This window comes from Mustelus asterias, chromosome 17 (genome assembly GCF_964213995.1).
Source record: "Mustelus asterias chromosome 17, sMusAst1.hap1.1, whole genome shotgun sequence".
NCBI classification, from domain to species: domain Eukaryota; kingdom Metazoa; phylum Chordata; class Chondrichthyes; order Carcharhiniformes; family Triakidae; genus Mustelus; species Mustelus asterias.
Window position 1 is genome coordinate 45,229,063 of NC_135817.1, and position 1,080,083 is coordinate 46,309,145.

The following is a 1,080,083-nucleotide window of genomic DNA, read 5'->3' on the forward strand; positions in this document are numbered from 1 at the left end:
TGATCGGGTCACACCTTCTCCCCTCCCACCTACCCTCCCCCCCAGGGGATGATACATCACACCCCCTCCTCTCCCACCCCCCCCCCCCCCCCCCCCAGGGGATGAGATGTCACACCCCCTCTCCTCCCACCACCCCCCCCACCTAGGGGATGAGACGTTGCATCCCCTCTCCTCCTCCCACCCCCCTCCCGCCCTGACCAGAGGATGACCTGGGTCAGAGAGCCGTTGCAGTCTCTGACCCCGCTCTTCGGAGGCTGCAGCGGCGACTTCAGACTTTTATTTTGCAGGTCGGTAACAGCGCGGACGCGGATCGGGCCAGAAGACGGTAAAGTGGGATTTGGTGGTAGAGTTGGTAGAGTTGGTGCGGTTCATTAAGTCGATTTAAATGCATGCAAATGCATTTAAATCGTCGGGCCGCCCGATTCGGGCGCGAGCCGGACCCGCGCCCGGATCGGGTGTCGGTAAAGCACGATCTGCTCGGATTTGGGTGCAGATCGTGTTAAAGGCCCGACGCCCAACTTTACCGTGATTTCACGCCCGAAAACGGGCACAAAGTTTTGGTAAAATCAGGCCCTTGGAGTGTGCCCGCAGGGTCATGAACACTTCTTCATGTAGAATAGATTAATGAAGGGTTAGATCTGAAATATTAATTTATTTTCTCTTTACGATGCTGACTATCCTGTATATTTGCAGCGTTCCCTATTTTCAACTTTTTCTATGCTTCTTCAGCTGACAAAATCAAGTGTGAAGTTTGGATTGAAGATCAACAACAAGAAGGCTTACTCGATGACAATTCAGAGTGTGAGCAGTGTGTCATTTCACTCCACAACGAGCGTGAATCAATTTAATCTTCTGAGGTCAAAAGTGATCAGCATTGAAATCGAGACAGGGCTCGCAATTGCTCGCTCTACAACTCATCAGCTAAATGAAACATGGACAGCATCCAACATTGGCCTGCACTTGATAAAGCAACTTGCAAAATCCCTGATGTGGAGCATTGCGCTGAGTGGGTGTGAGAACTAAATACAATGAAAATGACAACTTTTGAAATATGGCTCTGGCAAAGGGTCCTCAGAAACAGCTGCACAGAACAGGAAGCAATGAAGTTCTCCACATGAAAATTGGAATCCCAGCATCTCAAGGAGAGGTGATGGCCTAGTGATATTATCGTTAGACTATTAATCCAGAAACTCAGCTAATCTTCTGGGGACCCAGGTTCGAATTCCACCACAGCAGGTGGTGGAATTTGAATTCAATAAAATATATCTGGAATTAAGAATGTACTGATGACATAGAACATAGAACATTACAGCGCAGTACAGGCCCTTCGGCCCTCGATGTTGCGCCAACCTGTGAAACCAATCTAAAGCCCATCTAACCTACACGATGACCATGAAACCATTGTCAATTGTCAGAAAAACCCATCTGGTTCACTATTGTCCTTTAGGGAAGGAAATCTGTCATCCTTACCTGGTCTGGCCTACATGTGACTCCAGAGCCACAGCAATGTGGTTGACTTTTAACTGCCCTCCAAGGGAAATTAGGGATGGGCAATAAATGCTAGCTAGCCAGCGAAGCCCATGTCCCACAAATAAATTTTTAAAAATCTCAATGAGCTTTTGGGAAAACTAAAGGAGTGCAAATTGAGGAAGTATAACCACTGGAAAGGACATGGTAAGATTCTAGTGCTGGCACCAATAAAAGGTGAGACATCAGAAAGGAACAGGCCAGGTCGGAGAAGGTTTGAATGGGTGGACAACATCAGAAACTGGACAAAGAGAGGAATGATACCAGCGCACAGAATGGCAGTGAAGATAGAGAGATGCCCACAGCCCTTCATGGACTATGCCTAATTATGGATGGATGGAACAAATAAAATTGTTCAAGAACATTTCAAAAAATATCCAGAGCCTGAAATGAAATATAAAATAAAAAGAAATTGATGTTAATGAGATTTTATTACTCGACTGTTGAAGAAAGAACTGCAGCAGTAACAGGAGAAGCAATTACTTTTTTATAGATTTTATAAACTGAATTAACCTACAAAATCAATGTAGTTCAGTGTTTTATTCTTAGTTAACCACAGTAATATATTTAAAAACAACAATTCAAGGCACTTAATTCAGACAAACTGATCCCAGACAACAGTGATGGTAGGGTGCAAATATTTTGGATAAGGGAGGGTATAATTGTTCAAGGTCTCTGCTGCTGAAGTCACACCTGCTGAAATGTATGTGGGGACATGCCAGGCAGGGAAATGGTTGCTCGCAATGGTTGAATTTCATGCCAACCATATCAAGGTCCATATATGAATATTGGTCTTTTGAATGAGATAAGACAACAGATATTGAACCATTGTCTGGCAAGCAATCCAAACCTTCAAAAGGAGTAAAGGACATTAGCAGCAATTTGTTTTAAAATGAAATAAATCTATCATAGTATCCCTACGGTGCAGAAGGAGGCCATTCAATCGATCATGTCTGCACCTAACTCTGACAGAGCATCTCACCCAAGCTCACTCCTCTGCCCTATCTCTGTAACCCATGTAGCCATTTATCACTGTAGCTATTTACCATGGATAATCCATCTAACCTGCACATCTTGGGACACTAAGGGGCAATTTAGCATGGCCAATCCACCTAACCTACACATCTTTGGACTGTGGGAGGAAACTGGAGCACCCGGAGGAAACCCACTCAGACACGGGGGAGAATGTGCAAACTTCACACAGACAGTGACCCGAGGCTGGAATCGAACGTGGGTCCCTGGCACTGTGAGGCAGCAGTGCTAACCACTGTGCCACCATGTCACCCTATGTTGTTTGGCTACATCATTTTATAATTTTCCTGTAACGCATACATTTGTTTTCCAGGTCATCATTTTTTCTGTTACATATGTACAGCAGAAAGTGGAAAAATCTCAACAGATGTGATTTCAAACAAAACTCTGAAACACAAGGTCATTTATAGCACATATGTATCATCAAAAAATTTTTTTTGCATTTTGTAATTTTCAATGATTGCCAGCAGATTTTATTTTGTCAAAATATAGCTGCTTCTATAATGAAAAATGGGAGCTGACAAAATGGCTGGAACAGCTTTGCTTAATGGAAGTGCCTTTGTATTGTGCAGAAGCAAAGCACTCAGCACTAGTTTTTCACTGGCTACATCGCTGTCTTTTTATTTTTAGCCAGAGGAATTCTTCTAGCTTGCGGGGTTGATGTTAGACCTTGATTGTGTTTTGATGTTTCTGCAGACCTACGATTGAGTTCAATTCGCGGCAGCCAAAACAGACATTTGTCATCTTTATGCAGTGAATTCCTGTGGCACTCTTTCTGGCAAGTCACGCAGACCAAAAGCTTCTACAGAGCATGAGAATGATTCCAGCCCACTATGACCTGCAGTGAGCGGTGTCACATATAATTACCATTATTTATAAGGATCACTCAAAGCTTACTGGTATTACCACACCAGTTTTATTGCACTGTAACATTTAAGTAAATATTTGCACGCAAAGGAGAACTGTTGAGAATTTCTTCTGTGGCAAGTGCTTCCATCACATGAAATATTAAACTGTGAAGTGTCTCTGGTGATGCGGAGTGGCGGATTTTATTCTGATTTGATTATCAGTGATGATTTTTTCATGAGCTGTGACTGTCCTCTTAAATTACTATCAGCACCGAATCTTTCTTCCAGTCACGGAAAAGGCAAACTGGGAGAAATTCACTCGTAAGTGCATTTATAACCTCCCATTTGCCAAGTCTTCCCTGTGCAGGAATTCATATCACTGGCCACAAAGGTACAAGCAAACCACCTATATATTAACATGAAGGAGACCAAGAGCTGAAATGGTGTATTGATTGTAAAGGTATTTTCATAACCTTCAGAAAAATACTTACTGGAGCAGAGAACTGCTCCATACATATTACATGCACTTTCATCCACAGATGGTTCCTCTTTGTCTTTAGATGGGGTTTGTTCTTTTTCACAAAGCAGCAGGTGCTTTGCAAAGCAGAGGTGCTCTTGTTCATTTGCCAACAAAGCCATAGGAGTGAACCCAGTCCACGACAATAATGAGGAAATAAACTCGCCCTCTTGGCAACTGGTGTAAAATGTCAAAATATTTGCAATATATGAAAGTTTAGAGAATGTTTCAAGAAAAAACGGGGGTGTTTTTTCAATCACTATTGCGTTCTAGTTGAATCCTGAGACATGCATTGTCCATTGAGAAACGTTTAGATCCTGATTCCTGGATAATTTCAATAAAATAGCCAAATTGTGACTTCTTGCATTTTTGCCCTTTAAGCATTCTCAAAGTAATGCAATCCAAAATGAATGGAGAAACTGCTTGCAATCCATGATTAGAAAAATATCATTAGACAGCTAGTCTGCTGCTGACGCTGGATAAAATTGGTGGTGGATAGTCTATAATTTATTTAGTGTTAAACAGAAGATTTGGGATTGTATATTTAACCGTATGGAACAGAAATTCTACACTGCAGATTGGATTAAAAAACCTTTGATATTACAATTCTATTCTTAGGCCAGAATTATATTTGGATCAGTTACATTTCGATCCAAATTCAACTACTATAGGTTCAAGTACCGGAAATTTACAAGGTTTTCTCAGATGGGCTGCGATCTAAAAGTAGAACACACTTAAAACATGGAAAAAAACAACAAAGTTAATGTTTAACATTTGGGTTATACAACTGCTTTGAACCATTGAAGATTAGAATGTCGACATGATTTGGGAGCTTTTTCTTCTAGGTTGCTCGCAATACAATTTAGTAAAGCAGCAATCTTAGATCAGCATAAAAAATTCAACGAATTAAAAAAATAGAAGCACTATAACCATAATATTAAAAATATTTGTCTGGCATATCCTTGTCTCATTGTATGCTTGCTTCATCTTGAGCCATTTCCTTGGCAGCTTTCTTCAGTGGTGGTTTGGCATTACCTTCCACTCTCAGGGATAAGGTGAGGAGGCAAGTCTCAAGTCTACTTCAGCCTGCAGAGAAATCAAATCCACGCTGTTGGTCCTATTCTCAACAACATGCTAGCCATCTAACCAACTGAGCCCCTGATAATTTCCACTGCCAATGCCATAAGTCCTTTATAATCAGAGATGCTCAAGATTCTACACATTATTGACTATGTATATATATGAAATATTGACAAAACTGCTGTTGGCAAATTTTAGGTGGGATAAAAACAGCAGTTAAATTTCACCCCATGTAATCCCAGCTATGAATGTGTAATGACAGATGAATAAAATAAGAAGTCATCAAATGTAGTACGTATTTACAAATGAAACCAACCTCAGCCAACCAATATGGATTCAGGTGAAATAAAAATAATTTGGAGAACATCCCAACCAGCCATGTCCAATTTTAGACAACATTTCAGCCATACATGGAATTAATTGAAAGCAGTGTATATGATTTTCAATATGTTAGACCTGAAACAGAAATGTTAATATATTTGCTGAACTGGGTGAATGCAGATTCATTTTCTTTTTCAACTCAAAAATCATCTTACTTCAAACCAAGTCGAAAGTAATATCTTATTTTTTAAAATAGCAGCAAGGAAATATTGGGAGACAAGCAAAATATCTCCCATCTGGGGATTGAATCCTGTGGCAGTGATGGAAATGTCCGGTGTCTCCCACTCCGGAGGCCACAAGGAAACCACACCAAATCTTCAGGCCCGGATCTCATTAATTATGCAAGCAGGTCTTTTTCGTCGTAATGCATGGTGGGACAGGATTGATGGCATGTAGTCCGCAATGTTATCTGGCTATCATATTGAAAAGGCGCCCAATATCACTGACTCACTATTGAAAGAAGTGGAAGTATATGAACCTCCTGAAAATGAAGATAGATCTCCAGGAACACTCTGCGATCGGAAGATAGACCCCCTCGTTGATACAGAATCTGGAAGATTCACCTGGAAGATACTCTTGCCAGCAATCGCAGTGATGTTCCAGGATCCAGGGTTGGTGGCGGACTCCATTCTGATCTCCGGAGGCAGCCCCAGGTAACGTTCAGGTGAATCCTGACTTCTGCACGCCATGTTGTTCCAGATGTGATGTAGATCAACATGTTTTCTCACTGCTATCCTGTAGAATTGGGCATAGGTGGCAGATTCCGGTCGGACCTTCATCTGCATCCAATTAGTGGGATGAAAATCAGTTTCATCCCGGCCTCCAGCGAGTTTCCCGTTCCGCTGTGGCAGACACCAGTAGAAAATATCATGGGAAATTCACACCAGCGTGAAATTTATTTTTGTTTTCCTACCAAATTCTTCCCGCTCGCCACTATTGAACATGCCGGTGAGGTCACAGGAGAACTCTGCCCTTACTGCTGCAGTTTCAAGCTGAACGAACTGTGCAATACATATGGATTTTATAACAGGTCCTTATTGCATCTGTGGGACTATTGCTGTTTTCCCTAATGCTGGAAAAATGCATTCGCATATCAATAGTAATTGTTTCCAGTGATTCTGGCAGCAAGAATAGGCTAGTCAGTATAAACTCCTGTGCAAGGTTAGATAGCATGCATGTCCAACATTGCGCATGTTTGTCCAATAAAAACATAACACGCTGCTATTACCCTGATGTTGACAACAAACTGCTTTGATTTCTTTAAACTCTTTCAGGCAATATTAATTTTACAATTTTTTTTGTTAAGATTTCTAACAGGAACAATTTCTATCAGCCAGTGGCCGGAACTTTCCAGCCATTCATGCCGTGGTGGGTTTGACACCGGCAGTACCAGAAGATCCCACTGCCGGCCAATGACAGGCCTCCTCCACCTCCGTGAAACATGCAGTGTGTTGTGCGGAAAATCCCATCCAGTACTCTGAAAAAGATGTAAAAGAACATAGAACATAGAACAGTACAGCACAGTACAGGCCCTTCGGCCCTCGATGTTGTGCCGAGCTTTGTCCGAAACCAAGATCAAGCTATCCCACTCCCTATCATTCTGGTGTGTTCTATGTGCCTATCCAATAACCGCTTGAAAGTTCCTAAAGTGTCCGACTCCACTATCATAGCAGGCAGTCCATTCCACACCCCAACCACTCTCTGAGTAAAGAACCTATGTTTTTATTGGACAAACATGCGCAATGTTGGACATGCATGCTATCTAACCTTGCACAGGGGTTTATACTGACTAGCCTATTCTTGCTGCCAGAATCACTGGAAACAATTACTATTGATATGTGAATGCATTTTTCCAGCATTAGGGAAAACAGCAATAGTCCCACAGATGCAATAAGGACCTGTTATAAAACCTATGTTTTTAAACTTTCTCGGTAATAATTTCTTCTCCTAATTTTCTCCTCTCCTATCCTGAACTCTGGAGATCTTTCAGTTTTTGGCTGCAGTGGTGCCAAGTGCACTCCAGAACTTCATCCAAATGTGAGCATTGGCCCTAAGTGTTGGCAGATTATGTGACTATGGAGGCAACACAACCAAGTACGAATCTGTTCTTACTTGATAGCTGTACAGGGGCACTTGCAGCAGTAGTCGGGAAGGCAGGCTGTATTCTCTCTAACCTGGTAGTACTGAGGCAGGTTATAGTATCCTGACTGCTACTTGTCTGAGATCAATGGTCTAATTACAATGCAGGGATCAAAACCAGAGATCTCCACAGTATGAAAGCATAAAACCAAATTACTGCGGATGCTGGAATCTGAAACCAAAAGAGAAAATGCTGGAAAATCTCAGCAGTCTGACAGCATCTGTGAGGAGAGAAAAGAGCTGACGTTTCGAGTCCAGATGACCCTTTGTCAAACTAAAAGGCATAGAAAGTGGGAGATGAATATAAATATCTCCCAATTTTTTTCCCTTTTAGTTTTGACAAAGGGTCATCCGGACTCGAAACGTCAGCTCTTTTCTCTCCTTACAGATGCTGTCAGACCTGCTGAGATTTTCCAGCATTTTCTCTTTTGATCTCCACAGTATGCATGGCTTGGTAATGCAGTGCCTTAACCAACAGACAGAGGAGCAGAAGTAGGCCATTTGGTCCATTGGGTCCGCCCTACCATTCAATGAGGTAATTACTCATCTGATATGATAATCCTCAGTTCCACTTTCCTGTCATCTCCATAACCTTTGATTGCCCTACTGATTATCAGTCTATCTCAGCCTTGAGCATACTTAATGACCCAGTCCTCTGTAGAGTTACCAGGAAATGTTTCTGGGATAACATATTGGTTATGCTATTGGGCTTGTAATCTAGAAGCCCAGAGACATTGGCAGAATCTTCAAACGTGCTCACCATCTATCTATATGTCTTAGAGAATACAGCCCACAAAAGGAGGGAGAGAGAGAAGGCAGGAGAAGGGATACATGAGCTCAAGCTGCTCATTCAATTTGAGCAGCAGTTACAGAGCTGGCAGGCAAAGATAGAGGCTGTTGCTGTACAGAGGGCACGATCAGCCTCTCCCAAAAACCTAGTGAGGAAACATACATTATTCCAAGAACTTGGAAAATCGAGGTCGTTGATGCGTGCAGTGCTTTGAGCCAGCCTAGACAGTCACTTATTCTCTCTTGTATCCATTCTAATTCCCAGTAGGAATAAGAGGAGTTGGAGGCCAGTGTCCTGCACAGAACAGAGCCCCATTCCCCAGAATACCTCAGGAAGGAGACAACCTCATGCCTGAAGAGCCAGTCTCTAAGCTGCAGTTTTCACCTGCAGCTTAGAGACACACATCTTGGTGGGCCATAGGTCCAGTTTAGGTTTGGGGTTGCATTCTGGTGGTCACCTTATAAACACATGTCCACAGCAAGTGGAGGCAGTTATAGCCAAGGCCTCGGCCACTCAGACAACTGCTGACTAAGAGGCCCTTGCTGAATCAGAGTTAGATGATGAGCCTCTGGACATGGCTATGGAAGTCCTTGTTAAGTGGGTCTATTTCTCCAGAAAAATTTAGACTTGTAGACTCGACTTGGCTGCCATTCCCCTGCAAGTTCCTTGTAGGCATCTGTCTGTTTATGTATTTCTCTCACCCGCTCCCACCCACCCCACCCCCTCCACATCCCTCCCTCTGACTGGAGCGAATGGCAAGTGGCTAGAGTAAACAGCAGCACTACACCTTGCTGGGATCTTGTTGTAATGAGAGGCCTATTGGCCAGACCTACTGCCGTATGGGCTTCACCAGACAGTGAACATTTCAAAAGAACAAAGCTCTAAGACAGTCTCCACATGATTATTAGGGTTTCTCTTTAGTTATCCCATTGTGTTGAACCTTATAAAAGAACCTTCCCCACCTTGATCTTGATGTACTGCAGTTAGACATTGAGGGTGCAGCTTTGTTGCTGAGCTGCCTTTCTCTCATGATGGTTTGCATCACTTTTCAAACTCTCTCCACCGCCTTTTGCCCTTCACTTGTCAACCACCAACTTTCCCCAACACAATGGGACATTCACTCTCCCATCTGTAACCCTTGAACCTTCCCCCATCACCCTGGACCCTATAACCATCAACTGGACATGCCATCCTCCCCAATGAGCTTACACTAGTCAGAATGTCCATGCCCACCGTGACCCTGCCCATTCCCGTTATCCGTGCCATCATTCTTGACCCCTTAGTGACCCTCCCAATAAAAGCTACACTCGCCCACATCCTGACCCTCCCAACTTACCACATTCCACCACCCTCCTCTCACTATCACCATTCCTTCACTCCAGCAATTCCCTCAGTTCTCCGCTCAGGACTCTGCCATTGACTCCACTGACGCCTTCCTATAAAACATTCCCTGCTCAAACCCTTCCCTTCCCTGTTCACATCCACCCCTCCCCGCTCACACCTACCTCTCTCTCCAGGCCTTTAGCCCCCCCCCCCCCCCACCCTTCTCTCTCCTTGAGCATGCAAACCCCCCCTCCCCTTCCTTGAAGACTTTAACCACCCCCCACTTCAAGACTTCAACACTTTCCCTCTCTTTGTGCCTTTAACCGCATCCCCCCTCCCCCACCCCCTTGTCTACAACCTCCCTCTCAGCCCCACCATTTGTGTACCATCTTGTGTGGTCCTCACCAATGGTGCAGGTTGCAACGACTGAGCGGTGAGTCCGCTAAGTGTCCCATGCTGGGAGCATAGCCTAAGGTAACTGATTGGTGTAAATCCAGAGACCCAGGTAAAATCTGGGGATCAAGGTTCAAATCCCACCACAGTAGATGGTGAAATTTGAATTCAATAAAAATCTGGAATTAAAAGTCTAATGGTGACTGATGGAATCTGATAGATAGAATCCCTACAGTGCAGAAGGAGACCATTTGGCCCATCGAGTCTGCACTGACTCTCCAAAACAGCATCTTTCCCAGGCCCAACCCCCACTCTAGCCCCGTAACACCATGCACTTACCATGGCTAATCCACCTAACCTACAATCTTTGGACACTAAGGGGCAATTTACTGTGCCACCGGGCTGCCCTCAAAAATGAAACCATTGTCAATTGTCACAAAAACCCATCTGGTTCACTAATGTCTTTTAGGGAAGGAAATTTGACACCCTTGCCTGGTCTGGCCTACATGTGACTCCAAACTCACAGCAATGTGGTTGACTTTGAAATGGAGGGCAGTTGAAGATGGACAATAAATGCTGGCCCAGCCAGTGGAGCCCACATCTTGGAAAAACACATTTTTAAAAAAATCACTACAGTTGCGGAATTTACATTGCGGTTAATTGAAGAAAATATGGGATGAAAGAATACTTTCGATAATGGTAACCATGAAACTGCCACATTTTTGCAAAAAAAACCCATCCAGTTCACTAATGTTCTTTAGGAAAAGAAATCTGCCATCCTTTACCAGTCTGGTTTATATGTGACTCCAGGCCCATAACAATTTTAACTGCCCTTTGAAATAACCCAACAAGCCACACAGTTGCCTTAATGAAGCCTTCTCAATTAGGTTATTTAAGGGTGGGCAATAAATATTGACCTTTTCAGTGAAACCCACATCCTGTGAATAATAAAGGAAGGGCAATAATGAGTTGGTCACCTATTTTTTATCTTTTCCCATTTTTATTTCAATCAAGAGGGATGTCAGATGGGCCACTGACTCACTATTATCCGTATTATGCTGCTGGTTACCAACCACCACCCCCCCCCAACCATGTTCAATTATCTTTCGAATCAAGTCACGAAACAGAACAGAAAGAGTCCATTTATCTCTTCATGTCTGTGCTGGTTTTGAAGAGCTATCCAATTAGTCCCTTTCTACATAGCTGTGCAGTCTGTTCCTCTTATTGTTTTTATGGAGATTCAATTAATTTTTTGTATCTCGAATAATGTCTCAGCCATTGTGTACAATTGTGGCCCTCTTTAATTTGTGCATGACTTTTATTTTCTAGTAGTACTCAAAGTACAGAGAACTTGGCCAGACACGATTTTTGAATCAAGGTCGATTCTGATTTGAATAGAGCAAGATTAGAATGTTTTGCTTCACATTGATTGTCGAGTAGCCAAGGTGTGAGAGGCAAAATTGAACTTTAGATATGGCCATAAAGGTTTGTGAATATAGTATTCTTGGCTTGATATTGTACTGCTCTGGAATAAAACCCCAAATCCCTATTTGAATTCTGTAAAGTTTCATCAACTGCATTTAGATTATTGATGTATTAACTGCAATCCCCAAGTCCTTTAAATGTAAACACAAATGATTCTTATTATTTACTTTGACTGCATTATTCATAAATTATCAACCTTCCTCAAATTTTCATATTTTCACATTCATGCATGAATTTATAGAAACTTATATTATTCTGAAACCAGGCACAGACTCAGATATATTTAGACTGTAACATATTTTCTAACTACAAAGATATTAGGTTTACCCTAACTGCTACAGGATTTATACATACATTTCCCAGAGAAATATAACTTAATTATTACTAGCTATTAAATTAGACATAGCTCGCACATTATTTGGAGTACCAGGTTATGTTTTGGACTTGAGCTAATGGAGACTGGATTGAAGCAGTTTGAAATAGAAAGAAGGTTTTTACTTTTTAATTGATATTTGTGCAGCGGAAATAAGGAGATAGAATATACAAATTAATTGCAATGTAACGCCTCATATATTTGCCTCAACAATTTAAATCAACCCTTTTTTGTGTACTGCAACTGTGTTGATTTTTTTTTCTTTTTCATTCCACACATTCCAGCGTACTTGGATGAGCACTTGAAACATCGTAACTTTCAAGGATATGGAACAGGAACGGGAAAATGGAGTTAACGCAGCTTAAGTGGTAGCTATTGTTGGTGCAGACTCAATGGGCCGAAGGGTTTTTACTGTGCTGTAGGATGACTCTCACTCGAAGATGGTCTTCATGGACAACACTGTGCTCTGGACCCATGGACTCTCCTGAGTCACCGAGTCAGATCATCACATCGCCTGTGGTTGGGGAATATACGGGTCTCCTTTCCCTGGTGCCACGCACCAGTGTCCATCTAGACCGCACTGGGCTGCGGGACTCATGCAGCCACCACAACAAATGCCTGAAGTTTGACTTGGGGTGGGGTGCAAGGTGAGGCGGGAGGGGTGAGGTAGTATGGCCTCATGAAGACAAGGGAGCAATGTGGAAGGAGGGGTGTACAAGGGTGGGGGGAGGGTGAGGGCTCACAATGGCAGGCAGAGGGGCAAGGAGGTGGATGAAGAAGGTGAACAATGGAAGGCAGAGGGAAGACCAGGGGGACGGAAGCTGGACCCCGACAAAGCTGCACAAAAAGATCACAAACATGGGGGTCAAAGGGGTATCACATTGTTTACTGGAAGGGGATGCTGAAAACTCTAGATACAGTGGGTTGAGGTCCAAGTGGGATATGGGCGCCTCACAGGTGATGGGCTCGGGGAGTAGGATGGTTGAATCAAGGAACAGGAACTTTATTTTGAGGCTACTAGCCTTTTCCCTCTAGATTGCTGACATTCTGGACAGTCTGGCGGAGACAGCTTGGCTGGAGAAAGTGATACGAATGTACTGGATTGTGTTTAAAGATGGCACTGGGACGGTGACTCAGAGTGGAACTGGTTTGCGTATAATTAATGAGGATGCAAGCGCAGAATCTGGTGAAGGTTCCTGCTATTCTAGCCGGTGGGAAAGGTGCTGCTGGAGCTGTCTGCCACTGCACTGACTCTCAAACTGGGAGAACATTGAGAACTATTGGCTGCAATTTTGCTCCTGCATTCACCTCGAATGCAACCAGCAATGTGGGGGTAAAATATCAGTAGACTCGGAGAATGAGGCCTTTGCCATCGAGATCTCGTTGTCCCCATCTCCCCACCTCTTACCGGTGACATAACGAGGTTCCCATCCAGGAAGGCTGGGAACCTCATTTCAATAAATTTAAACATAATTAGTGGGCTTTCCTGCCATGTCATTCCCCCCCCACATTTGGAACTCTCCAATGTGATGTGATGTCGGCAAGGTTCATAACTGCTTTTTAAAAACATGAAGCAGGCAAATCGAAACTGCCTGGGGCGCACAGGTTAGTATAGCCCACTGGGAGGAGACAGGTATGCCTGGGCAGTACCCTAGCATGCCACCTGGCACCCTGACACTGTTCCCTGGCACTGCCCTGGCACAGTGCCAGGGGGAAGTGCCATTATTCCAGGGGCAGTGCCAGGGGAGGCCTCTGGGGAGCTCCAATGGGTGGGGTCCCCTTCTCGATAGGGGAGTTCCCCTTCTGCATATGGGTGTGGGGTTCCCTGTGTCTGTAGGGTTTGGGGGGAGTGGGGGTGGGGGGGGCGGAGTCTCCATGTGAGTGTGTGGGATGTTCTTTTTCTTTTCTATTGGAGATCTTGGGATTCCCAGCTTCCATCTTTTCTGGTCCCATCCCAGCGTGACATTGTGGGCCACGCCTCCAGATTTTTCCTACACAGAGTGCTGGATTATCTGGAGAGAAAAGCCGGCTGTGCAGTTGGTGAGCTGCACATCAGGGGGGCGATTCTCCCAACAGTGCTGAATTGGCAAGAAAACTGGTCCAGATCACCACTTTTTTTTCAGTGCAACTTCAGACCCGAATCTCCCCACTCTGTGCAATGCAGAGGTCCCAATCGTGAATATCATCATAAGCTCTGGGGGTGGGGCCTATTCGTGCCAAAGAGCCTGAAATCGACGGGATGAGCAGGAACCCGCACATGCGCACATCTCTGGGAGATCGTTGAAGAGACCTCCCAGCATCCAGATCACTGCCATCCAACCGCCTCAGTCATCGCTGGCCTCATTGCTGGCCCTCACAAACCCCCCACAGACATCGTTGGCCTCATATCTGGCCCCCACAACCCATCCACAGACATTGCTTGCCCCCACAACTCCATAGAGACATCGCTGACCTCCCCTCTCCCCACACACAGACATGGCTGCCCACTCACCCGAAGCCCCCATGGATCCGGATAATGCGGGTACCCAATCTCTCAGAGGCCACCCAGGAGCACCTGCTAGATGCCGTGGAGGAGAGGCGTGAGTGGGCAGCCATGTCTGTGTGTGAACCCTCACCCAAGGAGTGCATCTGCCATGGCATTGTGGGAGGAGGTGGCAGAAGCGGTGAATGCCAGGAGCCTGAAACCGTGCTCTGGCCAGCAGTGTCGGAAAAAAATGTACGACCTTCTGCGAGCGGCAAGGGTGAGTGAGCATCCCACTTGGAACCGCGCACATGCTTGGCACGGATCTCCAACCCTGTTTAGACACCTGAAGGGCATGCAACAAGTGACCCTTTCCCCAGGAACAAAATCTAACCCCTTCCCCTCACCCCTCAACGAGGACCCTTCAGTGGTGACCACTTTCCCCAAAACGGCCAGCACAACGCCCGAGACACAGGCACGCATTGCGCACCATGCACTGCAATATATTAATGCTTGTTATCCGCCTTATGTTCCCACAGGAAAAGAAAATCCACAATGCACGGGAGACTACACAGACTGGTGGTGGTGTGCCTGACCTGGGGCAGCTGCGTAGCATGGAGGAGCGTGCCTTGGAGCTGGCAGGGGGTGATGGGGCATCCCGAATGGTCATGGATAGCCAGGTCGGCGTCCAGCGTGCAAGTGAGCAGAAGCGCACCCTCAACCTAGGTCCTCGAAGTAAGTGCGATGCTGCATAGAATGTTTTGCCTCCCTTCCCCTAACGTGTGTTCTTTATTGCAGCTCTGGACCCAGAGGAACCTGGCCCTTTGGGTGTTGCTGCCGCCCCTGCTGCTCTGGAGCAAACTGCGCACGACCCCCTGGATGACACCTCGGAGGGAGGCGCTGAGGAATCCTCCGAAGGCAGCACCACTGAAGCGGCACCAGCATGTACCACACAGCCCACCAACACAGAGGCGATCATCGCAGTGGTACCTTTAGTGTTGAGGCTTTTGGGTCACGAACTGGTGAGCACATCACAGTCGCTGATGCACATCGGATGGAGGTGAGCACATCCGAGGGCTCGGACACATGGAGTTCTGCCAGAGGCCAGGATTCAGCGGTCCCCAATCTAGCTGCTGGGCCTCTGGGTTTGTTCCCCCAAGGCTGGTGGAGATGCATCAGGAAACGCGGGGAGTTGTGGAAGGGCTGTCAGCAACCATGCGGCAACTGCAAGGCTGTTTAGGGGAGTCCAACAGAGTGCTGTTGCAGGAGGTGGTGCCGACATAGCGTGCGACTAGGCCAACACTGCAAGGGTGGCGACCACAGTGTACAGTCTGGCTCAGGGGTCTGTCCTCATGGGTGACAGGGTCCAGGCCATCCTGGAGACACTACAGGCCACGGGAGAGTGAGTTTCCGGCATCCAGGAGGCACAGTGTTCGATGGCCATGGGTGTTGGGGGCTTGTTGGAGACACTGCTGGCCATGGCTGGAACTCTTGCTGGCATTCTGGAGACACAGCAGGCCATGGCTGTGAGCCTCAACAACTTAGCCCAGGCTCAGAGGGCTACAGCTGAGGGGCTCCAGAGCTTGGCCCAGTCTCAGAGGGCCAGGGCTAAGGGATCACACATCATGGGGCAGACGCATCTAGGCCTCCAGGATTGGCAGAGCCAGGTGACGCCGGAGCTTCTGGAACTCAGTCCAGCCACCCTGGCATCCCATGGAGTGTCCTCGGGGCCTCTGGGCACCTCAGGGGAGGAGGAAGGGCCTTCTACCCAGGAGATCCCGGACATCCCGAGTCCTTACAATTCCCCCCTTCCTCACACGGGGTATCTCAGGGCCAGCGAGATGACAGGATGGCACTGAAACAGTGCCATCCGCAAGTCAGCCGGGGTCCTCCAGGTCCCGGCCACCCAGGGGACGTCCGCCAAGGGCATCACAGGCAACGGGGCGTGGATCACAGCTGGACACCTCCACCTCCAATGTGCATCCTGGGGTAGCACCTAGAAGAAGCAGTAGACAGCACAGGGTAAAAATGTTGTAGTTTACGAAAAGGGCACAGGTGATGGTCACCAGTAGTCAGGGTTTATTAATCAATAATGTTAAGAACACAATCAACTTTTAATTGCAACTCACAGCTGTGACTAATGTGTCTCTGATTCTTCCCCCTGACCCCCCACAGAGCTGAGTGGTCCCGATTCCCAAGCATAGAGGTGCTGTCTGTTGTGCCTTGGAGACTCAGCCACATGTTTCAGAGTGCCTGCCCCGCCTTCCACAACATCCACCAGACCCTTGGTGCGAGTCCTCCACCCCTCCTATTGGCCAAAAGGCATGTGTCCTAAACCCTTACAGCTACATGGGCCAGGGTGGCAGCGTGCATTCAGAGTACAGGTAGGAGTGGCATCAGGGGCAGGATCCCAGTGTGCACAACAGTGAGTTGTCATCATCCTCCAACCTTCAACCAAGACTCACAACCATTGCCAACCCAGGCACATTAACAGTTTGGATGTTTCTGGGGGATGTTTCTAGGCTGGTGGGATGAGAAAGGCTGGGGAAGGGTGATGTGGTGGTTTGAGGGCCCAGGTCAGTTTGGAGGGGAAATAGCGGCTGCACTTGTTCCTGGAGTGTGGTGGGTGTGGTGGATGTGTGGTGGTTGCAGCCCCCTCACTGCACAGCACCAGCTAGATGAAGCGGGTTGTAATCAAGACATCGCTCGCTGCCCTTCCCTGCCGGGCACCTGCCATCACCGCCCGCCCCCTTTCCTCCGGCTCTTCATATGGCGGGACGTCTACCTCGCCCCCTCACCGCTCCTCCTCCTCCTCCTCCTCCAGCTGGTCCCCCGCTGCTGGGCAATGTTGTGAAGAGCGCAGCAAACGATAATGATGTGTGAAGCACACACAGGGTCATACTGGAGAGCCACCCCAGAGCGGTCCAAGCAGCAGAACTGCATCTTCAGCAGGCCGATGCACTGCTCTATGATGGACCAAGTGGTTGCATCGGCCTCGTTGTAGCGGGTCTCTGCCTCGATCTCGGGCCTCCGCACTGGCGTCATCAGCCATGACCTTAGTGGGTATCCTTTGTCACCCAGTGACCATCCCAGGAGCTTGGGCTGGTCTTCAAAGAGCCCAGGGATGTCTGACTGCCAGATCACAAAGCCGTCATGGACACTCGCTGGATGGTGTGCATTGACCTGCATGATCCTCATTAGATGATCACAGACAATTTGGATGTTCAGGGAGTGGAACCCCTTCCTAGTTCCCCTTGTTCACAAGTTACTGCGGTCCTGCATGGGGGGCCCGCAAGGCGATGTGCGTGCCGTCCACTGCTCCCTGGACATTGGGAATCCCGGCAATGGCAGCGAAGCCGAGAACCCGGGCCTCCTGCTGTGCACGGCCCATATCAAAATGTATGTACAGCCCTGCCCGGGCGTACAGGGCATCTGTGACCTGCTGCACACATCTGTGCGCGGATGCCTGGGAGATCCCAACTCAGTCGACACTAGGTGCCTGAAAAGAGTCAGAGGCGTAAAAATTCAGGGCAGTCGTAACCTTCACATCATCAGGAGAGGGTGGCTCCCCCTCCCCTCAGGTGCCAGGTGTGAAAGCACTTTGCAAAGGTGTCGCACCGTGGTCTTGGAGAGCTGCAGCCGGCGACGGCACATCTCCTCTGAGAGGGCCTCGAAGGAAATTGTGGGGCCTGAACCGCCTTTGCCTTGGCACCCTCTGTCTTCTATGCAACCTCTCAGGAGGCTGCTCACCCACCTTCTGGCCCTCAGCGGCAGCCCCCTGCCTTCCTGAGGACTGGTAGTGGCTGTTCCTGCGGTGGTCTCTTCACACCCGCCACATTCTGAGCTGCCTCCTCCTCCTCCTCCTCTGCCGTCACCACAATGATGTGGAGATGCCGGCGTTGGACTGGGGCGAACACAGTAAGAAGTCTCACAACACCAGGTTAAAGTCCAGCAGGTTTATTTGATAGCAAATACCATAAGCTTTCGGAGCGCTGCTCCTTCGACGAAGGAGCAGCGCTCCGAAAGCTTATGGTATTTGCTACCAAATAAACCTGTTGGACTTTAACCTGGTGTTGTGAGACTTCTTACTGTGGTCACCATAATGGCCAGCTCCAGATCGATTAGTCTGAGATTCATCTGCGCAGTGGGGTTTAGAAAGAGCATAGAATGACAGATTATTCTCATTTGCTACATAGACCCAGCACCACCCCAATCCCTCACTTGGGTTAGTACTGCCACTTGTCGGAGCTGGCAACACCACACAATCCATGTTGCCGTGCGTGACCCGATTAGGGTTGTGTGAGATTCCCATCATGACAAATGCTGACACAGATTATGCAGGTCGGTGTGCAGCCATGGGCAATGCGCACCCTTGAGCCATTGCTGTGTGTGCAACTGCAGCATCCGTTACAGGCATGTGTTGCTGGTCTGTGTCACAGGGCAGGGACAGACTGCAAATCAGCACCAGATGTGTGCCCGGTGACAGCAGATTCCATGCAGTCCATGTCTGAATCTCTGCACCCCGGCCTGGAGCAGCAGTTGCTTCATCTGGTGAGACCTCAGTCAGCACATGGTGCACTCCTCCCCCACCCCTGAACACCAGCGCTCATTCGAGTCCCTGACCACACCCCACGGCAAGACAATGCCAATGCAAAGTGCCCTGGAGGGGAAGGCTGAGCAGGACTCCATCACGGAACCTCACTCGGAGAGCTTTGCGAAAATTGAAGCTTCCCACCCCAGATATCACTGGTCCATGGGCCAGCCCCTGAAGACAGCAGGAGGAAGGCCACCAGGCATCTCCCGGGTCTGTCTACAACATCCCCTGCGCTCTGCTAGTAGCACTTACCTCCCCACGCCAGTTCAAGGTTGCCACGCCAGATTGAGACTTTGATTGACCTACTCTGATTCACGCCAAAATGACATCACGCCAAAGAGGTGGGAAACGCAAACATGGGAGGAGATTGCCGTGTCGATCCCGACAATGGCATGCTAAAGTATGGTAAGTAATGCAAATCAGCGGCACCCCGGTTTTCAGCGCGATCCCGGTGGCGCCATTATTTTCCGCTTGGGAGATGCGTGCGAGTCGTAAGCGCTTGCGGGGAACCCGCAAAATGGCCGACATGCGCATCTCCCGACCCGACCCGACAGAAAATTTGCGGATCGCGATGGGAGAATCGCCCCTCAGGTTTCTCACCTCAGCCTGTTGTAGTCAATGGAAAATTCCACCCATTGTTTTGACACATTACAAACCTTACCTGCTGGTACAACATTATTCTCTGTTAATATTAACCATCATCATTGTAGAAGGGACAAGGCAAGTATTAGAAACACTGGTCCTGTAAACCTACCATACATCTTAAGGTTTAAGAATGTAAAAAAATGTTTGACTTTCCACGACCGTTCATTGCATCAGGGCAATGCAAAAAGGAGCAGCAAGAAACTTCCATCAATTACTCTTTGTTAGTGTTTCCTATACAAAGTGTTTTCACTTAAAATGGCTGTTGTCTTTTTATTTGTATGTCAGAGACAACAGTTTAATTGAAAACTCCCTAATAAATCAATTGTGTTAGGCTGGGCCATGACAGTTCTACTGCATTATCTGTGAGTGTCAGACAGACCGGCTGTGTAATCAAAGTCCTATGTAAATCACCAGAATTCTGGGACTCATCTCTCTATGTTTTTCTTAAAGCCTTAATTAAGGTCAAATGATTGATTGATCTGGTTTAGAATCTATTGCTCTTATAATCTATCAGATAAATGATTGAATGTTTCTTCTCATTGTCTAATAGGTGTCAGGTTAACTGTCTCATTGTGTTCAACATCCACCATCGCAAATAAATGTAATAAATAAGTAATGCGTTTTACAATCGTATCCTGGACAGTGCAGTCCCACCGGCTTCAGGTCCAGATGTTGGGACCAAATGGAGGTCCCGAGCCTACACTTACCATCAGCGAGCCTGACAGAGCAGTCTTCCTGATGGCAGTATCCTGACTGGCTGCCTCCAAGCTCACCATCTGAGTAGAGCCTTGGCAGTCCCACCTCTCCTGGTAAGATGGTAGCTACCGAGCCAAGTCAAAAATGGAGACATTCTCATGGGAGAATAACAGAAATAACAAAAGTAAAGTTTATTTATTAGTCACAAGTAAGGCTTACATTAAAACTGCAATGAAGTTACTGTGAAATTCCCCTAGTCGCTACATTCTGGTGCCTGTTCGGGTCAAGGCACCTAACACTACATAATGCCATAACCTATACAAGGGCCCAGAAGGAAAAAACTAGTGAAACATGAAAATGAAGAGCACCAGTAAGACTTGTCTGATGGTCTTGTATTCATTAAAATGGAACTCCAGTGTTACTGGTACCAACATTACTGGGTTTTACCGGGATTTGAAGATTTTGACCTGTATTTTTTCCTTTTGGATCGCTGAATCTTCCCACCCTCAGGTTGATGGGCTTGGAGGAGGAGATGGGGACCAGAATAATAGCTGAAAGTTGTGTTGAGATGACTCCTAAATGCATTCTCACCACTAGGGAGCTGCCCCAGAGCCAGGCAGGAAAGCAGATCAGATGTCAATCTTTTGGGTTGAACAAATTAAATAAACTGAGGGACAAAGCAGGTAGTGCCAATTGAACCTTGCCTCTTTACCTGCACTGCCCACATATGTTTGTGTCCTGTTTTTGGGTGCAATTGAGTTTATGGGTTCATGTCTGCACGTGAATATGAAATTAAAACATAAATCTATAAGTATGTGCAGAGAGAGCATGAGATACATATAAATATGGTATTTCTATATTACTACTCCAATGTAATAAACATGAAATATAAGCCTTGCTTCATCTTCTAATCATAATGAATTATAATAGAGATAAAATACATAAAAATGGAGCATGTTGTAATATCTATGGCAGATGTCTGTTGAGTTGCATAGCTGTTTTAAGCAGATTTTATGCAATCAAGTTTTGAGCTTCCTTTCATTGCCTGACTTAGACTGAAATATCAGCTCTTCTATCACTATCACAGACATATACACACACAAATGCACACACACTTACACACACACACACATGCACACACACACTTACATACACACACACTTGCACACACACACTTACACACACATGCACGCACACACTTACACACACACGCACACACACACTTACACACACACGCACACTTACACACACACGCACACTTACACACACACACACACACTTACACAAACAGTCCAGACCATTTCTTTAGTTTCTCTAAGTAGCTGACTTGTCAGTCACTGGGGACATTTTGAGCTGAAAATTATGCTACAGTAAAGGTATATCTACATTTTGACAACAAAGAGAGCAGAAAAAGCACGGGGAGGCACAGCGGCATAGTGGTTACCACTGCTGCCTCGCTGCGCTAGGGACCTGGCGTTCGATTCCTAGCTTGGTTCACTGTCTGTACGGAGTTTGCACATTCTCCCTGGGTTGGTTCCTCTGGTTGCTCCGGTTTCCTCCCACAGTCCAAAGATGTGCAGGTTAGGTGGATTGGCCATGTTAAATTGCCTCTTAGTGTCAGGGGGACTAGCTAGGGTAAATGCATGAGGTTATGGGGATAGAGTCTGGGTGGGTTGTGGTTGGTGAAGACTCGACGGGCCGAATGACCTCCTTCTGCAATATAAGATTCTATGAAATATTACATTCAATCAACTGTGAGGTGTATGTTTTCCAGTTTGCACAAACCAACCTTATAATGATCTCACCTTCCACTGATGTATAATTGGACAAATAGGGCTGGATTTTATGAGGGAGACTGAAGTCCCACCACCTGGGCCAAAAGTTGAGTATTCCCTGTGTGACAAATGAAGTGGTAGCCACTGGAGCTGACATCCCCATTAAGGATGGCAGCGCAATGAGGGCCAGCACCCCGGCTGTGCCACTGCTAGCATTCTTCATTGCTGGGGCTGCACCTGGAGGAAGGGGTCACACTGACGGCTGGGTGACAGACAGGCAGATTCTGATGATTGGGATTGTGGTAGTCACTGAGGACAGGAAGTGCCATTGCTACTGTGGTGGCCACTGCCTCCGGGGGCCCTCCTAATTGCCATGAAATTAGGTCAGAGGAGGAGCCCACTGGGATGACTTTGGGCACATCTCACTCAGTGCTATCTTGTCCCATTTTGCCAGCCTTCCCACCTCCCAGCCTAATGCCAAGGGGTTGGTAAAACTCCAGCCATGATTTCCAACGTAGGAAGTTCTGGACACTAGGTCATTGTATTTGCTTCTTGCCCATTTTACAGTGGATGGAATTCACCCATAAACTGTAAGCATATTAATCCATGTATAGGCTATCACTCAAAAATAAACAATGCTACACATCAACATCCAAAAGCATATTAATTTTCAAAATCAGATGGAATTAAGAAACACAGAACTGTAGTAGCCCCCATTGTAGAAAGAAGCCTGAGGTAAAGGGGAGGGGTTTCTCAGGATAAACAGACTGAGAACTAGAGGGAGGGCTTGTATCATTCTTGCATACCCCTTTCAGTTCAGAGTGAAACAGGCAAGCCTTAAAGTGGGTCACATTTCACTGAGAAATTAGATGTGATGCGGGGGATGTTAGATGAAGGGAAATATGTTTCAAAATTGCAATACAGATATTTTTGTAGATTAAGGTGTCATTTTATGCAGACTATTAAAACATCTGTCTGGCCCTTTAAACCCTTCATAGAATCATAGAAACATACAGTGCCAAAGGAGGCCATTCGACCCATCAAGCATGCACCAACAACAATCCCACCCAGACCCTTTCCCCGTAACCCCATATACTTACCCTGCTAATCCCCCTGACATTAAGGGTCAACTTAACTTGGCCAATCAACCTAACCTGCACATCCTTGGAGTGTGGAAGGAAACCGAACACCCGGAGGAAACTCACACAAACACAGGGAGAATGTGCAAACTCCACACAGTCACCCAAGGCCGGATTCAAACTGGAGTCCCTGATGCTGTGAGGCAACAGTGCTAACCACTGTGCCGCCATGCCTTCAGGTTAACCAAATGAAACCATTCAAGTTTCAAGGAGCAAGAAACTATAAATACCATAAAGAAACAGCAATATCTTTGTATTCTAAATGTTATAGTCTCAGAAATCCTTTAATAATGTTTCAAAATTCATATATTATTGAAAGAATTATGTATTATTTCTAACACAAGCAATTCTTGTTAATTTAATTGTTTGAACTGACTGTGATCATCAAATTCAGATGAATCTCTATGTTGAAAAAATTTTTGTTTTGTAAGTATTATTATTTTAGGTATGGGGCCATGGGCTGCTGAGAGATAAATCCTTAAAACACAACTCTGTTCATATCATTAAATAATTCCAGTGATTTGTTTGGCTTTTTTTAAAAGTGTTAGCTTTTTCACCTGATTAATGATCATGGATTGATTTTCAATGTGATTATTGACTTGTGTAGGAAACTTGTTTTTATTATGTGTATTGACCTTATGATTGATTTATGTCAAGTCTATGTTTCCCACAGCCTGGAAGAAATGGATAGTGACTAGCTCGTACAGACGAAACAATATGGCCACATGATGGGTGGAATTCTGAGCCTGTGTTAGCCAGCAAAATTTTGTTTCCAAATTTTCCACGCACCTCACCTGTGACATAACAAGGTTCCTGCCCAGGAAGGTCTGGAACCTCATCTTAACAAATTATAATATAATTCATGAGCCATCCTGCTGTCACTTCCACCCTCATTGAATATTCAAATAAGACGTCAGGGGGATGTCATGCCAGCATGGTTTACAACAGCTGACCCTGGCGATCTCACCTCTGAGGAGAATAGTGTGACCAGGATTACGTTAGCATGAATGCATCGTTACAATGGGAGGGGGGAAAACTGTTGAGCTGCCATCCTCTCTGAGAGGAGATTGAGGATGAGCCAGCATTACATTTCCAGTCTAGATGTGGAGGTTGGCTGTGCACGCTGCAATGAAATGAGATGTAGCCCATTGTCTCCATGTGCTCCCCTGATGGCTCTGTGTCATTACTAATGCAGACTTCAGGAAGAATCTGGTTTTCGACTGTCAGCCTGTGCTCAGTGAACAGATACAATGCTGCATTAACATCTGGGTGAAGGAGATCTCTGGGTGAAGGTTTAAAGATGTGTAGGTTACCTGGATTAGCCATGGTAAATGCACATTCATACTATTCCAGTTGCAAGCACCCTTGATCCCTGCTGGTTCTGTTCCTCTCTGTAGTGTGGTAGCATCCTGTAAAAGAAAGGAAAATATGTCAATGATTGTGCAATATTGTGTGTGTGTGGCTAATGTGCCTGCCATAGTTGAATAGCTGGATGTATGTGGAGTCGGTGAGTTGGGGGCTGAGGGATGAGGCTAGTGGGAATGTCAGGATAAGATACAATATTAAGCATGAATCTTGAGTACCAGAGTACACTGTTTGATTAGTAACGGAAGGTTTGGTTCATTGAACAGCCTGATAAGCTGGTGATATGGTGGGTAGAAGATGTTGAGCGGAATTTTCCCATCCCATCCGCCATGGGAATCATAGCAGGAAGGACATGAACCATGAAATATATAAGAGCAGAATTAGGCCATTCAGCCCATCGAGTCTGCTCTGCCATTCAATCATGGCTGATAGATTTCTCAACCCCATTCTCCCGCCTTTTCCCTGTAACCTTTGATCCCCTTACGAATCAAAAACCTGTCTATTTCTGAGTTAAATGTACTCAATGATTTAACCTCCACAGCCTTCTGTGGCAATGAATTATACGGATTCACCACCCTCTGGCTGAAGAAATTCCTCCTCATCTCAGTTTTAAAGGGTCGTCCCTTTACTCTGAGGCAGTGCCCTCGGCTCCTAGTACCTCCTACTAATGGAAACATCTTCTCCATGTCCACTCTATCCAGACCTTTTAGTATTCTGTAAGTTTTAATGAGATCCCCCCATATCCTTCTAAATTCCATCGAGTACAGGCCCAGGGAGCTTAAATGTTCCTCATATGTCAAGCTTTTCATCCCCGGGATCATTCTCATGAACCTCCTCTAGCCCTTTCCAAGGCCAGCACACCATTCCTTAGATATGGGGCCTAAAGTTGCTGATCAATAGGTACCCTGAAGTCTTCCAGACCTCGGGTGGGATTTTCCAGCATTGGGGCAAGCACAGCCAGAAAATCCCGACCGTTATGTGTATTTGTTTCCACAAATCTGCATGGGGTCCCTAGATTACTTCAGGTGCTACTGCCAGCTCCTGAGGTTCAAAGCCTGGTCACCTGCTTCCACTCTCTTCTGAGGGTGGTGTGTGTGGGCCCCATGCACCACAACTGCCTCCAGCATCACTATGGACATACCCTGCTATCTGCCATGGTGTTCACTTTGCAATATGTTGCGTTGCAGCAATATTTTTGTGCAGCTTTTCTTTAAGATACAACTCCCCTTAAAAAAATATCAGCTGCTGTGTCATGTAGTCTGTGGCTGATGCTGCCAGGACCTCCTACTCTGAGCATTCAGCAGTAGAGAGCAGCACTGGGGTGGCTCAGGGCAATACCACAATTATTCTGACAAGATGGGTTACACAAAGTTTGCATCTTACCCACCTTGAACTGAACGGCTGAAGGCAGGTCACAATCTACAATATCACAATGCCCAAGAAAAGGGGCTGAACAATTTCTGGCCCTCTCTTTTGCTGACTGCCCATTCGTGCCTCACTAAGAGCCAATTATCCATATGTAAGCCTCGATACTGAATATTGGCCTGCGAGTGAACTGTGGATGGATAAGTTCATAAGTTCATAAGTTATAGAAGCAGAATTAGGCCATTCGGCCCATTGAGTCCGCTTCGCCATTCAATCATGGCTGATATGCTTCTCATCCCCATTTTCCTGTCTTCTCCCCATAACCCTACAACCCATTACACAAAAATCTGTCTAACTCCTCCTCAAATTTACTCACTGTCCCAGCACCCACCACACTTTGGGGTAGCGAATTCCACAGATTCACAACCCTTTGGGGGAAGTAGTTTTTCCTCAACTCCGTTTTAAATTTGCTATCTCTTATCCTAAGAGCCACTCAAGCGGAAGCATTCGCTCCACGTCTACTTTATCCGTACCACTTTTATCATGTTGTATACCTCAATTTGATCTCCCTTCATTCTTCTAAATTCCAGAGAGTATAGGCCTAAACTGTTCAATCTCTCTTCATACGACAAACCCCTCATCTCTGGAATCAATCTAGTGAACCTCCTCTGAACTGCCTCCAATGCCACTACATCTTTCCTCAAATAAGGGGACCAAAACTGTGTGCAATACTCCAGGTGCAGCCTCACCAATACCTTGTATAGTTGCAACAATACTTCCTTCCCTTTGTATTCTATTCCTTTAGCTATAAATGCCAACATTCCATTTGCTTCCTTTATTATCTGCTCTACCTGCATGCCAGTTTTCTGTGACTCATGAATGAGGACACCCAGACTCCTCTGCACCAGAGCACCTCGAAGTCTCTCCCCATTTAGATAATAAGTCGCCTTCCCATTTTTCCGACCAAAATGCATGACCTCACACTTATTCACATTAAACTCCATCTGCCACATTTTGGCCCACTCTCCTAACCTATCTTTATCCATTTGTAAGGTTCTTATTTTCTCATTGCAATTTACTGACCTGCCTATTTTTGTGTCATAAAATGTTGTCCTATGCAATGGATCAACCACCTCTTTTATTCTGCTGTCAAGAACATCAGAAAAACTTTCGATTAAATATGAGGTGGAACATTTTTCAGACACTTGTATGACATTGTGTCCAGAAATTGGTACTTTCAGCATCAGTTCTCTAATTAGTTCACACCTTACTATTCACCACTATTTCACCTCAGACAACTATATTTTCATTCAGTGAAATTATCTTGGGCAGCACCCTTTCACAATTTAAGCGACATCGAAGCCAAATTATGTTTTGGAATTAGCAGGATAAGTGCGAGCAATGTTGCACTGGGATCAAAGTTTTTATCTTCAGTCAATGTGGCCCATTAAACTGAGTCTTCCTGCTGTGCTAGAAAAAGGAAAGGATGAGGATGCAGTTGTGAAGTTAAGCACTATTAGATCAGTGGGAGTGCAATACACCACTAGGCTATATTGTTCAGAAGTTATTGAGTGTGTGACTCGAACTGTTAAGTACAAATGGAAGAGAAAGAAAAAGTGTCAACAAATCCCGTTGTGCCAGGCCATTTGCAATGCTGACTGCTGTGCACCTCCCGTGAGGCCAGTGACAATCGTTATCAATGGCCTGAGTTTTTGCAGTGTGATAGGACCTCTTTCTCTGCTAGTTGTCCATCTCCTGTTGTGTGCTAGTTTTCCTTCACAAAGAGAGGAAATGGTTTCATATGTGCCCGAGGCAATGTTTGTCAGCTTTGTGTGAGGACAGGAAGAAATGACAAGTCCAGTTTGGAAAGAGAGGCAGCTTTTGGTGGCGTGAATGTAAAATAGAAAGGAAGTGTCGGGAAGAATTTCTCCTGATATATGAGCAGCCATGCTAAGTGGGGAGGGTTAATGGTGTTAAGACAAAAGCAGGATCCCCAGGTCTGTGTGGAAAGTATGGGAAGTCCTACTGCAGCATTCCTGGTGAGATCATTAAACTTCTTTCTGCACTGCCGCCGGATTGTGGAGGTAATGGCCGCGAATCTTCCATCACATTGGCTGGGAGATTCTCGTTTCGGCCAATTCGCAAGGTTCGGCCGAGCGTTCAGGCCCCGCTTGCGTCTCCCAGCGCTGGATTTCCAGCAGCATCTGCTCTGTGCCGGAAATCAGGAGAAGTCTCTGGGCCCACTAGCATCTCCCACCCCGCCAGAGTATTTCACTCCAGCAGGGGTTACAGTAGCTCCCCAAGGAAGAACCTTGGCACTGCCCCATCAGGCATGGTCCAGTGCCAAGGGGGCAGGGCAAATGGGGGCAGGGATGAGTGGGCGGGGCCTGATGAGGGCAGGGCCTAGGGGTGAACGATGGGAGTGGGGGGTCCCACTACTACCCTGCATAGGGATCGTTGGGGGAAGGAGGGAGGCCAGTGGTCGGGACAGGCGGGGCTGGGGATCAGCCGGGGGTCAGTCAGCCTGCTGGGGGGGGTTGGTACAGCGGGGGGAAGTTACTGTTGGGGGGGGGGGGTGGAATTGGTGGGGGGGGGGTGGAGATCTCGGGGGGCCAGGAGTGAGGGAGGTCGGGGCTGGGCCTGGGAATGGGGAGCCAGCGATCGGGCTGTGGGGGTGGGGGAGTGCGGAGAGCCAGCATTGTGGGGATTGAGCTAGCCAGATATCGGGAGGCCATTAGTGCCTGACAGATTGGCACATCCGCAGTAGCCCCCTCAGCGCTTTGCTAATTTCAGCCTCTCCAGCGGGGATAGGCCCTGCCCCGTGAAATGTAGTGATACTTACACTGGTGGCCTCTCCAGTGCGCAGAGTGAACTCCCATTGAAAAAAACACTGTGAATTACTCCAGTTTTCACACAAATTCGACTAGAATTTTTTTTGGGAGAATTCTGCCCAACGTTCATGACATTTATGGTTGCACCACTTCATTCACCAGATTGCCTTAGTTCTCACCAGCCATCCAAGAGGACCTCCTTTGTATTCTGAACTTAATCCAGTAACACCTCCTGACTGTATCTCAAAACATTGAATCATAGAATCCCTACAGTACAGAAAAAGGCCATTCGGCCCATCGAGTCTGCACCGACCACAATCCCACCCAGGCCCTACGCCCATATCCCTACATATTTACCCACTAATCCCTCTAACCTACGCATCTCAGGACACTAAGGGGCAGTTTTTAGCATGGCCAATCAACCTAACCCGCACATCTTTGGACTGTGGGAGGAAACCGGAGCGCCCGGAGGAAACCCACGCAGACACGAGGAGAATGTACAAACTCCACACAGACAGTGACCCAAGCCGGGAATCGAACCCAGGTCCCTGGAGCTGTGAAGCAGCAATGCTAACCACTGTGCTACCGTGCCGCCCACTAGAATCCCACTGCACCACTAGAATCATTCTTGCCCATAGACATCTCTGTGTGGTATTCCTTCCCTGTTGTGTCCACCTTCTTTTAATTTGCTGTTAAGAACCTGCCTCAGCGTCTGATTCCCCATCTAATTAATAAACTGCCTATGGTGATTGTGTTTGATGTTTGCAACTTGTTTCAGACATGCAAATGAGAAACTATCCATAATGTGAGATGGGTTCTCTAGCCACTCCTACAAGCCACCACCATGACTGTGGGCCTAAGACTTGGTTCTGCGTATAGCGTCCAACGCCAGATGGTTTGCAATCATCGCGGTCAATTTCAGCTGGCGCAAACCGAATCCTGTTCAGAAAGGATGTGAGGCTGATTAGTATGAGATTGACTGGATATGGAACACTTGCTGTTTTCAGTCGTGGCATAGAGTATAAGAGCAAGGAGGTTGTGCTGGAGTTGTACAGAGTGTCGGTTAGGCCACAGCGGGAATACTATGTGCTCACTATCAGAAGGATGTGATTGCACTAGAGGGGGTGCAGAGGGGGTTCACCAGAATGTTGACTGGGATGGAGCATTCAAACTATAAGGAGAGATTGGATAGGCTTGGATTGTTTTCTTTAGAGCAGAGAAGGCTGAGGGGTGAGGGGGGACATGATTGAGGTGTATAAGATTATGAGGGGTATGGACAGGGTGAGTAGGGAACAGCTGTTCCCCTTGTTGGGGTTCAATCATGAGGGGGTATAGTTTTATGGTGCAGGGAAGATTCAGGGGGATTCGAGAAACAATCTCGTCACTCAGAGGGTGGTGAGAATCTGGAATGCACTGCCTGAGAAGGTAGTGGAGGCCGGAAACCTTACAATTTTTAAAAAGTATTTGGATGAGCACTTGAAATACCAATTCATTCAGGAATAAGACACAAGTGCTGGACAATTGGAATCAGCGCAATTTCAGTGGTAGTTATTGTCAGTGCAGACTCAATGGACCGAAGGGCCTTTCCCACACTGTTTGATGTGTTATGCCTCTGCGGGTACAGATGGGGAATGAATTCCCTATGGGAGATGGGGCACAGACAGAGGAGCTCCGGCTATGAGATGCAATATTCTTTAATCGTTATTATTTACAGTGCACAAGCTCCTGCACCTGAAGGCTATGGGACTCCTCCAAGCGGGTAACAGGCGGTAACTATGAATGGATGGAGATAACTCCTTTCCTTGATTGTGTTAATTACTTGTAATCACATTTGAAACTATAACTGCTTGTGTATTCCTTAATTCTGCACTCTGGCTAGTTACAGGCTCTGACCTGTGACCTTCCAGTGTCCTCGCTTTCGCTTGAATTAAAAACAGCTGTTAAAGAGAACTCCGTGACTTGGTCTGGTTATTTGAAGGCGACAAAAGTTGTGATCAATTAAAAGGCTGAACATCAAAGCCCACAACAGTGAGGAACTGCAAATTGAACTGTGCAGTCGTCAGAAGCACTTTCATTTCTGCTCGGGTCTCTGATGAAGCAGTTGAAGATAGTTGGCACTACAGGGAAACATTTCCTGCATTTGGAAAATGAATTGATTGCTTGTGAAGTATGTTGGGTACGGTGAAGACTGGACATGTGTGATCTGAGTGCAAATGTTTCCTTATTAAACTCTATGAGATGAAAACTGCACGGTCCTTCCAGCAAAATTCAGAAAGTTCAGCAGGAGTGTAGTAGAGCAGCCAAAAATTGTGCCAGGCCCTGGTCATTGGCAGGGTGTAATCCAGTTTCAGCAGAGTTCAATACCGCATAATTAGAGCCCACCATCCTACTTGGTGGTTTACACTAGGATTGGGACACTGCATTCCTGAATTAAAAGGAGGTTGATATTTTTGACAAGGATTGCATTGGGACAAGATTAAAGTTTTCTTTCTGAGAAAGGCCTTTGAGTCAGATCCCCAGACCAAGCACAGTTTACCATACATTGCAAGAAAAGACAGAATGAAAGATTTACATTTGCACAGGGCCTTTTGCAACCTCAAGATGCCCCAAAGCACTTTACAGCCAATGAAGCACTTTTGGAGTGCTGTAACGTAGAAAGCACAACAGCCAATTTACTCACAGCAAGCTCAATCCTCATAGAATCTTCATAGAATCCCTACAGTACAAAAGGAGGCCATTTAGCCCATCAAGCCTGCACCGACAGCAATCCCACGTATTTACCCTCCTGATCTCCCTGACACTAAGGGACAATTTACCATGGCCGATCAACCCAACCTACACATCTTTGGAATGTGGGAGTGACGGCACGGTAGCACAGTGGTTAGCACTGCTGCTTCACAGCTCCAGAGACCTGGGTTCGATTCCCGGCTTGGGTCACTGTCGGTGTGGAGTTTGCACATTCTCCTCGTGTCTGCGTGGGTTTCCTCCGGGTGCTCCGGTTTCCTCCCACAGTCCAAAGATGTGCGGGTTAGGTTGATTGGCCATGCTAAAATTGCCCCTTAGTGTCCTGAGATGCGTAGGTTAGAGGGATTAGTGGGTAAAATATGTAGGGATATGGGGGTGGGGCCTGGGTGGGATTGTGGTCGGTGCAGACTCGATGGGCCAAATGGCCTCTTTCTGTACTGTAGGGTTTCTATGATTCTATGATTTCTATGAAACCGGAGCACCCGGAGGAAACCCACGCAGATACGGGGAGAAGGTGCAGATTCCACACAGACAGAGACCCGAGGCCCGAAACGAACCTGGATCACTGGCGCTATGAGGCAGCAATGCTAAACTCCTGCAAACAAAAGTATGATAATGACCAGATAATCTGTTTCTGTGATGTTGATTGAGATATAAATATTGGTCAGGATATCTGAACCAACTCTCTTGCAGCCACTGGTAAAACGTACTCATCAAAGTTGGGCATCTAGAGGATACCATGTTAATACCACATAAGATTACAAGATCCTGATGGGACTTGACAGGGTAGATGTGGAAAGGATATATCCCCTTGGGGGAGAATCTAGAAGTAACACTGTTTAAATATAAGGGGAAACCGTTTAAGACAGAGATAAGGATGTTTTTATCTCCCAGGGGGTTGTGAAACTTTGGAATTCTCTTCCTCAAAAGGTTGTGACAGAATCTTTAAATATCTTTAGGACAGAAGTAGATAGATTTTTGGTAAGCACTGGGGTAAAAGGCTACCAGCGGTAGGCAGGAATGTGCATTTGAGATTAAAATTCAATCAGCCATGATCTTATTGAATGGCGGAGTGGGCTCGAGACCCTACTGCTCTTCCTAATTTGTATGTTTATATGTATAAAATAGGGACCCTCGCTTCCCCACCTGAAAGATCTGCCGTTGATTCAGCATTTATAAAATCTGACATCAATGATCTGACATCAAATGTGTAATTTAGAATGAGTATTGATCGCAGATCGCAGTCGTAATTTGCTTGTGGAAGGAATCGTTAGTGTTTGGCAGTGATCATTAGGCATTTTTGGTTTTAAGTGCGATCATTAGGAATTGGATCAACCCAGGAAGTTATAGGTGCAGCCGCCTGCATGTCCTGATGTGAAAAATAAACACATCTTATGAATTAGTTTTGAAATTTGAGTATGTAGTAAGTGTTTAAGGTTTATTCGATTCCTAAGTTTTAAAGTAGTATAAGAACTGTTCTTTTGTAAGTTGAAAATATATAAAAGCACCATAAATTAATAATTTAATTAAATAATTATTTAAAGCCTATTAAGGATGGCAGGCTAGGTGATATGCCAAGCCGGCAGCATGTGGGGGCTTCTGGATGACATTGTGATCCAGGGTAAATATTTCTGTAATGTTTGGGGCTTGAGCAACTTCAGCTCAGTCATTGAGCTGGAGGCTGAGCTGCAGATGCTGTGGCATATCAGGGAGGGACAGGGTTCCCTGGATGCGTTGTTTCAGGAGGTGATTACATGCCTTACGATAGGGTCTTCTGGTTTGGAAAGTGGTCAGGGACAGAGGGATGTGACTGTTGCTGAGGAAGGTAAGGAGACCCAGAGGGCAGGATGTCAGCCTCTGAAATTGTCCAATAGGTTTCAGGTTCTTTCAACCTGTTTGGATAAGAGTGGGAGTTGCAGGGTAGATGAGCTGACTGACCATAGGACAGGAAGCCATTCAAGTCGGGAAACACATAAGAATGTAGTGGTAGTGGGGGACATTATATTAAGGGAGATTGACACTGCTCCCTGCAGCAAAAAGCAAGAGTCCCTGCCCGGTGCCAGGGTTCAGGACATCTGCTCTAGGATGGAGAGGAACTTGGGGTGGAAGGAGGAGAATTACATTGTCATGGTCTATGTAGGTACCAATGACATATGTAGAATGCAAGAGATTCTCCACAGAGAGTTTGAGGAAATAAACACTAAGTTAACCAACAGAACCTCCAAGTGAATTTTTACCAGAGCCATGTGCAAATTGGCACATAAAATTAGGGAGATGAATGCATGGCTCAAAGACTGGTGTGGGAGAAGTGGAACCGTGCCGGGACCAGGGTTCTTGCAAACCACATCCAGGGGAGTAGAGAAGATTTTAAATAGAGTGGGGATGGTTCTGGAGAGGGGTTATGTAGGCTTACAGAGCAAAATGATATGGCAGCATTGCAAGGCAGCTATTCAGGCAATGATACCCAGAGTGTGACAGGAAGGGACAGAACATACAAACATTTTAAAAAAGCAACAAATAGGGAGTAAAAGGGGGAATAGTGGTAAATAGGCAAAATTTATGGTTTTTTACTTAAATGCACTTAGTATTTGAAACAAAAAGCATCAATGAACAGCACAAATTGAGGTTAATGAGTATGATCTTATAGCCATTACACAGATGTGGTTACAAGGAGATCAAACCTGGGAATGAAATATTTATGGGTATAAGACGTTTTCTAAGGACATGTAGGAAGGAAAGGGTGGTGGGGTGATTTGTTAGTATGAGATGGAATAAGTATGATAGCAAGAAATAATCTTGGATCAGAAGATGTAGGGGAAGAAGACACTGTTGGGAGTAGTCTATAGGTCCCCGAACCTCCAGAAACAACGCATCCAGGGAACTCTGTCCCTCCCTGATATGTCACAGCATCTGCAGCTCAGCCTCCAGCTCAATGACTGAGCTGAAGTTGCTCAAGCCACAAATATTGCAAAAACACTTACCCTGGATCACAATGTCATCCAGAAGCCCCCACATGCTGCAGGCTTGGCATATCACCCAGCATTTATACTGCAGGAGGGAGAATAAAGCAGAAGATAAAGAGAGCATGTAAAAAGACAGTACATTAATCATGGGTGACCTTAATCTTCATGTAGATTGGGAAATTCAAATTGGCAGATGTAGCAATGAGGAAGAATTCATGGGAGTGTATTTAGGACAGTTTCCTAGAACGATATGTTGTGGAACCAACCAGGGATCAGGCTATTTTAGATTTGGAAATGTGTGATGAGGCAGGTTTAATAAATACAGTTTTGTGTATTCTGACTTCAATGGTGCACCCCGACCTGGCTGTCCAACATGGCTCTATCCTCAACATGCCCCGAAATTCTGAGTGTACATTCTTTGAATGGGATGAGACGCAGCTCAGGAACCCCATCTCCGGTCTTCTACTGCTCGTGGAGGTTATGGGCCACCTTCTGTTGCAGGGACAACAGGGAAATTGAATGCCTGTTGGCTGGAAAGTCATGGGGTGTCGAGGGTACCGGGGGGGGTGGGGGCAATTGGGTGGCATATATTGGGACTGTGCCTCAGCAGGCAGGGAGTTGTCAAGGGGGATGACAGGTGGGTTGTACAAAGGTGCTGGAAGGCCATGGGGTGTCAGGGGATAGATGGACATTCCAGCTGCAACAGATGGGACTGATGCCAGAACAGGATGGGCACTCATCCTTGCTACCCAAAGGTCATTCATCGTTTTTGGGCATTGAGCACAGGTCCTTCGTGCCAGTGCACAGGCACACACTGCTGCTGCCACCGCTTTCCAGGCTTCATTGCTGGCCCGACTCCTGGGTTGTGGACCATCTCAGAGAAAGTTGATGTCCCTCCTCTCCTCTGCTGCATAAACTGAGGAGTCGCTCTTTGTGGTGCCATCTTCCTTGTGTGACTGACAGTGAGACCATTGTTAGCGCTTTGATGAAGCTCCCCTTGTTAACTGTGCACAACGGCGGCCACTTTGGGTGAGTCAGGTGCCTGGAGCCACTGTGCTGGCATGATTTACACGGAGGTTCTTTCTTTGCACTAAGTGGTGAAAGATTGCCTGACGGGGTGCACCGAAAAAGCCGACGCGGAGGATTCCCATTTTCTTGCTGTTATGATACTTAGAAACATTTTGGGAAAATTACACCCATGAAGTACTTCATCTGCCTTTAATTAAATGTAGAGCTGTCCCACCATGTGCAAAATGGGTAAAAAGGTTATTTTTTCTTAGTCCTTTCTGCCTGTTAGCAAATTGTAACCATTTATTTACTTGTAAAGTATAAGGTCCTAATTATATTTGAATTCTACCTAATATCTATACTCTGCCTAATTACATGTGCATATTCCATTCTACCAGAAATGGGAGGGGGAACGTGTTCACTGCTAGGCCGGCCCATACTAATTGCTGGTATGTGCACTTAGTCACATGGCACGGAAAAATTTCCAAGCATGGGCTGTGGGGACTTAGTTCATTTCCAACAACAATTTCTACCTGTGAGTGCTTAAACAGGCCAATTTACTTGCCGTGAGCGCACTTGAAGCGAGCCGAATGCTGGTTCTGCACCTTTCCATCTCAGTCCAATATCAGTGAAGTCTGCTGAATGATTGTTGTTGACAATTGATGTGGTTTCAATGCTTGCAGACAAATAAATGTTCATAACTTTTGTGATTCGGGTTAATTCCTTCACTTGACCACTTTCAGGTGTCAAATGATGACTTAAAAATAACTTCCAGAGACAGAGTATTGCTGAGTGGAAGTTAACACTGTTGAGTCCAACTTCTGTCTATGTTTTCATCAAGGGCCCCAGACAGCCTGCCAGGGTTAATGGTGCAGGTTTCAAGCAGCTGTTTCCTGGCACTGATGCTAAATTTTCATCAGTATCCCTCTATCCCCTGCAGTGTTGCGGCAGGGAGTCAATGTTTGAAAAGAAAGTATCTTTTTTATACTTGCTTATTCACTGGTTTCAAATTATAAACTTTCACATTCGCTTTAAGCACTGAAAATGACTCAGCTTCAAGGACTGAGAACATTCTAGAAGAATTTGTACTTTGAAAGACACTTGCCCTTAAGGAATTAATGAACGACTCTGTTGCCATGCCTGGGGAAAAAAATCCTTTCATATGAAAAGGTAATTAAGCAGTTTTAAAGAAGCTATACATTGCCCGACCCTAGTGAACTGTGTATGAAAGGGATCACATGGTAATTCATGACTATGAATGAAACCATACCTGGAAAATTGTGTTTAAAAGTTGGTTTTGGTTTTGCTTTGAGAAGAAGGACTAACCGCTTGTGAAAAGAAGATGACAGCCTTTTTGCAGACCAGAGCCAGTCCTCAGCTAAAGGTGAAAATGAACTAATCCTATGGAATCATTATGGGTAGAGATGAGGAATAGTAGAGGGAGAAAGACACTAGTAGGTGTGGTATATAGGCCCCCAAATAATAATGTTGAGGTAGGGAGGGCTATAAACAAGCAGATAAGGGATGCGTGTAAAAACGGAACGGCAATAATCATGGGGGACTTCAACATGCACATTGACTGGCAGACTCAAGTCGGTAAGGGTGGAATGGAGGAAGAGTTCTTAGAATGCTGTCGGGATAGTTTCCTTGAACAGCATGTTACGGAACCGACGAGGGAACGAGCTATTTTGGATCTGGTATTGTGTAACGAGGTAGGTAGAATTAAGGATCTTATTGTGAAGGACCCTCTTGGGTCTAGTGACCACAATATGGTCGAATTTCTGATTCAGATGGAAGAGGAGAAAGTTTGGTCTCAAACCAGTGTCCTCTGTTTGAACAGAGGGAAATATGATAGGATGAGGGATGAATTGGCTAAGGTAGACTGGGAGAGCAGGCTGGCAGGTAGGATAGCTGAGGAACAGTGGAGGATTTTTAAGGAGATCCTTTTCAGTTCTCAGCAAAAATATATTCCAGCAAAAAACAAGGATTGTAAGAAAAGGGAGAACCAGCCGTGGATAACGAAGGAAATAAAGGAGAGTATTAAAATAAAAACAGCTGCGTACAGAGTGGCCAAAAATAGTGGAGAAACAAGTGATTGGGAAAAATTTAAGAAACAACAAAGAGAGACTAAGAAAGCGATAAAGAAAGGAAGGATAGACTATGAAGCTAGGCTAGCAATTAATATAAAAAATGATAGTAAAAGTTTTTATAAATATATAAAAAGGAATAGAGTGGCTAGAGTGAATGTTGGACCCTTGGAGGACGAGAGGGGGGAGATAATAGTGGGAAATGAGGATATGGCTGAGTCTTTAAATAAGTTTTTTGTGTCGGTCTTCACGGTGGAGGACACAAATAGTTTGCCAAATATTAACGATAGAGGGTTGGCAGCAGGAGAAATACTTAATACAATTAATGTTACCAGAGAGGCAGTGCTGGGTAGACTAATGGGACTGAAGGTGGACAAGTCCCCGGGTCTGGATGGAATGCATCCCAGGGTATTGAAAGAAATGTCAGAGGTAATAGTGGATGCGTTAGTGATTATTTATCAAAACTCGTTGCATTCTGGGGTAGTGCCGGTTGATTGGAAAACGGCTAATGTTACGCCGCTGTTTAAAAAAGGAAGGAGACAAAAGGCGGGTAACTATAGGCCGGTCAGCTTAACGTCTGTAGTAGGGAAAATGCTGGAATCCATTATTAAAGAGGAGATAGCAGGGCATCTGGATAGAAATGGTTCGATCAATCAGACGCAGCATGGATTCATGAGGGGAAAGTCGTGCTTGACGAACATGTTGGATTTTTATGAAGATGTGACGAGGGCGGTTGATGGAGGAGAACCGGTGGATGCGGTGTTTTTGGATTTCCAAAAGGCGTTTGATAAGGTGCCCCATAAAAGGCTGCTGAAGAAGATTAGGGCACACGGAGTTGGGGGTAGTGTGTTAAAGTGGATTGGGGACTGGCTATCCAACAGGAAGCAAAGAGTCGGAATAAATGGGTGTTTTTCTGGTTGGAGGAAGGTAACTAGTGGCGTGCCGCAGGGATCGGTACTCGGGCCGCAACTGTTTACCATTTATATAGATGATCTGGAGGAGGGGACGGAGTGTAGGGTAACGAAGTTTGCAGACGACACAAAGATAAGTGGAAAAGTGAATCGTGTGGAGGACGGAGAAGATCTGCAGAGAGATTTGGACAGGCTGAGTGAGTGGGCGAGGATATGGCAAATGGAGTATAACGTTGAGAAATGCGAGGTTATACACTTTGGAGGAAATAATAACAAATGGGATTACTATCTCAATGGAAACAAATTAAAACATGCTACCGTGCAAAGGGACCTGGGGGTCCTTGTGCATGAGACGCAAAAGCCCAGTCTGCAGGTACAACAGGTGATCAAGAAGGCAAATGGGATGTTGGCCTATATTGCGAGGGGGATAGAATATAAAAGCAGGGATGTCTTGATGCACCTGTACAGGGCATTGGTGAGGCCGCAGCTGGAATACTGTGTGCAGTATTGGTCCCCTTATATGAGGAAGGATATATTGGCATTGGAGGGAGTGCAGAGAAGGTTCACCAGGTTGATACCGGAGATGAGGGGTTTGGATTATGAGGAGAGGCTGAGGAGATTGGGTTTGTACTCGTTGGAGTTTAGAAGGATGAGGGGGGATCTTATGGAGACTTATAAGATAACGCGGGGGCTGGATAGGGTGGAGGCGGAGAGATTCTTTCCACTTAGTAAGGAAGTTAAAACTAGAGGACACAGCCTCAAAATAAAGGGGGGTCGGTTTAAGACAGAGTTGAGGAGGAACTTCTTCTCCCAGAGGGTGGTGAATCTCTGGAATTCTCTGCCCACTGAGGTGGTGGAGGCTACCTCGCTGAATATGTTTAAAGCGCGGATGGATGGATTCCTGAGCGGTAAGGGAATTAAGGGTTATGGGGATCAGGCGGGTAAGTGGTACTGATCCACGTCAGATCAGCCATGATCTTATTGAATGGCGGGGCAGGCTCGAGGGGCTAGATGGCCTACTCCTGCTCCTATTTCTTATGTTCTTATGTTCTAATTGGAAAATCATGTCTCACAAATTTGATTGAGTTTTTTGAAGGGGTAACCAAGAAGGTAGATGAGGGCAGTGTAGTTGATGTTGTCTACATGGACTTTGGCAAGGCCTTTGACAAGGTAACACATGGTAGGCTGTTGCGTAAGATTAAATCTCACGGGATTCAGGGTGAGGTAGCCAAATGGATACAAAATTTGCACGCTGACAGAAGACAGAGGGTGGTTGTAGAGGGTTGTTTTTCAAATTGGAGGCCTGTGACCAGCGGTGTGCCTCAGGGATCGGTGCTGGGTCCACTGTTATTTGTCATAACTGTTCTAGATCACGACTGTTTTTTCAGTGCAGCTTCACACTCGAATCTCCGCACTCTGTGCAATTCAGAGGTCACAATTGGGAATCTCATTAAAAACCCAGGGGGAGGTGGGGCCTATTCTTGCCGGAGTTTGACAGCTCTGGAAGTCTGCACATGTGCAGTGACCTCAATCTGTCAGTCTCCCCGTTTGCTGGCCAGCTTGATCGCGGCCCCCACACCAATTCCCGGGCCAGCCCTGACCCCCCCGCCCCAGAGTGTCCCGATGTCTAGCCCACTCCCCAGCAGAGGCGATCCCCTACCCCCTCACCCCGGCAGACCCCCCTCCCGGCTGACCCCCTCCCCCGGGGTCAGACCCTCCCCCAGGAGGTAGGAGGCCTCCCCCAGCAGACCCACCCCCCAGTCCACTCCGATCGCTGCCCTCCCTCCATCCCAGACTGATCCCAATGCAAAGTAGCAGCGGGACCCCCCAACCCCACCAATTACCCTTAGGCCCTGCCCACAATAGGCCCTACCCCTTGGCACTGCCCAATGCCCGATGGGCAGTGCCAAGGTGCACCCTGGACATGGGCACTTTGTCCATTGGGCAGTGCCAGGGGGCACAAGCTGGCACTGCCAGAGTGCCCATACCCAGGGGGGCACCACCCCCCACCGCCCGACCCCCAGGGGGGCCCCAATTGTCCCCCCTTCATTCCGGCGGGTCTCCCGCTAGTTTCCCAGACGTGGGAGCTACTCTAAATCTCACCGGATTGAAATACTCCTGTCGGGGTGGGAAATTCTATCGGGACCGGCAAGTTCCCGACAATGACATGCAAAATATACTTAAACGACATTAAAAAAAGATTCAAATGACTTACCTCTCTTCCTGCCGGTCTCGACTGCGACTGTTCTCCGGCTCTGGGAGATGCGCATGTGTTCCTGGCGCATGCACAAATCCCGGAAAAAAGCCAATGACACGATTCTCCTAACCGGACCCGCCAGAAAAGTTGCGGGTCGCGATGGGAGAATCGGGCCCAAGGTTAATAAGTTTGCAGATGACACCAAGATTGGTTGCATAGTGGACATTGAAGAAGCTTATCTCAGATTGCAACGGGATCTTGATCAATTGGGCCAGTGGGCTGATGAATGGCAGATGGAGTTTAATTTAGAGAAATGCAAGGTGATGCATTGAGGTAGATCGAACCAGGGCAGGACTTACTCAGTTAATGGTAGGGCATTGGGGAGTGTTGTAGAATAAGGAGTTCATAGCTCATTGAAAGTGGAGCCACAGGTGGACAGGGTGGTGAAGAAGGCATTCGGCATGCTTGGTTTCATCGGTCAGAACATTGAATACAGGAGTTGGGACATCTTGTTGAAGTTGTACAAGACATTGGTAAGGCCGCACTTGGGATACTGTGTCCAGTTCTGGTCACCCTATTATAGAAAGGACATTATTAAACTAGAAAGAGTGCAGAAAAGATTTACTAGGATGCTACTGGGACTTGATGGTTTGAGTTATAAGGAGAGGCTGGATAGACTGGGATTTTTTTCTCTGGAGCGTAGGAGGCTTAGGGGTGATCTTATAGAGGTCTAAAAATAATGAGGGGCATAGATCAGTTAGATAGTCAATATTTTTTCTCAAAGGTAGGGGAGTTTAAAACTAGAGGGCATAAGTTTAAGGTGAGAGGGGAGAGATACAAAAGGGTTCAGAGGGGCAATTTTTTCACACAGAGCGTGGTGAGTGTCTGGAACAAGCTGCCAGATGTAGTAGTAGAGGCGGGTACAATTTTGTCTTTTAAGAAGCGTTTAGACAATTACATGAGTAAGATGGCTATCGAGAGATATGGGCCAAACGCGTGCAATTGGGACTGGTTTAGTCGTTAAAAAAAAGGACGGCATGGACAAGTTGGGCTGAAGGGCCTGTTTCCATGCTGTAAAGCTCTATGACTCTAAGTCACTATAGACTTTAGAAGTGAACATCTGCAAGTGTCCCTCAAGCCAGCCTGTAAAGCAATGCAAGAGTCATTGATTGTTTAACAGATCAGCACTGACAGAACAACCATAGAACTCCATCCCCAATTCAAGGACTCCACTATCGTTTTTTTTCCCTTGAATGGTTAACTTTTAAAGCATGGCAAAATTTCTTTATTTTAGTTTTATTATTTGTGTGTTTGTGTGTGTGCCTGTGTGTGTGTGTGGTGCATGTGCGTTTTTATGTGGTGTTTGTGTGTGTGTGTCTGTGTGTATGTATGCGATGCATATATGTGGTGCCAGTGCTTTTTTGTGTGAGTGTGTGCGTTTGTGTGAGGATACCTCAAAAGGGTAATTAGTATAGTGTCATATTTAATACATTATGTTCATGAGTTCTGCCTTTCCATTTGACGATATTGGTTTAATAATAAACTGATAATTTGTTGTTTATTGAAAGAAACCTGGTTAAAATCTCTTTTACTCTGAGTAACAGCAGCAAAGCTAACCAGATGGTCATTTTGGTGAATGAGCCAAATGTTTAAACTAATGGTGCAACCTCTGGAGTACTGGGGCAAGCCAAACTTTATACTCCTCCCATCCCGCTCATAACAAGTTATCAAATGTGTCGTAATAATAATTACAAATGCTGGAAAGATATAAGAGGTCCATCGTCATCTGCAAGAAGGTAAAGTAGGTTCATGTTTGTAAGTCACAAATCACATGGTGCTTCCTCACGTCTATAATTCCACTCTTTAAGTTGTTTAAAATAAGAAAGATATGTTGAGGTTAGATTCTCTGCACCTTATCCCATTAGCTGCACCTTTCCTTAAAGCTAGCAATTCTATCTTCCTCAGTTCTTACACTATTTGCATAACAGTGCTTGTCAGATTTCTAGTTATAGAGAGTTGATACACATGTCCCCAGCAGAAGTCACGATTACAGACTGTACAGCATCCTGGCCCTTGCGTGACAAGTGCTCCCCTGGGCACTGAAAATCCCATCTATCTCCTGACAGTAAATTACTATCAGACTTTCATCACCACAGCAGAAGGTACAAACAGATTTATTCCCTTCAGCTCTATAAAACACTTGCTTTCTTTTGAGCTGCTAAATCTATGCAGGAAAAGTCAACAGTTCATCAATCTTTGTAGTCCATTGCGTTTTGTTCTTTGATGCATTTTACATCCATTTGTTTGATTGCGTGCCAGTCCCGAATGGTGGTGAGGTGGAGGTGGGGGTGGGAGCGGGGGAGGTGGGAGACAGGGCTAGGAGGAATAGCAAAAAGAATCTAATTTTAGACTTCCTCAGCAATGTGGCAGAAGTGGCATTGGAGTAGGAAGCTCAGAGTGTTAAAAGATTGTTCTTATTGATTTGTGTTGTACAGTATCTATTTTGTGTCTTATATTTTGTTGTATCTGTTAGCCACCCTTACATGGACTTCATTATAAACAACCATTTACACTTAACTAGGATGTGTTCTCTATCCTTAATAAATAAATAATCTTCCCTTTGGCATGGACCTGGTTTTTTAATATTTGCTCATACTGCTGGACTTCCTACAGGTAGGTGAACAGATGGCAGATTTTTTACATTGCCCCATAAAGATTGCGATAATTGATACAAGTGAAACCTTACATTCCGCCTGACACTGATACAGTGGACTGACAGCTTGGTGGCAGGCAAAATCGACAAGCCTTTTTTTAAACGGACTTTTATCAATATTTTATAAGGTAAAACTGCTCAGCACATCAGATAAAAGGGAAGGTGTATGAGGCTTTGAGATTGGTGCTTAGGTAGCGAGTGAAGAGGGAGTGGCTGAGGAAGAGGACATTGAAGTACAAAGAACAAAAAACAAAGAAAATTACAGCACAGGAACAGGCCCTTTGGCCCTCCAAGCCTTCACTGATCGTGCTGCCCATTTGAACTAAAACCCTCTACACTTCCGGGGACCATATTCCTCTATTCCCATCCTATTCATGTATTTGTCAAGACGCTCCTTAAAGGTCACTATCGTATCTGCTTCCATTACCTCCCCCGGTAGCGTGTTGCAGGCACCCATCACCCTCTGTGTAAAAAACTTGCCTCGTACATCTCCTTTAAATCTTGCCCCTCGCACCTTAAACCTATGCCCCCTAGTAATTGACTCTTCCACCCTGGGAAAAAGCTTCAGACTATCCACTCTGTCCATGCCCCTCATAATCTTGTAGACTTCTATCAGGTCACCACTCAACCTCTGTCGTTCCAGTGAGAGCAAACCAAGTTTCTCCAACCTCTCCTCATAGCTAATGCCCTCCATACCAGGCAACATCCTGGTAAATCTTTTCTGTACCCTCTCCACAGCCTCCACATCCTTCTGGTAGTGTGGCGACCAGAATTGAATACTATATTCCAAGTGCGGCCTTACTAAGGTTCTATAAAGCTGCAACATGACTTGCCAATTTTTAAACTCAATACCCCGGCCAATGAAGGCAAGCATGCCGTATACCTTCTTGACTACCTTCTCCACCTGCGTTGCCACTTTCAGTGACCTGTGTACCTGTACACCCAGATCCCTCTGCTGATCAATACTCTGAAGGGTTCTGCCATTTACTGTACATTTCCCATCTACATTAGATCTTCCAAAATGTGTTACCTCACATTTGTCCACATTGAGTAGCTGAACAAAAAATCTTAACTTGGAGGTAAACATGTGAATGGGCTCCTCTTAATTGTTGCTATGAGCCTGGGGAAAGTATTTTGTGGTGGATGGAATGAGTTTGAATTTGCGTTTCCTCTTCAGTGTGATTCTGGAGTAATAAAATAATTTGGCTCACTGGAACTCATCTCCCTATTCAACCTCAGACTGTACTGTTCACAACCAGCAGGATTGACTGCCTGGTCAGTGGGTGAAAGTGGAAATTTGAGTGCCAGTAAGTCAAAAGTGGGGATCCTAAATTAGAGTGCGAGAGGTCCGGGACAAGAGGCCCCATATTTCCTCACTGGCTGAATAGCTTAACCTGAAAGCACCTTATCACATGACCAAGACTTGAGCCATCTACCCTCCTTTAATTATACAGCTTTTGAATTTTAGTCACTGTTTGACCTCAGAAAAGAAGCCGGATTCCAGGTAACCAGCCTGTCTCTGTCTACCATTTTATCATTGAGCAGGTAGCAACAGAAGGAGCTCTGTCCAGGTAAATGGCCTGCCCCTCATCTACACTTTGAACTACTGAAACATTAGAACTACTGTGCAGCATGATCTAAGGCTGTTCACCAGGTCATTCCTGTATTTAACCTTGCTGCCACCTGTCTGACCACCTCTGTGGGCAGCTGCTGTATTTCGAATACAATAAAGGGTCATTAAATTGTAGAAGCTTTTTATGGATACAGAGAAATGCTGGGCTTGCAATTGCCATTTAACATTATTAATAAGGCTAATAGATTATTTTCTGCAAATGAAATAACAGAGAATCTTAATGGCTGTTTACGGTTTTATGCTAATATGAGGAAGGTGACTAGTTTAAGGCCAAAAACAATCAAAGGTCAGGCAACAATTGTTTTTTTTTCCCAGTTGGTGACCTTTTCGATTACAAATATTGTGTAAAGTTGTTTGTTAAAACTCAATGTAAATTCAAAGGTAATGGCTTACTGTAATACAACTGACTATTGCTGGTTATTTAGGACATCATTGAATAAGTAGAAATTTGGCAGTTTGTAAACACCCTAACGAAATGATTGCTTGGTGGACCAGGGACAGGTGGGGAAGGTGGGCCCCTTCTATTATACAAAACTGCATGGACACTGGAACAGAAGGGCATTACTGAAGTGGCACGTTGGCACAGTGATCAGCACTGCTACCTCACAGTGCCAGGGACCTGGGTTCAATTCCAGCCTCTGTCTGTGTGGAGTTCGCACGTTCTCCCCATGTCCGCGTGGGTTTCCTCTGGGTGCTCTGGTTTCTTCCCCCAGTCCAAAGATATGCAGGTTAGGTGGATTGGCCATGTTAAATTGCACCTTAATATAAGAGTAAATACGTGGGGTTACGGGGATAGGGCCTGGGTGGGGTTGTTGTTGGTGCAGACTCAATGAGCCGAATGGCCTCCTTCTGCACTGACGGGATTCTTTGGTTCTATTTTATGGTTATAAATGGTTCTAAGAGGAGATTGTCCAAACTTGCTCACGGGACCATCTTGTTCAAGGAAGGGTTGCCAGGGGTGTAAATGAGCCAGTCATGGATTGTTGCGATCGAAAAGTATGTACATGGCAGGGTGGGAAACAGAGTCCTATTTAAGCATGATGTTTGTTAAGCTCGATGCTGCCACTGCAACTGGACAAGGAAGCAGGATAGCCTCGTCAGCTTTCCAAACAGGCATCAGTGGGTCCAGCCAGCTGGTGTCATGCCCGAGCCGAGAACTCTCACACACTTTGAGGAGGGACCCCTTGAGCTGGCCAGGGAGGAGGAAGAGCGTGTTTGCGCAAAGAAACATGAGAATCCTCAACACATATACTGTTATTCCTTAAGTCTCAAGTGAGTGATCAATATTCCCTCTGTATCCCCTGTAATGCAATGGTGCCATATCCCTTGTCTTGCAGGCCTTCCAGTGGAACAGGACGGACCATCCTCATGGCCCCTGGAACCACCGAACTCCAGCAGTGCAGAGGGGGATTCTCCAGCCCCATCATTGAAGAAGTGTTACAGCTGTCCCCTGCACCCTGTACCAGTGCAGTGGGTTCAAAGGGTAGGCAGGCTCTGGGTAACTCACTGGTGAGCACCTCACCACTGAAGGCCCAAAGCTGGCGGACGTCCCAGGGAACTGACACCTGGAGGGATGCTGGAGCCCAGGACTCTGCTGAGCTCCTTGCCGATGATGTATCCCTGAGTTGCAAATATCAGGATAGGATAACAGCAGCTCTCCTCAGAGTGCAAGGCTGATTGAGAAGTCCTTTCACCTTCTTTCTGAAGAGATGATGCCGTCAATGTGAGGGTGGTGTCTGCAGCAGAGATCTTGGTACAGGATGTGCAGTCCATGGCAGAAGATAAAGTCATAAAGTCATAGAGGCTTACAGCATGGAAACAGGCCCTTCAGCCCAACTTGTCCATTATGCCTGCACCATGCAAATGAATGGTGCGGGCATTGGTGGGAATCCATGAATGTCAGTGCCAGAGGATGGTGGGGCTTCTGGATCTCACTCTAGCTACCCCTCCATCCCATGGAGGAGCAGAGGGGAACCCAAAGGGAAAGGAATCAGTAGGAGTACAACCCGGGGCCCTCCAACCAGGGACCCTGGGCATCTCCAGCCCATCTGACAGCGCCCTCCCTGTGAGCGACACACCTCCAGCCCCTGACACCGAGGAGGGAAGCAGTCAAACATCCTTGCTTCTTAAAACAGGCCTGGACTCTCAAGGTCCCAGCCCCCAGCAGACGCCCGTCAAACAAAAGGGTGCTCACCTCCAAACTACTCCTTGGAGGTGAAGTCACCAGATTCACGCTTATGTAGATCTGTTGTAAATGGCGTAATGTCATGTCAGCACCCACTGAATATCCAGTGAGAGGGGACGTCCAGAGCGAGTGCTCACTAATGTCATGTTAACACACTAAAATGAGCTTTCTGCCACTCCACTGGTGAGGGGCTGGTACGATTGGAACTTGGAAACTCACCGGCCCAAATTGTGCTATCTGGATTTTGAGCACGTGCCACCATTCCTATAGACAACACAGCCGAGTTTTCAGATGAGATTTTCTGGCACTTAGAAAATCTGGGAGTATAGTTTGTGCTGTCACTCTGGCAGAGTGGGGCCTGATAGAGTCAGCAAGGCTGGTTCCATAGAGATATGTTCCCTCAATTCCAACCCACAGATATGGAGGACTATCCCCACAATTTTCAGGGCAAACCTTCCCCATCATGGAAACATCTATCACCCATCTCCACTCCTCCCCCCCACCCCCCCATATGTTTTCATTGGGACTCTCCCCTTTCCCCTTCACCATACATGAGAGGAACCTCTGCCCACAATGGAAGAGGGTCACCCCTGCCAGAGTCCACTTGGCAGTGAGCACTTCGCTGCCCTGGCAGTGTTCACTTTAGTGCCACTTGACAGTGTGTCGAGGGGACAATGCCCAGCTTTGGCCCTCAATCCCTGGGCCTCATGGCATCTCCACACCCCCAGCATGATCACCACTACAGGTATTCGCTTTTGAAAACCAGTAGCAATTCGTGATAGCGTGGCATCACGTCGCAGGGGAGGGGGTGGGAGGAGGATCCATCATGGATGGTCACTACGAGTACATTTAAGTTTATTAAAATCTAGGTAAATCAGGTTCACATCCAGAAAGGAAACACGTCGCCAGCGGAGGGGTGGGTAAGACCTCAAATCGAGATCTTACTGGCATAAATTGTCCCTCTCATGAGATACAGCGGCCATAATGGGATTTGCACGTGTGGAGAATGGGCCTGTTTAATTCTGCCCATAGTTTCTTCACTGTTTCTGGGTCAAAATCTTGGAACTCCCTCCCTAACAACACCGTGGGTGTACTAACACGACATGGATTGCAGTGGTTCAAAAAGGCGACTTACTACCACCTACACAAGGGAAATTAGGAATGGGCAACAAATGCTGTGCTTGCCAGTGACACTCACATCCCACAAACAAGTAACAAATAACTGCCACTTTTTTCCAGTAGAGAGAATTAAAATCAAGGCCATGTTACCGGGGAATACTCTATTGTAAGGGCTATTAATGAATTTGACAAAAAACACACATTATAATATTTGCAGTAGATTTTAGGTTAGCCCATTTACAAAATGTCATACAGAACTGTTTCCTGGTGATAATAATATAAATCACAGCCCGAAATTTTAAAAGGTCACCTAAAAATATATTCATCCCTCATAATGTTAAATGATTACTTGACTGTTATCATTGCTTTTTCATTGCTTAACAGATACATAATAAAAAAGAGAGTTGCCTGTACCAAAGAATATTAAAAGCAGGGGGAGGGCCAAATCTGAAGCGCATGGTAGTTAATGCAGTGTTAATTAACTCCTTTAAAAATAAGGTGGATTGATTGCTGATTGTAGAAGGCATAGAAGATTATTCAACTTGCTGTAAAAATAGATACTTAGATTTTCTTCAAAGATCTATCACCTTGAATGATGGTGTGGGATGCGAGTGTAAAAGGATTATTACATTTGTCTGAAATTCGTTCCTCTGTGATTTCAGCAGAGGCGTTGGCATAATCATCTTAAATGCACTAACACCTTCATAAAAATAGTAGAAGGAGCAATTTCAAATAAACCTTTTAAGCATCGATGTGCACTCATTTTCTACAGTGTAATTTCAGGCCAGTGATGTGACTATGTGAAGGCAATCCGAGGAATGTATGCAAGCAAGGGTGAATGTAATGCATGTTATCATGTTAGATTTATATCCAGTAGAATCAGTAGTGTCAATGATTTAGACCTAAATTTATGGAACGTGATTAATAGATGTGCAGATAGAAAATTAAATGGTCACGTGGAAAAGAGAGCTGTATACTGTAGGAAATTCTCAATGGACAGGTGCAGTGGGCAGAAAAGCGGCCAATGTAATTCCATCTGTAAAATATGAGATAATGCATTTCGAGAGGACAAACAAGTGATCACACAATAAATGGTCTGATACAAAGAAATGTAAAGGAATGCAGGGACCTTGGATGACTGCATGCCCACAGGTCCCTGAAGGTAGTGGGGCAACTAGATGAGATAGGAAAGAAGACTTATGGGATGCTTTCCTTTATCAGCCTAAACATTGAATTTAAGAGCAGGAAAGTTACACTAGAAGCGTATAAAATATTAGTTAGGCCACAGCTAGAGCACTTTGTACAGTTTTGGTTAGTACATTATCGGATGCACTAAAGAGGATACAGAAGAGATTTACACGGATGTTCCCAGGACTGGAGAGTTTTAGGTATGTGGAAAGATTGGATCGTACATCTTTTCTTTGAATAAGGGAGACAAAGGAAGGTTTAATTGAAGTACTTAAAATTATGAGGGGCTGAGATAGAGTGAATAGGAAGGATGTATTTCCCTTAGCAGAGAAGTCTGTAGCCAGGAGGCATAGATTTAAAATATTTGGCAGAAGATTATTAGGTGAATTCAGGATAATGTTTTCATCCAGAGGGTTGTGGGTGCCTGGAATTCATTGCCTGAAAGGGTATTAGAGTTAGATGGTCTCAATGCATTATAGAAAGTGCAATAACCTACAGACTATGGACCAAGAGCTGGAAGGTGAGATTAGGCAGGATAGCTCTTTATTCAGAAAGCACACTTACAATGGGCTGAATGGCCTCCTTCTGTCCCATAAATTGTATATGTATAACGTTCCAGGTTCTTGTAGTCAAGAAGGAAGGTTTTTCTTAAAGATTTATCCTGTACTCGTTTGCCCTCTTCCCCTGAATTGCCATTTCCTGCAGTGTCCAGCATTCATGGCCCATTTGAATAAGTAAGGCCAATTAGTCAAATATCCTTCTCTCCCTTTTCATTTGTTTTGGTAAGAAATAAGACTCCAATTGTTCTTCCCTTTCTTCTGGAAGTATTGACTCATTACTTAGCCACAATTATATTTCAAGTGACCATTGTTCAACTGTGACCCTAAACCATAGAATCACATGAAAAGTTACTGCACAGAAGGAAGCCAGTCAGCCCATCTTGTCCATGCCAGCCCAAGAACACCCAGATGCCCTGTCTAATCCCACCTTCCTGCACCCGGCCCACAGTCCTGTAGCTTGCAGCACTTAAAGTGCAGATCCAGGTACCTTTTTAAAGAGTTTAGGGTCTCTGCCTCCTCCACCAACTCGGGCAGCGAATTCAAGACACCCACCACTTTCACGTAAAAGAGTTTTTCCTCATGTCCCCTTTCCACCTACTGCCACTTATCTTGAATCTAAGTCCCCTCGTTCTAGAACTCTCCATCAAGGGGAACAATTTTATCCTGTCCACTCTATCTCTCCCCCTCATAATTTTTGTACACTTCTCTCAAGTCAACCCTCAGCCTTCGTTGTTCCATGGAAAATAAGCCCAACCTATCCAATCTCTTCTAATATCTGAGTGATGAGTGTCAGCAGACAATTCTACTTTGGGTGCACACTGTAACTGAATCTTCTTGTGCTCTCAATCGATGTCCACAGCAGAGTTAGCTGAGTTATAGTCAGGAATGAAATGCTTGCTATCTTTTCCACTTCAGCCAAAGAAAACTGGAACCAGTTGTAGTCCCTGCTGAGATCAGTTAACTCAGCACCTTGCCAAACCTGGGATTTTCCTTGTCTGGCTGGCTCAGCTGCTCACTGTGAAAACAGAGCCTTTGTTTATTTAGCTCTAATAGGTTTCAGCTCCGCATATTGCTTATAGTGACCTCCCGTGTTAAGCTACGTTTCAACCGGGCTTCAACTTGTTGGAGCATGATGTGTCACCAAGACATTGTATCTTGAGGGTGAGGAGAAATCAGACTGCATCTGGCCTGTCTTAAATTGAATTCTTCGTCCTGTGATTCAATTACAAAGCAGCATTGATAATAATGATACAGACATCCATAGTCCAATCCAACCAGTTTCACTAGTTAGAAGGGAGCAGCTGGTACTGAATGTGCAAACAGCTCAAAAAAGGGAACATGGAAATGGCAAGAGAGGAGAGGAAAAAAGCTTGCGTGCACATCACAGCTTTTTTCTTTTATCGTGCTTCAGTAGTCAAAGGAAATATTCTTGTCATACTTTATCCTTGAATGCACAGCAGAACATTCATTGCTTGCTCAATAATGGTATATCTATATTGGACAGCAATCCTATATAATAGATGGCATAACTAGCACTTTAAAGCAACAATAACAATCCGTTCTATAAATCACCAGGGACAAACTCAAGTAATGTGTTTTTTTCAGAATTGTTGCTGTTGTCTTTTAGGTTTGCTTATCATATTCCCAACTTTATTATTGTGAAAGAGTGGCTGGAATTCTCCTTCCTCGCCCGCGGCTGGGATTCTCCGGTCCCGCTGCAGTGAATGGAGATTTGGCTGAGCGCCGGATTCTTCTTTCTCGCTGGCAGTGGTAGCGGAGAATGTGAGACCAGAGAATTCTGGCCCTTGACTTGATACAGCAGACTACCACACAGGAGTTCATATACAGTGAAATACAATTTGAACTACTGTCACTTTTGCTGTGTAAGTGCACACAAACCCAGTGTCACAAGCAAGGGTGAGATCTAAACAGTGGCTGAAGTATTATTTGTGCTGGAAGTTGAGGAGTGAAGTGCCAATTGGAACACTGCTCTTTCTCAAACAACACTGCAGGGTCTCTAACACGTCTCTAACCCAACTTTTCCACAATTCTGTGTTCGAGACCCTGCCACTGTACTAAAATCACTCTTATTAAAGTTACAAATGACATACGTTTTGACTGTGATCTTGATAAATTCTTCTCAACGTATTAAAACTGTCAACATATTTGACCATGCCATCCTCTTCCAATACCTCTCTTCCATCATCCAGCTGGGTGAAACTACCCTTATTTGGTTATGTTTGTATCTATCTAAACGTAGCCCAAGGATCACTTGCAATGGCTTCCCTTCCTGCTCCCAAACAGTTACTTCTTATGTCCATGAAAGATCCCTCCTAGCAGTGGTGTTACTGAGCCACTCTTGGATACTGAAGACCCCATCTAGAGTACATTCTGTGCCCTTGCCACCCTCAGTGTTTTCTCGAAGTGGTAGTCAACACGGAGGCGTACTAATTCATCAGCTGAGGGGGGATGGTAGGCGGTAACCAGCAGGAGATTTCCTTGCCCATTTTTGATTGGATGCCATGAGACTTTGTGGGATCTGGAGTCAATGTTCAGGACTCCCAGGGCAACTCCTTCCCTACTGTATACCACTGTTCCACCACCTCTACTGGGTCTGTTTTGCTGGCAGGCAGCATTTATCTAGGGATGGTGCTGGTGGTGGACATTTTTCCATTCATACTCAAAGTGCAGTGGCATGTGGGAAAAGTGGCCTTTTCCTTGCTATGTGCAATGGTGGGTTTTCACACCGTATTGTCCCTTCTCAGTCTCATTAATGATGCAAAAACAGGAAACACATCAGATTGCAGGCTGGAAGTCCCTGATTCCCCCATCCCACTGTGACCTCTGCGGTCCTTTCCTCCGGGCACCATATTTAAACCACACCCACACACAGCCTTCTCAATGTCTCCAGGCCACGCTAGCCCCAGGGAAGAAATGGTGCCAGAAGGCAAGAAGAGTGTAGCTCTCAAGTTGAGTGATGTTTCGCTGGGCTACCTGCTGGACACTGGTGAGGCCTGAAGTCCTCTATCCCAGTAATGGCTGGAGGAGGTCCACCAATGCCACCACTCTGACTTTGAAGGTAGTGTCTTTAGCAGGCAGTGCCAACAGAGTGCAGAATATATCTGCAATCCAGAGCAGGAAGAGGATGAATGATCTCATCCATTCAGGCAAGATAAGTCAACCATCTCATCAGTCTTAACTCACATATTCATAAACCCATCAGGCGATTCACCAGGATGCTGCCTGGGCTGGAGCATTCCAGCTGTGAAGAGAGGTTGGATAAACTGGGGTTGTTTTCCTTCGAGCAGACAAGGCTGAAGAGGGACTCAGTGAGGTGTACAAAATTATGAGGGACATAGATAGGGTGGATAGGAAGAAACTTTTCCCCTTAGTAAGGGGTCTATAACCAGCGGACATAGATTTAAGGTAAGGAACAGGAGATTTAGAGATTTGAGGAAAAACATGTTCACCCAGAGGGTGGGGAGAATCTGGAATTCACTGTCTAAACGGATAGTAGAGATGGGAACTCTCACAACATTTAAGAAGCGGTTAGATGAGCACTTAAAAAGTCTTAGCATACAAGGCTACGGTGCAAGTGCTGGAAAATGGAATTAGAATGGATAGGTGAATGATGGCTGGCGCAGACACAATGGGCCAAAGGGCCACTTTCTGTGCTGTAAAACTCTATGGGTGGAATTTTCCAGCCATGCTCGCCCCAAGGCCGGAAATTCCCACCCGACCCAATGGCCTTTGCATGGTCCACCCCTGCCCGCTACAGTGCCCGTGGCGGGCAGGACGAGAACATTTCGTCTTCTGGCTCTATGACCCAGCAGGATGACACTCCACAGGGACCTCACTCATTGCCAGCTGAATGCACATCACCACTCACAGTCTCTCACACATCTTTGCATCTCCATCGGGGCTCATATCCTGTGTATACTGTGTCCTCATCCCGTCCATTGCTTCACCCACCATCCACACAAGGCAGGTACCCTTATCATCTGGCTTGGCATGTGTCCTGCTCACAATCTCTCCATTTGTCTTCATGCAGGACCAACTTGCTCACAATAGGAGGGACTTGGGTGGTTTGGCTAAAATTAAGGCCCTCACACCATACAAGGAGCCTGCCATCATGCTGATTGGAGAGGACAGGGACCGGGCATGTGGTGACTGTTAAATGAGTGGCATCAACCCGAGTGACGACCTTGCACTAGCTCATCCCTCAGACAGCCACACTGTGAGTCCACTCTGCTATCTTCCAATCGCTTGCCATTCTTAGATAATCTCTACGTCCTTTCATAATGTTACGACGCTGAGGTGATGTTTCCCTCTGAATGATTTTGGAACCCCCCCCCCTCCCAAAGGGATATACCTCGCCTCATAATCTGAAGTAAGTATGCGTGAGATAGTAGGAAGCTACTGGTTTTGGTAAATTAAAGCAGGATCTGACACCCTCTATCATGAACAATTAACACACTTCACCACCCTCCTCTCCCTTGACATGATCGACTGGTTTGACCAGGTGCTGGGATCCTCAATCACTGCACTGCCCTATTACACTGTGATACTCATGAGGTCTAGTGTTGATTGCAGAGCTGTGATTATTGGAGGAGGCTCTGAGACTTCTCATCTGTGTGCCCGCTAGTGCCAAGACTGTAAACTCCTGCTTTAAACGCACATCTGCAGCTTTCCCAGTAACTAAATTGCTCTAGATGTTGTTATCGCTCTGGGCAATTGGGGCACTTGGGACAAGTGGATAATACAAGGAGTCCTATTAGTGCCACCCATTATACACCAAGCCTAAATAAAGTCAATAGAAGAGAAATCCAAACAGGATGTATAATGGGGGACAATTCATCCCCAGAAGAAGATTAAAAATGCTAGCTCTACTGAAATATGTATTATCGTATTATAATTATTTCATATCTTGGGTTTATTTACTGTACAAGACACAAGACACCAATCTCTTATAAGAGCGTGTCAGATCTGCAGTTGATTAAACAAGTTGTGCATTCATTTATTACAACTAGGCACGAGAACATTTGTACATAGGTATAAAGCTTGAAGATGTCAGAGCTGTGAGTATGTACTCTGCTCAAAGCAAAAATGGAACCCAGACTGGATCACATGACACATTCCCCTTCTCTTGCTGTAATGCTGACATCACTTAAAGGCGTGTTTGAATGCCAGATAGTTGGTACTGCATGCGTTATCTATAATAATCTGAAACCTCTGGAAATGAGCAAAAGCAAACATTTGAACAAGACTTGAAGTGCGAATATATTGGTGCAGGTCAGCTGCAGGTGCCCTTGCAGCAGTCAGCAGTAAATGGCAAATGACTTTATAATGAATAGAAGCTGTGGAGCTGGAGTCCCAATGCATATCACCAGGTAGGGGTACCAAATTCTACAAATATGGCTGATGGCCTTCTTTAATTTCAAACCATTTAAAACACAACATACTCCAATCATGATTCCAAACGTATCTCCACCTTAAACCTCAATGCATCATGTCGACCAACGCATGGAGTTAGTTTAGATGGTTTGGTGCCCCCTTAGCTACTGTATATTTGTATTTCTATTGAGCTAAGCTTGGAACAAGTTTTTGGCTGCAGCTAATTGTTTATATTGCTTATGACAAGCGATAAATAAGTAAGCTAAAATAATTCCAAACTGCTTTGTTTCTTTTTGTCACCATGTCATCCTGATGCATCAATTGGCTGTGTCAGGTTTGCACAGTTGGTGCTGAGACTCAATAAGTGTGAAATATTTGGATATTATGAGTAGAGAGGTAGACTTTTCATTTGGAGCATAATTGACAATTCGGGCACAAATATCTCTCAGAGGAGGTAGCCTGTTGCAGCTTTTAATACAGCTGCCAGTCAGTTTATCACAAAAAAAAACAATTTTTAACCAGGCACTCTGATGTCCCACCTGTGAATAACACACCTTTAAATAACTGATAATGACCCTAAAAATCTTTTCCGGGGCCATTTCCTAGTTTTGTCAATGTACAGCAGTCAGTTTTTTAGTAAATTTAATGTATATTAATATTTAAAAGTTGCCTCGCAGATCAGAAAAAGTTGCTTAATTTTAAGGTGCTCCTCAAAGGTCTCCAAACAGGTACAATTTGTGAAAACTCACTGTGTGATTAATTTGATCTGGGAATGTGGCCAGTTCTGAGGATGGGGCCAGCTTCTAGCATGGTATTATTTAAACTAGCACAGTAGAACGTGGAAAATCAATTTGTCTTGCATGTTGCTTGTGCTTGAAGTTCCACAATCTTTTCTATTGGTATATTTGATTTCGGGTGAATTGTGCTGAAAAAGATCAGTGCAATCAGCAGAAACCCCAGAGTGAATAATGCAATTTTGAAACAAAAAAGATTTAAAATATTCAGGAGGGAGATTAAAGGCCAAAAACTTGACTGTTCCCAAAAAACGGCTCAGGGATTGAGATTCCCAGAAATGTAAGGCAAGCAGTACACAGGCCGGAATTCTCTGGTCTCCTAATGCCCACCACTGCTGCCAGCGAGAACAGAGAACTTGGTGAATCCTGGCCATCGTCTTTGTACTGCCTGTTAAGTAGAATGTTAGTGCCCAGTGCCCTCTGCACCACCCCCACACTGGATCAATAGAGCAAGCCCGCGTCTAATTAGACTGATGTGCTCACGACTGGATTTAAGTGAAGTGCTGGTTGCCAATTGCACATAGCGACCAGCACTTCACTCGTGTCTTTGAGGTTTGTTCACATATTTGCATCGCACAGTACTTGGGGCACCTCGGAATCCACGCTACGTTTCACAGGCAACATCACATTGCTCTCAGAGGGCTTCCAAAGATAAGGCTCTATCTATCAGGCCAGCGGTAAAGCAGGGGTGCTGCGTGAGGACAAGGCCTCCTCTGGGGGAGGGGTAAAAGTGGCAAATAATACACTCTAACACATTACTTAGTGGGTATGGGTTATAATAGGGAAGAGTGTCTTCGAGAGGGACATAATCAAGTTGGGGCCAGAATGGGAAGATGGCAGAGTGAAGAGGTGCTTCAGCGTCCATTGAAAGGATTGACTTTGTTCGAGACCAGGGAGAGGGAGGGCACGTCAGTCAAGTGTCAATATGCCCCGCATATTGGTCATTGTTACCTGAGGGGTCTCTGCTTTAATAATGAGCCACAGATGGCACACTCACACTCAGATTAGGCGCTGGATGGTTGAAAAGTAATTTGGGTCCACTCAAGGTTTCAATGGCAGAGAGGGGCAGTGGGCTCAATAGCTCACTATCCAATAGGCCTCAAGAAGGGAGGGCTAATCTGCAAATGGGGCATAGGCACATCTGTCTAAATGCATTCAGGGGGTTACACTGGGAGATCCTTCATAGTCAAAATGGAATAAAGATTTTGGGGGGAAGGCTTGAGAATCATTGGAGGGAGGGAAACATGAACATAATGCACCCCAGAATGATGGCAGAGATTACTACACTCAGACAGGGAAGGATCCAAGCTGGTCTGGTAGAGAGGCCTTAGCACCACCATCTTGCAACCTGAAGTGATGGCACAGCACCAAATTATTCTGAGGAATAGCTCAGCTGGTGAGGGCTCAGGGGGCCATTGGGAGAATGGGTACGCTGCACTGGGAGGGGAGAGCAATTGAAGGGGCTGTCTGAGACATGTTAGGAGCCTTTCAATGTCAAGGCAGGGGATCAGAAAAGTGAAGTAATGAAGCACATTCTTGCAAGATTAATGACGATATCTGTTCTATTTGTTTCAGAATCCTATTTTGACATAAATATAGTTAGGCGTTTTGTAGAAGTATCATATTGGATCTCCTGTGGTGCAGTGGGTAGATTCCCTGCTTTTGAGCCAGAAGCTCTGTGGTTGAGTCCCACCCTAGGACATGATGGCCAAGGAAAGTGTGTTCATAACATGACCAAACATGTAGAGTAAGTATCAACCTGCAAATATTTCCAAGCACACCTATGGCTGGCGGTGAGAGCAGGAGAGACTCCTGGTCAGCCACGCTTAATGTAGAGTGGGCCTCTCATGCTGTAAGCCTCTGATGACAGGCTAGTGACCAATTCCAGGAATAACTAACGAAGCAAACAGACAAAAGTCTGCCTTAGTGCACTTTTATGTGCGGGAAGAGAATCAGAGAAGTATCATATATTCATTTCATTTTTGCTCCCTCCAAAAACATGATAAAATTAACACACTAAAAGGAACACGTTTGGAGTCGTGCAAAATGTGTAGAATGTAGTTGGCAGCGTACTGTCATTTCAAAGTAAGTTCTCAAAAAGGCCCATAAGCAGCTTAGTAAAACCAAAACCATAACCTGAATTCAGAGCAGTAGTTAATATTTCAAAAGTCATAGATTAATCCCTTTTCTAGTTTTTTTCATTAAGTACTGTATATGTGAATAAAGAATAAATGGCTTCTGAAATGAGGGGGTAATAATGGGGCATATCGGACTGTTGCTTCAGTTACTATTTATCATTTTTGTAATGTTATATGGTGCCGAAGTCATTGATTAATAATACAGAATACAGTATTGCTTACAAGAAGCAGGACACGGTGCTGTTTAAGCAGCTCTCAAAGTACAAAAGCTATTTGTTTATTGAAAACATAACACTGATGGATGGTGTCAACAAGAACTCTTGATTATGATGGATACCGTTACCATGGCAACAGTCTGTTACCTATGTAGCACTTAGGTGCTTTAGCACATCAACAGTACTGCAGTCATCTATTAGTATGGATCACTGCTTGCAGCTGAGCATCCAGGAGAAATAATCCCTGTGGGAATGAGCACTGAATTGTTGGCCTGTACAAGTTCCTGGTTTAATTATAACAATTTTAAGGTGAAATCACATGGGCACTGGTGAGAACTGGTTCATATTTTGAGACCTTTTTTTTAAGAGCTGATGTTAGGATTAACAGTTTAAATGCGTGTATCTGATTGAGCTAAAGAGTCTGATGTGCATTCATCATATGGTCATTAAACATAAACCACTCCATGAAAATGGATTATCCGAGAAAAACCAGAGAGCCGTTTGGGATTACAGAAGAACTATATCACATTAATAGAGAGATTAGTGGAAAGAGCGAGAATGAACTACAGAGAAGATATTGTCACACTTACAAGACTCTTGAACTAAACGATCTGAAGTTCTGTTGCCACCTTATAATGAACGTCTAGACAAAAGCTGGCTGTCTAAATAGAAGTTCTCCTACAATTATATCCAACTTTAATAGGATTTCATCCTCCACTTATTATAGTGATTACAGTCATGCTTAGTGTTGGCTAAGTTTTATTTTGCCTCCATTGGGACTGTTTTTATTAGAATACAGGGAATTACTGAGCAATGTGATAGACTACATCTAATGGTTAGAGTCCAGAATTTGGGGACATAGACATAGGAACAGGAGTAGGTTTTTTAGCCCATCGAGCCCGTTCCATCATTCAACAAGATTGTGGATGATCTGCGATCTGACTCTGCATATCTGTCTATGCTTCATATCCCTTAATACCTTTAATTAACAAGGATCTGTCAATCTCAGATTTTAACATTAACAATTGATCTGACAACAACTGCTGTTTTCAGAATTGAGTTCCAAATCACTACCTCCTAGTGCGTGTAGAAGTGTTTTTCAAATTTCTTTCCTGAAAAATCTGTCTGTAATTTTTAAACTGGAGGGATTGGTAGCTGGCAAGGTGGGGGCTGGGGGAGCTTAGGGGGGCAGTTTGCTCCCTTTTGTGGCTCATGTGTGCCCATTGGAGTCCAAGGTATTAAACCTTCATCCAGGTTCCACCGCAACACGTCATTCACTGATACACTTCAAATTCTAGGTCCGATTTTACCATCAAGTTGCGACCGTTTTCAGGTGCGAAAACTTGGTAAAGTCGTGCGTGAGGCGAGTAGCACGATCTGCGCCCGCCTTCGCGCCGGTTCCCCCTTTACCAAGGCCTGAAAATGGCTGCGATCAGGACCGCGCCTGAAACAGGCGCGACGGCCATTTGAATGCATTTGCAAGCATTTAAATTGACTTAATGGGCTGCACGCCCAACTTTACCAGCACTTCCCTCTTTAATACTGTGTTCGCCCATCCAGAATTGTCGTGAAACAGACATGCTTCATATAAGTCTGATTCAGGCGCTCCAGTTAGAGAGGAGGTAGGTGCCTAGCGTCCGATGGCTCTCTACTTGAGATCGGTGCGTGGGGGTGGGGAGGGAGAGGGGGGTCCTCTGCCGCTCTGCTTGAGATCAGTGGGGGGGAAGGGGGGTCTGAGATCGGTAGGGGGAGGCGCGGGGAGGGGGGAGGGGCCCACAATCAGTCTGGGTGGCGGGGGACAGTGGAGGGGATAAGGGGGTCAGTAATGCTGTGGGGGTGGGGCAATATCTGTGGGGGCCAGGGGGAGGCATTATCCCGGGAGGGATGTGGCAGGGGAGCAGCATTCTGGCATTTTTCTGTACATGCACAGTTTGAGGCTCTGATTGGAGCTGCAGGATTTCGTGCGTGTTAAGCCCTGCCCACAAGCTTTTCCAGCGCGACTCAGAATCGCTGATATTTTTTTCAGGCAGAGTGCGTATGGGAGCACCTGAGAACGGGTCTAAAAGTCGGATCTGAAACATTCCCAGTTTGAAATCCGCCCAGGACTTCGACTCAGAATGGTAAAATAGGGCCCTCCCTATCCTTTCCTTCCCCACTCTGCTTGCCAATCATGACACTGCTCTATTGCTTTGACTTTTCTCTTTACATTTCTAAATCTCCTTTCACCTGACCCCTCGTACCCTTTTACCCCATCCACAGCCCTGGCTGTGTGATTTTCCAAGATGCTGACCCCAGCCCAGTTTAAACGGAGCCCATCACAAAGGAACAGCTCCCTCTTTCCCCAGTACTGGTGCCAGTGCTCCATGAATTGAAATCCCTTCTTCCCACACCACTCCTTGAGTCAGGCATTTAATTTTGAAATCTTGGCCCACTGGCAATTAGTGGGTGAACCAAGTATCAATCCAGAGGTTATTGCTTTTGAGGTTCTGTGATTTAACTGGGACCGAAACTCCTCAAACTCTCCCAGCAGAACATTATTCCTGGTTCTACCTGTGTCGCTGATTCCTACGTGGAACACGACAGCTTGAACCTTCCACCTCCCCCTCTCCAAATTCGTCTCCAGCTGTGTGGAGACACTTCTCACAAGAAAAGGTGGAATTTCAGTTGGAATTCACATGGAAAAAGTCCGAGCTGGCAGCAATCGCTGAGAAAGGAAATGTAATTGTGAAAATATTTTTTTGGTCAATAACCAATCAAGCATGAGAAGGGAAATAGAAAAAGATGAAGGTGAACAAGGTGAAAGCAACAAACAGAAATCCTGTTAGAGAGGGGGACAGAACTTTCCCAAGGTAGGCATTTCTAGAGGAGAAATGGCAGAGAATTAAAGACTAATCTGAAAGCAAAATGCCAAGGATGCTGGAAACCTGAAATAAAAAGAGAAAATGCTGGAAATACTCAGCGGGTCAGTCAGCAGCTATGGAGAGAGAAGAAAGAGTTAATAACCAGAATTTTACTGGCCCTGTGGCAGTGGGCATGGAGGCAAAAGGGGGGAGGGGCTGATAAAATGGTGTGAGCTCACATTCAGCTGGCTCCCTGATATGTTCCCGTCATCCACTAATTGTACCAGGTACAGGAGGGGCGGATGGATCAATGGCAGACATATCAGCAGCAGGTAGGTAATTAAAGTCACTAAATACTTATTGCCAGGTTTCTTACCTTGTTCTGATTTTAGCAATGGCACACAGGATGCACGGAGGTTCAGAGTTTTCGCTGGGTTCATAGAATAGAATCATAGAATCCCTACAGTGCAGAAGGAGACCATTCAGCCCATCAAGTCTGCACCGACCACAAATTCACCCAGGCCCTATCCCTGGAACCCCATGTATTTACCCTGCTAATCTCGCTGACATTAAGGACCAATTTAGCATGGCCAACCCACCTAACCCGCACATTTTTGGACTGTGGGAGGAAACCGGAGCACCCGGAGGAAACCCACACAGACACGGGGAGAACGTACAAACTCCACACAGACAGTGACCCGAGGCCGGAATTGAACCCGGGTCCCTGGTGCTGTGAGGCAGCGGTGTGAACCACTGTACCACCATGCCGCCTGTGGATAAGGAATTGTGAAGCTGTCTGCGGATGTTGTCTTCAAGAACCAACACTATCAAATTTGGAGACTCTGCGGAGGGTGGGGTCAAAGTGAAATGCCACTCGTGGAAAGGTGACTCCCAGGTTCACAGCCTTTCCAGGGGCTAGGGCGAGGTTTCTGAGAGGCTCAACACTGTGGGTGCTTCATCTGATTATGGGGGAATGGGGAGGAAGAGGGGAAGAGTAAATGGTGAGGGTGAGGTAATGAGGGAGAGTGGGTCACAGGCAATTCTGAACAGCAGTGCAATCAAGGCTGCCATCTGGTGCATGGGCACAGGCTTTTATTGAAGGTCTGGAGAGAGGGAAAGAAAGGAAAACCTGGGGCATGGGTTTCTTTAATGGGCTGCATAGAGGGAAGGGAAGGGAAGCCTGGGATATGTGGGGTGGGGGTAATCAGAATGGACTGAAGGTTCCAGTTATTCAGGGGGAGGGGGGCTTATGGAGGCAGGGTGTAGACAAGGGCAAGGCTAAAGAAAAACATGTCAATCACCAGTCCCTCATTGCAGGTAAGACCATTCAACTTGAGCTCAATTGACATGCTTGGCATCAGACTAGTCACACAGTTGTGCCTGCTCAAGCAGCACTTATGTATGAAAGTGTCAATGATTGCTGCTCAGCATTTAACCCTTGGCACACAGACTTCCGTTTCCTTCTCTATGTACGGTATGCTTTGTCTGTAGAGCGTGCAAGAAACAATACTTTTCACTTTATGCTAAGACATGTGACAATAATAAATCAAATCAAAAACAAAATCAAATCAAAGACTGATATGGTCTGGCTGTACCATGCCTGACTGGGTAAGCAACTATATCCTCTTAGAAAGCTGGCCATGGATGGCGACACTGCCCGAGGATAGCACACCTAATACTTGGCTCTGTGCTGAAGTATCTATTGACAAGTGCCTCCCATAGGCCAAGTTGAGCACAAGGCCTTGGAGTGAAGGTTAGGACAATGCCTGAGTGTAAGATGAGAGCTCAGGATGCAGTAGAGTGGCCAAAGCTCTGTAACCATACATAATGCATCCCTCAATTTCCAGCAAGTGGGAATTTCCAGTCCTGCTTTCAAGGTCCTGCCCTGTGGTAGTGCCACTGTCCTTGGCCTGTGGACTGGAGCTGAGGCGTTCAGAGGAAGAGGAGATTTGGATGGGTGGGACACTCCTGGAGTCACCTGGATGGATGTCCCGGGTGTGCACCTGCTGATCCTCCCTGTGGGTGCCCCTGGGACAGTGGCTGCTGCATTTGGAGGGAGGGGCAGCTTGAAATGTCCCACCCCACGCCCCATTTGACACTGACACTGATGGATGCCAACAAGAGCCTCCACCATGGTTTGTAGCTCCTGTAGCAGTGCAGGACCGAATTCTTAGATCAAGATCTCTACTACAGCTCCACTCTGTTAGTGTTGACTTATTGTTTTGGCCTGTTGACACTATCACCTCAGACTGAAGTTGGACATACTCCTCCATGGAGCCCTGCAACCTGAAGAGTGTAGCAGACATCCTGCTCTGATCTTCCCTATCTTGCCTTTGGAGTTTCAGCAACTGAGGCATGACCGAGTTCAGAGGCTCATTATCTGATTCGAACTCAGCAGAATCCCAGCCTCCAGCAATCCTCTAAGTGCCGGCATCCTGGGATGTCCCTACCTCCACCTGCTGTGGATCAGGCAGTGTGACGGTCTCACCAGATTCTGACTCCTAGGCTGCTCTTAAACTAAATCCCACCGAGGTGTGGTCTCTGCACTGGTAGAGGGTGTGGGTGAGCATTGTGATGGTTCTGCTATTTCAGGATCTGTGAATTCATGGTCTGTGCTGCTGTCAGAAGTAGAATTGAGGACCTGGCTTGTGGACTCCCACAGCTGCTTCCCAGATGTGCCTGCGACAGAAAGGAGAGGTCATTAATGCGTGGCAGGGGCCTGAGAAACAGGAGACATCAGTCACAGCATGGTAGTCTGATGGATGCTGCAATATGGGATTCTCACTGGGTTGAGAACACCAACCTCGCCATCGGCACAGGAACAGTCCGTGTCCTCTCCGGCCAGCTGGATGGCTCTTTCCCCAATGTCAAGTTCTCTTATCTCTCCACAGTCTAGGTACGCTCCCTCTAATTGTGAACCAGCTTGTCCTGTATGAAGACAGATGGAGAAAGTGTAATCAGGACAAATGCAGGGGCAGATGATAAGGATTTCTGGCATTGTGGATGGTGAGTGAGACCAGGATGGTGATGAGGATATGACCCATAGGGGAGATGAAGGTGGTTGTGGGGGAGTTAATGAAGATGCCCTTTGAGCTAGCATTGAATGATATCCCTGTAGATGTGTGATGGGTTTATGAGTTGAGAGTGATGAGAAGAGTGACTTACCCTGGCGTATCTGAGGAGTTCATTGTTGACTTAAAGATGATGTTGGTAATCAACTTTTTCGCTTATGATTCATTTCAAGGATTGGTCTGGAGATACTTGTGACATCCCTCAGTCAGCGGTTCATCACTATATGAGCAAAGGCTTGGATGCCACATACAGTCGGGTTGGTCAATACATCCAAGTTCACAATCAATCACGTCAGTCAGGTCAAGAGGGCAGTCAGTTTTGTCCAGGTCTAAGGGATTCATTAACTGAACTCATGTGGCCCTCAAGGCTCTCTCAGAGCAGGCCAGGCACCTTTGTAAACAGGAAATCTCACCCTTTACGTTTCAGATCTACCTACAGGTATCTCCTGTAAATGTAATGTTACACAAACTGGTGTCCTTGCCACATCCTAAAATCCACACTCAACTTTCAAAGGGCTTTCAATAAGCTGCCCCATAAGAAACTAGTGAATAAGATCTAGAATGTCGAGACAGCGGACAAGTGGCAGAATGAATTGCCAGCCAGCTTCAAGACCGAAAACAGAGAGTGGGAACAAAGGGTAGTTATTCAGAGTGGCAGAAGGTGGGTAATGGTGTTCCACAAAGGTCAGTGCTGGGACCACGGCTGTTCCCAATTTACATTAACCATTTAGACTTTGAAATAAAAAAACATAATTTCTAAATTTGTGGATGACACCAAATTGAAGGGATAGTGAATACTGAGGAGGACTGCAACAAAATACAGGGGGGCATTATTAACCAATATATTTGCATATATTGGCAAATATAGTCCCGAACAGATGAATGTGTGCTGGTACACTTTGGTAGGAAGAATAACGAAAACACATTACTTGGAAGTTGCAGGCCTAGATGGGTTAGAGGAACAAAGAATTCTCAGAGTACATATACATCAATCACTAAAAGTTGCACACACAGGTTAGCAAGGCCATAAAAAAGCAAGCCAAACACTTTAAGAAGAAAGAATTGAAAAGAAGGGAAGTTATGCTAAACTTGTGTCAAACATTGCTTAGAGTATTGTGTGCAGTTCTGGTTACCATATTATAAAAAGAATACAGAGGCACTGGAGACGGTGCTGAGAAGATTTACAAGAGTAATATCAGAAATGTGTGGGTATATATTTCAAAAAGGAGCTAAACAATCTGGATCAGATCAATGTTCTATCATGTCCATTCAGGAATGGTGGTAGACAATTAAAAAACTAACAGAAGGAGGAGGTTCCAAAACTACCCCCATCCTCAATGATGAGGGATTCCAGCATATCAGTACAAAAGAAAAGGCTGAAGCATTTTCAATGATCATCAGCCAGAAGTGATGAGTGGATCCATGTCTGCTGTCTCCTCAGGTCCCCAGCATCACAGATGCCAGACTTTAACCAATGTTATTCACTACAGAGGCTACCTGGATGCACTGGATACAGCAAAAGCCATAGGGCCAGATAATAGCCTGGCAATAGTATTGAAGACTTGTGCTCCAGAACTCCTGTGTGCATATAGTCACATTGTTCCAATACAGTTACAATACTGGCATCTACCTGACAAAGTGTCCTATCCAAAGAAACAGAACAAATCCAATCCAGCCAATTGCCGCTCCATCAGTGAGATCTCAAACTTCGGAACAGTGATGGAGGCTTGTCATCAATTTCCTCAGGATAGTATCATCTTCAGCTGCTTCATCAATGACCATCCCTCCATGGCGTAAAGTTTGAAGCTGGCATGGAGTGGCATGGACTGACATGAGTTGATGTTAAATTGGCATAGGGTCTATTGGGAATGGGTGGGAGGAAGTGTGTATGTTTATTCTTTTCACAGAATAAACATACACTCTGCCAGTGTTTATTGCTTATTCCTAATTTTCTAGCGGAGGTGATGGGGAGTCGCCTTCTTGAACCATTGCAGTCCATGTGGTGTTAAGGACGGGGGAGTTCCAAGCTTTTGACCCAGGGACAGTGGAGGAACAGCAATATATTTCCAAGTCAGGTGGGGAATTTGCAGGTGGTGATGTTCACGCACCTGCCACCTGCTGTCTTTGTCCTTCTACATGGCAGAGTTTACAGGTTTGGAAGTTGCTGTCAAAGCAGCCTTGTTGAGCAGTTGCTGTGCATCTTATAGGTGGTGTACACTGCTGCCTCTGTGCATTGATGCAGAAAGTGAAGGATTAAATTGGTGGATGGGGTGCCAATCCAGCGGGCTACTTTGCCCTGGATCATAGAATCATAGATCATAGAGTTCCTACAGTGCAAAAGGAGGCCTTTCAGCCCATGAAGTCTGCACCAGCCACAATCCCACCCAGGCCCTATCCTAGCTCGTCCTCCTAACACTAAGGGGCAATTTAGCATGGCCAATGCACCTAACCCACATATCTTTGGATGGTAATGAGCTTCCTGAATGTTAATAGAGCTTCTCTCATCCAGGCAAGAATTAATATGATTTGGCATGGATAGGGCATTGCAAGTGGGTGGGAGAGGGGGGGGGGCAATGTGTGGAGGGGGGGCATTCAGTGAGGGGTGAGTGATAGAGGGCCTAATATTGAACAAAACAAGTGGGATGATGCCCCAGCATGTCTTTTAACCAGCCTGCCTTGGAATTCAGCAGCCCCCGTGGCTGTCTTCAATCTGCATCAGAGGGTAATGGGCCTGACTGTATCCCATGCCCACACACGCAGAATGAAAATCTGGCTGTTTGGGCACTTTTTCCTGAGGTGGGCATACTGAGCCAAGAAATTTCCCAACGCAACCTACCCATCATGAAGATGAAAGTCCTGCCCTATGTCTCTTTTCCTTGTCACTGGTTAAAACCTAGAATTCCTTCCCTGAATGTAGAAACACTACAAGAACTACAGTGTTTCAAGAAGGTGATTCACCACTACTATCTCCAGGGCAATGAGGAATGGGCAATGAACACTGGCCTTGCCAGTGATGCCCACATATCATGAATAAATTATAAAATATCCTTCTTCGACCTGAAGCAGATGACCTCACATTTATCGACTTAGATAAGAATTTGCTACAATTTTGTCCATTCACTTAATCTATTAATTCCTCTTTGTAATGTTATACTTCCATTCACGTTGCTTACAGTACCACTTATCTTTATGTCATCGGCAAACATGGATGTGTGGTTTTCCATCCTATCATTGAAGTGATTAAAAGATTTGGTTAAATGTAAGACATTTAGCACAGAGAGTTGGAGACAACGTTTTGTTTCACACAAGGGATTGTAAGATCAGGGAATTTACTGTCAGAGTTAATGGTTAAAACAAAGAACATTGAGAGAGATTTTCCAGCCCTCCCTGCGTTGGGATCCTTGGTGGCAGGATGGACGAGACACACAAAATGCCATGGACATCGGCGGAACTGGAAGATCCTGCTGGTGGCCAATGGTGAGCCGCCTCTGCCGCTAGCAAACACGCTGCCAGGGGGTGGGGGGCAGAAAATCCTGCCCCGTGTTAACATTTAAGGAAAATTTAAATAGGTGATTAAAGCAGAGGTGTTTGGGATCAGGGCTACAGGTAGCAGAGGATAAGCATAAACTGGCTGAGTCATCCTATCTGATTTTGCATTGTAACCTACTAATTCCCTCTACTCTTCTGTGGCTAATTAGCTGCTAAAATCATAATCCCTCAAACCAACAGTATCTTCATTAGAATTTTAGTAACATTACCTAAGTTAGCCTGCTCTAAAAAGATCTGTATGAACCAAGAATTCATTCTACCCAGGCTCAGCCTATACATAGTACATGGCTCTTTAGGGGCAGGTGTGACCTGTACAAAAAAGATGGGTGGCACTTGAATCCCAGGGGGACCAATATCCTGGCAGGAAGGTTGCTAAGGCTACTGGGGAGACTTTAAACTAGAAAGGTTGGGGGGAGGGAATCGAGATGAGGTGACTGAGAGCGAGGAGGATAGCCCGCAAATAGAGAAGGATTGTAGACAGGGTAAGAGGGAGATTAGATGGGTGATGGAGAAGGGGAGAGCTCAGACCAAAGGTTTGAGATGTGTCTATTTTAACGCCAGGAGTGTAGTGAATCAAGTGGATGAGCTTAGAGTGTGAATCGATGCTTGGAAGTGTGATGTCGTGGCCATTACGGAGACTTGGGGACAGGGACAGGACTGGATACTTCAGGTGCTGGGCTTCAGATGTTTCAGAAAGGACAGAGAGGGAGGCAAAAGAGGGGGGGGGGAGTGGCACTGCTGATCAGGGATAGTGTCACAGCTGTAGAGAAAGTGGACGCCGTGGAGGGATTGTCTACGGAGTCTCTGTGGGCAGAAGTTCGGAGTGGGAAGGGGTCGATAACTTTGGTCGGTGTTTTCTATAGGCCGCCCAACAGTAACAGGGATGTTGAGGACCAGATAGGGAAACAGATCCTGGAGAGATGTAATAACAGGGTTGCCGTGATGGGAGACTTTAATTTCCCAAACATCGATTGGAATATCCCTAGGGTAAGGGGGTTGGATGGGGAGGAGTTTGTTAGGTGTGTTCAGGAAGGTTTCCTGAAACAGCATGTGGATAAGCCTACAAGAGGAGAGGCTGTACTCGATCTGGTACTGACTAATGAGCCTGGACAGGTGTCGAATCTCTCAGTGGGGGAGCATCTTGGGGATAGTGATCATAACTCTATCTCCTTTACGCTCGCATTGGAAAGAGATAGGATCAGGCAAGCTAGGAAAGTGTTTATCTGGAGTAAGGGGAAATATGAAGCCATCAGGCGGGAGATTAGAGGCGTTGATTGGAAGGAGGTATTCTCGAGGAAAAGTACCGAAGTAAGGTGGCAGATTTTCAAGAAGTGTTTATCTAGAGTTCTGAATGACAACGTTCCGATGAGACAGGGAGGTTTTGGTAGGTTGCACGAAAGCTGTGCTGAAGCTAGTCAAAAAGAAAAGGAAAGCGTACAAAAGGTTCAGAGAGCTAGGCGATGATAGGGATCTAGATGAGTATACGGTTTGTAAGAAGGGACTTAAGAAGAAAATTAGGAGAGCCAGAAGGGGTCACGAGAAGGACTTGGCAGGTAAGATTAAGGAGAACCCTAAGGCGTTCTATAAATATGTGAAGAGTAAAAGGATGAGATGTGAAGGTATAGGACCTATAAAATGTGAAGGTGAGAAAGTCTGCACAGAACCGGAAGAAATAGCAGAGGTGCTTAACGAATACTTTACCTCAGTATTCACGGTGGAAAAAGACCTGGATGGTTGTACTACAGGATTGCGGCGGACTGAAAAGATTGGATTTGTGGACATTAAGAAAGAGGATGTGTTGGAAATTTTGAATAGCATCAGGATAGATAAGTCACCGGGACCAGATGGGATGTACCCCAGGTTACTATGGGAGGCGAAGGGAGAGATTGCAGAGCCTCTGGTGATGATCTTTGTGTCGTCGAAGGAGACGGGAGAGGTTCCGGAGGATTGGAGGATTGCGGATGTGGTTCCTATATTCAAGAAAGGGAATAGGGGTAGCCCAGGAAATTTCCAACCGGTGAGTCTAACCTCAGTGGTTGGTAAGTTGATGGAGGAGATCCTGAGGGACAGGATTTATGAACATTTAGAGAGGTTTAATATGCTCAAAAGTAGTCAGCACAGCTTTGTAAAAGGCAAATCGTGCCTTACGAGCCTGGTGGAGTTCTTTGAAAATGTGACTAAACACATTGACGAAGGAAAAGCGGCAGATGTGGTTTACATGGACTTCAGCAAGGCGTTCGATAAAGTCCCCCATGCAAGACTTCTCGAGAAAGTGAGAGGGCATGGGATCTAAGGGGCTGTTGCCTTGTGGATCCAGAACTGGCTTGCCTGCAGAAGGCAGTGAGTGGTTGTAGATGGGTCTTTTTCTGAATGGAGGTTGGTCACCAGTGGAGTGCCCCAGGGATCTGTTCTGGGACCCTTGCTGTTTGCCATCTTCATAAATGACCTGGATGAGGAAGTGGAGGGATGGGTTGGCAAGTTTGCCGATGACACGAAGGTTGGTGATGTTGTGGAAAGTTTGGAGGGATGTCAGAAGCTGCAGAGTGACATAGATAGGATGCAAGACTGGGCAGAGAAGTGGCAGATGGACTTCAACCTGGATAAATGTGTAGTGGTCCATTTTGGCAGGTCAAATGGGATGAAGGAGTATAATATCAGGGGTAAGACTCTTAGCAGTGCAGAGGATCAGAAGGACCTTGGGGTCCGGGTCCATAGGACTCTAAAATCGGCCTCGCAGGTGGAGGACGTGGTTAAGAAGGCGTATGGTGTGCTGGCCTTCATCAATCGAGGGATTGAGTTTAGGAGTCGGGGGATAATGATGCAGCTTTATAAGACCCTTGTCAGACCCCACCTGGAGTACTGTGCCCAGTTCTGGTCGCCTCATTACAGAAAGGATGTGGAAGCCATAGAAAGGGTGCAGAGGAAATTTACAAGGATGTTGCCTGGATTGGGTGGCATGCCTTATGAGGATAGGTTGAGGGAGCTCGGTCTTTTCTCCTTGGAGAGACGAAGGATGAGAGGTAACCTGATCGAGGTTTACAAGATGTTGAGAGGTATAGATCGGGTGGATTCTCGGGAGGCTTTTTCCCAGGGCTGAAATGGTTGCTACGAGAGGACACAGGTTTAAGGTGCTGGGGAGTAGGTACAGAGGAGATGTCAGGGGTAAGTTTTTCACTCAGAGGGTGGTGGGTGAGTGGAATCGGTTGCCATCAGTGGTGGTGGAGGCAAACTCGATAGGGTCTTTTAAGAGACTTCTGGATGAGTACATGGGACTTAATAGGATTGAGGGTTATAGGTAAGTCTATTTATAAGCCGAGGTAGGTAGGGACACGACCGGCGCAACTTGTGGGCCGAAGGGCCTGTTTGTGCTGTAGTTTTTCTATGTTCTATGTTCTATGATTCAGCTGTGCTTCAGGAAGTTATTCTATACAGTTGATTGGAATAGTTTCCTGGAATGTATAACTGGGGGACCTTACACGGTGTGGGTGGGGTGGACTTTACACTTCTCAGCAGTGGGGGTGAAAGAGGTGACGCGGTGGCAGGAGCCTGACCCAGAAGCGTATGGTTCACTGATACCCGCCCTGCCTCTTATAGACGCTGAGTAAAGTGTCTTACAAGCCAATTAACAGCATTTTGGAAGGGTGGGCAGCACGCCCAATCAGGCCTCAAGGGTGGGATATCTGGAGAGAGGAGGCAGCCCATGACTTGGAAGATCGTCGCATTCGCCCATTTAAAAGCACAAAGGCACAGATTTCTGGCAGCTACATCATAATTGCTGATTTATAGGCAGAAGATATGGTCTAGGACTGTGTGAAATCCTTTTAATGCATGGAGAAGCTGCTGGAAAGAGCTGGTGCTTACATTCAGTGATTATTGTCCCAGCACTGCCCCAACGGCAACACAGGTGGAGAAGGGAGTCAAGAAGGCATACGGCATGCTTGCCTTCATCGGCCGGGGCACTGAGTTTAAAAATTGGCAAGTCATGTTGCAGCTTTATAGAACCTTAGTTAGGCCGCACTTGGAATATAGTGTTCAATTCTGTTCGCCACACTACCAGAAGAATGTGGAGGCTTTGGAGCGGGTACAGAAAAGATTTACCAGGATGTTGCCTGATATGGAGGGCATTAGCTATGAGGAGAGGTTGGAGAAACTTGGTTTGTTCTCACTGGAGTGACGGAGGTTGAGGGGAGACCTGATAGAAGTCTACAAGATTATAAAGGGCATGGACAGAGTGGATAGTCAGAAGCTTTTTCCCCAGGGTGGAAGAGTCAATTACTAGAGGGCATAGGTTTAAGGTGCGAGGGGCAAGGTTTAAAGGAGATGTACGAGGCAAATCTTTTACACAGAGGGAGATAGGTGCCTGAAACTCACTGCTGGGGGAGGTAGTGGAAGCAGATACAATAGTAACTTTTAAAGGGCATCTTGACAAATACATGAATAGGATGGGAATAGAGGGATATGGTCCCCGGAAGGGTAGGGGGTTTTAGTTCAGTCGGGCAGCATGGTCGGTGCAGGCTTGGAGGGCCGAAGGGCCTATTCCTGTGCTGTAATTTTCTTTGTTCCTTATGAAGAGGATACATAATTCCAGAGAGAGAGCCAGGAGCAGAGGTGGTCACCCCGATAGAGGAAGGGCTGGAACTGGCAGTGAATCATTGGAGTTACACCATCGGGTGAGGTGATGTTGGAGGGTGGCGAGATTCCTCGGGAGAATAACTCTCCTGAAGGAAAAGTGATGGGGAGGTAAGGTTGATGGCTTTTGACTTTGAGGGCTTACAGAATTTAGAGAGGAATGTGTGTCTTAATCTGGAAAGGTTTTAAGTTGAAACCTTGGTTACCATCTCCCAGTCATGCGGAAGCGTGTCCCTCTGAAGTAATCTCAAAATGATAATTGAGCCATTAATGCTTGTTTCTTTCCCCCAAAGGTGAAACCTCAGCAGCTACAGCCATCATCCCTCGAGGAGGAAAAGGAAGCCTCAGGCCTCAGGGTGCAACGTCATATCCTTACTCTGCACCGAACATCTAGCATCGTGGCAGGCATGTGCAAGTCAGCTCTAACAGACCCGTACACTGGTGTGAGCACAGCACAATCACAAGGCCAGCTTTCGGAGAAAGAAGAAGCCTTTAGCACTTGAATGAATGCTGGAACTGGCATTGATGCTGAGTGCCAGGCTAATGATGAACCTCTGGAGTCATCTGTCAAGTAGCAGATACTGGACATTTAGCGCAAGATACATGGAGATGTGGTAGAGATTTCAGTTGTGTTGCGCACTCTGGCACGGACAGTGGAGGAGTGCATCAAGGCCATATGTACTATAATCACCCACTCTTCAGAATGCATGGCTTCCTCCATTGAGAGACTGATGACTGTAATGGAGGGCTAAACCCACCAGCTCATTGTGGGATACTGGTATGTGTGCTAACCTGCACTCTGTAATCTTGTCCCTGAACTCTGATGCCCAAAGCCAGGGTGAGAGGGGGACAAGGAGCCTGGGACCATGTCCAGGTCCTAATTTCTATCCGGCAAGCACAGAACTCACGGCAGCAGATGAACAGTTACTGCCACCATTAGGAAGCATTTCTAAGGGCAATTCTAATGGGCACAACCTTTGCTCTGACTCTCTGCCATTGACACAAATGTCTCCGAGTGCTCTGGCTACATTTGAAGTCTCCTACCACAGAGCAGGAGACTCCCCCCACACCGGGGACCTCACAGTCTCAGGTAATCAGAGAACATCCACCAAAGTCACCGCAGACGAAAGGACATGAGAATCAGCAGCCTGTCTCTGGTACAGCTGGTAGTGAGGGGGGGAGCACCATGTCCTAGAGTCCAGAACAGATTGAGGAAAACACCACATTCATCACATATGGGTTCCTAAAGGTAATTGTTCAGTTTTAAGACTTATGAAAATTGTTGATTGGTTTTGTTATTATTTTCTTTTTACTTGATGCTCCGACTCTCGAGTTGTTCAAGCTGAACAGCCAGAGCATCAGATCTGAAAGACTGGCTTAAAGAGCTAGAAGCACCAGGCTGAGAGTTCCAGTTTGCTTTTAATGCCAGCGCTGCACTGCTGCCTCTGACCCTCAGACAGCTTCCTGCTTCAGATTTTCTTTCCACAAGCCCACCAAAAAACCCACAAAACTGCCCGAAGGTCGAAGCTGCACAAAGATCAATCGCAGCAGCAAATGTCAGGAGAGTGCTCTCAGTTGAAAAATGGCTAAATGACAGCCTTGTAATCATAGAATCCCAACAGTGCAGAAGCAGGCCATACTATTCATCAACTCTGCACCGACTCTTCGAAAGAGCATTTTACCCAAACCCTATCCCCATAACCCCACGCATTCACCACGGCTAATCCTCTTAACTTATACATCTTGTGATACTAAGGGGCAATTTAGCGTGGCCAATCCACCTAACCTACACATCTTCGGAGTGTGGGAGGAAACCGGAGCACCTAGAGGAAACCCACGCAGACACGGGGAGAATGTGCAAACTTCATACAAACAGATCACCAAGACCGGTTCCCTGGTGCTGTGAGGCAGCAGAGCTAACCATTGTGCCACCATGTCACCCATTTGTTCTCATTTTAGAACCAGTTTGACGCCGCGTGTGTGGGAGATAAGGAGGGGAGTTTTGAGGGGGGAGGATAGAGAGCTTGGGTTAGGTTGGATGGGGTCAGGGGGAGATTGGAAGGAATGGGGGTAAGTTGGAAGGGTGTAAGGGGAAGGGGTGAGGGATTGGTAGGGGTGGGTGGGGGGAGGTTGCTGTAGGAGTTGAGGAAAGCAGACGTAGGGGAGGTCACAGGGATAGGGGAAGGGGGTTGAAGGGAGGTTAAAGGGGTTGGTGGGATGTTGGTGGGTTGGGGGATAGGGTTGGGGAAGTTTGGTGGGGAGGCTCAGGAGAGCAGAAGGAGTGGGAGATGGTTGGTGGGATGTTGGTGGGGTGGGGATAGGGTGGGGGAAGGTTGGTGGGGAGGTTCAGGAGGGTAGTTGTAGAGGAGGTTAAGACTGAGTGGAGTTGCTGGTGAAGGGATCATTTTTAAGGTTTAGTACCACAAAACTAAATACTGTACACTTCCCAAAATTATGTTTTGAACTTAAACCAGCACATAAATAGCAGTCTAAATTGTCATTGTTCCCTAAAGTAGATACAGTTCTGTTGACAATTGTAACAGAGGCTTGAAAATCTCTGACCTCATCAAAATCAATATAAGAAACTAAAAACCAGGAGTGATGTAAAACAGGGTATTGACTCTTTATCGCCCGTTTAATTGCTTTTGCAAAGCCTGGGAATGAAATCCCTTTTGTCATGAGAGATTGTTTAAAGGAAGTTTTTGCTCTACTCCATCCTAACTTCACCCTATCCTGCACCAAGCAGGGTTATATTGAGAAGAGCCTCCTGATTGGTCCAAACATCAAAATCACGTGAAGGTCGTGGTGGATGCATGGCTATTATTATACTTCCTCTCAAGCTCCATGTGTCTATTTCTTTCTGCGGTCCTCATCCATCTCTTGAGACGTGAACCCTTATCACCCAGAAGCCAGCTATCCAAAGGTTCCAAGGCACTGAACATCCTGGCACCTGGGAGCATCTAAGTATGTGCAAATCGTGACTGCTCCCCAGGTATCAAGCACACACCTACATTACCCTTATGGCCACACAAAATCTGTACTTTGATGGAATGGAATCTTTTTCTTTTGACAAATGCCCCTGGCTGTCCAGATGAAGCTTTTATTGCCACATGTGTGCATTTGATGACCCTTTGCACCTTTGGAAGACCAGCCATAGCAGCAAAGCCTCTGGCTCTATCTGCTTGACTGGCATTGCCAATGATAAATGAGATGAATTTATGGGCATGCCTGAATATGGCATCCATAAGAACCTTTACATAGTTGTGGGCTGCAGGCTGTAAAATTCCACGAAGGCCTCCGTAAGATGCCTGGAATGACCCAGAGGGGAAAAAAATTCAACAACTTCAGTTACTTTCAACACCACAGAGCACCAACACTGTTGGAGAGAATCTCCCCAGACAGCATGCCACACAGGGTGTGACTGTGTCTCTTAAGAGGCACAGTTTTGTTGAGTCATTGGCATTCAGGCATGTGGGGGGGTATGCCATCCTCCCCCTGTAGACATGGTTGGCAGGATAGTGTCACTGTCTGCCTGCTGCGGTTGCTGGCTGTCCTTTGCAGTCCCTTACAGGGCAGCTTGCACACCATGCAACCACATACACATGTCCCTGGCCAGCTGCTCTCCTCCTTCTCCTCTTCCCCTGTTCACTGGAGGAGTCTCCAACAGAATGCACAATCCATACTTCAATGAAAACATCCTTAAACGAACTGACATTAGAATTTGGGCAATGTCAGCTCATTTGAGTACGGGCAAAAGGAGTACCAGAGGAACAGTGCACCTTGTTGCATCATCAGCTGGATATGCCAATTCCTGGCTGTCTGGTGCTAATCTCTCAGTGATGAGACTTATCCATCTATATTACATCACAATTTACTGACTTACTACATTTTCTTTCTTGTTCCAAAGTTGCTTGTTTCTACAAATCAGAAGTAGATTCTCAGCTTTGCAATTAAAGTTTCCCAATATTTTGGTCTCTAAACTCTAAAATCCCTCGAATATTCATTCATAGTCCTGGCAAAATGCCAACCACAAATAGGAAATGTGCCAACTTTAACATCCTCCGCCTGATGGAAATGTGTAGAAAAGCAGTTAAAATGGAAGTGTCCCAATGGACTGAACCATCAGTCTGGTGCTTAGCAAATTAGGGCCCAATTACTTAGATAAGGCCGCAAATACAGTTTGAGTGGTTTACTGCAGGGCATCCTCCATGGGCTCTCTACTTAGTTAAACTTGGTGAGCAAGAAAATACAGACTGATAAAATGTTCCTGCTTTCCTAATTGGGCTGAAAAGGGGAAGACTGGCAATCAAGGTCTTCCCCTCCAGAAGGACGTGGAGGCATTGGAGAGAGTGCAGAGAAGGTTTACCAGGATGTTGCCTGGTATGGAGGGTCTTAGCTATCAGGAGAGATTGGGTAGACTGGGGTTGTTCTCCTTGGAAAGACGGAGAATGAGGGGAGATCTAATAGAGGTATACAAGATTATGAAGGGTATAGATAGGGTGAACAGTGGGAAGCTTTTTCCCAGGTCGGAGGTGACGATCACGAGGGGTCACGGGCTCAAGCTGAGAGGGGCGAAGTATAACTCAGACATCAGAGGGACGTTTTTTACACAGAGGGTGGTGGGGGCCTGGAATGCGCTGCCAAGTAGGGTGGTGGAGGCAGGCACGCTGACATCGTTTAAGACTTACATGGATAGTCACATGAGCAGCCTGGGAATGGAGGGATACAAACGATTGGTCTAGTTGGACCAAGGAGCGGCACAGGCTTGGAGGGCCGAAGGGCCTGTTTCCTGTGCTGTACTGTTCTTTGTTCTTTGTCCCACTAGGAAAGGTTTGGCTACTATCCTGCATTTCCTCTCATTTCCACCTCTAAAACCCTCCTTAATGCACACCCCCATGAGATACCTGCCTGGCTATTCAATCTTCATGGGCCAGAGGTTGGATAGCTGCCTCCAGATGCGTGTTTTGAGTAGGAGGCCAAGCATGATGTAAATTAAGCCCAGCTTCCCACTGCAGTCCCCAGGCCATTGTCCATTCCGCTGGTTTCTCACACAGGAATTAGGATCCCCCTTAAATGTAGTGAGGATGTAACTTATTTTTATCAAGACGATGAAGCTAGGTCTGTAACATTACTAATAATAGTTGAAGCTGATGACTATATACCTGGTTTGTCAAAAGATTTTATGCTTGAATCAGAATTTCCACAAAGTGCAGATGAAAGCGTACATTAGTACGCCTTTGCAACACAGCCTATGTAATCATTTATTCACCAATTTAATCTAAAAATACAGAAAGTGTTTCATAAGACAATTTACACAATCATGATCAGACCTCTAAAGTCAGCTAACATAAAAACAAAATGCCACAGAAGCTGGGAATCTGCAATGCAAATAAAAGAACGCCGACATATTCAGCACGCCAAGAACTCTCTATGGAGAGAGAAACCAAGTTAAGGGGGGAGGAACTTAATAGTTGCGGTGATGGACTTGTCTGTTGGCTGGAGAGCTGGTGGCAAACCCACTGTGGACATTTCCGGGGGCTCCATTGGGATTCATTCCCAATTTGATAGCCCACTGGCTGCCTTGGGTTTCCCGATACCACTGGGACAACTTGCCACCATATTTTCTGGTGTGGAGTAGATGTCCTGCCTCCATTCGCTGCCACCACTCAGAAGCAGTACTAGCTGGGTCTCCAGGAGCAGTGGCCACTGTTGATACTGCAGCAATCTGAGGTGAGTAGGGGGTGGGGGTTGGGTGGGGGGAATCACCAGAGCCAGTCAGGGATGCCCCGGTGAGGGTGCAGAGGGGGTTAGTTGTGAAGGATGGTGGTGTATTTCTCCAGGTCTCTCCCTTGCCACTGGCAGGCCCCCCTGTTGGGCACAGAATGCCTGAGAAAGAAGGATCCCCTCCATTCCCCAACAGGCTACAAGCATGCCCGCCAAGGTAACCTGGCAGTTTGCCCACGTGGCCTGGTCCCATACATGCTGCTGTTTGAATACCTACAGCAGCAGGAGGAGGCCTTTAAATGGCCCTTAATTGGAACTACTGTGGTGAACCATAGATGGTTACCACTATGGGTACTGAATCATAGATGGTTATCACTATGGGTACTTGTACATATGTTACTCTTGTTACTGTTGGGGTTAGGGTTGGGGTGTTCCACCTGTTGGCATTGTTCTGTTGTACACTCCGGTTGACTCCGCCTTCCTATAGGAGTATAAAGGTCACTGCACTTCCCAGTGACCCTTTAGTCTGGGATTGTATTGTTCAGCAGTATGCTCTATTCTTGTTGCGAATAAAAGCCTTTATTTCTCGGGTACGATCCAGCCTCCCGAGTGAATTAATTGCGCATCAACTACTATATCCATACATAGGGTGAGAGCATGTTTCACCAATTCACTGTTTTACATCCTTTTGATGCATGATCCAAATGGAAACCGTCTCCTTTTTTCTTACATGGGAATATTGTATCAAGTCAAGTGAACAGCTTTGAAGCCCTAAATATATGCTTCAGTATTGCTATTTCTACTTACTGGCAGTCAGTAGCTACTAGGTGTTTGATCTTATTTCACAACAATCTGGAAGCTAGAACCACTCGATCCAAAGTAAACTTGGGCAGACACTGCTGATCCTGCATCCATCAACCACATTTAAGGTCTGAATCGTATCCTCTGATCCCCACTATTTAATGGAGTGCTAGTATCACAGGTAAAACAGCAAATCCAGCTGCTGCAAATCCTAGCATGATGAGCATTTTAGGGATACAGGTCCCCACAGGAACCAAAAGATACCCTTGACCCTTACATATGAATGAACTTTTCAATGACCAGAAATGCTTCCAGTGTTTTAATAGGTATTTTTATGCTGCTATTAAGAAATAGTTTTAAACATCTAAATAAGAGAATGGATCCTGCAATTGCAACCCCATTTGTTTTCATTCTAGAGAACTCCTAAAAACTTAAAAAGGTATGAAAATAGGAGCCTAATTTCAACATCATTCACACACAACAATAAAGGCAAAAATAATTTACATTACTGAGCTCCAAAAGTGGGAGGAAAAGTTTTAAGTTTATTTATTAGCATCACATGTAGGCTTATATTAACACTGCAATGAAGTTACTGTGAAAATCCTCTCGTCGCCACACTCCGGGGCCTGTTCAGATACTGAGGGAGAATTTAGCGTGGCCAATGAACCTAACCAGCACGTCTTTTGAACTGTGGGAGGAAACCAGAGCACCTGAGGAAACCCACGCAGACACGGGGAGGATGTGCAGACTTCGCACAGTGACCAAGCCAGGAATTGAACCTGGGTCCCTGGTGTCATGAGACAGCAGTGCTAACCACTGCGCCATCTTGCCACCCTAGAAGATGATGTGACATAGATGATTAGTCTAGAAATAATATATAAGTTAAAAAAGAAATTAGAAAATAATATTTAGTATCAAAAGAAATCATTTGAATAATCATTAATAAGGAATTTTTAAACTAGGTTTAAAATACAACTGAACTTCCTAAGTCAATCAATTGTGAAATGGCCATCAATAATGTCTTTATTGGCTGTTCCTGATAATGCTGAAAATTCCCAGACTAAACACTGTTATCATGCGTTTCCACTTCTTGTGGGTCACCCAAAGGTCTTCTTATGCTTTCAACCCTAACCATGGACGATCCAGCCTGTCTCTGATCAGCTAGTAAACTTGCTGGAACCAATATAATCAGTGCTATCAAATCAATATTTTCACTGTGAGCTGAAATCATTGCACCAGGAAATGTTTTCCTCATATGCTGTAGTTCAGATGCATGCATCCATATAAAATACCTTTAATCTATGGATAGATCTGGATCACAGCACATACTTTATTTCCATAAACCAGAGCTGACATCACCATAGTGCTTAATAACTAACATTTTTGTTGTTTCTTTTATGGATAAATGGCATATCTCAGTTGCCTTAAAGCAACAATTGCTGATCTCAAGTCAAAAGTGATCTCTGAAACCATACTCACTGTTATAATAACAGCAGGATTTACTGTAATTCTTCACCTCACTGACTTGCCATATAGAAAAAAAAAATCAACATCCTGGAAGTCACTATTGACCAGAAACTGAACTGAATTAGCTACATAAATACTGTGTCTACAAGAGCAGGTCAGAGACTGGGAATTCTGTGGTGAGTAATTTAACTCCCGACTTCCCAAAGCCCGTCCACCATCTACAAGGCAAAAGTCAGAAGTGTGATGGAATACCCTCCACTGAGGATAGCTCCAACAGCACTCAAGAAGTTGAACACCATTCAGGATAAAGCAAACTTCCAGACTGGCATCTCACCACACTGATAAACATTCACACCTTCCACCAAAAGTGCACAGTGATACCAGGCGTGTACCACCCATAGAATACAATGTGGCTACGCACCAAACCTCCTTGGACAGCACCTGCCAAACAAACTAGTAGCATTGACCACCTAAAAAGGACAAAGGTAACAGATGCATAAGAACACCATCACCTGCAGGTTCCTGGCCAAGTCACATGCCATCCTAACTTGGAAATATATTGCCGGTCTTTCACTGTTGCTGGGTCAAAATCCTGGAAGTCTCTTCTGAATAGCACTGTGAGTGTACCTACACCACATGGAGTGTAGTTGTTCATGAAGGTAGCTCATCACCACCTACTAAAGGGCAATTAGGGATGGGCAATAAATGCTGGCCTAGCCTTGAGACATCCTGGGAGTGAATAATAAAATAAAATTCCAATAAAGACCAGTTGAAAATAGTTGATTGAACAAATATGCTTCAAGTAATAGTAGTTGATTTTTACAACAGGATCTGATGAGCAGAGGATCTGTGAGTACCAATGTTCCATTTAAGCAACATTAATAATGGCTTTCCTAAACTGCTAAATCTAATGTCTGATCTTCTCTGCCTCTAGCGCTAATAATGTATAAGGCGCGACTAATAACTCTTTCTTCATTAATGTGTCCTTAGAATATTTTAATTTCCAGTTGAGCAGTACATTAATATCAAAGTAAAAAATATAAAAATGTAGATTGTTCAGGTTGGAACAATAATTGCCACTTTGAAAGAACAGGCTCGATATTCCACAGCTCCCCCACAACAGAAAAGTTGGCTGTCAGCCTGCCCACCCGTAACCCAGCTGCCCCACAGCGATATTATGCTGCGAGCATCTTTAATTGTTTCAGAGTGGGACTTCTGACCCCACCTGAAAGGCAATCCTGCCCTGGAGTGATGCCAGCCTATCTGATTGGTCGTCAGCTCTGTAATCCTAATAGCGCCAGGATTGAGCAGTGGCCACTGCTGAAGTTCCCAAGAAGAAAAAGTTGGGATTTCAAAGCAGGTCCAGGATCTTGGATGAGCCTGGGCAGCAAGGGGTGGGGGTGGGGCTGGTGGGAGTTGTAGGGGGGAGGGGCTGGGTTAGAAAGGGCTTTGAGGGGAGGGTATGATTGTGGGAGACTGGTGTGCACTTGATGAGCAAGTGGAAACCCCCATCCCTGTGCATTGAAAGTTGCCAAGCTACCTGCCTTGCCTCTGTCTTCCCCTACAACATGCAAAATAGCGGTGGAGGCAGAAGGAGGCCTGTAAGTGGCCATCATTTGGCCATGTCATGGCCTCAAAAGACCTAAGAGCAGGCAGGCTGTCTGACAGCTTCCTTGCCAGGGAAATATAGGCGATGGGTGGGAATGGGAAAGGAAGGGTTGGCTGGAAGGCCACCCATTTTATTTTATGAGCTCCCCCACTATCAAGTATGCTGGTGGGGGACTCTGAAATTCAGCCCTAAGTTACAAGGTGTCCCACTCATTACTCCCCTCAAGAGGGGTGAGGCCATTTCTAGCATTGCGAGAATGGTATTCCAATGACTCAGAGCCACAGTGGGTGAAGAAAATATTGTTCACTCCTTCTGCATTTAGAAAGAGCCCTTTGCAGGGACAGTGTGGTGAATTATAAAATATTGTCTTATACGTTTACAGGAAGCAAACGGTATCGTTTAGCCTACAGGGGCAAGTTTATGTGGAAGTCTTTCCTTCAAGTTGTATAATCATTGCCTGTGTGACAGGGAAGGAGATTTCTTTGGCTGCTGTTCCCCTGAATGTTGTCATCAGAATGTTCACTTTGTGCCATCTGAAGTGTAGAATATTGAAGTGAAGCTGATTATAACTCCATCCATGGCAAAGTAGAATCCTTGCCCTTTCACAAGTGTACCAGCAACAAATATGTGATGTGCAGTATCTAAAAGTGTCAATTATGAACTGTTCAAATAGTGGATTTGAAAACCTGCAGCGCATCGCAAGATGGCTACTTGGCTACCAACAACTTAGTTTTGCTTAAGGTTAGAGATCTTAGAGAATACGGGCTCAGAAACAGCAGGCACTGATTATTACCCATGTGGGGAGTGCAGAGAATGAGCCCTCAAGCTGAATGATGTGGTCAAAGGTGCACCCAATATTGAGCCACAGCACATGTTATTACCCTCTCATAGTTCGAGGCTGGAGGTCAGCCATTTTGGCCCACAGACATAAATTTATCAGAAATGTACCTGAAGAAGCTTGTGATTACCAATGAGCCTGCAAGGTGAGGACAGAAGCAGCTCTCCAGCAATCTGAGGCAGGAGATCAGACCTCCAGCAGCAGCAGAGGTCCTAAGCTAAGTTATTAAAGGGGGCGCGGAAGAGGGTTGACCAGATTAAGAAATCTGTTGACCGGTTCAGATGGCAGCAGTGGCTGGGCCAGGCAGTGTTGGAGATGGAAGGTAGCAGTAATAATTGAGTGGTGGGCAGGGTAACAGCAGAAACTGTGGTAGGCTGGTGAACAGAGATACTCCTGTTGTTTGCAACTCCAGAAAAGTATATTTTGAAACCTTGCCTCACAGGCACAGGTCTAGCAGATAGGGCTTTTGTATATGTTATAGAATCATTTACAACACAGAAGGAGGCCATTTGGTCCATCAAGTTTTCACCAACTCTTCACGGAGCAATCCAGTCAATTCTATTCCATATTCAATCCCTCTAGCCCGGCAAGTTTATTTCCTTCAAGTGCCCATACAGTTTCCTTTTGAAATCAGTGATTATCTCTGCTTCTACCACCCTCGTGGACAGTGTGTGACAAATCATTTCCACTCATTACATGAAGAGTTTTTCCTCACATTGCCCAAACCTTAGTTCTTTGTCCTGCAGATGTTGTATCATCAGCTCATGGGAACAGTTTTTCCTTGTCTACCTTATCCAAATCTGTCATAATATTTTACACCTTTAACAAATCTCCCCTCAAAATCCTTTGCTCCAAGGAGAACAACTCCTGCTTCTCCAACCTAATCCTGTAGCTAAAATCCCCCATCCCTGGAACCATGTAGACCTGGGGCGGGATTTTCCGGTCACACTCGCCTCAAAACCAGGAAATCCTGCCCGAGGTCAACAGACCATTCCATGGTCTGCCCCTTGCCTGCTACAATTCCTGTGAGTGGCAGGATGGGAAAACTCACCTCCTGGTGTTCCTGCCACCAGCATTACCTGCCTTTAGGTTAACCAATCTTGCAGTGGGGATCTCAAGTAGGCATTTGGCTATTTATTAGTGTATGCTAAGGTCCTAATACCTGCTTTACACATGGACGTTGCATGCTGATTTCTTGGCAGACAAAGTGCTTCAGATGCATCATGAGTGTAAGTTTCCTGGCCATTATATCTTAGGAGGCCACTTAGCATCCTAATAAAGGGTGCTGCAGGGCCACATTTCTAGGCCATTGTTTTTTTTTCCCTCTGTGGCTTTTCATGACACATTAAATACCAATTGACTTGACAATTTAACTTAATGAGTTGGAACCAAATTAACTCTACTAAGGAAGTCTCAGTTAATTAACTTACAGGCATCAATGAAATTTAAATATGCATTGGAATGATTGTAACAAATTCTGGAATAAGAATTTCACTGCTGGTATAGCTAAATACCTATCCAGGTTAAAATTGTGCAACGTGAAACGACAGCCTAATAAATGATCTGGCCATGGCAATTCCAATTTATTGCTGATAAATACGCAACTGTATAAACGTTATATCAATCTTAACGAGCTGAATTTTTAAAAATTCATTCGAGGGACATGGGCGTCGCTGGTTGGCGAGCATTTATTGCCCATCCCTAGTTGCCCTTGAGAAGGTGGTGGTGAGCTGCCTTCTTGAATCGCTGCAGTCCATGTGCTGTGGGTTGACCCACAATGCCGTTAGGGAGGGAATTCCAGGATTTTGACCCAGCGATTGTGAAGGAACGGCGATATATTTCCAAATCAAGATGGTGAGTGGCTTGGAGGGAAACTTGCAGGTGGTGGTGTTTCCATTTATCTGTTGCCCTTGTCCTTCTAGATGGAAGTGGTCATAGGTGCTGTCTAAGGATCTTTGGTGAATTGCTACAGTGCCCATCGTGTAGATGGTACACACTGCTGCTACGGAGTGTCGGTGGTGGATGGATTGAATGTTTGTAGATGTGGTGCCAATCAAGCGGGCTGCTTTGTCCTGGATGGTGTCAAGCTTCTTGAGTGTTGTTGGAGCTGCACCCATCCTGGTAAGTGGGCAGCATTCCATCACACTCCTGACTTGTGCCTTATAGATGGTTGATAGGCTTTGGGGAGTCAGGAGGTGAGCTACTCGCCGCAGTATTTCTAGTCTCTGAATAAAGAGCGAGCATGCGAAAGAAATGCAGTAGGCACAATCAGGCACCATCTCTGGAAAGAATAGAAGAATTAACATTATGGTTGCAGATAGATTGTCACAAACGGTTAATTTTTCTGTTTTATCTCTACAGATGCTGCCTGACTTTCTCAAAGGTTCCAGTACTTTCTGCTTTTGTTTCAGATTTCCAGCATCTATCGAGTTTTGCATTTTGTTAATGAGAATAAGTATTGCACAGTGCAGGAACAAAACTTGGCTCCAATAGTACCACCATATTTTGGGTGCTACTGGTTTCGTTTTGGTAGCAAAATGGCATCCACACTGCATGCATACAAGTTCATGTAGTCCACACCAGGCACCATTATGATGATGATGTTAGCCGTAATTTATAGGATTGTTGAGTTTTCTTGTGTGATTTAAAGTTGATGAAGTTGACAGTGAGTGGTGGGCATGTGACGAAGATCTTAGTTCCAACTTCAAGAGTTTTGATCAGACCAGTCTATCTGCGTGACATTTTAATGTGAGGAGCTACTGGCAAAGGAACATTTGGAGAGTTTGGAGGAGATCTTATGGTGTCTATCTGATGCTGGTGTTCGATTGAAAAGGGAAAAATGTGTATTCCAGGTAAACGAGGTGATGTAACTCTGGTAAAGTGTTGACAGGGATGGATCATACCTTGTCAAAGAGAAGGTGAAGGCCATAAAAGGGGCTCCAACTCCAAGGAACACAACAGAGTTGGAGCCTTTCCTAGGCCTCATAAATTACAATGGGAAATTCATACCAAACTTGGCAATCCTGCTGGCACCCCTCCACGTACTGTTAAAAAAATCAGAAATGGTCGTGGCAAATGCCACAAGGGGAAGCTTTTACAAACGTCAAACAACAATTGCTGTCAACAAATACATTAGCCCATTATGACCCCAATATCACTCCCCTATGGGAGAGGAGCAATATTGTCACACCATTGGGACAATGGGACAGAACACCCAATCGTGCACGCATCACGAACCATGACGGATGCTGAGAGGAACTATGCCCAGATCGAAAAAGAAAGTTTGGCCATGGCATTTGAGATGAAAAGGTTCCACCAATATGTCGACTGTTGGTATTTCACCATAGTAACCAATCACAAACCCCTGTTGGGCCTCTTCAAGGAAAACAAGGTGACTCCTCCCATTGTATAGCCCGGATCCAATGCTGGGCACTGATATTAGGTGCCCATGAATATACTTTAGAACACTGTCCAGGGAAACATATAGACAAAGCGGATGCCTTGAGCCACCTGTCATTATCCACCAGCCTACCTTCTCCTCCAAAGATGGATGAAGTCATCATGACTCTGAACTTCATGGACACTCTGCCAGTATCCACCAAACAAATACAGGAATGGACCCAAAAGGACCTTATGTTGGTGAAACTACATTACGTCATCCTAAGTGGCAGACAACAAACGTATCCTATGGAGGATTTGAAACTTTATGCAGAATTTTACCATCCCGCCCACCACGGGAATCATAGCGGGCGGGCAGGTGGGGGGGGGAGGGTGGGGGTGGTGGGCATGGGGGGTTGGGTGGGACCATGCTAGGGTCTGTTGAGCTTGGCAAGATTTTCCGGTCCTGGGGTGAGTGGGGTCAGAAAATCCCGCCCCTTATCTCTCAACATTTCTGCAGATGAGTATAAAAGCTTGTGGGCAGCCTGGATGATTGTTCCATGTCTGGGCCAGCAAGCAATACTTCAGGAATTGCACAATGGCCACCCAGGAATTTCTAAGATGAAAATGCTTGCAAGGAGCCATGCCTGATGGCCCGACATAGACACTGATATCAAAAACCTGGCCAAGTGTTGCAAAACTTGCCAGGAAATCCAAAATCAGTCTCGTTGCACCCTTGGGAATGGCTAGGGAGACTCAGGATGCAAGCACATGCAGACTTTGCAGGCCAGTTATGGACTCCATGTTTTTAATCCTCAGTGCCGCCCATTCAAAATGGCCTCTACTACATCTTACAATACAATAGAGAAACTCAATTAGGAGGGGGAAGAGGGTCATGCCCAGGCATGACCCTCTTCCCCCTGGGGCTATACTTACCTGTGCACCCACGGCAGGTTCTGTTCACCCCAGATCTCCATTTTTAAAAAGCTGTTGGAAACCACGCCAACATGATGACATGCAACCAGGGCGGGGGCGGGGGCACTTTCTGATGAGAAGGGATGTTACAGTGGTGAGGCCTACTAATTAGTTTTAACATACTATAATGGAGTTGCAGTCATTCCATGGCAAAAACCCTGATAAGTCATTGGCCGGGTTTGGGTACAATAGAACGGGGAAATCTCACCAGTGTAAAAGCCGTTTTACTAACTAACCCTTGATTACTTGGTTACTCACTAGCCCTTGAATCTCCACTTGCTCTGCCAGTCCCACCCACCAAAAACGGGGACTGAACATCCCTCGGGTCCTCTTGTGCAGAAGAGGTTGTTGGGGAAAGTGGGATGTAAGAAACTGGCAGAGATAGGGGCATTTCATCATTTTCAATTGCTTCAATTCCATCACTGGCCATGGCATCAATCATGACCACACCAATGAAAGCGATAGATAACAATGTCTCCTCCGGGAGGATGAGGACATGAAGTTGTGCCTATCGTTTCCTAGTTAGCTGCTGTTGCCTATGTTTGTGTACCGCCTTTGCCCTGCAAGAGAGAGGGATGTGTGGTGCAATGTGCCTTGGTGATGTACCTGGCTTGTTGAATACCTTGCAGTATGTGGAGGATAAGGTCCTTATGAGGTATTAATTTCTCACTTTAGGAATTCATTTGGCCCTTTGTTGGGTGGGCCACCCAGTGCCACCCCCATTGCTAGTAAAATTGCACTGGGGGCAAGGGGGGGCACTTTCTGGATTTTATGTGCCACCATCCCCCTGCTCACCAACATGACTTCAAATCCAATGGCAGTGGAGCATAAAATCTAGTCCAATAACTCTCTGCAGGACGTCCCGTTGTGTAGTGAACCTCTCTTCCCATGTCCACGTCCTGCATCAAGATATTGAGTGCAGGTCAGCTAACTTGTTACATACTTTATACCCTGTTGCACAGCATTCACTCCTCTTAGTGGTCAGACATTCTTTCCCAACCACATCCTCCATGCTGCAGTTAGAACCTTTCCTTGAAGAGATTATCTGTCTGACTGAGCAATCTGACTTTAAGTGGTGTTGACTAAATTTAAGTGATGTTAACCTCCCATGAACATGGACCTCCTGCTCAGGTTTGCAGCCACTCAGCAACAAGTTCAGCACTGAGCTGCATGCTACTATCACTTAAATTTGTTGAGAGCATAAAGTTTGCTTGCTTCATACATCGCAACAAATGGGTGTGGAATAATCTTGCATCAAAATCCCCATGCCAGATTTTGGACCTCATCCAATTATTCCCTTCCCATGTTGGGCTCTAAATGAGCTAATTTCTGTTGAACACAAGGGATTAAGTCTTGACTTTGTGTGAAAATAGCGAGTCCGCAGCTTTATTCACACCTCCTTATTTCCACTGACTTCAAGAATCAGGCTTAACTTTTGTTGTGCCAGTTTACATCGAGAAGGACAGTACAGGAGATTTAAAAAGTACTTGCATGAGGAGTGTTTGAAAATACAGAGATAAGGGAGACAGAGTAGTGTTCTTTGGTATATGATGTGATGAAGGAGAATTTCATAAAATTACAGATGTAAATGAATGACTGGAAAACTAGTGTTGAAACAGTATTCCTACATTTATAAATAACTTATGTTTTCATAAACATTATTTATACATTTATAAATAAATGTATAAATAATGTTTACGGAAACATCACAAGAGCAAAAATGACTGGTGGAGAAAAGATGGGCTGCATCTTAGAAATTTGCTAGAACTGTATGAAAAATACAACTACTTAGATTGGAGGAGGGTAGGAAGATATCTGGAATGGTCCATTGGGTAGAGGTTAGTCAACAGGAAGGTATGAATGCAGCAACCCTGAATGGGGGTGAAATTTGATGCCCCTTTAAACCAGGTGCTAGGGGTTGTGATGTGTGAAACTTGGACCATTGACTACAATGAGGCAGCGCATAGACTTTAGCTGTCTGCTGTTTTATATGATCGTAACGTTCAACCACTACTGCTGATTGGCTAAGCTCCTGATCAGAAGACCAGTATTGTAAGAACATACGAACTAGAAGCAGAAGTAGGCCATTTGGTCCCTTGAGCCTGCTCCACCATTCAATAAGGTCATGGCTGATCTTTTCATGGACTCAGCTCCACTTACCTGTCCGCTCACCCTAACCCTTAATTCCTTTACTGTTCAAAAATCTATCATAGAATAGAATCATAGAATCCCTACAGTGCAGAAGGAGGTCATTAGGCCCATCGAGTCTGCACTGGCCACAATCCTACCCAGCCCTATTCCCATAACCCCACTTATTTACGCTGCTAATCCCCCTGACACTAAGGGACAAATTAGCATGGCCAATCAACCTAACCTGCACATCTTTGGATTATAGGAGGAAACCGGAGCACCCAGAGGAAACCCACGCAGACACGGGGAGAATGTGCAAACTCCACACAGACAGTGACCCGAGGCCGGAATTGCACCCAGGATCTGTGAGGCAGCAGTGCTAACCACTGTGCCACTGTGCCGCCCTATCTATCTCTGCCTTGAAAACATTCAACAAGGTAGCCTCAACTGCTTCACTGGACAGTGAATTTCACAGATTCACAATCTTTGGGTGAAGAGGTTCCTCCTCAACTCAGGCCTAAATCTGCTCCCCCTTACTTTGAGGCTATGCCCTCTTGTTCTGGCTTCAACCGCCAGTGGAAACAATCTCCCTGCTATCTTATCTATTCCCTTCACAATTTTATATATTTCTATAAGATCCCTCCTCATACTTCTAAATTCCAATGAGTATAGTGCCAGTCTACTCACTCTCTCCTCAGAAGCCATTGTGAGTTGCTCACAGTAGTTAAAGCTAGCCTGGAGTGTTTGAAGCTAGTCAGCTACTTAGAGGGACCAATGGCAAAATACTGCAGATGCTGCAAGTCTGAAATAAAAATGCTGGAAATACCTCGAGGGCCTGGCAGCATTTGTGAAGAGAGGAACAGAATTAATGTTGCATGTCAATGATTTTTGCCCCTTTCTTCCTCTTCCATTTTCCAATCACTTCTAATCTGCGTCAACGTTCTTTGTTTTCCAAGTCATGCTGCATTCTGAGACAAAAGCCTAGTGATGCACCCATGTCTGGGAGCAACTCGTTTGTATTGAAGTTTTGATGTCAACAGAATTCTTTGAGCACTTGCCAAACCACACCTTGTAGACTTTAGCAGCTTTAGCACCACAATTGCAGAATCAAAGCAACAGTCAAAAGAAGTCAACCAGTGACTAATATATAAATCTAATAGGAATAAATCCAAGAGTGTAAGTAAGGTGTGTGAGAACAGGAAAATGATCTTAATAGAAGATTTCCAACAACATGACATAAACTGGGAAAACTCAAGCTGGTTAGATCAGAATTGGTAAATTTACTCAGTGACTGCTTCATGACTCAATGTTTAATGGAAACCATGAGAGATTGTAGTCTTCTTTACCTGGGTTCTACAAAGGATTAGATAATGCTTATTTCATGGAGGTTGTAGCACCCCAGGAGAACAGTGATCACAGAATGATGAAATTTTTCTCGATCTAGAACCTTATTGTACCAAACAGCAGGAACAACATTTCTAACTTTAAAATGGCTCAATATAAAGGGATGTGAGAAAAATTAAGACAAATGGATTGTAAAAGGATGTTTGTCAATAGTTCATTCAGGGACAAATGAAACACATTTAAAGAAACCTGTACAGGCAGATCAAACATAAATCTCAGCTCAACAAGTTTCTGTAGTGTTGTACAAAAGTGAATTCACTTTTCAAAAACTTTCTCATATTGTTAGTTATGTTGTATGTGACAAAATGTTATCTGAGTCTGAAGGGAATCCTGAGAACATGTGTGATTATAAGATTCAATCATTGTCATTGTAGAAAGTACACTGACTATGTGAAGAGGACAGTAAAACTGCTCCATCACATGTTAATGAAATGCTGACAATGCAATAAACAAAGATTTAAGTATTTGCAAAGCTTTGTTAAATTATAGTGAGAAGTTTCACTACACCAGGTTAAAGTCCAACAGGTTTATTTGGAATTACGAGCTTTTGGAGCGCTGCTCCTTCATCAGATGAGTCAAATGATATGCAACCAGTGTCTTGAAATAGATCAGGAAATGCTCAATCTATTCTTTAAGGTGAGCATTGCATGCATAATTGTAAATGGGTAGTAGTTTGCAAAGGTTAATATTTTGTAAACCATATGAATTAATTGCTTTCCATGTCGGTAAACAAATATTTTTCTATTTGCTTCAAATGTGTCTATATACTACAAGTTAAATGTTGAAAGAAATGGATATGACAGGTCCGTGACATGAACTTAAAGAGACTTATAAAAATGTTTGTGACCATCCATGGAAGTTACTCATTGTAACCTGCCTTGATAAATAATAACCACACTCTAACTAGGATCTATATCCTCATCCATAGTTCTATGATCCCAGTTGATGTTACTACTAGATGGGAAGGTCCCAGAATGGAACCCTAGCTCAGAAGGCCGTAATGTTTTACTGTTTTTAACAACAAGAATAAGACATTTATTAAACATGAAAAGTTTGATTATAATACAATACTCCTTCACTCCCCCTTATCTTCACAAATGTACCCAGATTTCAAGGACAATATCCTTCTCTGAAATCAACTGGCAGATGCCACTCAATCAATTTTCCATGGATTTCTCCTTACATTTCCTCCAGTTGATTGTCAGATGAATGTTTCCAAACTGCACTCTCAAAGAAATACACTTTAAAATCTTCTTTCAAATAATGTTTTCCCTCAGCTTTTTTCATCAAGAATCCACCTCCAGGTCTTCTAACTATCCTTTCAAGCAAGGCTTCCTCACCACTGTTTTAAGAAGGACCCATCTCCAGGTTTTCCAACACTCCTTTCAGAATTCCTTTGTTTAGATTGTTTTAATCTAGAATGCTTTTACACAAATTCTGATGCTATATCAGATTATCAGATATAATCTATATCAGATTATCAAGTCCTGTACTTCCTGAAAAAAATGAAACTGTTGCATAGTGACACAGGGGCACTGCAGTGGCACAATGGTTAGCATGGCTGCCTCATTGCACCAGGAACCCAGGTTCAATTCCGGCCTCAGGTGACTGTCCGTGTGGAGTTTGCACGTTCTCCTCGTGTCTGCTTGGGATTCCTCTGAGTGCTCCAGTTTCCTCCCACAGTCCAAAGATGTGTAGGTTAGGTGGATTGGCCATGGAAAATTGCCCCTTAGTGTCAGAACAATTAGTAGGGTAAATACTTGGGATTACGGGGATGGGGCCTGGGTGGAATTGTTGTCAGTGCAGGATCGATGAGCCAAATGGCTTCCTTCTGTGCTATAGGGATTCTATGATTCTATGATTCTAATCACAGTACAATTATGGTCCATTTCCTCCTGGCACCCCAGTGCCAGATATGGAGGTACCCTGAAGATGGACTGGGGAATCCCTCTCGGATGTTCCCAGGCAAGGCTTTACATGACAATTTCCCTAAAGTGCTAACTTCCCCGAGACAATTGCACTGGGCTAGGAACCATCCAACAAAATGATTTAAATTGCTAACTTTGGATGGTTCTGCCAGTCTAGCTACACTGAAAGAGTTAGAAGGAATTTCAGCGTAACTATTTTAAACACCTAGATTGAGCCCAGCAATGGACATCTCCACAGTTGTGGCACAATAACACAGTGGTTAGAACTGCTGCCAGGGACCTGGGTTCAATTCAGGCCTTGGGTTACTGCCTGTTACTGTGGAATTTGCACATTCTCCCTTTGTCTGCATGGGTTTCCCCCAAGTACTCCGATTTCTTCCCACAGTCCAAAGATGTGCCGATTAGGTGCATTGGCCATGCTAAGTTGCCCCTTAGTGTCCCAAGATGTACAGGCTAGGTGGATTAACAGTGGAATGCCCTGTTAGAGAGCTGGAGCAGACTTGATGAGCTGAATGGCCTCCTTCTGCACTGTAGGGATTCTATGATATTCTATGACTCTGGACCTCCCCCCACTTCACCCTGAATAATCAGCCCACACCTCAGAATTATCTCTCTGTAGCTCCTATTGCCCCTTAAAAATGGCAGTAATTATATGGGATGAGAATTGTGTCAGAGAGTCTTGACCCAGTTCAGATGTTCCAGGGGATTGCCAAGCTTTTTAGGAGGATAATTCAGGTGTAGATTTTTAGCAGAGGATTTGAGAATGTCCACAACCCCAGATCTATGGAAAGCTGGTAGGAATTCAAATAAACAGCTAGACTGATATTTGCATGGTCCTAGCGCCATATGCAAATATTAATATCCCAGAGTGTTTTGTCATTTATTTATCCTTATTAACCTTCAAATTCTTTTCTTAACTAGATACTCATTCAGCTCAGTTAATCAATATTAAGCATTAATGTCTTTTGATGTTTGTCTTTTACAGATATCTTATTCTTTAGAGAAAAAAATCTTCTTATCTTGGGTCTTGCTTGAGGCGTGTTAATTTTGGAACTTTTATACTAATGTCCTCTAGCTCTGAGATCAAGGTAAGTTGTATAACCTGCTTTCATCTGCACAATCCACGCCTGTCAACATTTTAAAGAGCTCGAACGTGCTGTTTTCAATGTCATTTTCTCCAGTGAAAACAGATTCAACGAATCAATACTTTACACAGGAAGTTGTTGTGATAGAATGCACAGCCTGAAAATAGAAGGCGGAAACTTTCAATTGTAACATTCAAGGGGGAATTGGAAAAATACCTGAACAGGAACAATTTGCAGGACTTTGGGGAAAGAACAGAGTGGGGAGGAATTGATTAATTACATAGCTCTTTCAAAGCATGATGGACCAAATGGCCTCCTTCTGTGCATTATCGTTCTATGATTCTTTATCACAGTTAGAATTGTCTCTACCCTCCTTTGTGAATTTCTTTCAACATTCACAGTCCAAAGATGAGGTGGATTAGGTGAGGTGGATTAGCCATGGTAAATGCATGCGGTTATGGGGACATGGAAGGGGAGTGGGCAGGGGTCTGTGCAAGGGCCTCAATGTTTTGCAATTTATATCAATGATTTAGATGAGGGGAGTAAAGGCAAGATAGCTGAACTTGCAGATGACACAAAGATAGGTAGGAAAGTATGCTGTGAAGTAAACGTGCGGAGTTTTCAGATGGAAATAGATGGGTTGAGGGCAAAAATCTGGCAGATGGGATATAATGTGGGAAAGTGTCATAGAGTTTGCATAAAGGGGTTGTTTCCTGACTGGCATAATGTGATGAGTGTTATGTCATGGGGATAAGTCCTGAGCTCTCAAACTTTGACAATTTATACGGAACTCCATTAGTTACAGGTTGCCATCCTGAAAATGCCCTTCTTATCCCAACACTGTCTTCTATCAGTTAGTCAATTCTCTATCCATGCTAATATACTACCCCTCAACACCATGGGCTATTATCTTATGAAGTAGCATTTGTGCGGTACATAAGGAAGCTACAAATGGACATAGATAGGTTAATTGTGTGTGCAAAAATCTGGCAAATCGAGTATAGTGTGGGAAAATGTGAAATTGGCTATTTTGGTAAAAAGAATGAACAATAAACTTATCTAAATGGTGAGAGATTGCAGAACTCACCTGGGTGTGTTCGTGCATGAATTGCAAAAAGACTGGTATACAGATACAGCAAATAAATAAGGAAGCTAATAGCATGTTATTGTTTATTGTGAGGGGAATTGATTACAAAAGTAGGCAAGTTATACTTCTTTTGTACAAAGCACTGATGGGACAGCATCTGGACTATCATGAACGGTACTGATGTCCTTATTTAAGGAAAGATGCAAATGCATTAGAAGCAGTTCAGAGGTTTACCTGGAATGGGCAGGTTGTTTTATGAGGAAAGAGGTTAGTTGCAGTGGAGTTAGTGCATGCAGTTCTAGTCATCACACTACCAGAAGGACGTGGAAGCTTTGGAGAGAGTGCAAAGAAGGTTCACTATGATGTTGCCTAGTCTCGAGGGCATTGGCTATGCGGAGAGGTTGAATAAATAAACTAGGATTATTTTCACTAGAAAGACGGAGGCTGACGGGAGACCTGAAAGAGGTCTACAAAATTATGAGAGGCATAGACAGGGTGGATAATCAGAGACTTTTTCCCAGGGTGGAAGTATCAATTACAAGGGGGCACAAGGTCAAAGTGGGAGGGAGAAAGTTTAAGGGAGATGTGCAGGGGAAGTTTTTCATGCAGAGAGTGGTGGGAACGTGCTGCCAGCAGAGGTGGTGGAAGCAGGCACATTGGCAACATTTAAGAGGCATTTGGTTGGGTACATGAATAGGGAGGGAATAGAAGGATATGGACCGAGTAAGGGCAAAAGGTTTTTTTTTAGTTTAGTTAGGTCATCATGATCGGCACAGGCTTGGAGGGCTGAAGGGCCTGTTCCTGTGTTGTACTTTTCTTTGTTCTTTACTGGAGTTTTGAAGAGTAAATGGTGACTTGATTGAGACATTTGAGATTCTGAGGGATATTGAAAAGATGAATGTAGAGAAGATGTTTCCTCTTGTGGGAGAATTTAGAACTAGGGGTCACTGTTTAAAAATAAGGGGTCACTCATTTAAGACTAAGATGAAGAGAATCTTTTTCTCTCAGAGGGTTATGAGTCTTTGGAACTCCGTTCCTCAAAAGACAGTGGAAGCAGAATTTTTGAATTTTTTAAAGGCAGAATAAGATAGATTCTTGATTAGCAAGGGGTGCGGGGGGTGGGGGGTGGAGTGGAGAGATGGTGAAAAGCTTTTGGAGGTAGGCAGGAATGTGAAGTTGAATTTACAATTGGATCAGCCATGATCTACTTGAATGGTGGAGCAAGCTTAAGTGGCCAACTAGCCTACTCCTGCTCTTTGATGGTATGTTTGCATGTTCAGTGTTCACCTTCAACCTGATTGTGAAGTATTGCATTTTGGAAGGTCTAATACAGATGGGAAATATACAGTAAATGGCAGAACCCTTAAGAGTATTGATAGGTAGAGGGATCTGAGTGTACAGGTACACAGGTCATTGAAAGTGGCAAAAGTTTTTAAAGTTTATTTATTAGTCACAAGTAAGGCTGACATACACTGCAATGAAGTTACTGTGAAATTCCCCGAGTCACCACAGTCCGGCACTTGTTCGGGTCAATGCACTTAACTAGCACATCTTTCAGAATGTGGGAGGACCCGGAGCACCCGGACCAGAGCACCCGGAGGAAACCCACTCAGACACGGAGAGAGCATGCAAGCTCCACACAGACAGGTACCCAAGCCAGGAATCGAACCCGGGGTCCCTGGCGCTGTGAAGTAGCAGTGCAAACCACTATGCTACCGTACTGCCTGCGCAGGTGGAGAAGGTAGTCAAGAAGGCATACGGCATGCTTGCCTTCATTGGTCGGGCATTGAGTTTAAAAATTGGCAAGTCATGTTGCAGCTTTATAGAACCTTAGTTAGGCCGAATATAGTGTTCAATTCTGGTCACCATACTACCAGAAGGATGTGGAGGCTTTGGAGAGGGTACAGAAAAGATTTACCAGGAGTTGCCTGGTATGGAGGGCTTTAGCTGTGAGGAGAAGTTGGAGAAACCTGGTTTGTTCTCACTGGAACAATGGAGGTTGAGGGGCGACCTGATAGAAGTCTACAAGATTATGAGGGGCATGGACAGGGTGGATAGTCAGAAGCTTTTTCCCAGGGTGGAAGAATTTAAAGTGCGAGGGGAAGGTTTAAAGGAGATGTACGAGGCAAGTTTTTTACACAGAGAGTAGTGGGTGCCTGGAACTTGTTGCTGGGGGAGGTAGTGGAAGCAGATGTGATAGTGACTTTTAAGGGGCGTCTTGACAAAAACATCAATAGGATGGGAATAGAGGGATACGGTCCCCGGAAGGGTAAGGGGTTTTAATTCAGTCGGGCAGCATGGTCAGTGCAGGCTTGGAGGGCCGAAGGGCCTGTTCCTGTGCTGTAATTTTCTTTGTTCTTTGATTTCTGTTCTAGGTTACAGAAATAATTTAAATTCATGATCATTTCCCTTTGGTAATTATGATAAGTCTTTTCACAGGACCAAACATCCTACAGGATAAACAATTCATTTCCACTGTCAAGATAAGATTGGTTAAAAAATGAGAACAAATAAAGTCAATACTTTTGTTGCGATATCAACATCCTGGGGGTTAGCAGTGACCAGAAAATGAATTGGATTAGCCATATAAATACTGTGGCTACAAAAGCAGTCAGAGGCTGGGAATCCTGTGACGACACCACCTGACTCCCCAAAGCCTGTCCACCATCTACAAGGCACAAGTCAGGAGTGTAATAGAATACTCTCCACTGCCTAGATAGTGCAGCACCAACAGCACTCAAGAAGCTTGACACCATCCACCACAAAGCAACCCGCTTGATTGCTACCCCTTCCACAAACATTCAATCCTCCCAACACCGATGAACAGTGGTAGCCATGTTTACCATCTATAAGATACAATGCAGGAACTCACAAAGATTCCACAGGCAGTCTTCCAAACCCATAACCATTATCATCTGAGGACAAGAGCAGCAGATAGCTGGGAACACCACCACCTAGAGGTTCCCCTCCAAGTCATTCATTATCCTAACTTCAAAATATATCACCATTCCTTCAGTGTCGCTAGGTCAAAATATTGGAACTCCCTCCCTAACAGCACTGAGGGTACACCTACACTACATGCATTGCAATAGTTTAAGAAGGCAGCTCATCACCACCCTCTCAAGGGCAATAAAGAATGGGCAATAAACACTGGCCTAGCCAGTGATACCAACATACGATAAATGATTTTTGTTTAATCTCAAAGTAGCCATTATCCACATGGAACACATGGAAAGATAACTCATGGTGGAAACATAAGGACACGCTAACTGATTTAGTAGGTGAACACAATGCAAATAGTGAGTGAAATATTTGCTACAACGTCAACACCAATTGAGGACTATTGGTGCAGTGGGTTGCATCCCTGCTTCAGAGTGAGAAGCTCTGAGTCTGAGTTCCACCCCAGAACTTGGCAGTTCATAACATGGCCAATAAGTTGATAATCAACATGCAAATTCTCCAAACACAGATCAATGTCAGGAAGTAAAAGCAGGAGAGATTCCTGGTCAGCCATATTTTGGAAAGAAACTTGAACCTTTACCATCGCTATCCGTTGTTCCACACTCCAAACATGTGTGTGTTGCCATAGCAACTCGGACACCCTGAATGATTTGTAACACATGATCACCACCAAACACCCGTGAAAATGAAATGCATATGAAAGCAACAGAAACCTTTCTCATTCGCACCTGGCAAAGGTATCATGATCAAGAAATGAAGGCCAATGTTCTCCCAGGTTTTCACAATGGAACAGCCGCTGCTATAGTTATCCTTGGGAAAAGCTAAAAACTATGAGACCTCCATTCAACTGAAAGTGATTCGTACCATAATCTAAAGACTTGATGACAACTTGTGTTATTGGTATTATTATGATCCCAGCTGCTGTTAATAATGGACAAGTCAGATCCGAGAGTGAAACCTGACTTGATAGATCCTAACTTTTTTTAAGGAAAGATACTGAACAAATTAGAGTCATAGAGTCGTACAGGTTTATAGCATGGAAATAGGCCCTTCGGATCAACTTGTCCATACCATCCTTTTTTAACCCCTAAGCTAGTCCCAATTGCCCGCATTTGACCCATATCCCTCTATACCCATCTTACCCATGTAACTGTCTAAACGCTTTTTAAAGACAAGATTGTACCTGCCTCTACTACTATCTCTGGCAGCTTGTTCCAGACACTCACCACCCTTTATGTGAAGAAATTGCCCCTCTGGATTGTTTTATATCTCTCCCCTCTCACCTTAAATCTATGCCCTCTAGTTTTAGACTCCCCTACCTTTGGGAAAAGATATTGACTATCTGGCTGATTTATACCCCTCATTATTTTATAGACCTCTATAAGATCATCCCTAAGCCTCCTGCGTTCCAGAGAAAAATTTCCCAGTCTATCCAGCCTCTCCTTATAACTCAAACCATCAAGTCCTGGGAGCATCCTAGTAAATCTTTTCTGCACTCTTTCTAGTTTAATAATATCCTTTCTATAATTGGGTGACCAGAACTGTACACAGTATTCCAACTTTGGCCTTACCAATGTCTTGTACAACTTCAACAAGACGTCCCAACTCCTATAAGATCATAAGACCATAAGACATAGGAGCAGAATTAGGTCATAAGGCCCATCGAGTCTGCCCCACCATTCAATCATGGCTGATATTTTTCATCATCCCCATTCTCCTACCTTTTCCCCATAACCCCTGATCCCCTTATTAATCAAGAACCTATCTATCTCTGTCTTAAAAATGCTCAATGACCTGGACTCCACAGCCTTCTGCGGCAAAGAGTTCTACAGATTCACCATTCTCTGGCTGAAGAAATTCCTCCTCACCTTGTTTTAAAGGATCATCCCTTTAGCCTGAGGTTGTGCCCTCTGGTTCTAGTTTTTCCTACTAGTGGAAACATCCTCTCTATCCAAGCCTCACAGTATCCTATAAGTTTCAGTAAGATCCCTCCCTCATCCTTCTAAAATCCAACAAGTACAGACCCAGAGTCCTCAGCCGTTCCTTATATGACAACCTCTTCATTCCAGGGATCATTCTTGTGAACAACCTCTGGACCCTTTCCAAAGCCAGCACATCCATCCTTAGATATGGGGCCCAAAACTGTTCACAATACTCCAAATAGGGTCTGACCAGAGCCTTATACAGCCTCAAAAGTACATCCCTGCTCTTGTATTCTAACCCTCTCAACATGAATGCTAACATTGCATTTGCCTTCCTAACTGCCAACTGAACCTGCACGTTAACCTTAAGAGAGTCTTGAACAATGACTCCCAAGTCCCTTTGTGTTTCTGATTTCCTAAACATTTTCCCATTTAGAAAATAGTCTATGCCTCCATTCAATGTTCTGACCAATGAAACCAAGCATGCCGAATGCCTTCTTCACCACTCTGTCCACCTGTGACTCCACTTTCAAGGAGCTATGAACCTGTACCCCTAAATCTCTTTGTTCTATATCTCTCCCCAACACCCTACCATTAACTGAATAAGTCCTGTCCTGGTTCGATCGACCAAAATGCATCACCTCACATTTGTCTAAATGAAACGCCATCTGCCATTCAACAGCCCACTGGCCCAATTCGTCAAAATCCCATTGCAATCCTAGATAACCTTCTTCATTGTCTACTATGCCACCAATCTTGGTGTCATCTGCAAACTTACTAACCATGCCTACTAAATTCTCATCCAAATCATTAATATAAATGACAAGTAATAGTGGACCCAGCATCGATCCCAAATTCACAGAAGTTTGCTGATTAACTTTTAATACAAAGAATAAAATATGTTTTAAAACAAATAAAGTAAACAGTATTACACCAGAATAACAAATTGGAAAGATCTCAATACAAACACATGAAGATTATTCAAATTCCCAGTATTCCTATTACTCCAGCAATATCTTTACTGCCACACTAGCAAATAGTTTCTTCCAGTGAATTCCTGAGCATTCACTTGATGCTTCGCATCTAACTTGTATCTCTCCCCAAGACACCCAAAAACTGCACTCTAAACTCATGTTTCTTCACCTGCAGAGCAAACAAATTATCACTTTACTGAGCCCCATCATTGACTACTATTCAGTTAACTGCTGCCCCAGTAGCCTTGCAGCCTTTCTCCTTGAAGTGCTCACAATCCCTGTCTTCTCTCTGTGATACACACATCAAAATCACCCTCGCTCCACCTCTTTTTTTTCTGTATCCATGTCACTGGATCACTGTCACTAGGCAATGGTAAAGGTTTTCTCCATTGTGATTTTTTCCAGAATCACTGCATGTTCAACCCCTGTTAACCCATCTCTTTAACCTCAGGGGTTGTAAGACTTCATTAAAAATGTATATAGATAAACAAACCCAAAAGACCCATTTAGTCACAACTGTATCCAAACATCCAGACACCAAGGTTCATAAGCAAATCTTAAATGAAATTGAAACCATTTTTACTTTTCTTAACAATAATCAACTTAAATTTATTCACTGTTCATAACAGTATCTGTTCCTGACAGCCCGGGCATCCTAACACTCTGAATAACCTCTTTCTATTGCTAATGACTGTGGAATTTTTTTTCCAAATGTCATTGTATTCAGCTCGCTACAAATAATATTATTTTTTATTAAGATTTACACATGTTTGCTATAGAGATTAGAGTTACTGAGAATTTAAGATTAAACCTGGATACAGATTGATAATTATCTGAAGGAAAGGAACCAGTGGGTACTAATTAGGGCAGTAATGTCAGCATGAGGAACTAGTGATTGGCAGCACCGAGGGATCAGCCTGGACTCTCACTGTTTCCAACCTGCATTAATGAATGGATTCAGAAACCCAATGTGAAGTGTTAAATTCACACATTAAACCAAAATGGGAGAGAGGAGAAGGGAGTGAACAGGGCAACTGAATCATAGCCAGGGACCACAAAAGGATTGAACAGCATTTGTAGATGAAAGTTAAAACAGGGATGGTGTAAATTTTTCACTTTTGATTTTGGGATTCTCTATGAGCTCATTATTAGCTTTAGCAAGTTAAAAAAAAACTACTCAATCTTCATTGATCCATTTTTGGACTTGTAAAAATTCTCAGAGTAGTTCTAAATTCATGCTCGTCCCATTTTCTGTACTGTAAACTCACCAAACATTTTACTTATTTCTAGTGTTATGCTAAGATTGTTGAACAGAAGAGTGTTTAGCCCAAAATGCTTACAGAAAAACAAGTATACCAGTTACCCTGCCACTCACCCACTAAGCTCAATTGTTCATTTAAATACAATGCAAACCCTAAATTGCATCTGCAGGTACAGGAGCAAGATCTTGCAATCAGGGTCCAATGTTATGGCTAGTCTTCTGGTCAAATGAGGTATATAAATATATTAATCAATATAAATTAAAAATGGGTAAGATCATAAACTTGTGCCCATGGGCAGAAAAGCAGAAATTTCCTTCTTCGAAGTCAAAAGGGGTTTCCAGGATTGGAGAAAAATTCCCCCCACCCACTCCCCACTCCCCTTTCAAAGTTGACTTAAGAGATGCAAAGCACTTCAAACTGTGTTTCCAGTTTCTCATTAAATGATGTCTGTTTGACACATAAATGATGAATTAAAATGATTCTTGAATTTTTGCACTGCATTTGACACTTGAATTTTTAAAACTGACAGTTTAGCAATATTTCATAAATGTAATTTAGAGGGGGAAAATCAAGTTCATGGCCCTGATAAAAGGTGACAGCTACCATGGTCAAAATATGTGCATAATAAAGGCTTGCATTTTTAAAGTATTTTTCTGCTGTTTAAGTCAGTAACAATTTATTTCTGGCTATTTTCTGCTTGACTGAATTTGTGCTGATTTTGGTCTATTTTTTATTTATTTTTTGCCTTTATCTAATTTCCTGTTGCTTGTAGCTGCAGTAAATTTATTCGCAATGGAATCTTCTAACAGTTAAAAAAAAAAGGACCCCGTGGTTGGTATATTTTGAGGCAACTGAAGGCAATGAGCTGCAATAATAATTGGATATTCTAATTTTCTCTTTGCCTGAAAGATGGGAGTACAATAATAATTAGTTAGGAGGTTTTCATGTCAGTAAGAGAAAACTACGGGAGCTGAGGGACACTAAAGGACTTAAAATATATGGAGATAGGGTGGAAAAGTGGATTTGAGGAAGATCAACTCTAATCTTATTGAATAGTGGAGCAGGCTCGAGGGGATGTCTTGTTCTTATTTCTAGTTTTCTTACTAAGTTATCACTCCATTGCGTATTTGCAATTTTAGATAAAGCTTTACAAGTTTATGAATAAACACATTTGCAGGCATGCTTTTCATTCATTTTATTTTATTTTCTGTGGCTGGAAATGCTGGATTGGTGTTATAGTGTTAGTCTTTGTTTTTCAGGGAACAAAACTATCCTTCATGAAGCATTAAGATAAAGTAGTCCACCTAAAAGAACAAAGAACAGTACAGCACAGGAAACAGGCCCTTCGGCCCTCCAAGCCTGTGCCGCTCCTTGGTCCAACTAGACCAATCGTTTGTATCCCTCCATTCCCAGGCTGCTCATGTGACTATCCAGGTAAGTCTTAAACGATGTCAGCGTGCCTGCCTCCACCACCCTACTTGGCAGCGCATTCCAGGCCCCCACCACCCTCTGTGTAAAAAACGTCCCTCTGATATCTGAGTTATATTTCGCCCCTCTCACCTTGAGCCCGTCACCTCTCGTGATCGTCACCTCCGACCTGGGAAAAAGCTTCCCACTGTTCACCCTATCTATACCCTTCATAATCTTGTACACCTCTATTAGATCTCCCCTCATTCTCCATCTTTCCAAGGAGAACAACCCCAGTCTACCCAATCTCTCCTCATAGCTAAGACCCTCCATACCAGGCAACATCCTGGTAAACCTTCTCTGCACTCTCTCTAACGCCTCCACGTCCTTCTGGTAGTGCGGCGACCAGAACTGGACGCAGTACTCCAAATGTGGCCTAACCAGCGTTCTATACAGCTGCATCATCAGACTCCAGCTTTTATACTCTATACCCCGTCCTATAAAGGCAAGCATACCATATGCCTTCTTCACCACCTTCTCCACCTGTGTTGCCACCTTCAAGGATTTGTGGACTTGCACACCTAGGTCCCTCTGTGTTTCTATACTCCTGATGACTCTGCCATTTATTGTATAACTCCTCCCTACATTATTTCTTCCAAAATGCATCACTTCGCATTTATCCGGATTAAACTCCATCTGCCACCTCTCCGCCCAATTTTCCAGCCTATCTATATCCTGCTGTATTGCCCGACAATGCTCTTCGCTATCCGCAAGTCCAGCCATCTTCGTGTCATCCGCAAACTTGCTGATTACACCAGTTACACCTTCTTCCAAATCATTTATATATATCACAAATAGCAGAGGTCCCAGTACAGAGCCCTGCGGAACACCACTGGTCACAGACCTCCAGCCGGAAAAAGACCCTTCGACCACTACCCTCTGTCTCCTATGGCCAAGCCAGTTCTCCACCCATCTAGCCACTTCTCCTTGTATCCCATGAGCCTTAACCTTCTTAACCAACCTGCCATGTGGGACTTTGTCAAATGCCTTACTGAAATCCATATAGACGACATCCACGGCCCTTCCTTCATCAACCGTTTTTGTCACTTCCTCAAAAAACTCCACCAAATTTGTAAGGCACGACCTCCCTCTTACAAAACCATGCTGTCTGTCACTAATGAGATTGTTCCATTCTAAATGCACATACATCCTGTCTCTAAGAATCCTCTCCAACAACTTCCCTACCACGGACGTCAAGCTCACCGGCCTATAATTTCCTGGGTTATCCCTGCTACCCTTCTTAAACAACGGGACCACATTCGCTATCCTCCAATCCTCAGGGACCTCACCCGTGTCCAAGGAAGCGACAAAGATTTCCGTCAGAGGCCCAGCAATTTCATCTCTCGTCTCCCTGAGCAGTCGAGGATAGATGCCATCAGGCCCTGGGGCTTTGTCAGTTTTAATGTTCCCTAAAAAACCTAACACTTCCTCTCTTACCTAGTTTGTAAGACTCTGGTAAGATATATTTCTGCTGCTATTTTTAGTTTTCTGATATATCCTAATTACTTTGTTATGTCCACAGTAAGGAACATTCATATGACATGAGGCCGCTGAGCTTAAGGTCTTCTGAAACTGACACATGTGAAGCTCAGAATGGTGATCGCTTGATGTTGATTCAGTCGGCGGAATCAATGTCAGTATGCTCAATGTCATCATCAGGGCTTGCTTTGGAACACAGAAAAGCAGAAGAAAATACAGCAATTTTATAACGATAATCATATAATGGCCGAAATTTGCACTTGTAATGATGGAGAAATCATCAGTGTTCACTGTCATTACCTTGTGAAACTGATGTGCATTTCTGGGGTTACGTGTGAAATCCAGAAGTTTCCGCAAGTGATTCCTCGGTCTTCAACATGGCACACTGTCTGCACATCTGGAAATCTTAGAAATCACTTGCTTTCACCTGAATGCATTCACTCTTTTGTCATTCATCCCATTTTTAAAAAGCTTGAAAATGTTATGCCTTGTTCAATGGGCTTTAATTGAGTTTTTAACAAGGTTTTAAGTCAGAATTCCTGATGTGAAACTTCCCTGGCCCTGAAAAACTCATTTCATATTTTGAAATACCAAATTTCCTCATCATGATTTAAATTTTAAAATATTGAGGATTGCTTATGCAATGTGAGCAGTTACTTTAATTTCAACTTTATGCCTCAATCATTATTTTACCTTCTACAAAATTTATAAAAAACTAAACATTAAAACTTTCCTTTTAACTCCTGATTTGTTATTTGATAAAATTCTTAAATTGAATAGATTGCTTGACAACATAATTATTGCTGGATGCCAAAGATCCCCTGTAGCAGGTACCAGAATGAAAATAACATCAGGAAAAGTGAAATTCACACTACAGAGATCACTAGATTTTGTCCGGAACTCTCTTTCATATCAGCAATGTGTGTTGCTATCTTGCCAATAATCACAAGACCTGGACCATTGTTTTTAAAACCCCGCTAATTGTCTTCCAAAGTATTTTAAAGGTTGTGACTCATGCCAAAACATTTAGAGTTCCAATGCCTCACAACAATCTCCATTCACAATGTATGAGATGAGGCAGTGAGGGGACTAAATTGGATAGAGCCTGATGTACAGTTAGCCTGTGATTGTTGGCATACTCCAACTAAAACGTGTTTCATAGAATCCCTACAATGCAGAAGGAGGCCATTCGGCCCATCAAGCCTGCACTGACAACAATCCCACCCAGGCCCTATACTTGTAATCCCACGTATTTACCCTACTAATCCCCATGACACTAAGGGGCAATTTATCATGGCTAATCAACCTAACCTGCACATCTTTGGAATGTGGGAGGAAGCCAGAGCACCTGGAGGAAACCCAAGCAGACATGGGGAGAATGTGCAAACTCCACACAGACAGTCACCCAAGGCTGGAACCTGGGTCTCTGGCACCATCAGGCAGTAGCGCTAACCATTGTGCCACCATGCTGCCCTTTGCTAAATGTTGTCTGTTCATTTGCATGATTTCTATGTGCAGCCAGAGGTAACTGCACTATTGATTGGCTGCATTATTCAACAGGAGCCCCAAAATCAGGGGGAGGCTCTGCATACTGATTTATATGTTCAACTGTCCAAGTGGCTAGAGTATTGAACTTCAAATTTGGCAGCATTGATGTTAAATCAGTGTTGCACAATGATTGATATCATGATCGATCCAATTTTCATATTTCCTGTGAACATACATTGCGTGTGTGCTAACGCTTTCACTAAGATGGCATCCAGCACTACCCAGTCCAATTTCTTGCCTAAATGTCAGCAAGATTTGACCAGAGGAGCGTCACAGCTAAACCCAGTCATGTCATTACCTTTGACTGCAGAAGTCAGTGGATGGAAAACAAGAATAGGATCTATGTAGCTCAGATTTGTCAGTTTAACTGCTTCTTGAGTAAAGTACAGCTAACTCAGCACACGCCAAGAGTTATATGTTTGATTTTCCTTCAAAGAAGGCAATAAGCTGAACTTCCATCTGTTTAGCTTTATCAATTCATGATAAGTTCATTCTCTTGCATGTGTTTTGCCTTACATGTTTTGATCATATGATACTTACCAATGAAGACTATGGTACACTGCACAAGTTGGTGTGACAAATTGCATCGCACTGGGAACAATACAGACAGATAGGTTCACTGATCTGTTTAGGTTTGGCACTAAAGTTTGGTTGGGCTCAGAGGAGTAGGGGAGCAAGGGAGTTGCAATGGAGATGAATAACACCAGGAAAATTAATTCAAGCTTGTTTTTCAGTTCACTAAAGAGGAACAGCAGCCAGCTTGGAAGCTTAATTAGTGATTTCTGATCACATAATGACATTTTAGGCAATTATTATTTTACCACCTCACACAAAGCTCTGTGAAAAGCAAGATTATCTATCATGTCCCTGAAATTGTATTCTCTTTATCATTTGAAGTTAAACATTGTTAATATCAGATTCAGTAATGCATCTTTCCCCTTCAAGCGAAATGTAGAAACTCTTTATACTGTACGACAACTCACCTGTCCTGTGTTAACATTGTAATTGTTAATGAGACCAATAATAAGCATAACATTTCATCTAGCTGAATGAAAGGGGGCATTGAACTGATAAATTAACAGAAACTAAAAGTGGAATTTAAATTTTATACTAATCTGACACTAGTAGCCATTTCAAATGCCCTGTAGCTTTTTTTGTGATGTTTCTGCATAAAATCCATAAGCTGACAGAAAGAATGCAGCATCTCTCTTGGATCAAAGTTGTTATGGATATTAGTGCTGCAAATAAAAGCTATTATTACCATGGCAAAGCTTAGCTTTCAGACTACAAAGAGAGATTTTATTAAAGGCTCTACCCTTTCTTATTAAAGATGAATTTTTGACCATAGTGAGGTCCTCCAGGGTTAATAATCAAAATTCAAAAACTATTGCCAGTCTCCTTTCTAAAGAGATGTGAGGAATAAGTTTCTAACTTCACATTCCCATTGGGGAACATAGGCCCAGCAGATTACAATCAGCCAGTTTACTTACTCAGCATGGAGGTGCCAGGAGTTCATAATTCCCACCCTTTCCCCTCCAAACTGGTGAGACAGCAAGGTTATCTCCCCAAAGTGGTGAGGCCCTTTTTTACAGACATATGTTGTCCCTTATTTGTTCACATAGTCAGTGAAATCAGGTATTCGAGTCTCATGCTGCATGCTGGAGAACTGTGGTCAACGCTTCCAATGTTTATGTGCCACTCTTATAGACACTTCTCTGTGTCAATGAAATATATGGAAAGGATACTCGGGTGGAAGGTAGAGAACAGGAATTTTAAATGAGTGTTGCGGGTGGAACAAGATGAGACAAGAGATGGGTGGGGTAATTGGCATGAGAATAAGATGGGGAATTTGGAGTTCTGCTCATGAGTAGGATGTCAGGAGAGATACAGAGCAATACTGCAGGCTTATCTAAGAGGGAGCTGAAACTTGGACAATGGCAAGAAAGTCAAGGAATATCGGCAGGTTGAGCTAGAGATTTAGGAAGGCGGTGTTACCTGAGAGGGGTGCGACCTGCTCTCCAGTAAAATAATTGAATGAGGCTGCGTGCTTCAAACTTAAACTGAATTTTACTTTTTAACTCCTGCAGGCTGGGTTTCCCAGAGATCAGGGAACCCAGCAACTAAAAGAAGATGAGTTCAGGCAAAACAATCAATTTATTTCCTACACAACACAGCTTGTGAGCCACAAGGAGCAAGAGTGCTTCCCCCAGCCTTACAAGCTAACAGGCTTCCCTCTATTGAACGCCCTGTTTGAATCCCTGCTCAAACACAGCTTTGCACCAAAACAGCAACTTCTAAAGTTTACTCCATAAGCAACTTTCCTTCATACAAAACACATGAGCTAAGCATTCCCATCCTCCAGAAACTTGGAAGAATGTGGATCATGGCATGTTGGCACCTGATGTTCATTCTTTAATCCTCACTCCTATCAAACATGACTAAAAAAATGTGCATGAATTTCAAATTCTGAATATTTTGTGTCAAATCTTTTTCACTCATAATTAAGTTGCCATCATTGCAGCTCAGTTCACTTCTTATTGGTCCACGAAAACAAAGAGACTTTTTTCCATACGCTTCGTTCAAACCTTGGTTTTCATAGGTGAAAAAATTTTGATTTGAACTCTCATTAAGTACACCGCTGATGAACCAGGGGTAATGACAGAACCAAAAATGGTTTGATTTGCATTAATGCATGGGCAGAGAATATTGTAGGAACAGGAATGAGTACAGATTGATTGTATTAATGCATGGTTAGACAATAGGTTTCAATTATTACTCTCAGTAAAATTGAAGATTGCACAAGTAGCACTCTTAACTATTGACAAATGAATTGAATCAAATATTATGGTGCACACACAAGAAATACTAATAGAAAAGAAAGTCTGCAAAATATTTTCTTTTGCTGGGTTTCATTGATTTTAGTGCTCTGCAATTTTTTATGTCCAGTAATCTGGATAATTTAGTTTCATGAGATTTCACTGTCATTTAGCTTTATATGAAGTGCTAGTGCATTAAATGATATATAATTCTGTCTGTCAGAATCTGTTTTGGAGATGACGAGCATGGTTTTCATTAAAGTTGTTGGATTTGTCCACTCCCATTACTTGTGTTTACATCAGCATTAACATATTTAATGATTAAGGGCACATATGTTTACAGTGAAGAAAAAGGAATTGCATATTTAAAATAATATGACCATCTAATGTTTTTACCTTCTCCCCCAACTTTAAAAGTCTCCTCGAAAATTTACTCTTTGAGCACCATGACTTTACTCACCTACTTCCTGCCCATTGTTCATTCTTCTGACTTTGGAAAGCACCGTTAGCTGTTTCGTGTTGTAATATATTTTGTGTTGTAATGTGAATGCCCTTCATAAACGTACATTGTTTCTTCAGTTATTGTATATTATATCTGTCTTCTTCTTCTTAGGCAGCCCCTCAGGATTGAAGATGATTCACTTCTACACCAGTTCAATGGGTTTTGAAATGGCTGATAAGTCCAATGCAGACTTTGCCACATGTGGGACAGGTGATGCCTGAGGGTCTCTCCGACACCTTGATTCTGCCTCTGCTTTTCCTGATCAAGTCTCTCAATGTGTTCAGTGGCTTCCCAAATAAACTTTCTCCATTTTGCCAAAGCTTGCTAGAACAAGCACCTGTGAAAAGGTCCCTGGTGTCTCTACAAGCAAGCATCCTGTGGGTGATTTTCCAGTCCCGTTCATGGTGAATGGAAATCCTGTTATAGCTGGAAACTCTTGCGAGAGGGCAATAATGGAATTCGTATGGGTAGATCTCAAATTTTCCCCATCCCCGCCAGTGATGTCATCAGGTTCATGTCCAGCGAGAGGGTGAACATGATTATCATGGATTAACATAGATTTAAATATTCAAAAAACAGCTTTACAGGGTCACCGGATGCTTCCGGGTTCACCGTATGCTCCTCCACACCGGTGTGACTTTACGCAGTGGGAATCACTACTAATTTCCAAAAACAGAAACCAGTTATGATGAACACTCCAGGGGCATGGAAGCCAGTGTAGTCCCCAGTAGGCAAGGGCATGGCAGGGCAGGGTCTATAGGGAGCAGGGCCTATAGGGGTAGGGTCTAAAAGGGGCAACCCCATAGTGGGGGTTCACTACATGTTGGGGGGTGCACGGCAATAGGGATGGCACCTATACGCCCTGCTTTAAAATGGCAAAGTGTCATAAGATTTGGAGATAAACGCAGCCTGTTTCTCTGGGTGAAACATGCCAGTTTTCAGTCAGAACCTAACATTTTGGCCAGAATTCTCCAACCCACTGCCGCTGTCAGCGAGAACGGAAAATTTGGCGCTCAGCCAATTCTCCATTCACAGCAGCAGGACCAGACAATGTCGGAGAATTCCAGCTTTTGCCAATCTTAGTAAAATCTCACCCATGTCTGGTTTGATGATAACGACTAAGAGATACAGAACCTGATCGAGCATAAGTACAGAGCTTTCACAGACCAGAATCTTCACCACACCTCAAGAGAAAAGCTGAAATCCTACAGGCAGCTGAAGGCAGTGGAGCAGCATAAACCCATGACATAAAGAACAATTGGTAGATATAAAACGTATGATAGATTCAACAATTTGCAGATACCAATGATTTCTTCAGCGCTGTCCAGATAATCTATGGCCCAAGCAGTCAAGGGCCAACCCAGCTGGGAGCCAAACCTGGAGGGGCGCTCTTCAAGGGCAGGGAGGTAGTTCGCACACACTGAAGAGAATGCCTCAACGGAGAGTCAGTGCCTGATTCTCCAACTTCTTCTGGTGGCAGGCAGGAATCCCAGTGCCCCGGTGAATGGGGCATCGGCCAAAAATCCCCAAAAAGCACGAGGTCTCTTGAGATTCACCCAACCCATCGTGCTGGCCCCAATCAGGTTTCTATCCAGAGTGGGTGGCAGCTCAATAATTATGCAAACCCCACTCATTTGAATATCATTAGTGGGTTTGACAGGCCATTCACCAGCCTCCCACCATTCACCCAGCCCGCCAGCGGGAACGGCACCGGGCTTTACACGTGCTACCCACAAGCGGTGATATGGTGTGCTGGACCCCGAGGGTCCATGGACCTCAGGAAGGCACCACCTATTCCTCAGAAAAGAAGGGCATCCTTCCTTCCACCACCCAAATCACAGGTCAACTCACTCTGCACTAGGATGGGGGTGTCATGGCTGGACTGTTGCTTCGAGCCCTGGCAGATTTGAAGATCACTCTTGGCATGGTGATTTCAGGCAGTCTTGTGATCAATTTCTGCATTCCTGCCCAGGTCACTTTAATTTATATGTCTTCTGGTCACCTGGCAGGCTTTTGAATCACTGCAGCACTCCATTCTGCAGCAGAGATTTTCCATTCTCTCTGTCAGAAGCTGCAGATGAGAGCAAACCCCTTTGAAGTCCTCTGACAGAGAGATGTCAATTTCACTTGGTCTGGGGTGAGTGGGGGTGGGGGTTGGTTGTTCCATTCCGCATAGCTATGCACTCAGCACCAATGTATGCACACAGCTTTGATTTGATGATCCTGAGGCTTCAGTGCAAGCTGAAATTTTTGAAACTCTCTCCATTCCAATTGAGCCCTTTGATTTCTAACAAATTCAACGTGTGCTGCCTTGAAAAAGATTCCATTCACAGCTCAATGGATTTTTATCACCCTCCAGACACCTGTGTTTATGTTTGTTTCCCTTCACACTTGAATGGATCACAAGTACCCCATTGATCCTGACCGCAATGTTGACAGAGTCTAAGCCTGATTGACAGCCAGTGGCTTCACTTCCTCTTTTGCAAACCACAGTTGTTTTGAAGAAATCAAAGCGGGTGAGTCGGGTCGGGTCACCCTCATGCCTGCGTGGTGTGTGGGGGGGTGGGAGGGGTGACCCGTTATTTGTGGGTGGGGAGGAGGAGAGGATGTCCCTCTTTGGTAAGGGGTTGGTGGTGCTCTCCTGACCAGTAGGGAGGGCACTATTTCATTTTTCTGAGGGCGGGTTGCCTGTCTCTGAATGCAGAGACTAGGGTGCCCTTTAAAAATGGTGACTCAGTCTCAGAACAGCGGGACTGGCCAGAGGGTTGTTCGAAATGAACTTATGAGCATCGTTGAGGTGGGTGAATCCTACCTGAAAGACGCTGCCAGCACCCAGTGGCAAACACTCCCAAATTTCCCGCCGGCGTGGGCATTTAGCCTCAAAACAGGAGAATTTGGCCCTATTATCTTTGACTTGAATGTCTTAAAATCCATTCTTCAATACCCCATCTGCCTCAGTCTCAATACTACTCTGGTCCTGAGCAAAGCTGAAAAAGCCAATCGATAGCTGCAATACACAAGGCTGCTGGAGCAGATGCAACCCCTGCTGAAATTCAGAAACACAGGCCGGAATTCTCTGATCTCACCCACGGCTGGGATTCTCCAGTCCCGCTGCACTGAATGGAAATTTGCTGAGCACTAAATTCTCTTTTCTTGCTGGCAGCGGTAGCAGGGCGTATGAGACCGGAGAATTACGGGCACAGTGGAGGTACACTCTTTGACATGGCTATGCAACCTCATATCTCTCACCTTGGAAGAGAGGTGCATGCTGGGGAATCTCAGGGGTGCTATGATGTTGAAGAAAAGAAACAAGTCCAATGGCAGGAATTACAGAGGAGTCCCCCACCTGACTGACACGCGAAAGGTAATTATAAGGATCTTTCTAAGTCATCTCCTCCCTGTGACTGAGTCACTCTTTCAGAATTATGGTGCGGTTTTCACACATTGAGAGGCAGCATGGTGCGATTTTCACTGTGCGGTGAATTCAAGGTAATTCAATGTAAGAAATACATTAACTTGGGCGGCACGGTGGCACAATGGTTAGCACTGCTGCCTCACAGAGCCACGGACCCGGGTTCAATTCTGGCCTGAGGTAACTGTCGGTGTGGAGTTTGTACGTTCTCCATGTGCCTGAGTGTGTTTCCTCCGGGTGTTCTGGTTTCCTCCCTCACTCCAAAGATGTGCTGGTTAGGTTGGTTGGCCATGCTAAATTGTTCCATAGTGTCAGGGAGACTAGCTGGGTAAATACATGGTTTGATTTGATTTATTATTGTCACATGTATTAACATACAGTGAAAAGTATTGTTTCTTGCGTGCTATACAGAGCATACCGTTCATAGAGAAGGAAACGAGAGAGTGTAGAATGTAATGTCATAGCTAGGATGTAGAGAAAGATCAACTTAATGCAAGGTAGTTCTATTCAAAAGTCTGACAGCAGCAGGGAAGAAACTGTTCTTGAGTCGGTTGGTATGTGACCTCAGACTTTTGTATCTTTTTCCTGACGGAAGAAGGTGGAAGAGAGAATGTCCGGGGTGCGTGGGGTCCTTAGTTGTGCTGGCTGCTCAACCGAGGCAGCGGGAAGTGTAGACAGAGTCAATGGATAGGAGGCAGGTTTGCATGATGGATTGGGCTACATTCACCATCTTTTGTAGTTTCTTGTGGTCTTGGGCAGAGCAGGAGCCATACCAAGCTGTGATACAACCAGAAAGAATGCTTTCTATGGTGCATCTGTAAAAGTTGGTGAGAGTCGTAGCTGACATGCCAAATTTCCTTAGTCTTCTGAGAAAGTAGAGGCACGGGGGGGTTTCTTAACTATAGTGTCAGCATGGGGGGACCAGGACAGGTTGTTGGTGATCTGGACATCTAAAAACTTGAAGCTCTTGACCCTTTCCACTTCATCCTCGTTGATGTAGACAGGTGCATGCTTTCCTCAATGCTTCCTGAAGTCGATGACAATCTTCTTTGTTTTGTTGACATTGAGGGAAGGATTATGGTTGCCGCATCAGTTCACCAGATTCTCTGTCACATTCCTGTATTCTGTCTTGTCATTGTTTGAGATCCGACCCACCACAGTGGTGTCGTCAGCAAACCTGGGGTTTGGGGACATGGGGTTACGGGGATAGGGTCTGGGTGCGATTGTTGTCAGTGCAGGTTCAATGGTCCGAACGACCTCTTTCTGCACTGTCGGGATTCTATGATTCTGTGATAACTTCTTTACAAGGCCTTTTTCGACGTCACAGATGCTTTTAACTCACCACGAAGGCTTACGAAGTATTCTTTTCTTATTTGGCTTTCCTCAGAAATTTGTCACAGCCGCTGTCATACAAGCCATGATCCTCAGCAATGAAACCACCACCACAGAACCTACCTCAGTGAAGACTACAGTCAAATAAGGTTGTGTCATGGCACCAACCCTCTTCTCTAATTTCCTTGCTGTAAGACTGCACCTCACTTCCAGTAAATTACCCAGAGAATAGGCAGGAACTTGTTCAACGTACACTGCCATCAATCCAAAACTAGAATCATTTCAGCCTCAGTCATTGAACTTGGTCTATGACAAGTATATCTGCTGATTCTTAGCGTCATGACATGTGTGTTGTAATTCTATGGCAGATTTGGTGGAATCCTGCAGTATAGCCAAGGGTGTTAAAAAAATGTGCTCAACTGTATATTGCACAATAACAGCTTCTGAGTCACCTTTATGTTAATAAACTGGATGAGTTCCTTGCTGAAATTGACGCTGATGTTAGCAGACTGTCGTCAGATCAGCTAAAATTTGCAGAATGTTGATTTTTTTTTAAAGGGTTGCAGCCATTAGTAGTAAGCAAATGTGTTTGGGAAAACTGGCAATCTGTATTTTAGTCTCTGCTGGTTGCAATACCACAAGTCAAACATAATTAGCCCAGGTCATTTGGCCATCATCAAAAAGACAGTCTTGCTGCTGACCCCAAAGAAAGCTGCCACAAAGTTCAGAGATCTCTGTGGCATCAACTTCAACTTCCCAGACACTTACTACATTCTGGTACAAAGATCAAAGAACAAATAACAGTACAGCACAGGAAACAGGCCCTTCGGCCCTCCAAGCCTGTGCCGCTCCTTGGTCCAACTAGACCAACTATCCCTCCATTCCCAGGCTGCTCATGTGACTATCCAGGCAAGTCTTAAACGATGTCAGCGTGCCTGCCTCCACCACCCTACTTGGCAGCGCATTCCAGGCCCCCACCACCCTCTGTGTAAAAAACATCCCTCTAATATCTGAGTTATACTTCGCCCCTCTCACCTTGAGCCCGTGACCCCTCGTGAACGTCACTTCTGATCTGGGAAAAAGCTTCCCACCGTTCACCCTATCTATCCCCTTCATAATCTTGTACACCTCTATTAGATCTCCCCTCATTCTCCGTCTTTCCAGGGAGAACAACCCCAGTTTACCCAATCTCTCCTCATAGCTAAGACCCTCCATACCAGGCAACATCCTGGTAAACCTTCTCTGCACTCTCTCTAACGCCTCCACGTCCTTCTGGTAGTGCGGCGACCAGAACTGGACGCAGTACTCCAAATGTGGCCTAACCAGCATTCTATACAGCTGCATCATCAGACTCCAGCTTTTATACTCTATACCCCGTCCTATAAAGGCAAGCATACCATATGCCTTCTTCACCACCTTCTCCACCTGTGTTGCCACCTTCAAGGATTTGTGGACTTGCACACCTAGGTCCCTCTGTGTTTCTATACTCCTGATGACTCTGCCATTTATTGTATAACTCCTCCCTACATTATTTCTTCCAAAATGCATCACTTCGCATTTATCCGGATTAAACTCCATCTGCCACCTCTCCGCCCAATTTTCCAGCCTATCTATATCCTGCTGTATTGCCCAACAATGCTCTTCGCTATCCGCAAGTCCAGCCATCTTCGTGTCATCCGCAAACTTGCTGATTACACCAGTTACACCTTCTTCCAAATCATTTATATATATCACAAATAGCAGAGGTCCCAGTACAGAGCCCTGCGGAACACCACTGGTCACAGACCTCCAGCCGGAAAAAGACCCTTCGACCACTACCCTCGGTCTCCTATGGCAAAGCCAGTTCTCCACCCATCTAGCCACTTCGCCTTGTATCCCATGAGCCTTAACCTTCTTAACCAACCTGCCATGTGGGACTTTGTCAAATGCCTTACTGAAATCCATATAGACGACATCCACGGCCCTTCCTTCATCAACCGTTTTTGTCACTTCCTCAAAAAACTCCACCAAATTTGTAAGGCACGACCTCCCTCTTACAAAACCATGCTGTCTGTCGCTAATGAGATTGTTCCGTTCTAAATGCACATACATCCTGTCTCTAAGAATCCTCTCCAACAACTTCCCTACCACGGACGTCAAGCTCACCGGCCTATAATTTCCTGGGTTATCCCTGCTACCCTTCTTAAACAACGGGACCACATTCGCTATCCTCCAATCCTCAGGGACCTCACCCGTGTCCAAAGAAGCGACAAAGATTTCCATCAGAGGAAACAGAGGATAGTAGCAACTATCGGGGAATACCAGGATCCAGCGAAAGGAATGTCAACAAGCAGGCTGAGCAACCAATTACATGAAAGAATTCTCATAGACAGTAAACCTGGAAGTAAAGAGCAGTGATTGCCATTCCCTTTTTAATCATTTTACAGAAAGTGAGATAAATATTGGGATGCACAAATGGGATTACGGTAGGGGCAGAAATGTCAAAAACAAACTTTAAAAATACATATTAAAAAACTGTGCCTTTTTTCATAAAAGAAAAATGTAGCATTGCACAAATATAAAATTAGATTTCCAAAGCCAGGGAGCTTATTCAGCAATGATCGCAACTTGCACACACTTAAAAGCCCAGTTACATCTCATTTAACAAGGTGTGATTTACTTGGAAGACCCTACAGCAAGAATAGAGCATAAATTGTGGAAGTGATTTGTAAAAATATTCATCTGTGAGGACTTCAACTACATGCCGTGTGGAAGAGCTGGGGATCACTGACCATAACTTCAATTGCAGCTGATAACTGAAAGTTTTGGTACCCTCAGATTATGAATCAGAAGTTCAATAAAATGTCCTGGCCAATACTTATCCCTCAATTATGGCACTAGATTATCTGGTCATTATCAGATGTTTGTTTTGTTGGAGATTAATGCATGCAAATTGGCTGACTTGTTCTCAACATTCCCACAATCCAAAGGTGTGCAGTTTAGGTAGATTGGCCATGCTAAATTGCCCCTTAGTGTCCAAAGGTGTGAAGGTTCGGTGGATTAGCCATGGTAAATGTGCGGGGTTATGGGGACAAGGCAGAGGGGAAGCCCTGGGTGGGATGCTCTTTCAGAGAGTCAGTGCAGGTTTGATGGGTAATTTGGCCTCTTTCTGCATTGTAGGGATTCTATGCTTCTATGGCTCTATTAAAACAGTAACCAAAATTGAAAAATATTTAATCAGCTGTGAGGTCCTTCAGATCATCCTGAAATTATAAATGGCTCTATATAAATGAGAGTTTGGAATAATAGGAAAATTGGGCGTAGCTTGAGCCTGTATTACAACAAGAGTTTCAATTCTAACAAACCCTTATGGCCCGTTCTGAGGAGAAACAAATTCAGGTAACATGTTGGGTGGAATTCGTCCCCAAAAATTCTAAGTGTCGAATTTGCGTGAAAACTGGAGTAAATCACGCTGATTTTTTCAGTGGGAGTTCAGAGAAGAGTCTTCCACACTCTGTGCACTGCAGAGTGCACTAGTGTGATTCGTTCAGAAATCAGGGGGTGGGGCCTATTGCCATCAAAGAGGCCAGCAGCATCGCACTGAGCGGGCCACTGTGCATGTGCCAAGCGGTCAGCGCCAAGATCGGCGCATGTGCAGTGGCCCTACACTGCTGGCCTCCTGATTGCTGGCCAGCTCGATCTACAGCCAGCCCTGTGACCCCTGCATTGCCAGCTCTCCACTCACCCCATGGCCCGATCGCTGGTCCCCCAAGCATGCTGGAGTCAGCTTCAACCCCACTCCCCACCCCGTAGCCCCTATCTCCTGCTCTCCAGCCCCCTCCATCTCCCCCCTGCAGTCCCGACCCACCCCCCCCGACCCCCCCCCCCCCCCCCTCCGCAGCCACGACCCCCTCAGCAGGCTGCCACCCCCACATAGATGGCCAGCCCCGATCGCTGGCCTCTCCCCTCCCCCCTGATCCTCTCTGCAGAGTGGCAGCGGGGCCCCCACCCCCACCGATCACCCCCTATTAGGCCACGCCCTCAATCAGGCCCCATCCCCACTAGGCCCTGCCCCCTTGGCACTACCCCATGCCTGGTGGGCTGTGCTAAGGTGCCCCCTGGGCATTGGCACTTGGCCCCTTGGGCAGTGCCAGGGGCACAAGCTGGCACTGTCAAGGTTTCAATGACTGGGGCACCAACCGCTGCCTCCTGACCCTCTGTAGGGCCCTGATTGCCCACCTTTCACTCCAGCGTAGTCAGGTTGCCAGCTCCCTGAAAATGGGGAGCTACTCTAAACCCCGCTGGAGTGAAACACACTGGTGGGAGTGGGAGGGAGATGCGAGCAGGCCCAGAAACTCAGACCCGGGCCCGCTAATTGTATTGAAAATATATTTAAATTAGGATTTAAATAACTCATGCGGCTCCTGGCCGATTTTCGTTGCGGAGCTGACATCGCCGGAAATCGGGCGCTGGGAGACACTATCGGAGTGGGATGCCCAGCGTGGATCCTGCGCCGCTGGAATCTCCTGGCCCGCTGTGCTACAAAATTAGCGCAGCGGGTTGGGAGCATCACCCCTGTCATGTTCAGACAGTGGTTGAAGAAGGTTGCACACTTTCAAATATCTGTAATAAATCTTTGGGCAGATAAACAAAGAGCACAGCTCTTTCAAACTGAACAAGCATTCTAATTCTTGCCAGTGTATAATATAGATGAGATATAAGAAAAAGCAGCTTGTTCCACAGGTGTCAGAATTATATGTTTATTGTGTGCTGGTAAAAATGATTGTAGTTTCAGGTCTGATCATGTCCAGTGACATAATGGAAAGTTCTCTCGTCTGTTGATGATAATTGCATCCTATTTGCATTAATCTTCTTCTCATCTTATTTCAAATTGTGGCACTGATTAATTTTAATCAGCGATATATATTGTAGTTTTGATTAAATATACCGGTAGTAGCTCAGGAATTCACAGGAGAGTAAGTTCATTAATATAGCTAAGGTTCAAATTGAAGCCCATAGAATTCTCTGGTCTCTGGTATATAGTTCACATCAAATGTCTCAGAGAGTCCCATTTTCAAACCTTGAGAAATTTTTACCAACCTTGTTCCATTTTTACTTATACTGAAAAAAAGCTGCAGATATTTCCAATGGTTGCATAAGTTTTATGGAAATCTTAAAACGGATCTTTAGGTAGAAGAGCACTCAATGGAATTATTCACCAGTTCACCAGTTTTTCATACCACGGTTCATTTTGTGTTCCTGCCCAAGTTGAATTTCACAACCTTAAGAATCCTTTATGAAAAGAGATTGAATAGCCAGCCATACTGGTCAACAAACAACTGACTTATGACTAAAATCTGGAAAATGACCCAGAAATCTTAACCAGATGTGGAAAAGTCCAATTCTCAGAGAGAGAAGGTTAAAGTTCACTGGCTGCATTCACTGAATGCTATTTTCCAGCAGAGTGGCACAGTGGTTAGCATTGTTGCATCATAGTGCCAGAGACTTGAGTTTGATTCCCGGCTTGGGTCATTGTCTGTGCGAAGTCTGTATGTTCTTCCCGTGTTTGAGTGGGTTTCCTCCCACAGTCCGAAAGACGTGCTGGTTAAGTGCATTGAACATGCTAAATTCTCCCTGTGTGTACCCGAACAGGCGCCGGAGTGTGGCGGCTAGGGGATTTTCACAGTAACTTCATTGCAGCGTTAATATAAGCCTACTTGATACATCCTATCTCTAAGAATCTTCTCCAACAACTTCCCCACCACAGACGTCAAGCTCACTGGCCTATAATTACCCAGGTTATCCTTCCTACCCTTCTTAAATAACGGGACCACATTAGCTATCCTCCAATCCTCTGGGACCTCACCTGCGTCCAGTGACGAGACAAAGATTTGCGTCAGAGGCCCAACGATTTCATCTCTCGTCTCCCTGAGCAGCCTTGGATAGATTCCATCAGGCCCTGGGGATTTGTCAGTCTTTAAATTCTCTAACAAACCTAACACTTCCTCCTTTGTAATGGAGATTTTCTCCAACGGTTCAACACTCCCCTCCGAGACACACCCAGTCAACACATCCCTCTCCTTTGTGAATACCGACGCAAAGTATTCATTTAGGATCTCCCCTACTTCTTTGGGCTCCAAGCATAATTCCCCACTTTTGTCCCTGAGAGGTCCGATTTTTTCCCTGACAACCCTTTTGTTCCTAACGTATGAATAAAATGCCTTGGGATTCTCCTTAATCCTGTCTGCCAAGAACATTTCGTGACCCCTTTTTGCTCTTCTAATTCCCTGTTTGAGTTCTTTAAACTCCAGAGGCACTTCATCAGCCTAAGGTTCAGCATGGGCCTGGCTTTCCACACTCCTCCAAGTGACCACCTCTGGCAGTTGCTCAGGTGCATATGTGGCGCTCTCACCAGGCTGTTAGTCCAAATCTATTCAGTTAGCTGGAGGGCTGGTACGTAATGTGGATCGACACCAACTACGTGGGTTCAATTCCCGTACTGGCTGAGGTTATTCATGAAAGCCTTACCTTTTCAACCTTGCACCTCGCCTGAGATGTGGTAATCCTCAGGTTAAGTCACCACCAGTCGGCTCTGTCTCAAAAAGGGGGAAACAACACAAGGTCCTCTGGGACTTTGGCGACTTTCATTTCATTCATTCATGAGTGAGTAAGCACTGATATGAAATTAGCTGTGCTGGTGGAGGGTGTGGTGGAATAATGTGCTCCTGCACCCTCTAGGGTCTTCTCCCCCTTCTCAGGGGAGGATGATTTGTCCCAGGAGATGACAGTTTTGAGAACAAACATGGAGGCAGACAGCAGAGAGCAGAGCAGAGAGCAGAGCCTAGGAACAAGTGACAGAACAGCAAGCACCCAGAGCCCCATGTAATAGCTGGTGAAATGGAGACGGTTCCGCATGAAGTAGGCATAAGGGGAGTTGCTGTGCTTGGAATTCCAGAGGACAGCAGTGTACCTTGCCAGGCACGAGGCGAGAGCTGAAAATAGTTCAATGAGGAAGTAATTATCATGGCTATCATTGGCTGTGCCATGTCTCTGTTTCACCGAGGCTGCAGGTATCCTTACCACAGATGACAGTGATCCAGAAGTGGATCTGTGCTTCATTTACATGTTTCTGATCAGTCAAAATAGACTTGTAAATAATTTTCATGCTTTATCGATGGTGCATCACTGGATCCAACATAGTTTGTACCAGGAGCTATGACTCATCGCACAATAAGGTTGGACAATAAGTGTTGTTAGCACTTGGTGAGTCTAAAAAAAGTGAAAACTAGAACAGAATAGTTCTAGAACTAGAACAGTGAATAGTTATGCAAAAACAGGCACCAGTGAATTTTCCATTACACAACCTGTGGACAATCTTCTGTCCGACCACTGGGAGCATGGGTTCAGACAGGCAGGGATTAAAAATGCATTAGAAAATAAATCTTTATGGAATGAGCAGTGCATTAAATGGGAAAGCTTTGGATAATAAGCAGTACTGATGTGGCGATGTAATAAGCAGTACACCAGGCTAGTGAGATCAGTGGTGATCAATCTGCAGCTTGGACCCACATGCAGCCCATGTGCTTTTTGAGTGAAGACCACAACATTTTTTGACCATACCCACGTATGGGGTTACCACATTCCGGTAATTTCCAACCAGTTTTTTTTCCTACCGGTGTGACTGAAGTGATACGCACATAAAGGGCAAGAGAAGTGAGGTGCATGCTGATTACACACAACATTGATTGTGAGAGCCGTGCGCTCTTTTTGTGTCCAAAATGTAAATTATTTTGTTTTTACACTTAAAGTTGATGACAGTTCTATTAATATATAAATAATTAAGCATTTTCGAAAATTCGTTGTGAAATATTTGGCATGTATTAAATGTATTTAATCTTATCGATAGGGTCATGGTTAGTGAACAAGCCTGATTTCAACCTTGCAGCCCACTGAGATGTAGGAAGGCCACTCATGCAGCCTACTCACTCGTCTAGGTTGCCCATCACTGAGTTAGATCATGGGCCAGATTCTCTGACCTCACCCGCAGCTGGGATTTTCCAGTCCCGCTGCAGGGAACGGAGATTTGGCTAAGTGCCAAATTTTCCATTCTCACTGGCAGTGGGGCATGCACAACCAGAGAATGATGGCCCAGAGCTACAAACATTTTTTAAAAAGGGAAAAAAAGTTGAAGTATCAGATACAATTTGTCTGTGAAGGATTTCGAATTTATTGAAGCCAGAGGAAGGGATGTTGTGCCTTTGGGCTGGTTAGGTTCACTGGCAGAACCAGCCTGATGGTAATTACATTTTCTGGCAGAAAATTAATTAAAAATGGCAACTTCAATTTATTGCTGCTCTGACCTTTTACAAGAGGAATTGTATTTAATCCCATTGGAAGGTTCTTGAAATTTTAAACAAATATTCCCAGCATAATCCTAAAATGTAAAGTCATCAAACATGAAGAAATTAAGATGTTATGAAGAGAAATAAAGCACAGTTCTGCTGTTTAGGCTAATAATGTCTTGCCTAACACACTAAGTATGATGTTAATTTAATGTTTCTTGTATTTTGGAATAAGCAAGAGGCTAATGTTAAATATGTAAGAAAACGTCAAATAAGATGAAAGCACCCAGGCCAACAAATCTATCACTTTCATAGATTATGCTATAGACTATGCCCTATCAATTTAGTTTACGTAGAAGACACACATTGAAAATAGAAGCAGGAGTAGGCCATTCAGCCCTTCTGGCCTGATCTGCCATTCATTATGATCATGGCTGATCATCTAATTCAAGTAAATAAGGTAAATATGTGGGGGTGGGGCCTGGGTGGGATTGTGGTCGGTGCAGACTCGATGGGCCAAATGGCCTCTTTCTGCACTGTAGGGTTTCTATTAAAAAAAAGATCCTGATCCCACCTTCCCCCCCATATCCCTTCATCGCTTTAGCCTCAAGAACTACATCCAATTCCTTGGTTTCTTGAAATAACGTACTGTTTTCTCAAAAGTTATCAAGAAAATTTATTAAATATATTGTCATCGATAGAACTAAATGATCTTACAAACAATGAATCAGATCAAAACTCCACAATCCTGCCAGATCCTGTCATAAATTAAACAACTATCTGGAGGAGGAGGTGAAGTAATTGAGGGTGTGACCGATAGTGCTTTCCAGTGGCACTTACACTGCAATAACTGCTCACTGACGCTCAGTTTGGGTTCTGCTAGGGCCACCCAGCTCCTCACCTCCTTTACAGACTTGGTCCAAGCATAGAATCTCTACAGTACAGAAGGAGCCCATCTAGTTTGCACTCCCCATAATGCCACACATTTATCATGGTTAATCCATCTAACCTTGGGACACTAAAGGGCATTTTGTTTACCATGGCCAAACCACCAAACCTGTACATCTTTGGAGTTTGGGAGGAAACCAGAGCACCCGGAGGAAACCCACGCAGACACGGGGAGAATGTGCAATCTCCACACAGACAATCACCTAAGGCCGGAATTGAACCCAGGTCCCTGACGCAGTGAGGCAGCAGTGCTAACCACTGTGCCACTATGCCCCACCAAGGGCATGGGACAGCGGACAAACATGGACTAAAGAGTTGAACTCCAGGAATGAGGTGAGAGTGACTGCTCTTGACATCAAGGCAGCATTTGAATGAGTGTGGCATCAAGGAGCCCTAGAAAAACTACAGTCAATGGGAAAGAATCTTTGCTGGTTGGAAGATGGTTGTGGTTGTTGGAGGTCAAGCATCTCAGTTCCAGGCCATCACGGCAGGAATTCCTCAGAGTATGTCCTAGGCCTGACTGCTTAATTAATGACCCTCCTTCCATTATATGCTCAGAAATGAGGGTGTTTTCTGATGATTGCATAATGTTCAGCACCATTCATTATTCTGCTGATACTGAAACAGTCCATGTCTAAATGCAGCAAGACCTGGACAACATCCATAGACTGACATGTGGCAAGTAACATTCAGGTCACACAGGTGCCAGACAATAACCACCTCTAACAAGAGAGAATCTATTTATCACTCCTTGACATTCAACGGCTGAATTCCAACATTATCAACAATCTAGGGATTATCACCAGAAACTGACCAGTCATATAAGTACTATGACTACAGCAGCAAATCAGAGGCTGGGAATTCTGTGGCAAATAAATCACCCCCTGACTCACCATAGCCTGTCCACAAGTCAAAAGTGTAATGGAATACTTGCCACTTGCCTGGATAACTGCAATTCCAACAACAGTCAAGCACCATCTAGCACAAAGCAACCTGCTTGTTTGGTACCCCATCCACCTTAAGCATTCACTACCTCCACCACCGGCACATAGTGACAGCAGTGCGCACTATCGAAGTAATGCATCATGCTCTGCAGCAACTCACCAAGCCTCCTTTGACAATACCTTCCAAACCCACAACCTCTGCCACCTACAAGGACAAGGGCAGAAAATACCTCAGACCATCACCACCTGGAAGTTCCCCTCCAAGCCATTCACCAGCCTGAATTGGAAAGTCATCGCCGTTCCTTCACTGTTGCTGGGTCAAAAACGTGGAATTCCCTTATGTCACTGTGCATGTATCAAACCACATGGACTGTAATGGTTCAAGAAGGCAGCTCACCTCCACCAGGTCAAGGGCAATTAGGGATGGCCTAGCCAGCAGTGCCCATTTTCCATGAAAGAAGAAATAAAAAGATTCTCACGACTCCAACCTTCACCTCTATGCTGGCCTCTGAAGACAATATACTCACTTCTCCCAGTGCAGCAGCAGAGAAGTCATTGGAGAGTGGAATTTAGTTTTAGCTGCAGCACTAACTGTAAAACATTTTGGGCAGACAGGGCACCCGATCCATCAAACCCATAACAAGTGGAAATCGAAAATTGCAGCCCACATTATATCTCCCTTCAATCATCTTTTCTCCAAGAAAAAAAGATCAACTCTGTAGGTATCGCATCATTACTTCAAGCTTTAAATCTTCAGACTAATCCTTTTTGCTCTTCTCTGAGACTTCCCAAAGCACATCACTTTCCTTTTGAACACTGAGTTACTAAAATTGCACACAACAGAACTATTTCAATTTACAGCCACTGATTTACCATTCAGTTTAATGAATGGATGGAAAATTAGACGTTTTTTAGCACACACTTTTGCACCAGCTGGCCTCAAAATCTGATCATGCCACACACATTTTTCATGTACTACTCAGGAATAGGGCCCCATAAAGGCAGGCAGGAAACATATGCATATTTCCAAGCTGAAATGCTCGACCCACTATATTGAATAAGATGTGGAGTTGCTGGCGTTGGACTGCGGTAGGCACAGTAAGTGGTCTCACAACACCAGGTTAAAGTCCAACAGGTTTATTTGGTAGCACGAGCTTTCGGAGCGCTGCTCCTTCATCAGGTGAGTGCAGGATTTGTTTCACAAACAGGGCATATATAGACACAAACTCAATTACAAAATAATGGTTGCAATGTAAGTCTTAATAGGTAATCAAGTCTCTACAGGTGCAGACAATGTGAGTGGAGAGAAGGTTAAGCACAGGTTAAAGAGATGGGTATTATCTCCAGACAGGACAGTTAGTGAGATTTTGCAAGCCCAGGCAAGTCGTCGGGGTTACAGATAGTGTGACATGAACCCAAGATCCCGGTTGAGGCCGTCCTCATGTGTGCGGAACTTGGCTATCAGTTTCTGCTCAGCGATTTTGCATTGTCATGTGTCGTGAAGGCCGATTGGAGGACCCGAAGATCAGAGGCTGAATGCCCTTGACTGCTGAGGTGTTCCCCAACAGGAAGGGAACACTCCTACCTGGTGTTTGTCAAGCGGTGTCCATTCATCTGTTGTCGTAGTGTCTGCATGGTCTCCCCAATGTACCATGCCTCAGGACATCCTTTCCTGCAGCGTATCAGGTAGACAACGTTGGCCGAGTTGCAAGAGTATGTACCGTGTACCTGGTGGATGGTGTTCTCAGATGGTGTTCTGAGATGATGGCATCCATGTCGATGATCTGATCTGTCTTGCAAAGGTTGCTGTGGCAGTGTTGCGTGGTGTCGTGGTCACTGTTCTCCTGAAGGCTGGGTAGTTTGCAGCGTACAGTGGTCTGTTTGAGGTTGTGCAGTTGCTTGAAGGCAAGTAGTGGGGGTGTGGGGATGGCGTTGGCAAGATGTTCGTCTTCATCGATGACATGTTGAAGGCTCTGGAGAAGATGTTGTAGCTTCTCCGATCCAGGGAAGTACTGGATAACGTGTCCCGTGTTTGTTTTCTGAGGAGGTTGGTGCGGTTTTTCATTGTGACGCGTCGGAACTGTCGATCGATGAGTTGAGCGCCATACCCTGTTCTTACAAGGGCATCTTTCAGCGTCTGTAGGTGTCTGTTGCGATCCTCCTCATCTGAGCATATTCTCTCTATATGGAGGGCTTGTCCGTAGCGGATGACTTCTTTAACATGTTTAGGGTGGAAGCTGGAGAAGTGCAGCATCGTGAGGTTATCCGTGGGCTTGCGGTACAGTGAAGTGCTGAGGTGACCATCCTTGATTTAGATGGTTGTGTCCAAGACTGCATCCGATTCCTAAGAGTAGTCCATGGTGAGCCTGATGGTGGGATGGAACTTGTTGATGTCATCATGTAGTTGTTTCAGTGATTGTTCGCCATGAGTCCAAAGGAAGAAAATGTCATCAATGTATCTAGTGTATAGCGTCGGTTGAAGGTCCTGTGCAGTGAAGAAGCCTTGTTCGAACGTCTGCATGAAGATGTTGGCATATTGAGGTGCGAATTTGATCCCCATGGCTGTTCCATGTGTTTGGATGAAAAACTGGTTGTTGAAGGTGAAGGCATTGTGGTCCAGGATGAAGCAAATGAGTTGTAGAATTGCGTCTGGAGATTGGTAGTTGTCGGCATTGAGTACTGAGGCAGTTGCAGCAATGCTGTCATTGGGGAGGATGCTGGTGTAGAGTGCCGAGACATCCATAGTGACGAGGAGTGTTCCTGGTTCAACTGCTCCATGAGTGCTGAGTTTCTGTAAGAAGTCTGTAGTGTCGCGACAGAAGCTGGGGGTTCTTTGTACGATGGGTTTCAGGATGCCCTCGACATAGCCAGAGAGGTTCTCACACAAGGTCCCATTGTCTGATACAATGGGATGGCCGGGTGTGTTGGCTTTGTGTATCCTCGGGAGGCAGTAGAGATTTCCAACGCGAGGTGTACGTGGGATGAGAGCACGGCTGTCCTGGCTGGAGACAATTCACACCTCTTTAACCTGTGCTTAACCCTCTCTCCACTCACATTGTCTGCACCTGTTAAGACTCGCATTCCAACCATTAGCTTGTAATTGAGTTTGTGTCTACTTATGCCCTGCTTGTGAAACAAATCCTGCACTCACTTGATGAAGGAGCGGTGCTTTGAAAGCTTGTGCTACCAAATAAATCTGTAGGACTTTAACCTGGTGTTGTGAGACTACTTACTGTATTGAATAAGGACAAACAAAGCAAAGTATGTTGTTTACTCACACCTGAAACAAGTGTTAGGTCCTTTACATATGCAAATCAAGAGGTTAATGTCTGTTTGAAGTTCCTCTCTCCAAGATTTGCCCAGAGCTGCACTGAGGAAAAGTATCCCTAATAATCACCTGCTACAGAGCAGTAAGTAACTAATCTATATGTAGAGCTAGAACACAAATGTTCTTTCTGATGCCACATTCAAGGTGCTGATTCCTGCTCCAGACCCAAATCCCCATCATCACCATTTGCCACCCTCACTCCAATTTGGAAATCACATGAATAATCTTCAAAAGTAAAATAAAAGTGCCCAAAGTAAGCTACTTTGTGTCCGTAACACTGAAATTCATCACAAACTTGGCTGATCCTAACTGTGAGAGTGTCCCATCTTGAAAACACCAGTTTGTGATGATGTATGGTGTTGTTTACAGGATGTGGAGATGCCGGCGTTGGACTGGGGTAAACACAGTAAGAGTTTTAACAACACCAGGTTAAAGTCCAACAGGTTTATTTGGTAGCAAATGCCATTAGCTTTCGGAGCTGAGAGCAGATATCCACTCCATCTGACGAAGGAGCAGCGCTCCGAAAGCTAATGGTATTTTCTACCAAATAAACCTGTTGGACTTTAACCTGGTGTTGTTAAAGCTCTTACGTTGTTTACAGGAACAGTGTTAGGGGCCACGTGTGACACCCAGTAAGAAAAGTAACCAGCCCAGTCATAGTATAACACTTATTAAAGACTATTTATTACAATAAAGAAAAGACATATATGCATGATGGGGACTATAATAATCTAAGACAGTTACTTTTGAGACTACTAAACACACCCATACAGTTTCAGTAGACATTACTCTTTTTGATCCAAAGTACATTTATGAGATGTGAACTCTTTTAGGGCTTCCCTCTTCCCAAACAAGTTCCAATCCAATAGATATATCAGTAAAAGCTACTGTTTACAATTGAGTAGCTATTCTATGGAACTTCTTGGTTCAGCCAAGATATGGGTTTTAACTGCATCCATAAAGGTTTTCTACACTCTTGCATCTGGTCTGTGTGGTGAACCATTGTTGGTTACCACCAGGAGTGCTGAGCCATGGTTTGGCCAGCACTATGGGTTTGTAGATATGTTACTGTTGGGGTTAGGGTTGGGCTGTTCTACCTGTTAATATAGTCCTATGGTACACTCCAGTTGGCTCCGCCTTCCTGGAGATGTATAAAGGCCACTGCTCTGTCTGGTGACCCTTTAGTCTGGGATTGTATATTGTATATGGTGGCTCCGTTATTGTTGGTAATAAAAGCCTTTATTTCCCGGGTACAACCTAGCCTCCCGTGTGATTTATCGCGCATCAATTTTATTACCAACAATATTTTAAAAAACAACCATGGAGCAAATGTTGAAACCCGAGGGACTTACGTTAGATCCACGTGCGGCAGGAGCGTCGAACACTTTCGACCATTGGTTGAAGTGTTTCCAAGATTACCTCGATGCCTCTACAGCCGTACAAAACGACGCCGACAGATTGCGGGTCCTCCACGCGAGGGTAAGCGACACCGTAGACTTATCGATCCGTGAGGCCCTAGACTACAAAGGGGCCATCGAGCTTCTCAAGAAGCGATACAACAAACCGCCGAACGAGATCCATGCTCGACACCTTCTAGCCACTCGACGGCGGCAGCCCGGTGAAACGACGGAACAGTACCTGTGTGAACTTCAGCAGCTAGCCAGAGTCTGCAACTGCAAGCCAGTGTCGGCGGCCCAGTATATGAGCGACCTAGTTCGAGATGCGTTCGTGGCGGGAATCGGCTCGTCATACATTCGCCTTCGGCTGTTAGAGCAAGGTAATGTAGACCTCGCTAAAACGGTAGAATTAGCTGACGCTCTAGAAACGGCCTCCAAAAGTCTGGAGATGTACCCCGACGACCACGTGGGGACATCGTGGCAGGTACAGCCACAGACTCCACTTTATTCAGCGGCTACGAAAAACTGCGCGATTGTGTTTCCAACTTCGGACCTGACGACGGCAGCAGCTCCAGGAGGCCCGCGGTGTTACTTTTGTGGGGGGGCGAAACACCCTCGGCAGTGGTGTCCAGCTAAAACGGTATTGTGCTCCGCCTGTGGCAAGAAAGGGCATTATGCCAAAGTCTGTAGGACCAAACCACCCTCCAAACATAGCAGTGTGGCGTGCTCGAGTCCAGCAGATTGTCACCACCTCGTGGTCTACCGGCCCGTGAGGAACTGGAGGAGTTACTGGACACCGCCTTGGACAGAAGGTCACTGCGATTGCCTGAACAGGCGTCATCGCCGATGTTGAGGAGGTCGGAGAGACGGTGCGGTCCCCCAAAACGACTGAACTTATAAGAGAGATGAACAGTTGTTCTGTTTATTTTGTGCCCCGCCGGCCTTTGTTTTTTAAAGGAGGGGTGAATGTGGTGAACCATTGTTGGTTACCACCAGGAGTGCTGAGCCATGGTTGGCCAGCACTATGGGTTTGTAGATATGTTACTGTTGGGGTTAGGGTTGGGCTGTTCTACCTGTTAATATTGTCCTATGGTACACTCCAGTTGGCTCCGCCTTCTTGGAGATGTATAAAGGCCACTGCTCTGTCTGGTGACCCTTTAGTCTGGGATTTTATATTGTATATAGTGGCTCCGTTATTGTTGGTAATAAAAGCCTTTATTTCCCGGGTACAATCTAGCCTCCCATGTGATTTATCGCGCATCAGTCTGCTAACTAGCACTGGCTTACAGGCTGCTTGCTGGACTCTGTATCTCAGGTTGATAGGTGGATATTGCCTCCCGCTTCTACAAAAAGGGTTGCTAATTATATCATTGTTTCCCTTTGAAGATTCTCTCTGTATATTTGGCTGGCTGTCCCCTCAGCTTCTGTTAGTTCTAAAATTAACATATATATGTCTTCCCTGAATGGTACCATTGTCCACCCCTATTAGCAGGACAATGTATTTGTTTTGGTCTCTCTACAACTGCTAATCTCTTTTTTTGGGATTCACATCCTGTGAAATACCTTTTGAAATGTGTGTGGCTTCTAACCTGCTGACACCTTCATGACAAATTGCACTAGTTTTCTGTTTGAAGCTGGGGATTCAGAGGTCCAACTTACCCCATACCAAACCTCCCACATCTGAACAGCATTGGAAATATGTCCAATACTGCACTGTGATGATGTAGAAGTTACCCTGACAGGCACCTAGTTAAGTCACAATGATCACACAAGGGGTTTTGTGGATGATTAATTTCACCTTGACACATGTGTAATGGTGCATATATATCTCTGCTTCAATTACTAAAATATTAGATAATGTACGATGGCTGCAGTGTGCTTCATGCAATTGTTAGGCGAGAGATCACACCCTAGGTGCAGGCAGATAGATGGGTGACCACTAGAAGGGGCAGGCAGTCAGTGCAGGAATCCTCTGTGGTCGTCCCCTTCTCTAACAAGTATACTGTTTTGGATACTGTTGGGGGGGGGGATAGCCTATCAGGGGATAACAGCAGCAGCAGCAGCCAGAGCAGTGCCACCACGGCTGGCTCTGTTGTGAAGCAGGGAGAGACAAAGAGCTCTAGAGCAATAGTTATTGGGGACTCGATAGTGAGGGATGCAGATAGGCACTTCTGTGGACGTGAAAGAGACTCCAGAATGATATGTTGCCTCCCTGGTGCCAGGGTCCAGGATGTCTCTGAATGGGCAGAAAACATTCTGAAGGGAGAGGGTGAACAGCCAGTAGTCATGGTACATATTGGTACTAACGACATAAGTAAGAAGAGTGATGAGGTCCTGCAGCAGCAGTTTAGGGAGTTCGGTAGAAGGTTAAAAAGCAGGACCTCTAGTGTTGTGATCTCAAGATTACTCCCTGTGCCATGTGCTAGTGAGGCTAGGAATATGAAGATAGTACAGCTCAACATCATAGAAATGAATCATAGAAACCCTACAGTGCAGAAGGAGGCCATTCGGCCCATCGAGTCTGCACCGACCACAATCCCACCCAGGCCCTACCTCCACAGATTTACCCACTAATCCCTCTAACCTACGCATCCCAGGACTCTAAGGGGCAATTTTTAACCTGGCCAATCAACCTAACCCGCACATCTTTGGACTGTGGGAGGAAACCGGAGCACCCGGAGGAAACCCACGCAGACACGAGGAGAATGTGCAAACTCCACACAGACAGTGACCCGAGCCGGGAATCGAACCCGGGACCCTGGAGCTGTGAAGCAGCAGTGCTGACCACTGTGCTACCGTGCCGCCCCGTGTGACTAAACAGCTGGTGTAGAAGGGAGGGTTTCAGATATCTGGACCATTGGGATCTCTTCTGTGGCAGGTGGGACCTGTACAAGTAGATCAGGTTGCATCTAAACTGGAAGGGCATAAATATTTTGGCCGAGAGGTTTGCTAGTTTCACACGGGAGGATTTTAGCTAGTTTGGCAGGAGGGTGGGAACCAAAGCAAAGGTGATTTAACTGAAGGGGAACCAGAGAGTAGGGCCAGTAAGACTCAGAGGAAGAGCAGGCAGGGTTTGGTTGCTAATCAAAGAGGGTCTAGTGGACTGAAGTGCACTTGTTTCAATGCGAGAAGTGTAACAGGTAAGGCAGATGAACTTAGAGCTTGGATTAGTACTTGGAACTATAATGTTGTTGCTATTACAGAGACTTGGTTAAGGGAAGGACAGGATTGGCAGCTTAATGTCCCAGGATACAGATGTTTCAGGCGGGATAGAGGGGGAGGTAAAAGAGGTGGGGAGTTGCACAACTGATTAAGGAGAATATCACAGCGCTATTGCGGGAGGACATTTCAGAAGGCTCATAGAGCGAGGCAATATGGGTAGAGCTCAGGAGTAGGAAGGGCATAGTCACAGTGTTGGGGGTTTACTATAGGCTGCCTAACTGCCAGTGGGAGATAGAGGAACAGATATGTAGGCAGATTTTGGCAAGGTGTAAAAGTAACAGGATTGTTGTGGTGGGAGATTTTAACTTCCCCTATATTGACTGGGACTCATTTAGAGCTAGGGATGTGGATGGGGCAGAGTGTGTAAGGAGCATCCAAGAGGGCTTCTTGAAACAGAATGTAGATAGTCCAACTCGGGAAGGGGCCATACTGGACCTGGTATTGGGGAATGAGCCCGGCCAGGTGGTCGATGTTTCAGTCGGGGAGCAGTTCGGGAACAGTGACCACAATTCAGTAAGCTTTAAGGTACTGATGGATAAAGATAAGTGTAGTCCTCAAGTTAAGGTGCTAAATTGGGGGAAGGCTAATTACAACAATATTAGGCAGGAACTGAAGAATGTAGATTGGGGGCAGATGTTTGAGGGCAAATCAACATCTGGCATGTGGGATGCTTTCAATTGTAAGTTGATAGAGATTCAGGACCGGCACAATCCTGTAAGGATGAAGGATAAGTATGACAAGTTTTGGGAACCTTGGATAATGAGAGATATTGTGAGCCGAGTCAAAGAAAAAAAGGAAGCATTTGTCAAGGATAGGAGGCTGGGAACACGTGAAGCAAGTGTGGAATACAAGGAAATTAGAAAGAAACTTAAGCAAGGTGTAAGGAGGACAAAACGGGGTCACAAAAAATCACTGGCCAGCAGGATTAAGAAAAATCCCAAGACTTTTTATACATATATAAAGAGCAAGATGGTAGCCAGGGAGAGGGTTGGCCCACTCAAGGACAGGGGAGGGAATCTATATGTGGAGCCAGAGGAAATGGGTGAGGTATTAAATGAATACTTTGCGTCAGTATTCACCAAAGAGAAGGACTTGGTGGATGACGAGTCTGGGAAAGGGTATGTAGATAGTTTGAGTCATGTTGAGATCAAAAAGGAGGAGGTATTGGGGTTTTTGAGAAACATTAAGGTAGACAAGTCCCCAGGGCCTGATGGGATATACCCCAGAATACCCCAGAGAGGCAAGGGAAGAAATTACTGGGGCCTTGAGAGAAATCTTTGTATCCTCACTGTCTACAGGGGAGGTCACAGTAAGAAGTTTAACAACACCAGGTTAAAGTCCAACAGGTTTATTTGGTAGCAAAAGCCACACAAGCTTTCGGAGCTGCAAGCCCCTTCTTCAGGTGAACTCACCTGAAGAAGGGGCTTGCAGCTCCGAAAGCTTGTGTGGCTTTTGCTACCAAATAAACCTGTTGGACTTTAACCTGGTGTTGTTAAACTTCTTACTGTGTTTACCCCAGTCCAACGCCGGCATCTCCACATCATGACAGGGGAGGTCCCAGAGGAATGGAGAATAGCCAATGTTGTTCCTTTGTTTAAGAAGGGTAGCAAGAATAATCCCGTAATTACAGGCCGGTGAGCCTTACGTCAGTGGTAGGGAAATTATTGGAGAGGATTCTTTGAGACAAGATTTACTCCCACTTGGAAATAAGTGGACATATTAGCGAGAGGCAACGTGGTTTTGTGAAGGGGTGATCGTGTCTCACTAACTTGATTGAGTTTTTCGAGGAAGTGGCAAAGATGATTGATGAGGGTAAGGCAGTGGATGTTGTCTACATGGACTTCAGTAAAGCCTTTGACAAGGTCCCTCATGGCAGACTGGTGCAGAAGATAAAGTCGCACGGGATCAGAGGTGAGCAGGCAAGGTGGATACAGAACTGGCTCGGTCATAGAAGACAGAGGGTAGCAGTGGAAGGGTGTGTTTCTGAATGGAGGGCTGTGACAAGTGGTGTTCCTCAGGGATCAGTGCTGGAACCTTTGCTGTTTGTAATATATATAAATGATTTGGAGGAAAATGTAACTGGTTTGATAAGTAACCTTAATGACACAAAAGTTGGTGAATTTGTGGATAGCGATGAGGACCATCAGAAGATAAAGCAGGATATAGATCAGTTGGAGACTTGGGCGGAGGGATGGCAGATGGAGTTTAATCCAGACAGGTGATGGTGAGGTAATGCATTTTGGAAGGTCTAATACAAATAGGAAATATACAGTAAATGGCAGAACCCTTAAGAGTATTGATAGGCAGAGGGATCTGGGTGTACAGATACACAGGTCGCTGAAAGTGGCAACACAGATGGAGAAGGTAGTCAAGAAGGCATACGGCATGCTTGCCTTCATCGGCCGGGACACTGAGTTTAAAAATTGGCAAGACATGCTGCAGCTTTATAGAATCTTAGTTAGGCCGCACTTGCAATATAGTGTTCAATTCTGGTCACCACACTACCAGAGGATGTGGAGGCTTTGGAGAGGGTACAGGAAAGATTTACCAGGATGCTGCCTGGCATGGAGGGCATTAGCTATGGGGAGAAATTTGGTTTGTTCTCACTGGAACGACGGAGGTTGAGGGGTGACCTGATAGAGATCTACAAGACTATGAGGGGCATAGACAGAGTGGATAGTCAGAAGCTTTTTCCCAGGGTGGAAGATTCAATTCCTAGGGGGTATAGGTTTAAGGTGTGAGGGGCAAGATTTAAAGGGGATGTACGAGGCAAGTTTTTTACACAGAGGGTGGTGGGTGCTTGGAACTCTCTGCCGGGGGAGGTAGGGGAAGCAGATACGATAGTTACTTTTAAGGGGTGTCTTGACAAATACATGAATAGGATGGGAATAGAGGGATATGGTCCCTGGAAGGGTAGGGGACTTTAGTTCAGTCAGGCAGCACGATCGGTGCAGGTTTGGAGGACTGAAGGGTCTATTCCTGTGCTGTAATTTTCTTTGTTCTTTGTTCTTATGCCTGGGAGCCATTTGTCACAAATATAAAGGACTGCAAAGTTTTTTCAGAGAGCGAGACCGGGAATAAAAGTGCCTCAACAGGACCCAGATGGCATCTCCCCTGCCATGACATTGACTCGTTGCTTTGGAGTCTTAACTTCTACATCAAGGCTTCCCCGATCTGCCTGCCTTCCATGTGCATCCTTACATTAAGATCTTGCTGCTCACCCTGGAGCTCTGCATAAAGACATGTGAAGTGCTACATTTGGATAGAAAGATGAAGGCTCCTCATCAGCCCTTGAATTGTCCTTTGCAGCCTCTGTAATAGCATTGCTGTCCACATTTTCCAAAAGATCCCCCCTTGAGAGAGCCAGATTGTGTAGGGTGTAACAGACTATTACAAGAAGGGAGACATATGTCAGAGGATATTGGAGTGATCCCTGAACAGTCCAGACAGTGAAATCACATCTTGAGTAGTCCTATGGTCATCTCAATTACTGCCCTTGTGCAGGCATGACTGTGTTTGCATCTCTCCTCCTTCAGTCCTTGGGTTTCTCAGTGGCATAATCAGTGGTCAACTTTTCAGCAGATAGCCTTTGTATCCTGGAGCCAGCCATCCAAGTGTGCCAGAACAATGAACAGCCTTGGCATCTGGGAGTGATGCATTACGTAATAGGCATCATGGCAGCCTCCTTGTTACCAAGCACAAACCTGCAGTATCTGACCTGTGGTCACAAACAGTCTGGACATTTAAGGAGTCGAAGCCCATTCTATTGAGAAGGCACGTGGCTCCCCACCTGGTGCCTTTATGGGCACATGCATAGAATTAAAGGCTTCTGAACTCAGGGAAATCCTGTAATTGAAGTAAAGCCTTTGGCTCACTCTGCCTGGCTGGCCTCATCGGTTCATCAGTGGATGAAGGTGCTACCCCTTTGGAACAGAGCATCTGTGACCAACTTGATTCAGCCATGGGCAGCAGATTGCGAGACACCACATAGATCTCTCACTGACCCCTGGGAAGAACCAGAAGCAAAAAGGTTCAGGATCACACTCACCTTCAGAACCACTGCCATAGGGTACCATCTACACAGTTGGAGGCAGTTTTGGTGTCGATCATCTCAGATAGAGGTGACAGTGTCCCTGGAGAAGTGGAGCTTTCTTCAGCACTGAATATCTGACATGTCCAAATAGCATGATCACTGCCTACACACTCTACCCACTGGGTAATGGCACCTTCTCCAGACCTTTATGTTTTGCAATTGCTGCTGGCCCTCCAACCCTTCTGGTTGCACCTGTCGGTCCATAGAGCCTATTCTGAGACAGTACCTGTGGGCAACTGGCCTCCTCTCCCTCCTGGCCCTCCCCTTCACTTGAGGAGGTCGATCCAGCTGAGTACACAATCCCCATGTTTGTCCAGATGTTTGCACAGGTTTCTGCACTGAAGGGGCATTCTGCAGAAAACCTCTGCAAATGCCAGATCAGACAGTTCTCCAAAGCACCAAAAAATTCCAGAGTCAATCTCCATACCAACTCTTAGAACTCATGGCAAAACTCCAAACTCCTTACCTTGCCAACAGTCTCTGGATTTTTTCCCCTGCCCTGGGTTAGAATGAATGAAAATCATGGGTTGATGGCCCATGGACCGAGCACAAAAGCATACAGGCCACTGAAAATTGTTGTCAACTGCTCTTTAACTGGCTTTAATTGGCACTTTAATTGTTGGCGGACACGGGCTTCCATATGCGCTCCAACCAAGATAGCACGTGGCAGCGCCATGACAGCAGGATGCCCACCCGATCGTGCCCCATTTTCTGACCAGTCGTGTTTCTAATGTGCTTGTTCATTCAGCGCTAAATTCTGACCATTGACATTTTCTTTTCAGGTTGTCACTTTTTAGAGTTAATTTTGTTGTTGCACCTCATCATTGATCCTATGGTCTGTATATGGAAGTTTATTCACATGTCTTAGCATCAAAGGCCTCGATTTCCTTCCACATATCTTTCTTTATTGTTCGGGTTTCTGAGGCCTACAGTAAAGTGAATAGAATGTAGCATCTTTGCTTGTTACAAGCTTGTTACAAGTGTTAACACATCCTTCACTTCACAAAATTAATTCTGGCTATTTCTATCCTTCGTCTGACTTCAGCATCACGGCTTCTGTTAACATTTGTCCCAAATAAATGGACTTCTTGTTCCAGTGTGATACCATCCACTTCAATCTTCACTCTAGTTTTCTTCGAATGTATTCTTTCTAACTACCATTGCTTTTTTGGTGTTCATACTCAATCCATATTCTAAGCGTTTAGATTTTATTTGATCTATGATACTTTGTAGGGCCTCTCTCAAATGCAGCCAGGATCACTGAGTTATCAATGGTACTGCAAGTTTGTTATGTTCTTGCCTCTGATTTTTACTCCTGTAAGTACATCTAACTCCCAAAGTATTTGTTCTGTATACAGATTGAATAATTTTGGTGACAATATACAGCTTTGTCCTACACTTCTCTTCATTTGAGGTATATTGACATTGACAGTAAAGATATGAGATTTATCCTGAGTCTACATTGGGACCAAATAATCAATTACAACCACAGAGAATATTGTTCTACCAGTTCAAACAATTACACTACTGCATGGCATTGGAGAATTCAGATTGGCAACAAACATAAACATCTCCATTTTCAACAGGATACTAAAAAATCGTTCCCAGATCCTAAGACATTATGGATGACTAAAACAAGGCAACAATGAAGAAACGATCTTGGACAGTTTCCATTATTACTCTAAGCAATACTGATATGTTGATCCATATACAATGGGATGAATTTCACAGGTGCCAGACGCAGGCACTAGACAGGAGCAGAATCCTGCTTCCCCCCAATGTTCTTGAATAAACACAATATCACGCTGGAGGGCCAATTAACACCTGCCCAGTGTGGAACATGCATGTTGGTGGAGAGGAGGGAGAATGTCGAGTGCTAGGTCCAATGGTATCATAGAATCATAGTATCCTACAGTGCAGAAGGCCCATAGAGTCTGCACTGATCACAATCCCACCCAGGCCCTTATCCCCATAACCCCATGCATTTACCCTAGCTAGTCTCCCTGACACTAAGGGACAATTTAGCATGGCCAATCCACCTAACCTGCACATCTTTCAGACTGTGGGAGGAAACCGGAGCACCTGGAGGAAACCCACACAGACACGGGGAGAATGTGCAAACTTCACACAGACAGTGACCCAAGCCGGGAATCGAACCTGGGTCCCTGGTGCTGTGAGGCAGCAATGCTAACCACTGTGCCACCGTACCGCCCATATTCTTTTGGACTTTGGTAATATCAATTAACCTTCCAATGGAAAAACAGATAGGTCCTACAACATGGAAACAAATTTAGTGTTAATACTGCGGCCTTTTGGCTATAAACTGGTCCCGATTAATACCTTCACTGACTCAATGTAATTGTATACAGTAGCTCTGAAACACGCCTTGAAAATATACAGGTCCTGCGCAGCATATGCCAGTGATCCAACAACATTTTATGGCAGCAGTGAGGAAGCAATGGGTGGGGGAAAGAGGAGAAAGAGTTGGGGAGGGGACTTCCTTCATCCACTTACATCAGTGAGCAAACAAAAGATGTCAGGACGTCCCAGAGTGCCTCACTTCTTTTCGAGGTGTGGTCATTGCTAAAATGTGCTGGCAAGCCACTTGGTGCACAACAAGCTCCCATATGCAGCAATGTTAAATCTTTTACATATTTTAGCAGTGACTTTGGCACAGATTTGTCGGTGAACCAGCTTAAAAAGCTAACACAATCAAAAGGAAATCTGGCAAGTCTCAGAAATATGACAGCAGCAAAGCCACAAATAAAATGAATGTGTTTATGCTCCAGGGGCCTTTTATCCCATCTTTGGGTGACTGCCCACCTGACTTTTTTGCCTGTGTGATGAGTGTAAAATCACACGGACAATGTTATATCTTGATCGATTTTGGTTATTGGTTTTAATTGTCCTTTAATTGTTGGTGGGCGTGGCTCCAACTCCTGTCTGTGCCCGCCAACCTCAATATTGCACACGTGCACAATGATGCATGCCCGACGTCATCGCGCACAATTTTATGCGCGTTCGGGTCAGGCGTCCGATTGGCAAAATGCCATCAAATTCTGGCCAGTGAATAATGATTATTCTTGACAATGTATCATGTAGCGTAACGGTGTAGATTGTTCAACCAGTAGTGAAGAAAACATGCACAAGTTACTCCTGTTGAGGTAAAAGAATCATTCACAATGCTATCTGATAAAGAAGATTAAATATGTACGAATCTGACTGAGGTACATACGCGTGACAGATAAATTAAGCAGCTCTTCCAATAGGGAAAAAGAGCAGAAACCACTATAGTTAATTTTACCACGGAACTCAAATACTGTTACTGAAACAAAGCACTGTTCTTGACCTTAAGCCGTCTTCAATTTTAACTCAGTTATCATTAGAATTTTACTGCAATGATTCATTGGTAGTCCCAGTAAAAATAAATTCTGTAAAAAAAAACCTCCCAATTGATCTACTGACAGACCCATTATACTGAGGTCAAAATCAGTTGATGAGGTTTCCTTGCAAATATCTCCCAGTTGTCATTAGAACACTTGCCCAGATATTCAGTTTCTGTGGTATTGTAATTGTACTGCCATGCTGAAACTTCAAGAACATACCTAATTATCTGTCCTGTTTGAGTTCCTTTTTGTATGACAGTCTGGTGCTGGGAGTTGCACAGTGGGAGCAGGACTCCCTGTATTGTTGTGGCGACTGGAAGAATTCCACCAGCTATTTAAAAGGAAGAAGAAACTGAAGGCTGGATCATACAGCGCTCCGTTTGCATGCTTGAAGGTGGGGGCAGCTCATAAAATGCAACAGATGGCCTGACCACCACCTCCTGCCCAACCCAATTTGTCTCCTGGGGAAGTGGGGTGGCACGATGGAGATCAGCTCACCCTTGGGTCCTGAGGGGGGTGGGCGGGTTCTGCATGACAGGTTCACGTCTGGGTGAACCTATTGTAAACCATGCTGACGTGGGTCACATTGGCGAGTTCTGAAAATACGGCGGGGGCTCAATATTTGGTGGGAGGGTTTTTAACTATGTGGAAATAAATTTAAATACATGTATATCAGATTCATGCCTATTCTGGGCACGAACCTGACTACATCATCCGTGAGGGGTGGTGAAAATCGGAAAATGTGATCTCGCCAGCAGGATTTGCGATTTCCAGATTTCGCCAGATATTGATCTCGCGGATGGCAAACACCAGCTCAAAATCCCACCCTCTGTGAATGGGAGTCCACGATTTAAATTGTTCCTGTTAGAACCATAGAACCATAGAACATTACAGCACAGAAACAGGCCTTTTGGCCCTTCTTGGCTGTGCCGAACCATTTTTCTGCCTCGTCCCACTGACCTGCACCTGGACCATATCCCTCCACACCCCTCTCATCCATGTACCTTCCAAGTTTTTCTTAAATGTTAAGAGTGAGCCCGCATTCACCACTTCATCTGGCAGCTCATTCCACACTCCCACCACTCTCTGTGTGAAGAAGCCCCCCCTAATATTCCCTTCAAACTTTTCCCCCTTCACCCTTAACCCATGTCCTCTAGCTTTTTTCTCCCCTAGACTCAGTGGAAAAAGCCTGCTTGCATTCACTCTATCTATACCCATCATAATTTTATACACCTCTATCAAATCTCCCCTCATTCTTCTACGCTCCAGGGAATAAATTCCTAACCTATTCAACCTTTCTCTGTAACTCAGTTTCTCAAGTCCCGGCAACATCCTTGTAAACCTTCTCTGCACTCTTTCAACCTTATTAATATCCTTTTTGTAATTAGGTGACCAAAACTGCACACAATACTCTAAATTCAGCCTCACCAATGTCTTATACAACCTCACCATAACATTCCAACTCTTAAACTCAATACTTTGATTTATAAAGGCCAATGTACCAAAAGCACTCTTTACGACCCTATCTACCTGTGACGCCACTTTTAGGGAATTATGTATCTGTATTCCCAGATCCCTCTGTTCTACTGCACTCTTCAATGTCCTACCATTTACCTTGTATGTTCTACCTTGGTTTGTCCTTCTAAAGTGCAATACCTCACACTTGTCTGCATTAAACTCCATCTGCCATTTTTCAGCCCATGTTTCTAGCTGGTCCAAATCCCTCTGCAAGCTTTGAAAATCTTCCTCACTGTCCACTACACCTCCAATCTTTGTATCATCAGCAAATTTGCTGATCCAATTTACCACATTATCATCCAGATCATTGATATAGATGACAAACAACAATGGACCCAGCACTGATCCCTGTGGCACACCACTAGTCACAGGCCTCCACTCAGAGAAGCAATCCTCCACTACCACTCTCTGGCTTCTTCCATTGAGCCAATGTCTAATCCAATTTACTACCTCTCCACGTATACCTAGCGACTGAACCTTCCTAACTAACCTCCCATGCGGGACCTTGTCAAAGGCCTTACTGAAGTCCATGTAGACAATATCGACTGCCTTCCCTTCACCCACTTTCCTGGTAACCTCCTCGAAAAACTCTAATAGATTGGTTAAACATGACCTACCACGCACAAAGCCATGTTGACTCTCCCTAATAAGTCCCTGTCTATCCCAATATTTGTAGATCCTATCTCTTAGTACTCCTTCCAATAATTTACCTACTACTGACGTCAAACTTACCGGCCTATAATTTCCCGCATTACTTTTTGAGCCTTTTTTAAACAATGGAACAACATGAGCTATCCTCCAATCATCCGGCACCTCACCCGTGGATACCAACATTTTAAATATATCTGCCAGGGCTCCTGCAATTTCAACACTAGTCTCCTTCAAGGTCCGAGGGAATACCCTGTCTGGTCCTGGGGATTTATCTACTCTGATTTGCCTCAAGATAGCAAGCACCGCCTCCCCTTTAATCTGTATAGGTTCCATGACCTCCCTACTTGTTTGCCTTATTTCCATAGACTTCATGCCAGTTTCCTTAGTAAATACGGATGCAAAAAACCCTGTTCTGGACAGTGAATGGCTGACGTCACAGGAGCACAAACCTTGTCATTAAAAGGTACTTATGCTGTTAAGTACCAGCCATAACTTTCTCCGGTGAGTGTAAATGACAAAAAAAAATGCAAATGGAGAATTATCAAGAATTCCTTCCCATGGGGACAATGAGGATCAGCTTCCATTTTTGCAGTGAAAGTATCTAGCAAGCTGCCACAATTCATATTTCACAGGGTACCTCCCACAAGCTGCGAGTGATTTACACATTTATAGCCGTCAGCGCCATTAAACATGGTGTTATATTGGCAGCAAAACCTGGGCCAATGTTGTTTCCATAACCATTGACTCAGTCTCTCTCATACTGCCAAACAATTAAGCAGAGCACCATGATCCACTTACTGTATTGGCGTGCGAGCAGTTGAATAGGTGTTCTGCAGCTAGCACTTTACAAATCTAATTTCTCTATTTGTAACAGTTTTGCAAGAATCAAGTCGAGATCAGAAGAAGCCAACATCTATTAGCACTTTCTCTTCCTCGCTGAGCATGTTGTAGGCATCAGCAGAGAAGCATCCACCTCGGGGGATTTGAGTGGTGAGTTTGTAGAGGCCGCATCCAATGAATAAATGAGCATAAATGAGAATAAGCAGATAGCAGTGGTTATAGAACAGCAAGAATCAGTTGACTAGTGGACAACAATTCAAACCTCATAGACCTGAACTTAACATAAAAAAGGATGTTGCGCCAATTTTGTTTTGTCATTCGTGAACTGAGTGCTGTGCAATGAATGATAGTGTATTTGCGGGAGAGCACTTTCTGTATTTACACGATTGTGTATGACTGGTTAACTGTAGTCCACCCTGGTGTGTGTGACAAGTTATAGGTCATTCACGACAGATCTGCCAGTGACAGGCCCTCAGTTCAGATAGATTATCTCAATAAAGCTCATACTGCTGCTATACAGAATTTCGACTTAATATACAACAGGATATACAACATATACAACAGTACAGGGCCTGCACTGTGCTGTACTGTTCTATGTTCTAGGACTTCCTATTCAGTTTCAATACATAGGAGGAAGTTTCGCAACACCAGATTAAAGTCCAACAGGGTTATTTGGAATCACGAGCTTTTGGAGCGCTACTCCTTCATCAGGTGAAGAGGAGCTTTGCTCCTTCATCAGATTCACCTGATGAAGGAGCAGCACTCTGAAAGCCCATGATTCAAAATAAACCTGTTGGACTTTAACCTGGTGTTGTGAGACTTTTTACTGTGCCTACCCAAGTCCAAAGCCACCTCATGGCTATCAACGTATAGGAGGAATAGATGGAGATGATTGCTAACTGTGAATTCACCTTCATCATAGTTGCTCAAAGGTTTGTTCCCAGGTCTTTCTGTGGACATGATGCGTAAGTACCCAGTTACAGAGTATGGGTAGGCAGGCAGGAATGAAGTTGCAACATCACAGGGCAGTGCTATATCCGATTCATTCAGCTCCCCCTCCTCGATCACAGATCAGGCAGGTGGTAGACATGCCACAAACCAATGCAGCCACAGACTTGGAATTACAGAGTCATCTCAATCCCAAGAAATGTCATTACTTCTGCAGCCGCCACCCTTACTTCTGCCATAAGGCACAGAAAGAGAACAAAATTAGAATCTGGAGTTCATAAAAACACCATTACCAATAAGAAGAAGCAGGGCAAAAAGCAAAGGTGGCAAATACCTAGTCACACACAAGGAATTAAATTTTGTTACACTTTGTGTAAAATGTGTCTGGATTTTTTTTTCTTATTTATCAAGCTGGGTGGTAAGGATTAGTATCCATGAAAGCTAAGTTGGTGCAGAAGCCGGCATTGCTTAAAATGTATTGTGTCACCACATTGTACATATATGGAGAGGGTTGTAAATGTAATGTGTACATCTGACGCTTAAGTCAATGTCTTGCTGCCATATGATTTCTGTTTGAAGATACAAGAACAAAAGACTGTATAAACAGGCTTGAAACTGAGAATAGGACCACGGCTGTCATTTTTGGAGATAACTGAGCCAGATATGCTTCAACACAAGGTCCAGCCTAGGCCAGGGGTAATCCTGTGTTTATTTCTCCCTGGCTAGGAGCAGCTTTAGTGTCCATCTAAACTGAGTAAAAGTAAGATGGATGTCTGCTGGATTGGACTCGCCTTGCCGCAGCAACACCCACCCCCGTCCCACCTCCCGCTTTCATTCAGCTGCCAGCAGCATTTAATCAGCCAACATTCCTGAGGCTGACATCCAGCGAGGTTCCCCAGGTTGCCCTTTTGGTATTCTCAACCACTGATCCCATTCAAATGTGAGCTGAGCCAGAAAAATGGCAGAGACCTCAATCACCTCCAGAATGGTCAATCATCCAGTACAGTCTGTGGGTAACTCTCAGAAAGTAGCAAATGTACTCCTCTATCTAAGCAGGCAATTACCAATTTAAATAGATATTCAAAAATGCTTCAAAATGTTGACAGGCCTTATATATCACATTGTGATATCCAGAATTTTGTATGCAGTAGTGATAAAGCTTGCTGCCAAAACTTTGGGACAGAAAGTTTCAAACATATACAAAACACTGACAAACAATGAAAAAATGGATTTCCCAAACCACTTCAACAAAAGAGATGATATCTCTTGGAGACAGACAACATGCTGCTCTTCCCCAGAGTCTGAGAGTCATGATTGCCATTGATTCCAATGTAAGGGGAGATTACAAGGTGGATAGACCAGAAGGAGAAAGTAGTTTGGACCAGTACTCTTATTTTCCCGTTTTACTGTTTTTTCTTTCTGGCAGCTGATCTACTCAACCAGTTTCCTGTCAACACCAAGACTGAAAATCAGCCCATGGATTCTCCTTTGATCCAAACCAAAGTTTTTTGAAGGAGTAACCAATGATGAAGGCAGTGCAGTCAATGTTGTCCACATGGACTTTAGCAAGGCCTTTGACAAGGTACTGCATAGTAGGTTGTTGCATTGGGTTAAATCTCACGGGATCCAAGGTAAGTTAGCCAATTGGATACAAAATTGGCTTAATGACAGAAGACAGAGAGTGGTTGTAGATGGTTGTTTTTCAAACTGGAGGCCTGTGACCAGCGGTGTGCCTCAGGGATCAGTGCTGGGTCCACTGTTATTTGTCATTCATATTAATGATTTGGATGAGAATTTAGGAGGCATGGTTCGTCAGTTTGCAGATGACACCGAGATTGGTGATATCATAGACAGTGAAGAAGGTTATCTAGGATTGCAAGGGGATCTTGATCAATTGGGCCAGTGGGCTGATGAATGGCAAATGGAGTTTAATTTAGGTAAAGGCGAGGTGTCGCATTTTGGTAGATTGAACCAGGGCAGGACTTACTCAGTTAATGGTAGGGCGTTGGGGAGAGTTACAGAACAAAAATATCTAGGGGTTCATAGCTCCTTGAAAGTGGAGTCACTGGTGGACAGAGTGGTGAAGAAGGCATTCAGCATGTTTGGTTTCATTGGTCAGAACATTGAATACAGGAGTTGGAATGTCTTGTTGAAGTTGTACAAGATATTGGTAAGGCCACATTTGGAATACTGTGTACAGTTCTGGTCACCCTATTATAGAAAGGATATTATTAAACTAGAAAGAGTGTAGAAAAGATTTACTAGGATGCTACTGGGGCATGATGGAGGAGAGGCTGGATAGACTGGGACTTTTTTTCCCTTGAGCGTAAGAGGTTTAGGGGGTGATCTTATAGAAGTCTATAAAATAATGAGGGGCACAGATGAAGTAGGTAGTCAACATCTTTTCCCAAAGGTAGGAGAGTCTAAAACTAGAGGGCATAGGTTTAAGGTGAGAGGGGAGTGATACAAATGGGTCTGAGGGGCAAGTTTTTCACTCAGAGGGTGGTGAGTGCCTGGGACGAGCTGTCAGAGTTAGTAGTAGAGGCAGGTAAAATGTTGTCTTTTAAAAAGCATTTAGACAGTTACATGGGTAAGATTGGTATAGAGGGATATGGGCCAAACGCAGGCAATTGGAACTAGCTCAATGATATAAACTGGCTGGCATGGACAAGTTGGGCCAAAAGGCCTGTTGCCATGCTGTAAACCTCTATGACTCTATGGCTCTAAATCAGTGATTCCTTCACTTAATAAACATGTCAGTTGACCCAGAATCCACAGCTTTTGAGCGGATTGCAGATTCCCACCACCTGAGAATTCATCAACATTCTACGATTTCTCCCTAACAAGATATTGGTGACAGTCCTCACCAACAGAAATGAGACAGAAACCTTTAAGGTCAAGACTGGAGTCAAGAAGGGATGTGTCATTGCCCCTACCCTTTTTTCCATCTTCAGCGCCACTATCCTTCACCTTTTCAAGAACAAGCTTCCGAATGGAATGGACATCATCTACTGGATGGTTGGAAAACTTTTCAAATTCAACCAGTTGAAATCCAAGAAAATGACACTGATATCACTCACGGAACTTCATTATGTGGATTACATCGCCATCTTCACTCTCTCAGAAAAGAATCTCCAAGCCATGCTCGCACCTTCGTGGAAGCATACAGAAAAATCGGTCTCAGCCTCAACCTCAAGAAGACTCAATTCCTTTTCCAGTCTGCCTCAGGGCAAGATCCATTCTCTTCCTCCATCAAGATCAATGGACAAACCCTCCCAAATGTGGAACATTTCCCCTCCCGGGGGAGCCACCTCTCATCTAAAGCTGACATCGATACAGAGATCCAACTTTGTATGCAATCCGTTACTGCCGGACACCTAAAGATGAGCCTTTGACAACCGTGACATTCATGCTTATACTAAGTGTACAAGACAGTCATCCTCCAAACTCATCTATATGGCTCAGAAAATTAAATTACATACAGACGCTACCTCAAGGTCCTGGAGGTGTACTGTCAATTCTGTCTGAGACAGGTTCTCCGCATCAACTGAGAGGACGGGCGTACTAATACCAGCGTCCTTGAAGGAGCCAAGAGTACCAGCATCGAGGTCATGATCATCCGAAACCAACTCTGCTGGGCTGGCCATGTGCTTTGGATGTCAGAGTCCAAAGCAAATCTTTTTCACCCAGCTGAAGGAAGACTCCCGAACAAATGGAGGACCAAGGAGACGTTTCCAAGACACGCTGAAGGCTTAACTCAAGAAATGCAACACAGACACCAATGCCTGGGAGACCCTTTCCGAGAAGAGACCCACTTGGAGGAACCTCCTGGCTCAAGGGACTCAATTCTTCGAGGACACCCGATGGCAAGAGGAAGCCTAGAGAAGGAGACTGAGAAAGGAACACCAGCGATCTAGAGTCCAAGGACCCCTCCTGAAAACACCTGTCAAGTCTGCAGTCGAAGATGTGGCTCCAGGATTAGGCTCATCAGCCATGCAAGGACCCACAGAACTCCTGACCAATGACACAGAGTATCCTAGTTTGTACTTGTTAGTCAGTGATTGCTGAAGACTGCAGTTAGGGCATTCTAAGTTTCTATAGAAGGATGAGGTAGGTTGCTGAGTGGCCTCCTTTATCACTGCTTCTCTTTAAAAACTATGGTCCGTCATTTGAAGGAGAATATGAAACAAGCTTATACTTACAATTTTGACTACTCTGAGCTCACATGTAGAGACAGATGCCGGAGTATAACTGTAATCTCCAATTTCACAGATTTTGGAAGGTGAGGAAAATTTAATTAGATTTAATGGATGCTTCTCAAGCAGCTTAATATAGCAAAAACTAGAGCTATCGATAATAAAATCCGAGCTTGGAAGCATCTTATTTCTAACTTCTCACTGAAAATAATTCATTGAAAAATGAAATCATAATTGCTGCATTTTTGACAAATTGATGGGCGTACTAACTCAAAACAAACTGTATCAATGATGACTGATACTATGTCGTCCACTGCAAATTTCAACTCCCCTAGCTCACCAAGTAATACTTAGTGCTATATTAGAATATCTGGAAAAGGCTCAAGTGATGTCATTTTCTGGAAGCAGACTCCATAGACAAGAACAAAAACTTTGTTGCTGGTTTCGTGAGGTTCACCCACAAATGGAGTGGCACAGTGGTTAGCACTGCTGCCTCACAACTCCAGGGACCCGGGTTTGATTCTGGCCTTGGTAACTGTCTGTGCAGAGTCTGCACATTCTCCCTGTGTCTGCATGGGTTTCCTCCAAGTGCTCCGGTTTTCTCCCACACTCCAAAGATGCACAGGTTAGGTGGATTAGCCATGTTAAATTGACAATTATTTTACCAAGACGTGTAAGTCAGATGGATTAGTCATGGCAAATGTGTGGAATTACGGGGATAGGGCAAGGGAGAGGGCCTGGGTAAAATTCTCTGTCTGAGAGTCAGTGTAGACCCGATGGCTGAATGGCCTCTTCTGCACTGTATGGATTCTATGAACTTTCTTCTATGAAACATGCAAAAGACATGTGTTCCAAATGAAGGCATTTCCAGGGAAAGTCTTGTTTATTTGAAGCTGTACAATGCAGTTCAGATCACCTTTATCCACTTTACTGATCTCTATCTGATCTCTATTCCATAGGTCATACTGAGTCCAGAGATCTTTCCTCTGGTCTGTTAAATGTGCTTCTGATCGTTCATCCCGAGTTAGATATGCACCAACAAAAGCTTTAATACTTAAGGCTGAGCATTTGGGGCAATTTCTACTACTCAACTTTATTTTTTCATCCTGATTTTTTTCCTACCTTTTAAGGTAACATATTCATCTGATACTATCAAACTAGGCAGATGATCCTCTGCAATTGAACAGAAGATATCTAAGCACTGTGATAAAATTAAGCTGTGTGGGAAATATTAATGCAATCTTTCTTGATAGATTTACGTACGAACTTATGAATTAGGAGCAGGAGTAGGCCACTCAGCCCTTCGAGCCAGCACTGCCTTAAGATCTGATTGCAACCTCATCCTCAATAATTTCCACCCATCCTCAATAACCTTTCACCCCAATGCTTATCAATAATCTATCCGCCTCTGCCTTAAAAATATTCAAAGACACTGTGGAGGGAGTTCTCCCATCCCGGCCGCCTTGGGAATCATAGTAGACGGGGGCGGGGTGAACCATTCAAAGATCCATTGACCTCGGGTGGGATTTTCCGGTTTGGGGGCGAATGCAGCTGGAAAATCACACCCTCTGTTTCCACCACCTTTTGAGGAAGAGTTCCAAAGACTCACAACCTTCTGGGAGAGAAATAGAAATCTCCTCACCTTCATCTTAAATGGGCAACTCCTCATTTTTAAACCTAGTTTGACCCCGAGTTCTAGAGTTTCCATTCCATGCATTGATTATCCTGTTCCATTTGTTCCATCAATGGTCATTCTGTATATTTTGCTTGCAGAACCAAATCACAACTAAACGTGATGCAGAATCAACAACTCAGAAATAATAATATCTTCAGATATTGCAGAGGAACATCTGTTGAGCAACATCAGGAAGTCATAGAATCCCTAGAGTGCAGAAGGAGGCCATTCAGTCCATCGAGCCTGCACCGACTGACAACAATTCCACCCAGGCCCTATCCCCGTAACCCCATGTATTTACCTTGCTAGTTCCCCTCACACTAAGAGGCAATTTTTTAGCATGACCAATCCATCTAACCTGCATATCTTTGGACTTTGGAAGGAAATGGAAGCAGCTGGAAGAAATCCACGCAGACACAGGCAGGACGTGCAAACTCCACACAGGCAGCCACCCGAACCTGGAATTGAACCCGGGTCCCCGGTGCTGTGAGGCAGCGGTGCTAACCACTGTGCCACCGTGCTGCCCTTGTGTGCAGAAAGAAGTCAATGCCAACTTTTGTCAATGGAATTAGAGCAGAGATTTAGAATGGCTTCTTGGGGTCAAAAGTTAAGGAATGATGAAGATGCCATGAATATACTAGAATTCTTTATTCTGTTCATGGTGTACTTAATATTCCTTCGTCATTGCCCCATTGAGATCATTCTAACTTCCCATTACAAAATTAATTGGTTAGAGCAGGCTCATTAAATTGTGAAGAAAATGGGTAAGCACCCAAGTCAACAGTCCTATTTGTCACAGTTAACTTACAAAAAGAATAGAGCAGGCAAAAACTGAAAAAACTCAAGGTAATTATCTACCTTGAGAATAAGAACCTTCAAATATCAATCTGTGATTAAAAAGTTGTTAAGTGAAAGCACAAAATGCTTCATTTTTTAATGATCTCCTTTAAAAAGACAAAAATGCTGCAATAAATTTGCTGACGGGGTTGAGTGTGGAATCTTAACAGGGGAAATTGGTCTCTGTAGTGCCTTTTTATAGGTGCTATAAGGCCTGCTAAAGTCTGCAAACAGTATGTGCAATGCGCAGTTACACTTCCATTGGGAAATGCATCGGTGCCAAACTTGGAAAGGGTTTGCGTACGCACACCTAAACACTGCTGGCAACATGCAGAGCAGGCAGCTTATCATTCGATTGCTACTGATTTGATGCCAGTGTTACTATTTTTGGACACAATGCTGTAAAGTACACCTTCTCTTAACCTTGCATTCTGAACAGGAACACAGAATGGTGTAACAGCATGAAGGACAAACCCCACCACTCAACTTAAAGTGATCATGAATTCATTACAAGTTATTTGCTGTGTTATTTCTTCAGACTGCTGGTGTAATTTTTTAAATATTCATTCATGGGATGTGGGCGTCACTGGCTAGGCCAGCATATACTGCCCCTACCTGAGGAGATTTAAGATTCAATCAACTTGATGTGGTTACGGAAGCACATATAGGCCAGACGGGGTAAGGGCAACAGATTTCTTTCTCTAAACCAGATGGGTTTTTAGGACAATTGACCATGGTTTCAAGGTCATTGTTAGACTTTGAATTCCAGATTTTTATTGAATTCAAATTTCACCAGAGCATTACCCTGGGGCTCTGGATTATCCGTCCAGTGACAATACCACTAGGCCACCACCTCTCTCCCTTGCACATGTTTTTGGAGATTTCCTGTCTTTGGTAAAGTTATAATAGTCTACAGAGAGCAATATGGCTCATGCTGCAGGAATTTCTTTGTGACAGAAGACAGATACGAGTGGCCTGGCAGGGCTTCCTCTGAGGAGTGATGAAGAGAATAAAGAAAGGGCAGGCAAAGCAGGACAAGCTATTATAAGGCGAGTTGTCTGATAATGAAGAGGGTAGAAGGTAATCTTGTTGGGCCTGCTCCTCGTGGCTCATAAGCAGTGCTACAAATGCACTTCGCTGGTGGGCCAGGCCCTCAAGTCTTCTCACCCACTTCATACCTCTGGGTCTCTCGAGGCCCGGAAAATACAACTGAGATTGTCAAAAGTTTTACTCATCAACCCACCCAAATCTTGGGGATTAAAATTTCCCCATGAATTTTTAATTGTTGTGCAATCGTGGTACAGGCCAGCAATAATCATAGACTCAGTCTGCAAAGCACCCACCTAGGCACTGTTGATGAGTGGCTGGATTTTGCAGTCCCAAAATGAGACCAATCAGAGGAAAAAATGTAATCCCTCCTTGATTTCTGCTCAGCACTGTTTTTTGCAGAGCAAGAAAGAGTGTTGCGCATATTAATGACTCAATTAATATCAGCCGAGATTTTCCAGTCCTTCCACAATCCCAGCAATAATTTTGGGTTGATGAAGATCCAGGTAAGTTTATTAATTTTCAGGGAGCCAGCCATTAGCAGCTACATGTGGTTATGAGCATTATCCCACTTCTGTCCCCGCCTTGGGCCTGTCCCTAGAACATGCAACACCATCTCCAGGTTAATGAAGGCTATCGCTTAGGGTGGATGGGGGTGGAGGGGAGGTCCCTCATTGTTGAGCCCCTTGCTCCAAATGTTGCCTCCTCAAAGTTCCCCTCCCCCACGACCTCTTAATCACTGGCCCCTGCCCCTTTCACCAGTCATCAGAAGCCCACCAAAACTATCTGATGCCAACCCTCCCCTAACCTCAACCACCATCAGCATTCCATCCACAACTCTATTGTGCCTTCACCACAAACACTGGGCAATTCTACTCCCCCTATACTCCCACCATAGACGGCACAGTGACACAGTGGTTAGCGCTGCTGCCTCATAGTGCCAGGGACCTGTGTTCGATTCCTGGCTTGGGTCACTGTCTGTGTGGAGTTTGCACGCTCTCCCCACGTCTACGCGGGTTCCCTCCGGATGCTCCGGTTTCCTCCCACAGTCCAAAAGACATGCTGGGTAGGTGCATTGCCCATGTTAAATTCTCCCTCAGTGTACCCGAACAGGCGCTGGAATGTGGCGACCAGGGGATTTTCACAGTAACTTCACTGCAGTGTTATGTAAGCCTGCATGTGCCAATAATAAACTTTAAACCACCCTATCTCCACCCCATCTGCTTCTACCCATCCACCTGCTCTGATGGGCTGCGTTTTTGTGAAGGATAAAGTGGGGATAAAGGGGTCTTTTTCAGGATGGCAGCCAGTGACTAGTGGTGTGCCTCAGGGGTCGGTGCTGGGACACAACTTTTCACAATATGTTATGATCTTTCAAAAGTCACTGGAGTCAGGGAAAGTCCCAGAGGATTGGAAAATCGCTGTTGTGACCCCACTGTTCAAGAAGGGAACAAGAAAAAAGATGGAAAATTATAGGCCAATTAGCCTAACCTCAGTTGTTGGCAAAATTCTAGAATCCATCGTTAAGGATGAGATTTCTAAATTCTTGGAAGTGCAGGGTCGGATTAAGACAAGTCAGCATGGATTTAGTAAGGGGAGGTCGTGCCTGACAAACCTGTTAGAGTTCTTTGAAGAGATAACAAATAGGTTAGACCAAGGAGAGCCAATGGATGTTATCTATCTTGACTTCCAAAAGGCCTTTGACAAGGTGCCTCACGGGAGACTGCTGAGTAAAATAAGGGCCCATGGTATTCGAGGCAAGGTACTAACATGGATTGACGATTGGCTGTCAGACAGAAGGCAGAGAGTTGGGATAAAAGGTTCTTTCTCAGAATGGCAACCGGTGACAAGTGGTGTCCCGCAGGGATCAGTGTTGGGGCCACAGCTGTTCTCTTTATATATTAACGATCTAGATGACGGGACTGGGAGCATTCTGGCCAAGTTTGCCGATGATACAAAGATAGGTGGAGGGGCAGGTAGTATTGAGGAGGTGGGGAGGCTGCAGAAAGATTTAGACAGTTTAGGAGAGTGGTCCAAGAAGTGGCTGATGAAATTCAACGTGGGCAAGTGCGAGGTCGTACACTTTGGAAAAAAGAATAGAGGCATGGACTATTTTCTAAACGGTGACAAAATTCATAATGCTAAAGTGCAAAGGGACTTGGGAGTCCTAGTCCAGGATTCTCTAAAGGTAAACTTGCAGGTTGAGTCCGTAATTAAGAAGGCAAATGTAATGTTGTCATTTATCTCAAGAGGCTTGGAATACAAAAGCAGGGATGTACTTCTGAGGCTTTATAAAGCACTGGTTAGGCCCCATTTGGAGTACTGTGAGCAATTTTGGGCCCCACACCTCAGGAAGGACATACTGGCACTGGAGCGGGTCCAGCGGAGATTCACACGGATGATCCCAGGAATGGTAGGCCTGACATACGATGAACGTCTGAGGATCGTGGGATTATATTCATTGGAGTTTAGGAGGTTGAGGGGAGATCTGATAGAAACTTACAAGATAATGAACGGCTTAGATAGGATGGACGTAGGGAAGTTGTTTCCATTAACAGGGGAGACTAGGACGCGGGGGCACAGCCTTAGAATAAAAGGGAGTCACTTTAGAACAGAGATGAGGAGAAATATCTTCAGCCAGAGAGTGGTGGGTCTGTGGAATTCATTGCCACAGAGGGCTGTGGAGGCCGAGACGTTGAGCGTCTTCAAGACAGAAATTGATAAATTCTTGATTTCTCGAGGAATTAAGGGCTATGGGGAGAGAGCGGGTAAATGGAGTTGAAATCAACCATGATTGAATGGTGGAGTGGACTCGATGGGCCGAATGGCCTTACTTCCGCTCCTATGTCTTATGGTCTTATGGTTTCACTCCAGGTGTGATTCTCTTAACCCACAAGGAAGTTTTTATTAAAACAACTTCATTTAACAATACAGTTTGACGATAACAAAAGGAATTAGTATAACTTTTACCAGTTGAAATACTTAAACATGAAAAGGTATAATTCTTAACTGCTAGCTACCTCTATTAGTTTCAATTTAAGCAATATTCCCCATAGACATAAACTTCTTTTCAGAATCAGTTAGCAAAAACACAAGCTTACGTGGGTTGCTAGTCTTCGAGCCTTTTAACACCTCTGGAAAGAGATACAGCGAGATAGTGGTTGCAGATAAATCAGCTCAGTTTAAACAGAATTGAATCTTAACATCTACTTCACTAGAAACAGGACACAAATACATTTCTTACAGGCACAGTATTGTCACAGAAGCTCCCTGCCTCTGAAACAGAAGATCTGGGTTCAAGTCCCACCCCAGGACTTTATGGTCATGGAAGGTTGACTATCAACTTGTAAATCCTTCCAAAATATGCCAATGGCATGCGGGAAAAGTGGGACAGTTTCTTAGTCACCCACTTGATGGAAAGGCCATCATTATCCATAACTCCAAGTTATAACATACATGTGAAAGTGTAGGTTGCCACAACAGCTTGGACTTGTGGTGGAGAGGTGGTGATGTTGATAGTTGGTGGACGGCCAGTGTGGATCACATTGATGCCAACAGTGTTGGGGTTTGATCTCCTTTCCAGCTTAGATGGATTTGGAACCTGTTTCCTTGCCCTACCTGTGGTGAAGGTTGTGATACTGTGGGTTGGATCTGCCTTCAGGCAGAGAATTGAAAAAGAAGAATATCTACGTGCATGCCCTAAGTTGACAAACTTCATCCATCCTCTAAATTACAATATGTCAATAATAGTACAGCACTGCAACACAAAACTGTTCCCTTTCAAAACAGATGTGTAGGACTCTTAACCAAGGAGTCTCACTACCCTATAATATCCTCACCCTGTACTTTAGTGTCAATGACATGAAGCAAACCATGGATGCAATGCCAACTTTATGTGGAAAACAATTATGAACCCAACAAACAATGGTATATATTTACAACACCAGTTGCTTAGTAAGACTCACGTGCAGGAGCTCATTCCCAGGTGGTCAGTCCATTGAACAAATTCTTCCACATGGTTTCCAGTGACTGACTAAATCACACTTCCTGGTTGCAGCCCCAACGTCCTTCAAAGCTGTGGCTTTATAGCCTTTTCTGACCTGGTCTCTCAGCATGTAAGATAATGTCTTAAATCGAGTCATCCGATCGGGTTATCAATCCCACCTTGGTCACGCAAAGACAACCTGCTTGTGATTAGTTTCTGCTGTCAGCCGGGAGTGCCTCCTGGTACCTGCCAGCAATGGATGTGATTTCTGTACCTTGTTAAGGCAGGAAGAAAGCCACACATACCCGAGAGGCCTTTGTCTGTTTCTGTAATCAGGGTGTCCGGTGGCTAGCCACCACCCCAGTGGCATATTCTGACATATCTCTGTCTGTGTATGTGTATATATTCTTGCCCAATCCTTTTTAAGTTCCATATAAGGCTCAGCATTGATGATTTTGGTCAAAAATCTTCATCCAATGCCCCTTTGTACTCCATGTTCCTACCACTCAGTTCTGAGCTCAGGATGTTGGTCCATCCCATGATTGGTTACATTTTGACACATTAAAAGAAACATTAAAAAGAAACAAAGGAGGACCTTATAACATCATAGAAATACACAAAATATCAAAATGTCTTTTGTCAACAGGATGCTTCATTACATCAACACTATCCTCAATCTTTCGAGCAGCAAAGTTGCAACGGTCCATTGGCAGGCCCCCCCTCCAGAGGTAACAGCCTCTCACACTAATGGTCAACTCTCTAACTGAAAACAAAACCAATACAACAACCATCTGTATTAGAACTACAACATGCTAATGATGCATAAGTCCCACTCTAAAGAAGAACGACAACAGATAGATTCCTATATTCACTAAAGTCTAAAGAGCATTGGACACGTCCTGAAGACCAAATCCTCTACGAACCCACACCAAATGTATCAAATCCAATGTCTTCAATTGAGAGTCATGTTGAATTGTTGGAACATGTCCCTCACTTCCCATATTTTAGAAGTTACCTGTCCCAAAAATATGAGATTGATGAAGAGGTACATCACATAATCCAATCTGCTGGCATAATCTATGGTTAATACCATACTTGAGTTTTCAAAAGTCACAGTATCAGGCCCAACACCTGTTTCATTATGGCACTGAGGCTTGGACAAATTATAGACACCATGTCAAGGCCCTCGAACAACATCATCAACACCATCTGAGAAGGATCTTGCAAACCAAGTGGAAGGACAAAAGAACAAACAAAAGTGACCTCCAAAACACCGACCTGTCAAGTACAGAGGCCATGATAATCTCACATCAGTTGAGATGGTTGGGACATAACCTCAGAATGCATGAGTGAAGACTGCCCGTACAGATACTCTACTTGGGGCTATGATAGAAAGCCCATTCACACTGGGACCAAAGGAAATGTTCCAAAGACAATCTTAAAGCCTCGATGCAGATGCCCAATCGCTTGCTGATCTATCATCAAAACCTTCCAAATAACATGAGCAGCCATTGAGAGAGAACCATGAGACAAGAGAATGTGGGGGTGCTGCTTGAACCAACACTCCGCCACCACCTTTGCTGACCAGCAACTGATATCTGCATGGTAGGAGAAGCTGTAATGCTAAGATGGGGCTCATGAGCCATCTGTGAATCTCCAGCCACTGACATCTCACTTGAAACCAGCCATTTGCAAAGAATCATCATCCTCAATACAAGGGATTGATGAGTGCACGCTGATTTATATTGTCTGTCTGCCTCCTGGTCTCCCAGCCTCACATTTAAAACTCTGCTGTTTACTCTCACTTCTGTGTTCCCGTGTATGTTAATGAGATTGGCATGAAACTTGGGTGTAAATATAGATCAGTAAGGTGTACCGACAATTGGTGTATATTTGGGTGTAGCTTCCCAATTATCACCCCACAGGAAATTTCACCCATAGCTATTTACACACAGTCAAGTTGAGAATAACTCTTATAATTTCCTGGCTTATACCATATTGCATTTGAGGAGAGGTTTTGCAACACTTTACAGTGCATTGGCTGCATTCCCTTTATTTTTCATTATTTTATCTTTAACCTATTATAAATTATAGGGAGGCAGACTTCTAATGCTCACTTGCTTTTATTCTCTTTAAATGCACTTTTTTCTCCTTTATTCAAATAAAGGTATCTTTGCTCTGAAATTCCATTAGCTATTGTTAATTTGTCAACCACTGGTTGAATACATGACACGCATAATTGATCAATAGTATTGGAATATCGAAAGAAGAGACTGAAAGAGGCCAATACGAGTCTTTGCAGACATAGGGCCTGATTTTACCATCGCTCTTAATTTAATTCAATTTGCATGCATTTAAATTGACTTATTGGGCTGCACACCCACCTTTACCAGCACTTTCCCCATTACCACCGCGTTCACTCATCCAGAATCAGCGCGAAACAGCCATGCATCATAGAAGTCCGATTTGGGTGCACCAGTTAATGAGGAGGTAGGTGCCTAGCGTCCAATTGCTCTATGCCTGAGATCGGTGGGGGGTGAAGGGGGGTCCGCTGCCACTCTGCCTGAGATCAATGGGGGGGGGGGAAGGGGGGCCCGCTGGCACTCTGCCTGAGATCAGTGGGGGGGGGGGGCGCTGCCACTCTGCCTGTGATCAATGGGGGGTAAGAGGGGCCTGCTGCCACTCTGCCTGTGATCAATGGGGGGTAAGAGGAGCCTGCTGCCACTCTGCCTGTGATCAGTCGGGGGGGGGAAGGGGGGGGCGCTGCCACTCTGCCAGTGATCAGTGGGGTGGAAGGAGGGTCCGCTGCAACTCTGCGTGTGATCAGTGTGGGGGAAGAGGGGTCTGCTGCCACTCTGCCTGAGATGAGGAGGGGGGAGGATGGATCTCTGGTTGGCGGGGGGGGGGGGAGGATAGATCTCTGGTTGGGGGGGGGAGGGGGGGGAGGATGGATCTCTGGTTGCGGGGGTGGGAGGAGGGGGGGAGGATGGATCTCTGGTTGGGGGGAGGGGGAGGACATAAACCATTCCAGGCACGTAAACCATTCATTATCTTTACTGTTAAAGGATAGGAATTGAAACATTTGAATGTTTTAATTCCTATCCTTTAACAGTAAAAAGCATCTCTTTTCAAAATATTGTTACACTTTAGAAAGTTAATAAACTAGTTTTTCTGCATAAACTACCATTACATTCATTTGATCTAAAATATTAAACTTCTGACACTGTTTAAGTATATCCTAGATGTTCCTGGGACTAGAAATTTCTTCTAAAGAACTGTTGCTTCAGGATATATGCTACAAGTACTGGGTTCGTTATATATTTATTTTACAATATGTTGATGGGGAGACGTCTCTGTGACAACAGGAATGAACAGACACTCAAAATGATATGGATGTACTTTGTTCTGTGTGGTCGAAGATTCTCAAAAATGCACATTTTATTTTTCACTTGAGCCCTGCAAGTAGACACAATCAGCCCAAAATAACCCAAGCAGCTCACATCCATTACTGCGACAAAAGTAGACAGTTGAAATAGATGCAAGTGTAATCTTTCGACAAAAGCTTTGAGTTTAACAGCGTTATCAGATTGTTAGAACAATATTTTCTCTAACAAGAGCAGGTATAATTATTGCCAACTCTTCCATGTGTCAGAGAGTCGCTCTCTCTGCTTTTTTTTCTTTCCCGCCCGGGCGCGCTGCTTCAGATTTTTTTTCAAACTGCGCATGCGCAGTTCAGAGCTCCGATCATTCCGGCAGCGTGAAGCACCACCCACTGCGCGGATCAGACCGGAGCCGGCAAAAAGCGTATGGGCGCGTTGCAAAGAGGATTCCGGGCTCGGATCTGTATTACGCCCGGATCGGGCCCCTAGTCTGAACAGTGAATACAAGAACCCTAGAATAATTTAATAAACAATTAGGTGCTTCAGTATGGGGGCTTTAGGATTTATCTGGTGAGCTGAATGAAGATCAGCCTTTAAACTTGTTGTTCTTGCAATTTCACAGAAGATCAAAGACCTTATGATCTTCTGTGGAATTGCAAGAGCAATGAGTTAATAGGCATTGCTTAAGGTTTCTGATTGTTAATTTCTGGACATTGTGGATCTTGTGATCTTTGTGAAATTGCATGAACAACGTGTTAATAAGCATTGCTTAAGCTATCTGATTGTAAATTTCTCAAAGTCAATGATGTGTCATTTTTAATTAGTACCATTGGGAATGATTTCTCTGACAAAAATGTATAATGTGGTCAATATTGATCCAACAGCTTGTGTATCTATCAGACATGAGATTTGTTAATTCTGAAATTGCCTAATTGATCTATGAATGCAGAAATGAGGTGCAACACTTCTTAATGGATGTATTTCTGCCCAGTCCTTTGAAAACTACAGGCACTTGAAACTGCTTTAATGTTATAGAGGAGCTTTGTAGAGTTCCAAGTTATTACTTTGCAAATGTAAAATTCAAAGACAACACGCAAAGCATAATATAAAATTACAATATAACAATATTTTGCCTTGATGTAGTACTGCTGATAACACAATGTTGCTTGTCTCAGTTGTATGTCAAGATGATACTTTTACCTCTTATTAGTGGCAACACTGAGGAACGAGTGCTTATTCAAAAAAGACTGTAAAAGAGAACTTTTAATATCACTGAGAGTTGGTCTTGGATGATACAGTAAATGCACAGGGTTGCTTTTTTTATTATATTATAGGAAATTCCATCCGCATTACCACACGTTATTTTAATTTCTATCAAAGATAAAACTACAGAAATTGAATCATTTACTTTTCTCTCTGGAAGTTCCAGTTAAATCTGCAGGGCCAGAAGGATCTGTTTCTTTTCATATAATCTTTATATTAACACATTTTAAATACTAATCCAGAGTGCAGGAGAAGCGAATACAACTTCATAGAAAGCACGAGGGCGATTCTCCCAAAAGTGCTGAATTGGTGGGAAAACTGTTCGCCATCACAACTGTTTTTTCAGTGCAGCTTCACACTCGAATCTCCCCACTCTGTGCAATGCAGAGGTCACAATTGTGAATATCATTAAAAACCCAGGGGGTGGGGAGTGGGGGGGCCTATTCATGCCAGAGTCTGACAGTTCTGGAACTCTGCACATGCGCAGTGGCCCCGAGCTGTCAGTCTTCCCGTTTGCTGGCCAGCTCAATCGCTGGCCAGCCTGGGTCCCACACAGTGCTGCCCCTCCAGCTCCCCCCCCCCCCTCCCACAGCCCGATCACGGCCCCCACAACAATTCCCAGGCCAGCCCTGAACCCCCCTCACCCTGGACAGCCCCGATGTCCAGCCCTCCACACCCAGCAGTGGCAATCCCCTCACCCCGGCAGACCCCCCCTCTCTCTGCTGACCCAACCCCAGGGTCAGACCCACCCTGGGAAGCAGCCCCCACCCCCCGCAGACCACCCCCCCCCCCCCTCCAGCCCACCCCAATCGCTGCCCTCCCTCCAGCCCAGACCATTCCCAAAGCAGAATGGCAGCAGGACCCCCCCACCTATCATCCTTAAGCCCCACCCACAAAAGGGGCAGTGCCAAGGTTCCCACCTGGGCATGGGCACTTTGCCCCTTGGGCAGTGGGGCAGCATGGTGGCACAGTGGTTAGCACTGCTGCTTCACAGCGCCAGAGACCCGGGTTCGATTCCCGCCTTGGGTCACTGTCTGTGTGGAGTTTGCACATTCTCCCCGTGTCTGCGTGGGTTTTCTCCGGGTGCTCTGGTTTCCTCCCACAGTCCAAAGATGTGCAGGTTAAGTTGATTGGAGATGATAAATTGACCTTAGTGTCAGGGGGATTAGCAGGTTAAGTATGTGGGGTTAGGGGAATAGGGCCTGAGTGGGATTGTTGTCGGTGCAGACGCGATGGGCCGAATGGCCTCCTTCTGCACTGGAGAGATTCTATGATTCTATGATTCAGTGCCGGGGGCACAGGCTGGCACTGCCAGGATGCCCATGCTCAGATGGCCCCAACCCTCCACTGCCCGATCCCCTGGGGGACACTGATTGCCCCCCTTCATTCTGATGGGGTCTCTCGCTAGTTTCCCCGAACGTGGGGAGCTACTCTAAACCCCGCCGGAATGAAGTACTCCTGGGGCGGGGGTGGGAGATTCAATCGGGACCGGCAAGTTCCTGATCATGAAATGCTAAACATATTTAAACTACATTAAAAAAAGATTCAAATGACTTACCTTTCTTCCCGCCGGTTTCCAGTGCGGTCTTGACTGCAACTGTTCTCCGGCTCTGGAAGATGCACATGCATTCCCGGCGCATGCACAAATCCCGGAAAAAAGCCGACAATGCGCATCTCCCAGCCTGACCGGCCAGAAAAGTTGCGGGTCGCGATGGGAGAATCGCCCTTCACATATGCAGATGATAACAGCTGCGCCAAATTTAGCATGAAAATCACAGAAGTAAAAATATTATTCACTTCATATAGACATTAAAATTGTTACACCGATTAATATTGTTTTTTAATAATATTACCCATACATTGTGAAATGTTCATACAGTCTTGGTATAATGATTGCAAAATGTAAAACTATGACACTATAGCTTGAAATAGATTCATTCATTTTACGTCAAACTTGGATCAGTTGGTGTCACTCTTGCCTCTAGCAAGGACATTCTCTGTGCCTGCTCGCTTCGGTCGCGAATCACAATGGTCCAGGGAATCGGGAGTTGGCGGGTTTCGTGCCGGGCGCCAAACCTGCTGCGACCATCCCAGGCTGCGCTGCCGCACTCACGTTTACAGCCCGAGTCAAATGGCCCTCCTGATCCACTCGCCTTCCCTGTCTGATCTGCACCGGGCGGGTATTCATACAGGTCCCCACAAGTGAGGACCTGGCGTGTTGGACCCCAAGGGGCAAGAAAGCACTGCCAACTACTCAGCAATGAAACAGAAACACATAGAGGTTAGGTACAGGAGTAGGCCATTCAGCCCGTCAAGTCTGCACCACCACTCAATATGATCATGGCTGATCATGCACTCTCAGTATCCCACTCCCACATTCTCTCCATACCCCTTGCTCCCTTTAGCCGCAAGGGCCATGTCCAGCTTCCGCTTGAACATACCTAATAAACTGGCCCCAATAATGAAAGGCATTCCCCCCCCACCCCCACTCCATGCAGGCACGAGGTTTATCCAACGCGACTCCTCACTCAGGCCCTCTTCCCCCCTCAAACTCCCAATCAGCCCCGCTTTCCCCTCAGACCCCCACTCAGCCCTCACTCCTCTTCAGACCACCCACTCAGTCCTCTATCCTCCTCTGATTTCCCCCCCCATTCAGGCCCCTTCAGGCCACACACATTGGCAATGCCAGCAGTGCCCTGCCCCTTTCTACCCTGGCACTGATGCCTTGGCCTGGCACGGTTGGCTCCAAGGGGGCTCGAGAAGGTAGGTCCAGTGGTCATTTGCCCGTCTGCTGCTGCCAGGCTACAGAGGAAGGGTCCCTCGAGGGTCTTGATGTTGGGTAGGCTCAGGCTGAGGGAAAGGGGTTGACCTCACCACTCTCCACTGGCATGAGGGTGTTGTGGCTGGACTACCCCTTCTAACCCTGGCAGACCCAAAGATCATCCCTGATTTCAGTAATATACTTCTTGTACTTATCCCGGGTGTCTAAACATGCCTTGTTTTCTCTCTTAATCCAGTGCAAAATGAATGAAATTCTGGTTTTGCAGATTTAGACGGTAAAGTTCTATTCAGTGCAGAGATTTTGGACAATTCATTTGTTTTGATTGAATATGTTAACAGGCATTGATTTTCATTTAGTATCAATTGATTTTGCTCTACAATAAATCATTTGGTGAATGAACAGTTAAGGAACATGATCAAATATTAACAATTGACACCAAGTGTATAATTTGCTATTTGTGTCTAATTGATTTGGACTTGTTTGTTTTGTTGATTCTCTAAAGGATTCGCACACCCAATCACAAAGATTAGAGAACAGCTCAATTGCCTTTTGGGACTGAGCCAGAGCGATTTGCCAAAGGGAATAAATGTTTCATTCTTTTCCCATTTCAATACCTGTGACCTCCAATAGGAAATACTGGGAAAATAATCCCGGTAGCAAACAGCTCCAATGGCTCAGTTGGAAAATGTGTTGTTCGCTGTTCTTGCTCACAATGGGTCCTGCCTTGGACGAGACCGGAGAATCCCACCCGAGGTGTGGAATTCTCACCCATGGCGGGTTTGGTGGTGGGCAGGAGCGGAGGAGAATCTAGCATGAGCCAAAACGTCAGAAACTCGCCAGTGTAAAATTATGTTGCAATTCTCCCAATGGCAGGTTAATGGTGGGCAATTCTCCCAATGGTGGGCAATTTGACCCCCATGTTTGTGAGCTTTTCATGCAGTGTTGTCTGGGTCCAGCTTCCCTCCCTTCGGTCTTCCTTCTGCCTTCCACTGATCATCATCTTCATCCACATCCTGGACCTTCTGCCTGCCACCAGTGTGAGTTCTCGCCCTTCCCCCACCCCCTCATGCTCGGGCAATTCCCCCAATGGTGGGTTAATGATGGGTGAGTCTTCCTGCTGGCGAGTGGCCTGAACAGTATTTGCATTAATTTGCCCCTTCACGAGCTGCTCACTTGCTTCCCGTCATGCCTCCCAATCGTGCGATACACTGGCAGGAAATTATTTGGTTAATAAAGAGTGATGTGCACAAGAGTGATGTGGTCCTCAGCTTGCAAAGGACTTTAAGGTGAGTGCAACAAAGCCTTTCTGCCACAGTGCTGTGCTGCTCCTGATGCACTGTGATACCACTCTATCAGAGCAGACTGGTTCCTGCCTCCATCTCCATGCTGAGCTGGTCTTCATGGACAGCACCGTGTTGCTGGATCCATGGACTCTCCTGTGTCAGCGAGTCAGATCAATACGGCACCTGGGATTGGCGAGTATGGGGGTCTCCTTCCCCCTGATGCCACACACCAGTGCAAATCTGAAAGGCAGTGGGCTGCAGGACTCATGTGGCCACCACAACAAAGGTCTGAAGTTTAATCGGGGAAAGTCTGCAAGGTGAGGCCAGGGCTGGAGGGTGGCTGTTTGCTTCATGAAGACAAGGCGGGCAATGTGGAAGGAGGGCTGTGCAAGGTGGGAGTTTGGGGTGGGGGATGGGAGAGAGCGAAAGCTTACAGTGGTAGGCAGCGGATCCAAAATGTAGACGAAGAAGATGAACAGTGGTAGGCAGAGGGAAGACCAGGGGAAGGGAAACTGGACCCCGACAACACTGCATGAAAAGATCACAGTAAGAAGTCTCACAACACCAGGACTTCTTACTGTGTTCACCCCAGTCCAACGCCGACATCTCCAAATCATGAAAAGATTACATACATGGCAGTCAAAGGGATATCACATTGTTTACTGGAACGGGATGGATGAAGACTCTAGATGCGGTGGGTAGAGATCCAAGTGGTGTACGGATCCAGAGAAAAGGTGGTTGAAGCTAGGAACAGACTTCATCTTGAGGCTGCTAGCAGTTTCCCCTCTGGGTTGCTGACATTCTGCACAGTCTGGTGAAGACAGGTGGGCTGGAGAGAGTGATACGAGTGTAGATTGTGTTTAAAGATGGCATCAGGACCTTCAAACATGCCAGCTGATGGCAGACAGACAAATCAGCTGCTAGTTCACCAGGGGATTCAGAGGGAAACTTGCCTGTGCATAATTAATAAAGTTCCTAGCGCAGAATCCGACACAGGATCCCACCATTCTGGCAAGCAGGAAAGGCACTGCTGGAGTCACCCGCCACCACACATCATATCAAAAACAGAGAAATCCACCCTATGTAAAATATATATTGGGGTGTTTCAGACTCAGTTGTCCCAAAGTAGCGAGAGCAAATATTGTCGTAGATATCAGAGATTCCTTTCTTCTAACTCATGTTAACACACCTATATAAAATACATTCAAAGTTTCATTTAGCATAATAGAATTAATTTAATTTGATGGAGTAAAGTACAAAAAGACAAGTTTTCATGCCCAAAGTACAAAGAAGTTGTTTTAATTTTCACTTTTATTTTTTTTCATATAACTTTTTAAGTGATGCATTATTTATTTACTTTTGAGGGACATTGATTTCATTTCCTCCATCTCACAAATTAATTTATTCCTGTATTTTGAAAGAAGTTTTTTAAAAAACTTTTGGGTAGGAAGGAGTGGAGTGTTTTATTAGTCGAACAAAAGGATTGAGTTAAGTGTCTGCAAAATCGTTAGACTGACAACCCTAACCGAAGCATTTGCAAGATTTTAGCAGATAAAGAGAGTGGAAAGGAGCTCTTAATACAGACTGGCATGGATCACTCCATTAGTCCCACTGTGATGGCCACTTAGAACATTTTTTGGGAGAATTTCACCCATAGTGTCTTTAAGTAGGCTTTGTAATAAATTCAGAAGGAAGGGAGGAGGAGAAAAAGTATGTAAGAAAATAATACAAGCTGCAATCAAAAAAGGTACTTAATGAGTAAATGACCTGCAATCTAATTGAAATAAAATAAGAAGTTGGATGATATGAAGAATTCTCCTGGCTTGTTATAGCCAGTCAAAGAACAGCAGAATGAACAAATAGCTAAAGCATGGAGATCCACAAGACACAACACTGATGGAAAATGTCTCAATAAGAACAAAAAGCTGCAAAAAAAAACCTTGCAAGTGAAAATGAAATGGTGGAAATGGATGGTTGCAGCCAAGTCTGGGGCAATAGTAGACCCAAGCTGCAGTCCATCCTGAGCATCAGTAAGTGACCATGCAACCAGCCTGTGCGATAATAATTTCATTTGTTTTGAATATGTTAGTATGTCAAGGTTTTCAATTTAAGTTGCAACATTGAATGAGTGTTGTTCTGGTAAGCAAAGGCTGAAAATGTATATGCCCTCCTTTGGTAAATTTCAATCTGTAGGTTCGCTACGCGATTGGAATCCCCATTTCTTAGAAAATGAGAATAAGACTTGGATAAACTTACAAGGTTGATCTTTCTCAGTACAGATGAGTGGAAGTAAATACGTTTCCTTATATTGTACAATTGAAGTAGATGCTAGTAATTCATAAGATTTTGAGATCAGCAAAGAACCCTTTTGAATCGCAAACATTGAACTATTTATTCTACAGTGATAATTCTCTGTCCTATATGCTATATAATATCTGGTGCGACTCATCGAAGCAGCAGGTTTTTGATTTGATTGATTTGATTTGATTTATTATTGTCACATGTATTAGTATACAGCAAAAAGTATTGTTTCTTGCACACTTACAGACAAAGCATACCGTTCATAGAGAAGGAAAGAGTGCAGAATGTAATGTTACAGTCATAGCTCAGGTATAGAGAAAGATAACTTAGTGCGTGGTAGGTCCATTCAAATGCCTGACAGCAGAAACTGTTCTTGAGTCGGTTGGTATATGAGGTCAGACTTTTGTATCTTTTTCCCGACGGAAGAAGGTGGAAGAGAGCATATCCGGGGTGCGTGGGGTCCTTAATTATGCAGGTATCTGAACTACTCTGCAAGAAGTTATGTTTAATCAAAATGAGTTAAATTATTTCTCAAAAAGTGTCAATAGTAATTGTTTAATTCGACAAAGAAATAGTGTGGTGAGTGCTGCTTATCTAGGGAATGCAACTAATATTTAAACACACAATTTTTATATTCAGTACCTTAATTTTACATCTATTTCCTGATGCCAGGAAACATGCCAGCACTCAATAAACACATCAGTTCAATAGGATTTTCTACATGGCACTCTTTATCAGCAATCGGACAATCATGAAGCAATGTGTTTTTAGTGAAAGCCTAATTACTGCCAGTGAAATTAATGGCTGACTACTTAATACATCTGGATGGCATTGATTTGCCTATTGTTCTAACAATGATGTTAATTCATTTAAAATAACAATGCTACTTGTGTGTTAATAAGGGATGGAATCGTAGGTGCAAATTTGAAAATAAGGTCACATTTCGGCAAGAAGTCAGAAAAGCACTTAGGAAAGAAAAGAGGAACAGTGAAACAAAATTAGCTAAGAACATAAAAGTAAATATTACAAGTACAGAAACAAAATAAATCAGGATGGAGTCAGGGTTATTAAAAAATCCACAAGATAAATGCACGGAAAATGGCAGTAATACATATTGAACATTCATTCAATTAGTTAGGATATTCAGACAACTTGTTAGAACAAAGCAGACACAATAGATATTAATACCCGAATTGTTCAACTGCAATTTTTGGCACACTCAAATATGATCCAGACTCTTGTCTTCAATTTCTTAGGTTTAATTATTAATTTGGAATTTTGACATTAACATGGCAATGCTTGCTGGTATGTACCAATGCCACAAACAATTCAGGAGTGCCGTTGATAATTTAGCAGAGAAAAGTTCTAAACAATAATAGGAATTAATGTTTATTTAATAGACTCATAGAGGTTTTGAGTGGAAAGAGAAAAAAAGTTATAATTCTCTGTTCCCACTGAAAATATAGCATTGTGCAAAACTACAAGTGAATTAAATAAATGGGAAATAAATATTTTAAATTTATATGCTGCTTGCTCAAGGGAATATTTTACTGCTGCCTTATGAAAGTTTAGAAAACATTTTCTTTTGAATTTTAGCATGTGGCGAGCAAAATTTTAACAGGGTTGTGGACGTAGCCCAATCCATCACGCAAACCATCCTTAGACTCCTTCTACACTTCCCACTGCCTTGGAAAAGCAGCCAGCATATTAGAAAACCCCACACACCCAGGACACACTCTCTTCCATCGGGAATAAGATACAAAACTCTGAAATCATGTACCAACCGCCTCAAGAACAGCTTTTTCCTTGCTGTCATCAGCTTTTTGAATGGACCTGCCATATATTAAGCTGATCTTTCTCTAGCTATGGCTGTAACAATATATTCTGCACCCTCTCCTTTTCTTCTTCCCTACGTACTTACTCTATGAATGGTATGTTTTGTCTGTATAGCGTGCAAGAAACAATACTTTACACTGTATCCCAATACGTGTGACAATAACAAATCAAATCAAAATGACCCAAACTCACTTAATTTTAAAATGTTACCTGCTAATCCATGCCATGTAACTTGCTCTTATCAAATAATGGCATGTTCGGAAAACTAACAGCTGGAAAATTGATTCACGGCAAGGTATCTTCAGCTGCACAATGTATTTGGCAGTTATATTGCCAGCTTACATATTCCAAAGATTTAAACCCTGATGATTATTTGAAAGTAAACCAAGTAAGTAGGATTAGAGGACCAAATGGGAGCAAGTGAAAAATTTAAATTAGAATAATGCCAAGGAACAAAGTATACTCGTGATAAATGATGAGAATGATCTTCCAAATTAGGAAATAGCAACAAAAATAATGTTTCTTCAAACAACCATTAGAAGCCGACGTGGAAGAATTTCATACATTAGCTAAATTGCCCCTTAGTGTCCTGGGGTGGGTAGGTTAGAAGGATGAGCGGGGTAATGGGATTACAGGGATAGGGCCTGGGTGGGATTGTTGTCGGTGCAGACTCGGTGGGCCAAATGGCCTCCTTCTGCACTGTATAGTTTCTATGTTTCTCGTGGAAGGACTTGCCCTATGTTCTAATGTGCTTGTGAATCTAAAAATACCAACTTGTTGTGGGAGCGGGTGGGGGCAAAAGGTTACATAAAGTTTAGTTACGTTGCATGTTGCAAATTAGTACAGTGCATCTTATAACAGTTTAGCACACACATCGGCCACATGGGAAACAATCAAAAAGTTTCCTGTTGGAAGATAACAATTTCAACAACTGCAGCTGCCGGATTTTTATCAGAGGAAAATAGGACAGAAATAGAGGTTCAAGCATGTAAAATAGAACAAATAACCTTCCTTCAGCTCGAGAGTCAAAATAATCTCATGCCCTATCTAGGCCTATCAAAATATCCATAGGCACAGGTGTTAATCAATGATTCCAATTTCCTCTGCCTGTTCTGTGACTGTGACAGCAGCCTTAGCTTCACTGCATTGGGGTATTCCAATCACAGGAGGTTGAGTTCACTGGCTTTGGACAAGGTATCCTATCCAGCTGCATTCAGGAAGTGACAGACACGCTGCTTTGTAAGACTGGCAGGATCATCCATTTCCACAAAATCCAAAGAAACAGTTACGGCGACAGCAAAGGTAATCCGGTCCGAGCCACCATTGATCCCTTTAAATTGGTTTCCAGCATTGAATGTACCTTAGCTAAAATCTCCCTGGAGAGTTCGAACCACATACCGCTGCTCTGATAGGCTGGGGGAGATCTATAGATTAGCTCCCGGAATAAAATCTTCTCCTGCTTGTCTTCACCTGATGCCTTGGACTTTGTTTTTATCTCATTCCTCCTCAGGTTAAAAAACGTGGCTGGTCTTTCAAATATTGAATGAAAGGGAAAATAGACCATGTCTGTTTTAAATATAGATCGATTCGAACTTTGATTCAAAAGCAGCAAGTGATTAAACTTCACTGATTGTGCAGGTGCAAAGATTTGCAATTAATCAACTTTTTGTGGTTCATTGAAAAGCCAATAATAAAAATGACAAGCCCCCAAGTTGAGAATGGAAAGTTTACAGACAGAATGGCAACAGAATATTTTCCTAAGTGAGAAATTACACCGGCATAAATTGAAAAAATCAAATCCTTTTCAAATGATAATAGAAGTAAATATACCAGGACTGAAGGTTTTGCTTGAAAGACAAATTTTGCCTAGTTTCTAGCAGCTGAGATTTTGCAAGCCATTCTAATAGCATTGCATAGAGACATTGCAATCTAAATCCAAGTACTGTAAATAAAACAAACTCATGCTGCGTGAAAGTTAGGGTCACAATATCTTGTAACCACACTCAACAAGTTATATGGATTGCAGAGTCCATTTTATTACAACCTATAAATAAATTGATATAAATTGCGGTGTTATTCCCTGGACACTCATTTTTTAATCTCTGTTTCTCTTTAAAGCAAGTAATTATAATGATCCTTAAGTCTGCACATAGTCCTGTACTTTAATATACTTATTGTTAGATGTGCAATACGCAGAGGCTGTACATTATTAAAAAGTGCAATTAGCCATGCGTCTAACAGGTCGATGTGATGCGTCCAGTGTGTGGGTGAAGAGACTTTGTCTGCTTTCAGCTTTTGTGTGCTAGTTTGCTTCACATTTTCAGCCTATGCCACTGGTTAGCACAATATGTGAAAAAGAAAACCAAATGTGTAGGTATCTCCCTGTCAGTACACAGTCTCACACCGTACACTCCTCCACTGGCAAGACTTCAGCTTCACCTCCTCGTAATGACACACGGAAACTGGGACCCTCGGGATGGACAGCATGGTAGTACAGTGGTTAGCACTGCTGTCTCAAAGCGCCAGGGACCCAGGTTCAAATCCGGCTTCAGTTGACTGTGCGGAGTCTGCACATTCTCCCCATGTCTGCGTGGGTTTCCTCCGGGTGCTCCAGTTTCCTCCCACAGTCCAAAGATGTGCAGGTTAGGTTGATTGGTCATGGTAAATTGACCCTTAGGGATAGGGCATGGGGGCAATTGTTGTTGCTGCAGGCTCGATGGGCGAGTGGCCTTCTTCTGCACTGTAGGAATCCAATGATTCTCTTAGGCTTAAGTTTCAGAGGAATGTGAGGAGGTTTGCCCCTCATGCAGTGTGCAGGTCCACCGACATGTAAACATATCTAATACTCATGAAGCAAATTCTCAGATAAAAATAAATAGCTCCACTTTCTCATAGATATCCCAGGAAAATTGAAGGCTAAGGGAGTAAATACTGATTAAAAAATCTGGGGTGGAGCCCAATGGTGGAATGAGGTGTAAATATGTGGGCCAGAACTTTCCAGCTGTTCAGGTCAGTGGGATATTCCGTTCCGGCTGACAGCACACCCTGCAGTGGGTTACATGGTGGCAAGGGATGTATTCAATGGGAAACCCTGTTTACAATGATGGGGCCATAAGATCCCATCACCGACCAAAGGCCGGCTGCCTCCCACCACTGTGAAACACGTGGCAGGTGAGGCAGTAAATCCTGCCCATCATCTTTCTGGCAGGTCCGGCAACCAAACTAGTGCCAAATGTATTGTATTCCACTGGACTCAATCAGGGAGGTCAAGAGCTAGGAACCCTGATGTTTGGGCATCCCAGGGCCTCCAAGGACTTTGCCCAGGCATGTGGACAGGAGGGGCCAATCCAATTTTGGCCACTTAACACCAAGCTGACCACCATGGCACAAACCATTGTCTTGAGATGGAAGGCTGCCATTGGAATTAGCTGCAGTTCTTCAAATCCCTTCTTTCTTTAAATTCACACAGCAGTTATATATAAACATTGGAGCCATCAAGATTATGGGCAGAAATTTCCCAAAGAAATGACTAAGTATCATAACGGTGAGAAAATGGAGTGATCCACCCCAGTCTGCCCAGCGTGGACCAGACTGCAATCGCCCCACACTTAGTCCGTTTTTGGGAGGCTGGAGAGTTGCATGCCGATTCTGGGAGGGGCCTAAATACATAAGTGAGCCTGGCTGCAAAGCCATCACCAGCCATTTTGAAATGACACCCCAACCTCACAGTGCAGTGGAAAACCCACGCCCTCCCCACATGGACATCAGGAGCTCCCACCCTTACCCTTCTTTGGAAGCATGTTTTCCCACTCCTTCCATGACATGGATCACCAGCATCAGGGTCCTCTCAATGGGTCTCCCTTCATGACCTCCCACATGCACCCTCTACATGCCCCACCCCTCCATGCTGCACCCCTCCATGCCCCACCCTTTCATGACCCCTCTTCATAGTTCTCCCTTCATAGTCCCTCCCACCCTCCCATATGACCCCCCCCCCCCCCGCCCCCACTCAGGTCTCACCTCCGTTCCAGCCCCACACCCACTCAGGCTCCACACCCACTTATGCCCCTCCCTGGAACTGCCCCGACACACTGGTAGTGCCCACCTGGCGGTGCCCAAATGTTACTTTAAATCTGGGAATCGGCCTCATGTCCTTTTTGGGCAAGATCTGGTTTGCGCCAGTTGGAAGGGTGATTGCAACCCATTTGACGCTGAGTGCAAAACCTGTTTTTAGGCCCACACGCAGTTTTCTGGGACTGGCACGATCTGCCAGGTGCGGCGGACCTGAAAATCACCCCTTATATCTCTACCCTATTGATACAATGGTTACAAAACTATATGAGGATATGCATGAATTAATACCAAAAGATGAAACTTGAAAGTATGAGTGCTACCAAATCTGATTTTTAAAAAATTTTTGATTTATTATTGTCACATGTATTAACATTCAGTGAAAAGTATTGTTTCTTGCGCACTATACAGACAAGACAATCGTTCATAGAGAAGGAAATTGGAGAGTGCAAAATGTAGTGTTACAGTCATAGCTAGGGTGTAGAGAAAGATCAACTTAATGCAAGGTAGGTCCATTCAAAAGTCTGACAGCAGCAGGGAAGAAGCTGTTCTTGTGTTGGTTGATACGCGACCTCAGACTTTTATATCTTTTTCCCAAAGGAAGAAGGCAGAAGAGAGAATGTCCTGGGTGTGTGGGGTCCTTAATTATGCTGGCTGCTTTGCCGAGGCAGCGGGAAGTGTAGACAGAGTCAATGGATGGGAGGCTGGTTTGCGTGATGGATTGGGCTACATTCACGACCTTTTGTAGTTTTTTGCAGTCTTGTGCAGAGCAAGAACCAAACCAAGCTGTGAGACAATCAGAAAGAATGCTTTCTATGGTGCATCTGTAAAAGTTGGTGAGAGTCGTAGCTGACATGCCAAATTTCCTTAATCTCCTGAGAAAGTAGAGGCGTTAGTGGGCTTTCTTAACTATAGTGGCTGCATGGGGGGACCAGGACAGGTTGTTGGTGATCTGGACACCTAAAAACTTGAAGGTCTCGACCCTTTCTACTTTGTCCCGATGATGTAGACAGAGGCATGTTCTCCTTTATGCTTCCTGAAGTCGATGACAATCTCCTTCATTTTGTTGACATTGAGGGAGAGATTATTGTTGCTGCACCAGTTCACCAGATTCTCTATCTCATTCCTGTACTGTGTCTCGTCATTGTTTGAGATCCGACCCACTACGGTGGTGTCGTCAGCAAACTTGAAAATCGAATTGGAGGGGAATTTGGCCGCATGTCTTTTACTTAAATCATCAATTTCAGAAATACAGGTGAGTTTCGCTTTTGCCGTATTTTCCTACCAGCTGTTTAATAGTGAACAGCTAATCAATTATGTTCTAATGACTTGTAACACCATGCTACTTTATTGTAGGTTTTACATTTCATACTTCTTTATCCTGTTGAAAGATATAGCCATTAATATTTTCAGACAGAACTTTAGAACCTGAATCTGCTGTAACAGGTGCACCAGCTTATTCTAACCTTTTCAATTATGGGTGATAAATAGCCTAAGTCCAATATAATGAGACAAATTCTTTAAACTACATTTAGATTTAGATTTAATGAACAACTGTTACTTCAGTTGGGAATACTGCTGGAAATTTCTTCAGCCATTGTAAGTTTTTTTTTGTCCAGAAGCACTTAATTCCATGAGACTCTTTATTGTCACGTTGATTTCACATATGCAAAGCAGGTTCTACATTATTGGTGACTGATGGAGTCAATTTCTAAGAGCATCTAGAGAAGCAACACTTCCGTCATTATATAAAACGTGAAAACCTATTAGGGAGCTGTGGCCTTTAGTGTTCACTAGTGACTAAATCAATCACCAGCTATGTCATCTTGCCCATAAGTTGTAAAACAGCCATTCTGCAGTCCCCTATTGCATTTTCTCTTTAATATACTTCTTCCATCATTCCATTACAGTTCTGCCTTCTGTAATAGCATCCCTGCAGAGATTAATCTAATAATAGTAAAGCAGATTTGGGTGCTGCTTATTTCCTATGTTACCTTTAGGTGTAGTCATGTATTAATTGATTTTTACTGTTCAACCCTGCGCAACAGACCTTTATTTTTCAGTGGATTTTTCCGCCAGTCTTTGTTGAGATGGTTCCAAATTTCTCACTTTAAGTCTAATCCCTTTGGTGAAGCCTATGGAGTTAATTTTGTTCAATTTTTTTTCCCAAAAATATTTTCAGAAATAAAATGGAAGCCTATTTTGATGTCATTCTGTAGTTAGGGTGCAGGGTGTGGAGATGCCGGCGTTAGGGTGCAGGATGTGGAGATGCCGGCGTTAGGGTGTAGGATGTGGAGATGCCGGCGTTAGGGTGCAGGATGTGGAGATGCCGGCGTTAGGGTGCAGGATGTGGAGATGCCGGCGTTAGGGTGCAGGATGTGGAGATGCCGGCGTTAGGGTGCAGGATGTGGAGATGCCGGCGTTAGGGTGTAGGATGTGGAGATGCCGGCGTTAGGGTGCAGGATGTGGAGATGCCGGCATTAGGGTGCAGGATGTGGAGATGCCGGCGTTAGGGTGCAGGATGTGGAGATGCCGGCATTAGGGTGCAGGATGTGGAGATGCCGGCGTTAGGGTGCAGGATGTGGAGATGCCAGCGTTAGGGTGTAGGCACAAAGATTGAAAGTCATCACAGGACCTTACCAGTGCTGAAAAACAGCTGAATTATTTAACTAAGAAATTGTTATTATAGGCACGCAGAAGCAGAATTCAAACATTAGGATCTGAAACCAATGCCCCAAGTTTTAATTTGTAATTGTGAGAGGCTTTCACATCCCCAGTGAACAATAGCAAAAAGCACTTTTTACAGAAGAGGCCAAGGTAGGACAGTAAATATTCTGTCTGGCAAAGTTCAAGACACGAAGCTCAAAATTCTCTCTCCCCATTCACAGTCGGGATTTTCCAGCGCCGCTGAAAGTGAATGGCGTTTTGGCTGGAATGCCAAATTTTCTGTTCTCGCTCACAGAGGTTCCCACCATAGACGAGACTGGAGAATTCCACACTTGGTGTGCAAATTCACCATTGGTATATGTATGGAATTTGACTCTATGTTTCCAAAACATGCCATTGAGGGCATAGTATATATAATGAGGAAAAAAACACTCATAGAAGAATCATAGGCCGCAATCTTACTACTATTCACGCCAATGGAATTTTCCCATCCCGAAGCAGTGAATGAATATTTGGCTGGCGACCAAATTCTCCGACTTCACTGCAGTGGGAGCGTGATGTGAACGGCACCCTTAGAATCCTAGTATCCCTACAGTGCAGAAGGAGGTCATTCGGCACATCGAGACTGCACTGAGCATCTTTCCCAGGAGCACCCCTGTTCTATCCCTGTCACCGCACGCATTTACCCCCTAACCTACACATCTTGGAACATTAAGGGGCAATTTCGCATGGCCAATCCACCTAACCTGAACATCTTTGGAGTATGGGAGGAAACCGGAGCACCCGAAGGAAACCCACGCAGACACAAGGAGAAAGTGCAAACTCCACACAGACAGTGACCCAGGGTCAGGATTGAATCCGGGTCCCTGGTGTTGTGAGACAGCAGTGCTAACCACTGTGGAGGCAAACTGCACTAATCTCAGGTTTATACCAAAGGTATCGGCATCAGAGAAGAGGCTACTGAAGGGGATTGAAGCACCAGTTATATAAGATAGACAAGAATGCTCTGTTGACGCACTACGCATGCACATCTGCACCCACAGGGTGGATCATAACTAATTTTGTGATATGAGTTGCACCTCATATTTTGAATAGGTCACAAGAGCAGGAAAGCTTTCCCAAAGAGCTCGGTCTATTCTCTGAATAAGCATAAGAAAGCCAAGAAAGCAATTGATAATCTTTACTGTAAAAGGGGAAGTTGTAATAGTGATAGACAAAGCAAATAACTTTCAACTGATGAAAAGTCATAGACCAGAAACATTAACTCTTGCTCTCTCTATACAGAAATATGCTGCCAGAGTTACTGAGTCGTCCCAGCACTTTCAGTTTTAAATATCAAAGCGCATGACTTGTCAGCCACATCACCCATGAGTGTAATCATCCACCCCCTCCAACACCAATATACCATGGCTGCAGTGTAATTCCTAGAGGATGCACACTAGCAAATCATCAAGGCTTCTACACTTCTCAAACCCACACCTTCACCATCCAGAAGAAAGGGAGCAAGTCCCTGGGGACACCATCAATTCCAACTTCAATTCCAACACACATTAGGACAATTATTTCCATTATCATCACTGGATCAACATCTTAGAGTTCTCTAAGGAATAGCTGTTGTCACACAGTATTGACTGCAGCAGTTTAAAGGAAGGTCCATCACAACTTATCAAGGGTGACTAAGAATGGGCAGTAAATGTTAGTCTTGCGAGCGATGCCCAGGAAGGATTTTTTAAAAACTGCTATATCAGTCAATCTGCAGTGTGTACCTGTGTCAAAGAAAAGACAACTAGATTTTCAAGAAGAAACTTCCTCATTATTCTTCCTTCAAAAGGAAGGCATTACCTGAAGAGTTCAACAAATAATAATAAGAATATTAATGTTCTCTGTGAAAAGGAACACACACAACCTATGGGCATGCAGGGTTTCATATGAACCTTATGGTCTTCATGAAGAAAAAAGTTTTCACTAAAATTAACATTTATGTGGTACCTTCCCAAAGAAATGTCAACATGCACTTTGAGAATCATTATCATGCAAGCAGCTGCAATGTTTTTATTACGCAATATTTCATTATGGTTGCATTCCTTGAGAAAGTAAAAACATTGAATGGGTGGCTCTTGGGATGACAGACTATTTTCTGCATGCATGGCTGATGACCCTTTTGAAAAGACCCCCAATAACAGAGGAGAATTTCTGCAAACATCTGTTCCTCAGCTGGAAATAAATGTTCCATTCAACTTACACACAATGTAAGAGTGAGTCTAAAAACACAATGACTGTGCACAATATTTGAAATGGTACTTCTAAAATAGTATGGAAATTCCTTGCTGGGTTTGCATCCTGTTTATGTACTGATAATATTATTAAGCTGAACACCTTCATTGGGAAACTTCAATTGACAGCTAGGTTTAAAGAGTTGTGAGATTTTCAATGCCTGCATGTTCTGGATGGTGTCAAGCTTCTTGAGTGGTGTTACTGTTGTACACATCCACACAAGTGGAGCATCTCCATCACATTTCTGACTTGTACCTTCTTAAGTGGAAAGACTTTTAGGTAACAAAAAGATAGTAACCACATTTTTACCGGCTCCAGTAAACATTGCGTTTCTTTGAACAGTATCATTGAGTTCCTCGTTAATTGTGACTGTTCCACCCCTCAACCCCAGCACAACCACAACTTCTGCAAGATGTTGACAGTGGGGTATTCTGTGATGGAAATGTCACTGTGTGCCAAAGGGATGCAGTTATGTGCATCTTGTTAGAGATGATCATTGCTTGGTACCTGTGTGCTGCAAATTTTACTTGCAAGTTATTAACCCAAGTGTAGATGCTGTCCAGGTCTTGCTGCATATGGGCATAGAATGAAGAATTGAGAATGAAGCTGATATCTTCAGATAAACACCTCATGATCGTGATATATATGACCAGATATCAGGGTAAGTACATCTGCTATCTGTACTATCTTTTATTCCCTTCTCAATTCTGTGATGCGTACTTGAAAAAAATAATGGATGTGACTTTCTAGTTTTATCCAGGGGTGGGACCCATTGCGAGTCAGAACGGAGAATTTGGCATTCCAGCCAAAACCCCATTCACTCTCTGCAGCACCACGGAGAAGCCCTGCCGCAAAGTAGGACGGAAGATTTTGGCCAATGATTCTGCATGCTGGTCGCGATTTTTTTTGGCTCTGAATTGCCAGTCTAAAGTCAGTGCCATGTGAATTGGGCACACAAGGTTCCCTCATTACCTAATCCCAGACCACTGCATGGAAAGAATCCATGATAGTGCAGAGCCTCACAAATTTTCTCTGTAAAGACCACTTGGATGCTACACAGGTAAAAGCAGAGGTTGGATATAACATTAACACCAGGAGGTAAAGCCTGATGGATGGCAAGGATGCTATGAGTCTCCTGGGAATGGTTTCCACACAGACAGTAGGTGGTAGCGGTAGTGGGAGGATTTGAGGCAGGCAGGAAGGGATTTCAAAAAATACAGATGAAGTAAGTAAGTCCTGTCCGTGTTAAAGATCTCAAGCCTATTTGTTATGGTAGATAGGACAATCTGTGGGTGAGGGAATAAATGAAGCACACAAGACCTTGGGGCAATTAACCTTTAGAATTTCAGTATCATTGAAGCACCTAATTAGCTGACTGACTATTAAGTGATCTTTCACTTCAGAATAGATGATCTGCTTCAGAACTGTGGGGTCAACTTTAACAGGGATGCGAGGAACTTAAAAATTAGATGGTTAAACCTGCCCTTTTGCATAATTTCCCATTTTCACCTGCAAAGTTCTGTAGGCAGGTGCCAGTTTGTAACTGCTGAGAGTCTTATGAATCATGATTCCATTACTTCAAACCAGAATCCGCTGCATTGTAAATCGAAGAACCCCTCCAAGCTAAGTATTAAACTTCCTTTGGTGGGGCCGGGTGAATGAATTCCCTTTCACACCAATAAAACTGTCACCTTGCCAACTCAGACCCCTTTTTCCTTCCATGAAATCCCATTGAAGTCTCCAACCTCCTGATTTATCTGCTTACTGGAAAATGTAAAAGCAATTCTGAGAAACAGAACTGTTCTGCATTTGGTGAGGCAGAAATTATTCAAGAACAGTCACCGTGGTTTTGTTAAGGGGAGGTCATGTCTGACCAACTTGGAATACTGTGTACAGTTCTGGTCACCCTATTATAGAAAGGATATTATTAAACTAGAAAGAGTACAGAAGAGATTTACTAGGACGCTACCGGGACTTGATGATTTGGGCTTTAAGGAGAGGCTGGATAGACTGGGACTTTTTTCTCTGGAGCGTAGGAGGCTGAGCGGTGACCTTATAGAGGTCTATAAAATAATGAGAGGCATAAATCAGCTAGATAGTCAATATCTTTTCCCAAAGGTAGGGGAGTCTAAAACTAGAGGGCATTGGTTTAAGGTGAGAGGGGAGAGATAAAAAAAAGAATCTAGAGGTGCATTTTTTTCACACAGAGGGTGGTGAGTGTCTGGAACAAGCTGCCAGACGTAGTAGAGGCGGGTACAATTTTGTCTTTTAAAAAGCATTTAGACACTTACATGGGTAAGATGGGTATAGAGGGATATGGGCCAAATGCGGGCAATTGGGACTAGCTTAGGGGTTAAAAAATGGGGCGGCATGGACAAGTTGGACCGAAGGGCCTGTTTCCATGCTGGAAACCTCTACGACTCTATGACTCTAACTTGGTTGAATTTTTTAAAGGAGTGACCAGGGTGGAATTTTCCCCAAAAAAGTGACTAAAGGTGAGATCGTGAGCCCATATTCACCATCCGTGAAAATGTCAGCGGAGGTTGGAAATGTGGAGAGTTTGAAAAAGCATGATTCTCGCCAGCGAGCTCGCGTCTTCCGATTTTGAGCTGACCTCGCCAGCAGACTGATGTGGAACATGGGGGAGGGCGTCAACCTAATTTGAATGCATCAGCATACAATTAGCAAGCACTCATGCCGGATATTGAGTCCACACCGAATATTCAGCTGGCGCTGGTGTGACTCACATCAGCGCCTTTCACAATAGATCTACATCAGCACGATCCTGGCACCATCACCTCCGAGGGGCATATCGGAGGCGAGCGCACAGATGGCCATTGTTTCCCAAGCAATCCAACACCCAAGGAGGCTCAGAGGCTTTATCTTCTCTTCATATCCCCACTCAGGCCTCCTTCCCCCTCAGACGCACCCCTCCCACCCACTCATCCTCCCTTTAGGCCAAGTACTTTGGCAGAGCCAACAGAGCACTGCCCCCTGGCACTCACACCCTGGCCTGGCGCTTTGGGTCCTGTGGAGGATCGAGGAGGTAGGTCCATTGGCTGTTTGCCCCTCTGCTGCTGCCAGCAGTGATCTTCAGGTCTGCCAGGCTAGAAGGGGATGTCTAGCCACAACATCCCCATCCCAGTGGAGAGTGACGAGGTCAATCCCTTGCTCCCAGCCTGAGCCCACCCAATCCCCAGGATCCATGAAGGACCCTTCCTCTGCAGCCTGGCATCAGTCAGAAGTTTAGATGTTCAAAGCCACAAAAACATTTTATGGCTACTGACAGGGCGTGCCCATAGGACAAGTCGGTCAGACACCACCTTCTTGGACAGGTGAAGCTTTTACCTCACTGATCTTCACAGCAGCTTATTCTTTGGTGGTAGACTCACTTCTGAAGGTATCACCTTTGCTGCCTTTCTACCTCGCATTCTTCATCTCTGCACTCCTCATGCCTAGGTGTGTGTATGTGCTGTTGTAGATGCTGGTCCTCATTGCTATCTCAGAGTAGCTCACTCCCATTGCCAAGTTTGGCTTTCCTTGTCGTATCTTAACTGTTCTCAGACTCCACCCCTTGCAACTATGTACCAATGAATGTGTTCTTTGCCTCATTAATGCTGCCTTATGGTCCTTTTCTTTGGCCACAACTGGCTCCTCACTGGCACCTGCTGATTGGACGTGTTATGAGTCTCTCAGGTTCCCATGCCTCCTTTCCAAAATAGCAAACTGACCATAAACGAGCTGTTAGCTAGTTTGGTAGCATCATCAAATGCACATCTGCCCTTTTCAGGCAGGTTGCCAGGTCCCACTCCTAGACAGTGATATCAAAAGTATAATGGGTTGGGGCGTTGGCATGGTGCCCAGCGGCAAGAAGTTAAGGACCTGCCCATCTCCATTCCAATCCCCACCACACAATGAAAATTCGAGCTTTAGTTGTTAATTTCTAAATTTAAGAAATAGATTCCATTGGAAATCTGGAAATGGAAATCTGCAAATGGATGTACAGATCCTAAGAGCTCTTTTTAATGAGGGTTTGAATCACGAAGATCAGGGTAAGGATTTTTCATACTTTTTGAGTGAAATAATAAAATAATTACTTATTATAGTGAGCCTATAAGAGGCAGATAGAAAATTATACCTAAATTCCGAAATTGTGTTCAATGTATAAAAGAAAGAGTTTCAGATTGGTTTGGACTTAACAACTGAAGCATCTGAAATTACTATAGATCCACAATTAGCTTATGTGAAAGATACATTTTGCCTTGTAGAATTCATACACTGGTAATCCAAGCTATATATCACAATTGTGTCATTTGTCAGGACTCACCAACAATATAATTCAAATTTTAAAAATATATATTAAACTTTTCAAACAGTAAACTTAGCTGTACAAGCAGTTCCACAGGCCACCTACTTAGATTTAGCATGAATTAAAAAAAAGTATTTTTAATTTCAGACATTTGACGAATGTCTTTATTTAATTGAAAGTGCCAAGAAGCCATGTCAATATAATTTTTAATTTTCCCTAATAATCAGGCACAGTTTAGTGTAATGCCAGTGGTGGGTGTACACAAATTGTTCTGCTGAACTCTGCTGATGTGATACGAGGAAGATGATATTCCTTTAGGGCTGAAAATCACTGGCTTTTCCAGTATACTACTACTGTAATTCCAGTCGGAATTCCAGTGTGGAAGTGCCATAAGCCAAGGGCTGGGTCTCAAGAGTTACCTTACATGCTTCCTGTGGTCAATATTGGGGATACAGCCTTCAGCCATCTCAATCTGTTCCACTGGTGCAAAGGGAAAGGGGTCTGAGATGGGAACCCAGAGGCCCAATGCATACTTGGGTGCCTGGCATGAGCCAGTGAAGCGGATGCTGGTTGCTTCAGCAGAGCTTGTCAGGAAACTATAGTTCCCTGGAAGTACTTTCCTCAAAGAAGAGAAGGGCAAATGGATAGGTGCAGGAAGTGTCAAGCAGGAGTTTCTATCTGAAATATAAATGCCACAGAAGAATTGTAATAAATTATTCCACATCATGTGATTGGATGTATAACAGTTTGAAAGAATGCTCAGATAAACTGAGCACTCAGAGTTAGTATACCACACCTTTAGGTTGTGAGGTCTTACCACAGCTAAGGAAAATGTTTTTTTTAAGCAATAGCCCACTCCATTTTGATGAAATGTAACCTCTGTCTACAGGGTTGGCATGGACCTGCCATTCAGTGGCTGTTTCCATGCTAGTGCGTGACTCAATAGAGTAGAAACTAAAGAAGGAGTAAATGTGCCACAAACCCGGAGGAAGGGTGTTGTGGTCAAAGATTGAAATCACTCACGTCTGTAAGTTGCAGTAACTAAACATGTTCAGGAGGCACAACGCTGCCACTACAAGGTGTCTACCTGATACCAAGGCTGCATAATATCCAAAGAAACAGAATTACACTGGCTGCAGCTGTCCCCTTCATCTAAGGCTGAAGTCTGTGCTTCTTCACACCTTTGCTTATCCACCCAATGAAGGTCATTAAGTTTGTGATTGTTACTTTCCCACACCAGCATGCTGAGAAAGGGCTCTAATAACTAGCCTCTTAAAGCTGTTAATACTCATAACTACATTTACCTACTTCAAAGATATTAATGTCAAATTATTTCAATTACCCCACTTCAGATTTGATTTGATTTGATTTATTATTGTCACATGTGTTAGTGGGCAGTGAAAAGTATTGCTTTTTGCGCGCTGTACAGACAAAGCATACCGTTCATAGAGAAGGAAAGGAGAGGATGCTGAATATAATGTTGCAGCCATAGCTAGGGTGTAGAAAAAGATCAACTTAATGCAAGCTAGGTCCATTCAGAAGTCTGATGGCAGCTGGGAAGGAGCTGTCCTTGAGTCGGTTGGTACATGACCTCAGACTTTTGTATCTTTTTCCCGACGGAAGAAGGTGGAAGAGAGAATGTCCGGGGTGTGTGGGGTCCTTAATTATGCTGGCTGTTTTGCCAAGGCAGCGGGAAGTGTAGACAGTCAAGAGACAGTGTTCAGTGGGACATTCCTCTGACTTCTCCATCTTTGCCTTTCTCTTCAACATTCTTTATCTGCAGATGGGCACTGGCTCAATTGAAGAAAAACTGTAATATGCCTGGTCCTGCTGTGATCATTTTGTCCTGCTTTTTATACGCTGTTCTATCCTACACAACCAGAGGCAATTATTGTGCAGTTAGCATTGGCGCATAATATGCATCAAATACACACATCAAGATTGTATCCACAGATATTATGAACATAGTGCTTGTTATGTAGGTGCTGAATGTGGCAAGAGATCAAAGGAACATCTACTGAAACAATGTGGCTTCGAGATAAACATCTCCCCCCACTGCCCCCATGGCTGGTGGGAATGGTTAAATCCTAAAAATGGAGAGCACATTGTTAATTCCCCATTAATGCAACCATTGCCACTTTTAGATTGGTGGTTTTCATATTGTGTAAGTGACCAACTTGGAGAGATGGTGTGCATTTTTACCATATTTTATCAGACTCCCACAGTGGAATTAAGAATCTAATTTCAATTTAACTGCTGCCAGTAAAGATTCCTAGTTCTCAGGAAGCTTGGCAGCAAAATGGAGACACCTGGCCGGAATTTTGCAGGCATGTCAGATTCCGGGGGCGGGCACGACTCAGAGAATGGCATTCGCCATTGGTCTTGGCAGGATCGTGCAAAATCCGGACGGACGTGCCGGTAAAATTCCGCCCAGGAAGTACGAGCTCCAAAAAAATGTGTTTTTTATGTAACATTCCTTGTGGGTCAGCAGGAGAAGTAGTGTTCTCTTAGCCCCTCAACTAAACCTCATCCTTTCTTCTGTCAACCACAATCTCTCTTTCTAATCCCTACACTGATCATTCGACTTCCACCTACCCATCCCCAAACTCTTCTCTACCCCACTTTCCAAACATCTTCAATTCCCAATATCTGGCCTGCCTAAATATCCAGCTTCCCTCAGTACCCAATCTCCAGCCTGACACATGGTACAGCCACCTCCATGGGCCAACCACCTCTAATCCTAAGACTGGAACTCTATCACCTCCCCGCCACGGAATCGGCAGGCACGAGGGTCCAATGGAAATCTCCATTGAACTCGGGCGGGAATTTCTGGCTCCGTCCAAGCAAGGCCGTAAAATCCCGTCCTGAATATTTGGCCTCCTGACAATCTAAGCTCCCTTAAGCCCCAATCTCCAATTTGAGACACTGCCCAATCAGCCTTTAACTCCCAATCTCCGGTTTGAGGCTCTGTCCAACAACCCTCAGTTACCAATTTCCAGCCTGTCCACAATCCAAACATGCTCAACCTCCAATCTCTGGGCTGACACACAATTCATTCATCCTCAACACCACACCCCACCCCCAAATCTCATCGTCCAACCATCATCAGCATCCAATCTTTGACCTGTCCAACAACCCAATATCCTTAAACTCCAATCTCCAGCCTGTCACAAAATTGCAATTGCCAGGGATTGCTTCCAGTTTCTGCTTCCTGCCATTAGCTGCCCCGCTCTGCAGCTGGTCTGTCTATCAATTTGGTTGGTTACTCAAGGAGGGAGGTGGGGGAGAGGGTGCGTGGGCAGTCAGCAAGAAAAAGCCATAATGTGCAACTTCTGTTACACTGAGCAGGACGATGGTAGCCATGATGTGGAGATGCCGGTGTTGGACTGGGGTGGGCACAGTAACAAGTTTATTTGGAATCACAAGCTTTCGGAGCACTGCTCCTTAGAAGCATTCCGAAAGCCCGTATTCCAAATAAACCTGTTGGACTTTAACCTGGTGTTGTGAGACTTCTTACTGAGTGGGATGCAGTAACATGAGGCTCCCCCTATTTTGCTGTGCGCTCTCTGCCACCCCATAAATATCTTGATCTGTGTGCCTGAGTAACGGAAACATATCTTATGGAAGCTGCAGTTTTCATTCTGTTACCGTGGAACCCAAGAGTACTAACACAATCCCCATCACATGACAACCATACCAAAAATTTGCAAGTAATTGAGGTGCGAGTGGAGAATATGAAAGCAAGCCTTCATTCCGTATGCATGTTTAATAAAGAATTCTGAGGCAAGTTTTGTTTGGGATGGGGTTTTTTTGTGTTCTTGAGAGGGACTGATATTTGTGGCCGAAAAGAAAGCTTTAAGATGTTGATTTTTGCAATGTCATTGAAGCCAAGCAGGCAGGCAAGTTCAGACAATGGGGAATATTCAACTGATCATCTCAGACACAATTTTGAAATGTTACAGTAGCTTCAATAATAACTAAAATGTCATTGTGAGGATTGAAGAGCTGAAAAAGTATTACCTTTAAGAATTTTGTAAATATCTAGGAATGAATAAAGTATTTGCATGTTGAGCAAATAATTCAAATCCACTGTACAATGAAAACCAAATACAATCCACAATGTAAGTAACTCAGCAAAAGAGCTGGGCAAAGGAAAGGACAAAGTTATTTGCATCTTAAGCAATTTTTGAAGTTGCAGATAAACAGTGCTACATCAGCCTGTCATGTAGTATTGCTTCAGTGAATTTGCTGTATTGTATTGAAAAGTTAATTGCCATCACATTAGGTAGTAGTAGACATTAGAATCTGTACTCCAAACTCTGGTCTGCTCCATGTACTATCTAATTAAGTAGCGTGCAAACAAAACAAAAGGGAATGTTTGCCACAGTGAAAATTTGTTTCAAATACCTGAAGTGAAGGAACATTACAACATTCTCCTCGGGGACGTGAGGTCTTTGTAGCATGGAAAATTCTAATCGGTGTTGTTCTTTGTCATGACATTATGTTACACGTTCTTATACTTAGATTAAATATTTATTGGGAAGAAACAAAGTGCTAGATGTGTAGGTTATTGTGGCAAAAATGATAAAGGCAGGGTTGAGCCAGTTGCAGGAATCTGTCACGATTAGATTGGTTAAATCAGTTCTCCAGAGCATTAGTGATTCAGCTCAAGGCTATTTCTGCCCAGTGATATTTGGAACTAATCAAAAGGAAGGAAAATAGCTTTCCACAATATGTTGCCTTTTGTATGTAATTAATAGACAAGGCAGCCGCAAATCACAACATGAGTGGGGGTTGAAATTCAACTTTTGGAGGCATAGACCAGATGGACTTGAATCTTCTAGCCATTACACATTTCTATACCATAGAACGGGTGTAAAACAGCCAGTGATTCACTACTCCCCTCTTCCACCCACACTGATGTTCAATTTTACCCTCAAGATATTCAAACATAAATCACACAAAAGTAGTTGGCACTTCTTTCAGTAGGTTTCTTTCGACTGCAGAAATCTCTGTAATGCCTCAGACTGGATCACTATAGCTCCAATTGTGGATTTTGGACATGAACATTGCAGTAACTAGTTGCCAGCAGTTATTACTGACCCAATAACATATAATTTTGCCTTCACTGTATCTTAACTTAACAATTCAATTAAGCTTTTCAACCGCTGATCACCAGAAATAACCATTGTTATACACCTTAAGAAGCTCTCCAAGTAACTGCGTTGTAAAATCATAACTAAAGCTGATTTAGCACTTCGATTAAATCATCTATAACTGAATATTTAAAAAGATATTAAGAAAATACAATATGGCACTGCAAAATTAGACATTAATGCTAAATCTGCTATTTTACAATTGAAATCTTATGAGCATAAAAATGACAAGAGACTTGGAAATTATGGTCCACTCTTATACTGTCTGATTCCATGCCACACGCTTCCATTTTGAAATTTGATCATATATACATCGAACCGCTACAATGCAGAAGGAGGCCATTCAGCCATCTCTCCAAAAGCGTATCTTAGCCAGGCCTAATCTCCATAGCCCCATGTATTTACCCCATTAATCCCCCGAACCTACATCTTGGGATGCTAAGGAATAATTTAGCATGGCCAATAATACATCTAACCCGCACATCCTGGGGTTGTGGGAGAAAACTGGAGCACTCGGAAGAAACCCACACAGACATGGGGAGGATGTGCAAACTCGACACAAATAGTCACCTGAGGCCGGAATTGAACCCAGGTCCCTGGCTCTGTGAAGCAGCAGAGCTAACCACCGTGTCACTGTGCTACCCTACGTGTACTGTCATTGCTTTCTGATTAATCAATTAATTTATTGAAAAACAACATGAACTGTTAATATAAAAACATTTCTTGAAAGCCTTATTATGTGACCATAATGATTTTCTTCAATCTTTGGTAACCAAACATTCTGCCTATTATCTTTAACAATCCACAGAAAGCAATTGTTCATTCAAAACTCAGTTTGTTAATATAAACAATCCTTTTTCAATCTTTGGATTCCTTCTGCAGTGGTCTATGTCTTTGGCCAACCTCATGAACTTGTAAGACCTTCATGCAATCTCTTTCATACTTGTAAATGGACAACTAATGTTGCTCATCTTTATCAAGAAGCATCAAATAGATAGCATAGCAAGAATCATAGAATCATAGAAACCCTACAGTGCAGAAGGAGGCCATTCGGCCCATCGAGTCTGCACCAACCACAATCCCACCCAGGCCCTACCCCCACATATTTACCCGCTAATCCCTCTAACCTACACATCCCAGGACTCGAAGGGGCAATTTTTAACCTGGCCAATCAACCTAACCCGCACATCTTTGGACTGTGGGAGGAAACCGGAGCACCCGGAGGAAACCCACGCAGACACGAGGAGAATGTGCAAACTCCACACAGACAGTGACCTGAGCCGGGAATCGAACCCGGGACCCTGGAGCTGTGAAGCAGCAGTGCTAACCACTGTGCTACCGTGCCGCCTAAGCTGCCATAGGATGAACCCAAGTGAACACAGGCAGTTGTTGATCTGCATCACACTCTGCCTCCAGTCACCCTTCAACTGGACATTGAGGGAATGAAATCCCATTTGGATGCAGTACATCTCAAAGCGACGTGCATACCATCCAAGGTACCCTGCAATCTTCGCAAAGCCACGCACTCACTGTTTCTGTCCAGCAAAAAGAATGAAATGTATTCAGTCCTCTTGGAATACAGAGCCTCAATCACCCCTTGATTGCACCATTGAACAGAAAACTGGGAAACAATGGTGTGTTTCAGTTCTGCAGAATGCCCTATGGACTAATTTCAGCACCAAATTTATCCGGAAAATTATTTCCTCAGTCTTGTCAGATGTTGAGGGGATGTTCAATCTAATTGACAACATTGTTGTCATGGAAGGGCCAAGGCAGAACACGATCTGTGGTTATTAGCAGTGCTCACTCAATTACCACAACACAATTTGATGCTCAACAAGGATAAATGCACATTTGTGGCCTACACACAACAATGCCACTCATGTGCTTCTGAGCTCATCTAACGTGAAAGAGTTGGCATCGTTCCTTGGTACTGCCAACTTTTATCACAAGTTTGTTCCTAAGCATGCACAGATTTGTGGTGATATAAACAAGGCGTAGTTTTAAGGCTGATAAAATTGGATATCATAAATTAAAGAATTGGGCATATTAAAATCAAACACAGTCAAACCTCAGGCAGGCCAATTGTACAAATACACAAATATGTCTGGGCCTGACCCATCAACCACCCATCAAAGGTCGTTGAACTCTACTGATACTTAGCAGGAGATCATGGCACCTCATTGAAATGCACCGGCCTATTGTTAGAAGCCCTGATCGGGCCAGACTTTCTGTCACTGTAAGCAACAACATGGAGATGGACACCTGGGGGGCGGACCCTGGTGTCCTGTCAGGCAGACATCAAGAAACCCACTGGGACCTGGGACCTCATTGACCAGAAGCCAGAGAAGTTTCTGGAAAGGCAAGCAGCCAGGAGGATAAAGGAACACATTTCAGACACACCAGCAGCAAAGACTCGACGAAGGAGGCGAACTTGACCATCCGGAAGGCTGACCAGAGAAGGAAGGAAGGAAGAAGCTGCCATCGAGACTCACCTTCGTGACGACAGGCCAGAGGGACTCAGAGAATCGAGCCTGCAGTTTAACCAAACCATCTTTGCGGGTAGTATACTTGAATCTGGGGTATCCTCTTGTTTTATGTGGGTAATTTAAGGGTTAATAGTGTTGTTATTAATAAACTTGTTGAACCTTTACTTGTGTTTGTCCTTTGTCCATTTTGCAAATAAGGGCACCGGGGTAAAACCTTTGAGTAAGCAAACTGGTCGAAAGTATCTGAGAATTAACAGGTACAACAGATTGCAGAATGGACAATTGCATAGCAAACAGCATTCGCCATGTTAAAGGCAAAGATAGCAGCCAAAATTCTTTGACCTCGCCCTTGACTGGGATTCTTCGGTCCCGCTGCAATGAATGGAGTTCTGGCAGAGCATCAAATTCTCTGCTCGCTGCGGTGACAGGGTGAATAAGATCAGAGAATCCCAGCTAGCGCCTCCACCAGTCCTCACGTATTTCAACATGGAAGTGTATGTCACAACAGATGCATTAGGAAATGGGATTGGAGTTGTGCTATCACAATACGTTGAAGGAAGCGAATGACCAGTTGCTTATGTGTCACGTCCTTAGTTGGAAATTGGACGACAATACTTTACTGTTCACTGTATTAACGCTTGTGAACATTGGCAGATGTATTGCTACAGTAGAAATTTCACTTTCTGCACCGATCACCAAGCGCTGACTACATGTCAGGACCTGGTTGTCAACTTCAATGCATCTACAGATGATCAAATCATCTTCATCCGTCCAACTTTGAGGCTGAGTATCCCACAACTACAACTGAGTAGCTGACATGTTTAGCTGAACTATCATCGCAGACAGCATTTGAGATAGTGAGGCAACTTGCGTGGTCAGAGATTGCATGATTGTGGTGATTTCATACGTGACCATGAATCTTGCAACGTGAGAGGAGTTGAAGACAGAATTGGCAACAGAGAGCAAACTGTAGGAAATGAGCCAGTACTTAAAAACCAAGTGGCCTTGTGAAACAGTGGAAGAACTGGTCCCACAGTACAGAGTAAGCAATGAATTTGCATTGTTTTGTGACAACACGGAACTTGAGTGATTCTACCGAAAGTGTTACAGCAACATGTATAATGTCTTGCCTATGAAGGACATTCTGGTGTTGTTACTGTTGCACAATGAAGCCGTCTAATGGCCAGCAGTAGGTCACCACATAGAAGAGTTCATTGGAAACTACATCATTGTACACGCAATGAAAATCTATTAAACCATGTCCCGCACTTCTGCAGCCAACCCTATGGCCAACAAAACCATGGCAACAACTCCAAGCTGATATATTTGCAAAAGTGCAAGTAGATCCTAAGAATCAAGGTTTTTGGCTAGTTGTTCATGATCTACATAGCAAATGGCAAGAAGTCACTACAACAAATTCCATAACCACTACTGCAGTCATTGATATTCTAAACAAGTAGTTTACAAAAAGGGGATTTCCAGAAACTATCATGACAATGGACTGCCGTTGGTTTCCAGTCAGCTCGCAGAGTTCCTAACAAGCTATGAAATTTACCTCCATCTTATAACCCACCATCAGATTGTGACATTGAACAATTCAGCAGGGTGATCGAGAACAGCCTGAGAGCTGGTATGGCAGAGGAGAAAACATTTGAACAATCCATTCATATCCTACTTTACACATATTGATTCACCCACATCTCCGATGACCAAAACATCAGCCGGACCTATGACTGGTTGTAACTTTCACATGCTGCTGACCATTGTTAACACAAGAACACAAGATATAGGAACAAGTGCAGACCATATTAACCATCAAGTCTGTCCTGCTATTCAGCACGATCATGGCTGATTTTGGCTTTCAAATCCATTTTCCCACCCACTCCCCTTAATTCCCTGAGAGACCAAAAATCTGCCTATCCTTAAATGACGATGGAGCATCAACAACCCTCTGGGGTAAAGAACTCCAAAGATTCACAACCCCTTGAGTGAAGTAACTTCTTCTCATCTCAGTCCTAAAAGATCGGCCCCTTATCCTGAGATTGTGCCCCCATGTTTTACATTTCCTAACTGACAGAAACAATAAGCCACTATGCTATCCAACAAGAATTACAGAGTGAAAGCAGATGAAAATGCAAAGCAACAAGGTAATGCAAAATTACATTTTCACAGTCAAACATGTGCGAGGAAGCCACAATCTGAAGTTGGAGATTGGGTTCACGTCAAATCGTAAAATCACAAACCCACATCTTCTCTATGAGGACCAAAGCAGATCAAGTGGTTGCTCAATACCAACACTTACCATCTGGATGACAACACCAAATGGAATGAAAAACAAGTAACAGGGAACAGACTAGATATTTCAAGCACAGTGATAATGAGGATACATTTTCTTTTCCAATGATTGACCACACTATTGACCTCCACCTCATTGAGCTGATCACACAGCACCACAGCCTAAATTCAAAGATCTCAGCACCATCAGTCATCAGAGAACTTTATATCTCAAAAGTTGATTTCTGTCCTGAGGGAAAACAAGAACATTTATGTGCCTGGTTCTTTAAATATTGCAGGGTCCTATCTTGTAATAGAACACTTGATGTTTACAGAATGATCCACAAATTTAGTGCCAGGACTATTCTTGCCCAAATTAGATCCTGGCATGACGTTAGCTACTTGGGCTGTGTGGCGTAGGTATATGGTTAGGTAATGACCTTTTGGTGCGCGCTGGGGTCATCCTTCCTTTTGTGTGCCCTGTCCCTCACAGAGCACCACATGAGCTTGGCAGGGAGCAGTGTGCAGCAGAAAGCACTCCACAAAAACAGCACAAGGTCTAAACTGAATTGGAAGTGATCCTATAGAACCTAAATTCATGCCCAAAAGGTTAACAGATTTTTCCATAGATTCAGATTGATAGTTACATTTAGATCAGTAGCTGTTGCCTCAGTTTTCCAAGATATATTGAACTGATCACACATAAGGATTTCACTCTGCTGTGAGGTTGAAAACTGTAAAGCAATATTTTATTTGTGCAACAGAAAAATTGCTACAGTCAAAAAGCATTACAAATTTCTCGAAACAGTGTGGAGCTCTGGCACCTTGTGACTTCATGTGAAAAATAAAACAAAGCCAATGTGATCATTTTTGCAGTGTTAACATGCGGAATTTACCCAGAGTGGAAGAAATTCATAAGTGTCATTGGGCAGTCGGATTTACTGGGACGGGTCATAATGTTATACGATAATGTAACGTTGGCAAGCGAGAGAGATCTGGCAGTCTATTTTTCACCTATTTTTATTTTTGTTGACTTCAATGGAAATAAAAATCGGGTGAGATGTAAAGCAGGTGGCCAATTCATTATCAGCAGTTCTACACTTGTACAAGCCGAAAATCTACCCCACTGAGTGAGGTTTACAGCTTTTTCCAGAAAAGATTTCTGTGCTAAAGATTGAAAGACAGTTCATCAATTGCATGATGGCCCTGTATGCAGCATGTTTCTTCATAGCCAAGCCATTCCCAGGACAATAAAGATGCACAATCAAAATTAATAGATTTAATACCTTGACAATGTTTGTTTGGTGGAAATAAAGTCATTTTTATTACCAGCACTTTATTAGTTTCCTGCATGTAAGAGATGTGCATATATAAAATAATGAATGTCTATGAATGCGTGACAAAACTGTACAACAATGAAAGAGGACAAATTACATTGTAAAGTACAACAGCAAAACCATCAGAAATTTATTAACCCCTGTGGCCTCACAAGTGAGTTATCTCAATAAACCCTGATCTGTGTGTGGTGAACAGCACTCAGCCCATATTGGTGACAAAAACCTGAAGCAAAAAATGTCTCTTGACAAAAGCAACAGGAAAGAAAGAAAATGGAAATAGCATAATTAGTGAATGTAGTGGTTGAAGGTTGGTTTAAAAACGGTGTGTGTTTATTTTTATAATATGAGTATTTTTTTTTAAATTCATTTTATAGGATGTGGGCATCACTGACTAGGCCAGCATTTATTACCCATCCCTAGTTGCCCATAAGAAGGTGGTGGTGCGCTGCCTCCTTGATGCACTGCAGCCCCTGAGGTGTAGGTACACCCAGAGTGCTGATAAGGAGGGAATTCCAGGATCTTGACCCAGTGACAGCGATATATTTCCAAATCAGGATGGTGAGTGACTTGAAGGGGAATGTCTGCTGCTGTTGTCCTTCTAGATGGTAGTGGTCGTGGGTTTGGAAGGTGCTGTCTAAGGAACCTTGGTGAGTTCCTGAAGTACATTTTGTAGATGGTACACACTGCTGACACTGTTCATTGGTGATGTAGGGATTGGATGTTTGTGGAAAGGCTAACAATCAAGTGGGCTGCATTGTTGAGCTTCTTAATTGTTGCTGAAGCTACACCCATCCAAGCAATTGGAGAATATTCCATCACATTCCTGACTTAAAGTTAATGTTTATTTATGGGCCACACGTAAGGCTTACATTAACACTGCAATGAAGTTACTGTGAAATTCCCCTAGTCGCCACATTCCGGCGCTTGTTCGGGTCAATGCACCTAACCAGCACACCTTTCAGACTATGGGAGGAAACCGGAGCACCCGGAGGAAACCCACACAGACACGGTGAGAACGTGCAAACTCCACACAGACAGTGACCCAAGCCAGAAATTGAACCCGGGCCTCTGGCGCTGTGAGGCAACAGTGCTAACCACTGTGCCACATTGCCGATCCTTGTGCATTGTAGTGGATGGACAGACTTTGGGGAGTCAGGAGCTGCGTTACTCACAGTTGGATTGCAAGCCTTTGACTTGCTCTGGTAGCCACAGTATTTATGTGGCTAGTCGAGTTCAGTTTGTGGTTGATGGCAACCCCCAGGATGTTGATAGTGGGGAATTAAGCAATGGTAATGCCATTGAATGTCAAGGGGCAATGGTTAAATCCTCACTTCTTAGAGATTGCCAATGGTTGGTACTTATGTAGTGAGTGTTACTTGCCACTTGTCAGCCCAAGCCTGGATATTGTCCAGGTCTTGCAGCATTTGGCCATAAACTGCGTCAGTATATAAGGAGTCGCAAATGGTGCTGAACATTGTTCAGTCATGTGCAAACATTCCCACTTCTGCCCTTATGATGGAAGGAAGGTCATTGATGAAGTAGCTGCAGATGGTTGGGCCTCGGAGATTATCCCGAGGAACTCGTGCAGTGTTGTTCCGGAGCTGATTGACATCCAACCACCACAACCATCTTCCTTGGTGCCAGTATGACCCTTGATTCCTTTACTGATCAAAAATCTATCTATCTCAGTCTTAAATATGCACAAGGACTCTGCCCCCACAGCACGCTGTGGCAAAGAGTTCGCTAAAGGACATTAGTGAACCAGGTGGATTTTTACAACAGGTTGCACAAGCCACAAGCTTTCGGAACACTGCCTCTTCATCAAGTGAGTAGGAGTTGTGTTCACAAACAGGGCATATATAGATACAAACTCAATTTACAAGATAATGGTTGGAATGCGAGTCTTTACAGGTAATCAAATCTTAAAGGTACAGACAATGTGAGTGGAGAGAGGGTTAAGCACAGGTTAAAGAGATGTGTATTGTCTCCAGCCAGGAGAGTTAGTGAGATTTTGCAAGCCCAGACAAGTCGTGGGGGTTACAGATAGTGTGACATGAACCCAAGATCGTGGACACACGCATCTCCATCAAGGACGGTCACTTCAGCACTTCACTGTACCTCAAGTCCACGGATAACCTCATGATGCACCACTTCTCCAGCTTCCACCCTAAACACATTAAAGAAGCCATCCCCTACGGACAAGCCCTCCGCATATACAGGATCTGCTCAGATGACGAGGATCGCAACAGACACCTACAGACGCTGAAAGATGCCCTCATAAGAACAGGATATGGTGCTCGACTCATCGATCAACAATTCCGACGTGCCACAGTGAAAAACTGCACCGACCTCCTCAGAAGACAAACACAGGACACGGTGGACAGATTACCCTTCATCGTCCAGTACTTCCCCGGAGTGGAGAAGCTACGACATCTTCTCCGGAGCCTTCAACATGTCATTGAAGACGACGAACATCTCACCAAGGCCATCCCGACACCCCCACTCTTGCCTTCAAACAACCGCACAACCTCAAACAGACCATTGTCTGCAGCAAACTACCCAGCCTTCAGGAGAACAGTGACCACAACATCACACAACCCTGCCACATCAACCTCTGCAAGGTGTGCCGGATCATCGACACGGATGCCATCATCTCACATGAGAACACCATCCACCAGGTACACGGTACATACTCTTGCAACTCGGCCAATGTTGTCTACCTGGTACGCTGCAGGAAAGGATGTCCCGAGGCACGGTACATTGGGGAAACCATGCAGACGCTATGACAATGGATGAATGAACACCGCTCGACAATCACCAGGCAGGAGTGTTCTCTTCCTGTTGGGGAATACTTCAGCAGTCACGGGCATTCAGCCTCTGATCTTCGGGTAAGTGTTCTCCAAGGCGGCCTTCACGACACACGACAACGTAGAATCACTGAGCAGAAACTGATAGCCAAGTTCCGCACACAAGGACGGCCTCAACCGGGATCTTGGGTTCATGTCACACTATCTGTAACCCCCACGACTGGCCTGGGCTTGCAAAATCTCACTAACTGTCCTGGATGGAGACAATACACATCTCTTTAACCTATGCTTAATCCTCTCTCCACTTACATTGTCTGTACCTTTAAGACTTGATTACTTGTAAAGACTCGCATTCCAACCATTATCTTGTAAATTGAGTTTATGTCCATATATGCCCTGTTTGTGAACACAACTCCCACTCACCTGATGAAGGGGTATGCTCTGAAAGCTTGTGGCTTGTGCTACCAAATGAACCTTTTGGACTTTAACCTGGTGCTGTGAGACTACTTACTGTGCTTACCCCAGTCCAATGCAGGCATTTCCACATAATAGTGTGACAGACAGGAGGGGTTAATTTATACAACACTGCTTTCTCCTCTCACCAGCCATCCGCAGACAAAAAGATATTTTGATTGGTTTCCCTCTTTATAAGCAGTATATATCCCAATCCCTTGATTTTTTTTGTGTAATCCAATTTTTTATTAATAACCCACAAAAAAAAAGAACTCTATGGGTTAGTTGATTTGCAAACTCTTAAATGCAGAAAGGAGGGTTGCAACCTCACCCTCTCACATTCATGCAGTAAAAAGAGGGATAGAGGGGAGAAGATTTTACAATAGAGACCACAAAGGGAATAAATTGCTGAAAAAAGAAACATGTCAAAGCTTTTCATCTTGCACACATCAGGACACTTCACAAGAATACCAGTGTAAGGGAACAACAACAATTTATATGAGATAAGAATGCTGTTTGGTTGACAAGTGGACTCTGATTTGTAGCAGCATTGCCATGGAGAATGCACCAGTTGATGGTGACTGACAAATAACTGCTAAGCATTATCAAACAAGAGATCTTGACCCTAATTGGTCAAGGCATTATCCTGAGGAATGAATCAGCGAATGGCTGCATGAGTACAACACGGAAAGCTTGGACATGTCTTTTTTTTTCAGCAATACAGAAATTCTGTATTACCAAATGACTATGTTTACATCTTAGGAAATATATATTGTCCCATGTGGGTTCCAGAGTACAGAATCAAAGTCCAATGAGGTATTCTTTCATACAGGTTGGCATACTGAAAACCATTGGTTGACAATTATAGGAAGGTGATGGTCAAGTGGTATTATCATTAGACTATTAATCAAGAAACTCAGCTCATGTTCTGGGGACCCGGGTTCGAATCCCACCAAAGCAGATGGTGGAGTTTGAATTCAATAATAAAAACCTGGAATTAAGAATCTACTGATGACCCTAAGACCATTCTTGATTGTCGAAAAAAAACATATGGTTCACTAATGTCCTTTTGGGATGGAAATCTGCTGTCCTGACCTGGTCTGGCTTACATGTGACTCCAGAGCCACAGCAATGTGGCTGACTCTCAACTGCCCTCTGAAGTGGCCTAACAAGCCACTCAGTTCACGGGCAACTATGGATAGGCAATAAATACTGGCCTAGCCACATCCACATCCCATAATTGAATTTTAAAAGTATCCTGGTCAGAGCTCCATGTCTATGAGGCTGCTGGTCAAATGATAAAAAGCAGACTGGGCTATTCAGCTCAGTAAGGCAATATTAACTTGTTCAACAAGCCAGAAGCCTGTGTCACTCTGGCTCCAAGAAAGGATGTGTATCCATCATTTGAAATGTGCTGGGTTTTGAAATAGGTAAATGTTTCATCCACCACGAATTGAAAGAAAGATTGTGTCATCCATCTCCTTCTGGCCAACCTGGATTATTAAATGTAGATTGCTACTGTATAGCTGTTTCTAAAGTTGGGCTGTGCAGACCACAGGAGGTCGTTAGTGGATCCTCAGAGATAACAAGTTGTGAGTGTTCCTAAAACCACCAAATGGCTTCTTTAGTCGGGGGACAGACATAGATTCAGCCATTTTAAGGTCTGTTCATTTTTTAAAAATTAAGAAATAGCAATGAGAATACCCACATATATTAAATAAAAATATACATTGTGAGGTCTTCGTCCATCAGAATAGTTTCATGGTCACTGTTACTAGCTTTTAAATCCAGATGTATTAATTCAATTTAAATTCAACCAGTTGCTTATGTGGGTTTTGAACATTGGCCAGCAGAGCATTAACCTGGGCTTCTGGAGTGCTCATCTTGTGACATTTACGACTATGCCACCACCTCCTGCTCCATGCACAGAAGGGTTAATGACTGTTTACTGGCTGAAAATGTATAAAACTGCTGATTCTGAAAGAATGATGCGTGTTTAAAATAGTTAATCAATCCACATTTCACGATGTCTGCTATTGACCATGGACTCACGCTTTGTAAACAATAGGCAGGCTTTGGGGAGTCAGTGTGTGAGTTACTCATTGCAGAATCCCAACTTCTGACCTACCCTCATTGTCACGGTGTTTATTTGGCTGGTCCAGTTCAATTTCTGATCAACGCATCTCCCCGAGATGCAATTGTGGGTTATTCAGCGATGGTAATGCAATTGGACATCAAGGGGAGGTGGAAAAATCTAGTTGGAGTTGGTCGTTGCCAGGGACTTGTGTGGCTTAAATGTTACTTGTCACTTACTAACTGAGTGTCGTTCAGGTCCTGTTGGATGTAAGCACAATCTGCTTTATTGTCTGAGGAGCTGTGAATGGTACAGAACATTGTTCCCTATTAATTTCACATCCCTACATCTGACCTTATGATGGAGGGAAGATCATTGATGAAACAGCTCAAGATAGTTGGGCCTAGGACATTACCCTGGAGACCTCCTGAAACAATGTCCTGGGATTAAGAGGATTGGCCTCCAATAATCACAGTCATCGTCCTTTGTGCTAGGTATGACTCCAGCGAGTGAGAATTTCCCCCCTAACTTCCATTGACTTCAACTTTACTGGGACTCCTTGATGCTGCATTTGGTCAAATGCTACCTTGATGTCAAGGGCAGGCACTCTCACCTCACATTTGGGGTTCAGTTCTTTTGTCCATGTATGAACCAAGGCTGTAATGAAGTCTGGAGCTATTTGGCTCTGGAAAAACCTAAATTGAATATCAGTGTGCAGGTTATTGCTGAATAAAGTTATAATCCTCGTAGAGACATATTGTTTTTAAAAAGATTCAAACTGCCAGTTGATAGCTGAAAAAATGGAGCAACAAGATTTCACATTTTAACGTTTTTACAATAACAAACACTATTAACTAAAGAACATTTTTTTTTGTAGATTACTCATACTTCAAACTACTAAGAGGAAAATTCCCCTATTCTGTGTATGACACATTCCACAGAATTACAGTCCTTACAGTAAGTTGTCCATAGTTGCTTCCAGCTTCCAATGGGTTTCTGTATCCCTGTTTGAGTGCCATCCCCAGGCACTTTCCTCAGTTTTCAGAGGATTCCTTAAGTCTATCACCAGCAATAAAACCTGTTTGGGTATTTCATCTTCTAACTGGCTATATCTGGATGAATCTCCCAAAATCTTTCGATGGCAGCAGGACGTGTGTCTTCGACTAAAGACAGTGTCCCTCACACATTCAAATCTGGTAGCTTGCAAAGCCAAGCAGCCTTTCCTTTCTGCTGACCACACAGAATTGCTGTCTGTCTGTGATATTCTTGATTTGTAGGGAAGCCTGTAAAATGATCTCAAACATGGCTTTCACTGCTCAATCCCCCATAACAATGAGACACACATTAACCTTGCATCCAGGCAGAAATATTAATTATCTACCCTTCACCCCAGCTCTTTTGCCTGAGAAATAAATGGACAGTTTACAGAAAACTATTGGCAACTTGGTACCTTCAACACCTTTTTAAAATTTTGAAAGACTCAGATCTAACCATTATAAACTGTTGCCACTGTCTCTGAGTGTAAATACCTTGTAATTTCTTCCCAGTAAAACAGTCTAAACCTTCCTTTGATCTCTGTTAATCAAACCACTTAGGCTTCCTGTCAGCGAGATTTACAGGTCACAGGATCCCTGTTTTTTTACCCTATATTTATAACTGCAGGCTCAAAATATAATAATCTTATAAATCTCAAAATTGTAACAACAAATGCCACTTGATAGCCCCGTCAATGGCACCTTGCATCATTTTGCTGATCTCAAGAGTAGAATGATGAGTAGTATTGGTCTGATTGGATTTTTTGTGCTTTATTTTGGATAGGACTTTTTTGGGTAATTTTCCACATTGTCGTGCCACTGCTCTGGCTGCACTAGAACAACTTGGCTAGGGGAGGCTAGTTTTGGAGTACATGATTTCAATACTACAGCCAGGATGTTTTCAGGACTCATAGTCTTTACTGTATCCAATGCCTTCAGCCATTTCTTGATATCAAGTGGAGGGAACTGAACTGGCTGAAGACTGGCATCGATGATATGCTGGGATCTCAGGAGGAAGCCAAGATTGATAATCTATTTTGTACTTCTGGCTAAAGGTGTTCTGCTGTCCAAGATATTCTAGGTAGTGGAGGTCATGTGTTTGGAAGGAGCTGCCAACGAGCCTCTGAGAGTTGCTGCAGTTCATCTTGTCGATGGTACACAGTGAAACCATGATGTGCTGGTAGTGGGAGAAATTAATGTTTAAGATGGTGGCTGGGCTGCTTTTCCCCTGATGTATCTTGAGTGTTGCTGGAGCTGCAAGTGGGCAGCATTTCACGACACTCCTGTTTGTGCCTTGTGGATTGCAAACAGGCTTTGGAGAGTTACTCACCACTAAATATCCGCTCTGATAGCTGTAATATCTTAATTACGTTAAGGGTTGTGGATTTTACAGAAAAATAAAAAGATATGGTTTGACACATGGATCCATAGTAACACGCAACAGGTTTATTGAAAGGGATGCTCTCTGCCCTGCACAGAGTACTAATTGAAACTAAAAGCAGGAGCCTCTCAAACACCCCAATGAAACCAACATGCCACCATCAAATCATTTGATCTGCTCTTAAAGCAACCAAGCAACTTTTTTTTGATTCACTCATGGGACATGGGTGTCACTGGCTGGCCAGCATATATTGCCCAAGGGCAGTTGAGAGTCAACCACATTGCTGTGGCTCTGGAGTCACATGTAAGCCAGACCAGGTAAGGTCGGCAGATTTTCCTTCCCTCAAGGACATTAGCGAATCAGATGGGCCTTTTCCGACAATCGACAATGGTTTCATGGTCATCAGTGGATTGTTAATTCCAGATGTTTTTTTGTTGAATTCAAATGCCACCATCTGCCGTGGCGAGATTCAAACCTGGGTCCCCAGAACATTAGCTGAATTTCTGGATTAGTACCACTAGGCCATCGCCTCCCTAATATAAATATAACAATAGCTACAGTATTTATGACTGTTGCAGTTAAGTTTCCAGACAGTGGAAATCTCAGGATGTTGATGGTGAGGGATTCAATGATGAGTCATCAGGCATAGTAAATTCATTGATTGTTCAGGAGCAATGATTAGATTCTCTTATTAGAGATAATCATTGTCTGGTACTTGAGTGGCCTGAGTGTTACCTGCGACATATTAGCCCAAACCTGAATGTTGTCCAAGTTTTGTTGCATGCAGGCACATACTGCTTTATTATGTAAGGAGTTGTGAATAGAACAGAATAGTGTCTAATGATCAACAAGCATCCCCAGTTACAACAGGGAAAAGGTCATTGAAGAAGCAGCTGATGGTGAGCTGAAGACACTACCCTGACGAACTCCTGAGGTGACATGGTGGCACAATGGTTAGCACTGCTGCCTCACTGCGCCAGAGACCCAAGTTTGATCCCCAGCTTGGGTCACTGTCTGTTCAGAATCTGCATGTTCTCCCCGTGTCTGCGTGAGTTTCCTTGGGGTGCTCTGGTTTCCTCCCACAGTCCGAAAGCTGTGCTGGTTAGGTGCGTTGACCATGCTAAATTCTCCCTCAGTGTACCCAAACAGGCGCTGGAGTGTGGCAACTAGGGGATTTTCACAGTCACTTTATTGCAGTGTTAATGTAAGTTTGCTTGTGACATTAATAAATAAACTTCAACTTAATGCCCCAGGGCAGGGATGATTGGGTTCCAACAACCACAACTTGGGTATCTTAGGTAACCAATCGAGAGAGTTCTTCCTCATTTCAATTTGTTCAATCTTGCTATGGTTCCTTGATGCTACATTCAGTCTTGATGTCAAGGGCAGCCATTCATGCCTCATTTAAATTATGTTTTAATATCGATTTCTGAGGTGTGAGAAGCTGCAGGTTTCAGAGAAGCAATGCTTTTCATGGTGGGTTATTGCTGTTTTCTGAATTCAGTTATGATTAGCTCTGATAAGGTTTTGTGAATGCTGGATTTGCTTCACGAAACCCTCATTTTTAGTGGAATCTTGATTTATTTTGCAATTTTGCATGATAATTAAAGATAAAAAGCCTTCACTTTCCTGAATTGTGAAGTCATGTGTACCAGGAACATTGTCAAGTTGTATGTTATTTTCTATAAATGATTTAAAACTTCAATAAAAATACAATTTAAAAATATACCACTGACTTGTAGGAAATCAAGTCTCAGCTGTGCCATTAAGGTTTATTGTAAGTCTTTTCCATAAAATGATTGATGTTTATATGTATTTTAATTTTTTTTAAATCAGCTCCGTCAAAAAAAAACATGAATTCTGTGGCTGCTGAATATTATATTCGGTATTGAAACATTCCATTAATCTAATATTTCAACATAAAAATGAAGCTAATATGTGGTGTATATGTAAGCTTAAATGTGGTGTAAACAAAACAAAGAATGATGGGCTTGTGAGTTTAGTCAACCATTCACTGAAATAGCACATAGTCAAATATTAATTATTTTGTATTTGCTTATTGCCTTATTTCAACTTCAAAGTTGTACCAAACTACATGTTCTCATTGTCAACTCTTTGTTTTGTCTTGCACTGGTGTTAATGAATCCTCTGTTGAATCCTCCAAAATAATTGTGAATTATGTTGCTACAAGAACACTAGAAATAGGAACAGGAGTAGACCATATGGTCCATTGAGGCTGCTCCACCATTCAACACGATCATGGCTGACTTTGGCCAGAATTCTCTGATATCACATACCGGCGAGAAAGGAGAATTCGACGTTCAGCCAAATCTCCATTCACAGCAGCAAACTGGAGAATCCCAGCCACAGGAGAGGTCACAGAATTCTGGCCCTTATCTTCAGCTCTGTTTTCCAAGCAACTCCATTACTGATCAATATTCCTTAATTCCCTGAGAGGCCAAAATTCTGTCCATCCCAGCTTTAAATGTATTCAACAAAGGGCCAATTACAACCTTCTGGGGTAGAGAATTCCAAAGATTCACAACCCTTTGAATGAAGCAATTTCTCCTCATCTCAGTTCTAAATGATTGACCCCTTATCCCAGGACTATGACCCTTATTTTAGATTCCCCAACCGGCTGAAACAATCTCAGTGTCTACCCTATCAAACCCCCTCAGAATTTTGTAGGTTTCAATGACCCTGCACAACTGTAGTCAAGCCTTTCATTTTTTTAAACTCGAGAATATAAACCCAGTTTACACTGCCTCTCATTATAGGACAATCTCCTCATCCCAGGACCAATTTACTAACCCTCCATTGTACAACCTCTAATGCAAGCATATCCTTTCTTAAATATCGAGACCAAAACTAAAGAGAATTTTTGATGCAGCCTCCCCAAACCCTGCACAACTGTAGTCAAGACTTCTTTATTTTTATATTCTAAACCCCTTGCAATAGCATGCCGTTTGCCTTCCTAGTTGTTTGCTGCACCTATATGCTAATTTTCTGTACTCCTTGTATGAGCACATCCAAATCTCTTTGGATGTCAACACTTAAACGTTTCACACCTTTCAAAACATCCGGCGGAATGTTACCGTCCTGCCTGCTACGGGAATCAGATCAGGCGAGGGGCGGACTATGGAAAGGCCCATTGATCTCGGGCGGGATTTTACAGTTTCGGGATGTGCGAGGCCATAAAATCCTGCCCATCTGCTTTTCCATTCTTACAAGCAAAGTGAATAACTTTACTCTTCCCCACATCATTCTCAATCTGCCAACTTGCTGCCCACTCACATAACCTGTCAATATCTCTTTGCAGCCTCTCTGTGTTCTCCCCACAGCTCACCTTCCCACCTAGATTGGTATCAAGTTTTTGGTGGTCCTTTGCTGGTTTCTAAAATACTGTAAGAAGTCTCACAACACCAGGTTAAAGTCCAACAGGTTTATTTGGTAGCACAAGCCACAAGCTTTCGGAGCGCTGCTCCTTCATCAGGTGAGTGGGAGTTGTGTTCACAAACAGGGCATATAAAGACACAAACTCAATTTACAAGATAATGGTTGGAATGCGAGTCTTTATAGGTAATCAAGTCTTAAAGGTACAGACAATGTGAATGGAGAGAGGGTTAAGCACAGGTTAAAGAGAGGTGTATTGTCTCCAGCCAGGACAGTTAGTGAGATTTTGCAAGCCCAGGCAAGTTGTGGGGGTTACAGATAGTGTGACATGAACCCAAGATCCCAGTTGAGGCCGTCCTCATGTGTGCAGAACTTGGCTATCAGTTTCTGCTCAGTGATTCTGCGTTGTCATGTGTCATGAAGGCCGCCTTGGAGAACGCTTACCCGAAGATCAGAGGCTGAATGCCCATGACTGCTGAAGTGTAAAGATTCACATTCCAACCATTATTGAATTTGTGTCTTTATATGCCCTGTTTGTGAACACGACTCCCACTCACCTGATGAAGGAGCAGCGCTCCAAAAGCTTGTGGCTTGTGCTACCAAATAAACCTGTTGGACTTTAACCTGGTGTTGTGAGACTTCTTACTGTGCTTACCCCAGTCCAACGCCGGCATCTCCACATCATAGCTACCTTCTAAAATAGTCCCAATCCTGAGAAGGCTACAGATTTTCACAACATTGCAAGCCTCTTCTTTAAAAAATCCAGTACACTCCTTAATCTCCTGAGTGAGCCACAGGTGAGCCTTTCATGCAGAAGATTTTGTTTTTCAATGGAATGTATTTTTGTTAAATATTTTGGGCAGAATTTTACCAACATTTGTCAGTGTCGGGCAGTGACTTTTACATTAACGTGAGATTGGGGTGCCCTGATTCTGAGCCACCGGACTTGCAGTGTCTTTAGGCCCCATTCCTCTCAATGATGGGCCAAAACACATTCACCTGCAAAGAAATGAGAAAGTGCTGGAAAATTGTGATCAGGATGGCACCGCTCGAGTCAATGGGAATTGTACTGGCTTTCCTCCCCAAGGTGACAGTCAGTTTTTCGGAAAATTCCACCCTCAATTTCAGACTGAAAACCAGCGTGCATCTCTCCAGTTGCAAAACTGAATTTGAAAAATAAACTCCACCCCCACCTCCCCTCCGGACATGACAGAAGCCCACACAACCATCAGGATGACTCCCCCACAAATAAGCATCGAGGAACTCCATCTCCTCTCAGGCATCCCCAATCCCCCCCACCCCCAAACACTGGGGCACTCATTCCCCTCTCAGTCATCATGGTGCACCCCCCCACCACCATACATAAGAGGAACCTTCCCCACTGCCAGGGTAGCACTGTCAGGGTGGCACAGCCTGGGTATGTTGCTAACCACTGGGACCCACACTTACACGTGCACTGCTGACGTGGTCAACATGACTAGTTTCCCTGTTTTGACCTCGCATGTTTATCGGCACAACAGGATTTGTATCTACAGTGAGCACGGCTGCTAAATTGCAGCCTTTGAGTGGTCTTTAAGTGTTTCTCACTGTTCATTTACCTCCATATCTTTTTGTTTATTTACCCAATTAAGCCTCTCGAATTGACTTTGTTTAAGTTCTTGTTTGTGATTGGAACATGTCACTTTCAAACTGAAGTAGATAGGGTGGTAAAGAAGGTGTATGACATGCTTGTCTTTATTAGTTGGGGCATTGAGTACGAGAGTCAGGATGTCATGTTGCAGCTTTATAAAACTTTGGTTAGGCTGCACTTCGATTATTGCATTCAATTCTGGTTGCCATGTTACAGGAAGAATGTGGAGGCTTTGGAGAGGGTGCAGAAGAGCTTTACCAGGATGCTGCCTGGATTAGAGAGTATGACCTATCAGGAGAGGCTGGACAAACTAGGGTTGTTTTCTCTGGAGCGTCAGAGGCTAAAGGGAGACCTGATAGAAGGTTATAAAATTTTGAGAGGCATAGATAATGTTGACAGTCAGAATCATTTTCCCAGAATTGAAATGTCTAATACTAGGGGGCATGCACTTAAGGTGAGAGGGGGAAAGTTCAAAGGAGATATGAGCAGCAAATTTTTTTATGCAGAGAGTGGTAGATGTCTGGATTGTGCAGTAAGGGGTGGTGGTGGAGGCAGATACAATACGGGCATTTAAGGTGCTTTTAGATAAGCACATGAATATGCAAGAAATAGAGGGAAATGGAGCTAGGGGAAACAAAAGGGATTAGTTTAATTTGGCATCATGTTCGGCACAACACATGGGACGAAGGGCCTGTTCCTGTGCTGTACTGTTCTATGTTAACATGGAGTTGAATGGTAATATGATCATTATTTCCGAGTGGAGCATTTACTATCATTTCTTATTAACCCTGATTCATTTAACAATACTAGATCTAAGATAGTTTTATTCCTCGCTGATCCCACAACACGTTGCTTCAAGAAACTGTTATGAAAACAGTCTACAACTCATCCTCTCGACCATGCTGACCAATTTGATTGCCCCAGTCAATCATAGTTACTATGCTAATCATTTTACTATAATCCCACTTTTTGAAAGTGTTAAAGTTAAAGTTTATTTATTAGTCACAAGTAAGGCTTACATTAACACTGCAATGAAGCTACTGTGAAATTCCCCTAGTCACCACAGTCCGGTGCCTGTTTGGGTCAGTGCACCTAACCAGCATGTCTTTCAGAATGTGGGAGGAAACCAGAGCACCCGGAGGAAACCCACGAAGACATGGGGAGAATGTGCAAACTCTACACAGACAGTGACCCAAGCCAGGAATCAAACACGGGTCCCTGGTGCTGTGAGGCAGTAGTGCTAACCACTGTGCCACAGTGCCATGTGTGTGGGATGTACTGAACAAAGGCTCATACTGAACTGTGACCTACCTCGATGTGTTGACATGAAAAATAGCAACTTGGGAGAGCTACTGGAAGGCCATCATCTTTGAAGGTCTATATTCCTACATGATGCATGGTTTTCAGGAGAAAAAGGGAGAACTGGGACAAACTGAAAATAAAAATAAAATGTTTTAACTGTCAAAAAGCAAGATAACTTTCACGAATAAATAACTAGTGTTTTGTGTCTATTACTCACCTTACTTGAAGCAAAAACAATTCAGACTCTCTCCTAGATTGGCTATCAATCAAATTGAGTCAACAGTACTTTACCTCCAAAATCTTTATTTTTTAGAAATTGAATTATTTGTCACTAACTATTCCATTAAGACAAGCAGCTCACTTGGATTTGATTTTAACAATGAAATTTGTCAGGGAATGACAGTGACCTTTGTTAGCTTTCAGGAATATTTTGTGAAGCAGAAGGAATTTGCAGTAATGAAGCATCCATATCTCATGGGCCTGAATTTCACATTCTCACACTTGCAGGTTTTGAGACTGGGAGAGAGGAGTTGTGGAATGGAAGGGATGAGATTCATCCATGTGTTCCCACCATGCTGACCACATGGGGTTATATGTTGGAGTGGGAAAGGCCTCGGATGGAAAGCCTACCTTTGACTGTTTCTCAGCCAGCCTCAATTTTTAGGCTGAGCAATGTTTGAACACTCAATGGGGAAGACCAAAAATCAACAGAGTTAAATCTCAGATGGGAAGTGGGGGGAGGCGCCTCCATCAGAAGCCACCTTCAAAGGTTGAGGTTCCCTTCCTTGCCCTTCCTGCACCTGGACACCTTGAACTTACCTGAGACTTAGAGAACAATTTTACCGCCTCATTCCGCCCCAGAATTGTGGCGGGCGAGGCTCGCAGAACGGCATTCTCCGTTGGCCTCAGGCGGGATCTTACGCGCCTCGGGCAGGCAAGGCGGTAAAATATCAGCCTTGCCTTAGTCAGGCATCCTTCCCGCATTTCTTTTTCTATCCATTGCAGCGCTGTCACTGGGGGGAGGGGGCGGGGGTGGTTGCTTCCTCCTGAGAAGTCCTGTCTGCAGCCACTCAATGCCCATTTGAATGTTCAATGGCTGGGAGGCACTCAAAGTCGGCTGGGATATGTTCTCTGCCGATTATTCAGATGGCGGAGAGCGAGACCCCGCCATCTGAAAGATTCAAGTCATGAATCTTTGCCTTGGTTATTTGCATAGTAATACTTCACATACCAACAATCCAAAATTGGTCAAAATTATACTTCTGAGTATGAAAGCAAATAAGGACATAAGTACATAAGAAATGGGAGCAGGGGTAGGCCATCTAGCCCCTCGAGCCTGCCCTGCTATTCAATAAGATCATGGCTGATCTGATAGTGGTTTAGTTCCACTCACCCGCCCGCTCCCCATAACCCTTTATTCCCTTATTGATCAGAAATCTATCTACCTGTGTCTTAAACATATTTAACGAGGTAGCCTCCACTGCTTCAATGGGCAGAGGATTCCAGAGATTCACTACCCTCTAAGAGAAGAAGTTCCTCTTCAACTCTTTTCTAAACTGACTCCCCCTTATTTTGAGGCTGTGTCCTCTCGTTCTTGTTTCCTTTCGAAATGGAAAGAATCTCTCTGCCTCTGCCCTGTCTAGCCCCTTCATTATCTTATATGTCTCTATAAGATCTCCCCTCAGCCTTCCAAACTTCAACGAGTACAGGCCCAATCTACTCAATCTCTCCTCATAAGCTAACCCCCTCATCTCCGGTATCAACCTGGTGAACCTTCTCTGCACTCCCTCCAAGGCCAATATATCCTTTCGCAAACAAGGGGACCAAAATTGCACACAGTACTCTAGTTGCGGCCTCACCAGTACCTTGTACAATTGCAGCAAGACCTCCCTGCTTATATACTCCATCCCCTTTGCGATAAAGGCCAACATTCCATTTGCCTTCTTGATCACCTGCTGCACCTGCAAACTGAGTTTCAGCGATTCATGCACAAGGACCCCCAGGTCCCTCTGCACAGTAGCATGTTGTAATTTTTCACCATTTAAATAATAGTCCATTTTACTATTATCCCTTCCAAAGTGGATAACCTCACACTTGTCAACGTTATACTCCATCTGCCAGATCCTCACCCACTGACTTAGCCTATCCAAATCTCTCTGCAGACTTTCCGCATCCTCCACGCAATTTGCTTTCCCACTCATCTTTGTGTCAAATGAAGAGGAACAAACACTGAAACCCCCAGTAATTCTTTCCTTTGAAACATACTAACCTAATCAATTTAAATCGATGCAAAATTTTTCACCTCATTAAGCCTCTTTTGCGAGGAAGAAATTCAAATTTCATACTTTAAAGATACTGCGATTATGAGAAGGAAAAATGTAAGAACTGTGATTCATCACTGACAACTTTGGAGACCTTGTACTCTTGGACATGCACGTGATATTGCATTGTGCTGATGACACACTTCCCTGATGACAATAGGCTCAGTATAAATCATGTTCAGAATGGTCTTTTTGTTGTAATATTATGCTTTCAGTTTCAATGTGAAGCAATGGACTAATGTAGTAATAGAATATTAGGCCAAGAATGTAATGCTTATTATTATAAATTCTAGAAGGTCATAATGTGTTGGTATGGCATTTATAGAAATAGATTGCTGATAGCATTTGATGTAGAATGTGACGTACAAATCGTGTTGTCTGATGGAAACAAAAGGCCTGGAATTAAAAGCCATTAAAAGCACTAGTTGTTACATCTGCCAGGAATGTTAAAAGCAGCTCATTTTTCTACATCTGTGATAATTATTCTAAAAATTAATACATTTAAACTTGCAAAGCCCAGTGCATTTTTAGTAATTGAAACTTTATGTCAAAAGGATTGACAACTCATAACTTTACATTCTTTGTTGTTTGGAAGAGATGATTATGAAATACTGTTGTAGTTAATTCAGAAGAGAATTTTTTTTTGCAAAAACAATGCCATCTAAGATAGAACAGCTGTTATTTATTGACATTTCCACACATTTTTATGCTCTTTGCATAATAACATAATCATATTACTGTACCATTATCTGGCAGAGCGCCTGGAATAATTAACTCATACTTTAGTATCGACTAAATTTGACAAGGTTAGTATTTTTCAAAGGAAACAATTAATGTGGCTTCAGTGTCTTCTACTCTCCCTTTGCATTTCATATCCAAAACTATAATTTTGCATATTTTTTTCGATTATTGGAGTGTGAAATGTGACTATGCAAGAGGCTGTGCAAATATTCATGATATGTATGCGGATAAAGAGTTTTGCAAAACCTGTGAGCATCAAGATTGTTTTCAGTTTGCATCTTGCTTCATTTTATAAATAGTGGGTACTTGTGAAGAAGGAAGAGGCCATCAACAAAATGAAGGGGTTTAGATACAGTTATAAATTGAGAGAGATGATGGATTGTTGTCCTTTTTAATATATACAAAGTAGTTCTTGATTCATGTTTGAAATTCCTGAAGACTGTAAAGTGGCAGCAGAATTGTTTCGGTTCACTCTAAAGTGGCATGAAATCATGGATTATCAGTAATGGCTGTTAAAGTTTTGAAGTGAAGCCGTTCATTAGAATAGCTGTTATAATTCTAACATCATGATTGAATGCAATAATCATACAGTACAAAGCTTCAGATAGACGATAAAGTTTTAGATGGCCAGAAATAGAATATTTCAAAACGTTAGGCCTCACAAAATGTTTGAATTTAATCTTTTGTTCGAGACGGATAATTGGCTTCCTGATAAGACTCAGAACTCTTATCTAGTGGAACAATTATGATGTGGTTTGAGAACAAGAGTGAGACATGCATGCAACAGTTAGTACTGGGAAATCCGGCAAATTGAAATAAGTCCAGTACAATTGTGGAGGGAAGTTCCTATAATTGTGGCAAGGAAACATTTGAAAAGTGGCAAAAGTAATTTTGATAATTGTTTAGCTGGTAGAACATTTCAAAACCTCATTCATTGGTATCTGGAACTGAGTATCGGTTTTGAATCACAATTTGCAAGGTAAAAACATGAGAGCATGAAGATATGAAGAGCAAAAAAGCATTATAACTTGCCAAGAAGCTTAATATCACCTGTCCCAAAATAGAATTTCCTTAATTTATTTAGTTTCCCGAATAAGAATAAGATCAACTAGAGGTATTTATTTTTATTCTTTAACAGGATGGCCACTGGCTAGTCCAGCATTTATTGCCCATCCTTAATTGCCCTCTAGAAGGTGGTGGTCTTGAGCTGCTTTCATGAACTGCTGCAGTCCATGTGGTGTAGCTACATCCATAGTTCTGTTAGGGAGGGAGTTGCAGGATTTTGACCCAGTGGCAGTGAAGGAACAGCAATATATTTCCAGGACAAAATGGTGTGTGGCTTGGAGGGGAACTTCCTGGTGGTGGAGCATCTGGTGCACTCAAGACAGAGGGTACCGGGTGGGGGCGGGGGTGGGGTGGGTGCAGGGGCGGAGGTGGGGGGTGGCAGTAGTTGAGAGGTAGGTTCAACAGGCTGGGCCCATATCCATTGGATGATCCTATTGAAACATAAAAAATCTGAGTGGACTGGCGCAATGCATAACAATAGCTATTCCCAAGAGACACAGGTACAAATTTATCTTTGTTGCAGCTATTTTCTAGTTGGGAAATGGGAACAAAAGGGTGCCAATTTCATAAGGTTATACCTAATATCATAAGGATACCGAATATGTCTGATTCCACATTATGTTGAGCTATATTTTAGGTATCCCCAGCAGCTGCCTGTCAGGCATTAGGCACTTTGCATATTTTCTGCAGGCACGATTGACACTGATAACTCACCCAAAGTGTTCAAATTTGACCTGAGCTCACCTACTTGCTGCTGCTTAGTTATATTATCAACAGACATCAGATTAACTGCCATATGTATTCCGATGAAAATAGTCGTACTTCTGAATCTCTCCACTGCCTCTGTACTGTCATGATGTGGAGATGCCGGCGTTGGACTGGGGTAAGCACAGTAAGAAGTCTCACAACACCAGGTTGGACTTTAACCTGGTGTTGTGAGACTTCTTTCTGTACTGTCACACAGCCTGTCAGACATTAGATGAGTTGCAATTGCCTCTAGCTAACAACAGCAACAGCTTCCATTTATATAGTGCCTTTAACAAAATAAAATATTCCAAGGCACTTCACAGGAGCATAACCAAACAACAATTAAAACTGAACCAGAAAAGGAAACATTAGGATTGGTGACCAAACACTGGCAAACAAGTAGACCTTAACCAGAATCTTACTGGAGAAGAGAGAATTGGAGAGGCAAAGAAGTATGGGAGGGAATTCCATAGTTTAGGACTTAGATGTTTGAAGGCACATCCGCTGTGGTGAGGAAAAGAAAATGGGGTGCACAAGAGACCAAAGATGGAGGAATTGAGAATTCTCAGAGGGATGCAGGACTGGAGGAGTTTACAGAGAAAGGGAGGAGTGAGGCAGTGAAAGCATTTGAGTACAAGAATAAGAATTTTTAAATTGAGACATTGGTAGACAGGGAACCAATATAGGTCAATCGGTACAGGAATGATGGTTGAATGAAATTAGATGCAAGTTAGAATTGGGAAGTAGAGTTTAAATATTAGACATACCAAAGCCATAACCTCTGGAACTATCCACAAACCTTGCATGCTTCTGCTTTAGTTGTGTTAACATTATGGACTAATATCCGTATTCCACCAACATTTATATGAGTAATGCTCGCTGAACCAGGCATGACCTGCTGAAATGATAGAATTAAAACTTTTAAATGGTTGTTGTCTCAGGTTGAACCCAGCATGTTTGCATCTCAGTACCCTATACGATCCATAGCTGAGAAAAATGAGTTGTTACAATGTGGAATTTACTACTTGAAACATTGCTGAAAGCAAATTCAGCAGTAACAAAGGGAGATAGAAATATCGCTGAAAAAGGAAACCTTGCAGGCCTAAAGAAAGGGGAATGGGACTAATTGGTTAAGCTGTTTCAGAATTACCGCAGGCAGGATGGGTTAAATGGCCTTTCTCTCTGTTGCAAGATTCGATGATTCAGACCTCACGTCTGTTCTATCACAACGGCTGTCTATTTCCACACCTGAAATTCACCCACTGCCTCAGCCCATCTGTCACTGAAACCTTCACTGACACTTTTCATCAGCTCTAGAATTGATATTCCAATTGTATTGAAATGAGCTTGTATACCCTCTAGAGATCCAAAATCCTGCATGGAAATCCTACCTGTAGAAACATAACAGCAGAATGCGTTCTAAAAATTTACTGACTGAAGCCTCAAACAGAAACAATATGGCTCAAAGGTGAGTGAACCTTTCTCCAGTTCCAATATCAATAACCTCTAATTATTATAAAACTTATGAGAAAGAGCTTGATTGCTTGAGTACTATTCATGCCTGAATTGTAGAAGAGATGAAAGAAATTAACTACAGGGAACAAGATCAGGAACAATTTTCCTGTTGCTAATATTCCATGTGTCTCCGTTCACAATATATAAATTGGATGTACAGAAGAAAGCTGAGAACTGCAGTGATCCTTTTGCACACAATGTGTATTTTAGATGGCCGTAGATTTTAGCTGGCAAAAATGAAAATGTAAAATAATGACAGCTATGACGCAACAATAATTTTCCTCCATTTAAACTGGGCTTAAATCACTTGGAATGATCACCCTCATTTACTGAACATTATTACCAGGCAGCACTTTTAATTCAAAAGTTCTGTAAAAGGGCAGCCATCAACTTCCATTTGGATTTGGACAATAATTTTCTAATTTGCGTTTGACCAATATAGTGCAGCATAAGTTCAAGAAGAAGAACCAACCTGCATACATCCTGGTAAGGTGTGTCCTTTAGCTTAGCTGGCCTTTTCCACATGTACTCTCTTGTACAAAAGCAGAAACATGCATGGAGTAGTTGACATTTGTGACACCACATTCACAAAAAACGAGGTTTCAGTGTGTTAGCTGTAAGTGTTAGCAACATAAAACATGGGAAAAAGATGTTGGGAAGTAAACACTACAACCTAATGGACAATCATGGGTAGATAAATAAATGCTATAGGCTTGTGTGAACAGGGATAGGTGCTGTAATGTACAACTATGGAGTCATGAGAACATAAGAACTAGAAGCAGGAGTAGGCCATCCGGCCCCACGAGCCTGCTCCACCATTCAATAAGATCATGGCTGATCTTTTCGTGGACTCAGCTCCACTTACCCGCCCGCTCACCATAACCCTTAATTCCTTTACTGTTCAAAAATTTATCTATCCTTGTCATAGTGCAGTCCTCTGCTTTTGCACTCCTGGTAAGGACACTGAATTATTCCCACCACTATGTTCAGCTCCTCTATACATTTGCGCTGGTATCAAAACCCTGTGAATAATGCTGAATCACTCTTTTGATGTCCCTGGAGGAAAAAATAGAAGGTCTCTCACGTGTTATGCTTGCTGAGGCAAGATTTCAATAACCTTCTTTGAAGTTCTTTTGTTCTAGCTACTGTCTTGCATCAATTGACACTTTTACCAGAACTCAGGAGGCAGTAAAGCCACAGGGAACCATGTTGAATTAGTTCCCCAAATATGTCATACCATTGGGGAATGTTACCAGAATGGGACATGCTGCCTGACCAAGGATGGTGGCCATTCAATTTCCATGAATAGATGCACAGTTAGGGACTATTTCATGATGTTGCTGGCATTTTTCTGAAAGTGAATGGCTCCCCCCTCATGTACCAAGGCTGCAAGCTAATTGGAGATGTGGCCCCAGTGGCAGCCCGGGTAGAATGATTCTGTACAGCAAAGGGGGGTCACGCCAAGAAGGGAAAAAAAAGCAAAACAGAGAAAGAAGGATACTGGTCTGAACTATTTTCTCCTTGTGGGTGAGCAGGGCAGGCAGTCCTGTGGCACCAATAATTTCCCAGATGGGTTTCCCCTTCCAAACTTGGCCCTGTATTTCTTTTTGAGAGAAAGATGTTTATTCCCCACCTGCTGTATCCTGTGGGTCTGAACCTGCCTCCATAGCAAACATCGCTCCTGGTGGGGCTGCTGGCCCTCAGGGTGGGCTGGCAGCTCTTGGGGGCAGTTCTTGTTAAAAGAAAAGTGGCCATGGCTACAACTGCTCATCTGGCACGGCTGGTAAATTTCCAGGGACAGTCCACCTGTCGTTGTGCATGCCAGGAACACATCCTTCCTCCCTATGTCAGGTCGGCTACACAATCAGTAAAATGCAGGTCCATGTTTCAATTCACACTCAGAATTGAAGTATCGGCCTTTTAAGCTGCAGCAAAAATCTAAGACCTTCAACAGGACATAAATTCTCTCCTCGCCTGTGAGCACCAAATGGCAGCATGGAATCACACCTGGAGAAGCTGGGGTTGTCCAGGAGAAGGCAGGGAAAACTTGATAGAGGTGGCACAGTGGCACAATGGTTAGCACTGCTGCCTCAGCACCAAGGACCTGGGTTAGATTCCAGGTTGGGTCACTGTCTGTGCGGAATCTGCACGTTCTCCCCGTGTCTGCGTGGGTTCCCTCCGGCTACTCTGGTTTCCTCCCAAAGTCTGAATGACGTGCTGGTTAGGCGGATTGACCATGCTAAATTCACCCTCAATGTACCCGAACAAGCGTGCTGGAAAGCGGCGACGAGGGGATTTTCACAGTGGCTTTGTTGCAGTGTTGGTGTAAGCCTACTTGTGATGAATAAATAAACTAAAAAATAAATCACACAATTGAAGGGGTTAGATAAAATAAATAAAAACAAACAATGGTTGAAGGGTCAATTCATTAAGAGCAGAGAAAGTGATTGGCAAAAGGACCAAATGCGACATGAAGAAAATCTTTATGCAATGAGTGGTTAGGATTTGGAATGCACTACTTCATAGGCTGGCCTATAGATTCAACAATCAGCTTGAAAACAGAAATGATAAATATTTGAAGGAGAAAATAATTGCAAGTACATGGGGCAAGTGAAAAGAGTGGCACTAACTGGATTGATCTTCAAAAGAAGAGATGTAGGTTCGATGGGTCAAATGGTCTCCTTCAGTGCTGTACTATTCTCTGAACTCTCATAGTGGCTGAGTCCAGGAATACAGTCAGGTGGGCAGAAATCACACATCACAAACTGAAGCTCTGTTGCTCAGGCTTGCTGGGGATCACTAATAATTAGAAAGAACAGATAGAAAACAGACATGGAGTTAAAAATGCCTTCGGCATTTAAATTTTTAAAAATCTAAAATAACTGATAGCTTCTATAGTGCATTGAAAAGGAGAGAAAAATGAGCCATCCAGCTTTAATGAAGCAGTAAGGAAGGACATGAGCAATATGGTGCACAAGTATTAGCATTCAACTAGTCACAATTGTTTTGATGGTCAAAACCTTTCTTCTGCCTCATGGATGACTTAGACTTCACATCTTCCGATAACTATTGTGAAGGAGAAGCAATGCACAATGTAAAGATTATCCAGTCACCAGCTGCTTTTACATAATTAATGGAAAATTTGTCTTCTCAGTCTTTGCTTAGTAAGATGAAATTATTCCCAGAGTGTGTGTGTGCATTCCCTGAGGAACTATGTGACATAATTATAAGGGAACATAAAACCTACGAGAGAGAAAAAAAAACACGCCATGGTTCTAACGTCAACAGGTAGTCCAGCAAAGAATACAGTACGCCAGACACTGCAGGGCCAAATTTCCAATGGCACAAATGAGGGAGAGTAGAAACTCCAACTGCTTAAATGAAAGGATGGGCAAACTAGCGTGTTCAGGGAGGATGACTAACATCATAAGGCTGCATCATGGATAACAAAACCTCTCTGATCTGCCAGCTGCAAGGCAGATGGGCACACAAGTTTGCCCTAAAGTAATTTCCAGAGAAAACAAAAACCGCAGTAAAGAATCTCCAGCTCCAACAATATCCATAACTTTGGAGGCAGAAGGTAATTAATTCGAGCCAGTGAGAGTCAAGGTCCACTGACAAACATTATTTGATGCAATTCTGCAATTTTCTGTTTTAATGGTAGTTAGTTATTCGGCAATATCTTTAGCTCCTGCCATTTCACCAAATTTGTTTACCGCATGGTTACTTTTGGATCAATATTTGACAAAAGATACAGCTAACTGTAATTATAGATTCTAAAGAGGAGCGAGATGCAATTGCGTGCATGTGTCAAGTGGCATTTGTCTCTGTACACAATGGACATCAATGACTTTTACAAGAAAGTGGTGATCTGGCAGGAGTGCAAATGACCCAGGAACAAAGTCTGGCGCACAGATGACCCCAACTTCACACTCGAATGTGACCAGGACTTATACAGAATGGAGCTTATTTTCACGAGAGAAAATAAAGATCAAGAGTAGAGAGGAATTGGTCTTTAAATTTAGAGTCATAGAGATATACAGCACAGAAACAGACCCTTCGGCCCAACTCGTCCATGCCAACCAGGTTTCCTAAACTGAATGAGTCCCATTTGCCTGCATTTGGCCCTAATCCCTCCAAACCTTTCCCGTCCATGCACCTGTCCAAAGGTCTTTTAAATGTTGCAATTGTACCCTCCTCAACCACTCCTCTGGCAGCTCATTCCATACATGCACCACCCACTATATGAACAAGTAATCCCTGGGGTCCCTTTGAAATCTTTCCCCTCTCATCTTAAACCTATGCCCTCTAGTTTTGGACTCTCTTACCCTGGGGAAAATACCTTGGCTATTCGCCTTATCTATGTCCCTCATGATTTTATAAACCTCTATATGGCCACCCCTCATCCTCCTATGCTCCAGGGAAAAAAGTCCCAGCCTATCGGGTGGCACGGTGGCACAGTGGTTAGCACTGCTGCCTCATAGCACCAGGGACTTAGACTCAATTCCGGCCTCGGGTCACTCTCTGTGTGGACTTTGCAAGTTCTCCCCATGTCTGCGTGGGTTTCCTCCGGGTGCTCCTGTTTCCTCCCACAGCCCAAAGATGTGCGGGTTAGGTTGGTTGGCCATGGTAAAATTGCCCCTTAGTGTCAGGGGGATTAGCAGGGTAAATATGTGGGGTTATGGGAATAGGGTTTGGGTGGGATTGTGGTCGGTACAGACTCAGTGGGCCGAATGGCCTCCTTCTGCACTGTAGGGATTCTATGATTCTATCCAGCCTTTCCTTGTAATTCAAACCTTCCAGTCCTGGTAGCATCTTTGTAAATCTTTTTGCACCCTTTACAGTTTAATAACATCCTTCCTATAGCAGGGCGACCAGAATTGTACGCAGGACTCCAAATGTGGCCTTACCAATGTCTTATACAGTTGTAACATAACATCCCAACTCCTGTACTCAATGCTCTGTCTGATGAAGGCAAATGTACCAAACGCATACTTCACCACCCTGTCTACCTGTGATGCCACTTTCAAGGAATTATGTAGCTGCACTCCTTGGTCTTTTTGTTCGACAGCACTCCCCAGGGCCCTACTATTAAGAAACATGAAGGGAGATCTTACAGAAACATATAAGATTATGAAGGGAATTGATAAGATAGAAGCAGGGAAGTTATTTCCACTGGCGGGTGAAACTAGAACTAGGGGGCATGGCCTCAAAATAAGGGGGAGCAGATTTAGGAATGAGTTGAGGAGGAACTTCTTCACACAAAGGGTTGTGAATCTGTGGAATTCCCTGCCCAGTGAAGCAGTTGAGGCTACCTCATTGAATGTTTTTAAGGCAAGGATAGATAAATTTTTGAACATTAATGGAATTAAGGGTTATGGTGAGCGGGCGGGTAAGTGAAGCTGAGTCCAAGAAAAGATCAGTCATGATCTTATTGAATAGCGGAGCAGGTTCGAAGGGCCAGATGGTCTACTCCTGCTCCTAGTTCTCATGTTTCTTATGTTCTTATTAACTGTGTAAGTCGTGCCATGGTTTGTCTTCCCAAAATGCAACACCTCACATTTATCTGCCATACCTCAGCCCACTGGCCCAGTTGATCAAAATTTTGTTGTAGTCTTCACTGTCCACTGTACCACCAATTTTGGTGTCATCTGCAAACTTACTAACCATGCCTCCAATATACTCATCCAAATTGTTTATATAAATAACAAACAACTATAGGCCCTGCACCAATCCCTGCGGCACACCGCTGGTCACAGGCCTCCAGTCTGAAACTGGAGGCAAAATATTTAATTTAGGATATGATCATAAAAGTAGAGAATATTTATATAACTTTAATTGGTCCCAAATGACAATAGAATAAAAAATATTTTTGCAATGGAATATTAAATATGTGGACTGGTTTCCCAGAAAAAGCAGCCGATGTTATGTATATTAATTCTTTTGAAAAAAATCAATTGTATCTTTTTAAGAATACGGTTGAATGTTGTTGGATAAGGACTTGTATATAAAGAAGATATTTGCTTTATTAATTTCTCAAATAAATGTGCAAAAGCATTTCATATACACTTTATTTGTTTTTGTAAACAAACAGGGCAGCCATTTTTCACACAGGAAGGTACCCATATAACAGCAAATGAGATGCATGACCAATTAATTTGTTTTTAGCATTGGTTCAGGGAAAATGTGTTGAGCAGGAACTTCCATTTTCGTCCTTCCCAAGAATCTTCCTGAATACCAACAGAACAGGCAGACAAAACCTGGAGGCAAATGTTCACTGTCAACTGTGGTGGGAAACAGACAGCAATCGATCAGCTGTCTGTTGCACACTCCAGCCATTTCCTGCCAATGCCAAAAGTGAGACTCTACCCTGGTTTAATCTAAAAGACTGTGCCCTTGTTAATGCACAGTAAGAAACCTCACAGCACCGGGTTAAAGTCCAACAGGTTTATTTGGCAGCACAAGCTTTCGGAGCACTGCCCCTTCATCAGATGAGTGGGAGTTGTGAATTTCTGAATTGAGTTTGTGTCTATATACGCCCTGTTTGTGAACATAACTCCCACTCACCTGATGAAGGGGCAGTGCTCCGAAAGCTCGTGCTGCCAAATAAACCTGGTGGACTTTAACCTGGTGTTGTGAGACTTCTTACTGTGCTTTCCCCAGTCCAACGCCGGCATCTCCATATCATGGCCAACTTGTTAATGCAGCAGCACTACAGTTGTGAAGTTATGAATTGCCCAACTGGAATGTGGGTGAACCTACAACTTTTTAACTCAGTGACAAAAATGCTACATTATCTTCATGTCTAAATATAAATGGAAGAGACCTCTGGGGCACAATACACTAATGCAAAAAAAAATTATCCTGCTCTTTGCTTTCTGACTCCTAACCATTTCTCTTTGGTATCATAAACTTGAATTTTTTAAATCAGATCTCTGATGTGACATTTTATGAATGTTTCTGAAAATCCACAGGTACAATGCACTTTTTTTATCTAGTTACTTTGATTTGCTTCAAAAATGAAACAAATGTAGTCAAGAACAACCGGTCTGAGGCGCAATTAAATCACTCGGGAGGCTAGATCGTACCCGGGAAATAAAGGCTTTTATTAGTAACAAGAATGGAGCATACTATATACAATACAATCCCAGACTAAAGGGTCACCAGGCAGTGCAGTGACCTTTATACTCCTCCAGGTAGGCGGAGTCAACTGGAGTGTACCACAGAACAATATCAACAGGTAGAACACCCCAACCCTAACCCCAACAGTGACAACAGTAACATATCTACAAGTACCCATAGTGCTGACCATCTATGGTTCAGTACCCATAGTGGTAACCATCTATGGTTCACCACACTGTCCTTTTACAAATCATTGTGACTGCTCCTAATTAGCCCAAGCCTTTCCATCTACTCTTCAATTCCATACCCTGGAATGGACTCAGAAGATAAATTTTGCAATGCCCTACACTGCTGGTGGTGCACAGCTGTTGCATGTATATCAAAAAATGGTGGACAGCAACGCCCATGATTTTTTTTGAAATGCTCGTGAGAGAGACAAACAGACCAGGGCCTCAAAACATTAAGCATTTACCCACTAGTAAGGTATCCTAGTTGGCCTATAACAGTGATGGGCAATGCGTGGCCTGTGGGCCACATGCAGGCTATCAAGGTGCTGAGTGCAGCCACAAGGCATTTTGTTGAGGATGACCACATGAAAAGATGTCAGACTCTGCTGGTTTTTGTCCGCATAGTTTTTTTTTCTGACCAGTATGACTGAAGTGACATGCACACAAAGCAAAGGCATGTAAAGTGAGGTCTGTGCTGATTGCACACAGCATTGAGAGCTGTGTGCTCCCTCTGAGTTCAATCAAAACGTAAATCTTTTTGTTTTTACCATTTGAAGTTGATGACTTCAAGTTTGAGATTGCAGAGCCTTTGGCTTTGATCTTTGGGTCCTCACTGTCCACGGGGATGGTGCCAGAGGACTGGAGAGTGGCGAATGTTGTTCCTCTGTTTAAGAAAGGGAATAGAAATGACCCTGGTAATTATAGACCGGTTAGTCTTACTTCGGTGGTTGGTAAATTGATGGAAAAGGTCCTTAGGGATGGGATTTACGACCATTTAGAAAGATGCGGATTAATCCGGGATAGTCAGCACGGATTCGTGAAGGGCAAGTCGTGCCTCACAAATTTGATTGAATTTTTTGAGGAGGTAACTAAGTGTGTTGATGAAGGTAGGGCAGTTGATGTCATATACATGGATTTTAGTAAGACGTTTGATAAGGTCCCCCATGGTCGGCTTATGATGAAAGTAAGGAGGTGTGGGATAGAGGGAAAGTTGGCCGATTGGATAGGTAACTGGCTATCTGATCGAAGACAGAGGGTGGTGGTGGATGGAAAATTTTCGGGCTGGAGGCAGGTTGCTAGCGGAGTGCCGCAGGGATCAGTGCTTGGTCCTCTGCTCTTTGTGATTTTTATTAATGACTTAGAGGAGGGGCCTGAAGGGTGGATCAGTAAATTTGCTGATGACACCAAGATTGGTGGAGTAGTGGATGAGGCGGAGGGCTGTTGTAGGCTGCAAAGAGACATAGATAGGATGCAAAGCTGGGCTGAAAAATGGCAAATGGAGTTTAACCCTGATAAATGTGAGGTGATTCATTTTGGTAGGACTAATTTAAATGTGGATTACAGGGTCAAAGGTAGGGTTCTGAAGACTGTGGAGGAACAGAGAGATCTTGGGGTCTATATCCACAGATCTCTAAAGGTTGCCATTCAAGTGGATAGAGCTGTGAAGAAGGCCTATAGTGTGTTAGCTTTTATTAACAGGGGGTTGGAGTTTAAGAGCCGTGGGGTTATGCTGCAACTGTACAGGACATTGGTGAGACCACATTTGGAATATTGTGTGCAGTTCTGGTCACCTCACTATAAGAAGGATGTGGAAGCGCTGGAAAGAGTGCAGAGGAGATTTACCAGGATGCTGCCTGGTTTGGAGGGTAGGTCTTATGAGGAAAGGTTGAGGGAGCTAGGGCTGTTCTCTCTGGAGCGGAGGAGGCTGAGGGGAGACTTAATAGAGGTTTATAAAATGATGAAGGGGATAGATAGAGTGAACGTTCAAAGACTATTTCCTCGGGTGGATGGAGCTATTACAAGGGGGCATAACTATAGGGTTCATGGTGGGAGATATAGGAAGGATATCAGAGGTAGGTTCTTTACGCAGAGAGTGGTTGGGGTGTGGAATGGACTGCCTGCAGTGATAGTGGAGTCAGACACTTTAGGAACATTTAAGCGGTTATTGGATAGGCACATGGAGCACACCAGGATGATAGGGAGTGGGATAGCTTGATCTTGGTTTCAGATAAAGCTCGGCACAACATCGTGGGCCAAAGGGCCTGTACTGTGCTGTACTGTTCTATGTTCTATGTATGACAGTTCTATTAATATATGAATGATAAGGCACAATCTATAACTCATTATGAAATTTTTGGTGTGTATTAAATGTATTTCATCTTCTTCCTGGGTCATTGTTAGTGAACAAACCCAATTTCAATCTTGCGCCCACTGAGATGAAGGAGGGCCATTCTTGCTCTCTAATCTAGGTTGCCCGTCACTGGCGTATAATTTCCTGCTTCATCAATTTCCCTTACCAGCCAATTGGCACGATTCCCGTTTCAAAACAATTGTTGGGTGAAAACCAAGGTCCATGCCTCTGTTACAGAAACATTTTAAGAATTCTTAGTCTGGTAATTTCTTATTTTTAGCCCCACTAACTTTTAAACACAATAGGCTTTTGAAAATTTACCCCCAGTGGAAGTTCGTCCACATCTTCCTCCAACTTTCATTCTCCTCTGAAAAAATATAAGGGAAAATTCTTCAGCATCTCTGTTATTCCCTAAATTACAAGAACGAGATGGATCCCTTCATTTCTCATTTTGAACTCTGTCCTTTATACTTGCATGCTCTGAACATTGTCTACTGTTTCCCTTAACTTTTCTAATTTCCATTTTTACTTCCAGAATTTATTTGAAAATAAAAGCTGCTATTTAATTATACATTATCCTAAACTTGCCGGTCTCACCTGCTGCGGGAAGCGTTGGCGGCAAAATTTGACAGATCAGCAAAAGGTCCATTGACTTTGGCTGGTATTTCTGGTCCTGTAGTGGGTGGAAATGGAAAATCCCATCCGCAGAGTTACATAGAATATCTGACACAGAAAGAGATCTTTTGGCCCAACAAGTCCATGACAGCATTTTGCACTCCACTTGAATCACCTCCCATCTTTCCTCATCTAAATTTATCATTGTAACCCTCAATTCCCTCCTCCCTCATATGTTCAAATGCAGCTTTACTATTCACCTCAACCACTCTCTGACATACCGGGTACCCAAAGAGTAGTGAGAATGTGGGAAAAAATTTCAAGAGATGTAATTAGAATTGACACTATATGTATATATATATATATATATATAAAACATGCAGTGATTTCCTGCAAATGTTATTGAATGATATTTTATTTATTGCATCTTTGCTAGTTAGCGTGCATCAAAATGAGCTGTCTTGCAAAATCTTTAAAAATTACATTGTGTTAACTTGCAGTGAAGAAAATAAAATGCACAAATGGTAGCTCTATGGAAACCTGATTCCCCCAGAGAAATTAATATCCATTGACCAAATACTGGAATTTTACAGTCACATTTTGGGCTTTGGGTATTCGGAGAGAGGTGAAGTTTAAGTGTCTACTTTTCAATTTCTTATTTACTCTGTTGAAATTATTCCTTAGGTTTAAAAGCAGACTTCACTTTCAAAGCAACTTTGTGTGACGTGTATTTTACCTTTGCATGTGCGGTTCAAAATAGCAATAAGACTTTAAGTAGAAAGAAAGAAGGCCTTTGGTTGATTACTGCATAAAGGAATTCTCCAAAGTGCAAAATTTCAAACAATCATATGAAATACTTCTGCTTATCATAAATTAAATTAAAGCGTTTCAGGCGCAGTTGGCAATGAATGTTGATAGTGAGTTACAGATTAAGCAAAGTAGGTGGAATGTTGCACATTGAGCACTGTAGTCTGCATTTCATTTACAAAACTACAGAATTTAGGAGTCATACAGATTTGTGATTCCTTTGAAATGTGAAGTCAGTCCAAAGTTCAATTTATCTGTAGATATGAAAAGAAAAATAAGCAATTGAATGGCCTTAAGAAAACAAAAAAATGTTTCTAACAAGTACCAATATCATAATATTCACATACAATGCAATGCATACATCGATAGCTGCAGTGAAGAGATGAAACTCATAGAAGACTGTACAAAATTATTTAAATGAATAAGCAAGGGGCACAATACTTATATTGCAGTGACATGATACTTAATTTTGTTCAGCATTTGCAAAACAACTGTGCTTATTTCTTGTTGCAAACTAAAGAGAGATTGGGAACCTGAAAAAATTCAACTACCAAGCCCTTGCTAAGATTGGTCTGGTTAAAAATACACAACACATCCTTCTTATTCCCCTTGAGTTATTGTGAGGTTAAATCTTTAACTTAGGAGAGGAAATTCATACTCCTGCAACTACCTCCAAAGGATGGATAGAAATTCAGGAAAAAACAACATATTGCAGAATCGGCAATCTGAGAGAGGAACAGACAATGGTCGAAACACTGAGCAAATTAGGCACAGCACTGTGGAGCAAATTCACACATTGCATGCCATTCAGCAGCTCATAATACCTGTAATCATTTATTGCCTTAAAGCCTCTTTTTAAGTCTGGCAAAACAAGGGCAGGAGAAAGGCAACCATTGTGGAACTAAGTTCCTGTCATTGCTTGCATATGAAAACATACATATTAATTAACGATTGAACAAACAATTTCTTGGAAAATTTACACCATTAGCAGGAAATACTGTTGATTTGCTGTCAACAGCTTTAATCAAACAATGGATGAAGATGAACCAATGCAGAAAGTTGATGGGAATTAGATAAAACTAAAGAAAGCAGAAACATTACAAATAGTAAATCTCAAATTGGTATTTTAGATATCACTAAAAGGCAAACATTTATAGTTTGTGAGCAATGTTGGCAGCAACATCAGTGCAAGTTGTTTTTCTGTTTGCTAGTCCATCGAAGTTTCAGGGTGTAGGAGAAGTTAATGATTGCAACAAAAAAAATTTTGAAAATATGGATAAAGTCAACAGATGCCCAATTGTTTTTCGAAGCCAGAGAGATAAAAGCAAAGAAGCATATTAGTGTGTGAATGTTGGAATGCATGTTTAAGATGGGTTTAGAATTATTCGGGAATGTAAATTGTGATACAGCCATAATCCAACAATTTACTATGGTTTTCATTTTAACTTCCATGAAAGTGAATGACAGAGTGGTGTGGTGAACCATTGTTGGTTCCCATTAGGTAGTGCTGAGCCATGGTCTGGCCAGTACTATGAGTCTGTATATATGTTACTGTTGGGGTTAGGGTTGGGCTGTTCTACCTGTTAATATAGTTGTTATGGTACACCCCAGTCGGCTCCGCCTCCTGGGAGAGGTATAAAGGTCACTGCTCTGCCTGGTGACCCTTTAGTCTGGGATCGTGTACTGTATATGGTAGCTCTGTTATTGTTGGCAATAAAAGCCTTTATTTCCCGAGTACATCACGCCTCTCGTGTGTTATATCGCGCATCAATTTTTATTGCCAACAAGTAAATTCTTTTTTTTGAAAAAAAAACGACAAAGAAAACATGGAGCAAATGCTTAAACCCGAACGGCTTACGTTGGACCCACGTGCGGCGGGAGCATCGAACACTTTCGACCACTGGTTGAAGTGTTTCCAGGATTACCTGGACGCCTCCACAGCGGTCACCGACGACGCCGACAGACTCCGGGTCCTCCACGCGAGGATAAGCGACGCTGTATACCTAGCGATCCGTGGGGCCACCGACTACAAAGGGGCCCTCGAGCTTCTCAAGAAGCGATACAACAAACCGCCGAATGAGATGCATGCTCGATACCTTCTAGCCACTCGACGGCGGCATCCCGGCGAAACGACGGAACAGTACGCGTGCGAGCTTCAACAGCTAGCCAGAGCCTGCAACTGCAAGGCAGTGTCGGCAGACCTGTACATGAACGACCTAGCTCGAGATGCGTTCGTGGCGGGAATCGGCTCGTCGTACATCCGCCGTTGGAGCAAGGTAACCTCGATCTCACTAAATCCATAGAGTTAGCTGACGCTCTAGAAACGGCCTCCAAAAGTCTGGCGATGTACCCCGACGACCACGTGGAGACAGCGTGGCAGGGGCAGTCACAGACCCCACTTCATTCAGCGGGACCGAAAAACTGCGCGATTGCGTTCCCAGCCTCGGACCTGACGACGGCAGCAGCTCCAGGTGGCCCGTGGTGTTACTTCTGTGGGGGGGTGAAACACCCTCGGCAGCGATGTCCAGCTAAAGCGGTGTTGTGCTCCGCCTGCGGCAAGAAGGGGTACTATTCCAAGGTATGCTGGTCCAAACTTCCATCCAAGAACAGCAGTGCGGTGTGTGACTCCCCAGTGCCGGCCTCCTTGTCTTCTGCATCTTCAAGGTCTTCTGCCACGTGCGATACCAGGACGTCGCCATTCCGAACGACGGAGTCGCAAGACACATGCGACCTGCAGGGGCCGCAGGTTTTGGCGCCATTGTCCACGTGCGACCTATGGGGGCAGCCATTTTGGTCAGCACCGACTGCGAATGACCAGCAGGGGTCGTCATCAACCATCTCAGCTGCCTGCAGTTGCACCCACGAACCAACGGTGGCGTCGATCATCCTGGACCAGGCCAAGCCTCACAGACTTGACAAGTCCATGATGGACATACAGGTAAACAAACGCCCGATTTATTGTTTGTTTGACAGCGGGAGCACGGAGAGCTTCATTCATCCAGACACCGTGAAGCGGTGTGGTCTCCAGATTCAGACTGTCAAGCAGACAATTTCGATGGCGTCAAGGTCCCGGTCTGTCACCATGCTAGGGAGTTGCGTGGTCAATCTGACGGTGCAGGACACAGTCTACGAGAACTTCAAGCTCCTTGTGTTACCGCACCTTTGCGCGCCAATACTCCTAGGACTAGATTTTATGGTCCACTTGAAGAGTGTAACCCTGCGGTACGGTGGGCCACTCCCTCCGCTTTCAGTGGGAGACCCGCAGCCTCTAAATTGCCCAACGCGCTCCACATGTAGTCTCTCAACGCTTAGGATTACCACACCCTCCCTATTCCAGAATCTCGTGCCAGGCTGCAAGCCCATCGCAACAAAGAGCAGGCATTACAGCGCTGAAGATTGGATCTTCATTCGATCTGAAGTTCAGCGGCTCCTCAAGGAAGGGATCATCCAACCTAGCGCTAGTCCTTGGAGAGCGCAAGTCGTGGTGGTTAAGAATGGGAACAAACCCCGGATGGTCATAGACTATAGTCAGACCATTAACAGATACACGCAGCTGGATGCGTATCCCCTCCCGCGCATATCTGACATGGTCAATCAGATTGCGCAGTACCGGGTGTTCTCCACCATCGACTTAAAATCTGCTTACCACCAACTCCCCATTCGCCCAGAGGACCGACAATACACGGCCTTTGAGGCGGATGGTCGCCTGTACCATTTTTTAAGGGTTGCTTTTGGTGTCACGAATGGGGTCTCGGTCTTCCAGCGTGCTATGGACCGAATGGTGGACCAGAACGGACTGCGGGCTACCTTCCCGTACCTGGATAACATCACCATCTGCAGCCATGACCAGCAGGACCACGATGCCAACCTTCTTAGATTCTTACGCACTGCATCTCGCCTGAATCTGACCTACAACAGGGAGAAGTGTGTATTCCGCACGCGCCGCCTAGCTATCCTCGGATACGTGGTGGAAAACGGGGTCCTTGGGCCTGATCCAGACCGTATGCGTCCCCTCCTCGAACTTCCCCTACCCACTAGCGTCAAAGCACTGCGAAGATGCTTAGGCTTCTTCTCATACTACGCACAGTGGGTTCCTAATTACACGGACAAAGCCCGTCCGCTCATCAAGTCTACCTCTTTTCCCCTAGCAACAGAGGCTCGCTTAGCCTTTGCAAGAATAAAAGCCGACATCGCGAAAGCCACGATGCACGCTTTCGATGAGTCCATCCCCTTCCAGGTGGAGAGTGATGCATCTGATTTCGCCCTGGCCGCCACACTTAACCAGGCGGGCAGGCCCGTCGCATTTTTCTCTCGCACCCTCCAAGGCCCTGAAATTCGACATTTGGCGGTGGAAAAGGAGGCCCAGGCCATTGTGGAGGCCATTCGGCATTGGCGCCATTACTTGGCGGGCAAACGGTTCACTCTGCTCAGGGACCAGCAGTCTGTGGGGTTCATGTCCAACAACACGTTACGGGGTAAGATCAAGAATGATAAGATCTTGAGGTGGAGAATCGAACTCTCCACCTACAATTATGATATCATGTATCGTCCAGGGAAGCTCAACGAGCCCTCGGATGCCCTGTCGCGTGGAACATGCGCTAGTATGCAGGAGAATCGATTGCAGGCTCTCCACAATGACCTCTGCCATCCGGGGGTCACTCGGCTCTTCCACTTCATAAAAGCCCGGAATCTACCCTACTCGGTGGAGGATGTCAGGTCCATAACCAGAAGCAGCCGGGTATGCGCGGAATGCAAACCGCACTTCTACCAACCTGACAGGGCACAACTCGTTAAGGCCACTCGTCCCTTCGAAAGACTGAGTGTGGACTTTAAGGGCCCCCTTCCCTCGACTGATCGGAACGTGTACTTCCTCAATGTGGTTGATGAGTACTCACGATTCCCTTTTGTCATTCCCTGTTCTGATATGACCGCTGCCACGGTTATCAAGGCATTTCGTGATCTTTTCACCCTGTTCAGTTACCCCTGTTACATCCACAGCGATAGGGGCTCGTCGTTCATGAGCGATGACTTGAGGCAATACCTGCTCTCATATGGGATTGCCTCTAGTAGAACCACGAGCTACAACCCAAGGGGTAACGGACAGGTCGAACGAGAGAATGCTACAGTCTGGAAGGCTGTCTTACTGGTGTTGAGGTCTAAAGGTCTTCCAGTCTCCCGTTGGCAAGAGGTACTCCTTGATGCGCTCCACTCCATACGCTCACTCCTGTGTACGGCAACCAACGCTACTCCTCATGAGAGAATGTTTTCATTCCCTCGGAAGTCTTCCTCTGGGACCTCATTACCGTCTTGGTTGACGTACTCAGGACCTGTCCTCCTGCGGCGACATGTTATGACCCGCAAGTCCGACCCTTTGGTTGAACAGGTCCATCTCCTCCACGCCAACCCTCAGTATGCCTATGTGGCATATCCTGACGGGCGAGAGGACACGGTCTCGATTCAAGATCTGGCGCCAGCAGGGGGCTTGGAAACCCCTGTCGCTCCCACACCTACTGTTAGGGACCCCCCAACCATTATTTCCCCTCCTGACACGGCGCGGGCAGTATCGGGACCACCACTTAACCCTCTTACTCCTGTGTACAGCTTGCCTGAGTCCAGGAGATGGTCGCCACTTCAAGGCGTGCCCAAGTTCAGCGGATTGTCACCAACTCGGGGTCTACCGGCCCGTGAGGCACTGGAGGAGTCGCTGGACATCGCCTTGGAGAGAACGTCACCGCGATTGCCTGAACCGGTGTCATCGCCGGTGTTGAGGAGGTCACAACGACGGTGCGGTCCCCCAGACCGCTTGAACTTATAGACAAATGAACAATTGTTGTGTTTTGTACTCCGCCGGCCTTTGTTTTCAAAGGAGGGGTGAATGTGGTGAACCATTGTTGGTTCCCACTAGGTAGTGCTGAGCCATGGTCTGGCCAGTACTATGTGTCTGTATATATGTTACTGTTGTGGTTAGGGTTGGGCTGTTCTACCTGTTAATATAGTCCTATGGTACACCCCAGTCGGCTCCGCCTCCTGGGAGAGGTATAAAGGTCACTGCTCTGCCTGGTGACCCTTTAGTCTGGGATCGTGTACTGTATATGGTAGCTCTGTTATTGTTGGCAATAAAAGCCTTTATTTCCCGAGTACATCACGCCTCTCGTGTGTTATATTGCGCATCAAGTGGGAGCTGTGATTGTTCAGTTCTTATCAAATTGAGTATTTACAACTGTGTCGCACAGGGTCAGATTATTTTTAAATAATGAAATACAATGCAACCCAGGAAAAGACTCTGCTTGTGTATTAAACATACACAATAATTACACGTTATTCCATGTGTAACTCCTTTCATGCAGCAAGATGTAGCCAGCAAGCATAAACAATTTTGTTTCTACTGATTCAATTACAGAAGCTAATGTTTACCTTAAATGACAAATTATACAAATAATATGGAAATCAACCTTCATCAGTTTTGAACTTGGCCTTCCTTCAAAAGTATATTTTCATTCAAAATAATTTGGCATTATTTTCAGTGCAATTTAAAATTGGAGCTGGTCAGATCAGGTTCATAATGGTAGCTGGGCAAAGTATCGAGAGCAAGCACATCTTAGAGGATAGAAATTTATAATCCTCATATTTCACATACAAATGCTATTGCTCATTACTCTTGGATTACATCCCTGTGTATGCTATTTCTCTGCAAATTTAAGCCAAAATTCTCCCGTCTCACCCACTGTGGGAATCGTAGCAGGCAAGACAGAAAATTTGGCAGACCGTTCAAAGTCCGTTGAGCTTGTTTGGTAATTTCCAGTCTTGGAATGGGCGTGCGGCAGGAGAATCCCACCCATTACGAACGTAGTATGACCCATCAAGAATTTGTACATGAAGTTCAGGTGAATAAAATTCATATCTGTAGATCTTCTAGGAAATAAGCCATTCTAAAAGCAAATGGTGAAATAGGAATTCAATAAAAATCTAAAATTACAAGTCTAATGATGACCATGAAACCATTGTCAATTGTCCTAAAAGCCCACTGTTTCACTATGTCCTTTAGGAAGGGAAATCTGTCATCCTTACCTGCTCTGGCTGATATGTGACAAGTCTACAGCAATATGGTTGACCTTTAAATGACCTCAGGGATGAGCAATAAATGCTGATCCAGCCAGTGACACCCACATCCCATGAATGAATAATAAAAAGATGGCAAATTAGTACTACACTACAGTGGTATAGTTTCAAAAAGCTACTTTGCATCCATGATTTCCCACCTAGAGAGTTCCAGTGCCGGTCATGCCCTGAGGCAGGTACCGAGTGAAGACAAGTAAAAGCAAAAGCCTTTACCATCCAGTACTTGCTAAAGATTGGGGCTGGCAGTCCCCATGAACAGGTCACTAGGCCGTCTTTAACCCCGAAGCAATACTATGGTGAGTGGTAATAATAGGCAAACAAAATATGATAAAAACATGGTAACTATAAAAAGAGAGTAATTGTTAAACTCAGGACAAAGTTCTTCTTAATCAAAATCTCCACTAAAATACCTCAAAATGAGTCAGAACTATTTTAGAATTAATGCTTGAATTTTCTTCTCAAAATAGCCACTGGACTCCATCCACTGAAGAAATTGTGAGTGTGTAATATGGGCGCTGCTGTAATATGTGCTTAGCTTAAAAAATGAAAATAAATACATGGGGTTCAAAATTCAATTTGTTTGATTAGCGGGCGGAGGGATCACGATGCATGATTCCCCTGTGTCCAGTCGAGGTAGCATGCAGACTTCAACCAGCCTGTTCATCTCAATGGCTGTGGCAGCTTAATGCTGACTGTGCTGCTGACTGCATCGTTCAGCAAGGGGCCCAAGGTTGGTGCGTGGAAAGCACAAATCACAACACATTCACACCTCTTAAAGGCAGCCTGCATTTCATTAGGCTGCAGCAACTGGTAAAACCTTCTCCAAAAGTGTTTGAGAGAAGGAATAACACTAACAATGGAGCATCAGGCCAGAGAGAGGGCTCCCCGGATCTCTGATGGGGTGCTGGAAACTTCAGTCCAGGAAATGAAAAGGTGGAGAGCGGTCATGTTTCCACAGGGGCCCAGGGAGTCCCGCAGACACACACTGAACAAGAAACGGGAACAGGTAGCCACAGAGGTCAATGCAAGGCATCTGGCCCCGAGGATCTGACCAAGTTGGTTAGCATAAATGAGTATATCATCAAATACCATCTCCTACCCACTGCACCACCAACTCTACACATTACTCAGTGCATCACACTGTAATAAACTTAAACTTGAGTTGAACATTCAATCTCACTTGTAACACTGTTACCTATGTAAACTTTTCTATCAATTTAACAATCCAGGCTTGTGCAATTATATCAAAAATGTGTTCTCCGACTGAAAGTATTTCATATTGTAACATAAGCATTTAAGTATGGTGGGCATCATCTCTGACAAGGAGGGGATTGTATGAGATCAGGTGTGCTCTCGTTTAACTCAGGTCCTTCATTCGAGAAGTCAAAGTCAGAATCAAATTCAATGCTTACCAGTGGGTTTTGCTGTGTTTTGAAGAACGGCATGTTTCTTGTGACGGTTTGCAAACCCTGCCAAGCATCCTTGTGTGTTGGTGTCGTAAAGGGTGTGTGCTTCCTAAACAGCACATTTCAGAAGCACCCTCTCTTCTGGTTTTAATGGTGTCACTGTAAGTTTCATGTTTTGCTCTGCATTTAATTTCATTCAATCCTTGATCGCATTCGCTTACTTATGGATTGCTAGTTCTGTGGGTTAGCTCAGGATGCTGTGCGCATGTAGGATTTGCAAAGATAAGTGTAGCTAGAGGCTTTCCAGTAGCAGAGTGGAGAGTTACTCTGTAATTGAGAAGAACACAATATAAATCTTTCTTCCATGACTTGCTCTCAGCTATAGCTGTACCTATCACTTTTTCAAAGTGCGCATAAATCTTTCAACCTCTCCATTAGCTTTTGGCCATCAGAGTGTGATTTTTCAAAGAGTGAAGTAGTTCACGAATTTACTGAATTCATCACTGTGAATAGGGGCCGGAGGTCCATAGGGAATCATTGATTGATCTCCTTGTGGGGCTTATTGAGTACAAGTTCCCCCGGTAACAGGCAGTGGCCTGTCCTGCTGGAACTCATCACCTGAGCCTTTTACAAGGCAGGCCCAGGACTGGGCCTGCTGAACTGTAGCCCAGGCAGGGACTGGTGTGTGTACACCATGGTCGTGGTTTACTTGGCATTCTGTAATAAACTATGTTCCTTTCCAATCGAAATTCCTGAATCATTAAAAGGTCCATTGTCACTTCTCAGTATTTGTGGAACTCCAAACAAGGTGAAAGTTTTGTCAAGCTTCTTTTCATTGAAATAGTCCAGGGCTTCTCAAACTGTTCAAGCCACAGAACCCCTAGTGCCAAGGGAGCGAGGCCTATGGCAGCAGGGCATGGGGGGCTGGGCCTGATGGGGCAGGGCCTGGTGGGGCAATTGGTGGGCATGGGGGGGTCCCATTGCCACTCTGCATAGGGATTAGTGGGAGACGGAGAGAGGCCAGCAATCGGCATTGACCATCGTTTTGGGGGATAAACTTGCTGGGGAGGTTGGGAATGCATGGGGAGGCCGGGACTTTGGAGGGGGCAGGAGATTGGGGCTGTAGGGAGGGGTTGGAGGCTGGGCCGGACATGATCAGGGGAGCCAGCAATTGGGCCGTGGTGAGTTGGAGGGCTGGCTTTGCGGGATTGAGCTGGCCAGCAATCGGGAGGCTGGCAGTGCAGGGCCACTGTGCATGCACCGATCTTGGCGCTGACAGATTGGCACATGCGCAGTGGCCCGTTCAGCGCTACGCTGCCAGCCTCCTGGGCGAGATAAGCCCCACTCCCTGAATTCTGGAGTGAACCATGTTGGTGCACTCTGCAGTGCACAGAGTGTGGGAGATTCATTTTGAAACTCCCACTGATAAAAACAGCGGGATTTACTTCAGTTTTCGTGCGACACTCAGGATTTTTTGGGGAGAATTCTGTTCCTTGTGTTTATTTGTGTGTTTCTGTGTAGGAAAGGGTTAAAACATAAGGAGATTAATATTGAACAAGGATACTTTCACATATAATGGTTTTAGTTTATTTTCAACTGTGCCTGCATTGTGATTAGAGAGTGTATGATGTAGAAACCAACAAGTGTAAAGAAAGACCAAGTTGTTGCTTAGAAACCAGAGGCCACTTTGAGGTATAATTCATTTTTGAGTTTAGTTTAAGCTGGATCAACGCAGTTGGAACTAAATAGCTGGAGAGGAAGAAATTTTCACAGAGACTGTCAGAAGCAGAGATGCAGAACAAGATGCAGAAAGCAAGTCCTAGAAGTTAAAGAACAGAAAGTTCTAGAAACTAGGGAACAAAAAGAGAAGCCCCAGGAAGACTGATGTCAAAAGGATAAAAGTGATTGGAAACTGAACAAGGCACTGTTCACTGAAGATAAAGAAAGGGGCAAAGAGAGGCTCTTAGTTAAAGACAGCGTTGAAAGATACAGACCTGGTAAAGCTGACTAGCAAGAAGCCAGACATCTGAAGTTATCCTAAGATTGGTAATCTTAGTACAACCTGTGAAGCAGGAGTGTTCTGTTGGCATGGCTGGGTACCTGTGTGGAAGCTTAATTACACGTGGAAATCGAAGGCAGAAGAATACTGAAAGGAGAGATTGAAATCCTGGAAGTGGATCATTACTTTTGATTGGGAGAAGATTTTAAGATGTGTCTTTTTGAGAGTGGAGTTTCATGTTTCCACTTGTGTGGAAATTGGGGAGTTCCACTGAGGTCACTTGGCTCACAGAGTAATAAGCATCTAGGGGGATTTGAGGAGAAATCCACAGAAGTTATAATGGCTGCATCTGTCACTTGGTTGCAGAGCGGGGTGTGTCTGACCACAGTTGGTCTATTGGTTTACAAGGAGTGTGTAATTAACAAGAACATATTTTGTAACCTCTATTATCCTTAAAATCAGTGTACATTTGTAAAGATATAGGTGGGGTTAAGGAGTATTGTGTTATAGTCTGTCTTTTCATGTTTCATAAATGTTTTATTGTTTTTAAAAAGCCATTTGGCAGTCCTGTTCTGTTCATTTTCTAAAAAGAAAAAGTTAAAGTTTTGGTCTACTGAGCCAAGCTTCCATTCTAGGTCCTTATCGTCTGGTAGTATCAGCTGGGATCATAACATTTACCTTTTCCCTGGCCTGTCATTTTTATGATGTGGAGATGCCGGCGTTGGACTGGGGTAAACACAGTAAGAAGTTTAACAACACCAAGTTAAAGTCCAACAGGTTTATTTGGTAGCAAAAGCCACACAAGCTTTCGGAGCTGCAAGCCCCTTCTTCAGGTGAGTGGGAATTCTGTTCACAAACAGAGCATATAAAGACACAAACTCAATTTACATGAATAATGGTTGGAATGCGAATACTTACAACTAATCAAGTCTTTAAGAAACAAAACAACATGAGTGGAGGGAGCATCAAGATAGGCTAAAAAGATGTGTATTGTCTCCAGACAAGACAGCCAGTGAAACTCTGTGGGGGTTACAAATAGTGGGACATGAACCCAATATCCCGGTTGAGGCCGTCCTCGTGTGTGCGGAACTTGGCTATCAGTTTCTGCTCAGCGACTCTGCGCCGTCGTGTGTCGCGACGGCAACACTCATGTTGTTTTGTTTCTTAAAGACTTGATTAGTTGTAAGTATTCGCATTCCAACCATTATTCATGTAAATTGAGTTTGTGTCTTTATATGCTCTGTTTATGAACAGAATTCCCACTCACCTGAAGAAGGGGCTTGCAGCTCCGAAAGCTTGTGTGGCTTTTGCTACCGAATAAACCTGTTGGACTTTAACCTGGTGTTGTTAAACTTCTTACTGTCATTTTTAATCAGACCTTTAAAATTCCCTACTTTTTGGCAGCAGTAAAAAAGTGGCGTGGCTTCCTACACTCTGACTCTGTTAGAGATCGACACTGTGCCTCAGAAAAAGCTGCACTGGCCGGATTTCTCCCAGCCTGAATCAAGGAAGAGAATTGGCGCAGATAAGTGGGTATGGAGTGGCAAGCTGATGCTAATCTTCTGGGTTGAGCTTGCCTGGCTGTTGAAGAATTCGGAACTTGTACTCTTGTCATTTACGTGTACGATGCTCTATCGAATGGGTAGTTTGCACTGTGGATTGGTGAAAAGATTTACTCATCTATGTTGTTGTTGCTTCAAATCTGCTTCCATACAGTAGAAATGAAAATGTAAAATATTCCATATTGAGTTTCTCTTTGCAAATAATGTCACTCTACAGGCAGTAGGGGAGGTCTTTTGGCTCAGTGACTGGCTTCCCTGCCTCTGAGCCAGTAGCGCTGGGTTCGGCTCTCACCCCAGGATATGATGGCCAAGGAAGATGTGTTCATAACGCAGCCAAACAGGTTGAGTATCTGTGTTAACCGCCATGATTAGCATGGGGAATCACTGATTGACCACCCAGTTAGGCTCATTGAATATGAGCTTGCTGGGGATGGGTAATGAGCCAACCAGGTGGAGCTCGTATACCAAGCCCTGTATAAAGCAAGACCCTGAGAGAATCTATTAACCTTTTAGTCCTGGTTGGGATCTGTTGTGTTCTCCACAGGCTTGTGATTATTGTTTATTTTCATTTTGTGTAATAAAAGCATGGTTCCTTCACAGCCGATTCCTGGAGTTATTTTAGTATAAACCTACAAAATCCTTCCAACACACCAATGGCAGGCGGTAAGAGAAGAAGAGTCTCCTGTCTACCATGCTTGATGTGGGGTGGCACCCCTCAAGGTATAACCCTCTGGTGACAGGCTAACAACTTTTATTCCAGGTAAAAACTTGCTGTGAGATTGGCATAAGTTTTCCTTGTGCACCACTAGGTATGTGTAGGAGGAAGTTTGGGACTAAGAACTACCAATTAAAGTGAATATGGTATAGAGAAGTCACAAGTGCTTGGAGTATATTTTACAAAGGTACTGTTTGCATAAAGACATATATAATCACTGTAAGAGAATTTATACATGTGTTTTTATATATTCTGCATTTAAAATGTACACCTTGGCCAACTACAGACTGCCTCAAGGCATAATGGGATAAAGCTGAGTAAGACAAACCACAGTCTTTAAGAACAATGCAGCCACAGAGCACAGTCTTTATCAGTATGGACTCCAGACAACCCTGGAGTTCTCAGACAAGCAAATGGATAGGTCTTACATTACACCAGTTAAGAATTGTCTTATGATGCGTACTAGACAATGAGAAAGGAAACTTCTGAACTTCCTGGATTGGCGTAGTGGGTTGCCAGGAGACAGTGGGTGGAAACGTCCAGATTTTATGGACCTATGTATTCTAATGTTGCCATAAGGTGGAATGTCATTGGCCAAGGTAAATGACACATACCATTGGCTCATCCGGTTTGGAGGAACAGAGTAGGCAGGCAAATGATTTCTGGAAAAAGTATAATTATAATGCTGATTCCTATGTAATATAGAGCGATTTGGAACTCCCCCAAATCACCCTCAATGTCACTGACCAGGCCTGGGCAATAAAGAAACGTCTTAACCAGAATGCTGTCTCCGTGAGTCTTTGTTTTTGCTGAGCTGCAGTTAATAAAAAGAAATCTCTCACATGAAAGCCAGCATAATACTCAGCCTCTGAAAAAGCTCCTACAATATGGGAAGAGAAATAATGTGCACTAGTGATCTATATGTCATCAACGATTGATGGGTTACCTACCTTGCCTTTCTGCATGAGAACTGCATCGAAATCCATGGGCCTGCATCCATATTCAGTTAGGTGGTTTTCTCAGGATGGAAATAAGCATTTGTACAACGTGCTGACAGGCATTATGTGATCCAGTTGCAGCCTGTTTGTGTGGCATAGTCCACTCCCATCTGGTTGTCTCATTGATCAAATTGTTTAGGACGCATAATATAGCCAGATCAGGGGAAAAGTGACATAATTACATGAGGAATTCAAGGAGACTGTGAACTTTCTGCATCTTTGTAGGATTCGCAATGTTTGGAATGGCTTCAACTTTCTGTGAATCTGGTGATACTGCTTCACCGCTGTACATATGACCAAAGAACTTGATTCTGCTTTCATTGAAAAAGCACCTTTCTTTGTTCAAAGTGAGGTTACTTGCACCAAAACATTGCAGGCATGCATGTCTTGAGTTCACTTTTAGTGTGACTGTTGGTGACAATGTCATCACTGTTGCTGTGTCCGAAAGAGAGCACACAGTATATTCAGGGTCATCCATCTTATCATTGGTTACATTCCCTCACCCTTTTGATGTGGTGCATGTAGGTGGCATCCTTTGGGTAGTACAGATCTTAGCAATTGGTTTGAGCTGATGAGCAACACACATGAACAGAATGGTTTTGCACAAGCTTTACACTGTTTACCATTCGTAGGACATTGTTTGGACAAATTACAACTTTATCTGTGAGATGGCTGTTGTTGCTTTGCATGTGGCTTCCTGCCACATGAGCCAAGTATTCACAGGAGTTGAACTTCGAGTGTGATAGTCTCAACTTCAGAAGTTCTAGACTCTGAAAGCGATAGCGATCTTGCTAATTCGAGCAACTCTGACAGCTTTTTGTCTTCCTCATGTACTGTTCAGCCAGTAGTTGACTGGAGAGACAATGTTTGATTTCCCATTCGACAGGTTCGATAACACCAAAGTCACATTGATTGCAAATTGCCTCAATTGCATGCAATATTAGTCAATTGTCTTGTTTGCCTCCTATTTAGTCAGGTGACAGTTGTTTCGTATGTTATACTTTTCTTGTGCATGAAATAGAAATTTGGTACTTTATTTTGCTGAGTCATTTTGCTCAAATGCAAGTGACTCAAAAATATCGTTCACTTCTTCACTTTCCTAGTGGAGAAGGCCTTTCACCTTTTATCATCTGTGATTGCAAAATTTGCCATTGCACCTTTGAAATGTCACAGCTGCTTTTGCCGAAATGGGAATATAGATGATGGCTCCAAATGCACATTGACATGTGGTAGATTGGGCATAGACAATGACGTCTTGATCTGCAACACAGTAATAGCATATGATCAATGATCAGGGATCACATTCTTATCAAACATAAACTTCTCTGTATTGATCAGAGATTTCTCTTTTGATTGGGTAGTTATTTTTGTGAAATCAGTGTGTGTGTGTGTGTGTGCATTATGCAAACCTTCCTGCTAAACCCAAGGTGGAGTACCTCAAGGCATGTCTAACAATAACTACAGCCTAAAAGAAAAGGTTTTTAGTAACCAATGAACAACTCAAATGACTTGAGTGGTAGAACACTGCAAATTGCCTTTCTACCAATGTATTCCCTAAATCTCTAACTAAAATGTCACCTATAAAAAGTTGACAAACATCTAAAAGTTTCAAAATGGAAAACAATATTTCCTATTTTTTATGCTCTTCATTGTCATTGTGAAGATCTTTGCAAGAAACAGTAAGAAACATACTACTAAAACACGAGTGTCTTTATTGCTCTTCTCAGTTCTATCTGCTGTTGTGTGTTTTTTTTTATTCGTTCATAGCATGTGAGCATCTCTGGCTGGGCCAACATTTATTGCCCACCTCTAATAGCCCTTGCACTGAATGGCTTGCTAGAGGCCACTTCAGGGAGCATTCAGAGTCAACCACATTGCATGGTAGTCTTGAGTGGACAAAATACACAATGCAATTTTCAATGCATCATGCTGTTATGAATTAAAATTACTCATATTGGTCTGTTAGCAAAAAGACAATCTCAGGATCCAAGGCAGTGAGTTTTTTAAATTAAATTTTATATAATCTGTTTCCGGATTTTCAAATTTAATACATTAGGGACGATTACCCATTCTTATCTGAATGCTGACGATAACAGGGATTTGATATGTAGTTTTCAACAGAATCCAACTGCAAATTTATCTTTGAAATCTTCCCTAAAAGAAAAGGGTTTTAGTAACCAATGAACAACTCAAATGACTCGAGTGGCAGAACACTGCAAATTGCCTTTCTACCATATTGGTTATTCTTCCTTTAACATTTGTAGATTTTGAATTCAGTATCTCTCTTTCTCTCCTTAAGAATGTGTATTTGTTGTGTGTAAACATGGTAATTATTATATATTTAACTGTAGAATCAACATATTTAGAATAAACTAAAATTATCTTTCATCTTTAGGACTTGAGGAGTAATTGTTTCTTGTAATCAAAGTAGAAACAATTAGGCCAATTAGCTGGTGTTGGTTCTTTTACTGGTAACCCTCAGGATGCTGATAGTGGGGGACTCAATGATGGTAATGCAATCGAATGTCAAGGGGCAATGGTTAGAACCTCTCTTGTTGGAGATGATCGTTGCTTGGCACATGTGTGGCACAAATGTTACTTGCCACTAGTCAGCCCAATCAGGAGATTGTCCAGGTCTTGCTGCATTTGGACATGGACTGCTTCAGTATCTGTGGAGTCACGAATGGTGCTGAATATTGTGCAATCATTCCGAACATCTCCACTTCTGACCTTACGATGGAAGGAAGGTGATTGTTGAAGCAGCTGAAGATGGCTGGGCCTGGGAAACTACTCTGAGAAACTCCTGCATTGAAGTCCTGGAGCTGAGATGACTGCCACCAGCAAACACAACCAATATTGCTAGTCAGCTGTAACATTATTTGTCGGCTCCCTTTTTGATTTGATTTATTGTCACATGTATTGGTATACAATGAAAAGTATTGAGGGCGATACTCTCATCCTGCTGCACTGCTTTTTAGCACAGTGGGCCAGGAGACTCCAGCGGTGGCCAATTTGCACCATTCGTGCTGGGCATCCAGACATCTCCCAGCACTGGATTTCGGTGCTGTCAGCTCCACGCCAGAATATTGCATACAGCTTCTAATTTAAATATATTTTAAATTGTATTACCAGGCCCGAGACTGAAGTCTCCAGGCCCGCGAGCGTCTCTCTTCCCCACTCACTCCACTATAGCTCCCCACTTGCCCGACCACTTGTTGGTGGCCCGACCCCACTGGAGTAGAGAGGGCAATAGAGGCCCTCCAGAGGGTCAGCCTTTGGGGGGGTGGGGTGGGGGGGGAGGGGGTGCCCCCTGGGCGTTGACAACCTTGGCCCACTGGCATTGCCAAAGGAGCAAAGTGCTAATGCCTAGGGAGCACCTTGGCACTGTCCACCGGACATGGGGCAGTGCCAAGGGGGTGGTCGTGGGGGGCCCCGCTGCCACTCTGCAGAGGGATCAGAGACAGAGGGAGGAAAGACAGCAATTGGGGGATTAGGGCATTGGGGAGGGGAGGGTGTGCAAAGGTTGGCCCGGTCATGTCTGGAGGGGCCAGCGATTGGGGCGTGATGGGGGGAGGGGCAGCAATAGGGCGTCGCAGGGCTGGCCAGCGATCGGGAGGCCAGCAGATAGGGGTATTGCACATGTGCCGATCTCGGCACTGATAGATTGGTGCATGCGCAGTGGCCTGCTCAGCGCTATGCTGTCAGCCTCTCCAGTGGAAATAGACGCCGCTCCCAGCATTTTAACGTGAAAATACCAGTGGGATTTACTCCAGCTTTTGCGCAAATTCGACACTGAGAACTTTTTTGGGAGAATCGCCCCGTTGTTTGTGAGGATTGGCGAATAGCCAATGTTGTTCCTTTGTTTAAGAAGGGTAGCAAGAATAATCCAGTAATTACATGCTGGTGAGCCTGACATCAGTGGTAGGAAAATTATTGGAGAGGATTCTTTGAGAAAGGATTTACTCCCACTTGGAAATAAGTGGACGTATTAGCAAGAGGCAACATGGTTTTGTGAAGGGAAGGTCGTGCCTCACTAACTTGATTGAGTTTTTTGAGGAAGTGACGAAGATGATTGAGGGTAGGGCAGTGGATGTTGTCTACATGGACTTCAGTAAGACCTTTGACAAGGACCCCATGGCAGAATGGTGCAGAAGGTGAAGTTGCACGGGATCAGAGGTGAGCTGGCAAGGTGGATACAGAACTTGCTCAGTCATAGAAGACAGAGTGTAGCAGTGGAAGGATGCGTTTCTGAATGGAGGGCTGTGATAAGTGGCGTTCCTCAGGGATCAGTGCTGGGACCTTTGCTCTTTGTAATAAATATAAATGATTTGGAGGAAAATATAACTGGTTTGATTAGTAAGTGTGCGGACAACACAAAGGTTGGTGGATTTGCAGATAGCGATGAGGACCATCAGGGGATACAGCAGGATATAGGTCGGTTGGAGACTTGGGCAGAGAGATGACAGATGGAGTTTAATCCAGACAAATGTGAGGTAATGCATTTTGGAAGGTCTAATACAGATAGGAAATATACAGTAAATGGCCTTAAGAGTATTGAATGGCAGAGGAATCTGGGTGTACAGATAAACAGGTCAGTGAAAGTGGCAACACAGGTGGAGAAGGTAGTCAAGAAGGCATACGGCATGCTTGCCTTCATCGGCAGGGGCATTGCGTTTAAAAATTGGCAAGTCATGTTGCAGCTTTATAGAACCTTAGTTAGGCCGCACTTGGAATATGGTGTTCAATTCTGGTCGCCTTACTAAGAGAAGGATGTGGAGGCTTTGAAGAGGGTACAGAAAAGATTTACCAGGATGTTGCCTAGTATGGAGGGCATTAGCTATGAGGAGAGGTTGGAGAAACTTGGTTTGTTCTTACTGGAACCACGAAGGTTGAGGGGCGACCCGATAGAAGTCTACAAGATTATGAGGGGCATGGACAGAGTGGAAGAGTCAATTACTAGGGGGCATAGGTTTAAGGTGCAAGGGGCAAGGTTTAAAGGAGATGTACGAGGCAAGCTTTTTACACAGAGAATGATGGATGCCGGGAACTCGCTGCCAGGGGAAGTAGTGGAAGCAGATACGATAGTAACTTTTAAGGGGCATCTTGACAAATACATGAATAGGATGTAAATAGAGGGATACGGTCCCCGGAAGAGTAGGGGGTTTTAGTTCAGTCGGGCAGCATGGTCGGTGCAGGCTTGGAGGGCCGAAGGGCCTGTTCCTGTGCTGTAATTTTCTTTGTTCTTTGTTTCTTGCACGCTATACAGACAAAGCATACTGTTCATACAGTATATGAGGAGAAGGAAAGGAGAGGGTGCAGAATACAATGTTACAGTCATAGCTATGGTGTAGAGAAAGATCAACTTAATTTAAGGTAGGTCCATTCAAAAGTCTGTTGGCAAAAGGGAAGAAGCTGTTCCTGAGTCAGTTGGGGTACATGATCTCAGACTTTTGTATCTATCAACGGTAGAAGGTGGAAGAGAGTATGTCCGGGGTGCATGGGGACCTAGATTATGCTGGCTGCTTTTCCGAGGCAGTGGGAAATGTGTATGGTGGAAGAAATGAAAGGATGGTGGCAGTGAGTGAGGAGGGGAACAGCAGTGGGGATGCTGAAGGCAAATCCAGGTTACTTGACACCAAAATTGGGTTCTTAATTCATCTTTTACCTGTGACAACCCAAAATACGTCAGAAAGAGAGGTGGAAAACATTAAGGAAACCTGATGATCTATATTATTCCTATTTTCCTGTTCTTTTCAGGATCTTGATCAGCTGGGGAAGTGGGCCAAGGAATGGCTAATGGAGTTCAATACAGATAAGTGTGAGGTGTTGCATTTTGGAAAGTCAAATCCAGGTAGGACTTTCACGGTGAATGGTAGGACCTTATGGAGTTCAGGTGCACGGTTCTCTAAAGGTGGAGTCCCAGGTAGATAGGGCAGTGAAGAAGGCTTTTGGCATGCTGGCCTTCATCAGTCAGGGCATCGAGTATAGAAGTTGGGAAGCTATATTGCAGTTGTACAGGACATTGGTGAGGCCGCACTGGAGTATTGTGTTCAGTTTTGGTCCTTGCCAAAGGAAAGATGTTAGTAAATTGGAGAGAGTGCAGAAGAGATTTACAAGGATATTACCAGGACTCAAGGGACTGAGTTATAGGGAGAGATTGGACAGACTAGGACTTTTTTCTTTGGAGCGTAGGAGACTGAGGGGTGATCTTATAGGGTGCATAAGATCATGAGAGGCATGGAGAGGGTAAATGCACTCAGTCTTTTTCCCAGGTTTGGGGAATCGAGAACTAGAGGGCATAGGTTTAAGAGGAGAAAGAATTAATGGGAACCTGGGAGGCAACGTTTTTACACAGAGGGTGGTACATATATGGAGGAAGTGGTTGAGGCAGGGACATTGGCAGCATTTAAAAGGCATTTGGATAGATACATGAATAGGAAAGGTTTAGAGGGATATGGGCCAAATGCAGGCAAATCGGGGTTAGCTTAGATGAGCATTTTGGTTGGCATGGACCAGTTCGGGTCAAGAGGCCTGTCTCCGTGCTGTAGATTCTATGATCCACAATTGCATTGTCTTGCTTTCTAAATGAGTATCCTTTCATTCTGTTGTCAGTGGTTATAGAAAATTTGAGTAATGTAGTTAATGATATGAAGAACCATTAACTATTATCTTCAAATGATGTACTGGAATATTGATTAAAAAGCAGATAATTTGCCAAAGTAATTCAGCTGCATGCAATGTGTGTTGTGCCAGCTTTCATACTGAACAATAGGGTACATCATTACATTTGTGATGAATTATGATGCACTAAATTAGGGACTGGAATAATGTATGTACATTTGACAGAATATGGCACAATAGAAAGTATTAGAAAATAAATGTGATTCTGTTCACTAGCCATTTCATTTATATCTCAAAAATTAAATCAAATAAATGGTAATTTTTTATATGTCTATATATTTTTAAGTACAATTAAATTCAATGGAAATAATCATGTGAATACAGTTCTCATATGTACATTTTAATCTAAAGTAAACCTGTTGAACCTATTAAACTTTCCCATGAATTTCCTTTCGAGATTTCAATGAATCAACAGGAATTCATAACAACTCAACCTACACCTTCCGATTATCAACACAGTTTTTTTATTTTTAGCGAACTAAGCACCTGCTTATTTGCATATTTTGCAAAAGCATCATCAGCTGCCTCTTTTATTAACGAATTTTCATTTTAAATACACCTTTTGCTCTGTGGCGGTTTGTTGAATAATAATGTAAATGCTTCCCATAAAACTGTCAGAATTTGGATTGGAATCGGGTGCTGTAAATATAGCAAGGGATCTGGATTTAGTGGTGGAATATTTGAACTGATGAGTCTCCATGATTGTTAAAGGAGTTGTGGAATGCCCTATAAAGGAATGTACCTAGCCTTCGAAACTACCTTGGTCAAGGTAGTTATGAGTTCTGGAAATACAGAAAACTAGTGAAAAGCATGTTTTGACCAGGGAAACTGCATCTATGAATACGTCACGTTTTGATATCTATCCTGGATTACACCTCAGCATACACAATGCCATAGTTCTTTCTCTTTCCTACAATGAAGCACAGAAATCTATGAAATGCAGTCTACAACAATGTGCTTGCTATGTCAAGTAATCAATTTTTTTTGCCCTGTATACTTTATAAGATAGCACCTATGGCGACTGTAACATTGCAGGCACAGGACGTTCCCAGCACCCAGGTCGGGACCCTCTTGGAGTGTATTGATAGATCATCCAGGTCTGTGAAAAGCAGTTCAAGGGTCAGTCAGTTTTAGTCTAAGGGAGATTCAGGAGACAGTGAAGAAGCTTAGCTCTGAGGAGCTGGGCTGGGGGCTCAGGGAACCCCTGGGAGCCATTTGGTAACTCTATCCAGTTGGCACACAGGAGAAGCCCCAGCAGCCAGATGCTGGTTCTGTGCTGCTGAGAGATTTCAGACTTAGAAGAAACCTTGGGAACCATTGATAGCTCAGTGCAGCCAAGAATTAGAGGTCAAGAAAACCCAAATGACTGGCTGTATTATGAAGGCTGTAAAAGAGGTTCCAGCTAACAGAAGTTCTCAGATAGTGTGGGCTCAAGAGAAGCCCTGGGGAGCTGAAAAGGCAGGAGAAAGTTGGTGACTCCGGATTGCTGACCTTTTGGTGCAGTGGTGCTCTGCTCAAACTGGGTGAAGAGCCTTGGATATCCAGGGGAACACAGCCTCAGAAAATGAGGTTGAAACCTTGGAAGGTGAACAGTCTCAAAGTCAAAGTTCCTCCACCATTCATTATGATCATGGCTGATCATCAAATTCAATACCCTAATCCCACCTTCGCCCCCCCCCCCCCACCACCGCCCCCCACCCCCCCTTATCCATTAACCCCTTTAGCCCAAGAGCTATATTTAATGATAATATATCTAATGAGTGTATTGTGGCTAAATCCATGGGATGTATGAGATGTCTAATATCACAGGGATGGTACACGAGTTCCCCCTTCAATCAGAATTAGATTATGTAGTAGCTACCATGTGAAGAATATCTGTTAGTTTGCATCAGGCAACTGAGATTATAGACCAGCTAACATCATGTTGTCAAAGTGGAGACTGGAGTTTTAAGTCTGTGCACACAAGTAATTCCTATTAGTAGAATTGACAATGCCCTTTGTAAAATAGAAACATGCTGAGCTATTGTATGATGAAAATAGACCTGTGCATCATTTTAGAGGGTGAAGGAAGTGCTGGTGTCCAGAAGAAAGGACAACTGGATGATGTGTTGCCTTGCCTACCGAGCACAAAAACCTCACCCGTGCCATCTAATCCAACTTCCTGACAGCCAAATTAGTTATCACCACTTGGCCATTGCAAACCCAACGACATACTACATTCTTCAACTATTTCTTGCTATTGAAAAACTGCAGCAGTAATTTATTCTTCCCACATCCCAACACATTACTCCCATGTTACGTCAAGAGTTGTAATAAAGATATACCCAGAGATATTTAAATAAGCTGGCCTGCATTTTCCAATGGCACTGGTTTTCCAGAGACCAGATTTTGCTCATGTTTCTGTTGAAACCCATTAGCATAAATCTGAATGTAAAATCTCCCATGAACCAATGCATTCCCATTGTGTAATCAATTGTGATCGATTTGTGACTGATACATTCTCCAGCCTCACAACAGGTGTGGAATTGCCAAGAAATGTGACATTCTTCAATTAACTGATTTAATGTGCCTTAGTTTTTAATTGGCTTCAATTGACTGCTTTGATCTACACTCAGCACATGAGACCTGTGACAAGCAGTCAATTAAAGCTACACAGGTGTATCTTGCTCTGCTGCAATTGAATTTAGACTAACATCAAGTGAATTTAAAGTAATTCCAGTAGCTGCAGGAAAGCTAGCACAGGTGATTAACACTGGACACAGTGCGATCAGAGAGCGGCTATACATAATTGGGGAGATGCAACCATGTTGAAAACTCTCATTCCTGAGGAGGAAATCATTATCAGAGTCACTAGCAGAGAGAGGGTGAGGCTGGATGCCACACAAAGAAAGTCATTTGATCATTTTCCCTTCTTTTGCTCTTTCCAATTAACGCTATAAATCACACACACATCCACATAGAGCATAGCATCAACGGCCTGCCTATATTTCCAATTTTATGATGCTGCATACCACTTTCATTTTGATCCAGCTGTGAGCCTTCTGCCCTTTATATAATGGCACTTGCCTCTCTCCCTGGCTAAGCCTATTTACCACAGAAACCTTAATGCATGTATTATGGATAGGAGAGGAAAGCAAAACTGAATTCCTTTATATATTTCACCATCTGTCTGTAAGAAAGATGTTCTAATTTTTGCAATAGGTTTTGCTGTATTTCCCCAACCCCCTGTGAGGTCGATTTTTAAACTGACTCACAGCAATCTCTTCAGTATTAAATCAGAAGGATAATTTATTCACACATTTCAACCTGGGGATGGTTGCAACTTCCTACACAGACACAAGTATGCAATAAGAATATAGGAAAGAAGAGCTTTTACAACCATGAATAACTTAAAGAAAAAAGAACCACAGATGCAGATATCAGTTCACATGATTGCCAAAGTCCTTCACAGGGGAGCTACAGTTCAACTAGCTGATGCGGGATTTGATGGTGATGCAGTGAGATGAGGTTGGCATATAGAAACTTGATCTGTTTAGCAGGCAACTGCAAGAATCTTCCAGAGAAACATGTTCGAGGCAGTTTAGACTTGGTGCAGACTGTTGGTCAGCATTGAGTCCTGCTTTGATATTTGCAGGTTGGAGTTTAAACAGCAGACTGAGTTCCAGGTCTGGGAATGTAATGCTAAAACTTTCCAAAGGACAAGCGCTTAGGTCATGTGATGTTGCTTATTAAATGAGTCAGTTGCAGGTTAAAAGATCATATAATCCATATGGATCATAGAATCCATATAGTGCAGGGGGAGGCCATTCGGCCCATCAAGTCTTCACCAGCCACAAACCCACCCATGCCCTATCCCCGTAAACCCACATATTTACCCTGCTAATCCCCCTAACACTAGGGTCAATTTAGCATAGCCAATCAACATAACCCGCACATCTTTGGACTGTGGGAGGAAATGGAGCACCCAGAGGAAACCTACGCAGACATGGGGAGAATGTGCAAACACCACACAAATAGTGACCCAAGGCCGGAATTGAACCCGGGTCCCAGGTGCTGTGAGGCAGCAGTGCTAATCACTGTGCCACCCCATGCCTCTGCTCAAAATCCATTGTTCAGCTCAGGAGATAAATGGTGACTTTCAGAGCCACTGGGGGTTTAGTGAGTTTTAATGGCTTTAATGGGACTGGACGGGGAGACAGATTGTTTGCTTGTCCCTGGTTTCATTGATTATAATGTGTTTTTACAATGAAATTCCACAGGATAAGGGTTGAGCCTTTGTCTGGGAACTGCTATATTTCCAGAAACTGTAGTCATCTTGTATTTCATGTAACTGGTAACAGCCATCTTTTGGTTCAGCAAAGTCCACTTTTTAAATAAGTAAAGAAGTTTGATTTAACAGCTTATGATCTCTTTCATGTCGTAGGGACATGACACTTGTCTTAGTCGGTTTCAGGTTCAATTGTGCCAAACACTTCCCTGGTTGTTTTTGAATTCTCCACCCACTTCATCCAAAACTTTTCTGCCCAAAACCTATTTCTCACAAAATTATATTTATTAATGGCAACTATTCCCTAAACCTCAAATCTAATATCATACTTGCGTTCAGATTGTCTGGTTGTGTTGGGTTTTGAAGCCCATTAAAAGTATGTCAGGATTAAGGCTCCATGAAAAGAATGAAAAGTTGGCTGAGACATTGGAAACATTATGAAAGGTAAGTTTGAAGTGTTTTCATTCTCACAAATGTCAATATGAGGTGATGTACTGTAATGTAGATGCATTTTAATGCAGTGATTCATCATAGGGTGGTCTTGCGAGTGTAAGTTGACCCTTACATTGACCAGCCTTGTGTATTTGCCCACATGCACTACACTGTTTCTCCAATGAAGAAAGTACTAGAATGCAGTGAAACATGTTCTTAAATTTGCTGTCGCCCTGTGTTGTCATCTTTTGTACTGTGATTTAAATGGCCCTGACTGATTAAAAAATATATATATTGGCACTTGAACCTGTTCCCTTACATTCTGGTTTTGACACTTGGAAAATTGGTTTCACTTGAAAAAAAATCGAACTACATCATTTCTTTAGTTCCAAGAAAGCAGTCAATTGCTGTGATAATTATCAATGTTTGACTGAGTTTCAAGTACAAACGGGTTTCAGCACAGTAGATGTTCTATTCATGGGAGAATGAATGAATTATTAAGTTGTGATAACAGGTTGTCCCTTTGATGTGATTTCTGATTTGCTGACACAAGTTAATAAGATTACAAATAGAAGTCCTTTTCACATGGCTGAATGATTTGTTTCCTTAGTTTCAATAATAGCGTATTTGATGCAAGCTTTTATTACATAGTGAGAGGCTTATTTTCCCTCCCAAGAAATGTAAAATATTTTCTGTTGCTATTACGTGGAATCTGAAGACTCTACTTAGTATTTATTGGGTGAGTGGTTATGGAGGATGGTTGGGGGGGGACATAGAGATGGCATGGGTACTTCAAGGGGACAATAAGATACCTGGGGCATAGAAGTAGCATGGACGATCAGAGGGGCGTGTGAGGTGGGCGGGCATGAAGACATCAAGGGGTGAGGTTTAAGGGGCCTTTAAACACTATTGAGATCTGGGATACTGTGCTGGAGAACTGAGGTGGTCCTTGCAACCAGAGGCCTCCACACGTCCACTACTCCTGCATGGGCTCGCACTGTGAACCCGACCCTGATGTGAAAAGTTAAAAATAGCATATGAAGTCACACTTAGGTTAAGTGTGCAGTTTGCGAGCCATGAATGTGCACTGGTTGGGTTTTCCTGTGCCCAATGGGACTGTTCATCCTTCAGACACAACTACGGTTGAACCACTGAAGAATGATTTCACACTTACCTGATTGTTTTGGTTTCTGTGGCAATACTGTTTCTCAAATTGAGCAGATTGAAATATTTGGTAATCATTGTGTTACAACAACAAAATTGTTTTTGTAAGTCTTCACAGCATTTTTGTCGTGTCAACAATTGTTCATTACATAGATTTGACCATCTACGCTCTTGTGACAATATTATTAATGTTAAACCTTTCCACAGTCCACATGTTCTCTGACTGAACCAATTTAATGCCAAAAATGGCATTTTCATTTTCAATTAGATTTTTGATTTCAGAAAATATTGTTACCTTCACACTTCCATTTCATGTCCATTTTTTGCTCTTTACTAACATTCACTAGCATAGGTAAGTATCTCAGTTTTGCGCATCGTGACTTTCAGCTAACATCAGATTACCTTAAATTACTGCAAGTCGTCATTTAAGATCGGTATTGGAATGCCCAGCATTGACAGCTGGGTCATAAGTATTACCACATAACTGTCTGAATTGACAGCTGGAAATCCAAAAATAGGATCTTAATATCATGAAAAGTACCTCAGTTTGTTGGTACAAAAGCTATATTTCAATAGGATAATGCAACAGCATTTCAATGTCTAAAATCTTCCAATATCCTCGCCTGTTGATGTAATTCCAGGCGAGATTCACATTCAATAAGAATATAAAGCTCTTTATAGTATGTTTACCAAATTAATTTCATTTGTCTTATTTCTTATACTTGATGACAGAACGATACACGGAACCATTGACAAATCTCAAAAACTGAACCTCTGTACACCATTACAGAGTTCTATATTTGACACTTTCAAACATGAGTATTGTGCAGCATTTTACGGCTGATATTGCAGCCAAACTCTGAATGAATACATAATATTGAATACATAATATTGAGATATTAGGACCAATTTTATAAACACCAACATCTGACAAAATTGGTACATGTGAGGGATTAAAACGCTCACAACCTGATTCTCAATGGTTTCACACAACTGTAGTATTTTAACAGCTGTGCTTTTCTTCTGCTAGTCAGTTAAGGCCCTATAACACCAGGCAGGTGAGGATCTCATTAAAATTCAAAAATCACAGCCTGATGATGCCATTCAGACAACAAGACTCAAAGAAAGGTAGGCTTTCAGATGCATCACCATTAACTGAACAGACTCGAGGGAGAAAGGCACAGCTACCAGAATGTACCTGCGCACACAATTTCTAGAAAGCTTCATGTTTGAAAGACTCTTCATACATTGTGTGTAGCTAGGCCCAGATCTTTTCATCACTCTGGTGAACCAAAGGAAATTTACTGAAAATTAAAATATGGAGGAAAATTGGTTTTAGAATACTGAAACATCAAGAGACAAAAACTGGAACTCTTCCGTTTTTTAAAGAGAGCATAAAATCCTTCAAGCAACAAGGTGGCACAGTGGTTAGCACTGCGCCAGGGACCCGGGTTCGATTCCCAGCTTGGGTCACTGTCTGTGTGGAGTCTGCACATCCTCTTCGTGTCTGCATGGGTTTCCTCCGGGTACTCCGGTTTCCTCCCACAGTCTGAATCATGTGCTGGTTAGGCGCATTGGCCATACTAAATTCCCCCTCGGTGTACCCGAACAGGCGCCGGAGTGTGGCAACTAGGGGATTTTTCACACTAACTTCATTGCAATGTTAAGATAAGCCTACTTGTGACACAAATAAATAAACTTAAATCCCTTAAAGCTGTCTTTGCTTCCCTAACACAGAGGGTGAAATCTTACCAAAAAATAGTAGTGTTGTTCTGGCAAGAAAAACTATGAGTCTCTCTTCAGAGAAACATCAATTTTCTCTCCAGATCTTACGACACTCTGCCACAAAAAAAAGCTGGGCATTTTTCACACCGTCAACTAGAGGGGCGGGACCCCAACATGCCAGCAAAGCCCAGCCTCACTGAGATCAGGGCGCCATGTTTAAAGGGTAAGGCCCAGGGCATAGCTATTGTGCATGCTCCCCGGAAAGAGTGTCCACACTTCCAGAATGTTGGCAAGGTGGTTGCAAATGATTTGCATGATCAGGGAATGGAACCCTGTCCTGTTTATAAAAGGGCACTCCCCGATTGCAAGGGGCCTGTAAGGTGATAGGCGTGACGAATATAGCCCCTGAACCTGCGGCATGCAGGCAATTGTGGCAAAGCCTTCAGCCCAAGCTTCTTGCTGGGCCTGGCTTGGGTCAAGCCTTCAGTGGCCCATGACATCCGGCAGCACTCATGGAAGGACAAGCATGTATGTACACCCGGAGTCGAGTCCTGACATGGATCAGTGGCCCCGTGTTGGCTTTATGTAGCCTCCTGCCTGGGTTGGTCGTGCCAAGGGCAGCGACATCTGTCAGCTGCCACGGCAGTGACGATGATCGCTGCCAGCTCTGCTAGCTCTAATACAAGATCGGTTCTTGCTTGGTGGGGGCAGGGGAAAGAGAGTGAGAAACAGTCCATAAGGTTATCCATCCCGGTCTCTTCAATCCCTCCCAGCACCCCATGCATTTAACCCTGGCAACCATAACTATCCCCAGTGCCATGCTCCACCTCCAGAAACTGCCAATTGTTAACACATCCGTCCCTCTTGGTCATCAATGGGATCCCACATGGCTGTCTCCTCCTTTCACATGATGTGACACAATGACTCCTGCACCCCTAATGCTGATGTACAGTGCAGAGATCCCTTGAGTGGGGCTACAGCTGCCAGCTACTTGGGACTGTTCATGGGGTCTGGGATGGAATGTCTATGGTAAACCACGGAGCCATACCAGCCGAGGAGGCATCAGAGTGGAGAGTGAGACATTAGTGGCATTTGACCTTGACCTCTGGAAACCCTCAGGGATCATTCAGCAGACAGGGAGAAGACTCGCCAGACGACCCCAACCCAGTGGCAACCTCCAGCCTGAGGACTCCCTGCCCACCCCATACCATGGCAGTAGATGAACTATCTTCTTGCACCCTGGAGGTTGGTGCACAATGGAATTCACCTCCTCACTCTCCCTTGCAACTGTTGCACCTGAACCTCACTTTATGGTGATTCATGTTGGTGTGACAGGTGGATGCATTCTGAGAGGGGGGTGCAGAGATCCCTTGAGTGGGGCTACAGCTGCCCCAATTTTGCTAATGAAACTGAAATGCAGTCAATCTCATGCTAATCACCCTCGTGCCCTTTCTGAGAATCAGTTTGCGCCATTAGAAAGGGGCCAGAAGAATTGCAAACTGTTTTGCACCAGGTGCAAAATGGAGTTTTAGGCTCACATGCTATTCTCGTGCATCGGTGCGATCTACTAATGGCATAGCGAGGTTGGAGAATCACTGGCAGTGGGAACTTGTGGTCCCGTGTTGTCAACGGGATTTCCTGTTGCACGCATCCCTTGCCATTGGGAAACACATGGCGGTGTAAACATTAGCAAGATTTTGCCGTAAATTTGAGCTGCTGAGCTCAAAACATCCATTTATTCCTTTAAAGCTGATGAATTAAAGGGTAATTAAGACAAATACAACCCCTTGATCCCAGACTTTGATACCTTTAAAGAAGTAAATTCCATGAACACCAGTCCCTCACAATCAGCTGCCTTAACTGTCTCACTAACAAAAATTCAAACTGACCTGTTTAAGATAAAACCCATAAATGTTACTCCAGACCAACATAAATCCTTAAATTATCAAAAACTTACACCAAGATTCAGAAGATAAGACAGGCTGAATGGACCTGCTGGTCTTTTCCAATATTTCTGTGTATTCCAATCAAGGTTTCGAACTTGCACACTTCTACTAACCCATTATCACAGTTCAACTATAGTCCTTCCAATCTCATCACAAAAAATAAATTCCACATTTTATTAGTTGTTTAAAAATGTATTCGTTCATTGATGTGTGTCACTGGCAAGGCCAGCATTTATTACCCATTAGCCCTCGAGAAGGTGGTGGTATACTGCAACAGTCCATCTGGTGTAGGTACACCGAAGTGCCATGAAGGAGAGTGTTCCTGCTTTTGACTCAGAGTGAAGGAACAGTGATATATTTCCAAGTCAGGGTGGCATTTGACTGGGAGGGGAATTTACAGATTGTAGTATCTGCTGTCCTTGTCCTTCCAAGTGGTATAGATCATGAGCTTGGAAGGTGCTCTTGAAGGGGCGGCATGGTGGCACAGTGGTTAGCATTGCTGCCTCAAAACGCCAAGGACCTGGATTTGATTCCCAGCTTGGGTCACGTCTGTGTGGAGTTTGCACATTTTCCCCGTGTCTGCGTGGGTTTTCTCTGGGTGCTCCGGTGGAAACCAATCCAAAGCGGGTTAGGTGGACTGGCCATGCTAAGTTGCCCCTTAGTGTCAGGGAGACTAGCTAGGGCAAATGCATGGGGTTATGGAGATGGGGCCTGGTTGGGATTGTGGTCGGTGCAGACTCAATGGGCTGAATGGCCTCCTCCTGCACTGTAGGATTCTATGATCTCAAAGGAGTCTTGGTGAGTTACTGTAGTGCATCTTACAGATAATATACACTGGTGCCAGTGTTTGAAGCAATGATCATTTAAGTTAGTGGATGGGCGTCAATCAAGCTTGCTGCTTTGTCTTGGAAGGTTTAATTATGTTGGGTCCTTTGGTTCTTGTGTGTAGTAGCAAGTATTCCCAGCATTGATATCCTGTGAAAATTGCTATTTTCAAAATTGAATTGCAATATCTACAGCTAAAGCCTGAGCTTTCCCAATATTATTTTTAATTGTTTGTTATGACAAGTAAACTGGGAATCTTCCGAGGAGCTTCAGTTATGGTAAGCTGTGCAAACATCTGTTATTTTATTACATCTGATTCTGGTAACTGTAGGTTCTTCCATTTCCAAATCTCTTTTGTTTAACTACAGCATTAAAGGTGATATTTCATTTCAATCAGTTGGGTTTATCTATCTGTTTATTACTTGTGGGATTTTGTTTTAAAAAAAAGCAAGCTGCTTAAGTACTGATGTACAGGTGAGTTCTTCTGATGATATCCCACAGCTTAGCTCTTCATAATTAATATGTTTATACTCTATCGAGTAATATAGAAAGAGATAATGCTTTCTGACAATTCACTTCCAATATTTAATGCTAAAGAAATGGCCAGTGTTTTCAGGTGCTGTACATTCCGATTGGTTATGCCCCACTGTGTTGAATGAATATATTCATGTTTCTGTCATCAGAATTGCCTTAAGGTTCTGAGTTTTTTTTTATCACAATGACCAGGTTTTATGTAACCGATTTCTGGAACTGAAAGCCTGCCACTTCCTTGTGAAATGTATAAGAGGCAATCTATGGTGTACTAAAGAAACTGAAAGGCTTCCTTGATGAAAGTTCTGATTATCCTGGCCAAAGTGATGATATGTTAATATAGGTTTCACAATGATGCAAATAAATTCTATGGATTAGTTTCAACTTCAAGATTTCAGTGTTCCATACTGACAAAGAAAGAAACAATTTCTATTGAGCATGCTTCCTGACCTGTGAGCTATTTTAATTCCTGTCTTCCGGCTGATGTAGTCACAGAAATATCATACAGCTATCCTCTTTCCTTGTTTTTCTCAGACTCAGTTCACAAGTGCTTTTTTTTAAAAAAAACTTAATACAAGAGGAAAGGTCCCTTTCTGCAAAATTTTAACAATTGCTGTCAACTTTATAGCTTTGATTTTGCATCTATGATGTGAACCATCCATAGTTATACCTGGGCCGTATAAAATTGGCTACAATGAAATGTCAGAATCTAGTCTGCTCAAAGAAGTGATGGTTTACATTCATGAATAGTATTTTTGCACAGCCATGTGTATTCTGCTGTTTTATTCTCCATACATTAGTTTGCTTCTCTATGTAAGATTTTGAGAATTCTACTAATTTTTAGAATCTGTAATATCCATGGATTTTATCCTGTCAGCACAGTTTAAAATTAAGTGGTTCAGTTCTGACTTGTTTGGCAATTAACAGTCAAGATGATACTGTTTTATGATGAGGCTCATTTGAGTTGAGTTGAAGATGTCTGAATGGCCAAAATATGATTAGGCGTTTGTTTTAAGTCAGTTTGAAGGAATTGCTGAAAACAGTGCGAACTTAGGATGACACTGCTTAAGCAAACAATGCACGTTTTAATGGATCTGTACCAAAGAGGGGAAATCTTTATTCTCCGATATTATAAGTGGTCTTAACTGTTGCTTTTAGTAGCTTTAGTATGGGCTTGTGTTAAGATACATTGACAAGAGAATGTGACTGTTTATGGCTTCTCTGTAGCTGGAAAGAGATGTGTATTTGTTTGTGATGGAATGGAAACTTTTTGGGGGGGATTTTCCAGCCACGCTTGCCCCAAAACCAGAAATTCCCACCAGAGGTTAATGGACCTTTGCATGGTCTGCCCACCCTCCCCCCCATTACGATTCCTGTGGCGGGTGGGGCAGAAAGATTTTCCCCCTTGGAGTTTATGACCTATAAAGCATGGGTTGTTGCGAAGGTGGGATCACATGAGATGAGTTGTGTCCAACAGTCATTAGGGGGAGTGAACATGAACCAGCTCCAAAAAAGGAAGAAGAAATGGGAGATGGGGGATAAAAGTTGAGAAATTGTAATTCTCGTTGGCACAGTGTTACCATGACTTCTGGGGTATGACTCTTCTGGACATAGCTCAATGTCACATCAAAGACAAAGAAGTGAGATATCCGATGTGCTGACAACACCAAGATTTCTGGGAGAGATGGGAAACTTCCATGTTATCTTCACTGTTTCTTGTTAAGTATGTGCAAAATCTTGCTTTAAATTCTACTTGATTCATAGATACTAGTCATTTGTACCTGGTAGGTCAAGTATGACTGAGGACCCGAGTGTTATAAATTAGTAATTTTAACTTTAAAGTTTGTTTAAATTAGAAGGGTTTTATACCTCAAAATCCTAAATCTTATATCTGGCTAGTCCTTTAGAAGGGAACCAAGACAGCAGCAGAGAGACAAAATGTATAGAAAACTTTGGACAGAATCTTCTGCATTCACTAGTGTTGAGCTTGGAAATGGGTAGGGCATGTAATTAGATGGACAGTAGCCTACCAGAACCTCTCTCCTTCACCAGAATTACATCCTGGACAGGAAGGCCCATGGTCAACCTTCTCGCCCAGAAGCTAAAGCTAGCTTGTCACCTCTTTTGAAGGCTGGGGGGGGAAGGTGTGCCGGATCGAGGGACACTGAGAAGGGGGAGCATGCTGAGATCCGCTCCCTGCGCTTGCTGCCAATGCCCTTGAATCCTTCTCCCCACAACACCCACCATGGGAACGCTTCCTGCACTCCACCCCAACCCTGGATTTTTCTTGCCGAGAAATGTGACATGACTGTGGCACTGAATGAATACTTTGAATCGGTCTTCCTAAAGGTAGAGGAAGTTAATGTTGCGCAAGAGGATTGGGGAGTACAGATATCGGATAGGAAAAAATAACTTGAAAAGGAGGTGCTTTGCATCTCCCAAAGTTAACATGTTACCTGGTCCATATGGCATGTATCCTAAGTGGCTGAGGGAAGAAAGGGTGGAAATGACTGAAGCTCTGGCCTTCAATCCTTCTTGGATATGGAAGTGGTGCTAAGGACTGGAGAACTGCAAAAGTTACACACTTATTCTATAGAAGGGGTAACCACATATGTCAGCTTAAAGTCAAAACTGGAAAAACTACAGAGATTATTGTCAAGGATAAAATGTATATTTAATTGGTGAAATTTGAGTTTATAAGGATCAACCAGCAGGGATTTTGTGGAAAAAGGCAAAGGGAATCTTACTAACCCAATAAGGTAATGAAAAGAGTTGTTAAAGGTAATGCAGTAGATGTGTGTGTGTGTGTGGATATATATATAAATCACAAAAGGCTTTTGATGAAGTACCACTTAGCAAACCTATTTGGAAAATAGAAGAACATGAGGAGAGTGATGTCTTGGGTATCTAATTGGCTAAGGGATAGAAGGCAAAGAGTTGTGGTGAATGGATAGTTTTTCTGACAGCAGACCGTATGCAGTGGGGTTCTCCAACAGTTGCTATCGGGGCTATTCCTTCTCTTGTTCCATATAAAAATCTTGGACATGGATATAGGAAGTAGAATTGTACAGTTTGAGGATAATCAGTGGGATTTTCCCATCCCACCTGCACTGGGACTGGAAACTGCGACCCAAGGTCAATGGACCTTTTAATGGTCAATGAAATTGTCTGTCCTGCCCATGACAATTCTCATAGCGGGCGGCACTGGAAGATTTACTCCCATGTCAAATCTGACAAGATAAATTTGACAGCTCTTTCAAAAGGCCAGCAGAGTGTTCTGATCCCAATTACAAAAAGAAACAACCTTACCAAAACAACCCTGACAGAAGAAAGCAATGGACAAGATTTCACTTTTACTTGAACAATCAAACCAAAATCAATATAAATTAAATAGGAATTAAGGAAATTGTATTCAATAACTATAAATTGTACTTTAAATAGCCATCACAACACAAGATAGAGCTCATAGATTTAATTACAGTCCCTTTAGCAAATATGGTACAACATTCAGCGAGAAAGTTCTCCAAAACCATATCATTCTTGATCTCCATGCAAAATTTAATCACCCAATTCTCCTCCAACAGCCACTCCCAAGCAACCTCTGTCCCCAGGGTACAGCCTGCACCAAATTGGCCAACCCTGGTCAATCAGTCCCTTCAAAATTCCTGAAGCAGCAGCAATAGCAAGTACTGATGACCTGTATAGGCTCCAGAATTTGCCACACTCTAAACCAAGCTGTTCTAGTACAACTACAATGCTGGCATCTATCCAGCAATGTGGAAAACTGCCCAGGGGGACCAATTGTCTGTACACAAAGAGCAGGACAAATCCAACCTGGCCAATTACTCCCCCATCAGTCTACTCTCAATCATTAGTAAAGCGATGGAGGAGGTCATCAACAATGTCAACAAATGGCACTTATTTAGCAACAATCTGCTCAGTGGCACTCTTTTTGGGTTCCACCAGGGCCACTCAGCTCCTGGCCTCATTACAACCTTCCATGTTCAAACATGAACAAAAGAGCTGAAGTCCAGAGGTGAGGCAAGAGTAACTGCCTTTGACATCAAGGCAGCATTTGACCAAGTGCGGCATCAAGAAGCCCAATAAAACTGGAGTCATTAGGAATCGGGGGGAAACACTTGCTGGTTGGAGTCACACCTGGTACAAAGGAAGATGGTGATGTTTGTTGGAGGTCAGTTATCTCAGTTCCAGGACATCACTGCGTGGAACATGCTAGAGTCCCAGGCTAGCCACACCGACACCCGCCGGCTAGGGCAAGGTCTGCAAGACATAATAGGCTACAAGATGAAGGCATGTAAAATCGCCCGCTCCAATGCACCCCTCCCTGATGAGCTCAATGCATTCTATGCCCGTTTTGAGCAAGAGGTCAGCGAGAGCATGCCCTCCACTCTGGAAGCCTTGGATGAACCTGTAGCTGGGGTCACCATTGCAGATGTCAGAGCAGCTTTCTTGAAGGTCAACCCACAGAAAGAAGTGGCCTGGACGGGGTACCCGGACGTGCACTCAGATCCTGCGTGGATCAGTTGGCGGAGGTATTCATAGACATCTTCAACCTCTCTTTACAACAATCTGAGGTCCCTAACTGCTTCAGGTACTTAAGAAAAACCAAGCAGCGTGCCTTAATGACTATCGGCCAGTGGTTCTGACATCCATCATTATGAAGTGCTTCGAAAGGTTAGTCATGGCATAAATCAATTCCAGCCTCCCGGACTACCTGGATCCATTACAGTTTGCCTACCGCCGGAACAGGTCCACAGCAGATGCCATTTCCCTGGCCCTGTACTCAACCCTGGAACACCTAGATAACAAGGACACCTCTGTCAGACTCCTTTTTATTGACTGCAGCTCACCTTCAACACTATTATTCCCATGAAACTCATCTCCAAACTCCTTGGCCTGGGCCTTGGCACCTCCCTCTGCGACTGGATCCTGAACTTGCTAACTCACAGACCACAAGGATAGGCAACATGATCCTCCATGATCATCCTCAACACCGGTGCCCCACAAAGCTGTGTTCTCAGCCCCCTACTATACTCCTTGTACACCCATGACTGTGCGGCCAAATTCCCCTCCAATTCGATTTTCAAGTTTGCTGACGACACCAGCGTAGTGGGTCGGATCTCAAACAATGACAAGACAGAGTACAGGAATGAGATGGAGAATCTGGTGAACTGGTGCGGCAATAATAATCTCTCCCTCAATGTCAACAAAATGAAGGAGATTGTGATTGACTTCAGGAAGCGTAAAGGAGAACATGCTTCATCTGCATCAATGGCGACGAAGTAAAAAGGGTCGAAAGCTTCAAGTTTTTAGGTGTCCAGATCACCAACAACCTGTCCTGGTCCCCCCATGCCAAAGTCCACCAACGCCTCTATTTTCTCAGAAGACTAAGGAAATTTGGCATGTCAGCTACGACTCTCTCCAACTTTTACAGATGCACCATAGAAAGCATTCTTTCTGACTGTATCACAGCTTGGTATGGCTCCTGCCCTGCCCAAGACCACAAGGAACTACAAAAGGTCGTGAATGTAGCCCAATCCATCACGCAAACCAGCCTCCCATCCATTGACTCTATCTACACTTCTCACTGCCTTGGCAAAGCAGCCAGCATAATTAAGGACCCCACGCACCCTGGACATTCTCTCTTCCACCTTCTTCCTTCAGGAAAAAGATACAAAAGTCTGAGATCACGTACCAACCGACTCAAGAACAACTTCTTTCCTGTTGCTGTCAGACTCTTGAATGGACTTACCTTGCATTAAGTTGATCTTTCTCTACATCCTAGCTATGATTGTAACACTACATTCTGCACTCTCTCGTTTCCTTCTCTATGAACGATATGCTTTGTCTGTATAGCGTGCAAGAAACAATACTTTTCATTGTATGTTAATACATGTGACAATAATAAATCAAATCAAAAATCAAAGGGTAGTATTCTAAGCCCTAACCACCTTTAGCCGCTTCAATAATGACCTTCCATTCATCATATGATCAGAGGTGAGGATGTTCGCTGATGGCTACACAATGTTCATCACCATTCACAACTCCTCAGAAACTGAAGCAGTCCATGTACAAATGCAACAAAACATGGACAATGGCTTGGCTGACAAGTGGCAAGTAACATTTATGCTGCACAAGTGCCAGGCAATGACCATGTCCAACAACAGAGTTGCCCCTTGACATACAAAGGCATTACCATCGCTGAATCATCCACAATCAACATCCTGGGGATTACCATTGACCAGAAACTCAACTGGATTAGCCATATAAATACTATAGCTACAAGAGCAGGTCAGAGGCTAGGACATGGTGAATAACTCACCTCCTGACTCCCCAAAGCCTGTCCACCACCTACAAGGCACAAGTCAAGACTATGATGGAATACTCTCCAATTTCCTGGATGTGTGCAGCTCCATTAGCACCGAAGAAGCTTGACACCATCCAGGACAAAGCAGCCCATTTGATTGCTTGATTTGCCTTCCACAAGCACTCATTCCCTCCACCACTGTCACACAGTGGCAGTGTGTACCAGTTATAAGATGCTCTGCAGGCACAATGGGCCAAATAGCCTCTTCCTATGCTATAAGATTCTATAGCATCATATTATTCTATGATGCTTTCATGCTATCAGATCTTCGATGTTATCACTGGTACACTGTCATTTCAAAATGTAATACAGATATATTCAAGGATGGGCACAAGACTGTGCTCGTAGAAGGTTGCATGTTAATCACTTTTCTTATAGAAAGGATGCATTGGGGCCATTAAGAAAATGCAGGATAGGTTCCAGAAAATGAGGTCTTGTCTCTCAAATTTGAGTGAATGTTTGAGGAGGTGGTGAAGTTAGTAGACAATGAAGCTCTGTCAAAAGCTTTCCAAATGACAATTGTTACTAAGTGTTGCACAAGAGTCTGCTAAGCAAGCCTGTGTATAGTGTTCCTATTGAGTGAGGAAGAATACACTCCCCTTTTCTCCAATCTCCTCGGCACACACAAACACGCACACACTTTGGATGAAAAGATAACTTTCAATGTTGTGTTTGTGTGGGACCCTGTCCCCTGTCTGATAACGGTCTTTAAATTTAGATGGGTGTATCCTAATACATTCAGACAAGGGAAATTCAAAGCATCCTCAAGGCTGCTGAGTGGGAGAAGGGCCTGGGGATTTATTGTTCATTAGTACCTGAGAGTTAGTTTCACAAGGTTATTGAGAAGTCATAGAAAGGACAGCTAGGACAATTAAATATAAAGTATAATTTTTATCTTGTACATGGTCCTTCTCCAGCCACACCTTGAATATAGTGTTCAGCTTTGTGGTGGAGATGTTAAAGATCTGGATGAGGTGCAGAGGAAAATCGCCCAATTAATACCTAATTGAAGGTTCTTATTTATGAAGTACAGGCTTAGAGAACGGAAACCTGTTTGAAGTGCAGACTTCAAGGGGATATGATTAAAGGCTTTTAAAATAGATTCTGTCCACATAGATAGGCTGATCCCATCAACTGATAACGCTTCTTCCTATAATCAGGTAAAAGGGACCTGGATGATTGAATTGATTCAGTCAGTAACCTTCTCCTATGTAAACTGGTATCTGTGGTTTACTGGAAGGTGGTTGTCAGGCCTAAAGAAAGGATGAGAATACCGCTAGAATAGAGAGAAGTATTAACAAAGGTCACAGAAAGAATGCGTGCTGTCTCGCCTTCTGTTTTAAACAGGAAGCAGGTGTGGGCGAACTCTCCTGGATGAAATGAGGTTGTTAAAGTAAGCGTGCCAACACATGACTTGATTTTATCACAGTTTATTGTGGATTTTAACTGCCCCACGCAAGGCGAGAGAATGCAACACAGTTTTCCAATAATACATGTACTTCCTAAGTATGCATAAATACTCATGATGTTTCCAGACACTTGTTTAAAGAACCAAGGTTAAACATTATATGTGTCAAAAACAAGCAGCAAGTATACTGTCAGCATGAGCTAGTTGGAAGCTTGATGTGATCTATTCACATCAGGTATTTTGTAACACCCATATTCTTCTTTGAAACACTGGCAGAGTGGGAAATAGCAGGAAATGGAAGAGACAATGGTTGGAATTCTCTGATCTCTTATGCCTCGCGCCACCACTGCGAGCGAGAATGGAGAATTTAGCATCAAATAAAACTTCATTCACTGCAGCAGGACTGGAGAATACCAGCTGTGGGCAAAGTCAGAGAATTCCAGCCAATGTGAATGTCTCCCAGAGCTAGAAGAGATTTTTTTTTCCCTTCTAACTCTTTCAGAGTAACTATCAGGGTAAAGTGGCAGAACCATCTGAAGAGAGAGATATCAATCCTTTAAGATCATTACCAGCCCAGCGCAATTGTCCAGAGGAAGTTATCACTTCTGAGCAATTGCTGGGTAAACCCTTATGTGGGAACTTCCTGGAGGGATTCTGCAGTGGATCATTGGGGTACTCGCTAAGTGCAGTGCTGGGGAACCAGGAAGTTATGGGCCAAATAAATTTTTCTAAAGCATTGAACTTTCAGCCCATCTTTTTGGCTTCAGGGGGTGTTAAGATCTCATTAAAATATATATATATTTGTACAAACACAAAAGACTTGAAGCCTTTCAGCCACAAGACTATCCAGATACAAAGATTCATAAACAAAATCTAAATGAATCTGAAACTATTTTTACCTTTCTTAACACAGATGTATACCTGTACAAATTCAACTTAAAATACCTCCCCACAGAAAAAAAGGCATCTTTAAGAGGTTTAAGATTTTCTATTAAACAATCACCACTAATCACTATCTCTATCTAAATTATATGGACCTTAATCTAACAGTAACAATGGGCGCCATTTTCCCAAAATAAATCTAAGTGCCCAACGTTTTTTGGGCGAGCTGGCTTTTGATAATTTACAGCACTCTGTGCGCTAAGGAGGCTGCCAGGAGATTCACACCACTTTAGGGAGGGTGGGCAGGCAGAGCGTAAACCCACTGGAGAGGCTGGTAGCAGAGTGCTCAGGGGGCCATTGGGCATGCGGTGATCTCCCAGCATTAAGGGGATCGGTTGACATTCCATCCCCCCACCCCCCCCCCCCCCCCCCGCCCCCCCAATGCAGAGTTTCCCTCTTCCCTCCCACTTCCCATTTGGCCCCACCTGATCCCCTTGGCACATCTTGGTAGGTGGTGCCAGGCTGGCACTGCGCCCAACCTCCCAGGTGGCCTCAATGGCCCCCAGTCCCACCAGCGAGGCCATCATGTCAGGTCACCATTGCTGGGGACTATCTGCGATCCCCACTATTGTGGACCTGCTCTTCCGGTGAGGCCGGAAACCTAAGTGAGCTGGGACAATTGCGTCTCAGGCTCACTAAAGAGATTTAAATAGCCATATGAATATTAAAATCAGCCTCGCATCACGTTAGAAAAATGGCCTGGGAAGATCGCGACCAGCATCTGGGTTTGGATTTTGTGTCTCCAGCTTACATTTCCCGCCGCACTGCACTACTCGACCAGCGTGGCGGGGTGGGAAAATCACGCCCCACATATTTTCAGCACAAATACAGGGATACCTGGCTTTCCAATACCAATTATATTTCGCACAAGTCAATTGTGATCACAAAAATCCTGGAACTTCCTCCCCATCATGGTGTACCTAAACCTCAGGGACTGCGGTGGTTCAAGAGGCAACTCACAACCACCTTCTCAAGGGCAGCTGGGGATGGCCAATAAACACTGGCCTAGCCAGCGATGCTCACATCCTGTAACTGAATAAAAAAACATCCATGTTACTCCACATTTAAATTCTTGATAAAGCATCTGCTATGATACTGTCTCTTCCTGCTCCATGAATAACTTATTATAAATTACAAATTAAACTCCAACAAAATAGTCTCAGATTCTTGTTGTAAAATTTTGCTAAAAGGTTAGAGGATTACAGTCTGTATAAATAAGTCTCTGCAGAGTCGTTAGAGATGTAGATTTCAGGACGCTCCATGGTTGAATACTTTTGCTGGCAAGAATTCAACATCTGAGAAAAGTAACTAACAGGCTGGTCGATCCCCACCTCATCCTCGTGGAATAAAATTGCATTCACACCTACATTGCTAGTGTCAACAATTGGTTTCAACAGCTTTGACATAATTCAGCACCACTACAACCAGTGCAGTAGACAGTACAGATTTTAAGCTGCCAAAGGCACTGTGACACTCCTTTGTTCACTCAAATTGCTTGCCTTTTCACAAACTTACGAGGGGAACCACTACAGTACTGCAATTTGGAACCAACCTCTGTAGAATCCATGATGCCTGTATACCGCAAAATCTCTTGCTTTGTCAGGTACTGGAAAATCCAGACTGCCCCTTATCTAGGTGCCTTGTCCCACAGTGAGGCAAACATAACCTACTTTTGCTTTGGCAAATTCACTTTATGACCAAACTGGCTCTTTGTAATCGATCACACAATTCATTCAAGTGTTATAAATGTTGCTCCCAGGTTTGGCTGAACACAACCAATCATCAATACAGTAGCATAATCCTTCAATGACCTTGTTGATTAATCTTTGAAAAGTTGCTGAAAAGGCATGACTTTGCATTGATGAAGTTTATCCAGGATGAATAAAGCTGTATCAGTTAATTGAACATGCCAATAAATCCCTTCAACAACAAACATTGCTTGTCCAATCTTCTCAATACAATCTTCTAACCATCGAATTGGATATGGATCCGTCTTTGTTACCACATTAATTTTGCGATAATTTTGACATAATCGCTGTAACCCACCCAAATTCAGTACCATTACATTAAGTGAGTTCCAGCTACGGAGACTCGGGATCCAATAATGTCATTTTCCATCATCAATTTGATCTCTTCACTCTATTGGGCTAATTTCTCTGGATATGTGCTATAAGCATGTTGCTTTATGGGTAACACATCCCCTAAATTAATACAACGCATGGCCAGAGGCATTTTTCCTGGCCTTTCACATAAATCGATTCAGGAGTTTTTAATAGCTTTTGTAAGTCACCGCGACAGTTTTCTGGAAGATAGCTTAATATTACATCAAAGTTTTAGGCACCTCTGTACTATCCAATCTGATTATTGGAGGGTTGACTTTGGAACTTTTGACTCCTGATTCATTTTCGGAAAGTTCTGATATTTTATTTCACTCCCCACTTTTTACCACTCTAAATACACTTCTGAGGATCTTCCCTGTCATAATATTGCTGTAACATATTAAAATGAAACACTCACTGGACAGGACTTTCCAGCCCCCACAGCCAGCATATTTTCTTGAGGCAAAAGGGGCCTGCCATTGAATCGTGGTGGGATCTTCCAGTCCCGCCAATGTCTCCATGGTCTTGCCCTCCATTGCCAGGGAATGTATCATGGGGGTTTACCATTGGCAGGATCTTCTGATCCCGCCAGCGAAAGGGCCGGAAATTCCTCCTGCATGAAGTACTCACTGTATGATTTACATCAAATCAAAAAGAAACTCAGTGATAAATACAATGAACCTTGCTTGCAACAGTTCACCAGAAATAGGTAACAACACAACACCTTGTCACTAGCAACAAAACTTCAAGCTTTGGCATTTCTATCTGCTCCAACTTTCAATGTTTGTTGAGAGATTTTCAAATGCTCCTTGGCCAACTCACAAGCTTTGATTAATTTCTTCCTGAAATTTGACACATAAGCAAATGTAGGCTGTGAACTTATTTTTCCTTAATTAAAGGGATCCTCTTAGGGTAGCAGGGTGGCACAGTGATTAGCACTGCTGCCTCACAGCGCCAGGGACTCTGTTTTGATTCCCGGCTTGGGTCATTGTCTGTGTGGAGTCTGCACGTTCTCCCCATGTCTGCGTGGGTTTCCTCCGGGTGCTCCAGTTTCCTCCCACAGTCTGAAAGACGTGCTGGTTAGGTGATTTGGCCATACTAAAATTCTCCCTTAGTGTACCCAAACAGGTGCCGGAGTGTGGCAACTAGGAGATTTTCACAGTAACTTCATTGCAGTGTTAATCTAAGGTTACTTGTGATACTAATAAATAAACTTTAAAAACTCTCATATCATTCTCACGCATCAGTTCAAACAGATTGAATCCTGTTGATTAATTTAGGGGCATCCCAAATGGCAGACAGTAAAAATAGAATTCCTTTATCCCAATCATTAGGATATTCCTGACAATAGGCTTTGATCAGATGCTTTGAAGTTTGATGCCAGCTCCTTGTGACTACAGATCATAAGCTGAAGACTTACATTTGTCTTATTCCCAAACTTTTCATTATTTCTTCGAATATTTGTGACATAAAGTTTGAGCCTTGATCTTGTGTATTACAAATGAAAACAGAAAATGCTGGAAAAACTCAGCAGGTCTGGCAACATCTGTGGAGAAACAGTTAACGTTTTGAGTCTGTATGACTCGCATTCGAGCATCTGCAGTATTTCACTTTTATTTATCGAATTGTAGTAATTCATATAGAGTCATAGAGGTTTACAGCATGGAAACAGGCTCTTCAGCCCAACTTGTCCATGCCGCCCTTTTTTTCAAACCCCTAAGCTAATCCCAATTGCCCACATTTGGCCCATATCCCCCTATATCCATTGTAACCATGTAACTATCAAAATGCTTTTTAAAAGACAAAATTATACCCGCCTCTACTACTACCTCTGGCAGCTTGTTCCAGACACTCACCACCCTCTGTGTGAAAGAATTGCCCCTCTGGACACTTTTGTATCTCTCCCCTCTCATTTTAAACCTATGCCCTCTAGTTTTAGACTCCCCTACCTTTGGGAAAAGATATTGACTATCTAGCAGATCTGTGCCCCTCATTTTATAAACCTCTATAAGATCACACCTCGGCCTCCAACGTTCCAGAGAAAAAAGTCCCAGTCTATCCAGCCTCTCCTTATAACTCAATCCATCAAGTCCCAATAGCATCCTAGTAAATATTTTCTGCACTCTTTCTAGTTTAATAATATCCTTTCTATAATAGGGTGACCAGAATTGCACACAGTATTCCAAGTGTGGCCTTACCAATGTCTTGTACAACTTCAACAAGATGTCCCAACTCTTGTTAAAATTGAACTAACTCTTCCACTACCACTTTTGAGATAATTTTGCCCAAAGGCACAGTCTCAGGGTATCTTGATGAAACATCTGCGACCGTTAACAGATATTGATTCTCACCTCTGGTTCAAATCGGGGTTCTACACACTCCATTAAGACCCAAATGCTGGGATCAGAATTCAGGGTGCAGCTTTAGTTGATGATTGGGGTTCCCCAAACGACATGTCATACTTCTTGAGCTCCTGAAATGTGTATTTCACCTTCTGCAGCTTCCTCCCTCTGCACTTTTTCTAATGCTACCCCTCCGCAGCAGTGTAAGAATTCAGTCAGGTAGGGGACTGAATTTACAGCAGAGACTGCAGCCTTTTTTTAAAAAAAGAGCATACTTTTTATTCTTCATCTGGATTGCAGACAAGAGATGTGGCAATGAAATCTCAAACGCTGCAAGATCCTAATTATGAACTTGAATGCAATACCTTGTGGGATCTCCAATTAATTACATCAGGTCCGGACTCCAGAAGTGGAAATCTCACAAGGTCAAGGTGATATGAGTAGCTATCTTTTAAATACTGTAAGGTATTTTTTAGAAGTTACGGTGATTAAGTGTTTGTTATGCAATTGTATTGTCAGAAATCTTTGGAGAGTTTTGCCAATTTTGCTGAATGCTTAATATGCTTGTGCTTGCATCGAATTTCTTTGTCCACTATTTTAATAATGGTGTCATCCTATTTAAAACAAATGGGTTAATGTCAATATTGTATTAAAAGAACAACCACACATTAATATCACCAGCAGTAGTTTCTCAACTCAAAAGTGCAGCACCCAGAAATAAGACCAGTGCTAATAATGGAAAAAGTAACAGTCAGAAATGCAATCCTGATGAGGTCACCGAACACCACTTCCACAGAGGTCATTCCCATGTTACTAGCAGCCAATAAGCTATTAAAGCCATTTGGTACAAGAAAGCCCTAAAATCAGAGACGTGAGTTATTCATGTAGCTGTGGAGAGTGAAGGTTTTGGCATGCAAGATATCAAGGTTCACGGACCAGGCAGTTTCAAAAGGTATATATAATAGTTGGGAGATCATCTTTGAGTCAATGTGTTTAAAAACAACCAAGGGTCACTGAAATGATACCCGGAGGGATTCACTAATCAGGACAGTGAAATATATGCACAGGGATTCAAGAAACTCATTAAATGCAGAATATTCCCGTCCCGCCCGTCATGGGAATCGTACTGGATGGGACACAGACCATGCAAAGGTTCATCGACCTCAGGCTTTGGGGTGAGCGCGGCTGGAAAATCCCATCAATTAAGGTGAGGGAATGGAATGCAAACCACACCTTGTACATTATTAGGCAAAATAGGAGCATATAGAACAATATATTTATTCATTTCCTACAGGCCATTGCTTCAATTTCTATATGGCTTATATAGAACCATAAGTGGAAAAATTGAATCATGGTGTTAATTTACCATTCACATAATCCAAACAAGAAGTGGTGAAGATTTGGGAATCAGTGCTGCATTGTTGTAGCTCATCTCCAACTTGTGCTCTCTTTCTGCACAGCTCCACAGTGGGATTGGTGAATATAGCCAGTATAAGAAGCTGTCGGATAATTGGTCAAAGCAGTAGGTATGAATAAATAAAGCTCCATAACACCCATTACAGTGATCTTGCAACCATTCTGTTTGTTCAAAGTTAAACGCAGCCAGCCTTGCCAGGGAAGGAGTAAAGACGTGGTAGGAAGGACTGAAAGAAACCTCCATACCCCTCCAAAGAGCACACTTTGGAATTTATTCAACTTGAAATGTTCACTGGAACATCCCACTATCAGTTTGTGTTCAAAACCATACAGGTCGCCATTCTGATCAATGGTATTGCTATGAAAATTGTAGCAAATTGGTAGCAAAGTCCTAGATTAAGGGATGTATCCACTGTAGAGTTGAGAAGGTAACATGTTATTTGCAGTGATTTTCTTTACCTATCATTTCTGCATTGCCGAGGATTGAATGCATCTCCTCAGATCTTGTACAAGAGAAAATACCCTATGGCTTATATAAAGGTAACTCAGCTCCACAGAACACAATTTGAATTTGCTTCAAGGAGCATTATGGGAGCGTGACACCTAAATGTCCACCAGTATACATCTACTAGCTTGTTCCATGGTTGTAAACATTCTACCAAATAACGTACTTGACTTGGTTGCAAATAGCATCCTTACCCTGCAAGGACAAAACTACAGAACATGCAAGCTTAACAGTCGCGCACACCATTGCTATTCATATCTGGATGTCAGAGTACAAAAGTCAAGTAAAAAGTGGAAAACCTGAGAGAGGGAATACAGGTCCAAACACTGTTTCTGGTTTTCAAAGCAATACAAATACATAGAATGTAACAAGCGGTGTACAACTATTGAAATCCTGCGTTTGCACCCCATGGGTGCACGCCACCCCCCCCCCCCCCCCCCGCCCCGAATTCTCTGCTCTTGGTGCACACCTCTAACAGAACCAGCCTTGCTGGCACAGGATGTTAAGGCCTCAGAGCCTGTGCAGGAAAGAATTGCGAGAATGAATGCAGGGAGAAGGGATAAGTTACCTGTTACAACCATTCAAATGCCCAGTCCTCTTTCTCTCATCCTCATTCTCTCTTCTTCCTCTTCTCACACACTCTTCTAACTGAGAAGTGGTTGATGTAAGCATGCAGAAAGAAACCAGCCTCCCATCCATTGACACTGTCTACACTGCCTGTTGCCTCGGAAAAGCATCCAACATAATCAAGGACTCGACATACCCCAGACATACTCTCTTCCACCTTCTTCCTTCAGGAAAAAGTCTGAGATCGCACACCAACTGACTCAAAAACAGCCTCTTCCCTGCTGCCATCAGACATTTGAATGGACCTACCTCACATTAAGTTGATCTTTCTCTACACCCTAGCTATGACTGTAACACTACATTCTGCACTCTCTCCTTTCCTTCTCTATGAACGGTATGCTTCGTCTGTATAGCGCGCTAGAAACAATACTTTTCACTGTATACTAATATATGTGACAATAATAAATCAAATCAAAGGTAATACAAAGGGTCCAGCACCAATATGGCACAAGATTGGAGTCTATCCTTTCCAACAAGGAATAGGTAGATACCTCCAGCAGTACACCTATGAAACCAATAATGATGCAGCACTGATGTCTGTATCTCCACTTCCATTGCAGTACAATCCACATCCACTTAACATCAGAGTGATGCAGGCAATCTCAGACCATCAGCACTCTGGAAGCAATCGATCAAAAGGGCTTCCAGGGCTACAGCATTCCAGCAATCTGCTCTCTAACAAAGTATCACTGTGGCACCCTGCCAGGAGAGTGCCAGTGACCCCCTGGAGTATCTGCTGTCCTCTCAAAATATTAAGTATTCTTTCCCATCGCCCTTTCTTTTTCACATAGCATCTTTAGCAATACCGGGAATCTATCAACTGATGTTTGTCTATTTTCTTCTGTATCTCAACCTTACTAGTGGCTTGGTGGGATTTAGAGATGATGTGGAGATGCCGGAATTGGACTGGGGTAAACACAGTTAGAAGTCTCACAACACCAGGTAAAAATCCAACAGGTTTATTTGGTAGCACAAGCCACTAGCTTTTGGAGCTCTGCTCCTTCATCAGGTAAGTGGGAGTTGTGTTCACAAACAGGGCATATAAAGACACAAACTCAATTTACAAGATAATGGTTGGAATGTGAGTCTTTACAGGTAATCGAGTCTTAAAGGTACAGACAATGTGAGTGGAGAGAGGGTTAAGCACAGGTTAAAAGAGATGTGTATTGTCTCCAGCCAGGACAGTTAGTGAGATTTTGCAAGCCCAGGCAAGTCGTGGGGGTTACAGATACTGTGACATGAACCCAAGATCCAGGTTGAGGCCGTCCTCATGTGTGCGGAACGTGGCTATCAGCCTCTGCTCAGCGACTCTGCATTGTCGTGTGTTGTGAAGGCCGCCTTGGAAAACGCTTACCCGAAGATCAGAGGCCGAATGCCCGTGACCGCTGAAGTGTTCCCCAACAGGAAGAGATCACTCTTGCCCGGTGATTGTCGAGCGGTGTTCATTCATCCATTGTCATAGCGTCTGCATGGTCTCCCCAATGTACCATGCCTCGGGACATTCTTTCCTGCAGCGTATCAGGTAGACAACGTTGGCCGAGTTGCAAGAGTATGTACCATGTACCTGGTGGATGGTGTTCTCACGTGAGATGATGGCATCTGTTTCGATGATCCGGCACGTCTTGCAGAGTTTGCTGTCGCAGGGTTGTGTGGTGTCATGGTCACTGTTCTCCTGAAGGCTGGGTAGTTTGCTGCGGACAATGGTCTTGCAAGAGGAATGCCTACGTTACTAGTCTACCTGACCGATCTGTATGGAAACTTTTAAGTCAGCTTAAAATGCATCAGCAAGGATGCACCTTTTCTTGCTGAATATTAACATATTAAATCAACTATAGTAAGCAGTCAAACTGCATAGAATTGCAGCCAAAGCCAAGAGCAATAATGCAGAAATTTACTTGTAAGTAATTAATAATCCCGTTAAATAGTGCTGGTGAGGTGACCTTCATGCTGTTTAACATCATGTTTACCTGTGCAAGGTTAAGAGAGCTGCAGGCTACAATGTGGAGCTCCAAAGCAGCAAAATTGACATCAGTTCAGCTTTGCTTGCTGACTGGTGTCATGAATTGTTCGCTCTGCATGCTGTCTGTGGTGTGCGCACACACTTTTATGAATGCTATCTTAAGTGGCCATTTAGTGACCATTAAAAGAACGCAATTCAATCTCCAAAAAGTTTAACAAGCATAATAGGGTACTTGGGATAAAGGGTCACATTAAGGGCAAAATAAACTATGAAACGTTAAAATTATAAACACTCCATCTGGAAGCAACCAAAAGAAGAATTAGTGGGACAAATAGAGTTAAATGGATTTGTTCTACAGAGATGTGGTCGCAGGGTTGGGAACCAAATATTCCAGGTTATTTCACTTTTAGTAAAGGATGTGGGGTAGCCCTGATAATAAACGATGAGATAAAGCAATAATGAGAAGAAATCTTAGCACAGAAAATTAGAATGTAGAATGAATATGTATGAAGCTAACAGTAACTTGCATTTACATTGCACCTTTAACATTAATGGCCACCTCCAGCACACAGCAGCAACAGTACCATCTTTGCAGTCAACATGTGTGATATACTGGAAGCTAGTTTCCTGGGGAAAATAACTTTGCACGTGTTGATCCTTACTGACAGCAGGATGATTAGCCACTTAACAGGCAAACTGCAAAAAATCAACTGAGCACCATCCTATTCCCTTTGATAAATGGCAAACATCTGCAAGTCATCAGCTGAAATGAAGAGGCATACCTTTCCAGAGAACTGCAGAACGCAAAAAGGAAAGTCATCATTTCCCCAAGACATGTCAACAGTTGCCAGGTAGGAGCTCAGCTGAAGAACATTACAATTAACTACTGATGCTGCTGATTGCCTAATCATCTGATCTCTTTTTGTCCTGCTTGCCCCCCTAGTGATGGCACTTCATCAGGTACTGCATGTTGATGCCTTTCTCAATTGTGAGATTAAAAAACAAAAAACACTCTTTTGTACGTTCTTACTGGAACACACTTTAACCCCAAACAGAGTTTTGTGAGCACCTTTGTGTTAACCTAAGCCTCAGTGTTGCACTCTACAGACTTGTTGGTTAATGGTGTCATCATAGAACATAGAACATTACAGCGCAGTACAGGCCCTTCGGCCCTCGATGTTACGCTGACCAGTGAAACCAATCTAAAGCCCATCTAACCTACAGTATTCCAATATCATCACATGTTTATCCAATGACCATTTAAATTCCCTTAATGTTGGCGAGTCCACTACTGCTGCAGGCAGGGCATTCCATGCCCTTACTACTCTCTGAGTGAAGAACCTACCTTTGACATCTGTCCTATATCCATCAACCCTCAATTTAAAGCTATGTCCCCTTGTGCGAGCTATCACCATCCGAGGAAAAAGGCTCTCACTATCCACCCTATCTAATCCTCTGATCATCTTGTATGCCTCTATTAAGTCACCTCTTAACCTTCTTCTCTCTAACGAAAACAACCTCAAGTCCCTCAACCTTTCCTCATAAGACTTTCCCACTATACCAGGCAACATCCTAGTAAATCTCCTCTGCACCCTTTCCAATGCTTCCACATCCTTCCTATAATGTGGTGACCAGAACTGTACACAATATTCCAAGTGTGGCCGCACCAGAGTTTTGTACAGCTGCAACATGACCTCCTGGCTCCAAAACTCAATCCCTCTACCAATAAAAGCTAACACTCCGTACACCTTCTTAACAACCCTATCAACCTGGGTGCCAACTTTCAGCGATTTATGCACATGGACACCAAGATCTCTCTGTTCATCCACACTACCAAGTATCTTACAATTAGCCCAGTACTCTGTAATCCTGTTACTCCTTCCAAAGTAAATCACCTCACACTTTTCCGTATTGAACTCCATTTGCCACCTCTCAGCCCAGCACTGCGGCTTATCTATGTCCCTCTGTAACCTGCAACAACCTTCCGCACTGTCCACAACTCCACCGACTTTAGTGTCATCCGCAAATTTTAATAACCCATCCTTCTACGCCCTCATCCAGGTCATTTATAAAAATGACAAACAGCAGTGGCCCCAAAACAGATCCTTGTGGTACACCACTAGTAACTGAACTCCAGGATGAACATTTCCCATCAACCACCACCCTCTGTCTTCTTACAGCTAGCCAATTCCTGATCCAAACTGCTAAATCACCCTCAATCCCATGCCTCCGTATCTTCTGCAATAGCTTACCGTGGGGAACCTTATCAAATGCTTTACTAAAATCCATATACACCACATCAACTGCTTTACTCTCATCCACCTCTTTGGTCACCTTCTCAAAGAACTCAATAAGGTTTGTGAGGCACGACCAACCCTTCACAAAACCGTGTTAACTATCCCGAAACAAATTATTCCTTTCTAGATGATTATAAATCCTATCTCTTATAATCCTTTCCAAAACTTTGCCCACAACAGAAGTAAGGTTCACTGGTCTATAATTACCAGAGTTGTCTCTATTTCCCTTCTTGAACAAGAGGACAACATTTGCTATCCTCCAGTCTTCTGGCACTGTTCCTGTAGACAATGACGACATAAAGATCAAAGCCAAAGGCTCTGCAATCTCCTCCCTCGCCTCCCAGACAATCCTGGGATAAATCCCATCCAGCCCAGGGGACTTATCTATTTTCACACTTTCCAGAATTGCTAACACCTCCTCCTTATTAACCTCAATCCCGTCTAGTCCTATAGCCTGTATCTCAGTATTCTCCTCGACAACATTGTCTTTTTCATCCAAGATTGAAGAGGATAGACAGAATCTCTCAGTAGCAGCCATCCGTTCAGTTTTCCAGCACTGAGAGAAATTGCTTCAATGTTGAACTGTCACAGGATACAGGAGTTAAGGCTTCAATATAGGGGATGTGAAACTATCTACACGTTTACCAAGTAAACATGCTTGCATGTGAAATATTTTGGAGCAACCTATGCGATAATGAAAAGGTTGCTTTCTCAATGCATATTCTTTCTTGAATATGTTTTCTGTAAGTTGTGGCTTAGCCAGATGGAGTCCAAATGATCATGTTTGTTCAACTGCTGATACCTGCACCTTTTAAGAAATGGCAAATCAAAGAAACTTTGCTCTATAGGGTGGCACGGTGGCACAGTGGTTAGCACTGTTACCATGCAGTGCCAGGGCCCAGGTTCAATTCTGGCTTTGGCTGGCTGTCTGTGTGGAGTCTGCATGATTTTGCGGTGTCTGCGTGGGGGTGCTCTAGTTTCCTCCCACACTCCAAAGGTGTGCAGATTAGGTTAATTGGCCATGCTAAATTGCCCCTTAGTGTCAGGGGGATTAGCAGGGTAAATATGTCGGGTTGCAGGGATAGGGCCTGAGTGGGATTGTTGTTGGTGCAGGCTCGATGGGCCGAATTGTCTCCTTCTGCACTTTAGAGATTCTACGACTTGATAGACATCTGCCATTGTGGCTCAATGTGAGATTGTGTACCCATGCAAAGCCCTGTGGACGCAAAACTACACCAAAGAGCAACTCACACTTATTAAATTTCATGTCCAGTTGGAATGACGTTGAAACAACAAAAACATCAGGGTTATGGTTGCTATAGGAGTCAGAGTTGGACTTACAATGAATTTGTCTTTTGGCATGGGCTTGATAGATGGAACTACTTTCTCTTTGGATTGTTACAGACATTGTGTGCAGCACTGTACTCTGAAGAAAATTCATAAATTATTGGTCCTGAGGTAGTGAACATGTTCCCATGAGTGATGCCAAGGTTGATAGTTATATATTGTCTGCAAACCTTTTAATATTTTACCATCAGCTCATATGCAAAATACAAATACTGTCAATGTTGCTTATCCAAAGTGCTTTTTCGGCAGTATTGTTTAATTAACTTCAAACTAAAATAATTTAGAAGTGAAAAGTGCTGATCAAAGCAAAAATCGGTCTTAATTAGGTGCACTAACAAGAAAAATACGCACACAAATTCTAGCTTCAATTTGGGACTGATGAAGGTCCAACTCCCATAAGTAGGAACAACTGTTGCAAATTCAAGTATCTCTGTTCTTCACTTGGTCTTGTGGAATGTTCAATACATTAACCATTAATCACCTGTGAGTAACGGGTGATAATATATAATAAATAAATAATCAGCACCATAGTTGGTTATGCAATCTCAATACTCATTTTCACAAAGTATACTTTGTGAGGTATCTAAATGGATACAAAATTGGCTTCTTGACAGAAGCCAGGGGGTGGTTGTAGAGAATTGTTTTTCAAACTGGAGGCCTGTGACCAGCGGTGTGCCTCAGGGATCAGTGCTGGGTCCATTGTTATTTGTCATTTATATTAATGATTTGGATGAGAATATAGGAGGCATAGTTAATTAGTTTGCAGATGACACTAAGATTGGTGGCATAGTGGACAGTGATGAAAGTTATCTCCAATTGCAACAGGATCTTGATCAATTGGGCCAGTAGGCTAACGAATGGCAGATGGAGTTTAATTTAGACAAATGAGAGGTGATGCATTTTGGTAGATTGAACCAGGACAGGACTTACTCAGTTAATGGTAGGGCATTGGGGAGAGTTACAGAACAAAGAGATCTAGGGATACAGGTTCATAACTCCTTGAAAGTGGAGTCAGAGGTGGACAGGGTGGTGAAGAAAGCATTTGGCATGCTTGGTTTCATCGGTCAGAACATTGAATACAGGAATTGGAATGTCTTGTTGAAGTTGTACAAGACATTGACAAGGCCACACTTGGAATACTGTGGGCAATTCTGGTCACCCTATTATAGAAAGGATATTATTAAACTAGAAAGAGTGCAGAAAGGATTTACTAGGATGCTACCAGGACTTGATGGATTGAGTAATAAGGAGAGGCTGGATAGACTGGGACTTTTTTCTCTAGAGTGTAGAAGGCTGAGGGGTGACCTTATAGAGGTCTATAAAATAATGAGGGGCATAGACAAGGTAGATAGTCAATATCTTTTCCCAAAGGTAGGGGAGTCTAAAACTAGAGGGCATAGGTTTAAGGTGAGAGGGGAGAGATACAAAAGTGTCCAGAGGGGCAATTTTTTCACATAGAGGGTGGTGAGTGTCTGGAACAAGCTGCCAGAGGTAGTAGTAGAGGCGGGTACAATTTTGTCTTTTAAAAAGCATTTAGATAGTTACATGGGTACGATGGGTATTGAAGGATATGGGCCAAATGCGGGCAATTGGGATTAGCTTAGGGGTTTTAAAAAAAAAGGGCGGCATGGACAAGTTGGGCCAAAGGGCCTGTTTCCATGCTGTAAACCTCTATGACCCCAATAAGATAAGCAGGATGCAGGACTAATTTTTGATTACATGAATTTTACATGATAACTGCTCATGCTAAAATGGTGTATCTCAGCATCATGGAAACACAAGTAACATTGTAAGGAGACTAGCTAGATCATCATCATAGACAAACTAGAGTAATTCGAAGAACGACCTAGGCATGGCTGAAGAAAGCAAGCCCATCCAGTAAGGAGCAGCTGCACAGGGTTTACCATCGCAAAGGACAAGTAGCATTTAGCTGGATTCTGGATGGAGAGCTGAGGCACAACTGTCATGTTTTTGGGTCGCTTTCAGCAATCACGCTGATAAAGTCAAAGCTGCACTAAAATGTGCCGTGTTAAAAATTAATGCCAAAATTCTAAATCTTGATGAAAGAGGAAAAACAACAATGTTCTACTCTGATAATGGTAGATGTTTGATATGACTGTTGAATGACTGTCAAATATTTATTCTCTTACCTTCAAGGTATATTACCTGTATTATTTTTTTTAAATCAAATTAAAACAAGTGATTAATAATGTCACTGTAGTCTAGCCTGTGGCTAATCAGTGATTTCTTTTGGATAACGATGACATCATTCTAATTTTTAAAAAGTTAGAACACATTCAGGACCTACAGACCAATTAGCTTAATGTTAGCAATAGGAAAGATTGAAAGATGGAATAGGAAAATATGTAGAAATTGAATGTAATCAAGGATAGACATCACGGATTTAAAAAAGTTAAGTTAAGCTTGACTAACCTTATTGATTTCTTTGAATGAATAGATAAGTATAATGCAGTAGACACAAATATCTTTGAATTTCCAAAAGCTCTTTAACAAAGGGTATCGCATAGTAGACTAAAGACTAAGCGCAAAATATGTGCAGTCAGAGGACAAGTAGCAGCATGGATAGCAAGCTGGCTACAAAATGCAAAAAAAAGTAGGAGTTTGAATAGTTACGCAGACTGACAAAAAATAGGAAGTAATGTTCCACAGGAACCAGTGTTGGGAACACTATTGTTCACCATTTACATAAATGATTTGGACTCAGGGAATCAGAAATACAACTTCAAAATTTGCAGATGACACAAAATTGGGGGTTGAGTTAACACAGAGGAGGACAGTGACAGTAGTAAACTTGCAGCAAATGACCTTCAATATAGACAAATATGAGATTGCACATTTTAGTAGGAAGAATAAGGAATCCACATTCTACTTAAGAGTAAATGAAGTCAAAGAGCAGAGCAATCTGGGGGTACAGATACACAAATCAGTTAGACAAGTCAATAGAGTCATAAAAAAGGCAAACACACCCCTGGGGACCATTTCTGGAGAAAGAGAGAGAGAGAACTGAAAATCAGAGGGAGTATCTTAAACTTGAACTTGCTTAGACCACATTGCAATCCAATTAGTTCGATCATATTACAAAACAATACAGAGCCTCTGCGGGAGTGCAAACAAAATTTAGCAGAATAGAAAGGTATTACTTACCGTCACGATAATGGGAAACTGACTGAGTGAGATCCACTGGCAGGGAATTAAAACTTTTGTTGTGACTAACCGAGGGGACTGAACAGAAGGGGAGCCAACTTATTCCTCCTCACCTGGTAGTAAGGTTACCAAAACAGATTGAACATTCTGAGCGAGTGATTAGGTGATCAAGGGCTCTGTTGGGTGGAGTTGCTTTAACATTTAAAAAGTTTTGTCCCTTCTGGTCCTGGGACTAACAGCCTGTGTTTTAAACAGGGCCTCTTTATCCAAAAAACGGGATATTGCCTGGCAAAAACTTGAATTAAAAATGATGACCCTTCTGTTTCATAGCTGTAAAGCCATTTGTATCACTACTGACCCCCAAACACATTCAATAGTGACAGCTTTTCGCCAAGGCACCCTTCTTGGTTCCCGTTCCCTGCTCCAATGTCAGCCTCGTTTCCACTGCTGGTCTACACAATGCTGGTGTTACATAGCCTTATATTGTATTTACAGCATGGAAACAGACTGCAGTCAGACTAAGAGGTCCATGCTGGTATTCACACTTTATTTGAGCCTCCTCCCATTATACTTCACATAACCACTTCAACATATCAATCTATTCCTTTCTCTATCCAGTGTGTACCTTGTTTGCCCTTAATTACATCTTGGGGAGTTGGTTTAGCTCAGTTGGCTAGACAGCTAGTTTGTGATGCAGAGCGGCACGGGGGTGCAGTGGTTAGCACTGCTGCTTCACAGTGCCAGGGACCTGGCCTCGGGTCACTGTCTGTGTGGAGTTTGCACGTTCTCCCCAAGTCTGCGTGGGTTTCCTCCGGGTGCTCCGGTTTCCTCCCAAGTGATTAATAATGTCACTGTAGTCTAGCCTGTGGCTAATCAGTGATTTCTTTTGGATAACGATGACATCATTCCTCCCACGGTCCAAAGATGTGCAGGTTAGGTTGATTGACCATACTAAATTGATTCTAGTGTTACGGGATTAGCAGGGTAAATATGTGGGGCTACAGGAATAGGGCCTGGATGGGATTGTGGTCGGTGCAGACTTGATGGGCTGAATGGTCTTCTTCTGCACTGTAGGGATTCTATGATTCTACAACACCAACAGTGCAGGTTTGATTCCGATACTGGCTGAGGTTATTAATGAAGACCCACCTTCTCAACCTTTCCCCTCGCCTGAGGTGTGGTAATTCTCAGGTTAAATCACCCCCCTCAAAGGGGAGAGCAGTCTATTGTCATCAGGGATAATGGTGACTTTACTTTCCATCTTACATTAGTTGCTTCAACTTACTTGGTCGTAAGTTTCACATTCAAACCACTGTATTCAAACAAGCTTCTCCTGAATTCCCTTAGTTACAGTTCCTAATTCTGGTCTCCATTGCAAGTGGAAACACCTTCTCTAATCTACCCAATGAAACAGAAGGGTCATCATTTTTAATTCAATTTTTTGCCAGGGAATATCCCGTTTTTTGGATAAAGGGTCTCTGTTTAAAACACAGGCTGTTAGTCCCAAGATCAGAAAGGACAAAACTTTTCAAATGCTAAAGCAACCCCATCCAACAGAACCTTTGATCACCTAATCGCCGGCTCAGAATATTCAATCTGGGTAAATGATTGTGGTCAAGCAAAAAGGTCCAGGTAGAAATTGACCACTTTATTGTTTTTGTTTAGTTTTGCCTTAAAAATTACAACACTGCTTCAAAATTTCATTGTTGCCCTTTTTGATCACACGAACATACGAATTAGGAGGAGGAGGCCACTCAGCCCCCCAAGCATGTTCCACCATTCAATAAAACTAACTGGCACATAGTTTCCTGCTTTTTGTCTCCTTCCCTTGTTCAATAAGATCATTCATTTTCAGAGCTGGTACACATATTATACATTTATATACAGCTGTTAGACATTACAGAAAATTGTAAGAAGCTTTCAGGGAGCAGTTAAAGCTTACAATTCAATTTCAGGATTTTAAGATTCACAGTGCAGTTTACTGATTTTAACATTACGCCTTGCCCATTGTGACTCACTAGTCAACAACAAGGGCAGCAATGTGTCCTTTGTAGCAGCTTTACTTCAGCACAACACTCAGCATTCTTTTCCTTTTTTCATCCCTTCTTACTTTCATTCTTCAGCGATGTTACCTCGCATGTTCAACTATCAAGTGATACTTAACATGTGGCTAGCTTCATGCTGACTAAAGAATATGACCATTTAGACTTGCAATTCAGATGGTCCAACAGGATAATTGCAAACCTTCTATAAGGCTTATGAAGGACATTCATAATGTTAAATAGGAGGTGCCAGGTATTGTTGTTAGATGCTAACAATGATCTTTACTAACGGGGTGGGATGGTGGCACAGTGATTAGCACTGCTGCCTCACAGCGCCAGGGACCCCGGATCAATTCTTGGCTTGGGTCACTGTCTGTGTGGAACAAAGAACAAAGAAGAAAATTACAGCACAGGAACAGGCCCTTCGGCCCTCCAAGCCTGCATTGACCATGCTGCCCGACTTAACTAAAGCCCCCTACCCTTCCGGGGACCATATCCCTCTATTCCCATCCTATTCATGTACTTGTCAAGACGCCCTTTAAAAGTCATTACCATATCCGCTTCCACTACCTCCCCCGGCAAGGAGTTCCAGGCACCCACTACTCTCTGTGGAAAAAATCTGCCTCATACATCTCCTTTAAACCTTGCCCCTCACACCTTAAATCTATGCCCCCTAGTAATTGACTCTTCCACCCTGGGAAAAAGCTTCTGACTATCCACCCTGTCCATGTTTCTCCATCTTGTAGACTTCTATCAGGTCGCCCCTCAACCTCCGTCACTCCAGTGAGAACAAACTAAATTTCTCCAACCTCTCCTCATAGCTAATGCCCTCCATACCAGGCAACATCCTGGTAAATCTTTTCTGGACCCTTTCCAAAGCCTCCACATCCTTCTGGTAGTGTGGCGACCAGAATTGAACACTATATTCCAAGTGCGGCCTAACTAAGGTTCTATAAAGCTGCAACATGACTTGCCAATTTTTAAACTCAATACCCTGGCCGATGAAGGCAAGCATGCCGTATGCCTTTTTGACCAACTTCTCCACCTGCATTGTCACTTTCAGTGACCTGTGTACCTGAGATCACTTTGCCTATCAATACTCTTAAGGGTTCTGCCATTTACTGTATATTTCCTATCTGCATTCGACCTTCCAAAATGCATTACCTCACATTTGTCCAGATTAAACTCCATCTGCCATCTCGCTGCCCAAGTCTCCAACTGATCTATATTCTGCTGTATCCCCTGATGGTCCTCATCGCTATCCGCAAATCCACCAACCTTTGTGTTGTCCACAAACTTACTAATCAATCCAGTTACATTTTTCTCCAAATCATTTATATATATATTACAAACAGCAAAGGTCCCAGCACTGTTCCCTGATGGACACCACTTGCCACAGCCCTCCATTCAGAAACTCACCCTTCCACTGCTACCCTCTGTCTTCTTTGACCAAGGCAGTTTTGTATCCACATTGCCAGCTCACCTCTGATCCCATGCGACTTCACCTTCTGCACTAGTCTGCCATGAGGGACCTTGTCAAAGGCCTTACTGAAGTCCATGTAGACACCATCCACTGCCCTATCCTCATGAATCATCTTTGTCACTTCCTCGAAAACTTCCTCGAAAAACTCGATCAAGTTAGTGAGACATGACCTCCCCTTCACATTCTCCCCATGTCTGCGTGGGTTTCCTCCGGGTACTCCAGTTTCCTCCCACAGTCCAAAGATGTGCAGGTTAGGTGGATTGGCCATGCCAAATTGCCCCTTAGTGCCAGGGAGACTAGCTAAGGTAAATGCATGGGGTATGGGGGTAGAGCCTGGGTGGGATTGTGGTTGGTGCGGACTCAATGGGCTGAGTGGCCTCCTTCTGCACTGTAGGATTCTATAATGCAGTTTACAATCAGCGGCAGAACACACTGGCCCTTCAACTTTCAAACATCCGGTATAAAATTTACACGTTCAAATGATGAATGTCTCCCTGCAGGATTCACCCGTGCAATTGAAAATGGTACTTTGTTTAAGCAGCATGATTATCAATGAATTAAAACAGAGCTCTCAGTGAAGAGTGGGAAAGTACAATGGGCTTTTTAAATCTTCACTTTCTATTCCATTGTTCCCATTCCCACTGTGCTGAACACCCACTCCTCTCCCTCCTTCCAACATCACCATTCTACTCTGTGCACTTTTCTACCTCCACTTGCCATCCCTGCTCATATTGTGCTCCATCCTACATGTCTGTCCCTTTCACCACGAATACATTTCCTCCTCCCAGTTTCTCATTCCTGTATATCATGTTTTTCCCTTCTCTGGCTCCTCCCACTGTCCTGTTGATAGTGTCCCAGTACTGTTGCTTTTTCCCGCCTCTTCAAGCCACCTTTGACTACTCCCACACAAACACTGACACCTATCCCCGCTCACAAACACACTTCCACTGGTAAATTTCACGTCAGAAACAAACACCTTTGTTCAGTGCAACTATTATTGTCCACAGGTCACGAAGCAGTTGCTTATTAACCAAGATAAAAGCAAATTACTGTTCATGCTAGAATCTCAAACAAAGACAGAAAATGCTGGAAAATCTCAATAGGTCTGACAGCATCTGTGGACAACTCTTCACAGATGCTGTCAGATCTGCTCAGATTTTCCAGCATTTTTGTGTCTTATCAGTAATATCAGTAACTTCAGTAATAGGAGCACAGCTGGAAAGTTAGACCAGAATCACGAACTGAGCTTGCAGCTCAAATGTCGGTATAAGCAAGCCTCCATATCTAACATAGGAACCCTACAATGCAGAAGGAGGCCATTAAAATGGGCTTTTTAACGGAAAAGAGGAAATGTATTCGTGGTGCAGAAGGAGGCCGTGGGCGGCACGGTAGCACAGTGGTTAGCACTGCTGCTTCATAGCTCCAGGGACCTGGGTTCGATTCCCGGCTTGGGTCACTGTCTGTGTGGAGTTTGCACATTCTCCTCGTGGGTTTCCTCCGGGTGCTCTGGTTTCCTCCCACAGTCCAAAGATGTGCGGGTTAGGTTGATTGGCTATGCTAAAATTGCCCCTTAGTGTCCTGAGATGCGTAGATTAGAGAGATTAGCGGGTAAAATATGTAGGGATATGGGGGTAGGGCCTGGGTGGGATTGTGGTCGGTGCAGACTCGATGGGCCGAATGGCCTCTTTCTGTACTGTAGGGTTTCTATGATTTCATTCGGCCCATCGCGTCTGCACCGACAACAATCCCACCCCAGGCCCTATCCCCACAACCCCACACATTTACCCCATCAATCCCTCTAACCTACACATCCCAGGGCACTATGGGCAATTTATCATGGCCAATCCACCTAGCCTGCACGTCTTTGGACTGTGGGAGGAAACCGGAGCGCCCGGAGGAAACCCACACAGACACGGGGAGAATGTGCAAACTCCACACAGACAGTGACCCAAGCTGGGAATTGAACCTGGAGCTGTGGGGCTGTAGTGCTAACCACTGTGCCACCGTGCCGCCCACACAAAATGCAACAAAATAGAGAATTAATCTCTCACAGTCCCCCTCGAGCTCACCATCAATGATTTCCATGATGGGTAAAACAATCTGATATTGATAAAATATTGTGACATTTGACCTGCGGAATTCTCCTGTTTTAAGGCCAGGTGCCCACATCTACAGGAAAGTGGGAGTGTTTCCCGCTGGTACTGGCAGGGTCTGTCAGCTAGGATTCACCAACCTGAAAGATGCAAATAAGCTCATCTCAGGGAAGCAACCTTCCAGCCCCTCCATGTTCAGAGATAGGTCACCCCCTCACCCCAAAATATGAAATGATGCCCTCCTCCAACTCCATTCCCTGCTGGCCAGGAGAGAACCACCAAACCCTCAAAGAGAGCCATCCTAACCCCCATCACTCATAACAGGTCACTCCCCCAAACCATGCAGGCATGAGAATAACCCAACTCAAATCCCCCCTCCAGTCAGAATCCCCTCAGCCCTACTCCACCTCAAACACCACCCCCCATCAGTTCGGCCAATCACTAAGCACCCCCCCACCCTCCCCACCAACCTCCCTTTCAGGCCATATACCTTGGCAATGCCAACAGTACATTGCCCCATGCATTCTGAACTGACAACTTGGGCTGGCACCTTGGACACTGAGGGTGCTGGTCAAGGAGCTTGGTCCAATGGCAATTCTCCCCTCTGCCGCTGCCAAACTGTAGAGGATGTGTCCCTCAAGGGGCCTGTAGGTTGGGTGGGCTCAGACTGGGGGCAAGGGATTGACCTTGCCACTCTCCCCCAGGATGGAGGTGTCATGTCTGGATTTCCTCTTCTAGCCCTGGCAGACCTGAAGATCTCCCCTGGCAGGATGATTTCAGGCAACTCTGTGATCAACACCTTCATTCTTGCCTGTCAGCTGTGAAAGTTTTGAAGTGGCCAGGTCACTTCAATCTCCATGCCCCCCGACGGCTGGCAGGATTTTAAATCATTGCAACACTCCATTCTGCAGCAGAGATTTCCGTTTCTCCCTATCTGAAGTTGCAGCTGTGAGCAGACCCCTTTGAAGTCCTCTGACAGAGAGGAGATGACAATTTCACTTGGGGGCGGGGGGGGGGTGCTGTTCCATTCTGCACAGCTATGCACTCAGCTCCAGTGTATGCACACAGCTTTTGATTCAGTTTCTAAGCCTTCCTAGCAAGTTGAAACCTTTGAAACCCTCTCAAATTGCTTGGAAACCTTTGCTCACTGTCAATTTCAAAGTATGGTGGCTTTGAAAGAGACTTCCATGGTAGCTTAATGGATTTCTATTCAGGCTCCAATCAGCAGCGTTTATTTACATTTACCCTCACGCTTGAATACATCTCAAATCCTCCATTGTTCCTAACTGCAGTATTGACCGAGCCTGATTGACAGCTTTGGTTTGTTCAAAGGTAAATGGTTTAACTTTCTCTTTTGTAGACTGGTGCAGTTCCCACGGGGGGTGGGGGAGGCTGCTGAATGGGCCATCAAATCCACTAATTTGTATTAAAAATGAGTGAGTTTGCATAATTATTGGGTTGCTGCCCATAATGGATAGAAGCCTGATCTGGGCTGGCAGGGTGAGTGAATTCCAATTGCCTTGATGCCTGTCAGGAATCCTGATTTTTGGCCATTCAGTGGGGCATTGGAATTCCCATCCAACATCTCAAATTAACCCGGTGCTCAATCTGTTGCAATCTGTTAGTTCCCCTACAAAGGTTCTTCACCATTAGAATTTTGAGAGGAGGCCAACTTTCCGCTAATGATTAAAATATTACACATTAAATCACAAACAAAAGTTAACAAAAAACTAAATCCACTGTAAATTCAGCATTCAAGAGCCAGGCATGTCAAGATTTTTGATATCAGTTTCACAAAATCAATGATGAAGTTAAGATAGTAATTGTATACGCCTCAATGCATATCTTCAATACAATTATAGAATTTTGTGATGAGTACTATTGATTGGTAAAAGTGTAGAAAATAGAATGATTAATATAATAATTATCCAATCCTCAATTAATCATACCGATGTGGACAGAAAGACTTCTTGATGGAAAAATGCTTGGCATTTCTCACCAAAACACATTGGCAGGAAAAAGAAATAATTTTGTAAATAATTGATTAAAGAGTACTCACCCCAAATTGAACTTACATTGCTTTCCCACAATAGGTTCATTTTTTCTACCCCAGACGTGGCTTGTTTTGTCAGAAGCTAGATTGTTTGCAAGTCAAACAAATCACTCAATACTTCTGCCGAAGAAAAGACTCTCACAGCATTTATTTTAAGATAAATGGCTTTAGTTTAATTGGGATAATAATGGATTAACCTATTTATAACATTTTCATTCCAAGTCGCACACAACAATTTCAACCTATTTGTGTTGTCCAAAATATATTGCATATTGTGTGGTAATCTACTAGAGTACCCATCAAAAACTTGCATTTATATACCTTTAATGTAAAAAAATTATTCCAAGGTGCTTCACAAAAGCATAACCAGACACAGAGGCATGAGCCAAAGTTTGGGATATTGGGAGGGGTAGGTGGTAACTAAAGATTTAGTACTGTAACATTCATCGGAATAATGCAGTGACTGAACTAAAAAAAAATCAATGCAGTCCACGGGTTCAGATCCCAGCATAAAGATGGAATCAAACTCAAATTGTGTGCATTTATTACTTGGATATCAAGGTGAGCTTATTTTTTCATTCATTGTACTTACAAATATGCCATTATCATTTATTATACACCAAGGTTGAAACTGATTGGAAGAAATTCCACATTGTCAGAAGTGCTAGCAGTTGGATGAAACATTAAAACCCATATCTCATTTGCTTGTTCAGGAAGACATAGAAGATCCTATGGCATAATCCAAAGAAAAGAAAGAAAGATCTCCCAGTGCTCTGAGCTAATGTACCTTCCACAGTTACCATCAGCAGAAGAGACTTGCTAGTTACTTATCCCGTTTTCCGTGCGCAGACGTGATGACATGCATATTGGCTTTTACGTTTGTATTTGAAACAATGATGAAGACACTTTTAAGAGTAATTTCTTACTGGTGAAACATGTTGGAACATCCAGAAGATGTGAAAAGTATTAGACAAATGCAAATTCTTTATTTGCCTATCAGATAGTGAATTTTAATTCTGATTATGATACTTATTACTTAAGTGGTCTGTCTACCTTTACAATTTCAGGATTTCCTGATGTTTAATTTTATTGGTAGTAGCAATGCCACATCAGGACATTGTGTCTGGTGAAGGTGATATGGTATCTGAAAGTATTTTGAATTAGGCCATTATATTTACACTATGCATTGTTTAACAGCAGATCAACTGAAAAGTTGTGCTCTTGTAAGAATCCTATATGACTACTTTTCATGATTATTTTAATGCAAAATCAATTTAGTGATTATATGGTTTCTAACTACAAGTGTCTGTAGCATCACGGAATAAAAGATGTGATTAAAAGAAAAATGATGGAAATCTGAAATTAAGAAGAAAATATTGAAAATGTGTGTGCAGTAATTCAATTAGCTTCTAAAATAGAGATTATTTTCTCTATCACTTTTTCTCCTCTCTCCTTTTCTTTTGATAACATTACCTCGATGCTAAGGTATAGTTTCATTGTTATCAACTGGCCTCCACTTTTTTCCCATACATTATATTTACATACAAATTATGTAGGTGGGTTATTTGTCTATTATGCCATCAAATTCAATTGCAATCCTGTGATCAGAGAGACACATGCATGCTTTTCCACAATTGGCTGCAGGGTAACAGTTAGGTTTGGGAATATATGAACATTAGAAATAGGAGCAGGACTATACATGACCCCTCAAGCTTGCTCAGTCATTCAATACAATGTTGGCTGTCCTTCTGCTTCAATTCTACTTTCCTGCACAATACTCATATTGCATAATTCTCAGAGATCAAAAATCTATCCATCCCAGCATGGAATGTGTTTAATGATGGAATATCCACAACCCTCTAGGGTAGAGAATTCCAAAGATTCACAACCTCTTAGTGACCCTCTCTCATCTCTGTCTCAAATGATTGACTCCTTAATTTGAGGCTATGCTACTGTATTTTAGATTCTCCAGTCAAGGAAGCGACCGCTCAGTGTCTCGTTCTTGTAAACTCCTTAGAGTATAGGTCCAATTTATTCAGCCTGCCACCTTGTTGCCCACTTACTTAATCTGTATACATTTTCATACAACTTCTTTCAGTGTTCTTCTCAGCATTTACATTCCCACCTAGCTTTGTATTGTCAACAAACTTAGATGCATTACTCTCAATCTCTTATCTAGGTCATTAATATAAAGTTTATAAATAGTTGAGGTCTCAATACTGATGCTTTTGGCACTCCACTAGTTTCAGCCTGCCAACTAAAAAAATGCCCTGCTTCTCACAACTGTCTCCTGTCCATTAACTAATCCTCTATCCATGCCACAATAGTACTATCAAATTCACAAGTCCCCATCTTGTCTATTAATTATTCATATGCCACCTTATTAAACACCTTTTGAAAATCCAGGTATACTGCATTTACTACCTTCCCGTTGTCTACCCTACTAATGACATCCTCAAAAATCTCTCATTAGAAAATAAAAACTCAAGTATAATTTTCATTTATAAAACCATGTTGATTTTATCTGATTATACTTTTCTAAGTGCATTATGAAGATTTTCTTTATACTTTTTCCCAGTATTTTGCAATGCTTGATGTCAGGCTAACTGACTTGTTTTCTCTTTTCCTCATTTCTTGTTCTCATAGTGATGTTTGCTCAGGAATTCCAAGTTTTGGATGCTGTAATAGTGAAGTAACAGATACATGTCCAAGCCAGGATAGCAAGTTGACAATGTTCCACAACAGTGTTGCTTTTCCTTGGTAGCAGAAAAAAAAGGGATGGAGGTTTTGAAGTAACCTTGCTGTAACTGACTTGTAGAGTGTATATGCTGGAGTCATAATGCACTATTAGCAGAGTGGCTGGATGTAGAGTATGCCAGAAACTTGGAATATTTCCATAATATTATCACAAACAATACAAACCTTACTTTGATCATTTTGTTTTAATGTAAGTGCCAAATATCATAGTGCAGGATGGAGCAATGTATATTTGATGAGAATAAAAGAGAAATAATCATTGTTGGTTTCCCTTCTTGTTAATGTTGTATTCTCTCCTGTGGTTATGGTGCCTGATTGCAGACCCACATGGCTTTCCACAGATAAACCATCTGATTTTGTTGTGTGGGCAAGGATAAACTGTCTGGTTTTTTTTTGTTGGGATGGTCTTGCCTTTTTGTCCTTAGCTGCCTATATTCTTTGCTGTTTGACGGAAGCAACTTCATTCCTTGAGATTGCTGCCAAAGTAGTTTTCTTGTGTATTTTTCTTCCAATCCATGGCATGTGTGTCATATTTCCTGAGGTTTGTCATCAAGCTGTCTTTAACCTTCATCTCAGCCTACCTTGAAATCTGTCCAAGTTTAAGTTGTGAGTACATTACCACATTAGGGATTTAATCATCATTCATACTTATAAAATGTCCTCTTCATCTGACCTTGGTTCCAATGACAAGTGCTTCAATTCCAGACATTTCTGCCTCAGCTTTGAAGTGCCTCAGTTCTTGTCCTCCTAATCGATACCCATGATATTCCAAATGCATCTCATATAGAGCCTGTCAATCTGCAATGTCTGGCGTTGGTAATCCATCTCGCACAGGAACATAGGAGGGTAGGTATTACCACAACTTTGTACACGGCAGTTTTGTTGAACGTTTGATACGTCAGTTCCTCCACAGTCTCGTGTGTAAAACAGGCAAATGTTGAGCTTGCTCTGGCAATTCTATTTGCCACCTCACTGTCAATGTTAACCTTTCTGGAGATTTTGCCTCTGAGTTAAGCAAGTTATAAACACCCTTCAGGGTGTTGTCATGGATAGTTACAGTAAGTGGATATAGTCAAGAGTTTGGTGGTGATTGGTGGAGAATTTCCATCTTCCTTAAACTGATGGTTAGCTAATAGTCATCAGCCACTTTTAAAAAACAGTCCATGATCCTCTGAAGGTTATGCTCGAACTGTAGCACTAAGGTACAATTGTTAGCAAACAACAATTCCCATACCATCAAATGTCTCAGGTTGAAAAATTGTCATCACTTCTGGGTGTATGTTTTCTCATTTTTTCCATCAGAGGCTCCAGAAATTATGGAATCAAAGAATATGCTAAAGAGCACAGGGGCCATGACACATGCAGATCATCCACTGCAGCCAACCACAGTTCGAGGCGTCTTAACTTACACTGAGAATGGGTGTAAGACTGAGAGTGGGCCTGGCAAATGAAATCCATCACCACTGTAATCAATTCATGCACATGTGCTCCCTGTTTGCACACCTTACCAACTCTTTCACACACATCCTGTTATATCCTGAAACACACTCCTTTAGTCTTCACCCACACACAACATTATATTGCTGGTGAGACAAAAAGAAAAAACGGGAACTCCACCTAGTTTCTTAGAACATATGAACAATTTAATCAAGACAATAGCTTCAGGCCCCTGTGCACAATTGGGCAGACAGCTTTCGTGATACAATATTGACATTTCTACTCCAAGGAAAACCTGCCTAGCAGAAAAGGGCCAGCTAATAGAGCTATTAGCAGGCTACATATTCTTCTGAACAGGCAAGTTAAAGAGTGAGAGGCGAGAGCGAGGTGTCAGCTTTACTATCAGGCCTGGCATCACAAAACATTTAGATACGCTCCATGAAGTGTAAAGTTTATTTGTTAGTGTCAAAGTAGGCTTACATAAACACTGCAATGAAGTTACCATGAAAATGCCCTAGTCGCCATACTCCAGCGCCTGTTTGGGTACACTGAGGGAGAATTTAGCATGGTCAACCTGCACATTTTGGACTGTGGGAGGAAACCGGAGCACCCGGAGGAAACCCCATTGCAGACATGGGGAGAACGCGCAGACTCCGCACAGTCACCCAAGCTGGGGATCGAACCCGGGTCCCTGGTGCTGTGATGCAGCAGTGCTAACCTATGTGCCACCCGGGAGTATAAACAATCACCTCAAGATTCTAAACATTGCTCTTATGAACATGTGCCGATGATCAGTGCAGATTCTACAACAATGACTAATCCTGAGGATATCAAGAACAAATTCTATGAGGACCTGGACAGAGCAATTCCAAATACTCCACAGCAGAACGAGCTCTTTGCACTGGAGTCTTCAATGTCAAGATAAGAGCTGCCTATCAGGCTCAGGTTGGTGTCCAGGGGATCAAGGTGTGATCAAGAATTGCAGCAGCAATGGCGCAATTAGCAGCAACATCATTAGATAGGAGACAAAGTACAAAAACACTTGGATATACCTACAATTAGATTAAGTTTACCTTCTTTAGGTTGTTCTGTTGGATGATAACAATCATGAGAGTTACGAGAGGATCACAAGATACTATTTTCCAAGATGGTTAGCACTGCTGCATCACAGCAAGAGTTTTAACAACACCAGGTTGTGTTGTTACAACTCTTACTGTGTTTACCCCAGTCCAACACCGGCATCTTCACAGCATCACAGCACCAAGAACCCAGGTTTGATCCCCAGCTTGGGTCACTGTCTGGCCACCAACTTGCACTAGACCCCCAAGGAAGCTGGAGGTGCAGACATTGGCAGCTGCAGCTAAGAAATCATACCAGGAGAGCAAAGGAAATCCACACAGATGCTGTACAGGATACAAGATACATGTTGGGTCAAACAACCCAGAGAGTTTCATGTCTCTGCTGAAGAGCACAACATGAGGCATTTCTATAAACTCCTAGAGACTAGGTATGGTCCCACTCTCATGTAGCTACTCACCTGTTCCCAGCACTAGAGGGGAATTCTCTCCTGATGAATAGGGCATTTATCAAAGAATGTTGAGCTGAGGTTTGTTTCATCACCCATCCATTGTAATTGAGTCAGCTACTGGCCCAAGTGTGAAAACCTGGACAGCAAACTTCTTGTTGTGGGGGTTGACAAAGCCATCAGATCCCTGCCCTCGAAAGCTCAAACAGGATCAGGAGAAATATACAAATCTTGGGTCCCCGGATAACCATCAACCTCATACATACAATGTAGCCACAGAATGTGGAATAAACAAACCATTCCTCAGGAGTTTGAGGATATCACAATTGTTTGCGTGTGCAAAGGAATAGGACAAAGATCTGTGCGACAACCACAGAGGAATCTCACTGTATGTGATAGCTGGTAAAATCCTAGCCTGTCCTACTCTGGTAAGCCACATAGCAGAATGTGTACCACCAGAAAGTCAAAGTAGATTCAGGAAAGGCAGAAGCACTTGCAAAATAATCTTAACCTTTTAGAGAGATCCCGTGAGAAATAGCTAAATAATTAAGGCTCCAAAGTAGTCATTGGTAAAGCTATATTTCCTGTCTATTGCCTGTAAATGGACAATGAATTCAGCCCCTGGGTAATGCCAAACTTGGACTTCAATGATCATAATAGTAGATGCTATACTGAATGAAATAATATACTTTGAAAAGAGTTGAAATGTAATTGCTGGGTTTTGGTCATTTTGAGAAACTGCATCTGCAGTTCTATTCTTATGGCCCAGCATACCTTAAACTGTTCAACTGCATTATCACTGTACCAACTCCCTCCCAAGCATCGATTTCTTTATTCTATATTTAACTGTGATAAGCAGTCACTGTCATAAGCTTATGTAGTTAATAACAGTGAGCTCCTGCCCTTTATGAATTGAGGGAGGGGTAATACAATTACATGGCAATTATATTGAAATGATATCTTTTGTAACATTCGGCTAGCTCAGCAGGCTGATAACAATTAGTTGATTTTAGTGGTTAGTACCAGAGGAGAGATTTTATTCATTGCTATGCTAATAGTGGTGAAACAGTTTTCAGAATTTAAATGATGTGATATTAGACAGGTGTCAGGAGGGATGCAGTCCAACCTAATGAGTTCTTAAGGATAGAATCATGTTCTCCCACATGCATGCTGGAAAGAAGAAAAAGGATAGAAGTAAGCACCAGAGGTCTAAAATAGGAACAAACTTGATTGGTGGTCTTTTACAAGAATTATACATGTTGTTACTATTGTTTTTTTTCCATGACTTACCAAACTACCTGCTGACTTATGCAATGGCTAACAACGCATATGTAGTTTTGAGCTTATCCAGATATCTGAATGAAACAACCCCTGGTGTTTTCTTATTAATTTAACACTTATTTATGATTTTTCTTCAGACGTTACCTTGTTATAATAAAGATGCAAATTTGACCTTCCACTGATGGCCCAGGAATTTCAATTCCTGGTAATGACAAGAGCATCTGAAGTCTTCTAAATATCAACAACAATGCAATCATCAAACTTGAAGATAAAAGCAAAATACTGCAGATGCCACAATCTGAAACAAAAACAGAAAATGCTGGAAAATCTCAGCAGGTCTGACAGCATCTGTGGAGAGAGAATAGAGCCAATGTTGAGTCACGGTAACCCTTCATCAGAGCAGAACCATTAAAGTCCTAGGTTTCTTCGTAACAACATCCATTCAGCACTGCATTTCGCTGAGGTAGAGAGAGGTGTGTTTTTCCTCCCATGTAATGTAGGTCAAGGTACAAGGGAAATAATTAGTCCAAAAAAAAATCAACATTGATATTGAGTTTGGAAATATTTTCCAGCTATAATCCTTGGCCCACAGCTAAAAGCTGCCCAATACATTGCATTGTACATATTACAGCCATAATGCACTAGCAATGAAGTGGCTGGATACACTGCATATGTCCCATATATAACCCATTTAGTATGCAAGAAAATGATGAACCAACCCACTTGCCAATTAGTATTCACAAACCATACAGTAACATAAAGAAAGGCTGAATGGGCATGAGCACCATCAACGTTAACAATTTGAATTTATATGGTGTATTTAACATTGCAAAGCACTTTACAGAGCAAAAAGGAAAAAATTGCAAAAATTGAGTTAATTAAGTAATTAGGAATAACCTAAAGCTTAGTCAAAGCATTGAGTTTTGAGCAGCATTTTAAAGGAGGGGAATTGGATACATTTTGGGAAGGAATTCCAGTTTTAGAAATCATACAGCTGAAGACATAATCATCAATAATGGACACAGAGAAAGATCACAGAATCCTACAGTGCAGAAGGAGGCCATTCGGCCCACCAAATCTGCACCGACCACAATCCCACCCAGGCCCTATCCCCATAACCCCATGCATTTACCCTCGCTAGTCCCCCTGACACTAAGGGACAATTTAGCATGGCCAATCCATCTAACCCACACATCTTTGTACTCACAAAATGCTTCACATTCACTGGAGGTAGAAGAGGAGAGTTTAGGTTCCAAAGATAGGCCAGAGTGAGAACAAAGAGGTATTTAAACACATCAACGAGAATTTTACATTTGAGTTGTTGAGCAGGAGAACAGTCAGTGGTGAGGATTTAGAGTTTGTGTTGCAGGCTGAAAATGATGCTTTTGATGTTACTGACAGAGTGGCAGAAATGGCCGTTAGCTATACAAAACAACAGACATACACCATGACAGCACAGAGGCAGTAAAGGAGTGAGGTATTAAAGAAGGAAAGCAGGATGCCACCAGAATGCAGTAGAAGCTTAACCCAGTATCTGTGGCAGGCAGCCAGATCAGTAAAGGACAGAACCTCTGACCAGAAGAAGCCCCAGTGCAGTTGCATGCCATTATGCAAGGTTGACCGATATTTTTAATGTTTTCATGGGATATGGGCATTGTTGGCTGGGCCAACATTTATTGCCCATCCTAAACTGCCCTATGAGATGGCATTTAGAAGTCAACCACATTGTTGCCGATCTGGAGTCACGTGTAGGCCAGACCAGGTAAGGGTGGCAGATTTCCTTCCCTAAAGTACATTGATTGAACAAGATTTTTTTTTACAACAATGGATTCATGGTCATTAAACTTTTAATTTCAGATTTTCATTAAGATACAGAGGGATACAAAGAACAAACAAAGAACAATACAGCACAGGACCAGGCCCTTCGGCCCTCCAAGCCCACGCCGCTCCCTGGTCCAAACTAGACCATCTGGGCATGCAAGTCCACAGTTCCCTAAACGTGGCAACACAGGTGACCAAGGTGATTAAAATGGCATATGGCGTACTTCCCTTCATCAGCCAGGGCATTGAGTACAAGAGTTGGGAAATCATGTTTCAGTTACATAAAACCTTGGTTAGGTTGCATTTGGAGTATTGCATGCAGTTCTGGTCACCACACTACCAGAAGGACGTGGAAGCTTTGGAGTGAGTGCAAAGAAGGTTCACCAGGATGTTGCCTAGTCTTGAGTGTGTTGACTATGAGGAGAGGTTGTATAAACTAGGATTGTTTTCACTAGAAAGCCGGAGGCCAAGGGGAAATCTGACAGTGGTCTACAAAATTATGAGCGACATAGACAGGGTGGATAATCAGAGGCTTTTTCCGAGGGTGGAAGTGTCAATTACAAGGGGGCACAAGTTCAAGGTGAGAGGGGGAAAGTTTAAAGAAGATGTGCAGGGGAAGTTTTTCATGTAGAGAGGGGTGGCCACCTGAAACATGCCACCAGAGGAAATGATAAAAACACATTAGCAACATTTAAGAGGCATCTGGATGGTACATGAATAGGGGGATATGGACTGAGTAAAGGCAGAAGAATTTCTTTAAGCTTAGTTAGGGCATCATGATTGGCAAGGGCGTGGAGGGTTCCAGTGCTGTATTGCTCAATTATTATCCCATGGTGGGATTCGAACCTGGGTCCCCAGAGCATCACCTGGGTCTCTGGATACCAGTCCAATGATAATACCATTAGGCCACTACCTCCCACTTTTACATCAGTTACACAACTATACGTACAATGATGATAAATATGTAAATATAGAAATGCATTGTAACTCAAAAATTACAATTGATAATTTTCCATTGTTATTTATATTTAGCATGTGTTTTAACAAAGGGAACTCATAAACATCATCCTCACAGAAAAATGCTTTAAATATCAGGGAGAAATCATAAATTGAGCTTAAAGTGAAAAAAAACAGGATCGTTCAAAGTTTTGAACGAATTGAGATGAATTAACAAACTATAATATTTTCCAGTTTGAGTTTCCTCCACTTAGCTGTGATGAGTTTTACAATTGCATCTGTTTCCCAGTTTTTACACATTTGAGACTAATATTATTTTTTTCTTGACGAATTCATTAGTTTATCAACATGTTTAATGCACTGACTCTCCAACTGCGCCGTATTTGGGGTTTAAGTTTACCTAGATTTCGCCAGCTCTTCCCCGTTTTATGACCCTCTGCTTGGTTGGTTCAGGGTTAACTGAGATGGGAACGATGTGTTGCAGCTGAGCACTCGTTAGAATCCAATTTTCGTTATTTATGGTGCTGAAAATAAATACCTGTGGAATAAGTAGCAAATAAAATGTGTTTTAATGAAGTGACGTTCTCTTTAATTAACAATAAGACAATATAAAAACAGAAAATGCTGGATAAACTACAGAAGCATCATTTAGATCCGAAACGTTCTCTCCACAGTACTGAGCTTATCCAGCATTTTCTGTTTTTATTTCAAATTCTCAGTATCCGAAGTGTTTTATTTTGATTTGAGTGCTTCTCCTTAATTAATGCTGAGCCCAGCTTACATTTCCTCAGATAGTTGATGTGGAGAAATGGGGTGGGAAGCGGGGACTGACGAATGGGTATTTTCTCTGACCTGTGTTCCACTTTCACACGGCAATTGAATCTAGTTCCTATAAGCCCCCTGGTGGCAGTTCAGCCAGCTACAGTACCAATCGCAGGCAAACAATTCGCTTCAAATACTCACAATCGTGTCATCAATAAAGATGGTTTGAAGGAGGATCTTATACCCCACAAATGATCTAGACTATCTCTTACTGACTGATGTGCTGGGGATTTCCAGATTTCACCAGTTTATTTGTGGTTCTTAATTTCGATTTAGAACCACCTAAATATAACACTGGGGGCTCATATTGGCAAATATAGAAACACAAGGTAGTAAATGTCTTCGCCTCAAGCACAAATATTGACTTTCGAACAAGGATGCAACCTTTGCCTTAATCTTTCAACATTGTATGTTTCTGTATGCACAGTTTAAGCAAATACAGATTGTCAAAATAAACTATTTGGTGAATCTGGACCATGATCTGTTAGTAATGTTACCAATTTATGCCAACATAAAAACGACGCGGGAAATACAACTTGTTCAAATGTAGCCTGGCCATTGTAAAAGCGATGATATGGACCGATCTTCACCATGCACGCAACACCTGAGGGAGAAATGTTGCACTGTTTGTTGGGCCTTCTGGATAAAGTTGCCAGCGACCACAACGCTATCGCGGGGATTAAGGAATCACTTTTCTAAAAAAAAAGTCCGTAAAACTCAACATTACTCTACTCGAACTCGGGTGTGAATTTCTTGAACTGATTCCATCTTCCAAGCTCCCAAACCATTTACCGGAATTGGGGGGGGGGGGGGGGGGCGGGGGGACGACTATGCAAAGGTCTATTGACCTCCGGCGGGATTCTAATGTTTTGGGGCGAGCGTGGCCGGAGAATCCCGCCCTTGTTTGTGTTGCATGTTCTGTAGAGGAATGATTTGACGGACGCGGTTCGACGCTATTTTGGAAATAAGTCACGCTCCCCTAACGGCAGCTGCCTTCAGTGTCTGTCTCTCGCTGTCTGATCCACCCTGACAACGTTAACTTCATCACGCTTTCAACACAAATATACCGCGCATTGATTCACACAAAAGCTAGACTGGAGTGTGTATGAAGTTAACAGAATGTTAGCTGCATTTTTAAACCAGTTACAGCATAAGAGACAACAGCAGCCGAGAGAGTAAAGTTAAAGATCATTAGAGATAGTAAAATAGTAATTTATTTAATCCTCGGTTGTTCTATCCGGAACTTCTCCTGACTAACCCATATCCCAAACCGAATTCCAGTAGTCGAGTGTTGTTTTTGCAATTGAATTATGCAATTGAACATATAAAGGCTTTTAATTTTCAATATGTTCATTCACGACAAAACGATTGCTAATAAAAACAATTTTTCAAGACATACCGATAAGATAGTCTTCGCAACCTCTGCAACGTTTATTTGAAATCTCTTTACGTATTTTATTGACACATAGCTAATACATTGCGCTAAGAGATGTCCCATCTACACGTGTCTGTGTCAATAAGTCTGGATTGAAATAAAACCAATATAATGCTAATTTAACTTGAACATCAGTTGAAAACACCATTGCGGCTATTGTAAATAATGTTGACGGACATTCACTAGCCATTAACACAGTTAACTTAAAAAGACAGATAAAGTAGCACCTTGCCTATTACATTGATAGTGTTCATGGGGACGGAAGCCAGACAGGTTAGCACTGACCAGGCAGGTACCTTTGGGCAATACTGATAGCTAAGTATAGACCTGTGGCAACCGTTTTAGTTTGTAAAATCATCCTGGTTTATTTATTCAAGAGTTCTTTACCTAGTCTATACGCTTTAAAACTACAATGAAACACATAATCTCCCTCCCACCCACTGCCCCCAATTTCTCAGGGTTTATTTGGTAATTAGAAGTAAAGTTTGGAGGGACATGGCGGGAAGTGAACAAATGTGAATTGTGCATAGTCTGATGCAGTTCATCCTTTACTCCAATTTGCAATCACATTGCCATTGAATTGGTCAACTCCCAGTTTATCCCGAGTGTGGCCCAGTGTCTACTGACACGAGGGGAATAGCATCTGGAAATTGAGTCAAGCGACTGACAGTTTATCGGTTCACCCCTGACAATCGCGATTTAATGATCCCGCCTTCAGCTCAATCTGAACAGAGATGTCGTTTTAGGGGGTGTTTGTGCACGATTGGAGTGGGATTGGGTCCCAGTGAATATACAGCAGTAGGCTGATTGAGAGAGACAGTACTGGTGGTCTCTTTAGACACCTTTAATAATTTTCCCCGCCCTCTTTATTATACCCCCTTGGGTTTCCCGGTGCGCGCCGTCATTTCATTGGGTCAAGTGATCCAAGTCATTGTTTTAGTTGGTCTAAACCCTTCTGGCGATACATTAGTTTTAAATTGTAAATGTTTAAAACAACGTTGGAGAATAACACTCCCCTGCATTGTGTTACTGAGAGCTGGTGATTAGGAGCAGGCAGAAGTGTTTTATATGTGATATTGACACCCCCTAGTGCTCAGTGACAGCTCTCTGACCTGCTCCTGCCTGCCACGCTCCCGCTCCGGACTCCAGCTAGTTTGACTATTCACCGATTGAACCATGAATATAGAGATATAGATGTTGAAAACGGTCTTTCAGAAGAAAACAACCCTTCTCTACGGGGGCGTGTGTCAGCTCCAATCTTTCTGCTCTCTCCTATTTATGATAATGTGTTTCTTTAAACAGACAAGAGCAAGTTGCACTGTGTGTTTAGCAGTAAGCAGCCTGGACGAGGCTGGGCTGAAAGTTGTCAATTTGTGAAGCTCCGGCTCCGAGAGGCTGCTGGAAGGTGGCGTCTTTCTTCCCGGCGATTCCCAAAACCCGAGGACTTCAAGTCAGCAGCCATTTGCTTGGACAAATTACAAAAAATATATATACTTTCCTGACCAGCGAGAGATTAAGGCTCACATATTAATGTCAGTACTTTTTTATTGTTCGGCTGCAGAGAGAGAGAGGATAAACAAAGTATTTATCTCTCTTTATTATAGGAGGGGGGCGGTTTCCAGAGTGGGGACATTTTTTCCTGCGGTTTAATGTTCCCTCTTTAGGAGAGAGAGAGAGAGGAACTGAGTAGCGAGTGAGAGCTTCAGTTTGAGCGAGGACATGGTGCAGCCGCTGCTGTCGGTGTGTGTGCTTGCTGCTACCACTTCCCACATCATGTTGCCCAGGGCGCTCTCAGTGTGGACGTGAGCGGACGGCCGGAGGAGGGCAAAGCTGTATTAACTCTCGGCGGCAATTCCATCATTGCATCTCTTCTCTTGTGACAGCCCGCCGGCCTACCTGGTGTTTCCCTGTCTCAGCCGGAGGGGGAAGCGGAGAAGCTTCTCTTGGACTAAAAAGGTGGAGGTGGGGGGGTGTCTGGGGGGGTTGTTCGCACTGAAGGATGATTTTGACCGTGAAATTCAGCATCTTCCTGCTTCTGTCTCAGCGGCTACTCGCCGCCGCCACTCACCTTTCCAACCAAGGTAAGAGAGAGGGGGGTGGGGAAATAAAGTGTCAGGTCCCTCACCCATACCTTTTAACTTTCACAGCTCTCCCATCAGCCCATCCCGACCCGCTGTTTACAAAACGGCGTGGCCATGGCCAAAGAGGGGTTTTTTAAATCTTTCCAAAATTGTAACGTGTATTTCTTTTAAAAAGCTGTTCAAATCTTTTCTCAAATATCGGAATAATTGGTAGATCCGCTGCAGGGCTGCACAGCACAGTCTGTGTCATGGACATAGATGGATAGTGCAGCTATATCTGCACCATCATTCATCTGCTAGCAAAACCTTCTATAAGTTTAAGGAAAGGATCTGAACTGATGCAATGATAGACAAGTTTGGTGTTTGTCTGTATTTTTTTCCAAATTGGCGCCCGAGATAGTTTGACTTGAACAGTAAATTATCGATCATTTAAGCAATACCTAAAGGAATGGGATTTCAATGTGTGGATTCTTAACTGTGTCCCCCAATTAACGAAGTACAGAGCTGGACTGTGCTGCCAAGTTCATTCAACAATTAAACAGTTTTTTACATATGTCGTGCTAATTGATCCGGTTGCTTTGATTTCATTAGGTAACGTGTAACATTCAACGTAGAATGGAGCAGGGTTAGAAAAGACGCCTTTGAACGGGAATTTGTAAAAGTGCCAGTTATTTTCGTTACTATGGAGTTGCCATTCAGTTAGACCACAGGGCACGAAATTGAAGATGGGCGTTATGATATATTAAACTAGAGTTGAACTTTGCTGGGATCCCAAGGCCCAACCGAAGTGCTTTATTATATGGCCTTCGTACAGTTATGAAATTTGCAATAAATGGATTTGTGGAACGATGCTCGGAGTTCATTCAAGCTTTTGAGAAAGAGGGACTAATAGTTTTGTCAAATTCTTTCAAGATAAACCCAGCATGAATATATTGAATGTTTACAGAAGGAATAGTGACTAGTTAATTAAGCTGTTTAAGCTTTATCATTACTTGGAAGGGGCGACTGCAAGGTTACAACTATGATGGGAGCCCTTTTCAAAAAATAATGTGGTTTAATGTAGATTTTTGAGATTGAGATAAGATTTAGATTTTAGTTGTGGACAGTGTTGTAGAGGTATGCCCATAAAGAGGGCAACAATTCCTTGTCTGTGAAAATGGCCAGTGAGTTCTCTGAAATCATTAGTATGATAAAAATTAGTCATTTGATGTTTGACTTTTTATATTAACACTTCATTAATCAATGAATGGACCAAATAGCTTGAAGCAATGCTGGCGGAGTGTCAAATTATTTACCAGGTTTATTGAAAGTATATTTATTTGTATTCTAATAGGAGAAAAACTTTTTGTATATCGCAATTCAATTAGAATTATTACATGGATACAGTTGCTGAATTTAAAATTGAATGTTCAGTTCAATTAGATTTATGTTTTAATCTCATTGTTCAAAAATGGTACGTTTCAGAGCTAATAAATACTAATGAGCTATCTTTAATTTAAAAAATGCAACTCTTGGTTAATATTTCTGAAATAAAATCAATCACCACTGGCCTTGAACTAAAACTCTTTCCTGTATAATTGAGTAAATGCGCACATTACAGGATTGAAATAGATCAATTTTCAAACCTTTTGAGAGCGGTACAGTAACTGCCTATGGTTAATCGAGTATCAGGTGCTCCAGACTAGCGTGAAATGTATTAACCCCAAACTTTCGGCATCTATACATTAATGTAAAACACGCTGCAAAGAAAATTTACAACTTGTCATAGATTTAAAGGAGAAATCTTTATTATAATCGTCATCTGACAGGCAGCGTGAGTCCATATTGGAATTTGGACAAGGATGAAATATGCACTTGCATCCGAAATCCTGGCTGTCAAGATAGTCGCCCTCATGTTAACAGTGACATTTTCCTTTGTTCACATTACCTTAACAGTCCAGATCTGCCTGGGAAGATGTATCATGAGCAAAGTCAGAAACAAACAATGTAAACATAAAAAGCGTAATCTTATGTTGTTATAGATCAAAGCTAGTTTTGGCAGGGAAAATAAAATGTTGAAGACATATACACTGATTCTAAAGCAAACAGGAAAATAAAATTTACTGTCAAAATAATGGTGTGCTTGCCATTATTGATGTACCCATAGATCAGCAGCTTAAAGTATGGGGCAGATGTGCCATTAAAATCTCTGGAAGTTGCTGATTCCACCCCCCCCACCGCCCCCCTTCTCTGTTATTAGCTTTATGATCATGTCTTGCTCCCTGCCTCACCCATGGAAGTGCATGAATGGCTTGAATTGCTTTCTTTGAGGTAAATTTGAACAAAAGTTAACAGTCTTGTCCATTTCAGTTGAAAAATCCTTTTAACTACAAGTGTTAATTATAACCAATCAACTCCTTTGATAATTAACTGTTATAAATATAGAAGTCTCGTTCCTTTAAGTTTTAAATTTTGGTGACTTCAAAATTTAAAATAAAAAAAAACTATTGATTTACGTGTGTCTGTCTTCCCTCCCTTTTATTTCACTTTCTGCATCTGATCTGCCACTGCATTCACCGACACTAATTTACACATCTTTCTTAGTCTTTGTGTTATTTGACAATCCTTCAGTCTGTTTAAGGAGGTGCAGGGATGTTTGTTGTGTTCATGGATGCCGTGTTCCCCTCACTGACATTATCAGCTCTCACTTTCAGTAACTTGTCATGCAAAAAAAACTAACATTTCTATACATACAAGGACGAGTATAACTAATAGAATGGTTGATGATTTCCTGTCACAGCAACTCCTTGCTCAATATGTTGGAATGAAAAATTCAAGTGTAGGTCAGTTTAAACTGTCATGTGCGTTTTCAGATGTTAAAGCAGATTGATAAAATATATTTCTGACTTCAAAATAACATTCTAACGCACCCTGTTGAAAGATTTGAGTTAATTATGCTCATCAGTTGGGTTATAATGTAAGGTGGTTTCAAGTTACAATGGTTATCCCTGACCAAAATGTAAAATCAGTTACTTTCATTACTAAAATAAAGGTGCTTCACAGAAGTTGGTTAAAATGCCTGATTTGCTCCAAAAATTTAGCATTTGAATTTCTGTGCCCCAATGGAAATAAGTTTACAACTGGTCACTGAAGCATTAAATCTAATATTCTTGCATAACATTGGAAGGAAATTGCCCACCCATGTTTTTTTTTTCTTTCTGGAATATCGTAGCAAAAGACAAAATACAGGTATAAATGTTTACCTATTTTTCCACTAAGAATATATGTAGATACTTTGCTATTAAAAAAAAAAGATATTAGGTGGTGAGAAAATAGCCTGGCAATTGTCACATGATTTGAGTGGCAATGTTTAATTTTTAAAATAAGCTATATAATCAATGATATGTGCACTTGGAAATATAGAATGTCAATGGAAATCTATGTAAATTAGATGGGCATGCCATCCATAAGAGCTCCATGTACATTGCAACAAAACTTTTAACTAAATGGATTTGTAGAGAATTTTGTTTTAATTTCTATTGCACAGATTTTTGATAGCTTTCTGGTTCTGTGTCTAACTCTTAAAACCCCCAATTTACATTGATCTGTTCTATTTTTAATGCACAACATTTTTGACACATTTCCTTTAAAGAATGAGGCAGAAAAGCTGTATTCAAATATTTTCATCCATAGATTTATTGGCATGGTTTAGTTACAAATGCTACAGAAAGCTGTTTATCCTATAGTTAGCTGTTAAACTTCGTATCTGAGAATTAAATTCTGGTTGAAGTGGAAGAATCAAGGATATCATTGAGGAATTATTTGTTTTATTTTGTGAACCATTCTGTACTAATTATCAGAAACTATGTACAGAACTTTCAAGGTTACTCTGAATATCTGTCTGAAATATTTTCTTCTATTTCTGCATGGTTTGTGCTTGCCATTGGAAGGGCTTTGGTGATGCTGTTATAGCTGCCAGCAAGGGGAGCCAGGTATGATTCTCCCCAGTTGTCAGTTATGCAGCACTAAAACTTCCTTGTGCCTTTGTGCTTCTGAGCAGAAAGAAACTCCGACCAGTTTCTATCCCTGTATTGGGATGCTGTGTTGAGCAAAAATGCTTAGTACCACTATTACCTGTATCATATTTCTTTTCTCGTCTCAATTGAACAACATTTAAAAACTATTTACATACTTGTATTCTTTTGCCTCTCTGTTCTTGACAGACATTTTAGAAAGTAGCAAAGAGCTGTTTGAAAAATTGCAAGCTAATTGGACAGATAATACTCCATGGACCCTTTTTGACTGGATGGTGAACGTAAAGATTGACTTTGTCATACTGTTGTTATGACTCATGGTACTTTCTTGTGGGGGAAAAAGTGACAAGGATCAAAAAGGTTAGCCTTGGATGGCAAGTAAAGCCAGATCTGTAAAACAATTCCCGCTCTGATGAAAGGTCATCCAGTCTCGCAACGTTGGTTCTATTCTCTCTCCATTTTCTGCTTTTGTTTCATATTCCAGCATCCGCAGTGTCTTGCTTTTATCTATAAAACACTTCTATGCATTTTGTTCCCTTAGTTTTGTCAATTAATATTTCTACTGTTTGTAGGTCTAAACACTTAAAATGAATTGAAAAAGTACGACTACTGACAAAATGGCCATTTTTAAATTAAGGCCTTGGCCATCTGCGATAGTTAATCATATGACTATGCATTCTCCACAATAATAATATTGTGCTTCTTGGCATATCTTTTGAGTAAATTAATTTAGCATGCCATATCCTTCTTGAACTGTCAATTCCTTTCACGAGCGTTGTGAAGTTGTCTTATTTAAATAAAATGATGAAACAGGCAGTGTAGGTAAAAACATGAGTTAACATTACCAATCTTAAATTCCGTGTATAGCTCGATACACCTTAATATTACATTTTTGCTGCATTGCAGAACTAAATATAGAAAATATTGAGCACAGAAGTTTCTATAATTGCTTCTATAATCTAGTGATAAGCATGGAACTAGTAGTGTAGAAAGAGGCCATTCAGCCCATTGTGTTTGTGCCAGATCTCTGCAAATGTCATTTAGCTGGGTGTCAACCCTTGCCTTCTCCCTGTAATCCTGTCATTTTATTCTCTTCATGTAACTATTAAATTCTCCTTTGAAAGCTACAGTTGAATCTGCTTTGATCACATTTGGACAGTGTTCCCCAGATCTCAATCATTCACTGCATAAAAATGTTTTTCCATTGACTCTTTGTTCTTTGCCTTTGGCCTTAAATTGGTGTCCTCTGGTTGTCAATCATTCCACCAATTGGTGCAGTCTTTCCCTAATAATTCTGTCTAGACCCCTTCTGATTTTGGACACCCCTCAACCCTCCTTTAAGGAAAACAGCCCCAGCTTCTCCAATATATCCATGTAACTGAAGTCTTTCATCCCTGGAATTATTCTTGTAAATCTCTTCTGCTCCCTTTTTAATGCTTTCACATTCTTTCCAAGTGTTATGCCCAGAATTTGGGACACTACTCCAGTTGAGGATGAACAAGTGTTTTTGTAAAGGTTCACCATAACTCCCTTGCTTTAGTATTCTCTGCCTCTATTTATAAATTCCTGTGTGCCTTATTCAAGTGCTTCCTGAACCTGTCTTGTCACCTTCAACAATTTGTGTCTATGTATCCCCTCTTCTGCTCCTGCACCTCCTTTAGAATCGTATCGTCTAGTTTATGCTGCCTCTTCCTGGTTTTCTTACCAAAAATGTATCAATTGACACTTCTGTGTATTAATGTTCATCTGCCAGATGCTCAGGTATTCCACCAGCCTGTCCATGTCCCTATGAAGTCTATTCTGATTGTCCTCAGTTCACAATACTTCCAAGTTTCATGTCAGTTGCAAATCTTGAAATTATATCCCGGATAACCAAATCTAGGTCACTATTATAGATTATGAAACGCACTGTTCCTAATACCAAACCGTGGGGACGCCAATATATGGTGTCTATCTCTATACACTAATAGATTGTGGTGCAAAACACTATATTGTAACGTGACAAAGATCTTTCTGTATTTCACTTTTCAATAGTTTTGCATTTGTATCAGTTCAATTCATTCTTCCTGTCTAGGAATATTTGCTTCCTTAATGAAAACAAATCATAATTATATTTTCAATGTGGCAAAATAACAATTATATTGCGTTTGATATGACACTGATACATGGTTACCTGTTGAAGGAAATAAAGACTGCATAGTTTGACTGCAGAATCCAAATGAACAGAAATCTTGCCTGTCTCGATCATGGGTAAAGATCTGGAGGCTATAATCCAGGGTTAGAATTAATACTCAGTTAGAAGCTTCTAAACTAATTAAAGGTGTCTAATGCAGATTTCTAAAAGACAAGTCATGTCTGACAAATTTTTAACATGTATTGTTGAAAGGAAATGCAGTGGGTGTTCAGTAGGTGGATTTTCAAGTGTTTGATAAGGTAAAGCATAAAGAAGAGACTTTTGGGATGAACATGAATTTAAATGAAATGGAGCAGTGTGGATAGAAGGTTGGTTATAGGGCAGAAAGAGATTAGTGGTTAACAAATGTATTTTAATTTGGACCTTAAACCATTGTGTTTGGTTTTTCTGTCTCTGGCTCTAGGCTGTGGTACAATGACCACAATATCAAAACTTAATTCAAAATAGCCAAATGAAATTTATTTGAAAAAGGTAAGAAAATAGGATTAAAGAACTGTCTCGAGGGCAGTACAAGCATCTTACAACCTCTGTGCTGTAAAATCTTTGTCATTTAAATAGATTTGGAAAAGTATTTAGCACAGCAGGAATCTTAGTTAAATTTCACCTACTTGTAATAAGGGTTCCCCCTCCTCCAACGGTAGAGATATATCACTGGCAAAGGGGGCGGCTAGCCTTTTGATAACGTTTAAAAAGTTGATCAACTGAGCAGTAAATAGATAACCTTAAACTACAGAGAATGTCATACCAAAGTTGCACAAGGCTATCTTCTTGAGGTAGTATCCCATGATTCTTTTCAGCTATAAGGAGTGGCTGTCACGTTAAGTTCATTTTAAAAATAGAAGCCTGCCATATAACTTTTGCAAATATTTTGTTGCATGAAGCATTGTACATCGACAGAGTCGGCATGGATTTACAAAAGGGAAATCGTGTTTGACCAATCTACTAGAATTCTTTGAGGATGTAACTAATAGAGTTGATTAGGAAGAGTCGGTGGGTGTGGTTTATTTGGACTTTCAGAAGGCTTTCTACAAGGTCCCACATAAGAGATGATTGAGGTGGTGTATTGCAATGGATAGAAAACTGGTTGGCAGACAGGAAACAGTAGGAATAAACTTTTTTTTTTCATGTGGCTAGTGGGGTACCACAGGGATCAGTGCTGGGACCCCACATAGCTATTGACTATGTATATTAATGATTTAGTTGAGAGAACTAAATGTAACATCACAATTTGCAGATGAGACAAAGCTGGGTAGGAGGATGAGCTATGGGGAGAATGCAGAAATGCTTCAGTGTAATTTTGACAAGTGGAATGAATGGACAAATGCATGGCAGATGCAGTATAAAGTGGATAAATGTGAGGCTATCCACTTGGTAGCAAAAATAGGAAGGCAGGTTATCACCTGAATGACTATAAATTGAGAGGGGAATGTGCAATGAGACCTGGATGTCCTTGTACACCAGTTGCTGGAAATAGGCTTCAGGTGCAGCAAACGATGAAGGCAAATGGTATGTTGGCCTTTGTAGCATGAGGATTTGATACAGGAGCAGGGATGTTTTGCTGCAGTTGTACAGGGCCTTGGTGAGACCATACCTGGAATATTGTGTGCAATTTTGGTCTCCTTATCTGAGGAAGGATGTTGCTAATGGAGGGGAGTGCTGCAAGAACCAACCCAGGACTGATTCCGAGGATGGCAAGACTGGTGTACAAAGAGATTCAGTCGGTTAGGATTATATTCGCATGAGTTCAGAAAAATGTGTGTTTGTGTAGGGTGGGGGATCTCATAGAAACCTATATAATACCAACGAACTAAACAGGGTAGATGCAGGAAGAATGTTCCCGATGGTGGGGGAGTCTAGAACCAGGGCTCGTGGTCTAAGGATATGGGGCAAACAATTTAGGAATGAAATGAGAAATTTCTTCACCGAGTGGTGAGACTGGAATTCTCTACCACAAAAAGTAGTTGAGACCAAAACCTTGTATGTTTTCAAGCAGTAGATATAGCTCTTGGGGCTAAAAGGATTGAAAGATATGGGGCGGTGGGGGGGGAAAGTGGATGCTGGTTAATGGGTTGGCTGATCAATCATGATCATAATGAATGGTTGAGTGGGCTCTAAGGGCTGAATGGCCTACTCCTATTTTCTATGTAATAACAGGTTCCAAGATGCTTCACAAGGGCACAGTAAAACAAGATCAGACAATGAGCCACATACGATTGTTTTATTCTTCCATGGTATATGGCTTCACTGGCATTGCCATCCTTAATTACCCTTTAAATGAGTGACTTGCTAGGCTATTGCTGAGGCAAGTTTAAGGTCAATCACATTACAGTGGACTTGAGGCATGTAGGCTAGACTGGATAAGGGTGGCAGATTTCTTTCCCCAAATGACAATTGAGAACCAGGTGGGGTTTTTTTTTCAATGATGGTTTCATGGTCACTATTACTGAAACTAGCTTTATACTCCAGATTCATTAAGAGAATTTCAATTCAACCAGCTGCCATGGTGGGATTTGAATCCATGTCCCCAAATCTTCGGTCAGGGCCTCTGGATTACTTGGCCCGTGACATTACCAGTATACCACTGACAATCAAATGTTTAGTCAAACATGTTTAAAGGAGGAAAGTGAGATAAAAGGTTTAGGGAATGAATTCCAGAGCTTGGGGTTCAGGAAGCTGATTGTATGGGCAATGGGAACACCACCACCTGGACGTTCCCCCTCCAAGTCACTCGCCATCCTGACCTGGGAATATATTGCTGTTCCTTCACTGTCGCTGGGTCAAAGTGCTGGAACTTCCTCCCTAGCAGCATTGTGGGTGTACCTACACTTAAGGATCTGCAGTGGTTCAAGTAGGCAGCTCACCACCACCTCTCGAGGGTGATAAATGCTGGCTAGCCGGCAGCGCACTCATCACGTAAGGTGCATTTTTAAAAAAATGTTCGAGATGTCAGAGTTAGAGGAGTGAGGGAATGGGTCCGAGGAAGATTACAGAGATAGGGAAGGGGTGAGGACATGATAGGATTTTAAAATCTTGATGTTGTCTAACTAGGAGCCAAGTATGTTAAGCAAATTTGATAAATTGTGAAGGGTGAAAGGGATTTGGTGTAAGTTAAGAAAAAGGCAGCGGAGTTTTGGATGACCTCAAGTTTATGGTGGTAGAATGTGGGATGCTGGCCAGGATGTTTGAATAGTCACACCTAAAGCTTGAACAAGAGATGAGCTGAGGCAGGTTCTGCTGGGGAGAGATGTGGGGTAATTTCCCTCTCTCTCTCTCGGCTTACTGCAACTCGATGTATTTTTGAGGAGTGTTTTAACCTCGAGTGCTGTGACATTAAAGAACAGACAAGAAACTGGATTTCTTCTAAGCTTTCAAAAGAAAGGATAAACATTTATTTCTCTCAACACCTGAGATGAAATCACAAACAGTTTCAGTCTTCCCAGTATTGGAGGAAATTTGTTTTCATCTCGTCTGGGCAAGCTGTCTGCTCTTTTGGAGAAAGTGGAGGGATTGAGACTACCAATGGTGAGGTAGAGCAGGATGTCTATGGCATTGGCTTGGAAACAAATGTGTTATTGAATTATGCCACTGATGGGCAGCATGTAGCTAAGAAATAGGAGACTATGGATAAATCCTTGGGGAATGCTTTGTTGGGAAACAGAAAGAGAAGCTATTACAAGTCATTTTCTGACTAGTATTAGATAAGACCAGAACCAGGTGAGAGCAGACCCAACCAGCTGGGTAACAGTGGAGAGGTTTGCGATGATGATGTGATCAACTGCAGACAGGTTCGGGTAGTTTATCTTTTATCACAGTCATGTAGGATGTCACTTGTGACTTTATCGACTGTTTTATTGTTGTGGAGGGATTCAAACATGGAGATCTGGGGGGTGGGGGCAAATTGTATAGATTTAGCAGGTAGCAACACATTGAAGAGCTTTGCAGAAGAAAAGTATTTGTGAATGGGCAAACGGCAGAGAAGCTGAAATCCGAGAGTAAGCTGTGACAGATGAAGATGAGGGGGGAGATAGGTGGGAGAGAGGTAAAATTGAGAAAAAGGAGGATAAGATAGGGGGAAAGAGTGGGGGAAGAAAAGTAAAGGAAGACAATAAAGGAATTTAAATTGAATAAGGAAAAAAAATTCTGTGGGGAATGAGAAGAGAAGTGTGACTAATTGGATAGTTTTGTCAAAGAGCCAGCACAGGTATGATGGGCTGAATAGACTCCTGAGTGCTGTATTATTCTGATTTTATTTTTTTAGGATCACTCCTGTAAACCTCCAAGAATAGTTACATGAGCAGAAGCTTGGGAAAACCTCTTTAGCCAAAGGAGGAGTTATGTGTCACATTTCTATAAAATAAAGACCTTTTTTTAGAACTAATATGTTCACAAAAAAAACACATCTACTTCAATCAATCATGGCACATTTGTTGAGAGAAAGTGGTAACTTCATGTCAGACAGTCATACGTAGCAATAACCACTGGAGTGGTTTTAGATATTACAATCATAAGAAAAAGGTCACTGAGAATCAATTAATCATACTGCGTATTGAAGGAAAGTAAGACTTTGATTTTCTAAAATATCATCTAACAGTTTAGGTGGTTTACCCATTCCAGGTTGTTTTGGTTACAATTAAATGGGAATACCACTGGCAAATAAGTACAATCTTGTCGCTTTCTTTGAGCAGCATGTTTAATGTTAGATAATATTCCTTAATACTAACAAGTGACTTGTAACTTTGCATCAAACCAACTATGTTAATATAAAATCTGAGATATCGTCTCAACCTTTCACTTTTGTTACAATCCTTTTTGGCACCATTAACATCTAAAGTGAAATCTGAATACCCCAGTCTGAACAAATAGAAATACACCATAAGATTTAACATAGAACATAGAACATAGAAAGTCACAGCACAAACAGGCCCTTCGGCCCACAAGTTGCGCCGATCACATCCCCACCTCTAGGCCTATCTATAGCCCTCAATCCCATTAAATCCCATGTACTCATCCAGAAGTCTCTTAAAAGACCCCAACGAGTTTGCCTCCACCACCACCGACGTCAGCCGATTCCACTCACCCACCACCCTCTGAGTGAAAAACTTACCCCTGACATCCCCCCTGTACCTACCCCCCAGCACCTTAAACCTGTGTCCTCTCGTAGCAACCATTTCAGCCCTTGGAAATAGCCTCTGAGAGTCCACCCTATCCAGACCCCTCAACATCTTGTAAACCTCTATCAGGTCACCTCTCATCCTTCGTCTCTCCAGGGAGAAGAGACCAAGCTCCCTCAACCTATCCTCATAAGGCATGCCCCCCAATCCAGGCAACATCCTTGTAAATCTCCTCTGCACCCTTTCAATGGCTTCAACATCTTTCCTGTAATGAGGTGACCAGAACTGCGCGCAGTACTCCAAGTGGGGTCTAACCAGGGTCCTATAAAGCTGCAGCATTATCTCCCGACTCCTAAACTCAATCCCTCGATTAATGAAGGCTAGTACGCCATACGCCTTCTTGACCGCATCCTCCACCTGCGAGGCCGATTTAAGAGTCCTATGGACCCGGACCCCAAGGTCCTTCTGATCCTCTACACTGCTAAGAATGGTACCCTTCATTTTATACTGCTGCTCCATCCCATTGGATCTGCCAAAATGGATCACTACACACTTATCCGGGTTGAAGTCCATCTGCCACTTCTCCGCCCAGTCTTGCATTCTATCTATGTCTCGCTGCAACTTCTGACATCCCTCCAAACTATCCACAACACCACCTACCTTGGTGTCGTCAGCAAACTTACCAACCCATCCCTCCACTTCCTCATCCAGGTCATTTATGAAAATGACAAACAGCAAGGGTCCCAGAACAGATCCCTGGGGCACTCCACTGGTCACTGACCTCCATGCAGAGAAAGACCCCTCCACAGCCACTCTCTGCCTTCTGCAGGCAAGCCAGTTCTGGATCCACAAGGCAACAGCCCCTTGGATCCCATGCCCTCTCACTTTCTCAAGAAGTCTTGCATGGGGGACCTTATCGAACGCTTTTTAACATTTTTTAACAGAAATAAACTTTTATTGTATGGAAGAAGTATAATGTCATAACCTTAAACATTTATTCACTTCATTAGAGATCAGTCTCCAAGGTATGTCACAGCTTCCACCCCGGCCAAGGCTTTTTGATTTCTTTTCTTCAGTGTTCCAGTTATTCTCCGAGAATATTTTAGATTAGCTTTACTGCTAAGCGGCCCTCCAAACTTTATTTAATGCCACGTGGCTTTGGATGCTTCAGCTCCTAGTTCTTATTGAGAGCAGGTATCTATCTGCCTTCTCTCAGCTTCCAAGCTAACTGAGTGCTTTCTGCCACAAGACTCTACAAGGACCACTGTAGATCTTTGTTTAGCTGCAAACTAGATGAATTTTCCAGCTGCTTTACCTTTCACTGAATCTGAAATGAGCTTTAGTACCAGCTATTTTCTCTGTGCATAAAAGTACAGGTCTGACTAGCAATCATCTGGTTTATTTGGTAACAAAAGCCACAAACTTTCGGAGCCTTAAGCTCCTTCAGGTGAGTGGGAATTCTGTTCACAAACAGAGCATATAAAGACACAAACTCAATTTACAGAATAATGGTTGGAATGCGAATACTTACAGCTAATCAAGTCTTAAAGGTACAAACAGTGTGCGTGGAGAGAGCATTAAGACAGGTTAAAGAGATGTGTATTGTCTCCAGACAGGACAGCCAGTGAAATTCTGCAAGTCCAGGCAAGCTGTGGGGATTGCAGATAGTGTGACATGAACGCAATATCCGGTTGAGGCCGTCCTCATGTGTGCGGAACTTGGCTATCAGTTTCTGCTCAGCGACTCTGCGCCATCGTGTGTCGTGAAGGCCGCCTTGGAGAACGCTTACCTGAATATCAGAGGCCTGTCTTAAAGACAGGTCTTCAACCTGTCTTAATGTTCTCTCCACTCACATTGTTTGTACCTTTAAGACTTGATTAGCTGTAAGTATTCGCATTCCAACCATTATTCTGTAAATTGAGTTTGTGTCTTTATATGCCCTGTTTGTGAACAGAATTCCCACTCACCTGAAGAAGGAGCTTAAGGCTCCGAAAGCTAGTGGCTTTTGCTACCAAATAAACCTGTTGGACTTTAACCTGATGTTGTTAAACTTCTTACTGTGTTTACCCCAGTCCAACGCCGGCATAACAATCATAACAATCATCTCCCATTGGTGTGCTCAAACCAGTGAGGTGTGGTCTACATCAAAGCAGCTGCCTGCTTTGAGTAAACACCCACATTTTAAACAAAAATATCTTCTGTTACCACAGCCCATCTCTTTGACAAGCTGGCATTCTTTGGGATGGTCCTGAACAGAAATGCAAACTTTACCCTCAATACAACTCTTTGATTCTGCAACCTATATGAATAATTTTTATCCCTAATGGAGCTTTACTGCCCTCTTTCCTAAAATGTCTAGCTTTTAGCTTCTTCAGTGGAGGTAACGATAGATGCTCTGGCTCTACAAAGAGTTTCAGAAATGGGTTGTTTAGTGTTCACACTTCTATCTCTGACATTGTAAGATCAGCAGAGGTCTTTTTAAGAGTAATAACCCAGACTTTGAGTTTCATTCATATCAGTTGTGTTTACCAGTTTCTGTGAGCTGCTCCAATTCCTCTGCACTTAAAGCTTTAATTCTTAAAAACTATATTTAATTGCAAATGTTACAGCCTTGTCCAAAAGAAAGTTGTAAAGATACACCCAACGACTTTAGAACATAGAACATAGAACATAGAACATTACAGCGCAGAACAGGCCCTTCGGCCCACGATGTTGCACCGACCAGTTAAAAAAAAACTGTGACCCTCCAACCTAAACCAATTTCTTTTCGTCCATGAACCTATCTACGGATCTCTTAAACGCCCCCAAACTAGGCGCATTTACTACTGATGCTGGCAGGGCATTCCAATCCCTCACCACCCTCTGGGTAAAGAACCTACCCCTGACATCGGTTCTATAACTACCCCCCCTCAATTTAAAGCCATGCCCCCTCGTGCTGGATTTCTCCATCAGAGGAAAAAGGCTATCACTATCCACCCTATCTAAACCTCTAATCATCTTATATGTTTCAATAAGATCCCCTCTTAGCCGCCGCCTTTCCAGCGAAAACAATCCCAAATCCCTCAGCCTCTCCTCATAGGATCTCCCCTCCATACCAGGCAACATCCTGGTAAACCTCCTCTGCACCCTCTCCAAAGCCTCCACATCCTTCCTGTAATGTGGGGACCAGAACTGCACACAGTACTCCAAGTGCGGCCGCACCAGAGTTGTGTACAGTTGCAACATAACGCTACGACTCCTAAATTCAATCCCCCTACCAATAAACGCCAAGACACCATATGCCTTCTTAACAACCTTATCTACTTGATTCCCAACTTTCAGGGATCTATGCACACATACACCTAGATCCCTCTGCTCCTCCACACTATTCAAAGTCCTCCCGTTAGCCCTATACTCAACACATCTGTTATTCCTACCAAAGTGAATTACCTCACACTTCTCCGCATTAAACTCCATCCGCCACCTCTCGGCCCAACTTTGCAACCTGTCTAAGTCTTCCTGCAAACTACGACACCCTTCCTCACTGTCTACCACACCACCGACTTTGGTGTCATCAGCAAATTTGCTAATCCACCCAACTATACCCTCATCCAGATCATTAATAAATATTACAAACAGCAGTGGCCCCAAAACAGATCCCTGAGGTACACCACTTGTAACCGCACTCCATGATGAATATTTACTATCAACCACCACCCTCTGTTTCCTATCCGCTAGCCAATTCCTGATCCAATTTCCTAGATCACCCCCAATCCCATACATCTGCATTTTCTGCAGAAGCCTACCATGGTGAACCTTATCAAACGCCTTACTAAAATCCATATATACCACGTCCACTGCCTTGCCCCCATCCACCTCCTTGGTCACTTTCTCAAAAAACTCAATAAGGTTAGTAAGGCACGACCTACCTGCCACAAAACCATGCTGACTATCACCTATCAATTCATTACTCTCCAAATAACTATAAATCCTATCCCTTATAATTTTTTCCAACATCTTGCCGACAACAGAAGTGAGACTCACCGGTCTATAATTCCCGGGGAAGTCTCTGTTCCCCTTCTTAAACAATGGGACAACATTCGCTAACCTCCAATCTTCTGGTACTATACCAGAGGCCAACGACGACCTGAAGATCAGAGCCAGAGGCTCTGCAATCACTTCTCTTGCCTCCCAGAGAATCCTTGGATAAATCCCATCCGGACCAGGGGATTTATCTATTTTCAGACCCTCCAGAATATCCTGCACATCCTCCTTATCAACTGTAATACTGTCTATTCTACTCCCTTGCAACCCAGTGTCCTCCTCAGCTATATTCATGTCCCCTTGCGTGAACACCGAAGAGAAATATTGGTTCAATGCTTCACCAATCTCCTCCGGTTCCACACATAACTTCCCTCTGCCATCTATAACTGGCCCTAAACTTGCCCTAACCAACCTTCTGTTCTTGACATACCTATAGAACGCCTTAGGATTCTCTTTAACCCTATCCGCCAAAGTCTTCTCATGTCCCCTTTTAGCCCTTCTAAGCTCGCTCTTCAACTCCCTCTTAGCCAATCTAAAGCTTTCTAGTGCACTACCCGAGTGCTCACGTCTCATCCGAACATAAGCCTCCTTTTTCTTTTTAACCAACAAAGAAACTTTTTTGGTGCACCACGGTTCCCTAGCCCTACCAATTCCTCCTTGCCTGACAGGGACATACCTATCACAGACTCGCAGTAGCTGCTCCTTGAAAAAACTCCACATGTCGGACGTTCCCAGTCCCTGTAATCTCCTAGTCCAACCTATGTTTCCTAATTCTCTCCTAATAGCCTCATAATTACCCTTCCCCCAGCTAAAACCACTGGCCCGAGGTTCATGCCTATCCCTTTCCATCACTAAGGTGAACGTAACCGAATTGTGGTCACTATCACCAAAATGCACACCAACTTCCAAGTCTAGCACCTGGTCTGGCTCATTTCCCAGCACCAGATCCAATATAGCCTCACCTCTAGTTGGCCTGTCTACATACTGAGTCAAAAAACCTTCCTGCACGCTTTGAACAAAAACTGACTTTGGTGATGGAAAAAACTTCTAGAAACAATAATCTGGGGCAAAATTAATTGTCATATTCATTGTTTAAGATAAGCCAACATGAATTTAAAGCAAAGTTGTGCTTAACTAACATGTTACCTCTTCAAAAAAAACCTCTAGCAAGTGAGTTGATGAGTGCAATTAAAGGTAAAGTTGCCATAGTCCCAAATTATCATAGGCTGCTCTCCCCTTTTGATTTAGCCTGAGGATCACTACACCTCAGAGGGACAAGGTAGACAAGGCCTTCAAGAATAATCTCAGACAGTGCAGAAATTGAACCCACGCTGTTGTGTGTTAATGTGGTATACATGGTCTTCCAAAAGGCATTTAATACAGTGCCACACAACAGACTTGAGAAAAATTATAGCTCATGGAATAAAAGGGGCAGTAGCAACATGGATACGAGATTGGCTGAGTGACAGGCAGCCAAGAGAAGTGGTTAATTGTTTTTTGGGGCTGGAGGAAGGTTTGTGGTAGAGTACTCCAGGAATCTGTGTTGCGATTCTTTCTTTTCCTGATGTATATTAATGACCCAGAATTTGCTGCACGGGGCACTATTTCAAAATCGGTGGATGATATCAAATTTTGAAGTGTTGTAAACTGTAAGGAGGACAGTGTAAGACTTTTAAAAGGACATAGACAAGTTGGTGAAATTCTCGCTGACTATTGGGTGGTCTATAATACAAGCCCATTAATGTGGTCATACCTTTCCTGTTTCTCAGCTCCACCCATAGGGCCTCTGTAGACAAGTTCCCTAATCTATCCTGCCTGAGTACCGCTGTAACATTTTCCCTGACCAACAATGCCACCCCCCCACCTTTTATCCCTCTGCCTCTATCCCGCCTGAAACATTGGAACCCTGGAACATTGAGCTGCCAGTCCTGCCCCTCCTGTAGCCAAGTTTCACTAATGGCTATAATGTCATATTTCCACTTGTCTATCCACGCCTTCAGCTCATCTGCCTTCCCTACAATACTCCTGGCATTAAAATAGACACACCTCAAAAAATTATTTCCACCACACTCTACCCTTCCATTTGTGATTTTGCTTGAACTAACCTGTCTTTTTACCCCTGCTCCACTATCTGCTCTGGCACTCTGGTTCCCACCCCCCTGCAAATCTAGTTTAAACGCTCCCCAATAACACTATTTATATTCGGAAAGATTATGAACAAGATATTTGTTCTTTCATGGCAACATTAAACAGTACAATGCAGCAACCTCTAACTCTGCATGGATACCATGAAATAATTAAGTCAGCAGTAGCACCTGTACAGTTAGTGAAGATCAAAAACCTCACGTAATAAATTGTAATTTTCCTGTGCAAAGTGTTGTTTACATATGGTTTAAAAACTTGTGAAAAGTACTTCAACTTCTTTTCCTTCCCTCCCACCTAAATGTTGTATTTATATAGAAACAAACTAACATTGTTTGACATTTTGCTCAGTTGATGTACATCATTCAAAGCAAAGTCTAATTATCCTGCTTGCTTACTTGTTTGACAAAAATGTACAGTGCTTACCTCAGTTTCATGATTTGCAGTTGACCATGCATTTCAAATTGTGGTCTTTTTAATAAATGATTTTTCCATTTAATCTTTAAATGTCTTGAAATGATTTTAAATCTTTAAATTATTTTAATTTTTAACGTGAAAATCCTCCATTTACCTTGCCATCGTCAAAATGTTCTATAAAGCTGTTTCAAGAAGTACATTTGACCTTTCCAGTGTACTCTACTGTTGCTGAAACAATCTATTGATGAAGTAAGTTCTATGTGTGGTGTTTATATGTGGCGCAGAAATTGCTGGAGTGGCGTATTTCACAGCAAGCTCAATGCTTTGGACTATTCATTCCTCTTGCCCTTCTTATTTTCATACCACAAATCACTAGGAATGCAAATTGATAGTGTCGTTGTGTCAATGGGCATTGGGTTTGATGGTTTAATCTCCTCAAAATGGTGAAACCTAAGGATACAGGAAAGGAAATAGGGTGAATCTGAGTAAAATTAGATGTGGTAAGAGAAATAGAGGGAAAGAAAAATTCAGCTAAGTCAGAAAAACACAACAAAGGAAAAGTTTTTTAAAATTACATTTAATACCTAGGAAACATCCGGCAGCACTTGGCAATTAACAGGAGTGAAATTCCACAGCTTAAATTGCTCCCTTTCTGTTCTACGTTGTGGGGAGGTATTGCATCACATTGTTAACAGTATTCTTATGGAATAGAATCCCTACAGTACAGGAGGAGGCCATTTGACCCATCAAGTCTGTACCTACCACAATCCCACCCAGGCCCTATTCCCGTAACTCTATTTACCTTGCTAATCCCCCTGACACGGAGGAGCAATTTAGCATGGCCAATCAACCTAACCTGCTCATCTTTGGAGTGTGGGTGGAAACCAGAGCACCCGGAGGAAACCGACGCAGACACGGGGAGAAAGTACAAATTCTACACACAGTGATCCTAGGCCGGAGTTGAACCTGGGTCCCTGGCGCTGTGAGGCAGCAATGCTAACCACTGTGCCACCATGCTGCCCTGAAATACCGAGCCCTAAGTAACTGTGACGAGATTCATTTGTACTCATGGTCTAATTCCAATATTTTCAGGACATTCATCAGTACGTTGGTACTCCTGCTTTTGGTACGCTAAAGACAGAGCAGCACAAATTCCCCAAATTGTGGTGATTCGCAGCTCATGGCATATCTCTTCCTTGCCGCCAATTGTTTTTTTGTAATGCATTAAGTAGGGCAGATGTTGCAGCATGTGCTGTTAGCTCAGATTTCCCCCAGCAAAATCTCTCAAACACTTGTACCATTACTCTCTGGAAGTGCAAACTATTAATTCATGGGTGATGGAATATTTGAACAGTGAAATTAGCATAGTATCTCAACCACAGGATTTAAGGGTTAAGGAAGAAACCAGAACATCAGAGAAGGGAATAGGGTGAATTAAGAGTCAAATCCGATGCAGAAAGAGAAATAAAGGGAAAGGAAAAAAGTTATTAACATTTCAAATGATTTTGTGAATTAGAACCTGTTTCTGGTTCAGAGAGAATGGTTTGCCATTGAAACATTATCACCCCATTGCAAGAATGCCTGCACTCAATCACTAACCTTGACTTTATTTGCCAAGTTTAATGGAAAATGGATCTGCAATTCCAAATTCTTAAAATGATGAGAGGCAAAGGGCAGGATGCTGTCTGTGTGAATCAAATAATCAAGTGGCAAGTTCTAGCGATTTGCTACTCTTGGGATATCTTAATCTCATGAAATTGTGCATTAATAAAGGTGTGTGTCATTACTACAGTTACATTTTCTGCGAAATGTGGGCCTTGTGCCTAACATTAGTGACGAAGGAGATGGAGATAACTACTGCAGCACTTGGCCTTGGCAGGAAAGTAGGAAAAAAGCAAGCATTTGAGTGACTGGTCACATAATTGATGTACTCTAATCTTGATAAAAGCAAAATACTGCAAATGCTGAGTCAGCTCTGATGAAGGATCATCCAGGCTTGCAATATTGGCTCTATTCTCTCTCCACAGATGCTGTCAGACGTGCTGAGATTTTCCAGCATTTTCTGTTTTTGTTTGCATACCAAAATTAAGATTATATTACACAGTGTAATTTCAAAACTTGGAGATTACTCTGATGTAAATAGTGAGAAGAATGGTGAATGATGTATAAAGTGATAGTTGCAGTTTTAAAGGGAAGGAAGTGACAGAGAAACCTGGGGATGTTCAGATACAGGTCTTTGAAGGTGGCGGGACAAGTTACGAAGACTGTTTATAAGGGTGTCTGGGATTCTTGACATTATGGACAGAGATACAGATTATGAAAGTAAGGAAGTTGGACTAAACCTTTATAAAGCACTGGCTCAGTGCCAGCAGGAAGATTGTCACCAATTTTGGGCATCACACTTTAAGAATGATGGTAAGGACTTTACAAAAGCTTTACAGTGCGAAGGAGGCCATTCTGCCACAGAGTCTACACTGGCTGTCAATATTCTACCTAGTCCCACTCCACTGCCTTATCTCCATAACCTTGCACGTTCTTTTCAGATAGCAATCCCATTCCTTTTTAAATACCTCAATCAAACCTGCCTCCACCACCCTCTCCAGTTTGTTCCAGTCTCCAACCATCCTTTGGGTGAAAATAAATCCTCACGTTATATCTACTCCTTTTGCCCATTATTTTGAATCTGTGCCCTCTAGTTATTGATATGCTCTTGAATGGGAACAATTTCTCACTATCTGCCCTGTCCATACCGTTCCGGATGTTGATTACCTCTATCAAGTCACTCCTCAGCCTTTTTTCCCCCAAGGAAAACAGACCCAACTTCCCCAATCTATCCTAATAGCTACAGTTACTTATTCCTGGAATAATTGTTATCCACTTTGGTAGAAAAAATGCAAATTAATCTCAATGGAGAGAAACTTCAGAATGCTTCAGTGCAGAGGAATCTGGGTGTCCTCGTACATGAATCACAGAAAACTAGTATGCAGATACCGTAGGTAATAAGGAAGGCAAATGAAGTCTTGGCATTTATTGCTAAAGGAATAGAAAACGAAAGTAGTGAAGTATTGCTGCAACTGTACAAAGCTTTACTGAGACTGCACATAGAATATTGTGTACAGTTCTGGTCCCCTTGATGGATGTAGTTGCATTGGAAGAGGTTCACTCAGTTGATTCCAGAGATAAGAGGTCTGTCTTACGAAGAGAGAGTGAACAGTTTAGGCCTTCACTCCCTGGAGTTTAGAAGAATGAAAAAAGATTTAAGTGAGGTGCACAAGATGATAGGGATTGACAAAGTAGATGTGGAGAGGGTGTTTCCTCTTGTAGGGCAATCTGGAACAAGAGGTCATCATTTTAACATAAGGGGTAGCAGATTTAAAATAAAGTCTATGAAAAATTACTTCTGAGTCGTGAGTCTGTGGAATTCAATATCTGAGTGGTGGATGCTGTGTCATTGAGTAAATTTAAGGAAGAAGTGGACAGATTTTGAATTAGAAAGGACTTGCCGAGCTATGGGGAACGGGCAAAAACAAGTGGAGTTGAGGCTGAGATTAGATCATATTAAATGGTGGAGTAGGCTCAAGGAGCTAAATTACCTACTGTGGCTTCTCATTCTTATGTTCTTTGTGAATCTCCTCTGTATTCTCTCCAAGACGTCACACCTTTCCTCAAGCTTCCCAGAACTGGACACAGCACTGCAGATGAGGCCTAATTAGTGTCTTAAACAAGTTCAATGTGACTACCTCAATCTTGTATTCAATGCCCCTGTTAATATAACCTAGGATATTATGTGTTTTATTAATGGCTGTCCACTTGCCCTGCCATTGTCAATTATTTATATCCATATACATTGAGGTCTCTTTGTTCCTACACTTTTGGAAATTCTCCCTTTATTTTCTACTGTCTCTCCACATTTTTCTTGCCAAAATTAATCACCTCACACTTCTCTGCATTGAACTTCATTTGCCACTTATCTGCCTAATTCACCAACAAGTCTGTCCTTTTGAAGTTAGAAACATTTGGGCATAGAAAATCGGTGCAGGAGTAGGCCATTCGGTCCTTTAAGTCGGCACCATCATTCAATATGATCATGGCTGATCATGCACTTCCAATATCCCACACCCGCTTTCTCTCCATACCCCTTGATCCCTTTAGCTGCAAGGGCCATGTCAAACTCCCTCTTGAACATATCTAATGAATTGGCCCCAACAGCTTTCTGTAGTAGAGAATTCCAAAGGTTCACAACTCTGAGTGAAGAAGTTCTTCCTCATTTCGCTCTTGATTGGCTTACCCTTTATTCTTAGACTGTGACCCCGGGTTCAGGACTTCCCCAACATTGGGAACATTCTTTCAGCATCTAGCCTGTCCAGTTGCATCTGGATTTTATATGTTTCAATGAGATCCCCCTCATTCTTCTAAATTCTAGTGAGTACAAGCCCAGTTGATCCAATCTTTCCTCGTATGTCAGTCCTGCCATTCTGGGAATCAGTCTGGTAAACCTTTGTTGGACTCCCTCCATAACAAGAATGTCCTTCTTCAGACTAGTTCAAGACTATCCTCATCACAGTTCACAATGCTTCTTTGCGTCAACTTTAAATTTTGAAATCATGTCCTGCACACCACAGTCTGGGTCACTCATATAAATCAGGAAGAACAAGTGTCACAACACCAATCCCTGGGAATCTTCCTCCAATCTGAAAAACAACATTTATCACAACTCTAGGTTTCCTGTCACTCAGCTAACTTCTTATCCAAGTGCCCACTTTCCCTTTTTATTTCGTCTGTAAGAGGGTGCAGAGGAGATCTATAGAATGACACCAGGGACGAATGAATTTTCTGTCACATGAAAATGCCAAATCTCCAATGAGCAAAGTTGGTTAAGAAGGGATTTGATAGATGTTCAAAATCATGAAGGATTTTAATAATATAAATAAACAGAATCCTTCTTTCAGATGACAGAATGGTCATTAAGCAAAGGACAATTATTTTAAGATAGTTGGCAAAAGAACCAGACATCGTCTGAGGGAGAAGAAGTTTAAGCAGCAACATAGTCGTGAGTGGTGCAAGTAGATTTAGCAGTACCATTCAGAGGATTGCTTAGTAAATACATAATGGGGAAACTTTCAGATCTATGGAAGAAAAACAGGGACATAGGACTAACTGAATAGTTCTTTTGAAGAGCTGACACGGGCTTGGTGGGCTGAATGATCACCTATTGCTCTATCACAAGACATTTATTCAAAAGTAGGATGTGCTTTCCATTAGCTGTACTGTTTCTGATTCATTGGCACACTTTTACTCATTCATGGGACATGGGCGTCACTGGCTGGGACAGCATTTATTGCCCATCCCTAGTTGCCCAAGTGCAGTTGAGTCCACCACATTGCTGTGGCACTGGAGACACATGTAGGCTGTAGATCAGGTAAGGACGGCAGATTTCCTTCCCTAAATTACCTTAGTGAATCAGATGGGTTTTTCCAACAATCCACAATGGTTTCATGGTCATCAGTAGATTCTTAATTCCAGATATTTTTTATTGAATTCAAATTCCGCCATCTGCCATGGCGGGATTCGAACCTGGGTCACCAGAATATAAGTTGAGTTTCTGGGTTAATAGTCTCATGATAATACCACTTGCTGCAACACAATGATCTCAAATTGATAATTAGATTTGGAGCAAGGGATATGGTGAAATCTCCAAGCAAGCGATGGAAATTTAAAGCATCTTGCAGTTATGGGAAATTTACAGGTGTCGTCACTTTCCTGAAGCTGTTTACTTGGCCTGTCATGATTTGGTTGTGTAGTTGGTTTAGTTATTGTTATAAAAAGAAATATGATAGTCTTTGTTATTGCTTACACTAGCTCTTCTATGTTTAAGTTAGACCTGTTTGCGTGGAAGGTTCTGAGTTGGTAACGGGGCAGTGAAGGAAACAAAATACCTGGGACCCGAGTGAGGAGGGCAGGAAAGTGTTTATCTCCTTATCCAGTCAGCTTGAAGGATTGAGAACTAAACGCAAGGATTGAAAAGGAAGTATCGGATCAATTACAAAAATGGAAATAGAGGGGAAGAAAGATCAGATTGAGAGTGAGGAAAATAAGTTTAGAAAATGTAATAAAACGTTTTGGATTGTTAACATCTCCAATTAATACCTGATGGAATGAGATGGCATGTTTCTAACAGATAATTCAGTGTCATAATGCTTGATTGCAGTAATTAATACTGATGTCATTAAAAGTGTACTTGTATTTGAAATGATGAGGCTTGAAGTTTTGTAGCAAGTTTAATTTGCATTTACCTTGTAAGTACAGAGATTTCACACCTTTCAATGATGCAGCTCGAGGAATGCTGTTTCCATACAGCTTTTGATCCGACAGCAACTACTGGAAATTGTAATTAATCCACAAGTCTGCTCAACACCATTAATCTGCACATTAATAATGTGAGCATCCAAAGTTTCTCCATTAATTTGCAATCAAAGTTGGCCTAATTATTTATTTCCATGTAAAGTGCATTACTACAGCCTTGGCTTTAGTGGACAACTGAATTGGGTGTTTCATGGTGGTGGGAGGTGGCTTGCCATTGGCTGGCAGCAGGATCTTCTGGCCCCACCACTGTCAATGGGATTTCCCATTGAACCCACTCTTTCCGACGCCCCCCCCCCCCCCACCCCAGAAACCCACAGTGGGGATTTGCCGACAGTTCAAATGAGCAACTTTATTAGATTCATAGATTGGAAAATATGCTTTGCAAAAATGGAATACCTATTGAGGAATGAGGGGGTTCTGCTCTATACCTGCAATTATTTTGATCAAAGAAAATTTTATCAAATGGGATCATTTTGGGAATTCCACCTATAAATTATTTGAAGGCCTCTCTAAATAACAGAACGTTCTGATGGAGTGTAAAGGATTGAATATGTCTTCCATGCTGTGATCTTGGCAACTGCTGATCCATGTTCTAGAGGTGAAATACCCTGTTCATATATTACCCGGAGGAGCAGATGAAGCATGCATCAGAAGTCTGATTTTTGTTTTCAAGTAAGCACAACTTTTCCTCTGGGCACGAGTAGAGTTGCGTATTAGTGCTGGTTCAGAAATTATTTTTGTGGTATGTTTTTTCCATTCCAGTAATAACTCCTTTCAGTTGCCTGTATTCCTTTCTGGTAGTTATGGATGAGGTGGTTACATAGCTAGATACAGATGCATTAACCTGAAATTTGAGGTCAGTGCCTAAGTATCAGCTCTCACTGTTGACCTCAAAAAGCTGCCAAGAAAAATCGAGCGACCTGTGCTGTGGTTTTCATTTCCTTGATGCTAGATTAAATCTAACACCAAACTGAAGGATGTTTTGCCTTGCAGTAGTGGTAATATCAGCAAACTAGTAAGCAGCCAATCATATTGAAGTATTCACAAAACAAGCCAAGAAGTTAAAAACACTCTATCATTTAATTTTAATTTACATGATCAGATAGTGAAATAAATGATTTGGATTAAGATAGAAACACAAAGTTAAATATATTTTTTTAATTGAATTTTTATATCATCATGGAGAGATTTGACATGCAACAAGTAAAATTATCATCAGTGTGAGTGAGGTGATTTAGTAGTAATTATGGGGTTAGTGAACTTTTTAAAAAAAAAACTTAGGTGCACCCCTTCTCTAGAATCTTTCTAGTAACACTAACAATGTAAGAATGGGAAGTTTTGTTAATTCCATTGATTGCAATCCAGGGGGTATTCTAACAATCTGGGTGTGATGCCTCAACCACGTCTGGATTTCCATATTATGCTGTGCGTGTGCACATTCCTGAAGTTGCTGTCTATTTAATTAGAGTAATAACAGAACACTGACAGCATCACCATCATTACCACTGCAAACCCTTGGCTGTAAAGATTTTGGTGGCGCTATTCTGAAGTTTTCAGTTTTGACCTATTTGGTATTATAGTCAAAGTTCTGTTTGGCTGAGCACCATGCAATGCCCAGTTGCAGGGGCTGTATTGATTTTACCACTGACCAGCTTATTTAGCATGTAGAGTTTGAATTAAATGAAATAACAACGTGTGTGATGCTTGTGTGAAAGTACACATTTCAGTTCTGGCTCAGTGGCTCTCACCTGGGTGAGTTTTTGGTTCAAAGCACTCTCCAGAGGTTTGAGCACATATTCCATGCTGGCATATCAAATAAGGCATTGAAAGTGCTACACTGTTGGATGCAAAGGCGGACTTTGATTTTTGGGAGCCTCGTGCTCTGCCTCTATACAGGGGGACCTCCCCCATGATGTTAGGCTCTGCCCCCTCTTCCTCTCCTCGGTGACATGGCACTTCACCTCCGGTGATGTCAAAACCTGCCCATCAGTGACATCTAGCCCCACTCCAAATTATATCAATGTCCTGCCCCAAATGACATAATTGCCCTTCTGACCGCACCCACCCTCCACTCACACTATGCAAGCTACAAAAATACAGAAAAGTTCCCATCCCATTTGGTTTTAGCTCTGTGCCGAGACACGGTGTGTTTCATTACAAGTTTACTAATCACTTTTATATATTTTTTAAAATGACAGAATTGTACTATGAATTATAGTATGATTTGAGAGAATATGACTTCAGTACCTGAAATAATGCTAGATGGATAGTCAGTTTTGGAAAGGAAGTGACAATCTTAGTGGTGGCATCAAAGCTACAGGACGGCTATGTGTATGGATGGAAATGTTGGAAGTTTCTTCCAACTGTGGGAATGTTAAGCAAAATGAATCGTTCCAATGCATTTTGTGACGGTAATAGTCTTACATCAGGAGCAGTTGCCTCAATTCTATTTTGATGTGGCTAAATTCCAGTTTCAGAAAATAACCTCTTAGAGTACAAATTTGGTACAATGAACACAGGATGTGGATTGAATGCACTAAAACCTCATTTGTGTAGGGTGACTCTGTACGGAATTGAGAAACAAGAAACAGCCACACAAATAAACAGTCAATTTAATCAATCTCGTCTAAATTCAGAGCAGCGACCAGATCTAAAAGACCTGTTATGCTAATACAGTAATTAAGTTGATTGAGAACAAATGTTTTCCTACACAAAATGTAACTTCTGTCTTTGGAAATCGGTGCGCATAGGATAGTGATTGAAGTGTCAGTAATACAATTGAGTTGCACTGTTGGAGATAAATTGAGAAAGACAGTTCTGATTTTTTTCCCTCTTGGATGAATTACTACCTAACACTCTCACTCGGGCATGTTTGTTTTTTGTAATAATGCATATTGCATAAATTGCCTTGGAAAGAAAACGTAAATACCTTTCCTAAACTTGCTTGCATCAGATGTGCCAGGTGAAGTGTTACTCCATGCTAGTAAAACCATTTAGCAGGATAAGGAAAATTTATACGTTAGTGTGGCAAATTCCATAGATTTGTCACTGGTATATAGTTGATAAAGCTTTGATTTTGTATATAAATAACAATTAACACATTTTTACACTGTACAAACTGAATCTGGGAAAGGATTAAGGTGGCTGCTCAGGTGCATCTGGTTTCTAGAAGATAGATTTTCTAATTGCCTTCTGTGCAGTAACATGCGCACAGCGTTTCTGTATTAATGAAGCCAGAAAAACTTTATCTTGGCAGCATGATTCATGCTCTGTTTTAGAATATGCAACCTGGAAATGGGTCTCGCAGAGGAAGCAGTAAGCAAATAGTGCGTATTTTAGGAAGGGCAGGTTAATTAATTAGTCATTTAAACTTGTGGTCTGAGATCCCAAGAAAGATAAAATCATTTGGGGAAAAAAAAATCCTGGAGTTAATATTGACATGTTCTATAGCGGTTTGGCAAGGAGATGGTTGTAAGGAGGAAGAGTTTGTATTCTACTGTCAGTGCATGTGAGCTTGGTGTACTGCCTGCAAAGAAACATGTTTGGTTAATTTGGAATCTGATTTTGGTGTGCTGATAATACATTGTGCTTATCGGAGGAAAATGTAGTGAATTGACACTGATCATCTAGGATTTTGCATGTCCTAAACATGCTGGAACCTCTGCAGTTGTTCTAAGTAATCCACAAAGTTTAAGCTTTTGGGTTTATGAAAAGTATGGGATTCTTGGAAGTGTTGAGATTGTTGCAACAGGAAGAAACTCATCTAAAGTATTCTGGAATTTCACCTTGTTTGTGGCAACAAATTGAGTTTCTTGTTTCTTTCACATATCAGTGCAATTTATTCAGTGTGAGATGTATATTTTCAACCTGAATTAAGACAAAATATTGATGATGCGCCAATGGGGAGTTGAGAGCCTGTGCAGTCTTCAGATGAAGTTGGACTAGAGAATGGAGAAAATTGGAACACTATGCAGATGTACTTGGTTCCTATTTTAAAGTAATACATTCAGTCCTAATTTTTACATTTCCATTCCTGGTAAATCTCCACTGTAGCACATTAAGTTGGAAAATATCTTATCTGCTTCTGCTGTCTGTGTTGTATTGCTTTCTTTCTCTACTCTTAACTCTTATTTTAAACTAAATGGGCAATCCCTGTAACCTTGCCTTTTGGCTTACTTTTCTGTCACTTACCTATACCTGAACTTGCCATCTACACTCCCAATTCATTCTTACTCACCCTGTTTCAATATTTTCCCCCTCTACCCAACTGTACCTTTTTGTGAATCACTGAGCCTTTGTTTGCAAAATTCTACAAATTTTAAGGAAAAAATCAATTGAGAACACACAAAGTATCTCTGCAATTTCCATTTCCCCCCTCCATTGGCCATTTCTAAAGAGCAACAAAACCCAGGTGAGACAGCTAATTGTCTTCAGAATTCAGCTATTGAAAGAGAAAATACCAAATGGCAAATATCTGTCGCTCTGTCCGACACGCTTTTAAATGCTTTCCTTTTATTTAAGTTTTTAAAAACTGAATACCTTTTTAAAGCCACTGAGAAACTTCAAGCTAAGGAAAATATCTTCTGTTGGTACAGCTGACTGAACAATTCTGCTACATCATAGGACATTAAGTTCACTGCATAGCTCAGAATGCAAATCCAAAATTAGCTCAAGAGTCACAACTCTGGGCAAAACTATCAAATCCAAGCTCGGGCTTTTGGGAGAGACCAAATCCTTTTTAATGAAGAGATTAAAATACCGTCCAGTGGATAAGCTTAGTTGTATAAGAATTATTTTTGGGTTAGATTTATTTAAACCCTTTTTACTCAACATTAGAAATTCCCATTACCAAGGCAAAAAAAAAGAGAAATTTGGCAGACAATTTGGAATACATCTCACAACTAGGTTTAATAACATAAGCAAACGACTGCGGATGCTGGAATCTGAAACAAGAGCAGAGAATGCTGGAAAAACTCAGCAGGTTTGGCAGCATCTATTACGAGAGAAAACAGAGCCCTTGACTGCTTGAGCTGTAAGAGATTGCAAATTAAGTTAATAAAAGATTTAATAAATTTACATTGGGGGGGAAACTATTATGGATGCGATTCTCCGAGTGAGAAGCTGGGAGACTCAAGTGGAGGCCATTTTGTGGGCTTCCTGCTGGGCGCCACGACCTCTGCGAGTCTCCATGCACTGTCAGCTCCACGCCAGAAATTGACGCGGATTTCAATGTAATTTTCATCTGGTTAGCAGGCCCAGGACTGAAGTCTTCAGGCCCGCTAGTGTCTGGCTTCCCCCCCCCCCTGCCCAAGCCATGAATGATTCACTCCAGCAGGGAGCTGATGGCCTGACCTCATTGGAGTCAAGGGGCAAAATGGCAATACCCAGGGGCATCTTGGCACTGCCCATTGGGTGCTGATGGGAGGAAAGGGCCTCTGGGGGATGGGGGGGGGGTGAATGGTTGGGATGGGGTCCCTCTGCTGAGGGATCAATGACAGAGGGAGGGAGGCCAGCGATCAGGGCTGGCCATTGGGGTGGGAAGGGGTCGGGGGCTGCGGGGGATGGTGAGGCTGGCTCAGACACGTCCGGGGGGGCCAGCAATCGGATCATGGGGTGGTCGTATGGCCAGTGATTTGGAGGGGGGGTGGTTTGCTGTGCTAGCCAACAATCAGGAGGCTGGCAGTCAGGGTTACTGCGCATGCGCCAATCTCGGCGCTGATAAATTGGTGAATGAGTAGTGGCCCGCTCAGTGCTATGCTGCCGACCTCCTCAGCGGGAATAGGTGTCCCGTTCTCCCCCCCCCCCCCCCCCCCCCCCCCCCCCCCCCCCCCCCAACCGAGATTTGTCATGTGAATCATGCTAGTGCACTCTGCAGTGCACAGAGTGCGGGAGATTCATTTGGAAAGTCCCGCTGAAAAAACAAACTGGATTTACTCCAGTTTTTGCGTGAATTCGACACTTAGAATTTTTTGAGAGAATCGCCTCCTGTATGTTAATATAGGAATTCATAATGTGGGGGAGGGGGTCTGTTAGACAGGAATTGACTCAAACCATGTAATGAACACAATCACATGAATTCATGATGTGCAGACAGGAAATGTATGCAAACCTAAGATCTGTATTATTGGTGAGTAAATTCTTCTGTCCAAAAACTGTGTAAACGTGTGCTGCAGTTGTTACCCTCCTGTTCGTAGTGAAACTGTTCTCAGGCAATTTAGGCCTAAAAGTAATGAAGAGTGGTGGACTGATCGCTGATCATCTTGAGCACATCTTTGCACTGTGCAAGTTGCCCGCTAATGTATGTAATCTAGGTTTGTCATGGGTGCCAGGTTTTTGCCAAATTCTATGGCTTGATACTTTGCTGCTCTGTGTCAGACTTTTGGGTAAATAAGCTTTCAAATATATTAGCCATTTTGCTCAAAATATTTTAATTGCTGTTGTCAGTGCTTGCCTGGGCAGGATCTGGAGTTGAGCCCAGAAAAGTGCCCAATTAATTAATGGTAAATATGCAGGAATTATGAATCAAAGAGCAGTTGACAAGTCTGTGTGGATGTACTGGAGTGTGAGGCTTTATGATGTGAAAGTAACAATCCTTTTCCATTTTCCATTGTTCAAGATGCATTGAATTACACCAAGCCTAAACCAATCACTATGGGAGCACCATTAGCAACATGCATTACTCCTGCTTGCCATTCATCACAGATACGCCAACTGACGCGATACTTAGAAAAATGTCAGTTTATTATTTTCTCACTTAATAATCACATCTATAAAGCACCTTTCATTATCTCTGAACATCCCAAAGTGCTTTACAATCGACTAAGTAGTGTTGAAGTGTCATCACTGTTGTAGCCAAATTGAACATCACAAACTCCTCATGAGAAGCCATGTAATAGTGACCAGATCATCTGTTTTTATGATGTTGATTAAGTGATAAATATTGGCCATGGCACCAGGGATATTATTTTCTCTTCAATATAATGCCATGGGATCTTTTACATCCACTGAGATCGTGGACTTTGGTTAATCTCTTGTCCAAATGATGGCACCTCTGCCCAGATGCTGCACTGTCAATGTTAGTAATACAACATGTTGTTGTTGTTGCTATTAGTGTCCAACTCTAGATGTTTTGGAAATGTGGTGGTGAGCATCAATGAAAAGTTGAAAGCCTTGTCATGGCGATATTCCCATGATGTCAATAGGGAATTCCAGTAATTTGACCTACTGTTTACTATGGTAGGTATCTTGGTGAGCCTGGGGTTTTAGTATTCCCGGGATTTTGATGAGTTGCTGCACTTAATCCTGAAGGAGCATTCAGTGATGTGGTGTTTATTTAATGTGGCAACTTGTTGCTGAATTATTTTCAAGTTTGAATATTATGGTTGCATTGAAATTGGTGTATGACCAACCATCTGCCCAAGATTGTGAGGATAAGTTTGCAATTAGTTATCAATATGTCTGGGTAAGTAAGCTTCCAGATATATTGGCTGCATATTTTAGAGTTTCTGGCAATGCATCGCCTGAATGGGACCTGGAAGAGTATTCAATTGCTGAAGATTAAATCTAAAATTTATAGGAACTATTACGCAAAAGATATAAAATATTTCCCCCATTTTTGCACTTGACAGAATTAGAGATGTATTGATATATGGTTTCAAGATTTTAAAGTAGCTCTCCATTATCACTCATTAGCTAGTCCAGAGTTACACAAATTCAGTATTTGTGGACAAAAAGCATAATTCTAGATTGCAATCATGTTATGCATCTCTGTATGTCACTAATTTCCAACGTCCCCCTTTAAAAAGGTCAAACCAGGAGGCTGTTGACCTGCTGGTATATGTGCTTGTAAAACAGAGGCAGACCTGTGGTCAGGCAGAATTATAAAGGTGGCCAGCAGGTAGCAGGGTTGAGGCAGGCATGTGGTTAGACAATGGAAAGTTATGCAGAAGATGCTGGGAGAAGAGTTGATTAATCAAATCTTCAGCATTTTAAGGAGGCAAGTGTTAAATAATAGGTTGCATGAATGTAACTTATACTCTGATTATAGCACGTTTAGAAGTGATTTTATTTATTTTTTTATTTTGTACTCTGTCCTTAAAGTTACAAAGCCAATGCTCAGAATGGACTGGGAAAACCCAAATCCATTCCTCGCTTGCTCCAAAAACCAAATTCAAATTCCAGTTGAATCCAATTCCCCACAAGAGAGACAAACAGGATCAAAGCTGATGAGATAAGGCATTATATCCCATCTGGTGCTTGATCTGACGCTTCATCTTAGCCAAAAGGACGAGAAGTGATACTTTACTTGAGTGTTTAAAAATTATGAAAGAACTTGATAGGGTAGTGACTGAGTAGCTATGTTTTCCAGAGAGGAAGTCCAGAACAAGGGAGGCACAGTTACCAAATCTCCACCTCACAGTTACCAAACCAGAGCTAAGCTATTCAGGAATGAAATAAGGAAGAACTTTCGCACAAGCAATAGAACTTGGCAGGGATTCTCTTTCTCTCACTTTCCCACAAAAAAAAAACCTGGATTTAATTGAAATTTTCAAGGCTGAGATTGAGAGATTTCCTTTTGAGTGAGGATATTGAGAAATACAGATCAAAGGGTTGTAAATGTGTGAAATATTACATCGGAATTAGAAAAGTTTACAATACTTTGAAAAATTTAAGTCCACCTACATGGATTAGGGGAGCGAAGGGAGGTGGGAGTAAAAATATATATAAATCACTGAAAGTAGTGATGCATGTTAATCAGGCCATTTAGAAAAGTTCAATAAGGCATATTGATTTTCTAGAGCGATTGAATTGAAATGCAGCATGTTAAATTTGTATTGAACCTTGGTTAGACCAGTGCTGCATTTATTTCCGGGAACCACATTACGGAAAGGATATAGAGGGGGCGCAAAAAAGGTAACAGCTGAGAATATACTGATGAATAGGCTGCATATCTCTTTGAAAAGAGATGGCTGAGGGATTGATTTAATAGAAATCTTTAAAATTATGAAAGGTTTTGAGATTAGACATGGTGTTTTCACTTGTGGGAAGAGCGAAACCGGAGACCGTCAATAAATGATTTCCATCAAGAAATCAGTTGGGGATATTGGAAAACTCCTTTACCGGTAAATGGAGTACATGAGGGGAATATTCTGGGTGCATTTAAGAGGATACTAAAAAGGAGATGAGGGCAGGAAAAAGAGGGTTATGCTGATTGATGAGGAAGAATAAGAGATGAGGAACAGTGAAAGGAGGCCTGAGTGAAGCATAAACTGGTTGGGCCAAATGGCCAATTTTTCTGCTGTACATTCTATGTCAAATGGATTTGAAATACAGATGCTATAATATAATTGCGTGGTGAGATAGGCTCATGAGAATATGTAGGTGACTCCAATTCCTATAATGGTATTGGTGATGGAACTGGACTGGAGGCGTGGGCAGCTTGCATAAATGAGCACTGAGGCCCAACTCCAGGCTCAGTTAGCATAGAGCCTTACTTTGTAGCTGGGCCTCGTGTATGATCTCCATGTGCTGGAGGTTGTTAACTGCAGGGTGCGAGTAGAATATACTTACAGCAGTCAGGAAAGCCATCTCTGCAGAAAATCCTGTTCATTATGTAAAAGATTTCTCTTGAGGAATTGTCAGAGGTTCTAGTTCTTTGCTGCTGCAAGATTTAAAGTATGCTGCCTTTTCCATCTGCTCACCTTTATCTTCTCTGGCAACAGTCCCTCCCACCCCTCCCACCTTCTCATTATGTCAACAAGATTGGCTGTGCTGGCTCAAAGTTCTCCCCTGCACCTACTTGTGACTGCAGCTGCTGGACCTGAGATGAAGCCAAAAATGTAACACTAGCTTGGTAAAAGCATTATAATGTGGACTTCCAGAAATCCTGCTGGTAGCCACCTCAACACTGATCCCAGCTGAACTGACTTCCCGCACTGGATCCTGAATGTAACACCAGCTAGTTAATGTACTGCCCTGTAAGCCTGCTTTTTGATGAGACCAAAATTAATATCTCAAACCAAAATTAATATTACGGTCAAAATTAATATCTAAACCAATAAGCTTCCCTCTGCACCTTTGGTCCCCTACAGTAGATTAACTTAAAGGAAATTGGAAAATTATAATCAGTATTTCCAAAGTCCCTAGGACTTTTAAAATTTGCAGCTTTGACTTGCAATTTCCAATTGTAATTATGCCAGCCTTCACCCTGCATTGATTCTCTTGTGAGGCTCAAGGAAGCTATTTTTGTTCATACATATCCCATTACCTCAGCTTATGTCCAGTCCATTTATTTCTTACAGGTAAATTAAACTCCAGTTTATAGTTTGAATTAATCCAACCAAAAATAATTCCCCTGCTGCAATCTTCCAAAAATGCTGTCCAAATTCATTTTGAGTCAGTTTGATTGGAAGTGAAACTGGATCTAGAAGTCCTACCCCCATTTCTGACATTCCATTTGCACCAGGGTGGGAGTGGAGTGGGGGCTGGTGGGTGGGTGGATGTGATGGAGAACAGGAAAGAATGTGACTCTTCCATGTTGGAATCCCCAAGAATAACAGGGTCATTTGAGCTGATTTGAACGAACATACCTCATTTTTTTGCTGCAGCAAAGTTTATGTTCTTATTAATCCTTATCCAGCAGTGTGAAAGTTATGAATACTTAGAGACGTTGTAAATGCTCTTGAAGTGGGGATAGGATCTGTGGCACTGTCAAGATGTCAATCCATTTAAATGGCCAACCCTTTTTACCTGAACAGTTTTTTAAATTAAATTTCAACTCTAACAGCTTCAATACCCATTGGTTGACACAAAGCTAAGTGTTATCATTATAACATTATTAATACTTGGCTGCTTTCCACGACCTAGCATTATCATAGCGATTGAAAACTTAGTGGTTGTTAAAGGATTAGCTTTCTTTGAAAGATTGTGAATACAAGACTGTTTGTTTGATAAGGGACTAAGTACTTGAGGGGTCTTAAATGTTTGGAATGGATTTGAGCTTTAATGGATATTTAGAACTTAATTTCATTTAATCTCACCATGGCTTCTAAGGTCTGCCATGGTGGATATTGGGTAATGTGGCATGAAGAGCATAACCATAAAGTCTGGTCAGTGGGGGGTCATAAGTTGTCATTGCCATTATGAGAGGCCATGAGGATGGGTGGAGGTAAGAGGGGTCATTGAGGCTCATGGATTGCCATGGAGGGTATGAGGGGCTGTTGAGGGTGGGGGGCATGAGTTGGCATGCAGGCGCATGGGAAGTGGATAAAGTGGTTTTGAGAACTAGAGGCTTTGCAGTTTAAGATGACAACCAGAACAAAGTCCCAGAGAACCGATTGTGGGCATTTATACAATCCCTGCAGCCAGCTCCGATCTGCATCCAGGCGTGGTGGGACCAGATTGCCACCTGATTTCCACCCCCCCCCCCCCCAAACACACACACACACACTGCGTGGAGGTGGGTGCAATGAGGTTTGGAAGCTTCCCAATTCCCGCTACCCAATTTGCAAGCAAAAGTCCAGGCCTTCATCTCATTTTTGGTATTATTCAGTTACAATAACTCAATATGAGCACTTTTACTTATTGCACCCTTTTTATTTATGTTAAATTGCTAAGGTGTAGTACACAGATGGTAGAACTTTTGAAAATCCTATAACAAAGAACGAACAAAGAACAATACAGCACAGGAACAGGCCCTTCGGCCCTCCAAGCCCGCGCCGCTCCCTGGTCCAAAATAGACCATTCTTTTGTATCCCTCCATTCCCACTCCGTTCATGTGGCTATCTAGATAAGTCTTAAACGTTCCCAGTATGCCCGCCTCCACCACCTTGCCTGGCAGCACATTCCAGGCCCCCACCACCCTTTGTGTAAAATATGTCCATCTGATATCTGTGTTAAACCTCCCCTACCCACCCCCCCCCTCACCTTGAACCTATGAACCCTCGTGAACGTCACCACCGACCTGAGATGAAGCTTCCCACCGTTCACCCTATCTATGCCTTTCATAATTTTATACACCTCTATTAGGTCTCCCCTCATCCTCTGTCTTTCCAGTGAGAACAACCCCATTTTACCCAATCTCTCCTTGTAACTAAGCCCCTCCATACCAGCCAACATCCTGGTAAACCTCCTCTGCACTCTCTCTAAAGCTTCCATGTCCTTTTGGTAGTGTGGCGACCAGAACTGGACGCAGTATTCCAAATGCGGCCGAACCAACGTTCTATACATCTGCAACATCAGACCCCAACTTTTATACTCTATGCCCCATCCTATAAAGGCAAGCATGCCATATGCCTTCTTCACCACCATCTCCACCTGTGACTTCACCTTCAAGGATCTGTGGAGTTGCACACCCAGGTCCCTCTGCGTATCTACACCCTTTATGGTTCTGACAATTATCGTATAGCTCCTCCCTACATTAACTCTACCAAAATCCATCACTTTGCATTTATCTGGATTGAACTCCATCTGCCATTTCTTTGCCCAAATTTCCAGCCTATCTATATCCATCTGTAGCCTCTGACAATGTTCCTCACTATCTGACTATCTATAAGTAGGTAAGTCTGGTAAGTGTATCTAGACAAATCATTATTTAGCAGAAATTTGTCTAAAAACATTGCATTATGTAATGGGCACCCAAACTAAGGCCTGCAAATAATGACCCACTGCTCCTGATCAGATCTCCACTCTGGAGTAAGCTCTGCTCTGAGTAGCCCTTGGGATGAGGGTCTGTCCTGTGATGAGAGGCTGTGTCAATTGGGCCATATTCCATGACATTTCTAAGAATTAGAAGCGATCTGATTGAAAATACAAGATTCTGAATGGATTAATTTGGGAGAGGCTGAGAGATTGTTTCTGCTGGTCAGGGAATCTAGAACAAGGGGGCTCAGTCTCAGGTTAAGGGCTGATTATTTAGGACTAAGACTGGGAGAAATTACTTCACTCTAAGGATTGCGCATCTTTGGAATTTCTTACCCAGGAGGTTTGTGGGGGCTCCATTGTTGAATACATTTAAGGCTGAGATAGACAGATTTTTAGTGTCTCGGGCAATCAGGGAGCCAATGAGAAAGTTGAGTTGAAGCCCAAGATTCGCCATGATTGTATTGATTGGTGGAGCAGGCTGCAAGACCATATGGTCTACTCCTCCTATTTCTTGGGTCCAGGGCTTCTTTTACACACTGGGCAGAATTTGGTGGAGGCTGCAAAAGAGTAGGGGCAGTAGAGGGTGTAGTTTGGTAGGTGGACTGGACCTAGAGAATTGGGAAGCAGTCCCAGTGTCTGATTCCAAAGTGTGGGAAATTGTCTTGCACTTGGTGGGGAACGTGAAGGGGTCAACACAGGAATTCCGCTGGCTGGCCAAGGCATGTCAATTAGACTCATCAGCAAGCAACTTGAGGGCAATTATCCCTGAACCCACTGCAATTTAAGAAGGCTCAAATGGGCTTCCCACATTTCCTGAAAGCTGCCCAGCAAACTCTCTTGGAATTGCCTGTGGCTTTGTAGGTTGGAGAGGGGGGGAGGGTGCTGCGGTTTCGGGTTGATGGGGAGAGTGCTGCTCAATAAAAGGCACTAGTGCCTGAGTGAGGGACCTACCATCAGGAAGGAGGAAGCCTCTGCCATTGCCAGCAATTCACCCCCCTCACAACCTTCATTGCACCCACACTTGCCTGTCTCCAGGGTTGCAGAGACAATCCCTATTGAAAGTGTCAATGCATTACTGACAGTAGCCACAGGGTCATGAGTGATGTTGTAAGGTTAAAATCAGTCAATATGTTGCATCTTACTATCTGCTGAGTTACAGAATAACAGAGCTGTTTTGACACAGAAGGAGGCCATTTGGCCCATTGTGCCTGCACCAGATCTCCAAAACCTCATGCCATTCCTCTGCCTTCTTTGTGTAATCCGGCACACGGCACATTCTTGCTTTTCAGATAAGAATTTAATTCCCTTTTGAACGCCTCAATTGACCCTGCCTCCAGCACACTCTCGGACATTGCATTTCAAACCCTAACCATTCACTGTATGAAAAGCCTTTAGCAGAGCAGAAGAACAATATGTTAAGATTAATGGCAATCAGTTCCCTTTGAAACAGTTTGCACATTTCTCTGAACATAAATGAAATTTATTTAACGGGAACAGATTGTATTGCTTCTGTGTGCAGTATCCCCAAGCTAATGTTTTATAAAGCGAAGTATCATAACTTCAATATTTCCCACCACCTTGTATATGTTTCTAATTATGTTTTAATAGATGGATAAGGGATGATTTGGGACAAGAGTTTCCATCCTAGTGCTCAGCCCTTGTCTGTTTCATCATTGGCACCATTACTAGATATACCCACCTTCACTATTGATGCACCAGTACAGCCTCAAAATGCACCATAGCAACACACTCGGCTCACTTCAACGGCATCTTCCTACCTGCGACATCTACTATGGAACAGGACACAATATCATGTGAACATCATAATCTCTAACTCCCCTCTGAGTCACATGCTTCAACATATCACTGCTTCTTAGCCAGAGAGCCACATCTTGAAATTCTATGCCTAATGTTATTGGGAGAACACAATCAGTATAAGGCCTACAGGAGGTCATCTTTACACTCCATGACCTAGAATTTAAGTAATCTGTGAGTAAAGGTTACATAGTCATCTTCCTATGACTATAACCTTTCTCTGCATCTATTCATGGGATGAGAAAGCAGTCTTTTGGCAAATTTGCAATAGTCATACGACGGTTTTGGCTCAAAAACAATCACCTCTTCCAGCACTATTAATGGAACCATTCTAGTGAATGATATTTCTCTCTCTTTGGAGCAGGACACTTTAAATGCAATTGGCCACCTGTTTAAGGAGGGTGAGAATATGGAAGATATAATGGGTTGGCATGTTACGTGTTCCCCCCGGGACCTGGGTTTGAAGTCAATATTGATGATGGTGTAGTAGGTAAAAATAACTTGAGGTTGGTATGAGTCAAAATAGAGTAGGCTTTATTCTCACAAGCTTGCAGGAGAACTTGACCCCTTGAAAGCGGAAGCCAAAGTTCTCCCTGAACACAGAAAAGTGGGGATATATATACATTATGGATCCCAGCACCAGTCACGACACAAACACTGATCTGGTCATGAATCAAAGTCCATGCAACAGTCCTTGATCACGAAGCAGCAGTTCTCTGGCAGCTGTAATCACGATACAGTCTGAGGTTTCCTGCTCTTCCATGGCCCTTCCTTTGAAGTTACAGGCATAATTGTAGCTGGCTCAGCGGGAGTCCTCCTTTAAACGGCCGTTATCATGCCCCACATCTTGTAATGCTTTCTTCCGTTTACATTTACCACGCAAGCCTGTAGAAAAGGTAAGACTTGCATGTCTGCAAACACATTTACATTTACATTTGACTATCTATTGTTATAAGAATAAAAGTTAACTCGTATTAATGTCAGAAGCAGTATAAACAAGGGGATTAGCCATAATGAAGGGTTATGCTTGTGATACATTCTAAGTACAAAGTTCAACCTTTTAGGTACAAAATACATTAACCCTTTCCCTTTAGTTACAAAATGCATTGAGTACAAAAACATTAACCCTTTCCCTTCTTCAATCCCCCCTTTTGGTCGGGGACAAGTTCAAACATGGCCCCATGACCAATTCAGAGCCAAAGGTTACCAATATATATGGGCCTAGCTCCTTCGTCAGGAAGACTGCCCCTTCTGCCTGTACACTTGCACTCGGCGTAATTCGGGCTGTTCGTTCATAATGTCATATAAATACAACAAGCAATAACAATGACAATTAATACAATCAACCCATGTATCAGATATGATCTCCACGACCCAAACCATTGCCCTAGCCATCCCGGAGGGTTGTAATTATGATATTGGTTCCTTTCATCCCGTATTGTCTTCGCTACTCGTTGGATATGATCTGCCAAATGAGTTATATTTTAATCATCTGGGATATACGTGCAGCATTCGGATTCAGTTATAGCGCACGTTCCTCCCTGGAAAGCCAACACATAATCAAGTGTCAATCGGTTCTGTAAAGCAACAGTCCGGATAGCTACAACCTCGGCTGATACTTCAGAGAAAGCTCTGCTCACCTCCTCAAACCCGTCTCTAGTGTCATTCGCAATTCTCTCCAAGGTCGAGGCCATATGTATAAGTTCCTGTGCTGCTTTTGCTGTCCCATAAAGTGGGAAAGCTATCATAAAGAACTGTTCTGTCTCACTAATGGTGAATATAGGGTACCACATATGCCAACTAACACGATCCTACCCAATCCCAAGGAAGCCATGGGTAGGCATTGTTTCGATGTGGAGATGCCGGCGTTGGACTGGGGTGAACACAGTAAGAAGTTTAACAACACCAGGTTAAAGTCCAACAGGTTTATTTGGTAGCAAAAGCCACACAAGCTTTCGGAGCTCTAAGCCCCTTCGCGACACACGACAGCGCAGAGTCGCTGAGCAGAAACTGATAGCCAAGTTCCGCACACACGAGGACGGCCTCAACCGGGATATTGGGTTCATTTCACACTATTTGTAACTCCCACAGTTGCGTGGACCTGCAGAGTTTCACTGGCTGTCTTGTCTGGAGACAATACACATCTTTTTAGCCTGTCTTGATGCTCTCTCCACTCACATTGTTTTGGTTTCTTAAAGACTTGATTAGTTGTAAGTATTCGCATTCCAACCATTATTCATGTAAATTGAGTCTGTGTCTTTATAAGCTCTGTTTGTGAACAGAATTCCCACTCACCTGAAGAAGGGGCTTAGAGCTCCGAAAGCTTGTGTGGCTTTTACTACCAAATAAACCTGTTGGACTTTAACCTGGTGTTGTTAAACTTCTTACTGTAGGCATTGTTTCCACAGACACAACAGGTACCATCATATGCAGTCATGCTGCTCATATAAGTAGAGGAGAGGCTGACCAGGACATCAGCAATGTGGCAATGGATTGTAATCTGTTGCACCAAAGCCCAGGCACCACTGGTGACATTAACCTGCTCGGTACAGTAGCTACGGCCAACAAGTATGGTTCCGTTTCTTACCAAGCAGATAGATCCCCCCTTGTTGGTTTTGCACAACATGCCTGATGGGGTTTTAAATGTCACTTTCCTTGTCCCGTCTTGGGTTCTATTCCAATCCAAAATCCCCTCTATCATTCCCGGATTTGACAAAGGGATAGGAAATAAAGGACTTTTCCCCCCTTTCCTCTGTGCATGGGAATATGTAAGCAGACCCAACACTTGCTCAAAATTTTGACCGTAATACATACAAGTGAGACATATACATGAAAGTGTTCATGTGATAGGGTCGGATTTTAGAGGATTGGTACAATGATCACTTGGATCGACCAAATCCCGTGTTAATGTACTCATCCTCCCGAGCCCTCTGCTGTTGCCGGGTACAGATCCATCCCGGTCCCTCAGCTAAACACCAAAAATTCCAGTTACATCACATTACATTGCATGGGAGACCCCAATCACCTTGCCCCTCCAACAGAGTTGGCAACATGGCATGGTTAAGGAATCCCAAGCAGCAGTCCCTGCGGGTTACCTCCCAGGGACTTATTCCATGTGTCGGAAGGTTACAATAGACAGAGCCATCGTTACAGAGGTGCTTGCGATGCTCTGCCCCCAAGTCTACACAATTCCATCTATGCTTCCCCTCCATAACTAGCAGGGCAAGGGTCATGAGAAGCAGCAAGAGAATCATCCTATCACTTAACTAATAACCCGCGCGACCGTTATACAATGGTCCAAAGGCTATACTGCCCGCGCGCCACTGCCCGCGAACCCGTTCAGCTTGCTTGGAGGTCAACCGTCTCACATATCTGTGAATTAAGCACACTATACCATTTTAACTTCATAGGGGCCCTCCCATTTAGGGACGAACCCAGGTTTGTCAAGTAGTGCTTTTACTAGGATGCAACTTCCTGCCCATCCAGGAGCATTTCAAGCTCTCTCTCCCTGTGTCTCTTTGTTCCGGATTGTCTTTTACTAATTTGCGCATCCCTTTTAGTTGGGTGCTTAGTTCCAAAACATATTCCCTGAATTCATCTTTTAGTGAACCTACATCATCGCCCATTCTGTCATTAATTTCATAAGGGGTTAATCCGGTTGTCCGGTTTGTGGTAACTCTTAATCTCATTAGTATAGTGGGCAATATCTCTGTCCACAATTTCCCGATATCTGTATGGCTTTAGCTAGTACATTATACAGTTAACTACACACCCCCTTCCATAGAAAGCTTAGTGTGAATTAAATAACACTTTACACTGGTTTTTGGCTACAGTTGGACATCTATTCATTTGTATATAATCTCATCAGAAAACATCGCATTCTCCATTAAAATCACATACCATACAGCTTCAATCTTTATATAATGTACCCCGACATTATCTCTAATTTAATCATTTGCATGGCGAGGAAAACAGGAAGCTCCTACAGAATTATGTTTTATCAATACACAACATATAATATATAACTATATTATACAAAATTGGTGAAGCCTTTTCAGGATTTTATTTTCGGGTCAATATAGCAGTGCTATACTGTATAATAAAAATAATCAAGTGGCAATAGTATCATACCACTTTACACATCATAATTGTGAGATTCAAACCCTTTTAATCCAAGCCATTTCCAATTTTAAACTGAGCTCCAGATCAAACCCCCCGCACTCGAGGAAAACAACAGGCGCTAAATCAAAACCAAAGTAGGTACAATACATACTAGTTAATTAATCAGAAACATTTTCGTTTGATTTTTAACTGGCCAGATTTTAAGCTTTGCAGTATTTTATATTTGGAAAACCTTGAACAATAGATAGCACATAAAATTCCAACGGCAGTACATAATTTTAACCAGGTTACAGAATATTAAACTATCAGATATTTGTAAGGGCAATTTGCATTGGCAACTAAGATTTAATTGATTAATCTCCTGCTGGAACTTGAAATAAGCAGAATTATAATTCATTTCACTTAACTTAAAATATTTTAAACTGACTCATAGACAGTACATTTACCTCATTCTTTTGTTCTTGCTTATCTACTTTTCCATAAAATTACTTATTTTCTCCCAATTTCTCAACTAACTCTCTCATAATCTTCACTTTAAAACAAAGGAGAGAGCACATGGTTCCCTCCAAGGTTTAAATCCTTTCTTAACAAAATTCAAACACAGGTTTATTCAAAATGCAAATTGGCTATTTCCAACTTCAATTTATGTACTTCGATTTTGAAATTTCAATTTACTTTCCAATTTTATTTAAACTCTGTATCAAACCCACTGTTGTAAAATCACAACAGGAAAGAACATCAAAACAAACAACTCTGTTAAACACACATAGACACACAGGAAGCTTCCAACACTCATTCAAATTTAACATCTTAAACTGAGATGAAAGTGAAACATTTAAGAGAATACAGAACTTGGATTAAGACGGTCACTTTTATTCTTCTTTCTTCCAAACCGTAATTACACTCAAAACAGAAGTAAATTCAAGAAATCTTATCACTTTAATCTTTAACAGTCTGAACACCTCCCCAGCTCTCCTGAGGCTAAACTAAGGTCATTTATTACCTGCAATAAACACTCCACAAGAACAAACAAAGGCTTCAACAATTCCTGCTCTCAATCTAATACAACAACCACCTACATTCGACTAGCAACCAGATCACACAAACACACTGAAATACAAAAATTAAGATCTCTCCTATCCACCTCCAGGTATGCCATTAGCCCATTCTACCAACTCATCATAGTTCGGGGTACTGAGAATTCCCATTTTAAGGATTATTTGGTGAACACTAAAGAATTCATCCTTAAAAGCCTGGATGAACGCTCGATCTCCTCGAACCTGGGTTTCCTTGTCCGGAGCACTCTTGATATACCTGGAACAACCATCTCCCATATTCAGAAGCTCCTTCCCCTTTTAGCTGTTTCATTGTGGTTATTCTGCTCCAGTTAGTAGGAGCATTCCCTACCACTCTCTGAATGTCTACCTTAAACTGGGCGAAGGGTGTCTGTTGGGCATCTATCTCTGATGTTAGGGCGACTACATGTGTCCACCGTCCCCCACTATAATCCTGTGCTGGAGGAGCGGCGGGTCCACCTGCTACCTGCCTCCACTTACCCGTTGGACAGGCTGCCCTTACCAGTTGGTGTACGTCTCTCAGGTGTAATTGGCGTCCTATCCAGATTGTGTCTAATTCTTCCCAGAATTTAGTGTTTGCGCTTCTAGGTTGTAATTTACCCAGGGAAGCCATTATCTGCTGTCTCTCACCCAGGGTGAAGGGTTTATAATTTACCTTTGGTTGCACATCTGTTCCCCCTTGGGTTACTAGCACTAAGTTGTGTTCTAGCGCTTCCCATTCCTCTGGAGGAGCGGTTAGTCCCTGTTGTGTGGACTCATAAGGAGGTAGAGTAATGGTTTCCCCTCTCTATAGCTTTTCTTCTAATAATTGGTTTTATTTTTCCAGTTCCCTTACTCTGGATTCTAACTCCCTAATCCTTTCTTTATCCTCTCTCCACTTCTTAGTAGAGGTGACGACTTGCTCAATTAGTCCAGCTAACTGATGTATTAACAATACTCCTATTTTCTTTGTCATGTTTCTCTTTTCTTTACCCAACCACTTATGCTGTTGGCCCAGAGGGTAGGATAAGTTCCACCCCCCTTTTCTCATCTGTTTAATGAATTTGTTCCTCTTCGTCATACACTCATTTATCAGGGATTCCGGAGGTCCCCACTATCTTTGTGATCCAGCCATAATACAGATAAGTTGTATACTCGCCACCTGGAGCCTTCTATTCTCCATTCTGGCTCTCCCATTCCTAGGTCGCTCTTATCAGAGTCAAGTGTTACCTGTCAGGGGTGATCAAATCCCTCCGTACCACCGCTTACACTATTAAGCTTACACTATTAAGCTTACCTCATTAAGCCGGCTTTTACTCCGGTGATCACTCAGACAGTCTCTCTCTCTCACTCACGTCTGAACATCACAGCTCAGGCAACTTTTTCTCCAGTCTTTACACTCACTTCAGAATCCATAACAGACAAATGCCTCCTTCTCCGGACATGTTCAGTTCAGACGTCTTTCACTCTCACACTCTCTCATCACACATGATCAGCCCACTGTAGTTTGACTCACCCTATTAGGTTCAAAACTCTATTCCAGTACCCAGGTTGTGGCCATTCAACCCGAGCCCGCAAACAGAGTCCCCGCAAACAGATCCCGGGGGTTTCCCGGGTTTCGGCACCAAATGTAGTAGGTAAAAATAACACTTGAGGCTGGTATGAGTCAAAATAGAGTAGGCTTTATTCTCACAAGCTTGTGGGAGAACTTGACCTCTTGAAAGCGGAAGCCAAAGTTCTCCTTGAACACAGAAAAGTGGGGATATATATACATTATGGCTCCCAGCACCAGTCACGACACAAACACTGGTCTGGTCATGAATCAAAGTCCATACAATAGTCCTTGATCACGAAGCAGCAGTTCTCTGGCAGCTGTGGTCACGATACAATGGGCGGCACGGTAGCACAGTGGCTAGCCCTGCTGCTTCACAGCTCCAGGGTCCCGGGTTCGATTCCCGGCTCGGGTCACTGTCTGTGTGGAGTTTGCACATTCTCCTCGTGTCTGCGTGGGTTTCCTCCGGGTGCTCCGGTTTCCTCCCACAGTCCAAAGATGTGCGGGTTAGGTTGATTGGCCAGGTTAAAAATTGCCCCTTAGAGTCCTGAGATGCGTAGGTTAGAGGGATTAGTGGGTAAATATGTGGGGCTAAGGCCTGGGTGGGATTGTGGACGGTGCAGACTCGATGGGCCGAATGGCCTCCTTCTGCACTGTAGGGTTTCTATGATTTCTATGATACAGTCTGAGGTTTCCTGCTCTTCCACGGCCCTTCCTTTGAAGTTACCGGCACAATTGTAGCTGGCTCAGCGGGAGTCCTCCTTTAAACAGCCGTTATCATGCCCCACATCTTGTAATGCTTTCTTCCGTTTACATTTACCACGCAAGCCTGTAGAAAAGGTAAGACTTGCATGTCTGCAAACACATTTACATTTACATTTGACTATCTATTGTTATAAGAATAAAAGTTAACTCGTATTAATGTCAGAAGCAGTATAAACAAGGGGATTAGCCATAATGAAGGGTTATGCTTGTGATACATTCTAAGTACAAAGTTCAACCTTTTAGGTACAAAATACATTAACTCTTTCCCTTTAGTTACAAAATACATTGAGTACAAAAACATTAACCCTTTCCCTTCTTCAATGGCAAGAAAACTGAGGAAAAAGCCTGTGTGAAGTCAGTTTTGGCAATCTTAAATCTAAGTTTGAAGGAACATAGGGAGTAGTTTGGTATCACATCTATGTGGTGATTTCACTGAAACCACAAGAGGACAACTGATGTGAAAGGTGGAAGCAAGGCCAATTGTTTCTGAAGTTAGAATTAGGGCAGATTGTTGGAGCAAGTGTAAAAGGAACTTGACTTTGCATGAGGCCTTACTATACCTGACGTGAGGAAGGTTGTAATTCCATGAGGCAGAAGAGGAGATGAGCCTTAATTTCTCAGTATTGAAAACCTTTACCTCAACAAAAGAAAGTCATTATTTAGACTTGAGGAAATTTTTCTTTGTGCCTGCTTTGTAAAGCTGAAAATTCAAACCTGATTAAATATACCTGGATGCAGGTAATTGCAAAGGGCTGATTTCAAAATAATTCAAAAATGTGATGCAAGATTCACTTGTCAAGATAAGAGAGTCCTATGAAGAAGGCCATTTAGTCCATTTTGATTCATCCATCCAGAACAGCCCTATTCTTGACCTCATTATAGCATCTAATTATTTCTGAAGTGATTTGAGTTGTATTGCCTCCACCACTTTACCAAGGATTCCAATGAAGGAAATCCTTCTAATGCTGCTTGTTAATCATTTGAAATTTGTGTTGTCTTGTTCTACTATCACTGATTACTTTGTTATTCCAAAATAGCCTTTTATATATACCACAATCATTTTTTTAAAATAAGATTACCTGTCTTAATACCTCTTTTCCAGAGAAGAAAAACCCAACTCTCTCTATCATCTTTGCTGATAATTCAGCACTCTAACACAAGGTGGTGTAGACAAGGTTGGCCTTGTGCCACTTGTCTACACCACCTTTAGTGCTTGAATATCTCCTAATTGTCTCAGCAGCCAGGACAGAACTTCAGATGTGGCCCAACCAGAAGACTGCACTTTGGTTATGGTAATATACAGCCAGGGAAGTCAGTTTTGGGAATATAGTTCAATTGATTACTGGTCTGCATTGATTGGTCATGTTGATTGTTGAACCTCCTAGAACTCTGAAATCTTAGGCCTGATCAATCTCATCCAAAGCTGGTTCAATGCAATTCATCAAGTATGTAATGAAAACAGAAAATGAAGGAAAAACTCAGCAGGACTGTCGGCATCTGTGGCGAGAGAAAGAGTTAACGTGTATGACTCTTCTTCAGAGACTCCTCTTGGTGAGGCATGCCAATTGTCAATTTTACATGCCCAGTTCCTTATTCTTGTCCAGATTATATTTAATTTCTTGTTCAGCTCTCATTTTCTTCAGGTCATTCTGTAGTCCTGTGTCTTCTGCCTTTAATTCCACTAGCCCTCATCTGTAAAGTTTGCCAAGTTACATTGCCTTTCTCCATCTGAGTCACTTGGTGTAAATTAGAAACAACAGTAGTGTCAGTACTGAGCCCTGAGGTACCCAATCCTTAACATCTTGCTGCTATTTCCCAAGCCCTATTACCTCCCTTGAACAGGTATGCATTGTTTTTTACCCCTTGGATCAAAGGAAATTCAAAAACATAATTTTGTTTAGTGAATTATATGCGTAGATTCTGTGTAGGTTGGGGGATTAGCCGGGTAAGTATGTAGATTTACGTAGATAGGGCCTTGGTAGGATGCTCTGTCGGACAGTCGGTGCATGCTCAATAGGCTGAATGGCCTCCCTTTGCACTGTAGGGGTGCTATGAAGTGACAAATTAGTATTTATGGATGGCCAAATGCATGAGTCATATAAATTAGTGAACCTAATTTTTTAACACACGAGAATTGGCAAACAAGGTGAGCACCAGCAGTTGTTGACATGGTTGTATATACTGTGGGGGAAAAGTCAAGTGAAGATTGGGTGGGAACATGATATCATATCAAATCACACTGGTGGAGGGTTGAAACCTTGGAGCAGGTTGCTTCTCTACTTTATTGGGTTGGGATTCTGAGTAGAGGGAAAATAATTTGGAAAGGAGGATTTTTACCTTAAAAAAAAATAGAATGCAGCTTAGACAAACATCATTCCTTTTTCATATGTTAAGAAAACCATTCTTTATAAAAATGACTGAATTTACTGGCTGGAAACTGTTAATTGAATTTAAAAATAGCTAAAACTATATTCCAATGACTTAAAATATGGCCAAATATTTGCATCACTGTAATTTCTACATTCCAAAACCATTGAAATAGTGACAACTTGTCTGCAAAGCTTCACCAGGAACAATTAACTTGGAGGAGCATGGATGGGGGCCATGTCCATGGGGTGCCATTAGCAAAGCATCCCTACTCATTTGGATATATTCAGCTGGCTGGGGGCAAACCTTTCGACATAGTCAGAATCCCTAGTGACTATGAAAAGAATTTGATCATATAAACCAGACAATTGTAATCCACTAGCCATGGCCAGATTTGGATCACTGGACAGTTGGAAAGAGATGGGTATGCGACAAGCCAGCTAACCTTTTGGGAGGGATTTTCTGGCCGCGCTCGCCCCAAAACTGGAAAATCCCACCTGAGGTCAATGGACCTATGCATGCTCCCTGCACCTTCCCCTGGCCGGCTACGATTCCTGTGGCAGGATAGGAAAATTCCACCCTTTTGTGTATTTAAGCAACTGTTTCCATTGCAAACCAGTGTGCAAGCAAACTTAATGCTGAAGGAGCAAGACCGAGTGGGTTCATTCACCTCTTTGCAAGTTTTGATTCTTGTCCTGTGATTTTTAACCATCCATATGCCACAGGCAGAAACATTTGTAAAAAACTCAACCCTGCAGCTGCCATCTCCAGAAGAATCAATAAGTCCATTTTGATCTTTAAACTGCCTTAGCGACAAACCCAAAAAGACCACTGGGTTCAGCCGGAAGCCAGCCAAGTCACTGGTCTTCAAGAATCACACAGCCTCTAACTTTACTGGACTTGAACTGCTGCTGTCCCTGCATTTAAGAAGGCAGTTCACCATCACCTTCTGAACGGCAGCTGTGAATGGGAAATGAAGGCTGACGAAGGCTGACGAAGCCAGCAATGTCCTCATTCTGTAAATGAGTAAAGAAAACAAAAATCTATCCTCCCACTCCAATATATTTGTGTGTGTGAAAGTTGGAGTCTTTTTGGTGTTTTTCTTAGGCTGGATTAAGCACAATAAATACTCCTCTAAACAAATTCAAGAAAACCTGCCAAGAAAACACATTCAAGAAAAGAATGCTGTCTTTTATTGTCACAGCATTCTAGCAGTTGACACTTATTGAATTGGCAAGCATACAATTTTTTAAAAATAGACTTGTTGTGGTCAGATGAAGAGTTGGAAAAGAGGGGAGCCGTCCTTCCCCCCCCCCCCCCCCCCCCCCCACCCCCCCCCCCCCCAACCCCTCTTCTGCTTGTAATGTGCACAGTATCTCTATCTTTTGCTTTCTGACCACCAAGGTGAACATTGGTTGACAAATTTTTTGACACTAGTGTTAAGTTAACCTGTAGATTAGCAAGTAGCTGTATTTGCTAGCAAGGTACAATGTCAATTTATTGTAGAGTAACCTCCTCTATGCAATTTATCCTCATAGTTTCTGATTTGGTGTAGAATCATTTTATCAATGAACAAGCATTGATTTAAACCCACTTTTGAAGGGACAAAGGATAGGTATGACACCATATTTAATGTTATCAAAGTATTTTGCTCAAGCATCATGAATCCTGCAGCGGCAGAGAATTCTGAAAGTATAATTTATTATTGAAAGTAAGCAAAATACTTTTCAAAGGCAGAGAGCAGAGTAATGTATTTGTATATTATGATAGGGCATGCAAAGTATTCAATGATGCAATAAACTTGCATGTGAATTGGCAGTTCTTCATGTCAGTCTTTATTAGTGTCAATCACTAGGTGATGTCTGAATAAAGAAAACAACAATGATATTGGCTGTCATCGTGAAGTATGCCCCTTTTTCAATGTGATTGATCAGATAGTAACTGAATATCTTGATTTTCTTTTCCCCCAGCAACAGTATCGTATCGGTCTTTTTGAGTATCACTTTTGAATGAGGATGTCACCAAGCAGCCTCAGTGGCCATCTTTTGAGTGATAGTTTTCCTGCATTTGACACATGATCCAAAAATATTGCTGGGTACAATTCAGCCTGCTTGTGGTGGCTTTCTTTAAGATTGTGTTTTTGTTTCGCTCAAAGCTTCGCTATGTTGCAGGCCCTTTTTTTAAAAATGGATTTGTATGTAATCAGCTTTCTAAGTGAGGAACTATTTCACTTAGTTACTTTTCTGCACCTTGTGAGCATATAAGTGCTCCGTGGAAGAAAATAAACAGGTTTTGTTTTATTGAAATTGGAAGAACTTTAAAATGTTTAAGCATTTAAGTTTTAATATAATCTGTAGTACAAATACTGTAATGTGGTTTAAAGCATTTTTTGCCGTGAGAGAGCAATCTTTTAAATAATAGAATAGTTACAAATGCAGCAACAAATGTAAGCAATGCAGCTCACATTGCGTTCTTACACAGATGCTTTCGTGTCCTTTTTATGTACAATATTTATAAGGGCATCTAAGGTAAAAGTGTTAATTAAAGTATTGGTTCAAGGTTGTTTTCAGTTTTGAGTTCCATTTCACTCTACCTATTTAAAATGAGCTTGCCTTGGGAGTTTGGGCGCCATAGTGGACCTATGCATGTTCCTTTCGTCTTCAGAATGACGGCTAGAATCAAGCCTGGGCTGATGGGATGGGAAATCTTCTCCCACTGCTGGCTTTAATGGCCAGAAGCAAAATGTGGTCTGGGCAATTTCAATTCTGTTCTTTCGTGGCTCCTGTCCCAGCACACACAGCTTGCTGCTAATTTGCCCTTAGTTTACACTAAATTGGCAGCCTCAAATTTTAAGCATCTTGGAAGTCGGCTGGAAGCATAAATAGAAATATACCAGTGGAACAATAAAAGTACATTGGGAGACACCACAGAAGGAGCCTTGTCCTTTGTTTAATCCCTGCCAGACAAGTATAGGTGATGCTCGCACAAAAAAAAGTGAGGAATGTTCCTTTCCTGTGCACTGACGCGTTCAACCTTGATTATCAAAAAAAAATCCTCGGGGGAGGAAATGCTTTTTTGTAACTTCACTGTAGCTCAGTAAGATACTCAGTGACAAAAATAACATGGCATTTATTTTTTCTCTGTGCATCCTGGGATTCATTATACATGGAGGGGGGGAAAAACATTCTGTTTAAATTCAATTTTACCATGATTCATGCAGCAGGTATTTACAGTATTGGATAAAAATAGAGCAACTCTATTCATGAATGCATTATATATCCTTGATCATTCCATCAGGAGGGTTACATTTATTAATTATTGTCACAAGTAGTTTTACATTAACACTGCAATGAAGTTACTGTGAAAATGGCTAATGAGCTGCCAAGAAATGAATTAAACTACACTTGTAAATAACTGGAAAGAATGCAGAGATCTGCAGAATAAAATATACAGTAAGAATGTTTCAGAATTATTTTCTTTTCGTGATGCTTCTAATTAAATAGATGATGACTGGTGCATTTGCATTTTTACCAGCTGAGTTTATCACATGACTAGAATTTAGTGAAAGTTTCTTAAATGCAGATGTGTGTTGTTAAATTGGGGTGTGAGGTATCCAGACAATTTATTCATAATCTAGGTAATGGAGTGCAAAAGAAAGACCTTCAGAATTAGTTTCCCTATAATTCACCATTGTGAGTTTCCATTCAGGGAGGAAAATATTTGAATAACAAAAATTAGTTTGGTTTGCAGTACATCTTGGAGGCATACCTACTGTTTGGTGTCTTGCACAGAAGTGTTTGAATAAATAATGAGCTTCTGTCTGCATTCACGCATTGCAGCTAAGTTTCAGGATTCTGCCAGCATCCTGCTTAATGTTTTTATAGCGCACATATAAAGGTGACCTATTTGGTTGTAAGACTATTTAGTACTGTGCTGCTATTGAACAAAAGGATGACGATCAGGAATAAAACTGCCGTGTTTAATTTATGAAGGTCGTAAAATTTTTCAATCGATAAATTATTAAACGTTGTGTCACACTGCATTTATAGCAACTGTTTAAAAATATAGCTAACTACTAGATGCAATACAAATAGCACTGAGAGTAAGCTATATGCTACACCAAACATCAGAATTGTGTAAATGGCCAAATAGGCTGATACCCAACTAAGGAAGGCATTGCAGTGATGTATACATTCAGTCATACTGCACACTATGAATTTTACTGTCTCTGAAAAGGTAAGGGGAGTATCTCCGTGTCTATTAACCATCTCTTGTTCTGGGTCAACTGATGATTGTTAAAAAGAAAGAACTTGCATTTATAAATTGCCTTTAACTGTAAGATGTCCTGGCCATATTAATATAAATCCCTCAACTGACACTATTGTAGTAGATTATCAGGTCATTGTCTCATTGCTGTGTGAAAATTGGTTGCTGTGGTCCCTACTTTATAACAGTAACTATGCTTCAAAAATATTTGATCAGCTGTAATGTGCATTGGGACATGTGAAGCTGTAAGGAATAATATGTACATTCAAGTTTGTTCTTTGTCCCAAAGCGCTAAATAATTATGATCCATTAAATCTACCATTCCCACAAAATATTGTGAAATGAAACAAATGAAAATTATGGTAATTTTAATCTCTCTTCCCCAAAAGGAAACAAAATTAAACAATAATGGTCACTTCAGTGCAAAAACAAAATCCCATACTGTGCATCATGTTGGGTAAGCAATAAAATTGGATCTTTGTCATATTCAGGGAGATGCTTGCTTCAGGGTTGAATGCAGCACATGGATTTGACTGCATTAAGTATTCATATGTCTGTAGCTTTTCACTATGTCTAACAAGCATGGGATTCCAGATTATGCCTTGTTCAAAATGCTCTTTTGAATATTTGTTCAAATCATTTTGAAGTACTTTTCTTATTGCTTAATTCACTAATTTAACTGTTCCTTGATATATCCTGGCACTATTCTTGAGATCGCAGCTTCATTAGATAGGTAAGTGGTGTGTGCAAAGAAAGCTTGTGCCATCATTTGACTCTGCAAAATATCATCACCTTTTTGACTATTTGTTGGTAACTTTGAAAGTGTCAAGTAAATTCTAATATTGACATTTTGCTTATTTCCAGTTGTACTCCTAGACACAACAGCTGCACTTGGAGAGCTGGGATGGAAGGCATACCCATTAAATGGGGTGAGTGAGTCCATGATGATTTTCTATAGCTGTGTGCTTAGACATGGTGGGCCATTCGCAAAAGTTTAATAAGAAAAATATTTAAACAGGGTTTCACATGTGGGAGTTGCAGCGTATTGTCACACATTGATGTTATGTCTAAAGTGATTAATGCTAGCAATTTGGGTTAATTAAAACAAAAAATACTGTTGCAGCAGTAGTGCTATTTTACACTTAAAATTTTAAAACTCATCAGCCCTTTAGCTCGTACACCAACTCCTTACCAAAGTGATTGCATTGCTCTGATCAGATTAATATGTGACTGATCCCAGTTTTTTTATAGTCACATTTATCTACAACATTAATGCTGCTATGATTGTAAATGTGATGTGAAATGCCAACGTGGTACAATTTCATGCTGCACTTAAGATTCATCTGCAGTAAGATCTGCCCATATGATAGCCTGATGTAATATTGTCTCAAAATGTCCTAGATTTTGCAGTCAGCAGTGAAACAACACTTGCTGCTGATCTGAAAGAAGCAGCTCAGAAGATCCAGCTATCTTTGCGGTGTCATTTTCCCCTTAGCTGACTGCTGGGAAACAGGTGATTGAGACTGGATTAAGATAGAAGCTAAAGTAAAGATGCATAGACTTTTTAAACAAAAAGAATTCCACAGATTATTCATTATCATGGAGAAATTTGCTATTCAACAAATATATTTACTTTTTGGGACTAGTGAGAGTATTTAGCAGCAATTATGTAGTTAATTCCAATTGATTTGATTTATTATTGTCACATGTATTAACATACGGTGAAAAGTATTGTTTCTTGCGCATTATACAGACAAAGCATACCGTTCATAGAGAAGGAAACGAGAGAGTGCAGAATGTAGTATTACAGTTATAGTTAGGGTGTAGAGAAAAATCAACTTAATGCAAGGCAAGTCCATTCAAAAGTCTGACGGCAGCAGGGAAGAAACTGTTCTTGAGTCGGTTGGTATGTGACCTCAGACTTTTGTATCTTTTTCCCGACACAAGAAGGTGGAAGAAAGAATGTCCGGGGTGCGTGGGGTCCTTAATTATGCTGGCAACTTTGCCGAGGCAGCGGGAAGTGTAGACCGAGTCAGTGGATGGGAGGCTGGTTTGCGTGATGGATTGGGCTACATTCACGACCTTTTGTAGTTCCTTGCGGTCTTGGGCAGAGCAGGAGCCATACCAAGCTGTGATACAACCAGAAAGAATGCTTTCTATGGTGCATCTGTAAAAGTTGGTGAGAGTTGTAGCTGACATGCCAAATTTCCTTAGTCTTTTCACTTTCATAAGGATTTTTCTCATGAGACTAACAGTGCATGAGTGGAAGTTCTTATTCAGGTGATTCTCCATTTAAATACAGTCTGGAAGTGCCTCAGCAGTGTACCTTCTGGAGATGCATGTAATCACTTCTGGATTTCTGCATGTGCGAACTGCAAATGTTGCTGTCCGTGGATAAGATGCCAAACAGTGACAGTTCTGCCAAGAACACTATTGCAAAGTTTGTGCCATGGCGCAATTCCTCAAAGTTCTCAGCTTTAAATGCAGCACTTTTCTATAATTTCTGGAAGCTCTAGTGTGAAAGTATCTGAACATATTATCAACAGCAAGAAGGTCGATTTGAAAAATCCTGTAAGCTTGGTGTGAAAAGTTAAAAACAAATTGCAATCGATTCTTATACATCCATTATTTTTATTATTTGGACTGCAGGAGCCGTATCAGAATAGAACATAAATATTGGATAGGAGGCTTACACATTGACTTCACCAGATTCTGCTATCAAGATCAAACCTCCTCCTATTGTGTGGACATTTAATTAATTAGACTTTAAACATTCACCAATTAGATGGATTAATATTTCTGGGACCTATAGCAATTTCTCCAAGGTGCCAAACACTGTGACTGAAATCATTGAGATGGGTGTTCAGAGTATGACAATAGGGAATTCCTCACTGATTAGTGGTTCTTTTGACTGGTTTGAGGGAGTTTTATCTTTCCCTGGATATGGGGCATACACGTTGCATCGTGAATTGCATATATAGTGAGATGAACTGCAGTTTTGAATAGCCAAGCTGTGTACATACTGCTGGTATGGCCTGAATTTTTTCAGTTGATACATGTTATATAATATGCTTTTCATTGGAATTCCTAACTTCTGCTTGGGATCTATTCCTGAACCACTAGACTCTGCTTTGTACTCAATATTTGTGGCCTCTTTCCCCTCACTATGGCAGTATGGAAAATTTGGAATGTTTTCCCTTAGACTTAGTGAAATCACCGTATGGTGCTTGTTACTTTTTTGATTCTTGGGATGTGAGCTTTTGCTAGCAAGGCTAGCATTTGTTAGCCAGCCTTAATTGTCCCTCAAAGTGGTGGTGAGTAATCCAGTTGGGGTAAGTGCATCCACAGTTAGGGAGGGAATTCCAGGTTTTTGATCCAGCAACAGTGAAGGAATGGTGACACTGTTCCAAGTGAGAATAGTGTGTGACTTGGAAGGAAAGTTGGAGGTGTTGGTGTCCCCATGCCTGTGCTAGGTGGTTGAGGTCACTGGTTTGGGAGGTGTGTCAAAGGAGGCTTGACAAGTTAGAAACGTACATAGAAAATAAAAGCAGGAGTGGGCCACTTGGCCCTTCGAGCCTGCGCCGCCGTTCATCATGATCATGGCTGATCATCAAATTCAATATCTTTTATCCTGCCTCTTTTCTCTCTCTCTCCCCCCCCCCCCCCCGCCCCCCCCCCCCACCATATTCCTTGATCCCATTAACCCCAAGAGCTATATCTAATTCCTTCTTGAAATCTCACCTACCCTTGGGCCTAAACTACTATCTGTGGCAGTGAATTCTACAGATTCACCACTCACTGGGTGAAGAAATTTCTCCTCATCTCAGTCCTAAAAGGTTTACCCCTTATTCTCAAACTATGATCCCTAGTTCTGGACCCCCACCTTCAGGAACATTCTTTCTGAATCTGTCCTATCAAATCCTGTTAGAATTTTATAAGTTTCTATGAGATCCCCTCTCTCTCTTCTGAACTACAGTGAATATAATCCGAACCAACTTAATCTCTCCTCATATGACAGACTTGCCATCCCAGGATTCAGCCTGGTAAACCTTTGCTGTACTCCCTCTTTAGCATGGACAACCTTCCTCCGATAAGGACACCAAAACTGCACACACCAGATGTGGCGCCACCAACACCCTATACAATTGCAGTAAAACATCCCTATTCCTATAATCAAATCCTCTCGCAGTGAAGGCCAACATACCATTTGCCTTCTTTACTGCCAGCTGTACCGACACGCTTACTTTCAACGACTGATGCACGAGGACACAAAGGTCTTGCTGAGTATCCACCTCTCTCAATTTACACCCATTCAAATAATAATCTGTCTTCTTGTTGCACCAAATTGGATGATCTCACATTTATCCATGTACAGCACATGCCCACTCACTCAGTCCAAATCATGCTGAAACATCTCTGCATCCTCCTCACAGTTCAACCTCCCACCCAACTTTGTATCATTTGCAAAATTGTTCTCTCGTCCAAATCGTTAATGTATAATATGAACGGTTGGCTCCTAACATAAATCCCTGTAGTATCCCACTAGTCATTGCCTGCCAATCGGAAAAAGACCCATTTATTCCAACTCTTTGCTTCCTGTCTGCTAAGCAGCTTGCTATCCATCACAAGACACTACTATCAATCCCACGCACTTTGACTTTACATAGTAATCTGTTATGTGAGACCGAGTCAAAAGCCTTCTGAAAGTCTAAATCCACCTATTCTCCCTTGTCAACTCTACTGGCTAAATCCTTAAAGAATTCCAGTAGATTTGTCATGCATGATTTCCCTTTTGGAAATCCATGCCGACTTTGTCCGATTCTACCACTGTTTTCCAAATGCTGTGCTATGAATTCCTTGATAATGGACTCTAGCAACTTCCCCACTACTGATATTAGGTTCACTGGTGTATAGTTCCCTGTATTCTTTCTACTTGCCTTTTTGAATAGAGGGCTTATGTTAGCAATAGTTGCTGCAGTACATCTTGTAGGTGGTACACACTGCTGCGACTGTGTTAGTGGTGGAGGAAGTGAATATTTAAATTGGTGGAATGGGGTGCCAATCAAGAGGGCTGCTTTGTCCTGGATGGTGTCAAGTTCTTTGAATTATTGAAGCCACACTCATCTAAGCAAATAGAAGTATTCCGTCATAATCTTGACTTGTGCATTGTAGATGGACAGGTTTTGGCAAGGCTAGGGAAATAAATCCTGTGCTTCTCCTGTTTCCGAGCCCTTTATTCCTCCTGCCCCTCACATCCTGCAGGTGCCCAGAATTGGGAACCATAGTCACCATTGGGTTGAATTGTTTTATATAGATTTGGTAAATATGCTTCATTTTTGTACTCTATGCGTCTATTTTTGGAGCCTATTTGAAAGTTCATGTTTCACTATGATGCACTTTAGAATCATGGCTTTGCCGGACAGTTGCACACAACTTGGCTATTCATGTTATGTAACCATTCTGCTTCTTTGAATCTGACAGCAACATCCAAAAGTCTTGAACCTCAAACACAGCAAACACCAATCCAATGTACAAACCAGAATATCTTGAACTAACTGTGCCATGTTCTGCTGGCACATGACTCCTGGTTTCATTTCCAAGTTTAAAAATGGCAAAAAACCTTCCAGTAAATTATCACCCACCAATCTACCTGTGGATAATGTGGGCTTTCTTAACAAACATTACACTTTGCGGTGAGGTGATAAATATTTTCTCACTTTCAATCGAAAGTAACCACACTTACAAATGCCCAGCATGGAGCATTCTGTAGGAGAGCAAAGTACTGCAGCTCGAGGAAGTCTGAAATCTAACTAGAAAATGCTGGAAAAAAACCAGCTGGCCAGTCAGTATCTGTAGAGATTCTGATGAAGGGTCACTGATCTTTGCTTCCCTTTGCACAGGTGCCACCAGACAAGCTGAGCATTTGGAGGAAAAATTAACCCTTTTAGTAGCCTGTTTTTAAAAAAAAACAACCAGATTCTTGTGATCATCATATTCCCCTCCAATAAGAAACCCAGCAGCAGTGACCGGAGATCTAGTTTAGCACAATCGTTAACTATGTAGAAAACACCAACAACATTAATGTCAAAGCAATAAATTGATACTTCTGTTTTTTAAAAAAAAAGGACAACAAAAAAACCAAGCAGCAGAGTTAACTAACATAACCATTTATTTTGCTTAAGAAACAGAGCTGAAGAGAGAGAGACTAGACCCTGGCCAAGGGAAGGGGGGGAGTGGAGAGGAGCCAAGGTCATGGGTAGGGCGTTCCTAACACCAGCCTTCCGTTCATCTCTGATGATGCATCCCCCAAACTCGCATAGCAGGAGTTTGTTGCCTTTCCATATGGAGTTTCCTCCTCCCAATCCAGTGTGTGGATAGGTTTTTTGGGAGAGTGTGTGGGTGCATTTGCGCATGCGCTTTGGATGTTTGGACATTCATATCAGTGAGGCAAGTTTTGGAATGACTGAAGGTGGTGAGCCAATGCTTCCTCGCGGTCCTGTCTAATGCTCCAATTGCCCTGTGGACTCCTTTGTTTTTTCTTTGTTCTTTCATGGGATGTGGGTATCATTGGCAAGGCCAGCATTTGTTGCGCACCCCTGACTGCCCTTGGAACTGAGTGACTTGCTGGACCATTTCCGGATAATTAAATTGACTATATTGCTGCTGGTCAGGAGTCGCACATTGGCCAGACCAGGTGATGACGGCAGATTTCATTTTCTAAAGAACATGAGTGAAGCAGATGGGATTTCCTGACAATTGACAGTAGTTTCATGTTCACTATTATGGTGACGAGCTATTTTTAAAAAAATGAATTTAAATCCCACCAGCTGCCAGGATGGGATTTGAAACCTCATCCCAAAGCACTAGTCTTACCTCTGATTTACTAGTCCTGTGATATTACCATAAAAGTATCATTTGTCCCCCTAAAATGGTAGTTCTTTAGCAGGTTGGCGCCTCCACGGAAGGGTGAGAGTGCAACCAAGGACAAATTACAGAACCCAGAATGCACCCTGGCTGTTGAAACAAATGGCTGCATGGTCCCAGGCTCTTGGAAGCTTACACTAGTACGTTTTCTCTATTCCTCAGTCTGAAAATTTGCGCACATTTAACATTTGGAAAAATATGAAGATTGGGCCAGGTGTTTACCTATAGGTTTCTCTTTAGGCAATGCCATCAATTCATGCAGTAAATTGCATTTCTTTCCTGAAGTAAACTTTGTGTCATCTGGCACTCTGCTGACCCAAGTTCTCTAATGAGCAGGTTTCTGACAAGCTTAATTTATTTTTAAAAGCCAATTATATTTGGTGTTCAGATACTGCATTTTTTAAAACACAAAACCTGGTAACAATAGGGGTTCAGCCCTGGTTATTGTGCCTGAACTGAGAAGTACTAACCATGTCTTGCGTTCTGAGTATTATAAATGCCCGGTGATTGGCATTTTGATTAACCAGCATCATCCATTCCTCAAATATGCCAGAGAACAAAGATTTTCCCTAACAATAATATAGCTAACTGAAGTTGCTAATAAATTAACTTTGAATCTCAAGTCCTAACAAAGGGTACAAAAACAGTCCTGTTTGGAAGCATAACTGCTCTAATGCTATCACGACAAAAAGAAATCTGTGATGTACCATCTGTGATTATTCAAGTTTGGATTTATCTCTGGGTAGGGCAAGGAGGCAAGTTCAAAGCCTTCCTCCGATGGAACAGGGATTAAACCTTGCACTATTGGTATGTTTCTGAACCATACTCTAGCCATCTAGCCGACTGAATTAATCAACCCCACCAGAAAAATAGTAATTGGATTTTTATCAAGCAGATTATAGTCATCAGTTGAGCATTTTCTCATGAAGCCTCAGTGAAATAGATGCAATATGTAATCTTATTCAAAACAATTGAACTATATTAGTGGGTACAAATCATACAGTTTTGATGAGTGATGAAAATATTTTTTTGATAAGTGTATAAACGCCAAATTCAAAAAAACGGAAGAGTGAATTGGTTTCCTAGAAGCCATTAAAGTCTATAAAAGCACAAATTGAATCTTTTGTTCGACAGAGACTCACAATGCAATCACTAATGCAGCATCTGTGTTTTCAGAAGAGATTATGTGCACAAACACTCAGCACATCGTTGATATTACTTTTGGGTCCCATCAGAATGTGTATCGGTCTGTAATACGGTAGTAGTGGAGCAAGTGATAAGTCTTCACGAACCATGACACCAGGCGTTTAAAATTGGCCAAATCAAATTTATAGTAAAGCTGATTTGCTGTTCATGAAGTCTTATTCGCAAAAAGTTTTTAAAAATTAGGATCCCTTTTAGTGTCTTTTGTTTTCATTTGATAGTTTTGGTGAATGTTTTGGGATTAGTTTTTCAATGAATGTATACATGTATCCATAACAGCCATCCTTAAAGCCTTCTTACATCAGATCACTAATTTAATGTTAAGTTGAGTCACAGAATAGGCAGTTGTGTTGTCAGCCTGCGTTTGCTCCAACGTATTTTACTTTCTTTATTGTTGCCATCCCAGTTGATTTCCTACTGGACAGGATGTCCCAAAATGGAACTCTGACACAAAAGACCGTAACTTTTCTTCTCTTAGAAAATGTGACTGAGTACAGTCACTTTACATTTAACTTTTAACAACAAAAAAGTCTATTAAAGTTTGCCTATAATACAGTACTCTATCACTCCCACTTATCTTTACAAATATACACAGGTTACAAAATATATCTGGTGCTATGATGATCTCAAAAAATACACTGCCTGTAACCCAATCTGCAGGTGTGAGCAGAGCCCTTTGAAGTCCTCTGACAGAGGAGATGTCAATTTCACTGAGGGGAGGGTTTGCTTCTCCACAGCTGTTCACTCAGCCCTAATGTATTCACACAGCTTTTATCTGAAGACTCTAAGCCTTCCAGAAAGCTGAAACCTTTGAAACCCTCTCTATTCCAGTGATAACCTTTGATCTTTTTCAATTTCATAGTGCAGCGCTTTGAAATGGGCTTTCATTTGCAGCTTAATAGATTTCTAGTCAACCGCCAATCAGCAGTGTTGATTGCATATCCCTTCATGGCTCTGTGCATCTCAAGTATCCTCATTGTTCCTAACTGCAATGTTGACACAGACTCTCAGCCTAATTAACAGCAGTGGTTTCTCCCCGACTCCAAAAAATTTCTAAGTGTGGATGAATTGCAAACTGAATCACACCAATCCTCCCAGCAGGAATCTCATTGGTTTTCCCACTGGGGACGACACTGAGAAATATTTTGGAAGAATTCTGCCTTTGGTATTTAAACAACTTCCAAGTATGACCTGCTACTTGCAGATGTGAAATATCACCGCTTCAAATGTTTTCTGGGGCTCTATTTCATGTCAGAATCTTAAATAGGATCATTAACCAGACCCTTGGCAGATGAAATACCAGCTCTAAGTATTGGCAGTGTAGCTTTTATATATTTGATGCGAAAATCCAGCAATTTCCTGAAACCCATAGGGAGATTGAAGGTGAACTTCTGATTTTGCAAGGCTAACAGAATCTCTACATATATGTTAGGGACGGCAAGCATTGTGAACTTGTCATTATTTTTCTAGCAATCTTTGGCTGTTTCCCTGATTGTACAAGATTGAACTAAATCAAGTTGTGGTGTTGTCACAACTCTGGGCTTTTGCTAGCAAGCCTCAAAGTTTAGTATTGGAAATGGATAAAAGACTTGACTGGCTTTACAGGATAGAAGGGATTGATTGAATCCACTTAATTAATAACAGTGCAACCTGGCCATACAAACGTGGCGATAAATTTCCAATCCTCTGTCTACCATTGGAGGCTAGAAACTCTATTGATCAGTGAAAACTCACGTACGTGTTAAATATTTGTCCAACTTTAATGTTTCTAATCGAGTGCATTGTCGTGCTTTGTTTGTGCCTGAGAAACAATGTCAAAGTCCTATCACCTAATGAAATCTGCATGACTGATATTTTTGCCACTGTCTGCTTTTTGCTTTAATACATCAGCTAGAAGTTTGCATCTTAAGTTGTACATGTTGATCGATGCATTAGCCCACTATCTCAAGATGTGAAGAACATGAGAGAGCTCGTGTTACATCAATAACAGCGGTTGAGATGCTAAATGAATTCCATCCAAGCTGTCCATTGAACATGAGGGATCCAAAGAGCAGAGGGATTCTTCTATTGTAAAACACTTATCTCTCAATCCACATCACCAAAACAGATAATATGGTCATTTATCTCTGTTGCTGTATCCAAATTGTCAGCCATGTTTGCCTGCATTACAACAGTGACTGGCAATTGAATGTTTTTAACAGCAGTGAAGCACTTTGGGGTAGCTGATCATGTGAAACATTGGACGGGGTTTTCCGCACAACCCACTGCATGTTTTGTGGTCACAGGAGACAGCCCACAATTAGCTGGTGGCAAAATCTTCTGATCCCACCATGTTCAATGGGGCTTCTAGTTGAATGCACCCCTCAGCACCATGAAATCCATGGCAGGGATGCACCATCGGCAGGACCGGAAGATCCCACTAGTGTGTGAACGGCCAGAAAGTTCTGGCCATTTGCTGATAGAGGCGGCATGATGGCACAGTAATTAGCACTGGTGCTTCGCAGTGCCAGGGACCCAGATTTGATTCCAGCCCTGGGTGACTGTCTGTGTGAAGTTTGCACATTCTCCCCGACTCTGCATGGGTTTCTTCCGGGTGCTCTGGTTTCCTTCCACAGTTCAAAGATGTGCTGGTTAGGTGGATTGGCCATACCACATTGCCCCTTGGTGTCCCAAGATGTGTAATTTAGGGGGAATAGTCATGGGAAAAGTGTGGAGTTCTGGAAATAGGGCAGGGGGGGGGGAGAGGGCCTATGTAAGATGCTCTGTCAGAAAGTTGGTGCAGTCTCGATGGGCCAAATGACGACCTCCTGCACTGTAGGAATTCTAGGATTCTATGATTATATAGATGAAATTCCATTTCTGTTGAAGTAGGTTAGTGAAGATGGCAGGATGAAGAGAGATCTGGGATAATTTAATGGAAGTGTCTATACCATTATTATGTTTGAAAAATCTATGTTTGGTTTATGAGATTACTATATTTTGGATTTAGCTTTAAATGTAGGACACGTGAAAGGGGTCATGTGACCTGTTGCGGCATCTGCCTGACAGTAAACTTGAGCGGTTAATTGTTAGGGAACAGAGGAATGACATTGTTTTATCGAGAGGAAAGGAGATACAAAATATTTATACCTTGGAGATAATACCAGCAAGTACTGAGTATACCACAGATCCATCTTGAATCTCCCCAAAGTATTAGAAAAGTGTTATAACTATTAAATTGTTAACATTGTGCTGGTGCCGGGACCCGGGTTCGATTCCCGGCTCGGGTTACTGTCTGTGCGGAATTTGCACCTTCTCTCCGTGTCTATGTGGGTTTCCTCCAGGTGCTCTGGTTTCCTCCCGCAGTCCAAAAGTTGTGCTGGTTAGGTGCAATGGCCATGCTAAATTCTCCCTGAGTGTACCCGAACAGGAGCCGGAGTGTGGCGACTAGGGAATTTTCATAGTAACTTCATAGCAGTAGTGCTGTAAGCCTACTTATGACAAATAAATAGACTTTTAACTTTTATCCCTTCAGCCCTGAAATGGAAGGGAGTTGGAATCAAAGATAACCGATTAGGAATTTTACTTGAATCCGAATCTAATGTGTTACCACGTGGAAAGGGTGGAGGGAGGCATTTTGAGATCCAGCAACAGGCTTCCCTTTAAACCCAGGCATATTACCAACAACAATGTTCTTTCCATGACCACTGGAATACATATCACACACAACTCTGGCTATTCTTGTGATTTGCTGTGATGTGATGCTTCAAACAGCCTACTAGCTTTAGTGTAAGGATTCCAAGATGAGAAGGTTGCATTTAAAACCTAAATTTTAATCCCTTAATTTCATTACAAATGTGTAGGAAAATGTTACTAATGATTGAATGATTTACATCTTCTTCCTGCATGCACAAATACATTTTGGCAAACATATTTTCCATGAAAGCATTATCTCTTTAGCACGAACACAACGGAGAGATACAAAAGTGTCCAGAGGGGCAATTTTTTCACACGGAGGGTGGTGAGTGTCTGGAACAAGCTGCCAGAGGTAGTAGTAGAGGCGGGTACAATTTTGTCTTTTAAAAAGCATTTAGACAGTTACATGGGTAAGGTGGGTATAGAGGGATATGGGCCAAATGCGGGCAATTGGGATTAGCTTAGGGGTTTTAAAAGAAAAAAGGGCGGCATGGACAAGTTGGGCCAAAGGGCCTGTTTCCATGCTGTAAACCTCTATGACTTGCAATTTTGTTTTGTGTGGCCTGCTGGTACTTGAGAAATAGAGCAAGAAATAGAATCAACCAGACCTACGCTTTAAGCAGAGGAAAGGCTGCTTCTGTCGCTCACCACATAATGTGGCTGCGAGCTTGCACTTAGTTTTTAAGCAGTTAAAAGACATTGGAAGATTTGCCTTTAAGAGTTTCTATTAAAAAAATGAAGCAACCCATGGGAATGTTGGAGTAATTTTGAACTGTTTGGTATAAGAACTGAGCGTTGTGTGACGAGTAGCAAGGAACCACTTATTTTTATAGTTTATATGTTGCCTACAGAGAAAAAAGGTTTTTGTCAATAATGTTTTATTTATTTAATACCATAAGTTGTAAAAATGTAAAAAAAAATCATTTTTTCAACTAATAACTAGAAGTTTGAATTTCTCTTTAAAAGTTATAGGTCTCCACAGAGATCATAACAAAATATAATAATGAAAGGTAGTATATCCTACAATAAAAACATTGAATGTTTAAGGAGCTTTTTAGAGCTGGTTCCTTAAAGTTCAAAGTTTGTTTAGACATGGTTTTCATGACAGTGAATAGTGGGGTAGCAGAGCTTACATCCACACAGGGATAAAAGACAACATCAGGAAGATATGGGGGGGGAGGATATTTATTGTCTGAATAAAATGAACTACTTGTATTGTTGCTGAAGAAATTTCCTTATTACAGAATCACACCCAGTTGAATGCCATCCACCTCCCACACCCCACATCCTGATAATTGAAACTCTCGAACTGACTTCCTAACCTGATCTGACCTCGGGGCTCAGGTTTTCCTCTGACATTTACAAAAGCCAGTGGCTAGGCCTCAGCACTTGAATCTGGTGGTGGTGTGATAGGGGAATGGTTTCATCAAGTAAAGTTTCAACAAGAGCTATTAATTCACCATAAGAAGTAGGACTGAGTAAAATATTTTAGTCAAATGACAACAGGAGAAAGATCTTAAACAAGCTTTCTAAGTTGATGGTGAAATGTCTTTCGGACAAGTGTCACCAGTTAGGGGGAACGCAGGAAGCAGATTTGTTGGGTTGTGGGTGGGGGAGGCTGATGGTTGTAAGGAATAGATTTGGTTAATTTGATCCCTTTCAACTACGTCAGTGTTGAACACTTTTTGACTCTGAATCTCTCATAAGGAATGGTTGTTGAGTGGCAGTCACCTTTATCGAGCGGCTTCAACAATGTGACTGAAAAGTTTGGTGCCTGGGGTGTGATGATGGCAGGCGCTCTAACGATTTGTTTTTGTGGACCTAATGTCTAATGAAGGGTTTGGATTATATTTTTGAAGCACCAGGATGCTTTTTGTAATGACTGGCCTTTCCTCCAGAGGCCTCATTTTCTGTTTGTAAGTCCTGCTTTATCTGTCCAATGCTCTTAGAGTGAAGAGGAAAAGACTTGGCCTTATGTATTTGAATTAGAAGGTTGTGCAGTCAAAGCCTGCAGCAGGGCTTGAGCACATAATCTAGGCTGACACTTTGACAAGACAGTGCTCCTTTAGTACTGCGCTGGAGACATTAAGCTGAGGCCCTGTCTATCTGTTCAAGATGGAAGGAAAACATTTTTACAAAGAAGAGTTCTGGATTCTCCATCTGTCCTGCAAGCATTTATCCTAATCACCAAAACAGATTAAAAGGTAATTGGAAATGTTTTTTTAAAAATCAGAAAATGCTCAAAACATTCAGCAAATCAGGCACCATCTATGAACAAACAGGATTGACAGTTCAAATCATTAATTGGTCACTTGTTTTGTGCTATTAAGTTGACCATGCTATCTACAAACCAGCTGCCACGTTTGCCTACAAAATAATATAGTTACCGCTTTAAAGCTGATCCATTTTGAGATGTCCTGAGGGTATAAAGTGTTCTAAAATGAGATTTACGTTTTCTCCGAAAAAGGTTATGGCCTTACAAAAACTTTGGGATAGAATTGATCTGGAGCCGGTGACCTGGCATCATAACCATTAGGGTTCATTTCAAAACCTTTTGAGATATTGCAGAATGTTGTGACTGACTTGGTCAAAAAGAAGAAAGTCTGGCTGATCATTTGGAGACGGTAAGAAGTCTCGCAACACCAGGTTAAAGTCCAACAGGTTTATTTGGTAGCAAAAGCCACTAGCTTTCGGAGCGCTGCTCCTTTGTCAGTTAAGTGGGAGTTGTGTTCACAAACAGGGCATAAAAAGACACAAACTCAACTTACAAGATAATGGTTGGAATGCAAGTCTTTACAGGTACAGACAATGTGAGTGGAGAGAGGGTTAAGCACAGGTTAAAGAGAAGTGTATTGTCTCCAGCCAGGACAGTTAGTGAGATTTTGCAAGCCCAGGCAAGTCATGGGGGTTACAGATAGTGTGACATGAACCCAAGATCCCGGTTGAGGGCGTCCTCGTGTGCGGAACTTGGTTATCAGTCTCTGCTCAGCAACTCTGCGCTGTCGTGTCGTGAAGGCCGCCTTGGAGAACGCTTACCCGAAGATCAGAGGCCGAATGCCCATGATCTTCGGGTAAGTGTTCTCCGAGGCGGCCTTCACGACACACGACAGTGCAGAGTCGCTAAGCAGAGACTGAAAACCAAGTTCCGCACACGAGGATGGCCTCAACCGGGATCTTGGGTTCATGTCACACTATCTGTAACCCCCATGACTTGCCTGGGCTTGCAAAATCTCACTAACTGTCCTGGCTGGAGACAATACGCTTCTCTTTACCCTGTGCTTAACCCTCTCTCCACTCACATTGTCTGTACCTTTAAGACTTGATTACCTGTAAAGACTCGCATTCCAATCATTATTTTGTAAATTGAGTCTGTGTCTTTATATTGCCCTGTTTGTGAACACAACTCCCACTTACCTGACGAAGGAGCAGCGCTCCGAAAGCCAGTGGCTTTTGCTACCAAATAAACCTGTTGGACTTTAACCTGGTGTTGTGAGACTTCTTACTGTGTTTACCCCAGTCCAACGCTGGCATCTCCACATCATGATCACTTGGAGCTCAGAAAAGGTTACAGAGCTGCTGTGGAATGTACTAACCAGTTCACATGGCATCTGAGATGGCTAGTAATTCCTGGGGGATAGAGACCACTGAATACAAGCAAGGCAGCAACATATCCTAGTGTGAGACCTGTTTATTTTGGACCACCAACTGTCTCAGAAATCCAACAAATTAAACCAATAAATGGGTCAAATCACCCAGGATATCAAGTACTTGAACCAAAAGAATGGTATAGTACGAAGATGAACATTTTGGTTTGAAATCCAAATTTGCAAGGGATTGGAACCAGAGGAGTTCTGATAGGTATGTACTATTACATGTGTAGTGAAAAGATTTACTCAAGGTAACCGATAATATTCCTCTTGCTGAAGAAGTAAAGCATACAAAGGACAGCAGCCTCAGCCATCAGCATGTGAGTAAACCTGTGGACTTACAAAAGATGTTATCAATAGATTGTTTTGTTAAGAGGAGGGAGCATAGAATCTTTAGTTGCCATGTATAACATGAACCAGTCAGGGAAAGTATACACAAACAATTGTAAGCTGAAAATCAATGCGAATGAATGGATGCTCCCATTGCTTTGACAAATGAGTGTTCAACAAGGAGACTAATTGTTCTCACTAAGTTGATGTGGTCTCCGAAGTGATGAGCCAAAACTCTTGACTGTGTGTGAAGTTAGTGTTGGAGAGGTGGGTGAAGCCATTGGCTTTGCAGCGTGCTCGTTTGTCCTGTAATGACCTGACTCACAACATGTTGAAGTTGCTTGATGACTGAGACTTCTCCATTTGGATATATCCATGAGAGTTTATCCAAGTTTGGGACAGGTTCAAAGGTGTGGCAGTGGGATGTGTAACTATATAGAGTTGACAGTTTTTGCATCGGTGGACACTAACATTTTGGTGAATGCATTGCTAAAATGTAATTGGGTTCCCAGAAGAGATTTTGTACTCTAATTATTTCACTTGGTTGTTTCCTATGCTAAGAATGGAATCAATTTCTGGGTATTGCTGGCAGCCAATGTGAATAATTACTCAACTCCTCACAACTTATAAAATCTGGACATTTATTCGCAATTTGTTCGATTGCAGATTGTGCCCAAAGTATTCAAATAACCTAATATTTTCTCCTTTTTATGCATGCTAATGCTTACATTGAGTTTATGGCATTATGATTATCACAAATCACACTGAGTAAAATGGATTTCAATTGTCTTATTGTATTTTCAATCATATTTCAATATTAAACTGTGTTCCATCAAAATACAATCAAATCTTGGTCCTAATGGTTGAAAGTATGAAAATTAAAACGTGTCAGACTTCCTTTGTTCCACAGATCATTGAACTCTGAAAGAAACTTAAGTTTCATGCTTTTGGGCGTACTAAAATTGGGAAGTAACATATAATAAATTTCGAACAGCAATAGGATTTGGTGGAAAAATCATAATGCTTGAGGTAAGATATTTTTAATTGGCTCGGCAGGAGAATGGGAGCCAAAGAAGAGGTTCGGGTAGGAGAGAAAGCTGGTAATAAGAATAAAAGTAGTAAGTGAAATTAGAAGCAGCAGAAACAAAGGCCAGCATGAAATAGGGTCAAAATACAAAAAGAAATGTTAGAGTAATTTCAATTTTGCCTCTATCTGAACACATGCCGCATTTTCAAAAGAAAGGTAGATTAATTGATGGCACCAATAAAAGTATACAGGTATGATTGAGTTGCTGTTATGGAGATCTGGCTGCAGGGTGACCAAGGCTGGGAACTGAATGTTTTAAGGGTATGCAGTATTTGGGAAGCTTAAAAAGGAAAAGGAGGTGGGGCATTTCTGTTAATAAAGGATGAGATCAGTAAATTATTGAGAGGATCTTGGATTGGAAGATCAAGGTGGAGTATCAGTTGGATGGAGCCAAGTAACAGCAAGCGCAGCAAAAATTTGTGGGAGTTAGTTATGAAACAGCAGTGACACAATCAGTAAATTAGAGGTAATGAAGAAAATAGAGTAATCGCCGGAGACTTCAATATACATATGGGGGGAGTTTTCCCAAACATCAGCAAAGGCTGATCGAAGACAGGAAAAACGATGTTGAAGCCGTCAGCACCAGCTGTGGCTTGCTCTGCATTATTCTTCAGAACATAGTGCAAGAAATGTAAAGGGGCAGTGCCGCAACATTAGCTGGGTAGTGCCCACATGTGGGCTTCTCGCCAGATTTTCCGCTCTTGTCACCAAACCCACCCGAAAAAGAGTGAAAATCCCAGCCATTGACTGGTTCAAATTAACACTTGTGCTTTATTTTTATTATTCATTAATGGGATGTGGGCATCACTAACTTGGCCAGCATTTATTGCCCATGTCCATCTGCCAGCTAAGGATGAATTCCTGCAATGTATACAGTAATTTTCTAGATTAGAATGGTTTATTTTAGATTTCACATTATTATGTGATGAAAGTGGGCTAATTAATCCCTTTTTTGTAAAGGAGCCTAGAGGGAAGAATGATCATAATATGAAGAAATAGAAATCATGGTCGTGATTCTGCCAAAAGTGCTGATTTGGTGGGAGAACTGTTCTGAACCCTGACTGTTCTGTCAGTTCAGCTTTTCACCTGAACCTCTGCACTCTGTGCACTGAAGAGATCCCAGTCGGGAATCTCATTTAACAACCCAGAGAGCGGGGCCTATTCGTGCCAGAGTTTGACAGTTCTGGAGCTCTGCGCATGTGCAGTGGCCCCAATCTGTCAGACTCCCCATTTGCTGGTCAGCCTGGGGCCCCCACAGCAATTCCCGGGCCAGACCTGATCTCTTTCCCCGCCCCACCCCCCAGCCTGCACCAATCACTGTCCTCCCTCCATCCCAGACTGATCCTGTCTGCAGAGTGGTAGCGGGATCGCCACCTAAGTCCTGCCCACAATCGGCCCCACCCCCTTGGCACTGTCTGATGTCTGATGGGCAGTGGCAAGGTGCGTCCCCTGGGCATGCGCACTTTGCCCCTTGGGCAGTGCCAGGGACACAGGCTGGCACTGCCAGGGTGCCCATGCCCAGGGGGGCCCGATTGTCCCCCCTTCATTCCGGCGGGGTCTCCCGCTAGTTCCCCGAGTGTGGGGAGCTAGTCTGAACGCCGCCGGAATGAAGTACTCCTGGCGGGGTGGGAGATTCAATTGGGACCTAAAAGGTCCCGATAATTAACTAATATACGCATTTCAAATACATGCAAAAAAGATTTGAATGACTTAGCTGCCTTCCCACCGGTTTCCAGCATGGTTTGAGAAATGCGCATGTGTTCCCGGCGCATGCGCAAATCCCTGTTCATGCCGGAGATGCGCGTCTCCCACCGCAACGACAGAAAAGTTGCGGGTCGGAAAGGGAGAATCGCGGCCCATGTTTAACAAACCTGTTAAAGATTTTTGAGAATGGAAAATAATTATGGAGAATCAGTGGATGTGGTGCATTTGGATTTTTAGAAGGCTTTTGATAAGGTCCCACATAAGAGGTTAGTAAACTAAATTAGAGCACATGGGATTGGGAATAATATACTGGCATGGATTGAGATTTGGTTAACAGGCAGAAAATAGAATAGGAATAAACAGGTCATTCTCAGGTTGGCAGACTGTGACTAGTTGGATACTACAAGGATCATTGCTGGACCCCATCTATTCAAAATCAAATTAATCTTTTGAAAGTCAAGACTGAATGTAATATTTCCAAGTTTGCTGGTGACACAGAACTAGGTAGCAATGTGAATTGTAAAAAGGATTCAAAGAGGCTTCAAGAACATAGCAGATGGATTATAATGTGAAAATATTTGAAGTTAACCACTTGGTAGGAAAAACAGAAAAGCAACGTATTTCTTAAATGTTGAGAGATTAGGACATGTTGACGTCCAAATGGACTTGGGTGTCCTTGTTCATGAGCCATTGGAAGCTGTCATCCAGGTCCAGCAAGCAATTAGGATAGCAAATGGTATATTGGCCTTTATTGCAAGAGGACTTGAGTACAGGAGTACTTGAGATGTTTTGTTGCAATTGTATACAGCCTTTGTGGACCTCACCTGGAGTATTACTGCATGCAGTTTTGGTCTCCTTATGGAGTGCAACCAAGGTTCACAACAGACTCATTCTAGGGATAGCGGGATTGTCCAATGAGAGTTAGAGGAGGCTGGACCTGTAAGCTCGAGAGTTTCAAAGAATAAGAGCAATGTTATTGAAACATATTAAATTCTTACATGGCTCAACAATGTAGCTGGGGAGAGAGAGTCTAAACCAGGGGGAGCATGCTCAGAATAAGAAGTAGGCCACTTAGGACTGAGGAGGGGAATTGATTTTGATTGAATGATTTATTATTGTCACGTGTATTGGGGCACAGTAAAAAGCATTGTTTCTTGCACGCTATACAGACAAAACATACCATTCATAGAGTACATAGGGGAGAAGGAGAGGGTGCAGAATATTGTGTTACAGTCATAGCTAGGGTGTAGAGAAAGATCAGCTTCATATATGGTAGGTCCATTCAAAAGTCTGATGGCAGCAGAGAAGAACTGTTCTTGAGTTGGTTGGTACCTGATCTCAGACTTTTGTATTTTTTTCCCGACGGAAGATGATGGAAGAGAGTATGTCTGGGGTACGTGGGGTCCTTGATTCTACTGGCTGCTTTTCTGAGGCAGCGAGAAATGTGGATGGAGTCAATAGATGGGAGGCTGGTTTGTGTGATTGACTGGACTATGTTCACAACCCTTTGTAGTTTCTTGCGGTCTTGGGCAGAGCAGGAGCCATACCAAGCTGTGATACACCCGGAAAAGATGCTTTCTATGGCGCATCTGTAAATATTGCTGAGAGTTGCAGTGGACATGCCAAATTTCTTTAGCCACCTGAGAAAGTAGAGGCTTTGGTGGTCAGCAAGGAGATACCAGGACAGGTTGTTGGTGATCTGGACACCTAGACTTTCAGTGGGAGGGTGGTGTATCTTTGAAATTCTCTACTCCTGAGGGTTGTGGAGGATCAGTCACTGGGGGGCTTCACCGGCTGCATACACCACTGGTGGGAATCCTGATTGCCCACTGAATCGGCCATGGGGCCTAAAATAGAATTCCCACCAGATGGCAAAGCATTTCTGATTCACCTGGTCTGTCCCGCTGGCCCCGATTGGGTTCCCGTCCAAAGCGGGTGGCAAGCCGATAATTATGTAAAACCCTTCATTGACATCATTAGCGGGTTGGATGACCCGTTCAACCACCTCCCACGCCATTCATTGGCCTTCACAGTGGGAACTGTATGGGGTGGACTTTGGTGATGGTCATGACCAGCGTGGGCTTGGTGTGTTGAACCTGGAGGGATGGGGGGGGGGTGTAAAAGAGGAATTGTCTATTTGCCCCTCTTCTGCCAGGCTGTAGAAGGAGGGTCCTGGGGGTTGGGTGGACTCAGTCTGGGACAAGGGGTTGACCTCTGCACTCTCCCCTGGGATGGGGGTCTAGTGGCTGTCCCTTCTCGCCCTGGGAAAGTTGTTCAGTTTCAGGATGATGATTTCAGATGCCATCCTGGGGTAAGATATTCATCATTGTTTCTGACCTCCAAAACCTTTCAAGTTCCCTGGACAGCTGGAATGTTTCCAAATGACTGCAGCACTCCATTCAGCAGAAGGGATTCCCCTTTTCTCTCTCTAGGAAGATGCAGGTATGAGATGATCCCTTTTAAATCCTCTGGCTGAAAGAAGTCAGTCGCTTTCATTATGGGCTTGTTTTCCCTGGAGCAGAGGAGACTGAGGGGGACATGATTGAGATGTACAAAATTATACACTCAGCCTCATTGTTTCAACACAGCATTTATTTCATGTCTCTGAGCCTTCATCGAAAGCAAAGAGCCTTTGAAATAACTGCAAAACTGCTGAAAACCCTTGTTTCTATTCAATTTCAGTCCAGTCCTTTTAACTGTCCTTTGATAGCTTAATGGTTTTTACTCAGGATGCAGTCAGCTTATTTACCTTACTCTTCACGCTTGAATGCATCTCATGTATGCCTATTGTTCCTAACCGTGTTATTTGCGAACTGAAAAGCACACTTGAGGGGAGGGGAGGGGCCTGAGAGGAGATGGAAGCTGAGTGGTGGATTAGGTTGGGCCACCCTCCTACTTGCATGCTGTGGGGGTGGGAGGGTGGATGGGGTGACCTGTTATTTCAGTGATGGGGGTGTTGGTGGAGGAGGATGCCCCTCTTTGCTGAGGGGTTGGTGGCATTCCCCTAGTCAGCAGGGAGAGGTGGCATGTCTGCCAACGCAGAGATTGGGGCACCCTTTATAAATGGTACCCTGATCCTGAACAGCCTGGCTGGCTGCTGTGTTTTCCAAGGTGCACGAATTTGCATCCATCAGATGGTTGAATTACACCTGACAGGGATTTTCCTACTTGTGTGGGAACTTAATGCTGATTTGGGAGAATCATGGCCATCAGCTATGCTCAAGAAAGAGATTGATAGATTTCTAGGTATTAAAGATATAAAGGTATAAGGGGATGGTGTGGAAAGATTACACTGTGGTAGAATATCAGTCATGATCTAATGAATGGCAGAGCAGGCTCAAGGAGCCGAATGGCCTCCTCTTATTTCCTGTATTCCTATGAATGTTCTTGAGCTGATCACTGTTTTGAATCACGCGATACATCTGACTGTGTCCTTCCTGTCAGACCACCAGTCAGCTCTTTTTGAGTCCCAAGTTAAACTTGAACTGTTGCCAATGTGGCTTGCAGATGTGAAATTCATGAAATCATATCTCCTTTCAAAGTAAAAAGGAGGGAAATTGTTTTAATTATGACTATTGTGTAGAAATCTTCACTACTTACTTGAAGGAATAGCACCTCTATTAGTTTGAGGGTGAAATGCAGTGGAAAGGGATGGAGGAGGAATACAGAAAATATCCTAAGTGTTGTACTGACTGGAAATGCTAACTCTTGTTTCTCTCTCCACATATGCTGCCAGAACTGCTGAGTTTCCCCAGCATTTTCATAGCCGTTTGTTTTAGATGCATCTCAGTAGGTTGTCAGGACAAGGGAAAATAGGCCCTCAACCATGGCGCAACATCTATTCTCATTTGCAAAGAATTTCAGCGAAACAAAGCTGAGTTCTGATGACTGTCAGGCAATGATTAATTAGGGATGTTACTATGTCATTTAGTATCTACTAACATAATGAGAGTGTTGGCATATTTTAGTTGGTTCAGCAACCATTTCAATAGTCAAGTCTGTCGTACTTGCACAATAAGAATCTTTGTCATCTTCTTATCTGCCTCTGCTTGACAACCTCATTCAATGCATAGATCTATAAGTTGTAAATAATTACTCATCAAGGAGCTCTATTCTTTTTAGTTCTTGAGTACAAAATGTCTTTATTTTTCTCCCTATATTGGTCTTGTATGATCACACGCCTCATTCCAGATTGGTATGTGGAATAGTTAAGCTCAGGAGTCCTGTTGTTGCTTCTCAGTGAGTGGCTAAGGGGCACAATGGCAAAACAGTGATGACTTTTCCATTTTTGATTTTATCTCTGGTCCTCCATGCCCCCATCTCCCCTAATCTGGGGCAGTATAAAGAGGCAGTCTGCTAATTAGTCATAGAGTCGAGGAGTCATGGAGGTATACAGCACAGAAAAAGGCCCTTCGGCCCATCATGTCTACACTTATCACAGACAAGCCACTTTCCTATTCTAATCCCATTTCCTAGCATTTGGCCCATGACCTTGTACAGACTTGACTGGATAGTGATCTTGTAGGGAGAGAAGTCCTGCTGCGCTCCAGTCGTGGTGCACTATATTGTTGTCCCACTGTGCAACTTCTAGTTTTTGCAATTAAAATGTGAGACCGCAAAATTATTTTCACTGACAGAATTCTTCTGTGAGGCTTTCACCAATTAGTGCACGAGACTGCAATCGCTGCGTTGAAATGATGTAAAACAGGATCCTTCTGCATTGTACCCATTGTGATCAAGGGTGACCATCTGTTGAAGATTTTTTCTTTTTTTTATATTCAATATTTCCAGCACACATTGTTTTAAATGCCGTGTGATGCTGAGCAAAACACTTCAAGGTCCTTTCTTTACTCCATTATTTTTGCTTCAGAGCATATGTCAGTGAATGGAGCTCCATAAGACATTACTTTTCTTTCAATTTTCTCCCTTTCCTTGCCCTTTTGTAGAAAATGACTTGAGTATTGTTAAATGGGTGGGATTCCACCCCTAACCCCCTCCCCGAGGTGCGTTTTGTGGCAGTGGGGGCAGCCCGCCAATGGCCGGCGGTGTGACTTTCTGGTCCCACCACTGTCAACATGGTTTCTTGTTGTTTGCGATCTGCGGCAGGAGGGTTGCTGTCGGCTGGGCCGGAAGGTTCCGCTGGTGGGAACGGCAGAAAATCCCGCCCAATGTTTCTGGGTCCCGGCAACCCCAAATCACCAATCTTTGTGTGAGCTCAAACGGTGAGCACCTTGCTGCTTGACTTATGGGAAGAGATGAATACCTATATGTATTAACCTTAGCTCAGTGATAGTACTCTCACCCCTGAGTTGGAATGTTGAATTCAGGCCCTACTCTGACACTTGAAAATACAATCTACATGTCCGTGCAGAACTGAAGCACTGTCTCTTCAAATGAACTGTTAAATAGTAGTCCTGCTCTCAATCTCTTGTTGCTGCTTAGCAGCTCAGATAGTTTCCAGATATCTTAGTCAATATTTATTCCTCAACTAAAGCCACTAGAACACGTTAACTGGCCATTATTGGATAGCACGATAGCACAATAAGCACTGCTGCCTCATAGCCAGGGACCCAGATTCAATTCCAGCCTTGGATGACTATCTGGGTGGCTTTTGTCCACCTGTGTCTGCGTGGGTTTCCTCCGGATGCTCCAGTTTCCTCAGGTTAGGTTGATTGGCCATGCTAAATTGCCCCTTAATGTCTGGGGAATTAGCAGGGTAAATGCGTGGGATTATGGGGATAGGGCCTGGATGGGATTGTTGTTGGTGGACCAAACGATCTCCTTCTGTACTGTAAGGATTCTATGATTATTTCTGGGACATTGCTCAGTGCAAATTGGCTGCTATGCTTGTGATCTGAGTTCATAGAAGGTGCTACATCAGTTTAAGTTCTTTCTCATTATTGTTATGGTTCCGGTCAGAAACTCCAAAGTGGTTTATGGAGCCAGCCTGGATCATAAGTTTTGCACCTTGAATTTGGCTAGGATAAGCATGATAGGTTTCACTTTCAGGTATGATTTAAATGACCCACTAGGGAGCTTTTATCAAACACAGTTTACTTAAAAATATAGTTAACATGTATAGTAAGAATATTAGCAATAACGTTTGTCAATCACAAACAAAACAACCACGATAATGTATAACCCTTAACAAATATATCAAAGATGTTCCAATCAAACCAATCCCATAAACAAAACCCTTCCACTGGTTTAACACAGCAAAGACCAATGCTCAAGTGAAGCCAGAACTGAGCCCTTTGGATGAAGGATACAGTTCTCTTGATATAATCAAAACAGTTTGAAGTCAGAACAACTTCCCAGAACACCAGGGAGAGACTCTGGTGAAGCCATAACAGCAGATTCTCCTCTCCAGGAAGGCAATAAGCCTTGCTTTCAGCTAACCAGGGAGAGAGTGTGACAATTCTTTCCAACTTGATGCCCCTTCCTAAAACTAAAGCTCAAACTGCAGCCAAACAGAGAACAAAACCTTAAAATCATGAGTAAGGCACAAAAACTTGTCCAGAACCCCATGACCTTCCTCCTAACAATGCAAAGTCATAAAAGATCCCAAAGTAAAAATAAACAAGGCCCATTTAAGTAGCAATGAAAGGACTCCTAAAGACAACAATGAGATCTGAGAGCTACAGAGAACATGATTTTAAAAAATCTCTTAAAGGTACACTAACATCACATAATAATGAAGATACTTTCAGTTATTTATATTAATTACAATACTCAACTACCAGAGATCGCTATATATTGATTAATCAGAAATGGAAATTGTGATTGATTTCATTGCCTCCTCGCTTTCTCAAACTCCTCCCCAATCCCCCACAACCAACAGTTTCTGACACTAAGCTTAACTGTCTGAAAGTTGTTAGCTCAATTCTGGGGCACGCAACTGCACCAGTGAGCTAAGTGTTGTCTACACTGTTGATTTGTATTCCCCTCAATTTGCATATCAAACATGACAATCCTTTGAATCTTTTGTATTCATTGTCAATTTAGTGACAGTGAGCAAATGTGATCTTGGTTCTTTACAAAGATATTGTTGTTAAACCTGTAATTAAACCCAATATCAAATCATTGCATAAATTTGTCACTGTTTTAAATTTATTTATTTTTTGTCACAAGTCGGCTTGCATTGCAATGAAGTTACTGTGAAAATTTACAACTAAAGCCACTAGAACAGGTTAACTGGCCATTATTGGACAGCACAGTAGCACAGTAAGCACTGCTGCCTCAGAGCCAGGGACCCGGATTCAATTCCAGCCTTGGATGACTATCTATGTGGCGTTTGTCCACCTGTGTCTGCGTGGGTTTCCTCTGGATGCTCCAGTTTCCTCCCACAGTTGTGTATCACTCAGAATTAATTTTGAAATTAAAATATGAAAGTAAATAAAATTATATCATGAGATCATTGGCCTTGGGTAACAGTGCTTAGCACTGCTGCCTCACAGCTCCATGGATCCGGGTTCAATTCCGGCCTCAGGTCACTGACTGTGTGGAGTTTGCACATTCTCCCCATGTCTGTGTGGGTTTCCTCCAGATGTTCTGGTTTCTTCCCACAGTCCAAAGATGTGCGGTTAGGTTGATTGGCCATGGTAAAATGACCCTGGTGTTAGGGCAGGGTAAATATGTGAGGTTATGGGAATAAGGCCTGGGTGGGATTGTGGTTGGTACAGACTCGATGGGTGGAATGGCCGCCTCCTGCACTGTAGGGATTCTATGGGTTTCAGCATGCTCTGGCCTTGCAGCCTTTTCACATGTTGAGCTCTAAACCCGTAAAGATACGGTGTTGTCTCTCAGTATCCTGATAAACTGAGTTCTAGATTTCCCAGGTGTAAGTCTCTCTCTCTCTCTCTGCAATGTCTGACTAAGGAGCTGATCATAATCCTTTTCACCTCAGAATTCAAACTTGTATAGTAAAAGATATTCTATTACCAACAGCTAGCATTCTTAATTTGAACCTTGGTGAGAAATGTCATGGTAGCTGAAGTTGTTTTTTGGAAGAATGTGATTGCTTGGTTGTTTTTGTGGGATGTGTTTTATCGCAATTTCTGTTTGTAATACATGGGTTGGTGAGATAATCCCTGCAGAAAATATCCAATTTAAAACAAAATGGGTGCATAACCAATCACAAAACAGGAATTCTATTGGTATACAAAACCCATGACCTACTAACATTTTTGGATATAATACACATTTCCTTTACACATTCATAATCACATCGTGATTTTCTTTTCAGATCTACTGCTTTTACGACAAGTATTTTCAATAGCACCTGTATCATTTCATTCAAAGACTTTGACAATCATCTTCAAATCCTAACTTTCTTTGCTGACTCTGTTTACATGACCCTTCTTCACAACAGCATTTTCCACTCCTTCCCCAGCCCAAGACTTGATTATTTCTGATTGATGCAACCTTGTCCTGCTTACTTTCCTGTGGCATACAACTGCAAATGAAATATCTTATCCTTGAACCACATTTACAATGGCGCACCCAGAATTGGTTTCCTTACATTTTGGGTAATGAGAAAGTTATAAAAATGTTTCAAAAAGGACTACAAGAATACAGAAGAACACAAGAAATATCAAATATATTTATCTACCTCTATTTTATATACTTCTAATGATCCAGCTTCCACTACCCTTTGGGGTAGAGAATTCCAGACATGCACTACCTTCTGGGAGAAGAAATTTCTACGTACCTCAGTTTTAAGTGACTGACCCTTTATCTTGTAGCTATGTACTCTTGTTCGAGATCTCCCACTAATGAAAACACCTCACCATCTACCCTGTCAAGCCCCTTCAGGATCTTATGTGGTAAAATAAGGTCAACCCTCACTCTCCTAAACTCCAAGGAATAGGTTTCCACCTTAAAAAAAACCTTAGTTGCTCAGCGAAACTTAAAATGGTAGGCCTATTCACTTAAAAAATGCATAAAAAAGGAGGGAAAGAGAAAACCGGGAATTATAGACCTGACATCGGTAATGGGGAAAATGCTGGAGTCAATTGTTAAGGATGCAATAACTGAGTCCAAGTCAACATGAATTCACTAAAGAGAATTTGTGCTTGATAAATCTTCTGGAATTTTTTGAGGATGTGACCAGTAGAGTGGATAAGGATGAACCAGTGGATGTTGTGTATCTCGACTTTCAACAGGCTTTTGATAAGGCCCCACACAAGAGAATAGTGAGCAAAATTGAAGCTCGTGGCATTGGGGGTAATGTGTTGACGTGGATAGAGAACTGGTTGGCAGACAAGAAGCAGAGAGTGGGAATAAATGGATCCTTTTCAGAGTGGAAGGCAGTGAATAGTGGGGTACAGAGGGGTTCAGTGCTGGGACCCGAGCTATTCACAATATACATTAATAATTTGGACGAGGGAATTGAATGCAATATCTCCAAATTTGCAGATGACTCTAAGCTGGGTGGCAATGTGTGCTGTGAGGAGGATGCTAAGTGGCTGCAGGGTGACTTGGACAGACTGACTGAGTGGGAAAATGCTTGGCAAATGCAATATAATGTGGAGAAATGTGAGGTTATCCACTTTGGTGGCAAAAACAGGAAGGAAGATTATTATCTGAATTGTGCAAGCTTAAGAAAAGGAAAAGTGAAATATGACCTGGGTGTCATGGTGGAATAGTCGCTGAAGGTTGGCATGCAGGTACAGCAGGCAGTGAGGAAAGCTAATGGCATGCTGGCCTTCATAGCAAAAGGATTTGAGTATAGGCGTAAAGATGTCTTGCTGCAATTATACAGGGCATTAGTGAGGCCACACCTTGAGTATTGTGTGCAGTTTTGGTCTCCTAGTCTGTGGAAGGACATTCTTGCTATTGAGGGAGTCCAGCGAAGGTTCACCAGACTAATTCCTGGAATGGCAGGACTGACATATGAAGAGAGACTGGATCGACTGGGCTTGTACTCACTGGAATTTAGAAGAATGAGAGGGGATCTCATAGAAACATATAAAATCCTGATGGGACTGGAAAGGCGAGATGTGGGAAGAATGTTCCCGATGTTGGGCAAGTCCAGAACTAGGGGTCACAGTCAGTATAAGGGATAAGCCATTCAGGACTGAGAGGAGGAAGAACGTCGTCACTCAGTTGTGAACCTGTGGAATTCTCTGGCCCCAAAGCTGTTGGGGCCAGTTCGTTAGATATATTCAAGAGGGAGCTGGACATGGCCCTTGTGGCTAAAGGGATCAAGGGGTATGGAGAGAAAGTGGGAGTGGGATACTGATACCAAAAGACAGTACCGGACCAAGCTAGAGTTCCAGGCTAGCCACTTGGACCCCCGCCAACTATGGCAAGATCTGCATGACATAACAGGCTACAAGCTGAAGGCATGCAAAATCGCCGGCACCAGTGCCCCCCTCCCCACTGAGCTCAATGCATTCTATGCTTGTTTTGAGCAAGAGGTCAGCGAGAGCATGCTCTCCACTCTGGAAGCCTTGGACGAACCTGTATCCGAGGTCACCATTGCAGACGTCGGAGCAGCCTTCTCAAAGGTCAACCCACGGAAAGCAACTGGCCCGGATGGGGTACCAAGACGAGCATTATGTACGATATGCTTTCTGTATAATGCGCAAGAAGCAATACCTTTCACTGTATACTAATACATGTGACAATAATAGATCAAATCAAAAACAAACAAATGCATGATATTGAATGGTGGCGCAGGCTTGAAGGGCTGAATGGCCCATTCCTGCACCTATTTTCTATGTTTCTGTGTAAACAAAGTGGTTTGGTAGAAGAATGTGCAATATTATAAGACAAATGTTTTTCCTCTTTCTCTGGGTTTTCTCTCCACAGCTACCACCAGACCTACCACTGATAGATTATTGCAATTTGAAAGATTGGGGGCGACCAATGATTGTGTACATAAATTGCAAAAAATTGGAGCTAGTTTTAGATGCTAATCAGCCTTATTTTAGAGGATAGCAGAACACGTTGCTGATCAGTGTGTGACTTGCTGACTCTGCAAATGTTTGAGAGCTAGGCCACTTCTTGGCTGAGGTAGATATCACATGTAATAAAGATTGTTAAATTATTATAGAACTTTTTTTCTCAGAAGACTGTGAGCCTGTGGAACTCTCATCCCCAGAGAGTGGTAGAGGCCGGGTCACTGAATATTTTTAAGGCAGCGATAAATAGATTCTTGACTAATAAGCAAGTCAAAGGGCATCGAGAGTAGATGGAGAACATGTTTTTTTTATATATATATGTGTGCGTGTTCGTTCTTCATTCTTCTGGTTTCCTGGGCTAGTTTTGCATTGCCTAAAGGCGTTGAAGAGTTCCATATTTTCTTCCTAATTAATTTTGGGATTTGATCAATTTTGCCTCGCCCTGGAGAATGCCTGGCTGCTGGTGGTTCAAGATTTTCTATTCATGATGCCTGTGTGGGGAAGACTTGATCAACCAGACGCTATTTTGCTGTCTGTCATTTCATTATGTTCCATCCTGAGCTTAAATGATTAGCAGGATACTTTTATTTCTGATTGGATTACTCTGCCACATTAAAAATGTAGCAAAGTAATGTTGTTTCTTTGTTAAAAATTGATGGTGAAAATTATTGACTATGTATTCTCAATTTTCCTACTGCAAAAATTCTCTCTCTTTTTTGACACAGTCTCAAAATTAGAATTCACATGTTAATGAATCTGGTGTGCCCCAGGGATTTATCGTTGGCCCCTTACATTTCTCATCCATATGCTGCCCATTGAATGAAGGTGTAGCATTAGTTTCACATGAATGCTGACAACACTGAGCTCTATCTCACCACCACTTCCCTTGCTCAATTGTCAGACTGCCTAACTGACATTCAGTACTAGAATGAGCAGCAATTTTCTCCAATTAATTATCGGGAAGACTGAAGGCTTGTTTTCAGGTCCTGCTGCAAATTTCAATCCCTAGCTACTGACTCCATCCCTCTCCAAGATTAAACCAGTCTCTTTGCAACCTTGGGTGTCACACTTGTCCCCACAATGAGCTTCCAACCATCCATCAGCACCATCACCAATACCATCTACTTCTATGTCCAGGACATTGCCTGACTTCTCTCCCACCTCATTTAATCTGCTACTGAGACCCTGATTCATGCCTTTATTACCTCTAGACATGGACATTCCAACACAATCCTAGTTGATCTCCCACATTTCAAAATTGAAATTGGGCGGCACGGTAGCACAGTGGTTAGCATTGCTGCTTCACAGCTCCAGGGACCTGGGTTCGATTCCCGGCTTGGGTCACTGTCTGTGTGGAGTTTACACATTCTCCTTGTGTCTGCGTGGTTTCCTCCGGGTGCTCCGGTTTCCTCCCACAGTCCAAAGATATGCGAGTTAGGTTGATTGGCCATGCTAAAAAATTGCCCCTTAGTGTCCTGGGATGCGTAGATTAGAGGGATTAGCGGGTAAATATGTAGGGATATGGGGGTAGGGCCTGGGTGGGATTGTGGTCGGTGCAGACTTGATGGGCCAAATGGCCTCTTTCTGTACTGTAGGGTTTCTATGATTCCACCAGTTGTAAACTTGTGGTCATCCCAAAACTCTGCCCATGCCATAACTTGCACCAAGTGCCATTCGCCCAATGTGCTCACAGACCTACATTGGCTCCAAGTCATGCAGTTTTCAGATTTTAAAGTTCTCATCCTGATTTTAAATCCCTCTACGGGCTTACTCCCTGCTATTTCCGTAATTTCCTCAAGCCCCACAACTCGTTCTAATATCAGTGCTCCTCTGTTTCTAGCCTCTTGAACGTCCCAATTTTAACTGCCTTCAGTTACCTGGGATTCCAAGCTCTGGAATACTCTTGCTCTGCCTCACCACCTCACTTACTTTATTTTTCCTTTGAGAAACTCCTTAAGTCTCTTTGAACAAGCTCTGGTCATTTGACCTAATATTTCCTTATGCGTCTCAGAATCATTTGTGTTTTATAATGCTGCTGTGAAATGTACTGGGACATTTATATTACTTTTTTTTATTGTATTGAGATTTGTAGACCTTTAAATTCTCTTTCTCATAGGGCTGAGCATGCTCAGTTATTGAAAACGGATGGATTGATTTTAGGATATCAAGGGAATTAAAGATATTGGTGTGGGTATTTGGAATTGAGATAGATGATCAGTCATGATTTTATTGAATAGCAGAACAGGCAGAGGGCCGAATGGCCTACGCCTGCTTCAATTTTTAGTCGTCTTAAGACATAAATGTCCAAATGCACGCTATTTGCGATTCATTATACTTGTACAAAAGTAAACTGGCAATCACTAGTGGATAAAGGCAACAACTATTTATATGCAGGTAGGAAAACTATTTGCATAATTATTTACAAGACATAACAATAGAAATCCGTTATTCTTACAACTTCTCAGTCCAGGCAATAATTCTCTTTTTAATCCGCACATGCTCCCATTCTATTGGACAGGAAGTCATGTGGTCTCTGAGGCGCGCAGCAACAATCTTCCCCCTTCAGGTCCCCTGTTACCTTAACTTATTAATGTCCCAGACTTATCAATATCCCAGTCTATCGGGGGAATTTCCATTTACGTTGAGAGCAACAAAGTATCGCTGGTTGCTGTTTCTCCTCGGGTTTGTCTCGCTCGGGCAAGTCTCTCTGTTTACTTCTCCAGGTACAAGTACATCCTCAGCCGTTGTTTCTCCACCCCACCATGGCAATTACCTCTGTGTTTACAATGACCTGTTCAGTCGTCTCAATACTTTGATCAGTACTAACGTTGGGCATGGTTGGGGTTGATGACACTACCTACTCTTGTGGAGGCTTTTTTTTCCCAAATAGTTCAAATGTTTTCTCAGGATCTTATCCTTTTATGATACTGGCCCAGTCTTTGCTACAATGATTCCTGAGACCCTGCTCGGACCACTTTCAAAGTCCCTTACGAAAACTGGGTCATTCACCTCAAACCTTCTCTTCGCCTGTGACGAGCCGTGATTTCCTTTTTGAATATCTTGCCTAAACCCCACCCTTCCTGCCAAATTTGGAAATATAAGGCTTATTCTTGTCTGCAACCAACACACATTTGTAGTTCTGCCAGGGCTATGCCTGTTGAGTGTGGAGTGGTTCTATATGCCAATACAAATTGCACGATCTGATATCTATGGCAACTGCTGCTTCTCTCCGAATTTGAAAGTTTGTACAGCCCATTCTGCCAACTCGTATGTTGAGAGCATTAATGCCCAGCATTGTATCTGGGCAAAGGCAATGGGAGGGATTGTTTCATCATCTTTGAATCACCGCAAGAATGATGTGGAGATGCTGGCTATGGACTGGGGTGGGCATAGTAGGAAATCTCACAACACCAAGTTAAAGTCCAACAGGTTTATTTGGTATCATGAGCTTTCGGAGCGCAGCTCCATCAGGTGAGTGGAGAGTTGGGTTCACAAACAGAGTATATATAGACTAAGACTCATTTGCAAGATAAAGGTTGGAATGTAAGTCTTTACAGGTACAGACAATGCGAGTGGAGAGAGGGATAATCACAGGTTAAAAAGGTGTGAATAGTCTCAAGCCAGGACAATTAGTAGAAATTTGCAAGCCAAGGCCAAATGGTGGGGGTTACACGCAATGTGACATGAACCCAAGATCCCAGTTGAGGCCATACTCGTGTGCAGAACTTGGCTATCAGTTTTTGCTCGGTAATTCTGCGTTGTCGTGTGCCTTGAAGGCCGCCTTGGAGAACGCTTACCCAAATGCTTATCTTAACCTGGTGTTGTGAGACTTCTTACTGTGCCCACCCCGGTCCAACGTCGGCATCGCCACATCATATACAAGAAGGACTTCACCGCTGCAGTATTCCTGGGAACAGGTGCTGCTTTTATGGCCTTTACTTTTTCTTCCCAGGGTCGCAGCCTTTTTGTGTCTACTTTATAACCCAAATATTCATCCCCTTAAAAGGACACTTCTCTCTTAAGCACACTCTGGCATTCGTCAACCTCTTTAATACATCTTCCAAATTGGCTCAGTGCTTCTCTCCTGTGAAACCGATAATGAGCACATTGTCTAAATAAACTGCAGCTCTGGGTAATCCCTTTAACAAATTATCCATTGTGTGCTGAAAAATGGCACGCCAACGATACTCCAAATGGTAACCAGGTATACTCATATGAGCCCTTGCATGTGGTGTTAGTCACACTCGGGATGACTCAAATAATTCATGTAAATAAGCATGATTCATCTAGTTTAGTAAATATCAAGCCGCCAGCTAGTTGGGTGAAAAGATCCTCGGTCTTGGGTATGGGTTACCTGTCCAATTTGTCCACTCAATTGACACGTTTGTAATCCCCACAAATGTGAACTATCTTGTCCAGTTTGATGATGGGAACAATAGGTGTAGCCAACTCTGCAAACTGCACTGGTCTTGCGATGCCTAGATCTTCAGAGTGTTTAAGTTCTGCTTCCACCTTTTCCAACATGGAATGGGGGACTGCCTTTTCCCTGTAGTACATCAACATGGCTTCAGGGTCCACATATATCCTAGCTTGGAGCCCCTTTACCTTTCCTAGTTCTTCTTGGAAAACCTCAGGATATTTTCAGACAACTTTGATTCGGGCACTCTCACCCAGTTTGAATATTTCTATCCAAATTTAATTCAATATGTTGGAGCCAGTATTAAGACCTAGGCCAGAAACTCCAAGGTGTTTTGTGAAGTTAGCCTAGTCCTGAAATTTTGCATGAGATTTTTCACTCCAGGTGTGATTCAAGTGACCCATTAGGAAGCTTTTATCAAACAAAGTTTATTTAGGAGCACCGTTAGAATATAATAAAATAAATTAGCATAACTTTTTAACCAATTACAAGACTTAAAATCCCTGTTGTTCCAACTTAAAGTGATATCCCACAGACATACACCAAAATTAGTTAGCACACAAGCAAGTATGCTCACATGATGCTGGATTTGCAGCATTTTAACACTTGTGGACAACAAACCCAAGCAGTTTTCAAAGCCGGAGAGATCCTCCAAACAGCAAAACCTCAGAGAGGTAAACTCAGTCTCTGGCAGCTTGCAAAAATAGCCATCCGAAACATTGATGTGTCTCTCCGCTTCAAGTAGCTTCTGAAAAAGGTAACTAAAACTGGACTTCTCTGTGAAGCATAGATGTCCCCAGTCATATGACATGCCCATATTCTGCTCAGGTGATTGGCGCACTCCTCCTATACTCTGCCGGAATCTGGCTTCTGCCCCTTACTGAGCTGGGTGGGCTCTGCTTGCTCTTACATCTATGCCTTAAGTGATCTCTCCTCCTGCACCTGAAAAAGTATGCATCCCAAAACCTGCACTTCTCCGGGGCGTGGGATCCTCCATGTCTGAAACACTCATTGAAAATCCTTATTTGATCGAAATAATGGGTTTTACCCCAATTTCCTGCTTCGGTCATCCTCCTTTTGAAACAGGCACCCTCAACTCAAGTGCTGCTACTGTCGTTGCTGTTTACGACCCCTCTCCCCAAAATGATGGACCTCACCTCCAGACATGCTTTGCAATTTTTGAGTGCCTTTTTCCACGCTGTCTATGAAAAAGGCTATTTCCATGGTCTGTTTTAAGTCTAACTCCGCTAGCTGTTTTTTTTGGATAGCACCTTATTTATCCTGCACACTAGTTTATTTCATTCAGGGATGTTCCAAACTCTATGTTCTGCCAGTCTCCTTGATCTCGCCATGAATTGAATTAAATTTATATCTGAAGAATGATAGTGTTTTGGGTGATGATTCCTGACCAACTGCAAGATCTCTGGGTAGGTCAAACTTCTTATTACAATGTATGCCTGGGTACTACAAGCTGTGAGCAGGACAATTCTCAGTGTCTCTTCCCCCTCTATCTTGCTTACTCATTTAAAAATTAATACACACAAATTAACGCGCACGTCCTACATATTGTACCTAATCTTCATCGTTTGCATCAAATGGTTTGGGCTTGCCACAAAACAGCATGATGGCCCTACTTTTGCTGAATACTGAAAATGCTTTGAATCATAATGGAAAGGTCTTCTCATTTGTCCTCTGATGGAACACTGATTTTTTTCTCCTCGTCGCCAATGTAGTAACATAAACACTAGATGACCTCAGTGGATAAAGGCAACAGCTATTTACAGGCAGAAAAGCTATTGACAGATAAATATGTACAAGACACTGCAAAAGCAATCCAGTACTCCTACAATCTTCTTAATCCAGGCAATAACTGGGTTTAAAGCCCATGCTCTCCTTTAAACCTATTCTGTTCCATTGAATGCGATAGTCACATGGTTTCCAAGATTCACTATGGCATTTGTCAATGCCATTGACCTTTAGTGGATTTTTAACTGGCAATGTAGTCATCAGGATTCCAGAGTGTTACCCTACTACTCACCTCTACAAGGGGTCTGGAACTTGTGTAATCCTGAACAGGGAAAGAAATATTGCAAAACAGATTGAAGAATCTTTACTAAAATGTACAGCATCTAAACAAAAAGGTGTGCATTAGAATATCTTTCTCGATATGAAATCATGTACACAAAAGTGAAATAGACAAAATGAAAGAGGAGATTGTGGTAGGTAAGACTTAATGGGGAAGATATGTTGTTGGAGATTTTTACGAGTTAAATTAACTTCTAAAGTAATGAGATGCCATGATTCTAAAAGTAAATTTTCAGTGCTAGAGAGATTGCTTGGAAGTAATTCAGACTTTATATGTCATTAAAAAGACACTTGCACAGGATAAACCCTGGCTTTTCTGGCATGTTTCTTGTTTATTGAGTGAGTAAACACTGAGCAATTTCATGCTCATATATATATTTCTATGCAAAGTCTATGAGTGAGGTATTAGTGTGTTGCAACTTGTGGAAACATTGAATAAATAGGACAAGAGTTTTTTGAGTTGCACATTTCACTGCACACACAAACAAATGGCAAGATTTAAAGTTTTGGGACAAAAACTTTACCGTACCAAATTAAAATCAACATAGATCAAACATTACTTACTGGGTAACCAATGCTCCAAACTAAATAAAATATACTTTTGCATTAACTAATTAACTCAATCAACATCTTTCTTTCAATTCCTTTTGCTGTTCACTTCTGGTAGATGGGTTGCATAAGATTAAGTCCCAAGGCACTCCCAGGCTCACCTTCCCCTGGCATGCCAAGTTGAACCTTCTGATGGCATTCAACAACCTTTCCACTCAGCTGAGATATCCCTGCATTCACTTTCATCAGCAAGGCCCATCTCGGTGACTCCTTGTTCCTTAACTCTTGAAGTCTCATTAGTCCTGTTCCCTTCCTTGTAAACTCAACAATAATTTCTACAAGTGTTCTGCTTAGTTGCTAACAGCAAAAGAGTGCACCCTGCTCTTCACAGCAGTAGCTGATCCTTCCTCGTACAGCAATAGCTCATTTGTCTCTCTCGGTCTCTGGGTCCAAAACAAACTGTCAAAATTGTGACTTGATATCAATAGATTTCGGTTTGGGTTTCTTCCCCATAACAATCAAATCACAAGGGCCTGTCACTGGGCAGACGTTTCGTATGAGCTCACTATCTCCCTTTCCAGAATATTCTGTTTCGCCTCCAGTTAAAGGAGACATTTTAAAATATAGCTGTCTTGTAAAATTCCATTCATAACACTATATAATACATTAAATGAATCCCACTGTGAATAGTGTATCCAATTCTGAGCATCATTCATCAAGATGTACATGAAGGCTTTGTATGTGCTATAGAAGACTTATACTAAAATGGTTCTGAGAGTAAGGGATTGAATTTGTGTAGGCGGACTGGAAAAGCCGGGGTTGTACTCCTTGAAGCAGAGAGGGCTCAGGAAATTTATTGGAAGTTTCTAAAATCATGAATATTTGGATAGAGTAAATGAGGAGAAAGAATAATGGAACATACAGAATTAAAGTGGTTGACAAAAGAACCAGAGACAGCAAGATGTGAGGAGTAGTTGGAATATAGAATGAACTGGCTAATAGGGTGGTAGATATAGATTTTAATAGTACCTTTTCAAAGGAAATTACATTTAAAAAACTTGAATGAAGGGAGTGGTGGAGTGGAACCAAATGGACAGTGTTATGGTTCAGGTCAAACTCAACTGCTCTATGGAGCCCACCTGGATCAAAAGTTTTGCCTCTTGAATTTGGCTAGGATAAACATGATATGTTTCACTTCAGGTATGATTCAAATGACCCATTTATCAAACAAAGTTTATTTAAGAATATAGTTAACATGTATAGTAAGAAAATTAGAACTCTTATCAATTACAAACAAGAAACAAAATGGCCACTATAATGTATAACCTTTAACAAATATATCCAATGTGTTCCAATCAAACCAATCCCATAGACAAAAAACCCTTTTCACAAGTTTAACACAGCAAAGACTAATGCTCACGTGATACTGGACTTGAAACCTTTGGATGAAGTCTGCAGTTCTCTGGATAGACTCAGAACAGTTTGAAGTCAGAACAACTTCCCAAACACCAGGGACTCTGGAAAGCCACCAGCTGCCTATTTCCCCCTTCAGAAAGGCAAGACCTTGCTTTCAACTAACCAGCAGAATTTCCAAATCTAGAACGAGAGAGACTTTGTTTTTTAGCTTGATGCCCCTTCTAAAACTAAAACTCAAACCTGCAGCTCCAAACTGAAAAGGAAAAAAAACTCCTATCACCTGACCTGCCAACCAGTTTTTCTCCGACCAATGCAGGGTCATAAGCATTCCAATAAAAAAATTTTTAAAACCCTTTTAAGCAGCAATAAAAAGACTCGTAGACAGCCTGGCAACAATGAGAAAAACAAACTGAGGCTGTGAGCTGAGAAACACTGAAGCTGTGAGAGCTGCAGAGATCATGGTTTTAAAAAAAACCTTTCATCACAACAGCTCTTTGAAAAAGCCAGTGCAGCCACAAGGGTTGAAGTGCCGCCTCCAACACTGTTATTCTTGAAGTGTAGTAAAAGCAAATCAGTGAATGCCTGTCTCTGTGTTGTAATAAATCTTTAAACCCTGCACAGCATAAGTTCTTACTTCCCTTTGTATCTCCCTCCACCCCTTCACTCCCGCCAGTCCCTTCATCTGAGTCATTTCTCACACTGGATATTTCCATGGGTTTGTGCTAATAATAAATCATCTGCATTTGTTCAGAATTTTCCATCATTCTAAACACTAAACTTATTGACTTATGAAAAGATGAATTCTTGAATGCAGAACAGAAATTACATAGCCAGATTCTCATATTCCTGGATACTATTTTAAGCTGAGCTATTCTGTATCAGCTTCACTCCCTAAAGGGATATTTCTCTAAGCAGATACCCTGGTAGAAATTTTCCTTATGAAAATATCCATGAGAGTCCTGTTAGTGGTTAGCACAACTCTTGCTTGTTTGCTTGACAGATGAGGTAACCTTCTGATCCCTTACTTTTGGTCTCCTTGATAACGATGTCTTAATTTATCTATTAGTCCCTTTTGTATGTGTGTTCTTTCCAGTTCTGTGGAGAGCATGTAATGCTGTCAAAGTGGCAACATCCAGAATAATCTTGTGGCATAGAAAACTACTTCACCTCATTGAGATTTAGATGAAATGTTTCGCCAATTCCCATATGAAAAGAGGCAATGCCTATGATTGCCAATAGAGATGTTCGCACGTCGAAATGCTTGGTTTACTGTAACGGGCAGCTTTCAGCAAACATTTTATTTGATCTGTACTTGAAAGAGCCATGTGAGCCATCAAAGAGTGCTGTGAGAAACCATGGGAAAAATTAACAGCAAGTTTTACAGAACATATCAAACATCACTCAAAGAAATGGCATTTTTCTGACAACTTTCAAGAGGCTGATCTGTATCTCAAGCGAGACGCCGAAACCACCAGTGCTTTAAATTGCAACAGCTACAGACGATTCCTTCTGGGCAAAGCAGAAACCTGCAGTCTTATAGTGACAAAGATATACTTATTGTAACTGAAAGATGGTGAATTGGATTTGAATTAATTTTGATGAAGATTGGCCTACTTTGGTCTGAAGCAGAATGCGCTGCTAAGTCCTGCAAACAGGTAATGCAGCTATCGCTTTCGCCAATACAAATGTCCCTTGTAACTAATTCTGACAGGCAGAAAATTGTAAAACTGTTAAGTTTAGGTGGTTAGAGAATCTTTTGGATTTCATGACTTGACTTTCAGTCTTCTGCCAGAAGATTGAGAGTGATGCCCCTGAATTTCATACATTGAATTAACCTACACCTTTATTGAAGGGCAGCAAACAGACATAGTTTATTGTAGGTGGTAAACAGTAATAGTTTATTGACTTGTTTAATGCTTTGAGTGTGAGAATGCATTTAGGATTCAAGAACTGTGCGTTGTAGTAATGCACAGGAGGTTAACAAGGTCATTATAGCTGATACATAAGCTCTGCTGTGAACTAATTTAAAATGATGCTTTCACTTTGAAATGCCTTGTGGCAGCTTCCCATTATAGCAGTGCTACCAATGGCGGTCCAACTTCAGCAGAAGCAAATAAATGAGGTAATGCTGCTAATGGAGGAACCCAGACACGCCACAAGAGATGATCTAACCTTGCGTTTCAGGATGCACCATTGTACTGGCTGCAAACTTGAACATTGAGGTCAACGGTGCCTGGCATAGTTTTATTTTGCCATTGACAGGCTGAGTGCTCAGCTCAGCTGTGTAGGCTAGTGATGCAGATTTCCCTTTCTCAGATTATGCACATTTTTTCTCTAACTCCAAGGGAGGGCATGGCCACCAAAATAAAACTAATTTTCAAATAACTGAATGGGGATTAGCTTGTACAAAAGCTGCTGTTTGACTGTTCCTGCTGCTGCAGTGGAACAGCCACATTGTGAATGTGTTGGATTCTGTAGTATCAACAGCTATCTGCAGTGGTTCGGCAATAAAGACCATTTAACAGTGACAACAGCCTTTGACATGTTTTAAGATAAGACACTCTAACATACTACTGACTATCCACAGGCTGGTCATGTCAGTTTTCTGCTGCATGCACAAATATCTGTAAGCCAAAAAATCTAATGGGAAGGGGTTGAAGGGTGATACTTTTCCTCTGGTTATTTTCTGTTCTAATCTTAGTACCATATTGGAATTAGTCATTGCTTACGAGACAGTATTTCCCATATACAAAGAGCAGTGATCACGTTTGGCACTTTTAGCATTATTTCAGATTAGCATGGAAGTTATAACAATAAAGAAAATGTTCACAAATCAGATTGTAGGGTAATTGAAATGCTTTGTAGATATATTTCCATAGTGCAAACCAAACCAAAAACTGATGCAGCTTGTTTCCTTTCTGAAATGGCACTGGCTCAGATTTTGTCATTGTGATGATAGATAAATCATAGTATCATTGATGGTTGCACGATGAATTCGACAACAACTTCTGGCATCGACACACGTATTAAACACTAAAATCTAGAAATTGCTGCCAGTGATTCCCCACCTCCCCACAGTGGAATGGTAATCTTAAAACTCAATGAGGTGAACATCCGTATTTTACTCTGTTAAACGTGCTTGAAAGAGTTGGCATTTGCTGAATCATGTGAAACAAAGGTTTGTCATAATTACTGCTGAAACACCTCTCTGATACTGAAAAACGACACTTATGTGCAATGTCAAATGTCTACATTTGAATTAAATTCCACAGTATTCTGTTATTTCAACTTTTTATGCCCCAAACTTCATTTTCATTGTGAAATGATTAAATAATGAAGAATAATCAGTGCTTTTGCTTCCTGGTTTCTTGTCAATGAAAATTCTGCAATCATTCGAGGCTGTTTAACCTGCTTGGTAACATTACTGTAGCTGGATACTGGGGATTCTTAGGTGATGCTAGCATCTTCCTTCAAAGTCACTGACCACAAATCCAGGCCATTATTTTAATGTAGGGATAATTAAACACAGTGGTAAAATAATTTGAGTTTAAAAAATATTGATTCTAAATAATAAATATTACTGAAAACCAATTTAAAATTTGATTGGCAGCTGAGTTGAATGCATGTTAATGAAACGTAACAGCATAGAAATTAAAAGGTCTGGAATCTACCAGTTATGCAAACAATTATTTTGCCGCGCAGTTTTATAGAAAAAAAATCCAGTTTAAAAATGCATCTTTGAATCATAAAGCTTTAACCTCAAAGCAATTATATTAATTGTGCAGCCAATAATTCTGTAGTTGAATATCGCACAAATTACTGTAATTGATTAAACATTCAAATTCGAGGCTCATTAGCTCAATATCAGTGTACTGCCATGTAAAAGAATGAAGCATGCATCAATTTGTCAAAAACTAGTACAAAAATGTTTCCTGTCATTTGTGTAATTAACAATTGCTTAACATCAAATTTAACACGAGCGGTGATGATGAACCAGTGCGGCTAAACAGTACTCTAAAAGGGCCAATTTGATGGCACCAAGGGAAAAGCGTGAAGTAGAATGAGGTGGGCAAGGTTAACATGCAGGAGTGCCTCTGTTTGAAAATGAAAGGGACCTTTTATGAAAATATTAGGCATGCAGAAAAAGGACAAACGCAAGGAAAGGAAACACATTAAATAAGCATGACCCAAAGTGAATTAATGAGAGGGAAAAGTGGAAATAGAGAAAACAAGTCCCAAAAGCCTTTGGAGACAAAGGTGAAGCAAACCATTTGAAAGAATAGCAGAATCTTCAACAGGGGCTGACAAAATGACAGGGGGGACTTGAAATGAGCATAACTATAGCAGTTGAACACAGCAGTAATAAACTCCTCCAGTACTGTAACAGCAAGATTTAAACTGCCAAGCAATTTAATGCCGAGGAGCAGAAACAAATAGCAGATGTGCCATAATTTACAAAACAGAGATGATACTCCTCAGAATACAGAACATAAAGTCACAAAACCGCAATATAAAACTAGGTCTGGTAAAGTCACTCGGCAAAAACTTGAGGTTCACTGCATAACCTCTTTTGCACTCTGAAGTTCATGCAGGACATCAATACTTGTAAAAATTGATGTGTGACACAATTTGGATGGAAGAATAACAGCAGTGCTTTGTGTTCAACAAGCATCAGTGTATAAAAAGACAACCTTCTGTTTCATCCCAACAACCAAAGATGTATCATCACTGTTCTTATTCATGTTCTGATGTGCATCAGTTAGTCATTTTTTTAATTGAATATGATTTTAATCCTGTCGATACCTTAAGAATGAAACAAGAAAAATCAATATGATGCACCATAGATAAAATTTATTGCCAGTATCAAGCAGCAACATCAATTTGGCATTCAAGTAAATTATGAGGTTCTATTAGTTTACTTAGATCCATGTCCAAGCTTAATTTTGCTGCATCCGTTGTGCTGAAAGAAGCAACGGTTTCATAATTCAATGGGTAATCTAAACAATGCTCTGACAAATTAAGAAGATTTGAAGCCTTTGAAATAATTATTTGAAGTTTTTTATAAACCTCCTGGTTTCTTTCATATAAGTCCTCCGCAGATCAAGATAGCTTTTTTCATAGTTTTCAAAAAGTATGGTAGGTCAAAAGTGCTGAGGTAAATTCAGTTGTCACGAGTTAATTATCTTTGAACGTCAAGCTGTTTTGATGTATTGATTTTTTTTAGAACTGAAATATTGAAGCTGGGTAGTTGAAAGTGTTGCACTGAGGGAGGTAAGTATGGGCATCTAAAGTGCTCAGCATTTCAAAAGCCATTTCTGATAACCCAGCAATCACAATACAGAGATGTATTGGATTAAAGGTAACAAGAAGGAATTGAATGAACACTGACAGCGAGGTTCCTTCTTACTGAAAAGTAGAAGACAGAATAAAGGCAAACTAATAAAATCCTGATGAATGGTGTCATAATCAAAGCCAATATTAATTATATTATATAATTGAAACTTTGTTTCAATGGATTATTTGCAAGAGGTTACATCTGAATCTTAAATTGTTAAATGTTTTACTAGTTTCAGCAGTTGGGTTTTTCACAAGTTGAACCATTGATCCATCAAATGAGGACCACGTGTGTTGTAATTATCACAATTGCATGACATTTAAATAAAAACGAATCGCAATTCCAGTAGGCAAGGCTCCTGTAAATTCTCTGCTAAGAAACAGCTCGCATTCTTACTAGCATCTTCAGAACATCCCAAAGCATTTCACAAGTAATAGATACTTATTCTGAAATGCAGTTGCCATCATATAGACAAGGCAACATCCATTTTAAACACAGCAAGATTTCATAAGCAAAGGTTATGATTGCTTAGTCTGTGAAGGATGTTGACCAGGACACGAGCTGTTTTTAATTCGTAGGGTGTCGCATGACCTTTTATGTCCATTGGGTAGCCAGATATTTAACATCTCATCTGATAAACTGAAAGAGTTCTGTATTTGAGTTATGTTTAAATCTTGGTGTGAAATTCAAAATTCTATCATTCAGCTTAGTGTGAGTGTTACCAACCTAACACTGGAGGTGAAATTAATCTTGGACGGAAATGCCAAATGGCATTTTACAGCCTGCCTGATCTTGCTGTTTAGTGGACAAGGCAATTCTGCTGGGTGTGAAGGCGGTTGCTGATTTGCTGTCGCTTGTTTAGTGCTCGTGTCCAAAGCCAATTTCACCCTTTTCAATTCAAATATACATTGTCATGGAATCACAAGAATCGCACCAAAAAGCTGTTTGCTCAGCTCAGCAAGCTGTGCCTGTTAGTTTTTTTAACACATCCAACTACTCCAATCTAATGCTCCTGTCCCGCTGTCTGCTTTTCAAATACGTTTGAATGATCCAGTTTCTGTCTAATTAGCCATTTGTTCTAATGCATTTTAATAACCCTTTCTCTTTTGACTCTGCTACAAAACATCCAATTTACCAACTAATGGATTATTTTTAACCACTTCCCCTCAAGTTTTCAAACTTTTCAAAAATTTTATTTGTTTCAGTTCCAATAGTAAAGAAAAGAGGTGGGTGGACAACAATTTCTCAAAACTCTCTTTGAATTAATCTGGCTGCAAACAAGCTGAGGGATAATGGGTTGACTGGCCTCCCATGCTGTAAACTTCATTGGTCCATGACTATAATCTATCCCTGTTTTTAATTCATCATTCTTTTACATTTCCCATGAATCTCAATCTTCCTGAATTTTCTCCTAGTCCTTCAGTGTCTTGCAGGAAGTCAACATAACATCCTTGCTTTTTTATTCAGTGCCCTTTGTATAAATCAGTGAATCCTATTTATTTTTATACCTGAACTATATCTCTTTTGACGATCAAAATTTGCATCTTCAGATTTCTTCTCTTCCCTCCTGTTCAGGGTTTTAATATTTAGCATATTGTTGCAGACAGGGATGAGAGACAACAGGAGCCATGTTTTTAAAACATTCATTATTGGGATGTGAGCTTCACTGGCGAGGCCAGCGTTTATTGCCCATTGCTAATTGCCGTTGAGGTGGTGGTGAACTGCTGCCTTGAACCACCGCAGTCCTTGAGGCGTAGGTGCATTCTGTTGGGGATCTCGTTCCAGGATTTTGACCCGGCGGCAATGAAGGAACAGTGATATATTTCCAAGTGAGGGTGGTGTATGGCTAGGGGGAAACTGGCAGGTGGTGGTGGTCCTATGTGTCTACTGTCCTTGTCTTTCTAGATGGTATTAGTTGTGGGTTTGGAAGGTGCTGCCTAAGGAGGTGTGGTGAGTTCCTGCACAGTATCTTGCAGATGGTACATACTGCTGTCATTGTGCATTGGTGGATTGAGGGTATGAATGGAATGTAAATCAAGTCGGCAACTTTATCCAGAATGGTTTTGTGCTTCTTGAGTGCTGTTGGAACTGCATTAATCACAAGTGGAGAGTATTCCATTGCACCCCTGATTTGTGTAGATGGTGGACAGGCTTTTGGGCGGGGTGGGGGTGGGGGGGGGGCAGCGGCGGCAGCAGGAGGTACATATTCACGTATTCATCCCATAAATCTAATGCTACTTCACACGTGCACATGTGCTTGTCTGCTATCCTGTGGGTAAGAATACAAGGAGCTGAATCTCTCATGTGCACCCAAGATATTTTAATCTATCAACTCATCACTTATATTGCATGAATACTATTCAGTGTAATAAATTAATAAATGAGAAACATGATGATTACTCATGTGTTTTTTTCATTAAACCCTTGAATCTTGTGTCAGTTCCTATTATTGATGATTTTAAATCCATTGACATACATTAAGATGCTTGCTGTTTGCTTGCAGTGGACTGGTGTTCAATTCTACATTTTAGTAATCCTCTGGGGGTGAAGTAGGCCACATAACTGCAGAGCACAGCATCGGTATGTCACAGCTCAAGGAAGAAATGGCATTGTGCCTTTTTCACCCTGCAGTTAGCGAATCTCCTGTCAAGTGAACCACAGCTTCATTGGATTTTTTTCCCCCGAGTGCCAGAGGAATCGATATTCCTGCGTTCCCACACTTGGCTGAAGAAAGGCCACACAGAAGCAATTAATGATGAAAAGAGGGGGTCTGAAAATAGGGGAGAATGTATTTTTAAAACTGTCTTAAAGACAATACTTTATATTGTCTCTGTTTCTCTTTTTATCAGACACCTTTTCTTGTATCTGTTTTGTGACCCTTCTCTCCCCTTTCCATCCTCCTCCCCATCTCCTATTTTTGCCTTTTTTCCCATAAATCTATAAATATCTTTATCTTGTTACCATCCCCCTGAGACTGATAACTTTAAAAAAATAATTTCCCAACAACCAACAGAATTGCATGACAAATTATCATATATTGAGTGTTACAGTAAAAAAACAGCTAAAATCAACATATATTAAACATTACTTCCAATATATCTCAAACTACAGAAAAGGTACTTCCTCATTAAGTGAATTAACTCAACCAAAAATGCTTTATGACCTATTTGTACATTATGCAGCACTCTCAGCAAATGTTTAGCCTTCCAGATGAAGTCCCACATTGCTCCTGCATTTCAACAGGCTTTCTTCTCTCTTGCACCAGGGTAAGTCTCTGGAAACTTTTGAAAGTTGCTTCCCCCAGCCTTCTGAGTATTCCTGAACAGACTTCCAATAGCAAGGCCCACTCTGATGGAACCTTGGTCTTTAAATCTCCAAGTCCTGAACCTTTGAATAGAAAATCTGTTCTCCTCTATCCTACTTGATAGCTAATGCAAAATAGTCCTTTATTCTGCTTTGTGAGCTGAATGTGCCTTCTCTGAACTGCTTTGAAAGCAGTTTTTTCCAAATAAGAGACCAAAACTGTCCACCATATTTGAGAAGTGGTGTCACAAAAGCCCTGTACAGCTGCAGCAAAACATCCCTACTTTTATGTTCCATTCCTCTTGCAATAGAATCATAAAATCCCTACAGTGCAGGAGACCGTTCGGCCCATCAAGTCTGCACTGACTTTCCAAAAGAGCATCTTTCCCGGACCCACCCACTCTATCCCCATAACCTCCCACTCTATCCCCATAACCTCGTGCATTTACCAAGGCCAATCCACCTAATCTCACATTTTTGGATTGTGGATCCCTTGTCACTGGACGAGCTGTCAGAGAGTGGGTTAAGAAGCTCTGTTTCCATCAAAAAGCTTTTGCCACACCAAATTTATTAATGTCACAAGTAGGCTTCCATTAACACTGCAATAAAGTTACTGTGAAAATCTCCTAGTTGCCACACTCCGGCACTTGTTTGGGTACACTGAGGGAGAATTTAGCATGGCCAATCCATCTTTTGGACTGTGGAAGGAAACTGGAGCACCCAGAGGAAACCCACGCAGACACAGGGAGAACATGCAGATGGCACACAGATAGTGACCCAAGCTGGGAATCGAACCAGGGTCCTGTGACGCTGTGGGGCAGCAGTGCTAGCCACTGTGCATTCTCCACTGTCATATTGCAGCATCTCCTTGGCTATCATCGGACAATAAAAGCCATCCACAAAAACCCCCGCATAACATCTTTATCCAACAAAGCATTCAATTTTGCTGACATAAATGAAGTACTCGCCCTTGTGTATTCCCTTAGTGCCGGTTTTACAGGTGCTCTTACACAGCCCCTGGTGACTGTGGCATAACTGGTGAAAGTCTGCTGACTGTCACTGGGGGAGACTGCAGATGGCCATGCATGATGCCCTTGAGCAGTTTTTGACCTTGACTGGCTTCTGACAGCATCGACTGAGCTAGTGGGTAGCAGGGTGGGCTGGGTGACAAGCAATAACCAGGGCACTGGCAGAATGGCGCTAATGAAAAAATAAGTGTTTTCACTTGGAGAGAGCAGGTTTATGTTCCACAAAGTCACTGCCACCCCCAAGGGGCATCGCCTCAGCAACCCGACTAATCTTTTGGAGGACTAATTGCTGAGCTGCTGCAAGAGCTTGGATTCTCTTTGAGGCAGCAATCTGAACCAGCGTGTTATGAAACCTGAATCTTTTAATCTCAGCCTCAACTTTCCCTGCAGTATCAGCTGTTGCAAGCTTTCTGCTTGTGCTGCATTGGAAGCTGAGGTAGCAGCCACCAAATGCTCCAAGGTCAGATCTGCAGATGCAGACATGGAGTTGGCTACCAACTCCACAGTGGAATGGATGGACTCCAAGCACTGCGCAATTCCCACTGCCATGATGGAGCCTTGTGACTGACAGAAGCCTGCCAGGCAGGCTTGTTAATGCATCAAACATCTCAAAAGCCATACTCCTCAGCCTTTTCCTCTAGGCTGCCCCACCATAGTCCTCATCTGGGCCCCTTCCAGCAGATATTGGCCAGTATTTTCCTACCTCGCTCGGGTGAGGCTCATAAAATCCTGCCCGAGAATGGAGAATTCCATGTTGCTGGTAAAATTTCAGCCATTATCTTCATCCTTGTCCTTTAGAAAGTTGACATATGATGCACTCTCTTCCTCTGGCGTGGCTACAGCCCATATGCGCTCAGTTACACAGCACATTCAGGTCCTGACTCTGCACGAGCCTCTCCGTGCATGCAATGCCAGTATCTGAGTTGAAGTCTTCCAAGACTTCCAAGATTGAGTGATAGTGCGCCCTTGTCCCCAGCGTGGGGTTGCTTTTCTTTTTCCTCTTTGAAAATTTCCAGGTGACACCAAATCGTAACCGGAATGTTGAGGTGAGGATGGTACAGGTAGATAGCAAGAGGTCCATGATCATACCATCTGCAGCTTTAAATTTGTGCTACATCTGAGGACACAGGTTCAGAGGGAGTTGAGAAACTGCACAGGTAGTCATTTACTGGCTTCCTGGATGGCCTTGGTGGCATGATAAGCTGCAATCTCTGCTGCCAGCCCCGTGATTCCAAGCACCATCTCAAGGAGTTGGGCAGGTGCTCTCCCAACCTCACCAGTTCCTCTGCTGTAGATAGTCTTATCCTGTAGGGTAGAGGATAGAATGGCAGTGTTTGAGTTCCACTGTTTGCATGATTTCCCTGTCAGAGCTGGAGTTATGTGGGGGCAGTGAGAGGTACAAATTACCGTCACTAATGGATGAATGAGGTGAAACAAAATGAAATAAAATAAATGGAAATGGCCACTATATAGAGAATATATGCAGCTGTGCTCATACATTTTATCACAGAATATTGGAGGAAAGAGTGCACTGGATCATTGCATCATTTCTTGGAAGGTTTAGTTTTACGCTGATGCATTACTTTTCTTTTAGTAGTCTTCCTTAATCGCTTCCCTGGCAAAAATATGTTTGTTTTAGATCCACCTTCTGGGAACGGGAAAATGAATTTAGATGTATCTGGATGGCAGAGCATGTTTGTCATTTTATACTGTATTAATTTTATATGATGAATTTAGTTCTCATCAAGATTAAAAGGTAAGTGCTAAGGAGTGGAACATTTTATCTTAATTATTGCCACCTTTTATCCAGTATTACCTGGTCAGCGACGTCAATGCAGCAAGGAGTAAAGCTTATTTCTCTGATACCTCAACATATGAGCCTTAGCTACAGAAGACCATACCATACCACGATGGTGCAAATCTTTCTCCCAATATTCTGTGATAAAATGTAAGTGCAATTCTCCATATTGAGACTTTCCAATCTGCAGCATAAAGGGAGGTATGCAATTGAAGGCAGGTAGCTCCCTGAAGAGAGAGGAAAAATTGGAGAAAGGCCAACCCCAGACTGCTCATGACAACATGACATTGCCATACACCTGGGAGCAGATCACATCACTTACCTTGTCACAATCACAATGGTATAAAAGCATGCCTTTTTGTTGCTGAATTGCTCCTTAATATGCCAGGCAGAGTGGTACAGTGATTTGCACAAAGTCACAAAAGCAGCTTTCAAGCAACCAAATGTTTATCGATCCAACATAATTACCATCCGCAGGCATTATAACTCTTACAATACCTTGATGATAGGAAAGTCAGAAATGGCAAAAGTAAATTGAAGTCCTTTGTAGGCAGCCAAATTCAAGATCTTTGCTAGTGTTTTGCCAAAAGAGACCCTCTGCCCAAGGTGTCTCTGATGGTCCTGCCATTAATCACTTAGACTACTGGCTTCCCCCAGAGGTAAAGAGGCAATGTTTTTAATCCATTACTTCATCCAATTCCCTGGTAGTTTCTTTATTTATCTGACTTGGTATTAATATTAAATATGCCCTGAAAAGATCTGTTCCTATGTGCATTGATAAATAATGAAATCAATTCTTAGTTTCCTGTTGTGTGGTAACTAGTGTATATGAACGATCCGGTATAAAACCTGACTATGACTATTACTATCACATTGAAGTGAGTTCAGCTTTACTCCCATTTCAGTTGGTGCTATAGTGCTGATGTAAGAAGAAGTATCTTTTTATCTGATGGTAACAGTAGTGATTGTGTGTGCTGCCTTTGCCACAATTGTGAGATGGCCAATGTGTAAAATTATTACCATATTTATAGTAACACCAGGGCACTGAAGCTACTTTGTAACAAAGTGTTTCTGTTGTAAATCAAAATTGTTATTGCAGTGACTGATGACAGCTCCCAAGAAAACCTTCAACTCTCGGTAACCCTAAGTCATTTTCTTTTAAATCTCTTCAATTACAGATTCAACTTTCCCTGGAACATATGCCTCCCCTCCCTGCAGCATTTCTCTCTGACATGCCAATCCCCAAATACACACAATGCCTCTGGTTTCCTGGACGTTCCCTTCACTTTGCTGCTGGTCTTCCTCACATACTGAACTTGGGGCAATCTTCCCATGGTGACTAGTCTAGACTTGACATTCTAAATCAACAAACTTGCGAGGTTTACCCAATGGAAAGACTGCCCGTTTTAAACTAGAAGAAAATATTAATGTAAAGTTGTGAAGAATATCGACTTAAAAATAATCTTGGAATGTAAATATTGCTGGCAAGACCAGAATTTATTATTGCCCATTCCTACTCGCCCTCAAGGTAGTGGTGGTGAGCCAGTTTCTTGAACTGCTGCAGTCCATATAGTGTAGGTACTCCCACAGTACTGTTAGGGAGGGAGTTCCAGGATTTTGACACAGTGACAGTGGTAGAACAGTAATATAGTTCCAAGTGAGGTGCGGTGAGGTGTGCAGGTGGTGGAGGGAGCTCCCATAAGGTATGCTGCCCTTTTTCTTCTAAGTGGTAGAGGGTTGTGGGTTTGGAAATGCTGTCAAACTTTAATGAGTTGTTGCAGTGCATCTTGTATGTGGTAGACACTGCTACCAATGTGCACTGATGGTGGAAGGAGTGAATCTTTAAGGTGGTGGATGGGATGCTAATTGAGTGGGCTAATTTGCTTGTGTGGTGATGAGCTTCTTAAATGTTATTAGAACTGCATTCATCCAAGCAAGTGGAGAGTATTCCATTGCACTCCTGACTTGTGCCTTGTAGATGGAGGATAGGTTTTGGGGAGTCAGGTGGTGAGTTACTTGCCACAGAACTTCCAGCCTCTTGCCTGATTTTGCAATTATAGTATTTATAAGGCTGGTCCAATTAAGTTTCTGATCAGTGGTGCCCCCACATATGTCGATGGTGGGGAATTCTGTGTTAGTAATGCCACTGAAAGTCAAGGGGAGTTGGTTACATTCTCTCTTGTTGGGGATGGTTAATGCCTTGCACTTGAGTGGCACAAATGTCACTTGCCACTTCTCAGCCTAAGCCAGAATGTTGTTCAGGCCTTGCTGCATGCAGGCGCAGACTGCTTCTATCCGAGGAGTTGTGAATTGGTAGTGAATGCTTTGCAATCTTAAGTCCCCACTGCTGACCGCATGTTGGAGAGAAGGCCATTGTTGAAGCAGCTGAAGATGGTTGGGCCTTGGATTGTACGCCAAGGAACACCTGCAGTGATGTTGAGTATTATGTGCCTAGGTTACCTCTTGTGTCTTGCCTTTCAACTCCATCACTTTGGCCATTATTTCATTATAGTATTCTACATTTACCAACAATTTGTTAGCTTGTTTGGATCAAACGTAAAACCTCTGAAAGGAACGGAGAGGATTTAACTTGCAATTGCATGTTACTGTAGAAGGTGGGAAAGGATGTTTGGTTGAATGCAAAGTCTGTGTCAGGTTTAGTTTACATTCATCAAAAATGTTACTGCATCTTCCAGTGATGCACAAATTCACAACAGTTTTGTTTGTCGTGGCACTCGGTGCCGCTTCTGCCACATCACTTTCTAAAATCACAGAATAATACTTTGCACCAAGCTGGAGGTGTTCATCCTGTTCGATTATTTCTGTGCTGCCAGTTATGGGTTAGTTGGCTTGCTGATTGCGGGAAGAAGTGGGCATTGAGTTTATTAACTTAAATGATATACACTACACCTTGTCTGTAAAAGAGCCAACGTATGCAGAAAAGATGGACACTAAACAGGAAGTACAGCTATTTTAACTGGGAGATTGAAAGGGCTGTCAGAGGTGGACATGTTTTAAGGAGAGCTTTGAAAATGGAGAAAGAAAATTTAGCAACTTTGTGAGTGACCTTCAGAAGACAGGTGTGGTACCTGTCAGATTCATCTTTAATAGTGGCTTGGAAGGTTCACAGAACAAGCAGTACCCCAAAGAAGGAGGAATGGATATGATCTATTGGAAACATGGCCTTGCATATGAGTGAAGTCTGTTAGGATTTGAACTCTGTACTAATTCTTGTGGGGAAATGACATTATTGGAAAAACGAGTGATCACTAATTTAAAGATGAAATCCAATAAGGTTTATTGAAACACAAATATTAACACTTGACATTCCACTCGTCAAGGCTTGGCATGATACAGTGTCCTTCCCATGGATCCCCGGACTTCTGGGTCCTCTCTTCTTGGTTCCTAAAAGCTGGTCTCTTGATTCTCGAAGTTTTAAAGATTCTACCCAAGTCCATTTGATTCTAATGAATGCACCAGCCCCTTTTACTATTGAATGCGAAAGGCAGCTTTCACTTTCTTCTTACACCTCAAACCTAATACTGAATTCTAATACCGATCAAACACTGATAACTTGGGACTTCTTATGGCAAATCTCTAGCCTCATCTCTGGGTTCTTACAGCAATCCCTAAACCTGTATTTACCTCTAGGTTTTGTTCGGTCAACCCCAAATCTCTCCTGGCAAAAAGCCCCTTTTTGAAAGTTTGTTGAGATTAATGCTACCCCCTGGGAAATGCAAAAACCCTAGTTCTGCTCCATTATTTTTATGCCTTTTTTTTCAAGTAACTTTTGCAATATATCCAGCCCAAGTCTGAGGAAATGTGTAAATGCAACTAATACCGTTTCCCAAATATATGTAACTCCTGACAAACGGGAAGTAAACTCAGGGCTTCCCAACAGAAACCTAACTTAGAAAAAACTAGCTTATTATGCTTAGAACTTTTCAAAAATGAAACATTTAAAATTGAGAAATAATAATCTACTGGTTAATAATGATCGCAGTAAGAAGTTTAACAACACCAGGTTAAAGTCCAACAGGTTTATTTGGTAGCAAAAGCCACACAAGCTTTCGAAGCTCTAAGCCCCTTCTGCAGGTGAGTGGGAATTCTGTTCACAAACAGAGCTTATAAAGACACGGACTCAATTTACATGAATAATGGTTGGAATGCGAATACTTACAACTAATCAAGTCTTTAAGAAAGAAAACAATGGGAGTGGAGAGAGCATCAAGACAGGCTAAAAAGATGTGTATTGTCTCCAGACAAGACAGCCAGTGAAACTCTGCAGGTCCACGCAACTGTGGGAGTTACAAATAGTGTGACATGAACCCAATATCCCGGTTGAGGCCGTCCGCATGTGTGCGGAACTTGGCTATCAGTTTCTGCTCAGCGAGCAGTAGTCGCTGAGCAGAAACTGATAGCCAAGTTCCGCGGACGGCCTCAACCGGGATATTGGGTTCATGTCACACTATTTGTAACTCCCACAGTTGCGTGGACCTGCAGAGTTTCACTGGCTGTCTTGTCTGGAGACAATACACATCTTTTTAGCCTGTCTTGATGCTCTCTCCACTCACATTGTTTTGGTTTCTTAAAGACTTGATTAGTTGTAAGTATTCGCATTCCAACCATTATTCATGTAAATTGAGTCTGTGTCTTTATAAGCTCTGTTTGTGAACAGAATTCCCACTCACCTGCAGAAGGGGCTTAGAGCTTCGAAAGCTTGTGTGGCTTTTGCTACCAAATAAACCTGTTGGACTTTAACCTGGTGTTGTTAAACTTCTTACTGTGTTTACCCCAGTCCAACGCCGGCATCTCCACATCATAATGATCGCTACAGCCTTCTGTAACCCTCATATATCATGGTCAATGTTCACAAAGTCATGTTCATTCATTTAATTTCTCCTCTGACTGCCATATTAAGAAAATAATTTTATTATGAATGAGGGAAGGCATGATTACTGAACTTAAATATGACTCTCAAAATCTTGTATTTGGAATGAAAGAATATCATAGCACTCGTGTTAGTTTATTTGTTCAGACTTGTTTGTTAACAGAAAATGAACTGAATGTTGTGTTTTCACACTTTTATTGAAAATGCACATCATGTTCATTCACAATTATGTTAAAATTAGGAAATATTTAAAAATGCTTTCATTGATTGAAAACGCATTTAGAACATAGAACATAGAACATTACAGCGCAGAACAGGCCCTTCGGCCCACGATGTTGCACCGACCAGTTAAAAAAAAAAACTGTGACCCTCCAACCTAAACCAATTTCTTTTCGTCCATGAACCTATCTACGGATCTCTTAAACGCCCCCAAACTCGGCGCATTTACTACTGATGCTGGCAGGGCATTCCAATCCCTCACCACCCTCTGGGTAAAGAACCTACCCCTGACATCGGTTCTATAACTACCCCCCCTCAATTTAAAGCCATGCCCCCTCGTGCTGGATTTCTCCATCAGAGGAAAAAGGCTATCACTATCCACCCTATCTAAACCTCTAATCATCTTATATGTTTCAATAAGATCCCCTCTTAGCCGCCGCCTTTCCAGCGAAAACAATTCCAAATCCCTCAGCCTCTCCTCATAGGATCTCCCCTCCATACCAGGCAACATCCTGGTAAACCTCCTCTGCACCCTCTCCAAAGCCTCCACATCCTTCCTGTAATGTGGGGACCAGAACTGCACACAGTACTCCAAGTGCGGCCGCACCAGAGTTGTGTACAGTTGCAACATAACGCTACGACTCCTAAATTCAATCCCCCTACCAATAAACGCCAAGACACCATATGCCTTCTTAACAACCTTATCTACTTGATTCCCAACTTTCAGGGATCTATGCACACATACACCTAGATCCCTCTGCTCCTCCACACTATTCAAAGTCCTCCCGTTAGCCCTATACTCAACACATCTGTTATTCCTACCAAAGTGAATTACCTCACACTTCTCCGCATTAAACTCCATCCGCCACCTCTCGGCCCAACTTTGCAACCTGTCTAAGTCTTCCTGCAAACTACGACACCCTTCCTCACTGTCTACCACACCACCGACTTTGGTGTCATCAGCAAATTTGCTAATCCACCCAACTATACCCTCATCCAGATCATTAATAAATATTACAAACAGCAGTGGCCCCAAAACAGATCCCTGAGGTACACCACTTGTAACCGCACTCCATGATGAATATTTACTATCAACCACCACCCTCTGTTTCCTATCCGCTAGCCAATTCCTGATCCAATTTCCTAGATCACCCCCAATCCCATACATCTGCATTTTCTGCAGAAGCCTACCATGGTGAACCTTATCAAACGCCTTACTAAAATCCATATATACCACGTCCACTGCCTTGCCCCCATCCACCTCCTTGGTCACTTTCTCAAAAAACTCAATAAGGTTAGTAAGGCACGACCTTGTTAATGTTAATTTTACTTGCTAATTTATTTCTGTCCCAACCCTAGAGTGACATTGCAGCCGATTAAAAGTCAACATTTTGGAAACCGTGCCAAAGTATTTTATTTTCCTGTCGTTTCCAAAAAATGGATATTCCTTGTCTTGAATGTACCACTTGCTACATCACAATAGAGATTTGCAATAATCCAAGAGTGATGGGATTATCAGTGCTGATGAACTGGAAAATGTTTTGCATGGATTAAGTGATTGATTGTGATTAGAATTCTTTCATTTATATGCCAGATTTGACATTGCAAGGGACGTTTTTCTGAAATACTGTTTACTGGAAATGTCTAGATGCCTTTTGGCATAGAGTATTGCTAGCTGGAGGCAATCAAAGGCAGTCCTTTTGTGCCTTGACAATGCTGTCTCAATCATCCCTTCAGTGTAGAACCCGAGTAGCTCCAGCTGAATATAAACAGAGCTGTGCTGGACTCTTAACAGTGAGAACTTGTCTACATGGGTCTTTGCAGGAGGACAGTTGGTTTTGGCCTTCACAGTCCTTGGTGGAAGCTAAACTTCAGCTCAATGTAGACAGGGCTCGCTATAAACCAATAACCTATTCAATGGAAAAAAAAGTGATCTTCCATATAGATCAGAATCCTTCTCCCTATATAAATCAGAATCCCCCTCCAATTGCTTTCAGGTATCAATGAGTTAAACATTTACTTAATTGCTTAGTTAATTTTGATCCCAAAATTCTTGAAGCAATTTCAAATGTTTCAGAGCTTTAAATATTGAAATCTCTGAGTTATAAGATTAAGGAAATTAATCATTTAACTCAGTGACATATATTTAGTGTAGTTTCTTGGTTGAAAGATGCTCAGATTTGAATTGAGATGTACAGTGTGTTATAACCTGGTGAAGAAGGGTGCAAGGACTCCCACCCCACTTTTTTCCCATTCCTTGGTTGATTGTAACAGGGTATTTTGAAATTAAAACTGGCTATATATTGATTACAAAAAACTCAGACTGCCAAGCTTTCTTGAGATTAAATAAGTGAGGGGTTAGTTTTTGTGCTAAAAGCCTACCCAGGTAAAGATAATACATTGAAAAAAGGCAAACATATCCTGACTGCCAAAAAACATAGATGAACACACAAGCTTTCAAAAATCCAAGTTACAGAGAAGAGGAGGTTAATTTTGAGCAAATTAAAATTCAATGATAAAAGGCAAAGATGTAAAGTGATCACGGATTGAGTCCTTTGTTGCAATTCACAGCTGAAGCAGCTCTTAGGCTGTGGTCCTTTATTTTTTTTCTTGGAAACATGGCTTTGGAGTTTGAAATTTGCTTTAGAATTGCTCTGCTGTTTGTAGTCTGGTATAAGCATGCAGGGCTCACTTCAGTTGAAAGAGAGGGATGTATGCAGCCTCTTGCTGACTTCAAATGTTCCTTCTCCAGACTGCAATCAAGGGTTTACAATAAAAGACATTTCAAAATGGTGATCTCATAAAGATTGAGTACTCCAGCAAAGATAATTGATTAGCTCACATCAGGAAAGACCTTGGCCATTGTGTTATGACCTTGGTGATTTTTTTTAATGTCCAAATCATTTCTGATTGACTCATTCTTCCATATAATGAGCTATGAAAACATCGACACCTCCAACGTAGCCATTGTTTCTGTAGCCTCTCTGTCTCCAGCCTAATGGAATGTGGCTTTTTAGTGATGCAAATGGTGGCAGCCATTTTTAAGTTTGTCTATCCTTGAAGTAAACCTTGACATCTGCAGGTGTGAATTCCACAGGAGGGTTACCTGGAATGTGGTAGTTTTATCCACATTGGAAATCTTAAGTTTAAGTTTATTTATTAGTGTCACAAGTAGGCTTACATTAACACTGCAATGTTAATTAACACTGCACTGTCATCATGCAAACCAGCCTCCCATCCATTGACCCCGCTGCCTTGGAAAAGCAGCCAGTATAATTAAGGATGCCACGCACCATGGACATACTCTCTTCCACCTTCTTCCATCGGGAAAAAGATATAAAAGTCTGAGGTCACATACCAACCAACTCAAGAACAGCTTCTTCCCTGCTGCCGTCAGACTTTTTAATGGACCTACTTCGCATGAAGTTGATCTTTCTCTACACCCTAGTTATGACTATAACACATTCTGCACTCTCTCCTTTCCTTCTCTATGAACGGTATGCTTTGTCTGTATTGCATGCAAGAAACAATACTTTTCACTGTATACTAATACTTGTGACAATAAATCAAATCAAAAGTTACAATGATACTCCCCTAGTCACCACTCTCCGGCGCATGTTCAGGTACACTGAGGGAGAATTTAGCTTGGCCAATGCACCTAACCAGCACATCTTTCAGATGTGGGAGGAAACCGGAGCACCCAGAGGAAACCCACGCAGACACAGGTGGAGAACGTGGATACTCCACACAGACAGTGACCCAAGCCGGGAATCGAACCCCGGTCCCTGGTGCAGTGAGCCAGCAGTGCTAACCACCGTGCTACCATACCACCCTATCTTCCAGAAACTTTACAAATTTGCAGTTGCAGTCTTGTCGGTTGACCTGTGGCAACCATCTTAAGCCAACAGTTGAAACTACCTTTTTGTTAAATCTGCATATGTCAGGTCAGCCAATAAAATTGAAATTTAATATTTGACAACATACTAATGTAACACAGTGGCATTGGGTGGAACATTGAAATGCCATTTAGTATATCATTAGCCTACATTCTTTTTCTTTAATAAAAGGTTTTCCCTGCTCAAACATGTGCCAAAACATGATGCAGTGATCTAAGACCACACATAGGGGTGAAGTCTCCCCAAAAAAAGTCATAACAGCGAGAATAATGGAGTGATCCACACTCGTCTCTCAGGCACACTCAACACCACAATCCTCCCACACTCGAGCTACTTTTTTGGAGAGTTGGAAGTTTTGGACTGGTACATGATGGGGTGAGCCTAGCTTCAGAGCACTCGGGCATTGTTTCCCAATGATCTCACAGTGCACTGGAGATCCCCTTTCCCACAGACATTGGACTCCTCCCCCTTCTCATCGCTGGCATGTTTCCCCCACCTCTTCCCCAACAAGGGTCATGGGCATTGGGGCCCACCCGATGGGTCCACCTGCCTGATCTCTGACATGCTGTAAGGCGCCTTATGGTCAGGCTTTGGTGGTACCAGGTGGGCACCGCCGAGCCTGTCTGGTGGCCAGAGCTGGGCACTGTCAGTGTGCCAAATGGGCACTGCCCAATTGGCACGGCCTGGCCATGTCCCCAATCTCCCAGGGGCTTCAGTGGCCCCCAAGCCCCCCCCCCCCGGTGTGACCATCACACCAGGAGACTCACGATTGTCACACCGAAGGCCAGAGAATTCCATGCGCTCAGATTCAAACAGTTATGCTTATTTAAATGCTATTTTAAATATACTGATCAGCCGCGCACCCTTCCTGGGCACGATCCGGTGCACACCATTAGAAAAAGACCGGGAGAATTGCAATCTGCTTTGCACCGGGGTGCAAAACCGAATTTAGGCCCGCACGATATTCTGCAGGATCGGCGCGATCTGCTAATGGCACGGTGAGGTCAGAGAATTGCCCCCACAGTGTTATACTGGGAGAGTGAAGTATGGCAAGTAGCCTAAATAGATGTGCTTTGCAGCACTGTCATTGATATCACTGTGAAGGTAATTGAATTGAAAGGAAGGAGTGTTCATGAATATATTTCACTCTTTCATTGCATATGTGTTACCTGTTAATTTATTTTTAATTGATGCATTATTGATTGTATCTATTCTCTGCAATTTTGTTCTTTTTTTAGTGCTTACTTGCTGTTTTCTGATCTCTTTCATTTGGGAGCATTGGCATTCTGTTTATGGGGGCACCATAAATGAACCCAATCTCAAATAAAGGCAAACATTCCAGTCTTATCTTAATCTGGCAACCATTCATAACGACTTTTCAATTACTGCAAATAGATCAAAAGTGTGACTCTATCTCCCAGACCTCCTCCAATGGCTGGGTAGATCTTTACAAATCTTCCACCAACAGCTTACAGTCAGTGAGGCTAACTTTACCAACAGAGCTCAGATTAACTAATGCAGCATGGTCTAGAGATTGGAGCCATTTTGGGGTTTGTGTGACCCGGTATATAATGCATGCTGAAGCATCAGTGAAACTGGAAGTCTTTTATAGTGCCAGAAACAGTGAGCGACCTGGTTTTCACTTTTTTTTGGTGTCTGGAATCTGAGAAGTGAAAGGACAATAAACCATAAATCAATGCATTTTTGTTACCAGTACATATTTGCACATTGCCAGAGAGTTGTTGCTATCTTGCGCTGCAGGGAAGACACTTGTTTCTAAGTGCACAACAGGTTTTATTTACCATGCTTTAAAACGTTTCTGCAAGCACAAAATGTCGGCATTGACAGCTCTGTTTACTTAGCTCTGAATCAACACCCAGGCCTAAACCATCAAGCAAAGTGAACATGGATTAGTTGCCAGACACTCTTCAGAACAAGACAATTGAATGCTACAGTGATTTTTTTTTAAGTGTTCTGAAATCTATTTCTGATGTCTCTGGTGGAATTTGAATACCTAAATTTTCATGCCTGACAACATTGCAAATATTCTTAAAACTACTTCATTGCAGAGTTAATACAAGCCTGCTTGTGACACTAATAAATAAACTTTAAACCCACAGTGATTGAAGATGGTGATTTTAATTTAGTTTGCAGAGGTGCTGCATTTTTGAGCTGTTTTTGATTTATTAGATTATTTCTTGACTCCATTCACATACATGCAGATAGGAGTTGTTCCGAATTCTGCTTGTAGCAGGAGGGATGTGACCCCATGTCCAAGGGTGCCCTCACTTTTTTCAAACGTGTAATGTAACTATGATGAATCCCTCCGTTTAACTTTTATTATATTTTTTTTACAATGGATAGCCGGAAGACTAATGTTGGATAATATGGAAGAGGCTGGAAAGGCCACAGCCAAGAATACGATTGGTATAGCGTACATGCAGCCAATGCAAAGCATGTCTCTTGTATGAATGGCTAACTCCTGATTAGAGGCAAATGTTTTTGCATGAAGACTTGTTTAACTCTTTGCTCAGACGCAATTTATATCTTGCCTACTTGCTATTGCCATTGCTTTAATTATTACTTCTATATAATTAATTCACTAGAAATACTTTCATTATTTGATAGCAGGATCAGTAAAGCAGAAAACTATTCTGCAGCATGCAGGTTGAAGTAGTATCAGTGCAGCCACTCATTGGAAAGGATGTATAAACAAGCCTGCTTATGAAATGAGTGTCATTGAGTGCAAGAGGCAGAGTTTCCACATGACATGTTGATGAGGAACAATTTAATGTAATTAAATTCCTTAAAGCATTCACCATGAATACAAATGTTGTGGTAATGAGTATTGGGAAATGTAAAATTTATATGCAAATACAGAAAATTAAAGCTAGCTCACCTTCGTAAGATATATATTCATATTCTTGTAATGTGGCAAGTTCCTGATGTATGTTCCCGGACAAGAAACAGTTTGAATTTTCTCTGGTTTATTTATCTCTCTGCTGGTTTATTTTGCTTGTGAAGAGAAACTTGTGATACAATTGCTCTCCTGAAATACACAAATGACTAAAAAGTGTTTTACTTAATCAGATCTATCGCCCTGTGCTTTTCTGTCTCTAGCACAAAATGTTAAAGTAATCCAAAAATTTAATTAACTTTATATACCGCCTTGGTGTTCTGCGGAATGAGATACTGAGGCAACAGGGAGATTGATATAAATACATCGCTTGACACTGAGTCATGCAAGGAAAGGATGCTTCCAAGCTTGCTTCCTGCTATGTGTTGAGTAAGCTGGTTTCAGCGAGCACAGCAGACTGGTGCTACAATTGGCCTCCGTAGAGAGAGAAAAATTGGCCATGAGCACGATGCACTGTGCTGTTGAGACGTAGATGTGTAATTTCTTCACTGCCAGAAGAGGAGCACAGCAGTGAGTGAGGCCACCTTTTGCTGGTATTTAACAAATTACACTGTCTGCGCAGAGGAGAAAAGCAGAGCTGGAGATTCGGGGGGGAATAAAACACAGTGAGGGGTTGTAATCGACAATGCGAAGAGCTAGGGCGCAGCGGAGGTGGGGAAAAGCAGGATTTTAAAATGATGGGAGAAAGGGACGTTCTGCTAGCAGGTATACTGAGAACATTTCCATAATTCTTCCAGATTGGACAGCCAATCTTCTCATAAATTATTTGGATTTATTTCCCTACACAGCTTGACTATTGTCCATATGGCTGCTGTGTGACCTCATGAGTTGTGGAGACTGGGGGACCCCATGATGGAGCAAACCCAATTATAAACTGAATATACAAAGGCTGTTTAATAACCACTGACCCTTTTGTTATTGATCCTGAATGATTTATTCATGAAGCTTGGGGAGCGATTCTCCCAAAAGTGCTGAATTGGCGAGAAAACTGTTCTAAATGCCGAATGTTCTGACAGTTAAGCTTCTCACCTGAATCTCCACACTCTGTCTGCACTGCAGAGGTCCCAGTCGTGAATATCATTAAAAACCCAGAGGGGTGGGGCCTATTCGCGCCGAAGTTTGACAGTTCTGGAACTCTGCACATGCGCAGTGGCCCTAAACTGTCAACTTCCCGTTTGCTGGCCAGCCTGGGACCCCAGGCTATTTTATCACAATAGGCCCCACCCCTCTGGCATTGCCTGATGCCTGCTGGGCAGTGCCAAGGTGCCCCCTGGATATGGGCACTTTGCCCCTTGGGCAGTGCCAGGGGCATAGGCTGGCACTGCCAGGGTGTCCATGCCTAGGGCGCACCATCCCTCCTGCCACCCAACTCCCTGGGAGGCCCAGCTTGCTCCCCCACCCCCCCCTTCATTCTGGCAGGGTCTCCCGCTAGTTCCCCGAACGTGGGGAGCTAGTCTGAACCCTGCCAGAATGAAGTACTCCTGGCGGGGTGGGAGATTCAATCGGGACCTGAAAGGTCTGGATAATGAGCTAATAAACATATTTCAAATACATGCAGAAAAGATTTAAATCACTTACCTGCCTTCCTGCCGGTTTCCAGCATGGTCTGACCGGCGACTGTTCGCCGGGAGATGCGCATGCATTCCCGGCGCATGCGCAAATCCCTGTTCAAGGCCGCAGACGTGCGTCTCCCACCGCGACCCGAGAGAAAAGTTGCGGGTCGCGATGGAAGAATTGGGGAAAGGGAGATACAGGTCAAATGAAGTTAGTCGTGTGGAGGAAGCAGCAGCAATGTTTAGAGAGAATCCCATAGATGCAACAACTTGGTGAAAAGATGTTCACTGCACCTCGAGGGTCAGTTTGAACTTCTGTGGGAATGCGGAGCTGGGTATGGAGCGAATTATTCATTATACACTTGCACTAGAGCTGAATGCCTGTTACATACCAGCCCCCAGGGCCAACAGTCCATTATACACCCCACACTGAGATCCACTGCCCTAGATAGAGCACACTTCTGGACCCGCTGCCTGTTATACTCTCTGCATCTGGACCCACAGTCCATTATACACCCTACATCTGGACCCATTGCCCCAATATACAGAATCCTGATACCTCAACCATTGGATGAAGGACTGAGGAGCACACAATTAGCTGAAATTGTTATAGGTAATAGCTACAGAGATGTGGTCACACCCAAGGTGCAGGAAGATAGACGGGTGACGACTAGACAGAGTAGCAGCTTGTGCAGGGGTCCCCTATGGCTGTCCCCCCTATCTAACAAGTATGCCATTTTGGATATTGATAAGGAGGAAGGTCCACCAGGGGACAGCGACAGCAGTGACCAGAGCGAAGGCACGATGGGCTAGCCCTGCTGCACAGAGGGAGTGTACAAAATGTAGCAAAGCAATAGTGGTAGGGGATTCTTTGCTGTTTGTAATATATATAAATGATTTGGAGGAAAATGTAACTGGATTGATTAGTAAGTTTGCGGATGACACAAAGGTTGGTAGATTTGCAGATAGTGATGAGGACCATCAGAGGATACAGCAGGATATAGATCAGTTGGAGACTTGGGCAGAGAGATGGCAGATGGAGTTTAATCCGGACAAAAGTGAGGTAATGCATTTTGGAAGGTCTAATACAGATAGGAAATATATAGTAAATGGCAGAACCCTTAAGAGTATTGATAGACAAAGTGATCTGGGTGTACAGGTACACAGGTCACAAAGTGGCAATGCAGGTGGAGAAGATAGTCAAGAAGGCATACAGCATGCTTGCCTTCATCGACCGGGGTATTGAGTTTAAAAATTGGCAAGTCATGTTGTAGCTTTAGAGAACCTTAGTTAGGCCGCACTTGGAATATAGCGTTCAATTCTGGTCGCCACACTACCAGAAGGATGTGGAGGCTTTGGAGAGGGTACAGAAAAGATTTACCAGGATGTTGCCTGGTATGGAGGGCATTAGCTATGAGGAGAGGTTGGAGAAATTTGGTTTGTTCTCACTTGAGTGATGGAGGTTGAGGGGCGACCTGATAGAAGTCTACAAGATGGAGAGGCATGGACAGAGTGGATAGTTAGAAGCTTTTTCCCAGGGTGGAAGAGCAGGTGGGGCACAGATTTAAGGTGTGAGGGGCAAGGTTTAAAGGAGATGTATGAGGCAGATTTTTTCCAGAGAGTGGTGGGTGCCTGGAACTCGTTGCCGGGGGAGGTAGTGGAAGCGGATACGGTAGTGACTTTTAAGAGACATCTTGACAAGTACATGAATAGGATGGGAATAGAGGGATATGGTCCCTGGAAGGGTAGGGGGTTTTAATTAAGTCGGGCAGCATGGTCGGTGCAGGCTTGGAGGGCCGATGGGCCTGTTCCTGTGCTGTAATTTTCTTTGTTCTTTGTTCTATGATTCAATAGTCAGGGGCACAGACAGATACTTCTGTGGCCGTGAAAGGGACTCCAGGATGGTAGTTTGCCTCCCTGGTGCCAGGGTCCTGGATGTCTGAGTGCGTACAAAACATCCTAAAGCAGGAGAGAAATCAGACAGATGTGATTGTCCACATTGGCACGAATAACATAGGTAGAAAGAGTAGGGAGGGCCTGCAACGGTAATTTAGGGAGTTCGGTAGAAGATTAAAAAACGGGACCTCTAGGGTAGTAATCTCAGGATTACTCCACCTGCCACATGCTAGTGAGGCTAGGAACAGGGAGATAGTGCAGCTGAATGTTAGAGTGTAACCGGTGACAACTTTGTATTGGTTGTAATGTGACCAATGGGAACAAGATGTAAGGGTCAGCTGACCCAGTAAACCATGGAATCAAATACAGAGTGATGTAATAGTCAGCTGACCAGCTGATTCACTATAAATAAGAAACCATGTAGAATTGTGGAGAGCTTGAAGTGGCCCAGGGCGAGGCCCCAAGTTTGGAGCAATGATGTTTCTTTATTAAATCCTTTTCTTTGCTTTATAAGTTGGAGTAAGTTTTGTTGTATTTTCGTATCTGTATTTTTGAAGAGTTCCTTCTGAAGAAACACTGAACACCTGGCTAAAGAATTGGTGCAGGAGGGAGGGCTTCAGATTTGTGGATCGTTGGGATATCTTCCAGAGAAGGTGGGGCCTGTGCAAGAAGGACAAGTTACAACTGAACTGGAGTGGCACCAATATCCTGGCTTTGAGGTTTGCTGGCATGGTTCAGGTGGGTTTAAACTAGTGTGGCAGGGGGTGGGAATCAGAACAGTAGGTCAGCAAGTGTAGAGATTGGGGATGAGCATGGGACCAAGGCCAGCCTACCTAAGAGGAAGAGCAGGCTGGGGGCGATTGAACTCAGTGGGCCTGAAGGTCTGATGTGCATCTGCTTCAATGCAAGGAGTATAACAGGTAAGACGAGATTAACTTAGAGCCTTGACTCGTGCATGGAACTTGGATGTGGTTGCAGTAACAGAGACTTGGTTAAAAGAGGGACAGGATTGGCAGCTAAATGTTCCAGGATATAGGTATTTTAGGCAAGACAGAAGATGAGGCAAAAGAGGTGGAGGAGTTGCAATACTGGTTAGTGAACATATTATAGCTGTACAGAGGGAGGACTCCTTGGAAGAATCATGTAATGAGAAACTGTGGGTAGAACTCAGGAACAGGGCAGCCACTATGATGGGGGTGTACTACAAGCCTCTCAACAGCCCACGGGAAGTTGAAGAACGGATATGTAAGCAGATTCTAGACAGATTTAGAAATAATAGGCTTGTTGTAGAGGGGGACTTTAATTTTCCTCATATTGACTGGAAATCTCTTAGGGCTAGGTGCTTGGATGGTGAGGAATTTAAGAATGTCCAGGAAGGTTTTCTGGAACAATATGTAGATAGTCCGACTAGAGACGGGACTATACTGGACTTGCTACTAGGGAATGAACCCACCGAGGTCATCAAAATTGCAGTGGGGGAACATGTGGCAAACAGTGACCGCAATTCCGTAAGTTTTCGGACTCTGATGGAAATGAACAAGTGTTATCCTAGGGTTAAGGTGCTAAATTGGGGGAAGGCTAACTACAACTGGATTAGGCAGGATTTGGAAGCTGTTGTTTGGGAGAGGCTGTTTGAGGGTAAATCCACATCTGGCATGTGGGAGTCTTTGAAGGAGCAGTTGATCGGAGTGCAGGACAGGCATGTGCCTGTGAAAAGCAAGGACAGGAAAGGCAGGATTCAGGAACCGTGGAGTCTAGTCAAAAAGAAAAAGGATGCGTACATAAGGTCTAGGCAACTAAAAACAGATGAAACACTTGAAGAATACAGGGAAAGTAGAAAAGAACTCAAACAGGGAGTTAGGAGGCAAAAAGGAGTCATAAAATGTCCTTGTCAGGCAGGATTAAGGAGAATCCCGAGGCATATATATATATTATGAACAAGAGGGTAGCCAGGGAAAGAGTTGGTCCACTGAGGGACAAAGGAGGAAAATTATGCATAGAACCAAAGGAAGTGAGTGAGATCCTTCATGAGTACTCTGCATCGGTATTCCCAAAGAAGTGGGACACGCTGATTGATGGTGATTCGGAGGGGTATGTAAACCCTCTTGAGCAAGTCATTATTATAAGGGAGGAAGTGTTGGGTGTATTAAAAAGCATTAAGGTAGACAAATCCCCAGGGCCAGATGGCATCTGTTCCAGATTACTGAGGGCGATGAGAGGAAATTGCTGGGCCTCTAACAGAAATCTCTGTTTCCTCGTTGGCCATAGGTGAGGTCCCAGAGGATTGGAGGAAAGCCAATGTTATTTAAGAAAAGTAGCAAGGATAACCCAGGTAATTATAGGCCAGTGAGTTTGACATCAATGATAGTGGCATTGTTGCAGAAAATTCTTTGGGATAGGATCTATACACATTTGGAACTGAATAGTCTTATTAGTGACAGACAGCATGGGTTTGTACGAGGGAGGTCATGTCTCACTAATTTGATAGAGTTTTTGAGGAGGTGACAAAAATGATTGATGAGGAAAGGGCTGTGGATGTTGTCTACATGGACTTTAGTAAAGCACTTGACAAGGTCCCTTATGGCAGGCTGGTGTGAAAGGTTAAATCACACGGGATCAAGGGTGAACTAGCTAGATGGATTCAGAACTGACTTGGCCATAGAAGATAAAGGTGGAAGGGTGATTTTCTGAATGGAGGTCTGTAACTAGTGGTGTTCTGCAGAGATCAGTACTGGGACCTCTGTTGTTTGTAATATATATACTTGGAAGCAAACCTAGCTGGTCTGATTAGCAAGTTTGCGGGTGATACCAAGATTGCTGGAGTTGTGGAAAGTGATGAAGATTGTCAGAGAATACACAGGATATAGATGGCTGGAAAATTGGGTGGAGAAATGGCAGGTGGAATTTAATCCAGAAAAATGTGAGGTGATGCATTTTGGTAGATCCAATTCAGCTGGGAGTTATAAAACAAATGGCAGAACCATCAGGAGCATAGACACACAGAGAAATCTGGGAGTACAGGTCCACAGATCCTTAAAAGTGGCAGCAGGTGGAAAAGATGGTGAAGAAAGCATATGGCATGCTTGCCTTCATCGGCCAGGGCATCAAGTATAAAAATGGGCAAATTATGTTACAGTTATATAAAATGTTGTTTCGGCTACATTTGGAATACTGTGTACAATTCGGGTCGCCACACTACCAGAAGGAAGTGGAGGCTTTGGAGGAGTACAGAAAAGATTACCAGGATGTTGCCTGGAATGGAGAGTATTAGCTATGAGGAGAGATTGAATAAACTAGGATTGTTCTCTCTGGAAAAATGGAGGCTGAGGGGTGACCTGATAGAAGTTTATAAAGTTATGAGGGGCTGAGATAAGGTGAACAGTTGGAAGTTTTTTCCCAGGGCAGAAATGACAATTACAAGGGGGGAGCACAAGTTCAAGGTAGCGGGGGGTGCAGTAGAGATATGTGGGGGAAGTTTTTTTTAAAGAGTGGTGGGGGCCTGGAATGTACTGCCAAGTGAGGTGGTTGAGGCAGACACACCAGCAACATTTGAGACTTAGCTGGATAGACACATGAACAGACGGGGAATAGAGGGATACAGGCGGTTGGTCTAGATAGGACAACGTGATTGGCGCAGGCTTGGTGGGCCAAAGGGCCTGTTCCTGTGCAGTACTGTTCTTCTTTGTTCTTTTGTGAGCGGAGTCTTATCTGGATTAATTGAATATTGAAACAACGTGAAGGATTACAGGACAGCCAAACACAAGTGGTTTTGATGTAATTCACTCATTTAAAAATCCCTCATACTTCTGCTGCTTTGGCTGATTCTGCATTGATTGCACTGCTATTACTGGAATTAAGGAATGGAAACTCCCTTTAGGAACTTAAGTGTTGTTCTGTTCATTTCCCCCTCTAATGTTTCGTTGTAAAAAGTGAAGCTGTCCATTTTAAACCATGCTTTGCATCTGTCTGTGTTTTATCAATCTCACTGAATGTCAAACTCAGCTTGAAACCAGTTGGCCATTAACAGATACTGCCAAATGAAGAAGGCCATTGTACTCCTAATAATGCAAAACAATGTAACCAACCCCCACGTAACTGCATTTCATTGTTTCTTAAAGGCATTCAGTTTTTTTTGGCTCAATCACTCTGCTCATAATTCTATTATAAATATTGCTTACTCTGTCTGAGGTGCTCTTGATGTCAATACTAGTTACCTTTCTCTACTTTGAGCATATGCCCCTTTTATTCCTCTCCACGGTTTAAAGTAGCATTTTGGATTAACCTTTGCTATTCCATTTACTATTTTTCTATGAGATCACCTTTCAGATGCTATCTTTAGCTTCTATTCACTTATCTCATAATCCTGACACTTGGAGTCATCCTTACTTAACTGGACCAGCTATATCAATACCGTAGTCACAAGAGCTGATCAGATGCTGGGAGCTCGATGGTGAGTAACTCGGTTCCTGATTCCCCAGTCCCTTTACATCTTCAAGACATTTGATGCCTTGTAGAAGAATGTGATGACACGTCTGGATGAGTGCAGTACAAAACTCGAGAAGCTCACTATGATCGAGGACAGAACAATCCATTTGACACCCCATCCTCCACCATCCTAAATGTTCACTCCTTCCACCACCACTGCTACAAGATGCACTGCAGCAAACTGCCAACCCTCCTTCGACAATCTCTTGCATTCCTGCAGCTTCTACCACCTAGAAAAACAAGGGCAGGAACACCATTACCACCTGTGAGTTGCCTTCCAAGCTGCAAACCATCTTGATTTGGAACTAAATTGTAGTTCCTTCACTGTCACTGAATCAAACTCCTGAGAAGCACTCTGGGTGTACCTATGCACATGAACCATATTCGTTGAAGAAGTTGGGTCAATACCACATACTCAAGGCTGGTTAGGGATGGGCAGTAAATGATGGCCTTGCCAGCGATGCCCGCATCTCATGAATGAATTGATTAAAAAGAAACTCTTCCAGACTTTTTAGTTGTTTCCTTTCAGTTCTGATTTGCTGTTTGTTTCATTTATCCAATCTGTAGTGTATTCCAGGAGATCTTTCGGATACTATATTTGCTTTATAATTACTAATCGTTTAAAACAATGGCTGGAACAGATGAGGAATTACTAATGGAAGAGAAGCAGCCATGAGGAAATTCTTGGCATGATTCTTATGATGAAGTTAGATGGGCGGAATCACCTTCTGTCAGCTCCACCTTAGGGCATCCAATCCGTACAGGAACCCATGCATCTAACAGAGAAATGCATGAGTTGCAAACCCATTTGTGTTTAATATTTTTTGTGTCCTTTATATAAATCTGTCACAGAATTGTAACATGCTTTCAGTTTACATTATAAGTTCCATTGTTTTTTTCCCCCAGGTGTTTTCTGAAGTAGTTAAAATATGAATCGTAAATCCGGCTTTGCAAAGCAGTTTGAAATTTTCTGGTGCAGCTAAAGTGGTGCCAGGCTGCTTTGACAGGTGCAGAGTCTGAATAATAGTGCAAAGCACCAGTTTTCCTTTAACAAGGGAATGATGTGTTGTTTTTCATAGAGCCATTTGTTTGAGGTTTAAAAATTATTTTCTTCTCTCTCTTGGGAAGAGCTGCTTATTTACTTTGTTTTGTGAAAGCAGACTTGCAAGGCTTGATAAATTGGTAAGAATTCAATTTACAGTGGTTTATTCTTGTTTCAGAATGCTCTGTATGGCAAACACTGCGGTGATGTGAAAGAGAATTTAGGGTGACTGTAGCCCAGGAACCAGTGAATTTTTCATCTTGTTGTGAGTTGGGATGGAGGTGACTCAGTTTGATTGGCAGATTCAAGGGATTTCAAGGGCCTTTTATCATCCATAGAATCCCTACAGTGCAGAAGGAGGCCATTCAGCATATTGAGATTCCACCGACTCTCTGAGCATCTTAATCAGGTCCACTCCCTGCCCTAGCCTTGTAACACTGCCCATTTACCATGGTTAATCCATCTAACCCACACAGCTTTGCACACTAAGGGGCAAGTTAGCATTGCCAATCCAACTAACGTGCATATCTTTGGACTGTGGGAAGAAAGCAGAGCACCCAGGGGAAGCCACAGAGAGACAGGGAGAATGCGCAAACTCCACACAGACAATGACCCAAGGCTGGAATCGAATCTGTGTCCTTGGCGCTATGAAGCAGCAGTGCTAACCACTGTGGCACCATGTTGCCCTGTACTGTGCCGCACAAGTCCAAAGTGTGTGTGTAATTTTGCACACCATGCGCAGGAATAGCCTTGAAAATCATACTCTGTAAGGTTATAGGCCCAGACTCTGATATAAAAATAAAATCCTTTAATGAAGTGAAACGAACGCATTGCATATTTAACACTTGAAATGACAAATGATGATTCAGTGTGAATGAATTTATTATTAGATTTGAGTGACGCCTTTTACAAGTTATGTCTCCTGTTGTAATTTTCTGTTTGTATGGATTATTTTGTATGGATTGTTGCATAAATGCACTTTGTTCCCAGCAGAGAAAAAAAATCAATTTATGCTGAATGTAGCAGTGAAGCAGGACATCTGAGCAGATAGCTAATCAGGCTCATAAGTAGTAATGTTCTGTATCAGTGCATTTAATTATCTTAAAATATTCAAGAGTACATTAATTTTGGCTATGAATAATGATATTGTGAAATCTAACAAGGATTAATTGTAAAGTTTCTATTATAGAAATGAAGAGAATTTACAGCACGTGGTTCTGCTGGCCAAGAAATAACCAGCCTAATCCCACTTTTCAGCTCTAACCATAGCCTTTGAGGTTATGGCACTTCCAAGTACTTTCTAAAGATGATGAGAGTGCCTGGTTCTACTTCTCTATGGGTGAAAAACATTCTCTTCAACTCCCTTCTAATGCTTCTGCTTCAAACTCTCTGCACCAGGAAATGTGCAAGTTAGGTTGATTGACCATGCAAAATTGCCCCTTAGTGTCAGGGGGGACTAGCAGGGTAAATAGGTGGGGTAACGCGGATTGGGCCTGGGTGGGATTGTTGTTGGTGCAGTCTCAATGGGCTGAATGGCCTCCTTCTGCACTGTATAGATGCTATCATTCTAAATATGTCTTTACTATCTATCTTGTCCAGGCTCCAGAGAGTTTTATATAACTCGACTAAATCAACCCTGCTCTGTTCCAAAGGATATAACTCCAGCGTATGCAATCTTTACTTGTAGTTAAAACTTTCCATTCATCGTATCAAAGTGTGTTTTGTAATTAAAGTCTGACTAGAAATCAGGTCATGCCATTACCTCTGAAATCTAAGCGTAAATGATTTCCACATTGAGAAATATTTGCTTTCTAATCTTTTGATACCTATGGCCTGAAATCTCCGTTAAACATTAAAAAACTGTCAGACTAAATCCAACAGGAATTTCAAATGCGAGCGAATAAATTATTTGTGATTTTGTTTTGAATAGTAATAGGATGTTTAATTTGTTTTTTAAAAACTATAACGTAAATGCAACAGCTGTTGATTATAGGTGCAAAAATAAAAACCTTATTACAAAGACAGGATATGGAAAATGCCTAAATCGTAAAATATGCATTGCGATGTTTAATAGTAAACCACTATGTATTTGTAATTACTGAATCACTTTTTCCTTTTGAAATAAGTGCTTTTTTAAAAATTGCATCTGTCTTTCAATCAAATCAATCTTTCTCTTGGAAGACTGCTTTTAAAATATTGATATATCCCCTTCATGCTGAAATGCATTTCAGGCAGTGCTGCAGTATCGTAGATTTTGAATGGGTGTCAGACCACAAGCAGCAATGCAAATCTGTAAACCTGTCAGAATAACATGGGACAGAGCAAAAGGGATACATTTTGCCCTTTTTCATATGATAAAACGTGCATATCTTTGGACTGTGGGAAGAAAGCAGAGCACCCGGGGGAGATGCAGGGAGAAGGTCGTACCTCAAGTGCAAGTTTCAAATGCTTCTCATGATGGCTTCCAAAGAAGAACAGCAGCAACTTATAGTTGTATAGCACCTTTAAATGTTCCCAAGGCTCTTCCTTTATCAAAACGGTATAAAACAAAACTTAAAAACTAAGCCCCCCATAACTTGTTGTTAGGGCAGATGGTCAAAAGCTTTTTCTAAAGAGTGGTTTTAAGGAGGGTCTCAAAGGGCGGAGTGGCTTGGAGAGAGATTTCTAGAGCTTGGGGCCTAAGCAACTGAAGGCCACCAAAGGTGGTGCGATTGAAATCAATGATGCTGAAGAGCCCAGAGTTAAACAAGTGTGGATATCCCAGGGTTGTGGGCTGGAGAAATTGACAAGAGGGAGAGAGCAGGGGAGCCATGGAGGAATTTAAATCAACAAGGAGAATTTGAAAATTGAAGTACTGATCAACCAAGAGTCAATGTAGGTTAGTATACACAGAGCTGGTGGGTGAATGGGACTTAATGCAGGTTAGGAAACAACATCAGAATTTTGGATGATCTCAAGTTTATAGAGGGTGGAATGTGGGAGACTAGCCAGAATTGTATTGAACAATCAAGTCTAAAGATAATAAAGGCATGGATGAACAATTAAGAAGCTTGACAATAGGTAGTCTGAGAGATGGAGTGGGCATATGTGGTAAGAAACTCTGTGTCCATTTCAAATATGATACCAAGACTCGGATCATTGGCAGGGAAAGGAATCGAGTCAGCAGCTAAGGAAATGATTCTGTAGCAGGGGATGAAGGCAATGGCTTCATTCTTCCTAAATATTTCAATTGGTTGAATTTTCTGCTCACTGGCTGTTAGAGTGGCAGTCTGGTAATGTAGCAATGTCAGAGGAATTGAGAGAATTCGCAACAGCAGAGCACAAGAGTTGTTTCAAGAGACTAGTAACTTTTTTGAAAAAAAGATTATATTATAAGCAACTGATGGAAATAATAGGACAAAATTTCATATTTTCCGACTTTTAATGTAACAAACTAAAATCAACATTGCCTAAACATTCATTTGGCAATGAATAACCCAAACAATAGAAAAGGTACTTCTGCATTGACCAACACAATCAAATATTTTACAGCATAGTTTTACTTTGTGCCGCACTCACAGCAGCTATATAGCCTTGAAATTTAAGTCCCAATTTCCTGGCTTTTCAGTTGACTCCTTTCTCTCTGCGAGACCAAGGCAAGTCTTCCAACATCCTTTTGAATCTTCTGTGTATCTCCAAACTAGCTTCCAGCAGCTCCTTGATCCTTAAATCCTCAAGTCCTGTCTCTTCAAACAGAGAACCAATTCTCAGCAGCATCTTGCTTGGTGGCTAATACCAAAAACAGGCTTTTCTCTCATTTTTCACAGCAGCAGCTGTTTCTGCTTCTGTGTCTCTTGGCTAGATTTTTTAAACAATATTCTTTCATGGCTGGAGAGGCCGCCATTTGTTGTCCATCCCTATCAAGTTACCCTTGAACTGAATGACTTGTTGTGCCATTGCAGAGGGCAGTTAAGAGTCAACTACATGACTGTTGGCCTGGAGTCACATGTCAGCCAGACCAGGTAAGGACATTAATGAACCAGATGGGCTTTTACAACTTTCATGGTCACCATTACCAAGACTAGGTTTATATTCCAGATTTTATTAATTGAATTTTTTATTCTACCAGCTGCAGTGGTGGTGTTTGAATCTATGACCTCAGAGCATTGGCATGGGCCTCTTGACATAGGAACATTGTCACTATGCCACTATCTTCCCACTGTATCCTAAGGGTAAACTACCCAGTGTAAATTTTGGGAGTGACCCTCCAAGGGTTGGCAAGGCACGGTGGCACAATGGTTAGCACTGCTGCCTCACAGCACCAGGAACCCAGGTTTGATTCCTGGCTGGGGTCACTATCTGTGTGGAGTTTGTACATTCTCCCCGTGTCTGTGTGGATTTCCTCCGGGTGCTCCGGTTTCCTCCCACACTCCAAAGACATGCGGATTAGGTTGATTGGCCACACTAAATTGCCCCTTAGCATCAGGGGGATTAGCAGAGTAAATATTTGGCATTACAGGAATAGGGCCTGGGTGGGATTGTGGTCGGTGCAGACTCGATGGGCCGAATGGCCTGCTTCTGCACTGTAGGGATTCTATGATTCTACTCTATGAAAGCCCTGAGGGTTGGTGTGTAGACACTGGGTGGCAAAACTTTAGGGTGGGGTGTCCACTGGCAGAGGGAACTTGGGATGGAGGCACCATCCCTCCTTTCACTGACCATCAGCTTGCAGGGTAAGACATGCTGGCTACACGTTGGGTATAGATTTTTCTCCTGTCTGTTAAATTGGAACAGTGGTGAGGTGAGATCCTTATTTGATCATTTAATGGCCAATTAAGGCTCCCAATTTGGCCAAGGGTTGGTAGCCTACCCAAAACCTCCCCTACAACCCTTAAAATGATGGCAGGGATGGAAGTGGGTGGGCTTGTGGTGGGTACGCAATCAATGACATGGCAGCCAAATTTACGGGTCCACACACCTGTTTACTTGCCTTGAGTTGCCCATAAAATTCAACCATCTGTCTGTGTGTCTCTGTTGAGCAAACACACTACCACTGATTTGTATGAAGTTGTGAAAATGGGCACCTGATTTTATTTATAGGTTTCCATGGATGAACACGCAGGCCTGTCTCCAGGAAGAGTTCAATATAAATTCCCCCACCCATACCATTCAGAATATTCCATTTTGCCTTGAGGTGAAGACTGTCTTCTTAAGTATGGCACTGCTCAATTTCAGCACATTTACTCAGAAAAGTGTAAATGTATTTAGTTTGCTATTGGATAAGTTGGTTCAGATCTTCTGGTCTGCTGATCATTGGAGACCAGACTCATGGCCTAAGATGTTGGTCAGGAACCTGCTGAAACCCTCGCGTGCTGATTGGGAATTGCCTGGGGAATTTCAACTTCCACGTTAGAGTCTGAGACTTCAGACAGATCTGCGGGAGATATATGGATAGTTACCCAGGAAACGTTAGCCAGGAAAATCCTGGTCCAACTCCTGAGTAACTGCAGAACTGCACCCCATGGCCATTGCCCCCCATTCCCCAGCCACATACACTGGACTCACACTGAGACCCTGACATTCCAATGACCCACCAACTAGTCCCTGACTACCTCCCCTGACCTGACTACTCATGGCACCTCACTTACCTGTCACCCTGCCCACTCACCAGCCTACTTCACCTACCCTACCCATTTATAGGGGTGGCGATGACCTAGTGGTATAATCGCTAGACTATTAATCCAGAAATGTTCTGGCAACCCAGGCAGATGGTGAAATTTGAATTCAATAAAAAAAATTATCTGAAACTAAGAATCTACTGATGACCATGAAACGATTGTCGGGGAAACCCATCTGGTTCACTAGTGTCCTTTAGGGAAAGAAATCTGCCATCCTTGCCTGGGCTACATGTGACTCCAGAGCCGCAGCAATGTGGTTGACTCTCAGCTACCTTTCCAAGGGCAATTAGGGATGGGCAAGAAATGCTGGCGAGCCAGTGGCGCCCATGTCCCACGAATGAATAAAAGAGAAATTCACTTAACATTGATACTGGATGTTTAAGCTTACCATGTCTTGATTCCCCCCCTAACCCATTATCACTGCAATGGAGGTCTCCAAGTGACAATATGCTCCGCACTTCTGGAGAAGATGGGCTCAGAAGACTGAGCAAGAATTGCGGAGCAGCATCAAAGTATGGAGACGTTCAACCTTTTCAATTCCCATGATGCTTCGCAGAAGATCCAGGCAACTATATTTTGTCTTTTTTTGTTACATGGAGCATTGAAATGAATTTACTTCTACTGAAAAATAGGTTGGATTATGTTGTATGTAATTGCAACAGGCCTTGTCCCAGTAGTGAGTCTATCAGTCCATCCTTCAGAATTAAGGACAAACATGCTGGGGTGGCTAGAGCAGGGGGCATTGCCTCATGATAAGGGGTCGGTCACTGAGCATTGAGAAGAGGTGAAATTTCTCCACCAGAGGGTTGTGAACCTATGGAATTCTCTACACTAAAAAGCTTTGTATGCTCAGTTGTTGAGTGCATTCAAGGCTGAGGCCAATTGGTTTTTGAGTTCTAAGGGAATTGAGATATAGGAGTAAGATGGGAAAGTGAAGTGGAGTTGAAAAATCAGCTGTGATCCCGATGTGGAGGAGTCTTGAGGAACTGAGGCCTAGTCCTGCTCTCATTTGTTAATGAGGACCTGTTCAAGGTTACAATATTCACCTGACATAACAAATTTCACTGGGCCATCCCTGCATCTGTGACTAGATTTCATTTCCATTCCACGAGTGCTCTGCCCAAAGAATGGTCCTTGGTCCATTCTCTGCTGTGCTTGAATCCTGAGGCATTTATTTCTCTTGGTTGTTTTTGACAGCACTGGTTTTCCATTGCCTGGGCAGGGTGAGGAGGCAGGTCTAACTCAGCCAGAACCCATGATATTGGCATTATATCTGAACTGCATGGTAGCCATCTAGCCAATTGAACTAACTGGGCCCTCCTGTGGCTAGATATTGAGTAACAATGGTAAATAGCTGTTATTACAGGACTGCACTGTAGGGATTCTATGGATGTAGGATCTGCCAATAGGAGACACCAAGAGCACATTTAATGTGCCATTACCCAAACTTGTAGCAACCAACTTCATGGATGACTGCAATGATGAAAAATAAATGGAATCCTGCTTAACAATAAACAGCTGACACTGAAGTACAAAATTTCAATGCAAGTGTTCACACTTTCCAGTTGAGAACAGGACATTCTATCGCAGAAAGATAGAACTTTCAGGAAATGCAGGTTAAAATCTAATGTATGCTGAGTAATATTTTCTAAGTGGGATTTTGGATATTGTAACCTTCACGTATTTCATTAAATATGAATAATATTTTAAGGATACAGCATTTAAAGTTAATTTATTAGTGTCACAAGTAGGCTTACATTAATACAGCAATGAAGTTATTGTGAAAATCCCCGAGCTGCCTGTTCCGGTACACTGAGGGAGAATTTAGCATGGCCAATGCACCTAACCAGCACATCTTTTTTTACTATAGCCAGAAGGTTTTCATTACAAAAAATAAACATTTGAATGAATTGCATTTATTTGGTGCTTTTTATAACCATCTGAAACACTTTGCAGCCAATGAAGTACTTTTGATGTGTGGTCATTATTGTAATGTAAGAAATGAGGCAGTCAGTTGCAGAGTAACTAATCGATTGGGCTGAATTATAAATGAGTGTGATACTGAGCAGCAGGGCTCATTCGCTCAGAAATCAAGCAACAAAGTACCTTTTCACTTACCCATCTGCAGTTTTTATTCAATTAGAACTCAATTTTAGATGATGTATGTGTACTTTTTCCCTTGTTTTATCAGTGAAAAATGTTTATATCAGAGGGCACAGATGAGGATGTTTGCTCTAACGCTGCAAGCATAACAAAATAACAATGGCAAGAAATTGGAGCTGTCGCCATCATAATGCGTTTCTGCTCCTGGAGATGCAAATTGCAGGATAATATGCTGCACATTTTGACATGTTACATGGAGGAGTGATGGCCTGATGGTATTATCACTCGATTATTAATCCAGAAATTCAGCTAATGTTTTGGGGACCTGGGTTCCAATCCCACCACGGCAGTTGGTGAAATTTGAATTCAATAAAAAATATTTGGGATTAAAATCTACTGATGACCATCAAACCATTGTCGATTGTCGGAAAAACCCATCTGGTTCACTAATGTCCTTTAGGGAAGGAAATTTGCCATCCTTATCTGGTCTGGCCAACATGTGACTCCAGAGCCACAGCAATGTGGTTGACTCTTAAATGCCCTCTGAAATGGCTGAGCAAGCCACTCAGTTGTATCAGCATTTCAAGAAGGCAGCTCACCACCACCTCCTCAAGGGCAACTAGAGATGGGCAATAAATGCTGGCCAACCAGCGACGCCCATGTCCCATGAAAAACTTCGTAGGAACATGGTTTTGGCAAGCTAAGAGGGAGCTAAGTATAAAATTAAAACAAAAATTGCAGGATAGGTGGCACCAGGAAAGAGCTAAAATTTCAGGGTGACTATCTCTTGTCAGAGCCGCAAAGGATAGAGATGTAAAAGGTTTTGAGTGAGTACGTAGGCAGGGAAAAGCAAGGGATAGAGAAAAGGTAAGGTCTGTGATTGGGTGGAATATGCTGCCCTGTCGGTGATTTATTTGCATGACTTTCAATTTAGCACACCATATTCTGTACAATGTATCCTTTACATTGGAGAGACCAACATAGATACAGCCCTTAAGCACGACCCCAAATTTCCAGTCATGTTCGAATGGTGGAGCAGACTCGATGGACCGAATGGCCTAATTCTGCTGCTTTATCTTATGGTTTTATGGTCCAGTCACTTGTCATGTTAATTCTCCATTCCATTTGCACTCTGACCCCTCTGCCCTCAATGTCCTGCATTCTTCCAAAGAAGCTCAGTGTAAGTTTAAGGAACAGTAGCTCACCTTTGGAATAGGCAGTATACAGCCAGACTCAACATTGAGTTCAATAATTTTGATCATAATCTCTTTCCCATTTTTTACAGATGTCAAATGCCAGTTATTATTCTGCTATTGTCATATATACTCCCTCTAGACCTGAGCAGCACGGTGGCACAGTGATTAGCACTGCTGCCTCACAGCGCCAGGGACCCAGGCTCAATTCCCAGCTTGGGTCACTGTCAGTGCGGAGTCTGCACGTTCTCCCCGTGTCTGCATGGGTTTTCTCCGGGTGCTCCAGTTTCCTCCCACAGCCCAAAAGACATGCTGATTAGATGCATTGGCCATGCTAAATTCTCCCTCCGTGTACCTGAACAGGCGCCGGAGTGTGGCGACTAGGGGATTTTCACAGTAATGGGCGGCACGGTGGCACAGTGGTTAGCACCGTGTCTGTGGGTTTCCTCTGGGTGCTCCGGTTTCTTCCCACAGTCTAAAGATGTGCGGGTTAGGTTGACTGGTCAATGCTACATTGCCTCTTAGTGTCCCAGGATGTGCAGGTTAGAGGGATTAGTGGGTAAATGTGTGGTGTTGTGGGGATAGGGCCTGGGGTGGGATTGCTGTCAGTACAGACTCGGTGGGCTGAATGGCCTTCTTCTGCACTGGCTTCTATGGTTTTTTTTAAAAAAGCTTCATTGCAGTGTTAATGTAAGCCTACTTGTGACACTAATAAATAAACTTTAAAAATCTAATCTTCTCCTACCTCTGCTTTTTTTAAAACTGCTAATCTTTAATCAGAACTGAGAAAAGTGAAAGATGCATGAACCAGAAGCTTTAACTCTGTTTCTCTCTCTCTACTCCTGCTCCGTGACCTGAGCATTTCCAGCATTTTCTAAGTAGAATTTTCCGGCACTTCAGGCGACAAGGCCTGGGCTGGAAAATGCGGCGAGTCATTCAAAAGGCGATTGTTTTCAGCGGGACCAGAAGATCCCACTGGCAGGAGGGGCAGATGTTTTGAGTTCAGATTGTCAGCACCTGCAGTATTTTAGTCCTGTATTAGGACGCTAAATGTCCTGTGCGTATAAAATAATTGATTGATTAAAGGAGTATTTGGTTGCATTTTAATTATAGCTTGTGTGGAATTGCTAATCAAATGTTTTGTAATATTCCTTGTTAACAAGTGTAGTCAAAAACTATTCTTGAAATTTACAGTGGAAATGAATCATAGAATCCCTACAGCGCAGAAGGAGGCCATTTGACCCATCGAGCCTGCACCGACAACAATCCCACCCAGGCCCCACCCCCGTAACCCCACGCATTTACTCTTAATCCTCCTGACACTAGGGGTCAATTCAGCATGGCCAATCCATCCAACCCGCACATTTTGGAGTGTGGGGGGAAATGGTCGCAGATGTTCTTGTACAGCAGTTAGTTGCAGCTTTATCCAGTGATGAGTTGTTGAGAACATTCGAGGCTAGTGGGTTGGCATGGTGACACAGTGGTTAGCATTGCTGCCTCACAGCGCCAGGGACCCAGGTTCACTTACAGCCTCGGATCACTATCATTGTGGAGTTTACATATTCTCCCCCTGTCAGCATGGGTTTCCTCCGGGTGCTCCGGTTCCCTCCCACAGTCCAAAGCTGTGCGGGTTAGGTGGATTGGCCATGCTAAGTGTCAAGGGGATTAATAGGGTAAGTAAGTGAGGGTCTGGGTGCAATTGTTGTTGGTACTGGCTCGATGGGCTGAATGGCCTCTTTCTGCACCGTAGTGATTAGGCTCAATCGTTTCTTGTGCACCAGAGGTTGGAGCACAGTTTCCGGTTTAGTTCCAGAACAAAAATATTGACTAACTTCCAAAGAAATTTAAATAATAACAAAATAATGGCAGGATATTCTGATCCTCAAGGAAATTGATAATCTAAAACAGAGAAGGTTTCCTCTATAAGAAACCAGCAGCCTTTATGTACACTACAATAAAAATATAAGACTGTTTGAATGACTAACAGAATGGAGCCAAAGATTTGAATTTGATTATTTATTGCAATCTGTAAATTAACATAGTTTGAAAGTGTCAAGATTTTAATTGTTGCAGTGAGGATCAAAGCAGAATACAGTCTATTTCTCCTTTTTACCAGCCTCCTGCCCTCCCTCCACCTTCCAAAACTTGGGATATCTCAGTCCAAATGCCTCACGACGAACATTTGCCTATAATACAAATATATGTCCCTGAAGCCGAGCTTTCAGGATTTCTCTGCGCTCGTGCTGATGCCACTTACCCACCTCCTCACTCCCATTACTGGCTGATGGCCGAGCCCAGTTTTAACATTTTAACCTTATAAATGTGGAAATAGGAAAGAAAAGCTACAACATATGACAGTGTGCTATCTGTCAAAGTAACACATTGAGAAATGTTAGTTGGTTTGCACTGAATTAGTGAGAGAACATTCTAAAGTAGCTTCCCTTTAGAATGTTATGGAGGACATCGAGGGGAAGAAAAGATATTCCAGAGGAGGTGGTTGAAGGTATTGAACGATTTGGTTATGAGAATTTTTAAAGTTTGTTTATTTGTGTCACAAGTAGCCTTGCCTTTAACACTGCAATGAAGTTACTGTGAAAATCCCCTAGTCGCCACACTCCGGCGCCTGTTCGGGTACACTGAGGGAGAATTTTTAGCATAGCCGATGCACCTAACCAGCACATCTTTCAGATAGCGGGAGGAAACCCGAGCACCCGGAGGAAACCCACGCAGACACTGGGAGAACAGTGACCCAAGCTGGGAATTGAACCCGGGTCCTTGGTGATGTTAGGCAGCAGTGTTAACCATTGTGCTGTCGTGCCACCCCAGCTATTTCACAAAGCAAAACAAAAAAGTGGTTTTCAGAGTGTTGCAGGGAGCAGGAACATTGTGACACAAATGGGTTTGAAGGAAACAAAAGCAAGAGCAGACGGTAATATGAAGCTAGAGGATTGGAGTGTGCTGATTGGTACGTATGACTGAGATGATTGCACCAGCAGCAATTTCTGCATTTAATATAATAAAATATCCCAAGGCACTGCACAGAAGCATGATGAAATAAATGATGACACTAATGATGCACGCTCATAGACTTCATCAGGAACACAAAGGATATTTATTAATAAAGGAAATCTGTACTGTGGCCCTTGAGCAGCCCACCGGCTGCCCCAGTTCCTACATATTTTCTGCATGTCTTCTCGATGTCTCTCTGCCTAAGAGAGGACTCCAGCCCCGGGGGGTGATTACCCAATCTTGATCCCAATTGGTCCTTCAAGCCAGATTACCCTCTTCTGCTGTGTTGCCCTTAAAGGCACAATCTCCATTGACTCCAAACCAAATAACGAAATACTAGGCCAGCCAACTAAAGGTTTAGTTAAAGAAGTGGGTTTAAATGGATGAATTCAAGGAAGGAAGGCAATTAAAAGTGCATTGCTCAAGAGACCAGAATTGGATGTCTGTGGATATCTCTGAGTAGTGGGGTCGGAGGAGGTTACAAAGGTAGGGAGGGGTGAGACCATCAAGGAATTTGGAAAGAAAACTGAGAATTTTAAATTGGAGTTGCTTGCCAAGGAGCCAATGTAGGTCAGTGAGCACAGAAGTGATAATTGAACGGGACTTGATGCAGGTTAAGAGTTTTGCTAACTTATGTCTACGGAAGGTTGATTGCAAGAGGCCAGTCAGAAGTGCATTAAAATAGTTTGGACAACACATAGTGAGGGTGGAAATGAAGGTTTTAGCAGCAGATGAACTGAGGCAAGGGCAAAGTCAGACATGTAATGGAGGTGGACATAATTAATCTTAGTAATAGAATGAATGTGTGGCCAGAAGCTCATCATGAGGTCAAATGTGACACCAAGTTTGTGAATGGACAGCGTAGTCTGTTGCCTGAGAGAGGGATAGACTTGGTAGATGGGGGATAAAGTTTGGTGTGGGAATCCAAAACAATGGTAGTCGGTCTTCCCAATATTTAACTGGAGGAATTCCTGCTTCACCAATACTGGATATCATATACACAGCCTTATAACTTATTAATAGTGGGGGAGTTGATGGTGAGCTAGAACTGGATATTGTTAGTGTGCATGACATCAACAATCAGATGATATCACCGAGGGGCAGGCAGTATTAGTTGAGAAATAGGAGACAAACCAGATGTAAAGGTGCAGAAAGAGCAGTCACACAAGCAATTCTCTGGTTGTGATTGGATAGACAAGAATGGAATCGGGTGAGGGAGAATGCTTTGATCAACATTACTCAAATAGAGTGGAACAAGGCTGTGGAAGGATCTAAAATATAGCAGGGGGACCTCTTGAAATGAATTGAGTGGTGCACAAGGAGTCACTGGAGCTCAAGAAGGACGGGTGGCACAGTGGTTGGCACAGTGGTTAGCACTGCTGCCTCACAGCACCAGGGACCCAGGTTCGATTATCGGCTTGGATCACTGTCTGCATGAAGTTTGCACATTCTCCCTGTGTCCGAGCTCCGGCTTCCTCCCACAGTCCAAAGATGTACAGGTTAGGTGGATTGGCCTTGCTAAATTGCCCCTTAGTGTCAGGGGGACTAGCGAGGGTAAATGCATGGGGTTATGAGGGGAGGACCTGGATGGGATTGTTGTCAGTGTAGGCACGATGGGAAGAATGGCCTCCTTCTGCACTGTAGGATTCTATGATGTGAGGGGATAACCTCAGTTGTGCCTTTGTCCTATATGGACCACCGTTGTGTGTGTTTGTCATACCTGGACACACCCCCTTCCAGTTTGGTTCCTCCCCTCGGCACCTAGTATAAAGGTGGCTGTCTCCTCCCCCTTGTTCAGTCCAGGTCGGTTATTTGTTGGGATCTGCTCCTGATTCTGTTGTGAATAAAAGCCTACACTTGTATTGGCACACCGGTAGTCTTTCGCCTTATTGATAGCGCATCAATTTTATTCACAACAGTTGACCAGCATGGAGCAGTTTCTAAAACCCGACAAGTTAGCATTAGACTCTCAAGAGGTTGGAGCCTCTGATAAATTCGATCATTGGCTCGACTGCTTCGAAGCATTCGTCGACACCGCTATGGCCATCGACACCGACGACGCTAAACTCCGTGTGCTCCGCGCCCGGATAAGCGAAGCTGTCTATGGAATCTTCCGGGATGCTGCTACATACGCGGATGCTATCGAACTCCTAAAAGGGCAGTTCCGAAAGAGCCCTAACATGGTTTACGCCAGACATCTCCTAACTACCCGCAAGCAGCAGCCAGGAGAATCGTGCGCCCAATTTCTGCGCGCCCTGTGGGTCCTAGCTCGAGCTTGTGACTGTAAGGCTATTACAGCAGCTCAGAACACGGAGGACCTGATCCGCAACGCCTACGTTGCGGGCATTGAGTCTACATACATCCGGCAGCGCCTGCTGGAACAAGATGACCGAGATCTCCGAAGAACAGCCACGATGGCTGAAACGTTAGAAGCGGCCTCTCTCAATCTCGGGTCTTACCCTGCATCCCGTTTTATCGATGGCTCCACCGCGACGGCTGTTCCGGCGGGGCCCAAATGTTACTTTTGCGGCCTACCCAAGCACCCTCGGCGTCGCTGCCCGGCGAAGGATGCGATTTTCTCCGGATGCGGTAAGCTAGGCCACTTCGCTAAAGTCTGCCGGGCAAAGCCACTTCCGAAGCCTCGTGGCGCCACGTGTGTTCCGGGGGGGGCAGCCATCTTTAAGGCAGGCGGCGGCTGCATGCGAATCGCCATCATTAATGCGGTCACCAGAAGTGCGGGAATCACCATCTTTGATGCGGTCACCGGAAGCGCGGGAATCGCCATCTTTGAGACTGGCATCAAGACGCACTGAGCAGGGAGCTTTATCCGTGACGTCATCAGACGGGGACAAAGACGGATTCTTCTTGGATTCGACGGTGGCATCGATTTGCCTGGACCAGTCGCAGCCTCATCAACTCTCCAAGTCAACAATGGAGATCAAGGTAAATGGTCATGCAGAAAACTGCCTGTTCGACTGTGGGAGCACAGAAAGTTTTATACACCCTCGCACAGTGCGTCAATATGCCCTTCCCGTGCGACCCTGGAGCCAGACCATCTCCATGGCCTCGAATTCCCACTCAGTGGAGGTCCTCGGGTGCTGCTTGGTGACGCTGACGGTACAGGGCACAGTCTACGAGCGTTTTCGACTCCTCGTGCTGCGACTCTACGCAGCTGTACTGCTGGGGTTAGATTTCCTCAGCCATCATAGGAGCATCACCCTGCAGTATGATGGCCCTTATCCCCCGCTCTCCGTCTCAAGGCGCCGTCACTGCATCGCCCCTCGCGCACCACCTGCAGTCTCTCGACCCTCAAGATCACCCCCCCCCCCCCTTATTTGATAACCTCACCCCGGACTGTAGGCCTATAGCCACCAAGAGTAGGCGCTATAGTGCGGATGACCGGGCCTTCATTCAGTCCGAGGTACAACGGTTGCTCCGGGAAGGGATTATCCAGGCCAGCACCAGTCCCTGGAGGGCGCAAGTGGTCGTAGTTAAATCAGGGGAGAAACACCGCATGGTGATTGACTACAGCCAGACCATAAACAGGTATACCCAACTAGATGCGTATCCTCTTCCCCGTATCGTGGACATAGTCAACCGCATCGCGCACTATAGGGTTTTCTCGACGATCGATTTGAAATCGGCTTACCACCAGCTCCCTATCCGCTCGGAGGATCGCCCATATACTGCCTTTGAGGCGGATGGCCGCCTCTACCAGTTCCTCCGAGTTCCCTTTGGTGTCACCAATGGGGTCTCAGTCTTCCAGCGGGCCATGGATCAAATGGTAGACCAGCACAGGCTACGGACCACATTCCCGTATCTGGATAACATCACCATCTGCGGCCATGACCTGCAGGATCATGATGCCAACCTACAAAAATTCCTTCGTACGGCCACTCTCCTGAACCTCGCATATAATGAGACGAAGTGTGTTTTCCGGACACGCCGCCTCGCCATCCTTGGGTACGTGATAGAAAATGGTGTCCTTGGCCCTGACCCAGCCCGTATGCGTCCCCTTATGTAGCTTCCCCTCCCTACTACCCTCAAAGCACTGAGGAGATGCCTGGACTTCTTCTCCTACTATGCCCAGTGGGTTCCCCGTTACGCGGATAAAGCCCGTCCGCTCCTAAAATCGACCTCTTTTCCCCTGGCGGAGGAGGCCACCTACAGATATGACATCATGCACCTAGTATAAAGGTGGCTGTCTCCTCCCCCTTGTTCAGTCCAGGTCGGTTATTTGTTGGGATCTGCTCCTGATTCTGTTGTGAATAAAAGCCTACACTTCTATTGGCACACCGGTAGTCTTTCGCCTTATTGATAGCGCGTCAGTTGGGCTGCAAAATTCAGGAGTTTGAGAACAATGGAAATGGGATCTGATTGGAGAGCATTTAAGAAAACAATCCTTCGTTATTTAAAGTGTGTTTCAAGGTTTTGGGAGCCAAGAAGGTGAGGAGTGAAGAGATAGAAGCATGAGAGTGAAGTAAAAGCTGAAGATAGATAAATGCAGCTGTGGTGACAACCTGGATATTGGGTAAAAACCATGGTTGGACAGACTATTGGGGCTGTACACCACAGGATTCAGCCTGAGTTGCACATGAGAGAGATAAATGGAATGAGAAATTCAAGTGACAGATGTTGAAATGAATAACTGTGGCTTTGTTGGAATTCTTAAAACCTGGGATGTAAAATGTAGGGTAGTTACATTTGTAATTTTTTAAAATGCTAAACTATGGATCATGTAAAATCATATGCCCTTCTATTTTTATGAACAGCCCTAATGAGAAGTCTGACAAGTTGTGAAATTACATACTTAAGCTGAAGAAGAAAATTCTCTGACAAGACCATATTTCTTCTAATACTAGGAAAGTTGAAACATCTATAAAATACCCAGTTTTAACTCTAGGGAGGTTTCAATAGTAAGCGCATGTTTAAGTTAGATAGTCACTGGCTGCCCCAGAAAAGAGTCTCAGGATATTTTAATATCCAGGGCTCATTTAAATCCTGCCGATGGACTTCTGAATCATCCCAGACAGGAGCATTGGAAAATGATATGACCCAGAATTTTCCCCCAAGACCAAGTGATGGGATTGGGCTGCTGAGCTGATGTGGGGGTTGGCTGTAGTGGGTGAGGATGGAGGTGGGGGGTGTGGAGACAGGATGTGTCAAATTAAAGTTTGTTTATTAGTCACAAGTAAGGCTTACATTAACACTGCAATGAAGTTACTGTGAAATTCCCCTAGTCGCCATAATCCGGCACCTGTTCGGGTCAATGCACCTAACCAACACGTCTTTCAGAATGAGAGAGGAAACCCGAGCACCCAGAGGAAACCCATGCAGACACGGGGAGAATGTGCAAATTCCACACAGACAGTGACCCAAACCAGGAATCGAACCTGGGTCCCCGGCGCTGTGAGGCATCAGTGCTAAGCACTGTGCCACCGTGCCATCCACAGGGTGTGTGGTGCGATGGAGGGGCAATCTTTATTGGGGGTTGGGTTTGGGCAGGAGAGGTCTAATTTTTTTTCCCTGTAAGGCCTGAAAGCACACCTGTTATTATTGATGCCTGGCGTGCATTAACAAAAAAGGACCCTATTGGTTCTGAGTGGGTGTCCTTGTTGTTCAGTGTAGCAATTTAAAATTGTATTTAGGTGGCTGCAACACAGTTAAGTAACCTTGCTAATTTTCATTGTCCACTGAGGCAGAGAGCATTAAAATCAGTCCATTATTTTAAATTAAATCCATTATGTTGAATAAATCCCAGTATTACTAATTGTGCGTAAGGAACAATCTTGCATCTGCGCAAGTTGATTCTCTATCCCTTTTTTGTCTCACATTCTGTCAACCATTTCAAATTATAAATTGTTATTTCAACAATAAATTTTGCGACACATCTATCAGAAGTATTGCATAATTGTCTGGTTGTTGTAGATGGCTTTACTTTGCCATTTTAATTTTAAATATATTAGTCGGGATATTCCGGCCTTGCTTGCCCCGAAACCGGAAAATCCTGTCCAAGGTCAACGGACTTTTCCATGGTCCGCCCCTCGCCTGTTCCGATTCCGGTGGCGGGCAGGACGGTAAATTTGCCCCATTAAATTTGAACACCGATTCTAAGGTTATGATATAAAACTTGCTCAGCTTCTACACGCGTGCTCTCTTAGACCTGCCTGTATCTTACAAAGCTTCTTCTCATGTACTCTCTGCTTTATCGCCACAACTTATCTGCTTGGTCCTCCTTTTCCACTTCCTTCCATCTTAGAACCTCCTACTGTGCAGCCCTCAAACCCCCAGGCCTCCCACTGCTCTCTATTTCCCAACTCCTCCTCTTGGCTCTCATCGGCTCCCCAGTTTCATTCTGAGCAGGCTCACCACCTTAGTGTCAAAATTGGAGCAGTGTAGCTGCTTTCTCAGTCTTATTTAAAGTGAACAGCAGGCATATATCTTTTAAGAGTATTCAACCATCTTCACCTCCATATTCAAAAAAAACATACTTTTTGAGTAGATTGCAGTCCTCTTGAAAGTCAAGTGTGCCACTGAAAATTCTCATGTTGATTCAAAGCATTACAGAAAGCAAAACATGAAAGAGCACTATTCATGCATTCTGTGACATGGGGTTCATTTGGTGGTACACTGGAATTAATTGATTGCCAATCTTATCTGGTTACCAGTAAATTTTCATTACAGTGCCATTAAGGGACTTAGTTGAAGGATATAACAGTTTTATGAGAGCGGTATTAAAGACTGAATATCCTGTTACAAAATCAGTAAATATTCTTGTCTATTTTCTGTATAATATTTTACTTCCTATGATTCATGATCATGGACTACAGTTCGACTGAATCCAGAGTTGCTCAGTTTCTTCATCTGATTTTCCTTCTTGTTTTCCAGTGGGATGCTATCCCAGAGATGGACGAACGCAACCGACCCATCCACACCTACCAGGTCTGCAATGTGATGGAACCCAATCAAAACAACTGGCTGCGGACTAACTGGATTTCCCGTGAGGCGGCTCAGAAGGTGTACATTGAATTAAAGTTCACCTTGAGGGACTGCAACAGCATTCCCTGGGTTCTGGGAACTTGCAAAGAAACGTTCAATCTGTATTACATGGAATCAAATGAGTCTCATGGTGTTAAATTCAAGCAAAATCAATACACTAAAATTGATACAATTGCAGCCGATGAGAGTTTCACTCAGATGGATCTAGGAGATCGTATACTTAAACTGAACACTGAGATCCGTGAGGTTGGGCCAATCACCAAAAAAGGATTTTACCTTGCCTTTCAGGATATTGGTGCTTGCATTGCTCTTGTCTCTGTGCGTGTGTACTATAAAAAATGCCCCTTTACTTTTCGCAACTTGGCAATGTTTCCTGACACAATCCCTAGAGTTGATTCTTCATCCCTTGTGGAAGTCCGTGGGTCCTGTGTGAAGAATGCAGAGGAGAAAGATACACCAAAACTGTATTGCGGCGCAGACGGGGACTGGTTGGTTCCTTTGGGAAGATGTGTCTGCAGCATTGGCTATGAGGAAGTGAATGGAGCCTGCCATGGTAAGTGAATGAAACATGCACAAAGAATTTTTGAGACAGCGCAAGTAAATATTCCTTTCGAGAACCGTTGACAATAGCGGTGGGAGAGAGAGGGCAAGAAATAGGTAGCGCATCACCTAGTTGCTCAGAAGCACAGCATCAAATCTAATCTCATGGCCTGACATGGATTTTCTCGAAAAGAAAACGTAGCTAACCAATTTCTCTACTTTTGTGCAATCCAAAAATAAACTTCTGTGAGACAATCCTAAGGGGAATTACAACACTGCAGCGAACAGAAAATGTCCATGGGTCAGAATTCCCAAAGTGTAACAAACACAGCTCCTGAAGCTTTTAGCACAAACGGTTCGAAAAGCAGTTTTTTGTCAGTCTAAACCATTAGTAAATGGGACCATTCTATTTTATATGAATGTCAATGACCTGGCTAATGTTTTTGAATGCTAAATATCAAGAAGTCATACCAGCTGCTATTTATTCATCAGTTTTATTCTTGTTTCATTTTATAAACAGAGTAAACAGATTTGTGCATTACAGCAAACAAGCTACATATTTTGGCAAATTTTGCCGCCTGCGGTATCCTACATTTGTTCCTAGATTCCTGACTTGTTAATTTGAATCCCTGCCACTGCCACAATAATTTCTACAGTGATCAAGGTTGGACTGTATATTCCCACATGTCTCTTGTGGTTTAGAGGCAGCTGATGGGCAGGGATGTTAACTTGCTGTATTTATCACATAGACCTGTTTTCAAAGAGGCCCTGGCAGAGACCTCTGAACAGCTTGTCTGTCTGCTGTCCGGACCAAAGATCTTGCATAGCATGTAACAATCATTAGAAGGGTGAAGGAAAGATTCTAATAGTCAAAACGAACAGACACCATGCAGCCAATAGGAGATAGAAAGCCAAGCAAATGACTGCATAATAAGATCTGTATATGATGAGTTCCCATGGTGCATTGATGAGTTTGCCTTTCTTTATGTTAATTGCTTGGGTCACAAATATAAAGGACCCACTGCAGACACAGGCGCTGTTTATTTGTATATAAAAGCTATGCCAGGTTCTTCACAATTGCTGCTTAAAATTGTGATTAAATGATTGCTTTCGTTCTGCGGTATATTTTGGTGATCATGTATTCAGACACTTAAACATTTGAATTTTTGCAGCTTCGGTATCTTGACTTCTTACTTGAGATGACATTAACTTTGTCACTACGATGTCAACGTTCTGTGATGAACTTGATTTCTTATATAAGATCCAACTGTGTTCCTGGTTTTTAAACAATGAAGCTACTTCCTATAATGGTGTGCTCACTGCAGTGTATTAACAGCATTTCTGGCACCATTAAGTATATGGGCATGATCACAATAAAGCTGGTAGTATGTTCCTGTTCCAGGCACAAAGTCAATCAGCAGGCTTCACTCTTGTACACTTTTTAAAGCCAACCTTTCTGGTATTTCTGTGCAGGTTTTATCTAAGAATGTAGAAAAATTGTTACACTATATTGGTCAGGACTCTCCATCCATGCTTGAGCAGTACTTTGATCAGCCTCAATGGATGAGACAATGAATTTTCACCCTTGTCTAGTTATGTACTGATGCACCCTCATCTTTAAGGGAATTAATTATCGAAAGGAAATGCCTCTTAATGTTGTTAAAATGCAATTTGATACTCAATATCTATAATCACAGACTGTTATAATGTATTTTATATTGCATACTAGGGTGGTTATTTATGAAATTATTGAGGCACTCGTGTCATAGAATAGAATCAGAATGATTACAGCAAAAAAGGAGGCTATTCAGTCTGTCATTCCTGTACTGGCGCTCTGCAAGAGCAATTTGTCAAGTGCCAATTCCTGGCCTTTTCCCCAGAACTCTGAAATGTTTTTCTCCGCGGGTAATGATCCAATTCATCCACAAATGAATCTGCCTCCAATACTCTCTTAGGCAGTGCATTCCAGGTTCTAACTACCACTGTGTGAAAATGTTTCTCCACATGTCGCCATTGCTTCGTTTGCCAATCATAGAAACCTTACAGTGCAGAAGGAGGCTATTCGGCCCATCGAGCCTGCACCACAATCCCACCCAGGCCCCATCCCCATAACCTCACATATTTACCCTGTCAATCCCCCCAAAACTAAGGGGCAATTTATCATGGTCAATCCACCTAATCCACTCATCTTTGGACTGTGGGAGGAAACTGGAGCATCCGGAGGAAACCCACGCAGACCAGGGAGAATGTGTAAACTCCGCACAGACAGTGACCCGAGGCCGGAATTAAACCCCAGTCCCTGGCACTATGAGGCAGCAGTGCTAACCACTGTGCTACTATTGTGGGAAATTTACCACCGGAGTCAGACTTGGAGGTTCAATAATACAGTTTTATTTTGGACACGAAGCTTCGGGAGAAAGCACTGGTACTCCACAGTACTTGGCAGCTACCTTCTCAATCATACAATAGCAGTTGATCCTTTTTATACCTTTTGGACAATGGGTAGTCCGGACATTAGCCGTTTAACACATCGTTATAAGTTGAGTAGACAGATCATGGTGATGGATAGTTAACACGTTGTTACAATCAGACAGGTACAGGTATGGGCAGTTAACATAGCATTGTTCATAGAATGGATACATTTCCTCTTTCAATGGCTGGTTTCGATCTATACATTCAGTGATTGGTTTTGTTGCATTTATGTATTTATGTTCCCATCTAGGGCTGATCTTATTATCAGTCTTATTGTTCTGGGTCTGCCCTTCTCTTAAAGTGCCCCAAGCTCTGACTAGCTTCCTGCAACATTTTGGTTACTGCATGTTTTAACTTTAAGTAACTGTCTGTGCTAAAAGCCAGTGCCTGTTAATGTCCCTTTCCCAGGTAACCATTTTGTGTGCCAGGCAATCATTTTGAGTGCCAGGTAACCATTTCTTTAATTTCCCCACTACACTACCATGCCGCCCTTGAGCTACTGTCTCTGGTTCTTAATTCTTCCATCAATGGGAACAGTTCCTCTCTAACTACTGCGTCCAAACCCCCTCATGATTTTGAACACCACTATTAAACCTTCCCTCAATCTAATTACTGTTCTACAATGCAACCTCCCAATTGCTCTTTTCACTATCCCTTTGGAATGTTACTTCTGTTTCTGTTTATCCTCAATGCATAAGCCTCGGGTTTACAAGTGTGGGGTCCACAACCCCCACTTTTCTCCACTTGCACCACGCCCCTTCTTAAAGGTGAATCCCAAATTAATTAATTTGTCACTTGGAAGCTCTAAATCCACTTGCAGGTTTAGCACTCAAGCGCTGATTAGGATTTTCATAGGGCGGTATATGAGGGTTCCAAGCATGCACTTCCACCGAAGGTGTGTAGTGGGCTGGCTGAGTCACAACAGGAGGTTTCAGAATGGCTTGGGGCCAGAGGGGGAGCACAGGTGGAGTTGTTGGGGGGTGTGGGGGGGCAAGAAGTTTGAGCTTCCTTTGGAAATTACCCTGCACCATGCGATGGTGCAAATTAAATTGCAAACTTTGGGTGATTCCAACTGTCATACAGCAACAATTACCTAGAAAAAAGTTGGAGGAAAGGAAATAAAATCACTTCTGACTTTTGGTAACATTTGTACTGACCAAACCGCACCCCCCATCCCACCCCACCCCACCCTCTGGCTTGTCAAAAAGTGGCTGTACCTCTTTAAAGGACCTGCTTTATGGCATAGCTTTCTTACCTTTGACTGAGCTGCCCTTTACTCCAGGCGTCAGGAATTTGCTGCACAGGCGTGACCTTGCCTTGCTTGAGTGGGAAGGTCAGGCGAGGTAGGAGCAGCTGCATTTTAAGGTAAGATATTAGGAGTGAACTGGCAATCCGACTCATTGGCTCTCCATTGGAAGCCAAAGTCCCAGAAAGTCTCCAATATTTTTCAGAGGTCCTCTTCAAATCTCTGGCAGTAAATGGCAAGTAGAATGTGATGTACCGTTGTCATAATTCATTTACTTCCACCTAGTTTGGTGCAGCGGGGTGTTAGTTCAAGTGCTAGCCACCAAAGGGCTAGAGTGCCTCCTTAAGAAACAGTAGCAGACAACTTAATTGATCAGGCAATCAGCTGCTTAACACTTGTCTATACAAACATCAATTCCTTCACCTAGATGACATTCTTGTGCTTAAGATGAGTTTGTGGACATAATGTATACTGTATCATTGGAGGAAAGGTCAGAAGCGAGTGGTGCTGGATCTTTCCAAGTTCAGTGGAATTTCAAAGCCTCTGGTCAGAAACCCTATCAATACTCCTGCTGACTATGGTTGCAGCCCTTCCTGCACTGCTGAAGTTGCAATATGACAGAGAAATGAAGTATAGGCAATACACAGAGGGAGCAGCAGGAGGAACTCTCTCAGCAGAAGACCACTCAGAGAGAATTTCTCCTACCTCTGTCTTGGCTAATTGAGCACTGTCTAAGGTGGCTGTGATGCTTTTACCGGTCAACAAACCTTGCTGTATTTGAGTTGCAATAATGGTCCAGAGGGTGGCCATTTGGTGACTAGGGCAACCCTCTCTCCACCTGGCTGACTGGTCTCCTTTGCCCCTTGAGATCAGGGACAAAATGCTTGCATCAGATGCCATTCTGCAACCAACAAAATTATGGAGGAAACCACTGACATTCCACTGTCAGGACCCCTCGAAGAGCACCCTTCATGTTGGAATGTGTCTCCAAACCTGTACACAATTGTACACAACCCAACTGACAGGTCTGGAGTTTGAAGCAAGAGATCCCTGGGCAGATTATCTACAGCTTGCACTTGATTGCCGGAAAGCAATGTTCTTGATGTTCTTGGTGATGGCCGTTACAACAGTCAAAGCCATCCCAATAATTCACAACACCATCACCTTTCAGGGGCCCAAGAGTGCAGTTGTGCTTGGCCACTGCAGGGTCTCTGTGGCTCTTGTCTGTGGTGTGTCACCTTTTCCTGCAAATGAGATGAAGAATATCAATGAGAGCATTGCAATGCATTTGTCTGTGTATCATGGGTGAACAGCTGCAAGTATGTACAAGCTGTGAAATGCAGGCCTCTGTCAGTGATAAGGGAATGGGGGAGTGAGGTGGAGACTATGAATGTTATGCATGTGTCCTTATTGCCAGAGTTTGCTGAATGTTGGGTGATGGCAGAATAATGCATTGAGTAGCATTTGAGGTTGGTGGTGCCATTGGTAGGTGATGGCATTTGAAGATGCATTCATTGATTCTGACCATGCATGTAATGTCATTAAACTTTTTAAGACACAGCAATCTAGATCCTTGGGGCTAGACCCTTGAATTGACCTCCATGGCTGTGTACTCGGATTCCAGTATCTGTCTTGAGGGTGCCCTGTTCTTCTGTGAAAACTTCACCTCATTTCCACCACCTGGACTAAGGCCTCCAATGCTAAACCAGAAAACCTCCCTCTGATTTGTGGCTATATTTATCCCCTTTGTTCCTTATGGGAAGCTTTTAATGGAGAACTTCTTATCACATTCTGTTGCCAGCAAGAAACTCTTCTTTAAAAGGTGCAGGCAACCTATAACTTGTGATAATTATGCACTCACCTAGGCCTCCGAGGGTTGGGAATGTGGAGTGTTTCTCGCTGTGACAGCCGGTGGGAAAACACGCCAAATCTTCTGGCACCAATCTCAGTAATTGAGCATCCGGGTGTTTTACGCTGTATTCTGTAACAAGGCAAACCTGGATTGTGTCCGGGTGCCATATCACTGACTCACACTTGAAGAAAGAAAGCGAATCACCTGGAAATGAAGATGGATCTCCAGGAGCATTCTAAGGCTGGAAGGTGAACCTGCCACCACCAGCCCCCCCCCCACCCCCCACTCCAGGCCCCCCCCCCCCCCCCCACTCCAGGACACTTAATCTGGAAAGTCCACCTGCAGATGTTCCCCCGACTCACTGCTGTGGTGTTCCAGAGTCCAGGACTGCAGGTGGCCTCCATCCTGAACACTGGAGGCAGCCCCAGGCATTATTCAGATGAGTCCTGACATCTTCACGCACATTGTTCCTAATGTGTTTCATGCCGATGTGTTTTCCAAAGGGCATCATGGAGAATAAGGCATGGGGAGGCCGGGCCTGCATCTGCATCCCATTAGTGGAATGCAATGAGACTCATGCCAGTCTCCGGCAGGTTTTCCGACCCGCCATGGCAGGCACCAGCAGAAGATCCTGATGTAAATACATGCCGGTACCATATTCTCCCCCACTTCTGCCACCAAACATACCGGCGGGGTATTGGGAGGATTCTTCCTTATGCGACTGTTCCATTTATTTTCACAGATTCAAAATTCTAAAAGTCCCTCACTAATGGCAATGTGGCTGCATGTACGCACATGGATGGCAGCAGTTCAAGAGGGCGGATCAGCGTCGCCTTCCCGAGGGCAATTAGTGATGGGAAATAAATGCTGGCCTTTAAATGATCATGTTTTGTGAAAGAATGAAAAGAGTTTTTGCGCTGCAGCAACTGTTCATTCCATGCGCAAGAATATGACAGGGAAATGTCAGTGGATCAGGTATTGAAATAGCACTCTAATGCCAGCTAGTGACGGTTGTACACTCCGCGGGATCTTACACTGACATATGGCTGGAGTGAAGTTCTTGCTGAAGCTTCCATCTGAATGAAATAGGGCATCTATAAACAAGTTTGATCCTCACTAACTGGAAGTTCTGGTTGGCAATCTGGATGCTGCATAGTCTTAATTATTGCAACAAATTGTCATGTGGATTATTCTGATGAGCAAAATGTAAGGATTCTTGGTTTTAATTAGCAGCGGTCACCAGCCTTCAGGACAGCGGTAAAAGGCAGGACAAAGCCGGAGCCAATTATGTAATTTACATATGGTACAGCTCAAAATGGTTTTCGGTTGAGTTGGCCTGATTAATTAGCTTTCAAGTGGAAAATATGCATAGCCTTAAGGTTACTGTCTGAACACGATATGCTTGAATTTTTGGCACCGTGCTTTTAATGATTGAAATGTTTCTTCAGTTCCTTAGGAAGCAGGCACTACTTGAATTGGGAAGCAATATCTAAATGACAGCTGACAATGACAATAGTGCACCACAATAAGACCTTGATAATGATCTGGGTATCTGGAATACCTTAATAAATCATTCTCTTTAAGATTTTTGGAACTTAAAGCACTGTTCGCTTAAAGCACTGATTTGTGGCTTTCTGATTATTGCCCCCTTTTTTCTTGGGCCCAACTGAAATAAAGGTTCCTGTCAAATTTTCTAATGTCAGTCGAGTATCTCTTGGCCACTGCAAAGCACTAAATCGTAGAATCCCTACACTGCAGAGGAGGCCATTCGGTCCATTGAGTCTGTACCAACACTCTGACAGAGTATCTTACCCAGCTGCTCTCCCCCACCCTATCCCTGTAACCCCACACATTTACCATAGCTAATCCATCTCACCTACACACCTTGGGATGCTAAGGGACAATTTAGCATGGTCAATCCACCTAACCCGCACATCTTTGGACTGTAGGAGAAAACCGGAGCACGTGGAAGAAACCCACGCAGACCCAGGGAGAACATACAAACTCCACGCAGTCACCCAAGACTGGAATTGAACCTGGGTCCCTGGCACTAAGAGGCAGCAGTACTAATCACTGTGCCACCATATCGCCCTCAAGGTGAAGTGCATCATAGCTGCCAGTCTCTGATTGTAGCTCTGGTCCCAACCTGGCAGTTTTACTGTGAGAACTTTAACTGCGATGCCATTTGCATGCCCAGGAGTAAACATGAGCAGTGCACTCTCCCTGCCGTCTAAACATCTATAGTCCAACAGGCACCCCCTTGATCAATCAGGATTGATTCCACAATATATTTACATTCCACACAGCGTCAAACCTGATTGGTTTTAACCTTCACTTTAGCATCTGTGCAAAAGGGAATCCTACTGTATCAATGCAAAACGCTGTGTACGTATACTTCTAGAGAAAATAAAACTTTTTGTTTGCTCCATCAGAGTGATAGACATGTTTTAGAAGAAATTAGGTTAAAACCATTATTGACATAATATTTTTATGTTTGTTTAAGTTTGGAAAAAAACATCAAATCTTATTTCAATACTAATTGCACCACTGATTCACCAGAATAATGCCAGGAATGGCAAAAAAATGGTTAAGAGAAAAGACTCCCACCGGAACAAAAGACTGAGAAGATTTTTAAAATATAAAGCAGTTTTGTTGCAGTAATTTGGGAAATAAATAATTCCAGTGGTCGGATCGATGACCATTTACAAAGTAATATCTGAGTACTAACCGTTTAAAGAGAGGGTTTCGGAGAAATTCCAAACAGTATTGTTGGAGCACAAAACATTTTGCATGGTAGGGGCAAAGCTATTTCATGTTTTAAGTTAGAATTTGATAAGTAAGTGGAAGCCGCAGAGTAATGAAGAGAAATCAGCATAGCAAAGTTCCTGTGCAGACACAATACAAACATACGTTTTGGACCATTCGACCCCTTGGACCTGCTTCATCATTCAATAAGATCATGGCTGATCTGATTGTAACTTCAGCCCCACATTCCTGCCTACGGTGGATATCCTTCCGCCTCTTGCTAATCAAGAATCTGTCTTGGTCTGCCTTGAAAATATTCAAAGACTCTGTTTCCATCGCCTTTCAAAAAGAGAGTTCTAAACACTCGCGACCTCCTGAGGGAAGAAATTTCTCCTCATCTCATTAATAACTGAGTGAGCTCTTATTTTTAAACAGTGACTCCCTAGTCCTAGATTTTTCTACAAGAGGAAGCATCTGCTTCACATCCCCCTTGTCAAGACCCCTCAAGATCTTGAAGGTTGTGATCAAGTCGATGGACCACCCCAGATGACCACCTATAACATACATGGTTCTGAAATGATGCAATTTGTTTTTGCTGGCATCATCTTGTTTCATCTCGACTCGATCTCGACTCATCGATCAACAGTTCCGACGCGCCACAGCGAAAAACCGCACCGACCTCCTCAGAAGACAAACACGGGACACGGTGGGCAGAGTGCCCTTCGTCGTCCAGTACTTCCCCTGAGCGGAGAAGCTACGGCATCTCCTCCGGAGCCTTCAACATGTCATTGATGAAGACGAACATCTCGCCAAGGCCATCCCCACACCCCCACTTCTTGCCTTCAAACAACCACGCAACCTCAAACAGACCATTGTCCGCAGCAAACTACCCAGCCTTCAGGAGAACAGTGACCACGACACCACACAACCCTTTCACAGCAACCTCTGCAAGACGTGCCGGATCATCGACACGGATGCCATCATCTCACGTGAGAACACCATCTACCAGGTACACGGTACCTACTCTTGCAACTCGGCCAACGTTGTCTACCTGATACACTGCAGGAAAGGATGTCCCGAGGCATGGTACATCGGGGAAACCATGTAGACGCTACGACAACGGATGAATGAACACCACTCGACAATCACCAGGCAAAACTGTTCTCTTCCTGTGGGGGAGCACTTCAGCAGTCACGGGCATTCAGCCTTGGATCTTCAGGTAAGCGTTCCCCAAGGTGGCCTTCACGACACACGACAGCGCAGAGTCGCTGAGCAGAAACTGATAGCCAAGTTCCGCACACATGAGGACGGCCTAAACCGGGATGTTGGATTTATGTCACATTATCAGTAACCCCCACAGCTTGCCTCCTGGGCTTGTAGAATCTCACTAGCTGTTCTGTCTGAGACAATACACATCTCTTTAACCTGTGTTGAATGCTCCCTCCACCCACATTATCTGTACCTTTAAGACCTGGCTGGCTGTAGAGATTTGCATTCTAATTAGTATTCTGTAACTTGATTTCTGTGTCTGTGCACTGTTGGAGAACAGATATCCACTCCATCTGACGAAGGAGCTGTGCTCCGAAAGCTTATGGTATTTACTACCAAATAAACCTGTTGGACTTTAACCTGGTGTTGTGAGACTTCTTACTGTGCTTACCCCAGTCCAACGCCGGCATCTCCACATCATGATCATCTTGTTTGACCATGAATAAGCTAATTTCTAATGCCTTCACAATCAGTGGTTTATATCAGCAGCATCACCTTAATACATATTTGATGCATATTATGTCGCACAATGAGTAACAGAATAATTCTCAATTGCACATTTTATCTGACACACATCCCAAAGTTTCAGTTGAGCTTCGTCCACCTTTACATTTGTGGGGACCATGAATTGGATTAAGTTGGAATTTGAATTTGGTTTCTATAGCAAGCAAGGAGTGGATTTGGGTTTGCCCGGTCCGTTCTGAGCACTGGCTTTATAACTTTAAGGATGGAGGAAAATTTTTTTTTAAATCTTATTCAGAATTATTTTTCCTATGTTTTTAAATGAATCAGGTAAAGTATCTCTCAATCCTTTATTGAACATGGTCTACATAGGGCAGTGGTTTTGACAAAGCAATTTTGTCCATATAGATTGCAGGGTGCGAAGGATACTTGATGAAAAAAATATGGTTACCCAACTCAGCGGACCTTCATTTTTCAAACGATCACCACCTCCCTAACCATCTCTAGGCTCTGTTGTTTTGAGGTTGGAGAATTTTGAGGAAGTAGTTTTTAACATAATACAAAAGAACAGAGAGATTGCTATACAAATGAAAATATGAGGGGAAAGAAATTGCTTGATCGGTTCAAGATTCAACACAATCTTGCGGCGTTGATCTTTTTCTGAGTGGTGTTGCTCAATTATCTGATAATGATATAATGTCCGTTATCTATGAGCTCTCATTGTGACCAGCTAATGTTTTGCTTAGACAAGATCCTTATAGCAGCCATAATTAATAAGATTCTCTTCCAGCATTGAAAAAGCAGACTTTCCTGGCAAAATTTCAATGGTATTTGTTAGATCCTAGTTCAGTTCTGAATTGTACAAAAAATACTGTTGAAGTAATTCTGCAAACCACTATACTATTGTATAGTGATGAGGCTATACTGTTGCGACCTTAAAATAAAGACAAGGTAAACTAGGTCTATCATAAATAAAATAATTCAAATCAGTGTAGTGAAATACTATGGTTACAAATACAATATTGATTTGCTTTCAGTGAATACAGGGAAGCCAATTTGAGTCAACTGAACTGGAAAGAAAAAGTGTGAACAGATATACATTTGGGAGATGTTAAAGCAAACTGGATTCAAATCTGATCTTTGAGTTTAAAACCACTGCAGGCCTGTACTAGGTAGTTAGAAATGTTTTGTGTGTTTTGCATAACGTTACCCAATAGAATTTGCCAGTCGCATATTAACATTTGCTTTAATGTTGTATAAAATCTAAAGCCTAAAAGTTACATTGTGTATTATTGCAAATATGCTTGACATATTCATCTTAAATTACGTTATTGAATAATGTAACTAGGCATTAACCTACATAGTCTTATTTTATTATAAGGTTGGTATCCACTGTGATCCAATACTGCACTTGGAGACAAATTGAGCCATTGAATAATAGCAAATGTATGTACTAAACAAGGCTTCAAAGTTATGTTATTTTTAAGGGTTAAAATGTGCTTGTCAGGAGGTACTATCCTTCCAGTGATAATTTTCCTGACATTATGGAATGCCCCCCATAATTTCACCCATCAACCATGACTTGTATCTGTGTTGCTAAATGGCAAACCCTGTGTGTTTGTCATCTGGCTCTAGGACCAGTTGAACTGGGAGAAATTGTCTCCATTCCAGCCAAAGCACTTGGCAGAATTCTAAGCAGACTGCAAGCTCAACCCAGATTGTAGTGAATACTCCACATGCTACTTCGCTGCAAATAGAGTTCAGATAGTGGGTCAGCTATAATCTAATAGAATTGCGGAAACAGCTCAAGGGACTGAATAGCCTTCTCTTGTTCCTCTGACATAAAATGGCACATTTTGTAACAAGATTGCATAAGTGTGTCTAAGATGTAGGAATTTGTTTCAACCAAAGGAACAAAGCCCTGCTTCTTACAAATAGGAGGCCGGTCATGCGTGAATTATTAATCTTTTGATATTTGATGGAAATATCATAGTTTAAATTTTTAAAAAATAAAAGCTCCATAACATGGAAATTTCAAATTTGACTTGTAAACACTTGGTTACAAACTCTGATTTTTTTGGGGGGGTGTGTGGGGGGAGAATAGTATCTAAACACTTGTACTACTCAGTTTATCATTCAAAGCTGGCATTCATGTCATTGAACATCCAAGCCATATATGCCTAATTTTATTGAAAAGGTAACAACCAGATATATCATCAAATATCTTGTACTGTAATCAAATAAAATACCTTGTATCTGATTAAAATATCATTTTTTCCCCAGTAATATTTCCTTACAGTATGTAATAAAGCCATTTATTATAGAATCTTAATATGGCTATAGATTGTAAAAATTGAGGGAGAAAATATTGATTGGAATTTTCCAACCTGAAGCTATGTATTGCTTCTGCCGATGACCTTAGTCTCATCTCCGACTTTTGGTTGTGTTATCAAGGAGCTATGCCCTCCTCAGTAATATTATACCCTTCACTATGTCCAATGCAAAGCCATGACAATATTAGCTCAGCTATCGCTTGTGGTGTAATAATCTTTTTCACAATATAGGATTTCACTTAATAAAGTTTACCACAGAGATCATCCCTTGGTGTCAGGTTCAGGTTCCTCATTCTAGTTATCACACTCATCTCACAAAACTCATTCTGGGAAAGAGTAGCATCCTTTATTGTTTACTATGTCCTTTATTTTATGAAAACTAGTTTTATATCTAATAATATTTCTAATAGGGAAGGCCTAGTGATATTGTTGCTAGACTATTCATCCAGAAATTCAGTTAATGTTCTGGGGACCTGGGTTCAAATCCCGCCATGGCAGATGGTGGAATTTAAATTCAATAAAAAATATCTGGAATTAAGAATCTGCTGATGACCATGAAACCATTGTCGATTGTCGAAAAAAACCTATCTGGTTTATTAATGTGCTTTAGGGAAGGAAATCTGCCGTCCTTACCTGGTCTGGCCTGCATGTGATTCCAGAGCCACAGCAATGTGGTTGACTCTTAACTGCCTTCGGGAAACTGAGGATGGGCAATAAATGCTGGCCAGCCAGTGACACCAATGTTCCACAAATGAATAAAAAAAATTGTTAAACTCAGGTGCAAATTCATCAATTTCTGAAACCACTGTATTTGCAATGAATTAGGTTTCCATAAATGGAATGAGCCATTCACAAAACAATCTAAAATGGTTCATGTGAGATCTGCTTTCTTATTTTTCTACACTCTCACTAAGGCTCCATCATTAAGGCTTTTGGACTCAAAGTAGCTTGATGGACAAGTTGTCGCCATTTTGAACAATTGGTAGCAAGCTCCTCAAAGTCATTAAAGGACAAAATCTTCCATCCTCGTTCACAGCTGTGATTTTCTGGTGCCTCAAAGTGAATGGAATTTTGGCTGGAACGCCGATTTTCTGTTCTCACTCGCAAAAGGTCCCGCCACAGAGAATCCCACCCAATATCAATATTACCACATTTTTTAACGAGAACTTCAGAATTTCCGAGGAGATATTCAGATTGTCCTTGAAGCATTTTCTTTGCCCTCTCCTGGAATACTGGCCATTTGAAAGTTGAGAAAACAGGACCATGTGAGGGCGACACTTTTCAGTCGTCTGGACATGGTGCCCAGACCATCATGGTTGGCTTTGCAGGAGTTTAGTCTGAATGTTCATGGAGCTGGCTTCAAGAAGGACACTAGCATTAATAAGAAGACAGAACTGTAGCGGAGAAGGAATAGCGGATACCACTAATTCATGGGACATCCTGCCCCATGTGCCCAAGTATCTATGGGTTGAGAATCAGCCTGTTCAGTCGCATGAAAATCCACGGCAGAAACTCGTGACCCAGAGTAGAAGTTATCCTTGAATTGAGGGACAGCTAATGGTGAAGATGATATTCTCAAAACTTACCCTGTTTACCACACATAAATTCTTGCCCCTTGAACTTCAGAAAGTAAATAAACCTCTTATTTTGGTAACAGATTCAATGGAAATAATACAAGACATCTCATGGACAATATTCAACTGACAGTCATGCATTGCTCCCCTAAATAATGGTCAGGCAACAATCCCAAAGCCTGTGTTCAGGTGGGGAACTTGGCTACCTGCTAGATGCCCCAAACCAGCCTGATAAAACTTTCAGAGGATCCTGTGAATGGGCGACCTGTCAGCCCACCTTAAATCGAAGCAAAATTTCTTAAATATGTAAATCAGGGTCCTATGCTGACTGTTAGAGTAGATATGATTAGACTGCCAGAGGTGCTCTGGTGATGCATCAGCAATAAATCATGCTTAACAGCCTTCCACCTCACGCACAGAGAAGTTTGTTAATAGGTGGGGTTATTCCCTGCAATAATGACTGCAGAGTTGACTTGGTAAGGGCTTTTGAAGCCAGGCTAGGGAGAACAACAAACACGAGGCCTAGGCAGCCTCAGGAAGCATTGTAGAGCAGCCAAAGAACAAAGAACAATACAGACAGGAACAGGCCCTTTGGCCCTCCAAGCCTGCATCGATCATGTATTCCTAGCTAGACCATCCGTTTGTATCCCTCTATTTCCAGTCTGTTCATGTGGCTATCTAGATAAGTTTTAAATGATCCTAGCGTGTCTGCCTCAACCACTTTGCTTGGTAGTGCATTCCAGGCCCCCACCACCCTCTGTGTAAAATATGTCCCCCGCATATCTGTATTGATTGGAACCTTGCCCCCATTTCCTTGAACTTGTGACCCCTTGTGTTTGTCATTTCTGACCTGGGAAAAAACTTCCAACTGTTCACCCTGTCTATGCCCTTCATAATTGTATAAACCTCTATTAGGTCACCCCTCAATCTCCGCCTTTCCAGGGAGAACAACCCTAGTTTACTCAATCTCTCCTCATAGCTAATACCCTCCATACCAGGCAACATCCTGGTAAACCTTTTCTGCACTCTCTCCAAAGCCTCCACGTCCTTCTGGTAGTGTGGCGACCAGAACTGGACGCAGTATTCCAAATGTGGCCTAACCAACGTTCTATGTAACTAACATCATATGCCAACTTTTATACTCTATGCCCCATCCAATAAAGGCAAGCATGCCATATGCCTTCTTCACTGCATTTTCCACCTATGTTGCCACCTTTAAGGATCTGTGTACTTGCACACCCAGATCCCTCTCGGTGTGCAAGACATGGGAACTTTCAAGATGTTTGGATAAAAATGGTGGGACCTTGCATTTTCACTCAGTGAGAACCTCTGTTGTCCAGCTGAGTTCTGCCAAGACCACTTGGCTCTGGAGCTCATTATAGTTTTGGACCAAACATGGACAGGAGAACCTGATTCCAGGGTGCATTAGAGTGAGTGATTGCTCTTAACATCAAAGCAGCGTTTGACCAAGTGTGAAACTGATGTCAGTGGGAATCGGGAGAAAATCTTCCCCTGGCTGGAATCCTACCAAGTACAAAGGAAGATGCTTGTGGTATTGAAGGCCAATCATCTCAGCCCCAGGGGAGTGACCTAGGCCCAAATACCGGCAGCTGGTTCGATTGCCTGGTTTTGAATGGCAAGGTTGGTTCTGACTCTATGTGCTCTGTCATGATACACAAGATGCAGTCGGGTGTCCTGAGTGGGAAGTTTGTCTCCGTAATGGCTGTGCCATGCCCAATCCTACCAGCACTGTCATGGTCAGGCGCATCTATGACAGGTAGATTGATGGGACAAAATCAAGTAGGTTTTTTGCTTGTTAGTTCTAATCCGGCCATGCACAAGTCTAGCCTAACAGTTATGTCCTTCGAGGTTTGGGCAATAGGAATGTTGCCAAAGCACTCGGTGATGCATGTTGACATTGCCACCTAGAGTATATTTGAAGCAATTTTTAAAAGCGGCATCTTGGCCTTTTGGCTAAGATGCAAATGAGATCAAGCCTTGGAGGAGGTGAGTCTGCACCCACTCCAATCAGCTTGGCTCATGCAGATCAGGCCCAAGACAGGAGTGGAGGCCCTGTCTTGTCAGCTTGGATCGGAAATGTCTCAACTTGTTGAGACTCTGAATTGGACTTGATTTGATTGAATTGGAAAAGTATTAAAAAAATATCCTGTGCACTTGCGGGTGTGGTGTGGATGGGATGCTGCGCTTGGTTGAGGTCATTAGGTTATATTTAAGCTTCATTTGAAGCAATTTTTAAAAGCGGCATCTTGGCCTTTTGGCTAAGATGCAAATGAGATCAAGCCTTGGAGGAGGAGAGTCTGCACCCACTCCAGTCAGCTTGGCTCATGCAGATCAGGCCCAAGACAGGAGGTGAGAGCCCTGTCTTGTCAGCTTGGATCAGAAATGTCTCAACTTGTTGAGACTCTGAATTGGACTTGATTTGATTGAATTGGAAAAGTATTAAAAAAAATATCCTGTGCACTTGCTGCCCTCTGTGCTTCTTCCAAATATGTTCAACACATGAAGGATTACTAGTCTAGCCCTGAGAGAGGATGATAGGAAATGATCAGTGGGAGGTTCCTTATTATGTTTGATCTGATGCCATGAGATTACATGGGGTCTGTAATCAATTTTGAGCACTCCCATCTCTCAACTGTGTGACATGGTGTTATTTATTACCTTGGTGGCCTGTCTTTCCAATGGGACAGGACATACCCAGGGATGATGTTGCAGGAGTCATTGTTGCAGCAGGTTAGATGTTAGATTGTTAAGTCATAGGCCTCAATCTAGAAATTGATATAATAAAAAAACACTTGTGTCAGAAGATTGTAGATTCAAGCCCCATTCTAGAGACAGGATGAGACCATGAAGGCTAACTAATCGGTTCATTGCAGAGTGAGCGCCCGGCTCTGGGCGCAGAGTGAGCGCCGGGCTCTGGGCGCGGAGTGAGCTCTGGGCGCGGAGTGAGCGCCAGGCTCTGGGCGCGGAGTGAGCTCTGGGCGCGGAGTGAGCGCCAGGCTCTGGGCGCAGTGTGGATTTAACAGTGAGTTATCCATGGTGTCATCTTTCTGATGTGATGTTTAACTGAAGCTCAACATCTTTTCAAGTAGTCACAAGAAATCCCAGAGCATAATTTCAAATTAGCCGGGGAGTTCTCCACCTAATGTTTATTCCCGAATCCACATCACTAAAACAGATTAATTACCTATTCAGTTTAATAATGAGACACCTCACTATGGGCGGCATGGTGGCACAGTGGTTATCATTACTGCCTCACAGCGCCAAGGACCCGGTTCGATTCCCGGCTTGGGTTACTGTCTGTGTGGAGTTTGCATGTTCTCCCCGTGTCTGTGTGGGTTTTGCCTGGGTGCTCTGGTTTCCTCCCACAGTCTGAAAAACGTGTTATGTGCATTGGTTAAATTCTCCCTCAGTGTACCTGAACAGGCGCCGGAGTGTGGTGACTAGGGGATTTTCATAGTAGCTTCATTGCAGTGTTAATGTAAGCCTATTTGTGACACTAATAAATAAACTTTAAACTTTAGTGTGACATTTCTCTCCATGGATTCTTTGGCTGTGAAGTACCTGGGGATGTCAGAGTCCAAGAGCATTACTATGCAAATGCAAGTTTGTTTGTTTGTTCTTCGTGCTGCTTCTAGAACTTACAAGGCTAATAAATGAGGATAAATTATTGACTTTTGAGTTGTCGTTCTGAGAAGAGGACTTGAGAGAGCTTGACTTTTATGGATGGGGAGACTCTGAATCCATGCATGTTTGTCTCATCTGTCGGGTGCAACAGGTATATAGTTTAAAACTTAAAAGTGTCAACAAAAGGAGAAACTGTGGGCAGTTTTTGATCATGGAAGTGTGAACATGTTTTGTAAGATAATTTCAAGAAGCGATTGGATGAATGCTTCCCAGGAAAGGGAATATCGGGCTAATCCTTTCCTAATCTGTTAAAGAAACTGATGAGTTTTTGTTGACGAATAGGCTGGATAGAACAATATCCTGTCCAAGACATTGTGTGTGCTGCATCCCTTTAGTAGCTGCTGCCTTTCCAGATTTTTATTCTCCTGGACCAGACTCTCTCAGCCAGCTCATCAGTTGCAAACATCTTATTCAAGCTAGGGAAAAGATTTTCCCACCACAATCTTCGGCATTCCTCATTCCTGAAGCTGCTGCCATGGCCTATCCACATTAACAATCCAATTTTGCCATTGTTGCAAAGTTAGATTTATTTTCCTACTGCACTACAGGGGTCCATTCCCAGTATAATATTAACGATGTCAGTTTAAAAAATTGTTTTGTAAGTATACCTGTTAGAACATACAAAGGAATCGTGTTATCTCGGTGCTTGATGCACCCAATGATGTTTGTACTGCTGAGAAAGTCATGCCTTTCTATTCTCTCTCTGAGAGAATCTCTCATTGAATCCCTCATTGAATACACTGAAAGAACATGACAACATTGGCATAGGAGGAGCTCACTAAGAAACCTTGAGATTGCATTTCTTTATCTTCTTAGCCTGCACCTCCTCTGAGGGATTAGGTTTTACTTGTCATTGCCAGAAATGGGAGTTGAATACATGGGGTCTCTGAATTACATCAGACCCTGACTTTTGCATTTCAATGCGGGCATTTTGGTCAAAATGTGGCTGTAAAGCAGTGCGCAGTGTGAAGTGGATTTGCGGAATAGGATGCTGCTCTGGTTTTTAACCCATGCTTGCCGAGCACAGGGAATGATACACAGGCCTGATGTATTTCAGATCCTCATGCATTCAACTCCCATTGCTGGCAATGACCAGGGAAATCTGATCCTCGGGGCCGGGGGGTGGGGATAGTGTGGTGTTTAAAATCAGCCCTTTATTTTGCCTGTATTGGAACATGGGTTGTTTTATATACAAAAAAAAACATTGTTGGAAATACTTAGCAGGTCCAACAGCACCTGTGGGAAGAGAAAGAGTTAGCATTTCAGATTCAGGTAAAGTTCTATAAAGTGGCTGATCTCAAATGATTTAATTGTTTCTCGAGTAAAATCATAAAAGGTAATGCTGAGATGAATAACAGTTCAATTTTTAGCTTTGGTAATCATTCACAAAAGAAAGCAGGAATGTTATAACATTGTGTTCTTGTTCAACTCATTTTAAGTTCAGGAAGAGTCATTTTTATCTGTCTATTGCAATAAAGTACTGCACTGTAATCTCAATTTTTCAAGAATCGTAACTATATGTATATGGTGGGAATGATTGACTGCAACTTGTCTTTGAGCACATTTTCCACAATCACCTCTTGTCATGTTATTGCAGATAAACAATTTTCACCTGCAACATGACTGTTGATTTATTTTCCAGCTTTAAAAGACAAATGATTGTAACGTAATATTACATCGATCAAAGCTTTCCCTCCCTTGAGTAATGAGATTTTCTCTCACGTCCTGTACAAAATTGGAACTTTTTTTTAATGATCACAATGAAATATCCATCATGAGCCTTGTGAGAAATGGTATAATAGTGCTGACACTAAAGGAAATGGAGAGCTTCCTCTTTTCTAATACTCAGATAGGAACAATATTGTTAAGGACTAAGACCTCACACAGTATATTTTTATTATATATATTATTTTTTATTCATTAGTGAGACATTGGCACCACTGGCTGGCCAGCGTTTATTGCCCTTCCCTAGTTGTATTTGGTGGTGAACTGCCTTCTTGAATCGTTGCAGTCCAAGTGCTATGGGTTGACCCACAATGCTGTTAGGGAGGGAATTCCAGATACCCCCATTGTCAATTATTGATTTTAAAAAACTGAACAAAGACCATTAAAATGGTTGAACCTAGTCTGTCTGTGCCCCCTGAACATAAAGAAGCCACTCGCCAGTTTCAGGAACACCCACACCTCGTTATCTCGGAGCATCCACTAATGACCTCTGTGAACTGCACAGTCAAACTTCAGAAACAGCTATACAAAAGCAAATTTGCATTTAACAACCCAGGTTGGCCAGAACGAAACTGATTGTTTGCAAAGACATAAAGCCCCACAACCTTTCTTTCAATTTGTAGCGGCTGAGACATTTAGCAATCTTCGAAACCTAGCCGCACTTCAAACAATGGATACACATCCTTTCTTGGTGACTGTGGTGGAGAGGTGGGGTCATGTGACATAGGCCACTGGCTTGTTGAACAAGTTAATATTGCCTTGCTGAGCAGAGTAGCGCAGTCTGCTTCTGCTGGAAATTCTGTATCATTGCCTACAAGACCAATTCATGCTTTGTGTGCCTATTTCATCTTGTGAAGTTCACACCATCAGAAAAATGAATTCTACAACATCAATTTTTAGCCTGTTGATCTCCATGAAGGAATACCTTATTAGATTTTGATTGTGTTCTGGAACCTACATGAACCAATATTTACTTTACCTGTGGTCACCGTACTGTAAATCATTCTTTCCTCTATTGCCCACTTTACTCTGAGTGTAGAGGCAACATTGTGACCCTCCTCCTTCATTTTGTGTGCATAAATAAACTAACCCTCTGAGTTCATCCTATCTTGAGTTTGCTATAGGATTATTAACAGAAAATTGGATCACACAAAAACTAAGAAGTTGGAAAATAGTTCAATCCACCATGGTAGTTGGGGGGAATTTAAATTCAATTAATTAAATAACAATCTAGAATCCGTAACTAGTATCAGTAATAGTCACCGTGAAACTACTAGATTGTTGTAAAATTCTGATTGAATAATGTCCTAGCAATTCAGAAATGACCTGCGATGCTATTTAGTTATATTCAAGAAGGTGGCTGTCTCCAACCTTGACAAGAAAAATTGGGGATGGGCCAGCATCAATCCACGTAAAGTGGTGTACACCAGAAATTGTCCCTAATTGGTGCCAAATTAGCAGCCTTAGTCAGACAAACCATGAGATGCTCCAGGCCATTAATGTGCCTAAACGTTATTCAGAATAATTTCAATAACATTTGTGAAATATATCATTTAAAGGCATATTCTTCAATGTAAAATTGCAACATTGGACCACAATTCAGTTTTATTAAACATGCAGTGACTTGCACTCAAGGCAATGTATCTTGTTTTTAAACTGAAATAATTATCTGTTAACTTCCTTTGATCGTGTATCAATAACATTTTGTAACTACATTCAAAACTTTCATGTATTGCATCAGTCTGGTTTAAAAACAGATGTTGTCACTATGAATACCAATTGGAAGTATGTAACTGCGCATGCTGATCCCAGTAAGCTAATGCTGTTTCCTATGGCACTGAAATCTGCAAGTCTGATAGGCCCTAGGTTGGGTCTACAAAGAATGAGTCAGCCTCAACCAAGCTAGTGTTGGAGATCATGCATTTTGTCTCGGGCAGATGTTGGATCTCGTGCCTGCTGCTGATAACTATGCAGCACATCTTGAGTTGTTGCTTGTTTGTGGACATGTATAGATAGAGGTTCCATATGCCTTGCTCTCACTCATCTACATTAAACTTTTCATTCATCCTATTACTAGATAATAAGGACGGTATCTGGTGCAGGTTCTTTCCATAGTATTATGTCTGTAAGCGTAGTACATAGCCATTTCTGATTGTTTGATTCCATTGTCGATGTGCTTGCTGATCGGTAGTTGTTGAATGGACATTCTATTAAACATGACCATGCCAGTAAAATTAGTTTCTTAATTGGAAACCTAACTTAATACTTAAACATTCTATTAGTTTGCTAGTTGACAAGTTTGTTTAGCTAACTGCCAACTCAAGGATAAAATAAATGCCGAAAGGTGATAATTCAATAATTGTGCATTGACGTGTGTGATGATGTGTAAATTGTAGAGGGCAATGGCCTCAGCATCACAGTTTCAACTGAAGGTATCCGGAATCATCTCTGGAGTAATGGAATGACCTTCGGCTTTGCTGCTTCTGATTTGCTGCTCTACTTTAAAAAAAAATGCAGGAAAATATGGAATAAATTGTTAGCAATCATCTCCGTCTGCTCAACCACCGAATTGACAGAGTATGTTGTATTTGATGGCATTTACTGAGTGTAAATTAGTTTTTGCTGACTGATCATTATTTCATGGATTACTATATGAGAAAGATGCATTCATCAGGGTGTTTCAACCACCAACCAAAACTGCATTTAAAAAGAGCATTTTAAGAAGCATTGCTGTGGAGCCAGCAGGAGTTCTCCTCTAAATCCAAAGTATCCCATTCACTACCCCACCCCTGCAGGACTCGAATGGCATACTGTCAGTGGACACATGGCAGGCACTAGCACCTCCAATTAACATTTATTGTAGTTCAAGGTCCAAAATCAGGCTGGGCTTGGGGCTTCCAGGTTTGTTGTGTGTTACGCATACATTTTTACCTTCCCACCTGAAAACGGGTGCCAACGTATTCCTCCACCATCTGCTCCCCATGTCTGTACCAGTATACGCCTAAAGAACTGAATTTAAAAACTTCCAGATCTTCCAGACCCACCAAAGCCTACGGCATTTTTTTATGGCTTGCCTGCCCTGCTGCAGGGAACCTACATAGGAGGTCACCTTCAGTGGGACTGGAAGATCATGCCGGTGGGAAGGGCTGAAAAATCCTGGTCATAGTGTATGAAGGCAAGGTTTATATTATTGTAGTAGGGACCTCCGCCAGCAGATGGTGATGGTGGGGGAGAGTCCTGAAGCGGGGAACTGGTCGGCTGCTGTGAGCCCTTCCGTGCAGAGAGCAGTGCCCTTGGTAGGGACTGAGGGGATGGAGCTAGATACAATGAGGTGAGGGAGAGAACAGTAAGGTGGAGAATTCCAAGACTTTTGCTGCAGGGGCAAGGCCTCAAATAAGACACCTCAAAGCTTCTGACAGTGGATAGAGAACTGGGAAGTGGAAGCTGAGTGGGCATAGAGCTTCTGGAGACCCAGTCGAACCACCTCGACAATTCCCCCTACCCCCTCCCTCCGCCACTGAGTCCGAGAAGCCCAAGGAGAGGAAGATTCCCCTGTGTCTGGGAAATGAAATAATCTGGTTCAGTGAACGTTGAAGGTTAACAATAGTAGTTGAACCAACTGAACACTGCTGATTAAAGATCAGGAATTGAGCTCTCAGTGGTATTCTGGAGGGTTTGGAGTGTTGGTTACGAATATCCATTGTAAATAGTTTGTGTTTCCCACCAGCGGGAGGTGGCACGTTTTTTGCTAGCGGCAGAAATCGCTGGTCCTGCCGCTGACGATAGGAATTCCATAAGAACATAAGAAATAGGAGCAGGAGTAGGCCATCTAGCCCCTCAAGCCTGCTCCGCCATTCAATAAGATCATGGCTGATCTGATAGTGGGTTCAGTTCCACTTACCCGCCTGCTCCCCATAACCCTTAATTCCCTTAATGGTTAAAAATCTATCTATCTGTGACTTAAACACATTTAACGAAGTAGCCTCTACTGCTTCATTGGGCAGAGAATTCCAAAGATTCACTACCCTCTGGGAGAAGTTCCTCCTCAACTCTGTCCTAAATTGACTCCCCCGTATTTTGAGGCTATGCCCCCTACTTCTTGTTTCCATTGTAAGTGGAAATAACCTCGCTGCTTCTCCGCTGTCTAGCCCCTTCATTATCTTATATGTCTCCAATAAGATCTCCCCATAACCTTCTAAACTCCAATGTTTAGAATTCCCATTGATGTCACCCCCACGCCGATGGGAAACTCGTGGGCGGGGGTGCGCTGCCGGCAGGATTGGCGAATCCCGCTGACATGAACAGCTGGAGAATTCTGGCCAAGCTTTCCAAGGAATGATTGATGCCGGTGGGGTAACAAATCCCTGTTTTATAACCTTTGTGTGCAGTCCTGTGCGCTTGAATCACTGATTACATTACAAAGGTAGACATTAGGGTTAATATATCACTTGCTGAAGTGTGTTTCTTTTTGCTGCCAACATAATGGAACTGCAAGGGAGTTTTCGGAGCAAACTGTTGCAGGTTTGCCAAGTAATGAGCCTTTCCAAAATGCCATTTAACGGCAATCGTGCGTCCTGTGGGATTCTGTCTTTTTTGTTCCATGTACTTAGTTACATTTTGCATTGCAATTGTCGCTGGTGCTTACTAGAAGCTTGCATTTCAGAGGAAATAAACCTCAAAGCAGTGAACACTCTGCTAACAGCAGCAGATAACTGTTGCCAATTAGCTCCCAAAATTATTTTATATCACATTAATTTAAATGATCAGAACAAATTTTAAATCCAGTGAGCCAACGTCTTTGTTGGCGGGTGTATTCAGATTGATCTAATTAGTTTCCAGTTAGGCACTTCATTAAATATGCACACTTTTAAAAACATTTCCCCAGGACACACTTTCTAAATATTTACATCAATTGCATTTGCTTTGAATCCAAAATATGAGTTTGAGGCAAATAAAATCTTTCAAATATTTGTCACAATTAGCATCTGGAACAAGGCTTATTTAATTGTCTCACCATTTGTTGATTAAACGGATGTGTGTGGGCATTCTGATGATTTTATTAAAAGCAATTCTCATCTCTGGACCCTTTCAACACTCCTTAACAAATTGGATTACGAAAACAACATAGACTCAGCATAAAATTCTTATGATGATATATAAACATTCTCAGATAAATAGAGCAGTCTCTTTCACTATTTGTTGTCAGAAAGCTAGTTTAAAAGAAATTAATTGAAGTAACCAGGGAAACTGCAGCAGAGTAAAATAATCTCTTGTACTCTTTTGCGAAAACACAGGAAAATTGAAGCTCTGTCCAAACTTAACTTTCTTCACCGTCTGATTATTGACCTTTTACTGTGCTTCCAAGATGGTTGATCTTTCCGCAATTACAAAGAGAATGGGCTTGCCTTGAATTTCAGGCCAACTTCAGTTACATTCCAACTCTTTAAATAATGCATTTACCACTCCAATAGCAACAGCATCAATAAGCCAATGCAAGTGGGAAGGAGGAGCTGTGCTTGCATTGTTGCCGCGTATTGCTGCAGAATTGGGAGATTGGATTGACACCTGCATTCACACTGAAACACCCATCCCAAGTTTTATAGTGGCGTTGATTGCCAGTGAGGTTTTTCCTGATTGAGAAGAGCTGCTTGACTTTGTGAATGATATTTGAGCAGAGGAGGTAAACGTTTGATAACATTGACTGTTTGAGATTTGGGAGAGTGGAGATTCGTAGTTCCCAACTACTTCAATGGCCATATATTTCTGGTCGATAGCCAAAGCGCCTATTCATTTTTGTTCCTGTGCATTCAAATAATGCAATAACTTCTACACATCATCTTTGTCAAAGAGCCCTCATTATGGGAGAAGACACACAAGGAAGAACAGCCTGAAGAATAGCAGCAGCCTGAAGATGAGGCAGGGGAGAATCCATGGCTGCCTGCAAGAGGCATTTGTTTTATTCACAAAGAAGAGGCTTTAATTTAACCTTCACTTCAGCCTATTACATTAACTGTACATGACTATATGTCTTCACCCTTCCCCCGCAAATCTATTGTCACCTATGTGCTTTGTGTCTGACAAATCATTGTAATGTCAAAAGCACAACTTTGATCTCTTAATAACATTTATACATTTTTAATGTCACCGTCACTATAATTGTCAGTGGTACCACCAAGCACTATCATGTATTGGTGTGAGGAATAGTAAATGTGTGTTGTTCCAAGGATAACTAGCATATGTTATCAAGCTGCTGTGTGTCACTATGAGACTTGCAGGATTGAGATCAATGTGTTGAAGTCCAAACTTCTTGCACTGCTGCTTAGGAGCCATGACAATGTATCATTCAGATGGAACTTGTAGGAGTTGCACTGCTATCCAAGGCACATTATTATGTTGGCTCCTTCCTGCTATCCATTAGTAAAGGGCACTGGAACTGCACAATCACCAAACTACAGTGAAGGATTGGCATTAAATCACAAATCAACATCCAATCCCATTCAGAGGTGGGTCTGGTGCATCTCAGTGTGTGCCACATTCCAAACAATTCAGCTGATAAAGTTACTTATAACTGCTGGGCAGAAATGCAATCTTTGTTGTGACCAATAAATTCTTCATCAAATTGCAAAGCTTTGATTAAAAACATTTTGCACATAGGTTTGTAAAGTTAATCCACACATGAAATACATCATCCTGTATTGTGTGGGTGTTAGTTTTAATTTTCCGCTGAAGGAATTGGATGTGGCTAAAACAATGTCACCATACAACACTTGTGATTAGTCGGTAATTTCTATTGGACAATACTGCACTACACTTGCTAGAATTTGCGTTCCTATGGAAAGCCCAACAGTAATGGTGTAAAGATGCCATTTCCATCCTTGTGTGAGCTGAGTTTGAAAAATATGGAATTAAATGTCAGCGGTTTTGAACCTCTATATTTCAAAATTAATCTCATACAATTAATGGGAATGGTGACATAATTGCACTGCTGCACCCAATTTGAGCTGTTAGATACAGGTACTTGTTGAGACACACACAACTTCAAAAATAGTAAACACCTTTGGCACTTCATTAACATTACTCGCACATCATGTAGAATGAAAACTGAAAAGCTGTGCATTCCCAAAAACAAGTATTGGCTCTTCATTCAATGTGCTTTACCTATTCATTAGGTGAATGGAGCTGTGTAAAATATTCAAGTTTCCAGCTTAACAGCTGTGTTCAAAAGATACGTACAACTTTCTGTATTCATTGTGCCAGGTTACCTCATTCAAAATCCTTGATCAAATCAGGCCTGGACAAAGCTTCCTTGACATTTTCATATTATTTCCTGAAGCTGAAATACCACCAATAAAAAGATGTATCACGTACCAACTGACTCAAGAACAGCTTCTTCCCTGCTGCTGTCAGACTTTTGAATGGACTTACCTTGCATTAAGTTGATCTTTCTTTACACTCTAGCTATGACTGTAACACTACGTTCTGCACTCTCTCGTTTCGTTCTCTATGAACGGTATGTTTTGTCTGTACTGCGTGCAAGAAACAATACTTTTCACTGTATGCTAATACATGTGACAACAAATCAAATCAAATGTGTACTACCCACAAAATTTGGACAAGGGCTGAACATGATTTTCCATTCATAATTGAAATTAGAATTTCTTACTACAATAGGGGAATCCCCCTATGGTGGTAGTAAGTTGAAAAATGACACTAAAAACTTGCCAAAGCACCAGTGGTCAATACGCCTGTGCCAATGGCAGACTGAATAGGAATACTCTGAACTGCTTAACATGGTAAAACCTTCAGGACAAAAAGGCTGAGAGTCTATGGAATCCACTTAGTCACAAAAGTGAATGAAGCAGAGTGGTCTTCTGACAGTGCTGATTATCACAGGAAGGTCCAGTGCCCACCTAATTGAATTATATGTGTCTATTTGCTGCACAGCCATAGTATGATGCGGGTTTGTTGTTGCATGCTGGATAGTGCAGCTGATCAAATCATTTTAAATGCTGCGCTGGATACAACAAAATTAATCAAGCAGTTTGATAGAATGTTGTAACAATTGGTAGCTGAAACACAAGCAAAATAAAGTGCCACAGATGAATTTAACTAGAGGGGCCAGTACAAACAGAATAAGAACCTATAAGTATTATAAAACAGTGCAAATTGAAAATGTTCAACAGAATGGAGTACTTCAATCAAAAAGCATTGAGACAATGTATGAACCCATGTTCAGCAATGTATTATTCACCTCTGAAAATCCCTTTAGCATTGTTGATTTGTTTCTGTCTGGACAAGGAGATTTGCCTTATCCAAAAAGGCAGCAGTTGCTACTGTCAAGGCTCGTAAGACAAATACAGATGAAGAAGTCCATTTATTCCATCTCCGTTCATTCACCCAGAAGGAAAAATGGAAAATCCCTTCATTGCCTCCAATGGGTTCCTAAATCACCTCAAAAGATTTTCATTCCCATCGCTTTTCTCGTTCCAATCGTTCATCGCTTTCTGCAAAGAAATTCTCCTGAATAAATGTCCTAACTTTGTCCTTTCACTGATCTGAATCTATTATGTTTTGTCCTGTTATTGTGTTTTAGCTCGGAATGGTGCTTCAGATTTGCCTTTGCAAGATCATTGAATACCTATACACTTCGCTGTGTCTGCGTGGGTTTCCTCCGGGTGCTCCGGTTTCCTCCCACACTGCAAAAATGTGCAGGTTAGGTTGACTGGTCATGCTACGTTTTGCCTTAGTGTCAGGGGGGAGTTAGCAAGATAGATACGTGGGGTTACAAGGATAGGGCCTGGGTGGGATTGCTGTTGGTGCAGGCTCAATCTATCATCTTTAACATGTTTACCGTTCTCTACAACTGTAGCAAAAATAGGCTCTGCTCATGCTTCATTGATATTGAACATTTTGTAAACTCCAAGCTTTCCACGTGGTGTGTAACTGATTGAGGCTTCTTTGAATTAAAATTTTCTTGCTCAGCCCTCCTCTTCCTCATAATCATCTTCATTCATGGCTAAAGAGCTTGGTTTTTATAGTTGCTTCGCATCTTTAAAATCAGGGAAGAATCTAATGCCCTGTACACAAGTTGAATGAATTTAATGCTGCAAGATTTTTCTGCACCTGGCACTCAAGGTAAGCCATTTGTCTTCCAGTGAGGTGCATAATACCTGTACTGTATATTTGCATCCAGGATCATGTTTCAGCCTTGTGTTTTCATAACAATGGATACTGTGGTAACTTGAGACAACCGAACCACAAATAAGGCCCCCCTCCTTCCCCACTCACTAAATTTAAATCCCCTATCAGGAGCCAAATACAATGAGAGTAATGTCTTAACTATACAAAAGTCTGTTAGGAGCTTTGCAGTTGGTTGTGATTGATACAATAGCACTGGTGAAGCTTGTATTGGTGGATCTAGAATTGTAGGCATAAAAGAAGGGTGAGAATCTGTAATTGAATGTTCCTCTTCCACACCCACAGCAGAGTCAACTGGCAAACTTTGAACTTCAACAACCATTTCCTGGTGAATATCTACAGCAGCGTTACTTCTGCCCTCTTGTCAGTAATGGTTGCTGACTTTGAAACTTTTTCTGATCCTAGGTCATGCGATAAACGAGTATAATCTTGGTGTCTGCAAACAACTCTTCCATTTCACAGTCTTGTGACCCAAAATACTGGATCCTTCTGGTTTAAAATTATTCCTAGTAACCACCTCTGGTTACTACCAAAGTTCCTGATGTAGACCTGATCATCTGGTTTGAACTGCCTCTCTCTGTGTCTGCAAGGTGAAAGCAGTGGAGTATTTTAGGTGTGAAGGGCCACACTGTGCCAATCATTGCAAGTTTGTGAATATTGTTTGTTGCCAATGCAGCAAGAAAGGGCACTTAGTGAATTATTGCAGAGTTGCAAAGAAGAAGGGGGGGGGGGGAGCTGAGCAAGAAAACTTTAATTCAAAGAAGCCTTTGAATCATTGAATCTCTACTAGTGCTGAATATCTCTAGCATTACTAGCAGCCATTTCCATGCCCTGAGAAATTTTGAGAGCCTTCTTAAAACTCAGTGTGGCTTTGCCCAACAACCAATACTGAATGCTGTCCTCACTAATGCTGCAGACTAGTCTATCTCTGAGAATATCTTCTAAAACTGCTCTGAAATCACTTGTGTTCTGAAAGCTGGTGAAATTATGTTGCAAAGGTAGCTATTGGTTGACTTGCTTTCTGAAAATGGCGATGAAATATTAATATTTAAAAAAGCACTGAGGGCTTCGAATTCTGCAAATTAAATCGGCAAAATCTCCCTTTGTTTCCATGGTATGGCCAGATTCCTCATCAACACTGTGGAGAAGCAAGCGCTGCCGCCAAAAAGAAATGCTGCACCCTCTCCACATATTCAGCCCAGTCCTTGCTTCTCTGATCAAACTCTCTGACTGCCCCGGACATAGCCATTGCTGCTCACTTGAAATTCTGTCGAATAAATTTGTAATGTACACTAGCTACTCACCATGCAACTTTGTGTTGCCAGGCAGAACGTTGAAAGACTTCACTTTCTCTTCACTTGGTGTTTTTTCCTTGTCACCAAAGTGATGTGGTAACTTGAGACTACACTAAAGGTAGTCGAATGCATTGTTTAAAGAATGATCTTGATATAAATAGATAACAAAGATTGACAATAGCAGTAACTCAGCAGAATAGTAAACACTATGAAAACAGGAGCACAAGTAACACAGGTCTTGTGTGCAGAACACTTTCCTGCAGACTTAAAAGCCCTCCAAAACCTGCATATAATCAGAACCCTCACTTAATCTATTCACTTGACAGGTTATTCCACCATTTGGGACTTGAATCTTTCTCTTGTCCTGTTGGCCAATGCTAAATGAAGCACTGAATGTAGGGTCTGGCTAATGGACCGTATAATAGCAACTCAGCACCGTTTTAATTACATGCTGAATCAATTAGACAAATGACCCTATTTTGAATTTGTAGCCATCCAATTGTTGGCTGATCATTGCCGTTGTTTTTTATGAATCTGGATTAAAGTACGGTGCCTGTTAAGATTATATGAATCTCACATTTTCTTTACTGCATTTATGAAATTGCAGCATCAGTAATCACAGCACCATTTTGGCATTGCAGCCTTCTATGGGAGCTAATGAGCTTGTCCTTTTCTCCTGACACCCTATAGTGATGTTCTCTGCATTGAGTGCCACGGGCTTGTAATTTGCGGACACCTGCCACGTTTTATAGTTTTCTCTTTTTGAAAGAGAGTTTGTTGTAAGGAATTAACGTGGCAAACCGAGGCACTATGGTTAGCACATTGTTAATTAAGTATGAATAAACATATATGGCTTATATGATATCAATGTGCCACTGATATCATGATTAAGTCTGCAGCTATTCAGTTGTGAGGAACATGCTTTAATAGCATCCAATATTTAAATGTTTAAGTCTGTACCTCTTTGTTCTTCTGTATTAATATTAAGAGTTTATTAAAAATTTATGATGCAGCACAACTTATTTAGTGAGCCTCAGACTATGGTTTTCTCAGTTCAGTGCCTCATTTACCTATTTAAATCAGATTCAACCCTCCACAACGGACCTTGAAATTATCACATCGGGATGTTCATTGTTCAGCAACATATATTTGACAGCTTCCCCAGTCACAGTAATGGATTATGATAAGCAAAATGAAAATGGTACCAAGTGGCAACACATCTAAGACAGTCGCAGACTGCACTGGAAGTGTTTAGTCTTTGAGGAATTCTTACTTCAAAGACATGCCGATCAAAGCTAAGAGAAATTCCCACATGATACGGTGAAAGAGATGTTTAAAAAAAACTTCTGTAGACAATAATGTTAAGTGCTCAGCATTTTGGCATCAGTTTATGGTAGCACAGAGAGAATTTATGTATGATGACAAAATTTTATAATCTTCACCTATTCACTCAAATAATCACCTTACTACAGTAATTTAGATTCTGGACTGTCATTTCAGTCGATATTTTCATCTTTGGATTTGAAAGGTCATCCAAAGAAAATAATTTTTAAAAAAGATATTATGATATATAAGGCTATGTTTAAAATTAACTTATTGACAAAACTGTACTTTGCTACACTTTGCTATAACACAATACACCACACAGGCTATTAAAACAATGTATTTGGTTTTTTTATTGTTGCGTATTGCAAGGAAGGGAGGCACTTTCTCGTTGTAAGGTGGGGAGGCACTGATAGTGTGGCAGTGAAGGTAGTTATTGTGTTAGGTGAGAAGGCATTGATAATGTGGCTGTAAAGGTTCTTTCTCACTGAATGAATTAATTAATTTTAGGTGATTCATCAACCAGAATGATTGTTGCAAAATATTTCTTGATAGAAATGTTTTACATTTTATCATTTAAACATCATTGAGTAAAGCCAAATGGTCCTTCAGAGATGCTCCTACTTCCTTACCTCGCTCGGAATTTGTCCCAGTTCTGATGAATACAGCGATTAAAATGGTCACAGTTCTAAAGGAAATCCTGGCCATTTGTTGCTTTACTTGGATGTTATGATAAAATGAAAATGCAGTAAAAAGTGTAATTTGGCCTTGTTTTTTATTTGCCGCAAAATTAGCAAAATAGTGCTTAAGGCCAACAGACATAATGGCATGGTGATATTAATTACTAGTGATGGACAAAATGGTTCTTTGCATTATGTGTTCAATTTATTGAAAGTTTGTAAGTGAATGTTAAAGTAACTATCTTCTATGAAACCTTCCTAAGATTAACTGCTGCCTTCTCGAACATTTAAAACCAACAACCTCACCATCTATCAATCGATATCTAGCCCTGACAGAGATCTGGTCTATGGGTGCTAAATCCTTAATCCCATTCCAACCCTAACATTCATAAATTCCTTTGGTGTTGACTTCCTTGTCAAGATCACCTTCCTGTTTTCCTCTGCACTGAGATATCCTAGGCGTTATGTTCCCCTTTGCTTCAAGATTTAATTCAACATGCAGCCCAGTAAATGTTTACAAATAATGTTTATTTGAGGGACATTAGGGTTGGCTAATAAGTAATGCATTTTAAATAATGGGATTCTAGTCTTGTTTTTAGTTCTGAATAGCTATTTGTGAATGCCATGTTGTTGTAGCTGGTGCAGGCAAGCCAGTGTGGATTGGTGCCAGTTCCCAGCCTAGATAAATAGGGAAGGTTTGCAGCAGCATGAAGGGAATCGGTATCTATCTACCCAGCTGTAAAAAAAATAGTCGGCCAAATCCAAATGATGGTTGATATGAAAGGAGATGGAGAAGGGTGATCAAGGTGACCCCCTGTAGCAATGGGAAAAAGAGGAAGAAGAAGTGTGCTATGTCTACCTTTCAGAATTGAGGTTGATGATTACACTAGCTCTTTGATATTTTACTATCAACTTTGGGACATATAAAGCCACTCTGTGTCACTTCTAAGTTCATGAAGTACCTGGAAAAAGTACTGTTTTCTCCAGTTTCGTTGAGGTTGAGATGACGATCTACTTTCATTATGCAATGGTCAGTTTATTTAAAATCCTCCGACAACAAAGATTTGCATATCAAAGGCTGCAATCATTAAGCAACCCTTTCTGGTTCCATCTGCTGTCTGCCTCTGGTGAGACCCGTAAAACGAAATAAAGCAATGTTATGGAGATCACAGTTACTGTACACTTAACTCCCTCTAGTATTACTCTGAAGAAATTTCAATTTTCACATCAGGTACATTACTGAAGATGTGCATATAAATGAAAGTACAGTTCAACCATCAAAAGGATAGTTGGTCGGGTTTTGGAAATGAAACCACAGTAGCTGTCAGAAACGAGCATGGCATTGAAATTTCAGACAGGAAAGCCATGATGTTTTGTTTCAGCTGGATAACCAATTCCATTTACACAACACATCTGCAATGGTCTGTGTAGGGAAAAAAAATAATGTAACAGATGACAAAATGAAGAGCCATTAAAAAGCAGTAATAACCCTGGAGCTTTGACATCTTTAAAGGGGGAAAAACGACAAGTATAATGCTGTCTCCACGCCAATTAGGAGTTATGTTGTGCTTTTAAAAAGTATGCCAGTTGAATCTTGACTAGTTTAGTTTAGTTTCAAGCAAAGCTCAACCGATACTGTTTTAAGAAACAGAGCCTGGCCCGGCTAACACCCAAGGTATCAGTACTCCACGTTATGATAAATGTACTTCATGCAATATTTTTGTTAGCTTGACAGCTCTGCCTGACATGTAAACTCAACAGCCTTGACCCCAAATACACACACTCCCTTGCCAGCAGTCAGTTCAACACCCTAATACTCCAGCGTCTAGCCCATCTTCAGACCCGACATCCTAAGGCTTGATATGAATAATACATACAGAGAATACCAAAGGACACGCATGCCAATTACTACTTTCCTTCAATTCTGGCATCAGCTACTCAGCATTTTATCACTTGCACAGTGTCAAAACTGGCTGCCCTGTCTGCTCACTGGTTTTGCCCCACACAATTTAAATTGTGGTGGATTCCAGGTTCAAGAGGCTATGTTCCCTGGATTTGGGATCAAGCTGACCTTTTGATGGCCGGGAAGAGTCTGGGACTGCATCTGCCCCTCAAAGTCTGAACTGAGGTTGAAAAACTCCTGCCATGCAAAATTTAGATGGACCAACAAGGGAACGAAGGGTTCACTACCCTGCCCTGAAAGTCAATGCATGCGAGAAATAAAGCTAGGGAGGAAAAATCAAATACCGATGAAATTAGCTGGCAAACTGCAAAACCTACTTGTGGTAAGATGGAGATAAATCTGAACCTACAGCTTTGAGCTTGCCCCTCACTCTTACAACAGCCCCACCGCAGCAGTGTTGAGTTTTCAGTTCATTAACCTTCTGGGTAGTAAGGTTCACCATTGCATCCAGGACACTAAGGAGTAGAGAAAGAAAATAAGTCAAGGTTTCTGCTGCTTAGAAATGACAATGAAAGAACATGTGTGAAAATCGATATAAACTGAAAGTAGAAATAAGTCCAATACAGTAGAATGAGAATAGAAAGGAGAGACAAGTAAAGCAAAGATAACCTTCCCCCCCCCACTGCCCCCGACCCCCGAAATAGAAATAAGCAGTTGCTGGGAATCTAAAAGCGAGAAATTTCTAGAAAAGCTCAGCCATTCAGTCAGAATGCGGTGCGAGAACATGCACAATTACTCTTTGAGGTGTAGACCTCAGTTCTGAATTTTGTGTTTTATTCCACATTTATTTTTTCAAAATGGCCGCTTTTATCTCCTGGAGTGGGAGATTCGTGCTGGGGTAAAAGCAAAATACTGCGGATGCTGGAATCTGGAATCTGACGAAGGGTTGTCCTGACACGGAACATTGGCTCTATTCTCTCTCCACAGGTGCTGTCAGACCTGCTGAGATTTTCCAGCATTTTCTGATTCATGCGGGGGGCAGGGGGGTTTGGTTTCACAGATATTGGATCTTTCTGGTACCTCACCAAAACAGTCATTCCACGCACTTGGGTCGAAGTCATGCTATTAGCAGGCCATTCCAAATTCAGGTGATATCAGCCACACAATCAGATAAGATCAATCCAGGCCAGACATTGAACCTCAGACCATCTCATGTTCAACACAGCACTGTGGAAAGTAATAATAACAATAATGATCGTTATTCTTGAGGACGATGCTGTGACTTTTTTTAAAGAACAGTTTTACGTTTACAATCATTCTAAAGGGCATGTATATTGGTATAAGATTGGCAAACACATCACAAAAGGGTATTCCAAGGCTCCTATAGTCATTTATCCAGTATACTGAGGAACTAAACCATACAGGTTGGAAATTGAAACCTTGTCTTATCCTAAATCAACTAATCTTACATAGAGTTTGGTAGTAACAGGGAAATAACAACCAGAATCTCATTTCGAGTCATTCTTCAGCCATCCTTGCTGGCGTTATGCATGTGTAACATTGGGTGCTGGCAGCATCAAGAGGAGTTATCCCTCCTCATTCAATTGACTAGTTCACAGAAACTCATTTCCAATCTTACAGATGAGGAATACCCAGCTGGAGAAGAGTGAAGAGAAGAAAAATGACAAGAAAAAAAAACTTGTCAGAAGATTAAGAGATCTTTTAACAACACAGACTGTTAACAGATCTTTAGGAAAAATGTCAGGAATAAATTAGATTCCTTGGAGTAGCTGATTATTTAATTGGTAAAGTAGTTGTTGCAGATTCCATAAATTAATTCCTCATGTCCCCATTCATATCTTTTTTTAATTGTGTAGGATCAGTAATAATACTTCTGTCGTGTATCTAATTTTAGGAAAATATTGTGATTAAATAGTTTCTGAAACGTATAAGGCAATTATTCCACTTCAAAATATGAATTGTATGCACTTTTTAAAATGTTTTTATTTCCCTCCCCTTTGAGGTTTTCCAGAAGGATTAGGGGCCTTCTGTGATGGTTCAACTAGTTACGTTGGTGTGTAGCTGACATGTAATAATTGGGAAAATATCAGTTCATTTCCTGGTGGTGTGTGCTGTATTGGTGAGCTCATTGGGCAGTGATAAGGGTGTGACAATTGGAACAAGGTCCCTAAGTTGTGGAGTGTTTGGGGGCAGGGGAGGATGATGAGAATGACTCAAAATTTCTGCTTTTATTGCTATTAAATAACAACAACTTGCATTTATATACCCATTTTAACATATAAAATGTCCCTGCTGTTTCCCAGAGCCAAAGGGAGAACCAATCCAAAGGAGAGATTGCAACTAGCTTGTTTAAAAAGATGCATTTTAAAGCGGGGTCTTAAAGGAAGCAAAGGAGATGGAGAAGAGAGCTGTTTAAGGAGGGAACTGCATTAGCTGAAGGCACCACCGCTGTTGTTGAGATAGGGAGGCCAAAGTTACAGTAACAGGGGTATTGGGGCAGGGCTATTGTAGGTTTGGAGGAGGTGATAAAAATAGGAAGGGCCTAGACAACAAATAGATGTGAACACCAAGCTGAAAAATTTGAATCTGAGGCATTGATAAAGCCAGAGCAGTGGCTTTATCAATGGCTTTATCAGCCAGAACATTTCCCCTGCTGTCGTAAAGGGCACGACAGCAGGGGAAAATCAAGACTATTGATTCTGGCGGTGGCAATGGCTTGAAGAAAAATTTCAGCAGCAGCTGCGCTTCGGTTGGACTGAGTAATGTTTGAAGTTTTGTCAAGAAAAGAATGTGGGTACTGAAGTTCAGTTCAGGGTCAAACGGGATGCTAAGGTTGCAAACAGTCTAATTCAGGATGAGGCAGCAGTCAGGAAGGAAAGGAGAATTATTTATGAGGATACAAGGTTTGTGGCATATGCCAAAGCTGAAAATGTGTTTGGCTGAAGGAAATTCCACTCTTCTGCATTTGGATATTAAGCCAAGTGTGACTACGCAGAGCCAATAAAAGGATCAAAGGAGATGGAAGAGGAGTAGAGCTGATTGGTGTTAGTGTACAAGTGAAAGGTGATCCAATCACTTCAGTGCCAGGCAATGATCATATCCTTAAAGAGAGAATCTAACCATTGCTCCTTAACATTCAATGGCATTATCATCACTGAATCCCATACTGTCAACATCCTGGGGGTTACCATTGACCTGAAACTAAACTAGACCAGCCATATAAATACTGAGGCTACAAGGGAAGGACAAAGACTAGGAAATTCTGCAGCAAACAACTCACCTCCTGACTTCCAAAGCCTGTCCACCATCGACAAGGCACAAGTCAGGAGTTTAATGGAATACTCTCCCCTTGCTTGAATGGATGCAGCTCCAACATGCCAAGAAGCTTCACACCATCCAAGATGATTGACATCCCATCTACAAACGTTCACTCCCTCCTACACTCAGTAGCAGCCGGGTGTACCATCTATAAGATGCACTGCAGGAACTCACCAAGGCTCATTGGACAGAACTTTCCAAACCCACGACCACTACCATTAAGAAGAACAAGAGCAGCAGTTGCTTGGGAACACAACCATCTGGAAGTTCCCTTGCAAGCCACTCACCATCCTGACTTGGAAATATATTGCCATTCTTTCACAGTCACTGGATCAAAATCCTGGAATTCCCTCCCTACATCCCATCCCTCGAATGAATTTTAAAAGATTGATATTTTCAAGGGGCAAAATGTAAGTGAGTATGAGGAGAGGGACAAGGATGGATCTCTGAGGGCCTCCTGATTTGATGGTGTTGAGAGCTGATGAGAGGAAATTTAGAGATCTGTAATGGGGACATTCATCCTTAATCCATAGGGGATCAAGGGCAACAAGGGCAAATACTTTTCCCACTATGTATAGCAGGGGATGCCTTAGCATCCCTTGTTCTTATACAGGGTCACAATCGTTGCATGATGCATAACCTGTGGCACTGCCCCTTCACCCCAGCAGAGACCGAGAAATGTATACAGATGCTGCAGGAGTATGTTCAGGTGATATAGCATCATCAGCTGGCGCTTTGCCATGGATAACACTTCCACTTTGTACTGCAGTTGAAATCTGTAATTCAGCACTCCAGGAGTTCCAGCATGACTCCACATTACATATTGGTGTTCCAAAATATCAATGCACTGAATCTACTCTGAGCGAAAAACATTTCTACCTTTGGTGTGGACAAGCTCACATGAGGGTCAGATGCAGAATATAGCTTTCTTGTACCTTGGAACAAGTTATTAGCTTGTGGGAAGTTTATATTCTGGACTGCTCTCTATGAAAAGCAGTTGGAACAAGTTGCTCAAACTAAACTCATCATCTGAGGCGAGATTCTAAACCCAGGGTCCAGAGGTGAAAGGACATTGTACTAACCTATTGCACCACCTAGTGTCTACTTTGCCTAGTTCTTTTTCTATCTATTTTGTAATTGGATTTCATATTGTTATTTGCATATCATATAATTATGGATTCCATCCATCTTGACTCATCCATCCAGATAAATCAAAACATCAGCAGCAACCACCCCCTCCCTGATGTATATTGCTTCTATGATTCAGTGTCTTTTTTAACCCCGATCTCTTTCTCTGGACCTTTATTCAACATGTTGATCATTATATAAAGAAGAATTTATTTATCAATCCTGAAGGTACTCTACTTTAGCCTGCACCTCTGTCTGTAACCTTGGGTTTTATAAAAATTGGCTACTCTCATGTGTATCTAATTCTAGTAGGTCTAGTCTTTTATCATAACTCCTAACTCTCTGACTTTGGTACTTGAATATCTTTCTTGTTTCTCGGTGAGCAGAACTGGATGTAGCTTTCAAAGCTTGACTCACTGAAGTACTCGTGTTTGATCATTTCCTCTTATTACCAGTATTCTATTGCTTTGGCTATGTTAGCCTCTTGAGCCTGTTCCACCATTCAGTGAAGTTATGTCTAAATCAGATTTAAAACTTACAATTTAAAACTTGCTAGATCTAGCATCCAGCCAATTGCAGAAGCAAGTTCCAAACTGAAACCACTCTTAGGGTGTTGAAGAGTTTCTCATTTCATCCCTGAACGGTCTGACCCTGACATTTACAAAATGCCCCTAATCTTAGAATTACCATCCAGTGAAAAATGTAACCGCATCTAACCACATATTTACCACATCTGTTCCCCAAACTCAGTCTGTTAAGACTCTGAGATCTCTCTTGGCTCCGACCTTGGGTCTTTCAAACACTATTTGCACAATCTTCAAATTGTCTTTCTTTTCCCCTATGTGCATCAGTTTGCATTTGTTTACGTTAAATTTAATCTGCCTTTGTTTTGCTAGTTTTGTTATCTTGTCCAACTTAGGCCACAATTTCTGAGTGACCTTCCCACAGCCCTGTCTCGTGTGTTCTTTTTAGCAAATTTGATCACTTTACCGTGAATTTCTGATCCAGTTTACATAGATTCCAAATGGTGGAGGTCTCAGTCCTGGAGGACCCCACTCGTACTTCCAGCAACTCTAACATAACTCCTCTAATAAGTATTCATTGACTGGAAATTTCCATGGGACTTCTCCCTCTTCAACACTATGGGCAGGATTTTCTGGCCGCGCTCAGCCCAAGACTGGAAAATCAGAGCTTGGGGAGATTCCCGCCAGCAAAGAGATGTTAGTGGCTGAGGGGATTTCAAGAAGAGTTCTTGTTGGTGCAAATCAGATTTGGCCTGTCTCACAGATTCTCCTGCCATAATGTGATTTGCAACGGGGTGCGTGGGGCCGGAAAAAGATCATAGGACCTTTGCATGGTCCGTGTCCTGATAGCTACAATTCCCATTGCGGGCCGGGCAGGAAAACTCTGCCCAAGAACTTTGCTGAAGGCAACTGTAGAAACTCTGTTAACTGTGCAGCTGGAAACCCCATTTTCAGCTGTTATGAGGTTATAGTTTCAGACTCTGAGCAGCTCCTGAAAATTCACTACCATCACTCCCTAACCTTCAAGCAATTCCTTATCCACTTCCAAGGTTTACTCTGATCTCCACAGCTTTAGATTAATTGATATCTTTGTACGTGGAAGTTTTGTACCACGTTTTTTGAAACTCAAAATGCACCATGTCACAGGGCTTATAACAACCAAATTGGGTTATCGTTTCTTCAAAGAAAGTGGCGAGTTTGTCAGACAAGGGGCGGGATTTCCCAAAACATGGCTGAGTGTCATCTCCGGTGGGAAAAGCGGTGAGAATTCCGACGGGTGGTTCGGCGCAATCCAGATTGCAATTTGCCCATACATAGGCCGAAAACCTCAGACCTCATCTGTGGCTGGGATTCTTCGGTGCTGCTGCAATGAATGGAGTTTTGGCTGAGTGCCAGTTTCTCCATTCCCGCTGGCAGCGGGGCAGCTATGGACAAGACCAGAGATTCCTGCCCTTAGTCATTTTTCAGAGCTTGGGGAGATTCCCGCCAGCAAAGAGATGTTAGTGACTGAGGGGATTTCAAGAAGAGTTCTTGTTGATGCAAATCACATTTAGACTGTCTCATGGATTCTCCTGCCATGACGTGATTTGCACCACGGCCCCCGGGCCGGAAAGTCACCCCCAGGATCTTCCACTGGTATTTACTACATTATCATTGTACAAATGCCACTTAAAATTACTCCTGACAAATGATCTGTGCAATTTTCCATAGAAACAGAAATGAGGTTGATGACTCAATAAGCGACAGTTGGTTTTGCAACCATTTCAAATATTGGCACTATGACTACTACTGGCCATTTTATCCTTCTATAGAATCATTGAATCCTACAGTGCAGGAGGAGGCCATTCGGCCCATCAAGTTTGCACCGACCACAATCCCACCCAGGCCCTATCCCCATAACCCTATGCATTTACCCTAATTAGTCCCCCCTGACACTAAGGGCTAATTTAGCATAGCCAATCCATCTAACCCACACATCTTTGGTCTGTGGGTGGAATACGGAGCACCCAGAGGAAACCCACACAGGCACGGGGAGAATGCGCAAACTCCACGCAGACAGACACCCATGCCGGAAATCGAACCCGGGCTCCCAGAGCTGCGAGGCAGCAGCGCTAACTACCGTGCCACCATGGCGGGAGGATTGACCTTGCATAGGGGAAGCCCAATAATCAACGGACTTAAATCTCAGGTGGAAATGGGAGGGGCACTGTTGGTTGCTTTTAAGTTACCGCTGCAACGTAAATATTAATCATTTAAAAATAGATGCCACTTGACCTTCCTTATATTGGCATTGGAGTTTAAACATTCATGTATAGGCATTACAAAATCCACTAGCAATGCTCTGCATTGGCAATTATAGCAATAAATAAGATGTCTACATGTTGAAGGCTAAGTGAATCCTATTTTACACTTGTCAATTTTTAAACAAACTTGCCTAAGGTTAGAATTATGTAGCCATTATTGATTAGCCAGAATCAATGAATGTTTTACTATGAAAAGCTATGCCGTTAACAATAAAATAATGTACTGCTGGGTTATACAATGCAACTTGTATTGAGTGCCCACAGTATACTCATCCCTGCTGCAACCAAAATTATGAGTGCTTTGAGCTGAGGCTTTTGATGATTAAGTGGAGAATATCCGTATCTATGGTGTCGTCTCTGAATGCCTTGATGTGGAAGATGAAAGGTTAAACTGAGTGAACCAAACATCCTCGCGCTGCTACCCCGACATACCAATCACATCTTTGTAGTGCAAGTCAGCTTCTTTGAAGAAATCTCAGTTTGGTTTTTCAGTTGGCCAGTAATTATACTAATTATTTCTGACACTTTAATAAAAGGGGATGTGGACAACCACTCTTGTGCTGTCTGAGCAATCTTTCCAAGGTCAAGTCTGAATGAAGGCCTTTTGAAATTTCACATTTTTCAGGAGGTTTCTTTAGGTGAATGGGGCCAGTGACACTGGTAAATTGTCTATAGCCGTATCAACCATGGCTCAGTTGGTAGCAGTCTCGTCTCGTCTCTTGTCTGCAAACATTGATTTGAGTCCCAGTCCAAAATTGGGGTAGAACAACAATCTAGACTGACACCTCAGTGCAGTTAGGAGGGAATGCTGCACTGTTAGAAGTGCTGTCTTTTGGATAAGATGGTAAACGCCAGATCTGTCTGCCTGCTCAGCTAGGCATAGAAGGACCTTGGACACTACTTTGAAGCAGAGCAGGGGAATTATCCCTGGAGTCTTGGTCAATATTTGTCCTTCAATCAATATCACAAAAAAAAGATTATCTGGTCATTATCACGTTGCTGTTTGTGGGAGTTTGCTATGTACGAATTGACTGCCACATTTCCTATAGTATAAGAGTGACCACACGCCAAAAATATTTCAATAGCTGTAAAACACTTTGGGATGTTCGTTGGTCATGAAGGGTGCTATATAAATGCAAGTTCCTTTCTTAATAGTGGAGATATGGGGTGGAATTTTCCTGTCCCGCCCGCCACAGGCATCGTAGCGGGCGGGGGCGGACCATGCAAGGTCCGATGACCTCGGACAGGATTTTCCTGTCTTGGGGCGAGTGCGACTGGAAAATCCCACCCATAATATCTCAATTCAACTGAAAACTGGCTATGACCAACTGATATTCCTTTAAGTTGCCGTGCATGAATTTTAATTATTATTGACGAGTCAAATAACTTATTGGCCTGTTTGGCTAGGTGCTGCAGCGGTGTGGTGGCATGCGACTAGTTAATGTGGACCTGTCTTTTCCCACACTCCAAGGAGGGACACTTGACCTGGCAAAACAATCCCACCCAAAAACTAACGTGATTTGAATTCCGGCACAGACTCGGTCCTGCGGTTGCCGGTTTTGAGACACTACCTGTACAACCAGAGGAAAGCCCCCTCCCAACCCTGGACTACCAACTAATCTCAGGCAATGGCATCTGTTACTTTACCATCAATCTCTGAGACAAAGAGCTCTTTAGAGTGCAGCTTTAAAGGTTATTTAAAATGTATTGACCTGCTAAAGGTTCCTGTGAAATTATAAGTTACAAAAGTATTTTAGGGTATGATGCGAAACAAAACTTTTCATCTGTCACAACATCCTGGCATGACCTTTGCATTGTCAATATTTATTTGATGTTATCTGACATTTCACACTTAGTACATAGATGTGGAAACATAACATATTAGGTTGCAACTTACCAGGCTGAATGATGCCCACCGACTGGCCTCTTCAGAATCTCCATTCAGGTCTGCCAACTTCTTAAACTGCTGCAAACACCCAGCAGGTCAGGAAGTAACTGTAGAGAGAGAAAGATATGGTTAACACCAAGCATTGCTTCTTTTACCTTGGTGGATGAAAAAACTCTTGGCCCTTCTTGTCATCTTCATGTCCATAAGATATATCCTATCCTGGCCTCATGTCAAGTTCTTTTGAATACTCGCAGTTTGAGTGACTCCTCCAGGATGTGTTGTTCTTGTGTATCAGTCCCTGTAACAACCTTCCATGGCAATTATCTCATCTACTATGAGAATTATTTCTTGCTTGCTTTCTCCTAGCTAACTAGACTTTTCTATTTTTGTTCTGGCTAAATATATTATTTCTGATCAACTAGGACACTGCTTTTATCATGCTGGAATAATTTCCACCCGCGGACATGTTTACTGATCCTGGTGGAGCAAAAGGTGGAGCAGAATTGCCCCAGTGATAACTGCACCTAATTATCACCGCAGAACTACTGGTTGGGACTAAACTAAACTAAATTATTTGATGAAAGATTGCGTGCCTTTGAGATTGACCTGATGGAGATGGGATCAATCTTTCACAAATTGCAGATTCAAATAAAAGCCCAATGGAAAAGAATGAAAATGCCTGCTAGTGCTTATAGCCATGAAGATTCTTCAGTGTTCTAGTCCCCAGGCTTTGATGTAGTTTTATGTTTTTCTTCACCCTTCCTCTTCATCCGTTAGCATTTTGGGCTACGGCACCACATGTGTTGCTCAATCCTCTACCTTGTTCTCCCTCACCAGAGGTTATTCTTCATTTGTGAGCCATTACAAACTGGCAGCAATTATCCTCACCTAACATTGCTCACAAGATAAACTCATTGGATACTGTAACCTAAGTTTACTTTCTTAATCACCTTGACTTCAGGGTGTTCAATAAAATATAAATAAAATGCACTCCCAGGGATACTCATTCGTGACTTTGATGCTAGTGTTTTGAAAGCCAGGTTAAGGAGTCCATATATCAACCTGTAAACTTGAATAGCAGGGGCAAGTGGCATTTATTTCTGTGCAGAGATTGATTCCACGAATGGCTACTGTGGCATTTATTGAGGAGTCAGGTTTGATTATCAAAAGTGTACTAGAATAAGTTAAATGGAGTGCTATAGCATTCTGCTACAATACCACCTCAAAAAAAAGATTGTGTCAAAATGATCCTCACTCTGAACTGCCTGGAGCCTGTTCCACCCTATGTAAATAGAAGCAGGTAAGCTTGTCAAAGGTCCATGCCCTATTTCCTTCAATCACTGCCTCAAGCACAAGACCAAAGAAGGCTGCCACTATATATAGGTGGCAGTGTGATGTGTACATAATACTGAGGCCAACTTGCCTGCACTTTGATTCGTGCTGTTTATTGCCCTGTTGATACTCTACGCATTTCCCCTACAGTGAATACTGGTGAATGCTATTTATTTTTGAATGGAAGCAATAGATTTCACAAAAGGAATTTCTCGCTTTGCATTCTAAAGAGAGGATGAGGAAATGGAAGAGACTCATTTGGAGTGAAGTATTGTAGAAGCTCTTTGTTTCCAATGTGTTGTTACTCATTTATTTAGAGTTTGAAGACTTAGAACACTACGTGCTTCGATTAGCAGTGTTATGGGTTTCTCCCTCGAGGCTGTTGAAGGAGTTATGCCAGCGGCTGATTGAAGATCTACAGCCCACTTGAATGAGGATAGTAATAATTGAAGCAACCACTGCTGTGAATTTTATTTTAATCACTGGAACTTTCCAAGTAAGGTCATGTCAATCACCACATCGTCACAGGGCAGTTCATTATAGGTGGTCAGCATTGGCTCAGTGGCATCACTTTCCCCTTTTGTGAGTTCAAGCTGCACCCCAAGATTGAACATAAGTTGACCTTTTAGTGCAGGGCTGAGAGAAAGCAGCATTATTAGTGTTACCTTTCAAATAAGACATTAAACAAAGGTCTTATCTACATATTCAACTGGATGTAACCAATCCACTTTTCAAAGATGAGCAAAGAAATTATCCTGGTGTCTGGACCAATATTTATTCTTTAACCAACACCAGCAGTACGCATTCCTGGTTATTCATCACATTGTTGTCTGTGGCACCTTACTATGCTCACACCAACATTGACTACACTCAAAATGTAATCATAGAATCCCTACAGTGCAGAAGGAGGCCATTGGCCCATCAAGTCTGCACCGACTCTCTGACAGAGTATCTTATCCTCAGCCCTATCCCCATAACCCCACACATTTACCATGCCCAGTCCATCTAACTTGCACATTTTTGGAATGTGGGAGGAAACCGAAGCACCTGGAGAAAACTCACATAGACACTGAGAAACTGTGCAAACTCCACACAGATGGCCACCCAAGGCTGGAATCGAACCAGAGTCCCTACTGCTGTGAGGCAGTAGTACTAACCACTGTGCCACAATGTTGCCCATAATTTATTGGCTGTGAGGGGCATTGGGACACCCACAAGGTGTTATATAAATAAAATCCTCTCATTTTCATCAGCCATCAAAAGTTCTGTTTGATTAACATGCAACTGGTGTGGAGCACCATTCACCTGACTGGATAGATGAAGATGCATTTTCATCACATGGCAGTATACCATGTCAGTTCTTGTGGGTTGATTGGAGATCAGAAATATCCCCTGCATCCATACTTGGGATTCCAGTTATCTATCCACTGATGGGGTGAGAAAACAAAGATAATGAGGTCCCATGGGACAACAGAACTTTGGAAGTGTAGACCAGTGACATTCACAAATCTCCATTTAAGCACCTGGATAAAACTGGCAGAACCAGAAAGTGAAATACTGCAAAAATAACCAGAATCAGTGTAGTTATGTCTGACATAATCCAGTTAGGAAGAAAAGAATCCTGTTTCCTGAAGCTGAAAAATAATGGAGAAAGTCACATTAGGAGAAGATTTCCCAAGAAGCACAAGAGTGGCAATTAAGCCATCAGCTTCTTATTAGAAAATGGGGAATATAGATTGAGACATCAAAATTAAAAAAAATTTCTCTGAATGTTCATTCCTTCCGTCCAACTCCATCAAAATATACCTACATCTGAGTTTTCTATGCTTTGCCTTCATAATACAGCTCTTTGAATGAGGCATTAACCTCAGACTCTATTTAGTGTCTGAATTGGACAGAAAAGATCCCATTTCCCGAAGAGGAGTAGATGGTTCCACTAGTTCTTGACCATTCATTACTCCACAATCAATATTTGCAAGAACGTCTGATCTATCTGGTCATTTATCCTCTTGCCCTTTAAGGGACCTTGCTCTATATAGATTGTCATTGTGCAAATCCATTAAGTTGCAGGCTTCCACAGCAATCAATTCTGAAGTCTACATGCTCAAATATTTTTTCTTTTCAAATTAAAATTCATCAGTAACGCCTAATAATTCCTTACATTATAATAACAGCGACACTTCCTTGCCTTCACGTTTTCTCTTTGTGCCAACTACTTTACTTGTTGTAGCTCCTAACCTATTTCTCTGTGGTACTCTGAGTGATGAGAGTTGAGAGACAGATGGTTGGGAAACGTGACCTTTGATGCCAAAGGTTAGTGGATGAATGGCATAATGGTTCTAATTTTGCTTATGGCTGGTGGTGTGAAGCAAGGAGTATTGATTCATGGACACCCCCTTCCCCTATCATATATATTTTTAAATTTTCATTTTTGTTGAAGTGAAAATGTGAAGACAAATGATATGGCTAAATTGAAGCTGCCCATTTTATACTACCAGTTGTAAATTTTTCAGGTCAAAGTCAATATTTCACATATGGTGCCGGATTCCACGCGCAGAGTGAAGCCCATGAAATTTTACCCTGCTGCTCAACTGTGCAGAGCACGTAGCAGTGATAATGAACCGTGCTCATGCCTGATTGTAGAACAAGGTATTTGTATAGCCAAATAATGACACAATTCGCTCATTGTAATTGCATCCAGCACATTTTTGAATTTAACATAGCCTCTTTTAGAAAAAATAATTTGTGGATATCCCTCATATGGGAGTTGCACTTGTTCCTTGCCAAATTTAGTGTAACTATCTACTGACCATGAATCCAGATATATCACAGTCGTCTATATAATAAGAGATTTGTCTGTGCTTAATCTTGTTATATAGTGGCAAAAAATCAAGCTCTTGTGTTGTTTACCAAACAATAAAGAAACTGCTGGGGCTTAATGTACTTGTATTAGAAAACAAAGGGAAATATTTTCGGATTACATTTTTGAACTGCAGTTTTTACTTCTCATGTCCTTGTGTTTGGTTTCACCTTCAAAGTCTATATGATTTGTACTTATGCAGTCAACCTAATGAAATCCTATGTAAGTCGAAAATGATTCCTGAAACCGAGACAATTCATGAAGGACATTACATATTATCCCTAAATCAAGGGTAAATTAATGAAATGTCAGCCTTTTTCACAGCCTGTTGTATGCAGCTGTGCCTTTACTTCAGCTGTGTATCTCCAAGGGCAGCAAAGAAATGCGTTTAAAGTAATTCAAAGTTATACCACAGTACACATTGCCATTCATGAACCTACAAACCACCCAATTCTTAATGTACATTCCATTTTATTTACAGTAGATTGTGATATATTAGTTGACCTTTTGAAGCCTTGAAAAATCCTTCCAAAATTGGGTCAAATTCAGTGTCAGGTATAAAACGTGAACCGCTGCTGTTGGGTGGAGGTGGTTGACATTTTGAAATGTGGAAGAACAACAGCCAATCATTCAAATTAACTCTGTATGACACGTTTTATTGAATAAATTAATTCTACAAAAATGCATTTAACCACAATCAAAACATTTTTGAAAAATTGTCATTGTCGTCAGCATCCGACAGAAAGAGTTCATCAAATTCATTTTAGGTCACTTTGGCTAAGGCATCATCATAAGGATCCCACTCTAGCTCAGATTTGGTGCTTTGGTTTCAGAATGATCACTCAAGAACAAACCACCATCCACTCTATCCACTAAATTGGATATTCCATATTTTTCTACAATCCGATAGTTGATGCATTAATAACATCCCACTATTTGATGAGGGAACATTACAAAAATTAAACAGAGCAGCATGCTATTCCAATCTTTGTGAAGAGTTTTTTTTCTCCATCATCCATCGCACCAGCGTGAACATGACCCTCAAATTGCTTGTTGAGGCAGGCATCCAGAAGTTATGCTATAGACATTAGACCTCTAATAGAACTGCAATTTGGGTGTTATTTCTTCACATGCTTACATCTCACTGGTTATAAGGAATCTAAACATGTGCCGTACTAACAAACTGTGTTCTTCACGTAGGCCATCGGAATGCCTATTCCACGCAATTTCATTCCACCTTCATCCATCCATCTATTGTTATGAACTTGCACAACAGCCCCTGCAGAGAACTTGATTTTTTGGCATGGTTTTACTTTTGAAAATTACCATAAGCTTTAATTGTGATCTGTTGGCATGAGGGGTTAGTATTATAGAACGTAGAACATAGAACAATACAGCACAGAACAGGCCCTTCGGCCCACGATGTTGTGCCGAGCTTTATCTGAAACCAGCCCAGCTTTGCATCCTATCTACGTCTCTTTGCAGCCTACAACAGCCCTCCACCTCATCCACTACTCCACCAACCATGATGAATCTTGTCTTCTCATGTTGAGTTTTACAGTAGAATGATTTTCAAACGTTCATCATTCCATAGTTTGGCTGCTGGGCATATTGAAACTCATGGATGTTTCATCCATGTTACCAATGTGACATAATGGGGACTTATGTTTTGCCAGTTGTCTGATAATGTTGTGTGGGAACTGGCAATTTTAGTAATCTTTGAGCGATCTTAGTCTTTTGCCGAGATATACCATAGATAATTTTGTTCCACAAAGTGGCTACACCCAATTAGTTTTTGCTCTGAAATCATTGCTGGACTCGGGGTTTGATTTGGTCCACTTATGTCCATATATATATACATTTCATTTCTGGTGTCAATTGTAATGATTTTCGAGGACCTGTTCTGCTACATGCTTCTCATGATCAGGCCAGTGGCTGGTCGCAAATTCCATGGTGCATTTGGTCTTCGACATCTGCTTCAGGGCAGATTTCTCTTTCTTGACTTCTCATGCCAGTTTTTCAAAACGCCAAATTTCCTCTGTTATTTTACTGAGTTAGCAAATGTTAGCTTCTTTAGCTTGAAATCAACTTAAGGCTTCATTCTTTTTGCCAGAGGACTCATTTCTGTTTGGCATTTGCCACACATGGTTTGCTTTGTGTAGTTATGTCTTAAATTCCTACGCATTATCTTGGCAACGCAGCCTGTATCGTTTGCTTGATCCCATGTGTTAAATTATAAGTTGGGTAAAACGGGCATCTCTGAAATGAAAAATTGCCAACTCATAATGTAGTACAGTATTCCTTAGCAAAAAATAGGTGTCGACCTATATGCAGAGTATAGGCCTAAACATGATTTTTGGCAGCAAAAGAATTGATTCACCTTAAACACCACAATTTACTGTAATTATAAATTAGACTATTAAGCACATTCTCATCATTTATTTTCATTGAATGGTCAATATCTGTATTGGCTGAGCGCAGTTTATCAACAAGTATCTGAAAATAGTTGAAACTATTCAATACATCAGTAACTGTTAAATCAACCCTACAATCGAGACAATACTAGATTTATGGTTTCTGGATGTTGAGCTCCAAGATGCGCTGTCCAATTTTTTTGGCCGAAGATTGTACCAGTACTATCACTGGTCAATGAACTTAAATTGCTCTTCAAATATCTGACTTGGTATCAATGGCTATTGAGATATTCAAAAAGCTCAATGTGATGGTTTCTGTTTCAACTTGGGGATGTTCAGTAGGTGTGAGAACATCTAATGAAGGTCATTTGTTTTGTCAGTGTGCCAAGGTAGATATGGCACTTGTGTAGGAAAAACATTGATCAATTTTAATTGATATCTTATGGCTGAAAATCCACATCCTTTCCACTGCACTCCCATTATAACGCAGATTAGAGTGCACCAGGATTGCAAGTCAGGAACCTAGTTAATCAGGGATTTTGCAGGGTCTTTTAAGAACCAAAGATTAAGCCCGTTTCTTACCAAACCAATAGCACAGGAGACTATCATGCTGAGAGCAGGAATTTCCAATGACAGAAGTTCAGGTGCATCTGACTTCTTGGGAATCCACAGTCAATGCACCCATTGAAAGGTGACATTCCATCCACTTTCTGGCTAGAAGTAGGATTTGCCTCTATTTTATCTTCCTAAGCTTCTTTACAAACAAGTCCAGACTTCTTCCTGGTGGGGATGTGCCTCCATTCCTCACCAGGTAAGCTGTGCTTGAGGTGCAGTTGGGTCAATTGGGATGCACTTGAACTGGCACAGCAATCTCCTGTTCACTTGTAATTGTGTGCCCACCCCTTCCCCCCAAGGTAAACTTCTCAGCTTCAGTCATAGAGTCATAGAGGATTACAGCATGGTAACAGGCCCTTCGGCCCAACTTGTCCCTGCCGCCCCTTTTTTAACCCCTAAGCTCGTCCCAGTTGCCCATGTTTGGCCCAAATCCCTCTATACCCATCTTACCCATGTAACAGTCTAAACGCTTTTTAAAAGACAAAATTGTACCCTTTTGTATCTCTCACCTTAAACCTTTGCCCTCTAGCTTTAGACTCCCCTACCTTTGGAAAAAGAAATTGACTATCTAGCTGATCTATGCCCCTCATTATTTTATAGACCTCTATAATATCACCCATAAGCCTCCTACACTCCAGAGAAAGTGGTCCCACTCTGTCCAGCCTCTCCTTATATATCAAACCGTCAAGTCCCGGTAGCATCCTAGTAAATCTTTTCTGCACTCTTTCTAGTTTAATAATATCCTTTCTATAATAGGGTGACCAGAACTGTACACAGTATTCCAAGAGTGGCCTTACCAATGTCTTGTACAACCTCAACAAGACATCCCAACTCCTGCATTCAATGTACTGACCAATGAAACCAAGCATGCCGAATGCCTTCTTCACCACTCTGTCCACCTGTGACTCCACTTTCAGAGAGCAATGAACCTGTACCCTAGATCTCTTTGTTCTATAATTCCCCCCAATGCCCCACCATTAACTGAAAGTTCTGCCCTTGTTCGATCGACCAAAATGGATCACCTTGCATTTATCTAAATTAAACTCCATCTGTCATTCGTTAGCCCACTGGCCCAATTGATCAAGATCCCATTGCAATCCTGGATAACCTTCTTCACTGTCCACTGTGTCACCAATCTTGGTGTCATCTGCAAACTTACTAACAATGCCTACTAAATTCTACTCCAAATCATTAATATAAATGACAAATAACATTGGACCCAGCACCGATCCCTGAGGCACACCACTGGTCACAGGCCTCCAGTTTGAAAAACAACCCTCTACAACCACCCTCTGGCTTCTGTCATCAAGCCAATTTTGTATCCATTTGGCTACCTCACACTGGATCCCGTGAGATTTAACTTTATGCAACAACCTACCATGTGGTATCTTGTCAAAGGCCTTGCTAAAGACCATGTAGACAACATCAACTGCACTGCCCTCATCTAGCTTCTTGGTTACCCCTTCAAAAAACTCAATCAAATTTGTGAGACATGATTTTCCACTCCCAAAGCCATGCTGACTGTCCCTAATCAGTCCTTGCGTCTCTAAGTGCCTGTAGATCCTGTCTCTCAAAATACCTTCTAACAACTTACCCACTACAGATGTGAGGCTCACCGGCCTGTAGTTCCCAGTCTTTTCCTTGCAGCCCTTCTTAAACAAAGGCACAACATTTGCCACCCTGCAATCTTCAGGCACCTCACCTGTGACTATCGATGATTCAAATATCTCAGCTAGGGGACTCGCAATTTCCTCCCTAGCCTCCCACAATGTCATGGGATACACTTCATCAGATCCCAGGGATTTATCTACCTTGATGCGCTTTAAGACTTCCAGCACCTCCTTCTCTGTAATATGTACACTTCTCAAAACATCACTATTTATTTCCCCAAGTTCTGTAACATCCATGCTTTTCTCAACAGTAAATACTGATGAGAAATATTCATTTAGGATCTCACCCGTCTCTTGTGGATCTGCACATAGATGACCTTGTTGATCCTTAAGAGGTCCTACTCTCTCCCTGGTTACTCTTTTTCCCTTTATGGATTTGTAGAAGATCTTTGGATTCTCCTTTGCCTTATCTGCCAAAACAATCTCATGTCCCCTTTTTGCCCTCCTGATTTTTCTCTTAACCCTACTCCTACACCCCCGATACTCTTCAAGGGATCCACTTGGTCCCATCTGTCTATGCATGTCATGTGCCGCCGCCTTCAGAGGTTTCAGGCACAGCACTTATGCCAACATCCCCACCACTCCCACATCTGTGGATCATTGTCCCTGTCCCCTGTTGTGAGCTGCTTTAATCTGTGCACATCTCTCCTGTGTGGTCATTGAGTTTTGTTGCACTATAATTCATTTCACAGATTTAATCCCTTTATTTCTGCAGTTAAATTAGAGTCCAAATATTGGGAATGGTTCTTTCCTGGTTGGTGATCATTACAGGAAATCTTTTATAATTGAATCCAGTTCAGATGTATGAATTCTGGCCATCACTACTTCCATCACTTCGCTTTTGCTCTCCTGAAGAATCGTGTTTGTTGCTTTATGTTTTGTATTCCAATGTCATCTTTCTCAAAGATCATTATTGAGCATTTCTAGTTTTTCCGCAGTAGATCATGTGAATTTCTTATCACTCATTTGACACAGAAGCTTGGCTTTTCTGGTGTGCTCGAAGTCTAAATCTGAACAATTTGAAGCAACATTTAGATGAGACTCAAATGGATGTGTGAAACAAAAGCAATAAAAGGCGGATGAAGTTTGGTTCAGAGAAAAGTAGGACATTTGATGAAACGGAATGAAAAGAAGTACATGGCAAGATTCTCAGTGGGGCAGAATCACAGAGCTTTTAAAAATGGGAATTCAGATAAAAGATAGCTAATAGACAACAAGAATTTTGGGTTTTATACAATGGAATATTGAATATAAAGGAAGGTTATTCTGAATTTGTACATTGTTGATTGGGCCACAGCAAAAAATCTGAGCAACACATTATATGGAGGATATTGGAGCCTGGAGTTAATAACAAAGTTTAATTAAAAGAATGAAGTTAGACAATATTCCACATATGGAGTCATAAGAACATTAATGTTATAACTTAAGCTGCCACCAATAGTACAGGGAATTGGGTAAGTATTTAAAGAAGACAATAAGTGTTTGGGAAAAGGGAAAAGATAGAATAGATAGCCACAGTTGAAGAGCTGACAGTGGCAAAGGCGGAGTTGGCAGAATCATTTCCATTTGGACTATAATTTTTATGATGTGCTACAAAAGGAACATGACTTTTTTTGCAATCATTTTGCAGTTTGCGTTTCTGCCTTCATTTTATGCAAATTAGCAGTTCAGTTCTTTGGGGCTGAATGTTCCAGTGTATTCTGGACCCCACTGTCCGGTCCATTTGGGGCTTTGCAACCTTCTTAGAATCTTAGAAACCCTACAGCACAGAAAGAGGCCATTCGGCCCATCAAGTCTGCACAGACCACAATCCCACCCAGACCCTACCCCCATATCCCAAGATATTTTACCCACTAATCCCTCTAACCTACGCATCCCAGGACACTAAGGACAATTTTAGCATGGCCAATCAACCTAACCCACACATCTTTGGACTGTGGGAGGAAACCGGAGCACCCGGAGGAAACCCACGCAGACACGAGGAGAATGTGCAAACTCCACACAGACAGTGACCCAAGCCGGGAATCGAACGCAGGTCCCTGGAGCTGTGAAGTAGCAGTGCTACCCACTGTGCTACCGTGCCGCCTGATGTTGTCAGCATGCTCACTGATGCACCAGCTGGGAAGTAGTCTCTTGATTTTCCAAATCCATGTTTGCCATCCCAGTAATGATGGCAAATGAGTTCCTGAGGTTCGGGGCCCATTCAGAGGATCCGCAAGGCTAGGTGGCTGGCCTGCCTACTAGGAGATGCTGCTAAGGCAGAGAGGAGATCTTGAAGCTGCCTCAATTTGGATGCATTCTTGATTGTCTGCAGCTACGTCAGCAAATAAGAGACCCAAAGCTGGTAGGGTCATAAGGGTGGAGGGAAACCCCTTTGTAGAATTGGTTTTGGATGAGATTGTGGCTTTTCTACGGGGTTCTGTCATTGGGGCATGAAACATCTTGCGACCATGCCCCCCACCTCCAGCATTCTTCTGGGAGGTCACCTCAATTCAACTGATGGACTCAGTCTGCTGGCAGGAAGCTATTGGTATTGTACCAAGATGGCCCCTAAGCTACCCTAATAAGCTGCCTGCATCTGTGGAATGTGCAAGTGACCATGTTTTTTCCGGTTTGTCCCCTGGGTAATATCCCTACCCTAACACAGCTCACCCTTCCTGACCCTCTGCCTGCACGGGACTGGGCAAATTCAGTCCGTAATAATGAAGCAGTAAAATGCATAGAGATCATTATCTTTTTTTTGAATCTGAATTTAAGCAAAGTTTTCTGCTTTTGTTTTCCAGCTATTTTGTTTAGTTTGAATAAAAATGCTACATATGCATGTTGTGTTACCATGCAATGGCAGCCAGAGTACCATATTCATGGCGAGTTTCTAACCTGACTGAAGCTGTTATTTTTAAACATTTTCAAATAGTAAAATTGCATTGAGATGCACAGTTAAGCACCTGTTGTCTGCAAATTAGACACTTCGACCAGTTTGTACTAAAACTCATTTACCCAGGTACGCTTACTCGTGAGACTGACAAAGAATAGGAATTGATTCACCGTTAACCTAATTTCATTAACAAATCCTTATACAAACTCCATACAAAAACAACTCTCAGTTCCCACAGTAACTTAATGCTTTATGCTATCTGTCTGAGATTTCTAATACTATCCAGGTCGATGAACTTGAGCCAGCTGCCAGGTCCAATTCACTGAGCTCTGTTGTCTCTCGCCCTCAGGGTCTTCTTCACAAAGGTTGGTCTCATATGACCTCTTACATTGTCACTGGGTCTCCGCCTAGCCTTTGCTTAGGTTGAGTCTTCACCAGGGTCAAGTTGAGTCTTCACTGGAGGTGACCTTCAGGTATCTCTTCTTATCCCCCCTCTTTGCACCCTTCTGGAACGTTCTCTGACACCCAACTAATAAGATTACCAGGCAGGGGTCAAAGCACCCAATGGGATTGCCGATTCCATATGTAGAAGATGCCAGGCCTCCCTTGGTGTTCATCTTCAGGTGCACAGGGTGCACATAGCCCTTTTCCATATAAGATAACGGTGGGAATCTGAGGCCAGAGAGATTGGCTGAAACTGGGGAATACACAAATTCTGTCCTTATTCGGTCAGGGCTGAGCACCTCCAGTTCCAGCCTCCAGGGCAAGTCCAGGCTTGCCCATGCTTGACTCTGGCCTGTGCTTGTATTTAAACTTGGCCTGTCCGAATTCCCATCAGGCCCGTCTGCAGAGGCTGTTGACTGCTGTATAATTTAGATTGTCCAGTTCTGTGTCAGGCTTCGTTGCTTAGGCTGTTGGCTACTTGGCCACACATCTGAGCATTTTTCATCTTGTGAATCATTGCTTTGGAGACTATTATTGTGTTCTCAAGAATCCAAATTGCTGCTGGCATAATCCACTGTGCAGTGACTTTTCAGAAGGTCTTTCTCTGCATTCATATTACGTTCATGTCAGTGGTGGATTTTGGGTTATTTAATATTTGTTTGCACTGCCTCGTCACCTTATTGAATTGGATCTGATAATGGGACAGATTGTATAACTTTAAAGAATCTGGTGGCAGTGGAGATGAACTGGATGGCTAATGCCATTCAATGAGAAATATGAAAAGCCACATTAGCCATAGTGAAAATGAGGTGCATGCATGCAAAACAATTGGACAGATCTAAACAATCCTCCAAGCAACAGATTAGGTTAAAGCTTGGCAGTCCTGCCATATCCAGCACCAACTGGTAGTAAACAGTTAAGCAACTGAAGGGAAGAGAGGATTCCATGAATATGCCCTTCCTCAATGATGGTGGAGTTCAGTACGTGAGTGTAAAAGACAAGACTAAACCTGCTCCTGTGATTTCCACTATCACTGATGCCAGACTTCAACCAATTCAATTCACACCACATGATATCAAGAAACAGCTGAGTGCTTTGGGCATGGCAAAGATTTTGGGTACCAACAACATCTGGTAATAATACTGATTTCTGGAAGCTACAAACCAAGACCAAATATATATTTTAAAATTTTATATAATATTATAAGTTTTCAGCTGTGTAAATATATACTGTTGATAATGTCAATATTTCAAGTTCTTAATTCTACTATCCATATGGAAATTTTGTTAACTATGTTGATATATTTTCCCAGTATTGAAATGTAAGTTTTGAAATATTTTATTGAAAATTTTGGGACAGACGGAATGTTATTCATAATGTAATAATTGCCTCCCCCTATAATCTGCAATCAATGTTCACCTTTTTTTGTAGATATATAAATCAATAAGTGGAATCATCCACTAAGTTTATTTCTGAAGATCTATCAGTGAATTGGACAAAATGATTTCTTACAAGAATTTCAGGGTGCTACATTTAATATATTATTTATTCCCTCAGATAATCATGCTTCTTCATCGTCCTTTTGTTCAGTCTTCAGAAAGGAACTAGCTTGCAGGGCTGAAAGGAAGTGTTGTATTCTTAATTTCATAAAATGTCATCTTTGCTCCATATCCCTTAATAGTTTTGGTTAACATAAAGCTATCAACTTCAGATTTAAAATTAACAATTGATCTGGAATCAGAAAAGCACACCAAACTTTTACCATCCTTTGTGTGTAGAAATGTTTCTTAATTTCACTCCTGAAAAGTCTGGCACTAATTTTTAAACAATCCCCCCTGGTCCTCGACACCCCAACAGCAAAAATAGTTTCTGCACTATCGATTAACATGTTGATTTTGGATTTGATGAAATCTTGTCTGGTGCGTTTCCATTGGGGTCATTTTGGAGGTTTGGTTCGTTCATGTTATTAGTCTCCACACAGAGCATCACACCTGTAATTTTCAGGTTTAAAGAATCAAGAGAATTTTGGAAGATTGCAATTCGGGTATCAGAATTTTTTTTATTATTCTTTCATGAAATGTTTGTTATCAATCACAAATTGATCAAATCCCTCGCTTGACTGACGTGACTTAGTAGGCGATTTTAGAGAGCATTTAAGAGTCAGCCACATTGCTGTGGGGCTGCAGTCACATGTAGGCCAGACCAGGAGATTTACTGCCCTAAAGGACATTAGTGAATTGGATGGGTGTTTACAACAATCAACAATGGTCTCATGGTCACTATTGCTGAGACTAGCTTTTAGTTCCAGATTATGTTAATTGAATTTAAATTCCACCAGCTGCCATTTGTGGGATTTGAACCCACGTCTACAGAGGATTCGCCTGGGCCTTTGGATTACAAGTCCAGCGACATTATCAGGATGCAACCCTCTCCCCATCAATCTTCCACAGCAATGTTCTCACCTACTTCCTTTGAATGTTAGGGATGGAAATCATCTGGTCCTGAGGATTTGTCACTTTTTAAATGCTGTTATTTTGGTGCGTTATTTTCCGTGAGTCCTTAACCCTAATTGAATATTAGTCTTTTTGGGACATTTGGCATGCTGATCTTCTCCTGTATGGTAATTAATGATTCAAAATAATTATTCAGCCTGCCTGCCATTTTCTTATTTTCATTGACCATATCACCAATATCAGTTTGTAAGGGGCTCCTGACTGCCCTCCTTTCCCAAAGGTCATTGTGATTATGCATCTTTTGGAAAACATCCTCTTAGTGACACAATAGATCATGTTGAAAGTTTGTTTATAATTCCCACAACTACCATGAAATTTTTTTTTTTAAAGTCAGATGGTTTCAGATTTTTAGGCTTGCAGTGAAGACTATGATGGACAGTAATGTAATACAAAGGATTAACTGTATTTTACTCGAATATATGATTAATTGAACAATACGTCATCTGTTTTTAACATGAATAAAATGATATGAAATCATTTCCTTCTGGAACAAGCTAACTGTGTGATACAATGGATTTGCAAATCAAATACACAAGTTTCGACAAGCATGTGAGTCGAACTCGAGCAATGATGGGTTTTTTTGAACAAAGACAAACACTAATAACATATTAATTTTATGTAATTTATGATTAGCATAAATGTATTTCATTAATATGCACAGCAAAAAAAAATACACAGTTCTAAATGAACAAGCAGTGGCCACACCTAGGCCAGGATTCTCCCAAAAAATCCTAAATCCCCAATTTGTAGGAAAATGGGAGTAAATCACATTGGTTTTTTTCAACATGATTTGCCGAATGAATCTCTGACACTCTCTGCATTGCAGCATGATTCACTCTGAAAATCAGGGGATGGTGCCTATTGCTGGACTTTGGACACCCCTGGGCCAGCCCCAGCAGGGGGGAGGGCGGAGGCAGTGGTGGAAGAGATGCTCGCAGGCCTGGAGACTTCAGTCCCAGGCCAGCTAATGATATTGAAATCTCAATTTCCATATTGAAATCAGCGGAGAGCTGATTGCTTGGGAGATGCGCGGAGGTTGTGGCCCACAAAATGGCCTCTGCTGATGTCGCCTAGCCCACTGCACTGCTCAAGCAGTGAGAATTGCACCCCTAATTGACCATAAGCAAATACATCTTCTGTCCATTCCTACAATCCCCCTTTCTCAAGCTATAATAAACTTATCAAATTTTTCAGGCAGGAGATTTGCTTTACAACAAATATCATCTTATTTATTACTGGGCTTTTTGTTGGCTGTTTATTGATTTGTTGTTTAATGAAATGCACTGTAATGTCACAATGTTAGAAGGCACAGCTATACAGCCGTAAAGCTTGACAGATATCAGTCAAAAATATTTTGTTTGGATCGATGGTATTACCCCCGGGTTAATTCAGGGAAAATACCGAACGAGATTGGTGAATGACACCAGGCGTGTGTCTAATTTGCATTATTCCGATATTTCCAAAGGGAGTTAAATCAAGAGTAAGTGCAATCCTAGTGAGATGGGTATAACATCACATTGCTACCTTTTTATTTGGGGGCGCTGCTTTTGGAAAGGCAGATTGTTGGGGGAACCCAATGATAGGAAGTGAGCCTATGCCTTCTGCCTAGCCTGCTCAATGAGGAGGATCTGACATTGGCCTGGATGCAACTTGGGATCAGTTGGGAGGTGGAATTCTTCTTTTCATTGGGTCGCTAGGGCAGAAATAGGTAAGGTATCGGAAAGTCTGACAGGAAACAACTGTTTCCATTGCTACTGGCCTCTCAGGCTTGCAGTAACAGTTTTACTTTCTTCTGCTACTAATTCGTGTTCCTGCACCAGTGGTGTAACAGGTCTGAACCCAGAAATATAAAAGGGTGCAAGCCAGAGAGCCTGCATTTTGAAAGGCGACCAGAAAATTGCAGCAAAAAGTGAGGGAGAATGGATTAACTCCAAAATAATAATGCTTGACCTTAGTGCCCTCCTCTGTTTTCAAATTGCCAATGTGAATTGGTGTGAAGAGTGGATTTCTTCCTCGATGTAAATGTGTTTTACTTAAATCTCTTTGTCTGGCTACTATTTATTGCAAGCAGAAGTTTTCCCAGGTAAAACATCCTTTTAATTCAACCTTTAAAGTTAGTTACTTGCATGAAGAGGGAAGTTTTGCATTGATCAAAATCAGTAATATTCTTAACAGTGAATGGGAAGCACTTTCTACACTTACACTGTCCCTGCAGTTTTATGAGGTAGTGCATGCTGGATGTTTGCATGGCTGGAGTTGATGATGATGGCTCAGTTATTTGGAGGCTGCACAGGTGACCAACACCAGCCTAAGTAACACTTTAAAAGTTGTGTAAATAAAACCCACATTATTTTTGGCATCTTCCTTACTGCCTAATGAACTGAAATAGTGTCGCAGCACTTAGAAATCATAGAATCCCTACAGTGCAGAAGGAGGCCATTTGGCCCATCAAACCAGAACCAACAACAATCCCACCAAGGCCCTATCCGTGTAACCCCAGATATTTACCCTGCCCGTCCCCTTGACACTAAGGGACAATTTAGCATGGCCAGATGGCCTGGTCTGCAGGAGTTGGTTTCTTCAGTATGACCCTTGAATTGCTGATTAGAACATTTCATTTTTCTATGTTTTCGTTGTTTCCTGATTTTTGGTGTCACCTTTGTTTCATTTTAGCATTACTCGGACTGCGAACTCTATTTCAAGCAAAGGTCTTGATTCACGATGCCATTTTGCTACTAAAGAGTTTTTCTAATGCCTCCCAAGATTTAGACAAATCAGAACAGTTCTTGAGAACATGAGAAAGGCATCTAACTCTGCTTTGCATTATATCGACACTCATTCTTATTTTGAGATCTTCATTTATTGGTCTAGATGCTGCTTCCAGAGTACGTGAGAGGAAACTTACCTTTGGGGCCTTTTATGAAGGAGACTGTCGCATATTTATGCAATTATCTGGGGGTTGATTTGCAAGACTACTCATCCCATGGGGACCTTTATGCCATTCAATCCTTCTAGGCTGTCTTCAGTGACATATGTAAAATCAATCAGCCACTCGACCGCAGATGCATCAAAAATGCACCAGTAATACAGTTTGCAAAGGGCTGCCATGTCATCACATTCCCTGTGGAAAGAAAGTATCAGTTTGACAGGACACTTTTTTCCGAGGTGCAGGATTTGTCAAGAGTGCACAGTTGATAACCGGTACAATGTACTGTATACCCGTTGACCCTGACAACCATCTCCTGATAGGCAAGGTGCATTGCTGTCTACTAGAGAAGGTGTGGCCTCAATAACCTATCCATCTCATGTGGCTTCATGTCCACACAGAATCATAGAATCCCTGTAGTGCAGAAGCAAGCCATTTGGCCCATCGAGCCTGCACCGACAACAATCCCACCCAGGCCCTATCCCTATTACCACTCATATTTACCTTGCTAATCCCCCTGACATTAAGGCCAATCAACCTAACCTGCACATCTCTGGAGTGTGGAAGGAAACCAGAGCACCCCAGAGGGTGTTCACGCAGACATGGGGAGAACGTGAAAACTCCACACACACAGTCACCGGAGGCTGGAATTGAACCCGGGTCCCTGGCGCTGTGAGACAGCACCGGCTAACCACTGTGCCAATGTGCTGCCTATAACTTCAGTTTTAATTGTTATTGGATGTTTTTTAAAAATCTTTTCTGTCGCTTTTATCTTTTTCTTTGCCCTTTCTTTCTTTAAACCTCTTTATTTTGCTTCCTCCAGGCAAAGAGGCATTACTTAAATATTCTAACTTATATTTCCTGCTTTAGATTCTACATGGCTCTTTACGGATTCTTCAATCTGGCTGAAGAGACTGGCCATTGATTGCACTGTTCACACAGATCCAAAGTCCCCTTTAGAGAGCATTGTGAAAAAGTCGATGGGTAGCTGTAAGCCTAATGAACAATGAATGCTCTTTGTTCACTCTTGATTGCAAAATCTGGAGCAGTAATACATAATATAGCAATAATATATCTTCCAGATTTGATTACAATTCAATCTGAAGAATTTTATTTCTACTTTTTTTCATTCTTTTATATTTCTTACCTAAAATACCTGATTTTGTGTGTCTTCGTCAAACATGCAATTGATTTGTAAAGGTACGTAAGAATCTTTTTATAGTTACTTGAGAGGCTGTAACCGGATATATACAGATCAATGAAAATAATTGAAATTGAAACAATTGTAATCTGATGCTTACCAATTTAATGCCAAGGTTTCAACAATAAGGTCAGGCAAAATATTTTCGATACTGACACCTATTCATGCTTTCCTTTCCAAATTTCACCCCACATCAATGAAATGAATGAATGTGAATCAATTCTAATTGATTTTACAAGTCTGTGGTATTCAATTGTAGCGTTTTCTCTTTCCAGCTGTCATCTGGCTTATAATGATTCAATTCTAACGGGGAACAGAAAATCTAGTAGTGACATTAATATAGATACAGACAACTGTTCTAAATTTAGATATATATTTGCAGCAGACTGTAGAAAAGTGATTGGAATTTGTCGCAAGCAAGGGAAGCAAAATTGAATTGATTTGGTACTAGTCCTATGTGTGTCTCTGGATCCTGAGCTGCTTTTATTTTAACATTAACTCAGTATATAGAAAGTTAGATTGGTTTCTTGTGATGAAATTGTGCAGTGTTATTTGGTATTTGATTTTCAAAAATCACTCTAAGTTACCCAGACAAGGTCACTGATTTGTAGAAACAAGGGCAAAACACCCTTAAGTGGCAGTGTCATGAAAGTCTTACAGAAATGAAACATATTCAAATTAAGAAAAGGAATTGTGCTTAGCTTAAGACGATCTCTTTTAAATGAGGTACTTTGGAGGCAAGATGTTCTAATGTCATAAATTACAAGGAAACATATGAAACACCGCTGGTCCCAAACACCTTGCCTGGAGGGGATTCTGAATTTGCTCACCCTTCAGCATTTAGCCAGTGCTGGTGGAACCATTTTCAGACCAGGGTCCTGATTCTGTAATGGGCTGGTTTAGCTAAGGCTCTCAGCGTTACCATCCCACCCTCCGGTTCCCTAATGAACATGGGATGGAGGGTGGTATGTCATGAACTGGGGGTGGGGTGGCATGGCACATTATCAAAGGAAGGATTTCTCATTAAAGAGACCATGATATGTGTTAAAATGGCTAAATGAACATGGATTTTTGAGATTGCAGCGAGGGGGGGAGGAGACCTGGCAAAGCTGATCCTTGGGTCAGCCTGGATCATTTACACTGAGGACCTGCAGTAAAGTGAATGAGAAGGAGAGGACAGTCACTTTAGCCAAGCAAGCATGGATGATTGCGGTTGAGGAAGTCATCAGCAGAAGTGTTCTCTCCTGCCAGGAGGCAGTTCACCAAGAGAGTGGGAAAGGTGAGTGGCATACCACTTTCAGGTGCCAAGCCCCAAACTTCCTAGTATTCTCCTATACAGCACTCCTCAGGACAACACTTGCAGCAACACTCATTACCCTCTCCAGGCACCTCAAATCCCAATCTGAGCAGCAAGCGCTCACCCTTACCTTAATGGCATTTCACAGCTTGGTCACCTTACTGGTACAACCTGGCAAGAGGTCCTTTCTGGAGGGGAAGCTGCTGGTAGTGTTGGGGTGAATCTCTAATACCAAGCCACTGGTATTAGCCACTGTCACTGCATGCTCACCTGCTCCTTCCTGGCCTGCCAGTTTCAGTGAAGAAGCTCTTCCCATTGTGCACTCACCTTGGCGACTCTGATGAGTTGCTGACAGGTCAGGAAATGGATGCCCTGGCTAGGAAATCCCAAATTTTTAACTACCTTAATTACCTGCCCAACCGATCAAAGAAGGTTCACCATCTTCTATCCCACCCTGCAGTAACCCGGAAAATGACTGGAAGCCAACGGAATCCGAATCCAAGGTCAATTTGAGGGGATTAAACTCTTTGTGCACACAAACCTGCATTGAATTGGCTGGGACAATTCTGTCCACACAAGTTTATTAGGAAGCTATGCGATATGAGGAAAAAAATGAGATGAAGATAGCCTTTAAACTTTGAAACATTTACCATTCAAAAAGAGTTTACAGGGTAACCTGATTAACTTGTACAAAATGAATTGCTTTTGATAAAGGCAAAAATCAAATTTGGCCATACTGAATAAAATGACAGTTTTTAAAAAAAATGTTTGCTGCAAAATTAAATTTAAAAATGCTTGTGATTTTGTCATGTATAATAAGCCATGCTGTATAAAATAGTTTATTTTCACATTTGTTCAGAGAAACATGCAATTTCAATATGTATATTTTCCCTTCATGTGATTAACCTGCATGGTTCATGTCTTTCCAATGCTTCCCTTCCCAGTTGTCCATGCCCACATGCCGCAAACCCTGGATGTAATCGAGACTTAGGCTAAGGCAGCAAGTGATATTTACACCACACAAGTGCCAGGCATTGACCATGTCCAACATGAGAGAGTTAATTTCCTCCCTTTGTGGGGGCGGGTGTCACCATTTATCAGAAGCTAAACTGGACAAGCCTCACAAATACTGTGGCTACAAGAGCAGATCAGGGGCTATGAATTCTGTGGAGAATGAAACGCCTTCCAACTCCTCAGAGCCTGTCCACCATCCACAAGGCAAAAATCAGGAGTGTAATGACAGATGCAACTCCAGAAATACTAAAGGAGCTTGATGCTATCCAGGGCAAAGCAGCTTGATCAGCACACATTCTGTAGTGTTCCATATAAAAGACAGACTACAGCAACTCGCTGAGGCTTATTCGACAGAACATCATAAACTATCAGAAGGACAAATGCATCAGGAGAATGGGCAGCCACAATCTCCATATTCCCCGTCAAGCCACATTGTTGAACAAAAAAACAAACATACTGATAGGACTTTTAACAAATTCTCATGAAATATTTCACTTTTCAGTGCTGCATTCAATTATGTCATGAATTTATTTTGTTCATTCGTGAGATGTGGGCTTTATTGCCCTTGAACTGAGTGCCTTGCATTTCAGAGAGCAGTTAAGACTCGACTGCATTACTATGGGTTTGGAGCCACAGGTAGGCCAGACTGGGTAAGGATGGCAGAAGGACATTAGTGAACCAGATGGGTTTTTACGACAGTCAATTTATGATCATCATTAGACATTTAATTGTAGATTTTTTTAACGAATTCAATTTTCACCATCTGTCATGGTGGGATTTGAACCCTCTCCCCAGAACATTACCCTGGATCCCTGGTTACTAGTCCAGCAACAATAGGCTGATCTTTTCGTGGGCTCAGCTCCACTTACCCACCCGCTCACCATAACCCTTAATTCCTTTACTGTTCAAAAATTTATCTATCCTTGCCTTCAAAACATTCAATGAGGTAGCCTCAACTGCTTCACTGGGCAGGGAATTCCACAGAACATTACCCTGGATCCCTGGTTACTAGTCCAGCAACAATGTAGGGATATGGGGGTAGGGCCTGGGTGGGATTGTGGTCGGTGCAGACTCGATGGGCCGAATGGCCTCTTTCTGTACTGTAGGGTTTCTATGATTTCTATGAATACCACTATACCATCACATTCTCGAAATTGTTGTTGTAACTTTATAATACCTGTGATAAATACACTGCAGATTAGTTACAGTGCTGTTGGAGCATTTACAGTTAATTGCTTTGTTTTGCTAGTTTTGCTGCAAAGTTGTATTTTATCTCGATATGCCACTGATCTAGGATATATACCTTTCGTATTATCTTCCCTTGCAACTAAATATCATGCAGTATCAGTTTAGTTATTGGAACCATTTGTTTCTTATGGATTTGATTTCCAAATTTAATAATCTAATTTACAACCAATTTTGGTGACCTGTTTTATCCGTTTTGAACTGATTAAGTAGTAGGATTATGTAATTGGCTCAGTTTTTCCAACTTTTTTTAGAACCGGCAAATGGTATAAAGGGACCTGACAAAAAGTTTGGTACCCTGATATCTGCACATTGATGGAGGTCACAAAAAATCCGAAAAGATGCATTTTATTTTCCCCTTAATGAATGTACCTCACCATTTTCCATATAGAACATAAGAACATAAGAACTAGCAGCAGGAGTAGGCCATCTGGCGCCTCGAGCCTGCTCCGCCATTCAATAAGTTCATGGCTGATCTTTTCGTGGACTCAGCTCCACGTACCCGCCGCTCACCATAACTCTTAACTCCTTTACTGTTCAAAAATTTATCTATCTTTGCCTTCAAAACATTCAATGAGGTAGCCTCAACTGCTTCACTGGGCAGGGAATTCCACAGATTCACAACCCTTTGTGTGAAGAAGGTCTTCCTCAACTCAGTCCTAAATCTGCTTCTCCTCATTTTGAGGCTATGCCCCCTAGTTCTAGTTTCACCCGCCAGTGGAAACAACTTCCCTGCTTCTATCTTATCTTTTCCCTTCATAATCTTATATGTTTCTATACGATCTCCCCTCATTCTTCTGAATTCCAATGAGTATACTCCCAGTCTACTCAGTCTCTCCTCATAAGCCAACCCTCTCAACTCCGGAATCAATCTAGTGAATCTCCTCTGCACCCCCTCCAGTGCCAGTATATCCTTTCTCAAGTAAGGAGACCAAAATTGTACACAGTACTCCAGGTGTGGCCTCACCTGCACCTTATACAGCTGCAACATAATCTCACTGTTTTTAAACTCCATCGCTCTAGCAATGAAGGACAAAATTCCATTTGTCTTCTTAATTACCTGCTGCACCTGCAAACCAACTCCTTGGGATTCCTGCACAAGGACACCCAGGTCCCTCTGCACAGCAGCATGCTGCAATTTTTTACCATTTAAATAATAGTCCATTTTGCTGTTATTCCTACCAAAATGGATGACATCACATTTACCAACATCTGCCGGACCCTTGCCATCTGCCAGACCCTTGCCCACTCATTTAGATTATCTATATCCCTTTGCAGACTTTCAGCGTCCTCTGCACACTTTGCTCTTCCACCCATCTTACTGTCATCTGCAAATTTTGACACACTACACTTGGCCCCCAACTCCAAATCATCCATGCAAATCGTAAACAATCGCGGTCCAAACAGTGATCCCTGAGGCACACCACTAGTCAGTGATCGCCAACCAGAAAAACACCCATTTACCCCCACTCTTTGCTTTCTGTTAGTTAACCGATCCTCTATCCATGTTAATACATTACCCATAACACTGTGCACCTTTATCTTATGTAGCAGTCTTTGGTGCGGCACCTTGTCAAATGCCTTCTGGCATTATCCTTTTTATATTGAGACAAAATTTGCTGCCAAAATAAAGGTGAGACTAATGGTGTTTACTCTCATTTATATATCAATGGTACGGTATGTTCAAACGAGAGGAGCAAGTGCAAAATGAATATTGAGAAGTTTCTGTCTGAATTGCACTGTTTTGCTATTTGTTTTTGTGAAAATGGCATTTCAATATCTATCTCACCAGTGAAATACTTTGAATGATGTGAAGTTGCTATATTTGTGTTGTGGATATAAACTAAACCCTCCAAAGATATTAAGGATTAGTATTTAATAGCTTAAGTATGCTTTTAATGATGTGATAATTGGTAATTACTGCAAACCAACCTCCATAACACTCAAAATTAATCAACATTAACTGTTACAAATCCCTTGGGTTTTGATGTTTTCAGGGTGATTTTAAAAACATTGCATTTGATTTTTTTTTCTGTTGTCCCTTTTTTGTAAATCTCTCTGTTCCTCCATTTGTTTTGTTCTTCCTCTTTTTCTATCTTTCTGTGCTTGATTTGACCTCAAATTTAATCAGTTAATGTTTCTTCGTCCGTCTGCTAATTATTTACCAATTCTTGAATCTAACCCTGTTAGTTTCCCTGTTCACTCGAATCCCAGATGCCTTGTTCCCCTGGCTGAGATTTTAACATCTGTTTGTTTCAGCAACTTTTTGGGAAAACTGTTTTAAACTGAAGGCTGCTTTGTCCTGGACGGTGTCAGACTTCTTGAGTGTTGTTGAAGCTGCACTCGTTCAGGAAAGTGGAGAGTATTCCATTACACTCCTGATTTCCTTGTAGATGATGGACAGGGAGTCAGGAGGTGAGTTAATCGCTGCAGGATTACTAGCCTTTGATCTGCTCTTGTAGCCACAGTATTTATATCATTAATCCTGTTTAGTTTCTGGTTAATGTTAATCCCACAGCATGTTGATAATGGGAGATTCAGTTATGGTAATGCCATTGAATGTCAAGGGATGATGGTTAGATTCTCTGTTTGGAGATAGTCATTGCCTGGCACATCTGTGGCACGAATGTTACTTGCCACTTGTTAGCCCAAGCCCAGGTCTTGTTGGACTGCTTCTGTGTCTGTGGAGTCATGAATGTTGCTGAACACTGTGCGATCATAGAATCTCTACGGTGCAGAAGGAGCCCGTTCAGCCCATCGAGTCTGTACCGACTGCAATCCCAACCAGGCCCTATTCCCGTAACCCCACGCATTTACCCTGTTAGTCCCCTTGACCCTAAGGTCAATTTAGCTTGGCCAATCAGCATAACCCGCACACTGTGGGAGGAAATCGGAGCACCCGGAGGAAACCCACGCAAACATGGGGAGAATATGCAAACTCCACACAGACAGTGACCCAAGCCTGGAATCGAACCTGGGTCCCTGGCGCTGTGAGGCAGCAGTGCTAACCACTGTGCTACCGAGCCACCCTACCATCAATGAACATCCCCACTTCTGACCTTATGCTGGAGGGAAAATCATTGATGAAGCAGCTGAAGTGATTAGGTTTCAATTCTCGCACTGAGGTGATTGACGTCTGCTTTTTGTGTACAGGACATACCTGGGCAATTTTCCACATTGCAGGATAGATGCCATTGTTGGAACAAATTGGCTCGGAGTGTGGCAAGTTCTGTATCATAAGTACTATTGCTGGAACATTGTCAGGGTCCATAGCCTTTGTAGAATCCAATGCCTTCAACCTCTTCTTGATATCATGTGAAATAAATTGATTTGGCTGAAGACTGGCATCTGTGATGCTGTACGAGGCTGAGATGAATCATTCACTCACCACTTCTGGCTGAAGCTTGTTGCAAATTTACACTGATGTTCTGGACTCCCCCATCATTAAGGATGGGGATTTTGTGCAATCTACGCCTCCTGCTAGTTGATTAATTGTCCATTACTATTCATGAGTGGACACGGCAGGATTGCAAAGCTTAGAGTAGATCCGTTTTTTATGGGATTGCCAAGCTCTGTCTATCGCATGCTGTTTCTGCTGCTTGGCATGCAAGTAGTCCTGAGTTGTAGCTTCAACAGGTTGATACTTAATTTTTGAGCGTTCCTGGCATTTCCTCCTGCACTCTTCAGTGAAATGGGGTTGATCCCCTGGCTTGGCAGTAATGGTAGAGTGGGAGCTATGCTTGGCCATGAGGTTACAGATTGTGGCTGAATACAATTCTGCTGCTGCTGATTGCCCACAGTTTTGATTTGCAGGATCTGTTCAAAATCTATCCCATTTAGCCTTACAGCAGCATCACACAACACAATCCTCAATCTGAAGGTGGCATTTCATCTGCACAAAGACTGTGCAGTGGTTACTCCTACCGATTCTGTCATGAACAAATGCATCTGCGACATGTGGATTGGTGAGGACTAGGTCATCTGTACTTTTCCCTCTTGTTGGTGACCTCACCACCTGGTGCAGACCAGCAGCAATGCCCTTCAGTACCCAGCCAGCTTGGTCAGGTGTGATGCTGTTGAGCTACTCTAAGTCCTCCACCCATTGTACCTCCTGTGCCATTGCCACATTCAGTGATTCCTCCAACTGCTCTTCAACATGGAGGGAGACGGTATGTAGTAATCAGCAGGAAGTTACTTACCTCCATTTGATTTGATGTCATGAGCCTTCATGGGGTGTGAAGTCAATGTTGGTTCCCAGGGCAAGTTTCCCCAACTGCATACCACTGCGCCACCATCTCTTGTGTGTCTGTCCTGCCGATGGGACAGGACATAAAACATAGCCAGGAATGGTGATGGTGGCGTCTGGGACATTATCTGTAAGGTCTGATTCCCCGGGTATAACTGTGTCAGGCTGTTGCTTGACTAGTCTGTGAGACAGCTCTCCTAATTTTGGCACAACCCCCCTGATATTAGTAAGGCGGACTTTGCAAGGTCGACAGGGCCAGGGTCTGTTGTTGCCATTTCTGACACCTAGGTCGATGCCGGGTGGTCCATCCGGTTTCATTCCTTTTTTGACTTTCTAATGGTTTGGTACAATTGAGTGGCTTGGCAGACAATTTTAGAGGGCATTTAAGAGTCAACCTCATTGCTATGGATCTGGAGTCACCTATTGGTCCAGACCAGGTAAAGATAGAAGATTTCTTTCCTTTTAAGGCCATTGGTGAATAAAATGTTTTTTTACAACAATTGACAATGGTTTCAAGGTCACTGTTGCTGAGCTTTTAATTCCATATTTGCACATGCAGACACGCACACACACGCGCAGACACAGGTGACTTGAGTGATCGAGTGGGGCACTTGTTTGGTAGAGGAGTGATCAATGATGCAGTAGCAAGTAGGCAGGATAACATCCAAAGAAATATCAACAAACAGAAAATCACGAACAATGAAGTGCAACGGGCTGGATTTTGCTTTGATCTCATGAGTCTTTCGTACTGGAAGTTCCCGTCAGTTAATTACTGAAAAATGTAATGCCCTTGACAGAGCATCCAAGATCTATGTGAATAAGGCAGGAAACAATGGGAACCCATAATGATGTGGAGATGCCGGCGTTGGACTGAGGTAAGCACAGTAAGAAGTCTCATAACACCAGGTCAAAGTCCAACAGGTTTATTTGGTAGCACAAGCCACTAGCTTTCGGAGCGCTGCCCCTTCGTCAGGTGAGTGGAAGTTCTATTCACAAACAGGGCATATAAAGACACAAACTCAATTTACAAAATAATGGTTGGAATGCGAGCCTTTACAGGTAATCAAGTCTTAAAGGTACAGACAATGTGAGTGGAGAGAGGGTTAAGCACAGGTTAAAGAGATGTGTATTGTCTCCAGCCAGGACAGTCAGTGAGATTTTGCAAGCCCAGGCAAGTCGTGGGGGTTACAGGTAGTGTGACATGAACCCAAGATCCCGGTTGAGGCCGTCCTCATGTGTGCGGAACTTGCCTATCAGTTTCTGCTCAGTGATTCTGCGTTGTCGTGTGTCGTGAAGGCCGCCTTGGAGAACGCTTACCCGATGATCAGAGGCTGAATGCCCGCGACAATACACATCTCTTCCAACCATTATCTTGTAAATTGAGTTTGTGTCTTTATATGCCCTGTTTGTGAACACGACTCCCACTCACCTGATGAAGGAGCAGCGCTCCGAAAGCTTGTGGCTTGTGCTACCAAATAAACCTGCTGGACTTTAACCTGTTGTTGTGAGACTTCTTACTGTGCTTACCCCAGTCCAACGCCGGCATCTCCACATCATGACTTCAATATGTCCCAGTGAGTGGTGGTTTGCTGCACTCCACATAAGTTGGTGCTGCAAAGGTGGGGAAGACCAGGCTTCTAAAGATACATTGACGTGTGAGGCATCCTCAGATGAGGATGAAGAAGAGGAAGTTGATGATCAGCTGCCACATGCTGTCAGGCCCGAGAGACTGTACGGAGGATGCCAGGAGATAGGCATGAGGGAAACTCTGGAGGAATCTATATCATGTGCTTCTCCTGACCCTTACCATTGTAGATCCACATTCCAAGGACATTAATACCACTCACTCCTACTGGAAGTACACTCCTGCCTTGCCCACTGGAAACTGGTCCTTCTGCAATGTGCAACTGATGAAAACATATTGATAAAAGCAAAATACTGCGGATGCTGGAATCTGAAAAAAACCCCAGAAAATGCTGGAAAACCGCAGCAGGTCTGATAGCATCTGTGGAGTGAGAATAGAGCCAACGTTTCGAGTCTGGCTGACCCTTCATCAGAACTGGTCACACCGAGCATGCTCACTACAGTCAGCCCTTCAGTCAACCCATCACAAGAAGTATGAAAGAACAGGGAGTTAAGCAGTTTCACAGCTGAAGTTGTGGCAAAAATTGGTCTGAGTTAGAAGGTCAGCATTGAAAAAAACAACGTTTACTGCTCTTTACACTTTCAGTTGCCCACAGCAATTTGTGGACCGTTAAATAGTAACTTGTATACATCAGAAATCTGAAACAGCACAGCTTCCTGTATGTGAGATCTGGGACCTTGTAAACAGGGCAAACAATTGTCTGACTCATCAACCAGTCAGAGTCCTTGCAGAGGCTTGCAGTCACCAGAGCAGGAAGTAAAAGTTAGAATATTTAATTCAATGAAAATTATATATTCAAAATGAAAGAGGGAAAGAAAAATGGGGGCAATTAAATAAATAGTGTTTGATTAATTAATGAATAATTAAAACTTGAAGGAATGAAACTCTACAGGAAAAGAAAGTAAATCCTCAGTGACAAACTTAAAAAAAAACACTACCCTTGACTGGACAAGACCTAACTTTATTTGGTGTTTTTAATTGAGTGCTGAGTGGGTAATTACCGCATCTTCACGACCTTTATGTATTTTATTGCCTCTCTTAATTACTCTTCAATGTAACAATACCTATGGAAAGTGTGACAAATTGGACAGAAACTTCCTGATTTCTACATTTTAATGTGCATTTGCAGATGCCAGATGTTGCTGTCTGAATTACTGAATAATAAGTAAGTCTGGTAGCCTCACTGTTACTCTACCCCGATATGTTAAAGTGGCAGATGTGCTGTGAGATTCGATTTGAATGCAGTGAGAAACAAGGCAGGAAAGTTGAAAGGAGCAGAATCCTTTGGAGTTTTGATGGAGGAAAGACAGAAATATTTTGACATTGAGACTGGCAGCCAAAAGATTGGCTGGTGAGTTATAATTTTTTTTTTCTCTGAATCAGTAGCTTTAAATAGGCCTGGAATTGCATAAGTATCGTATTAAATTTGTAGATTAACTAGTTAAGCTATTTGATCTAACTACAAGGAATCATTGAATAAATACTTTAATTAAATACATAAAATAAGGCTGGTCTAACAAATGACAGAGCAGGTTGCATGTTGAAGCGCTATCAATTAGGCAAAAGACTACTTGTGTGCCAATACAGCGGTAGGCTTTTATTCATTACAGAACGAGGAGCATACCCTAACAGATAACCGACCCGAACTGAACAGCCACCTTTATACTAGGTGACAAGGGGAGGAGCCGGCAGGGGAGTGTGTCCAGGCATGACAAACACAACAACGGTGGTCCAGACAGGACAAAGGCACAACTGTAGTCCGCCACACATGTCTGTAACGCACAATGTAGGATTTGTGAATGGCAAGAGTCCTGAGCAAGCACACCTATAGGAGATGTTTCAATCTTCAACCTCTCCAGCTCAGAGTGTTGGAGAGACTCTGACATAGAAAACATAGAAACCCTACAGTGCAGAAGGAGGCCATTCAGCCCATCGAGTCTGCACTGACAACAATCCCACCCAGGCCCTACCCCCAAAACCCCACACATTTACACTGCTACTCCCTCTAATCTAAGCATCCCGGGACACTAAGGGACAATTTAGCATGGCCAATCAACCTAACTCGCATGTCTTTGGACTGTGGGAAGAAACGCATGCATAGGGAGAATGTGCCAACTCCACACAGACAGTGACTCGAGCCAGGAATCGAATCCAGGTCCTTGGAGCCATGAGGCAGCAGTGCTAACCACTGTGCCACCGTGCCGCCTGGGATGGGAATGAATTTCTGGGCTGATTTTTTCCAGAATATGGAGACACCCCAGGAGGAAACAACACAGGTTCAGGAAAGGGAGGCTGTGACTCAAAGGGAACCAGGTAGCAAAGATTAAGGAGAGGTTGAGAAGGAGATCATGTGGACACTGGTCCTGTCTAACAGATCAGATGTATTTACTACCTCAGGGGACAAAAGTGAAAGACCGCAGGAAGGGCAGCTACAATCCATGCCAAGGATTCAAGTGGTTATTGGATAGGCACATGGAGCACACTAGAATGATAGGGAGTGGGATAGCTTGATCTTGGTTTCGGAAAAGGTTCGGCACAGCATCGTGGGCCGAAGGGCCTGTACTGTGCTGTACTGTTCTATGATCTATGAAGCGTGGATTGGAAAACTGCCCAGGAAGGGAAATAGAGCAGAACAGAAATGTGGTAATAATAGGGAACACCATAATTAGGGAGATAGATAGCATCCTCTACAACCAAGAATGAGAATTCTCAAGGGTGTGCTGCCTATCTTGTGCAAAGGTAAGGTATACCTTATGGTGACTGGAGAGTAAATTGGAAAGAGAGGTGGGATAATTCCAGTTGCAACGGTCCACGATGGAACAAACGATACAGGTAGGAATAGGGAGGAGGTTCCATTGAAAGGTGTATCTGGAATTAGGTTCTGAATTAAAAAGGGTAATAATCTGGGGAATCTCTCTTGGAAGTTCCCAAGTGAGAGTTTGCCTGCTAATTGTCCGGGAGCACTAACTTTCCCTGGACAATGGCACTCCACTGGGAATTATTGAGAATCATCCGACAAAACGGTTTCAATCTTTAACTCTGGATGGTTCTGCCAGCACACCTCTAACTTCAGCATAACTATTTAAAAAACCAAGACCGAGAGTCGCATAGGACATTCTCCACGCTCCCGAAGCCTCCGGGTTTCTCCTATCCTACTAAGCACCTCCCCTGCGGTATTCCTTACCTCTGCACACATGGGATACTCTACCCTCCTAAACTGTCCCTCGACCCTAGAATAACCCAACACCTACTTCCCCGACCTGACACCCCAAACCACACTGCCCCCTCCACCCCCCCCCCCCCCCCCCCCTCCACCCATGTCCAAACTCCCACATCCTTCATCTCTTCTGTTTACCTGAAACACTTAGCTCCTCCCTGGCCTGTTATTCTCAATGGAATCTCAATGGGCAGCACGGTGGTACAGTGGTTAGCACTACTGCCTCACAGCACCATGGACCCAGGTTCGATGTCTGGGCGGAGTTTGCGCTTTCTCCCCGTGTCTGCGTTGGTTTCTTCTGGTTTCTTGTTTCCACTCTATACAAATTGTAGTCAAAGCATCGGCAGCGATGGTTTCTCTTCACACCCCCAAGCCATTGTTCCAAGGGTTTAGAAACTAGTGGTGAGAATGTGGAACTCGCTGTCACTGGGAGTGGTTAAAGTGGAAAAATATAGATGCATTTAAAGGGAATCTACACAAACATATGCTGGAGAAGGGAATAAGGAGTTACAGTTGTAATTTAGATGAGAAATAGGCTCATTTGAAGCATAAGCACTGACATGGTTGAGTTGGATATCTTGCTTCTGTTCTCCAAATCTTGTGTCATTCTGCGATTGGTAGCAACAACAATCAAGTTTAAATTAAACTCAACAGCCACACATTGATTATTGGCCATTCAAAGGGCTAGTTTCCAAAAGAGTTAGTTTAAAGCAGATGTACAAATTACCATATGAGAAGTTCAGGAAATATTAGTTTTTTTTTTCAACAAAGCCTGTTAAGTCAACCCAGAGTGATAAAATGTTTTCTGGGAAAGATGAGGGTAATTTGGCACAATTCAGAAAGCAGCTGAAAACAATAGATGACTACTGAAGATTTAATTCTGTTGCAGCTGCTATAAATGGTAGCAATGCCCACAATGTGAGGGAGAGGAACATTTAATAACACCTGCTGCTTCACCATCTCTCTTCCGTCTGCCCAAGGCCCCAAACACTCCTTCCAGGTGAAGCAGCAATTTACTTGTATTTCATTCAATCGAGTTTGTTTTTCTCATTGTTGACTGTGACCTCTCTACACTAGGGAGACCAAACACGTATTGGGTCATTGTTTTGCACAACTCCTCAGCTCAGTCTGCAAGCATGTCCTTGAGCTTCCGATTACTTTGCCATTTTGATTCCCCATCTTGCTCTCCCGTTCACATTTCTGTACTCGGTCTGCTGCAGTGAAGCTCAAGAAACAGTACCTCATCTTCTGATTAGGCACTTTACAGCATTCTGGATTCAACATTACGCTCAACATTTTCAAACCATGAACTCTGCCGTCTATTTTGATTCCTTTTTTTCCCCCATGTTTCAGTTTGAACCTTGTTTTTTTTTTACACAGTGCTGTTCATTATTCTGGCATTGACACTCTGGACAAATGCTTTGCCTCATTATTAAACTATTACTCTCTACCTTTTGTTCCATGACATCTCTGAAATGCGTGTGCAATATGTGATGAATATTTAGGCCAGGAGATAAGACTTGGTGGGAATTTGATGGGAATGAAGTCAAAGGAGCAGAAGGTGGGTCTTATTTACAAGGTGAACTTGGGAAGAGTGTGAGGGGAAATGGAAAACAACTGGAGTGACTGGCATGATTGCATAGCTACGGCAATGGAAATCTAGGAAGGGGTTTGGCTTGGTGGGCAATGGGAGGAGGAGGAAGTAAGAGCCATGGTTAAAGATGTGGTCTTTATCTCATTGATAATGCAGCATGGTAACATAGTGGTTAGCACTGCTGTCTCACTGCGACAGGGACCCAGGTTCGATTTCGGCCTCGGGTCATAGAATCCATAGAATCCCTACAGTGCAGAAGAAGGCCATTCGGCCCATCGAATCTGCACTGACCACAGTCCCACCCAGGCCCTATTCACATAACCCCACATATTTATCCTGCTAATCCTGACACTAGGGTCAATTTAGCATGGCCAACCAACCTAACCCACACATCTTTGGACTGTGGGAGAAAACCGGAGCACCTGGAGGAAACCCACACAGACATGGGGAGAACGTGCAAACTCCACACAGACAGTGACCCGAGGCCGGAATTGAACCTGGGTCCCTGGCACTGTGAAGCAGCAGTGCTAACCACTGTGCCACCCTTGTCTGTGTGGAGTTTGCATGTTCTCCCCGTGTCTGCGTGGGTTTCCTCCGGGTGCTCCAGTTTCCTCCCACACTCTAAAGATGTGCAGATTAGGTGGATTAGTCTTCTAAATTGCACATTAGTGTCAGGGGGTGTAGCAGGGTAAATACATGCTGGAATGGGATATGGCCTGGATGGGATTGTTGTTAGTGCAGACCCGATGGGCCAAATGGCCTCCTCCTTCACTGTAGGTATTCTATGATTCTATCATAAAAAAATCAAATGCTCCTTGTATTTGTTGGAGATGGAAGGCACAGGGGAAAGGCTTAATATAAGTTTTTTTTGCTGTCCGACATGATCCTAGTTCAGTGGGAACTTTTTTAGTGGAGTTCTTTAGTTTCGAAAGGCACCATGTGTTAGCACAGGCTTGGTGGGCCAAAGGGCCTATTCCTGTGTTGTATTGTTTTTTGTTCTTTGACTGTACTGCCCCATCGTATTTGAATAGCTATGCTGGTGCCAGATACAATTAGCTCCACATTTCTTACACTTGATGAAGTGAAGATGAGAAGTCATACTGGGAGGAATGACTGCCACTGAAAAGAGTAAAGATTTTGCTTGGATAAGGATATTAGAGGTAGAAATGAAGGAGTGGTTGAGCAAATTGACAATCACAGAAGTATTGTGACAAATGGAAGACAGTTGGGAGTTTGGAAGTCCAGTTGTGAATGACTTTGGGGAAAGACTCTCTCCAGCATCTTTAAGCTCCTCTGTTCCCTGCCAATGTCTAATAAACTTAAGGTTAATGAACGCAAGTAACTCAATCTAAAGTTATAAAGGAGCTGTATTAATTTACAAACTGTTTGCCATGTAATGAGAATTCCCTGCTGCAGAGGATCATAGTGCATTTATTAGATTCTTCTATCAGTAGCTTTTCAAATAAAATTGTCACTAATTGTCAAGTGTTTTAATGAGATTTATAAAGAACAAACATCTGATTTCAAAATTAATGAGAGCCAGTAGGCTGTGACTATCATTTTTTTCCTCACTCAATCTTTCTCTTAGTCAGCATAAATGGACAAAATACTATTGTTGTGTCATAACAGCACGATTGCAAGTACCAGGTGAGCAAGAGATAAACCCTGAGTTACAGAGCATGTTGTAAAATGGATCATTTAAATTTGATGGAGAAATAAAATTAGCAATTTTCAACTGCTTCCAAGCAGGCAAAGAGATAACAATGTGTTTACACAAGTAAGGTGGGCAGCAGGGAAAATTCATGAAGGATTTCATGTCCCAGAAATGAAGTGGACACAGCAGAGGCAAAGGTGATGGAGAGTTGAAAACACAATTTCAGAGGCAGCAAGTGAGTAATTCCTAATAGTCTGCTGGCCTTTGTTGTTTTTGTTGGTTTCCCATGATATCGGTCATGGCTAACTGCTGAAACTGAACTCCAACACCATCTGATTTAAAGTTAACATCACAAATTGTTGGGGAAGTTTCTGGAGATTATCATGTGCTTGTGCCTGCTTCTGTCCTGAAAATAGGCCAGATTGTCAAATCAAAAATAACTGAGGGGAAATGTCTGCCTTTGTTAAATACCATTGACTGGTTGAAATGTGATGCAGAACTTTAAATTGAGATGAATGATTATGAAATACAGCAATGTGGTACTTTATGCTCGCCTCCTCTGTCACTTTAATAGTGTTCCACCCTTTCGACACAATATACTTAAGGTAGTAAATTTGGGATACTTGTATCAGATTTATTAGTTCACCAGAAAGCACTGCGAATCTGGAGGTGAAAGAAAACTTAAATGTTTGAGTGATCAGTTTGATTCGATGATCTTGACCTCAACAATACAAATGTGCAGGACCTGAGGTTATAGATTATGGGGAAACAATGTGACACTACTGTGCCCTTAAGAAATGTATTTTAATCATGTTTCTCTGCAGTTTTTTAAAGCAGGCCTGGCCTTTTTCTTATTGACGTGACATTTGTACCAGTATATTTTATTGTTGCTGAAGCAATATAATGGGCCTTTTGTTTATATTTAATTTGGACTAATGCAGTGTCCTGGAGTTTTGTGACTTTGTTGAATTGTTGGATGAAGAATGATTGACAGCTCAGGTGGTACCTTGGGACCGTTTTTTGCCACAGGAGAAATCCAAAGGGATTTACTTTCATTTTGGCAGAGGCTGTTTGAACTGCAGGCTGAAAGCAGTGTTTTTTGTCTTTCTCCTTGATGTTGAAAATTTTACTGTGAGGTGGCTGACTAGCTAGAAGCCAAGAAGTTTCTCTATCTTTCGAAGTGTGCTGCAAGTTCCAAGGGATGAAAGCCTCAACGTTTCAATTCCATATCCAAAGGACTAATTCACAGCAGGTGTTGCAAAGCTGCAAAATCCAGCATCACATGGGCATACTTGCTTTCTGTGCTAAGGCTAGAATGGGGTATATGCTTGTGTGGTTTGTTTGATTTGGAACAGTATACATAGCTGTTAAGGTTTATACAATATCATGGTGAGTTCTTTTCATAAGTGGTAAAAGTTATGTTAATTTTCTTATTATATGTTAACTGTGTTCTTAAATAAACTCTGTTTGATAAAAGCTCCCTAGTGGGTCACTTGAATCATACCTGGAATGAAACATCTTATACTTACCTGTGCCAAATTCAAAGTGTAAAACTTGTGGCCTGGGCTGACTTCATAAAACACCTTGGAGTTTCTGAGTTGGATTATAACAATAAGTAACCTTTTCTCTTTTATAATTACATTAAGTCTTCATTTTAAGCTGTGTTTATGATCCTGGAAATCACTACTTTAACTGAAACAGCTTGATGCGAATCATGGGTTCGCACAGGAATCAGTGATAAAGCTGAAGTTATGTTCCATCAGACATTTCTCACCTGGAAAAATAAAATGATGTACAAGTTGAAATACTATACCATACATGTGCGGCACTGTGCATTCCTAGCTGAAGTAAGTTGCAAAGTAAAATAAGTCTCTAAATATAAAAAAACTGTATAAATTCAAATTGGATAACAATCACTAGCCTCAAGATGTTTTAAAACATCCAATTTCACTGCTAGGTATGGCTTTTCTTGCTTTCTTTGCAGGAGCAGACACATTACCAGCACGTAGTGGGTGTTCTGACTCATGTTTAAAGTAATTTCAAAGTCTCTTAAAAGTCTCATTCACAGCAGGCACTCCTGAAACTGCAAAATTTAAATCAAGTCTTAATTCAACTTTTTACTTGAAAAAACTCTGGCTTTAGATGCCTCTGGGTTTTTTTTATTTGATATTGCCTCAAATGCAGTGCAAATGGCCCCCTGATTGGGTCACAGGACCCACTGTTACATGAAGGAAGCTGAAGCGTGGTGATAACAGGCATGACGCAAGGAAGACAATGACACAAAATGACCCTAAAGTGGAAATTGAGGGTAATGTATCTAAAACAAGAACTACTTAAAAGCAAAACAACTTTAAGAGGGGCAACTTAAACAAAGAAAGATGAAAAAGGAATATGTAACTGTGTGAATGGCAGTGAGTATTAAAGCCAAGATCACCGTGATGAAGTAAGAAAAGTGAAGAATAATATATGGTGGCCTATGACCTGGAAACAGTATCGTAAGGAACATTTATAATGAAAACAGAAAATGCTGGATAAATCCAAGGTCTGGCACCATCAATGGAGAGGGAAACAGAGCTCAAGTCCATATGACTCTTCCACAGGAGGAAAGTTTGTAATTTGTTTAAAATGCAGAAGGAATCTGTAATTGTTTCGAAGAAGTTTTGAGAGGGACTTTTGAGAGTTTGCATCAGTTACAAATGGATCAATTGCAATTTTCTTGAATTATAAAAAAATTACTGTTCCATGAGACCTTGCAATCTGTGACCTGGAAGTGGTACCAACAAAAAGGAAGTTAAGATACAGGTGTCATGTGGTCAGAGACAAAAAGGCTGCAATAGAGGAAGAACAGAGAATGCATATTTAAAAGAAGCTGAGTGTGATACAGTTAAAAGGGACAGAAAGCTGAAGACAGGACTGAGAGCAGTGATTTTGAATTGGACAATTCCTCTGTTACAATTTATTTTTTCCAGAATTAACCAGGCCTTTTAACAAGGTTTATTACAGGAGTCAGCTGAAGGAGTCACTGGGCAAGCTGTTACTGTTGTGGACCTTTTTTTTGCTTTATCCTTTCACAGGATGTGGGCATCACAGGCTAGGCCAGCATTTGTTTCCCAGTCCCTATTTGCACTTACGATTCTGGTTGTGCGCTACTTTTTTTGAACTGCTGTGGTCCTTGTGTAGGTATACCCACAGTGCTGTTAAGGAGGGAGTTCCAGAATTATGATCCTGTGAATGAGGTTCTACAGGAGTGTTTTTCAGGTGACAACTGTTTCTGGGGACATTGGATGGAATGCTGGTCAATGTGACTGATGCGCTATCAATAAGGCGAAAGACTACCGATATGCCAATATAAGTGTAGGCTTTTATTCACAACAGAATCAGGAGCAGATCCCAACAAGTAACCGACCTGGACTGAACAAGGGGGAGGAGACAGCCACCTTTATACTAGGTGCTGAGGGGAGGAACCAAACTGGAAGGGGATGTGTCCAGGTATGACAAACACACACAACGGTGGTCCATATAGGACAAAGGCACAACTGAGGTCCACCACATTCACCCCTTCCTTTTAAAAAAACAACACGGGGGTGAAGCGGAAACAATATCACAAGTCCAGACGAACCGTTGGCTTGATCCGTCGTCGCGATCGTCGTAGTGCAGGTCGCAGAGTCGTCGGAGCAGGGAGTGATGTCGGCCCAGGCTCCGTACAGTGAGCGTCGAGAGAAGGCACTGTGTGGTGTGAAGCGGACCGATCCGTCGTCCCGTCCAGTCGTCGGGTACTGCGTGGCGACGGCTCCGGCGACTCAAGCGAGCTGTACATAGGGGCGAGAGGAACGAGCAGTGGCCCTGGTGGCGTACGGGGAACAGTGGGAACCGGAGCTGGGGGGTGGGGGGCTGCAATAGGCTCTGGGCACACTACATTGGGGACAGGGACTGAGGGAGGAAGAGGCGTAGCAGTCTCCAAATGGACGACACCAGGGACCGTGGGGCGGAAGGACGTGGTGACCTCCGGGGCACCCGCGGGTGCCAAGTCACGGACAGAAACCGTGTCCTCCCGCCCATCAGGGTACGCTACATAAGCATATTGGGGATTAGCACAAGGGGACGCATACGGGCTGGGTCGGGGCCAAGGACACCATTTTCTATCACGTACCCAAGGATGGCGAGGCGGCGTGTCCGGAAAACACACTTCGCCTCATTGTATGTGAGGTTCAGGAGAGTGGCCGTACGAAGGAATTTTTGTAGGTTGGCATCATGGTCCTGCAGGTCATGGCCGCAGATGGTGACGTTATCCAGATACGGGAAAGTGGCCCGTAGTCCGTGCTGGTCCACCATTTGATCCATGGCCCGTTGGAAGACTGAGACCCCATTGGTGACACCAAAGGGGACTCGGAGGAACTGGTAGAGGCGGCCATCCGCCTCAAAGGCAGTGTATGGGCGATCCTCCGAGCGGATAGGGAGCTGGTGGTAAGCCGATTTCAAATCGATCGTTGAAAAAACCCTATAGTGCGCGATGTGGTTGACTATGTCCGCGATACGGGGAAGAGGATATGCATCTAGTTGGGTATACCTGTTTATGGTCTGGCTGTAGTCAATCACCATGCGGTGTTTCTCCCCCGATTTAACTACGACCACTTGCGCCCTCCAGGGGCTGGTGCTGGCCTGGATAATCCCTTCCTGGAGCAAACGTTGTACCTCGGACCGAATGAAGGCCCGGTCATCCGCACTATAGCGCCTACTCTTGGTGGCTATAGGCCTACAATCCGGGGTGAGGTTATCAAATAACGGGGGGGGGGGTGATCTCGAGGGTCGAGAGACTGCAGGTGGTGCGCGAGGGGCGCTGCCGTGACGGCGCCTTGCAGACGGAGAGCGGGGGATAAGGGCCATCGTACTGCAGGATGACGCTCCTATGATGGCTGAGGAAATCTAACCCCAGCAGTACAGCTGCGCAGAGTCGCGGCAGCACGAGGAGCCGAAAACGCTCGTAGACTGTGCCCTGTACCGTCAGCGTCACCAAGCAGCACCCGAGGACCTCCACTGAGTGAGAATTCGAGGCCATGGAGATGGTCTGGCTCCAGGGTCGCACGGGAAGGGCATATTGACGCACTGTGCGAGGGTGTATAAAACTTTCCGTGCTCCCACAGTCAAACAGGCAGTTTTCTGCATAACCATTTACCTTGATCTTCATTATGGACTTGGAGAGTTGATGTGGCTGCGACTGGTCCGGGCAAATCGATGCCACTGTTGAATTAAATAAGAATCCATCTTCGTCGCCGTCTGATGACGTCACGGATGAAGCTTCCTGCTCAGCTTGCCTTGATGTCAGTCTCAAAGATGGCGACTCCCGCACTTCCGGTGACCGCATCAAAGATGGCGATTCCCGCACTTCCGGTGACCACATCAAAGATGGCGATTCGCGCGCAGCCGCCGCCTGCATTAAAGATGGCTGCGCCCTCGGAGCACACATGGCTCCACGAGTCTTCAGAAGCGGCTTTGCTCAGCAGACTTTAACAAAGTGGCCTAGCTTACCGCATCCGGAGCAAATCGCGTCCTTTGCCGGGCAGTGACGCCGAGGGTGCTTAGGGAGGCCACAAAAGTAACATTTGGGCCCTGCTGGAGCAGCCGTCGCAGTGGAGCCGTCGGTGGAACGGGATCCAAGGTAAGACCCGAGATTATGGGAGGCTGCTTCTAACGTTTCAGCCATCGTGGCCGTTTTCCGGAGGTCTAGGTCATCTTGTTCCAGCAGACGCTGCTGGATGTATGTAGACTCAACGTAGGCGTCGCGGATCAGATCCTCCGTGTTCTGAGCTGCTGAAACAGCCTTACAGTCGCATGCTCGGGCGAGGACTCGCAGGGCGCGCAGAAATTGGGCGCACGATTCTCCTGGCTGCTGTTTGCGGGTAGTTAGGAGGTGTCTGGCGTAAACCACGTTAGGGCTCTTTTGGAACTGCCCTTTTAGGAGTTCGATAGCGTCCGCGTAAGTAGCAGCGTCCCGGAAGATTCCATAGACAGTTTCGCTTACCCGGGCGCGGAGCACGTGGAGTTTAGCAGCGTGGGTGTCGATGGCCGTAGCGGTGTCGACGAATGCTTCGAAGCAGTCCAACCAATGATCAAATTTATCAGAGGCTCCAACCTCTTGAGGGTCTAATGCTAACTTGTCGGGTTTTAGAAACTGCTCCATACTAGTAACTGTTGTGAATAAAATTGATGCGCTATCAATAAGGCGAAAGACTACCGATATGCCAATATAAGTGTAGGCTTTTATTCACAACAGAATCAGGAGCAGATCCCAACAAGTAACCGACCTGGACTGAACAAGGGGGAGGAGACAGCCACCTTTATACTAGGTGCTGAGGGGAGGAACCAAATTGGAAGGGGATGTGTCCAGGTATGACAAACACACACAACGGTGGTCCATATAGGACAAAGGCACAACTGAGGTCCACCACAGTGACTTGAAGGCCAATAGATTGAGTGAAAAAGAGAGAGATTTTGCAGACCAGAGGCCAAGTTAGAAAACTTTGGAACTGCAAGTAGTGCCACATGGCTTAGCCAGTGAGGCCCACATCCCAAGAATGAATTTTTCAAAATGTCTGCAAAGAATGATGAGGGTGCTGGTACTTTTGTGTTTTTGTTGTGTTGACTATTTAAAGGCAATTTGTTTACCAATGTATCATTTGCCTGTTAATTTGAGTGTAATTTGCACTGGTTTCTGTTTTGTGTTTAAGTAAAAGCTATAAAAATTTAAATCACGTTGGTAATTTCTTTATTTTGGGGGGTTGTTATGTCAATATGTATATTTTGATTTACAGTTCTTTCACGGGGATTGTGACGAGGCAAAAATAATTATTCAAAAATACAGAATTGATGGATTAAATAGAAACACGACAAAAATAACCCACGTAAATATTTGAAGCAATAGCCAAGAAATGACAATGTTGATTGATAGCGGCAAAATTAATTAAATAGCATCTTTCATTACAGGGCAGACAGAATGTTAAATAGTAGCTGGGGCATTTTATGGAATATGTTAGATTGAAAGATCATGGAAGATAAGAAATAGGATGACTTTGGACGTTCCAGTCACACTGGTTCTGGAATCTATGATATATGCATCAGTCAGTTATGCATGCATTATGCAAAATTCAAATAATTAAATGTCACCTGCACCAGGTGAAATTATCCCTGAAATTCTCAATGAAATGGATGAGGAAAAAGATGAGGCACAATTTCAAGACATCATAACATAATCACTGTGCCTGAAACTGGAGACAAACCCATGCAGATTCACTTTTTAAAAAAAAGTAACTAGTATATAATTTCTTAATTTGGGTCTTATATTGGAGTAGTGAAACTGACTAGGCTATTTAACAGTGCATTATCATTGTTCATCTGAGAAATATAGCAGTCATAAGGAAAATAAGTATCCGTCCACAAACAGTAAATCAGTTGTTATAAATTTGATGGAGCTTGTTCAGACTTGAAGTAAATTGGTGGACAGGCAATGATCATTCCCAACAAGAGAGAATTTAACTACCTCCCCTTGATATTAAATGGCATTACTGTTGCTGTATTCCCCACCATCAACAAAGTTGGGGTTACCTGAGCGTAATTGAAGATAATGGATAGAAGCTCATAGATTGAAGGTGAAAGGATATGGCCCAACACAACAAAGATGGATGAATCAAATTAACATTTCCTGTGTTCAAACATCAAATAAAACATTACAAATAGATAATCCAAATGGTAGAATCTTCCAGCACAGAAGACAACCATTGTTCCTGTGCCAATTTAGTCACATAATTTAACTTTTTCCCAATAACCCTACATATTAGACCTCTTCAAGTACATGTGCAATTGCTTTTTGAAAGTTCCTATGGAATCTGATTCTATCATCTTCTCATTGTGTCCCACATCTCAGTAACCCTCTCTTTACAACTATTTTATGGGCAGCACAGTGGTTAGCACTGCTGCCTCACAGCGCTGGGTTTGTTTCCCGGCTTGGGTGATTGTCTGTGTGGAGTTTGCACGTCCTCCGTGTCTGTGTGGCCTTCCTCCGGGTGCTCTGGTTTCCTCCCACAGTCCGAAAGATGTGCTGGTTAGGTGCATTGACCATGCCAAATTCTTCCTCAGCCAAACAGGCACCTGAGTGTGTCGACCGAGGGGATTTTCACAATAGCTTCATTGCAGTGTGAATGTAAACCTACTTGTGACACTAATAAATAAACCTAAATTTTAAATCTATGACTTCTGGTTATCAACCGACTTGCCAGAGGAAACCATTTTTTCCTCCTTGTTCTATCAAAACCTCTCATCATTTTGAATACCTCGATTGCACCTTCCCCGAACGCCCTCTGTGGAAAACATTCCCAATTTAATTTAAGCTCAATAATTGTGAATTTCCTGGGAGGACACAGTAAGATACAGGAAGAAGCAGAACTGCTGCATGTACTGTTAAACGATGGATTATTTTATCCTTCCTCTAAAATTCCTCTGCCAATAAATAGATATGGTAGCCTTGGGCAGACAAAGTGCACAATGTAATTTTCAATACACTGCAGCACTCCACTTCATAATAAATGTGAGGCATTGCATGTTTGTGGGGTTTGTTTCCAGAAGCATAAACTTAAGCATAACTTGAACAATTAACTTCGCTAATAACAGTATTACGTGTGCAAATTTCTGTATTAATGTAACAATGGACTTCATTGCTGTGTTAATATAAGCCTACTTGTGACACAAATAAAACTTAAGCAATGGACTCTATCATATAAAATTAGATCAACTGAAGATAGTTCACTTCTTAACATAATTGCTTTAGAGTGGTGGACGATTTCCCCCATGAGTAGAGTATTGTCTGACATCAGATATAATCTCCTTTAAGTCATGTTCCTTATCTGAGTTATCAGTGTCAGAGTTGGATTCCCTGCTCATGAACTATCATTTCATGATTGATTTCATGAATGATTTCCTGTGATGATTTGTGTTCTGTGCTTAGCAGTAATCATTGATCCTTTTGTTTCAGCCATAACAACTGGTTGGATGTCGTTGGAATTGTTTACTTTCCAGTATGACCGTCACGTTTCACGAGCTCTTTATCTCATGGTGTTAATGGTGTAGTCTGAATGTTTGCCTCTGCGTTTAATTGAATTTGATCTTTCTGTTTTCGATTGTGCTCACACACTTGTTGCACAAGGTAGCTCGGGAAGAGCTGTTTGTATCGGATGTGCAAAGACAAGTGTAGCAGGAGACTTTCCATTAGTCGGGTGAGGAGTCGCTCTTTAACTGCAGGGAAAAAATGAACCAGCCCTTCCACATTACCCTTTATCAGTTTTTTCATCTCTTAACTTCTCCACTAGCCCTTGGCCAATGGGATGTGAATTTTCAATGAGTGAAACCCAGGTGGGTTACCAATTTACTGAACTTTTCACTGTTGGATGAGGGTCCATTATCACTTCCGCCATTTTAAGACCTCCAAATGAAGTGAAAATCTAGTCAAGCTTTGTGATTGCTTTTATTGAAGCAGATGCAACTATTTTTACAGCTGGGAGTTGACTGTGAGCATCAGTGACAACAAGCAGGTGATCACCAGTGGGCAGATCTATGAAATCTGCTCTAACTTCAACCCATGATCCTCAGATCTTGAGAAGGTCGCAAAGATTGGACATTATGGTTTGACATGGCAAACACTGACTGATTTTGGTGCTCTCCCATGCGGTCAAATCTTGGAAACAACATCTTTTGCCTAAGGAGTGTTTAATTTTGACAATTCCCTGGTGACCTTCATGTGTGATATTGACAACACTTTGTGGAATGACAATCCAGTTCCTGTGTAACACAAAATCAGATGTGGTTGTAATGGTGAGCTTGTTTTCAACGTTGTGAAAACCTTGCAGTGTGTTTTGTTTATTGATGCTCTCTCGATCACAGCTTTCCACTTTCCCAATTCCATAGCCATCATATATAGTTGCAATACCTCATCTTGTCAATTTTACTGACCTTGGTACCACATTTTGGCTTTCATAGTTAAGGTGTTGTTCAGCAACCTTTTTAGTCATGACTAGTAGGACTGACAGTGTATGGGCGTTTGCATAAGATAGTCTGCTGGGTTGAGCTTGCCTGGCTGCTACTCAATATGCAACTCGGTTTTCTGGTTTGAGTATGTAATGTTCTATTTGATAGATGGTTCACTATGTGGATTGTTGAACAAGCTTACTGGTGGCCTATGATCAGTTATCACTTCAAACTTGCTTCCTTACAAGTGGAGATGAAAGTGTAAGATACCCTATGTGACTGAGAGCACTCCTCTCTCTGCTTGCAAATAACTTTCTCTGCCAGCATTAATGATCGGTTTACCATCGCAGCAATTGACGGATTACCTGTCATGTCTTTCTGCCTGAAAACTGCACCTAAGCCATGACTAGCTGGATGTTTTTCTCAGGATCAAAATAGGCATTTGTGCAACTTGATCTGCAGTACAGCCTGTTTGTGTGAATTAGTCTGGTCCCACTTGGCCTCTTTTGTCAGATTTTGTAAGGGGGCAGATAGCGTGGTGAGAACAGGAATGAAACAACTACAGTATGTGATAAGTCCTAGCAGACTACGGACTTTCTGCATGTTTATAGGGGCTGCAGAATTTGCAATAATTCCGACTTTCCGTGGATCAGGTTATACTCATCATCCTTTGCACCACCGAAGAATTTGAATCAGCTTTCATTGAATCAGTCTTTGTTCCAGGGTGAGGTTACATTCTCTAAGACATTGTAGGTGTGCCTTGAGTTCACTTTTGGTGTGACAGGAGACGAGAATGTCATCACTGATGTTCAGAGTACCTTTGAATCTTTGAAATGCAGACTGAATCATGTGCTGAAATAGCCCAGCTGCTGAATTGACTGCAAGGTTGAGCCTGTTCTATTGAAAAAGTTCACTGTGAGTGGAGAATGTTGCAAGGTACCTCAATTCTCCTACAAGTTCAATTTGATGGTAACCTGCATTGAGGTCAGGTTTAGCAAAGTGTTTAGCACCGTTGCACTCGTCTGGTCCTGCCATTCTTTTGTACACCTGCAGGTTCAAGTAATTAATTGGGGTGTTTTGAGCCATTGCTGAGAAATTGAATAACTTGCGTTTAGAACTAGCAGATTTGGCAGTGATTTATCAGTTTGGGTGTCATTCAGCAACAAAGTCTCATTTTTCAAAGGACAGATTTTAAAAGAATATATTGTCATCTTTTCTGAGAATAGGCATCTGGAAATTTAATGGTAAAATAGTTGACAGTTTTTCTGTGAAGTGTGCTATAGTTTGGAACATGTTTTTACGCATAATAATTTTATCTCAGCTTCCTCTACTAGACATCAAGAAAGTTTTATATGGTAATTCAACCTTTACAGTCCTTCACCCATGCTCACTGAGCTTGAAGGATGACCACATTGGACAGGATGCCGTTTGCTGCATCACTTTAAGTAATGAGCACTGTTTCCTCAAGCTGGAGCACCGGCTATATGCAAATAATGGTTTCTTCTAAATTACCCCAGCAATGCAGCTCACCCTAATTACAGGTGAGCACCTCCATTGGAGCAGTATGGCATTTCTATTTCACAAAGTTGAGCTTTTCAGCCTCGCAAGGAAAGATTGCTCAATTAGTGCCATATTTGAAGCAGTTTGAAGTTACGGATTTATTGCCTGCCTCCTGGGAATGATGAAATTGACACTGTCAGCATCTAATGCGTTGTCAAAGGAGGAGACATTTTTACAGTTGCCATGCTTGATTTGTACTCTGTTTTACAGTTAGGTGAGCGAATTTCCACTTATCTCCTATGTATATATGACAGTCCAAAAATGTATAGTGCCTGTGTCATGCAAATCATTTTGCCTTAGTAGCATTTTCAATATAAGAAATGTACTGTATTAAGCAATCATTAAACGACGACAGACCATGGGTTGGTGGCTTCTTACTGATCTCTCCTTTGAAATTCTCCACTGCCTTCCTTTTCCATTTTTCCCAATCTTTTCTCCACTACTGTGTACCCTTTTTCCAAAATGTAGTGGGTGCATTTCAGTTCCGACTACAAAGTCCAGCAACAAGTTTAATGCTAGCTGTATATAGGCCACATCACTTATTCCCCAATTATCCTCATTCAATGGATGCTCAAATTTAATTTCCCAATTTCCTGTGCTCCTCGGTCATCAGAATGAGACAGCACAGCTGGTCGACTCTGAAAAGTTTGGCTACTGTGACTTTGCTTTGTTATTAGGCCACTTTGACTTGATTTATTATTATCACATGTATTAATATACAGTGAAAAGTATTGTTTCTTGCGCGCTGTGCAGACAAAACATACCATTCATAGAATAGGTAGAGGAGAAGGAAAGGAGAGTGTGCAGAATGTAGTGTTACAGTCATAAAAATAGAGCATTGTTAGAAAGTTTGAAAGAGTGAGAGTACAGTTTTAAAAGCATAGAACAAGAGTAAAAGACAGAATTTGGGGGTATGCTGAGACAGCTCGCAAGAATTCATCTCGCTCTGGTGCCATCTTGTATTATGGTAACCCATAGTAACTGGCAGTACCCGCTCCCACTCAGATTTAGGAACGCAATTCAGTTAATGGCTGAGTTTTCAGCTTTACACTGCTGCTCTATTGGCTACGGGACAAAAATCAACTTTCTCCATAGCCAAGATTGATCTCTCTGCTGACTTCTGTATTTTATAACATCTTTATTTTCATAGCCACTTTTTGCAGAGATTGCATTCTCTTGTTGTATTATCTGGTCTGTTCCTGCATTTTATTTTCTCTCCTCTTCTGAGTAATATTCATTCCACACTGAACTAGCACTGATCTGTTTCTGCTGATTCTCATCCAACTCCTTATTGTGTTCCATTGCTGCTGAATAAAGTGCTACTTTCCACTTGCTAAAGTGTTGATACCACTCATCCTGTGCCACCATTTACTGTACTGGGTTGGGTTGACTCCCAATGTACTGCGCTGCTCACCCGCCTACAGCTGCCTCTCCGTCCTGTTCTTTCACTATTCCTTGGACTCAATTGTTCCCAGTCCTTGAATTTCATTCCCATTCCTCCTGACTCATCCACTGATATATCCAGTAATTTGCAAACACTCACCTCTGCTGAACTCTGGAGTCTAACCTCTACTGAATTAAAGTTGACTTGCTAGCTGATGTGACTCACCATGCCCCCTGAGTCCCTACTTTCTATTGGCTAATTTCCAGCAATGTGCCCACTGATTCTTTTATGCTTTGAACAGTTCCTGGACTTTCCCAACAATGATAGCCGAACCTGGACATTGGTTCATTGGTGCTCAAAATTGACTCCACTTTGTCTACAGGTCAACTTCATTTCACCACACGTTAGTCTTTAATTTTTGGGCTTGCGTCTCCTCCCTCTGCTTAAACCAGGGCACCTGATCTCCTCATCATTGTCATAATAAAATTAGAGCTTAGCCATTCAGGAGCAAAATCACAAAGTATTTTTAATGCAGAGGTAGGTACAAATTTGGAATTCTTGCTCCTATTCAATATTAGACACAATGTTGAAGTTCTGACCCCATAAACCTTTCCATCGCAAAGACTTCCTCCTTCCACTTTTGTCTCTTCACCTGTCACTGCTACTGCATCAGCACATCTAACATAAAAATTCTGATCAATCTTTTTCACCTCCAGTCTCAACTGTCCAGTGCTATCCTCCATCTAGCATAAATTTCAGCACATCCAAAACTCTGCTTCCCATACCTTATCCTGCAGAGTCGTGCTCACCCTCCTATGCTCACTGACTTTGATTGGCTCCAGGTTCCCCAAAAGCTCCCATTTGAAATTCTGATCGTGTACCTAATGCACCTTTTCTATCTATATAATCCCTTCCAGCCCTCCAATTCTCCAACAGTGTTCCTTCAACTCTGATATTTTTTGCATCATGATATCACTTTTCTTTACCATGTATATTTAGCCTACTTGGCCTAAAACTCTGGAATTCCCACCCTAAAATCTCTCCACCTACGTCTCCTCTTTAAACCTGACCTGAGTCTGATTATGCTTCTGGGATGTTTTTCTATCTTATAAAGCACTTGCAGTATTTGAATGGTTTGCAAATGTTACAGCTGTTTCAGTGTATGTAGAAAAATCCTGCTTAAAATGTACTGTACAGAAGTGCATTATCACCCATCAAGTCTCCTCTCAGCAAATTAAGCATTTTGACTTGAGGCAAATAAGCTGCTGACACACAGTATGAATTAAAGGTCCGCAAATCAGAAGTCATAAGGGACTGAGAAACTGGCCCCAAAAAGCAAAATTCAAAGTAATGGACAGATGAAGCAAAGGAAACTTGCATTCTATTTAAGTTTTAATCAATAACTTAATTCATTTTCAACAAATAGATTTCAAATTAATTTATTGCATTTGACTTAGGGTCTCTGACATCAACTTCTCAATGTGTTTGATGTAATTTGGGCTGTAATTAATCTAAAATGTGATTTATCTGAGTATGGTGTGGATCACAATTTAGTTTGTGGCATCAATAATTTCCATTATTGGAAAGGATAACTTGGTTTAAAATGCAGTTGTCCCTTGGTTGAATTTTGATTATAACAAATTGTAAGGATCTGAGGATGTTAAAGTAGCCGTGTTGGAAATCTAATGCTTACGTTACAAAACCCTGTGCTGTTTCCAAACACAGAGGCCAGATAATTATTTTTTCTTCTTTCAGTTGAGCAATAACAAAAGAAAAGTATTGATTGAAAATAAAATGTCAGGGTTAAGTTCCTTGTAACAGGCTGACCTGACTGGAAAGTTAGGATGCTATTAGGTTGAATACTTACTGATTTCCTAGCGCATTCGATAAAGAAAATAAAGGCTTGTGTGTATATCATGCCTTTCCTGACCATAGGATGTCCCAACACAACTTATTGGCAACAAAATATGTTGTACTATAGGAAATGCATCAGCCAACTTGTGCACAGCTAGGTTCCACAACCAGCAATGGCCTAGTTCTATTATCACTAGGCTATTAATCCAGAAACTCAGCTAATGTTTTGGGGACCAGCGTTTGAATTCAATAAAACAAAATATCTGGAATTAAGAATCTACTGATGACCATGACACCATTGTCGATTGTCAGAAAAACCCATCTGGTTCACTAATGTCCTTTTAGGGAAGGAAATTTGCCGTCCCTACCTGGTCTGACCGACATGTGACTCCAGAGCCACAGCAACGTGGTTGACTCTCAACTACCCTCTGAAATGGCAGAGCAAACCATTCAGTTGTACCGGCATTTCAAGAAGGCAGCTCACCACCACCTTCTGAAGGGCAACTAGGGATGGGAAATAAATGCTGGCGTAGCCACTGAAGTCCATGTTGCACGAATGAGAACTAAGTCCAGTCATCAAAGTATGGCTGTCCCATTTACATTGATTGTTTACAGGTAGAACCCAGCAATGTCTTTTATTTTAGTTATCGTGATACTACCTTTTAGAATTTAGGACATAATTCTGTTTCAAGGTGAATGGTTGTTAACTGTCAGAATAAAAATTTGATTTCAATACATTCAGAGCATCTTCCTCCATGCTTCTCCTCCCCATCTCCAACTCGCTGTGGTGGGCTGTGTACAAATTGCTGCATTTCTAACATTATCACAGTGGATACAGTTCAAAAGTATTTCATTGCTTTTAAAGTGCTTTGGGACATCCTAAGATCATGAAAGGTGCTGTATTTATGAAAGAGCTTTCTGTGCGAACATCTATCCCATTTAGTTCTTTAGAATGACAGTTGGATTATGCAGATGTATTTAAAATAAACTTTGCTTTTGGAACTCATAATTGCTACACCGAATCAAAGAATCCCAGCATTTGGTTAACTTAGAAATGCTGACTATTGATATTATGTAAGAGCTTCTCAACATCAACATAAAGACCTGAGTAGTAATAATGCAGTCGCTGTTGTAAGATTACTGAAGCATAACTCCTGATCTTTTATGTTGCATCTTTTGTCCTGTTGAGACCTTTATGTTGAAGCGCCTTTTCTAATCTGAGAACTGTTTGGTTCACAAGAACTACAGAATAATAATAACATGGATTTGCATCTATGATAGATTCATTCTAGTAGTGCCAAGAACCATGATTTAAAAAGAGCAGCCACTGACTAAGTTGTTCCTTTAAATAAGCAGGTTTTTTTCATCTGAATATGTAGGATGCAATTAATGAACATATTCATTAATAATGTCTCTGCTGACTAGTATAATATAATCAGCCTTCAAAGCAGGTTACTTTCGTACCCAAGTTAGATTTTTTTTTGTTATACTTATATATTAATCAGTGCTCTGAAAATTTGGAAGGAATGAACTGCATTTCAGCAAAGCTGGGGTCATAGCTATGCCTGATCTGGCCAGATATAGGGAGAAGGTAGTGTAGTGGCAATGCCACTGGATTAATAATCCTGAGAACCAGGCTCTGTGGACATGGGTTCAAATCCCACCATGGCAGCTGGTGGAATTTAAATTCAGTAAATAGACAAAGAATTGAAAGCCAGCTCTGATAAAGGTACCATGAAACGATCATCAATTGTTGTCAAAACCCATCTTGTTCACTAATCTTCTGTGCTTATTTGATCTGGCCTACATGTGACTCCAGATCCACAGCAATGTAGTTGACTCTTCACGTTGCCCTGAAAGGGCAATTAGAGATGGACAAAAAATGCTGGCCTTTCCAGAATCCCATGAAAGAAAAAAGAGAAAAGAACTCCCTCTAGTCTAGCACCACATTCATCTGAAGGATGGTGTTTGTGGGAAAACATAGCTTCTGGACTCCCTACAATGAGCCCTTACGATAGTGGGTAAGAGATGGGTGGGGGCTCCTACATGATCATCCTGTGACATTTGCTGCAAGGTCGGGGTTCAGCATCTCTGGGTCTCTGACTTGCTCACAGCTAGTTCAACCCTCTGAGACCTTTGCACTCCTACAGCCCTGCCCTCTTAAGCTGGAGTGCTGGAGCATATTAAAGAGATAGGGAGGGGGTGAAGTAATGGAAGGATTTGTAAACAAAGCACAGGGTAGTGCCTGTGGTATGCATCTCTCTCAGCACTCAATGGAGACAAATTTGAGCTTCTGGAACATAAGGGACAAAATGCTATCATAGAAAGGGAAAACAATTAAAAAACACAAGACTGACATTTATCCTGATGTATGTTTTTATGACCTGTTTAAGGCATTGAAAAATAGGATAATGGAAAAATAATTGAGCCATTCATTTAGTACTACAAGATTTGCATTCTCTTCTCCACCTTTTATAGAACCATACAGCACACAAATGCCATTTAGCACATTATGCCTGTGACAGCACTTTGAAATTAGCTCTGTTGCCCAGATCTTCTCCCTAGTTCTGCACATTTTCCTTTTAATGTGTTCCCTTTTGATAGTTATTATCGAATCTGCTACTACCATCCTTTCAGAGAGTACATTCCAGATCATCATAACTGGGGGAGGGCAAACTTCAATGGGGTGAAAAAGAATGGATTTGACCCAGATAAACTGGAATCAAAGATTGGCATGCAAAACTGTAACTGAACAGTGATCAGCATTTAAAGAGGAGATGGTTTAGGTACAGTCAAAGTATATTCCCATGAAAGGAAAAGGCAGAGCAAACAAATCCAGAGGCCCCCAGATAAAGGAAGAGTGATTAAGATGAAGCAGCAACAGGGTACATATTGCAGATGGCATGTGGATAATACAATTGAGAATCAAACTCAATATAGAGGCTCAGAACACAAATTGATAAAAACAAGTATGAGAAGAGAAAAACATAAAAGGAACCAAAAAGTCTTTTATAAGCATATAAATAATAAAAAAAACAGTTGCAAAAGGAGAATTGGGACCAATATGGACTCAAAAGAGGATTTAGGCATGGAGCAAGTATGACGCACTAAATTAATAATTTATATCTGTCTTCACTGACGAATAAAAGGGACAGTAGCAACATGGATGCATGTTGTATGGATAACAAGTAACATGCCTGTGACTTATTCTCCCTGACTATGAACATCAAAAAAATCATGGTCATGGGACAAGGTCGGCCCCGATCTCGTTAAATAACACCTCACTGGAGGAGATTAGTAAATTCTGTTACTTTGCTCCATAGTGACAGACAATTTGTTCCTTGATGCAGAACTTGATACACACACAGAGGGGAAGCAACTGCCACCATTGGCCAACTTGGACCCTTAGGACCAAGTTGACAGTTTATACTACCTGTGTGCTCAGCATTTTTTTTCCATGTTTCATAGTGGTGCAGCAAAGAAGCCCAATGTTTTCTACCTTAACTGTTTGTGGTGCATTATGGATATGATAAAGTCATGAATTCAGCAATCCTCTGAAATGGAGAATTCCCAGGTTTGCACCACCACAATGATCAGTAGCTACAGCGACTTGACAACAGATGGCAACACCAAAAACAACAACCCAGAATGGCACTTGACAGCTACACATGCGACACCTGAGGCAGAGCCTGCCTCTAAAGGGCAGCACAGTGGTTAGTCATTGCTGCCTCACAGCGTCGGGGACCTGGTTCAATTCCAGCCTCGGGTCACTGTCTGTGTGGAGTTTGCACATTCTCCCCGTGTCTGTGTTGGTTTCCTCCGGATGCTCCGGTTTCCTTCCACAGTCCAAAGATGTGCAAGTTAGGTGGATTGGCCATGCTAAATTGTCCCATAGTGTCAGGAGGGACTAGCTAGGGTAAATGTATGGGGATAGGGCCCGGGTGGGATTGTGGTCGGTGCAGACTCAATGGGCCAAATGGCTTCCTTCTGCACTGTAGGGATTCTATGAAAAGATTGATCTCTTCCACCATCAGCAAAGGTGCGCTATTTGAGGACACACCATTTGAAATGGATTTGGTTGGTGCCTGTCCATCTTTCATAGATGAAAAGCTGCCGGTTACAACTGGCAACGTGACTGCAAAATTGGCTCAGTAACAGGAAACAGAGTAATGGTGAACGGTTGTATTTTGGACTGAGCGAATATTTATAGTGGAATTCCCTAAGGGTTGATTTTAGGACACCTGCTCTTCTCAATACATGTTAATGACCGAAAGTTTGGTGTAGGGGCCACAATTTCAAAATTTGCAAATGACACAAACGTGGAAGCAATGAGGAGGATTGTTTTTAAACTTCAAAAGGATATAGGTTGGTAAAATAGGTGGACAAGTAGCAGATTAAATTTAATGCAGAGAAATGTGAATTGATTCATTTTGGTAGAAAGACCAGAGAAAGGCAATATAAAATAAAAGGTACATTCCAAAGGGGGTACAAGAGCTGAGAGACCTGGGGTTGTATGTGCACAAATTATTGAAGGTTGCAGCCGGATGGGAGAGCATTAAAATGCATACAGCATCCCTGTGCTTTATAAATTGAGTAAGAAGTCTCACAACACCAGGTTAAAGTCCAACAGGTTTATTTGGGAGCAAATACCAAATACAATGGTATAAATACCATTTATAAATTGAGACATAAAGGACAAAAGCAAGGAAGTTATGGTCAACCCATATAAAATATTAGTCTGGGTTCAACTGGTTTGGCATTCTCTGGGTACTACACTATTGCAAGGATGTGAAGGCTTTAGGGAGGCTGCAGGAAAGATTCATCAGATACCAGGGGTAACTTCAGTTATATAGAAAGATTGGAAAAGCTTGTGCTATTCAAACTTGTGAGGGGTCAATCTAGACAGAGTAAAAGAGCAGAAACTTCTTTTTTGTGGAAGATCATGAACCAGAGGAAACCCATTTAAGATGATTGGCAGATGAAGCAATGATAACATGAGGAAAATGGTAACATGAGGAAATTGGGGATGAATCTCCCAGCCCACTGGGCTGGAAGACTCAAGCGGAGGTCATGTAGTGAGCGGGCCTCCTGCTGGGCGCCACAGCTTGCATGCATCTCCAGTTGCTGGAATTCTGGCGTCGTCAGCTCCACGTCAGAAATGGGCGCGGAGCTGATTTGAATATTTAAAATCTAATTTTAAAATCAGTAGCGGACCCGGGACTGAAGTCTCCGGGCCTGCTAGCCTCTTCCCCCCCCCCCCCCCCTGCCAGGAGTGTTCCACTCCAGTGGGGTTTACCACAGCTGGAAGTCGGGGGTAAAGGGGGATGCCCCCTGGGCATTGCCAGCCTGTCCCCCAGCAATGCCTTCCGGGATTTGGGCAGTGCCAAGAGGCAGGGCCAGGGGGGGGGGGGGTGAGCCTCTGGGGGCAATCCGTGGGGCTAGGGGGTCCTGCTGCCATTCTGCACATGGGATCGATGACAGAGGGAGGGAGGCCAGCGATCGGGGCTGGCCATCGGGGTGGGTTGGCCTGCTGATGGGTCTGGGTGGGGGGTGTCGGGACTGCAGGGGGTGTATGGGGTGTTCAGGACTGCGGAGGAGGGGGTCACGGCTGGCCCGCCTACATCTGGAAGGCCAGCAATTGGGGCGTGTGGGGGGTTCGCACGGCCAAGGATTAGGGGACACGGGACTGGCCAGTAATTGAGCTGGCCAGCAATTGAGAGGCTGGCAGTGCGGGCTACTGCGCATGTGCAGATCTCCATTATGACAGATCGGCGCATGCGCAGTGGTGTGATCATCGCTATGCTGCCAGCCTCTCCAGCAGGAATAGGCCTCGCCCCCAGCGTTTCATCGTGATTCACGCTAGGGTTCTCTGTGATGAGTCCCGCTAGAAAAAGCAGCGAGATTTACTCTTTTTTTACACAAATTCAGCACTTGGAATTTTTTTGGCAGAATTCTACCCATCATTTTTATGCAGCAAATGGTTAGGATCTGGAATGCTCTGTCTGAAAGTGTGGTGAAGGCAGATTGAATCATTGCTTTGCAAAGAGAATTAGAGCATTATATGAAGAATACAAATGTTCAGGGCTATGGGGAAAAGGCAGAGGAGTGGCACTAGATGAATTGAAGTTGCAGATGTTATGGCACGGCAGATTGTAAATGCTAAGCTGCCAGAATTGTGGAAGGGAAACCTGAAACAGTTGCCAAAACGTTCTTTTTTTGCGATTTGTACAGTATGAGGAGGGGTTCTGAAATCCAGAAATGTCCCTGATAACTTACGACGATTTTATAGTAAAGTAAATGTTTATAAAGAAATAAAGGAAAAGGAACAGAATTGCACTTAAATGCATAAATGGCTTGAAACAGTAAACAATACTTTAAAACAGTTCCAAACAATCTTATCTTTACGATGTTCAGAGCAAACCTTCCCTTTTCTGTTCATAAACTCCTTATAGTTTTAAAATCCCTAAAGTTCCAGTAACTTGCAGCACACTGTTCCTTTGTTTACTCTTGCAGTGTCCTTGGAGGCTCACAGCAGCAGATTATTCAGGCCTGGCTTTGTTCACGCTGCTTTCCGAGAACTCTGATCAGTTATTCTTGCTTTCTGCTGTGAGATTTAAATAGCATAGATTTCAGTATCTCCTTAAATATGTTCTTTAACTTTGATCTTTCGATTGTCCCATCCAGTGTCTTCCACAATGCTTTCTCCTAGGATTGATTAAATTCTTACTTTAGCTCTTCGGATTTAAGCTTACCCTATCTTTACTTCTTTACACCTTTTCTTTTACAATCTGTTCTCCTTTACATCAAAACAACCCATTCAAATCTACTCCTGTAATTGCCTTCTGTAAAACCCATTTGAAGTCCCTCTTGGCGCATTATCATATCAAAACAATTTCTTATTGTTAGCTTAGATTGTCACAGTCACCTTGTATCTTACTCCAATTACCATATTCACAAACCCCCAATAGCTTGCCTTCCAATGCACAAGAAATATGACAATGATATTACTAACAGAAAAATATTACAATTTCTTTGTTTTCTTGACACAGAACTGACACAGGCACAATGAGCTGAGAGATCATCTTCTGTGCGATAACCATTTAAGATACCAATGCTGCAAAATAATCAATTCTCATCCTGTATCTGGTTCTTTTGCCAATTATCTTAAACGCTTGTTGACTGCTTACCAATCCTCAGGCTAAAGAGATGATCCTTTAAAACAGAGAGGAGGAGGAATTTCTTCAGCCAGAGAGTGGTGAATCTATGGAACTCTTTGCCGCGGAAGGCTGTGGAAGCCAGATCATTGAATATCTTTAAGACGGAAATAGATATGTTCTTGATTAACCAGGGGATCAGGGATTATGGGGAAAAGGCAGGAGAATGGGGATGGGGAAAAAAATCAGCTATGATTGAATGGCGGAGCAGACTCGATGGACCGAATGGCCTAATTCTGCCCCTATGTCTTATGGTCAACACAGCATGCATTATTTGCCTAATAATGGCCTAATTCTGCTATTATCTCTTATGGTCTTAAGCCTTTGGTAATAGGTTCATCTTGTGTATTCTAGCAAAATTTAAACACTATTATTGAAACTCTCCTAAACTTTCTGTTTGAGTTTCTCTAATCTTTTCACACAACTGAAGCCCCGCAGTCCTGGTATCATTCTAGTAAATCTCCGAGCGACTTAATATTCTTTCTGAAGTGTTATGTATGTAATCCAGCAGAGGCCTTGCCAGGGATCTATAAAAGTTTAACATAACTTCCTTGCTTTTGTACTCTAGGCATTTATTTACAAAATCAGTGAACATATATGCTTTATTAACAACCTTCTCAACTTGTTTCGCTACCTCCAAACATCTGTGTACGTAGGGCACCCAGGTCTCTTAATTCCTGCACCCCCTTTAAAATTATACCACTTAGTTTATACTGCCCCTCTCCTCATCTCTCCTCCCAAAACACATCCCTTCATACAAAGAACAAGGAAAATTACAGCACAAGAACTTCTAAATGGTTTTGCCTCCTGAGTTACTCAGCTTGTTTGATGATATACAATAAGATTAGGTCTCCTATCAGCAGCAGATGCATGGAGAAAGTAACCTCTGATTGGCAAGCACCTTCAGGGCATTGTTCAAATTTTATACGTCAGCCTGGCCTACCACGGATGTTATCCTGGATGCATTCATTGGAACCTCAGAACCCAGTTTGGGAAACCCTGATTCAAGTCATTATTTATACTTTTCCAATTCAATCAAATCAAATCCAATTCAGAGTCTCAACAAGTTGAGACATTTCCGATCCAGGCTGACAAGACAGGGCAGGCGACCAAACCACCCTGTCCTGGGCCTGATCTACATGAGCCAAGCTGATTGGAGAAGGGGGAGGTTCCTCCTCCAAGACTTGGGCTCATTTGCATCTTAGCCAAAAGGCCGAGATGCCGCTTTAAAAAATTGCTTCATATGAAACATATGAAGCCTCAGCGTAACCTAATGACCTCAACCAAGTGCAGCATCCTCTCCATGCTACACTTGATCTTAGCCAAAAGGCCGAGAAGCAACAGCATCAGCCCTGTTAGTTGAATTTTCCAGGACAATACAGATTGCGTGTACACACTGCTGAGTGTTGTGTTGGGTTTGATCTTTTGCCCATGTGTTTATCAATCTGAAACTTTTGGTTTATATGAATTACAAAGTATGTCCTGAAACCATAAATGACTCTTTATTGCAGCACACACACTACCTATTAACTAAAGATGGGACTGTAATTGAGGCACTTCTTAAGTACTGAATGTAGCATCTTCCCTGTGATCAACATCAAAAATATCCTGCATGTGGAATCGTAAAACTACCACACACAACTATTACTTTTGTTTTCCTGCAATCCTGACTAAGCATATATCATATGCATTCTTGGACAAGGTATATATTGTTATTAAGGGATAGCTACACTATTTTCATGAGAAAAGCATGTAATACGTTCCAATTAAATGATCAATGCTGGCACAGGTCCAATTCCATTTGTGTAGCAATTGAAATGGGGAGATAATCCACCTACACTTGCGGTTATGGTATCAATAACTGTGCGTTGCCTGTGTGCATTCAATTACATTCCCAGAATATGCTTCATCAGCATTGTGGATTGTCACTGTTCTTATTAAAAGAATCTCATAGGAGAGTCGGCTCTGCATTCAAAATAAAGTTGACTAACAGCACAACTACCAGCACAATGTTCTTTTCAAAACAAGCTAAATGAAAGAGGATAATGTGCTGGCTGCATTTGGTGCAAACGGGGTATTTAGGAGCGAAAGTAAGTCTCACAAGGGGATGGGATAGTTTAAGAAAAAATAACAGTGTGGCATGACCTCCAGGAGTTCATTATATCAGGGAATCATAGCACATAGCCATTTGACCCATCAGGTCTGCAGCAGCTCTTTTGGAAATTAACCTAGTCGGTATCATTCCACCACCTCTCCATATCTCTGTGGTTTGTTCTCCTTCAAACATTTGTCAATTCCTTTTTCAAAATTGCAATGCAATTTGTACTCACCACAATATCATATAGTGTATTCCAATTCCTAACCGTTAATTGCATAAATTTTCTTTTCCACATACTATCTCTGGGTCGTTTACATTAAATCTGTCTAATGTTACTGACCCTTCCGCCTTTAGAACCAATTCATCTTCATTTACTCTATCAATACAATTCATGATTCTAAACACCGCTATCAATCTCCTCTTGGCCTTCACTGCTCTAAGAAGAACAGCTCTATTCGAACATTTCAGCGAAATATTGGCTGCTCCGTGTAGAACTGTTTCTTAACAAGTATTCATTTTATAATGTATATTTATATGAATAGCATGCTCATAATTCACACAATACCACAATACTCCAGTGGAGGCTTTCCTTGCTCAGTAGTTTTGTGATGTCAAGGGGCTATGCTGACTAATGTGATGATTGAAACAGGTTAGAACAACCAAAACCATGACTTGATGTTAAACACTAAGCTAATGTTATCAAAACCTCACTGATGCAAAGCAGGCCTACTCCCATTGGATTCTTCTCATTAATTGCAAGGATGGTTAGTGTTGTGCAACTCACTATCATTAAAAATGTTATGGAAGAGACTGCCACTGAAACTGGTATAAAAAAAAATCTCAAAGATGGAACAAATCCCAATTGACTCGTATGCTTCATTACCTAATGTTTAATTATGCTTGACAGAGTACTCAATGGCATTCTGTAAAGCATTATGTAGTCCAGCAGCAAGTGCCTGGATTTTTAATACAGGATGGTAGGATGGGGGTGGGGAAAATGGTTAGAGCCAAGCTGGGCCACAAATGTCAAGAAAAATTGTTGTATTTTCAAACTTACCAATTAATAATGTAATAAGGCATTGGATCCCAATCAAATAATTCAGCAAATGTTTCCAGCTTTTATGTACATGTGATTTGATGAAATTACTCACACTAATAACATTATATTGCTATCATTCCTCACTTTACTGTACATAAACTAAGATCACAGATGGCATGGTGGCACAGTGGTTAGCACTGCTGCCTCACAGCGCCAGGGACCCGTGTTCAATTCTGGCCTCGGGTCACACTGTGTGGAGTATGCACATTCTCCCCTTGTCTGCATGGACTTCCTCCCACACTCCAGAGATGTGCAGGTTAGGTTGGCCATGCTAAATTGCCCCTTAGTGTCAGGGGGACTAGCAAGGTAAATAAATGGGATTACAGGGATAGGAACTGGATGGGATTGTGGTTGGTGCAGACTCGATGGATCAAATGGCCTCCTTTTGCACTGTAGGGATTCTATGATTATATACCAACGCTACCTGATCAAGTGATACAATCTATTCATTTTTCTTTATTCATTCACAGAATGTGGGCCAGCATTTATTGCCCGCATCTAATTCCCCTTGAGAAAGTGGTGGTGAGTCACCACCTTGAACCGTTGCAGTCCATGTGGTGGCATAGGTACATCCACTGTGCCATTAGGGAGACGAGTACAGGATGATGACCTAAAAACAGTGCAGGACTGGCAGTATAGATACAAGTCAGGAAAGTGTGTGGCTACTAGAGGAACATGCAGATGGTGGTGTCCCCATGCTTCTGCTGCCCTTGTTTCTCAAGATGGTGAATGTTGGAGGTTTGGAAGGTTCTGCCGAATGAACCTTGGCAAACTGCTGCAATGCATCTTGTAGATGATACACATTCCTGCGGTTGTGCACCAGCGGTGGATGAAGTGACTGCATAAGGTTGTGATATGGTGCAGACAAAATGAGCTGCTTTATTTTGGATAATCTTAATTTCTTTGAATGGTGTTGGAACTGCACTCATCTGGGAAGGTGGAGAATACACCATCACACACCTGACTTGTGTCTATGGACAGTGTTTGGGGAGTAATTTGCTGCTGAATCATCAGCCTTGGATCTGCTTTTGCAGCCAGTGTTTATATGGCTAGTCCAGTTAAGTTCCTTGTCAATGGTGATCCCAGGATGTTGATAATGATAGTAATGCCATTGAATGTCAAGGGGAGATGATTGGATTCTCTCTTGTTGGAGGGGGTCTTTGTCTGGCACATGTGCTGTGAATGTTACTTGCCATTAGGGACTATATAAAAGAAATGCTTTTTGGGGCATGTGGTTTCTTCCCAATGCTACTCAACCCCTTGGAGTGTGCAGAGGACACCTGCACTGAAATAAGAGTCAAAGCCACTTGTCGTCACCCTACAGTATTGGAAATGAGGTGGGGCGATTCATTTTATGTCTTGCCCACCTAATTTTCAGCGTGCTCTGCGAAGTGCAACACCCACCCAAAAATACAAATTAATTTTGAGCCCTTTAGGTCTGAAACAAGTGAGCTTTCTTTGATTCGCGCATATATTCTCAATTTCGATTTGCAATTGGGCCATATTAAACTTGTGTATTCTGTATTTTTCAGCTTTTGTTCATAGGTATCCAATGTGAACTCTTTTGTTAATCAGAGTATTTGTGAATCAGCAACTTGCTCAATACAGAGTAACATGTTCATGTTGCTTACTTTTATGAAGAAAATACTCCTCTCATTAAAAGTATTTATTCTTCTCTGTCTATTGTCCCAATAATGAAGGAAAAATACCAAATTATAGTTGAAAATATTTGTCTTTAAATAACAATCTGTGAGTTTTTGAAAATTGTCACACAAGCCCAAAGATGACTGAGAATGTAAAGTCAGCCATCGGCTGAATTGCTAGTGGGTGATACTCTAAGAGACAATGGAACTCTGCCGTGTTTCCAGACAAAGATACTTCTAAAGCATACAGAAACTAATTGCCAGCTCCCATGGAGACAATGGGACATAATGGCAGATGAGTATCATCTCATCAAAAGATATCCTGTGAGTTGGATTGGATGGATTTCTGGATTTTGCCTCCCAGGAATATACAAAGACTGGAATAAAAGCTAGCTGAAACATTGGCCCAAGTCTTTGTGCACATGTGAACTAGTGTTGAAGGTGTCAGAATGTGTGGCACAAGAAGCAAAAAGCCAGCATATGCACCCTTGCAAAAGCCTTTTTGCAGGTATATCTCCATCTTACTCTCTCACGGTTGAAGTCAGCAAAGACCAAAGCTGAAAGGAAACAGGGAAGCTTCGCTGCCAAACTGCAAAATACTGGAATTTTGAAACCAACAATTTGCCTGCTGAGGTCAGTGCAATTGGAATCAAACTGCAATAGTCAAAATACTCAATCATCTACTCCTCACAAGTCAACGTCAATTTTCTATACTTTGTTTTACTTACATGTGGACTGAATTCTCACTTCTAAACTGTATGAATGTATCTGCATTTGTGTTGTCATTCTCTTGCCTTTAGTAGTTAATAAACTTAATCTGTCTTGATCTCAAGAATGTCTGGTTAAATTGGCTCCTTTTAAAACACAAATATTGGTACTGGGAAAAGGGATCCGCAAAGGGAGTGATCCTTTTTAGATTTCATGTTGCGACCAGCAGAGGGCAGTTGAATCAAGAAAGGGAGCTAGTTCATCCCTCCTCACCTGGGGCATAAAAATTTGGGGGTATCCTAGCCAGATGGTGACAAATTGAGGGATATCGCCGAAGTTAACAAATTGGGGACCCTCGGCTGGGGACCAGTTGTAACACTCTTGATGTACGTCTAGTGACATTGTCCAGTGTAGGATTTTAAATTGGACATGCAAACATACTCTTTCCAATTTTCTATTCCGTCATGTGGCCTCCCCTCATTGCCAGCAACACGAAATTCAGTGCGAGTTAGATTGTGAAGCAAATTCACATCCTACTAATCCATGCCACAGCATCAGACTTCAAATGCTACTTTAGCTGGCTGTATTGATGATAGTTAACATGTAAATAAGCAAATCACAATAAATATTTATGAAACAGTGACAATCTCAATTAAGGAACTTATTTGTTTTCGCAATGCTCTTCGTATTTCATTAGTCTGGAAGATCAGTTTTTGTCAGAATATTTTAATGTTCTATATTTAAATAGTTATTCTGAAGGCCAGGCTTTGCTCTTTATTGTTGTAATAATTAATATTACAGTATCAATATTTTCATTAGTTCCCTCTATGTTTCACTTAACTTTGAGCAATAAGTGGTATGACATTTCTTGTGGTAATGCCCTCATTTGCATTTGTCTTTTTCTCTCAATGCAAAACTTCTATGAATTGGTGTCTGACGGCTGAAAATACTCACAGATCAGTTTGGATGGAATTTGACCCACGCCACATACACACAAACTGATGGGCAAAGAATGTTTCAAAAATATCACTGTCTGTACTTTTTGTAAAATCTATTGTCAATTTGCACCTCCTGTCTATGCTACTTGACATCCCTTGTCACAGTTATGCTGCACTTTTTCTGCCAATGTTTTCCAATTATAAGTTCTTGTGGCAACATTTATCATAGAAAACACTTATGTAAGCTTTTCACTCTGCACAATCTGTTCACTGGATCCACCATAAAAGGTGTCCTCTGGGGAGATGTAGCCCTCCTTCTGCCACTTCATGGAGCTACATGGCTATTTGGCTATCACTTAAGAAAACGCTCTCATTAATCTGCCTGCAGACACCCCACATTGTGTTCTCTTCACTTTGTTTATACTGAATCCTGATGTGTGAAATTGATTCTGAAGCTTGATAAAACTGAAGAAGATGCTCATCCCCATAACATTCACTCACCTTTCAAGTTCACACCTCTTTAATTTGGATTTGGTAGTCAAAGATTCTATGTGCTCTGATGGACTGGTTCTCAGAACAAGGGAAAAGGTATTCCTGCAGTCATGCAAAATTATTCAAAGAGCTGGAACATAGAATTTGGTGCAGACAGTGTACACGTGCGCTAGGGAAGAGTCTAAAGAAAATTATTTCAGTGGTTCAGCTGAGTAAATGGTACTGCTGTGTCTTGGGAAATCTGGTTTAAAGTACATGCTCTGGTTTCACGATCCACCTTTCAAACTCTGAGTAAAAGTAAACCCATAGCTCTCTGCCTTTAAAACCAAAATGACAGCACTAAATGGTATCAAGGACAGAGTATGTGTTTTTGCACTGTCTGTGATCAACTTTCATGTGTGATGTTGTGTTTCCTAACCCTCAGAGTGGTTTGTCCCAATTTAAATAATTTCCAGCAGCAAGCTTTTGTGAATTTAAAAATAAGGATTATTTCTATCACACACTTCTCCTGGAGGTTTAAACATGATGTCGCTCACACTACCATCCACACAAAGATTAGATACAGGTAAAGAAAATAAGCAACACATTTATAAGTAGTAAATATTTCACTGTCTTTTGTAGCAGGCCTGATGTTTCTTAGGTGAATTAATGATGTGGCCGGAGTGGAGGTCTGAGTGGAAGTCTTGTAAAACAGAGAATTCTCAAAGCTCTGAGGCTTTGTGTAGTTGAATTGCCAGAAGGTTAGCTCTCAGGTGAACTTGAAGGTGGAATATGTCATGTTCTGGTAATGATACAAGTCATAACACAAGGCATCAATCACTTCTTAGGGATTGGGTAAACACACTAAGTTATTTAGTTATTTAGGCACATGAGAACAGTTATAGGTAAAAAGCCTGAAGACATTAAGAGCTGTGTGTATGCTCTACTGAAAGCAAAAGTGAAACTAAGACAGGATAACGTAACACATTTCCCATCTAGTGATGGCATTGATTTTCCTTAAATACATATTGAAACATGATGGGTTCGGGGTGGTAGTGTCAGGAGAGTTCTTCTCCCACTTTTAAGGTATGGCTGTTTTGCCTTGGCTGCACAGTTGTCTTGGAGCTAGTTGGATGGTGTTTCAGATCTTATCTGTCATGATGTTTCTGATCAGGTTAACTTCAGCTGTTATTTTTAAGTGTAATAACAAACATAGCTGACTGAAACCATGCAACCTCCAATGAATCCAAAGTTGTCCTTCCAAAGAAGGTGATGGGTTGAACTGATAAACCTTGTGGGTGTAGCCCTTCACACTGAGAGTTCTAAGACAACCAGGACTTTTGCAATTCAATGATCCATTCCATTTCAATTATCCTTACAAATACCTTTCAGGAAAGGATATTGGCCAGACTCTTACCACTGTTTACATGGGCAGGATTTCCCCATCCCGCCACAGTGAACGGAGATTTGGCTGGCTGCCAAATTCCCTGGCCTTTCTGCAGCAGGAGCGTGGCATGAATGGGCGGTAAGATCACGCCCAGTGAATTTTGCTGTGTCTTTGGTCCAGAGTGGTGTAGAAAGATATGAGATCGTCTTGTTCTGGGACAATACATCCTTTAAAAAGTGACTTGTGAATTCCATCATTGCCTGTGATTGTCTGTATTTTAATCAAGTATTTGCTTAGGTTTCTGGACTGCCTCAAGCAGATAATGTCAAAGTTCCATGAAATGTTGCCAGCCATCATCAAAACTGTGGTGTCATTTTAAAATACAGCTTTGAAATGTGTTCTATCTCCATGCCTGCACTGGGTGTGACAATGGCAATTCAGCAGATATTATTGTGAAATAAGTATGTATTTCATTTGTTAAATTTTGTTTAAAACAAATTTTGCCCAAAAGAAATTTCAGTTATCAAGCTAAAAATGTCTGGTAAATCGTGGAAAATTCGAACAGCCTTAACAAGTGATGTGAAACAGAATAGTACATCAGGAAGAATTAGCTTTCCCAATAGAGTGTTCATAGAAGTGTTATAGATAAAAGATAAAGGGAGATGTTTTAATATTTTAACAACCAAATTCTCACAGGAAACAAGTTATGATAGATTGTTTGCTATGGCCAAGATATTTAATAAGATGGCAGTAATCGACTTCCAAAATGTTTTTACTATGGTGTTTAATTTGGATTTATGCGCAACAAAACAAAAATGGCTTTTTTGTCACGGCTATTTTTTATTAGTTGCTGTATTTGTAGCACTGTGACAACAAATTGACCATCGCTTTTACTTTCTTTTGAGAGAAAGTGTTAGAAATGGAGGACTTTGAACAGGGGGAAAAAAACACACTGTGGCAATCCTTCTTGCCTGCCATGAGAAAAGAGCAAATTAGTGGTCATTGTCTCTGAGCCGCTTGAGTGCTCTGCAACTGCACGATGATGCATGAGTGTCAGCACCACTTATCAGCAAAGTAGCATTAGAATGAGACACAGAAGGGATCAGTTCCAGTCACTGCATATATGCTGCCAACTTAAGCTATTTAGCTTGGCCTTCAGCTGATAGAAAACATCAAAATTCCTTTACAAAATTGGCTGTATATCATTCTGTTCAATTGACACCAACAGTGTGGTAATAGAAGGTCGTTCAGGTGCCAGAAACCACAATTACCTTCAAGTGAGTTGAAGCATTCACAAAACTATTTCTTCCTGCTATGAAATAAGGTGGCTTGCAGTAGGAACACGTCACAAATCATTTTGAGCATTTCTTATTGGATTGAATAGGAAAAGAGAAAAGGTATTTCCTTGGGAAAAATGAACACAAGCATGATGTTGAACAAAATAAAGGACTAAAGAAACCTAATGCATCATCTAGAAAATCATACCTGCAGCCACTTGATTAATTTTAAGCAACAAGCAAATACCTTTTGCTGGCTGTTAAATTCTGATTCAAAAGCAATCCAGATTTTATTTTAAATTGCAGCTTGCAATTAAATAATGACTTTGTATACATTGTTACAATCCCCTGTAAAAATTGATGATTTTGAAAAACGATCTTATTTCTCAGTGACCAAAGGATCATACAACAGGATTTCACTTTAAGACTTTTACTGTAACAAAATAATATCAACATCAACTAAACATTACTTAGTAGGCAATCAATACATTAAACTGCAAGAAAGATATCTCTCCATAACTCCCTAACATGATTAAAAATGCATGCTGGATTTATACGTTACATCAAATTTCAACAGAATTGTATTCTTTATAGACGCCAGCTCAAAGTTACTCTCAGCTTCCAACAGGCTTCACTTTCCCTATTTCTCTGCATCATATCCAGTGTCCTCAAGTCATTTTTGTGAATCTTTTGAGAATCCCAAAATTGATTTGCAGCAGCCAGGCCTACCGGTTCCTTCCCCTGATCACAACAGGGTGAATTTTCCAGTGTTCTTGGATTTTCACAGCTCCCCCCTCCTCAGTCAGAAAACAAACTCCCACTGGCATTCTGCCTGGTAGCTAACAAAGAACTGCCTTTTTCCACATTGGTTTATTACTGTCTTATAACACACAGCATTCATAACGAACAACATGCACTAACTTGATTGAGTTTTTTTGTGAGGTAATGGAGATATTGGAAGAAGGCAGCGCAGTTGATGCTCCTGAAGATTGCGCTGCAGAAATGTAATGCCAGGAACAGCGTTACTTGCTTTAAGATAAGACTTCTGCTACTATCCCAGAAGATCTGCCACCAATCAGATGGCTGGCAACTCTGTATTCCCAGGAGGGCCAGCCAGGAGCAGTGACTATTGACTACGTGCAATACCGCTATGCTGAGGAGTCTCACTAGGTTTGGGGTCAGGACCTTCAACAAGGGAGCTGCAGGGTGTGGAGCCTGGGTTTGAGAGACTAAGAGAAAGTTTAATGGAGAGTTGCCATCTATTGCAGAGGTGATCTGCAAAAGCGGTCACCTTCACTTGCCAGACATCAGTTTTGCCATGGTGTGGGCCTCCCTGCACTGGGTGTAAAAAAAAAAACAGCAGCCTGAAATATGGCCCTCAAGTGTCCATTAATTAGCCACTTAATGGCCTCCATAGTAAACTGAATTGTTTTTCGAGAGAACCAGCCAGATTCATTGGACTGAATAGTCTTTTTCTGTGCCACAATTCCATATTTTGTTATTTTAATCAAATCCAAGCTAATTTGACCTCCGATTCCATGTCAAAATTAATCCCCAGCAGAAAAATAGCATTGAATAAAGCTGATGACCAAAACCACTATTTAAAGGTATCGGAATAAGTTAAAAACCTCTTTAGAACGAAGCACAAAGAAAAGTACAGCGCTGGAACAGGCCCTCCAAGCCCATGCCGATCAGGATGCCCTAACTAAACTAGACAAATGTTCTGCCCTTACTTGGTTCGGATCCCTCTATTTCCTCACTATCCATGTACCCATCCAGATGCCTCTTAAATGTTGCCAATGTGCCTGCTTCCACCACCTTCTCTGGTCGTGCATTCCAGGCACCCACCACTCTCTGCATGAAAAACTTCCCCCCCCATATCTCCCTTAAACATTCCCCCTCTCACCTTGAACCTGTGCCCCCCTGTAATTGACACTTCCACCCTGGGAAAAAGCCTCTGACTATCCACCCTGTCTATGCCTCTCATAATTTTGCATTTTAGTTTATATTTTTCTTTATTACATTGAATTGTGGCCTCTCAATGAATGTTTTTTTGTCTGTGAAAGTAAATACTCAGAGGATTTGTAAGAAAATACTACAAATGCTAGAAAGGCCATCAAAACAGAAAATTGGAACCATTTAACAGGTCAGGTGATAAGAACTTTTTTTTTAATTGAGGAAGTGTAATTGGGCCCTCTGGTGGCCATTGATCTGTGTATGTATATAAACCAAACTGGATTAAACTCCTTTCACTTATATGTTGTACATATCTGTGTTTCTGTGCTGCCAAGCTATCCCACACTCGTGATCATGGATGGAATTGCAGATTCCCTGCTCAAATAAATTTGTTTGAAGAAGGTTCCAGGAAACCAGCTGAGGAACTTGTGAATACATTTTCAGTGAGAAATGGGCTTAAAGCTGCATAAACAGAACCTTCTGAACTAACTAATTTCTTTGGAAATAAATTGGACATTGTGTGGCTAAATTGGCTGACAGAAGTCAGGGTGACTTTTGCAATTTCTGCACAGACAATGGATTAACTCATTTCTGAACAACTCTCAATTGCAAACGGGTTTCTCGGTTTACCACCCTTATCAGCCCAATGAAAGGGGTTTAACAGATTAATGGTGGCCAGACTTGTCGGAGCCATGAGAATGGAGCATCCCTTGTAAACAACCCAAACACCTCAATGTCTTTCTGGGACCTTGGAGTCTGTCTCCATTGTTAACACACTGGCTGCTGTCATTGTCTCCAATCGTAAATACCTGGCACCTTTTCCCCCATAAAACAATCCAAGTCTTCCTATGATCTCTAACAATCAAAGGTAGACTTCAGGGCAGGTCACAGGACACAGACCCAAAACATAATCTCATAAACTTCATAATTGTAACAGGAAGGAGAGTTTTGTTTGCTTAAGCCTTCGTGGTTTGAATTAGCCTGAGATCTTTCCTGTCCCAGCATTCAGCCTGACTGACCCCATGTTGAGGACAAATTTAAGGCAATTGTTAGAGGCTTTTTCCAAGCAGAACAACATTCTAAAGTAACAACTTAACTTTAGACATAGTTTCACCTATCTTGCTTTTCTCACCCTTTTTGCCAATTTTTTTCTCCCTTTTCCTCGAGGGGGCATTGACTCATCGGCGTGTGGTTTGATCAGCAGTAAAAGTTAAAAGATTAACTTTTAAAGTTTATTTATTAGTCACAAGTAGGCTTATATTAACACTGTAGGGAGGTTACTGTGAAAATCCCCTAGTCGCCACACTCCAGTGCCTGTTTGGGTACACTGAGGGAAAATTTAGCATGGCCAATGCACCTAACCAACATGTCTTTTAGACTGTGTGAGGAAACCGGAGTACCCAAAGGAAACCCACGTGGAAACGGGGAGAATGTGCAGACTCCATACAGACAGTGACCCAAGCTGGAAATCGAACCCAGGTCCCTGGCACTAAGAGTAGTTCGGTATCTGTTCTGTTTTGTTTTTTTAATGATCTGGGAGAATGTTAAATAAGAGAGGCTAGAACTATAATCTCTAAACTATTATAATTGTTCGTTGAAAATGAGTAAATAATATGAAAGAAATACAAAGCAACAAGTCTCATGGCCTTCTCTAATGACAGCTGGTCTGGAGCTCAAGTACTCCTGGCACTGTTCACGATCACAGTCCAAGGTGAAGTCCAACTTTCTCAGATCAAAGCCCGCCTTCTCTAGTGTAGCACAAACAACTTCTATGGGAGACTTGGTATAAACACTCAGGCTGGGAAAACAATATACGAAGGTAATATAGTAGCAGGTCAACCTGATCTGTGATTACAGTGATATGTGAAGTGGATGCATCCTCTTGTGGGACATTCTAGGACGAGAGGTCATAGTCTTAGGATAAGGAGTAGCAAATTTAAAACAGAGTTGAGGAGAAACTACTTCTCCTAAAGGGTTATGAATCTGTGGAATTTGTTACCCCAAAGTGCGGTGGATGCTGGGACAGAGAGTAAATTTAACGAGGAGTTAGACAGATTTTTAATTGGTAATGGGCTGAAGGGTTATGGGGAGAAGGCAAGAAAATATGGATGAGGAGCATATCAGCCATGATTGAATGGTGAGCAGACTCGATGGGCCGAATGGCCTAATTCTGCTCCTGCATCTTATGAACTTATGATACGATCATATGGTGCAAAACACAGCTGCATCTTTTTAGGTTTTCACAGCTTGAGTATTGCTGAGTTGACTGGCGGTGATGTTAACTCTTTACTTTCTTGCCATACAATATCCAGGTGATCATTATTAATTGCTGAGTCCTTGCATTGAGTGTAAATAGCTCTGCATCGCTGTTTACTCGTTTGCTGAACATTGATGCCTAAGTGTCCCTGCACAATGATTTAGGGGCAGGAGCATTGGTGGAATTCCTTTCCCTGATCCAGCTGGCCATTTTCGTGTGTTTGTCTTGACTGGGAAGGGCTAATTTTTTGGTGTGGAGATGCCGGCATTGGACTGGGGTAAGCACAGTAAGAGGTCTCACAACACCAGGTTGAAGTCCAACAGGTTTATTTGGTAGTACAAGCTTTCGGAGTGTCGCTCTTCAGGTGAGTCACCTGAAGAAGGAGCAACACTTCGAAAGCTTGTGCTACCAAATGAATCTGTTGGACTTTAACCTGGTGTTGTGAGACTTCTTACTGTAATTTTTTGGAACAGCGAATTGGAGCTGCAGTGGTTTTGCACCTTGTCATTTCACCTGCAACTTAGATGAAATGCATATCTCCTGTTTGATGTCTAAAAACTTCCTATGTGAAAAGAGCGTGAACTTTTAAGATGTTGTGTATCAGGCATGACAGTCAAGCATTGAATGGCAATGTCATGCTGTGACAGATAGCCATAGTTGAACCATGCAATTAGAGTTTCTATTGAGATTCTACCCAATCAACCTGCCAGTGCCTCAGTTGCCTGATATCTGTCTCTGGAAATTTGATCTGTATTTGTGTAGAGAATGTCAAGGGCAATAGATCCCAGCCTCCAAGGTAATGTGAATAGTCAGCTAAAGAACAATAAAAACTGCAGAGATATCTCTTTAAAAAATTGAATCAAGTGGTAATTGGGGAAAAAAAACCTTCTTAGTATAAATCCGATTAGTATCCTGGGCAACAAATAAAGCACTTGCATTTGTATAGCGCCTTTCATATCCTTAGGACTTTCAAAAGCACCTGCAGTTAATGAAGTGTGAAATAAAAGAATGAGGAGAGGCAATATAAGCTAAATTGTACAATTTTAAAAGGCATGCAGGAAGGAAGAGACCTGGGATATAAATATCTCAATCTTTGCAGGTGGTTGATCAAGTTGAGAAAGTTGTAAAACAAAAAAGTAGATGGAATCATTAGCTTTATCAAAAGAGATATAGGGGAGAATTTTACTGTCCCGCCCACCACAGGAATCTCAGCAAGTGAGAGGCGAACAATGGAAAGGTCTGATGACCTCGGGTGGGATTTGTTTTGGTTTTGGGGCGAGTGAGGTCAGAAAATCCCACCGATTGAGTGTGACAGCAAGGAAGTAATACCAAGAGTTTATAAATTAGGGTTAGGTCCCAGCTGCTGTATTGTCAAATTCTTCTGTCCAACACTACACCTTTGGAAGGATTTCAAAGCATTAGAGAGGGTGCAGAGGAGATTTAACTGGAATCGTAGTGGTTTTGGGGAGGCTAAAGCTGCAATTGTCTAGTTGGGAGTTGGGGCATTCAAATAAGGCCTGGGAGTTAAAACATGGGCTTCAGTTTCTCCTCAAGTGTCTGGATGAATATACCACGGGGATTGGGGAAGATGTACAAGGGTCAGCTTAAGAGAACCAAAAGAAGGGGCTCGATATAGGAAATTATGGTCGATGTGAAGCATACCACTGACCTTGAAGAAATATCTCCAAAGGTCCAGCAATCACTGTGGCTTGATTTTCACCTTTCCTGACATTAGTTTGGTTCTGCCACCAGCTATTGGAATCTCTGGTATCCAGCAATCGTAATGTCATTAAACAGACTGCACAGGCAATCATATTGAACACTCGTCACAAACAGCAAATCAGGAATTCAAGTAGCATGATTTTGTGAAAAATTAAATAAATATGAGGACATGTGCACGAGATTCAAGAGTTCATGAAATATCGCAAACCTTGAAAAAGATAATATGAAAATCTGTTAAATTTTCATCAGAGAATGGAGAGATTTGATGTTCTACAAATATAAAATTGTACGTTCAGGCCAGAGGTGTTGTTCAATAAGTAATTATGTCTCAAAACACCATTAAAAACTTGAGTTGCAGCTCATTCAAAAAGGCAGAACTTTTAGAAGCATTTTTACAAGAGGAGTAGCCTGGGAAATGGAAGGGCTCCTCCCTCTGCAACTGGATTCTAGACTTCCTAACCCACAGACCGCAATCAGTAAGGGAAGGCAACAACCCTCCTCCACAATCATTCTCAACACCGACGCCTCACAAGACTGCATCCTCAGCCCCTTACTATACTCCTTATGCACCAAGACTGTGTGGCCAAATTCCCCTCCAGCTCAATTTTCAAGTTTGCTGATGACACCACTGTAGTGGGTCGGATCTGAAACAATGATGAGACGGAGTACAGGAAAGAGATAGAGAATCTGGTGAACTGGTGCGATGACAAAATCTCTCAATGTCAACAAAATGAAGGAGATAGTCATCGACTTCAGGAAGCGTAGTGGAGAACATGCCCCTGTCTAAATTAACGTGGACAAAGTGGAAGTGGTTGAGAGCTTCAGGTGTCTAGGTGTCCAGATCACCAACAAGCTGTCCTGGTTCCCCCATGCCGACGCTATAGTTAAGAAAGCCCACCGACGCCTCTACTTTCTCAGAAGACGAAGGAAGCTTAGCATATCCGCTACGACTCTCACCAACTTTTACAGATGCACCATCGAAAGCATTCTTTCTGGTTGTATCATTGTATAATATGGCTCCTGCTCTGTCCAAGACTGCAAAAAACTACAAACGGCCATGAACGAAACCCAGTCCATTGCGCAAACCAACCTCCCATCCATTGACTACACTTCCCGCTGCCTTGGAAAAGCAGCCAACATAATCAAGGATCTCCCACACCCCGGGCATACTCTCTTCCACCTTCCTCCGTTGGGAAAAACATACAAAAGTCTGAGGACACGTACCAACTGACTCAAGAACATCTCCTTCCCTGCTGCCATCAAACTTTTGAATGGACCTATCTCACATTAAGTTGATCTTTCTCAACACCCTAGCTATGACTGAAACACTACATTCTGCACTCTCTCCTTTCTTTCTCTATGTACAGTATGCTTTGTATAGTGAGCAAGAAACAATACTTTTCACTATAAGCCAATACATGTAACAATAAATCAAATTCAATCATTTTAAATTAATTTCCATCTGCAAGGACTACAGCACAATCTTTGATTGGGCAGAGAACCCAAAGCAATTTCTGGATTGCCACGTATAACTGCATATGAATAGGTACTGAATTTACAGTTAATTTCATAAATTAATGACAGCAAACGCTGACTGTTTTGCTGTCATTACAAAATTCAAGCCAAAGAGTTTTCAGAAGCAGGGGGTGAACTTACCAAAAAAATTCTAAATGCCAAACGAGCATGAAAACGGGAGAAATTCACACCTTTTTTTGGGCAACTTACAAGTCGAATCTTACCCCACACTGGCAAAAATCTTGACAAACTTGAAATTTGAAAGTAGGGGGAGTGGGCGGGGCCTAAATTACCTGAAAGCTGGCTGATAGCAGTGGAGAGCACCATTGCACTTGTGCAGATTTCTATGCTCTGAGAGCTCAGAGACCTGTCATTGCCTCTGCTGCAGGACTTTGTGGTCCAACACCCCTACCTCCTCTGCTACCCTGGGGCTGATTGCAACCCCCCCACCCGGAATGATTGCCATCCTCCTCCCCACTGATTGCTGTTGCAGAACATGCAGCGGTTCCCCCCTACCCCGACCAATCGCTGTACACAGTGGTCCCACCCATCTGTTCCCCATCGGTCACTGTGCAGAGTGCGCAACATTCCACCACCGCACCCCCCCCCCACCCCCCGCCCCTTGGCAACCGAACAGCCTTCAGCCTTGCCCTCTCAGCACTGCCTGATGCCCAGTGGGCAGTGCTAGGTCCTTGATTATGCTGGCTGCTTTTCCAAGGCAGTGGGAAGTGTAGACAGGGTCAATGGATGGGAGGTTAGTTTGCACAATAGACTGGGTGTCGTTCATGATCCTTTGTAGTTTTTTTGCAGTCTTGAACAGAACAGGAGCCATATCATGCTACGATACAACCAGAAAGAATGCTTTCAATGATGTATCTGTAAAAGTTGGTGAGAGTCGTAGCAGATATGCCAAACTTCCTTGGCTTTCTATCTTTTGTCCCAAGGGGCAACCCCCAGCCCCCAACATCCTTGGGGGGGGGGGGGGGTTAGCCTTCTATCTTTTGTCCCAAGGGGCAACGCCCATCCCCCAACCTCCTTGGGAGGGGGGGGGGCTCAATGGCCTCCAGTTCCACCGGTGAGGCCATCACATCTGGTTTCCATTGATGGGGGGCGCCATACGTGATCCTTGCCAGGGAGAACCTTCCCCGGCGAAGCCACAAAAGCAAGTGAGCCTGGACAATTATGTCCCAGGCTTGCTAATTACATTAAAATGAGAATTTCAATACATTTAAATATCAAAATCAGCCTCGCACCCTTTGAGAGTGAAGCTGATCTCTCTAGATATCCGGTGCCCATAAGATCGCGAGAGGTGAGAAATCGGGTGCAAATCTGATTTCTCGGCTCTCTTGCAATCTTACCAGCTCATACCACCCATTGGCCAGGGGGCAGCTCAATAGTAAGATTGCTCCCATGGGCTGAGAATGTCACTTGTATGTAAGAATGAAATATAGAAAATATTTTTTGGCATTCATTGATCCCCTCTCTATCCACTTATTTTCTTTGAGATGAAACCCTGTGTAATTCCGATATCTTGTGCTGAACATTGCAAAGCATAAAACAAATAATAGTCCATGACATGTCTTTAGTTAATTGAGATACTACATCTTAAAGCATTTTAATGCAAAGTGCACCTTTCTGGCATGTGTGATCGTTACACATGTAATTTTCAATTTATAGTTCTGTTGCTCAACTCTTTTGATCCTATGGGTTGAAAAAGGTAGCCTTATCTCATCTGTGAAATATCTGCATTTCTAAAATAAGTTCAAATGCCATAATTCAATAGTTACTTCACAATCTATCAACTTACATTATAGTAAAACCTTGTCTTTAATCAACATGCTCCAATTCTCTAACATAATGCAATGTGGAACAATGATTTGAAACCTGCTTGACATAATAATGTCAGCAACATCAAAAAATGGATTATAATTGAAGCGAAAAATAGAATCAGAAAAATTTACAATATCGCACCAAGCTCAGATTTTCAATGGACAAATGCCTCTAACAAAAATAAAAGTCAAGGAGTACGTTGCATTCTCGGAGTAATTTATACTCCCGATATATTCTTTGTCCAAAAGCAGACGACCTTTAGAGGAATTTGTGTGGATCTTGACAGTGTTTCATTTGATGAAGTGTATGCTGTAATATTTAGGATTATTAAATAAAACCGACTCCATACCACCAGCACTGATTCCATGCCCTTCCCTGCTCATTGACTGACACTAAACCCCACCTTTCATAATCTGACTTTTTTTTATTCACTAGCATGGGACATGGGCATCGCTGGCTGGCCAGCATTTATTGCCTATCCCTAGTTGCGCTTGGAAGGCAGTTGAGAGTCACCCACACTGCTGTGGCTCTGGAGTCACTTGTCGGTCAGACTAGGTAAGGACGGCAGATTTCTTTCCCTAAAGGACATTAGTGAGTCAGATGGGTATTTCCGACAATCGACAATGGTTTCATGGTCCTCAATAGATTCTTAATTCAAACTTTTTTTTATTGAATTCAAATTCCACCACCTGCTGTGGCGGGATTCGAACCCAGATTCCCACAACATTAGCTGAGTTTCTAGGTTAATAGTCTAGCGATGATATCACTAAGCCATCACCTCCCCACTTTTTTGAACTTGAGCTGAATTTCAACCATGTCAAAAAACAAATTACTGTGGATGCTGGAAACCTGAAATATAAACAGAAAATGCTTGAAATACTCGGAAGACGTGGCAGCATCTCTGGTGAGAGAAACAGTTAACGTTTCATGATTAAAAAATCACAACCTAAAAAATTAACTCTTTCTCTTTCCACAGATGCTGTCTGACCTGCTGAATATTTCCAGCATTTGTAGTTTTTATTTCCGACCCTGTATTATTCCTATCATAAAGGCTCACTACATCCAATACACTTCAACCCATCTAATACTGAAACCTTGTGCCCTATTTTTGACACGTTCATGCTTCTCTATTTCAATGATATCCTGGCTGGCCTCCCATCCTCTACTTTGCATCAACCACAGCTCATCCAAATAGGCCCTGTGGACTTATCCTAACCAACGCAGGTCATGGCAGCCTATCACTTTTGATTTCAATGATCAAAACTGATTCCTTTTCACTCAAAACCCCCAGTTTATAACTCCCACCCTGATATTTAAATTCATCATGGCCTCATCCCTCCCTATCACTATAACTTCATACATCCCAGCAATTCCCATCAACATCAAAGGTGAAGTGGCTGACAGCTTCAAATTTTGCATTGTCCAGATTATCAACAACCTGTCCTAGTTCCTCTCTGCCAACACTATAATTAAGAAAGCCCACCAATGCCTCTACTTTCTCAGAAGACTAAGGAAATTTGGCACGTCTGCTACAACTCTCACCAACGTTTACAGATGCACCATAGAAAGCATCCTTTCGAGTTGCATCATAACTTGGTATGGCTCGTGCTCTGATCAAGATCACAAGAAACTACAAAGGATCGTGAGTGTAGCCCAGTCCATCATGCAAATCAGCCTCCCATCCATTGACTATGTCTACACTTCCCGCTGCCTCGGAAAAGCAGCCAGCATAATCAAGGACTCCACATACCCCGGCAATCTCTCTTCCACCTTTTTCCGTCAGGAAAAAGATACAAAAGCCTGAGATCACATACCAACTGATTCAAGAACAACTTCTTCCCTGCTGCCATCAGAGTTTTGAATGGACCTATCTTGCATTAAGTTGATCTTTCTCTACATCCTAGCTGTGACTGTAACATTACGTTCTGCACCTTCTTTCTTTCTCTATGAATGGTATGCTTTGTCTGCATAGCACACAAGAAACAATACCTTTCACGGTATACTAATACATGTGACAATAATAAATCAAATTTTTTAAAATTCCAACAGATCTCTCCACTTATCTGACCTTCTGTGTAGTGATGTGGAGATGCCGGCGTTGGACTGTGGTAAACACAGTAAGAAGTCGAACAACACCAGGTTAAAGTCCAACAGGTTTATTTGGTAGCAAACGCCACTAGCTTTCGGAGTGCTGCTCCTTCGTCAGGTGGAGTGGGAGATGTGCTCACAAACAGGGCATACAGAGACACAAACTCAATTTACAGAATAATGATTGGAATGCGAGTCTTTACAGGTAATCAAGTCTTAAAGGTACAGACAATGTGAGTGGAGAGAGCATTAAGCACAGGTTAAAGAGGTGTGTATTGTCTCCAGACAGGACAGCCAGTGAGATTTTGCAAGTCCAGACAAGTTGTGGGGGTTACAGATAGTGTGACATGAACCCAAGATCCCGGTTGAGGCCGTCCTCATGTGTGCGGAACTTGGCTATCAGTTTCTGCTCAGCGACTCTGCGTTGTCGTGTGTCGTGAAGGCCGCCTCGGAGAACGCTTACCCGAAGATCAGAGGCCGAATGTCCGTGAGGGCTGAAGTGCTCCCCAGCAGGAAGAGAACAGTCTTGCCTGGTGATTGTCGAGCGGTGTTCATTCATTTATTGTCGTAGCGCCTGCATGGTTTCCCCAATGTACCATGCCTCGGGACATCTTTTCCTGCAGCGTATCAGGTAGACAACATTGGCTGAATTGCAAGAGTAGGTACCGTGCACCTGGTGGATGGTGTTCTCACATGAGATTATGGCATCCGTGTCGATGATCCGGCACATCTTGCAGAGGTTGCTGTGGCAGGGTTGTGTGGTGTCGCGGTCACTGTTCTCCTGAAGGCTGGGTAGTTTGCAAACTGATAGCCAAGTAAATTGAGTTTGTGTCTCTGTATGCCCTTTTTGTGAGCAGATCTCCCACTCCACCTGACGAAGGAGCAGCACACTCCGAAAGCTAGTGGCGTTTGCTACCAAATAAACCTGTTCGACTTTAACCTGGTGTTGTTAGACTTCATACTTTTGTGTACAGACATGGCCCCCCTTGTTAATCCCCGGCACAGCTCCCGTTGCCTTATTACACTACTATTGATGCAAGCCCAGATTTCAGTGGCACCACTGTAAAGTAAGCGGACTAATGTACTGTCTGCAGAGGCACATAAAAATGATGCAATATCCCACTGGGAGTACAGAGGCAGAAGTATAAACACTGCCAGACATCAGTTGGTTCTCTGTTGTTCTCATTGCTGTAGATCAATATAGATAGGATAGGTTCCATTATACTGAAAACTGAGGGTGTGAACTATATACAAGATAATTGGTGCTGATATAAAGTAATTATGACACCGAGACAGTGGAATATAAAGAAAGATTGATTTGCTATTTCTGACAAAGAAACTAATACCACAGCCGATTCCTGATTGGGTGCAACCACTGTGACTGGGTATAGCTTTACTCAGTTCAACATTGAGGCATTCTATTAGTTGGATATTAGTTTTATGATTCTATATTTTAGTACCTTAGTGCTTTGAACAATCCAAATTTGCATTCCAGGATGTATCAGGAGCAGCAGTGTAACATCTACACACAACTGCACAAAGGTAAACATGCCTGTAATTTTGTTTTTCAGTGTGTGGAGCTTCACTGATCTTGAGAGAAGTTTCATTTCCAGTAACGATGTGAGAACTGTATTGCTAGTACGTATGGACAGATTGGAAATTATCCTCATGTAACTGCCATTTCTAAACTTCAAAGATAATTTCTTTATTGGTCTTTGCTCTATTAGCAAAGGAATGACACAACTCCAAATTGTAAGACTTGTTATTTAAAGTGCTTTTTAATTGCGGTTTCTGAGTACTGTAATAGCTTTGCCGCACCAAATGTAATTGATTTTTAAAATGTGCTGTAAGATGCTCATTACACATTTAGAGTCATAGAGGTTTACATCATAGAAACAGGCCTTTTGGCCCAACTTGTTCATGCCGCCCTTTTGTTTTTAAACCACTAAGCTAGTCCCAATTGCCCACATTTCTCGATGCTCACCTTACCTATGTAACTATCTAAATACTTTTTAAAAGACAAAATTGTACTGTCAGCTTGTTCCAGACACTCACCACCCTCTGTGTGAAAAAATTGCCTCTCTGGACCCTTTTGTATCTCTCCCCTCTCACCTTAAACCTATGCCCTCTAATTTTAGACTCCCTTACCTTTGGGAAAAGATGTTGACTACATGTTGACAGTGAAGGAGGTGCTGGAAGTCTTAAAGCACATCAAGGTAGATTAGTCCCCGGGATCTGATGGAGTGTATCCCAGGACATTGTGGGAGGCTCGGGGGGAAATTGCGGGTCCCCAGCAGAGATATTTGAATCATTGATAGTCACAGGTGAGGTGCCTGAAGATTAGAGGGTGGCAAATATTGTGCCTTTGTTTAAGAAGGGCTGCAGGGAAAAGCTTGGGAACTACAGGCCATTGAGCCTCACATCTGTAATGGATAAGTTGTTAGAAGGTATTTTGAGAGACAGGATCGACAGGCATTTAGAGACGCAAGAACTGATTAAGGACGGACAGCATGGCTTTGGGAGTGGAAAATCATGTCTCACAAATTTGATTGAGTTTTTTGAAGGGGTAACCAAGAAGTTGATGAGGGCAGTGCAGTTGATGTTGTCTACATGGACTTTAGCAAGGCCTTTGACAAGGTACTACCCAGGAGGTTGTTGCATAAGGTTAAATCTCACAGGATCCAGGGTGAGCTAGCCAAACGGATACACAATTGGCTTGATGACAGAAGCCAGAGGGTGGTTGTAGAGGGTTATTTTTCAAACTGAAGGCCTGTGACCAGCGGTGTGCCTCAGGGATCGGTGCTGGGTCCACTGTTATTTGTCATTTATATTAATGATTTGGATGAGAATTTAGTAGGCATGGTTAGTAAGTTTGCAGATGACACCAAGATCGGTGGCATAGTGGACAGTGAAGAAGGTTATCTCGGATTGCAACGGGAACTTAATCAATTGGGCTAGTGGGCTGATGAATGGCAGATGGAGTTTAATTTAGATAAATATGAGGTGATGCATTTTGGTCGATTGAACCAGGGCAGGACTTACTCAGTTAATGGTAGGGTGTTGGGGAGAGTTACAGAACAAAGAGACCTAGGGGTAGAGGTTCATAGCTCCTTGAAAGTGGAATCACAGGTGGGCAGAATGGTGAAGAAGGCATTCGGCATGCTTAGTTTAATTGGTCAGAACATTGAATACAGGAGTTGGGATGTCTTGAAGTTGTACAAGATACTGGTGAGGCCACACTTAGAATACTGTGTACAGTTCTGGTCACTATTATAGAAAGGATATTATTAAACTAGAAAGAGTGTAGAAAAGATTTACTGGGATTTGATGGTTTGAATTATAAGGAGAGGCTGGATAGACTGGGACTTTTTTCTCTGGAGAGTAGGAGGCTTAGGGGTGATCTTATAGAGATCTATAAAATAATGAGGGGCATAGATCAGCTAGATAGTCAATATCTTTTCCTAAAGATAGGGGAGTCTAAAACTCGAGGGCATAGGTTTAAGGTGAGAGGGGAGAGAAAGAAAAGGGTCCAGAGGGACAATTGGTTTCACATAGAGGTGGTGAGTGTCTGGAACAAGCTGCCAGAGGTAGCAGTAGCGGCAGGTACAACTTTGTCTTTTAAAAAGCATTTTGAGAGTTACATGGGTAAGATGGTATAGATGGATATGGGCCAAACTTGGGCAATTGGGACTACTTGGGGGTTAAAAAAAGGGGTGGCATGGACAAGTTGGGCTGAAAGGCCTGTTTCCATGCTGTAAACCTCTATGACTATCTAACTGATCTATGTCCCTCATTATTGTATAGGCCTCTAAAAGATCACCCCTAAGTTTCCTACACTCCAGAGAAAAATGTCCCATTTACATAGAGACATATTTAGTATTTTTGAAAACTCAAAGGTTATTTTATTATTTAAGGCAAATGGGAAACCAGAGAGCTTCTGAATAACATAAATATGCAGCACTGCTCGAATCTTCCTCTTACTGGAGGAGTACATGGAATACCGTGTGGGATATGCTTCACTGTTCTGCAATTCAGAAAATGTCTCCTTTGGCCCCACTTGTCCCAAGAGTGCTTAAAGTATGTCTTTCCTCTGAGTAAAATATGTGCAAAATAGGCTGATGTTATCATGCGTCATAATAAACAACAAGGTTAGCACTAAACCCTGGATAATGTGTCCCCAGCCAGTGTTTTGGTGTTGCCTATACCTTTTTATAATTTGCACTTATTTATCTGGAGATTTATGATGAGCGCATTTTGCCTGTGAATCAGCACTTACTGTTTTTAAAAAAATCAAGTGTAGTATATCAAGTTCAATTCAGTAGCAACTACTAACGCCCAGAAAATTATAAACCAGCTTCATGGAACGTTACTTTCTTCGGTTACTGGGATGCCGGATATCCCTGTACAGAACTGGCTATGCAAGTGTCCTTGCATGTACTTTAGTTTAGAATTCAGAATGTTGCACTGATTTCTAAATCTTTTCTTTAACAGCAATAGGATTAGCACGTCTCATTTATTTTACTTTAATCATATATGTAACTCACTCTTAAAAGTAAGCACCTTTCCAAGAGAAGGAAGACAATGTCATAGCTCTAACCCTTACTTGAACTCCCTTGCAGCATGCCTCCCTGCTCCGAATGTGAGATCGAAAGTTTATTTATTAGGTTCACAAGTAGGCTTACATTAACGCTGCAATGACGTTACTGTGAAAACCCCCTCGTCGCCACACTCCGGCACCTGTTCGATAAATGTATTCCAAGGTGTTTAAATGTATTTGTATATATTTATTCATAAATTATGTTTCTAACACAAACTGATCTTGACAGCTGTGCAATATCTGACTGCAAGTTTATTTATATATTATAGGTTAAAATGTGTACCTTCAACTCATATCTGCATTTTCAATCCTTTTTCATGTCACGAATATCTCATCTCACTCAGTAAAGGTACATCATGCAACTATTTGTGCAATTTCAACTAAGCTCATTGTTTCATAATAAGCTTTGAGGGATCCACATCCCAGATGGATCTAGATCACTGAGCTATTCGTAATTCCGCACTGTGGGCAGAATAAGATTGGAAACATCCACTTGCATAGTTGTAGTCAGGAATATTTATTTTCTGAGGAAGGGGGTCAAGGAACCTTTTTGGGACAGATTAGAAGTTACCACATTTCCTGATTTTTTTTTTTTCCTTTGTTATATCAGATCTGGGATTATTTTAATGTTAGCAATTGTGTTTAAAAGTTCAACAAAGATTTTGCTTCCCAAATATTGACATCAGTTATCTTGGAGTAATTACATTAAAAGCAAACACTTAATTTTAAAGTTTCTTTGTAGGTGTTCTTATCACAAGACTGTGCCCCTCTATTTTTTGAAAATATAATTTTTCAACTTGCAATTGATTGGAAATTCTGCAATTTGGAGTGAGACAGAGCAAACTGCTTAAATATGCTAGGCTATATCCCAAGGAAGTGAAGGTAAGAAACAAACAAAATCACCCTCAGGGGATTATGAAGAGAGAGACATTTCCTATAATCCAGTCACCCATCAAAGGAAGAGACATTAAAAATGCAAAGTACTAGATATTGAAACACTAACAGCTGCAGACAAACACACCCAAAGCCTCTTGAAAATACACAATAGCTGAAGTATTTCAAGGCAAGGTTGCCTAGCCACTTCAGAGAGATTGCAAGTAATACAGGTGGTATCAAGAAAGTCTTCAACACAGAAAACAGGCTGAGGGTTGCTCCTTGTTCCTTGTTCTCTTGGAAAAGCATGCTGCACGGTTCAAAAAACCAATTTTTTCAGAAACCTACCAGCAAACCGAGATCTTGCAATAATTGCAACATTTTTTCCGACATCCAAGAAATCCACTAAATCAAATAGACCATTTAAAATCTGTGCCTCATTGACAATCAACGGACAGTGTGTGCACATGCACGTATGTACATGTGCATGTGTGTTGCATGACAGCCATGAGCACCAGCTGGCGATCCCACTGTAAATCCATGCCAGCGTGAGGCCATTTTCTCGACTTCCCACCATATACTCACTCCATGTCCACCATTGGATCCACAGGGGATTAGGAAAATTCTGCCCAATGAGTTGGTTTCACCATCTTGCTTTGCAGTACAGGTTGAACAGATGGGGGATAAAAAACCAAGATGCCCCATGGCTGCCATTGGTGCAAGGGTCTCCACATCTTATTCAGCGTTTTCTTAAATGTATCTATGCCATTTTCCTTAGCCACTCCATTGTTGGTATGTTTCATCTTCTCACCATTCTCTGAATTTGTTATCTTAAATTTATGACACTTAATTTTGGCTTGCCTCACAAACGCAACCTATGTCTACCCTATCAAACATCTTGATAATTTTAAAGACCTTGATTTAGGCCATCCCACAGTCTGTTCTTTTAGTCCCAATCTGTTTTGTCGTCCACTGGTTGTAATCTTCCAAAATTCCCTAAATCCTGGAATGTTCCCAGTGGATTGGTAAACCACAATTGTAATGTCCCTATTCAAGAAAAAAAAGAGAAAACAGGAAACTAAAGGCCAATTAGCTTAGTATAGTAAAATGCTGAAATCCGTTATTAAGGAAGAGGTAGCAGGACATTTAAAAAATCATAAAACCGTCAGGCAGATTCAATATGGGTTTATGAAAGAGAAATCATGTTTGACAAATTTATTAAATTTATTTGAGGATATAATGAGCAGGGTGAATAAAGGGGCATCAGTAGTTTTGGTCTATTTGAATTTCCAAAGGCATTCAATAAGATGCAACCTAAAAGGTGACTACACAAGAGTTTAGGGTGTTAGGGGTAATGTATTTAGCTTGGATAGAGGATTGGCTAAATTGGTGGGGTGGGGGAATGCCACTGAGAACCACTCCATGCCCTTGCTGTTGATCCCTCTCCACTCACTCTCCTATGAACCAACCTTGCAACCGCCTTCCTGCCGTCACTCACCTGTGCCTGGGTCCATCCTTGATCTGAGGCCTTGGGTGGTTGTCATACTGGTAGCAGCCACCACCTTCCCAGTGGCACTGATGAGTACAGAATTTCTGCTGGCCTTCGAGTAAATAAATAACAAAAAATGGAACAATTCAAAGTAGGTTACAGATCAGTGTGATCTAAGAAGTATTTTGTTTAAATTAAATTTGTGCTTGGTTTGCATTAGAGATGTGGGTTTTTCTCTGAGAGGGACAGGCATTTTATGAACATATTCAAATATGTGAGATTTTGCAATGTTAATTGTTGAGTGTTGCCATGTTGATATGTTAATGTTGGAGAAATTATTCCAGTCAATTGAAGCTGAAACTCAACATGTAGATTCATTAGTATTCAAGCCAAATCTCTAGATTATTATTCAGCATTGAAATTTTGAATCTATTTATGGACAAAACTGATATACCTTTCTAATATTTTAGAGAAGCCACACATTTTAAGAAATATTCAGGAATATGTTTTAAGACTATTACAGTCCCAAAGGAAACATGCCAACGATTTACAAATAATAATCCATATGTTGATGCGATGTGTTATTTTAAGTAAACTTGAAATAGGACACACACATGGGTTTAAGGTAGAAACTGAAATATCTTATTAAAAAGTCATGCCATTTACAAATTTTCTTCTGAGGGAATGTAACCTCACAGTAAAATTAATCCTTCATGCCAGAGAGTTCAACAGTAACCATGATTTAGAAACTAAGCTGCACTTTAATAAATAAGATTTGACTTTTTAATTGGTCTTTAGAGTGAAAATGTACGTGGAAAGCTGAAGTTTGTATTTAATCCACTGCTTCTGTGTTTATCATATCTGCAAAGACTGCAATAGTTCACCCTATGGGGGAGCAGGGAACCACTGAGACTTGTAGAGCGAAGGGTTAACATTAGAAGCATACGTGATACTAATACAATAATGATGTCTGATCACATGCCTGAGAAATAAGAAAGATCTGAAGTTCTAGCCTCGTGCAGAGGCCCAAATTGTGTAAATGTTTGCTGTTAGTAAAGAGTAATGCTTTTGAGAAATGACAGACTGGAGCAGCATACTTTGTGAGAATAGGCAATCCCCAAAACCCCCGTCTAGACCCCAACCACACAAGAAAACATGGTGGCAGCATGTAAAAGAGCCTTAGAAAGAGACTCCAAAGGTGTGCAGGTTTGGTGGGTTGGCCATGGTAAACGTGTAGGGTTTTGGGGATAAGGATGGGGGAGAGGGCCTGGGTAAGATACTGGTCGAAAGTTTACCAGCCCACCTGCCACAAGAACCGGAGTGGGCGAGGGACGGACCAGGGAAAGGTCCGTTGACCTCCTGGTAGGATTTTATGGTTTCGGGATGAGCGAGGTTGTAAAATCCCACCCACTATGTCTGAGAGATGGAGCTGACTCAATGGACTGAGTGGCCTCCCTTTGCACTGTAGGGATTCTCTGAATCTAAGAAGAAGATACTTTTCACTTATGTTTCAGACTCCTTTTTTGTTGACCATCCTTTATTCATGGTCTCCAGTTGCACTCTTCCCCACAAGAGGAAACATCTCTCCTTACCCACACAATCAAAATCTTTCATAATTTTAAATATGTCTGTCAGGACAGCTTTCTCAGTCTTTATAAGAGAAAAGATACCCAGTCTTTCAATCATTTCCTAATCTGTATACCTACGCATTTCTGATATATCCTTGTAAATTTTCTTAGTACCCTCTCTAGGGGCCTCTATGTACTTTTTATAATATGATGATCAGAAGTACATGCAGCTCTAAGCCTTATCTAACCAAGGTTCAAGACAAATTTTGCATAACTTACCTATTTTTCAATTCTATCATTCTACAAATAAAGCCTAGTGCTTATTTTAAGTGGCTTTGTTAATCTATGGTGCAACGTTAGTGATTGTATTGCTTTGTACTGATGGTTTTGAAGCTGTGATATTTGTGTGATAGGTACAGATTAAACTCGCAACAGAAAATTAAGTCTTGTCCATTTCCATCTAAATTTCCTTTTTCCAATGTGATAACTCTTACTCTGTCACGCAACGTCTCTGAAAGTAAAAAATAACTGTTACAAATGTGTTTCAGGTTTTAATTGTAGTGATTTTAAAAATGTGAAATTATAAAAGATTTTTGCTCTCGCTAAATCCAAACTTACTTTACCTATTTTTACTTCTCTATAATTTGTAACTGTTTTGACATTGGATTTACCCATTCTAATTTACTTCCTTCTCAGGTCATTTACCATCAATTTCACAACAACAGCAACAACTTGCATTTATATAGCACCTTTAAGATCAACTGTCCCGAGATGTTTTACAGGGATGTTATTAATCAAAGTTTGACAGTGATCCACATAAGGTGCTACAGAAAGCAGGATAACTTTTTAAAATTACAGTTGGATCAACAAGATTAGTTATAATGGGCAGTTTCTCCTCAGCACCACACTACAGTAATTTCATAACATTTCAGTATTTATTTTCGACTGCAGTTTCAATCTTGCAGAACATATTCAAATTGCAAGATGAATAGACAGAACTCAATAAGCACCTGATTAGAACCCAAATGGCGGGCCTGTGATGTAAAATTAATTGCTTCAGGCCACACTGTAGCAGATTCCGCGATTCATTGTGAATGTGGTCTGCTGCCACCTGCTCCCTGCTGCTCCATCAAACACCCGCAGCACAGTCTGAGAATGCTGATGAAGGGAAAGGTCAAGCAGTCCACTTCGATTTACAGAGGCCTTAAATACTTCAGACAGGTTGTAACTAGAATCCGTTTACCTGTTAATGCATGTCATCAGGAAGAAATGAAGGCAAAAATTAAAATTCGGACAAACATATATGAGATAGAACATGGAGGATATGTAGCCGCTGATTGAATTAGCACACAATATGTTTTCCTCCATTCAGCTTTTAGCGCAGCAAGTAATTGTGCATGGTTTCAATCTTCACAGTATATTTTGATTGAGGCAATCTCAGAGACTATCTACAAAGATCTTATGGTAAATTAGACGGAAGGAAGAAATTGGACAATGAGGGATCCTGGGCATGCAGGTAACTGCAACTGAAAATTACCCATTTAACTGAAGGAGTTTTCTGGAACAGAATGCAATTGCATTTTCTATTAGTTCTACTGGTATTAAAATTCATTCCAAAGGGCAGCTTGACACATTTATTCTATAATCCAAACACATTTTACATTGTCACCTATAATATATTCTCAACTGAAGGTATTCTAATATTTTGATTAACTTGTGATGATAAAAGTATTTTACAAAATATCATAAGTTGATTGGCTAGAGTATGCAAGTACTTCCAAACGAATGACAGTGTTAAAAGGGTAACCTCTATCTACCCAGGAGTGATTGATTGATTAAAAAAGAGTAACAAACATTCTTCAACTTTTTTTTGAAATGCTTAAAGCATTAGTTTCATTCTGAGTGTTTTATTTTCTGGCATTCACTGAAGTTGTTTCAATGTTTTACCTTTTGGCCCACAAACATACAACATTCAAATATATTTGTTTTGAAACTAGAAAGTATTCCACATTTCACGATTTTTTTTAAATCCAGAGAAATTATTAGGGAAGAAATAGATGTGGAAGAAAATGTTTAAATGCTGTTCAAAGAAACAGTAAATTATGGAATAAATGGTTAATAGGTCAAATTGTTAACTATTTGATGCACCATCAATCGAGCAAAGACTAGTTTGTATGCAAGAACAAATAGGCCTTTATTAGCAAAAGACTTGGAGCACACTCATGCCGATGAACTGGTCCAGACTGAGACAGGGGCGTGGGGAGCAGTCGCCTTTATACCTGGACCCGGGGGGAGGGGGAGGGGGAGAGTCTCGGGTAGGGCCGGCAGGGATGTGTCCAGGCATGTCACATATACAGGTAATAAGCTAACAGTGGTTTACCACACTATTGTAGATAAACTGTTGGCTGAATTGATAAAAGTTGGAGAGATGGCTGAGCAGACAAATTCAAAATGGGTACATATAGGAGGATTGTTAAATGCAAGAATTGGAATATTAAGAATGCTTGATTACTATTGAGTATAGATAGAATGTACGTTTGCTGATACTTGTTACTAAGTAACATGGTTTATCACAGTATCTCATTCTTTTACACCAAATAAATCATCAAAACTTACATAAAACAAATTGAATGCAAATGAAATAATAAAATTTAACAATTAACATTTAAAATTATTAAACATTTAGCAATTTAAAAAACAATTCAGCCAAGTTTTCCCAAAACTGGATCTAATTTCAGTGGCACACAATAGTATTATGGCTGAATGTGCAGAGGTTGGAGTTGGATACTATTTGGAGCAGGTCAGTATAAATTTTGCTCATCGTGCAGTCAGGATAGGGCAGCGGACTGTTTAAATTCATGTAGGTTTAAAGATGGGTGGCTGGCCAGGTTTGTGCTGGAATACTTAAGCCTAGAGATAGCCAAGACATGGATGAGGGCTTTACCAGCAGATGAGCTGAGGCAGGGGTGGAGTTAGGCAATTTACCAAGGTGGAAATAGATAGCGGACAATTCTCCCAGCCCACAGCACTTGCCCTTGTTTGGCCCATATCCCTCTATACCCATCTTACCCATGTAACTGTCTGAATGCTTTTTAAAAGACTAAATTGTACCCTCCTCTACTGCTGCCTCTGGCAGCTTGTTCCAGACACTCACCACCCTCTGCGTTAAAAAAATTGCCCTTTTGTATCTCTCACCTGAAACCTATGCCCTCTAGTTTTAGACTCCCCTACCTTTGTAAAAAAATGTTGACTATCTGGCTGATCTATGCCCCTCGTTATTTTATAGACCACTATAAGATCACCTCTAAGCCTCCTACGCTCCAGGGAAAACGTCCTAGTCTATCCAACCTCTCCTTATAACACAAACCATCAAGTCCCAGTAGCATCCTAGTAAATCTTTTCTGCACTCTTTCTAGTTTAATAATATCCTTTCTATAATAGGGCTACCAGAACTGCACACAGTATTCCAAGTATGGCCTTACCAATGTCTTGTATAACAACAGAACTAAAATTAGTACACCAAAATTGCCTTAATTGATTGTGAACGATGGATCTGTCAGTAAAAGATAGAGAGAACAGACTATTGCATTTTTGTAGCTGTGAGCAAATTATATGGCGGGGGGGAGGAAACTTCGTCACAGTAATGTAACCTCTGAAACAGATGATTGCTTAAGTGTGGAGTAATTAACTTTCTTTAAAGACTTGATTTGGATTGCAAAATTAAATAATCAGACCTTTACTCACATTGATTAGAGACATACAATTGGTTTATCTCATCAATAAAGATATTTGAACAAAAAAAATTCTCATTAAAAAATTCAAAAATATTAATCAACCGTGAGATTGAAGTCGCTGTTAAAATAGGCAAAAATAAATCAAAATATGAGCATCTAAAATGTATTGAAGCACACAGGCTACCAAAGACAAAAATGTTGATGCACTGTTTGCAGAACCATCCAGTTTATGCTGTTTGATGTACAATCCCTCCTGTATATTGCTGAAATATCATTGCTGAGAGCAGTGCAGAGGGCCGTGATCCAGATTATGGATGTCAGAAGCTGGGAAGTTGCATGGTGGTGAACCTAGAAAATACAACAATGAGACCTTTATAATGGAAGCTCCTTCAGCTTTCATTGAAATCCAGAGGAGGAGACATTTTGATTTCAACACGGTCAAGCTGTAGGAAGAAGGGAAACAAAAATCACATAGAATGATTTGCCTGAAGCTTAGAAGGAAACAAAGAGGAACATTCAGAGTTTAGCAGTTTAATAAAATAAAAAGATTTTGAGAAAATGAGAGCGAGAGATACTATGAGGCTAAGGATTCAATTCTGGTAGTTTATCTGGACAGAATTTTGAAGCAAAATTGAGGTCTGCTTGCTGACAACTGAATTGAAGATCTTGTGGCAAATGCAGCAAGAGGGAAAGATAACCAGTTTTCTGCCACTTTTCATATGCCTGCAAGAGATTTCAACAGCATGGGTCATTGGAGCTTTCTTTAAGCTCTATGAAAGCCACGCCTGCTGAGAACAGGCATGCGCTGCATGCTGGGACTTGCCAAATAGTTCTAAGGTTAATTGATCCCAGAATTGATCTTTGAGGACATGCACATGCTTTTAAAAATAATTACCCTATTGGCCCCTTCAGGGTGGAAATGAAGCAATGGTTACCTTTCTGAATTTGTTACACTTCTGCAAGGTGGATAATTCTGTTGTCTCTGCAGACAATTGAAAAAACCCTGTCCCATGTTTCCCATTGTCACCCAGAGTCCTGCAGAAGATTGGCCAATTCAGAAAACAATTACTGATGGGTGACTTTTTCTCCCACAGAATGTGCCCCCCATCTGACCCCAAGTTTAAGGCCCCAACCCAAAGGGAAAACCTTGTCCATGGTGTCTGGTATTTTTAAACTGCTGGAGATGTTATGATCTTCCACCAAATCATGACGGCTGAGTGCCTTCTCAAACTTCCCCCTCTCTGTTGCAATGGTTCAATGGCTCACTCCAATTACTCAGGAGTTTGTTGTGGGTTTACTTCCTCCCAACTCCATATCAATGACTGGCTGCATTCAGCATCCCACAATAATCCACTTTGATGGTGACTCCACTCTATATTGAACTCCTATGCACACACTCAGCTCCCACAACCTGAACTTCCCTCACAGTTCAATGCTGCAAGAGTGAGGGTGCAATTCAATGTTGGCTGGCGATGTATAAATGGATAGTAACTATTGTGAAAACTTTAGAAACCTCACTTGATTTTTCTTATGGTTGGTGTCAATGGAATTAAAGATTAAGTGACGTGTATAAGTGCCGTAGTTGAATTTCACTCATGATATATTTTGATTGAAACCAATGTCCTTCAATGGAAAAATGTTTTATGTATTTTCATTCATATAATGACTTTTCAGTGGCCAGAGGACAGGTTTGACATGCAATTAAGGGCTACACTTGGGCTCTTGAAGCTGCAGACTTTTAATTATCCAGAGTTGGCTACCCGCTAATCGAGGGTGAGTAGACCTGCCCACTCAGATCTTGCCTCAGGGAAAATAGCCCAGGGTTGTGATGGAGCCAGCGAACTGGTGCACTGGCTACACCCACCCAAGTGTTGACCCTCAGTGGAGCTGCAAATCCTGCCCCAAATGTGTTGAAGAAATCCAAAGTTTTGGCCAATGATTCATTCAGGTACTCATAAGCGGAGTGCCATCGTGAAAAAGAAAACGGAAAGCAAAGCCACATTGTGGCGACTATGGGCTAGAAAAAATACTTTCAAAATGGTGGTTGACCTCCCAGTTCCAATTTGCTTCCATAACTTTAGAAAGTGTCACTCATGGTCAGAGATAAATCTACTTTGAAATTCCAATAAATTAAATAGACCTAATATTGACATTTAGATAATTGAAAACTTAATGTTACTATTTTCATTTATATTGGTCCAGATACTTTCCCCTCAAAATATACAAAATGCCCTCTTTCATCCTTAGTGTAATTAATGGATTTCCATTTGGAGAAGATTAGTCTGAAGCGAAAGCTGGGGTCAGTGACTGATTGGAAATTAGAACACGTGGCATGTCATCTTTAAAGAGCAAGGTTAATTTGTTCCCTGGATACAATTCTTCCACATCAGATGCTTAGATTAATGACTCTTTAATTTCCGTTCTACAAATTTATGATTGATGCATCGTGTCCTGAAACTGAGAGTGCACGAAGGACTACTATTTCTGTAAAAAAAATATAGGTTGCACATACCTCGTGCAAAAGTCAGACACTTCTCCTCCCTTAACTTCCTGTACTTTGAAATGTTGAGATACCGTCGTTTTTTTTGTAAAATCATTAAAAGTTGGTACAGCTCAAAAGTATTTCATTTCCTCGTAGTTTTGGAAGCCCCTAATTATAAAACTATGCATTATAGTTATCAGAGCAAATACTAAAATTGGAAACAAACTGATGCTCAATGCTAATTACAACATTTTTAAAAAGTGGATTTACTCAGTAGCCTGATATTGGTCAAGCCTAAGGCACTCGTAAGAAGATTTGCCATTAACAACTTGTATATAGATCCCTGAAGAAAATTGTTTACATAGAAAATAGGAACAGGAGGAGGCCATTCAACCCTTTAGCCTGCTCTGCCATTCATTATAATCATGGCTGATCATCCAACTCAATAGCCTGATCCCTCCTTCCCCCCCCCCAATATCCTTTGATCCACTTCCACCCAAGAGCTATATCTAACCTTGTATCTATCCTTGAAAACATACAGCGCTTTGGCCTCAACTTATTTCTGTGCTAGTGAATTCCACAGGCTTACCATTCTCTGCATGAAGTAATTTCTCCTCATCTTCACTCCTAAAAGGTTTACCCGCTATCCTTAGACTCTGATTCCTGGTTCTAAAACCACTGTCACTGGGAACATCCTTCTTGCACCTATCCTGTCTCGTCCTGTTAAAATTGTAAAGGTTTCTATGAGTTCAAACCTCGTTCTTCTAAAATTCAGCAAATATAATCCGAACCAACTCAATCTCTCCTCGCACGTCGATCCCGCCATCCCAGGAATCAGTCTGGTAAACCTTTTCTGCACTCCCTATATAATAAGAACATCCTTCCTCCGATAAGGAGGCTAAAGCTGCCCCACAATATTCCAGGTTTTGGTCTCCTAATCTGAGAAAAGATATTTTTGCTGTAGAGGGAGTGCAGAGAAGGTTTATATCAAAGAAAACTCCACGTTGAAAAAAAACCTTTGGAGAGATATTCTGGTTCATGACATCAATTTAAAAAGACTTGCTGAGAAAACTAGGGAACAGTTGGTGATTTACAAGATTATTTTGCTCCCAGTTAGGAGGTTGTTGAGAAGGGAGATAGGCTAGCTAGGAAGACAAAAAGAAATTAGATAGAGAGTCAAAGACAAAAAGAGAAAATTCCAGGATAATATCAGAATACAAGACGCTAAAATTCCTCGAGTGCATTTAATATTTATTTGCTAAAGTTAAGAAGCTGCAATGTGAGTTGCAAAGAAAACAAGAGCATTGAAGCAATATGTTATCGTTTTATTCTAATTCAAGGGTAATGGTTGAGATTTGTGCCGTTGTCATCTCAATGAATTGAATTGGCACAAATGTGTAGTTTCCTTATACATACATAAAAAATCCTGTACGTACTGTTTTTGCAAATACTCACTCACTCACTCCGGGTTCATGCCATATGTGCTACAGGGATGCCTAAGGCCCCAGCAGTGGCCACTTTTTCCCGGCCATTTGATTGGCTGACAATTCTTGCAGGTGGGATTCGATCCCCAATTGGCAACCCAACAGCCATAAAGTAGCAATGCGGTGATCTTTGATTTGATTTGATAGGACGACCTACCAGTGGTCAGCCACAGTGACTGGATCTCCAGCACTGAGTCCGTCCCTGTGGCTCAGAAGGGAAGTGGGGAGAGCAGGAGAGCAATAGTTATTGGGGACTCGATAGTTAGAGGGACAGATAGGAGGTTCTGTGGCAGCGAAAGAGACTCACGGATGGTATGTTGCCTCCCGGGTGCCAGAGTCCGTGACGTCTCGGACCGTGTTTTCAGGATCCTTAAGGGGGAGGGGGAACAGTCACAAGTCGTGGTACACATTGGTACCAATGACATAGGTAAGAGAAGGGACGGGGATTTAAAACAGGAATTTAGGGAACTAGGGTGGAAGCTGAGAGCCAGGACAAATCATGTTGTCATCTCTGGTTTTTTGCCGGTGCCACGTGCTAGCGAGTTGAGGAACAGGGAGAGAGTGCAGATAAACACGTGGCTGCAGGGATGTGGAGGGGGGAGGGTTTCAATTACATGGATAATTGGAGCACATTCTGGGGAAGGTCGGACCTGTACAAACAGGACGGGGTGCACCTGAACCAGAGGAGCACCAATATCCTGGGAGGGAAATTTGCTGCGGCTCTTCGGAGGGGTTTAAACAAATTTGTCAGGGGGATGGGAAAACGAGCTGTAGTCCAGAAGCCAGTGTTGAGTGTAGTGAGGTACTGAGGAGTGTATCAAGGTCGCAGGAGTGTACTGGCAGACAGGAAGGTGGTTTGAAGTGTGTCTACTTCAATGCAAGGAGCATCCGGAATAAGGTAGGTGAACTATCTTATTCTGTTTGGGCGGCACGGTAGCACAGTGGTTAGCACTGCTGCTTCACAGCTCCAGGGACCTGGGTTCAATTCCTGGCTTGGGTCACTGTCTGTGTGGAGTTTGTACATTCTCCTCGTGTCTGCGTGGGTTTCCTCTGGGTGCTCCGGTTTCCTCCCACAGTCCAAAGATGTGCGGGTTAGGTTGATTGGCCATGCTAAAATTGCCCCTTAGTGTCCTGAGATGCATAGGTTAGAGGGATTAGTGGGTAAAATATGTAGGGATATGGGGGTAGGGCCTGGGTGGGTTTGTGGTCGGTGCAGACTCGATGGGCCGAATGGCCTCTTTCTGTACTGTAGGGTTTCTATGATTTCGATGATTTCTATGAACTTGGAGCGTGGATTGGTACTTGGGACTACGATGTTGTGGCCATTACGGAGACATGGTTAGAACAGGGACAGAAATGGTTGTTGGAAGTTCCGGGGTATAGATGTTTCAGTAAGAGTAGGGAAGGTGGTAAAAGAGGTGGAGGAGTGGCATTGTTAATCAAGGATAGTTTAACGGCTGCAGAAAGGCAGTTTGAGGGGGATCTGCCTACTGAGGTAATATAGGCTGAAGTTAGAAAAAGGAAAGGAGTGGTCACGTTGTTAGGAGTTTTCTATAGGCCCCCAAATAGTAATAGAGATGTGGAAGAAGAAATTGCAAAGCAGATTATGGATAGGTGTGGAGGTCACAGGGTAGTTGTCATGGGTGACTTTAACTTTCCAAATATTGATTGGAACATTTATAGGTCAAATAGTTCGGATGGGGGCAGTTTTTGTACAGTGTGTGCAGGAGGGTTTCCTGACACAATATGTGGATAGGCCAACAAGAGGTGGGGCCACATTGGACTTGGTACTGGGTAATGAACTGGGCCAAGTGTTAGATTTGTTTGAGGGAGAGCACTTTGGAGATAGTGACCACAATTCGGTGTCTTTCATTATTGCAATGGAGAGGGTTAGGGCCATACGGCAGGGCAAGGTTTATAATTGGGGGAGGGGTAATTATGATGTGATTAGGCAAGAATTAGGGAGCATAAGATGGGAACAGAAACCTTTAGGGAAAGGCACAAATGAAAAGTGGAGCTTGTTCAAGGAAATAATACTGCGTGTCCTTGATAGGTATGTCCCTGTCAGGCAGGGAGGAAATGGCCAAGTGAGGGAACCATGGTTCACCACAAAAGAGGTTGAATGTCTTGTCAAGAGGAAAAAGGAAGCATATGTCAGGATGAGAAAACAAGGTTCAGTTGGGTCGCTTGAGGGGTACAAGGTAGCAAGGAATGAGCTAAAAAAAAAAGGGCTCAGGAGAGCTAGGAGGGGGCATGAGAAGTCTTGGCGGGTCGGATCAAGGAAAACCCCAAGGCTTTTTACTCTTATGTGAGAAATAAAAGAATGACCAGGGTGAGGTTAGGGCCGGTCAAGGACAGTAGTGGGAACTTGTGCATGGAGTCAGAAGAGATAGGAGAGGCGATGAATGAATACTTTTCTTCAGTGTTCACCAAGGAGAGGGGCCAAGTTTTGTTTCTTGCACGCTATACAGACAAAGCATACCGTTCATAGAGAAGGAAAGGAGAGAGTGCAGAATGTAGTGTAGCTAGGGTGTAGAGAAAGATCAACTTAATGCAAAATAAGTCCATTCAAAAGTCTGACAGCAGCAGGGAAGAAGCTGTTCTTGAGTTGATTGGTATGTGACCTCAGACTTCGTATCTTTTTCCCGACGGAGGAAGGTGGAAGAGAGAATGTCTGGAATCTGACCAAGTGGAAGCGGACTTGCCGCTGACTTTATAACTGAGGTAGGAGGCCACTGCCTCTGAACAATCTGGTTGTGGAACACTATTACTGTAAGTAGAATGTGCACCTGTTGAGATGTAGTGATAGACCTACTATATTTCACCTAGAATTGTAATTCAGAATTTTGCCAACTTATTGTGCACATTAAAGGTGTTTAAAAGGAGACAGGAGCAACATTTGAGTTCTGTGCAGTGTGGTAGCTAGTGTGAGTTGCAGCCGTCTGATGTCGCTTTTCACTTCCATTCGTGTCCTTGGTGTAAAATTAACACTCTTGATGTTGTTAGCACACTGCTGGTCTTAATGTTGGAAGATTACATTGATTTATTACATTGAAAATGCGTCTACATAATTTGTACAAATGCAGTTAAACTGAGAGAAATATGTTGAATGCACAGTGCCTGAAATATAAATATTGGAGTTCAAACACTTTTAGCAAAAAATAATAGTACAGCACAATTAGAATGTATTAAGATAGTCAGGGCATGCAGTTCTGCTCCAGTAACTTAGTTCTCCACTAAATTAATTGGGAAATGTTTGGTGGAACAACTGAAACATTTATCATGTAATGAATGCTATTGGATTCATGTTACCCCTGATGTCAAAGGTACAAATTGAATATGAATAAATAAGTAAGTGCACATCTGACAGATGTTTATTTCAGTAACATCTGGAAGATTTTGTTTCATTTTGTGTGAAATTTTAGACTTGATATTCGTCGAACCTTAGACAGTGGCTTGGGGATGAACGTGCAAGCAATTTAATGTTGCTGCCCTGGGATGCCAGTCTACCTGCATGTTGCTGCCTTCAGTGCATTCTGAATCAGGCTATTTTAGGGGAGGGTGGAAGGGGTGTGGATGCCAGCTACCTATCTGCCAGCAATAGTTATGCAAATTTGGCCCATTACAGGGCCGATTAAGGCATTCTTTCATCACCCACCATCTGAAATTTTCCACACAACAGGCAGGCTCCCTACCAAGTGTAAATCTTGGACAATGGATGGAGATGACCTTGTAGCAGAATACGACCGGGCCAGCAATGGCTCCATTAAGCTTCCCACCCCATGCCCCCAGAAGCCATGATTGCCAGAGAGCCCTATCTCTAGCCACATGCCATTCCACACAATGACGGTCTGTGAGCTGTGGCCACTTTGTGTTTTGAAAAAAATGGAAGGTCTTTGAAGGATGTCTCCATTGGGAGATGCCCTCTCATTCTCCCATTTTTTATTCTTTCATGGAATGTGAGCATCGCTGATAAGATCAGGATTTGGTGCCCATCCCTAAGTGCCCTTAAGAAGGTGGCGATGAGCCACTTTCTTGAACTGCTGGAGTCCATATGGTGGAGATCCACCCACAATGCTGGTATGGAGAGAATTCCAGGATTTTGATCCTGTGACAGTGAAGGATTGATGATATAGCAGCAACATTGGCAGCATCCAAATCTGCTGGTGAAGCTACAATCTTCCAATCCTTCCATTGGCACTCCAACCTCATTAACCTGCTCACCATCCTTATTTGGACCGGGCTGCTAGAGGTGGCCACTTAACTGGTGTCTTCTTCCAAAATCTCCCTCAGGGAGATTTGTATTTCAGGGAGCCTGTATTTCTGGGTCCTCATTTTTTCAGGACTGTAGGATTGGGGATCCGGGAAGGAAATTTCAGCATTTTATTTTAGCTTTCCACATAAAAAACCAACTAACATTTAATGGAAATAACTCGGTGATGTGATTTTAGTCAAATTAAGTTTTGTTACTTCAGAATAATTTATCAGGCACAACCATCATCAAAAAACGCTAAGTAACATTCTGATGACCTTTAACCCAGAAGCAATATGGAAAATTTTATTTAAGTTTATTTATTTATTGTCACAGTCGGCTTGCGATGAAGTTACTGTGAAAATCCCCTAGTTGCCACACTCCAGTGCCTGTTCAGGTACACTGAGAGAGAATTTAGCACGGCCAATGCACCTAACCAGCAAATCCTTTGGACAGAGAGGAAACCGGAGCACCTGGAGGAAACCCACGCAGACACAGGGAAAACGTACGGACACTGCACAGACAGTGACTCAAGTCGGGAATCGAACTCGGGTCCCTGGCACTGAGGCAGCAGGGCTAACCACTGTGCCACCATGCCACCCATGTGTAATTTCTTGAAAATGCCTGTGGCATTTGATTTTAAGAATCTTTGACAAGGACTTCTAAGAGTTTGCATCAATTGTAAAGGGATCGGTTAATTTTTTAAGAAATGCTGGCCCATGTGACTTGGTGATGCTTGGCATGGAGGCAGTACCAACAGGAAGGAAGTTACAATACAGATACTCTGTTGCCAGACACAGAAGAGAGTTGCAGACACAAATTTGAGCTGCAAGCACATAAATTGGCGAGTGAAGGTAGAAGGTAATCAGTGTATGGATGCAGATGCCAAGGGAAAGCAGACAGAGAAAGAAAGAACACAATTCTCATGAGAATCACTCTCAGGAAGAAGTCAGATTTTCTGTTTGGCAGAAGAGGAGACAGGAACTCTTGGAGATACTGTGCAAGCTGGCTAAAAAGGTCTAAAACCTGGAAAGCTGAGTGAATAGCTCGGAGACATCAAAGGATAGTGTGTTTCGCCAGAAGTCACTGAACTATGAATCGGGGTTAGTCAGTTGAAAAGGAACCATGGAAAGCAACACCATCGGGTCTGTCATATCCCACAGGAGAGAGAGGTTTATTTTGTATGTCTGCCTTGCTGATGATAATTGTACCCATGAAACTCAAAGGTGAAAGCTGTCATTGGATGGGATTCAACCTATTTTTCACGAATGAAAAGCAACATATTATGGAACCGTGCAGCTTTGTAGTGTAGCATAGCACGAGGAATGATGTGAATGCTTGTTGGTATGTAAGACACATCATTGTTGTCTCAACTACTTAAAGAGAAACTTACCTTTTTATTTGAAGTATTCATTGACTGTTAATTCATGTTTAATATACATAGGTTCTGATTAATATTAAAGTAAAAGCTCAAAAAGCAGAATCTGGTTGGCAATTTCTTCATTTGGTGGTCAGTTAGTAAATTTTGTTTGATTTATGCTTCCCCCACAGGGATCATAACAACATCAAAATATGTTTAACTGCAGCCTGAAAAATATTCACCAGCAAGAAGTTGTAATCTCAACTCAGTGTGTTTTAAAAGAATGGGAATAGCATGAAGTAACAACAGCGAGGAGAGAAACATTTACAACTCATATTATCAATCAATCAAATAAATACAATAAAAAGTTGTGACAAAGAGAGAAATTCAAAAAACAAGAATATTAACCATTGATAGAATTGTAAGCAGCACAAATTCACTATTCTTAGGGACCAAATGTCTCTAATGCTGTGAAGTAGACTAATATCCAGTGCAGAAAAACAAGATGAAAGTCTCCTGTTCCGGTCAGAGGAGTAGTAAAACAGATAGGTTTTTGCCTATGATGACTGAGATGGTGAGTAACATGCCAGCCATGCCATTTTAACAGAAGTGGAGTGGGAAGGAATATCAGGAAATCAATCCGGGCTGTCCTTGCACCTTTCCAGTTAATAACATGCCTGATTACTTCCTCAGCTGAGCGCAGGGAACCGACAAATGGGGAAAAAAGACAAATAACAATGAACCATTTTTAATGAAGGAAGGGGTTTCTCTTTCAGTGCTAGTCACTGCTAACCTTCGTTTGACTTTATACAAACCGATTACTGAGGATTGACCAAATCCGCAGCCAAATCAGTTTCTGTTTGCATGGTTAGCCTCATTTGTATAAAACTGTGCAGAATTCTCTGAAAGAAGTGAAACTCAAACAGAATTTAATTAAAATATTTTAAGTCCCAACAGATAGAACAGCTTACTGGAATAATTCCATAGCAATTTAGGCTTAGGTATTCCACGGTTATTTATATGTGTACAAGTGACCAGTGAGAGATTAGGGATGAGAAATTGGGCTCCATTATACTGCTGTTGCCAGCTCTATGGAAACCAGAGGAGTAGGGGGGGGGGGAGTGGCATTGGCCATTCTGCCAGCCTCTCATGATGCTATCCGCCCCCCCATGGTGTCCTATGCTGAACAGGAAACCAACCCTGTCATTTGCATGGTGGCACAGTGGTTAGCACTGCTAGTGGCAGGGATCCATGTTTGATTCCAGCCTTGGGTGAATGTCTGTCTGGAATTTGCATATTCTCCCTGTGTCTGCGTGGTCTTCGCCTGCATGAGTTACCTCCTGGTGCTCCGGTTTCCTCCTACGAGTCCGAAGGTGTGCAGGTTAGGTGGATTGGCCATGCTAAATTGCCCCTTAGTGTCCCAAGTTACGTAGGTTAGGGGATTAGTGGAGTAAATATGTGGGGTCATGGGGATGAGGTCTGGGTAAGTTGCTCCGTTAGAGAGTCGGTACAGACTCGATGGGCCTCCTTCTGCACTGTAGGGATTTTATAATTGGGTCTGATAATGACATTCATCATTCTGCTGCTGAAACCTCAATTGTGCAGCTCTGTTGAAAAGTTACACTAATAACTCACAATTAAATATGCATTCTGCTTCACAATGAACTCTCTCATTAATGCTATTTAAAGGGGCAGCCATTGATCTTGCACCAAAGGTGCTTTGATTTCTGCTATTGCCAAGTTGGTAGAAGTGTTGTGTCTTGTATCTGGAGGTCTATTGGTGAACTTGTGAATCCACCTAAAGAGGTGTGTTCAAGATGTTTAAGGGCTATCTTTGCAGGGCCTGCAACCTAAACACCAACTGGAACAGGGGCTGCAGCAAGGGGAAGCTCTGTAAAGAGGGAGGAGGAGGAGGGCTCACCCATTAACGTTTCATCAGAGCTTCTCATAACTCCATTTGAGCCAGGACAATGCCTCCGACAACTCGGGTTCACCAAGTAATGAACAGAACGATACTACTTCCTTCAACATGGTCAGGAGCCTCTCACTAGTGGGGGGGGGGGGGGGGGGGGGGGTCAGATCTGCAGTGTTGTAAAAGCCAGAGTGCATTAAACATCAATGACTGGAGTTTTCCAGGTGGAGTGGACGACATATTCAACATTATCCAATATACAGACTGGGAGGTGACAGGAGGACAAGTATGTCAAAAGAGGCAATCTAAGCAGGGAGAAGCAGAATGAGTGGGTACTCAGATTTACCAGGATAGTGGCATCCATGATGCTGCTTCGAGCCATTGACTGCACACACATGGCTCAGTACACACTGCAGTGAAAATCCAAACCTGTGGTAGTCTGTGGCATCCTCTAAAACATAATTATCATGATAATTCAGCCATTGCCAGCAATAATCTGGAGGCCACCACCAGAGGAGGAAGATTAGGCAGGGAGGAGGCATAGAATCATAGAATCCTACCGTGCAGAAGGAGGCCATTCAGCCCATCAAGTCTGCACTGACCACAATCCCACCCAGGCCCCATCCCCATAACCCTATGCATTTACGCTAGCTAGGAACAACCTTTCTTTGAATGGACAGTTTGGGAGCATTTGTTCAGATTTCACTTCACTTTCCTTTCATAGCATGGTTCCACTATTCACACCTTGCCAAACATCTGTGATTCCCCATTACAGTGTCACATTAACCAATATCCTACAATAAAAGCCACCAACAATAATCTCTCCATAACATCTTGATCCAAAAATGCATTCACTTATATTAACAGAAATGATTATTCACCATTGTGCATTCTGTTAATGTCTGTCTTGTGGGTGCCTTTCCCTGTCCTAGTGCTTCTAAACAATTACTACCCCAGTGGCTGCAGCATGACTAGTGGATGCTGCTGACTGTGATGGGGGATACAGAAGATGTCATCAGAGCTGACGAAGGGTCATCAGGACTTGAAACATTGGCTCTATTCCCTCCCCACAGATGCTGTCAGACCTGCTGAGATTTTCCAGCATTTTCTGTTTTTGTTTCAGATTCCAGCATCTGGAGTATTTTGCTTTTATCTTGGTGATTAATAAGAGTTGTGGCATAGGAAGTAGTGTCATGCGACCCTAATCTGCAAACAAAGTGTAATCATGGATGAAATAGACCATTTATTGCAGGATGTTGGTTAATGTGACACTGTAACGGGGAGCCCCAGATAGTTGGCAAGGTGTGAATAGTGGAACCATGCTGTGAAAGGAAAATGAGAGGTGAAATCTGAGCGAATCCTCCCAAACAGTCCATTCAAAGAAAGGTTGTTCTTATGCCTCCTCCCTGCCTAATCTTCTTCCTCTGGTGATGGTCTCCTGTTTCTTCAGTCTGGTACTAGCAAACAAATAAAACAAATCAAATATCGATATCTAAATCAGACACTCGGGCCCAAGTTTCCAGTATACTAGTGTAGATATCTTATTGGCTACCTGGGAATATTGGCTAATGGCAGTGTTTGATGAACAGGCCCAGAGTCTGATTAAGAGCTCTGCAGTCGCAAGATGGGGGATGCCTTAATTTTCTATCAATGAAGAAGATGGTAGCATCAACCATATCTGGTTCTGAGGTGATTGATGGTTGTCCACTGTTTCAGGAAAGTTTGGTCTTTCGCAATGTGTTATACGGTTCTCTATAAGGAATTACTTAGCATGTTATAGTTCTTCGGCATTGCATCATTGGCCTTCAAAACTTAGGGGAAATTGCTGAAGGACTTCTGCGATAATCCAAAATGGTCTTCTGGATTTGAAGTTCTGTAAGAAGTGTCATTTAGATCATAGAGATTAACTGTTTCTCTCCACAGATGCTGCCAGGCCTGCTGACTTTATCCAGCATTTCCTGTCTTTGTTTCAGATTTCCAGCATCTGCATTATTTTGCTTTTTTTCTAGATTTAAGACAGTTTGGTGGTAGGTTTGCCAAGTTTGACTGGATCATTATTTATTTGCTGGTGTAGCAGTTATATTCTCTGCAGACTCTAATCAAAATATAGATGTGGTGCCATGCTATTTGCAAGTCAAGGTATTGATGTTCAATAAATATCTGCTAGCGGTAATTCTTATGGTAGAGCTTAGCTGGACATCAATAGATTTGACATGCAGAGTTGATAGCCATGCACCAGAGCAATACTTTGTTAGAGAGTACTTCAGGCCATGTGCTGTCGTATGGAGGCTTTGAGTTTCTGCTTCCCATGTGGATCCAGTGAGTTTCTGCATCAAGTTGACTCCATTTTTTAATTTCTTCCCAAGGTTGTGATATTGCAGTTTCTACAGCAGGGTGCAATTGAGCGTAACTCCTAAATAGGTTAAGGTTTTTGTTGTTGAGGTGGATCATTTTTCTGCAGATAAAATATTGAAGAGTTTGAAAAGCAGTCCATGTCTTTATATTCCATAGGTCACTGCCAGATCCAGAAGCGGCCCAGGGATCTTGAGTTGATGTTGGAAGTGAAGTCTGCTTCAGTGTATGTTGTTAATATTACTGCTTGGTGCAGTCATTACTGCCATTCTGAAATGTGCCTAATTTCCTAAGATCGTTCAGTATCACTCAGTCACTGTATGGATGGCCCCTTCTAGAAATTTCTGCTCAAAATCTTTTTCCCCCAAGTGTCAACTTTGGTTCAGATTTGCAGGTTAGGTTGATTGGCCATCTGAATTGACCCTAGCATCGGGGGATTAGTGGAGTAAATGTGTGGGGTTAGGGGTATAGGGCCTGGCTTAGATTGTGGTCGATACAGACTCAATGGACCGAATGGCCTAATTCTGTACTGTCGGGATTCTATGATTCAGTGGAATTGCTGTCATCACAAAGAGAGCGCTGCACTGTCTGAAGTACCATCTATTGGAAGAGATGTTGCACAGATTCCTATTTACACTCTGAGATGGAGATAAAATTCCTCCGATACCAATCAAAGAAAAGCAGAGGTGATTTCCCTCGCCAATATTAATCGCTCAGTCAGCATCACTTATAAGATTGTTATTGCGTGCAAATTGGTTGTCACTTTTCCTGATTGCACACTGATTCCACTTCAAAGAGAATGTCAATGGCTGGAAAGGATCTTGGTATGGCCCAGGGTTGTGAAAGGCATAATGATAAAAGTATTTTTCTTCTCTCTTTTGCAAAATTATTGAAAGGAAAGTTGGAGGAAGGATTTAAAAATCATTAGTCCAGTGAAGTTTTATTGGATGTGTCTTTAAATAAAGTTCTTCAATTATACAAAGGCTGTGTGTAACTTTTAGATGGAGATGTTGTGCATCAATGTGTGAAAAACTCTCCGTATGCCTTACAGCTATAGTGTATGTGCCAGAAACACCTAGAAAGCATCAAAGTGAGTGAGAGAAAAAATGTGAATGGAGGTAATTTTCAGCTTTGCCACTTGTCAGTAACTTGGCACAGCAGATTGTCAAAGGTCCAATTTTCATCCTTTGTATTTCAGCAGGATGAACATTGGGCAGGTTCTACAACAGTGGGCAATCCACTCACTTCGACTTCGCAGCTGAGTTCAATGTTAGAGAAAGAAAGGTTCGGTTTTAAAATAAAACTTTCCAGTTATCTCACCAGTTATATTGATAGTAATTACAGCCGCCAGGAAGCATTTCTGCATTTAACATAAGCATTTGCTTCAAATAAAAGGAAAAACAAAGTTGAATTTTGAAAATTAGGGATTTTTCTCTTCTGAAGTAACTGAACGTTCTCTGTGCTTTTTATAAAAGTCATCCTTGGAAGTCTTAAGTTTTTATTGGGGGGGAGGGAACAATTTTCGAGATCTTGATTTTTACGATTTTAGCCAATACCCTTCATTGAGGTTGTTTGTCTTAAGACTCAAAGCTGTCAGATCCCATACAACACCCACCCCCTTTACCACAGACTCTTGTCTCCCCAGTGAATCAATTGAAATTCTTCTGTCCATAATGCTGCTAAATCCCAGGGATTCTCTAGTGTTGAGGAAAAACTTGGACCTCCATCAACCTGAAGGAAATTTCTGGTTAAACCTGTCAAACCTTAGGTGGTATAGAGTAAACATAGGACCATAGAATAATTACAACACAGAGGGAGGCTATTCAGCCATCGTGCCAATGCCAGGCCTCTGCCAGAGCAATTTGCTTAGCCACACTCCCCTGTGTTTCTCCCCACAATTTGTTTCTCTTCCAATGCGAATGAGATCATTATCTGAAGTCCATGATTGAATCGGCCTTGCCCCCACACTGTCAGGCAATGCATTCTGGATCCTAACTACTCATGGTGTAAAGATGTTTTAGGATGAAGAGATTGGGCTGGATAGCGATTGGCTAGCTGCTGCTTGAGCACCCCACTATATGCAGGTGGTCCTGGGGGGAAGGTGAGATCTGGGATTTTATTTTAGCAGATTATGCTTATTGTTGCTATGACTACCAAACTAATAGGTCACTAGCCCCTTATTGGGGGGAAAGGGCATGGTAGCATCCACCATTAGATCTATTCAAGCATCTTACCTGAACTCTTGTCCCTCAGTTCATACCCTTTACTGAGGATGTGTACAAACATGCCTTTGGTATATTTCTGCTTTATTTAAACCAGGTTCATTTTCCTTAAGCACTGCCACTGTAGCAGATGTCCTAAAATGCCACCAGATATTTCTCAGCCACTGTGGCATACACATTTGGTGGCAGCGATTCTGCGGGGATCTTGCCCTAAGTAATGATTCCCAGTAAAATGGGAAAGAGTCAATGTGACGGATTGGAGTCCCACTCTAACCATCTTCCAGCAGCAAACCAGTTAGAGAGAAAAAATTAATTTCCTCTGTTCTTAAGGGGAGAAAAATGGATTAATAGCTTAAAACACATTTTTATACATTTTCATATTCATAACTATAGGCGAGTTAAAATTTGGCTTTGATTTTTGTCTCTTCCTGTCAGATAGCGAAAGAAATTTTTGTTTAAATGTGATTTTTTTTGCATTCATGATTTTCATTTAGTAAAACCTTTAATAATAGTTTCCTTTTTTGGTTCATTAAGTGAAACTTTGAATAATATTTTGCTCTTTTGGTTCATTCAATTATAAAAAGACTATGTGGATGTTCTGCCCATTGATTTTGAATAAGCAAAATGGATTAGTCAATATATTTATAGCAGTTTCATCTGTTTTTAATTGGCATTTGTTCAATTCACTTGAAATGTTGCAGGGAAAACATTGTTCTTGTATTCTTTCCAGAGTGCAATTTACATTTTTATTGATCTCCTGACATACTGTTCATCACTTTGACCTTCAGTTACAAGTAGTTTTCACATCTCCTCTTCACCAGTAATAGTTCTGTATGATTGTCATTTTTCAGCTTACAGGATTCAAGGCTAAGTTGCACATTACTTGTTTCCTACTTTTTTATCGCATTGCATTAGATCACAAGTCAGTAATTTCTAAAATGCATCATCTTAAATTCTCAGTGTGGCATTCTGAACTGGAATGTAGACCATAGTGAACTTGACACCCTTACTGACCTCAGGCAGGCCTTGTAACTCTTATTGATCTATGTAGTAGTCTGTGCAAACTAAATGCTGTGCCCTTTTGTAATGTGTGGAGTTTAGAACTGTTCAAGAACCCCGGTCAAATACCCTGACATTCAATTTACTCATGCTCACTCACAGCAACATCTTCGGAGCACTGCTTTATTGTGGTCAATTCAAAACATTTAGCACCTTTTGATGTCAATATTTTTTATCAACCAGACTCAACATTGTCAAGAAATTGAGATGACTGCCTCACTCACTTATATGCTGTCAATATTTTGGCAACCAGTTTTATGCCAACTAATTTGGGTCCAAAAATGTACTGAATATGTTAATAGAAACATAGAAAAACTACAGCACAAAACAGGCCCTTCGACCCCACAAGTTGTGCCGAACATATCCCTACCTTTTAGGCCTACCTATAACCCTCCATCCTATTAAGTCCCATGTACTCATCCAGGAGTCTCTTAAAAGACCCTTTTGAGTTTGCCTCCACCACCACTGACAGCAGCTGATTCCACTCGCCCACCACCCGCTGTGTGAAAAACTTCCCCCTAACATTTCCCCTGTACCTACCCCCCAGCACCTTAAACCTGTGTCCTCTCGTAGCAGCCATTTCCACCCTGGGAAAAAGCCTCTGAGAGTCCACCCGATCTATGCCTCTCAACACCTTATATACCTCTATTAGGTCTCCTCTCATCCTACGTCTCTCCAAGGAGAAAAGACCGAGCTCCCTCAGCCTATCCTCATAAGGCATGCCACTCAATCCAGGCAACATCCTTGTAAATTTCCTCTGCACCCTTTCAATCTTTTCCACATCCTTCCTGTAATGAGGCGACCAGAACTGAGCACAGTACTCCAAGTGGGGTCTGACGAGGGTCTTATATAGCTGCATCATTATCCCCGGACTCCTAAACTTAATCCCTCGATTGATAAAGGCCAGCACACCATACGCCTTCTTAACCACCTCCTCCACCTGCAGGGCCGATTTTAGAGTCCTATGGACCCAGACCCCAAGGTCCTTCTGATCCTCCACAGTACTAAGAGTCTTTCCCTTTATATTGTACTCCTTCATCCCATTTGACCTGCCAAAATGGACCACTACGCATTTATCTGGGTTGAAGTCCATCTGCCACTTCTCCGCCCAGTCTTGCATCCTATCTATGTCCCTCTGTAACTTCTGACATCCCTCCAGACTATCCACAACCCCACCAACCTTCGTGTCGTCGGCAAACTTACCAACCCATCCCTCCACTTCCTCATCCAGGTCATTTATGAAAATGACAAACAACAAGGGTCCCAGAACAGATCCCTAGGGCACACCACTGGTGACCGACCTCCAGTTAGAAAAAGACCCATCTATACCCACTCTCTGCCTCCTTTGGGCAAGCCAGTTCTGGATCCACAGGGCAGCAGCCCCTTGGATCCCATGCCCTCTCACTTTTTCTAGAAGCCTTGCATGGGGGACCTTATTGAACGCCCTGCTAAAATCCATATAAACCACATCTACCGCTTTCCCTTCGTCAATGTGTTTAGTCACATTTTCTAAGAACTCCACCAGGCTCGTGAGGCACGATGTGCCTTTGACAAAGCCATGCTGAGTATTCTTGAGCATACTAAACCTCTCTAAATGCTCATAAATCTTGTCCCTCAGGATCTTCTCCATCAGCTTACCAACCACTGAGGTTAGACTCACCGGTCAGTAACTTCCTGAGCTATCCTTATTCCCCTTCTTGAAAATAAGAACCACATCCGCAATCCTCCAATCCTCCAGCACCTCTCCCATCTCCATCGACAATGCAAAGATCATCGCCAGAGGCTCTGCAATCGCTTCCCTCGCCTCCCACGGTAACCTGGGGTACATCCCATCCGGACCCGGCGACTTATCTATCTTGATGCCATTCAAAGATTCCAGCACAACCTCTTTGTCCACCACAAGCCTGCAGTACATCCACCCAGGTCCTTCTCCTCTGTGAAAACTGAGGCAAAATACTCATTAAGCACCTCTGCCATTTCTACTGGTTCCGTACTGATTTTCCCGCCTTCACCTTTTATAGGCCCTATTCCTTCACGTCTCATCCTTTTACTCTTCACATATTTATAGAACGCCTTAGGGTTTTCCTTAATCCTACCTGCCAAGGCCTTCTCGTGACCCCTTCTAGCTCTCCTAATTTCCTTCTTTAGTCCCTTCCTACAAGCCGTATACTCATCTCGATCCCTATCTTCGCCAAGCTCTCTGAACCTTTTGTACGCTTTCCTTTTCTTCTCGACTAGGTCCCGCACAGCTTTCGTGCACCACGGTTCCTTCAACCTACCAACTCCTCCCTGTCTGCTCGGAACGTTGTCCTGTCGAACTCTAGACAGACATTCCTTGAAAAACTGCCACCTCTCTTCAGTACATTTCCCCGAGAATACCTCCTTCCAATTTACTCCTCTAATTTGCTGCCTTATGTCTTCATATTTCCCCTTACTCCATATAAACGCTTTCCTAGCTTGCCTGATCCTCTCATTTTCCAATGCAAGCATAAAGGAGATAGAGTTATGATCGCTATCCCCAAGATGCTCTCCCACCGAGAGATCTGACACCTGTCCAGGTTCATTGGTCAGTATCAGATCAAGTACAGCCTCTCCTCTTGTAGGCTTGTCCACATGCTGTATCAGGAAACCCTCCTGAACACACCTAACAAACTCCTCCCCATCCAATCCCCTTACCCTAGGGAAATTCCAATCTATGTTTGGGAAATTAAAGTCTCCCATCACAACATCTCTGCTATTATTGCAACTCTCCAGGATCTGTTTCCTATCTGCTCCTCCACCTCCCTGTTACTATTGGGCGGCCTATAGAAAACTCCCAGCAAAGTGATCGACCCCTTCCCACTCCGAACTTCCACCCACAGAGACTCTGTAGACAATCCCTCCACAGCATACACCTTCTCTACAGCTGTGACACTCTCCCTGACCAGCAGTGCCACTCCACCCCCTCTCTTGCCTCACTCCCTGTCCTTCCTGAAACATCTGAATCCCGGCACCTGGAGTATCCAGTCCTGTCCCTGAGACAGCCAAGTCTCCGTAATGGCCACCACATCACACTTCCAGGCAAATGTGTAATATTATTACTTGCTGGCAGGTGAAATTATGGCTAATGCTATTTGTTCACTGCTGACCACAAAATCTGGCCCAAAATGATGGCAAACCACAACCTGGGAGTGTCCAATTTATGTGACCAGGAACACCGGTAGCACATTCATAGAGTCTCTACAGTGCACCAATTCTCTGACAGAGCATTCCCCCCCCCTCTCTCCTCCTCCTCCTCCCCCTTCTCCCCCTGCAGGGCCTATTCCTGAAATTACCCCACTAATCCCCCAGCCTACACTAAGGGGCAATTTAGCATGGCTGATCCACCTAACATACACATCTTTGGACTGTAGGAGGAAACCGAAGCAACTGGAGGAAACCCATACAGACACAGGGAGAATGTGCAAGCTCCACAGGAACAGTTACCCAAGGCTGGGATTGAACCTGGGTCGCTGACGCTGTGAGGCAGCAATGCTAACCACTGTGCCACCGCACTGCCCAAATAAATTGAAACAAATTTAGCATTTGTTAGATTTGATTCGAGTAGGGTTAAAATAGCTAAAATGAAGATAACTGGGAATGGCAAAAGACAAAACTATAACAAAAAGGTATTTTTATTTCTTTGGATCTAGAGGCCAGTGGTAATCATCCTTCCCTAGCTTTCCTTGTGAAGGTGGTGGTGGATTTTGTTTGTGTAGTGAAGTTCCAAAACACTGCTCCATCTTTACAGCACCATAACTTAAAAATTGCAGTATTAGTACATGTGCATTCCTCAGTCAACATTCCTCTGTCTCATGTACTAACAGGCTCATCAGTCCCTTTCATCTTACCTCGGTCAATGCCACTGTTAAAATAGAATCCACAGGAAGGCACTCAACTTTGTCACAAAGCTATTACAACAATAATTTCGAGGCTGTTAAGTTTTCATTCCTACAAAGCTGTTGGGGGTCAGTGATTTTTGTATCTGTTTGTGTTTTGTTGCTAAACAGTATGGGAATTGCATCACAACAAGGAACATTGGAAGGAAATTTATACTGAGACTTGGCTTGGGTGAAGCTGAATTCTAAATGTGCTAACAACATATACTTATATACGTTTAAATCTTGCTGAGAGAGGCAATGGGGGAGGGCTCCTGAGATTGTCTCGTAACTGTGCAATTGAACTTTCATGGGACATGTTTCTCATAGCCACATTTTGAAATGATGATAGGCATTCAGAAGGTATTCTCATGGAACACTGATGGGCTTAATGCTCCAATGAGTAGTGCTTGCATTTCAGCCGAAAGTAATAACTTCTAAATAGATATTGCCATGCTTGAAAAAAAACATATTACCTCAGTGTACCTGCCATGTTCAAGAGGAACTAGTTGGGGACAATGTTATTTTCAGCATTTAATTTTAAAAGTTCAGAAGTAGAAATTTAGAAAATATTGCAGCTAAAGGTTGTTAATTCTGATCAAGGCTCAGCTGGGAGTAGCTATGCAAATTGAAACTAATTAAAAATCATAGCAGGAATGCCCTCATCTCAAACCTAAAAGCTTTCCTTCTCAGGTTGCTGCCTGGAATAGCTCAGGGAAGAAGTGTACCGTGGTTACTGGGCAAGGTTCTGGACCAATCCCTTTCTTCAGCTTCACAGGGAGATAAACACATTGGTGTTATTTTATGGTATGAAGTAAATGCTTGGGCAAAGCAGGAAGAATTATTCATCTTATTTCTCAGTTCACAGTTCATACTAAAATAATAACCCAGTTTTCATTATTAAGGTTGTATAATAAAATTATATTTGCTCAGCAGTAACCTCCCTCCAAATGCGCCATCACTTGTGACAACTCGAGTATACCCCTCTGGTAGCATGCAAACCTGGAAAAGTTTGGGGGTTTTTTATATTTAAATGAGTGTGTTCTGGCTGTTGAGCACTTTTACATCACAGTTACATTTTTAAACTTAATATTGTAAAAGTGGCATATTTTGATTTGCAGCGGATCAATCAAACAATTGCATTCTCAAAAATTAACTCAACAATCACATTATCCCTTATTTAAGGCACTCATCCCCTCCTATTCTCTCCTCCTCCAAAATAAGTATTTAGTTGAAACTAATGAATGTCTCTCCTTTCTGCCTTTAACCTAGGAATTCAATCACTCTTTGGTCTCTCACATAATACATGCTGACACTTATCTCCTTCCCCCAATCAATTGGACTGTTGCTGATCTGCCCCCACCAACACAAATGTGCACCCAAAGGTGAAAAATTAAGGAGATATTCTTCCCCCACCCAGTCCTGAAAACATTGACTCCTGCTGAAATACAGGGCAGGATTTTATGGCATCGTTCAGGTGAGACGAGGTAAACAGAGATTTCCGTTGTCGGACCCTCACCTGTTCTGATTCTGGGCGGGTGAGGTGGTAGAGTTCCAACCATAGTGTCCTGGACGCCAGTTCCCCTCCAAGGCACATACCATTCTGACATAGAAGTATGTTATTGCTGAGTCAAATGCCCTGAAACCCCCTTCCTAACAGCACTGAGAGTCTACCTATACCACATGGACCTCAGCAGTTCAAGAAGGCGGATCATCTACATAGAGTGGAGACAATAACTGACATGGAGACATTAACAAGGAATGTGTGTGAATATGGGAATTTGATGCAGGTGATATCTGCAGTTGTTATTTTTCTCAAATGAGAGTTTAAGTTTATTTATTAGTGTCACAAGTAGGCTAACGTTAACATCTGCAATTCAATTACTATGAAAATTCCCTAGCCACCACACTCCAGCGCCTGTTCGGGTACACTGAGGGAGAATTTAGCATGGCCAATTCACCTAACCAGCATGTCTTTCGGACTGTGTGAGGAAACCGGAGCACCCGGAGAAAACCCACGCAGACGCGGGGAGAACATGCAGACTCCACACAGACTGTGAACAAGGCCAGAATCGAACCCGGGTTCCTGGCAGCAGTGCTAACCACTGTGCAGCCCCAGATTAACTGTTAGCTCCACTTCTCTGCTGCCAGCCTTGCCACCTCTGATGCAAGAAGAAGGGACACCAACTTCAACAGCAGCAGCAACACCAGAGCATCAACAGTAAGCCCTCTGCTGAGCCACGTGCTTTTTCACAGGGCATAACAGCTGGGCCCAGAGACCCTGACACAAGGTGCAGAATTTTCCCATATTTTTCAGTGTCAGGCTTTGACTGAAAAACAGCGTGTAGCTCTCTAGTTGCACAGCCCAGTTTTTAGTCCAGATTTTAAGACACTCGGAGAGAAAAACAAATGAGTGGGCGGGGTTTTTGGTATCTGGTGGGGCGAGGCCTGATAGAGCCAGCTTCACAGGAACCAGGGTGCCATCTTCACAGTGTGACTGATTTCACATCTTCAAGTAGCTGCTGTAAATATTTGGTGGCAGGACGGGCCTTGTGGCAGGGGTGCTGGGTAATTACATTGAAATGTATTCATAAACATTAAAATAAAGTTCTCTCCCTTTGTGGGTGTGAACCTCGTGAAGTCACCAGCAAGACGCATGAAATATTGGGAAACTCAATCGCGATTCTCGCCGTATTTTCCACCAGCGTCACCGTTCTCTCTGACGATGACACGGGCTGAATATTGCCCCAGGGTATATAGGTAGGAGATCAGCCATCTTGAACTGGCTGATTCCTGGTGCCTCAGGTTCTCTCGGCAGGTTACTGCTGACATTGGCAGCTCTCTGGAATGAGACCAGCTTCCCAGTGGCTTAGCTGGGCACACACTGTCAGTGGCCGATAGGGTGTCTTTCACTGGAGGGGATGCCCGCATACCCTGTTCACTGCCAGTCTCCAAAACTGCGCACTCTCCTCTCCTGCAAAGCAAGAAAGAAGAGGTATGGGTTGTCTTCATGTCTTGTGCGGAGGGGAAGGAAAGACAGCATTTGTCAGAGGTGACTATGAGGTGGTCCTGAGGAATGCTGTGCAGGAGAATGCTGACACTGTCAGATTGTGGAGCTGGGCACTTGAAAATGCCATACCACTCAGCTTTGCAATTTCCCTGAGCTCTGCGAGTCCCCTGCTGCACTGTTTCTTGGTTAGAGGAACCACACATCTGCCACTGGCTTCCTCAGTCACTTCCTTCCTTGTTGGCTAGGTTGGAGAGAGTGAGTCCTTTTCCGCCTGAACTTGGGAAGGATTGCTTCACTTCAGATCCCTTAGCAGGACTTCAGTTAAGAGTGAAAGAGTGAAGAAGCAGTCTTCCCAGGTCTCCTCTCAAGTCCTGTGGTTGTTGCAACCTCAAAAATCCATGTCCTGTTGTAACCCACTTGATGGTCCCTTTCATTAAAAATCCTTCCTTTGACAGATCCAGCACATCGTCCCGCCTGGTGTTTTAGTCAGATGCAGGGCACTGCCCTCATTCAGAATGGTGATTCTTGGAGAGTCTCATCTTTGTATTAAATTGCCATCATCATTCATGACTGGGTGTGACAGGTTTGACAAACTTTCCTCGGTAGTAGGAATGCATAACTCTGTCTGTGGTGTGCACACATACAGTCCTGTGTTGCAGCATCATCAGGTTAGCACTTCATTTATAAATGCAGCTGGTGCCGCTCCTTGCATGTCCCTCTGCAGTCCTCATTGAACTCAGGGGTCAGTACTAGAATTTCATTTCTCCTGATCTGTATCAACGTTTTTGACTTGCAGGGCATCATTTCTAAACTTGAACATGAGGAAGGTAGAGAAAGACTTGAAGAGGACATGATGGTGGAATGGCCATACACTTAGCAGATATAATTTATCACAGAGATGTGCAGAGACTTTTGTAGAAAGGGTGTACAGGAACTGAGAGACCTGGGAATGTATGTATACATGTGGAAGATGAAAGGGCAGTCTGAGAAAGTTGAGATCCAGAGGAAGCAGGCTTATGGTAATTGGTAAAGGGACCAAAGCAACATGAGGATTTTTTTTAGGTAATAAGTTATTATAATCTGGAAAACACTTCCTTGAGAATCTGGTGAAGGCAGATTTAATTGTGGCTTTCAAAAAGCTATTAGATAAATGCTTGAAGGGTAAGAATTGCAGGGCTATTAGGAAAGGTGGTGTGGACTAGCTGGACGATTCTTGCAGAGGCCCAGTTTGAACATAACAGACTGAATGGTCGCTTTTTGTGCTATACCCATTTCATGATTCTATGTATATGACTTAAGTATTAAATTGCAAGTCATTCCCCCTAACCCTGACCAACACACATCCTCTGTGAAATATTTTTTCTGCTGCTTATCCTGAACAAAAACATTTCTCAAATTATCCCTTATGTTAAAAACAAGAAAAAAATAATGAGTAAGCACCAAATGAAGATTTCATGAGTTCAATGTGTAAAGTTATAGATAAAAGCCGAAGTGGTGGGCAGGTCAATGGCTCTTTGACATATTGTGAACCATTAGAGCAAGCTGACAGGATTTCAATTTAATGTCTCATCTGAAGGACATCTCAGTTAAATTATTAGAGCTTCAAAAGACAAAGATTTTCCCCATGTTGGTAGCTTGACTAATGATTTATTTCAGCCGTAGGTCAGACTAACCTCTTCAATCGGTTATTTTGACTCTCTCTTATTTTGCACTTCCCTTTCATATGAAGTGCTTTGAGATATTTTGAGAGATGTGATGAGCTACTATATGAATGCAAGTCTCATTTACTTTCAAAGGAGCAATGTAATAAAATTAAGGAAAAACTGAGTTATATTGCACTCTCATCCATCTAGAGTTCATTTTTTAAATTTTAATTTGCTGTAGCTAAGTAATCCTCTGGTCAGCTAAACCGGGCTAGGTGTATATGAGATTAATTAAGCAGGTTATATGAAATGTAATATATGGCAGTTGAATTAACTGTTGGTTCAAAGGTAGATGTTCAGTCTTGAGTGCTTTTAGGATAAAATGAATTTTCTCCCCTTTTCCTCTGTTAATGGCACCTAATAACTAATCAGTGGAAAGTGTGTAAATGAAGCCAGATGATACATTTTCTGCCTTTTCCTCCAGTGTCCCCTGTCGGGAAGCGAATAGCTGCCAAGTTTCAGTCCCAGCAATGATCTGGATAAGATTGTGAAGTCAAAGTAAGAAGTTCTGCCTGTGAACCAATTTACTGACAACGCCAGACACGGATCGCAGCCAATCCATAGAACTGCATTACCGTAGCCTATCCACGCCCAAACTAATATGGATTTGTATTCTTTATCATTAGAATTCAGTGAATGATTAATATCATTGTAATTTGAATAGCCAAAATATCCATATTATATATCTGCCAGATGATTATTGAGAACCACTAGCTTAATTTAAACCGCCTTAATTTGACAGAAGTTTTTTTTACATTTTCACAAATCTCTTTTACATTTATTGGAAAATGGAGTGACTTCAGTATTATCCAAATGGCAATTGTAAGAGATTTGTTAAAAATGAAAATATTCATTGCATAATGAATTGATTTAGATATAAATGACAGGTTGTTACGGCACACACAACCATACTCCAGCATTTTAACAGGAGTATTATTTATGAACTGCAAAAAGGATTAGGTGATTATAATATTGCATGGTGAGGGAATTCAAGGCGATTTGAGCGTGTAAAGCTTGATAGAATTCCTCCTTGATTCTTTTAACCACCAGAAGTGTATTTCTGCAATGTACATGTTTCCTATTCTATAATATTTGCTCTTTGATACCTTTCTGCAAATACCTTATTGATTCAAAATGTTTAAACTGATGTTAAATCAAAGCTGGCCCTGTATCAACTGTAAGTGATAAATTTCCCTTCCAAAGAGGGGTAAGGCTGCAAACATAATGAAGTAATGTGGCCCTTCACAACATTTATGCACAAAGGTCAGTGTAACACATGATTTCTGATAACACACAAGCAATTTGCAACTGCTGCCTGCCCCATTTGCAAGAGAAAATTGTTTTTTTAAGACGTCATCTGTCCCTTAGTTGCACAATTCTCAATCAATGAGATTTTCAGGTGAGTCTACAAATGGATGACTGGTATTATTGCCTGAAACCAGACACAAGCATACATCACTACACCTATCGTGGTCATTGGTGCAGAACCCCAAATGCATTCAGCTCACATGCTGCATTCAATTGCCTTGAATTGCCCAACCAGCAAAAGAAATTATTCACAAAGTGGCCATTAAGCATCTCTTGTGCACCTTTGTGGGGCCAGGGAAAGATAGACTCACTGAAGTAATAGAAAGGTTGGAGTAAAATTACTGTTACAAATGCAGGAATTTACAATTCAGTTAAGTTTCAAATGTTTCCTTTGACTTAAGGTGAAATAGAATGTTCTGCTGATCATATGAAATTTCTGCCTGGAGACAGGCCCGTGTGATCTGGTTGTCAGGGGGCATGAAATCTAAACCAAAACCTCTTGAAAATCAGGTGACAGTTTTCACACCTTGACAGTTCAGCTGCTTTTTGGCATCAGAGAGATTATGCATCAAATGCTGTGAGGAGCAGGAAAAGACTATTTTCCACGTTAGCGACTAAATAGGATGTTGGTCATAACTGGTTCTCTTTTCGAAAAGAAGACAACCAAACAGACCAGACCTTTGGAGGTCTAAGGAAGAGAAGAAAGGTGAGCCATGCTGGTGCAAGTGCTGGAATACTCTGGCTGAGTGGGACACTTTTTGGAGGACAGTGGATGATTCAGCCTGTTAAGGCAGGGAGAAGAGAGTCTGCTGCAAAGCTGGAGCAACTTGGAACTCAATCTTGTATGTGCTATATATGTGCCAGATGTAAGGTGCTCAGTGAAAGGAGTTATATGATGTAGCACTATTGCATTAGTTAGTTAAGGCAAAAATACCTTTAATTTAGTTTGATATATTAGTCGTCTGTTAGTAATGTTTAATCTATGTGGAGGATAGTTTGCTTGTTATACTAAAAGTCTTAAAACAGGAAACTTTGTCCCTTGGTTTATTTCTATTAATTGCTGGGAAATTTATCAGTCTATACAGGGACAGTAACAGTGCTCCATGCAAGAGAATTGTTCAGTGAGTTAAGCATATTGCACTAAAGAAAATATTAGCTAATGAAAAGGCTGAAAGTAAAGAGTAAGGGAGGGACAGGACTGGCAGCTTAACATTCCAGGATATTGTTGTTTTAGATGGGACAGAAGAGGAAACAGAAGAGGGGGAGTTGCATGCTGATGCACCATAGCTGTGCTGAGGGAGGGTAGATTAGAGGAATCTTGTATTGAATCATTATGGGTGGAGCTCAGGAATAGGAAGGGTCTCCTTGGGGAGCTCTCTTTTCTCCTTGGGGAGCTCGGTCTTTTCTCCTTGGAGAGACGAAGGATAAGAGGAGACCTAATAGAGGTATATAAGATGTTGAGAGGCATAGATCGGGTGGACTCTCAGAGGCTTTTTCCCAGGGTGGAAATGTCTGCTATGAGAGGACACAGGTTTAAGGTGCTGGGGGGTAGGTACAGGGGAGATGTTAGGGGTAAGTTTTTCACACAGAGGGTGGTGGGCGAGTGGAATCGGCTGCCGTCAGTGGTGGTGGAGGCGAACTCAATAGGGTCTTTTAAGAGACTCCTGGATGAGTACATGGAGCGTAATAGGATGGAGGGTTATAGGTAGGTCTAGAAGGTAGGGATGTGTTCGGCACAACTTGTGGGCTGAAGGGCCTGTTTGTGCTGTAGTTTTTCTATGTTTCTATGAAATCACAAATTTGGGAGTGTACTATAGACCTAACAGCCCGCAGGAGACAAAGGAACAATTGTGTAGTCAAACACTGGAAAGGTGTGAAAAAATCAGGGTAGTTGTGGTTGGTGACCTTAACTTCCCCCATATTGACTGGGACTCCATTACAGCCAGGGGCTCAGATGGAGAGCAATTTGTTAGATGTGTCCAGGAGGACTTTTTGATACAGTATGTTGACAAGCCAACCAGCAGGGGGACCATACTAGACTTGGTATTGGGGAATGAGCCAGGCCAGGTGATCGATGTTTCCGTGGGGGAGCATTTTGGGCTTAGCGACCATACTTCCATAAGATTTCAGGTAGTCATGAATAAGGACAAGAGTGGCCCTTGGGTGAGGGTGCTTAATTGGGCAAGGGCCAATTACATCCAAATTAGACAGGAACTGGGGAATGTGGATTGGGAGCGGCTATTTGAGGGCAAATCCACACCGAGCAAATGAGAGGCTTTTAAAGGCCAGCTGATTGAAGTGCAGTACAGGCATATCCCTGCAAAAATGAAGAAAGAAATGGCAGGATTCGGGAATCATGGATGACAAGGGAAATTGCAAGCTTAGTCAAAAGGAAAAAGGAAGCATACGATAGGGCTCGGCAACTAAAACTGACAAAGCCCCTGAGGAATATAGCGAAAGTAGGAAGGAGCTAAAAGGTGGAAGTAGGGGGGCTAAAAGGGGCCATGAAATATCTTTAGCAAACAGGGTCAAGGAGAAGCCCAAGGCTTTTTATGCTTATATTAGGAGCAAGAGAAAGGGTAGGCCCACTCGAGAACAATGGAGGGAAGTTATGCGTGGAGCCACAGAAAGTGGGTGAGATCCTTAATGAGTACTTTGTATTGGTATTCACCAAGGAGAAGGACATGACAGACGTTGAGGTCAGGGATAGGTGTGTGAATGCTCTAGAGAATGTCAATATATCGAAGGAGGAAGTGTTGAGTGTCTTAAATTGTGTTAAAGTAGACAAGTCCCCGGGGATGGATGGGATCTATCCCAGGTTACTGTGGGAGGCAAGAAAAGAAACAGCTGGGGCCTTAACAGATATCTTCACATCCTCTTTGACCACAGGCGAGATTCCAGAGGACTGGAGAATAGCCAATGTTGTTCCCTTGTTTAAGAAAGAAAGCAGAGATAATCCAGGAAATTATAAGCCGATGAGCCCGACGTCAGTGGTGGGAAAGCTTTTGGAGAAGATACTGAGGGACAGGATATATGCAAATTTGGAAGAAAATGGACTAGTTAGTGACAGGCAGCATGGTTTTGTACGGGGAAGATCATGTCTCACCAACTTGATTGAGTTTTTTGAAGAGGTGACAAAGATATCTGATGAGGGAAGGGCTGTGGATATAGTTTATATGGACTTTAGTAAGGCATTTGACAAGGTCCCACATGGCGGATTGGTGCAAAATCTAAAATTACATGTGATTCGGGGTGGGCTGGCTCGATGGATAAAGAACTGGCTTGGTTATAGAAGACGGAGTAGTGGTGGAAGGGTGTTTTTCAGAATTGAGATCTGTAGCTAGTGGTGTTCTGCAGGGATCAGTGCTGGGGCATCTGTTGTTTGTTTTATGTAAAAATGATCTGGAGGAAAATGTGGGAGGTCTGATTAGTAAGATTGGTGAAGTTGCCGATAGTGCTGAGGATTGTCAGAGGATACAACAGGATATAGATAGATTGGAGACTTGGGCACAGAAATGGCAGATGGAGTTTAATCCAGACAAATGCAAGGTGATGCATTTTGGAGGATCAAATTTAGGTCTGAATTATACTGTAAATGGCAGAACCCTTAGGAACTTTAACATACAGAGCGATCTAGGCATGCAGTTCCACAGTTCCCTAAAAGTGGCAACATAGGTGACCAAGGTGATTAAGAAGGCATATGGCATTCTTGCCTTTATCAGCAGGGACATTGAGAACAAGAGTTGGTAAATCATATTGCAGCTATATAAAACCTTGGTTAGGCCGCATTTGGAGTATTGTGTGCAGTTCTGGTCACCACACTACCAGAAGGATGCGGAGAAAGTGCAAAGAAGGTTCACCAGGATGTTGCCTGGTCTCAAGGGTGTTGGCTATGAGGAGAGATTGAATAAACTAGGATTGTTTTCACTGGAAAGACGGAGGATGAGGGGAGACCTAATAGAGGTCTGCAAAATTATGAGGGGCATCGACAGGGTGGATAATCAGAGGCATTTTTCCCAGGGCAAAAGTGTCAGTTAGAGTCATAGAGTCATAGAGGTCTACAGCATGGAAACAGGCCTTTTGGCCCAACTTGTCCATGCCGCCCAGTTTTTAACCACTAAGCTAGTCCCAATTGCCCGCATTTGGCCCATATCCCTCTATATCCATCTTACCCATGTAACTGTCTAAAAGCTTTTTAAAAGACAAAATTCTACCCGCCTCTACTACTGCCTCTGGCAGCTCATTCCAGAAAGGTCCAAGATGAGAGGGGAGACGTTTACGGGAGATGTATGGGGGAGGTTTTTCATGGAGAGTGATGGGTGTCTGGAACGTGCTGCCAGAGGAGGTGGTAGAAGCAGGCATATTAGTAACATTTAAGAAGCATCTGGATGGGTACATGAATAGGGGGGGGGAATAGAGGGATAGGGACCAAGTAAGGGCGGAAGGTTTTTTTTTAGTTTAGTTAGGGCATTGTAATCGGCACAGGCTTAGAGAGCTGAAGGACTTGTTCCGATGCTGTACTTTTTCTTTTTCTTTGTTCCTTGTTTTTAAATAATGGACCGAGTCTTTCAAGAAGTGGCAATCACTGTTGGATTGCCAGTCTGCTCCTATTCATTTACCTTGCACCAGAGCTCCACATTCACACCCAGATTTTCAAACCAGTCCTTCTCAAAAATGAAGGGCTTACCTGGGGGCCCTTGGCTCATAGGGCAGAATCATCAGGAGAAGCCAAGCCATGCCCCCTTCTTACAGCACTAGCTGCTGTGTTCCAGTAAGTTTGAAGGTCCCAAAGCCACTTCGAACAGATGTTCAGAGAAACTACATGTATAAGGTAAATGGGTGAGGGCATATGTTGATGGATGAAAGGGTAAGCTTGCAGATAATTGAGTGAGAGGGGAGGATGGCTTGTGGGTAGCTGAGGAGGTAGGGTAGTGGGTAGGTGAGTGAGAGGATAGGGTGGAAGGTTGGCGGAGTTGAGGAAGTAGAGTGGCAGTTAATTTGGTGAGGGGTTAGAGTGGCAAGTGAGTGAGGAGGTAGGATGGCAGTTGGATGGAGTGAGAAGGTAGGGTGGCAGGTAAGTGGGTGAGGTGGTAGGGTGGGTTGGGGTTGGTGGTCATTGAGTGTAGTCGAGGTGTTATTTGGGTCGAGGGGATTGGGTTGATAGTTGGTTGGTCGGATGATTTGAGGGGATGGTGGAGGGGGGAGCTTAGCTGAATGTCCAGTGGGGAGTCAGAGGCTCAGTAGCATAGATACCCAGGAGTTAGAACTGGTTTTAATTCTTCTAATCTTTCCTGGGGAACTATTCTGGCAAGTGGGTCGGAACCAGAGTGAGTCTCCAATTCTAGTTCAGAGTTTCAGAAGGTTCCAGCTGGATGACAGTTGCCCATTGGAATTCCAAACTTCCTGAGCAATTCCCATGTTGTCAATGCACGGGGACTCCCAAAGGGTCCAGTGCATCTTGATGGGTATAACCGAGGTCCAACCATCCCAAGTTCTGGGCTATTGTATTTCAAATTGATGGGATGTGGGTAATGATGAGCTCCAGTAACATGTGCTGGATCCTCTTCTTTTCCATCTGCACAAATGTTTTGGGCATAGTCACAAGAGAAGAATACCAAAATTTGGTGAAATCGGAAAACTCGGGTGATCTGTGAGGAATTATAGAAGGGATTTCAGGAAGACAAACTGGTTAACAGATTGGTCAGCTAGGTGACAAATGCATTTCAATACAAGGAATGTGCTGCAGTGCTTTGGGGATGAACAGTGAAAGAAAGTATACCTTAAATGCCGAGGCTTCTGAAGTACAGAGACACAGATCTAAGGAAGTGCAGATGCACAGACCTTTAAAGGTGAAAGTGTGAATAGAAAATGGCAATTGGTTTTGTACTTGGGGGTATGACATTTCAACACAACATTAGTTAGATCACAGTTGGATTGTTGCATGATGTTCTGAGCATCCAACTGTCAGAAGACTAATATGTGTATGGATACAATAAAGATTCACTGAGTAATATAAGGAATGAAAGGTAATGGTTATGATTGAAAATTGGGGCTTTTTTGGCTCCAGAACATTAAAGGTTAAGAGGAAATCTAATTAAGGTTTACAAGAATATGGCAGGTTTTGAGAGAATAAACAGTGAAAGATTGTTTCCCCTGGTTAGCAATCTGGCAACAAGGGACATGTACTGCGAATTATCACTTGAAATAAGGGGAAGTTAAAATACATTTTTCCTACAATTGGCAATTGAGGCAAAGACTATAACCTTGTTTAAAGGAGAATTGGATAAGCATTTCAAAGAAAGACTAAGACAGTAAGTACCCAGAGGATATAAATTTAAAATCACCACCTAAGGAGTGAAGGAAGAGGTTATCTACAATTTTATTTTATGCAGAAAGGTGTAGGGACATGGAATATCCGACTGGAAACAGTGCCTGAAGCAGAATCCAGAACCACTTTTTAAGAAAGGGGCATAAATATTTCAAAATGAAAAAAAAGAAAGAAATGGGAAAGGGCAAGAACTAAATGTAAACCTCTTCCAAAGAGCTGGCACAGATAACATTGGGCTGAATAACCTTTTGCTGTAAAATTTTAGGACTCTATGCTAAGAGTGAAAGGGCAGAGAAATTGCAGCAGAAATGATTGCTCCAGTGGAAGAGTTGGCACCAGCCCAGAAATGATGGGTGGAATTGCTTCCATGCTCTTAAATGTCAATGATCTTTAAAGGCTCAAACTTATATATCATTATCGTGGGGAAGGGAAATGAAACAGAGAAAAGCAAAGCACACAACATCATGTCAAATATACAGGATTGAATGTGGATTAATGCCTTATTTCTACCCAGCATTGTACAATAACTCCCAGGCTCGAAGAATACCCCCTATTGCATTGTGTGAAGGATTTGATTTCTTATACCATTCGGTCTGAGCTTTCTGAGCGAGCTTTGACATTGAATAAGACTTTTTGTAATGCAAACTCAAGCCCAGCAGGAGTCGAGTTAAGACTACCCAAATTGATTTTATTCAGCATTTGTCCAAGCTTCAGGGACAGAAAGATTTCATCCATCAGGCAGAGCAAAATTCAAAAACAAACCTATCGAGCCTTATTCCTTTAGCATGTCACTCTTTCTGATTTTGTTTTAAAAATGTAATTTTGTTTAATGTTTTTCATTTTCCTAAAAATAACTGAAACACTGTAGGGCTGATTCCAAAGTTTCACTCCTGTTGAGGATTCTTATTTCTCTGAAGCTTATATTAGGAACTCAGGTGCATGCTCAACATGACTTTCCACCAATTCATCTTAAAGTTAATGGGAAGGAAATGATGGGGAACACTTATCTGAATTCCTGATGTGAGCTGCCAGTGGGGAAGTCCTCATCATGAGTACAATTTATACAATCGACCCTTCCTTATATATCTGTCTTGCTCTGTTTGATCAAACATCTCGCCCATAACATTTCTCTGATGTTCTGTTCAAAGGTAAGTACAAGAGGCGAAGCATTTTAACCCAATGAATGCCCCATTCAGCCTCATTGTGGATATATTTTGACATTGTGGTACTTCTTTAGTGTTTGTCCTGATTGGGCTGTGTCAGATAATTGATATAATTGACCGTGAAAATTGTTTGGCACACCTGGATGCTTATATTTTGTGTAACTCCGATACAACCATAATTGGGAGATTAAAACATACTCCACACTTGCGAATCACATTACTTAATTGCGCATGAGTTCATGCTTTCAAACTGTTCTCCACCCATACAAACTGGATGCTATTGGAATCAGGAAAGCATGTTACTCTATTAATCAATGGACTACTCATTTGGAAAATTGGAGTTGATTCTAAATTGTATGTTTTGACAATGCACTGACAAAAAATTCAGCTTTTATAGGTTCAATTGGTGTTTCAATCTAAAGTCAGTAGGTGTTTTTAGACATGCCTGGAGAAATAATGTTGTCTGTATCAAGTAATAATTCCTTGAATGGCTATATCTCCTACAGTTTTACAGTGAATAATTATATAGTACGAGTCGATCTTCCAGGTTGTTGCATGCAGTAGGTGGAGAATATGGTCTCACTCTTACTGACTTGATTCCTTCTCTTGACCTTTCCATTTCTGCGTTTGCACCTCAGCTGCTTTCCTGCTGTGCCTCATCTCTGTTTGCTTTGATCTCTTTTTTTTTTGTCTTTTCCCTTTGTGGTGTGGCAGGGAGAGGAGCCACTATCAACTGTAAGTTGCATTTAGGATGGGAGTTGTGAAGAAAATGTGGATCCTCTGTCACTACTCCTGCCCTTCTCCTTTGTCCAACACCCTCATGCCATGCCCTGTACTGTCAACTGTAGTTCAGTGTGTAGTAAATTTAGGTTACAATGATCTGGGTTCAAGACCTACTCCAGGACTTGAGCACGCCAAAAAAAAACTGGGCTCACATTCCAGTGCAGTACTGAGAGAGCACAGCACTGTCGGACAAGATGATAAACTGAGGCCCTTTCAGACGAGTTGTTAAACTGAGGCCCTGTCTATCCTCAAGTGGACATAAAAGATCCCATGACACTATTTCAAGAAGAGCAAGGAAGTTATCCCCAATGTACTTGCCAATATTTATCTAGTCATGAGCACAACAATGTGGAAATGGGCTGCACACACATTAGCTGCATGTTTCCTACACTATAACACTGACTCCATTTAAAAAAATAAGTTAATTGACTGTAAATCACTTTGAGCCACCAGTGATCATGAAATGCACAATATAAATGCAAGTCTTTTTTCTTTCTCCCCCGCACACATTCTGAAATAAATCCTGAATGCAGTTTTCTTTTTTTGTATTCATTTGTAGGACATAGGTGTTGCTGGCTGGGTCAGCATCTATTGCCCATCCCTAATTGCCCTAGAACTGAATGGCTTGCTAGGCCATTTCAGAGGGCAGTTGAGAATCAACCACATTGCTGTGGCTCTGGAGTCACATATAGGCCAGACCAGATAAGATCTCCTTCCCTCGAGGACATTAGTGAACCAGATGGGTTTTGTCAACAATCAACATTCATGGCCATCGGTAGATTCTTCATTCCAGACATTTTTTATTGAATTCAAATTCCACCATCTGTCATGGTAGGGTTTGAACCCAGGTCCCTAGAACATTAGCTGAGTTTTTGGATTAATAGTTTAGCAATAATACCACTAGGCCATCGCCTCCCCTAACATCCTCTTTCTGAGCATATCCCTCATTCTACCATTACTGTCTTTAAGATAGTGATAGATAGATTCTTGATCAATAAGGGGACCAAGGATTACAGGGAGAAGGCAGGAGAATGGGGATGAGAATCATATCAGCCATGATTGAATGGCAGAGCAGTCTTTATAGGCCGAATGGCCTAATTCTACTCCTATATCTTATGGTCTTATGGTCTACTGTTAAACCTAAGGACCAACCCTGATTCAATAAAGTGTGTGGGAGAGTATGCACTAGGCAAAATGAGATACCAACCTGATGAAGCCAGGACATAGGACTTAGGTGTGTACTCGACAGCTGAGGCAGCATTCGCTCGACACAGCAGAACTATCGCAGAATCAACCGATCAGTTCAAAGCTCAGCTGTCTTGCCAAGACTCCTTTGACAGCACCTTCCAAATCTGTGACCTCTGTCACTTAGAAAAATAAGGACAGCAGATGTATGGGAACACCACCAAGTTCCCCTCCAAATCAACAAATGAGCAACAAATCCCAACATTGCTGGTGACATTTGCAGCTGACACTTGCATCCTAACAATAATTTTTTTTCAAATTGGCATTTGATAAGGAATTTATGATCTGGAACACAGACTTCCTTGGCATCATTATTATTATTATTTTAGTTATGAGAAAGACTTGGATAGCATATATAACAGAGGATTACTACTTTCTTCTTGGCTTCATCATCTGCTCACTGACATTTACATTTTGTGAAAATTAACATCAAGGTGAAAGCTTACGAACATATGAATTAGGAGCAGGAGTGGGCCACATGGCCCCTCATGCCTGCTCCGCCATTCAGTAAGATCATGGCTGATCTGATTGTAACTTCAACCCCACATTCCTGCCTACCTCCAATAATGTTTCCCGTCACACTGCCCCCCTCCCACTTTGCTTATCAAGAATCTACCTACCTCCGCCTTAAAAATATTCAAAGACTCTGCTTCCAGCACCTTTTCAGGAAGAATGTTCTAGAGACTCATAACCCTCAGAGAAAAAAAATTCTCCTCATCTCTGTCTTAAGTGAGCGACCCTTTAATTTTAAACAGTGACTCCTAATTCTAGATTCTCTCACAAGATCAAACATCCTCCCCACATCCGCCCTGTCAAGACCCCTCAGGATCTTAAAGCTTGCCTTGTACGCTGAGGAGGCCATCTTAGCTGATTGGTTCAGCCTGCCAGTATAGGTCAGTGAAGCGGTTTTATGTTCTCTCTGTAACTTTGGTTTAAAGTCATTTAAAAGAAAGAATGACTTGTATTTATATAGCATCTTTCATGACCACAGTGCGTGCTAAAACACTTTACAGCTAATGAAGGACTTTGAAGGTGTTTTTATCTTTGTATTAAAGAAAATGCGACAGACAGTTTGTAAGCTCCCACAAATAGCAACCTGGTCATAGTCACATAATCTATTTTTATAATGTCCATTGAGAGATAAATATTGGTCAGAACACCATACATAATTCCCTCGCTGTTCTTCAGAATAATCACAGTAAGAAGTCTCACAACACCAGGTTAAAGTCCAACAGGTTTATTTGGTAGCAAATACCATAAGCTTTCGGAGCAATGCTCCTTCGTCAGATGGAGTGGTCTCTGTTCTCAAACAGGGCACAGACACAGAAATCAAATTACAGAATACTGATTAGAATGCAAATCTCTACAGCCAGCCTGTGTTAACCTGGTGTTGTGAGACTTCTTACTGTTCTTACCCCAGTCCAACGCCGGCATCTCCACTTCAGAATAATGCCATGGGATCTTTTATGTCTACCTGACGGAACATATAGGGCCTTAGCTTAGGACGTCCTCCTGTAACAGTCAGTGCAGTGTTCTCTCAGTATAGTACTGAAGTGTCAGCTTTGAGTTTTGTATTCAAATCCCATGGGAACTTGAACTCGGAAGCTTCTGACACAGAGACGAAGGTACAGGCCACCAACTACATTGTCACAGGCAATGCCTTAATGAAATTATTAATGTGCAAATTTGTTTGTACGCCCTACCTTAACATGAATTTGACAGCTATCAAATCTACCCTGTAATATAAATGGACAGTTTCTATGGCAACAAGATCCTTGATCATATGTTGGAGAAATTCTTCCTGATGCAGCCCTACAATATAATTACACCATTTAAAACATTACCAGTAATTACAAAGTTCATTTTATTAATGTTCTCTATTCCTGTGCTTTAACTTTGTTTTAGTATTGTATGATAATAATATCATTAAAGTTGCTTTACAGAAGAGTACGTTAAACCATAATGTAAAGGTTCAATGAACATTAATAGAGATTAATTAAACCAAATGATCTTTAATTGCATCGCTGCATATTTGAATCTTTTCATGTTACGACTTTACATAAATACACTTATGTCCACTGCTCGCTCAATTTTGGGGTGAAGCTTCTGCTTTACACACACTTAGTGACCCAGGCATTATTTGTGTTTGTGTGTTTTCTTCCTGAAATTGCTACCCAAACTTACTTGCACAACATAAAATCTGCACAATACTGTACCAGTGAAATCGGGCAGTGTTTTGGAAGACAAAGATTTTGTATTCAGCGGTGAAGAGATTGTTGTTGCCGTTGACCTTGGAGGAAGTTCCTCAGAAAAATGTAGACTTCATCTTGGCCAATGTTAATTTCATTCTGGCACCAGCTATGGGGGATCTCTGGCATCCAGCAACAGTGATCTCATCAAGCATGCTAAGCCACCAATTATATTGACGTATTCTCACAGACAGCAAACCAGGAAAAAACATGTAATTTTTATCTTTCACTTGTTATAATTTTATAGGAAGCAAATAAAGTTTGGGACATATACATGGCATTAAGGTAAAAGCTGAAATATTATAAACAAATTTTAAAAAAACAATCTATGGAATTATTATCACGGAATAAAGACAAATAAAATTTGTTTTTCAAACCAAGGAGATTACTCACCAGTACAAGGTACTATGCAATCAGAAACCCAGTCGCACCTCATTCAACAAGGCTTAACTTTTTCAAGGATGTTTACAATGAGAATAGAGCACAAAATGTGAACATTCATGTCAATTGCATGATTTCCAATTGATTTACATCTGTCAGGACTTCAACATTGCACCCTATAGAGGAGCAAGGAATTGCCAACAACTTCTGGATTTCTGAGTATAACAGTTCATGTGCAGATATGAGAAGTTGCTGATAGTTTCACAGGAGAATGGCAGCAAAGGCTGATAGCTTTGACATCATAATATCTGTGTAATCTGGACCATCTTTTTTGATTGAAGAATTATATCTTGATATATTTAAAAGTGATAACTTGGTGCAATTTTTTTGAAAAAATAAGCATTTTAATCACAGTGCCTCGACCACCACCTGAGTAACTGAAAATATATTTTTTAATTTAACTTAGTTATATTGGAGTACAATAGTATTTTTAAGTACATATTTTTTAAAAGAGTAATGCAAAAGCTTTGACTTTGATGGCCCACAAATAGGTTCCTTTAGCAGAAATTAGCATCAATAATTAAGGCATACTGGCATTGAAGGTGGGCATGATGTGGAGATGCCGGTGTTGGACTGGGGTAAACACAGTAAGAAGTCTGACAACACCAGGTTAAAGTCCAACAGGTTTATTTGGTAGCAAAAGCCACTAGTTTTCGGAACAGGCTGTTCCGAAAGCTAGTGGCTTTTGCTACCAAATAAACCTGTTGGACTTTAACCTGGTGTTGTTAGACTTCTTATTGAAGGTGGGGCCAGCTTCTGGTTTGATTTTTTTTTTAGGTTAAAGTATCATGAAAGCTTGGTTTATCCTGAATGTGATTATGCTTCAAATTCTGCCGACATTTGTGCTGGTTTGTCTGATTTTGAGCAAACTGCACCAAAAACCAATGCAGCTAGCGGAAACACCGGGGGACTTTTTAATTGAAATTTGATTCTATGGTCATCTGTTACTCTTTGGTAGTCTATCATCCAAGTAGCTATCACCTAAGCATTGATGCTGAGTACAAATAGTGTAGCTATCTATTGAGGATGTTTCAGTCCAGTATGGTCATGTCCTCACTTAGCATCCACGTATGTGCTTATTATTATTGTTACTTTATTAGTGTCGCAAGTAGGCTCACATTTACATTGCAGTGAAGTTACTGTGAAAACACCGTACCACACTATGCCACGCTCCAGGTTCGGGTACACTGAGGGAGAATTTATCATGGTCAATGCACCTACCCAGCACATCTTTCAGACTTGGAGGGAAGGAGGGAACCAGAGCACCTGGAGGAAACCCACGCAGACCGGGAGAGAACATGCAGACTCCGCACAGACAGTGACCCAAGCCGGGAATCGAACCCAGGACCCTGGCGCTGTGAGTCAGCAGTTCTAACCACTGTGCCACCGTGCCATCCATGCTTCCTGCAGAGCAATCAGGGACAGAAAATTCAATTGATTTCTCAGTCCCTACAGAATCCCTTTTTTTAAAAAAAGAAACAAACAATGGAAACAAAGTTAAAGATTTTTAAAAATTGGTTACATCATTATGTTGGGACTTTTGAAAAAGTGACAAAAGACAAAATTATGTTCTTTTCATTAATTTAAAATTAATTGCAACAAAGTAAAATTGTTATACTTAATTAATTTCCAAGTTAAACTAATTACAAACTTGGTTTGTTATCAAATGAATGAGGATTTTTTTAATGCCTATTGCATTCACATAGGTGGCTGAGATTAATGTTGGAGAATGGGACATTTTTGGGTTCCCATTAACCACTGGGAGATTAACCATAGTGCAGTTAAATGCAGAATAAAACTCCTTTAACTTTTTCTCAAGATTCTGCCTGAAATGTGAGTGAATAAAGAGGGTTGAGTGACTGTGAAATTCAGAATTACTCTTTGAAACAGAGACAATGATCAGGGATTTCCTTGAAGCTGTTTCCATTCCACCACCATTTCTTTGTGATGAAATTCCTTTTCCGTGCAAAGAGATTTTTACCCCACTTCCCGCGCACTTCTGGTGCTGGAACGAGAGCTTACTGAAGGAAATTTGGACCCCGACAGAATAAGTTAATTAGGTAGTTGAAGAAAAGAGAGATTAAAATGGAAGTTAAGACCATGGACAATGTGCAAAGTAGATTCACTGAAACGGTATTTGGGATGAAAGATTTAATTTTAACGGAGAGACAAGAGAAAGTGGGCATGGGGAGATTCCACAAAGCTGTTTCTATTTATTCATTCATCAGATGTGGGCATCACTGACTTTGCCAGCATTTATTGCCCTCGAGAAGGTGGTGGTGAGCCTTCTACTTGAATCACTGTAGTCCAAGTGGTGTTGGCACTATCACAGTGCTGCTAGGTAGGGCGTTCCAGTATTTTGACCCAGTGACAGTGAAGGAACAGCGGTATAGATTCAAAGGATGATTTGTGACTTGGAGGGGCAGATGCTGTTGTTCTGTAGATCCTGTAGATGATACACACTGTTGCCATTGTGTTGAATGTTGAAGATGGTGGATAAAGCACACTGCTTTATCCTGGATTGAGTGTTGTTGGAGCTGCACCAATCCAGGCAAGTGTGGAGTGTTCCATCACACTCCCGACTTGTGCCTGTTAAACAGTGAACAGGCTTTGGGGAGTCAGCAGGTGAGTTATTCTCTACAGAATTGCCAGCCTCTGACCTGCTCTTGTAGCCACAGTTTTTAATGTGGTTTGTCCAGTTCAGTTTCTGGTCAATGGTAACCCCCAGGACATTGATAGTAAGGGATTCAGTGATGGTAATGCCATTGAATGTCAAGGGAGATTAGTTAGATTCTCTCTTAGTTGGAGAAGGTCATTGCATGACACTTGTGTGCCACAAATATTACTTGCCACTTAGCAGCCCAAACCTGAATGTTGCCCAGCTTGTGCTGCATATGGACACAAATTGCTTCAGTATCTGAGGAGTCACAAATTGTTCTGAATGTTGTGCAATCATCAGTGAACATCCCTATTTCTGACCTGATAATGGAGTCAAGATCATTGATGAAGCAGTTGGTTGGGCCTAGGACACTACCCTGAGAAACTCCTGCAGTGGTATCCTGGAGCTGGGATAATTGACCTCCAAAGTCCACAACCATCTTTGTGCCAGATATGATTCCAACCAGCGGAGAGTTTACTCCCTGATTCCCATTAACTCCAGTGTTGCAAGGGCACTTGATGCTGCAGTCCATCAAATGCTGTCTTGATGTCAAGAGCAGTCATTTTCATTGCATCTCATGAGCTCAGCTCCTTTGTCCATGTTTGCTCCAAGGCTGTAATGAGGTCAGCATGAGTGAGCAGTTATTGCTGTATAAATTCCACATGATAACAGAGTAAATACCACCTTCCATCACTTTGCTGATGATCAAATGCGGAGTAATTAGCTGGTTTTGGTTTGTCTTGCAATTTTGGACAGAACATACCTGGGCAATTTTATACATTGCTGGGTAGATTCCAATGTTGTAGCTGTATTGGAACAGCTTGGCCAGGGGTGCAGCATGTTCTGGAGCACAAGTCTTCAGGACTATTGCCAGATAATTGTCAGGACGCATAGCCTTTAATGTATCCAGTGCCTTCAGTTGTTTCTTGATACCACATGGAGTGAATTGAATTGTTTAAAGACTGACATCTGTGATGCTGGGAGGATGCCAGGATAAATTATGCACTTTGCACTTCTAGCTGAAGATTGTTGCGAATGCTTCTTGTCTTTTGCACTGATGTCCTGGGCTCCCCCATCATTGAGCATCCAGATAGTTGTGGAGCCTACTCCACCTGTTAGTTGTTTAACTGTCCACACCATTCATGATAGATAACTATTCAAAGTTATACAATATTTTGATATAGTAGATCGGGAGAAACCATTTCCATGGACGGGAATCAGAGATTTAAGATAAATGTCAAAAATATCAGAGGTGATCCGATTTTTTTTACACAATGCATTGCTATGAACCCAACTTTCAAAAAGGAATTGGATAAATGATTGAAAATCAAGAATCTGTAAGGCCATGGGGGAAGACAAGGGGAATGGTCAATTGGATAGCTGTTTCACATGACTGATATAGGAACGCTGCACTGAATAAACTGCTTCTGTGCTGTACAATGATATTCTATTGAGGGAAATGGAAATAGAGTAGGCACATGGATTGGACTGCTGCTCATGTGAAAAATAAACACCAACATTTGTTGGGTTGACTGTCGTTTCCAGATTGCGTCCACTTAATTCTATGTAACAGTGCTATTTAGTGGTGAATAAGATGTACATTTGTGCTGCAGGCACCGGAATAGCTAGAAACAGAAATGAGACATTCCAAACTCATCTCTGATATCTATTGTACTTGCATGTTATGTAAACAAGCTCTAAAGGGGCCATGAATGGGAGTAAACATATTGTAGCACTTAAACTGTAGGAGCTCTTCCTATACTTTGTAATATCTAGAGAGTCTGGAATAAAAACAGCTTTTGTAGGAACACACCATCTGAAGTCCTATAAGTCATTGAGGTTGACAATGGGTTTGTGATACCAATATGCAATCCATGACGCAAATGTCCATCTTCATTCAGCATATAGCCATTATTCAGCTGGTAAATCTCTATCATCAGTGAGCCATTCACCATGTAGTGTGTAACACGAGATAACATGGGAGGGTGCACCTCGTACTGTCACGGGAAGTGAAATCAGCTCAACAAACTACTTCTTGATGAGAAAATCTTTGCCAGCAAGTGAATCTGATGCAGGTAGGTGTGACAATATGGATAGGCATTTAATTTTGATGGTTTAAATTTTAAAGTCAGACTGGTAAACTAATAAAGCCTATATTTTCATAAAATCATACAGTGCAGAAGAGGCTCTGCAGCCCATCAAATCTGCACCGACACATGAGAAACACCTGACCTCTCACTTAATCCCATTTACCAGCACTTGGCCCATAGCCTTGAATGTTATGACGTGCCAAGTGCTCATCCAGGTACTTTTTAAAAGATGTGAGGCCACTCACTTCTACCACCCTCCAAGACAGCGCTTTCCAGACCATCACCACCCTCTGGGTAAAAAGGTTTTTCTTCACATCCCCCCTAAACCTCCTGCCCCTCATCTTGAACCTTCGTCCCCTCGTGACTGACCCTTCAACTAAGATTTTAAATATAACCAAAGCTGCAAGAGGTTTTAGATATTATGAAAGTTAAATATTTATGATCAGCGTACAAAATGAAATCACGTCGCAACAGATATGCATGAAACTTCTTCACCACACTGATATTCCAATTTAGGTTTAAAAGTATTAAATACAGTGTGTGTAACTCCCTTCTAGTGATTAACTCAGAAGGTATCATACTGGGTAATGATATAAACTGTCATGCAATATCTCTACAAAGCCAGACTTCAATTCAGAAGCTGTGTGCTCCAAGAATTACACGTCATCAATCTAGTGCAGCGAGAGTGAGAGAATTAGCTATAGTGTACATCTGGTCATCTTCCCTAGGGAGCAAAATCGAAGGTGCGGATCAGGACTGTCAATCTGAGAAACTATACTTGGCAGGTGCCAGCCAAACCATGGCAGCACACTTATGTTCATTTTATCCAGCTGGAAACATGGTAACTCTGTTTTGATTTTTTTGAGGGAGGAAAATGATATGTATTGTACTTGCATATTGTGTAACTTGACAATAGAGCTCCTTAGGTCAGTGGAAGTCAGTAACTTGTGGCCAATACACTCCGGGATCATCTCTTATACCGTGCTGTATCTGGAGGGAATCTTTCAGAGAGCCGCAAGTAAAATCAACCAGTCATATCAACAGCACAAGCTTACATATTTATTGTATATAACAGTTTCACTTGGCACCTTGCTGGTAAGTAGACAACAAAGACTTTCATCTCATTGGGTTAACCAGATATGAACCACAGTCCTGAGACTGAAAGCACCGCACCTACTGTGCTGCACAAACTGGTCCCATGAAATTATTTTTGCTGCAATGATTTTTACAGGCTCCAACTGATTCTCAGTATGTTTTAATTATGGTTTTTGTGCAATGAGACCACCTTGTTAAATTAAACAGTTGAATTTCCACAGGACGTCTCAACTAAAAAAAAATGCATCAGAGTAATGTGGGGAGCGGCTTGGCAAAAGGAACACCTTCGCTTGTTTAGAATTTCTCTATTTGCATACAAACTTTTTCTCTTATGACGGAAGGGAATATGACCATCTTTACAAATCTTCCCTCAGGGGCCATTAAATGGAGAGGTGATAGCATGCTATTCATTATCTTAGTTACTTACTATTAAGAGCTCCCTAGTTACACTGAAGAAGAAAAGGCAGTGACAAGAGCATGCTGCCACCAGTCTGTCCTGTTGCAAACTAAACTTGCATAACTTTGCAATTCATTGCTAGTACAATCAGGCTTGCCTGTCATAAAAATCTGCATCTATCTAAGTACCTTCCACTTATTCATTGAATAATGGGTAACAAAACTGCAAATTAATCAGAGTATTGAAGACATGCACCATTTGTCAACAGTGTTTCTGTTGCTCTCTGAAACACTTTCAGAATCTTCTGCATTCCCATATATTTGCAAATTCAGGCTTCACACTTCAATATTATTATTGGTGCAATTTATAAGTGATTAAGAAGCAGGATTAATATCACGGAACATTGTTGTGTTTAGACTTGATGCTATCGATAACTAATTTGTTTCTCGTTACCTAACCAAATTGTCCAACTTACAGCTTTGTCATTGAATGTTCATGCAAAAAATCACTAGCCTAGCTCATATGAAACTCATATACAGCATATGAACAATGATAGTAGAAAAAGACCCTTTGGTCCACCCAAGACGTTCACACAATTGTAATACATATGCACACTCTCTAACCTACCTAAAAACCATGATATCACCTAACACAGGCAAAATAAAGAACAGATAAACACTCAGACCAAACTGGAGGAGGACTACCGAGGGGATTTCTCTCCAATTTCCTCTCCATGCCCAGGTGATCAAAGTGAATCCGGATCACTTTAGTCTTGAATTCCTTGAAGTACCTACCTTTTCTAAGAGGTAATCTCGGCCCCATCCAGAAACAGATCTCGCTCCCGCTTGAAGTAATTCAGTGAAACATAGAAGATAGGAGCAGGAGGAGGCCATTTGGCCCTTCAAGCCTGCTCCACCATTCATTATGATCATGGCTGATCATCCAACTCAGTAACCTAATCCTGCTTTCTCCCCATAACCTTTGATTCCACTCGCCCCAAGTGCTATACCCAGCCACCTCTTGAGTACATTCAATGTTTTGGCATCAACTACTTCCTGTGGTAATGAATTCCACAGGCTCGCCACTCTTTGGGTGAAGAAATGTCTCCTGACCTCCGTCCTAAATGGTCTATCCCAATTCCTCAGACTGTGACTCCTGGTTCTGGATTGCACCACCATCGAGAATATCCTCCCTGCATTTACCCTGTCTAGTCTGGTTAGAATTTTATAAGTCTCTATGAGATTCTCCCCTCATTCGTCTGAAATCCAGCGAAAACAATCCTAACCTGCTCAATCTCTCCTCATACATCAGTCCCGCCATCCCCAGAATCAGCCTGGTAAATGTTTGCTGCACTCCCTCGAGAGCAACAACATCCTTCCTCAGAAAAGGAGACCAAAACGGCACACAATACTCTAGGTGTGGCCTCACCAGTATAATTGCAACGACACATCTCTGCTCCTGTCCTCTCAACATCTCCTGAATTACCATCCATTGCACCATCCAGCACCCTGTTCCAAGAGCTCCATTATTCTCTGGGAAAGGAACCACCCCACCTATTTCTGGCTTTATGCAAGTTAAAATTGTCACCTTTGATCGGCTCCTCTGCAACCTATTAAATTGGAACAAATTGCCAATTCCAGCACAATCTATTCCCTTTGTCATTTTATAAACCTCGTTCAGATCACATACAGGTCTATAGCCATAAGAACTAGGAGCAGGAGTAGGCCATCTGGCCCCTCGAGCCTGCTCCGCCATTCAATAAGATCATGGCTGATCTTTTTGTAGGATCAGCTCCACTTACCCGCATGCTCACCATAACCCTTAATTCCTTTACTGTTCAAAGATTTATCTATCCTTGCCTTAAAAACGTTCAACAAGGTAGCCTCAACTGCTTCATTGGGCAGGGAATTCCACAGATTCACAACCCTTTGGGTGAAGAAGTTCCTCCTCCACTCAGTCCTATTTTGAGGTCATGCCCCCTAGTTCTAGTTTCACCTGCCAGTGGAAATTACTTCCCTGCTTCTATCTTATCTATTCCCTTCATAATCTTATATGTTTCTACAAGATCTCCCCTCATTCTTCTGAATACCAGTGAGTATAGTCTACTCAGTCTCTCCTCATAAGCCAACCCTCTCAACTCCGGAATCAACCTAGTGAATCTCCTCTGTACCCCTCCAGTGCCAGTAGATCCTTTCTCAAGTAAGGAGACCAAAACTGTACACAATACTCCAGGTGTGGCCTCACCAGCACCTTATACAAGTGCAACATAACCTCACTTTTTAAAAACTCCATCCTTCTAGCAATGAAGGACAAAATTCCATTTGCCTTCTGAATTACCTGTTGCGCCTGCAAACCAACTTTTTGCGACTCATGCACAAGGACACCCAGGTCCCTCTGCACAGCAGCATGCTGCAATTTTTTACCAGTCCATTTTGCTGTTATTGATACCAAAATGTATGATCTCACATTTATCAACATTGTACTCCATCTGCCCAGACCCTTGCCCACTCACTTCAACAATCTATATCCCTTTGCAGACTTTCAACATTCTCTGCACACTTTGCTCTGCCACTCATCTTAGTGTCATCTGCAAATTTTGACGCACTACACTTGGTCCCCAACTACAAATCATCGATGTAAATCGTAAACAATTGCAGTCCCAACACTGATCCCTGAGGCACATCACTAGCCACTGATCGCCAACCAGAAAAACACCCATTTACCCCCACTCTTTGTTTTCTGTTAGTTAACCAATCCTCTATCCATGCTAATACATTACCCATAACACCATGCACCTTTATCTTATGCAGCAGACTTTGGTGCGGCACCTTGTCAAATGCCTTCTGGAAATCCAGATACACCACATCTACAGGTCCACCGTGCATATAATATTCTGAAAGAATTCCACCAAATTAATTAAACATGACCTGTCCTTCATGAACCCATGCTGCTTCTTACCAATGGAACAATTTATATCCAGATGCCTCGTTATTTCTTCCTTGGATGGATTCAAGCATTTTCCCTACTACAGAAGTTAAGCTAACCGGCCTATGGTTACCCGCCTTTTGTCTACCTCCTTTTTTAAACAGTGGCGCCACATTTGCTGTTTTCCAATCTGCAGGAACCATCCCAGAGTCCAACGAATTTTGGGAAATTACCGCTAGTGCATTTGCTATTTCCCCCGCCATCTCTTTTAGTATCCTGGGATGTATTCCATCAGGACCAGGAGACTTGTCTATCTTTAGCCCCATTAGCTTGCCCAGCACCACCTCTTTAATGAGAATAGTTTCTAGGTTCTCACCTGCCATAGCCTTCCTGTCATCAATATTTGGCATGTTATTTGTGTCTTCCTCTGTGAAGACCGACACAAAATTCCTGTTCAATGCCTCAGCTATTTCCTCATTTCAGTTATTACAACCCCTCTTCTCATCCTTTAAAGAACCAATGTTTACTTTGGCCATTCTTTTTCGTTTTATTTATTTGTAGAGCTAGTTTACTCTCATAATCCATCTTACTTTTCTTTATAGCTTTTTTCGTGGCTTTCTTTTGACCTTTAAAGATTTCCCAATCCTCTAGTTTCCCACTAATCTTTTCCACTTTGTATGCATTTTCTTTCAATTTGATACTCTCCTTTATTTCCTTTGATATCCATGGCTGATTATCCCTTTTATTACAGTCCTTCCTTATCACTGGTATATACTTATGCTGAATCACTTTGAAAATCTTCCACTGTTCCTCAATTGTCCCACCATAAGGTTTTGCTCCCAGTCCAGCTTAGCCAACTCCTCCCTCATCCCATTATAGTTTCCTTTGTTTAAGCACAAGACACTGGTACTGTATTTCACCTTCTCCCGCTCCATCTGTATTTTAAATCAACCATACTGTAATCGCTCCTTCCGAGAGGATCCCTAACTGTGAGACCATAAATTATTCTTGTCTCATTACACAGGACCAGATCTAGGATAACTTGCTCCCTCGTAGGTTTCATTGCATAGTGTTCAAGGAAGCTATCGCGGATACATTCTATGAACTCCTCCTCAAGGCTGCCTTGACCGACCTGGTTTGACCAATCGACATGTAGATCAAAATCCCCCATGATAATTGCTGTACCAGTTTTACATGCAACAGTTATATCTTTGTTTATTTCTCGCCTCACCATGATATTATTTGGTGGCCTATAGACTACGCCTATTAGTGGCATTTTCTCCTTACTATTTCTAATTTCCACCTAAACGGATTCAACCTTGTTTTCCATAGAACCTATATCATATCTCACTACCGCACTGATGTCATCCTTAAATGTCAGAGCTACACCACCTCCCTCACCTTCCAAACAGTCTGATACCCCTGGATATTTAACTCCCAGTTGTGACCACCCTGCAACCATGTCTCTGTAATGGCCACTAAATCATACTCATTTGCGATAATTTGTGCCGTCAACTCATTTATCTTGTTTTGAACGTTACGAGCATTCAGATAAAGTGCCCTTATGTTCATTTTAGTACCTTCTTTTTGAATCTTAAGACCTCCATTAATAACATCTCCTGAATTCTCCTTCCTTTTAACTTTTTTCCTGATTTTTGATGTAGTTAAAACCTTCTCTCGACATGCTAACCTGCTGCTTTGCTTTCCCGTAGTTTTACTCTTTCCTTCCCCCGCAACTTGCTAGTTTAAAGTCCTTGTGAGAAAAGTAAAAAAGGAATATTTTTGACTGGTGAGGAAATGGGAAATGTTTGCATTCAGAGAGACCTGAGGGGCCTTGTACATACACAGAAAATTCACTTGGAGCTACATCATGTAATTAGTAAGGCAACTGGTATGTTAACTTTCACCCCAAGGGATTGGAGTGTAAAATTATACAGGGCATTGGTGAAGCCACTCATATGTGCCATTTTAATTGTCTTGCTAAGGGAAGGACAGGCTTACCCGAGACGGAGTGTAGCAAGCGCTCACTGGACTGATCCCTGGGGATTGTCCAGTGAGGAAAGATTGAGCCCATATTTTCTGGAGTTTAGTAGAATAAGTAGTGAACTCATTGAAACATAGAGAACATTCTTCACGGGCTTGATGGGATAAATATTGAGAAAATATTTCCCTGGGCTGGACAATGTAGAAGACAGGCTCATAATCTTTGAATAAGGGGTCACTCATTTACGACTGAGATGAGGAGACTTTTTTTTTCAGTCAAAGAGTTGTGAATCTTTTGAAGTCTCCACCCCTGGGAGCTCAGGATGCTCTGATGTTGAGCTTACTCAAGACAAAGGTAAATGGATAATTAAGGATTAAGGGAATGAAAGAATAATAGGTACGGGAACCCAGAGTTGAGGTAGGAGATTGGCTATGTTCATGCTGAATGGAAGAATAAGGCTGGCCTGTCTCAGCTCTTGCATTTTTATGTTTTTATGGATACTTCTCTGCAGTGTAGAGCCCCATTCCTTTTAATGCATCATTATAAATGCACACAATGAGCATATCTACCACCAGATTTTCAGATAGAGTAAGTCACAGAAAAACTTTTGTTAAAAGGAAACAATGAGATCGAATTTGTTGCTCTTGCTCCATCCATTGTCTATGCACAGTGGTATAGGAAGATGCACGTGCAAAGAGAATATGGCCGGAATTCTATGGCTGTTCACGCTAATAGTGTTTTCTGGTCCTGCCAATGGCATATCCCCACTGTAGGTTTTCTGGCAACATGGGGTACAGTCAATGAGAAATCCAAGAAACACACTATGGGGAAGCCAGAGAATTCTCCCTGTATCTCTCTGCATCCACATTGTCATTATTGTAAAGCCAATTCCACAAACACTTGGATTTTGTATTAGTTTGAGTTTCCTCTCGAGTGCAGATGCTTACATAAAATAGTCAATGGTGCACAAATAGAAGAAATGTAAATTGCATGGCGCCTGTTGCAACCCAACTTTGTGCTGAAAATTATTGTAAAGATGAAGCAAATTTATGGGTAATGTGAACATATGTTTATGTTCAGTTGAGATTCTATGAAATATTGTTCATTGCTAATTGAACCTAAAGTGTCTCCTGAATGATTAGGCATTGCTAATGATGGGTTATTATTTGTCACGTGTGCAAAATAATTGCTCATTCCTGCCCACTGTGCCTGGATGGCAAACCTAGCATGGAGCTGTTACGGAAAGTTCTTCCCTTTTGGTCACAACACATATTCACTTCTGTCCAAGACAGTTGTGTGGAGAAAATGGCCACAGAATCTTGAACCATGGTGTGCATAAAGGTATGCAACCTCCAAATACATCATTTTCAGAACTAGGTTATACAATTGACTTAAAAATATTTTATCACAAGCATCAGAGCTTGAATCCATTTAGATTAATGGGTTTAGGTATCCTCAGTGATAGTAAAATGCCTTGAGCAGAATGACTCTAGCTAACGTGCTGCAATAGCACAGTATGAAACCAATATCAAATTCTATTCTTATCAAGTTCATTCAGCAACTTCTTCAAAATAGGGGAGATGCTGGTGTAGTGATAATCATGTTAGGGAGACAATGATGTCGTGGTAATATCACTGGACAACTAATCCAGAGGCCCAGGCTAATTCTCTGAGGACATGGAGTCATATTCCACCATGGCAGCTGGTGGGATTTAAGTACAATTAATAAAAGGCTAGAATATAAAGCTAGTCTCAGAAATGGTGACTACGAAACTATCATCAATAGTTGTAAAATCCCATCTGATTCACTAATACCCTGCAGGGAAGGAAATCTGCCATCCTGAACTAGTCTGGCCAGCATGAGACTCCAGACCTACAGCAGCGCGGTTGACTCTTAACTCTGAAATGGCCTAGCAAGCCCTTCAGTACAAGGGCAATGAGGGACGAATGACAAATGCTGGCCTTGCCAGCAACACCCACAGGCTATTAAAGAATAAAGAAAAAAATAACTTGCGATAAAGAGTTCCTAACTGTAGATATGTTCTGAGGCACATTCAAGACGCTTTGAGGGAAATTTGCATTACATTTAACCTGTCATAGTTAATAGAGTTTGATGCTGTCACCGAGTATAAAGTGGAAAATAAAGCAGTCTGAAGCCTGGTCATTTCTCCTTGACAGGTACTCGTAGTGTAAGATAATGTCATTGTCATTCTGGAAATTACTTCAAACATAATACGTATGATCTAAAAATACTCTTGGAGTAAAATTAAAGCTTAAATCTATGCAAAAATAAAAACAGGAAATCTTCAGTTTTTCAGCATTTTACTTCTCCTCCTGGAGACTGAAATTCTTGCTTTCATTAATTTTAATGAAACAGTTATAAGACTTTAAAATATGATCCTGCTTTGTACTCGAGCTATATTTTTTTTGCCAGAAGTAACACAGGGAGGAATTCCATTCCTGAGCTGGTATTCAGTTTCACACCATGCGCACAGTTGACTTCCTAAAAATAATCCAAAGGTTGGATGACTCGATACATTTGATTAATTCTCAATTACTCTAATTTCAGAGCAGTTTTATGTAGATTTGATGTTAATTGAACAGAACTGTCATTAGCACATTTTAACTCAAATATTCAAAAAAATACACATTGTTAATGACCAAGATTTCCATTTTCAAAAAATAGTTGCGCTGATTTGAATACAAATAGCTCTCCCCCAGTGCTTTCAAACATGCGGTTATCTAGCATTTGAATTCACCCTAACACTGTATGGTGTGTTTTCCTAACTTCATCTGAACCATTCTGTAAATCATTTGGGACAGAGAAATTTTTTAATTCTTCATCTTTTTTACAAAAAAACTGCTTTTTGTTGGCGAATGAGAAATGTCAGGCCAAGATGAAGAAATCCCTTACTTGGACTGCACCACCCTCCTGGTCTCCAGTCAGGGCCTAGTGATGAGCAGTGTTATGAGGGAAAATTATTGGGAAGAAATATGTTTTAGTATATTATGCAAAATAAAAATAATGTTAATATTATGCTCTTTTGAATGTTTTCAGTTAGCATTGTAACCTCAGGCAATGTAATTGTAACAGCATCTACATTTTGATGAAGAAATATTACATTTGCGCACAATTGTACCCATGCCATTTAATTTCTGAGGGTAGAGTTTCTGCTTCTGGTGTAATCATGAAACTGGGCATAAACTTTAACCGCTGTTTTTCCCAAAGTGCATTATGGCTCAAATTTCTGTTCAAACTTATTCACAAAACCAAATATAAAAATTGTTCATGGATCAGCATAATAGAAAGTAATAGTACATTGATTTTCTTTTGCATTAAACAAATATTCTTTGATGTATTTAAGAATGGTAACCTGGTTCTGTTTCATTAAAGCTGAAAATGGGTTTATCACAAAAAATAAACATTTTAATGCATCATGTACTCCTCTCTGAATAACCTGATTTTAAATAACCTAAAAGAAACAGGGTGCCTGTTAGCTCAATTGGCTAGACAGTTAGTGCATGGATCAGATTAATGCCACCACCATGGGGTTTGATCCTTTTTTTGGCTCAGGTAGACTTGAGGTCTGCCTCCACATCCCACTGCAGTAAAAAAAATCACATCTCTGGTTCAAAGAACAAGGTAAGAGTTTTAACAACACCAGGTTAAAGTCCAACAGGTTTATTTGGTAGCAAATGCCATTAGCCTTCGGAGCGCTGCTCCTTCGTCAGATGGAGTGAATATCTGCTCTCAAACAGGGCATACAGAGACACAAAATCAAGTTACAGAATACTGACTAGAATGCGAATCTCTACAACCAGCCAGGTCTTAAAGATACAAACAATGTGAGTGGAGGGAGCATCAAGCACAGGTTAAAGAGATGTGTATTGTCTCCAGACAGAACAGCTAGTGAAATTCTGCAAGTCCAGGAGGCAAGCTGTGGGGGTTACTGATAGTGTGACATAAATCCAAGATCCCAGTTTAGCCCGTCCTCATGTGTGCAGAACTTGGCTATCAGTTTCTGCTCAGCGACTCTGCGCTGTCGTGTGTCGTGAAGGCCGCCTTGGAGAACGCTTACCCGACGATCAGAGGTTAAATGCCCGTGACCGCTGAAGTGCTCCCCCACAGGAAGAGAACAGTCTTGCCTGGTGATTGTCGAGCGGTGTTCATTCATCCGTTGTCGTAGCGTCGGCATGGTTGCCCCAATGTACCATGCCTCGGGACATCCTTTCCTGCAGCGTATCAGGTAGATAATGTTGGCCGAGTTGCAAGAGTAGGTACTATGTACCTGGTAGACGGTGTTCCCATGTGAGATGATGGCATCCGTGTCGATGATCCGGCACGTCTTGCAGAGATTGCTGTGGCAGGGTTGTGTGGTGTCGTGGTCACTGTTTTCCTGAAGGCTGGGTAGTTTGCTGCTGACAATGGTCTGTTTGAGGTTGTGCAGTTGTTTGAAGGCAAGAAGTGGGGGTGTGGGGATGGCCTTGGCGAGATGTTCGTCTTCATCAATGACATGTTGAAGGCTCCGGAGGAGATGCCGTAGCTTCTCCGCTCCGGGGAAGGCGATCCCCACACCCCCACTTCTTGCCTTCAAACAACCGCACAACCTCAAACAGACCATTGTCGGCAGCAAACTACCCAGCCTTCAGGAGAACAGTGACCACGACACCACACAACCCTGCCACAGCAACCTCTGCAAGACGTGCCAGATCATCGACACGGATGCCATCATCTCACGTGAGAGCACCGTCTACCAGGTACACGGTACCTACTCTTGCAACTCGGCCAACGTTGTCTACCTGATACGCTGCAGGAAAGGATGCCCCGAGGCATGGTACATTGGGGAAACCATGCAGACGCTACGACAACGGATGAATGAACACCGCTCGACAATCACCAGGCAAGACTGTTCTCTTCCTGTGGGGGAGCACTTCAGCGGTCACGGGCATTCAACCTCTGATCGTCGGGTAAGCGTTCTCCAAGGTGGCCTTCACGACACACGACAGCGCAGAATCGCTGAGCAGAAACTGATAGCCAAGTTCTGCACACATGAGGACGGCTTAAACCGGGATCTTGGATTTATGTCACACTATCAGTAACCCCCACAGCTTGCCTCCTGGACTTGCAGGCTGTCCTGTCTGGAGACAATACACATCTCTTTAACCTGTGCTTAATGCTCCCTCCACTCACATTGTCTGTATCTTTAAGACCTGGTTGGCTGTAGAGATTCGCATTCTAATCAGTATTCTGTAACTTGATTTTGTGTCTCTGTATGCCCTGTTTGAGAGCAGATATCCATTCCATCTGACGAAGGAGCAGCGCTCCGAAAGCTAATGGCATTTGCTACCAAATAAACCTGTTGGACTTTAACCTGGTGTTGTTAAAACTCTTACTGTGTTTACCCCAGTCTAACGCCAGCATCTCCACATCAAAGAACAAAGAACAGTACAGCACAGGAACAGGCCCTTCGGCCCTCCAAGCCTGCGCCGATCATGATGCCTGCGCCTGCCTAAACTAAAACTGTATGCAGTTACGGAGTCCATATCCTTCCATTCCCATCCTATTCATATATTCATCTAGATGCCCCTTAAATGTTGCTATCATACCTGCTCCCACCACCTCCCCAGGCAGCGCATTCCAGACATTCACCACCCGCCGTGTAAAAACACTTGCCTTGCACATCTCCTCTAAACTTTTCCCCATGCACCTTAAACCTATGTCCCCTAGTACTTGACTTTTCTACCCTCAGAAAGAGCATCTGACTATCTACTCTGTCCATGCCACTCATAACCTTGTAAACCTCTATCAGGTTGCCCCTTAACCTCCGTCATTCCAGTGAGAACAAAGGGAAAGGATTTTCTTTTCAATTTTTTTTAATTCAGTGAATAATTACCAAGGACCTGGCTTCTGGCAGGGAACTGGAGGAGAAAAAGAGAAAAAAAAGGATACAATGAACCATTTACTGGTGTCATGGTGTGCACTGGTCAGTTTATTTTAGTAAATTAAACATTGGAGTCTTACAAAAAAGAGGCAAAGTGTCGGGGTCTGACTGAAAACCAGCATGCTTCTCTCTGGAGAAACAGGCAGGTTTTCTCTGCAGATCATATGGCACTTTGTCAAAAAAAAACAGGGGGCCATGTTCCACACTGTCATTTTGAGGGGCGAGGCCTAAACACACCAGTAAAGCCAGCTGCACTGAGATTGGAGTGTCCCAATCAGACCAAGAAATAACCTCCCCCATCCCACCACACCATGTCTCAAGGACGCCCCCCCACCAACCCTCCCCAATCAACGCATGCACCTCCATCCCCTGCCCCCCCATGTTTAAAACCGGCATCTCTCCCCCTCCTGAGCCCACGATCAACACCGGTATCTCCCTCCCCACACCCCCAACAGTCATTGCTGGAATCTCCCACTCCCCCATCCCCCTACCCAACAGTCATCACTGACATCTCCCACTTTCTTCCCCTCCCCCTCCCCCTCCCCCTCCCCCTCCCCCTCCCCCTCCCACCACCACCACCAGCCCGAACCTGATTCAGTTGTTTGACCTGGTTACACTGATTTGACTCGGGGTGGCATTTTTCAAGCCTCCCCCCCACCCACTCCCACCGCGAGGATTGTCTGGTCTGATCAAAAGTCAATAGAGTTTTGATTTGGGCTGTCAAATCTCCCCCTGGGGTTCCCACCACCACAGTGTCAGAAAATTCCAACCGAGGTCAAATTAGCAGAAACTCTTGACTCAAATGGGATAGGATAGATAGGTGTTTGATGGCCGGCACAGCCACAATGGGCTGAAGGGCTTCTTTCTGTGTTGTAAGACTCTGAGATTTTATATTATGTCAGTTTTCCCCAATGTAAACCTATTACACTTATTACATAATGTTACCACCAATCTCCCAAAATACCTTTACTCTTTCATCCACCATTCATTTTCTCAGAACTGAAATTTCTAACTGTTCAAAAGGGTTTGCATAAAATTAAGATGATGTGGCTCATACTTGCATGATAAAATGTCTATATATTAAATTGTCTGCTATACCTTTATGCACTTTAATTAATGATTACTCAAAACCTTCAACCTCATTCAAGAGCCTTATCTCAGGCTTGATAGCTTTGTCCAGAGCTAGGGTTATGTCAGCTGAATTTAGATTGTACAGTATCAGGGTGAATTGTGTACCTGCATCACCAGTGGTCTGCTCAACTTGGTAGGATATCTTTACAGAGCTTCTAGCACTTTTTGATGAGGAACTTTTTTATTCAAAAACAACTTTGATAAACAAGGGGATAAATTTCAAGAAAAGGTAAAAAAGGAGGATATGTGTGCATGCGTGTATGCGTGCGTGTATGTTTGTGTGTGTGTGAATCATTTTTTTGTAAACTCTGGGAAGGTTTAATTCAGTATGTGACAGCAGAGAAAAGTTGAGGCAAGAGAACAGTAGCTGAGATCATAGTTCATTGGGGAACTATTTACTGCCCTGACAGCACGGAGCGCTTTTATGTCTTGTCAAACAAACTGATAGTGCACTGTACTTTAATGCAATAATGTAAAAGCAGAAACAAACTAATGAAGATAGACAAGCTTCCTGATGGTCCAACAGGGGCCAAGGTCAGATACTTTCTCATTTTCTTAGGCTCTCCTTTCTTTAAGGGTGCCTGATACAGTTTCTCCCCCAACCAATGCATCCAGTTACCAGCAACTCAGCAGCAATGCAACCATCCTTGCCTCCACGAATCTGACCAAATCCTGATCATTAGGATCTCATAAGCTTCATAATGTTTCAGATCCTATCCCGTTCCCAATACCCCTGGATCTCAGGCCCTGTTCAGTACTCCCATATCCCTCTCTAGCTTCTGAACACCGAAGTCCACACTCCGCACTCTCAGACCCCAGGATCCTGAGGACCAATTCCCCAACTTCCAGATTTAAGGCTCTAATGCCAGTACTCCCAGATTCTAAAGTGTTATGTCAGCTGCTGGAGCAGAGGACTTGGGGAGGGGTGAAGGATTCATGTGTGCAGCAGCAGTCCTGGCATACAAAGCAATTAGCATAATGGTTGAAACCAACTATTGCAACTTTGTACAATTGTCACTATGGTTCAGGTTAATTAGCATGTGATGATTTACCTTTAACATTTGTGTCTTTTGTTACTCTGTTAGCTTGCAGGCCCGGATTCTACAAAGCTTTTGCTGGAAACATCAAGTGCTCCAAATGTCCTCCACACAGCTTCACTCATGACGATGCCTCCAAAGTGTGTAAATGTGATAGCGGGTACTTCAGGGCGGAAATAGACCCACCAACCATGGCATGCACTAGTAAGTAATTACAACTATCTGATCTTGGTCTCTTATGCTACATGTCTGAGTTATTAAAATAGTTTTTAAAAAGTTTGTGTTGTGCCGCAAAAATGAAACAAAATATGAATTGTCATAGAATTCATGACAGGAAGCAACCACCAGCTGGCCTGGTGTTGGAATATTATGTGTAAAAAGAGATTTTAAATGTTGTGGGTGTGAACTTTATCAGAAAATATGTTAGCATCAGGCACTTTTTGAAATAGTACTGCACATATTTCCTACACACTAACATTAAAGAGACAAACAGCTTTTCTTTGATTATTCCAGTCAACCGTGAACTTGCAGAATATTTAAAATTAGCAAATATTCATATCAACTCTATGATCCACTGGCACAAAAAGAAATATTTCAGTCTGTGGTAGACCAAATAATTTAAAGCTTTGCTTAGTTTTGGGAATGGGGGCAGAGCAGAAAGATTTGTCGCATCTCACCCAGAAAACATAGAATAACTTAAGACATGAAGATTTGATTTGATTTGATTTATTATTGTCACATGTACTGGGATACAGTGAAAAGTATTGTTTCTTGCGCTATACAGACAAAGCACACCATTCATAAAGTACATAGGGGAAAAGGAAAATGTTGGGGTGTAGAATATAGTGTTGCAGCTACAGGTATGGTGAAGAGAAAGATCAGCTTAATATGTGAAAGGACCATTCAAAAGTCAGATGACAGCAGGGAAGAAGCTATTCTTGAGTCTGTCGGTATGTGTTTTCGGATTTTTGTATCTTTTTCCCGATGGAAGAAGGTGGAAGAGAGTATATCCGGGGTGCCTGGGGTATTTGATTATGCTGGCTGCTTTCCTGAGGCAGCAGGAAGTGAAAACGGAGTCAATGGATGGGCGGCTGGTTTGCGTAATGGACTGGACTATGTTCACAATCCTTTGTCGATAAGATTATAATGGTGCCCTTGGAACTGAGAAAAGGGGTGAAACAATATTTTGGGTACAGTTCAAGAAACCTTTACTCAGTATCTTGTTCATCCAGCAGAAGGTACTCTTCAGTTATAGGTAATGAAAGGAAACAAACCTTACTCCAACAGATAAGTCAAAGAAAAAGGTTTAATCAAGAAACTTCATTACTCCAACACTTGTGGCCTCACCCTGGGCCATTCCAAGCAATTCAACAATTCCCAACAGGTTCTTATTTCGACTGAGTCAGCTGATCATCACATCATTTTGTCATTAGTTACGTAGTTTATTGGGTCAGCTGACCCTTACAGCTTGTTACCATTGGTCACACTACAGCACATCCAATGTTATCATTGGTTACATTCTAACGTCTAACCTATGCATTGTCTTATTTGGGATTTTTGGATGCTGACACAAGGTTTTCAGGACAGAGCAGAGTTTCAGTTTTCACTACAAACTTCTAACTTAAACAATGTGAAAGATTAATCACCCTTTCCTCAGAAATAACAGCTTTAATGGCAGTCAGGTACTGCTGAGCCGCGAAAAGGAAGATTCATAAACAAGAACCGTGAATGCTGGAAACCTCAGCAGATCTGGCAACGTCTATAAGGAGAGAAAGCAGAGTTAACGTTTCTTTTGGCTCTTTGTCAGAACTAATGAAAAGAAGAATGTGTTAGATATTAAAGTGTAGCTGTGAAAGATTGCAATAAAATGTATTAACTTTAATAACAAAAGCCAGATGGCCTGGTGGGGAGGGAGGTGGGGGGAGTGTTTGCATTGAGGCAATACATGTATGGGACATTTAAAAAAGGGTGGTTTAAGATAGAGGAGAAATGCCACAATTTAAAGCTGCTGAACTCAACATTCGAGTCCTGAGGGCTGCAACATATCCAACTGGAAGATGAGATGCTGCTCCTCCAGCTTTGATGTGGAGATGCCGGCGTTGGACTGGGGTAAACACAGTAAGAAGTTTAACAACACCAGGTTAAAGTCCAACAGGTTTATTTGGTAGCAAAAGCCACACAAGCTTTCGAGGCTCTAAGCCCCTTCTTCAGGTATAGCCAGGCTTCACTGAGACATTGCAGCAGGCCAAGGATGGACATGTGAGCATGAGAGCAAGGTGCTGAGTTAAAACGGCAGGAAGGTTGGGGTCATGCTTGCAGACTGAGCAAAGCAGCCACCTAGTCTACATTTAATTCCTCCAATGTAAAGGAGACCACATTGGGAGCAGCAAATACAATAGATCAAATTGAAAGAAGTGCAAGTCAAATACTGCTTAACCTGAAAGGAATGTTTAGGGCCTTGAATGGTGAGGAGGTAAAGGAGCAACTGCTGCAATAGCAAGGGAATGTTCTGGGGGAAGGGGATGTGGAGTTGGGTTGATGCACTGGAAAGTATTAACGCAACCATCAAAGTTTCCCGATGAGTTCAGAAAAAATTATTTGCGCCTCTTCTATTAACAGCATAACATTCTCAACATATTTTGCTGTTCCTTTTGTCATTATTAGTTGTTTTTGAGAAGAGCTATTCAATAATTATTTTCATGGAATTAATTTGGCCTTTATAACTGACATCTGGTCTTGACCATCTCCTAATAGAATGATGGAATTTACGACGCAGAAAAATGCCATTTAGCCCATCATATTAGAAATCATAGAAATCATAGAAACCCTACAGTGCAGAAGGAGGCCATTCGGCCCATCGAGTCTGCACCGACCACAATCCCACCCAGGCCCTACCCCCACATATTTTACCCGCTAATCCCTCTAACTACGCATCTTAGGGACAATTTTTAACCTAGGCAATCAACCTAACCCGCACATCTTTGGACTGTGGGAGGAAACCGGAGCACCCGGAGGAAACCCAAGCAGACACGAGGAGAATGTGCAAACTCCACACAGACAGTGATCCGAGCCAGGAATCGAACCCGGAACCCTGGAGCTGTGAAGCAGCAGTGCTAACCACTGTGCTACCGTGCCACCCTTAGTGCCAGATTTTTTGCTAAGCATAAACATTGGAGTCTCAAGCATGTGCACTAGCTAAGTCCTTCAACTTTAATTAAAAATCAATTAATTTTTTTAAGTACAGTAATTGTAGTTGTTTGATCTTACTTAAACTTTCAGTTGCAACTTGTTAAAGGTGGAAGTATTTCAAATTAATTTTTAGTTTTTGTGGTGTAACTCTAAAACTGCCATTTGTGTTTGTCTGGAATAAATAACTACCAGATGCAAATTCCGCATTTACTAGGCAAATTGGAAACTTCCGGAGACAGCAGAAACTCACTGCTGGTTTGCAGCTGGAGTTACAGAAGGAAACTGACAGTACCCCTGAGGAATTTTAGCCTCTACACATCATAGAGACAGATGAAAGATTAAAGGAACTTGTTCTTTACATTTTGTGTTAGCAAAACAAGCACTTAACATGTTTATCGTTGTTAAATTCATAATGATCTCCCCGTTCAGTACACTGATGTCTCAATAAAAAAAGCCCTTCAAGTAACCATTCTACAGCAAATCCTTGCTGCAATGAAACGTTGGATTTACAGAGCACCTGTAACATAGTAAAATGTCCCAAGGTACTTTACAAGAGGGTTTATCAAGCATAAATTTGACATTGAGACACATAAGGAGCTGTTAATACTGGTGATTAAAAAATTATTCAAAGAAGTAGGTTTTGAGTTTTTTTACACAGAGAGGGAGCAGGATGAAAAGGTGTTGGGAGGGAATTCTAGAACTTTGGCAGCAACATTATTTGTCTGCAATGAATATTATCTATTCTCACCGAGTCACTGGTATTTAGTATTAATTTATAGCTACAAATTAGAGTGGATGGTCTCACTAATGTAACCAAGTTAATATTCTTTTTGTTATTAAATATGTAAGCCATTCCTCCGAACTACTTGTAGCTGCACTGGTAAGGAGCATGTGCGAATCAGAATACCAATGTGTTGATAATACCCACTGCAATCTTATTTATCTTCTTGACTGCAAAATAGGTTGTCATGAATATTAATTTATTAAAGACAACTTTTGGATTTTTTTCTGAACATTAAACAATTATTGAAGCTCTTAATTCCATGTATCTCTTATTAGGAGGTTGCTATTTGTACAAAAATATGGGAATTCTTACTGCAATGATGTCATTGGATACTTTGATCCAAGTCTGTTTGATTTTAGAAATTGACTTAAATCCCTTTCCTTAACTGATTTGATTTGATTTTGATTTATTATTATTGTCACGTGTATACAGTGAAAGTATTGTTTCTTGCATGCTATACATACAAAGCATACCATTCATAGAGAAGGAAAGGAGAGAGTGCAGAATGCAGTGTTACAGTCACATCTAAGGTGCAGAGAAAGATCAGCTTGGTGCAAGGTAGGTCCATTCAAAGTCTGATGGCTGCAGGGAAAAAGCTGTTCTTAAGTCAGTTGGTACGTGACTTCAGACTTTTGTATATTTTTCCCAATGGAAGAAGGTGGAAGAGAGAATGTCCAGGGTGTGTTGTGTCCTTAACTATCTATTGGCTATCCACTGACAGCCTACTACTAGGTTGAGTGACATTTGAGTGATATGGCTAATAGATCAATTTAAGATTGTTTCAGCATTTTATATGGGCAAAGAAAATTAGATAATCACATAGTTTCAATTTAATGTGCAGAGAACAGTTGCACGGTGAAGTCCATTTTCTTTATGAAATATTAACTGTATGCAAATATTAATAAGCTGTGAATAATGCCCAGCTTGTTGCATAGAGCCGATAGATTTATGATATCTCATTGTGTGATATGTATTATTAAGAATGGTAATGCTGTAAGTGAGAAAAAATGATTTTGTTGCCACTAATAAATCATATCTCAGCTTTCTTTCTCTTATGGGTTCCTAGCTCTGCATAAATATTTATCTCACTAACACTGAGAAACAAAGCAGAGATGTTCTATTCTCCAGCACTGAAATAATCTTGCCTTCATGGGCATCAAAAATGAATGAATTAACTAAAGATTTAATTAAGATACAGTCTAGAACTATTGAATGTTACTTTATTTCCAATGGTTCAGTGAACTCTTAACTCTTTATTTAACTATATGTTGCGGCCTTATATTTTAGTTCTCCTGTAGCTCCCTATCTATATGGATTATGAATGATGAAGCTACTCCCAAGATCTTCAAGTCATTCACTCACAAATGTCTGTGTTGTTTTAAATCTCCGTTCATAACTGTGATTCTACCATTGCAGCATTGAACATCATCATCATCATCCCTGAAGGCTTTAGATTTGCCAACTTCTTTTCCTGTGTCAAACAATCTGTCTCCACTGTATGAGCTATAACAAAGCAATCAGGATATATACATAAAAGCTTACTAGTGCACATAATTCTCCACTGTCACAAAATTAGAATTAATCGACTTGCATTGTTCCAGATTCTAAATCTTGGTAAATGATTCACTGCATGTCATTACGGCTTAAAATTTGCATGAAATCACAGTTTAGCTGGAATAATTTAACAGCAATTAAAAAGCTATTTAATCATTCATCATGCAAATCAGCACGATGGACCCCTAGAGTAAGACTGCCTGATCTTCAACAGCTCACAGACATGGGAAAGAGGATGAAGTGAGACCCTTGCCACGATTTTTTCTTTAACTTGACGGCATTGCTCTAAATTACAGAAGAAGGGAATTATTTCATGTATTTGCAAAGAAGGAACACAAAAAGGGAGAAACTATGTTTCAAATACTATTTCATCTATATTACTGACAACTGCATAATTTGCTCTTAGACAACACACAGTAAGCTGCAAACAGATCAAACAATATTTTAAAACTTCCATTTTGTTCCAAGCACACGCCATGAAACAATGATACATGCTTAATTTTTAGTTAATCTAATTTAAAATAGGTTTACTGTTTTTCATGTTACGGACTCGGATTTCAATTCCTTTCTACTGTGTTTGATTTATAATTGATTTCATTACATAGTAATTACATTCAGGATACTTTATACATCAAGCACTGCAAACTGTTCAGTATGTCACATGCATCAATTCACACTTTGGCTTTTCCCGGATGTGGAATAAACTGGCTGCCTCCTCCATACAATAAAGCACGTGATTAGAATTCCTGTAGTCACACAGAAAACCTTCACTTATAATTCAACCAGGTGCTCCAGCAAATCATATGAATATGTACCATTGGAATTCCTTTTCATATACACCCATGTATTGATGTACATAACGTAAGAATTCTTGCTTGTGCTGGAAAATCGATGATCTTTGTTAATATTTTAGGTTTTTGAACCAGTTAATTTGCATGCAAACTTCAGTTGTATCATGAACTTTACAGCTATTCAACAAAGAAACAATGGTAGGCTCAGGGAATTTAGAGAGCTGTAATGATTTGGTGTGAGGAGGAATTGCCAGTCTAAGAGTTGTGCTCAATTGGATTATAATGTCTCAAGCCTCCAGATGCTATTACAGCTTGGCAATTTTCTATCTAAGGAAATTATGGTATTCTACATATGTATTACCACTTGGCTCTTCAGTTTGGTTTCTTCTGATCCTGGTGGCATGGTGGCACAGTGGTTAGCACTGCTGCCTCACAGCGCCAGGGACCTGGGTTCGATTCCCAGCTTGGGGTCACTGTCTGCGTGGAGTTTGCACATTCTCTCCGTGTTTGCGTGGGTTTCCTCTGGGTGCTCCGGTTTCCTCCCACAATCCGAAAGACGTGCTGGTTAGATGCATTGGCCATGCCAAATTGCCCCTTAGTGTCAGGGGGACTAGCTAGGGTAAATGCATAGGGTTATGTGAATGGGGCCTGGGTGGGATTGTGGTCGGTGCAGACTCTAAAGGCTGAATGGCCTCCTTCTGCACTGTAAGATTCTATGATTCTATGATCCTGCCATATTCTATTTTCATTTGGGTCTGTCCATGTTACTGGCTCAGGTTCTGGTAATCTGTTGGTCTGTAAAAGGTAATTTTATTGCAGTATGCTATTCCTGTATTCAGGTGCAGAACATAGCTGTTCAACCTTTCTGGGAAAAGTAAATTAGCGGATGCACGTTATTCAATAGATAGAAGATATTTGGATTTTCAGTGATCAAATTCAGGCTGAAAGGCTTTTAAGAACATTGAGATGCAAAGAGTTAACTGCAATTTATCTGTTGGATTAAAATAAAGAGCCAAAGGGTGATTCATTGTTCTGTTCAAGGCAGTGTCTAGTACAGGTTTACAAGCCTTTAAGTCTCCTGTGGCAGGGATTTTCTGGCTTTGTCATGGTGGGACCTGCCACAGGAGATTTGGCAGCCCAGCCAGAAGTCCGGATGATCCCGTTGGCCGGTGGGGCCGGAAAATCTTTCAGATGGTTTGTGAACAATAATGGTGACTATTGTGTAGCTAATATGATAAACTTTACCAATGATATGAAGCTGAGTGACCTTCTGACCATTGTAAAGGACATTCTGAAGGCAATCAAAGCAATCTGCGTCAATGATTGAATGAATATAAAGTTTAAAGTTTATTTATTAGTGTCACAAGTAGGCTAACATTAACACTGCAATGAAGTTAGTGTGAAAATCCCCTAGTCACCACATTCCGGCACCTGTTCGGGTATACTGAGGGAGTATTTAGCATGGCCAGTGCACCTAACCAGAATGTCTTTCGGACTGTGAGAGGATAGGCTGGAAATTTGGGCAAAGAAATGGCAGATGGAGTTCAATCCAGATAAATGCGAAGTGATGCATTTTGGTAGACCTAACGTAGGGGAGAGCTATACGATAAATGGAAGAACCATAAAGTGTAGATACGCAGAGGGACCTGGGTGTGCAAGTCCACAGATCCTTGAAGGTGACATCACAGGTGGAGAAGGTAGTGAATAAGGCATATGGCATGCTTGCCTTTATAGGACAGGGCATAGAGTATAAAAGTTGGGGTCTGATGTTGCAGTTGTATAGAACGTTGGTTCGGCCGCATTTGGAATACTGCGCCCAGTTCTGGTCGCCACACTACCAGAAGGATGTGGAGGCTTTAGAGAGAGTGCAGAGGAGGTTTACCAGGATGTTGCCTGGTATGGAAGGGCTTAGTTATGAGGAGAGATTGGGTAAACTGGGGTTGTTCTCACTGGAAAGACGGAGGATGAGGGGTGACCTAATAGAGGTGTATAAAATTATGAAAGGCATAGATAGGGTGAATGGTGGGAAGCTTCATCCCAGGTCGGTGGTGACGTTCACGAGGGGTCATAGGTTCAAGGTGATGGGGGGGAGGTTTAACACGGATATCAGAAGGACGTATTTTACACAGAGGGTGGTGGGGGCCTGGAATGCGCTGCCGGGCAAGGTGGTGGAGGCAGACACACTGGGAATGTTTAAGACTTATCTAGATAGCCACATGAATGGAGTGGGAATGGAGGGATACAAAAGAATGGTCTAGTTTGGACCAGGGAGCAGCGCGGGCTTGGTTCCTGTGCTGTATTGTTCTTTGTTCTTTGAAACTGGAGCACCCGGAGGAAACCCCTGCAGACACGGGGAGAACGTGCAGGTTCCACACAGACAGTGACCCAAGCTGGGAATCGAACCCAGGTCCCTGGCACTGTGAGGCAGCAGTGCTAACCACCATTAATAGCAGATGGATAAATGTAAAGGAATATACACCAATGAAGAAATTAATTCACGTGCTCAGAATTAGGGAATGTCAGGATGTCTATTTCTATAAATTTCTTTTTTATTCTTTTATTCATTCATGGGTCATGGGCATAACTGGCTGGCCAGCATTTATTGCCCATCCCTAGTTGCCCTTGAGAAGGTGGTGGCAAGCTGGCTTCTTGAATCACTGCAGTCCATGTGCTGTGGGTTGACCCACAATACCATTAGGGAGGGAATTCCAGGGTTTTGACGCAGCAACTGTGAAGGAACGGCGATATATTTCCACTCATATATTGAGTGGCTTGGAGGGGAACTTGCAGGTAGTGGTTTTCCAATCTATCTGCTGCCCTTGTCCTTCTAGATGGAAGTGGTCATGGTTTGAAAGGTGCGGTCTAAGGCTCTTTGGTGAATTGCTGCAATGCATCTTGTAGATAGTACACACTGCTGCTCCTGAGCACTGGTGTTGGAAGGATTGAATGTTTGTAGATGTGGTGCCAAACAAGTGGGCTGCTTTGTGCTGGATGGTGTCAAGTTTCTTGAGTGTTGTTGGAGCTGCACCCACCCAGGCAAGTGGGGAGTATTCCATCACACTCCTGACTCGTGCTTTGTAGATGATGGATAGGCTTTGGGGAAGTGAGTTACTCACCGCTGTATTCCTAGCCTCTGACCTGCTCTTGTAATCACTGTGTTTATGTGGTGAATCCAGTTGAGTTTCTGGTCAATGGCAACCCCAAGGATGTTGACAGTGGGGGATTCAGTGATGGTTACACCATTGAATGTCAAGGGGCGGTGGTTAGAGGTCTCTTATTGGTGATGGTCATTGCCTACCATTTGTGTGGCGCAAATGTTACTTTCCACTTGTCAGCCCAAGCCTGGATATTGTCTAGATCTTGTTGCATTTGAACATAGACTGCTTCAGTATCTGAGAAGTTGTGAATGGTGCTGAACATTGTGCAATCATTGGTGAGCATCCCCATTTCTGACCTTATGACGGAGGGAAGGTCATTGATAAAGCAGCTGAAGAATGTTGGGCCTAAGACACTACCCTGAGGGATTTCTGCAGAGATGTCATGGAGTTGAGATGATTGACCCTCCACAACCATAACCATCTTCCTATGTACCAGATATGACTCCAACCAGCGGAGAGTTTGCCCCCTGATGCCCATTGATTCCAGTTTGGCTAGGGCTCCTTGATGCCACACTCGGTCGAATGCAGCCTTGATGTCAAGGGCTATCACTCTCACCTCAAAGGATTTGTATGACATTTTTAAGTATAAAGTTGTTGCCAATAAAGGTGATCAACCAATGGAACGCGCTGCAAAAGAATTTCATTATAATGAATTATTTTATCCTTTTATAACATAGTTGTTGGCTCACATTTGTAATTCGGCATGGAGTTTTGGGCTTCTTTCAAAAAAAAAGCAATTAATTTGATAGAGTTCCAAGCAGAATGTTGGAAAGGAACTTGAGACTTGGGCTTCTACCCTTTGAAAAAAAACATTAATAATTGAATTGCTGAGGAAAAGATGGTAGACATGGAACATAATTTAAGCTTTCACAATGACATGAAGTTAAACTGTAAAGGTGGAACTAAAGGAATGGAGCACAAAATTAACAAGCTTCAAGTAAAGTGAGATCAAAGGATGTTTTAAAGCCGCAGTATAACACAGTTAATAATACATTGATTACCTACATAATAAATGGCTAAGTATTTGAACTGAATCTGATATATCTATATCAAAGTGATTCGAAAATCCAACTTTTCATTTGTCCATCATTGGAAGTGCTTTAGTGCCTTCCATTTTTAATAAAATCACCCATGTCACTTGCAGCTTTCCACCACATTCACTGTAAATACTCATTGTCATAAAAACAGGAACATTTAGCTGTTTGTGAATAATGCTTCAAATGTGCATACCTTAGAAAGAAAAACTATCTTAAATACAGATGCACAACAATATAGATGAATCGTGTTTTCAAGAATACGCAATGTGTAGGAGATGGCGCCAAAACGAGAGTAGGGATCAGAATGTGGGACTAAGCTGTGCCCTTATTTGCAATGCAGCCAGGATGCCAGCTTTGTGCCGCTTGCTCATTTTCATGATTTCTGCGTGAAGCCACCACTTCCCACTTTGTTCATTGGATGATCACACAAGCAGAGGCTCTGGTATCGGGACTGCTGAGCACTATTTAAAACTAGCCTTCAGCTCTTAAAGGGGAGGTACATTATGATTACCAATGATGCTCAGATCATTCTGAATATGAAAGTCAACAATAGCAGAGCGAGTGTATTTGGGCACTGTAACAGTGATCTTGGTAAAGGGATGAAAAAGAAAGGGAGATATTCTGTAGCCTTGAGGGGTTGTCAAACACACTCGTTACACATCTCGGGGGTGGGGGGGGGGGGGGATCAATGTCCTTGTCTTTTCTTCATGGGAGTGAAAACATGCAAGTGTGCCTCTCCCCATCCTGCCACCAGTCAATGCCAGGAATGTAGCCCCATGGACCTCAATACAAAGTAGGAAAATGTTTAATGATTCCATGTGAGTGGTCAAGGTCAGTAAATATATTCAAGTGCCATATCCTACTATCTGCACCACTTGCTTCATTCAATGCTGAATTCACTACACTCCTATCACTCACCAACCAACCATTAATCATGCCTTGCAATTGTATATCACACAAGCAAGCTCCACGGTTACATCTCACATATCACACACACTGGCAGCAATTTAACCATGACTGCCAATTCACCCAAACATATTGCAAACCACTTATTGACACACTTCTCTATTTCTTGCAGAAGCAGATGGTGCATAACAGGAGGCAGCAGGAATTAATGGAAGTGGGAGAAGTGCAGTTGCATATTTTAACTCCCATGGTAAAGAAAACAATATTGTAGAGAATCCTTCTTCCCATCCTCCTCCCTCTACTAGCAACTTGTCCTGCTCTACATAACCTCTACTTACATTCCAAGTCATGCTCAAGCCCAAGAGGCAGGCTACTAGACCACCCATGATTGGAAGCAACAAGTTCATACACGAGCCTTTAAGTTATCAAAAATAAACTTCAACACCAGTCACTCCCAGGGGATCACTGAAGCATCTAACAAGTAAAAATACAGATAACAGGCAGAATTGCAGTAACCGCCAGAGGAAACTACCGGCACGGTAGCACAGTGGTTAGCACTGCTGCTTCACAGCTCCAGGGACCTGGGTTCGATTCCCGGCTTGGGTCACTGTCTGTGTGGAGTTTGCACATTCTCCTCGTGTCTGCGTGGGTTTCCTCCGGGTGCTCCGGTTTCCTCCCACAGTCCAAAGATGTGCGGGTTAGGTTGATTGGCCATGCTAAAAAAATTGCCCTTCGTGTCCTGAGATGTGTAGGTTAGAGGGATTAGTGGGTAAATATGTAGGGATATGGGGGTAGGGCCTGGGTGGGATTGTGGTCGGTGCAGACTCGATGGGCCGAATGGCCTCTTTCTGTACTGTAGGGTTTCTATGATTTCTATGATTTCTATGAAATAATCCAGGAACTAACCTTGAAGTGAACCCTTTAAATAACATTAGTATGGGATCATTCATGTCACTTACTGTCACATTCAGCTGCGTGAGGTGAAAAGAGTGTGCATTGGATTTAGTATAGAGCTCAAAAACTGATGTGCTGGTGACAAATTGAGATCATGGGGAGCCTGCACTGCATGTTGCTGGGGATGTTCGGTTTCTGTGAACTAACTCCTTTATGGAGGTGACAGCTATTAAAAAACAATACTAGATAGCCTGTTAAGAACCTCACTGATGTTACCTGTGAGAGTACCTCAAAACCCCGAAGGTTAACTTGAAACATTGGTTCCTAGTGGTGTATATTTGTTTGGAATAATGTGAGGAACAATGCAAAACCCAGTCCAGTCGTTGTGTAAACAATTAGTAAAGAGTACTTATTAAAGTGAAAGAAAAGAAAAATACATGGCAAGAAAGACTGATATACACTGACACTTAAGTATATTAATAACTAAATACACTGTTCTATCTAAAATTACCTCTTGTTACCAAAATATACCAACATTCCCTGAACCCACTAAGACACCTCTTTCCCCAAACAACATCCACTTTATAACTCTATAAATAAAATCCAGCTCATAGTTACCACACAATACAGCTTAGATGACCAAGTCTGGGAAAATGTCTTTTGCTGGTTCAGTGAAGGTACAAAATGTCTTTTAGAGGAGAATATTTGCAATCTGCTGTAGCTCTAAATGTTAGATGGAACATTGGCTCTGATCATAGATGGAACTGGCCTCTTGGAAGGTTTTGGCCTGTCTGGCTGTTGGATGGAAAACTCGCCTCCATTTCCACTGATGGTGCTAGCGGTTATTCTGTTGAGCCACTTTGATATCCCACCCTGTGGATTTGGCTGTCTGTCCATTAAATTCCTTTAGGAGTTATACTTTTGTATAGCCCTGCTGATCTCTGGTAAACAATGGTTCTGAAATGGCAATTCAGACCTCAATTTCTGCCAATCTTATTACTTGGCAAATCGCATCTCAGTATTTCTCTACACACCTGCTAACCTTGTTACTTGTTTATTACTTTGTTTTCATCCCAAGTTTACCATTAATCTCTAATTTCCAAATTCCTAACAAACCCAATTTAAACACGTATATTTAAAAAGATGGTCCACTCAAGCAACTAATATTACCGAGTATTATTGAGCATATGTTTCTGCAAATAATTTGAATGTATAATCATCATTTTGTCTCTTCAATAAACTGTCAAATTCCAATACAGCTTTCCATTACTTCAAGACAGCAGTCACTGCTGAAATGTATGGAATTCTAAATTAGATAGAAATTCGAATGGTTCAACTGAGAGCTACCTGTAGAATTGATCTCTGGAACAGCAACTCAATTACAAACCTACTACCCTGTGGTCATCACCTGTGTACCTTGAAGCAGTTCACCAGCGTAGACATAATCAATAACATTTAAAAATGATGGCAACAGTGCTCACATTTTTACCAATGGAAAATATTTTTCAGGTTTTCAACAGACTTATCACAAATCTACTTTAGTTATATCATCATCTGATGGATGGTACTTAAATGCTAACTGAGAAATCAAGAAGATTTTGGATAGGCAGAAGCCTCACAAAGGGGTTCCTATGATATTCTGGCCCGCAATAGTGAATAGTTGGTTACTTCAATTCTAAGATTGAATTATTGCTTTCATTCATCTCGTATAAGTATTGGGTGGGATTCTCCGGTCTTGTTCCTAGTGGGACCCATTGCGAACAAGAACAGGGAATTTGGCGTTCCAGCTAAAACTCCATTCACTTTCAGCGACACTGGAAAATCCCAGTTACGAATAACGATGGAAGCTTTTGGTCATTATTTTAAGGAGCTAATTTAAAACCAATACTTCTAGCAGCAATGAAATACCAGCCAATCCACGTTGTAATTCTCTTTCTGCCCTCCCTATTAGCAAGGGAAAACAATGCTCTATTAATGTATGGTTCTCAGCCTTACTCAGTCGTATCACTCTCTTCTCCTTTTCAGAAGGTTATTGGTTATTGCCTTAGCCTTAAGCTTTAACCTAGCTTGACACTTCTGTGAAGGAATGTTACATTGTCAGAGGCCCACCTTCTGGATGAAGAGGCCCCATCTACCTGTTCAGATGAACAGAAAAGATCCCATATTACTATATAAATAAGAGCAGGGGAATTCCCCTGATATCCTGGCAGCCTTTATCCCTTGACCAGCATCCGCAAAAACTAATTAACTGGCCATTTGTCTCATTGTTGATTGCAGAGTCTTGCTGTGTACAAATTGACTGCCACATTTAACTACGTTATATCAGTAACTACACTTCTTAAATACTTCATCAGCTGTAAAGCAGCTTGAGATATCCTGCATTGTGAAATGTGCAGATTCATTCTTCTTTATATACACATCTGATTAGTGGTATCCAAATGCTGCTTGATTTTGATGTTGGGGAAGAGCCAAAAGAGCAGTTGGTTCTCTACTGACAGTGAGAAGGCTGAAAATGACTTGTGCAAAGCTCCCAAATATATGGGCTATCCATGTATGCATTTTATGTTGGACTAATTTATTTTTATCTAGTCCCTGGTTGTGCTGCTGCTTTCCTTGTGATGGGTAATGACACACAAACTTCCCATCGTGTTAAAATGTGCACTGAATATATTAATCCCTGCATTTGAAAGTTTAGCTAAGACAAAACAAAATATTCCAGATGAAAGCTGAACTGGCATAGACAGATGAGAACACGTTATATTGTCATCAGTAATGAAGCAATCAGCATGGCAAGGTTAGATGCAAAATTAGATGCAAAATATTGCTATAATGTTGTTGATTTTACAGAACAAGTAAAATAATACATTGTTAATAAATCAGTGTCACTTATTATCTAGACTTTTATAGTAAGGGGCGGAATTAGTCATAGGGAAATCTGATCGTAAAATTAATGCTTATCAAAAAGCAATGTCTTACAGGATAGTATTTATATATAAAGGTGTGTGAAATGTCTCCAGTATCATGTTACTAGTCATCATTACTGACACAAATGTTGACGTTTTAATGAAAGCAAAGGTCACAAGTTAGAAAATGCATATTATATTGTCTGATTTTATCAAAAGCTTTTATGCCTGTTTCCCAGATTAGTTCCATAATTGTTCATAAATGGATAATATTTATTCTAAGTGAAGTAAGATTAATAATATTCAAAGACACTTCAAATTGAAAAGAAAATCCCACCCCCTATGATGGGGGAGGCCAGCACTTCAGTGCAAAAACCAAGGGTGAAGCATCTTCAGCCAGAAGTGCCAAGTGGATGATCCATCTTCGTCTCCTCTTGACAGTCCCACAATCACAGATGCCAGTTTTCACATAATTTGATTTACTTCATGTGATATCAAGAAGCAGCTGATACAACAAAGGCTATGGACCTTAACAATAACTTGGCAGTACTAATGAAGACTTGTGCTTCAGAACGAGCCACGACCTTAGTCATTATTTCTGTATAGTTACAATACTAGCATCTCCCTGGCAATGTGGAAAATTGACCAGCTATATCCTATCCACAAAAAAAATGGGCAAATCTAATTTGACCGATTACCACCCTATTAGCCCATTCCCAGTCAGCAGCAAAGTGATGAAAAGTGTTGTTAACAGTGCTTTCAAGCAGCACTTGTCAACACCAACCCGTTCACTGATGCTCAGTTTGTGTTTTGCTCAAGACCTCATTACACTCCCAGTTGAAATATGGACAAAAGAGCTGAGTTCCAGAGTGACTACCCCTGACATTGAGGCAGCATTTGACAGAGTTTGGCATCAAGGAACTGTAGAAAAATTGAAGTCAATGGGAATCGGGGGAAGAGCTCTCCATCAGTTGGAGTCATACTTGGCACAAAGGAAGATAATTATTGTAATTGAAGGTTAATAATCTCAGCCCTGGACATCTCTGCATGAGTTCATCAGGGTAGTGTCCAAGGCCCAGCCATCTTCAGCTGATTCATCAGTGACCTTCCTTGCAACATAAGGTCAGAGTGTGGACATTTACTAATGACTATATGCAGTGTCTCAAATATTGAAACAGTCTGCATCTCTGTGTAGCAAGATCTGGACAACATTCAGGCTTGGACTGATAAATGGCAAGTAACATTCATGCTACATGAATGTCAGGCAATGACCATCTCCAGTAAGAAAGAATGTAACCATCTCCTTTTTATATTCAATTCCATTGTAATTGTTGAATCCCCCAGTGTCAACATCCTGGAGGGTTACCATTGGCCAAAAGTTTAATCACCCATATAAATATTGTGGCCATAAGAGCAGGGCAGAGTGTGGGAATTCTGCAGTGAGTAACTCACCTCCTGACTCCCCAAAGCCTGTCCACCATCAACAAGGCACGAGTTAGTAGTATATGGAATACTCTCCACTTGTCCAGATGAATACAATTCCACTAACAAGTAAATTAGCTTGTCACTGTTCAAGACAAAGCAGACTGCTTGATTGGCAATCCATCTACCACCTTAAATATTCATTCCTTCACCGCCAGCACATAGTAGCTGTACCATCTTCAACATGTGCTGCAGAACTCACCAAGGCCGCTGTAACAGCACCTTCCAAGCCTGTGACCACTACTGCCTCAACGAGAATGGGAAAGTCACTAACTACAAGATTCCCTCCAAGCCACACACTGGCTCCTTCACTGTTGCCATGTCAAAATCTTGGAACTTCTTCCAGCAGTGTGGGTGTACCTACATTACATGGATTGCAGCAGTTCAAGAAGGTAGCTCACCATCACCTTCTCGAGGGACATCTGGGGATAAGCTATAAATGTTGGTTTTGCCAGTGAGGCCCACATTCAAAAATGAAGTTAAAAGAAATGGAATGCTTGGGATCATATGTAAATATTGAAGGATAATAGTAAAATTAATTAAAAGTTTCACTTATTCTTCCATTTCAAAATCATCTCCCAATTTTTTCAGCCAAGTGAGAGATTTGAAAGCAGAGCAAGTGCTATAGTCACAGAATGTGGTATATCCCAGAGCTGTTTGTTCTGGAGGATGAAACTGTCACTGTCACTCTCCCTAAATGAAGGATTCTGATGTTATCCTGCAATAATACCAAACACGTGGGACTGGAAGCTTGCAACTATATGCCTGATTTTAAGAACACAAGTAAATAAACTAAAATGTAATTAATATGCTTATAAATGCATCCATAAATTATTAAAGCATTTCCTGAAGAAGACTAAATAACCTGAAAGTTAATTAGTGCATTTATAAATTCATCCATAAATTGCTGCTTAATTTGTTTATTAATTAATCCATGTTTACATGAATTCAAAAAGCTTTTTAAATTTTGAGATGCAATTAAGAATTTGTAAATTAAATCAGAAATTAATTATCATACATTTCTAAATGTTAAAGACAAATATAAATAAATGTATGAAAAAGGAATAAAGCTGGAGAAGGAGGTACTGTAATGCAATATTAAATTTGCCCACGCTTGTGTGCACTGCCATTTTGTTTTTCCTTGCCAATTTTCCTTGGCAATCCATCCTCTCCCCACCTTTTCCCTAAGGCATTGACTGCTTGCTGGGAGGTGGTTCCATGGATGCTTGTTATCCTCAGGTACTTTACACAAGTGCCCTTTGCCCATCTGTAAGTATTGATAGGCTACTCATTGCCAGGGATATCAGAGCGAAGTTTGATCCTTTACTGAACAGTGCCGGTGCTGCATACATTCAGCAGAAGTTGTTGGAACTTTGTTAGTTTTGTTGCTTTTTTTCACAATAACCCAGTTATAGCTGCCCTAATAATTAATGTTGTTGGGGACCAAACCTCTGGGATCTTCCTGGTTTCTCTGGCTGGAGCCACTGGGAGAACGTGTGCCATTATTTGAATGGATTGTAGGAAATTCACCTAGAATTGTGATGTCATAAGTGAGGCATTTTTTCTGCGGAGATCTTCTCTCAATAAAATATAATATTGTTCGGCATATAATCGAAGCACACCAAAGTGATTGAATCTTGTCTTTTTTCCAGTTTTTATTATTATATTAGAAGGGCGACTCTGTGTTTTCTTGGCTGGCACTACTGAGTCTGCCTTGGTTCAGTATTAGCAATCTCATTTATGAGAGGATCCAAGCTCACTCCAGGGACTTAACTACATGACCTAGGCTGTCAATTCAGTGTAATACTGAGGGAGTGCTACACTGTTGGAATTGCCATATTTTGAATGAGATATTAAGCCAAGAATTCTGTCTGTCCCCGCACTCCCTCCCCCCAACCTGGATGTAATATATACCTCAGTGCTAGAAGAAAAGGGGAGTTCTCCTAGTTCCCTGGTCAATAGTATAGCCCTCAGAAAGCCAATGGCCTACCTTTCCAAGATGGTGGGGGCTCGGCAATCAAATTGGCCAGCAGCTCTCCAGACCCTCTATGCTGCAGTGGTTGGAAGAGGCACTGCATGAACCAGCCTGAGACAAGGTCCTAGAAACCAGAGGTCCAGGTAACTGTCAGGAGTCCCAGGGTGAGGAGAGTCTGGAAGACCTGGGAGTTCAAGAGAGGGGCGATCGGGGGTCTCAGGAGATAAGCCAGGAGTGGGAGGGTGATTCGGAGGTCACTGGATCGTAAGGGAAGGGTGCCCTCCAGTCAAAAAGGAGCTTCTTGTGGAGGCCCCTTCCCTTCCAGCCTGAGATCAAGCTCTCTCACTTTCTGGTTTTCCCACTTTGAACTGCTATCCGCCCACCAGCTGAAAAATTGAGGCTGTGCAGAAAATGAAACTTAAATGGACATTAATCGACGACTTAACGTTCTCAATTGGGGCAAGGGTGGGCTGCCCTTTTGAGTCCTTACCCCCCAATCATCAAATTTCTACCTGGTTATGACGGGCATAAACCCAGAGAGAATTACATCAATGCAACTTCATGTGCCTCTCTCCCCAATCTCAGAATCTGCCCGTAGAGGGAGTGTAAATTTCTGGCCCACATATATTGGTTTGAATCTGTGGGCATATTAGCTATCACGTTTCCCAGCATTGAAACAGTGATGACACTTCAGAAGTACTTCATTAGCTGTGAAGGACTTTATGTCCGAGAAATATGAAAAATGCATTCTCTAAGAATGTGCCCAGATGCCCAAAATACAGTAATCCAACTTGTCTCATCTTCTGAAATGAGGATGTGATACTAACAATTGCTAATAAATACAGTTTTGTTTAATTGGATATACACAAAACATAATTGAAGTGGCAAGTCACACCACTTTTCCCACAATTGCAATTAATAAATGTAAATTAGATTCTAAAATTATTGGATGCACACCACAAAAAAGTGGTTGTAACTGAGCATTTAATTCTCATGTACTGAGCAGTGTCTAGAGAATTTCCTTTGGGACCAATCCTCAGACTATTGTTTTTGATCTTGATCAACAACCTGGATGAAAGCATGGCACAAATTGTGTAGGATGGTTAATTGAGCCAGAGAGATGAAGGTTATCCAAATAAACTTTGGTTATTGGTGAATGGGAATTTTGAACTGAATGCAGAATTGCACACACAAAACAAATTCTCAGTAAGGTAGTTGTTTCTGTGACAATAACCTTTATCATTGAGGCAAATATAGACGGACATGGTCAAATGCTGCATGGGATAGGAGGGTTCCTTTGCCAATGGGGTAAAAGATCAGCTCTCCCTGACAGCTTGAGGCGGGTTGAATTTTGAGGCCTTGTGTATTTTACTTCCCACAGATCAATTGCATGCCATCAGTCAGCTGCACTCTGGAATGGGCAGAACTCAGCTGGCTGACAAGTAGGAGCAGAGGTTTGCATGGCTGCAAACCACTATTTACGTAAAAGGAAGCCTAGCCGGTAAGAAGGGCTGGCAGGAGGAAAGGTAGGATTTAGAGGATTGGGAGGAGGATCCAAGGCCAGCAAGGCTGCAACTTTCCTCATGAGGTCAAAATGAGTTAGAATCTGTAATCCTATCATAGGTTCCCTACAGTGCAAAAGGAGGCCAATTGGCCCATCGAGGCTACACCGACTCTTCAACAGACCATCTTACCCAGGCCTACCCCCATGCATTTACCCCACTAATCCCCCTAACCTACATATCTTGGGATACATAGGGGCAATTTAGCATGACCAATTCATCTAACCTGCGCATCTTTGGACTGTGGGGAGGAAACCAGAACACCTGGAGGAAACCCACACAGACAAAGGGAGAATGCGCAAACTCCACACAGTCACCCAAGGCCGGAATTGAACCCGGGTCCCTGGTACTGTGAGGTGACATTGCTAACTACTGTGTCACCGTGGAATAAACAACTCAACAAAGTTTGGTCTTCACACGGATGTCAGATAAAACAACATATGAGATTCACAAATTCACCCAGTAAAGGATGTGGACCAGTTCTGCAAAGCAAGAGTTAACTTCAATTGAACCTTCACACGTGCGCCATCTCTCAGATGTACTGTGGAAAAAGCATAGGGCAGCAATGAGTTCAGAGGAAGCAGATGAGTCTTCATACAAGAAATTGCACAGAACAATCATTGTTGTATGTAAAAATATCATTAAGGTTTTGGTGCATTTGACAAAGTGTTTATCTCATTAGTGCTTCTTCTGAGCCAGGTCTGGGGATTACATAATTACCTGTTTTAATTGTATTTGAACCCCACCCCACTTTGAGTATAATTGCTGTTCGGTTGTGGCATGTTCGGAAATCCATTTCCAACAGCTTAATTTAATTGTTGGAAACTAATAAGCTCCTTCCACAATGTATTCAACATGCTCTGATTAGGTGGTTTAGAACAGTTAGAATTAACATCCACATCTGAACAACTGTTAAAAATACACGTAAAATATAAGTTATGCAGGACTGAGAGTAACATTTGATTTGAGTCCCATTTCAGTATTGCTCTGACTCTATATTTAACCTTAAGTTCTCTCAGGAACTTGACTCAACTGAGCTATGTAATTAGGTACCTAATTTTAGGAGAGGCCAACCTGCTTCTAAACCTGCTTCTAAACCTGCTCGACAAGAATGTTTCCAGGGATGAGAAATTTCAGTTATGATGATAGATTGGAAAGGTTGAGACTGTTCTCCTTGGAGAGGAGAAGGCTAACAGGAGATTTGATAGAGACGTTCAAAATCACTAAGGAGTGGACAGAGTACATGGGGGAAACTGTACTCTCTCATAAAAGGATCGAGGATGAGGGAGTGGTTCGGGACTGGAAGACAATGTCTGAAGTGTGGTGGAGGCAGGTTCAGTCAAGGCATTCAAGAGGGCATTGGATGATTATTAGAATAGAAACAATGTGCAGAGGTACAGGGAAAAGGCAAGGGAATGGCACTAAGTCATGAAGCTCATTTAGAGAGCTGGATTTCTTCTGTGCCATTGTGATTCTGTGAGGACATGACTAAAGTAATAAATATTTTGCATCGCTATTCACAAAGGAAGTAAATGAGGTGAAGAGTACACCGAGAGGAGAAGGAATTTATGGGTAGGATAGCACAAAAGATGAACTATTAATATTAGCATGGTTGAAAATTGGTATGTCACCTGGTCTGGATGTAATACATCCTAGGTTTCTGAAAGAAACAAAGTTAGAAACAACAGAGGTATTGCTTATTTAATCATACTGTGCAGAAGAGGCCCTTTGGCCCATCAAGTCTGCACTATCACAGGAGAAACACCTGACCTCCCACCTAATCTCATCTGCCAATACTTGGCCCATAGCTTTAATGTTATGACGTGCCAAGTGCTCATCCAGGTACTTCTTAAAGGATGTGAGGCAACCCGCCTCCACCACTCTCCCAGAAAGCACATTCCAGACTGCCATCACCCTCTGGGTAAAAAAGCTTTTCCTCACATCACCCCCACCCCCCCTCCCCCTCCCAGCCTCCTGCCCCTCACCTTGAACCAATGGCCCCTCGTGACTGACCCTTCAACTAAGGTGAACAGCTGCTACTTCTCCACTCTGTTCATGCTCCACATAATCGTATACACCTTGATCAAGTCGCCCCTCAGTCCTCTCTGCTCCAACAAAAACAATCCAAGCTTTACCCACCTTCTTCATAACTTAAATGTTCCATCCCAGGCAGCATCCTGGTGAATCTACTCTGCAGCCCCTCCAGTGCAATCACATCTTTCCTATACTGTGGCCACCAGAACTGTACACAGTACTCTAGCTGTGACCTCACTAAAGTTCTATACAACTCCAACATGACTTCCCTGCTTTAGTAAGCTATGCCTCAATTGATAAAGGCACATGTCTCCTATGCCTTTTTCACCACCCTACTAACATACCCTTCCATCTTCAGAAATCTGTGGACAAACAAGCTAAGGTCCCTTTGTTCCACAGAAATTCCTCGTGTCATGCCGTTCATTGAATACTTCCTTGTCAAATTACTCCTTCCAAAGTGTATCGCCTCACACTTTTCAGGGTTAAATTCCTTCTGCCACTTATCTGCCCATTTGACTATTCCATCTATATCAGCCTCACTGTTAACCACCCAGCCAATCTTTGTGTCATCCACAAACTTACTAATCCTACCCCCCACATAATCATCAATGTTGTTTATATAAATGATGAATAATAAGGAACCAGAACAGATCCCTGTGGTACACCACTGGACACTGGCTTCCAGTCACTAAAGCAGCCTTCTGTTATCACCCTCTATCTCCTACAACTGAGCCAATTTTGAATCCATTTTTATCAAATTATCCTGTATTCCATTTATATTTGCCTTCTTTATAAGTCTCCCATGTGGGGCCTTGTCAAAAGCTTTGCTGAAACCCATATAAACTACATCAACTGCACTACCCTCGACTATGCACGTGGTCACCTCCTCAAAAAATTCAATCAAATTTGTTAGGCATGACTCCCTCTGATGAAGCCATGCTGACTATCCCTGATCAAGCCATGCTGACTATCGCTGATCAAGCTTTGCCTGTCCAAGTGGAGATAGATGCTCTCCTTCAGAATTTTCTCCAATGGTTTCCCTACCACTGACTGGTCTGTAGTTCCCTGGCTTATCTCTACAACACTTCTTAAATAGTGGAACCACATTAGCTGTTCTCCAGTCCTCTGACACCTCCCCCATGGCCAGAGAGGAATTGAAAATTTAGGTCAGAGTCCCTGCCATCTCCTTCTTTGCCCCCCACAGCAACCTAGAACACTATTCATCTGGACCTGGAGATTTGTCAACACCTCCAATACCTTGTCCTTCCCTCAGTTAATTTGCTCATGAACCCCGCAGTCTCCCTGGATTCCATACCTTCATTCTCATTGGCTTTGGTGGACGGATATGAAATATTCATTCAGCACTCTACCCGTGTCTTCTGGCTCCACCCACAGATTTCCCCCTTTGTCCCTCTTGGGCCCTACTCTTTCCCAGCTTATTTTCTTCCCATTGATCTACATATAGAATATCTTGGGATTTTCCCTACTTTTACTAGCCAGAGCTTTCTCATATCCCTTCTTTGCTTTCCTAATTTCTTAAGCTTCACCCTGCACTTCCTTCACTTCCACTAATGCTTCCGCTGATTTGCTCCCCTTGTACCTGTTTCTTTTCCTTCTCATCGTATCTTGAATATCTCTGGAGATCCATGGTTCTCTGGACTTGTTACTCCTTCCCATCACCCTCGAGGGAACATGCTGGGCCAGTACCCTCCACATTTCGTTTTTGAATACCCCCCCATTGTAGATTTCCCCACTAGTACCTGTTTCCAGTCTACCTTGGCCAGATCCTGCCTTATTTTACTAAAACCTGCTCTCCCCCAATCCAAAACATTTCACTTACAATCTGTCTTCGTACTTTGTCATGCTCTTTCAATCCTCATTGGATATAGTAGTGCTGAAGGACTGGAGGGTTGTTCATACCATTCTACTATTCAAGAAGGGAGAGAGGAATGAACCAGAAAACTACAATTTAACATCAATGGTGTAGAAGGTACTGGAAACTAGTATCAGGAACAACATTAACTTTTATTTTGAAAGACTTGGAAATTGAAGGAGAGCTGGCGTAGATTGGTTAAAGAGAAATCGTGTCATGGTAACTTGATTGAACTAGAACACAAGAACATAAGAACTAGGAGCAGGAGTAGGCCATCTGGCCCCTCGAGCCTGCTCCGCCATTCAATAAGATCATGGCTGATCTTTTTGTGGACTCAGCTCCACTTACCCGCCCGCTCACCATAACCCTTAATTCCTTTACTGTTCAAAAATGTATCTATCCTTGCCTTAAAAACATTCAATGAGGTAGCTTCAACTGCTTCGCTGGGCAGGGAATTCCACAGATTCACAACCCTTTTTGTGAAGAAGTTCCTCCTCAACTCAGTCCTAAATCGGCTTTTCCTTATTTTGAGGCTATGCCCCCTAGTTCTAGCTTCACCCGCTAGTGGAAACAACTTCCCTGCTTCTATCTTATCTATTCCCTTCATAATCTTATATATTTCTATAAGATCTCCCCTCATTCTTCTGAATTCCAATGAGTATAGCCCCAGTCTACTCAGTCTCTCCTCATAAGCCAACCCTCTCAACTCCGGAATCAATCTAGTGAATCTCCTCTGCACCCCCTCCAGTGCCAATATATCCTTTCTCAAGTAAGGGGACCAAAACTGTACACAGTACTCCAGATGTGGCCTCACCAGCACCTTATACAGTTGCAACATAATCTCACTGTTTTTAAACTCTATCCCTCGAGCAATGAAGGACAAAATTCCATTTGCCTTCTTAATTACCTGCTGCACCTGCAAACCAACTCCTTGGGATTCCTGCACAAGGACACCCAGGTCCCTCTGCACAGCAGAATGCTGCAATTTTTTACCATTTAAATAATAGTCCATTTTGCTGTTATTCCTACCAAAATGGATGACCTCACATTTACCAACATTGTACTCCATCTGCCAGACCCTCGCCCACTCACTTAGATTATCTATATCCCTTTTCAGACTTTCAGTGTCCTCTGCACACTTTGCTTTTCCACCCATCTTAGTGTCATCTGCAAATTTTGACACACTACACTTGGTCCCCAACTCCAAATCATCTATGTAAATCGTAAACAATTGTGGTCCCAACACTGATCCCTGAGGCACACCACTAGTCACTGATCGCCAACCAGCAAAACACCCATTTACCCCCACTCTTTGCTTTCTGTTAGTTAACCAATCCTTTATCCATGCTAATACATTACCCATAACACTGTGCACCTTTATCTCATGTAGCAGTCTTTGGTGCGGCACCTTGTCAAATGCCTTCTGGAAATCCAGATACACCACATCCACAGGTTCCCCATTGTCCACTGCACATGTAATGTTCTCAAAGAATTCCACCAAATTAGTCAAACATGACCTGCCCTTCACGAACCCATGCTGCGTCTTACCAATGGAACAATTTATATCCAGATGTCTCGCTATTTTTTCCTTGATGGTAGATTCAAGCATTTTCCCTACTACAGAAGTTAAGCTAACCGGGCTATAGTTACCTGCCTTTTGTCTACCTCCTTTTTTAAACAGTGGCGTCACATTTGCTGTTTTTCAATCTGCGGGAACCGCCCCAGAGTTCAGCAAATTTTGGTAAATTACCACGAGTGCATTTGTTATTTCTCCTGCCATCCCTTTTAGTACCCTGGGATGCATTCCATCAGGACCAGGAGACTTGTCTACCTTTAGCCCCATTAACTTGCCCAACACTACCTCTTTAGTGATATACTCTTTGAATGGCTAACAGAGAAGGCTGATTATGGAAATTCGAGAGATGTTGGATCTTCGACAAAGTGCCAGACAAGAGACTTATTAGGGGGGCACGGTGGCACAGTGGTTAGCACTGCTGCCTCACAGCACCAGGGACCCGGGTTCAATTCCGGCCTCGGGTCACTGTCTGTGTGGAGTTTGCACGTTCTCCCAGTGTCTGCCTGGGTTTCCTCCGGATGCTCCGGTTTCCTTCCACAGTCCAAAGATTTGCAGGTTAGGTTGATTGGCTGTGATAAATTGCCCCTTAATGTCAGGGGGATTAGCAGGTGAATATGTGGGGTAATGGGGATAGGGCCTGGGTGGGATTGTTGTCAGTGCAGGTTTGATGGGCCGAATGGCCTCCTTCTGCACTGTAGGGATTCTATTCTATTGTATTCTATTCTATATACAGGAAACCCATGAAATTAAGGGGAAAGTAGGGATATGGATCCTAAATAGCTTCCTGTCATTGAGCAGAGGATGCTAGTGAATGAATGTTTTTCAGACTGGGAGGTGATTTGCAATGGTGTTCCCCAAGGGTTGGTTATGGGTCCATTCCTCATTTCAATTTTTATTAACTACCTAGACTCAAGTGTAAGGAGCAGCGATTTACAGATTGCAAATAAAACAAAACTTGGCAATGCATGAGATGGTGCTGAAAATAGGTGTAGGGCTCAAGATGAATAGTCAGAATGATGAAATAGGCAGAGGCAGAGAAGCTGGAGATCAATGGAGATAAGCAATGCACTTTGGGAAAGTTAACGTGGAAAGGCAGTACAAAAGGTTTACAAAATATGACCTTGAAACAGATTTTTCCTAAACATTTGTAATATAACTGCACACCATAACAAATGGCAGGCTTTAATAGAGTAGATTGAGCATGGGTGCCTCCTCCATCTCTTTCAAAGAGGAAGTACAGTCTCCATGGACCAAATGACCTCCTCCTGTGCTGTAAGTTTCGATGGTCCAAGGGGACGTCAAAGCCCTTGAAGCCTGTATACACACTAGTTAAAATTGAGCAGTCCTCAAAATGCCATTCTTCCACTTGATAACTATGTCTAATTGATGATGCCTCTGAATTAAATGGATGTTCCGAGTAAGACCTCTTTGGGTCTTTGTTAAAGGTACCCTGCTAGGTTTGCTGTAACTCCCTGTATCTCAGTCTTTCTTCATTTAATCTTGTTGGATAAAGAAAGTCATGAGAATTTCTTAAAGTTTCCCAACAGCTCTTTCAGGATGAGTGGCACAGCGGTTAGCACTGTTGCCTCACAGCACCAGAGACCCGGATTCAATTCCAGCCTTGAGTGACTGTGTGGAGTTTGCATGTTCTCCCCATGTCTGCGTGGGTTTCCTCCCACAGTCCAAAGATGTGCGGGTTAGGTAGACTGACCATGCTAAATTGCCCCCTACTGTCCCAAGGTGTGTAGGCTAGGGGATTAGCGGGGGTTATGGGGATAGGGGCTGGGTGGGATTGTTGGCAGTGCAGGCTTGATGGGCTGAATGGCCTCCTTCTGCACTGTGGGGAATCTTTGATTCTATGATCTGCTGTGGATTTATTTATTCTTTAATGTGATGTAGACAATGTTGGCAAGGTCAGCATTTATTGCCGATCGATAATTGCCCTTGAACTGAATGATTTTCTGGGTCATTTCTGAGGGCAGTGAAGAGTTAGCTGCTATAGGTCAGGAGTCACATGAAGGCCAGATCAGGAAAGGATGGCAGATCTAAGCCTTGGTGCTGACCTGCCCCAATGGCTGCCTACACTCTACTCCTGGGGTCAGAGGGTCTAATTTTATCCTGCATCTGGCCCCACATGAATGACAATCTTGCCATTCAGGATACTTTTTACCAATGTGGGCCACAGAATCATGGAATGATTACAGCACTGAAGGAGGCCATTGGGCCTGTCATGCCCATGCTGGCTCTCATCAAATGCTAATCCTCTGCCTTTTCCCTGTCGCACTGCAAGTGTTTCCTTTTCAGATGATGATTCAATTCTCTTTGAAAGCCTCAACTGAGCCTGCCCCCTCCGGATTCTGAGGCAGTTCACTCCAGACCTGAACCATTCATTGCATGAAAACATTATTCCTCGTTACGCCATTGCTTCTTTTGCAAATTAGTATAAATCTGTGCCCTCTCATTCTTGATCCTTCCAGCATTGGGAGCAATTTCTCCCCATTGACAATGTCCAGTCTCCTCATGGTTTTGAATGACTCATCAAATTTTCTTTCAATCTTCTCTTGAATGCAATTTTGTGTTCTACTTCCAAGTCAAGCCCTGGAAAAAAACATTTCTAGCAATTGGGGCCTATCCAACGTGTTTCCCTCTATTTTCTCAATACACTCTGTTAGTAGCCTGATGGTTTATTGCAACATAGTCAGGAACAGCTTTGTGGCTCTTCCCTGCATCATTTTAAGGATCAAGTCTTTCTTTCTATCTCAGTGACCAGAACTAATATAGATTTATATTTAAAGACAAGGAATGCAGCATACTTATATGAAGGATCTGGCTTTCTTCCACAATTTTCACAGAAAAGCCACTTCAGTTGAGAGAAGCAAAACCCGATTAAATCACTGCCATGAATAATAACATTGAACCCAACCTGTAGACTCTACAAATATCAATCCAAAATAATTTGGAATATGAGAACACCATCAAAATGATTAGATTTGTTTATTCTCCAAATTCATGCCATTTACCAGGATAAACAGGTGCCAAGGTTTTGCTGATTGGATCTAGTTTGCACAATAAACGAGGCATAATAAGCTGTGCTGACTTAACTGAAATGAATAGCAGCTCACATAGAATGGTTATAACACAGAAGGAAACCATTCAGCCTGTCCTGTCTGTGCTGGCCCTTCAAAGGGACAATTCCCCAGCCTTTTCCCCAGAGCCCTGCAATTTTTCCTTTTCAGATAATGACCCAATTCCTTCTCAAAAACCTCAACTAACCCTGTCTCCATCAAACTCTTAAACAGTGCATTCCAGACACTAACCACTCTCTGCCTGAAAAAGATTGTCCTGGTGTGTCGCCATTGCCTTTTTTGCCAGTTACCTTAAATCTGAGCCCCTTGGTTCTCGATGCTTCCACCAATGGGAGCGTTTCTCCCTATTTACACTGTCCAGACCCCTCATGATTTTGAATGCCTCTATCAAATCGCTTCTTTAAGGAGAAGAGCTCAAACTTGTCCAATCTTGCCTGCCTTGGTGGTAAAATTCTGGCCCAGGCTGAACTGAAGATTCTCATCCCTGGAACCGTTCAATCTGTCCTGGCACCTTTCATGATTTATGCATGTATAGTCCCAGGTCCCTCTGCTCCTGCACTCACCTTAGAATTATACCCTTCATTGTACCTCGCAGATTGGAGGATGGTAAATGTAACCCTACTACTTAAAAAAGGAAGGGAGGGAGAAAAGAGGGAATTACAGACCAGTTATTCTAACACTTGACCTTCATTGCAAAAGGACTTTAGTACAGGAGCAAGGATGCCTTACTGCAGTTGGACAGGGCCTTGGTGATACCACACCTGGAGTATTATGTGCAGTTTTGGTCTCCTTATCTGAGAAAGGATATACTTGCCATAGAGAGAGCGCAGCAAAGGTTCACCACATTGACTTCTGGGATGACAAGATCATTGTACGAGGAGAGATTGGGTCAATTGGGCCTGTATTCACTGGAATTTAGAAGAATGAGTCGAAATCTAATTGAAACATATAAAATTCTGACAGGGCTGGACAAACTGGATGCAGGGATGTTGTTTCCTCTGGTTGAGTGGTTCTGGTGGTGATTGCAGTTGTTAATCGCACTGTGCAACAATCGATCTCACTGAACTTTGTCTTTTTCACATGAGTTTCCAATCTCCACATTCAAAGATCTCATCCTGGAATTCTCTCCAAGTGCCACCCCCAATCGGACAACTTCAACAAGGGCCCACCTCACAGGGTTTCAATCTCATCTCCCAAGATTACATTCCCCTGGATTTCTGAGTACACTCAAACACTAGCTCAGGAGCACAATTTCAGCTCTGCGGTCACACCAAACAGAACACCACTGCTCCAAAAGGGGTACTTCTGCCCCAATAGCCCACAGCACAGAGTCACCAACCTTCACTGCCTTTGTAGATCGTCCAGGCTTCTCAGAAGTCTGCAAAGTGCAGCCCTTTCCATGCTTTTTAACGGAACTGAGACCTCTTCCTTTCCTTGTTTGGGACTTTTCTCTTAGATTAAAAAAAACTGCCTATTCAATGATCCTTGACCTAGAACATAGAACATAGAACATAGAACATTACAGCGCAGAACAGGCCCTTCGGCCCACGATGTTGCACCGACCAGTTAAAAAAAAAACTGTGACCCTCCAACCTAAACCAATTTCTTTTCGTCCATGAACCTATCTACGGATCTCTTAAACGCCCCCAAACTAGGCGCATTTACTACTGATGCTGGCAGGGCATTCCAATCCCTCACCACCCTCTGGGTAAAGAACCTACCCCTGACATCGGTTCTATAACTACCCCCCCTCAATTTAAAGCCATGCCCCCTCGTGCTGGATTTCTCCATCAGAGGAAAAAGGCTATCACTATCCACCCTATCTAAACCTCTAATCATCTTATATGTTTCAATAAGATCCCCTCTTAGCCGCCGCCTTTCCAGCGAAAACAATCCCAAATCCCTCAGCCTCTCCTCATAGGATCTCCCCTCCATACCAGGCAACATCCTGGTAAACCTCCTCTGCACCCTCTCCAAAGCCTCCACATCCTTCCTGTAATGTGGGGACCAGAACTGCACACAGTACTCCAAGTGCGGCCGCACCAGAGTTGTGTACAGTTGCAACATAACGCTACGACTCCTAAATTCAACCCCCCTACCAATAAACGCCAAGACACCATATGCCTTCTTAACAACCTTATCTACTTGATTCCCAACTTTCAGGGATCTATGCACACATACACCTAGATCCCTCTGCTCCTCCACACTATTCAAAGTCCTCCCGTTAGCCCTATACTCAACACATCTGTTATTCCTACCAAAGTGAATTACCTCACACTTCTCCGCATTAAACTCCATCCACCACCTCTCGGCCCAACTTTGCAACCTGTCTAAGTCTTCCTGCAAACTACGACACCCTTCCTCACTGTCTACCACACCACCGACTTTGGTGTCATCAGCAAATTTGACCTGATCTGGTAACCTATCACAACATGTAGGGTTGTGGATCTGTGGAATCCGCTACCCCAAAGTGCGGTGGATGCTGGGACAGTGAGCAAATTTAAGGAGGTGTTAGACAGATTTTTAATTGGTAATGGGTTGAAGGGTTATGCGGAGAAGGCAGAAAAATGGGGATGAGGAGCATATCAGCCATGATCGAATGGTGGAGTGGACTGAATGGGCTGAATAGCCTAACTCTGCTCCTATATCTCATGAATGTATGAACTCAGAGGGTTGTGCCCTTATTATGAGGCAGGAATAAATGTAACAAGCATTGGTCCTTAGAGATGGGATTTACGACCATTTAGAAAGATGCGGATTAATCCGGGATAGTCAGCACGGATTCGTGAAGGGCAAGTCGTGCCTCACAAATTTGATAGAATTTTTGAGGAGGTAACGAAGTGTGTTGATGAAGGTAGGGCAGTTGATGTCATATACATGGATTTTAGTAAGGCGTTTGATAAGGTCCCCCATGGTCGGCTTATGATGAAACTGAGGAGGTGTGGGATAGAGGGAAAGTTGGCCGATTGGATAGGTAACTGGCTGTCTGATCGAAGACAGAGGGTGGTGGTCGATGGAAAATTTTCGGATTGGAGGCAGGTTGCTAGCGGAGTGCCGCAGGGATCAGTGCTTGGTCCTCTGCTCTTTGTGATTTTTATTAATGACTTAGAGGAGGGGGCTGAAGGGTGGATCAGTAAATTTGCTGATGACACCAAGATTGGTGGAGTAGTGGATGAGGTGGAGGGCTGTTGTAGGCTGCAAAGAGACATAGATAGCATGCAAAGCTGGGCTGAAAAATGGCAAATGGAGTATAACCCTGATAAATGTGAGGTGATTCATTTTGGTAGGACTAATTTAAATGTGGATTACAGGGTCAAAGGTAGGGTTCTGAAGACTGTGGAGGAACAGAGAGATCTTGGGGTTCATATCCACAGATCTCTAAAGGTTGCCACTCAAGTGGATAGAGCTGTGAAGAAGGCCTATAGTGTGTTAGCTTTTATTAACAGGGGGTTGGAGTTTAAGAGCCGTGGGGTTATGCTGCAACTGTACAGGACCTTGGTGAGAGCACATTTGGAATATTGTGTGCAGTTCTGGTCACCTCACTATAAGAAGGATGTGGAAGCGCTGGAAAGAGTGCAGAGGAGATTTACCAGGATGCTGCCTGGTTTGGAGGGTAGGTCTTATGAGGAAAGGTTGAGGGAGCTAGGGCTGTTCTCTCTGGAGCGGAGGAGGCTGAGGGGAGACTTAATAGAGGTTTATAAAATGATGAAGGGGATAGATAGAGTGAACGTTCAAAGACTATTTCCTCGGGTGGATGGAGCTATTACAAGGGGGCATAACTATAGGGTTCGTGGTGGGAGATACAGGAAGGATATCAGAGGTAGGTTCTTAACGCAGAGAGTGGTTGGGGTGTGGAATGGACTGCCTGCAGTGATAGTGGAGTCAGACACTTCAGGAACATTTAAGCAGTTATTGGATAGGCACATGGAGCACACCAGGATGATAGGGAGTGGGATAGCTTGATCTTGGTTTCAGATAAAGCTCGGCACAACATCGTGGGCCGAAGGGCCTGTTCTGTGCTGTACTGTTCTATGTTCTAATTGGTACCTTAAATGTTGCAATCTCCACAGACTTCTAACTTAAATAGCACACACACAAATATTTCTTAATATACCATGAACCACAATGCCCGGTACAGTTGAAACAATCTTCAATTAACATATTCATTTGGTGCATGACTCCTGGTTTCACTTCCAAGTTTACAAATGGTGAAACCTTCCAGTAAATTAGCACCAACCACTTCACCTGCAATAATGTGCTATTTCTATTCATACAAGTTGGCTTTGTTAACAGAAAAATTACACTTTACATTGAGTGATAAATATTTTACCCACACTTACAAATGCCCAGCATGGAGCATACAACAGGAGAGCAAAGTACTGCAGATGCAAGAAATCTAAAGTATAAATAAAGAAATGCTGGAAATATTCAGCCAGCCAAGCAGCATCGGTGGAGAGAGAAACAGTGTCCACGATCTGCATGATTTCTGATGAAGGCTCACCGACCATTGTTTATCACTGTGCAGATGCTACCAGATGTGGTGAGCATTTCCAACACTTCCTATTTCTATTGGAGCACGGATAATCACTTTTGCCAGCCCTTGAAAAAGCAACCAGATTTATTGCCAGCCTCTCGTTCCCCCTCAGCAAAAATACCCAGCAGCAGCTGCCTGAGATCTGGTTTGACACATTCAAGATGGATTTGAAACAAAGTTAAGGTTTGAAGAAAGCTTAAAAAATTGCTGAACAAGAAACAAATCAATATTAAAGCAATAAATAGATAATTTTATAAAGTGAGAAATTAATAAAAATGGCATGCATTTTATGCAGCAGAGCTAAATAATAAAACAATTTTTTGCCTTTTTGCTTAAGCAGAGCTACAGAGGCAGACAGACTAGGCCCTAAGTTCTGGTCACCAGGGAAGTGAGAGAGGCTGGGCTGAGCTCAGGAGTTGAGTTTAACTAACACTGACCTTATTCACGCCTCTGGTGGTGCTCCCTCTGAGCTGGCCTCAGCAGAATTCATATGGAAGTAGAGGTCAGAAGCGGGTTGCCATGCAGCCTGCATTTTTCTCCTCTCCCAGACTTAGAAAAGAATGACAAGCCGGGACCATTTTCAGGTCCTGACTCCACTTAAGTCACTCGTGGTTTGGAGACTATTTTACTTGAACTTCGACAATGAAGAACAAGCTTTGAGAAGAATGTAGTTGATCTTTTCACCCTCACCTGTGATCTGTGCAAGAACCTGCTTAAGTCTTTTTTGTTTCCCAGTCTCAAGACATCTCTTTGCTCACTTTCTCCACTACTTTGTAAATATTACTTACATTCCTTTCCCTCAAAATGGATGAAAAAGGAAATAGAAATTAAGATAAGGAAGAAAAAGTATGTGAATGACTGATGTCAGGTGGAAAATACTATTGAGAACCAAGAGGAATACAGAAGGTTCAGAGGGGAGGTGAAAAAGCACATTACAGAAGTTAAGAGGGATAATGAGAAAAAACTGGCAGCCAACGTAAAGGTAAATCCCAAAGTTGTAGTGGAGTTCCCATGGGGTCAGTATTTGGGACCCTTGCTTTTCTTCATATATATTAATGTTCTAGATCTTGGTATGCAGGGGCCAATTTCAAAGGTTGTGGATGATACAAAATTTGCAAGTGTTGCAAACTGTGAAGAGGACAATGTAGACTAGTGGGGGGGGGGAAGGGTTAGGCGGTTGGGGGGGGTGAGGGGGAGTCATGACAAATGTGCACCCTTGCAGAAGAAGGTGGAGGCCATGCAATTTTCTTGTGTACCCAGCTGGGTGACTTGCCAAGATATAGCAGAGGGAGTACTCTGGCACTGGCGTGCCTATCGGATGGCTTTTGCTGGAGGCAACCAATTAGGAAGTTGTGCCCAAGAGCTCTGTTGAATAAGGGACAGCGGGCAGGTTTCAAAGTTGGGATGTGAACTCCGTGTAGCCTGTGGATATCGCTGGCTGCTGCCAGGAAAGCAAAAGCCTCGAGTTGAGCCCGATGTTTCGCATTTTGTGCAACCCTTTCTCCTGAGCCTTGCTATTTAGCATTACAATTTGTTTCCTGTCGCTCAGCCAATTTTGTATCCATGTTGCCACTATTCCTTGTATTCCATGAACTCTAACTTTTCTCATAATTCTGTTGTGCGACAATTTATCAAATGCCTTTTGAAAGTGTATCTATACCACATCAACAGCATTACCTTCATCAATCCTCTCTGTTACCTCAACAATAAACTCAAGCAAATTTGTTAAACATAATTAACCCTAAACAAATATGTGCTGGATCCTCTTAATTAATTCACATTTGCCCAATTGAGTATTCATTTTATTACAAATTATTGTTTCGAAAAACCTTCTTACCACCAAGATTGAACTGACTAACGTTTAGTTGCTGGGTTTATCTTTACATCTGTTTTTGAACAATAGTGTAACATTTCTAATTCTCCAGTCCTCTAGCTCCACCCCGACTATAAGGAAGATTGGAAAATTATGGCCAATGCTTCCAGCATTCCCATTTTCACTTTCTTCCGTATCCTTAGATGCCTCTCAGTCAGTACTGGTGCAACATCAACTTTAAGAACCATAGAAACCATAGAAACCCTACAGTGCAGAAGGAGGCCATTCGGCCCATCGAGTCTGCACCGACCACAACCCCACCCAGGCCCTACCCCCATATCCCTACATATTTACCCACTAATCCCTCTAACCTACATATCTCAGGACACAAAGGGGCAATTTCAGCATGGCCAATCAACCTAACCCGCATTTAACCCGCATTTAAGTACAGACAGCCTATCCAATACCACCTCCTTATTAAGTGTCTGAACTACCTCCTCTTTCATCATGCTCGAACCAGCATCTTCCTTGGTAAAGACAGGTATAATTAAGTTTAATGCATGTGGGCTGAAACTTTCTGGCTGTTCAAACCAGCATGATTTTCCAGTTCCGCCAGCAGTGCACCCCTGCTGCGGGTTTTCCAGTGGCGAGGGATGCATTCAAAGGGAAATCCTGTCGACAATGGCAGAACCAGAAGATCCCGCTAATGGCGGGTCGCCTCTGCTGCTGTGAAACATGCGATGGGTTGCGCGGAAAATCCCGTCCATTAGGTTCCCATCGGAAAGCTTCCAATTTATTCTCCATTTTTATTATTTATTCAGAGTAACAAAACTACATTTTGAACATTTTATAAAATCATCTGCATTGCCTTAAAACAGGGAATGTTACCACTAAAACTTAGGCATCCATCACTTGGCTTGTATATGTCCAGACAGAAGCCAGAAGCATTCCGCTATAGTCAGAGACCAACTGTGAACACAAGAGATAATGCTTCACCTCTATGGTAGGGGGAAATTCTGGATTTTGACACATTATCTAATGTAACTATTATAAATTAGTGACAACTTGTATTTTTTTTACTTGGACTGTGTTTGAGCAAGTTCTGGTCTTGCAAAGGACAAGTGCAATTGTAAATGCTTTTGAACTGTTGCTTATGTTATGATCTGCTTTCATACCTCAGAATATATGTGTTCTTTCAAAATCATTTTAGTTCCAGTAATCATTGCAATTACTTTGCAACTAAAGTTGATTTCCTTTGCCATTGCATAGGGATAAAACATAGCCACAATAACATTTAGGTTCCTATTTTGCAACATCAAATTCTTTCTTTAGGATCATGTTTTCTTGTATATTAACAAACACACTCTTGTATGCCAAGTAACTAAATATTGAAAAGTAACTTTCCCTTATGTTCTCATATTTTCACGGGATTTTCACAGTAACTTCATTGCAGTGTTAAACCTACTTGTGACACTAATAAAATAAAATTTAAACTTTAGCTTCATTTTGCAGTTGCGTATGTTGGAAATGAATCTTGCTTCTGTGCCTTCAAAGCAGCTGTTGATGCCCACTCTGACTCCATTCTTTAGCAGACTATTAATTTTCTACTCAAGTAGACAGATGGTGGCATCCTGCAGAAACATAACACTTTATGTTAGCTGAATAAGTACATCGGTTTGAAATGCACCACGCAGAGATGATAGAAGAACACAACAGTTTTCCAGGTTATTTTTATATTCCTTCATCAGACTTCTCCCCTTTCATTATCCTGACAACCCTCTGAGCAATGAAAATTCTCCAAACCATTTTGATCTTTTGTTGATGATCTTAAATTGCTGCCCTCGAAATTTATTGAGTTACCGATCAATACACATACTTTTTCCAGTTCATCTGATGATGTCCCTTTGTAATATGAAATATCTCTACAGTAAGTTGGCATTCCAGTACCACAAGGCATGCACTCACATTAAAAATACAATTCAAAAGCTGGTTTGGGCATCGGAAATGGTTTTAAAATACCTGTGAAAATTAAGAACCTTATTGATATTGTCAATGGACACCCAATTTTGCTGCTGTGTAAATTGTTTCCTCTTGAGAAACACAAATTTGTACTATCGGTCTGAGCTGCATGTTCTGTCAGTATGCTGTTATCCCATCTATTGGATAAAACTGATGGGAACAGTAGGAAACCTATACCATTTTTGAATAACCCACCGTCATAAGTGCCCATAGTTTTATCCTCTGGGATACTATCAATCAGCTCAATTTAAAGGGCCCCGTCACATGCGGTCTTTGCACCAGGCAAGTGGAGCTGTGAATAAATTGTGCGCCCCCCCCCACCCCATCCCAGAAGCAGAGGTGGCCACGGGAGAGATTGCCAAGACAGGCTGATTATAAGGCCTGCCATGGTTCTCTAGAACTTTGTCCCAGTTATCTTAAAAGCTGTTATGCCTCCCAGCCCTCAGACCCATCCACAACCAGACCCCGTCTATTCCAACTTATACTGCCAACTTATACCCCATCCCAATTCCATGGCAACCCATGCTCTCCAATGCCATTTCATGGCCATTCACCCAGTAATGACTCTGAGGAAATCTCAGGAGCCATGTGGAGATGAAAAAAAATCAAAAACATAAAAAAAACATAAACTTCAAACAATCTAATCAAGGTCTAACAATCTAACAAGTGGTACAGAGACAAAAACTGAAATGAAAACCATTAAAAGATTTTAAATCCCCTCAATTGATCAATCTATTATAAAAAGAAACAAGCTTCTATTCAGTACTCAAACCAAAGACAGCTAATACTTTAATAGCTTCTTTAAACTGCCAATAAAAATGTGAATTCAGCACTAACCACCCCCCAACCCCTCCCCAACTCCCCCACAGAGATGTGATTTCGGATCTTTCATTATTACCTTAGTTATAATAACAGCCCTTGGGAAATGTCTAAAATGAACTCTATTGAAACCGCAGGGAAGGTGGTAATTATTTTTTCTAAGCTACACCAGATGTGCTCTCAATAACCAGTTCAGCAACCATATTTGTTTCTAAGTCTAACTGACAGCTGCAGCCCTTTTTGCATGGTTAAAGGGCTGGCGATTTAAATAACTTAAAATCATTACATATTAGCACATGTTACACACCCTGCACATGTACTCCTTAAATTTATGACATACACACTGCCGTTAAGACCTTTGGAATAGTGAAAAAATACTCTGTTCGAACTTGGCACCAGCTCAGATGATTTGTTATGTTTGGATTTACCACCTGCATAATTCGTGCCCACCTTTTTTTTGCCTGTCAGCAAAAATGAGATGCGGAAGAACTGTGGCCGTAAATTCCATATTCGGGTTCTACCCATCATTTTTAAAGGTCGCTGGAGTCACCTGACTCCACAAAAGTCCAGCCTTTTATCTCACTTGTTGCACAGGTTTTTAAAACGATGAAAGTGTTCACCAAGGTATTACCAGATCTGAAAGTTTACAATGATGAAAACAGACATTTAGGTTATTTTCACAGTAGCTAAGAAGGTTGAAGGGAGACCTGCTAAAGGTGTTCAAGATGGTAAAATAGTAAGTAATGATGGATGATTTCCATTTGTCAGTGAGGTGGTTATGTGAGTTCACAAATATAAGATTACCACAAAAGAATTGAAGGAGATGTTCCCATTTCCAATACAAGCTCCAGACCTCACACTGGAAAGTAAGTCTCAGAGTAGGAAATGCCTTGCAGCATTTTGGATATTAAATAATTATTTGTACACTTAATTATTTTTCTTTCTCAGAATTGTATTTTTGTAATGTTTTTCATAAATAATATCTTTAACTATATTCATGGAGTGCAAAATGAAAGGGCCAATTTGCATCCGTGGAAAATTTTATTCATTGTTTTGATATTTGCCTATCTGCACTTGGGAGGGAAAATGTTTGTTTGTTTGCAGCAATGGCCAAGAAGAAAAGAATTATTTTCCCAGAACAAGTAAAAAGAAGCATTCAGCTCACTGTGCATCAGTCACTGGCTTTCACCACATTTTCTAACACACTAGAAGCAATGCCAAGAGAGATGAACCAACACAAATATGTTTGTATGTAAACATTTAACAAAAAATTAAAGAAAGGAAAAAAAAATACTCTTCACCTGTAATTTAGGAAGAAAAATTACTGGGAAGGTGATTGTGCAAAGATTTCTGCATCTATGGCATCTGATCCCACCTAGTAACAGCAAAGGATTAAAACAAATCTGGAAAAGGAATATTTCTGTCTATGTATGCCCTCTCCATTTGCAAAAGTGGTGTTTTTTAATATATATTATGTTCTAATACAGGAAGGGACTCACTCAGTGAAATAGAATAGGATCCAAGAGATTACAAATATTAAGTGCAGTGCGTAAGTGATACAACAAAGAGAAGATGTAACTGAGATATATGCAAGCTACTCTTAAACAGTTGAGATACAGCACCTAAGCCCAGACTAATCGGTAGCTAAAATGTCTCAGAACTGTACTAAAGAAATACTGATGAGAACAGACGATAGATTAGGTCCTGACTTGCTTGGTACCCGTCAATGACACTGACATCAACAGAGCCATAGCAGCTGTTGTGTTCTACATACACTGGGCTCCTCTTTCCCTCAGCAACCCTACTATTTACACTTGAAAGAAGAAAGGGTGAAACCTGTTCATTCGACCTTTACAATTCTGAAAGAGGGGCAACAGAATCAAGTTCAATTTTGGCTTCACAAAACATCTAAATATAGTGGAAGTGCTGGAGAGTGATCAGAAATGGAAATGTGGTCTGATTCTCCTGGTGTAGTGCTCCTATGACCCACCCAGCCAAGTTCAGCTCACTTAGTTTATGGATTAAACCTGGGACTTACCTAACTTGTATTGCTTAACTATTCTCTGATACTATCATAGCAATATGAATCAGGCAACTGGCCTATTTATACACTGCATTTTCATTGAACACTTCTGGATTTTTCTCATCATTAAACCATAAGGTGCTCAGCTGGTAAGGCACTCTGCAGCGACACATCTGGATAAGGGATAGTTTGTGAGTGTAGTTTTCCAAATGAAATCTGAGAGTCCTTGTCCTGTTTATCTGCCAAATGTCTTCAGTTAAAATATAAGTTCACCTTGAGATACTGTTGCAACATGACTAACTGCCCATGGCTTATACAAACTGCCCATGGCTGATACAAACTGATGTGGAGATGCCGGCGTTGGACTGGGGTAAACACAGTAAGAGTTTTAACAACACCAGGTTAAAGTCCAACATGTTTATTTTTTGGACTTTAACCTGGTGTTGTTAAAACTCTTACTGTGTTATGCAAACTGCCCATGGTTTATACTTTATCTATGTTGTAATGAATATATTGTACACTGCATTGAACAGGATAGAAATGAAATCTACCTAGATTTACCTATTTCTCATCTGACAACATCGGGAGAGAATCAAATAATTTTACCACCCTGAAATAGGTGTTTGTATAATCTAAGCTTGAACAGTGCTTTTTTTCATATGAACCACTTAGTCGAATTCGATTCCCCTGCTTGCTTCCCATGCTAACTCTTGTTGCTCTTTATCAAAAAACTATTTCCTTCCCACTTCAAATTGACTGTTTCAGCAGTGAAGTGTGGTTGACATTTTCACATTCTAACAATTCTTAACAATAAGAGCTTACATGTATAGAGCACATGTAACATAATAATATGTCCCAATGTGCTTAACACAAGTGATAAATCAATAAAAAGATCTTTAACACCAAGCCACAGAAGTAGATATCAGGACTAATGGCCAAACTTTTTTCAAATGGAGAGGTTTTAAGGAACATTTAAAACAAGAGAGTGATGGAAAGTTTTAAAGTCGTAATTCCAGATTTTAAGCTCAAGACATTTGAAAGCACAGATGCCAGTAGTGAAGTAACTAAAATCAGGGATGTTCAAGAGGTAAGAATTAGAGAAGTGCAGAGGTCGCAAATACTTGAAGGACTCCAGGAGACTGCAGAGACGAGGAAGGGCAAGGCCATGCAGTGAGTCATGACTAGAGGTAGAAATCTCCCAAGCCCCCGTCTGCATATTTGATAGCAGCCATGGTGGGAGAATATAGCGAGAGGCCCAGAAATTGATCTCACGCCGGTGTGAATTTATAATGGGATCCTCTGCTGGTGTCTGCCATGGCGGGTCAGAATACACACCAGAGGCTGGCGTCAACCTCATTTGCATCACGTTTGAGTCAGTGATGTTGGGCATCTTATCAATATAGCACCCGGGCACAACAGTGGACTATGCGCGATCCAGACCTGCCCTGCCACTGAATATGGCGTGAAACACCCAGTACCTAACTGATGAGGTCGGGGCTGGAAGATCTGGCATGATTCCCCGCCGGCCACTGCTGTGAGAAACACTCCCTGTTCCTGCACCCGCCACAGGAAAATGGGAGAATTCTGCACCAGAGATAAGAAAAGCCTAGATATGGATTTCAACAGCAGATGAAGACAGTAAGCATCGTATTGTGCATTAGATTTTTAAAAAGTGACATAATATAGTATCCACCTAAATTATAACCTTGTGAATTTTTTAACCAAGTGAAGTCACAGTAAGCTGGGTGAGTGCAAAATGTGCCATATGTGGCCCAAGGATGTGTGACTTAGCCACTCGCTATCCACATACCAGAAATGGGAGTGAAAGAGAAGAGCAAATAAACCTCAACAGCATGGAGAGAGCATAATATGCTGGATCTCAGATATTCACTGCTCTCCGACTGTATTCAGAATGAGAAGAAAATACAAGCATATATGAACACGCAAACCTTCTCAGCTAAACTAGCAAATTACTTCCTGTGCTTCTGTTGGCAAACTCGACGTTGGAACGAAGAAAAAATAGTTGCCTCAGTTGCCAAGATACCAGGTGGCCAAAAAATACATTTGGAAGTATTGGCTGCATATACAGATTTACTTCAGTTCCTGGGGATGCTTCGTGAATAGCTGCTAGCTACTTGGTTCACTTGCAAAACAGAAATGCTCCTACTTTCCATATGTTTGCAAGAGAAGGAATCCACTCCGTATACTGGCAACAATTTAATACAACAGAAGATTTACACAAAGATCAGCAATTCTCACCAAGGAATTGAAAGAAAAAACAGCAGAAAATAATTGCCACTAAATTTGTTTGTGGATCAAAGAAATAACCTGACATTTGCATTCTAATGCATTAAATTGCCATATTTGTTCGTACCCTGCTGAGAAAGGACTTCTTCTATTTCACCAAAACAACTTCTTTTCAGGTGTTTTCTTGCAAAACAAATGCAGGCAAGAATGTATTTCTTCCTTTGCTCTGCACCTGCGTCTCATCATTTTGGTCTTGATGGGATTGGAGACACTGTTATTGATTGAATTTGTGCAAGTTTGACTGTGTGAGATTTGCTGTTTGCTGTGACACAGTTTTGTGCACAAATACATCTGTTTACAGGACGCACTGGATATTTGATTTAAAACCTGCAGCAGTAAAGCACCTTATTAACTTCAATCCATTGTGAAGGTTCCAGGGAGCAGCGTTCCTGCACCTTGACCTTCTTGTATCAAAGTAGTTAAAAATAAAGATCTAATTTTAGCAACAATTAGTCTTAATTGAAGGAATGTTTTATTCTCTTGACTAATGTCCCACAGGGAGCTGAACTCAAACTATGCGAGCTTCTTTCATTTCAAGATCATTAATGTAAAAGGGGGAGGAGCTCTTCCTTCTGGCCTGGAATTGAACTGATTTCTGAACTGTAAAAGAAGAAAACTTTTGAAGGAAGTGAGCCACTCCACCCCTAAATTTTAAATTGCATTTGTTCCATTTGAATTTGTGTAAACAATTGTACCTTTTCTCCTTTGCCTGTTTTTACTGACTTGGACAATAGTGCAGACATGACTCATTGCTGCTAAAGGGCTGAAATATGTACATCAGGACAGGCACTGATTTGATTTGATCTATTATTGTCACATGTATTATTATTGATGCGCGATTAATCCACTCGGGAGGCTAGATCGTACCCGGGAATAAAGGCTTTTATTCGCAACAAGAATAGAGCATTGTGGTGAACCATCATTGGTTACCACTGTGGGGTTATTCCAATGTTACTGTTGGGTTAGGGTGTTGCCACTGTGGGGGTTGTTATAATGTTGTTGTTGGGTTAGGGTGTTTACACTGTGGGATTAATATACCTGTGGTGGATGCTGTTATGGCACATCCCGGTCGGGCCCCGCCTCCTGGGGAGAGGTATAAGACCCTCTGCTCAGGCGGGACCCCTCCAGTCTGGATTGGTGTACTCGTGTTAGATAGTTCCATTGTTTGTCAATAAAAGCCTTCAATCGCTGAAGCCTTGTACCTCGTGCTTGATTGTCGCGCATCAATTTTATTGACAAACACAAAACTCTCGACAGTAAAGAGAGTATGGAGCAAATGCTGAAACCAGAGCGTCTGACGCTGGACCCACGTGCGGTCGGTGCCTCTAACACCTTCGACCACTGGCTGAAGTGTTTCGAGGACTACCTGGCGGCCTCTGCAGCAGTTACTACGGACGACGACAGACTCCAGGTCCTCCACGCGAGGGTAAGCGACACGGTCTATCTCGCGATTCGTGCGGCCACCACTTACCCGAGGGCCATCGAGCTCTTGAAAAAATGATACACGAGACCACCCAACGAGATTCACGCTCGTTACCTCCTCGCTACACGACGTCGGCAGTTGGGCGAAACTATGGAGGACTACGCCAATGAGCTCTTGCAGCTTGCCAGGGGCTGCGACTGCAAAGCTGTGTCGGCTGAGCAGTACATGTACGACCTCGCCCGAGATGCGTTTGTAGCAGGGGTAGGGTCCTCGTACATCTGGCTTAAGCTACTGGAGAAAGGGAACCTCAACCTGACCCAAGCGATGGAGATGGCTGAGATGCTGGAGGCAGCGTCGAAAAGCTTGGCTCTGTACCCCGAGGACCACGTGGAGACAACGTGGCAGGAGCAAGCACAGATCCCTCCTCGCCCCACGGGCTCGCGCTCCCATATCGACCCGACGACGGCGGCAGCTCCAGGCGGCCAGCGGTGCTATTTTTGCGGAGGAGCTAAGCATCCACGGCAACAGTGTCCAGCTAAAACAGTGATCTGCAGTCAGTGCGGTAAAAAGGGGCACTACGCGAAAGTCTGCAGATCGAAGCCCAAGAACGGCAGTGCAGCCTGTGACCCTCCAGAGCGGAGACAATCTCCTTCGGCGTCGCAGTATCCACGAGGTCCGACCACGTGCGAATCCAGGACGACGCCATCGTGGCTGGCGGAGGAGGAAGATGACCACCAGGAGTCGCTACGCTTGGCGCCCTCACCCACGTGCGATTCATGGGGGCGGCCATCGTGGTCGACGACGACCAGGAGCGACCAGCAGGGGTCCTTAGTATCAACCTCGGCTGCCTGCAGTGACGTCCAAGGGCCAACGGTGGCGTCGATCTCTCTGGACCAGACAAAGCATCACAGGCTTGACTGTTCGATGATGAACATCAAGGTAAATGGTCGTACTGTGTATTGTCTGTTTGACAGTAGGAGCACCGAGAGTTTTATTCACCCTGACACTGCAAAGAGGTGTGGACTCCGGGTTCTACCTGCCAAACAGACAATTTCTATGGCATCACGGTCCCGGTCTGTACCAATCCAAGGACGTTGTATGGTAACCCTAGAGGTGCAGGGCACAATTTACGAGCGATACAGGCTCCTTGTGTTGCCGCACCTTTGCGCGCCAATTCTCCTCGGACTAAACTTTATGGTCCACATGAAGAGTGTGATCCTACAGTACGGTGGGCCACTCCCTTCGCTGGCAGTAGGGAATCAGCCGCAGCCTCCAAATTGTCCAAAGCGCCCCGCATGCAATCTTTCCACACTAAAGATCACCACACCCTCTTTATTTAAGAATCTGGTACCAGGCTGCAAGCCCATCGCTACTAAAAGTAGGCGTTACAGCGCTGAAGACCGGATCTTCATTAGATCTGAGGTTCAGCGGCTCCTCAAAGAAGGGATCATACAGCCCAGTGCTAGTCCGTGGAGAGCGCAGGTCGTGGTGGTTAAAAGCGGGAACAAACCCCGGATGGTCATCGACTACAGTCAGACCATTAACCGTTATACGCAGCTGGATGCGTATCCTCTCCCGCGCATATCTGATATGGTCAATCAGATTGCGCAGTACCGGGTGTTCTCCACCATAGACCTTAAGTCCGCCTACCACCAACTCCCCATCCGCCCAGAGGACCGACAATATACGGCTTTTGAGGCGGATGGTCGTCTGTATCAGTTTCTTAGGGTCCCATTTGGTGTCACCAATGGGGTCTCGGTCTCCCAGCGTGCTATGGACCGAATGGTGGACCAGAACGGGTTGCGGGCTACCTTCCCGTACCTGGATAACGTCACCATCTGCGGCCATGACCAGCAGGACCATGACACAAACCTCCAGAACTTTCTGCGCACTGCGTCTCGCCTGAATCTGACCTATAACAGGGAGAAGTGTGTATTCCATACGCGCAGGTTAGCTATCCTTGGATACGTGGTGGAAAACGGGGTCATCGGCCCTGATCCAGACCGTATGCGCCCCCTTACTTCCCTTGCCCACTAGCGCAAAAGCACTGAGGAGATGCCTCGGCTTTTTTGCTTATTATGCGCAGTGGGTCCCCAACTACGCGGACAAAGCCCGTCCGCTCATCAAGTCCACGACTTTCCCACTCACGCCGGAGGCCCAACTGGCCTTCAAGGCTTTGAAAAGTGACATTGCGAAAGCCACGATGCACGCGGTGGATGAATCCATCCCTTTTCAGGTGGAAAGTGATGCATCGGATTTCGCCCTGGCCACCACACTGAACCAGGCAGGCAGGCCCGTCGCGTTTTTTTCCCGCACCCTTCAAGGTCCCGAAATTCGGCATTCAGCGGTGGAGAAGGAGGCTCAGGCTATTGTGGAGGCCATCAGACACTGGCGCCATTACCTGGCGGGGAAGCGGTTCACCCAGATCACGTATCAACGATCCGTGGCGTTTATGTTCAGTAATACGCAGAGGGGCAAGATCAAGAATGATAAGATCTTGCGGTGGAGAATTGAGCTCTCCACCTATAATTACGATATTATGTATCGTCCAGGAAAACTCAATGAGCCCTCGGATGCCCTCTCGCGCGGAACATGTGCTATCATGCAGGAGGACCGCTTGAACGCCCTCCATAATGACCTGTGCCATCCTGGGGTCACTCGGCTCTACCACTTCATAAAAGCCCGTAACCTGCCTTACTCGGTGGAGGATGTCAGGTCTGTAACGAGAAGCTGTCGGATTTGCGCGGAATGCAAACCGCACTTTTATCGACCTGACCGGGCACAATTGGTCAAGGCCACTCGCCCCTTCGAGAGGCTGAGTGTGGATTTTAAGGGCCCCCTTCCCTCAACGGACCGGAATGTGTATTTTCTCAATATCATAGATGAATACTCCCGGTTCCCGTTTGTTGTCCCCTGTGCGGACACGTCGACTGCCACAGTGATTAAGGCATTCAGTGATCTTTTTACCCTGTTCGGGTACCCCTGCTACATACATAGCGAGAGGGGCTCGTCGTTCATGAGTAACGACTTGAGGCAATTCCTGCTCTCATACAGGATTGCCTCTAGTAGAACCACGAGCTACAACCCTAGGGGTAACGGACAGGTGGAGAGGGAGAATGCTACAGTCTGGAAGGCTGTCCTATTGGCGCTGAAGTCCAGGGGCCTTCCAGTCTCCCGTTGGCAGGAGGTCCTTCCAAATGCGCTTCATTCCATTCGCTCCCTCCTGTGTACGGCAACCAATGCTACTCCCCACGAGAGGATGTTCTCATTCCCCCTTGGTCGAACCGGTCCAACTCCTCCACGCCAACCCTCAGTATGCCTATGTGGCATATCCTGACGGGCGAGAGGACACAGTCTCGATTCGAGACCTGGCGCCCGCAGGGGACGTAGCAACTCCTGTCGCTCCTATACCCCCTGTCACGAACCCCCTTTCACTTCTTTCTTCCCCAGACGTGGCGCGGTCAGCACCGGGACCAGTGCATAACAGTTATACTCCCATGTACAGCTTGCCTGAGACTCGGAGATCGGCGCCACCACAGAAGGTACCAGGATCCCCTGCACCACCGCTTCACCAGGGTCAACCGGCCCATGAGACCTCGAGGGGACAGCCGGACGCTGTTTTGGAGAGAACGCCACCGCAAGCACCTGCTCCAGTGTCGCAACCGGTGTTGAGGAGATCACAGCGACGGTGCGGTCTTCCAGACCGTCTGGACTTGTAGATTTTGTATATATGTAATCTGTTTTCGCACCCCGCCGGCCTTTGTTTTCAAAGGAGGGGTGAATGTGGTGAACCATCGTTGGTTACCACTGTGGGGTTATTCCAATGTTACTGTTGGGTTAGGGTGTTGCCACTGTGGGGGTTGTTATAATGTTGTTGTTGGGTTAGGGTGTTTACACTGTGGGATTAATATACCTGTGGTGGATGCTGTTATGGCACATCCCGGTCGGGCCCCGCCTCCTGGGGAGAGGTATAAGACCCTCTGCTCAGGCGGGACCCCTCCAGTCTGGAATGGTGTACTCGTGTTAGATAGTTCCATTGTTTGTCAATAAAAGCCTTCAATCGCTGAAGCCTTGTACCTCGTGCTTGATTGTCACGCATCAAGCATACTGCTGAACAATACAATCCCAGACTAAAGGGTCACTAGGAAGTGCAGTGACCTATATACTCCGATAGGAAGGCGGAGCCAACCGGAGTGTACCACAAAACAATGCTAACAGGTGGAACACCCCAACCCTAATCCCAACAGTAACAAGAGTAACATATGTACAAGTACCCATAGTGATAACCATCTATGGTTCAGTACCCATAGTGGTAACCATCTATGGTTCACCACACCACCTCAAGATTTTATCATTCTTAATTTTTCCCCTTAACGTGTTGTTGAACATGAATTCCACGGACCGCTGGTCCGTGAGCAGGGTAAATCGTTTTCCTGCCAAATAATGGCGCCAATGCCGTACGGCCTCCACAATGGCCTGAGCCTCTTTTTCCACAGAGGAGTGCCGAATTTCAGGGCCTTGGAGGGTGCGAGAGAAAAAGGCGACAGGCCTGCCCGCCTGGTTAGGTGTGGCGACCAGGGCGAAATCGGATGCATCACTCTCCACTTGGAAGGGGATGGACTCATCGACAGCGTGCATCGTGACTTTCGCGATGTCAGCTTTTATCCCTTCAAAGGCTAAGCGAGCCTCTGCTGCCAGGGGAAAACAGGTAGATTTTATGAGCGGACGGGCTTTGTTCACATAATTGGGAACCCACTGTGCGTAATACGAGAAGAAGCCTAAGCATCTTCTCAGTGCTTTGATACTAGTGGGTAGGGGAAGTTCAAGGAGGGGACGCATACGGTCTGGATCGGGGCCGATGACCCCGTTTTCCACCACGTATCCGAGGATTGCTAGGTGGTGCTTGCTGAATACACACTTCTCCCTGTTATAGGTCAGATTCAGGCGAGACGCAGTGCGTAAAAACTTCAGGAGGTTGGCGTCGTGGTCCTGCTGGTCATGGCCACAGATAGTGACATTGTCCAGGTACGGGAAGGTAGCCCGTAGCCCGTTTTGGTCCACCATTCGGTCCATCTCACGCTGGAAGACCGAGACCCCATTAGTGACGCCAAAAGGGACCCTTAAGAAGTGGTAGAGATGGCCATCCGCCTCAAAGGCCGTGTATTTTTGGTCCTCTGGGCGAATGGGGAGCTGGTGGTAGGCTGACTTCAAGTCGATGGTGGAGAACACCCGGTACTGCGCAATCTGGTTGACCATGTCAGATATGCGCGGGAGAGGGTACGCGTCCAGCTGCGTGTACCTATTAATGGTCTGACTATAGTCTATGACCATCCGGGGCTTGTCTCCAGTCTTGACCACCACGACTTGTGCTCTCCATGGGCTAATGCTAGGTTGAATGATCCCTTCCCTGAGGAGCCGCTGAATCTCAGATCGAATAAAGATCCGATCCTCAGCGCTGTAACGCCTGCTCTTAGTTGCGATGGGCTTGCAGCCTGGCACGAGATTTTCAAATAAAGAAGGCGGGGTAATTTTGAGTGTTGAGAGACCGCATGTGGAGCACGCTGGACAATTTGGAGGCTGCTGTTCTCCCACTGAAAGTGGAGGGAGTGGCCCATCGTACTGCAGGGTCACACTCCTCAGGTGGACCATAAAGTCTATACCCAGGAGTACCGGAGCGCAAAGGTGCGGTAACACGAGGAGCCTGAAGTTCTCATAAACTGTGCCCCGCACCGTTAGAGTTACCACGCAGCTCCCAAGAATGGTAACAGATCGGGACCTCGACGCCATAGAGATTGTCTGCCTGACAGTTTGTACATGGAGAGCGCACCGTTTCATGGTATCAGGATGAATGAAACTCTCCGTGCTCCCGCTGTCAAACAGACAATGTATCAGGCGTCCGTTTACCTCTAAGTCCATCATGGACTTGTCGAGTCTGTGAGGCTTGGCCTGGTCCAGGATGATTGACGCCACTGTTGGATCCCGAGTGCAACTGCAGGCAGCTGAGATGGTCGACGATGAGGACCCCTGCTGGTCGTCTGCGGCTGGTGTCGACCAAAATGGCTGCGCCCATGGATCGCACGTGGTCGATGGCGTTGAAAGTGGCGGCACCCGCAGGTCGCACGTGTCTTGCGTCGTCGTCATCAGGAATGTGAATCGCACGTGGTTGAAGACATCGACGAAGCTGGAGACGAGGAGACGGATCCTGGGGAGTCACACACAGCACTGCTTTGCTTCGAAGGGGGCTTCACTCGGCACACTTTAGCATAGTGCCCTTTCTTTCCACAAGCGGAGCAAAATACCGTCCTGGCCGGACATCTCTGGCGAGGGTGCTTCGCCAATCCACAGAAATAGCACCGTGGGCCTCCTGGAGCTGCCGCAGCCGTCAGGTCCGAGGTTGAAAGCACGATCGTGCAGTTCCTAGGAGCCGCTGGGTAGAGTTGAGTCGGTGGCTGTACTTGCCACGATGTTCCCACGTGGTCGGTGGGGTAGGTTTCAAGACTTCTGGAGGCCGTTTCCATCGCATCAGCCAATTCTACCGTCTTAGCTAGGTCCAAGTTACCCTGCTCTAGCAGCCGCAGACGAATATAGGATGAGCCGATTCCCGCCACGAACGCATCTCGGATCAGATCGTTAGTGTATTGAGTAGCCGACACTGGCTTGCAATTGCAGGCTCTGGCTAGCTGCTGACGTTCGCGCAGGGACTGTCCCGTCGTTTCGCCGGGCTGCCGCCGTCAAGTGGCTCGTAGGTGACGAGCATGAATCTCTTTTGGCGGTTTATGGTACAGCTTCTTGAGTAATTCGATGGCCTCTTTGTAGTCTTGGGAATCACGGATTGTTGCATACACAGTGTCGCTTACCCTTGCGTGGAGGACCCGTAATCTGTCGGCGCCGTTTTGGATTGCTGTTGAGGCGTCGATATAATCCTGGAAACACTTCAACCAATGGTCGAAAGTGTTCGACGCTCCAGCGGCACGCGGATCTAAGGTTAGCCGATCGGGTTTCAGCATCTGCTCCATTTTTTTTTTCAGAACAAAATTTGTTGCGAATAAAATTGATGCGCGATTAATCCACTCGGGAGGCTCGATCGTACCCAGGAATAAAGGCTTTTATTCGCAACAAGAATAGAGCATGCTGCTTAACAATACAATCCCAGACTAAAGGGTCACTAGGAAGTGCAGTGACCTTTATACTCCTATAGGAAGGCGGAGCCAACCGGAGTGTACCACAGAACAATGCTAACAGGTGGAACACCCCAACCCTAACCCCAACAGTAACAAGAGTAACATATGTACAAGTACCCATAGTGGTAACCATCTATGGTTCACCACAATTATACAGTGAAAAGTATTGTTTCTTGCGTGCTATACAGACAAAGCATATCGTACATAGAGGAGGAAAGGAGAGCGGGTAGAATGTAGTGTTACAGTCATAGCTAGGCTGTAGAGAAAGATCAACTTATTGAATGAGAGCATTGTTAGAGAGTTTATAAGAATTAGAGTAGAGTTTTAAAAGCAAAGCACAAGAGTAAAAGATAGAATTAGAGGGCATGCTGGGCACAGCTCACAAGAAGTCACCACGCTCCTGTGCCATCTTGGACTGCTAATAGATCCTTCCACTCACTCAGTCCATGCAAGTCTTCCGTGAAAGCACGGTTTCAGCTGTGCTTTGAAACCGCAAAAAGAAATTGTGGATGAAAGCTGCTTTGGCACACCTTTGTCTCAAAATGTAGGATTGGTGATCTCACTAACAGAAGCGGTCAAGCATTTAACATAGTACCAGGTCTCTTTTGGAACTTTAATATTACACCCTCCGTGCGATTTACAAGTACAAAATGAGCCGATAGTCTCCAAGTCTTATTAGATATTATTCAGCCACAGTTCTAAAGCATCCTGACAGCATGGAGGTCATCAGTCGATTGATTTGATCTCAATGGAATTGACCAGAAAAAGATAGATGTGAAATAGCTTTAACATACTGTGTTGCTTTTTCTACCCTTAGGACCACCTTCCACCCCTCGAAATGTAATTTTCAACATTAATGACTCATCGCTAATCCTGGAGTGGAGTCCACCGGTCGACACAGGGGGACGGAAAGATCTCACCTACAATGTCATCTGTAAGATGTGTGGCTTGGGTCCTAAGAAGTGCTCGCTCTGTGGAGGAGGCATGCGTTTTTTACCTCGCAATACAGGCCTGACAAATACTTCAGTGACTGTCGTTGACTTTCTTGCCCACATGAACTACACATTTGAAATTGAATCAGTGAATGGGGTCTCCAGTGAGAGTATGGTTCCCAGGCAGTTCGCTATTCTCACCATCGTCACTAATCAAGCCGGTAAGCCTCCTTTTCTTTCTATTCCATTGTAGCATTAGTTCTAATACTAATGGTCACTTTGCAATGCTGTGGTTGCTGCTTTTATTCCCACAGCAAGGTACAATATCTAACATAAACTAAATTGGGATGGGTTTTGCTAGATGCTGGGTGTTGCTCAAGCCCGATGGTTTAACCCTCAAAGAAAGAAATTGAGACTATGTGCTAACCATTGAATTGTAAAATGCCGATCGTGTGGCAAACTGCATAATTCATGAATAACTGAGTTGCAATGTAATATCAGAATTGATTGTTGTAATGTAACCACTACGAATGTTTCATGTGGTGTAGCTGCATCTGATTCCAAACAGGACAGCTGGGCATAACTTCAAAAGCAAAACATTTGGAGACGATCATCCCTGCTGCTTCAATAAAAGTGGTTGATCCTATAATACATAACTCTAAAACATATCATGCATCAGCCATTGCTCAGTGGGTAGCACTCCTGCCTCTGAGTCAGAAGGTTGTGGGTTCAAGTCCCAAGTCAAGCAGCCTTAATTTTTGCTTGAGCACAAAAATCAAGACTGACACCCCAGTGCATGACTGAGGGAGGACTGCACTGGCAGAGGTGTTGTCTTTTGGCTGAGACTTTAAACCAAAGCTTTGTATTCCCTGTCAGGCAGACAGAAAAGCTTACATGGATCTATTTCGAGGAAGAGCAGGGAAGTTATCCCCGGTGTTCGAGCAAATATTTATCCCTCAATCTACATCATTATCTGATCATTACCGCACTGTGGTTTCTGGGAGCCTATTTACACAAACTGGCTACTGCATTTCCTACATTGCATTCGTGACTAGAGTATTTCAGTGGCTATAAAGTGTTTTATAGTTGTGAAAGCCAAATCTTTTTTAACATTAGATCATTACCATGTAGTAAACTCAGGAACTTTTTGCCTTCTATTAATAGATACTATCCAATTGTAAACAAAAAGATTGATTTAAGTCAGGAGTTAACCTACTCTATCATTCTTGGTAGACACTGTAAGAAGTCTCACAACACCAGATTAAAGTCTAACGGGTTTATCTGGTATCACGAGCTTTCGGAGCGCTGCTCCTTCATCAGGTGAGTCACTCACCTGATGAAGGAGCAGTGCTCTGAAAGCTCATGATTCCAGATAAACCTGTTGGACTTTAACCTGGTGTTGTGAGACTTCTTACTGTGCCCACCCAAGTCCAACGCCGGCATCTCCACATCATTCTTGGTAGACAGTGTTAACCTATAGATTTCCAGACTGTTTGCCAGCGACATTTGTATTTCTAATATCAGGTTGTTTTTCTTTTGCTCTTTCTCTCATTATCAGTTTGCCTCAGTTGGTAACACTCCTCTTCCCCCCACCGCCTCCCAACTCTGAGTTAGAAGGCTGTGGGTTCAAACGTCATCTTACACTTGCTCACACACTTAGAGTTCAGAGCAGTACAGAGGGAGTGCAGCATTTAGAGAATGCTGCCTTTCAGATATGATGCCAAACCAAAGTCAAGTGAATAGAGTGGATTCTAAGGCACTATTCAAAGAAGGGAAGGAAATTCTTCCCACTGCCTAGCCAACATTGGTCCCTCAACCAATTGCAAGTGAACAAAAAACAGATCGCTCATTTAATTTGCGGTAAACATTGCTGAGTGACCATTGTCTGCCATCTAACCTACAGAACAGTGACTAGACTTTAAAAAAAAACAGTTCTCTCAGTATGAAGAATTTGGGTGGGGTTAGGTGCTACATAAATGCAAGTTTTTACTGTCTTGCTGGTAATCTTTTCCTTCCGTGTTCATAAAACATTCAGGTTCCCAGGAATAAGTATAGATACGTGCGAGTGGTTTATAAGATTATAAGTGAATCATTTTGTTTAATATTATAGGCCACAATAAATAAACTTGAGTCATTAATGATCATTATACTCGGGTCCAAAACCAAGTACCTTTTTTCTTTTAAATCGTTTTGAAACCTTGCTACTCTGTTTGAGAGCTTGAAGCGACCACGTGCATGATGTCAGCTGTGATAATTGCAAAATTATTGAGTGAAATTGCTAAAAGTTATAGATGGTTCAGATATATTATTGATCCCTGGATTTGTATTGCAAGTCCTTGTGATAATATTCTTGGCATAGTTAGTCTAATGTAGAATATTGCTGTACCTGCAGAGGTCAATAAAACAGGTGCTTTATTGAGACACATCTTACAATGCTATCTACACCTTTCACAAGGCTGCCTGAGAGAGCAAAACATGTGATGCTGTGTCACTGCCTGTGGTGATGTATACAGTATTGTATTAGCATTTTACACAGTTAAAGTTACATCTTGATCTACATCTCCCCCATGTCTCTGACTTCCATTCCTATATTGCAAAGATCAAACAAACCACAACTTTAAATCTAGTGCATTGCAGGTGTTTTCTTTTCTCTTAGGTACCCTTCTTTCCTCTTTTTAACATAAGGACACACGCTGTGGAGGTTTCAGAAGTCCTGAATGGGTCAATTTCTGCTTTGGAGAGGTTTGGGGGTTTGAGTCCTATGGGTGGTCTGTCAGACTCTGGAGGGTAATTAGCAGATGACTCAGGTTCATCAGTACGGTTTTCATCTAGACTGATGGATGAGTGCAGTACCTCTGGCCCACTTGATTGATTAGATGACTGCTTCCTTGGGAAAGAAAGTTGCTTCTGTTTGGCAGCTAGAGCACAACTGTTCTGTCTCACCATCTCATGTTCTATTTGGAAAAGGTGGAACTGTGGATGTGGTCACTCTTCACCACTTATCCACAACAAGCTTGGTCTTGGATCCAAATTAGCTCTTCTGATTAGAGGTCTGGCAGGTTGCATGCCTTGTTCAGGAAGCAAAATATATATCTACGTCAACCTGTCTACTTTGTAAAATTATTAATTTCCTTTAAAGTAGACAAATGCTTTACCCTGACATGCCTAACTAGCCATGACCCATTCCATAGGAGTTTCTAACCTTCAGAACTAGCAGAAACCTTGTTATCTTTAAAAAGGTGCTAATACCCCCTTGTGACTGCAGAAAATCAAATTCAAGGAGATGCTCCAACACTCTTAACGTATCTACAGCAGAGCTCTAGCCAACAGAGATGGTGGCCGGAATTTTACCGGCACGCCTGCCCCGGGATCTGGGCGGGCGAGATTTGCAGGACAGAATTCTCCGTTGGCCTCAGGTGGGATTTTACGAGTTTCGCCCTAACTCCTCTATTAAATACTGCAAAAATACATCCCTTATCCAAAACCCAGGAGATGAAGTGGGAGGTATGTCACATGACCTCCTCAAAGTTGCTAGAACCTGTGGAACCCAGGCTGCTACCCGCTGAAGAAATACACCATTGGACTTTTGATTCTGGACTGATGTGAAACCATAACTCTTATTTTTATCATGATCTTGCCCTGTACCTCTTTCTTTGTCTTATCTCTCTTTTATTGTATGGGTGCAAAAGGGGCAGATGCTGTGTGCATGTGTAAAATAAACTAACACTCTTATTTTGCCTTTACTCAAGTTTGTTTTGGGCTATTAACAGAGGATTGGAGCACTCCAAATGGAAGTGTTGGGGAAAAGGTGGGGAAATCAAAAATCAAGGCAGCTTTTTGTTTATGGATGGGTGGTGAGAGGAGAAATCAGGACTGTTTAAGTTAATACCCTTCCTGTCTGTAACACTTGTGGCAATTTTTTTAGTTCCACATTGGTATTTGTCCTCTCTTTCAGTTTGTCCAAATCATCAGCTTAGACTTGTGGCATGAATGTTTATGGAGAGTAAGGAGTTCAGTTCTATGTCCTCTTCCCATGAGGAGACATGGTGCTCGGCCATTTTGGAGTGGAGTTGAACAGCACCTCAGAAGTGCCAGTTGAATGTCATTGTTCTTCTTCAGCAATGCTTTCACTGTACACACTCCTCTTTCAAACTTAAGGGTATCTTGGTGAGCTGGTACCATGGACAAATCCATGTGACACTATGAACTCTTTAAAGTTTTTATTGGCAAGCTATGATCTATTGCTTAAAATAAAAGGTTTGGGATTCCATGTGCTGCAAATATCTCCTTCACTGATGTAATCACTACCTCAGAAGTGGGACCCTGCAGTTGTTTGACTTTTATCCATTTGGAGTAGTAATCTACTGTGATCAGGAACATCTTACCTCTGTGTTCAAAGAAGTCAAACCCAACACATTCCCACATTCTTGATAGAAAGAAAGATGGCATCAATGGTTCTCTTGTCTCCTGACAATGAATAGCACAGATAATAGAGTTGATATGATCTCTTCCAGTGACTTTGAGAAACCTGACCATCAAGCAGAATATCTTGCTCTGGCTCAACATTTTGTCATGTCCAAATGTCCTTGGTACAATCATTGCAGTCGGCCAAGTCTCAGAACTCTCGGTATGATCAATCTCTTGTCGTAGATGAGTAAATCATCAACCATACTGAGGCGTCCTCTCCGTTCATAGTACTGTCTGAGAATGGGATTATGTGGCATGTAAACTGGCCATCCTTTGACGCAGTACTCTCTTACCTGATCATGTTCTTCATTAGAGTTCTGTGTATCTCTGATTTCACTCAGTTGTTGGGTTCTTGCTGGTAGAGTTGTAGTTGTTCTCGATGTAAAGGTTTCTATCTCTTAACCAAGGACTACATCACCTTGTTCAAATCTTGCCACTGGGATATAGGACAAAAGATCGGTTGCCTTCCTGGAACATGATGTCTTTGCATCAGAGTTCAAAATCCTTGGTCTCCGAAGTTATAATCATGAAGGTATTTTTGCCAACTCCTTAGAATTTAACAACGTCACTGAAGGTTTGTTGTCTGTCTCTGTGTTGAAGTGGAGACCAAGAGTATAATCTGAATTTCACACAAGCCCATTAGCAGCTAATGCATCTTTCTTTATCACTGCATATCTCCATTCAGTCTCTGTCAGTGAACAGGATGCATAGTAAACTGATCTACACTTCTGATCCATCTGAAAGAATGTAGCTTCCAATCCTGTAGATACTGCATCTGCAGCAATGATAGTGGGTATTTCTGGGACATAATGAGCTAAAATATCAGCATCTCTTTGATTTTCTCAAAATATCTCCAAGTATTGTCCTGTCACATCAGTTGATCTGATGGCTCATTGATGACAGCTGGGTTGTGCAGCAATCTCTGATTTGGTTTACCATACCAATGAATCTCTGGGGCTTAGTCACATTCTGAGGATTTGGAAACTGCTTGATTGCTCTTGTCTTCTGTGGACAATTTAAAAATGTGTTTTAATTCCCCCTACAAGGATATCAGCACTTGACATTTCTGTGGCCCCAGCAACATGAATGTGTTTCTGCAGTACTTGATGATATCAATCTCTGCATGTCTTTGTTACTTTTGAACCTGATATTCAACGAGTTCCTTAGTAAAGGAGTTATTTGAGCTTCTCTGATGTCTTGGAGACTTTGTCAATGGATTAAGAAAATTGGGCTGATTATAAAGCTTGCAGCTGATTTGTTATTACTTACTATTTGTTGATGATAAAAAACCAAGTTATCCCCATTATTTCTGTACAAATAGATAATTCCACAATGCAAATTGTTCATAATCAATTTTTTTTTAAAAAGTCAGGTCCACAGTTAGAGAATTCCTTGGAAATGTTGGTTTTCTAAACTCAACTACCCTCACATGTGGAACTTTGTCAAATGCATTCTGAAAATCAATGTCAATTATAATCACTGGCAAATCACTCTTTGCTAATTGATCTACCTCCTTAAAGGCTACTTGCACTTGAAAGGTATAGGCTATTGCTATCAATCAGAGCAGGCACAAAGGGCCAAATGCCTACCCCTGCTCCTATTTTCTATGTTTCTAATGCTGTACACTCCTACGATTGCTATGCATTTGATAGTAGTACCCGTAACTATTCTTGAATAATTGCCTATTACTAATGTGAGAGAAAATTCCTGATTGGATTTTTTTTCAACATTTGAATTTCAAATGGTGACCTTAAATCCTGTGATACATGAGGTATTTGCACATTGCCTAAAAAATTAATCACCTCGTATGTTTGTTCAATTACAGATACAAGAATTCTGAGTTTTTTTATTCAAGACATCTTAAATATTTTGTTTGAATTTCTTTTAACACTTCCACTGATTAGTCTCCTTGTTAATGGTTCTTGCTTATTATTTAAGTATCCACAGATACTTGAACATGATCCCTGAAGGGCTATTTGGATTGTGAATTATCAAAGTAATCTCCTTGTTTTCCAGTTCTAGTGTTCTTGTATTGAATATGGGATTCATATAATAATTCTATGCAGTGTGCAATCATGTGGTTTACAGAGTTAGATTTGAGAAATGCGAATCAAAAGCTACTAAGCAAGAAAAAATTAATTCAAACCTCCAGGAACAACATTGACAAAAGGAATACTGAGCCCAACGAGATGATTGTGCAAATCAAAAGGAGAATTCCAAACTGATCAAATTAGCTTTTTAAATCAAACCAAACTTGGCAAAATTTGGATTTGTTCAGAATTCAGTGCATGTACAGCCTTTTTTAAAATACTTTATACCAAGGCAAGTCTCAATAGATGGAAAGATTTGGGGCAGGACTGTTCCCCCCCCAACTCACGACAGGTTTTGCAGAAATGGGATCTTCTGGTAATAGGTTTTCCCATTGTTTGGAACCTGTGGTGGGGGTGTCGCCACCAGTGGGAATGGCTGGAAAATTTCAGCCATGATGTTTGCAAAAAGTTGTCTTTTTATGTTTTAATTTGCTTGTTGTCCTAATACAGGAGCCAACTTAAAGACAAGCATTCAATTTCCACCTTGATTAAGTGAATGTAAGTTGCAACTTATTTGCCTTTGTCTTTGGTGGCCTGATTCCTGGCTGCCATGTGATATGCAGTTGTCATTTTCCTTGTAGTATTAAATTCATTATTGACAGAAACCTTTTGAGCCAATTTCAGAATTTTGCGTAATCCAATTTGGGCCATTTTTGGTTAAAGTAAAATGTGAGGTTGGTCAATTGGTAGAATTCTGGCTTCTGTGTCAGAGGGATGCTGAATTTAAGCCCCTCATGAGGATCTGTGCACATTGATTGGGTGACTTCAGTATAACTTTAAAAGAGTGCTGCATTGTTGCAGACGCCTATGGATGAGACATTAAACTGAAATCCTGCCTGTTTCTTTCTGTGGATCTTGTGGACGTAAAAACATTAGTCAAAGAAGAACATTGGGTTATAGGATTATCCTGGATAAAACCAATTCCACCAAAATCATATTAAATGATCATCATTGATTGTAGGATGTTACCATGTGCCAATTGCCTGTTACATTTGTTTAGATCACAAAAATGATGCAATGAAAATTTATCCTTTTCTATCTATAAAATGAATTCAGTTGACTTGTGCAAAGGAATAGAATGCTTCCTTCAGCTTCAATAGCATTTTCTGAACTCTGTTGTTCATTTCCCAACCAGCATGACAGGTGTGTACGTCCAGTGACACTATTCACATTAAATCAAGATGATATGCTCTTTTATAAAGAGAAAAGTGTTACACCTAGTAATGGATGATATGTAATTCTGCTGCTGAGGTTGATTTGTGTTTTTCTAGTGCTACAAGTATTGCTTGTCATATAAACAGAGTTTCAGGTCAATCAGAGCATAATTATTTCATGACAAAACGGCAGAGACTGGATCAAACCTGTAAGTTTTGGGCTGAAGTTCAGCCAGCAGTAACCAATTGGATTTCCTACTTGTATGATTTGTGTGTGATATGTGAATTGTGATGAAGAAATGTATACTCTATAAATCTGAATGCTCATCCTCATTGAAGAGAGTCGAAGAGCTTGTCGCTACAAGTTGTAGAGTGTGCATTAATTCACACACAGCACCCAGTGATATGCGATTTTGAAGAGAGCGCCAGAAGTTGCTCCCACAAGACTACAGGTGCAGCATGTCAGAGCAGTTGATGACCTCTGTAAAAAAAACGTTATCACCTTGTTAGGGGGCTGTCACAATGTTTTTTGTTGTTGTAATTACAACTATCATTCCTCTCAAGTAGTCAAAGTCAGAGTGATTTTAGATTATTTACTATAGCTATATGACTCCGACTTACGTCACAAAGGCCAGTCGGAGTGCAGAATTAAGTAATACACAAGCAGTTATACTTTCCAATTTGATTACAAGTAATATACCAATAAAAGTATAGGAGTTATCTCTACACATTCACAGTTATTGATTAACGTTACATCATGGATACATAAGGGTATAGTGTCCAATTATAACTTCAGCATGTTATATCATCAAGCAATTATAGCTATTTCTCTGACCAATGATATATGAACCTCCCTTTCCATTGTTCCTTGTTCTAATGGGCAAACATGAGCTGCAGCTGCACATCATTCAATTAAATGGTCCTTGACTCTTATCTGGGTCTGCTTTAATCAAGACCTGTGGTTTGTATATAGCTTTTCCTGTTTGACTGAGATTCAACTGGAACAGCTTATGTGATTTTTAAACTTGTCTGATTATTAAACCTTTCACACCTGTATCCTCATTCCCCCACAACCACATAATAAGACATAGTGTCTGAAGTTGGCTAAGATGGCACAAGGAATCTGACATATCAATCTACTTATTTTTGATAACATCACTAACAATTGGAAATAGTTGGAGAAGGAATGACGTGAATGCTGCTACGCTGGTCTGTCCAACAAGTTGAAGAAAGTCCAAGCCAACAAGTTGCTGATCCTGGGCCCAGATGTTATGGAGAAATCGGAACCCTTGGCATTCCAGGAGGGGAAATATCAAGACAACCCTGAGGTACTACTAAAGAAATTTGAACAAATCTGCCCACCTGTAAGAAATTTAATTATGAATAAACGCGCTTTCAAAACTGTTAGTCAGAAACCCGAAGAATTGATACAGGCGTATGTCTCAATACTGAAAATTCTGGCAAAAAAGTGTGAATTCAGTGCTGTCACTAATGAACTTGTAAGAGACGGTATAGTGTGTGGAATAAACAGTGATAGTGTGTACAAGCAGCTGCCCCTCGAAAAAAGCTTAATGTTGGAATCTGCCATAATAATATTGCCAATGGGGTGAAGCCAGATCCAGATGAGACAAAGGCTACTCCTCAGATGACTACTCCTGATGACAAACATGCGCTGCAGTGTTTCCGCAGCATGATAAATCATCTAGTAGAGTTCATTCCTTACTACAATGAGGTGACTGGACCTGAAACAGTGTTGGTAGGAGCACCGCAACACCACACTCGATGGACTCAAGGACCTGCTTTTAGCTCCTCCAGTGTTACAGTACTTTGATGTCTGATCAGGAGATTTGAACAAATCTGCCCACCTGTAAGAAATTTAATTATGAATAAACGCGCTTTCAAAACTGTTAGTCAGAAACCCGAAGAATTGATACAGGCGTATGTCTCAATACTGAAAATTCTGGCAAAAAAGTGTGAATTCAGTGCTGTCACTAATGAACTTGTAAGAGACGGTATAGTGTGTGGAAATCAGGAGATGCATCCAAGCAGGGGCTTGGAGCAGTGTGCATCCAGAATGGCAGACCAGTGGTTCCTGCATCGACAGCGCACCCTGATACTGAAACTCGATACTCCCAGAACGAGAATCGTCATCTTTGGTTTTGCCTGTCAGAAATTTCATGACTTCATTTGCGGCCATCCAGCCAATCATTACAATTACCATCCTTAAAAAGCCCCTCCATACTGCGTCACCACGCCCCCAGCGGATGATACTCAGGTTCTATTTTTGCTGCATTACTTAATCTGCGCATTTAGCCAGCGGGAGTTCTGCTCTCACCCACACAGAAAATATTCTCCCGATGCACCAGGATCATGATCCCTGTTACCAACACCCCACTGCAACCAGAAGTGGAAACAAATGTGAAGGAAACACTTATGAAATGACGACAAAGAAGGAAGAACTACTATGACCTCAACACCCTCAAACTCAGGACTCTGGATCCAGACCAGTTAGTCAGAACGCACGCTATGTGGGGTTATGACAAAGTGACTAACAAACACCAGGTTTGCAGTCCATGCCTCCCACACCAGGAGAGACAGAGCCCCCTCTTGCTTTCAATGCAACAAGTCCTGCAGCCATCGTGCCCACTCCCAGGCTTGCCTGGTGCCACCTGCCATGTGAACAATAACCTGACTGCCTCCCAAGGACAGCCAACTTGGATGACTACATCTCAAGGCAGCTGAGCAAACCAAACCCCAAGTTTAAGGACTATGTACAAACTTAAATATAATTACCTGCAGTTTCTAAGAAGTTGAGGGGTTGGTGGGGTGGTGGTGGGGAGACATGTTTGGACTTTACCCCAGTTTTTAGTTCAAGTTCATATTCTGTATATTCAAGTTCTCCATTTTGTTTTTACTGCCATCTTGGTACTGCTGTTTATTTACTTTATTTATTTAGTAGACTTATGTTAACACTGCAATGAAGTTACTGTGAAAATCCCCTAGTCGCCACACTCTGGCATCTGTTCGAGTACACTGAGAGAAAATTTAGCATGGCCAATACACTTAACCAGCATGTCTTCCAGACTGTGGGAGGAAACCGGAGCGCCCGGAGGAAACCCACACAGACATGGGGAGAACATGCAGACTCCACACAGACAGTGACCCAAGCCGGGAATCAAACTCAGGTCCCTGGTGCTGTGAGGCAGCAGTGCTAAGCACTGTGCAACCCCCATGCCACCCCATACCTTTGAATGCAGTTAAAGGTTGTCCCAATCAGAAAAGGGGAAGATGTAGAATGTACATTCAGTCACATGTTGCCAAATAGTCTGTGCACCAGTAATGATATGCAATGTGGGGAAGATACTCCCACTTGGCTACAGACACAGCATGTAAGAGCAGTCGAGTAGCTCTGCAATAAACCATTGACGTTATCACCTATGAATGTCCTCATTCCAACACAGCCAAATAATATAGCTTTGGTCCTGTGATTTTGTCATTGTTTGCTATTCTTTACAGGTTGTTTTTCCTAAAGCCAACTAGATACATTGGTACTCATTGCTCGATTACTGAAATAGGCAGTCAAATAACTCCATCATTCTGGATGATGGGGAAGAACATTGTAGACAATAGACACTCAAACAACAGCTTCTTTTTGAAAAACATCTTCATTTCATTTTCAGATTATGCACAATACCAGTTGATTGTAATATTGTTCAAAATAACTAATTCCATGTAATTAGTCTTAATTTTTCTTCACTGTTAATGATATCTCAGCTGCTTCACCAATAGATATGAATGTGGCATTCATTTCTTGAAATGCTAGTAGTCTCCTTTCAGTTTTTAGCAAGCTCATTTCTACGTGATATTTATTTGTAAGTCAAATGAGATGCATAATCATATTGAATAAAAATTAGTTGAAAATATTCTGTCCTTGAGAGTGGGCTGTATTCATAAATGTGTCAGCGAAGTGACTGGTCAAATGCAAAACAAAATGTGGAAAATACCATACACTGAGAACGGCACTTTCAGTGAATATGCAACTGCTATTTATTGACTCCATAGAGGAGATGTTATTCTGAAAGAGAATCTATAATCCTATCCTTGCTGTGACCACTGTATCTAAGTGTTTCTTGATGTTGGAATGCATAAATCAATTTGGATGAAGATTTGTACTTGTGATTGCAGGGACCAGAAGATTGACAAGGGTTATAGACTTATCACTTCTAGCTGAAGCTCCTTGTGTTTTACACTCACATCCTGGGTTCTGCCATCATTGAGGATGGGCATAATGATTGATCCTGTTCCTTCTGTTATATACTTAATTGTTCACCACTATTTATTACTGGATATGGTAGATTTCCAGAACATTGGCCTGACCAGCTGGTTGTGGGATTAGCAAGCCCTGTCTATTATATTCTGCCTTTTTTGGTTTAGTATGCGTGACTCAGTGCAGTTCGGTCGGTTACCACCTCATTTTCTGGACTGTTGCTACTTCTGGTATGTCCTTCACACTTTGCATCAAATCAGAGTTAGTCATCAGGCTATGATAGTGATGGAGCAGTGAGGGATATTCTGGGCCATGAGGTTTCCCTTTGTGGTGATATATAGTGTTGCCTTTTTCATTAATTCAAAGGATGTGGGGTAAGCCAGTATTTATTGCCCATCCCTAATTGCCCTCGAGAAGGTGGAGGTGAGTGGGAGGTGGTGGTGTTAGTGTCATTGTCACTGGACTAGTAATCCAGAGACCCATCAGAATGCTCTGAGAACCTGAGGTTAAATACCACAACGGCAGATGGTGAAATTTGAATTCAGTAAAAACCTGAAATTAAAGGCATAATGATAACCATGAAAGCATCATTGATTGTTGTAAAAATTCATCCTTTAGGGAAGGAAATGTGATGTCCTCGCCTGGTTTGGCCTACATGTGTGATGCACATCAATTTAGACACGAGGCTCGAAGCTCAGTAAATGAAGGCTTTTATTTACTATTAATGAAGCTATCAAAACTTATGTACACTATCCCAGACTGAAGGGGTCCCAGCCAGAGCAGGGACTCTTATACCTCTCCCAGGAGGTGGAGCCCGACTGGGATGTGCCACAACACTATCATACAAAGGTGTAACAACCCCACCCTAACCCAACAGCAACAATAGCACAATCCAACAGTAATATATGTACATCCTTGTAGTCCTGGCCAGCCCCTGGCTCAGCACTATCCAGTGGGAACCAACGATGGTTCACCACAATGTGGCAAGATGGTTGACTCTGAAATGCCCTTTGAAATGGCTAAGCAAGCCACTCCGTTGTATCAAGCTGCTTCTATTGCTGATGCTACACAGCAACTCATATGTGCCCAGATTTTTATTCTTTCATGGGAGATTATTCTCATTGGCTGGGTCTGCATTTATTGCCAATTCCTAATTGCCCTTGAGGGGGCATTTAAAAGCCAACCATATTGCTGTGGATCTGGAGTCACATAAAGGCCAGACCAGGTAAGGATGGCAGATTTCCCCTTCCCTAAAGGACATTAGTGATCCAGATGGGTTTTTATGACAATCGTTTCATGGTCATTTTTATTCAATTCAAATTTCACCAGCTGCTTTAGTGGGATCTGAACCCTGGTCCACAGAGCATTACCCTGGCTCTCTGGCTTATTAATACAGTGACAATACCACTACGCCATCACCTTCCCATTTATGGTGATAATGACAGCATTCACCACATTTCTGCTACTGAGACTGACAACAACATTAGGGCCAGAACTCTACCACCTCGCCCTCCATGGATTCGGTACGGGCGAGGGTCCGACAATGGAAATCTCAGGTAGGAATTTCCAGTCTCACCCGAGAGAGAACATAAAATCCCACCCTCGGAGTCTGCATATATGCAGAACAATGCAGAAATCCAGAAATTGGTATTGATCATTCCATTTTTTCTGTAGGTGCACTCTTGAAGTCCCTGCAGAGTTCAGCCCCAAAGCTGCCACTTTTACACTTTTAATCTCACTGTAAAAGCCCTTGAAAAATCTGTTGCTTGAGTAGAATGGGTTTTAAAACTAGGGGCGGGATTCTCCAAGTGCGTGCCCCAAGAATGGAAATTCAATCCCGAAATTCAACGGACCACAGAATGGTTGGCCGAATATTCTGTCCTGCGCGCTATGATTCCCGAGGCGGGCAAGACGGAAGAATTCTGGTGTAGGTTTTTAACAGCATACTAATTTCAAACTTGCTGCTGACCACCCTCACTGGACCTGAAAAACTAATCTTATATTTGTGGAATGTCAAATTTCTCCATTAGGAAAAAAATTAATTACACATATTTTAAAAATGATGTCTTCTCTAACTCTGTTTATGATATTGTAGCTTCAATTTTAATCCAATCATCATTTGTTTTATTGTCTGAAAACTTAAGCTAAAAGTGATAATCAGTGATTTAAGTTCCTAGTTTGCTGTCTGTGGGTATACTTCAGTGTGAATGGCTGCTTACCCTGCTCACAGACTTTGCTGCGTTGGACACCTTGGATGATCCCCTTGACTTAATTCAAGCTGACATTAGGAAAGGGGAATTCATGCCACAAAGGTCCTTAGGCCATGGCAGGTAGCTTTCTTCAAGGTCAGCGACAAGTTACTTTGCCATTGACCACAAAATCTGCCTCTTTTGAAAAGGGTCAATCAGATTTCTTCCAGGAATTCCTGATATGCTTGTAACATATTCAGTGGGATATTTGAGCCCAACTAATGGTTGAATTGCCTTGCAAGAGTTTTGTGTGGATTGCAACATTATATGAAGAAAGCATCTCTTATTTGCCAGTTAAGTCTGATGTTCACAGTTGTTTGACATTCATAACAAACTAAGAAGTCTGTCAACTGACTTACTTGCTGCATAATCAATTTGTCAATATGTGTACATTTACCAATGGTTCAGTGAGAAATTAATTATAATCTTCAAGCCCAAGGTGATTCTTACAATTATAGAATATACAAGATCACAGGATACTTACTAATAAAGGTGGCCACTCAGCCTATTTTAATTCATCCATGCTGAACAGTCCTACATTCCTTCTCTACTGAAGAACTGAGCTATGTCTGAAATGATTTGCGGGTTTGTGATAGTTTAAACCAGTGTTTCCGGTCCTACTCCCTGTTAAAATGGTATTCTGGATAACCTTTTCCATACCATTTATTAACTGAAAATTGGCATCTCTCTTTCGAAATGAAACATCCAGCTTTCTCCAGTCTTATCTCATAATTTAGGCAAGTTGCTTTGGATGAGTCAAATGACTCTTTCCCACATCTGCACAGTTCCAGTGTCTCCTTTACTAATCATGACTAGAATTGGGCATTGTACGCAACATGCAATCAGACCAAATCACTGTACAGTTTGATTGTGACTTCTTCTAAAATAAAAACTACCAGCATTTTTTTAATATAATGTGTGAGCTATAGGCATGCATACTTGCACACAAACCGCATAAGAGTTGACTTGAATGCCTCTTAAAATTTGATGACGGAGCTGTTCTGTGCTAGCGAGTTCAAGTCCAACAGTTTATTTGGAATCATGAGCTTTCGGAGCACTGCTCCTTCATCAGGTGACCTCACCTAAAATACAAACAAGTGACCACTTTCAAGACCTCAGACATTTTTATTCTCCATTATGAACTAATGGATTCTCCACTATGAGACAATGGATATTTTATTTTAAACTTGTTACAACTTGGACGGGTTCATGGATGAGAGGGGTGTGGAGGGATATGGTTCAAGTGCAGGTCAGTGGGACTAGGCATAAAATGGTTCGGCACAGACAAGAGGGGCCAAAAGGCCTGTTTCTGAGCTGTAATTTTCTATGGTTCTATGGGCCTTTACATCAGTTCCTGAAAATCACCACTCACTAAACATCCTTGTGACCTCTCAGTGAGGTTGTCAGTGTTACGTTAAATTAGGATGATTTTCTGCTTCAAGTCCAGATCCACTGGGAATTAGCCTAAGACTTCCCAGATTTATTTCACACAGCCAACAGAGAGAGGAGACTCTTTCACTTTGCTAATGCTGGATTTAAAGCAAGTGCCAAAGATAAAGGATCAATCTGTCAATTCATAGTCACTTTAAACTAAATGGCACATGTTATTGAATGATTGCTGCTGAAAGATCATATTCCTCTGTGTTATGTTACACAGACTTTCCCTGATACTTTTCAGTGAAGTTTTCACAAATGTCTTTAAGCGAACATATATGAAAATGTTTGGAGTAATTAATTTTAGTTAAGCATATTGTAGCAAATCAAAAAACCCAGTATGTATATTAGAAAAGCATTGGCTCATACATAATGTTAGTCAAAGTATATTTAGTTAACAATCACATTTGCTTGTGTACTGGTGTTAAACCTCCAATACACCAGACTGCCAAAAGGTTTTTCTGTCTGGCCTAGACAAAAAAACATCAAACTAAAGTTCTACATCAGGATGCCAGGGACCTGGGTTCAATTCCGGCCTTGGGAGAGTGAGTCTGTGGAGTTTGTCCATTTTCCTCATGTCTGCGTGGATTTCCTCCAGGTGCTCTGGTTTCCTCTCACTATCCAAAGATGTACCAGTTAGGTGGATTCTCCATGCTAAATTCGCTGGGCTGTGGGATTGGGGGGCGGGGGGAGGGGGGATGGTTGGGTTGTGGGTGAACCTGGGTAAGATGCTCTTCAGAGAGTCGGTGCAGACTCGGTGGGCCAAATGGCCGCCTTCTGTACTGTAAGGAATCTATGATCATTAGTGTGCATTTGTCTTATTGATTTAATTTACAGGGAAAATTGAAAATAGGGGAGATATATCACAGAGGGGAGATGCAGGAAACAATGAAAAGAAATAATGTTACTCTGTCAATGGCTCAATTGATAAAGGCACTGCAAGTTGGAACAGCACCATGCAGATCATATGGTCTCACATTTGATCAGTCTATGCTAAGTCCACCAGTCTTGACCAGGGGAGCAGTTGAATTGTTGCAATCGACTCAAATGTCCTTGGTCATGGAAGAATTCTGCTGATGTTGACAACCAGTTCACAATATTCACAATTAGAAAGTGTGAATGGATGTTGCCATGCAGTGCAACATGTTTAGACTCAACTGTGGTCCGTTCCACAGTATATACTCATGAAAAGAAAACAGAAAATTGGCAGGGAAATAAAAACATATGGATAAATAATAGATCTATTCAATTTATTTATATACAATATAAAGGAGCGTTGCAAACAGAAGTGACCTCAACCAGTGCAATTGCTGAAAACATTAATCAACATTGGTCATTTAGATTAGAAAGTGAAAGACCTTAATTTTGTGTAATCTTAGACATATAATATGTAGGAAAAACAATTTCAGTGATAAATTTGTGTTTTGCATCTGTTATCTTTAAAAACAGTTTGCTTAAATACTGGATTTAACCTTCCTTAATTGAAATGATAAGCAGTGATGTTTAGAACATCTTTACCACCTCAGCCGTTCATAAGACGTTCCTTCAGCATTCTGGTATCCAATCCTATTATGTACTAAAATCATTTTCAGAATTAATAATGAAACAGCTCGAGCTGTTCTCTTTCTAATTAGATTATATCTACGCTGTAAATAACTAAATGGAAATTCTATGAGGCCCCCATCAGAAAGGACCACTGAAACCAGATTTGCTATTGTAAGTGCGATGTATTTGTCAGTGGGTTGCCTCAGGCTGGAAGACCTTCTGCTGCTCACCTTTGTAGCCCAACAGTTGGGAGATATTTTTAATCATAATTACCAGCAATTTTGAATACTTTCTCTTCATTACCCTAGGCTTAGAATTGTTTGAATGCTGCGGGGAAAATATAAATCCCACAGCTCTGGTTTATGTGGATTTAGTGTCTGAAATGACTCTGTAGATAGTGTGCTTTGCAACTATAATGTCTTAAAGGTTAATGAACAAGATGTGTCCAGTCCTAAGCTGCATTAGACAGACAATTACAGCAAGTGGCATTCTCAACAATGTGCTTTCAAGATTGATTACTTGTGATGGGAAATTACTGGAATTGTTATGAGTTTGAGCATTCTTTTCATTAGTAATATGATATAACAAGTAATTATGATTTTTATTGATTATTGGCCCTGTGCTAAGACTTTATAGTGACCTAAACTGTGTCCCTTCAGGAAAACATACTGACCGTGAATTGAAAAGTTTATTTTACAACGTAGTAGCAAATAAAGTAATAAAAAATATGTTTTGAGTTACTTCTGAGAAATTTCTTAAGAATATACTTAAGCACTGTTACACTGATAATCTATGTGAAAATGAACAAATTGTAATTGTGAATTAATTATAAGATTATTTGCCAATTAGATACTTAAACTGCAATTTTAACTTGAAATGACAACATAGAAACTAGAAGCAGGAGTAGGCCATTTGGCCCTTCAAGCCTGCTCTGCCACTCATTTTGATCATAGCTGATCAGCGAATTCAATATCCTATCCTGCCTCCCCCCAGTACACTTGCGATGGCTGGAAATTGAACCCGGGTCAACCGCTTGGAAGGCAGCAATGCTCACCACCATACCACCATCGCAGCGACAGCCTCTCTGCTAAGGCCATGGATATAATTAGGGCCAGAAATCATGATCAGGATGCAGTCAGCATAGTAAGTGAAGGCCCTACTGGCTCCAGGCAGTTCACCTTGCGACCTCCTCAGAAAAACAAGTTAAAATTTAAATCTGAGGGATCCACGGTGTTGGCAGCGGGTAAATCACTCATCTGATTTTTACTGGTACCTAACCTTCACTATGAAGCTTGACTTCAAATCGTTGACTTAACATTTTCCGTTCAAGTATCTGAAAATGTTTATTCACATTTACATGGGATTAGTCCAAATGAAAAGAAAACCAAAAATGCTGGAAATGTGAAGTAAAATTAGAAAAGGTTAAAACTGCAGCAGATCAATCAGCGTCTGGAAATAGGAAAATCGTGAATGGTCAATATAGGCTGACTTTTTGGATCTTTTATAACTTGTTCTCGGGTTGTGGCCACATTAATTACCACCTCTAGTGCTCTGAGAAGATGGTCATGTGCCTTGTCTATGAATTACTGCAGTAGTTGTGGTGATGATGCTTCCACAATAGTGATAGGTAGGGAATTCCGTTATATTAACTCAACAGCAATAAATTAAGAAATGATGATGACAAACTCAGAGGTGCTGGTATTCAATGCTCCCTGTCATTTACCTTTGCTGTGCCTGACCTGTTTTGTTGCACTTCTGGATTGCTGCATGGTCAGTCACCCACACAGCTTAGAGGGAGCATTGATGGTCTAATCTTGATGTTGATACTCTTGCCTTTCTTGGTAGTGCAGGTTAGATAGGATGGAGGTGTGGTTGAAGTAGCCTTGATGAGTTGTTGCAGTCAATACTGTTGATTGCACAAACTGCAGCCATCATGGACTGATGGCAGAGGGGGAATATATTAAATCCAGTGACAAGAGTGCTGATCAGTAAAAATACTCTGTCCTGGATGGTCTTGTTAAATAGGTCAAAATTCTCCAGAGTTTAGAAGAATGAGAGCTGATCTCATTGAAACGTAAAAGATTCTGAAGGGGTAGACACTGACAGGTTGTTTCCACCGGCTGGGAATCTTGAACACAGGGACACAATCTCTGGATAAAGGCCAATCGTTTAGGACTGTGATGGGGAGGAATTTCTTTAGTTGAAGGATTGTGAATCTTTGGAATTCTCTATCCCAAAGGGTTGTGGATTGTTTAATATATTTAAGGCTGGGATCAACTGATTTTTGGTACCTCTGAACTGTTATGTATGTTGGGGCATAGCCCCTTTAAGGGAATGGGTCAGGTTACCCTGGATGTGGGATGATCCACCCTGGGAGGGCAGTTGGACTTTAGAGCATGGAGTGAGTGGGACCTGTTATAAACTCTCTAACAATGCTCTGATTCATTAAGTTGATCTTTCTCTACAACCTAGCTATGACTGTAACACTACATTTTGCACTCTCGCCTTTCCTTCTCTATGAACGGTATGCTTTGTTTGTATAGCGCGCGAGAAACAATACTTTTCACTGTATGTTAATACATATGACAATAAATCAAATCAGACATCATAAATAGATCACGATTTCCCCAATCCTCTGGGGAGTGGCAATCACCGTCAGATTGCCACTCTGCTCCTGTTTTCTTACCTTAGACTGAAGCTTGGGGGTAGTCAGGTGGTCGGGGAGGGGGGATCAGGGGTGGGAACAGGTAATCAGGGGGTCAGGGATGTGGATAGTCGGGTTGGATGGAGAGAATAGTCAGAAGGCTGGGGATACGTGGGTGGGCAGGAGTGAGATATCAGGGGCTCGAGGGGGGGGGGGAGAAGGGGGGAGGGGCGGTGCTGTGTCAGTAGCATAGTCACCCAGGATTTAGAACAGGTTTTAATCCTTCTAATATTTCCTGGGTAACCAATCTGCAAAGTGCATTGGAACCATCCGAAGTCCCCGACTTCAGATTGATGGTTCAGAGGGTTCCAGGTGTAGTTCCCAGCTGAAGTGAAACTTTCCGGACATTTCCAGTGTGGTCAGTGCATGGGGAACCTCCAAGGGATTCCCCAAGTCATCTTCTGAGGTATCTCCAGGGTATGACCATCTGGAGAATGGAAAGTTGGGACGTACCTTTTGACAGAAAAAATAATAATGTATAAAATGTCAGAAAATAGTTTGTATATCAAGGTGTAGCATGTTTTGTTTTCTTGCAAGTTTACAACATAGTTTCAGAATGTTCTTCTTTACCAGAACTCCAGTGTTCCTTTCAGTCTTTGACTGCTGCTTAGGGCAGTGTGAAGCACATAGTTGGTCAAAGGCACTTCAGGAAGACATTAATCACAGCAAGTCAATCAGAAACAAATTGTATTCGTGGATGTTGTGGCTTTTTTGGAAGCCATTAGGGACAATGTGCAAGGAGAAAGACAGAATGAATTACAACTCAATCTACTGCTGTTTGCTCAGGGTTCCTGAAGCATTTATCCCAGTAAAATATGTTGGTTGCGTTTTCAAGTATTTACATGCCCCCTCATTGATAACCCATAGATTTCTCTGAATAACAGTTGATTCAAGGCAGAAAAGTAAAATCTGCACCTGAACAGGTTTGAGTACATTGCAACAAATGTGACTTTGTATAAACTATATATTAAACTATAGACAACAGCTAATAATAGGAAATAAGTTAGATTCTTGTTCTAATGTGAAGTTAGAAGAATGTTATTTTAATCTCTGGATATGGCAATTGTTCGTTACAGTTCAGGCACTGAATCTTCCCATTGGATTTAGAAGGAAATTTTTGTTTCCTTTTGAGCATTATCTACATTTGGTGGTGTCTTCTAAATTTCTGCAGCTCAGAGTGAATAATTTATTTTTACTAACAATCTGCTGCACAATTCAAGCTCAGTTTTACAAAACCGCGCTTCATATTGAAAATTACTTTATTTAATTATTGGGCTGAAAGCACCATTTGAGTTTTAAAAGACTGAAACAACATTCCAGTGAGGGTAAAAAGCAGCTCCCAAGATGGCTGAACATTTGAATGACTGTAGCTTGCACATTGCAAAGCTATTAAAATGGAGTCTGCTTGTCTGGAACAGCCCATCATAGATTTAGCAAACGTGATTGGCCACATCTCGTAACCATGGTGACACGGTGGCACAGTGGTTAGCACCGCTGCCTCACAGCGCCAGGGACCCGGGTTCGATTCCTGGCTTGGGTCACTGTGTGTGTGGAGTTTGCACATTCTCCCCGTGTCTGCATGGGTTTCCTCCGGGAGCTCCGGTTTCCTCCCACAGTCCAAAGATGTGCGGGGTTAGGTTGATTGGCCATGCTAAATTGACCCTTGGTGTCCTGGGATGCGTAGGTTAGAGGGATTAGCGGTGTAAGTATGTGGGGTTACGGCATTAGGGCCTGGGTGGGATTGTTGTCAGTGCAGACTCGATGGGCCGAATGGCCTGTTCCTGCACTGTAGGGTTCTATGTAATGATTCACAAAACACCCAGACAGCATCTGAGTATTCAAATGGGTGGGAATAAATCATTAGATGTATCTTTGGACACATCTAATGATTATCTATTATCTTTGGATAATAGATTCTGGTTGAGAAAGGAACTTGTCTAACCATAATCTAATCATTGAAGGACCTGGAATCAACTCCCTGTGACCATGTTTGGGTAACTGGTCAGTTGGTGAAAGGGGATCATGTGATGAGCCGACTTTTGGAGTGTGTGTGTGTGTGTAAATAAACTCTCTTTTATATTTTTAAAAGCTTACAAATCCATGTGTAAATATAAAAGGTAAAGTCACCATAGTCCCAGATGACCATCTCCCCTTCGAATGGGAGAGCTGACTGCTGGTGATTTAAGCTGAGTTTCATCACACCTCGTGAGGGGCAGGTTGAGAAGGTGAGGCCTTCATGAATAACCTCGGCTGGCATGGAAATTGAACTCTCACTGTTGGCATCGCTCTGCAGAGCGTTAATTCGCTTAGTTGGCTGGTTTGTGATGTGGAGCGACACTAAAAGCGTGGGTTAAATTTTCATAGCAGCTAAAGTTATTCATGAAGGCCCTGCCTTCTCAACTTTGCCCCTCGCCTGAGGTGTGGTGATGCACAGATTAAATCATTACCAGTCAGCTCTCAAAGTGGAGAGCAGCCTATGGTCCTTGGGGACTGAGGTGACATTTCATGTGTATATGTATATATATATATGTGTGTGTATATATATATATATATATATATATATATATACACAGTCACAGCACATTTACAATTGAACACTCACTAAATTGGCATGCATCATTTTTAAAATAAAACCTGCTGCAATCAAACAAAAGGTGGGAAAATACGGGAGCCATTATCCCTCCTCTTCCGATTATAACATCAGCATTATATATCACCAGATCCTAAGGTTCAGAAATTTGATCCTGCTTGAAATGGCCTTCATTCCATGGGAGAGGCATGTGCTGTCCTCCGTAAAGATGACAATTCCCTTGTTGGTGTCACACAGCCAACTCATGCGAAGATGTTAGGGTCAGCAGTCTGGCCCTTAAGTCCAAAAGCTGCTTCAAGTCATCTACCATGGCCATTAGAAATATCTGAAATGGACAGTCAGCAACCTTTCACCTCCCAAACTGTAGACTCTAGAGATATGCTTCATCAGGGTTCTAGGGTAGCAGAATGAGCACACAATACAGTCCATTACAGAAAGAATGTTGGCAAAGGATGGGTGCATGCTGCTGGCCGTATTGGATGCTTATATGCAATAGACTCTCTAATTTACTTGCTGTGCATGGCCCAATTGTTGCACTGCACTGTCCCTTTAAGATTGCTGCAGGACTTGGCATATGTTCATCTTAAAGGAACCACGGCCTGTTTGCTCCTCGTGTAGGCCATTCCCAGTTCTTGCAGCTGAGAAGAAGCATTGTGACAATTCTATGCTTGTAAAATGTTTGTGGTATGCAACAAATTTCTCAGCCTACATATCTTCAGGTTGGACATCCTGGAGAAGGTTTATAAAACCTTAAATGTTTTCTTTATAAATTAGTTTAAGACTTTACTAAACTTGGTGCAGAATGAGCATTAACCACTGACAACATAAAGGTAAATAAGTTCATAAGAAATAGCAGGCAATGAAATTAAGTTTCTAAGTTCTGCTAACATTTGTTTAGACCTGTGTTTGACTATGATAACATCAGAATCAGAGAGTCTGTCAGAGGCTCATAAATCTTTGGAACTTTCTTCCCTGAAGAATGGTAGAGGCAGGGTCACTGAATATTTTCAAGATGGAAATAGATTGGGGGTATACGGAATGTGGAGTTTGGGACACAATCGGATCAGCCATGATCTTATTGAATGGCGGAGATGGCTCCAAGGGACAAATGGCCTAATCTTGCTCCTAACTCGTATGCTGGTATGTAAGTTAAAATTTATTTATTAGTGTCACAGGTAGGCTTACATTAACACTGCAATGAAGCTACTGTGAAAATCCCCTAGTCGCCACACTCTGGCACCTGTTCGAGTACACTGAGGGAGAATTTAGCATGGCCAATGCACCTGACCAGCACATCTTTTGGACTGTGGGTGGAAACCAAAGCACCCGGAGGAAACCCACGCAGACACAGGGAGGACGTGCAGACTCCGCACAGATGTGACCCAAGCCGGGAATCGAACCTGGATCCCTGGCGCTGTAAGGCAGCAGTGCGAGCCACCGTGCCACCTTTTATGTATGTATGTGATCCACTATTGAACTGCACCCTTGTAACTCATTGCTGATTGTTAGTAATATACTGAGGCAGAATGGGATAAATCTGTTTTTATTGGCAATATTCGCAGGAAGGGAAATGCAGTTACCAGTTTATGGAGATTTTGCGATTGAAAGTTTTCTTCTGGCCCTCAAGCTATTAAAAGAAAAAATGTAGTAAACCTGAGTTAAAGCTGTTACTTTTGGGAATGATCACTGGCAGCTGGTTATGACACTGCTAATTAATCTGATTTCCATTAGAGAAACATTGCAGTGAGACAGTGACAAAAGGGTATGTTAAAACCAAGTGATCATTATATAGGTAAGAATTATTTTCACTGTCTTGGAAACAAAGACCAGGCAGGCTGTCGACTTCCTGTCTATTTTCTGTCCTGTTATTATCAATTCACCTATACAAACGGGCAGAATTCTTTACTATTATTTGATTCCAATATTTTTTTTCCAGAACATGTTTATGACTTTGTGCTTTGTTGTTTAATTATTTGAATGGTGCCTTCATAATAATAGCTGTGCATGTAGGTTGGGAGTTGAACCAAGTGAAATATTGATCTCTCTGTGCAGCTTACTTGATCAGCACCTTAAACATTCACTCCTTCCAATGCCAGTGCAGTGGCAGCAGTGTGTACCGTCTACAAGATGCACTGCAGCACTCACCAAGGCTCCTTCGACAGCACTTTCCAAACCTGCAAACTCTACCACCTAAATGAATGGGCGCATCAAAACATCACCATCTGCAAGCTCCCTTCCAAGTCACAGATCAAAATGATTTGGGACATCCAGAGGTTGTGAAAGGCATTCTGTAAGGGCAAGTTCCTTTCATATGTTACATTGTAGACATGTATTTTGAAGGAGATAGACAGCTTGGAATTCTGTATCTGGGATAAGGAATTTACACCATTCTTGGAAGGATCGCCTTCTGACTGACATGGGCAGCATTGATATAGTCTACCAAAGTAAGATCCAGAAATTCTTTGATTAAGATGCATGGGATTCCTCCCCATCTCTCCCGAGGGCAGTGGCTATTGAAGGTAGAAATGAATGACACTGCTAGTTCCCCTTTGTTTCCCTTTCTTAGATATCACTCCCTCTGACTCGTCCTTGGATTCACAAATTATTTATAGTGGGTTTTTTTTAAATTGAGACAACTTCTAGTCATACAAAATATTCTGAATTTGACACTACCTTTCTGCTTCTGATAGCTTTGAATTTACAATGCTCCTTGATGTTTCTCCTGGCCCTGATCCCAAGATGACCTGTATCTGTGTGTTTTTCCCTCTTGTAGTCTGCTATCACCATGTGGCTTTTAGCTGAGGTTGTTCTTAGTTAGGATTGATAGATACTGCTGGGTGCAAGGCCATTGATACATTTTAACTTTTATGAAACATTCTTCTATGTACACGATAAGACTTAGCATGAGGCTTTACATAGAACTATCTCTCCACATGTTCTGCTGCAATACGATCTTAGTCACTAATGATGTAGACTATTAACATTTACCCTTTATATGAAATCTTCCCCCAAGTCTCTTCCTCTATTAAATATATTATTTTCAATGTCGATATCTCCCCACAAAGTCCCTGCCTTCTCCCCTAGCTCACAGAGATACCTGCGGCTGTTGTTTCACCAATTTCACTGAGTTGTTCTCAGCGCTATCAAAGGATTAGAGGGTTCATGTCTTCCTTGTTCTCTCTCAAAGTAGGTAGTATGTGCACCTTCAGAGACTACCAGCTGACTGCTCTGAACTTCTTCCTGATCCTCTGGATAACTGGTGCATTCCACTGAAGGTCTTCTTCATGTACACTTGAGCTCTCCTCTATTTCTTCTCACTTCCAATTTCAGTCTCCACAAGATAATGGCCCGTAGCTTCCTTGGAGTGGCAATCTGTGGAGGATTGCCACTCCATAGTGACTTACCTTTGCTTGAAATCCAAAGCACCTGTCCCACCAACCTTCCTGACCCAGGCCGGCTGAGACTGAAAAGTGAAACATCCCAGGGGCTCCAGCAACAAGCATAAAAGGAGCAGAGCGAAGGAGGGTTGGTGTGGTGGGCATGGGGGTATCGGTTCAGAGGTGGGGAGAGTGTCTGGTTGAGTCTGGACATGAGGGTGAGAGTTGTCAGGTCAGCTCCAGCCATGGATGGGGGGGTGGTTATTGTAAGGTTACATTGAGTCCAGTCATGTGAGGGATGGGGTGGGGGGCTTGTTGGGTTGAGTCTGGACATGAAAGGGGGAGGGTTGTCTGGTCAGAAGAGTGGGGTTATCCTCAAATGCAGTATTGGGGAGTCAGGAAGTTAGTGTCCAATCTAGCAGACATTGGCCGGGATTCTCCCGAAACAAAACGAAGTGCCCAACGGGCAAGAAAACGGGAAAGTTTCCTGCCCACTTTTTGGGAGTACTTAACGGAATGAATCTCCAACACTCCGCAATACAGAGTGATTCATGCTGCTAAGGGGTGGGCGGCGCCTATCCCCACGTGAAAAGCCAGCAGCATAGCGCTGAGTGGGCCACTGCGCATGCACTGATCTGTCAGTGTGGAGATCAGCACATGCGCAATAGCCTCCCCCTCCCTCCCCAATCACTAATGGCCTCTAATCGCTGGCCTACTGGACCCCTGCGGGCCAGCCCTGATCTCCCCCCGCCCCCCCCCTCCCCCACCATCCCAGGCCAGCCCTGATCTATCTCCCACCCTATGGCCAGCCCCAACCCCTCCCAACCTCGATGGTGGTCCGCCCCTCCCCCCCCACCACCGATGGCCAGCCCTGAACCTCCCACACTGATAACCAAGCCCGAATCCCCCCTCCGATAGCCAGCTGTAATTGCCCTCCTCCCTCCCTCTCCCACCGATCCCAGTCCAGAATGGCAGCGGGTTTGCCCCCCACCTGTCACTCCAATAGGCCCCGCCCCCTTGGCACTGCCAGGGTACCCAGTGGGTAGTGCCAGGGTGCCAGGCTGGCACTGCCCAAGGGGCACCCCTTGCCTCCTTCCTCCTGGATGGGGGGGTAACCTGAATGGCCTCTATCCCTACCAGAGGAGTGAGTCCGCCTGTTCCCCATTAGTGGGGAGCAGTTGTAAACCTCACTGGTGGGAACCACTCCCGGGAGGGGGGGGGCAGGGGGGAGGAGATGCCAACGGGTCCAGAGAATACCATCCTGGGCCGGCTAATCATATGGAAATGTCAATTTCCATGACATTCCTATATAATAATCAGCTCCGTACTGATTTCTGGCATAGAGCTGATTGCACTAAAAAAAAGCACCTGTGACTGGCTGGATGCCAGTCGCGAACCTCGCTTAAGGCCCCACACTGTTGTCTCCCAGCCTGTTCAGCTGCTCAAGCAGCACAGCCGGCCAGGAGAATCCTGACCATAATGTTTTTTCCTAAAACTCTGCCTTTGCAGCTGCAGTGACAATCCATTCTGACTCCTCTGCCTGGGGTTTGGGTAAATTGCACACACTAAGGCATTGATCATAGTTTCTGGTTTGGTCTGCACAATTATCCGCCTCTATATCCTACTCCCTCTTCATCTGTCAGTTGGAGGCATGGCGCAGGCCTATGTGGCACAATGAGGAAGTTAAGTCCATAGTCATCTTCCCATTAGAAGTGCAGGGTAAAACAGTAACTCAACAGTGCAAAGTAGATATCTCCATGGTTCTTCAACAAAGACGTGCTGGTTGGGTGCATTGGTCATGCTAAATTCTCCCTCAGTGTACCCAAACAGGCACCGGAGCGCGGCCACTAGGAGATTTTCACAGTGGCTTCATTACGGTGTTAATGTAAACCTACTTGTGACACCAATAAATAAACTTTAAACAAAGTCTTCACCATCCTTACTCCTCATTTGGCCTCCCTATTAGCTTGCGGGTATCTGGGTGAGCTAGTCATGTGGACAAACCCATAGCCTTCTGTGAACTGCTTAAAACATTCATTGGCAAACTGTGGCTTGTTTGAAATGACTCGGTCTTGAAATGCTGTGCATGGCAGTAATTTATTTTAGTAATGTAATGACAACTTCCATGGTGGTATCCAATTAGACTCTTAATCTCAAACCAACTAGAATGATAAATTATGAGGACTGTCTTCCCCTTAAGCTCAAAAAGATCCATCCCAAAATGTCCCCACAATCCAGATGGAAATGAGGCTACCATCAGTGGTTCCCTTTGCTCTTGGTGAAGGAGCACACGGGTGCTGTAGTTTGAAATCATTTCCTCCAATAATTTTGATATCTCTGGCCATCGAACAAAATTTTGCGTTCTAGCATGACACTTAGTAATGCCCAGGTCTCCCTGATGTATTCTCTGAAGGATCTCAAATCTAAGGATTTAAGGTATGACCAATCTCTCATTGAAAAACAGCAATTCATCCACAACACTGAGGTGTCTTCATTGCTCATTGTATTGTTTCAGGATGAGATTATCTGGAACAGGTTCTGGCTGTCCTTTTATGTAATTTTCCAAATTTGAGCACATTCTTCATCTGCTTTTTATGCCCTTTGAATTTAATTTATCCTCTGTTGTTGCTGGTAGAAATTTTGTGGTCAATGAAATGTCGGGTTCCACACCTTCAACAACATTTATGTCCTCTTGTTCAGGCTTTTCAACGGGAATGTGTGACAATGCATCCCCTGTAAATTGGTGTTTTCCTTCGACATAATTGGTTGTAGCATCGAATCTCATCAATCTCAAACAAAATCTCTGGACTCTTGGCACCATCTTTGCTAGTTCTTCAATATTTAATAATGTAATCAATGGTTTGTTGTCTGTGTCAATGGTAAACCTTAGGCCTAAGCAAACTTCTCGAAAGCCCACATAGCTGTGAATGCTTCTTTCAGTTACAGCATATCTTTGTTCCATTTTAGTCAATGATCAAGATGCATAGTACACTGGTCTGCATTTGCTATCTCTCTGATTTTGAAAGAGTACTGCTCCTATTCCAGTCAACAATCACAGGAAACCAATATGTCTGGTGGAATGAGCATCACTTTTATGCTTTTGAGTGACATTTGTTTATTTTCTCCCCAACACAATGCTTGGTCTTGCCTAAGTAATTGCCACAGTGGTTCATTTACATGTACCAGATTAGGTAAGAACCTTCCTACTTACATGTCCATTCCTATGAACCACGGAACCTTTGTGAATTGGTGGAAAATCTTTTATTGCCTTAGTTTTTTGAGGATCAGCCATAATGTCTAATGTGTGAACGATGTGTCCAAGGATTCACATTTATTGTTAAAGTTAGTCCTGCTTCTTGCAAGCACTGCAACATTGCTTTCACACTGGCATTATGCTCTGATGGAGTGAACCGTGGAGCAGGATGTCATCCATGTGGTAAATGACCTCTTCTAGTCATTCTAACATGCCTGTATCGTACTCTAAAAAATCAATGGTGCTGATGAAAAACTAAAGGGCAGTCAATTGAAGCAATATCACTCACATGGTATGATGAATGTTGTCAATCGTTTGGATTCCTCATCCAAAGGTAGTTGACAAAAACCGCTGTTTATATCTGGTTTGGTTAAACTTATGTTTTTTGCTAGCTTTGCCTGACCTTCATCTCCAGGTGCTATTAGGTAGATTCCCTTTCTACAGCTTTAACTGTGTGAAATCAACACAAATTCATGGTGAGCCATTTGGTTTCTGTACTGGAGCCATACCTAAACACCAACCACCGGTACAGGTGAGATGAATCCTTGATGCAGCACTGACTCAATTTCTCGCTTCACCTTCTGTGAAAGTGGGTGTGGAACTTTCCTTGGGGTGAACAAGCACACTGGTTTGGCATCTAGTCTCAGGCTGGTAGGCTGGTTTCAGCATCCCAGAACCTCTAAATACGTTTGGAAATTCTGTCCTGCATTAATTCCATTTGTCTTGGCTTCCCAATTGATCTACTTTATAGATAATTTGCAGATCTATGTAAGCTTCTCTGCTTAATAGTGGTTTTTGATCATGTACAATGTTTCAGTGATTTCTCTTCTATTTTACTGAATTGTGGCAATCAACTGTTCCTTGACCTGCAGTGGAGTATCCCCTGAACTGTGGAGTCGAAAACTGGAGAAAGTCCCACTTTAGCCACTAAAAAGACTGAAACTCCTGCTCCAGTATTTAATTTGAAGTTTGTTTTAAGTCCATTAACTATAATTTCTGCACTCCAATTGTTTCCATTAATTTTGTAAATTTATCTAAAGAATGAAGACTGCTGGAGTTAGGATTGTTGATAAACTTTAAATGTTATTCAGCATTCTTCTAACCATGTACACGATAAGGCTTAGCATGAGGCTTCATTTAGGACTATCTCTCAGCATGCTCTGTTGTAATATGCCTCACTTCACTGATGATACAGATTTAATATTTACATTAGCTCTGTACACTACAAGTTGAACTTATACAGAGTTTTCTACTCTGTATAGAGCTAGTTTAGCAATTGAAGACTGATTCCACTATCACCATAACAGCTTTAAATAAATACTTAAATAGTAACATGTGATGAGGTTATACTCATATTTAGAAATAGTACTGAAATTAAATCATACCATTTAACCCTCCAGATGGCTTGAATAAATGCATATTGTGGAATTGCACTGGACCATACAGACAGTGAAAGTTCTGGGTTCAGTACCTGAGTTATGCTGAATTTGCAGGTTTTGGTTCTGGGAAGGTGTAGAGTTTAACGTTTATTTATTAGTGTCACAAGTAGACTTACATTAACGTTGCAATGAAGTTACTGTGAAAATCCCCTAGTCACACTCTGTTCGGGTACACTGAAGGAGAATTTAGCATGGCCAATGCACCTAACTAGCATGTCTTTTGGACAGTGGGAGGAAACTGGAGCACCCGAAGGAAATCCACACGGACACGGGGAGAACATGCAAACTTCACACAGACAGTGACTCAAGCCAGGAATTGAACCCGGTCCCTGTATCCTTGGCTAGAATGGGAAGATTTCAGAATTTCTACCTCTAAACATCACACAGTCATTCCTGTTTGGGAGTGCATGTATGTTGGGGAAATTGAAGACAAGTTTGGAATCGGCTTTGATAACCTACTTAGCCATCACCAGGACACATTTGTTGTTAGGCCTAATACAAGGTGCCTGGGGCAAAGTATTGGAGGACTGCTGCTGCCAATGATATCATAGCCATCTGTGTAGATCACCACATTTAGGATGATAGACAGCAAAGATAGAAATTTATACAAAACTTTTGCCATATTTGCTCCCAGTATTACTTTATGAATGTTATCAAATGGGGACCACAGATGTTTCTAAGATCTTTAGTTAATTTGTCAGTTTGAATTTTGAGGTAACAAGCATGATTTAATGTTTGATGTTGCTCTGTTTTGGGGTCTGCAAAAATAATTAAAGGTGGCAGGGCAGGTTGAGAAAGTGGCTAAAAAGACAAATGGAACCCTGGGCTTTATAAATAGAGTAAGAAGTCTCACAACACCAGGTTAAAGAGAGACTTTGCCGTCGCACCTCCCTCACCCTCCTCAAACTTTAACCTGGTGTTGTGAGACTTCTTACTGTGCTTACCCCAGTCCAACGCCGGCATCTCCACTTTATAAATAGAGACATGGGGTGGCATTCTCCCATATCCCTGCCTGCAAGTTCAAGGGCAGGTGCTGGAGGGGGCGCGGGGAGAATTTGGCGGGAGCCCAAAAATCAGTTTCATGCCAGCGTGAATTTCTCATGGAGTCTTCCGCTGGTACCCCCCCTCCCCCATTAGCAGATCGAGATTTGTGCTAGAAGCCAATGTGAAACTCATTTGTGTCCTGCTAATGGGATGCAGATAAAGGTGTGACCAGAATCTTACCCCCACACCCGATTCTCCGCAACCTCAGCAGGAAGACACACCGGTCCAGAACATGCCCATAGCAACATGGTGTGCAAAAGTCTAAACTCACCTGAACAATGCTTGAGCCTCCAAAGTCCGGGATAGAGGCTGCCAGCGACCCTGGAACACCACAACAATGGGCGGGGGGGCATATTTCAGGTGGATGGTGCAGCTTCAATGGCATCGAGGAGATCCATGTTTCAGCCTCAGAATGTTCCTGAAGATCCCTCTTCTTTTTCAGGAAGTACATCTACTTTCTTCAATGATAGGTCAGTGATGTTGGGTGCCTATTAAAAATAGCACCCAGATATGATAGTGGGACATGCCATCATGCTTGCCCCGCCACAGAATACGGCACTAAGCCCCCAAGTGCATAATTAATGAGGTTGGGGCCAGAAGATACGGCAAAACACACCCTGGCCCCACCTCCAGCATTGGACTTGGAAGTGCATGATAAAATAGGACTGAATCAGCACGGCTTCATCAAGGGGAGGTCATGTCTGACAAATCTTTGAGGAGGTAACGAGTAAGTTAGATAAAGTAGAACCAGTGGACATGATTGATTTAGATTTCCAAAAGGCCTTTGACAAGGTGCCACATAGGAGACTGTTAAATAAGTTAAGTGCCCATGGTGTTAATGATCCTGGCATGGATAGAGAATTGGCTGACTGGCAGAAGGCAGAGAGTGGGGATAAAGGGGTCTTTTTCAGGATGGCAGCTGGTGACTAGTGGTGTGCCTCAGGGGTCGGTGCTGGGACCACAACCTTTCACAATATACATTAATGATTTGGAAGAAGGAACTGAAGGCACTGTTGCTAAGTTTGCAGATGATACAAAGACATGTAGAGGAACAGGTAGTATTGAGGAAGCAGGGGGGCTGCAGAAGGACTTGGACAGATTAGGAGAGTGGGCAAAGAAATGGCAGATGGAATACAATGTGGAAAAGTGTGAGGTTATGCATTTTGGAAGGAGGAGTAGAGGCATAGACTATTTTCTAAATGGGAAAATGCTTAGGAAATCAGAAACACAAAGGGACTTGGGAGTCCTTGTTCAAGATTCTCTTAAGGTTAACGTGCAGGTTCAGTCGGCGGTTAGGAAGGCAAATGCATTGTTAGTGTTCATATCAAGAGGGCTAGAATACAAGAACAGGGATGTATTTCTAAGGCTGTATAAGGCTCTGGTCAGACCCCATTTGGAGCATTGTGAGCAGTTTTGGGCCCCGTATCTAAGGAAGGATGTGTTGGCCTTGGAAAGGATCCAGAGGAGGTTCACAAGAATGATCCCTGGAATGAAGAGCTTGACGTATGAGGAACTGTTGAGGTCTCTGGGTCTGTACTCATTGGAGTTCAGAAGGATGAGGGGGAGATCTTATTGAAACTTACAGGATACTGCAAGGCCTGGATGTGGAGAGGATGTTTCCACTAGTAGGAAAGACTAGAACCAGAGGGCACAACCTCAGGCCAAACGGCTGATCCTTTAAAACAAAGGAGGAATTTCTCTGTGCAACCTGAGGCCAGGTCATTAAATATTTTTAAGACAGAGATAGATAGGTTCTTGATTAATCAGGAGATTGGGGTTATGGGGAAAAGGCAGGAGAATGGGGATGAGAAAAATATCAGCCATGATTGAACGGCGGAGCAGACTCGATGGGCCGAGTGGCCTAATTCTGCTCCTATGTCTTATGGACTTTGTTCCACTCTAAAGTTCAGAAATAAGGAAATTATGATGAATATTTATAATCCACTTTATCAGTCTGACCTGGAATATTGTGTCTAATTCTGGATACTTCATTCCAGGAAGGATGTGAAGGTTTTAGAGAGAGTGCAGATAGGGTTAAGGAGAATAGTTCGAGAAATGAGGGATTTCAGTTATGATTGGAGAAGCTAGAATTGTTCACCTCAGAGAAGGAAAGTTTGAGATGAGGTTTGTGTGAAGTGCTCAAAATCATTGAGCAGTGTCGACAAAGTAGGCAGAGATAAATTGTTCCCATTGGCAGAGGGGGGAGAAGAAGAGGCCGCAGATCTAAAGTAATTGGCAAAAGAAATAAAAGTGACATGAGAAAACATTTCTTTATGCATTGAGTGTTTGAGATTTGAAAGAGACTGTCTGACAGTGTGGTGGAAGCAGAGTCAATCATGGCTTTCCAAAGGGAATTGGATAAGCACATGAAGAGAAAGAAAATCAGGGCTACAAGGAAAGGATTGGGAAATGGGACCAATTAAATAGTTTTTGCTAAGAGCTGGCACAGACTCAATAGGCCAAATGGCCTCCTGCTGTGCTGGAATCATTCCCTAAATTCATTCTTCGATTCCTTTTTACATCCGTTGTCAACTTGGCACTCTTACCTTGCCTTGATCCTGTACTCATCATCTCACATCTATGAATCTTCTGGGACCATGCATTATTGCAAGGACACAGTCAATTATGGAGCTGATTATGCTGATCCCAGCAAGCTCCTGCTTAATGCTGCTTTTATTTTCACATTTGTTGTCCAATCTAAAAAATGTCAGTCACATTATTAGGCTTCAATCTTTGACGGGGGAATTTTAATCAAAGATGACAAATTGGGGCTGCCAGTGGCTACTACCTCTGTCTGCCACAGCTGCCATCACGGTACACCTCACCATCAACACCACTCTGTCCCGGCAGAGTTTAAATTAAGCGTGACAAATTAAGCAGGAAGTTAATTACTGGCTCGGGAAAATTAAAATGATGTTGATTGGAAAAGGCATTCAACAGCTAATTTTTTTTTTAAGTCTCTGACATCCTGAAGAAAAAAGGGCAGTGCCAGCACAAAGTGGCCGGCTGAAGGAGTGCCCCTGACTGTGTGAAGGTGACTTTCCTCTGAGAGAATTTGCTGAATGGAAAAGCCAAATTGGAAGATGCATTAGGGCCGGTGTTACTAGAGTGTGGGTTATTGCAGAAAATACATACATCTCTATCATTGTTGACTGTATATTAAAGTCTTTGTCAGTTTCTCTCCCTGTCATATCTCATGAATGAACAATGGCATCTTAAGTGAATGTGACCTTAAATACCAAGAGAAGTCATAAATCACAAGCTGCTCTAACCAGTACCATATTTATTTTCTTTTGACCCCTTCACAAATAGATGTATAAAAAGCTTCCATAGTTTTTCTACACTTATTGAGCAAAGCGTTTCCCCTTTCTGATCGCTCGCTTGCTGATTTACAGCTTGTAATAATATCTGCCATAATATTTCAGACATAATTCAGAGCTGTTTTTCACAATAAGAGCTGTGGACTATTTTTGCAGTAGCAATTTCCCCCAGTGATTACGGGAAGATAAATTATTTACCATTTTCACAGAGGAATTAATGTGCTTAAGTTTTAAGATGTAGCAATAAATCATTGTTATGTGCAAGAGTACACCATGGAGATGTAAACTGAGCAGGTACTGATTGCATACTCTGTCCGTCACATTGATAATTGAGTAATAATTCCAATACTACCACGCATAATTGTAACATTACATAATCATTGGAATCATTTAAATTATTCTTTGATGAATTGCATGTCTCTGATTTTTTTGTGAACATTATACTTGTTTATTGCTGTACACTGGGATATTTTTGCATTAGGAAAGATTGCTTTGTTTTCTTGTATCTGTAAAATTATTATTTTCTTTAACTGGTAGGTCATTCTAGTGGCAGCAACAACAGAGTAATAGTGACCAGTTTGAATAATTTTGTAGCCATTCTGGCAGAGATTTCGAAATCATGTCCAGGAGTTAAAGATCCTCAAAGGTCACTGGGATGGAGTCTTGAACTGGAAAACATGTTCAGCCCACATTCAGCACAAAGTGTCTTTTTTGGTAAGGTAGTTGAAGTACATTGCTGGAAATGACCAAACAGGCTGATTCAGGGGCTGATTACCACTTAAAATGCCTGATGGCACTCATTAAGGAGGCCACACAGCCTTTTGGTGGCTAGCACTTATCCTAATGTCTGCTCCTAACAGCCACCAGCTGTTTGGAAGTTGATATGGCATTGATTTGTATTTCAAGTGTTGCTTAAAGGATTATCAGCCATTTCGTATTATTCATCTAAGGGGAAAGTCACAGTAATTTCATTGCAGTGTTAATGTAAGCCTTACTTGTGACTAATAAGTTTAAATAAAACTTCAAACTTTCATCTGCTGCTGGAGCTGTGAAGAGGATCTCTGAAACACATCGGGACACTTGCCAAAATTCACCAACACTTGAGTGATATTCATCTTGTGAAATCTCTGAAAGATTTCAGCTAAAAAGAGTAAGTTTGTGCTACTCCCTCTTAAAGGGGACACCAGAAGAAAGGGAGGATTGGAGTCATGAGCATCTGGCTAGGGGTTCCCCTTAGTCTGAATGAGAAATAGGAGGAAGATATGAAAACAGACAGAGCAGTAGCTGCTGCTGGAGGAGGAAAGGAAGGGAAGGTAAGGTGGTGTTCTTAATCACTTGCAGGTACAGGACATGGTGGCATAGCTGCCTCACAGCACCAGGGACCTGGTTCAATTCCAGTCTTGGATAACTGTGTGGCGTTTGCACGTTTTCCCCATGTCTGCGTACGTTTCCTCTGGGTGCTCCGGTTTCCCCTCACAGTCCAAAGATGTGGAGTTTAGGTGGATTGACCATGCTAAATTGCCCCTTGGTGTTCAAATATGTGTAGGTTAGATGTAATGTGGAGATGCCGGCGTTGGACTGGGGTAAACACAGTAAGAAGTTTAACACCAGGTTAAAGTCCAACAGGTTTATTTGGTAGCAAAAGCCACACAAGCTTTCGGATCTCCAAGCCCCTTCAGGTGAGTCTTGAGCATCTGGCTAGGCTAGGTTAGGTTAGGTTAGATGTAGGTTAGGTTAGATGTAGCCATGGTAAATATGTGCTACATATGGAGGGAGTGCCTGGGTAGGATGCTCTTTCAGACAGTTGGTGCAGACCTGATGGGTAGAAGAGCCTCTTTCTGCACTGTAGAGATTCTATGGTCCCTGCTCCATTATTGCATTCGAGAACTTGTGTAACTTCTCCCTCAGTCCCTGAAGGATCCTATAATGTGCATGCCAGAAAATTCTGCACCTTCACTGGGAGGGGGTCGTATAAAATCTGCTACAGAAATTGCTTCCAATCAGCACCTGAACACTAAACCTGCAATTGGCTGCTTTAGCATCTCCAGGCAAATTCAAATTGTGTTAATTGACAATTAGGACCAAAACTATGGGCCAAATCCAGATTTTCAAACAGATGTGTCTTATTAGCAAAGCACCCATTTAGTACCTGTTTTCATTCTTTTGCAAAATAACCCTTGCAAAGATCTTGAGACATCATTTTGAACACAGGCAATTGTTTGCTGAGGTCTGATTTTGAAAGTTCATCTTGCTTCATTCAGAAAATATACAGTAAAGTTTGATTTGATGAAGTTAATAAAGCAATAGGTCAAATATCTTTTGTTATTTTAGGGTTAACCTACATAGCATCATAACAGAATGTTACAATTTGTTGTAACTATATAAGAGGACGTTTTGAAAGGCTCCTCCATTAGGCTGTCCTTTGGAAGGGCTACAGAATTGGTAAAGAGGACAAGTGGGCCTAAAATTTTCCACTACCGTCTAGTATGATGATTTGCTGTATGTTCCCATTTTGGGGCCATTTTTGAAGAGGTTGGTTGGGGGATGACGGCCACCTACTCGCAAGTGATGGATCGCCAACTAATTGACGTAAAGGGCTTATTAAGGCAATTGTGCCAACGTTCACTGGAATTTTCCAGTTGGCGATCTGGCCCCCTGCTTAAATGATGGCCGATGAAATGAGGTGGCCTCCCAATGGGGTGCCAGGGCCAGCACTGCATCTACCATTTTTAATGCGATTGTGAAATGTCCAGAAATGTGGCAACAGACCATCCTATGGATGACCTGGCAGCTGTGGCCTCGTCTTACTTTTTGGTTTTTGGGGAGGGCCTCCATTTTGAGGCACCTTGTCTTTCACCTACCTACAGCTCCCACCTCTGAAGGTGGAGCTGCCAATCTACCAATGCCAAATGCTCTCTTATTGGCCCTGGAGCCTCATGGGCCCTTTCACTGTTCTTAATTGGACAGCCAGCATGCACTCTAACTAATATTTGGCTTACCAGTTAAAAATCACGTTGGGTGCCAAAACCCGATTGGAATCCCAATGCCAGAAAAAAATACAACCTGTTTTTGTCATTTTGGAAGATGCTATCATTAACTATTTATATATTCCTGCCATAGGTACCTGGATATTTAAAAGTGTACAGTTTGCCATGTAAAAGAAAGTGATAATTGTATCTGTAGTTAGCTAGAAAAACTCTTGAGTGTAAGAATTCACCAAGAAGTTAGTTCATTAACGTTTGAGATAAAGGACCGAACATGAATGAGCTTAGAATCATAGAATAGAATCATAGAAACTCTACTGCGCAAAAGTGGCCATTTGGCCCATCAGGTCTGCATCAATTCTCTGACAGAGCATCTTACCCAGGCCCTCTCCCCTGCCCTATCCCCATTACCCCACACATATCCCATGGCTAATCCATTTAACCTACACATCTTGGAACACTGAGGAGCAATTTAGCCTGACCAATCCACCTAACCTGCACATCTTTGGAGTGTGGGAGGAAACCAGAGCACCCAGAGGAAACCCACACAGACATAGGGAGAACATGCAAACTCCACACAGTCACCCAAGCCCGGAATTGAACACTGGGTCCCTGGAGCTGTGAGGCAGCAGTGCTTGCCACTGTATCACCCCTGACGTGGGGGGCTTACTAGTCCATACTTTCTTTCTAACTATCATTCGGTATAGAGGTCATTTCTGCTATATCTATAACAAGTTCTTTTGTACTGATTGCTGCATGATGTAACTCATGATGTAATGGGTAAAAGATAAGAGACAACAATGTTGTGATCAATAATTTAACTGAAATGAAACTCTACTTAAGGAAAGGCTAGATGGCTGAGTGAGTTGAAACAATAAGTTCTGGACTAGACTTTTAAAGACTGGTGGTGGGATGAAAATCTCTTCTCCCTGAAGATTGTACGGACTGTGCATGACATTAGTTTGAGTGGATCTAACCCAGAATTAGTATTAGTCAATGATGTGAAATGTTCAATAATTTAGGACTAATTAGTGTTTGCAGAGAGAGAAGCCACATTGGGTGGTTTAGAATATGGAAAATAGTCATTGGTGCAGAGTATTCAAAGGGATATTTTGGCAGGGAGAGGGGAATGGGTTATGACATCTCAATGTAATGAAGAACACAGAACTTTCATTACACACATTCTCTGTTGTGCATGTGATGTGGGAGTACCAATTGCTGATTTAAGTTGCTAAACATGAAAGGATTTTTCATTTCTCCGTCTTCATTAGTCACCCGAATAAGCACAAAAATCATTCAAAACTCTAAATATGAAAAGAATGGAAGGTGCTTTTGACAGAAGCTGTGAAATATACTATGGCCCATAACTTCCTCAGAGTGGCAATCTCCATCAGAATGAATTTACTCTCACTGTAATTGCATAGCCCCTGTCTCGCCCAACCTTCCTCACTCGGGTTGGGTGAGACAGGAGCAGTGCAGCTCCCCGCCCCCCCACCAATTAGGTATCAGCATGGGGCACAGAGAGGTAAGACACACTCCCTCTGTACAGCAGTAGCTTCTCGGAGGGGATGGCTGGAGCCAGTGTGTCAGAGCAGAGGGGAGGGGGATGGTTGGAGTGGAGGCACAGAGGTAGTCTGGATGGCAAGGGACTGGACCAGGGAGGGTAGGGTCAGACTGGGGAGAGAAGGTCGGACCAGGGTGTGTGTGTGTGCGTGCGTGCCCGCCCGCCCGCCCTGGGGGGTGCTGGCATGTGTATGGGGTGTCTCTTGTGAGGCTGGGTCTGGATACTTAAATAGTTACTCAGCAGTTAGAAGTGTTTTTTTCCTTGTATCAGAGTAACAAGGTAAAACGGGCAGAACAATTCAGTTAAAAATTTAAATCACTTCTAGCAGATGATTCCCAACCCAGTGTAATTGTCCAGAGGAAGTTAGTGCTCCTTGACAATTGCCAGGTAAGCCCTTGCATGGGAACTTTCTGGAGGGATTCCCCAGCATATCATTGGGGTATTCCCCAAATGTAACATTGGGAAACCCAGAAGTTATAGGCCATTGTATTGCTTTAGGAGCAGGACTTTGACAAAGACCCACAAACTCTTGTTTGAGAAAGTAAAGTTTTCTGCCATTCCTGGGAATGATGATTACTGTTGAAATATGAGAGAAGGTATCAGATATTTCAGGTTGTTAGTTTATGTGTGAAATTGAGGTAATTTCCATCTTCTTCGTTCTTATCAGGAGGTGATGTTCAATGATATAAGGCTTGGCAGAAGGCAATGAGATTTAAAGTTGCAATTAGCATTTTTTCTCCCCAGACTGTTGGATTGCATAAAATAACCCAAACTGCAGGCTTTATCTTGACCTTTGCCTTACAACGTGCATCGATATTTTGAAAATTATGCCGAGGGGAATAACTGCTGCATTAAGTATCATATGCATTAAGTATCATACGGGCGGCACGGTAGCACAGTGGTTAGCACTGCTGCTTCACAGCTCCAGGGTCCCGGGTTCGATTCCCGGCTCGGGTCACTGTCTGTGTGGAGTTTGCACATTCTCCTCGTGTCTGCGTGGGTTTCCTCCGGGTGCTCCGGTTTCCTCCCACAGTCCAAAGATGTGCGGGTTAGGTTGATTGGCCAGGTTAAAAATTGTCCCTTAGAGTCGTGGGATGCGTAGGTTAGAGGGATTAGCGGGTAAAAATATGTGGGGGGAGGGCCTGGGTGGGATTGTGGTCGGTGCAGACTCGATAGGCCGAATGGCCTCCTTCTGCACTGTAGGGTTTCTATGTTTCTATGCAATGTCACAAACTTTGTTCAAACCAAAGGAAGGACTTTACAGTGAGTCAAATCTCTTGATGTCAGTGTGTGTGAATCCCTGAGTTTTAGATTTCTTTTCCCTAGTAAATAAATATGCCTACTTCTGGCATATACAAATTCGGTTTCTTGTCACAGTTTGGCGGGTTGCCAGTTCAGAGGTTATAAATTATTTATGCAACTACATTTGATCCTCATGCAAGACTTTTCTGTTTAATCCTTCTGTGCCACAGAGGAAGCATTGATCTTTTCTAGAACTATCGGGTACCTTATAAGCAGATGAATGGGTAAATCCTTGGTATGCTAATCTTGTCCTGAGAACTGCTTCACTTGGAGTGTCGGTGTGGCATTCACCATGCATTTATCGTCATCTATAAGACACCTGGTGTTGCACTGAGTTTTAATCTAATTGCTAGTAAATAGATACGTAAATACTTCAAGGCAGTAAAACATTGTCTGTTGGGAATCATAAACGTTTTTCACTTTCAGCAGAATGATTGGTAGTATTTTCTAACAGTTATTTTATGAAAATTGCAATTCAAAGTCTGTACAAATGTTAGTTTATTTCAATTGATTATCTGATATTTACTCCAGACTTATTGTATGTGGCCTAATTAATTCTCACAAAAGTGAACCCTTTTCTCAGCCGTCAAACTACTTAAGTCAATGAACTTCATTGGCCCAGATTTTGCAGTCAGTGACAAAGCGACACTAATTGCTACTCGCCTCAAAGAAAGCTGCTTTCAAAGATCTGGTGATCTCTGTAGTAAGGATTTGTTCTTTCCCAATATCTGCTTGAATCTGAAGTAAAGTTATGGGGCCAAGATTCCAGCGTCAGTGCTGTTATCAAACAGGATAGGCAGCCAATCATATTGAAGAATTCTCGCAGACAGCAAACCAGGAATTGAGACGTATTGATTACCCTTCACTTTTTAATGTTTTGTTATCGTAAGGGAAACAAGTTGGGGATATACATATGGGATTAAGATAGAAGCTAAAACATATTAGAGAAATTTGGCATGCTATGCGGCACATGGCACAGTGGTTAGCACTGCTGCCTCACATCGCCAGGGACTTCAGCAGGCTTGGAAGATCCCACCAGCAGGAAAAGTAACTTTCCTAGAAAATCCCCACCCTAGAATATCCATCAGTGACTATGGGAGGCCACTGTCAATGGGATTTCCCACTGACTGCACCCCATGCTGCCGGGAAACCCGCAGCGGGGTTGCACCATTAGTGAGACCAGAAGATCCCACTGACATGAACAGCTGGAGAATTCCAGCCTAAATGTTACCGAGTACGTGGAATCAAAATTGACCAGGTATAAATATGTAATAAGGAATTGAAATATGAAAATTGCACAGAGATACAATAAGGACTTAATATTAAATCATGGTTTGAATTACAATTCTGGAAAAATTATATAGTTACAACAAATTGTTAACTTATTTATTCCAATGGCTGAATTCCACTTTATTGGTTACACGGTACACGGCTGATAAGGCATGATTAATTTAACTGGCTTTGCCAGTGCAAAATTCCAAGGACAGTCTTTATTCAGCATGTAAAAATATCCATTCCTATTTGCATGTTTTAAATTTATAGTCTGTTAATTTGCTGGTGTACCATAACTTTATATTTCTCCCAAGAGAATGACACTGTGTCACTATTAGGTCTAGTCATACCAGACACTTTAACCTCCAACCCACATATTGTATGGACCAGATTGCTTGTACATCATATTTGATGACATGGTTCATTTTACATTATTTATAAATCTTATGGGATTATCTCTCAGCTTTCACACTGTTCATTATGCTGTGATCATCTTTTCACACAGATTTATAAAACTCAACTTGCACCATTTGGTGGATAATGTCTTTTGCAGTATGATGGATAGTTTCAGTTTTATGATCTCCATTCACAACAAATATGGCAGGAGAAAAATTATTCACCCTATTAATTCTCGACCATCAAACTACCACTGAATCCTTATGTCGCACATTGATTTCTTAAGAACATAGTTTTGTTTTACCATGTAGGCACTTGTATTCAAATTTCATTCATCTTGTTGCTTGTCAAGTATTAAGTTTGCATTGGTAATGTTCACAGGATCAGGATTACCAAAGTAATTATATGTTTTGTTTCATACAAACTACTATGCAGCAAACTTATCAATCTGCAATGATATAATCACAGTTTATCCTTATTAATATTTAAATATATAAAATTTAACTCACATGATAGAATAGTACCGTGCAGGAGATTATTCTGTCTATTGAATCTGGTTCCATGGAGAAGCAATCCAACTAGTCCCATTTCTTTGCTCTTTCCACATAACGTTGCAAATTTTTCCTCCTCCTAGTATTTATCCAATTCCCTTTTGAATATATCTCCAATCCACTATCAAGCTGTGCATTGCAATTCCTAATCACTCATGATTTCCTCATGTCTGTGTTTCTTTTGACAATCATAAAATCTTTAATCCACAAAAACTTTAAAATTGTATTTTATCATGTATTGTCTCTCCTTTTACTTATCAAAATGTATCACCTCACACTTTTCCACATTTCGACCATGTGTCCACCCATTCCACCACCCTGTCTATGCCACCGGGAAGTTATTACTCACGGTTAACTATATTTTCAAGTTGTGTACTACCTGCAAATGTTCAAATTGTGACCTGTAACGCCACCATCCCCGGTCCTCCACATTAATGTATTTCAAGAAGAGCAATGATGCTAGTGTTGAATCTTGAGGAACTCCACTGTATATCTCCCTCCAGTTTGGAAAACAGCCATTCACCCCAACTATGTTTTCTATCCTTTGGCCAATCTCATATCCAAACTGCTGCTGCCTCCATAATCCCATGCATTTAATGCTGCCAATGCATGGCAATGTATCCACTACCTTTGAAAGTCCATGTACACAATACCCAGCAGCCCTGCCCTCATTGGAAAAAAACTCAATCAACTTTGCCAATCACGGTTCATCCTTGAAAAATCCCTGCAGCTTCTTCTTTACCATGCTTGTCCAAAATGGCTCTTTATTTTCACTCATTCTTGTTTCTAAAAGTTCGCTGCCCCGACTGATTGCCTTGTAATTACCAAGTTTATCTTTTTTTTTGAGCATGGGCATGACATTTGTGATCCCCCAGTCCACTGGCCACCCTCGTATACAAATAGGATTGGATGAATTGGCCAGAACCTCCACAATTTTTACCCTCATTTCCCTCAACAGCCTTGGATACATCTTATCCAGACCACATGACTTATGTATGTCAATTATCTCCTTTTAATTTTTTAAATCTCAACCAATGTCTTGGTAAAACCTCCTTGTTTATCTTGTTTTGACAAAACTCTCTTCCTTGGTAAACGCTGAAACCCATTATACTTCAGCTATGTCTTCTGCCTCCACCAATAGATCTCCATTTTGGTCCCTAATCAGTCTCACTACTCCACTGACAATCCTATATTTCCTGAATTAACCTATATATCCCAGCAAATAATCAATATCTTTGAGAGAGAAAAGAAACAGAAAAAAAACACAGAAAATTAACAAGAATAAAATCAAGTGTGCCCACAAAATATCTTGACCAAGTTGCATGAGAAGCCACACTGTCTCGGAAATATTATTCTGGGAACTGATTAGTTTACATTACTCTGCGGTGCATTAGGAGACAGACGATAGCACTTATATTCCACAGTATCCACTAACTAGAATATGACTGATACAGGTTGTAGCTAATTGTAATTTATTTAATTCATTCAAAAATCTAAATGACTTTTGTGTTAATAATCTTGCTGGAAAAAACCTTGAGAAGGTCGCACCAGTGGATATTTAATTGCATAATAAGTTATAAATTACTGCTTCTCTGATTAACTAATTTTTTTTTAAAATGTTTATTTATTAGTCACAAGTAGGCTTTAATACTACAATGAAGTTACTGTGAAAATCCACGAGTCACCACACTCTGGCGCCTGTTAGGGTACACTGAGGGAGAATTTAGCATAGCCAATGCATCTAATCAGTACGTCCTTTGGAAGAACTTAAGAACTAGGAGCAGGAGAAGCCATCTGGCTCCTCGAGTCAGCTCCGCTATTCAATAAAATCATGACTGATCTTTTTGTGGAATCAGCTCCACTTACCCGCCCGCTCACCATAACCCTTAATTCCTTTACTGTTCAAAAATGTATCTATCCTTGCCTTAAAAACATTCTGATACTGGTTGGACTGTGGGAGGAAACCGGAGCACCCAGAGGAAACCCATGCAGACATGAGGAGAATGTGCAGGCTCCACACAGACAGTGACCCAAGTCAGGAATCAAACCTGGGTCCCTGGCGCTGTGAGGCAGCAGTGCTGACCACTGTGCCTCCATCCCAGTCATAACTAGTTACAGTTTGCCAACCAGAAATTGATCCACTGATCCCAACACTCTGTTGCCTGTTATTTAACTGACCCTCTTTCCGTGCTAATATATCGCCCCCAAAATCATGAGCTACTGTCCTGTGCAATAACCTTTTAAGTGATGCTCTATCAAATGCCTTTTGAAATTCCAAATGCACAGAGTTTATTTGTTCCCCTTGGATCACCCTGCTCATTACAAACACCAATACATTTTGTCAAATTTGATTTTCCTTTCATAAGCCATGTTGACTCTGATTATGATTTTCTAAATGTCCTGGCACACCATAATGGAGTCTAGTATAATCCTGAAGTCAACTGGCCTATAGTTTTCTGCTCTTTTTCTCCTCTTTTCTTGAACAGAGATGTTAAATTTTCCCTGCTTCCCTTCACCCTCAATTCCTGAAGACAAACCTAACAGCCCACCTATGACTCGAATGAACTGTTTACAAAGCAGAAAATAATCAGTCATGCATCAACCCAAATTGTTCCCCAAAATTCAGAAATAATTTGTGGAATATAGTTTTTTTTAAAAAGGCAGCCTTTAGATGGCAAATTAAGACAACACACCAGTAACTAAGCTACAATGAGAGGATAAGCTTTTTACATAGCTTTGTTGCTGGATCTGACATAATGGTTCACTCCATGGGTTGCTGAGTGAGATCATCACACGGATGTGTTAGATGCTGGAGCGGATCAATTTCACAGAAGGCTCCTATTATTAGAGTCACCTCCCATATTGTTATGGCAACATAGGAATCCTAAATAGGTCTCCAATTGAATTGCCTCCACCTCTGATCTTGCCAGCAAAGCAACTGGTGAACGTCCTGCCTCTTGGAGCGCTGGATCTGCAACAGGGAGTCTGTTTTGTGCCTGCAGTTTGCTGGTGGAACTGAAATGAAGCCCCCACCTCCGACCAGCAAGAACAAATGGGTGGGTGGCATGCTAGGCCTATCAGCTGCCCTTTATCCCCTGGTAGTTACAATTATTCCAGAAAGTCTGGCACAATACAAAATACAGATCAATACCAATAATGGTTTGGTTTGCATGAGATATGTTCTAATGAGTGATCTCGCGCTCTCTCTCTCTATATGGAATCTGTCACCCTTCCAGAGCCTCTGCTGCACTGAACTCTACCATGGTACACTTTTATGGTGACAAATTTAAAAGCTTATTAGCTAAAAGTTGACCAATCGGTTTGGCAATTGTATAAAACAATTGATGGGAAAACAAACAATTTCACTGTGTTTCCAATTTCATTTTGACCCTGTTCAGTAGGTGAAATTTCCTTTGACTCTTTTCCTGAATAAACATGAAGAAACTCTTTAAAAATCTTAAACTGTACATTTTCTTTCCATTAAGATAAAGGGAGCTGTGACAGTATTACTAATTATAGTAACTGGCAGGTTTACCAATATCAGTGCAAAGTCCGCTTAAGAGGTTTAATTGTCCATTGATTATTTTTTTCTTAAAAAGGAGCACACACCAAAATAAAATGCCAGAAAGTAAAACAGTAAGCAAAATAATATAGATTGTTACATACCCTTGTGATAGTCATAAGGTCGATATTTTAATCCATTGTAATTTATTCAATCTAGCAATGGAAAACAAAACAACATTTGTTTGAATTCAGGACAGTGGAACCACAATTGTGAAATCACTTAATTTAACAAAGTGAGGCTTCACAGGGATTTGATTTTAGCATGAGGACAACTGGATTAAGCTAATGAATCCGGAAAGCCAACAGTTATTTGATTTTAACTAAAGTTGACTTATGGTAACCTCCATCTTGCAACAACTCCTTGCAGTTTTATGATGTATTTCGGGTAGAAAATTGCCCCATGGCTCTTCATGGAATTATAAGGAAAAAAACAGATGCTGTGCCAAAATAGGAGTTATTAGTGGAGACTAATGGGTTTTAAAAAGGGACTTAAAGAATGGGAAGGAGCTGGAGAGCAAAGAGAGTAATTTCTAGGGTGTGCTTAAAGCACCATTGTGAATGATGTGGAAAGGAGGTTTATCCAGCAGTAAGGATACTCCAGTAGCAAGCAATTAAAAAAAACAACTTCACAAAGTAAATCGAAGTAAAGGTTTAATAAAGAAACTTCATTACACCACCACGTGGGTCACAAAAGCTCTCCGCCCCACCCTTCAGGGAGATACAGCATGCATGCCGGTACAGCAGATAATAAAGAAAGCGAATGGAATGTTGGCATTTATAGCTAAAGGAATAGAATACAAAGGGAAGGAAATATTGTCGCAACTGTACAAGGCACTGGTGAGGCTGCACCTGGAGTATTGCGCACAGTTTTGGTCCCCTTATTTGAGGAAAGATGTAGTGGCATTGGAGGCAGTTCAAGAGGAGGTTCACTGGATTGATTCCAGAGGTGAGGGGTTTATCGTATGAAGAGAGATTGAACAGTTTAGGCCTTTACTCTCTGGAATTTAGAAGAATGAGAGGAGATCAACTTGAGGTATTCAAGATGATAAAAGGTATAGATAAATAGACGTGGAGCAGATGCTTCCGCTGGTGGGGCACTATAGGACGAGAGGTCATAGTCTTAGGATAAGGGGTAGCAAATTTAAAACGGAGTTGAGGAGAAACTACTTCTCCCAAAGGATTGTGAATCTGTGGAATTCGCTACCCCAAAGTGCAGTGGATGCTGGGACAGTGAGTGAATTTAAGGAGGAGTTAGACAGATTTTTAATTGGCAATGGGTTGAAGGGTTATGGGGAGAAGGCAGGAAAACGGGGATGAGGAGCATATCAGCCATGATCGAATGGCGGAACGGACTCGATGGGCCGAATGGCCTAATTCTGCTCCTATATCTTATGAGCTTATGAACTTATAAGGTTTCTGATACCTCAGCTTTACTGAATAGCAACGTGTGAGGCAATCATTGGATTATGTAACCTGTTGCAGCCACGGCTGAAGCACCAAACCAAGATCTAGACAATGGTGCCTGCTGCTGTCAAAATCACCTTGCCCCTGAACTTTTCTGATCTAAGATAATTATAGGCTGCAGTAGACCACATCTTGTTTGATCAGATAGTGAGACTGGCTCTCTACACCAGGAGGAACTGTTGATGTTCATGGGTTGTCAGGGTCAACTAAGCCTTTAACCTCTTCACTCTCAAGTTTTGAATGATTCAACCTTACTGGTAACGAGGATTATATTTTATTCAGTACAAGCAAGACTTGACACATGCTAATTTCTATGCAGTGATATTAAAACACAACTGCATTATATTCTTGCGTGGAAGCAGTTTCCGTGTGATTACACCCAGTGGCCATGCTGCAGGCTATGTTATGCCAATCAATGCAACATGTTCAGATGTGGTCCCTCCAGCAACCCATACGTCACGAGGGTTCATTAGTGGGATAAACCAAAACCTCTGGCTTAATATCTCTACCCTTAAGTGTTTAGAGCTCCCTTTTGTGTACTCTTGCTACATAGCAAAACCTCGGGAGATCAATTTAACCCAATCTTTGCCTGATTCTGATTTAAACATCTCAAACATGAAAGATGTCACATACCCATGACCATGCCAGAGATTCAGGATCTCTGGCTTCAACTGTTTCCCAAGCTCGGAATCCTATCAGCTCATAAACACTCCAATGGCAAGCTTAACTACAACAGGAAAAGCATGGTAGCCACGGAATTCAGCTATCTTGTCTCGGGTTCAAGAAATTATATTGTTTTCTCTACCCTTTATCATGGCTGTGGGATTCTGTCGACTTGTTTATCTTTTAGATCTCACAGGCTTGCCTGGTTTCATATTTTATATGAATACCTGCATCAGTTTATCATTTGACCATTTGGGTCCTTTCAAATCCTCCAGGACCAATAAAACGTTTTGTTCAATGAAGGCCCAAACCAGAATTTATCATCTAGTCACCCCTCAGCTGCTTTTACCCAGAGCAGGAATAAAAATAGCCCAAGGAGAAATAAAAACATTTGGTTGAAGCATTATCATCATTGCTGCTGGTGAAGGCTCTAATTTACTATGTTCTCAAAGTCACTTCATGATGCGGGAGTGCGAAGTCACATACAATGAAACCAGTTTACAGGTTAGTCGGGCATCATAGTTGAGTTAGTTTTCATTACTTAACAGGAAAACAAAAAGATCACTAGGTCTTACAAACATTGCATTACCAACTGTGTCCAAGGTGCCATAAACTGCAGACAGTGTTGCTCTATGTGCTCGCCATCATCAGCCTGGCGCATTTGTTGATTGAAAGCATAACTATAGGGTTCGTGGTGGGAGATACAGGAAGGATATCAGAGGTAGGTTCTTTACGCAGAGAGTGGTTGGGGTGTGGAATGGACTGCCTGCAGTGATAGTGGAGTCAGACACTTTAGGAACATTTAAGCGGTTATTGGATAGGCACATGGAGCACACCAGGATGATAGGGAGTGGGATAGCTTGATCTTGGTTTCAGATAAAGCTCGGCACAACATCGTGGGCCGAAGGGCCTGTTCTGTGCTGTACTGTTCTATGTTCTATGAAAGGAATCCTACTCCCTGAATTTTCCATTTGATTGTGACTGCAGACAGCACATCATGCCCATCTCCGCCCAGTTTTATTCCTCCTGCACTCATCCTTTGCTCCACCTGTATTTCAATGTTGCTGTCATGTTAGCTATTTGGCAACACAAGATATTCCTTCTGACATGATTCCTATCTGGAACCTGGGCACAGAAGCACAGCATGCCCACAGTAAGAACCATGACCTAATCAGCGATATCAGTGAGCAGACCATTGGTGTGCTCAAGAAACACTTCGACCTGGACCATTCGGTATAGCTCTGCAATATACACCAGATTTGATGTTGTGTCCTGTATGCTGTGTTATTTCTCAATACTGAGGGATCAACCCTTCCTACACTGAACAGAAAGAATTAGAAGAGGAGGAGGAAGGGCAAGAGGAATGTAGAAACATAGGACTAGTACCAGGCCTTTCAGCCCCTCAAACCTGCTCTGCCTTTCAACTAGATCATGGCTGATCATTTTCTTCGACGGCACAGTCCTATGCTATCACATGATGTCATTGGGTATCTAGAAATCTGTCAGTCTCTGTCTTGAACATACTCAATGACTGAGCTTCTACAGCCTTGTGGGGAACAAAATTCAAATAATTCACTACCCTTTGAATGAAGAAATTCCTCCTCACCTCAGTCCTAAATGGCTTGTGCTTCATTCTGAGACCATCCCCTTTGATTCTATAACCCCCCCTGCCAAGGAAAATATTCTTTCTGTAGCTACCCTATCTAGCCCTTTAAGAATTTTACAAGTTCCAATGGGATCAGCTCTCATTCCTCTAAACTCCTGAGAATACAGACCACGCCTCCTCAATCTCTAAGACTAGAGCTGTCAAAGCAGCTGGTGCAAGAACACTATATCTGAACCAACCCTTCCATCCCTAATAAGCCACCAACCCACAGTTGTTATCACTACCATACGTATTTGCTTGCCTTCATTCCAGTTTCATAGGTTTGGCCACAAATACACTCCCAAAATGAAGATTATTGTTAAATCCAGAAACTTCAATTTAAATTTCGGTTATTTGTAAAAACTATGTCTAGTTTAAGTGCTTAATCATCTATTGTAGATTTCCTATTATTGCCTGTAAGGGAAAAAATCCTACTAGGTGAGGAAAGATTTTTAAACCATTACGTATTAAGACACTGACAGAAGTACCAGCGTTGAGTTAAATGACTTTAAAACAGACTTGGAAGCTGACAAGAAAGCGGTTTACACAGATATGAAATGCAGCAAGATTTAAACAAGTGATTATGATTTAAAAACACACATGCTGATATTTTGAATGTATTTAATGTATTTTTAAGAATCATTGTTCACTTTAGCCAAAGGCAGATTGCTGCAAAGCATTATGGGATAGGGAATTAGGATAAAGCCACATTCTAAGGGAATACTGGAACCTTGGAAATATGACTGTTTTTATCAGCAGAGTTTCTAATGGCAAGAGCATTCAGAACACTTATCAAACTTTGCCGTTTGTGGTATACATAAATGATTTGAAGGAAAATGTAACTGGTTTGATTAGTAAGTTTGCAGACAACCCAAAGGTTGGTGGATTTGCGGATAGCGATGAGGACCATCAGAGGATACAGCAGGATATAGATCAGTTGTCGACTTGGCCGGAGAGATGGCAGATGGAGTTTAATCCGGACAAATGTGAGGTAATGCATTTTGGAAGGTCTAATACAGATACGAAATATACAGTAAATGGCAGAACCCTTAAGAGTATTGATAGGCAAAGGGACCTGGATGTACAGGTACACAGGTCACTGAAAGTGGCAATGCAGGTGGAAAAGGTAGTCAAGAAGGTATATGGCATGCTTGCCTTCATCGGCTGGGATATTGAGTTTAAAAATTGGCAAGTCATGTTGCAGCTTTATAGAACCTTAGTTAGGCCACACTTAGAATATAGAGTTCAGTTCTGGTCGCCACGCTACCAGAAGGATGTGGAGGCTTTGGAGAGGGTACAAAAAAGATTTACCAGGATGTTGCCTGGTATGGAGGGCATTAGCTATGAGGAGAGGTTGGAGAAACTTGGTTTGTTCTCATTGGAACGACGGAGGTTGAGGGGCGACCTGTTAGAAGTCTACAAGATTATGAGAGGCATGGACAGAGTGAATAGTCAGAAGCTTTTTCCCAGGGTGGAAGAGTCAATTGCTAGGGGGCACAGGTTTAAGGTGCGAGGGGCAAGGTTTAAAGGAGATGTACGAGACAGAGATTTTTTACAGAGTAGTGGGTGCCTGGAACTCGTTGCCAGGGGAGGTAGTGGAAGTGGATACGGTAGTGACTTTTAAAGGGCGGCTTGACAAATACATGAATAGGATGGGAATAGAAGGATATGGTCCCCGGAAGGGTAGGGGGTTTTAGTTCAGTCGGGCAGCATGATCGGTGCAGGCTTGGAGGGCTGAAGGGCCTGTTCCTGTGCTGTAATTTTCTTTGTTCTTTGTTCATGGACAGGGTTTATTCACTGTCCAGATAAGATGGATACATGATCAGACAAGGAGTCATGTGTTAATCTGACTTGATAATGACCTGGAGGGGAACTTCTGGGAACGTTCACTTTGAACTTAGTGGCTAGCGTCTCTGGTTACTTAGGGATACAGGATGTTGAGTTAGCCAAAATGGGAAGATATGTCTGGATTTTAAGGACTAATGAAATGCCATTATGTCAGAGGGTAAGATGCGATTGGCTAAAGTATATGGCAGGTATTATTGTTGATTTATCTATATTGAAGATGATTGATTTAAAGCTAGTGAAAGGTGGGAGTAATTGATAAGAAAATCTATAAGTGACCTGTTTTGAATTGTATACATTAGAATTCATTGGAGAGGTCTAGCTGCTCCATCACAGGAGTTGCCCCGACCCTTTGATGATTTCTCCCAGCCGCCGCAGGTCAAAATAAAGGTTACGGGGTCGATTCTCTCATTCTGACCCGCTAATGTTCTGTTGGGTCGGGAGGTGCACATGTGTGCCGATTTGTGGAATTCGCGATTCCCACTGCCGGAAATCCAGCACAGTCGGGACTACGGAGGAAACCGGCGGAAAGACCAGGTAAGTAATTTTAATCTATTTTTAATGTTATTTGAATGTCATTATCAGACCCAGGACTGAATTCTGAACCCGATAGCATCTTCTACCCCGCCAGTTCAAATCCACTCTGGCGGGGTTTAGAGTAGTTCCCCACTTTCTGGGAACTAGCGGGAGACCCCGTTGGAGTGAAGGGGGGAAAGAGGAGGCCTCCCAGGATGTCAGGCAGTGGGGGGGGGGGGGGTGTTCTCCCTGGACATGGGCACCCTGGAAGTGCCAGCCTGTGCCCCTGGCACTGCCCAAGGGGCAAAGTGCCCATGCCCAGTGTGCACCTTGGCATTGCCCAAGGGGCATCGGGCAGTGTCAAGGGGGCGTGGTTCTGTTGGGGGGGGGGGGCTTAGGGTTGAGGCCTCATGGGGCAGGGCCCAGGGGGCGATCAGTGGGGCTGGGGTGCCCCTCTGTCAATCTGCTATTGGGATCATTCAGGGCTGGAGGGAGGTTAGCGATCGGGACAGGCTGGAGGAGGTCTGCCTCTCGTGGGGGGTGGCGTTTGCCTCCGTGGGGTGGGGGGGTCTTCCAGGAGGGTCTGCGTCCCGGGAGTGGGGGGGGGAATCATCACTGCTGGGGGGTGGGGTGCTGGAGATCAGGATGCTCCATGATGGGGGAGGGGGAGGGGGAGGGGGAGGGTGGTCGGGGCTGGCTTGGGAATGCTTGTGGGGGCCACGATCGGGCCGTGGGGTTGTTGGGAGGGGCAGCACTGCGGGGGGTCCTGTGCTGGCCAGCAAACTGCAGGCTGACAGATTGGGGCCACTGTGCATGCGCAGAGTTCCGGAGCTGTCAGACTCCGCCTTGAATAGGCCCCGCCTATTGTGAACTCTGCATTGCACAGAGTGTGGGAGATTCTTTACTGAACTCCCACTGAAAAAGCAATCGTGATTTATACCATTTTTCCCACAAATTCAGCACTTCAAATTTTTTGGGGAGAATTGCCCCCTATGTCTTCAAACTGAGACACTGGCTTCATGAGTCTTGTATTGTCTGAAATTTCTGAAGGTACCCTGTCACCTCGAAAACGCCACCAACATTGACCCAGTGAGTACAGTTTGGGAGATGAAATTATCCAATAATTTTAATTAAGCACTGTATGTGACACAGCAAATGACAACTTTTCTACTAAAAATAAATTATAAGGTAAGTTGAATTTAACTGCATTGAACTGTGTTATGATCCTTGACTGGACCCCCAGGATTTTGGTGTAATCTAATTAGGGACCAGTAACTTTTTATTTAAAGTTGACAAAGTCTGAGCTCTAAGACACAGAGTCACTGATGTTCTTGCTGCCTTTCCCTGGTCTCCAGGGCCTTCCATAAGCCTTCATTACCTGAAACCTGCTCACGGCAGCGCTTTTACTGTTCAGGCTTATTTCTCTGCTCCTCTCCCTGGTAGTTCCTATCAGTGGTCTTCTCCTCCCAATGGCTTCTTCCCCAGCTACCTCTTTCTCTGTCTGGGACCTCTCCTTGTCACCGTTCCATGGGTTTCCTCTCTAGATCCTTTTCCTGTCGTCTGTTTGGGACTCCTCGGTGGTATGGCACCAAACTCCTGGGTCCCGTGAATGGGGTTTTTGCCCCATTTTTTAAAATCTTTTATTGTTTTCTTCATGCAGGTACGCTGGTCATTTATCCTTTAAAAACTCCAAACAGCAATGAATAAATTTTTTTAAATGACAGACTCCTGGAGTTTCTGAGCATACACTGGCCACTCCCGGTTTCTGCATTCCAGCAGCCTATCAGAACATTAAAAACATTTATTAATTGCCCATCCCCAGTTGCTTGAAGAAAGAAAGGCAGCTCAAGACAAGGTTTTGATCATTCTTTTTCCTTACAACGATAGTTATTGATGGTTCTCTAGAAACAATGACATAGAAAAAATTCCAACAAGTATATAAGATTTTTTAAGCTGTACATCACACTGCTCAAAATATCTGCCAAACCTAAATGTTAATAGCTTTACATTCAATTTTTTATTGTAAACTAAGAAACTTCCGTAAATAATTTATGGTCTAGTTCCACAAATCAATAGGCTGAACTTTCATTTATATTGCATTTTTTTGGTTTAGTTTCGTTCTGTTCCACAAAAAAATTGTGCGAATCACCAAATTGCACCTCTGAAGACTGGCACAATGGCCTCTTTATTTGCTGCATGGAGGAGGTATTGATTTTGGATTTTGACATTTATAATGTATTTATTGTTCAAACGTCAGGCTTGTTTCTTAGTAAGATCAAATGAAAGGTGATTGTTCTAAGTTTTCATGGATGCCACATGTCTTGATATTTTGTGTCTCGGTGTGCTGATGCTCACCATGTATTTGATTTCTCACTCGTGTAGTTGGTAGGGATGAACACAAATCCTGGTTAAGTATCCAATCTAATGTGAATTTGGTCAATCCAGACAGAATAGGCCAAAGCCAAGCTTTGCTTGCATAAGCCTGATCTTTATTGGGATCCAATTTTTTCTGGGTTGAAATCTTGTTGCCGTCACAGAAGACAGTAATACCATTACTAACATGATCACATTGAGGTGTGTGCAACCACATCTAATCAGGAGATTTTATCATTAGAATTGTGACAGAGTAGAGACAGAATTACAATTGTATTTTATCTCTTTTATCGTCCAAATTATATTTGCCTGTGGTTCTGTTCTTTAGAAAAAACAAGTAGCCCCTCAAGCTTGCTCCACCATTCAATTGGATCATGGCTGATCTGAACTGTAATTCCATTTACTACTTTTTCATCATATCTGTTGGCCTTAAACAAAAACTGATTGATCTCATTCTTCACAATTTATATTGAACAAATAACCACAGTCCTTGGGAGGGGCAAGGTCTGTTGCATGGGGTTCCACATTTCCATTATCCTTTACATAGACAAATGCTTCCTGATTTCACTTGTAAATAGTCTAACTCTAATTTTTTAACATTTTTTTTCTGGATTCCCCCACCAAGGAAATAGATTCTCTGCACCTACCCTACTGAATCTCTTTTTAAACATTTTTTTAGGTCAATCAGAGATTTTGTAAACTCTAAAGAATTCTATTTATAAGCAATGGATAAAAGCAAATTAATGTGGATGCTGGAATCTGAAACCAAAAGAGAAAATGCTGGAAAACCTCAGCTTTGTCAAAGCTTTAACAAAGGGTCATCTGAACTCGATGTCAGCTCTTTTCTCTCCTTACAGATGCTGCCAGACCTGCTGAGATTTTCCAGCATTTTCTCTTTTGCCATCTATAAGCAATTAGCCGTCGTAAGCTAACGTCCTGAACCCCGGTATCTGTTGATGAATCTGTGTTGTAGCCCCTTCAAGGCTAATATAGTTTTCCAGACAGGTGTACAACCAAGACTCTACATAACTGAAACGATCACTTTGAGTTAAAAGCAATTTCCATGAGATTTTGATTACTTTTTGTACCTGGGTGCAGCATTTAGTGATTTATGTACATATGTGTCAGCTATATGTACATAAATGTGTTGAAGAACTCAGACATCCACTCACACCACCACTGACACACAGTGCTAACGATGTGTACCATGTGCAAGATGCACTGCAGCAACTCACCAAGGCTCCTTCGACAGCACTTTTCAAACCCCCAGCCTCTACTACTTGGAAGGACCAGGGCAGCAGATGGGTGGGAGCATCACCACCTCAAATTCCAACCAAAGCCACATACCATCCTGATTTGGAAATATACTGCCATTCCTTCACTGCCACTGGGTTAAAATCAGGGAACTCCCTCCCTAACAGCACTGTGGGTATACCTACATCACTTGGACTGCAGTGGCTCAAGAAGACGGCTTATTACTACCATCTCAAGGGCAACTTGATATGGGCAATAAATGCTGGCTTAGCCAGTAGTGGCCAACATCCATGAAAAAATAAATAATAAAATAAGTATTTAATTCGGAAGATTCTGTGCTGAAGTCCAGGACTTGAACATAACAGTTAAGTCCTTGCACTCCAATGCAACACTGTAGGAGTGCAGCATTGTCAGAGATGTCAGGCAGGATTTTATGGCCTCACTCGCCCCAAAAACATAAAATCCCGCCAAGGACAATGGATCGTTCCATGTTCTGCCCCTCGACCACTCCAATTCCTATGGCAGAGGCGGGAAAATTCCAACAGTTGTCTTTCAGATGAGATTCTAAATCAAGGCCCTGTCTGCTCTTCCACGTGGATGTAAAAGATTGCATGGCACTATTTCAAAGAAGTACAGGGTATTTATAGCCAGTGTCCTGGCAAATATTTATCCCTCGACCCATATCACATTAAAAAATATCTGGCCATTGCTGTTTGTAGAATCGTGCTGAGCCCAAATTCGCTGCCACATTTCCTACATTACAACTTTGATGAATTTCAAAAACACTTCACTGGCTGTTAAAGCACTTTGAGTCATGTAAGTACCTTTATGCAAATCCCTTTGCTCATCCGGAGTTCCTGATTTCTCACCTTGAGACAATGAAACAAATTGTCATTCTTGGATCAAAAATATATGATCTGACATTTTACCACACTGAACCACATCTCTCAGTTTTCCCCACTTAATCTGTCTATGTCCTTTCGTAAATTCCCACTCCCCACACAAGTTCACTCAAATAATGCAATGACATTTACTATTTTCCAATTCAAATGCATAATTTCTGAATTTAGTGCGCTACAAAAAATTAAGACCAATACATCAGGAACTTGCTCACCTATTTTAGGATCCCAGTGTGGAACCCATGGGCATTGGAGATTTATTTTAAATTTAAGTCCAGTTATTTTCTCCTTTACCATTTTTTCTATAGATTATAAATTCTCAAAATTACTCTGCTTGACCTTTTTAGGTTTCCTGTACTGCTGGTATTTTGTCTTTTTACCCCACTGTGAGAATGGATATGAAATACTCATTCAACATGGCCGCCATTTCCTTATTATCCGTTACAGGCTTGCCACTGTTTGTCTTTCAAGGTACATGTCCCATCACCACTCTCTTTTATTTAATGGCTGGAATCTTACCACTGTTCACGCCGGTGGGATTTTCCCATCCCGCCGCAGTGAACGGAGATTTGGCTGGCCGTCAAATTCTTCGACCTCGCTGCAGCAGGGCGGTAAGATCACACCTAATATCTTTGTAAAAATGTGTTGCTGTTAGCTTTGATATCCCTTGCAGTTTCTTTCATTTATCTTTTTGTACCTCATTACTTTCCCTAACCATGTTTAATTGTGCTGAACTCTCTAATGCAGACCTAGCTGACAGAAATAAAAAGAAAGCCTTTTATTAGGAACAGTGTTTTTACCAAGATGTCTGTACCTGTGTGGAACAGGCTTTTCTTTTTTAAAAAACTGGTGTTTGAGATGTTCAATTTTTGCTGCATGCAATTACTAAATATCTCTGACACCAGTAGAAATGAAATCATATCCTCCATATGAGACAAATGGCAGAATATTGGAAGTTATGCGTATTCCTTCCAAGTGGCATTTCCTTTAATAACCTCCTGCAAGGTCCCTGAAAGGCCTTTTGAATTGTATTTGTTTGCACATACTCAAATGGTAAAGTAATATACATATCGTAGTGAGTTTGAAAGATTTAATTTCATTTCAAGTTGATGAGATGAAAAACTTTACTTTCTTCCAGCAATAAAGTTCCAATGCCCAGTCTTAAATCTGTTCTTGGTAGAGAGGCCAGTAGGCCGACATCCAAAAAGCATCCAAAATTTCAGCACAAATTGGCAACTGACCTGAAGCCAATAAAAATTAGCTGCTGCAGGGAAAGAATAATTCTCACTCTTAGCTTCAACTTTACAAGTTAAATTAAATGTGTTGCTGTGTCAGAACAGAGGGAGTTTTGATCTGCGTTTGACAATGGGTCCTATGTTGACACTGGGACCAAAATGGGGGAAAGGTACTCTAACTTTAAGATTAACCATTTTGATAAATATATTAGTTCAACATAAAACTTGAAAATGCAAATCAATATAATAAATTACTGCAATTAAATATGAAGACCAATCAATGATTGAAACTGAATGTGCAATTTTACCTGGTTTAAGTAAAGGCTTCCACCAGCTGAACATGAGGAAGGCCAAAACCACAGGATGCAGCACGAACATATTAAGCTTTGAGACAATGTGGAAAGTAAGTGAGCAAGCTTTATCATCAGTGGGGGAGATCCCTAACTCAAAAATCCTTAACCCAAAATTTTCATTTTTGAAAAAAGACCAGTGGATCCACTCTACTAAGTTGATGGAGCAGTAAAATTGGATTGTCTTTTCTCTACAGGAAATGTAGTCGGACCGATGGCTCTCTTGATTTCAAAATCATACAGCAACTGGGAATGATGGTCTTTACAAAGCATTTCTCTTTTAAGCTTCCCTTAATCTAATTATATGAGTCTGACTAATGTTGGGAAAACCATATCTTCATGAATTATATTTTTCTTTTAAAATTTGGAAGGACAGTGCATTATTTGGATAGTTGGATTATTTTTACAAAAAGGTCATAAATTCACATTTGGACTGGGAGAAAGAATGCCCTTTCCAAGAAATCACCTGACCAGCATGAGTGGCGAAGATCCTTCCTTCCATCATAAGATCAGAGCAGGGATGTTCGCTGATGACTGCACAATGTTCACCAATCGCAACTCCTCGGATACTGAAGCAGTCCATGTACAAATGCAACATGATCTGGACAACATCAGGCTTGAACTGACAAGTAGCAAGTAACATTTGTCATACAAGTGTCAGGCAATGATCATCTTCAACAAGAGAGAATCTAACCATTGCCCCTTGACATTCAATGGCATTGCCATCTCTGAATTCCCCACTGTTCAATCCTGGGGGTTCCCATTGACCAGAAACTGAACTGGACTAGCCTTAGAAATACTGTGGCTACAAGGGCAAGTCAGAGGCTAGGAATAATGTCAGTAACTTACCTCCTGACTCCCCAAAGCCTGTCCACAATCTACAAGGCACAAGTCAGGAGTGTGCTGGAATACTCTCCATTTGCCTCAGAGTGCAGCTCCAACAACACTCAAGAAGCTTGACACCAAGGGCAATGCAGATCACTTGATTGCTTGTGGATGGGGTGGCATTCACCCTGACTACCACTGTCGCAGTGTGACAGTGGGTACCACCTGCAAGATGCATTGCAGGAACTCACCAAGGCTCCTTAGACAGCACTTTCCAAACCCGTGACCACTACCATCAAGGGTAACAGATACATGGGAACACCAAGTCACTCACCATCCTGACATCTGTTCCTTTACAGTCACTGGGTCAAAATCCAGGAACTCCCTCCCTCACAGCATTGTGGGTGCACCTACACCACACACACTGCGGTGGTTCAAGAAGGCAACATGACATCACCTTCTCGAGCAATTAGGGATGAGCAGTAAATGCAGTGCCCATGTCCCATAAATTATTTTTTTAAATTCGTAAAGATAGATAATTGACCATTTTGGTGAGTGAATTAATCTTTTAAATGAATGGTACAACCTGTGGAGTAGTGGGGCTAGTTAAAATATACACTCCTCCCATGCTGCTCATAACTCTAAAGTCAGCAGTATAAGCACTGAGGCACCACAAAGCTGATGTTTACCCTCCAATTGACTTCATCACTTTGCACATCAAACAGAAGAAAATGTAGAGTATCATTACTTGGCTTTATTTCTTCACTCCAGCACATTTTTATTTGTCCCAGTAGAGTCAACATGGCAGGCAGGCAACCTTCTCCTATATTGTTGCTGGTTCTTTTTTCAACCAGCTGCCAGGTCCTTTACAGGAGTCTCTAAATTTAACCTTTCTTTTTTTTTGCACCGTTTTATTCTGGGAAGCACCTGTCTTCCTTCTGTGCTTCTCTTCAGCGTGCAACTCCTCTCAATAAAAAGTTCTGGGTACACGCTGGTTAATATTTTCCATATCCTTTGTGCATTATTTCAAAGCAGTTGTTGACCTATTTAAAAACCAACAGCCCAGCATCTGGATAAAATAGCACATGCAGGAATTTAAATCAAACTCACTAACCAACGTAGATGAAACCAACAGATAGAAATTTATTTTCTAATGTTATGTGACCTAACGGATTTGTACACCAGTGAACCTCAACCCTGAGACACTGTGATAATTGGTTTTTAATCTGCCAGAATTCATCAGTGCTGCAGTGCAGGTACATATAGTTAACCTTGAGCTAAAACTCTCACATTAATCCGATTTAAGTCCTGGTAACTAGTAGAATGACTGAGTGTATCACGTTAAAAAAAATTAATAAAATTATTCCGCGAACTGCTCTTACATGACTGGACTCCTACCTATTCAAACACAGTCAACGCATCTCCAGTTCCTCAGTGAGATGCACTGCTCCTCAGTGAGATTATTCCAAAGAGTAGAATCCGCTTTCAATGTATGGTGATGATTATTCACGGTAAGAAGTCTCACAACATCAGGTTAAAGTCCAACAGGTTTATTTGGTAGCAAATACCATAAGCTTTCGGAGCACTGCTCCTTCGTCAGATGGAGTGGAAATTTCCACTCCATTTCCACTCCATAATAGTTGTTGTCAGTGCAGGCTAAATGGGCCGAAGGGCCTCTTTTGCACTGTATGACTATACGCTGTCCATTTTGTTAAGGTACAGTGCCCATATTTTCCACATTTCCACTCCATCTGACGAAGGAGCAGTGCTCCGAAAGCTTATGGTATTTGCTACCAAATAAACCTGTTGGACTTTAACCTGGTGTTGTGAGACTTCTTACCGTGTTCACCCCAGTCCAACGCCGGCATCTCCACATGAGATTATTCAGCCATATCTCTCTGCTACTTCAGTCAGTTGCACTATCACCTCTGCAATGTCAAGTTGCTCATTTGATCTCAAATTGTGGTTGAAGGAAAGACTTCTACCAGCTGAACACAAGGAAGACCAAAACCAGTTTCTGGCCCCTGCCTTAAGCTTTGTCACTTTGTGAGTGGACTCAGTCCCTTCCGTTCAGGCTGAAGTAGACCATCTAAAACTTTGGTGTCTTGCTCAACCCACAACTGACCATCAAATTGCAACCTTATCTATCACCAAGGCTGCTCGTCTCCATCTCAGCAACATATTTTACCTCTAGTCTGTCACTTCCCCATTACTCTTGAAACACTTGACTATTATTTTGTTTGCCAATAAACTTCACTTCTCTAACCTACGTCTTGTCAGCACCATATTCTCCACCCTCAGGAATCACAGCTTCCACACACAGTCAGTCTGTTTACCACTTCTGCCCTCGGAAATCTGTGCTGGGTCCTTGTGTTACAAAGCATTAATTTGGAAACCATTGTCTTTATATTCAAATCTTTCCATGACCTCGCCCACATTTATTGCCTTATATTCTGCTCAGAACCCTTTGGAACTATAACTCCAGAATATTGAGTATCTCCTAAACCTGCTGTCTCCATTGTTAAAGTTTCCAGGATTATTGCTGTTCGTTGCATATTTGTGAAGTCATGTCTATAAAATGTTTTGGAAGATGATCACATCACTTTTAAATAGCAATATGGAAAATATGGGCACTGTACCTTAACAAAATGGACAGCATATGGTCATACAGTGCAAAAAAGGCCCTTCGGCCCATCTAGCCTGCGCTGACAACAACTATTATTGAAGGTGCGCGAATCTCATTCTCCTGCACTTGTCCCATATCCTTGGATGTTATGATAGCATAAAATCAGTTGGTTTCTTTCAAAGCTCCTGGAGATTTCCCTCATAGAGGTTTACAGCATGGAAAAAGGCCCTTCGGCCCAACTTGTCCATGCTGCCCAGTTTTACCATTGAACTAGTCTGAATTGCCCGCATTTGGTCCATATCTCTCTGGACCCATCTTACTCATATAACTGTCTAAATGCATTTTAAAAGACAAAATTGTACCCACCCCTACTACTACCTCTAGAAGCTTGTTCCAGACACGCACCACCCTCTGCATGGAAAAAATTGCCCCTCTGAACCCTTTTGTATCTCTCCCCTCTCACCTTAAACCTATGCCCTCTAGTTTTAGACTCCCCTACCTTTGGGGAAAAAATATTGACTATCTACTTTATCTATGCCCGTCATTATTTTATAGACCGCTATAAGATCACTCTTAAGTCTTCTATGCTCCAGGGAAAAAAGTCCCAGTCTATCCAGCCACTCCTTATAACTCAAACCATCAAGTCCCGGTAGGATCCTAGTAAATCTTTTCTGCACTCTTTCTAGTTTAATAATATCCTTTCTATAATAGGGTGACCAGAACTGTGCACAGTATTCCAATGTCTTGTACAACTTCAACAAGACGTCTCAACTTCTGTATTTAATGTTCTGACCAATGAAACCAAGCATGCCGAATGCCTTATTCACTACCCTACCTTGTCCACCTGTGACTCCACTTTCAAGGAGCTATGAACCTGTACCCCTCGATCTCTTTATTCTATAACTATCCTGAATGCCCTACCATTAACTGAATAAATCCTGCCCTGGTTTGATCTACCAAAATGCATCACCTCACATTTATCTAAATTAAACTCCATCTGCCATTCATCAGCCCACTGGCCCAATTGATCAAGATCCCGTTGCAATCCTAGATAACTGTCTTCACTGTCCACTATGCCACCAATCTTGTCATCTCTGCAAACTTACTAACCATGCCTCCTAAATTTTCATCCAAATCATTAATATAAATGACAAATAACAGTGCACCCAGCACCAATCCCTGAGGCATACCGTTGGTCGTAGGCCTCCAGTTTGAAAAACAACACTCCACAGCTACCCTCTGCCTTCTGTCAGCAAGACAATTTTGTATTCAGTTGGCTACCTCACCCAGGATCCTGTGAGCTTTAACCTTATGCAACAACCTACCATGTGTTACCTTGTCAAAGGCCTTGCTAAAGTCCATGTAGACAACGTCGACTGCACTGCCCTCATCTACCTTCTTGGTTACTCCTTCAAAAACTCAATCAAATTCGTGAGACATGATTTTCCACTCACAAAGCCATGCTGACTGTCCCTAATCAGTCCCTGCCTCTCTAAATACCTGTAGATCCTGTCTCTCAAAATACCTTCTAACAATTTACCCACTACAGACGTTGGGCTCGCTGGCCTGCAGTTCCCAGGCTTTTCCCTGCAGCCCTTCTTAAACAAAGGTACAGCACTTGCCACCCTCCAATCTTCAGACAAGTCACTTTCCTAATCACTGGGAAGCCACTTAAAATGTAATGGCGTTGCCAGGAGCTGATTCACTACCCCTCACCATTTCAATGGAAGCGACTTAAAATGGCAATGGCTGCTAGACCTGCGGGCCTATCCAAGATGGGATTTCAAAGTTATGATGATCATAGTTGGAATTCTGATGGGATATCAACTTTCCCCCATTATATGTCAATGACATCGGCTTTGGATAATGGAATACAAAACCATGTTTTGAGTTTGCAAGCATGGGCTGGTTGGGTACTGTATGTACCTCATCCGTTGTGAACCACAGCTGAGACATGCTGATTGATACGATCCGCTGCTGCCAGTCTTTGGGATGTATGGCCTAAATACCTAGCACCAAAATTCATACACCATATTATGCACTTGTGAGATAGACAGATGGTTTTGTGGCTTGGTGGCAGTATCAGGTTAGTGGCAAATAGCGCCCATGTTGAGACTGCTTGGTCGCAGTGTGAAACAGCTAGCTTCACCTGTTACTCAAATTTTGCAGATACCTTGCCCTTCCAGGGTAGTCCGTAGTAGATGGGGCACTTTTCAGGGCTGAAAGTGGGAGCCTTGGGTCTATTCATGAGGTGGTGCAATATACACCATGAGTTTTTCTGATCAAGGTAGCCATTATCTCACAGGATGTCTTTGCTGATCTCTATTTTAGTTTCGAGCTTACATGGTGAGCAAATACTTTGGGTTCGATTTACAAGCAGGATTAGGTGATGTTATCAATGATCTAATTGATTGGAATTGACTGCAACCAATATGGTGAGTCTGTGGAGTGCTGGGATTTTAAAGAACAGACTGGGACAGGTTTTTGTGTCAGAGTTTAAGGTAGGATATAACACAGCAAAATCATCAAACCATGACAAATGTTAGTACTGGTCAAAGTCATGCAGTATGGCTGACATACATGAACAGCTCTTTCTACTTTTTCTTTTCCTCTTAATGCCTTACATCTTCACGACTTTTCAAACAGCCCAAGAGTAGCTTTGTCAAAATGTCTTTTTCAGCAATACTCGGGAGAGAATTCTTCAGGCCAGCAATGTTCTCAACCATTTAAAAAAAAAAATGACCTTCTGTTTCGCCCTTCTAATGATCTAAGTGCATGTTCTATCTCTAGAAATCATCTTGTGTGTGTGCATCCTTTCTTTTCATTTATGCTTGCATGAAAGTCTGTTTCTTAAAGTCACAGCACTCAAATGAGTTAAAACATTCCTTAAACGTACATTATACTTTTGTCAGCCAAGAGATGAGGAAAGGGGAAAAATTATCCCACATCACTCCCCATCTGTAACCTACTGCAGAATGTTTTCCTACAATGGGTTATTATTATGGAGGCTGAGAGGAGGGATAATTTTAAATACCCAGAAAGATCAGCTCTAACTCTGTCTTCAGCTTTCTGTCCTTTCTAACTGAATTGTACACACAGCTCCTTTTAGATGTGCCTTCTCTGTTCTTTCCCTGCTGCAGCTTTTTGAGGTCTCTGCCCACACGACTTCTGAATCTTAACTTTCTTACTGTTGGTACTGTTTCCAGATTAAGCATCACCAGGTCACAAGGACCAGTATTTTAACAATCAAAACAATTACAATTGATCCCATTACAATTGATGCATACTCGTACAAGTCCTTTTCAAACTTTCTTAGAAACAATTAAAAATTCCATACAGGTTTTAAAGAAAAAAACTAATTCTATTTGTGGTGCTGCTTCTGGGTTGAAGATCATCACACCATCATCACAGGCTTTGACTGGTTAGAAGCTAGCAATCTTACTGAGGGAATCTTACCTCCTGACGCCCCAAAGCCTGTCTACCATCTATAAGGCACAAATCAGGAGTGTGATGAAATACTTGCTGCTTGCCTGGATGAGCACAGCTTCAAAAGCACTCAAGAAGCTTGACATCATCCAGGACAAAGCAACTCTCTTGACTTTCACCCCATCCACAACCTTAACCATTCACTCCCTCCGCCACTATTGCACGTTAGCCAGCCGTGTGTACCATCTACAAGATGCACTGCTGGAACTTACCAACATCCACATCCAACACCTTCCAAACCTATAACCTCAAACATGTAGTAGGACAAAGATGAATGGGAACACCACACCTGTAGATTCCCCTCCAAGCCGCGTTATCATCCTGACGTGGAACTATATTGCTATTTCTTCTCTGTCACTGGGTCAAAATCGTGGAACTCCCTCCGTAACAGCACAGTGGGTGTGCCTGTGACTCATGGACTGTATGCAACTGTTCAAGATGGTGGCTCAGCGCCACCTTTTCAAGGGCCATGGGCAGCAAATGCTGGCCTGGCCAGTGATGCCCATATCCCATGAACTTTTTTTTAAAAAGCTAAACCTCCTTGTACAGTGTACATGGTTTTTAATAATATGCAACTGCAGTAAGTAGATTTGTCTGTTCATATTCTTTAATGCACATTAAAATCTCATTTTTTAAGAAATCAGAGTTAGGGCATTACATCAACTCCAATTTGTCTTGTCTGACCAGCTTCTAAACCTACACAGCAGTATTTACACCAAATGAAGCAGAAGAACTGAAAACTTGACAAAGATCAATGAGTAACATGGGGACAGTTTCCTGAAGTATAATGGCTCTGTCAACAAAAATATAGTTGGCTGTGTTCATTCACTATGGCAATGTGGCCTTGAAAGCTAGCATTGTTTGTTTGTTATCAATTAACCAAAATGAGTAACTTGTCTCTGTTCAGACATTTGTTGCCAATTTAATACCAAATATACTCATTTAGATTCCTGTAGGAGAGAATTAGTGAAATAATCATTTTCCGTGGACTAAATTACTCTTGAAAGCGTCATTTAAGATTATCACTCACACTGCTGCTGCATTTGTGTTCTTATCATGTTGAGGAATGGTAGGAGCTAAGAAAGGAACATTATGTTGTACCCAGTGACATCTGGCTCCACAAAAGCTGTCAGAAAAACAGATTTTCGGTTCTGGCTTGGTTCGGGAATAAAAAGATGATAGGTGAGCAAATCAGTTAATAAGTATGCCTGGTACCAATCTAACTGCAGAACCCAATCTCTTGTAATCAATATTTTTCTCTCTCTCTCTGACGTGCAAATCATAGAAGCCAGGCAGGATTCTGGAATCCGTATGCTTCTCAGCAGGAGCTAGTCCGTGGGATTAGGGTGGGAAATTGTATGATGCCAGAGTGCAACATGCTGTCTCATTTGGCTCCAGGGGGCTTGGAATTGATTACAGAACCCTGTGGCAGTTTTGCACTGATCCTGTTGTAAAAGAGTAAAGTTTATTTATTAGTCACACATAGGCTTACATTAAGATTGCAATGAGTTACTGTGAAAATCCTCTAGTCACCACACTCCTGTGCCTGTCCAGGCACACTGAGGGAGAATTTATCATGGCCAATACACCTGACCAGCACGTCTTTCAGACTTGGGAGGAAACCGGAGCATTTGGAGGAAACCCACGCAGAGAACATGCAGACTCTGCACAGACAGTGACCCATGCGGGAATTGAACCCGGGTCCCTGGCGCTGTGAGGCAGCAGTGCTAACCACTGTGCCACCTCTCCATTGAAATGCAAATATGTGAAAATCTGAAATAGGTCTTCAGCAGGTGCTTTTAGATTTAATTCTGATAATTTTCAATGCTTGCTTTTGTCATGCACAGCCAAAAGTTGGGTGAGGTGATGCAAACAAAGCAGTTTGAAGTTGATCAGAATAATTGGCTCAATGACAGTGCGACACAAAATTCTTAAGGGTGTTCTGTTAATGAGTTCCTTAGTTTATCCTCTTAGTTTAATACAAATAGTACTTACTTGTTTTCAGTTAATGGGAAAATCTGCCCTATTGTATAATTAGCACAATTTGCATATTAAATTAGCCTAAATTTGCATAAGCCATTAATATGTTATTCCTAAAGGGGTGACCGTTATTATGCTCCTTAAATTTCATAGAGACTTGTATGTGACTTGTTAATGAAAATTTGTAAAAGATTATGTCAATAATGACATGGATATTGACAACCTTTCTTTTTTTTCTCCTGTACTTTGTCTTAATACATTTAGAGTTGTCCAGTTCCCTTTTCACTTTGGATGTTATCCTTCCCAATTTTTAATGATGTGTTGAACACCGATCTACTGTAAGCAAAAACAGTTATCAAAACCTAAGAAGGGCATGTTATTAACATGCATGTAAATGGTTCCTTTCTCAGAATAGATATTTGGAACCAATTGGCTTCCTTCTGCACTGTAGGGATTCTATAATTTTAGAGACCTTTATTAGGTCACTACTCTGATTTCTCTTCAAGAGAAAGGATGTTGGACTTGTTAGTCCTTTCTTCATGGGTATAATAGGTATTATCCTTGAAACTCTACACTCTACAGTGCCGCTACATTCTTTTCCGAATATGGCAACTACCATTGTGCGCAGTACTCCAAGTGTTGCCTGACTAAGTTTGGAGATTAGTATAATTAGCATAATTTACCTACTTTTCAATTCTAACCCTCCAGAAATAAACCTTTCTTTTTTATCTATCAACTTGTGTTAGTGCTTTGATTTGTGTATTTGTTCTCCCATATTCCTTTGCCCTTCTACACCATTTAGACTCTTATTTTCCAAGTAATATGTGGCCAACTTATTTTTCTTATCAAAATGTAATACCTCTCATAAATCGATGTTGGAATTTATTTGCCAATTAAATGCCTATTCTTCAAGTTTTGCAATGTCATTTTGCAATTTATTGTCCTCCTCAATAATGACTATTCCTCCAAATTTGATGTCATCCACAAATTGGGTTTACGATTCCAAAGACTACGGGTGGGATTTTCTGGCCACGTTCGCCCCAAGGTCAGAAAATCGCGCCCAAGGTCAACAGACCTTTGCATGGTCCGTGTCCCATCCGCTATGATTCCCATGATGGGTGGGATGGAAAATTTCCGCCCTATAAATTGTGAACAAGATTTGTCCTAGCACTGATCCTGGTGGGAACGCACTTGCTGTCTTCGGCCAACTCGAATACTTGCCTTTGTTTCTGCCTCCTGCTTTGCAGGCAGCCAGCATGACCGTCAAGAACACAAACTCTGTCCAGGTTTAGCACTTCTATCTCTGTGCCAGCTGTGATCAGCTAACAGAACAGATTGGAGTTTGTGCTTGGGATTTAATAACCTGCAACTGAGTCATGCTACCAGAGGAAAATACTGCGCCTGCTGGAATTGTGAATTAAAAGCAGAAAACCAGGTTGGGCAGAACCAGTGGCGAGGGAAGCAGAGTGAATGGGTGGAATTTTCCACTCCTGCCGGTGGCATAATTGTGGTCAGCGGGGGCAGGGGAGGGGGTGGGCGGGGTAATTTTACAGGCCACAAACAATCCGTTTCCCGCCAGTGGGTTAAACTGTTTGAATTTTGTTCTCCCGAATTTCCAGGCGGGTTAAAGGCTCAGGCTCCCCCATGAACAACTTTAGGAATCCAATTTGCATTCATTAGCATCTCATGCATGCTAATTAAAAGGCCACCTCACCAGAATTGAGTTCCTCCTCCAAGTTAAATTCCCCATCAGCAAGAATTTAGAAAGTTCAGTTTTATAAAACTTCACCTCTTCCATAACTTTGACACCAGTAGATGTTTCTTTTGTCTCCTAGGGGACCTTGTATAAGTTCAGTCGCCTGCTGGTAAGCAAAAGTTGCACCAAAGTTGGGCACAGGAGGCAGGTGAAGACTGGGGGCTGAGGGGTAAGGTGGAAGACTAAAGTAGGGTTACGGGGATAGGGCAGGGCAAAGGGCCTGGGTGGGATGCTCTCTTGGAGAGTCAGTGCAGACTCAGTGGGCCAAATGCCTCTTGTAGGGATTATATGGTTCTATGGTTCTTTGTCAGGAGATGTGGTTGCTGAGGTCGTGTCAGGGAAGCTATGGAGAGATTTTTGAATTCTGTGTTTAGAGAGATGGGGAGACTAGAACTGGATGACCCTTTGCAATTAAAAAACAGACTGATAAATTAAGCTTACAAAAAATATTTTTTGAACAAATTGCTTTGGACTCCAGTTATCTCTGAGGCAAGTTATTTTTCTCAAACTGAAGTAGTGCTTGAGTGAACTCCAGCTGTTTTCCTGGCCCCATGTTTCATGATTGTTAAAAATGACTTTTTACATTTCTCAGACAGTATATCAAATCAAGAATGCTGTCTGTGTATGTGCACAGCAATTTAGCCTGTGTCCATGAGAAGGTGGTACAAGGTTTATCTTCTCCATGCTAAGATCAATTTCCATGATGAAAATGTGCTATTTGGCTTGGTGAGAATATGATCACAAGGTTTTCTTTGTTATAGTACAATAGAAAATTGGCCAATTAATTAGTGGCTGTGTGCTAAAGTGAAGAAAGTGTCACCCGCACCATCACTTCAGAACAATTCATCTTGACTTTCTGTCAATCTGCCTGAGTACATAAACAGCCTGTCGCAAATGAGGCCCCAAAACTATTTGCTCCAACTAACTTCAACATTTAATGCGTAGTGTTCTGGATTGTGCTTCCATTTTCGGTGGAGGACTGACCGGCATTGTTTAAGACAGTGCATTAAAAATGTCCAAATGAAAATGTGTGCAATTGTGTCATAAAATGGCATGAAGGATTTTATTCGTGAAACAAAGGATAATCATTAGAAAGTATGATTTAGTGATGCTTTGTTGAGTAGGAATATGTTACCAATTTTTAACATTGTAGACAAGCCCACAATCTGATCCTTCCTTTGGAATTTCAGTATTTTAACAGTTAAAGCCAGAATAGAATTAATCAATACTACTGCCTCAGCAAAGGGAAAGCTAGGAAAAATAACAAAAGATATCCTCTGTTTTGGAAACTAAAATATTTTGGCCATAAATATTTTATTTATAAAGAATTATGGTCACTAGTGATTTGAGAAATTGTACTTGACTAATGTGTGGGCGAATTATATAACCAACTGAAAGCAATCAGTAAGAATTAAAATCAATTTAACTTTATTACAGGTTATACATCAGGCTTACAATATTTTACATGAAGTGTATGCAATATTACATGGGATAAAATTGCTGAGCCATTGCAGTGGCTGTGTTTCTTAGTCCTCATCCACTTCTTGAAAATATCTTTCCTCATTTTAATCATAATTCCCATGGTTAAAAATTAGTTTGAGAAATCTGACAGATACAAACTGTTTTGTCAGTGATAATGATCCTTGAAGCTGAAGTTCTATGTGTGGAATGTTGATTCAATCACTGCGCAAAAATATTAATTAAACTTTTAGAGTTTGAAAAATAAGTTCCTTGTTTCTATTTATTTTAAAAATATACATTGTTATACATGTCCCTCGAGATTAGCAGGAGTTTTTTTTAAACTCTGTCCTTTTCCAGGAAGGGAGAATGTGTCCCAAATATGTCCACCATTAAACCATCAAGTAGCAGAACTCTTCTATTTTCCCTGGCTTTAAAATTTCTATCACTTAGCCACAATTTTCAGGCAGCATAATGTATGTTTATTTTAGGTACGTTGCAATAATGGACCAGGTACACGTTATCCTTATGCATCAGTGATACAAGCAGATACAGATATCTACCCTAGACATGTGTGCACCAGCAAATAAGTAATTAACAGGATAGATTTCAGGAAGAAGCATACACCATTGTGATAGACTTTAATCCTTCTAGAAATATTTGCCCTTTTGTGTACTTTTTGTTTGAACAGTGAGTCCTGATGGTATCATTAGGGGAACTAATTTGAAAGAATTCTTGAACCCTACAGTGTGAGGAAGCTGAGCTGTCCATCAGTGGTGATACGTTAATTAGCCTAGAATGCTTCACATATCCATCTATCTTTTCCAGCTTGGATTCACTTTTGGTTTCGATAACTATTTTGAATCATTACTTAACCATTGCTTGTCTATCATTGTTGATGATGACAGTATGTGATTCATCCCAATCTGATACAGGTTATGGATTTTCAAATGAAGGTAAAATTTGACTTTTATGAGGAATCTTTTCCCATGCAAAGGGGATCGGATGCCAAATTGGCCTGAGGGCTGATCTTTCCTATGGGCTGTCCTTTGCAGCTCGCTTCAAGCTTTGTCATACTATCATGAATCATCTTTTGCTACTTTCAGTTGAGATGCCACTTTTTTTTTTAAGATTGATCTTTTTTGAGCTGCCTGTCATGACAGCATTTACCAAGTTTCAGTTCACCATAAAATAGCTCCTTGGGGAGTCGAGTACCAGGCATTCCAACTGGGTGAGCAGCCCATCTTCATTATGCCTTTAACTTTGCTGCTTCTGTGCCTTATGTGTTAGTCCTGCTGAGAATGTCAGGGCCGCTATCAAATCTTTCAGTGGAAGTAATTTGCTTTGCAGTTGGGACTGCAAGTGATCCAACTATACGCACAGTAAAGATATTGTGATTGTTGCTTTGTAGACCTTCAGCTGTGGAACCAGATTAATGTTTCCTTTATCCCAAGACCTCACACTAACCCTGTCCATTAACATTCATTGTAGTGCTTCCAGACAGGGGAGTATGGGTGGTTTGAAGTATAAACTATTTCTGCTGGATGTCAACATACATGTGGATTTTCTCACTGCGTCACTTTCCAGTATAGCTCACAACTTTAGTCGAAGCTCACCATACTTATTGTTATTGGCAGCTTTCTTTGATTTTGACCATGGATTTTGCACCAATGTGTGGTGAAGAGTATGTCTCTAATGAACAGTTCTGTGGTTTCTTTTATCAGCAAACAGTCTTTGTACTTTCTGCTTTTATCCCCCCTTTGGTCCATTTGGTTGTAGAATGTAATGCATCCCTTTACCATGTCCAGCAATGACTCCCTTCCGGGAATTGTAGTCATTCGTGATGATGACCTTTTCCTTTCTGGAACATGTGAAATGACATGTACAAAGTCAGTGTTTCCTAAATGTTTTTCCCAGTGTGGACCCCATTTTAATACCTCAGACTTGGTGTGAGCCCAGAGTGAAAATTTGGGGAGGAGGGGAGTTGTTGAGTAAGAAGGGGGGTGCACACCAAAATACAACAACAGGATAGTAACCTTCACTATTTTATGGTTAAAGAGCCTATTTTAAATAGAAAATCATACTAAATGTAAATGTAAACTATTTTCTGAAAATGTTACCTTACTCACTGGTTCTAATGTAATACATGTTGCGATACCATCTCTCAATAGATGGCAGTATGGTTGATAAGCTCCGCATAAAAATGTATCCATGGTGTGAGCTGCATGTTGCTGGTAGTTATCAAAAAGACACTCAGCCTATTCATCTGCAGATTAGAGAAGCACCATGGAATAAGCCAGTTCAGGAATTTTATGCACATAGAGGGTCCCATCCCTTATTCCTACCTTCCAATTGCAGCATGATCTCCCTCCCTCACTTACTGATCTTCCAATCAGGATTCCCATTGATCAATGTGAGCCTGTTGCAGCAGATGCTTGTGCAAAGCTTATTCACATAGTGCACTATGAACCAAAATGAAAATTGGGTATGCGTGTCATGGGACCTCAGAGCCGGTCCCAGGACCTTCCCGACAGAATCTCAGCTCCGCAGCCGCCATTGTGGCCTCAGAGCTCGCAACCCCAAAAACCTGTCCTGCGCCGCCCCCTCTCTCTCTATCTCTCCCCCCCAACCCGCCACCACTGGGGATTGGACCCAAAGTTTGGGAAGCTCTGCTGTAAGTCTTGATAGAATTCACTTTTGGTTTCATGAGAGTTTTGGCAAGGAAACTAATAATGGTAAAATACTTCTTAAGAGATAACTGAAGACTTACAGGCATGAGGTAGTCATTGACTGTTTTAGAAAGACTTTCAAAGGCGAGGTGGTGGTATAGTGGTATTGTCACCAGACTAGTAATCCTCTGGGGACCCAGGTTTGAATTCCATCACTGCAGATGGTGGAATTTAAACCCAATAAAACATTTGGAATTAAAAGTCTAATGATGACTATGAAACCATTGTCAATTGTCATCAAAACATGTGATTCCAAACCCACAGCAACGTGGTTGACACTTAAATGTCCTCGGAAATAGTCTAGAAAACCACTCCGTTATATTCAACCCTGCGAAGAAAACACGCAGGAATGAAACAGGATCTATCACTTGGCACCGTCCCAGGCACCAGAAACGACAATGTCAAACTCGGCTCCTGTTGACCCTGCAAAGTCTTCCTCGCTAACATCTGGGGGCTTGAGCCAAAATTGGGAGAGCTGTCTCATAGGCTAGTCAAGCAATAGCCTGATGTAGTCATAGCCACAGAATCATTCTTTAATATTGTCCCAGACACCACCATCACTATTCCTGTTGAACAGCACTTGGAGGAAGCATTGAAGGTGGCAAGGGTGCAAAATGTACTCTGGGTGGGGACTTCACTGTCCATCACAGACCAAGCTAGCCGGGTCCTAAAGGATATAGCTGTTAGACTGGGACTGTGGCAGGTGATGAGGGAGCCAACAAGAGGGAACAACATACTTGACCTCATCCTCACTAGGCCCAGCATATCCTCACTCTACCATTACCAGGGACCAACCCTGGTTCAATGAAGAGTGCAGGAGGGCATCCCAGGAGCAAGACCAGGCATATCTAAGAATGAGGTGTCAAGTTGGTGAAGCTACAACACACGACTACTTGCATGTCCAACAGCGTAAGCAGCAAGAAATATAGAGAGTTAAGCGATTCCACAACCAAAGGATCAGATCTATGTTCTGCAGTCGTGCCATGAATGGTGGTGGACAATTAAATGACTGGAGGAAGAAGCTCTACAATTATCCCTATGCTCGATGATGGAGGAGTCCAATATATCTGTGCAAAAGATAAGACTGAAGCATTTACAACAATCTTCAGCCAGAAGTGCCAAGTGGATGACCCATCTCAATCTCCTCTGGAGGTCCCCAGCTTCACAGATGTCAGGCTTCAGCCAATTCAATTCACTCCATGTGATAGCAAGAAATGGCTGAAAACACTGGATACTGCAAAGACTATGGGCCTTGACAATACCCCAGCAGTAGGACTGAAGATTTATGCTCCAGAACTAGCCACATCCTTGGCCAAGCTGTTCCAGTACAGCTTCAATACTGGCAACTACCCCACAATGTGGAAATTGTCCAGGTATGGCATCAAGGAGTCCTATCAAACTGGAGTAAATGGGAATCGGGCAAAACTCTCCATATCATGTTCAGCACCATTTGCAACTCCTCAGAAATGGAAACAGTTCAACTGCAAATGCAGCAAGACCTGGACAATATCCAGGCTTGGGCTGAAAAATAGCAAGTAGCATTCATGTCACAAATGTGTCAGGCAATGACTGTCTCCAATAAGAGAGAATCTAACCATCACCCTTGACATTCAATGGCATTGCCATCACTGAATCCCCCACTATCAACACCCTGGGGGTTACCATTGACCAGAAACTCAATTATTATAGCCACATAAATACTATATCTAGAATTGCTAGTCATAGCATAGGAGGCCTGTGTAATTAACCTCCTGACTCCCCAAAGCCTGTTCACCATCTACACGGCATAAGTCAAGAGTGTAATGGAATACTCTCCACTTGCCTGGATGTGTGCAGTGCCAACAACACTTAAGAAGCTCGACACCATTCAGGACAAAGCAGCCCACTTGATTGTTACCCCATCCACAAACATTCAATACCTCCACCACTGACAGTAGCAATGGCAGCTGTATGTTACATGGGCGGCATGGTAGCACAGTGGTTAGCACTGCTGCTTCACAGCTCCAGGGACCTGGGTTCGATTCCCGGCTTGGGTCACTGTCTGTGTGGAGTTTGCACATTCTCCTCGTGTCTGCGTGGGTTTCCTCCGGGTTCTCCGGTTTCCTCCCACAGTCCAAAGATGTGCGGGTTAGGTTGATTGGCCATGTTAAAATTGCCCCTTAGTGTCCTGAGATGCGTAGGTTAGTGGGATTAGTGGGTAAAATATGTAGGGATATGGGGGTAGGGTCTGGTTGGGATTGTGGTCGGTGCAGACTCGATGGGCCAAATGGCCTCTTTCTGTACTGTAGGGTTTCTATGATTTCTATGGTTTCTATGACATCTACAAGTTGCACTGCAGGAACTCACCAAGGTTCCTTAGGCAGCACCTTCCAAGCCCACAACCACTACCATATAGAAGGACAAGAGCAGCAGAGACCTAGGAACACCACTACCTGTAGGTTCTCCTCCAAGTCACTCATCATCCTAACTTGGAAATATATCACTGTTCCTTCATTGTCGCTGAGTTAAAATACTGCACTTCCCTTCCTAACAGCACAGTGGATGACCTACCTCTGACTACAGTGGTTCAAGAAGGCAGCTGACCACCAACTTCTCAAGAGCAACTAGGGGTGGGCAATAAATGCTCGCCTAACCAGTGACACCCATATCCCATCAAATGAATTCTTAAAAAGTAGTGGTAATGCCACTGGACTAATAATTCAATGGCCCAGGCTAATGCTGGGACATGGGTTCAAAGCCGACAGCTGGTGGAGTTTCAATTCAATTAAAATTCTGGGATATAAAGCCAGTCCCAGTAATGGTGACCATGAAACTATCATTGATTGTCCTAAAATTCCAACTGGTTCACTAATGACCTTTAGGAAGAGAAATCTGCCATTCTTTCTGGTCTGGCCTACATGTGACTTCAGACCCATAGCAATGTGGTGTGTCTTAAATGGCTAATCAAGCCGTTTGGGTGGCACAGTGGTTAGCACTGCTGCTTCACAGCTCCAGGGACCCGAGTTCGATTCCTGGCTTGGGTCACTGTCTGTGTGGCGTTTGCACATTCTCCCCGTCTCTGTGTGGGTTTCCTCCGGGTACTCTGGTTTCCTCCCACTGTCCAAAGATGTGCGGGTTAGGTAGATTTGGCCATGCTAAATTGCCCCTTAGTGTCCTGGGATGCGTAGATTAGAGGGATTAGCGGAGTAAATATGTGGGGTTATGGGGACAGGGCCTGGGTGGGATTGTAGTCGGTGCAGACTCGATGGGCCGAATGCCTTCCTTCTGCACTGTAGGATTCTGTAGTTAAACCTCAGTTCAGGAGCAATTAAGGATGGGCAACAAACACTGGCCATGCCCACATCCCATGAAAGAATAAAAAAGTTCAGATATCATGTTGGATTTCAAAGCAAAACCAGTAAATCAGCTTCCCTCTACCTTTTTAGAATGCCTTTGGTTTAATTTACACCAGTCTCCATCAGCTGACCTTCAGTTAAAAGGATTTCTCTCAGAATAACAATAACCACATCATGCCATTTTGGTTTGCTATCGTTCAGTATTCTTCTCCTTTCAAGTGTACTTATTGATTTAGTGGTCTGAAGTGATCTTATTGAATGGCAGAGCAGGCTTAACCTCCAAACAATCACACATAGCTGTATTTCCTTGAAAAAGTAGAGGAAAAAATGGGAGGGCAGGTTGTCCCCCACATCCAAATTCGCGGAGCAGCATAGAGCAGAAGTTTGGCAGTATTTGTGTTCATCTCTGATGAAGGGTCATCCAGACTCGAAACGTTGGCTCTATTCTCTCTCCACAGATGCCGTCAGACCTGCTAAGATTTGCCAGCATTTTCTGTTGTTGTTTCAGATTCCAGTATCCGCAGTAACTCCTTTAGCTTTTGTGTGCAAGGAAAGTAGAAAAATATGTAAAAAGATAAAAAAAACAGACATTGATGGAAAATAAATAAAACATAAATTGCATTACCCTTTACTTAAACAGAACAAAAAGTCAGTGGGAAAGTTCTGTCCCTGACAACTGTTCGGGTTTTCAGCCTTTTGCATTAATTTATTGGAAACTGGGACATCATTCCTCTGGACGCCAGTTATTACAATTTAGCCACACCTAGTAAGAGAAGATATCTTCCTCTCAGAGGGAATACACACCAGTGGTGTCGAGTAGAAAGATGCAAATTCAAGCTGCAGGCGAAATATAACTCGCAACCTAAGTAATCTGGTGTTCAGATTTCAAGCAGCTCATGTTTGTGCTTATATCCCTTGTGCTTCATTCAATTCCTCTTTGAATTTCATGAAGGAAAGGCGTGTTATTAGCAATATGGCTTAATTGATGCAAATCCTATAACATGAAAAGATAAATGGGATGGGGGTTTATTCATCATTTCCTTCCCATTTATTATCACCTTCTCAGAGAAAGAAATTACGGGTTATTTTAACCCTGTCCACTCAATGGAATCTGAGCAAATGGACAGTTACTGTTGCCTGTGGGATTCACCCACCCTTTTTCCCAGCTGTCTCACATGGCTACTATGTTTAACCTGCTATTCCAAATAGATGAAAAACTGATATAAATAAATATGCACATCAGTCTTCGATAACTTCATCGGGGCTGACTGATTATCTTACTGTGAGCCTCTGTGGGAAGGTGGTTGTGGATTTCCCACCTGATCCACCTATAACTGGAGCCAGAAGGAGATGTACCTTACTCCGCTGGGACTCATCGACCGTTCCTGGTCAATTTTGGCAGAATGTCGGCAGTGGCATCCTGTCATATAAGAACATAAGAACTAGGATCAGGAATAGGTCATCTGGCCCCTCGAGCCTGCTCCGCCATTCAATAAGATCATGGCTGATCTTTTTGTGGACTCCACTCCACTTACCCGCCCACTCACCGTAACCCTTAATTCCATCTTGCAGTTTGCCAGCTGATGGGAAAGTGTTCACGGACATGCCGTTAAGCTCAGGGAGTTAAAGTGCTGGCTTCTGGAATGCCACATGCGACCGGATATGCCTAGCCTGCTTGAAAGTGGGCACTCTTTCTCTACATCCTAGCTATGACTGTGACACTACATTCTGCACTCTCTCTCCTTTCCTTCTCTATGAACCGTTTGCCTTGTTTCTATAGCATGCAAGAAGCAACACTTTTCACGATATGCTAATACATGTGACAATAAATCAAATCAAATCTTACCAAATGAAGTCTCGGGTCTGGATATTAACCAGTGTGAATTATGTAGGTGGGTTTCCCTGCTTGCTCTGAAAGATTAACTTTGCAGCGTGAGTCTTTTGGCTTTCCCAGTCTGATTGGCAGCTTGCAAGATTGGAAAGCTAAGGGCAACCTCCCCTCGGCCGTTGGGGGGAACCCTAGATGATTTCTAAGCCAGAATCTAGCAGCTAGCGAGTATACCACAGTGTCTTCTGTCCCTTTAAGCAACAAGACCAATCGAAGCTTCCAATCTGATTGCTGGCAGCCCTTCAGTGCCAGCAGTGATACCAGGAGTGGTGGCCGCTGTTAAAGCTGTACCTAGCCAGCAGAAGCAGCATGGATGCCACCCTCGAACCAAGTAATTGGAATTGGGTAGCCAGAGGAGCGCGGTTGGTGAGGACAGTTGTTAAGAACAAAGAACAATACAGCACAGGAACAGGCCCTTTGGACCACCAAGTCTGTGCCGATACAGATGTCTCTCTAATCTAACATTTTCTTTCCTCTACGTGGTCCATAACCCTCTATTCCCTGCCTATTCATGTATCTATCCAGCTGCCTCTTGGTATAGAATCTGCTTCCACCACCTCCTCTGGCAGCGCATTCCAGGCATTCACCACCCTCTGTGAAAACCTTGCCCCTTACAGCGCTCTTAAATTTTCCACTTCTCACTTTCAACCTATGAATCATAGAATCATACACTGCAGAAGAGGCCCTATTAGTTGGAAACACCTGAACTCCCACCTAATCCCATCTGCCAGCACTTGGCCTATAGCCCTGAATGTTATGATGTGCCAAGTGCTCATTGGAGGATGTGAGTGAACCCGCCTCTACCACCCTCCCAGGCAGTGCATTCCAGACCATCACCATCCTCTGGGTGAAAAAGTTTTTCCTCACATCCTTCGTAGACCTTCTGCCCCTCACCTTGAACCTATGTCCCCTCGTGGCTGACCCTTCAACTAAGGAGAATAACTTCTCCTTATCCACTCTGTCGATGTCCCTCATAATCTTGTACACCTCGATCAGGTCGCCCCTCAGTCTCCTCTGCCCCCGAGTAATTGACCCTTCGACCCTGGGAAAAAGACTCCGACTATCCACTCTATCCAAGTCTGTCATAATCTTGTAAACCTCTATTAGGTCCCCCCTCATCCTCCGATGCTCCAATGAAAACAATTCAAGTTTGTTCAACCTTTCTTCATAGTCCATATCCTCCAAACCAGGCAACATCCTGGTAAATCTCTTCTGCACCCTTTCCAATGCATCAACATCCTTCCGGTAGTGTGGTAACTAGAATTGGACACAATACTCCAAATGCAGCCTAACCAAAGTCTTATACAGCTGCAACATGATTTTCCAATTCCTACACTCAATGCCCCGACTGATGATGCCATACACCTTCTTGACCACCTTGTCCACCTGAGTTGCCACCTTCAGAGAACTGTGGATCTGCACACCTAGATCCCTCTGTATGCTAATATTTCTAAGGGCCCTACCATTTACTGTATACTTTCCTTCTGCTGTAGACCTTCCAAATCGCATCATCTCACATTTTTCTGGGTTAAATTCCATCTGCCATCTTTCAGCCCAGGTCTCCAGTTGATTTATATCCTGCTGTATCCTCTGACAATCCTCCTCACTATCCGCTACTCCCCCAATTTTTTTATCAGCTGCAAATTTACTAATCAGACCACCTACATTTTCCTCCAAATCATTTATTTATGTATATTATATCCAGCACTGATCCTTGTGGAACACCGTTTTCGCAGACCTCCAATTAGAAAAGTACCCTTCCACTGCTACTCTCTGCTTTCTATGCCCAAGCCAGTTTTGTATCCATCTTGCCAGCTCACCTTGGATCCCATATGTGTTCACCATCTATATCAGCCTGCTATGAGGAACCTTATTGTAGGCTTTACTAAAGTCCATGTATACAACATCCACTGCCATGCCCTGGTCAATTTGTTTTTGTCACCTTCTCAAAAAACTCAATCAAGTTTGTGAGACACGACCTCCCCTTCACAAAACCATGCTGCCTATTGCTAATAAGCCTATTCTCTTCCAGATGTGAGTACATCCTGTCCCTAAGAATCTTCTCCAATAACTTCCCCACCACTGATGTAAGGTTCACAGGCCTGTAATTTCCCAGATTGTCTCTTCTGCCCTTCTTAAACAGAGGAACAATGTTAATACTCTCCAATCCTCTGGTACCTCGCCCGTAGCTAGGTAGATACAAAGATCTTGGCCAAGTCCTCAGCAATTTCTTCCCTCGCTTCTCTTAGTATTCTGGTATAGACCCTATCTGTCCCCTCCATGGGTCACAAAATGCCTGAGGGCACATCTTAGAGCCTGCCCACCAGTGGCAAATGCCAGTGGAGGCAAGAACAGGCCCTTAATTGGTTACTTGGGTAGTGCAATTTCTCTCTGGGTGAGTGGGTTACCCTCCATCTTCCCCACTGCTCCTCCACTTCCTCCTGATTTTACACTCATCCACCTCCAGCTCCTATCCTGCTCCTGCAGGCTCCATAAAATTCAGCTCATAAATGCACTCTGGAGCAGGATACAGTTACAGGTAGGTCTGACCCCACTGCTATGGATCTAATGTGAGGGGAGTTATCTTCATCTCACTTCGAACGCTAGATTTCCCAGAGCCTGTGAGACCTACCCATCCATACTAAAACCTACAAAGCACATCACATTAGTGTCTGTCAGTGTCTTTGTAAAATTTAGGCTGCCAACTCAACTCCTGGGATCGAATTGACTGCCTTTCCCTATTCCAGCCTCCATAAAATCCAGTAGGAGCTGGGTTAGGATAGCGGTTCATACTTTAAAGATTTTAAAATCCACACTGAACCTAGTCACCCTACCCCCCCCCCCCCCCCCCCCCCCCCACCCCGTCCCCAATTCTTGTCTGCTGAAATTCAACCAGTCAATAAATCAACATCTGATTTTACTATGTAAGGTGAATGAACAGTATACAACCTACAAACATACAAAGTGGAGCAGAAGTAGGCCATTTGGCCCTTCGCGCCTGCTCCACCATTCAACAAAATCGTGGTTGGTCTTTTCGTGTTTGAACTTCCATGTTCCCATCTATCCCTGATAATCTTTCTGTGGTGATTTGTTGTAATTGTCTTTTATGGGAAACGCAGCGAAGTAAGGGTCACCTGGCTTGGGGAACCAATTGGAGACTCGGGGTGGATAATCGCCCCAGGAGGTGGAGTCCTCTCTTAGGCAGAGAAACCTGTGGGGACTTAGGTGCATCCATGCAGCTGTTGTTGGCTGCTGAACAATTTTTATTAGTAAATCCTTTTTGTTTTCGCTACTGGAGTCAATTAAATAACTACCATTTTGGACAACTTATTTTATTTGTCACTGAAGCTCACCATAGCCTTCTGCAGCCAACATCTGTGGTCTAAACTGGCAGTTTTATAGTTGAAAATGCTTTGCATTATCTTGTATGTTAACCCTTTACATTATTTTTCGTAGTAATATAAGGTATGAGTTAAAGTTGAACAGACAGAGTAGCTATTGAATAACATGAAATCTAGGAACATAGGATTTAGGATCTGGTGCAGATCGTTCAACTTTGAGCCAATCCACAATACAATAAGATCATCACTGATCTAGCTGTGGTCTCAATCTACTTTTCTGTCTGCCCCTTATAACCCATGACTCCCTTGTTTATCAATAAGTTGCCTAAATTTGCCTTGAATGACTCAGCCTTCACTGCTTTCTGGGGATGAGTATTCCACATTCTAATGACCCTTTGAGGGAAAAAAACATTCTTCTGCTCTCCATTTTTAAAAGTTGCCAAGTGAATCTCAAATTATGTTCCCTGTTTCGAGTCCTCCAAGTGGAAACATCCTCCCAGTATCTTCCCTATCAAGTCCCCTCAGGATCTTACATGTTTCAATAAGATCACCTCTCATTGCTCTAAACCCCAATGGGTATAGGCCCTACCTGTTCAACCTTTCTTCATAAGATTAGCCCTTCATCCCAGGAATGAGTCGAGTGAACCTTCTCTGGACTGCTAATGCAATCATATCTTTTCTCACATAAGGAGACCAGACTGTACATAGTATTCCAGATGTGGTCTCATGATTGCTCTGTGCAGCTGAGTGTAACTTCCCTACTTTTATATTCCATTCCCCTTTGACTAAACATCTTCATTCCATTTGCCTTCCCAATCACTTGTTGTACCTGCATACTAACTTTATGCGATTCATATACCAGGACACCAAGATCCCTCTTATACTATCGAGTTCTGCAGTCTCTCTCTGTTTAAATAGTATATTGTTTTTCTATTCTTCTTGCCAAAGTGGGCAAGTTCACATTTTTCACACCTTATTCTCCATCTGCCACATTTTTGCCCATTCACTTAACCTATCTCTATCCTTTTGCAGATTCTCGACCTTCACTTGGCAACACACTTTCCCACCTATATTTTTGGTATCATTGGCCAATTTGGCAATCATACACTTTGTGCATTCATCCAAATCATTGATGTAGATCATAAATAGTTGAAGCCACAGCTCTGATCCCCGTGGTATTCCACACTCTAGCTTGCTAACTTGAAACATATCCATGTATCCCTATTCTCCTGTTTGCTGACTAATTCTTTATCCATGCTCATTTGTTACCTTCTACATCATGTAATCTTATCTAGTGTAGTAACCTTTGGTGTGGCACCTGCCTTCTAGAAATCCCAAGTACACCACATCTACAGGTTCCCCTTTATCCACCTTGCTTGTTGCTTACTCAAAAAACTCAATTAGTAAAACACTATTTCCTTTCACAAACCCATGATACCTCTACCTGATCAAATTATGAATTTTTGTAACCACCTTAACAATGTATTCTAGCACTTTTGCTATGACAGATGTTAGATTAAGAAATAGAAACCCTACAGTACAGAAAGAGGCCATTCGGCCCATCGAGTCTGCACCGACCACAAACCCACCCAGGCCCTACCCCCATATCCCTACATATTTACCCACTAATCCCTCTAACCCACTGGACACTAAGGGCAATTTTTAGCATGGCCAATCAACCTAACCCGCACATCTTTGGCCACCAAAGTGGCTTGTAGTTTCCTTTTTTCTGTCTTTTTTTTTGAATAAAGGTGTTAAATTAGCTATTTTCCAATCCACTGGAACAATTCCAGAATCTAAGGAATTTTGGAAGTTTATACCAATGAATCTACAATCCCTGCAGCCACTTCTTTTAGGACCCTGGGATGCAGGCCATCTGGTTCTCAGGACCTATCAACCTTTAAGCCTCATACTTTTCTCAGCATCTTTTTCTTGGTGATGTCATAGAATCATAGAATCATAGAAACCCTACAGTGCAGAAGGAGGCCATTCGGCCCATCAAGTCTGCACCGACCACAATCCCACCCAGGCCCTACCCCCACATATTTTACCCGCTAATCCCTCTAACCTACGCATCTCAGGAGTCTAAGGGGCAATTTTTAACCTGGCCAATCAACCTAACCCGCACATCTTTGGACTGTGGGAGGAAACCGGAGCACCCGGAGGAAACCCACGCAGACACGAGGAGAATGTGCAAACTCCACACAGACAGTGATTGTTTTAAGTTCCTCCTAAATACGTTTAGAAACTCTTACTTTCTGCTTTTATATTACCAGCTAGCTTTCTCTCATTCCCTTCTTTCTCCCTCTTTATTATTTTCTTCTCGTCATTCTTTGCTGAAATTTGACCTATCTTTGGACCCACCACTAATCTTTGCAGATTTCTACAGTGTTGCTTTCAATTTGGCACTATCTTGAACTTCCATCTTCAGTCATGGATGATGCATCCTTTTCAAAGAGTCTTTCTTTCTCACTGGGATAAATCTTTGCTGAGAGTTGTTAAGTATCTCCTTAAAAGCCTGCTCTCTGAAATATATATTTATATTGCAATAGATATGTCATAAATATATTTTAGAAATTGTACATCGACAATTTTACAGGGGTTTGTAGTAAACAGTTCACTCTTCAAGTGCTCTTCCTCTCTCCTTTAAACCTGCAATCTCCTCAAAAATCCAACTCTTAACCGCACCATACAAATTATCATCCAATCTCCATTTTCTTTTCAAAGACCCCCAATTTATTGTTGTCACCCAAATCTGTTCCCAACTTTTTCAGAATTCCATTTTTGAATCCTTCCAATCCAATTTGCACCCCTGCTACCATAGCAAAATGGTTCTTAAAATTGCAAATGACATCCCATGTGATAAAGGTAAAGCCTTTGATGCACTTGACCACACCATTCTCTTCCAATGCTTTTCCATTGTTGTCCAGCTAGCCGGGACTGCTCTCACCTGGTTCCATCGTCATCTGTCTAATCATGGCCAAAGAATGACATGAAATGGCTTATCTTCCTGTTCCGGCATTGGTGCCTCGAGTATCTCCACCATCTATCATGTCTCTTGACGTGCTGCCTCTGAGCAACACCATCTGAAGGTACAGCATTAGCTTTTACATGAAAGCGAACAACACCTATCTCTGCCTCACTAACACCTCTCTTGATTCCTCCACTGTTGCTAAGTTATCAGACTGGTTATCAGACTGTTTATCCGACATCTAGTACTGGATGAACATAAATTCTTCCAATTAAATATTGGGAATATAAATCGGGGGTACACTAATTTCTTGAACAGGATGTTACATTTATTCTGGGGGGGGGAGATTTCTTACTGCTCCATTAGCAGCTTCTTGAGTTTCCTCTCATTCTGCATGGCAGACCTAGTTCTTAAAGTCCTGCTGCAGGTCTGTATTCCACCATATCTGCTGCAGTTATTGATGTAGAACAAGAAATCACATGTTGATGTTGCATCTCGGAAACGTTTGACACATTTCAAGACAGTAGAAGCCAACAGAAGAATGGGGTTCTTCCATCCTCCCCAAGGGGTTTGGTTGTACATCCTCGCTGGCTCACAGTTCTTCATTGTCTTCATAGCTTGCTCTTGAAATGGGTCTTGATACCCAAAGCTGTGTGTTTCCATGGGCAATATGTCTGGGCAGGTCTGCAGTGCCATCCATTGAGGAACTTTCCAGAAAAGGTCAACTTACAATTCCAAACATCAAGTGACTCATGGCCATATTTAGTTAGTACATTTCTTATCTTTAAAAAGAAAGGTCCCTTTTAAACAGTTCAGTATGTTTTTGGTTAGCTGGTGAAATTGTCCATTGATCAGTCACAATTTCCCTTTGTCATGCCAACAACTCTTGCCATGAGGTATGTGGTGACCAGTTAAGAAGCAGAAGTTGATGAAAGAAGGGAGGATGCAACCAACATAGCCCAGTCCAACTAAGCTGACCATGATTGGCTCATCTGACTATGATACCAGTAAATATAACTCCAATCCCCCACTCACCAATTATCCTACACCTTACCACTGGGACTCTCCATATGAATATATGAACCAGAACTTAATTTTCCAATTCACTTCAGCTTAGCTCTGCTTTCATGCCCTCAATCACCCTCATTTAAGTTTAAAACACTAGTCTTTAACACACTCTTCTTTCCCTCAAACTGAATGTAAAATTCAATTGTATTATGATCACTGCTCAGCGTTGACTTTGCTAGAATGCTAGAAGTCACCAAACATGCAAAAACAACATCCTTAGACCTAGCTGCACAATACAGTCATTTAAGTTACCAAGTAGTATGAAACCTGCTTGTCCCCTGCTTCAGAAGCAACGAGTGCAGGGTATTCCCACATTGTGCCTGTTTTTGTGCCCTGTTCAATTTCACAGTCATGGTCTTCTTGTCAATATTCCAGCATCAGTGAGCTCCCAACCTTGGCTACGAAGTCAAGGAACTGAGTGGAGATATGGGCCAGAAGGCGAACCACTTCACACTGTTGTCACAGGCCTTCCAGTGGTTAGTTCAGAGAAGGTTGTGACACAGAGCAAGCTAATTACATCTGCTGCAATTTTATTTTTGTAGTGATACTCAGGATGAACGTGCCAGTCTACTGCACTGTTTTCTATGACTAAAACCCAAAATACAAATTTGAAAGCATGCATTTGAAAGCTTTTGAAATTTTCCTCATCATTTTGTAAGTCTTTCCTACAACCAAAACAATATGGTCTTCTGACATTTCTGGGCGAGTTGATGAGGTGAGATTGAATTTCTGTAATTTTTTAAAAAGTTTTTCCAATTGTTAGATATATGATCTGTCATGTTCAATTTTGCTGGGAGTGACACATTAGTAAATTTACAGAACTGAACAGTAATTGAATTCCTGATGTTTAATATTTTAATTTTTGGTTTTAGAATTACATTTTAAGCTGTTACAGCGGCTCAGAGCAGAATACGGTTGAGCAAATATTGTATAATGTCTGAATGTTATCACCTTAGAGCAGGCTCACAGTCGACTGAACTGAAAGCAAAGGGAGCTGTAGGAAGTTAACCTTCCTGACTCTTTCTTCCCTCCGTATCTCCTTTGACAACATTTTGGCAGATACCAAATGAATTGCTTTCAATTTGACACCATTTGGCACTCATTAAGCTGAGTTAGTAACAAACCAGAAAAGACAGCCAGCTTCAACTATCTGCATTGCAAATTTCTGGCTGGGATTCTCTGGTCGGAGACCAACAAAATACCTGGAAAACTGCCGCAAGTAGCTGAAGACAAACAGCAAGCGATTAGAAGAATGGCAAGGAAATTCAGGAACCTGATTTACATTCACCCAAAAGATTATAGATCACAGCTCACCTGAGATCTTTCGTACTTAACTATTGATTGACTGCTGCCTCTCAGCGCCAGGAACCCAGGTTCAATTCTGATCTCGCATTTCTGTCTTTGTGGAGTTTGCACGTTCTCCCCATGTCTGCGTGGGTTTCCTCTGAGTGTTCTGGTTTCCTCCCACACTCCAAGGATGTGTGGGTTAGGTTGATTGGCCATGCTAAATTGACCCATGGGCTGTGATTTTACAGTCTCGCTCATCCCGAAACCGTAAAATCCCACCCAAGGTCAACCCCCCCCCCCCCTTCTGCTTGCTCCGATTCCCATGGCGGGCGGGACAGTAAATTTCCAGCATTGGTGTCAGGAGGAATTAACAGGATAAATATGTGAGGTTACGGTAATAGGGCCGAGGCGGGATTGTGGTCGGTGCAGGCTTCATGGGCCAAATGGCTTCCTTCTGCACTGTAGTGATTCTATGATTAAATTACATCAATATTGATAAATGCATTTTAAAATGTATGGTGCTAGGCTGCCTATTGTCGTTACCTAACAGAAGATGCATCATGACACCATAAAGACAGGTTATCAACATTTTTCAATATTTGCTGAGGAAGGAGTGGCACAGGAGAATTTTCAGATGGACAACCTTCATTAATAGGGAATGGGGAGGATAGGCTGAGGCTGTATTAATACATTGCCCAAAATATATGTATCTCTTTAAAAGCTGGACAACAGTTTGTACTCAGAATCAAAATGTCTGTAAATTTCATTTACATACAAAATTTAAAAGAAACATGCGTGTTTTACTGAGAAGTTATTTATTGTCACATTAATGGATTTTTAAAAACCATGGAATTACACACAGAAATATTGAGCTTTTAAAAAGACCTGAGTTTTATTTTTAAAAATGGACACAATCCCAAAGATGGCTAAGAATGTACACACAAGCCACTGGCATGTACTGGAGGGTGATTCTCCAAGGGGCAATAGAACCCCTCCCTGTTTCTAGACAAGGCACTTCTGAAAGCATCCAGAGACTGATTACTACTATCGCTGGTAAAGACAAAGGGACATAATGGCCATGGCGTCTGAATCGATCCTGCGACTAATACCTAGATGAATTTGTGGATTCGTCAATAACTTGGAATGCACAGAGAATGGGTTCAGAGCCAGCAAAGAAAGCTGCCCCAATGTCTATCTGTGTGTGCTCTGTGAAAATAAGCAGCTGGAAATTTTCACACTGAAGGTGTGTGTCACAATAACACAAATAGCCAGCTGTGCTCCTGCAAAATAACCATGGCTAATCCCATCTAACCTACACATCTTTGGACACTAGGGAACCACTTAGCATGTCCAAGCCACCGAACCTGTAACCATTTTGCAGGTGTATCTCGAATCTCTCTCTCTCTGACTGTGGAAGTCAGCCCCAGCCAGCAAAAGGATCGTAGCTGGAAAGACACCTCAAGAGTTTCTTTGCCAAAACGCAGAACACTGGAATCAAAGAACCCACTATTCGCCTGCTGAAGTCAACTCTCCTGGAATCTCGAGTCATAACATCCACAACACTTCTTCATCTACTCTTCACGAGTCAAGTACTGTTTTGTATACTTTTTTAAAAGATATTTATTTACTTTTAACTCCATTATCCCTTCGAATCTATATGTGTGTGTTCTATCATTCTTCTTTTGGTATTGAAAAGAAATACCATTCTTGCCTTTAGTAATTAATGCACTCTCTCTATTTTAACTCAAGAAAGCCTGGCTCTGATTAAAACATAACTATTGGGTTTGGGAAAAGGTACCTATGGAAAATCGAACCTTGTTAGATTGAGTCTTGTTGCGACAAGCAGAGGGGGTTGAATAAGACAGAGAGAGAACCAGTTCATCCTTCCTCGTTCGGGTTAGTAACAATTTGGGTGTAGCCGGAGAGTGACAAATAGAAGGGTCTCGCCCAGTTCAACAACTTTTGAGGAACCTCACCTGGAGGTGCTTGTAACAGTATTTGTGCCACTTTAGAAATATAGACAAAAAGAAAATTGGAAACCTGGCTATTTAAATAAAACCCTTCTTTCTCATAAAATCTCCCAGAGTTCAGACGGATGTTCAACTTTTTTAAAATCATTTTGATGCTTTTTTTAATGCTTTCTAAACTGATGGAGAGTATTTTTTTCAAATTTCTGATAATAAAAGCACTTGTTAAATGTTAATTGGATAGTTTCCTCCTCCAGTAGCAATTAGTTAGTAATTAAGTTTTACTGAATTACAGCTAAATGGTACTTAATTGTAATTAAAGATTCAGCATGGTGCTAAATACTGTCTACCACAAATCTTGAAAGTTTTTGGTGCTACTCCAACTTTTAGAAGGGAATGACTGGGAGGTGCGGAGTGTAAGGGTTTTATTAAGAGGTAACGAAGAGGACATAATCATAGAATAATAAGTCTTGTAATCAGGCAGACATAGAATCATAATCATAGAATCCTTACAGTGCAGAAAAAGACATTTGGCCTATTGAGCCTGCGCTGACTCTGACAGAATATCTTACCCGCCCCCCCCCAGCCCTATCCTCATAACCGCATAGATTTACCATGGCTAATCCCATCTAACTTACACATCTTGGGACACTAGGGAACCACTTAACATGTCCAATCCACCGAACCTGTACATGTTTGGACTGTGGGAGGAAACCAGAGCACCCAGAGGAAACCCACGCAGACACAGGGAGAACGTGCAAACTCCACACGAACAGTCGTCCGAGGCTGGAATTGAACCCAGGTCCCTGGAGCTAGTCCCTGGAGACATGATGCATCGGGTTATGGGGATAGGGCCTGGGTTTTTGGTCGGTGCAGACTCGATGGGCTGAATGGCCTCCTTCTGGACTGTAGGATTCTATGCAGTGGAGTGTTATAGTCCTATGTCCAGCAATTTCTGGAGATAACATTGTGATTCTTTCTCTCCACCCCCCCCCCCCCCCCCCCCCCATTAACATGTTATTTTTAAGTCTTTATGATTTATTAAAGACTTTGTCTTTAGATGGTCATTTATAAAGCTGACTATTGGCTGTGCAATCCTATTGCGCCAGTGATATGGGGCTGGGATTTTCTAATCTCGTTCGCCCCACCCTTGCTGCCAGCGAGAACAGAGAATTTGGTGCTCTGCCAAAACTCCATTCACTGAAGCAGCACCGGAAAATCCCAGCTGTGGGCGAGTTCGGAGGTTTTCGGTGATGATTCCAAAGCTACCAAGCACCGAATAAATGGAAAATTCACAAGGCGGGATCTTGAGCCCATGTCCCCTCCAGCGATCTTGCACATGGGCGTGAACCTGATTTTAATATATTTTAATAAATTTGCATCTGTTTATCCACCCCTCACCAAATTATTCCCCCCTCAATAAATTTTCATTTCTCACCAACATAATGTCACATTGGTGAGGTTCTCAACAGGTTTGCACAAATGTAAACCTGCCAGGGAGATCCCACTGGGGGCGCACAGGTCAATATAGCACCCAGGGGAGAGAGGCATAGCTAGGCAATGCCCTGGCAATATCTCTGCACTGCCCCTGGTGCAGGTTGGCACTACCATCCTGTGCCAGGGCAGTGTCAGGGTCAAGATGCATGGTGGGGGGGGAACTCATCTATTTCTGGTGGGAGGGGGTAGTGGGCATTGACGGGGGGGAAGTAGATCCCAGAAACGATTACAGGGATGTGAATGCTGGTGATGATTGGGGAGGAGTGTAAGATTTGTGTTCTGTTCAGGACGTTCTTTAAAGATAGCACCTCGATCTCAGTGGAGCTTGTTTCCAGCTCTAAGAGCCCCCACCGTGCCAGAGTGACAGTGTAAATCACGCCCACTCTTTTATTTCAGACTTGGAGACTCAAACTCTGGTGAAAAAACTGGTCAGTGGAGTTGGAGAGCTTCACACCAGGTTTCTCAACAGAACTGACACTTTATCAATTTGTGGTAAGATTGCTCCACAATCTCATCAAAACTGTATTTTGTATGATCCTAACTTACCAGCGGGGAAGTGCTGGCCTAGTGGTATTATCGCTAGACTGTTAATCCAGAAACTCAGCTAATGTTCTGGGGACCCGGGTTCAAATCCCACAACAGCAGATGGTGGAATTTGAATTCTATAAAAATCTGGAATTAAGAATCTACTGGTGACCATCAAACCATTGTCGATTGTCGGAAAAACCCATCTGGTTCCTGTCCTTTAAGAAAGGAAATCTGCCATCCTTACCTGGCCTGGCCTACACGTGACTCCAAAGCCATAGCAATGTGGTTGACTCTGAACTATCCTCCAAGGGCAACTAGGAATGGGCAATAAATACTAGCCAGCCAGTGACGCCCATGTTCCACGAATGAATTAAAAAAAATAAATAATGCACATGAAATTTTAAAAAAACCTTTGCCAAGTAGAGTGACAACATGCTAGTTCATTTAACTCTCTATTAAAACTGTACAAACTTGATAATTTGGAGGATCACCACACAAGTCCTGCCATAATGCATTCTTTGGGGATGCAGTTTAAATAAACTCAGTACTAATATACATTTATGTAGTTAGAAAAATAAATTGACAGCAAGTTTATATTTAAATTTGGTTAATTACCTCTGCATGTTGTATTGAAAACTTATTTTACAGTCATGTATATCCTGTACAGTTGATATCATAAACAAAAAATCTGGCTGCTCTGGTGTTTGAGGTAAAAAAAAAAGACAAAAAGCCATTGAGGGCAATACAGTGAATTTTAATCTGGTTCAGAGAGCGGTTTTAAGTGAAGAGACTTAAGGCAATTTTAATTCTGCTCTCCAGGGACATCAAGTCCACAGCATGTAAGTGCTCTCAATTTAATTTGACAAAGTTGCTTGGGGAGATTGTGAGGATACACTGTGGGTAATGACAGCTTGTCACTGATACAATTAGGGATTCTTTTCTGAGCTCCAGCTTCTATCATATTTCAACTAGGAGGCCACAATGCTGTCAATAGTAGAATGAGAAAACGATTATTTCCAATGACACAAAGTTAGTGTTTATATACCAGTGTGGCTGGTGGTGCTGTGATTCAGTTCACTGCGGAGTCTGAGTTGCTGTGGCAACATGCACTTTTACACACACGTCGTCACTATGGTTCATAAAGAGGCTCCAGCTTCAGTTCCATTACATGACCTACCAGGAATCTCACCCACTTAAGGAATGCTATTGACGTAAGTTGGAGATATTTACAGGTTGATTATCAACCTGCTTGGCCACATTTTGAACGCATCTTCCTTGGCCATTGGGCCAAAAATCCAGAGCTTCTGACTCAGAGGCAGGGACACTACCTGTATATTCAACAATTAATGTGAGTATTCAGTAACTGTCCCCAACATCAACTGATCTCTACAATGGGAGCTAGGTGGAAAACTGCATCCATGACTTTGGAAATAATGACAGAGACAAATTACAGAGTTTCTCGGGGAAATAAATGGTCTTAATTAGGACTTTTGCTTCATTACAGTACAAGTTATAGGCGTTAATACCAATTTTTAAATTGATAGTGGAGCTGGTGTTAACAGACTAGCTGATCAACTGGACTGCATGCCTTTCATGGAATAATTTATGAAGTTTTATATAGAATCTGTGATTTTCAGCAGCTGGTGAGTCAGAGTTTTACGGCACTGAAAGATGCCTTTTGGCCCATCATGCCTACGCCGACCACCAAGCACCCATCCATTGAAATCTCATTTTCCAGCACTTGGTCCATAGCCTTGCTGTGGCATGTCAAGTGTTCACCTATATGCTTCTTAAATGTTGTGAGAGTTCCCATCTCTATCATCCTATCAGGCAGAGTGTTCCAGATTCCCACCACCCTGTGGGTGTAAAGAGTTTTCCTCAAATACCCTCCAATTCTCCAGTCCATTACCTTAAATGAGGTTTATTCATTGAGCTGTGAGTTCCTTTCCATCACAGAGACACCATCCACTCGACCCCAGGCAGATTTGTGCATTCAAATACTATTTTAAATCTGAGGTTTCAGTACGCTCTGAATATGATAATTCAACTGTAGGATATGTAAGGCCACACTAGCATTGAAATAGTTCATGCTTTTCCAACCAGCAGTATGCCTAAAAAATCTGCTGAAAAAAAAATTGCGTGTTACTGTCAATTAACATTAATCAATCTCACATATTGTTTGGATGTTGTTTGGAAAATAGCAGCGATATTAATTAATATCATACTTTCATATGTTTGATTTCTAGAGCTACAGAAACACTCATTAAGGCTATTAGTGTACGGTAAGTACGAGCTTAAAACTAGAACCCATTGAGAGTGTCAGAGGGAAATTATACGGCTTTCTCTCTCTTATGTCCTCCATCAAACAACTCTGACTTCATATCAATGTAAAATTGTGTTGTGTAATTTGAATGTCAATCTAGAATCAAATTTCGGAAAGTGTTGCAGGACCATCTCCAGAAGAGACTCCCACAACTTAATCTTTGCATCAATTGTAACACAGGTGTGAAGCAACATTTAATAAGACAGCCTGGGTACTTTTTAACTGTCATTTTTAAACATTTGAGAGTAGGTGGACAATTATCAAAGCAGTTGGCTCTCTACTGTCAAAGTTAGCTGGCCAAGAAACTGAGAGCTTTGTGCATGTATCTTCATAGAATCCCTGGAGTATAGAAGGAGGCCATTCAGCCCATCAAGTCTGCACCGATTCTCTCTGTGAGAGTACCTTACCCATGTCCTTTTCCCGCCCTATTCCCTGTAACCCTGCACATTTACCTTGGCTAATCCATCTAACCTACACATCTTGGGACACTAAGGGGCAATTTAGCATGGCCAATCCACCTAAGCTGCACATCTTTGGACTGTGGGAGGAAACCCGGGTTTCCCGGACTGTGAGAAGAAACGCAAACACGGAGCATGTGCAAACTCCACATAGACAGTCACCTGGAATTTAACCCGGGAGCCTGGCACTGTGAGGCAGCAGTGCTAATCACTATGCCACCCTGCCTCCCTTGCACCAGATCCAGAACTCTGCTCGCCATCTCTTAATGCCAGTGACTTTCTTCATGTTAATGGAGAGTTGTCTCTCCTGATGATTCTTCTCCTAAAAGTGGATTAGAAATTAAGTTTCAAAACTTTCTGGGCAATTATTTTACATTATGATTCACATTGGCTGCAGTTACTCTGTGCTGATGGTGACCTGAAGTGATGCTATGCATCACTTGTCTGACTGTGATTGGATGATCATACTCAAATTACATTACAGTTTATTTTGATATTAAGCTCAAACCACTTCATATCAATGCAATCATCAATAGAAACAATGGAAAAACTGGCATCTGTAATTCATTTTATTTAATTACTTGGCATGCACTGTATATAAAAATATACTAAACTCCTAGTTTGAATTAAACTTTCCTTAGAGCTATAAGTAATTATTTATTGTATCCTTCTGATAATTTGAAGTGCATTGTTGGTGACACAGTGGCCAGAATTCTCTGGCTGTCCACTTCCTGCTGCCACTGTAAGAAAAGACGGAGAATTTATTGCTCAGCCAAATCTCTGGTCACTGCAGCGGGACGGGAGAATCCTGGCTGCGCGTGAGGTCAGAGAATCTGGCCCAGTAACTTAAAATCTACAATATGTGATTTATGGGCCAGTGCCAGGAGGCAGTGCCTGGGCAGTGTTGGCAGGGTTGAGTGGAGAGGCTGTCCATTTTAACTCTTGTGCACCAGGGAAGGTGCACTGGTCTTTAAAAAATACGTTGCTGGTGAAGTCTCGATCAGAGCCCACCCCGCTAGCATGATGTCGTGGGACGTGCCCCTTCATGTTATTTGAACTATGTTCCTCAGGATACAATGGAGAAATCATGCCCCCACATTGGGGCTTCAACACCACTTCGCCCACCCCCATCACACTCTGCAAAGAAATGGTAAAATTCTGCCCATTGTGTCAACTTCCTGGCACTTGATATTTCTCCAAAAAGAAATATTCCATCGGTATCAGTCATTGGGCTTATCAAAACATTTAAGCGACTAATGCTATTGCTTGATCAAGATATTCTGTTTGTGATGTCAAACTATTTGAGTATTCTTTTTGCAACTGACGAAAACATCTAAAATTCTTAATTATTAACTGTCATAATTTATAAGAAATTAATATTGTTGCTTATGGAAATTCTAATGCAAAAGCAATAACATTATTCACTTGTGACCAACATGGAGCATTGAGTGATACCAATTCAGATAAGTATAAGAAGATGATTAGCAAATCTAACAACCTGAACGTTATTGATGAATAATTCTTGCAATACTGATACAATTTATGAAATTTGTCATGTTATCTGTTTAATTGGCTTAATTATTTAACAGTATCTTATTGAATAGAAAATGATCCAGCCTTGTGCATTGCAATAGATATTAACATTGCCTCATATTTGGGCGGCCCGGTTGCACAATGGTTAGCACAGCTGCCTTACAGCGCCAGGGACCTGGGTTCGATTCTCGGCTTGGGTGACTGTCTGTGTGCAGTTTGCACGTTCTCCCCATGTCTGTGTGGATTTCCTCCGGGTGCTCTGGTTTCCTCCCACGGTCCAAAGGTGTGCAGATTAGCTGGATTGGCCATGTTAAATTGCCCCTTAATGTCAGGGGCACTAGCTTGGGTAAATGCATGAAGCTGTGGGGATAGGGCCTGGATGGGATTGTGGTCGGTGCAGACTCGATGGGCTGAATGACCTCCTTCTGCACTGTAGGATTCTATGATTCTAATATTGTGCACTATTACAAAATCTTTTTGTTCAGATCATTAGGTCTCTTTTGCAATTAAAGGCATTTTATTAAGGTGGAATTAGAAATCAGAATCTATTGATTCTGAGCTATTAAAAATCTGTTGTAAATACAAGAGTAACTAGTGGTGTACACCATTTTATTCTTATATTTTGTATGTTCTCATTGTTCAACAATGTTTTTAATGTGGGATTATGGGAAAAGGCCTGAGTGGGATTGTGGTCGGTGCAGACTCGATGGGCCGAATGGCCTCCTTCTGCACTGTAGGATTCTATGACTCACTGTTCGATGTCAGAGATCACAATGCATAGTGACAGAATGTACTTACAATTTAAACTGGGTGATAGTATGAAAAATTCTGATCCTGTGATGTGTGGTATTGGCCAGAGCAATGTATGGATGTTAGAAACGCAGTTCAAATAATCTATTTGAATCCTAATCTTACAGGATCACCTCCTGCTTATTCATTTCCCAAGCTGCTTTCCCTGTTGACCTTTTAGAATGAAATTGCTGAATTAGTGCCAATGTCATGAAATAGGAAGGTAGCTTTCTGCTATAAACTTAAGCTAACTGCTTTTAGATTGCTCAAATTCCTATCATTCAGCAGCCTTAAGAGCTCTCAGAGAGAATACTTTCATCTCCTTTGTCCCCATTTAAGCCTGGCTCGCAAAAAATCATCACTGGTGTTCTATTGAATCCATTACCACTGTAATGTGTTTCTTGGCTGAGGTTGTCATTGTGCATAGTTTCTTGAATACTGGCACTTTAATTGCCTTTAAAGGCCCGTTTCATGTTTTCAGGGTGACATAACTTGCTTGTAAGGTTTCCATGGTGAAGATCTAATGGAGATGAAATTGTCAAAGCCATTAGCACAAACTGGGCAATAATTTAGCGAAGCTTGTTTCACATAACATCCAATTTTCTGTTTCATTGAAGTCAATCAAACAAAAAAGAGTGTAAAATCAGCAGCTGATTCATTCTCAGTCTGTTTTATGTCCTTTGTAACCCCTAAACTTGATTATTCCAATTGCTCCTGGCTGGCCTCCCATGTGCATCCCTCTGTACACACACTTGAGATCATCCAAAGCTCTGCCCTCCATGTCCTTAGTAGCATCAAGCCCCAGTCACCCATTATCCCTGTGTTCATTGACCTACCTTAGTTCCCAGTTGAGCAGTGCCTCGATTTTCAAATTTTCATCCTAGTTTTTGAATCTTTCCATGGCCTTGCACACCGCCACATCCCCCCCCCACCCCCCCCCCCCCTCCACACATACACGCATAAATTCCTAGCCTCCCTATCTCTGTGTAATACTCACCAGCCCCACAGCCCACTGAGATGTCTGCATTAATCCAATTCTGCTGTTCTGAACATCCCTGATTTCAATCATTCCTGCAATGGCAGCAATGCCATCAGCTGCCATGGCCTTTACCTCTGGAATTTTCTTCTGCTTCACTTCCTCTCTTACTTTCTTCAAAGTGCTCCTTGAACCTAACTCTCTGTTCGTCAGCTACCTTAATTCTGCTTAAGTGACTTAGTGCCGAGTTTTGTTCGCTACTATGAAGCACCCTGGGATTGTTTACTACATTGAAGACGCTATAGAAATGCAAGTTGTTGGTGCGGATGCCAATGACTTTCACGTCTTCCAATCTATCTTTCTTGTCTGTGAAGCTGTTTTATTTTAGCTCATGACTGCTCTCCTCAGGCAATGCTTAATTAGCAAGAACAATATGGTAAAGTAGAAGAGAAACAAAACCGCGATAGAGGATTTAAATGGCTGGTTCAGACTTGACATGAACGATCTGAGAGGGAACCCTATTGTTACTAATGTGGCGATAAGGAAAGTGGGTCGACCTAGATAACAAAGACCAGCTTTTGTAGCTCAATTGGAAGCAATCCATCTGGTAATCCCTGATAACAGTTTGCAAATGCTGTCAACATTGTAATCAAAAAGGGGGAAAAAAAGCAAGCCAATAAATGATTACACAAAAAAATCAGACTGCGGAGGTGCCAGAGAATGTATTCTAAATCAACATCATAAATATACATAATAGAATGGAAATTCCTGAGCATATTGATTAAAAGCAGGTACTTGGTGCTTTATTTATTTTACAACATTTCAAACTGTCGACAAATGGATTGTGTTTTATCCCTGAAAAAAAACATTTGATGTTTTCGAACACAAAGATTTTGTACTTGGCTCTAGTGCACAAAACGGTTTTGCATCATATTAAATTCTTCCAAATACAAAAAGGTAATACAAGTTCTGGTGGTGAGGTCAACACATTTTGGCACAACATGCGTGCCAATTTTCTTTCATAGAATCTTAGAATGATACAGCAGGTCATTCAATCCATCGTGTCTGGGACAACACATCGGTGGAGCTGTCCGCGTAGTCCCATTCTCCTCCTCTGTCTTTTTAGACCTGTAATTGCTTTTCTCCTTCAAGTCTTTATCCAATTCTCTTTTGAAGGTTACGGTTGAATCTGCTTCCGCTACCCTTTTCAGGCCATCTGTTCCAAATCACAACAACTCGCTGCGTAAATGAAATGCTTCCTTGTGTCGCATTTGGTTCTTTCGCAAATCACTTTAAATCTGTGCCCTCTGCTAACTGGCCCTGCTGCCACTGGAAACAGTCTCTCTTTATTTACTCAATCAAAGCTGTTCACGACTTTGAAGACCTCTATAAAATATCCTCTTAACCTCCATCACTCTGTGGAGAACAATCTCAGCTTCTCCAGTCTCCACATATAACTGTAATCCCTCATCCCCGGTACCATTCTAGCCAGTCTTATCGACACCTTCTTTAAAGCCTTGACATCGTTTCTACAGTGTGGTGCCCAGCATTGGACACAACCCCAGCTGCAGTCTATAGCCAGTATTAGAAAAAGGTGCAGCATAGCTTTCTTACTTTGTAGTCGCTGGCCGGGATCTTCTGCACAATGAACATTTTCAAATGTTGGGACCGTTTCTAAATCTCGACTGCAATTGTCCAACAAAATCTTACAGGAGCAATCAGTTAGCAGGTCACCTTCGAGGGCACCATTGAATTGGCAGGTGGGTTCTGGAGGTGGAATTTTGACACCTCACAGATCATTGCGAGGGTGAGTAAGAATGCTGTTGAGGTCCAAGCAGCAGGCAGGAAATCGATGGAAGCACCATCTTTCCCAGGGGAATTGCCGCCAATCAATACCGTCACTGTCAGAAACGTCAGTTTCCACAAGGTGCAATGGCAAGCTGGGTAGATAGCATCCTTGCCATTTTCTTGCAGGTGCACATTTAAAATCCGTCAAATCAATTGCATTTCCAACATCTAACCATTCAGTCACCTCCTCTGTGTTGCTGGGGTGCTGACACAAAAAGATTGCACTGCTGTACATCGGTGCTAATTGGTTCCGTAAATGCCTTAATTGAATTCCTACTGCTGCCACTGCAAACCTGCATCCAGGAAAAGAGCAAGAAGGAGGGAAGCCACTCTGTTTTCTGATTTCCCTGGACCATCCGCCTACCACCCCCCCCCCCCCCATTCTGCCCCATCCCCAATGCTGTCTTGAAAGTAAGCTTGTCCACACTTTGCATGTGGGGACCACATCTCAACATTTTTCTCAATCAATGGGCCGATGAGCAAATTTCTGAAAAATAAAGTTTGGCACAACATTAAACATGAATTAAAAAAAACTGACTTGTGAAAAGAAACAACATGCTCAACAAAAAAAGGGTGCATGTTGGTGTAAGGAGAATGAGAACCCTGAGACTAGGGACAGAATTTTACTCCCCCACCCGCCACAGGAATCGTAGCGGGCTGGAGACAACGGACCATGCAAATGTCCGTTGACCTTGGGAGGGACAAACTGCAAATGCAGAGAGAAACAAGTTTGTTGTTGCATGATCATGGGAGGGAATTTTTGGTCTGGGGTGACGTGGCCAGAAAACCCCGCCCTAGGAGTGGGTCAGACTTGCGTATACACTCTCAATGTCCCTCCATCTCTCCCCCTCACACTAAAGGTGGAATTTAACAGCGTCGCTCAACCCGAAACCGGAAAATCCCACCCGAGGTCAACAGAACTTCCCCATTGCCCATGCCTCGCCCGCTCTGATGCCCGTGGTGGGTGGGGCATTAGAGTTCCAGCGCATCTCTCTCCCTCACCCACACTCGCGCTCTCTCTCACCTTCATTTCCTCTCTTTTTTCTCCCTCCCTCCCTCCCTCCCATTGTCCTCATTAACTCACTAAGGTGCTAGTGGACCCTGCCCCATCGCCCTCTCGCCCTACCCTGATTCCCTCGCACCGCCCCCCCCAGCTCCCTCATATTCCACCCGCAGTTCCCTCGTGTTGCATTCTGGCTCCCTTGCAACCCGGCCCAGCCCCCGTGCACACAGCTCCAGCTTCCTCTTGCCTCGCCTGTCTTCTTTGCACCCCACCCTGGCCCACTCGCACCCTGGCCCACTCGCACCCTGGCCCCCCTCCTCAAACACTCTCTGGGCCCCGGAACCTCTCTTAAAAACTTATCTTCCAACAGTTTGTTGATCATGCAACAACAAACTTGTTTCTCTCTGCATTTGCAGTTGATAGGTTCACTAGTGAATACTGAGAAGCTGTACACCATTAATCACATACAAGTCAGTTTACCAGACCAAGTCCAGAGGCTGCAGGGGCCGCAATGTGGCTCATGTGTCATGAGTTGGATGAGCCTGCTTTAAGGGGTTGGAAACATTCTGTCCGATACCTTCATTAAAAAGCCAAGAATCAGGGATTGTTTTTTTCTGCCTTCTCAACCTTCAAAGGTTTGTTTGCCAACGCTCCCAATATCCATATTCCTGCATCACCCTTAAAATTGCATCATGATGTCTATGCTGCTTCTCTTCATTCTTCCTCCCAAAATGTATTACTTTGCACTTCTCTATTTCAAATTTAATCTGCCATGTGTCTGCCCATTTCACTGGCCTATCTGTGACCTCCTGAAGTCTGCTACTATATACATTATTTACTACTGTTCGAAGTGTGGTTTAATCTGCAAACTTTGAAATTCTGCCTCGTATGCCCAAGTGCAAGTCATTAATATATCCATATGCATATAACACAATATATATAATATTACACACACACACACACATATATATATATATATATATATATATATATATATATATATTTTTTTTATATATATATAGCGAAATATCTTTGTGTTCCTTGGGCCAATCTCAACTAAACTTTTAGGATGGTATCTTGGACCAAGGAACATGTTGTAGGGAATTGATGTTTAACCATCCCCAGCAGGTGGGCTTTGGCCACCTAGAAGGGGATCCCGTGGCTATGCCTGTACTGATACCATCAGACGTACTTTTAACCATACCTTCCAAGAAAGAATGCAGAACAAATTTTCATCACAACCCTCACCTGCTTTCATATTTCATGTGTTATTTTGTTTTATGTTTCATGCAAGTTATACTCTACAAGAGACACTACACGTTACTACTTGGTTAGAGAAAGTGATAGGCGGGCATGCAGAGCCAAAGAGCAAAACAATGACAGTGACAGCCAGCAATTAGAGAAAGGAAAGATGAAGAGGCTAAAATAAGAAGATATGAAGTTGTCCGAGATCAACAGAATGCAAGAAGAACCAAAGCTGCAAGTAAAAGACCAAGACTCTTTAAGGAAGCTTTCATTCATGATCCCCATCATTATAATGTCCCAGACCCAGAATATGATATTGGCAGTGGACCAGAGGCTTGTGAACATCAATCACACAAATGACAAAGTATGATTGCTACCCTGAAGTGAGCCGTCTGACTCTTTGAACGTTCATCTTATGGGAACAACGACAAAATAAAAACACTTCTTGAAAAACATCCGAAAATATAACAGCTCAGTTGGTTCACCAAGAATTCTCTTTATTTTGAATCTAGAAGGAAGAACTTCTAATGTGTTCTCTCATGGAATATTTAATATTTCAACAAGCATGAAAAAGGTACACATTGACACTGAATGTGTAGAGAGTGTGACTGCAGATGTTTGTGCTTGAAGCTGATGATGAAATATTCGGAGTACGAACAAAAGCTGATGAAATAAGAACAAAAATAGAAAATTCTGGAAATACTCAGGAGGTCTGGCAGCATCTTTGGAGCGAGAAACAGGGTTAACATCTTCAGTCCAGGATTTTTGGTCAGGGACCTTTCTTCAGGGGCTTTGAAATAAGATCCTTGACCTGAATCTTCAACTCCTTTTTTCTATGGATACTGCCAGACTTGCTGAGTATTCCTAGCATTTTTCCATGGTATTTTGCTTTTGATTGAGGAAACAGGTAAAGATTTTGATTCTGAGGATTTTGAGTGCGACACTGAAAATGTAGAGAATGAGGCAGTGCCGGGAGCAGTACTATTGTGTCAGGGAGCAGTGCCAGGGTACTGCTCAGGCATATCCCTCTCCTCCTCGGGGCCATACTTACCTGTGCACCTGTGGTGGTTTCTCTTCATCTTGTTCACATTTATAAAAACTTTTTCTGAACCTTGTCGACTTGACGTCACATCGGCAAGGGGGATATCACAATGTGGGAGCATCATACTGACATTTAAATGTATTTAAATGAAGTTCCTGAACTTCCTGGGCGTGAACTTTGCTACATAAATGGCAGGGGGTGGGGACGATCAGGCCTAGAGATCTTGCTGGCGAGATTCTTGCTTTTGGCCTTTGATGTGATTTTGCGCCCACGGTGAACACAGGCGCAAGTCCCGGCCTTGGACTCCACTTTTTAGGGAATGGTGGTCAGCTTTGACTAAATGTTTGACACTTGAGTCATTTTTTTAAAAAAGCAAATACAGACACCAAGAAGTTGATTTAGGCTTCACGAAGGTTAAAAAGGACAGAAAAAATATTTTTGCCCACTCTATCACAGGATCCAGAGAAATCATTGTGTTTGTGTTAACTGAGACAATCCACTGGAGTGAGAATGGTGTTGCTTGTTGTTTGATTGCTCAAACACAGGTTGTACTGATTGAACTAAGCACTCTGATTAAATCTGTACCTTTACATTTCACCTTGCTGTGAAATAAAATAATTTACAAATCAATGCAAATTTTGACCGATTTGCAATTAACTCATTCGACTGTCGATGACATTGAAGAAATAAGTATTCAAGGGACACAATCTAGATCACAGAGGGATGTTATTATTGGTTCCAGGGTCTTAGGTATTAGAATCAACTCCCATAAACAGGAGACAACTGAAAATGCTGGAAAGGTTTAGCAGATCTGAAAACACCAATGGAGAGAGAAACAGAATTCATGGGGCGATTCTCCCAAAAGTGCTGAATTGGCAGGAAAATTGTTCCAGATCACGACTGTTTTGTCAGTTCAACTTCTCACTCGTGTCTCCGCACTCTGTGCATTGCAGAGGTCCCAATCGTGAATCTCATTAAAAACCCGGGGGGGGGGGGGGGTGGGGGGGGCCTATTTGTGCCGGAGTCTGACAGTTCTGGAACTCTGCATATGCGCAGTGGCCCCGATCTGTCAGTCTCCCTGTTTGCTGGCCAGCCTGGGACCCCTGCAGTGCTGCCCCTCCAACTCCCCCCACGGCCCGATCATGGCCCCCACAGCAATTCCCGAGCCAGCCCCGACCCCCCCCCCCCAAACGTCCAGTAGCGCCCCGATGCACAGCCCACCCCCTCACGTCAGCAGACCGCCCCCCCCACCCCCGGCTGACCTGCCTCCGGGGGCCAGACCCTTCCCCCCCCCCCTCTCCCCGGCAGACCACCCCCTCCGGCCCACCCCAATTGCTGCCCTCCCTCCAGCCTAGACTGATCCCAATGCAGAGTGGCAGCGGGGCCCCCCACCCCTATGCCCCGCCCACAATAGGCCCTGTCTCCTTGGCACTGCCCGATTCCTGGTGAGTAGTGCCAAAGTGCCCAGTGGGCATTGGCACTTTGCCCCTTCGGCAGTGCCGGGGGCACAGGCTGGCACTGCCAGGGTGTCCATGCCCAGGGAGCACTACCCCCCCTGCCACCTGACCCCCTGGGGGGCCCCGATTGCCCCCCCTTCATTCCAGCAGAGTCTCCCACTAGTTCCACGAACATGGGGAGTTACTCTAAACCCCGCCAGAATGAAGTACTCCTTGCGGGGTGGGAGATTCAATCGGGACCGGTAAGTTCCCAATGATTACTTTTTTAAAAATACATTTAAAACATATTTTAAAAAGATTCAAATTACTTGCCTCTTTTCCCACCGGTTTCCAGCGTGGTCTGGTCTCCAACTGTTCTCCGGCTCTGGGAGATGCACATGTGTTCCTGGCACAAATCCTGGAACAAGGCCGGCGACGCGCATCTCCCACCGCGACCCGCCAGAAAAGTTGTGGGTCAGGATGGGAGAATCCCCCCCCCCCACCCCCACCCCCCATGTTTCAGGTCTGTCAGAAATGATGAAAGGTCACAGACCCGAAAAGTTGACTCTGTTTCTCTGTCCATCCATGCTGCCAGACCTGCTGAGTGTTTCCAACATTTCCTGCTTTCATTTCAGATTTGCAACATCTGCAGTGTTTTTTTCTTTTGCCCAATTAACATAGGGTGCTCAAACTATCTCAGGAGCAACTGGCATAACTGAAGCCAAGAAGGTAAGAAGAGCAAAGCGAAATTCAAAACACAGAACAAGAGGGACACAGGTTCAATTTCAGATCTGTCCTGTCTTAATGAAACCTAGTTAAAGCCATGGTGCAAGAGGATGTAGTGAACTTGGGATAAAGAGAGGCTTCCATCTCCCGATCACTATTCAGTATTCCAGCTGTGAAGTCTACTATATATCTAAATCAACTGAGAACAGGATTAGGTTCAGACTTGTCATCACCAATACACAAAGAGCCTCTTGATACTACTTTTCATCTAGGCCTGTGTTTTTCAAACTTTTTTTCTGGTGACTCACTTTTACCAAATGGCCATCCCTGGCGACCCATGTCATATGGGATGTTTAATGAAATACAATCTTTCCACTTTGTGCTAACATTGTACATCAGAGGGTTCGTTTCAGATCCATTTTCCAATTTATTCGGACCATTTCCCGGCACAAAGGAAATTGGTGACAGAATTTTGCAAGCTCCTCTCGTCAACATATACATTCAAAATAAATGTCCGAAATCAGACGATGCACTCATTTACTGTGCATCAGCCATCCACAGAAAATTGACTGCCATTTATTTGTGACGGATTTCTCACTGAAGATGTACCTTTGGAATGCAGAGCTCACCAGATCAATGTGCTGCTTTTAGGTGGAAACTTATAGGACAGTCGCCAATTATCTCTATCTATTACCATCCCATCAGTAAACCTCCCTGATCGGTGGGACATGTCACGTCAGTAACTACATTTTGCTGCATCCATTGAAGTCTGTCTGTCAGTTATCCTTTTTCACATGCAGCCATAATTTAGAAAAGAAAATCTTGATGGTTTTCCTGTTTTTCAGACATCATCTCATTTTGAAATTGATTCAACAGCAAAATATTTTTATACACACAGGGGAAAAATAATGAGTCGGATTGTGAGATAATGACTATACTTGTCAAACTCTGAAGTTATAGCCTGCCTTCATGGCGGGAAATTCAAGACACAGGCAGAGTTCACTGAGCAGACAAGTTGCAGTACTGCTGTTACAGTGTCACAGAGGGATGTTATTATTGGTCACTTATTACTATTATTATTAATATTGGCCACTCGCATTGTTTGCATCTGTAAAGACTTGATTACCTGTTAAGACTCGCATTCCAACCATTATCTTGGAATTGAGTTTGTATCTATATATGCCCTGTTTGTGAACTGAACTCTTCACTCACCTGATGAAGGGGCAACGCTCCGAAAGCTCGTGCTACCAAATAAACCTGTTGGACTTTAACCTGGTGTTGTGAGACTACTTGCTGCTGCCACAGTCATAATCTAAATGGGATTTATTGTGAATCTAACAATATACCTCGCTCCAATTCTTACCTTTTCCTTTCACAAAGTGCACGTAACTTGAATTGTATTAGGCAATACTAAGCTTTTCCTGCACATTAAAGGTCCTTATGCTGACTGTCATCATCTGAGAGTACCTCATTATCACACCACCTTCTACAAAATGTGCGGAAAAACAGAACACCCCTTTTTTTTAAACAGGATCACAGAACATCCTCCATTCTTTTAAAACAGGATCGGTTATAGGGCAACGAGAATTTATCCGGTGACCCATTTTCAACATCCCACAATCCACTGGCAGCTCGCAATCTCCACTTTGAAGAAGCCTGATCTAGGCTCAGGCATAAAGATTGCATATTTGTCAAGGTCCTTCATTGTTAAAAAAAAAAATGCTCTCCTTGAAGAAGGGGAAGTTAAGTGAACTAAGAGAGGTTTTTAAATTGATGGGATTTTTAATGGAGTAGAAGGGGGGAAACTATTCCCTCTGGTAAATGTGTCAATTAGTATAAATTTAGAATCATTGGCAAGAGATCTAGAAGGGAGATGAGGAGAAATCTTTTTAATTTGAGCGTTGTTGGATATGGAATGCTTTTCCTGGAAAGATAATGGGAGCTCATTCAATAAATAATATCAAAAGAGAAGTGGGCAGGTACTTCAGATTGAGAAACTTGCGACAGGGATTATGGATGACTGCTGTCTCAGAGAGCCAGCACAGGCACAGTGGGCAGAATGATCTCTTCCTGTGTTGTAAGATTCTGGAGTGGCTAGCACCTTCAGAACAAGAGGGGGGAAAACGGGGGGAAAAAGAATTGTGTCCACAGAATTTCATGGAATATCCACCAGTTGCAATTTAAACACTAATCATTGGTTTAAATGTCGAGGTTTACGACCATAGAACACAGAACCTGAAATCAGGGCAAGTAGAAATACAAGCACCTGGTAAATAGCAAAGATCTAAAGGTACCAACCCAATGAACAGTTGGTGCTTTCTCAACTCAAAGTCAATCTCTTAAACCCATGTGAGAGACAAAGTCAGAAATAAGAGTCCATGATTCCATTCAGTAGTTGTCTATATTTTTTAAAAAACAAACCTTTTATCCACACCTCCATTATTTGCTCATTTTACACATGCTCATTGATATATAAATTACGGACAATTGTGAACACTCAAAAGATTTCAGCATGATTGCTAAAATTAATATTCTAGACATTTCAAATGCTTTTGCCTCCCTGGAATTCAAGTTTGGTTTGGATAAAGTTATTCTGTCAGGTAGCAATGACCAAGAAAGGTTTAGTGGTGCGGTGGGTAGAGCGTCCCTACCTCTGGACCAGAAGCTCTGGATTCAAGTCCCATTGCAGTTCTTGATGGCCACGGAAGGTGTGTTCACACTGTGGCCAAACAGTTTGATTATCAGCCTGTACTTCTGTATCATTTCTACGAATAATAGATTATATTTGAGCAGAATAGGATAATACAAATATAATAATTCCACAAAATTATTTTATCTGAGCAGGTTTTCAGAAAGTAGGAACTTTCTGATTTTTCTATTATATCATGAAATGGCAGATTATGCTGTAAAGTTCTCTATATGGCAACCATATAATTATTGATATAACAATATGACTAATATTGAGCTGTTATTTTCTCCATTACTTTTTTAAAAAGTCAGGTCTCCTTTACTCTCTCCAAAGTATATGTTGCATTTTTGTGTTTTTAAAATGTTAACCCATAAAATGTAATTTTCCATAATTGTGTGGAAATATGTTTGCTTCAAAGTAAAGGAAAAAAATAATGTACACACCCACCCATCCTCATTGAAATAGATTGATATTGCTCCTTAATCTCATCTCTATAAATGCTAACATCTTGAGTTCATCCAACATTTCATTCCACTTCATTGTTCAGCGAATACCGTCCAGACAATGACAAACCCAATTTGGGCAACTGCAGACAATGCTGGACAAGACAGGAGTTGGAGACAAGGGCAAATGTAATTGAGGGAGGCACCAGACACAGCAGCAGAAATAAGGGACAGCTCAGGACAGAGATAATGGAGAGAGCAAAGTATGTTCAATGGAACTCACTACAGAGAAACAATTGGGGAGAGACAGATGTAAGCAAAAACACGTTATAAAAATACACGAGGAGTCAGACAGTATGATACGTGGGTGTAATTGAGTGACAGAGAGATTAGTTAGACAGATGGAATAATGATGTGGCATTGAAACTAGCCCCATCTGCCCCATCTGATTGATTTTTTAAAAATCCCAGGACATTGTTGGAAGAAGAGTGGGGGAGTTGTGCCAAAATGTCTCCTTCAGACAACACCACCAAAAAAGATCAACTGGTCAACCTTCTCATAACTGGCTTTGAAACATTTCTGTGTACATATTGGCTTTAAACTTATTGCTTATAGAGCATAATTAATTGCCTGCAAAGTATGATAGAATATCCTCAGATGTGAAACATACTACCAAAAGGCAAGTTTGTTCATTCCCTGATTTAGAGATATGGGGAAAGAATACAATGAGACAGCTATCTCAGTCCCACGGTATTCAATGCACCAGTAGTCAGGGGATAACTCATGAACTGCGGCACAGATAGAACAATTTTAAAAAACAAGCATTAGATGTAAACCGACATAAGAACAACGCGATGGTACATTTTATTTGTTCTGTAACTCTAGCCTCTTTTCTCCTCAATTCCCATTGACTTCAAGTGTGCTAGTGGTCTTCACTCAGTTAAATGCTTCCTTGACTTGACAGTCACTTTCATCTGTCATTCAGCTCATTTGTCCACGTTTGGACAGGGATTGGATGACCTGAGCATGAGTTGACAAGTTATTGATGAATAACTGCTGCTTGAAAATGGATAGTAGGGATCCAATAATGACTCTTTTGGGACCCAAACCAGGGATTTGTGAGGGGCCTGCTGCATTAGGGATTATTTGGTCATTTTCTTTTAAATTGTTTACCTTCATAAAAAGCCAAGAGGAGCAGGAGTGTCTGCCACTGCTTATTTCCCTCCCAATTATCTTCCTTCTCCTCGAGTCCCTTGGCTGGCACCCGGGTCAGCTGAGTTTGCAAGTCCCCTTCCCTCCCTACACAGCTGATGATCAGGTTATGATCATTCACCCTTGCCAGTAATAGACCAGTGAAGCTGGTGGACCTGTTGTCACTGGATTTGTAAAAGAGGGGGCAGCATCTTCTGCACCTGATCAGCCCCAGTTCAATTTCAAAGCCTTGTGTATCTAAATAAAAACAACAAATCATGTTCACTGAGAAAGAAATAGATTTGGATAGTTCAGAAAGGTTAGCTTTCAACCTCTTCCTGAACAACTTTTACAGCTTTTGTCATTTTCTGAAGTAGCTTTTATAACTGGTGACCCTTGATGAAACATTTTTCAACTAAGACAATCTGAGGGATCCTTTGTTCACCCTTCCCACATCCTGGTACAATGAGAAGTAAATTGGTAGCCTTGAAAAAGTGCATTATACTACACCGAGTTTCAGGAAGTTTTTGATTACAAAATTGTCCAAACAAAATAATCATTCCAAACTCCAGTACAGCCCCTTGATAAACTTATTTTAAGACAACAAGACACTTACAGGGCAAGGTCTAACTTTGCCAACGTTGCTGAGGTAAACATTATAGCAAATGGTCCTTTGAAGAATTGTTACAGTATAAAATGAGACAGATTGCACATATGCAAATTCACAGCTTGGTGATTATTATTCATTATTTCTATTACCCAGGTGATAGCCTTCTGCCAACTGTTGAACAGTGGAGAGAATTTCCATTCCAGATAACTAATCACAGCCTTTCTCATTTTCTGGAATGTAATTAAAAATATCAGAAGGAAGAGGGAGAAAATCATTCTTATTGCTGTGATTCACTGATACTGGAGTCTTGATCATATAATATGTGCATTATATCGAGATAAACTGTTCCGAACAAACAGTACCCATTTTAAAATGGGCTCAAAATTGACACAGCTACAACCCCAATGCCCCTCAATAATACATAAAGTAAATATTTTTAAGATACTAACTGGGACAAAATTATGAGTTATCAGTTCGTACCAATGAAAATGCTTAAAACTGTTGGCAATAGTGGTCAACATATACATTCTATTTTTTTGGACCATTAATAATTGTACCAACAAAAGCAGGTTAGATACCCTCTTCAGAGACATCACAAAGACATGACATGGGAACAAATAAATTACATGCTTGTGAAGAGGCACCCTTAAAAATTATAGAAAGATAGGTTTACCCCAACAGATATGTTTACATTTCCATGTATATAGAACATCTACATTTCACCAAAGCAGCACTCAAAAGTTATGGATGTTTCCGATCAATAAAAGAATTACCAAAAATTGTTTGCAAGGTTTTTTTTTGCTTTCTCCAAATTTCTTCCCCCATTGATTTGAAAGTGATGTTGCTTATTCACTGACGATAGTCGACTCATCGATGTGGCCAAACTTCATGTGCAAACCTAGAAACTGTGTACTGCACACAGTTGAATTTTGAATAGTCGGACTCTCTTCCAGTTTTCATCTGGAATCCCTTTCGCATCTCTGAACCATGAGGTTTGTTCCAGGATCCCAATCACTGTCCAAGCTGAGATCAGCTAACTCAGCAAGGACCAGGGAACCTGGAAACTTCCTTGTGCCCTGGTTCAGATTTCCATTTATCAGAAGAACCACAGGAGAAACTCTCCTTACTAATAATTACTGTGCCCTTGAGAAAAAAAATAACTAATGTAGAATGCTTCTCAAATAGGATAATAAATTGGAGCCATGTGACATTATGCAAAATACTGCCAACATCTCACTTCTTGCATTACTAGATGAGCTGAATTGTAAATCCGAGAGATTCTTCCTTGTCAATTATGTTTCAAAGTGCTGGATGTTAAAGATCCAAGAGTTGACTATATGCCTTTTTCATTAAATAACTAGTACATTGTAAATTAAGTAAATTGAGACTATCTGTGCAATAGTATCTCAGAAAATTATTCATTGACTTCTTTTAGCAAAATGACTAAAAGCTTTCTGCATGTAATAAGGTTTCACCAGAGTTCAATTAACAGTTAGTAGATTGTGCAGTAAATTACATTTTGAATTCAACATTGCGTTTTTCAACTTACAATTTCACCATATATATCCTGTGTTTAAAAAACTTCTAAATTGTGCTGCCTTTTAATTTCCTGAAGATAGCGTTCTGTTTATTTTAGTTTAGCAATCGTGACAATATTGTTAAATGAAGTTGCAGCATGGATAAGACTAAAGGACCGAAAGCGGATCCAAAATCTTGCCACAGTTCACGCTTGGACCTGCTGGTGGCGCACCCTCCACCATGGGTTTCCCAGCAGCAAGGGGCACGTTCAACAGGAAATCCTGTTGACAATGGTGGGACCATAAGATCCCGCCACCAGCGAGTATGCTGCATCCCGTCCCCTGAAACACGCCTCAGAGTGGGAGAAAAATCCAGCCCTGAGATTTTCCGGCCTTGCCACAATGGGTTTTTGCAATCAGTTCAAATCCCCATTGACGTCGGGTGGGACTGGAAGATACCGCCAGCAGGAAGAGGCAGAAAATGCCTTCCAGAAGGTAAGAGTAAATGGTGGTTTCTCTCATTGACAAGACGCAGTTAGGGGCATTTCTCACGAATCTATGTTGAGAGCTCTCATTTTCTCCATTCACGAAGGAAATTCTGACAGAATATTCTGCCAATGCCAAATTGGGAGCTATAGCAAGCTGTGAGAAAGAATGCAGATGATTGCTGGTGGATGTGGACATGTTGGGGGAGTTGATGAACATGTGGTAAATGCATTTCAGTGTGGAAAAATGTGAACTTGCCTATTAGTAAAGAAGAACAATGAATGGAAAGAAATCATAAGTGAAAAAGGATGCTGAACAGAGAAATTCTGTGAAGTGATAAATCTTTAGCTTCAGATGTACAGATCTTTAAAAGCAAGATTAAATTATGCCTTAACCATATCATTGGCACAAAAATATTTGTCACACATTCCTAATTGCCTCAAATTCCCAAGAGTCTATAAAACAATTTATCAATAGTCAGATCATTAATCTTTCCCACATCTCACTTAAAACTATCGTCTTCACAAGTACTAGCTGCTGGAAGGTCCAGACACATGTTTCCACCTCAGTTACCTGCATCCTATACACCACCAATTAGAAACTAGGCAATTAGCAGCAGGAATCTTGATTGAAATGATTGACCCCCTCCTTTTACTTATCCAACTATTACAGAGATGTTTGTTAACGTCTAGTTCTCATTTTTCCATGTTAATGTTATCAGTTGCCAACAGAGAAACATGTATCCGGAGTCAGCTGCATCTGCAGAATAATAAAGACTGGGGTAATGCTGACTCTTCACACCTCCTGTTAAGTCTTGTGTTGAAATACATTATTTAAAACATTTATAAATCAGTGCCATTTACAGCTTCCATTCAACCTCTATCAGGCTTCTGCAGATTCATCCTTCGACACAGATAAGACCAAGCTTCACCTGACTTTAGTTTAATGTATCATTAATTATGGGTTTGCGTATAAGTATCGAGATTACTTCAACAAATAAGAAATAAACTGCTTCAGCCTGGAAAGCGACAATTTTATGAGTTCTTGGAAAATGCTGCAGCATGCTTTTTATGCAGGTTTTTAGAGCAATGGGAAATGTGCTTTTAAGGGAAAATATTGCTTACTAATTAATGTCACTACTACCGCTTTATTTCATTGCCATTTTATGAATATAATGAAAAATTGCCTTACCTCACAAAGTGTTCTTGCACTTCAGTGAGCTGCATACAAAGCGTAATCGGATGAGTTTGTATTTTTATGTCCTGTGAACTGGTACAGCTACAAAGTGTCATAGTTGAAGAATACCACTTTCTGTTTCAGATGGCAAGCAGCCAGAGTTACATGGCCTGCTACAATCTGGCATGAGCATTTTATATAAATTTCAAAATCACCAATTATAGTGTTGATTTACAAAACAGAGTGCAATGAGTATATTTTTGTCCGCAGCTGAGTTGTCATAATTGGTAGAATATTTCATGTTCCTGCATATGAGATCCATTTAGATGTTTAAACCACTTTGACATCTGACATTTGCATGCAAGACATGGAAATCCAGCTGATAAAGAAACATAACGGTTCTAAAAGTGCATTTGACTTGGTAACCTAGATTTCCTTCTGGAGCTGTGCATATTTTGGGGCAGATTTGGAATGATAAATAAAGAAAATTACATTATTAATAATACCTAACTAAACTCTGACCCAGCATCCACAATCTTCGAGCTGCTTTTTTAGTTCCCTTCAATCACCTTATCAATCTCTGGAGTCCAATCTTGCCATCTCCAACACATTCTTCTGGTCATCTCCCTATTATGTCTAATGTCTCTTCTTCCTGCAGGTCCAAGTTTTCAGATGGTGGTTATTCCACCCCCCCCCCCCCCCCCCCCCGAACGTATTTTGTACCATTTGAAAGGAGAGGAGACAATGTCACAAGTGTTATGAGTGTCATGAGGACTTAACACAGAGGTCATACATGCAATAGTAATGGGAGGTGAAAATCTCCCACCTCTTTAAAAAGTTCTAACCAATTTATTGGAGTTCTTTAAAAGAGTCACATGTGCTGTGGATAAAGGAGACCCAGTAGATGTACTGTACTTCAAGTTCTAGAAGACATTTGATAAGGTGTCACATCAAAGGATATTGCAGAAAATAAAAGCTCGTGGTTTGGAGATAACATACTGACATGGATTGAAGATTAGCCAGCTAACAGGAAACAATGAGTTGGCATAAATGATCTCTTTTCTGGTTGGCAGGATGTGATATGTGGTGTGCCACAGGGATCAGTGCAGGGGCCTTAACTCTTACAATTTATATCAATGATTTGGATGAAGGGACTGAAGGTATTGTTGCTAAATTTGCCGATGACACTAAGATAGGTAGGAAAATAAATTGTGAAGAGGACATAAGGAGGCTACAAGGGGATATGGAAGAGGTTAAGTGAGTGGGTACAAATCTGGCAAATAGAGTATAAAATGTGACCAAATGTGAAATAGTCCATTTTGGCAGGAAGAACTAAAAAAAGCTTATCTCAATGGTGAGAGATTGTGGAGCTCTGAACTGCAGAGAGATCTGGGTATCCTGGTGCATGAATCATAAAAGGCCAGCATACAGGTACAGCAAGTAATTAGGAAAGTGAATAGAATATTATTGTTTATTGTGAGGGGAATTGATTACAAAAGTAGGGAGGTTATGCTTCAGCTGTGCAGGGCATTGGTGAGATGACATCTGGGATATTTTGTACAGCATTTATCACCTTATTTAAGGAAAGATGTAAATGCATTAGAAGCAGTTCAGAGAAGGTTTACTAGACTAATACCAGGAATGGGTGGGTAGTCTTATGAGGAAAGGTTGGAGACGTTAGGTTTGTATCCATTAGTGTTTATAAAAGTAAGAAGCAACTTGATTGAAACCTTTAAGATCCTGAGGGGTATTTACAGCGTGGGTGTGGAGATGATGTTTCCACTTGTCCAAGAATCTAGAACTAGAGGTCACTGTTTAAAAATAAGTGGTCGCTCGTGTAAGACAAATATTAGGATAAATGTTTTCTCTCACAGGGTCGTGAGTCTCTGGACCTCTCGTACTCAAAAGGCAGTGGAAGCAGAGTCTATGAATATTTTTAAGGCAGAGCTAGATAGATTCTTGATTAACAACATGGTGCAAGGTTATTGTAGCTGGCAGGAATCGGGGGTCAAGATTACATTCAGATCAGCCATGATCTTATTGAATGGTGGAGCAGGCTCGAGGGCCAGTTGGCCTACTCCTGCTCCTAATTTGTATGTTTGCATGCTTTTAAAGGAAGTATTCTTGAAGACTAAGGTGCCCCTGTGGAAGACACAGCACGCTGAGAGTGCAGTTTTGACTATGAAGAGGGATTAGTGTTTGGTGAGGGTGCTCTTAGCAATAGTATGTTTCTATGCAATGCTGCGCTGAGAGAAATAACAGCCACCTCATGAAGAGCAATCAACATGGATTCAGTCGGAGAAGAACTTGAATGACTGACCAACTCCACCAACTTGAGGAAATAACATCTCAAGTTAAAATGAAAGCAATGGGACTTCGGAGTAAACCTTCGGAATGGGTAAGGAATTTGTGGAATGGTAGGAAATACTGAGTTGATCGGAGTTAGGGAATATACTCACTGAAACGCTTCGGACTCACACTTGGGACCACTGCTGTTTCTAATTAACATAAATTGCTTGGTTAGAGGAAATTATTATAAAATGACAAAGATTTGCAGATAATGCACACTCGGAGAACCAGTGAATTCAGAAGAGACAGTCAGAAATTACAGAATGATTTCATTAAATGAAGTACTAAATATGTCTAATATCAGGATGTGTGTCAGTCGCCTCTAAGAGTCGGCTACATCCTTCGTCATAGCTGGATAGATAACTGTACCTGGTCCTCGACACTTGCCCAACTCTCAGCTGTGTCTCCATGTTGCTGGCTGCTTGTGCATGGCAGCAGCCACACCCCTATACCTGCATTGCTTCGCAGGCCAAACCAGGTGGGAGTAGCATTCAGACTGATGTCCACATCTGAGGGAGAACACCCATCACTGACCACCCTTTTTCAAGTGCACAAAAAAACAACCTTGATGGATGTAGCAGAGTAAATGGTATTCCCTTACTGATACTGAAAATGCACAGCACAGCTGTTTGGACAGTTGTAAAGTTCATTGGAACAGGCACAGAAGGCACGGCAGATTATCCACTGCTGTCAACCACATCTGCAATCATCTTGACTTGAACAGACCGAGAGAGTGGGGATGGCCAAGCACAATCCATCACCACTGGAATCAATTCATGCACAGTATTCCTTGTGTGCGCACCTTACTGACTCCTTAACATACATCTATCTCTATATGCACTTTTCTGATATTCCCTCACACTTTACCATATTTTACAGGTGAAATGAACAGAAGAAAAAAATAGGAACTCTACTAGGCTGTTTGGAATGCACAAACTTTACTTCATCAAGACAACGGCTCCTGACCCCAGTCCAGAACTGCTCTGGTTGGCGGAAAGCTATCACAATAAAATATTGATATTTCTGCTTTAAACAAAACCCATTTAGCAGAGTAGAGCCAGCTTACAGAGCCATCAGTGGGCAACATATTCTTCTAAATCGGCAAGTCAAAGAGTGAGAAGTGAGAGATCGATGTCAGCTTTACTATCAAGCCTGGCATCACAAAGCATTTAGATACGCTCCATAGGGGGCCTAAACAATCACCTCACCACTCTACGCATTGCTCTTATGAACATGTGCTGATGATCAGTGCAGATTCTCCAACAATGACTAATCCTGAGGATATCAAGAACAAATTCTATGAGGACCCGGACAGAGCTATTCCAAATACTCCACAGCAGAACGAGCTCTTTGCGTTGGGGTTTTCATGGTCAGGATAAGAGCTGCCTATCAGATTCGGGATGGTGTCCCGAGAATCAAGGCTTGGGTAAGTGCAGTACCAATGGCACGCTGATCCTGAGTCTCTGCACCCACATGAATCTGTCAATTAGCAGCAACATGTTTAGAAAGGAGACAAAGTACAAAAACACTTGGATATACTTACCATCTCAACACTGGCATTCGATTGATTTCATCATCATCTGGCAGGGCAACATAAAAGATACAATGATCACGCTGTTATGAGGGGAGTGCAGTGCAGTGCTCTACAGACTACAGGATGCTACACAGGAAAATGAAATTTACTACCTCACCAAAAGGAAGGCCTACATGCACTCGACTCCCAAGAAAGCTGGAAGTGCAGAAACTGGGACCTTCAGAGAGAGAGCGTTGTGAACAATTCAGGCTCAGATTTGAGGAACAGATGTTCTCCAAAGTAACCCCAAGTGATGAGATTGAAAGAGCATTATCAACCTTCAAATCTACAATTCTGGAAGCTGCCAATGATGTCCTGGGAACACCGAAAAGAAACCACTGAGATTGGTTCAGTGAAAACTATGATCAAATTAAGGAACTGCTAAAGGACAGAAAATGTGGCATATAAAGCATGGCTGGAAAACAAAGACACATCCGCTGCTAAGAAGTTACACCAGGAGAGCAACAGGAACCCACAACAGAAATTGCATAGGATACTCGGTACATGATCGGTAAAACAACCCAGAGAGTTTCAAACTCTGTTGTAGAGCACAAATGAGGCATTTTTGTAAAGTCCTGGAGACAGGGTATGGTTCCCCCCTCACATGGCTATGGTTCCCCCCTCACGTTGGTATGGTCTCCCCTCACATAGGTACTCACCTGTTCCCAGCACTAAAAGGGAATCTCCTCAGAAAGACGCTGGGCTGAGGTTTATTAGGCGTGTGTTTAACCGCCCATCCACTGCAAATGGGGCAGCTATAAACACATTTCTAGACTGACCCACTGTGAAAACTTGGACAGCAAACATCATGATATGGGGGTTGACAAAACCATCAGATCCCTGCCCTCAATGTAAACTCCAAACTCAGACTCCAAGCACAGGAGAAATGAACAAATCTGGGGTCCCCAGATAACTGTCAAACTCACACAACTTAACCACAGAAATTGGGATCAGCAATCCATTCCTCAGGAGCTCCAGGATTCCACAATTGTTCACGTATGCAAAGGAAAAGGACAAAAATGTGTGACGACCACAGAGGAACCTCACTGCTTGGGATATCTGGAATAATTCCAGCATTTGTTCAATTCAACAGACAGATAAGCCACATAGAATGTGTATTGCCAGGAAGTCAAAGTGGAAAAGGCTGAGCACTTGTGACATGATCCTCACCCTTCACCAAGAGAGATGCCACAAACAACACACAGTACTCTGTGGTGTTTTGTTGACCTGACAAAGGCCCTTGAAACAGTAAAAAGGGAGGCCTTGTGCAAAGTCTTATCCAAACTTGAATGTCCTGATAAAGCTGTAATCTGATCCAGTATCACAATGGAATGAAGGCCAGAGTCACTGACAATGGTAAATACACTGATACCTTTGAGGTAATAAGTGGTGTGAAGCAGGGCCATGTCATGGCCTCTGTGTTCTTCAGAATATTCTTTGCCATCATACTTTCTGGGCTATTTAATGGGAACGTTGATGGAATAGACATCCAACTCAGAACAGATAGAAATTTCTTCAATCTGACATGAGTGAAATCCTCAGCTATATAATCAGAGATGATGTGAATTGGTGTTTGTTGATGACTGTGCCCTCGTATTACACCCAATGCGTGGCCTTCATTAACTACTATTCAAAAGCCGCTGATGACTATGGGCTCACCATCAGCTTAAGGAAGATAAAAGTACTCCACCAACCACTGCCAAATCTGACTAGCACCTCCCTACTGTAACTATCAATAACACAAACCTGAAGGCTATGGCTAGCTTCCCTTATCTCTGAAATACAATTTTTAGAAATGCCTGTATGGAATTGCTAGAAGCAGTTCAGTATTTGCCTGTTTTCTGCAAGAAATGGAGGAGAAAACGAGGGCTGGGATTTTACATTTACAAATTAGGACTGCTGCCATCCCACACATGCGTGATACGCAGTGTGATGTTGAATTGTGAACCTGATGTCAATGCACTGTTTTTCCATAATACAATAATTAGCAGTTACTGGATTTGCCAGCCTGCCCGCCATTTTGAAAAAGACATTAACAGGCAATTAAGATTCTTAACAAGACAATCAACCTGAACATTACACTGCCCGCACTATAATACAGTTGGCATGGGCTGGCGGGTGAGAGTGGGGAGTCTTTATTTTCAGAGGGCATATCTTTTAGGGGGATGTTCTGTGCACATCAGGGGCAAATCCCCAAGATGACACCCCTCTTTTGTGCCTCCCTGCACAGCTTCCAAATTCTCTGCGCCCCACTCTTTTTCCTGCCTAGGGTATCCAATCCTTCCCCAAAAGTCCTGGACTTATCTGAGTGCATGATCCATAGTCGTCTTCACCATGGGACAGATTATAGTTCTAGCAGTGCACATCATTGACTTCTGGTGCTGCTGGGACTGCCAATTGGCAAGCAGCCCTCGAAGGCAGGATTTCCACTGAGAGGCAGAAGTCTCACTCTCTGCCAATTTAATAGCACATAGCGGGATGGGCTTTTTAAAGTCAGGCGAACAATACAGCCCACATGCCCACCCATACTTCCCACCCCAGCCCAAGGTATCAAACTTACAACAAAACTTGCTGGGTCCAAAGCTGATGTAATATCTCACCCCCTAAATGCCCCAGAGACATGGACTATCTATATATTTTCTTTATTCATTCATGTGACATGGGCGACGCTGGTTGGCCAGCATTTATTGCCCATCCCTAGTCGCCCTTGAGAAGGTGGTGGTGAGCTGCCTTCTTGAATCGCTGCAGTCCATGTGTTGTGGGTTGGCCCACAATGCCGTTAGGGAGGGAATTCCAGGATTTTAACCCAGCAACTGCAAAGGAACGGCGATATATTTCCAGTCAGGGTGGTGAGTGGCTTGGAGGGGAACTTTGCAGGTGGTGGTGTTCCCATTTATCTGCTGCCCTTGTCCTTCTAGATGGAAGTGGTCATGGGTTTGAAAGGTGCTGTCTAAGGATCTTTGGTGAATTGTTGCAGTGCATCTTGTAGATAGTACACACTGCTGCTACTGAGTGTCGGTGGTGGAGGGATTGATTGTTTGTAGATGTGGTGCCAATCAAGCGGGCTGCTTTGTCCTGGATGGTATCAAGCTTCTTGAGTATTGTTGGAGCTGCACCCATCCAGGCAAGTGGGGAGTATTCCATCACACTCCTGACTTGCGCCTTATAGATGGTGGACAGACACTGGGGAGTCAGGAGGCGAGTTACTCGCCGCTGTATTCCTAGCCTCTGACCAGCTCTTGTAGCCACTCTGTTTATGTGGTGAGTCCAGTTGAGTTTCTCGTCAATGGTAACTCTAAGGACGTTGACAGTGGAGGATTCAGTGATGGTTACACCATTGAATGTCAAGGGGCGTTGGTTAGAGTGTCTCTTACTGGTGATAGTCATTGTCTGGCATTTGTGTGGCGCGACTGTTACTTGCCATTTGTCAGCCCAAGCCTGGATATGTCCAGGATATATGCGTTCCATCTGTCCTGGATATATGCATTCAGAACATTCTGGGCATCAAATGGGTCGACAAAGTGCCCAACACTGAGCTAGTTCAAAGAACAGCAATGTCTGGAAATTAAGCACTCATCATCAGAGTCCAGTTCAATGGACATAGCACAAAATCCTTGTTCGCGGCTGGGATTTTCCGATGCCGCTGAAAGTGAATGGAGTTTTGGCTGGAACACCATTCTCCCTTATAGCGGGTCGCTCCATGGACAAGACCCGAGAATCTTGCACATTGTATGTGTGACTGATGACAAAATCCCTGAGACGGTCATGTATTGACAACATAAACTTGGACACAGCCTGCATGGTAAGCCTCGATTATGTTTAAGAATTCCTTGAAGGCAAACTTCAGGAAATGTGATATGTTCAGCACAGACTGGGAGAAGAACGTCAGGGCAGGAATTAGCAAGGTACTAAAAGGGCTGAAAAATAAAGACAGATAAGGACACAGGTCAAGATAAAAGATCAGGCAGTCCCAACAAAACCAGACAATTCATTGTTGCCCACATTGTGGAAAACCAAGCAGGTCTGCAATCAGGCTGCACAGCCAGAAGGCATAAGAGATGTCTCCATGCAGGCAAAAAACAACCTTCTGACAAAATGAAGCAAAACTGACATTGACAATATCTAATGTCCCACACACACATTCCTCCACCCCTACACTGCATCAACCCCACACACAAACTCCTCCTCCCCTGCACTATTTTAATCTCACACACATCTCCTCCTCCCCTGTATTGTAACAATCTCACACACATCTCCTCCCCTACACCATATCAATTTCACACACACACACCCACATAAACCTCTTCCACTACACTGTATCAATCTGTATGAGTCCCGCATCCACATGTCCTCCTCTACACCTTATCAATCTCACACCTCCTCCCCTACACTGTATCAATCTCACACGATATGGAGATGCCGGCGTTGGGGGACTGGGGTAAACACAGTAAGAGTTTTAACAACACAAATGCCATTAGCTTTCAGAGCGCTGCTCCTTCGTCAGATGGAGTGGAAATCTGATTTCCACTCCATCTGACGAAGGAGCAGCGCTCCGAAAGCAAATGGCATTTGCTACCAAATAACCCTGTTGGACTTTAACCTGGTGTTGTTACAACTCTTACTCAATCTCACACACACACGCCACCTCCCCTGCACTGTATCAATGTCACACACACACACATCCTCCCCTACTCTGTATGAGTCCCAAACTCACACCTTCTCCTCTACACCTTATCAATCTCACACACTCACACCTCCTCCCCTACATTGTATCAATCTCACACACTCACACCTCCTTCCCTACACTGTATCAATCTCACACATACACCTCCTCCCCTACACTCTATCAATCTTACACACACACCTGCTCCCCTACACTGTATCAATCTCACACACACACCTCCTCCCCGACACTGTACAAGTCCCACATGCACACCTTCTCTAAAGTGGCATACTAATATCCAAATGATGCATTTCTTTGCTGCTTCATCTTGGTTGCTTAACTCTCCTTCCTCCATCAAAAGTGCAAACTCAGTTCCCGTAATGTTAATGGGTTTTCATTTTCTAATATTCAGCCAGTAGACATTATGTAATAGCCAGGATATTAATACAAAGCTACCTAGTGTTAAGCATGTTGAAATGACTCAAGATCAGCATGATTTTTGCTGCAATAATGTCCAACAGATGCTGTTTACTAGCTCCTGCCTAAATCAGCTGTTGAGGAGAATGAAGGATTTCTAATGCCTGACACAGCCATGTGTGGCAAGATATGGTACATCATTAGATTTGCCTCGACACAGCCAGGAAGTTTACATCCTTTGCTGATGTTTATCAGCTAAGACTGACAGAAAAGAGCGGGCTCAAAACACTTCAAGTTGAGGATTAGCAAGTAAGTACCAGTGCTGTCCAGATAATGTCCCATCTCGCCACAATTTTACATCCACTTTGTGCAATTGCTAGTCAGGGCATTCTGACACACTTCCTCTTCAGGTACTGTTGAAAAAATGTAAGCAGATTTCCCTCAGCAAATGCTGACATCCATATAATGCATCAAAGCCATTGATTGTTTGCATAACGGTTGTTATCTATGCTCTTTAGAACCATGCCGTTATGCCTGTGCCAACTCATTGGTAAAGGTACTCAATTAATTCCACTTCTCTGCTCTTTGACCATTCCCCTGTCAATCTCTCCCTTTAAGTATTTATCCAATTTTCTTCTTGAAAATTACCATTGCTTCTCTTTCTACTGTTCTTCTAGCCAGTGCCTTCCAGATCACAGTAACACACTGTGTCAAAAAAAATGTTCCCTCATATCAAAAGAGAAAACGCTGGAAAATCTCAGCAGGTCTGGCAGCATCTGTAAGGAGAGAAAAGAGCTGGCATTTCGATTGCAGATGACCCTTTGTCAAAGCAAAGCAAAGCACAACTCTGTCGCGCTTTGACAAAGGGTCACCTGGACTCGAAACGTCAGCTCTTTTCTCTCCTTACAGATGCTGCCAGACCTGCTGAGATTTTCCAGCATTTTCTGTTTTGGTTCAGATTCCAACATCCGCAATAATTTGCTTTTATTTTGTTCCCTCATATCGTTTCTCATTCTTTTGCTAATCTGCGTACCCAGCTTACTACCTCTTCTGCTATTGAGTGTGGTATCTCCCTATTTAGTTGATGAAAACTGTTCATGATTTTGAACACATCTCCCAAATATCCTCTTAATATTCACTCCACAACAACCCAGGCTCCTCCAACTTCTCCCCATAATTGAAGTCTCACATCCCTTGTACCATTCAGGTCAATTTCTTCTCTGCCCTCTGCAAGGACCTGAAATCCTTCTTAAAAGTTTTCAAAATTGGATCCAAATGTTACTTAAGACCTAATCAGCGTTAGTTAAAAGTTCTTGTATTCTATTTAGTTATGAACAAAGCCCAGGAACCAATATGCTGTTTTAACAGCCTTCTCAACTTGCCCTGTCACTCTTAAAAATTTGCCTACTTACACCCCAGTTCTCTCTGTCTCTACATCCATTCAAAATTGTACCATTTAGTTTTTTGGGTTATTTTTTCTACCATTTAATTTAAATTGCTTCTCCTCGGTTTCTGATTCTATACTGACAACACATGTACTGCCTGGAACACAGGTCGCTCAGCACACTGACTGACAAGCAATCTCAGTTGGTCTGATCAACCCATTTGAAGTTCTGCCTTTCATTAAGGCTGTCTTGAATATTTTAGGAGTTTCTCTATATAAAAAGTGTGAAACCTTATACTGTACTAAATGAAATGTATAAACCTGACTTAGTAACCAATGTCAGAACATTGACATTTGACTCAGAAGCCTGGATTTGAACCATCGACCTGATTGTCTTGAAAATTTGGTTCCCTTCAATGGGTGAGTTTTGCTAGCTCAAATCACAAAAGCAGTCGCTTTGCACCTCCTAGTAGCTATTCATTGTGACATAGGATGCATAGGTGTCAACTGCTCCAGTGTTCAGAATGGCATTTCCTTTTCCTATTACATAGAGGTGATTCTCACACCAGAAGCATATCAAAGATTATTTTGGGCATGTATTTGGATAAGAATACTTATGGTGTTGGACTATTCATCCAGGGAATGTGAATTCAACTGGCATCAGATTGAGAATCTGAATTTTGTTTTATAAAACAGTGGGAGAGGTGGCAAGGGTGCTTGCATGGGGGATATGGGCGGGTGCTGGGGTGGGCCATACTGGTACAAATAAAAGAATACATAAAGCTGCTGGACCGCTGGAGAAAACAATCTGGTTCACTAATGTCCTTTTGAGGATGGGAACCTGTTGTTCTTACCAAGTCTGGCCTTTATGTCATTCTCATCCTCTTAGTTGCCCTCTGAAGCAACCCAGTAAGTTGTATCAAATCACTACCAGCAGTTCAAGAAGAAGGGCCACTGTCACTCTCACAGGACAACTAGTAATGGACAATAAAATGTTTTCCATTTTTAGCAGCATCTACAGCCCAAAAATGATTTCCTGAATTACAGAATAGGTGGCATCAATGTTAATCTTGGCTTTACTTATGGAGGTTTGCTCTGCTTTGGAAATAATTGTGGTAAAAAGTTTCTAATAGCTGCACACCAAGCCTAAATTAGAGAAAAAAAACAAATGTTGGTGGTCATACTTCCTATTAAGTACAAACAAGTGAATAGTGTTGCCCTGGAATTTCTGCATGGTTTATGACCAGTTGTCAATAAGCCACTTAGATCCATTGAAGAAACTAGAGTCAGAAGGGTTGTTGGTCAAGCACAGAAGGCAGTGACTTTCAATATCAGCGGTAACAGGAGACTGAGGGTGTCCACCTGTGAAATTGAAATAACCACAATAACATGTTGCATTATAGCACGTTGACAACTGCTGCTAAACTGATCCAAAAGCCAAAGTTTCACTTGAGCTGGTTTTCCCTATGAATATTTTTACAGAACCTTTTGTCCTTTCAGCTCCCTCTCTGATTGGGTTTCTGAGGAAAGATTGGGCATCCCAGAACAGTATTGGCCTGTCATGGCAGGAGCCTGAGCATCCAAATGGAATCATTCTGGACTACGAGATAAAGTACTATGAAAAAGTAAGGATCCATTGAAAATGTCACTGTACAGAATACTTAGTTCCTGAGACATTACATGCTTACAAAATTGACAACCTCACAATGAAGCCTTAGAAAGTTTAAAGAACTGGGTAATAAATTTGCAGTGTTTTTAAATGAATTGAAATATTTGCTTCCCCATTAACATTCTAAATGGATGCTATTAAAGGAAATGAAACATTAAAACATAAAATAACTGTGCCTGGTTTTCTGTGATTGGATGTCCCAATGCAGGTCATTGCCAGTGATAAATTCAATGCTAAATTGCAACATAAAGGTGGATTGTTCCCCCTTCTGCTCCTTTAACGTTTTGTCAAAGCTTCAGAAAGTAAAATCTCTCACACAATCACAAAGCTAAGCTTATCCATCTGTGCTTTTGATGAAGAACCACATTTACTGAGAGTATGGATTGAAGATCAAGTCAGCATCATCTCCAAGCTATCAGTCTTGGCTTGGAGATAGTCTGTTGGCCACACCAAGCCTACATATCTGTACAGTAGAGGATGCCTGGAAACCAATAATACAATAAACTAATTGGAGAAGCTGGGGGATACACATAAATAATGTCATCACAATCAAGCATGCAGCAGTTTATATCCATTAATGAACAATGAGATATACAATTCCCAAAGAGCTATTATTTTTTGAACAGCGTTTTAACTTCATTTGGATTAGATTCAAATCTGCTTTGAGTTGGAAGCAGTTGGTAGCAGCAAATATCAGTGTACTTCACACCACAGATGTATGATATCATAAAAGATTAACAACTTGGATGTCAGTGTGTATAAGTAAAAAGATTTTAAATATATCCATCACTTGTTGTATGCATCCATGCTCTACCCTTTGTAAACGCGAGGCCATCTAAAGCTCTGTTTTCCATGTTTTAATTCACACAAAGTCCAATTCACTGAATTACATTAGCTCCCGTTCAAGCAATGCCTCGATTTTAAAATTCTGATCCCTGTTTTCAGACCCCCCCCCCCCCTTGAACTTGCTCCTCTTTACCTCTGTAATCTTCTCCAGTTGAAACAGCTACACTCTTCAAATTCTGGCCTCTTGAGCATCCCTGATTTTAATCACTCCACCATTGGTAGCTGTGCCTTCAACTGCCAAGGCCCTAAGATCCCCAACCACCCCCAAAACCTCCCCAACTCCCTTTATTTCCTGCCAAGTGCCTTGGGATGTTTCACTACTTTAAAGCTTTAAAGGTGTGATATAAATGCAAGTTGTTGTTGTTGTACACATGCAAATTTGTGTCACAGTTTTTTTAAAAATCAATAAAAGAGAAATAAAGCCATTCGCTGTTTCAAGGGAACATAGGGACATAGAAGATAGGAGCAGGGGGAGGCCATTTGGCCCTCCCAGCCTGCGCCGCCATTCATTACGATCATGGCTGATCATCCAACTCAATAGCCTAATCCTGCCTTTTCCTCATAACCTTTGACCCCATTCGCCCCAATTGCTATATCCAGTCGCCTCTTGAACACATCCAGCCGCCTCTTGAATACTTTATTTCTTTCTGAACACTTTCTGAACCCAAAGTACCTTCTAATTGACTTCAGAAGTCATATTGAAAAATGTTACATCAAAAGGAAAGCGAGTATGGCTATTAACTGATCTGAATATCTGGCAAAGTAGGGCACTGGTTAGCTGAATAGATTCACTGACAGCACAGGTTTGATTCCTGTTCTGGCTGAGGTGGACTGGTGACCTCCACTTTGCTCTATGCATGGGAGTGGAAGGCCATGGCAAACCACCACTGACAAAAGCCACCAAGAAAACAGCTCAGGATGAGCATCTGAGATAATGAGCCAAGGACCTGCCTTGAAGCAGGGCACAAGTGACATGGCATCTGCCAATATACTAGTTATATCAAATCGGCTAAGAAAAGACCCAGGAATTATACATTGTAGCATTAGAAGAGATAGACTCGGCTATAACCTGCTGCACATTCACATCAGGTTAGCGTAATGACCCTGTTCTTGAAAATTATTTATCGACCTGTTGACCATGAGCACTGCAGTAGGAGAGCCTCTACTGTTGCTTAAGTCAATAACATCTGTCGCACTTTGCCCATCATTCTTTAAAGTACTAAATGTATCAGAGAAGAAAAGTCATCCAATTCCTGAAACTCGTTTTACTGCAACTGCCAATCCATATCTTTCCCTCAACAGCAATTAACATCTAATTAGGTCTCATATACGCAGATAATAGATCTTGTGGTCTGAAAGTGGCGGCACTGATTAAACTCCTTCATAACAACCGAATAATACATTGTGCATTATATACTACAGAGTTCTGGTCATTTTAAAACAGCATTATCACCCAACTTAAAATACACAACACCAAGGGAAGTCCCCCAGAAATGAAACAATCAACAGCATGGAATGTTTGTTACTGTTCACCGCCATACCACCGAAAGTTGCAATCAAAATTATATTCATCGTCAGATTGCTCGCTCTAATCCATTCAACGTTCAGTTTCCTGGTCACAACCTTTCTACTCCCTGGCCATGTAAAACTAGAAAAGAAAGTCTTATGACTTGAACTCAAATTGGAATGAAGATTACTTCTTAAGATTACCAGCAAAGCAGATAACATGCACACAAAGACCCCCAGTTCACCAATAGCTGCCCAGTTCAAGCATGCCGAACATCAGGAAAATAGACTCTTTTGAGGACAGAGCCCTTTTTTGAGATGTTGTATAAATAACCATATCCATTATTTAGCTACCCCAATGAAATAAAAGATTATTAAAAAATGAAAAATCAGCTACCCCTCACTGTATTCCAGCTATTAGTATTCTAGGAGTGACAACAAAGGGAAAAATAGTGTATCCATTGGTGGTTGCTGATAAGAATAGACAGATGAAAAATATCCAGCAAGCTCATTTCGTATGTTTGTCATTTCTCTTAAATCTCAGTGCAGCTGGTAGGGTACACTCCAACCGCAGCAGCTCAGCTCAGCTTTCAAGATTATTCTCACTGAATTTATGACAATAGTTACAGAGGAATGAAGTCAAGATGGTAATATGGTCTTCGGCTTCAAATGATGTCTAAGATCTGCAATTGACTTCCAGTCTCATCACTCACTCTCAACTGCTTATTATTTAATAAGAAGTCTGGAGTAGCTGTTGAACATCCACACTGGACAGTCAAAACAAGTTTATTTTTATAGGTACAAAATGCATACAATAGGCAAAGTATTTACTTAACATGAGCTCTATATTAGTTAGTAAAGTTGAAAATCAACCATGATGTTCTTGACTGGTGGAGCAGGTTCAAGTAGCTGGCACCTGCTCCTATTTCTAATGTTCCAAATGACCGATCTTGAAAGGACCTTTTGTGAAACATATTATTGCATTCTGTCTCACTAAATTAACCAACAAAAACTGTTTGTTCTTGAGGAAAATCCATTTCTTTTATTCATGATTATGTCCATTAATATTTTATCAGCAGCGATTAAAAATAGTTGTTGATTCCACTTAAATTAATTAATGTTGGCAATTGGATTGCATTTTGGATTGATCAGCATTCCAACATTGCTGGAACTTGAATGAGAACTTACCTCACAAAGATGAGATTAATGTATTCTCTCCCTGATGGATATGGATTCTAAGGTTTAAAAAAACTGTTCATCCTCTGCATATTATTGCCTGTGAGAATCTACAGTACAAAGCTGCAGACACTATAGCATAAAATTCAATTCACTAAATTGTCACCTCCACTAAAGAGAGGACCCAAGGATGGCAAGCTTTTCTGAGGCTTTCCTGAGGCATATCGGGAAAGGGTTCTGTTTTTGCAATGCTGCTGGACCTAGTACAGAGCAAACACTTTCCCACACTGTGAGAATATACAAGAGGTGCTTTACGTCTATTCTGCGTTATAACTGGAAGTAATGGCTACTGACATTGGAAAACAACTTGGCCTATTCCCCAGTTCTGATATTCCTGAATTAAGGAACAGAAAATGCATCCAAATAAATTCACGCTAAAACAATAAAAAATGTGTTTACGTTTCTGTGGATTGGGAAGAGGTGGGGGCCGACCTGTAAGACTTGTGCAGCCATTTAATCAGCATCGGGTTTTATTTTGACCTTCATGTAATTTATCCTTAATTTCATGCAGGAACATGAACAACTCAGCTACTCCTCTACAAGGTCCAAATCTTCCAGTGTAATCATTAATGGACTGAAGCATGCTACGAAATATGTATTTCAGATCCGTGCCCGGACTGCAGCTGGATATGGCAGTTACAGTCAGAAGTTTGAGTTTGAAACCGGAGATGAATGTAGGTTTATCTGGATCATTGACCATAACATTTACTTATGTTTTCTTTAACATTTGGACGCATTGTTATTTGCTTGCTTTGGTCTTCTTCATAGTATAACTGTATTTTTTTTACAATTTATAAACTCATGAACTAAAAGATTAGCAAAACTTCATTGGTTCTTTGAGATCATTCATTATTACCTCACAGTTTTGTTTTGGTATGACAATATATCATGTTTGATGCCCATGTTACATCTTAACAGATTGAAAACAAAATTATTTTTCTGATTGCATCAAAACCTGTACATTACTAGCAGATTGTAATCATCAAATTAGCATCCAAATAATAGCAAATAAAATGTTGCTTTGTTTTCATCCTAAATTATAGCTAAGATTTCATAGTTAATTCAGCTAATAATGGCTTGCTACATAACTTCCCTCTGAATTCAGGCTCATTAAAAAATGACAGACTTAAACATGTCATGATATAAGGATAACAAATGCAATTGACTTGTATTGCATCGATAAAGTGATAGTAAAGCTCACAATTGCCATGCATTATGTCATTTGGCACTCTACCACTTCATGTTATCATAACTTGCATTCCTTTTCTTTAGAAGGCTGGTTAAAGAGAAGCATTTCTCCATAATTGTTATGCTCAGGTGCCAGTAAAAGTGTGTCACACGAGAGAGGTTGGCAACTGTACTTTGTTCCCGAATACTCCTTTAATAAGATGATGGAACAGAGTTTTTGCTACTTGCCAGCTGATCTGTCTGCTGTCTTTCCTTTAGAATCTGATACAAACTGAAACACTCAGAAAGGGAAGATTTCCTATTAGGTTGTATTTTCTCTCACTGACTAGTCCATCAAAACCCGAAAATTAAGCACAAGTAGGTGAGAAATTGTGCTGGTTAGGATTGTGCTTTTAGATGTGACGAGTACCGTTAGAACTCCAAAATGGTATCTGTGGCGCAAGCGCACACACATTGGTAGGGTATGTCCCATCTGACCTCATTTGATGCAGACATTAGAGGATGCAATGAATATCTGCCGAGTGTTCAGAGCAGGCAGATCGTGATCTCAATCATGCAGCACCAATGTTATGTTGGAGTGCAATGCTCCAACCAATACTCTCTCTTAACCTTGCACATCTGAACATGCATTCAGCAGCAGGAGACACACCCGACTGGTAGTATTTAAAGGAATCATCGACTACTTTCAGGTTAGTTGCTGATTGATTTCTTTGGGTTGTTTTGTGATTCTATGAGAGTTGGGTACATTTTATAGTTGTGTCAAGTTGCAAAGGTTTACAGGGAGTGTTGTGGAAGCTACTGACGTGCTTTTGCTGACTTCGGGACATTTGCACAAAGCAACTGCTCCCAGACATGGCACACTTTTACTCATTCCCATTGACTACAATCTGAAAGGGAGAATAGATAGAGTTACAAAGAGCAGGGCAAGCTGTTGGAAGAGGAATGAGAAAGAAATAGATAGAGGACCTTGAGCAAGAGGCCATACTGGGCCAGGGATTTCAGGGCACACTTCTTTTACCTGAACCTCGGCAAGGAACCGAGTGCCTGATGTCTGAACTTCACTAAGGATTTTGTCACTGAAATCTGCCACCTGCTGCAGAAACAGGAACAGCAGGGCAAGGTCAGCATTGCCAGTGACTATAGTAACACATTTGACTCCTTCTGGGTTTGCACTGAAAATATTTGTAAGCTAAGTACATTTCATTCTTTCTTGCCAGCAAGAAAGCAGAGCCAGCACATGGCTTAGCCAGGAGAGCAGGCTCTCCATGGAACAGGGTGCCATTGGCTGCACGCATATTGCTTTATGGTTCTGCTTGTTAATTCTGCCCTATACCAAAACCAATAAGACTTGACTCCTGGTAATGACCTCCACAGCACTCTGCTCCCACTGCCTTTTGAGCATATAACTGCATGATCTCGACCTCTTGTCTCCCTGAGAATACAAAACATCTCTGCTGTTTTTCACCCCTGTACCAAGGCCTCCAGCAAAATGTTCAAAAACCATGGAGTACAGGCTTTCTCCTGTTGTGTCATTCTTCACTCCTTCCCTGCTAGATTTCATTCAACCATGAATCCTAACACCTGCTCCAGCTATAGCGCACCTCTCCTTAGAAAAGTACGGGTTAGTCCAAAGCCGTGCAGGTTTGCTTTAATTGATGCTAGTTTTACACAATATTGGCTCTGTGCTAATGCATCCAGCTGTTGCTGACTAGACACAGAAATCATTCAAATGAGGAAGCAGGACAAAGTTGAAGTATCCAACTTAACCCCCAATCAGTCTGCCCAAAAGGGAGAAAATTTAAATAAAGCATAAACACTTAATTTGTATAAATGGGACATGCAGTTTTCCTTTGACTAAAATTCTAATAAATATGTGTATATACTAAAATTCTGTTTGAAAGTCTAAAGTGAAGCGGATTGCAATATTAATCTCTGACGGACTATTCCAGATCGAGACCACTTTTCTGATAGTTACTCTCACTCACGTTCAAGGTAGCCAGCTCAAGCAGACATTTGCTTGATCTGAACAATGTCTCTCTTAAGAAGAGGAATCAGCAAAAAAATATTACCTTCTTCCAGATTACCATCTTTAATTAGCAGCAGCTAGATTATAAATGTCCCAGATATTAAGAGGGTCCTGGAGTGTCTCTTCAATAATTTATCTCCCCATTTAGGATTATAGAAAGAGGGGTTCTTGGAATTATATACAGAAACTACTCGAGATAATATATTTTACTAACTTATCTAAAAAATAATTAAAGAATCGAGCATGCAGTACACTTTAAGAGGCTAAGTACATCGCAACATTAAAGATTCTAAAAAGATGGAAAACATAATCTTAGTTCTAATATAGAATCCAAAAGTTAAACCTCTACAATGCCACAGTCATAATATCTTAGACTATCCATCAAAATCTTAAGTAAAACGTTACCTTAAATCCCTGAGTATCAAGCTACCTGCTTAGCAAGACACTTTTCTTAAATTAGAAGTAGATGCATCTGATTATGCATTTGACACCTTTTAGCTTGAGAAGCGCTGATTGAGGATTTCAATACCTCTCAGTTTTCAATGGTGAAGTTTCTATTTTTCTACAGTTTCTAATCTGATTAGCTCATATTTTGCAAATGTGGGTGTTGCCTCTGTGTAAGTTGTCATATAATGCCAAGGCTTTCTAACTGCCCTGCCATGTAAGGACATCATCAGCTATAGCTCCCAATATATATAAAAGAGTACAGATCCAATGTTTCTGACATGTGCCTTATAACCTCAAAGCCATTCAGTGCTTTCCAAATTGTCCCTTCTGGCACTTCTATTGCTGTCCATACGACGGACCTTTGACATGTTGGAAACACTATGAGAGTAGCTGCTTAATGGCTTACAACATTGTGTGTCTCTCACTGACCCCTCATCGTGATACTTTTCAGATCTGATCTTTGTCACTGCAAAGTCAATTATCTTCTTTTACTGTTCATCATCTGATCTATTGCCGCAGTCCGTTAGACTGTGGCCTCTAGTGCTGCCACCATATTTTAATGTTGCTTTGATGTTGTTGCTGAGATTCAGCTATTACCATGCTTTCTATTCTTACTGTACCTTGATGAAATTTTGCTTCCCTTTGACAGAGTTGAGATATCCGTATAGTTTAACTTCAAACAATGTAACAATTTATTGACAACTATTTAGAAAGATCCCAGGATAAACACATGGCCTTCAGGACACAGTCTACTCTATGCCTAGCACTTTTGGAATTTCTTGGTCAACTGATGACTTAAGTTACATCAGTAATAGCATCATGGTCTCATTAATATATCCATTATCCCATTACTCTACTTTAGCCACACTTGTGCTCAGCTATTACTCTCTGAATCATATCATTGATCAGCTTGTGTCCTGAGATACCATACTTATAATCTAAGATAGCGGTGGAGAACAATGAAGATTTCTCAGAAACCTTCTGGAGATTTCTATTTCTATTGCTTTTTCTAGGTCAAAGCTTCTTGTCCTGCTTTAAAATTAAAGCATTGTGACAACTCCTAGAAAATTGAATTGCATGATGTAATTCTGCTGGTCATAAACTGCCACTGTTGAACGGCGACAGTAATCTCCTGAGACATGTACTTCACGTGTCACTCAGCAGAAGGAATGACAGGAGAATTTCCTCACCTTGTGTAACAGAGGAAAATAAAAAAGCAGAACTCAAAGCTGTCATCTGCTCCCCTACTTTCCCATTAGTGATCTCCTTGATGGCGCCTTCTTACAATGTGCAATGTCAAACAGGGCCTCCCTCCTATACCTGATCATGGGAAAGGGGACTTCCACAACTACATCTGAGATAAATAGAGCAACGCTCTGTCTTCCAACTGACCTCAGAGACATTTTCAGATAAAGAAATAGCACACATAGTAAAACCAAATTGAGAATACCTGCCTCTTTGTGTTGTTATAGATCTTTAAATCCATCACCGTGCGGCACGGTAGCACAGTGGTTAGCACTGCTGCTTCACAGCTCCAGGGACCTGGGTTCAATTCCCGGCTTGGGTCACTGTCTGTGTGGAGTTTGCACATTCTCCTCGTGTCTGCGTGGGTTTCCTCCGGGTGCTCCGGTTTCCTCCCACAGTCCAAAGATGTGCGGGTTAGGTTGATTGGCCAGGTTAAAAATGACCACTTAGAGTCCTGAGATGCGTAGGTTGGAGGGATTAGCGGGTAAATATGTGGGGGTAGGGCCTGGGTGGGATTGTGGTCGGTGCAGACTCGATGGGTCGAATGGCCTCCTTCTGCACTGTAGGGTTTCTATGATTTCCCACTCCCTCCGTATGAGGCATTTCTAATGTCCAGATATTTTTTATCAGGATGACCCTTGAAATCATAACTGGGTCGAGGCTAATGACATCAACATTGTGCAAAACATTGTACTTCCGTTCAGGATCACACCCAATCAAAAACAGGCTACTAAATTCTATCCCATAGTGCATTTAATTTATTTGTCCAAACTTGGCTTTTGTAAGTTAACCCATAATGCTGCAAGATTTCATGTGACACCTTGCTATGGGTGAATTCAGGCTACAAAATGAGGCACCATATTTACATTTGCAGAATTTTGTGATCTGGGATCCAAGTGAAGTGTATTTGTCCTAATGGTTCACTGCAGTGTAAGTGAGTAACCTGCTGCTGGCTGATTTACAGACACCTATGTCGGCTGCTCTTCCCAGAGTAATGTAGATCAAAATAGCATGATGTTATTTTACAAAATCCTTCTGGGTCACTGCAAGGAACATTGGCCAGATAACCCTGTCCAAAACACACATTAGTTTGTTGTAAGTGACTGAAGTTATGTTGCCAGAGGAACTACCTTCATAACTTCCCCCACAGGAAAGGAGGCACTGACAGGAGACTGTATCTAGCTTTCTTTGGGGGCTAAATGCAAAATACTGTGGATGCTGGAATCTGAAACAAAAATAGAAAATGCTGGAGAAACTCAGAGGATCTGAAAGCATCTGTGAAGAGAGAATAGAGCCAACGTTTTGAGTCAGGATGACCCTTCGCCAGTTCTGACAAACATTTTCTGTTTTTGTTTCCTTGGGAGCTGACTTCCCAAGGATCCAGAATCTTATGAATGTCACCAATGAGGGCCTGAGGCCGCCACACATTGACCTGAATTATTTCATAGACGGGAAGAGATTCACCTCCACAAACATTCAGCTGATATCTGACTACAGAAATGTAATACCGCTGAATCCATGGAGCTCCCAAGATGCTTTATTTTGCCCCAATTTATGGTCCCTAAATTCTTTGAAAGTCCTGAGAGAATGAAAGATGTCTGTTGGGAGTCTTGAGAATACGCTTTACATCTTTGGGTGATAAATCAGACTAACTGTGCTCCCAACTTCCCTCACCTCTGTAGCAGCTGATTACAAATACAATAAAATCTATATCAGCAGCCAATTGACAATGAAGGACAGTATGGATATTGTTAAAGCGACAACCTTGTTGTTTAGACTGCTGAGCAGGAATGCCACTCTGCAGTGCAACCAAAGTAATCACCCTGCGTTATGTAAGTATATCATTATAAGAGTGCTTTAAATATTTCTGTTTTGTACATTAACAATAAACATTCTATTGCTGGATTGCAACATGGATATGCCAATAGATACTGAAAAATACATCTAGGTCATTCTGTGCCAATGTGTTAACCATGTTAAACAGAACCTACCATGCACTATTGGAGAAATAGATCTCAAGTTCAGTTTATAACTCAGGTTTTTTTTACGTGATTCCTAATTTGACACTTGAATAGTCACAGCCTTCGTCTGTTCAGTTCTGTATTATTCAATTCTGCATCACAACCTTATTTGGTTCCTTCTGGTGTAACATTACATTATGACAAGGAAGTTCACTTCCCAAGATTACAATTGGCAAAATTGGCTTTTGCATTCCCTATTGTATGAAGATAATATTCATATGCTGTCTGGATTAAGTCTATAATAGTACAAAGAAATATGAGAATTAGCTAATATATAAAATCAGTTTACAGACAGCCTCTCTTGTATGGTTTCAGCCTTTTGGAGTACATTTTCAGTAAGTCATCTGTGGTCCTTTTCTCTTTGTCTCTTTTATACCATTTTTAATGTTACCATATTTTATTTGTCACGTGTATGCACTTTTGAAGCAGTTTAATTAATTCTTAAAACAATTGTATAGGGCCTTGGTGAGCACTATACAGTGTTGGCCCCCATATTTATGGAAGAATATACTTTTGACTCAAAGGCAGTAAAGTCAGGCATCACGGATGATTTCCTGGGATGACAGTGTTCTCCCATGAAGAGAGGCTGAGGAAATTGGGCCTATACTCTCAAGAGTTTAGAAGAATGAGACGTGATCAGTCAAACAAGATTCTAAAGGGGCTTGACAAGGTAGATGCTGAGAGATTGTTTCCCCTAGAAAGGGAATCTCGAACATGGGGGCACAATCTCAAGATAAGGGACCCATCATTCAGGACTAAAATAAGGAGAAATTTCTCCACTCAAGAGGGTTGTGAATCTTTGAAATTCTGTACCCCAGAGTGTTATGGATGGTCCATTCTTGTGTATATTCCAGGCTGGGATAGATTATTCACCTCCCAGGGTATCTAGGGATATCAGGAGAGGGTGGGAAAGTGGAGTTGAGGCCAAAAATCTGCAACAACCATGTTGAATGATGGAGCAAGCCTGAGGGGGCATAAGATCTATTCCTGTACAAAGAACAAAGAACATTACAGCACAGGAAACAGGCCCTTCGGCCCTCCAAGCCTGTGCCGCTCCTTGGTCCACCTAGACCAATCGTTTGTATCCCTCCATTCCCAGGCTGCTCATGTGACTATCCAGGTAAGTCGTAAATGATGTCAGCGTGCCTGCCTCCACCACCCTACTTGGCAGCGCATTCCAGGCCCCCACCACCCTCTGTGTAAAAAACGTCCCTCTGATGTCTGAGTTATACTTCGCCCCTCTCAGCTTGAGCCCGTGACCCCTCGTGATCGTCACCTCCGACCTGGGAAAAAGCTTCCCACTGTTCACCCTATCTATACCCTTCATAATCTTGTATACTTCTATTAGATCTCCCCTCATTCTCCGTCTTTCCAAGGAGAACAACCCCAGTCTACCCAATCTCTCCTCATAGCTAAGACTCTCCATACCAGGCAACATCCTGGTAAACCTTCTCTGCACTCTCTCCAATGCCTCCACGTCCTTCTGGTAGTGCGGCGACCAGAACTGGACGCAGTACTCCAAATGTGGCCTAACCAGCGTTCTATACAGCTGCATCATCAGACTCCAGCTTTTATACTCTATTACCCGTCCTATAAAGGCAAGCATACCATATGCCTTCTTCACCACCTTCTCCACCTGTGTTGCCACCTTCAAGGATTTGTGGACTTGCACACCTAGGTCCCTCTGTGTTTCTATACTCCTGATGACTCTGCCATTTATTGTATAACTCCTCCCTACATTATTTCTTCCAAAATGCATCACTTCGCATTTATCCGGATTAAACTCCATCTGCCACCTCTCCGCCCAATTTTCCAGCCTATCTATATCCTGCTGTATTGCCCGACAATGCTCTTCGCTATCCGCAATTCCAGCCATCTTCGTGTCATCCGCAAACTTGCTGATTACACCAGTTACACCTTCTTCCAAATCATTTATATATATCACAAATAGCAGAGGCCCCAGTACAGAGCCCTGCGGAACACCACTGGTCACAGACCTCCAGCCGGAAAAAGACCCTTCGACCACTACCCTCTGTCTCCTATGGCCAACCCAGTTCTCCACCCATCTAGCCACTTCTCCTTGTATCCCATGAGCCTTAACCTTCTTAACCAACCTGCCATGTGGGACTTTGTCAAATGCCTTACTGAAATCCATATAGACGACATCCACGGCCCTGCCTTCATCAACCGTTTTTGTCACTTCCTCAAAAAACTCCACCAAATTTGTAAGGCACGACCTCCCTCTTACAAAACCATGCTGTCTGTCACTAATGAGATTGTTTCGTTCTAAATGCACATACATCCTGTCTCTAAGAATCCTCTCCAACAACTTCCCTACCACGGACGTCAAGCTCACCGGCCTATAATTTCCTGGGTTATCCCTGCTACCCTTCTTAAACAACGGGACCACATTCGCTATCCTCCAATCCTCAGGGACCTCACCCGTGTCCAAAGAAGCGACATGTACCTATTTTGTATGTTCGTATAACATATCATCCAAAGTAACTTGGAATTTTACAGTTGAAGCAATACTCTAGTCGAGGTATCTGACCAATTCACAAAAACTTAGGATTGCAAATCAACTATACAACACAAAGAGATGAGAATTTAACTCACTGAAATCCCATTTATTTGCACACGCAAAATCAGTCCCCAAACTGTGCAGCACTCTGCAGGCTTTATCACAACAATTAAGTGCAAGTCAATGAGATGCATGCTATTTTTGATTAAACTGTTCGAGTGACAATACTGCTGACCATGACGGGAGAAGCAAACTTTCTAGTTCTAAGTTCAGCGAACTTTCTAGTTCAGTTCAAGGGTCAACTTGCTTTTTATCAAGTGCCATTATCAAGCTGAATGTAGTTTATTGCCACTTCTCCTACGGTCTTCAAGGCTTCAAACTCTATGACAGAAACAAATTAAGACAAGACATTCAAACAATTGAAAAATTTCAAATGTTGCTATATATTCTGATTGACTCAGAGCAAAATATATTGAGATTGATGGTGATGGGTGGTCAGTCTGAAGTGAAAGCAGATTGAATTTCAGCCCTCAGCATGCATCTATTTTTGTGGTTTACTTTGAAATGTATGTATTTTTACTGAAAAAGACTTTATTTTTTGTCCAAGGCCATATTCAGCCATTTTAACAATTAAGACCTCTTTATGAGTTCCAAATGATTATTTGGATTGAAGTCAGATGGTCTTTTAAAAAAATTCTGATCAGTTAAGTGTCTTCTTCTTCCTAATTGGCATTTGTATTTACTCTTATCGATACTTTCTAATTGCACTATTCACCAATCATACCATTCAACAACTTTCTCCCCAATTTGATCTTCCCTAATTTGTTGCACCCAAGGAAAAATGTCATGAATCTCATTGCAGCAAGAAAACACATGCAAATTGCCGGTGATGTTGTCCTCACCCACCACTCTATAAATACCTCCTTTTTGTTCTCTTCCCGCATCTAGAGATGAATGAAGCAGATAAAGTGTATGCTTATGTCTGTTTCTGTAGCTACTCTTTCCTGGAACAAGTCACTGGTCTGCTGCCAGAGGCTATGGTTTGAGGCACATCACTCCACCTCAAGCCTGGCGGACTATGAAACTCTCCTACTCATACCGCCCATGGGTGTATCGGAAGGATTTACAGGTTGACAATATCATTTTGGTCACATGATGAACGCATGCTTAGGTGTAGGAACACTACCACTGAACCAAGAGAGATAGTAACATATATTGCAATACTTCAGAAGAACAACAGAAACTTAAGTATAGACTCACTCTGTGTAATCACTCTGAAAACCTTCCTCAGGCCCAGTGCATCTCCTCAGGTTTTATCTCCCAGTACTTCATGATTCAGCATCTCTTGCTTAAGTAAGTTTCAGCCTAGACAACATACACGTGGCATACAGAAGTCTAACTATTTGCTCCCTTAGCTGCCTTTTATACCTTAAAAAATATTTGCAAACAGCCCCTACCAGGCACTTTCTCAGTTCCTCGGTTATTTAAAGCAGATAGGAGAGGCAAGTTTTTTACACAGAGAGTGGGAAGTCCCTGGCGGTGGTAGAAGTAAATACAATAGCAATGTTTAAGAGGCATCTTGACAGATATATGAAGAGTCAGGGAATAGAGAGAAGTCGACCGCATAGAGGCAAAAGGTCTTTAGTTTCGAAATATGTCATGTGTCGATGCAGGCTTGGAGGGCTGAAGGGCCTGTTCCTGTGCTCTACTGTTCTTTGTTCTTTGCGTCTGTTCACCTGACTTTCAAATAAAACATAAATAGTTTTATTTCTCTGCCTTGGGTGGCGACTGAGAGCTGTTATCAGCTGGGCCATGTATCTATCTTATTTACCCCATGTGTTACAATGCATTTTTATCTTAACACGGGGAGAAGGACTCAGTTAGAGAGTCTCTTACTCACTGACAGGATACACCAGTTAATAAACTCATAGTTTATTTAAATATGTCATGCCACAATGGTCTCCGTCCCAATTGGACCATTTTGAAGTGACTGGTCTTCTACACCTTACCTGAGCCTCCAATGCCTCAAATCATTCAGGTTCACAGTCTCATTCCAATCCTCAGCCCTGAATGCTGAGTTGTGTACATATGATGCCTGCAACTTGTTTTTAAGCTGTCTAATGTCCCAAACGTCCTTGGAATAGTTCAATAAAGGGACTATTGAATCCTAGAAAGGATTGGGGTGGATTCCAATTTATCCCTGTACTCCCACTGCACCACACCTCCCCCCCCCCCCCGCCCCGCCCCCAGCCCTCATCTCCACCCCTACACTTTTGCTAATTTTCCAAGCATTTGTTTTGTATACACACCAGGCTGATGAAAATGGAATAAAACTGTAAGTGTTGGAAAGCCTCAGACAATCTGGCAGCATCTATGGAGCGAGAAATAGACTTAACATGCAGAATCTTGCTCATTTTAAACATAGTCTCAACCATATTCCTAGCCTTACCTGCCGGCAACATCCCATTCCTAATTGGCCACCTCCGAATCTGACATCTGGTTAAAGATGGCAGGCTGGTGAATAAGGCACCAGGACTAGATTGGATGAATCCATGGATACTGAGAGTGGAAATTGCAGATGCACTGGCCATAATCTTTCAGTCTTCCTTAGACTTGGTAATGTTGCTAATGGACTGGGAAATTGCAATAGTCACACCTTTGTTAAAAAAAGAATGTACAAATAAAACCAGAAACTACAGGTCAATCAGTTTAATCTCGGTGGTAGGGAAGCTCTGGAACAATAATTTGTGACAAATTTAGTAGTCATTTGCGCAAATGTGGGTTAATTAAAGAAATCCAGCATAGATTTGTTAAGGGTAAACTGTGTTTAATTAACTTGTTGGAATTTTGATACGATTAACAAAAAAGGGTTGATGAGGGTAATGCTGCTGATGTGGTTTACTTGGACTTCATAAAAGCAGTTAATACAGTACCACACAAAGACTTTTGATAAAATTAGCACTCATGAAATAAAAGGGACATTAGCAACACAAATGCAAAATTGACTGAGTGATAAGAAACAGTGAATAGTTGTTCAGGGTTATTTTTTGGACCGGAACAGGGTTGGTTCCCCAGGGGTCAGTGTTAGGATCTCTGTTCTTCCTGATATATATGGTGAACCACTGTAGTTGTCTGTTTATGTGAGAGTTTATGTGATATGCCTGGACACGCCCCTGCTGCCTCAATCCGGGGCTCCGCCCTCCTCGGGGTATAAAGGTGGCTGCTCTCTGCCCCTTTTGCCTCAGTTCGGATTAGCTATCGGTTTGGGAGTGCTCCAGTTCTTTGTTAATAAAAGCCTGTTATTTCGCAACAACGAGTCTTTGTGTAATCAGTGGTGCATCAATATATAATAATGACCTAGACCTTAATGTATTGGTCACAATTCAAAATTTCTGACAATGCAAAACTTGAAGCTATTGTGAACTGTGAAGAGGACATCAAAAGGACATGGATAGGTTGGTTGAATGGGTGAACAAGAAATTTAATGCGGAGAAGAGTGAAGCAATTGATTTTGAGAGGAAGAGCACAGAGAGATGATAAGAACAAAGAGTACAATTCTAAAGTGGGTACAGGAGGAGAGGAACCTGAGTAGATGGAGAAACTGTTCCCATGGGTGGAAGGATCAAGAACCAAAGGGCACAGATTGAAAGTGATTGGCAAAAGAAGCAATAGTGACATGAGGAAAATCTTCTTGTGCAGCGACTGGTTAGAATCTGGAATGCACTGCCAGAGAGTGCGGTATGTTGAATTGAGGCATTCAAGAGGGAATTTGACTATGAACTGAAAAGTAATGTGCAGAGCAACAGGGAAAAGGGATGGAATTGGCACTAGGTGAATTGTTCATTCAGAGAACCAGCACAGACACAACAGGCCGAATGACCTCCTTTGTGCTGTTATCATTCTAACATTCTATAATATGCAGAAGGTACCATTTGGATCCAGAGATTAACTGCTGTATTGTGCTGGTAGTAGTTACATATCAAACCTTGGTTGTACTACTGCATCCACCTTCCAAAGTAACATTTTTAGATCTTAAAAAAAAAATCAATCTTAATTAAGTCTGTGATTGAAAACTGCTGTTTGACTTCTGCTAGCCGATCAAAAAGGTACGGAGGCGTCCTTCTGTGTTTAATGGTAGTTGGGAGTCACAAAGTGAAATGAGTTTGGGCAGTGTCTCAGATTGTTTTTTGTGACTTTAAGTCCCCAGCACAAAGCTATCCTTAAATATTGATTCGAGAATCTCATAAAGCAACCATAACAAATGTTGATGTGGAAACCAATCTGATTATAGTAACCAACCTTTCTTTCTGACATCGCTAAGTAATAAACATGATGCTGAGGGTTCTTCATTATTTATTCTTTCACAGTCACTCACAAAGACCAAACTGGAGTAATGTTAAATAGATAGGAATATTTGGAATGCCATGGTTGGGATTTTCCCATCCCGTCGACTGGAGACTGGAAGTTCCTACCCGAAGTCAACAAATCTTTTAATGGTCTGTTAAATTCTCCATCCCGCCTACAGTGGGATGGATTGGAAAAGCTATGCCCGTGTGTCTATCGTGTGAGGCAGCCTGCGGTGGGTTACCTATGTTTCTTCCAGAAGCATTTCTATAAACATAGTGAATTCAAAATATTATTTTTAAACAAAATTAACCTGGTTATTATTAAAGTTCTGTTTAATTGCATTAATTCACATCATCTTTAATTTGATTTATTATTGTCACATGCATTGATATATAGTGAAAAGTATTGTTTCTCGCGAGCGATACAGACAAAACACACCATTCATAGAGTACATAGGGGAGAAGGAAAGGAGAGAATGCAGAATATAGTGTTACAGTCAAAGCTAAGGTGTGGAGAAAGATCAGCTTAATATGTGGTAGGTCCATTCAAAAGTCTGAAGGTAGCAAGGAAGAAGAGCCAATATTAACGGTTACCTGATAAAATGGTGGGGGGAATTTATTTGTTCCCAATCTCTCTGTGCTCGCACTAAGCAAGAATAATAGAACTGATGTGTGATGCACTTCTTTAGGGTGAGCTGAGGTCAGTTTTGGTGCACATGTCATTAGCTGAACCTCGGGTATCCTGGTTCAGGTTGCCCTCCGTTTTCCCCTCCCCACAAAGTCTTGGTGCTGGAAAATTGAAAATGGATTTCAGAGATTTGTCACTGTGGGCTTAATGGGTGGCAAGAGCCAGGAAAACAGAAGGTCTAAAGATCCAGTGGGTATCTGACAATTTTAGGACTGCTCTTCTGCATTCTACCAGGCCCCACCTCAGACATTCAGCTAATGTTCTGGGGACCCAGGTTCAAATCCTGTCACAGCAGGTGGTGGAATCTGAATAAACAAAATCTGAAATTAAGAATCTACTGATCACCATGAAACCATTGTCAATTGTCAGAAAAACCCATCTGGTTCATTAATGTTATTTAAGGAAGGAAATCTGTTGTCCTTACCTGGTCTGGCCATCATGTGACTCCAGACCCACAGCAATGTGGTTGACTCTCAACTGTCCTCGGGCAACAAGGGATGGTCAATAAATGCTGGCCAGCCAGCGACACCCACATCCCACGAACGAATAAAAAACACTCCAGTCTGAGGAACAGTTCTGACATAATTAACTTCATAAACTTCTTGCATCGGTGTGGTGTAGTTTCAGAAGACCAGAATTCCCCCTCGACTTTGTTAACATGCCTCACCCAATTCTGTAAGAAGTCTCACAACACCAGGTTAAAGTCCAACAGGTTTATTTGGTAGCAAATACCATAAGCTTTCGGAGCACTGCCCCTTCGTCAGATGGAGTGAAAATCTGTTCTCCAACAGTGCCACAGAGACACCGAAATCAAGTTACAGAATACTAATTAGAATGCAAATCTCTACAGCCAGCCAGGTCTTAAAGGTACAGACAATGTGGGTGGAGGGAACATTAAACACAGGTTAAAGAGATGTGTATTGTCTCCAGACAGAACAGCTAGTGAGATTCTGCAAATAACGGCATCTCCACATCATGACTACCATCGACATCGCAAACTGCCGGCTCCAAGTGGAGAGGATCTCCAAGAAGATCGCGCATATCGACACAGACATCAAGTTTCTGCAAACATGCAAGAAAGCAGACCGGCATCTCCACATCGTCACCCAATTCTACCAGCCTAGGGAAGCTGCAGAAAATGGGCAGAGACCTGGCTAAATGAGCTGCTGCATCTTCTTCCTGATCTTAGCATGTGGGCACTTGGCATTCCTCAGGAACAAAAGTCAGGAAAATTGGTCGATGTTGGAACACAATAACGAAAAATGCTTCACCTCTAAACATTATTGTAGCCGCACTAAAGACTGCAACAGGGCAATAGGCCCATCATTTCTGGGATGCCATGACTTCATTGCTGCTGAGTTGAAGGGCTGAAAACTGTGGGGTGGGGGAAAGTGGAAAAACTTTCCTTATCCGACAATCAGTTTTAGTGAGCTTTAAATTGGAAAGGTGAAAGAAAGCCAGATGAAGTATCAATTCAATGTGCCATCAATAATGCTGCAGCTGTATTTTAATATAATTACTCTCGTATTGACAATTATCAACATTGTTAGAGACTCTCCATTGTATTCAGGTGGGAGGGTTCACACAATAACACTAGGGATTATTAGCTTCACCAGCAAAGCATTCACAGTTTGACCTCCTGTATTACAGGCAGCATCTCCACCAATCCCAAGAGAAAGATGAGCGTGTTTCTACCTTTTTTTTAAAATGAACAATTGTTATGCAGTTGATTATATTCACTGAAAGGGGGTCAGTAAAATCAGGTCTTCAGTATGGGCAAAATGGAACCAAAGACTGGCAGAAAAAATAATAACAAGACAAAGGGTGACCTTTGAGGAAGAGATGTTTCAGATGCAGGCTAAGTACAAAGGGACGAAAGACTCCATGGATAGAAGGGAGATAGAGAATATGATGAATTAAAAGAGGGTGTGTGATTCAAGGTGGATTCTTCAAGCAAGAGCCAGGCCAAATCAAATAAGTTGAGAGAAGAAGTGAGACAATGTGAGAATGGAATGGCGATCAACATAAGAGGGAACAAAAGAATTGTCTACCGGCCTGTAGATAGTAAGAGGAGGGCCAGGAGGTGGACGTCAAAACTAAATAGTTGTGAAACATAACTCCAACCTGCCATGTATGTTATCTGACTCCATTTTTACAGCTTGTGAGTCAGGTATGAGACTAATTCAGAAGAGGCTGGAACCAGCCATAGCCCAGTAGGAAAAATCAGTAAAAAAGGGGAAATAAGAATACTTGTCTGAACTGGTCTTGTATATCTTAAAATGGAACACCAGTAAAAACAGGGCAATGGGATATTGCTCTGAACAGCTCCTCCTACTGGGGGGGCAGCAGAAAACTTGATTTAAAACTTAATGAGTGCTGGCTGGGTTTTTCAGGGCTTAAGAAAGCAGTGAAATGGAGATGGCAGCAACTGGCTGAAGACGATAAGTACTTTTTAGAGCACTTCCTTTCAGTGAGGGGGAACAGGAATGTCCACCCCCATTAACAACATCTGTGACAAACTTATTGCTGATCATGGCCTCTCCTCACTGCTTTGATTGGCTGAAGTCTCCATAACCTTTGACCTTCCCTCCTCCAGCCCCAATTTCTGCATTTGTTGTCCTCCAATTCCCCCTCTAACCCCACCTTTACCTCTCTTTGGATTGATGTTACCCAACATCCCTTTGCAACCAAACCCTGATCTTACCCAATTACCAGAGCTACTCCCAATGCTTCCTGACTGCAACTATAGGTGGATTTTCCTGTCCCTGGAAATCTATCAATCTGTAAAAAAATATAATTCAAGAACATTTGTGCCCCAGGATTTCCGTATTTCTCCTTGCAACCACACTCCTTAGATACCTCCCCATGAATATTGGAGCAGTTACGCCTCGCCCTCAGAGTTTTTGTATTTGATACATTCTGTAACAGTCATGAAAATTAAACTGAAGAAATGGTTAAAAATGGAGTTCATCCAATGGCTCATATTCCTAATCAGTGGATAGCTGAGCTATACGATATAGTAAGATCCCAAAATCAGCTCTCTGCCCGTGGAGATTTAAGTGATAGAATTGGCCTCAGTGAACCTAAGCTATGGAATGGAATATCTATGATCATTTCCCTCTTGATAACTATCCTGTGTCCCAGCTGAAGTAATAAAAATGTTGGGTGAGAATGGGGTCAGGTTTGGCTGAGAGGGTTCTATAGTTGATTGGCACTGCTAATCCTTACTCATGAGAAATGGTACTTTGCTGAGGTACGAGAGAGTAACTCATGCCTGTGGAACCATATCTTAACAAAGAGGAAATGTTTTCAGAAAGACAAGGAGACAATTGGAAAGAAACATAATTGAAGCAAAATATCATTGCTGAAGTCAATTACTTGTCACCCAATGTAGTTTGAACATGCTCTATTCTTAATTGACTCTATGTAGACAAGGGCATCTACTGGGTGCCACATAATCTATCTGCCTATTCCAACATCGAGTTTCATGTGATGTCGTCTATTGACATCTAATTTACAGACAGAATCTCGCAGGTAAAGGAATAATCATGCCTGCACCATCACATCATCATTTTTCATGATCTAGTTAATGTCTCCGAAAAATGAAATGACAACCTAATCGCTAGCAGATTAGTGATTCTCTGGCATCTCTGTCTCAATAGAACACATGGCATTTGTGCTGTAATGTATCTCTGCTCTACTCTTGTTCCTGAAAGGAATTGTCTGAAAGGATTCGAAAGATTTCATTACCTTTGCACAAGTGTTCCACTGCTGTTATACCTGAAAGAGACCCACATTTCTTTCTTTTTGTTTACCCTAACACCTTATGTTAATAAAAGACCCAGTGATCTTCATCACTAATTCACTCTGCAGTAAGGTTTTGATGACTCCTAATTCCAATATGAAAGTACTACTCATTTAAATAATTAGACATGTCAGTCACTGTGACTACTATGGCATTGTTTGTTACAATACTTTTGCAGGGAAACATGACATGATGGGAAAAGTTTCACTAAGCAGTAGTTAAATGCTGCACATTGATCAAATATTAAGAATAAATTAAATAACACGGTCGACAATATTCTGCTGAAGTTTGTGGTGATTACAATGAAGGGCTTCCAAAAGTATCTATGATAACTGTTCTTAACCAAGTTAATTTTTAGATTCAGGCTTATGACCTTCAATATGTGAATGTACATTCCTCTGGGCATTATTAAAACTGGTTCTAAAATGTTCAATCAGATTCGGAGCTCTTGAATCTGGGATCCTACCAATTATGAAAGCACATGGGTGTTTTCCAAGTAAATTTTGCGTATGTTTTTCCAGTCAGGATGTATTCCCCTTAATGAGCTATTGTAATGCAATGCAAAATGATTTTGTAGCACGTAAAGCAGTGTTTAAAAACAAGTACACCTTTCCACTTGATGATGGTGCTGCCTCATGCATCAGTGCGCTATGCATTCCAGTTATTTTGATTGAGAATGATAATAAAACTCATCAAACTAACTAGCATTAAAAACTTAACTGAGTGTGACTACAAAATATTGGTTTGTCGGCAATTATGATTCTGGAATTGCTGTTTGGCTCAAATTAATTGGATCCAGCCCCCGATAATTGGTTTTCTGCTGTTGTTTAGCTACTGGTATTAAAATTTAACTATCCTGCTAAATCCATTTAGAAAAATGCAAACTGTTGTCATTGCCTCCCCCTACTGCACTTTGACACTAAGTCAGCCATCATGCTGTTTGATGGACATAAAGAATGCTCCCAGAGTGATCATCAACTTCATCAAGGTTTACGACCATCAAAATAGAGAACCACAACTACTAGTGTTTTTGGGTAATTTATGGGATCTCGTTAAGTCACAGCATTCAGCATTCTGAACATCTTTACGATTCTCTATTATTTTGTTGTGTTTTCATAATGACATAAAGGCACCAATTACTCATAAGAGATTAGATAACCATGCTGTGGGTTCATTTATTAAGATTAGGCACATGAAAATATATATACATGGATAGAAAGCTTTCAAGGCATCAGCAGCAGGGCTGTGCGTGCTGTGTTCTGTTCACAGAGCAAAGTAAGACTGAGGCTGCTCACATGACACATTTCCTTTCTAGTGATGGCAAGCTGATATCCCTTAAAGGCATATTACAACATCCCCCTTTATAGGTATGGGACTGGTGAATCTATGAGACCTTAAAGCACAGAGGCAATTTGTTGGTACGTCTAGATCTTATAGTGGTAATCTTCTCTGGAGGTTTCTGTAATTGCTCACAGTGATCTGCAATATTGTCATTCGTGGATGTTGTTCCTGATTGTACTTGGGATCTTGTCCGAGATGCAGTAGGGCTTATGGTGATTGAGGAGATGCAAATTGTCCTTGGTTATATCTCACCTTTGTATGCGATGACTTCATAGGACCTTGGTTCCCCATAACTGACCACCACTGAACACCATATTGTGTTTTTTAATATATTAATCAATACATATATACATCAATCACTTACAAGGCCCTGGGTAAACACATTGTGGGTTAATTTATTAAGACTAAGGACATGAAAACACAAAAGCATGGATAAAGCTTGGAGTCATTCGCGAGCGTATTTTGCATCTGCTATGCAAATGCAGAATCTTCATATCATTCAATGCAGTTGAATGAAGACTGACAACAAGATGTTTTTGTGGAAGCCATCAACAGACAGTGCATCTCCAATAGCAACTTCTCACTTTCTTTGTTTAATTATGCATCTATCCTTATTTGAAGTTGCTATGACCAAGCCTTAGAATTATTTTGGAAGCAAATTTTGGACCATTCTGTTTCATTGATATTGGTTAAGGCATAAGTATTGGCCAGGACTTTGAGGAGAACTATCCTGCTTTTCTTTGAAAAATGCCATGGAATTTTAAAAATGTACTTGCATTTTGCTGATGGCGACTGGGCCAAACCTAAGTGGAACTTGTAACAACTGATTTTAGCGAAAGGCCCTAAAACAGACATTAGCTCCCACCCCACCATTTACACATGGAGGGGGCATGCCACCTGTGTTTCTCAAGCACCAGGAAGGCCTGTAAAGCTGCTATTTTCAATATGGAGGCGTGAGTAACACAGTCCCAGGTCAGGCGCGGAACTTTGTACCCTGAAATCAGCCATTTTGCCTTTGTTTCTGCGCAGGACATAACAAGGACTAAACCCTACTCCTTTGTGTTTAACTGAAAGCTAATTTTCTACAGTTTGCATATGCGGACATAAATCAGCAACATACAAACATTTATATTTCTTTACTTGATTCCAATCCACTTTGGTTTGAAGCTATATGAATTGTTGGTGGGAAGGCAGCGTTTAATGTTGATGTTACCAGACCAGTTGTCCAGAGGTCCAGGCTAATGTCCTGGAGGTACAGGTTCAAATCCCACCATTGCAGCTGGTAGAATTTAAATTCCAATTACTTGAAAACTAACCTTGGCAAGAAGCAATCACCTGGTTCACTAATGCCCTTTAGGGAAGGGCATCTGTCCTTACTTGGTCTGACCTACATGTGACTTTAGACCCACAGCAATGTGGTTGAACTGCCCTCTGAATTTGCTTAGCAAACACCTTAGTTCAAGGGCAATCAGGAATGGGCAACAAATGCTGACTTTATCAATGACACCCACATCCAAAAGAAATTAATTAGAATAATGTCGAGTTCTAAAGCTGCATTCTTTGTTCGCAAAGATGTTGTGAGGGAGACGTTCAAAGATATCACTTTATATTGTTTATGTAAGTCGGGTGATCTGTCATACAATTTATATCTACTGACTCTTACTTCCGGATGTGGTTCATCATTAATATATGTGAAGTAAATGCATCATAATTAATGTTGATGTCCTCATGTGCAAGTCCATGCTCCTAATCAATGTCCACCATAGTACCCGATGACACCAGAAAAGGAACACAGGCAGAGCACAAACCATATGGTTATATGCATGGCAAACATTGAGAGGCAAAAAGGCTTATAACCTTATCTCTGCTCTCAGAATTTGTGACATGAGCCACTGATATTTGTTTTTTGAGATTAATTATTCTTACCTGTTTTACCTTGAGGATACATTGATTTATTGTGTAGTGCTAATTTTTAACAATGCTGATTGCAACTTTACATAAAATGTGACCTGTTACATTACTGTATTTCAATGTCCCATTCTTCCTATTTTTATTCCAGCATCTGACATTGCCACAGAACAGGGACAAGTATTGGTCATTGCAACTGCCGCAGTTGGAGGATTCACTCTTCTCGTTATCCTCACTCTCTTCTTCCTAATCACTGGCAGGTAATACATGTACTGAGCTTTCTTCTTTCGAATATCTATAACCAGCTTTATTGTCATGTTCAACCAGGGAAAACATGCTGGGGTAAATTCTGACTTTGTTGGATAGTGAAATAAGAATTAGGAGAGATGTAAAATTAACTGCTGATTTGTTATCTCTCAAATTCAAAGCCTACCCTGCTGTCATTGAGATGGACCATTTCTGGACATTGACATTTTGAATGTATATGTGCATGACTCTCTATTTTTCCAATCACTGTGTTTTGTTAGAAGGTGAGACTTCCCTTCCTTAAATTCTATTTTAAGAAGTTAAGCAGCTTCAGGATTACTAATTAGCAGCGGGTAGTTTTACAATAGCCATTTATTTCATAGAAACAGGGTTCTGTGACTGTTCATTCAATTTTGCATTCTGTTGCAAAGCAGTTATTTCACCAGCAAAACTGCTTTGCAGGGCTAAAATACACAAAGTAAATATTATTAACATCAAAGGTGCGCCAAGTGTCCCTTTTGGTAAAGCATGTGGACTCAAAGTTATGAAAATAGAAGTCCTAGATGTAGTTTACTCAGTATTTTGAATTAGAGACTGTTAAACATGAGTGTTTCTGCATGTCAAATACCTCTCTAACCAAAAGAAAAGTCCTTCCTTTCTGTCATTGAAAATGTAACTTTCTGTGATTGGCAGATTAATAGGGCTTGTTGTTCCCCCTGTCAGGTCATGGGTCCAATGAAACCCAAACTAAGCATTGGTAAACAGGTTATTGCTGAGTATGCACAATGTGATGGGATTGTTAGATAACTGCTTCCATTACTTTACTGATGATTGAGAGAAAGCTGAGAGGATGGTAATTAGCCAGGTTGGATATATCCTCCTTTTTATGCAAATACCTGTCAATTTTCTTGGCTGTCTGGTAGCCAGGGGCGAGGCTAGCTGGGGCGCAGTACAACTGAGATACTGTACACTCCAGCGCACTCAGTCATTTCTTGATATCACTTGACATTCATTGAATTGGCTGAAGACTGGAATTTTCTGGACGTTGCTGAAGATGATCATCTGCTCGGCACTTTCAGTTGAAGATAGTTGTAAGGTTTCTTTTGTGTCTCTTGCACTCGCTCCACTCTTATTGAGCATGGAGGATATACGTGGAGCTGTCTGCTTAATTGTCCAGCATTTCTGATGACTGGATGTGGCAGGGTTTCAGAGCTTTAGCCTGATCTGCTGGTTGTGGCATTGCTAATTAACCCAATAAATATGAATAAATGCTGTTATTTTTGCAAGATTGTGCAGTGCTTCCTGATCAATTTTTGTCTCAGCGGAAAATCATTGCTGTTTAACACAGATTTTTCGGAAGAAAATATATCATTGGCTCTTTGTTGAAATCAAGATATAAGGGGGAGCTAAATCAACTTGTGTAGTAGCTGTTTTTAGACACCCACGATGCACAGACACACTGTTGATGTGAAGTGCACCAGACACAAATGGGTTTGCACACATGCACACACTGAATGACTGCTGGCAGTATATTGAGCAGGAAGATTAATAACATCAATCAGTATGCAATGCTGATTTAATGCTTGTGTTACCATTTTTGAGCACAGCGCTCAAGTCTATACCCTGACTTAATATCTGACAGCTGAATATATATTAAACATCATGAAGCACTCCCACCCGCCCACTCAGGCCTCTTAAATGGATCATAAACCGCTTGCAGATTAATTATAGGATTATTTCTTCCGGCTGTTGGTGCATTGGACACATTTTTAGAGCTTTCCAATGCTTAACTGAAGTTTTAGTAGTTTGCAGGGAGTGGTTTGACTGGTGCTGGAGGGCTTCTAGAAATGGTGAGCATTCCTCTTGGAATTGAGTTTAACAGAGAGAATGAAGGGAGGACAAGCAGAGCAAGACAAGATGTTACGAGAGGGAAGAGAAAGTACTCTCAGCAGGAAGCTTTACTACCAGGTATCATGAGGAAGCAATTCTCTGACCTCAACCTGAGTGAGAACCAATGCTTCGGACATCAACACTTCAGTAAGGAGGGTCTGATTAAAATACAGCCGGAACTGCAACCTATAAGCACGTCCAACGTAGTAATCCCTGTGTCTCTAAATTGATCGTGGCTTTGAAATTCAATGCATCTGACTCCATCCAGGCTGCTTCTGGACATTCCTTTCTGACAGTCTTTCAGTGCGTCTAACCCATCAAATGAGCTCCCCATGCATGTGGTTGTGTATATCCATCAGTCTTCCTGCAGCCTTACCCATCAAAATCCTCATCTGAGTCATGCAACAGAACTAGGTGTGTGTTCTACACCCTCGGGTGAGCAGGCACCTCCACTAGCCTTTCTCCCTGCCCTGGTTTCTGCAAACCTCTGCCCAGTATCTCACAAGTGTAGATCTCTCCTCTATTGAGCATATATAAGGCCCCTATTCAAGAAGGGAAGGAGACAGTCAGAAAACAGGAAAGTAGAGGCCAGTTAACCTAATATCAGTTATCTGAAAAATGCTAGAATTCAAAGGAGATAGTAGCAGGACATTTAGAAAATTATAAAACAATAAGACAGAGTCACCTTGGCCTTGTGAAAGGGAAATCATGGTTGATACATTTATTGGAGTTCTTTGAGGATGTAACAAGCAGGATGGATAAAGGAGGCCATTGAGATATAGGGTATTTGGATTTGAGAGATTACTGCACAAAGGCTCAATGCATTGGGGATGAAGTATAAGCATAGATAGCGGATTGGCTAAATAATAGGAAACAGAGTGGAATAAATGGGTCATTTTCAGATCAGCAAGCTTTAACTTGTGGAATGCTGCAGGCATCAGCACTGGGGTTTCAACTATTTATGGTGTACATTAATGACTTACATGAAGGGACTGAACGTATTGCAGCTAAATTTGCAGATGATTCAAAGATAGATAGTTGTGAGGAGGGACACAAAGGGAGGGGCAATTCATCTGCGGAGAACCATTTTGCAGGCTTCGCGCTGGGTGTCATGGCCTCCGCGAGTCTAAGATTTCCAGAGTAATCAGCATTTCCATTTTGCACCCGGGAATGAAGTCTCCTAGCGTGTCCCCCCCCACCCCCCCCCCCCCACGCCTCCCCACCCTGCCACACTGGGAGTTATTCACTCCAATAGGGTTTACTCTTGCTCCCCACTGAACAAAGAACAAAGAAAATTACAGCACAGGAACAGGCCCTTCGGCCCTCCAAGCCTGCACCAACCATGCTGCCCAACTTAACTACCCTTCCGGGGACCATATCCCTCTATTCCCATCCTATTCATGTACTTGTCAAGACACCCCTTAAATGTCACTACTGTATCCACTTCCACTACCTCCTCGGCAACGAGTTCCAGGCACCCACTACTCTCTGTGTAAAAAATCTGCCTTATACATCTCCTTTAAACCTTGCCCCTCGCACCTTAAACCTACGCCCCCAAGTAATTGACTCTTCCACCCTGGGAAAAAGCTTCTGACTATCCACTCTGTCCATGCCTCTCATAATCTTGTAGGCTTCTATCAGGTCTCCCCTCAACCTCCGTCGCTCAAGTGAGAACAAACCAAGTTTCTCCAACCTCTCCTCATAGCTAATGCCCTCCATACCAGGCAACATCCTGGTAAATCTTTTTTGTACCTGCTCCAAAGCCTCCACATCCTTCTGGTAGTGCAGCGACTGGAATTGAACACTATATTCCAAGTGCGGCCTAACTAAGGTTCTATAAAGCTGCAACATGACTTGCCAATTTTTAAACTCAATGCTCCGGCCAATGAAGGCAAGCATGCCGTATGCCTTCTTGACTACCTTCTCCACCTGCATTGCCACATTCAATCACCAGGCAAGACTGTTCTCTTCCTGTTGGGGAGCACTTCAGCGGTCACGGGCATTCAGCCTCTGATCTCCGGGTAAGCGTTCTCCAAGGCGGCCTTCACGACACACGACAGCGCAGAGTTGCTGAGCAGAGACTGATAGCCAGGTTTCGCACACATGAGGACAGCCTCAACCGGGATATTGGGTTCATGTCACACTATTTGTAATCCCCACAACTTGCCTGGATGTGCAAAATCTCACTTGCTGTCCTGTCTGGAGACAATATACATCTCTTTAACCTGTGCTTAATGCTCCCTCCACTCACATTGTCTGTACCTTTAAGACTTGATTAGCTGTAAAGACTCACATTCCAATCATTATTCATGTAAATTGAGTTTGTGTCTTTGTGCCCTGTTTGTGATCAGAACTCCCACCCACCTGACGAAGGAACAGCCTATTCCGAAAGCTAGTGGCTTTTGCTACCAAATAAACCTGTTGGACTTTAACCTGATGTTGTGAGACTTCAAACTATCTACACATCCTTTCCCAGACTCATCATCCACCAAGTCCTTCACTGATGGGAAACATCCACTGGAGGGAAGGGAGGCCATTGAGTCCACCCCGGGAGGTCGGAAGTTAGGGAAGGGTGCCCCTTGGACATTGCCAGCCTGGCACCCTGGCACTGCCCAAAGGGAAAACTGGCAATGCCCAAGGGGCACCTTGGCACTGCCCACAAGCATCGGACAGTGCAAGTGGGAGTGGGGCCAGAGGGAGCAGGGCCAGAGGGGCAGAGTCTATTGGGGGTGATCGGTGGGGGTGGGGGGTCCCACTGCCACTCTGCATTGGGATCGCAGGCAGAGGGAGGGAAGACGTTACCAGGGCTGGACATCCAGGTGGGGGTGGTGGTGTGGAGTGCCTTGGGGTCAGGACTGTTAGTGGGGAGGAGGGGGTCGGGTCAGAGCTGACCAAGGGGGACGGGGATCAGGGAGATTGGGGCTTACCCAGGGAGGTTGATCGGGAGGCCAGCAATGCGGGGCCACTGCGCATGCCCCAATCTCCAACGCTGACAGATCGGCGTATGCAGTGGCCCACTCAGCGCTATGCTGCCAGACTCTTGGGCAGGAATAGGCCCCACCCCCCACCTTTCGGAGGGAATCCTGCTAGGGCACTCTGTGATGCACAGGATGTTGGAGATTGATTCTGGAAATCATGCTTAAAAAAACAGCGGGATTTACTCCCATTTCCCACGAATTGGGGACTTGAGTTTTTTTTAGGAGAATCCCAGCCAAAGAGTCTGGAAAGGGACATAGGCTAAATGAGTGAGAAAAAGTTGGCAGATTGAGTATAATGTGGGAAAATATGAGGTTATCCCATTGTCAGAAAGAATAGAGAAACAAAATATTGTTTAAATGGAGAGAAACTTCAGAATGCTGCAGTACAGAGGAAGCTGGGTGTCCTTGTATATGAATTGCAAAATATTAGTATGCAGGTAGAGCAAGTAATTGGGAAGGCAAATAGAGTGGTGACATTTACTTCAGAAGATTGGAGGATAAAATTAGGCAGCCTTTCTACAACTGTACAGGGCATTGAAGTGACTACACCTAGAATATATTCAACTAACCATGATCTTATTGAATGGTGGAGCAAAATTACTGGACTCCTATTTCTTAAGTTTTATGTTCTTGCAGTCCTAGACCTCCCTTTTAAGAAGTGCTGATTGTCTTTAAGCAGTGTTAGCCACTTGCAAAATGTGGGCAGCCAGTGAACAAGATGGAGAGCACTGGCTGCATGAAGCAATCTTGTAAAACAGCAGGGAGCATGATTTGCCACGTGCCTACAACACAATAAATAGCCATGGGGTAATCCCACACCATGATCCCCTTACACATCATCTGCCGTGATCAATTTAACCCCTTAAGTCTTGCATTCAGAGTAATCAATTCTGAACCATGTTAATATTTAATTATCAGAGATTGTATTTCTTGTGACTCATTTTTTACACAGACACAGAAATGAGAGATTAGTTTGCAAGGAAATTTTCCATTTGAATTCTGACTTATTCATATGAAACCATATTAGCAATTGTGTAATATTTATAACTGAATGATTGAATCTGTCACCTGCAACTGATTTAAAAGTATTCAACGTAAATACTCCCACAAGGTTGTGATTCCCTGCCCAGTGACGCAGTTGAGGCTACCCCATTGAATGTTTTTGAGGCAAAGATAGATTTTTGAACAGTAAAGGAATTAAGGGTGAGCGGGCAGGTAAGTGGAGCTGAGTCCACAAAAAGATCAGTCATGATCTTATTGAATGGCGAAGCAGGCTCGAGGGGCCAGATGGCCGACTCCTGCTCCTCGTTCTTACGTTCTTATGATTATTTATTGGTTTGGCGTCACATTCGCAGCATGTTCTCGATCTTCATAACGTTGCAAGGGCCAGGGGCCATGTGGTTACTGAAGTGTCATCGCCAATGGTCCCAGTTGTTTTTAACATAGACTGCTAGGAACAAGAACTCTGGGAACTTTGTTAACTATACACAATTATGAACAAGGATAAATAATCAAGGATAAAAACTGCATTCATCGTGGACCCAAAATCATCACTCTCTGAGCCCTCTGGTCACACATGATCTGACATCACTAATGATGTATTTAGCAATTAGCATAATGGTGATTAACTCTTTATACTATATCTCCCCCCAAGTCTTTAACACTACCCATTAAACATATACACGTTATCCTACATCCCCCTATCCCGCACCTTTCTTTCAGAGTCTCTTGTGGAGGTGGCATTCACCTCTGAATGTGCTCCACAGCTCACTTGGAATAAATATAGGACATATGCTCTCCATATTCCTGCATGGATGGAGTTAAATCAGTAGGCTTCTGGTTTTCTGTGGAAAGTTGAAGAATGGATATTCTCTTCCTTTTCTTTGTGGAATTCCCTTGTGATGTTACAGCATCAGCAGCTTCTTCTCAAAGCAGTGTCTCCTGTTGTTTATCCAGCTGTAATGGTCTGCAATCCTCTGAAATCGGCAAGTAGGAATGGGCAATAAATGTTGGCCCAGCCAATGCCACCCACATCCCGTGAATGAATTTTTAAAAATTCCAACAAGTCCAATGTCTGGGAAAAGTATCTGTTGCTTAAGCACATTCAATGATTCCTACACCTGGGATGAGATGTTGTGCAGTTCCAATGTCAAACTCATCAATGAATCAGATGGACAGATGAAGATTATTCTCCAGCAAGGTTAATAATTCTTTTGTTGGCACTGTATGTGGTTCTTGTATTATGTGCACATTCTGCCCTCACACCAATGTATCTCTTCACTTCATTGGGCCTTGACACCTCAGGGGCTTCAGCAATCAAATCAATACCTGGAGTGGAGCTGGATTTCACTTCTGCTTCCGTTGCTCAATGGTGTTTTACCAGATTAGCTTGTTGTTTTATTCCTTGTACATCCAAAATGTGTGCGAGACGAACAAATGGTACTTCAGCAATTACTCCTTCAGTTTGAGATCAGATTTTCCCAAGTCAGATTTATTTTCTGCAATTGTTTGACTGGGATTTCTGGGAGTTTCTGTTCCTGGTTTGTCTTCAGGAAAGTTAGTTCCTGTATCAGGTTGTTCCATGTCACGGGTATCCTCACCAGAATGGTCAGGCAGATTGGTATCCTGGTCACCTTGCTCAGTGGTGTTCTGGTCACCTCCACATTCATCATCCTCCCTCTTGTCGAAGAGGTGTGAAATTTCTGCAATTTCCTCCTGTGGCTACAGGTTTATTACTGTTCCCAGGAAGACAGGCTTAGACCATTCTGGCTTGACTTGAGTTTCTAATGTAACAGGTGCATAAAAGAGCTGCAACTCTATGCAAGCTTCTCTCCTTAGTAAAGAACAATCTTGATTATGAATAGCATGCTGAGTGTCGGTGAGTTCTCTCTCATTGCGTTGAAACGCATCAGTCATCTGCCCTTCCACCTTCACTACAGTGCTCCTAGACCATGAAGTCAAATGATAGATGGCTGGAGAAACTCAGAGTTCAACCACTGTACTATATCAGAAAGAATTGGCACTCTTACTTCCGTGTCAAATTTAAAATTCATTTTGTGGCCATTGGCCATGATTTCTGCGCTCCAAAAATTCCCCTTGGATGTTGCAACCTCGTCCACGAAAGGCATTTCATTCGTCTGTAGATTCAGTTTCTAGGGTAATGGTTGACCAGGCTGGTCTCTCTGTAAATCTTTGGACTGGAGTTGAAAGCTTTCTGCTGTGGCATACTGCTTTAAAATGGCCCCGTCTCCTGCAGGAATCACACTCTGGCAGGACAGTCTTCATGTCAGTGGGGTTTTCTTGCCAGAATGGAAGCATCAGATGATGGTGGTGACCGCTCCATCTTCATTATAGGTTTGTTGCTTACTGCCACTGGTAGCTCTATTGCTCACGAACTGGATTGAGTTACTGGTCTGTCACCACAAAGGTTTTCAATCACCCTGGATTAAAACTCCATTCTGTTTCCATAGCTCAGCCTGTCTTGCTAATCGCACTGCCTTCGACAATGATAGATCCTCCCTGGACTGCAGAAAATCAGAGGAGGATTCATCAAGCACTCCCATCACAATGCAATCTCGGAGAGGGGTCATCCTTTAGGGCACCATGTTCGCAGCTATCAGGCAAATTTCATTAATGAAAAAAATCAGTACTTTTTCTGGATTCCTGAATGTTCCTGTTAAACCTCATCATGGTCTAGATAATGTTCCCCTGAAGACTGAAATGCAAATCAAAGGCTTAATAACCTCTTCATTGATTGTGGTATCCTCATTAACACCCTGTGTTATAAAAATGTAATCTGCGCTGCTGCCAATAGAATAGAGGAATGTGCTGATTTGTTCTTTATCAGGCCTCCATTCTAACCCTGAACTGGTCCTATACTTGTTGAATCTACAACACCAGTTCTGCCAATGCGCAGCTTGGTTGGACTCTACAACATGGTCAAAGGATTTTGATAGAATAAAGACTTTCTCTCTGACCATCGGTTGTTTCTTTTCCTACCGATTCTCTGGGATTCTTCTGGGAGAAGAAAAAAATGGGTGCATTGGTCCCGGGACTGAAATTTCATTAGTAGTTCAAAAGCATCAGTGCCTGAGCTATCTCTGTTTGGGAAATGATGTTTGAGCCAATTGCACCCAAAGAAACGACGAAAAGGTGAAACAAGAAATAACTCGGTGGGAAATTGGACAGCCTGGTTTTGTGTTAAAACACACAAGCTGAGGAGATATTGGGTATGTTCTGTTATCTGGGCGCAAGTTGCTAATCACAGCTGTGGCAAGGGTTGTGAGGTTGTACTTGACCTCAGTGCCCCTAGCCGAGGGCAGGAGATATTTATCCCATTTTCATGCTCCTGAGTCCCTGCTAAAAAGTACCCAACATTCAGACAAATCTAGCTTGGCTGCAATGGTCTCTTTCCCAGATCTGTGAATCGGGCACTAGGGCTACAGACTACATCACAGGATGATTTCAGAAAAGAATGGGTGAACTTGATAAATAACAAGAAATGGGACAGGGGAAAACGGAAACATTCTTCCTGATGTAAAACCAAATTAACTCAAGGTCGTGTATTTAAGAAGCAAAATGACTAGGAGCCATGTGTCATGGTTCCGAAACCAACTTACTGTTAAAAGCCCCAATTCTCACCACAGCACAAATTGTATATTTTCTGTTTTCTTTTATTTAACTGTTACTTGACACACCGTAATCTAGATTTTAATTGAAGTGAAATTACAGTTTTGTACATTTTCTACATCTGTTTATCTTTGTTCCTTTCAGTGTTTCCTATGTCATGTTAGAATTTTTATAAAGCAGACAATTTATTTCCTGCTCTCTGCTGGTACTCTTTTGTGATCAACCGTTAGGGGGTACATCAAGAAAGGAATTTGGAGAAAGTTGTCTGTACTTTTCCTTTCTGTAGGGAACTCAATATCACTGGCTAAAGTCTGAAATGAAAGTACTCAGCCTCTTTCTTTTCATTATCTTTAACTTTGGACTTTGGGATTAACTTTACAATGTTGACAATTCTTTATCCAGCATTCCACTGTAACTGTAAGCCAGAAAGACCAAAAGGCACATGTTCAGTTCTTGCTATGTACAGATTAGTCTGATCTTTGTTGGGGCTGCAACTGTTCTGCTGTTAAAGTTAAAGTTTATTTCTTAGCATCACAAGTAGGCATACATTAACACTGCAATGAAGTTACTGTGAAAATCCCCTAGTCACCACACTCCGGCGCCTGTTCGGGTACACTTGAGGGAGAATTTAGCATGGCCAGTCCACCTAACCATTACGTCCTTTGGACTGTGGGAGGAAACCGGAGCACCCGGAGGAAATTCCTGCAGACACGGGGAGAACGTGCAAACTCCGCAGGCAGTGACTAAAGCAGGGAATTGAACCCGGGTCCCTGGCGCTGTGAGGCATCAGTGCTAACCACTATGCTGTTGTAACTGTCCTTGGACAAAATCAGTCAACGTTTGTTTTGTGATCAACAAAATGATGGACGGTGTTGTTGACAGTGCTATCTGGTAGTACTTGCTCACCAGAGCTCAGTTTGGGTTGCACCAGGACTACTCAGCACCATACACCATAACAGCACTGGTCCAAACAGACAAAGAAGCTGAATTCCAGAGGTAAGGTGAGAATAACTGCCTTTCACATCAAGACAGCATTTGACCAAGCGTTGGTCACCACGGTAAATTTGAAGTCACTGGGAATCAGAGAAAACGCTCTACAGCCTGGAGCCATACCTGGCACCATGGAAGATGGTTGTGGTTGTTGAAGCCAATCATCTCTGTCCCAGGTGATCGCTAAAGGAGTTCTTAAGGCAGTGTCCTCGGCCCAGTCATCTTCAGTTGCTCCATCAGTGACCTTTCCTCCATCATAAGGCCTGAAGTGGGGATGTTCACTGATGATTGCAAAATGTTCAGAATAATTTGCAACTCCTCAGTCCATGTCCACTTGCAGCTAAACCTGGACCACATTCAGGCTTGGACTGATGAATTGCAAATAGCATCCATGCAAATACCTAGCAATAACTATCTCCAACGAGGGCAAATCGAACCACTACTCTTTGACACTTAATTACATTACCATCGCTAAATCCCACACTATATAGAATTTGGGGCTTGCCATTGACCAGAAACTTATAAACACTGTAGATAAAAGCAGGAAGAGGCTGGAAATTGTGCAGTGAGCGGCTCACCATCTGACTCCTGAAAGCTTGTCCATCATCTATAAAGCACAAGCCAGGAGTATGATGGAACACTCTCCACTTGCTAGTGAATACAGTTCCAATGACTCAAAAAGCTCAACACCATTCAGGGCAAAGCAGACCATTTGACCGGCACCCCATCCAGCAGCTTAAACTTTCACTTCCTCTACAACCGGTGCACTCTAGCATCAGTGTGCACCATATACAAGATAGACTGCAGCAACTCACCAAGGCTTCTTTGACAGCACCTTCCAAATTCCTGACTTCTACCACCTAGAAGAACAAGGGCAGCAAACATATGGGAACATCACCAGTTATTTAGCAGAAATGGCATAAGGATGAGCCTGCACCCCATGTTCCCCACGAACACAGCTTCCTGGGTTGAAACCTGAGATTATAGAATCATACTTACAGTCTTTCTGGGAATGGCAGGATCATGCATTCATGCATCTGGATTAATTACTTGAATTACTAATAATAGTCATTGTTGCAGTATCTAATCCATGTTTTGAAATTGCTCTATATTGTCCAAATGAAAGCTATTAAATGAAAAGCTATTAAACGTGATTTAATTATTTCAATGCAAATGGTCCTTGGCATTTTTTTGAGTATCATATAACTTTTTTGCATCCTACTTTCCGCTCGTTCACCTTTTTCCACATCACAGATAGTGACTGAACAGTGGGACTTAGACAGAAAGCATTGATGCATCAATGTCAAATTGTCTATGCACCAGAACACCTTTCTGGACCATCCTAGCCCATATTAAGCGCTGCTTGACAACCAGTCATTGATGCTTGTGAACCTGCCACTCTGTGATGCAGCTTGTCGCCATAGCAACTTACAGCACCAGAAAGGATCCACATCTCCAGTAACCAAATGAGGTTTTATTAACATCATCCCAAAACATGTTTGCTTTAAATGTTATTAATCTGCCCTGGTTGAAAACATTTTTGGTGCCAGTGCTGAAACTTCTTTTCAAATTCCATTTGTTATTATACTCCAACAGAATGTGCTTCATATACTGAGCTGCAAGTGCAGCTTAACACAGTGAAAAATCTAAAAATATGTACTTTAAAGTGACTGAGCCCATTGAAATTCTACACTTGGATCAGGTTTCTAAATTGATTCGGGTAGTATGTGTTAGGAATCCTTTTCGATTTTATATAATAATATAAATCTGATTATTCCAAACCCCTGAAACAAAGTCAGCCAAACATTAGAAGTTATCAATTAAGTACAATCTATCCCATTGACACAGGATGGGATGAATAGCAGCAACAAGTGAATCCATTCAGAATAAACAGGAAGAAAATAATGACCAGCCATTGCTCACATTAACCATTTGTATAATTAATGGTATTTTGTAAAAATGGGCATTTTTTTCCCCCTCATCTAATGGGGTCAACCCAATGCTGGAAAGCACCTGAGGTGCTGCGGGCTCTCGGACACGAGAATCCAAAAATAAACAATGCACCATCCACAGCTATGCATACACAAAATGATTCACATGCTAGGAACTGTTTGTTGATTGTATGCAAGATTCATTATGTGGTGTGATGTCCTAACTATGTTAGGGGTTGTGGGTTTTAAATAAAAAGAAAATGACATGGGTTGTACAGGTAGATTCGAATTAACAACAACAAGGTTTATTGAGGAGTTGTTACCTATATAGAGTAGAAACTGAAACTAAAGAGCAGCCTGTGAAATATCCGAATGACATTACCATCAAATCATGTGCTCAGCTCTTAAAGCAATCTTACAACCACTTAAATTTATAACATGGGACCAAGATTTATGGAAATGAGGGGCAGTCCTCATAATACAATCTGCATGGACAAGTAGCACCTGATAGACATAAAGCAAAGGGAGACCTGTGTTTGCTTCAGCGAGGTCTTTGTTGTTAATTGAACCTTGCTGTTCTTGCTTCATCTCATTGTTCCTGGTCTGGTTGGATAAAGAAATTGGGGAAATGTTTTGGAACCTTCCTGATAGATATTTAAAGCTATACTACATCTTTTATCTTTGGTTTTAGAACTAGATGTTACTATTACTGGTATTTTAATCAAGAAGCACAATTACAAAATCCATATCAGGATCAAGTAATCAGATTCGTATAAGGATCAAGTAATTATGTTCTTTTGCTTACAGCTATGAGTCTATCCACAGGTATTTGCAGGTTCTCAGTGCAAGAATTGTGCATATTGGTTCCCACAGTCATGTGCCCCCATTAGCCAGACTATACTCTCTCTCTATGGCTGTCATAGTTATCACTGTGTTGAACTTTTGTACAGTGGGCTCCTTCCTGACAAGTGGTGGAGATCTCAGACACATTTCCCAAGCTACAGTTTGCAATTACATCAAGCAGCCCACCAATACATTGGTTGCCAGGGCCAGAGACTTTGTAAGTGTTCACACGAATAGCATCCAGGAACAAGTGTGAGGCCTTCACTTCACCTGTGCATTAGAATTCCCACAGCTGTAGAACATAGCTGACTGCTCACATGACCATGCATGTACCATACCAAACAACTCCATTTATGAATAGTCAGAGTTACCAATCTGTGAATGTGTGAGTTGTTTGTGAATCTAGGAACATAATCATGTGCATCAATACTCCTTTCCATGGAATCGATAGTAATTCTTTCATCCTGTGGAATCTACAGATACATAAGCTGACCAAGAGGTAAATAAAATTGCTACCCAACTACAAGTTTAATTTACCAGTCACCAGACATTCTAATTGAGCATATCATGCTAGCAATGCACAACAGTAATCTCCATAAATTCCTGATCTCCTCAATAAATAAAACTTCGCAACTTCACCAGTGAATTCTGTCATATATCAGCATTCATCAATATTCCTTCATTTCTTTCAATAGCCTGGTTCTGTCACTCACCAAAAGAAATATTGGAACACATTGCAATTTCTGCAGCTTTTATTAACTCCTACGCTTCAGGTCTGTTCAGTGTGTTTTTCCTCAGTGCTTCCCCCTGCGACAGTGGATGGTATGTGTCTTTCCTTATTTAACAATGAGGTCCATCTAAACATTTCCACAGTGGGAGAAATAGCTTAGATAGACAACTGTTGGAGGTGGTGTCTGTCTCGGGTAAAAGGTGGCCAGCTCTTGTCTTGTGCCGGCAAAGGATTTCCCTACAAATACAGGATGACTCCAGAAATGGTTATTTAGGCCTTTATGTTCACACACTGTAAATGTAGTAGCAAGGAGATTTCAGATTAGGGGGGTCACATCACCCTTGGAGATGTTTCTGTCACCAATATTTGTTCCTTCAATCCCTCTGCTGTTGGACATTTCCTGAATGTAGCTCCAAGATCCGTGTGAGAGCATACACAGCAGTGAGATTGTTTAAATCATGCACGATGGTTGGCTCAAGCTGATTGCCAGATAAGTCTTTGATGTCTCCCTAGACAGAAGATTGCACCTTCTGCAGTTCCATCTCTAATTTTTCCTCCTCACTGATGTGTGTTTTACCAAGTACGTTCTCCTACAGCTCACTAACAACACCCCCAGTCTCCTGAGGTGATCTGTGGTGTTTGTTGCTGTGATGGTGGATGATGCAGGGTGCTGTGAGATCCTAGTTTGAGGCTGCTTATGAAGCTCCACCACGTCCTTCTGCTGGCCACCTGCAGACCCGAAAGGAGAACATGTTTCATAAGGTTTGCAGTAAAAACACCTCTTGAAATATTGCTGCTCATGACGAGATAGTTCAGTGTTACATGGAAATGCTGCAATGGCTGATTGTGTGTGAGAGGGAGAAGGAATGTAATGGAATAAAGAGAGAAGAATGAGAAACAGAGGATACTAATCATGGGCTTGAAAGAGAGTTTATTGTAGATATAGGCTCCCCAAGCACCAAGAATACCAATCACATTAGTGAATGTGTGAACATGCACAATTGAGGAACTTATACTGAGATAATACTTGGTGCTTGCTGTACTTAGTAGGTGATGAGGTCAGCACTATGGTTGACAATAGTGCACAGTTTGATGGAAGTTCATAAGCATGTTTTCTGCAGTTAGAAAGATGGTGAATAGGTACAGTTCAAAGCCTTTTAACTGTATGATATTTATAGCAAAGAATAATAGAGGTTTCATTACACAGGTGTTGCATTACATTTGCACACTTGCCACAATAATCTTGTGTAAACCAGTATATTCTGTTTGGACAAAGAAGCTGCATTTATACACTCAGTCACTTCCTTCTGGTAGTTCTGTCTTTACTGGGTGAAACTCTCCATAGCGACCCACCTGCACTGCAAGACTTCTTCCAGCAAGACTTCCAAAAGCCAATCATTGAATGGTGTCCTTCATCTTCAGCCATATTTCTGCCAGGAAACAAGAATGTCTTGCTATAAGAGCCAGTGATACTCTTGAGAAAATCAGTAGAGAAATAAGATTCACCAATCTAAAATACAGAAGGCCAGGTACAGCAAAATCCCAGGGGATCTATCCACAAATTCAGGTTCAGTGGAGCTTTATGATAGCCAAGGAGGCCCCACTGCCACATGAATACATCCCTATGCAACCTGATATGCCTACCAATGGAAAAGCTCTGTCATCTTTTACTGCTTAGTGTGCCCTCTTCAGATGTGCATGATACAGCCTATCATGTCTTCACTGCAGTCAAACTTTCAGGCTGTAGTGTGAAATCCCGGAGCATCCCAACAGCTTTAGCAGCATTGGCTAAGGCAACAGGCAGGCGAGCAGACAGGCATTCATTAGACTCTACCAAAACTCTTCAGGGTCATCAGCATTCCAAGGCTCCTCAGTTGAAGAATGTACCGCATCTACAACTGCAACATTTGTCAGTTCTGTGCGCGTCAACCACCTCGGTGTACGTTTCCATGATCATCTCTGCTGGAATTTCCATGCCCGTCGCCAGCAAAAAGTACCCCGCCATCGGGTTGGTTGGTCGCACCCTGCTCATCCTCATCTTGGCATCTTGTGCAGTCAATGCCATGTCTTATCTCAAATCAGTCCAGCCATCCTTTCCCGCAGGTGAACCCCCTACATCCTAGCTTCTTCCCCAAGGCAATTCCCCTTTCCTGCAGCATTGGACTGGAGTTGGAAATGTTCTCTACTTGGGCTGCCTTGAACCATGTTATCTAACCTTCTTAAATGTTGAGAAAGGCAGCCATTCTCATCCTCTTCCTTGCTGGAGATAATGCCTGCTTGTCGAACTGTTCATCGAATCATAGAATCCCTACAGGAGGGTGGCACAGTGGCACAATGGTTAGCACTGCTGCCTCTCAACGCCAGGGACCTGGGTTCGATTCCCAGCTTGGTTCACTGTCTGTGTGGAGTTTGCACGTTCTCCCCGTGTCTGTATGGGTTTTCTCCTGGTGCTCCGGTTTCCTCCCACAGTCTGAAAGACGTGCTGGTTAGTTGCATTGACCCAAACAGGTGCCGGAGTGTGGCGACTAGGGGAATTTCACAGTCACTTCATTGCAGTGTTAATGTGAGCCTTACTTGTGACTAATAAATAAACTTTAACTGGGAATTGAGCCACAAGAAGACCATTTGACCCATTTGTTCACTCTTTATTCAACCAAACAAAATTAATTCAACTGCTCTGCTTTCTCTTTCCTTTGCCTGAGATATTTACCATGTACCTTGTTCCGGTTCAATCCTATTTCTCCAGAGAATCATTCTCCATACAGCTGTGCTCTTTTATTTCCTTGGAATTTACATTAGTAGGAATACAGCTGGTGAAACATATTTTGCAAAGTTGTCATATTTCTATTTACTTATGAATCATATTGCACATATGTTCATTTCAAGAACAAATACCATGTAGGCAAGTGATTAAAGTGAATCATTGCTAATTAATTTAGTCGTAGATATTGTTGCCTTTGAGTTAGACAGGAACTAAGTGTGTTAAACGGTATCCATCCAAGCATTGTCGTTTGTCTGTTGTCATGTTGGATAATCTGATTTTTCACTTGGGTGATCCAAACTTCAACCAGATATCAAGGGACTAGTTTTCCTGAAGTTATGACTGAAACAGGAATTCTGTGGAGAGCATGTGTTCTGCCCGCCTCTTAGTGTCCCCAAGAGGTGGCAGCCATTTGAGACCTGTGCCACATTAATGTATCTGGCACGCTATGAACACTTACTTCTGCAGTCTTAATTTCTGAGAGGATGAAAGATCAGCCAGGTCTCAGGCAGACTCAGCCGGCAGGTTCAAGTCTGAGGGAGGCATGCGAAGAGGCAGTTGAGGGGAGAGGGACCTTCAGTTGGCTGGAAATTGTTTTTTATGGATAGTCTTTAGGCTGTACAAAACTTACAAATATCTGGATTGAGTTGTTAGCGGACACAGGTTTACAGTAAAATCTCCCTAATTTGACACGAATTGGAAATCATGTTGAAAAAGACCACAGGCTAACTGGTGTGGGAAATGAAAAATTGTCATTCTGATGCAGGACTGGGCGTTCTTCTAAGGTGGGAAAAGAGGAATAGTTTGAGCTTTGCTCTGCTTGTGTTGTACCTTCCGTGACTGCTGAACCCGATTCGAGAGCCACATCTCCAATCGTACACCTGACAGATGTTTCCGGGAGGTGGAATTGGTCCTTCGACTCTAGGTCACTGGTATTCCTTTCTCTGGCTCCTTTACTGGGCTTCCTCTTGCTATCGGGTGTCCTCGAAGAATTATGTCCCTTGAGCCAGGAGGTTCTTCCAAATAAGTTTCTTCTGAGCAAGGGTCTCCCAGGCATTGACGTCTATGTTGCGTTTCTTGAGATAAACCTTCAGGGTGTCCTTGAAGCACTTCCTTTGTCCTCTTCTTATTTGAGTGCCTTCCTTGAGCTGAGCGAAGAAGGTTTGCTTTGGCAGTCGAGACTCTGACATCCTAAGCACATGGCGGGCCCTGCAGAATTGGTTTCGGATTATCGTGACCTCGATGCTGGTCCTTTTGGGTCCTTCAAGGACACTGATGTTAGTACACCTGTCCTCCCAGCTGATGCGGATAATCAGACTGCACTGATGGTACCTCTCCAGGATCTTAAGCTAGTGTCTGTACGTAGTCCAAATTTCTGAGCTGTATAGAAGAGTTGGGAGGATGCCTGCCTTGCGTACGAGTATTTAGTATCAGCACAGATTTCATGGTTGTTGAAGACTCTCATCTTTAGGCATTAGGTGGTGTCACTCATGGATTGGATTCGGTGTTGGATTTTCACATTGATGTCAGCCTTAGATGAGAGGTGGTTCCCCAGATAGGAGAGTGCACTTGAAATAGGAAGTTTCTATTGCTTAGCACTACCTTCCCTCACCTTGCTAGACACATGCACACATCAGATTTCTCCCCTATCTCATAATGTGGTAGAATTAGTTATTTTGCACATGTAATTTGAATTGGTAGTGATGCTAAAGCCATGTGCCTTCCTGGAGGTCTATGCTGGACCATTAGCCCTTCCGGCACAAGTTGCTGCGTTCCATGTTGAGAAGGGCAATAGCATTGGTGCTTCCTGTGGGTAACAGTCTCCCAGCTGATACGATAACGGGATACCAAATTTAGGCCATGCAGGTCTAACATTCACATATCATCCATGAAGGACCCATGAGTTCAGCTGCACCATGTTATGAAAGGGCCAGGCAGCCAGTGTGCAGGTGGCATGATTTTGAAGAACTTCTACTTTTGCAAAGTCCCTGGAAATACTTGGGAATGTTCCTGGATGTGGCTTAGCAGAGTGTGTCACTGGTTCCTGACAGGAAGGACAGAGATCAGATGACTTGTCCATGCAGATGCTGTATAGGAGCTGCAGCAAAAATGCATCTGGGTTTTCAGGATGATGGAGAGATGAAGCAGAGGATATGGAGAGGGCAACTTCTGTGCAATGCCCTCTTCCAGTTTGGAGTCAGACTCCTCCATGTTCCTTGACAGTGATAGGAGACTGTCTGGTCAGCCTCTCAGTATACAGGCCAATCAATGTTGTCCAGCCTCTGCAATGTCCCCATCTGAGAATCCTGCAGCAGAACCTATTTGTGACCTCACAAATTCTGGTCTCCCTTACCGGGAAAACAGAGCACACCAATTTTTAGCCCTTCAAGTGTTTCAATGAAATTTCCTAATTCACAAAGGGTGGCACAGTGGTTAGCACTGCTGCCTCACAGCACCAGGGACTCTAGTTCAATTCCGGCTGTGCTGTGGTCACTCTTACCGCTCATGGACAGGTGCATCTGCAGCCCACAGATTGGTAAGGATGAGGTCAAGTATGTTTTTTCCTCTTGTTGGTTCCTTCACCACCTGCTGCAGATCCAGTCGAGCAGTTAAATCCTTATAAGGTAGGGAGATTAGAGGGGTTACGGGGATAGGGCCTAGGTAGGATGCTCTGTCAGAGAGTTGGTACAGACTCAAAGGATCAAATGGCCTCTTGCACTGTAGGGATTCAATGATCCAAAGGGAACATCAGAAGTTGTCAGAATCCCAATGCAGTCTTACTCCCACCCGGTGTTATCATAGAATCCCTACAGTGCAGAAGGGGGCCATTCAGCCCATCGAGTCTGCACAGACAACAATCCCACCCAGGCCCTATTCCCATAACTCCACATATTTACCCCGCTAATCCCTCTAACCTATGCATCCCGGGACACTATGGGGAAATTTAGCATGGCCAATCAACCTAACCCACACATCTTTGGATTGTGGGAGGAAATCCACGCAGACATGGGTAGAATGTGCAAACTCCACACAGACAGTGACCCAAGCTGGGAATCAAACCCAAGTCCCTGGAGCTGTGAGGCAGCAGTGCTAGCCACCGTGCCGCCCCCTTGTATCAATCCCTCAGAGCTGCACTGAAGTGTCAATTTATATCTGTGTGCTCAAATCTCTGGGGTGGCTCAGGCCAAATCGAACATTATAGATTATAACCCTCATAATACGGATTTAAGTTTGGTTATATGTAGTCTATAATTGAGATTCCTCGAGTTTTAATTTGAAATCTGAATCTATTTGAGAGTATTCATATAATTAATTATCATTGACAGCTTAAACAAAAATTTGCATTTGAATCCACAGCTCCTTTTGTTAATTTAAATAACTAATGTAATCATTCAATAGAAAATAACAGATTATAAATACAATTCTTGACCAAAGGATTATAATTTATGTTTTTTGAGAGATAATTAGCATCACAGATGAGAACAGATAATGAAGCAGTCTAAGCCTGCAAGCAACAAGACTTGGACGACATCCAGGCTTGAGCTGATAAGTGGCAAGTAACATTCGTGCTACTCAAGTGCCAGGCGATGATCACCTCTAACAACAGAGAATCTATCCATCTCCCTTTGACATTCAACAGGATTGCTATTGCTGAGTCCCTCATCATCAACAACTTTTGGGTCTCCATTGACCAGGACCTTAACTGGACCAACTACACAAATACTGTGGCTAAAGAACAGGTGGCTAAAGCTGTGACTTACCTCATGGCTTTCCAGAACCTTTCCACCATCTGCAGGACACAAGTCAGGAGCATGATGGAATACTCTCCACTTGCTCCAACGGCACTCAAGAAGCTTGACACTATCCAGAATAAAGCAGCCCCATTTAATCTGTACTCCATCCACCACCTTAAAGATTCAGGGCAAGATCTTCCAGCTGTTAGCACCAGTGGGATCTTCCGGTCTCACTGATGGCGCACCCCCAGCTATTTCTTGGCGAGGTGGGATGGAAGTAATGGGAAATCTCATTGACAGCCACGGGACCAGAAAATCCTGCCAACCCCCAACAGCGGGCCACCCACCTACAAAACTGACTGCAGCAAATCACCAACACTTCTGCAACAGCATCTCCCCAAATGTGTGATTTCTGCCATCTGGAAGGGCAAGGGCAGCAGGTGCAAGCGAACACGAGCACCTATAACTTCCTTTCTGAATCACATACCATCCTGACTTGGAAATATATCACCATTCCTTCATCATCTCTGGGTCAAAACCCTAGAACTCCCTCCCAAGCAGCATTGTGGGGATACCTTCATCCTACTCATGCTCTCACTCTCCCTTTCCATCTCCCTTTCCATCTCCCTTTCCATCTCCCTTTCCAATTCCCTTTCCAACTCCCTTTCCAACTCCCTTTCCATCTCCCTTTCCATCTCCCTTTCCATCTCCCTCTCCCACTCCCTCTCCCACTCCCTCTCCCACTCCCTCTCCCACTCCCTCTCCCACTCCCTCTCCCACTCCCTCTCCCACTCCCTCTCCCACTCCCTCTCCCACTCCCTCTCTCACCCCAAACGCCTCCCACATGCACACAGCCCCATACACACACACGGCTACAGCTTCTCCGCACGCACACACACCTGCCTCCCCACACATAGAAACAACCGCCAAACACACCCAGCCCCCAAGAACACACACACAGCCCCACCCCCACACACAGACTCATACACCCACATGCAGCCCCTTCCCTCACCACACACAAACACACACTTGCTCACCATCCCCAAAAAGCACATAGCCCCACACACATGCACGATTAGACACGCCACCCTCCCCCATGCAGAAAAGCCACACACACACCTTCCACAACCATCACATCCTCCCTCACACTCTGACACATTCCCACAGGCACACACACACACAGGCACCCATACGCAGCCCCGCACACCTACACACAGACTCACCGCCCCCGCCACCCCCCCCCCCCCCCCCGCCACCCACACGCGCACACACACACACATTGTGCAAATAAATGCATTAAAAATATTTTAAATGTCAGTATGTTGTCATGGCTACAATTGCGGTGCAATCTCTTGTTTGTTTCAACAAGAATATTTCAGAAATATCACCCTGGCGGTTACAGGACCAATTTTGTATTTATATAATGAAATGGTTGCAATACCTTCATATTTAATTCATTACAAGGTTAAGAGCTGATATGGTAAATGCTTTAATGGTGTAACTTAACTCTTCATGCAAAGCAGCCATTGCTTTCCAGAACAAATTAATTGTGTGAAATCGTTCGAGATATTTTGACACTGTAAGATATTGTATGAAGGTCAAGTATTATCATTATTAATTAGGCATTGTGGCTTCCCCCTCTCTCCTGAAAACAATGGTTTTGGAATATCACAGATTTATATTTACAGTACATCTGTTTATAACCAACAATAGACGTTTCCATGAGAGAAGATTGCTTGCTATTAACTGACAATCAACTGACTTTCATTATGCCATATATTAACATGTATCTCAAAAGTGAACATGGGGCAAAGCCAGAAGTATTGAAATATTTCTGAATTGTGATGGACTTTAAGAATGGAGAGTGAAATTTGAAGCTAGCCATAAAATAGCACATTTAACATTGAGATAGCAAGGTACTGATTAATCGGCTGTTAGATAACCATTATCTAGGCTATGGATTCTCAAATGAGTGATTGTAGCAAACATCCACAATAAACAAAGGCCTGTTTCTTGTGATAATGCCGCTTTGCTAGAAGTAATCCGTTTTGTGGATTGGTGCCTCTTGTGCAACATGCTAGATATTATTAAACGTCATCAGTCACTTCTGTTAGCTTTTATATTGTTATAGCCGGAATGGGAGGAGTGTGCAATTTATCTAGTCCCACAACTCTGCAGGTTGCACCATTAGTTTAAAAGTTTAATTCACTCACCAAAATAGCCAATTATTTACCTTCACCACTGTTAGTATAGAATAAAAGAGACTTTAACCAGGCTTCTTTTGATAAAATTTGAACATTTGATTTATTATAAAACAAATTTTAAGAAAACAGGTTACAAGAACTGGTTAACACACACTGTACTTTGGAAGTATAACTATCCCTTTTTAAAAATATCCCATCATGCATGCCCAAGTGTGTGCACACACTGACACACACACACACAAACACACACACATGGCAAACAGATAGGGTTTCTGCAGAGAAAGGCTTTGGAGGATAGGCCTTTTGGAATAAAGGATAAAGTTTGCAGGGTTTTAACACTGTCAATCTGGAGCTCTTTCATGTTGGTGGTCCCAATACATGTCAGGAGATTCTCACCAATGAAGCTTCAAAGTGGAGCAAAGTATAGAAGTGGATCAATTCTTGCCTTAGCTTGCATGTTTCCAAATGCAGATATGTATACTCAGATGTGGATTCTCTGACTGCAGGTTGATAACCACACATGGAATTTCAGACAAGGCAGCGAGAGAATGAATTAGGGTAGCTTTCTTTCTTGGTTTACTCCCTCAAACAGTGTTCAAAAGAACAGGTTCAAAATGTTATGCTCCCTTGTCAGATGACTTCCAAACTGCCTTTAAACCAGTTATTTTTCCCATCAATTAAAACAATCACAGTGCAAACAAGCACACAGCACTTCCGCTCTCGAGTACCATGCTGTTTAGATGATTTCTTGGAGAATGCATTGCTGCTTCCAGTCCAAAGGTGAAGTCTTTGTAAAGAAAAATCAAACTGTCCATGTAATGCAATGTCCATCCAAATTTTAAAAGGAAAATGAAGTGTGTGAAGATATGATTTTCCCAGCAGTATTCCTGTGTAGTATTTATATTGAAAGAACTTCTCACACAGTGAGCAATCCATCCTATTGCTTTCACAGATCCCAATAGGATGGTGTCCTCTAGACATTTCTAACATTTTACCTCAATGTCTGAGTTGCTTTGATAACTGTATTGAAGTTGATATGTGTTCTTTGAAGTTTGAAGTTTGCTGGGTGTGTATTTCATGGCTTTCACTCTCCTATGTTTGTGAAGGTGCCACTGGTATATTAAAGCAAAAATGAAATCTGAAGAAAAGAGGCGAACACATTTCCAAAATGGACACAGTAAGTAGAACCTAACCAAGTCTGAATAAATAATGACAAAATGGAAAGTCAGTCTGACTATACAAGCATTTTTGATTGCAACCTATGATCAGATTAACCACTGAATATATTTTAATTTAATTGCATTTATTCCAGGAAATTAAATCCATATGTAAGAGTATGACTGGCAGAACTTATTCATTTTTAGTCATAATTGTTGTCAGAAGTAAGGATTAGAAAAATATCTGACTCCTTAGACTGGGATAAGATATTTATGGCCTGAATGCAGCAGTCAACTGCAAACTGCTGACCTTAATGAAAGCATCTCTGAGGGGTCTGCTGATGTGAGGCAAACTTTAACTCTCTCAACGATTGTCACATAAGGCAGAATTTTCCCAACTGGGGTTTGGTGGGCTTAGAACCAGGGGTTGGGGGCGGGGGGGAGGAGGGAGTGCAGGGGAAACGCACGGGAAGGCTTCCAAGTGCATTCCTGCCACCAAGAACGTTTCTCATGGATGGGCGGGAATCCTGATCGGCTGCCTGCACCACAGAGTCGGGCAGCTAATTAAGTTGATTTTGGGCACAGTTAGGTCAGATTTTGCTGCTGGCAGCGCAGTCCATCTGCCACATGCAGGGATCACTATCCCAATGGAAGTGACAGTCTGGTTTGAGGGTGGGGGATCAAATCCAGAGGCTTCATGTCCCAATGAGAGGGCAGTATTCAGAAAAGAGCATTTAAAGTTTCTTTTATTAATGTCACAAGTAGTCTTACATTAACACTGCAATGAAGTTACTGTGAAAATCCCCTAGTTCCTCACACTCCAGTGCCTGTTTGGGTACACTGAGGGACAATTTAGCATGGCCAATGCACCCAACCAGCACATCTTTCAGACTGTGGGAGGAAACTGGAGGAAACCCACGCAGACGCGGGGAGAACATGCAGACTCCACACAGACAGTGACCCAAACCGTGAATTGAACTCGGGTCCCTGGCGCTGTGAGGCAGCAGTGCTAACCACTGTGCCACCCACGGTATGCCTGTATCTCAAATGATCCCTCCAGAAGAGTGAACCCTCCACTTTGGGGGAGGCGCCAAACAGCGTCAAGCCTCAGAATTTTTTATTTAAATGCACACATCCTAAAGTGCCTCCATGTGAGGTGTTCTCTCGATCCCTGAACTACTTTAGCAAGGTCCACCTCTCCTGGTGGACCTTTCAAGGCTGGAGGAGGAGGCTGCACAAATATCCCCATCCTCAATGATGGAGAAGCCCAGCACATCATCACAAAATATAAGGCTAAAACACTTCCAACAATCTTCAGCCAGAAGTCCTGAGTGGATGATCCATCACGGCCTCCTTCAGAGGTCCCTATCATCATAGATACCAGTCTTCAGCCAATTTGATTCACTCCATGTGATATCAAGAAATGGATGAAGGGATTGGTTACTGCAAAGGCTATGGGTCCTGACAATATTCCAGCAATAGCCCTGAAATCCGGTGCTCCAAAACTTGCTGCATCCCTAGCTAAGCTGTTCCAGTGCACTGGCATTTACCTGACAGTGTGGAAAAATTGTCCATGTATGTCCTGTACACAAGAAATAGAAAAGATCCAACCTGGCCAATTACCATCCCATCAGTCTACTCTTTGTTCATAAACAAAACGATGGAAGCGGCTCTTTAACAGTGCTATCAAGTGGCACTTATTCAGCAATAACCTGCTTACAGATGCTCAGTAAGGGTTCAGCCAGGATCACTCAGCTCCTGACCTCATTACAGCCTTTGTTCAACCATGGACAATATGCTGAATGTCAGAGCTGAGGTGAGAGTGACTGTCCTCGACCTCAAGGTAGCATTTAACTGAGTATGGCATCAAGGAGCCCTAAGAAAATTGGAGTCAATTGGAATCTGAGAGAAAATTCTCCACTGGTTGGAGTCATACCTGGCACAACGGAAGATGGTTGTGTTAGTTGGAGGTCAATCATTTAAGTCCTCGGACATCTCTGCAGGAATTCCTCAGGGTAGTGTCGTCGGTCCAAACATCTTCAGCTGCAAGGAACCAAATTGGGATCCACGCAAGGAGGTAGAGGGCACGAGTGAGGTACTAAATGAATACTTTGCATGTGTCTTTACCATGAAAAAAAAAATTGCTAAAGTCATAGTGAAGGAAAAAGTAACTGAGTTACTGGATGGGCTAAAAACTGATAAAAAGATATTAGAAAGGCTGGCTGTACTTAAAGCTGGCAAGTCACCAGGATCAGATGAGATTTGTCGAAAGATGCTTAGGTAAGTATGGGTGGAAGTTACAGAGGTACTGTCCATAAATTTCCAATTTTGCTTTGGTCCTGAGGTAGAACTGAGGTAGACTGGAGAATTGCAAATATTATGTTTAATTATTACAATATAAATTGTTCATGATAGGATGTAAGAATCAACCCAGCAACTATAGTCCAGTCAGTTTAACCTCAGGTTAAAATGATTGAAAAGCTTTTAGAAATGATAATCCAAGCCAAAGTTAATGGCCATTTGGACAAATATGGATTAATTAAGGAAAGCCAGCCATGGCTTTGTTAAAGACAAATCATATTTAAATGAGTTATTTGAATGTTTTGATGAGATGACAGAGAGGGTTGTTGAGGGTAACAGTTAAAGTGGTGTCCATAGACTTCCAAAATACCAGTTAATAAAGTGTCACACTGTAAACTTGTCAACAAAATTGAAACCTTTGGAATAAAAGAGACAGTGTCAGAATAGATATGAAATTGGCTGAGTGACAGGAGACAGAATAGTAGTGAATGTTTTTTTTTTCAGATTGGAAGAAGATGTACAGTGGGGTTCTCTAGGTCAGTATTAGTGCCAATGCTTTTATTGATATATATTAATCACTTAGATTTGGAGTAGAGGGCACAATTTCAAAATCTGCAAGTGATACAAAGCTTGGAAGTATTGTGAACTGTGAGGATAGTGATTTACTTCAGGAGGAGATATACAGACTGTTGGAATGTACAAAAACTTGGTAGGAAGAATGAGGAGAAGCATTATAAAATAAAGGATACAATTCTAAAGGTGTGGAGGAACATAGAAGCCTGGAGGTACATGTGCATAAATTGTTGGAAATGCTAGGGCTGGTTTAGAAAGTGGTGAGAAAGGTATATGGGCTGTTAGGCTTTATAAAGTGGAGGTATAGAGTAAAAACGGAAGGTAGTTATGCAAAACCTTTATAAAACATTAGTTTGGGTTCAACTGGAGTATTGTGTCAAACTCTAGACACTGCACTTTAATAAGGAGAAGAAGGATTCAGCAAGGGCATTACATAAATTTACAAAATGGTTCCAGGGAAGAGGGACTTCAATTATATGAACAGATTGAAGGAGCTGAGTTTGTTCTTAGAGAAGAGAAGGTTAAGTATCGATTTGATACAGATGTTCAAAATCATGAGACATCTGGACAAAGTAGCTGGAGAAAAATTGTTCCCATTGATGGAAGAGTCAACAACCAGAGAAAACTGATTTTAAGGTGATTGGCAAAAGAACCAAAGGCAAGGTGAGGAAAAACCTTTTTACCCAGTGAATGGTTAGAATCTGGAATGCACGGCCTGAGCGTGTGATGGAGGCAGCTTCAATCATAGTGTTCAAAGGGAAATTGAGTAAGTTTCTGAAGAGAAAATAAACGTTCTGGGTTACAAGGAAAGGGTATGCACCAATGGGCTGAATGGTCTCCTCCTGTGCTGTAACCATTCTATGATTCTATTATAATGTAGAACAGCCCTGATGGATAATATGATCAGACCTATAATAGAGTCCTCAAATTACATGCTGATTGCTACTGAAAATTTCCAATGTGTTACCTTTCCCCACCCACCCATCTGCCTCTGTCCTCCAGCTGCATGGCACTCGGTTACTGTGCTGCTGACAAACACACCTCATGCTAAAACAACTAACCTGACAGCTTAAAGTTCCTCCAAGTACCAATTTTTGACTCAAGCTGAATGTAATGGGCACCGTATCAACTGTTTCATCACACATGCTGCTCACCTGTCAAAGGCATGTATATAAATAGACAAGCTGTCTAATTTTAAAGTCAGTCGGGGGTAATCTGGCAGAGTAGATAAGCTGTCCAATGTAGATCCCACCTATGGGATCAATGATATGGATGTAGGGTTACAGGAAGTGATGTTCAAATTTGGAGACAGTGTCAAATTAGGCAAAGTAAATAATTCTGAGAACCAAAGGAAGTTTCTAGATGAAGTTGAAAATATGGTGATTGAGGAAAAAGGGATCAGATAGAATTCCGTGTTAGAGTGAGAGGTACAGTTTGCCAAAAAATAAAATAGTTATACTTTGCACAGGGGAAGGTTACATGATGTTGAAAAATGGAGGGGGCTTTAGATTAACAACACATCAAAAACAATATGCAAATTGATAGACTATTAAAAATTAATGTAACACTGTACTGAGTTTACAGAATTTAAAAGCCAAGATGTAATAGTGAATCTGTACAAAACTTTAGTAAGACTGCTACTGGGACAAAGACCATGGCTGGGATTTTCCTCTCCCACCCGCCGTGGGATTAAGTGCACGCTCAGGCCGTGCATTCCAGATTCTAACTATTCACTGGGTAAAAATTTGGAGAGCGGCCAAAAGTATGTTCACTTTGCGCAGAAAAATCTGAGCAGTGAAGTTGAGTAAGTGTCCCCCTCTGTAATGCGGTGTTGGGAGTGCTCTCCTGGTCAGCATGGATCAACCTTTCCATTGTTAAGGGGAAGGGGGCCTCTACCTGAGTGCTGAGTTCGGGGCATCCTTTAAAAATAGTGCCCTGATCTTAGAAAGGTCAGGCTGTTTCCCTCTATGTAAGTTTACATCGATCAGGTGGCTGAATCCCACCTGAGAGGCGCTGCTAATGCCAGCGGAAAACATTCTGGTTTTCACCTTCGGCTATTGAATGGTAATGATTAAATGGCTATCTAGATCTAATCTCTTGATAAGAAGCACCCTCAGACTAACATAGAATAAAGAACAAAGAACAGTACAGCACAGGAAACAGGCCCTTCGGCCCTCCAAGCCTGTGCCGCTCCTTGGTCCAACTAGACCAATCGTTTGTATCCCTCCATTCCCAGGCTGCTCATGTGACTATCCAGGTAAGTCTTAAACGATGTCAGCGTGCCTGCCTCCACCACCCTACTTGGCAGCGCATTCCAGGCCCCCACCACCCTCTGTGTAAAAAACGTCCCTCTGATGTCTGAGTTATACCTCGCCCCTCTCAGCTTGAGCCCGTGACCCCTCGTGATCGTCACCTCCGACCTGGGAAAAAGCTTCCCACTGTTCACCCTATCTATACCCTTCATAATCTTGTATACCTCTATTAGATCTCCCCTCATTCTCCGTCTTTCCAAGGAGAACAACCCCAGTCTACCCAATCTCTCCTCATAGCTAAGACCCTCCATACCAGGCAACATCCTGGTAAACCTTCTCTGCACTCTCTCCAATGCTATATTGGTATAGTTATAGGCCCCCCAAAATATTCACAAAACATCTGTTAAATGAAAGAATATTTTATGCAAAATGCAGGCTACTATTGACAGACCTAACTTAGTCGACCTAACTTAGTCGACTGGAAAAATCAGTGTTTTCCAAGAATGTTGCCAATTCTAGATTTGGACAAATACCACTTTTGATAGCAACGTTTTTTTACATTATTTGGACAAATCTGCTTTTGGGGAGAGGGGGCACAACAGAAATTGTGAGAAACACTCTGCTGATCAGGCAGCATCTGTGAGGAGAGGAAGGTAGAGTTAATGTTTCAGGTCTGTGACACTTTGTCAGGGATTCTGATGAGGAGTTCTGGACAGAAACACAAATCCTACCTTTCTCTATCCAAGAATGCTGCCTAAACTGTTGACTGTTTCCGACATGTTCTGCTTTTATTTCGGATTTTCATAAAAGCATTTAATACGGATACTAGTGGGGGAGGTAGTAGCATAGTGGTATTGTCGCTGGACTAGTAATCCAGAGATCCAGGGTAATGCTCTAGGGACCTGGGTTCGAACCTCACCATAGCAGATGGTGAAATTTGAATTCATTAAAAAATCTGGAATTGAAAATCTAATGATGACCATGAAACCATTGTCAATTGCCATAAAAACCCATCTCGTTCACTCATGTCCTTTAGGGAAGGAAATCTGCCATCCTTACCCGGTCTGGCCCACATGCAAGTCCAGACACACAGCAATGTAGTTGACTCTTAACTGCTGTCTGAAATGGCCTAGCAAGCCACTCAGTTCAAAGGTAATAAGCGATGGGCAACAAATGCTGGCCCAGCCAGCGACATCCACATCCCATGAAATAATTTTTTAAAAGTCATTATTTCCAGTCAGCTTTGACTGAGGCAAACATTGGAATCTAGTATTAATTATATACAAATTAATACAGGGATTAAACCACTGGGAAATGTTTAATTTGAGGTCAGCAAATACACAATTTAATAATTTGTAAAATTAAGTCAAAGAATTTGCTCTGTCAAATCAGTTACAATACTATCTAGTACCTAGATATCATCATTTGAGAGAGATGCATGGCTTTTCATTTAATCTTCAGCAGTTCACAGATTAAAGGATACTAATGCTCAAGACAGGTATAGTGTAAGCATTACATTGCAGATACAGTAGAACCTATAAAGGTTTTTAGGGGAGGCATGATGGCACAGTGATTAGCACTGCTGCCTAACAGCTCCAGAGACCTGAGTTCGATTCCTGGCTTGGGTCACTGTCCGTGTGGAGTTTGCACATTCTCCCCATGTCTGCGTGGGTTTCCGCCGGGTGCTCCGGTTTCCTTCCACAGTCCAAGATGTGCGGGTTAGGTTGATTATCAGTGTTAAATTGCCTTTTAGTGTCCTGGGATGTGTAGGTTAGAAGGATTAGTGGGGTAAATATGTGGAGTTACGGGGATAGGGCCTGGGTGGGATTGTTGTCGAAGCAGACTCGATGGGCCGAATGGCTTCCTTCTGCACTGTAGGGATTCCATGATATAAATGAGTTGGTTACTACTGGTGTCTACCACCTTCTCAAGGGCAACTAGGGATGGACAATAAGGGGCGGGATTATCAGGCCGCGTTCGCCCCGAAATCGGAAAATCCCACGTGAAGTCAACGGAACTTTCCATGGTCCGCAACCCGCCTGCTATGATTCCCGTGGTGGGCGGAACGGCAGAATTGGCACCTAAATGCTGGCCTAGCCAGCGATGCCCACATCCCATAAATGAACAAAGAAAAAGTTCAAATTCTTCAGTCTTATTTTATCCCTTGGTGTTTTTACTTGCTGCAATCATTGGGTAGATTGTATTGGGGATTTTTTAAAGTTAAAAACTGGATTTTTTATATTGATTGCATTATTAAAAATTGCTGCAGAAAGGATTTTTTTATATTATTTATATTGAAAACCTTCTTTAAGTTCAAGTATAGAACAAGATATATCCAGTTGAAATAATTCTACAGGCAGTCAAAGGTCTCGGTTGGAGTTCTTGCTGGTAGCAACTGGGGACAGTGTTGTTGCCATCTGATGTGTGATAGTTATATGGTAATAGTAGGAAAAGGACACTGACAGATTTTTGATTTTCTATCTCCTACTGGCCACCAGTTGTACAAAGTTCTCACTCGTTTTACTACATATGCTTGGGGGAAGAGACCAATCCAAAAGACATTGATAGCAACAGCTGAAAAAGAATAGCTTACATCATTTTTGTTTTCATTTTCCTGTTTGGCTGTTTTCCTTTTTTAATGCCACTATCACAATAGGAAGGGAAAGGACCAGTTAGAAGATGATTCATTCCCTCATGATTAATTACTTCCTCCTCTCAATGAAGCTTTGGTATCAGCCATCCAACTCTTCGCTGTTTGTATACTGCTGCACTGTCACGAACTACACTGATGTTATCTGCGAGGGGGGCCCAACCTGAAACACCAGTTTGTGGTGGTGTATAGTTTTCTTTTTAAGTATTGTGAGGAGTCAAGTAAAACCCCAGTGAGGAACTATCCAGTCATCATATCACAATTATTAAAGAGTATTTATTAACTTAGAAAGAAAAATGTACACACAAAAGGACTACAATACTCTAAGACACTTAAGTACTTGAATAACTAAACACACAGTTTATATAGAAATTATCCCATGTTCCAAAAAACATCTACAATCCCTGAACTCATTAAGACTTCCCTTTCCCAAATAAAATCCAAATTAAATAAATCTATGGGCAGGATTTTCCAGCCAGGCTCACCCCGAAACTGGAAAATCCCACCCGAGGTCAACAAACCTTTCCATGATCCGCCCCTCACCCGCTACGATTCCCGCAGCAGGTGGAATGGGAAAATTCGCCCCTGTAAGTCAAATCCCCACCATAAAGGGCTGATGATCAAGTCTGGGAAACATATTTTGCTGGTCCACTGAAGATAATGAAACTGTCTTTACCAACTTTTCCTGCAATGCCTTGGGATTAAGACTTGGATGCAACACTATCGCATCTCTGAGAAGTAAAAGATGAGTCATGACCCCTTAGTTATGAAATGGGTTCTAGCCTCCGAGCTGTGAGTTGCAAACTGGCTTCTGGCTGTAAGGTGTGGACTTGCTTATCTACTTCTGAGGGGGGCAACAATTATACTATTTCCCCTTTTGTTATTTCAAACACTAGAGTCGGCTGCCCGCACATCTTGAACTCCTCTTTGTGGAGCTTAGCATTTCTACAACCCAGCCAATTAGGTGAACTATTTCTGCTTGGGGAACTTAACATTTCTATAGCAGTCATCTAAGTAATCTATTTCTACTCCTTAAGCAATTCACACCTGATCATCTTTAGATGCTCTCATGCTTAGCAATGCCCTGAGCACTTTGAGGCTTTCCTCCGTAGAAATGCTGGTGGTTACTGTTGCTAGGCAGATTTCTACCTTTCAGGCCTTTTTAAATTCATCTTACTGTTGCTACGAGGCAAATCCTTGACAACACCAACAAACAATACCACACAAAAGAAAAGCAGTTAGTTTACTGCCTGTCCCAATGATAGTTCTCAATGAGAATAAATTGTTACAACATTTAATTTGCCACTCCGATACATACATGAGATATCACAAGTACACATGGAAAATGCATTTGATTGGGAGAGAATCTTACTGGCATTGCTTTGGCATAAAAATGCTTTGCTAACATAACAAAAATATAGTGTTCCTCTAATCTTATGAAGAGTACCACTGAGCCATCTCACTGTTTCAGAATCATCTATCTTTCTGGCCCTGAGCAAAACCACGCGGAATTATCCGTATTAAATATTATTCTATGAGTGCATTTCCATTGGAGGGTTATCCCAACAGAGAAGCATTAGTCATTCAGACAGAGTGATGTGGAAGACAATATTTGTAGTTGTTCCATCAACCTGACTTTTCACTGAGCTGAAATCTGTTGTTGACAACTGATGACATGTTCTGATTTTTTTCACGTAATATGGCAACATTTTGCATTTGCATTTCTTCATCCAACTTTTGAAGAACATACTTATTACTGGACAACAAAATGGTGGTGGAAAAGAGTTTATTCTTGATAGCATGGTTTCAGAATAGGGGGGAGATTTATTTTGCAGGGTTCTAATCAGCAACCTGAAAGAAAGAGGATAATTGGCCATTTCTAAGTGTTCCTGATGTCCGTTCAGATAGTCGACCAGAGTTCCAATAAGAGATCAAGAGAATCCCTGCGGAAATTACAGGCTTATATGGTTTGCTCAATGTTCTGAAAGTGGCAGAGGGCAGGACTCAAATTAATATCAGAATGCTGTGGTGTTTCATACTTTTGATGGTAATACTCCACCAGAATCATGGATGCAGCAAACTAAATATATACAGAAGGCAAGGCTGTGGAGTTAATTATACCACCGCAATTACTCCATCATTGCTGGATTTCTAATCAGTGAACAACTGTAATTCACAAAATAAATTTGCTGGACCTTTACCAAAAGAAGTAAATTCCCATTAAACAGACTTTTATGATGCACACTTTTTAAAATCAATTTCCAAGATACCGGAATGTGCCAAGAATAAACACTTAGAGAAAAGACCACGTGAACAAAACCTGCCAGTGAATCAAAAGGGAATTTCTGTGTCATGTTGGGTTTATTTCATTCTCGCCAAATGAGAAATTCTATTGTCGTTCTTTCCAGTCAGATTTCCGGGGATGAGAACCTACATTGATCCCGATACTTATGAAGACCCATCTCAAGCGGTGCACGAATTTGCGAAAGAAATAGACCCCTCCAGAATTCGCATAGAGAGAGTAATTGGAGCAGGTAAAAACAATAGTAGAAAATACTAGAGAATCCTGCCTGCTGATTGAATTGCTTTGGTTGACCTGTCTCTTTAAATGTTGAAGCCTTTTTTGAGGTACTTATTCTGCAAGTGATCCTTCCAAACCATTTTCCTTCGCACTAACGAGTTTCACCAAACAAGACCTTTGAATGTGCATTGTGGGAATAATAGGTTCAAGCCATTAAGATGTTCAGTAGAAATTCCCCTCTCTGCTATTTAGTCAATTCACTACCCAATTTGCTATTATAAACAACGACTTCCCTGCACCTGAACCTGTTCCCCACAGCGTAATTTCAGGCTAGTTTTACCTCTTTTGATTTTCTTCTTCTTTTAAACAATTATTTTAAATGTATTACTGATATCCATTCACAATCAAAACTATTGAGAAAGTAACCCATACAGTCAGAACATAAACGTTTTAGGAACAGGATAAAGATCACACTTTCTTCCTTTTTATGTGCATCTGCATTTCCATGAATCTCTCAGTTTCTTTTCGCTCTAGAATCAATCCAATAATCTCTTGAACTCAATTCACTTTGGTGGCCTTCCCTGGCGACTTATTCCACAATTCTATTTCTACTGGAGTAACAAGTTCCACCTGACCTGACCTGCCTCCTTTGGTTTGAAGGATTAGGACGACTTAGTGGCACAGTTGTTAGCACTGCTGCCTCAGAGGAACCTGGGTTCGATTCCAGGCTTGGGTGTCTGTCTGTGTGAAATTTGCACATTCTCCCTGTGATGTGTGGGTTTCTTCCAGGTGCACTGGTTTCCTCCCACAGTCCAAAGATGTGCAGGTTTGGCCATGCTAAATTGCCCCTTGTTGTTAGGGGGATTGGTAGGGTAAATACATGGGGTTACAGGGATAGGGTCTGGGTGGGATTGTGGTTGGTGCAGGCTCGATGGGCTAAATGGTCTCTTTCTGCACTGTAGGGATTCTATTCTAATTTATGGTCCCTGGTGTTTCAGTAAACTGCTGTTCGTTGACCAGCCGTCTTGTATTTGTACCTCTCCTTTGGATTTTGCTTTCCATCTTCCTGTAACTTAACATTGTGTTTCATGTATAAAAGATCCTGTGGCACTATACAAAGAAGAGAAAGAGAGTTACACCTGATGTCCTGGCCAATATTTATCTTTCAATTCACATCACAAAACAGAAACAGATTAATACATTGCTCATTAATACATTGCTTTTGTGGAAGTTTGCATATTAGCTTCAGCATTTCCTACATAATAACCGTGCCAACACTTTTAAAAATACTTAATTGGCTGTAAAGTGCTTTGAGACATCCAGTATTCATGGAAAGTGCTATATAAATGAAAGTCTTTCTTTGTTACAGAATGGTTTATACACATGTACTCCATTGCTGTGAAAGTGCAGGACTCTATAGCAGAATCATGGAATCTTACAGCACAGAAAGAGGCCATTTGGTTCATCATACCTGTGCCAGTTCTATGAAAGAGCAATGCAATTAATCACACTCCGTAGTGCTCCACCGTTTCGAGATAGCATTCTGCTTTATTAACCCTTTGTCAACTTCCCTGCCCAGAAGGCCTGCTACCTAACAATATTGAAAGAAACTTAAAAACTTCTGCATCAATTAGACAAAATATTGAGTACAGTAGGCTTAATGCTGTAAATTAACCTCACTGTTTTACAAATGTTTAGTTATCACTTGAGCTTTGCTGTTGTAATGTGTGTGGGGTTATGTAGATGGGGGGGGGGGGGGATGGGTGAAGGCCTGGGTAAGACATTCTGTCAGAGTGTTGGTGCAGACTTGATGGGCTGAATGGTCACTTCTAGATGTAGGGATTTTATGATTTCTGATATAATCGGACTGCATTAAGTTCATTCTAATTTTGTCTCTGTTGGTAACCACGGGCGGAATTTTATGGGCCCGTTGCAGTACGAGAGGACTAGTAAAAATCGGCAAGCCATTCAAAAGTCCACTGGCTTCGGTGGGACCAGAGAATCCCACCAGCAGGGGTGTCTGTAAAATTCTTGGCCACGTACAGTCTGTTTACAATGCATCACCGGCAGTTATAGCCACCTGCTAATACTAAGAAGTCTCACAACACCAGGTTAAAGTCCAACAGGTTTATTTGGAATCAAAAGCTTTTGGAGCGCTGCTCCTTCATCAGGTGCTAATACTGAGGCTGTTTCAAAGTCTCAAAATGTCTGTTGTATCAGTTTGTTTTAAACTGTCCCTATTTTCCCCAAGTAATTTCACAATTTAAGTCTCCAATTTTTGCTCACCTGCATTTCAATATGTTTTAACCATCTTTATCCTTCCCTCAGCTAGAACCAGCACATTTCTAGTATAAGAATGAGACGTGTATTCTGCCCAAAGCCAGGTCAATGGTTCATTATCTACTAATGCTTCAACCTGAGCTGTTTTCTTTGGCAGTTTTTGGTAGTGGTGGTTTGGCATTGCTTTCCACACTCGGGGCAGAGCAAGGAGGCAAGTCCCAAAGTCTGCCTCAGCCAGCATAGGAATCAAACCTGAGTCATTGGTGTTATTCTGAACCACATGTTAGACATCCAGCCAACTGAGCTGTCCAGCCCCCTTGGACAGGGACATGTCTCTTCGAATCGCTGAAGGAACTAAGTTAGTGTTGATTTTTACAAATATCTCCTAATCTGTAGCCTTGGACGTTAATTCTTGATGCTCACTGACTATTCTTATGCTATCTAAGAAAATGCGTATTAAGCTCAAAGGGCAGCAAAGCAAAAGCTGCCCTAGTGCTGACATTATAACCTTTGCCGTCTTAAAATACTGTGGCATGAATTAAACAATCCGGTCTTCATTGCTGAGAAGATTTGTGTGTATTCTAAAATATTCTCAATCCAAGATGAATTTTGCTTTGTTGCTTAATGATCCATTAGTATATGTTGCTACGTCCAAAAGAGAAAACAGTGGATTTAGAATCTAGTTTTACAAAAGAGGCATTGAATTTGATTTAAATTTTGAAACTGTAGCTCACTAAAAACCATTGTTTTAATTGTTCACAAAGTACAACGTTTTATTTATTAGTGTCACAAGTAGTTGCTAGGTACTGCAATGAAGTTACTGTGAAAATTCCCCAGTCACCACATTCTGGCACCTGTTCGGGTACACTGAGGGAGAATTTAGCATGGCCAATGCACCTAACCTTTTAGAGTGTGGAAGAAAACCGGAGCACCCGGAGGAAACCCACGCAGACACAGAGAGAACATACAGGCTCTGCACAGAATCGAATTCGAGAATCGAACCCTGGCACTGTGAGGCAGCAGTGCTAACCACTGTGCCACCGATAAACTACACAAAACCACATTACGAAATCTGTTTTCCAGAAGCTGGAACTCAGTGATGTTTTGGAAATAAAGACTGCCAACGCCAAATGTGAGAATAAATTGAGAACATTATGCCTTGTCAAAATTAATCTTTGTTGTTGCAAATTAATTGACAGTTGCTTCATTCTTTCTTAATTTAATAAAATAATGTGTTAATTTATACAGACATTGTAACAGAATCCAATTGAAACCTGGAATACTTTCAAATTAAACATAATTAATAAACTATACAAATATATGTTAGCTGCACAGCACATATAACCGCCATCAATTTCTTTTGCATCAGGATTTATTATCTCCAGCCATTTAAGATAAAATCTGGAATCAGATGCAATTTTTTTATCACTATCATTCCTTTTTTAGATCAGACCAAATGTCTTATTTTGAACCTAGGAATTACAGTTTGTGCCAATCATTGTGTGAACATTCAGCACATTAATATGGCATTCTGCCATTAGCTGCTTTAATAGATGATGTTCTGGTCTTGGTTTTAATACTCACTTTCCCAACGTAGCAGGAACCCACAGGGGGTTGGTGACAACCGTAATGGGGCAGGTCACTTACCCCAGCTTTCTCTGGCTCTTTTGACCAGGCGAGGAAGGTCAAGGGTCCTTTATCACAGGTGCAGGTCAACAGTCCAACAGATTTGGGGAGATACCCCAAAGAAATGCTGGGGAATCTTTCCATTGTCCAGAAGCGCTAACTTCCCCTGAATGATTGCGCTGGGTATGGAACCACCTGACAAAGTGATTGAAAGCACTAACTTCGGATGATTCTGCCATCTGAAGGAGTTAGAAGGTAAAAAAGTATCTCCAATTTAGAGGAACTATTTTAAACACCCAGACCGATGCCACCTCTGCACCTGACCCCGACATGACAACCACCTCCCCCCCCCCCCCCCCCCCCGACCCCCCAATGACTGGAACCCCCCCCCCACCAATATCTGGAACCCTCTTTCCCCACCCAATCCACTGGTATCCAGACACTTTCCCCCATCCCTCCCCACCAATGTCTGGACCCCACCTCTGCCACAACCAATGGCTGATCCCCTCATCCCATTCATTTGCTGTGGAAAGTTACAGTCCCCGATGGTCCCCAGCTAGCGCTGTAAAAAGGGGATGTGTCCTCCTTCGCTCACTCCTTTTGTACTTTCTTGGTGGAGCCACTGACCTGTTTTGCTTCTTCAGTCTCACCCAGCCTGACTCAGGAAGGTTGGGCGAGACAGGTGTGAGCTCAGGTAAGTCACGATGGGGTGACAATCCGCCACTGACTGCCACTCTGAGGGAGTTACAGGGAGATGTATTTATAGATAGAGAGTGGGGAGATTGGCAGGAACATAGGATAAAAGTGTGTGAGTTGCAGTGTGTAAATCGGCAAGCAGCTTTGTCTGTTAAACGCAGAGAAACAGAGCAGGATTTCATTGGAGCAAAGTGGGAGGAGAGCAGGAAATTCAGTGTATAGCAGCACAGGAGGAAAGCAGGTCTCGGGCTGTCGCATGCTGAACAAAATCAAACTTTTACAAACAAACCCACAGCCCAGCGCCACCCTTGTGAAGCCGCCATTGCACTTCATGAATCGCAGGGAGAGAGGTCCGATGGGAAGGAGAAAGGAGGACAGTAGGAGTACGGGTGCTTATATGTCCTCGGCCCATACAGCAGAGCCTGATCGCCAGTTGTTGTATAGACTCCTTTGCCACCGGACCAAGGCCTTGCTACATTAAGACCATGTGGTAGCTGGTGTGCAGCGGCCACTCCACATTAAAAGAACTCACGCACAGACATTTTTCACCCCTCGCAATGAAGTTCAGGAACTGGAATGTCAGGACCCTCATGGACAAGCCGACAGTGACTCGCTGGAACGTCAGTGACAGACTGGAATGGCGGGCGTACTGCTATCATTGCCCAGGAATTCAAACGTTTTGACGTTCACATCACTGCCGGAAGTCAGACCCCCCTGGTGGGCAGGGGAAGGCCAATGTGAGGAACAAGGTGATATTTGTACATTCTTCTGGAAAGGTAAACCAGAAGAAGATCACCGCCTCCACAGGGTTGGTTTCCCGTATTAAAAACCAACTAGTCAGTCATCTCAGGGATTCTCTTTGCAGGACAAATTAATGCCTCATGTCCCTTTGGCTCACCCAACCCTGAATCAGTGCGCTACAGTACTCGGTGGGTACGCTGCAACACTGAAAGCTGATGAGTCCAAAGAGGAACTGTCACTTTGTTTGACCGTGTTATGAACGCACTTTCCGTAGCCATCAAATCCTGGGAGTGGGACCTGAACCTGGAGCTTCTGCTTCGGAGGCAGGGATGCCACCCACTGAGCGACAAGACCTCTTCACAGTGGAAACATTCCCATTTTACAAATATACCACGGATAAAAGTTAGGATGCATACAATTGCATAGATTAGGAAAAAGTTCTTGAATTTTTTTAAGACTATTTATTCGAATGGGGGTGAAGAAGTTCTCTGGTTCCTATGTGTGATAATATTGTAATTAAGGTGAACATTTTTTCATTTGGCACACATATCAAGCAGGTGGCAGGACAGGGAGCTGTTGTATCCACCTGAAAGAATCAGTGTGATACGTGCATCGTTTCCATGGTCAGATCTAATTTACATTAACTCGGTGAGCTCCCGGACCCACATACACTCACTAGAGGCTGCTCATGATTCGTCAGATAGGAAATCTGACAAGTTGGCGGCCAACACTTTACGATCAGCAGCAGCACATTAAAGGACAGATTCTTTTTAACAGGTAGGGCAATGATGACTAAAATTATGCAGCTGCAGTCTTTGACTAGGGCCTCCAGATTCTTTAATACAGTATTGGAGCTGATTGAATAAGTGAGAAGGTGGTAGGTCACCCTGTTACTTATGGACACGGGTGGCAGAAAATGTCATTGATATTGTGCCCAGTGTGGAAGAAACTTTATGAGCTGATTGCAGCTGCCAATGTTAGAATCCCCTTCACAACTCGCAAACTGTGTGTACAGCCCTGCGTGAATCTAATTTAACCTCCGCACTATCAATAATTCTCTTCCCTGCATCTTACATTAGCCAGAAGCACAGTACTGCACCTCCTTTTTGATGCACTTGTATCTTCTAAAGCTGCCACTGCCCTGGCAACTGCTTCTCCATCATGTCATTACTTGCTGCTTCTTCCTGTCATCGCGCACACTGTACAAAACTGCCTGAAGCATCTTTACAACCTTTAAAAGGGGCACGAGTTAATACAATTCCATCCTCTTGACATACAACAAAGGAATGACAACCAGCACAGGGAAAGGCCCTGCCACTTTCCATTGCCACCACTAACTGAAGAGGCCATTTTTAATGGTATGGCAGTGGTTGGTATACAGCGTTCGCAATGGCGGGCAGGCAAAGCAGGGTGTCTGGAAATCCTCTCATCCTCTTCACCTTCTTAATTTTCAGTTACACACTCAGCAAAAAAAAAACAAGTAGTTCAGAGCACTTTGAAAACCTGCAGGCAGGTTTTTAATCTCTTGCTTCCTGTGTTTCACCAATGTACTTTCCCTCATCATCCTTATCCCTATCTGTTGGTAATTCTATGTGTTGTCCGCATTGCAGATCAAATTTCTGCAGCACACAGAATATCACTATCAAATAATACCCTCTTTGTGGACTGAGCTACAGGAAGGTGGCACAGTAGTTGGCATTGCTGCCTCACAGTGCCAAGGACCCGGGTTCAATTCCGGCCTCGGGTCACTGTCTGTGTGGTGTTTGCATGTTTTCCCCGTGTCTGCGTGGGTTTCCTCCAGATGCTCCAGTTTCCTCCCACAGTCCAAAGATGTGTGGGCTAGGATGATTGGTCGTGTTAAATTGCCCCTTAGTGCCAGGGGGATTAGCAGCATAAATATAGAGGTTAGGGGATAGGACCTGGGTGAGATTGTTGTCGGTGCAGGCTCGATGGGCCAAATGGCCTCCTTCTGCACGATAGGAATTCTATGATTTTTTGAAGATGCAGGTGTGTCCGGGAACTTGAATCTTTGTTTGCCAACTGTGGTCGATTCGATTCTGTATCAAAGAACCTGGGAACATGCTCTCTGTCACGTTGTACTATTCCTGTATCGCTTCCATTACTGAAACTGATTTCTGAAGACTTCAAGCACCAGCTGCAAATCCACCTCCTCTTTAAGAGATGCTAACTGCCTCTAAGTAGTGTTGGCTTGCTTGAACTCATGCTAGCCTCATGGTTTTTCACCCATGCCCAGGCATGCAGCCATGCATTAGTGTGCTTATAAAGATAACATGTTGCATTAATCATGCAGTGTAATCCCTGCATCAATTCTCAGGTCTCCAGATCTCTATCCAGCTATTTCCTGTTTGTGAATAGTAATAACAATAGAAGTGTTGTTGCTCTAGTATACAATGCATCAGTCACCTGCTTAATACACACATGAACTGCAGATTGACTAATCTTCCATTGACTAATCATCATTAAAGAAGAAATAGCAGGCCATCTGGATAAGAATGGTTCGATTAAGCAGACGCAGCATGGATTCATGAGAGGAAAGTCGTGCTTGACGAACTTGTTGGATTTTTATGAAGATGTGACTAGTGCGGTTGACGGAGGGGAACCGGTGGATGCGGTGTTTTTGGATTTCCAAAAGGCGTTTGATAAGGTGCCTCACAAAAGGTTACTGAAGAAGATTGGGTCACACGGAGTTGGGGGAAGGGTGTTAGCGTGGACTGGGGATTGGCTATCCGACAGGAAGCAGAGAGTCAGAATAAATGGGTGCTTTTCTGGTTGGCGGATGGTAACTAGTGGCGTGCCGCAGGGATCGGTACTGGGGCCTCAACTATTTACCATTTATATAGACGATCTGGAGGAGGGGACTGAGTGTAGGGTAACAAAGTTTGCAGACGACACAAAGATAAGTGGAAAAGTGAATCGTGTGGAGGGCGTAGAAGGTCTGCAGAGAGATTTGGACAGGCTGAGTGAGTGGGCGAGGATCTGGCAGATGGAGTATAACGTTAACAAATGCGAGGTTATTCACTTTGGAAGAAATAATAGCAAATTGGATTATTATCTAAATGGAAAGAAATTACAACATGCTGCTGTGCAGAGGGACCTGGGGGTCCTTGTGCATGAGACGCAAAAACCCAGTCTGCAGGTGCAACAGGTGATCAAGAAGGCAAATGGGATGTTGGCCTATATCGCAAGGGGGATAGAATATAAAAGCAGAGATGTCTTGCTGCATCTGTACAGGGCATTGGTGAAGCCGCAGCTGGAATACTGTGTGCAGTATTGGTCCCCTTATTTGCGGAAGGATATATTGGCCTTGGAGGGAGTGCAGAGAAGGTTCACCAGGTTGATACCAGAGATGAGGGGTGTTGATTATGAGGAGAGACTGAGCAGATTGGGTTTGTATTCGTTGGAATTTAGAAGGCTGAGGGGGGGATCTTATAGAGACCTATAAGATAATGAAGGGGCTGGATAGGGTAGAGATGGAGAGATTCTTTCCACTTAGAAAGGAAACTAGAACTAGAGGGCACAGCCTCAAAATAAAGGGGGGTCAGTTTAGGACAGAGTTGAGGAGGAACTTCTTCTCTCAGAGGGTGGTGAATCTCTGGAATTCTCTGCCCACTGAAGTGGTGGAGGCTACCTCGTTGAATATGTTTAAATCACGGATAGATGGATTCCTGATCGGTAAGGGAATTAGGGGTTATGGGGATCAGGCGGGTAAGTGGAACTGATCCACTTCAGATCAGCCATGATCTTATTGAATGGCGGGGCAGGCTTGAGGGGCTAGATGGCCTACTCCTGGTCCTATTTCTTATGTTCTTATGCTCTTATGTTCAAATACAGTTTTCCTTTAGGGAAATGTTCCTTTGTTAATAAATAACAATTCAATTTGTGGATTAAACATATGGGTTGTAACAACATACAGTCAGTGGGGGATTCCTTGGGAGACCATTTTCTAAGATGTCATTAATATCACAAACAAAAATATTCAATGCCCATTTCAACTCTGAAAACCACCTGAAGACAACAGGGTTATTTCTTGAGTTTTGGCATCAAATTGTAAATATTTATTTTCAATTTTCTTTCATAACAAACACATGTGAGATCTTGTGGTGTAGTGGGTAGCATCCCTCCCTCTGAGCCAGAATCTCTGGGTGCAAATCCCATTCCAGGACCTGATGGCCAAGGAAAATGCATTCATAATGTGGCCAAACATTAAGAACATTAGCCTTCCAACATACAGGTGTAAGAGCGGGAGAGATTCCTGGTCAGCCATGTGATGGAAAGTACCTTCACTATCTATAGCTCCAGGCTATACAGTGCATATAAAAGTGTATGTTGCTGCAGCAACTCAGACTACTTGGTAGCTTGGTTAGCTTAGTTGGTTGGCCTGTCGGTATGGCTCAAATTGGTGTCAACAGCACAGGCTCGATCTTCATTCTGGCTATGGTAGATTCAAGGTTTCTTTCCTTGCCCAAACCACAGAGGAAATCATAGTGCCCTGGGTTGCACCCACCTTCGGGTAGTGAACTAATAAAGAAGAAGCAAATACATATTACAAATATTGACAGCCTTTCAGAACTAAAGTTCAAATTATTGGCAGGAGAATGACCAAGAAAGTATTATTCAATTGTTAGCATTTCAGATCATTTCTGTGACTCACAAGAGGCATAGAAACATCTTAGCTCTCGATTTATTTCAATTTGCAGCTGAGCTGGCCATTGTTTTTTTGGAAAACCAGTCTTGTAAAGTTTCAAACTGCTATTGAGACATTTGTCCAGTTCTAGCATCTGGCTTTATTCTGCACAGTTGCCAACATTGTGTTGATCAGTGAGGGTGGCACGATGGCACAGTGGCTAGCACTGCTGCTTCACAATGCCAGGGACCCAGGTTCGACTCCCGGCTTGGGTCACTGTCTGTATGGAGTTTGCACGTTCTCCCCGTGTCTGTGTGGGTTTCCTCCAGGTGCTCCGGTTTCCTCCCACATTCTGAAAGATGTGCTGGTTAGGTGCATTGACCCGAACAGGTGCCGGATTGTGGCAACTAGGGGAATTTCACAGTGACTTCATTGCAGTGTTAATGTAAGCCTTACTTGTCACTAATAAATCAACTTTAAACTTTATAATCGCAAAAAACTATTTCCCACACAATGATATCCCAGCCTGTCACACCTAACATTTCAGTTCATGAGAAATATTACAAAATACATGTAGGACATGGTTTAACCCTAATGCGGATCTACTTACTATATTTATTCACATTTAATTCTGAAGATAAGTCAAGCACTTTTGCAATTGATTCCATTCTTTTCATTATTCTATTTTGTTTCAATCTTTCTTGAGGACAGAAAATTTTTGAAGAATTGTCAAGGTAAAGGATGTTGATGCTGGAGAAATATATTTTTCATTTTCAACACTTGTTGGAATGACTAAACATCTCCATTTGAAAACATTGGCAGTTGCAGAATGAAACTCCAATTTTCCAATAATGACCTTGTAAGTGTTATAATTCAGGTCAGAAACTCCAAAGTGTTTTATGAAGTCCATCTGGATCATAAGTTTTGCACTTTGAATTTGGCTAGGGTGACATGAGGCGTTTCACTTCAGGTATGATTCAAATGACCCACTAAGGAGCATTTACCAAACAAAGTTTATTTAAGAACATAATTAACAATTATAGAAAGAAAATTGGCAATAACTTCTATCAATTACAAACAAAAACAATACGACCATGATAATGTATAACCTTTAACAAATATATCTAAAATGTTCCAATCAAACAAAACTTCCCATAGACAAAACCCTTTCCACAGGTTTAACACAGCAAAGACTAATGCTCAGGTGATACTGGAACTGAGTCCTTTGATTGGAGAATTGAAACCCTGACTTCTCAGCCTTGTAACTTCTCGCAGCCCTCTGGATACACCCAAACAGCTTGAAGGCAGAAGAGCTTCCCAAACCACTAGGGAGAGAGAGACTCTAGGCAGGCTAATCACCTACAGCAGATTTTCCACTCCAGGAAGGCAAGAAGCCTTGCTTTCAGCTGACAAGCAGAATTTCCAATACCAGGGAGAGAGAGAAAAACAGTGATTTCAATATGATGTCCACTCCCTTCTAAACTAAAACTGTAGCCAAACAGAAAAATTAAACCTTAAATTCGCTAGGAAAGAAAAAAAACTGTCCAAAACACATGACTGCCAACAAGTCTTTCTCCTAACAGTGCAGGGTCATAAAGCTAATCCCAGAAAATACCTGAGGCCCAGAGTAAAAATAAACAAAACCTCATTTAAGCCACTGAAGTAGCAATAAAAGGACTTCTAGGCCCGGCAACACCAAAATAAAAAACTGAAAAAGTTTACTTACAACTGCAGAGAACATGATTTTTAAAAACATCTCTCAAAGGTACACTAGCATCACATAAGGACAACACATTTAGAATAAAGGTAATTTTTTCAATTATTTTGCCATCTGTTTCCATTGCCTTACGTAGTGAATTTTCAAAATCGGTATGATATTCAGTGAGTGGTCCATGTTCATCAAGAACCTTGTTAAATCTCCCTCAATGCATCTTGTATAAAAGAGGAGATGCTCATTTCATCAGTTTCAGCTAGACTTCATCTCAACTCCCTGAAGGGAAGACATTGTGATGACTCATTCCACCATCATGTACTTTAATTGATATAGGGTAAGTTTTTTCAGTTTTCCACGACCAGCCAAGGCTCTGCATTGGGACTAAGCAACCGGATATCAGCCCACAAGATCCTTTGATCCAGCCATGCAATCCCTACTAGTTTATTTTGTGCTTTTACACAAATCTGATTTTGACTTCAAAGCCGGGATTCTCAAAAAAGTTCTAAGTGCCAAATTCGTGTAAAAACTGAAGTAAATCCCACTGGTTGTTTTTAGCAGGATTTTCAAAATGAATCTCCCACAATCTGTGCATCACAGATGCCCAGTGGGCAGTGCCATTTTGCCCCTTGGGCAGTGCCAGGAGGCCAGACTGGCACTGCCAGTCTGGCAATGCCCAGGGGGCAACCCCCATCCCCTGGCCTTCTACAGGGGCCTCCATGGCCCCCCCTTCAGTCCAGTGGAGTTGGGCCACCAGCTCCCCGTTAGTGGGGAGCTATTATAAACCCCACTGTAGTGAACCACTCCTGGTGGAGGGGGAGAGGCTAGCAGGCCCAGAGACTTCGGTCCCGAGCATGCTAATGACATTCAAATTTGAATTTAACTATTTTAATCAGCTGTATGCCAATTTCCAGGGCGGAGCTGATGACGCCAGAACTCCAACAGCCAGAAACATGCAGAGGTCATGGCACCCAAGTGGAGATCCTGCTAAATGCCTTCTACTTATGTCTCCAGCGGGCAGGGAGAATCGCCCCCCAACTCTTTTAGTGGGCTGGCCTTGGAGGTCTAAAGGCTGCTTCAAAACCACTCATGGAACAGTTCTTTCATACTAATTAGACAGACTTTACCTGCCTTCCAGACCTTGCGCATAGAATCCTACAGTAGAGAAGTAGGCCATTCGGCCCATCGATTCTGCCCTGACCACAATCCCACCCAGGCCCTACCCTCATAACCCCATGTATCTAGCTAGTCTCCATGACACTAAGGGACAATTTAGCATGGCCAATCCACCAAACCCGCATATCTTTGGACTGTGGGAGGAAACCCACACAGACACGGGGAGAATGTGCAAACTCCGCACAGACAGTGACTCAAGCTGGGAATCGAACCCGGGTCCCTGGTGCTGTGAGGCAGCAGTGCTAACCACTGTGCCACCGTGTTGCCCCCTATTAATATTTCAAACAATTCCGTTTTAATTTTCATGGTTTAAATATAATCATTAAATTAAATAGCCATATTGGATTTCTTTGACTGAATTATTTTGCTCTTTATCGCAGTAACTTCCTGAGTCACTTGTTGTAATGATCTCTGTTTTTAGGGGAATTTGGAGAGGTCTGCAGTGGCCGGCTAAAGACACCTGGAAAAAGGGAGATTCCTGTGGCTATTAAGACCCTAAAAGGAGGTTATATGGACAGACAACGAAGGGATTTCCTCAGAGAAGCAAGCATCATGGGCCAATTTGACCACCCAAATATCGTTCGTTTGGAGGGAGTCGTAACAAAAAGTATTATACTTTTCTTATGTTTATGTGCATTTCTCCAAACTTCTGCAGGTTGAAATATGACAGCAATAATGATATATAGACATGAAAAACTATTGGACTTTGTATACAATTATTATTGGGGTGACAGTGTTATTGCACCATAAAGATAAACATTTTAGCCCAGACAATAGTAGCTGTGTTTGTGGGGAGGTGGCCTTTGGTGCAAAGCGTGGACAGGAAAAACAAAATGGTGGTCAGTGGGTTGTGGAGATTGCAAGGGTTGTGGAATCACCAATAAGCTTTTTGATCTGGTGGGAAAACACTGCTGATACTCCTCAAGGCCCACAAGCAGTGCTGTAAAGGGGCTTTATGGATCTCTCCTTTCACCTACTGGATTTCCTGAGACCTGGAAAACTGTAAACATTCAGCCTCCTTAAAAGATCTTAGCAACCCACCTCCTGAGACTGGATTGATTGCTTGCACCAACTACCTTCTCCCATCTCCCCAGACAGGCCTATATTAAAACCGGAATTGAGCATTTGTAGTCAAGTTTATAATGTTTCAAATTGTAGCTTATCACCTGACACAAACCCAACCAATTTAGTGGGTGAAAATTACCCCTAAATTTAGGTTCGGAAATATGCCACATATTCAAAATTATGGTCAGAATCTGAAGTTCAGAATTAACATTCAAAAACAGAAAATGCTGTAAAATCATGGCAGAAAATAGAGAGTGTAGAGCTTTTTCTCTCTCCATAGATGCTGTCAGACCTACTGAGATTTTCCAGCATTTTCTGTTTTTGTTTCAGATTCCAGCATCCACAGTAATTTGCTTTTATCAGAATTCATGTTGTTTGGTATTAAACAGGAAACACATATAGGTTTAATTTTACTCTGTTCTGCGCATTATTACGTCCCATTAAGAAGAAATAATTGCCCATCTATGGGTATATAAATCATGATATGCCCTGTTATAAAGCTCATATTTTACATGTGATTCATAGTATGTTCTTCAGTGTGTATGTATGCTTGTGTAATATACACAGCATTTTAAAACAGAATCAAGCTGTTTTAGTTCATGGTTGCCATAAGGAGTTCAGTGATTTGATTGTGTTGTGGAAAATGGTAACACACACAATGGTGTCAAAATTGGTTTGATTTGCACACATTTCTCAGGTGTAAAACAGGTGCAACAGATCAGTTTGGTAGTGGAGCACAATCTGTGCGGCATTCAGGCAACTTTTAAATTAATGGGGCCCATTTCCTCGAGTATCATGGGAAGCTATCTGAAATATGCATTTGGTCTCTTACATTCATTAATTAGCAGCCTAATGCCTGTTGAAGGAGCTTTCTGTAAAATTTGTTCCGGATGAACAGGGCAGATGTCAGAGCTGCTCCAGTCAGGATTTTTCAGTGGCCTCTAATTAAAATTAATTTTTCTTTGTAGATAGAGAAACACTTCTGTGGCAGCCAGTTCACCAGGTTTGAGTGCTCCCCTGATTCCACCTTGGGAAAAATTGAGAGAAGCATTGGCAGCTCATGCTATTGAGGCTTGAGGTCTAAGGCCCAAGGTCAAGCCAGTCTCTGGTCTCTTAGTTTGGGCTAACACTCAATACACATTCCTTTGAACTTTCTTTTTGTCCTTTACTTTGGCATCCCTAAAAATCTTAGTTAAAGTGGCAAACTAACCAAATTTCATATCTATGTTAGTGATGTTGCAACGCACTATTTCAGCCCACCAGAGCTCATATTCGGATGGTCTATCACTTTGGTATTGTTGATTCATTGTAAGTGGAGCTTGACCACAAATATATCAGCATCAACTGACTCTGGTGACATACTGGCACAGTGGTTAGCACTGCTGCCTCACAGCACCAGGGACCTGGGTTCGATTCCTGGCTTGGGCCACTGTCTGTGCGGAGTTTGCATGTTCTCCCCGTGTCTGCATGGGCTACCTCTGGGTACTCTAGTTTCCTCCCACAGTCCAAAAGATGTGCTGGTTAGGTGCACTGGCCATGCTAAATTCTCCCTCAGTGTACCCGAAAAGCGCCAGAGTGTGGTGCCTGGGGGATTTTCACAGTAACTTCATTGCAGTGTTAATATAAGCCTACTTGTGACACTAATAAAATAAACTAACAAAATAAAGTTTAAACTGGTCATTGATTACAAGCTGATTAACTCAATATTAATTAATTTTCCCAGTTAAACTGTAAAAGTTAATTTAACTGCTCTAATGCATTGGGTTTAATTCCTAGTCAAGAATTACTAGTTGATGCAAGGATCCATTGTCATTGCCTCTACTGAGAAGTATCAGAACTCATGAACCTTGAAATTTCTGTCCCTTTTAAGATGATAAACAAGTCAGTTTGGTGGAGTGAGAAGGGTCAGTTACCATCAGGTCTTCACCCCTTTCCAGCTCTAATGCAAGAGTCTGACACGAGTGGGAATGCAAAACATTCCTTGTTCTCTCCTTTCCATAATAATATCAATGTTCAAGGCAGGACTAGAGGCATGACAACATCTGTGGTGTTAGCCTCAGGTTTGAGATCCTTGTCCTCAAGTTGGTTGAAGGGTGAGCTGGCACATTGGAGGCTACAATAAATTTCATCAGCTATGTCTGCCTTCATCGAGAGAGGGCTCCCAAAATCCAGAAAATGGTCCACATTTTCCAGGATCTTGCCATCGATCTGAATTGATGCAAGGATGTGTTTTGCTGTGGGAACTGGTTGCAAGAGGGCTTTAGTTTTCTGGGGGTTCAGCGAAAGAGATACAGAATCTGATGAAACCAAAAGAGAAAATGCTGGAAAATCTCCACAGATCTGGCAGCATCTGTAAGGAGAGAAAAGGGCTGACATTTTGGGTTCAACGACAATGATCTCTCCTTCAATGTCAACAAAACAAAGGAGATAGTCATCAACTTCAGGAAGCATAGTGGAGAACATGCCCCTGTCTACATCAATGGGGACGAAAGAAATGGTCGAGAGCTTGAAGTTTTTAGGTGTCCAGATCACCAGCAACCTATCCTGGTCCCTCCATGCTGACACTATAGTGAAGAAAGCCCATCAACGCCTCTACTTTCTCAGGACACTAAGGAAATTTGGCATGTCAGCTACGACTCTCACCAACTTTTATAGATGCACCATAGAAAGCATTATTTCTGGTTGTGTCACAGCTTAGTATGGCTGCTGCTCTGTCCAAGACCGCAAGAAGCTACATAGAGTCGTGAACGAAGCCTAGTCCATCACGCAAACCAGCCTCCCGTCCATTGACTCTGTCTGCACTTCCCGCTGCCTAGGAAAAGCAGCCAGTATAATCAAGTACCCCATGCACCCTGAACCTTCTCTCTTCCACCTGCTTCCATCGGGAAAAAGATACAAAAGTCGGAGGACACGTACCAACTGACTCAATAACAACTTCTTCCCTGCTGCCATCAGACTTTTGAGTGGACTTACCTTGCATTAAATTGATCTTTCTCTGCACCCTAGCTATGACTGTAACACTACATTCTGCACTCTTTCCTTTCCTTCTCTATGAACCATATGTTTTGTCTGTATAGTGCACAAGAAACAATACTTTTCACTGTATACCAATACATGTGACAATAATAAATCAAATCAAATCAAATCAAAAAAATGCTCATTATTTTCACCTGCTTCAGAGAATGAGTTGACAATCATAGAATCCCAACAGTGCAGAAGAAAGCCATTTGGCACATTGAGCCTGCACTGACAACAATCCCACCCAGGCCCATCCCATAACCCCATGTACTTACCCTACTCATCCCCCTGACACTAAGGCCAATTTAGCAAGGCCAATCAACCTAACCCACACATCTTTCAATGTGACCCACTTATGGCCTCAAAGGTCCCAGAGGATATTTGAGACTTTTGTCTTCAGTTTTTTTGATGTCTTATTTTAACCCCTAATACTCTGTTCTATCTTTGTAAAGTCGATATTACTTCTTCGTCAGTATTCTATTTTGTTTCCAGATTTTCCCGTCATGTTTCCTCTTGCTCGTATTTTTGCCTTCAGGCCATTACTCAGATGTCTCTGACACTTCTCATCACCTTTTAGAATGGGTCTTATCTCTCTCCACTGTTCTGTTATAGCTTGAAGCGATTCCCCTGCTGTTCTACACAACAAATGTGTCAGTTAAAATGGCTATGCCCTTGAGATATCAGACTTCAGAAGGTGTCACCTGTAGCATCATTATTCATTGACAAAATTGCACCTCCCTGAAATTTACCAGTTTGGAACTGAGTCCTTACAATGGTGAAATGTTAGACGTAGGATAACAGTCTTATTAATTAAGAATTATACTTAGCGACATATTCTGTACTTTCTAATTTTCAGCAAGCTATTGCTATTTTTGGAATATAATTGTGAGAAATTAGGATCAAGCTGTACAGAGACTGGATCTGAATTTGATAGTCAAGAGCGAGGCAAGAACCTTGTAGATCAAAGTCCAGTTTTTTGCACTCAAGTCACGGGCAAAACAAGGGAACAACATTCACTCTTCCGGATAAAAAAAGGAATTGTTAGAAATGTGCCAACTCTGAACTCAGACCAACATGAGCTTTTGAGATTTTCTGAGAAGTGACATTGATATATCATGTAGATCAGTCATACATATGCATTAATCTGGTTTATTTTCTTGTCTGGCACTGGCACTGGGTGTTGTGGGTTCCTCTAGAATTACAACACACCATTAAGCCAAATGACGGCTGCTTGATAATGCATGTCAAAGCAGGAGCTAATTAACAAGGCATGTTCTTTTGTTAGAAAATGAATTAAACATATTAGCCAATTATTGAAATGCCTTTCAAAACCCTGAATTTAAGATTCAATGCCAGTTGGGTACCTGCTTATTTTTCCCATTTCATTTCCTCAGCCAGCATTTATAGTTGCAGTAATACTTACTGTCATTTTATGGTTTGGGACAGATTTTCCTCGGATTTGTGCTGAGATTTTGCGTATGTGCTGGACACAAGGCAGAGAAAACAGAGGCTGGTGGCCTGGTTCCCCACCACCTTTGCATTTAATTTGCATTGCCAAGTGATTCCCGGGGGAGTGAGTCATGGAACACTTACAGCTTTAGCCAGAGGTAAAGCATGGAAATATAGTGTGGGGTTCTCTGGTCTCTTCCATGGTGAGAACGGAAAATTTGGCATTACAGCCAAAATTCCATTCACTTTCAGCAGCTTTGAAAATCCCAGCCACGAACGAAGATGAAAGATTTCAGCCATAATGTTAATAAAGTAGGAGTCACTTCACCTCACAACATCATTCATTTTGCTGATTGTGTAAGTGGTCAAAGTCCAAACAAGTAATAAATTGATGTGTATTTTGTATGGATTTTAGCAAAGCCTTTAGATACAGAGGTATCTTTAAGACCTGGCTGGTTGTAGGGATTCGCATTCTAATTAGTATTCTGTAACTTGATTTTGTGTCTCTGTGCACTGTTTGAGAGCACATTTCCACTCCATCTGATGAAGGAGCAGCGCTCCGAAAGCTTATGGTATTTGCTACCAAATAAACCTGTTGGACTTTAACCTGGTGTTGTTAAAACTCTTACTTAGTTTTAGGACACAAAGGGTTGTGGTAGTAGGCTGTTCAAGTGACTGGAGGCTGGTGTCCAGTGGTGTACCACAAGATGCAGTATTGGGACCCTTATTTCTGTTATATACATAAATGATATTGATGATAATGTGAGCGGGGTATTAGGCAAGTTTGCAGATGACACCAAGATTGGTAGGGTGGTTAATGGTGAAGAAGATGGTTATAGGTTATAGGAAGATACAAATGGGTTGGTCAAATGGACAGAACAGTGGCAGATGGTATTTAACCCTGATAAGTGTGAGGTGGTGCATTTTGGAAGAAGTAACGTGACAAGCGAGTATTTAGTGAATGGCAGGACACTGGGAAGCTCAAAGGAACAGATGGAACTTGGGATACTTATTCACAGATTGCTGAAGACAGCAGAGCAGGTGAATAGGATAGTTAAGAAGGCATATGGGACCCTTGCTTTTGTCAGTCATAGCGTAGAGTAAAAGAGCAAGGAGGTAATGTTGGAGTTGTACAGAGTGTTGGTTAGGCCACTGCTGGAGTACTGTGTGCAGTTTTGGTCACCTCACTATAGGAAGGATGTTATAGCACTAAAGAGGGTACAGAGGAGGTTCTCCAGGATGTTGACTGGGATGGAGCATTTGAGCTATAAGGAGAGACTAGATAGGCTTGGATTGTTTTCTTTAATCAAAGAAGGCTGAGGGGGGATAGGATTGAGGTGTATGAGGGGTATGGACAAGGCGAGTTGAGAACAGCTGTTCCCCCTGATTGAGGGGTAAATCATGAGGGGGCACGGTTTTAGGATAAGGAGCAGGAGATTCAGAGGGGATTTGAGAAAGAAAATTCACTCATAGGCTGGTGGGAATCTGGAATGTACAGCCTGGGAAGTAGTGGAGGCAGGAAACCTTGCAACTTTTAAAATATGTTTGGATGAGCACTTGAAATATCATAACATTCTAGGATATGAGTCAAGTGCAGAAAAATAGGATTAGTGTGCCTTTAGTTGTAGTTATTGTCAGTGCAGACTCGATGGGCCAAAGGGCCTTTCTGCACTGCACGACTCTGACTTAGTGGACTTTAGAAGGTATACACAGCCCTCTTCAAATCAGATACCCAGGAAGTTGACAAGCACCAGGAAATACATTTTGTTACAGAAGGATCAACGAGATGATTTGATTTTGATTTGATTTGAAAATATTTATTATTGTCACATGTATTGGTATACAGTGAAAAGTATCGTTTCTTGCGCGCTATACAGACAAAGCATACTGTATATAGAGAAGAAAAGAGAATGTTACAGTCAGAGCTAAGGTATAGAGAAAGACCAACTTAATGCGTGGTAAGTCCATTCAAAAGTCGGATGGCAGCAGGGAAGAAGTTATTCTTGAGTCAATTGGTACATATCCTCAGACCTTTGTATCTTTTTCCCGATGGAAGAAGCTGGAAGAGAGAATGTCCGAGTCCTTGATTATGCTTCTGCTTTTCTGAGGCAGCGGGAAGTATAGACAGTGTCAATGAATGGGAGGCTGGTTTGAATAATGGACTGGACTTCTGTAGTTTCTTGCGGTCTTGGGCAGAGCAGGAGCCATACCAAGCTGTGATACAACCAGAAAGAATGCTTTCTATGGTGCATCTGTAAAAGTTGGTGAGGGTAGCAGCAGACATGCCAAAATGAGCAATGGGACTGTTTTGAATAACGGCCAGAAGGCTCAAATCCAGCAACCATTATCCCTGTTGAAAGCCTCCGGCCTGCAGTTTCCTTCCCACCCAGCCCCTTTTGGATATAGCTGTTCCAATGTCTGTCCCGGTGCTGGGTGAAAATGGGAGTCATTAAAATGAAAGGGGCTCCTATTTAAGACAAAGTTGAGGAGAATTTTTTTCTCTCATGTTGTTTGAGTCTGTGGAACACTCTTCCCCAGAGAACAGCAGAGGCAGGGCTGTTGAATATTTTTAAGGCAAAGCAAGATAAATTCTTGACTAACAAGGGAATCAAAAGAGATCGAAGGTGGGCAGGAAAGTGGCACTGAGGCCACAATCTGATCACTGTGATCTTACTGTATGGCCAAGAAGGTTCAAGGGACCAAATTGGGCTTCTCCGCACCTAATTTCTATGTTTGATTGTATGTAATACCCACAAATGCAGGTGGATTGAGTTCTTGTTAGACAGAGGGCACAAGGGGTGTCCTCTGCCCATTTTGCACTCCAGTTGGGGGAGAGGAAATGGAAAGTGGCTTGCGTGGTCATTCACACAATGGTAAAATCTTGATTGGTGTCTGATTATTTACAGAGTTAAGACATATCTGGTCGAAGCAGCAGCTTTAGATAGTATGCTGCAGCTTCCATTGTACACTGGTGAATAATTCCAAATGAATTTTTGTTTGCAGTGTTGTCTCATTAACAAAATTACAAATGTCAGCAACAGTAGAGAATTCAGACAATTACAGAGCTTCAAAATGAACATTGCAGGGCAATTCACTTTCTGCCTCCTCACCACCACAAAAAAACAGCTAATTATTCTGTGTCTAACACTGTCAGCTGCTGCTGTTCACATTCTTCTCAACCGTTTCAAAAGCTGCTAATGTAATCTTTCCTTTTGTCCTGCACATGCTTCTCATACAACACTTGTGAATCGAGTTGTTTCAATATGGGGACTTTTAGGACCAAAAGGAAATGATACATGCCAAGAGGGGTAGGGCGAGGCTAGAAGCATAGAATGGTTGCAGCACTGAAAGAGGCCATTTGGCCCGCTGTTTCTGTGCTGGCTCCCCGAAGAAGCAATTCCGCTAGTGCCACTCCCCTGCCCTTTCCCAGTAGCCCTGCAAATTTTTCATTTCACACTATGATTCCATTCTCATTTGAAAGCTCCAGTTGACCGTGTCTCCACTGAGGGTGTGCATTCCAGATCCTAACCATTCGCTGCATGAAAAGATTTTCCTCATGCCCCAGTTGTGTCTTTTGCCAATTACTTCAAATCTGTGCCCTCTGCTTCTCGGTCATTCTACCAATGGGAACAGTTTCTCCCTAACTATTCTATGCAGACCCTTCATCTCCTCTCAAATTTCTCTTATCGAAGGAAAACAATACAAACTTCTTCAAACTTTCTATGTAATTAAAATTCCTCATATCTGGAACTGTTCTTGTAAATCCTTTTTGCACTGTCTCTCATACCTTCCCATCCTTCCCAATGTGAGGTGCCCAGAACTGGACCTAATACTTCAGTTGAGGCTGAACCTGTGTTTTATACAGGTTTAATGTAACTTCCTTGCTTTTATACTCCATGCCCCTGCTGATAAAGCCCAGGATGCCTTATGCTCTCTCAACCTGTCCTGCCATTTACACCCAGGTCCCTCTGCCCCTGTTCTCCCCTTTAGAATTGTATCCTTTGTTTTATATTGTTCTTCTGTGTTCTTCCTACCAAAATGCATCATTTCACAGTTATTGCATTAAATTTTATCTCCACTTGACTGCCCCTTTCACCAACCTGTTTACGAACTTTAGAAGTTTGTTACTATCCTCCTCATGTTTCACAATATTTCCAAGTTTTGTATCCTCCCCAAACATTGAAATTTTGCAACTTAGGCAACATCGGGAAGAGATGAACAGTGACGATCATAATGAGGTGTGGACGCTAAAGTGGATGTGTGGAGTAGCGAGAAAGGACAAAATCATCAATCAGTACATCAGGGTGTCAGTGAAGTTCTAGGTCATTAATATATATTGGGAAGAACAGCGATATCTGAGGAATTCCACTATAAACCTTCCTTCAATCTGAAAAACAACTATTTACCACCATTTGTTTCCTGTCACTTGGCTAATTTCATATTCAAGCTGCGACAGTCCCTTTCACTCCATGAGCTCTGACTTTGCTCACATGTCTGTTGTTCGGCACTGAATCAAATTCTCTTTAGAAGCCCACAGACACCACATCAACAACCTTGTCAACCCTCTCTGTTACCCTATCAAAAGATTCTAGCAATATCATTAAACACGGTTTCCCCTTCACAAATCTCTGCTGGCTTTAATGCATATGCATAGTTTTCTCCCAAATTATCATTTTTAAAAGTTTCCTCACCACCAAGGTTAAGCTGACTGGCCTGTAATTGCTGAGCTTTTCCTTGTACCCTTTTTTTGAACTAAGGTGTAACATTTGAAGATCAGATCCAATTTACAGACTGTCAGTTTGAGCCTAGGAAAGAGGTTCAGAGTGAACATGTAAAGGTTAAGGATGCAGATGTGGGGAAAGTGAATTGTTTTAAGGACCTGTGTTCGGTGGTGGCAGAAGATAGAAGTGAATGAAAATTAGACAACAGGTTAGCTCCGGTTAGAGTAATTAGAAGAGGTGCGGTGTAGCTCTGGTTAGAGTAGTTAGAGAGGTGCAGTGGAGAGTTATATAATAGAAAAGTATCTCGGAAATGGAAAGGAAGAATCTATAAGACTGCTGTAAGACCAGCCAAGTTATATGGTGCAGCAACCTGGGCAACATCTAGAAGAGCTGAACAATGACTGGATCATAATGAGATGTGGATGCTCAAGTGGATGTGTGGAGTAACGAGAAAGGACAAAATCAAGAATCAGTACATCAGGGTGTCAGTGAAGGTTGTGGGAGCATCAAAGAAAGTAGCCAAGAAGAGATGGAAATGATATAGTCATCTGCTGCAGAGATGGAGAGGAAATGTGGTGGGTTGATAATGGAACTGCCAGGAAAGAAGAGAAGGGAAAGGCCTAAAGCCAGATGGAAAGATATAATTGCAGGAGACTTAAAGACAGTGGAATTGGAAAAATTACGAGTGACTGACAGGAGATGTAGATGGGTGATCAATCAGCATTGTGGTGACCCCAAGTAAAAGCGAGGAAGCTGAAACAACAAGAGGTGCAACATTTGCATTTCTTCGTTCCTCTGGAACTACCTCCAACATATTGGAAAATTATGGCCAATGCTTCAGCAATTTGCGCTCTCACTACCTTCAGATTTCTTGGATGGATCTCATCTGCTCTTGATGCTGCATCAAGTTTAAGTACTGACAGCCTATCCAATACCTCTTCCTTATCAATTTGAAACCCTCCAAGTCCTTTGTCAGCATGGCCTGTACAGCATCTTCTTCCTTGGTAAAGACAGAAGCAGAAATGCCACGGTAATGCCACATGCCTCCATGTGTAAATTCACTTTTTGATCCCTAAACGACCCCACTTTTCCCCTTACCCTTTTTCCTATTTAAGTGCATATAGAATACTTGGATTCTTTTTTAGGTTAACTGCCAGTCTCTTCTTATACTTTCCCTTTGCTTCTCTTTTCGTTGCTTTCTCATTTCCCCTCTGAATCTTCTATTTTCAGCCTGGATCTTAATTGTATCATCCACCATACATCTTTCACAAGCACACTTTTTCTGCTTCATCTTAATCTTTAACTCTTTCACCATCAGGGAGCTCAGGATTTGTTTGCCCTACCTTTTCACTTTATACGAATATACCTTGTATAAATTTGAACACTCAACTTTAAAGACAGCCCATTGTTCATTTACAGTATTGCCTGCTAGTCTTTGATTCCAATTTATCTCAGCCAGATCCATCCTTAGAACATAGAAATAGAACAGTACAGAACAGGAACAAGCTCTCGGCCCTTGTGCTGAACATGACACCAACTTAAACTAAGCTCTTCTGACTGCCCTTGGTCCATATCCCTCTATTCCTTGCATACTCATTGGCTTTTCTAAAAGCCCCTCATACGCCCCTATCATATCTGCCTCCATCACCACCCCTGGCAGCATGTTCCAGACACCTACCACTCTCCGTGTAAAAACTTGTCCCTCACATCTCCTTTGAACTTTCCCCCTCTCACTTTAAGTGCATGCCCCCTAGTATTAGACATTACAACTCTGGGAAAAAGATTCTGACTGTCAACCCTATCTATGCCTTTCATAATTCTATAGACTTCTATCAGGTCTCCCCTCAGCCTCCGCTGCTCCAGAGAAAACAACCCTAGTTTGTCCAGCCTCTCCTCAAAGCTCATACCCTCTAATCCAGGCAGCGTCCTGGTATACCTCTTCTGCACCCTCTCCAAAGCTTCCACATTCTTCCTGTAATGTGGCGACCAGAATTGAACACAATACTCTAAGTGCGGCCTAACCAAAGCTGCAACATGACATTCAGACTCTTGTACTCAACCGACAAATAAAGGCAAGCATGTCACACTCCTTCCTTTCCACCCTATTTACTTGTGTGGCCAGTTTCAGGGAGCTATGGACTTGAACCTCAAGATCCCTCTGTGCATCCCTACCCCATTGAAGTTTACTTTCCCTTTGTTAATTATTCTCACTTTGGATTTTTCCTTGTCCTTTTCCATTCCTGACCTAAACCTTATGATGCAGTGATCACTATCCCCTGAATGTTTTTCTACTGATACAGCCCACCTCATTCCCGAGAACCATAGAACATAGAACATAGAACATTACAGCGCAGAACAGGCCCTTCGGCCCACGATGTTGCACCGACCAGTTAAAAAAAAAACTGTGACCCTCCAACCTAAACCAATTTCTTTTCGTCCATGAACCTATCTACGGATCTCTTAAACGCCCCCAAACTAGGCGCATTTACAACTGATGCTGGCAGGGCATTCCAATCCCTCACCACCCTCTGGGTAAAGAACCTACCCCTGACATCGGTTCTATAACTACCCCCCCTCAATTTAAAGCCATGCCCCCTCGTGCTGGATTTCTCCATCAGAGGAAAAAGGCTATCACTATCCACCCTATCTAAACCTCTAATCATCTTATATGTTTCAATAAGATCCCCTCTTAGCCGCCGCCTTTCCAGCGAAAACAATCCCAAATCCCTCAGCCTCTCCTCATAGGATTTCCCCTCCATACCAGGCAACATCCTGGTAAACCTCCTCTGCACCCTCTCCAAAGCCTCCACATCCTTCCTGTAATGTGGGGACCAGAACTGCACACAGTACTCCAAGTGCGGCCGCACCAGAGTTGTGTACAGTTGCAACATAACGCTACGACTCCTAAATTCAATCCCCCTACCAATAAACGCCAAGACACCATATGCCTTCTTAACAACCTTATCTACTTGATTCCCAACTTTCAGGGATCTATGCACACATACACCTAGATCCCTCTGCTCCTCCACACTATTCAAAGTCCTCCCGTTAGCCCTATACTCAACACATCTGTTATTCCTACCAAAGTGAATTACCTCACACTTCTCCGCATTAAACTCCATCCGCCACCTCTCGGCCCAACTTTGCAACCTGTCTAAGTCTTCCTGCAAACTACGACACCCTTCCTCACTGTCTACCACACCACCGACTTTGGTGTCATCAGCAAATTTGCTAATCCACCCAACTATACCCTCATCCAGATCATTAATAAATATTACAAACAGCAGTGGCCCCAAAACAGATCCCTGAGGTACACCACTTGTAACCGCACTCCATGATGAATATTTACTATCAACCACCACCCTCTGTTTCCTATCCGCTAGCCAATTCCTGATCCAATTTCCTAGATCACCCCCAATCCCATACATCTGCATTTTCTGCAGAAGCCTACCATGGTGAACCTTATCAAACGCCTTACTAAAATCCATATATACCACGTCCACTGCCTTGCCCCCATCCACCTCCTTGGTCACTTTCTCAAAAAACTCAATAAGGTTAGTAAGGCACGACCTACCTGCCACAAAACCATGCTGACTATCACCTATCAATTCATTACTCTCCAAATAACTATAAATCCTATCCCTTATAATTTTTTCCAACATCTTGCCGACAACAGAAGTGAGACTCACCGGTCTATAATTCCCGGGGAAGTCTCTGTTCCCCTTCTTAAACAATGGGACAACATTCGCTAACCTCCAATCTTCTGGTACTATACCAGAGGCCAACGACGACCTGAAGATCAGAGCCAGAGGCTCTGCAATCACTTCTCTTGCCTCCCAGAGAATCCTTGGATAAATCCCATCCGGACCAGGGGATTTATCTATTTTCAGACCCTCCAGAATATCCTGCACATCCTCCTTATCAACTGTAATACTGTCTATTCTACTCCCTTGCAACCCAGTGTCCTCCTCAGCTATATTCATGTCCCCTTGCGTGAACACCGAAGAGAAATATTGGTTCAATGCTTCACCAATCTCCTCCGGTTCCACACATAACTTCCCTCTGCCATCTATAACTGGCCCTAAACTTGCCCTAACCAACCTTCTGTTCTTGACATACCTATAGAACGCCTTAGGATTCTCTTTAACCCTATCCGCCAAAGTCTTCTCATGTCCCCTTTTAGCCCTTCTAAGCTCGCTCTTCAACTCCCTCTTAGCCAATCTAAAGCTTTCTAGTGCACTACCCGAGTGCTCACGTCTCATCCGAACATAAGCCTCCTTTTTCTTTTTAACCAACAAAGAAACTTTTTTGGTGCACCACGGTTCCCTAGCCCTACCAATTCCTCCTTGCCTGACAGGGACATACCTATCACAGACTCGCAGTAGCTGCTCCTTGAAAAAACTCCACATGTCGGACGTTCCCAGTCCCTGTAATCTCCTAGTCCAACCTATGTTTCCTAATTCTCTCCTAATAGCCTCATAATTACCCTTCCCCCAGCTAAAACCACTGGCCCGAGGTTCATGCCTATCCCTTTCCATCACTAAGGTGAACGTAACCGAATTGTGGTCACTATCACCAAAATGCACACCAACTTCCAAGTCTAGCACCTGGTCTGGCTCATTTCCCAGCACCAGATCCAATATAGCCTCACCTCTAGTTGGCCTGTCTACATACTGAGTCAAAAAACCTTCCTGCACGCTTTGAACAAAAACTGACCCCTCTAACGAGCTAGAGCTATAACAATTCCAGTCAATATTAGTCAAGTTAAAATCCCCCATAACAATTGCCCTATTACTTTCACTCCTAAGCAGGATTGACTCCGCAATCCTTTCCTCAACCTCTCTAGAACTTTTAGGAGGTCTATAAAAGACTCCCAACAGGGTGACCTCTCCTCTCCTATTTCTAATCTCCGCCCATACTACCTCAACAGATAAGTCCTCATCAAACCTCCTCTCTGACACTGTGATACAATCTCTGACCAATAATGCTACCCCTCCCCCTCTTCTACCTCCTTCCCTACTTCGACTAAAACATTTGAACCCCGGGACCTGCAGCATCCATTCCTGCCCCTGCTCTATCCATGTCTCTGAAATAGCCACAACATCGAAGTCCCAGGTACTGATCCACGCTGCAAGTTCACCCACTTTATTGCGAATACTCCTGGCATTGAAGTATACACATTTCAAACCCTGCTCCACCCCACCTCTGCAATGCCGTGCATTGCAGTCCCCATCCATGCATCCCTCACTTTCAGCCCCACTACTCAGGATCCCTCCCCCCCCCCGAATCAGTTTAAACCTCCCTGCATGGCCTTAGCAAATTTACCCCCCAGGATATTGGTCCCCTTCTGATTAAGGTGTAGACCATCCTTCTCATAGAGGTCACACCTTCCCCAGTACGAGCCCCAATTGCTTAAGTACCTGAACCCCTCCCTCCTGCACCATCCCCTCAGCCATGAATTCAAACCTTCCCTCTCCCTATTCCTCTCTAAACTATCCCGTGGTACAGGCAAGAGTCCAGAGATAACCACTCTGTCAGTCTTGGCCTTTAGTTTCCACCCCAACTCCATAAATCCCTGCCTAATATCCCCTTCCCCTATCCTCCCTATGTCGTGTGTCCCCACATGTACAATAACTTGTGGTTTATCTCCCTCCCCCCTAAGAGTCCTGAATACCCTGTCAGACACATCCCGGACCCCAGCCCCTGGTAGGCAACACACCAACCCTGAGTCCCTACCTTTAGTTCCGACCCTCCTATCTGTCCCCTTAATTGTGGAGTCCCCAATCACAAGGCCCAGTCTTTTACAGCCCCTAACCACCTGAGCTTTCTCACTCGGCTCACCCCCAGAGATCTGCTCTCTATGCTCAGTTGATTCCTCCTCAACTGTAGCCTCCAGCACCGAAAACCTATTATGGAGGGGAACCGCCCCAGGGGATTGTCTTCCCGATTGCTTCTTACCCCTCCTCCTGGCATTGACCCAAGCCTCATTTCTAGGAGTTACTATTTCTCTATAACTCCTATCAACTTCCACCTCCGCCTCCCGAATTATGCGGAGTTCCTCTACCTCCCCCTCCAGCTCCTTTACACGCTCCTCCAGAAGCTGCAATCTAATGCACTTCTTACAACTAAAATCTCCTGAAACACTACTGGATTTCCTCACCACATACATCCCACAGGAGATGCAGCATACTGCCTGAACTGCCATCCCTGAAGCCATTACCAGCAAGAAAAAAAGAAAACAAAAAACTTCCCCACACTTATAATTAGGTTAGAGGAGGATGGAAGGGTGGGATCCTCTACCAGTGTAGAGGATCGGGTATCTCCTCTGCACCAATTTATAGGGCTAGGGGCCCGAGAGAAAAAAAAAAACTACTACTGAGGGGGAACCACCCAGGTAACTGACTTTTAAAGTTAAAATAAAAACCCTTCCCAGACTCCTTTGCTGCCCACTTCTAGTTTTCACTTTAAACTTGAAAAACTGCTGTTAAAGTAAAGGCCAAAAAAATACACACACTAGCTGACTAATTAAATAAATAAACAATTCAATTAATCCAATTAATCTCTTACCAGCACTGCTGCTTTTCAATCACCCCTCTCAGCTTGCTCCAGTGGATCAGGTCTAGCATTGCCTCCTTACTCATTGGATTGGAAACATACTGCTGTAGAAAAATTTCTGAATACACTATAGAAGCTTTTGGCTCTCCCTGCCCTTTATACCACTACTATCCCAATCTAAATTTGGATAATTAAGGAACCTCATTAAAACCAATATCCAAGCTGAGTTTTATGTTCCCCGACATATGAATTTGAAGGTCGGGGAGTGGGGTGGGAGACTTGAAAAATCCAGCACTTCGCCTTCTTGCTGCTCCCTACCTTCCTGTGCCTGTATGAAATTTTAGGGTGGGCAGTGGAAGCATTGTGTGGACAATCCGCCCATCCTTGGGCCTTTAAAGACCTCCATGTGTCCACCTACTGGCCGTTTAAGAGCCTCATCCTATCTTCACCAGTATTTTATCCATGTTGACTAGGCCCATGCCATGTGGTAAGCCCAAAGGACTTAGCTGCTCGGGCTAGTGTTGTCAAGGGGGAGGTCCTAATTTACAGTCAGTCCCCTGTGCCCATCGGAGGCCCCTCCCCAAGATCACACTCCCTCTTTTACCCTCCCCATTGCCTTCTCAAACTCAACACCCACCCCCCCCTCAACCCCATTACTAGGGCCTGCCAGCCCAACATTGACAAGGTCCTCCACACCTTCTTTGGAGTATGGCTCCAGATGGTCTCCATTGGAGATTGCCTGCAGCCCCAGCAATAGCCACTGCTCCTGCCTAATGCTGCTGGGACCACAGAGCTGCAAGCTACCTGATTGGCTGGCAGCTCCCTATGGTGGGACTTCCGGTTCCCAAGGGGTGGAAATCCCACCTCCCACCTACTACTGACCAGTTGGTTCTTTAATTCACACACCGCGCTGTAATTTCCTTGCAAATTTGCTCCTCTACATCTTTCCCACTGCTTGGTGGCCTAGAGAATGCACTGGGCAATACAATTGCACCTTTATTGTTCCTTAGCTCAGCCCAGATAGATAATGTCTTTGATCTCACTAGGACATCTTCCTTCTCCAGCACTCCAATGTTCTCCTTAATCAATACTGCCACCTTTCTGCCTCTCCTTCCTTTCCAATTTTTCCTGTACACCTTGTATCCAAGAATATTTAATTCTCAGTCCTGCCATTCTTTGAGACAGATCTCTGTTTTCACCACAACATCATATTCCCATGCAGCTGTCTGCATCTGTGACTCGCCAACTTTGTTCACCACACTAAACACATTCACAAACATGCACTATAACCCTAATTTAGAATACTTAATGAATACTTTAAATTGGTGTTCACCAAGGGGGAAGATACAACCAAATATCAGTAAAAGTGGAGATGGTAAATGTAATGGATGGGGTGAAAAAAGCTGTACTGAAAAGGCTGCCTATGATTAAAGCAGACAAGTTGCCTGATCCAGATGGCTTGCATCACAGGTTGCTAAAGGAAGCAGAGCTGGATATAACAGAAGGGCTTACCATAATCTTCTAAACCTCCATAGATATGGGGGAGGTACCAAAGGATTGGAAAGCGGCATGTGATACCCTTATTTAAGAAATGGTGGAAGTAACTATAACTATAGTAACTATAGGCCAGTCAGTTTAATATCAGTGCTGGATAGGGTTTTCAAAACAATGACCAGGGGGAGATTAACAGTCATTTGGAGTGATTTGAGTTAATTAAACAGTGCCAGCACAGATTTATAAAAGGCAGATGGTGTTTGACTGATCTAGTGGAGTTTTTTGATGGAGGAACAGAGAAGGTTAATGAAGCAAATGTAATAGATAGTGTCGAAGTGGATTTTAAGAAAGCATTTGGCAAAGTACCAGACAAGAGACTAGTTAAGAGAATTGAGGTTTATGGGGTAGAATGGTCAGCATCAGGATAAAGCAATGGCTTAGGACAGAAAACAGAAATCATGGTAAATGGTTGTTTCTCAGACTGGAGGATAGGAAACAGTGGTGTTCCCCAAGGATCAGTGCCAGAATCACCTTTTTTTTGCTGTACATAAATTATTTGTTTCTTGGAATACAGAGGAAGATTTCAAAGTTTGCCAATGATACCAAGCTTGGAGTTGTGACTGAAGATGATACCAAACTAATGCAATGAGGCATAAATAGACAAGCAAAATGGGCAGACAAGTGGCGGATGGAATTTAATACAGAGAAATTTGAGGTGATGCAATTTGGCAGAATGGACAGGGAGAAGCAACATAGACTTAATGACAGCTTTAAAGGGGGCAATTTTACCATTTTGATTCTAAGTGCTGAATCTGGGCACAATTCAGATCCGATTTGGAAACCTGTTCTCAGGCGCCCCCATACGCACTTAGCCTGAAAAAAAAGTCGCAAGTCTGAATCGCGCTGTGGGTGGGGCGAATCGCACCCGAAAGACTGCTGCTCTGATCAGAGCCTTCAACTGCGCATGCGCAGTGAAAAAAAATTGAAAAATGCTCCCCTGTCACATTGCTCCTGGGCTGCAAAAAGCGGATAAAGTGGCCTGGGAGCAATAGCCCCCACAGATATTACCCCACCCGCACAATATAACTGTCCCCCTTATCCACCCACCCCCCCACTACCCAGACCGATCATGACCCTCTGCCGCCCTTCCCCCCCACCGATCGCCCGCAACATGGCAGCGGACCTCCCCACTGATCGCTCGCAGAGTGGCACCGATCGCTCGCAGAGTGGCCCCCCCCCTCCGCTCCTGCCCCCCCCCCCCCCCACCAGATATCCATCTGGCCTCCCTCTGCCCCTCCCTTCCTCACCAGAGAATGATCTGGCATCCACTTCCCCCTCCACCAGAGAATGATCGGGCCTCCCTCCTTTCCCCCCACCCTCATAGAACCGTTTGGCCTTCCCCCCCGACCAGAGAATAATCGGGCCCCCCCCCCCCTCCAAACCAGAGAACAATCTGGCCTTCCTCATCCTCACCTCCCCTCCCACCAGAGAATGATCAGGCCTCCCTACGCCCCCCCTCACCAGAGATACATCTGGCCCTCCTCCTCCTCCCCCCACCCCACCCCCCAACTAGAGATACATCTGACCCGCTTCCTCTTCCCTCCCCTCCACCAGAGAGCGATCTGACCTGCCTCCCTCCCCCCCACCACCGATCTGAGTCAGAGAGCCGTTGGAAGCTCTGAACTTACCTCTTCAGAAGCTGGAGCGCCCGAAACACATCTTTGCCGAGCATGTCTGTTTCGCGCCAAATCTGGACGTGCGAACGCGATGGTAAAGGGGGAAATGCAGGTAAGATTAGGTGTCCATCTCATTAAAGCATTGCGTCCGTTTCGGGCACGGTTCAGATCGCAGCCATTTTCGGGCCTTGGTAAAGTGGTCATCTGCGGAGACACGGGCGCGGATCACGCTAATCGCTTCATGCCCGACTTTACCAAGTTTTGGGCGCAACGCAGTGGTAAAATCGGGCCCAAAGAGTGTGCAGGAACAGAGGGCCCAGCTTGTTCATGTGCATTGTTTTTTGAAGGTGGTAGGACATATTGAGAGAATAGTCAGCAAAGAAAGCATTTAGAATATTTGGTTTCCGAAATAGAGATATTGACCAGAATTTTACCACCCACCCGCCATGGAATCGGAGCGGGTAAGGGATGGACAGTGGGAAGGTCCATTGACCTCAGGTGAGATTTTACGGTTTTGGGATGAGTGAGGCCATAAAATCCTGCCCATTAAGTACAAAAGCAGCAACGTTATGCTGAACTTTCATAAAGCTTTGGTTAGGCCACAACTAGAATATTGCAGAAGCAAAATACTATGGCTGCTGGAAATCTGAAATAAAAACAGAATATTTTGGAAATACTCAGCAGGTCAGGCAACAAATGTTTCCGATCTGTGTATTTTCATCGGAAAAACATGAAGTGTTAACTCTGTTTCTCTCCACAGATGCTGCCTCACCTGCTGAACAATTCCAGCATTTTTATTAACTAGAGCACTGCATCCAGTTCTGATCAGCACATTTTAGGAAGGATGTGAGGATCTTTGAGAGGGTGCAGAGCCGATTTGGCAGAATAGGTCCAAGGATGGAGGGGAGATCCAATAGAGTGTACAAGTTTATGACATGTCTGATCAGGTTGATAAAGAAAATCTGTTCCATTGGCTGATCTTACCAGGACTAGGAGACACAGATTTAAGGTTATAAGCTAGAGAGACATTAGAGGGTGAGTAAAAATGTTTTATTGCAATGAATGGTAATGAACTGGAACTCAGGGCCTACAAGGTGGTGGAAGCAGAGATAATCAATAGTTTCAAAAAGAATTTGGATGGGCACTTGAGGAATATAAACTTGCAGGGCTACACAGATAGAGAAGGGACTCTCTCTACATGGACACAATGGGCCAAATGGCTTCCTTCTATTCCAATTAACTTTAACTCTATAACATCTCAATGTGATGTACAGGAAAACACCTTCAACTTATCAGATGCAATTTGCAACACAACACTGACACAACATAGCACTGGCATGATAGTATTGGTCTTAGATGCCATCTAATAAGGTGCAATACTTATTTTGATTAACACACAAGTTTATTTGAAAATAGTTAAAACATAATCAAGCAATTTTCCAAATTAACCAGGTCTTAAGCTACACCAGCAGCCTAGAGTAAAATTTGTCAAAATGCACCAATTAGGATGTGCACAGAAGTATAACACAGTAATACGTGAAGATTTTTTAAACATCTTGATATGCATTAAGAACATAAGAAGATCAGAACAAGGAGCAGGAGTAGGCCATCTGGCCCCTTGAGCCAGCTCCACCGGCATTTAATATCATAGCTGATCTTTTTGTGGACTCAGCTCCACTTACCCGCCCGCTCACCATAACCCTTAGTTCCTTTACAGATCAAAAATGTATCTATCCTTGCCTTAAAAACATTCAACAAGGTAGCCTCAGCGGCTTCACTGGGCAGGGAATTCCACAGATTCACAACCCTTTGGGTGAAGAGGTTCCTCCTCAACTCAGTCCCAAATCTGCTCTGTCTTATTTTGAGTCTATGCCCAATAGTTCTAGTTTCACCCGCCAGTGGAAACAACCTCCCTGCTTCTATATTCACTATTCCTTCATAATTTTATATGTTTCTATAAGATCCCCCCTCATTCTTCTAAATTCTAATGAGTATAGTATCAGTCTACTCAGTCTCTCCTCATAAGCCAACTCTCTCAACTCCAGAATCAACCTAGTAAATCTCCTCTGCACCCCCTCCAATGCCAGTGCATCCTTTCTCAAGTAGAGAGACCAAAACTGTATACAGTACTCCAGATGTGGCCTCACCAGCACCTTATACAGCTGCAACATAACCTCCCTATTATATATTATTATGATATACTATTATTATACATTGCGAAACATTCTTCCATCTTCCACCAAAAATTCTAAAAAGTATTTATACCTTGTCCACATATGTTTTTGCAATTCATTTTCTCCACTTTTTATTTATCTCCATTTCTTTCCTCCCCTCCTTTGCTTACCTGATTAATATGGAAGGATGGCTGTACACACTTCAGGGCCATACTACTAATTCAGCTGAGTGGCTATGCTTCATGTATGAATATCACTGAATTTCCCCATTAATGGCATGCAATGAGAGCTGAAAATTATCACTGCTTTTGGTATTTTCCTCATTGTCCCTGTTTGGGACGAAAATTTGTCTGGGTCCAGATTGCTTGCTGTGGCGGATGAACCAAGAGCACCAACACTCGATAGAGACAGGTACTAAGGCCTGATGTGAATAATTGGGACTGGCTGCTGTTAGTGATCATGATTCCACGGGCAGCTAATTTCAGGCCACCTGACTCACTGGAAGTAGTCCTGATATTCTCTGGAAGAAGAGATTGAACCATGTACCAGTATGGTGGAGCTGATTGTGAATTCTATAGAGTTGGGGAGCATCCTCATTCTTCTGGCTCCACATTTATTTAAAAAATAAACACTTATCCATTGGCAGTCATAGCAATCACTAAAGAATCCTGACCCAATGCCTTCTCCATTCACTGGTTATGAATTTTGGAAAGGGCTTCTGTGATAATCATCCACAAACAAAGACCTGCATTCACATGCAAGCTGATGACAATGAGCTGCGTCAGGGGCTGGCAGAGGAAGGGAGTTTGACAGAATAATTTCAATGGGGTTCAATGCAAATTATTCCAGTATTTGTTGTGAAACTTGAAGGCACTGGAGGCCGCAGCCAAGATGGGTTTGGAAATCAGATGTAGCAACTGGAGTATTTCAAATCACGGACGGGAAATGGCCCTGGGCATGAATAGATCAAGGAAGGGAGCTAGCGGACAGAGGAATAATTCATACATAGAAGCATGGGAATGCCATTCAAAGTGAGGAGCCAGTGTTCAATCAAGTCCAGGCAGCAGAGACTTGCAGTTCGCCAGGAGCAATCAGATGTGATGTCCTCAGATGTAGGTGGAGGTTAGACAATAAGGTAGGCACAGCAGCAGAATGACAGACTTGTGGGGGAAGCTTAGATTAGTTTTGCAATGGTGGAGACTGTGACCTGTGCAGAGGAGATTGTGAGGGGATGAGGGCTGGGAGGGAGGAGAAAGAGGTGCCTGTGGCTGCCTGCAGATAGAGCTCCAAAGCAGAGGAGCTTAATGGGTGCAGCCACCACATGTTCCCCAGCACTAACTTCCTCAATCTGACAGCATTGTTTCTTCACTATAATCTTCCCTCATCACCGAGACGAGTATTGTGCTAGTTCTCAGGTTTCACTGATTATAATATTTATAGAGAAATCAAAGGCCTGGAAGCTGTTTAATAACATAAGCAAGAACTGAAAGATGAAAGTAAAAAACACCCTACCCTAAGGGATAATAGATGTCTGTTCAAATTTAACATCATTTGTAATGACTTTATTTTCTACTGCTGTGTCCCAGATAGAGCTTCAGAAATCCCTTGATGCAAAGGAAAATGTAACAGATCGTGCCTAAATATTATTTATGTACCTAGTGAAGTTCACATCTCAAATAATTAAAAGCTGCAGATTTTTTTTTAAATGTTATATTTTGGGGGGAATGTTGCTCTGCCAAGCAGCTTTTCAAATGGCTTTTGTGTTGTGGGCATCTGCTGAGAGCCTCCTACATGAACCATTGCATAGAAATAACACAGCAAAGTCAGACAAGGGAATTCAAAGTCTCATTTCACACAACAGATTTACCTGACATCAGGAAAGATTTATCAATTACTGTCAAATCCATTAATATTTGATGCATGTAAGGCACAGCCTAAAACCTGAGCCTTTTCTAACATACAGGAGATGGATGTGAATTTTAAAATGTGCAGTTCTATTTAAAGAATGGTGCATATTTTTACATAAAGAAGGACAAGTGCATTCTCAAGAATTCAGCGGCGGTATTTCAATGTTCAATATTACTTATTCTTAGGTTTTTCTTTGTGGTTTGAACACAAAATTGCCAGAGGAATGTTCAGACTGTCCTTATAGAATAGAAAACTGTTTCTAGTTGTTGCCCTCCAGAATTTTGCAAATCATATCAAAGGGAGTTATGTCGCTTCCTGTGACCATTGAAGACGGAGATGAGGAGAAATTTATTCTCTCAGAGGGGTGTGAATCTTTGGAATTCTTTACGTCAGAGAGCTGTGGTGGCTGCATATGTCATTGAATTTATTCAAGGCTGAGACCCTTGAAATATAAGGGAGTCAAGGAAAGTGGAGTGGAGGTCAAGATCAGTTCAGCCATGATCTGAGTGAATGGCAGAGCAGGGCTCAAAAGGCCAAATGGCCTATTCCTATTTCTTGTGTTCCTATGACCACAAGCTTCTTGTTGTATACTTTCCATATGATTATTCCTGTTCCCCAGTGCATGGGACATAAATTTGCTGACCTCTCACTCAAATGCAGTGAGACTACTGTTAAAATGTGACCTATCAGCCCTGAAAATCCATGGTCACCCACTCTAGAGAGTCCTGCCTGTGACAGGGGAAACACCATTTTGAAGTCTTCCTGTTCACTCAGGACCAAGCATATGTGGGAGTAAGTACGTGAACTGGAGTGAACCACACCTGCCTCCCGATGGGCACAAGTAGACCCCACAAAATACATCAAAGCTAGCCAGCTTTGTTATTTTTAAAATTATTGTTCCCTTTACACAGTGACTCAGGGCAGGATTTTCAATTTTGGACTCCGATATCACTGTCGGATGCGCGTCCCAACCCCTCACCATGTTGGAAGTAGACACCCGATATCATTTGTGCCTGCAATGGTCAATCAGTGGATAGAGGATGCACACACCACGCAAAACTAGAGAGCCAATAGGGGGTCCCTCCAACATGGACAGAGCTGCCACCTGCCAATATAAGTAAAGGAGATCATAGAAACCCTACAGTGCAGAAGGAGGCCATTCGGCCCATCGAGTCTGCACCGACCACAATCCCACCCAGGCCCTACCCCCATATCCCTACATATTTTACCCGCTAATCCCTCTAATCTACACATCCCAGGACACTAAGGGGTAATTTTAGCATGGCCAATCAACCTAACCCACACATCTTTGGACTGTGGGAGGAAACCGGAGCAACCGGAGGGAACCCACGCAGACACGAGGAGAATGTGCAAACTCCACACAGACAGTGACCCAAGCCGGGAATCGAACCCAGGTCCCTGGAGCTGTGAAGCAGCAGTGCTAACCACTGTGCCACCGTGCCGCCCGAGAGAGGGTAGCTCCATCTGGTGGTGCCCCCTCAGCATTTGTAAAATACTTGAAGTAAAAAATGGCCACAGCAGCCAGACCACTTAGAAGAGGGGAAACCCCTCCCACAGGCCAGCCTTTAGCCACAGGTGTGGCTAAGCAGGCAAAGGGCTGCCGCAAGTCATCCTAGAGCTTTGGACCCCCTCATCTGCCACCAGGAGGCCGCTTCCTGACTGCTAGCTGTTCCCCGCACTGTCCGGGAGCCCAAAGTCTGACTGGAAAATTCCTGCTTTCCTCTGATTATTGGCCTCAATAGGCCTCTTAATTATTTTAACAAATTGCCTACATTGCGACCTCTATCCGGCCTCCAGAAAAATGGCTCAGGGGTGTGATGGTGCCAGCTTGCTGGTTTGTGGCGGAAAATAACACGCCCACCCACTCCCATATCGGGGCCAGAATGCTGAGCAAAAGGAATATGGCCGGGTTCTGAATGGTGAATGGTGTCATTACTGCGGGATAGTGTGTTTGCAGTGCTGCTTGTACCCTCATACTCCAGATTAAACTCACTCATTATTAATATTAAAACATCAGGATATGTATCTCATTCACTGATAATCAAAACTGGTATTGCAAAATACTGTGGATGCTGGAATTGGAAACAAAAACAGAAAGTGGTGGAAAATCTCAGCAAGTCTGACATGCCTGCCCGAGGCTCGTAAAATCCCGCACAAAGCCAATGGAGAATGCCATTCTGCGAGCCCCCCCACTCCGGAATCAGGGCGGGCATGCCGGTAAAATTCCAGCCAGCATCTGTGGAGAGAGAATAGAGCCAACGTTCCGAATCCGGATAACCCTTCGTCAGAGCTGAAGACAAAGAAAAATTAAAACTAAAGAAAAATAGGACGAGATCTCATCCTATTTTTCTTTGTCTTGAGCTCTGATGAAGGGTCATCCAGAGTTTAAACATTTGCTCTATTCTCTCTCCTCAGATGCATCAGACCTGCTGAGATTTTCCAGCATTTTCTGCTTTAGTGTTTTATAAGTAAATCTGTTTACAATTTGGCTCGCTCTTTGGTACTTCTGCTCTCACTCCTATACTCCTTTCTCTCTGGAGCCATGGAAAATGTGCTTTATGTAATGTTCTCCTTCTCTCTTTTGCTGCATCCCACAGGTAGGCCAGTGATGATTGTGGTTGAATACATGGAAAATGGATCCTTGGACTCATTCCTGAGGGTGAGGCAGCCAGCAGATTAAAGTACAATGAAATGATTTATGAACAATAACAAAGCTGGAATCATTTGCTGTTAAATGCATTTTAAATGTTGTTCCACATAGCGTCAAACGCACAATAATCGTGCTACTCCCCAAGATGTTTAACTGCCTTCCTTTTTTTTAATTGCAAGTCATAACAAAAGAAGATTTGACTTTCTAATACAGTTATTAAGGCTAGTGGCATTAAGTGAACAGGGTTAGGGAACTGGCATTCAAATGAACGCAGTAATTTATTACTTTCACAGGCAAATACATAATGTGCTTTAATGGACTGGTGGCTGGTGCACTGTTATCACGAATCTGTGATACCAGCAGGGAGCCTCGCCAGCAACAACACTGATCTGTAACATTAACACCAGCATCTCACAAGGCAATCTATTCCCTTTGTAAACAGGCCAATGGAAACAAGCCTGTTTCTCATTTTATCCCATGTTATACACTTTATCATTTCCCTTTTAATAAAATCTAAGATTACAAGCGGAGAAATTGTCAGAACTATTTGCCTCGCTATAGATTCACAAAGCAAGTTTTATGCGTCTGAACTGCCGACAGGACATCTCACCCACCAGCAGTACAAATCAGAGATTCAGGTGTACACGGCACATCATTTTCCAATAGTTCATTTCAAATCATGAGCATTGCAGATCTGAATTTCATATCTCCACTTCCAGTGACAAGGCCCCATGCCAGCAACGGGACGTAAAAATATCATCATGAAATCTGGCATGAAACGCACTTATTGTAACTTTGTGAGCATCTGAATCTTAGTGGAAATTCCCATTGAGATAATAATAGGGGAGAAATTCATTCATGTAGCTAGTCAGACTGCATTTATTTCCCCAGGGGCAGACTGAGCTGCCAGTCCCTACCAGTGGAGCCCGCGTGGGTTTTTTCAATATCAATGAGGAAATCTATGCACATAAGTCAAGTAGCAGCTCACAATACTGACTGCCCCATGCAAAATGATGCAGGCACTCATAGGTAGGCAATGTTGCATGAACAAATGTAGCCCCCAATGCATCTCAACATTGTGACAACTATATTTCGAGAGTTTGGGAAAATAAAAGGAACGGTAGTGGGGAGGATAGAAATGATGCATAGAGATGTTTAGGAGCATGGAATGGAGAAAATGTGTGGAGCAACAGTCTTTGCATGGGGAGGATAGAAGGCCAGGAAAGATTTTGAGAGAAGGGTGGAAAAGAGTGTTTTCAAGGACAGGGCAAGGAAGCAGTCGTTGGGTCCATAGCAACAGCAGGAGACCATCCATCTTCTATAACCGCTTCCATCATTGAACTAGATCAAGGTTGACCTCTACCTGAAGTCCTGTTACCCATAAAACAAAGAACAAAGAACAATACAGCACAGGAACAGGCCCTTCGGCCCTCCAAGCCTGCGCCGCTCCCTGGTCCAAACTAGACCATTCTTTTGTATCCCTCCATTCCCACTCCGTTCATGTGGCTATCTAGATAAGTCTTAAACGTTCCCAGTGTGTCCGCCTCCACCACCTTGCCCGGCAGTGCATTCCAGGCCCCCACCACCCTCTGTGTAAAATCTTTTCTACATATCCCTTGACAATTTATCTAATAATCTATCAATATTTAATGTTTAATATCCAAATGTTTTTAATATTAAGGCTATTATTAACGCATTTGAATAGCACCGACTATTTGACATTAAAATAAAATGGAGATGCCTCCAATTTGGCAGTTATGTTGTTAATATTTAAGTTAACCAAACTAATTGAATACTTTAGAGATAATTCAAAGTAGATTTCAAAATTAAATCAAGCTAAATGAAACATTAAACATATTCATCTGGGTGCAGAGGCATGTTTTGATGCATGAATAGCCATACTTTTTTTGAGAAAATCTGATTTTCCCTTCCCATGCCATTATACCCTGGCCGCCTTTATTCTTTTTTTATTCATTTGTAGGACATGGGCATCACACGTTGGCCAGCATTTATTGCCCATCCATAGTTGCCCTTGTTCAGAGGGTATTTAAGAGTCAACCATATTGCTGTGACTCTAGAGCCACATACATGTAGGCCAGACCTGGTAAGGACGGCAGATTTCCTGCCCTAAAGGACATTAGTGAACCAGATGGGTTTTTCCGACAATCGACAATGGTTTCCTGGTCATCAGTAAATTCTTAATTCCAGATTTGTTTTTTTATCGAATTCAAATTCCACCATTGCTGTGACGGGATTTGAACCTAAATCCCCAGAGCGTTAGCTGAGTTCCTAGTCTAGTGATAATACCACTTTTTTATGGATCAGGGATGCCCAGTGTGCAAATGCACACCCATTCCCACTGCGTTTGTGCTCCCCATTTTAAATTGGGTGGGGGGCGTACATTGCATTTTGTGCTATCCATCATTTACATCAGGTGGTGTGGGGGCTTTGGAATCCCATGAGAAGCACACCAGAGGGGCGATTTTCCCAGCCGGAGGACTCAAGGGGGAGGCTGTTTAGTTGGCTTCCTGTTGGGCACCACAGCTTCCGCGACTCTCCGGCCACCAGATTCCCGATGCCGTCAGCTCCACGCCAGATATCAGTGCGGAACTGTATAATTAATTTAAATCGGCATCATAATATAATTTGCATGTAATTATCAGGCCAGGACTGAAGTCTCCAGGCCCACTAGCCTCTTCCCCTGCCCCCCCCCCTCCCCCCACCCCCATAGCTGGTGGCCCGACCCCACTGGAGTGAAGGGGGCGATCGAGGCCTCCCAGAGAGTCGAGCACTGGGGGGGGTGATGCCCTCTGGGCATTGCCAGCTTGGCAAAGCCAGCCTGAGCCCCTGGCAATGCTCAGGGGGCACCTTGGCACTGCCCATCTATGATCCTGCCAATGCTCAGGGGGCACCTTGGCACTGTCCACCAGGCATGGGCAGTGCTAAGGGGGCAGGGCCTAATGGGTGCAGGTCCTCTGGAGGGGGAGATCAGTCAGGGTGGCAGGGTCCCGCTGCCACTCTACACTGGGATCAGTAACAGAGGGAGGGAGACCAGCAATCGGAGCTGCCAGTGGGGAATTGGGCGATATCCCCCTTCTATGCCTTATTTTCCTTTGGGACTTTTGGTCCATTTTCAATATGAGTATGAATTCAGGGTTTTTGGAGATTGTTAGTGGTTTAATGGTTTTCTAATAACTTTAAAATAATTCCTACTGCTATCGCATGGCTCCTGAGAACTGTGCGTAGCACATACAAGGTGGATGGCAATACATGGAGGGACAAAGAGTTATGGGGGTTATACGGGAATGTGAGGGGCATGAGGTGGCAGAGAGTTAGCATAAGGTGGCACAGGGGTGCGTGGGGGGATGAGATAGTGAGGTGTGAGGTTTAGGCAGCCTTTAAAGGATGTTGGGAGCTGGGCTGGACTAAGACGTGCCTTTAACCAGCCCACCCCTGCACCTACACTTCTCATGCACTCTCCACTGCGGCTCACAAAATGCAATGTGAGCCCAACCCATATGTGAAAAGATGAGCCGAAAAATCACACAGGTCGGGTTTTCTGAAGCTCAAACCAACATTTTGCCCAAGGGTGTGTTGAAATATGAAATAAAATAGAATCAAAAAGAAATACGTTAAAACAAAGTAGACAAAAGGGTTTAGTCATGTCGTTAAATATGCTAACTATATGTGGTAAATTGTAAAAATGTGTTACGCTTATTTAATGAGGGAAATCAAAATCATTGGATTAGGGAAAAGACTGATGAGATCAAACATTATACTTGAAGACAAGCCCTTATATATTGTTGTTGCAGTAAGTTTTTTAAAAAATGGTACAACAGAATAGTGAAATTGTTTCACATATTAATTACAAAGAGAATTTATCTGCCCGACAGTAAAACAAATTGTTTGTATTTGATGAGTCTTCTAAAATTTTGTATTATGCAGAAACATGATGGACATTTCACAGTCATCCAACTAGTGGGCATGCTTCGAGGGATAGCATCTGGCATGAAATACCTGTCTGACATGGGCTATGTACACCGTGACTTGGCTGCTCGCAATATCCTTGTCAATAGTAACCTTGTCTGTAAAGTGTCAGATTTTGGTCTTTCTAGAGTGCTTGAAGATGATCCTGAAGCTGCGTATACTACAACGGTAAGCCAGACAGCATTACGAAGGAAATGGCATGAGGCAGCAGCCACATAGTTATTTTTTTAACTGTGTGTGGATGAGTACACTTAGAATGCTTAATCAGTATTGTTGCATGTATTACTCTAAAGATGCTTCAAAATATACACAATAACACTGAATGCTGGACGCAAAATATTTTTGGATATACAAAATCTTTCATTCATACAGTTGTTGATATTTCAAATTAACTTCCTCCATAATGGGGAAATCTCCAGGAACATAATTCAAATAAAATGTTACACAGGTAATCGCGAACAGCAAACTTCAGCTCAGTTAATCTTTGGAGCATGTCCAGCTCAGTGGGTCTGCCATCAGCTCTGTGTGATATAACATCTGTATATTTGTCCCTTGTTCTGCCATTCACAATAACTGTGATGAATTGCCCTCCTCTGAAGTTAGTCACAGACTGGAACATAAGGCACGGGCTGATCAGCAGCATCAAATGCATAGAAAAGAGACGTTTATAATGGCATCAGCATGCCAAGATCGGTCAGGTTCTGAAGGCTCTGATACTTCTGGGCAAAAACTAGCAACTACCTAAAGTGCCAAATAAAATGGGAAGAAGTAATGTAGAGTATTAAATTCCCACCAAGGTGGGAAAGGTTAACCTTTTGGTATTTATTCATGGGATGTGGACATCACTGGCTAGGCCAGCATTTATTGCCCATTCTTAATTGCCCTTGAGAAGATGGTGGTGAGCTGCCTTCTGGAATCTCTGCAATCCGTGTGGTGTAGGTACCTCACAGTTCTGTTAGGGAGGGAGTCCCAGGATTTTGGCCCACCGATAGTGAAGGAATGCCAATATAGTTCCAAGTCAGGATGGTGACTGGCTTGGAGAAGACTTCGATGGTGGTATTCCCATGTGTCTGCTGCCCTTGACCTTCTAGATGGTAGCAGTCATGGGTTTGGAAGGTGCTGTCGTAGGACCCTTGGTGAATTGGTGTGGTGCATCTTGTAGATGGTACACACAGCTGCCACTGTGCATGGATGGGTGGTGGAGAGAGTGAGTGTTTAAAGTAGTAGGTGTGGTGCCGATCAAGCAGGTTGCTTTGTCCTTCTTGAGTGTTGTTGGCGCTCTCATCCAGGCAACTGGAGAGTATTCCATCACACTTCTGACTTGTGTCTTATAGATGGTGGACAGGCTTTGGGGAGTCGGGGGGTAAGTTACTACCACAGAATTCCTAGTCTCCGACCTGCTCTTGTAGCCACAGTATTTATATGGCTAGTCCACTTCAATTTCTGGTCAACGGTAGCACCCAGAATGTTAATCGTGGGGGATTCAGTGATGGGAATGCCATTGAATATCAAGGAGAGACGTTCAAATTCTCTCTTGCTGGAGATGGTCATTGCCTGGCACTTGTGTGGCGTAAATGTTACTTGCCACCTGTCAGCCAGACCCTGGACATTTTCAAGGTCTTGCTACGTTTGGACGTGGACTGCTTCAGTATTAGAGGAGTCACAAATAGTGCTGAAAATTGTGAAATCATCAGTAAACATCCCCACTTCTGACCTTATGATGGAAGGAAGGTCATTTGATGATGCAGCTGAAGATGGTTAGACCTAGCACCTAGCACGTTACCTTGAGGAACTCCTGCAGCGATGTCTCTCCAGTGGGGTAGACCCCCCCCCCCCTCTGAAATTTAATGGTATCACGCTGGTGGCCTCTGCAGTGCACAGAGTGTGGGAGATTCATTTCTGAACTCCCACTGAAAAAGCAGCATGAATTACTCCAGTTTTCATGCGAATTCGACACTTAGAATTTTTTTGGGAGAATTCCGGCCATTGTCCTCGTTCTAATAGAGAGTCAAGTAAAAAAAAACTCTAAAAATCCAATGCTACAGCTAAAATTGGTTACGGATGCCCATCAATATTCATATTCACAGCGATTCCGTTGTTGGGCAGTTAGACACAAAAGCTGTCTGCTTTAAGATATCTAACCCCTTGACAACCAGAAAAATACTGAGGGGTTTTCAGTACCTTTCTGCAACATCCCTGATGTTCTGTAGGGATACTTGACCACTCACATCCTTCCAATTTGGAGTACATCATTTTTAACAGCAATGTGTGCTGTCTCCTTGATTAAACCCCTCCTTCTTGATTAATCCTTATTATTCACTATTATTTAATTGTTAAAATGGTTTTATTATTTCAATACTGTGAGCCTGATTCCTGGTCAGCATGTACTTCTAATATCCTTCCTAATACTTCCAATTGCTCCTTACTTTTCATAAAATGAGAAATAAAATGTTATTTCCTCCAACTTTCAAGAGAGCTGCATTCCTAGATTTCTGGTCAATTCTGCTCTAGGGATGCCTCCTTAAGAGATAATGGGAATAGTACCAGGCTGTACCATTATTAATCTTCCCTAAAATGTCTTTGCTAGTGATAAGAGCAGTTAAGAGAGGCCCTAGTGATACCTAATGTATGGTATGAATGAGGTCGGTTGAACGTCTGTTCGAACCAGAGCTATCAAGCTAGTGCTGCCCATGTATATGTTTGAAGGTTTCTGGGTTAAAAAAAATGGCTATCCATGAATCTCTGTCCATTTTCTCAATTCTAAAGTTTAATGTCCTAAATATATGTATGCATTCTATCTATTTGTTTGTGTATTTCCGACACACACTTACCCTTGCTAAAAGCAATGTGCGTTGATGAGCAGGGGGCCATTTTCTGCAATGAAAAGGAATATGTTCATGCCTTGTGCTTTTTTTTAAAATTATCCAGGAGCTTGAGGAACCTATAGCTCCCCATTTCTCCATGGCAATACCTTGGCCAGAGTCAGCTTGCCAAGCAATCTGCACCATTTTCTCCTGCATTATAAGCTGTTGCGATAGTTTGAAATTTGGTATTCTTGCATTTGTCCTGATGGTTGCAAGATGAAAAGCTTCAACAATTGCTTTAGTGTAAATTCAGTCTAAATCGACTAAAATTTCTTTCATTTTAGATCAGCTCTGAGTGAACGAAGCCGAGTTCCCAAAAACCAGTTTTTACTTTCAAAGCAGTTTGCATACTTTATTTCCGTGAGGAATTGTGAAAGGCTCCGAACAATTGAAATGCTTAGGAAGAGTTTAGAAAAGGGCTGAGGAACATTGAAACAAAATTTACATGCTGCCAACTTTACAAAAAAATTGGACCTCAGCATTGATTTTGAGACTACCTCAAGAGCATAATGTCACTTTGCTAGTAATATACATTAGCTACAAAATAACTCCAGCCAGCAACCTGCAAAAAGTACTAAGGAAGGCCACTCTCATGTCTTTTGGTTTTGAATGATAGGCAACTGCCATCTACAATAATGAACAGAGTCACTGAGCGAGCTTAATATACCTGTGCACCAAGTTATTTTTTCTACAAGTCAGCAACAGTGAGAGGGAACAATTTCACCATGGATCATTTCTACTGTTTTCCTAAAAAAAACCACTTTGAATGCCAGTGCTGCATTATTGGGTATTTCAGACTGGATCTCACTGACCTCAGCATAATGGCAGTTCCGCCTCTTCGCCCTTCTATTTATACAATAAGAAGTATCTGCAATTGAAAATTGTAAATTGAAACAATTGCTTGAAGTTCACTGAAAAGCTCTTTATGAACTAAGTTTTTAGAGACAGTGATATACATACAATGGCCAGGATTCTCCAGCCATTCACACCAACGGGATTCTCTGGTCTCGTCACAGTGAACGGAGATTTGGCTGAGCATCAAATTCTCCATCCTCACTGGCAGCAGCAGTGAGGTGTGAACAGTTGGAGAATTCCAGCCAAGGTTTCTTTAAACATCCATAAAAACAATAATACATCTTTGATTTTATTTGAGACTTTTCAGTGTGCACAAATTTTACTCCTGTCCCTTTACCTCAGGTTTTCCAGAATTTCCTTATAATAGACAAAGTGGGAGGTATTTATAAGCTCTGTCCTCTTTGTCTTTAGTCTATTATCTATTTTCTCCGATGGAATTTTCAACATCATCCTATGCATTGCAGTGACTGGAGGGAACAGCAGAACTGCAGTTTACTCTATAGAATATAAGAAGATAAAAGTTCACAAGGCTGACAGATCCTGGTGACAGGCTGTCTATTCTTTAGAAAATAAGACAAAGATATAGGCCTCATATTTGTCTTTTACTGGACAGGCCTCCCAGCCAGCAGTGCATTGAGATTGCAGGTCCATTACTCATGTGTGTTACTGTGTAAACTGAACAGATTCATATCTCCATCGCTTGGGTTCAAAGTTTCGTATTTTTATGTGTGAACTCCAGAGGGCCATGTTGAAATTATAGGATAAAGTGAAGATGTTTTCAGAAATGCTGGAGCTGTAGTCAGTGACTTGATGTTCAACTGGAAACTAAAACATGACAAATGAGGACCGATGCTCTCACACTGCGCCTGATGATAAGCACACACCTGTTTAAAATGATAGATTAGTGAGGGCATTACCAACAGCACCCAAAGGAACAGGTATTTATGCAAACACATTAAACAATGTACTACTGAAGGAAGTTGTACTCATAGGGGAAATCCTTTGTCTCGCTCTGCTGGACCCACTTTCCAGCATGGATTGAGGTGGAAGAAGCTAAACAGATAGAAAAAACAAACTTATTGCCAATTTTTGACACCAGACTCGACAGGTGTGTTGTTTGTGACTGGGCCTCAATTCAGGCAGCCAGCCATTCCTGCCAGAAATGGCAGGAGCCTCATTGCTCCAAGCAGATTGGGGTTCTTTGATGTTGTTAGCATTCTGATGCCATTTTCATCGCCAGTTCTGCAAAGCAGAAAATAGTCAAATCCAATACAACTGGAAGGAAGACTGAGGTTATTATTAATTATTAATTTGACAGTAAACTTTCAGAATTACTTAAATTACCCTCCTTGTGGCAAAGTCCCCATTGTTCCCAAATCCCCACTGCATTGTTCAGCCCTCCGATGGAATTTTCAACATCCTCCACTTTACAAAGAAGGCAGAGGGCAAGAGCTGCTTGACCCTTGCTCAGTGGCTGCCCCACCACATCCACTGCCCTCCCAAAACCATGAGCTGGCTGCAAGTGCCCGAATCACATGAGCAACATGCCACCTGTACGTAAACGAGGCCCAACTATCAAAATGGTCAGGCTACAGAAAACACTGGCAACACCCAACATTTGTTATGTGCCAAAGACAAACCTATCATTACACACCCCGGCAGAAATGGTTGCGTAATGAGAATTACTCCCGACAGTAATAAGGTGACTGTCTGCCAAAGCCAAAAGCAGCATATTGTATTCCACTTACTGTTATCTGTGAGAATTATTTTCATTTGAATGTGGTACAGCCCAAGTTAAAAAAGTATTACACAAAAGAAGCAGAATTGTAGTACGTTCATATTTAATTAATCATGCTCGGACTTGTTTGTTCACTCTTACATCATGCGTAAGCAGGATATATATTATAAATACTGAATTTTTAAAAATATGTCTAATATGCCACATGTTATCATAGTATGCTCAGTCTACATCTTGTCAAAATTGTGTTCTTTTCTCAAAATTCAAAAGTTTTGGACATGAAATTCCTCCTTTCAATAATTTTACCAAAATAGCATTTTGTGCCCATGATAAACAGGAGAGTTTTCACCCCTGCTACCCAGCAAAGTAGTTCATTCACATTGATGGATGATTTTAATTCGCCCAACTTGCCTACAATTAGTTTCCAGATACCACATGGGATTTTTAAAAATTGCATTAATGTTAATAACTTCTGAAATAGTTGTTTCACAACACAGCTAGTAACATTTACCATAACCATTAACAACATATTTATAATATTAACACTGGGCTTTTTTATATTTACAATACGGCTGTCTTGGGTGCAATTTGAGTAACGTCATTAGCTCAATAATCAAAATGATTTCAAACATTGGGAAAGCGTAATTGTTGGTTGATAGCCTGAAGTGTTCCACAATGTCAGATCTGCACTTTTTAGTACAGAATAACAAAGGTATATAGGATTAAGTTGCATGAGTAAAGTTTGACGTTTCTATAAAGTCTTTTCACTCAACCAAACACTATTCTTCAGAGCAAGAAATGAAGCTGGAGCTGTAACAAAACAAATCTTGCATAAGAGAGCTCCAGTATGATATTTATAACTCCATTAGTGTTGTACTTTGCTTTGGGCCTGTTTCATATAATAGATGGCAAAATGCTATCACGAGTCGAGGGATTGTTGGATATTTTTTGGATATTTATTTATAGTTTTTTTTCTAATAACTAAATTCAAGCAAAGTGGCAAAGCTTAAAATCTTTCTCCTCTTTATTCCTTCCCTTGGCACTAGCAGAAATATCCTTCATTATCTAGTATATTACAAACAATACCCGCCCCCCCTACCCATCACAGATTTCTGTAGCAACAACAACTCCTCTTAAGTAAAGGACATGTGAGGCACCCTCATTAGAGCAGCTGCTTGTCACAGCAACAGAATTTACTGGAAAATTCTTTACAGGGAGAAATCGATTGCCATTATGCCGCATAATCCTAATGAAAATCAAAAGCAACAAGAGTAAACTATATATTTTATAATATGTCAAAAGGTAGAATCTAAAATATCAACAAAATAGCTGTGTGTTTACTTTTGATCCAGAGGGTTTCCATAGCACGATAGTTTGTCCTTTTACTTCAATTCAGTCATGCAAAAAGGATAAAGATCACCTCCCGCTCCGGGGTGTTAAAGGCCAGGAGTGTAATAAGTTTAAGCATTCCCAATCCATCTTCTGTTGGGCTGAAACACACAAAACAAAGCCATTTGGAATTCAGCTCTGTAAGTGGAATGGAATGGCTGTCATGTACAGGATTTTTGAAAAACATTTGCTAAAGTGCAACCTAAGAGATTTTAGACAAAAAGAATGATGCATGGAGTTAAGAGCAATGTGGCCATGTGGATTGGGAGATGCTATGGGGGCAAAAGGAGCTTTTCTACGCTGGAAAGATAAAGTGAGTAGCATCCAGAGGAGCCTATGTTCGGGTCACTAGTTGATGTTAGTAATACATTCTTATGGATGAGTATTGAAATTTGTTGATGCCATTAAGTTGGGGTATAGTAGGTTATGAAAAGGACAATGAGGGACTGCAGGACTGTGGCAAGAAATTGTTCAGTGTTTATTTTTTAACCGATCATTTTTGCTGCAGAAAGGCAGGTGAGGGAATAAAGCACTGGATCACATATCGGCCAGAATTTTCTATGAATTGGTGAAGAGGGGAATGCGGGACCAGAAAAGCGTGGCACAGGCACTTCAGCTCCAGTCACTAACCCTGGAATCTCATACAGGCTAGCCAGCGGGCGGAGGGGCTGACCATTCAGTGGTCAGAGGTGGACTGAGGCAGTGACCACATTGTTAGCTGGCACAGTTGGATGTCCCTGTCACCCAGTTTAAAGGACCACCAGCACTGGAAGGCTCAGAGCTCAGCAAGGAAGGCACAATGAAACCCTAACGAATGAGGTGTTTGTCAGCATTTTGCACAAGGATAGCCATGTCCCCATGGTTGAATAATGAATCTCTGCATCATCTCCTCTGGTGGCACAGTGGTTAGCACTGCTGCCTCACAGTGCCAGGGACCTGACTTCAATTCCCGGTTTGGGTCACTGCCAGTGTGGAGTTTGCATGTTCTCCCCGTGTCTGCGTGGGTTTCCTCCAGGTTTCCTCCCATAGTCCGAAAGACGTGCTGGTTAGGTGCATTGGCCATGCTAAATTCTCCCTCAGTGTACCCAAACAGGTGCCAGAGTGTGGCGACTAGGGGATTTTAACAGTAACTTCATTTCAGTGTTAATGTAAGTCTACTTGTAACACTAATAAATAAGCTTAAACTTAAAACTTCCAGCGGATTGGAAATCAGCTAATGTCACATCTTCGTTCAAGAAAGGAGGGAGGCAGAAACTAGGAAACCATAGGCCTGTTAGCCTAACATCTGTCAGAGGGAAAGTGCTAGAATCCATTATTAAGGCAGTTACAGCAAGATGTTTAGAAAATCACCATTTGATCAAGCAGAGCAACATGGCTTTGTGTTGCTCTGCTTAACACAAGCTGTGAAAGATTTCTGATGGAGTAACATTCAAGATGGAATGGGAAGGGAAAACGGAAGATGTGGATGTTCTTGGATTTCCAAAAAACATTTGATAAGGCACCACATCAAAGGTTCCTATACAATCTAAGAGCATATGTTGTGGGGGGGGGGGGGGGCGGGGGGGGGGGGGGGGGAGCGCGTATTAGCATGGAGAAAGTGTTGGTTGGGGGTGACTCTCTGAAGATGGTGGGTGACAACAGGGGGTTGTGGGCAAGGGAGCTGGATACTGGCTTTACAATGAAGAGTCACAAATAAACCACATCAGATCTCATAAAAGGGCAAGTGTACTCTATTTACAACAGTGTTGCAACATTATCAATTATAGCACAACCCACATGTGAAATCAGAACTTCTTAATCTATCACTCCCTCTAGATGCTCCCCCCATACCCACAGCAGGTGCCTTCAAATCCATGGCCAAAATCTATCAAGAATTAGCAATTGTGAAACAAGAATATGGAGCTGCTGATCTAATTGCAATGTAGACAAGGCTTTAAGTGGAATGACAAAGAAAATATCTCACGAGATAGAAACAGAAAATGCTGGAAATACTCATCGGGTCTGGCAACATCTGTGGAGAGAGAAACAGAGTTAAAGTTTCAGCTCGCGGGTTGGACTGACAAATTCACATTGTCTTCTTTCTTGGTGCAGGGTGGAAAAATTCCTATTCGGTGGACTGCTCCTGAAGCAATAACCTACAGGAAGTTCTCTTCAGCAAGCGATGTGTGGAGTTATGGGATTGTAATGTGGGAAGTGATGTCATATGGGGAAAGACCTTACTGGGAGATGTCCAACCAAGATGTAAGTTATTCATATGGATAGTTCTGTTAGTCATGTCACAGCATATTTTAATGTGTTTAATTGTGTATCACTCATTATTTCTACCACTGCATTCTGCATTTGAAGAATTTATAGAAGTGAGATTGGGGTAGATTTTCCGATCAGCTATACCCAATCAGAAAACATAAGGAATGGGAGCAGAAGTGGACCATGGCTTTCTTCGCCATTCAAAACAATTACGGCTAAACATTGACCTTGGCTCCACTCTTCCTCCCAGTCCCTTGATTCTCTGAGACACCAAAAACCTGTGTATCTCTGCCTTAAATCTTTTCCACAATGAAGTGCCCTCTGGAGTAGAGAATTCCAAAGATTCACAACCCACTAAGTGAAAAAGAAATTCTCCTCATCTCAGTGCTAAATGATTGCTCTTTATCACCAGACAGTGCCCCTGCGTTCTGGATTCCACAGCCAGGGAAATCAATTTTGCACTAATTCCCTAACGAGCCCCTTCAGAATCTTCTATGTTTCAGTGCAATCACCTCTCAATCTTCTAAACTCCAGACAATATAGGTCCTATTTACTCAGTCTCTCATCACTGGACAACCCTTTCATCCCTGGAACCAAACTAATGAACCTTCGCTGTACCACCTCCAATGTATTTCCTTAAATTTGGAGATCAAAGTTGCACACGATACTCCAGATGTAGTCGTACAAAAATCTTGTACAACTGTAGCAATATTTCCTTATTCCTATACTCTAATCACCTTGCAATAAAGGTCAACATGCCATTTGCCTTTCTAATTATTTTCTGTAAACATGCTAACTCTCTTTGTTCTTTATACAAGAACCCCCGAATCCCTCTAAACATTATTTAAAATTCTGCTTTTCTATTTTGACTATTGAAGTGGATAACTTCATACCTCGCGCATTATACTCCATCTGCCATCCTGTTGCTCACTCGCTTACCCTGTCAATATCCCTTTGCAGCCTTTTTGTGTCCTCCTCAAAGCTTATGCTGCTGCATAATTTAATAACATAAGCAGCCTCGGACACATTACTCTTGATCCCTTCGTCTAAGTCATTAATATAGATTGAAAATATGAGAGCCCAGCATTGATTTGTGCAGCACCCAATTATGCATAGCCTGCCAACTTGGAAATGCCTCATTTATCCCTACTTGTTGCTTCGTGTCTTTTAACTATTCTTCCATCCCCGTGAATACATTACCCCCACCTCCATGACCTTATCTTGCAAATTAACCTTCTGTGTCGCACCTGAGTGAATGTCTTTTGGAAATCCAAGTATTCTACAACAGCTGGGTACCCCTTTTCCAACCCTACTAGTTACATCTTCAAAAGGCTGTCATACATTTTTCAATTACCTTTTCATAAAACCATGCTAGCTTTTGGCCCTGAAAACTGTCTAGTCTACCTCAGGTGATGCCAGAAGTAACAGGTATCTCAACAATGTGAGCAACAGGTGAAGCCAGCTATTTCACACTGCTACTATGCATGAATGGAATTTGCCATGAACAGGATGTTGCTGTCAAGCTAATAAGACATTCTACCTATTAAACGTTTGAATACGGTGAATTTCAGTGCCACTGTGATGTTAGGTATGCAGGCTACATCCCAAAGACTGGCAGATCATATCAAGCAGCATGCCCCCTTCTGCTGTTTGCAACAGGTAATGTACAGACCGCATCCAACCAGCATGTGCTTGTAAAACTTAGAGCACAGTTTCCAACTTTAAATGTAATTCTGCGATTGGACAACATTTGCTCAATAATCCCCAGTGCGGTACATGTGTGTGTTCTGTAAGCTACATATGTAGAGCTGCGCAAGGCCCTGTCCTTTGCAATCAGAAAGAACACGTACACATATTGTGGGGTGAATTTTCCTGTTCTGCCTGCCACAGGAATTGTAGCAGGCGAAGGGTGGACCATGGAATCCCTCAAGCGGGATTTTCCCATTTTGGGGCGAGCGCGGCCAGAAAATTCCACTCATTGTGCCTATTTCAGCTAAACTAAGTAAGTGATAGCCGTTTACTGGTTCATTCCTCAGAGCCATGCATTGACTAATCAGGGTCAAGCTGCCTGGTTTAAATTTTTAAACAATGCTTGGCAGTTAACTGTCAGTCAGCACTAATTGGTGCAATCTGCATGGCAACACCCTCACCAATTAGCATCCACTTGCCCACCAATCTCCTGTATACTCTCCTCATACAGTCGAACACTATTGTTTCTCCTGAAATTGGTATCTTACAAATTGTCCTGTTGAGTCCAATACAAAAAGCTTTGACCACAAAAATCTCTTTTTTTCAGCAATTTTCAAGTTTTGTGCCATCAAATAAATATTTGACTATATTTTTGTTGAACATTTTGAATTTTTTTTTGTGTTCCAGTATTTATGTACCGCCATATCTTTTAATCCACTTACCCAATCGACCTGAGTCAGTTCTTCCCTCATGCCTATATAATTAGCTTTGTTTAAGTTTAAGATTCTTGTTTATGATTAGATTATGTTGTTGTCAAACTTAATATGGAATTCAGTTATATTATGATCACTATTTCCCTTTTTATTATGAGATTACTAATTAATCCTGTTTCATTACTTGACATTAGATTTAAAATAGCTTTAACTGAAGTTGGTTCCACAATGTGGCTTCAGGGAATCGTCACAAAAGCATTCTACCAACTCACCTTCCAGATCAGTTTTGTCAGTTTGATTAGTCCAGTCTATATAAATATTAGTCACTGACAATTATTACATGTCCCAATAACTACTTGTTCCTCCAAGTCACATACCATCCTGACCTAGAACTGTAGCACTGACCTGTCATCATTGCTGAGTCAAAATCCTAAAATTCGTAATCCAACAGCAATGTGGGTGTACCTTCAGCATATGGGCTGCACCACAACCTTCTCAAGTGAAGCTAGGGATGGGCAATAAATGCTGACCTTGCCTGTGTTACCCATATCCCATGCAGAGCATAGAATCCTTACAGTACAGAAGGAGGCCATTCAGCTCATCAAGTGAAAGAGCATCATAGAAATCATCATAGAAACCCTACAGTACAGAAAGAGGCCATTCGGCCCATCGAGTCTGCACCGACCACAATCCCACCCAGGCCCTACCCCCAAATCCCTACATATTTTACCCACTAATCCCTCTAATCTATGCATCCCAGGAAACTAAGGGGCAATTTTAGCATGGCCAATCAACCTAACCCGCACATCTTTGGACTGTGGGAGGAAACCGGAGCACCCGGAGGAAACCCACGCAGACACGAGGAGAATGTGCAAACTCCACACAGACAGTGACCCAAGCCGGGAATCGAACCCAGGTCCCTGGAGGTGTGAAGCAGCAGTGCTAACCACTGTGCTACCGTGCCGTCCACCCAAGCTCATCCCCATAACCCCATGCATCTACCCCGCTAATTCCCCTAACCTACACATATTGGGATACTAAAGGGCAATTTGGCATGATAAACCCACCTAACCTGTTCATCTTTGGACTCCCTGCAGACACAGGGAGAATGTGCAAACTTCACACAGACGGTCACCCGAGGCTGGAATCGAACCTGGGTCCCTGGCACTGTGAGGCAGCAGGGCTAACCATTGTGCTGCCTTGGGTGAATAAAATCAATTTCCCAGTCAGCTGTTTTTACTGGCACTTAATTGTATTAATGTTAGCCCCTGTGCCTTTATTTTGACATTAATTAATGTTGTATCTGTCTGCTCTAATCCTATTTCCTATTTCTTCCATGGACCATTGTATGTTATTTATTTTCAAATAGTCATGCAACACATTTTTAAATTATGTAATGCGGTTTAATTCAATGACTCCGTGCTTCTAGGGGGAAAGCTGTGCTCAAAAGATGCATGGTTCACAGATAGGATGACAACATTGTTACCCCAGCTGGTTAACCAAGACCCCTCTGAGGCCCTCAGCTGGCCACATGGGATTGTGGAATTATCTCTGTAGTGTCTACCTCAATGTCGACTTATAGTAAGACTCCATTTCAGATTGTTTTAATTTTTCTGGAGTTAATACATACGTGGCAAGTTGCAACCTTGATGAGCTGACAGCTGATCTGCCCAGCTGTTTAGAAAGAATTTTTGAGCCTGCTGAAGGGACCTCGTGTTGTGTGATAGGAAAAACCCTGCAAAATCTCCAAAGAAAATGCAGATTAAACAGCTTTGCCATCTGTTTGCTGCCAAAACAAAGCACTAGAAACTGCACAATTGTATTGGTGAAATGATCAGTATTTCATGTGCAGGAGGTAGAATTCTGACAAACATCCGTTTTGCTCATTCAAAACACTCAGGGTGGCATTCTCCCATGCCCCCCCCCCTCACTCAGGTGGGTTCAATGGCAGACACGAGAGGGGTGGACGGGGCTCAACGGGAGTCCAAATATCGATTTCATGCTGGTGAGAATTTCCCGCGGGATCTTCCATTGGTGCTGCCATGGAGGATAATGTCAAACTGATTTACCTCCCATTAAGGCCCAACCAGAATCTTCGCCCCCCACCCCCCACTCTCCATTCTCTGTGATGCCAGCAGGGAAACATAGAAAACTACAGCACAAAACAGGCCCTTTGGCCCCACAAGTTGTGCTGAACATATCCCGACCTTTTAGGCCTACCTATAACCCTCCATCCTATTAAGTCCCATGTACTCATCCAGGAGTCTCTTAAAAGTTCCTATTGAGTTTGCCTCCACCACCACTGACGGCAGCCGATTCCACTCGCCCACCGCCCTCTGTGTGAAAAACTCCCCCCTAACATTTCCCCTGTACCTACCCCCCAGCACCTTAAACCTGTGTCCTCTCGTAGCAGCCATTTCCACCCTGGGAAAAAGCGTCTGAGAGTCCACCCGATCTATACCTCTCAACATCTTATACACCTCTATTAGGTCTCCTCTCATCCTACGTCTCTCCAAGGAGAAAAGACCGAGCTCCCTCAGCCTATCCTCATAAGGCATGCCACTCAATCCAGGCAACATCCTTGTAAATTGCCTCTGCACCCTTAATCTTTTCCACATCCTTCCTGTAATGAGGCGACCAGAACTGAGCACAGTACTGGGGTCTGACGAGGGTCTTATATAGCTGCATCATTATCCCCGGACTCCTAAACTCAATCCCTCGATTGATAAAGGCCAGCACACCATACGCCTTCTTAACCACCTCCTCCACCTGCAGGGCCGATTTTAGAGTCCTATGGACCCGGACCCCAAGGTCCCTCTGATCCTCCACAGTACTAAGAGTCTTTCCCTTTATATTGTACTCCTTCATCCCATTTGACCTGCCAAAATGGACCACTACGCATTTATCTGGGTTGAAGTCCATCTGCCACTTCTCCGCCCAGTCTTGCATCCTATCTATGACCTTCTGTAACTTCTGACATCCCTCCAGACTATCCACAACCGCACCAACCTTTGTGTCGTCGGCAAACTTACCAACCCATCCCTCCACTTCCTCATCCAGGTCATTTATGAAAATGACAAACAACAAGGGTCCCAGAACAGATCCCTGGGGCACACCACTGGTGACCGACCTCCAATTAGAAAAAGACCCATCTATACACACTCTCTGCCCCCTTTGGGCAAGCCAGTTCTGGACCCACAGGGCAGCAGCCCCTTGGATCCCATGCCCTCTCACTTTTTCTAGAAGCCTTGCATGGGGAACCTTATCAAACGCCTTGCTAAAATCCATACAAACCACATCTACCGCTTTCCCTTCGTCAATGTGTTTAGTCACATTTTCGAAGAACTCCACCAGGCTCGTAAGGCACGATCTGCCTTTGACAAAGCCATGCTGAGTATTCTTGAGCATACTAAACCTCTCTAAATGCTCATAAATCTTGTCCCTCAGGATCTTCTCCATCAGCTTACCAACCACTGAGGTTAGACTCACTGGTCGGTAATTTCCTGGGCTATCCCTATTCCCCTTCTTGAAAATAGGAACCACATCCGCAATCCTCCAATCCTCCGGCACCTCTCCCGTCTCCATCGACGACGCAAAGATCATCGCCAGAGGCTCTGCAATCTCTTCCCTCGCCTCCCACAGTAACCTGGGGTACATCCCATCCGGACCCGGCGACTTATTTTTCTTGATGCCATTCAAAGATTCCAGCACAACCTCTTTGTCAAAGTCCACATACTCAATCTTTTCAGTCCACCGCAAGCCCATAGTACATCCATCCATGTCCTTCTCCTCTGTGAAAACCGAGGCAAAATACTCATTAAGCATGCTGGTCCAGGACATGTCTGGAACAACGTGGTGTGCAGAAGTTAGGACTCACCTGAACAATGCCAGAGACTGCCTCCGGAATTCAGGATGGAGGCCGCCTGCAGTGCATGGGGACAACAACTGTCAGGTAGATCCTCCAACTTCAGTGTTATGTGAGGACTATCTTCCAGCTGCAGAGTGTTTCTAAGGATCCATCTTCTTTTTCAGGAGGTCAATCTTCTTTATTTAATGGTGGGTGGGTGATGTTGAGCATCTTTTCAATATGATGGCGGGACATGATTGCATTCCTGCCCTGTCACAGAATACAATGCAAAACCACTGAGTGTGTAATTAGTTAAGTCAGGGCCAGAAGATATGGCGCTGTTTCCCACCAGCCATCCCCAGCGAGGAACAGTCCACATTCCCGCTCCCACCATGGGACTTAATCCTAGGTGGGAGAGTTCTGCCCCAAGTTCCAGTCGGTGGGTGGATATCTGGGGCAGGCTTGTATGCAAAAGATTTACTAACTTCTAAAATGATGGACTTACGCAAATGGCAGGATAGCAAAGGCAAAACCTGATCTGCTGGAACTTCTATCTTACAAGCTAGAATTGCATGTGAGCTGAAGCCTGTAGTACTTGCAAGACTTGTCAAGCTATGAAGTGACTGAGATTTAGCATTTGACTGTCCAAAAACCTCACTGAAATACCCGTTTTGACTGAGAAAATAGACATTTGTTTCAGCTCTATTGTTAAGAAGGGCTCTACAAGATGTTCTTTAGCAGTTTAGGGCAAGGAAATCTTTTCATCCCCACCATTCAGCCATGGAGCCCTCAGGATGGAGGAACAAAAAATGGACAGACATGAATGATTATACATCAATGGAGAAGACAGCCAGTTCAAGGTATCATTCCATCAAAGGCTGGAGACCACATAGCTCCTTAAGGATGTATCAAAAGAGGTCTGCAATGTAAATCATTGTTTCATAAAGGGGCATGGGTAGACCTCTTGGGCTAATTTTCACATTCACCATCCAGGCCATAATCTTAATTAGATGTCAACCATAGCTCAATGCTAGCATTCTTGTCCCTGGGACAGATATCTTGGGTTCCAACCTTACTCCAGAGACTTGTACACGTAATCTGAATTGACATTTGAGTGCAGTACAATTGGAGATGTCCTATCTTCCCCCTCACATAGAAGTAAAAGAGTCCGTGGCCTTATTTGACGCAAAGTCGGGGGGGTGTTCCCAGTATTTTTGAAAATGTTACTTGCCACTTGTTCGCCCAAGCCTGGATATTGTCCAAGTCTTGCTGCATTTGGGCATAGACTGCTTCAGTATATGAGGAGTTACAAATGATACTGAACATTGTGCAGTCATCAGTGAACATCCCCGCTTCTCGTATGATGGAAGGAACCTTAAAATGTTGTCCTCTGTTCCAGCTGTGAGGTTTGTCCCACTTACTGGTACAGGATTGGATGTGACAAAAAAAATCCAGTTGTGAAACAATTGAGGCAACGTTAGAACAAGCTTATAAGTATAATAAATTCAGAGAGTGATTTAGAGTCTAACATGGGTTATATAATCCCTGTATATTTCTTGGTGGTTGAGCAAACTACTTCTCTTGTACTTTGGTCTTCTTGCTTCTTATCTTCGACTACCCCTCCACCATAATAGACACGATCAACCGATTTATTTTATGCTGGTTCTCATCCAACAGATCTCCTTAAGTAATCTAACAGAGTTGAAGTCATACATCTCACCACACATTCATATATATCTGGACTCATCAATCGGTGTTCACGCGAACAGCACTTGCTTGTTAATGAGGGTACATAATAATCTTCCATGATGCATCACAATTCCTGGGCCAACGCCCTGCATTTGGGCTTACCTAATTTCTTCAATGCCAGTGTAAGATATCCTGTTTTTACACCAAACACAGTAGGGTCACATCAACTACAGAATATCAGCTTGCACAAGTAGTTTGGAAGCTTGACATTGTTTCCCATGATTCCTTTTTGCCTTAACATTAGCTTCTTTTAACATCTAGTGCAGGAATATATAATTTCTACAAACTAGCAAAAATATATTTCTACACAGTGGTGACCAGTGTGATAGTCAGTGGAATATTTGCCACTCTTGCTTATGAGTAAAATACAAAAGAAATCCTTTGAGATATCCTTACATGCATATTTTGGAAGAATGCAAGAAACATTCAATACTTAAAACATATTATCTAGAGATTATCTAAAGAACCATCTCAAATCCAGCCTGCCGAAAAATTGGCCATGATCCCAGATCAAAATTACGAGCAGGACAAGTTTCCACTGATTGTGCCTCTGTGATTGTTTGTTGAGGCTCTTGAAAACATGGACCAACAGACTCAAGAACAGCTTGAGTTACCAGACTTTTGATGTGGAGATGCCGGCGCTGGACTGGGGTAAGCACAGTAAGAAGTCTCACAACACCAGGTTAAAGTCCAACAGGTTTATTCGGTAGCACAAGCTACCAAATAAACCTGTTGGACTTTAACCTGGTGTTGTGAGACTTCTTACCAGACTTTTGAACAGGCCTCTCAGATACTGAACTGATCTTCTCTGCACCTTCTCTGTAGCTGCAACACTATGGGTGGGACTTTACAGCCTCACTCGTCCCGAAAATGTAAAATCCCACCCAAGGTCAACAGACCTTTCCATCGTCCGCCCCTCGCCCGCTCTGATTCCCGTAGCAGGTGGGACGGTAAAATTTCGGCCTATATTCTGCACTCTGTTCCACTATCCTGATGTACTTACGTATCGTATGTTTTGTATGGATAGCACAAATGATACATCTCACTGTATCTCAGTACATGTGACAATAATAAATCAAATCGAGAGAAAAATCAGATCAAAATCAATTTGAGCCTGTTTTTTTTGAAGAACACAGGTGCTAGTGGGCACATTTTAAAAGTTTTTAAAGATTAAAAAATGTGTAATTTATAAATAAAGCCACTTGTGTTCACCAATGATACCAGTAAATGGTTCAGTATAGTTTTAAACATGATTTTCAGTGATTTAAAATAAGGTTTTCATAAATAGACAACCAGACAGTAGAATTAAATTGCTTATTTCTTCTGATAACCTATTTCCAGCTTTATCTGCACAAGGTACCAATCTAAAATACATCAATGAATATTTTAATATCGGGGGAAAAATCCTTTTCTGTTCTATTTCACTGCCCAGTTGTACTGGTTCATGAAAAGTTTACACTGGTGTTCGTGAAAATTAGTTTCTGTGGAAATTTGAATCATAACTTCACTTTGGATATTTCAAGTACAGTTTACACCCAGTTTGTCATACGTGCCCAAAGCAGAAATCCTACCTCAATCTCTTCAGGTGTAACATAAGAATCAGTTATAAAAATCTTTATCTTATATTTCCCCACTTAACTTTGAAAACCAATCTGAAAGAATTGCACATGTATGACTTTGAAAACAAACTGACTTATGTTTTGCTCTAAGTGTTCGGTAATATTAACTGGAAGTAACATTCTCTGAAGTAACATTCTCCTTCTTCCATACCCTGATTTATAGGTCATTTTATCGATAGAAGAAGGTTATCGGCTCCCTTCTCCAATGGGCTGCCCAGGCACTCTCCATCAGCTCATGCTCCATTGCTGGCAAAAGGAACGAAATCACAGGCCAAAGTTCACAGAAATTGTTAGCTTCTTGGACAAGGTGATTCGCAATCCCAGCAGCCTTCAGACCCTAGTGGAAGAGGTGCATGGGTGAGTACACCTGAAGATACATTTATTTTTCTACAAGTCTCATTATGTCATGTAGGAATGCACTATTTTGGTTTTACAAGTAAAAACGTGGACATAATGAGTGTGGAATTATGAATTAGTTTCATATCTCTGCACATGCCGCATCATAAATTGTAAATTTGCCTCCAAATGTTTTTGCAATGATAAAATATAAATCATGAACATTGTCCTATCTTTAAATATTTAATTGGTAAAGTTGCCATAGTCCCAGATGACCATAGGCTGCTCTCCCCTTTGAGGGAGGGAATGACTAGTGGTGATTTAATCTGAGGGTCACCACTGCTCAGGCAAAGGGAAAAGTTGAGAAGCCGGGGCTTCATGAATAACCTCAGCTGGTCCAGGAATTGAACCCACGCTGTTGGTCTCGCTCTGCATCACAAATCAGCAGCCCCAGCCAACTGAGCCAACCGATGAGAGTGTAAGACTCATCTATATGACTACTGGTATTTATGTTCATATACATTTCATCTATATGGGAAACATTTTCAACAAAGAAAAGAGTTATTTAGAATTTACAGTCTCAACTGATGTGTTCTTTTTCATGGCATTCCTGTTTTAGTAAGATTTTGGTAGACGAATTGTCAAGGCCTTCTTTGTTCTTGGGTATATAGATTTGCTACTAATAGTGCAAAATGGCCTCTTATATTCTGAGTTGTCATTGTGTCTGACTTGGGTATATCCCATGTCATGTTACGAAAGATCTCTATTATATCTTTTAATTTAATTGTAGCATTTTTCCATACTGAAAGGAGATCATGTGGTTCATTGCATCTGAGCTGACTCTTTGCTGGACTGGTTTCACTTGTTCCTCTGTCCTCCCATTGCACTGTTATTTGCTCTAAATCAAATGTTTATCCCATTTTCTCTTAAAAGGTGCAATTGTGTCTGCCTCAATTATTCCCTGTGGCAAAGCCTTTCGTGCTTCAACAACCATGAGCCTGGCTCAGGAAACAACTCACTCAGATGTGTTCCAAATCTCACCCACCCTGGGATGTTAGAAATGAGTAATATTGATTACTAGGCTGCAGGGAAAGAATTGGGGCTTTCCACTGTGATATTTTCCTCTTCTGAAAGCTTTGCTTTTGATCGAAGGTATTAAAAGCTGCCATAACCTAGTATCTTCACTATGTGTTGACAGGGCATTGCTTCATTAACATTCGGGTGAGGTAGAACTCTGAGGAGGAGGTGGGAGGGGAGCAGTGGAAAGTAAAGTTCCATGTAGAAACACTCAGTTTCACAAATATATATTGGAACTTAAGAATTCCAATGCTTTTGTTATTTCAGTTTCATAAAGTATTGTTGATGGAAGTGAAGTACTGTATTTTTTTTATTTCCTACTCCATTAGACAACATGCAAGTCCTTTGTTTCGACTTTAACAGCACTCAGTGGATATGCAGGTAGACTTTAATTGGCCCTGATAAAGTTTAAACTTGACTCCAATTCAGCTTACTTCCTTTTCTCATTATTCCCTCTGTTCCTTTATCTACTCTTAAATATAATTGATTAATGGGATAAATTATTGATTCGATAGATAACCAAAGTGCCGGATGCCTTGCCACCTGTGATGTACCGTTATCAACTCACATAAAGTTTATTTATTAGTCACAAGTGAGGCTTACATCAACACTGCAATGAAGCTACTGTGAAATTCCCCTAGTCGCCACACATCGGCGCCTGTTCAGGTCAATGCACCTAACCAGCACGTCTTTCTGAGTGTGGGAAGAAACCAGAGCACCTGGAGAAAATCCACGCAGACACAAGGAGAATGTGCAAACTCCACACAGACAGTGACCCAAGCCAGGAATCGAACCTGGGTCCCTGGCGCTGTGAGGCAGCAGTGTTTGCCATCTGTGCCACCGTGTCGCCTGCATTTCCAGCAATTTACGATGGAAAAACAATTACACTTGTAGGGCACTCACTGTGGGATGCCAACAAATTCTAGGCCACTGTGTATTTGGGCCTGGAGTATGTGTTCAGTTAACATGGCGCCACCAAAAAGAAAACAAAATGACACTAAAATGCATCTAATACAAATACAGTGAGTTTCTCTGATTGCAACAGGCAACAGGAAGGGGATCTTCACTTTGTTAATGCTTTCTTTCTGAATATCTAGCTCAAGATTTTTGGCCCCTACCAGATCCTTCCTCCTGATTCTGCCCCTCTTTCCAGCCACTGTATCAGGCTGATCCAGATAGATTGTATCCTCAACTCCTATTTGGCGGTCAGCAGAACCCTTCTCCCCTGTGCTCGGGTAGCACAGTGGTTAGCACTGCTGCTTCACAGCTCCAGGGACCTGGGTTTGATTCCCAGCTTGGGTCACTGTCTGTGTGGAGTTTGCACATTCTCCTTGTGTCTGCGTGGGTTTCCTCCAGGTGCTCCGGTTTCCTCCCACAGTCCAAAGATGTGCGGGTTAGGCTGATTGGCAATGCTAAAATTGCCCTTAGTGTCCTGGGATGCGTAGGTTAGAGGGATTAGTGGGTAAATATGTAGGAATATGGGGGTAGGGCCTGGGTGGGATTGTGGTCGGTGCAGACTCGATGGGCCGAATGGCCTCTTTCTGTGCTGTAGGGTTTCTAAGATTCTAAGATTTCTCTATCAGTAAGACCGATTACTTACAGCTACACACTGCTCCTTCTCCCCAGATCAGCCGCTGTAGCTGAAACCTGATACATCACAGAACACTACATCACAGGATCAGGCCCTTCGGCTCACCAAGCCTGTGCCAATCACGTTTACCTATCTAAACCAACCACTTATATCCCTCTATTCCCCGTTCGTTCATATGCCTATCAAGTTAAGTCTTAAATGTGGCTAACGTAACTGCCTCAACCACCTCACTTGGCAGTGCATTCCAGGCTCCCACCACCCTCTATGTAAAAAAACTTCCCTCGCACACATCTCCACTGAACCTTTCCCCCCTTATCTTGAACTTGTGCCCCCCTTGTCATTGTCATTTCTGCCCTGGGAAAAAGCTTCCAACTGTTCACCCTATCTCTACCTCTCATAATTTTATAAACTTCTATCAGGTCTCCCCTCAGCCTCCGTCTTTCCCGGGAGAACAATCCCAATTTATTCAATCTCTCCTCATCACTTCCAGTCTTTATGACTCCAGACCTCCCATTCTGCACTATCCACTCTCCGCTGCAACCTATCCTGATTCACACTAAATCCCACCTGCCTGGCATACTTTCTCCCCTAGCACCTCAGTTTTAAATTCCTCACTCTAATCTTTAAACTCACTCCACTCTGCCACCTCCTTGGCTGTGTGACCCTCAACCTACCATTTCTCTGACTCCTGTCTCTTGTATATCCCCCCCCCTGATTGGAGGCAAACTGGATCGTATTATCTGGAACTTTTTCTGAAATCAGTCCACCACTAACCCTCTCCTTTCAAAAACCTGCTCAACACCCATCTCCTTAACCAAGCTTTTGAACACCATCCAAACCTCTGTGCTGCTGTTGTGTCCTTATTTCCTAATGCATAACTGTGAAATGTCTCGCTGATCATTGTAAGAGCTCTACAGAGGTATCTTTGCTAATAAAGTACATACCTCGGCTTCTCTATCATTGCTAAGAAATATTCTGTTTTCTACTAATCGTGGTTTAAATTACACCCCATCGTATTCCATTTTCCTTAGGAGCCCTGGAATTTAGAAGGTTATGGGTTGATTTGATCAAAGTTTTCACGCTATTAAGTTAAACAAATAGGGTAAAGAGAGAGATGTAGGACAAGATTCTCCGGCCTCACAGCCGCGTGTTTCCCGCCAGCGGGAGGTGGCGCATTTTGTTTGCCAGTGGCAGGATTCACCGGTCCCGCTGCTGTCAATGGGAATTCCCATTGACGTCACTCCACCCCAGCGGGAAACCCACCGGCAGGGGTGCGCTGCCAGTGAGACTGGAGAATCCCGCCGGTGTGAATGTCCAGAGAATTTCAGCCACTATTTCTGCTGGATGGGGAGTGCAGGGGTAGAGTGGTGGGGGTCATTATTAAAAGATTAGATCCAGATTTTTCAGGAGTGAAATAGAGTCATAGAGGTTTACAGCATGGAAACAGGCCCTTTGGCCCAACTTGTCCATGCCGCCCTTTTTTTTTAAACCCCTAAGCTAATCCCAATTGTCCGCATTTGGCCCATATCCCTCTGTACCCATCGTACCCATATAATTATCTAAATGCTTTTTAAAAGACAAAATTGTACCCGACTCTACTACTACCTCTGGCAGCTTGTTCCAGACACTCACCACCCTCTGTGTGAAAAAATTGCCCCTCTGGACACTTTTGTATCTCTCCTCTCTCACCTTAAACCTATGCCCCCTAGTTTTAGACTCCCCGACCTTTGGGAAAAGATATTGACTATCTAGCTGATCTGTGCCCCTCATTATTTTATAGTCCTTTATAAGCTCACCCCTGAGCCTCCTACGCTCCAGAGAAAAAAGTCCCAGTCTATCCAGCCTCTCCTTATAACTCAATCCATCAATTAGGAAACACTTCTTCATGCAAAGGGTGGTAAAAGTTGGGAGTGATATGGGGTTAGGTCATAACATCAGCCACAATCTCTCAGATGGCAGAATAGGTTTGTGGTGCTGAATGATTTCCTCCAGTTCCTGATGTCCTTGGCTCTTATGTATTGATAAATAATGACGTTGTGTTTCAGTTCAGTTTGTTTTTTGCCCATATTTTATGAATCTGGTTCAGTTTATAAAATTGGAAGTCATGCATTCCATAAAGAACTTCAGCGGAGAATAATAGAGCTACAACATTTTACCAATCCCAAAAATTAAATAAATGCAAAATTGGGTCACTTTGTTAATAAAATATGCAGGTTAGGTGAATTGGCTATGCTAAACTCTCCCTCAGTATACCTGAATGGGCACCTGAGTGTGGACACTAGGGGATTTTTACAGTAAACTTTTAATAAAAGTTGTTTAGTTTGAATCTGATGAATTAGTATGGGTAATTCTTCTACATGTAATGCCTTTTTTATTCATTCGTGGGACATCGGTGTCGCTGACTGGGCCAGCATTTATTGCCCATCCTTAGTTGCCCTTGAACTGTGTGCTTTGCTAGGCCAATTCAGAGGGCAGAGGGCACATTGTTGTGCCTCTGGAGTCACATGTAGGCCAGACCGGATAAGGACGGCAGATTTCCTTCCCTAAAGGACATTAGTGAACCAGATGGGTTTTTCCGACAATCTACAATGGCCATCAGTAGATTCTTAATTCCAGATTTTTTTTAAATTGCATTCAAATTCCACCATCTGCCATGGCGGGATTTGAATCTGGGTCCCCAGAACATTAGCTGAGTTTCTGGATTAATAGTCTAGTGATAATACCACAAGGCCATCGCTTCTTCCTCATTATTTGTAGATTTATCAGTGCTGCTAGTTACAGCATCATTTATTTTGAATATGCATTCCACTGGTGGTGGGAGAATGGTGAGAATAAGAGAATGGTGGCGTATGAAGCAAATTAAATCTGTACACTTAGGATTTTTATCGCAAACTTTAAGACAGAGTGTTGTTTCAGTTTTCCTTTGCTGTCTCGCTTTTCTGCGTTACTCTCCCGAAAGATTTGTTGGCATGCAGAGCTCTTCAATTGGAAGCAGCAGTAACTCCTCATCACTGCCTGTCAATGCTGTTTTGTAATTGTTGGACGGTGGGCTAGCTGTCAATTTCACATCCCTCAGATGGAGTGCCCAGAAACAACAGAACTGTATGTGGTAACTAGGCTAATGAAGCTCATTCATAACAGATTCAGCCCAGGTTTGTTCAAAAGGATGCTTTGGGGTTTGACCCTATTGGGTGCCAAATATTCCAACACCGATGATTTTCAGCCACCCTGCTGATTTTAATGTGTTTATTCCTTGCAGGCAAATTGCTTGTGGTGAAAGCCGCAAGGCGGAGTGTATCTCTGCAAAGTTCTGTCTAAATATTCACAGCCATAAACCCTGTAGCGATGCTGCATCATCATCCACTAAATAGTTCCCTTCATTTTCTTATCTGGAAATAAGTTAGATAAATTAAAAATAGAATTGATAGAGGGAGAAGAGAGAATGGGAGACAACAAGGTTAGGAGAACTAAAGGGGCCAAGTACCTTTATATTTACTTAAGATTGTGTTTTAAGCATATATTTCTAATCTTGATGCCAAAGTTGTTAACCTTCTCCCCATGATTAAATGGCCAGTTTAATTCGCAGTTCATTCCCAGTTGTGAGAAGCTAGGAACTGTGGATAAACAGGGAGGTTTAGAAATCCATGCAGAAAAATCACTGAAAGCGAGTGAACAAGTATTAAAGAATAATTCAAAACGTTAATGCAATGTTAGACTTTATCCCAAGAGGGCTGGAGTACAAAGGGGTCGGTCGGAGTTATGTTGCAGCTGTGCAGAGCTCTGGTTATACCTAATCTAGAGTACCACATTCAGTTCTGGGCATCGCAACTCAGAAAGGATAGCTAGGCCTTGAGGAGGGTGCAGCACAGGTTCAATAGAATGACAACAGAATGACTGGGCTAAAAGGGCTACATTACGAGTGGTGTTACATAGACTAGGGAGGGGGCGACTCTCCGACATGGATGCGCCTGGCACAGAGCACACCGATCCCAGAGAATAGCATGCGAGCCTAAAAATCAGTTTCGTGCCCGACACCAAACAGTTTGCAATCCCTTTCCAGTGGTGCAAGCTAGAAAGGGCGCAAAGCCAATTAGTATATTTAAGGTAGCATTGAAGTATGCATAGCCCATTCAATCCCATCTCATGGAATTCTCTGGCCTTTGGGCATGGCGCAAACATCACTACTGGTCTCCACCGATCATGCCATATGGCTCAGAGGGTATTGAAGCCCCTGGGTGGTTGGGGGCTGTGCCCATTTGGCAGGGCCCACCTGGCACAATGACAGTGCTCACCAGGCACCCTGGCAGTGGCCACCAGCCACCCTAACAGTGGCCACTAGGCAATAGCTAAATTTTGAAACTTTTACCATGGCTTTCATTCTTTTTTTAAAGAACAACTTAGCCATCTGGTTGCCTGTATGAAAGCTTTGGCTGATGTCTGAGCTATTGACTTCCTTCCAAATCACTAATGGATTCTGCAATGCAGAGCTTGTTCACCTTGCTGCGCTATGGAATGTCACCTTGATGGATTTGCTGTCTTTCAAACTACTAATGGATTCTGCACTGCAGGAATTGTTGACACAGCTGTCCTGGGGAGACAGAGTTTGTTTGTTTTGACAGATTTATGAACTCCTAAGAGGACAATATTTTTCAAATGTCTATTCAGGAATGATTTGCTTATTTTTACAGATTTATGAGCTTTTCAATGATTTCAATATATTAGTATAGGCCTCATGAATTTGTTTATAAAGTGGAAACTGAATGATTCGTTAGGTGGGGCGGTGCTGAGAGGGAATGGTTGAGGAGAAGAGGGTTGGTGAGAAGCTGAAGGGGGGGCAAGTGAAATGAAAGGAGTGAGGGAGGTGAAGAGGGAGTGAGGATGAGGTTGACATCATGCTGACTTGCACAACTGGGCTGATGTCTCTGCAAACGGAGGTGGGCCTTTTAACCTGGTTTCTTCTGCATTAGCAGCCTTCCAGCACTGCTGGAGCAGAAGTAGGATAGAGATGTTGGGAAATTTCCTGACTCCTGATTCCCTCTCCAGATTGAAAATCTGGCCCCCACCCCGTGTCTAATCTATCAAAACCTTCTGGAATTTTAAAGGCCTAATTTTAGTTCATTCCTCAACATTCCTCAACACTGTGCTACCGTGGGGCGGCACGGTAGCACAGTGGTTAGCACTGCTGCTTCACAGCTCCAGGGTCCTGGGTTCGATTCCCGGTTCGGGTCACTGTCTGTGTGGAGTTTGCGCATTCTCCTCGTGTCTGCGTGGGTTTCCTCCGGGTGCTCCGGTTTCCTCCCACAGTCCAAAGATGTGCGGGTTAGGTTGATTGGCCAGGTTAAAAAAAAAAATTGCCCCTTAGAGTCCTGAGATGCGTAGGTTAGAGGGATTAGCAGGTAAATATGTGGGGGTAGGGCCTGGGTGAGATTGTGGTCGGTGCAGACTCGATGGGCCGAATGGCCTCCTTCTGCACTGTAGGGTTTCTATGATTTCTATGATTCTCTTTTCAAGGGAAAGAGAATTCAGTCAGTTCATTCTTTCTTCCTGGTTATAACCTGACACTTCTGGCATTGTCAATGTAAATCTGTTTTTGTCATGTTGATTAAAGGATAAGTGTTGAGCAGGATACTTGGTCAACTCCCCTGCACACCTGTAAGATAGGGCCATGGGACTATTTCATCTGCCCGAGCAGGTAGATGGGGTCGCGGCTTAACATCTCATTCAAAGGACAGTGCAGCACTCCCTCTATACTGCATTGGAGTGTCAACAACCTTAACTTTTGTGCTCAAGCCCCCGAGTGGGATTTGAACCCAGAACCTTGCAACTCAGAGGCGAGTGCACGATTGAGTCGAGGCTGACACAATTGGTTATTTTTATGCTATAAACCTGCTTTGTACGGGGGGAATAATTTAGTGGGTTTTTTTCACGCTGCGAACTAATTATCTTTGTATGAGTGAGCCCTATTCCTGTCATAACTTTTGTTTATTGTTTTCCTCTGTATTCATTCCAAATGTTTCTCAATCAGTGTTCAGGTCTTGGTAACTGACTGATTGCTGGTCTGAGCAAAGGAGAATAATCTCGCCAACCGTTTGTGTTCAGGAGATTAACTGTGGCTATAAAACAGACACAGAATGAAAGGTGTTCAAATGTGCTTAGTTGGTGCTGTTCTGGGTCAAACTGGATTTAATTCTCATCTCATGTAACAATGAAACCTTTTGATCAGCATCCAGATAATGTAAGCATCTCTGTGTGTAACAGAAGGAGTACATTTTGATTCTGTAGACAATGAATGCAGATAATCTTTGATTTATTTTCATGCAGATTACCAGAATCACCCGGTGAACTCCCAGAATTCTCTTTTTTTGTCTCAGTAAATGATTGGCTGGACTCAATCAAAATGGAACAGTACAAGAACAACTTCATGGCTGCAGGCCTCACAACTCTGGATTCTGTCACAAGGATGAGTATTGAGTAAGTGGAATATAATATCATTAAGGGTGATCAAAGCTCAGTTCTCTGAAACCGCTGCCTGGGTAGCATGTGCATTTGTTGGTACGTAATTTTACACTGAGGCATGGATATGGTTTGCACCATTAAAGAGTAGAAATTGTGAACCTGGCTAAATTGAGCCCGGACCAATATTCCTGAGGCATGCTTGCATCCAACAGTACTGATACTGCCCAATAATGTGAGATTGGCTTATTTCAATAATCTAGCAGTGCTATAGGCAAATAATGCATGCTGTGTTGACCATAAGACATAGGGGCAGAATTAGGCCACTCGGCCCATCGAGTCTGCTCCACCGTTCAATCATGGCTGATATTTTTCTCATCCCCATTCTCATGTCTTTTCTCCATAACCTCTGATCTCCTTATTAATCAAGAACCTATCTATCTCTGTCTTAAAGACACTCAATGACCTGACCTCCACAGCCTTCTGCAGAAAAGAGTTCCACAGATTCACCACTCTCTGGCTGAAGAAATTCCTCCTCATCTCTGTTTTAAAAGATCATCCCTTTAATCTGGGAATATCACATATCAGAAGCCAGTGAAAAGCCAGTGGCTTCCCATACAATAATATTTTTTGCACTAGTTAGCTACTGGAGAATTAAGTTCCCCTGGCTTGCATTGATTATTGGAGGATTTTAAAGAAAGATAGCCTGAGGACATGCCAGCCAGGAGTATTTTTACTCTCTCTGGGCCTCCCTCTTCTAAACAAGCTGTTCAAATCTCAAGAATTCCAGTCAAATCATGGAGGGACTCCTAATTTAAAATGAATCATAGATACTTAATTCTTAATGTGTTTTGTGTGCATGTTTCCATTTTTCTTCCCTAGGCAGAGGGTGGTATCAGGTTGTATTTGCCAGATCAGGTCCGTGGTAAGCTTCAGTTCCTCATGCTTGGCAATATGGGCATCCGATATCCATTGCATATTGACCGAACGGGCACTAACCAGCATGTTGCTGACCCCTAAATGATCAACACAAATCTCCAGTGTTCCAACTCTTTATTGTCACTTGCTAAAATGTGATTTCTAACATTTACTGACCTTTGTAACATGTATTTGACTCCGCTCTGATGATTCCCTTTTCCTCCAATTTAGCTTGGTAAAGAATCTCTCTCCTTTGCTCCATTCTGTTCTACCAAACAAAGAACAAAGAACAGTACAGCACAGGAAAAGGCCCTTCAGCCCTGTGCTGATCACGTTGTCCTACCAAGACCAACCGCCTGTATCCCTCTATTCCCCGCCTGTTCATGTGCCTATCCAGATAAGTCTTAAATGTTGCTAACGTATCTGCCTCAACCACCTCAATTGGCAGTGCATTTCAGGCACCCACCACCTTCTGTGTAAAAAAAACTTTACCCGCACATCTCTACTGAACCTTGCCCCCTTACCTTGAACTTGTGCCTCCTTGTGATTGTCACTTCTGCCCTGTTCACCTTATCTATGCCCCTCATAAATTTATAAACTTCTATCAGATCACCCCTCAGCCGCCGTCTTTCCAAAGGGGACAATCCCAACTATTCTCATGTAGTTTGTCCGTCAGATTTGTAGGTACTGGTCAGTATTTTTCTTCATCATCCTCTAAGAGGTGCACCAGCAGGTCTCTATGTCTCCATGTCCCCATGAGCATCCGATATCCATTGCATATTGACCTAACGGGCACTAACCAGCATGTTGCTGACCCCTAAATGATCAACTCATTTATTTCCAGTTCACATTTTCTATTTTAAAATAAGCTCCTGTTTACTTCATTACCACATTGCCTCCCCACCATCTCCCTCTCCACCCCCTCAAATGATACCTCAATTCATTGTCCTATTATCAGTATTTTCCTAACTTAATGAAGATATTGTTAATTCTCAAATTTTTAATTACCTTGGAAGTTCTGGCCTAATGATCATCAGAATGATTTTGGCACTGAATATCTCTAAGGTCTTTGACAGAATTTGATACAATGATTTTCTCTCCCGTTCTTACCAATATTGATGTCCTCTTTTCAGTGTTTTTTTTAAATTTGTTCATGGGATGTGGCTATCATTGGCTGGGCCAGCATTTATTGCCCATCCCTAACTGCCCTTCATTTCAGAGGGCATTTGAGAGTCAACCACACTGCTGCGGGTCTGGAGTCACATGTATACCAGACCAGATAAGGATGGCAAATTTCCTTCTCTAAAGGACATGAGTGATGGGTTTTTATGACAATCGACAATGGTTTCACGGCCATCAATTGCAGATAGTTATTGAATTCAAATTTCACCATCTGCCATGATGGGATTTGAACCTGGGTCCCCAGAGCCATTGCCCAGGATCCCTGGTCCAGTGATAATACCACTAGGCCATCCACCTAGCATCATCCTCTAGCATACGACTTCCATTGTTCCACACCTTGCAGATCATCAGCTTCAACTCCACTTTCCTGCCTGCACCCCACATTCCTTGATCCCTTGAGAGACCAAAAATCTATCTCTCAACCCTAAATATATTCAATGATTGAGCACCCACAACCCCCTGGGGTAGAGAATTCCAAAGATTCGTGACCCTCTATGTGAAGAAATTCTGAGACTGTGCCCATGTTCTAGATTCCCCAGCCAGGGAAACAACCTTTCAGTGTCTACCCTGTCAAGCCCTTTCAGAATCTTGCACATTTCAATAAGATCATCCCCTCATTCTTTTGAACTCCAGGGAATATAGACCCAACTTCATCAGACTCTCATCATAGGAAAACGTTTCATACCAGGACCAACCTACTGATCCTTCGCTATACTACCTCCATTGCAAGGATATCCTTCCTTAAATATGGAGAGAAAAACACAGTAATCCACTTGTAGCCTCACCAAAACTTCATACAGTCGTAGCAAAATGTCTTTATATTCCAATCCAATTCCTTTGTAATGAAGGCCAAAATACTATTTGCCTTCCTAATTGCTTGCTCTACCTACATGCCAACTTTTTGTTTCCTTGTCCACCTAATTACCAACATTTAAAAGTTTCCCACCGTTTAACAAATATTGTGCTTTTCTGTTCTTGCTATCAAAGTGAATAACCTCACACTTCCTCACATTATACTCCATCTGCCCACTCAGTTAACCTGTCTACATCTATTTGTAGCCATTTACTGTCCCTGTGATGGAATCAAACATTCAAAATTGATGGGCAGCAAATAATCAACTGGTCCATCAAGCTTGGACCTGCATTAGCTAGATTTCCATGCAACTAATTGTTGACCATGTTGGAAGGAATACAATGTTCGCAGGCTAGACTATTACCTGAAGTAACTATAAACATATTTAGGCATTGCTGAGATTACTGTTGATCCACTGATCTGTCTACCTCCAGTTTGGCTAAGTTTGCTACACAATGCAATGTAGGCTACCAAACATTATGTTGTTAGCATGCCAGTATTTGCAAATCTCAAAGTAAATAATGATAAAAGAACAAATGATTGTGAATTTGCTCTCGGATTCTCTTCCCCCTTCTCTTCCCCTTTTTCTATGGAAAATTCCAAAGGTATCTCATTGCTTTATGAAAATGAGCAACCATGAGCTAATGTTGCTTTCTAAAAATATTTGCAAACTAATATAGACTTGATCAGAAAGCTGACATACCCATCCATGTCTAAATTGTCCATGCATTGAAGATTATCCTTGCTGTTTCACTATCTTGGCTTCATACACCCCGACAACCAGCGACTATAAAGATACCTTCCATTCCCCTCTCATTCGCTTCAAACTCCAAGGCCTGAATTTTTAGCATGGTAGCAACTAACCCCCCCGCCCAACCCCCCCACCCATCATCCAAAGTGTCAGTGCTGAATACAGCCTCACTGACGCCAACAGACCCAATGCCTCTTTACACTCTAATGAGAGTGTAAATGGCATAAGGTGGGACTTCCACCCCTCACTCAGGAGGACGACCTGGCTTATAGAGCTGCCAACCCATTAGTTGGCCAGCAGCTCTCCAGACTTTCCAGCAACAGTGCTGAAATGACCGGAAGAGGAACTGCACCAATCAGCATGTGACCCATGCTGGTAGCTGGAGACCCAGATAAGTGAAAGAGGTCCCAGGGGAGGGTAGTAAGTGGCCTGTGTAGGGGGTGCAAGAGCGACCAAAGAGGTGTTGCCCCTCCCCTATGAAATTGGGGCTTCTGATGTAGGCATGGGAAAAGTAATAACTACAGTGTCATTTTTGTCACACATTGAGATCACTATTTGCACTCATTCCTATTTTCCTCAATAAGTAATTGATTCCTGATTAAGATACAAGAAGGGTACCTTCTTGGTCATAGTGTTTTCACATAAAATTCCAACCTTTAGCATTGTATGAGATCACATGAGTTTTGTTTTCTTTCATTCTAGTGACGTGAGAAGAATTGGGGTCACATTAATAGGACATCAGAGACGAATAGTGAGCAGTATACAGACTTTGAGACTGCACATGTTCCACATACAGGAGAAAGGATTTCATGTGTGAATGCTCTATAAATGCTATTGAGTTGTATCTCAGCAATTTCAGTGGGAGGACATTTTATAACTACAATGCCTAGCTTTGTCAATTTGAAAATATCATCAGACATTGATAATTGGCATTTCCTTCACTTGGACAAGTTTCAACATGAATCTTAATCCTCTACAAGTTTCCATTCTTTAGCTAAAACTTTACAACACAATTACCCGTAGAGCTAACAATCTATTGCTAATAAAGTGGAGTCTAACACACTAATTGCCAATTTCCCCGTTGTTATTTAAAGAAGAGTTCATGTGTAGATGGATACCTCTTATGGTAATATTCTAATAGCCGTGTGGCTGCAACAGTATTGATACCTTTAGAGTTATAGGTTGAGAAGTAATCTCTTTTCCATGTTTGTGACTGTTTAGCTGCTAATATCAAATGTGCAATCAAAAGGTTGACTTTAATATGTTCTTTTTGTAATTTATTCTGTACAGATTTGAAAGGTTTTTGTTTTCTCTTTTTGGTTTTGAAATTAATTCTTGGTATGCTAGTATATGGATAAACTAGAGATCAACTGCATTTGAAAGTGTTAAGTCTAGAACTGGCTTACACAATGAAAAGATCTTACAGTTTAGATGCAAGCATTGCATTATTCATTTAATTCCTTGTTTGTCTGAGAACAAATCTTACGATGTGTGTAGGTATATTTTTACAGAAAAAAATAATTTGTAATTACCAGTTTAATGCCATCACCAGTCTAATGTTTTTTTTCAGTATAAGTATTCATTAGGCTTTAATCTGCAATCACTTTGTTCATTGATGCACCTAGGTTTCAGAGATTGTGCAGGCAAATCATAGAATCCCTGCAGTACAGAATCATACAATAGAATCCTAGAATCATAGAAGGAGGCCATACGGCCCGTCAGATCTGCACCGACTCTCCGCTAGAGCATGCCACCCAGACCTTATCCCCATAATCCCATGTGTTTACCCCACTAATCGCTTAACCCACAGATTCTGGGACAGTATGGGCAATTTAGCATGGCCAATCAACCTAACCTGCACATCTTTGGACTGTGGGAGGAAACCGGAGGACATCCAAGCAGACACAGGGAGAATGTATAAATTCAACACAGTCGCCAAAGGCCAGCATTGAACCCGGGTCCCTGGCACTGTGAGGCAGCAGTGCTAACCACTGTGCCGCCCGTGTCAAATATAACTACTGACACCCTCAGCTAGCCATAATCTGTAATATCAAATGTAGTTTGGACTTCCAAAATTATATTGTATACATGAATCTTCTGGGAAAGTTCTTAAGGTGTGATTTTAATCCTTCCCTGGATTGTCAGTTAAAATCAGACTTACGCAAAGACATCCTGCCTTGATTACACCACCCTCAATTTCAAACTGTTCTTCCAGTAAGTTGGCAAAGATACAGCAGGATTCATCTTTTAAAATGCAGATTGGGGTCCAAGTGACCAAGACCCAACTTCAAGTTCAAATCTGGTCGAGTGGGTAAACTTCTCTGGCTTTTCCTCCAAATAATTACAATAGGCTGAGGATCCAGGACCTGAAGAGGCCCAAACACGTATTTATTTTTCCCTGTGAGGGCATAATCACATGAATAATCCTCTGGGCCACTGGGAAAGTTTAAACTTCTCCTGTTCTATGTTTCCTCATTCCCTGCTGTGAGACCGACATGATACGAACTCCCCACAACTCACTTTCTTGCCAGTGTACCTGTTTTCACCACTGCCGATGGCCTCTTGCAACTTGAACTTCTATGGCAGTATTCAGATAAGGCCTAGGATATAAAATGGCCTTACTGTCATGTTGTCAAAGTAGGGGAGAAGGGGTTTAGAGCTAACCCCTTCCCTCATTCAACCAAATCCTGCTACAAATTCAAATTTCCTGCTCAGAGCTGTGCTTTTTTTTTACTTCCTTTCTCTTGCTGTTAGCTTCACCACTTGGAATGTTCAGTTTGCAACATGGCAGTCAACTCAAATTAACTAACCTTTGGCAAATTTCATCAGTTTATAGCCAGCACACTCAGTGGATGGAGCAGTGCACCGTCACAAGATGAAAATTCATTGAGGACAATCTCACTAGAAAAGTATAGCACAGGCATGGAATTTTGATAACTGTCAAAAATTGACAAAGTACTCAATTATTTTACTGATGGAAGACCTAAAGTAGATATTCCCTGCACAGATAAATGGCAGTTCAATAAATGATTTGGTACGATTTCCATAGAGACTGATAACTTTAAACAAAAGACAGTAATTTGAACTTCTTGTCAATAGCTGAATGGTTGACACAAGATTTCACATTTTAAAACATTTCCTGGAACAAGCTAAATTAATTATTGACCCAACACTCTGTGGGAAAATTAGGGCACGATTTTCTGTCCCTTCCTGGGCACACTGAAGATGAGCCCTTGCGCTGGGCTCCCCAGTGGCACAGTCGGTGAGTAACGCAAATGGCCATTGACTTCGGTGGGACCAGAAAAGCCCAGTGGCGGCTAATGGCAAGCTGCTCCCACTGCCGGAAAACATGCCACAGGGAGGCTGAAAAATCCCAGCCTTAGACTTTAAACTACGCAACAGAACATTTATCACAACTGAAAACCCCTTATCAGGTATACACTACTCCGTCCTTTAATTAGCATTCAGATTTTCCAGAGACAGTCCAAAGTGATTCTTGACTTTTAATCTCAGAACTGCCTTAAACAGTGATAATTTTCCCCAAAGATTCTTCCTCCAGTGCAAGCAAGGCAAATCTTCTCGCCTTGTTTTGACTTCTCACAAATTTGGTCTTCCCAATCCAAGCATGAGCTCCCACCTGCTTTCCTGCATGGTGAACCACAATGCCTTGCTGCCAATGGCTGCTCTCCTTCTCCCAGATCCAGGAAGACTAATGGTGTCCAAGAGTTTTCAAGGATTTCTTCAAAATCCTTTTCCTCTCAAAACCCATTTCCATGGCAACTTGAATCACATGGACCTTATATCCAGGTATAAAGGTTTTTCTAACTCTCTTTCCAACTCTCTTTCATCTTGGGACTAAATGGACAGTTTAAAACACAACCATTCTCAACACCTTTTCAGGACATTGGAGACTCCCAGTCTATCCACAGTCAGCAGACAGGCTGCTGCCATTGTCTCCAAGTGTATACATTTTGCACTATATTTCCAATTAAACAATCTTTAATGTCTAACAATTAAATTATCCAGGCTTGCTTTGAGGCAGCCTTCAGAACAGGTCACATAGCTCCTTTCATTTTACCTTAATTGAAAGATGCAGTCCCCAAACATAACAATTATATAAGCCTCATAATTGTAAGACCTACCCCCCAAAGAATGAAAATCACCACCTTAGTGAGAAGTTTTCAGAGGCACCATCCAAAATATAATGACTTATAATATTCTGTACACGTTAACAACTAACTTACCACATATGGTACAAGTGACATCCCCACCCCACCCCCATCAAGATGTCCACCTTGTCAGCATCCACCAACCAAATACATGTAACAGTTATGATTTAAAGTCCACTTCATGTCGATTTTTACAGTTTTCCCTTTCATATACATGAGTATTTGTTTTGCTGCAAGTGGCTTACACATTGTAGTAAATCTCCTTTCTCCTATTGAGTAAATTTCACAGCATTTCCATGAGCTTGGTTAGATAATTATATCCTTGGTCTGGTTTGATTAACCCTGTCAAGAACAATATTGCTGACTTCTGATAGTCCCTCTGACTTCTGAACACTAACAGGTGTACGTTGTAGAGTGAGAAGTAATCCTCTGTCATAATGCTTTTTAACCTCTGGATTCTGTATTTCTTTTGGTTCTTCTTTAAAAACAGGACTCATATTGTCATCAGGTTGTTGACCTTTTAACTTAATCTTTGAAACATTCTTATCTTTCAATGCTATGAGTTCTTTAAAATATTAACAAAGAGAAAATACAATCTTTCTGTATCTATTAAGAGTATTTTCTGCTAATCAGAATGAGGGCATCATTCAAACTGGAACCAAAAAATGATCAATCTTATTAGTGTTTACAGAGCAATCAGTTTTACCCTTCATTTTTCTTGAATCAATCCTTCTCCTAGTCTCAGACTGTTATTGCGTAAGCCTTTCCTAGTTTTCTTCTCTCTTCTCCTGAAGACAGTCTTTTGTTGGGTTAGTTTCACTAGAATCATAGGCTTTCCAGTATTTCATACTGGTGGCAATGTACAAGCCTGAACAGGAAGTATAGGCTTGCTGCTTGATCATGTGAGACCTGATCATGCTCCTGTCTTCACCCTTACATGAACATTTCTCAAGAGGGGTCACTGGAATGTGATCATGAGCAGCAACCCTCCACAGCAAAGTGGCATTTAGGTCAATTGTAGCATAGCCACTGTGCCTGGGACCAGATAACCCGGTACAGGCCAAGATCTATACCTGAGCCTTCTCGGTAAATATGATTCAGTAGACATGCTTTTCTGATGGAGCAAGCAAGCAGACTCTCCCCTGGATAAAACACTGGAGCTCCCACAAATTAATGTTGATTGTTTTAACTTAAAGCTGCAAATACATGCTCAATAAACAGTGCCAGACCAATCCGAAAGAAATTCAGCTTCATGAGTGAATTTAATAGATAGACATCTTTGGTCAAGAGAAGTTTAGGAAAATCATCTGTCTATGCTGGCCATATGAACACAATTATAACATGAATCATTGAGATTTGCTGTATTTACATTAGACTGAACCTCGTCAAGTCTTTCTGGTTTTGAACAGTCATTGGTGTGAGTACTCACCATTTACATTGTGGGGCAGATTTCAGAGCACGAGCTCCAACCAAATAAACAAATCTGAATGTGTATTCTTGCATGTGTACAGTTGCATAAAAATAGAAAATTGCGACTTTCATTTCTGGTTGTGGATTTTCCTGGACTCTGGAAGATCTACGCAAAACCATTTATGTGGAAACCGTGTGTCCAGACTGAATCTTGAAATAGACAGGGAATGTCAGAAAAATGACAGTTGTCCAGGGTGATTGCGCTGTTAGTCTGGTTCCGGTCACATCAACAACAAAGGTGAAGTGGTTTGCCGTACTGCAAGTGGTAGCAGAAGTGCCTCAGACAACTTTCAATGCTTCCACCAAGATTGAACCTCTGCTAGCAACAGCAATGTAAAGTAAATGCACCCTCTATCATAGAATCATGCAATGCAGAAAGAGGCCATTCAGCCCATCATGCCTGTGCCAGCTTGATAAGTGAACTATCCAATTAATCTCACTTTTCTAATACCCAGAATGTTTTCCCATTCAGATATTTACCCAATTCCCTTTTGAAATTGAACCCACTTGACATTATACTGAAAGTTGATTATTTAAAGCAGGGTTCACAGTATTGCATACTAATGCAGTACTAATACTATTTAACAATAGTCCTTGTGACGCTGTTGTTTTTAATCTATCTCAAAACTTGTGTTGAACTTTTCAGTAAGAAGGAAACAAATGAGTTACATTTATGATGATCCTCACATCCTCAAAAGCTAATATTTTGGTTTTAAGATTAAAACAATTCAGAAAATTAAGATTGCTACATACTCCTTATTCACCTGAATCTTGTTTAAGTGGACATAAACTACAGCCATTCAACTGTTGAAAGAAAAGTAACGTAGATAAATGACCTGAATTAAAAGAGGAATGCATAATACCGATTTTTCTTTAATAGTTTCTTATGGATATATAAAAGGTCTGATAGAAGGAATTCGACATTTTTCAAGTTTACAAAGACTTTTTCTTCCAATCTTATCAGAATACCAACGATATGGCAAAGTGGATTGCTCTTTGTCATACCCTTGGACCATAATGGTTGGTTGGAATGATTTTACATATTGGTAACATATTTATTTGTATCTAAACAGTAGAGTATCAGTTTATCTACACAATTCCTGCAATTTAAAATCCCAGTTTTAACCTGGGAGATGATTCCCAGAAAGAGAACGTTCCCAGAAGGAAAATTGGAAGATGAGTGACTCCAATTCATGCTGATAGACTAGGATTGCTCAGCTTCAGGGTATCATTGACAGAAGCTTGGGAGTAAACTGGCCCTTCACTGTCTCAGGAGGAAATGATTTGTGATTGTCAAAGGCCTGAGCAGCAGACTGAAAGTAACTAAGAAATGGCTAGGAAACTTTTTGAAATGTATGTATATATTTCTATATACTTTTCATTAGTATCCACCAATTGGTGTGCGTAAGCAATGGTATACTGTCAAAAATGTTAGTGGATAAGAACAGAGACAATGGCCTACTATCAGAATTAAGGACACCTATAAACAATTTGCTCACCAAAACAATTGAACTGTTTCTTTTCATTTATTCTTGAGGTCAGCTAAGTCCAATGGTACAGTAATTTTTGACTGAGGTTTCCAGGCTTTTCTGTGCTGGCTACAGAAGTGATCCTAAATGTCCAATCTTCTGACATTTTACTACCTACTCAAGTCACTTCTGCATCCTTTGGAGCAACCCTTTACAGCCAGCCCTCAGCTGCAACCAATATTTAATGTTAATGTTGTACAAATATTTGTCCGCCTTCTGTGATTTGTAAAATTGTCAGTTGATCTCTAGCAAACACAGAAACCTTTTCAGAATGTTAAATGGAACAAAGCAATCTGTGGACCTACTGCAGTTATTCATTAAACAAATATCAGTTAATGTAAAATTTCCATAATGTACCAGCATGCCTAGAGTTAATAGTAATTAGAGTTTCTGCTCTCTAAAGCTGGGAGTGGACAGATAGAATTGTGGGGTCTGAATCTAGGACACTTATTCACACAGAATATGCTGTATGGCAAATATCTGCTGAGCAATGATGTAAAGATATTTTGTACAAAGTACAAGTTACTTATTGCTGTATTTTATTTTTCTATTATTTCTTAATGAAGCATTAAAAGTGTTACCGACTAAAATAGCTCATTTATTAAACTATTTATTAGCAAATCAAACAACTGTCTATGCTTCTCATTTGCATTTAATGCGTGGTAATTATTATTCATGAACTGCTGGTTTACTTATGGCATCAACGCTATCAGCAAAACAAAAGTTGAAGTCTTAATGACAATATTTCTTGCGCTGTGTTTTGTAAAATTGTCTCAATGCACCCGGATACCTTCACTCAAACTACCATTTGTCAAATGCTCCTTTTCAACATCCAGTATGTTTCTATAGGGAGGTAAAAATCCATTAGCTACTTCCACTAAAATACTTCAGCATATCTTATATGGTAATCAAAGGGATAGTGAAATGAATGCAGTTTCAATTGTACTTCACAATTGATGGATACTATTTTTAAATATGTTATCTTACCTTAAATTAAAAGCCCAGTTTCAGCTCATTTTAAAATGATTTCCAACAATCTAATGAAGGTTGAGTTGGCACATACAGATTCAATCAGACCACATCTACATACCAGCGGAAAGGTGAATGCATGTAGCAAGGGATTTTCTGATATAGGTAGAATCATTAACATCCCAAACCAGGGAATAGAATATTCTATACAAATCCACTTTCTGTGCCATCAACCAATCAATAGCTCAGTAAAGATGTTTGTTGATGGGAAGGCATGCAACGTTGCAGGTCCCTTTGTGGTTCAGATCAGATCTCCCCAAAGACACATGCCAAGTTTGAAGGGTTCATTTTAGTAAAAATACTCTCCTGGGACTCCATGTTAAGGAAGCATATCAGGTACTTCACAACAGTATAGTTGTGTTCTGGAAGGCTCTATTATTTGCTTGCATCGAGCCATCAATACGCACTCAACATATACTATATATTTCCACCCTCTGATTCAGCGGAAGCAGCTTACACAATGGACTGAAATCTCTCCACTGCAAAAACTTACACCCACGCTCTTTGCAGTTTCCTTTCATTACTGAAACAAATGCTCTATCTTAACCGCCAAGTGAGCAGGAATCCTCTTAATGATAAGGGCTTTATTTGTAAAAATAAATGTCACAGTGAAATATCTCTGATGGTAACGTCAATGAAATTCCAAGCAATCGGGTGCAGGGCCTCCTTAGAATATAACATCAGCAATTCTAGATTTTAATTATCTTTATTTAAGCTGTACAATTTTATTAGGTTAGCTTTGTCTTTATCTCCAAGTCAAATTGAAACCATTTAGCTAAAGTCTTCACTATGATATTCACATGATTTTCAGCAACTACAAAATTTGAATTTTGTATTCTTGAAGATTCATCAAATAGTATTGATATATTCTGTAATGTGAACAAAAATATCAAAAATGCCTGCAATCTCATGATTCAAGACTGTGCATTTGTGCCGTGAGTGAGCTGACAGAAAATCTGCTTTCACACCACTTTTTCTTTATCAGTCACAGGAGATGTGTGACAGAAAGTTAGGGCTAAACTACATTCTCCAGCATTTAGGAGACCCTTCAGGATGTCTTCAGTTGTCTATCATTACGCTGGAATATGAATTAACTGGAACATACTTGACTTACAATAAATACTTGTCCAAAATGCCGAAGGCTAGTTACACCATCACTGTTGTGCCATGGTAGCTGGAGTATTTGGTGTGTGAGGAAACCTCATCCACATGGGACAGACAAGTATAGGTTTCGCTATAAGCTCATGGCTGGCAGCAGCCCATGCAACAGGAAAATCCATCACCCACCTAGATTTTGGTGTTGGCCCAGGATGCCCACCAACCATCAAACCTAAGTCCTGGGCTCTGTCAGTGAGCTCCAACATCTAGAGGCCAATAAGTGTATTGGTCTTCACAGAGGTGCCATCCCGACTAAAGCATAAATACCAGACCAAGGAAACACATGCCCTGGATCTACCTTCTCGTGACACTTTCTTGTACAAAGTGAGGGATGGTTTAGCTTTTTACACAGCAAGTTGGAAACTCCAGGAAATGACAGAAATCTATCACAATCAGGTTTTCACCATTTTCTAGGAAAGCCTTATCTCCTGCCAGAGTTCCTCGGGAGTTTCAGCAACTCTGTGACTAAAGATTGTCAATCACAACAGTGATTAACATATCTCTAAACTGCGGTGGACAAAGTATTCCTCATATACTAAGTCCTCTAACACACATTGCAAAAACCAAAAATGTGCATTTGCTTTGTACCAGTTTGAACTGAAATAAAGCATTGAGGTTGAGTACTTATATAACTTTTATTACACACTCATTAACTTATGTTACATTGGTTTCATCTTGTGGCATGTTTTAAAAGGCTTCTTTTCTCTGCAGTCCCTCCCTCAAGGACCAAAGTGCTATTTTCATTTTCTACTCACACATACCATGCGCATCTGTACTCTGCTTGATATTAATGTGATGCATGGTTGCACAAGATTCCAGGTCATGTGAGCCATTTTAAGCTCTCGTGTGCAAGTTTATTTGTGTTTGTACTGGAGGGAAAGGGATGGACTGGTACAAAAAGTATCTTAATAGCTTGCTGCCTTTTTGCAACATTTCATTACATCTTATTCGTGCGTGCATAAAAATGCTGAACCTGGGTCACAATAGTAGAATTTATTTTTTAATGGGAATGGGAGTGCCACAAAAGTGCTCACGAAACCATTTACATGATTTGCGCTAAGTTTGAACAGCATTAGATTATGCACGTAGAGCTCTTTAGAAATCAGTGCAATGGCGCTGTAAATAGCAACAAATAAGAGTAAAAATTGCTGGCGATGTTATCATACGAATGCATCATGCCCTGATATTAAATACTTCATTCTGTAATTCGAATGGAGAAATTAACCAATTTATTTAAACTGACCTTAGCCAAAATGCAGAGGGGATCTTGGAATGAATGCTTTAAGTGATAATGTAAACAACAACAATTTTTGCCTGACTGTTTGCAAAATGCCCATTGCAATGTTCTGAACCTTGGGATAATTGTTCATGCCCATTTCCAAGTTGTTGCAGAATGAATAATATTATGCAAAGGTTTAATTGGAAGTTTTTTAGCATATACTTAAACTTCACTCTTTTTGAAAGTTCAATTTTATAGTAGTCATAATCCAAAATCATGACTATCTTTGTCTGCTCTCTCTGTGTAAGGGTTTTGAAGAAGTTGAAGATTAATGATGAATGATCTAGCTGATTTCAAAATTGGCTTTGTAATAAAAAGCAGGAGATAAAGGGGTGATTCTCCCATCCTGCTGAGCTGATCTTTTGGCACAGTGGCCTGGGAGATTCCAGCAGTGCCCGATCCGCGGGATCCACGCTGGGCGTCACGCTCCAATAGCATCTCCCAGTGCCGGGTTTCCAGCGGAGTCAACTCTGCACCAGATTTTTTTAAAGTTTTCACTATCACTGATTTTTCATGTGAATTACGCTAGGGCACTCTGTGATGCTCAGGGTATGGGAGACTCATTTTGAAGCTCCCACTGAAAAAGCCAGCGTGATTTACTCAAGTTTTCACGTGAATTCGACACTTAGAATTTTTGGGGGAGAATCCTGGCCAAAATGTTACGTTTCATTGTAAGTAAAAAAGTGGATCAGCATGCGTATGAATTGAGATTTCTGTTTTGTACCCATTCTGAAGTTATTGTGTAGCTTGCAAGAGAAATGTCACTTTCTTTTCATTCGTGGGATACGGGCTGATGCACGTCAATTGAACTCAAGACACAAGGCTTCGGTAACTGAAGGCTTTTATTGCCTAACAATGGAACTACTAGAACGTAAGTACACCACCCCAGACTGACGAGGTCCCGCCCGAGCAGGGGGTCTTATACCTCTCCCAGGAGGCGGAGCCCGACTGGGATGTGCCACAACAGTAACAACCACAGGTGTATTAATCCCACCCTAGCCCAACAACAACATTAGAACAATCCCACAGTGTGAACACCCTAGCCCAACAACAACATTAGAACAACCCCACAGTGGGAACCAACGATGGTTCACCACATTCACCCCTCCTTTGAGAACAAAGGCCGGCGGGGTGCGAAAACAGACTAAAAAAAAAGTCAACAGATTATAAGTCCAGACGGTCTGGAGGACCGCACCATCGTTGTGACCTCCTCAATACCGGCGGTGACACCGGAGTAGGTGCTTGCGGTGGCGTTCTCTCCAAAACAGCGTCCGGCTGTCCTCTCGCGGACTCACAGGCCGGTTGACCCTGATGAAGCGGTAGTGCAGGGGATCCCGGTACATTCTGCGATGGCGCCGATCTCCGGGTCTCAGGCAAGCTGTACAGTGGAGTATAACTGTTATGCACTGGTCCCGGTGCTGACCGCGCCACGTTCGGGGGAGAAATAAGGGATAAGGGATTCGTCACTGGGGGTGTGGGAGCGACAGGAGTTGCTACGTCCCCTGCGGGCGCCAGGTCTCGGATCGAGACTGTGTCCTCTCGCCCGTCAGGATATGCCACATAGGCATACTGAGGGTTGGCGTGGAGGAGGTGGACCTGTTCGACCAAGGGGTCGGACTTGCGGGCCCTTACATGTCGCCGCAGAAGGACGGGTCCTGGGTACGTCAACCAGGCTGGTAAAGATATCCCCGAGGACGACTTCCGAGGGAATGAGAACATCCTCTCGTGGGGAGTAACATTGGTTGCCGTACACAGGAGGGAGCGAATGGAGTGAAGCGCATTTGGGAGGACCTCCTGCCAATGGGAGACTGAAAGGCCTTTGGACTTCAGCGCCAATAGGACAGCCTTCCAGACTGTAGCATTCTCGCTTTCCACCTGTCCATTGCCCCTAGGGTTGTAACTCGTGGTTCTACTAGAGGCAATCCCGTATGAGAGCAGGAATTGCCTCAAGTCATTACTCATGAACGACGAGCCCCTGTCGCTATGTATATAGCTGGAGTACCCGAACAGGGTAAAAAGATCACGGAATGCCTTGATCACCATGGCAGTCGACGTGTCCGCGCAGGGGACAACAAACGGGAACCGGGAGTACTCGTCTATGATGTAAAGAAAGTACACGTTCCGATCTGTTGAGGGAAGGGGGCCCTTAAAATCCACACTCAGCCTCTCGAAGGGGCGAGTGGCCTTGACCAAATGTGCCCGGTCAGGTCGGTAAAAGTGCGGTTTGCATTCCGCGCAAATCCGACAGCTCCTTGTCACTGACCTGACGTCCTCCACCGAGTAAGGCAGGTTGCGGGCTTTGATAAAGTGGTAGAGCCGAGTGACCCCAGGATGGCACAGGTCATTATGGAGGGCGTTCAAGCGATCCTCCTGCATAGTAGCGCATGTTCCGCGCGAGAGGGCATCCGAGGGCTCATTGAGTTTCCCTGGACGATACATGATATCGTAATTATAGGTGGAGAGCTCAATTCTCCACCGCAAGATCTTGTCATTCTTGATCTTGCCCCTCTGCGTGTTATTGAACATGAACGCCACGGACTGCTGGTCCGTGATCAGGGTGAACCGCTTCCCCGCCAGGTAATGGCGCCAGTGTCTGACGGCCTCCACAATGGCCTGGGCCTCCTTTTCCACCGCTGAATGCCGAATTTCGGGACCTTGGAGGGTGCGGGAAAAAAACGCGACGGGCCTGCCTGCCTGGTTTAGTGTGGCGGCCAGGGCGAAATCAGATGCATCGCTTTCCACCTGAAAAGGGATGGATTCGTCTACCGCGTACATCGTGGCTTTCGCAATGTCGTGTTTCAATGTCTTGAAGGAACAACATTAATGAGCAAACAAGCAGCAAAACATTGCTTGAAGCAAACCGTAAAGCACATAACCAGAAACAGACTTACAATTTATAAAATGGCCCCTGTTTCATTATAAAGACATAAGGCACAGGATAATCATTTAAATGAAAGTAGAGCATATGCTTAAATTATCCACACTTCTGTATTATAGTGGTATGGATACCCAAAGAGGAAAAAAAGACTTAAAAGGTTTATTAATACACAACCTGATTATAGATGCACAGGTTTGGTGATCCAAGAGAAGTATTTGCAACCTGTAAACTTTTAGAAGAATTTCAAATGCTGAATTAAGAACAACACTAGCACAAGTCAATTGGGCCTCTGGCGTGAGTGGAAAAGTCGTGGACTTAATAAGCGGACGGGCTTTGTCCGCGTAGTTGGGGACCCACTGCGCATAATAGGAGAAGAAGCCTAGGCATCTCCTCAGTGCTTTTGCGCTAGCCGGCAAGGGAAGTTCAGCAAGGGGGCGCATACGGTCGGGATCAGGGCCAATGACCCCGTTTTCCACTACGTATCCCAGGATGGCTAACCGGCGCGTACGGAATACACACTTCTCCCTGTTGTAGGTCAAATTCAGGCGAGATGGAGTGCGTAAAAAGTTCTGGAGATTTGTGTCATGGTCCTGCTGATCACGGCCGCAGATGGTGACATTATCCAGGTACGGGAAGGTAGCCCGCAGCCCGTTCTGGACCACCATTCGGTCCATAGCACGCTGGAAGACCGAGACCCCATTGGTGACACCAAATGGAACCCTAAGAAACTGATACAGACGACCATCCGCCTCAAAAGCCGTGTATTGTCGGTCCTCTGGGCGGATGGGGAGTTGGTGGTAGGCGGACTTAAGGTCTATGGTGGAGAACACCCGGTACTGCGCAATCTGATTGACCATATCAGATATGCGCGGGAGAGGATACGCATCCAGCTGCGTATATCGATTAATGGTCTGACTGTAATCAATGACCATGCGGGGTTTGTTCCCGCTCTTAACCACCACAACCTGTGCTCTCCACGGACTAACACTGGGCTGTATGATCCCTTCTTTGAGGAGCCGCTGAACCTCAGATCTGATGAAGATCCGATCTTCAGCGCTGTAACGCCTACTTTTAGTAGCGATGGGCTTGCAGCCTGGTACCAGATTCTTGAATAAAGAGGGTGTGGTGATCTTTAATGTAGAAAGATTGCATGTGGGGCGCTTTGGACAATTTGGAGACTGCAGCTGGTCCCCTACTGTCAGCGAAGGGAGTGGCCCACCGTACTGTAGGATCACACTCTTCATGTGGACCATAAAGTTTAGTCCGAGGAGAATTGGTGCGCAAAGATGCGGCAACACAAGGAGCCTGAATCGCTCATAAATTGTGCCCTGCACTTTCAGAGTTACCACACAACGTCCTTGAACAGGGACAGACCGGGACCGTGATGCCATAGAGATTGTCTGTTTGGCAGGTTGAACCTGGAGTCCACACCTCTTTACAGTGTCAGGGTGAATAAAGCTCTCAGTGCTCCCGCTGTCAAACAGACAATAAATTGCACGACCATTTACCTTTATGTCCATCATTGAACAGTCAAGCCTGTGGTGCTTAGCCTGGTTCAGGGTGATCGACGCCACCGTTGGCCCTTGAACGTCACTGCAGGCAGCTGAGGTCGATGCTGAGGACCCCTGCTGGTCGCTCCTGGTCGTCGTCGACCAAAATGGCCGCCCCCATGAATCGCACATGGTTGAGGGCGCCAAGCGTAGCGACTCCTGGTGGTCATCCTCCTCCGACTCCGTCGACCACAATGGCGTCGTCCTGGACTCGCACGTGGACGAACCCCGTGGGTACTTCGACATCGATGATCCCCGTTCTGAAGGGTCACAGGCTGCACTGCCGTTCTTGGGCTTTGATCTGCACACCTTCGCGTAGTGCCCCTTTTTACCGCATTGATTACAGACCACCGCTTTAGAACAAACAAAGAACAATACAGCACAGGAACAGGCCCTTCGGCCCTCCAAGCCCGCGCCGCTCCCCGGTCCAGGATTGAATCCTGAATCCAGGATCCCCGCCCAATTTTCCAGCCTATGTACATACCAATATCCTATCCACCGAGCTGTCCCCCACAGCTACGATGCTTTGTTCATTACAACCTATTAACTCACCCCCACCCCCCCATTCCAGACCATGTGATCTCCAGGGAGAGGCGAAAACCCAGAGTGAAAAACCCCAGGGCCAATATGGGGAAAGAAAAATCTGGGAAATTCCTCTCCGACCCCCTGAGGCGATCGAAACGAGTCCAGGAGATCACAATGGCCCTGATCGGAAAATGCTTCCCAACCCTAGTCATTTCCACTTCCACGAGAAACAAGGAACAATTAGCCCGCGCCGCTCCCTGGTCCAAACTAGACCACTCTTTTGTATCCCTCCATTCCCACTCCATTCATATAGCTGTCTGGATAAGTCTTAAACGTTCCCAGTGTGTCCGCCTCCACCACCTTGCCCGGCAACACATTCCAGGCCCCCACGACCCTCTGTGTGAAATATGTCCTTCTGATATCTGTGTTAAACCTCCCCCCCTTCACCTTGAACCTATGACCCCTCGTGAACGTCACCACCGACCCGGGGAAAAGCTTCCCACCGTTCACCCTATCTATGCCTTTCATAATTTTATACACCTCTATTAAGTCTCCCCTCATCCTCCGTCTTTCCAAGGAGAACAACCCCAGTTTCCCCAATCTCTCCTCATAACCAAGCCCCTCCATACCAAGGACACTTTTGTCGTGGATGCTTGGCTCCTCCGCAGAAGCAGCACCGCGGGCCGCATGGGGCTGCCGCCGTCGTCGGGTCTACATGGGAGCACTCCATAACACTGCACTTCGAGCCCGTGGGGCGAGGAGGGATTTGTGACTGCTCCTGCCACGTTGTCTCCACGTGGTCCTCCGGATACAGGACCAAGCTCTTCGACGCCGGCTCAAGCATTTCAGCCGTTTCCATAGCTTGGGTCAGATTGAGATTCCCCTTTTCTAGCAGCTTGAGACGGATGTACGAAGACCCTACCCCTGCCACAAACGCATCTCGGGCGAGGTCATACATATACTGCTCAGCCGACACAGCTTTGCAGTCGCAGCCCCTGGCAAGCTGCAAGAGCTCATTGGCGTAATCCTCCATGGTTTCGCCCGACTGCCGACGTCGTGTAGCGAGGAGGTAACGAGCGTGGATCTCATTGGGAGGTTTCGTGTAGCGCTTTTTCAAAAGCTCGAGGGCCCTCGGGTAAGTGGTGGTCGCACGGATCGCGAGGTAGACAGTGTCGCTTACCCTCGCATGGAGGGCCCGGAGTCTGTCGTCATCTGATGACCGCTGCGGAGGCTGCCAGGTAGTCCTCAAAACACTTCAGCCAGTGGTCGAAGGTGTTAGAGGCGCCCACCGCACGTGGATCCAGCGTCAGATGCTCTGGCTTTAAGATTTGTTCCATACTCTCCTTTCCGTCGAGAGCTTAGTGTTAGGCAATAAAATTGATGCACGTCAATTGAACTCAAGACACAAGGCTTCGGTGACTGAAGGCTTTTATTGCCTAACAATGGAACTACTAGAACGTAAGTACACCACCCCAGATTGACGAGGTCCCGCCCGAGCAGGGGGTCTTATACCTCTCCCAGGAGGCGGAGCCCGACTGGGATGTGCCACAACAGTAACAACCACAGGTGTATTAATCCCACCCTAGCCCAACAACAACATTAGAACAATCCCACAGTGTGAACACCCTAGCCCAACAACAACATTAGAACAACCCCACAGTGGGAACCAACGATGGTTCACCACACGGGCATCACTGGCTGGCCAGTATTTATTGCCCATCCCTAGTTACTCGAGAAGCTCCCTTCTACTTCTGTTTCAGTTATGTCTGCATCACAGGCTAATGAGAGTCAACCATATTGCTGTGGCTCTGGAGTCACATGTAGGCCAGAACAGGTAAGGATGACAGATTTCCTTCACTGAAGGACATTAGTGAACTAGATGGGTTTTTCCGACAATCGACAATGGTTTCATGCTCATCAGTAGATCATCAATTCCAGATATTTTTCTATGTTGAATTCAAATTCCACCATCTGCTGTGGTGGGATTTGAATCCGGGTCCCCAGAACATTGCCTGAGTTTCTGGATTAATAGTCTAGCAATAATACCACTAAGCCATCACCTCCTCTTGTCAGTCAGTCAGTGTTCAGTCCCAGCATTTGATTTTAAATGGAGAGGACATACGATTACATAGGATAAACAGCACAGAGATAGGCAATTTTGTCTCAATCAGTATATGTTGGTGTTTATGCTCCAGTTGAGCTTTCTCCCATCTTTCTCCTCTCACTCTGTCAGTATAACCCTCCACTCCCTCTTCTTTCATATGCTTGTCTAACCTCCCCTTAAATGCATCTATACTCTTCGCTTCATCCGCACCCTGTGTTCCACATTCTCACCGTTCTCTGAGTAAAGAGGTTTCTTCTGAATTTTCTTGGTGACTTTCTTATATTGACAGCTGCTAGTTTTGCTCTTCCCCCAAGTGGAGAGAATGGGTTGAATTTTCCCAAAAGCTAGGAAGTCAAACTGCCAGAATTGAAAGCAGTTTCCTTCTCTTCTGTTTTAGTCATGTCTGCATCACAGGCTAATATCCGTATTCCACCAACATTTAAATGGATAGCGCAAGCTAAACCAGGCATAACCTACTGAAAAGGTAACGCTGATAATGAAAACTTTTGAATGGAAATAATCCAAAGATAGATCTCAGAAACTTCAAGTGATGGGACTGTGATGATTTTCTTTGCCAGCTTGTTCCATTGTGGGATTGTCAATGGGAAGAAAGATTGTTGATACGCTGCTTTGGGAACAAATGCTCTTTGCAGTTTGTGTGGATGGTTTCCTTGTGTTTTGTTATTGCTGGAGGACACTAGGAACTTATTTCTGTCAATTCCCACCACTCCATTCCATCTTGTATAAACATAGTCAGTCTATTTTTCTTCCTCCTTCCTGTAGTGATTTCCATTCCAAATCTTTGGTCAATGATGTGACACTGATGGATTTCCCATAATGATCCATGCAGAATCGTGCAGCATATCTTTGGATCACTTCAACCAGATCAATATTTCTCACCAGATGTGGGATCCCACACAACAACTCTCACTCTCCCGGAGTTTGGTAGGCTATAACTCTGATATTTTTGTAGCAAGACCAACAATTCCTCCTCAGAAATTCAAGAACCCTATTTGCTTTAACTGCTGAATGTGGACTCCCCATTGAAGATTGTTTTAAAGGTGAATGTCGAAGTATGGTTATGGGTGGGATTTTATGGCCTTGCTCAAGCGAGACCGGTATTTCCCACCCGAGGTCAATGGAGATTTCCGTTGTCAGACCCTCGCCCACTCCGATTCTGTGGCGGGTGAAGTGGTAGAGTTCCGGCCTATGTATCTACCAGTTGGAGAATTTGATTACAGAACTTAAAGCTATCAGTTGATGGATCTTTTTGATGCTGATTCACACGGCAGAGCATGTTTTGGCATTGAATGCCATTTTCCATTGCTCCTGCCATTTTTGCAATTCCAGGTTATCACCTTGCAGTCCAAAGTCCAAGCAGGATTTTACTGGCAGTAGCCAATTAAAATGCCACTGCCAAGGCTGGACAGCAAGGAATGTTTCATTGGGACAGATTTCCCCTGAATGGAATTGGGATGGGAGTCCTGGCGGAAAGGAGAAGGCTGCATTTATTGACATTGCAACGTTAGGAGAACTTCCCACACTGGTGTAGTTGCAGTCAGAGACATAGTCAGCGACATCCTGTCTGGCTGGATTCGGGAATTGGCTCCCTCATTCTTGAAACAAAAAATAAAAGGTAAAAATGGCACCATTGGGAGAAATAAGAGTGCAGTAGAATTACATTTTAAAATAAATAATTAAGTCAAAAAGCTATTAAAAAATCAATAACAAATGAATCTTGGAACAACTCCCGTCAACCTTGGAGCTGTTACTGACAAAACGTGATCTCAGTCTCACCACGGACTTTCAATTTAAATTGGTAAAAATCAATATGAGCATATTTTGAATAAAATATTTCTTCAGATAAAAACCTCCCAGCATTGAACCCACAACTGTGGGATGAAGAGTGTCATTATCTATCAACTGACTTAGCCAAGATGCAGAGGAATGCTCTGCACACGGGAAATAGGCAGACTCAGGCTTTGGCATTACAGCAGTCTTAACTTTATTTTTATTAGTATCACAAGTAGGCTTACATTAACACTGCAATGAAGTTACTGTGAAAATCCCCTAGTCAGCAGACTGTTTGGGTACAGTAAGGGAGATGCACCTAACCAGCACGTCTTTCGGACTGTGGGAGGAAACCAGAATGCCCGGAGAAAACCCACGCAGACACGGGGAGAATGTGCAGCATCCGCACAGACAGTGACCCAAGCTGGGAATTGAACCCAGGTCCCTGCCGCTTGAGGCAGCAATGCTAACCACTGCGCCACAGTGCTGCCCCTGACCCTATATCACCTTCTTTGCAGAAGGGGTAAATAGAACAGATCACAAGTACTTTCAGCTACGAACTGGGGCGAGGGAGGAGGGCTCAGCTGTAGTAGAGGTAGTAGCAAAAAAAATGGAAAAGAGCAGAGTTACAGTCAGAAATTATAACTTACCAATACGGATAAAGGGAAAACTTAAAAATGAAAAATAATTATACCAAGAAAAAGAAGTATGAAATGTGTGAATAAAACATGAGAGCAGGACTGGTTGGTGTGTGTTACTCAAATAAGCATTCTTTCCACAAATGCACTGAGTATAAGAAATTGAATTAATTCAAGGGCAAATTCAACCGAGAGGATATGACTTGGAAGCCATTAACATAACATCACTGCCAGATAGCTCTGTCTGAGTATTTCTGCACAGTCGTCTCCTTCAGAATAGTGGCATCCACTAGGAGCAAACCATATCTAAATCCCGCCACACACTGCTCACCAACCCACCGCACTCCCATTGCAATAGTGGCCAGTGTTTGAAAGTTGAGCCTTGCCATACTACCACTGCACTGTGGTGTTCTTGTAACTACGGAGGCAACCATTGGGAACAGAGCAACTCTACAGCCCCAGTAGTGTGGCATTCCAGCAGCCTCGCAATGAGTCTGGTACAGTGCTATGCAAAGGAGGCTATTGTGTTGCACTCACCTCAAAGGGGGCAATTTTACCATTTTGAATCTAAGTGCTGAATCTGGGAGCAATTCAAATCCGACTTGGAAATCTGTTCTCAGGCGCCCCCATACGCACTCAACCTGAAAACAAAATCGCAAATCTGAATCGCACTGTGGGCGTGGCTTATCGCACCTGAAACGCTGCTGCTCCGATTGGAGCCTTCAACTCCGCACGCGCAGTAAAGGAAAAATGGAAAAACACTTCCTTGTCACACCACTCCCGGGCTGCAAAAAGCAGATAAAGCGGCCCGGGAGCGATGGCCCCCACAGATATCACCCCAGCCCCACAACATAATTGTCCCCCTCCCACCCCCTCACCAGAGAACCATCTGGCCTCCCTTCTCCCTCCCCCTCACCAGGGAATGATGTGGCCCACCCCCTCCCCTCCCCCCCACCAGAGAATGATCGGGCCTCCCTCCTCCCCCCCCACCAGAGATACATCTGACCCACCTCCTCCTCCCTCCCGCCCTACCAGAGAATGATCTGGCCCGTCCCTCCCCTTCCCCCCCACCACCACCGATCTGAGTTAGAGAGCCGTTGGAAGCTCTGAACTTACCTCTTCAGAAGCTGGAGCTCCCAAAACAGACCTTTGCCGAGCATGTCTGTTTTGTGATGAATCTGGATGGGCGAACGTGATGGTAAAGGGAGAAATGCAGATAAGATTGGGTGTCCAGCTCATTAAGTCAATTTAAATGCATGCAAATGTATTTAAATAGATGTTGCGCCCGTTTCGGGTGCTGTTCCAATCGCGGCCATTTTTGTGCCTTGGTAAAGTGGGCATCTGCACGGATGCGGGCGCGGATCACGTTAATCACCTCACGCCCGACTTTACCAAGTTTTCGCGCCGTTTACGGGCACAACGCAATGGTAAAATAGGGCCCAAAGTCTCGAGGAAAGTGAAGTCCAACATCTGTACACTGTAATTTCTCAAACAAGATTCACACCAACATGACTTCCTGCTGGTGTGACACAAGATTGGAAGATGCCACATGATTCTGGCGAGAAGCTAATTTAATGAACATTCATAAGATAGTAACGAATGCAAAAGGCATTCATGCCATTACTGAGGGGGATATCCAACCTGCAATTAACTCACCACTGAGGGAATCACAAGCTATTTCTCCACAAGTGCATTTCTAACATTTTGACTGCCGCTGGATTGTCCACTCGTGCCAACCATGCAACCTGCCATGGATTGGATGGGAGAATTCTGCCCATTGATGAAGTATTTGCAAACATCTCCAGCCAAAAATACCAAGGGGGTGATCCATCTTGGCCTCCTCCTGGAGTCCCCAGCTTCACAGATGCCATCTTCAGCCAACTGGATTCATCCTTGTGATATCAAGAAATGGTTGAATGTACTGGGTACAGCAAAGACACAGGGTGCGGTTTTCTGGCCACACTCGCCCCTAGACCAGAAAATCCCACCTAAGATCAACGGACCTCTGCATGGTCCTGTTCCGCCCGCTACGATTCCTGTTGGGGGCAGGACAGTAAAATTCTGCTCTAAAGGTCCCAACTACACCACAGCTGTGATGCTGAAGAGTTGTGCTCCAGAACTAGCTCTGCCTCTAGCCAGGATGTTTCAGAACAGCTATAACGCTGCCATCTACCCAACAATGTGGAAAATTGTCCAGATATGACTATCACAAAAAACAGGGCAATCCAATCCGGCCAATTACTATTCATCAGCCAACACTGAATCATCTGCAAAGTGATGTAAATGTCATTGACAGTGTTATGAAGCAGCACTTACTTATCAATAATCTGCTTGATCAATGCTTAGTTTGGATCTGATGTGGAGATGCCAGCGTTGGACTGGGGTAAACACAGTAAGGAGTCTAACAACACCAGGTTAAAGTCCAACAGGTTTATTTGGTAGCAAACACCACTAGCTTTCGGAGCCAGAATCATGTGGCATCTTCCAAAAGTGAGTCACCTGACGAAGGAGCAGCGCTCCGAAAGCTAGAGGCGTTTGCTACCAAATAAACCTGTTGGACTTTAACCTGGTGTTGTTAGTTTGGATCTGACCAGGGTCACATGGCTCCAGACCTCATTATAGCCTTACTCATAAAATGGATAAAAGAACTAAATTTCAGAGGCAAAGAGGTCAAACTTCTCAGCCCCAGGACATCACTGCAGGAGCTCCTCAGGGTACAGTCCTAGGCCCAACCATCTCCAACTGCTTCATCAATGAGCTTCCCTCCATCATAAGGTCAGAAATTGGGATGTTCGCTGATGATTGCACAATGATCAGCACCATTCACGACTCCTCGGATATTCCGGGCACGAAGCCGATTTCAGGACCAGTTCAATCAGTGGAGGTGAAAAAACGGGTGCATTCCTGATTTTTTGCCTCCCACTTGATCTTATCACCTCACCTCATTGAAAGTCGGGTGGGATGAGGTCGTAAGATTGTGCCCTTTTACTCCTTTGTAAATCTATCCTCTCCCGCCATCCTCAACCCCTCCAAAGAATAGCCCTCATCTGGTACTCAGTAGTCCAAGAAAGTGTGAATGGGTGATTCACGCCTCAAATTACAAGGAGAGATTACACAAATTAGAGTTGTATTCCCTGGAGTATAGAAGATTAGGGGGAAGTTTTATTGAACTTTTCAAGATGTCTTAAGGAACTGATGGTTTCTCTATATTTAACCTGGTTTTATTTGTTGAGAAATCTCATATCTGGGAATATAGTTAGAGTGAGGCCTTTCAGGGGTAAATATTGGGAAACACTTCTGCACTCAAATGGCGGTAGAAGTTTGGAACTCTTCTGCAAATTACAGTTGATGTTGAGTCAACTGTTGATTTTAAATTTTTGGTAGATAGATTTCTGTTAATCAAAGGGATGTGGAATTAGGCCATCGATCAGCCATGATCTCCCTGAATTGCAGAAGAGGTTTGAAAGGTTGAATAACCTTTTCCTGTGACTACCACTGCAGTCCAAGTCAAGTCAAGTCCAAGTCAAATGGACTAAAAACACTAAAGGAAGTGGGCGAAATGCATTATCACTTCCCAGCGAAATACAGCCTTAATTATTCCAGAAAATCAGTTTGCTGAGGTGGCTGGACATGATTCCAAAAAATGTCCAAATTCCAGGAGCAAGTGTGTGCACCATTCTGTAATAAGAATAATAATGCTAAATCAGTCAAAAAGTGAATGAAATCATGATAACTAAATTTGACTAACAATAGAACAAATTATTCTGTTGAGCATGGAGAGAAGCCTGACGATATGAGCATACTGAGGAAGGGTGGAGGGGAACAGTTAAGTTCAGCTTGTTGTTTAGGTAAACGATTTGGTGATTCCACAATCAGTTAATAAGTTTTGTGTTTCTGTCCGAGTAAGGCACACCAAAAAATGCTGAGGCCATTAAGAGATGTTACCTGACACTAATATCTTGTAAATGGTTGGTTCCCCGCTGTAAACTAGCATATCATTAATTGGCAGTGCTACGTACACCATGCTGAGACATGAGCTTATGAAAAGCTGAATGCATCAAGCGCTTGGTAAATCAGTCAGCGAGCATCAGTGGCACTGAGAGCCTGTGAACCTACCATGCAATAGGCTTATTCTGGCTTTGTATTTTATTCACATTAGAGAATTCTATCATAATTCATTTGGAGCACCAGAACAGCATTCCAGGCACTCAATGTGCATATGAAGTGAGAATTGCAGGGAAGCATCTTGCAACGTGCCAGCTCCCTCAGGATTCCTGGGAGTGAATTGCTACTAAAACCTCTTTGCTTTGTTTGCAGCTATTTCTGTGATTTTTCTTGGTGCTCTCGTGTTATCATGTTAATGAATTTTTTCTGTTTGGATGCCTCACAACAATTCAACACACAGATAACTTCAACCAGGCCTCACCTGCCTCTTTCAGCTTTCAAAGTATTTTGCCATTTTGAAGTTGTCCTCCTTTAAGGTGAGTGATGGCTCTTTGCATGATGCAAGGTAACAAGGAGTCCAGCACCACAGCACCCAGGTCACATATTCACCCAATTTAATTTAACTTTTGGACCACGTATGTAAATTAATGTAAAAATGGACAGAGCTTGCATGGTACACGCTCTCTCTTATCTTATCTTAAAGGGGCCTGAAGAGAAGACATTTAAAGAGACCACTGGAGGCCACTCAAAAAAAGGCCCCAAAAATTTTCTGTTTAGTTTTTGTGGGGCAAATGTGATGTGAGAAAAAAAAAATTACACAAGTGGTAGGAAAAGCAGCTAAATGGACTATTATTTAAATGGTAAAAAATTGCAGCATGCTGCTGTGCAGAGGGACCTGGGTGTCCTTGTGCAGGAATCTCAAGGAGTTGGTTTGCAGGTGCAGCAGGTAATTAAGAAGGCAAATGGAATTTTGTCCTTCATTGCTAGAGGGATAGAGTTTAAAAACAGCGAGGTTATGTTGCAGCTGTATAATGTGCTGGTGAAGCCACACCTGGAGTCCTGTGTCCAGTTTTGGTCTCTCTCCTTGAGAAAGGATATACTGGCACTGGAGGAGGCGCAGAGGAGATTCACTAGGTTGATTCCGGAGTTGAGAGGGTTGACTTATGAGGAGAGACTGAGTAGACTGGGGCTATACTCATTGGAATTCAGAAGAATGAGGGGAGATCTTATAGAAACATATAAGATTATGAAGGGAATAGATAAGATAGAAGCAGAGAAGTTGTTTCCACTGGCAGGTGAAACTAGAACTAGGGGGCATAGCCTCAAAATAAGGGGAAGCAGATTTAAGACTTAGTTGAGGAGGAACTTCTTCACACAAAAGGTTGTGAATCTGTGAAATTCCCTGCCCAGTGAAGTAGTTGAGGCTACCTCATTGAATGTTTTTAAAGCAAGGATAGATAAATTTTTGAACAGTAAAGGAATTAAGGATTATGGTGAGCGGGTGGGTAAGTGGAGCTGAGTCCACGAAAAGATCAGCCATGATCTTATTGAATGGCGGAGCAGGCTCGAGGGGCCAGATAGCCTACTCCTGCTCCTAGTTCTTATGTTCTTATGTCCAGGTCTGCAAGGCACTGCCTTGAAGAATGGTAGAGGCAGGTTCATCGAGGCATTCAAGAGGACATTAGATGATTCTTTGAATAGGAACAATGTACAGGGGAACAGGGAATAGGCAGGAGAATGGTAGTGAGTCGGATTGCTCATTTGAAGATAAGGTACATTCACGCTGTGCCGAATGGCCTCTTTCTGCACTGTAACAATACTGTGAAATTTGGCTTTGACCTCAGGCTGACATGGACCGGCACATGGAGTGGTTAATCAACCAACTTCATTGCAGTTTTGGCCACAAGTTAATTTCCACTCCCTTGCGTGCAATCTTACCGCCTGCTCACACTACGCTCTTACTGCAGCGAAGACGGAGAATTTGGCGACAAACTAAATCTGCATTCATTGCAGAGGATGGAAAAATCCCGCTGGCATGAACAGTCGGAAAATTCCAGCACCCATCTTCTACTTCTTTTATTACATAAGTAGGAGGCAGAGATCACCTTGGAATTGAAAGATCTCTGGGCAACTCCCATAGGAATTGGGTATACATTAACTATCTACACATGGAAGGTGCTCATCTTGAATAAAAGTTTCCATTCTTTCCTTCTGCCCTGTCTCCTTAATTTCTACTTCTTAATTTGAACTTCATCCTTTCCTTATTGAAATAACTACCCTCAATTCTCTCAAATTTTCTTTTTTATTTTTCCCTTTCTATCCCCGTTCCCCTGATAAAGTGCAGAGAAAAAGAGTGCGGGACTCCTTTCGAGAAACAACGAGAGAGGGAGGGCTTAAAGTGCAGAGAGAGAGAGAGCGGAACTTTAATTATTTCATTTATCGCATTTTAATTATTGGCCTGTAACTTCCTGGCTCTGCTCCCCAGTTCCACATTTGGGTGGGTGCCCCAAAAATGTACTGGGGAATCCCTCTCAGAAGCTCCCAGGTAAGACTTTACACAGCAATGTGGGAAACATCTGATTTAAATCGCTAACTTCGGATGGTTCTGGCAGTTTTACACCAATAGTAACTCTGAAAGTGTTAGAAGAAACAAAACCACTTCAAACTTCAGCATTACGATTTTAAACACTCAGACTGAATCTCGCACATAACACCCCCACACTCCAGAACCCCCTCCCCCGACTAACCAAACAACATGGTATTCCAGATACCAGCCCCCCCACCTTCCCCCTCCCCTCCGGGACATCCCTAGACCTCCTCCATGGGATTTCCTCCACAGCTCTAGCCGCATGGGACTTTCCCTCCATCCTCCCCACCCTAACACACGGGCCTACAACTCTAAGTGCCGCCTAACCTCCCCAATCTGCCCCCCTTGACTGCACCTGACCCTGACCCCACCCTTACCCACCCAGCACGGATCTGACCCCACCCCACCTCCTGCCAGGCTAATCCAACACCCTTTTCCCCCACTCTGAGCAGACCCGAGTGCTGTCTCTCATCATTTAATAGAAATGTTTTCCACCCAGGTGGTTATAAATGTACTACTTTTCTCTGGTTCCTTGTCTGCATTTAGATCGATAGAGTAGGTCCAAGGTGATATCAAGGCTCTTTGATTCCTTCTGATATTTCCCAGGTCCATCTCAATTCTGTTAGATCTTGGCTTTGGAGCTCATTTCTATTACAACAGCTTCTTTGTTATAATCCCGCATCCACACTTTTTCCCAATGTCATAACACTTTCAAGTCTGTGCTCTGTGTCTATGGTTGAAATTACCAGCTTGTCTGTCTGTCTGATGCTCCTCATGCTTCCTAACTTTCTCACAATCATGTGTAATAATATTAGGTTGTTGTGTTTGGTGTAGAACTCAAAGTTATGTTCGCAGCTGTCTTTGCCACAATAGTTCTGATGATGTGAACCCATTTTTTAGCGGTGAGGTTCTGTATTTAAAAAGAGCTAGGTTAAGATCTCCATTCTTTTTCATCAATTCTTTGACTGTTCTTTCTGCTTCTCCATCAGGCTGAGGATATTCAGGTGAATTAAACAAATGCATGAAACCATATTCTGCACAAAGTTGGAGAGCAGCTCATGAACAAACAGAGGTCTGCTCTCTGATACCACAATGTTTGGGACACCGTGGCCGGGATTCTCTCAAACAAATTCCAAATCCCTAACTTGTGGAAAAATGGGAGTAAACCCTGCTAATGTTTTTGCATGATTTCCAGAATGAATCTCTGATACTGGGCATCACAGAGTACCCTAGCGTGACTCACTCTAAAAATCTGTGGGTGAGGCCTATTCCCACGCAATAGGCCAGCAGCATAGCGCTGAGTGGGCCACTGCACATATCGTGATCTGTCAGAGCAGAAATCAGCGCATGCGCAGTGGTCCTCATTGCTGGCCTCCAGATCGCTGGTCTTCCTGATCGCTGTCCAGCCCCACAGCCCCCATTACTGGCCTTCTGACCTCTCCACCCACCCCCTAATCATTGGCCTCCCGGACTTCCCAGGGCGAGCCCCGATGTCACCCCAACCCCAGCCAGCTTTGACCTCCCCGATCCCCCCACCCAGCTGGCCGCAATCTCCTGATCCTCCCACCCCAACAGTCGCAACACCCCCCACGACAGCCCCGAACCCCAAAATTGCCCAGGTAAAAGCAGGACCAATCCAACTCAACCAATTACTGTTCCATCAGTCTACTCTCGATCATCAGAAAAGTAATGGAAGGGGTCATCAACAGTGCTAGCAAGCAGCACTTGCTTAACAATAACCTGCTCGCTGACAGTTTGGATTCTGCCAGGGCCACTAAGATGCTGATCTCATTACAGCCTTGGTTGAAACATGGACAAAAGAACTGAATTCCAGAGGTGAGTTGAGAGTGACTGCTGTGGCATCAAGGCTGTATGTGACCAAGTGTGGTATCAAGGAACCCTAACAAAACTTCAGTGGGAATCAGGGGAAAGATTCTGTGCTGGTTGGACTCATACCTGGCACAAAGGAAGATGGTTGTGGTTGTTGAAGGTCAATCATCTCAGCTCCATTACATCACTGCAGGAGTCTCTCAGGGTAGTGTCCTAGGTCCAACCATCTTCAGCTGCTTCATCAATGACCTTCCTTCCATCATAATGTCAGAAGTGGGGATGTTCACTGATGATTGCACAACATTCAGCACCATTCATGAAACTTCAGATACTGAAGCAGTCCATATCCAAATGCAGCAGGACCTAGACAATAACCAAGCTTGGGCTGACAAGTGGCAAGTAACATTTGTGCAATGTAAGTGCCAGGCAATGAGAGAGAATCTCACCTTTGCCCCTTGATATTCAATGGCATTACTGTCACTGAATCCTCCACTGTCAACATCCTGAGTGTTACCATTGACCAGTATAAAATAGCCTTATGAATACTGTGGCTAAAAGAGAAGATCAGAGTCTAGGAATCCTGAAGAAAAAAGAAGAGCATTCTGGAGCAGGATGACCTGAGTGGGCCTGGAGGTCTGGAGTGCATCTGCTTCAATGCAAGGTGCGTAACAGGTAAGACAGACGAACTTAGGGCCTTAATGCTTACGTGGAATTTGGATGTGGTTGCGGTGACGGAGACATGGTTAAAAGGACAGGACTGGCAGCTGAATATTCCGGGGTATAAGTGTTTTAGGCGAGACAGAGGAGGGACTAAAAAAGGTGGGGGAGTAACGGTATTAGTTAGGGAGCATATTACAGCAGTGCAGAGGGTGGACAACTTAGAGGGGTCATGTAATGAGTCGCTGTGGGTGGAGCTCAGAAACAGGAAAGGTGCAATCACTATGCTGGGGGTATACTACAGGCCACCCAACAGCCCACGGGAAGTGGAGGAACGGATATGTCAGGAGATTCTGGAGATGTGCAGAAAAAATAGGGTTGTGGTAGTGGGAGACTTCAATTTCCCTGGTATAGACTGGAAAGTGCTAGGACTGGGGGTCTGGACGGGGAGGAATTTGTAAAATGCGTACTGGAAGGTTCTTTGGAACAGTATGTAGATAGCCCAAGTAGAGAGGGGGCTATACTGGATCTACTTCTGGGAAATGAGCCCGGTCAGGTCGTCAAAGTTTCGGTAGGGGAACATGTGGCAAATACTGATCACAACTCTGTTAACTTTAGGATAGTAATGGACAAGGACGAGTGTTGTCCTAAGGGTAGGGTGCTAAATTGGGGTAAGGCTAACTATAGCCGGATTAGGCAGGAATTGGTGGCCATTGATTGGGAGAGGCTGTTCGGGGGTAAGTCCATGTCTGGCATGTGGGAGTCTTTTAAGGAACAGTTGATAAAGCTGCAGGACAGGCATGTGCCTGTAAAAAGGAAGGATAGGAAAGGTAGGATTCGAGAGCTGTGGATAACCAGGGAAATTGAGGATCTGATCAAAAAGAAAAGAGAGTCGTACGTTAGGTCCAGGCAACTGAAAACAGATGGAGCTCTGGAGGAATACAGAGAGAGTAGGAAAGAACTCAAACGGGGAGTTAGAAGGGCAAAAAGAGGTCACAAAATGTTCTTGGCAGACAGAATTAAGGAGAATCCTAAGGCATTTTATTCATATGTTCGGAACAAAAGAGTTGTCAGGGAAAAAGTCGGACCTCTCAGGGACAAAGGAGGGGAATTATGCTTAGAACCCAAGGGAATAGGGGAGATCCTAAATGAATACTTTGCATCGGTATTCACAAAGGAGACGGACTTGTTGACTGGGAATGTCTCAGAGGGAGGTGTTGACCCGTTAGAGAGAATCTCCATTACAAGGGAGGAAGTGTTAGGTTTTTTAGGTAACATTAAAACTGGCAAATCCCCAGGGCCTGATGGCATCTATCCTAGACTGCTCAGGGAGACAAGAGATGTAATTGCTGGGCCTCTGACGGAAATCTTTGTCTCTTCATTGGTCACAGGTGAGGTCCCTGAGGATTGGAGGATAAGAAGGGTAGCAGGGATAACCCGGGTAATTATAGGCCAGTGAGCTTGACGTCCATGGTAGGAAAGTTGTTGGAGAGGATTCTTAGAGACAGGATGTATGTGCATTTAGAACGGAACAATCTCATTAGTGACAGACAGCATGGTTTTGTAAGAGGGAGGTCGTGCCTTACAAATTTGGTGGAGTTTTTTGAGGAAGTGACAAAAACGGATGACGAAGGAAGGGCCGTGGATGTCGTCTATATGGATTTCAGTAAGGTATTTGACAAAGTCCCTCATGGCAGGTTGCTTAAGAAGGTTAAGGCTCATGGGATACAAGGAGAGGTGGCTAGATGGGTAGAAAACTGGCTTGGCCACAGGAGACAGAGGGTAGCAGTCGAAGGGTCTTTTTCCGGCTGGAGGTCTGTGACCAGTGGAGTTCCACAGGGCTCTGTGCTGGGACCTCTGCTATTTGTGATATATATATATGATTTGGAAGAAGGTGTAACTGGTGTTATGCGGATGACACGAAGATGGCTGGACTTGCGGATAGCGATGAACACTGTCGGACAATACAGCAGGATATAGATAGGCTGGAAAATTGGGCAGAGAAGTGGCAGATGGAATTTAATCCAGAGAAATGCGAAGTGATGCATTTTGGAAGAACTAATGTAGGAGGGAGTTATACAATAAATGGCAGAGCCATCAAGAGTGTAGAAACACAGAGGGACCTAGGTATGCAAATCCACAAATCCTTGAAGGTGGCAGCACAGGTGGAGAAGGTGGTGAAGAAGGCATATGGTATGCTTGCCTTTATAGGACGGGGTATAGAGTATAAAAGCTGGAGTCAGATGTTGCAGCTGTATAGAATGCTGGTTAGGCCACATTTGGAGTACTGCATCCAGTTCTGGTCGCCACACTACCAGAAGGACGTGGAGGCTTTAGAGAGAGTGCAGAGAAGGTTTACCAGGATGTTGCCTGGTATGGAGGGTCTTAGCTATGAGGAGAGATTTGGTAAACTGGGCTTGTTCTCCCTGGAAAGACGGAGAATGAGGGGAGACCTAATAGAGGTGTACAAAATTATGAAGTGTATAGATAGGGAAGTTTTTTCCCAGGTCGGGGGTGACGATCACGAGGGGTCACGGACTCAAGGTGAGAGGGACGAGGTATAACTCAGATATCAGAGGGACGTTTTTTACACAGAGAGTGGTGGGGGCCTAGAATGCGCTGCCAAGTAGGGTGGTGGAGGCAGACATGCTGGCATCGTTTAAGACTTACCTGGATAGTCACATGAGCAGTCTGGGAATGGAGGGATACAAACAAATGGTCTAGTTGGACCAATGAGCGGCACAGGCTTGGAGGGCCGAAGGGCCTGTTTCCTGTGCTGTACTGTTCTTTGTTCTTTGTTCAAATAATTCACCACCAACTCTCCAAAGCCTGTCCACAATCTACAAGGCACAAGTCAGGAGTGTGATGAAGTACTGTCCACTTGCCTAGATGAGTGCAGTTTCAACAACACTCAAGGAGATTGGCATCATCCAAGACTAAGCAACCTACTTGATTGGCACCCAATTCACAAACATTCACTCCCTCCACCAATGATGCACAGTGGCAGCCATGTGTCCCATCTACATGATGTACTGCAGGAACTCAGCAAGGCTCCTTCAACAGTACCTTCCAAAACCATGATCGCTTTTTCAGATACATAAGAAACCACCACCCTGGAAGTTCCCCTCCAAGCCACTCGCCATCCTGACTTTGAAATATATCGCCGTTCCATTACTGTCACTGGGTTAAAATCCTGGAAATCCCTCCCTAACAGCAGTGTGGAGGTCCCTATAACACATGGACTGCTGCAGTTCAAGAAGTCAGCTCACCACTACTTTCTCAAGTGCAATTAGGGATGAGCAATAAATGTTGGCCTAGCCAGTGAAGCCCATTCTTGAATTAAGAAAAAAAGATGGATTAAGTAAATGGGCAAATTTTTCACAGATAGAATATAATGCAGGAAAATGGGAATTTGTCCATTTTGTCAGGAAGAATGGAAAAGCAGTGTATTATTTAAGTTTTGAGAGATTGCAGAATTTTGTGGTACAGAGGGATTTGGCTATCCTGGCACATGAATCATAAAAATTAGAATGCAGGTACGGCAAAGGATTAGGAAGGCAAATGGAACGTTGTTGTTTATTGCAAGGGCAATGGCGTATAAAAGTAGATGTTTTACTGCAGTTGTACAGGGTATTGGTGTGACCGGGCCGGGAATTTCTAGCTGCGCTCACCCAATGACTGAAAAATCCCACCTGAGGTCAATGGACCTTTGTATGGTCCATGTCGCACCTGCTACGATTCCCATGGCGGGCAGGATTGGAAAGTTCCGCCCCATACTGTACTGTGTACAGTTTTGGCCTCCATATTTAAGAAAAGATATCATTGCACTAGGAGCAGTTCAGAGAAGGTTCATTCAACTGATTCCTGGGATGAAGTGGTTACCCTACCTTATGCGAAAAGGTTGATTGGGCTTATATCCACTGGAGTTTAGAAGAATAAGAAGCAATCTTACTGAAACACGTACGATCCTGGGGGGATTGACAGAGTGAAAACTGAAAGGACGTTTTTCCTTGTGGAAGAGGCTAGAGCTGGGGGGGAGGGGGGTGTGTCACAGTTTAAAAATAAGGGGTCTCCCATTTGAGACAGAGATTAGGGGAAACATTTTCTCTGAAGGCTGTGTGTCTTTGGAATTCTCTGACACAGAAAGCAATGGGGGCAGAGTCTTTGAATACGTTTACAGCAGAGTTAGATTCTTGACTAATAAAGGAAACATAGAACATAGAACATAGAACAGTACAGCACAGAACAGGCCCTTCGGCCCACGATGTTGTGCCGAGCTTTATCTGAAACCAAGATCAAGCTATCCCACTCCCTATCATCCTGGTGTGCTCCATGTGCCTATCCAATAACCGCTTAAATGTTCCTAAAGTGTCTGACTCCACTATCACTGCAGGCAGTCCATTCCACACCCCAACCACTCTCTGCGTAAAGAACCTACCTCTGATATCCTTCCTATATCTCCCACCATGAACCCTATAGTTATGCCCCCTTGTAATAGCTCCATCCACCCGAGGAAATAGTCTTTGAACGTTCACTCTATCTAACCCCTTCATCATTTTATAAACCTCTATTAAGTCTCCCCTCAGCCTCCTCCGCTCCAGAGAGAACAGCCCTAGCTCCCTCAACCTTTCCTCATAAGACCTACCCTCCAAACCAGGCAGCATCCTGGTAAATCTCCTCTGCACTCAGCGCTTCCATATCCTTCTTATAGTGAGGTGACCAGAACTGCACACAATATTCCAAATGTGGTCTCACCAAGGTCGTGTACAGTTGCAGCATAACCCCACGGCTCTTAAACTCCAACCCCCTGTTAATAAAAGCTAACACACTATCGGCCTTCTTCATAGCTCTAGCCACTTGAGCGGCAACCTTTAGAGCTCTGTGGATATGGACCCCAAGATCTCTCTGTTCCTCCACAGTCTTCAGAACCCTACCTTTGACCCTGTAATCCACATTTAAATTAGTCCTACCAAAATAAATCACCTCACATTTATCAAGGTTAAACTCCATTTGCCATTTTTCAGCCCAGCTTTGCATCCTATCTATGTCTCTTTGCAGCCTACAACAGCCCTCCACCTCATCCACTACTCCACCAATCTTGGTGTCATCAGCAAATTTACTGATCCACCCTTCAGCCCCCTCCTCTAAGTCATTAATAAAAATCACAAAGAGCAGAGGATCAAGCACCGATCCCTGTGGCACTCCGCCAGCAACCTGCCTCCAGTCCGAAAATGTTCCATCCACCACCACCCTCTGCCTTCGATCAGATAGCCAGTTACCTATCCAATCGGCCAACCTTCCCTCTATCCCACACCTCCTTACTTTCATCATAAGCCGACCATGGGGGACCTTATCAAACGCCTTACTAAAATCCATGTATATGACATCAACTGCCCTACCTTCATCAACACACTTCGTTACCTCCTCAAAAAATTCAATCAAATTTGTGAGGCACGACTTGCCCTTCACGAATCCGTGCTGACTATCCCGGATTAATCCGCATCTTTCTAAATGGTCGTAAATCCCAGCCCTAAGGACCTTTTCCATCAATTTACCAACCACCGAAGTAAGACTAACCGGTCTATAATTACCAGGGTCATTTCTATTCCCTTTCTTAAACAGAGGAACAACATTTGCCACTCTCCAGTCCTCTGGCACCACCCCCTGTGGACAGTGAGGACCCAAAGATCAATGCCAAAGGCTCTGCAATCTCATCCCTTGCCTCCCAAAGAATCCTAGGATATATTTCATCAGGCCCAGGAGACTTATCGACCTTCAGTTTATTCAAAACTGCCAGGACATCCTCCCTCCGACCATCTATTTCCTCCAGCCTATTAGCCTGTAACACCTTCTCTTCCTCAAAAACATGGCCCCTCTCCTTGATGAACACTGAAGAAAAGTATTCATTCATCACCTCGCCTATCTCTACTGACTCCATACACAAGTTCCCACTACTGTCCTTGACCGGTCCTAACCTCACCCTGGTCATTCTTTTATTCCTCACATAAGAGTAAAAAGCCTTGGGGTTTTCCTTGATCCGACCCGCCAAGGACTTCTCAAGTCCCCTTCCAGCTCTCCTAAGCCCCTTTTTCAGCTCATTCCTTGCTAACTTGTAACCCTCAATCGAGCCATCTGAACCTTGTTTCCTCATCCCGACATAAGCTTCCTTCTTCCTTTTCACAAGACATTCCACCTCTTTCGTGAACCATGGTTCCCTCACTCGGCCATTTCCTCCCTGCCTGACAGGGACATACCTATCAAGAACACCCAGTGTTTGTTCCTTGAAAAAGTTCCACTTTTCATTAGTGCCTTTCCCTGACAGTTTCTGTTCCCATCTTATGCCTGCTAATTCTTGCCTAATCGCATCATAATTACCTCTCCCCCAATTGTAAACCTTGCCCTGCCATACGGCCCTATCCCTCTCCATTGCAATAACAAAAGACACCGAATTGTGGTCACTATCTCCAAAGTGCTCTCCCACAACCAAATCTAACACTTGGCCCGGTTCATTTCCCAGTACCAAATCCAATGTGGCCTCACCTCTTGTCGGCCTATCCACATACTGTGTCAGGAAACCCTCCTGCACACACAGCACAAAAACTGCCCCATCCGAACTATTCGACCTACAAAGGTTCCAATCAATATTTGGAAAGTTAAAGTCCCCCATGACAACTACCCTGTGACCCCCACACATATCCATAATCTGCTGAGCAATTTCTTCCTCCACATCTCTATTACTATCTGGGGGCCTGTAGTAAACTCCTAACAACGTGACCGCTCCTTTCCTATTTCTAACCTCAGCCCATATTACCTCAGTGTGCAGATCCCCCTCGAAGTGCCTTTCCCCGGCCGTTAAACTATCCTTGATTAACAATGCCACTCCTCCACCTCTTTTACCAGCTTCCCTACACTTAGTGAAACATCTATACCCCGGAACGTCCAACAACCATTCCTGTCCTTGTTCTACCCACATCTCCGTAATGGCCACAACATCGTAGTCCCAAGTACCAATCCACGCCCCAAGTTCATCTACCTTGTTCCGGATGCTCCTTGCATTGAAGTAGACACACTTCAACCCACCTTCCTGTCTACCAGTACCCACCCTTGACCTTGATACCTTCCCCAATATCTCACCACCCTCAACACTGACTTCTGGACTACAACTCCTTTTCCCACTCCCCTGACAAATTAGTTTAAACCCCCCTGAAGAGCCGTATCAAATTTCCCTCCCAGGATATTGGTGCCCCTCTGGTTCAGGTGCACCCCGTCCTGTTTGTACAGGTCCCACCTTCCCCAGAATGTGTCCCAATTATCCACGTATCTGAAACCCTCCCTCCTACACCATCCCTGCAACCACATGTTTAACTGCACTCTCTCCCTGTTCCTCAACTCGCTATCACGTGGCATCGGTAACGTACCAGAGATGACCACATGTTTTGTCTTGGCTCTCAGCTTCCAGCCCAGCTCCCGAAATTCCTGTTTTAAATCCCCGTCCCTTCTCTTACCTATGTCGTTGGTACCCATGTGTACCACGACTTGTGACTGTTTCCCCTCCCCCTTAAGAATCCGGAAGACACGTTCCGAGACGTCACGGACCCTGGCATCCAGTAGGCAACATACCATCCTCGAGTCTTTTTTGCTGCCACAGAACCTCCTATCTATCCCTCTAACTAATGAGTCCCCAATAACTATTGCCCTCCCGCTCTCCCCCTTACTCTCCCGAGCCACAGAGACGGACACAGTGCTGGAGATCCTCTCACTGCAGCTCACCACTGGTATGTCATCCCCCTCAACCGTATCCAAAGCGGAATACTTGTTGCTAAGGGGAACGACCACAGGGGATCCCTGCACTGACTGCTTCATCCCAGCCCCCTCACCGTCACCCATCTATTTTCATTCCTCGGAGTAACTGTATCCCTGAAGCTTCTGTCTATGGCCACCTCTGCCTCCCCAATGATCGTACGTTCATCCAACTCCAGCTCCAGTTCCCTAACACGGTTTTGGAGGAGCTGCAGATGGGTGCACTTTCCACAGGTGTAATCAGCAGGGACACTGACGTCGTCCCTCACCTCAAGTGAGAAACATTGCACTGCCTGCACACCCATCCCCTCTAGATACCTTGCCAGTTTCTTTCAATGGGTCAATGGGTCTCTCGGGGGTAGAGGTCGGAAAATGAAGTTGTGACCACAATCATATCCCTCATGATCTTATCAAAGGGCCATCTCCTAATTCATATGTTCATATATTTCAATTTTCCTTGACTCTTCTTTCTATTTTCATTTTCATTATGTATCACTCCATTTTTGATGACATGGCTAGTTATTTATCTTTCAATGGCTTAAACAATAGCTGAAATATTCTGATATTCTTCTCCTATATAAGATTATAGCAACTAATTAATATCATGATATTACTAAAATTGGCACTGAGTTCAGACAAATTCATATATTTTTTTGAGGGGAAACAGAAGTGACCAGAAAGTCTATTTCTCCCCTCAATAAAGAATTTTTATGTTTCTCTGTCAAATGTAGAATATGTTTACAAAGAAACTACAACTGTTTAACTCCTTCTTTTGAAATAATAAAAGGCTTCAATTAAATGCTTACCAAATGCGGGCATATAAATCTCTCTAAGGTTTTAAATTTCTGGTTCTGTTTCTTGATCCATCTGCCATTTCAGATTGCCTAGTCTGTCTGAGCTACTCAGTTACATATCAAGATAAACTATCATGATTATATTCCATTTAGCATGTTGCTTTTCTTCCTCGAGAGGTAATTAATGCAGTATTCCATATATTTTTTCTAAAGCCTTCAGATTATTTCAAAGCTAACAAGCATTAAGCTTATTAAATTGCTTCAATTGTTAAGCTGTTGTATACCTTACATACTGGTATACATTCAATCAACTGGCAGGAGTGAAAGAAAGCAGTCACTCATTTTCTCTGATCTATTTGCTGGGATTCCATCGGCACTTTTGTTCAATTTCAATCAATGCTTAAGCTTTCAAAAAAGCAATTTTTGAGATTCACATTAAAGCGTATTCAAGGGATTACAGGCTGAGTATTTTCACAGTCTTCTTACAAAATAATGAATCAGAGAATCATTTTATTTCCGAAACTGGTCAGTGTCTTGGTTCACTCAGCTGGACAAAAGGTTTCACTTTTAATGTAGCTGAACCTTGTTATTAGAGACACAGAGTGGGGAAAATAGTTACTTTTATCAGGGGTGGTGGGGGGGTGGGGAGCAGTATTTTATCATTTTCTGAGCTTTTCCACTAATGATGCTTCCAGCACACTGTGGAGTTGATTGCTGTAATGAGAGGTTTGTAATGATAGAGTTTGCAGTGTTGTGGCTCCATTGTATTGATGTAAATAGATGAGAATTGTACAACCCGGAGTCATTTTGATTACCTTGAAGGCAAAGCTTAAATTAAACCACACAGAAATTCCTTATCCTATACTTTGCCTCACCCCATGGTAACAAGAGAAAATGGTTTTTCACACAGAAAGATGCATTATGTTCGATAAGATGTGAAGAAAGTGCTGGTTACCTAAAACCTATGTTACACAATAACATTGGGAAGAGGCCACAATATTTTCTCATTGTAAATTTCTAAATACACATTCTACACTCTGAAATTTATTGAGATGGCATTTTCAGTGTGAGGAAGGAATTCTGATTTGGAACATCATTTTAACTCGGTCTCACCCAGAGGCCACCCTAATTGTCCGTTTTGGGTCTCATGCCTGTGACTCACCATGTGCAGTTTGTGTTTTTAAGCAATTCTCTAAAGCATATGCAGTGCCAGCATTTGAGTTGATTAAATTGAGTGACGGTATTTCTTTTTCATCAGTTTCTTGTTCTTATTGCACTTCACACTCCTTGAATGCTTGATCAGTTGGTAGTTCTTAGACATATGAAAGGATAAAGTCAAAAAACTATGGAATCCCTACAGTACAGAAAGAGACCATTCAGCCCATCAAGTCTGCACCGATTCTCCAAAAGAGCATCCCACCCAGTCCCACTCATACATTTACCATGGCTAATCCACCCAGCCTACACATCTTGGGACGCTAATGGGTAATTTATAATGGCCAATCCACCTAACCTACACATCTTTGGATTGTGGGAGGAAACCGGAGCATCTGAAGGAAACCCACGCAGAGACAGGGAGAACCTGCAACAATCACTTAAGACTGGAATTGAACCTGATTCCCTGGCACTGTGAAGCAGTGCTAACCACTGTGCCATCATGCCACCAAGGGTTGGGTTGAGGGATGATGGAATAGAATAAGAGATGCATGCTTACACCATCTGCAGATTGTAAATCAGAAGAGGTATTGGGATAAGGGGGAAGAGGGGGATGTGAGAAGGTAGATTAGGTAGGGAAATACTATCATCCTCAGTCTTAATATCAGACATCCTCGTGTCTTCAGTCCTGCCAGTGGCCACAGCCTCAGTCATGGCACTCCATGAAGCTGTGCCTGTCCTGTTAGGTGCTGCTGTCTCCAGTTGTGCACCACCATGCCCTGCAAGAGAGACGGAAATGTGTCAGTGAGTGTTGATCTGTTTTGGGGATCTGCCTGGCTTTGTTGATTCATTTGCAACGTGTGCAATGCAAGGAGGTATGGGTGTCTGAGGCTTGCAGCAGTGCCACGTAGGTGAGGGTGAGCTAACTCAATGAATGTGAAGTTTGAGTTATGGTTGATAGATTGTTGGTGTGTGAGTGAAGGGAGTGTGGTGAGTTGAGCTGTGGGAGGCTGGTGGTTCATTTACAAGTATATGCCATTTGAAGATGCATTCACTGTTCTTAAACTCTCATGTGAGGTAATCGAACTTCTGGCAGCAGTGCATCCAGATCCTCAGGACTAGACTTCTGCATTGACCGTGATGGCTGAATTCTAAGGACTTATCGAAGATCTCCTAGCCTGCTAAAGATAGAGGATCTCTCACCTCCTGTCCACCTCCTGCATCCAGTGCTGCATTGGAGAACCTTGGAACATACTCTTTAGTCTGTTGCACCATTTCAACTCCTCTTTTTGCTGAGATACTCTTTAACCCATTCCAGCACCTTCTGCAATCAGAATGTACCTCACCATTAAGCAGTCCTTGCTAGCTTTAAGAGGTGCTAACCTCTCAAGAACTTTGATCCCCTGCTAAAATGTATAGCCACTCAACAGCATGCTCCACAGAGGGCTGCACGTCTTTCATGTTTAAATTAGCAGATGGCACCAAGTTTTCATGCTGCCAGCATCACCACAAATGGGTGCAGGTTCATCGGGCATCATGGTTCCCCATGCCAGTTTTCTGGCCAAATCTATTTTTTACTCCTTTACTCCTTGGACTCTTGTGAGATAGAGTTTCACAGGTGATCAGATTTTTTTCTTATTGGTAATTCATACAGGAAAACTAGCAACATTTATCCAATAGCTTCACAAATGCTGGACCACCCCAGAACGGATGACCATTTAAAAACAGCCCTGAACATAGGTCTTATGAATCATGAAGATACAGTTCATACATTGGGAAGTGGGAAGATGGTAACTTAAGCTGCAGATACACCCAATCACTTTCATTATAGAGGAGAAATCCTAAAATACACAATAGCATAGTTTGAAGCAATAATGAATTTAAAATTATTGATGGGAATGTGAATGCATGTTTTACATTTTAGGAAGATCTCAGACATTTTCCAGCAAATTTTGATTTTCCATAATTTATTTTGTTCATCTTGCAGAATATTGAAACTGACTATAATTCTGCCTTATTCTGAAATAAGATCAGGAGAGATGTAAAAGGTTTAGTAATTCGTTATCACTTGCTTTGCAATATCATACAAGCTCAATTTTTTATCCCATAGCACTTTGGAAGTTTAATCACAGAAAGAGAATGACATCTTAGTTTCAAACCTGTCTTCTTAACAACTTGATGCCCATTATCACCAATGCCAATTGACTGTATCTAAACAAATCTTTTCAGAATAAGAATACTTGCAAAGCCAGAAGTTTTGAGATGTTGCATTTCTTATCATTTTAAAATGGATGCTTTTATCCTCAGCCGTAACGTTAACATGGGTTATGTTAATAGAACTGCCATAACTGACAAAAATGACAGAACAGGCTTAATGTGCTGAAAGCCTACCGTTTCTAGGTTTCAAAACTTAGCAAGGGAATTTTTTATAAAGGTACCCAATTCCAATTGGTTGAACATTGTCCAGTTTCTTAATAATTGTTTTTCTGGCTCCAAGCCTCAACTTTTTATTTCAAAACATTTTGCTGAATATTTTTAGTAACCAAAGTATTTTTGCATTTCAGCAACTTCTTGTGATCGTGAGTTCTCTACCAAAAAATGTTGACATCATTTGCATTCAACAATGCTCATCTGTGCTTATTTTGTGATCGTTTGTGCTCAAAAGTGATAACTTAACTGCCATCTGACATCATTTTTCCACTCAAAAATAATTATTTAGCTATTATATGGCATAGTAAGTAAGTGCTCAATTCACATCATTAGCCATCAATTGATATCAATGCACTCAAGCAACACCATTTGTGATCATTTACCATCATTTAATTACCTTCAAAACACTCAGAAGCATAAAACCAATCTGAGCTTGGTTGTGAGGAAAAATTCTAAGTTCGAGCGATCATGACAAATTTGACTAAGTTTCAGACATCAGCTGACATCAACAATATTGTGCAATGGAGTTTTCTAACTCCCAGCTGATGCAGTATGATGTGTATGTGCTGTGTAGATTATTTAATGATGCACAAATCATGAGTGGGAGTGCAAGCATGCCTCCCTTTTATCCTGCACCTTTGATTTTAGGAGATTCCTATGATGGAAGTTTTGTCTCATCTCACCCATGCCAATCAGACCCCTTAATCATGTCTCCAAGGCAGTAGCCTACTGGACTCCTGGCAGAGCCACTTCATACCCTTCCTTTTCAGAATCCTATTGGTTCCATTGAGTAACATATATGTAGGTATAGGCTTTACAGGCATAATTAATGTGTATGGAGGGAACACATATTCAACATATTTTTTCTCAAAGTTATCATGATGGGATAGATATCAAGCTGGTTAACACCTCCACTGTTAAGCAGAAACATGGTATGTTGTGTAAAGTCATTTTTCCAATTCCTGCATATGAGTAACCACAATAAGAAGTCTAACAACGCCAGGTTAAAGTCCAACGGGTTTATTTGGTAGCAAACGCCACTAGCTTTCGGAGCGTGCTGCTCCTTCGTCAGGTGGAGTGGGAGATCTGACGAAGGAGCAGCGCGCCGAAAGCTAGTGGCGTTTGCTACCAAATAAACCTGTTGGACTTTAACCTGGTGTTGGTTGACTTCTTACTGTGTTTACCCCAGTCCAATGCCGGCATCTCCACATTATGAGTAACCATACAGGTATATGCAGCTTATAATACCTCATTCCATTCCACTGAAAGAAAAATGCATTGAAAATAAAATAGTTATGCATTTGGAGTGGAAGCTCTGCCACATATTGGGGATTCCAGAGCTGGGTGAGAGGGGGAGAGAGAGATTGTATGAATAAGACAAAGGCTGTGTGAGTGTGAGAGACTGTTGCTGGGACTTTCTCCAATATCAGCTAAGGCTAATGTTTGGTACGTAAAGCAGAAAAAATGTTGAAGCCGTCTATGGTAATGGCAACTTTCTCTGTCATATAGTGTAGCACTGAGGAAAAATAACTTGACGTAGGTTCCACAGCACATTGCTGGTGGGCAGCCTTTGATTCGCACACCTCTTCATCAAATCAGACACACATTGATCCAGGTGCCATTTCTAAAGGCTGCTCCACCGCACAGCTAGAAACCCAGGAAACCATCTTCACCCAAATGCACCTCCTGGCATCAAGTTGGCATCAAGCTGGTACTACCCTGGCATGACCCTGGCATGGCCTTGGCACTACCTTGGCACTACCCATTCCTCCCCAAGCACTGCACTCCAAGCTCCTCTGGGAATATTGCTCACCAGGTGCATTCCTTCTGAAACCAGTTGTGCTTCACACTGTTCTGACATCTCAATGCTTGCACTTAGGTTGCCAGTCCTAGGGCATTCAGAATCCCTCTGGAGAAAAAGACAGAGAGACACATTTTGCTTCTTTCCGAACCAGGCAGTAACTGCCTGTATTTTTTAAAATGAAACTGAAACAGTTTATTTTGCCTGCAGGCTTAGCTCCTCTCATTAAGCACATGACTCTGCCCCTGTCGATTAACCCAATCAAAGCTCCACACTGAAACCCTGAAGAGAGAACCTAAATAAACAAAAGGTCCATTAACCCTACAGAGAAACACATTGTAAGCTAAAAGCAATTATTAGCCTGCATTCTTAGCATCTGCTGCATGTTTACCAGGCAAATCGACTCTTGTAACAAAAACACTGCCTCTTACAACCCCTTACAAGAAACATGATGTCAATATATTTTTTTAAGACATAGTATCATCAGAGTCAATGAGCGATGCGACTTTAGCCGTTTCCGTCCTCATTGTCAAACCGCTGGGTGTGAATTGGAGCAGAAATTCCCAGCCTCAGAATATGTGAGAGACTGATCGTGTTAATGAGAAAGAGAAAGACTGTGCACCTGAGTGTGAAAGAGGAAGAGACGGAGAGAGATTTTGTGGGGTAAAAGTCCCACTCATACTGACTCTCACTGGGATATGCATTCCACAGGTACTGACTCTCACTCGTATACAATTTCCACACATACAGACTGTCACAGCTGTATGAGTTCCACATACAGAGTCTCACAGGGGGAAGGGTTCCACAGACACTGGGGTATAGGTTCCACCAGGTGGAGATGCTAGAACAGCAGAACAAAAAAGACATTTGTGTGCAGTACTGTAGGGGTGGAGATGTGCTCTCTTGAGTAGCAGCAGGGATGTTCAGAGAGGTCCAGCCAGCCTCCCAAGTTCATCAGCTGATGTTAGACCCAAGTCAGCAGTGAGAGTTGTGGGGAAGGTCCAGCCTGGGCCCCGAGGCAGGCAATTAGTGGTAGACCTGAGTTGGTGCTGGAGGGCAAGGTCCAGTCAGGGTCACAGGTCAACTGACAGATGATGGTAAACACAATTGGTGGTGGAAGGGAGGTCCACTCATGGGTCCCAAGTCCAGTGGCAGACAACCACTGGAGGCCCAAGTTGACAATGGGAGCAGGAGACCCAGCTGGGGCCCTGGATCTGGCAGCTGGCAGTAGGCCTGAGCCAGTGATGGAGCGTGGGAAGTGTCCAGCCAGGGACAAGTGGTTGGCAGTAGGCTCATTTTGATCAGCAGGGCGGATGAGAGTGGGAGTAGATTGGGAGATGTCCTACAACCAGGCAAGAGGGAGAAATCCAGCTGGTGGGGAGTGGGGGATTGGTGGAGGAGGAGGAAAGTGTATTGAGTGAATTGGGTGTTAAGTGAAGATTAGAGGAAATATGTGGGTAAATGTGTAGGGTAGAGACTTAATGATCTATTTTGATGCCTGCTGATTGCTTTTGATGTCAATGATCTCTTTTGATGCCAGTGATTGTTTTTGATGTCTGTGGTCACTTTTAATGGCTTTGAGTACTTTGGTTCCTTTGAATGCTTCTGATTGCATTTGATGTCAAAAACAGCAATGAATGCAGCTGACTACATGAAAATCTCGCTCCAAATTATACCTTTTGATGTCAATTAATGTTGTCAAACAATCGCTAATTGGTTTTGAGTGCATTTGAACGCAAAAATTATGTTAAAATCTTCTGATAGGGTTGGCCTTTTAGAGTGAGGAGGAATCTCAATTCAATTGGTCACCTTTTACTTCACTGGTTCTAGTAATGTATCGCATTTGCTTTAGTTTGCTCATTTAGGTTTCTTATTACTTTCCCCTATATTATGTATTCAGCACATTTATAACTTTCATTTAGGCTCTCTTGCACTTTTTTCCCTTGACTAATTCTTATAATCACCTAATTAAGGAAGCGATAATGCAGGGATTTAATACTTTCTTTTTGTAACATTAATTTTAAAACTGTGTTACACTTGGCAGCTTGGCAGTGCAGTAATTTGATGTACTACCACACTATACCATGGAGTCCATGAACTTCAGTCCTCCCCCATGATTTCCAATACATTGAGTTCATGATCTTAATCAGCCGGCTTACAGGGAGGGTGTAAGAACTGAATCCAATTGGCCAGTTGCTCAGAGGAAGGAGGAAAAGTTGAAAGAAAAACAATTCACATTTACTCTCCTGGTTGTTGGCTCAAGAACAGTATTGACAAACATCCAGGAGTAGATCAATTTATCACCCTATGCCTACTCTGGTGAAATATTGAATATGATGTGGAGATGCCGGCGTTGGACTGGGGTAAACACAGTAAGAGTTTTAAGAACACCAGGTTAAAGTCCAACAGGTTTATTTGGTAGCAAATGCCATTAGCTTTCGGAGCGCTACTCCTTCGTCAGATGGAGTGGATATCTGCTCTCAAACAGGGCATACAGAGACACAAAATCAAGTTACAGAATACTGACTAGAATGCGAATTTCTACAGCCAACCAGATCTTAAAGATACAATGTGAGTGGAGGGAGCATTAAGCACAGGTTAAAGAGATGTGTATTGTCTCCAGACAGGACAGCCAGTGAGATTCTGCAAGTCCAGGAGGCAAGCTGTGGGGGTTACTGATAGTGTGACGTGAACCCAAGATCCCGGTTTAGGCCGTCCTCATGTGTGCGGAACTGCACCGACCTCCTCAGAAGACAAATACGGGACACGGTGGACAGAGTACCCTTCGTCGTCCAGTACTTCCCCGGAGCGGAGAAGCTACGGCATCTTCTCCGGAGCCTTCAACATGTCATTGATGAAGACGAATATCTCGGCAAGGCCGTCCCCACACTCCCACTTCTTGCCTTCAAACAACCGCACAACCTCAAACAGACCATTGTCCGCAGCAAACTACCCAGCCTTCAGGAGAACAGTGACCACGACACCACACAACCCTTTCACAGCAACTTCTGCAAGACGTGCCGGATCATCGACACGGATGCCATCATCTGACATAAGAACACCACCTACCAGGTACACGGTACCTACTCTTGCAACTCGGCCAACGTTGTCTACCTGATATGCTGCAGGAAAGGATGTCCCGAGGCATGGTACATTGGGGAAACCATGCAGATGCTACGACAACGGATGAATGAACACCGCTCGACAATCACCAGGCAAGACTGTTCTCTTCCTGTGGGGGAGCAGTTCAGCGGTCACGGGCATTCAGCCTCTGATCTTCGGGTAAGCGTTCTCCAAGGCGGCCTTCACGACACACGACAGCGCAGAGTCGCTGAGCAGTAACCCCCACAGCTTGCCTCCTGGACTTGCAGAATCTCACTGGCTATCCTGTCTGGAGACAATACACATCTCTTTAACCTGTGCTTAATGCTCCCTCCACTCACATTGTCTGTATCTTTAAGACCTGGTTGGCTGTAGAGATTTGCATTCTAATCAGTATTCTGTAACTTGATTTTGTGTCTCTGTATGCCCTGTTTGAGAGCAGATATCCACTCCATCTGACGAAGGAGCAGTGCTCCGAAAGCTAATGGCATTTTCTACCAAATAAACCTGTTGGACTTTAACCTGGTGTTGTTAAAACTCTTACTGTGAAATATTGAATATACAGAATTAGGTGCTAAACATTCATAGCACTTATAGTAGCAGAAGTGCCAAAGATTCAACCAGGATGTAACTATTTAAGATATCAACCTAATTTAAGAATTTCTTTATTGTGTTATCTGGGGCTGAACCAGCACAAATCCCAAATAAGGTCATCCACGCAAGAAAGAGCAGGATCCTTTTTTCCAATTTTTATTAGGACACACCATTTGGTAACAGTGGTATTCTTGGTGAAACTAGACATGCCAGCTACCTGAATGACAATAAAGGATCCCACCTGGTAGTCCAAGCATGGATTGTGGAACCAGTAAGTTCCACCAGGCTTCCTAGATAAGCCCTTAAGTGACACACGCCCCTATCCACAATTCAATTGTTAATCTAAAACAGACATAAGAATATAGGAGATAGGAACAGGAGTCGGCAATTCAGCTCCTCGAGCCTGCTCTGCCATTCAATACAATCATGGCTGATCCCATCTTGGCTTCATCTCCACCTTCCTGCACGTTCCCTCTGTACCAAAGCATTTTTAAGTTTGTCTCCATTTAGATAATAAGTTACCTTTTATTCCTCCAACTAAAATGGATAACCTCACACTTATCAATGTTAGATTTCATCTGCCAAACTTTGGCCCACTCACCAAACCTATTCATGTCTATTTGTAAATTTCTTATTTTCTTATTGCAACTTGCTTTTCCACCTATTTTAGTGTCATCTGCAAATTTGGCTATAGTACATTCTATCCCTGCATCAAAGCCATTAATATAGATAGTAAATAGGTGGGGCCCGAGGACAGAACCCCGTGGCACACCACTTGCCAACCGAGTTCCAACAAGTTACAGCTTGCCAACCGAGGAAAACCCATTTTTCCTCACTCTCTGCTTTCTGTTGGTTAGCCAACCCTCTATCCAAGCTAATATATTACCCCCAACCCCGCGGAATCTTACCTTGCATATTAACCTTTGTTCAGCACTTTATCAAACGCCTTCTGGAAGTCCAGATACACTACATCTACATGACCCCCACTATCCACTATTCCTTTCCCTAACACTGTCATTTTGGAAGAACCAGCGGCAGAGGTTTAGGTAATGCCCACCCCTATGCTGCATCCTGTCCCATCCTCCCCACTCCACCAGTGGAATGACAGCACCATGTATTTTCTAATGGGCCCCAAGTGGCAGGCAATGCTTGCACCTGAGCCATGAGGGAAAGGTTATGTTAGTGTCCATCATGGCCTGGAGGTTTACCAAGAACTGGGTTTGCTCTCCTTTTTACTCTACATCCACACTATCACAGTGGCCAGCAGGGATGAGAAAAGTCCCTTTTTGCCACTTGCTCCATGCTGCTCACCCTTCATGTCCTCCACTTCCATATCCTCCTGCTCTATCTTCCCCGCTTCTTCCTACTTCTCAATCTGCAGGACTAGGAGCTTGGATTTTACTGGACCTTTGAAAAACAGAGTCCATGATAGAATGGTTGGGCATGTCACTCCTGGGCTGCAGTTCCCATTTTATGAGGGAACAAGTTTAGAGTTTGGTCCAGAGAGGTGCTGCCGTGGAGCGATGTCTAGGTGAATAGGAATCTACTTTGTTGTGGTTAGATGACAGTAACTTGGGCTTGCTCAAACCAATAGTCTTTGGCAACACAGAAGCTCAAGGAGTTTCTCGTTATAAGGGCTCAGTGTTTGCAGGTATGATGACCCCTGCTGCCCACCCTAGTAAATACCCCGGTATTTTTTCTCTCATGTCCAGTGTGCACCAACTTGCCCCACAAAGATGAAGGACGGTGGATGATACTTGTAGCTCATGGACTGCTGTGAGAGTTACAGGTAGCAGGGAGACAATTTTTTGAGAGGTGCACTAATCCCTAATCACTTATCCTTTGTGTATTATTCGAGAGCTTTGCTGTTGTCCCTATTGCTGGACTGGGTGACTCATGCAACCGTGAACCAAGTTTTCTCTTGCAGCCTGCTGCTGCTTGACTGACTTTATGGTATCAATGCACCACTTTAACAAACCTGTGTGTGGCCTGAAGAGATTAAAGGGACCACTCAACACAAAGCCAGAAGTAGACAGACATAGTGAATATAATTCTGTCCATTGCTTTCCAATTGTGGGAAACAACAGCACATCTCACAGATTAAAAACAGCTTATTACAGAAAGGCGCTTAAAGGCTATAACCTTTAGGCAGCTGTTGCTCAGTTAAACTTTTAGATTTGCCAATGTATTTATGGCTTATCCAGCAGAGAAAATGAAGAGCATGAGTATGTGTCTTAACCATGCCAGCCCAGTTCACACAGATAGCTGGTGCCAACTCCTATTAGGCACCCTGGCTAACTTCATAGGGCAGCTTGGCCTTTCTGCTTCTTGGCCCTCAGCAGCTCAGTTTCTTTCAGGTTTCCCTTCTGAAGATCGCTGACCCTCTCTCTGGCTGCTTTCCCATTAGTGTAAAATCCTAATTCTCAATGGAGTGTAAAATATGGGAGGATGTGAAGGTGTCCAATACAAAACACCATGCCAAGACCCTCATGGCCTCAAGCAACCAGAGGACAATCACCAAAGTCAACCCAGACACGCAGACATAAAAAGGTCAGTAGACAAGCTCCAACACAATTGGCAACGACCTCATCAAAGCACTCAAAATAGATTTTTTTTTTAAAACCCATTAGTCACACATGGGTGCCTTTCTTATTTGTGAATGTTGAGCATCATTTTGATTTCCTGTGAATGTAAATGAGTTTTCTCTTCACATGATGCTCCAGCTGTTTTTATCCATTATCTGTGTGTACTGTGGTGGTTTTGAATTTGATGTGTTAACTGCTACTTTTGGGAATTTGTGTTCTTTTGGGACCCTCTGCTCACAATTATTTGGAGATACCAAGAGAAGCTGCCAAGCGCCAAGATGGTGATATTCAACTGGAGACACCTTGCTATTGGAATCCACTAAGTATACGAGAATTCCATGTCTCCTAGGCATTCAGTCCCTATCACAGACTGGGATTGCACAGTTGCCTGGCATGGCTTACTCTTCTCTTCATTCAACTTGCCATCAGATGATGGGGCTGTCTCCGTCAAAACCTTTTCTGCCAGGGCTTCCCGTTTCTGGATGGTCAGATTGTGCAATATGCAGCAGACAATGATCATACATGATTCCCTTGCAGGACCAGAGTGCCACCTAATCTGTTCAAACATCTGAAGTGGATATTCAGATGGCCCTGCTCAATGCATGGCTATCATTTTATCTCCTCTCAGACTCTGTGCATGTATTCCTTACTGGTTTCATCTGCCATCTCCTTAGAGGGTATACTTTATCACTGGGCTTCCAGCTATCCAGACCTTCACTGAACATCCCAGGCAGCTGGGAGTATCTAAGGATATATGCATCATGCGACCTGGGTAACGTGCACACACCTTCATTATTCTTTAGTTATGATCACACACAATTTGGACATTGATGGAGTGATACCCTTTCTGGATTATAAATGCCCCTGTTTTGATGGAGCTTTTATGGCATTATGGGTACAATCAATTACCTCTTCAAGCTTTGGAAATCCAGCCAGGTGCTCCAGTTTCCTCCCACAGTCCAAAAGATGTGAAGGTTAGGTGAATTGGCCATGCCAAATTCTCCCTCAGTGTACCCGAACAGGCGCCAGAGTGTGACAACACGGGGATTTTCACAGTAACTGCGTTGCAATGTGAATGTAAGCCTACTTTTGTGACTAATAAATAAACTTTACTTTAACTTTAACTTTAGGAGCAATCAATAGGGTGGACAATTTCCATAGGGGAGATCAATGTGCAGCACAAATGTTATATTGCTCAACGTTCATTGAAGCACTTACTTTTTGCCCCCTTCCCTGAGGAAACGTCCTAATGCAATGTAAGACAAAATTACCAGCGCAGCTGCTAATGTCAGCCGTAGTCCCACTTGAAATCTTTTCAAAGAAAAAGTGCCTGCCACTGACTACGTTTCTGTGAACTCACTACATTACGGCATGAGCAGCTATGTTTTATTCCAGTCAACTAGCTTGTAGACAAGCTTAAGTGCTTGATAATGAGGTATTTAAAAATGTCGGGTGGGCTGCCAATTTCACCACATGACCAATTCCCGATCTTCATGGTGGATTTCAGACATGCCCAGGACTGCAGCAGGCTAATTTGCGCGTGTAAAATCCAACCCATAAGTAAGATTTTAATCACATTTGCAAAATTTATGACAGCAAAGTGACAGCAGATCACAGAAAATTCCGAGTAGTCTTGCTTTGTTTCTGGGTCTTTCAGGTCCCACCATCCAGCTGGATACCACCGAAGTTCTTGTAACCTATTCAATGGTTAACTGTTCCAATATCACCTCAGGAGTGTTCACCTCATCAGAATTAACTTTTGTTTTCTTTACTACATTTAGTTTACTATCTTTTATCATTGCAAAATAATGATGCAAACTGACCACATTTACTGTTAGTCCATTCATTTAGTTTAGTCTCATTCTATTTTGCTGCTTTTTAATGACAAAGTGCGGTACAAAGCAATGATTAGACCATACTTTGAGCACTGAGTACTTTTGGTTTTGAGTGCCCAGTACAGAAAAGACACACATCCATGAATTGTGTAAATTCAATCAGATGATACCAGGGATTAAAGATTGTACAGTATAAATTCCACAGGATAATACCAGGGATAGCAAACACCAGTTATAAGGAGAAATTTGAGATACTGGGACTATTTCCACTGAAGCAGAAAATTAAGAAGAGCTTTTAATAGTTTTCTAAAACTCTGAAGGGCTTTGATAATGTGAATAGAAAAATAGTTTTTGTCGGGCCAGGGAGTCAGTGATGAAGGGTTATCAGTTTAAAACTTGTCACAAGAACAGCAAGGTGGAAATGTAGCCCTGTCTTCATGCCAGGCTTGTTAAAGCATAGAATGCATTGCTGCAGGGAATAGTTGATGTAGAGGGACCATTACATTTTTTTGAAACAGAAAGTCATCTTAAGTAGAGGATCATGCAGTAGTATCAGTTTGGATTGCTCGAGGGAACAACTTCCCTTTTCAGTTGCTTCAAAGATCTTCCCTTGATTATAAGGTCAGAAGTGGGGATGTTTGCTGATGATTGCACAATGTTCAGTACCATTCACAGTTCCTCGGACACTGAAGTAGCCCAGGGCAATATGTGATATGGACAGGAATCCAGGAAAGGGGGCATGGTAAGTGCTGCCTACATACCAACCTTCACAACCCCTTTAATGCAAGGCCCTGACATGAAGGGAAGGTAAGGCCTGAAAGTGACCCCTCCCAACCTTTCTTCCCAAAGTGGCAATTCTAGGACCCCCAACCCCGACCCCGAATCCTCTCCAGTGCCCGCTGAACAGCGCACCCTGCCGTGGGTGCTGGCTGCCTGAATGCTCACCTCCAAAATCCCCCTCGGAGGTGAAGATGCCAGGTTTACGCTTAATTAGAGCTATTGTAAATAGTACCGATGTGACGTCACATCGACGCCACTGAATATCCAGTTAGGAGGGAGGTCCCAGAAAGAGAGCTCCCTAATGACATGCTAATGTATTAAGATGAGCCTCCTGGAGGGGGCTGGAAGGTTGGAAACCCACCAGCACAAATCGCACTTTCTGATTCTGTCTGGATTTTGGGTGTACGCCACCGTTCCCGCGGACGGAGAGTGCGGGCTAGAAATCGCCCCCTACATGTTGCCACAGCATCTTAGACTTCCGGAATAAACGGTAACATATCACCATACAGATCACTAAAATGTATTGGTCATGTGCAGAAAATAGTCCAAAAAAAAGCTTAATAAACTATTAGCCTATCAGGAGGGCTAGAATATAACAGAGAGGAAGTTTTGTTACAGCTATACAAATTCCAGGATAGACCACACCTGGCATCATGTGATAGTTTACTGCACCACACCTTACAATGATATTTTGACCTTGGAAAGTGTACGAAGCAGTTTCATCAGAATGTACCAGGGTTTCAATGATTAAATTATGAGGACAGATTATATAAAATAAGCTTTTATTTTTTGAGATATAAAAAGTTAAGGAGTGATTTGATTGATGTTTCTAGGATTTTGAAAGAAATGAATAGGGCTGTTAGAAAGAAACCTTATATGTTGGTGAAGGGATTCTCTGACAAATGGGGCTTAAATTTTTAATCAGAGCCAGGCCATTCAGCAGGGAAATTGCGAATCAGCTCTAGGATGCTACCGGGACTTGATGGTTTGAGTTATAAGGAGAGGCTGGATAGACTGGGAGCTTTTTTCCCTGGAGCGTAGGAGACTTAGAGGTGATCTTATAGAGGTCTATAAAATAATGAGAAGCATAGATCAGCTAGATAGCCAATATCTTTTCTCAAAGGAAGGGAGTCTAAAACTAGAGGGCATAGGTTTAAGGTGAGAGGGGAGGGAGGGTGGCATGGTAGCACAGTGGTTAGCACTGCTGCTTCACAGCTCCAGGGATCTGGGTTTGATTCCCGGCTTGGGTCACTTTCTGTGTGGAGTTTGCACATTCTCCTCATGGCTGCATGGGTTTCCTCCGGGTGCTCCGGTTTCCTCCCACAGTCCAAAGATGTGCGGGTTAGGTTGATTGGCCATGTTAAAATTGCCCCTTAGTGTCCTGGGATGCGTAGGTTAGTGGGTCGGTGCAGACTCGATGGGCCGAATGGCCTCTTTCTGTGCTGTAGGGTTTCTAAGATTCTAAGATACAAAAGAGTCCAAAGGGGCAATTTTTTCACACAGAGGGTGGTGAGTGTCTGGAACAAGCTGCCAGAGGTAGTCGCAGAGGCGGGTACAATTTTGGCTTTTAAAAAGCATTTAGACAGTGCCATGGGTAAGATGGGTATAGAAGAATTTGGGCCAAATGCGGGCAATTGGGACTAGCTTAGTGGTTAAAAAAGGGCGGCATGGACAAGTTGGGCTGAAGGGCTGTTTCCATACTGTAAACCTCTATGACCTTTATGACCCTTCATACAAATGTTGGTAAAAATATGGAACTCTCCCACAAAAAAAACAGTAGATGCAGTTTCAGTAAATAATTTTAAATGTAAGACTGATAGATTTTTGCCAACTAAAGGTATTAAGGAATATGGAGCAAGGGTGAGTAACTGGAATTAGGGTGCCAATCAGCCATGATCTTACTGGATGGTGGAACAGGCTCGAAGGGCTGATGGCCATCTCCCATGGAGACTGAAGGAAGTACACAGGAGCAAGAGCAGGGGCAGGCGGCATTGGAAGTTGACCAGAAGATCTGATCATCCTGATACACAGCAGACAAGGGCAAGGATAATGTCACCCAACTTTTAAAATAATGCATTTTTGAGCATTAAATGTTATTGTGTTTAGAGGGACATGTCCACCAGTTTTCATCCCATGGGGAATAATTCTCAAATGCCGGCCTCCAACCCTCCTCTGAAATGCAACAAGAAGCAGTTGTGGTGAGGTGGGCAAAGTGGGGTGGGCAAAGTGGGGTGGGGTGAGGGGAACATTCAGGTGGGCCTGTTAATAACAAGTAGATCAGGAGCCTACGTCATCTGAATGATCTTGATTTCCATTTTCAGGCACAAATGGAAAAAGCATATGTCACACATGCTCCATCTATTTGTACCAGGCATTTAGTTGTCTAACCAGTTGTCTTTCAAGGAATATCTGGTGACTATGCATAAAATGGCCAAAGAAAACTCATATATTAACTTTTGCGAGGTCAGGAAGAGCAGGGTTACCACTCCCACTGAAGTAAATGCAACTCAATGGGATTGTCTCACCACTACACCTTCCCTCCCCTCACTGCAACCCCCGCAAAGACAGGTGGTAGTTCTATTTCACAAGCTTCATGTCTCTTTTAGTGGAGGTCAACAACTGACCCTGTGGAGTACAAGTGCATGAGATAGAAAGCTGCAATTTACTTCGGACTCCAGTGTTTCCACAGGATCAATTCTAACTGTGCTGCTGACCCTTTCTCTTTCTGTTCCATTGCAACCTGTAAACACGGCTCACTCGCGTGTTCATGACCAACAAATCTTCCACATTCATTCTAAAGGCAGAATGCTACTTCGCATGCAAATTTGTCAGCTTGTTCTCATTGAAATTGGACATACCGCCAGATGACAATGCACAGCTCCCTCCTCAGTTTGTTTCTCAGCTGCCCGTGAGTTTATTTCAGATCTCATTATTTTTCGCAGGTCACTAACCGTGTCAGCTCTCCTTCATCTTGGGGCTCACGTTTTCAAAACTCGCCAGTTAAAATGCTTCGCTTTTGAGCTAACCGTTTCATGTTTTCTTGTTTTTAACTTCTTGATCTTTGTTTCTACCTCACCAATTTTATTCGAAGCTCATTCTATGCATCATGCCATCAGTGTGCTTTTGTTTGCTTTTCCGGCTTACTGTTTACATCCCTCCAGCCATAATACTTTTCATTCATTCTATTTCTATATCATCCTGACTGATGCTTTATGTTGCATTTTCTGTAATAGTTTTGTAAAATGCACTCCGACACTTTCCCTGAGGTGTACTTTATGTGTTGTTTTGACACCGGTTTCCATTTCTTCCCCCCCTTGTGGTTTTCTGAGCTGCTCAGCTAGTAATTTGAAGGATTGTTACTTCATATCTCCGCACAATTTAGATCGTTAAAGAAAATCTCTTCTCAGATGATATTCGCAGATAATCACATCGTGTTGGGGTATTTGCTATAGCATCCTCATTCGGGGATTTGGATTTTTCTGGTTTGGTGCCTGGAAGTCGTACATCATCCCCAGGAAAGGTTATTAGCGTAGGTGGCCCTTTAAAGCTGCGCCTTGTAAACAATTTTATCCTGCAGCAGAGATTTGTTCACTTCAGAGAAAATTCAATATTTAATGTGGAAATGCAGAGTGTGTGATTGTTGGGGGGGAAATGAGACCTAAAACAAAACCCAGTGGACCTCTTTATTATCAGCATTGTCTGATGCAGCTGCTGTTGGCGATGTACAAATTCAAGCCAGAAAAGCAAGGGCAAGGAAGACAAAAAAAACATAAGTTTGCACAGATGGCAATGTATGCATCCAAAGTGTGCATCAAGCCATTACTGATTGCTGCATGCTAAAACATCAAGGTGTAGGGATTTTATTTGAATCTTCCACACTACAACATTCCTTCTTGCAGAGCATGAAAAGGAAGAGTTAAACAGAAACTGAGAGGGTGATATTAATGGGCAAGTTAACCTAGGCCTGTAGGATACCATCTCAGCCAGGGTACAGCATATGAAGCAAGATAATTTAGAGGTGAAGGAAAGGTAAAGTACCCAAAACCACAGTCATTCCTTCCTGGGTCACAGACATACAGCTCCTTACTGCTGTGGGCGTGTTGCTGTGTGGAAGTTCCAGTTTTCCTTACTTAATGAATGCATTTCAGGTAGTGTTTTGCAAATGCAGTGAGCTTTCCTGATTAGGCATTTTCATTAATTTGTCCATAGAATGTGAACATTGTAGGCAAGGCCCTGAGAAGGTGGAGCGGCTTTCTTGAACTGGGTGGTTTGGTACACCCACAGTGTTGTTAGACAGGGAGTTTCAGGATCTTGACTCAACAACAGTGGAGGAACAGCAATACAATAGTTCCAAGTCAGGCTGTTGTGTATTTTGGAGAGGAACTTTCAGTGGTTTTCCCGTTCACCTGCTGCCCTTGTCTTTCTAGGTGGTAGAGGTCATGGGTTTCAAGGTGCTATCAAAGGAGGCTTTATGAGTTGTATCTTATGGATGGTACACAGTACGGTGACTGCACATTGGCAATGGTGGTAATGACTAGTTGTGGATGAGGTGCCAATTAAGTATGCTGTATTATCCTGGATGGTGTTGAGCTTCTTGAGTGCTGTTGAATCTTCACTCATCTAGGCAGATGGAGAGTGGTCTATGACACTCCTCACTAGTTCCTTGTAGATCATATGTAGGCTTTGGGGAGCCAGGAGGTAAATCATTCACCACAGAAGTCTCAGCGTCCGATCTTCTCTTATAGTTGCGGTATTTATACAGCTGGTCAAGTTGAGCTTCTGGTGAATGGTAATCCCCAGCATTTTGAAGATGGGTGTTTCAGTGATGGCAACGCAGTTGAACATCAACGGGAGGTGGCTAGGTTCTCTCTTGTTGGCGATATTCATTGCCTGGTACTTGTGTGGTCTAAGTATTACATGTCATTTATCAGCCTAATCCTTACTATGCGCAGGTCTTGCTGCATGTGGACCTGTATTGTGTCAGTATCTGAGAAGGATGGTGATGAGCTTTGTACAATTATCAGCAATATTCCCCACTTCTGACCTCATTCCTTGTTTAACCATGGTCAATTTATCCCCTTCCTAGAACTTTTCTTACTCTTTGGGATATATCTCCAAAAATGTGCAGGTTAGGTTGATTGGCCATGCTAAATTGCCCCTTATGATCTATGATCTATGGTGGACGGTAGGTCATAAATGAAACAGCTAAAAACGGCTGGCTAGAACACAACCGTGAGGAACCCCCGCCCGGGCCTGAGATGAATGGCCTTCAAAAACCACAGCTATCTTCCTTTGGACTAAGTATGACTCCGGACAGTGGCGAGATTTCCCCTTGTTTCCCATTGACTTCAATTTTGCTAGGGCTCTTTGATGCCACACTAGGTCAAGTGCTGTCCTGATGCCAAGGGCTGTCACTTTCACCTCCTGGATTTAGCTCTCTTGCCCATGTTTGGATTTATGCTGAAATAAGGTCCGGATCTAAATGTCCTTGGTGGAACTTAAATTGAGCATTAGTGAGCAGCTTATTGTTGAGCAAGTGCCACTTGGCAGCACTGTTGAAAGCACGTTTACTTTGAGAAAATGGGCTTGGCCCAAAGAGAGTTTACATATTTGCATCTGGGAAGTGTAGGAATTTAATGACATGCATTATGGTAATCAATGATGCATGCTTCTTACTGCAGAAACAACAAAGGCAAGCTTGATTCATATTAGCAAGCATCGATTTGCACTCGAGTAATTTAGGAATATGAGAAAAAGCTGAACAAGTCACCTCTTTCAAAGTTGAATTGCTGACAGATGCGGTAATGGCTCGAAAACTCACAGAACCTGCTGCTGGTTATTTTCATTGGAATCAAACTCTTCATGTTATTTGACAATGAGAATTATAAAAAGGCTCTATGTATAATTTATAGCATTATGCAGTAATTCCGTTTAGAAATGTGCATGCTTTGGAAAATGTAATTCACCTCCCACAAAGGAGAAGCTTAGAGAGGCTTCAGTTTCCTCTGCAATGTATTTATCAAACAGACAGGATAAACTTCACAACCTTGGAATTTCTGCAGGTAAAGATGTTTCCATTGATTAGTAACTAGGCAAGCAAGGACTGGAACATTGTAAACTCAGCAGTTTCACACATCCACTCCATACATTGCAAAGAATTATTACCATCGCTGAGTTCCCCATGCAGCCACTCACCCATCCTCTAACCTGACACTGGGTTTCTTTGGGGGGGGCAGCTTGGGGACTGGGAGATTGCAGGCGTTTGGTGCCACCCTGGTGGGTTCACACACTGCATCCTGCTGGAGTTGACGGGGATCAATGTGGAGCTATACTGTCAGAGTGGAGGCCGTGAGGTATGGCGTTGAGGCACCTACTGAGTGTGTTGTGATTGGGTGGTGGTCCCAGAGAAACTGGGGGATGAGCATTGGGACTCTCTCACCAACCCTTATACCTCACTGTGGTCTTCTCTTCTTTATTTGGTCTGTAGGATGATGGAACCTGTGGAGTTGGCTACCCTAATTAGTGCCATACAGCAGCAGCAGAGACAGAAATGTGCCATGGCACCTGGCCAGGACCAGTGCCCTTTGGAGGAGGGAAAGGTTGGGCCTGTCGCTGTTCTGGCAGCAGCACCGCAGATGCATAGGTACCAGCCGAGGGCATTCTGACATCGGTCATTGTGCAACTTGTCTGCGACAGCGTGTTGCGTTTCATCGGGTGTGTCCTCGTTACCCAGGAAGTGTCCATGACAGCTACATCTTGGAATGCTCTCAGATCCCAGCCGTCTTCAAGGGAGAGTGGTAGCTGGAGGGATGGCTCTTCAGGGACGGGGGAACCCACTCAGGAGGTGGCTGATGATGCCAATGTGGAGACCACAAACACCGCTGAGACTCGTTATAATGAGGCTCACACTGCACTGCATGTGCTGGTCAAGAAGGCGACTGGCCTGCTGAAGATATGGTTCAGGTGTCTGGACTGATTGGACTGGGCTCCAGGCCCAGAGGGTCTCCCACATTGTTGTAGTCTGGACTCTCTACAATTTGGCACTGCAGAGGGGAGACCACCTGAACCTGGAGGAGATGGAGGAGCACCACATCTCCACAGATGAGGAGGATGTCGAGGAGGGCGGTGAGGGTGACCATGCAGAGGAGGAGGTGAAAGAACCCCAGGCAATGGACAGGGTCCGACTGAGCTGCTGCGTTAGGGATAGCCTCATACCGTTTTGTTTCAGGGAGGAGCAGGACTAGGGAGCGAATAACTCCCTCACCATGGGGACTCACATCTCATCAGTAATCTGGTGCCAGTGGTATATCTCCAATGCTGTTGCCAGTCAGCATGGGCAGGGTGCTGAAGCTATTGGCCGGACTCTGCTGGAGAATGTTGAAGACTTGCATTGAGGACAGAGCAAAAAGCCTCTCATCCTCAGTGATATGCCTGACTCCTGCCTGACCGAGAGCTTCATGCGTCCTGCCATTGAATGGACTTATCATCGGGCTCGGAAACACAGGATGCACAGCATCAGCTACTACAGGCCCACGCACATCAGGGGTCTTGGTTTTCTCATCCATCTCACAGCCGAGGTGGGCAGCCTGGCAGCGCCTCGACAGCAATTGCCCTTGTGATCACGAGATCAGAGGGGGGAGCTTTGACAGAGTGGGTTGAGGGGGGATTCACCCTTCCATGGATGGGGGTTGGGAAATGGGCTCCGGAGTGGATTGCATGGGTGGGGGGAGGTGTTGTGGGGCATGCCAGCAGCAGTGCCATCTTACTGCATTGCCAGTGTACAGGGACATGGTACGGCCATTCTCACACTCCACAGGAATGAAAATTTGGGTGAGCATAGTGGTTCTTCAAGCATTGTGGCATTAACATACAGGGTGCAAGCTCTGTGGGTGAACAGTGAATTTTAATAACATTCAATACAATGATGACCTTTCTCATAGAATCCCTACAGTGCAGAGGGAGGCCATTCAGCACATCCAGTCTGCTCCAACTCTCCACAGAGCATTTTACCCAGGCCCTATCCCCGTAACCCTGCATATTTACCCCACTAATCCCCTCATCGCTGGACACTAAGGAGCAATTTAGCATGGCCAATCAACTTAACCTGCACATCTTTGGACTGTGGGAGGAAACCAAAGCACCCGGAGGAAACCCACGCAGACACGGGGAGAACATGCAAACTCCACACAGACAGTCACTCAAGGCTGGAGTCGAACACTGGTCCCTGGTGCTGTGAGGCAGCAATGTTAACCACTGTGCCACCTTGCTGCCCAACTATCTACACTAGTGCCTTTGTTCACTATGTCTACTAAGTGCCTGCAATTTCTCAATATTCCTCACCCTTACGTTACATCTAGGTGTATCCACAGCTGAGGTTGAGGCAGCCAGTTGACTTCTATGCCTTTTTGTCTAAGATGACCTTGGCGGACATCCACTGGAGGGCCAACACCTGGGTGGTCCAGGCCTGCATTCCAGGCAGAACAAATCCTTGCGTGCTGCCCTCCTCAGTGTCTGATACTCAAAGTGAGGGGGTTGTCAGATGGGCTGGAGATGCCTAGGGTCCCCTGGCTGGAGCGCCTCAGACTGTAGTCCTGCTGATGGATGGAACCGGTGGATGTGGTGTTTTTAGATTTCCAGAAGGCATTCGATAAGGTGCCTCACAAAAGGTTGCTGCAGAAGATTGGGGTACACGGAGTTGGGGGTAAGGTGTTGGCCTGGATTGGGGATTGGCTATCTAACAGGAAGCAGAGAGTTGGAATTTTCTGGTTGGCAGTTGGTGACCAGTGGCGTGCCGCAGGGATCGGTGCTGGGGCCTCAACTGTTTACCATTTACATAGATGATCTGGAGGAGGGGACTGAGTGTAGGGTATCAAAGTTTGCTGGTGACATGAAGATGAGTGGGAAAGCGAATTGCGTGGAGGACGCGGAAAGTCTGCAGAGAGATTTGGATAGGCTGAGTGAGTGGGCGAGGATCTGGCAGATGGAATATAACGTTGGCAAATGTGAGGTTATCCACTTTGGAAGAAATAATAGTAAATTGGAATATTATTTAAATGGAGAAAAATTACATCATGCTACTGTGCAGAGGGATCTGGAGGTCCTTGTGCACGAATCGCAAAACCTCAGTCTGCAATTGCAGCAGGTGATCAAGAAGGCGAATGGAATGTTGGCCTTTATCGCGAGGGGGATAGAATATAAAAGCAGGGAGGTCTTGCTGCAACTGTACAAAGCACTGGTGAGGCCGCAACTGGAGTACTGTGTGCAGTTTTGGTCCCCTTATTTGCGAAAGGACATATTGGCCTTGGAGGGAGTGCAGAGAAGGTTCACCAGGTTGATACCGGAGATGAGGGGTGTAGCTTATGAGGAGAGATTGAACAGATTGGGTCTGTACTCGTTGGAGTTTAGAAGGCTGAGGGGTGATCTTATAGAGACATATAAGATAATGAAGGGGCTGGATAGAGTAAAGGTAGAGAGATTCTTTCCACTTAGAAGGGAAACCAGAACCAGAGGGCACAGCCTCAAAATAAGTGGGGGCCGGTTCAGAACTGAGTTGAGGGGGAACTTCTTCTCTCAGAGGATAGTGAATCTCTGGAATTCTCTGCCCATTGAAGTGGTGGAGGCTACCTCGTTGAATATGTTTAAATCACGGGTAGATAGATTTCTGATCGATAAGTGATATGGGGAGCAGCGGGTAAGTGGAACTGATTCGCTTCAGATCAGCCATGATCTTGTTGAATGGCAGGGCAGGCTCAAGGGGCTAGATGGCCTACTCCTGCTCCTATTTCTTATGTTCTTATGATTCTTTTCCCTTCAGGTTCCAGGGGTCCTTGTGCTCCTCCATGGAACAGGCAGTTGGAGTGAGGTCCAGAAGCCCTGCTGTCCTCTGGCACTGACATTCATGGATTCCCACCTATGACTACACCATGCCGTTGAAGCCCTGCACCATGGAGCTCAAGCCCCCAGACATGGAGGTCACGAGGTGAACCATAGTGCGGACATCTCCGCACGTCCTGCATCAAGGTCTCCACTGCAGACGCCAACTTTGCAGTGTTGCCTTTGTTGTGATCTCCTCGGACAGAAGGCAATGGGACTCCTCCAGTCAGCTTCGCAGACTGAGGAGGGATGCTGATTCTCGCGACTCTGCCTTTGCAGTTCCAGTAGCTCTGGGACGATTGGGCCCAGGGGCACATCATTGGCAAGGGGCTCTGCAGTGACCCAGAAGCCTGTCCACTTAGTGATCCCACTGAGGTGTTAGTATCTGTGTTAGTGCTGGGTGTGAGTGACAGCTATGACACCTCTTCAATGATGGAATTGGAGATGTCTCCCTTTGAGCCACTCGTCACCGTGAGGGTGGTCTGGCCTGTTCAGCTGATCAGTCTGCAAGAGATGGGAGATTGCATTAGTGCATCAGAGGGGAAATAGATGGAACATTAATTACTCAATGGGACTTGGGGAATTCCAGCATTTCTTGAGAATTCTCACGTTTGTCTGCAGCCCCCACAACTAGCAGCGCAGGCACACTCTTTGTCCTCGAAATGCATGAGGGTTCTTAGCTCAGGCATGACCCCAGATGGCTGCACCACTCACGCTTGTTGTGGTTGAGTTTGTCCTGCAAATATACAGATAGGGAGAGTGTGGATGGGAGTGGTTAGACTGAAGATGGTGATGAGGTGTAGCAGGACTGGGGCTTGAATGGGAGCTGGAGTATGAGGAGCATGGCAGCTACTATGGGAACATGGTGACAGTGGGAGGGAGGGTGGGCCTGGCTCCTTGTGTGGCAACCTCGAGATGGCTGAGTGAGAGGTGGAGTTGGAGTGCGAGGGGTGTGTGCGTGGGTCAAGAGGGAGACCTGGGGTGGTTCGCTTATCCTGCCTGAGCAAAGGAGATCATTCATATTTTTCCGACACTGCTGCCTCGTCCTCTTCTGGAGTGTGCTTGCACTGACCAGGGCTGCCACTGCATCCCAGGTGGGGTGGTGACCCTACTGGAAGGCCGTCTCCTGGAGTGGGGGGAGAGTGTGTCCCATCTCTGCTCTGCTCCATTCAGCAGTCTGGTCAGTGTCCCCTCCGAAAAGCGAGGTGCAGACTTCTTGGCTGCCATCACCTGCAGTCATTCTGGAACAAGTGCTGGGGAGTTATTTATATGGAGCTCCCTCAGTGATTGCAGCGGTCAGGTTGTTGCGGGGTGGGTGAATCAGAGGAAAAATGCCGCAGGTCCGGCATGATTCTTGTGGGCATAAAAATTATTACTAATGAGACATAAGATTTGGTCCAAAACTACGCCGGTGCCCTCGATCTTACCCAATATTTCAGGTCTGTCCTGATGAAAAGTGATAGACCTGAAACGTTAACTCTGTTATTTGCTCCACTTGAAATTTCACTGATGTTTTCCTGCTATTTATTTGCAAGACGTTTGGATTTCTTTACTCCAATAGGATGACATGCAAAAGACAAAGACCAACAAGGGGCTGGGCCACCTGATGTAATGAGACGCATAACCAACTTTCACCATAGATACAGCACCATCCTCAATTTTTATGCCTCTGTGTTTTTCCAGGATACTACAGGGAGAATATTATTCTGAGTTCTTTAGATTATTTGTCCTTTAGTTTTCTGCAAGACAACTGTAATAACTTCAAAGGCTACTCATTGTGACTTCAAGTTTATGACCTATATATATGTATATACAAATAAGGGTCTGACAGAACTTGATACACGTCTACTCTCCATTCCTCCCTGGCACCGAATGAGGTTCCTCCCGACCCAGGACATGTGCCCTTGCACTGATCGGCTTGGCTTCCCACACTGCCTCTCCATAGGGTCCAGACCAGTCATGTGGCCCTCAGCGATCAACACCTTAAAGAGGTCATGCTGCCACAACAAGTGTCGTGCTCATTCAACACAGCTAATTGACCAAATATAGTCCATCAAATAGAGTTAGATTGAGATGGCTGAAGGGGTTGTCATTGATGATGAAGTGGAAAAAGGGATATAAATGCTGAAGGTCAATATCTTCAAGTCCAGAGGTCCTGGGTGAGTATATAGAATTACTGTTGGTTTTATAGTCAGCATGGGGTGTGACCGCGGAGTGGTGAAGAAGGGCAAGGGTTTTAATTAAATTAAATTGAGAGATTGGGGAGCCAGTGGAAGATGGTGAGGACTGTGGTGATGGGCAAGTGAAAGCTAGTCTAGGTGTACAGGTTAAGATGTGGATGATGGAATTTAGGTTAAGGTGAAGTTTATGTATGGTGAAGTTTGGAAGGCCGGTGTCTGTTAGACTTGGTCATGAACAAAGATATTTTTTGGCTGTTCATGCCCTGTTGCCGTTGCAAGAGAGGATGGAGAATTTGGCACTCAGTCAAATCTCCATTCACTGCGGCGGGACTGGAGAATCCCACTGGCGTGAACAAAACCATGGGTTGATCAGGACATATAGTTTAGTTCAACCTGAATGAGTAGCAAGGGAGGGATGTGAAATCAGAGGATAAAGTACTAAGTTTTTGACAACTAAAAATGCCATGAAAATAGTAAGAAAAGATAAGCAATCTGAGATTATAGTGTTGATCATATAGCCAAAATTGATGCAAAGAAGTAGAGGTGGCTCTAATTAGCATATATGCTGAAGCTGAACCCATATTTACAACCTAGAAGTTCCTGGATACTTGGGAATCCTGCTATATTATAAAGTTGGAATGGTATTATTAGTTATCCATTGGAAAATTATTAAATTACTTTCTTTCATAAACAAAGTATCTGTCACCTGCTTGGCACATCTATGGATTTTGAATTCAATGCATTGAAAAGCCACTCACTGATGCTGTTTGTCCCATGTACAGATTTCTTATGAGTCATCTATCTCAATATTTATTTCAATGTCTTTCGGCACTGTCAAGAGCTTAATGAGTCAACCTAATTGAATGTTTCTTCAAAATTATTGTAGCATGAGGTAATACGACAAGGCAGCTTTAAATCACAATGGTGATACATTGAACAACAGTTATAACTATATACAGACAAGCTCAGTACAGATTCAGGTCCAGTCCCACTGACTCCTGGGATCACATTGCAGGTTCCACCACCCAAAACCATGCCCTAATGCATGATAGGCTGAGGTTCATGCGCTCTGATCCGATAGGTCCTGGGAGAGTCATGTAACCCACAAACAATCACCCCTTAAAGGGACCACACTATCATAAAAATCTACAAAACAAAAATATAGGGCAGAATTTCTGGCCGCATCATAGTGGTGGCCTGGAAAATGGGGCAAACCCTTCAAACTCCATTGACTTCAGCAAGACTGGAAAATCACACCAGCTCTGCTCTTACTTCCTGTATATCGTCTTCTCTTATGAGGCCAAAACCATGTGTTTGTTATCATGAATCCCAATCCTCTGCAAAAATCTACCAGACTTTGGTCTTGCTCATTCTTTTCCCAAGACCATATGATCCTCTTTCTCTGCTATCTCTTCCTTCTCCATCAGTACTGTTCCAATCTCCCACAACAATCACAAAGCCACTTTCCTGTTGGATTAGTTCTTCAATTCCATTGTACATTTCATCAGCCTCCTCATTTGGTGGTTTGGTTATGAGCATTTATAGTTGAATGATGGTAGTGTCCAGTGGTTGCCCCTTTATTTTACTAACTTCAGTCTATCTGACTCGCATTTCACCTCAGTCAGCTGGTGATTCCCTTGTCGAGCATTACCGTGACACTCATTCCTTTTCTTCACCTGCTGAGTATATCATTCTCATTTCATAACTCATGAAGTCTTCTTCTCCTGTCCACCATACTTCACATAACCCTAGGATGTTTAATATCTCCTTTTCCATTTCTCTAGCTTTCCTTTCCTGCTCATTGTTTTTGCATTCCACGTTCCTATTCTTTTGACACTGACTAACTTGTATATATGAGGATTTTTTTGGATGTTAATCCTTCATTTTTTCCCTTGCTGTATGTAACAGGCCCCACAACAGTCTACTGGTGACAGGAAAACCTTCCGCGATAAAGTTGGAGACAGGCAGCAACAGATGTGAAAAACGTGTCTGCTTGCTGTGTGACATTAGTATATTTCTAAGAAAGGTTTTTTTAAAAAATTATGATCTCTGGAGCTCTCACAACTTTAGTGTTTCACATGTCAAAACTGCCAAACTGTCTACCAGATGTCCTTTTGTGTCTCCTTAAGTGGTTTAGATGGAGGTCTCAGGTACTTCCTGAGATTAGTTTTATGCCCCTGCATTGTTAGGAGGAAAACTGGATGGCAGGTCAGGCGACAGGAGCACTTTCATTTTCAGTTCTGAGCTGCAGTTAGTTTTTAGAAGGGACAGCAAGCTGAAAAGAAGTGTTTCTCTCTCTCCCTGTTTTACTTGGAAATTCTCCTGGTTATCTGAAAACATGGTCTTGCCTTTCTGAAGGGGAGAATCTGTTGTACTTGGCTTGACCAGAGTCTACCTGGGGTTCTGGGAAGCCGTTCTGACTTCAAACTGTCCTGGTTATGTCAAGAGGACTACTAGAACTTACAAAATTGAGAGTTTTCAATTTTCCAACCAAAGGACTCAATTCCAGTATCACGTGAGCTTTAGTCTTTGCTGTGTTGAACTTGTTTAAAGGGTTCTGTCTATGGAAAGTTTTAGTTTGATTGGAACATCTTTGATATATTTGTTAAGGGTTATACATTATCGTGGTTGTTTTGTTTTTATTTGTAATTGATAAAAGTTATTGCTAATTTTCTTTCCATACATGTTAACTGTATTGTTAATTAAACTTTGTTTGATAAAAGCTCCCTAGCGGGTCATTTGAAATGAAACATAGCATGCTTATCCTAGCCAAGTTCAAGATGCAAAACTTATGATCCAGGCGGGCTCCATAGAATACTGTGGAGTTTCTGACCTGAACCATAACAGCTGCAGTATGTCAACTCAGTTCATTAAAAAGCCACTTGACCCCCGTTATCCTTGAAATAACTGGAATTTACTGGTGACTCAGGGACGGAATGGGAGTCACACAACTTTCCCATGTCTCCCAGTGGTAGTCCAGCCTCAGGGGCGGGGCCCTCGTTGTCAGATTGTCAGGTCTAATTGAGAGATCCAACATCAGGAAAGTGGCAGGGTGGGTTGGAGGGCGGGAGGGGTTAAATCAGCCCACCAGTGCTGCTGCCCCTATCTTTCTATATGGTAGAGATTGTGGGTTTTGAAAGTGCTGTCGAAAGGTCCTTAGTGAGTTGCTGCAGTGTATCTTGTCGATGGCACACATTGCTATCACTGTGCTTCTGTGATGGATGGTGTGCCAATCAAGCAGGCTGCTTGCCCTGGATGGTGTTGAGCTTCTTGCATCCATGAAGGCAAGTGGAGAGTATTCCATCACATTCCTGACTTGTGCCTTGTGGATGACGAACAAACTTTGGGAAGGCAGGAGTTGAGTTGCTCGCCACAGAATTCCAAGTCTCTGACCTGCCACACTATTTATTTGGCTGGTCCAGTTCAGTTTTTGATCAATGGTAAACCACTGGATGTTGATTTTGGGGGATTCAGCAATGGTAATACTATTGAATGTCAAGGGGAAATAGGTTAAATTTTCTCTTGTTGGATATGGTCATTATCTGGCAGTTGTGTGGGCAAATGTTCCTTGCCACTTATCAGCCCAAGTCTGAATGTTGTAAAGGTCTTTCTGCATATGGACATGGATTGCATCAGCGTCTGTACAGTCACGAATGATGCTGAACATTGTGCAGTCATCGGCGAACATTCCCACTTCTAACATTATAATGGAGGGAAGGTGATTTATGAAGCAGCTGACGATGGTTCGGCCTAGTACACTACCCTGGTGGCAGATGATGGCAAACCTGCAATATCACCAAAGGAATTTTCTAACTACACTATACAATTGAGTTTAATTGGACCAGGCCCTCTTACCTAAAGGAACAATCCACAGCCAAGGAACTGACCTTGTATTAGTCTTGTAATCCTCTTTTGATGTCTGCGCAGGACCTACATGCCAAATCTCGCTCCTGTTTCTTTACACTTTGCTTCTATTATTACCTAATTGCAGAGTCTTTTAACTCATGAATAAAACCATCTGACACAGCAATCTGCAAAAGCCCTGCCATATGGTACCTGCCAATCTCAAAGAGAGATTTATATGTACAGTATCCAAGAGTGCTGACAGCATCAAATAAGGAATTAAAAAAGGAAAAAAAAATCAAATGTATAATGTGAGCTTCATGTGCAAAAGTGCGACATGACAAGTGTGACAGGACAATCACTTTAAAAATTCATTCATATAGTGAGAGTGCATTTCTGCCTGATGAATCCGATCAAGAATTGTGCACGTAGTTCTGTCATTAATCATTGTCAAAAAAACTACTCACAAAAAATAAATTTACAAACACCTGTATCAATTCCTGCAATTAAAGCACCTATGTTAAAGATTGAGTTTAAAAATAACTCACTGGCCGCAGAAATGGCCATTCACACCGGCGGGATTCTCCAGTCCCGCCAGCAGTGCACCACCACCCCGCCCCCCCCACACCCCCCCCCCCCCCCCGCCCCCGTGGATTCCCCCCCCCCCCCCCCCCCCGCCCCCGTGGATTTCCTGCCGGCATGGGGTGACACCAATGGGAATTCCCATTGACAGCGGCGGGACCAGAGAATCCTGCCACTCGCAAACAATGTATCACCTCCCAGGAAACCCGCGGCTGGGAGGCCGGAGAATCTTGCCCACTATGTTTGAAAAGTCTAGTGAGAATGGAAATATTATGCTTGCCAAATGGGTTATGAGAGATACATGTTTCTGCATGTTTTGGAAATCAGGAAATATGAAGAATTCATTCATATAAACTGGTAATTAATTTACTTTTGTAAATCTGTTGCATCATTTCTGTGCATGAAAGTTGTTAGCTGACAAAAAATATATACTGAACTAAATTAGAGTCTCAGGAAAGGGAATCTTATGCCAGAGGAGCATTTTTTCTCAAAGGCCATGAAGATCCAATATAAACGTATATTTTAAGGGAGAAAAGAAACATAGATGAGTTTTCTCGGGCTCAAGATTTGCTCCAGCCTGTAATCAATGCAGTTATGAGGGAGAGGGTTGGGCGAATTAAATTCTGTCCACAACTCCACAAACAGTCATCAGATAAATTCTCATCTGAAGGTTCATTCAACATTCATCGGATGAGAGGCATACCTTATGAATAAAAGTTGAACAGGCTGGACGTATACACATTGGCATTTAGGAAAATGTGAAGTGATCTTATTGAAACCTAACATCCTTAAGGGATTTGATGAGGTAGATACCAGGAGGATGTTTCCACTTGTGGGAGAACCAAGAGATATAATTTAAGAATAAAAGATTTACCATTTAATGCAGAGATGAGGAGATTTTTTTTCTCTCAAATGGCTGCTAGTATGAGATAATTTCTCTCCCGGAAAGCAGTGGAGGCTGGGTCATTGAACTTATCCAAGGTATTGTTTAAAAAATCTTTGATAGACATAAGGGGCGGGATTTTCCAGCCGTGCTAGCCCCAAAACCGGAACACCCCGCCAGAGATCAACGGATCTTTGTATGGTCCGCTCCCCGCCTTCTATGACTCCCATGGTGGGCAGAATGGGAAAATTCCCCCCAAGGAGGCGAGGGTTATGAAGGGCAGATTGAGACCACAGCAGATCAGCCATGATCTTATTGAATGGCAGAGTGGGTTCAAAGGGCTGAATAAACTACTCTTATTCCTAAATCCTATGTCCTTATGAAAAATAGCCAACTAATTGTTTTTTTCATAATCTTGGCTGGATTAATATTGGCCAGGACATGAGAGAATTCTCTTACTTGTTCTTATTTAACTCCATGGAATTTTTAACATCTACTTAAACTATCGAATCAGGCAGATATTTCAATTTAACATCTTATCCATAGGATGAGGCATCTGACATTGCAGCACCCGCTCAGTATTGCACTGGAGTACTAGACTGCCAGCTTTATATTATTATGTTGGCCAGGATTCTCCTAGCCCGTTACGCTGCTCGAGTAGCGCAGCGAGCCAGAAGACAACAGCGGGGGGGGCTTTAGCGAGATTACGTTTAAAAAAAGGGCCTCGGAGGCTGATTACCATATAGAAGTTAACACTTCCATGTGATTAGGGGGCCCGGGACGGTTGGCCATTGAGGCCCCTCCCGGAGGTCGGGGACAAGGAGGATGCCCCTTGGGTATTGCCAGCTTGGCACTGCCAGCCTTGCACCCTGGCACTGCCCACTGAACACCTTGGCATTGCCCACCAGACACCTCGGCACTGCCCACCAGGCACCAAGCTGTGTCAAAGGGATGGGACCAGAGGGGTAGGGCATATTGGGGGTGGGGCCTATGGGGGTGATTGGCGGTGTGAGGGGACCGACTGCCACTCTGCAAATGGGTATCAGTGGGGGAGGGAGGGAGCTGGCCATGGGGGGATTTGGGGCTGGCCATCGGGGTGGGTCAGGGCTGGCCATTGAGGGGGGGGGGAAATTTGGCTCCAGGGAGGGGGGGTCCGGTAGGCCAGCGACCGCGGTGGGGGAGCAGAGGCTCGGGAACATTGGGGAGACCAGCAATTGGGAGGCTGTCAACGGAGGTGGGGGGAGGGGGAGGGGCAGTGCACATGCGCTGATTTCTCCACTGACAGATTGGTGCATGTGCAGTGGCCCACTCAGCGCTATGCTGCCAGCTTTTAGGATGGGATTAGCAACCCCCACCCCCCGCCAACCCCCTTACCAGCGTGAATCACTCTGTGGCACTCTGCATTGCACAGAATGTCGCAGATTCGTTCAGGTAAGTACGCCCAAAAAATGGAATCGAAATTCTCCCCTTTTCTCACCCGCTGGGCACTTGGTTTTGTTTTGGGAGAACCCCAGCCAAGTCTGAAATAACAGGGGTGATTCTCCCATCCCATGATTTTTCAGCGCAGCGGGCCGGAGACTCGAGCGGCGGCCGATTCGCACAATTCGCGCTGGGCATCAGGGCCTGAGCGCATCTCCCAGCACTGGATTTCTGGCGCCATCAGCTCTGCGCAGAAATCAGCGAGGAGCTGCATTATATATTGAGACCCTGATTTTAATATAATTTAAATATAATTAGCAGGCCCGGGACTGAAGGCTCCGGGTCCACTTGCCTCTCCCCCGCCGCCAGGAGTATTTCACTCCAGCAGGGTTTACAACAGCTCCCCACTAACAGGGAGCTGGCAGCCCGAGCCTGCTGGAGTGAAGCAGGGAGGGAGGGGGCAATCGGGGCTTGCCATATGCAGAGGGGTATCGGGGCTGACCATCGGGGGGGGGGAGGGGTCGCTATCACTAGCTGCAGGGCACCTTGGCACTGCCCACCAGGTGTAGGGCAGTGCCAAGGGAGTGGAGCCTATTGGAGGTGGGGCCTGTTGAGGGCCAACCCTCTGGGGGACAATCAGTGGAGGTGGAGTTCTTGCTGCCACTTTGTAGTCAGGATCGGTTGGGGAGGCCAGCGCTCGGGGCTGGCCATCAGGGTGGTGGGGGGGCAGCCTGCTGGGGAGGGTCAGGGCTGCAGGAGAAGGTTGGCATTGCGGGGGGGCGGGGGGCGTTGGCGGAAGATCGAGGCGGATGGGGTGGGAGGGGGGGGGGAGATGGCAAGGTGCTCCCAATTATTGGTGAGCTTAGTAGATGAACACTTGGAAGTGGAAGAAGCGGTTGGCTGACAGCAGAAAGGACCCTGCTGGCAAACAGAGAGCATGTGGAATTGTATGATATATGAGGCTTCTCCATGTGTGAACTCATCTCTCCTTGAACTCTATACCTTCACCTTCCGAGAATGCTGGTGGCATAGAAGAATATCTCTGCCTCAAACTTACACAGCCAAGAATAAACATGTCGTGACCCTGTAAAGCATGTGAGTAAGGTTTGTTCCACAAGCACACTTAACATTAAGGTGGAGGCTTTACTGATAAAAAGAATGATCTGGAAAAGTACCACATAATGTAGTGATATGGAAATGCACTGCACAGACAAGAGACCCACGATAGCAACATCTGTGTTAAGTTGGGGGAAGGACCAAGGTATCACTCATGATTGCCAGAAAAATAGCTCATTGTAAGAAGGAAGCAAACACAGTAGGAGATGTGTGAAGGGTGTGATTGTATTTACATTTGTGAACATTATACACATGTTGTGAACACCCATGCCACCATTGCATTCCTAAATCTTTTTAACTTTCCTAAATCTACCGCTACATTTTTAAAAATAGAATCCCTACAGTGCAGAAGGAAGCCATTCGGCCCATCAAGTCTGCACCGATCACAATCTCATCCCAGGCCCTATCCCTATGAGTCTACTTAGTTACCCTACTAATCCCCTGACACTAAGGGGCAATTTAGCATAGCCAATCAATCTAACCTGCACATCTTTGTAGTGTGGGAGGAAACCGAAGCACCCGGAGGAAACCCACGCAGACATGGGGAGAACGTGCAAACTCCATACAGACAATGACCCAAGCTGGGAATTGAACACTGGTCCCTGGTGCTGTGAAGCAGCAGCGCTAACCACTGTGCTGCCATGCCACTCTAAATCTTGGTGCTTCCCTCATAGCCGGTGGATTTGGGGGTAGCCTACTGACTGCTATGCCCTGCTGTCTGTGACTTTGCGATGACCTTGGCTGGCATTCTTCGGAGGGCCTGGACCTGGAAGGCCCCAACCTGCTTTGGGTCTCCTACTGTGGGACAGGTGCACCCTCCTTGGCCTGTGGAGCTGGAGGTGATGGGATCACAGGAAGAGGGGATTAGGAGTAGTTGGGCAGTTCTGGAGTCACCTGGGTGGATGGTCCCAGGATGTCCAGTTGCTGGTCCACCTCCCTATGGATGCCCAAAGGTCCTGACTGACTCCTTGAGGAGAAGGGACAATTGGAGTAAGATCTAGCTGCCCTTACCCCCCCCTTTCACGTAGCCACTGATGGATGCCATCAAGGGCTACAGCAATGGAGTGCTGCTCCTACAACAGTGCAGGACCATTGTCCTGTACAAAGGACTACACAGTGGCTGCCAACCTGCCAGTATTGGCCTTGGTGCATTGGCATACTGGTGCTTCCACTTCAGACTGAATGCGGACGGACTCCTCTATCATTGGTTGCAATCCGAGGAAAGTAGCTGATATTCCCTCCTGATATTCCCGTGATTGTCATTGTAGCTCCACCAACTGATTTATAACCGAGTCGGGAAGCTTGTTATCTGACTTGGACTAAGTAGAATTGTGGCTTGCAATAGACTTCCATGTGTCAGTGACCTCAAATGTCCCTGCCTGGTGTGGAGCAGATCGTGCACTGTACTCACCAGATTGTGAGCCTGAGCCTGATCTAGAACTAGGTCCCACAAAGGTTTGTGTCTTTGCATTGGTCGAGGGTGTGGGTGAGGGCTATTACAGGTCTTCTGCTGTGGTGTCCTCTGGTTCCTCATCTGAGCTCAGTGCTTGAGATGAAAGCCTGGCTTGTGGATGCCCTCAGGAGCTTTCCAGAGGTGCATATGAAAGGAAGGAGAGGTTATTAGTGTGTGGTGAACCATTGTTGGTTCCCACTAGGTAGTGCTGAGCCATGGTCTGGCCAGTACTATGAGTCTGTATATATGTTACTGTTGGGGTTAGGGTTGGGCTGTTCTACCTGTTAATATAGTCGTTATGGTACACCCCAGTCGGCTCCGCCTCCTGGGAGAGGTATAAAGGTCACTGCTCTGCCTGGTGACCCTTTAGTCTGGGATCGTGTACTGTATATGGTAGCTCTGTTATTGTTGTCAATAAAAGCCTTTATTTCCCGAGTACATCACGCCTCTCGTGTGTTATATCGCGCATCATAGTGCATGGTGGGTGACTGTAAAACAGGACAAAGCACTCACCGTGTGTTTGTCTGAGGGATGAGTTGGTGCAGGATCCTAATTTGGGTGTGAGCTGACCACCGCACCATCAACATCCTCACCAGCCAGCTCTATGGCTCGTTTTCAAACTCTGTGAGGACCTTGCTTTGGGCACTCCATCTCTGGTCTGGGATCTCTCCCTTTTATTGTACGGGAGCTTGTCCTGCATGAAGACAGAGAGGACATGAGCAAGATGTATGCTAAGGCAGATAGTAAGGATGCCTGGCATGTATGTGTGGTGAGGGGAACTACGGATGGGATTAGGATGCGATCTCCAGAGGAGATGAGACCAGATGAAAATGTGAAGGTATGTGTGTGAGAGTGAGTGGTGAAGTCCCTTGAGCTGGCAGTGTGTGAGGTGCCAATGAATGTGTGATGGGCTTGTGAGTTTGTGAATTGAGAGTGCTGGGATTGTTGACTTACCCTGATGGAACAGATGAGGTCATTCATCCTCTTTCTACACTGGGTGACTGACCTCTTCTCCACAGTGTTGGCATTGACCACTGCTGCAACCGCCTCCAAAGTTGTATTGTGATCTTGTTGGACATCCTGCAGCCACAACGGGGGTAGAGATTTCAGGGCGGGCATCGACTGCATCCAACAAATGCACCAGTGAGGCAATACTGAATTTGGGAGCAGCCATCTTTTGGGGTTTAGGGACCATCTGTAGCCGTCTTGGGCTACAGGGGCTAACAAAACTGTGCAAGGGTGCCGTTTAATATGGTGTCCAGAGTGAGCAAGCGCGAGCTCACAATGAGCAGGAGAGCCAGCAATCCAACATGTTTCCAGTGTGTGCATAATTAATACAGTGGGAAAAGGATGATATGTTGCGAAAATCCGCCATTGCGGCTGACCGGTAAAGGACCATTTTTTACACACGCTCCCTGCGCAGTGGGAGTGGTAATCTCACCCAGTGTGTACAACAGAATAAAAGCAACATACTGCAGATGGTGAAAAAGAATATGTTGGATCAACTTAGCATCTGCGGAAAGAGAAACAAAGTTAATGTTTCAAGTCCGTTATACTCCTCTTCAGAGCTGAAGTAAGGTAAAATCATAGAATTGCTACAGTGCAGAAAGAGGCCATTCGGCCCATCCATCCTGCACCGACAACAGTCCCACCCAGGCCCTACCACCGTAACCCCACATATTTACCCTACAAATCTCCCTGACATAAAAGGCCAATTGTGTATGGCCAATACACCTAACCCACACATCTTTGGGCTGTGAGAGGAAACCGCAGCACCCAGAGGAAACCCACGCAGACACGGGGAGAACATACAAACTCCACACAGACAGTGACCCGAGGGTGGAATTGAACACGGGTCCCTGACACTGGGAGGCAGAAATGCTAAACACTGTGCCACCGTGCCATCCATGTGATGGATTATATAGTTTGAGAGGAGGGTGGAGAAGGTGCAGCTGAATAGAAGGTCAGGGATAAGTGGGAGCTAAGAAGAGGTTGAAAAAGATGTCATGGACACAAGACAAAGGAAGTGTTAATGGTAGCATTCAAAAGAACATTACTTTTACAGAAATGTTAAAATATCTGTGTAAGAGTTACTGTTGTTGCAATCCAAAAGAGTTTTTTTTGAATTGGTATCATTCAAACTTGCTAAGGCTTACTAAAAGAGTCTTGTACACCTTAAATCCAGATATTCTGAGCTAAAATATCGTCACATCTTCCATCAGTCTTTCCTTTTAACGGGCCATAAGAAAAATCAGGTATAAGAGATATCCACAAATACATATTGCAAAATTGTCATCTTGCATCCACACAGTATTTCAAATAGTAACCCTCCAATAATTGATAGATCTCATTCACCTGATGTGAACAAACTGAGGTGCACCGTGACTTGAACTCATAAGCTTGCATTAGGAAGTCAGGTAGATGCAGTCAGCCATTTGAAATAGTTGGCTGCTAGCTGAGTAATCAGTTTGTTTTGCACTATTAGACAGCCATCAAATAAAGAAGTAAAATCTGTCTGTCCTGCAGCAGATGAAAATGTGGTGTTGGAACATTGCAGCGAGTGTGTCACGTATAATCTAAAAAGCAATCAATTTTAGTTTCTTCGTTTCCTACATGTTGTACGTGTGCCAACTTTTCTAAATTGATCTATATAAAATTTCAGTGCTCGTCATCTGTGTAATCACCACCATACTTCATCAGTGTCCATTCTTTCCTCCGTGATTGACTATTTCTGTGGCTCAAGATAGAATATCAATATTTTTGAATCCAAGGACGTGGATGAAGCACTTTTGTTTGAATTGACAGCTATTTTTCTCAATAAACCCACTTGCTTTGGCTAAGAATGTTATTGCCTGTTGTCTGTCCCTCATTTTTGATAGTTTGATAGTAAATTGTTCTCATTTCCTGTTTTAAATGTGCCTTTGGTCCATTATGGAGGAGAGAGCCACCCCCCAGTACAGAGTACTGCTGGAGTTGTGTGGAAAGGATAATAAAGGCCAAAGCACAGTTGTTAGCACTGCTGCCTCATAGCGCCAGGGGCCCGGGTTCAATCCATCCTTGGGTGACAGCCTGTGTGGGGCTTGCACATTCTCCCTGTGCCTGCATGGGTTTCCTCTGGGTGCTCCGGTTTCCTCCCACAGTCCAAAGATGTGCAAGTTAGCTGGATTTGCCATGCTAAATTGCCCCTTAGAGCCCTAAGATGTGTAAGTTAGAGGGATTAATTGAGTAAATGCATGGAGTTATGGGGATAGAGCAGGGGTGGACCTTGTAAGATGCTCTTGGTCAGAGCCAGTGCAGGTTCGATGGGCTGAATGACCTCCTTCTGGACTGTAGGGATTCCAAGGATTCTATTTTACATGTCAGCTGTCTGGACTGCAGGGAATTGGATCAGAAAGAAATGTTGTGGATTGAGGAAGAACTGCTTCCATTTTGATTCCTTGTAAAATGCTTATCTACACTGCATCTTCAAAACATTTTGATGTAAACCTGAACTTTCATAGTAGAAAGACTGCACTATTGCTCAAGACTTTTTCACATGGAGCTATGGTTGCTAACCTTTCCAGCATCCATATCCCATCAACAATTTCAGACCCACATAAGGTGGCTGGACATTTGAATCACATTCATTTACCCTCATTTCAGGTCTTTGATTCTTTTGCGAGGAAGACAGCAATTAAAAAGCAGCAGTGAATGCAGATGGGAGGGGGTCAATTAAGTTGTGGCTCCTGACTCTTTATGCGGAGATGTCCCCAGAGATGCTAATAAGTCTGCGCAAAGGTCTGGCATATATAGGATTAATCATAGAATCATAGAATCCCTACGGTGCAGAAGGAGGTCATTCAGTCCATTAAGTCTGCACCAACCACAATCCCACCCAGGCCGTAACCCTACAACCCCATGCAGTTACCCTAGCTAGTCCCCCTGACACTAAGGGGCAATTTAGAATGGCCAATCCACCTAACCCACACATCTTTGGACTGTGGGAGGAAAGTGCAGCACCCGGACGAAACCCACGCAGACATGGGGAGAATGTGCAAACTCCACACAGGCAATGACCCAGGCCGGGAATTGGACCCAAGTCCCTGGCGCTGAGGGGCAGAAGTACTAACCACTGTGCCACAGGACCACCCACACAGTGATGCAAGAGAGCACATGACTTGCAGCCAGAGTCAGTTGAGTGATGGACATGAAAGCAAAATGTTAGGTATGATTACAAAGACTTCTTCACACCTTTGAACAGTGACCAGAATCCTACAACATAGTGGCAGCTGTGGATAAACCTGAAACCTTGCAGAAAATACAAAGAAAAACAAAAATGCTGGAAGATGGAGAAAATAAATGAGCAAAACAGTCTAATCTGAAAAAATACTTCAGAAGCAAAGGCACAGAGGAAAAATTATCCAGAAAAAAACTCCAAAGAAAGGTTTGGAAGCTGAAGGCAAAGATTTAAAATTCCTTAATGCAGCAAAAGGCTCCATTGCATTTTCTTAAGAAGTCCAACTTCAAATCCCAGAGCACAGAATCAGCAGACCGAGCAAGGGGGAGCAAAATCTTTTAAAATTCCTGTCTACAGCAAGTCCTGAGAAATCTTTATCAAAATCAGAAGTGCCGTTTGGAAAAAAACCTGTTGCTGAAAGCCCAATCCACGAGTCGACGTCACCTTAACACTTGACATCTGAGCTTGCTCCAAAAAACTCTGTAAATACTTAATTGAGTACTCTGGGAGAATTAAAACTTTTAAACCAAGCTAAAGCAAGTAAAAGCCAGGATTCACAACATTGAGCAAGAGAACTCTGTGGGTAGCTATTCCAGGCAGCTATCATTGAGAACTTTTTTTAAGCTGAGGGCATTCGCCATTGTAGCGAGGCCCACCAGAAGGGGCAAGCATGGGAGATCTCTTTGTTTCCAAGTGAAGAGTGACACCATCTTAAACTTCAGAAAGGTGCAGCAACAGATCCACTGCTGGCACCATAACATGTGGTGACCGAACTCAAGTGAATGAAAAAAAGTTTTAAATCAGAAGGCAGTGCTTAAAAATCATCTTCCAGTATCATAGAATCATAGAAACCCTACAGTGCAGAAGGAGGCCATTCGGCCCATCGAGTCTGCACCGACCACAATCCCACCCAGGCCCTGCCCCCACATATTTACCCACTAATCCCTCTAACCTACGCATCTCAGGACTCTAAGGGGCAATTTTTAACCTGGCCAATCAACCTAACCCGCACATCTTTGGACTGTGGGAGGAAACCGGAGCACCCGGAGGAAACCCACGCAGACACGAGGAGAATGTGCAAACTCCACACAGACAGAGACCCGAGCCGGGAACCGAACCCGGGACCCTGGAGCTGTGAAGCAGCAGTGCTAACCACTGTGCTACCGTGCCGCCCTCACCTGTTTAAAAAAATCCCAGGTTTCTCGTTTTAAAGGTTTCCTGCAGCGAGAATAAGAATAAGCCCCATCATTGCAAAAGGAGCCCACCAAATCAATGGAGAAAGAACCAAAAGAAAACAAATTGGTTACTGTTGAGCCATCTTGGCAGGAAAAAAATTAGAGGTACACATCTGATATGAAAAACAGCTATGGATATTGAATTAAAACTGCCAGATCAATTTAGGCTAATTTAGAGATAAACATATGAGTTAGGAGCAGGAGTAGGCAATTCACCATCTCAAGCCTGCTCTGCTCTTCAATAAGATCATGGCTTATCTGATTATAACCTCAATCGCACACTCCTGCCTACCCCCAATAACCTTTCAGATCCTTGCTCATTAAGAATCTATCTAGCTCTGCTTTAAAAATATTCAAAGATTCTGCTTACATTGCTTTTGAGGAAAAGAATTTCAGAGACTCATGACCCTCTGAGAGACCCTTATGTCCTCATCTTTGCCTTAAGTAAGAGACCCCTTATTTTTAATCAGTGACCCCTAGTTCTAGGATCTCCCAGAAGAGGAAACATCCTCTCCACATCAACCCTGTCAAAACCCCCCAGGATCTTAAAGCCAGACCCAAAATTGGGTGACTTGGAGAAGAGAATTATTAGAGTACAGGAGTACATCAGGATTACCTGAACTATCATAAATACAACTTAATATATTTTCATACTCGTTTGGTGTATATGTGGATGAAGTAAGCCTAATGCAAGACATTGATGTATCTTCAACCAGCATTGATGAAATATTAAAAGCCTTTGACGAATATTTTAATCTTCAATTTGTGAAGGGCACAGAACTTTAAAAAATGATAGAAAACACCCGGTAAAGCTATAAAAGAACAAAATACATTACCTGAACAAGCCAAACGAGGGCACCAGAGAGACAAAGAACTTTCCCGTAAGTCCCAAAAATATAGCTTTTTGGAAACCCTAACACATTACCTGAACTGCAGCAACAGATGGCAGTGCAGGGTGAACAGCTGACCATGAGTAAATAGTTCTAAGGGTCAACAAAGACTCACAGTTAACCTACATATGACTACAAAGACATCAGCGCTACCAAACTGTAACCAACAGTAGGAAGACTGAAAGGAAAGATTAGAAATTAGGCTAATGGGGACCATGCTGTGGAGCAGTAAACAGGGTGGCAGCCATTAAACAAAAGGTTGTTTCATTACATTGAGTTTCCCTTTATTTTGACTGCCACTTTGTCTCTTGTTTCTAAGATTAATTGGTTGAGATGCCTTTTGAGCTTATCCCAGATTTTTGTACCATTATTCTACCATTTCCCTTTAATTGTTCACATCCTTTTAAATTTCACTTATATCCGAATGTAAAATCCACATTTAATAATACAAAATGTTAAGCTGACCATGGAATGCAGAAAGCAACTTATTTCAGGTGAGCTTTGCACGCATCTCTAACCAGGTTGGAGTCAACTACACCTGTATCAGAAAATGTAGCCTAGTGATTGCCAGCTGGATTTATTATAATCATTTTGAAAGTATGTTAAAATTTGGAAATGAAGGCTCTGCAAATCAACGGCATTTTTGGCATGTTCCGAGAATTAAGTTGCAGCAAGCATTCAACTGGTTATGGCATCAAGGAGCAAGGGCAAAACTGAAGTTAATGGAGGCTAAAGGTGAAATCAAACCAGACACAAAGAAAGATTTGAGTTGTTTGGCAGAGCCCTGTCATGCCAACCTCAGAACTCTCACTGGGTCAGAGTGCAATTGTTCACTACCAATATCCAGTCTTCTGCTGTATTCACTGCTCCTCTGATAAAGAATCAGCCATGTTAGCCTAATTTCCAAGCACAGCTAGTACCTTACTATCATTATGTGGAATTTGGATATGCAGATAAGCTTATCTGCACAATTCAGCAAGATACAGGACTGTAGAGCATTGGCTGGTGCCATTCCTGATCCATTGGCATAAATGCTGCAGCACTCATCATAAAGAAGTTTTAGAATTTATCTTAATTAATTTGTACATAAATATATTAAATGACTAGAAAAACAAAGTTGTGACAATGCTGAAATAACAACAGAAAATGCTGAAAATGCTCAGCAGGTCAGGCAGTACCTGTGAAAAGAAAAACATAATTAACATTTCAAGTATGACCTTTCTTGCAGGGGAAACGGGAAAACCTTAATTACATTTCACATCCTCCTCCCCCACAATACTCCACTCTATTCATGGGTCTGAGTAAATATCACTGTGTCCAAAACTATTTTCTCCATTCCTGTCAAGCATGAATAATCAAAATAATTAGTCTAGGTAAAATTACTCTGAGTTTTTAATATATCCTCTACTACCAAGAGTGTTCAACCCATTGAAAACATCAAAGATCTAGGTATCAGTGACCAGCCCTATTGTGGTGAGCTTGAAGGAGGAAGCGGGGAGAGGAAATCCAATTCAGATTGTTGACACTCTAATTTGGGACAATGTTGCAGCCATTCCATTTTGCTGGAGAGAGATTAAACTTGAACATTAACTTGGATTTTCTTTCAATTTTTGTTTCAATTTTACTAAATAGTGAACAGGCTAGCAGTAAGAGCAATCAGTTAGTTGGGTGGCTAGTCAGATTTGGGCAGCAGGGTTTGGTATGACATGAAGGTTACAGAGGGTCGAATGTGGAAGATCAGCCAAGAATACTGGAATAGTCGAACCGAGGGATAATGAAGGCATGGATGAGAGTTTCAGCTGCAGAGGATGAGCTGAGTTGGGGCAAAGTCGAACGATGTGATGGAGGTGGAAATAGGCAGTCTTTGTCATGAATGAGCCATGCATGATGTTGGAGAATCCATGTTGATTGAACCCATTTCCCCTTCCTCCTGCTCGCTGCACATGGCTCACAGCAAATCAGCCAGTTGGTGCTGAGTCTGAGTTCCTGTAGTCAATCTCAGGATGGAGATCAGATAGAAGCTGATAGAAGTTGTGGGAAAAGAGAATCTAATTTAATGGGATTTTGGGAGAGAAATTCATTCTATCAGTGCTGCAATTTTATATTAATTTCGTGGGAAAATACAGCAATGCAAGACATTCTTAATTTCACAGACTTTCCGTTCCCAGGAAAGATGTGTGCAGCACCAGGAGAATGAGTTTCTCCCTATTCACCTCTTGGATAGAAGTCGATCTGTGTCTGCACATGCGCAATAGCAACTGCAGAGGGAGCTATTATGCATGTGCAGACCTCTGACTCTGCATATGCGCAATTCCAACAGCAGAAATCTGACAGAGAGAGTGCCCCTGTTGTTGCAGGCAGCCTGAACACAGCCCTCCCTCAGAAATTGGGGGGGGCCCATGGCGGATCACGTGCCCCATACCATCTGGAGATATTGCCCCCACCGTCCAGAGCACCCCCCCCCCCATCCCGATTCGATTGTGATGCAGAGCGACAGCGGGCCTCCCCTCCCCCTCTCCTTCTAATCCGATCACAGGTGGAATGTGCAGTGGCCCATCTCTCCCTCCCCAATCAGGCTGCCCCTTCAGGCCCTATCCCCATAGGCCCCTAGCACTGCCTGGTGGGCACTGCCAAGGTGTCTGATGGGCATTACCAAGGTTTCTACATGGCATCTCCACATCATCATTACCAAGGTGCCAGGCTGGCAGTGCCAAGGTGCCAGGGTGGCACTGCAAGGCTGGCACTACCCAAGGGGCACTGCCTTGCCCTTGGCCTTCCTGGGGGGCCTCAATGGTCTCTGGTTCTACGGGCAAGGCCAACACAACTGTTCCCTGTTCATGAGGAGCCGGTGTTTTCCTCGCCAAAGAGAACATCACCCGGTAAGGCCATAAAGGCAAGCAAGTCCGGACAATTGAGTGCCAGGCTCACTATCCATATGCAAATCAATCGATCCTGATTTCAGAGCCCTCGTATTATTTTAGAGGCTCACTCCATCCATCAATGGATAGGGTGAGCCAGTAAAATTCCACCCACTAACTCTGTTTCTCTCCTCAGATGTTGCCAGACCTGCTAAGTTTATCCAACATTTTCTTTGTTTTTTGGTGCTTTATTGCTTTTTTATAATAAATTGCAATGACTGGACAATATTGAATTCTCATGTCTGATCTGTATAAAAGGGATACATAGAAACATACATAGAAAATAGAGGCAAGAGTAGACCATTCAGCCCTTCAAACCTGCACCACCATTCATTTTGATCATGACTGATCATCAAATTCAATACCGTGATCCCACCTTCCCCCCAATCCCCCCAACATCCCTTGATTCCTTTAGCCCCAAGAGCTATATGTAATTCCTTCTTGAAATCACACAACGTTTTGGCCTCAACTACTTCCTGTGATAGTGAATTCCACACATTCACCACTCTCCAGATGAAGAAATTTCTCCTCACCTCAGTCCTAAAAGGTTTACCCCTTATCCTTAAACTATGACCTCATAGTTCTGGACTCCCCCACCATCAGAAACATGCTTTCTGAATCTACCCTGCTATAATTTTAGAAGTTTCTATGAGATCCCCTCTCAGTCTTTTAAACTCTAATGAATATAATCATGACTGACTTGGTCTCTCCTCATATGACAGTCCTGCCATCCCAGGAATCAGCCTGCTAAACTTTCAATGCACTCCCTCCATAGTGAGAACGTCCTTCCTCAGATAAGGACACCAAAACTCTACCCAATACTCCAGATGTGGCCTCACCAATGCCCTGTACAAATGCAGTAAAACATCCCTTTCCTATACTCAAATCACTATTTGGCTTCTTTACTGCCTGCTGTACCTGCATGCTTACTTTCAGTGACTAATGCACAAGGACACCAAGGTCTCGCTGAATATCCATCTCTCTCAATTTACATCCATTCAAATAATGATTTGCCTTCCTATTTTTGCTACCGAACTGGATAACCTCACATTTATCCACATTATACTGCATCTGCTATGCATATACCCACTCACTCAGTACAAATCAGGCTGAAGCATCTCTCCATCCTCCTCAAAGCTCACTCTCCCACCCAACTTTGTACCATCTACAAATCTGGAGAAAATACATTTCGTTCCCTCGTTCAAATCATTAATCTATAATGCGAATAGTTGGGATTCCAGCACAGATCACTGCAGTAACCCACTGGTCACTGCCTGCCAATCTGAAAAAGACCCATTTACTCCAACATTTTGCTTTCTATCTGCTAACCAGCTATCTATCCATCTCAAGACACTACCCGCAATCCCATGCGCTTTAACTTTCTGCAGTACTCTGCTACGTGAGTCCGTGTCAAAAGCCTTCTGAAAGTCTAAATAAACCACATCCACCAGTTCTCCCTGGTCAACTCTACTAGTTACATCCTTAAAGAATTCCAGTACATTTGTCAAGCATGATTTCCTTTTCATAAATTCATGCTGACTGATTATACCACTGTTTTCCAAATGCTGTGTAATTAAATCCTTGACAATGGACTCTAGCTACTTACCTACTACCGATGTTAGATTCACTGGTCTATATTTCCATGTTTTCTCTCTACCTCCTTTTTGAATAATGGACTTACATTAGCTACCTTCCAATCTGTAGGAACCATTCCAGAGTCCAAAGAATTTTGGAAAATGATCACCAATGGATCTACTATTTATAGGGCCATTTCCTTAGGTAATCTGGGATGAAGATTATCAGGCCCTGGAAATCTATCCACCTTCAATCCCATTAGTTTCCCCAAAACAATTTCTCTACTAATAACGATTTCATTCAACTCCTCATTTAAACTTCTGTTTCTCAGAACTTCCAGTACATTATTTATGTCTTCCATTGTGAGGACAGAAGCAAAGTAACAGTTTAATTCCTCTGCCATTTCTTTGTTCCCCGTTATGAATTCTCCTGTTTCTGACTGTAAGGGGTCCACTTTTGTTTCTGTCAATCTTTTTTCTTTACATAATTATAGAAACTTTTACAGTCAGTTTTATGTTCCCCGCTATCTTAATTTCAAACTCAATTTTCCCCTTCTTAATTAATCCATTGGTCTGCCTTTGTTGAATTTTAAACTGCTCCCAATCCTTAGGTCTATTGCTTTTTTTTATTAATTGTATGATTCTTCTTTGAATCTAATCCTATCTCTAATTCCTTTTGTAAACCATGGTTTGGCACAATACCCTTTCTACTCTTGCGCCAAATAGGAATAAACAACTTTTGGCATTCACCGATTCATTCCTTGAATGCCTGCCATTCCCTGTCCACTGTTCTTCCTTTCAGTAATGTTTCCCAGTTCATCATGGCCAATTCATGCCTCATACCATCATAGTTACCTTTATTGAGGTTCAGGACCTTAGTCTCAGAATCAACTATCTCATTATCCATCTTGATAAAGAATTCTATCACATTACGGTCACTCACCCCCAAGGGTTCTCTCACAACTAGATTGCCAACTAATCCTTTCTCATTGCACAATACCCAGTCCAAGATGGCCTGTTCCCTGTTGGTTCCCCAGTGTATTGGTCCAGAAAACCATCCCGTATACACTCCTGAAATTCCTCCTCTATTGTACTGTAACTAATTTGACTTTCCCAATCTATATAGAGATTAAAACCAACCATAATCACAGATGTTCCTTCATCACATGCATCTCTGATTTCCTGTCTAATGCTATTCCCAACATTACCACTACAGTTTGATGGTCTGTATACCAACCCCCACAAATGTTTTTTGCCCCTTGGTTTTTCTTAACTCGAACCATATGGATTCTACAGTCTGTGCTAATATCTTTCCTCAATATCTTCTTTAATCAACAATGCAACTCCACCACCTTTTCCTTTCTGTCTGCCCTTCGTAAATACTGAATAACCCTCAATGTTTAGTTCCCATCCTTAGTCACTTTGGAGCCACGTCTCCGTGATGCCAAATTTATCATTTCCCTTTACATCTACCTACGCAACAAATTCATCCATTTTATTTTGAATGCTCTGAGCATTCAGGTTCAAAACCTTTAGCCAATCAATTTAACGTTCCTTGTTTTTTACTGTGTCCTTTTCTGATTCTGGCCCTTGATTTTCTTATTCTCCTTGTGTCTTTTTCTGTTGTTCTTGGTTCCTCCTGCTCTGAATCCTTAAGTAGGTTCCCAGGTTATGCTAGGTAGCGTTCGCAACAAGCATACATGGGAAAACCAGCACTGTGCTTTCAGACTGTAATTTTCTGTGGTTTGCTAAACCACTGACTGCAACAAGGACTGTGGTAACAGTAAATTTATTTAACTCTGCAACCATTAAGAAACATTTCTGCTCTGCCCGAGTTCCTGGGGAATTCTGGCGTGCTGTGTCATTTGACCATGTGATGTTTGATGTGACCGCATCATCTCAGTCATGTGACGACACAGTCTACATCTTCCCCGCTTAGTTTGGGCCTAGTGTACACAGTGCAAATTACATACAAACATGTGTATACAAAAGCAATTAGCTATACAGCAGTGTACAATGGTTTGTGTGAACAATGAAACACAGATTGGGCTCTTGCAACTTGGTGCATGGCCCATTATGTGTATTTCTTTCCCTTCTTTAGCACATGGTATGTCAGGATAACACATAGACAAAACCAAACAAAATGACATTCACCTGTCCAAACAGTCGATGTGGTGACAAAACCCCGATATCGTATTTTGGACTGGCTCAGATGCCCAGAACGTGTAATATAACCAACAGGTGGAGGGGAGACTATGTTCTATGGCCCATGTCCATTTCACTGGGTTCATGAGACAAATTATGTATGTGTGTTGTGTGGATGTGAGAGCCACCACATTGGACTCTGATGGGATCTGCATGAACATGGGTATGGAGGGATTGCAGTCAAGGCAAGATGGTTGAGCTGCAGCGTCAGCTGTCGGTGATGGCACTGAAACTCTCAAGGTGTGATGGCAATTGGAAGCTACCATGTAACTGTTGGGTTGTGGGACCTCATTGTTGACCATCGCCAACTGGTCACGACCACTTGTGACCTGGATAAGGGGCTAAGGCTGTGAGCATGTCAATCGTACTGTGTCTTGTTGCACGTGTCTGCATACATCAGTGCAATTTGTACATTGGATTCAATTTAAGTCTGCAACAAAGCCTTTGCATAGGAATCACTGTCCTAGTGTGTCTGGAGAAGAGGTGTTGTGCGACCGATTGCAGACCCAGTCATGGAAAACCTCACAGACTAAGTAATGCAGCATAGTAATCGGTGTGGTCCCATGCACAGTTTTCCAGGAGGTGGGCTCTTTCTGTGAACCGGTTTGACTGGGAGTGGAGGGAGCTACTTGTAATGCGCTCAGATGACCTCAGAACCTCAGACTTCTGTATCTTTTTCCTGACGGAAGAATGTAGAAGAGAGTACATCCTGGATGCGTGGGGTCTTAATTATGCTGGCTGCTTTGCCGAGGCAGCGGCAAGTGTAGACAGAGTCAATGGATGGGGGAGGCTGGTTTGGGTGATGGACTGGGCTTATGGTCTTCACTCCACTTGCCTGTCCAGCCAGAGGCCCCGAGGACGGCGGGGAGGCGGGGCTAGAGCGGGTACCACCCCCCCTGTGACGTGACGCCCCCATTGTGACGTAACGCCCTCCATCCGGCGGCATCAACCGGAAGCGCGGCTTCCACTGCTGCTGTTGAAGCTCTGGCCTTAGCAACCGGGCCTGGCTGTGTACACACTCCGAGCACAGGCCTCGGCCCGGTTGTACACACACACCCCGAGTACAGGCCCCGGTCGCCAGCCACCTGAGGATGCGGCTGCCCAGCCACTGCTTCATCTGACTTCCCTCCCGAGCTCCTCCGTTCCTTTTCTTCTTGGGCAGGAAGAGATGTTGCCGACTGCAGCAATGCCAGGGTTGCAGCAGGATTACTGATCTTGTTGTCAAGACTCCCAGAGACGCCGCGGTAGAAAGTCCGAGCAGGGAAAGGATCAGGTTCCTCCTAGTCCTTGAAGGAGCCACACAGAGCGTAAGTGTGAGCAGGGGCTGGATGTGAGGGAGTCTGGAGGACTGATCTATCAACACTACAGTCATCGTAGCCATTAGTACTTAGCAGCTTTAGCACTTTCCCTCCCATCACCGCTGCTAAAGCTATTGTCAGTGAAACATTAACCAGTGCTATCACAATCACTTTGCATCACTGTCATTACAACAGTAACCTGCATTTATATAACACCTTCAATGTTATAAAACATCCCAAAACATTTCACAGGAATGTTATCAAACAAGATTTGACATCAACTCACATCAGGAGGTGACCAAAAGAAGTGGGTGTTAATGAGTGTCTTTTAAGTTTAATGTTAATGAGTGCCTCTCAAGTTTCAGCTTTGCAACCATACTTTCCCCAGAACCCAAGGACTTGGATTTTCTGGTTGGGCCATGGGACTAATGTCACCAGAATGCTGGTTGACATTGCTTATAGTAGTCGGATCTGATCATCTTCGAAGTTCCAGCAGTCAGTCTTGATTAATGAAAACCATCTCGGCAGGAGGAGTGGTTTAAGGGCTTAGTGTCTCTGTAGCTGAAGGCATAGCTGCCAGTGGTGGAACAATATAAGAGACATATAAGATAATGAAGGGGCTGGATAGGGTAGAGGTGGAGAGATTCTTTCCACTTAGAAGGGAAACCAGAACTAGAGGGCACAGCCTCAAAATAAGGGGGGGCCGGTTCAGAACAGAGTTGAGGGGGAACTTCTTCTCTCAGAGGGTAGTGAATCTCTGGAATTCTCTGCCCATTGAAGTGGTGGAGGCTTCCTCGTTGAATATGTTTAAATCACGGGTAGATAGTTTTCTGATCGATAAGGGAATTAGGGGATATGGGGAGCAGGCGGGTAAGTGGAACTGATTCGCTTCAGATCAGCCATGATCTTGTTGAATGGCGGGGCAGGCTCGAAGGGCCAGATGGCCTACTCCTGCTCCTATTTCTTATGTTCTTATAGAAAGTGGGGGAAATTTGGGGGAATGCAGACATCTAGTTGTAGGGCTAGATGAGAGTAGAGATCTGGGGATGTTGAGGCTATGGAGAATTTGAAAACCAGGATGAGAATTTTAAAATTAAGGCATTAATGGGCAAGAAGTCAATATAGGTGACCAGGACTTGGTGTGTGTTAGGATGCAGACAGCAGAGTTTTGGAAACACTCAAGTTCATAGAAGGTAAAAAAAAATCCCCGCGTGCTGGCTGAGCGCGCGGGGACGACCGTCCGGCGCGCGGCCAAAGCCATCCTAGACCTTAGGACGGTCGTGCTCAGCCCCAAAACTGCACGCAAACTCGAGGCGGCGTGTGGTGGGATCCCGCCCGAGCATTCCCCATGTTCGGACGGAATTCCACATTGGCCCAAAACCTCAACCCCCCTCCTCGGGTGAGGTGCCCCACAGCCTGATCCGCCTCGCGGAAATGTCCTCCGTGCCTTTTTCTACCGTGCGGAGGCGTTTCCTGTGCGGGCTGCTGCTGCACACCTTCCACTACCGCCTCCTCGCCTGTCGCCCGGATACACCTTGGCGGGCCTTGTTGCCGCCGGGTGGCGGAGGTCCCCGCTGGAGGTCCCTCTACGGAGGGATCTCCCCCAATTACGTCGGGGACCTGGGGTGGAGGGTGATGCATGCAGCAGTGCCGCACAACCGTAGGATTCACTGGTTCATAGGCTCCGAAGACTGCCCTTTCTGTGGCCTTGTGGAGTCCGTGGACCATGTCTATATTTTGTGTCTTAGGCTGCACTCCCTTTTTGTTTTCCTAAAGAACCTTTTATTGATGTTTTGTTTGCACTTCAGTCCCACGCTCCTGATCTACGGACACCCGGTGCAGAGAGGGGAGGGCCGGGATGGCGACCTCCTTGTGAACCTGCTCCTGGGCCTGGCGAAACGCGCCATTTACCGGTCCAGGCAGCGGGCGATCGAGGGGGCCGTCCATCCTGACTGTCTGCCCCTCTACCACGGGCTACGTTCGCGGCCGGGTGTCCCTGGAGAGGGAGCATGCGGTGTCCACGGGCGCGGTTGACCTTCCGCGCCCGCTGGGCACCGCAGGGGTTGGGGTGCGTTATTGACCCTAATAATCACATTTTAATTTGATGTTTTTAAGTTTCCTTTGTACTTTGATTTCTGTTCGGGCTGTCCCCCCTCCTTTTGGGGAGCTGCCCCTTTTACTTTGTCCTGACTTAATCTGAGTTTGTTTATTTGGTTTGACCTAAAAAGAGGGCAAGACAAGAAAATAGCCAGGAGAGCTTTGGAACTGATTAATCTAGAGTTAACAAAGGCACAAAAGAGGGTTTCAGCAGTAGACAAATTAATGCACGGCTGAAAGCAGGAGATGCATCAGAGATCAAACTAGTCCATTCTAATGATGGAAAGGCTATAGGACCAAAAGCTTAGTTCACGGTCACTGAGGATGCCAAGTTTGTGTTTTGTTGGGTTCAGCCTCAGAATGTGGTTAGAGCAATGGATAGAGTGAGCAACCAAAGGAGCAGACTTCATGACTTGGACTGTAGACTGGTTTGGTTTTCTCTGTTAGAAGAAATTGTGGCTCATCCAGTATTGAATGAGCAAGGTGACAAATCAGAGCAGTGGAGGATTGAGTGAGGTGATGGAGGTGAAGTAGAGCTGCGTGTTGTCAACGTAGATGTTTTAGAAACGGAAAATCAGGCATTTGTTTTTTAGATGATGTAATTGAGGGGCAACTTATCGAAAAGAAAAAAATAGGAAGAGGCCAAGGATACATCCTTTGGGGACCCCAGAGGTAAGAATGTATGAACAAGAAAATAAGCCATTGTATGACTTTCACTGGCTTTTGCTAAATACAATTCGTATCATTCTCACTAATATGATACCATCATGACCAATATCATGATTATCATTGTCACCATTATTCTTTTTAACAGTTCTTGCTGCTCCTTTGTACTCATTACCACTCATTACTCTTGCCATTATTGCATCAGTATTATAAATATCTAAGTCAGGTGTTAACTGGATGATTTACTGAATATTTCTCATTCACAAGTTGTCAACTAATGGTTGGAGAAATTCATCACAACCTACAGCTGGTGATGATTTATCATATTTATAATGTTAGTATTTTTAGCTAAGGAAAATTACAAGTGTTTATAAGATTTTAATAGCTCAAGAAGATCAGGGGAAAATGCCTGACATTATGATTCATCATGCCAGTAGAAATATATATATTTTAATATGCTGATGTTTCTTTGAATGGGTGATGTGAGCTAAACCAAAATAAGTTGCAGTCCTATTTAAAAGTGTATGCATATATTGTGATGAATTCTGTAGTTTACTTGCCAAAGAAGGGAAACATGTACAAGCTGCTGTCTGAATTTGGGTTGAAAGCCTGTATTTTTTTGAAAGAACCCCTAACTGAAAGGAAAACTAAAACTTAAGATTTCTGGAAAAGAGGGTCGTGATTTTGGATTCCTGGTTGTGACATCAGATTTCTGGGAAATCAGACTGTGACCTCAGGTTGCTAATTAAGCGGAAGCTGCTTGAATCCAAACGGAAAACACAGAGCTCACAGGGATCAGTTTTCAGCAGTAAAGCACTCCAGACAGGCGGAGAAGAGTTTTGTGTGTGTGAGACAACTGGGGGAAAAAAAGGAAACCTGATAGCCTGATTTAACAGTGGGGATAGTGAAATAAAAGTTGCTGTTACCTTACTTATTTTATCTGAGCCAACCATACAGGGCATCAGTGTGTTAGTGGGTAGTCAGCTGAAGGTGACTGTGGAGAATCCAAAACTGTCATGAACTAAGCTATGTACGTTCTCCAGATGTGCACCTTTTGGTGACAACCACATCTGTAGAATTCGGTGGAATAAATGACCAAATCTGTGTGAGGAAAAAGGATTGAGCTCTACTTGAGGAAGACAGAGTTTTGAAGGGCTTCTGTGGCTGAATGTGGTGCCAAATGTCTTAACAGAAATGCCAGTAAATCCATGATATCCATATTTGTTGTATTGACAATTTAAAGTGTAATTTGTACTTTTTATTGAATACACCTTAATGGTTAATGTTAATTCATGTTTAATTTAAGTTGATTTTAGTTTAATTGTTACATAAAAGTTATAAAAAGTGAAATCTTGCCGTCAGTTTTTTCCGTAAGGGTCATTTGGTAAGTTTGGTTATTTTAGCTTATTGGTCTTCGCAAGGATCTGAAAAATATAGTGAGTGAATCATGCTTCAGTGTGTCAGATCTGACAGCAGTGGGTTTGAAAGACATTATCTGATTATCTGTCTTTTGCTTCAGGCTGGATGACAATGATGGAAATGTTTGTGACCCTGATGTTCATAGTGATGACTGATGGCAGTATCAAGTCTCGTCAATTATATTCTCAATTTTGTGGGCAATTATAAGCTGTTTCCTTGTGTTGAAATAATAAACCTAGCTTTAATAAATTCATTAGGTTTGTAATTAGTACTTTATCTCTGATATTCTTTATCCCCACTAACCCTCCTGAGATATCTGCACTCCTCTAATTCTGGCCTCTTGAGCATCCCTAGTTTTAACCACTCCACTTCTGGTGGTTGTGCTTTGATCTGCCTGGGCCCTAAACTCTGGAATTCCCTCAATAACCCTCACCACCTTCCTACTTTTTTCTCCTCCTTTAAGACACTCCTTGAAATAGGCCTGTTTGACCAACATTTTCATCTTCTGCACCACGATATTGTTTTATGTGGCTCAGTGCCAAATTATGTATTATAATGTTCTTCTGGAGCCCCTGAGATATTTTATGTTAAAGCTATGCTGCTGCTGCTGTTTCTCAAAAAATCCACTTATATCACTATGCCAATACTCTAATGATAGTAATTGTGATAATGATTGTTATCTTTTAATATTAGTAGTAGCATTAAGAATCTTGTAAATAGGAGTCACCAGGTCACATTTCTTATTATTCAAGAAAATTACAATTGACTTAACATTCTTAAAAACAGATTCTACTGACATTTTTCAGAAATTATATATTTTCCTTACTGTACTGCTTCTTGGTCAAAGGTAGTCGCAACTGTTTATAAAATCATAGAATCCCTACAGTGCAGAAGCAGGCTATTCAGCCCATCAAGTCTGCACCGACTCTCCGAACATCCCACCCTGACCCAATCCCCAGACACTAAGGGGCAATTTAGCATGGCCAATTAACCTAACCTGCACTTCTTTGGACTGTGGGAGGAAACCGGAGCACCCGGAGGAAACCCACGCAGACATGGAGAGAACGTGCAGACTCCGCACAGACAGTCACCCAAGCCGGGAATTGAACTGGGGTCCCTGGCGCTGTGAGGCAGCAGTACTAACCACTGTGGGTGAGTCAAGGTTTGCAGTTCACTGTGTATGCAGCAGCAGCATCTGAAAAGGCTGTCCTAAGATTACCGTCATACACGTGTATACGTGCAGAATACCTAGGTGTCTGTGTTTTGTTAATTGTTGAAAGTATACTTAGTTATACAAGTTTTAGACTTGCAGCAATCTGACAAATACAGGTGACCAATAATCAGTTAGCAGGTACTGAACATGCATATAAGAACATAAGAACCAGGAGCAGGAGTAGGCCATCTGACCCCTCGAGCCTGCTCCGCCATTCAATAAGATCATGGCTGATCTTTTTGTGGACTCAGCTCTACTTATGGGGAACAGGAGATGTACACTTCTAAATGAATGTACTTTCACATAACACTGTTAATCCCATTATTTGTAAAATATAATTTCTATCAGTTTACAAGTGCTATTGCTACAACATAATGTGACATTCGTTAGAGAAAAACACACATGCTACTTCATATCATTTTGATTGTTTAATATTTAATATTCAATTTCAGAGATGCCTAAGCACTGTTATTATATAGCCTGTTAAAGATCACAAAATACATTTATTGTACAGCAATGGTGTGATTTCACTAAAAAGTTACATTTGCTGTAAGGTTTCAATTTTGTATTTTTTATATAATCATTTCATAATAGTTTTGTGCTTCTGTGCTGCAAAGCGAGGCAGAACTTACACAAGAATATTCTTAAGTTTCTCAATTTTTATATTAGCTTTAGTGACATGTATGTGATCTACTTGCAGTTCTGGTTTAATAAAATTGTCAGGCTTGCACACCACAGTTTACAATTTAGTTATAGAACCGTTTAAAGAAAAAATTAAAAAAATATAGAGGTGGTCTTTAAGTCGAAGATGAAGAAAGGTTTTCTTTTGGGATATGTTGCTAAAACACCCTTTACTTGTTGGTAAGTAATTTTATGGGGAAAGCTGCACTTTCTTATTCTCCAATTTCACTCCCAAGTAGCCTTTAATCCTTGCACTTTATAAGAAAGATGAGTTGGTATATTTGATCTCAGAATAACTTGTGGTGCTGTATTTTGTAATATGGGATAATAGTAAACATTGTTGGTTTCTATCATAAGTAAAACTTGATATCTGGGAAGAGGCCATGAGGTGGTTACCAGCTTAGCAAAGGACATTTTTTTCAACAGATAATAATGTGGTCATTAGCAGTTTAGGAAATGCGATTTTAATTTATGAATTGCTTGCTGTTCTCAATTCCAAAAAACAAAAAACTATTTCCTCCTATTGCAGCAAAACATTTATAGCACCACTGTTCAACAGGCCAAACCATTTTCTACTGTGGCTGTATCTACGTTATACTTTGTACTGAGTGGGAACTGTGAACTTTTAAAGAGTGCATTATTCTCCTAGCTTCCACTTATTAACAGTGAAACAGTAGTACTATAATTTGGGACTTAGTTCAGTGATTTGGTTCCTGAGTGGGATTAAAATGAGATATGCAAGAATAGCTGTGAGGCAGTTTTGGATTACTTAAATGTTCCAACTGGTGTTTTATAGTTCTAGCTTAGTATAAAATTGAGCTTTAAAAGTAGTGAACTGCCCTTTCAGGGTTGGTAGGTGCCAATTTGAAAAAAGTAGATAGATTTAGCCATTATCCAGTTTCATTCTCTGGATTTCTCCTAGTGGTCGTTTTAATTCTATATTTTGAAGGTGTATGTGCATGGCGTTCTCTCTCTCTCTCCACTCTCTGTGGAATAGTTCTCAGCCCTAATCTGAAAAAGGACACGTTACTGTGCTAGCATATAAGTTTCCTATTCTCACAACAATTGAAGGCTTCAGAGTAACATGGCCAGCTAATGTCACAGTCTTATGCTATTGGTTCATGCTAACTAGAATTTGGTTCGAGATTGTCCAAGCTCATTTAACATAACATCCACAAGTCAGTAGATGTTCATTCCATCAAACTGTTCCTAATGGTGAAAGACCAGTGTCCAACCCATGCACCATTCCATTTTCCAGATCCTTATAACTTTGAGAAAATAACTTCCCACTGTCCTACTCTCCCAACTATAGAAAGTGTTCATGGAGAACAAAATTCTGCATGCATATTCTTTTTGCATTAAAATCCATACGATCTGCACTTAGCAATGTAGCATGCATTCAACATCATATTCTACGAACCCCAGATTTCAGAGAAGTTGTACCCTTAAATTGTTCAAGTGTTATGTCCAGCTTTCCAATAACCCAGTGCTCAGGCTGTCACAAATTAAAGCTCTATTACCTTTCATAAAAAATAATACTTTGTAAAGGAAATACTAGCTAATTATTTTTATTGCTTGAATGTAGAAATTAATATTTAATGTTTGAAGTGCATCTGATTCAATTATGTTTTGTTAAAATGTTCAAATAAGAACCTTTTTTATTTGATGCAAATGCATTTTAAAGGAAGAGATGTATTTCAAGTATAACATTTCAGGCACTTGCAGAATAATCCGTGATTGTAGTCTGCTCACGCTATTACCTAATTAAACCAGCTTCTGCTGCAATGTCTGGCTACTCCTCAATAATCCATTAAGCCACCATTGTTACAATGATTCTTCATTTAAACCCTGCTATTTATTTCAATTTTATGATTGGAAACTACTTAATTAAGTGAATATGTTTAAAATTATTTTGTGCCTAATGAATATGATTTATTCTGAAGCCCTTATAAAGTTCAACCTTTCTTGTCTTTTGATTAAACTTAGATCAGCTGAAGTCGAGATCATGGGTCTATTTGACAAACTTGCTGGCTGGCTTGGTCTAAAGAAGAAGGAGGTTCATGTGTTGTGTCTGGGGCTAGACAATAGTGGGAAAACAACTATAATTAATTGTCTAAAACCTTCAAACGTAAGTTTTTTTAAAAAAATGTTTTGACTGTTCTATGCCATGTAAAATGAAACTATTTTAGTTCCAGTTTGTAACTAACCTCTTCAGTCACTTATTTATTATTTTAGTTTTCTTTTCTGTATTGAAATAATCTGCTTCATATGTTTGCTCTTTTATATACTTTATTGCTCTGCTCCTCTTTCTACTTTCTTTAATAATCTATTTTGATTTTCCCTTTTTTCTTTGTTTTTTTTAATCTCTGTGTCATTCTCTGCTGTCAACTGTGGTTCAGAGGTAACACTCTTGCTTCTGAGTCAGAGGGTTATGGATTCAAACCCCACTCCAGGATGATGCCGCCTGAAGGGGTGCTGCGATGTTGGAATTGTCATAATTCAGAAGTGACGCCTGGTTTTGTATAAAATATCCCATTTTGAAGAAGAGTAGGGAATTTCTCCCTGCTGCTCTGGCCAATATTATTCCTTAATGAACATCATTAAAACAGATTAATCGGTGATTAGTGCAGTGTTGTTGTGGAACCTTGCTGTGTGCAAATTGGTTGCTCTGTTTCCTGCATTACAACAGTGATTACACTTAAAAGGCACTTAATTGATTGTAAAGAATTTAGGGATTGACCTGAGGTAATGAAAGATACAAAAACATAAGTTTATTTTTTCATGTTCTGTTTGTCCATGATCTCTTGTCCTCTCTTTTCCTTTCCTTAGTCCTAGCCTTCTGTAACTTTGTATGTACACTTGGATTTCACTAAAATAATGCATTAATGACAGTTGAAAATTGGTCTTTATATTATTGTGAACAGTTTTAGTCCCATTATCTAAGGAAAGGTGTACTTGCATTGGGGGTAGTCCAGAGAAAGCTCACTAATTTGATCCCGTGTATGGAGGGGCGTTCTTACAGGGAGAGGTTAAGTAGGTTGGACCTGTACCTGAAGTTTAGAAGAATGAGGAGTGACCTAATTGAGACATATAGGATTCTCAGGTGGCTCGACAGGATAGATCCTGAGAGGATCTTTCCTCCTGTGGCGGAGTCTAGGACCAAAGGACACAATTTCAGAACATGGGGTCACCCATTTAAGACAGATGAGGAGGAATTTCTTCCATGCGGGTAATGAATCTGTGTAATTCTTTACCGCAGAGAGCTGTGGAGACTGGGTCGTTGAGTATGTTTACAACTGAGATAGATGGATTTTTAATCAGTACGGAAATCCAGGGTTATGGGGATAAGGCGGGATAGTGGAGCTGAGGATTATATCAGATCAGCCATGATTTCATTGAATGGCGGAGCAGACTCAATGGACCGATGGCCTACTTCTGCTCCTATGTCTTATAGTGTAATGGCTATGATATTTTTCATTTTCTTTCAATTTTTCCATTTTTTGAAAGAATTAATTGATTTTCTTTCAAATTTAAAATGGAAATCCTTACCCCAGTGTCAATTGGAGGAATAAAGGACCACTTTTGCCAATAACCCCAATCCTAACTAACTAGATTTTAGCATTTCTGTAGTGAAAATTAAGTGCTGTCAAAGTGAGATCTCATTTCAAATAACACCCTTTTATTTCCTGTGTTTAACTAGGGAATTGGGAATTTGAGACATAAATTTGTTCTATCTATCAAATAGTTTACTTTAAAATGTTTCCCCTTCCCATCCTGAGGCTGCTGATTCGTATTGAAGTGCTAACAGCTCCTGGGCAACTGAATCATCTGTGCTTCCTTGCCCAAGTGACAAGCCTTTGTGTTTGATCCTAGGCAGTGGTTTCATTGGCCTGTTTCCTCATCTGAGGCATCATTGACTAACCAATTTTGTCATCAACTCATGGGTGAAGTTCTGCCTTTTTAATTTTGTGAAGAAGCCAATATTGTCCCCTCAGTGGTATTTCCTCCCCAAACCAGGAACGCTATGGGAATTTTTGCACTTCATCTGCCAAGACCAATGATTTAATGTAAAATATTTAATTAATATTGAACAGTAGGATTTTGAGTTGAATAATAATCTTTGTTTCTGCTCTTACTCAAACATCCTATTTAATTACATCAAAATATATACAGTTTGCTAACTTTGGAAAGATATCTAATTTGATTCAATATTTAATGACACAAGATAAATATAGAAGAATGTTTCTTTGTATTTTCAATTCTAATTTAATGTATTGAAATTCTGTAATTCTACATTCTAACTGACATTTATGGTAAATATCTTTATTTGCTTTCCAAAGGAAATTCAATTGTAATAATCTAATTATAATAAGAGTAGCATAATCTGAATTTTCTCTGTCTTATATTAAAGATGTATAGTGTAGAAATCTATGCGAATTTCAATACAGAATCTATTATTCAATTTGAAGTATGACATCTAATTTTGTTAAAACAAGATGAAAGGCTAACAGGTAGGGTTAGTATCAAATTGACTGAGAGATTAAAAACTATTTAGCTGGCTTAGAAATGAGAGGATGCTTCACAGTGCAAATCTGAAATTCTAACTCGCAATGTGATTTGCAACTCCTGTCTTAACTTGATTAAAGCTGTGGGAATTGTTGCTCAGTTTTTACTTAGGAATAGCAGATCTGACAGTGAATGTTCTTTTTCAATAAATAAACTTAAGTTTGCAAAGAATGTGCAGCATTGTAAGCAGTAGGTATATTTACTGCAGAAGCTTTGCCAGAATTCCACCACCATTCTGACCTTCTTGTCTTTAGCCTTCTACACTGTCCACTGAAGCTCACGACAAGATTGAGGAATAGCATATCATCCTTTTCCTAAGCACTCTGCAACCCACTGCCTTGAATATTAACTCTAATAACTTTAGAACATCATTTTAGTCTCCACACGCTATCCAGAACCCTCTTGTGTCCAATGACAGGTGCAATTATATTTGAATAAAATGATTAATAATATTTCTGAGACTCATTTTTGCTGAATTCTTCTGCCAGCAACTGGAAATACAGCCCACTCATGAATTTGCTGCTAAACTGATGCAATTTCCTCCCAGGCCCCTAATTAAACTTTGAAAGTGGGAGCAGAAACAGTTGCTACAGCTGCGATAGAGGGAAATTCAGTCCTGCAACCATTTAAAAGGCTGCTTCTGTTTAAAAGGGGCGACATTTCTACAAAGATGTCTGAAGTAGCTTTGGGGGTGTCAGCAGCAATGACGGCTCCCTGGCTCACTAATGGATCAGTGATGCCATGCATGGCAGATTGTCACATGATGAGAGAGTCACAACAGCCTCCTGGATACCTGGCAATCACTTGCACGCTAAGAAGATTGGCATTGCAAATTACAAGGGCATTAATAGAATCTGTCCTGTTCATAAAACTGGAGGGATTGTCTTTGAGTGGCTGGTGTGTTCTATCAGTTTCCCCTTGAACCTGTGGGAACCGAGCCAAACTTTAGAACAGATTCTTTCTCTTTCGTTCTCTCTTTTTTGTTTGTCTGACACTCTTAAATAGAATATGATTTGTGCTTACCTCCTGAATAGAGCATCAGTAAGCTTCTTGATCAACATGGCAAACATCATCTGATGCAGCCTCAAAGAATCCAGTGGCACATACATGTTACTCTTCTGCTAATTGAAGTGGCTGTCGGTTTTCAGCCAGCAGTCAACCTATTTTCTCATAGCTTCTTGAGGACAAACACAGTTTTGTGAAGCAGTCAGAAAAGTCTAAGTAAGACCTTCTAGCTCTGTAGATCTTGGTGAGTAGGTATGTGTAAGTGGGTAGAAACACCTTCTGTGGCGGGCCTCTAGTCGCATCCTTGATTTCCATTAAATTATTTAAGAATATATTTTTGCACCCTTTGGAAAATCCTGTGCTAACTAGCACTTTGAGTAGAGCTGAGTAAAACCAGCAGCAGAAATCCTGACTGAAATTTCAGAAGTAGATATGCAGGCAAAGTAATACCATCCTTCAGTAGCACAAGCTGAGGTAGTACCTTGGGTATATGCACCATCCAACATGTACTATGACATTTCTTATGTTGAATTGGTGGGCTTTAAACAGAAATTGTAACATTTTTTGGTAGAATACCTTGGATGCGATTTTTTGAACAGTTCTAAAATGGCCACAAAGAAACATTTTGTGCCCCAAAATGAGAAGTAATTAAGAGGAGAATCCAGCTAATTTTCTTTGTACACAAAATGACTTTTTCATTCACTCACCATGGTCTCATTTTCCAAAGGCAATATCAGCAGAATTTTAGATAATAATGGCAACATTTAATTGGAAGAAAATTGAGGGGTTAAAGTATTGATGGAAAGTATTCTTTTGAGGAGAAAATGCAGGGAATGGAATCCAGTAAATACTTCATGGCAAAATCATAATTAAAACACTTGTGCAAAACTCTAGACAAACTTCATTTTCATTCTTTTCAGTCTACAAAGGTCAGAAATCAGTCCTTTAATATCTTTAATCGATTTTGTTATGCATGCTGCCAGTGGTAACTGCTAGAAGTTTTATAGTTACATCTAACCTTCACACGTACTCTCCAGAGGGCCAATGATACATAACCCATATTTTTCTTTGTTTAAAAAAGCTTACTCTCCTTTTAAATGGTTGACAGTTAAGAAATGAAGATAAAATCCAGATACTGAAATTGCACCGTATCATGATAACAGATGCAGTCATCTAATATCCCTTATTGTGCTATTTTAACAGTCATAAACCATTTATTTCAAGCATGTTAATGCCTCTGCAACATTCAGCTGCTGCTGTCCCATGGCATAATTTCAAGGCCCTGGGAGAATTATTGGCCGAATGATCTAATATTGTTTATGTTTTGGAGTTAATGCAGTGCTCAAGCCTGAAGAGGGAGTGCTAAACACTAAATTCACATTTCTCAACATTCATTTTTCTTATGATTGTTTGCTGACCTGAAATAACTTATTGGAACTACATTCTAATTTGCCAGCACTCCAATTGTGCAGTATCGTTGTAAAATAAAGAAAGCCAGTCTTGTATTTAACTAGCGCCTCAGGACATTCCAAGATGCTTTACAGCAAATTAAGTACTTTTGAAATACAGTCACTGTTCTAATAACAACGACAATGTGCATTTATAGAGTAGCTTTAATGTAATCAAATGCCCCAAGGAGTTTCACAGGAACACTATATTAATGAAAATATATTACTCTAAATGGACTAGAATACAATACAATTAGAGAAACCAAATACCTGAGTATTGTAGTTTTGTCTTGTAATTAAATTTTTTAAGCATACAAATTTAAGTTACTATGAATACAATATACAAAAAATATAAAGCAAAACTCCAGCTTTGACCTGTACCATTTCCTGGCAGAATAATATCCTGTGCTGATCAGTGTAATTGTTTTACAGGCTCAAGTGCAAGACATTGTTCCAACCATTGGATTCAGCATTGAGAATTTCAAGACGTCTGGGTACTATTCTGTTTTCATTATACACTACACTGGTTTGGTCTGATAGATAAGAAGAAATAGATCTGTAACGTTTTGATACGTAACTGGTGACCAACTTATATAGTGTTGGAATCTTGGTGGTTTTCTGATAACTGCTAGCACAACTGCCTAGTCTTTGGTCTTCTGTTCACCACAATATCTGTGTAGCCACTGAATTGCTCAAGTGCAGTCTCATCTCCACCTTTGTTAGTCCCATAAATGTCATTACTCTCAACTTGGCTATTCCTCCAGTTCAGCCCTCATCTCCGCTCCCTTAAGTCCAAGAGACACATGCTTGAATTTTACTGATTCCAGGGTGGGCGAGGCTCGCAGAACGGAATTCTCCATTGGTCTCAGGCGGGATCTTACGAGTCCCACCAACAGCCTCAATATGTTTAACCGTCTGTTACCAGACCTGACTTTGCCACTTAAAGGGATAGTGGGTTCTGAGAAAAGCTCATTATTCCGGGATCATGTTGGCATGGAAAGATAACACCTGGCTACTTTTCTCAACTGCAAACTGTCATTTTAAATCTTTCTCTCCTGTCTCCCCCATCCTCAGCTCCAAAAATAAATTCATGCAGCTCATGGGCTTCTTTGTCACTAAGATGGAGGCCATCCAATTAGCTCCTTTCCTTAGTCCACCAGAACAAACTTGTTCTCAAGCTCCCCCTGCCTTAACCCTGAGTTTGCATTTTTCTCTAGCTCACTCCCCTAATGCCCTCTCAGAGCTCATCTTGTCCATGATACTCATCTCTTGCTCCTTCGGTCCTATTCCCACTAAACTGTTGACCACCCAACTTCCCCTCCTGGTCCTCATGTTAGCCGATATTGTTAATGGTTCCAAAGAAGAGTTGTATTGGACTCAAAAGATTAACTCTGTTTCTCTCTCCACAGATGCTGCCAGACTTGCTGAGTTTCTCCAGCATTTTCTGTATTTATTCTTGGCAGTTCTCTCTCTTCTGGTGTTCTCCCCCTCCTTTAATCCTACCGCCGTCACTCCCTCTGCTAAAAATAACTCTTGGTCCCACCATTCTTGTAAACTACCACCCCATCTCCAACCTCCTTTTCCTCTCCAAAGTCCTTGGACATTCTGTCACTTCCCAAATCCATATCCATCTTTCACAGAACTCCATGTTTGAATCCTTCCACAGATTTCTTCCCTGCCATAGTATTGAAACAACTTTTATCAAAACCACAAATAACATCACATGTAACTGTGACAAAGCTATGTCTACTCATCCTTCTCGAAAGTCTGCAGCCTTTGACTTAGTTGTCGACACCATCCTACTTCAAGATTTTTCCACTGTCCTGCTTGAACTATCCTACCCCCACCTGAAACATCCTGCACCCCCCCAAAACCATCCAACCCCACCTCTCAAACCATCGTACCCCCCAAAATCATCCTACCCACAACTCAAAACATCCTACCACTTGAAACCATCCCGCCCCCAGCACTGCACCGTTCTATTTCTCCCCCCCCCACCCCTCCCCAAGCCATCCTCCTGCATATCCATCCTGGAACCATCCTATCCTATCCCTCCCAAATTATCCTCCTGTCCTCCCTCCCCCTGTCCTACCAACCCCCCTGACTTGTCATCATCCACTGTCCCCAACCCATTCACGCTCACCCCTCCTCGTCCCCCACCAACACCACTCTCCCATCTTATCCATTTACCTTATATGCTTACATTCTCCTTGACCTCTCCGGAAAGAGTATTTTAAACAAAGGGAAATTTAAACTTACCTGGTTTAGGGCAGCTAGTGCTGTAAAAAGGGTGTGTTGTTCCTGAACTATCAACTCCATCTCTCGCCCTGCCAAGAGCCTGAGACTAAACCCATCTGTTTGCAATCTTGGTGTTATATTTGACCCCTGGGGGCATCCAATCACATATTAACACCCACTAAGTTGTTGATATTATAAAGAGGGTCTAGCTCTTCTATATTAAATCATACCTAGCACAGCACTATAACATGGTGTATGAGATAGCCCTAATTAGTTTGGATTGTCATACTTTCCTGATCAATTAAGCTAATGGGAATATGAGGTTGCTGCTGTTACAAACTTCTGGGATTTTTTTGTGAACATAATTGTTTGCATGCTGATAATTACAATAACAGGATTAATTAAATTATTCTGTAACAATGTATCTTAACTATGTTACTGAAGCATACATGTTTTTCCATTTGTGACAAATACTGTGGAGGAACATAAGAGCTTCAGCGCTTTTTGTGTCAAGAATCCAAGCAGAATTAGTAAAATAAGATTAACTCAGCATACTAGTGTCTCAATATCTCCAACTCTACATGAGGATGATTTTCACATGCTAGATTTAGCACTCAAACTTTGTTATTACTAAAACCACAATACCAACACATTTGTCCTAAATAAGCATTCATTTTCTCAACAAGTAAAATCTTTTACTCAATCTAATGGAGTTTGAAAGTTAATTTAGTGAGAGTTGTGATATCAGAGTTGGGCATATATTAGGGATTAGATCAGAAACTCCAAGGTATATTATGAAGTTAGCCTAGACCCCAACCTTTTTTTGATTTTGGCATTAGGGAGAGCATAAGGTGTTTCACTCCAGGTATAATTTGATTGATCCACTAGGAAGCTTTTATTAAAACAAACTTTATTTAACAATGCAGTTAAAATATAACAAAAAGAATCAGCATAACTTTTACCAATTGAAAATACTTAAACAGGACAAGGTATAATTCTGAACAGCTAGCTATCTCTATAGTTCCAATGTAAGCAATATGCTCACAGACATAAATCCCTCTTCAGAATAAGTTAACACAAAAAAAATTTCCAGCCTTTTAACACCTCTGGACAGAGATCCAGACAGACATATCTTCTGACTCCCATACAGCAGTCTCCAGAGAATGATCTAACTTCCAAACAGCAGAACTTCAGAGAAAGAGACCTATATTATGGCAGATCCCAGTCTCCAATGCTCAGAGAAAGAAAGAACTACTTCTCTTTACAGATCCCAAGCAACAACTGAACTGGGTTTCCCTCTGTGAGCCTAGCCCCGCTCAGTCACATGACTTTTCCTGTCAAACCCTAATCAAACTCCACTCTGAAAAACCCCGGGGAAAACACTAACATAACCCTGCATTCATCCAGATTAAAACAAGCATTCCAGCAATTAAGATCAATTAGTAACAGGGGACGCCATGTATAGACAAGGTGGCACCAATAAATAGAAGAGACGGCTAAAAAAAAATCCTGCACCAGAAACATGACACAAATACATTTTTTAAAGGTACAGTATCGTCACATAGAATGGGATGTAACTGAAGTTCTACTTGGTGTGTACACATGGAGGTCCATGTGACAACGCCTCTGCATTTCAATTGCTATGGTATTCCATAATGCAATGTTCAGAGCTGGTAAACAATGCAGTTTTTGGATAATAATTTTCTCCCCATTTGGGTAAGTGACATTTATACCAATAGAGTATATGAATTTCTTTGCTGGTAGCAGAGTTAAAGGAAGAGTGCTTACTGGTTCACATGAAGTTTCTCCATCTGCTAGTTAAGTAAAGAATTAACCTAATTAAAATATGTATGTTAAGCAAAATTGTCATTAATGTTGCCAACATTAATTTATAGATTTATATTGAACAGCAGAAATATATTTGTCTGTACATCTCCATAGCTGGGTTTGGGGAATTGAGCATGATATTTAGTTTGCATAGGTGTCAGACATCTAGTTGATGCTTTTCCTCTTATTTCTTCTCCAGCCTCTCTTTTACAGTGTTTGACATGTCTGGCCAGGGAAGGTATCGAAACCTATGGGAACACTATTATAAGTAAGTGCTGGCTACCAAAAAATACAATAGGTTACGAGAAAATTTGTTACTTTTGCCTTACCTATAACCACATGGGTTTAAAACTAATATAAAGCTTGTAATTCTATAATTGCTCAAATGTCATATAACTTTCTTATAAAAGTGAAAAAGATAAAAATAAAACTCAGAATTAAATCAGTTGGAAATGTTTGTAATGTTAGTTGGGATATTCAAATAAAATCATCAAAATAAACTTCAGACCACAATCAGGGTGCTCGATTGATCTGTTCAAATAAAAATTGTTTTTCCAATTTCAGACTAAAGGGGCATTTGATTTTTGCATAGCTGTTGATTATGAGATTCATGATTGTCCTTGTCAACATCAGGATTGTGTTGTAACTGTGGAATGTGGGTGATTCTGACTGGCAATGCAATCCAGCTCAAACACATCTGCAGAAAGTGTAAGCAGCTGTCTGGATCAGGACTGTTGATCTGGAAGCCAAACTGCAGACAACATCACTACAAGGCCTCACAAAATATCAGAGAATAACTTGCATTTACATTGTGTCTTTTATACCTTATAGCCCTCAGCACTTTAAAGCCAATGACTTCTAGTCACTGTTGTTAGACGCAAATGTGACAATTAGTTTAGAGGTCCCACAAATAGCAATGACAAAAATTATCAGTTTGTCTGCCTCTGGTGGTGTTGGTTGACAAGTAAATGCTTGCTAGAATATCAGGAGAACTACCCTGTTCTTCTTCAAATAGTTAAAGGGTTTTTTTTATATCTTCCTGAGCAGGCAAATCAACATCTCTTTCCACATGGTGTGAGTGGTGCCACTGGCAAGTTAATGTAGGGGAACAATTACCACCTGGTTTATTTAGCTTGAAGAGAAATGGATATTGGTTACTTCAGATGTCCTCACTATTTAAAAAAATATAATAGTGTGTTTATATTGTATCAAGTTGTTAAAAGTGAGGTGAACTAATTTTGGCCAGTCATTCTAAAATGGTAATATTGCAATGTGTATTGGCTACTACATGCACAATCTTCACATAGTATGACTAAAGTGATATAGTCTTAATGGTGCAGCTGCATACAGTGTAACATCTCTTCTTGGTCTCTTCAGGGAAGGCCAGGCCATCATTTTTGTTATTGATAGCAGTGACAAGTTGAGGATGGTGGTTGCCAAAGAAGAACTTGACACACTTCTTAATCATCCAGGTAGGATCATTTATCTTTGTTTCTGTTTCAATTTATCTTTAAGAAATATTAATTCATCTTCCTCCGACAGCTATGAAAATAGGCAAAAGTGCTGGTTTACCTAGTAAAGGCTGATCAGTCATTTGTTAAAAAATATTCCTAACTGTTATAGTGTTCAGGGGAAGGTGTGAATATATTTCTGAAGCTTTCAAGACAATTCCAGCTGTAACATAAAGTGCCTAATGTGCTGCATAATTTTGCCTGTGGCAAAGATTATTCTAGCAACTGGAAAGTTCTTGTTCACTGCTTAGCTAAATGCTAAAGATGGTTTGAACAGCTTTTGAATATGTTGCTAATTAGACTTAGAGTAAAATTCCATCAGTTTTTTTTGAAGGAACTAAGGTGTTCCACAACAAATGGTTTTCTTCATCAAAATCATTGTGATGATTTCTCCTTCCTGCTGCTCCTGTTTGATGTAGAAATTATTCCTGGGTGGAATCTGTGTTCGTTGAAATAAGCTTCCTTGAGGAGATGACATTTCAAGGAAGCACTTAACGTTAAAAAATGTTTTGTTTTGAAAGCATTGATATCGGAATTTTAATTGCTATAGCTGAGATGAAGCCATTGCCATAATGTTGCAGTGACAATGCTGATGGCAAAAATATCAAGAACGCTGTCTTTCATACATTGCAATGCACTAATGTAGCTGCAATTAATGTTTTGGTGCATTTTAATTTTCCAAAATAGGGGATCACATTGGACACACAGCACAGAAACTGGCTATTCAGCCAACCTGCCCATGCCAGTGTTTATGTTCCACTCCAGCATCCATCCACCTTTTCTCATCTAATTGTACCATTGTAACCATCTATACCCTTCTTCCTCAAATGCTTATCTAATATTCCCTTAAACACATCAATACTATTTCACAGAATCATAGAATTGTTACAGCAATTCTGTAACAATTGAAGGAGGCCATTAACCCATTCTGCACCAGCTCTCTGAATGAACAATTCACTTGGTGCCAGTGCATTCCAAATCTTAACCTCACACCATGTGAAAAAGCTTTTTTTTCATGGTGCCATTGCTTTTTTTTGCCAACTACAGGTAAATCTTTGTCTTCCCATTCTCGGTCCTTTCATGTGTGAGAACGTTTTCTCCGTATCTACTCTGTCCAGACCCCATGATTTGAATACCACCTTCAAATCTCCTCTCGTCTTTCTTTTCTCCAAAGAAAACAGTCCCAACTTCCCTAATCTATCTTCGTAACTGAAGTTCCCCATCACTGGAACATTCTCTAAATCTTTTTTTTATTCGGATGTCGCTGGCTGGGCCAGCATTTATTGCCCACCCCTGAGGATAATGCTGTGGGCCAGACCAGGTCAGGGTGACAGATTTCCTTCCCAAAAGGATATTAGTTTTTACAACAATCAATATGGTCATCATTAGACTTTTAATTATAGATAGATAGAACAGTACAGCACAGAACAGGCCCTTCGGCCCACGATGTTGCGCCGAGCTTTATCTGAAACCAAGATCAAGCTATCCCACTCCCTATCATCCTGGTGTACTCCATGTGCCTATCTAATAACCGCTTAAATGTTCCTAAAGTGTCTGACTCCACTATCACTGCAGGCAGTCCATTCCACACCCCAACTACTCTCTGCGTAAAGAACCTACCTCTGATATCCTTCCTATATCTCCCACCATGAACCCTATAGTTATGCCAGCTTCTAGATTGTTTTATTGAATTCAAATCTCACCATCTGCTGTGGTGGGATTTGAACCCAGGTCCCCAGAGCATTGTTCTAGGTCTTTGGATTATTCGTCCAGTGACAATACCACTATGACACTGCCTCTACACTCTCTCAAATGTCTTCGCATCTTTCCTAAATTGTAGCGCCCAGAACTGGATGCAGTCCTCCAGTTGAGACCAAACCAATGTTTTATACAAGTTCAACATAAAATCCTTTCTCTTGGACTCTATGTCCTATTAATAGAGCTCAGGATACTGTATGCTTTGTTAACCATACTCTCAACCTGTCCTGCCACCTTATATACATATACACCCAGGTTTCTCTGCTCCTGCACCCACTTTAGAGATGTACCCTTTATTTTATATTATCTCCATGTTTTTCCTACCAGAATTAATCACTCACATTTTCTGTATTGAACTTCATCTGCCGCTTGTCCGCCCACTTGTCTGTGTCCTTTTGAATTCTACGCTATCTTTCTCTCAAAACTTGGAAGCATTGTGAATTATATTATCCAGAAATTTTGAAAATGTCCTCTGTACACCAAGGTCCAGGTCATTAATATATGTCAGAAAAGATCCCAAGAGCAAGGATTCCAGCACTGAACCCTGAGAACTCCACTGCAAACCTTCTTGCAATCCGAAAAACATCCTTTAAACACTAACCTCTGTTTCTTATCACTCAGCTGATTTGGTCCCTTTTCTTCCATGAGTTTCACCTAGGTTCACAAGTTGTGCAATGCTTGTGGAAGTCCATGTACACTCATCAACAGAATTACCCTGATCAACCTCCTCTGTTACCACCTTCAGAAAACTCCAAGTTAGTTGAACGTGATTCTGTCTTCACAAATCTGTGCTGACTTTCCTTAATTAACTCCTATTTATCCAAATGACTATTAATTTCATCTCAAATTATCATTTTTAGACATTTCTCCACTGACGCGGTTAAGTTGACTGGCCTGTAGTCATTGGGTTTATCTTTGTACCTTTTTTTGAACAATGGCGTAACATTTATAATTCTCCAGACCTTTGGCACAACCCCTGAGTCTAAGGTAGATTGGAAGGTTATGACAAGTGCTTCTGCAATTTCTGCTCTCACTTCCCTAAGTATCTTCAGGTGCATCTCATCCTGGACTGGTGCCATACCAAATAAGTACAGACAGTTTATCCATCACGATCTCCTTAACAATTTTAAATCCTTCTAGTGTATTAATTACCTCCTCTTTCAGCATGACCGAGAAGCATCTTCTTCCTTGGTAAAGACAGATACAAAGTATTCATTTAATATCTCAACTATGCCCCCTGCCTCCATGCATTAATCCCTGTTTTTGTCTTTGCAGCCTCACGAGGCTTGAGCACCTAGTGATAACTCGTACTTCTCTCGTACCCTTTCATCCAGGTATTTTTCCACAGAACCCAGTCCGTGCACATCTCTGGTATTCAGGATTTGGCAATCCATGAGGATTGTCACTCGCTCAATGGAGGAACTCATGCACGTATACGCCAGAGACATTGATGCACCCATGACCTGGATGGATGCCTCACATAGCATGCACAACCCCCAGAAACTCCACCAGATGTTCATTGCATCTTTTTTGTTACCCATTTGTTGACCACAGAGGCATGTCACCAGACTAGAGCAAAGCATCCCCAAACCTATACACAAAAAACCTGTACACAAAAAACAGGTGGCACTTGAATCCCGGGGGACCAATATCCTGGCGGGAAGGTTGGCTAAGGCTACTGGGGAGAGTTTAAACTAGATAGGTTGGGAGGAGGGGATCGAGACGAGGTGACTGGGAGCGAGGAACCTAGCTCGCAAACAGAGAAGGGTTATAGACGGTGCAAGAGGGAGGATGGATGGGGGATAGAGAAGGGGAGAACTCAGACCAAAGGATTGAGATGTGTTTACTTTAATGCCAGGAGTGTAGTGAATAAAGGGGATGAGCTCAGAGCGTGGATCGATGCCTGGAAGTGTGATGTGGTGGCCATTACGGAGACTTGGATGTCTCAGGGACAGCACTGGATACTACAGGTGCCGGGATTCAGATGTTTCAGGAAGGACAGGGAGGGAGGCAAGAGAGGGGGTGGAGTGGCACTGCTGAACAGGGATAGTGTCACAGCTGTAGAGAAGGTGTATGCTGTGGAGGGATTGTCTACAGAGTCTCTGTGGGTGGAAGTTCGGAGTGGGAAGGGGTCGATCACTTTGCTGGGAGTTTTCTACAGGCCACCCAATAGTGACAGGGAGGTGGAGGAGCAGATAGGGAAACAGATCCTGGAGAGTTGCAATAATAGCAGAGTTGTCTTTATAGGACGGGGTATAGAGTATAAAAGCTGGAGTCTGATGATGCAGCTGTATAGAACGCTGGTTAGGCCACATTTGGAGTACTGCGTCCAGTTCTGGTCGCCGCACTACCAGAAGGACGTGGAGGCGTTAGAGAGAGTGCAGAGAAGGTTTACCAGGATGTTGCCTGGTATGGAGGGTCTTAGCTATGAGGAGAGATTGGGTAGACTGGGGTTGTTCTCCTTGGAACGACGGAGAATGAGGGGAGATCTAATAGAGGTGTACAAGATTATGAAGGGTATAGATAGGGTGAACAGTGGGAAGCTTTTTCCCAGGTCGGAGGTGACGATCACGAGGGGTCACGGGCTCAAGCTGAGAGGGGCGAAGTATAACTCAGATATCAGAGGGACGTTTTTTTACACAGAGGGTGGTGGGGGCCTGGAATGCGCTGCCAAGTAGGGTGGTGGAGGCAGGCACGCTGACATCGTTTAAGACTTACCTGGATAGTCACATGAGCAGCCTGGGAATGGAGGGATACAAACGATTGGTCTAGTTGGACCAAGGAGCGGCACAGGCTTGGAGGGCCGAAGGGCCTGTTTCCTGTGCTGTACTGTTCTTTGTTTTTTGTTGTGATGGGAGACTTTAATTTCCCAAACATAGATTGGAATATCCCTAGGGTAAGGGGATTGGATGAGGAGGAGTTCGTTAAGTGTGTTCAGGAGGGTTTACTGACACAGCATGTGGACAAGCCTACAAGAGGAGAGGCTGTACTTGATCTGATACTGACCAATGAGCCTGGACAGGTGTCAGATCTCTCAGTGGGAGAGCATCTTGGGGATAGCCATCATAACTCTATCTCCTTTATGCTTGCATTGGAAAAAGAGAGGATCAGGCAAGCTCGGAAAGCGTTTAAATGGAGTAAGGGGAAATATAAAGACATAAGGCAGCAAATTAGAGGAGTAAATTGGAAGGAAGTATTCTTGGGGAAATCTACTGAAGAGCGGTGGCAGCTTTTCAAGGAATGTCTGTCTAGGGTTCTACAGGACAATGTTCCGAGCAGACAGGGAGGAGTTGGTGCACGAAAGCTGTGCGGGATCTAGTCGAGAAGAAAAGGAAAGCATACAAAAGGTTCAGAGAGCTTGGCGAAGATAGGGATCTGGATGAGTATACGGCTTGTAGGAAGGGACGAAAGAAGGAAATTAGGAGAGCCAGAAGGGGTCACGAGAAGGCCTTGGCAAGTAGAATTAAGGAGAACCCTAAGGCGTTCTATAAATATGTGAAGAGTAAAAGGATGAGACATGAAGGAATAGGGCCTATAAAAGGTGAAGGCGGGAAAATCAGCACGGGACCAGTAGAAATGGCACAGGTGCTTAATGAGTATTTTGCCTCGGTTTTCACAGAGGAGAAGGACATGGGTGGATGTACTGTGGGCTTGCGGTGGACTGAAAAGATTGAGTATGTGGACTTTAACAAAGAGGTTGTGCTGGAATCTTTGAATGGCATCAAGATAGATAAGTCGCCGGGCCGGATGGGATGTACCCCAGGTAACTGTGGGAAGCGAGGGAAGAGATTGCAGAGCCTCTGGCGATGATCTTTGCGTCATCGATGGAGACGGGAGAGATGCCGGAGGATTGGAGGATTGCGGATGTGGTTCCTATTTTCAAGAAGGGGAATAGGGATAGCCCAGGAAATTACCGACCGGTGAGTCTAACCTCAGTGGTTGGTAAGCTGATGGAGAAGATCCTGAGGGACAAGATTTATGAGCATTTAGAGAGGTTTAGTATGCTCAAGAATACTCAGCATGGCTTTGTCAAAGGCAGATCATGCCTTACGAGCCTGGTGGAGTTCTTCGAAAATGTGACTAAACACATTGACGAAGGGAAAGCGGTAGATGTGGTTTATATGGATTTTAGCAAGGCGTTCAATAAGGTCCCCCATGCAAGGCTTCTCAAAAAAGTGAGAGGGCATGGGATCCAAGGGGCTGCTGCCCTGTGGATCCAAAACTGGCTTGTCCAAAGGAGGCAGAGAGTGTGTATAGATGGGTCTTTTTCTAATTGGAGGTCGGTCACCAGTGGTGTGCCCCAGGGATCTGTTCTGGGACCCTTGCTGTTTGTCATTTTCCTAAATGACCTGGATGAGGAAGTGGAGGGATGAGTTGGTAAGTTTGCCGACAACACGAAGGTTGGTGGGGTTGTGGATAGTCTGGAGGGATGTCAGAAGTTACAGAGGGACATAGATAGGATGCAAGACTGGGCGGAGAAGTGGCAGATGGACTTCAACCCAGATAAATGCATAGTGGGCCATTTTGGCAGGTCGAATGGGATGAAGGAGTACAATATAAAGGGAAAGACTCTTAGTACTGTGGAGGATCAGAAGGACCTTGGGGTCCGGGTCCATAGGACTCTAAAATCAGCCCCGCAGGTGGAGGAGGTGGTTAAGAAGGCGTATGGTGTGCTGGCCTTTATCAATCGAGGGATTGAGTTTAGGAGTCCAGGGATAATGATGCAGCTATATAAGACCCTCGTCAGACCCCACTTGGAGTACTGTGCTCAGTTCTGGTCGCCTCATTACAGGAAGGATGTGGAAAAGATTGAAAGGGTGCAGAGGCGATTTACAAGGATGTTGCCTGGATTGAGTGGCATGCCTTATGAGGATAGGCTGAGGGAGCTCGGTCTTTTCTCCTTGGAGAGACGTAGGATGAGAGGAGACCTAATAGAGGTATATAAGATGTTGAGAGGCATAGATCGGGTGGACTCTCAGAGGCTTTTTCCCAGGGTGGAAATATCTGCTACGAGAGGACACAGGTTTAAGGTGCTGGGGGGTAGGTACAGGGGAAATGTTAGGGGGGAGTTTTTCACACAGGGTGGTGGGCGAGTGGAATCGGCTGCCGTCAGTGGTGGTGGAGGCAAACTCAATAGGGTCTTTTAAGAGACTCCTGGATGAGTACATGGGACTTAATAGGGTTATAGGTACGCCTAAAAGGTAGGGATATGTTCAGCACAACTTGTGGGGCCGAAGGGCCTGTTTTGTGCTGTAGTTTTCTATGTTTCTACCTCCGACAGTCAGAGTTGGTCAAATGAACACTATTCTTATTGCTCACTATTGCGTGTAATGTCCTCATCATTAGGGCACTCACTGTATAGTGGCTCCACATCTGCCACATATCAGCGATAGGCTGCCCTGCCTCCAGGTCCCCTAGCTCCACCGTCTCCTTTTCCATTAATGCCAGGATCCCAAATTATAGCACACTGCGTCCAGTCCTCCACCTCTCACACGCATTGTGAATTGTCTGCTGCAAGCACAGAACTTAGCATTTTCACTTGCCCATCACAGACATGCACCATGCTTTGTTAGTGGCAGCCTCACTGTCCATGGGGCATCAGGGATGTCTGCTGCATAACATGCATCTGACAGCCAATGCAGCTGCTTGGGCATTGCTGTGGACTCTTTCGTCAACCCCTTCTCTAATTTCATATTCATCTTTCATAGCATTTAAAGTTGTGAACTTAATTTTATGTGCTACATTCACTTCGTCCGACTGCGTCAGCTGCTTGGTTAGACATTGCAACTACATACGTGGTACCACCCCAAGACTGCTCACCACTTCCGTAATCTCCAGCCGTATCTGCTTAACCGGTTTCCTCATCCAGCTCTCCCCAAGGGGAAAGGACTTTCTTCCCTCCATGCCTCACCACCAGGAGGAGCTCCTCAAGGAGGCATCAGAAAACCTGACCACCACCCTTGTTCAGGCTGCTGCCATTTCCCAAACACACCAGTTGTCAGGCCCCTGTCCTCCACTGCTTCTGTCTTTCAGTTCTTTGCTGACTGCCTTTTGAATATGGTGCCTGCCTAACATAACTCAGTACTTCCCCCAACTACACTATGTAACTGGCTACCTTACCTATCGTCCATGAATTGGAAGCCTTCCACCCCCATCTGTGCAGCCGCACCATAAACTTTACATCCCAACATCTGGACTTTGTTGCTGCTTGCAAAATCTCACCCATGCTTTTATACAACAATCTGGTGACTCTTCACTAAATAACATATTAACTAAAAAATTATTAGTATTTAGATATTGGTTCAAACATGCAGTAGTTGTCTAGAATACAATTGTGCTACATTAAATACTTACTACAAATGAAAATTGAAGGATTAGGAGACAAAAAAAAACTTTTATCTTATTTTACACAGCTCTGACTGCCTATTGAAGCATCTGCTAAAGTGATTATTACCTGTTGTAGTCCAGAAAGTAAATATGAATTCCAATCATTAGTAGCTATATTAAAATATCTATGCTCTAATTGTAGAAATACACCTTTTGTGTGTAATTTGACCCAGAGTCGCTTCTCATATATCATTTGTCAGGGTTATCAGCTGGACTGCCCATCTTTTCATAGTACATAATTGGTGCAATATAAATCTTAGCTTTATTAACTTCAACAAAAATTTTGCTTTCAGACATTAAACACAGACGAATTCCAATTTTATTTTTTGCAAACAAGATGGACCTCAGGGATGCTTTGTCATCTGTAAAGGTTTCCCAAATGTTGTGTTTAGAAAATATCAAAGATAAGGCATGGCATATTTGGTAAGTGGAATTGCAACCTATTAACGTGTGTGTTTCTCTATGAATATATAGTGCTACATAAAGATTTATTATTTACTGAATGCTTGTAGAATAATGTTTCAAGTGGACACCTTCAGCTCTATCTTTATTATCCTCATCTATAATTAAAGTGACATCTGCCCAAATATCCTAAGGACAGTTGACATTTCAAGTAAATATCATGGCTAAGGGTCAGATATGTTTTAAATTGGACGACCTGTCAACATGGTGTAGAATTAATGCTTTGCCACCAGATGTCAGCACAGGATGTAAATACTGTCACATTAAAAAATATATGCCAAAGGATCCAAGGCCAGAACAGCGCACATTTCAATTCCATATTGATTCCTGAAAATTACACTTGAGAATTCAAATAGTCTCCAATTTTAGATTTAACAGCAAAATATATATGCTCTCATTGTATGAATGTTCTTTTTGTGTGTAATTGTATGCTGGGTAGCCTCATATTATTTATCAGGATTATTAACGGTTACTACCAATCTTTTCATCACACATAGTTGGAACAAAAGAAATCTTAGCATTAAAAACAAAACTTTGATTTTGCCTTCAGACATTGAACGCAAATGAATTGACGTTATCTTGAAGTTTTATTTTTTTGGGTGTCGTTTCTGCTTTCTTCTAAAGTTGTGAAGGAATAATAATCTCTATGTCAGGTTACAAAATTTCTTATTTTCCTATTCTGCATGTTTCTCACAAGACTACTGCAGAAGCAAAAGTATCGCGTGAAAATATAAATTGGTATGATTCATTATGTACTTCCTAAGGAACCATAACAGTGTGCGTGATACTCACAACCTTTGGCTTATAAGACATGTGTGCTTCTGGTAATCATCTGCAGAAATTATATATTGGGAAATTGCAGGGTGTTCCCCTTGATTTTCTGTCAATTTAATCATTTTCAGCTTTCTCCCCAAGTGTCAAACTCCCTATCAGGACTATGATTTATTTAGGTCCTGCAGTGTATATTCCTGTAAGCTATTTTAAACTAGTATGTGTTGGGTGAAGTGGTCACAATGCTTTTTTTTGTAGTCTGTTTGACAATGCTGGTTTTGATCTTTCTTTTCAGTGCCAGTGATGCTATAAAAGGAGAAGGACTACAAGAAGGTGTTGACTGGCTCCAAGGTATAATTTGCAGCTATACACTGTTGCTTTTATCTCACTCCTTTTTAATACCTTAGAAAACATCTCGCATTGTAAACTTCATTTATTTATTTCTGTCTGTTCCCTATGTTTGCATTACCCTTTTTGTGTTTTTCCTGTTCTCTGGCCCCAGACCAGAATACACAATAAGCATTGGATTAGCACTTTGCCTATTCCATATAGCACATGTCGTTATTTCCATTTAGGACTCTATGCTGATGAATGTATATCCATAGACAAACCAACAGTACAAAATAAATGAAACAATGATGAAAGTGTAAGTGACTTTAAAAATACATTGGCCTATTTCATAATTGGGAAATTACTTCTGAACTTCAAAAGCAAGTAAATTGTTATTAGATTATAGATTTTGATCGACTGAAAAGAAGAAAGAGCTTGCATTTGTAAAATGTCATGTTACCGCTGAGAAACATCTGATTCATATGACAATAAATTACTTTGAAGTGCCATCACTCTCTTCTAGACAAATGCAGAAGTGAGATGAATGACTAATTAGCCTATTTTTGATGTTTACAGTTTAGGGAAAAATGCGAGGAAAACTCTGCTTTTCTTGATATTCTGCCATAAATTTGTTGACTCCCTAACTAAAACACTGGAGTTCCTAACTGGGATGTCCTCTAAAATCATATTCAAAAATCTACATCCCCAAAATGCAGCATTCCTTTGGCATTATACTGATATGTCAACCATTCTGAAGTCCTCGAGTAGGGCTGAAACCCCACAACCTACTGACTTGGAGATGAGAATGCTACCAAGCTGACAGAACTCTATAAAATGTACAGGAGACACTGTCCTGCAACCAATAGTTCAGTATCAATAGATTGCTCAGAGGGAATGTCAAATAAATTCATAAATATTAATCATCTGTACCCCAGGGTTTAAATTTTGGTGTGTAGCCTTATTGAGTGACAAAATTATTCCAACCTGCTTAATAATACTACTCCTCACAGCTGAGAAATGGAAACTAAAATCCTTTACCTTTTTGCAGTATAGAAAAGGATCATTCATGGAAAGTGACCAATTGGGCAAGACAAAATCAATTAACTCTTTCCAAAATAGTGCAGTTCCTGCTGTTTTGGAACTTTAATTTCAGTGACATTTTCTGCAGTGGGGCATTTCAAGATTATCATCTGGGCCAGTTTTACTTGGAAGTTAAGCATGCAGAATAATAAATAGGTGTATAGAATTAGATAGAAGTGAACAGATTGTTGAAATTATGTAACAAAATCAAAACTTGAGTTAATTATACATGTATTCTAAACTTTATGGTGACAATACTATATTTAACTGCAATTTTTGAGATGTATTGGTATTTATCATAGAATCCCTACAGTGCAGATTGAGGCCATTTGGCTTGTCGAGTCTGCACTAACACTCCAACAGCGCATCTTACCCAGACCCTATCACCATAATCCCACATATTTACCCGACTAATCCCCCTAATTTTCACATCTTTGGACATTAAGGGCAATTTACCATGGCCAATCCTCCTAACTTGCACATCTTTGGACTGTGGAAGGAAACTGGAACACCCGGGGGAAACCACGCAGACACGGGAAGAACGTACAAACTCCACATTGTCACCCAGGGTCGGAATTGAACCTGGGTCCCAGGAGCTGTGAGGCAGCAGTGCTAACCACTGTGCCACGCATTCAGAATGTTTTGCTAAAATAGGAGCAAATTAGGAGAAACTTAATGGACGGTAACTTCTGAACTCCCCAGCGTCAGATTGTGGGGTACCCCAAAGATGCACTGGGAAGTCTCAGAACTTTAAAGGTAAGAGTTTGCATCGTAATTGCGCAGAAGTGCTAACTTCCTCTGGACAATTGTCCTGCAGTGTGAACCATCTGAAAATGCCATTTAAATCGCAAACTTCAGATGATTCTGCCAGGGTTACACCAATGGTTACTCAAAGAAAGTTAGAAGAATTAAAACATCTTCTAATTTCTGTGTAACTGTTGTAAAGACCAAGACCGCTTGGCTCCCACCCATTTCAACTAACCACTCCTGCCACAGTATTCCTCAACTCCCACCCACTCCGTGCCCAGCAAGCCTGATCCCAAACCTCTCCCCCGACCTGATCCCTCACTCTGACCTGATCCTCCCACCCCTCTAATTTCTGACCCCTTGCAACCTCCCGCTCCTCGACCTCCGATCTCCCCATAACCACCGACACCTCCCATCCACCCAAATCCCATCCACGTGCCTCTTCTCTGGCCTGTCAATTTCACTGCATCCTTTAAAATAATGTAGTAAAAAGAGGATGTGGCTTCCTTGAATCCACCGGAGCTGGACTTTGCTTGAGCCAATGAGGGCTCTTTTAATGTAGGCCCCAAGCAGCTCCAGCCACTGGAAGTTTCAGCACAGTTTTCAAGACCAGATAAATGTGCATTAAACTCTTCTAATTCCTGAAGGCCATCTCTTTCCAATGCTAGTCGGAGTTTATGGCCCAATATACTCAAATGGAGATGTGCTGTTCATGTAGCTGATACGATTATCAACATTATTCATATCTTGGTATAAATTTATATGTAACCTACAAATGGTCAAGAACAAATTATAGATAGGTATCCAGAGAGACAAAGTTTAGTGAAACACATCTATTGTATAATCTACAGTGGAATTGAAAGCAACCATGGAAGATACAGTGCCTTAGCTGAACCCAACTTCTTAACCAAATCAGGACCTATACAAGGCAGGAAAGCAGTGAGGGAAATGTCTTTCTTTCAAATGTAATAAATATGTTTGATGCAACAATATGGAAATTTTACTTTTTACCTCTCTGTTAAGAAATGTCTACATCTTGCATAGTGTACACTTTTACACTTCCAAAATTATTTCTACAATGATCTATAAAATTAGGATGTTGAATGTTTTAAATTATAATTAGAATAATTGAGAAAATGCATAACCGTTTTTCATTGTATTCTTTTGAGAATTTAATATTAAACCTCATTTTATCTTCATTATGTGCAGAAATGCCACTGTAATCATCTGATGAATAATTACAGCAAGCCATAGCAAATAAAAAATCAGCCACTAGGTGTCAGGCATATTTTGACTGCAGGTACTATAGTTTTATATGGTTAAACCAAACATTTCCTGTCTATTTGTTCTGGCAGATATACATTCTTTTGTTTAATTTATTTCCCCTCTTTCTATTTATTTTATTTTTAAATCAGGTAGTTTCCAAGAAAATATTTCAATTCAGAATTTAGCTGGGAGGCGATTGATACAGGTGGTTAAAACAGCGTCTTGTAACTTTTAGATGGACTACTTTATTGTTATTGTTCAGGTGGTGCTAAGGAGCAAAAGACACTCAGGGCACCTAGGTGTCAAAATGGTTAAACAGTACCCTTACATTTCACAAAAATCTGAATTTGAATGCAGAACAAATTAATAGGGTTAAAATTCTTTTTGTGTGTTATCTGTAAGATCCTCAAGGAAAATAAGTTTGGGCAGTCTGAATTGAATTCCCAATGGCCATGAGTCAATGGCACAAAGCTGTTGCCTCAATTCTTGCAACTTGGAAAGGTCACAGAGGTGGCTGGTGGGCAATATTACAATATTATTGTATGGTAGTAGAAATGTTTTCCTTAGTGTATAATTAATGCACATTTTTGGGCCATGATAGGAGTTTTATACTGTTAATCAAGTACTCTCAGGTCAGATAACATCAGTCAGATGCAGTATAATGATCCCACTACTCCAGCCCAGCAGCGTGCAATAATTATATTTCTTACTGCCTGCAGGCCACATCATAGGCAGCGTTTTATCTATATTTTACTCTGGTAATACAATGTTTCAAAGATTTGTGAATATTGTTTTGCTGATAGTACTGTATAGCCATTTTATCTTCAGGCTAACATCACTTGGAGCTGATTTTATTATTCAGTTTATAGCAATGAGATTCTAATTCCTGTTGCTATCTTAAAAGGATTCAAATAGCCAGATTGCCATATGACCTGTTATGAAAACAGTCAAATTACTGCTTTATAACTGGTTGTCTAACAATTTTTTTAAAATGATAGCCTGTTGGTGCCTTTTATATGCTTCAGAAGTTTCACAATAAAAACTTCTGTTACAATTGAAGATGCTTGCTGAGTTTTTAAAAAGCACATCACAGATTAATTTATTTGGTCTTCTATATAAAGGGGCTTCTCAAGTGGTAATGGAAATAGATTTGACACTCACTTCCAAAACGAAATTGGATAAATACTTGACAAAGAAAGATCTGGGGAATAGGGAAAAGGTGGGAGTGGGCTAATTGGATAGCTCATTCAAAGAAGCACAGTAGTTTAAATATCGTCTTCTGATCTGTATCATTCTGTGATTCTATGAAGTACAGAAAGTAAGTTTCATTAAGAAACCTAAATGCCTCTGACACACGCATTGTTATTTGTGCTTTTTTGCTGCTTTAACTAGTTTAAATGCAGCAGCAGTTTGAAGCCACATTTTTTTCTATTCATTTATGGGCTATGGATGTTGCTGGCTAGGCCAGCATTTATTGTCCATCCCTAGTTGTCCTTGAGAAGGTGGTGTTCAACTGCCTTCTTGAACCACTGAGTCCCTGAGGTGTAGGTACACCCACAGCACTGTTAGGGAGGGAGTTCCAGGGTTTTGACCCGGTGACAGTGAAGAAATTTTCAAGTTAAGATGGTGAGTGACTTGAAAGGGAACCTCCAGGTGGTGGTGTTCCCATGTATCTACTGCCCTTGTTCTTCCAAGAGTTAATGGTCATGGATTTGGAAGGTGCTGCCTAAGGAGCCTTGGTGAGTTCCTGCAGTGCATCTTGTAGATGGTACACACTGCTGCCACTGTTTGTCAGTAGTGGAGGGATTCAATTTTTCTGGAAGGGACAGCAATCAAGCGAGCTGCTTTGTCCTGGATGGTGTTGAACATCTTGAATGTTGTTAGAGCTACACTATTCCAGGCAAGGGAGAGTATTCCATCACGCTCCTGACTTGTGCCTTGTTGTTGATTGACAGACATTGGGAGTTAGGAGGTGAGTTACACGCCACAGGATTCCTAGCCTTTGACCTGCTCTTGCAGCCATAGTATTTATATCGTGGTCCAGTTCAGTTTCCAATCAGTGGTGACCTGCAGGATGTTGATAGTGGAGATTCAGCAATGGTAATGCCATTGAATCTGTCTTGTTGAAGGTGGTCGTTGCCTGGCACATCTGTTGAGCAAATGTTACTTCCTATATTTGAACATGGACTGCTTCCGTATCTGAGGAGTCGTGAATGGTGCTGAACATTGTGCAATCATCAACAAACATCCCCACTTTTGGCATTAAGATAGAAGGAAGGTCATTGATGAAGCAGCTGAAGGTCACTGCCCTGTTGAACCCCTGCAATGACGTCTGGAGCGGAGACAATTCACCTCCAACCACCACAACCATCTTTCTTTGGCAGAACACAAACAGAGCATCCATGAGCATGTTATTGCTGAGTGTGTGCTGCTTAATAGTGCTGTTGATGGTCCCTTCCATCAGCTTATTGATGTTCGAGAGTAGACTGATGGGCTGATAATTGACCAGGTTGGATTTGTCCTGTTATTTATGTACAGAACACATACCTGGACAATTTTCCACTTTGCTGTGTAGCTGCCAGTGTCGTAACTGTATTTGAACAGCTTGGCCAGGGGTGCGGCAAGTTCTGGAGCACGAGTCTTCGGTACTATTGCCGGAATATTGTCAGGGTCCATAGCCTTTGTAGTGCCTACTGTCTTCAGCCATTTCTTGATATCACGTGGAGTAAATCAAATTGGCTGAAGACTGATATCCATGATGCTGGGGACCTGGGGAGGTGATGGCATAGTGGTATTATCGCTAGACTATTAATCCAGAAATTTAGCTAATGTTCTGGGGATCTGGATTCTAATCCCACCACGGCAGCTGGTGGAATTTGAATTCCATAAAAATATCTGGAATTAAGAATCTACTGATGACCATGAAACCATTGTTGATTGTCGGAAAAACCCATCTGGTTCACTAATGTCCTTTAGGGAAGAAAATTTGCTGTCCTTACCTGGTCTGACCTACATGCGACTCTAGAGCCACAGCGATGTGGTTGTCTCTCAACTGCCCTCTGAACAAGGGCAACTAGGGATGAACAATAAATGCTGGCCAGCCAGCGATGCCCATGTCCCATGAATGAATAAATTAAAAAATTTTGTGGGCGGCACCATGGCACAGTGGTTAACGCTGCTGCCTCACAGCTCCAGGGACCCGGGTTCAATTCCGGCCTCGGGTCACTGTCTGTGTGGAGTTTGCACCTTCTCCCTGTGTCTGCATGAGTTTCCTCTGAGTGCTCCAGTTTCCTCCCACAGTCCAAAAATGTGCGGGTTAAGTTGACTGGCCATGCCAAATTGACCCGAGTGTCAGGGGGATTAGCAAGGTAAATATGTGGGGTTACTGGAATGGGGCCTGGGTGAGATGTGGTTGGTACAGACTCGATGGGCCGAATGACCTCCTTCTGTTCTGTATGAATTCTATGAAATTCTATGATTCCAGAGGAGGCCAAAATGGACCATCTACACAGCACTTCTGGCTGAAGACTGTTGCAAACACTTCAGCTTTATCTTTTGCACTGATACGCTGGGCTACTCCATCATTGAAAATGGGGATATATGTGGAGTCTCCTCCAATGAGTTGTTCAATTGTCCACCACCATTCACGACTCGATGTGACAGGACTGCAGAGCTTTGATCTGATCCGTTGGTTGTGGGATTGCTTAGCTCTGTCTGTTACTTGCTACTTATGCTGTTTGGCATGCAAGTAATCTTGTGTTGTAGCTTCACCAGGTTGACACCTCATTTTATGCCTGGCGTTGCACCTGGCATGTCCTGCACTCATAATTGAACCAGGATTGATCCCCTGGCTTGGTGGTAATGGTAGAATGGGGCATATGCCAGGCCATGATGTAGCAGATTGTAGTCGAGTACAGTGCTGCTACTGATGGCCTACAGTGCCTCATGGATGCCCAGTCTTGAGTTGCTAGATCTGTTTGAAGTCTATCCCACTTAGCACTTCCAGAAAAATTAAATATCTCTTTAGATATGACAAAACCAATTACAAATTCAGGCATATGATATGGATAAAATTGGGACATGTCTTCAGTTATTTGGCTAGATTGGAGAAGCTAGGGCTATTGTCCTTGGAGAAAATAAAGTTAAAAGAAATTTAAGAGGTGTTCAAATTCATGAGTAGTCTAGATGGAGCAGATAGGGAGAAACTTCCCATTACTGACAGGGTCACTGATATAAGGTGATTACTAAACAAACCAATAGCATTAGTGGCTAGGACAATTATTTTGAGAGAGAACTATGGGGAAAATGGTGGTGGAATGGGACTAGCAGAGTTGTTCTTTCAGAGATGGACCAGATGGCCGCCTTCTGCACTATAACCATTCTATGTCAGTTTTAATTATTACACTTCTGAACTCCCTATTGTTCAGCAAGTCTGTCTAAAATGTAGCAGGATCACACAACTAGGACTGTCTTGGGTTCCTTTCCCACAGTGTTAACTGGTCTCAACCAGGGTGGCAGTAAAGACACCACAATTGCTCTCAATTATGGAAGGTGGAAGAGCTCCAGATTCCTCTGCCAAAAGGATGTGTAATTGGACATCAGATGAAGTTGCGATCGGGCTTGGCAATGATGTCTCACAATTCAAGTGTGTCAGCGCTCACTAGAGGCTCAGACATGAATAATAACCACACGGGTGAGTTATCGAAGGGCAAATCCACTTATGGGATTGATTCCCAGCAAGGAATGAACACATGGAGCAGAAAGGAGAAGGAAAATATCCATATTTAAATCTGCTTTGCCATAGGCGAGGAAGTAGGAGATTAAATCCCCCTTTCCACCACATTCCCCACTACCCCAACTATGTGGGATGTTGGTAAAAGCTGTCTTTCTGCATCTTTATCTACATTTGTTAGAACTGTTTCATAGGGTTGTTACAAAATCTCTTAACTGACTTTGTGTCCTATGATTTTGAGCTTTTTGTTAAATCTTGCTTCTCTGACAAGTGGTATGCTACTTGTAACATCTTATTTTAATAAAACCTCTGACCTTGGCAAAAAATAATATTAATAGCTGTTTGTTCATGAAAAGTGACCGGCCTGTGTGTTATTATGAAAGAATCTACAGTACTACCCAGTTATTCTTTCAGCCATTGGACCTTGGATGGAAGTGATAGAATCGGACAGAGTCAGCATGGATTTACAAAAAGGAAATCCTGCTTGACAAATCTACTGGAATTCTTCAAGGATGTAACTAGTAGAGTTAATGAAGGGGAAGCCAGGGGATGTGTTTTTTTTTTGGCTTTTGGCAAAGTCCCAAGTAAGAGTGTAAAATTAAAGCACATGGAATTGGATGTAGTGTATTGAGATAGTTAGAAAACTGGTTGGCAGATAGGAAACAGAGTAGGAATAAATGGGTCTTTTTCCAAATGACAGGTAGTGACCAGTGGGATACTGCGGGAATTAGTGCTAGGACCCCGAGCTATTCACAATGTATTTAATAATTTAGATGAGGGAACTAAATGTGATATCTCAAAATTTGCAGATGACACACAGCTGTGTGGGAGGGTGAGCTGTGAGGAGGACGCAGAGATGCTTCAGTGTGATTTGGACAAGTTGAATGAGTCAGCAATCGCAGCCATCCCGGGTCACATTTTGTTAAGTAACTCAGTTGGCCATCAACGTTCATTTTTCTTAGATCCATCAACGTTCCACAAGTCCAACTTTAGAAAAGCACGCCCTAACCCTCCAGTGTGAATCTTCTATCAATTTACAGCTTCTCTTTATAGCTTCTATTAAAACAAAATTGCCCACCCATCAAATTGAGCTGCTTTTTTTTGAGTCCAATAGAAATTTTTATTTCATGAGTCAGTGTTAGAGTTCAGCTTTGGCCGTAGCAGTGGTGAAAGCACGGTGTTCTAATCTAGTGTGTGCAGCCAATATGTTTTGGTTCCATCTTACTTTTTAAACTGTTTTAAGTATGCAAGGTTATTGTGAAGAGACATCAAACAGTTTGTGCCACCAACAACCTAATCCTGGTCCAGACTTTGCCTACTCAGTTTCTCCAGTCATGGCCTGGCATCTACTTACTTTAGGACACTCCCTCCTGTATCATTGTTTCTGTCTCAAACTTAATATTTAGTGTGCGAGTTTGTTTTTATTTTCTGATAACATAAGGCAGTTACTTCCATGATTATCTCTTCATAATACTCAACCAATAATTCTACAATTATTAACTCCACTTTAAGATGTGACGGTCATTTTGTTTTTTAGTGAATACATATGATTATAATTGACCCTTGCTAGTTCTATCAGAAAAAGCATTCCCCTTTCCTGCTCGCATCAAAATTATCGATTTTGTGTTATTGATTCACCAGATCAAATCAAAGCAATGAAGGTATGAAGACCTCTGAAAAGAGATGCAGAAGAATATGATTTGGCACAGCGTGAGAAATGAACATTGTACTAAACATATCTCATCATGTTGGGGACCAAACTTTAATTTATCTGTCTTTTAAATCGTATGCTTAAAAAGGCAAAATAATGTACATAGGAGTCAAAGTAATAATGTAGTATTTTTGTAATGCTAGGATACAGTATTGTTTTACTTAGAACTGTATTATGGAATTCTTTCAAGTTGTATTGGTCTGTAAGGTGTACTCGATAAGAATTTAATGTCACAGTTTCCTAGAAACTTCAAATGTACTACTTGCACAAAGAGTCTTGAATCAGGGCTTGCTGCTGGCTAACTGGCTCCAAACGTGTAACTGAGATGGAGTGGCTTCATGCATTCCCACGTCGCATCTTTCTAAACAGCATGAAAAATAACTTCAGACCGGTCCCAGTGTCACTCCATAATTGTTAGATCCTCAGCAACCATGCTACAGGCCACACTGTCAGGTTGTTGTAAAATTGGAACACTCTTTGTTTACTACAGAGCTGCACAACATTTTTCATTGAAGTGGGCCAGCAGGGAAGGGGAACCAATTCATAGCTCTTTTTGCAGGTAATAAATCTGATATTTGTTACAAAACGCCAAATCAGAGTACTTGAAATAAAAACAAAAGTATTCTTCTCGACTTGGTGCATCCTTTGCAGATGTTTTCATAAAAATATGTATTTTCAAAACATGACCCTTTTTCACCAATTGCATGGCCCAGATTTTGTTGTTGTAATAATGAGAAAACTGTCAATGTTCACAGTGAAACTCACAGCAACATCTGGTGTTCACACATGTGCGTTAAACTTGGAAATCCAAAAGTTGCTCTGTGATTCCCCACTCGTCCACAGGAGTGCACTGTTGAAGTCCCCGTATACATCAGTCTTTTAGAAACCACTGAACTGACAAGAGCTTGCTTTTTTATACTGTAATATCACTACTTAAAAACCATGAAAATATCTCCTCTTGTAATAAGGTGCAACTTGCACTTCAACATTATACTAAGTTATAACTTCTGATGAAGAACCTCTTGCCCCACAAAACTAGTTTTATATTTGTGTAAGGTCAGATGTTTCCATAATGACAAAACTCCTAAGTTTTTCATTTTTAATTCTGATATTTCAAGTAATCCCAAGTCTTTATCTTTATTTTGATCTCTGTAAAATTTGTAAAAATTGATGATTAATGAGCACATTTTACTTTCCACTTCCTGGGCTGTGATAATTCCACAATGTGATTGACTGTTTACCCTGCGTGTTGACATCACTGTTGCTGGAAACCTGGCGATCCTTTTGACTTGACACTGTGCAGAAACTGTTTCTGCTCAGCGACTCTGCGCTGTCGTGTGTCGTGAATGCTCCCTCCACCCACATTGTCTGTACCTTTAAGACCTGGCTGGCTTTAGGGATTCGCATTCTAATCAGTATTCTGCAACTTGATTTTGTGTCTGTGCCCTGTTTGAGAGCACATTTCCACTCCATCTGACGAAGGAGCAGCGCTCCGAAAGCTTATGGTATTTGCTACCAAATAAACCTGATGGACTTTAACCTGGTGTTGTGAGACTTCTTACTGTGTTCACCCCAGTCCAACGCCGGCATCTCCACATCACAAAATCTGGGCCATTCATTGCATAGATGATGACAGAGAAAAACTTGACCTTTATTTTTCTTTCTTCGCCCATTTTGTTAAGTCACCTAAACCAAATGCACTATTTTGCATGTTTCATTTTTGCAGTTCACCCAAGTTAAGAAGTTAATAAGTTATGAGAGAATTCTAATTGTATTTGTTTAGATTATTATTGATCACGTTTAGATGGGTGTTATAGAAGAGTCAAATCAAATTAGCTAAGGGGCCTTTTTTATTTTAGCCTATCTTGTGAACTGAAAATAAAGTAAAGCAAATCAAATGGTGTGCAGTTTCTTTTGGAATCTTCAGATATCAAAATGTGATTGGAAGTCTCCAATCCCATGAAATGTTCTACTTTATTGCATGACAACTATTTTCCTACGGGTACTATATGCACTTTGAGGCTTTCACACTTACATAGGACATAATAGCTTGGCTTTCTAAATCCCTACCTGTATTGTGCTAGAAAGTGAAACCATCAGAGAGAGTTCATTTGTTCTCCTTTCCACTGATCCAGTGGTTTTGTTGTGCTTGCAGCATACATTTCACACTTGCAAGCCTTAATCGTGTATTTCCTCTAACTGCCAACCCATTACATCATCGCTACAAACTTAATGTGTTGGATTTAATGCAGTCCATTGTAGCAAGAAACATGGTGCCTGGGCCCACTTAATTACAGTAGAAATCACCCATCAGACTCCTAATGATGGGGAAAACTCCCACAATTAAGTTGGAAGCGTGAATAGGCCCATGAGGGAAACTTGGCTGCCCACGGTGGATTGTCAGTTAGACTCATTATTGAGCCAATTGACACCAATTTTCCCTGAGCCCAAATTCTCTGGAACTTAGTGGTAACTCAGTGATCACATATAATTGGCATGGCTCTCCCTTGCATCCAGAAGGCCGCTAGGGCCTATACCTTTGTGGATGGAGGGGGAGAGGTGATCCTCTTTCAAGGGCACTAGGTGCCCAATTGAAGGACCTGGTATTGGGTATGGTATGGCCACTGACCTCTAATTGGTATTGTTTTGAACTCCAGTACATTAGCCCAGTCAAGATTGTTTAGACACCTGGCTCTTTGAATGTACATTCACTCCTGTTATATTACCCTTTACAAGTTTTGCCATCTTCATTATTAATCATGCTTGGATTAACTGGTTGCTGTTTGTTATTTTACTATCAAAAGTCTCACACTTGTGTATGATAGTGTTGAATACACTATTATTTTCATTGCATTATCACGTGACCTTCATGGTCTCCTTTGTTCCTCACCCAAAAGTGAAACAAATTGAGCTTACTTCCTGGAAGAAAGCATCAATGTCTATTTCTTTCTTCAGGATTCACACCACAGCCATTTAAATATAAGATTGTAAGAAAGAGGAGCAAGAGTGGACCATGCAACCCCTCGAGCCTGTGCCACCATTCAATACAATCATAGCTGATCTACCACAACCTGACTTTCCCAGCCAGCATCCCTCGATTTTATTGAGAGAACAAAAATTTGTCTCAGATGTACTTGCCAATGGAGCATCCACAACCTTCTGAGGTGGATAATTCCAAAGATTCATAACTTTAAGTGAAGAAAATCCTCCATATCTCAGTCCTACATGATCAATCTCTTATTCTTGATTCCACAGTCAGAGCAAAAAAATCTGTTGTACCTGCATGCAAACTTTGTGTTCCTTGTAGGAGTACACACATGTCTCTCTGCACATCAATGTTTTGATGTTTCTTGCATTTCATAGAATATTTTGTTTTTCTTACTACCAATGTGAATAACTTAGCATCACAAATATTGAGGCAACAGCACTGAACTAAAACTTTTCTGGTAAATACATTCCCTTTATAAACTGGCAAAAGTCAAGTGTGCATCAGTTTATCATTCACAATGGAACACATCATCAGATCGCTACTTGGTTTGCCATTGTGGCTCAGTCACCAGACATTCGACCCAATGAACACTTAATTTAGAAGGATGGGACTGAAAATGAAACCCAGACCAATACATTTTTATGTGTATGTTTGCTTAGCAGAAAAAGATAAGCTAACTTACTGCAGTGGCAAAACTAAAAATCATAAATCACACCCAACTCGAGATTTAACATTTTATTAAATTGTATTTCCTTTTTTTTAGCCTTTTGGAAACGGAGACAGAAGAGTGCAGTAGAAAATTAAACAAATCTGACTATTGATCCTTGAGTAATTAAACCACCAAATTGTATAAGCAAATCAATTATCAATCCTACAACCTCTGGCACCAAAAGCAGATTATCTAGCTATTGATATCAATACTCTCATTGTTTATGGAATGTTGTATTGACTGATGTATTTCCCTATATCACAACAGCGAATTCCCCTGACTTTTGAAGTATTTCCTTGTTGGTAAAGTGCTTTTGGGGTGTGCTTAGGTCTTGAAAGAGGCAATATAAATGCAAAGTTCTTTCCTTATAATTGAGTATTAACGCCTAATTTCAGAAGGGTTAGATGTCCAATTAACAGTGAAGATATTTCAGGTTATGGTATTGTATGAAAATAACAAGATGGGCAGCATGGTGGCACAGTGGTTAGCATTGCTGCCTCACAGCTTCAGGGACCCGGGTTCAATTCCAGCCTTGGGTCACTGTCTGTGTGGAGTTGGGATGTTCTTCCCGTGTCTGGGTGGGTTTCCTCCGGGTGCACCAGTTTCCTCCCACAGTCCAAAGATGCACGGGTTAGGTTGATTGGCCGTGCTAAATTGTCCCTTAGTGTCAGGGGGACTAGCAAGGTAAATAGATGGGGTTAAAGGGAATAGGGCTAGGTGGGATTGTGGTCGGTGCAGACTCGATGGGCCAAATGGCCTCCTTCAGTACCGTAGCGATTCTATGTAAACTATCTTTTAATGTATGTTGAAGAACAAGGAGGCTTTAAGAAAGAAAATTGAAACGTCAATTACCGATAGAAAAAATAAGATGCTACATATACAGTCTCATACTATAGGACATGTTTACAATTGCTGCATCGTTTTTTTCTTGTATGTGCGATACATGTTTGAAGACGTGATTGAGATACAGAAACTCCTCCTCCACAGTTTTTGACTATTAATAATATCGTACTTCCAGCCCAGCCTTACAAGTCTGACCAGTCTAACCTTGCGTTTTCTTCCCCGGTTTCAGTGTAAGTTTACAAGTTGGCTGGGTAAGAGATGTGCCGCTCCCTGTAGCTTTGAGAGAGAAATGAGTGCGTTTAAACTATCAGCAATCTGGCAGGAGGACATCGCAAAAAACTTCTCTAAACTGTTTTCTTCGAACAAATCTGTTGAAGAGGATAACTCTACGAGCAATACTTCCGAGAAGGAGAGGTGAGTAGTGAGCCTCCTGACGGCTGTTTTCACACATTGTTTTGGGCATAGAAAATAATATGAACCTTTGTTTTGCTCAAATGGATTAAGTTTGGGACCAGCAGCAAGTGAAAGGATCTATGCTTTCTCGACACCAAGGGAAAGTGAGAAGTGTGTAGGCTAATGTTACAGGTGCACTTGGAGATCAGTGGAAAGGATAGCAAAAAGGGAGAGCTACCGATCAACTGATAATGAACTAGAGAGAGACGGATCTCTGCAGAATGGGATGAGAACGGTTACACAGAGAGGCAAGAGGAAGACATGTCGGTATTGAGGAGTTACAAATGAGTGAGAAACACCAGTTTGTGTGGCGGAGGGAACAGGTAAGTGAGAGAAATCAACCTGTGTGGAGGAGGGGACAGGTAAATGAGACACTAGTTAGACCGAAGCTGGAGTATTGTGTACAGTTCTGGGTGCCACACTAGAGCAAGGATGTGAATGCATTGGAAAGAGTACAAAAGAAGTTTACAAGAATGATTCCAGGGATGAGAAACTTCAGTTATGAGGATAGATTGAAGAGTTGGGACTGTTTTCCTTGGAGAGGAGAAGGCTATAAGGAAATATGATAGAGATGTTCAAAATCATGAAGGGGCTGGACAGAGTAGATTGGGAGTAACTATTCCCGCTCATAAAAGGACCAAGAAGGAGAGGTCACAGATTTAAAATGACCTGCAAAAGAAGCAAATATGATGAGCAAAGAAACGTTTTCGTACAAGGAGTGATCTGTCTGGAAGTGTAGCAGGGGCATTCAAGAGGGCCATTATTTGAATAGAGACAATGTGAAGAGGTTTGGGAAAAGGCAGGGG

At 42.7% G+C, this 1,080,083-nt stretch overlaps 2 protein-coding genes across 4 annotated transcripts; both read left to right on the forward strand.

Annotated features, from left to right (window-relative positions):
* Nucleotides 1-302,493: 302,493 nt before the first annotated feature.
* epha6 (eph receptor A6) lies at nucleotides 302,494-950,212 on the forward strand. 2 transcript variants are annotated; one of them, XM_078232548.1, is made up of 17 exons: nucleotides 302,494-302,575; nucleotides 356,287-356,351; nucleotides 444,580-445,243; nucleotides 636,786-636,941; nucleotides 688,478-688,813; nucleotides 813,522-813,646; nucleotides 817,790-817,952; nucleotides 838,966-839,074; nucleotides 862,857-862,927; nucleotides 873,092-873,217; nucleotides 886,501-886,686; nucleotides 912,758-912,819; nucleotides 916,756-916,965; nucleotides 925,735-925,884; nucleotides 935,671-935,864; nucleotides 944,833-944,982; nucleotides 949,371-950,212. In XM_078232548.1, exons 1-17 carry the CDS (start codon nucleotides 302,494-302,496, stop codon nucleotides 949,483-949,485), a joined length of 2,964 nt encoding a protein of 987 aa, XP_078088674.1. In that variant the 3' UTR covers nucleotides 949,486-950,212. The 2 variants fall into 2 exon arrangements, with proteins under 2 accessions (XP_078088674.1, XP_078088675.1); XM_078232549.1 differs by lacking the exons at nucleotides 302,494-302,575; nucleotides 356,287-356,351 and adding an exon at nucleotides 920,341-920,355 and having other exon boundaries at nucleotides 444,583-445,243.
* Nucleotides 950,213-1,036,011: 85,799 nt separating this feature from the next.
* On the forward strand, nucleotides 1,036,012-1,076,179 carry arl6 (ARF like GTPase 6). 2 transcript variants are annotated; one of them, XR_013499905.1, is made up of 9 exons: nucleotides 1,036,046-1,036,377; nucleotides 1,044,431-1,044,572; nucleotides 1,049,896-1,049,957; nucleotides 1,053,728-1,053,796; nucleotides 1,054,906-1,055,000; nucleotides 1,063,478-1,063,607; nucleotides 1,064,344-1,064,384; nucleotides 1,064,713-1,064,768; nucleotides 1,074,214-1,074,263. XR_013499905.1 is itself a non-coding variant. In XM_078232569.1 (8 exons), the coding sequence occupies exons 2-8, from the start codon at nucleotides 1,044,450-1,044,452 to the stop codon at nucleotides 1,074,237-1,074,239; spliced, it is 561 nt and encodes a 186-aa protein (XP_078088695.1). In that variant the 5' UTR covers nucleotides 1,036,012-1,036,377; nucleotides 1,044,431-1,044,449; the 3' UTR covers nucleotides 1,074,240-1,076,179. The 2 variants fall into 2 exon arrangements, 1 of the variants encoding a protein (XP_078088695.1); XM_078232569.1 differs by lacking the exon at nucleotides 1,064,344-1,064,384 and having other exon boundaries at nucleotides 1,036,012-1,036,377; nucleotides 1,074,214-1,076,179.
* Nucleotides 1,076,180-1,080,083: the final 3,904 nt, after the last annotated feature.

Excerpts from the sequence above, each read along its gene's own strand:
- epha6 (XM_078232548.1), top strand. The coding sequence starts at position 302,494 with ATGATTTTGACCGTGAAATTCAGCATCTTCCTGCTTCTGTCTCAGCGG. Across the intron at positions 636,942-688,477 it reads ACCAACCATGGCATGCACTA|GACCACCTTCCACCCCTCGA; the intron begins GTAAGTAATTAC and ends TTCTACCCTTAG. Across the intron at positions 688,814-813,521 it reads CATCGTCACTAATCAAGCCG|CTCCCTCTCTGATTGGGTTT; the intron begins GTAAGCCTCCTT and ends TTGTCCTTTCAG.
- arl6 (XM_078232569.1), top strand. The coding sequence starts at position 1,044,450 with ATGGGTCTATTTGACAAACTTGCTGGCTGGCTTGGTCTAAAGAAGAAG. Across the intron at positions 1,044,573-1,049,895 it reads ATTGTCTAAAACCTTCAAAC|GCTCAAGTGCAAGACATTGT; the intron begins GTAAGTTTTTTT and ends ATTGTTTTACAG. Across the intron at positions 1,053,797-1,054,905 it reads CTATGGGAACACTATTATAA|GGAAGGCCAGGCCATCATTT; the intron begins GTAAGTGCTGGC and ends TGGTCTCTTCAG.